The sequence below is a fragment of the Musca autumnalis genome, unplaced genomic scaffold, assembly GCF_047663935.1.
Source record: "Musca autumnalis isolate F117 unplaced genomic scaffold, ASM4766393v1 scaffold_4, whole genome shotgun sequence".
NCBI classification, from domain to species: domain Eukaryota; kingdom Metazoa; phylum Arthropoda; class Insecta; order Diptera; family Muscidae; genus Musca; species Musca autumnalis.
The window spans coordinates 157,893,653-159,047,085 of NW_027411977.1; the positions used below are offsets into that span (position 1 = coordinate 157,893,653).

General features: G+C 36.1%; 7 protein-coding genes and 5 long non-coding RNA genes across 21 annotated transcripts; 8 read left to right on the forward strand and 4 right to left on the reverse strand.

Moving 5' to 3' along the window:
• Nucleotides 1–1,214: 1,214 nt before the first annotated feature.
• LOC141401253 (uncharacterized) lies at nucleotides 1,215–3,277 on the reverse strand. The gene is made up of 2 exons (XR_012412302.1): nucleotides 2,896–3,277; nucleotides 1,215–2,821 (listed from the first exon to the last, which is right to left on the reverse strand). It is a non-coding gene; the product is annotated as an uncharacterized lncRNA (long non-coding RNA).
• Nucleotides 3,278–6,674: 3,397 nt separating this feature from the next.
• Nucleotides 6,675–534,424, forward strand: DIP2 (disco-interacting protein 2). Of its 3 annotated transcripts, none has more exons than XM_073984061.1 (18): nucleotides 6,708–7,007; nucleotides 7,070–7,319; nucleotides 57,507–57,581; nucleotides 57,637–57,924; nucleotides 132,852–132,980; nucleotides 133,033–133,208; nucleotides 192,052–192,145; nucleotides 207,365–207,914; nucleotides 251,206–251,543; nucleotides 271,480–272,793; nucleotides 347,622–347,731; nucleotides 409,480–409,561; nucleotides 506,087–506,191; nucleotides 506,261–506,630; nucleotides 506,690–507,350; nucleotides 507,405–507,832; nucleotides 507,896–508,044; nucleotides 534,184–534,424. In XM_073984061.1, exons 2-18 carry the CDS (start codon nucleotides 7,223–7,225, stop codon nucleotides 534,285–534,287), a joined length of 5,070 nt encoding a protein of 1,689 aa, XP_073840162.1. In that variant the 5' UTR covers nucleotides 6,708–7,007; nucleotides 7,070–7,222; the 3' UTR covers nucleotides 534,288–534,424. The 3 variants fall into 3 exon arrangements, with proteins under 3 accessions (XP_073840161.1, XP_073840162.1, XP_073840160.1); XM_073984059.1 differs by having other exon boundaries at nucleotides 6,750–7,007; nucleotides 347,574–347,731; XM_073984060.1 differs by having other exon boundaries at nucleotides 6,675–7,319.
• LOC141402553 (uncharacterized) lies at nucleotides 65,449–83,344 on the reverse strand. Its single transcript, XR_012412657.1, has 2 exons — nucleotides 83,219–83,344; nucleotides 65,449–83,160 (listed from the first exon to the last, which is right to left on the reverse strand). It is a non-coding gene; the product is annotated as an uncharacterized lncRNA (long non-coding RNA).
• On the forward strand, nucleotides 83,488–105,085 carry LOC141402552 (uncharacterized). Its single transcript, XR_012412656.1, has 2 exons — nucleotides 83,488–85,640; nucleotides 97,367–105,085. It is a non-coding gene; the product is annotated as an uncharacterized lncRNA (long non-coding RNA).
• On the reverse strand, nucleotides 364,050–376,000 carry LOC141402551 (uncharacterized). Of its 2 annotated transcripts, none has more exons than XM_073984062.1 (2): nucleotides 374,411–376,000; nucleotides 364,050–367,339 (listed from the first exon to the last, which is right to left on the reverse strand). In XM_073984062.1, exon 2 carries the CDS (start codon nucleotides 367,336–367,338, stop codon nucleotides 366,250–366,252), a length of 1,089 nt encoding a protein of 362 aa, XP_073840163.1. In that variant the 5' UTR covers nucleotide 367,339; nucleotides 374,411–376,000; the 3' UTR covers nucleotides 364,050–366,249. The 2 variants fall into 2 exon arrangements, with proteins under 2 accessions (XP_073840163.1, XP_073840164.1); XM_073984063.1 differs by having other exon boundaries at nucleotides 374,307–376,000.
• LOC141402053 (uncharacterized) lies at nucleotides 529,047–532,801 on the reverse strand. Its single transcript, XM_073982681.1, has 2 exons — nucleotides 530,026–532,801; nucleotides 529,047–529,966 (listed from the first exon to the last, which is right to left on the reverse strand). Exon 1 carries the CDS (start codon nucleotides 532,503–532,505, stop codon nucleotides 530,883–530,885), a length of 1,623 nt encoding a protein of 540 aa, XP_073838782.1. The 5' UTR covers nucleotides 532,506–532,801; the 3' UTR covers nucleotides 529,047–529,966; nucleotides 530,026–530,882.
• Nucleotides 534,425–594,105: 59,681 nt separating the features above from the next.
• On the forward strand, nucleotides 594,106–631,117 carry LOC141400554 (uncharacterized). 5 transcript variants are annotated; one of them, XR_012412141.1, is made up of 8 exons: nucleotides 594,622–594,814; nucleotides 594,873–595,168; nucleotides 595,223–595,511; nucleotides 595,769–595,823; nucleotides 595,884–596,132; nucleotides 596,202–596,343; nucleotides 598,555–598,701; nucleotides 630,564–631,117. It is a non-coding gene; the product is annotated as an uncharacterized lncRNA (long non-coding RNA). The 5 variants fall into 5 exon arrangements; XR_012412142.1 differs by lacking the exon at nucleotides 598,555–598,701 and adding an exon at nucleotides 609,829–609,983; XR_012412143.1 differs by lacking the exons at nucleotides 598,555–598,701; nucleotides 630,564–631,117 and adding exons at nucleotides 609,829–609,983; nucleotides 621,975–622,074.
• A 50,772-nt stretch (nucleotides 631,118–681,889) lies between these two features.
• On the forward strand, nucleotides 681,890–1,066,801 carry Ptp69D (Protein tyrosine phosphatase 69D). Of its 2 annotated transcripts, none has more exons than XM_073981639.1 (12): nucleotides 681,890–682,219; nucleotides 758,608–758,716; nucleotides 796,203–798,040; nucleotides 860,660–860,911; nucleotides 923,614–923,860; nucleotides 923,922–924,816; nucleotides 982,546–982,698; nucleotides 1,002,971–1,003,081; nucleotides 1,003,135–1,003,314; nucleotides 1,065,713–1,066,020; nucleotides 1,066,270–1,066,405; nucleotides 1,066,464–1,066,801. In XM_073981639.1, exons 1-12 carry the CDS (start codon nucleotides 682,105–682,107, stop codon nucleotides 1,066,530–1,066,532), a joined length of 4,413 nt encoding a protein of 1,470 aa, XP_073837740.1. In that variant the 5' UTR covers nucleotides 681,890–682,104; the 3' UTR covers nucleotides 1,066,533–1,066,801. The 2 variants fall into 2 exon arrangements, 1 of the variants encoding a protein (XP_073837740.1); XR_012412347.1 differs by having other exon boundaries at nucleotides 681,918–682,219; nucleotides 982,569–982,698.
• LOC141401611 (uncharacterized) lies at nucleotides 695,103–707,707 on the forward strand. Its single transcript, XM_073981940.1, has 3 exons — nucleotides 695,103–695,187; nucleotides 695,287–696,301; nucleotides 707,647–707,707. Exons 2-3 carry the CDS (start codon nucleotides 695,355–695,357, stop codon nucleotides 707,705–707,707), a joined length of 1,008 nt encoding a protein of 335 aa, XP_073838041.1. The 5' UTR covers nucleotides 695,103–695,187; nucleotides 695,287–695,354.
• Nucleotides 860,936–865,666, forward strand: LOC141401408 (uncharacterized). Its single transcript, XR_012412350.1, has 2 exons — nucleotides 860,936–864,510; nucleotides 864,569–865,666. It is a non-coding gene; the product is annotated as an uncharacterized lncRNA (long non-coding RNA).
• Nucleotides 1,038,405–1,042,738, forward strand: LOC141400828 (uncharacterized). 2 transcript variants are annotated; one of them, XM_073980395.1, is made up of 2 exons: nucleotides 1,038,405–1,038,441; nucleotides 1,038,617–1,042,738. In XM_073980395.1, the coding sequence occupies exon 2, from the start codon at nucleotides 1,038,685–1,038,687 to the stop codon at nucleotides 1,039,675–1,039,677; it is 993 nt and encodes a 330-aa protein (XP_073836496.1). In that variant the 5' UTR covers nucleotides 1,038,405–1,038,441; nucleotides 1,038,617–1,038,684; the 3' UTR covers nucleotides 1,039,678–1,042,738. The 2 variants fall into 2 exon arrangements, with proteins under 2 accessions (XP_073836496.1, XP_073836495.1); XM_073980394.1 differs by having other exon boundaries at nucleotides 1,038,434–1,038,518.
• Nucleotides 1,066,802–1,078,624: 11,823 nt separating the features above from the next.
• Nucleotides 1,078,625–1,079,065, forward strand: LOC141403134 (uncharacterized). Its single transcript, XM_073985298.1, has one exon. The coding sequence runs from the start codon at nucleotides 1,078,625–1,078,627 to the stop codon at nucleotides 1,079,063–1,079,065; it is 441 nt and encodes a 146-aa protein (XP_073841399.1).
• The last annotated feature ends 74,368 nt before the right edge of the window (nucleotides 1,079,066–1,153,433 follow it).

The window sequence follows — 1,153,433 nt, forward strand, 5'->3', positions numbered from 1 at the left end:
TATCGATATTTAATTTTTAAAAAATAATCGATTTTTATCGATAGTGCCATCGATTTTCTGCCAGCTCTACTGTTCTGTCATGTGTAAACGAAGGGTAAAGTACTGGTATGAAAATGGCATTATGCCTTGTTCATACTAAAGGCCAGAACAGAATCAATCGTCGCTTGCTTTCCAAATGTCAAATTATAAAGGAATGCCGATATAACTACTTCATTTCCTGAGAACGAACATATTTCAATATAAATTTTTTTTCGAACGTTCCCACGCCTCACTTTCCCACCCCTGCCGACCGAGGGGGCGACCTCCCCTTTCGTGGGGATCGCGTACACACCATGATCCGGATCATGGTGGCGTATACGAAGGAAATTCGAAAACCAGCTACAGAATCTACTTCATCAGCCAGTTATATATTAAACCATACAAATTACTAGTTATTTAAAGATAAAATTATATGTATTAGATTTTATAACTTCCAAACTCATGAAGAATTCCACATTATAGTACATAGAATTAAAATCAGTACACATTTTGTTAAGTGGTTCACCCATCGAATAATTGGTTCGGTGAAAATCTATATATAAGAATTGATAATATCTACTACAGTTAAAAGGAACATTTATTCTAATAGACGATATTAAGAAATCAGCGGCACACTACCATTCAATACAAACATAGTATTCAACATAACACGTCTATTTTTTAATGTAGGCAATCGAATTAACTTTAAGCTGGGTACACATTGTCAGTTTTGACTGACAGCTTTGTTGTTGCTTGCTAGTGTGGCCGTTCATTTTTGTCATTCATCATGCAACCACAAACTATTTTGTGGTTGCTGGACGGTTGGACAGTTATCGATAATTGCAAAAAATCGTCATTCAAAACTGACAATGTGTACTGTACTTTAGCCTGCTAGATAGAGCTGGCAAAAAATCGATGGCACTATCGATTATTATTTAAAAATTCAATATCGATAGATAGTTTTGCCTATCGATATTATCGGAACCTAACCTGAACCCCTAACCTGAAATCCATTGAAATAAATAGAAATTTCGTTGCTTTTCGGTTGTAAGAAAGTAAGTCCGTAGCATGGCAGAATAAGAAGGTAATCTCATTTGAAAAACACGTCCTTGAGCTGCCAAATACAACCATGCCTAAAAACAATATAAATGTTGTTTTTGTAATTGTATGTCAATGACAACAATAACGACATACTATTTGTTTACGTTCTGTGAAATATTTGTTTATTTAAAGGAGAATTAAATATTTTCGTAATTTGAAAAAATTGGACAAAAGAAAATGTTGTGTGATGTGATAGAAATCGTGGCTAATGCGAATATATTAAAGTGCTGTGAAAATTCGCTAAAATCCTATGTAAAAGAAAGTTGAGAAATATCCATCGCAGCAGAAGAACGCCGAAAGCCAGCTGCCAAGGAAAACATTACACTGTTCCGGACGATGCAGTCACCCAAATGGATGCCATGATCAGGCATGTGGATTGAGACACACTATACGCTGCATTTGTTTTGTTTATGGTTATGACTGTTTGTGGTCCTGGTTACAGAATTTTTGAGTCTGGAACAGAGGAACCAGAACCTGTTAACTGAAATAATACATCAACGAACATATGTATTTGGGTTGCTATAACAACAACCAATTGATGTGCCGTAACAAGCGTCAACCTTATGCTCACAGCGAACAAGCCGGTAAGTAATTGGGTTGGAGCGAAGACTAATGGGTTTATATTTATGCATTAAATGTGTAATGATTGTTACAGGTGAAACATTGCTGAATTCCCCGTGTCCGTGGTGGCGGAACTAACCAATGAGGGTGTTGACAAGCGGAACATGTTGAAATTGGCTCCTGGTGGCTATGTTAGTCGTTTTTTCATCTGCCGAATTTGCTGTCGTTTGCCTTAACGAAGAGATCCAACCTTCCTCAACCCAAAATAGCTAACACAAATACAATAAACGGAGCGGTTAACCTAAATGTGCTAACAACACTTCCCTAATTAAATTGAAAATAAACAGCATAAATATTGTGTCATTTCGGGGTCCATACCTTCCGAAAGTTGTTTTCCCCTAGCAAAAAAAATAAATAAAATACTGTAACCATAAATACTTTCCATTTATTTTATTGATAAACATCAATGATGCGATAATACATATCATCTACATTGGACATTTCCTTGCGCAAAAATAATATATGTATAATAAATAACACAAATATATACATTAACAAGTTATGTAGTTTGTATTAAATTAACTATTATTATTTAAACGCCGTAGTCCATCTTGGAACTGGATGTTCTCTCAATAGTTTTCGTGTCAAACAGCCATTTAGTTGGGTTACCGTAGGATTTATTGAGGTTTTGGTGTTTATATGAGGAAGCAAGCAAGGCCCATGTTTGAGAGAAATATTATAATGTGCAAAGGCTGATACTGTCGTTCACTCCTTTCATTTATTGACATTTTAAAGCTTTTGGGCCAATATGGACTTGACCAAGAAACACATTGGGGGTTATTCTGAACAAAAGTACAAAAGTTCCCCGCGAGTCTTGCCTTTCTGTCGTTACAACTTAAGGCAGAAAGCGAAAAACTCACGGGGAATTTTCGTTCAGAATAACCCTAATTATATTGCTGTAAACGGGATCACAAGGAATACTTTTGGGAACAATTTCTAGTCCATCCTCGAACATTTGAATTGTACGTTTGGAAGATTTTGGGCCATTATCTCAAGAAGTATATATATACTTGCCCACGAAAAAAATCCTGCATGCTGCGTCCAAACTGCACTTATGCCAAACATTTTGCGTGGGAGACACCTAAGGGATGAGACCGATACAGTCTATCATCTATGCCAAGAAGAAATATTACGATGTGCAAACTGGTTCCTTACCCGTACGCACCATATCAGCGAAAAATATTGAATTTTTTTTAGGGGTTGTGCCAGAAAATGTGGACTGATATGGATCATCCTCGTAATTGATCAAAGTTTGAACATTATATTACGAGGACCAAAATGTGGACCACATCGGCTGATCCGTTCGAGAGTTATCTTGCAGTCGGACGGACGAACTGGGATAATCGACTCCAAATGAAAAATTTATATTGAAAATTTGTAAGTAATTGAAAATAAAATAAATTGAAAATGTAAATATAATTGACATATGTATGTGTGTTTTAACATATACATACAAAATTTGTCAAAATCATTTTGTCAATGAAGGGACGGCAAAGCGAATACAACTCTGTGGGTTGTGAGCGTGAGGTTACCTTGTATCATTGTATCGTAAAATAAAATGTATTTTTTTACATATTTTATAAAATAAAAGCAGTTGTTTATTCTCCTTTACATTTCTGTGAACTACTTTTGCATAATTTCAAGAAAATCATTGACATTTCCGCCATTTTCATCTCCAAATTAATGGCGATGACGACTTAACGATAATATCGATAGCAATCGATATTTTAAAACATTATATCGAAAATATCTAATGTTGGGAATATCGATGGTTTGCCAGCTCTAGTATGAAGGCAATTCAAAATTACTACTACAATGTAAACACCTCAATGCAAAAAGTAAAAATTGCTTTTGCACTGATTCGATTTTATCGGAATAGGTTGCATATTTCGGATCCCATACGACAGAACCATATTCTTATATAGGTCTAACAAGGGATGTGAATAATTGCTTTGTTATATATGGATCAGAAAACTCTTTGGCCCATCTGTTTATAAATCCTAATGCCAAGTTTACACTAGCGCTCCAAAATCCACTGGATTTCACGAAATCCTGAAATACACCCCGGTGTTTACACTTATTTTTTGTTGATTTCAAACATATCACAATGATCAAGGTAGATGCATATGCGCAGCTGATCGAACATGAATTTTCACAAGTTGTTGTAAATTGAATTAATCATCAAAAATATAAAAATATGGAACTTTACAACTTTATTTGGAAAATTGTCGTAAAAGTATCTATATATTGTATTAATTGTGTATAGTACTAACAAATGAAAAAATAAAAAAATGATTTTATCGTTGAGACATCATAATAAAATATTTTGATAGATAAAAGTTGTGCTCAGAACCTGGATAATATTAGTACTTGCAGTAGTTTTCCCGTTTAGTGTGCTAAAAATGCGTTACCGTACTCCGAAATGTAGCAAGACGTGCACTTCTTTTTAAACAAAAATAGCGTCGAATAACACCTTCTCCCGTTTTCTACCATACAATTTTGGCCTAGTAGAAACTATCAGCAAGTATTTTCATTGGCATCTTATATGATAGCTGATACGTTGATTTTGACATTTATGCAATTTCCGTCAATTTTCCGTTCCCGTATTTTTTAAGAAATTTGTGTAGGGAAGCAATTTTTGACTATTCGCTCTTTTTTCTAACACTACCATTAAAAAAGTACGGGAACAAAATAGCTTTGTAACAAAGTAATTTAATATTTTTTTCACATTGTTTACAAATTTTGATACTAAAATTTTTTGTTGCAGCAATTGACCATCTACCTTGTTTATTGTAATACGTGAAAAGTTTTGGTACTTTTTTAGGCAAAAACAGGGTTGTATATCATGTGTACTGTGATTTCGATGTTGATTTCGCTGAAATCACGAAATGAGATGATTTCATTTTTGTATGCGAAATCATGATAAATTTAGCTTGATTCCGCGCGAAATCACGAAACGCCTTCGAAATCACGAAACGACGACGAATGTAAACTAAGCATAAGACTCCATAGGCTTTATTTACCATAGAAATTACATGATTATTAAAGTTTAATTTTGGATCCATAAAAAGGCCAAGATAAACAAATGATTCTACAGATGATAAAACAAAGTTATTATTATTGAATTGCCTTATCAAAGAAGATGATCTGGAAAAACACATATGTTTACATTTATTCAAATTTAAATCCATACAATTAACTTTACACCATTGAAAAAGGTTATTTAAATCAGTTTGATGTAAATCAGCTTGCTTCACAGAGTTATGAGTAACGAATAACTTAAAATCATCAGCGTACATTAGCAATTTGGAGTGCATTATTGAACTTGGCAAATCGTTTATAAACAAAAGAAAGAGAACCGGTCCAAGGTGACTTCCCTGTGGAACACCCTACGGAACAACAATCGACTTTGATAAACATCCATTAAACAGAACAACTTGAGATCTATTTTGCAAATAAGATGCTATCCACTTGAGTAAATTTGTATTGAAGCCTATATAATCCAATTTATATAGCAAAAGCATATAGTTGACTCTGTCAAAGCTTTGCTAAAATCTGTATAGATTGTATCAGTGTGATAACGTTGAACAAATCCTGTTATTACAATCGATGGAAATTGAATAAGATTTGTTATTGTTGAGAGACCACTGCGGAAACCATGCTGATATGGACTTAGCATGGGTTGAGTTTTAATGGAAATTAATCACGGATGTTAAGTTTTTGTGTAGAGGTATAATAAAAGATTTTTTCCATAAAGTGGGAAAATCACCAAATTTAAGGGAATAATTAAACAGTTGTGTTAAAGGAGTTTATAATGTAGCGGAACAAAACTTAAGAACTATACTGGGAACCCCGTCGGGGCCTGGACTTTTTATTGACTTTAAAGTTCGTAAACTTCTGGAAACGTCTTGAGTTTGTAAATAGGGCATACATATTTGGTCTAGCTTAGATAACTTGTAAGGGTAAGTGTCTCTCATTTGACTAACGGCGCTTGAATAGATTGTAGCAAAGAAATGTTTAACACCTTCAGCGATATCAGTGTCATTTACAAACTCCTGATCGTTGAATTTCAGAATAGTAGGTTTAGAGGAAACTTTTTTTTTCAAGTTAACAAATTCATAGAAGGATTTTGGATTTGATTTCAAATTATCCTTAATCTTGTTGAGGTAAAGATTATACAACCTATTGGACTCTAAAGTATATTTGGATCGAGCAAGGGAATAATTGGCATAGTCTATAGAAGAGCCAGTTTTTTATATTTTCGAAAAAGCTTATTTTTGGAATTTTTTATTGACGAAAGTTCGGATTTTATCCATGGATATTTACCGGAGTTTTTCATTCTGCCAGAAAGTCTGTGTACCAAAAAGTTATTTTAGCAGGTCTCTCTCTCGTTAATTTTGAAAATAGAAAAATTAAAAGTTTGCTGAAAACACCAAAATTGTGAGAAAAAATAGAGAACATGAATGAAAATAGTATAATTTGGTATTAAATAGATATCTGTAGTGGGATTCTGTAACTCATTTTTGCTGTTATCGATAATTGTCGGTAAAATTAAAATGCTTATAATTTCGATAATTAACGAAATTTTTCGGTAAGTTAACGATGAATAAAAAGTAGTCGTTAGCCTCTACCGACAAAAACAGTTATGCCAACGTTTCTTAATGTTTTTAGTCATAATTTTGATATTTAATTTTACCGATTTTTGTCGGTAACAGCAAAAATGAGTTACAGAATCCCACTACTGAAAGAAGCACAAATATTTTTTCACTTCATATCAATTAATTTTACTCGCCGTTTGGAGGAAACTTTCTTTAAAATCAGTTAATAAAAAGTATGATCATATGAATCATGTTGCTAAGAATTGTGTACCATGCCGTATGAACGGGTTAATTTGTGTACGTAATTATGAGAGCAAACAACGTGATTCAAATGCTGGTATGAACATGGCATTAGTGCCGGCGAACCGTGTAATCGATTTTGGTATCATTTCTAGGTGAATGCCATAAAAAATAAAGAAAAAATTCATTTCGATAAGGCGAATGGATTTTTGTATTCCTAATTCCGATTACTGTGTACTGTGTGATCTTATTAGTATTTTTTTCTGACAAATACTGAAAATATCCTAATCGTGAATTTCTTTTACAAATTGTTTTTCCAATTAAATTCGCATGAAAATACGGTCAAATCAATTGTAGTGCAAAGAAACTGTGTTTTCTGTTCTCAGGATAGGATAACTGTGTTCTAATGATAACAAATACATACACGACGTTCGTATACACAAATACCAACAAAGGAAAAAGGAAATTATTAACTTTTATACATTTTAAAGGAAAGATTTCAAATTTCGCAACTTACACATTTGTTATGTGTTAAAACACAACAATAAACGTCTTGGATAAAAGTATACAGCGTCTCCGTACTATTAGTAATAGTGCTTTTGCACGTTTGTTTTTGAAGGAGTGGTTTTAATATTTTGTCTAAGATGTCTGCATGTAATTTGGGTGGTGGTGCAGACATTTCTCTCCTTCCTGTCGATGTTCGAGAAAAGTTGGCTGAATTAGATTTGGAGTTGTCTGAAGGTAAGATATTCGTTTGTTTTTGTGCTAATATATGATGTAGATTAATAAAAACATAAAATAAATCAATGTACTCAAAGAAACAACGTAAGATGGCTTAAATTAAGTAACAAATTGAATACTCTCCCAGCTATGGGAAAAATCTGCAATTTTAACCACAGATAGATCTTTTGGCATAAGACGTCGGTTTATATTGTTTACACCGAAAAATGGAATGCGTGGGCGGGGGATCTCCCCACAACGGGTTGAAACAAAATTCGTATTGGTATAGTTATTCTAGCCTTTATCATTAATGTGTGCATTGAAATTGGAATACCGCGATTGCGTTCGATTTTTACACCCTACACCACTATGTGGAAAGGGTATTAAAAGTTTGTTTTGGTAAAAATTCATGTAACACCGCGAAATATTCGTCGGAGACCCCCAATGTGGTATACCAATCTTCATATCTCGACGAGATAAAGCGATTTTGAGATGTGTGTCCGTCCGACCCTCCGTCCGTCCGTCTGTCCATTATAATCAATTATGGACCGATCGTCACGAAATTTTGAATAGACATCTATTGTTATTGGTGATGATCGTAAAATATTTAGCGGGTGAAATGGACAAAAAACATAATTTTTATCCGATTTTGTAGCTGCTCTGTAGGTCGCAATAATAGTACGATCGCCTCGAAATAGACCACAACTTTTGTGTGAAAATTGTGAAAAATTTTAATATACAGCTTATATCTTTATTCCTGGAAAGTAAGCTATACTTGGAAAAGGAACTCTTGACCTTTCTATTGATGCCAATTGTGTTGGTGTACATGACTAATATAGTATTTTGTTTTCTTAATTTTTAGTTTTTTGAGTTCAAATTCAAAAAGTGCCGACTACTGGGACATGCCGACATTAGGAGCACTTACCCTATCGAGTTATTTGTCTGTAATGTAATCATAAACACCCAATTAAAGCTCAATAGTCATGAAATTTTGCATGAGGTAAGAGTTTAGGTCGAAGAAGATGCCTACAGTTTTGGATGATAATCTGATATTATTTAGCGGGTGAAATGGACCATTACTTTTGTATAAAAATACAAACAAATTATTTTTGGACCATATTTTAATTCCTAGAGGGCATATACCGGCAAAGTAGCCTATATATGGAAAAAGAACTACTGACATTTCCCCTGATGGAATTTGCAATAATGTGTCTGCTAGATATCGTGCCTACTGCCTAATATATAATGGGTTCTGTGTAGGGAACCACATCTTCATATCATTCTACAAATTGGTTCTTACATGCAAGTTACGTGGAGTCCTAGCGTATTAATTGTCCAATTGGATTTTTATTGCAGCATGGGGGGCTCGGTGTTTTATGTCGGGCTTATATATTTATTTATACCAGACGTATTCCAAAAACAAACCTGATATTCAAAGAAAATTTAAATATGTAGCAGAAGGGGCTTAACTATGTCAATTTTCCAATTCAGGAATATTAATTAGAAATGTATACCCCTTAGTAATGTTGGCGACATTTTCTGAGTATTTTAGCCATGTAAATCTTCTCTGCAAGTAGTATCTTACGACAGGCCGTTCGTACTCGGCGATAAACTGTAGGTCCCATGAATCGCGGTATGTGGAACAGTTATATTATATATACTAGAAATGCATAATTAAATTAATTGTTCCACAAAAATCCCAGTATGGAAAAGAGAACATTCTCTCATATCAATAAGTGCACCCCGATTCATGTTCTAAGACACCATCTATAGAGAAGTATTACATGATTGAAATACTCAGAAAATGTCGCCAACATTACTGTGGGTATTTTGCCACCGTTGAAAATTTGATGTGGCCTGACCTGGATTTTCTACACATCACATTTTCAACAGTGGCAAAATTCCCCTCAGTTATGTTGGCGACATTTTCTGACTATTTCACCCATGTAATACTTCAAAAAGGTGGTGTCTTAGGAAACTCCGTTAGGACTCGGCGATAAACAGTAGGTCCAGTATAATTGATCTAGAACAAATGTGTTCTTATTTGACACAGCGGTGCCGAAGTTTTTCGGCAATTTACACACATACGACCCGAATGCATAGAAAGAGCGTACGAAAAAGAGACAATGTTTTGATTTGTTTTTGTTTTGTAGCGTGCGTGCATAAAAACACACTAACACACAGTCAAAAGTTGCCAATAGTTTGAATACATTCACATTTTGGTCTGTTCTCTTTTTGGTCACGTCTGATCTAGAATGAATCGGGGTGCACTCCCTGTCCCTTCTGGGATGTTTGTGGGACAATTATTATATTATTATTTAAGCTTGATGTCATAAGGTGGCAGAATGCACAACGTTATTTCTTACAATAAGTTTATTTGTTCCAAAAAGGAATTTTGATTTCCTGAAAGCTAATTCCCAGGGGTAGTGGTGTAGGGTATTACATGGTTGGTCCCGTCCCACTATAGCCTTAGCTTACTTGTTTAAAACTTCGTACCACAATTCTATTACAGTAAAGGTAGAAACACAATGGATTTTTGTTGCTTGCTCCGCTTGCTTGGCGTGAAAGCGAGAAATTAAATTGTGCTGTTTTCAATAGAACAGGCCACAACGAAGCAAAATTTCAAGCGCCGAAGTTAAAATTGTTTAACTTTGAAATTCGTATTCGGCTTGATATTTGACATTTCATTTTGACAGTTCATTTGACACAACACAATCAAATTTAACAACAATTAATCCCTGTGACTTGCTTAGTTTCATTTTAAATTTAATTTTTCCTAACAAAAACTATACGATATTTTAGGAAAATTGATAAATTGCAAAATATATTTTTCCAAAAATTCGCGATAATTTCAATTATCATTTAAATGTAATTTTTTATAAATAACTGAGGTTTTTGTGTTAGGGATTTTAAAATACAGTCGAACCTCGATTATCAGGGAATGGATTATCCGTAAACCTCCATCATCCAAAAAGGAAAACACAGAAGTTTTTGTTCATTTTATACCAATTAACCCTGAAAATCTTTATAATCCGCGTTAATTTAGTTTTTTTACTCACTGGAAAAGGCGTGTCATAAATTACCTGGATACGCGAGTAATATGTATTCTACCCAAAATTGAATGTAGATGAGTCACATTCGCAGGAATCTTTTTGAATATTGACGCATTTTTGATGGGTGCTACTGAAATCGTATGCGCATCAAAATCGTAAGCGCATTTCGCGGCGTTACCCAATTAAGTTTTTTTTTGCATTGTGTGATGCAACTGGCGGCACACATCGAAAATCATCGAAATATGCATAGATATTGAATGATATTGATTCGCTATATCCAAAATCGGATGCGCCTCAACTGATTTTAACTGAACTATGTTTCTTGTAAGAATAGTGTTTCTGGTATGCTTCCCGTGAGTAGTGGGGTTCCTCGGAAACTTGCAAGAGGATTCAATTAGTGTTTCCATCTATAGTACTACTATAAGGTTTTTAAGTTGAAGACCCCTTTATGTGTGTTGACTCTGTTCACGTTTTCTCGTTCTGAGAGGAACAAACAGGAACAAACATATTATTCTTAATTTGCTATCGTTATAAGTTATCACAATAGTTGGAGAACACACACATATATTTTTTCCAATTTTCTAATCAAATGTCCCTTAATGGATTGTCAGTGAATCCGAATAAATCAAAAGCTATGAAATTTGGCACCCGTTTTCATTCTGACATTATTGTTACGTTCAATGATGCTAATATTGAATTTGTTGACACTGTTAAGTGTCTAGGTATTATTCTGGATCGTGAGCTGACGTTTGAGGCTAATTTTAATGCTTTAGTTTCCAAAGAACATTTTATGCTAAGAAAACTGTATAACACTTTCTCTTTCGCTGGTAATGAAGAAATTCCTTGTTCGGGCTTTAATAATGTCAGTGATTCTATATGACATTCAAGTTTTTTCAGGGACTTTTGGCTATATTGTGAAAAAGCTTCGGACTGTATTTAATAGAGTGGTAAGGTTCATTTATCCAGTTAAGAATAGAGAACATATTACACCGTTTGTAGTGGATTTCTTGGGCTGCACTTTTCGAGATTTTATAAAGCTGCGATCGGTAATCCTGTTTTATAAATGCTTTAAAAAGCAGAGTCAGTCCACTGTATTTATCAAATTTGCTTAGATTTAACAGTTCTATACTAATCCCAATGCTTACCCCGTTTTTGGAGCGATCATTTCTTGTTGGAGTTGCTCGGACATATAATATGCTGCCATTGCCCCTAAGATCTTTCAATTACTCTGTGCCCAGGTTCCGAAGGAACTTGGTAGACTACTTTGCGTCTAATAACTCTTAATCATTTTTTTAATAATGTATTTACAATATTGCCCATATTGCTTAATTGTGCTAATATAACTATTTAATTTTTTAAAATTCATGCTTCTTTGTTCGAGTAGTTCCAATTCTTACATTACTTGAATAATAAATTTTTTATAATACATTTTTTTGTAATACCATTAAATCAAAATAATTCAATAATGATTTTATTTTGTTATTTTATTTATATTAGTTTTATAACAACAAATTGTATTTCTTTTTGGAGTATAGTTTAACATCCCTTCCCTTCCTGAAGTGTCAAAATTCAATTAATCAAAATGCTTGCTATTATATAATTTTTATTTATATTTTTTTTATATCCCCTTTTTATACATAGTCAGGTATGTGATGAAAATCGATTTCGATCTCAAAACGAGTAAAAAACGACTGTAGGTGTGATGCATGTACATTTCCGACATCGAATTGTTATCGATATCGGTTTCATATTCCATTTTGTTCTATGGGTAAAATTGATCAAAAAGACGTGTGATGCAATCCGATAATCGTTTATTTTCCTCGTTTTGAAAACGGCCATATTTTTGTGGTCGATTGAAAAACGATGTAATAAATTTGGTTAGATTTTTTATGAGAGTTTGAAATGTAAGAACAGGAGTAAAATGATAAACTAACATTTATTTTCCTTATTTTTGGAATATTTTGTTAACAAAATATTTGAGATTTTGATAAAAAAAAGCACAGAACAAAAAATCTACTTGTAACATCTCCAAATTGGTGAAGACACCCGCATAATATGTTGTTATGCGCTGTTTGTAGTTCTCATCATGTAATAGCACAAAAATTTCCTCACTAAACGCTCATATAGGCCAATTTAAATAAGAACACACATTTATTTTATTTTCCATTAAATTTTATTTCGGCTTTTGCCAAAAAGTATTTTATGTCGCTTTCAGCTGGAGATTCGGGATCACTAGTCCGTTTTTTTGTATCGAATTGAAATTCGATGCGGTTCCCATCACATCTAAATACAATTCACTCGTTTTGGACAAATCGTTTTCATACCAAATCGATTTGAAATTCATCACATACCTGAGTAATTGCTGTTTTGGAGTAGTTTAAACATCCCTTCCTTATTATATTTAGGACACTTTCTTATTATAATTTTAAATTTGTTATTTTAATATTGCACTGTAGTATACAGCCTTAAGGTCGAAAGAATGGGCATATGAGAAATGGAATAAATAAATAAAAAAAAATAAAAAGTATATATGTATATTTTTTAAATAATACTTCAACAAAAAGTTTTTCTCTTTTGTTTTTGCTACAATTTGCAATTTATATACCCAATTTCTATAAATATGGTTTCATATTTTTCTACGCATTATCCAGATTTAGTAGATATTTTTATATAATATTTGGATTTACTTTAAATTTTTTTTTTATTATATTTTATCATTATTTATATATTTTTTATTATATTGATTTTCCGCGAAGATAAAAATAATTTTAGTAAATACTTAAACATCTACGAATAGATATGGAATGCTGTTACGATTTATGCATAATTTTTTTCATAACAACAAAAAAGACATTGTTAAATATATTTTCTTTATATGACAATAAAACCCGCTATAACTTTTGCGCGCATCGGCCAACTTTGTGAACGTGAACAAAAATTGTATATGTGCTCGCAAAATTTTTTGCATTTTTTCAAATGGAATTGCAAAAGAAATTTGGTTTTTACCATATTTTATTTTATTAAAATTTATAAAACATGATTGAAATGAAACTAGACGATGCTGAACCCTGTCCACAGGTAAAAGTCTTATATCCCCATCAGAAGCAGGTTATTGGGACAAGCACCTGTCCGGCTATTGGGGAAATATTACATTTTATAGGTAGTAGGCTTTAGGCCAAGCCCTACGATTTCTTTAAAATTTCTACCACAAAAACGTTATTGTCCTGAACACAAAAATACATATTTTTGTCTGAGGGAAGCCCATACTTCCTAAGATAAAGGCCTTTAAAGTACAAAAAAAAAAAAAGAAAAAGAAAAAAGGGCACGTCGCACATACGGGAAACATACACCAAAAGTTGCTCAAAACTCAAAATATAAAAATCGCGTTTTTAATAAGAAACTATTTGTAAACAGTAACCTGACCTTTTCCCAATTCGCTACGACCATCCGCAACTTTCTGCGCTTAACCAATCCAAAGCATTAGTCGATTGAACACAGCCATAATGAAAGCAAAAAAAGTACATGTCCGAATACTAATTACGTCAACATTAAAGTAAAAATATTTTCGAGTAATTTTATATTTTTCAAGGTTTTTTTGTTTTTGTGTAATCTCCGTACAAGATAAGCTAATAAAAATTCTAAATTGATTTTGCATCTTCACTCTTTAATAGTGGCGGTACAACTCTTCTTTCATCCATATTTTTTATAATAATTCAAATTTCAAAAGTAAAAAAGTGCATGATGCAGACGTTTGCGAACAATAATTATGGTGATTTATGCATAACCCCTGACCATTATTGAAGGGGTTTTTCATTTTGTTTTCATCTGTAAGGTCACACCTTGAGCTACTTTTGGATTTTGTTGTTGAAAAATATTGCACAGTTTTCTGACAAATTGCCGCCTACGAAAAACTGTTTTTATCAAAGCAGTTTGCTGTGCCCACTGTAGCTTGAAAACGAATAAACCGACCTAGTTCCAAATAGTTCCGGGACAGATGTAGGTCAATGAATCTTTCTCTTCCATCGTTCTTTTTGTTTCCTTCGTTCCAAATAGTACCGAGACCGCAAAAGTTCAAAGAATTTTTCTCTCCCATTGTTCTTTTTGTTATCATCGTTTTGTGGATTATTTATTTATTTATTAATCAACTTTACAATAATTCTAAGCCATCGGGCCAATTAAAATGAATAACATTATATTACATATATGTAGGTTAGGTTTAGGATGCGCAGCTGCCGTACTGGCAGCCACTCCACTCGGAGACCTTGAGGTCCATTGTGATGATGTTGCTGTTGTGATGGGGTGTATGTCGGCTATGGATGAGTTGATTATAGTTGCTGACTATTGAAGTGTGTGTATTGTATGTGATGATGTTGGTGTTGTGATGTTATTGGGGTGTGTGTCGGCTATTGATGACCCTGCAAGCAAAAGCTATCGCGGAAGTGACTTAGGCGTGTCGCCCAGGGCGATGAAAACAGTCGCGGCGATAGTCGCACCCTGGAGTGCCCTCCGTTGTGAAGAAATGAACCACGCCGGCGTGTCGTCTTGGAAGTCACTCCAGGGACACTTCTGGAAGATCGTTTCAGCGATAGTTCTTGAAATTAAAAAAAAAATATTTTTTTTTATTTTTTTTTTTTCAATTTATTTTTCTTTTATTTTTGTTTTTTATTAGGAGGGTTGGCGGTTTTTATTTTTTTTTTCATTTTACTTATTTTTTTATTTTTAAGTACGCTCTTATAGAGAAATTATTCTTTGGAATTTCCACCTACATTAATTTTGTTATTTTAAAAATGTGATGTTATGCTGCCTGACTTGGGAAGCGAACCCGGACCTTCAGAGTGCAAAGCGAGTATGCTTACCACTGCACCACCGTCTCATTTAATACTCACATAGAAAATGTTCTATATTTGTTCAATGTGCTGGATCATGAAATAAATGTAAACAATCGCCTTAGAAGTCGCTCAGAAGTCACTCCGAAGTGTCGCCATACGCGATAAAAGGTAATCACAAGAAGGCAATAGAAATTGTTTGTGTAATTCAACAACGATCTTCCTTGGCGTGTCTCCGGAGTGACTTCCTAGGCGAGGGAGTGAGTGAGTCACTTCCAAATGCTGGCAGGGGAGGTGATTATAGTTGCTGACTATTGAAGTGTGTGTATTGTGTGTGATGATGTTGCTGTTGTGATGTTATAGGGGTGCATCCCTGCCAGCAATCCGGAGACACGCCAAGGAAGATCGTTGGTGAATTACACAAACAATTTCTATAGCCTTATTGCGATTACGTTTTATCGCGTATGCCGACACTTCGGAGTGACTTCTGAGTGACTTCCAAGGCGACTGTTTACATTTATTTAATGATTCAACACATTTGAACAAATATAGAACATTTTCTATCTGATGATTATATGAGGTGGTGGTGCAGTGGTAAGCATACTCGCTTTGCACTCTGAAGGTCCGGGTTCGCTTCCCAAGTCAGGCAACAAAACATCACATTTTTAAAATGACAAAATTAATGTAGGCGGAAATTGCAAAGAATAATTTCTCTAAAAGAGAGGGAAAATAAAAAATAAAAAAAAAAATAAAATAAATAAAAATAAATAGAAAGAAATATTTTTTTTTATTTTTAGAACTATCGCGGAAATGATCTTCTAGAAGTGTCGCTGGAGTGACTTCCAAGATGACACGCCGACGTGGTTCATTTCTTCACAACGGAAGTCACTTCAGGGTGACTTCTGCGACTATCGCCGCTACTGTTTTCATCGCCCTGGGCGACACGCCTAAGTCACTTCCGCGATAGTTTTTGCTTGCAGGGATGTCGGCTATGGATGAGGTTGTTGTTGTTGTAACAGTGTTTTTGTTATGTTTATTTGTTCGTTCCTCTGTTCAATCTGGCTCTGGGTCTATCTCCAGTTCCAGAAAAGTGGCTGCTTCGATGGGATGTAGCCACAGATCCACTGGAGTTAGATGGGTAGGTTTGGCGGGGCAGTTAAAAAGGTGTTGTGTGTCGTGCGGGCCCATGCCGCATACTGGGCAGATGTCTTGCACGGTGCGATCGATTTCCGCCCAATAAGAATTTAGGCGACTGCAATATCCCGAGCGTAGTTGGGCCAAAACTACTCTAGTTTGTCGTGGCAGCTGACGCTCCTCAGCTGCGATAGATGGAGGATGTACTCCAAGTACTTTATTCACACTATAGTTGCTTAAGGCCTTGGCAACTGCGTCCGTGTGAATGCTATTCAATCCTGCTTGATATGCTTGTTGATCTAGGGGTTCTCTCCTGTATCGTTGGACCTCTCCCTCTAGAGCATGGATATCCTTCCTGATCTCCCTGAATGGGCCGGGCCTACCCACAAGATGGTGAATGGGATGGCTCACACGATAACATCCAAGCAGGTACTGCAACGAAAGCATCTCATTGTGTTGCTTTACAGGAAGAATTTTTGCCTCCTCATGTAGATGGTCCACTGAAGATTTGAGGAGGCACCCTGTCGCTGTTCTCAGGGCTGCATTTTGGCAAGTTTGAATCTTTTTCCAGTTCGAATCACACAATCTCGGGGACCAGACTGGAGCCGCATAGCTTACCACAGACCGACCTATCGCGTTATACGTGGCCAACAAGGTTTCTTTATCTGCACCCCAAGTGCTGCCGGCCAGGGACTTGAGGACCTTGTTCCTACTTTTCAACTTGTCGCAGACAGCTGTGGCGTGTGCGCACGACGTGAATGTAGTGTCGAATGTGACCCCTAAAATTTTAGGGCAGTTTGTGGTCGGAATTCTGCTACCGTCGACCACCACATTCAACTCACGTCCAAACTGCGCTGTCCATGTGGTGAACAGAGTGGCTGTATATTTTGTGGGGGAAATCTGCATATTCCTCGAATGGAAAAAGGTGGTAAGATCAGTTAAATAGTTGTTCAGTCTCTCACAAATGTCATCAGGATAGGTACCCGACGCCAGGATCGTGCAATCATCCGCATACGTCACGATCTCAATGCCGTCTGGAGGGGGTGGAATACAGGAGAGGTAGAGGTTAAACAGTTCCGGAGATATCACCCCACCTTGGGGAACTCCCTGTTTCACTCTACGGGGTTTGGACTTCTTATTCCTGAATTCCACGTACGACTGGCGTCCACACATATAGTTGACTATCCAACGTTTCAAGCTTGGTCGGAGGGTTGTCTGCTCAATGTCGTCAAACAGCGTGGAGTGCCTGACTGTATCAAAGGCTTTTGATAAGTCAAGAGCCACCATCACTGTTCTATCGGACGGCCGTCTCTGGTTGAGTCCTTTACAGATATATGTGGTAATGGCGTGCAGCGCTGTTGTCGTGCTGTGCTGCTTACGGAATCCATGTTGATGATCGGCAACTTGATAGCTATATCTGATACTGGGGAGGATCAAGGCCTCAAGTGTCTTTGCTACGGGCGACAAAAGCGAAATCGGTCTGTACGAATTACTTTTGCTGGCATCCTTGCCTGGCTTCCGTAGTGGGACCACCCTGCCCATTTTCCAGACTTCGGGAACAACGAGGGTGGCTAGCGACAAGTTGAAGACTTTGGTGAGATACTCGACTCCCGGTTCATCCAGCTGCTTCAACATTACCATCAGGGCCCAACGCTTTGGATGATTTAGCGTTCCTGGTGGCATTGGCAACATCATCCATTGTAAATTGTGGTGGTTCATCCTCGGCAGGAAGAGATCTGATGCGACGTAATACTCTTCTCTTCGCCCTGTCACTCTCGGGATGCTCGACAAAATTTGGTCTTACTTCGGATATTCGACCAGCAGGGATATGGCGAGCGGCTGCTACCCGAACATCAGAAGGATTGGGCAATTCTCTGAAGCGGTGATTGGTGAACTCTCTGAAACTCGGCCAATCAGCTTTTTTATGATTGACGAACGTGCGGCGTTCAGAGGTGATGAAGTCGGGTGGTCTGCTAATGGAGACAATTATGGGGAGATGGTCTGATCCAAGGGAAATGACGGGTTGCCAGGTAACGTCATTTGTCAGACCAGGTGACACGATGGTTATGTCAGGCGAACTGTGACACTCTCCTCTAATTCTGGTAGGGGCGTCCTCATTGACCGTGCAAAACGTAGAGCTATCAATCTGCTCAGCCAGCGCTGTACCTCTCTGGTCGTTTCCAAGGGCCGAATGCCACATCTCATGATGCGCATTAAAATCCCCCAGGACCAGACGATTATGACCTTGCAAGAGCGGGCTAATGTCAGGCCTATAATCAGGGATACAGCTATTTCTCGGCGGGATGTATACATTCAGCAACTCTATCTCGGCAGCTCCACACCTGACTGCTACCCCCATACATTCCATGTACGGGTCATTAGAGACAGGCTCAAGCGAGATAGGTCTGTACTGGACAGACTGGTGCAATAGGAAAGCCAATCCCCCACCTCCACTTCTGGTGCGATCTCTCCTCAGAACATTGTAACCATCACAATGCTCTAAGCTGTGGTTGTTGTTCAGCTTGGTTTCCTGCACCGCCGCGACCTTGATGTTCTTCCGACTCATAAAATCTACTATCTCCTCGATCTTACCTCGGAGTCCATTGCAATTCAATTGCAAAAAGGCTGCATTTTCGGGGATTGGGACAACAACGGCTGGTGTTAAAGGCTGCGTGTGCGGTTGTTGTCGAGGGGACTGCGGGGGAGTTTCGTAATCAGACGACGAGGGAGTCTCGTAATCCGACGACGACTCACTGGGGACTGTGTTCACACAGCATGCAGCAACATAGTCCCTGTCGTAGTCCCTCACGTGGACGAGTTCAGAGCAACCCCTTAGATGCACCCACTCCTGACATCTATTGCATCTCACCGAAGGTTGGATGTGGGTGAAGATGCGAATGTGACAAACTGAGCACAGATATATTGGTCCTGGGTTTTCCTCCGTCCCGGCTCGGACCAATAGAATTCGGAGCAGGCATTCCGGGATATGCTGCTCCCAACACAGAAAAACGAAACAAATACGAACATGTACACACTGAGGTGGCAGCCGCTGGCCGGAACATTGGTTTTGTGTTGTTCCGGGTCAATCCGGTACGAAAGAACCCGCTGCCGTGGGATTGTGATGGATGGATGGATGAGGTGGTTATATTTGCTGCTATATGGGTTGTCTGCAGATGATGATGATAATGATGTGCTGCTGATGGGTATATGGTGATTTGTGCATATGGTGATGATGGTGTACAAGAAACATGTGTTGTGATGTATGTTCTGACTGGTGCTGTGTGCCTGCACATGGTCAAACAAGACTGTTGGGTGGTGCCCACCGGACCAAAATTTTGCAAGTTCATGTTAGCAAAAATTTGTTATTTAATAATGACGTAAACCTTGTTGTAGACTTTTATTGCTGACGATGTATGAAGATATTCACCATTTTGTTTCTTGTTTTTAGAACACTTTGTAAAATCATAAATCGGTTTTAATATATGAATATTCAATTCAATAATAGTCACATATATTTTTGAGCATATCATTTATCAAATTGGAGGCCGTCTTCAGAAAACTTCAGGAATAGGCTATAACTCACATCGAGATGATATAAGTACCATTCACTTCGGTAAGACCAACGTAGTTTAATGACCGAAACTTAAGAAAGAGAATGCAATCATAAAACCGTCAGTTCAGATTTGGATGTAATATATGTTTTTTTTTTTTTAATTGACAGGCAGGATTCAGGAGTTATAAAAGTGATAGGAAAAATGGTGAGACATCTGCTTTTTTATAACGCTGCGGTGTCAGAAAATGACAAAATATTCATGACTCACCCTAATAACCCACAGTGTTATTAGGGTTCCCACACGAGGGCCTGTTATTATAAAAGTTCTTGCGCCAAGACATGGGTTATTAGTAGACAATTTCGGACTTTCAATCTTGTATTTTAAGTAGACACATTCTGGTGACAAAACGTGAATCTGTTAATAGAAAATTTTTGACTTCCAATCGTGTTTCTTTTAACAGACAATTATGGGGCTCAAACAGGTTATTTTCATAGAGAATAATCATGGATATTCTGTTATTTCCAATTGTAGTTATTTGCATAAAGTAATTTTGGTGGTCAATCCTGGAAATCATAATGAAATGTTGGTGGCCAATCGGGGATGTTATCACAAAGAATTTCTAAGGCCAATAGTAATTTTGTTGACATAGAACTAATGCTGACTAAAAACTAATTCTGGTGCCCAATCGTTGATCTTCTCTCAGAGAAATTCTGGTTTCCTATCGTTCATCTTATCAAAAATGTTCAGGAGCAAGCAAAATTCTGGCAACCAGTCTTGATGTCTTTTAAAAATATTTACACTGTAGGCTCTGTAATCCGCAATTTTTTACCTCAATAATCCGGATGCTTATTCATCTTCATCTACATTGAGCGCTTTATGTTATTTATATTATTATTTCTAGATATGATAATAAATTAATTCTTTATAAGCAAAAATAAATACTAGTTTTAGAAGTTGTGCGCAAAGAGTGGTCTTGGCAAATGTAAAATAATGCGAATTGTGGAATATGAGTTGGTCGTAAAAAGCCAAAAGCAAAATAACTTTTACAGTTTTACGGCATCCACACCGAGTTACCCCAAAAACCATTTAAAAATTTACATTTGCCAATTTACTATTTTAGCAATCGAAATGACTGTCTTAAGAAGTGGTTCCTATTTTATTTGGAACATAAATAATTCTTAAAAGAGTGATAGATAAAAGATAAAAGAACTCTTAAGTCCTTGGCCACACAAAATGGTTTCCTTGAAATAATTCCATGAAACCAAGGGTTCCTAGGTCGAGTTCCAATATGATGAATATGATGAAGTTGCTGTAGTGGGGAACTCGATTTAAGACCACCTAAAATTTCAATGAAACCACTATAGTGTGACCTGCGACTAAGCAATGTAAAGAATTCTTTTAGTAAAAACCCACGAACACAAATTTGCCCAAAGTACATTTGTTTGACATTTTGAGGCACAATAATCTGTTTCAGCCCTTTTTTGTTTGTCTTCCCAAATTCCTATGCGTAAGAAACAATACGCATCTTTGTTTTTGTTCAAAAGATAGGCGGCAAAAAGTCCCTGGTTGCCAAATGACATTTTAGCAGAGAAAATATCGTTTACTCTTAAACGGCTATACCTGGGCCAGGACTGCGATGGAACAGTTTTTCAGGTAAAATGGTTAATAATTGTTTTTGTACAAATGTTAACAACAATAAGGAATTGGTAATTGTTATGATATTAAAAAATATATTAAAGAAGTTATGGAAAAATTTAAAACCGCAAAAATTTTACCCACTTTTTGCCACTGGGTTTTTTTAACGCCACAAAAAGTGGTTCCAAAAATTTACGTAAAACTCGGTTATTTTCACAATTTGTTGTGCTTTGTTTGCATTCTATTATAGTATTATCACTTATCTGTCGTTCCACGCTTAAAAAGTTTCATTTGGCTTTTGTACTTCCAAGAATTTGGCCTAAAACATAAGCAGTTGGATAAATCGTTTTTTTAACTGCTTGCGAGAGTAGAGACTATTTACTTCAAAACTAAGGGATTAGATCAAATCTATACCCCTATATTACCCTCCAAAATTTTCAGTATTTTCAAAAGAAGGCGAGATTCCGTTTTATTTTTGTTAAAATTTTTTTAGAAAGTTTTAAAAAGGCAATTTTCTTATATAATTTTAAGTTTTCTCGCAAAAAATATCGGTGCTATGTAAGTTAAGCAATCATTTTATCTTCAGCAATTTTCCAAAAATTTGAATTGGTCTTATCAAAAATCTCAAAAACCAAAAAAAAAGAATTGTGTTTCCAAATGTTGTTCATAAGCCAAAGTATTGATTGTTATATGCCACAAACGTAATGTTCTGAAGACAGTAATACTGCAGCCGGTCTAAAGTTACGGTTAAACACTTCTAAACAACTTTTAAAACATGACATCGACTATGCAGAAAACTACTTAAAAGGTGTAATTATTCATTATTTTTGGACAATTTATATATTTGGTAAAATTATCCTCTCTAATATTTCCCCCAAAAACTTTACATTTTTCTTGACAAAGTTAAAAAAAATGTGTAGAATATGTTAATATGCTATGAAAACTAAAATCATTTCGTCGGTGATATATATATATATATATATATATATATATATATATATATATGGCGAAAACCAAAAATGTTTTACAATCGATGAATCCGAGTTTGACCCATTCAGAATTCGCGAACTGTTAACATATTCTATATAGTACGATATACATTCTTTAAAATGAAGAGTTTTAGGAGGAAATCCCTAAAGTTCGACCATTAAAATTAATTTACGTGGAAGCTGTGTTGGCATCAATGTAGAAATATATATATATATATATATATATATATATATATATATATATATATATATATATATACCCAGCAAAATGTTCGATGCCAAGGATGCCATTCAATCATGGGTGCAAGTAATCTGGCATGTCATCTTTTTAGCATCTTCATCGATGAATTTTATATGAGCGTGGACCACAAAATATGCTATTCATTTTTGTATCCAAAGCATGTCATTTACACCAATGCTTTGACATGTCATTTTCACCAATGCTTTGGCATGTCATTTCCACCAATGCTTTGGCATGTCATTTTCACCAACCCTATGCAATGACATTATTATAACGACGAGAGTTTTAGCAACGTTGGTTGTGATTTCGAGTCTCCGACAACATCAAGCCTATTGTAATTAATTAATCTTATATATTTAGAAAAATGTGTATAAATAAAAACACAAAATTCACCTATATTGGATCGATGGAATGAGTTCAAATGCTGATGAAAAGATCGGATATTTCACGACATCCTTTGCATGGGTTCAAATGCTGATGAAAAGATCGGATCTTTCACGACTTCCTTTGCATTGGTTGAAATGCTAATGAAAAGATCGGATCTTTCAAGACTTCGTTTGAACCAATGCAAAAGATGCCATGAAATCACGTCATCGCATGGAACGCCTTCCTTCAAATTTTGCTGGGTATATATATATACATATATACAGGTGTGCGCAATAATAGAGCCACTGAAGTTACAATGCATTAAACGTTTCTAAATTACATCTGAAAAGTGTTTTATGGCGCAATATGCATCTTATAGTGGTACATCATCCCATAAATAGAATTCAGTCAACATTTTTCCAATTTGGGGGTTTACCTTGTATTAGGCAGGGCAGAGCCTGTAAAGAGGTGTGCGAAATAATAGAGCCACTTTAGGTAAATAAGACAATTTCTTAAGGAAATTTAAATTTGACCATCCAAATCATAGGGAAAACTTTAGTTTTCCTTCCTAACATTATTTTCCTAAATGAACCTGCACCAAAAATTAAAATTTTAACTCCCAGAATCAAAGATAATGCCCCATAAAGACCTCCAATATATCGCAAATATCAATAATAATTGGGACTGAACAGAAAATGTGCTAAACTACTATCAAAAATAAGAAAACATCAAAAACCGGTCTAAAAAAGTAAATATTGTTATGGTTGTAGAGCAAAAAAATGGTGGGTCCTGTAAGGAATATTACCCTTTGTAGCTCCTCTGCTCCAATAAACAAGTAAATAATGATTGTTATCAACTCTAACAAATCGTAGGTGTTATTTAAGAACAGCCTAAAACAATTTATGAGTACAGAAATCACGAATCTTAAACATAAAGACAGAGTATGTTTACACGTGATCGTAGATGAACGCGTGGGTTGGCCTATGGCTGAACATTTTCCTTGACAGGTGGTGTAAATTTATTTAATTTGAACGAACAGCTTCGGATGTCATTTTCATTCACCACTGGTGGCCTGGACATTTAATAAAGCTAACCTCGATGTTTTATAAGTCCAGAAATACTCAGCACTAAAGGAGATAGCCACATATGGATATTCTTCGAGAACTGTTATAAACATACTCTGTCTTTATGTTTAAGATTCGTGATTTCTGTACCCATAAATTATTTTAGGCTGTTCTTAAATAACCCCTAAGATCTGCTAGAGTTGATAACAATCAATTATTTACTCGTTTATTGGAGCAGAGGAGCTACAAAGGGTAATATTCCTTACAGGACCCACCATTTTTTTGTTCTAAAATCATAAAAATTGTAACTTCTTTTCGACCGGATTTGGATGTTTTCTTATTTTTGATAGTAGTTTAGCACATTTTCTTCACAATCCCGATTATTATTGATATTTGCGATATATTGGAAGTCTTTATGGGGCATTATCGTTGATGCTGGGCCCATAACTCTAGAAGGGGAGTTACAATTTAAATTTTTGGTGTAGGTTCATTCAGGAAAATAATGTTAGGAAGGAAAACTAAAGTCTTCCCTATGATTTGGACGGTCAAATTTAAATTTCCTTAAAAAAATGTTTTATTTACCTAAAGTGGCTCTATTAATTCGCACACCTCTTTACAGGCTCTGCCTTGCCTAATACAAAGTCAATCCCCAAATTGGAAAAATGTTGACTGAATTTTATTTATGGGATAATATTCCACTATAAAATGCAAATTGCGCCATAAAACACACATATATATATATATATATATATATATATATATATATATATATATATATATATATATATCACTGTGCAACACGAAAATTATTAACCATATTCTGACACCGCAGTGTGATAGAACACCAAAAATGAGAAGACACGTGTCTCGCCGTTTTTCCCTATCTCATCAACTTTCGCGGTTACAGGCCTCCAAAGGTTTGAGGCTTTGATGTAGAAAGGGTCATTTAGTCAGGACTATATCTTCCAAACCATTAGGAAATTTGAATTTACCTCGGAGGCAAAGTTGTAGCTCTTGTCTTAAAGAACAAAAATTGTGAACACATATAACCCATCAAGCTTCATCTGCAAGGTCAAAATCGCCATGGTCAAATTTCTTTTAAAATTTTTTCTCAAGTTTTTTATACAGCTTTCAAACCGATCAAATTTGAAACAAACAACCAACTACAAAAATGTACCCCAGATCTCAGTAAACATATTTCTAGAATATATGTGTGTAGAAACGGATCTTAATGGTCAAAATAGCAAAACAATTGCGATTTTCATCCTCTTTTCTAGGATTCTGCTCCATAGATATTAAACCGTTTAAAATTCAAGAAAACAATCAACCACAATATTGTAGCAAAGGCATCAACAAACAACATTCTGGAATATGCGAAATGTCTATGAACGGTTCTTAATGGTAAAAATAGCACACTTTTTTTGAAAATATCCAATTTGTATACTATTTTCTCCGACTCTGGTCCAAAGATACGCAACCGCCCAAAAATTAAGGATACCGTCAACCACAAAAATGTTCCTATGATTTCAATAAACAACTTTTTAGAACATATGAAGATTCTAGGAACGATTCTTAGGGTTGAAATTCACGAACAATTAAATTTTTTTAACATTCCCCCTGCTCAGATTTGGAAATAACAAACTTTTAAAAACTCAAGGAAAATTGAAAGGTTTGCTATTTACGGACCTGAACTGGAAAGAATGATCTAAAATAATCGAATTTTGAGCTTGAAGAATCGTTCCTAGAATCTTCATTTGTTCTAGAAACTTGTTTGTTGAGATCTAAGGTACATTATTGTAGTTGACTGTATCCTTAATTTTTGGGCGGTTGCGTATCTTTGGACCAGAGTCGGAGAAAAAAGTATACAAATTGGATATTTTCAAAAGATTTGTGCTTTTTTACCATTAAGAACCGTTCATAGACATTTCGCATATTCCAGAAAGTTGCTTGTTGATGCCTTTGCTACATTATTGTGGTTGATTGTTTTCTTGAATTTTAAACGGTTTAATATCTACGGAGCATAATCCTAGAAAAGAGGATAAAAATCGCAATTGTTTTGCTATTTTGACCATTAAGACCTGTTCCTTCAGGGTTTGTATATTCTAGAAAGATGTTTATTGAGATCTGAGGTACATTTTTGTAGTTGGTTGTTTGCTTCAAATTTGATCGTTTTGATAGCTGTATAACAAAACTTGAGAAAATTTTTAAAAGAAATTTGACCATGGCGATTTTGACCTTGCAGATGAAGTTTGATGGGTTATATGGGTTTGCCTCTAAGATAAATTCAAATTTCTTAACGGTTTGAAAGATATAGTCCTGACTAAATGACCCTTTTTACATCAAAGCCTCAAACCTTTGGAGGCCTATAAACGCGAAAGTTGATGAGATAGGGAAAAACGGCGAGACACGTGTCTTCTCATTTTTGGTGTTCTATGACACTGTGGAGTCAGAATATGGTTAATAAAACATGGCTCAAAAAATTACACACAGTGTATATATATATATATATATATATGGTAATATTCAAAAATGTTTTACAATCGTTGAAGTTGAGGTTCACCATTTAATAAGTCGCGAACTGTCAATATATTTTATATAATATGAATATATTTATATTAATTGAAGTGTTTTAGCCGGGTTCTCATAATATAGACCATAATAAATAAATTACGTGGAAGCTGTGTTGGTATTAATATAAAAAAATGGGTAAAAATGTGTTGAAGTTAGCAAGTTTTTTGTGTTTTTTCTTTATTTTTGGTCAAACCAGGGAAAATTCAGACCTGAGCTCAAAGAAAGAATTGAAGAATGCCCCTTGGGCAACATGGTTCTAATGTATGACTTCTCGATATATACAGTGCATCCCCCTTAAATCGATGCTGACATTTTGAAGTTTTGAAATCGGGGTTTTTTGAATTTTTCTTATAATTGGAGGGCGCAACCAGATAATGACCTAAACTATTTATTGGATTGTAGAACTCATGATTCCACGTCGTTTGATGTATATCTCATGAGTGTGCTCCGTACAGCTCTCTAGTAATAGGAGTCCAAATTCGAATTTTTGGTGCGTAAATTTTCTTTAAAAACCTATTTTTTGGCTTCAAAATTTACAAGTGTGACTCAGGTACCCTTGAACCCCGCGTGATTTTAGTTTTTTTCCGCCCCGGATTTAATGAGCCCTACCGCGATCGAATCCATCCACTAAAACCGCTGATATAGATACCCTGAAAATAGGAAAATAAGCTAAATTTTATTTTGACTAATCCGCATACTAAACCGCGATTTCCCTTAATTTTTTTACATAAATGGAATCCTTTATACGCGATTATAATAGTTGTCAAAAAGGTGTGTCATAAATTACAGAGATTCGGGAGTAGTATTCGTATTTAACCAAAAATAGAATCAGGTAGCACATCCGCGGTTCTTGAGGAATCTGTATAAAATTTGTCTTATTCACGTATTTTTAACAGAGGGTCACTGAAATCGGATGCGCCTTATAATCATATGAACACTGCGTTATTTTTACCCACATGAAGCATTTTGGTGTAGTTAGATGCAACTGACGGCACACTTTGGCAGCTAAATGAAACATGGATTAAATCATACATATTGATAGAGATGCACTCGCTGTATCCGAAAAGTGCATGCGCCTCAACTGATTTTAAAGAATTCGCGAATTACACGCTTTTTAACTTTTGTGTTTTTTTCTTTGGTTGTTATTTCAATATTACTCTGTACTTCTTAATTTTATTGCTTATCACACTAAGCAAATATACTTTCACGATGATAAACTATTTTCCTTGAAGAAGTTTTAGCAAAATACTTGAGGTTTTGTATGGAAATTTAGCGAAATAGTAGAATAACTCACAAAAAATTTTCTCAAATTTTTCGTATTAAACCAAAAAATATATTTTTGATATAATATTCCAACAATAAACTTTTGTCTTTTGTTGTTGGTGCAATATGCAAGTTAAAACCCCGATCTATAAAATTTTGGTCTCACATTTTTCTGGACATTGTCTAGATTCTGTACGTATTTTTAATTTATTTTTTAAAGATTTTTATGGGCTCTGAGTTAGAATAAATAAAATTTACTCCAAGATTCCTTCATTATTTTTTGATTTTCCGCGAAAATGAAAATAAATTTAGCAAATATTTAGGGGTATACGGAATATATTAAATGCTGTTACGGATTTATATATACATTTTGGTATTACAACAAAAAGGGAATTTTTAAATATTTTTTCTTTATAAGGGATTAAAACCACCCATAACTTTTGGGCGCAGCATCCAATTTTGTGAACCCGAACAGATTTGAAACCACGATTTTTTTCTTAACCCATGTACCAAAAATCGTGAATGTGCTTGTAAAAAAATTTTTAAATTTTTTTTCGATGGAATTGTAAAGGAAATTTGAAATTTACCATATATATATTAGTCTAATACCCGCCCCAGAGCCACTTTAGGCTCTTGCAGTAAAATAACAGTAGTGGGATTCTGTAACTCATTTTTGCTGTTATCGATAATTGTCGGTAAATTTAAAATGCTTATAATTTCGATAATTAACGAAATTTTTCGGTAAGTTAACGATGAATAAAAAGTAGTCGCTAGCCTCTACCGACACAAACAGTGATGTCAACTTTTCTTTATGTTTTTAGTCATAATTTTGCGATTTAATTTTACCGATTTTTGTCGGTAACAGCAAAAATGAGTTACAGAATCCCACTACAGGACTGTAGGGTCAATGGAGGAGAAGAAGGAGAGAGATCCAATCACATATGCACCAAATAGTCTATGTCTTTTGACTATGAATCTAGGACATCTACACAGAAGGTGCTTGTCTCCGTCTCCTCCTCATCCTCGCATAACCTACAATACTCAATGTTGTCATCATCCCACTTACAAGTCATAGATCTTATTCTGCAATGGCCAGTTATGACCCCTGTAACGGTTCTGATTTCTGACTTGCATAGTGAGAGAAGGGACGCAGTTCTACGCCCTGAGATTACCGGCCAGATTGACTTAGATACCTTGCAACCAGGTACGTCTTGCCAAATTCTAACGGTTTTCTCTGCGTAGAACTGGCCGAGTTTGCCGAGGAAGTAGCAGATCGGTGGCTTTACACAGTCCTCCACCCTTAGGTCCGAGGATTGGGAGCCACGTCTTGCCAATTCATCAGCTATCTCATTACCCTCAACATCACAGTGTCCTGGTACCCAATAAAAATTTATGTCCATATTGCTTGCTTTAAGAAAAGACCTACAGTTTTGAACAATCCTAGATTTGATGGTGTAAGATCTAAGCGCCTTTAAAGCAGCTTGGCTGTCGACGTAAATGGTCGCTATCATACCTGCGTTGTGCGTCATTTCCTTTAGTACCTCTAAGGCTTTTAAAACAGCAAAAACCTCTGCCTGAAAGACACTGCAGTTGTCGCTAAGTTTATATGAGCGTCTAATATTCAACTCTTCACAGTACACACCAGCTCCCGTGCCATCCTCCATTTTTGAACCATCGGTGCTTTTTGCTGCCCCCGTGATGAGAACTGATGCAGCCCGTTGCACTGAAGATAAACTAGACAAGTTGGCGTTAAATTCCAGGGCTTGCCACCAGACGAGACATCCATAAGTCAGAATGGGGCAGACCACTGTCCTATACAGCCAGTGTATTACATGTGGCCTTAGGCCCCAGCTCTTACCTATGGAGTTCTTGCAAGAATAAAGTGCAATTAGGCCCCTCTTAGTGCGCTCCTCCGTGTTCCTTTTCGATTTTAGCCGATGGTCGAGGATCACTCCCAGGTATTTCGCCTCAGTAGAGAGGGTCAATTGCACCCCATCTAGCCTGGGTGGTGTGAATTCATTACTTTTCCTCTTCTTGGTGAATAGTACCAACTCTGTCTTAGCCGGGTTGACACCAAGACCATTGTTATGAGCCCAGCGTGAGAGTTTTACCAGAGCACCTTGCATATGATCAGACAGTGTGGATAAGTATTTCCCACTGATTAGGATTACTACATCGTCTGCGTATGCAACTACCCGAGATCCTAGTCTTTCAAATTCCTTAAGTATCCCGTTAACCACCAGAAGCCAAAGTAGGGGAGATAGAACTCCCCCCTGTGGAGTGCCTCTGGTGACAGATTTCCTAACGGAACTCTTCCCTATGCTTGAATTTATAAGCCTACTTTCCAGCATGCTATCAATCCAATTAGTAAGGATAGAGGGGACACCAAGTGATTCCAGATCAGAATGAATGGATTCGAGTTTCACATTATTAAACGCACCTTCGGGTGGAACTCGAAAAATCCATACTCTTTTCTATGCAACTCACAACGTCATGCAGCGCTGTTTCTGTCGATTTCCCTTTGATATAAGCATGTTGTGAACTACTTATGATGTCATTATTTATGTATGATCTGATTTCCAAATCGAGTAACCTTTCTATAGTTTTTAGAAGAAAGGAAGAAAGACTTATCGGCCTATAGTCCTTTGGTAACGAGTGACTTGGCTTCGCAGCATTGGGAATGTAGGTCACAGTTACCTCCTTCCATAGTGCCGGTATGTGCGACAGTAGAATACAGGCCCTAAAGATCCTTCGCAGTATGGTAACCAAACTAGTCGGTGCGTTCTGAAGCATCGCTGGAATTATACCATCAGGTCCAGGAGACTTGTAGGGCTGAAAAGTACTGATCGCCCATGAAACTCTGTGATCACTTCATAGCTCGTCAACAAGGACCGAATCCTCCAAGGTGTAAGTCCTGCTCAAAGCAACCCTGTGCGGGCCTGGATTGGCATCCACACACCCTGGAAAATGGGTCTCTGCTAACAGGTTAAGAGTTTCCGAAGCGGAGTTAAACCAGGTACCATCGTTCCGCATGATGCTCCCAATGGGTTTGGGGTCCTTTGAGATCACCTTGCGGAACCTCGCTGCTGCACTAACCTCCTTTACGGCCTCGCTAAAGTTTATCCATGAGTTTCTTTTGGCCTTCTTAATCTCACTCTTGTACTTGTTAAAGGCATCTCTATAAATGTAGTGTATTTACACAAAAGAAAATTCTTTGTTTCAACTCCAAATGCTTAATGTTCTTTATTTCAAATTAAACAACATAACAAAGCTTAGAACTAACAACCTGTATGTACGTTTATGTGTGTATGCATATACAAGCAACCATGTATCTTTGTCACTCAAAGATAAATACATGAGAGTGAGAGTAAATGACTTGTAACTGCATACAGCAATGGTGCACAAGAAGAGAATGCTATTTTGGGTTTTTGTATGGGAAAGAGAGTTGTAGTTATCTTTTTCGTAAAGACGCGTGCATGGCTGATACAGTAACTAATATAACAAAACAAGAAGAAGATCACATACCGCACATTAGGATGGATCGTACTGAAATATGTATTAGGGTGGAACGTAAATACAAATACTCTATATGCTCCCCCTAAAGTTGGCAATTAATATAAAATTGAAAAATATGAATATTTATGTACAATATAAATTCACTGAATGTAAATAATAAATAAATAACATTATTTTGAATTCATATTTAGTGGTTGACTTAATGATTGAATGAATTATAAGTATAGGTTAGGTTAGGTTAGGTTTGGGGATGTGTAGTCAATATATATATATATATATATATTGACTACGCCACTCGGAGACCTTTCGGTCCATTGTGATCATCCATAAAGAAAAAAGGAGGTTCAGAATTACCTGAAAAGAGAAGAGAAAAGAGAGAAGAATAAAGAAAAAAGGGGGGTGTGGTTTGGAGAGTAATAATAAATGAATTAATTATAAGAAAGAATGAAGATGTAATAAAGACAGAGAGGGTGGTTTTTTTTTTTTTTTTTTTTTTGGCGATGGTGGAAAAAACTGTCAGAGAAGTAGTTACGCTTATGGGTCGCGCCGTCCCAGCCACTTCAGATTTTTAATGATGTTGTTTATGATTGTTGGTTCCATGTTTGAGTAGAAGGTTAAGCTTGGAGGAAAGCGTACTCCTGTTAGTCTATACCGCTTTCGAGTTAACATCGGGCAACGACATAGAATATGCTCGATCGTCTCCGTTTCCTCCTCATCTTCACAGAGCCTGCAATAGTCCACGCCATCATCCTGCCATTTGCCGATAAAAGCTCGGATGTTGCAATGGCCGGTAATGACTCCTGTCAATACCCTGATTTCTGACTTACTCAGACTTAAAAGCGAAGTTGTTCTCTTTGTTGAAAGATTCGGCCAAATGGCCCTTGACACGTTGCACCTTGGTTCATTATGCCATAGTTCCTTGGCCTGTTCTTCAAAGAACGTCTCCACCTTCCGAAAAACGTGACATATGGGTGGTTTAATAGAAACAGTGATAGCTTGACTTGTTGATTGAGATCCGTGTCTTGCCAATTCATCTGCCTTCTCGTTTCCCACAATGTCACAGTGACCCGGTACCCAGCAGAGTCGGACAGCATTAGTTAGGTTCGCCAAAGCAGTTCTACACTCAAGAACGGCCTCAGACTTGATATTGGGGGATTTGATGGCTTTAAGAGCCGGCTGACTATCAACGAATATAGTCACCGGTTCAAAGATTTCAGCATCCAGACTTTTTATCAACTCTGCGGCCATTTTGATCGCGAAGATTTCTGCTTGGAAAACGCTACAGTCGCTGTTCAACCTATAAGAGTACTCGAGGCAAAGCTTTTCGCAGTAGACGCCAGCTCCGGTACCTTCTTCCATCTTGGAACCGTCTGTATAGAAAGCCAGACCGTCCAGAGGAGGGTTACCACGGATCCAGTCATCTCTACTAGGGATAACGACCTCAAAATCATCAAATCTAAGGATTGGTGATAAGTAGTCGCTGAACTTCCCCTGCTGATTTAAGCCAAGGTTTGGCCCTAGCTCTCGAAGAATGCATGCATGACCATAGGTGCTGTCACGCCAACGATTCAATTCATGTAGCCTTAGAGCACTACGTGCTGCTTGACCTTTGATGCTAATTCTCGTGGGCAAGAGGTTTAGCATCGCGTTCAGAGCTGCTTGTGGTGTACTTCTAACAGCTCCAGTTATCAGGATCGAGGCTGCCCTTTGCACCTTGTCTATGCTGCCCGAGTTCGATTTGTGTCGAAGCGCATGCCACCAGACAAGACATCCGTAGGATAGGATTGGTCTCACCACAGTATTATACAACCAGTGTATAATAGCTGGATTTAGTCCCCAACTTTTCCCAATCGAATTCTTACATGAATAGAGTGCGATCATACCTCTCTTCGTCCGTTCCTCGACGTTCCTTTTCCATCTCAGTTGAGAATCCAGGATTGTACCTAGGTATTTGGCCTCAGGAGATAGATGCAACTGCACTCCATCCAATGTTGGTGGTATGAAGTCGCCAAGCTTACGCTTTCTGGTGAACAATACCAGTTCTGTTTTCGTTGGATTTACACCAAGGCCATTTGTGGTGGTAAAAAAAATTAAGAAACAATCTTTTTATACAAATTGTCTTTAAAAATGATGAGATCATATTAATATGATATTTTAAAGGAAAATTTACACATTTTTTGAAACAATTAACTGAGATTTTTTTAATTTTTCTTTACAACTCTACCTCCTTCTCTTGGTCTGAGTTCTCTCCTAGGTTGTATAATCTCTTCTGGAGCATGATTTTCATTAACAACAAGTGAAGAATTATTATTATTTATATGTGATTGTAAATCAGGTTCAATGATGAGTGGATGTTGTTGTCTACGTTGTCCTCGGATTTGATCAAGATGCCGTTTTATGACATACTTGTTATGGTTTAAAATGCAGGAATAAGATTGAGGTCCTAGTTGATGTTTTATAGTTGAGTCCAACTAGGTTTGTTAGGGTTACGATAATAACGCACCATAACTTCCTGACCTTCGCAAAACTGGATGTCACGGTTACCTTTGTGGTTTGAAATGTTGTGTTGTTGTGAATTCATGATTCTTTCTTTTGTTTTAGGAGGTTTGAGAAGTGAAAAACGAGTTTTTAATGTCCTACCAAAGAAAATTTTCGCTGGAGACTCGCCAGTACTACAATGTACCATGTTTCGGTAGTCCATTAGAAAACGACATAAAATTTGGTCTAAATTTGAATCCTTATTTTGGTCCAAATTGGCCAAAATAGACTTTTTGAAAGTTTTAACAAAATTTTCTGCCTGTCCATTCGTAGATGGATGTCCAGGAGCAGTCAAAATATGTTTAATACCATTTAATGATAAAAATCTTTGAAAATCATGAGAAGTGAACTGTGATCCATTGTCACTTACAATGGTATCAACCAGTCCATAACGTGAAAACATCTCTCTTAGCTTCGAAATTGTGAAATTTGTTGTCATATCTTTAGTTTTAAACACTTCAACAAATTTTGAAAATGAATCAACGATTATTAAAAAGTAAAAGTTTTTGATTGGGCCAGCAAAATCAATGTGAATTCTACTCCACACTGATTCACTAGGCATCCATGGAATCAAAGTACTCTTCTCAGGACTTGACTGAAGTTTTTGACACGAAATACAATTTGAAATCAAATGTTCAATATCTTTGTCAAGACCAGGCCACCATACATATGATCTGGCAAGCGCTTTTGTTTTTACAATACCCAAATGAGAACGATGAAGTTCATCCAAAATTCTTGATCTAAGGGTTTTAGGAACAACAATCCTGTATCCCCATAAAATACAGCCACACTCAACTGAAAGTTGAGTATACTTTTCACGAAAAGGTGAAAGATTGTCATCATGACAATTAACTAAAGTGCCTTCCAAAACAAAGTCGGCAACTTTTGACAAAATTGGGTCACGTCTCGTTTCACGAGATATATCTTTAAAATTTAAATTCAAGTTATTTTCTTGACTTTCAATAAAATTGATATAAGAATTTTCAATATTCTTCGATTCAAAACATTTTTGAGGCATTCTTGAAATGCAATCCGCTTCATTTTTAACACCTTTGACGTGTTCAATTATGTTAACAAATCCTGAAAGGATTAATGCTCAACGCTGCATTCGCGCTGAAGCCATAATAGGTAAACCTTTGTTGCTACCAAACAAACATAAAAGTGGACGATGATCCGTTCGTAAAACGAATGGATTTCCCAATAAATATTGGCGAAGTTTTGTAACACAAAACACAATTGATAAAGCCTCTTTCTCAAGAGTGCTATAATTTCGTTCACTTTTTGACAAAGCTCTTGAAACAAAAGCAATTGGTCTTAAACCATCAGAAAATTTATGAGATAAAATCCCAGCTACAGCATTATTGGATGCATCTGTAGTCAAAACAATTGGCAGATCAGCGTTAAAATGAACCAAAACTTGGTCTGAGGTTATAGCCTTCTTAATTTCATCATAAGACTTTTTGCATCTTTCTGACCAATCGAATTTCACATCTTTGCTTAACAAGTGATAAAAAGGCGACATAATTTGCGCAAAATTGTTAATAAATTTTGAATAATAATTTGCCATACCGACAAAAGCCCTCAACTCAGAAACATTTTTGGGAATAGGAGCAGAAATCACACTCGAAATTCTTTCATTATTTTTACGAAGTCCATTTTTGTCTATATTGAATCCTAAATAGGAAATTTCTGATTGTAAAAACAATGATTTATTGACATTAAGTTTCAATCCAGACGATTGAAGCTTCTGGAGAACTAATCTTAAGGTTCTGATATGCTCTTGCATATTTCTACCAGTGACTGTAATGTCATCCTGGTAAACAACAACGTATGGAATATCTCTTAAAAGGTTTTCCATAGTTTTTTGAAAAATAGCCGCAGCTGTTTTGACACCAAAAGGTAATCTTTTTACTTTTAAAGTACCAATATGTGTACTCCACGCACATAATAATTGTGATTCATCATCTAAAACAAGTTGATTATATGCATTAGATAAATCAAGCTTCGTGAAAAGTTCACCTCCCTGCAATGATGCAAAAATTTCATCAATTCTGGGTAATGGATACTTAAAATCCAGTAAACACTTGTTAAGGGTAACCTTATAGTCACCACAGATTCTCAAATCGCCATTAGGCTTCAAAATTGGAACTAAAGGGGTTCCCCAATCAGAATTATCAACCGGTTCCAAAACACCGGATTTAATCAAATCTTTCAATTTGTTTTCAACCTTGCTCTTCCAAGCCAAAGGTAAAGGTCTCGGTTTACAAAAAATAGGAATTGCGTTTTCCTCAACTCTCAACGAAACTTTAGTGACATTAAACTGTCCCAACTTTTCTTCAAAAACACCAGAAAACTCGTTTTTGATTTGATTAATAATCATAGAATTTGAGTTTGAGCAATCAATTTTGTTGACTTGCAACAATTCAAAATTAAATGAACGTAAAAACGTACGACCTAACAAAGGAGGATTCGATGAATCTACAACAACAACAACTATCGATTTAGTTTTACCTTGAAAAGTAACCGAGGCATCATACTCACCAACTAGGTTCAACTTATCACCACTATAATCCACGTATGGCACAAGACATGGACGAAGCATCTTCTTAATATTGTTCTTCTCCAGGAACGACTTAGGCAACAACGTACACGGAGCACCTGTATCACACACAGCTTTCAACTCAATACCATCAATAACAACCGGAAGAGAATATACTCCACTAGAATTGCACTCCGACACACTAAAAATTGAGTAATTAAAAACATCATCATCATCATAATTATTTTGATTATCAGAAACAAAATTAACACTTCTCTTTTTGTTGTAGCAAACTGAAGCAAGATGTCCAATTTTACCACAAGAATGGCATTTACTGTCTTTGTATTTGCATGTCTGCGACTTATGATTGCGCCAACCACAATGAGAACACACAGGCTTTCTTTCACTTTCATTTCTGTTGTCTCTGCCACCGCCAAAATTTCCTCTGCTTCCATTGCCTCTGCCGCTGCCACTTGAACCGCCTCTGTTACCACTGCTTCTATTGCAACCGCCATTTGCATTACCAAAATTCTTCTTCAAAAACTTCTGCTTGTTCACATAGTTCACTGAACTCTGCTCAGCCTCTGCTGCCCTTGACATACTTTTAGTTTCCATAATCATGGCTTTTCGCAACGCCATTTGCATTGTTAGCTTTTCATCCTCTTCACATAACCGCTCAAAAATGAAATTTGGCAAGCCCATCACAAATTGGTTTAAAACAAAGGCTTCCAAATGATCGCCAAATTTGCAATTAAGCGCCAACGATTTAACTCTGGCGTACCACTCTGCTACCGATTCACTTTCAGCTTTAGTTGAAACATGGAACTTTTTCCTTTCGCTGAACACAATTGTTGGTGGTGTGTACTGTGTGTCCAAAATTTCGCACAACTCCTCATACTTCTTTGACACAGGAGAATCGGGACTACACAAACTGTGCAACACCTTATATGCCACTGCACCAACCGCCTTCAACAAAATTGATTTACGGACATTGTCATCAGTGCAATTAATTTCACAGAAGTGGATTTCCAAGCGTTCTTTCCACACGCTCCACGACTCTACACTCGGGTTAAACTCCGAAACATTTGCTGTTTGGAACGCAGCAATCTGGCTGGCATTAAAACTTCGGTTGCCTTCATTCTCCATCTTATCCGGCATTCACTTTAGTTTTTATATTTCTAATTTTTATTTGGCGTTTATGTATTTTTATTTGTTCAGCAAAAGCGTTTCTCTTATTCAGTTTTTAATTTCTTTTCAATTTGTTCTGGTTTGTAACTTTGGTTTGTTTCTGTTAATTTCTTTTAAAATTGTTCTTTACGTTATTAATTATATGTATGTACATATATTAATGTTCATTTGATTTTTTTTAGGTTATTGAACCACACAAAATATGTTGTTGTTGTTTTAAAAACTTTTTCCTCGTCGCCAAATTGTAGTGTATTTACACAAAAGAAACTTCTTTGTTTCAACTCCAAATGCTTAATATTCTTTATTTCAAATTAAACAACATAACAAAGCTTAGAACTAACAACCTGTATGTACGTTTATGTGTGTATGGATATACAAGCAACCATGTACCTTTGTCACTCAAAGATAAATACATGAGAGTGAGAGTAAATGACTTGTAACTGCATACAGTAACTAATATAACAAAACAAGAAGAAGATCACATACCGCACATTAGGATGGATCGTACTGAAGTATGTATTAGGGTGGAACGTAAATACAAATACTCTATAATAAAGATCCCAATCGGTACTGAGTTTATACTTACTAGCTTTGTTGTATGCTTTCCTGCTGTTCTTCCTAAGTTTGGTCAAATCTTTGTTCCACCAAACTGGTTGAGCTCTCCTACCAGGATATGTTAGTGGGCAGGTCTTCTCATAGCAACCTCGAAGAATACCTGTGAGACCTTCAACCTGTCTATCCTCTGCTGTGTGGAGCTCAGGAAGCTCACGCAGCCTTGAAGAGACGAGAGAGTTGTAGTTTTCCCAGTTGGCCCGTCTTGGATTGCGATGAGGCGGTTGCCTTTTACTACTAAAACAGACTCGAAAGTGTATCGCTCTATGGTCCGAAAAGGAACACTCCTTCGATACTCTCCAGTCTGCTATAGAAGTATCCTCCATATTTGTAAGGGTGATATCAATGACTTCCTCCCTTATCCTATTCTTGAAGGTGGCAGTATTTCCCCTATTACATACTCGTAAATTACACTGTGCTACAAAAGTGGACAACTTTTTTTTGCAGGGGTTCTGATGCATAAATTCGGTATTGTGGGAGTCCATGGAAGACGAAAATACCTTTGGTTTCTTTGGGTCACTTTGTTTTTTGATTTTGTAGTGAAAAACGGGGTTTCTTGGAATTTCAACTTAAAACGGACATAACTTCTTTTTTCACAACGGACATTTACAGCTTATTTTTTATTTAAAAGGTGAGAATCATGTCTTTCGAACAAGCCATAAGTAAGAAATTACGCAGTTTGGAGACTTCTACGCAGCCTAGAGCACCAGGAAAAGCATTTTCCTGTTTTTAATACTATTTTGTCACACTTAAACCGCTATAACTTAACCATTTGTTACCCGATTTTTAAAAATTATGGCTTTTTCGAAATCCATGATTTTCACCTTTAAATAAAAAATAAGCTGTAAATTTCTATTGTGGAAAAAGAAGTTATGTCCGTTTAAAGTTGAAAATCCAAGAAACCCCGTTTTTCACTACATTCACCGTTACAAAATCAAAAAACGAAGTGACCCAAAGAAAACAAAGGTATTTTCGTCTTCCATGGGTAGCGACTATCGTTTAGTCCAGAGACCCTATTTTTGTATAAATAGGGTTCCTGGACCAAAGCGATGTCTATTTCGGTTTCTGTGAGGGAGAGAAGGAGTTCGGCAGCCGCAGCCTTGCAATGATGCAAATTAATTTGCACCACGCGAAGGCCATCCTCCCGAACATCCTTACTGCAACTGCGGGATCCGGAAACGAAGTCCTCCAGATCCGAAGATCCCTAATATATCTCGCACTCTCGTCGTCCATCGTGAATTACATCACGGTTCCTCCACCATTCTTGAAGGATTTCACCAGCCCCCAGCTGTCCGTCAGAAGACCTCTGTTCTGCTTCCTGATCATTTTTAGTACCTCCGCCAAGTCTGAATCCGGAGGTGGCAGCCATGCCGTGGCCGCGATCCTACGAGGTATCTCGTCAACAGAAACAGCGGCTAGCCTGCAGCCGTCCCACAATGCACCAGAGTCCTCAATCGTATGGATGAGGAAGCCCTTAGATTCCTCATCCTGACAATTAAGGACCTTGACTTGACGCCCATATAGACGACTGCCCTGCCGAAGCCGGTATTCCTGGCATCTACCTCGTCTGAGGTTATAACCTTCCTCAGTAGACGTTCCACCAGGATCATGCCATCTGGATCATATCTATCAATGATCGCAACCTGGAGTTCAACCGGGTCGATCATCCTAGAGGGTCTTTTTGGTTCCCACGTCCTCTCACCTAAAGGTTGTGGCGGTTTCGAACCTTGGCTGACTTGGAAGGTCTTCCCCGGTTGAGCCCTTTGTACCATGTGGTGAGCGGTCACTCCAGCAAAGAGGCCGAGTGGTTGTCCGTCCGACGTTCCTTCTTCCTCTTAGCACTCGGATGTGGGTCCTCAGAAGATCTAATCCTCTTAACGCATTCCTGCGCAGATGTCTTCGATTTACCACCCTGCTTTGAGGTCGATGGACCGTCGGACGTTCCAGTCACTGTCCTCCCAGCTGTACCAACGCCTTTTCTCGCAACATCAGAAGGGCAAGACCTACCAGGGGCAGGCGATCCTACAGTGGTCTGTGAGCCAGTCCTCTGCACAATCGGAGCTCCCCGCTCTTCTTTGCCCCTGTAGGGTCAGAGACAAGTTTTGACCGATCATCTGCCTTAGGGACCGAGGGTATCAAATTACTTCACCCTACCGCAGACACTGAAGTTGTCCGCAAAGGGTTCGAGCAGCCTGACTCTCGCGGTTTTCCATTGTTACCTGAAAACGTTGCCTTCGTCACAGCCGTTGGGCTGGACAATGCTTCGTTTCCAGGGGTTGGAAGTCGATCGATCGGAAGGAAGATTTTCTAAGCGTGAGGGTGTTTGCGCTCAAAACGCCTCACAAATCGAAGCTTCAATCCGATCTCCCGAAATTCCGCTTGAGTTACCTCAGCGGGGTTCCTGCCTATAAATTTTTTGCAGTAATAAACGGCCCTTTTGTAGTTATATTTATCCTTTCTCTGTCTGGGCCCACTATTCTTGGCTGCCGGGGACGAGGAGTCGGTTGTCAGATCCTCCTCTTCATCCCCTTTTACCAAGGCATCTTGCCTAGACAGGAAGGACTTGTCGGTAACGACCGACGCTTTTTCCCCTGAGGGAGTTGGTCTCTCGACTACAAGAACTGTACTCCCCTGAATGGTTGAAGGAGGTACTTCCTTGGACGTTTGAGATGGAATGATTGTAACATCCATCTCATCGTCTGTCAGAGGGAAGTCTTCCCAGTCCCACGGCGGGGGGCTCTCCTGACTCAATCTGAGAGACTCGCTCGCCTTCAGGAGATCGAGTACTTCCCTGCTCTGAGAGTGAATGGCGTCGCTGACTACGTCCACTGTCAAGGTCGTCAATCTGTCGCCCCCGCCCGCGGATGGGGTCATTACTGCATTGGGTGCATCGTTGTCAATTGTCATAGCTGAGGTCGATATCGAGGGTTGATTAAGGGTTGGTGTTTTTGGGGTTTGTTTTAAAAAGTTTGATTCATCCATATAGATTTGATTAATGGGGGAGATAAGGACAATCATGGCATAGCCCTCCTCTACCATGACAAGGGCTCTAATACTCGTTGAGTTGCCCAGGTATCACACGAGGCTCCGTTCTAATACAGTTGGTACCCTAACTGCAAACCTTGGGAACACCGATGGGCACGAGGTCGCGTAACACCCCGGTGTTAGGGGATCTCACAATTACATTGGTAGGAGATCGCTACCAAATATGTGTCACTCTGTCCTGAGATACACTTTGAATTCCAGTGCACTGAGTTGGTACGTGACAATGAGTGGATAGCCTTTGGTCAATCACAGTCTCCCAGTTCAACACTACAAGAAGTTAAATGAGAGGATGTGACGTCTATCCCCCGCATCGAGCCAAGATTGTTATCCCCGGCACTACTCTGTGTGTATATGAAACTTTATATATATGAAATAATCCTATAGTTACGAAAATAGTTGAAGCCATAAGGCAAAAAAAAATTATAAAATGTTTATATTCCCACTACTCAAAGTACTTAAAAAATGTAGCAGAAAAAAACCTAATAAACTATTGAAAATAATATGCTATAATCATATAAAGATTAACTGACACTTAAAAATGAGATCACTTAAAACAAAAGAAAAACATTCCAATCTGACGTTCGTCAAACGATGGAAAATCTAATCACTCTAAGTGATGCATATGATGTCTTGAGAAAGTTGCCGGTAATATATTAAATACCTTTAAATTGTTGGGCAAAACATTATAAAGATGCGCTACTCTTACTTGGAATGATCTATCCATTAGACAAGCATCACTAGAGATATTCAATTGATTTCTTATAGTAGAGGAGGAATCGTCTTATAAAAAAACAAAAGTAATCGACGTCTGATATAACTGGGGAAAGAGTCTCCTAGAAATTTAACGACATAAGGCGTGCTGTGAACACGTATGTTAACACCGTAAACATAGCGAACTACTCTATTAATCGCAAGCATAATTACGTCAATAACACCTTGAGTAGCACCAGTATAGACCTCCAAGCAGTACAACACAGTGGGTATAACTAGACTATGGGCAAGACGATATCTCACATTAATAGGCAACGCAAGATCTGTGCCATAAAGACATCTTAGAGAAAAATTTATTTTTGAAACCACGGTATCAACATGCCGGTGAAAAGTTTGTCATCTAACAATATACCAAGAATACACAACTCGTGAACAAACTCAACTAGTGTGTTGCCATATTGCAAGGTTAGACCATGAACTGCAACAGAGGAGAAACATATGGCTTTAGTTTTGACGGATTGATGTTCAACTCGTTATCTGACACCCAGGTGTGCAACACGGACATTACCAAATCAATCTTTGACTGAAGGACTGATAAATATATGACCTCACCAACAAAAAGCAAGTTTATATCGTCCGCATACGCAAACGGCATGCACCAACTCTGAATCATGGGAAATAAATCATTAATGTACAGTATAAACAAAAGCGGACCCAAAACCGATCCCAGTGGGACACCACTTTTAACTCTAAGAATACAGCTATACCTCCCACCAGCACATACGACTTGCTTTCTATCCATTAGTTAAGACATAAGGAGCTTACAAGCACTGTTAGAGAAACCATACAAATCACTGAGCTTGGTTCAGCGTTGCCAGTATTTTTCAGACTATTTTCCCCAACTTCTCCAAAATTTTCCCCAAAATTCCCCAGATTTTATTGAATTTCCCCAAAAAAATCGCCAAACATTTTTTAACAAATAATTAGAAAAAATCAAAAGTAGTTTTATTTTACTCATGGCACAATTACCCAGGTAGTAGTATCACACCAGCTGTTCGAATATGAAGTGTCAAATCCCTTTAGAAAAAAATTATTTTTGTTGTAATTTCTAGTGTTGGGCAATCTCGTTCGTTGAGCGGATCGATCTTTTTCATTCCGTTCACCAAAAAGATCCGGATCTTTCACTTCTTTCGTTGGCTCTTTTTCGTTGAATAAAACATTCCAACCTATCACTTTTTTGTGAATATCGTTAGTTATCTGCATCAATATTCAATAGTCGTTTTATCAGTCTTAAAAATGTTTCATTCCATTCAATATAGAAAAACTAATTTTTATATAATTTCAATATATTTTTTATTTATACCTGCCTATAAATAAAAAAAAACACTACATTCGACACACAAGATATTTATTTTTTAATTCACCAACGCGTAATGATGTTAACAAGAAAAAAAAAACCAAATGTTTTCATCGTAAAGGATAGATAGAGCGAAAATTAACACACGTTCAACTTAAAAACTAGAAAAAGAAAAAACAAGCGCTTTAAGAACGAGAACAGTAAAAAGAACGAGATAATAAAAAAAGAACGAGCGGAGCCAACTGAACGAGATGATTCAGCTCAAAAATTAAACGTACGATGTAAAAGAACGACACAACTCTGCAACCATATGCATTTGTTTTTCTTGCTTGCTTGTGTGTGTGCAAAGCTAATGGTGGTGGTTTTGTTTTGTAAGCAGCAATGTCTTGGCCATTAGCGATCAAAATAAACGATATAAACGAATGAGCTGGACACGGATCCGTTCGTTCTTTTTACGGAGTCGTTCCTTTGAGCCGGTTTGTTCATGAACGACACAACTCTAGTAATTTCCCCAACAACATAAAGAAAATTTGACAGAACATATTCAAAATCTTACGATACCACTGCCTTGGTAATTGCGCCATGATTTTACTATTGAAATTCATTTCATGCATTTTATTTTACATAAGTGACTTAAAAATAGGAAAAGGTCAACAAAAAGTTTGTAGTAAATAATACTTCATGCCATGGCACAATTACCCAGGTAGTGGTATCACACCAGCTGTTTGAATATGCAACGTCAAATCCCTTTATAAAAAATAAAAAATAAATATTTCTGTCGTAATTTTTCCAACAACATAAACAAAATTTTGACATAACATATTCAAAATTTTACGATGCCAACACCTTGGTAATTGTGCCATGATTCATTAAAATTTGTAAATTGAAATTCAATCATGGTAGAACAATAAAAGGTAACAGCAATACCCATCTGACTGAACTGGACTGTAATGTTAGTGTAAAATTTCATACGATATTTTATATATTTATTTCTATGTTCGATGTATATTAGAAATATATATTTTTTGATGTGTTATTTTGTTAAGTTTCTAACGAGTTTTCATTCACGTTTTCCAAAATATTCAATCAAATGTGAAAAATATTAGTTTTTTAAATTCCGATAATTTATAGACATTTTCTTATTTTTACCGGTGACACTAACATTACAAACTATAAAAAAAGTTCAGGTAATCTAAAATAATTACCCAAAAAAGAATTTCCCCAAAAATCCCCAAATATTTTTCAGATTTCCTCAAAAATTCCGCAATTCCCCAAGTCGAATTATTTTTCCCCATTTCAGAAAAAAATCCCCAATTTGGGGAAAAATCCCCAATACTGACAACGCTGGCTTGGTTAGCAATAACGCATGATCGGCACGATCAAAAGCTTTCTCCAGATCAAGAGCAACTAAGACAGGGAGTTTCGTACCTCCGAAAATTGGCCCGTACACGGTCCATTAAACCAAGCAGGAGAGACGCCGAATTTATATCTTTAAGAAAGCCACATTGTGCATCGTGAAGTGAAGTATTAGTATCTAAGAAGGCAGATATCTGAAATTTGAGACAGTATTGCACAATTTTGGAGCAAACTGGCAATATAGAGATAGGTCGAAAATTGTTAAGGTCATGAACAGCTCCCTTCTTTACAGTAGGGACAATCTTAGATACTTTCCATGCCGTTGGGAAAATTGAAGTCGTTAGAATGACATTAATAAAATGAAGCAAATGCCCCGAGATCGCAGTATAAATACGCTTCCAAAACTTCAATGATAAACCATCAAGGCCAGCCGCATTAGACTTAATAGACTTAAAAGCTTTATGCATTTCTAAAGAGTCAATGCAACGAAATGAGAATATGCCATAGTCAGGATCAGGGTTCTATTGAAAAGTCGACTTAATATTAATTTGGTTACCAATAAAGATACCATTAAGTTCAGCAGGGCTCACATCGCAATCATAACATTTATCAGCAGCTACGCCATTAGACTTCAGTAATCTCAAATACTTCTTTAGTACTTCTTGCACCATCAAATAGCATGGAATGAGCTGCTCTTTTTCCCTTACGGACAACTGATATTGCTTTGCTGCAGGCCTTACAAAAATGTTTCCAATATGCACTACTTTTGTTTCTCGCATACTCCCGAAAAGCAATATCACGCATCGAGTTGAAATAATCAATCTCCCTTGATTTGTACCAGTCATTATTCTGTCGAAATTCGAGTATCCTTTTAACAGGAAAAATACTGTGAATCTCACTAATGCAAGATTCAAAACTACTCCACAGCATATCGACATCAAGAAAATTATATAGTGCAGAAAAATCGTCAGAAGAAATATGATCATATAGTATGTCCTGGTTTACTGCACCATAATCAATATATTCAATATATTCCTGAGCGGAGTTTACAATTTTATTAATAGATAAAAAAATAAAAGAGTGGTCAGATATGCCAGGACATATAAATTGATCAGATACCAAAACAGCCTCGGGGTTACTAACAAGAAAGATATCTAAAAGCGAATCAGAATTGTGAGCCGTGCTATAATGAGTAGGAAAAGAGTTTTGAATAATAGAAGCATTTAGTCTTAAACAAGCATTTCGAACAATTGCTGACGTATCGATGTCAAAAAGATTATTATTGAAATCGCCAATTATTACAAAATCAGAATAGCGCACTAAACAATCATATATCTCAAGCTCAAAATCAGAAAAATTGCCATGAGCTAATAAAACTACTCCAACCAGGAATTTCCTACCACTATCCAACAATTCGACAAAAAGATATTCAAAATTGCTACCGCCACCACTTTTTTGTACAACTTTATATTTCTTCTTCTTCTTCTTCTTTATTTGCTTATTCGATTTTCGAATATTAGCGATCATACAATTACATAGTTTCTATTTTCATTAAATGTTATTTATGATTTGACTAAAGAGTTCTTTCTCTATTTCGTGATGTGTTGATAAGGTGGCCTGCGTTATGTTATCCGGTCCATTGCTGTATGTTCTTGAGCCAGGTTGTTTCTTTTCTACCTTCTATATTTGCTAGGAGAATTAATTGGAGTTGTTTATATTTGGGATTCTTCATAATGTGTCCTAGGTATGCACTCTTTTGCTTTTTAATATGCGTTGTAAGTTCTCGGGTGCGGTTCATTCTTCTAAGAATCTCTTCGTTCGATATGTGAGCTGTCCAGGGTACTTTAGTATTCTTCTGTAAACCCATATCTCAAATGCCTCGAGTCTTTTAATGCCTACAGCTTTAATGGTCCAAATTTCAACTGCATATAGCAATACTGACCAAATATAATTTCTAATGAATCTCGTCTTCGTTTCAATGTTTATGTTATGGCTTGTTAACACTTTTTTATATTTGGAAAACGCGTCCTTTGCCTCTATTCTGCATTTAATTTCTTTGCTGTTGTCCCATTCCTCATTAATTAGAACGCATAAGTATTTAAAACATTTTAATCTTTCAATAGTAGAGTTATGTATTTTTAAAGATGCGTCCGTGTGCGAATTCTTTCTACTAATCACCATGAACTTAGTCCTTTGGATATTAATTTTTAGCCCATATTTTTCGCTATATTCAGTGAGTCTGTTCATAAGACTTTGTAGTCCGGGCATAGTATCAGCCAGAATAGTGGTGTCGTCGGCGTATCGGATGTTGTTCATATATTTATTTCTGATTTTTATACCTTCTTGAATATTTAAAAATGCTTCTTGAAATATTTTTTCAGAGTATAAATTGAATAGTATTGGAGATAGACACATCCTTGTCGAACTCCTTTGGATATCATTATTTCTTCTGTTGTATCTCCGTTGACATCAATTTGGGCAGTTTGATGCCAGTATAAACTTTTTATGCATCTTATTTCTTTGTCTTCTATTCCAATAGACTTGATTATTTCGATCAGCTTATCGTGTTGTACCGTGTCAAAGGCTTTTTCGTAGTCGATGAAGCATATGAATACGTCCTTCTGAACTTCCCGACATTTTTGTATAAAAACTTGGATACAAAACAAAGCTTCTCGTGTGCCTTTTCCTTCCTTAAATCCGAATTGGGTATCTGCCATTGATTTCTCGCATTGTTCATATATCCTATTATGAATTATTTTAAGGAATATCTTTAATGTATGACTCGTAAGGCTTATGAGTCTATAGCCACTGCATCAATTTATCCGAAATAAACAAAGCGAAAATTAAGGGCGATGTAGCAGTAATTTTTCAAAAGATAACTCTATTTTCCCTCCTAGTCCTTGGTTTTGTCTGCCTTATGTGTTTCACAAAATCTATTATTCTTATATTTTCGTGACTTTTCCACATGATTTCAACTATATTCGACTAAATATTTAAAAATAAGCAAAATTTCCTTTTATTATTTCTATTTTATTTTTATAATGAAATGTAACCAGTTTTCTCTTTTCTAGGATAGCCTTTTTCTATAGCGCTAAATTTTAATAATTAAAATAATAATTAAATAAAATATATTTTTACACAGGAACAATGATTCTGTTCGCAATTATTAAAATGTATACTAAAATTTCAGAAAAAGGTCGATAATTATCTGTTTTTTGGGAAAAATATTTAACAAAAGTTACAAAAACCGAATATTTTTGACGCATAGAAAACAGGGTTAAAGTCCAATTTACATATGCACATTAAATGATTTTGTTTTACGAAATCCTAGAAACAAATGAAGTGTATTTACATCTGTGTTTTTGCGTCATTTGCTTACGCACACAATCGCACATACACACGGATACAATAACACATACACACGCACACAATAATTTTAATTCCGAAAAATAAGAATTTCACAACACTACACCTTTTTCAGTTGTAATTCGAAACATTTTAGTTGTAATTCGTAACATTTCATTTGTAATTCGAGAATTCTATTTGTAATTCGTAACATTTCATTTGTAATTCGAATTTTTCCATTTGTAATTCGAATTATTCCATTTGAAATTTGAATTATTCCATTTGTAATTCGAATTATTCCATTTGTAATTCAAATTATATCATTTGTAATTCGAATTATTCCATTTGAAATTCGAATTATTCCATTTGTAATTTTTTTTTTTAAATAAAATTTATTTATTAGGTATATATTATCATGTACAATTTATATATCCCGCGAAGCGATCAGCTTGTCTGCAGGAAAATTTTACAAGTGATTTTTATACATACAGTTTAATATAGTTCAGCTGTTCTAATGTTTTTACTTATAAATTGATTAATTAAATTAATAATAAAGATTAATATAATTTTTTATTAACACAGACTTAGGAATTCATAAAATAAGATTTTAATAGTTTCTTTCTTTTGATTTTATTTGTTGTGTTGAATATTTCCAAGGGTAGTTCATTTAGCATGGTTGGAAGGCTGACATTTAAGGCTCTTCTGCCATACTCATTTTTAAAAGCAGGAACTCTGTATCTTCCTTCAGCTCGTCTTCTTGTCCTTTGGTTGTGGTCGATGGGTCGTAGTAGACAATTTTCACCATAAAATTCATTAATAATTGTTGCTTTGTAAAGGTTTTTGATGTTTAATACATGCAAAGTTTCGTGTATATTTTTGTTTTGTCGCATTGTATCACGTTGGTTTGAATTTATATTATTTTGTTGTTGGTACAGATCGAGTTTGTTAAAGCTGTTATGGAGTGTTTTTAGTATATTGTTTTGAGCTGACTGCAGAATAGTGCAATGTGTTGAGTTTCCCCAGGCTGTAATTCCATGCCTTAAGTAGGATTCAACTAGTGAAAAGTACGCTTGTCGTATGACATGGTATGGGGAACAATTGCTTAGGTGATAAATGGCGTAAGATGATTTTCTAAGTTTCTTTCTTACGTTGTCGATGTGCGGTTTAAATTTGAAATGGCTGTCTAAGACTATGCCCAGGTATTTGTATGTTTCCACCACATCTATTTTTGTTGTGCATATATCAATTTGACGTTCGGTATTTGTAGTATTTTTATGTAAGCATTCGTAATTATGGAAAATTATGGATAAATTTGTGCTTGGCATGTGCTTTGTTCTGAAGTGCATTAATTTGGTTTTGCTTGCGTTAATGACAAGTCCATTGTCATGACACCATCTGGTTAATTTATTCATTTCGCTTTGCATTCTCAGCTCTGCTGATCTTATTGAAGTATCTGATACTAGGACAGCTGTATCATCAGCGTATGAATAAGTGTTGCTATCGTTTAGAATTTTGACCATTTCATTAGTGTACGTGATAAAGAGAATGGGTCCAAGTTTCGAACCTTGAGGGACTCCATACTCTAGGTTATGTTCACTACTAGTACTGTTGTCTATTTTAACTTTAAAAGTACGGTGATTAAGGTAGTTTTCGAACCACTGCAGACTACGACCTCTTATTCCGTTTTTTTCCAATATACCAAGTAGCTTATGATGAGATAGTGTGTCGAATGCTTTGCTGAAATCAATAAACATGACTAAGCAATGTGTACGTTCTGATAAATTAGTATTTATTTCATTAGAAAAGTGTCCCAGTAACTTATTAATGCTTTTTCCTTCTTGAAAGCCATATTGATTTTTGTTAATTATGTTGTATTTGTTTAAAAAGCTATTCAGTCTCCTTGTAACTATCTCTTCTAATACTTTTTCCACAACTGGGAGAATAGATATTGGTCTATAGTTTTCGTACAACGATTTGGTTCCACATTTGTATATTGGTCGAATTATGGATGTTTTAAGTCTGTCCGGTATCGTTGATTCGAGCAAACTTCAGTTTATTAACTCAGTTAATACTGGGGCCAAACGTTCCGAATTGCTTTTCAAATCTACGGGTCGAATGCCATCAAAACCCGCACTTTTTCTGATATTGAGGTTCTTCATGATATTTGTCACTTCTGTAACACTTGTGTTTTCCAAAAACATTGAATTTGGTATGTTGGTTTGAGTATGTGGTAATGTTATTATTTCACAGTTGTGTACGATGTTTTCGACGTTGCATTTAAATTGTTTGGCGAAGTTCTCAGCGATTATGGTAGTGTCTTGATTCACAAAATTTAATTTCAGTGTTTCGTCTACAATTTACAGCAATTTATTAGTTCTTCCATAAGCCAGGGATGTCCACTTCTGTTTTTTGTTTTGCTTTTCCTCTGTTCTGTTGATTTTGTGTATATTTCAGAGAATGTTTCAAAGATTTTGTTAAAGAGATCGTTTGATCCATTAGATTGTCTCACGATATTGTTCCAATCAATTTCTTTTAGCAGATTACTAACTTTTTTATACCCTCCACCATAGGATGGGGGTATATTAAGTTTGTCACTACGTTTGTAACTACTCGAAATAATCATTGTAGACCCCATAAAGTATATATATTCTTGATCAGCGTGCAATTCTACATCGATATAGCCATGTCCGTCCGTCTGTCCGTCTGTCCGTCTGTGGAAATCACTCTAGCGTCCGAACGGATTGACGTAGGTTGATAAAATTTTGGGAAAATATGTTATATTTACGTAGGACTTTTGGTATTGAAAGCGAGCTATTTAGGTCCACGCTTTCGTATAGCCCCCATACAAAATGACGCGTGACGCGTCGTCGTTTTAAGGAATTTTTAAGATATTTGGCCCATTTTACCACCGAATTGGTTGTAATTTGGTACTTTGTGTCTCCAGAGGCCAAAAAATATTCCTACCAAAGTTGGGTTATATAGGTCCACGTTTTGGTATAGGCCCCATATAAGGCCCCATATAAAGTACGCGTCATTTTAATATATTTTGAATGTATTAGAACCATTTGACCACAGAATTGGTTGTAATTTGGTATTTTGTGTCTTCAGAGGCCAGAAAACATTCCTACCAAAGTTGGGTTATATAGGTCCACGTTTTGGTATAGTCCCCACATAAGACCCCTTATAAAGTACGCGTCATTTTAATATATTTTGAATGTATTAGACCCATTTGACCAAAGAATCGGTTGTAACTTTGTATTTTGTGTTTCCAGAGGCTAAGAAACATTTCTACCATAAAATGTTTATATAGGTCCACGTGTTGATATAGCCCCCATAAAACAATATCTCCCGATTTTCGATATTTTGAACGTTTTAGCCTCATTATCACACCGATATGGCTGAAATTTGGTATTTAGTCTTCTTTAGGCGTATAAAACTTTCCCCCAGAAATTTGTAGGTATAGGTCCACGCCATCATATAGCCCCCATAGAACGGTACCTTCCGAATTTCGGTATTTTGAAGGTTGTGGCCACATTAATCCACCGAAATGGCTGAAATTTGTGGTGGAGGGTATAAAAAGTTCGGCCCGACCGAACTTAACGCTTTTCTTACTTGTTATTATTGAGCTTAGAATATGATGTTTGATTGCCGGTATTGCTTTTTGAGTTCTCAGTTTCGATACTTCCAAATATGGTATAGTGGTCGGATATTGTAGTGGTGATTATGGCAGAATTTACATTATGTTTTTCGCTGTGTCTGATAAACACGTGGTCAATGCAACTTTTGCTTCCACTTCGATTATCTTCCCTAGTTATCCCGTTTATAAGACATTCGAGGCCGTTTGTTGCGCACATATCCAGATATCTCTTTGCCGACATATTATTTGAGCTAATATCGAGGTTCATATCACCTATTAATATCAGTTCTTGTTTTTTGCTGATTTTACTTGTGCATTCGTTTAGCTCTTCAATAAAATTTTTAATGTTGAGGCTTGGAGGTCGATAGCATGAGATAACTGTAATTATTTTATTTGAATATTTTAGTTGTAGTTGTAGGGATTCAGTATATCTTGTATTTGTATCTATGGATTCAAACGGAATATGCTCTTTTATATAGATTGCGATTCCTCCTCCTCTATTTTCTCTATTCAGAAAGACAGAATTGTAGCCGTTTATATTATAAAAATGAGTTTCATCATCACTTATGTTGGTTTCTGTGAGAATTATTATTTCTATTTTATTTATTATGTCTTTTATTCTAACTAAAAGTTCAGTAAAATTTTTCCGAAGCGACCGAATATTCATGCATATTAATGATATTGATTTGCTATTTATATATTTATCAAGTTCACTGAAAGTATGTAGAATTGTATTATTAAAATTCATTTTTTTATTCTTTTATTTGTAGATTTTGTATATTATTGTTCTGAATTTTTTTAGTCTATCTTTTTTCATAAAAAAGTTTAAAAAATTATTTATTTAATTTATTAGTTTTTTCGCATTAAATTATGGACTGGATTATAAAAAAAAACATGTTTATTTATTGCTCTCCTGTGATCATCTCAATATCTGACGGGTTGTTTATGGGTATTTGTATGGTACTTTCATTTTTTCTCGCAAATATACGACCATCTTTCACCCAGACATATCTCCAACCATTCTCCTTTGCTTTTACTTTTGCCATCCATAGGAGGCGCCTATTGTCAGCAGTAAGCTCATCGTTTACATAGATGAATGTGTTGGTTGGGGTGTTGTTGTTTTCATCCAGTACATTCTCGTCAACACGATGTCCCTTCATGTTTTGCATAATTTCTTTTTTCTTATTTATGTTTTTTGATTTTTTGCTGTATGCATTATTAATGTGGGCGTCGTTGACTTCGACGCCAACAGCGGCGTCAATTTTCTTGACCACGGTATCTGCTTCCATTGTTGTTGCATTAGAATTATTTATTTCAATGTTTTTTTCTAATGAATTTTGCTCAAGTTTCCTTATTTTTGAGTCCATTATGTTTATTTGTACACTCATTTCTTTGATTTGTTTACTCTTTTCAAGGTCTTTATTTTGGAGATCATTGACCTGAGAAGAGATGTTGCAGAGAGTCTCATTGATTTTGTTGAGACTTAGAACGTTTTCACACGATAAGGTTTGCCTGCTCAAAAATGCGTTGTCCGTTTTGGTTCTCATTCGTAAATTGTGTCAGTGTTGAAACAAAATGTGGAAGTAAGTGAACGAAAACGTACATAAAGTACCATACATACAACACTAGCATGTAAGATATTATCTACCTGTTTCATCATATTTTTTACAAATAAAGGTGTTCTTCAAAACATGACTTCTATGTACCTGTTAATAACAAAGGTATTTCCCTATTTCATAAAAATCTTTCTTGAAAAATTTACTCTGGTAACGCAGGTATCATTTTACCTTCAGGTGGTAAGAATTATTACATTATTTTTTACATGGCATGCGCGCATGAGGCAACAATTTTAACAACGCATACATTTTACCCAATTTTATGGGATTCACAAGAATTACTTTTTTAATTTTCAAATACAATACACACATAAACCTTTTTGGTACATTTATGTAAAACCGTACTTCTTTTTGTTCAAAACGTACGCTTGTATAAAATGACTTCAAAACGCAACACTAGATGTGAAAATTACGAATGAGAGTCAAAACGGAAACCACGTTTTTGAGCAGTCAAACCTTATCGTGTGAAAACGTTCTTACATTAAGTTTCTCTGCCATGTTGTTGTTTGATGCAGTCAGTTCATTCATATTGTTTATCATTTCTTGTATGGCTATTTTAATCTCCCCCATATCTGTTTGAAGCTCTGCAAATTCTCTGTGGTAGGGGTTGTTGTTGCTATTGTAGCTTGTGGATGTTGTTGTTGAGTTGTCTCTGAAACGTTTTCTATTTTCATTAAAAGCATCATCAACATCGTCGTTCACTTGGTCTCTTTGTTGTTGTTGTGAACTAACATGCGGTTGTTGCGATGTTTCTTCGACACTCAATTGAGCAGGTTGGTATACGATTGTGTGGTAGCTGTTGTTGGATTTATGCCTCGGTTTGCAAACTTCACATTTCCACTCTTGTTTTTTCGTATTACCCATTGCTTTGTAGCTTGCCTCAGAGAGCACAGAACACGGTTGAAAATGAAATTTCCTATCGCAGCTGCGACACCATACGAACGATGAATTTGTTATTGGTGTTTTACATTTATAACACATAACACACATTTGTTGTTGCTTGTTCCATTTGCATGATAATGTTCAAATTGAAACTTAGAAAAAAAAATTGAAAAAATCGACACAATGCGCGACAAAATAAGCACGTCTGTTAACTTCGAGTGTTACAGCTGTAATTCAAATTATATCATTTGTAATTCGAATTATTCTATTTGAAATTCGAATCGTTCCATTTGTAATTCGAATTATTCCATTTGTAATTCGAATATTTCACAATAAGTTACATTACATCTTCAGGGAATCCACAAAATATTTATGCATTTTAAAAGTATCACAGCATTTGTTAAATTTAAACAACAATAAAAACAGAACATTAACACACAACATTTAAAAATTGCGCTTATATGTAAAACCCTATAAACTAAGTGTCAAGTGTTACTTAAAAACTACGATAGAACTTTCACTATCATCGTCTACTGTAAATATTGCTCTGAGTTGTTTTACATATTGCACGATCTACTTTTTTGTGTGTGATGGCGATAAAAATAATCAGCATTATCCGTGTCGCTCTTGAAGTTTATTAGTTTTGTTGTTGGTAAATTGTTGATGTGTAGCATTTCTAATGTTAATCTCTTATTGTAATCGTTCTCAATTTGGAGTATTTTACTTTATCCGTGTCGCTCTTGAAGTTTATTAGTTTTGTTGTTGGTAAATTGTTGATGTGTGGCATTTCTAATATTAATCTCTTATTGTAATCGTTCTCAATTTGGAGTATTTTACTTTATCGAAGTTTGGCAGGTGATGATTTCTCTTGCAATGTTCTGCAAGTGCCGTTGTTTGTGTAATATTTTGGTTTCTCATTTTAATGTTCGATTTGTGAGCTGACATTCTCGTCTTAAGTTTATTTGTTGTGGTGCCTACGTACATTTGTCCACATTGCTCATTGCTATTACCCTCGCATTCTATTTTGTATATGACGTTGTGTTTGTCTTCGTTTTGTATTTTGTTCTTGGGTGTTGTTTTGTTGTTTTAGAGCATAGCCGACCAAGAAGAGCGAGCGCTTAAATTGTTTATGTGTGGGTAAAATTACACTGACAGAACAGGGTGATGATTTTCATATTGAGTATGAAGTAAAAAACACAGGAAAAAAGTTGTCACGGCGTGTTAGCGTTCAGAGCCAAACATAGTGGTGGGTGTGTGGGTTCGAATCATCGGCTTTCCTTTTTCATTTGCATTATAGATCATAAAAAAGGTCGATTAATAATTTAAAAAAAAAATAATACTAAAAATGATCTTCGCCTAAAAAAGCAAAATTTTCAAAAATAGAAAAAATATATTGTTGGCGCGTTCGCTTTGTATGACTAAAATTAAAAAATAATATACAGTGAATCACAGTCAAAAGTATCCACTTCAGTTTCTTTTATTAAAACTGCGATTGCTAAGAGTTAATTAATGATAGCGATTTCAACTTTAAAATTTCTTCAAATGCATTGAACAAATTGTCTACGGTTCTAATATAAATTAGCATTTGACTTGTGTCCCTTATATCAGTGCTTTCATCAAAGCAAGCAGATACATATACCGCATTTCGAATCCTCTCCCTTGTTTCATGTTCTATGAATTTCCCTATTGACTCGGTGCGGCGGACTATTGTGGACCGAGATAAAGGCACCTCTTTGAAAATGTCTTCCATTTTTCTACCAGTATCTCCAAAAAAAGGTAATACTGACATAAAAACTTCTTTAAAAAAAACCCCATCTTCAAAAGGTCTACATTTCTTGGCCAATTCCAAAGCAATTTTATATGAGGCCTTGATTGTGGCATTATCATAATTGCCTTTGTCTTTTATAATATTAAGACACCTATTATTTTTATTTGTTAAATTATCTTTAAGCTGGCATATTATTTTTTTTCGAACATTTCCCGTCATTAAATGATATTTTGTATGCGTATTATAATGACGCCTAAGGTAAGATGAATATACATTTTTTATTGTTGCATTGCCGACGAGGCATTCTGCGTCATTAAAAATATTAATACAAAACAAAAAATCATTTTCAAATTCTTCCCTCCACATATTTGCTGTACAACTGCAAAATCTTTTCAGTGTACCCAAAAAAAACAAATAAAGCGGCATCAACCTGCTTGCATGAAATTCAGTACAAGACTTTGTGTTCGGGTCGCGTGTGTGTGATTTGCCGAAAAACTTCGTAACCAAATCAATACCCACGAACGGGTTTGTTTTAGAGTGTTGTTTGTTTTTTGGGATATTGTAATTTTGGTTTTGTCATATAAATTTGATCTCTGGAACCTTTCGGATTTGTGTGGTATGTAAATCATTGATTTGTATGCTTTTTTCGACTTTATCTTCTCTTCGTCGTGGTTTTCTTTGCTCAATAAGGTTGTTGGTCATTCTTATTGGAAAGCCGTTGATTATGTATAAAATAAACTTCATTTTTAAGCGTAGACACAAAAGCAAATATTTTATATTTTTAAAGATAGATTCTATATCTTTCATTTCACCGACGTAGACCCCGCCCCCTTGGAAATCACAATTCACGCATCTTTTCTAACTAATCTCTGCGATGGATGTGTGTAACTTATCTACTTATCTACATACTCGGTTTTTTTCATTGTAAATAAATAAAAAAAAATGTCTTTTCGAATGGAGTTGCATTTGCGACCAAACCATTTAACACTGCACATGTCAAATATGAGTTTATAAATGGGAAAGGGCAGTAAACTATAAACTATATATGAATGGGAAAGAGTAAACTATAAGAAAACCCGCAAACAAACGTGTATAATTGAACGACCAGTGGCTTTAAGTGCGTTAAACAAGAAAAACTACTACAACAACAAATATCGCCCAATATTAATTACATTTGGCCTACTCAGGTGTTCTTAAGATTATCATTCGGATTTTTCGGATTCTAGTTTTGCTTGCTCAATTACCTTAATTGCAGACTGGCAGCTTAGAACTGAATCCTCTATTAGCTTATTCCTATCCAAACAATCACCGATTGTATCCACCTAACAAATTCCTTATATTTTATATTATATAGTGTTTAAAATTCTACAAACAATTCTAACGATTTTTAATGTCTTTGTAGGTGATATAACACAAAAAGGATACGAGAAAAAACGTGCTAAGCTTTTACAGCCATTTTTAACAAAAATTAATGAAGGTACGCCAACTCAGTCTTCATAATGCCGATAAATGTTTAAAATTGTTCTTTTTAGCCGCAGACGAAACGCCCAGCAATGCAATGCCGCCATACTATAACATTAAGGAAACGGGCGTAGAAAATAATAAGACTGTTCGGGATGGTGCTTTAGTATCTAGCGAAGGATATAGTTATGTATCGGAGGTACCATCACTTCCATCATCACACCAAAGGCATTCTAATTCATCGAGAAAAAACGAATACTATCAACCTGCAGATAGTCAACCTGAACCGGGTTATGAAAACAGCCGTGTACGCAGAACACATAGAAAAATAACACATAATGAAAAAAGATACCATTCTGGTAAGTACCATTCTATGGCATGATGTCAGCCAACGCCATATTTTCTGCTAAATTTAAAGTAATGTAAACAAGCTACTTTCTGCATTACCTGTAGGCTGAAAATAATGTGTAATTTCATTAAAATTTTGCAAATCCAAACTACCTACTTGCACATGTACACATGTAAGCGTTTAAACAATCCTTAATGTTGGTAAACGTGTATGTAGGGTATTTAGCTACAAATCAGAAGATCACATGTTAAACTCCGACAGAGAGCAAAATAAAAATGTGTGTTCAAATTATGGATTTTTTTTTAACATATGAGTTTCTATATGAATTTTATGAAGACCCAAGTAGTATCTCTTTATTTTTTAACAAATTGTACATTTTTTGAAAAAAAAAAATTATGGTTCGTTTATTGGTGTATGGACTTTTTTAATAGAATGGAACATTTGAAAAATCTCAAAATACACATATTTTGAACTAAAATATGTAAAAGAAACTCAAAATTCTGACTTTGACCTTGAATTCTTCTGATTGAATTCCGCTTTTTTATTTCATTTTATTTATTAATTTCTATATTGTAATATAAAAAGCCAATAGGGCCAATATCTTATATTATTTATATACATAACTGTTATGTTTAATCAATTCATTTATTGAATAAAACATATGGTTGTTTTATGAGTTGAAATAAAGTATTTTTTTTTTCTTCTCCAAATGCCTTCGTCTATAATTTATTTTTTTATAGAGAGAGGTATATTGGCCCAAGGGCTTGCCAAGCAATCCCATGTATGGAGGCCAAAACAAATTATATAGACTTTGTCTATGTGCCTTAAATTTATATTTCAACATTGATTTCTTTTAAAAACTTGACTAGATCATATAGTTTTTCTCCTTGGTGTTTTGCCATGAAGTCCTCGACGGTGAGGATTTCACTGAAGCTGGAGTAATTACCTCTTATGTTGCTGTATTTGGTGCATTCAAATAGGATATGAGAAACCGTGTCTTCTGCGTTACAAGTGTCACAATCACCCGATGGAACTACATTCATTTTGTACAATGTGCTTTTACTGAATGTGTGATTACTGAGTATGCGATTAACTATTTTTTGATCACCGGAGTACAACTTGGATTTTTTGAACCAAGTGGTTCTACTTGGTTCAGGGAATATTTTGTAGTAGTGAGAGTTACCTTCTATTGCGATGTTTGAATATTCTCTGGTCCATTCCTCCCAGATTTTATCTTGTATACTGGCAATGGCGTCATTGATTGGCCAGTCTATGTCCAAGAGAGAGCCGTTACTGCTGGCATTTTTAGCTGCATGATCTACTAGTTCATTAGAAGTGATGTTGACATGTCCGGGTATGTAGTGCATTTCCACTACCATCGCTGACGTGTTCAGAATTTTGATAAGCTCGTCTATAAGAAAATTTTTGTGCTGTTTTGTATTAACTGCCAAGATCCCACTGAGACTGTCGGATAAAATTGCAATTTTCGAATGATTTTTTTCTTGCGCAAATAAAACGACTTGCAGAAATGCCAGAATCTCCGCCGACATTGAGGAAAGCTTCTTGTTTGTGTAGAATGATTTGATAGTGTTACTGTTGACATGTAGTAGAGCTGCTCCGGACGAATTACTGGAGACGGACCCGTCGGTGAAAAAAATCTCGAAACCTTGGTGTAACAAGTTGCTAATCTTCTCGTTTATCAGTTGTTTAATTATCTCATCATTCGCGTCTCTTTTAGTGGTTACCAGTCCTTTGAAGAAGTTCGTGTTGACCATTACATTTTTTGGCAATATGGGCACTATATTAGTTTCTGCAACATTATTGATGATGTCTTCAAATTTGTTTAAGACTTGGGCATAGCTGGTGTTATGAAGAATCAGTTGTCTGGCATTGTTGAAGATGGGAAGTCCATAGGCTTTAGCTTTAACTAATTCTTTTGCTGTAGCAAATTGAAACCTGTACCTGGGGGGTAGTTCGGCTGCCAAATGATAAATGATAGGAGTGGGTGTTGACCTTATGAGTCCCAAAGCCTTACGAAGGAAACCTTGAATACATGTTTTGATTCTTTTCTCGGAGCACTTCGTTAAGTTTGAGATCGCTGTGGCTCCATATTCCAGCTTTGCTCGAGCAAATGACTTGTAAAAGTTGAGTGCCTTTGACGGTGATAAACCAAATCTGCAACCACTTAATATTCTAAGGAAATTGCACGCCTGATCAACTTTAGCCACAGATTCGTCAACATGTATTTTAGCGGAGCCGCTGGCTGAGATATGTACGCCAAGGTATTTTATGCTGTTCGCCTGAATTAGGGGTGTACCATTTATACTAATTTCTAATTGTTTCGGCCTTCGGCAGAAATGCATAGTGCTCACTTTTTCCATATTGATGCTCAGATTTAGACTAGCGCAGCCAGAGTTGAATCTCAGTAACTCTTCAACTAATAGATCTCTTGCCCTTTGAAAAAATCGATCATGACACAAAATAAAAAAGTCATCAGCGAATTGGAATATTGCAACATTATTTGATGTGGTTCTGTGTAGTTTCGAGGTGTAAATATTAAAGAGGATGGGGCTAAGCCCGCTGCCTTGAGGAAGTCCATTTGTCACAGTTATAGAATTTTTGCCGCATTCAAGGTATCTACGCTTCATACCATCAACAATCCATTTGATAATATGGGTGTTGAAACCATTCTCGAAAAGAATTCTTGCCAGTTTGGTGATGTCCGTGTTGTCGAATGCCTTTTCGACATCAACACAAGCACCCACAACATTGTTTCCGGATTTTTTTAGCAAATCAATTGTGTTTATAACATCATTAATACAGCTAGCAGTGCATCTGCCCGGTCTGAAAGCGTAAGATCTTGCAGGTACTATTTTTTGTTCCTCAGCAAAACGAAGGATATTCTCCTTGATAGCGCCTTCAAGGATTTTTTGCGAGGTGCACATTAAAGCGATAGGCCTGTAATTTTGTATGACAGCTGGATCCTTTCCCCTTTTTGGTATGGGGGAAATTCTAATTCGCCTCCATTCCTCTGGGAATTCTCCTGTATTCCATATATTCAGCAACATTTGATAAAATTTGTGCTTTTCTTCTTCATTAAGGCTGACAATCATTTGGTATGTAATACAATCCGGTCCGGCTGCCGAGGTTGTACTTCTGCTATTTAGAAATTGTTCAAAGGTTTGCGGGTTAAGCTGAGGGCGATCGCTGAGAATATTTCCAAAGCATATTGATGTTGAGTTAAAGCTGCCGTTACATTGTTGCGCAATGAACTCAAGGTATTCCTTCTTTTGTTCCTCATTCCAAATATTGTTGATTGGTTTTTCTTTTTTGTATTTTTTGACATTTTTGAGCATGTCCCACATTTCCTTGCTTGAGTTCGGATTGTTTAATTGGCTTTGGAACTGTTTGAAGCTTCTTCTTTTCCTTCTTAATATTTTTTTATATAATCTTCTTTCGACTTCGCCCAGCGCTAAGCAATCTTCCCACGATTTCGTTCTTTGGTATTTCTTCCTAGCTCTCATTCTTGCATGGTACAGTTCTTTTATTTCATCGTCCCACCAAGGTTTTGGCGTGTGTTTGTTGTTGGGATCGATAGAAATGGTGTTACTTTTTATGATAGTATTCATATTCGATGTAAATTCAGTAAGACTGTTACCCACATTCATGTTTTTAATATCAGCATACACTTTGTTGTATTGAATCTTGCTCCGACTTTTTACCTTATCGTTAGAGAAGATGTTAATAATTATTGGGTAATGATTGCTGTTGGTAAGCTTTGTTGGATGTACGTTCCAGGTTACGCGGTGTTCGCATGTGTTTATGAACGAGAGATCTATGGCCGACCAAATGTTGTTGACTGAGAATGTTGGTTCTCCGTTGTTGAGACATATGAAATCATTGTCATTTAATTCATTAAGCAATAAATCACCTTGCGCATCTGTTATTTGATTTCCCCATGAAACGGCTTTAGCGTTGAAATCTCCTGCTATTAAAGTGGTGCCTTTGAGTCTTGCTGCAGTTTCGAAAATTGCTTTAATGATATTTTTATACTCATTCCTTCTACGATTTGGTGGAATATAGACAGCAATGATGTTGAGATTTTTGCGGAGATTGTGTGTTGTGATACCAATGATTTCATAATTCGAATGAAAATCGATAATGCTATACGTGATATTCCTTCGGACAGCGATACCTACGCCACCATATCCGTCTGCTCTTGCTTTATTAATAAAATTATAATCAAGTAGGCTTATGCTTGAGTTATCCTTAACCCAAGTTTCCGATAGAATCGCAATATCGATATTTTCCTCGTGTAGAAAGAGCTCCAGGAGGTTTTTGTTTTCTATTTTATTTATACTTTGGATGTTGTATTGTAAGATGATCATAATGATAAGAGATTAAAGATGATTATATTAATAACTAGCAAATGCCCGCTACTTCGTATGCGGAAAGGAAACGAAATATATATAAACAATATTTAATACGGAAATGGTGAATACTGGAGATTCTGTTGTACTAAGACCTATTTTTATTACCAATATTTTTTCGATTGTAGTCAGAATTTAAAAAAAAATTGCCGTATCGCATCCCTACACAGCTACCATATTTTTTATTTCGAATTTCCAAAACTACGTATCATATTGCAAATTTCAGATTTGACTCCTGGTTTTACCCCTTCACTAACACAGCATTCTCTTCCAGTACGAATTTCCAAACACTAAACTTTATCTCACCCCTTCACAACAACAATCACGCACATTCACAATTCAAGATTCTAGCTTTAGCGGTTTCGCCCAGAACCCAAATAGGTCCGTTAAATTTTCGGCCACGTTTTCGTATATCCCCATATAACGGTACCTCTCGACTTAGTGTATTTTTAAAGAAGATCAAATGTATATTGTCCAATTTTCTTTAAATTTGGACCTTGAATACTCAGAGGATATAGAAGCTTAATTTAAAAAGTCTCCACTTCAATCCACGTTTATTAGAAGAGATATTTTGAAGGTTTAGAGTATTTTGAAGATCTTCTGCACATTTTCCAACCGCAATTCGGAATTTGTGGCATGAAAGGTTAGAAAACTTCTTTACAAAAAATTGTACTTAATGTTCACCGGAATGTCAACCGTATATAACGGCAAATTTTTTGAAGGCATTTCAATTTAGGATTTTTTAATATCAGGGGGTAAATACCTTCTAGTTAACAAAAATGTCGCATTGAACCACGTTTTCAAATTTACATACCAAAGCGGTCAGACAAAAAACATTTTTTGAAAAGATACTTCACGTTTGACTACTTAATTTCAGTACATTATTTAGAAACTCCTTGGCGTTAACATCAAATCAATGGGACAATATTCAGTACAATTTTTCAAACTCAGAACTTTGTCTCAAACTTTAGAGCGATCTTCGTAACAAAAGTTACCAAATTTTGTACCATTTAGCACTTTTCGTACACGATTTTCCAAAATGTACTTTCATATCTCAGCTCTATCCGTTCACCTAAACCCAAATTATAGTCAATGTAGTTCCATTTAGCACTTTTCCATAAGTACGAATTTCCAAAACTACCTCAATCCTACACTCCAACAATAATCTGTTCACGCAAATACAAATTATAGCGAATTTCGTACCATTTAGTAGTACTTCGTACACATTAGTACGATTTTCCAAAGCTACCTCCATTTCTCAATTCTATATTCCAACAGTAATCTTAATTCCAAATTTCAGGATTCCAGCTCTTCAAATCCAAATCATACTAAACTCACTACCATTTAGGACTTTTCGACCTTTGGTACATCTTTCTTACTCTTCATCAGTGACCCCCATTCCAAATTTCAGGATTCCGGCCCTATTCGTTAACCCATACCCAAATTGTACTATATTTAATACCATTTAGTATTTTTCGTATAATTTTAATTCGAATTTCCAAAAACCTTTCTTTTTTACTCTCCATCAGTGACCTTCATTCCAAATTTCAAAATTCCAGCTCTATCCGTTCACCCAAACCCAAATTGTACTAAATTGGCTACCATTTATTACTTTTCGTACACTAATAGTTCGAATTCCAAAAACCTTTCATTGTTACTCTCCATCAGTGACCCTCATTCCAAATTTCAGGATACCAGCTCAATCCGTTCACCCAAATCCAAATTGTACTAAATTTAGTACCATTTAGAACTTTTCGTGCACTTATAATTCGAATTTCCAAAAACCTTTCTTTATTACTCTCCACCAGGGACCCTAATTTCAAATTTCAGGATTATAGCTCCATCCGTTCACCCAAATCCAAATTGTACTAAATTTAGTACCATTTAGTACTTTTCGTATACTTATAGTTCGAATTCCAAAAACCTTTCATTTTTACTCTTCATCGGTGATCCAAATCCAAATTTCAGGATTCCAGCTCTATCCGTTCACCCAAATCCAAATTGTACTAAATTTAGTACCATTTAATACTTTGCGTGCACTTATGGTTCGAATTTCCAAAAACCTTTCTTTTTTACTCTCCATCAGTGACCTTCATTCCAAATTTCAAGATTCCAGCTCCATTCGCTCACCCAAACTCAAATTGTACTAAATTTAGTACCATTTAGTACTTTTCGTGCCTTTATAGTTCGAATCTACAAAAACCTTTCATTGTTACTCTTCATCAGTGAACCTCATTCCAAATGTCTGTATTCCAGCTCAATCCGTTCACCCAAATCAAAATTGTACTAAATTTAGTACCATTTAGTACTTTTCGTACCCTTACAGTTCGAATTTCCAAAAACCTTTCATTCTTACTCTTCATCAGTGACCCTCATTCCAAATGCCTGTATTCCAGCTCTATCCGTTCACCCAAATCCAAATTGTACTAAATTTAGTACCATTTAGTACTATTCGTGCACTTATAGTTCGAGTTTCCAAAAACCTTTCTTTGTTACTCTCCACAAGTTAACCTAATTTCAAATTTCAGGATTCCAGCTCTATCCGTTCGCACAAATCCAAATTGTACTAAATTTAGTACCATTTAGTACTTTTCGTACCCTTGTAGTTCGAATTTCCAAAAACCCTTTGGTACATCTTTCTAGCTCTCCATCAGTTACCCTCATTCCAAATTTCAGAATTCTAGCTCTTACCGTTTGCCTAATAAACGGGTACCATATTTAGTACCTTTTAGTACTTTTCGTACGCTTCTAGGTCGAATTTCCAAAAACCCAGCCTTATCTCACCCCTTCACACCAACAGCAACCTACACCCAAAATTTCAACTTTCTAGCTTCAGCGGTTTCGGCTGGGCGCTGATGAATCAGTCAGTCAATCAGTCAGTCAGTCAGTCAGTCAGTCACTCACCTCACTACTCTTTTATATATATAGATAATTTTAATAAAAAGAAATGTAATATTGAAGGTGGTGGGTACAATCACATATCTATGTCGCTGTTTCTCAGTTCCTGGGTACGTGTTCTTATTCCATATGCGTCGATGTCGACAATTTGACCGTCGATTTGTTGTTTAAGACTTGCCAAGTAGCGAGAATATTCGCTGGGAATGTTTTTATTTTCTTTTTGACTAACAGTTTGAATTTCGTTTGCAATTTTGCATAAAAAGTCTTGAATTTCTTTTACTTTGTGCATGTTGTTGAGAGCTACACCGTTTCCAGACTTGTAAGTTTCTCCTTCTTCTAGTGCTTTTTTGTGTTCCATCATTGTTTTAGCTGCATTTTCAGCTTCTCTTTGTCTGTTTTTGTTGACCTTGGTAATTTTTGCATAAGAGTTTCTTGCATGGATGAACTTTACTGATTCTGCAGTGTTGTTAATAATGTCCGGTTTGGATTTAGCCTTTTTATTTGTACTTGTAATTGATGGAAATTCTGCTTCAACATCATCACCCAGAATGTCGAATTTATTGGAGAATGCAGGGGAGTACTTCCTTCGCGCTTCCTTGTACGTTACGTTTTCGATAGTCATTATTCTCTTGATTTGGTAAGCTTCCTCACGTACCGGGCATTTCTTGAAAGTGGGTGCATGATTGCCTTCGCAATTTGAGCCAAATGCCTTCGTCTATAATTTATTTTTTTATAGAGAGAGGTATATTGGCCCAAGGGCTTGCCAAGCAATCCCATGTATGGAGGCCAAAACAAATTATATAGACTTTGTCTATGTGCCTTAAATTTATATTTCAACATTGATTTCTTTTAAAAACTTGACTAGATCATATAGTTTTTCTCCTTGGTGTTTTGCCATGAAGTCCTCGACGGGGAGGATTTCACTGAAGCTGGAGTAATTACCTCTTATGTTGCTGTATTTGGTGCATTCAAATAGGATATGAGAAACCGTGTCTTCTGCGTTACAAGTGTCACAATCACCCGATGGAACTACATTCATTTTGTACAATGTGCTTTTACTGAATGTGTGATTACTGAGTATGCGATTAACTATTTTTTGATCACCGGAGTACAACTTGGATTTTTTGAACCAAGTGGTTCTACTTGGTTCAGGGAATATTTTGTAGTAGTGAGAGTTACCTTCTATTGCGATGTTTGAATATTCTCTGGTCCATTCCTCCCAGATTTTATCTTGTATACTGGCAATGGCGTCATTGATTGGCCAGTCTATGTCCAAGAGAGAGCCGTTACTGCTGGCATTTTTAGCTGCATGATCTACTAGTTCATTAGAAGTGATGTTGACATGTCCGGGTATGTAGTGCATTTCCACTACCATCGCTGACGTGTTCAGAATTTTGATAAGCTCGTCTATAAGAAAATTTTTGTGCTGTTTTGTATTAACTGCCAAGATCCCACTGAGACTGTCGGATAAAATTGCAATTTTCGAATGATTTTTTTCTTGCGCAAATAAAACGACTTGCAGAAATGCCAGAATCTCCGCCGACATTGAGGAAAGCTTCTTGTTTGTGTAGAATGATTTGATAGTGTTACTGTTGACATGTAGTAGAGCTGCTCCGGACGAATTACTGGAGACGGACCCGTCGGTGAAAAAAATCTCGAAACCTTGGTGTAACAAGTTGCTAATCTTCTCGTTTATCAGTTGTTTAATTATCTCATCATTCGCGTCTCTTTTAGTGGTTACCAGTCCTTTGAAGAAGTTCGTGTTGACCATTACATTTTTTGGCAATATGGGCACTATATTAGTTTCTGCAACATTATTGATGATGTCTTCAAATTTGTTTAAGACTTGGGCATAGCTGGTGTTATGAAGAATCAGTTGTCTGGCATTGTTGAAGATGGGAAGTCCATAGGCTTTAGCTTTAACTAATTCTTTTGCTGTAGCAAATTGAAACCTGTACCTGGGGGGTAGTTCGGCTGCCAAATGATAAATGATAGGAGTGGGTGTTGACCTTATGAGTCCCAAAGCCTTACGAAGGAAACCTTGAATACATGTTTTGATTCTTTTCTCGGAGCACTTCGTTAAGTTTGAGATCGCTGTGGCTCCATATTCCAGCTTTGCTCGAGCAAATGACTTGTAAAAGTTGAGTGCCTTTGACGGTGATAAACCAAATCTGCAACCACTTAATATTCTAAGGAAATTGCACGCCTGATCAACTTTAGCCACAGATTCGTCAACATGTATTTTAGCGGAGCCGCTGGCTGAGATATGTACGCCAAGGTATTTTATGCTGTTCGCCTGAATTAGGGGTGTACCATTTATACTAATTTCTAATTGTTTCGGCCTTCGGCAGAAATGCATAGTGCTCACTTTTTCCATATTGATGCTCAGATTTAGACTAGCGCAGCCAGAGTTGAATCTCAGTAACTCTTCAACTAATAGATCTCTTGCCCTTTGAAAAAATCGATCATGACACAAAATAAAAAAGTCATCAGCGAATTGGAATATTGCAACATTATTTGATGTGGTTCTGTGTAGTTTCGAGGTGTAAATATTAAAGAGGATGGGGCTAAGCCCGCTGCCTTGAGGAAGTCCATTTGTCACAGTTATAGAATTTTTGCCGCATTCAAGGTATCTACGCTTCATACCATCAACAATCCATTTGATAATATGGGTGTTGAAACCATTCTCGAAAAGAATTCTTGCCAGTTTGGTGATGTCCGTGTTGTCGAATGCCTTTTCGACATCAACACAAGCACCCACAACATTGTTTCCGGATTTTTTTAGCAAATCAATTGTGTTTATAACATCATTAATACAGCTAGCAGTGCATCTGCCCGGTCTGAAAGCGTAAGATCTTGCAGGTACTATTTTTTGTTCCTCAGCAAAACGAAGGATATTCTCCTTGATAGCGCCTTCAAGGATTTTTTGCGAGGTGCACATTAAAGCGATAGGCCTGTAATTTTGTATGACAGCTGGATCCTTTCCCCTTTTTGGTATGGGGGAAATTCTAATTCGCCTCCATTCCTCTGGGAATTCTCCTGTATTCCATATATTCAGCAACATTTGATAAAATTTGTGCTTTTCTTCTTCATTAAGGCTGACAATCATTTGGTATGTAATACAATCCGGTCCGGCTGCCGAGGTTGTACTTCTGCTATTTAGAAATTGTTCAAAGGTTTGCGGGTTAAGCTGAGGGCGATCGCTGAGAATATTTCCAAAGCATATTGATGTTGAGTTAAAGCTGCCGTTACATTGTTGCGCAATGAACTCAAGGTATTCCTTCTTTTGTTCCTCATTCCAAATATTGTTGATTGGTTTTTCTTTTTTGTATTTTTTGACATTTTTGAGCATGTCCCACATTTCCTTGCTTGAGTTCGGATTGTTTAATTGGCTTTGGAACTGTTTGAAGCTTCTTCTTTTCCTTCTTAATATTTTTTTATATAATCTTCTTTCGACTTCGCCCAGCGCTAAGCAATCTTCCCACGATTTCGTTCTTTGGTATTTCTTCCTAGCTCTCATTCTTGCATGGTACAGTTCTTTTATTTCATCGTCCCACCAAGGTTTTGGCGTGTGTTTGTTGTTGGGATCGATAGAAATGGTGTTACTTTTTATGATAGTATTCATATTCGATGTAAATTCAGTAAGACTGTTACCCACGTTCATGTTTTTAATATCAGCATACACTTTGTTGTATTGAATCTTGCTCCGACTTTTTACCTTATCGTTAGAGAAGATGTTAATAATTATTGGGTAATGATTGCTGTTGGTAAGCTTTGTTGGATGTACGTTCCAGGTTACGCGGTGTTCGCATGTGTTTATGAACGAGAGATCTATGGCCGACCAAATGTTGTTGACTGAGAATGTTGGTTCTCCGTTGTTGAGACATATGAAATCATTGTCATTTAATTCATTAAGCAATAAATCACCTTGCGCATCTGTTATTTGATTTCCCCATGAAACGGCTTTAGCGTTGAAATCTCCTGCTATTAAAGTGGTGCCTTTGAGTCTTGCTGCAGTTTCGAAAATTGCTTTAATGATATTTTTATACTCATTCCTTCTACGATTTGGTGGAATATAGACAGCAATGATGTTGAGATTTTTGCGGAGATTGTGTGTTGTGATACCAATGATTTCATAATTCGAATGAAAATCGATAATGCTATACGTGATATTCCTTCGGACAGCGATACCTACGCCACCATATCCGTCTGCTCTTGCTTTATTAATAAAATTATAATCAAGTAGGCTTATGCTTGAGTTATCCTTAACCCAAGTTTCCGATAGAATCGCAATATCGATATTTTCCTCGTGTAGAAAGAGCTCCAGGAGGTTTTTGTTTTCTATTTTATTTATACTTTGGATGTTGTATTGTAAGATGATCATAATGATAAGAGATTAAAGATGATTATATTAATAATAATTTTAATAAAAAGAAATGTAATATTGAAGGTGGTGGGTACAATCACATATCTATGTCGCTGTTTCTCAGTTCCTGGGTACGTGTTCTTATTCCATATGCGTCGATGTCGACAATTTGACCGTCGATTTGTTGTTTAAGACTTGCCAAGTAGCGAGAATATTCGCTGGGAATGTTTTTATTTTCTTTTTGACTAACAGTTTGAATTTCGTTTGCAATTTTGCATAAAAAGTCTTGAATTTCTTTTACTTTGTGCATGTTGTTGAGAGCTACACCGTTTCCAGACTTGTAAGTTTCTCCTTCTTCTAGTGCTTTTTTGTGTTCCATCATTGTTTTAGCTGCATTTTCAGCTTCTCTTTGTCTGTTTTTGTTGACCTTGGTAATTTTTGCATAAGAGTTTCTTGCATGGATGAACTTTACTGATTCTGCAGTGTTGTTAATAATGTCCGGTTTGGATTTAGCCTTTTTATTTGTACTTGTAATTGATGGAAATTCTGCTTCAACATCATCACCCAGAATGTCGAATTTATTGGAGAATGCAGGGGAGTACTTCCTTCGCGCTTCCTTGTACGTTACGTTTTCGATAGTCATTATTCTCTTGATTTGGTAAGCTTCCTCACGTACCGGGCATTTCTTGAAAGTGGGTGCATGATTGCCTTCGCAATTTGAGCATGTTAATGGTAGTTTGCAATCTTCGTCTTTTTCGTGTAGATTGTAGCAAGTGCGGCAAAGCGGTTGTTTTTCCTTGCAGTGGTCTGCGAAATGATTGAAACGGAAACACTTGTAACATTGCGAAAATGAAACAAAGTGTTTTACGTCTCGTTTTGTGTAATCAAAAATCCTTACCGTCTTAGGCAAGTTCACACCTTTGAACAGTATTTTAATTCTGGGTGTAGGGACCCGTGCATCTTTGTCAATTCTTGTCAGCCTAGTCACACCTAGTATAGGCACATCCGATTTTATTGATCTTTCGATTTCTTCTATGGGCACATCAGTTGGAACGCCGAACGCCTTAGAAACAAAGTGTGCGAAAATCTTACCTTGATATCCTTTTTCTTTCAGCTGCTCGTTTCTTACCAACAAATTGGCAGCTTGTGCACTTCTGCAGTAAACTTTTGCTCTGCCAAAACCAATTTTGAAAGTGTCCAATACTCCTGGTATGGCGAGTGTTTTGAAAAGCCTTGATAAAGAAATTGTGTTAATAGGAGTGATATTATTACTGGAGTCTACTCTGTCTACATAGACAATAAACGGACCCTGGTGATCAACACCATAAAAGAATTCTTTCTTGTTTAGTTCATTACTTTTGTTTTGCACATTTCTATCAGTATTAGAGTTTTAAGAGAATTCAACATCATTATTTTGGGGTGACACTTGCATTGGTTGTAATTCATTTAAATCACTGTCTGTATTGTTTAAAGGATTATCTAGTTTATCGCATCGGGGTTTTTTATTAATAATTTCACGTGTACTGCTACGACTTCGATCGCGAATAGGACAAATGTTTTTTTCAATGATTTCTATACGAGATCTTCTATTTGCACTGTTTTTGTCATAGTTTCTTTGAGAATGCCTGATTTCAGGCTTGGTTAGAATGGGGGGGATGTTAACTCCCTCCGCCATTGTGCATATAGTTAATCAAAAGTCTTAGAGGAATGTTGCAAACAGTTCTAGATTGTTAGACCGAGAAAATTCTAGTTCTAGGAAATAACTGTTCTTTATCGTATACACACACACACACACTAGCACAGAACTATAAAGTTCTGGTAGTTGCGTGCAAAAACAAAAAGCACCAGCAACCGAGGATTTCACAAATTAAAACACTCAACACCTATGAAATGATCTAGAAGGCACAAGAATTTATAATATTGTTGATTTAATTTTGGCACTTAAACTTTGGCTTGAGAGATTTGCTTGGTTTTTTCCACACAGGAGATCGATCTGTACTCTATGACGCTTACTACAAGAATGAAATAAAGTATTAATTATAATTAATTATGAATATGTACAGATGAGATGTGTATCAATTCACTGTTGGAAAGAGACTAATTGACTGGGTACTGACAATGTGTAGAAGAGATGTAATACATTAAACTACTGAGGCATGCATCTCTGCTATGGTGTTACCAGATTGTTGCATTTTATGTGGTTACCCTAATATCTCCACTTTTAAGTTTGAACTTGGGTTCTGGATATTACTTTAAATTATTGACTTTGTTGGTGTGATACAAGTGTGAGAAACCCAAAAAGAAAAGAAATAAAAACAATTTGTGAATGTAATTTTGTTGCATGTTTTTTTTTTTTAAATCATTGTTGTAAACTTTAAGGGTTTCAAAGAAACAAGATTTTACCTTTATGCGTGTGTATTCTACGAATGCGAGAGAACAAGTGAAGTTGCCGAAGGCAAAATAACGTTAAAAGGCCGTGATCAACAACTACGACCGAAGTGCGATATATGGGCTCTTTAGTGGAACTTTACTCATAACTTTTAATGTGAAGAACGTATGTTACTAAAACTTTCCAAAAATGTTTTTTATAGTTGAGGGTCGTACGTGGATAAATATGGGCCACATAGACTTGCGGTTTCCTATAGCCCCCACATATCGGTGGTGACCGTTTTTACGTATTAGGTTAATTTTTTAACCGATTTTGATTCAAATTGGTGTATTGGGGTTTCAGTGGATGGAGAATATATGTATAAAATATTGTCAATATCTGTTCACGTATAGGTATATCCCCTATTGAGCGGTACCGGCCAATATAACACATTTTAAAGATTCCAAGCACATTTACCAATCTATTTGTTTGTATTTTGGTATTTTATGTTCTCCGTAGGTAGAAAACCGTTTTGCGAAATTTGCTATATTTGCTATATCAATATGAGGGGGCACCTCATTTAGGATATTTAAATGGTGTTAGGTAATTATTTCCAACCGAGTTTGGTTTACTTTAAAATTTGACTTCATTGAATAGAAAATATTCTAAAAAAACAATTCAACGCATAGATCCTTGCTTTGGCCCCTCCCCCCAGCATCCACATACGTTAGTAAATGAAAATATTTTGATATTTTTTATTTTTAGTATAGTGACATTGATATAACATAAATTTTACAAATTGAACGTTTCGACTGAGGATATGTTTGTCTTATTACACGGTTCTGCAAATGAGTATATCACCTAAAAGCATCTGGTGCAACTATACTTTGTTTTAGGTACTTAACGATGTCCTGAGAAAACTGCTCAAATTTGACAATTTTTTCTATAAAATAGCCAAAAAAGTATTAAAAGCAACATTTCTTAGTATTGGTTAATCCATTTTGGGATAAACGAAACCAACATTGACGTCTAATGCCGGCTCTTCTATCAAATTTTTAAAAATTGATGGAACGGGAGCAGGTTTATTCGAGGCTGCTATCGCCACATCAATTCGGGACAATAACATCTACTTTTCAACTTCCTCGTCAACATCATGTCACCGTCATTGTCGGTGTAAAAATTCCGATGATGACTCCATATCTAAACAAAGATTTATACGACAAAAATGTGTTTAATTATTCTTGATAAATATAAACTAACTTCGTAACTGGTCGCCGAACATTGCCTTGTTCCGTCCGAAGATCTATAACTCTAACGTGACCATCTAGCTTCCACGAAGTAGGCGGTAATTGCTCATGACGGAGCACAACTAAATCATTTATTTGGATATCGCTGAGGATGTTTCCATTTATATTGCTTGTGCAATTCGACTAAATATTCCTCATTCCAACGAATACAAAATTGATGAGTGAGAGCTTTTTTGCGATATCTATTGACCAAACCAAGAGGTGAACCGACTATTACTTCTTCAGGTGGCGAAAGAAGAGGAGAACCAATGAGGAAAATGACCCGGGGTAAGTGCGACTTCATCAGTTTGATTATCATTTATAGGACAAAGGGGTCGGGAATTCAAGCAAGCCTCGATACGAACTAAAACAGTGGGAAGTTCCTCAAAGGTGTATTTAAATGTTTTTGCACGACGGCGAAAATGTTTCTTGAAACTTTTGACTGCAGCTTCCCATAGGCCTCCCATATGGGGAGCACCCGCTGTGATAAACTGCCAAGAGATCTCTTTGATAACCTAGCGAAGAACAAACTTTTTCACGACCCTCTTTGATGAAGTTAGTTTCAATTTCACGATATGCACCAACGAAATTTGTCCCATTATCTGAAAACACTGTCTTAGGGCAACCACGACGACTGCCAGAAATGACGCAGAAAATAAGTCAGAAGTGGCTTCTAAGTGAACTGCTTTAGTTGAAAAGCAGACGAAGACACATACATTATCCTTGGTAATTTGACATGCCCTACCCGTAAATGTCTTTATATCAAAGGGTCTTACGAAATCAATTCCTGTAGTGTGAAAGGGGCGAGTGACTATTGGAAAGTTTGAAACACGCAGTGGTTCTATATCGATAAAGTTTCTTTATTGAAGTTTTAGAATGGAATCCTATGCCTACTACATTTCTATAAAACAGGTAGATATTAAAGGCTAGCAAATGTGACATTGAATGAATTGTGTTTTATTCAACATACTGACTTTGTTATGTCAATCATGTGCCGAGTATTTGATAAACATTGACACACGACAACAGTACCCACTTCAATTCATGTGTGTCTCTGCTTAAGGTTTGTCCGTGACATGGCAAGATATGAAGATTTGCATGATGTTCTCCAAAAAGGCAAGAAGTCTACGATAACATGGTAGCTGTCGTTTGTGTGCGTGTGTGTTGAAATTGAGGAAGTGTGTGCTGCTGTTGCGAAGATATGTTGCTGCAGTGTACATATGGCTTTCAAATATTATAAATTAAAATGAATTAGTAATAAAAACCTTTGAAACCGAAAAAATTACTATTGTAAACAATTACCGGGAAATCCCAGAATTATCGTATCCTTTACTGATTCCATAAAAACAGGTATACATTTCAGCCTGTTTTACTCTTAGTGTTCCATTTTGGGAAACCATTGTCAAGCATTTGAAATCTATAATTACGGAAACGCGTAGGTAAATCCAATTGTCATAATTACAGGTAATATATTTAATGTATTTCGTGTAGAAATTATGAAATGACTTGGGGAAATCTTACTTTAAAGGTGTCATTCACTATTTTTGTCATAAAAACAGGTCAATTTTTCCCGTTTTCATTATTTACCAATTTGAAAATGTGCATTTTTGCAAATTTCAGTCTTTCAATCATGTATAAGTGTTTCAGTTTAAAGGTTGTGTCCTTATAGTTTCAATATAGAAAATTTCGGTTATATACAATATAAAATAAAATGTGGAGAATATACGACAGTAAAAAGAGTGTCAAGAAGTGAAGTTTTTAATATATTTATGGACATAAAAGATGAAAATGGAACCGTTTTAAAAGATACAGTGGTTTGCAGCAGATGTATGAACCTATACAAGTGTAATAAGAAGTGTACATCAAATTTATTGAGGCATAACTGCTATAAAAAATATAAAGAGGACAATGTATCCGATAATGTTAAAAAGAAGAAATGGTGCAGTGGATTGTTGGCAATTGTAGTCCATTTAATATCGTAAATGACCAGGTCTACACAATTTTATTGAATTCGTGCTACAAACCGGTCACATATATAGTCAAAATATTGATATAAATAAGCTACTCCCCCATTCAACTACAGTTTCTAGAAATATTGCATATTGAAGAACATCATGACATCTTAAAGAATGAACTTATGACAGCGAAAAATAATGGAATTGCCATAACCTGCGACTTGTGGAAGGACAATTTTTTAAAGACAACATACATTGGTGCCGCTGTTTATTATATACGAGATGGAATACTAGTCCATAAAACACTGGCTATGAAGGGAATGGATAATGACAAAATACAGGTAATTATTAAATATTTATAATTTTTTCATTTTAAAGTATATTTTTTCTATTTTAAATTTTAGGCAGTAACATAAAATCTAAAATGGAAAAGATTTTATTTGACTTCGGATGTGAGTTCAACCAACTTGTGCATGTCGTTACTGAAAGAGGTTCAAACATGAAGACCGCATTCGGAAACGATAAGCATATTTTCTGCATAAATCATCTCTTGAATAATGTGGTCGAGAAAGCTGTTGCTGATGTAAAGGAACCCAAATCAATTTCTGAAATTTGCTCTAAGCTGGTGAAATATTTTAATAAATCTGGTCTAAATAGTTCTCTTAAAACTACGCTTAAAAGTTTTTCACCTACAGGATTGAATACTGTATATTTCCTTTTGGAATCCATTAAACAAAACTGGTCTGATATATCTCGGATTCTTGAGGAGAAATCCGAAGAATTTCGAATATTTGGGTGCAATAAATGATATTATTGGCGTCTTAAAACCCTTCGAAGAGTCGTCGAGAACGTTGGAGGCTGATAATTATCCTACTCTGCACTGCGTAATTCCTCAGATCCACAAACTAAAAAATTTGTGCTCACAAATAGCAGATTCAGATATCATCCAAAAATTGAAAGATAAACTTATACATCACATCCAGACTGTGATATCTCCAAATATTTTTGATATTCACAAGGTGGCTCTATTTCTGTTTCCTCCTGCCAATAAACTTCAACACTTCGATCAAAGTGAGGTACAAACAAGTAAGAAAAGTGTTAAGTTCGGTCGGGCCGAACTTTTTATACCCTCCACCACAATTTTCAGTCATTTAGGTGGATTAATGTGGCCACAACCTTCAAAATACCGAAAATCGGAAGGTACCGTTCTATGGGGGCTATGTGATGGCGTGGACCTATACCTACAAATTTCTGGGGGAAAGTTTTATAACCCCAACGAACACTAAATACCAAATTTCAGCCATCTCGGTGTGATAATGAGGCCAAAACCTTCAAAATACCGAAAATCGGGAGATATCGTCCTATGGGGCTATATCAAAATGTGGACCTATATAAACGTTTTATGGTAGAAATGTTTCTTAGCATCTGGAAACACAAAATACAAAGTTACAACCGATTCTGTTGTCAAATGGGACTAATACATTCAAAATATATTAAAATGACGCGTACTTTATATGGGGCGTTATATGGGGGCTATACCAAAACGTGGACCTATATAAACCAACTTTGGTAGGAATGTTTTTTGGTCTCTGGAGGCCTAAAATACCAAATTACAACTAATTCTGTGGTTAAATGGGACAAATATCTTACAAATTCCTTAAAACGACGACGCGTCACGCGTCATTTTGTATGGGGGCTATACGAAAGCGTGGTCCTACATAGCCCGCTTTCAATACCAAAAGTCCTACGTACATATAATATATTTTCCCAAAATTTCATCCACCTACGTCAATCCGTTCGGACGCTAGAGTGATTTCCACAGACGGACGGACATGGCTATATCGAAGTAGAATTGCACGCTGATCAAGAATATATATAGTTTGTGGGGTCTACAATGATTATTTCGAGTAGTTACAAACGTAGTGACAAACTTAATATATCCCCATCCTATAGTGGAGGGTATAAAAACTCATGACAAAACCAAACTGATGGCAGAATTGTACGAAAACATTCCAAACGACCGTAATTTCTGCGATATTGAGGGAAATGATGTAGAAGAAGATATCTTCAACGCTTTCGTTCAAAACTCATCGATCACAATACCAGGAGAAGAAGTATCGAATGAAATATCAAGGTACAGCGCACAGACAGTTCTGTACCATAAACATTTCAATGTATTGGAATGGCGGGAGTCTCATTAGAACGAATTTCCATACCTCCATAAGTTAAGTGCGTTGATATTCGCTATACCTGCTAGTTCAGCACCATCTTACTTACTTACTTAGTTGGCCCATTACAGAACATTTGTTCCATAGACCGAACTAAGAAAAGATCTCCATTCCTCTCTGTTTTTCGCTTCACTTTTTGGAATACCGCGCCTTTTCATTTCTTCATCCACTTGTATGCTCCATCGAAGCTTAGACCTGCCGATTCTGCGTGCACCGCCATGTCGCATGTATTCATACGCTTTTTTGGCGGGTTCATCATCTCTCATTCTTATGATATGGCCTAGCCAACGCAATCGTTGCATCTCGATATGTTTAACTTTATTCATGTCTTTGTATAGCTGATATAGCTCGTGGTTCATACGACGTCGATATTCACCGTCAACGCAAATCGGCATGTAGATCTTTTGAAGAATTTTCCTCTCAAACACACCAAACACTGCCTTATCTACTTGTGCAAGTACCCATGCTTCGGAGCCATACATTAGAACGGGTAGGTAGTATCAGCGTTTTGTATAGTGTTATTTTTGTTTGACGAGATGTGCCTTTGTTTTTAAATTGCTTACTTAAACCATAGTAGCATCTGTTGGCCAATACAATTCTTCTTCTTATTTCACAACTGATGTTGTTTGTTGTGTTTATGGCAGTGCCGAGGTAGACGAAGTCTTTAACTACCTCAAAATTGTAGGTACCAACTTCCACAGTTGGTCCGAGCTCTATGGACGCCTTGCGCGTCGACACCACCAATTTGGTCTTTTCGCCGTTTACCGCCAGACCCAGTTTCGCAGATTCTGCTTCGACCTTCCTAAAGGTATCAGTTACTTCCTTTACTGATCGTCCCATGATGTCATGTTCAGCACCATCAGAAAGAATATTTTCAAAAGCCCGTAATTTGCTATGTGAGAGGAGGTCAATTCTGGGAAAAGATACTAAAAGTGTAACCCATATTATGTTTTTAAACGATAACATAAATGTACAAAGTGTTTCTGTTAAGCATATAAACATTGCTTTTTGATTTATTTTTGTTACAGTGTTTTATTTTTATAATTATTTTATGTTTTGTATTATGTTTTTTAAGAAAGCCTTGAGAAAGCCTTCGGTATTAAAAATTAATGAATAAATAAATATTTTACCAAAAGTATAACCGTTTTTAATTTCATTTATTTTACACCATAAACATTTAATTTGTGAATTTAAACCCTTTAACTACATACAAAAAAGTACATCTTCAGGTAAAATTCTTAATACTCCAGACTTAAGCAATCACATTCTTAATTCACGCTATAAAGATGTTTGCCTTCAACGTAGTATTTTTCAATGTATGTATATTTTCCATTCGTTGGTGGTTGTTAGATTGAAATATTGTTAGGCAGAACATATTTATTGACACACAATTCAACATTCGCTTTGGGGATTCAATTCTTGTGCTGTTGTCGTGTTTGAGCCGACGCACATTGGGGCAAGATTCTAAAAAACGGAGATTAATTCAGGGAAGCATTTGAGTGATCTAATGTTAATATTTTTCGAATGTTTACACTTCAATTAATATAACGGAACACAGTTTTGGTGCATTGAGGGATTGGAGAAGTATATTCGAAGCCCTCATACAGTGTTGGTCACACAATTAGCACACCCCACTACCAACATTTATTTTGCCTAAAAAGACCTTCAAAAGTAGTTGTATGGAATAAAGTATTTGTACTAATATATTCTCAGTAGTATGCTTAAAGAATACAACGCAATACAGAAACTGAAACATAACTGTCAATTTGACTAACCCCCAAAAATGTAAAAAATGTCCTAAATTCACTGGACACGTAATTAGCACACCTTAAAAGAATCACTAATATTGTGAATAGTTTCAATATGTTCGTCCATATTCAGTTTTAAATCCTTTTCGTTTGGGAATAAGTTCCAGTCTGCTAGTTATACTCTCCACCAGTCTCCGAAATTTCAGTGTCAGAAGGGAATTATATGAGGTACACCTTGGGTCCCAAGGACTGATGGAAATTTCAGTTGTTTAGTGTTTTTTATCGATTTTTGCACATGTAAACAAATTCAATGAGGCAAGTAGTTCATAGAAACATCAAATAAAACATCATATTCTTGTTCATCTCTGTAAATTTGCGAATAGTGGGATGTACCCACCAGTAGTGTGCATCTGTAAAATCCGTTTTACACAAAAATTTTCATTAAGAAACTGTAATATGATGGTTTGAGCTATTGATTATATAAATACTTATCCATCTGGACTGAATTTTACCGATATGTCGTGATGTATGCCACGATAAACCTATGTTCATCTCTATGGGACCTACGCAAATTTCAATAATTTTGAAAACATAAGGCAAATTGGAGATAGTCTAGTGAGACCGCAAGATAATATGTTTCCCGGAGCTTAAAACGATTCAATTTAAAATCAATAATCCAGAAAACATTTATCTTGAATAGTATATGCCTACTTTCATGGATTCTGACCAATTTCAGCAAACCTCAAAATCCTTTATTGTTAGAAAGGGGTTATACCTTTAAACATACTCATGTGCTACGTGTTCACCTAGCGCTTTGTTGACAGTTTTGTAGTGATAGGTCTTTGGTGTTATTCAGACTTGTAATTTTGAATAACAAATGGTGTTATAAGTTGATCCTTCTTTACATAAGGGTGCATTTTATTGATCTTAATTCTATAAACCCCTTCCAAATCGAACATTTTCTTGAATGTATCATCTACCTTAAACACTTTTTGAAAAGTTTTTGCACTTTATATTTAAATTTCAGTAATCGGTTAACAATTCCAATAATTTCAGATCCAATTATACATTTGTTTTTAAAGTTTTGGCGACTTTCTGACGTTTAGGTGTACATTACGAAAAATGGTCCGCTATTGGGATATATTTTGAGAGTCCGGGGTGATAAATTATTTTTTCTTTGAAAAAATGATTTGTTCAATGCGTTTTGAATATGAATTAACTTCAATATAAATTAATTTTTGTATATTAATTGAATTAAATTAAAAAATCATAGGGTGTGCTAATTATATGTCCCCTTGATAATTTGGGCGTCTTCACAAAACTTTTATTTTCAAAAAACCACTGATAATACTATTCACTTATATCATTAAATCTGTTAAATACATTATAGAAAAGGATTTTGTTTACGAAAATATTTCAATTTGCCCTATCAAAACTCTTAGCTGACTGAAATCATTTTGCCCCAAAGGGGTGTGCTAATTCTGTGACCAACACTGTAAATGTGTACCATAAAACTATGAAGTGTTTTTACGGTTTTGCCTACATTTCTTATTTGATGAATCTAAAATCTTCTAATGTGATAAATTATTTGTTAAGCTAAAATTTGGCAAAACATTATTAAGTTAGGTCAATATTTTATTGTAGCTCCCATACAAGGGTATCTCCCGATTTTATGTATTTCGAGGGTCTTGACCACATTTTTTAGTTTATTTATCTGTAAATTAGGATTTATAGTTCTGAATACCCAAAAATTCATAGTGCGAAAATTTGTCAATATAGGTCAATGTTTTGGTATAGGCCCATATAGATTAACAGTCAAATTTGGGGCTTTTCGAATATTTTATGCATATATTGCAACTAAACTAGCTCAAATTGTGAATTGTGCATTTTGAAGGGATTGGACATATTTCTATCAAACATCATCTCTATATATTTTCGTTTTGGAATATTCTCCATATAAAATATTCCGCTACTTTTTTAACTCTAAACACTTTTCAAAAATTGGGAAAAATGGATACATTTTAAATTAACTTTTAATATGCTTCTAAACTTCTTTTGCCATAAATATATTTTTCTAAGACTCAGATTTCTAACTGAAGTTGACGATTCCATTCTAAAAAGGGCACTTTTGATGCGTAAAAAATATTACTCTTTATACACCAAAAAAATTTAATTTTTTTATGGTGCTCTTTAAATTATTAAAAATTCTTTAGCTTTATCACAGTGTAACTGTAGAAGTAAACAATATATGATCTTTACATTTTGGTTAAAGACTTAGAATTTTGTACCATATTACCATGTAACGACAGTTATACCAAAAACTTAACTAATTTTTTTAATTAATCTCCATTTTTTGCGATTTCACCCCTTGTGCATCGCCATCATTTCATATAAATCATTATATATAGTAACTATAACATAATGGTGGACCTGCACACATTGTCTTATGAAGGGTGACAACAGACATTAAACCAAAACACGACATACTGTACAACAATAACAGGGAAAATGAAGACAAAAACCCATAGAGAATAATCTGATGAACTAGTTGGCCCCAAGTTCCGAATCTCTTGCTCGATTTGCCTGTCATTTAGAGTTTTTAATAGTTTTTTAAGTTCTGATGTAGCTTTGTTTAGAATACGTTTATCTTCAGGTGACTTGGTTTGCTGCCACCGCTTTTTAGCCTTTCTTTTTTCAGATATTTTTTTACGAACTGAGTTTGGAACTGTTTGTGTATTTTTGAAACCTTTTTCGGGGGTGGAGTTCCATGAAGCGTTCTGTATAACATATACAAGATGTTCAATACTCTCCCTGATTTCCTCCTTTGTTTTTAGAGATAGCTTTGTGTTTAAATTTTTACTAACAAGATAACGAAAGTAATGCCAGTTTGTTCTCTGATTGTGTAGTTTGCATTTTTGGTACTGTTCAATCTGATGTGTATGCAATGTCAGGAATACTGGAGAGTGATCAGACGATAACTCATAGCTAGTTAGACAGGTTACAGAATTTTCTGGAATACCCTTAGAGACACAAAAATCAATAAGATCCGGTGCCTTATTTTGGTCAGTGGGCCAATATGTAGGAGAGTTTGGTGAAATCGTACTTAGATTCAGCTCTTGTATAGCAAAATACAATTGCCTACCTTTGGGAGTAGCGAGTCGAGACCCCCAAAGAGTGTGTTTTACGTTGTAATCTCCGCACGCAATGAACTTGTTGCCAAGAGTATTGAAGTAACTAATATATTGGGTCTCATGCATAAAAACGAGTAAAAGCGATGAGCTGAGTCAAGTAAGCAATTGCTCGTAAGTTGAGTTAGATCGAACAGCAACAGCTTTTGCTCAATTTAGTATGCATAAAAATGAGTTCAAACCAATTGCAATTACTTGAGTAAATTGAGATCAAACGTCTAATTGTTATTGAAGTGCAAACATGTCGTCAAGTGGAAGTGAAATTTGTCAAAGCAAAGTAGAAGCAAATAATAATAATAATAAAATAGAAACTGACGATATATCTAAATTTTTAGTACAAAAAATTAAAGAAAATAAATATTTACTTGAAAAAGTCAGTTACCATGCATTAGAAATAAGAAAAAAGAAACAATAGAAACATGTGTCAAAGAAATGAAGCAAAAATTTGGAATAGAAATAACGGAAAAAAATATAATAAAAAAATATAATAAAATGCCTGCCATTTCCTTTGACAATCTTTTATTTGATCTGCATCTTCCGGGAATTTTATCCATTCGCTTGCTTTGGCAGATATAAGTTTTGCAACTTCCGCAATTGTTCGCGACACTGTTGATTGATGGACTCCAATATCTGTGGCTATACCATTTTGGAATCCAGGATCTGCACAGAATCTTAAATAGAGTCGAATTTTATCATTGTTTCTGAGGGCACCACCACGTCTTTCTTCTGACTCCTCAAAAAAATAATTCGCTAACCAGCAAATGCTACTACCATCAAATCTATGTATTTATCATTTTATTATTAATTATATAAAAAATAATAATTAAGATTACAAACCTGTATAATTTTTTATCCTCACTTGCTAAATTTGTCTTACGCTGTTGATAACATTTTTTATTTATTTGTGGTACAAAATATTCAACCATGATTCCGTTTTAGTGTACGCGAGTCAACTAAAAGGCATGCTCCACAAAATTTAAGCAAGAGCTCACAAAAGTAAGCAAAACCTTGTTTTTATGCATATGAAAATGAGAACAATCTCATCTAACTTCCACTTCTAAGTTCAAACTGAACAAGAAGAGATCAAACGTGAGCAGTGAGTAAAAGCAAATACATCAAATGTTATTATGCATACGAGAAGCACCTTTTACTCAAAAAATCGAGTCCGAGCTCAAGCTCACGTTTTATGCATGAGACCCATTGTTCTTTCTTTATGTTATGCCTTGGTGGACTGTAAAGTGATGATACTGTTAATGGACCTTGCGCACTTTGTACAGTAATATTTGTAGCCTGTATTTCATTTGTACAATAGTGAGTACCTTGGTGGTGTTTTATGGTTTCACTTATTATAATACCTGATCCACCTCTTGCTTTCCCACTTGGGTAGAAATTATATTTGGGAACGGAAAAATGGTGTTTTTGGGTAAAGTGTGTTTCTGATATAAGGAGTATATCAACTTTGTTTGACAAGAGAAACTTTTTTATTTCCAAGGAATGCTGTGACAAACCATTTGCATTCCAAAAAACTAATTTTAGATAATCCATTTGTTTAATTATTTGGGAGTTTTTGTGCAATGTTTGCAATAAGGTTTGTCATTTGATGCATTAACATATTTAGACTACTTAGCATTTGATGAATATTGGCCAGAGTATTAGAGGGCTGTGAATGGGCTTGGTTATCAGGAGTTGGTTGATTGTTCTGGTGGTGAGCCTCACTTCTGGTTACATTGGAGTATGGGATACCCTCTGTGCGTAGTCTTGGGTTGGAGGTTGAGCTTCTTTATTTTGGTCTTCTCTAGATTTTCTTACTGAAGGATAGTGATGAGTGTATATTTGTTTGCATACCGAGCATCCTTTGTAATTTGCTGGAGGATTGCCGTTGCAAAGAGCACACTTTACGTCATTTGCCCAATTTTTCCGGTGGCACATCTTAGTTTCATGGTTTCCTGCACATTTGACACAAACAGGGGGTTTCCGACAATACGATTTTGTGTGTCCGTATTGTTGGCAGTTGGAACATTGTGGAACTGTTTTCTTTGGACGTGGAGGTTTAAAGGAAACTATACTTGCCATTAACCTCGTTATGGAATATATTTCCTTGTTGTTGGGCTTACTTGCCAGTTCTTTTTCGAATACGGGAAGTGGTTTTTTGGTGTAGCGACTTTTTATGTTAAATATATTAGTTACTTTATGGCCTTTTTGACAAAGTTCTTCTTTTAAAACGTCTAGGTTTACTGTAGGATGCAAACTTTGCAGTATTACTTTAAATCCTCTTTCAGTCTTGGGATTGTAAGTATAGAATTCAGTTTTTTTGAGTTCCAGTTCCGAGATTACTTTTCTGTATGTTTCATGACTTTTAGGTAGTATTTTCACTTGATCATTACGTAAGGATTTAATTTCATACTGATTAGGGACATTTTCGGAAAGCAGCGTAATAAGGGGCTGAATATTGGATACCTTTTCTACAAAAATAGCTGGCGGTTTGACAGCCCTTTCAGTATGGCTTGTGACTGACTGAGCTTCTTCTTCGTGGACGTGGCTGGTTTTTTTTTATTATTGTTTGCAAGCTCCGGGCTTTGGTTTGGACGTTTTTTTCTATTTACTTCTTGCCATTTGGGTTTGCCAGTTGGGATCGATTTGCTTGGCTTGGGATAATTCCACTGGCTGACTGTGAAAACGACCAACTTCTTCTTCAAGTTCGTCTTCATCGGTTTCAAAAGATTTGGATTGATTGTTTAGTTGTTGTTTAAGTTGCTCAAGGTCTTTTTGGAGCTGAAAGCAAAGTTTCTCATATTTCTCGCTTCTCTCGGTTAACTCAGCATTCGCCTTTTCTAGTGTTTGAAGTTTATTCAAACGGAAAGAGCCAATGCTGGAACGTGGCGTGACTTCCCTTGATACAGAGTGGCTCATACCGATATTGCTATATTAGTGTATATCGAAGACACACACCATATAAGCACGGCATTGCCAGCCACACAAAAATCTTGTATGACACTATACGATGCAACACTGCAGTTTTAGTTGCTGTAATATGCAACTCTTTACCACTATTATTGCTAGAAACGACCAGCTGATATGTTTATTTGTAAACAGAATATTCAGCTGGCGCAAGTTTTTATTTGTCTCTTTCAAGAGGAAAATGTGTGTGTGTTTTTTAATTTTGCCTTTGATAACCAAAATTTGGCAATATTAAAAGTAAAAAATTGAAATGACTCACCGCCAGTCACGCTACAATTCGATGAAATGGTGTTCCAAAGAGGTACGTGATCCAAGAAAACAGCAAATCACCTATTTAGAGACGCTCCTAACAGCTATTTTTTGAGAGTTTGGCGCAGCAACAGTGGCCACGTCCGTCCGGTAAGTCACTACGACAGCACTGTATCGACTATGTAGTGGCTTCAGTGCAAATGCAAATGTGTTTTATACATTTACGCGGATATTTGGCCGCTGAAATGTATTTTCTTCACGACAAACGTTTTTTTTTGCGCTGCCTTTGAAGTTATGAGTTTACCTCTGTTTGAAGTGTCCATTTTGAAAATGCCAAGTTTATGTAGCAAAAACTACGTTATGTCGATTTAAAAGCAGCAAAATTTAATATTTTTCACCCGTTTCTTAAATTTTAAAAATATGTTCAACATTAACACTTTGCTACACGAAAAGTAAACAACATACGACTTTGCTATTTTAACTAGTGAGGTAGAATTTTGTACTCGCTAACCCTGTCAAGACAGATTATCAAAAATTTGTGCTTCAATTTTTCAATTAAGACCCGTTTTTTCAATCTTGTCCCAACGTGCGACGCGACATGGCAAGGCAATGAGAATTTGGTCGCACGTCACGCACTGTTATGTTGTTTGATACAACAGAACATAGCGTAGCATTTGTTTTCGTGGAAAGGCATACATACGGAAATAGGTGACAATTGCAGATGTTTAGTAGATATATATCCAGCCCAATTATGAATATTCTTGCGGAATACAACCCACGCGGAATAGATTTTTCTCCTATCATGAATAATGTGAGAAAAATAATCTTTGAATTTGGCAGCACTCAAAGGTCTTTTTCATACCTTGTGTGCCCTAATTGTTGTGAAAACAAAGGGAACATTTTAAGTGTTTGTGTTTTTAGATAAAATCAACAAATTTAATGAAATAAATTACTCTTTTATACATCAAAGACATTCAGAAGATGTTACTAATTATGAAAACATCAGATGTGATTGGAAATTTTTAAGAAGACAGTGCAATTGATTCCATTGTGCTATGGAACTGCCACTATCATAATGTGTTAGAAACGAGTGTTTTTAATTAAATAATGGCAAAAATTGAAAAAAAAAATACGAATTCTGAAATAAAAATAATTGAAAATATGCTTTTATCCAGTGTTTGTCCCAATTTACATTAGGTGAGTTTACTTGCGGCAAGTCCCTGTTTGTAGAAGAGACACGTAAGGGGAATGGAAATGGAAAAAAATTGCTCGTACCAGCAATTCTCAGGCAATTCATTTTATGTTTTTCGTATTTGACATTATTTTCATTGTTTTGAAAACAAAACTTGTCGGAACAGAATTGCCTTTTATAAACGCAAAAGGCAAGTTTAAAAAGGAACGAGAAAAGTTGCCGCAAACAAACTCGCCTAATGTAAATTGGGACTTTTTTCAATAATTGTTGTGCAACAATTTTGTACGTCCAAAATTCTCTCATCCCATCGTTGATCGGTACAAAAAGTGGAGAGTGACTTAGTTTGCAAAGTGATGTTATTTTGTAAAATTTGTTCAATTTTAAATAAATTTCCAACCACAAGTAAAAGATTTTAGTATAAAATACCAACAAAAGCGCTTATTTTGCATATTTTGTACAAAGTTTGTGGGAAAAACTAAGGTTTTTTGTAAACTCCCTTCAGTTTTGCAAGGGAGATTTTTTTGGAGGAAAACACATGTTTGAGAGCGTTCATGATACCTACTTTTTCTCCATCGGAATTTTTTTCCGTGCGGATTTTTTGTTTGTGATAGCAAAGAAGGGAAAAGAGAGAAATTCCGTACGGAATTTTCATTCATGATTGGGATGATACAGTACAATAATTGTATCTACATTGTACATCAACACCCCTTCTCAATGTATCAGATATTGTTAACGGCAATACATTTGTACATTTAAAGCATAACAGATAATCCAATTAAATCCCTAAATTTACAAACTTTAATTGTTTGTAACGGTTTAGTGAAAATATCGGCTAACATATTATCTGTTGGGCAATATTCGTAGCTTATTCTTTCAGACCTTAGCAAATCACGAACAAAGTAATATTTAACATCAATATGCTTGCATCTTGGAATAATTTTATCTTCCTGTAGAATTTTGAGGCAACTTTGGTTATCTTCATATATTACTGTATTGGATATTCTTTCATTAATTGACAAATCCATAACATTTCCTGCGATGCTTCCGCTAAAGCTACTAACTCTGCTTCCGTTGATGACAAAGTTACGTTCGACTGTTTTCTACTTGCATAGCTTATGGTGGCGTCACCAAGTTTGAATACAAAACCGCTTGTAGATTTTCGATCGTTGACATCTCCAGCCCAGTGAGCATCAGCATATCCTTTCAGATCCAAATTTGACTTAGAACCAACACACAATTTTAAATTTTGACTGCCTTTCAAATATCTAAAAGCTCGCTTGATTTCCGTCCAATCTCTTTGACTTGGTTTTTCAACTTTTCGCGATAATATAGACACAGCAACTGAAATATCCGGACGCGTATTATTTGCAAGGTATAACAGAGATCCAATTGCCTTTCTATAAAAATGATTGTCCTCCAGCAATTTATCATCTTGAATATCCATTAAATAGCGAGGATCTATAGGAATCGAAGAAGTTTTTGCATCAGATAGTCCGAATTCTCTCAACATCTTTGTAATATAGTTTTCTTGACACAAATAGAAAACTCCATCTTCGTTACGTGTTACTTCAATTCCCAAATATAATTTGATATCTCCTAGTTCAGTTATTTCAAAGTTCTGCTTTATGGTCCTTGTAACATTTTGAATTTCCTCGTTACTTTCACTGGCTATAATGATATTGTCTACGTTAATTAAGACATAAACAGAGTTGTTTGCTGTTTGCTCAGGGTTGTTTGCTTTACCACAGGTGCAAACACTTGATCATAGTCTTCTCCGTACTTTTGGGAATATCCCTTTGCTACATATCTGGCCTTGTATTTGGTCTTTTCATAAGTAGTTTTCTTCACTTTGAAAACCCACTTACAATCAATCAATTTGCGTCCTTTAGGCATTTCCACAAGATCCCATGTCATGATTGTCATGTAGCGACTTGATTTCCTCATTCATAGCTTTCATCCACTTCTTACTATCGGACCTCGATACAGCATCTTTGTAAGAAACAGGATCATCAGCATGAGAAACTTTACACCCATATCTTTTAGGCGGCACGCTTTTGTTTGCTCTTGTTGATACTCTTCTTTCAGCAGTATGAGTTGACGTAACATTTTCATGAATTTCTTATCGTTGTGACTCATCAGAAGATGACGTTAAAAGTATTTCATCTGCAGACTCAAAACCATGAAATACGTCTTCATCTTCCCCACTTGATATGCCTTCATTTTCCATATCATAATTTGAACATTCTAACCATATTCTCCGGCGTTCTTTCGACTTCAATTGAATCACTACCCTTGTGACGGCAGTCTGGGGGGTTACTCTGTATTTCGATGCGTTTGCGTTTGGTATTTTGTTAGCGCAAGATATTTGCGTTAACGAACGATTTTGACATATGCTTTTGAATCACAGATTGCGGCGGTGCCAGAAAGGAAAAAGGAACAAAAATACTTGTGAAAGGAGATACGAAAACGTATTAGGGACGCATTTAATTTCCTTTCGTATCGCATTTTTCTAACGCATCGCAATAGAGAGTAACCCCCCTGGTTCAATAAATTCCACATCTCTACTAATAACAATAGCGTTCGACTTAGTGTTGAGTAAACGATATGCCTTCGATTCATCACAATAGCCAATCAAATTGCATTTGACCGCAATATTATCCAACTTTCTTCTCTTTTGTATGTTAATATGTGCGTATGCAGCCGATTCAAAAACTCGAATATGACTTAAGCTTGGAGTTTTGTTGAACCACAGTAAAAAAGGAGTAACATTTGTAACGGAAGTTTGAATTCTGTTTTGAACATAATTTGCTGTGTTCACAGCTTCCGCCCAAAATTTTACATGAATTTCAGAGTCATTCAACATGCAGCGAGCCATCTCCATCAAACTTCTATTTTTTCTTTCGGCCACTACATTTTGTTCAGGAGTGTAGGGAGCAGTTAATTGATGAAGTATCCCATTATCTTGCTACAAAATCAACCTCCACGGTCAGATCTTAATATTTTCATTCGCTTACCGAATTGATTTTCCGTCATTTCTTTTATTTTATCAAAAACCATATCCTTGGTTTTTAAAAAATAAACATGACAGTATCGGCTGTAGTCATCTATCATTGTTAAAAAATATCGGTTACCACTCGGAGTTGTATTTTGCATTGGACCGCATACATCCGCGTGAATTATATCCAAAATAGTTTCGGTCTTTGTTTCTGAAGCCTTTGGAAAAGGTTTTCTTATTAATTTTGATTGTGAACATACCTCACAAGCAGACGAACATGAGCATTTCTTTATATTCAATCCAGCAGCTAGACCTTCACTAGCACTAGTCTTGATCGCTTGAATATTTCTATGACCCAGCGACGATGCCACATATGAATGCATTCCGCTTTGTAACCGCACAATTTATTCGCCATTTGACTACTATTAAGGGTATACAAATTATTCCTCAATCTTCCTGGAGCACAAACTTGACCATCCATCAATATTAAACAGCTATCCGAATCAAAATGCAACGTGTAACCTTCATTTGTCAATTTCCTTACTGATAATAAACTTCCATCAAGTTGTTGAACGTACAAAACGTCTTGTACACATATTTCTTTGTACACATATTTCTTTGTCCATTTGCCTTCAATTCGGTACCATCAGCCAAATGTATTGAATCATTTTGTTTCCTGTTCAACCTGTAAAATGATCCTCCATCGCAGCTCATATCACATGTTGCAGCCGAATCTGTGAACCAATTATGTTCCTTTCGTTTTGACGTAACTGCGAAGCAATGATTTTTATTTTCTTTATTCTCCGCAACATTTGCGCGATTTCCATTTGGTCTTCTGTTCGGACAATTTTTCTTTATGTGGCCCATCTTACCACATGAAAAACATTTGGCTTGAATTTCTTTTGAGTTTTAAATACCGTATCAGCCAATGGAGCAACTACAGATTTCCATTTAAATTCTTGAATCAGTTTTTCCTTTACCAAATCCACCGTTAAATCGTTCTCTGGACGCATCTCCAATGATGAAACCAACGAATTGTATTCCTCCGGCAGGCTCCCAAGCAAAAATGCAACAGTTTTGTGCTCACCAATTTCCTCACCAAGGTCATTTAAACGATCCACAATATCCATAAATTCTGTTATATGTTCTTCCATCGATTGACCTCCTTGCATTCTCTTCGTTGACAATTGAGGCGCTCAGTGCACACTTCGACTAACTCCACTTTTTGAAAAATTTGAGATTTTAGTGTCAAAGCCTTTGATATCGCCATATCTATTTATGATTATAATATCTTTTCTGAATAATAAAGATGAGCACCTTTAAATAACAAGTTTTTATTGACCACTGAATAATATGCAACTTTTTTCAGTGCACACTTCGATTAACTCCACATTCAAATGTAGCTCTGCTCGCCACGTGTACATTTTTACATGCAATGTCCTTTCGGCTTTTGTTGAAACCATAGATGGCCTTATTATGACGTATATAACATACATTTTTGACGTATATTACATACGTCGGAAACGTCGTAAACCTAGCCATGAAGAATGACGCTAACATAAAGCTAACATGAATTAATTACAAATATTGTTTTATAACTGAACTGCCAACATTAATTAATATATGTGTAAAAAACTAAGTTGTTCGTTAATAAAAAAATTCAAGACCTAACTTTATTACTTTTTTCAGTGCACACTTCGATTAACTCCACCATTACCACAACATTACTAACGATTGTTTGTTGACTATTGTTTTTATTTTATTTTATATACCGTTAGATGAAAGCTATACCTGCTATTATGCATTCTACATTATATATTTGAATCCATATAATCAGGGGAATTTTAAAAAACAACATACATTTCATCGTTGCTTTTCTCAACTTTTTGTTTTATGGAGTTAGTCGAAGTGTGCTCTGAACGCCTCAATTGGCGTAGAAGACTTACTTTATTTGTTAAATTTGACTTCTCATGGTGCTTCTTCAAAACATTCCAAAATTTCTTAGCCGTCTTAACCTTCTTGATATGAACTTTTTGAGATTCTTCCACCGCTAAACCGATAGTTGCCCTAGCTTTTCCGTCACGAATTAACCATTTCGCATCAGGGGTACTTGGCACTTCTCCAACGATGATATACCATAGTTCCCGTTCCAGCAACAGCAGCTCCATATTGAATTTCCAATTATGATAGTTGGAATTGGGAAGTTTTGGGAATTGCACATTTGATCCATTCATTTTTGCCCGTAAAAACACAATTACTTTTTTAAATTAATTGTCGCAAAGCGAATAAAAATTCCCGATATATACCACGTAAGCGCTGGACCAGTAACCTATTGGAAAGTTTGAAACACGCAGTGGTTCTATATCGATAAAGTTTCGTTATTGAAGTTTTAGAATGGAATGGAAAAATATTGAAAATATTTTCACATAAAACAGGTATACATATCTATGCCTACTTTAGATTCACTTTGGCAGTTTTGTTGTGATGTGTGTTTACTTTTTATTTTTAAAGTAAGCTCGCTTAATCACATATTTGTAGTTTTCAAATTTTAAAAACATTTCTATAAAACAGGTAGATATATATACGGTACAATAATTGTATCTACATTGTACACCAACAGTGACTACCGTTCGTTCCCGAGGCAGAGCAGCCATGATTTGATTACATGACCGCTTTTTCTCAAGGATACACGTCTTACAACGATTAATGACACAACGAACGAGATTTTTTAGACGAGGAACCCAATATTCGATACGAAGTATCAGAAGCATTAACTGATTTCCACCATGAATGGAAATGGCGTGTACGAATTCTGCAAGCAGGTGAAAAAATCTACAAGAATATGGCAATACAATAGGATAGCGTTCAGTGAATGACAGTGTTGGGGACTTTGCTAAACGGCCATTAAGACGCATGACACCATCATCGTCTAAACGAGGGTTAAGTGGAAGAAGTGAACTTTTTGAAGGCAAAGGAGACTTGTCTAATAAACATTTAAAAAACGCCTTTTGTGCAAGAATTGCTAAATGAAGCTTGACCGATTTTATTACATAAGGATCTAAAGTAGTAGAAGTGAATGTTCCACGACTTTGAGAGTGTGAACGACAATTATTGTAAAATCTAAAAACATACGACAATACCCAAGTGACGAAAAACAAGTAAAAAAGTATCAGTCGGCTTTGCCGACAGAGATATACCCTCAGCCTGTATATATTGAAACATTTTTTTTCCAAAAAAAGTATGTATTTAGGGGTTTTTATAAATTTTGGGAATTTGAACCGACAAAAATTTTCATTAGGATTACGTATCAAAAGTTTTGCGGAGTAGATACTAAAAGGAATGGATCTACATTGCCCATTATGGAAGTTTATCTTCAGCCACTACATATGGTGTCATATGGGGGATTTACACACTTCGGGATGTTTACTCAAGAAGTATGGACTTGCACCTGAAAAAACGTTTATCATCGTAATTGAAGCAGCGAATGCAAGTTGCTTTAACAAAAATCAAAGTGATTCGATAGCAGGTCTTAAAGTGAACTTATCCGAAATTTTGTGTGGGAGGTACCGGATGGATTGGACAAATATAGTCCATATTTGAACCTGATCTATATCTACTAGATATATTAGGATGTGTAAAGTATGGACCAATTCGGCCACTCCCTTTAAGAGTTACCGTATGAACAAATTTTCCGAACATTTTTGAACTTTTGTGGGGAGGTACATGAGGGAGTGGACCGATATGGCTTATCTTCAAACTTAGCCTATGTTTGGACAAAATATTGCGAAGGCCAAATTTTGGACCGAATCGGCAGATCTATTCTAGAGTTATCCTGCGCTCCAACCACCTCACACGGTGTCATAGGGGTTTTTTACAACTTTCAGGCTATTTTCTCAGGAAGTATGGACTTGCCCCTAATGAAACTTGTACCGTCGTATGGAGGGCAGTGAATACAAGTTGCTAAAACAAAAATCAGTGATTCGAAAGATGGCACTAAACTGAACTTTTCCGAGATTTTGTGTGGGAGGTACTCGAAGGAGTGGGCCGATTGAGACCATATTGGAACCTCATCTTCCTCTTGTAGAATGTTTACGATATGCAAAGTATGGACCAAATCGGTTACTCCCTTCAAGAGTTATCGTGCGGACAATTTTTCCGAACATTTTTGAACTTTTGTGGGGGAGGTACCTGAAGGAGTGGACCGATATGGCCCATCTTCGAACTTAAATCAAATCTGGACAAAATATTTCGATACCCAAAATTTGAACCGAATCGATTGATCCGTTCGAGAGTTATCGTGCGCACCAGCCAGACAGACGGACAGACAGACAGACAGACAGACAGACAGACGGACGGACATTGCTAGATCGACTCAAAATTGTCTGAAACGGATATCGTACAAACATACTTGGGGTCTAAAACCATTATTTCGATGAGGCACATTTTTGGTCGTATCAAAGTGTAAATACCCTCTTTAGCCTAAAGGCTGAGGGGATAATTATCCAAAATATCTTGATAAGAGGAAAAGAATGCGAAATTACTTTTGACTGGACGAATTTCTAGATCTGTATCGAGGGATGTGCTATCATTTATTTTCCATTGAGAGGAATCTGACAATAACCACTCAGGTCTATGCCACCAAAGTGCAGAATTGGCTAAGTCCTGAGGCGATCAGCGGGACGACGTATTTTACGAAGACATGAGAGGACAATAGTGAAATCAGTCCAACAATAAACTTTATTAATAGGAATTTGAATCTCATTAACAACAGACTTAAGAAGTTCCGAGGCTAATGTTGCTCCACAGAGCTCAAGACGGGGCAAGGAGACCGATTTTATAGGTGCAACTTTGGTTTTGGAAGTTAAAAGATGAACATTAACTTTACCGAGTGGAGACTGAGTTCGCAAGTAAACTAAACCCTTATATGCCTTTTCCGAGGCATCAGAAAAGAGGTGTAGCTTAGTTATGTCTTCTGGACAATACTGAACCCAACGAGGGCTACTAATCGAATTGACAGAAGAGTAATTTACAATAAAAGACTCCCAAGATGCTTTTGTATTGGTAGGAAAAAAGTCATCGCAATCTATCTTGTCTAACCAAACTTGCTGCATAATGATTTTTGCGACAGCAATTACAAGCGAAAGCCAACCTACGGGATCAAAAAGTTTGGCTTTAATTGACAAGACTTCCCGTTTGGGACCAACGAAGTTGGTGCCAAGGGCGTAGCCAGGATCGAATCTAGTGGAGCGCAAATACTTATTTTTTCGTAATATGTATAATCTTTTACATGCAACTGCACCTTTTTGAAGGATCTACGCCCATAGTTGGCACCGTTATCCGAAAACATAGATTTAGGGCAACGGCGACGAGAAATAAATCTTTGAAATGTTGCTAGGAAAGTTGTTGTAGATAAATCCGAAGCAGCTTCCAAATGTATGGCCAGGCAGATATATCCTTTAGCAATCTTACAACATCTGCCAGCGAATGACTTTATTTCAATAGGAGCAGCAAAATCTACCCGTGGAGTAGCAAATGGTACCCAATATTCACTACGAACTAAACGCAACATCAGCTGAATTTGTCCATGAATTGGATGTAAGTGAATATAATGGAAGCAATATTGGATGAGAAGTAAGAAATGGCGACCTAACTAAACACCCATTAATTCTCATAACACCCGCTTCATCTAAATACGGATTTAATGACAAAATCGAACTTTTAGGATTCAACGGCCTTTTATTCAATATACAATGATACTCCTCTGCATAATAACCTTTGAGCTAACATTGCTAAACGAAGTTTAACATTGCTAAAGGAAGTATGATTTCCCTTATATAGATGAAAAGTGCTGTGGAAAAATCTAAACATGTATCCAATGGCTCATATAGCCGTTTTCAGACACGAACATCTTTCTAGATTGTCCGAATATTCTCACACCTCGCATCTAGATCTAGATCAGTATCAAGAGATTATATATCTGGAAGATTCCATTGCGAATTATGTAAGCGAAGCCATGAAGGACCGCACCACCACATTTTAGATGCAGCTAAGTCTGCAGATGAAAGTTCGAGACTACCTAAGTCAGCAGGATTATCCTCTGACCTCACATGATACCAATTATCTTGCCCAAAGTTTTCACGAATTCTATTCACCCTATTAGCAACGAATGTTGTCCAAGTTGAAGGGAATTTTTTAAGCCAGGAGAGGACGATCGTAGTATCTGTCCAGCAATATATCGGATTAAAATCTATACCAATTTCAGAAATAATTTATTTTACCAACCCTGAAACCAAAACTGCACCGCAGAGTTCCAACCTAGGCAATGAAATCGACTTGAGCGGAGCAACCTTGGTCTTACTAGAAAGTAAATGAGTGTTAATTTCCCCATTCGGTGTGACAATACGAATAAATATCGTCTTCGCGTATGCCTTAACCGAGGCATCAGAAAATACGTGACAATCTGGGGCATACCTAACCCATCGAGGAATATTAATGGAATTAACATCCTTATAGGTATCAACAAATTTTTGCCATTCACTTGCCGTCGAAGATGGTAGTGAATCATCCCAGTCAATTTTATCTTGTCAAACTAGTTGCATTATAATTTTCAGCCAAATCATAAATATCATCTCACCGTGAGTTTTCTTACTCTCGCCTCCTCCTTTATTATAAACATCATAAGGGAGAACAAAACTCACGTTCGTGAGAGAACTAGCTATCATAAATGTCAAAAAAGTGAGAATGTGAGGCAATTTCTCTCACTACAGAAATCAAGGTGAGTTGAATAAAAAAATATTCGATGCCAAAGATGCTATTCAAGGATGAATGCAAGTGATATGTCACTTTTTACCAACACCTTCGCCCATTCTTATTCTTTTCAACACCGTGACCCCCGAAAGATCCAAATCATTTTGGATGGCATCTTCAATAACCCAGTGGAATGGTATCTTAACCAACACCAAACCTTTGGCATGCCATATGCCATGAACAAGAAGAAGTCAAAATAGGAAGGATTAAATACATACAGGTATGTGATGAATTTCGAATCGATTTGCAATGAAAACGATTTGCCCAAAACGAGTGAATTGTTTTTAAATGTGATGGGATCCGCATCAAATTTCAATTCCACGTTGTTTCAATTTCATTAAATTCCCACAAACAAAAAACGGACTGGTGATCCCTAATCTGCAGTTGAAAGACGCAAAATAGAAATAAAAAACACTTTTTTAGTCTTGGCGATGGCAAAAGCCGAACAAATGTAATAACAAATCAAATAAATTTGTGTTCTTGTTTAAATTGGCCTATATGGAAGTTTAGTGTGGAAATTATTGTCCAATTACATGAGGAGAACTTTACAAACAGTGCAAACAACATATTGCGGATGTCTTCAATAATCTAGAGGAAAGAAAAATGTTCAAAGTACATTTTTGGACCCGTGTTTTTTTATCGAAATATCAAATATTTTTTTAATAAAATATACTAAATACTAGCAAAGTACCCGCTACTTCGTATGCGGAAAGGATATAAAAACAAATAAACAAAATATAATATGGAAAGGACGAATTCTAATCAATATTTATTTTTATTTTAGTACTTTTCGTCCCCGAGACCAACATTGCACACCAATAACCCTAACTCCAAAACATACAGATTCCAGCACTCTCCTTACACCACCCAATAACAAATTGGGTATACTTATGGCACGTTTTTCGACGACATATCTCAACCCTAAACTGACTTTAATACAAAATAAAAACAGTTGTATATTTCGTTGAGCTTTAGGCCATATTGTATTTTATTTATTTTCCAATATTATACAGCACCAAAAACAGCTCTTGCAGAACATTGCAAGACATACAATCATGTACCAAACTTTGAGAAAGTTAAAATTCTACAAACAGAAAATAATTACAATAAACGATTGATGTTGGAGATGCTACATATAAACAACCTAGAGACAACAAAGCGAATCAACATTAAAAGCGACACCGACAACGCAGCCTACTGCTACCGACACTTAACACAGAAGAGATCGTGCAATATGTAAAGCAATCCAGTGCAATATTTACAGTCGACGATGACGGTGAAGTCTGTCATAGTTTTTAAGTAATCTTGACGCTAAATTAAGTTTTACATGTAAGCAATTTCTTTGTGTAATGTGTTGGTGTCTTTAGATATAAAAAAGCTGTGATATTAATATTAAGTATGTTTTGTAGATCCCCTGAAGATGCAATTTAATCAATTGCGAAATATTGGAAAATAAATAAAATACAATATGGCCTAAAGCTCAACGAAATATACAACTGTTTTATTAAAATCAAAAAGGTCGAAAAAAACAACAAAAACTAAAATTACAATACGGTGAGCACGACGTAAAACACCAACAAAATGATCTACAAAAACATCAAGAAAAAATGTAACATTGGACACATCTTAAATAAGCACAAAAATAGAAAGGTAAAAACGACAAAGACAAAATGTTCTTTGACCTTCTTAATAAAATGCCGCAATCATGGAATAGTACCTAATTTTATTAAGAATGCAATTAAAAATATTTATGCAATTTTTAATACACATCCTATACATCACATTCAAAATATTTTAAAAAGATACATTGAAATCTTTCAAAACAAAATCCTTAACCTCGTCATAAAACAAAAACATTACGAATTGAAGCAATACAACAAAGAAATTCAAGAAGTAGAAGAAGCATTAAACGAACACTTAACACAGGAGGAAAAAAACAGCATTATTCTCAACCAAAGCAAAATAACAACAAATATAGAGAACCAAGTCAAAAATACTCAGAGGCTGAAATTTGAAAAACTAAAACAAAAACAAATGATAGAACTAAACATAAAGCATAACGAAAAATGGTTTGTTAATAAAACAACAACGGATTTCCCATTCGATGTAAAGTGGCTTCTCTCACTCGGAGATAAATTTGGACTACCAACAACAAAAACGCAGTTTCCATTATTCAAGTTTATTGCGGACGGAGATGAGGTTATTCAAACATGGAACGAAAAAGAAAGAGAAGAAGTGATGAGAACAAAGTTCACAACAATGATCGATACACACATTAATAGAATGACAGAGAGTGGAAGAGACAAATTTGTAAACTGTACAGTGGAACATACCCGTGCTTTCTTGAAACAACATAAAGATATTTTCATTTTGAATGCAGATAAGGGAAATGTGACGGTGGCAATTAGTAAAAATGACTACGAACAAAGGATGAACAACATTATATCGGACATGATGACATATCAAAGACTAAGCAAAGATCCAACAACAAATTTAATAAGGAAGAATAATGAGCTTGTAGAAGAAATGTACAAACATCATATAATTTCGGCAATTGAAAGGAAGCAGCTAAAAACTGACGTGGCAACAGCGCCTAGAATATATGGACTTCCGAAAATCCACAAGGAAGGTTACCCTTTAAGGCCTATATGTTCGTCCGTCAACTCCCCCTCCATTCAATTGTGTAGATATGTGGTTAAGATTTTAAAGAACTTAACTAAGAATTCCAAATACAATGTGAAAGACTCGATAGAATTCAAGAATAAAATAAAAAATCTACCAATTAGTGAGAAAGATAAGATGGTATCGTTTGATGTCGTATCTCTCTTTCCGAGTATACCAGTCGATTTGGGAATAAGAATTGTAGAAGAAAGATGGAATGAAATCGAAGAATACACTAATATGACTAAGTGCCTATTTTTCCGTATTCTCAATTTTTGCATTAAAGAAAATCGGTATTTCAAATATAATGACAAGGTGTACAAACAAAAGAAAGGACTGCCAATGGGTTCACCAGCTTCTCCCATAGTTGCTGATTTAGTGATGGAGAAACTACTTGACACCTGTATGGAACAATTGACGACGAAACCTCTGATACTGACAAAATATGTTGACGATCTATTTGTGATACTCAGGAATGATGCAATATTGGATACTTTGACAAGACTTAATAGTTTCAATAAGAATATTCAATTCACGATGGAAGAGGAATGCAATGGATGCTTACCATATTTAGATACTCTGGTATACAAAAAAGCAAGAAAATTAGAGATAGACTGGTACCAAAAACCAACGGCTTCCGGGAGAATTATAAATTTCTATTCTAAACACCCAAAGCAGATGGTCATAAATACAGCGAGGAATTTGGTAACCCGAATTTTAAACATAAGCGACACCAAATTTCACAACGATAACAAAAATAAAATAAGAGATATATTATCGAAAAACAATTTCCCAAATAAGGTTATAAATAATCTTATAAATAATTACAATAAGAATTCGAAACACATGAGAGGCGAAGAAAAAATAACTGAAAAAGTATACAAATCTATGGTTTATGTACCGGAGATATCCGAAAGATTTCAAAAATCTAATTTGTACGATAAAACCAAATATATAATAGCACAAAGAACGAGTAATACCCTTAACAAATTCTTTACTAATACAAAAACCAAGATAAATAATGCAGATAAACACAATGTAATATATAAAATAGAATGTGATGGTAATAGTGATGAGAAATGCGGCAAATTATATGTGGGTACCACCAAAAATAAGTTAAAAACTCGGATGTCTGCCCACAAATCAGACATTAAACTAAGAAACAATTATACAGCACCAAAAACAGCTCTTGCAGAACATTGCAAGACATACAATCATGTACCAAACTTTGAGAAAGTTAAAATTCTACAAACAGAAAATAATTACAATAAACGATTGATGTTGGAGATGCTACATATAAACAACCTAGAGACAACAAAGCGAATCAACTTTAAAAGCGACACCGACAACGCAGCCTACTGCTACCGACACTTAACACAGAAGAGATCGTGCAATATGTAAAGCAATCCAGTGCAATATTTACAGTCGACGATGACGGTGAAGTCTGTCATAGTTTTTAAGTAATCTTGACGCTAAATTAAGTTTTACATGTAAGCAATTTCTTTGTGTAATGTGTTGGTGTCTTTAGATATAAAAAAGCTGTGATATTAATATTAAGTATGTTTTGTAGATCCCCTGAAGATGCAATTTAATCAATTGCGAAATATTGGAAAATAAATAAAATACAATATGGCCTAAAGCTCAACGAAATATACAACTGTTTTATTAAAATCAAAAAGGTCGAAAAAAACAACAAAAACTAAAATTACAAAATAAAAACACTAATCGTAATTCCAAATCTCAAGATTCCAGGTGTATTCGTTCGTCCAATTCCAAACTTTACCAAACTTAGTACCATTTCGTACTCTTCGTACCCATAAGTAAGATTTTCGAAACCTATCTCAATCCTTCACTTTAACGGTAATCTTAATTCCACATTTCAGGATTCCAGCTCTAACCGTTCATCCAAAACCAAATTGTACCAAATTTAGTACCATTTATTATTTTTCGTAACCATAAGTACGAATTTCCAAAAGTTCTTCACTCTTACACTCGGACAGTAACCTTAATTCAAAATTGCAGAATTCCAGCTCTATCGTTCAGTCAAATCTAAATTTTCCCAAATTTAGTGCTTTCCGTACCCAAAAGAACGAGTTTCCAAAACAACCTCAATTTAACAATCCGACAGCAATCCAAATTGTACCAAATTTAGTACTTTTAGTACCCATAAGTACGAATCTCCAAAACTACCTCAATCCTACACCCCTACAGTAATCTTAATTCAAAACATCATGAGTCCGGCTTTATTCGCTCACCCAAATCCAAGTTGTACCAAATTTAGTACCATTTAGTGTTTTCCGTACCTATAAGTAAGAATTACCAACCCTACCACAATTCTGCACTTCAAAAGTAATCCTAATTCAGAATTTCAGGATTTCAGCTCTATCCGTTCACCCAAATCCCTATTGTATCAAATTTAGTACAGTCGAAATCGCTTATAACGTCGGGACCGACCAAAATCGGACTCTATAAGCGATAGTCGTTATAAACGATACTTATAAAAGAAGTGAAATTTTATTATGCATAGTGACTTTTGGGTATAAATACGTTGTTTTAATACTTTTTCATCTATATACATACATATGACTGTCTTAAAAACAAAATAATAAAAAATAACTATATTAAACACATTCTTCAGCAGATATATCATGTAAATATGGGACACGGTTATCTGATTATCTTTAAAACAATCTGTTTTTTTTTACTTTGGGCTTTTGAATTCCAACATAAGTTTTAAATTTAACTCAGATCTGAGTTTTGAAAGGGTCTTTAAAAACACATTCTTATGTGCAAATAAATTTTTGAAGTGTTTCTATAACGTCTATGACACTGACGGTAATTGAAATTCTGGTTCTTTAGTATCCTCAATTTCTTTGTTAGAATTGTATTCATCTTCCAATATTATGTCGTCATTGAAAACATTGTCATCAATGGCAACTTATTCATCAATATCTTCTACGTGCTGGGAGAAATGAGAATGAAGATAAATGTCTTCAGAATCGTTTAAAGGACAACAAAATATTGAGAAAAATTTGCCTTCTTTGTATGGTTCGACGTTATAACCGATAGCAAAATTCAAATATTTCACAAAAAATCGACGTTACAACCGATATGACGGTATAAGCGACGACGTTACAAGCGATATTTATTTGTGTGGAATATAAAGGGCAGAAATTCGGGACTTTTGGATATCGACGTTATAAGCAATATGACGTTATAAACGACGACGTTATAAGCGATTGAGACTGTACTATTTAGTACTTTTCGTACTCTAAGTACGAACTTCCAAAACTACCTTTGGAACATCTTTTTTACTCTTCATAAATGACCCTCAACCCAAATTTGAGGAATCAGACTCTATCCGTTCACCCGAATCCAAATTGTACTGAATTTAGTACCATTTAGTACTGTTCGTACACATAAGTACAAATTTCCAAAACTACCTCAATCCTACACTTCAACAATAATCTCAATTCCAAATTTCAGGATTCCAGATTCCAAATCCCCATTGTACTAAATTTAATACTTTTCGTATACATAAGTACGAATTTTTCCAAGACTACCTCAATCTTACACCCCCACAGTAATCTTAAATCAAAGCTTCAGGAGTGCAGCTTTATTTGCTCACCCAAATCCAAGATGTACCATATTTAGTACCATTTAGTGCATTCCGTACCTATAAGTACGAATTACCAACACTACCACAATCCTACACTCCAACAGAAAAATCAATTCCAAATTTAGGGATTCCAACTGTATCCGTTAATCCAAATCCCCATTGTACCAAATTTAGTACCATTTAGAACTTTTCGTTCCCATAAGTACAAATTTCCAAAACTACCTCAATCCTAAAATCCAACAGAAATATCAATTACACATTTCAGGATTCCAAATCATTTAGCACCATTTAGTACTTTTCGTGCTCTAAGTACGAACTTCCAAAACTACCTCAGTCCTACACTCCCACAGTAATATCAACTCCAAATTTCAAGATTCCGGCTCTATCCGTTTACCCAAATCCAAATTGTACTAAATATAGTACGATTTAGTACTTTTCGTACACTCATAGTTTCCAAAAACCCTTTGGTACATATTTTTACTCTTCATAAGTGACTCTCAATCCAAATTTGAGGAATCACACTCCATCCGTTCACCCGGATAGATAGTACTGTTCGTACACATAAGTACGAATTTCAAAAACTACCTCAATCCTACACTTCAACAGTAATCTCAATTACGAATTCAGGATCCCGGCTCTACCAGTTCACCAAAATCCTCATCGTACCAAATTTAGTACTTTTCAGATACATAAGTACGAATTTCCAAAACTTTACCAATCCTTCACTCCAACAGTAATCTCAATTCTAAATTTCAGGATTCCAGTCCTATCCGTTCACCCTAATCCCTATTGTATCAAATTTAGTACCATTTAGTACTTTGCGTACACATAAGTACTAATTTACAAAACTACCCTCATATCTCAATCCTACACTTTAACAGTAATCTTAATTCCAAATTTCAGGTTTCCAGCTCTATTCGTTCACCCAAATCCGTATTGTACCAAATTTAGTACAATTTAGTACTTTTCGTACACATAAGTACAAATTTCCAAAACTACCTCCATATCTCAATCTTATACTCTAACAGGAATCTTAAATCGAAATTTTAGGATTTCATTTCTATCCTTTTACCCAAATCAAAGTTGTGCAAAATTTAGTACCATTTAGTACATTTCGTACACGTAAGTACGAATTTCCAAAACTACATCCATATCCCTATTCTACACTTTAATAGGAATCTTAATTTCAAATTTCAGGTTTCCTGCTCTATCCTTTCACCAAAATCACAAAATCACATTGTCTTAAATTTAGTACTACTTAGTACTCTTCGTACACATATGTACGGATTTTCAAAACTGTTTCCATATCTCAATCTTACACTCCAACAGTAATATTAAATTCACATTTCAGGTTTGTAGCTCTATCCGTTCATCCGAATGAAAATTGTACCAAATTTAGTACAATTTAGTACTTTTAGTACACATAAGTAAGCATTTCCAAAACCACTTACTTATATCAGCACCACTTTCCGACCTTGATTCCCATATCAAATTTCAAGATTCTAGCTATAGCCGTTCAAAATATAAAATTGGTACTAAATTTAGTAACTTGTAGTACTTTTCGTACACTTATAGGTCGAATTTTAAAAAACCCTTTGGTACACCATTCTAACTCTCCATCAGTGACCCTCATCCCGAATTCCAGAATTCTAGGTCTACCGGTTCGCCAAATACAAATGGTACCATATTTAGTACCTTTTAGTACTTTTCGTACCGTTGTAGTTCGAATTTCCAAAAACCGAGCCTTATCTGACCTATTTGGACCAAGAGTGACCCTCACCCAAAATTTCAATATTCTAGCTCCAGCCGTTTAGCCTGGGCGTTGATTATCAGTCAGTCAGTCAGTCAGTCAGTCAGTGAGTCAGTGAATCAGTGAGTCATCATTACTCAACTCTTTTATAAGTATAGATAGATAAGGCAAATAACTGTAAATTTATCTATTCTATATCCGTGTTTAAATTTCAAGCTTTTTTCCTAAAATAATATCAAAATTCATTACATCGTTTATAAATCGTTTTCACAACGAGAAAAATAAACGATTATCGAATTGTATCACATGTCTTTTTGATCAATTTTTCCATAGAACAAAATGGAATATGAAACCGATATCGAAAACAATTCGATGTCGAAAAATGTACATGCATCACACCTACAGTCGTTTTTGACTCGTTTTGAGCTCGAAATCGATTTCCATCACATACCTGATAAAGTAAAATATAAAAATATTATAAATAAAAACATAACTAAAAGAAAGATAACATTATATTACACTGTGCAACACTGGAAATGCAAACAACTTCTAATGGGCATTTTATGAAAGTACATATTGAAACTACAAAAACCTTAATTGGGTTTTGTGTTCTTAGATCGGGTTTAGATTTTATGGCCTCATCTAAACCGACCTAAAATGAGCATTTTTTCCAGTGATCGGACCTTTATCTCCAAAACTAATAAAAATTTTGCTTTCCAGTCTTCAGAAATATTGTAGCTCGAAAGTAATAGAACTTATGTGTCAAACAGATGAACTAGGAAAAGCTGCATCTAGCGCATCACACTCGTTAAAATATAGAAAAGTTTAATTTCTGAAATTCTGCTCAGTAACAAGTAATCTGTTGGGAGTTGAAACAAGTAACCATTCTAAAAAAATTCCAAATAATGTGACCATCACTTCTTCAGAACATTCTGAAACTCTAAAATGGTTATTTCACGTTGTTTAATGAGTATTTCATAACATACCTTTTACAAAACTTATTTTAAACAATGTTCACACAGGCTGTTTATTCTCATGTTGGGGATTTCAATGAATTATTGAAATATTTACCAAATTGTTGTTGAAAAATTTGCTATAAACAAGGCGATAGAGGCAACAACAATATAATGTTCTGAAGAGTGGTGTATTACATTCCAAAGAATATTTTCCCAAAAGGTAACATTAAGAAGAATTTAACATTTTGGGAGATACGCTGCGAAATATACACAAATTATAGAATTTTTAGATATATTATAAAATTTGAGACAATAAATGCAGTTTTTCAAGTTCACTATTCCTGCAAATATTTTCTTCTTGCTCTTATCTACAAGTTTGCTGCAGATGTCAAAACAAGATTCGTATTGGTTTCAGAGATACAGCCCCGATTTTAAAAATTCGATCCTTAACCATGTTTAGATGAGGCCATAAAAACCGAACCCGATCTAAGAAAACAAAACCAAAATATGGTTTTTGCCTATTGGTCCTCTACTTTCATAAAATTCTGAACAGAAGTTGTTTGCACGCGATTGGCTCAAAAATGTTGCACAGTGTTATTCTTATTGAAATTGTATTTAAAATCCATGCAATTGGTTCAAATGTTGAAGAAAGGAATTGAATTGTACTTAGCATTCATAGAATTGGTCCTCATGCTGGAGAAAATATGAAATGTTTCACGTATTGTATTTTTTTACATTTCTCGAAATTCCTTAAAATGCTGAAGATGGGATCTTTCACAACTTCATTTCGTCACCATAAATACCCGAAGACGTAACCGACATGAAAATCGAAATTGGTTTTTTGACGTAATCTGATACATAAAGCTAAAATACATGACCTGGCAAAATTTCAAGCTTCTACGTTCAAAAACAACGATGCTATGTATTCAAGAAATGGCATTTCATGCACCAATACAAAGCAATTGAAGTTTCGGAAGTCAGCCTTTGTGTCATACAAATCAGTTGGCAAACTTTCTAATATGGTACGGTCTTTCGATGTCCCCTTTCTTAATTCAAATTTGGCAGATAATAATACTTGAATCAGTTCATGGGCGGAACCCAAATCGTGATAACCTGCAAAACGTCATCCACATACATACACCTCCGTAATATGTGGGTAGCAAGCGGAAATTCCCTTTCTGTGTCGTCAGCTAATTGTAATAATGTCCTTATTGCTAAATACGGTGCACAGTTTACACCGAAAGTTACTGTTTAGAGCTCATAGTCCTGAATATCTTTGTCGGGAGAATCCCTGAAAACTATTCTCTGAAGAGGTGTGTGCTTTGAACTGACTCTGATCTGGCGATACATTTGTGTGATATCACAGTTGAAGATGAACTTGAAGAGTCTCCATTTCAAAATAAGAAGAACTAAATCTAATTGCAAGGTGGGACCTACACACAAAATGTCGTTAAGACTTTTGCCACTAAAAGTTCCACTAGAGGCGTTGAAAACAACTCTTTATTTGGTGGTTAGCTTTTCAGGATTCATCACAGAGTGATGAGGCAGATATCAAACCATTGGAGTTGCTGTAGTAGAAGAAACATACCTCATATTTCCTAATTATAAATATTCTTTTACTACCCCATGGTATACCTTCTTAATATCTGGTTTTCGTAAGATTGAAGCCTGGTTACGACGGAATTGTCGTAAACAATTCGTCCTAGAATGTCCTTACACAGCTTGACCTAAGTTTTCTGGCTTAATGGGGAGAGGCATAATATATATGCCCTCCGAGTCTCTTACTGTAGTTAACATACAATTCTCCTCACAAAATTTGTCCGAAGCAGACAAAATGGACCGTTCAGGGGGTTCTTCTAACTGCCAAAAAACATAAAACAGTCTTGTCTAGATTTACCTCCTCTGAATAGGAAGTTGTAGTAGAATACACTCTCACACTGGAATTTGGGACTTGACCTATCACTATCCACCTGGAAACTGTCTTCTGTGCCACTAATGAATCTAGCAAATTAATATGGGTTCCTTGCAACAAAATCCTTGAGTATAAGTCTGCTCCTATTAACATATCTACCGGTCTACATTCGAATAACTGTGTATCTGCCAAACGAAGATTTGGTAAACGTGAAGCGAACTCAGGACCAACCGAAAACGATAGTAAATTTCCAGAAATACTAGAGACCACTAGAGCAGTTAACTGCAATATCAACGAATCTTGTATAGGAGAACCAATATTCAGCGAGCATATCTTCCTAGAAGTAGCGGACACTGTCGGATTTACCCCTGAGACCGGGGCAAGAGTGGAAGTTGTTAAAATTCCTAACTGTCTCTGTAATTTCTCAGTTATGAATTAAGCTTCAGACGCGGGATCGACGAGGGCACGAGCAGGATAATTAATTCCGTGGTGAATAATATTTAACATTGCAGTTCCAAATAACAGATTATTATTCTGGGAAACATGGAACGATTGTCTATTTGATTGCCCCGACGTTAAACCTGACGAAGTCGTTGGTACATTTGGATCAATTGCAGAAGAAGAAGGTGGGGCTGAAGTGAAATTAGAATTAGTTTGTAAAGGAGTGGCTGATCTTGAAGTTTGTGAAACGTTTGACGATTCTCGATGCAGCAGCGTGTGATGACGCTTATTACACTTCCCACAACTGTGATTGCTAATATTTTCTTTACTTCATGTACAACAGTTAAATAACAATGATGTCTACGAATCGCCGAATAGCGATTCTCGACTGTCAGTTTTATGAACTCTAGGCATAGGCGTAATGGATGAACAATGCTGGGACAGAGAATACAGAACTTTGCCGAAGTAGCGGAAGAAGATTTATTCGATGCTTTAGTTAAGTGAGAACGAATCTTTCTATCGTTAAATAACAATGATGTCTACGAATCACCGAATAGCGATTCTCGACTGTCAGTTTTATGAACTCTAGGCATAGGCGTAATGGATGAACAATTCTGGGACAGAGAATACAGAACTTTGCCGAAGTAGCGGAAGAAGATTTATTCGATGCTTTAGTTAAGTGAGAACGAATCTTTCTATCATTCTTTTTGGAAGAATCTATGCCCCTTATATCTCGAAGACAAGTTAAAGTTTGAATTCTTTCCGAAAGCCGACAATGCGGATTTACCCTTTCCGGTATGTTCCCACAACGTGACCGTATTTTGGGCTACCGTTGAATACAAATGAAAACTAGTATTGGGTCCTAATCAGCAGTAGAAACATCATAAATGGCCATTGCAGACATTCAACCATTTATTATTGTTTGTAAATTTCTCAAACCTGAGCATGACTCATTTTCAAGAACCGGAAGGTCGAATAATAATTTATTATTATTTAATGCCTTCCACGCTAAGTCGAAACTCTTATTTGTAAGAGGAAACCTGGAAACTATATTCTTCGCTTCGCCACTAGTCTTTTTCAATAAATAATGAAATAACTGTAGAGCACAAAACGGAAATTGAGATTCTCCTACTATTTATTTTTGGAGGGAATATGAAAAGGTGTACAGTTTGTGAGAAAATTAACTCAAAAGGAAAGTCCTTAAGTGTAAGGATTGAGGATTATTACATGTTTCAAAAGGACTATGGCCCCAAAAATAAGACATTCCCTAAAGAAATTCCAGTTTTATCAAACAGGAGAAGTTGAAACTCGACCAAGATCACCCCGTATTAAAAGTTTAGAGCTTTTCTGAGTATTTCATGGCTTCAGAATTCATAAACAGGACATAGCACCCGGAATTTTGTGCAGTAGTTGCATTTATACATGACCAATTATTCTGGGTTTTACGATCCACTGTCACTATAAGTGCTATAGGCGCCATTAAAACTAATGAATATCCTCTTGAATATCTAAAGATTTAGTTATATTTTGTTCAAAAATATCAAAATTTTTTGGGATTCGAACTCTACATTTTCTTATGTATGCAAATATTACCCACTTTTCATTGCTATCACCAAAGACTACCTTCGTGTCTATCAAATACAACTAATTGTTGTTTTCGATAAGTTATAGTGCTTTTTGTCCCTAATACTTCTTGATTCCAATGCTGCATACTAACTTTTGCGTCAGACTGTACATATGTTCGTATTTGTTTCGTTTTTCTGTGCTGGGAGCAGCATATCCCAGAATGCCTTCTCCGACAGGGACTATGTTGCTGTAAGCTGCGCGAACACAGCCCCCAGTGAGGCGTCGTCAGATTACGAAACTCCCCCGTAGTCCTCTCAACAGCCGTTCTTGTTCCAATCCCAGAAAATGCATCCCTTTTGCAATTAATTTGCAATGGACTCCGAGGTGAGATCGAAAAAACAGTGGAGTTTAGAGGCAGAAGAAGATCAAAGTCGCGACGGCGCAGGAAATAAAGCTGATATGATTAATGACATGGACTACGGTCGTAAAGTTGTAAAGTTGTGTCGGAAACGTCACATATCTGTATGAAACGTATAAAAAGTCGTTTACGTCATAAATCTAAAAATGTCTATGTTCTCTATATAATTTCTAATTTAAATTATTGTCACACATTTATTACCTCTACTATAAGGGTTATTTGGTGTTATATTTGCACATTTTAATTATATTTTACACTTTTTATTCCCTCAGCATTTATGCTAACGCGGGTATATACAATTTCATACGGGAAAAATGTGCCTCATTGAAATAATGTTTTTAGACCCCAAGTATGTTTGGACGAAATGCGTTTCAGACAATTTTGATTTGATCCGTCACTCTGTCTGTCTGGCTGAAGCGTACGATAATTCTTGAACGGATCAACCGATTCGGTCCAAAATTTGGCTTTCGTAATATTTTGTCCATAATATTTAGCTTAAGTTCGAAGATGGGTTATATCGGTCCACTTATTCCGGTACCTCCCCCACAAAAGTTCGAAAATGTTCGGAAAATTAGTGCGCACGATAACTCTTGAAGGGAGTAACAGATTTGGTTCCATGGTATAATAAGAAAGGTATGGCAGAGCTCACAGCTGATTACAATTTTTTCCGTTAGTGACCGACTTTTGTCAAACCCATTTTTATATGTTTTGTTTTTAATGTTCAAATGTGACAAATTTCAAAAAGTAAATACATACGTATGTACATACAGTGAGTCAATTAAGTATTTTGCCTCTTTAGAGAATTGAAAAATTTTCAATAAATTCGTTTGAAACCATCAAATTAGTGGTCAAAAAGTCGAATATTTATGTTTGTGGCCAAAATCTATAACCAAAATCTATAACAACATAAAATATTTTACCTCAAAAAAGTATTTTGCCTTTTACATATTTTTTGAGAAAAAGACATTTTTGTTACACGCTAAAGATTTTTATTGTAACCGTTGGAGATTATGACATTATGCAACTGTTTCGGCACCAGTTCTACCAGCTTGCGACATGTTTACGCGGTTATTTTCTCCAATTTTCTTACATTAATTTCTTTGACAATATGTTTTATTAATTTTGGTCATTACCGTTATTAATCTCTAAGAAAATCAGTGAAAAATGATTCGCCGCTACCTTCAAATCATAACAAAAACTTAAAAAGTAAATAAAAAGCTAAGATGCATCGCGAATAGTGAAAGAAATTATAGTTTGGAACTATAAAAATCAAGAACAGAGGCAAAAAAATATTTAAAAAATCGCGAAGATCACTCCTGAGCGCTTCCAAAAATGAATCGTGTCTTCAATACTAATCTCGGAACCAATGTCTTGGATGAAGTGTCCACAAGGTTCCAAAATCCAAAGATATTGACGGTGTTATAGAAAGAAAAAAACCATATTATTTTTTAATAAATAAGACAAAATAGATCGCTCATTATTGGTATTTTTCCGCAACATGTGAGGGTCATCCGATGCAAATATATTTAAATACCTTCGCCACTAAACCGCACCATTTTTAAAATTCAATTTTATAACTTCAGAGGTCTTGGCAAGGGATGATTGTTTCCCTATATTTTCCAATTATTTTCTAATGTTTTATTTGCTACAAAACCATCAATATCTCTGGATTTTGGAAACTTGTGGGCAATTTATGCAAGACATTGGTTCCGAGATTAATATTGAAGACACGATTCATTTTTGGAAGCGGTCAGGAGTGATCTTCGCGATTTTTTAAATATTTTTTTGCCTCTGTTCTTGATTTTCATAGTTCAAAACTATAATTTCTTTCACTATTCGCGATGCATCTTAGCTTTTTATTTACTTTTTAAGTTTTTGTTATGATTTGAAGGTAGCGGCGAATCATTTTTCACTGATTTTCTTAGAGATTAATAACGGTAATGACCAAAATTAATAAAACATATTGTCAAAGAAATTAATGTAAGAAAATTGGAGAAAATAACCGCGTAAACATGTCGCAAGCTGGTAGAACTGGTGCCGAAACAGTTGCATAATGTCATAATCTCCAACGGTTACAATAAAAATCTTTAGCGTGTAACAAAAATGTCTTTTTCTCAAAAAATATGTAAAAGGCAAAATACTTTTTTGAGGTAAAATATTTTATGTTGTTATAGATTTTGGTCAATATCTAAAAGACCATTACGCCTTTCGCTGCGTTTCTTGCAGATATGGGATACTAAACTACCCACAAACATATTACACATAAATATTCGACTTTTTGACCACTAATTTGATGGTTTCAAACGAATTTATTGAAAATTTTTCAATTTTCTAAAGAGGCAAAATACTTAATTGACTCACTGTACATAACAGAATTTTCGTTTTCATAAAACGAAAAGAATTTTAATTAATTGAATATTTAATCGAGCTAAAATCGAAGTGGTCTGCTCAATGTGTGTGGAGAAATGATCAAACGAACACGAACGAACAACAACAACGTAAATGTCTAACGCCACCCAATTTGTTATCCTAAATAAGATTCCGAAGTAAGTGTAATCTGTTAGTCCAGAGACAAAAGTCTAATATTATCTCTTATTCAGATTGCATGTCGCGAGTATTATGGACAATGAAGATACAGCATAGATGTTGACGATAACCTTAACAATATGTGTATATGTATATTCAGAAGATTTTGAAATGCCAAGCGAGTAAGTTATTTTCAAGGCAAACTCCTGCGGTAGTGGCATGAAAAATTGCTGTTTACTTACAGACATTTATGCTTCGAATATTCCGTTGAAATTGTAGACTCTCAAAGCATTGGCTATTTATCAGTGAATAAAAAATTAATAAACGTCCAATGTTTCAGTTTATATTCCCAATGTTCTCCTGATTTTTCATTTATTCACATTCATCAGCACAACAGTATGTGGTCAATGCAGAACCTGCTTGGGTTTTATCGCAGTGAGCATACCTGTCATGAATAAATGAACATGAGGCTCCGACGAAATTACAAATGTTTGCTTAGGTTTCATTATAAACATAATGCATATAATTGATATGAAAAGTACTATTATCGCGTCAATGTTAAAGCTTAATATTGATGTTTTGTTGTTCCGGTATATTATGTCATTCATATTATTTTCGTATTGTTTTTGTTTTAGCGTAAGAGATTCAAGGTTGATATTGTTAATGGTAAAGTTTTTCAATTCTTTGATTTTTGTTACTATATTAGGTAGTACAATTTTATCATAGACTTTTATGTGTACATTCATATATGTTTTGTTTAGGGTTTGAATCTGACAATTTTCGAATTTGAGGATAAAGTTTCATGTTTGTTTTAATCTTATTGCATTACAATTATGATTGATGTTTGAATTAAAATTCTTAAATACTAAAATACCTGGAATTATTTCCATTACAATTGTGTCATTTAATAGTTTCATCGGGCATTTAGCCTCTTCAAACATCATTGTTGGGATTATTCCTAGTTTACTAGAGAATATAATTTGTCCTATGTCGTCTATATGGTCGTTAAATAGTATAATGTCATTGTTAATTTGATAAACTTGTGTCATGTATGTAAATTCGTCTTCTAAATTGTTTATTTTGTTCTGTATTGTCCTCTTGAAATCATTTAAGTATTTTTCTATTTTATATTGTTGGTTGTTTATATGATTAGTAATATTTTGTATTTGAGAGGATATCAGATCATTAACTTGTGTAAGTTTGTTTACCTTGTCAGTTAGGTTTGATTGTCTACTATAAAGATATTTAAGTTTGTTTTCAATTTCTTTTTCGTCGTCACTGTCCATGGTTGCTGCTATTATTTTTAATCCTTTACCTAAAATATTTGCTACTCCGCGCTTTGATTTAAAATGAGGATATAGGCTATCTATTTTGGCTTGAAGTAGTTCGAAATTTTTGTCTATAGTGTTAATTAATGGTTTATTGTCAACTGTAGTTGTTTTAAGTGTGTTGATGTTTTCCATGATAGTATTTAATGTGTTTTGATATGCAGTCAGGTTTACGATGTGTAAAATTTTGTTGTAATGTGTAATTGGTTTGAATTCTCCGACTTTTATTGGTATGTATCCATTGTTATTGGTCAAGTCTTGGATGTCCAGGTTTTGTGCCGTTGTGATTGTAATCAGTATAAGTATTAGTAGTGGATCCATTGTCTAAAAGTGATAAAAGAATAGTTTAATGTTCTGCAGTTGGGTTATCTCTGTCTTGGTATCGTTTCTTTGGTTTAACGTGTGTTTTATAGTATTTTAGTTTGGTTGCAGAATTTTCTATATGATCATCATCTATTTTTGTAGCGTCTATTTTTCTATATTTCCTATGGTTTTTTCCTCCTCCTATTTCTCTGATAAAATTTGTTCCATCTTCTAATGCTACATCTTCTCTGTCTTTGTTCAACTTGTTAATATATTTTTCTTTTTTGGTGACAATTTTGTCATATATGTCCTTATAAGTGTCCTCATGGATTTTTCCGTTAATAAAGTCAATTGGTTTATGTCCAGTAGTAGTATGGATAGTATTGTTGTAGAAGCCGATGATTCTAAACATTTTCTCCTCAATTGTCTCATCGTTGGTTCGGTCGTCGTGTCTTAATAGCCTTAAATGTTCATTGATAGTGTTTCCTTTCTAATGATGTAAAGTAGGTTCTCGTAGGTGATCAAACAACGAAGATATCACAATAGTCGCAAATAAAACCCAAATTTTCATTTTTGCAATTTTAATTATAATGACGAATATCACAGCTTTGGTTGGGGACTTTCCAAAAGCAAAGCCTGGCTGTGAAAGTAGAAGATCCCATCTTTACAATGATGTAAACTAGGTCAGCGTAGGTGACCAAATAACGGAGATATCGCAATAGTAGGTAATACATCCCATTTTCCACTTTTTTGGAAATCACGATACAGGTCTCAATTTTGATCGGATCGTCACGAAATTTTGAGGGTAAATGGGGGTCACGCAGATGAAGAAGCCTATTGATTTTGGTGATGGTCGGATAATATTTAGGGGTCGTAATGGGCAAAAAACTTATTTGAAGAAAAATACAACGTTTTTTTCCAAAGCGAATATCTCAGCTTCAATATGGGGTATACCAAAAGCAGAACCTGGCCATGAAAGTAGAAAATATCGCCTTTCTAATGATGTAAAGTAGGTGATCAAACAACGAATATATCGCAATAGCCGCTAATAGAACCCAACTTTTTATTTTTGCGATTTTAATAATAATGACGAATAAAAGCTTCGGTTGGGGATCTTTCAAAAACAAAGTCTGACTATGAAAGTAGAAAATCCCATCTTTACAGTGATGCAAAGTAGGTTGGCGTAGGTGGCCACATAACGGAGATATCACAATAGTCGGCAATACATCCCATTTTTTAATTTTTTTGTAATCACGCAATTTTAATCGGATCGTCACGAAATTTTGGGGGCTAATGGGGATCCTACAGAGAAAGAAGCCTATTGATTTTGGTGATGGTCGGATAATATTCAGAGGTCGGAATGGGCAAAAAACTTATTTGGAGAAAAAGTCAACGTTTTATTTCAAAGCGAATATCTCTGCTTCTAAAAGGGGTATATCATGCCGATGAAAGTAGAAAATATCACCTTTGCAACGATGTTACGTAGGTTGTCATAGGTGGTCAAACAACAGGGATATCACAATAGTCGGTAATGCATCTCTTTTTCCATTTTTGTGCAATCACACTACGAAATTTTGATCGGATCCTCACGAAATTTTGGGGGTTGATGGGGGTCTAACACAGAAAGAAGCCTATTGATGGTTGGCATTAGGGTTTTGGGTTTTCCCGGTTTTTATCATTCCCGGGAAACGGGAATCAAAAAATCGCCATTCCCGGGAATCCGGGATTTCCCGGGAAATTTTTAAACACGAGAGTGGATCAATATTTCCGTGATTTCTTTACCCTCCCATAGTTACTTATATAAAATACAATATTTTTAAAAATTGCGGGCTCAAAAATGGAGATACGTTTTTGCTTTATCGATTAAAAACGAAAAAATATGGAAAAATGCACCTTGTTGCCCGGATTTTGCCCACACTGATCATTTCCATTATTCAAAGCTAATGAAATCGATCTATGGAAAGTGATTTGGCTCAAAAAATGAAGTTATTGATCAAAAATTCCAATTTTATGGACCTCGAAAATCATATGTTTTATTCTTATGCTTAAGATTGCTTGAAACAAGAAAGAAAGTATCCGTCAGCTGTGCTGTTCTGAGATATACCCTCAGCCTTGGACCTAAAAAAAAGAAGCAAACACAATACTTCTGACGTTTCTAGGGGCTTTTTAAGGGTTTGAGTCAATTTCTTAGGAAATATTTAAAAGAGAGAGTGTGGGAGATTTCTCCCTTCGACGGTTATCATCCGTACTACCCAATGTAGTTGGTATCGGCAGGCTTTTTTGAGATGTTTTGCCTTTACCTCAGGACTTGCCCTCCCAACAAAAGTTGCGCCGTCATAACGGGGCCTTCAAGTAGAATTTATTGAAAAGAATTTCGAAACGATTCGAAATGAGCTGTTAAACTGCACTTTTCCTAAATTTTTTGTTGGAGGTACCCGAAGGGCTAGACCGATTATAATCCATATTCTAACCTGATACATGACTAGATGAAATAACACGATATGCAAGTTAGAACCAATTAGAAACTTCCTGCGGGAGTTATCTTACCAAATTTCCATTCTAGTTGTTGCCGTCAAGGTTTCTTGGAGCTTCATTACCTCGGGAAGTATGGACTTGCTCCCGACAAAATTTGTACCGTCGAAAAGTGGCCCGTAACGACAAATTACTGAAAAAATTCAAATCGATACGAGAGGAGCTCTAAAACTTCACTTTTACGAATGTTGTGTGGAACCCGTTCTATGCCTGGAACTAATATTACTATATGCAAAATTATTACCAATTCGGTTATTCCCCTCGAGAGTTATCGTGCGCACCTTTTTAGCGATAATTGTCAAACTTTTGTGGGAAAGGTACCGGAAGTAGTAGACCACTGATAGGGTCCATCTTCGAACTTAAACTAAGTTTATAAAATCTTCGAATTCAGATTCTATTGTATAAAAGTGACGGGCATAGTTTATTAATTAATTCAATATTAGTTGTGATAAATGTGAAAAGATATTTCCCGATTTCCCGGGAAATATGATTTTGGTTCCCGGGAAAATCCCGTAACCAAAAAACCGAGAATTCCCGGAAATTCCCGGTGCGGGATTTCCCTACCCAAAACCCTAGTTGGCATACATCCCACTTTTCCATTTTTTATTTGGGTTGTACTGTCGATGCACTTAAATGCGTTTCAAAATATTGACCTGTGTTAATGAAGACATTCAGAGCAAAGGCGCTAAGCTATCCCAATTTTAATATTTTGAATTTTATTAGTCAAAAGCTTATGAACAGGGGTAGTGGTGTAGGGTATCACATAGTCGGCCCCAACCCGACTATAGCCTTGGCTCACTTGTTTTCCTAGTGTGTTAATCATTTGTAGTAATTTTGATTTAAATTCAGTCCAATTTATTTATTTGGTAAGCCATTGCATATTTGGAGAACTTATCTATTGCTGTCATAAAGAGGCTTTTATTTAGAAAATAGAAAACATCTACATATATGTACGATTTTTCGGGGTCTTGTTGGTGTTTCTGTTTTGAAAGGTATTTTGGGTGGATTTCTGTCATATTTTTCTATATTGCAAATTTCGCAATTATTAATAAATTGGGTAATCCTTAATTTCAGCTTAGGATTATAGATTTTTAATTTTAAATCTTCGAATACGGCATTAATTCCTCTATGGTTTTTGTCTAAATGTTCATTTTTTATTATTTCGGTCAGTTGCTCTTCGTCTTCAACATCTTCGAGTAATGTTGTACATTTTATTATTCTTAAATTATTCATGAAAACTTCGTTATATGTTGCTAGGAAGATATTAAAGAAAGAGTCTTCGATTATTATCGCATTGGTTTGTGTGGGGTGGAAATGGTTTTTAAGTAATCTGTCCAAGTCTTTAAAATAAAATATTTTTTTGTTTTTTCAAATATTTTTAATGTTTTGATTTTGGTTGAACCTGATGAAATTTTTTTGATTAGAATTTGGTTTTTATAGAAGTTTATGGGGCATGTGCTTTCAGTAATTGAATTTCCTTCGATTGTATTTATTTCTTTTATTTCGGGTTTTATTCTAGATAATGCATCTGCATTTCCATTTTTAGTTCCTTTCTTATATTTGATGTCATAATCGAATTCTGATAATTTTAGTCTCCAATGTATGAGTTTTGAGTTCGGTTCTTTTATGGAAAATAACCACGTTAAAGGTTTATTGTCAGTTTCAATAATGAATTTTCTTCCAAAAAGATAGGGTCGGAAATATTTCGTTGCCCAGACTATTATTAATAATTCTTTCTCAATCGTACTATAATTAACTTCATGGTCGTTCAGAGTACGACTTGCATAGCATATTGGTCGAACATTTTGTGAAAGTACTGCACCTAGTGCATAGTTACTGGCGTCTGTTGTTAAAGTAAATGTTTTATTAAAATCAGGATATGTTAGTATTGGATCATTAGTGTGAAGTTTTTTAAATGTTTCGAAGCATTGTACATATGATGGGTCTGAAATGTTTATTTTTGCATCTTTCTTTAGACAAATTGTCATTGGTTTGGCTAGTTTAGAATAGTCTTTTATAAATTTTCTATAATATCCTGTGAGTCCAAGGAATTGTTTAATCTGTTTGGGTGTTTTTGGAATTGGGAAATTTACTATGCATTCAACCTTTGATGGGTTTGGTTTTACTCCGTCTTGTGTTACTACATGTCCAAGGAATTGGGTTTCTCTTTTGCAAAATTCTGACTTATCGAGTTGAACTTTCAAGTTTGCATTCTGTAAACTTTTGAAGATTAATTCCAAAGAGTTTATGTGTTCCTGAAGGGATGTAGAAAAGATTATTATGTCGTCAAGATAGACAAGACAAATTTTATTTATATATTCTTGAAGAACTTTGTTCATTAAACGTTGGAAAGTTGCTGGAGCTGTTTTTAGTCCAAATGGCATTCTTAAGAATTCGTAATGTCCTCCTTCTACGCTAAAGGCAGTTTTATGTATATCACATTCGTCAACTTCGATTTGATAAAATCCTTTTGCTAGATCTAGTGTAGTGAAGTACATGCTCTTTCTTAGTTTGTCTAGAATCTCATCAATATTGGGAATTGGATATCGGTCATCTATCGTTGATTCATTTAGTTTCCTATAATCAACTACTAGTCTCCATTTTTCTTGCCACTGGCATCTTCTTTTTTTGGAACGATCCAAATTGGAGCAGAGTATGGTGAATTACTATGTCGTATTATACCATTGTCAAGCATTTCCTGTATTTGTCTTTGTACTTCTTCTTTATGGACATATGGGTAACGGTACGTTTTTGTAAATATTGGAATGTTATTAATAGTATTAATTTTGTGTTTGATTTCATTTGTAAAAGTTAATTTGGATTCTGGTAAGTAAAATACCTGTTGGTATTTCTTTATGATTTTTAGAATTTGCATTTCGTCTTCTTTGTTCATGTCTGAAGTGCGGATCTGTTTTAGTATGGAATCTTTTTGTTGAAATTCTTGGTCGATAATGCAGAAATTTTTTGCATTTACGGAAGTTATGTCATTGGAATTTAGGCGAATCCTTTCGAAACTTTTAAAAGGGGTATATATTTCTAGTTTGAAATTTTGTACATTATAGATTCCTTCTTCTAATATTAATTTTCCTGACTCATTCCTTTGTTCATTAAAATGGATCAATCCTTTTTCTTCTGGTACAATAAATTGAACTGTTCGCGCTTTTGCGTATAGCAAGGGAATTTTATTATTATTTATTATTAAGTTGTCACTAGTATAATCTATTATAGCATAAAAACGTTTGAGAACATCATTCCCAATTATTCCATCGTAATAGTCATGGAATTTGCATTCTATTAAATCAAAACTTTCGTTGGGTTTTCCAAATTCTGAAAAGAGAGGTACTCTATAAATTGTATTTGTTTTAACATTATTTTGGAGAGTTTTTAAAGTCAAAGGTCCTGACTGAATTTTCTACTTAGGATTACATAAGCCTGGGTTAACTATTGAATGAGTAGCTCCAGTAACTATAATGAATTTTAAATGATTATTTACTACTATATGGGGTAATTGTCCTTGGAGGCTTGAATATGAAAATTTTGATATGTATCTATATTATCTTGAAGAGGTGTGTTTGGTGTTTGATTGTTATTGAAGTGTGTTTGTGGATTTGGATAGGATTGGTGATTGTCGTCATGAGTTGGTGATTGTGTATTGTGAACTATATTTATATCCATGGGTTCTGGATTATTTCTTTGGTAATTATTAGTATTTGTATAAGTTTGATGTGGATTGAATTGATTATTAGGTGGTGTAAATTTTTCGTGATTTTGATATTGATTATTGTTTGAATATGGATGTTTGGGATAGTAATGATTATTTGGTTGTGTATGCTTTGAGTGATTATTATTGGAATGATTATTGTATTTCTTGGCGTTGTTTTGTCCATTATTATGTTGATTATTGTTATTATGTTGATTATTATTATTATGGTATTTTCCTGATTTGTTCTTATGCCGTTTGTTTTAGGTTGTTGAATACTTGTGTCTGAGTTTGTAGAAAATAAGCTATAATTTGGTGTAGTGTAGGCATAGCCTGATTGAAACAAAATGTCCATAGCTGATTCCAATGAATCTGGGTTTCTACAAGTCAGAATTGTTTTCATAGGTTCTGGAAGTTTCTCCTTAAATATATTTAAAGCTGTTCTCATATTATTTTTAGCGCATTCATTGGCTGCTGATCCTGAACCTAACACAGCAATTGTTTTGTTGTTCAAACTTCTTAATTTTATTTTGATTAAAAATTAAAAATTAATTAAATGTCACGCTTCTTATATTGTCGTATAATTCTTCTAGACTGTGTCTTTCCCCGAAATTATTTCCTAATACTTTTTTAATGTCTTCCCATGTTTGTGCTTGACAGTTTATTTCAATGACTTCCCTGGCTTTTCCTTTTAACTTACTTTTTATGATATCAGAAAATAAATATTGAGATGGTTCATCATAGACTCTTAGTAATGGATGAACCCTATCAATTAAATTTAAAAAAGTCTGTAAATCCCTATAGTCTCCATGAAATTCCGGAAGGTTCCCAAGATATTTCAGGGGGTTTATATTTACTGATAACGGAGGGTTGTTTGGAGGAGTAGTCATTTTTATTTTTTTTTTTTTTTACAGATTTCTCCTCTGAAGTCTTCGTTTCCTATTAATTATTCTGTTTCTACTATGTCTATTTGTGCGGTTGTTGTTTTCTAGTCCGATGTTTTCGTTAACGTCAGTTAAGTAACCGTCTGTTGACTCGAACCTGAATCAAGAAATTGTTCTGTGTAATTATCTATCTGTGGTTCTATCTCGTACTCCAAATCTGAAGGATAGTCTGAAATGTCCGAATCGTTCATAAGAATTCCTTTTTATTTTGAGTTGAAAACAAATTTACTGAAATATTTTATGACAAAAGATATGTAGATATATATATTCTCTTATACTTCTTAATATCTATGTATATATGTATGCTTATGCTATTTTCTTACAATGCTGGATTAGGTCCTCTTCCAGGTGATTTCCGTCTCGATGTCTTCTTATAGGTTGTCCTTTGTAGGTTATTTTTCTCTCCCTTGGCTTTTGTTCTTAACTTTTTGTAGAATATCGTTTTTTTTTTGTTTTACGCGGGTGCGGGTATGAACGGTTAAATATCCGTTTTCGCTCTGCGGGGATCTATTTTCGAGATCCTGTAATGTCCTTTACGTTCAGCGCGATTAAGGATGCCAACTTTTATTTCGATGCCAACTTTTATTTATTATTATGTGTAGGTCCGTAATAGATTTTACGGAAAAGGAAATTATTTTCCAATTGTCCTTTTTTAAGCGAGTGATTTATAAGCGATTTATAATTCTCATATTTCGCGGAAGGATCTATTTTTATAGTTCCTTTGTTTTTATAGATAAGGAAATTGTTTTCCAATTGTCATTTTTTTAAGCGAGTGGTTTATTAGCGATTAATATTTCTTTGTTTTTATAGATAAGGAAATTGTTTTCCAATTGTCCTTTTTGTTTAAGCGAATTAAAAAATATTTTTTCCACTTCGCGTAAGGATCTTTAGATCCTTTTTACTTTTCGGTTCCACGACAAAACGTTGAGACGTAAACACATATCTTTTACTATGTATTTCGCGGATCCTACCGACTGCGCCACTTTTGATTTCCCGTTTTTCTTATTATAAAAAAACACGGGTAATATTTTTTAGAGTTAAGTAACTTTTATTAATTAAAAATTAATCAAATACTGACTTTTGTGAATTATAGTTGCTGTTTATATACTATTTTGATATTATAATTAATGCTTAGCATGTCAATAATATCTCGGTCTTACAATTAATGTTTAATTATCAATTAGTTAATTCCGAAGAACTTTTGGTATAGTGACCCAGTTCTTTGGAATTGATGAAATATTAATTTTATAAGTATGTCAACCTAAAAATACTATAAATGACATAGTTTTAATTAATTGTAGGGCGGAAGTTTCGTTCTATTTATTAATTGTTGAGAAAGAAAGAATGAAAAGAATATGAATAATAAGGTGGTTCATGATAGTTTATATTACAAACATAGGTGTAGCTATAACAACACGTCAGAAGAGACCTTCATGATCTATAGGGAGAGGTTCAAATGTACACGCAGAAAAATTTATGTTAGAAATATGTTTGGATCCAAACAAATATATGTTTGGGACCGGTTGCAAACAAATATATGTTTGGATCTAAACATAATATGTTTGGGTCCAAACAAATATATGTTTGCAACATTTTGTAACATATCTGAATTTGATATGTTTGGGTAAAACATACTTTTTATGTTAGAACATTTTTTTCATGGGTGGAGAGAGGATGTTTGTCAACGAGAGTAATAACAGTGCTCTCGCGGCTGTGGAATGCTGCTTTATAATAAAGAGTTGTGTGTATTGTATAGTAGAAGACGTAGAAGCGAAGAAGGGGGATTTGGTGGCATGTATGCGTCAAACTCGTGTGTTTCTTGTTTTGTTGTTAACCAACGAAGAAGAAAAGAAGAAATGATAATGAATTATATTTTTTTTCTTTCTTCAGTGTTTTAGTCGCCTTTGTAGAGTCAAGACGGTAAAGTGAGTGAATAAATCAGTGTTTTGTGTTTTCTTAAAGAAATTGTGTTTTTAGTAAATTAAATGCCCAATACATTTTATAATTGAATCGGAAAGTTGAATGGAATTATTTTATTGGACAAGGAAGAAATCGCATTTAATATTGGTAATTACATACATACTTATGTATATTTGAAATATGGCATATCCATATTTATTTATTACATTACATAATCATTTGATTCTAGATGCCGATTCCCCGCTGATGATTTCAACTAAGAGGACAATTTGTTTCATTTCACAACTAAGGAGAAGCGTTCAACTACGTTTCTATATATTATTCCTTTTTAAAAGTGTGACTATTATTTCAATCAGTTTTTCTTTTGTTAAAGTGTGTTATGTATTTCTTTGGAATTTTGTATGTACCTATGTGTTTGTTGTTCTTTTGCCTTTTAATAAAAAACCACAACATTTGTGTGTATACTATAGAGATAGCCAGTGAGCTCTTACTGAGAGCAAGTGAGCACACATTTTAAAGTGTTTTACATTGAATTTTACGCTCCCTTGCTTTCAGTAAGCGCCCACTGGTGCATCCCAGTGGGAAAATGTAATCGATGGGAATCGAACGGGTAATACAGAGCCACTATGTTTTATTGATTACCGAATACATTATTCGTAACACGGTGCATGTCCTAGGAAAATAATATATTCCTTTATAGTATCCATAGAAAGCATCGTGTAATCTATGGGTATATTCTTTTATAGTTCTTTAGTAATATATAATGGAATTCATATACTGGAATGCATCGTATTATGTATGTGTTATCTTTTTATAAATAATTTATTCCCCCGGTATGCCTTAAGTAATTTATTGGATTAAAATAGAAAACCATTAATTTTAATTCATTTTTTATTTATATTTAGAAATATAAGGATTTTATGTAGGTAAAAAAGTATTCATAGAATACAAAAAAAAATATTCATTCATTAAACACAGAAATTAAAATAGTTCATTACAATTTTTTAATAGTCCACGAGGTACTAAAATTCTTTCCATAATTGGTATCTGTAAGAGGGAAATAAAATGGTAGCAATAATAACAAAAAAGAAATAAGAATATTCAAATATGACTTTGTGACTTACATATGAAGTGAAGTTTTCCCCAATTTTTTGAAGATCAAATTAGTTTTTTTGTTTTAAATCCAGTTTGATTTCAATACGGCTATGAATATTAGGGAATGTATCCAATGTCTTTTGGAATACATTTTACAAACTTACGTCTTTATTGTTACACAACACAAACAAAACTGGCAAATTTATGCTGCGACTTGAAGGCGTCGGCAGATAACGGGATTACAAAAAAAAAAAAAAAAAAAAAAAAAAAAAATAGAAAAAGAAACATTGCATTCCCTTGTCGTATCCCATGGGAATGTAAGAGGTAATTAATATGAATTTTTTGTCAAGTGAAATTACTCGCTCGATTCTCTACGGTATATTATATAACGTATCTTCTATAATATATTTAATAATTTAATTTTTTGTCCAATTATATTCTTTTCTCGATTCTTATGGATACGTTTTGGAACGTATTGCTTATAATGCGTTAATAAATATATTTTCAATGTAATATGTTCCCAATTTTCCCACTGGGATGTGTTTGTTTTTTTTTGTGCCTTTTGGGTTTGTATTTTTTTGCACCCAAACATATAAAATGTTTGCACCCAAACATAAAATTGTTTTCACCCAAACATATCTTTGTTTGCACCCAAACATATATATCTTTGCACCCAAACATAAACATCTTGGCACCCAAACATATATTTCTTTCCACCCAAACATATATATGTTTGCAGACCCAAACATATATTATGTTTGGGACTGTTGCAAACATATATATGTTTGCTGCAAAATATGTTTGGGACATATGTTAGAGAGGCCGATTTTTTTTTTGCGTGTATAAACGAAAACCTCTAGACCAACGAGTCTATCAGACAGGCTTGGATAACATTCACACTGATGCAGTCGCGCAGGGAGTATAGAGATACAGTGTGAATGCCGTACTCGGGGACCATCCCTATCTATCGCAGCAAACTAACGCCACCTGCCAAGGCAAACACGAAGGGGCTTAGGCCAGTTAAGATCTGGACGATGCAGCCGCCTCAATTCGTATTGGGCCCGAATTGATACCACGATACCCAAGCAGAAGAAGATCAAAGTCGCGACGGTGCAGGAAATAAAGCTGATATGATTAATGGCATGGAATAGTTTCTGAACGTATACATTCCGCCGAGAAATAGCTGTGTCTCAAATTACAAGCCTAACATTAACAAGCTTTTGGAAGGTCATAATCAGAGATGGTCTGTTTGATTTTTTGGGTTTTCTACGGTCGTAAAGTTGTGTCGGAAACGTCACATATCTGTATGAAACGTATAAAAAGTCGTTTACGTCATAAACCTAAAAATGTCTATGTTCTCTATATAATTTCTAATTTAAATTATTGTTACACATTTATTACCTCTACTATAAGGGTTATTTGGTGTTATATTTGCACATTTTAATTATACCCTCGGCATTTATGCTAACGAGGGTATATACAATTTCATACGGGAAAAATGTGCCTCATTGAAATAATGGTTTTAGACCCCAAGTATGTATGTTTGGACGAAATCCGTTTCAGACAATTTTGAGTTGATCTGTCACTCTGTCTGTCTGGCTGAAGCGTACGATAATTCTTGAGCGGATCAACCGATTCGGTCCAAAATTTGGCTTTCGTAATATTTTGTCCATAATATTTAGAATTGATACCACGATACCCAACACATGCCCGGCATATGGATTGGCACCACACGACACGCTGCATTGGTTTAGCTGTCTATCTAACCCTACCCACCTGTCTCCTGATTCTTTATGGACGCAACCAGTTCAGGTTGCAGAAATTTTGAGTCGGGATACAGAGGAACCAGATAACTGAAAAATACACGAAAGAAGATATTTGTGTTGCTTCAACAACATCAACGCTTTTAGTACGTTCCATTTTTATTTCTACATTTTATTAATTTTGAAAATTGAATATTATATGAAACAAAGATAAACAAAACATGAAGTTTGTCACCATTGTCAATTTTGAAAGAAAGGCATACGTGTAGGGTTGATTTTTATGTTTTTTTCGAACCTGTTCTACCTTCCTTATTCTACCATGTTTGGTTCATGCTTTGCACATCATGAAATTTCTTCCAGTCTTATATGAGGTTCCAATATGGACTCAATTGGTCCATTTCCTCTGGAAATCTTCAGTTTAGGACCACCTCTCGAATCGCTTTGATTTTTGTTGTAACAAAGTTTATTTACTGCCCCCATACAACGCTATAAGTTTCATCAGCGGCACGTCCATACTTCCTGAGAAAATAGCCTGAAAGATGCAAGAAAAAATACTGGTTTTTTTGAGAGACTGAAAAAAATAACAATTTTGGCGAGCTGTTGTTTTTGTTATTATTGACTAACAACCACCACCAACCAAACCGGAGACACGTTTTGCTGCTTTTTATTAAATAACTTACTGTTTCTGCTAATGATTTTCACTGTAGTTGTTATCGTCTTGTGAACATAGCAGGAACAATACGAACCATACACTAGCGGTCATCTGAATAGGTTTGAATTTTTTTCTTTTTATATGTTAAGGTATCTTCTGATGTGTTCGTATTGCAGATCCATACTATTTACTTTTTGAGAGTCCTATACTATGCCAACATTCCCAAGAAAAATCTTGACGGTGTTGCCATATTTTCGGAAAATATCCCAATTATAATAAAAAATTTACAAAAAAGTGTCCAATTTCTGCGATCATCAGAATAGGTTTGAATCAAATATAATTGAAAAATTGTACTACCCATGCAAATATTGCGCAGTTTTTTGGTTTAGTTTAGTAAAATGGAACATTCTGATAAATCCTACAACAAATTTGACCCGCTTTATTTTGAACGTGGGTTCAATTCTCAACATGGAAAAGTTACCAAGAACTTTCAGATAAAATCAAGAAATATTCAAACAAAAACGTTTTAAAAACTCGCTTTAAATGACTTTTTTATTTCGTTAGATCTCTTCTGAGCTTCGAAAATTGTCTGAAAGCAAATACCAAGTGTAGCCATATTATTATGATCGATAAATTAGAAAGGTCATTGAAAATAGTTGCTATTTTAGCTCAAGTTTCATTTTTTAACTATCCTTGCAGTACAAATTTAAGTATTATCATGCTCACAAATCCACCATAGTTGACCACATGTATCATAAATGTTCGAAAATAGGTCTAGAAGAATATTTCTTCGACGACAATAAAGTAGAAAATTGTAAATCAAATATAACTCAAAGGGGCATGATATCGCCGACTTTTATATTGCTGTAATACCTATAAAGTCAGGTCAAAAAGATTTTTTCTGTTCACAAGTCATAAAACAAACACGAATAAGTACAAAAGAATGAAATACTGAGGTTATACAGCACTATAAAAGTCGGCGATATCATGCCACTTTGAGTTAAATTTGAATTACAATTTTCTACTTTATTGTCGTCGAAGAAACATTCTTCCAGACCAATTTTCGAACATTTATGATACATGTGGTCAACTATGGTGGATTTGTGAGCATGATAATACTTAAATTTGTACTGCAAGGATAGTTAAAAAATTAAACTTGAGCTAAAATAGCAACTATTTTCAATGACCTTTCTAATTTATCGATCATAATAATATGGCTACACTTGGTATTTGCTTTCAGACAATTTTCGAAGTTCAGAAGAGATCTAACGAAATCAAAAAGTCATTTAAAGCAAGTTTATAAAACGTTTTTGTTTGAATATTTCATGATTTTATCTGAAAGTTCTTGGTAACTTTTCCATGTTGAGAATTGAACCCACGTTCCAAATAAAGCGGGTCAAATTAGTTGTAGGATTTATCAGAATGTTCCATTTTACTAAACTAAACCAAAAAACTGCGCAATATTTGCATGGATAGTACAATTTTTCAATTTTATTTGATTCAAACCTATTCTGATGATCGCAGAAATTGGACACTTTTTTGTAAATTTTTTATTATAATTGGGATATTTTCCGAAAATATGGCAACACCGTCAAGTTTTTTCTTGGGAATGTTGGCATAGTATAGGACTCTCAAAAAGTAAATAGTATGGATCTGCAATACGAACACATCAGAAGATACCTTAACATATAAAAAGAAAAAAATTCAAACCTATTCAGATGACCGCTAGTGTATGTACATACATCAGCACTAGGTTCAGATATTAGATGTTGCCTTTATATTAAAGAAATTAAAAATTTGTAGTTGCGAACTATACAGCCAAACACTTTGTTTTTTCAACACCAAACGCACTGTAGTGGTAGTTTGGGTATGTGTTGTGGTGTGTATGTGTGTGGTGTGGTTTGTTGATATAGTCTCAAGACGATGGTGGGGGTTGTGTTGTGGTTTGTTGATACATTGTCAATACGATGGTGAGACGACGAGACCATTCAAAAGAAAACGAGAACAAAGTTGAGAGCATTTACCAACCAAGAGAAGAAAAATGTGAGTGAAAAATGGAATATCGGGAGAAATAGGAAAGTGATTTTGTATCTCATGAAAATCTTACATATTTTTGAAAAAATAGTGGCTTTTGGATGGAAATAAGAAACTGCACATGTATCTTATGTGAGGTACCTGTACAGTATGAAAAAACTACATCACAAACGAAAATATGTAAAAATTCTTGAAATATTTTTTCTGTGTAGTTTAAGTTCGAAGATAAGCCAAGTCGGTCCACTCCTTCAGGTACCTCCCCCACAAAGGTTAAAAATGTTCGGAAAAATTGTGTTCACGATAACTCTTGAAGGGTGGGTACAATTTTGACCATAGCTTACACATCCTAATATATAATATAACGTCCAGATATACATATATCAACATCGAATAAGGATTCTATTTGTCCACTCCTTCGGTTACATCCCATACAATCGCTGTCTCAATTACGACAGTAAAAGTTTTTCAGAAGCAAGTCCATCCTTCTTGGGAAGAAAGCCCGAAGGGCGTAAAAACACCTATGGCACCATACGTAGTGGCTGGAGAGCACGATAACTCTCGAACTGATCAACCAAACTTTGGATCTCCTAATATTTTGTCCAATTGTAATTAACTTTGAAAATGGTCCATATAGGCCCTCTCCTTATGGTTCCTCCCCCACAAAAGATCAACATATTTTTTTAAGAACAGGTCAGAGTCAATTCGAAGTTCATTTGGACAATTATACCGATGCTACTCTCTTTGCTCCTTTTTTAGCGGTGTTATGTTTTTCCTGGGTAAGTCCACAATATCTGAAACCTCCCTAATACTTAATAATTGGGGAAGAGGATTTTAGTTGTCGGCAAAGCCGACTGATACTCTTTCAATTGTTAGCAAATATTTTGCTATTCATGATTGTTTAGCATTTGTCAGTTGCAATTTATCTTATCATCTCCTGATGAATTATCCATGGTATCGCTGAAACAGATGGATGAGCCGGGAGTGGAGTATCTTACTAAAGTCAACCTGTCGCTAGCCACCCTCATTGTTGCCGAAGTCTGGAAAATGGGCAGGGTGGTCCCGCTACTGAAGCCAGGCAAGGATACCAGCAATAGTGAATCGTACAGGCCGATTTCGCTTTTGTCGCCTGTAGCAAATACTCTTGAGGCCTTAGTCCTCCCCAGCGTCAGAAATAGCTATCTAGTTGCCGATCATCAGTATGGATTCCGTAAGCAGCACAGCACGACAAAAGCGCTGCACGCCATCTCCACATATATTTATCGAGGACTCAACCAGTATAGGCCGTGTGATAGAACGGTGAAGGTGGCGCTTGACTTATTAAAAGCCTTTGATACTGACAGGCACTCGGCGCTGTTTGAGGACATTGAGCAGACAACCCTCCTGCCAAGTCTGATAATCAATTATATGTGTGCCCTGAGAACAGCAACAGGTTGTCTCCTCAAGTCTTCAGTGGGCCAGCCAAAGATTTTTCCAGTACAACAACACAGTGAGATGCATTCGTTGCAGTACTTGCTCGGGTGTTACCGTGAGAGCCATCCCCAATCACCATCTGCTGGCTGGGCCCGTCACACCCAGGCATATCAGGCGGGTCTGAATAGCGTTCACACGGACGCAGTTGCTAAGGCCAAATACAGTGTGAAGAAAGTCCTAGGATTATTACTTTATTTTTTTATATTTATTTCAAATATTTATTATAATAAAATATTACAATAAAATTATATAAAAAATAGCACAAGCATCTAAGGCTATTGGCTAAATCCTAGGAGTACATCCCCATCTAACGCAGCTGAAAAGCATCAGCTGTCACGACAAACCCGAGTAGTTTTAGCTGAAATACGGTCGGGATATTGCAGTCGCCTAAATTCTTATCTGCCCAGTATGCGGCATGGGCCCTTTTCAACTGCCTACCAAACCTACTCATCTAACTCCATTGGATCTGTGGTTACATCCCATCGAAACAGCCACTTTCCTGAAACTGGAGATAGATCCAGAGCCAGATTGAGCAGAAGAACGAACACGCAAACACTAAATAATAAACGCTGTCACAACAACATAAAATTCTACCTCACTAGCCAAAATACCAAAGCCGTATGTTGTTTACTTTTCGTGTAGCACAGTGTTAAAGTTGAACATATTTTTTAAATTTAAGAAACAGGTGTCAATTATTAAATTTTGCTGCTTTTAAATCGCCATAACGTAGTTTTTGCTACATAAACATGGCATTTTAAAAATGGATAATTCTAAATATTTTAGGAAAATATTGTACTGAAAAGATCTTGTAGAAATGTGTTTAAAAAATTCGTCAAAATGTGTCCAGATTTTGCATAATTTTGAAATGTATTAGAGTATAACAAAGAAGAGTGTCGAGAAGGTCGTAAGAATTTTTTTTTGTATTTTTCTTTTGATTATTGTCTTTGATATTGCGCAAACGAAACTTGAGTCTTGCCTGCGTATTTTGAGTTATGTCAAAAATGGTGGAAATAGCTGTGGGTCCAATTTTTGCATTTTGGGGTTTTTGTCTTCATTTTCCCTGTTATTGTTGTACAGTATGTCGTGTTTTGGTTTAATGTCTGTGGTTACTAGAGCTGGCAAAAAATCGATGGCACTATCGATAATATCGATTATTTTTTAAAAATTCAATATCGATAGATAGTTTTGCCTATCGATATTATCGGAATAAAAACCCTATCCTGAAATCTATTGAAATAAATAGAAATTTCGCTGCTTTTCGGATATGTGTGTGTAAGAAAGTAAGTCCGTAGTCACACGTACACATATTTCGGTAAAATAAAATGTATTTTTTACATTTTTTATAAAATAAAAGCAGTTGTTTATTCTTCTTCACATTTCTGTGAACTACTTTTGCATAATTTCAAAAAAATCATTGACATTTCCGCCATTTTCATCTCCAAATTAATGGCGATGACAACTTAACGATACTATCGATAGCAATCGATATTTTAAAACATTATATCGAAAATACCTAATGTTGGGAATATCGATGGTTTGCCAGCTCTAGTGGTCACCCTACATAAGACAATGTGTGCAGGTTCACCATTTAGACAAATATATTTATGGCAAAAGAAGTTTAGAAGCATATTAAAAATTAATTTTTCCATTTTTCCTATTTTTTGAAAAGCATTTGAGCTAAAAAAGTAGCGGAATATTTTATATGGAGGTTATTCCAAAACGAGGATAATAAAGATGATGTTTGATAGTAATATTTTCAATCCCTTCAAAATGCACAATTCACAATTTGAGCTAGTTTAGTTGCAATATATTCATAAAATATTCGAAAACTCCAAATTTTTATGTACCTCTATATGGGGCCTATACCAAAACATTGACCTATATTGACAAATTTTCACACTATGAATTCTTAGGCATTCAGAACTATAAATCCTAATATGCAGATAAATGTACTAAAAAATGTGGTCAAGACCCTTGAAATACATAAAATCGGGAGATACCCTTGTATGGGAGCTACACTAAAATATTGACCTAACTTAATAAATTTTTGCCAAATATTTGCTTAACCAATAATTTATCATATTAGAAGATTTTAGATTCATCAAATAAGAAATGTAGGCAAAACCGTAAAAACACTTCATAGTTTTTATGGTACCCATTTAGGAGGGCTTCGAATATACCTCTCCAATCTCTCAATTTGGCCCAAAACTGTGTTCTGTGATATTAATTGAAATGTAAACATTCGAAAAATATTAACATTGGATCACTAAAATGCTTCCCTGAATTAATTTCCGTTTTTTGGAATCTTGCCCCAATGTGCGACGCCAAGATTGTAAAATCATGCGCATTTCAGGAAGGTGGAGGTTAAACAGTTCCGGAGATATAACCTCTCTGTGTTTTACCATACGGATTTAGTGTTTTTTAAATTTATTCATTGCTAATCCCGTTTGTTGTAAAAAAAATTAAGATTATCGATATAAACCACGTAAACGCAAGCCCATGTGGTAAAGTTTTAACACGCTTTTTATGTCTATAAAACGCCGTTATTTATTTATGGGTTTATTTATTTAATTTCAGAAAGGAATTATTATTAAAATGATGTGAACCTGCAAGAATTTAAAAATGTTTACTGCGATAAAAAATTTTCCTTACTCATTGGTACATATCATTTTTTTATAGAAGTCCGCCAAGAAGCAGTACAACAGGCTTTAGCTGCATTAAAAACTCGACCAAAAACAAATCTACCAATGCCATCAAAGAGGAGTTCTGTATTAAACAGGAGCCCTGAGAGAAACAATGATGATACTGGTAATATATGTTCATTGCTATATTTGGGTTGTCTACATTTATTTTTTTTTAGAATCCTCGTCAGAAGATGAATCAATACCGGAAGAGATAATCTCTCCTGATAAGGAATACAATTATCCCCGAGATCATGTTAGCAATATTATGGAAGCACATATAAAGCCCCCAGTTCGAGAATCATCTATTGGAATAGTTTCAGACCGGAGGAAAAAACCGTCATTGCCACCAGTGGTAAGTTGGCCGTAGATTTATTATCATAACACAATCAGAAAAATCGAGTAACATAGTAGAATTAGTGCGGCATTACGCTAGTATAATAACTGCTGCATTTATTTTAAATAATATTTATACACTCCTCACCTGATAAAATTGACTTGTCTGTATGTATCGTCGTATTATTATTTTGATGTACAAATTCGGGTTTGTTAGAGTCCATGGAGGACGAAAATACATTTGGTTTTTTTTGGGTCACTTCGATGTTTGTGTTTGCGAAAGTAATAATGAAAATAAAACAAAAGAAAACAGTAATATCAATTTCGTTATATAAAAATAAATAATTTCTTTATTGAATATTTTACGGATAAACAATATCCCAGCAAAATGTTCGATGCCATTCAATCATGGGTGAAAGTGATCTGGCATGTCATCTTTTTTGGCATCGTCATCCATGAATTTTTATGAGCGTGGACCAGTGTTGCCGAATTTGACGATTTATCGTCATTTTGACGATTTTTTGGCCTAAAATTGAAAAATGACGATTTGACGATTTTATGGTCCAAAATGACGATTTTTCACGTAATCCCGAATTGCATAAAATAAAACACGATAACTATATTTTGACCAGAATTTCACGAAAGTCTTAAGGAAAGCAATATTCCAAACTCGGTTTCATGAGCTATTTTAATGTTTTTAAACAATTTCGAGACGGATTGGCTTTATTTAGGCACATATCTGGAATAGAGGTAATTTCATAGGTATTTTCATCTTGGATTTACATCAGCTGAAAATTTTCATGTAGGATTGTTAATGAATGAAAATCTTCCGTGAAAATTGTTCGAGATATAATACTTCCGACCCATGTCCTTTTTAATGAGAGTTTTTGTCGATTTTCCGACTGCCCATCAACCAAATGTACGTTTACCGACAAACATGGACGTTCACACAGTCAAGCAAGCGATGTTTGAGCTAATCTGTCATTCAAAATTGGCAATGTGTACCCAGCTTTACCTTGTTGCATTACTGCAAACTAGAAAACCAAGGGGAAAACTATCATCTTCTGAAAGCTGTTTTATAGCGGTACCTATGGGGCTACGTCTACTTGTCACTTTCAAAAAAAAAAAAAAAAAAAAAAAAAATGGCTTATTTTGAAGTACAGATAGTGTAGAGTATGCCACAAAAAATTCAAGAAGGGAACAATTTCTTGAGATTTGTATGTAGCATAGATACTTTAAACGCGTTTTTCTCGAAATGGCATTTTTGAAGTCGATGCCAACGATAGCTCGAAACCGAATCGACCGATCTCTACATGGTTTGGCGAGCTTATTTAATAAATAAAAGGTTTGCCCTTAAGCGAGACAGTTTTTAAAGCAATCGAAATTTTGACTTTGACATTTAATTTTTATTTAAAAAGTTTGTTTAAAAATTTTTTTTTTCGACTTAAGACAAGATTAAAACGTTCTTAAAATGCTTACAAACATGTACGATAATCGACCCATCCGTTTTCAAGTCATCGTTGGCACCGCAAAACGCTTTTACAAAAAAGGGTTTCGCAGATAAACATTTACCACAAGACTTTGCAATATTTTTCAATAACAAAAATATCAAAAGTAGTATAATACCCTAGACAGACGGCAGAGTTAATTTGCATTAAAAATGTCCTAATTTGAATTAATTTTTCACCCTGACAGACGATAGTATCTGCATTTATGAAACAGCTGTGTGTGTTGTTTGTTTGTACCCAGCAGACCATTTCATAAAGCTTTACAATAGTTCGCCAAAATATGCGAAACAAAAACACTTTCTACCTTTGATCTTTTCACCACGTGAAGCAAAAATAAATTTAATTTATTCGCGATATTTTTGAGTCTTTTTAATATTATAACAAGTAAAAAAGTATCAGTCGGCTTTGCCGACAGAGATATATTCTCAGCCTGTGTATATTGAAACAATTTTTTCCCAAAATACGTATGTATTTAGGGGGTTTTAAAAATGTTGGGCGCTTGAACCGACAAAAATGTTGATTAGGATTAAAGATCAAAAGTTTTGCGGGAGAGATACTAAAAGGAATGGATCGACATTGACCGTTATGGAAGTGGATCTCCAGCCACAACATATCGCTCATTTACTCAAAGAGTGACACATCTCGAAAAATCAAGTTTCGAGAAAAACGCGTTTTAAGTTGGCGATTGAAATTTGACTTTCCAACTTAAAAAGATTATTACACTAAAACTTAAATAACTACATGGACCATATTTTGCCACCAGATAGCCAGATATTAGTGCTAAATGTCTGTGCATGATCAAGCATGATTTGAAGTGTTTTAGTGCTTCATAAACTCAAAAAACTTTTGTGTTGAATTATGCGAAACTTGTAGTAAATGAGCTGTAAGTCGTCGAGTTTTTGAGAAATCAGCCTGAAAATTTGGCAGAAGATAAAGAAGAAGTCGTAGAAAAAATAGAAATTGCTAACTCAGAAAACGCATTTTTTGAGTTATGTCACTCTTTGAGTAAATGAGCGATGGGGTGTCATAGGGGGTTTTTACACTCTTCGGGCTGTTTCCTCAAGAAGTATGGACTTGCCCCTAAAAAATATTTTACCATCGTAATTGAGGCAGCGAATTCAAGTTGCTTCAACAAAAATCAAAGTGATTCGAGAGCAGGTCTTAAAGTGAACTTATCCGAAATTTTTTGTGGGAGGTACCGGATGGAGTGGGCAAATATAATCCATATTTGAACCTGATCTATATCTGGTAGATATATTAGGATGTGTAAAGTATTGACCAATTCGGCCACTCCCTTCAAGAGTTACCGTACGAAAAAATTTTCCGAACATTTTTTGCAACTTTCATGCTATTTTCTCAGGAAGTATGGACTTGCCCCTGATGAAACTTATACCGTCGTATGGAGGGCAGTGAATACTAGTTGCTAAAACAAAAATCAAAGCGATTCGAGAGATGGCCCTAAACTGAACTTTTCCGAAATTTTGTGTGGGAGGTACCCGAAGGAGTGGACCTATTGAGACCATATTGAAACCGCATATAACTCTGGCAGAAAGTTTACGCTATACAAAGTGTGGACCAAATCGGTCACTCCCTTCAAGAGTTATCGTGCGCACAAACTTTCCGAACCGATGTAGCTCATCTTCGAACTTAAACTAAGTTTGGGCAAAATATTACGAAAGCCAAAATTTGAACCGAATCGGTTCATCCGTTCGAGAGTTATCGTGCGCTCCAGCCAGCAGGACAGACAGACAGACAGACGGACGGACATGGCTAGATCGTCTCCAAATTGTCTGAAACACATTTCGTCCAAACATACTTGGGTTCTAAAACCATTATTTCGATGAGGCACATTTTCATCGTATCAAAGTGTATATGAGGAAAAGTCAAAATTTTTAGTTTCCATGAAGCCAAGGTTTGCACTATTATAATACGCGAACTATTGTAGTTTGCCAGTAACTATGACTATTGTTGGATTAATTTAGATATTTTTGTACAAAGCTCAAAAATTTAGCAAAAAAATTTAATTTACATGGTAGTTACGACCGCGTAAAGGAAAAACCATAGGTAAAAACACGTTGAATCTAAACAGGTTTTTTACATTGCTATTCGATTTCTGATTAAACCATTCAAATGACGGACATCTGTCCAAAGTAAAAGTTGGAGAATACAAAATGAAGATTACACTTCTAATGTATCACTTTCCAAAATTTTGAAGCCGGATTTCAGGTGTTTTTTGTATTTTTTATGTAACTGGGACGCGCATTCGGATATTTCGGAAAACCAATTATAGGACTAAAGAACTCGCGATTTCGCATAATCTGATATGTATATTAAGTATGTAGCCCACACAGCAGCAGAGTAATCTACTGCCAAAGGCAAAAATTTAGTGCGATATTTTTTCTAAAAAACCTATTTTTTGGGTACAGTATTTACAATATCGTTTTGAGTGTGCTGGTACCCCGCGATATTTTAGTTTTTCGACGATCCGGATCATATGAATCACAGATCGTAAAAATCCATCTACTAGAACGGCGGAAATGGCTACTGCAAAAATTGACAAATTTACGAAAAATGTTTTTCAAAATATCGCTGACTAATTCGCGTTTTATGTGGATCGTTTCCATTTCAATGAAGAAAGTGAATCATCACTCGCGTTTGTGCGAAAACAGCGGTTTGAAAAATTTAGTGGCGTGGGAGCTGTATCCGATTTATCCAAAAAATACTGTGTGATGCTACATCCACGGTTTTTGATGGATTTTATTGAAATATGTTTAGATCGATGTATTTTTTCACGGTTGATAGTGAAATCGGATGCGCATAAAAAGTGTATGCACTTTGTGCAAAATATAAGCGTTATACAGTTTGTTGCTCACTAAACTGCAGACGATGCTACATTTTAGCGGCCAAAGTAAATCCTGATTAGAATAAAAAATGTGATTTATTGCGTGGAATTTAACTAAAATAGAAGAAAAACTCCGACCTATTTTTCTTACATTTTGTTCAACCAACTCACAAAATAAATTTTAATAAATATTTTCTCTTACAAAAATTTTATAAATTTCCTCAATATATTTTTTGTTTTTTGCTATAATATGCAAACCGCTAAACGGATTTATATAGTTTTGGTTTCATTTGAATGTTCGCGATGTTTAGATTACGCACATATTTTTTATATATTTTTCAGATGCATAAACAGCTTGAATTTTATTAGAACAAGTTGTAAACTACCAATTGTTTTGAATGCTTTCCTAATTTCCGCGAAAATTTACAACTTTTTCACTAAAGTTATGGGACCTCAGTAACCATATAGTATGTAGGAAGCCCCTAATTAAGAGAGTTTCTCAATATAATGATTAGAGTCTTTTAAAGATTTTTTCTTTTTATCAGAATTGAAACCGCCATAACTTTTGCGCGCAACAACCAAAATTTGTATCACGAACAGATTTAAGAATGGGATTTTTTTCCCAATGTATGTACCAAAAATCATTCATGTAGCTTAAAAAAAAAAATTTTAATTTTTTTTTATGGAAAACTAAAAAATTTTGTCTTTTCTTCATATACCCTCCTTAGCCTAAAGGCTGAGGGTATAAAAATATTGCAAAACTTTAAAAAACATTTGAGGGAAGATATAATTTTCGATAGAATTGGTATGGTGGGTAATGAAATTTTTTGTGAAAATAAAAATTAGAAAAAGAGATTTGTTAGAAGGCGTGAAAAACGATTAGCTGATATTCTTCTCGCGAAAGACCTCTACTTATTTTGAAGAAACGCGAAAATTGCTGATTTGCTTTCCCTTTTTGTTTTCTTAAACATGGAAATTTGACAAAAGACAATTGATTTTCAACAGCGTTGCCATATTGAAATTGCTAAATTCAGTGTAAATTTCCTTTGATTTTGTGCATTAAGAATGTGGATAATGCACCAATTAATTTGAATTAAGGCAGTTAATGCAAATTAGCGCTGCCGTCTGTCTAGGATATAAGATGTGCTCTTTCTTTCTTGATGAAAGAACTTTTTAAACAAAATTTGGAAGTTTCTTTGAAAACAATTCAACCAAATGATTTTGTTGGTCTGCCCAACTAGGGACAACCCTTTAAGTGAGATTGGGTTATATTTCGTCACCATAAATGCCCGAAGACGTAACCGACATGAAAATCGAAATTCGTTTTTTGACGTAATCTGATACATAAAGCTAAAATACGTGCTCTGGCAAACTTTCAAACTTCTACGTTAAAAAACAACAATCCTATTTAAGAAATGGCATTTCGGAAAATATTGCACATTTTGTTCTAATGGATGATCTCAAAACTAAGCAATTCAGCGGTTTTGGTTTCACTACTAATTCCCCTTCGTATATGATCGATAATATCCCATATACTCGCCTTCATAAGATTAATATTCCGTAAAACAGTTATTAATTTTATAACATTTTTTGCTTCTCCTGTAAAGTTTTGGTTTTGTGGGTTACGTCTTCGGGCATTTATGGTGACGATTTATTACTGTGGGTTGTACATTTTATGTTGTCAGTTTCATTGACAAACCTATCGGCTAACAAATCGCATTAAACTGTAACCAAACCTAGCTTTGGATCATGATGACGATTTTTTGACGATTTTCCAAATTTCGTTGACGATTTGACGATTTTTTTGACGATTTCCGACCAAAAACTGTCGGCAACGCTGGCGTGGACCCCAAAAGATGCTATTAATTTTTTATCCAAAGCATGCCATTTACACCAATGTTTTGACATGTCATTTTCACCAATGCTGTGGCATGGCATTTCCACCAATGCTTTGGCATGTAATTTTCACCAACCGTTTGCAATGACATCTACCTTACGACGAGAGTCTCCGACAACATCAAACCTATTGTAAATAATTATTCTTATATGTTTAGAAAAATGTGTATAAATAAAAACACAAAATTCATTTCTATTGGATCGATGGAATGGGTTCAAATGCTGATGAGAAGATCGGATCTTTCACGACTTCCTTTGCATTGGTTCAAATGCTAATGAAAAGATCGGATCTTTCACGGCTTTGTTTGAAACAATGCAAAAGATGCAATGAAATCACGTCATCGCATGGAACCCCTTCCTTCAAATTTTGCTGGGTATTCAATAAACCTTAGAATTAAAATGTTGTTGTTTACAAATCTAATGGTGGATGAATATCAAAATTACAACTTCAATCGAACTCAAAAGTTTAACTGTCCTTCAGGGCTCGTAATATAATCTTCATCCATTTTCATCGCCAAAAAGTATTTTTCGCCCCCATCCTTTGATCTTCATATTTGCACGTAGTAATATTTTAAACGGTTAAAAACGGTTTTTTTTGTTCTAGTACTGGAACTAGCAGCGAATTAATTTCATTTTACTTAAACCCGGTTCAAAAATCGCACAGTGGATGGGCCCATCGACAAATGTCATAAAATTCATGTCATTATTTTAAAAATGTAAAGATGCAAATCGCTTCTAAACATTTCAAATTTTTCGAAACTCAACCTACTTTTGCTATTTTTCGCGGTTCTTAAGGAGAAAAACGCTTACAAACATGACTACTTTTGGAGAAAAAAATATTTTAAAATGAGAAAACAATGGTTATATTATAAGCGAGATTCTGAAACAAGAGACTATTACTCACGCTTTAACTAAAGTTGAATGATTTACTAAATTTCCTAAGCTTCGTTTCCTACTTATAACAATTCCTCTAATTTGCAAGGATTACCATATATTTTAGTTATAATATTGGTCAAAATGAAAATATTTTATATAGATGTATGGATTTCCTTAAAGTTTTAGTTACTTTCCAAGCATATACGTCGTGGTGCTTTATGTGAGTACCTACCTTGCGGTCCATCTCACTGTGCTCTTAACACCGGGTGAATACAAAATGTCTACCAACGCCCCGCACAGAAAGTACGAGTACCAATTTGCTCACACGTATTTGGACGTGGTCGCCACCTTGGTTAGGAGCGGAGCCTATCTAAACTCTTGCCTTTCTTTGGGTCAGGCACCCGGTTGATATGCAACTCCAATTTCGAGCCGAAACTCTACCCGCAATGCTTCCACAAGGGGGCCAACACCAACTGCCAGGCCAGATCCTCGGATCTGGGGGCACCTGGCACCCGCGGTACCAGAATATAGCCTCCGGTCAGGCTTCGTGGCCAATGACCACTACCAGTTGGACTCCAAACAGTCCCGGACCGGTGACCTCCTCCATTTAAGCCAGCGGAACAAACATACAAGACAGGACCACAAACAATTAACATTCTGTCCTCACGGACTGCACAATGGCCCACAGGGACCGCGGCAACGGACAAAACAACACAAACAATTGACTAAAGCCACCCTCACGGATGACTGGCACGACATCCACACCAGAGAAAAGTCCTTCTCCTAACAAACACTTCACGTGCAAACCTACTTAAACAACTAAAAGTCCGCCTGTCTTCAAGTGCCCTACTGAAATCCCACCCCGCCCCTCCATACGTGATACCCATATTGACTAAATCTGTAATGTCATCATAGTACCGGCATTCCGTCAGTATATGCCGCCAGTCTTCAGTCATCCCACACCCACATAAATCAGTCCCGGACTGGCCTCTTGCATATAAAAATGCATTTAGAGAGCCATGCCCCGTCAGAAAGAATCCCAGACTCATGCCAAAGCCGAAGTCTAGGCGGTCCAGTACGAACGTAGCGTCACGAATAAATTGGTACGTCACCCACCCTTTGTCACTGTCCGTCCACCTAGTCCGCCACCTAACAGCAGCACGCCCCCGAAGGATTGCACTGCGCCGCCTAACATTCCCATCCACCAGATCAGAAGGCCCGAGCCAATCATCCTCAGACAGTTGCAAGCCACGCTTCAGCTTGTACAGAACAGTCCTACATCTCGCTTCCAGGCTAAAGGGCAGGGCGCCAAGTAGCACCTGCATTGCGTCCGTAGACACAGTGCGACACACTGGCAGACATGCTAACATGACCACTCGTTGGTTGACACGACAAGAGCTTCCTACGCCCAACAGCAGATTCTGCTGCGGCACACCATACAGGTGCACCATATGTTGCACAGGCAACAAAGAGTCCACCATATATGGTGCGCAGAGAACGCCTGCTCAAGCCCAAGTCGGTACGCAAGACCCATCTAACCATACAAGCTACAGCAGTTAACTTGTCCTTCAAACGATCAAAGTGCGGCAGGAAGTTCATTCTCTCGACCATCGTTATCCCAAGGTACTTGACTTGCTTGACATATCGTATGTCGTAGTCACCAAATCGAACGTGGGGAGGTCGACTGTGTGCTAATCTGTCTTTCAGCAGCATTAGCTCAGTCTACTCCTCAGACGTTCCAGATCGACAGGTGTGTCACCTTCGATCATGATGAGGAGATCGTCTGCATATGCACAGATCTTGAAAGTGCTCGCTAATTTCCGCAGCAGAGAATCCATCATGAGGTTCCAAATAAATGGACCACAGATAGACCCCTGAGGGCAGCATCGCTCCCACGACACAAGCCCTTCGTCCATAACTCGACCAGAGAACAAATTCCCGACACCTGATCTCAGACAGCTTAGCGAGCACGCTATCCCACGAAAGGAAGTCAAATGCACCCTTAAAGTCAACAAATATGCCTAAGACATATTTGGCATTTGACCCGCTCAGACTCTTCTGTACATGCATTCACGCGTCGACCGTACCTCTACCCTCGACAAAGCCGAACTGATGCGGTGAACCCAACTCCCACATAAGCGGGAGAGGTGAATGAGTCTCCGACCTTGGGAGGAAAGACCCTAGCAAAATCCCTACGTTTCCGAGGCTGTCGACGTGGAGTCAAGACGCATTGCCTGACGCTTAGACCCACCTATCGGCACACACGGTATACCTTTCCCCAGTGATCATCTATGTTGTCCTGTATAAATCTCCTCCAATCGTCTTCTTTACTCCTAGATAGCTCGTCCCTGTACTCCTAAGAGCAGCAAGGAACTCAGCTTTACGCTGAGCCAGATCTTCTGCATTGGTTCGTCTTGCCCTTTGGAAACGCTTCTTCAGGCGCGCTCACGGGTCCACCATTTGACCTTACTTGGCTTCACCTGACAGCGTCTGCCAAGGAGTACGTCATTGACGCTTCTCATCCACTCATTCAACTTGCTGACCTGGTCATCTAACGTCAGTGCCCTGAAGTCCGCTAATGGCATAACTGCCTCCCTGACACAGTTCGCATAATGGTCCCAGTTCACGTCTCGTTCCATCCAACCCCGGAAACTCTCAGCCGCCCGCGTTCGTCCCCGTGGCGTGACCATAATCTCAATGAGCCTCTGGTCACTAATCTGCCAACTAAACTGGTAAGCCGTCATTGCTGCCCCATTTGCAACCGTCACGTCAATGTCGCTTATACCAGATGGACCATCGAAGGTATACAGATCCGAGGGCTCATTTAAAACCAGCAGGCCCCTCGCTAACACCCATTCAATTAGCAACTCTCCTCTTGTGCGGTTCTGATGGCAAGATGTATGACTGGTCGTCTTCGAGAACCACAAAGTAGCAATGTAAGATGGACATGTTTTTTATGCAATAATCCTGTTCTATAATTCATAAGACTACAGTCTTCTTGTACAGCAGCTAATAATAAATAAATAAAATAAATTAAAAAAGAGGAGGTTGCATTAGCGTCTAAACCGAGGATTAGCGGACAACTACTCTCAAGGAGTAGTACCGCATCCATATACCCAAGATAAGGCTCCAGGGGCAAGCTAAATCTACAATAGATGCAGCCAACAACACTTTCCCCCCGCCCACTCAACGGACAGACAAACCCCCCATTGCCTACTTAAAAGAACAGTACAGTCAATGTCACTGTCCCCCACAACTACAGCAGAGTCACATTTCTGGTCCGTAAAGACCCGCATACCCCCCGGCAATCCTCTCACACAGCCATCCCTACTGTAAGGTTCTTGCAGCAGTGCAATGGGAGCGCCCATCGTCAGCAAAGCATGGCCTAGCTCCTGAGTCACGCTCGCCGAGCCCTGACAATTATTGTAGAACTCTAATCATCTTAATGACGAGCATTCGCCCTGGCCATTAATCCCGCCAAAACTGGACACTCCAGGGACATCATCAGAGGCCCTGCTGGAAGACCCCTGTATGCACAGTTTCTGCAGTTAATAGCGTTGGGGCACAGCTGCGACAAACATCAGAATCCAAACGACAATCCCTCACCCTGCGGTCGAAAGACAAACAGCGGTAGCACGAAGCAACCACATCCTGCCTTCTAGCAGTAAAGCTATGCCACCTAATATACACACCTTCATTGCACAGTTTCTCCGCGGCACGCTCCGTGCACTTCAGAACAAGGTTGAACTTGTCTCCCTTGTCCCCACCAGTCTGCCAAGGAGCAGTCACCATCCAAACACTCCTAGTGTAAACCGCCTGCGATATTATCTGTTTCATATTCATGACGTATTGCTGCTCGCCCACAGGTATGCATGACACCACCCGATTCACCCCCACTCTTGGACCCAATTTGTCGTTTACGGACACCTCCATATCGCACTCTTCTCTGCCGGAGTCCGGACCCGAACGTTCAAAGAAGGTGCCGCCTCTTCCATCACCTTTTTAACAACGTGAGTTCCAGAAACACCCTTTTTCTTCGGCCTCACCACCACTGGCCACGTCTCAACAGGTTTCTGCAGCGGAACCACAGGCGCACTAGCAACTGCCACAGCACGGGGCGCCATGTCAAACGCCACAACGGGAGCAGCTACAGGCAAGGGCTGCCTAACAGGCCCCGCTGCCGCACTAACCACACCTGCACTCGTCATTTTCTCATACGCCTCAATTTTTTCTCTCAGCAATCGCACGCAGAGTAACTCTTCGTATCCGTTTGATACCCTTATTACCTCTCTAGTGGTATCTGCGTCAGACCTACTCTCACTCAACAGATCTAAGAGTGTATCAGTCACACTCTTAAGTTCGCCGACAGCGACTCCCCCAGCTGCTCTAACCCTAGGTCTCTTAAAGCGAGGCCTACTCTCTCGTGGCCGGCTCAACCACCAGTATCACCAGCTGACGTAGCACTCTCTGCACCTCCAACATCTGACCTGCTCTCCACTACAACAGCCTTATCTACCACCTCATCCACGTTCATTACTGATACGTCAGCAGAGGAAGCAGCAGCCGGCAACGTACTCGCGCCCTTCTTCAACGGCTACTTCTTCGTCGGCGTGCCAATCTTCGCCCCCTTCCCTGCGTCTCCACATTCACCAGAACTACCCTCATTCAGTATGGCGCAACCTCCTGGTTACCGGAGGAGGAGCCAACAATTCCAAGGTCTTTGCATTAGGGAGCTTCATCGACCCACTGGCACCACCACGCGCCTGCTCGACGTCTGACGTCTCCGCCACCACCATCCTTTACAGCAGCCCTTTTGGGCTTCGCCTTAGGAGGCACTCCCTTGGGAGGCATCCCACTCAGAATAATTCATATAAATAAAAAGACTCACCAAAAACCAGGTACAGATCCGCGTTACAATGAAAGGGCAATTCCAAGCAGTCAAACCAAAACAGTAAAACACGCGTATAACCAAAAACCACGCACTTGTTTCCACTGTTCTAATGTCCACAAATCCACTAGCACACATAATATTCGTGTATTGGGAAATCTTGATGGATTCCCCAGCAACACTTTTAATGAATCCGACAGAGTTAGAAAATTTAAAAATTATTTTAGAGCAGGACGGCAAAAATCGTTGTTTTTGTAATACCGAATTTGAAATAAATTTTTCCGCTGAATTACTGAACGTCCGTTCTCGCCGACAGCTCAAATCGCACTGACTTTCCAAGCATATGCAATTGGGGGTAGCAGTAAAGTGTGGTACTGACGAGGTAGAGCTGCTTAATGTGTACATACCGCCGCTGAATAGCTGTGCCCGGCGTTATATGCCCGATATTAGTTCGCTTTTAGAGCGCAATAACCGACTGGTGGCTAGGGGACTTAAATGCTCATCACGAGCTTTGGCATTTCGTCCTAGTTAATGACCAGAGGGGTACAGCGCTGGCCGAGCAAATTGATAGCTCCACGTTTTGCAAGGTGAACGAAGACGCTTCCACGAGGATTAGAGGAGACTGCCACAGCTCGCCAGATATCACCATTGTGGCACCAGGTCTGATAAATGACGTATCCTGGCAATCAGTCATTTCCCTTAGCACAGACCACCTCCCCATCATCGTCTCCGTGGACAGACCACCCGATTTCATAACCTCTGAACGACGTACTTTCCTGAACCATAGGAAAGCCGATTGGCAAGGGTTCAGAGAATTTACCAATCACCGCTTCAGAGAATTGCCCACTTCCTCAGATCCTCGGGTAGCTGAGAAGATTTTCCGGGACATCATTACTGCAGCAGCCGCCGTTACATACCTGCTGGTCGAAATAACACCAAATTTCCCAGCAGATGCTGCGGGACTAGCAAATGAGCGTGATGAGCTTCGTCGCACGAACCCTGAAGACCCAAGAGTTAGAGAGCTTACTCTTGAAGTCAACAGGCTAGTAGTAACATAAGCGGAAAAAGTGGCTAGACCACCTTAAGCAATGAAACATTGGTGCAGGATTAAGTAAATTGTGGGCAATGGTTAAATCACTCTCGAATCCGGAGAAGAATGATGACAGAACAGCAGTTACTTTCAAAGGCGTGACAGTTACTGACTCAGAGAAGTTCGCGTGTTATTTTAACCGGCAGTTTATAGAGCACCCCGACGGTGATAGGGCGAAGAGAAGTGTGCTACGCCGTATAAGAAGAGCCCTTCCAGCCGAGGAGGTACCACTACAATTTACGATGAGCGATGTTGCAGATGCCATCCGAAACACGAAATCATCCAAAGCGTTGGTCCCACACCGAATATCGAATACCGAATTGCTTAAGCAACTGTATGAACCTGAAGTTGAGTATTTTACAAGAGTCCTCAACCTATCGTTAGCCACCCATATTATACCAGAAGCCTGGAAAGTTGGCATGGTGGTTCCGCTACTAAATCCTGGCAAGATTGCCAGGAGAGGTGAATCGTACAGGCCGATTTCACTAATGTTGCCAGTAGCAAATATCCTAGAGGCACTACTCCTCCCCACGATGAGAAGATGTTTTCCAGTTGCCCAACATCAATATGAAAATATCCGCCGCTAAATCCACTGCCACACTGTTTACCACATGGACGGCTGAAATGAGGCTCTCACTGAACATATTGGTCGATGGTGCACTGATTCCGACCACTAATTACCCCAAAATACTGGGTGTAACGTTCGATAGCATGTTTAAGTCATCCGCGCATGCCACAGCTATTTGCGATAAGGTAGGAACAAGGTGCAAGGTGCCGGTCTGTGGTAAGCTATGTGACGCCAGCGTGGTCTGCAAAGGTTAGCACTACGCAGTTGAAGAAGATTCAAACCTGCCAGAATGCGGCACCGAGGACTGCAACAGGGTGCCTCCTCATGACACCAGTGGACCATCTTCATGAGGAGACGAAGATTTTACCGGTGCGTCAACACAATTAGATGTTGTCGATTCAGTATCTACTTGGGTGTTATCGCAGTGAGCATCCCTGTCAAGATTTAATGGACAGTTTAGCTGCCCAGCTAAACCGGCTCACCTGTCTGCTGATTCCTTATGGACGCAACCAGTCCAGTTTGTGAAATTCTTGAGTCTGGAAACATAGGAACCAGAACCTGATAACTGAAATAATACACGAACACATATTTGCGTTGCTACAACAACAAGTACCAAAATAGAGCCAAGGGTTTGTAGATATCAAAACTGTTTAGACTTTCTGTGGACATTTGCGGTTTATGTGCCCGGTTTTTATGTGCTGAATTTATATTTTTTGGAATATTTTTTAAGTAATTTTGTTATCCTTTCTTACATTTATGTTCAATATGTTTTTTGTGCTAATATTGATTTCTTTTATCATGGTAAATTGGAGCCGCACTGAAAACTCCTGAAAGAAGAATAAAAGCATTTGGGGTATACACTTTAACCCTTTGCACTCCGCATTTTTACCGCAGAGATACAAATATTTTTCATACTAATTATGATTAGTAGTCGCAAAAATAAGTCCTCTGCAAAAAAAAATCTTAAAAATTCCTCGTGGTTCGGGAGTTACCAAATGTTGCCTTTGGGCATTGGGTTATAAAACTTAACAAAGTTTGTTTCTTAAACCTTTGTATTATTTTTTATTATTCATGATGCTCATATTGACATTTTTCAGAGTTGAAGCGTTTAAAAAATATTTTCCATTTTGTGTGCAGGCTCTAAGGCCATGTTTATTTTATAGCATTTTGCAGGGTTAACCTTCTTAATGAGGATTTATTTGACGTATACGCAAAGGAATTGACATCTGAAACCCAGTGGGTTTGTTAAATCCGGTTATATATAAACGTACTATAAACCTGATAATATTGGCCTTCGTCCAAAACATAAATTTATCATCATCGATATTTGAACACATATCCGCTTGATATCTTACAAATTCCCAATATGTTATATGTATATTCACTAAAAAATGTGTCAATCTCCTCTTAATTCAAGTATAATCTTCGAATAATAATATTAATACTACATTTTTCACAAGACCGATTGTCCCAATGGCCCTTTCCATTTCATTGAATACCACTTACAAGCATTTTCGACTTCCATTAATGTAACCACCTTATTACCACAATGGCCCAATGTTGCCCACAGGCAACTTCTAAATTTTAAAAAATTATAACTACTGATTGGAACTTTAAACTGTATGTTCGTTTTTTATTTTATTAGGCCAATTATTCTGTTCATTTGGCATTTAATAGAGATGGTATTTACCGGGTATTTACCCGGTAAATACCCACACGGTGGGTAAATACCGGGTAAATACCCATTTGTGGGTATTTATTTGGGTATTTACTATATTGAATGGCAAATACAACACTTTACACCCTATTCCTGGGTTTAGGTTGTAAATTCGTTTCAAAATGGATAGTTTTACAATACTTTGAATTAGTGGGTAAATACTTGGGTAAATACCCGAGTATTTACCCAAGTGTTGGGTAAAAACTCATTAACTGCCGAACCACTTGACGTAGGCTGACAAAATTTGGCTTACATCTTTCTTATGTCAACAGAACTTCTGGTACTGAACATGGGGTCCATGTTTTGATATAGCCCCCATATATCCGTACCTCCCGATTTAAGGTATTTTTTACCTATTAGCCCAATTGTACAATCATATTGGCTGAAATATGTAGAAAATACCCTTGCAAAAACTTGTCAACATAGGTCCACGTTTTCTAATAGCCCTCATATATGGGTTCCCCGATTTCGAGTATTTACCCAAATTTTGGGTAAAAACTCTTTAACATCCGAACTACTTGACGTAGGCTGACTTGGCATAAATCTTTCTTATGTCAAAAGAACTTCTGGTACTGAACATGGGGTCTCTGGGTCCATGTTTTGATATAGCCCCCATATAGCCGTACCTCCCGATTTAAGGTATTTTCATCTATTAGCCACATTTTACAATCATACTGACTGTAATTTGGTACAGTGAGTTCCCAATATGTATAAAATATCTTTGCAAAAAATCGTAGACGTAGGTCCACGTTTTCTTGTAGCCCCAATATGGATTTCTGAAATCGGGAGGCTATATAAAAAAGTTTACCCAGGGACTCCATTTTCAATACCCTTATATGGCGGCTGCAAGAAAGCGTGGACCTACGTTGACAAATATGTGCAAGGATATATTATACTCCTTGAGGACTCACTGTGCCAAATTACAGCCAAGTTGGTTGTAAAATTTGGCTAATAGATGAAAAATACCTTAAATCGGGAGGTACGGCTATATGGGGGCTATAGCAAAACATGGACCCAGAGACCCCATGTTCAGTACCAGAAGTTCTTTTGACATAAGAAAGATTTATGCCAAGTTTTGTCAGCCTACGTCAAGTAGTTCGGAACTTAAAGAGTTTTTACCCAAAATTTGGGTAAATACTCGAAATCGGGGTACCCTTATATGAGGGCTATTAGAAAACGTGGACCTATGTTGACAAGTTTTTGCAAGGGTATTTTCTACATATTGAGAACTCACTATGCCAAATTTCAGCCAATATGATTGTACAATTAGGCTAATAGGTAAAAATACCTTAAATCGGGAGGTACGGATATATGGGGGCTATATCAAAACATGGACCCAGAGACCCCATGTTCAGTACCAGAAGTTCTGTTGACATAAGAAAGATGTAAGCCAAATTTTGTCAGCCTACGTCAAGTGGTTCGGCAGTTAATGAGTTTTTACCCAACACTTGGGTAAATACTCGAAATCGGGGTACCCTTATATGAGGGCTATTAGAAAACGTGGACCTATGTTGACAAGTTTTTGCAAGGGTATTTTCTACATATTGAGAACTCACTATGCCAAATTTCAGCCAATATGATTGTACAATTAGGCTAATAGGTAAAAAATACCTTAAATCGGGAGGTACGATTATATGGAGGCTATATCAAAACATGGACCCAGAGACCCCATATTCAGTACCAGAAGTTCTGTTGACATAAGAAAGATGTAAGCCAAATTTTGTCAGCCTACGTCAAGTGGTTCGGCAGTTAATGTGTTTTTACCCAAGACTTGGGTAAATACTCGGGTATTTACCCAAGTATTTACCCACTTGTTTAAAGTATTGTAAAACTATCCATTTTGAATCGATTTCATAGCCTAAACCCAGAAATAGGGTCTAAGATGTTGTATTAGCGATTCAATATAGTAAATACCCAAATAAATACCCACAAATGGGTATTTACCCGGTATTTACCCAATTTACCAAATTTACCGGGTATTTACCCACTGTCCATCTCTAGCATTTAACGGCATTTTATAAAATCACTAAAATATTTCATGTCCAAATATCAGCTGACTCTCTCTAAACTAATACTGGTATTAGTTTGAGACAACAGCAGAGTACTCGACTACTCATTGAACACAGTAACCGCAGTAGTAAAGTGATTAGTCACAACGTAACGTCATTTTTAAAGCTTAACGTGACGTGTTCGTATAATCATAGCTAATTTTGAAAATAACGTTAATAGCGATACATCTCCGATCACATCGTGTGATCTTAGTTCAATCAAACGCTCAAGAGACTCCAACATCAACTCAGCTCTCGATAGGAGTACTAAAACTCCGCGGTTATCGTTCGCAGACTCGGCTTTTCGTGTCCTCAATCTAGTAGAAAAGCGATTAGAAGAACAGTTTAAAAAACTAAAATCACTAATCAAGGAATCAGAAAGTACAATGCTTACTGGCTTGAACGCCGAAATTCGTGGATTAGGCATAAGAATCTCTGAGATTGAAAATAAACTCTTATCTAAAGTGGACCAAAAAATTATGGATATTGAAAAGCGCGTAGCCAACCTGGAATCTACTAAAGTGACTAGCCATGAACATGAACTAAAGCAACAAATTCAACGTCACGAAAATTTGGCAGTGTCGTTATTGAAACCAACTTTAAGTACGTTCACTTGTTAAATTTCATCATTATAGTTTTTGAATTCTATTTGACTTTATATGAAAATTGTATGTCTAATTTTCATTTCATTCTAATAATAAACTTTAAATCGAACAGAACGATTTGTCGGCATTATTTAACTTTCCAATAGTTATGGGCCTTCATAAGGATACAATAAGGAAATAAGGATACAATAAGGAAAAATCAAAGGATTAAAGCTATTTTCAAGAAATAAAGAAATTCAAGGAGAATCAAAGGAAATCAGTATATGTAAAGGAATTCGAGAAGAATAAGGAAATTTAAGAATATGAACAAAAAGAAAATCAAGGACAATTCGAACGGAATAAGGAATACAAATAAAGAAACGAGAAATTTGGAAAATGTCGGATACAAAGCCAAAATTTGCAAAGCTCAGTAATGAAAATTACGCGAATTGGAAATTCAAGATGGAGCTGTTATTACGAAAGAACAATTTATGGAAACACGTAATCGAAGGAACTCGTCCTGAACCGAAAATAACTACTACTAATGAAATTGCTTATCAGTCGGAAATTGACGCATGGGATTCAAAGGACGATGAATCAAGAGGAACAATTGGATTGCTCGTTATGGACGACCAGTTGGGGCACCTACGAAGTGCGAAGACGGCTAAAGCTCTGGACTGCTCTTAAAGACTATCATGAAAAAAAAACACGCTCACGAACAAGGTATTTTTAAAGAGATCTATATGTAGCTTGAAACTTCAAGAAGGAGGTAACACAATTAGCCACATAAATTCAATAAATGATTTATTTACCAAACTACGGGACGTCGGTGAAGAAAGCCTGTCTGATAAATGGAGTGCTGCCATGCTTTTAAGCAGTCTTCTGGAAGGATATGATACGTTAATTACATCTCTAGAATCTCGAAAGGAAGAAGAGGTTACATTCGCATTAGTTCAAAAACGAGTTATTGCAGAATATGAAAGAAAGCAACACACACACGAAGGAAACGATTTAGTTTTGAAAGCAATAGCTGGAAACAACAGTACGTGTTATTTTTGCAAGAAGACAGGACATCAAAAGAGGAATTGCATCAAGTATAAAAATTGGAAAAGTAAGCAAAACTCTGGTAAGAATACACATAAAGTTAACTCCATCGAGGAAAAGGGAAGCGAACTAAACAAGGGAGAAGATTTTTTATTCACATTTGGCAAGAATAAGAAGTTTTGCTGGCTTGTGGATTCAGAAGCAACTCGTCATGCAGTCAGTGAAAGACAAATTTTCAAGAATCTTAATGAGAATTACAAAAGCTCAATCGAATTAGCAAATGGCCAAACTGTTGCTATTGAAGGTATTGGTGAAGGCGAGATTATTACAAGCGATGCTTTTGGTAATCAACATACAATAAAGTTGAGAGAGGTACTATATGCACCTTCTTTGGTTGGTAATATTCTCTCAGTAAGTCAACTAACAAAATCAGGCTACAACGCATCATTTAAAGATAAAAATTGCTGCATAATTTTTGGAAATAAAAATATCGGAATGGCAGATATCGACGGTGAAATGTATATTTTGCGACAGCCCGATTTTGTCAATGCGGTATAGCAACACAAGGAAAACTGCATCCACCAATGGCATCGAAAGCTTGGACATCGTGATCCAGAAGCAATTAGAAAAATGTATAAAGAAAAAATGGTTGAGAAATTAAACATAGTGGATTGTGGAATAAGGGAAATTTGTGAAACTTGCTTTAAAGGTAATATGACTCGATTGCCTTTTCCAAAGCAATCAACAACGAAATCTTTAGCCCCATTGGAATTGATCCATAGTGACGTATGCCGACCAATGCAAACCACTACACCATCTGGAAAAAGATTCGTGGTAATATTTATAGATGATTTCTCTGGGTTTACTGTAATAAGGTTAATATCACAAAAATCGGAAGTTTTACAGACATTTAAAGATTTTGTAACGTTGTGTCGCACTAAATTTGGCCAGATTCCCAAGAAAATTCGATCTGATAGAGGTGGAGAGTACACTGGAAAAGCATTCGCAGATTTTCTCAAGTTAGAAGGTATTGAGATCCAATTGACTGCCCCATATTCCCCACAACAGAATGGAAAGGCAGAACGAAAGAACAGGACCTTGATAGAAATGGCAAGGTGTATGTTAACAGAGGCGAATTTACCACACACATTTTGGGGAGAAGCAGTTGCAACAGAAATTTTACACAAAATAGAGTTTTATCAAGATCAACTAACGCTACTCCATACGAACTATGGTACGGTACAAAACCAAGTGTGGGTAATTTTCATATTTTTGGATCAAAATGTTTTGTTCATATTCCTGCTGAAAAGCGTCGTAAGCTAGACAGAAAAGCAACTGAGATGATTTTCCTTGGTTATGATGAGAAGTCCAAGGCTTTTCGCTGCTATGATGAAAATACAAAGAAAGTCATTATAAGTCGTGATGTGATATTTACAGATTTTATAAAGAACGATGATAGTGATGTTTCAATTTCCTTACATCCAAGGATGGTGGAATCATTGATTGAGGGGGAGATTACAGAGGAAAATCCGGTACAGTCAAATGCAATCAATATTCCAAGTGATAACGGTAATAATTTATCTGAAGAAAATTTTATGGAAGAAAATTCAAACAATATTCCAGTTGAAGAAAGCAACAACTCAGATATTTCCCAGCAACAAAGAGATACTAGAACATCAAAAAGGACAAATAAAGGTTCTGCGCCGAAAAGACTTATTGAGGAAATATGTATACTGAATGAAATTAAAGAACCGAAGTCATATGAAGAAGCAATCAATAGCACAGAAAGTGTTCAATGGTTGGAAGCTATGATGAAATAGAATCGCACCAGGTCAATAAGACATGGGAACTTGTTACACTTCCGCCAGAAAGAACAGCAATCGGAAGTAAATGGGTTTTTAAAGTGAAACGTGATGTTAATGGTCAAATAAATCGATTTAAAGCTCGACTTGTCGCTCAAGGGTTTTCTCAAAAATTCGGCGTAGATTACGACGAAGTCTTTGCACCTGTTGCAACACACACCTCGTTCCGAATTCTGTTGTCAATTGCTGGAAAAGAAGGAATGATAGTGAATCATTTTGAAGTAAAGACTGCATTTTGAATGGTAAGATCTCTGAAACAATTTATATGAAGCAACCTCCAGGATTTCAAGATAATGATGAGCAGGTTTGTCTATTGAAGAAAAGTATTTATGGACTAAAGCAGGCTGCTAAATCTTGGAATATGGTTTTACACGAAGCACTTGAAAAAATGGGGTTTAACCAATGTGTAAATGATTTATGTTTCTACTATGGCACTATTTCTGGAAAATTGAGTTATATTCTTGTTTATGTCGATGATATCATTGTGGCAAGCAATTCATCGACACAAATGAACTGCATTAGTAACACTTTGTCAAAGAATTTTACAATCGTTAATTTGGGAGAAATTTAACATTATCTTGGGATAGAAATAACCAACGATCTCAAAGGAAATTTTCTACTCTGTCAATCGTCGTATTTCATTTCATTTATTTCAAATAATATTACAAATTTTTGGATACAATTCATAAGGATTTAGTTACGGGAAATCAGGAGAATCAACACTTCTTGAGTCAAATACGAAGTATCGAAAGTTGATTGGACACCTGTTGTATATATCCATTAATACGCGGCCAACTATTTCAGCTGCAGTGAATATGTTGGCTAAAAAGGTTTCCCAACCTACAATGGAGGTTTGGACACAATCTAAAAGAGTCTTGAAATATCTCAAGTCCACTTCACAACTTAGGCTTAATTTAAGTAATGAAGGAAATGACCAAGGCCTAGTCGGATATGCTGGGCTGAAGAAAGAACTGATAGGAAGTCCAATAGTGGTAGAATTTATTTTTATAACGGCGGTACAATCGGATGGTCTTGCCAGAAACAATCAATTGTGGCATCGTCAACATCCGAAGCCGAATATATTTCATTGTCAGAAGCTGCTAAAGAAGCAAAGTGGTTGAGGCAATTATTGGAAGAAGTATATCATCCTATTAATGAACCAACCTTAATTTACAATGACAAAGCTGTTTGCGACTAGTAAATGATGACAAATTTTCTTTTCGAACTAAACATATGGATACAAAATACAAATTTATAAAGGACTTAGTCAAGAAAGGAATAATAACATGCGCATACTGTCCAACGGAGAACATAATTGCTGATATATTAACAAAACCACTTACAGCGCCCAAACATATGAAAATGCGAGATAAATGTAATTTAAAGTGAATGAGGAGGAGTATTGAAACCAACTTTGAGTACATTCACTTGTTAAATTTCATCATTATAGTTTTTGAATTCTATTTGACTTTATATGAAAATTGTATGTTTAATTTTCATTTCATTCTAATAATAAACTTTAAATCGAATAGAACGATTTGTCGGCATTATTTAACTTTCCAATAGTCGTGCGATATTCGAATATCTGGTGTCCCGCACATGAGGAATGAGAACCTACATGATTGTCTTCATGCTATTTGTAATACTATTGAAATAAATCTACCAGCATATACCACAATTTTTCGCATGCGCAATCATCTCAATAAAGCCGATGTAATTATCGTTAAACTAATATCTGCATACGACAGAAACTACTTCCTAAAATGCTATAATCGTTTTAGGAAGCAAAAAAATACTAACCTTTTATTGTCGCACATTGGCTTTGACTCAAATAATACCATCTATATTAACGAAAATCTTACTGGAAGAAACTACAAAATCTAGCAAGCTGCAATTAAGTAACGAAAGCAAAAAGTTACCTTCTCAGCCTTCTCAATGCGCGTTCTTGTATGTATCAAAGTCTTACAGAACGATGAACCAATGCAGATCAATGACTTAACTAAATTAAATTTTTTGACCACCTGAAAATCATAATGTTGAAAACTAAATCACCCTCATTAAACTTACTCAAATATTACCACCCTGATATAACAAACAAATGTTTCGGCTTTGCTGTCTTTCTAACATCTTCAATTTCTCAGCACAATTCCACTTCCTTCAACTTTGTGTATACAACCAACTTTGTTGCAGTCATCGTCTATACAACCAACTTCGTTGCCATATTCGTCTTTACAACCAACTTCGTTGCTACTTACCATAGCATTGCCTTTCCCTCTGATCAAGATGATTACATTAAATGAAATGCCAGTGATTGGTTCCAAATATAAAACAAAAAATCTAATTCGAATCTTAGGTAATCAAAAGCCAGGCTTACGGATGTGTCACATTAATGCCCAAAGCTTACTTAAAAAGTTGACGAATTTCGCTACATTTTCGAAGATTCACCAATAGTTATAGTACGTATATCTGAAACGTGGTTCAACTCGTCCATTCCTGATTCTTTAATACAACTAAAGGGATACAACATTTTCCGAACCGACAGAACTACTCATGCTGGTGATGTAGCAGTATATGTTAAAACTAATCTACCTTGCAAAGTCTTAAGCAAATCGAGCAATAACGATCGTATTGAGCATATTTTCGTTGAAATAGCCGTGAATGATCGCAAGCTTTTCGTAGCATGTGCTTGGAGATTTCACTGTACACTATTCTGACTCAATAATCGCTGGTGATTTTAACTGTAACTTATTGAAACCTAATAGCTTCGTATCATCAGTTAATTCTATTGGTCTTTCAGTAGTGAATTCCAGTATCCAAACACACTATTCTCATACATGCAATACGTTATTAGACTTATTCATGGTTGATAATAAAAATAAAGTATTACTGTATGACCAGCTGTCGGCTCCATGTTTTTCTAAGCACGATATGATATTTATGATCTACGAATTTAACGTGAGTTTCAGTGCATCTACTAAAAAATTCTACGACTTTAAACGAATCAATATACCTCAGTTAGAATTCGACACTCTGAGCATTGACTGGGATGAGATTTATTATAAAATATCTGTTGACGATCAGCTTGCCTGTCTACAAAGTAAAATATCTTGGCTTTTTGATAAACATGTACAATTACGTGAAGTTAATTCCAAAAAAAGGAAAATCATGGTTCAACGACAACATTAAAAGACTTATTGCTAACAGAGACAGACTCTATGCTCGATGGAAACGTTATAAAATATCCACGTTTCATGATGAGTACAAAGCAGCAAGAAAAGAAGTATCTAAACAGATTCTACGAGCAAAATCTATCTTCTACGGCAACAGGTTTTCCTCTGCCGCTAATTCAAAGAAAAAATGGAAAATAATTCGGAAAATTGGTATAGGCAAGTCTAACAAGGAAGCCCTTGATACCTCAATTGATATAAATGAACTGAACCAGAAATTGGTTGAAATCAATCTGCCCTCTTCAACCCCATCAATGCTTGGTGCTGACTTATCGCATCCTACTGGCCTGAGCGTAAGTACTGAACCTACATACTCACTTGAATTTAGCTGTACATCACCATCTGAAGTCTTTCTTTGTTGCACCGCCATAAAATCTAATGCCATGGGATCCGACATGATTCATCCAAAATTTTTCAAGCTTGTTCTACGTTTTACTTTTGTCGCATGTAACTTTCATCATTAACACAATAATCACAACAAGTAACTACCCTAACATGTGGAAACATGCCAAGATAATCCCCATTCTGAAATCAAACAAAGCATATAGGCCAATAGCCATTCTACCATACCTCTCTAAGGTATTTGAGAAAATCATCACGCAAATAACCAGCCATATTGATGCCCATAACCTATTGTTTGATCGTCGCACATTGGGGCAAGATTCCAAAAAACGGAGATTAATTCAGGGAAGCATTTGAGTGAACTAATGTTAATATTTTTCGAATGTTTACACTTCAATCAATATAACGGAACACAGTTTTGGTGCATATTGAGGGATTGGAGAGGCACGGTGCTCTTGAAACAATTTTAAATGGAAGGTGCTTACACCTCGGAAGTTTTTGGGGTTCTGATACTACAATGTTTATAGATGAGAAAAATCAAAAAACTAAAAAAATCGACGGAGCGCATTTTAAATAAATCGCGATTTAAGTTGACATTTTTATGGGTTGTTTAGGTTTTCACGATTTTGGTTAAAAACCGCAAGTCCTATCGAAATGAGACTAAAGAAAATGTTGCAGCTATGAAAATTCTCTACAAGATCGACCTTCATGATATTTTCGTAGTTTTTACCATTTTTGAGATATAGAAGTTCAAATTGGGACAATGCACTGACTGTATCGCCCCCTTATAAAACAATGTCATAAATGGTGCGCCTTAACTAACTTTTGATGAAAACCGCTTACACAGGGGAAGTTTTTGTGAATTCTTAAACAGCAATGTTCATAGATGAGAAAAATCCAAAAACAAGAAAAAAATCGCTGTAGGGATTTTTAAATAAATCGCGGTCAAAATTCAAATTTTTATGTGTTTTTTAGGTTTTCACGATTTTGCTTGGAAACCGCAAGTCCAATCGAAATGGAGCTAAAGAAAATGTTGTAGCTGTGAAAATTCTCTAGAGGATTGACGTGTATTATTTGTTCCCAGCCTGTACCATTTTTGAGATAAAGAAGCTCAGTTTACGTTTTTAGGTTTTTTTGTTAGGGTTTCGCGATTTTGCTTGAATACCGTAAGTCTTATCGATATGGGACCTGAGAAAATCTTAAAGCTATGAAAATTCTCTACAAGACTGGCTTAAATAATTTATCCTAAGTTGTACCTTGTTTTAGATATATAAGTTTAAGTTGTGAATTTGCAGTCATGACATTGTTTTATAAGGGGCGATACAGAATTGAATTGAATTTGAGTTGGCCCAATTTGAACTTCTATATCTCAAAAAGGGTAAAACCGACGAGAATACCATAAAGCTCAATCTTGTAGAGAATTTTCATAGCTACAACATTTTCTTTAGCGCCATTTTGATACGACTTTCGGTTTCTAAGAAAAATCGTGAAAACCTGAACAACCCCTAAAAATTTCAACTTAAATCGCGATTTATTTAAAAAGCGCTCCGGCGATTTTTTTTTTGTTTTTTGATTTTTCTCATCTATGAACATTGTAGTTTCAGAATCCGTAAAAACTTCCAAGGTGTAAGCACCTTCCATTTAAAATTGTTTCAAGAGCACCGTGGAGGTATATTCGAAGCCCTCATAAATGGGTACCATAAAAACTATGAAGTGTTTTTACGGTTTTGCCTTCATTTCTTATTTGATGAATCCAAAATTTTCTAATATGATAAATTATTGGTTAAGCTAATATTTGGCAAAAAATTATTAAGTTAGGTCAATATTTTAGTGTAGCTCCCATACAACGGTATCTCCCGATTTTATGTATTTCGAGGGTCTTGACCACATTTTTTAGTACATTTATCTGTAAATTAGGATTTATAGTTCTGAATGCCTAAGAATTCATAGTGTGAAAATTTGTCAATATAGGTCAATGTTTTGGTATAGGCCCCATATAGAGGTGCAGTCAAATTTGGGAGTTTTCGAATATTATATGCATATATTGCTACTAAACTGGTTCAAATTGTGAATTGTACATTTTGAAGGGATTGAAAATATTTCTATTAAACATCATCTCTATATATTCTCGTTTTGGAATAAGCTCCATATAAAATATTCCGCTACTTTTTATACCCTATACCACAATGTGGAAAAGGGTATAATAAGTTTGTTTTCCCAAAAATTCATGTAACGCCGCGAAATATTCGTCGTAGACCCCTCATGTGGTATACCAAACTTCATATCTCGACGAGATAAAGCGATTTAGCGATGTGTGTCCGTCCGTCCGTCCGTCCGTCTGTCCGTCCATTAAAAATTGTAATCAAGCTAGAGGCCGCAATTATGGACCGATTGTCACGAAATTTAGTATGGAGGTCGGGTTTGGACCAGAATAGAACTGATTAGTTTTTGGCGATGATCGTGAAATGTTAAAGGGATGAAATGGACCAAAAACAAAATTTTTGCTCGATTTTGTAGCCGCTCTGTAGGTCGCAATAATAGTCCGATCGGCGCGAAATTTTAAACGTAGTTTTGGTTTGAGATGAAGAAGTAGCGTGCAAGTCAACGGTATGATCGGATAATATTTAGCGGGTTAAATTGATCAAAACTTTTGTGTGAAAATTGGTAAAATTTCTAATGCACATCTTATAACAGCTAGCCCGGAAAGCTAGTGCACAGGGATAGTGGTATAGGGTATCACATGGTCGGCCCCGTCCGACTATAGTCTGTTCTTACTTGTTTAACTCTAAATACTTTTCAAAAATAGGGAAAGTGGCTACATTTAAATTAATTTTTAATATGCTTCTAAACTTCTTTTGCCATAAATATGTTTTTCTAGGACTTAGATTCCTAACTGAAGTTGACGATTCCATTCTAAAAGGGGAACTTTTGATGCGTAAAACAATATTACTCTTTATATACCAAAATTTAATTTAATTTTTTAAGGTGCTCTTTAAATTATTAAAAATTCTTTAGCTTTATGGCAGTGTAACTGTAGAAGTAAACAATATATGATCTTGACATTTTGGTTAAAGACTTACAATTTTGTACCATATTACCATGTAACGACAGTTATACCAAAAATCGAATTTAATTTATGTTAATTAATCTCCATTTTTTTGCTATTTCACCCCTTGTGCATCGTCATCATTTTATATAAATCATTATATATAGTAACTATAAGATAATGGTAGACCTGCACAAGTTGTGTTATGTAGGGTGACCACAGACATTAAACCAAAACACGACATACTGTACAACAGTAACAGGGAAAATGAAGACAAAAACCCCAAAATGCAAATATTTGACCCACAGCTATTTCCACCATTTTTGATATAACTCAAAATGAGCAAGTAGGGAGCAAGTTTTGTTTGCGCAATATCAAAGAAAACAATCAAGAGAAAAATACAAAAAAAATTCTCACGACCTTCTCGACACTCTTTTTTGTTATACTCCAATACATTTCAAAATTATGCAAAATCTGGACACATTTTGAGGAATTTTTTAAACACATTTCTACAAGACTTTTTCAGTACAATTTTTTCCTAAAATATTAAGAATTACCTCTGCTTGATATATCTATTTTGAAAATGCCAAGTTTATGTAGCAAAATCTACGTTATGGCGATTTAAAAGCAGCAAAATTTAATACTTTTCACCTGTTTCTTAAATTTTAAAAATATGTTCAACTTTAACACTGTGCTACACGAAAAGTAAACAACATACGACTTTGCTGTTTTGGCTAGTGAGGTAGAATTTTGTACTCGTTAACCCTGTCAAGACAGATTATCAAAAATGTGTGTTTCAATTTTTCAATTAAGAGCCGTTTTTTTCAATCTTGCCCCAACGTGCGTCGGTCGGGCTTAGGGCCAAGCATAGCTGTACAACGGCATTACTGGATGTATCAGAAAGTATAAGGAAAGGCATTGATTCTGGAAGCATAACATCTTTAGTTCTGTTGGATCATTCAAAGGCCTTTGACTGTGTAAACCATGAAATACTCTGTTCTAAACTGAGGAAACTGTTTCATTTTTCTGAGACTTCCGTTCGACTTATCGCATCTTACTTGAACCTCAGAAGCCAATCAGTATTTAGCAATCAACAAGTTTCCAGTGCGTTGTTACTCAAAAGAGAAGTTCCCCAAGGCTCTATTCTTGGTCCGCTATTTTTCACCATGTACATACAAGATCTACAAAACCAGATAAAACACAAATTCCATGTCTACGCTGATGACGTACAGCTATACTTAAGCAGTTGTAAAACCAACACTCAGTCGAGCATTGCTCTCTTGAATGAGGACCTGCAAAATGTCTATGATTGGGCCAACAACTACGGCTTATTTTTAAACCCCTCGAAAACCAAATGTTTGATACTATGCAAATCCAAAGTCAACCAGTTCCAAATCCATCACAACGTCATATTGAATAATCAGACAATAAGCGTGGTTAAAGAAGTTAAAAATCTTGGAGTATATTTTAATAACAACCTTAATTGGCAAACTCATATTCAAAATACTACTGGCAAAGTTTTTGGAATGCTCCGATCTCTGTATGCAAGTCAACTTTTTATACCTATGCATATCAGAACGTTACTAGCTAAAACTTATCTTGTTCCTCAGTTACTTTATGGGTGTGAACTTTTTGCATCATGTGACAAAAAGAGTCATGATCGTCTGAATGTTGCATACAATGCAATCATCCGATACACATACGGCTTCCGGCGTCAAGATGGAACATCCGAGTACTCAAATAAACTATATGGAGTGACACTCGATAATTTGTTAAAAATAAAAGTGCAAACTTTTCTTCACAATACCATATACTCGATGGAACCTAGATATCTCTTTAACAACCTCCAATTCGCACGATCCAGAAGAGGAAAAAAACTAACCATACCACGTCATTGTGCGAAGATCTCTGAATGGTGAAACTTTGGAACCAACTACCAACTACCACCAAACACTTAACTCTTAGGCAATGCTACCCAGTTTAAAACTGCACTTTTTAGAACTTTCTCCCGGGCATAGTCCATCGCTTGTTACTTAATAGTCATATTATAAATACTACACCTATATCTCAACTTGTATAAACTGTTACGTTATTCATATTACTCTCATAAACTGTCATTTCCCTTAATGTATCAATATAGCTTTCGTCTATTATTAAAATTATTAATCTAATGTTACCAATTAGTCTATTGAATATTGTTTTATCAAAATTTTAATGATGTAAAATTATCGCCCCACACTGTAATTTATAACACTCTGGTGTTGTTGTGTGGGATACCTATAAATAAATACAAATACAAATAAACAAACATAACTTCGCCAATCTACCTATTTACATATTTTAAAAATAATTTCCATTTTTTTTATTCTTCTGAAATCAACCTACCGACACCCATTTAGTATATATAAATATATTCTCGAGGGAAGGTTTACTATGCAATAAAGGCGTGCATTGTTGGAACTGTTTGTATCAAAATAACAAATACAACAGATACATACAGTGGTGTGAAAAATAATAAGGACAGTGACGATCACTACCTTTGATCGCTCATAAAATGTGTAAAATGGAAGAATTGGCGATGGAAATTTGTTTTTGAAAATGTACATGTATTGCAATAAGAAATTCCGTTACAATTTTGGTTTCTTTCTGTCTCCTTTTTATACAAAACAAATATTTTTCGTAAAATACGCGATTTCTGCTGTGAAAAATAATAAGGACAGTTTTTCGTTTTAGTGAAAATAATTTGATATTATTTCTTGTGATGCCTTCCTGTAAGTACATGTTTAAAATGAATTAATTTCTATTCATTAAATGTTAAATCTATCCATATTTTTTAGTTTTTTTTTAAATATGGGTAAAAATACGGGCTGTTATCACGCTACTCGAGAAATCACTAAATGTTTACATAAAGAAAAAAATTCATATAAAAAATTACAGGAAAAGCTTGGGATTTTCAAAACAATGGTAGAGAATGCAGTTAAGTGGACTTCAAAAAAGAAACTCGTTGCAGAACACCAAAAATGACACCTGTAATAATAAGACGCGTTATCCGATGAGTAAAAAATATCCTTTTACCACATCCTTACAAATAAAAAACGGCTTAAATATTAATTTTGACGAATCAACAACTCGTAAAACCATCTTTGGTGTCCACATTAGAGCTCATAGTGTCAGAAAAGTATCAATTTAATCGAAAAATATTACCCTTCCCACGTAGTGGTGTAGGGTACAAAAATATTCAACAAATAATACAGATTGCTAGAAATCACATCGCTTGGTCTAAAAAAAATTGCGTACCATTCATTGGTCCGATGAAACCAAAGTTACTTTTTGTGTTCGGATAGAAGAGTTCATCAAGGTAGAAGACCTAAAAATCAATAATATAACCCAAAATATACTCTGAAGGCGGCTAAATATGGCAGAGGTAACAGCATGGTGTGGGGCTCATTTTCTTACTATGCTGTGGGGTCTCTATACAGTATTCAAAGTGTTTTTGAAATCACCAGATTACATATAAATTTTGAAAAATATAATTCTTCCGTATGCTGAAGGGGGTGTGCCTCTCAAATGAGTCTTCAGCAAGGTTAATGACCCAAAAATGACGTCAAAATGAAAAAAGTTGTTCCAGGATAATTAAGTTAAGTTTTTAGAATGGCCCATACAATCCCTTGATTTGTACCCGATTGAAAAATGTTGCGGAATGATGTTAAAAAATCAAGCAGGGGAAAGTGTCCATCAAATTATGGCGACCTTTGGCAACTTATACAGGCTGCGTAGGACGCGATACCAGTAGAGAAGTGCCAAAATTTGGTCGACTCGATGCCCACACGATGCGCTTCCGTTTTAGAAAACAAAGGATCGTCTACAAAGTATTAATGACACTGAAACACTTTATCTACAATTATTTAGTAAAAACCTGCATTAATTTGTTTCAAGTTTGGTCCTTATTAAAAGATGTCATGAAGTGTCCTTATTATTTTTCACACACCAAACTACGACAATTCGCATAAAATATAAAAGATAAATAAAATATGGTTACAAGCAATCAAAATATTTGTATAATACTTTTCTTAACATTTTAATAAAACAATAAATTTTATAAACTAATGTAATTTCCACTTTTTTAGTCAGTTTCAATGTAATCTTGGTTATGGATTGAAGTGTCCTTATTATTTTTCACACCACTGTACATACCAGTAACTGTTGGTATAAAACAGAGAATGAGTGCAACAGTTATGTTATCATTTTGTGTGTGCGAACTCACCCTACCATAACAAAGAGAAACAGTTGTGTGTTGTATAACAGCAAGTAAGATCATTATTTGTTTATTCGTTCTCAAATAACTGTGGTACCACAGACATTTTTCAAATACTATAAGTACCATATCGTCGGTGTCATGCTTAAGTGTTCCATACGCCATTTGCCTGATTCGAGAAAAACTCAAGTTAATGTTTAAGGTCATACAGGACAAAAACGGTGCAATAATCCAATACTTTAAAAGCTCAGTTATACTTAACTAAACTCATAGAATATAACAGTAGTTTATTTTAGTCAGATATCTGTGATAGTCTAGATGTTATGGCCAATTTTTATAATTGCAAAAAGTTGCTGAATTGTTCCATGGACTCTTTTTTTCATGTTTTAGGCAGTTTGTGTCACATGGAACACATTTTGTCACATTTCAACCAAAACACTTTTTATCAATCGTGTTCCACCTCCCTTATAAGAAGTGCTACTGTTGAGTTGAAAAAAAAAACGGACTTTAAATGATACATTTATTTTTCTCATATAAATACAATAAGGACCATTATTATAGGTTTCCTTAACATTTATTTAAGGGATTGCCTCCACTTATCACTATTTTTTTGTGGTAAAATCGGACAGAACGGATTGATATTTTGCATTTCTAAGGTAACATAAAATATTTAACGCGTTTTTCTTATAATACCATTTTTTAATCGGTGTCCACACTAGCTTCAAGTCGAATGAACGTATTTGCGTATAATTTTTGTGGACTTACATCAACATTTTGTCTTTAAACTAGGGATTTTTTTTGTTTAAACGATTGATAAATTTTCATTTTCATATAACAATACAATATTCAAAAATATTTGGATTTATAAACTATTATTCTTCAGTTTTTAAACCAAGTCCTTTAAAACAATTTGTTCCATACGCCACATTATTCGTAACTTGGCAAAAAATGGGCAATTTTTTGTTCCAAACGCCATCATTTTTGGTGCGGAACAATTCGTTTTTGTCTCTTTTTGTTCTATACGCCAAACGACATGGATATGGAACTAATAAGTTCAAGGTTGTTTTGTTCCATACGCCAGCCTTTATGGATATGGAACAAAACGACAAGATTTTTTGGGTCATAAAGCGGATATGGAACATACTGGCATCTGAATATCTCAGAAACTATAAGAGATAGAGAAAAACCGACCAAAAAATCTGAAAGAGCATGGTTCAAAACCTTGTAAGGTACCTTTATCTCAAAATGTTAAAAATGACGTATGGAACACTTAAGCATGACACCGACGATATGTGGAACAACTGTTTTATGGCTGCTTATGTATAGCAAAAACATAATAAAAAATTAGAAATTAAGGGAGATATGAAAAATCTATATTTATATTCATAAAATTAATTAATTAAAAGGATTGTCAAGTAATTTTTTTCGAACCAAGAAAACGAAACTGTTTTGTATTTATTTATGAAAAATGTCTGATAAATGTGAAAAAAATCTCGGAGTTTGTGCAAACATTTGTTGTTTGTCGACTTATTTAAGACAAAATTGAATGGATAAATAAAAAATTAATCCACTTAGTACAAAAATAATAACCAAATTTAGTAATTTTTGTTTGCAAAATGAATTAATGTAGAAACATTTTCTTTGCGGATCGAATAAAAAAATTTTGTTATATTTCTTTGCTTATGTTTGTCTTTAAAGGATTGAATTAAACGTATTGTTATACTTGTTATTTGTTATTAATAAATAAAAAACATTCATGATATATTTTTACTTTTTTGTGTCATTAACAAAAATGTAAATATCTAAACGATATATTCGATTAATAATGTTAATAAAAACAAGTAAAAAAGTATCAGTCGGCTTTGCCGACAGAGATATACCATCAGCCTATGTGAATTGGAACTTTCATCTACGTACAGATAGAATGTATTTAGCGGTCTTTTTAGAATTTTGTGGCACTTTTTGGACATTTGAATTTGCCGACAAAAATGTGGAATAGGATTAAAGTTCAAAAAGGATTAAAGTTCGCGCTCACTAGTCATTTCAGTGGGTTATCGTACACCTGTTGCCAGGAAGCATGCACTTGTCCACGGAAAACATAATATGGCTGTATATCATCAGTATAAATTTCCAAAGGATCTCCGAACAGACCCTAAACTGCACTTGGACACAAATGTTGAACTTTTGTGGGGGGAGGTATCCTAAGGAGAAGAACGATATGGGTCATTTTAGAAGTTAAACTAAGTTTGGACAAAATATGACGAAGGCCAAAATTTGGACCAAATCGGTCTAACAGTTCGAGAGTTATTGTGCTCTCCAACCACTACATATGGTGCCATAGGGGCTTGTTACTACTTTCGGGCTGTTTTCCCCAGAAGTGGATATATTAGGATGCGTAAAGTATGGACCAAATCGTTCCGACCCTTCAAGAGTTATCGTGCGCACAATTTTTCCGAACATTTTTGAACTTTTGTGGGGGAGGTACCTGAAGGAGTGAAGCGATATGGCTTATCTTCGAACTTAAACTAAGTTTGGACAAAATATTATGAGGACCAAATTTTGGATCGAATCGGTAGATCCGTTCGAGAGTTATCTTGCGCTCCAACCACTACACACGGTGTCATAGGGGTTTTTTGAACCTTTTAAGCTATTTTTTTCAGGTAGTAGGGTTTTGTCCCTAATGAAACTTGTACCGCCGTATGGGGGGCCGTGAATGCAAGATGCTGCAACAAAAATCAAAACGATTCGAGAGCATCTTCGAACATAAACTAAGTTTGGACAAAATATTGCGAAAGCCAAATTTTCGGTTCATCCGTTCGAGAGTTATCGTGCGCACCAGCCAGACAGACAGACGGACGGACATTGCTAAATCGACTCCAAATTGTCTGAAACACATTTCGTCCAAACATACTTGGGGTCTAAAACCATTATTTCGAAGACGCACATTTTGCCCGTATGATAGTGTATATCGACCTTTTTGTAGAAAATTAACTTATATTGAAACTGAGGTATGGGGTACTGTAACTCGCGAACAGTTGTACTATACCATAACTTTTGAACGCATTTCGGTAACATAAACTGTTTTAGCCCGATTCACCGATGGGTTTCTTAAAATAATAATTTGAGCGGATGCTGTGGTCGTTTTAATGTAAAAAAATAGGAAAAAATAGTTGAAGGAAACGAGTTTTTTTTTAAGTCAGTTTTCAACTAGCGGCTTTACAATACAATGTAGAGTATAATGTTCAAAGAAAAAGTTAAAGAATACACTTCAGAGATGAAGTTTCTAATGTATGATTTTTTAACCCTTTCGGCCCCGAACTTTTTTCCTCGCATTAGTAGTTACTTTAAAAACATAGAATTAAAGTATAAGTCAAAACTAAGACATAACATAAATTGGTGGGCGTTACCCCACCTATTTCGGAAGATACAGTACATTTAATATAAAATTTATTTGCTCATTATTTTGTGCAATTATGTAAATATAAATGTTATAATCGTATAGATGCATACCTCTGACCTTACTTTTGAAGAATCAAAACTAAAGTTTAACATAAAGCTCATACATTTTGATTTAGAAACGATTTAAATAATTTGGACTGTACACATCGATTTTTGACATGCCGTGATTTTCCAGCCTTCACACTGAATTATGCATAGTAGTTCTGTTGATCGGGATACAACTGGCACTTTTTTATAATTTTTGCATTCTTAGGACTACAATTAGCCAAAGCAATGTGTTCTTTGAGGAAAAAATTCCGTTAGTTTTAAATAAAACGACGTTAAAATCGAAGTTGCTTATAAGCAACGTTGGGGCCGAAAGGGTTAATATAACCAATGCATCAATCTCAAACGGATGCTGACATTTTGAAGACTGAAAAATTGGGTTTTTTGAATTTTTGTTCTAATCCGGACGCGCAACTGTACTCTTTTAAAAACTGATTATGAGATTGTAGTACTCGCGATGACGCATTTTTTGATGTATAACTCGGGCGTGTAGCCTTCAAAGGTTCACAGCAATCTCAGCTTAAAGTCGAAATTTTTTTGCGTAAATTTTTCTAAAAAACAGTTTTTTGGATTCAAAATTTACAAATGCCATTCGATTTCAGTGGAAACCCGCGTGAATTTGGTTTTTTTACGTTCTAAATCTAACAAGCCTCTGTGCGTCTAAATCCATCCACTAGATCGGCGGATACGATACCCCTCAAATTTCGAAAATCTGCAAAAAATGTTTTTGAAAATATCGCGTATTTAGACGTGTTTTAGATGTGTTATTCCTACTTAGATAAATAGAGCGAAACGCATATTTAAAATGTGCGAAAACAGATATTGAAAAACGTTCGCGAATCCGGAGATATAATAGATTTTTTCTAAAAACTGAGTGCGACGCTACATCCACGGTTCTTGATGGATCACATTGAAATGACATAGGATGATGTATTTTTTAATGGTGATCATTGAAATCGGATGCGCATAAAATGCAAATGTACTTCGTGGAAATTATAGGCATTTTACTGTTTTTTGCTCCCTAACATGCAACTGATGCTACATCGTGGTCCCCAAATGGAATTTCACAAAGTGTAATTGTTTCAAAAATATGTTTGTAAATACGTGAAATTATTTAACAAATTTAATTTTTAGCGAATCCATTGAAACTTTTCGATTTTTTTTGCATAATCGCAAAGGGTGCGAATTCAGTTAACGATAATAGGATATAACTGCTTACTACATATATTAAGCCGCGATTTTTTTAGAATTTTTTCTAATTGGCATAATTAAAACGGTCATATCTTTTGCGCGCAACGATCAAAGTTGGTAACGAAAACAGATTTGGAATGACGATTTTTTTCTTAATCTATGTACCAAAAATCATAGATGTAGTATCAAAATTTTTTTTTGATTTTTTTGAAATGGAAAAGACCATTTTAGAAATTTTTGCTGATATACCCTCGTTAGCATAAATGCTGAGGGTATAAAAATTATCGAAGCAAAATATTGAATTGTTTTGCAGTATTTCTTCGCAACAGCTTTAAACAATCAACCACCCTTTCGCACTGACAACGCACAACAGATACCTATGGTATCACCACGAAGAAATGTTTGTAACAGTTTGGGCGAAACAGATGAAAACAGATATGTTACTCTCTTTCTCTCTTTACCAATCCCACCATAACTGTTTGAAAGAGTAACAATAACAACCAGTAACAGAAACTTCATTACACTCATCCATACCCAGCAAAATGTTCGATGCCAAAGATGCCACTCAATCATGGGTGAAAGTGATCTGGCATGTCATCTTTTTAGCATCTTCATCGATGAATTTTATATGAGCGTGAACCCCAAAAGATGCTATTCATTTTTGGATCCAAAGTATGTAATTTACACCAATGCTTTGACAAGTAATTTTCACCAATGTTTTGGCATGTCATTTCCACCAATGCTTTGGCATGTCATTTTCACCAACCCTTTGCAATGACATTATCATTACGACGAGAGTTTTAACAACGTCGCACAGTGGTTCAGAATGGGGTTTTCCTGGTCAAAATTCTGTAACTTTTGAACGGATAGAGATATTTTCATTCTGTTAGACAGATAACACAATCAGCTTTCAGACGAAGCATAGGCGGTCAAATTCGGTCCGGCAGTTGCAGAGAACTTTAAGGTCAAAATTAAACTTTTGGGTTTTTTTAACTGTTTTTCATCAAAATATGCGTGTTTTTGTGGTTTTTATATCTTCCTATGTATTAATGATGGTCAAACACCAACAAATAAACAATAAAATTACCAAAAAAACTAAAAAAATCAAAAAAAAAAAATTTCGAAAAAAAAATTTTTAAAAAAGTTCTAAAAAAAAATTTTACAAAAAAATTTGAATTTTTTCAAAAATTAAAAAATACTCCTTGGGGTTTTATAAATCTTATATAACTCGTATAAAAACTTATATACTCAAAAAAAATTGAATTTGTATCAAAAAGCTGTAATTCATATGGAAAAAGTATAGAAAAACACACAATTTTAACCATGTAATTTCAATAAATTGAAAAAAGTTTTAAACGGACGGAACGGGACGGGTACAAAAGTATATATGGGCTAAAAGAGGAGACTCTCGGGCATCTTTCTGTGAAAACAGAACTTTGTTCCATGTTGTTCCACAAAAGTTCTAGTCCACTAAATTTGGAACTTCATACAATTTAGTATCGGAGAAAAAATAAAACAGGGGCCTAATTACGTGATTCGACATCGAGTTGTTTCGACCCGAGTACTCAAAGTTGGGATGACAACATTCGTTATCGAGTAAAATTATCGAGAAATTGAGCATAAATTTGCGAGTAATTTCTCGTAGCCAAATGGCCTATCGTAAACAAACAAAATGAAAGATTTCTTATTGTATTTGTGTTTAAAATGTAAAAAATTGTTGTTTATTGACGGTTTATAGAGGAAAAATTATATTAGTAAATAATTGTGAGCATTTTTTACACAAAATAAGAGAAATTGGGAAAAGTCCTTTTCAGTCGTTTTAAGAAATTGTGATAAAATTATAATTAAAATAAATACATATGCATGCTATCATTAACCAAAAATTAGTGTTTGCAGTCGTTAAAATATAAGTTGAAAAAATAAGCATTTCTGCAAAACAAAAAATTATTTAATATTAATAGGCTTTATTTTATAGGTGAACAACTTTTAATAAAGTAGATTTTAAATAGTTCATCCCCCGTTGTTTACCAAAGGAAATACTCTCTCAGAGAGGCTAATGCAAAACACCCACCAAATTCTCTCATTTATTTTGAGAGAGAATTATTAAGGTAGATGTATTAGCAATCTGTAACAAGAATGACAAAACAATTTTGCAAACATTAAAAACTTTCATATTTTCTTAGCACAACTTCATTCCGAAATTATTATTCAATGTATTGTTCAAAAAATTCCACAAATATTTACATTTTTTCATTCATAATTTTGTTTTTTAGTTTTTGATTTGAAATAAACACATTTTTTGACGTCTACCTTCATAACTTTCCCCAAAGAACACATAGTTCGATTACCGGTTACTCTCGAAACATTCGATCAGTGATTTCGATCGAGTCTTATCATGCCGTTTTTTTCTCGTGTCGAAAACTTATTCACGAGTAAATTCTCGATCGAATCGAATCACATAATTAGGCCCCAGATCATGTTGTGTAAACGCTACGGTTATTTACTAAAACGATTTTTAAAGGCCACAATCCTGCCTACCTCACAAAAAAACAATGAACAAAACATATGTTATAGTTTCCAAGAAATAGCTACGTCTTTCTCCAGAAATTTGCAAAAATTACGTATTTATGAAAAATGGGGAAAATGTTCGTCTTTAGGGGCACACCACGCCCACACCTTGCAATATTTTGACCTAATTTTTTGGTTTCCTTAGTTTCAATATGTTTACTATCGAATCCCACATAGAAAATAAATATCTTTGACAAAACAAAATTTTGATTTTTGGCCAGGAAAATCGATTCCTGAACCATTGTGCGTCGGTTGTGATTTCGAGTCTCCGACAACATCAAGCCTATTCCAAATATTTAATCTTATATATTTAGAAACATGTGTATAAATAAAAACACAAAATTCATCACTATTGGATTGATGGAATGGGTTCAAATACTGATGAAAAGATCGGATGTTTCACGACATCCTTTGCATGGGTTCAAATGCTGATGAAAAGATCGGATCTTTCACGACTTCCTTTGCATTGCACAGTGCGAAGTATGAGCACTTTAGTGGAACTTTACTAATATCTTTTAATGTAAAGCACGTAGGTTACCAAAATTTTGCAAATATGTTTCTTATGTAAGTGGGTAGCATGGGGCTAAATATGGGCCAGATAGACCCGCGGTTTCCAGTAGCGCTCATGTAACGGTGGCGACCATTTTTTTTATACCCTCCACCATAGGATGGGTGGGGGTATATTAAGTTTGTCACTACGTTTGTAACTACTCGAAATAATCATTGTAGACCCAACAAAGTATATATATTCTTGATCAGCCTGCAATTCTACATCGATATAGCCATGTCCGTCCGTCTGTCTGTCTGTCCGTCTGTGGAAATCACTCTAGCGTCCGAACGGATTGACGTAGGTTGATGAAATTTTGGGAAAATATGTTATATTTACGTAGGACTTTTGGTATTGAAAGCGGGCTATGTAGGTCCACGCTTTCGTATAGCCCCCATACAAAATGACGCGTGACGCGTCGTCGTTTTAAGGAATTTTTACCACCGAATTGGTTGTAATTTGGTACTTTGTGTCTCCAGAGGCCAAAAAATATTCCTACCAAAGTTGGGTTATATAGGTCCACGTTTTGGTATAGCCCCCATATAAGGCCCCATATAAAGTACGCGTCATTTTAATATATTTTGAATGTATTAGACCCATTTGACTACAGAATTGGTTGTAATTTGGTATTTTGTGTCTTCAGAGGACAGAAAACATTCCTACTAAAGTTGGGTTATATAGGTCCACGTTTTGGTATAGTCCCCACATAAGACCCATTATAAAGTACGCGTCATTTTAATATATTTTGAATGTATTAGACCCATTTGACCAAAGAATCGGTTGTAACTTTGTATTTTGTGTTTCCAGATGCTAAGAAACATTTCTACCATAAAATGTTTATATAGGTCCACGTGTTGATATAGCCCCCATAATACAATATCTCCCGATTTTAGATATTTTGAAAGTTTTAGCCTTATTATCACACCGATATGGCTGAAATTTGGTATTTAGTCTTCTTTAGGCGTATAAAACTTCCCCCAGAAATTTGTAGGTATAGGTCCACGACATCATATAGCCCCCATAGAACGGTACCTTCCGAATTTCGGTATTTTGAAGGTTGTGGCCACATTAATCTACCGAAATGGCTGAAATTTGTGGTGGAGGGTATAAAAAGTTCGGCCCGTCCGAACTTAACGCTTTTCTTACTTGTTTATTCAACGGATTTTGCTGCAAATTAGTATATTGAGGTTTCAGAGGATATGAAACTAATGTACAAACTATTATCAATATATGTTCGCGTATTGGTGTAGCCCCGTCACAGTTTCCAAGCTATTTGATTATACATTCCCATTTGAGGTAGGTCCACGGTACGATATAGCCCCCATAGTGGGGGTCACTAAATTTACATTTAGCACATTTTTAGTGCTGAGTGTATAAAAAGCCTTCTCAAAAAAAAAAAAAAAAAAAAAACCTCAGCATTGGTCCATGGTATGGTGTGGCCCAAATAACATGTATACATGTATATTTTATTTACAATTTTAAATAAACAATATTTTTTTTTAATACTATTGTTAATGAATTATTTTTTTAATGTTCATCGTTCACAGTTCGTATCTATTTTGCTGAACTTTTTGAAGAGGAAATTAGAGTCTTTTTCACTTTATTATCTCTTTCCGGAGAACCGAGTGCCAGTTCCTTGACGATCGCTGCCGAACTTCTTTTTCCAGATTGGTATAGTTTAGTTGAAGTGAAATTCCCTAACTCCTCTTGAGTGCAAGACTTTACAAGGTTATGAACTTTTCTCATTTGCACTTTTGGATGACAATCCTTAAATTCCTTTTTGCGTCTGGTTGCATTCGATACATTATCAACTGTCTTTGGAAACGGAACCTTGTGTTTAAGACAACTAGAATTCTTCCTCCGAAATGTCTTTAAGTTTCGCGAAAATTGACTCCACCGTATCTTTATTCTATAAACCAAATTAATAATAGTTGACCTTATAGTACGTAGTTCATCATTTGTAGTGCTGGCGAGCCCATTTTTCCCAAGAAATAGGATAAAATTTTATCGATTTTCGGTTCTTGTTTCCACTTTTGGAAAATGCAATTAAATGAAATTTCCGAAGACATTTCGAAATATCTTGAATATCTCCGAAAACCGCGCGTTCCCGTATCTGTTTTATAGCTTTCCGAACAGAGGAGGATCCAATATTTCAGATTATATATAACTTAACACGTGAATGTACGGAAATCACTTTTAAAATGTCCACGGAAAAGAAAAAATATGTTTTAAAAACTTCAAGAAAGCACCTTTTTCCGATTAAAACTGCGCAAAAGCAATAAGAGTTTTTTTACATTTATTGAAGAGTAAAATTTTGTAGTTGTTTTGCAAAATGTTAAGGAAAAGAAATCATGGCATACTGGCATACCGTTTGCCCGCACCACTCCATTATCTTTAATGAATCGAAAATCTATTTCTTGAAAACAAAAATTTGAAACAAAAGTGCAACTTTGAAGTACATTTCGAAGCTGTTTCGCGAAGTAAATCGCCAAACTGAGTATCGACCATTTACGGTGGGATACTTAGCTAACGATTGCAATACAAATATAATGAATTTTATGTACTTCCAAATTTCCTTAAAGTTCCACTAAAGTGTTCATATTTCGCACTGTACATTGGTTCAAATGCTAATGAAAAGATCGGATTTTTCACGACTTCGTTTGAACCAATGCAAAAGATGCCATGAAATAACGTCATCGCATGGAACCCCTTCCTTCAAATTTTGCTGGGATACTCACTGATTTTTGATAAACATCAAAACTGGTTCATTAAGTTGTAACAGTGCACCGCTTTACTATGCAATAAGAACTCCTGGCACGGAATTACAGCAAATTCGGTTGAACGATGTATTGGTAACAGTAAAATACTTAAATACAGGATGATTCGTTTCATGGGAACCACGCAAAAACATGAACCTAGGACTGCAATATTTTGGTTAGAGTGTTTTTAGGCTACTAGGGCCCATTGATAAAAATATCAGTTCGATATATATATTATCTAGAAATATTTTTGTCACACCTTCCCATGTATGTGCCACCACTGTGTATCGGGGGAAAATAAAAAAATTATCACGCGATATCTCAGAAACTGGACCTATGGCGAAATTTTCCTTTTGAGTTCTTAATATACTCACCAAGGGCTTTCATCTCCAAATGGAATTTTCCACCCCCCAAAAACGCTGTTGCACAGTGTTTTCAATTTATTTACATTCAATACAAAGAAATTATACAGGTATTGGAAGATTAAACTAATATATTGTTAAACTATGATAGAATAAAAAGAGATTGAGAAACTAAAATAACAAGAATGAATGAATTATTATTTATTTTTCCTTAAAATGGGCGAATAATATCTTTCCAACTAGCCTACAAAAGTAAGGCCAAATTAGGCAAACATATGATAAAAATGTGTTTTCCCATATTTGACGAAACAAGTGTAAATTTCATACAGACTTGATTTTGTGTTCCCATTACGCTGTTGGCGTTTTTTATTGTTGGACTGCAGAATTTTACATCTTTGTGTGTATTTCAGCTTGAGTCCATATTTTGTTGTAATTCAATTGTTTGAATAACAACAAAATATTTTAAAGTGGATATGAAATTGATTAGTTACGCTTATTGCAAATGCGCTTTGGTCAAATGTTTGAAGGCATATATCACTTTTTGGCAAATATTTGCCCAATGTGTAAGTCATATGACACGAAATAAAAACATTCCACATCATATATAATTTCACTGCATTTTTGCTGGTGTGGACGTCCCCAATATTGCACACATTAGCGACTGTATAGCGATGGAAAATATCAGCACATATGACACTTATAGTGGTTGAAGTGTGAAAAGCGGATTAGAAGATACCAAACAGTATAATTAATTATATGTACAAAAAGGAAATTAATTTAGCTTTCAGAAATGAGAACTAATAAAATCGGTAAAAATACAGAAGAAGAGTTAATTAATCAATTTTGTGAGTTCTAACTTTTTAGTTTTTTATCCGCCCGTCTGTCTGTGGTAATCACTCTAGCATCCACAAAAATTGTATATTGATCAAGGACTCAACCAGGAAAAACCATGTCACAGAACAGTGATGGTAGCATTGGATCTAACCAAAGCATTTGATACGGTCAGCCATGCTAGGCTCTTCGAGGATATCGAGAATACTACCCTTCGGCCTTGTCTGAAACGCTGGGTCATCAACTATTAGCGTTGTCGCCAGTCATACGTGGAATTCAGAGACAGAAACTCCAAACCCCGTAGAGTGAACCAACCTGACTATCCTAATTTTACTCTCACTTTTGACTAATCCTATTCAGGTAGCGTCCTTTCTGAACTTGTAGCTGGAAGCAGAGCCGAATCAATGAAATGAAGACATACTCATACAAGTTTTTATTTTTCAGAACATTGTTTAATTTTTGAAGTCACTGTAAGCAGATATATCACTGAAAACAAGCCTTAGAACCACACGACATAACAAATATGACATAACTGTTTGTTTTCACTAATTGTATCATCATATATGTATACTATATAGCTTTATTCCATATATCATATCAATTTAAAGTGGTTTCTGTGTGACATTTTTCAATATTTAAATGTAATATAAGTTATTATAGTCAATAATAGGCAAAAGTTCGTTCATTCATGCAACAGGAAATCATTTTTGAGAAAAAAACGGTCAAAAAGTCATAGACAAATTAGGTACGAACTGACGTATGAACATGTGTTGCGTTGTTTACACCCAGCAAACCTATCGTACCGACATCGTAACGAAATCAGTTCGAAATTCGGACGCTACGTACGATGTCGGATCCGAAATCGTAACAGTATCTCACCGAAAGTTGTGTGAAGTGGTTGATATAATATCAGAACGAAATGTCGAACCGAAATCGGATCTGCCACTTCAGATTTCTGATGATGTTGTTGATGGTAGCGGGTTCTATAGCGGAATGGAAGGTCAGACATGGTGAAAAATGTGCACCCAATAACCTATGCCGTCTGCGGGCCAGCATTGAGCAGCGACATAGGAGAGCGATCGTCTCCGTCTCTTCTTCATCCTCATAGAGTCTGCAGTGTTCAGCAACGCCATTGTTCCATTTAATAACTCTGTCATTACTCTTATTTCGGCTATGCTCAGGTTCAACAGTGAGTTTGTTCTGTTGACTGACAGTGTTGGTCAGATGGATCTTGACACATTGCTCCTACGTTCGTTATGCCATAATTCTCTGGCCTTGTTTCGTTTCCCATAAAATCGCAGTGTACCCGGCATAGTCGGTAACTATTTGTTAGTGTTTCCCAAGCTATTCTACACTCAAGGACGATCTCAGACTTGATGTTACAGGATTTGATGGCTTTAAGAGTCACTTCCGCTTTCCACGAAGATAGTCACCGGTTCAAAGTTCTCTACATCCAGACTTCTAATCATTTCTGTTGCCTTCCAAATCGCAAAGATTTCATCTTGGAATATACTACAGTCGTTATCCAACTTGTACTTGTATCCAACTTGTCTGTGTAAAAAACCAGGCCGTTCAGAGGGTTACTACGGTTCCCGTCGTCTAGGGATAGCGGCATCTACATCGTCAAATCTCTAGACTGGATGATATAGTCACTCAATTTTCCACTTCGTTCCACTTTAATACTTTCTCCTAACTCGTTCAAGATACATCCATGCCCATAGGTACAGTTGCGCCAAAGATTCTGTTCATCCAGTCGGGCACTACGTGCTATCTGACACTTAATGCTAAGACCCAGAGGCCGTATGTTCAGCATTGCGTTCAGAGCAGCTTGTGGGGAATCGAGAATCGAGGCTGCTCTTTGCACCAGAAAGTGCAACCAGACAAAATGGACCTCACAGTGTTATACAACCAGTGTATAATTGATGAGTTCAGTCCCCAGGTTTTTCCAATAGAATTTTTGCCAGAATAAAGTGCTATTAATCCTCACTCCGCCCTTTTCTCAACGTTCCTTTTGCATTGGTTTCGGGCGAGAGCTGAAGTTCGACACCATCCAATATTGGTGGAACAAAAACGCCGAGCTTACGTTTCCTAATGAACATTACCTGTTCTGTCTTTGTTGGATTAACTCCAAGGTCGTTAGCTTTGGCCCAACGCGACAGCGTTGATAAGGCTCCTTGCATAAGCTCCGAAATTGGGGACGGGACAGCGTTGATAAGGCCCCTTGCATATCTTCCGAAAAATCGTTCCACTTTAATACTTTCTCCTAACTCGTTCAAGATACATCCATGCCCATAGGTACAGTTGCGCCAAAGATTCTGTTCATCCAGCCGGGCACTACGTGCTATCTGACACTTAATGCTAAGACCCAGAGGCCGTATGTTCAGCATTGCGTTCAGAGCAGCTTGTGGGGAATCGAGAATCGAGGCTGCTCTTTGCACCAGAAAGTGCAACCAGACAAAATGGACCTCACAGTGTTATACAACCAGTGTATAATTGATGAGTTCAGTCCCCAGGTTTTTCCAATAGAATTTTTGCCAGAATAAAGTGCTATTAATCCTCACTCCGCCCTTTTCTCAACGTTCCTTTTGCATTGGTTTCGGTCGAGAGCTGAAGTTCGACACCATCCAATATTGGTGGAACAAAAACGCCGAGCTTACGTTTCCTAATGAACATTACCAGTTCTGTCTTTGTTGGATTAACTCCAAGGTCGTTAGCTTTGGCCCAACGCGACAGCGTTGATAAGGCTCCTTGCATAAGCTCCGAAATTGGGGACGGGACAGCGTTGATAAGGCTCCTTGCATATCTTCCGAAATCATAGACGGGAATTTACCGGAAACCAATAGCACTATGTCGCGAGTTCATATAAACGGTGGCCAAACACAGAAGGAGTTGGGGTACGTGGATGAATTTTGGTACAAGTGCTTGTTGTTGGCTGACAATGTCGAGGGCAAAAAGTGGGAAGATCGGTTCATGTTTTGGTAAAGCCCTCATATAACGGTACCTCCTGACTTTCGGTATTTTTAAGAAACAACTTAAGTTTCTCGATCAAATTGGCTGCATATTGCATTGAGGTTTCCCAGTGGACAAACATTTTTCTGATATAAATTATGAGCCTCTTATGACTAGTGATAGAAGACAAAATGGAATTTCAATCTATTGGTTGCATAATTACGAGAATTATATCGTCACCATAAATGCCGGAAGACGTAACCGACATGGAAATGGAAATTCGTTTTTTGATGGAATCTGATATATTAAGCTAAAATACATGCTCTGGCAAAATTTCAAGCTTCTACGTTTAAAAATAACGATCCTATTCAAGAAATGCCAATAGACGTAACAGCATACTGTAATTTTCATAGAACACAAAAGGCGTAACCCACATTATTTCAAAACTAAACAGCAGTACAAACAATGTATTCTTTGATATTTGCAGCAATTATAATGCCAGAGGGAGGGCTTATTGAGTTAATGTATAATTTCCACGGGGCGGATTCGGTTAACCGGTTATTTGACCCGAAAGTCCAGGATCAAAACCGGGTTAGACCCAGTTCTACTGAACCGATTACTACAAAATGTGTAAGGTATGAAAGCTTATGGAAATACCTATCACATGGTGTAGTTACTTTAACAGTTTTGTCTTTTACTCGGCTTATTTCTCCATATGTGTAATTTGACTCTTAGGTTATCATATCTCAAGAATGGTAGCTTTTTTCAAAAATCACAAAGACCATTCTTTTAGTTAATTTTTAAGGCATAACTTTGACTTTAGACGGTTTTTACTGGTCTTACAGAAAAAATCCATAATTGAAATAATTGAAGATGATGACAGAAGACCTATGCCCTGATTTAAATAAACATCTAAAACGCACGTATGGAAAACAATATGTTAACCGGACAAAAGGAAGTGGTTATTCGGAAGGCAATGCTCGTCCCGATATTGTTCATTTTTCCAAGAGAAAGAACGAACGGAAATGTTCAAAATTTGAGACGTTGATACGAAAACGTGTAAATGGTCAAAATTCACGTCGTTCTAGTACAAAGATGTATTCTTTAAATACGGATACGATTAGGCTGTAAATTTGCAAAAGATGGTCTGGTCAACTAACCCATGGTTTAATAGAGATCAACTGATTGTAATAATCGAATAGGTCCAGACAAAAACGCAAATTTTCTGTATTGGTTTGGATTATACAAAAAGGCAGGAAATCCTACAGTCACTGCGAGCATTGGCTTTTGATCATAGCAGTATAATCTTTTTTAAACTTGATATCAAAGACGAGTAGCAGATTCTACCATAGAGAAGTCCGACAAATTTTGAGGCAGTGAATCCTCCTCAGATGTACACACAAAGGCTAAAAGTTTCAAGAAAGAAATTTCAACACCTGCAAGACTTAAAACGCTTAATTCCAAGTGATTGTCATTACTTTTATGACAACATTCCTTATGACAATTAAAAGTTACATTTAAACTGTTACAGATCACTTAATTTATATGAACTATATTCTGTCAATAAATTGACTTAAATACAACAATAAATATAATATTCCAGATTTAATATCGTCTAATACAATTGAAATTATAAGTAATTATAGTGATGATTGGAATAAACAGTTCACCTAATTGTGTTCCATTGAAATATCAACGTCAAGACTGGGAATTGAACCCAACACTGTCAGATGGCTAGTTTAAAGTTCGCTTAACCGCGTAGGCCAATAAACCAGTCCTAATTTGTTTATAATTTTTCATTTTTACTAGTTTCTTCAAATGTATACTCAATAAATTGTAGGTTACGTCTTTTAGTATTTCAGAAAAATACAATACCAAAAGACGTAACCCACACAGCTTCTAACATTCTGGAAAAAAATGTAATTTTTTTTCAAAAAATATATTTCTTTTCTGTCTTAAAACACGATACTAAAATTTTTCGTTATTTTATAACACCGTTTTAATTTTATAACGTTTTTTGCTTCTCCTGTAAAGTTTTATTTTTGTGGGTTACGTCTTCCGGCATTTATGGTGACGATATACAACAATCCTTAGTTACCAATGATTTTGAATGTCAAAGAAAGAAAATAAAAGGCACCATTGTTGTTTTTTGTTGAAATTCCTATATAAGGTCTCTACTCATTTCCTCACTAAACTAAAGTATTAATCCCAGCGTTTTAAATGATTATACCCTACACCACTATGTGGGGAGGGTATTATAAGTTGGTTTTGGCCAAAAAGTTTGTAACGCATCGAAAGTCGTAGACCCATACTTATATATACCAAAATGAATGTCTCGACGAGCTGAGTCGATCTGGCTATGTGTGTCCGTCCGTCTGTCCATCTAATCCTTGTAACCACGCTACAGGTCGCAATTTTGATCGGATCGTCACGAAATTTTGGATGTTGATGGGGGTTCCGGAGGGGAAGAAGCCTATTGATTTTGATGATGGACGGATAATATTTAAGGGTCGGAATGGGCAAAAAACTTATGTGGATTAAAAGACACCGTTTTTTTTAAAGCGAAAATCTCAGCATCTATAAGGGGTATACCAAAAGCAAAACCTGACAATAAAAGTAGAAAATATCACCTTTCTAATGATGTAAAGTAGGTTCTCGTAGGTGATCCAAACAACGAAGATATCACAATAGTCGCAAAGAAACCCCAAATTTTCATTTTTGCGATTTTAATTATAATGACGAATATCACAGCTCACTTTCCAATAGCAAAGCCTGGCTATGAAAGTAGAAGATCCCATCTATACAACGATGTAAACTAGGTCGGCGTAGGTGACCAAATAACGGAGATATCGCAATAGTCGGTAATACATCCCATTTTTCTACTTTTTGGAAATCACGCATCGAAATAATGGTCGTAGACCTATACTTATATATACCAAAATGAATGTCTCGACGAGCTGAGTCGATCTGGCTATGTGTGTCCGTCCGTCAGTCCGTCCGTCCGTCTGTCCATCTAAACCTTGTAGTCACGCTACAGGTCGCAATTTTGATCGGATCGTCACGAAATTTTGGATGTTGATGGGGGTCCCGGAGGGGAAGAAGCCTATTGATTTTGATGATGGTCGGATAATATTTAAGGGTCGGAATGGGCAAAAAACTTATGTGGATTAAAAGACAACGTTTTTTTAAAGCGAATATCTCAGCATCTATAAGGGGTATACCAAAAGCAAAACCTGACAATAAAAGTAGAAAATATCACCTTTCTAATGATGTAAAGTAGGTTCTCGTAGGTGATCAAACAACGAAGATATCACAATAGTCGCAAAGAAAACCCATATTTTCATTTTTGCGATTTTAATTATAATGACGAATATCACAGTTCACTTTCCAATAGCAAAGCCTGGCTATGAAAGTAGAAGATCCCATCTATACAACGATGTAAACTAGGTCGGCGTAGGTGACCAAATAACGGAGATATCTCAATAGTCGGTAATATATCCCATTTTTCTACTTTTTTGGAAATCACGCTACAGGTCTCAATTTTGATCGGATCGTCACGAAATTTTGAGGGTTAATGGGGGTCACACAGATGAAGAAGCCTATTGATTTTGGTGATGATCGAATAATATTTAGGGGTCGTAATGGGCAAAAAACTTATTTGGAGAAAAATACAACGTTTTTTTCCTAAGCGAATATCTCAGCTTCAATATGGGGTATACCAAAAGCAGAACCTGGCTATGAAAGTAGAAAATATCGCCTTTCTAATGATGCAAAGTAGGTTCTCGTAGGTGATCAAACAATGAATACATCGCAATAGCCGCTAATAGAACCCAACCTTTTATTTTTGCGATTTTAATAATAATGACGAATATCACAGCTTCGGTTGGGGATCTTCCAAAAACAAAGTCTGACTATGAAAGTAGAAAATCCCATCTTTACAGTGATGCAAAGTAGGTTGGCGAGATATTACAATAGTCGGCAATACATCCCATTTTTTCATTTTTTTGTAATCACGCTACAGGTCGCAATTTTGATCGGGTCGTCACGAAATTTTGGGGGCCAATGGGGATCCTACAGAGAAAGAAGCCTATTGATTTTGGTGATGGTCGGATAATATTCAGGGGTCGGAATGGGCAAAAAACTTATTTGGAGCAAAAGTCAACGTTTTATTTCAAATCGAATATCTCCGCTTCTAAAAGGGGTATATCAAAAGCAAAACCTGCTAATGAAAGTAGAAAATATCACCTTTTCAACGATGTTACGTAGGTTGTCAAACAACACAGATATCGCAAAAGCCGCTGATAGAACACAACTTTTCATTTTTGCGATTTTAATAATAATGACGAATATCACAGCTTTGGTTCGGGACCTTCCAAAAGCAAAGTCTGACAATGAAAGTAAAAATCCCATCATTACAATGATGTAAAGCAGGTTGGAGTAGGTATCCAAATAACGGAGATATCGCAATAGTCGGTAATACATCCCATTTTTCCACTTTTTTGGAAATCACGCTACAGGTCGCAATTTTAATTGTATCGTCACGATGTTATTGCGGGTCCTACAGAGGAAAAAACCTTTTGATTTTTGATAATGGTCGGATATTATTCAGGGATCGGAATGTGACAAAAAAAGGAAGAAAGACCAACGTTTTATTTCAAAGTTAATATCTCCCTTCTGTAGGAGGTATGTATATCGAAAGCAACACCTGGCAAGGAAAAGATCACCTTTACAACGATGTGAAGTAGGTTGTAATAGGTGGTCAAACAACAGAGATATCGCAATAGTCGGTAATGCATCCCTTTTTCCATTTTTGTGCAATCACACTACGAAATTTTGATTGGATCCTCACGAAATTTTGGGGGTTTATGGGGGTCTAACAGAGAAAGAAGCCTATTGATGGTTGGCATACATCCCACTTTTCCATTTGTTATTTGGGTTGTACTGTCGGAGCACTTAAATGCGTTTCAAAAAAATTGACATGTGTTAATGGAGACATTCAGAGCAAAGGCGCTAAGCTATCCCAATTTTAATATTTTGAATTTTATTAGTCAAAAGCTTATGAACAGGGGTAGTGGTGTAGGGTATCACATAGTCAGCCCAGAACCGACTATAGCCTTGGCTCACTTGTTTAAACATTTCTTGGTAAAATATCTTTGGAATTCATTACATGAACTAATTCCTTTAGAGGAAATGCACACGAATCATCGATTTTCGGGGAACTACGCTACCCAACACTATGTTTTGAATATTGTTGCTTAGGAAAATCATTGGACAGCTTCAAATAGTTAATTATATATAGACAGTATAGCTGAGCTAACAGTGGCTATCTAGAAAGTCGAGATTTGGACCGAAAACTTAGAAAAACTAAATTTTTCTTATTTATACACCAATTGCTACTGTTAAGAAAGAAAACGTCAATGAAGTAAAAAAGAATCTAATGCTCAAGATAGTAAAACATATTGATGTCCGGATTATGGAGGTAAGAAAAATATATGATGTCCGGATTACAGAGTCTACAATGTAAAAAAAATCTGGTGTCCGGATTACCGCGTTGTCCGGATTACCGCGTTGTCCGGATTAACGAGTGTCCAGATTATCGAGTTGGCGACATTTCCTGAGTATTTTAGCCTTGTAAAACTTCTCTACAAGTGGTGTCTTAAGACACGCCGTTCGGACTCGGCGATAAACAGTAGGTCCCATATCATTGAGCTAAATATGAATCGGGGTGCACTCATTGATATGAGAGAAGTCTCCCTTGTCCCGTATGGGATGTTGTTGAACAATGTTTTTTTTTGTAGTCGCAAAATTAAGTCCTTTATGCAAAAAATTCGTATAAATTCCTTGCGGTTAGGGAGGTACCAAATGTTGCCTGTGGGCAACATCGCACAGTGGTTCCGCCCGTGGACAAAAATCGAAAAATTGATGGCGACAAATTTTATTGCGATTGAAATAAATATTCTCTACACATATCAAATTTTTAACATCCAGCCTTATTTTTGTAAATTTAAAGCGGTTATACGCCAAATTAAGTCGAAGAAGTTGTGATTTGTATGTGAGGCATTAAAAACAAAAAATACATCCGCAAAGCATTCGTAGGTTATGAGTAAAATTATAAAAAATTGGAGAGGTAAATGTGCAATTTTCAAAATGAAGCTTATAGGTGATGGCATTTTACCAAAAAACAAATTCATAATTCTTTTTCTAACCTCATTAAAAATAAATTCTTAATAAATGACTTTTTTTGCTATTTTTAATACAATTACTATTAATTTATGTTGAATTTTGCTAATGTTGTGAGCATTTGTGAGTCTCTAAATTTTTTTTGGAATACAGGGGAAAGTCCCTAGTTTACGATTAAAAAAAGTCCAGCTGCCCCCATCTGCCACCCGCAAAGTTATTCCTCTTACACCACGCCCGTAAAATCGTCAAAATTCCGAAAATCGGGAGGTACGTTTATATGGCGGCTATACCTAAACGTGGACCTATATTGAATATTTTTTGCAAGGAGGTAGTTTATTCACTCAGAACTCAAAATGCAAAATTACATCCAAATCGGTTGGTTAATTTGGCCAAAACCGTCAAAATACCACAAATCGGGTGGTACCTTTTATGGGAGCTATACCCAAATATGGACCTGCATCCACTAAAATGGTTTTCTATCTTCTTGGCCTGTTAAAAACCTACGTTTAAAATTTGGAGGCCGTAGCTCGATTAGAACTATTTTTGGCACTCTTTTCCATACAAGTGGGACCACTGTGCATCGGGCCATTGTGGTTATAAAAATGAACAAAGTTTGTTTCTTAAGTCTTTGTATTATCGTTACATTTTTTATTATTCATGATGTGGAAAAGCGTAAACTGGTGAGATTGTTTAATTCTAGAGGAAAATTGATGGAAATTGAATGGAAAATTGATCTATATTTATGATATATAGTTCACAAATTAGTCAATTTTGACGTATATGGTGGTGTTCATATAACTTGAAATGCTCATATTGAGATTTTTCAGAGTGAAGCGTTTGAGAAATATTTTCTGTTTTGTATGAAGACTCTAATCCTGATAATATTGCCCTTCATCCAATACATAAAAAATAGCATCATCGATATTCGAACAGATATTCGCTTGATATCTTACAAATTCCTAATATGTAATATGTATATTCACTAAAAAATGTGTCAATCTCCTCTTAATTCAAGTCCACTCTTCGAATAATATTATAAATACAACATTCTTCACAAGTCCGAATGTCTCAGTGACCCTTTGTATTTCATTGAATACCACTAACCAGTATTTTCGACTTCCACAAATGTAACCACTTTATTACCACAATGGCCCAATGTTGCCCACAGATAACTTCCAAATTTCAAAAATTTATAACTACTGATTGGAACTGTAAATTGTATGTTTGTTTTTTTTTTTTTTTATTTTGTTAGATCAACATCTAAATAAGATTTCTCAAAAAATTTTGGCTGCAATTATTCAATTCGTTTTACATTTAACGGCATTTTATAAAATCACTAAAATATTTCTAGCTATTAATTTAAAAATAATTTCAATTTTTTATTATTCTTAAATCAACCTACCGACACCCACTTAGTATATACAATTATCTCAAAGGGTTTGGGAAATACGCATACACAAACATGAAAAATTGCCCACAGGCCACAAAGGGTTAAGTTCGTAGAAGGGCCATGTCGGCCATCTCCTAGTGTTTTCTCCAAATTTAGTATAACATCGAAACTGGTCCATATCGATATTCTCCTTAGAGTACCGCTCCCACAAAGGTTCAACATTTTTATGTAAGTACAGTTTAGTACATTTATATCTATGCTACTCCTTGTGGTGCTGTTTTTCATGGACAAATCAACGCTTCCTGACATAGGGGACCAAGAGCTAAGCTCTAAGTTATAAGACGACTAACTGAAATGATTGTCGGTCGAAATATCTATCGAGAGAAATGACTTCCAATATAAGATTCACTTCCAATGTCGACTATGTTGGTCCATTTCTTCAGGTACCTCATCCGCAGCACTTTTGAGCTTTAATCCAAATATATATTTTAAGCACACGGAAACGGATAAGAATCGCTCAATGGAATGTAAGTACGCTCCGGGAAATTTAGTATAACTTCGAAACTGGTCCATATCAATATTCTCCTTAGAGTACCGCTCCCACAAAAGTTCAACATTTTTATGTAAGTACAGTTTAGGTTCTGTTTGAAAATCCGTTAAAAATTTATATCTATGCTACTCCTTGTGGTCCTGTTTTTCATGGACACATCAATGCTTCCTGACATAGGGGACCAAAAGCTAAGCTCTAAGTTATACGATGACTAACTGAAATGACTGTCGGTCGAAATATCTATCGAAAAGAAATGACTTCCAATATAAGATTCACTTCCAATGTTGACAATGTTGGTCCATTCAGGTACCTCATCTGCAGCACTTTTGAGCTTTAATCCAAATATATATTTTATATATATATATATATAATGATGACGACCTTAAGCACACGGAAACGGATAAGAATCGCTCAATGGAATGTAAGGACGCTCCGGGAACCATCAAGGCTAGCACAATTAGAAGCTCAAATTGCTAAGTTCAAACTGGATATCACAGGTATCAGTGAAGTGCGATGGAACGGAAGTAACGAACTAATAACTGAAGAAGGGAACCTGATTAGTAATCTCAAAACAAAATCGAACATATTTCATTTCCTGGCTTGCCATATCGGATCGCATAATCACTGCAAGATTCCGAAGCAACGTAAAAAAATGTGTCTCCATTATACAATGCTACGCTCCGACAGAGGATGCCGACTCCTTAATAAAAGACGAGTTTTACAACCAACTCGAGGAGCAGATATGGACACTGACCACGAACTGTTAATTGGCACGATTAAAATAAAGCTCAGTCATAACTATAAACGTAAATCGAAGAAGATAGGTAGGCAACTCGATGTGAAGATACTTAATAACAATAATCAGATAAAAGAGATAGATGGTCAGTGAACTTCTAAAAACATGTATACCCACAAACAAGAAACCATGGGAGGAAACACTGAACGCGTTGAAAACAATCGCGGAAAAGGAAATAGGATACAGGAAGAAAGAAGCAAGAAAAATCTGGATATCTGACAACACCTGGAAATTACTACAGTAAAGTAAAACCCTAAAGGAAAAACTACTCGGAAACGTCAATACCAACCAGCAATACAAAATAATAGCAAAAGCAGTTAAAAAAGCAGCCAGAACCGATAAAAGAAAATATATCGAAAACATAGCCATCGAAGCTGAGGCTGCAGCAGGAGCGAACGATGCCAGGAAAGTCCACCAGTTGGTAGGCCGACTATGCAACAATAGTGTACGAGCTAGTCGAGGGCTAAAAGATTCCAACGGACAGATAGTCAGTAATCCTGAGGATCAAATCCATCGTTGGAAACAACACTTCGAACGTATAAGTAATATTGATCATGACAACAATGAAAATTTCCCTATTCATCTGAATGTGAATACCCCCATTAACGTTTCGATAGATATACATACGCCCACCGTAGAAGAGATAGAGACGCTATATTAAAACTAAAGCGCAATAAATCACCAGGAGAAGACGGCATACCCTCCGAACTACTCCAAACAAATCCCACCGCATCAGCAAAAATTTTAGAACATTATGTAAAAGACATTTGGGCAAATGAGCAATTTCCAAATACATGGTCGAAAGGAGCCATCATAAAACTGCCAAAGAAAAATGATGTAACTGTCCGCGATAACTGGAGAGGCATAACCATATTAAACACAGTTTACAAATTAATGTCCATCCTTCTAAATTATAGATTGCAGAGCATAGAGAAGTCTCTGCGTGACGAACAAGCAGGGTTTCGACCAAACCGAAGCTACTTAGATCAAATTAATACACTGCGCATAATAATAGAGCAATCCATAGAATGGAAAACTCCACTGTATCTTATATTTGTAGATTTCAAAAAAGCTTTCGACTCTATAAATCAGCAAAAGGGGTGCCGCAGAAAATAATAAATATTATCAAATTAATGTACGAGAGTACCACACTCCACGTTCGTCATAGCGGCCTCACAAGCGAATCCTTCTATACGAACGTTAAGCAAGGTTGCCCCCTCTCCCCCCTTTTATTTGCAGCAGTTTTGGATGAGATTATGTTATATATATTCCAAAAAAAGAGGTATCAATTGGACCTTTGACCGACAGTTGGAAGATCTTGATTATGCCAATGACATATGCTTATTGTCACACAATTTCAATCAAATGCAAAGCAAATTAGACGACCTCATTAAAATTGCAAAGACTGTCGGCCTAGAAATAAACATTGAAAAAACATATGCGATACGAATAAATAATATTAGCGCAAACAGCTTTATGATTGGCAATAATCCCATAAAATATGTCAAAATCTTCTGCTACCTCGGTAGCATCATGTCAGCAGATGGTGGAGTAAGCGACGATGTTAACAGTCGGATAAACAAAGCCAGATCAGTATTCGGTCGCTTGAGAAGAACGTGGAAATCAGCCCACATATCAAAAAATACGAAACTTTGACTTTTTAATAGCTGTGTCAAATCAACATTGCTGTATGGCACCGAGACTTGGCTAATGACCAAATGCTTGACGCACAAATTGTATTATACTGAAAGTGTTTTGGCCAAACACTACACGCAGAGAAAAAATATTTTTCGGTTTTGTTGGAACAAAAATATCTATTTTGGTTCCAAAAATGTGTTTGTTTTGTACAAACATTGTAATCCAAATCCAAAAATACCATCTTTTGTTCCGAACATAGAAAACAAAAACAACTTTCGAATTTCAGCAATATTGTAAAAATCGTTAACAATACCGATTGTAGGAACAATCATAATCTAAATTTTTTACAAAACATATTGTCAGCCCTGAAAACCAGATACTAAATTTTTTGATTTGAGTGTATATACTTCTCATATACACTTTCCACACAACTTTGATATAAATATCGCGTATAATATTACGAGCATTGATGAACGCAATACATGGTTTGCTGCATTGGCTGACAACAAAGACAAACAAAAAGCTACAAGCAGCCACCACAACATCAGGAATAATTAAACACCATAACAAACATGAAAAGGAAAGAAGAATGAAATAAAGAAGAAGAATGTAACAAAACAGAAACAAATAAAAACAGGAGTTGGTATACATACACACAAAAACAAAGATAAAGGCAGCACGTCATACAAACACCACAACTCAACAAAATTGTTTTTTCAACACGGCATCGAATAGCGAGAGAAGAGAAAAAACTTTCGAAGAAAAGAGAGAAATATTGTTCAGTTGACACAAACTATTTTTGGATTCACAATACTACATAAGGAATCCAACAATATGTTAACAATACATATTTTGCTCTTGGAATATTGTTGGATCAAACATATTTTTTTCTCTGCGTGTATATCAAACGACGAACTCTTCAGACAGACAAAGGAAGATCCAATACTTCAACAAATTATCAGACGAAAATGGAAATGGATTGGGCATACACTGCGCAAACCGTCTAACAGTGTCACCAGAATAGTCCTGGAATGGAACCCACATGGCAGCCGTCGACCCGGACGTCCAAAAAATACTTGGAGGAGAACCATTAAAAATGATTTACAAACAATAAATAAATCTTTCGATGAAATAAAATTAATATGTCAAGATAGATTAACATGGAAATTATTATAGAAGCCCTATGTTCCCAAGTGAAATAATAATAGGAAAAAAAAATATTTTTTGTGGCAAGTTCATACGTCCAAAAAGGGCCACAAAATATTAAAATATCTAATATGTACATAATTATTGGCGAAAAGTATTTTGGTTGCGTCTCCGTAATTCTATAATAAATTAACGTTTCAATTCACAAAGGCTGAGGAGGTTGTATATCTCTCGGTTTTTTCTCCTAAAATATTATTCAAATAGTATATTTATTAGCGTTTAAAAAAAAAAAACAATTTGCGAACGTTAAACTGACGAATTTGACTGAACAAAGACATTCTGAATGTAAGGCGGGCATACTTAGTATTGCAACACGGGGGATACAAAGTAATCATCATGTCGAAGGTTTAGTTTTGAAGTACTCAGAAACCTATAGCAAAATGTATTGGTAATTTTGTGTATTTTTTAAGCAAAGACAAAATTAAACCTGTTGTTTTTATTATTATTAATATTGACGAAACCCAAGGGCTTCGAGGAATCTAAAGCCAAATATTCACAATATTGTTGGAATATGGAAAGTTTCTTCTTTTATAACCCATTGTATGTATTTTTTTGCGGTCCACTATGTAATTATTATTTTTTTTGTCTCAAATTACAGCCACCACCTGAATCATCTTGTGGTGATTCGCAGATTACACCATTTAGAAAGGATAGTTGCGATTATTTAGATAACATGGACATTCCAAAAACATGTAAGTATTTTAGAAAACACACTTTACAACAATTTTGTTGCAAATATAACACTGTGCGACACGAAAAAAATTAACCACATTCCGACACCGCAGCGTAATAGAAGACGAAAAATAAAAAGACACGTGTCTCGGCGTTTTTCCCTGTTACTTCGAATTTCGCGGTTATGGGCCCCCAAAGACCCGAGGCCTTGATGTCAAAAAGGACCATTTTGTCAAGCTCATATCTTCTAAACCGCTAAGAATTTTGGTTTACTCGTGGAGGCAAAGTTGTAGCTCTCATCTTAAAGAATAATAATTGTGAAGACATAAAATCCATTCAACCTTATCTTCAAGGTCAAAATCGTTAAGGTCAAGTTTCCGTTATAATTTTTTCTCAGATTTTGACAACTTTCTAGAACATACGAACCCTGTAGAAATGGTTCTTAAAGGTCAAAATAGCAAAACAAATGCAATTTTTATTTTATTTTTTCGGTTTCTGCTCCATAGAAATTAAACCATTCAAAATTAAAGAAAACATTCAACCACAATAATGTAGCTAATATACCAGTATACAACTTTGTGGAACATCAGAGCCCACAACGAACTGTTCTTAAAGGTCAAAATAGCAAAAAACTTTAGAAAATATTCGATTTGTATACTTTTTTCTCCAATTCTGGTTCATAGATACCGAACCGTTCAAAATTCAAGAATACAAGCAACTACAAAAATGTACCTTAGATCTCAATTAACAACTTCCTTGAACATATGAACATTCTAGGAACGGTCCTTCATGTTCAAAATTCACTAACAATTATATTATGTTTAATGCTCAGGTCTGGAAATAACAAACTGTTCAACACTCTAGAAAATTTGAAAGGTTTGTTATTTACGGACCTGACCAGGAAAGAATGAGTAAAACTAATCGAATTTTGAGCTTAAAGGGCCGCTCCTAGAATGTTCATATGTTCTAGAAAGTTGTTAACTGAGATCTTAGGTACATTTTTGTAGTTGCTTGTATTCTTGAATTTTGAACGGTTCGGTATCTGTGGACCAGAATCGGAGAAAAAAGTATAAAAATCGATATTTTCTAAAGTTTTTTGCTATTTTGATCGTTAAGAACAGTTCGTAGTGGGCTCTGATGTTCCACAAAGTTGTATACTGATATATTCGCTACATTATTGTGGTTGAATGTTTTCTTGAATTTTTAATGGTTTAATTTCTATGGAGCAGAAACCGAAAAAAGAAAATAAAAATTGCATTTGTTTTGCTATTTTGACCTTTAAGAACCATTTCTACAGGGTTCGTATGTTCTAGAAAGTTGTTTATTGAGATCTAAGGTACATTTTTGTAGTTGGTTGTTTAATACAATATTGATCAGTTTGACATCTGTAGGCCAAAATCTGAGAAAAAATTATAACAGAAACTTAACCTTAAAGATTTTGACCTTGAAGATAAGGTTGAATGAATATTATGTCTTCACAATTATTATTCTTTAAGATGAGAGCTACAACTTTGCCTCCACGAGTAAACCAACATTCTTCGCGGTTTAGAAGATATGAGCCTGACAAAATGGTCTTTTTTGACATCAAGGCCTCAGGGTTTTGCGGGCTCATAACCGCGAAACTCGAAGTAACAGGGAAAAACGCCGAGACACGTGTCTTCTTATTTTTCGTCTTCCATTACGCTGCGGTGTCAGAATATGGTTAATTTTCCATGACACAAAAAATTACACACAGTGTAATTAAAGATGGTGTGTACAATGAACTAATGAACGTTTTCATGTAATATCTACCAAATTTATTTTACTTATTTATTATATTAACTTGTATTAAATACAATGTTAATAAGACAAAGCATTGCCTACAAGGCCATCAGCTAACCTCTACCAATTTAGTAAGTGCAATATTCAAAAACTAAAGCAGTGCGATTACAATAATGCTAAGTGGAATATTAGACCATATTTTATAAAAATGTCGACTGAAAATTTGTGGAGAACCAATATGTTACGTTCACATAGATTTTTTCTTGAAACAGCAAATCGTAACATACTGTGCTACTTAAGTAATAATGGCAGAATTTACTACAGTGAGGAGCAAAACCGAGTGAATGTTTACTATCCAGCAAAATTTATTTGAAGTTGCTCTATTTGAAGTAGTGATTGCATAGCTTTTTTGAAGCAGTCCATGCAGAGTCATGTAAAATGCATTCCGTTCTTCACATTATGACAATGTCCGGTTTGAATCCATTTCATAATAATTGCACATTTTAGCAATGTTTACATATATACAGGCGTGTCACAGATTCCGATCGGAATGGTTTCAATTCCGTAATTTCATTTCGATCGTTTTTGTTTTAGCTTCTTCATAATTACAATTTTGGTCACATTTGATTCCCCGTGAAGTTTTTATTTAAAACTTATTTTTTTATAATTGACGGCCCAGCAAAATGTTCGATGACAAGTCATGAGTTGAATCATGGGTGCAAGTGACATGTCATAGGTAAAAATTTATGTGAATCACCAATGACATTTACAAGGGAGTGACACACACTTTCACCAATTCATTGTCATAGCATTTTGCACCAGTTCATTGTCATAGCATCTTGCACCAGTTCATCATCATAGCATCTTGCACCAGTTCATCGTCATGGCATTTTGCACCAGTTTATTGTCATAGCATCATGCACCAGTTCATTGTCATGGCTTCTTGCACCAGTTCATTGTCATGGCTTCTTGCACCAGTTCATTGTCATGGCTTCTTGCATAGTTCATTGTCATGGCTTCGTGCACCAGTTCATTGTCATGACTTCTTGCACCAGTTCATTGTCATGGTTTCTTGCACCAGTTCATTGTCATGGCTTCTTGCACCAATGCTTTGGATCCGGATTTTCGCCAATCAGAAATAAAATTTGCAATGCAATTATGTAATTTGTAGAGTTAATAAGAATACAATGCACAGATGATTTGTATCGCCAGATGTTATTTTTCTTTATTTTGTATGTAATTTTCAAAATTATATATTATATTAATCTGCAATATCATATTTATCTCTTCCGATGGCTGCAAGATATTTCTTTGGGGGGTTCCGTTTTTCCAATATTCGATAAATTTTGTGTCAATCTCTGAACCAAGCTAATCATTTGGGAAATCTAGTATAAATTTGAATTCTGTTATGTTATTTCAAAAGAAAAAAACTTATCCTGTAATAGTTACCATGTTATGGTCTCTTTTATACTTATTTTACCGATCTTCTACTTTGCTTCTCTAACTTTGGATGCCATGTTTTGTGATATCATATTGAACTTGATCTTTCCATTGGAGTTTTGTTCTTCCTTCGGGTCGCAAAACGTCAAATGGCTCGTATTCATATGCCGGTGGCATCTTTATCCATCCAGTTAACATGGCCCAACCAATCCAATAATTGCAGCTCGATATGTTTTACTATATCGGTGTTGGTCGGCTGGTAGATCTCGTAGTTTATAGACCGGATCTTTTTCATACTTCTTTTTAATACACTGTGCAACATTTTTACGGTGATCTTGTGCAAACAATTCGAACTGAGGATTTTTTGAAAGTACAGACCCAAACGACAAGAACCCCTAGTTGGGTTTTGTTGTGTCAGATCCAGCTCGGATTTTATGGCCCCATCTAAACATGGTTAAATATTGAGTTTTTAAGGAAATTCGGGGCCATATCTCTGAAGCCAATGCGAATCTTCTTCTGACCTCTGAAGCAAATTTGTAGATAAGAACAAGAATAAAATATTTGGAAAAATAATGAACTCGAAAAACTACACTTATTGCCTCAAATTTCAAAATATATGCAAAAATTCCACAATTTTTATACATTTCGCACCGCATCTCCAAAACCGTTAATTGTTTCTGAATATTTTATTTTGGAAAAATATTCCCTGGAATGTAATACACAACTCTTCAGAACATGTCATTGTTGTAAAATGCATCTATGCCGTTGTTTTCAGTACATTTTTCAACGACGATTTAATAAAAATGTCAATAATGTAGTGAAATCCGAAATGCGAGAATAAACTGTTGGTGTGAACTGTGTTTGAAATGCGTGTTGTAAAAGATATGATGCAAAATACAGCTGAAACAACATGAAGTAAGCATTTTAGAGTTTCAGAATGTTCTAAAGAATTGTTGAAAACTTTATTTGGAAGATTTTTGCAAAAGGTTACCTGGTTCAACTCCCAATAGTTTAGCCGATACTGACCAGAATTTCAGCAATTACGTAAAATTTTCTATATTTTATAGATTTTGATGCCCTAGATGGAGTTTTTCTTATGTGGTTCTCTCAAAAGATAAGTTCTACTAGTTTAGGGCTACAATATTGCCAAAGACAGCAAGGCCAAATTACTATTCGTTTCTGAGATAAAGGCCTGATAAATGCAAAAAAGTGTAGATTTAGCCCGGTTTAGATGAGTCCATAAAATCCGAACTGGATCTGACAGGACAAAACCCTACTAGGATTTTTGTAGTCTAAATATGTACTTTCAAAAAATGCATACTAGAAGTTGTTTGCATTTTCAGTGTTGTATAGTGATATCCACAAAACGAAACAGGTTTCCAAACACAAAATATATTTTTCTTTTGTTTTATATCAATTTCCATTGTATTTTTAATTAAAGTATATAAATTTTGCCACTATCGATCACTTTCAACTGACTTTTATTTTCATTTTAACAATTACTTTTGCAAGTACACAATTATTCGGGTACATGAGTATTTGATAATTTATTGTGCGGGTACATATCAATTTGTTTAAACTCATGATAATATTATGACAAAGATCGGATCTTTCACCACTTCAATTTCACTCATGAAAATGAAAAAGATCGGATCTTTCACGACTTCAATTGCACTCATGAAAATTCGATGAAAAAGATCGGATCTTTCACGACTTCAATTGCACTCATGAAAATTCGATGAAAAAGGTCGGATCTTTCACGACTCCTTTCGCACTCATGCAAAAGAACCAGTGAAATCATGATTTCACTTCCATTTAATTTTGCTGGGGGGTAAATTGACCTACATATATTGAAAAAAATAGAATTACATATAAAATTTTGTCAATTTTTTGTTAATTTTGTCCGTAACCAAAAACTTGCTCGCGAGAGTGTACCAAAAATCGTTGATGTAGCGCGAAAAGAAAAATTTTAAATTTTTTGAAATGGAATATGAAAGAATTTGCAACATTTCCCATATATTCTTTATCGATATTCAAACTAATTAATATTCTAAAAAAGAAATACACTTGTTCTGGTGAATATATTGAGGTAGGAAAATTGATGACTGGATACTAGGGTGGTTTTAAAAAATCGATATCAGATTTTTTTGGCTGACCCCCCTGAAATGTTTTGATAGAATTTAAGATTGCCAAAGTTTGCGAAATTTTGAAGATTTATGGCCATATGGCGATTTCGCAACACATATCTCTGGAACAGCTAAAGCAATGTACACGTATTATACAAAATTAGGGACACTAAATTCATTTTGATATTTTACTCGATTTCACATTTAATATTTGAAGATTTTTATGAAATAAATGTTATAGACGAGGGCTAGACAGCACTACGTTGTTGTTGTATGTCCATAAAGGGCCATCATATGAAAAACTGGTTTAATGAATTCAATTGGGCCGATATTCGATAAAAACGATGGTCGTGAGGGTCGTCCAAAAAATGATGCAACGATATCGGAACAGTTGAAACGTATAGATAAAAAACTCGAGAAAATTGAAGGGCTTGAAGAATCAGTTGACTTCATGTCTTCTAAATTCGAAGAACTGCTGAGAGTATAAATATTAAAGCAAAAAATATAGAACATTCTGAGAAAGAAAATAAAATTCTAAAATCGGAAATTAAAACATTAAAATTATCAGTGAAAATATTAATCGACCAAAGGGTCAAAAATGACTGTGTCTAAATAGAATTGGTGACATGGGAAATAAGAGTGCTGTTGAAACTGTTATTGCCCTCTCGGAAACAGTAGGAGTGAAAATAACCGAACAAATCCTAGAAGAGGCATATTTCTTAAAAAAGAGGAATGATAACTATGAAAGTCAATCACTACAAAATGTGCTAAAAGTAAATTCATAGATTCTAAGAAGTAGTTTGAAGACGATGAAAGCACAAAGTCAGTATACGTAAACAATTTCCTAAGTAAAGAATCGTTGGAACTTTTTAATTATACCAAATCATTAAAAAATATTGGATACAAATACATATACACCTGTGTTAGTTTTTCCTTACATATTCATTAGAAAGGGCATTCGTTCGAATACATTCGAACATATCAATATTGTTACAGAATTACATTTAACTAATCTCCGTGAAGACGTTGTTTTATTCCCCAGTACGATTTGTACCAAATAAAACAGGGTTCGTTTCAGATCACGTTTCTACAATGCTTTATTTTCTTTATTACACTTATTTGGAACCGACTTTAATTACTAAGCACACAGCTTGTCTCTAGTTAGCACGCAGCTATTCTCTAACCGATCTGTTCAGTTCAACGCTTAAAACACAACTAACTCCCCGTTGCTGGTTCCACCTGTATTTATCTCAAAATCCCCTCGTTCAAGAATCCTCTAGAACACATCTGGCAACACCTAAGCGAACAACCATACTCACATACATGGGCGAAGATCAATACAAGTGGACAAGCACACTAATGACAAAATTACAACAACAAACAAATGCAAGAAATAACAAGAAGTAGCAAACTAAACGATAATTACATGATTATGGTAAAACAAACAAAAGCACATTAATGAAAGGTAAAGTAAGAACTAGAATGATGAAGAGAATTCTACATGGTAGTCGTTGTTGTAGGAATTTTGGAATATGTTCATCCCAGTCTCTTTGGCCGCTATCTACTACCTTTCGTAGATGCTCTTCCAGGGTGCGATTAAATCTTTCCACCTTGTCATCTGATTGTGGATGAAGGGGCGTTGTCCTCGTTTTCTTGATTCCGTAGGTGTCACACATATCTTTGAAGATCGCTGACGATTGATGTTTGGGTATAAAGAGTTTCTTGTTGAAGAAGTTATTGAAAAATAACTTCGGTGGAGAATATCCACAAACAAGAAACAAGGGAACTGATGAGATCCAGTGGCGTGGATCGAAACTAGTCTTCCTTGCCTTACCCCTTGGCGAACAATGCCAAACCTTTTCCACTAATAAATTAGTTGTTTTTTAAATAATAAAACAACAACAATGGGATTAAGCCAGACTATTTTGAAAAAAAAAAAAACAAAATTGTATTAGCTATCCCAATAAAAACGACGCCACCAATGTTCTATTTGAGAAACACTGGCACCGTTTGTGTGGTTGGATGCGACAAGCTACCAGCTACATTTCGTTATGTGCATTCGTCGAAACTCGACGACACATAGCAGTGTTAAAAAGGTTTGGTTTGTTTCATAGACACTTTCGTCGGAGTTGTGTTAGGTTGTCAAAGAAAAACTTCTCATCGAAGTTTTTTCTTTGTACACCTTTATACTTGAGCTGACGATTGATGTTTGGGTATAAAGAGTTTCTTGTTGAAGAAGTTATTGAAAAATAACTTCGGTGGAGAATATCCACAAACAAGAAACAAGGGAACTGATGAGATCCAGTGGCGTGGATCGAAACTAGTCTTCCTTTCCTTACCCCTTGGCGAACAATGCCAAACCTTTTCCACTAACAAATTAGTTGTTTTAAAAATAATAAAACAACAACAATGGGATTAAGCCAGACTATTTTGAAAAAACAATCAAAATATTTTTGAATTTTATACCTGTTTTTATTACAGTGTTTTATTTAATTGCTTTGGTGTGTGTTTAGTTCAAATCTGGTAACTCAGTTGCAGTTAACCAATCGAACTAAAACTTTGCACACTTCTCAGATGTGAATGACAATACATGAATATGAAATCAAAACCAATATTGGTCCATTTTTACACTGTTTTACGGTGTTTTATCTAATTTGGTTTTCAAATCTGGTAACTCATTTTTCACATAGTTGCAGTTGACCAATCGAACTTAAAATTTGCACACTTTTTAGATTTGGATGACAATACATGAATATGAAATCAAAACTAATATTGGTCTATTCTTACAGTGTTTTTACGGTGTCTGACTTGACCCCCTTTTTAAATCTGGTAACTGATTTTTAACACGGTTGCACTTGACCAATCGAACTAAAACTTTGCACACTTTTCAGATTTAGATGACAATACATGAATATGAAACCCCCATATAACGGTACCACCCGATTTCCGGTATTTTGCTTTTCAAATCTGGTAACTCATTTTTCACGCAGTTGCAGTTGATCATTCGTACTTAAACTTTGCACACTTTTCAGATTTGGATGACAATACATGAATATGAAATCATAACTAATATTGGTCCATTCTTACAGTGTTTTTAAGGTGTCTAACTTGACCCCCTTTTAAAATCTGGTAACTGATTTTTAGCACGGTTGCAGTTGACCAATCGAACTAAAACTTTGCACATTTTTCAGATTTAGATGACAATACATGAATATGAAACCAAAACCAATATGGGTCCATTTTTCCTATAGCCCCCATATAACGGTACCACCCGACTTCTGGTATTTTGGAGATTTTGTCTTCATTTTTAGCCCGAATTTGCTGTAACTTGACATTTGGAGTTCTCAATAGCCCAGGAACTTCCCCACTAAAAATTGTGGACGTAGGTCAAGGTTTAATATAGCCTCCATATAACGGTACCACCCAATTTCAAGCATTTTAATCTGCATTTTCTGCTCAAATGGACTGTAATTCGGCATTTGGGGTTCTCAGTGGTCAAAAAAATTTATTTACTAAAAAGTTAAAAATAAAAAATAATTTAAAAAAATTAAGTTTCAGTGTTTTATTTAGAAATGCACTTAAAACTAAAAAATAATTTGTCGCTTAGCCTCAATAAACATAATCTTTCTCATGATAGAATATCTCAAATAAAACGCTTGCCGTTTAATTTTGCCACCATTCATAATTTAAATGCAAGCGTTTTATTTGAGAGATTCTATCATGAGAAAGAATATGTTTATTGAGGCTAAGCGACAAATTATTTTTTTGTTTTAAGTGCATTTCTAAATAAAACACTGAAACATAATTTTTTAAATTATTTTTTATTTTCAAATAAAATGACTCGAATTACAAATAAAATAATTCGAATTTCAAATGGAATAATTCGAATTACAGATGGAATAATGGAATTCTCAAATTACAAATGAAATGTTACGAATTACAACTAAAATGTTTCGAAGTACATCTGAAAAAGGTGTAGTATTACACTGTGCAACATTTTTAAGGTAATCTTGTGCAAACAATTTGAACTGAGGAGTTTTTAAAAATACAGACCCAAACGACAAGAAACCCTAGTTGGATTTTGTTGTGTCAGATCCAGCTCGGAGTTTATGGCCCCATCTAAACACGACTAAATATTAAGTTTTTTAAGACATTCGGGGCTGTATCTCTGAAACCAATGCGAATCTTCTTCTGACCTCTGAAGCAAATTTGTAGATAAGGAAAAAATAACATATTTAAAGAAATACTGGACTCGAAAAACTCCATTTTTTACCTCAAATTTCAAAATATATCTTAAAATGCCATAATTTGTACACTTTTCGCACCGTATCTCCAAAACCGTTGATTTTGATTTCGTTGGAATGTAATACACAACTCTTCAGTACATGTAATTGTTGTAATATGCCTATATCCCGCTGTTTTCAGCTCGTTTTTCAACGACGATTTAATAAATATGTAAATAATGTGGTGAAATACGAGAATAAACTGATGGTGTGAACTGTGTTTGAAATACGTGTTGTAAAAGATATGATGCAAAATACCGCTGAATCAACATGAAGTAATCATTTTAGAGTTTCAGAATGTTCTGAAAAATTGTTGAGAACTTTATTTGGAAGATTTTTGGAAAAGGTTACTTGGTTCAACTCCCAATAGTTTAGCCGATACTGACCAGAATTTCAGAAATTATGTAAAATTGTCTATATTTTATCGATTTTGATGCCCTAGATGGAGTTTTCTTATATGGTATGTTCAAAAGATAAATTCTACTAGGTTCGGGCTACAATATTGCATAAGACAGCCAAAGGCCAAATTCCTATTTGTTTCTGAGATAAAGGCCTGATAAATGCAAAAAAGTGTAGTTTTAGCCCGGTTTAGATTTTTTTAATTCATTTTATTAATGCGTTCTATCAATATATTTTACTTTGATATTTACATTATTCTTATCTATAATATGAATTTTACATTGATTACACTGTGAACCGAAATTTTGGGGGGTGGAAAATTCCTTTTGGGGATGAAAGCCTTTGGTGAGTATATACAGAACCCAGAAGGACAGATCCGCCGTGAGTCGAACTTTTGAGATATGACGTGATGAATATTTTGCTAGAGACCCTATAAGCCCTCAGATATTAGCGTTATATCTTTGTCCGCTGTTGTCTTAGCTTATTTTAGAGATCACATTTCTTCAGCCAAATCAAATGAGGATTATTTTCGTTTTTCGTTATTTTTTGACCTTCTATCTCGCTTCCTTCAATTTCCTTTTCGTCCTTTATTTTAAGAGCCGCTATAAAAGTACCATAAGATGACGTTTTTCAGCTTCAAAATGTTCTGCAAAAATGTCGCTCAGAAAATTTTAGGTACGGCTCTCATTGACAACAAATCGATTTTGTCGCGTTTTCGTGGTCGTTTTGTGCATTTACCCTGTTTTTGTTCAGAAAAAGACTATATTTTGTTTTTTGTATATTCGTTACAGAACATACAAAAACACAAAACACAGTTTTTTCTGAGCAAACAGGGGTAAATGTCAAAAATGACTATGAAAACGCGACAAAATCGATTAGTTGTCAATGACAGCCGTACCTAAAGTTTTCTGAACGACATTTTTGCAGAACATTTCGAAGCTTAAAAACGTCATCTTGTGGTACTTTTATAGCGGCTCTTAAAATAAAGGACATTGAAGGAAATTGAAGGAAGCGAGATAGAAGGTCAAAAAATAACGAAAAACGAAAATAATCCTCATTTGATTTGGCTGAAGAAATGTGATCTCAAAAATAAGCTAAGACAACAGCGGACAAAGATATAACGCTAATATCTGAGGGCTTATAGGAGGTCAAAATGCTCTACGAAAATAATCCTCATTTGATTTGGCTGCAGAAATGTGATCTCAAAAATAAGCTAAAACAAAAGCAGACAAAGATATAACGCTAATATCTGCGGTCTTATAGGGTCTCCAGCAAAGTATTCATCACGCCATATCTCAAAAGTTCGACTCACGGCGGATCTGTCCTTCTGGGCTCTGTATATACACACCAAGAGCTTTCATCCCCAAAAGGAATTTTCCACCCCCCAGACTTTGAGCTCCATTTTGTTGCACAGTGTTATATAAGTTTACCCAGTGGTTTGCTTATACATTAATCTAAGTATATAAATTTTAATTAGGTGGTTTGATTATTTTATTTAATTCAGCGTAATCTCGGGTTTTGTTGTTTTTAAATTTTAAAACAACAAGTTTTATTTAAAGTGGGATGTAGTTAAAATTGATTTAATTTCGGGAAAGGCAAAGAATGCTAGTTTCGTCCAACGCCACTTGGGCTCATCAGTTCTCTTAGTTCTTTGTATTGAAACAAAGAACTCTTCCCTAATTTTATGACGACCAGAGCTCAAGAATAAACGTAACCGATGAATTCGTTTAAATGCGAATTCGTCAGAAACATTTAAAAAATCTCGTAGCCGCATATGTAAACCAAGTAACTACTTCCCACTGTTATGGTCTTTGCATTGCAAAGAAACGCATAACAATTTTGATGGTTTGTTGTAAACAACAACAAACTATCGTCACCGCGCTGTGTGTCTATTTTTAGATTCACTTTTGGCAGTTTTGTTGAGATGTGTATTATTTTATTGTTGTAAAATAATTCAGCGTAATCTCGGGTTTTGTTGTTTTTAAATTTTAAAATAACAAGTGGTTTGATTATTTTAAATCTTTTAAATGTTTTACAAAAGTTCTTGTGGAGCTCTTCTTTTTAATCTGTTGAAGGTTTCTCGGTTGGACATCATGTTCACTGCTAAGGGGTTTGGGTGTGATTCTATTCTGATTTTGTAATTGGTATATTATTTCATCCTTGACACTTCTCACGTTAAGCTCTTCGTGTAATCTTCGGTTAGTTATATAGTAGGGTGCATCAGTAATTTTTCTTGATATTATTGCTTGGAATTGTTCTAACGTTTTGATTGTTGTGTTGGAGGCGGTCCCTCATAGCTGGATACCATATGTCCAAATTGGTTTAATTATATATTTGTAAATAAGTAGCTTGTTTTCGAGAGACAGTTTAGAGGACGGTCCAATAAGAAATTTCATTTTGTGGGCTTGAATATCCAGAGCTTTTCTTTTGGTTTTGATGTGAGTGTTCCAATTAAGTTTTGCATCTAGATGCATCCCGAGGTATTTGACTTCAGAACTCTTAGGGAGCTCAATTTGGTTCATATTAACTGGAGGACAATTTCCGTGGTTAAGTCTAAATGTAACTTGAGAAGACTTGGTCTCATTGGCTTTTATACGCCATGTCTTTAACCATGTGCAAAGCGTATTAAGATAGTTTTGAAGTAAGATACTCGCCATTATTGGATTTTTGTCAGCGACCATTATAGCGGTGTCGTCAGCGAATGTTCCCACAGTAGTAGCTTCAGACTGTGGAAGATCGGATGTGTATAATAATTATAATTGTTCCACAAACATCCCATACGGGACAAGGGAGACTTCTCTCATATCAATGAGTGCACCCCGATTCATATTAGCTCAATGATATGGGACCTACTGTTTATCGCCGAGTCCGAACGGCGTGTCTTAAGACACCACTTTGTAGAGAAGTTTTACATGGCTGAAATACTCAGGAAATGTCGCCAACATTACTGAGGGGTATTTTGCCACCGTTGAAAATTTTGATGTTGACTGGCCGGGGAATCGAACCCACGACCTTCAGCGTGCAAGGCGGGTGTGCATACCATTGCACCACGGTGGCACCCATCGGATGTGTATATTAAGTACAATATTGGGCCCATAACACTGCCCTGAGGAACACCAGCTCTTATGTCTTTTATAGTGCTCATTTCATTTGTCTCATGAACATAGAAATATCTATTTTGTATGTACGATCTTATGAACAAATATAAGTTTATAGGTAGAAGTTTTTTAACTTTATAAAGTAGGCCATCGTGCCATTACTTCTGGTCCAACTATTGTCGCTCTTTCGAATGGGATAGTAAGTTTTAGATTGGCGTTTTACCTTCTTAGTTATTTTCCACAGTGAGTAGTCCGTAGACTTAGTGTTACCCAGATTTTGAATTTCTTGCTCAATTTGTCTGTTATTTATATTTTTAAGAAGTTTTTGAAGTTCGGATGTAATTTTGTCTGCAGGTAATTTTGTTTGTTGCCAACGCTTTCTTGCTTTTCTTTTTTCTGAAATTTTGTTCAGCACAGTACTGGAAGTTTGTTGAGGACTTTCAAAATATTTTCTTGTCGTGGAATTCCAAGCTGCGGTTTGAATAGTTCGAACCAGGTGCTCAACGCTTTCAGTGATTTCATCTTCTGTCTTAAGTGATTGGTTTAAATTTATTGTGCTAGATACTTGATATCTAAAGTAGTGCCAGTTAGTTTTCTTGTTATGCAATTTACACTGCTGCTCTTCCTTAATATGTTGGGCGTGCAAAGTTAGGAAAACTGGGTAGTGATCAGATGATAAATCGTGATTGGTGAAACAAGTTTCAGAAGCAACAGGGATGCCCCTACATACAGAAATCAATAAGGTCGGGTGCCTTATTTAAGTCAGTGGGCCAGTACGTTGGAGTATACGGTGATATTGTGCGCAAGTTTAGCTCTTTTATAGCTAGATAAAGTTGTTTACCTTTAGGCGAATTGAGACGAGATCCCCAATGGGTATGCTTAGCATTGAAATCACCACATGCTACGAGTTTATGTCCTAAAGTTTTGAAGAAACCAATGTATTGGTCCTTTTTTATGTTATGCCTTGGTGGGCTATATATTGATGATACTGTTAGTGGACCATGAATGCTTTGTACAATAATGTTCTTGGCTTGTATTTCATCGGTACAGTAGTGCGTGCCTTGATGATGTTTCATGGAAACTTTCACTAGAATTCCTGATCCACCTCGTGCTTTCCCACTTGGGTGCATAACATGATAGAAATTATAGTTCGGAATTGAAAAATGATGTTTATCAGTAAAGTGTGTCTCTGATATAAGTAGAATGTCAATACATTTGGCTTGGAGGAACGTTTTCACTTCAAAATTATGTTGTGATAAGCCATTTGCATTCCAGAATACAATTTTTAGAAAATCAATATTTATAATTGAGTAAGTTTTTGAGTGATATTCATGAGAAGGTTTGTCATCTGTTGCATTAATGTATTGAGACTATTTAGCATTTCATTCACTTCTGGAGTCTTATTGGATGATTTGTTTTGTTGGTTTTGAGACTGTATATCATGTAATTGTTGATTGTTTAGGGTTGTGGTTTTGGTTATGTTTGAGTATGTTACATTGTCTCTATGTTGTGCAGAGTTTGAAGGAGGTTGTGATTTCACACTTTACTTGATCTGCCCAATTTTTCTTTTGACAAGACTTACTTTCGTGGTTTCCGGCACATTCGACACAAGTTGGTTTCTTTCGACAATATGATTTTGTATGACCATATTGTTGACAGTTTGAACATTGGGGAACAACTTTTTTGGGCGTGGTGGTTCAAAACTGATTATATTGGCCATCAATCTTCAATTCCAATTCAATTTCAAATAGCGAAAGTGGTTTCTTTGTATAGCGACTTTTTATATTCCATATATTTGTCACTTCATGACCATGACGGAAGAGCTCTGGCATTTTGTTCGTCCTCAGTATCGAGCTCGGCAAATTTGTTTCTTGGTTGTGGAGTTTTACTCAACCAATATTTGTTAATAGTGGCTGGTTTTTTGTTTTTATTTGAGTTTTGATGAGGCCATAAAATCCGAACTGGATCTGACAAGACAAAACCCAACTAGGGTATTTGTAGTCTAAATATGTACTTTAAAAAAAATGCATACTATAAGTTGTTTGCATTTTCAGTGTTGCACAGTGTTATAGAGATATTCTTTTTAAAATGGTTCCAAAGTAATCCATTTCAAAAATATCTTTACTTTACAGATATGGCACCGGACATTACACAGTTCAACAATACACGTCGAGCAGCAGATCGAGTTACACGTTACGTTAATATATCTCAGACAGATCTAAATGAAGACGGGAATGGAAAATGGAAAGTTTCAGCAAAAATTCAACAATTATTAAATACACTGAAACGGCCCAAAAGAAGGCCTCTTCCAGAGTTTTACGAAGACAATGACATCGAACTTGAAATTGCTGCAAACCCTAAAGATCCAAATGCTCCTAAACCAGAAGGAAGCACAATGACGGCTGTTCAAGGAGAACAGCTTTCAGTATCAGCTAGTCTGCCCAGATCATTGGAGGCGGCAGTTCAACGTTATGGCACAAATTCATTTAAATCGCCAATGGCCACAGTAGTCGATCCCAATGGTAAAATAACGACAACCTTAACATATGGAAAATTATTATCTAGGGCTCAAAAGGTTGCGTATGCATTATCAACAAAAATATTTAGCAAAGGTCCTGAACAGGTCACGTTGAAACCAGGTGATCGCGTTGCATTGGTGTATCCTAATAATGATCCATTAAGGTGAGTTCCATTTTATATTTGTTTACAGTTGTACCATATGTGGAACGAGTGCTAGTTCAACAGGGGCCAAAATTTAAAAAAAAATAAAGTCTTCTATTTTTGTACCAAAGCACAGTGGCCAAATCTCCGAAAAACCTGACCATAAATCGAAAAAAAACTTTTATCAATTTACGCAAAATAGTGTCAAATATTGTATTTTTATTATAGGATCCCACTGCGTGTAGTTATAAAAAAATATACGTTTCTTGTTTAGTAAGTGGGTATAAAAGTAGGTCAAAGTGACCCTATTTAGAAAAAAATTCTGAATATTTAAGTTGTTTATTCAAATATTATAATATCCAAAAAAAACGACGGTTTTTAAATATTTTTTGGTGTAATTGTAATGAAAGGTATGTGAAACGAATTTAAAATGTTCAGTGCCGCCAATAATGTGCACGTTTTTAATAATTGATGTCCCTACTTTCTGCTTTTTTATGGGTCAATTTTCACAATTAATGATGAAAATAGTTGTGAGTAAGATCGAATTGGGCTGTGTATCTTATCATTTCATAAAAAGGGATGAGTTTTTTTTATCAATTTCCATCGAAATATTCTGCACATATTTGCACTTTTCGTTTTTATGTGATGTTTTGTCTTGCAGATATGTACAGATTTTCTTAGATTCAGAATGTCAGAATATAGTATAGGGTCACTTTCTAGCGTTTGGGTACAATCTAGAGTTATGATGTCTTCAAAGACCTATAGTAAAATTTTAATGCGAACAAATTTCTAGAATTTTTTGTTCTGATTCCATCACATTTTATAGGAGATTTTAAAGATTTGTGAAAAAAGGGACCAAAAGACCCCTTTTATGACTCGCACGAGGGTTAATTCTATTCCTCGCATTCTTGTCAGTAAATTTGCCAAAGACATTATACACCTAAAGTGCAAGGATTCCAAGTTATCTTAACTCAAACATTTCCAAAACTATAAAAATGGTTTAAGCTTGCAACACTATTTTATTTTCATGGTATTTTGGCAAAATTGATACCGATATTTCCTTGGTATGTAATGCAAATAGAGATTTAATTTCTTTGGTGATTTATAGTTAAATTTTTGCGGACGTCATTTTTGACGTCATTCTTCTAAAATGATGCTTTGTATGACAATTTTTCCAAAACCCATATGAAGTACGCCCTTTACTCTAAAATGTGTTTTTAATTTTGCATATTTCTGGAGTTTAGGTAAGATATAGAGTTTTGACGTATTGTAGGACCTATAGTAAAAATTGATGGCGAACAAATTTGTATACTATTTTGATCTGATACGATCACATTTTATAGGAGATGGGACCAAAAAGACCCCTTTAATGACCGTCTGAGAGTTAGAAAATATGAAAAATGATACCAGCGACCCGAAAAACATAAGAACCCAAGGTTTTGTCTAAACTCATTCATTTTTAGAGTTTTGGGCAGGTTTTTCGTAAAATTGGCTACTGTGCAAAGGTGTATCTATTTTTTGTTTTTATTGAAACTCCTACATTTTTTCCATTTGACCCAAAAACCTTATATGTAGGTATATGAAAGTTTATGGCGTTCGGTTATCGTAAACACGTACCACCCGTCCGATTTCAGATTATTTTGTAGGATTGGGTTTTTAGCCACAACAATGAACTGGTAAAGTTTTTCATCGATTGGGCCATAATTAAGGCCTTTATAGAATTTTCGTGAAAATGCCATGGTTAATTCTATTAACGCAACACAGCAAATAAAAACAAATCAATTCCAAAAGATTTTTTATTCATTTTCGTAATATAACCTTCGAGTTTTTTTTTTTATCAGATGACTAACTTTCTATTGAAGATCTGTTAGTCTCCTTAACGACTACGACTACGATCACACAAACGTACATATGTATATGCCAAATAATTGTTTTGTCTGTAAAAAATGTTGGGCTAGCTTTTCTTTTGGTTTAAAGGTATACAAATTACACTGCTCAACAAAATTGAAGAAGTTGAATGTTTCAACCGAAGTTGTTGAAACCAAACCTGGTCACGGTTTTTCTCCATCAGCTCTTGTTCATGAGATATAGCTCAAAATCGGTTTTTACGAGTTTCACCCAGAATTTCGTTATTTTCGGATACAAACATATATTTTTTTGCGCGTTTTTCGACACTAATATATTAAGAAGATGTTATACGCTCGATGCAAAACGTTTTTTGAAATAATTGTGGCGAATATATATCAAAAAATATAGAAAACATACGATGCATCTTGTAAAAATTGCATATTTTGAGTACTTTAAGCTGTAATTACGTCATCGGGGGAAGTCATAGGAGCTTCATATAGCATTCCGGATATGCTCAGGGTGTCTACTATATAGTCCTGTATTCAAATATACAATATAAAGTTCATAGCGCCCACGATTCGCCCATAACCTAAAAATCGTCATGAAGACTGTCATTGAAAAGTAAATGGCATATTTGGTAATGATATCACAGGTAAATGATTTCCCTTTAGCAGTCTTCATGACAATTTTTAGGTTATTGGCGAATCGTGGGCGCTATGTTGTTGCACAAAGTCAAGTTTGTCACGACCAAGAAATATGTTAAAGGAAGTGGACGTACGACCATTAGTACAAAATTCTAACGCCTTGGTTTTAGCTGAATTAACTTTTAAAGAATTTACAGAAGCCCAGTGTAAAAAGCGATTTAGATGAACATTAATGTTCAATTCAAGCTGCATAGGTTTTTTACGGCTGCCATGAAAACGTAGAAATATATCATCCGCAAACATAAATGTGGAACAACAGGAAGAATTCATATAGCGCGGGAGATCATTTACATATAAGATAAATAGCAGTGGACCTAGGACTGATCCTTGTTGCACACCAGAATATAAGGGAAGATAACTAGACTCGATTCCATTTAAAGCAACAAACTGACTTCATGCTGATTTAGAAAAACTAAAATCGTCTTTTAGTTTACGTATAAGGTGGGCATGATCAATTAAAGGCCTTTGACAAGTCTAGAGAGACTAAAACACTGGTCATATCATTATTTAAGTCCTCACGAACTAAATTGGTCAGTCTTAAAAGTAAATGTGTGGTATTATGTCCTCGCCGAAATGCTTATTGAGAGTCATTTACTCTATTTAAACATGCCTCAAGCATTTGATTTTTAATAATATATTCCATAACCTTAGAGAAAGCAGGTTGAATGGATATGGGTCTTAAATCATCAGGTTCGTGGTCGGTAGAGATTTCGGAATGGGCACCACACGAGCTACTTTCCAGTAAGAGGGGAATATAGAGGTAGTTAATATTCTGCCAAATAAATCCATGATAATATCAGATATATACGGAAAAACTAGCTCAATAAAAGCAATCGGGATGCTATCGACACCTACCGATTTGGACTTAACTTTACATATAGCCTCAAAAATCTCAGATTCGTTCACACCACGAAACATGAAAGTCGAATCTGATTCAGAAAATTCATCGATATTGAGGGAAGAAGAAGCATAAGTACTACTGGAGGTATTAGCAAAAAAGTCATTTATGATGTTGACATCTATGTTTATATCGTGGTAATCGTTTCCCACACATCCAGATCCTTTTAGCGGTTTCCATAATCTGACAGAATCCATACCACTGTACATTTTAGAATAGTGCTTCCATCTTTCCTGACGGATGGCAGCCTTAGCTTTATTCCTATATCTACAATAGATTCGCCAGTTTTCATTTGTTTTATATTCTTGGTATACTGAAAAGGCCAAATTTCTTAACGACGTTGAAAGTCGAACTTTACTAGAAAGCATCCATGGATCAGCAGAATACACTACTTCCTTCCTCACTGTAGGAACATAAGAATAAAGGTGATTTAAAAGAGAATGTATGTATGTATGAGCACTTTGAATCCACATCAAGACTTCCGAAAACCAAGTCATAATCAAACGTACTCAAACACGACAATAACCCGTTTCAATCAATATTGTTAAAGTCCCGGTATTCAATAGATTCTGGAATAGCATTATATTTAATAGAGAGGGATCCAAAAAACGAAGCATGATCCGATATATGGACGCTGAAATTGGTCGGTGAAACTAACAAGAGAGCAATCACTAGCTAGCATAAGCATCAATCAAGGAAGTCGAGCGACTACCTAAATTGAAATGGTAGGTTTTGAGTTGTGTATGACACTCAAATTTAATCGTGTACAAAGCGATCGAAAGCGATTTGCCCTGGAAGGATGAAATAGGTTGCAATTAAAGTCGCCAAGAATTACAATATTATTGTACTCAGATAAAATTTCGCAATGGAGATCTTCAAAATTATTTATGGCACCGGAAGGCAAATATACGACACCAAAAAGTAGTTTGGTACTCTGAAAATTAAATTCTAGGAATAATGATTCACAATGCCTCAAAGATAATCGAAAAACGCATTTAAAACGGAGATCTTCAGAGACATAAACTCCTATCCCACCACCCCTACCAGGCATCTGACGATCGCAACGACAGAGACGGTACCCAGGAATAGAAACTGCAGAGTCTAAAACCTCAGATGAAAGCCATGTTTCGGAAACGGCAAAAACGTCTAAAAACTTGCCACGCAATAGATATTTAATTTCGTCAAATTTAGCAGTGGGCCTTACGCTCCTGCAATTCAGATGAGCCACATTTAATTGATTCCTATAGGGGTGTAATTTTGTCTTGAGGTAGGAATTGTACTTACTATTGGGCCAAGATTTTCGTTAACCGAAATCAAAGATATGAAAAGCTAAATGAATGGGGAACCAAGTAAAGAATAAAAATTGCGATGTGTAATATAAATAATATCCAAAATTCATTAAATTTACCAAAAATGTTACATATACACAGCTAATCGCAAAAATTGAAAGAAGAAAAATGAGATGAACAATAAAAAAATCATCAACTTGAACAGTTAAAAGCAAAGAGTATTACAATTGTACCAAGATGCAACTATATTAAGAATTCACTACCATAACGTGTTTAATAAAAACTGTGTTGAATAATTGCATCAAGGTTTACATCTCATAGAGGAAAAAAAAATATATATATATATACATATATATATATATATATATACAGTCGCTCCAAGCGAAAGTCGTACACCTAATGAAACTTTTTTAATTTAGTTATATCTCCGACACAAAAAGGGATATGAAGAAAGTATTTACACAGCTTTATAGTGCATTTAGTCGACAATTTAGAAACACGATATAATAAAATAAACACCCGTTTACATTGTTATAAAATTAAAATATCTAAAATACTAAGAATTTTAGCACCAAGCGAAAGTCGTACAGCAATTATAAAGAGAACATATTTTATAATATAAATAATCCTTCCGCATATTTCTGGTTTCAGTTGAATTCTGCAATCGATTTAGAATATTTTTGATCAGTTCTGTACAACTGTAGTGTAAAATATGTCACCGCTTGTTTTGAAAATCTCTTCTATAAGGATGTCTGGAAGAATAAGTCGTCTGGAGACAGTTTCCATTTATAGAACCACTATAGAAGATTTATTGTTCAAGCTTGGACTACAGTCTAGCCAACCCATGTTATTGAAGCAATTATTTAATACCAGTGGTCGCAAATAATAAGCTTTTATGCTTGAAGTCAGAGTTTTTGCAGAAAGAACAACGCTTACCTTGGCCAATACATTATTCGCCAGGTAGTAAGAACTCATTTTAATTATAAAATCTCATAGTTCGATTCCCAATGACTTCAAAAAAATTATAAAACAACGACTCAAATCTGAAAGATAAGCCCCATACACTCGCAGATACACTGATTCGTTATGTTCTATTATTCGTGTATTAGACATGAAGCAATTTGTGGGATTTTTCACAATGTAATGTCAGGTTTCGCACAGAACTTGTTGCATTTATCAAAATTACACTCTTTTAAGAAAATTTATGCATTTATCGCTATTGTTTTGATATTCTAAACATCGTTCTTGGACAAATTTATGTATAGCTTTTTTACGCCTTTTTTATCACCAATTGACAAGGTATTTATGTTGTAAAAATTTGACTGCACATTGGAAAAATAAGCTTCCAAATATTTTTCTCAATCAATTAGAGTGTCGGGACACTCAAAATCAACTCATTTTGCACTTCGTGTATTAAACTATCCACAAGAAAATATTATTTATTTAATGTTTGAGTTATTTTAAATATTTCATATGAGTTTTTTTTTCTTATTAGTAGACATCAAAGTATTGAATAGCTTTGCAGTTTTAATTTTCGATAGCTGCTGAATCGAAAAAAAAAGTTTTTGTAAAGTTGAATAAATCATTTTCTCATGTGGTTTCATAGAAACTATTTTTATTTCATTTTTACGCCTCTTTCCCATTTAATCTGATACAAGTTTCCAGAATTGACCCTCTTAATTGTAAAGAAGCACTGATGTTACACTAAATCGATCGTAGGATTTAACAAAAAACAGGAACATGTAGTAGAATTAATTATATTAACAAATACCTTGTCTTTATAATTGCTGTACGACTTTCGCTTGGTGCTAAAATTCATAGTATTTTAGCTAATTTAATTTTTCAACAATGTAAACGGGTTGATTATTTAATTATATCGTGTTTCTAAATTGTCGACTAAATGCACTATAAAGCTGCGTAAATACTTTCTTCATATCCCTTTTTGTGTCGGCGATATAAGTAAATTAAAAAAGTTTCATTAGGTGTACGACTTTCGCTTGGAGCGACTGTATATATATATATATATATATTTTTTTTTTTAACTTGTATTCATATTCTGAGCATTGAGTAGCATTTGACACCCATTAGCATCTCGGACTTGCTTACTGCCATCAGGTAAAATAACTCTGACTTTAGTTCCATTTTCGCTGTTTAAGATTCTGTAACCCTTGATAAGGTTCTGCCGACGCAGCTTATTGCAAATTGAGTTTAACTAACTGGCAGTAGGGGCGTAGTGGTCATTTAGATAAACGCGCCTAGAGATGTCGCCACCATCGTTCGGCAAGACATCACTGACCTTTAAAGAACGGCTCTTGAAATATTGACGCATAATCTCATCCCGGAAATCCACACAATTTAGCTTCACTAATATATGTTTCTTCTTGTTTATGTAGCAAGCTAACCCCACATCACGACGAGTTAATTCAACATTAAAAACAGCAGCAAGGGAAATGACAGTTGTAACCAGGTCATTAAGACCGTCAGGAAGGCCACTAATTATGAAATCAGCTCGATTTAATCTATGATGAAGAGCATTATTTTCTGCCCAAAGTTCACGGTTTTCTTCCTTCAAGGCAGACACAGAACTATCAACATTAGCAACTCGATCATTACATTTTGAAATATCCGACTTAATCTCAGTGAGGGAAGACGTCATTTGAACATTCATCTTTTCAATTGCAACTTTAATAGAATTTAGTTCATCATGGTGAGCAGCCACAAATGTGTCAAGCTTTTTGTTGAGTTTCTGAAAGTCATTATTAGTACTACTGCAACTGTTAATAAGGGTAGAGTCACAAGGAGCACAAATAAATGCACTGAATTTTATCGCTTTGAGTGCTGCTAGATTCTTGTCTGATAGATTCACACACGGCCCGTGATCCCATTTGCTACAGATATTGCACTTTATAGATCCTTGTGTTTTGTTCACGTTCTTATTACAAGAACCACATAATGATTGAGCCTTACTGGATGGCATATTAAACAACAACAGCAGAATATGAAGGAAAAATAGCAGCAACAACAATGGTGATGACCGAATGGAAACAGCACGTAAAGACGGTGATTATGTAATTTTACTTAAAGTAAATAAAAAAACTAAATTTCAGCTCTCCGCAAGAATTTATAAATGCAAAACGCAAAGTCAATTGTAAACAATAGCCAGGAGTCGATAAATTAATAGAAAACAATTTCGCGATCAGCTGCTAATTAAAATCACGTTCACTCATGCATAGGGTTGCCAACTCATTTTGTGAATTATGAATGAAAGGTTCAAATAAATGTTGATAATATTGTTGCTATCGGTAGAACTTTACGACTACTTTTTATTGGTCGCTAACTTACCGAATAATATCGTTAATTACCAAAATTATAAGCTTTCTATTTTTACCGATTTTTGCCGGTAACTTCAAAAATGTGTTAAGGCGTCCATTCACCTATCAGTCTGCCCGACAGCATTTGTGATAGTATGTGTAAATTTTCGAAAATTTGAGAATGTATGTCCCGATTTACATAAGGCGAGTTTACTTGCGGCAGTTTTTCTCTTTCCTTTTTAAACTTGCTACTTGCGTTTATAAAAAGCAATTCTGTTCCGACAAGTTTTGTTTTCAAAACAATGAAAATTATGTCAAATACGAAAAATATAATAGGAATAGCCTGAAAATTGCCGGTACGAGCAATTTTTTTCCATTTCCATTCTCCTTACACGTCTCTCCTACAAACAGGGACTTGCCGCAAGTAAACTTGCCCAATGTAAATTGGGACTATGTGTGAGTTTTTCAAGGCTGATGAAAATCAAAACAGTTTTGATTTCAACATGAACACCCATCAGTCTGGGTGAAGTGTGTTTATTTTCAAATTGTCAATATACAATTTTCAGAACCAAATAATAATGTTTGTGAAGGAACAAAGAAAAATTTAAAACTAATTCATTTTGGAGGAAAATTTCAAAGTTTCGAGAATTGAGTGAAGGCTTTGCTACACACTTGTCATACACACACATACAAAAAGGGTTCATCGGCCCGACAGTATGACTGATAGATGAGTGGAGGCCTTTAGAGAATTGCACTACCGATGATTTTGTTTTCATGATCGGTAAGCGTAAAAAATATGTCAATACCTATAATAAATGTGAATATGGTAAAAATCAAATTTCCAATTTGAATTGTAAATTCCATTTGAAAAAAATTAAATTTTTTTGTGCGAGCACATCCACTATTTTTGTATAGAGGTTAAGGAAAAAAATCTGGTTTTAAATCTGTTCGCGTTCAAAAAATTGGCCGATGCGCGCAAAAGCTATAGCTGTTTTTATTCTCTTAAAAAGAAAAATATCCGTAGATGTACCATAATTTCTAAAATTTGTTTTTTTTTGCGGAGAATTAAAAAAAAATCTGGGATTAAATCTAAATTATACTTCAGAGTCCGTATAAACCTCTAAGGAATAAATTAAAAATACGTACGGAATCTAGACAGCGCATAAAAAATTATAAACATTGGCTTTATAAATTGCTTATTATAGCAACAACCAAACAAATATTTTTAAAATATTCCAAATATATTTTTTGGTTCGATTAGAAAAATTAGAAAAAAATATTTCGCTAAAATCCCCTACAATAATTAATATATACTGCTAAAACTTCATCAAGAAATATGGTTTACCATCGCGGGAGCATAACTGCTTACTGTGATAACTTTTAAGGATAGGAAATTAAGAGTAATATTGAAATTACAATAATTCAAAATATATGAAAATTAAAAAGCGTGTCATTTGCCAATTAGTTAAAGTCGGTTGATGCGCATTCGATTTTGGATACATCGAATCCATTGTGTGGCGTCAGTTGCATCTCACAATACCAAAAAACTTAAAGTGGGTAAAATTCGCGCAATGTGCATACGATATCGATACGCATCCGGTTTCATTAGCGCCCATCAAAAATACGTCAATATACACCTGTTTCAAATAGATTCTTCAAGAACCGCGGATGTGCCTCCACATTCTATTTTGCGTAAAATACCCATATTACTCCCGGATAAAGGATTCAATTTATGTAAACACGCCACGTAAAAAACTAAATTCACTCGGGGTTGAAAAGCATATGAGTTACACGGGTAAATTTTAAACGCAAAAATAGGTTTTTTTTATAAAATTCAGGCATTAAATGTTGGCCTTTAGACTCCAATTACAAAGATACTGACGTAAAATCACGAGTTCTATAATCCTATTATAAGTCTGGAATATTATCTTGTTGCGCGTCCAAACTATTAAAAAAAAATTAAAAACACCGAAATTCCGGCATCAGAATGTCAGCATTAATTTTAGCTACATGCAGTAGATATATCGAAAAATCATACACTAGTACCATGTTGCCCACGGAGTATTCTGTCATTCTTTTTTTTGGCATAGGTCTATAAAATATATGGTTAAGCCTGAAATCGAAAGGGAACATAAAAAACTTGTTGGCTTCCCCATTTTTCTACATTGATGCCAACACAGCTTCCATATAAATTAATTTTAATGGTCGATATTATGGGATCCCTACTAAAATACTTCATTTTAAAGAATTTCAGTCATACTATATAGAATATGTTAACAGTTCGCGAATTCTGAATGGGTGAAACTCTGATTCATCGATTGTAAACATTTTTGGTTTTTACCATATACATAGTGCCACCGTGGTGCAATGGTATGCACACCCGCCTTGTCGTGTAAAGGTGGCAAAATACCCCTCAGTAATGTTGGCGACATTTCCTGAGTATTTCAGCCATGTAAAACTTCTCTACAAAGTTGTGTCTTAAGACAAGCCGTTGGGACTCATTAGCAAAACATTTGAGTATATTTTCAGATTTTTTTGATATCGCGCCTTGAAAACGTCGAATTCTGTAAAAACTATTTGCACTGAGATACTCATAACTTCTTTGAACAAATCCTTTTTATACCCTCAGCCTTTAGGCTAGAAAGGGTATATACACTTTCATACGGGCAAAACGTGCCTCATCGAAATAATGGTTTTAGACCCCAAGTATGTTTGGACGAAATGTGTTTCAGACAATTTGGAGTCGATTTAGCAATGTCAGTCCGTCTGTCTGGCTGGCTGGTGCGCACGATAACTGTCGAATGGGTCGACCGATTCGGTCAAAAATTTGGTTTTGGTAATATTTTGCCCAAACTTAGTTTAAGTTCGAAGATGGACTATATCGGTCCACTCCTTCCGGTACCCCCCCCCACAAAACTTCGAAAATGTTCGGAAAATTTGTGCGCACGATAACTCTTGAAGGAAGTAACCGAGTTGATCCATACTTTCCACATCGTGAAATTTCTACCACACTTAGATGAGGTTCGAATATGGACTCAATCGGTCCACTCCTTCGGGTACCTCCCACGCAAAATTTCGGATAAGTTCAGATTAGGACCTGCTCTCGAATAGCTTCGACTTTTGTTGCAACAACTTGTATTAAGTGCCCTCCATACGACGGTACAAATTTCATCAGGGGCAAGTCCATACTTCCTGAGAAAATAGCCTGAAAGATGCAAAAAGCCCCTATGGCACCGTGTGTAGTGGTTGGAGCGCAAGATAACTCTCGAAGGGATCTGCCGATTCGGTCCAAAATTTTGCCTTCGTAATATTTTGTCCAAACATAGTTTAAATTCGAAGACAAGCCATATCGATCCACTCCTTCAGGTACCGCCCCCACAAAAGTTCAAAAATGTTCGGAAAAAGTGTGCGCACCATAACTCTTGAAGGGAGTGACCGATGTAATCCATACTTTGCACATCCTAATATATATACCAGATATAGATCAGGTTCGAATATGGACTATAGTTGTCTACTCCTTCTGGTACCTCTCACACAAAATTTCGGATAAGTTCACATTAAGACCTGCTCTCGTATCACTTTGATTTTTGTTGAAGCGATTTGCATTCGCTACCTCCATTACGACGGTAAAAATTTTTTCAGCGGCAAGTCCATATTTCTTGGGATACAGTCCGAAGGTGTAAAAAACCTGTATGTCACTATATGTGACGGTCGGAGAGCACGATAACTCTCGAGCTGTTCAACCGATTTGGGCTAACATTGGGTCTTCGTCATATTTTGTCCAGACATAGTTTCATGGCGCTATGACCAAAATGCTATGACGATATCACTTGAATGGGGCAACCAATTTTTTCCAAACTTTGGATTTCTTTATATATTGTCAAAATTTAGTTTAAGGGTACCTCACCCACAAAAGTTCAACATTTGTGTCTTATTGCAGTTCTTTCCTAATCCAGATTTTTGTCGGCAAGTTCAAATGTCCAAAAAGGGCCACAAAATTCTGAAGAGACCTTAAATACATTCGACCTGTCCGTATGTTAAAGTTTCACTTCACATTGGCTGAGGGTATACAGTAATTTCTGCTTACCTGCATTATTCATAGCTGCATTTTGGCGTTACCTGACCAAAAATCTGTTTATAGGCCACTATTCTCTAGATTTCGTTCAATATATTATGTTTTAGTGCACATTCAATAGCTGCATTTTCGGCATAGCTGCATCAAAATTTTGGTGATTTTACTTTCATTTGGTTGTAAAATTTACATATATCTGCACAAGAAAAAAATTTTAATTTTTTTTGCGAACTCAAAACAGGGATAAAATTCAACCACTCTAAATTTGTATTGATAAGAAGTGTGAACAACAAATACAACACAAGAAAAGATAATTAGTTGTAAAAAATGGTAACGTGTTCTCTCCCGAACTTGAAATGTCTCTCACTTTATTATTTGAACATTGCTTATAGCTTCACATCATATGCACGTAAGTAATATTGAAAATATCGGCCTTGTTGGGCAGGTAAGCGAATTTAAGCTTCCTGCATTTTGGGGATTGCTGCACAATAAGTCGTGCAATTTTTGATTGTGCAGGTAAGCAAAAAATACTGTATATCTGTCGGCGAAGCCGACTGACACTTTTTTACTTGTTTTTGTATGTTTTGTTGTTCTATCAGCTACTTAATAAAAAAAAATAGAAAACAAATTTGCACAGTGGGCTTATATGCAATTTTCGTGATTTAGAATTTAAAATCAATTTTCAACAATGATTGATCCCTTCGATTTTCTTTAAATTTTTTTGTTTTAAACTACGATTAATTACAAAAATTTTAAGTCCTATTTATTATAATTATTTTTTTTTAAATTTATCAACACAATTTTTCCTTTATACCAGTGTGAAAAATTTGTTATTTTGCAAAAAAAAAAAAGAAAAATAAATAAATAAAATAAAATAAATAGTTTCATTAATAAACATTTGTTTTGATGTTTTATTTAGGAATGTTCAAGATAACATTTTAAAAACTTCTTCATTTTGCGTTTTAAAGAATGATTTAGCAATTAGTTTTTTGTGCCCGCGTATTAGTATTTAGATAGTCATCTTCTGGTGAAAATAGCGCTTTAATATTTTGTAGATTATTAGTTTCGGATGCCCATTCAGATAACTCGCAAGCAATAGTTTTTTGATAATCAATTTAGATAGTTTATTGTCCGGCTTGTACAATAATAGCTAAACCATTTCCAAAATCGAAAAATTACGAAGTTTTTATGATATTTAAGTTAAATTCCCAAATAAAAGTACAAAACAAATGTTGAACATACAATATAAGGCAAATTGGAGAAGTTTAACCAATTTTTTTTTTGGACCATTCCCTTTTGTGTATTGGCACTCCTATTATTTTGAACGCAACTATATTTATATACATATATATGCACGGTTGTTGAATTAGGTGAGTTGTGCGATTTTTTGGAAATCACGCCTTGAAAACGTCGAATTCTGTAAAAACTATTTGCATTGAGATACTCATAACTTCTTTGAACAAATCCTTTTTTGTATGTTTTGTTGTTTTATCAGCTACTTAATAAAAAATAGAAAACAAATTTGCACAGTGGGCTTATTTGCAATTTTCGTGATTTAATATTTAAAATCAATTTTCAACAATGATTGTTCCCTTCGATTTTCTTTAATATTTTTTGTATTAAACTACGATTAATTACAAAAATTTTAAGTCCTATTTATTATAATTATTTTTTTAAAATTTATCAACACAATTTTTCCTTCATACCAGTGTGAAAAATTTGTTATTTTGCCAAATAAAAATAAATAGTTTCATTAATAAACATTTGTTTTGATGTTTTATTTACGAATGTTCAAGATAACATTTTAAAAACTCCTTCCGATTTAAAGAATGATTTAGGAGTGCCCATACACAAAATGGAATGGTCAAAAAAAACATGTTTAAACTTCTCCATTTTCGACAATTCTGCATTTGTTTAACATTGTTGACATCCCAACTGTTAATTCCCCAGCAAAATGTTCGATGACAAATCATGAGTTGAATCATGGGTCCAAGTGAAAATTTAGGTGAATCATAGGTGAAAATTTAGGTGAATCACCAATGACATTTACAAGGGAGTGACACACACTTTCACCAATTCATTGTCATATCATTTTGCACCAGTTCATCATCATAGCATCTTGCACCAGTTCAACATCATAGCATCTTGCACCAGTTCATTGTCATGGTATTTTGCACCAGTTCATTGTCATAGCATCTTGCACCAGTTCATTGTCACCAATGCTTTGGATCCGGATTTTCGCCAATCAGAAATAAAATTTGCAATACAATTATGTAATTAGTTGAATTAATAAGAATACAATGCACATATGATTTGTATCGCCAGATGTTATTTTTTTATTTTGTATATAATTTTCAAAATTATATATTATATGTTTGTTTTGTTTATTGGTGAAGTTCAATCTCATTTTCGATTGATTGAGTGGAGTATTCCCCCATTGGCTCAACTTCATTTATTACCCTCTATTACAGAGAGTAATGTTTTTCAAAACGAACTGACAGTGTTGCAAAATTTTACTGATCGCTACCAATATCATGATTTCATCCCGGCGAAGGGAATTATCAATTGGCTTCTCAGTTTTTGAAATGATGCCTTTTTAGCGAAAAACCGAACTCTTTAAGTGTCTAGTATTCTCATATGAATGAGAATCGCACTCACTTTTCGGCTTTTCCAAAGAAACACCAAAATCAAAATATTTTGCAACATGTCAGCACGTATCAACTAAGAATTCTTCGAATTCTGTGAGTTGAAAAGAACACCAACACAGTTGCCTGTGAGGTTGTTTATTGGAATTTTGTTTTTGTTTTTTAACAAAGCTCCAATTCGCCCGTGCCTCGGCTGTTTTTTGTTTGTTTTGTTTATTGTTGAAGTTCAATCTCATTTTCGATTGATTGAGTGGAGTATTCCCCCATTGGCTCAACTTCATTTATTACCCTCTATTACAGAGAGTAATGTTTTTCAAAACGAACTGACAGTGTTGCAAAATTTTACTGATCGCTACCAATATCATGATTTCATCCCGGCGAAGGGAATTATCAATTGGCTTCTCAGTTTTTGAAATGATGCCTTTTTAGCGAAAAACCGAACTCTTTAAGTGTCTAGTATTCTCATATGAATGAGAATCGCACTCACTTTTCGGCTTTTCCAAAGAAACACCAAAATCAAAATATTTTGCAACATGTCAGCACGTATCAACTAAGAATTCTTCGAATTCTGTGAGTTGAAAAGAACACCAACACAGTTGCCTGTGAGGTTGTTTATTGGAATTTTGTTTTTGTTTTTTAACAAAGCTCCAATTCGCCCGTGCCTCGGCTGTTTTTTGTTTGTTTTGTTTATTGTTGAAGTTCAATCTCATTTTCGATTGATTGAGTGGAGTATTCCCCCATTGGCTCAACTTCATTTATTACCCTCTATTACAGAGAGTAATGTTTTTCAAAACGAACTGACAGTGTTGCAAAATTTTACTGATCGCTACCAATATCATGATTTCATCCCGGCGAAGGGAATTATCAATTGGCTTCTCAGTTTTTGAAATGATGCCTTTTTAGCGAAAAACCGAACTCTTTAAGTGTCTAGTATTCTCATATGAATGAGAATCATATTATATTAATCTGCAATATCACATTTATCTCTTCCGATGGCTGCACGATATTTCTTTCAACTTGGGGGTTCCGTTTTTCCAATATTCGATTAATTATGTTTCAATCTCTGAACCAAGCTCATCATTTGGGAAATCTAGTGTAAATTTGAATTATGTTATGTTATTTCAAAAGAATAAACTTATCCTGTAATAGTTACCACGTTATGGTCTCTTTTATACTTATTTCACTCATCTTCTACTTTGCTTCTCTAACTTTGGATGCCATGTTTAGTGATATAATATTGAACTTGATCTTTCCATTGGAGTTTTGTTCTTCCCTCGGGTGGCGTAACGTCAAATGGCTCGTATTAATATACCGGTGGCATCTTTATCCATCCTGTTAACATGGCCCAACCAACCGAATAATTGCAGCTCGATATGTTTTACTATATCGGTGTTGGTCGGCTGGTGGAGCTCGTGGTTTATAGAACGGGTCTTTTTTATACTTCTTTTTAATATCCACACAACGAAACAGGTTTCCAAACACAATATATATAAATATATATGTATATATATATATATATATATATATATATATATATATATATATATACGAAACAGGTTTCCAAACACAATATATATATATATATATATATACACTCCACGTCAGTAGAATAGAACACCTACATTTTTGTTAATGTTAGCTTATTTATCCCAAAACGAATGAATCTGCGTTTTCAATCTTGTGGGGATATAAAGTCGATAATGTTCCATATCAAACACAGAAAAAATTATGTTTCTAGTTCTTCGCGAAATGATTTTCTGATCATTTTTCCGATAGTACTATGAAAAATAGGCATTTATTTTTGGTCATCAGGATAGAACAGTCACTTTATTTTCGCGAATTTTTGAGATATTAAAGCCGAATTTTCTTTCAGTCGATAAAGCAAGGCTTTCTAATCATTTTTCACCAAAAAAACCTATAAATTATTCCGCGGACACCGAAATAACAGCGTTAAAGGGTTTAAATTGACAGATATTAGAAACATCTCGAAATATCAATAGGAGTCGCGCAATTATGTCATATTTCTTCACAATAAGATAGAATATGACACAGACAACCTCGACGGATACAATCGAGTGCTTCGGATGCTGATAAGATGGAATATTTTCAAAATATTTATGAAAAAGATCAACATTTCTTAAAAAACCATGATGATTTGTTCAATAAAATGATTTTTCCGCGAACATGTCTGCCATTTAATGGTTTGGAAATATGCCCCAGATTTGGAGGAAAATAATCTGATATGAAAATAACCGCTATTTAATACACTGAGGGAAATTTTAGTACCTTATAAAACAACATACGAAACCTAAAACCTCAATTTCCATGACTGTGTTTTCCCGCGAAAACGGGGCTTTTACATTTGCGATTTCAGTTAAAAAAACTACTAATTCGTAAAATCCGGTATGGAGAGCATAAACTGGTCCATTTATATTGGAGCATAACACTGTTTAGAACAGTCGCGGACACCGAAATAAGAACACATATACAATTCAAAATCCAAAGGGTGTGTTCAATTTGAAAAATGTGCTAAAATTTCCCTCAGTGTATTAAATAGCAGTTATTTTCATATCAGATTATTTTCCTCTAAATCTGGGGCATATTTCCAAACCATTAAATGGCAGACATGTTCGCGGAAAAATCATTTTATTGAACAAATCATCATGGTTTTTTAAGAAATTTTGACCTTTTTCATAAATATTTTGAAAATATTCCATCTTATCAGCATCCGAAGCACTCGATTGTATCCGTCGAGGTTGTCTGTGTCATATTCTATCTTATTGTGAAGAAATATGACATAATCGCGCGACTCCTATTGATATTCCGAGATGTTTCTAATATCTGTCAATTTAAACCCTTTAACGCTGTTATTTCGGTGTCCGCGGAATAATTTATAGGTTTTTTTTTGGTGAAAAATGATTAGAAAGCCTTGCTTTATCGACTGAAAGAAAATTCGGCTTTAATATCTCAAAAATTCGCGAAAATAAAGTGACTGTTCTATCCTGATGACCAAAAATAAATGCCTATTTTTCATAGTACTATCGGAAAAATGATCAGAAAATCATTTCGCGAAGAACTAGAAACACAATTTTTTCTGTGTTTGATATGGAACATTATCGACTTTATATCCCCACAAGATTGAAAACGCAGATTCATTCGTTTTGGGATAAATAAGCTAACATTAACAAAAATGTAGGTGTTCTATTCTACTGACGTGGAGTGTATATATATATATATATATATATATATATATATATATATATGGCGAATAACAAAATTCCTTTACAATTCCATTTGAAAAAAATTAAAAATTTTTTTTACGAGCACATCTACGATTTTTGGTACAGAGGTAAAGGAAAAAAATCCGGTTTCAAATCTGCTCGCGTTCACGAAATTGGCCAATGCGCGCAAAAGTTATAGCGGTTTTTATTCTCATATAAAGAAAAAATATTTAAAAATATCTTTTTTGTTGTTATGAGAAAATGTATGCATAAATCGTTAACAGCAGTCCATATCTATTCGTAGATGTTTAAATAGTTATTAAATTTATTATTATTTTCGCGGAAAGTCAACAAATAATAAAAAATTTTTGAAGTAAATCCAAATTATCCTGTCCCAGAATCCGTACAAACCCTCAAAAATAAATTAAAGAATATATGCGGAATCTAGACAATGCGTAGAAAAATATGATACCAAATTTATTGAGATTGGGTACATAAATTGCATATTATAGCAACAACAAAAGAGAAAAACTTATTGTTGGAAAATATTGTTGCAAATATTTTTTTGGTTTGATTCTAAAAATTAGAAAAAAATATTTGGGAGTTCTCCAACTATTTTGCTAAAATCCCATAGAATAATGAATGTATACAGTTAAAACTTCATCAAAACATATGGTTTACCATCGCGAGAGTTTAACTGATTACTGTGATAACTTATAAGGGTAGGAAATTAAGAGTAATAATGAAATTACAATCATTCAATTAATATTATAATTAAAAAGCCTGTTATTCGCGAATTAGTTAAAGTCGGTTGATGCGCATCCGTTTTTGGATACAGCGAATCAATCTCTGTCAAAATTTATGCATATTTCGATGTTTCACTCAGGGGCTATTGTGTGCCACCAGTTGCATCATACACTGCAAAAAACCTTAAAGTTGGTGAAAGTCGCGCAATGTGCATACGATTTTGATGCGCATCCGGTTTCGTCAGCGCCTATCAAAAATACGTCCAAATATACCAATTTTAATTAGATTCTTCAAGAACCGCGGATGTGCCTCCACATTCTATTTTTGGTAAAAAACCCATATTACACGCGAATCTCAGTAATTTATGACACGCGTTTTCGCAAATATTATAATCGCGTATAAAGGATTCCATTTACGTAAAAAAATTTCAAGAAAATCGCGGTTTAGTACGCGGATTTTTCGAAATAATTTTTTGCTGCTTTTCCTATTTTCAGGGTATCTATATCCGCGGTTTTAGTGGATGGATTCGATCGCGGAAGGTCTCATTAGATCCGTCGCGTAAAAAAACTAAATTCACGCGGGGTACAAAGGAAATTGAGTGGCACTTGTAAATTTTAAACGCAAAAAATAGGTTTTTTAAAAAAAATCACACATCAAATATTGGCCTTTAGACTCCAATTACTAGGATGCTGTAAGGAGCACACTCATGAGATATGCATTAAACGACGTAGAATCAAGAGTTTTATAATCCTAATGTGAGTTTTGAATATTATCTTGTTGCGCGTCCGAATTATTAAAACAATTCAAAAAACCCCGAAATTCCGGCTTCAAAATGTTAGCATCAATTTTAGGTGGATGCAGTGGATATATCGGAAAATGATACACTAGTATCATATTGCCCATGAAGTATTCTTTGAGTCTTTCTTTGGGCATATGTCTATAAAATGTAAGGTTAAGCCTAAAATCGGAAGGGAGCATAAAAAAACTTGTTGGCTTCAACCCATTTTTACCTATTTTTCTACATTGATGCCAACACAGCTTCCATGTAAATTAATTTTAATGGTCGACCTTATGGGATTCCTCCTAAAACACTTCAGTTTAAAGAATGTATATCATACTATATAGAATATGTTAACAGTTCGCGAATTCTGAAAGGGTGAAACTCGGATTCATCGATTGTAAAAAATTTTTGTTTTTCGCCATATATATTTTTGTTTTCTATCAATTTACATTAAACTACATATGTATATAATTTTTGCCACTATCGATCACTTTCATCTGACTTTTATTTTCATTTTAACAATTACTTTTACACAATTATTCGGGTACATGAGTATTTGATAATTTATTGTGCGGGTACTTATCAATTTATTTAAACTCATGACAATATTATGACAAAGGTCGGATCTTTCACCACTTCAATTGCACTCATGACAATTCGATGAAAACGATCGGATCTTTCACGACTCCTTTCGCACTCATGCAAAAGAACCAGTGAAATCATGATTTCACATGGAATCACTTCCATTTCATTTTGCTGGGTCATTAACAGAAATGTGGCAATATGTTTTAAATTATTTACTGTTTACACCATCATTATAAATCGTTTTAAAATTTTTTGTTCAAAAAAATAGGAGTGTGGAAGAAAAAGGAGAATGAAAATATTTTTATTTGAGTTTAGGACCAGAATTGACAATATTTTAGTTGTTAGTAGAGAATTTAATAGATTTGAAGGCTGTTTGAAAACAAAAAAAGGCTTTTGGATGTGGCCACAATCAGGATATTGTCCTTCCAGCTATTTTCCTATAATTTGAGCATTTATTGGGAAATCGATGGATTTTATAAACAAAAACTTTGTTGATTAGAGTTGTTTAACACTCCAGCTGTTACCTTGAACAATACATAGTGATTGGTTCCCTATAAATTTGTGTATTTTGATCCTTGAGCCTAGCTTTAGCCAGTTTCCATTAGACTTTTATGTAAGGATTGACCAGAAAAGCGTATCTATAAGGCATTAATTCCTCGACCAAATAATGTTTTAAGGCCCTTAGCATCTTAACTACACACAGAACAATTACACTGTGCGACAACAAAAAAAAATGACGAGGAAAATTGAGTAGATTATGAAAGTAGTAGTCGGCGTTTTAAACTTTTAAAGAATATTTTTGTCTCTGACATCATCTCTCTAAAATTATGTTTTGTGGGACAATTTTGAATAAACTCAGATGAAGTCCGACTTTAACCCTAAAACGTGTTTTTTATTTTTAGAGATTCCTGGCGATTAGACAAGAGTTACAGATTTGGTGTATTCTGAGACCTATAGTAGAACAATTTGGTAGAATATTTGGATTTGATACAATCACATTTTTAATGAGTTTTTGAACGATTTTTGAAAAAAGATCAAAAAAGACCCTTTTGATGAACCGCATGAGGGTTAAAATTTTTAACAAAAATATTGCCCACATACACTTCTGTAAAGTTTCCAAAGACACTATATACCTGAAATGCAAGGATTCAAAGATATATTAACTCGAATATTTCGAAAAAATTAAAAATGGGCGGAACTTGCCCCGCCTATTTTGGTTACTTTCCGACGTAAACTTTTAAAACGCCGACACACGTGTCTCATATTTTTAGCTCTACTTTCATAATCTACTCGATTTTTCCCATCATTTTGAAAAAAATTGAATTTTGTTGCACAGTGTTATTTTGTTTATATTTGAAAAATTGGATAATTGTATATAACACAATTTTCTATGAGAACTAAATTAAGTACTTTTGAACGAAAAACGTGAATTTATGTAGAAAAATATAGTACGGTGTATACCAACCATAGAGTAGTCAAAGCCGGATTATCACCAAATCGTGTAAAACTAATTTTAACCGTTAACGTTTTAAAAAATGTTTGGAATAGAAGTGAAATTGATTGTGTATATAAAGCTAACATCCTGAGGACCTCAAAATTTTATTTGGTCGAGGAATAAATGACTTTTAAATGCGCTGTTTTGGGCGATCCTTTCATAAAGGATTAATTTAAACTGGATGAAATTTGGTTCATGGTTCAAAATACACCAACTTATGGGATACCAATCATTATGTTTTGTTTGAGGTAACAGTCGGAGTGTTAAACAACACTAATCAATAAAGGTTTTGTTTATAAAATCCACTGAATTCCCCAATAAGTGCTTAATTTATTGGAAAAGTCGCCACAAGGACAATAGCCTGTTTTTGGATACTACCAAAGGACTTTTGTTTTCAAAAAATTTCAAATATATTGTATTTAGTGTACTATCAACTAAAATATTTACAGCTTTAGCCGTAAATTCAACTAAAAATATTTTTATTGCCCTTTTTCTTCCACACTCCTATTTTTTTGAACGAAAAATTTTAAGACGATTTATAATACTCTTGATGTAAGCGGTAAATAATTTAATACAAATTGCCACATTTCTGTTAATGAAATAACAGTTGGAATGTCAAAAATGTTAACCAAATACAAAATGAGGCAAATTGGAGAAGTTTAACCTTGTTTTTGTTTTTTTTTTTTGACCATTCCCTTTTGTGTATTGGCACTCCTATTATTTTGAACGCACCTATATACATATATATATATGCAAGGTTATTGAATTAGGTGAGTTGTGCGTTTACTTACATATTTCAAAAACCGTAAGTTCAATGCAAATATGCATTTTTTATTATAAAGCAAAATTACAGCTCCCTAAAGAATGCAATGAATGAATTTTCTTTTCCCATTTTTGTTTTCCCCACGTCGTTTCTAATAGGTATAACGTGGGAATGGGAAATTTTGCTCCCATGGGAATGTTCAAAATATGGCTGAAAATTTCTTGAAACTTTTTTAAACTCCCACACTGTTTGCTGCATAGATTTTATTCCCAACTCTCATGTGCTTAGAATAGGGCTGTATATCTTCTTCGATCCATAAAATATCGAAAGAAACCACTTCATCATTTCAAGTACGGATTTTGTTTTTGATACGACAAATCGATGTACATGGTTAGGTTAGGTTATAGGATGCGCAGCTGCTGTATGGGCAGCCACTCCACTCGGAGACCTTGAGTTCTGGACTGGTGTGTGTGCGACTGTTCGCCATCTTACCCTGCCAGCATTTGGAAGTGAGTTTCTCACTTCCTCTATCCGATGTAATCGCATTCTGAACTTCTATTCAATTGCATTGCTGTCCCTTTTTGAACTTCTTGAATAACTACCTAGTGTCAGAAAAGGAGATCGAAATTCTATTATTGCTTTTTTACACTAACAATGCTACTACTTACGACTATCGCGTGGGCAGACACATTCTCTGGTCAATGTAGAAACTTCGATTGTTTACATTCATTTGAGGCGTGTACAACCTTGAACTAATATAATAAATTAGTCTATCCAATGTTTATGTGGTGCAGTGGCTAACATGTTTGCTTTGCATTCTTAACGTCATATGTTTGATTCCCAGGCCAGGCAATATCACATTTTTAAAATTACAACATTAATGTAGACGACAATTTCAACTACGAATAGTTCTTTAAAACTTTGGGTACTTTGGAAAAATAATTCGAATAATAAAAAAGTAAAAAGAAAAAAAGAAAAATAAAAAACAAAATAAATAACATTTTTTTTTCGTCACAACCAATTTTATCGCTAAAAGTACTTCTATGAAGTCTTGAAAGCGGCATTTACAAGTAGTGTCGTGGACGTGGTTCATTTCTTCCCGAACGGTGTGTCTACTTCAATTAGAATGCGAGATCGCGGATGTGCATTTCTATCGCCTGGGAGTGACTGCTTCCGGTAATGGGCGATAAAAAATGCTTGCTGGGTAGTTAGTGGTGGTGATTGTTGATGGTTATGGATGCGATTTAGATGTGCATATAGACGTGCATATGTTAGAGAGATGTTGCAGATGTAGACTACCCTGCCAGCATTTGGAAGTGAGTTTCTCACTTCTTCTATCAGAAGTAATCGCATTCTGAACTTCTATTCTAGAAAATAGCGATCCTTTATCATTTTACAATAACAATTGCATTGCTGTCCCTTTTTGAACTTCTTGAATAACTACCTAGTGTCAGAAAAGGAGATCGAAATTCTATTGTTGCTTTTTTACACTAACAATGTTACTACTTACGACTATCGCGTTTTTTGAACGATTTTTGAAAAAAGAACAAAAAAGACCCTTTTGATGAACCGCATGAGGGTTAAAATTTTTAACAAAAATATTGCCCACATACACTTCTGTAAAGTTGCCAAAGACACTATATACCTGAAATGCAAGGATTCAAAGATATATTAACTCGAATATTTCGAAAAAATTAAAAATGGGCGGAACTTGCCCCGCCTATTTTGGTTACTTTCCGACGTAAACTTTTAAAACGCCGACACACGTGTCTCATATTTTTAGCTCTACTTTCATAATCTACACGATTTTTCCCATCATTTTGAAAAAAATTGAATTTTGTTGCACAGTGTTATTTTGTTTATATTTGAAAAATTGGATAATTGTGTATAACACAATTTTCTATGAGAACTAAATTAAGTACTTTTGAACGAAAAACGTGAATTTATGTAGAAAAATATAGTACGGTGTATACCAACCAGTAGTCAAAGCCGGATTATCACCTGGTTACGTCGTAACCGATTTTATTCTTCAAAAGCCATGTATGATTCTTAAAATCAATATGAATTAATAATCTATTTATACTAATGTTTAAACGCAATTATTCTATTTTGACCTTAAACATTTGCCGCCCTCAAGAGTTGTGATCGTGTAGGACCGACTTTTGTTTATAAACATCAACAGGTGATCCCTGGTTGGTGTTGATGTTTGAGTTTGTGCTAAAACATCACGATAAATAAGAAAAGCAACGAAAAAGAACACACAACAGCAGCAACCAATATCTCTATTTTCTTTTTTGTTATAAATTCATTCCATTTTGAAAAGCATAACTGTGAACTTAAAATCAATTTGTACCGAGCCACATTATATGAAATAAACAAGTGAATTTGTGCTTAAAATTGAACATTCTCTGTGTTATTTTTATTGAGAAAAGAGAGATTCGCTGACAGACAACAAGTGCTGTGACAATATAAAGGCAAAATCGGTTTGCTGCAACATCTTTATCAAACATTTTGTGCTTTGCCCGCAAATCTTTGCGACACATAAATATTGCCAAGAAGCTGTTGGTTTGCCTGTAAGCTGCAAAGAGCTGTTGTGAAGATTTGTGTTTGCCTGACCAAAGTGGTATCATAAAGTAGCTGTTGGTTGAGTGTCAACTGCAACACACGTCAAAAGGCGTATCAAACAAACTATTGGACGAGAGGTGTTATACAAGTTATTGGATAAAACACGTATAGTCCCGGCTGAAACTTTGTGGAAGTTCATCTTCTGACGAAGTGGGTGAGATCTCTTTTGCTGCTATTTAAGAAGGAAGTTATGGTATAAACATCACCAAATCGTGTAAAACTAATTTTAACCGTTCATGTTTTAAAAAATGTTTGGAATAGAAGTGAAATTGATTGTGTATATAAAGCTAACATCCTGAGGACCTCAAAATTTTATTTGGTCGAGGAATAAATGACTTTTAAATGCGCTGTTTTGGGCGATCCTTTCATAAAGGATTAATTTAAACTGGATGAAATTTGGTTCAAGGTTCAAAATACACCAGCTTATGGGATACCAATCATTATGTTTTGTTTGAGGTAACAGTCGGATTGTTAAACAACTCTAATCAATAAAGGTTTTGTTTATAAAATCCACTGAATTCCCCAATAAGTGCTTAATTTATTGGAAAAGTCGCCACAAGGACAATAGCCTGTTTTTGGATACTACCAAAGGACTTTTGTTTCATAAAATTTCAAATATATTGCATTTAGTACTATCAACTAAAATATTTACAGCTTTAGCCGTAAATTCAACTAAAAATATTTTTATTGCCCTTTTTCTTCCACACTCCTATTTTTTTTGAACGAAAAATTTTAAGACGATTTATACTCTTGATGTAAGCGGTAAATAATTTAATACAAATTTCCACATTTCTGTTAATGAAATAACAATTGGAATGTCAAAAATGTTAACCACCCAGCAACAATACTCATTACAAATTGGCCTACTTTCTCATTATTTTAACACGGGCATGTCATAGGGAGTAAGTACTTACTTTTTGGCCACTAAAAGGTAGATAAATAAGTTGTTACTCCCAGGTTACTTCAAGTCGTAACTACTTATTTAAGTACTTATTTATTTACTTTTAAGTGCCAAAAAATAAGTACTTACTCCCTATGACATGCCCGTGTTAAAATAATGAGAAAGTAGGCCAATTTGTAATGAGTAGTTTTGCTGGGCAAATACAAAATGAGGCAAATCGGAGAAGTTTAACCATGTTTTTGTTTTTTTTTTTTTGACCATTCCCTTTTGTGTATTGGCACTCCTATTATTTTGAACGCACCTATATACATATACTAGCAAAATGCCCGCTACTTCGTATGCGGAAAAGAAATAATATTCAAATAAACATTTAATATGGTGAACACTGAACATTTTTATGTACTTATAGTTATTTAAATTGATATTTAATTTCTTTCAAGTACTGTTCGCGCATGTTTTGTTCGAATCTCAAAAAAAAAAAAGACCTCTACACTTCAACAGCGACCTACATTTTAAATTTCAGTCCGAATTTTGGAATTTGTGATATCAAAATGTAGAAAACCGATCGATTCCCCGGTCAGGCAACATCAAATTTTCGACGGTTGCAAAATACCCCTCAGTAATGTTGGCGACATTTACTTAGTATTTCAGTCATGTAAAACTTCTCTACAAATGGTGTCGTAAGGCACGCCGTTCGGACTGGGCGATAATCAGTACGTCCCATATCATTGATCTAATATGAATCGGGGTGCACTTATTGATATGAGAGAAGTCTCCCTTGTCCCGTCTGGGATGTTTGTGAAACAATTATTACATTATTTAGAAACCGAATTCGTGTTTACATAGAAACAATAGAACATTATTCAGTACAATTTTTAGAATCCAGAACCTTAGCTCATTAGCTTGTTACAGTTTTAGCTCTACTTGTTCACCCAATGTCAATAGTATTACATGTGGAAACCTTTCATACGTTTAAAGGTGGATTTTAATAAACATTCTGATCCAATCTCAACAGTGATCCTCACAACAAATTTCAATTATCGATTCACCCAATACCAATGCTTCAATATTTAGTATTACTTAATACTCCTAGTACATTTATTGTACGACCACTTCTAAAAATGAATCTGTCAAATAGATAATATACCTATTCCTTAGCCCAATACCAAATTGATTGCAATTTTGTACTTTTCACACACTAATTATATTATTCCAGCTTCATTACTACACCAACGTCAAATTTAATACCATTGTGTATTTCTCAATAAGTCAGCCAGCCCTAAGCCTAATTTCAGAATTTGTATGCATTTAAAAAAAAAATCCTTATCTAAACACCAACACCATCCCTCAACAACAATTCGAAATTCCACTTTATCCCTTCGACGCCAAACTGGTACCAAATTCAGTACCTATAATATGTATAAGTTAAAAAACTACTGCCTTTTATCCAAACATAATCCCAACCGCAATTTAGTATTTTTCGTATACATAAGTACGTACACATAATATCGAATTTCACAATTTCAGCTCTACTAATTTTCACAAAAACAGTTTGAACCAAATTCTGTGCCATTTTGTAATTTTGTAAGTATATCCACAACCACATCCATATCTCAACCCTACACATCAAGAGGGTCTATAATACCAAATTTCCGAATTCCATCTCTATTCATAATACCATTAATACTTTTCGTATGAAAGTACGAATTTCAATAACTATCCCAACAGTAATTCCAAATTTCAGGATACTACCCTATCCGTCCACCAAAAACTAAATTGTACGAAATTAAGTACCATTTAGTACTTTTCGTAACCATAAGTACGAACTTCCAAAACTATCTCAGTCCTACACTCCAACAGTAATCTAAAATTCAGGATTCCAGCTCTCTCCGTTCACCCAAATATAAATTGTACCAATTTAGTACCACTTAGTACATTCCGTGCCCATAAGTACGAATTTCCAAAACTTCCTTAACCCTACACTCCCACAATAACCTTAACTCGAAATTCCAGGATTCCTGCTCTATTCGTTCACCCAAATATTGTACTAAATTAAGTGCCATTTAGTACATTCCATACCCATAAGTACGAATTTCCAAAACTACCTCAATCCTACACTCCATAAGTAATCTTAATTATAAATTTCAGGATTCCAGCTCTATCTGTTTACCCAAATCCAAAATGTACAAAACTTAGTACCATTTAGTACTTTCCGTACCCAAAAGTACAAACATCCGAAACTACCTCAATCCTACACTCCATAAGTAATCATAATTCCAAATTCAAAATTCAGAATTCCAGCTCTATCGGTCCACGTAAATTTCAATTGTACCAAATTCAGTACTTTACGTACACATAAGTACGAATTTCCAAGACTAACTCAATCCTACAGTCCAACAGTAATCTTAATTCCAAATTTCAGGATTCCAGCTCTATTCGTTCACCCAAATCTAAAGTATACCAAAGTTAGTACCATTTAGTACTTTCCGTACCCATAAGTACGAATTTCCAAAACTACCTCAATCTTACACCCCATAAGTAACTTTAATTATAAATTTCAGGATTCCAGCTCTATCTGTTCACCCAAATCCAAATTGTACCAAATTTAGTACATTTAGTACCTTCCGTACCCATAAGTATGAATTTCCAAAACTACCTCAATCCTTCACTCCATCAGTAACCTTAATTCCAGATTTCAGGATTCCAGCTCTATCTGTGCACCCAAATCCAAATTGAGTACCATTTAGTACTTTCGTACAAATTTCCACAACTTGTTCAATCCTACAGCCCAATAGAAATCTTAATTCAATATTTCAAGATTCCAGCTCTGTCCGTTTACCTAAATTTAAATTGTACCAAATTTAGTATTTTCCGTACCCATAGGTACGAATTTCCAAGATTAACTCAATCCAACAGTCCAACAGTAATCTTGATTCCAAATTACAGGATTCCACCTATATCCATTCACCCAAATCCAAATTGTACCAAATTCACGACCGTTTAGTACTTTTCGTACGAATAAGTACAAATATTCAAAACTACCTCAATCCTATACTCTAACAGTAATAATAATTCAAAATTTCAGGATTCCACCTCTATCCATTCACCCAAAACCAAATTGTACCAAATTCAGTTCTTTTCGTACACATAAGTACGAATTTCCAAAAATATCCCTCATATCTCAATCCTACTCTTCAATAGTAGTCTTAATTTTAAAATTCAAGTTTCCAGCTTTATCCGTTCACTCAAATCCAAATTGTACTAAATTTAGTACACTTTAATACTTTACGTACACATGAGGACGAATTTCCTTTCAAAAACACCACCTCCCATCCTTTATTTCCATACCAAATTTCAAGATTCTAGCTATAGCCGTTCAAAATATACAACTGGTACTAAATTTAATAACTTTTAGTACTTTTCGTACACTTCTAGGTCGAAATTCCAAAAACCCTTTGGTACATCTTTCTAACTCTCCACCAGTGACCCTCATCCCAAATTTCAGAATTCTAGCTTTTCCCGTTTGCCTAATACAAAGGGCACCATATTTAGTACCATTTAGTACTTTTCGTACCCTTCCAGTTCGAATTTCCAAAAACCGAGCCTTATCTCACTCCTACATACCAACACCAACCTACACTCAAAATTTCAAGCTTCTAGCTTCATCCGTTTCGTCTGGGCATTGATTATAAAGCGGTCAGCCACACAAATGAGACAATTTTTAGTACATTTTAGTGCTTTTCGCATCCTTCTAGGACGAATTTCCAAAAACCCAGCCTTATCGAGCACCTTCGCCCCAAGATTAACCCTCACACAAAATTTCAAGATTCTAGCTTCAGCCGTTTCGTCTGAGCATTGATTATTAATCAGTCAGCCATACAAAAAGCACCATTGTTAGTACATTTTAGTACTTTTCGCACCCTTCTAGGACAAATTTCCAAAAACCCAGCCTTATCGGGCACCTTCGCCACAAGTCTAACCCTCACCCAATTTTTCAAGATTCTAGCTTCAGCCGTTTCGTCTGAGCGTTGATTATTAATCAGTCAGCCATACAAAAAGCACCATTGTTAGTACATTTTAGTACTTTTCGCACCCTTCTAGGATAAATTTCCAAAAACCCAGCCTTATCGGGCACCTTTGCCACAAGTCTAACCCTCACCCAAATTTTCAAGATTCTAGCTTCAGCCGTTTCGTCTGGGCGTTGATTATTAGGCGGTCAGCCACACAAATTTGAAAATTTTTAGTACATTTTAGTGCTTTTCTCACCCTTGTAGGACGAATTTCCAAAAACCCAGCCTTATCGAGCACCTTCGCCCCAAGACTAATCCTCACCCAAAATTTGGGAATTCTAGCTTCAGCCGTTTCGTCTGGGCGTTGATTCTTAGCCGGCCCTCCACACAAATTGACCATTTTTAGTACATTTTAGTGCTTTTCGCACCCTTGTAGGACAAATTTCCAAAAACCCAGCCTTATCGAGCCCCTTCGCCCCAAGACTAATCCTCAACCAAAATTTGGGAATTCTAGCTTCAGCCGTTTCGTCTGGTCGTTGATTCTTAGTCGGCCCCCACACAAATTTGACCATTTTTAGTACATTTTAGTGTTTTTCGCACCCTTGTAGGACGAATTTCCAAAAACCCAGCCTTATCGAGCACCTTCGCCCCAAGACTAATCCTCACCCAAAATTTGGGAATTCTAGCTTCAGCCGTTTCGTCTGGGCGTTCATTCTTAGTCGGCCCCCACACAAATGGTACCATTTTTAGTACATCTTAGTACTTTTCGTATCCTTCTAGGACGAATTTCCAAAAACCCAGCCTTATCGAGCACCTTCGCCCCAAGACTAATCCTCACACAAAATTTGGGGATTCTAGCTTCAGCCGTTTCGTCTGGGCGTTGTAGATCTGTCAGTCATCACTTTACTCTTTTATATATATACTAGCAAATGCCCGCTACTTCGTATGCGGAAAGGGAACAAAATATATATAAACAATATTAAATACGGGAATGGTGAATACTGGAGATTCTGTTGTACTTATACCTATTTTTATTACCAATATTTTTTTCGATTGTAGTAAGAATTACAAAAAAATATATTTGCCGTATCGCATCCCTACACAACTAACATATTTTTTATTTCGAGTTTTCGAAACTACGTATCATATTGCAAATTTTAGATTTGACTCCTGGTTTTAACCCTTCAGTAACACAGCATCCCTTTCATTACGAATTTCCAAACACTAAACTTTATCTCACCCCTTCACAACAACAATCACGCACATTTACAATGCAAGGTTCTAGCTTTAGCGGTTTCGCCCAGAACCCGAATAGGTCCGTTAAATTTTCGGAATTCAAAATGAAAGGTTAGAAAAACTTTTTTTACAAAAAATTGTACTTAATGTGCACGGGTATGTCAACCGTATATAACGGAAAATTTTTTGGAGGCATTTCAATTTAGGCTTTTTTATTAACAGGGGGTAAATAACTTCTAGTTAACAAAATTGTCGCATTGGACCACGTTTTCAAATTAACATACCAAAGCAGTCAGAAAAAAAATTTTTTTTTGAAAAGATACTTCACGTTTGACTTAATTTCACTACATTATTTAGAAACGCCTTGGCGTTAACATCAAATCAATGGAACAATATTCAGTACAATTTTTCAAACTCAGAACTTTGTCTCGAATTTTAGAGTGAACTTCATAACAAAGATTTTTCCATTTCATATTTTTTGTACAAATAGCGTATTTCCAAATTATATAATCCCAGCTTTGTTCCTACACCCAACACCAAATTTAGTACCTTAACTGTTTACACAATACCAAAATGGTTTTGGTACCAACATGTTACCCAACTTTTCGTACACATACATAGGTAAACGTTTCAAAAATTACTTCCTTATATTCAACATATATCCTAACCCCAATTCACTTTTCGAGCTTTATCTGTTCCCCGAAAACCCATTATAGTACTATAAATAAGTACGAATTTTCAAAACCTCCTCCCGATCTCCACTCTAAACTCCAATTGCTAATCTAATACCGGATTTCGAAATTCCAGTTCTACCCTTTACAAAATCTCAAATTGTACAAAATTCTATACCATATAGCAAATACCAAAAGGTACCAAATTTTGTACCATTTAGCACTTTTCGTACACGATTTTCCGAAATGTACTTTCATATCTCAGCTCTATCCGTTCACCTAAACCCAATTTATTGATAATGTAGTTCCATTTACCACTTTTCCATAAATACGAATTTCCAAAACTACCTCAATCCTACACTCCAACAGTAATCTGTTCACGCAAATACAAATTGTAGCGAATTCCGTACCATTTAGTACTGCTTCGTGCACATTAGTACGATTTTCCAAAGCTACCTCCATATCTCGATTCTATATTCCAACAGTAATCCTAATTCCAAATTTCAGGATTCCAGCTCTTCAAATCCAAATCATACTAAACTTACTAGCATTTAGGACTTTTCGACCTTTGGTACATCTTTCTTACTCTTCATCAGTGACCCCAATTCCAAATTTCAGGATTCCGGCCTTATTCGTTAATCCATATCCAAAGTGTACTATTTAGTACTTTTCGTATACTTTTAATTCGAATTTCCAAAAACCTTTCCATTTTACTCTCCATCAGTGACCTTCACTCCAAATTTCAGGATTCCAACTCTATTCGTTCACCCAAACCCAAATTGTACTTAATTTAGTACTATTTGTTACTTTTCGCACACTTATAGTTCGAATTCCAAAAACCTTTCATTTTTAACTCTTCATCAATGATTCTCATTCCAAATTTCAGGATTCCAGCTCTATCCGTTCACCCAAATCCAAATTGTACTAAATTTAGTACCATTTAGTACTTTTCGTGCACTTATAGTTCGAATTTCTAAAAACCTTTCTTTGTTACTCTCCATCAGTGACCCTCATTACAAATTTCAGGATTCAAGCTCAATCCGTTCACCCAAATCCAAATTGTACTAAATTTAGTACCATTTAGTACTTTTCGTACCCTTATAGTTCGAATTTAGAAAAACCTTTCATTGTTACTCTTCATCAGTGATCCTCATTCCAAATGTCTGTATTCCAGCTCAATCTGTTCACGCAAATCAAAACTGTACTAAATTTAGTACCATTTAGTACTTTTCGTACCCTTATAATTCGACTTTCCAAAAACCTTTCATTGTTACTCTTCATCAGTGACCCTCATTCCAAACTTTTGTATTCCAGCTCTATCCGTTCACCCAAATCTAAATTGTACTATATTTAGTACCATTTAGTACTTTTCCTATACTTTTAATTCGAATTTCCAAAAACCTTTACTTTTTACTCTCCATCAGTGACCTTAATTCCAAATTTCAGGATTCCAGCTCTATTCGTTCACCCAAACCCAAATTGTACTAAATTTAGTACCATTTATTACTTTTCGTACACTTATAGTTCGAATTTCAAAAACCTTTCATTTTTACTCTTCATCAGTGATCCTCATTCCATATTTCATGATTCCAGCTCTATTCGTTCACCCAAACCCAAATTGTACTTAATTTAGTACCATTTATTACTTTTCGCACACTTATAGTTCGAATTCCAAAAACCTTTCATTTTTACTCTTCATAAATGATTCTCATTCCAAATTTCAGGATTCCAGCTCTATCCGATTACCCAAATCCAAATTGTACTAAATTTAGTACCATTTAGTAATTTTCGTGCACTTATATTTCGAATTTCCAAAAACCTTTCTTTGTTAATCTCCAGCAGTGACCCTAATTTCAAATTTCAGGATTCCAGCTCTATCCGTTCACCCAAATCCAAATTGTACTAAATTTAGTACCATTTAGTACTTTTCGTACCCTTATAGTTCGAATTTAGTTAATCCTTTCATTGTTACTCTTCATCAGTGACCCTCATTCCAAATGTTTGTATTCCAGCTCTATCCGTTCACCCAAATCCAAATTGTACTATATTTAGTACCATTTAGTACTTTTCGTGCACTTATAGTTCGAATTTCCAAAAACCTTTTTTGTTACTCTCCACAATTGACCCTAATTTCAAATTTCAGGATTCCAGCTCTATTCGTTCACCCAAACCCAAATTGTACTAAATTTAGTACCATTTATTACTTTTCGTACTTTTCGTACACTTATAGTTCGAATTTAAAAAACCTTTATTTTTTACTCTCCATCAGTGACCTTAATTCCAAATTTCAGGATTCCAGCCCTATCCGTTCACCCAAATCCAAATTGTACTAAAGTTAGTTCCATTTAGTACTTTTCGTTCAGTTATAGTTCGAATTTCTAAAAACCTTTCTTTGTTACTCTTCATCAGTGACCCTCATTACAAATTTCAGGATTCCAGCTCTATCCGTTCACCCCAATCCAAATTGTACTAAATTTTAGTACCATTTAGTACTTTTCGTACCCTTATAGTTCGAATTTACAAAAACCTTTCAGTGTTACTCTTCATCAGTGACCCTCATTCCAAATGTCTGTATTCCAGCTCAATCCGTTCACCCAAATCAAAATTGTACTAAATTTAGTACCATTTAGTACTTTTCGTACCCTTATAGTTCGAATTTCCAAAAACCTTTCATTGTTACTCTCCATCATTGACCCTCATCCCAAATGTTTGTATTCCAGATCTATCCGTTCACCCAAATCCAAATTGTACTAAATTTAGTACCATTTAGTACTTTTCGTGCACTTATAGTTCGAATTTCCAAAAACCTTTTTTGTTACTCTTCACAATTGACCCTAATTTCAAATTTCAGGATTCCAGCTCTATTCGTTCACCCAAACCCAAATTGTACTAAATTTAGTACCATTTATTACCTTTCGTACACTTATAGTTCGAATTTAAAAAACCTTTATTTTTTACTCTCCATCAGTGACCTTAATTCCAAATTTCAGGATTCCTGCCCTATCCGTTCACCCAAATCCAAATTGTACTAAATTTAGTACCATTTAGTACTTTTCGTTCAGTTATAGTTCGAATTTCTAAAAACCTTTCTTTGTTACTCTTCATCAGTGACCCTCATTCCAAATGTCTGTATTCCAGCTCAATCCGTTCACCCAAATCAAAATTGTACTAAATTTAGTACCATTTAGTACTTTTCGTACCCTTATAGTTCGAATTTCCAAAAACCTTTCATTGTTACTCTCCATCATTGACCCTCATCCCAAATGTTTGTATTCCAGATCTATCCGTTCACCCAAATCCAAATTGTACTAAATTTAGTACCATTTAGTACTTTTCGTGCACTTAATGTTCGAATTTCCAAAAACCTTTTTTGTTACTCTCCACAATTGACCCTAATTTCAAATTTCAGGATTCCAGCTCTATCCGTTCACACAAATCCAAATTGTACTAAATTTAGTGCCATTTAGTACTTTTCGTACCCTTGTAGTTCGAATTTCCAAATACGCTTTGGTACATCTTTCTAACTCTCCATCAGTGACCTTCATTCCAAATTTCAGAGTTCTAGCTCTACGCGTTCGCGTAATGCAAAGGGTACCATATTTAGTACCATTTGGTACTTTTCGTACCCTTCCAGTTTGAATTTCGAAAAATCCAGCCTTATCTCACACCTACACACCAACAGCAACCCACACTAAAAATTTCAAGTTTCTAGCTTCAGCCGTTTCGCCTGGGCGTTGATGAATTAGTCAGTCAGTCACTCACCTCACTACTCTTTTATATATATAGATATAGATATATGCAAGGTTGTTGAATTAGGTGAGTTGTGCGTTTACTTACATATTTCAAAAACCGTAAGTTCAATGCAAATATGCATTTTTTATTATAAAGCAAAATTACAGCTCCCTAAAGAATGCAATGAATGAATTTTCTTTTCCCATTTTTTGCTTTCCCCACGTCGTTTCTAATAGGTATAACGTGGGAATGGGAAATTTTGCTCCCATGGGAATGTTCAAAATATGGCTGAAAATTTCTTGAAACTTTTTTAAACTCCCACACTGTTTGCTGCATAGATTTTATTCCCAACTCTCATGTGCTTAGAATAGGGCTGTATATCTTCTTCGATCCATAAAATATCGAAAAAAACCACTTCATCATTTCAAGTACGGATTTTGTTTTTCATACGACGAATCGATGTACATGGTTAGGTTAGGTTATAGGATGCGCAGCTGCTGTATGGGCAGCCACTCCACTCGGAGACCTTGAGTTCTGGACTGGTGTGTGTGCGACTGTTCGCCATCTTACCCTGCCAGCATTTGGAAGTGAGTTTCTCACTTCTTCTATCAGAAGTAATCGCATTCTGAACTTCTATTCTAGAAAATAGCGATCCTTTATCATTTTACAATAACAATTGCATTGCTGTCCCTTTTTGAACTTCTTGAATAACTACCTAGTGCAAGAAAAGGAGATCAAAATTCTATTATTGCTTTTTTACACTAACAATGTTACTACTTACGACTATCGCGTGGGCAGACACATACTCTGGTCAATGGAGACACTTCGATTGTTTACGTTTATTTGAGGCGTGTACAACCTTGAACTAATATAAGAAATTAGTCTATCCGATGTTTATATGGTGCGGTGGTGCAGTGGTTAGCATGTTTGCTTTGCATTCTTAACGTCATGGGTTTGATTCCCAAGCCACGCAATATCACATTTTTAAAATTACAACATTAATGTAGACGACAATTTCAACTAAGAATAGTTCTTTAAAACCTTGGGTACTTTGGAAAAATAATTCGAATAATAAAAAAGTAAAAAGAAAAATAAAAAACAAAATAAATAATTTTTTTTCGACACAACCAATTTTATCGCTAAAAGTACTTCTAGGAAGTCTCGAAAGCGGCATTTAAAGTAGTGTCGTGGACGTGGTTCATTTCTTCCCGAACGGTGTGTCTACTTCAATTAGAATGCGAGATCGCGGATGTGCATTTCTATCGCCTGGGAGTGACTGCTTCGGGTAATGGGCGATAAAAAATGCTTGCTGGGTATGGGTGTGTGTAGATGAGACCATAGGTGTAGTGATGTGTGTGAAGGTGATGATGCCTGTGGATGAGAAGCAATTAGCGGTACGTCTGTAAAGGTAAGAAGAGGTTGGTGAGACTATAGTTGTAGTGATGTTGTTGATTAGATACGGATATATGTAGTGAATATTGTTAGTATTGAGGTGGTGAAATTGGGTGAGATGTAGCTGGAATGCGTTTGACGATGCTACTGTGTAGAAGTGGTGCTTGTCGCATTCCCAGTACGTCGGAGCCATTTCAGGCCTTTAGCAAGGTGAAGTAGATCCGACGGCTCTGTTTGGCTAAATGCTGTTAATGATTGGATGGTATGTACCCCCATGGTACACAGTCTTCTGGAAATGAGCATAGGACAGTGGCATCGTCTCATTTCTTCCTCATCCTCGCAAAGCCTACAGTAGTCGGCAAAGTCTACTACCCATTTACTCGTCATGGATCTTGTTCTGCAGTGACCCGTGATAATCCCCACTGCTAGTTTCAGGTCTTCGACGGGATTGGCCAGATTGCCCTTGATGTGCTGCAGCTGGACAAGTTTTGCCAGTGTTGGCAGAATTTTTCTTGACATATTTGTACTACCTTTCTTCTGAAGTGGCACAATGGTGGCTTGATGGAGTCGTCGATTTCAATACTTTGTGACTCCGATCCGCAGCGTGTCAGTTCGTCGGCTGCCTCGTTTCCCTCGATGTTGCAATGCCCTGGGACCCAGCACAAGGTGACGATTGATTTTAGTGGCTCCAAAGCGTGTTTGCAATTCAGAACTGCCGCGGACTTGATATAAAGGGACCTGAGAGATTTTAGGGCCGCTTGACTATCAACATAAATAGTCACCGGTCCAGATATATCCCCTCTCATGTTGTTAATCAGTTCCGCGGCCTTCCTGATCGCAAAAATTTCAGCTTGGAAGATACTATAATATTCGTTCAGCTTGTATGAAATACGTAGATCCAGGGAATGGCTATAGACACCTGCTCCTGTGCCTGTTTCCATCTTAGAGCCGTCGGTATAAATCTCTATACCGTCTAGAGGTGGGCTGCTAAGTGTCCAATCATCCCTATGGGGTATATGCACCTTCGTTGCCTCGAACGACATTTGTAGTGACATATAGTCACTAATGTTCCCCGAGGCCGTTGGTAGTCCGAATCGACGTAAGATTGCAGTTCGTCCGTGTTCGGAACTGCGCCATGAACCTAGCTCCTTCAGCCGAAGGGCACTCATTGCTGCCAGTTCCTGCACTACTAGGTCCAGTGGGTGTGGATCTAGTAGCACATTTAAGGCAGCTTGTGGAGTGTTCCTCATGGCACCAGTTATTAGAAGTGATGCCGCTCTTTGGACGCTATTCAATTTGTTTAGATATGTCGTTTTGTTCAGGTCATTCCACCATACCAGAGAGCCATATGTAAGAATTGGGCGGACAATGGTCGTATAGATCCAATGGACGACCGTTGGTCTTAGACCCCAACTCTTACCAATAGAGTTCTTGCAGGAATATAGAGCTATTAGACCTCTCTTGGTGCGCTCCTCGATATTTCTTTTTCACGTCAAGGACAATGCCGAGGTATTTGGCTTCCGAAGAGAGTTCAAGACTAACTCCATCCAGCACTGGTAGGGTGAATGGTCTGACCTTCCTTTTATTTGTAAACAAAACTAGCTCTGTCTTCGATGAGTCCGTTGTTAAGTGCCCATCTAGATAATTTGACTAGAGCGCCTTGCAAGAGTTCTGATAGTGTCTGTGGGTATGTACGATAAACACAGACAAGCCCTGAAGATAAGTTCCAGATGTGGAATTAGTGACTCCAAGGCATTGTGTAGCATTGCGGGTATGATTCTATCTGGTCCGGGTGATTTAAAGGGCTTGAATGTGTTTATGGTCCATCTTATTTTTGGCTGACTGATGATCTCATCAATAGCACTCACATCTGCATCTACGGTGGCATGGTTATGTATCGTTGGAACGTCAGTTAGTTCTAATACATCCGTGCAGTTAGGGAAGTGAGTGGTAGCAAGGAGATCTAGAGTCTCTAGGCCTGAGTTAGTCCATGTGCCGTCAGCCCGTTTAATACTACCAATGGTTTTCGGGTCCTTTGATAGTACTTTACGGAATCTAGCCACGTCCTTTACTCCTTCTATCGTCTCACTAAAGCAAATCCAGGATTTGCGTTTAGCCTTCTTAATTTCACTGTTGTATTTATTGAAAGATACTCTGTAGTTCTCCCAGTCGGTTGACAACTTTGACTTGTTTGCTTTAATCTACTTCTACTAATCTTCCTTAGATTGGCAAGATCTTTTGACCACCAGGCCGGTTGGTTTCTCCTACCAGGGTGGGTTAGTGGGCAGGAGGCCTCATAGCTGTCCACCAGAACCTTTGTTACATGTTTCACAGCGTTATCAGCTTCTGTGGCTGTTGTAGGATGACAGGGTACCCCCAGCATTGAAGTTGCTAACTCCGTAAACTTGTCCCAATTGGCCTTCCGTGGATTCCTATGTGGTGGTTGCCGAATTCCATCAACAGAGACTTTGAAAAGTATCTTCCGATGATCGGAAAAGGAGCACTCTTCGGATACTTTCCAGTCAATGATATGGGATTCGTCTTTATTAATGAGGGTTATGTCAATAACTTCCTCCCTGATACTATTTTGAAAAGTGCTTTCACTCCCCCTGTTACATATTCTCATATTATATTTTAATATAAATTCAAATACGGACTCACCTCGAGCATTCGTGTCGCTTCTTCCCCAGTGGAAGTGATGGGCGTTGGCATCGCACCCCAGAATGATGAGGCAGGTACTTCCCATCTCTTCAACGAGTCTCTCCACGTGTTGGCCAGGTGGGTCAGGGCTCTCAAAAGGAAAGTAAATTGACGCAAAGATGGAAGATTTTTGTGACCGATCTTGCATTTTTACAGCCGTCATATCTCCTAAGCTGAAGTTAGAGAGATACATTAGATTCAAATTTTTTCTGGCAACTATGCAGGTTCTTACCTTGTCTCCGCTGGATGTGGCAAAGATGGCATAGTTGCCATCGCTTAGCCCAGCAACCCTATTTTTATATAAGTAGGGTTCCTGGACTAACGCGATGTTAACTTCGGACTTTGAGAGGTGAGTAGAAGTTCAGCAGCAGCCGCTTTGCAGTGATGCAGTTTGATCTGCATAATGCGAAGCGGCTGCTGCTGTCGTTCCTTTACTGTCTTTGACCTAGACGGAACCTTATCCATCCTAGGCCAAAGTGCAGTTTACCCTCACGAGCCCGCAGGTATTCCTGCCCTTGTATGTCAATTGACACCCTTATAGCCATACCCTCACCCCCCGGACTGTGGCTGACGAGCTTCCATGAGCTAGTCTGGCGGTTAGGGTTCTGTCTACCGAGTATTGTCAGTATCCTTGTTGGGTCAACCGCGGGCGGCGGCACCCACGCCGACAATACTCTTCTGCTGCGAATCTTATTCACACCCACAGCCGCCAATTGACAGCCCTCCCAGAGTTCACCAAGGCCATCTATTGTGCTAACAAGGAAGTTTAAAGATTCCTTGTTCTCACAACAGATGACCTTGATGCCTCTGAAGGGAGCTGCGCTGCCGAACTGTGTGTGTTTGCGAGGTTCCTCTTCTCTTGCGAACACTATCTCCCGCAGCTGATTCTCAATCAGCTGCCAGTGTTTTTCACTGATCCTACCGTCAGGATCAGATTTATTGATGACCGCTATACGCAGTTCATCCGGCACTAAAGGTCTGTCCGTCTTCCTCTTACCTGTCCCGCTACTCTTGGGAGGAGAGCGAGGGGTCACCTTGTGACTTAAGTTGGCCTGGGATGTTGCCTTAGTAGCGGTGGACTTCTCACTCTCGTTCCTTTGGTAACGAGCAGAGGAGGTGGGTGGCTTGGAGTCCAGTCTCGGAATGGGTCTGTTGGCCCTAGGGTGTGGTTCCTCCGTGGATCTAACCCTCTTCACCGGATTTTTCGATGAGGAGGGATTGGGAGGTTCCACGCCCCCAGTTGCGGAGGCCGTTGCCGGGCCAGGTCTCCCAGTCATCATATCTTCTGGGATCTGGGGCACCTTTTCCGGCGGTGAAGGTTTCTAGGGAGGCTGAGTCAAGTCACCATCTCTCTTAGTTTGACCTTTGCAGGTAGTGGGAGTAGATGATGGCGTTGACGACAGCAAGATCTTGTCGACCATCTGGATGAGGGACAGCCTATCGATCTCAGGATTTCTCTTGGGTAGGTGAGGGTACTTCTCCTCGAATATGCCCACCACCTTGAGATTGATCCTGATCAATTTGCAATCCCTCACCGAGATAGTCGAAGCTTCCCTGCCGATGCACTTCCTAAGGTAGTGCATGGACCTTCGATACGCCCCTCTGTCCTTCGTCAGTCGACTTACTGCATTGCTTGAGGTGGTGGGAACTTTGTCGTCCAAAACTTTGGTCGTGGTTTCCTCCTCTGTGGCAGTTTGTCTCTTTAGAGTTGGCTTATCGGCTTCGGCCGATATATCGGTACCCCGAGTTAGTGGTGGTCCCGTGTCCGCAGGCTTTGTAGTTTCCACTGAGTCCGAGGACAGTTTATCTGCAACTGCAGCTGCTGGAACAACTGTGTTGTTGAGTTCGTCGTCAGATAAACTGTCCTCGGCCTCATCAGAAACATATCTCCGACTAGGACTAGGGGAAACCATCTGCTCCAACATGGCCAGGAGCTGCCTGCTCTGTTCAGCAAGGCTGTCCTCAATGAAGCCTATAATTGGTAGGTCTGGTCCGTCCCCTTCCGAATTTACTTTCTTGTCAACCGTAGGTTGATTCGTGTCAGATATAGTTGTGGTAGTAGTCATAGTCCATGGGCGTTGCGGATTTGTTGTCATCAATGGGGGTTGGGTTTTTTGGTTTTTTAAAAAATGCGGATCCATACATCATCGATTTAATGGTGGAATGGAGGTCAACCATGGCATAGCCCTCCTGTACCATGGCAAGGACTTGTCAACTAAGTCTATACTACATTGAGGCGCCCAGTTGTTCAATGAGGCTCCGTTCTAATACAGTAGGTACCCTAACCGCAAGCCTTAAAACACCGATAGGCACGGAATCGCCTGACACCCCGGCGTTAGGGGATCTCTGTTACGTAGGAGATCACTACGTGGGTAACCTTTGGTCGGCCACAATCTCCTCAGCCCGAGCTTCCAGAGGACTGGGCGGGGGGGATTGTGGTCTTAAGTCCTCGCATCGCGTCAAGATTGTTACACCTGGCGAGGGATCGATGTACATACATATGTCTGTATGTCTACGCCAAATATTTATTTTGATTCTAAAAGTTGGCCGGGCAACATCAAAAATTTCAACAGTGGGCAACATCAAAATTTCAACCCCTCACTAATGTTGGTGACATTTTTTGAGTATTTCAGCCATGTAAATCTTCTCTACAAGCGGTGTCTTAAGAAGTATCGTTCGCACCCGGCGATAAACTGTAGGTCCCATATCATTGAGCTAATATGAATCGGGTCCACTCTTTGATATGAGAGAAATTACTCTAACAAACAGAAAAAAAATTATGTAATTCTATACACAAATGCTATTTTAGTTTAATAATGTTTGTTTTGTTTCGGTTGAAGTTTCAATCTCGTTTGATCGTTTTTAAGTCTGGATATTACCCCAATGGCTTAAACTTCAACATTGCTTTCTGTTACAGAGAGTAATGTTTTTCAAAACGAACTGACAGTGTTGCAAAACTTTACTGATCGCTACCAATATCATGATTTTATGCCGGCGAAGGGAATTATTGGCTTTTCAGCTTTTTGAAATGGTGCCTTTTTTTTAGCGAAAAGCCGAACTCTTCAAGTGTCTAGTATTCTGAAATAAATGAGAATCACACTCACTTTTCGGCTTTCCCAAAAAACAATTTAACAAATTCCAACAACAATTACTCACAGGCAACTGTGGTGATGTTCTTTTCAACTTACAGAACTCGATGAGTTCTTAGTTGATACGTTTGCAAATATTTTTGTTCTGATGTTTTTTTGGAAAGCCGAAAAGTGAGTGTGATTCTCATTTATTTGAGAATACTAGACACTTAAAGAGTTCGGTTTTTCGCTAAAAAGGCATCATTTCAAAAAGCTGAACAGCCAATTGATAAATCCCTTCGTCGGGATGAAATCATGATATTGGTAGAATAGAGAATAGGGCTGTATATATTATCTTTATCTTTGCTACTAAAAGTCGTTACATGTTGCGTAAAGGTCGCAACATTATATATTCCCCCCAATAAACTCAGACATAACTCCAAAATAAATCAGGCATAACACCCACAAAAACTCCAAATTTTAAAATAGAATACAAAAAAAAATTGTACTCGCCAAAGCCAAACTGCTAAAGCTCTAATTCTGTTGCACCCTTTTCTCTATATATTTGTAGTAAATATTTTAAAAGTTTTAAGCATCCGATATTTTTTATTTTTACAGCTTTATCACCGCATGGTATGGATGTATGTTTAGAGGACTTGTACCGCTTCCCATCGAACTGCCACTGTCAAGTTCGGACACGCCCCCTCAGCAAGTTGGATTCCTTTTAAGTTCTTGTGGAATTACGGTTGCGCTTACGTCGGAAGCCTGTTTGAAAGGATTGCCTAAAAGTAGCACAGGAGAAATCGCAAAGTTAAAAGGTTGGCCTCGATTGCAGTGGTTTGTTACGGAACATTTGCCAAAGCCTCCCAAGGATTTCAGCATTGGGAATTTACGCATTGAAGATAAAAACACTGCATATATTGAATATACAACTGACAAGGAGGGCAGTGTCATGGGTAAGCAATTTCATTATTATTATTAACTAGCGGATCCGGCGAACTTCGTCTCGCTATTAAGGAATAAAATTTCATACAAAAACTCAATTTTCGATTTTTCCAATTTTCCAGAGAGATTTTCCAAAATTTTCTTCCGTAAAGACCTTCTCCTCGAAAATACGAATAACTGACAAAAAATTTTACACCACTATGTGGGGAGGGTATTATAAGTTGGTTTTGGCCAAAAAGTTTGTAACGCATCGAAATAATGGTCGTAGACCCATACTTATATATACCAAAATGAATGTCTCGACGAGCTGAGTCGATCTGGCTATGTGTGTCCGTCCGTCAGTCCGTCCGTCCGTCTGTCCATCTAAACCTTGTAATCACGCAACAGGTCGCAATTTTGATCGGATCGTCACGAAATTTTGGAGGTTGATGGGGGTCCCGGAGGGGAAGAAGCCTATTGATTTTGGTGATGGTCGGATAATATTTAGGGGTCGGAATGGGCAAAAAACTTATGTGGATAAAAAGACAACGTTTTTTTCCAAAGCGAATATCTCAGCTTCTATACGGGGTATACCAAAAGCAAAACCTGACAATAAAAGTAGAAAATATCACCTTTCTAATGATGTAAGGTAGGTTCTCGTAGGTGGTCAAACAACGAAGATATCACAATAGTCGCAAATAAAACCCAAATTTTCATTTTTGCGATTTTAATTATAATGACGAATATCACAGCTTTGGTTGGGGACTTTCCAAAAGCAAAGCCTGACTATGAAAGTAGAAGATCCCATCTTTACAATGATGTAAACTAGGTCGACGTAGGTGACCAAATAACGGAGATATCGCAATAGCCGGTAATACATCCCATTTTTTCACTTTTTTGGAAATCACGCTACAGGTCTCAATTTTGATCGGATCGTCACTAAATTTTGAGGGTTAAAGGGGGTCACATAGATGAAGAAGCCTATTGATTTTGGAGATGGTCGGATAATATTTAGGGGTCGCAATGGACAAAAAACTTACTTGGAGAAAAATACAACGTTTTTTTCCTAAGCAAATATCTCGGCTTCAGTATGGGGTATACCAAAAGCAGAACCATGAAAGTAGAAAATATCGCCTTTCTAATGATGTAAAGTAGGTTCTCGTAGGTGATCAAACAACGAATATATCGCAATAGCCGCTAATAGAACCCAACTTTTTATTTTTGTGATTTTATTAATAATGACGAATATCACAGCTTCGGTTGGGGATCTTCCAAAAACAAAGTCTGACTATGAAAGTAGAAAATCCCATCTTTACAGTGATGCAAAGTAGGTTGGCGTAGGTGGCCACGTAATGGAGATATCACAATAGTCGGCAATACATCCCATTTTTTCATTTTTTTGTAATCACGCTACAGGTCACAATTTTGATCGGATCGTCACGAAATTTTGGGGGCTAATGGGGATCCTAAACTTATTTGGAGAAAAAGTCAACGTTTTATTTCAAAGCGAATATCTCCGCTTCTAAAAGGTGTATATCAAAACATTCTATAGAAAGTAGAAAATATCACCTTTGCAACGATGTTACGTAGGTTGTCGTAGGTGGTCAAACAACGAAGTTATCGCAAAAGCCGCTAATAGAACACAACTTTTCATTTTTGCGATTTTAATAATAATGACGAATATCACAGCTTTGGTTCGGGACCTTCCAAAAGCAAAGTCTGACACTGAAAGTAAAAAATCCCATCATTACAATGATGTAAAGCAGGTGGGCGTAGGTATCCAAAAAAACGGAGATATCGCAATAGTCGGTAATACATCCCATTTTTCCACTTTTTTTGGAAATCACGCTACAGGTCGTAATTTTAATTGGATCGTCACGAAATTTTGGGTGTTATTGGGGTCCAACAGAGGAAAAAACCTTTTGATTTTTGATAATGGTCGGATATTATTCAGGGGTCGGAATGTGACAAAAAAATATTTGGAAAAAAGACCAACGTTTTATTTCAAAGTTAATATCTCCCTTCTGTAGGAGGTATATCGAAAGCAAAACCTGGCAAGGAAAGTAGAAAATATCACCTTTATAACGATGTGATAGGTTGTCATAGGTGGTCAAACAACAGAGATATCGCAATTGTCGGTAATGCATCCCTTTTTCCATTTTTGTGCAATCACACTACGAAATTTTGATCGGATCCTCACGAAATTTTGGGGGTTGATGGGGGTCTAACAGAGAAAGAAGCCTATTGATTGTTGGCATACATCCCACTTTTCCATTTTTTATTTGGGTTGTACTGTCGATGCACTTAAATGCGTTTCAAAAAAATTGACCTGTGTTAATGAAGACATTCAGAGCAAAGGCGCTAAGCTATCCCAATTTTAATATTTTGAATTTTATTAGTCAAAAGCTTATGAACAGGGGTAGTGGTGTAGGGTATCACATAGTCGGCCCCGACCCGACTATAGCCTTGGTTCACTTGTTATATATATATTATTAATATCAAATTTAATAATCAATCAAAATAAATCTGGCAACGCTATGCCTGAATAGAAGTGCAAAACGTAGCAGCTGATCATTTTATCTAATTTTTCGCGCTTTACATCGAAATAAGTCAACATTTTGAGTAATTCTTGATTATCAGTATCGACTGTATCGGAGGATATTGGATTTTATAAAAAGAAACTGAAAAGTATACAAAATTAAATGTTTTATTGTTGATGCTGAAAACTTCATAAGAAACCAACTAGTTGTTGTTACTATATTGTAATAACTATATTGCTGAATTCACTATAACTGTTATTGGATGTTCTTTGTCTGCCGAATTCGTTGCTGATTCTTCTTATTGTGCTGTTTGTTTACGAGATTTATGATGCCTGGTGCTGCTAAGACTTTATGTGGTTCTTGCAATGCGAACCTAGGAAAAAACGGAGGCGTTAAATGTAGAATTTGCTCTAAATGGTATCATCCTTTATGTGTCAACATCACCGACATTGAGCTAAATGCCCTTAAAGCAATTAAAAAAACAATCTACATTTGCAGTACATGCGACTCTAACTTAGACAGTAGGGTTAACCAGGAGGGTGTTGCTAAAGACATTCAAGTGTTAAATAAAAAATTTGATGATTTATTCACAAACTATCAATCTGAACAAAATAGTATTAAATTGGCTCTTGGTGAAATAAAAACAGAGATGACTACTTGCCTGAAAGAAATGAAGCACGATATTGTTGAGTGTAACAAGAAAATAGAAAATGTTTCTTCTTCTCATGCATCTAAAATCTCCCGGTTGGAGGCTGAGAATAATATATTGTACAGAAGATTGAATAGAGGTGATATCGTTGTAAGTGGTTTGCCTGAAGATGTATTGGACCTTGTGGATATAGCAGTAAAATTGGCATATTTCTTCAAAATTCATGTATCCAGAAATGAAATAAGCCATGTATGCTACATGCATGGTCGAAGAATGATTTTAATAAAATATAACTCAGTACATATTCGAGATGGAATTATGAAGGAGTACTTTAAAACCAGAACCCTGAAAATGTCTGATATTGTTGAAGGTCCAGGATCCGATATTAACAAACGCGTATACCTAAATGATCATTATTCGCCAGCTGCGGCAGACCTAAACTTGATTTGCAGGAAGTTGCTAAAAAAGGGGCTGATAAAAAAGTTTAAAATTCTAAATGCGGATAAGCTGAGAGCTAAGCTGTTCTTTCCTAATGGAACAGATGACTTATGTAACTTGGAACAATGTACATCTCTCCTAGCTAATGCGGATCCAGTTTTGGCCTAACTTTACTTTTTATGTTTTAATATAGATTTTTTATACCCTACATCATACATATATGTGGGTGAGTTTTTGGTCCGTGGTCCGTCTGGTCTATTCCTATAACTATACTTGATTCCATCTCTAATTGATATTTTTTAATTCTGCTTTTTATAAGAATAATTTTGTCCTAAAAACCATGTATTGTTTTTATTTTGGACACTGAGATGATGTAGGGTGAGCTATAGTCGGATATATCGACTTATACAACATATTTTGAACTTGAAGCAAATGTTATTTCTTGATGTCTTGATTATATACAATATTTAATAATAATGATCAGCTGTAACATTGTATATTAATGATATATTTTATTGTTTTACGGATTATTAGTTGGTTCCCCAATTCAATTACATTATTAAATTTTGATGTCTTTTGATAATAATTTAGGTCATGTTTTCTGTATCTCGAGCTTCTATTGCTCTACTTGTCTCAGATTAAATCTTACAGTGTTACATAATTCAAAACCCACCCACTATGACATGGTTCACGGCGGTTCGTCCTTAATTGATTTTATTCTTATTAGTGATTATGTGAAGTCCTACTTTACAAGTCAATTGCAATGTCCTGCTATTTCGCATCATGCGTTAATTTTTGCCAGCTTTGATCTTATGATCAATGTTTCAGAAGAAATTGTTGAGTTCTACGATTTTCAAAATATAAATTGGGATGGGATATTTCAGTGCTTGTCATCATTTGACTATCATGAATTTTACGTTACTCTACATGTTGATGACAAATGCTCTATTGTTTCCAAACTTTTAGAAGACCTTTATTTGAATGTTCCTGTAGTTCGAAGGCGTATTAAGTCCCAAGATTGTGATTGGATTAGATCGAGGAGTATATTATTGGCCCAGAATTTAAGAGATTTGGCTTACAAGGCTTTTCTTGAAGATCGCACAGATTCAAATTGGAAGGTTTTCACTAAATATCGCAATAAAGCTAAGAGAACTATACGAAATGAAAGACGTAGATATTTTATGAGGGAATTTCGGGATATGGACACACGAACCTTGTGGAGGGTTCTTCGATGTCATGGATGTGTGGGAGAAGATAATTTACAAAATAACTGTGATGTTGAAACACTTAATACTTCCTTTGCATCCTGTGGAGTGTCACAGGGACATGTAGATGTAAATTGGACATCGTTTATCGAAAACGATAACGATTTTTCTTTTTCATGTGTCAATGTTGTTGAGGTTCAAAATGCTATAGGAAAAGTAAAATCTAAATCTCAAGGGATTGATAATATATCTATAGAATTTTTGAAGAAGGTTTTTCCTTATGTGTCTGATATACTAGTTGACTTATTCAATGCAATTTTAACCTCATCTGTATTTCCTTCTTCGTGGAAGGTTGCACGGGTTATACCAATTCCTAAGGTAACTACTATTCGAGATCCAGATGACTTACGACCAATCTCCATACTCCCCGCTTTATCTAAAGCTTGCGAACATATAATGAGAAGTCAGATTATTTCAAAGGTTAGGACAAATCTGATTAATGAACAGTATGCTTTCCGTTCTGGTCATAACACAACATCATTGCTTTTGTATTTGACTGACTGTATTAGGTATCATAGCAATTATAATCGTATGTCTGCTTTAGTCTCGATTGATTTATCTAAAGCTTTTAATTCTATTAATTATGAACTGTTGATTTCAAAACTTAGGAATCAGTTTAACTTTTCTCCTTCTGCATGTAGACTGATTATGTCCTACGTCAGTGGCAGGTCGCAGTTTGTGGAATTAAATGGAGTGAAATCCAATATTATTTCTTTAGCATCTGGAGTACCCCAAGGTTCCGTTTTGGGTCCATTGCTCTTTATTATCTACATGAATGATTTACCAGAAAACCTTGATATGAGTATTTGTTCGTTACATATATTTGCTGATGATGTGTTTATCCTTTTCAATTCGAATAAAAATAATATAATTGATTTGGAAAATAAAATCAAAAATTGTTTAGATCATACTTTGAGCTGGACTCAAAATAATTCGTTAGTAATTAACCCCCTGAAAACCAAGGCCATCATTTTTGGATCTGAAGTACAAAATCTTAATATTTCTTTAGGACAGTCTAGTGTTGAGGTAGTGGATAGTCATAAATGTCTGGGACTTGTACTGGATAATAAACTAAAATTTGAATTCCATATAGATACTATTCAATCAAAAATTTACTATATTTTGCGTAAGTTATATTCAACTAGTATTTTTTTACCCTCTTGGGTTAAAATTCGAATTGCTCATTCACTTTTGATGCCTAGAATTATATATGCTATTGAGATTATATCAGGTGCGAATGAAACTATTTTTTTGAAATTACAACGTATTCTGAATACTATAGTTAGATTTGTTTACAATGTTCGCACACGCGAACATATTTCCTGCTTTGTAACTAAGTTTTTAGGGTGTTCATTTCGAGATTATGTTGATATACGTAATATGTTACACTTTTATAAAGTTGTGAAAACAGGATTTCCTAAGAATTTGTGTAATCTGTTTACTTTTTTGGGCTCGATCAGAAATACTCAAATAATGATTCCTATTATACATAACTCTTGGTTTGAAGGCTCGTTTGTGGTGCGAGTTGCCAGATGCTGGAATTATTTACCACTTGATTTGCGTATCTTTTCGCATTCTAATAATGCATTTCGACTTAAGATTAGGGCACACTTGTCTAATCGTTCGGAATAAATGGCTGCTTATATAGTTTTTATTCTACCAATGCAATGAATTTTACATAAACACCCATAATATAATGATATTCTTCCTTGATATATACCTTTCACAAACTAGTTATAAATAACAAATCGTACAATAAGACTTTGGTAATGTTATTGCTAATAGGACTAAATTGATTTATTTTTGAAATAACTACAATGTAAAAAAGGGCTGGGGAGCCAACGATATCTAATTATATGTATTATGATTAAGATTTCTGGTATTATCAAAATGTAATATATTTTTTGGCCATAAAGACTTTGTATTACAGTATGAAATAAATAAATAAATAAATAAATAAATAAATAAAATAAATAAAAATGATAATCTATTATGATTATACTCGAATAGCTGTAAAGTTGTATCTGTAGTGGAGAAGAATATAGTACAGAGAAATTGAAACACAAAATGGTGAATTAAATGTTCAAATAAAACTAAAAAAATAGGATTTGGCGTCAACTTTTTATTATTAACATAGCGAAACTTTAGGTTAACTACCAATATTATAGTTAAATGAAAATTTCCGTTGAACTATAATAGTGGATAATTCTATCAGGGACGTACTTAACCATTGTACTTGTATTTAGCTGGCCCATTACAGAACATTTGTTCTATAGGCCGAACTAAAAAAAGATCTCCAATTCTCTCTGTTTATTGCTTCGCTTTCTGGAAAACCGCGCCTTGTCATCTCTTCACCCCCTTGTTTGCGCCACCAATCTTTGGCTTGCCAATTCTGCGTGCACCGCCATGTGGCTCGAATTTATACGCCTTTTCATCGCTCATTCTTATTATTATATATATATTCTAGCCAACGCAATCGCTGCATCTCGATACGTTTAACTATATTGATGTCGTTGTATAGCAGATACAGCTCGTGGTTAATACGACGTCGATATTCACCGTCAACGCAGATTGGTCCGTAGATCTTTCGAAGAATTTTTCTCTCAAACACGCCAAGCACTGCCTTATCTGCTTGCGCAGGTACCCAGGCTTCGGAACCATACATCAGCACGGGTAGTATCAGTGTTTTGTAAAGCGTTATTTTTGTTTGACGAGTTGTGGCTTTGTTTTTGAAGTGCTTACTTAAGCCAAAGTAGCATCTGTTGGGCAATACAATTCTTCTTTTTACTTCACAACTGATGTCGTTTGTTGTGTTTACTACCTCAAAATTATAGGAACTTCAACAGCTGATCCGATCTCAATGGACGCATTGCACGTCGACACCATCAACTTGGTCTTCTCGCCGTTTACCGCCAGACCCACTTTAGCAGATTCTCCTTCGACCTTCATAAAGGTATCGGTTACTTCTTTTACTGGTCGTCCCATGATGTCTATATCATCAGCATAAGCAAGTAACATGTAGAAATTGGTGTAGATTGTGCCACTTCTTTTGACATTTGCCTCTCGTATAACCTTTTCTAGCAGGATGTTGAAAAGATCACACGAAAGGCTGTCTCCTTGTCTGAAACCTCTGTTGGTACAAAACTCTTCGGAGAGGTTCTTTCCTATTTTAACTGAAGATCTTGTGTCAGAGTAATTTTACAAAGCCGAATGAGCTTTGAGGGGATACCAATTTCAGACATGGCTTCGAATACCTTTGAACGGAGCGGGCTGTCGAAGGCTGCTTTATAATCGACAAAAAGGTGGAAGGTGTCGATCTGCATCTCTTGGGTCTGTTCCAGGATTTGCCGCAGGGTAAATATCTGGTCAATGGTGGACTTGCCAGGTCTAATGCCTAATTGGTATGGTCCAATTATTTCGTTGACCGTGGGCTTTAGTCGTTCGCACAATACCCCTGACACTATCTTGTAGGCGATAGGGAGAAGACTTATGCCCCTATAGTTGGAGCATAAATCTCCTTTCTTATGGACGGGACACAGGATGCTCAAGTTCCAATCGTCGGGTACGCGTTCTTCCTGCCAGATGGAGCTAACTAGCTGATGCATACACCTTATCAGCGCGTCGCCTCCGGTTTTAAACAGCTCGGCTTGTAGGCCATCAGCTCCTGCTGCCTTATTATTCTTCAGCCGCTTTATTGCTGTCTTTACCTCATCTTGCCGGGTGGTATACATTCAATACCATCTTCTGGAATTGGATCTGTGGTATCTTCGTCGACTTCGCTACTATTGGATACCAACAGTTTGAAAAAATGCTCTTTCCATATCCTTAGCACACTATCTGTATCAGTTACCAGATTACCTTGCTGGTCTCTACAGGAGGATGTGCCAGTTCCAAAGCCATCAGCTGTATGTTTCGGACATCATTCATTTCGATTTGTTCACACTCCCGCTTTTCATCTCTCTTTTTACTGCGGAAAATACGTTTCTCCTCTCTTCTTTTCTAGCGATACCTCTCTCGTGCGCTACGCGTTGCTACTGATTGTATATGCCGCATTTTTCTCTTCGGTAGCAGCACGACACTCCTGGTCATACCATGGATTCCTTGGTGGAGGTCTCTGGTATCCAAGTACTGATTTTGCGGCTGTTTGCATGTTTTCGATCGTTCCCACGCCACACATACCCACTCCTGCCGACCGAGGGAGCGACCTCCCCATAACGTAGGGATCGCGTACGCACCATAATCCGCATTATGGTGGATATGTAGGGAGAACACTAGCTACAGAATCTTTTTCTTCAGCCAGTTAGTACATTAAACACACATCAAACAAATATAAAACAAGTAAGAACAGACTATAGTCGGACGGGGCCGACCATGTGATACCCTATACCACTAAACGCGTCTTCTTGGGATAAAGTTATAAGATGTGCATTAGAAATTTTACCAATTTTCACACAAAAGTTTTGATCAATTTAACCCGCTAAATATTATCCGATCATACCGTTGACTTGCACGCTACTTCTTCATCTCAAACCAAAACTACGTTTAAAATTTCGCGCCGATCGGACTATTATTGCGACCTACAGAGCGGCTACAAAATCGAGCAAAAATTTTGTTTTTGGTCCATTTCATCCCTTTAACATTTCACGATCATCGCCAAAAACTAATCAGTTCTATTCTGGTCCAAACCCGACCTCCATACTAAATTTCGTGACAATCGGTCCATAATTGCGGCCTCTAGCTTGATTACAATTTTTAATGGACGGACGGACGGACGGACGGACACACATCGCTAAATCTCTTTATCTCGTCGAGATATGAAGTTTGGTATACCACATGAGGGGTCTACGACGAATATTTCGCGGCGTTACATGAATTTTTGGGAAAACAAACTTATTATACCCTTTTCCACATTGTGGTATAGGGTATAAATACTATGTTAGATTATTGATTTAAATAAGAAATTATATTAGTTTTGATCACATGTATGCTCATGCAGAAATCAATATTACTATAAAGTGAATTAAAGTCAGCACACATTTTACTAATAGGTTCACTACTTGAGTAATTTGTGCGATGAAAGCTTGTATACAAAAACTGATAAAATCTAGATTCTCTAAAAGGAACATTTATTCTAATCGATGATATGAGGAAATCGGATGGTACATCTCCATTTAAGATCTTAAAAACCATTACTGCGTTAAGCATAGTCCGTCGACGTTTTAAAGATGGCAGACTAATTAGTTATAACCTGCTGGTATACGAGGGAAGTATGATATCATTGTTCCAATTCAACCCCCTAAGAGAAAAAAGTAGAAATTGTTTCTGAACAGATTCAATTTTTTTAGAGTGAATTGCATAGAACGGATCCCAAACAACTGAACAATATTCTAATATTGGTCTTACCAGAGAAATATAAAGCTGTTTTGTAACGTAGGGATCAGAAAATTCTTTTGACCATCGTTTAATAAAACCAAGAACACCAAATGCTTTGTTTACCATAGTTGTAATATGGTTATTGAAGTTTAGTTTGGAGTCCATCAAGACACCGAGATCAACAAATGAATGAACAGAATTTAATACTGTGCCATTAAGGCGAAATTGGATATTAATTGGAGTACTTCTAGAAAAACACATGTGCTTACATTTTTTATACCCTCCACCATAGGATGGGGGTATATTAAGTTTGTCACTGCGTTTGTAACTACTCGAAATAATCATTGTAGACCCCACAAAGTATATATATTCTTGATCAGCCTGCAATTCTACATCGATATAGCCATGTCCGTCCGTCTGTCCGTCTGTCTGTCCGTCTGTCCGTCTGTGGAAATCACTCTAGCGTCCGAACGGATTGACGTAGGTTGATGAAATTTTGGGAATATATGTTATGTTTACGTAGGACTTTTGGTATTGAAAGCGGGCTATGTAGGTCCACGCTTTCGTATAGCCCCCATACAAAATGACGCGTGACGCGTCGTCGTTTTAAGGAATTTTTAAGATATTTGGCCCATTTTACTACCGAATTAGTTGTAATTTGGTACTTTGTGTCTCCAGAGGCCAAAAAATATTCGTACCAAAGTTGGGTTATATAGGTCCACGTTTTGCTATAGCCCCCATATAAGGTCCCATATAAAGTACGCGTCATTTATTTATTTATTTATTTATTTATTTATTTATTTATTTATTTATTTATTTATTTTTTTCATTTTAATATATTTTGAATGTATTAGACCCATTTGACCACAGAATTGGTTGTAATTTGGCATTTTGTGTCTTCAGAGGCCAGAAAACATTCCTACCAAAGTTGCGTTATATAGGTCCACGTTTTGGTATAGTCCCCACATAAGACCCCATATAAAGTACGCGTCATTTTAATATATTTTGAATGTATTAGACACATTTGACCAAAGAATCGGTTGTAACTTTGTATTTTGTGTTTCCAGAGGCTAAGAAACATTTCTACCATAAAATGTTTATATAGGTCCACGTGTTGATATAGCCCCCATAATACAATATCTCCCGATTTTCGATATTTTGAACGTTTTAGCCTCATTATCACACCGATATGGCTGAAATTTTGTATTTAGTCTTCTTTAGGCGTATACAACTTTCCCCCAGAAATTTGTAGGTATAGGTCCACGCCATCATATAGCCCCCATAGAACGGTAGCTTCCGAATTTCGGTATTTTGAAGGTTGTGGCCACATTAATCCACCGAAATGGCTGAAATTTGTGGTGGAGGGTATAAAAAGTTCGGCCCGACCGAACTTAACGCTTTTCTTACTTGTTTAAATTCAGTTCCATATTATTAATACTGCACCACTTTGAAAACGAGTCTAAATCATTCTGCAATGAGTTCGACTCAATTAAGGACTTATGTGTTAAGAATATCTTACGAATTGAGAGAGGCAAGTCATTCACAAATAATAAAAACAGCACCGGACACCGGTGACTACCCTGAGGAACACCAGATGGAACACTAATAGAATTAGACAGAGAATTTCCGAAAGAAATAACCTGGGATCTATTTTGTAGATAAGAAGAAATCCAATTCAACAAGTTACGGCTGAATCCTAAACAATTTAGCTTATATAACAGTAACGTATGATTAACTCGATCAAACGCCTTACTAAAATCGGTATAAATGGTATCTGACTGTTTTCTTTGGACGAAGCCATGTATAACATCAGACGTGTAATGAATAAGATTAGTTGATGTAGAGAGACCGCTACGAAAGCCATGTTGATAGGGACTGAGAATGGGTTGGACTTTATGTGAAATTATTTCAGTAACGTGCTTTTCAAACAATTTGGGAATAGCGCTCAATTTTGCTATTCCCCTCTAATTCGAGACATCAGACAAGCTACCAGACTTGTGCAAAGGTATTAGGAAAGAACTTTTCCAGATTGAGAATTTTCCCTACCAAATTGTATCGAATAATTGAATAGAATTGTCAAAGGGTGTGATAGAGTACACAGAAAAAAAAAGCCACCATGAAAATTTTGATTAAAAGCTTTATCACCATATTTTTGTCGAATGGCGATAAAATATTACGAATATATGGGGAAAATCTTTATCAAACATGAAAATGTTACTAGAAAGCGATCAATAAACGATTTCAAACAAATAATTTATTGAAATTTGTTTATGGTTATTAATAAATTTCTGTAGTTGAAATGGTTTTCAACGTTTGTCGCATGTTCTCGCTCTCAAGAGCGAGAGAAACAACAATATTAGGGCATAAAGAGAGCGCTACAACAATTTGCTGTGTTTTTTTCTTGAGATGTGAGTATCGTTGCTATGTATATTCCAAAGCATGGTCATGGAATTTTTGCGGCATGAAGGGATGGGGCGTTTGTGTGGCATTTGGCTTGTTTATTTATTTGTGCTCGGGTGAAGGCTTGTATGTAAGTTTGTTACTGTTTTTTGTTGCTGATTTTTATGAACCTAACAAACGAAGAGGGAAAGAAAAAAACGGTACAAGTTCTCATTTTTTGTTCTGTTTGTGGTTAAGAAAGGCAGATAAAATTTTTTGGTATTTTTGGCAGTCTCTTTAAAGCAGTTGTTCTGCGTGGATCGGTAGTGCAGAAATAATTCAATGTTTGTGCGTTTTCTTAAAGTAAAGGTGCCTTTAAATTAAATGCCCAATACATTGTATAATTGAATTCACGAATATGAAAAAGGATAATAAGAATATTTTATTGGACAAAGAAGCAACCGCATGTGATACTGGTAATAATATCAAAACATTTTATATATTTGAAATATATATGGATGTACTATTTCTCACATTACAGATACCCATTTTCCGCTGATGATTTTCAATGTGGCAGAAGAATGTGTTTTATTTCACAACGTTCAATGATTTTCCCTGTATTTTATATTTAAAAGTGATTTATTTGTTTTCTTATATTAAAATTAATGTGTGGCACTAAATAATTATGTACTTCTGTTATTAATTATTCCATTCCGTTTTTCTATCTTTCATCTGTTATTTTTTATGTACCCATGCGTCCGGTGTTGCTTTTGTTCTTGGCATTTCAAATAATAAATAAATAAACACCACCATTTGTAAATGTGTGTATGTATCTTTTTTTGTGGCTTTTGGGTTTGTATTTAACAAAAAACAACAAAATAATTGTAAATATGAATATTTTTTTATTGATTGGAAAAAATGCATTCAACAATTTTCTTAATCAAGAAAATATTTTGTTTTTATCAAGCAAAATGTGGAATATTTTGATAAATATTTTTGTCAATATGTGAAATGTTTTATCAGTTCAAAATAAAAAAAATCAATAAATATTTTTATCAATATTACAATTTTATTTTTTCAACATGTATTTTTACTTTGTGATCAAAAAATTTTATCGAATTTTGTCAATATGACAATTTTTTTATTGCCGGAAAATCGATAAATTTGTGATTGAATCTTTGAATTTCTTTATCAAATGGCTACAATATTTTTTTCTGTGTACTTGAATAGTGTTTTAGAATGATTGCGGGAACCCCATCAGGGCCTGGACTATTACTAGGTTTCAAAGAACGTAAACTTTTTAAGACTTGATTGGCCTGGAGGATAGGCATTGATATGTGGTTAAGTGAGTTAATATGATATGGGTACTGAATATTCTGTTGGTATTTTTGATCAGAGTATGTACACAGAAAAAAAAATTGTAGCCATTTGATAAAGAAATTCAAAGATTCAACCAAAAATTTATCGATTTTCCGGCAATAAATAAAATTGTCATATTGACAAAATTCGATAAAATTTTTGATCACAAAGTAAAAATACATGTTGATAAAATAAAATTGTAATATTGATTAAAATATTTATCGATTTTTTTATTTTTTCATTTTTTCCAATCAATAAAAAAATATTCATATTTACAATTATTTTGTTGTTTTTTTGTCAAATACAAACCCAAACGCCACAGAAAAAGATACATACACACATTTATAAATGGTGGTGGTTATTTATTATTTGAAATGTCAAGAACAAAAGCAACACCAGACGCATAGGTACATAAAAAATAACAGATGAAAGAAAGAAAAACGGAATGGAATAATTAATAACAGAAGTACATAATTATTTAGTGCCACACATTAATTTTAATATAAGAAAACAAATAAATCACTTTTAAATATAAAATAATGTTCCCTGTATTTTGAACGTTGAACGTTGTAAAATAAAACACATTCTTCTGCCACATTGAAAATCATCAGCGGAAAATGGGTATCTGTAATGTGAGAAATAGTACATCCATATATATTTCAAATATATAAAATGTTTTGATGTTATTACCAATATCACATGCGGTTGCTTCTTGGTCCAATAAAATATTCTTATTATCCTTTTTCATATTCGTGAATTCAATTATAAAATGTATTGGGCATTTAATTTACTTGAAAGGCACCTTTACTTTAAGAAAACACACAAACATTGATTTATTTCTGCACTACCGATCCACACAGAACGACTGCTTTAAAGAGACTGCCAAAAATACCAAACTGACGGTTAAAAAATGTTATCTGACTTTCTTAACCACAAACAGAACAAAACATGAGAACTCGTACCGTTTTTTTTACATTCCCTCTTCGTTTGTTAGGTTCATAAAAATCAGCAACAAAAAACAGTAACAAATTTACATACAAGCCTTCACCCGAGCACAAAAAAAATAAACAAGCCAAATGCCACACAAACGCTCTATCCCTTCATGCCGCAAAAATTCCATGACCATGCTTTGAAATATACATAGCAACGATAATCACATCTCAAGAAAAAAACACAGCACATTGTTGTAGAACTCTCTTTATGCCCTAATAATGTTGTTTCTCTCGCTCTTGAGAGCGAGAACATGCGACAAACGTTGAAAACCATTTCAACTACAGAAATTTATTAATAACCATAAACAAATTTCAATAAATTATTTGTTTGAAATCGTTTATTGATCGCTTTCTAGTAACATTTTCATGTTTGATAAACATTTTCCCTATATATTCGTAATATTTTATCGCCATTCGACAAAAATATGGTGATAAAGCTTTTAATCAAAATTTTCAGGGTGGCTTTTTTTTCTGTGTAGTCGAAAAGAAATTGGCAAAGCAATCTGCAATATCTTTCTCACTGACGTACTCCCTATTATTCATTTTTATGACTGAGGGTATAGAAGAGGACTTCCTTTCCATTGAAATAAGCAACGAAGGATGATGACTATCTTCAGGAGTAGATATTGGGGGAATTCTGGTTAATTCAAAATAGTGAGGATCATTTACAAATGTAAGATCAAGTAATCTATTATTAATATTATTAACCTTATTAATCTGATATAAATTGGCATCAGAAAAAAACGGAAATAATATCAAACACCCAGAATTTAGAGGTGTTAGAAGCAGAATTTAGAGGTGTTAAAGCTTCAGAGTCGGGCAGTTCAAGCCATTTTACCGATGATAAATTAAAGTTACCAAGGACGACAATTTATTTACAATCGAATTAATTGCATTTATATGACGCTGATAGATGGGGAATTCTGATAATGGGGGAATATATGATAAGGTAACAAACAATTTAAATATTTTAAGATCAATGCAAATAGCTAGAAATTCAATACTATCCGTATCATTACATATGACAGTATTGGAGGAAAATTTATTATCCACGGCAATAAGTACACCTTCACCTTTCTTATTGCAGCGGTCTTTTCTATATATTTGAAATTTAGAACAAAGAATTTCAGTATTTAGAATAGAGGATTTTAACCATGTCTCTGTAAAGGCAACGATAGAAAATTCAAAATGGAAACTATTAATGAAAAGTCGAGATAATTTTGTGTTTAAGCCTCGAACGTTCTGATACCCGAGTGGAAAATTCTTATTTAGTTTTTTGATAAATGTCTAGGAGGTAAGTGAGCTAAGTTGTCAGATCTTTCAACAAACTCTTTTACAAAAACCTCTTTAGGCCAGAATTCTTTAGAAATTAGGATGTCAAAAATGTTAGAAGGAACGATGATTTTGAAAGATAATCTATTTGTGTGTAACGAACGAAGTTTTAACGATTTAAGGAAAAAGTCACCTTCAATCTTGGATCTAATATAAAAATCTAAGTCCTCAACTGTGGTATCTGACGCAAATCTGGCAACAAATAGCATTCTCATAGCTGATGCTACAACTAGTGTTGGGCAATCTCGTTCATTGAGCGGATCGATCTTTTTCATTCCGTTCACCAAAAAGATCCGGGTCGTTTAGTTCGTTCGTTGGCTCTTTTTCGTTCCACAATACATTTGACTGTGTTATTTTCTTTTGAAGTCGTTCGTTCTCTGCTGCATATGACTCCGTCGTTCTTTTCACCGAATCGTTCTTTTGAAAATGTTCGTTCACGAATGACACATTGTGTGCTAATGGGGGTGGTTTTGCTTCTGAACGTAGTGGTGGTGGTTTTGATATGAAAGAACCAGATGAACGAATGATGCAAAAGAAAGATATGACCGAGATGTGCTGTTACTGAGCGAGAGTAGCTCTCTGAATCATTGTTTGTTTTGTGTGGAAATTTGTGCTGCTTGCGCTAACGCAGCGTTTGTTTATAGTTTGACTGCAAAAGCAATGCATTTGTTTTTTTTTTTTGCTTGCTTGTGTGTATGCAAAGCTAATGGTGGTGGTTTTGACAGCAATGACTCGTCCATCGGGGATCTAAATCATAGCCGACCAAGAAGAGGGCACACAAAATTCTCAATATTTGCAACTTTTGACAGTGTGTTAGTAACGTTGTATGCAAGCATGCTGCAAAACAAAAACAAATCAAAACATTTGTGTGCTCTTTCGTTGCGTTCGGGTCGTGTGTGTGAATTGCCGAAAAACTTCGTAACTTTAACAATACCAAAGCACGACATTGATCTAAATGAACGATATAAAAGAATGAGCTGGATACGGATCCGTTCGTTCTTTTCACGGAATCGTTCCTTTGAACCGGTTCGTTCATGAACGACACAACTCTAGCTACAACCAATGGTTTTGGTGCAGATTTCGTGGTATTGCCTTAGTGCCGTGTGAAGAATGTGGATTTCCATTAGGTTCAACAGCTTCACTACGAACGGATAAAGGAGTTATCGCCTCCACCGCTGCAATCATATCAGCACGCGAGTCTGCAGCCGACAAAAAACTGGCATAAGATCGGGTACAAACACTTTCTGTTTGACTAACAGACACTGCTTGGGACCCAGACCCACCACCCGAAACAGTCTACTTGCGAGACACTGTTTTAGCCGATGCCTTCTTAGCAGACCTTTTACGTTTCGGCTCAGGTACTGTCGGCGAGGACACAAATTCATCCAGATCCGGATATTTTTGGAAATGAGAACCAAATTTTTCCAATCGAGAATGTACCGACGCAATTTCATCTTTCATAGATGTAATTTCCGATGATACGTCTTTCACAAAATTATAAAAATCAGCACTAAGTTTCCTACAATTGGGACAGCACCATCGAAGGCCAAGAGAACTATCGTTAATTGAATCAACGACACTAGCTCGAACACCAACGCACTTAGCATGCCACTGATTTAAGCAGAACCAACATGTAATAATGTAATGGGGCGGTAAGTTTTATATCCCCAACGAAGACTATATACCAAATTTCAGCCATATCGGTGTGATAATGAGGACAAAACCTTCAAAATACCGAAAATCGGGAGATATCGTTCTATGGGGGCTATCTGGAAACACAAAATACAAAGTTGCAACCGATTCTGTTGTCAAATGGGACTAATACATTCAAAATATATTAAAATGACGCGTACTTTATATGGGGGCTATACCAAAACGTGGACCTACATAAACCAACTTTGGTAGGAATGTTTTTTGTCCTCTGGAGACACAAAATACCAAATTACAACCAATTCGGTGGTAAAATGGGACAAATATCTTAAAAATTCCTTAAAACGACGACGCGTCACGCGTCATTTTGTATGGGGGCTATACGAAAGCGTAGACCTACATAGCCCACTTTCAATACCAAAAGTCCTACGTACAAATAATAGATTTTCCCACAATTTCATCCACCTACGTCAATCCGTTCGGACGCTAGAGTGATTTCCACAGACGGACAGACAGACAGATGGACGGACATGGCTTTATCGATGTAGAATTGCACGCTGATCAAGAATATATATAGTTTGTGGGGTCTACAATTGTTATTTCGAGTAGTTACAAACGTAGTGACAAATTTAATATACCCCCATCCTATGGTGGAGGGTATAAAAAGGAGCTCTTTCAATTTATGCCACAAATAAAAATTAAAAATTTTTCGACAATAAAACTTTGTTAGATAAATTAATTTGTATCACACTGTTGAAATTGATTATTTTTCTACACTTTTTTAACTAAATAAGACACAGATAACACTTTTTAATAGTAATATTTAAATTTTATTTGAAATAATCACGGAGCACAACACTAAGTATGTTATTAACGCGAACAGGGTTGCCAGCGAGTGGGCAATGTTTTGCGATTGTCCTGATATGTTATCGGGACGAGGAGCGCTTTGATTAAGCAGTTGGGCCAGTTGAGTGGAATATGCTCTATCAGTTGTGATTGCAGCTTACCGATGACCAACTTCCGTGTTGTGTCTGTTCGCATTTTGTTTGCTACGTTTAATCTGGTACGTACTTTTGCTGAAACAAGGTAGTGGTCCGATCGTACATCCAACACGCTTGATGCATGTCTTCCATCTATCACAACGTGATCAATTTGATTTCTTGTTCTTTGTTCTTGTTCTTATGAATATCGAGATGCTTAAATCTGGTACTGCTAACTACCATGTTTCTTGCAGCTGCAAAGTCTATCAGCTTCATACCATTGTTAGATGTTTCACTGTGGAGACTGAATTTCCCGACTGTTTGGCCAAAGATATTCTCCTTTCAAATTTTGGCATTGAAATCGCCTAGTATAATTTTAATGTCATGGGCAGGGCAGCGGTCATAAGTGTCTTCTAAGCGCTCGTAAAATATATCTTTGGTCTGTTCGTCCTTGTCTTCAGTGGGAGCATGAGCGTAAATAAAGCTGATGTTGAAGAATTTTGCTTTTAATCGAATTGCAGCGAGTCTTTAATTCACTGGGGTGAAGCTGGAGACAAGATGTTTTAACCTCCGAACAACTACAAATCCGCAAACCAAACTCATGCTTTGTGTCATGGCAGCTATAATACAGTGCGTCACCTTTAGGTGTTGTTGTGACGCCTTTCCCGTTCCATCGTTATTCCTGTATGGCAGTAATGTTGGCCTTGTACTTTTCAAGTACATCTGCCAATGCGTAAACTGCACCTTCTCTATAAAGAGTGTGAACATTCCAGGTGCAGATTCGCAGATCGTGGTCCTTAAAACGTTTGCGGGGGTCGTCAACTTTGAGGGATTTGTTTTTCTTTTCTTTGGTTTTTTATAGTAGGCCTTTTTTTCTAGTGGAGGGTTACTAACCCGACGCCCAAACCCAAGTTTTCAACGTTCTTATCTTACCTCATTTTTTTTCTTTGGCAAATACATTTGTTTACTTTTATTGAATATTCTATTTATAAACTTTTCATTCTCTTGCAGGTGTAACAGTGACACGATTAGCCATGATGAATCATTGCCGGGCTTTAACTATGGCCTGCCGTTATACAGAAGGTGAAACAATGGTGTGTGTTTTAGATTTCAAGCGTGAAGTAGGACTTTGGCATGCTGTTCTCACTTCGGTGCTGAATGGGATGCATGTATTATTTATTCCATATGCGCTTATGAAGTTAAGACCATCATCTTGGATGCAGTTGATAACGAAGCATAGAGCTTCATGCTGTCTAGTCAAAAGTCGAGATTTGCACTGGGGCCTCCTTGCTACGAAAGATCATAAAGATATAACTCTTTCATCTTTGAGAATGCTTCTAGTCGCCGATGGAGCGAACCCATGGTCGTTGTCCTCATGTGATCAATTTTTAAGTGTTTTTCAGTCCAAAGGATTGCGGGCTGATGCCATTTGCCCATGCGCCAGTAGCTCGGAAGTGTTTACGGTTTCACTGCGTCGTCCGGGACGTTCTGCTGTTGGATTCAGTCAATCAGCTACTGGCAGAGGTGTACTATCTATGGCTGCCTTGTCACACGGCGTCGTTCGGGTAGACAGCGAAGATTCTTTGACTTCATTAACTTTGCAGGATTGTGGGCAAGTTATGCCTACAGCGACTATAGTTGTAGTTAGATCAGAAGGACATCCAGTTTTATGTAAAACTGACCAAGTCGGAGAAATCTGCGTCACTAGTGGCGCGACTGGGTCGACATACTATGAGTTGGAGGGCTTGACAAATACTACATTTAAAGTGCAGCCACTTGTGGAAGATCCTGAATGTGATAAAGATGGTCAAATTATCAAATCAAAGCCAATAAGTGAAGAATACTTTGTGCGGTCCGGTCTTCTAGGGTTTCTAGGGCCAGGAGGTTTGGTTTTCGTGTGTGGATCACGTGATGGTTTGATGACTGTTACTGGACGTAAACATAACGCCGATGATATTATTGCAACGGTATTGGCCGTAGAACCCATGCGTTTTATATATAGAGGTCGTATTGCGGTTTTCAGCATTAAAGTTTTAAGAGATGAACGTGTATGTGTCATTGCTGAACAACGACCAGATTGCTCAGAAGAGGAAAGTTTCCAATGGATGTCAAGGGTACTACAAGCAGTTGATTCCATTCACCAAGTTGGTATTTATTGTTTGGCGCTGGTTCCGCCTAATCATTTGCCAAAGACCCCTTTAGGAGGCATAAATCTATGTGAAGCACGTAGAAGATTCTTAGAAGGAACTCTTCATCCGGCTAATGTTCTAATGTGTCCCCACACTTGTGTAACAAATTTACCTAAGCCTAGGGAAATCCACCAGGGTAAGTATAATAAATAACAAACAATAATATTTCCTTTGACAACACGTTAATTGTTCAAATTAAAAACAAAACTGTCTGAAACGTACGTCATTTATGTATACTACGGTTATGACTTTTTGACCTTTATTATCAAGAATGATGTTGTGAGAATGAATAAGCTTTTGTCTATTAATGATTAAAATAATATTTATTCAATTTAAGTATTGAAACATGCCTCGGAACAAACCACTTCAAAATTAAATTTTTAATAAAAAAAAAATACAATGAACTGACAATGAACTTTTCAAAAAAAAATTTCCTTTGAACGAATGAACTTTTTTGCCTATCAATGACTAAAAATAACTTTAGTGCGTTTAAATATCGAATAAGAACACTCACAAGGCACTTTTGATTGATATGATATGTGAAATAAAAATATAAGTGATATAAAATGATATACAGTGATTGATATTCGTTTTAGGCGCAAGATACATTTTTGTGTATATGTATTTGTATTGGTAAAAACCAAAAATGTTTTGCATTCGATGAATCCGAGTTTCACCCATACAGAATTCGCGAAATGTTATCATATTCTACATAGTATGACTGAAATTCTCTAAAATAAAGTGTTTCAGGAGGAATCCCATAATGCCGACCATTAAAATTATATTTCGCGGAAGCTGTGTTGGGCATCAATCTAGAAAAATTCAGTGTTTTGGAGTCGGAGTCTACGAGTCGGAGTCGAGCAATTTTGCTGGAGTCGGCGTCGAAAAAAATAACTCGACTCCGACTCCGGGCAACATTTTTTCACATTATAGAAATATAACATTAAATTTGGAACATGAACATATTTTTAAAAATCATTATTTATTTTTAAAGAAAGGTATAAGAAAATATATATGCAAATTATATATTATACTAAGTTAAAGGACAATTCACAGGATATTTACTATCCTCTGAAGTGTAGTCTATTCATCCCTATTTTGTTGATCCAATTGATTCGTTACATTTTTGCAAACAAAAGTAAAGTTCTATGACAATCGAATTCAGATTGGACCTTTAACTTCTTTCGCCAGAAGTCTTACTGGTCTTCTCACAAAGGTCTATTGGTATTCTCATCTTGTTTTTTATGAGAAGTCACCCTTGTTTTCTATTGAAGACATTGTGGTCTCTATGGGAAATCCTGTGACACAAAATGGAATTTAAGATCTGGGGGAGGAAAATTCCTTTTGGGAATGAAAGCTCTGAGTCATGACATAATGATTTTTATGATTGACCCCCATCAATCATTGAGAAAATAGCTTTATATCTCTGTTTGGAGATATTGTTTAATCATTTTAAGATGAAATGTTTTCAGTTTCAGCTGACATGTTTCAGCTCAGTTCCTTCCATGTCTTTTTGTTCTTGAACTCAAAAAGTAAAACAAAATGAAATTTTGTACAAAAATGTTCCACCAAAAATTATTTGTAGGTTTCCCATATCCAAGAAATCGATATTGTAACATTTTCATTGTCCTTTATTAGTTTTACCCATTACTTTCTCAAAAATGTATGTATGTATTTCGGTAAATTTCGCATAATCTATTAACTATATATTAAATTCGGATGGTCACGCTTCTGAATTAGACATCATAAATTCGTTGTTGGTTATCTTTCTTCTAGGATTCATTATATACTCAATGAGGGTTTTATATGTAGACATTCAAATAACCGGATCTGTCCGTCAGGAACAGATATAGTTCATGTGTATCCGAGTTTTCTACACAATCAATTGCATACACGAAATTCAATGAAATACATAATCATAGAGTTTTCATGAGAACGGATCGGGTAAAAATGATAAAGGACAATGAAAACATGACAATATCGATATCTTGTCCTAGTGGACCGACCCTACATAACATTTTCCTAGCAACATTATTGTAGAATATTTTCATGCACGAAATCTAATCGTTTGCTAATTTTTCAGTTCCAGAAAACATCCATCTGCCACTCCACACCAAAGTTCAAAATGTGAGCTAGTTTAAGGGGTGATCCCTACTTATAAATTTGAGAAAAAAGTAGAAAGAATAAGTAGCATAGAATATGTGGTCAAATTTTTAAGTCGATCGGAACAATATTGCCTCAGTATGAGCGTTGGATGGGAACAATTTATTTACGTAGTTTTCTCGAAAAAAGTCATGAAAAATGGCTTTTATTGAACTTTACAACTGGGGGTCTCCTTTTAAGGCTAAGCACACTAAAATGTTGAAACTTGGTCGTGAATTGCTTATAGTTTTTATTTTATCGCCCCATCATTTTCACATATTTTGAAGGCTTAAAGATTTTCTCACGCGGAAGAATTCCGTCCAGAGTATACTCGTGCAAAAAAAAGGAAAACCGACAAAAACTTTCTAACTTTTCCATTTTCAATGTAGGATTCGGAGAAACAGTATTAATATGTTCAAATGTATTCGAACGAATGCCCTTTCCAATGAATATGTAAGGAAAAACTAACACATTATCCTATATAGGCCAAAATATAGGAAAAAGTTAAAAATTTGTGCACATTTTGTTCATTTTTAGTGGTATAGGAATTCACTCTCGGAGTCGACCCGGAGTCGTGAAAAAAACTCGCCTGGAGTCGGAGTCGAGCCAAAAATACCTCGACTCCGAAACCCTGGAAAAATTGATAAAAATGGGTTGAAGCCAACAAGTTTTTTTATGTTCTTTTCCGATTTCTGGCTTAACGATACATTTCATAGACTTATACCCAAGGAAAGAATGACAGAATGGGCAACATGAAACTAGTGTACGATGTTTCGATATATCAACTGCATCCACCTGAAATTGATGCTTGCATTTTGAAGCCGAAATTTCGGGGGTTTTGAATTTTCTCAATAGTCCGGACGCGCAACAAGATAATATTCCAAACTCATAATAGGATTATAGAACTCGCGATTTTACGTCGTTTAATGTATACTTCATGAGTGTGATCCTTACAGTATCCTAGTAATTGGAGTCTAAAGGCCAATATTTGAGAAACCTATTTTTTGCGTTTAAAATTTACAAGTCTCATTCTTTTTTTTTCATTTCATTTATTTACTATGGAATATAAACAAGCCAATATGGTCAATATCTTATATTAACAATATACAATACAAATAAAATTAACAACAAAAAAAATAGAAATTAAAAACTAAAATTGAAGCAGGCCTTCGCCGAAGGTTGTTTACCAATAAAACACCGAAGACTTGCGTTTTAAAGAGAACTTTTTTAACTTTTACTTTGCTTGTTCGATCAAATGGTAACCAATGTAGCTGCCAAGGATGTATTCTACATAAATGGACGGTGGCGCAAAAGTCGATTGCAAAGTGATTTTATTGAATTTTGCTCTGTTTAAGTACTCCTCGTGAGAAGAAATAGTAGGGCGTAATGTAAATTAATAGCTGTTTACAGTTGCATAAAATGGTATATAGAAAGTAGGTATGTACAGGGTTGCATATGTAAATATTTACAAGGCATTTATCCGTTAAATTCAAATCAAAGATAACTCAATGTTGTATGGAAACTTATAACTAACGTGAAATTCAAATAAAGTAGTGATAAAATAAAAGAATTAGAAATATTTACATAATGGCTTGCTTCAGTCTCCCCCTCTGTTGCTGAGATCGTCCCGATGAGGCATCAGGAATAATGGGTTCTGGAATATACTGAAATCTCCCCCTAGAATAAAGCTGCGTCGATAAGAAATAATGACATGAAGATGGCATCCAAGTAGTCATCTTGCTTCTTTTTGCTAATCTTCACAGGCGGTCCAAACAATCGTGAAGTGTTTCCAGGCGTTATTTCATCAGGCGGAATCGCTCCTCGGAAAATGCTCTGTATAGAATGCGGAAAATAGTCATTGGTTTTATTAGCCAGTGGTCTTCGTGCATTGCAGCATTATAATTTATCTTCTGCGGTGGTGGAATCGAATCAGGTACAAAATGCGGTGTAGTCGGCAACGGTGATACCTGGTGTTTGCTTTCCACATATTTTATCAAATTCGTCATGCTCTTTATGACCTTGTTGGTTGGCGACTTTTCATGACCTACCACATCCAATGAAAACATGTTAATTTCTAAAGGGTTGGTAAAGTCAAACTTCCTTTTGGGATCATCGACGAGATACCAGAGACGCTGCACCATGTTGAGAACGATGTCAGTTTGCTCCATGAAATCCGTACCAATCAAGGTTCGGTTTCTGGTTGCGTAAGGTAAACAGACAAACCGTATCTTCTTGTTACGGCCTCCGATGATAATGTTACCTCGGAACAAACCACTTCAAAATTAAATTTTTAATAAAAAAAAAAATACAATGAACTGACAATGAACTTTTCAAAAAAAAATTTCCTTTGAACGAATGAACTTTTTTGCCTATCAATGACTAAAAATAACTTTAGTGCGTTTAAATATCGAATAAGAACACTCACAAGGCACTTTTGATTGATATGATATGTGAAATAAAAATATAAGTGATATAAAATGATATACAGTGATTGATATTCGTTTTAGGCGCAAGATACATTTTTGTGTATATGTATTTGTATTGGTAAAAACCAAAAATGTTTTGCATTCGATGAATCCGAGTTTCACCCATACAGAATTCGCGAAATGTTATCATATTCTACATAGTATGACTGAAATTCTCTAAAATAAAGTGTTTCAGGAGGAATCCCATAATGCCGACCATTAAAATTATATTTCGCGGAAGCTGTGTTGGCATCAATCTAGAAAAATTCAGGTTTTTGGAGTCGGAGTCTACTAGTCGGAGTCGAGCAATTTTGCTGGAGTCGGCGTCGAAAAAAATAACTCGACTCCGACTCCGGGCAACATTTTTTCACATTATAGAAATATAACATTAAATTTGGAACATGAACATATTTTTAAAAATCATTATTTATTTTAAAAGAAAGGTATAAGAAAATATATATGCAAATTATATATTATACTAAGTTAAAGGACAATTCACAGGATATTTACTATCCTCTGAAGTGTAGTCTATTCATCCCTATTTTGTTGATCCAATTGATTCGTTACATTTTTGCAAACAAAAGTAAAGTTCTATGACAATCGAATTCAGATTGGACCTTTAACTTCTTTCGCCAGAAGTCTTACTGGTCTTCTCACAAAGGTCTATTGGTATTCTCATCTTGTTTTTTATGAGAAGTCACCCTTGTTTTCTATTGAAGACATTGTGGTCTCTATGGGAAATCCTGTGACACAAAATGGAATTTAAGATCTGGGGGAGGAAAATTCCTTTTGGGAATGAAAGCTCTGAGTCATGACATAATGATTTTTATGATTGACCCCCATCAATCATTGAGAAAATAGCTTTATATCTCTGTTTGGAGATATTGTTTAATCATTTTAAGATGAAATGTTTTCAGTTTCAGCTGACATGTTTCAGCTCAGTTCCTTCCATGTCTTTTTGTTCTTGAACTCAAAAAGTAAAACAAAATGAAATTTTGTACAAATTACCCATTTCTTTCTCAAAAATGTATGTATGTATTTCGGTAAATTTCGCATAATCTATTAACTATATATTAAATTCGGATGGTCACGCTTCTGAATTAGACATCATAAATTCGTTGTTGGTTATCTTTCTTCTAGGATTCATTATATACTCAATGAGGGTTTTATATGTAGACATTCAAATAACCGGATCTGTCCGTCAGGAACAGATATAGTTCATGTGTATCCGAGTTTTCTACACAATCAATTGCATACACGAAATTCAATGAAATACATAATCATAGAGTTTTCATGAGAACGGATCGGGTAAAAATGATAAAGGACAATGAAAACATGACAATATCGATATCTTGTCCTAGTGGACCGACCCTACATAACATTTTCCTAGCAACATTATTGTAGAATATTTTCATGCACGAAATCTAATCGTTTGCTAATTTTTCAGTTCCAGAAAACATCCATCTGCCACTCCACACCAAAGTTCAAAATGTGAGCTAGTTTAAGGGGTGATCCCTACTTATAAATTTGAGAAAAAAGTAGAAAGAATAAGTAGCATAGAATATGTGGTCAAATTTTTAAGTCGATCGGAACAATATTGCCTCAGTATGAGCGTTGGATGGGAACAATTTATTTACGTAGTTTTCTCGAAAAAAGTCATGAAAAATGGCTTTTATTGAACTTTACAACTGGGGGTCTCCTTTTAAGGCTAAGCACACTAAAATGTTGAAACTTGGTCGTGAATTGCTTATAGTTTTTATTTTATCGCCCCATCATTTTCACATATTTTGAAGGCTTAAAGATTTTCTCACGCGGAAGAATTCCGTCCAGAGTATACTCGTGCAAAAAAAAGGAAAACCGACAAAAACTTTCTAACTTTTCCATTTTCAATGTAGGATTCGGAGAAACAGTATTAATATGTTCAAATGTATTCGAACGAATGCCCTTTCCAATGAATATGTAAGGAAAAACTAACACATTATCCTATATAGGCCAAAATATAGGAAAAAGTTAAAAATTTGTGCACATTTTGCTAATTTTTAGTGGTATAGGAATTCACTCTCGGAGTCGACCCGGAGTCGTGAAAAAAACTCGCCTGGAGTCGGAGTCGAGCCAAAAATACCTCGACTCCGAAACCCTGGAAAAATTGATAAAAATGGGTTGAAGCCAACAAGTTTTTTTATGTTCTTTTCCGATTTCTGGCTTAACGATACATTTCATAGACTTATACCCAAGGAAAGAATGACAGAATGGGCAACATGAAACTAGTGTACGATGTTTCGATATATCCACTGCATCCACCTGAAATTGATGCTTGCATTTTGAAGCCGAAATTTCGGGGGTTTTGAATTTTCTCAATAGTCCGGACGCGCAACAAGATAATATTCCAAACTCATAATAGGATTATAGAACTCGCGATTTTACGTCGTTTAATGTATACTTCATGAGTGTGATCCTTACAGTATCCTAGTAATTGGAGTCTAAAGGCCAATATTTGAGAAACCTATTTTTTGCGTTTAAAATTTACAAGTCTCATTCTTTTTTTTTTCATTTCATTTATTTACTATGGAATATAAACAAGCCAATATGGTCAATATCTTATATTAACAATATACAATACAAATAAAATTAACAACAAAAAAAAATAGAAATTAACAGCCTGTTCATGTATGTCGATAAGAAAATGAATGCGCAAGAAAAACTACCAAATTTGAGTGTGTTTTTCAAATTTGTTTTTTGTTTTGAAGTAAAAGCAAAGGCAATAATATTTCAAAAACTAAAGTTTGGGTGTGTTTCATGCGCACACATTTTCGTTTCGAAATACATAAACTGGGGGTTAAAACTAAAATTGAAGCAGGCCTTCGCCGAAGGTTGTTTACCAATAAAACACCGAAGACTTGCGTTTTAAAGAGAACTTTTTTAACTTTTACTTTGCTTGTTCGATCAAATGGTAACCAATGTAGCTGCCAAGGATGTATTCTACATAAATGGACGGTGGCGCAAAAGTCGATTGCAAAGTGATTTTATTGAATTTTGCTCTGTTTAAGTACTCCTCGTGAGAAGAAATAGTAGGGCGTAATGTAAATTAATAGCTGTTTACAGTTGCATAAAATGGTATATAGAAAGTAGGTATGTACAGGGTTGCATATGTAAATATTTACAAGGCATTTATCCGTTAAATTCAAATCAAAGATAACTCAATGTTGTATGGAAACTTATAACTAACGTGAAATTCAAATAAAGTAGTGATAAAATAAAAGAATTAGAAATATTTACATAATGGCTTGCTTCAGTCTCCCCCTCTGTTGCTGAGATCGTCCCGATGAGGCATCAGGAATAATGGGTTCTGGAATATACTGAAATCTCCCCCTAGAATAAAGCTGCGTCGATAAGAAATAATGACATGAAGATGGCATCCAAGTAGTCATCTTGCTTCTTTTTGCTAATCTTCACAGGCGGTCCAAACAATCGTGAAGTGTTTCCAGGCGTTATTTCATCAGGCGGAATCGCTCCTCGGAAAATGCTCTGTATAGAATGCGGAAAATAGTCATTGGTTTTATTAGCCAGTGGTCTTCGTGCATTGCAGCATTATAATTTATCTTCTGCGGTGGTGGAATCGAATCAGGTACAAAATGCGGTGTAGTCGGCAACGGTGATACCTGGTGTTTGCTTTCCACATATTTTATCAAATTCGTCATGCTCTTTATAACCTTGTTGGTTGGCGACTTTTCATGACCTACCACATCCAATGAAAACATGTTAATTTCTAAAGGGTTGGTAAAGTCAAACTTCCTTTTGGGATCATCGACGAGATACCAGAGACGCTGCACCATGTTGAGAACGATGTCAGTTTGCTCCATGAAATCCGTACCAATCAAGGTTCGGTTTCTGGTTGCGTAAGGTAAACAGACAAACCGTATCTTCTTGTTACGGCCTCCGATGATAATGTTACAGATGGTGGACTTCACAACACATGCTGTAACTGCGCCATCCGCTAAACACACATTTGCACCATTCTCTTCCAGAATATTTTTTCAAATTTTGGTTAGCAACACTAATTTTCGCTCCACTATCAAACACTGCTTCACCCAACAAACCAAAAATCTCCACATGTGTTGTTGGTAGAGTGCGAGATCGAATTGAATGCCAGGTACTGTGGGTTGTTTTTGTTGTTGTAGCTACATGTTGAGAAGTTCGACCTGTAAATAACAGGCGAGCCACAACCATAACAAGCAAATAGTTTTCGTGTGAGTGGTTATTGTTGCTGTGCATTAATCAGGCTTGGTGCAGTGTGACCGTTGTGCCACTAAAGCAGCGTCGCCCATAATATTTCATCAATACTATAGCATATGTGTATGCATGGGTGAAAAAACCCTGTCGGACTTTTATTAACCAGTTGATAAAATGATTGATAATAGATCGATAATTTTTAAACTGACTAAAAACTGGCTAAAAAGTTATCTAGAGATGAACCACTTTGAACAGAAAAAATTTTCGGCAATTGTCCATGTCTAGATAACTTTTCGACCAATATAAAGTTAGTCGAAAAGTTATCTAGAGATTAACCACTCTGAAAACAGAAACATGTGCCGTCTGCAAAGTATTTGTGTTTGTCGAAGAAATAAGGCACAAATGTATAAATAATTCGCACTTGCTTTTTCTTAATATTCTTCGTATAAATGCAGCATCCAGTTATAGAATACAGTGTTGATGGACTGAACATATTCGTACATATTACTCACATTATTCTGGAATTAAAAAGGAACACAAAAAGGAAATATACAAATTTGCCCCTTCTTCTCTCTAACAAAAAAGAGAGAGAGAGACAAAGAGAGGGAGAGAGAGAATATGAAAAGTGAAAAATAAAAAACACTCAGAAACAAAAATTTTTTTTTTTCAGATTATGTTTTAAACTGACTAAAAATAGGCAAAAAAAAGTTAGTTTATTATCAGTCGAAAAGTTATCTGGCGTTGGACAATACTGACTACTCAAGCGCTCATCGCCTTGTAAAATTAGTAAGTTGGCATAAGGCAAAATTATCGATAAAATGCCACTTATGTTTAAAAAAAAAGCTAGCTTTATGTGAGCTTTAAATCGGCCACAGTCCCTACAGGGAAACAACAACCACATGATATTCATCGTTTGTTTATTTACACGTACACTGTACGTGAGAGAGAGAAGCAAATGCAAAAACAACTCAGTGGGCGCCCTCACTATACTTCTTTGCAAAGACAGCGCGACCCTGCACTAAAGTATCAATTTTTACACTTTTTTCGGCTTTGACGCTTCCGTGCCACTTTTTTATTTCAATACCAAGTGTGCCACTTTTTGAAATTTTGTGGCACTTTTTCATACCTTGTGCCACAATTTGTAAATGAAATTGTCATTTGTAATATAAATTCTTTACATAAATCACAAAGAGGGGTAGAAAAATCGTCGAACAGGAATACACGATTTTGAAGTAGGGTGTTGAAGTGACGTGCGGCATGTTTTTGTATTAGGTTGTTTCTAATGGGTACTTTACACGATATGTTTTTTACATATGAGCTGTCACTTTGCATATATATTTTGTATGGGAGAAGTGACAACACATATGTAAAAAACATATCGTGTAAAGTACCCATAAGCGATATTTGCATCTATAAAAACACTTTTTCTCGATTTGTTGGAATGAGCGAAAAGTTTTGATAGTGGAAGCCAGACAGTTTGACTCACATAACGGTTACACTCAAGACTCTTTCTTATCAAGTGAAGAATTTTGTTGGAATTTCTATGGATAATGCACTTAGTATAGTTGAAAAAATAGTTCTGTCGCTTCCTTATAAAATGGAAAATACACAACATTTTGCAAGTAATTTTTTAATAAATAATGGCCATTGAATATTATTTTTAGGTTATTAGTTCTTAGAAATTAAAAGAAAATGTGATTTAATGTATTTTTTAAAATATTGTATATTACTACCACCAACGTGGTGCAATGGTATGCACACCCGCCTTGCACGCAGATGGTCGTGGGTTCGATTCCCCAGCCACGCAACATCAAATTTTCAGCGGTGGCAAAATACCCCTCAGTAATGTTGGCGACATTTCCTGAGTATTTCAGCCATGTAAAACTTCCTACAAGTGGTGTGGTAAGACAGGCTCAGACTTGGCGATAAACTGTAGCCAATATGAATCGGTGGGGACTCAGTTATCCCGCCTGGGATGTTTGTGGAACAATTATTATCATACAGTCAACCAAAAAAGTCTACATACACCCTATAAATCTCGAGTTTTAAGGGTAAGGAAGCATTTTTATGAAAATCTAAGTACATAGTTCTATTTCATATTCCTAATAAACAATATTACATACAACAAAAATATATTCCGTAATACGAATAACGGTAAATGCTATAAAAATTAAAAAAATAATAGAGAAAAAGTGTACATACACCCAATGAAATATTAAGATTACCGTAAAATTTATGAAATAAACAATACAAATTTTACATTTTATTGCTTTATCGAATGTCTCTGGTTGTCTATGATACATTTTAGACGAAATAGGACCATATTTGTGCTTTAATTGACGTTATTTAAGGTCAGACTTCGCGTATAGCTCGTTAAGGCGGACCCGTGCAGATTTCTTTGAGTTTTTCAGTCTGGTAGTTTATGAAACCCCAGGCAATACAGTGGGACTAATTATTTTAAGATTCTAGATGGCTTTGAAGTTGTTCTTATGGATAATATATGCTCCTGAGCTTCGCTAAATATGCGAATTCCTGAGTTTTTCATAAATTTTATAGTTTTCACAGCATTCCAAGGGTCAAATTACACGCAAGAACCTTGGAATTACCTTGTAATACATTTTTGGACCTTAACTCAATCAGAAATGTACAAAATTATTCTACAAACCCGCTCCTAAAATTTCCAAAGCGTCAAAATAAAAGCACCACCAAAGAATGCATGAAATTTACACTGTTAACTAGTATGCTCTCGTATTATGATCGTTAGGGTCACTTGAAGCGCTATAAATGTCGGAAACTTTTACATTGCTGATTCAATGGATGCTCGAGGATTGTACCAGACCTTATTACAAGGTAATTCGAAGGCTTCTGCAATTTGTCCCTTGGAATACTGTGAAAACTATAAAATTTAGCATATAATGTTTACAAGGACAACTTCAAAACGCTCTAGGATCTCAAAATTATCAGTCCAACTGTTTTTTCTGGGGTTTTATAAAGTAACAACCTCAAAAACTCAAGAAATCTGCAAGGGTCCGCTTTAACAAGTTATACGCGAAGTCTGACCTTAAATAACGGCATTTAATCCAAAAATATGTTCCTATTTTGCCTAAAAGATATCATGGACAACCAAAGACATTCGATAAAGCAATAAAATGTAACATTTGTATTGCTTATTCCATAAATTTTACGGTAATCTCTATATTTCATTGGGTGTATGTACACTTTTTCCCTATTAATTTTTTAATTTTTATTGAATTTACCGTTATCGTATTATGGAATATATTTTTGATCTTTGTAATATTGTTTATTAGGGATATGAGATAGAACTATGTACTTGGATTTTCACAAAATGCTTCCTTACCCTTAAAACCCGAGATTTATAGGGTGTATGTAGACTTTTTTGGTTGACTGTATATTACTACTTATATACGAATTGTTTCTGTAAATTTTTTATATTGTTTTTTGTTTTTAATAATAAAAAAGTGTGCCACCTTTTGTGCCACTTTTTCGAAAGACATGTGACACTTTTTTCCAGAAATGATACTTTTTGTGACACTTTTTGAAATTTTCCAGCGGTCACGCTGGCTTGGTGCGTTGTTTTGTTTTTCGACGTTTCGCTGCTTCAGTTTTCTGCACTCGTCCACTGTGTGATTCTTGAAATTACAGTTTTCATCCCTCTTTTTCTCTTTCAAACAGACAAAGTGCGCTATGCCCATGTGAGCGGCAAAATGAGCAGCGCAATGCAAACTTGTACACACGCTGCGACTTTTGATGCATGCATCACCATTTTTTTAGCGGTGTTGCAAAAAATAGTAGTGATGGAGGGAATGAAAATGTACGAAATGTATGAAATGTAAAATTTCATGACTAATCATTTAATTAATTATACCATTTAGAATGTTAAAATTATTTAATGTACATCATGGATTTAAAAGAATGTAATAAAAATAAATGGACTAAACTTCCTCCTTTATTTGATAGTATGTTGTTAGTTTTTTATTGCCTTCATAGTTGAAACTGAATTGATTGTGTTCCAAATGTGTTTTTAAAACATCAAAACGCGAATTGCAGAAAAAGAGTTTAATTTTTTGAATCGATTGGATTAATATTGACGCCGTTCGTTGCTCAATTTGTTGCCAACATTTCGTAAAAATATTTCAATAATTATAATTGTGTGAACACCCATATTGTCGGAGTTTTATTACCTGTATCTCTTAGAATGGAATAACCCGAATGTTGGAAAATACATTTTTACCTAACAATGTTTTTTCCAAAAATTTTGTTATTTACATTTGTCGAGAAATATTAACAAATATTTTTACCTGTTTCAATAATTTTGGTTTAACAATTTATACCTACATGCATTCAACAATCATAACATGTATGTAAAATCGTATATGTTTGTTACAAAAATTACACTTCTTACAATATTACGAAAAAATGCAACCCTACAAGTACGAAAATGGTGATGCATGCATCAAAAGTCGCAGCGTGTGTTTCGCTTCAGCCAGGGGAGTTGTTGTTGTTCCGTCGTCAATCTCAGCTAGTGCGTGTTCTGCTTCTCGGCATGCGGAGAGTAATTCTTCGAACGTTGTTACATTCTCTCGTCGCACACGCTCTCTTATTTTCGTCTGCAGAAGACCAAATATTATGTTCAGCTGAATTTCTTTGGCAACTGTTGACTTTACTGAGAGAACAGCAAACGCTTCTTACAAACAAAGCTGTCCGTTGGTTCTACTTTTTGTTGTCTTTGCTCGATGCTTGCAAATATGCACCAGTTCGGCATGGGAGGGGAAAATGTTGTTTTTATTAAGGCTTTTGCTTTATCGAATGTGCTGACAGTGATTTTAACGCCAATCCACCAATTCGCCGCTTAGCCTTCTAGCAATAACTGCAATCCTGTTAATGCGTCGGAGATGCGTTCGATGTCTCTATACACGGCGATTGCTGTGAGGAACTCCTCAACTGCAGCTGGATCTCTCTGCCCATGGAAGCGCGCAGTACAATGAGAAAACGAGCCATTGCGGACGTTGTTACCCATTGTCTGGAGTAGCTTCTGGAATTGAGCCTCAGTAAATTGTGCCATTTCGTCAAGATGATGCTCGTCGCTGTTGCTTGATGCGTTGTTATTGGGTTCTTCTGTGTGGTCGTGTTCCGTGGCCACAAGTTGGGTGCCAATGAAGCAGGCCTTCGTGGAAGGTGGATACGTTTACCAATAAAACACCGAAGACTTGCGTTTTTAAGTGAACTTTATTCACATTTACTTTGCTTGTTCGATCAAATGGTAACCAATGTAGCTGCCAAGGATGTATTTTACATAAATGGACGATACTATTTGTTGGTGGCTCAAAAGTCGATTGCAAAGCGATTTTATTGAATTGTGTTCTGTTTAAGTACTCCTCGTGAGAAGAAATAGTAGGGCGTAATGTAAATTAATAGTTGTTCACAGTTGCATAAAATGGTATTGTAATGTACCGATTGTACAAGGCCGGACCTGAATGATGGAAATTGGTGTTGTATTTGTATTGAGACCAAAAAGACTAATGGGAGCCATTACTACTGCTAGCTATCAGGCGGATGGGGAGTCCGTGTCTTTACTGTTCTCAAAATCATTCCTCCTAAACATAAACAAAAAATATTATTTAAGACTCCCGAATTACTAAAATGAAACTAAATGTAGATGAACCAAGTATCTATTCAACACTGCACCCCTGTTGAATCAGATTTAAAGCTAAATAAAACAAACATCAACCTCAGATTGCAACTAACGGAACTCCCGATGACGATTGGAGTCCGACCCCCTAAAACCATGGTCTCAAGGGTTTTGGATTTTTGTGGAGACCCCATTAAAGGCGCCGAAATTGCGTTTCGAAAAATAAATAGAAATAAAAACACAAACGTTTTAGTTTCTGATTCGATAAAAAACAGAAGCTTTATTGAGTTAATAAATATAATTAAAGGGAAAGATTACCTGTGTTACGAGTGGCCGTCGAAAACGAAGTGTCCATAATAATGCCGAAAGGTCGCGTAGGCGCAAAAACAACACTCGTTAGAAATCTCCTAGATGACATATCAATGTTGTAACAAAAAAGGAGTAGGCCGTTTTCTAACGATTATGCAAATTGAACACAATGAATGTAAGACGAAAAGCGAGCATTTCTAAACAATGCAAATTTAAACTAAATATTAATTCTTACTTAAACACCCCATACTTGCAAATTTACCTGTCTATCTTACCTCACCATCAGTATGAAAAATAGCAAATTAATAATAACAAGATTATATTTTTATAAAAAAACTTTCCTTTAAAATTATAATCCAAGAAAATATATTTATGATAATAGCTATAATGGATAAATGTATAATTTTCATAATATTCATGACTTTATCTATTTGGGTGCATACACTCGATAAAAATACAGTACTAGAAATGAGATTTTCCTCTTAAAAAGACAGAATTAATTACAAGTTTAATGAAGCCAAGAATAATAATCGAATTTGGTAGGATAATATTTGATGTTGGAAGGATCCAACAGAGAATAATAAAAGGATTTAAATTGATTTACGAATTCTAATGACAATAAGCTCTCAAGAAGATTAATGTAACAAAAGGATCTTTTTACCATAAACCTTAATTTTGATTTACGTTATTTATTTTTGGTTAAAAGGGTCAATTAGCCCAATTTAATGGATTCAATAAAAAATTAATAAATTTAAGGAAATGAAATTATGGTTTAAAAAGATCGCTTTGCTGACACCAATTTTAAGGATTTATATGCAAATAATTCAAAGTAAATTTTTTTACACATTTGGTTTGTTATAACTCAAAACTCACTCTTAATTTCTGGCTACAATCCTTTGAGCCACTCCTACGAAGATCGCCGAGGCCTTGATGAACAAGCGTACGCATGTGGGTGAAGGATTATGAGGATAATGATGAAGGCTGTAAATATTTTAAGAGACTTATTAAGGCTTTGAAATGTTTGCATACTTTATGGAGCTTTAGTTTTGGATTATTATTTATACTTATAATGCAGAACTTTTTGGTTTCCTAAAATTAAATTGTTATTAAAATAACGTCGGAGTTGGGAATCGAACTCAGGTCCCTTGACTTGTTGATAAGATACAATGCCCGCTTACTACCTGGGTTATTGCGGGTGTTGTCGACTTTGGCTTTAAATACGGTTTTTTGTGCTGCAGCAAACATTAGTGTCTGCCCACAATCATCCGCCAATCCGAAATGGACTGTAGCTATTTTTAGCCCACTGGATGTTGTTCTTGTGTTGCGCCCCAGCAAAATTTGACGGAATGGGTTCTTTGCGATGACGTGATTTCATGTCATCTTTTGCATTGGTTCAAAGGAAGTCGTGAAAGATCCGATCTTTTCATTAGGATTTGAACCAATGCAAAGGAAGTCGTGAAAGATCCGATCTTTTCATCAGCATTTGTACCCATTCCATCGCTCCAATAGAGATGATGTTTGTGTTTTTATTACACACCTGTTTATTTTCATTTTGGTATGTTCCAGTACTGCAAAAATCTACTAATTTTAACTATTTTTTCCGATAACATAAAGGAAAAATTGTTATCGTAGTAAAAAGAAGTAGATTCTTGCATTTTCTGGAACAGACCAAAGTTGTTAGAACTGTCGTCGTGATGTTGTCTTACATTTCCTGCATATCAAACAACTAAAACTTCTAAACAATTGGTATTATATGAAGTCCCAAACATCGAGCTAAAAATAGAATCGGACTGCACACATTGCTATTTTAAAAGTTCCCTTGTCTGTTCTAAATCTGACATAGAATGAAATCAATCAAATCTCGCTTCTTGGAATTTGAAACGAAACGAAAAGGAACAAGAATCTGAAAATAAAGAAGAAACTACTTTTGGAAAGAAACAACTAAAAATAAATTAATTAAGCATAAATGGTATTTTCCATAAAAAGTCTCTCCTCCCCGTTCGTTACATTTTGTTCTTAGAGATCCCTAAAGCAAGCCGGGTTGTAGATCCCTACATATTTCCGTCACTAAACAAAAGAGTATAAATTACCAAAATGTTGTTATAAAATAACAAAATTATAAAATAAAAGTAATTTACGAAATAAAAATACTTAAAGGAGTGCATTTGGAGTCCATGATGAAATCTGAACTGGTGATGGGAAGATAATTGAAAAAACCTTTTGTAAGATGAAAGAATATCAGTTGCGGAGAACGGAGGAAGTAATCTTTTGCGTTGCAGCGGTGGTGATTACATTGCAATTTTGGATGTAAACTTTTGAAAAACTAAACTGATAAATTAATTGTAGCTATTTCATGAATTCGTTTGAATTAATAAAGAGTTTTGTTTTTCATGAAAACCATATTTCAATACAGCATTTCCATTTTCCAAACAAGACATGAAAATTTCATGCCAAGGGGTTGGTGAAAATGACATGCCAAAGCATTGGTTAAAATGACATGTCAAAGCATGGGTGAAAATGACGTGTCAAAGCATTGGTGAAAATGACATGTCAAATCATTGGTAGAAATGACATGCCAAAGCATTGGTGGAAATGACATGTCAACGCATTGGTTAAAATGACATGCTTAGGATCCAGAAAAGAACGTCATCTTTTGGGGTCCACGCTCATATAAAATTCATCGATGAAGATGCTAAAAAGATGACATGCTAGATCACTTGCACCCATGATTGAATGTCATCTTTGGCATCGAACATTTTGCTGGGGCCGCACAGTCTCCGAGTTTTATTAATTGATGGTTTTTTATTGTAAATATTCCACAATTCCGAAAACAATGCAAACTGTTATAATGTGGAGAAATTAGTCGTATCAAGTAATTATACATTCGGCATTACGGATGTGGGATTCCGAAAGTTTTTCCAAAATGGCCGATAGTTACACAGATGAAATTTGGCCAACCCTTGAGTCCCAATAACAATGGATCAAAAGGAAATTTGCTCGATAGACAATTTATATTCTCCCAAATTTGTAAGAAATCACTGTGACTGATGGCGGTGTTTGCACAACTTTTTGGTTTTTTTTTTTGGCGAATAAAAGATGGTTACCCATTTACGGCTCAAGAATCGGAGGGCCTAAAATGAGGATAGTAATAGCGATCTAGATTGGACAAAAAGAGAAGTTATAGTGCCACGGAATTCCACTATGTATGATCACACCTTACTTACCTTAGTACTTGGCAAAACACTTGATACACAGTTTAGTTACAATTTATACAATTAGAGAATCGTTTTTCGGTACAGTTCCTTGGTATTTTTTGTGAGTTTTGTAACACAACAACCATAAAGACATTTGGTTAGAAAAAATACTTTATCAAATTTATTAACATTAAGGAATAGAAAATACCTTTGATTTGCGACCGGTTATATTATTTTGAAATTAATGAGATCACACTTCGGTGTAAAAATTTTGGTTTGCTATGATATTTAAAGATTTAATTACACTTTTGCTTTCTCTATGCTGATTGCAAAACTCTAAGTCGATTAAGAATCTGTTTCCGCTATTGATGCTGTAATGAACATATTTTTGAGCGGCAGAATTTCTTGCGAACGTTCCGTAGTGGATCTCTAAAGGATACCAGATGTCTATAGATCGGAGTAGGACAATGGGAGTTATAATTAGCTAGCAAAAGCAGTCGGCTGGGGGGATTCCGTCCTTTCCTTTCTATACCTTGTTCACCATTACAATAATAAAAAACTCCCTTTTATTTAGTTATAATTATCATACCAGAAACTAAGTTTAAATACAAAGTCGTTACCAGAAAAATGAAAAAACAGCCCTTAATGTTAATAACGACAGACCATTAAATTTTAAGCTTTTCTTTGATTGCATTTTGGTCTAACACCTTTGGCTTCTCCACGATGTTATTTGGAGAGCCTCGCCTCATAACCCAGCCCAATCCAATGTCCTTATGGCGGTGGAAACTATTTTTAAGGACCCCATAACGTAAACTGTATTAACCTATCATTCCATTGTTGTTGTCATTTTAGAGAAACTCCCCAAGAATTATCTTAGCGAAACATATCCATTTCTATTCGATTTATTAAATTCATATCTTTTGAGGCAACTGATTTTATATAATTAGCAATGGTATATAATCATAATATTAAATTCTATCTGTTTTTTTTTTTTTTTTTTTTTTTTTAATTCAACTGTCTTTGTGATTATCTATTTAACGTAGAAACTTATACAAATGCACGTACAATAGTACTGCCAGTAGGGTGTCGTACGCAAAAATACTTCATTAGATACATTAGCGATTATAATGTAAAATAATAACAAACTGAGAAGAATAAATACAAAGTGGGAATGAGAGAACAATCAGATGAATGTCCACAAAAAAGATGAGTGGAAAAATATAATTGGTTTTGATCTGTTGTTTTCGAGTGATAATTGTTCTCCCATTTACTTATGAACTACAAAGCTACAGAATCAAGATCAATTGAACAAGAATTTTACGTAAGGAGAACGAAAAGCAAATTAAAGAGCATCATTGCAATCTCTTTATTGTATAATATTACTCTTGAAACTTTTCTTAGTGAATTTATGGCAATGACTTAAAATTACTAAAGGGTGGATTTAAAACTTACCAACCAGGGTGATGATTAAAAAGGCCTTTTTAGTCTCAGCGGTGTTGGTTGTCGATGCATGCTGGAATATCATTACAAATTCTTGGTACAGATGCTCATTCATTTATCTTTGTTTGGGTTTAAGATTAAATCTTTGCTACTATTTTAATTCTAGCTTACTGTTAATAGCAGTTGTATACACGAAAAATTTCGTTTAGTTTACTCAGCACTAAAGGATGAATATGATCTAACGAAGGGATCAAGAATATGTAAAGGATTGGAAATCGCACTTTAACACTGCCACTTTATAAATGGATTGGCTATACTTCGTTATAATATATAATTTATTGATTTTATTCAGAGTTAGAATTTCGAATGCTCGTTTGTTTAAACTATTTTATGGTTTTGGAAATTACCATTTGATTTAGAGATTTTAGAGCCGTTTTCCGATTCACATATTATTAATCACTTAGTTTTATCATATTCACTTTTTCAATTACTATTAAAAAGTATAAAAATAAATTTACTTTATGGATTATTATTTCTTTCGAAGCGTGTGTATGATCGCAACCATCAAATGAACTGAATTTTGCTGTACTTTTTGGTGGCACTTCTTTTTTACTAATTCTTGTCGTTGGCCCACGTTGTGGTGGTTTAACAGAAGTACCGTATTGTGCTGAGATTGATTCTCCTATCATACTCTATTACTTGATGCTGCTTTGTTGTTACTGTGCAGATTATGGTTTTGATTTGTTTCTTTGCCTTGTCGATTATGACGAATTGCAGAGACGTTGATTAAGAATTAAAAAGCAATTCTGACTACACTTAAGCGCCGCATTACACACACACGTCATATATATGCTCAGATTAACATTGCCGTCATCCATCCTTATCTCCTGAGCGCTGTTTCTTTTTTTTTAAGCTGATAGATTACCTCTAAGAAATTTGTCGGTCGAGACAAGTTTATGGGCATTTAAATCCTTCTTCGATGTTGGAATTTAACTGGATTAAAGGTATATTAACATCGATATATAGGCACAGATTAGTTGGCGTAACATCAATTTAAGATAACCATCCTGTGGAAATGGGACTTCAAGTGAGTGATTTAGAGGTTTTCCATGAACCACTAAGGAGAAAAGAGTTGATAGTCTGCGAGGACAGACGAATGGTATTAAGAATAAATCTTATCAATAATACAAGGGCATTTGTTGTCTTCGTTTACCTGAATCTGATTAGGCCAATTCAAAATTAATGATTTTCCACGGGAAATTGTAAATTTGAGGCAAAACGTTTTATTTTATTGCCGAGGAAGCAAATTCACTTCTAGATGGGTATAATATTACTCGGATTTATTCGATTTTATAGACTTTTATTTTAAAAATTTGTTCTTCGCAGATCGACTAGCAGAATAGAAAGAGGAAGTTTTCCAAACTTATAGCTCACAGGAAGTCTCTGCTTCATCAGTTCGTGTGAATAAGTCAGTTGAACAAACAGATGTTTACTTGACCGACTGACAGGCTAATTTTCGGCTATCAATCTGTTTAGTCAATAGCTAAGACACATCATAGCAAGATATCGCATGCGATAAACAAACATTCAAAGTATCTCTGAGCCGTTGCAATTTAAATATTGTGTTTATTGTTTTGAAGGCAAAAAGTCCATTACAAAACTAAATAATTCTTGCTCTATGAGCGTAAGAATTATTTGGAAAAAGGACTTATTTGCGCATATCTTTCGCATGAAAGGTTCCTATTGATTTCCCGTCAGTATCTTGTAGTACATAATAATGATTTCCAAGTTTCTTTTCTATTTTTGCCTTAAGAAACGTTGGTGCGAGTTTGGCATTGAAGTTTTTCTCCATGCTACTCTGAGCAAAATTACGTCGAAAAACTTCATCACCAACCTCAAATGAGGGCACTCTAGTTCTTAGGTTGTAACACTGCTTATTTTTCTCATAGGCATTTTTTATTTCTTTCCTAACATCATGTCGTAGGTTCTGAAGTTGGTCTTCTCTGCACACATTCCCAATTGGTTCCTCCAACATTTGAATTTTGCGCAACAGGTCGTATGATGAGCCGTGGGTTATCACGTTGAACCCAAAAACGGCCCTATACCGAGAAACCTTTAGGGATTGATGGTAGGAATTCCTTAGTGCACAGGATATACTACTGAGATGTTCATCCCACAGTTTATGGTCTGTTTTGAGATACGCTCGTATACCGGCTATCAAAGACCTATTGACTCTTTCAGAGGCGTTCGATTGGGGTGAGTATATGGCAGTATAGGTGTGAGTTATGCCATATTTGGTTAGATAGGCGTTAAAGTCGCTTGTCACTCACCACAATCTCCGGCACTCCGTATACATGAAATATTTGGTGCTCTAGGAAGGTTTGAATGGCACTTGAGGTAAATTTCCTGAGGGGACAAACCCAGTGGAATTTTGTTAAATGGTCCAGGACAATTAACAATCCTGTAAAACCATTCCTGCTGCGAGGATAAGGACCTAGGATGCCTATATATAAGCGCTGGAATGGGCGGGTGGACACGTTTTGGTTCCCCATAGGGGGTTTCATTACGAAATTCGGGGCCTTCGTCGTTTTACAAACTTCGCAATTTTGGATATACTTTCTAACATCCCGCACCAATCCAGGTCAATAGAAATTCCTTCGTATAAGTTCTAAAGTTTTACATATACCTCCGTGAGCTGTTATGGTGGAGTCATGTGCGCGGAATATTACTTGTTCCCTGAGATTTATTGGGATCCAGAGCTTCCACGCTTGCTGCTCTTGTAGTTCTTCGCCGCTGTAGTGGTCCGTCCGAATGTAGACAAAATCATCAACAACCTTTATGTCCGGGTACTTTTCCTTATTGCTAGCGATTTTGTCTCTTAACTCTCTATAATCCCTATCTTGGAAGTGAAGCGAATTAAGGTCAATTTCCGGGGTTATTGGTGTTAGGGTAGAAATTTCAGGAATTCGAGAAAGGGCGTCTGGGACAACATTATCCCTACCTTTCCTGTGACTTACTCTGAACTTATAGCCTTGAAGTTGTAAGGCCCAACGTGCAAGTCTACCGGTAAGGTTGGGTTGACGCATGAGCCATACAAGATTACTATGATCTGTGATGACCTCAAACTCTTGCATCTCCAGATAGCACCTGAATCGTTTGATGGCTTCTATCGCAGCTAAGCATTCACGTTCAGTAACCGAATAATTTCGTTGAGCGGAATTAAGCTTGCGACTCATAAATGCTACCGGTCTTTCATGATTTTCTTCGTCCAATTGCACCAGTACGGCCCGATGCCATAATCACTGGCATCGCAATGGACGAAGAACTTTTTGTTAAAATCAGGGTTTATAAGTACTGGGGCAGTGGTAAGGAGCTGTTTGATTTTATCAAAGGCCGCTTGCGCATCTGCCGTCCAGCTAAATTTTCGTTTGGTGGACACTACCTCGGTTATGGGGAATACAACAGAGGCGAAATTGTCAATGAATCGGCGGTACCATCCCGCTAAGCCTAAGAAGCCACGAACCTGCTTCAGGTTCTTAGGTACCGGCCACTTATTAATCGCACTGACTTTTTCTATATCTGTGGTTATTCCACCATTGCCTATCACATAACCGAGGTAGTTCACTTTAGTAACGCAGAATTTGCTTTTATTGACATTGAGTGTCAGGTTAGCTTTTCTAAACTGTGAAGCAATGCGAATCAGAACTTCAGCATGAGTTTGGAAGTCGCCGGTCACAATTATCAGATCGTCGAGATACCCAAACACGCAGTGACGCAGATCTGGTGGTATGATCTGATCCATCAGTCTGCACATTGTTTGTGGCGCGTTGCACAAACCGAAGGGCATCACGACGAACTGAAAGAGAGGCCTTCCTGGCACTGTGAAGGCTGTTAAAGCTTTCGAGGAGTCATCAAGGGCAATCTGCCAGTAGGCATCCTTGAGATCCAATTTTGTAATAACATTCGCCTTAGGCAACCGAGAGAAGATTCCTTCAATGGAAGGTAGAGGATATGCATCCTTCTTGGTGACACTATTTAGTCTTCGCGCATCCAAACATAGACGTATTTTGTTGGGTTTAACCACGAGCCTCATTGGAGAGCTCCAAGGCGAAGATGATGGTTCGATGACACCAAGAGCGAGCATTCGGTCGATCTCTTTAAACATAAGCTTCTCAATGGCAGGCGAGACAGGATAATGCCGTTGTTTGATGGGGGATGATTCTCCCACATCAATTTTATGCTCAATGAGGCTTGTACGACCGAGACCTTGTTTTTCGAAGCTCGGAAATAAAGAAATAATAGCTGTCAACTGAGTTTTTTGTTCCTCGTCTAGAGGAAAGAAACCTTCTTCAGATTGGTTGTCAACAAATGCAGAATCAGTAGGTTCAGGAAGATCCGCAACATTAGGCGATAAATTGGATGAACTGTCGACACTAAGAACGTCTACGGAACCGATGATCCTGTCGAACAAGCGAAATGTCTTGCAAAAATCGACACCTAGTATCAGTCTTTGTGAAATCGATGGAATAAGGAAAAATTTCATTTGGTGAGATTGATTCTTGAAATGAACTTCAACGTCAATCCACCCTAATACGGTTTGAGGGCTACCGTCAGCAGTTTGGACAAAGGATTTGCATTTTGTATAGTGGGGAAAGTTATGTTTAGCTAAATCCGATCCTAAACAGCTGATGTTAGCCCCAGTATCTATGAGACCATATTCAATGAAATTTAAAAACGAAATTTTTGCGTAATAGCGCTTATCTTTCGGGTTAGAAACTATTGCAGATACGAGGAATCTTTTTGAAAGCTTTTTAAGTTTATAGTATTTTCTAAGCCTTTGGATCGAACGTTTAGGTCTAGGATTAGAAGATTCTGTAAATGAATCGATGTTGAAAATTTCATCCCGCCTCCGTATATAATTTTCTAGCCTTCGGTGATAAGGTAATCGCGGAAATAATACTGGTTTCTCATTATAACTACCACTACCAGGCAGTCTTTGTAAAATGGTTATGTTTGTGGACAAATCAAGGGAATCATTGGTGGTTTTTATTTGAGTCAGGTCATTTTTCTCATCAGATAAAATGGTTGGATATACAGGCGGTGTTATATCGGTTCCTTGTGGGGAACTAACGTTTGGAAGTTTTTTGACGCTGAAGAAGAATTGTTTTTACATTTTGTACAATTCGGTTTGTACACCTTCTTGGCTCCACAGCCGTAACAAAACACCTGACGATCCTGGAGACAGTCCTTACCTTCGCAGTTCCAACATAATGAAACATACGACGATGCTTGTATGGCATTAATGGAATTCTCATTATCCCGTTTTGGTTGAAAATCATCGACAGTTTCGTCATAGTCAATCTCAGCCAGTTGCCTTCTTGTGGCCGTATTAATGTTTTGGCGAATAGCCATATTTCGGCGTACATGCTCGTCATTAAGAAAATTTTCACGTTTATGAACTAATTGCCGTAAATGTGTAACCGACCTAATTGGAATATACAACAGTTCCTGTCTGATTTCGGGGCGTAAATTCCTGGTTAAGGTTTCCACGACTTCTGTCTCGGACATTGGAGTACCTAACCTATCAATTATGGCAGAAATTGAATCAAAAAATAGGTCGAAAGTCTCTCCTGGCTTTTGTTTCCTATTACGGATTTCTTCCCTCAAATCAGATCGAAGAGCCAGGCAGAAGTGGCTCCATTCAATGTATTCAATGTATTGTTTCCGATATCGCCACAGCCAATCTCGAGCTCTTCCCGAAAGCAATATCTGCAAATTTTTGCAAATTAAAGAGAAGTCTCCTTCAAAGTAGTCTGCTGTTAGGTATTTAACTCGGTACAAAAATTCTTCCACATTCAGTCCGTTTTGTGATCCATCAAATCTAAGATTCCAACCCTGAATAATGGAAGATATTTTGTCCACCGTATAAGGCAAACGAGATTGTGAAGAGATATTTGAATGCTGATGTAGGTCTTCACTCAACTCAGCTTGATCAGAGGGTCTCTGATTCTGACTAGGTACATTCGAAATGTGATTATTATTACTGCTTCGATTGATAACAGGACTGCGACTATTATTATTGGTGGGAAGAGTATTGGGGATGGATCCCGGAGGAGGAGTGATATTGAGCGAATTCAATAACTGACTCATACTTTCTTGTATCATACGATTTATGTACTCGTAGTCAACATATCCTTTACCACTTTTTTTATTTTGAGGGTTACTTTTACGATCAGAATTTTGATCACTGGGATTCTTAGTCTTATTATCATTTTCATGAGGGTTTAATTCTTGAGTTGCATCAACCGATGGTTGTCCTTCGTTGAAAAGATTTCGTTTATAACTTCTAGTGATGTAGGCTTTAGCCCCTCTTGGCTTTCCTCGACCACTAGGCATTGCAGGAGGTTTGCTAATAGCAGCAGCCTCAACATGCGGGGAGTCAACGCCATGATTAAGATTAACAGAAAAATTGGAATCATATCTCCGCAATTCGGATAGCTGACAAGCTCTTTTGCAGACTGGACACTGCGAACTGTTTGCTAAATGAGTTTCGATGCAAATCTTGTGGAATATATGGTTACATTCCTGAATGATAACCAAATTTTGGTCCTCTGCTAAAATCTCTGAACATATCGAACAAATGTTCACTGAATCTATAACAGATGAAGTAGCCGAAGCCCTTGGAGGTGTTCTCTCAAGTGACATTTTGAGTGTCTAACTGAATACGTATAAATATAAAATGTTGGGGATGTTAGCAATCCAATATTTTAGAGAAATATTATGCTTTGTGTAATTAAGTAGTGGGAATTCAACACTAGGGTATCAATCAATCAATTTTTTTATAGGAGTTATCTTTTTGACAACATGCAAGGAATGATATATTAGACCAAAACAATCAATAAAGAATACAATACCAGTCTATGACGCTTCTAACATATTACCGACATTATATCACTTTGACAAACCAGCGAAATCTGTACTCTGTTTTTATTCTCTACTCAATAATGGACAGGAATTTGCAAACAGCAATATCTCTGTGACTCCAAGAATTTAGTAGGGGCTGATAACTCAGTCTGAGTGACATTAACATCGATAAATGCCAAAAGCCCAAATAAAGGGTAGGTTTTCACCAAATTTAGGTCAAACTCCCTGGAATCAAATACCACCACTAAATGGTTAGCTTACTCGAACTATGCAACCTCAAGTAGCCAATAATCCGAAATAACGGTGTCATCCTTTCCACAGGCGTCTTTACTAAATAGATGATTCCTCACCTTTATCTCTTATATATGAAATCTAAAAGAAAAGAAAATATTCGAGCAAACGGATTTTAATGTCCTCTTTGCCCCACGTTGGGCGCCAATTACTGTAATGAACATATTTTTGAGCGGCAGAATTTCTTGCGAAAGTTCCGTAGTGGATCTCTAAAGGATAACAGATGTCTATAGATCGGAGTAGGACAATGGGAGTTATAATTAGCTAGCAAAAGCAGTCGGCTGGGGGGATTCCGTCCTTTCCTTTCTATACCTTGTTCACCATTACAATAATAAAAAACTCCCTTTTATTTAGTTATAATTATCATACCAGAAACTAAGTTTAAATACAAAGTCGTTACCAGAAAAATGAAAAAACAGCCCTTAATGTTAATAACGACAGACCATTAAATTTTAAGCTTTTCTTTGATTGCATTTTGGTCTAACACCTTTGGCTTCTCCACGATGTTATTTGGAGAGCCTCGCCTCATAACCCAGCCCAATCCAATGTCCTTATGGCGGTGGAAACTATTTTTAAGGACCCCATAACGTAAACTGTATTAACCTATCATTCCATTGTTGTTGTCATTTTAGAGAAACTCCCCAAGAATTATCTTAGCGAAACATATCCATTTCTATTCGATTTATTAAATTCATATCTTTTGAGGCAACTGATTTTATATAATTAGCAATGGTATATAATCATAATATTAAATTCTATCTGTTTTTTTTTTTTTTTTTTTTTAATTCAACTGTCTTTGTGATTATCTATTTAACATAGAAACTTATACAAATGCACGTACAATAGTACTGCCAGTAGGGTGTCGTACGCAAAAATACTTCATTAGATACATTAGCGATTATGATGTAAAATAATAACAAACTGAGAAGAATAAATACAAAGTGGGAATGAGAGAACAATCAGATGAATGTCCACAAAAAAGATGAGTGGAAAAATATAATTGGTTTTGATCTGTTGTTTTCGAGTGATAATTGTTCTCCCATTTACTTATGAACTACAAAGCTACAGAATCAAGATCAATTGAACAAGAATTTTACGTAAGGAGAACGAAAAGCAAATTAAAGAGCATCATTACAATCTCTTTATTGTATAATATTACTCTTGAAACTTTTCTTAGTGAATTTATGGCAATGACTTAAAATTACTAAAGGGTGGATTTAAAACTTACCAACCAGGGTGATGATTAAAAAGGCCTTTTTAGTCTCAGCGGTGTTGGTTGTCGATGCATGCTGGAATATCATTACAAATTCTTGGTACAGATGCTCATTCATTTATCTTTGTTTGGGTTTAAGATTAAATCTTTGCCACTACTTTAATTCTAGCTTACTGTTAATAGCAGTTGTATACACGAAAAATTTCGTTTAGTTTACTCAGCACTAAAGGATGAATATGATCTAACGAAGGGATCAAGAATATGTAAAGGATTGGAAATCGCACTTTAACACTGCCACTTTATAAATGGATTGGCTATACTTCGTTATAATATATAATTTATTGATTTTATTCAGAGTTAGAATTTCGAATGCTCGTTTGTTTAAACTATTTTATGGTTTTGGAAATTACCATTTGATTTAGAGATTTTAGAGCCGTTTTCCGATTCACATATTATTAATCACTTAGTTTTATCATATTCACTTTTTCAATTACTATTAAAAAGTATAAAAATAAATTTACTTTATGGATTATTATTTCTTTCGAAGCGTGTGTATGATCGCAACCATCAAATGAACTGAATTTTGCTGTACTTTTTGGTGGCACTTCTTTTTTACTAATTCTTGTCGTTGGCCCACGTTGTGGTGGTTTAACAGAAGTACCGTATTGTGCTGAGATTGATTCTCCTATCATACTCTATTACTTGATGCTGCTTTGTTGTTACTGTGCAGATTATGGTTTTGATTTGTTTCTTTGCCTTGTCGATTATGACGAATTGCAGAGACGTTGATTAAGAATTAAAAAGCAATTCTGACTACACTTAAGCGCCGCATTACACACACACGTCATATATATGCTCAGATTAACATTGCCGTCATCCATTTACATCTTATCTCCTGAGCGCTGTTTCTTTTTTTTAAGCTGATAGATTACCTCTAAGAAATTTGTCGGTCGAGACAAGTTTATGGGCATTTAAATCCTTCTTCGATGTTGGAATTTAACTGGATTAAAGGTATATTAACATCGATATATAGGCACAGATTAGTTGGCGTAACATCAATTTGAGATAACCATCCTGTGGAAATGGGACTTCAAGTGAGTGATTTAGAGGTTTTCCATGAACCACTAAGGAGAAAAGAGTTGATAGTCTGCGAGGACAGACGAATGGTATTAAGAATAAATCTTATCAATAATACAAGGGCATTTGTTGTCTTCGTTTACCTGAATCTGATTAGGCCAATTCAAAATTAATGATTTTCCACGGGAAATTTGTGTAAATTTGAGGCAAAACGTTTTATTTTATTGCCGAGGAAGCAAATTCACTTCTAGATGGGTATAATATTACTCGGATTTATTCGATTTTATAGACTTTTATTTTAAAAATTTGTTCTTCGCAGATCGACTAGCAGAATAGAAAGAGGAAGTTTTCCAAACTTATAGCTCACAGGAAGTCTCTGCTTCATCAGTTCGTGTGAATAAGTCAGTTGAACAAACAGATGTTTACTTGACCGACTGATAGGCTAATTTTCGGCTATCAATCTGTTTAGTCAATAGCTAAGATATAGATATAGCTAAGATATCGCATGCGATAAACAAACATTCAAAGTATCTCTGAGCCGTTGCAATTTAAATATTGTGTTTATTGTTTTGAAGGCAAAAAGTCCATTACAATGCGTGTTTTCGTGTTTGGTTCAGGAAAGCAAAATTCCTCCTCGTTGGTCATCGACATAGAGTCAGTGGCTGTTGATGGATCCTATTTAGATTCTCCATCAACATCCATTGACTCAGATTCAATCTGCCTCCGAAGCTTAGTATCGGCTAGCGCCGATACAGGACCAGACTGGATGCGATTTGTCTGGGGTTGCGAACCTAGGTCCACAACCTCTTCGACCACATCACCGTCAGTGGACATGTCATCGTCAGACCTCCTTGTTGACTCAGCTGGGATCGCCGTAATGTCCAGTTCGTCGTCAGTGAGGGTGAGATTATTTAGCATGTTCTCTGGTGGTATGGTCGAAACAAGTCTCTCCAGTTGGTCAAGGAGTTCCCTACTCTGTCTCTCAAGACTGTCTCCAATCACTTTGAGGTTTCCGTGTAGGTCGTCCCCGCCCAAAACTCCGGTCCTGTCAGCCGTTTACACCAGTTTTGGCTAAAGCATTGTCCTTTGGAATATTCGGTTCGTCAACAATATTTTGGGTTGCATTTTCTGCACTTGTAGCAGTTACGGCTGTAGGTGCCAAGGCATCCACACCTAAGAAAGCCGGATCACAATCGCTTGATCTCAACGGCACGTGGCTTGTGATCTCACCAACGCTTACCGCCGGTACTGGGTTATTAACTCCCTGCACCGTAACTTTACTCCTTTTTGGTCTTTTATCCATCTTAGTTGATTTATTTAAGGGAACTACCCCGATCCAATTTTGGTCCACGGGGGGTTTGAAAAAACAAACCCCCAGGGTCTCTGAGATATGCGAAGGCAGAATCGCCTTCAGTTTCCTTCGGGCGCACAGTGCGAAATATGGGTAGTTTAGTGGAACTTTAAGGAATTTTGAAGTACATAAAATTAATTATATTTTTATTGAATTCGTTAGCTAAGTACTCCACTGCAAATGATCCATACTCAGCTTGGCGATTTACTCCGCGAAACGCCTTAAAAATGCACTTAAAGTTGCACTTTTGTTTTATAATTTTTTTCTAAGAAATATAATTTGGATTCATTAAAAAATAGCGTGGCACAGACAAATGGTAAGTCAGTATGCCATAATTTATTTTTCTTAATATTTTACAAATCAATTATGATATTTTACTCTTTAAAAAAAAATCAAAAAACTCTTATTGTTTTCATGCAATTTTTATAGGAATGAAGTGCTTTTTTGAAGTTTTCAAAATTATTTTTTTTATTTTCCGAGGATATTTCAAAAGTGAGTTCCGTACATTTCCGTGTTAAGATATATATGATTTGTAAGTTTGGGGTCTCCTCTGTTCGCAAAGCCATAAAACAGCTGCGGAAACGTGCGGTCTTCGGAGAAATTCAAGTTTTTTTTTAAATGACTTCGGAAATTTCATTTAATTGCATTTTCCAATGTGGAAGGTAAACGCGGCAATGAACGCCATTGTTGACTGTGTTTTGAAGAAATGGACTCACTAATTCTAACAAATGATGGTTTCTGTTAAATTAAGAATCCTCTCGCAATTTTTTATAGTTTTGACCTGTAAATGTTTGTGATTTATATATAGTGCAACATTTTTGGATGCTGTGGTACAAGTACCAGTATCCGTTAAAAATTGTAATGCAGTTCCAACCAGAACTTGGTCTGAGAGACATTATTAATAAAATTAATGGTACAGACCTGCTAAATAGACCAATAAACATTATAGCTACAAATGAAAACAAAAAATTATTTACATTTTACTCCTTAATGGATGTGTAGGGTTGTGGGGCTTCACCCAGGAGTGGACCTATGTTGACAGATTTTATGTGAGGAGGATGTTTATTCACTAATATGTTAAAATGTACATTGCATCAAAATCGGTTGCAATTTTTGTCATCAACATTTTAAATAGCTAACATGAAGGAACCCGTCATATGGGGTCTATACCAAAAACGCGTATCTACGATGCTTATATTTTGCACAGTGGTTTTCTATCTAAAAAGAACATAAAATGCCAAATACAACCAAATACATTGGAAAATGTGTCTGTAACATTTAAAATAGGTCCCATCTACCAGTACCGTTCAATGGGGGCTATACCTAAACGCCATAATTTATTTTTCTTAATATTTTACAAAACAATTATGATATTTTACTCTTTAAAAAAAATTCAAAAAACTCTTATTGTTTTCATGCAATTTTAATAGGAATGAAGTGCTATTTTGAAATTTTCAAAATTTTTTTTTCCGAGGATATTTCAAAAGTGACTTCCGTACATTTCCGTGTTAAGATATATATGACCTGAAAGTTTGGGGTATCCTCTGTTCGCAAAGCCATAAAACAGCTGCGGAAACGTGCGGTCTTCGGAGAAATTCAAGTTTTTTTTAAATGACTTCGGAAATTTCATTTAATTGCATTTTCCAAAGTGGAAGGTAAACGCGGCAATGAATGCCATTGTTGACTGTGTTTTGAAGAAATGAACTCACTAATTCTAACAAATGATGGTTTCTGTTAAATTAAGAACCCTCTCGCAATTTTTTATAGTTTTGACCTGTAAATGTTTGTGATTTATATATAGTGCAACATTTTTGGATGCTGTGGTACAAGTACCAGTATCCGTTAAAAATTGTAATGCAGTTCCAACCAGAACTTGGTCTGAGAGGCATTATTAATAAAATTAATGGTACAGACCTGCTAAATAGACCAATAAACATTATAGCTACAAATGAAAACAAAAAATTATTTACATTTTACTCCTTAATGGATGTGTAGGGTTGTGGGGCTTCACCCAGGAGTGGACCTATGTTGACAGATTTTATGTGAGGAGGATGTTTATTCACTAATATATTAAAATGTACATTGCATCAAAATCGGTTGCAATTTTTGTCATCAACATTTTAAATAGCTAACATGAAGGAACCCGTCATATGGGGGCTATACCAAAAACGCGTATCTACGATGCTTATATTTTGCACAGTGGTTTTCTACCTAAGAAGAACATAAAATGCCAAATACATTGGAAGATGTGTCTGTAACATTAAAAATAGGTCCCATCTACCAGTACCGTTCAATGGGGGCTATACCTAAACGCCATAATTTATTTTTCTTAATATTTTACAAAACAATTATGATATTTTACTCTTTAAAAAAAATTCAAAAAACTCTTATTGTTTTCATGCAATTTTAATAGGAATGAAGCGCTTTTTTGAAGTTTTCAAAATTATTTTTTTTATTTTCCGAGGATATTTCAAAGGTGAGTTACGTACATTTCCGTGTTAAGATATATATGATCTGAAAGTTTGGGGTCTCCTCTGTTCGCAAAGCCATAAAACAGCTGCGGAAACGTGCGGTCTTCGGAGAAATTCAAGTTTTTTTTTAAATAACTACGGAAATTTCATTTAATTGCATTTTCCAAAGTGGAAGGTAAACGCGGCAATGAACGCCATTGTTGACTGTGTTTTGAAGAAATGGACTCACTAATTCTAACAAATGATGGTTTCTGTTAAATTAAGAATCCTCTCGCAATTTTTTATAGTTTTGACCTGTAAATGTTTGTGATTTATATATAGTGCAACATTTTTGGATGCTGTGGTACAAGTACCAGTATCCGTTAAAAATTGTAATGCAGTTCCAACCAGAACTTGGTCTGAGAGACATTATTAATAAAATTAATGGTACAGACCTGCTAAATAGACCAATAAACATTATAGCTACAAATGAAAACAAAAAATTATTTACATTTTACTCCTTAATGGATGTGTAGGGTTGTGGGGCTTCACCCAGGAGTGGACCTATGTTGACAGATTTTATGTGAGGAGGATGTTTATTCACTAATATATTAAAATGTACATTGCATCAAAATCGGTTGCAATTTTTGTCATCAACATTTTAAATAGCTAACATGAAGGAACCCGTCATATGGGGGCTATACCAAAAACGCGTATCTACGATGCTTATATTTTGCACAGTGGTTTTCTATCTAAGAAGAACATAAAATGCCAAATACAACCAAATACATTGGAAAATGTGTCTGTAACATTTAAAATATGTCCCATCTACCAGTACCGTTCAATGGGGGCTATACCTAAACGCAAACCTATATTAAAAATATTTTGCACATAGATTTTCTATCCGCTGAAAACTGAATATACCAATTTGCAGCAAGATCGATTGAAAAATGAATGTAAAACGTAAAAATGGCAGCCGGCGTTACATGAACGCTACGGGCCTATGTGGCCCAATTTAAGCTAAACACTATCCACTAATATAAGAGTCATTTTTGCAAATTGACACTTGAAGTATTGTTTGTTTACAAAATAGGCCGCCAAAGCACACAAGTCAGCAGCAAACCACGTAAAAAAGTATAAATGCAGGAAAAAAGCAGGAAATAATTAGAACTCCAACAAAAAATTCCTCAATATACGCAACATTCACAGCAGTAATAGAAAGAGTCTACAAAGGCTTTATTTTTCAATAATTATTTATTTTCCTTGACAGAGTAAAAAATCTAGTAGTTAAATTTTGAACCCCGCGTGAATTTAGTTTTTTACGCGACGGATCTAATGAGCCCCTCCACGATCGAATCCATCCAACCGCGGATATAGATATCTTGGAAATAGGAAAATCAACAAAAATATATTTTGCAAATCCGCGAACTAAACCGCGATTTTCTTTAAAATTTTCTACATAAATGGAATCATTTATACGCGATGGAATCCTTTAAGCGTGATTATAATATCTGCGAAAACGCGTGTCATAAATTACAGAGATACGCGCGTAATATGGGTCTTTTACCAAAAAAGAAGGTGGGAGCGCGTTTCATAAAGAATCTATTTGAAATGGTTGTATAATGACGTACTTTTGATGGGCGCTAATGAAACCGGTTGCGCGACTCTTACCCAATTTAACGTTTTTGGCATTGTGAGATGCAACTGACGGGACACAATGACCGCTGAGTGAAACAACGAAATATGCATATATATTGAAAGATATTGCTTCGCTGTATCCCCAAACGGATGCGCATCAACTGATTTTGACTAATTCCCCAATTACAGGCTTTTTAATTTCCACATTTTTTGAATGATTGTAATTTTAATATTACCCTTAATTTCCTATCCTTATAATTTATCACAGTAAGCAGTTAAGATCTCGCGATGGTACACCATATTTCTTGATGAAGTTTTAGCAGTATATATTAATTATTGTATGGAATTTTAGCGAAATAGTTGGAGAACTCCCAAATATTTTTTCTAATTTTTCTAATCGAACCAAAAAATAATACTTTAACAATAAATTTTTTCTCTCTGTTGTTGCTATAATATGCAATTTATAAAGCCAATGTTTATAATTTTGGTTTCATATTTTTTACGTGTTGTCTAGATTCTGCACGTATTTTCAATTTATTTTTGGAGGTTTATACGGACTCTGAGATAGTATAATTTAGATTTGCTCCCAGATTTTTTATCTTTTTTGATTTTCCGCGAAAATAAAAACAAATTTTAGAAATTATGGAGCATCTACGGATGGATGTCAAATGCTGTTACTGATATATGCTCACATTTTCTCAATTCAATAAATAAGAAATTTTAAAATATTTTTTCTTTTTAGAAGAATAAAAAACCGCTATAACTTTTGCGCGCATTGACCAATTTCGTGAACGCGGACAGATTTGAAAAAATAATTTTTTCATAAATATGTATGTTTTAACAATACCAAAATTCGTAGAAGTGCTCGCAAAATTGTAAAGGAAATTTGGTTTTTACCATATACTCGCGAATTAAATAAGTTGTAGTATGTTTTTTTATTACAAAACACGTTGTTTTATTATAATATGACAAACTAAGAAATAATAAATTGAGTAGTAATACAACTATGATTAGTCGTGGAATATTTTCTAATCGCACACTACTTAAAAGTCAATAAAAAAGCCTAATAGTCTGGCTTAATCCCATTGTTGTTGTTTTATTATTTTAAAACAACTAATTTAGCCAGACTATTTTGAAAAAACAAAATTGTATTAGCTATCCCAATAGAAAACGACGCCACCAATGTTCGATTTGAGAATCACTGGCACCGTTTGTATGGTTGGCTGCGACAAGCTACCAACGACATTTTGTTATGTGCATTCGTCGAAATTCAACGACACATAGCAGTGGAAAAAGGTTTGGTTTGTTTCGCAAACACTTTCGTCGGAGTTGTGTTAGGTTGCCATAGAAAAACTTCTCATTGAAGTTTTTTCTTTGTTCACCTTTATACTTCGAGCTGACGATTGATGTTTGGGTATAAAAAGTTTCTTGTTGAAGAAGTTATTGAAAAATAACTTCGGTGGAGAATATCCACAAACAAGAAACAAGGGAACTGATGAGATCCAGTGGCGTGGATCGAAACTAGTCTTCCCTGCCTTACCCCTTGGCGAACAATGTCAAACTTTTTCCACTAATAAATTAGTTGTTTTAAAATAATAAAACAACAACAATGGGATTAAGCCAGACTATTTTGAAAAAAAAAAACAAAATTGTAATAGGTATCCCAATAAAAAACGATGCCACCAATGTTCAAAAAAGCTTAACATCAAATTTAAGCCAAGAATTTGCACCCAATTAAAACTTAATAGAACCTTTAGTATTCTAATTAATTTGGACTATGGACTATGACACCTTAGCAATTATAGCCATCTCATGCTGAAAATGTAGATAAAAGCTTCAAAATATATGGGGGCTGTAGGAAAAATTAGACCCATAGTGATGAGTTTTTGGCTGAAGTAGTTTTTCAGACCGATCCACAGTGAGAAATATGGGCACTTTAGTGGAACTTTACTCATAACTTTTAATGTGAAGAAGGTAGGTTACTAAAATCTTCCAAAAATGTTTCTTATAGTTGAGGGTCTATGTGGATAAATATGGGCCACATAGACCTGCGGTTTCCTATAGCCCCCACATATCGGTGGTGACCCTTTTTACGTATTAGTTTCATTTTTCAACCGATTTTGCTGCAAATTGGTATATTGGGGTTGTCAATATCTGTTCGCGTGTAGGTATAGCCCCATTGAGCGGTACCGGCCAATATAACATATTTTAAAGACTCCAAGCACATTTAATAATCTATTTGTTTGCATTTTGGTATTTTATGTTCTCCGTAGGTAGAAAACCGTTTTGCGAAATATTAGCGACGTATTTTCTCGTGTTGCTATAGCCCCAATATGAGGGGGCACCCCATTTGGGATATTTAAATGAAATATTAAAATGTTAGGTAACACTGTCCGACAGCCAAAATTTCACTTAAACCGGACTATATACGTTTGAAAATATAGGCAAAATGGAGAAAAAATGGAATTTTTAATTTTTCGTTTTCTCATCGTTCTGACCTTTTAGAGGTCAAACAAATTTCAAAGGTCAATATTTTTCAAAAAAAATATTTTAAATACTTGTACTCGTTGAGGCTTGTACAAATGGAGGCAAAGTTGTAGCTCTTGTCATAAAGAATATAAATTCTGGACACATGAAATCCACCAAACATCATCTTCATCATCTTCTATAACTTTTTCTAGGGGTTTGACCTTGGCGATTTTGACTTTGAAAATAAGGTTTGGTGGATCTCATTTGTCCAGAATTGATGTTCTTTATGACAAGAGCTACAACTTTGCCTCCATGATCAAATTAAAATTCTTCGCGGTTTAGGAGATATGCGCCTGCCAAAATGCTCAATTTTGACTTAATTTTTCAAGGATATTTTTGATGTCCTTTTTATCCTGGAATACAATAATGTATAATTATTATATAAAGCCTATACTCTCCTCTTTAATATGACACCAATACCAGCATCGTACGACGATTACAAGTATTTAAAATATTTTTTTGAAAAATGTTGACCTTTGAAATTTGTTTGACCTCTAAAAGGCCAAAACGATGAGAAAACGAAAAATTAAAAATACCATTATACTCCATTTTGCCTATACTTTCAAATGTATATAGTCCGGTTCAAGTGTAACAAAATTTTTTGAAAATTGTCGGACGGTGTAATTATTGCCAACCGAGTTTGGTTTACTTTAAAATTTGTCTTCATTGAATAGAAAATATTCTAAAAAACAATTCAGAGCATAGATCCTTGCTTTGGAGGGGCCAAAGCATCCACATTAGGGTTAGTCATTTTTTCATTTTTTTTTTTCGAATATCAAAAATCTGTGGAAATGGCATGTAGGGCAGGCAAAAATAATAAGAATTGCGTTTTTACTTTTTCGAAATTGTAAAAAAACCTTCCGCACAAAATGCAATTACTTTAGCTAAAAACAAACTTTTTTAGTTTACTTTTTTTAAATTTTTAAATTTGAGAAATTTTTTTCTGCAATAGTTGTTCTTGGAAATAATTTTTTTTAGTTGGTTTTAGTGCATCGATTTCAAATATGCAATTTGATCAAAAATCTGTCATTTAGTTTTTAAGCTACATCGATTTTAAAATTTGCAACTCGGTTTCATTTCCCAGTTTTAAAAATTTTAAACGAGTTGCTCTAATAAAAGTTTGACAATACAGAAGTAATGTCATAATACATAATTTATATCGTTTTGAGTTTTAAATTATTTTTTCATAGCTTGTGCTCACATCGCCATGTCGTTTAAAAAAATTTGCAAAAATGTCCAAAAAAAAAACAGTGATAAGGGTCAAAAATTTTAAAGCAAAAAGACCGAATGAAATAAAAAAAGCTGTTTTGCCGCTATACCATTTATACGAATTTCCGAAAGAAATCAATATAATTGAAAGATATAGAGGATTAGTGCTTGAGAAATCTAAATTTTTTAAAAAAATATTATCAAATTTTTAAAATCACAAAAAAATTCAAATAAAAAAGTTGGTTTTGAGCTAAAGTAATTGCATTTTGTGCGGAACGTTTTTTCACAATTTCGAAAAAGTAAAAACGCAATTCTGCTTGTTTTTGCCTGCCCTATATGCTATTTCCACAGATTTTGAATCTAAAAAAATGACCAACCCTAATCCACATACGTTAGTAAATGAAAAAAAAAATTTTTTTTTGAGATTTTTTTATTTTTAGTATATTGTCATTGATATAACACAAATTTTACAAATTTAACGTTTCGACTGAGGATATTTTTCTCTTATTACACGGTTCTGCAAATGAGTATATCACCTTAGAGCAGGGTCGCGCTGTCTTTGCAAAGAAGTATAGTGAGGGCGCCCACTGAGTTGTTTTTGCATTTGCTTCTCTCTCTCACGTACAGTGTACGTGTAAAACAACAAACGATGAATATCATTTGGTTGTTGTTTTTTTCATCCATGCATACACATATGCTGTAGTATTGATGGAAATATTATGGGCGACGCTGCCTTAGAGCATCTGGTGCAGCTGTGCTTTGTTTTAGGTGCTTAACGATGTCCTGAGAAAACTGCTCAAATTTTAGCATTTTTTCTATAAAATGTGAATGAAATTCGCAAGAATAGTCATAAAACTATTAAAAGCAACATTTCATTGGTGAACCCATTTTGGGATAAACGACACAAACATTGACGTCTAATGCCGGTTCTTCTATCAAATTTTCAAAAATATAGATATATGAATATTCCAATGACTTTCTGAAACATGAATATATTTAAATTTTGAAATGTGGAGATCGCGGAGGCGTGTTGTACAAAAATCAAAAAAAGTTATGTTTGGTTATGTATAAGTGCGTGAAAGATGAGTATAAATTTGGATACTTAACGCTAAGCTTTACGTTGTTAAACTATACATATAGCGAAATATAAAAGAAATAACTGGCCAAAATTTCGGGTATATATCTGCATATAATCAAGGCTGTATTGCCAGTGCTTTTTATCGTAATTAAATTTGCACAAGATTACAATTATTTGTTTTAATAATAATTAAACACAGGAAAATAATTATGCTTTTGTAACTTGAAATTCATATGCGTATCAGGATGTATACCAAGAAAATTACAAAAGTATAAATACGGTTATAATCAATAGAAAAGGTATAAATTTAGTTAATTACAATTAATATAATTATAATTAAAGAATGTAAAAGTTGGTTGTAATTATAATTAATGATTTTCAATTATAATTACCGGCATGCATGACATATAATTAGGTTAGTACAACAATCTGGTTTGATGTATGTGGGCTTGATTATAATCGATTATTTCATTATAATCCAACTCACATACATAATTTTATAATCAAAAGCAAAAACAACAATACATATATAGAATCACAATTCACGATCCAGCAGTACAGCTTGCAAATTTAGGACGCCTTGATATGATCCATTCTTGAGGCAAATGGTCACAAATTTGGTTGTCCTTCAGGTCTCATACAGGTTTACTTACAGTACATAAGCTTCCAAAAGATGTGGTTGTAGGTTGTATAATTTTGGTGGTGTACTGGTGATATGAAAATGATGACTGTTGAAGCAAGATGAATGTCAGGGCTATGGATGATTGATGGGCTAGATGATTGAGGTGATCAAAAGTAATCCGGTCCATGATGATGAGGGATTAGGGATGGTGTTGTAAGATGTCTTCTTTAACAAAAAAAAAATCGGCTAAAAATCTTCATTGAACATTTGAATTGGACTCAGGTGTCATGTGCTACAAGATGGCGAAGATATTGGTTGGTGGTTGCATGCTGTTCAGCAAAAAAAAATATTGGTCTGTCGCCCCAAAATGTACCAGGCTGTATTTTGTTTGCAAGATGTTGGGTTTGTGGCATGATACCCAAAAATTTTAACAGTCAGCAGAAGGAATCAACTTTGAATGCTTTTTAAAGATCACGAATAGGAATAAAATGCTGAAGGTGTCTGCAAGGCACGGCCCGTTGAGGTATTCTGTTACAGTTGTAGATGGTAACTGTACCTGAAACTGCCGGATAAAATTTATCCAATTTGATGGTAGGAATTTTCTTAAAAATGGCTGGAAAATGTTTGCTGAGTGGTACTTGCAAAAATGCAGAAATTTCGTCAAAAAATAAAGTGGTGGTTTCTTGCGTTTCTGGTGGCACGGGTTGTGGAATGTTTATGCTCACCCTGGTATTCCAAAAGGTGGTCAAGTACTAGAGTACTGTTATACAAACGCGTGCTCCAAAACGTGGTGATGCGCCTGTACCGTTATTGCACCACGGTGGCGATTCTATAAAGAAAATTACGAAATTCTTAAAAATTGCAAACATTTGCTTTTGTTTGTAATTATTTTTGTTGCACTTTATTGTTACTGCAACACACGATATTCACAATTGTTAAAAAAGAATGAAAAAAAACACATTTACTTTGAAGTGCATCCAATTGAATGTACTTTTTATTTCTCTAAACGTGTATACTAACGCAGAAAAATTTTGCCAGCCAAATTGTTTTGTTTTTTTTTTCTTCCTCGATCCGATCGCTGCGACTTTTACAAATGAAGGGTAAGGCAAAAAGCGACGATTAGGGATCGTCACTCCGAATTTCGTCTTCGTCCAATACGACGTCGCCACGTCATCAAGCACAACAGCTGTTCAAGCATGGGTGATGCTTATAGTATGACGCATGGCAGAATGGGTGACATAACAAACCCGAACATGTTGCCGGAGGCCTGCCGATGACAACTGATTCGGGAAGTCAACCTATAATGACCTTGGCGTGGTCTCAAACCTACTAAACGCCGGGAATCTACTTATTGGGCACCATATGCTGCAGATCTTTGGTATGATATATGCCTATTCTCCTACCCTGTAGATCCTCTATTTCGTAAAGTGAGTTACTAGTATTTGAACAACCCTGCACCTAACGAACTTCCGGCAAAGTTTGGCGTTTAAATGGCGGGAAGCATCACTTTGAACGAAGTTTCTTCTTAGTATCTCTTGCCCCGGTTTAAATGTCACATCGCGAGATCTTTTATTATATCGTGCCGCTGTTCTTTCGTAAGATTCGTGAAGTTTTTGTTTGACCGCGTTTCGAACTAATTCCAATACATTGTGTTTCGGTACGATTTCAATCGACCCGTCTTCCAAAGCGCCAAGTTTGTCCGCGAGATCGTAGGCGTTGGGGTGTGGGACCATATGTGACCCAAATAACGAAAAATACGGTGAATATCCGGTTGAAGTGTGTACTGTGGACCGAAGTGAACATTCTATGGCAGATAAAAATCGGTCCCAATCCGTCTGATCTTCCGATACATAAGCCCTTATCGCCGCGATAATAGTTCTGTTCACGCATTACGATGCATTCGTCTGTGGCGAATACACGGCATTTCGCATCGGTTTACAACCATAATGGACCGTTTGGGGAACCCCAAACTTATGAAAAACTTCGCTTTCTAAGAACTTTATTACGCTTTTCGAATTCGCTTTCGGTAACGGCTTTAACAAAGCAATAATCCAAAACGATAAGAACAACAGTGTTACCTGATTTGGATCTCGGAAAAGGTCCAATAAAATCTATAAAGATTTTCTGCCATGGTCTACAAGTTACGGTTTCATCACCCATTTTGGCCTTAAAACTTTATTCGGAACTTTGGTCTCCTTACACAAAAAACAAGCATTGATGAAGTCTTGAATTTGTTGTGCCATTTTTGGCCAGTAAAAATATTGCCGCGATGGTTTTACCAATGCTACAATGGTTTTTCACAGATAAAGTGTGTGCATTTTCAATGATTGCCTCTGTCAAACCTGAAGGAATCCATAATTTCCATATGAAATTTTCATGGACTGGAGTGACATCGAATGGAAGAGTGTTTCTTATAAATGAATGAGTCGCAGATCTTCAAGTCAGAGAGACTGTCTTGATTTTCCTTGACCATCTCTTCAGGAGAATCTAAATCGATTAAAGGTCTCTCATCTACGAACATATTCAGCTCATCCACATGTAAACGCGACAATGTCGGCGACCACATTTTGAGAACCCTTCCTGTGCTGTATATCAAAGTTGAGTCCCTGGAGTTTGAGACACCATCTTGCAAACCGACCACTGAGGTCCATTTGTCCAATCAGCCATTGTCCAATAGCCATTCTATAATTCTGTTCAGCCTTGAATAACTGAGCGGAGTGAAAGGCGATGGGACGTTCCAGACCTTCAGCGACTAATTGGTACAAGACCACACCGATACCTAGGTTGGACGCGTCACACTGGACGTAAAATCTCTTGTCGAAGATTGGATGGCTTAATACAGGACTTGTAGTGAGAGCTGTTTCCAATTTATTGAATCACTTTATCCATCAACCGACATAACCGTTGGGCAGCGTTACACAGCTCAAACGGCATGACGGTGAATTGATAATGTGGTCTCCCCAGTGCTGTGGACGCAGTCTTTGGACAGCTGTCAGCTGCCAGAGGAACCTGCAAAAACGCGTCTTTCAAGTCGATACTGGAGATATAATACGTATCATGTAACCGTCCTAACAACGCATCTACGAGTATAAAAGGAAAAGGATACGCATCTTTAACTGTAACGTCGTTCAGCTTTCGCGCGTCCAAGCAGAGCCTATTCTTTTCCTCTCTGCGTACGAGCGTAACTGGCGAATTCCAAGGACTGGTACTGGGTTTTATTACTTCAACATGCGATCAAGTTCCGAATATATGAAAGACTCAACAGCTGGAGACACTGGGTAGTGACGCTGTTTGATAGGGGCGGCGTCGCCAGTGTCTATAATATGCTCTTCCAAATCAGTTTTCCCGAGGCCACGGCAGTACATTGGATTCTCTAGACCAGGGATCAGTTAGATCTCCATGGTCTCCGTCTGGCCGTCGTACGTGAGTTCAACTTCGACTTTGCCTGAACATTGTACTCGCTGCCCATTTGCTGTACCGACGCTACACATATAAACGGGAATAATCTTCAAATTCAAACTTTCAATCAAAGACAAACAGTTTTTACCTAAACAGGTAACAGTAGCTCCACTGTCAAAAAGTGCTAACACTGGAGTACAATTAACTCATACTTCTCGGAATGGTCGAGGATCATTGGAATTAAAATCGCAGAAATTAGTTGAAGAAATATATCGTGCAAAATCATTTGGATCTACAGATGTGGAACTATATTTAGTACTTAGTCAGTCTATCATTTGTGTAGACCGACTCGGGATTAGAGGAATCATAGACACGATTATTTTTCTTGCAATTGTTGCATTGTGGCGCAGTAACCCCAGGAGATCCGCATCTGAAGCAAAACAACGATCGTTGCGAACTTGTGCACTGCTTAAAAACGTGAGCACTATGCCCACAATTCCAACAACGCGAGTTATAAGTCTTCGGAGCGACACTATTTCTTGGCCTGAACTTGAATTCGTTAATCTCATCAGCGATTTCATCAATATCCTGTTCGAAAATTTCATTTATACGAGGATTTATGGATGATATCAATCTATGAAAGGATTCTCTGTCAAGGAATTCTTCGGCCTTCTTACATTCGTTACGAAGTCCTTCTACCGAATAATAGTCCACACTAAAGATAAGATGTGCCATATTGTGCTTAAGACCATTCTTAATAATGTCGATAACTTCGTAATCATGTAAGGAATTTCTCAAACCATATAATAGCTCGCAACCATAGCTTCGTTGCAGTCTCTCAACCCTGAATATAAAATCCTCCACTTGAGGTGTTTTCGAAGTGGCATCAAACTTGATATCCCACTTACTAAAGTACGGGTATTTCGGATTATAGAAGCTATAATCTTGAGTTGGTCTATCGTACAATGTTCGCGTGTAAATTTCCTGTCTACGATATGATTCTGGATTAAATGGTGGTAAATCATGTGGCCATGGAACATTTTGGGAAGTCACCTGGAACCGGAAGAAGCTAAAACAAAAAACGATCGAAAATTACGATTTAAATTACGGAATTGAAACCATTCCAATTGTAATCTGTGACATGCTCAATTCATAATTAGTTTATTATGAATGCTGGCTTAAACTTGATATTAAGGTCATATTTTCCACTTTTAAGTAGGGCGCGTTTACCATTTTTACGATTTTTGTTGAGAATGTTTTATACGTTGAATTGTAACAAGACTAACTCTATTATAAAAAACCCTAAATCAATGTACTTTAATTCGTGAATAAACACAAAAGTCTTCTTGTGCTTAAACGAATGTCGATCACTGTATGTATGTGTATTATTAGAGTGACACAAAAAATATATTTTGTTTTCTTCCAAAAACCTTATATGTATATGAAATTTTTAGCGATCGGTTTACGGTAACCCGCACCAACCTAGCGATCTTTGTTTCCACAGTAATTTGTATGGAGCCAAAGGTGCATTTTCACGAATATGCTCTAAAGGCGATTTTATGTAATCTTAGGTAAAAACTCATCAAAATATGATACGATATATGGGATACGAGGTTGCAAAAAGTCATAACCCTAATGTATACACTTTATTTATTTGTACACAATCATAGTCCAAAAATAAAACATTTACATACACATAACAAAATACATACATTGGAACCTTCAATATGGCAATTTATTTTAGTTTATTTGATTTAAAGTAACGCAAATACCATTAAATTAGTGCATCTATTCAGAATGTGTATATAAAGTACAAATAATACCAGCGCAAAATTACTAATGCACGTCTTAGTACAAAACTACGATACATCCCTAACACGAAACGCGATAGAATGTTAAACATGTCGATATATATTTTTAAATATTTATCTTTGGGATCGTTGATTTTTATGTTGTAAAACTTATTCCGTTTGCAAAAGTGATGTCAACAGTAAAACCATTTGCTTTTAGAGTTTTATTTAATTGAATTAATTGCTTTTAGTTTTTACCGACGAGAAAATCAAATCCATAGGTAAAGAATTTTAATGCGTCTTTTTTCTTATCTCATTTTTTAACAAGTAGTGCGCCCTTGTTAGGAAATATTCATAAATTGGCGAGTTCCATGATGCTATTGCTGTTATATGATTCATTCGAAATTAAAAAAATATTTATAATAAAGTTCTTTTAATATAAAAAACGTTACGGAAATGGTAGTTTGATTCCGAAAACACATTACAATAAAAAAGCATACAACGTCATATTGCGTATCGTCAGCTTCTACTTTATTTATGACAGCTTACGAACAGCCTCTACACTGGACAAAGGGTGTCTATAAGTAGTCACCAGCTCGGCCGGTATGCAGCTTCCTCATATAGTTCTACAGCATTGCTGGAGGATTTCCTAATCTATATATCGTCACCAAAAATGCCCGAAGACGAAACCCACACGCAAATCGAAATCCGTTTTTGATGGGATCTGATATATAAAGTTAAAATACATGCTTTGGTAAAATTTCAAGCTTCTACGTTCAAAAACAACGATCCTATTCAAGAAATGGCATTTCGGAAAATTGGATAATATTGCAGACTTTGTTTGGTATGACGGATCCCAAAAACAAGCGTTTCCGCTGTTTTGGTTTCATTTATTACTCCCATTCGTGTAGGATTGATAATATCCCGAATACCCGCCCTCATAAGAATTATATTCCATAAAACAGTTTTTCATTTTATAACGTTTTTTGCTTATCCTGTAAAGTTTTGATTTTGTGGTTTACGTCTTCGGGGATTTATGGTGACGATATACATATATAAAAGAGTTTAGTGATGGGTGAATGAGTGACTGACATATCATCGCCCAGACGAAACCGCTGAAGCTAGAATCTTGAAATTTTGGGTGTTGGTTGCTGTTAGTGTGATATAATGCTGGGTTTTTGGAAATTTGATCTAGAAAGGTACGAAAGGTACTAAATATGGTACCCTTTGTATTAGGCAAACGAGAAGAGCTAGAATTCTGAAATTTTGAATGAGGGTACCTGATGGAAAGTTAGAAAGATGTACTAAAAGGTTTTTGGAAATTCGACCACTAAGTGTACGAAAAGTACTAAAATTTGCCAAATTTAGTACCAATTGTATATTTTGAACGGATATAGCTAGAATCTTGGAATTTGGTATGGAAATCAAGTTTGGGAAGTGGTGCTTCTAAAAGGAAATGGTTTGAGAAATTCGTACTCATGTGTACGAAAAGTACTAAATGGTACTAAATTTATTACAATTTGTATCTGAGTGAACGGAAAGAGCTGGAAACATGAAATTTGGAATTAAGATTACTGTTGAAGTGTAGGATTGATATATGGGGGTAGTTTTGGAAATTCGTACTTATGGGTACGAAAAGTACTAACAGGTAATAAATTTAGTACAACTTGGATTTGTGTGAACGGATAGAGCTGGAAACCTTAAATTTGGAATAATGAGTACTGCTGCAGTATAGGATTGATGTAATTTTGGAAATTCGTACTTATTGTACGAAAAGTACTAAGCGGTACTAAATTTGGTACATTTTGGATTTGGGTGAACGGATGGAGCTTGAAATCTGAACTTTTGGAATAATGATTACCGTTGAAGTTTAGGATTCAGATATGGAGGTGGTTTTGGAAACTCGTACGTATGTGTACAAAAACTAATAAATGGTACTAAATGTAGTACAATTTTCATTTTTGAGAACGGATAGAGTGGAATCGTCAAATTTGGGATTTAGATCACTGTTGAAGTGTAGGATTGAGATATGGAGGTATTTTCGGAAATTCGAATTTAAAAGGTACTAAATATAGTGTATTAAAATAACGGCTGTTTTCGTATCAGATTATCTTCCTCCAAATCTGGAGCATATTTCCAAACTTTTAAACGGCAGACTTGTTCGCGGAAAAACCTTTTTATTGAACAAAACATCAAGGTATTTATAAGAAATTTTGACATTTTTCATAATTATTTTGAAAATGTTCCATTTTATCAGCATCCGAAGCACTCGATTGTATCCATCGTGGTTTTCAGTGTCATATTCTATCTTATTGTGAAGAAATATGACATAACTGCGCGACTCCTATTGATATTCCGATATGTTTCAAATATCTGTCAAGTTAAACACTTTAGCGCTGTTATTTCGGTATCCGCGGAATAATTTATAGGGTTTCTTTGGTGAAAAATGATTAGAAAGCTTTGCTTTATCGACTGAAAGAAAATTCGGCGTTAATATCTTAAAAATTCGCGAAAATATAGTGACTGTTCTATCCTGATGACCAAAAATAAATGCCTATTTTTCATAGTGCTATCGGAAAATTGATCAGAAAATCATTTCGCGAAGAGCTAGAAACATAATTTTTTCTGTGTTTGATACGGAACGGCATAGACTTTAAATCCCCACAAGATTAAAAACGCAGATTCATTCGTTTTGGGATAAATAAGCTAACATTAACAAAAATGTAGGTGTTCTATTCTACTGACGTGGAGTGTATAAATAATATACATAAATGCTCTGTTCCAGAACTTGCAAGAAGCTACTATTTGTTACTACGATAACATTTTTTCCTTTATGTTATCGGAACAAATTGTAGAAATTAGTAGATTCTTGCAGTTCTGGAACAGAGCATTTATGTATATTTTTTATATTATTTGGACATTATATGTTTGCTGATTATTTCACCAGCAAATGCTGTTGAAGTGTTGACAACCCATGTTTTGGAGTTGTCTCAATCGGAGTGGAAGAAGTGCTTCAATAATTGGTTTGAGCATATGCAAAATTATAAAAATCAAGCTGGAGAATAATTTAGAAAGCCATAATTATTGATAAATATCGCGTTTTCATTATCAGGCCATATACTTTCATAACAACAATTTCATAACAGTAAGAAAAGCTTAGTGGATGGAATTATTGAGAAATATTAAGGATATTTAATGCAAGACGTGTATTACATACATAGTTGGTTCTATATTTACGGTGACCAATATTGTATTTAATTTTTGCCCATGGTTTTCTGATTTCGTTGGATTACCTACCCGATAGCAATAAAAATTCTAATTGTCGCAATTAAATTAGTTCAGAACTAGTTCTAGTTGTACTGGTACATAATCGACCCCAAGTAATGCGAAGGGGACCAATGGACACTTTCTTATCCCCAAGTAAATTCTTCTTAAACAACATGTTATGATGACTGATAAACATATTGCTATATGTCTGTAAACTTGGAACTAGTACATTACCATCTACGAGTAAGGAATAGATATTCGGTTGGTTACTTTCGCGGACATCCCCTTGTAAAAGTTTACAGATATTCGATGAGTTTCCGATACCAAACGTATTTACATGTATTCGTAAAACAAATCAAAAACAGAGGACATAGAGTACGTTCGATAAAAATAGAGCACGTTAAAAACGCTCAAAACGTTGGCTAACTTTCATATTTTTGTCATGAAAACCACAAATATGAGGAAAATCAGAAGCTTTGCCACACACAAAAACAGTATTTGCTGTAAAACCCCAAATGTGTTTTCGTTTGTCAATTCTCTTAATCACAATTTAAAACATGGTTTTTGCAATTAGATGATTCTTTTCTGCGGAGTATTAAGCTCATAAAAAGTTGTAATTAAACATATAATGGGTCAGCAACCGGGTGCCAACGAGGGTTCAATTCCCACGGCAACATAAAATTTTCAACACGCACAGAAAAAATATTTTTCGCTTTTGTTGGAACAACAATATCTATTTTTGTTCCAACAATTTATTAGTTTTGTTCAAGCTTGTAATTAAATCCAAAAATACAAATTTTTGCTCCAAACATAAAAAACAAAAGCAACTTGCGAAATTCCGCAATATTGTAAAAATCATTAACAATACCGATGCACTGTGGTTTAGCTTGTACGGTTTAGCTTTGCTCCAAACATAAAAAACAAAAGCAACTTGCGAAATTCCGCAATATTGTAAAAATCATTAACAATACCGATGCACTGTGGTTTAGCTTGTACGGGATAGAGCGACAAAAATATTTCTAAGCAAGATATCGATCTGAAAACTTAAACTCGTAGTGACTAGGAGATAATTTTCCCCAAAAATCGCCAGGATTGGTCCACTTTTAGGTATCAATTTTTGAAATTCCTTTACAGAGATAGTGTATACGATCTGAGAACATAGATAACTCGTTTCCCGCAACATCCACCTGAAGGTTTACTATAATTTCTTCGAATACCGTCGTCCCATGCTGGCATTGACAAAGTTTTTTGAACACCATATTTCAAAAAAAATACAAATGTGAAAACCCGCATTCATACTGTAATCCTAAAGACATCATTTTTTATAAAATAAGATCAAAATAAATGCAAAACAACAACACCGATTGCGTGAAAACACACTATACCAAAAGGAGATCCGCATCTGAAGCAAAACAACGATCGTTGCGAACTTGTGCACTGCTTAAAAACGTGAGCACTATGCCCACAATTCCAACAACGCGAGTTATAAGTCTTCGGAGCGACACTATTTCTTGGCCTGAACTTGAATTCGTTAATCTCATCAGCGATTTCATCAATATCCTGTTCGAAAATTTCATTTATACGAGGATTTATGGATGATATCAATCTATGAAAGGATTCTCTGTCAAGGAATTCTTCGGCCTTCTTACATTCGTTACGAAGTCCTTCTACCGAATAATAGTCCACACTAAAGATAAGATGTGCCATATTGTGCTTAAGACCATTCTTAATAATGTCGATAACTTCGTAATCATGTAAGGAATTTCTCAAACCATATAATAGCTCGCAACCATAGCTTCGTTGCAGTCTCTCAACCCTGAATATAAAATCCTCCACTTGAGGTGTTTTCGAAGTGGCATCAAACTTGATATCCCACTTACTAAAGTACGGGTATTTCGGATTATAGAAGCTATAATCTTGAGTTGGTCTATCGTACAATGTTCGCGTGTAAATTTCCTGTCTACGATATGATTCTGGATTAAATGGTGGTAAATCATGTGGCCATGGAACATTTTGGGAAGTCACCTGGAACCGGAAGAAGCTAAAACAAAAAACGATCGAAAATTACGATTTAAATTACGGAATTGAAACCATTCCAATTGTAATCTGTGACATGCTCAATTCATAATTAGTTTATTATGAATGCTGGCTTAAACTTGATATTAAGGTCATATTTTCCACTTTTAAGTAGGGCGCGTTTACCATTTTTACGATTTTTGTTGAGAATGTTTTATACGTTGAATTGTAACAAGACTAACTCTATTATAAAAAACCCTAAATCAATGTACTTTAATTCGTGAATAAACACAAAAGTCTTCTTGTGCTTAAACGAATGTCGATCACTGTATGTATGTGTATTATTAGAGTGACACAAAAAATATATTTTGTTTTCTTCCAAAAACCTTATATGTATATGAAATTTTTAGCGATCGGTTTACGGTAACCCGCACCAACCTAGCGATCTTTGTTTCCACAGTAATTTGTATGGAGCCAAAGGTGCATTTTCACGAATATGCTCTAAAGGCGATTTTATGTAATCTTAGGTAAAAACTCATCAAAATATGATACGATATATGGGATACGAGGTTGCAAAAAGTCATAACCCTAATGTATACACTTTATTTATTTGTACACAATCATAGTCCAAAAATAAAACATTTACATACACATAACAAAATACATACATTGGAACCTTCAATATGGCAATTTATTTTAGTTTATTTGATTTAAAGTAACGCAAATACCATTAAATTAGTGCATCTATTCAGAATGTGTATATAAAGTACAAATAATACCAGCGCAAAATTACTAATGCACGTCTTAGTACAAAACTACGATACATCCCTAACACGAAACGCGATAGAATGTTAAACATGTCGATATATATTTTTAAATATTTATCTTTGGGATCGTTGATTTTTATGTTGTAAAACTTATTCCGTTTGCAAAAGTGATGTCAACAGTAAAACCATTTGCTTTTAGAGTTTTATTTAATTGAATTAATTGCTTTTAGTTTTTACCGACGAGAAAATCAAATCCATAGGTAAAGAATTTTAATGCGTCTTTTTTCTTATCTCATTTTTTAACAAGTAGTGCGCCCTTGTTAGGAAATATTCATAAATTGGCGAGTTCCATGATGCTATTGCTGTTATATGATTCATTCGAAATTAAAAAAATATTTATAATAAAGTTCTTTTAATATAAAAAACGTTACGGAAATGGTAGTTTGATTCCGAAAACACATTACAATAAAAAAGCATACAACGTCATATTGCGTATCGTCAGCTTCTACTTTATTTATGACAGCTTACGAACAGCCTCTACACTGGACAAAGGGTGTCTATAAGTAGTCACCAGCTCGGCCGGTATGCAGCTTCCTCATATAGTTCTACAGCATTGCTGGAGGATTTCCTAATCTATATATCGTCACCAAAAATGCCCGAAGACGAAACCCACACGCAAATCGAAATCCGTTTTTGATGGGATCTGATATATAAAGTTAAAATACATGCTTTGGTAAAATTTCAAGCTTCTACGTTCAAAAACAACGATCCTATTCAAGAAATGGCATTTCGGAAAATTGGATAATATTGCAGACTTTGTTTGGTATGACGGATCCCAAAAACAAGCGTTTCCGCTGTTTTGGTTTCATTTATTACTCCCATTCGTGTAGGATTGATAATATCCCGAATACCCGCCCTCATAAGAATTATATTCCATAAAACAGTTTTTCATTTTATAACGTTTTTTGCTTATCCTGTAAAGTTTTGATTTTGTGGTTTACGTCTTCGGGGATTTATGGTGACGATATACATATATAAAAGAGTTTAGTGATGGGTGAATGAGTGACTGACATATCATCGCCCAGACGAAACCGCTGAAGCTAGAATCTTGAAATTTTGGGTGTTGGTTGCTGTTAGTGTGATATAATGCTGGGTTTTTGGAAATTTGATCTAGAAAGGTACGAAAGGTACTAAATATGGTACCCTTTGTATTAGGCAAACGAGAAGAGCTAGAATTCTGAAATTTTGAATGAGGGTACCTGATGGAAAGTTAGAAAGATGTACTAAAAGGTTTTTGGAAATTCGACCACTAAGTGTACGAAAAGTACTAAAATTTGCCAAATTTAGTACCAATTGTATATTTTGAACGGATATAGCTAGAATCTTGGAATTTGGTATGGAAATCAAGTTTGGGAAGTGGTGCTTCTAAAAGGAAATGGTTTGAGAAATTCGTACTCATGTGTACGAAAAGTACTAAATGGTACTAAATTTATTACAATTTGTATCTGAGTGAACGGAAAGAGCTGGAAACATGAAATTTGGAATTAAGATTACTGTTGAAGTGTAGGATTGATATATGGGGGTAGTTTTGGAAATTCGTACTTATGGGTACGAAAAGTACTAACAGGTAATAAATTTAGTACAACTTGGATTTGTGTGAACGGATAGAGCTGGAAACCTTAAATTTGGAATAATGAGTACTGCTGCAGTATAGGATTGATGTAATTTTGGAAATTCGTACTTATTGTACGAAAAGTACTAAGCGGTACTAAATTTGGTACATTTTGGATTTGGGTGAACGGATGGAGCTTGAAATCTGAACTTTTGGAATAATGATTACCGTTGAAGTTTAGGATTCAGATATGGAGGTGGTTTTGGAAACTCGTACGTATGTGTACAAAAACTAATAAATGGTACTAAATGTAGTACAATTTTCATTTTTGAGAACGGATAGAGTGGAATCGTCAAATTTGGGATTTAGATCACTGTTGAAGTGTAGGATTGAGATATGGAGGTATTTTCGGAAATTCGAATTTAAAAGGTACTAAATATAGTGTATTAAAATAACGGCTGTTTTCGTATCAGATTATCTTCCTCCAAATCTGGAGCATATTTCCAAACTTTTAAACGGCAGACTTGTTCGCGGAAAAACCTTTTTATTGAACAAAACATCAAGGTATTTATAAGAAATTTTGACATTTTTCATAATTATTTTGAAAATGTTCCATTTTATCAGCATCCGAAGCACTCGATTGTATCCATCGTGGTTTTCAGTGTCATATTCTATCTTATTGTGAAGAAATATGACATAACTGCGCGACTCCTATTGATATTCCGATATGTTTCAAATATCTGTCAAGTTAAACACTTTAGCGCTGTTATTTCGGTATCCGCGGAATAATTTATAGGGTTTCTTTGGTGAAAAATGATTAGAAAGCTTTGCTTTATCGACTGAAAGAAAATTCGGCGTTAATATCTTAAAAATTCGCGAAAATATAGTGACTGTTCTATCCTGATGACCAAAAATAAATGCCTATTTTTCATAGTGCTATCGGAAAATTGATCAGAAAATCATTTCGCGAAGAGCTAGAAACATAATTTTTTCTGTGTTTGATACGGAACGGCATAGACTTTAAATCCCCACAAGATTAAAAACGCAGATTCATTCGTTTTGGGATAAATAAGCTAACATTAACAAAAATGTAGGTGTTCTATTCTACTGACGTGGAGTGTATAAATAATATACATAAATGCTCTGTTCCAGAACTTGCAAGAAGCTACTATTTGTTACTACGATAACATTTTTTCCTTTATGTTATCGGAACAAATTGTAGAAATTAGTAGATTCTTGCAGTTCTGGAACAGAGCATTTATGTATATTTTTTATATTATTTGGACATTATATGTTTGCTGATTATTTCACCAGCAAATGCTGTTGAAGTGTTGACAACCCATGTTTTGGAGTTGTCTCAATCGGAGTGGAAGAAGTGCTTCAATAATTGGTTTGAGCATATGCAAAATTATAAAAATCAAGCTGGAGAATAATTTAGAAAGCCATAATTATTGATAAATATCGCGTTTTCATTATCAGGCCATATACTTTCATAACAACAATTTCATAACAGTAAGAAAAGCTTAGTGGATGGAATTATTGAGAAATATTAAGGATATTTAATGCAAGACGTGTATTACATACATAGTTGGTTCTATATTTACGGTGACCAATATTTTATTTAATTTTTGCCCATGGTTTTCTGATTTCGTTGGATTACCTACCCGATAGCAATAAAAATTCTAATTGTCGCAATTAAATTAGTTCAGAACTAGTTCTAGTTGTACTGGTACATAATCGACCCCAAGTAATGCGAAGGGGACCAATGGACACTTTCTTATCCCCAAGTAAATTCTTCTTAAACAACATGTTATGATGACTGATAAACATATTGCTATATGTCTGTAAACTTGGAACTAGTACATTACCATCTACGAGTAAGGAATAGATATTCGGTTGGTTACTTTCGCGGACATCCCCTTGTAAAAGTTTACAGATATTCGATGAGTTTCCGATACCAAACGTATTTACATGTATTCGTAAAACAAATCAAAAACAGAGGACATAGAGTACGTTCGATAAAAATAGAGCACGTTAAAAACGCTCAAAACGTTGGCTAACTTTCATATTTTTGTCATGAAAACCACAAATATGAGGAAAATCAGAAGCTTTGCCACACACAAAAACAGTATTTGCTGTAAAACCCCAAATGTGTTTTCGTTTGTCAATTCTCTTAATCACAATTTAAAACATGGTTTTTGCAATTAGATGATTCTTTTCTGCGGAGTATTAAGCTCATAAAAAGTTGTAATTAAACATATAATGGGTCAGCAACCGGGTGCCAACGAGGGTTCAATTCCCACGGCAACATAAAATTTTCAACACGCACAGAAAAAATATTTTTCGCTTTTGTTGGAACAACAATATCTATTTTTGTTCCAACAATTTATTAGTTTTGTTCAAGCTTGTAATTAAATCCAAAAATACAAATTTTTGCTCCAAACATAAAAAACAAAAGCAACTTGCGAAATTCCGCAATATTGTAAAAATCATTAACAATACCGATGCACTGTGGTTTAGCTTGTACGGTTTAGCTTTGCTCCAAACATAAAAAACAAAAGCAACTTGCGAAATTCCGCAATATTGTAAAAATCATTAACAATACCGATGCACTGTGGTTTAGCTTGTACGGGATAGAGCGACAAAAATATTTCTAAGCAAGATATCGATCTGAAAACTTAAACTCGTAGTGACTAGGAGATAATTTTCCCCAAAAATCGCCAGGATTGGTCCACTTTTAGGTATCAATTTTTGAAATTCCTTTACAGAGATAGTGTATACGATCTGAGAACATAGATAACTCGTTTCCCGCAACATCCACCTGAAGGTTTACTATAATTTCTTCGAATACCGTCGTCCCATGCTGGCATTGACAAAGTTTTTTGAACACCATATTTCAAAAAAAATACAAATGTGAAAACCCGCATTCATACTGTAATCCTAAAGACATCATTTTTTATAAAATAAGATCAAAATAAATGCAAAACAACAACACCGATTGCGTGAAAACACACTATACCAAAAATTCACAAAACTCCGAGTGTACTCAGTATAATGGAAACTGAATACCGCTGGGCAACTTTCGGCAGACGACATAATTTTTTTTCTAATTCTGGACACTTCCACGAACATTTAAATAAAAATAACGTGAGGAACCGCGAAGATCGAAGTTACTAAAAGTCTATTTCTTTTCACAATGGTAAATAAAAAAATCACAAAAATGGATTTCAAAAGAGATCAATTTTACTACAAAATAAAGATACAACTTTATGATGTTATCAATTAAAAACAATAACAATACCATTAACTTTAACTTCCATTCCTTACTATAGTAATTTTACACATTACTTTTTTGTGATATCACTTGTGACATGTGACTACGTTAATGGACATTTCAACGTCTCAATATCTTCAAATGGAAATGCTCACTTCTGTAGCTCTGCTTTAGTAAGTACCGTTAGAAATTGCAAAAAGAAAGTCGGAATACTAAAATTTGATGTGTCTACGATAGATTTGAATAGTTACAATCATAATTTGACATCGATTTTTGTATTTTTGTCGCGGGCTGGGACCACAGTGCGGTGGTAGGAACTATCATAATCTAGAATATTCACAAAAACTATTGTCAGCCCAGAAAATCTGTTACTGAAATTTTTGATTAGATTGTATATAATTCTCATATACAAATTCCACATAACATTGGTATAAATGTCACGTATAATATTATGAGAATTGACAAACATAACACATGTATAGTTTTGCCAGGTTTAACTAAAAAGACAACAAGCTAAATGAAGAAACATAGACTACTCCTTTGCGCTCATCCGAGCACCCACCCCAACATAAGGAATAAAAAACCACAACAAATATAAGAGGAAAAAAAAACAAATTACGACCAAGCAAGGTTTCTCCCAAAAACAACTTCTCAGCCATCAAAACACAAAGAGGAAAGAAAAAGAAGAAACAAATGAAAACATTGCTGGTGTACATACAAAAAAAAAAAAACAAAGATAACCGAAATTCACCAAAAATTTTTTTTCACCACGGAATCGAATACCCACCCACCCCAACATAAGGAATAAAAAACCACAACAAATACAAGAGGAAAAAAACAAATTACGACTAGGCAAGGTTTCTCCCAAAAACAACTTCTCAGCCATCAAAACACAAAGAGGAAAGAAAAAGAAGAAAACATTGCTGGTGTACATACAAAAAAAAAAGATAAACGAAATTCACCATTTTTTTTCACCACGGAATCGAATACCGAGAGAAGAAAATAAAATTGTCGAAGAAAAGAGAATAATATTGTCCAGTGGACAAAAACTATTGTTGGATATGACAAAAACAATTGTTGTAATTGACAAAACGATAGTTGAAGTCACAATACTACATATTATTGCTCTTCGAATATTGTTGGATCAATCATATTTTTTTCTCTGCTTGAACGGTGGCAGAATACCCCTCATTGCAATGTTGGCGGCATTTCCTGAGTATTTTAGTCATGTATGTATAATTTACCTACAACTGGTGTTTTAAGCCTCGCCCTTCGGACTCGGCGATAAACAGATCGTCCCATATCATTGAACTAATATGAATCCGGGTGCACTCATAGATATGAAAGAAGAAGGTCTCAATTGTCTCTTCTGGGATGTTTGTGGAACAATTACACTATGCAAGACTTAAAATGCAAACAACTTCTACTTTCAAAAAATCCTCAGTTCAAATTGTTTGCGCAGGATTATCTTATTATTATGTTATTATTATTTGAATTAATTGAGCTATCATGTCCTAAGGAGTATTTATTGAAAAAGTGAAATCTAGCGAAGTCATACACACCCAACCAATATGCCAGGATCGTTTCGCTGGTATTGCGATACGTTTGCGTTTGATATTTTGTCGGCGTGAACTATTTGCGTTTAACGCATTAACATTCGCTTTTGTGATATCTATCAAAGTCCCACACATCCAACCAATATGCTACCAGCATTTCGCTGGTGGTTATTCAGCTCATCAAGCATATCAGATGTGATAGGCTAGACAATGGCGGAGTTTTCTAACTTCTATTCTACGAACATTATTGCAAATTAGCAGATATGAAGAATTTTTGAAGCCTTTTTTCTATCAAGGCATGTTTTAATCCATATCGAATACTAAATATAAATTTTTAGCAATTTCAGTAGAATAATATTGTGAAACCACCTCCGGGAAAGTACCGAAAATCGGGAGGTACCATTCTATGGGGGCCATATCAAAACGTAGACCTATACTAAAAAAAATCTGACAGAAAGTTTTGTAGCCACAAAGAAGACTTAATACCAATTTTCAGCCACTTCATTGTAATAAAGAGGATAAAACCTGAACAGGTACACTATAGGTAATTTGGACAGGTTTTTAGGCAAAAAGTCGATTTTTGCACTTTTAATAACGCGAGTTTTCTAATTTGATTCGAAGAAAGAACATCTAAAATTCTATAGATGTGCAATTTGTTTTCAAAAATATTCAAAACTGGCGGTATAATTCGAAGATAAAATTAAAATTTCGAAGACAAAATAAAAAATGTTAAAAAAGATTAAGATCAGAGCAGACTTTAAACGCAATTTGTATGAGTTCGGTAATAATCAAATACATAGATATGATATTCAGTGGCGGTGTGTACTTTCTGTTTTAAGAAATATTTTCTTCGAAATGTCTGTTACAACAGAAAAAATCGTCATAAGATTTAGTTTTTTTTTACAAAATTATATTTTTATATTATAGACTTTTACAAAATTGTCCAACTTTGTCTGAAATTCTGCCACCGGGAATATCTTCAGAGAAGGGTTCTGAATCAACTACATAATTACCAAGGTGCGATTTTTTGCGATTTTCGAGTTATATCACTTTTGATGGTGCCGTCCTTGCAGAAAAAATATTTTTGTTTTTAATTTTTTGTTTAGTGAAGGAAATATTAAATACAAAAAAGCATCCGATTTGAACTAAAAAGACATTTTCTTTAAAGAATCATTGACCATGTCCAGTAAAATGTACAGAATTGCTATACGTTCTAACTAGGGATCATCATTGCGTGATTTATTTGGTTCTTTAAAATAAAAAATATTTATAAAGATCTCTTCGCGAATCAATATTTTAAGCATATCAATGTTTAAAACGATATTTTTGCGGATCAGTATTTTAGTTCATTTTAATCCTTTTTCTTTTGTTTTAACCGCTTTCATTGGGTTGGAACGAATAAAATAGGTAAAATGGGAATAACCCCTAAAAGGAAATTTGTTCGATATACTCGTATCCGGCGTTCGTTATAAACGTCTTAAGAAGTTGAATGTGTGTACGAATATTAAGAAAAATTCTTTGGAAACAGAACATTGTTCGCTATAAACGTAGTTTCTTATAACCGATGTTCGCTATATCCGAATGTTACTGTGTAGTTCTTTGTTTTATCTTACTTTTGCAATAAAGCATTAAAAATTTATAAAAAGCCCATAAGTCCATCGCTATTACTTTTTGCCTCAAAAACAGGCCAAATAACCTATAGTGAGGTGATAGGTGATCTTTATAAATAAAAATCGTTGGTAATTGTATCAATTAAGAACGACCTTATGGTATTTTCCAGAAATTTTCAGGGAGTGTACACGGATAGCCGTCGGTGATAATAGGCTTCATATTTTGTTAAATTTTAAAGGGAGCAGGTACCTCCAATATGTCATATTTAAAAAAACGCTATGTTTGTAATTATATCCCAGCAAATAAATTGGAAGCAGTGCAATGTAGACTACTTCTATCACGGCATGTTTTGATGCAGTTCAAACGGAGTCATGAAAAAGGCACTCCATTCCTCACATTTAAACCGCTTTTGGATGCAATCCAAAGAATCACATCCATTTGCAGTTAAAATGCAGTGCCAAAGGGTTAGTTAAAATGAAGTGCTATGGAGTGCATCTTTCAGTAGTCACGCTCTTGTAAAAATCATGAGTGAAAATGCATAATTGGATGCACTTCCAGATTACTTGTACATATAATTTAACTGCATCTTTGGAGGCAAACATTTTGCTGGGATGGAATGTATCGGTTTGAAAATTAATTTGCGATACAATGGTGGTTTTGTCTTCGACCTTATGTGCTTATTAGGGACCCAAAGACTTGACCCCCCCCCCCACTTTTTTAAATATGTTGTACTAACAAAACTTCTGAACCGATTTTCCTGAATTTCGAAAATGTACGATTTAATCTAGAATCTAGGTACTTCTTTGGGGCCTAAAGACGCGACCACGCCATCTTTTATGTCTCCACTTTTTAAATATGTTATAACTCGAGAACTGATGACAACGACCACTCCTTAATTTTCGAGACATTAATACATTATTTCAGAGCTCCGATTTGCTCGTTTTTACTCGCGAGTGGGAGTACTCGAAGAGTGCGAGCAAAAAGTCCTCATCTTGCACCAGTTCTTTGTCATGACATTTTGCACCAATGCTTTGGATCCGGATTTTCACCAATCAGGAATAAAATTTTCAGTCCAATTGTGTAATTTGGTGGACTAATAAAAATACAATCCATAGATGATTTATTTCTATCATCAGATGTTATTTTTCTTTATTTTTTATTTAATTTTCATATTATATTGTTTTGCACCGATCTTCTAGTTTGCTTCTCCAATTTTGGATGTCATCTTCAACTACGTTTTTCAGAGTTTTGACCATCCCTTGGGGCGCCAATTGGCTCGTATTGCCTTTCTGGAGGGGGCATCTTTATCCATCCTGTTGACATCAGAGACCTGCGCCGATCGGCTCACAGCCGGCTAAGCCGAGCCGAAGTTAATTTTTAATAGCAAGTTTTTAATACTTAAGCATTAAAAAATTAATATTTTCATATTTTTATTATTAATATGTATATAACGGCTCAGTCGACCAAATTGTCGGCGGCAGCGGCTTTAAAATTTTATCGGCTGCTCGGCTTAGACGTCTGTGAGCCGATCGGCGCAGGTCTCTGGTTGACATGGCCCAGCCAACGCAATCGTTTTAGCTTGATAATTTTTTTATTGGTTTGTTCCATTACTGCAAGAATCTACTAAATTTCACTTTTTTTCGATTTCATAAAGGAACAATTTTGTATCGTAAAATGTTGATGTCGGTCGGCTTGGTACAGCTCGTGGTTCATTTATACTTCACTTTAATATCCACAAAAAGGGACGGGTTTCCAAACACAAAATCTATTTTGCTTTTGTTTTATAAATGATGTGGTTCAACGGCTTATCAGCCATGAAAAACTAAAAACATATAATAGGGGGGAGAATTCGACTTAACCATTTTTTTATTTTTATAATTAGATCGCGTTAGGACAAAGATATTAGCCAGGGACAATAATAAATCCTAAACAACATCAAAAAAAAGCGACAGAGTCCTTTAAAGAAAAGAAAGGTTACACACAAAATCTGTTCATAAATTTAAAATTCTCAATGAATAAATCGGTTTGACAATGGACCCGAAAAAATTAGGTAGAAAATACCTATGTTTGAATTATAAAGCATAAAGTCCTTAAAAAGTTGTCTTTAAAAATCAATATCTGGCCAGCAACGCGGAAAATGAAAACAAAAATGAAATGAATTTCATTCAATTATAGCTAGATCTCTGTTTCTGGCGGAGCTTAAAAGGCTTATTTCATCTTGGTGTCCTGTCCATTCCTGAATGTTTTTTATTCATGTTATTTCTCGTCTCCCTCTCCGACGGCGTCCTTCTATATTGGATCTTATGATAGCTTGGAGGAGATTATATTTTCTATTTCTCATAAGGTGTCCCAAATAAGCAGTTTTTCTCGTTTTTATCATTCTGATCATTTGACTTTCGGTATTCATTCGCATCAGTACTTCATTATTTGAGATGTGATCTATCCAGGATGTCTTTAAGATCCGTCGGTATATCCAAATCTCAAACGAGTGCAGTCTTCTCTCGTCTGCTACTTTTAGTGTCCATGTTTCTGCCGAGTATAAAGTACTGACCATATGCAGCATTTAACAAATCATTTTTTTGTTTCCAGGGTTATGTCATGGCTCGTTAATATTTTCTATATTTAAAAAAAAGAGTTTCTTGCCATTTCAGTTCGACATTTTATTTCCATTGATGGATCCCAGTTTTCATTAATTTGAACTCCGAGATATTTGAATGTTGAGACCCTTTCTATTGGAGTACCATTAATGCTTAAAGGAGTGTTGGATTCGACGCCTCTTCTACTTATAATCATGAACTTTGTCTTTTTTTTATATAATTTTTTAAGGCATATGACGTGCTGGCATGTTCAAGAGCATCTATTAGTTTTTGTATTCATGGGAAGCTGCTTGCATAACGAATATTGTTTATAATTGTGTTGTTCATTCTTATTCCGATATTTTTTCCCACATATTGACTCCTCAAATATTTTTTGGGAGTACAGATTAAACAGAAGAGGCTATAGTATGCACCCCTGCCTTACACCTTTTGAAATTGGAACATTTCCAGTAATTTCACCATCTTATTGAATGCTTGCGGTCTGTTGTCAGTATAGGTTTCTGTTGCATTTTATATCGCTATCCTCTGACTCAAGTAAAATCAAAATTTCCATCAATATGTGGTGGTTGACCGTGTCGAATGCCTTTTCGTAGTCGACAAAACATATGTAGACATCTTTTTGTATGAGTACATTCAAACTAAGTAAGGCCTCTCGAGTTCCCATGCCATCCTTGAAACCAAATTGCGTTTTTCCCATATGTGTTTCACATATTGGGTATATGCGCCTATGTATTATCTTTAAAAATATTTTTAGGGCATGACTCGTGAGGCTTATTAATCTATAATCTCCGCACGTCTTCGCATTATTTTTCTTGGGAATCATAATAAACGTAGATTTCAGCCAATCTTGAAGGTATTGTCCAGTTTCATAAATTTGGTTGTATAATTTCAACAATAGTTGTGTATTTCTTCCATCTAGTAATTTAAATAATTCAGATGGGACTTCATCCGGCCCGGTAGCTTTGTTGTTTTTCATTATATTTATGGTCACATCTAATTCGCTTTCTGTAATGCGTCTTCCCCTAAAATTGGCTTCTGTGAACAGACTTCTAATATATTTTTCCCAATGTTTTTTTTTCTGCAGTTTCATATATGGCTGTATTATTCTCATCGAAAATAAATGTAGATGATCTTTTTGAATATATTCCAGATGCCTCTTTTAACTTTTTGTGGAGATTGAAATCGTCATGTAAGATTTGGAGTCTTTCAATTTCCTGGCACTGTTGGTTTAATTGCGCATTTTTTGCGGCCCGAGTTGCGACTTTTATTTCTTGATTAATTTCGCAATATCTTTCATAGTTTGGATTTTTGTGTTTGTTCCTTTCTAAGCGAAGTACGCGTATTTCGTCGGTCATCCATGTGTCCTCTCTTTTAGATATTGTGGTTCCAAGGATATTGCTTGTTATAGTATTCATGGAGTCTTTTACATTGTTCCATAAAGTCTCGACATCTTCTCCATCAATATTTTGTAGTTTTGCATTAAGGTGATCCTTCATGGATTGTTTAGTGGAAGGATCGTTTAATTTTTGAATGTTAACTCTTCCCTTTGGTGTTTTCTTTCGGATGGTAGTTAGCTTTATCTGTAATTTCCCTAACAGAAGATTATGGCCCGTTGGAACATCAGCTCCTGGTTTCTAACAATGTTTCTGTTATTGTCTTGTGGCGATTTTCAAAATGTCGTAGTAGTCCGGTCAAATTTTTATAATTAGATCGCGTTAGGACAAAGATATTAGCCAGGGACAATAATAAATCCTAAACAACATCAAAAAAAAGCGACAGAGTCCTTTAAAGAAAAGAAAGGTTACACACAAAATCTGTTCATAAATTTAAAATTCTCAATGAATAAATCGGTTTGACAATGGACCCGAAAAAATTAGGTAGAAAATACCTACCTAGTAATTTTACACATTACTTTTTTGTGATATCACTTGTGACATGTGACTACGTTAATGGACATTTCAACGTCTCAATATCTTCAAATGGAAATGCTCACTTCTGTAGCTCTGCTTTAGTAAGTACCGTTAGAAATTGCAAAAAGAAAGTCGGAATACTAAAATTTGATGTGTCTACGATAGATTTGAATAGTTACAATCATAATTTGACATCGATTTTTGTATTTTTGTCGCGGGCTGGGACCACAGTGCGGTGGTAGGAACTATCATAATCTAGAATATTCACAAAAACTATTGTCAGCCCAGAAAATCTGTTACTGAAATTTTTGATTAGATTGTATATAATTCTCATATACAAATTCCACATAACATTGGTATAAATGTCACGTATAATATTATGAGAATTGACAAACATAACACATGTATAGTTTTGCCAGGTTTAACTAAAAAGACAACAAGCTAAATGAAGAAACATAGACTACTCCTTTGCGCTCATCCGAGCACCCACCCCAACATAAGGAATAAAAAACCACAACAAATATAAGAGGAAAAAAAAAACAAATTACGACCAAGCAAGGTTTCTCCCAAAAACAACTTCTCAGCCATCAAAACACAAAGAGGAAAGAAAAAGAAGAAACAAATGAAAACATTGCTGGTGTACATACAAAAAAAAAAAACAAAGATAACCGAAATTCACCAAAAATTTTTTTTCACCACGGAATCGAATACCCACCCACCCCAACATAAGGAATAAAAAACCACAACAAATACAAGAGGAAAAAAACAAATTACGACTAGGCAAGGTTTCTCCCAAAAACAACTTCTCAGCCATCAAAACACAAAGAGGAAAGAAAAAGAAGAAAACATTGCTGGTGTACATACAAAAAAAAAGATAAACGAAATTCACCATTTTTTTCACCACGGAATCGAATACCGAGAGAAGAAAATAAAATTGTCGAAGAAAAGAGAATAATATTGTCCAGTGGACAAAAACTATTGTTGGATATGACAAAAACAATTGTTGTAATTGACAAAACGATAGTTGAAGTCACAATACTACATATTATTGCTCTTCGAATATTGTTGGATCAATCATATTTTTTTTCTCTGCTTGAACGGTGGCAGAATACCCCTCATTGCAATGTTGGCGGCATTTCCTGAGTATTTTAGTCATGTATGTATAATTTACCTACAACTGGTGTTTTAAGCCTCGCCCTTCGGACTCGGCGATAAACAGATCGTCCCATATCATTGAACTAATATGAATCCGGGTGCACTCATAGATATGAAAGAAGAAGGTCTCAATTGTCTCTTCTGGGATGTTTGTGGAACAATTACACTATGCAAGACTTAAAATGCAAACAACTTCTACTTTCAAAAAATCCTCAGTTCAAATTGTTTGCGCAGGATTATCTTATTATTATGTTATTATTATTTGAATTAATTGAGCTATCATGTCCTAAGGAGTATTTATTGAAAAAGTGAAATCTAGCGAAGTCATACACACCCAACCAATATGCCAGGATCGTTTCGCTGGTATTGCGATACGTTTGCGTTTGATATTTTGTCGGCGTGAACTATTTGCGTTTAACGCATTAACATTCGCTTTTGTGATATCTATCAAAGTCCCACACATCCAACCAATATGCTACCAGCATTTCGCTGGTGGTTATTCAGCTCATCAAGCATATCAGATGTGATAGGCTAGACAATGGCGGAGTTTTCTAACTTCTATTCTACGAACATTATTGCAAATTAGCAGATATGAAGAATTTTTGAAGCCTTTTTTCTATCAAGGCATGTTTTAATCCATATCGAATACTAAATATAAATTTTTAGCAATTTCAGTAGAATAATATTGTGAAACCACCTCCGGGAAAGTACCGAAAATCGGGAGGTACCATTCTATGGGGGCCATATCAAAACGTAGACCTATACTAAAAAAAATCTGACAGAAAGTTTTGTAGCCACAAAGAAGACTTAATACCAATTTTCAGCCACTTCATTGTAATAAAGAGGATAAAACCTGAACAGGTACACTATAGGTAATTTGGACAGGTTTTTAGGCAAAAAGTCGATTTTTGCACTTTTAATAACGCGAGTTTTCTAATTTGATTCGAAGAAAGAACATCTAAAATTCTATAGATGTGCAATTTGTTTTCAAAAATATTCAAAACTGGCGGTATAATTCGAAGATAAAATTAAAATTTCGAAGACAAAATAAAAAATGTTAAAAAAGATTAAGATCAGAGCAGACTTTAAACGCAATTTGTATGAGTTCGGTAATAATCAAATACATAGATATGATATTCAGTGGCGGTGTGTACTTTCTGTTTTAAGAAATATTTTCTTCGAAATGTCTGTTACAACAGAAAAAATCGTCATAAGATTTAGTTTTTTTTTTACAAAATTATATTTTTATATTATAGACTTTTACAAAATTGTCCAACTTTGTCTGAAATTCTGCCACCGGGAATATCTTCAGCGAAGGGTTCTGAATCAACTACATAATTACCAAGGTGCGATTTTTTGCGATTTTCGAGTTATATCACTTTTGATGGTGCCGTCCTTGCAGAAAAAATATTTTTGTTTTTAATTTTTTGTTTAGTGAAGGAAATATTAAATACAAAAAAGCATCCGATTTGAACTAAAAAGACATTTTCTTTAAAGAATTATTGACCATGTCCAGTAAAATGTACAGAATTGCTATACGTTCTAACTAGGGATCATCATTGCGTGATTTATTTGGTTCTTTAAAATAAAAAATATTTATAAAGATCTCTTCGCGAATCAATATTTTAAGCATATCAATGTTTAAAACGATATTTTTGCGGATCAGTATTTTAGTTCATTTTAATCCTTTTTCTTTTGTTTTAACCGCTTTCATTGGGTTGGAACGAATAAAATAGGTAAAATGGGAATAACCCCTAAAAGGAAATTTGTTCGATATACTCGTATCCGGCGTTCGTTATAAACGTCTTAAGAAGTTGAATGTGTGTACGAATATTAAGAAAAATTCTTTGGAAACAGAACATTGTTCGCTATAAACGTAGTTTCTTATAACCGATGTTCGCTATATCCGAATGTTACTGTGTAGTTCTTTGTTTTATCTTACTTTTGCAATAAAGCATTAAAAATTTATAAAAAGCCCATAAGTCCATCGCTATTACTTTTTGCCTCAAAAACAGGCCAAATAACCTATAGTGAGGTGATAGGTGATCTTTATAAATAAAAATCGTTGGTAATTGTATCAATTAAGAACGACCTTATGGTATTTTCCAGAAATTTTCAGGGAGTGTACACGGATAGCCGTCGGTGATAATAGGCTTCATATTTTGTTAAATTTTAAAGGGAGCAGGTACCTCCAATATGTCATATTTAAAAAAACGCTATGTTTGTAATTATATCCCAGCAAATAAATTGGAAGCAGTGCAATGTAGACTACTTCTATCACGGCATGTTTTGATGCAGTTCAAACGGAGTCATGAAAAAGGCACTCCATTCCTCACATTTAAACCGCTTTTGGATGCAATCCAAAGAATCACATCCATTTGCAGTTAAAATGCAGTGCCAAAGGGTTAGTTAAAATGAAGTGCTATGGAGTGCATCTTTCAGTAGTCACGCTCTTGTAAAAATCATGAGTGAAAATGCATAATTGGATGCACTTCCAGATTACTTGTACATATAATTTAACTGCATCTTTGGAGGCAAACATTTTGCTGGGATGGAATGTATCGGTTTGAAAATTAATTTGCGATACAATGGTGGTTTTGTCTTCGACCTTACGTGCTTATTAGGGACCCAAAGACTTGACCCCCCCCCCCACTTTTTTAAATATGTTGTACTAACAAAACTTCTGAACCGATTTTCCTGAATTTCGAAAATGTACGATTTAATCTAGAATCTAGGTACTTCTTTGGGGCCTAAAGACGCGACCACGCCATCTTTTATGTCTCCACTTTTTAAATATGTTATAACTCGAGAACTGATGACAACGACCACTCCTTAATTTTCGAGACATTAATACATTATTTCAGAGCTCCGATTTGCTCGTTTTTACTCGCGAGTGGGAGTACTCGAAGAGTGCGAGCAAAAAGTCCTCATCTTGCACCAGTTCTTTGTCATGACATTTTGCACCAATGCTTTGGATCCGGATTTTCACCAATCAGGAATAAAATTTTCAGTCCAATTGTGTAATTTGGTGGACTAATAAAAATACAATCCATAGATGATTTATTTCTATCATCAGATGTTATTTTTCTTTATTTTTTATTTAATTTTCATATTATATTGTTTTGCACCGATCTTCTAGTTTGCTTCTCCAATTTTGGATGTCATCTTCAACTACGTTTTTCAGAGTTTTGACCATCCCTTGGGGCGCCAATTGGCTCGTATTGCCTTTCTGGAGGGGGCATCTTTATCCATCCTGTTGACATCAGAGACCTGCGCCGATCGGCTCACAGCCGGCTAAGCCGAGCCGAAGTTAATTTTTAATAGCAAGTTTTTAATACTTAAGCATTAAAAAATTAATATTTTCATATTTTTATTATTAATATGTATATAACGGCTCAGTCGACCAAATTGTCGGCGGCAGCGGCTTTAAAATTTTATCGGCTGCTCGGCTTAGACGTCTGTGAGCCGATCGGCGCAGGTCTCTGGTTGACATGGCCCAGCCAACGCAATCGTTTTAGCTTGATAATTTTTTTATTGGTTTGTTCCATTACTGCAAGAATCTACTAAATTTCACTTTTTTTCGATTTCATAAAGGAACAATTTTGTATCGTAAAATGTTGATGTCGGTCGGCTTGGTACAGCTCGTGGTTCATTTATACTTCACTTTAATATCCACAAAAAGGGACGGGTTTCCAAACACAAAATCTATTTTGCTTTTGTTTTATAAATGATGTGGTTCAACGGCTTATCAGCCATGAAAAACTAAAAACATATAATAGGGGGGAGAATTCGACTTAACCATTTTTTTATTTTTATAATTAGATCGCGTTAGGACAAAGATATTAGCCAGGGACAATAATAAATCCTAAACAACATCAAAAAAAAGCGACAGAGTCCTTTAAAGAAAAGAAAGGTTACACACAAAATCTGTTCATAAATTTAAAATTCTCAATGAATAAATCGGTTTGACAATGGACCCGAAAAAATTAGGTAGAAAATACCTATGTTTGAATTATAAAGCATAAAGTCCTTAAAAAGTTGTCTTTAAAAATCAATATCTGGCCAGCAACGCGGAAAATGAAAACAAAAATGAAATGAATTTCATTCAATTATAGCTAGATCTCTGTTTCTCGCGGAGCTTAAAAGGCTTATTTCATCTTGGTGTCCTGTCCATTCCTGAATGTTTTTTATTCATGTTATTTCTCGTCTCCCTCTCCGACGGCGTCCTTCTATATTGGATCTTATGATAGCTTGGAGGAGATTATATTTTCTATTTCTCATAAGGTGTCCCAAATAAGCAGTTTTTCTCGTTTTTATCATTCTGATCATTTGACTTTCGGTATTCATTCGCATCAGTACTTCATTATTTGAGATGTGATCTATCCAGGATGTCTTTAAGATCCGTCGGTATATCCAAATCTCAAACGAGTGCAGTCTTCTCTCGTCTGCTACTTTTAGTGTCCATGTTTCTGCCGAGTATAAAGTACTGACCATATGCAGCATTTAACAAATCATTTTTTTGTTTCCAGGGTTATGTCATGGCTCGTTAATATTTTCTATATTTAAAAAAAAGAGTTTCTTGCCATTTCAGTTCGACATTTTATTTCCATTGATGGATCCCAGTTTTCATTAATTTGAACTCCGAGATATTTGAATGTTGAGACCCTTTCTATTGGAGTACCATTAATGCTTAAAGGAGTGTTGGATTCGACGCCTCTTCTACTTATAATCATGAACTTTGTCTTTTTTTATATAATTTTTTAAGGCATATGACGTGCTGGCATGTTCAAGAGCATCTATTAGTTTTTGTATTCATGGGAAGCTGCTTGCATAACGAATATTGTTTATAATTGTGTTGTTCATTCTTATTCCGATATTTTTTCCCACATATTGACTCCTCAAATATTTTTTGGGAGTACAGATTAAACAGAAGAGGCTATAGTATGCACCCCTGCCTTACACCTTTTGAAATTGGAACATTTCCAGTAATTTCACCATCTTATTGAATGCTTGCGGTCTGTTGTCAGTATAGGTTTCTGTTGCATTTTATATCGCTATCCTCTGACTCAAGTAAAATCAAAATTTCCATCAATATGTGGTGGTTGACCGTGTCGAATGCCTTTTCGTAGTCGACAAAACATATGTAGACATCTTTTTGTATGAGTACATTCAAACTAAGTAAGGCCTCTCGAGTTCCCATGCCATCCTTGAAACCAAATTGCGTTTTTCCCATATGTGTTTCACATATTGGGTATATGCGCCTATGTATTATCTTTAAAAATATTTTTAGGGCATGACTCGTGAGGCTTATTAATCTATAATCTCCGCACGTCTTCGCATTATTTTTCTTGGGAATCATAATAAACGTAGATTTCAGCCAATCTTGAAGGTATTGTCCAGTTTCATAAATTTGGTTGTATAATTTCAACAATAGTTGTGTATTTCTTCCATCTAGTAATTTAAATAATTCAGATGGGACTTCATCCGGCCCGGTAGCTTTGTTGTTTTTCATTATATTTATGGTCACATCTAATTCGCTTTCTGTAATGCGTCTTCCCCTAAAATTGGCTTCTGTGAACAGACTTCTAATATATTTTTCCCAATGTTTTTTTTTCTGCAGTTTCATATATGGCTGTATTATTCTCATCGAAAATAAATGTAGATGATCTTTTTGAATATATTCCAGATGCCTCTTTTAACTTTTTGTGGAGATTGAAATCGTCATGTAAGATTTGGAGTCTTTCAATTTCCTGGCACTGTTTGTTTAATTGCGCATTTTTTGCGGCCCGAGTTGCGACTTTTATTTCTTGATTAATTTCGCAATATCTTTCATAGTTTGGATTTTTGTGTTTGTTCCTTTCTAAGCGAAGTACGCGTATTTCGTCGGTCATCCATGTGTCCTCTCTTTTAGATATTGTGGTTCCAAGGATATTGCTTGTTATAGTATTCATGGAGTCTTTTACATTGTTCCATAAAGTCTCGACATCTTCTCCATCAATATTTTGTAGTTTTGCATTAAGGTGATCCTTCATGGATTGTTTAGTGGAAGGATCGTTTAATTTTTGAATGTTAACTCTTCCCTTTGGTGTTTTCTTTCGGATGGTAGTTAGCTTTATCTGTAATTTCCCTAACAGAAGATTATGGCCCGTTGGAACATCAGCTCCTGGTTTCTAACAATGTTTCTGTTATTGTCTTGTGGCGATTTTCAAAATGTCGTAGTAGTCCGGTCAAATTTTTATAATTAGATCGCGTTAGGACAAAGATATTAGCCAGGGACAATAATAAATCCTAAACAACATCAAAAAAAAAGCGACAGAGTCCTTTAAAGAAAAGAAAGGTTACACACAAAATCTGTTCATAAATTTAAAATTCTCAATGAATAAATCGGTTTGACAATGGACCCGAAAAAATTAGGTAGAAAATACCTATGTTTGAATTATAAAGCATAAAGTCCTTAAAAAGTTGTCTTTAAAAATCAATATCTGGCCAGCAACGCGGAAAATGAAAACAAAAATGAAATGAATTTCATTCAATTATAGCTAGATCTCTGTTTCTGGCGGAGCTTAAAAGGCTTATTTCATCTTGGTGTCCTGTCCATTCCTGAATGTTTTTTATTCATGTTATTTCTCGTCTCCCTCTCCGACGGCGTCCTTCTATATTGGATCTTATGATAGCTTGGAGGAGATTATATTTTCTATTTCTCATAAGGTGTCCCAAATAAGCAGTTTTTCTCGTTTTTATCATTCTGATCATTTGACTTTCGGTATTCATTCGCATCAGTACTTCATTATTTGAGATGTGATCTATCCAGGATGTCTTTAAGATCCGTCGGTATATCCAAATCTCAAACGAGTGCAGTCTTCTCTCGTCTGCTACTTTTAGTGTCCATGTTTCTGCCGAGTATAAAGTACTGACCATATGCAGCATTTAACAAATCATTTTTTTGTTTCCAGGGTTATGTCATGGCTCGTTAATATTTTCTATATTTAAAAAAAAGAGTTTCTTGCCATTTCAGTTCGACATTTTATTTCCATTGATGGATCCCAGTTTTCATTAATTTGAACTCCGAGATATTTGAATGTTGAGACCCTTTCTATTGGAGTACCATTAATGCTTAAAGGAGTGTTGGATTCGACGCCTCTTCTACTTATAATCATGAACTTTGTCTTTTTTTTATATAATTTTTTAAGGCATATGACGTGCTGGCATGTTCAAGAGCATCTATTAGTTTTTGTATTCATGGGAAGCTGCTTGCATAACGAATATTGTTTATAATTGTGTTGTTCATTCTTATTCCGATATTTTTTCCCACATATTGACTCCTCAAATATTTTTTGGGAGTACAGATTAAACAGAAGAGGCTATAGTATGCACCCCTGCCTTACACCTTTTGAAATTGGAACATTTCCAGTAATTTCACCATCTTATTGAATGCTTGCGGTCTGTTGTCAGTATAGGTTTCTGTTGCATTTTATATCGCTATCCTCTGACTCAAGTAAAATCAAAATTTCCATCAATATGTGGTGGTTGACCGTGTCGAATGCCTTTTCGTAGTCGACAAAACATATGTAGACATCTTTTTGTATGAGTACATTCAAACTAAGTAAGGCCTCTCGAGTTCCCATGCCATCCTTGAAACCAAATTGCGTTTTTCCCATATGTGTTTCACATATTGGGTATATGCGCCTATGTATTATCTTTAAAAATATTTTTAGGGCATGACTCGTGAGGCTTATTAATCTATAATCTCCGCACGTCTTCGCATTATTTTTCTTGGGAATCATAATAAACGTAGATTTCAGCCAATCTTGAAGGTATTGTCCAGTTTCATAAATTTGGTTGTATAATTTCAACAATAGTTGTGTATTTCTTCCATCTAGTAATTTAAATAATTCAGATGGGACTTCATCCGGCCCGGTAGCTTTGTTGTTTTTCATTATATTTATGGTCACATCTAATTCGCTTTCTGTAATGCGTCTTCCCCTAAAATTGGCTTCTGTGAACAGACTTCTAATATATTTTTCCCAATGTTTTTTTTTCTGCAGTTTCATATATGGCTGTATTATTCTCATCGAAAATAAATGTAGATGATCTTTTTGAATATATTCCAGATGCCTCTTTTAACTTTTTGTGGAGATTGAAATCGTCATGTAAGATTTGGAGTCTTTCAATTTCCTGGCACTGTTTGTTTAATTGCGCATTTTTTGCGGCCCGAGTTGCGACTTTTATTTCTTGATTAATTTCGCAATATCTTTCATAGTTTGGATTTTTGTGTTTGTTCCTTTCTAAGCGAAGTACGCGTATTTCGTCGGTCATCCATGTGTCCTCTCTTTTAGATATTGTGGTTCCAAGGATATTGCTTGTTATAGTATTCATGGAGTCTTTTACATTGTTCCATAAAGTCTCGACATCTTCTCCATCAATATTTTGTCGTTTTGCATTAAGGTGATCCTTCATGGATTGTTTAGTGGAAGGATCGTTTAATTTTTGAATGTTAACTCTTCCCTTTGGTGTTTTCTTTCGGATGGTAGTTAGCTTTATCTGTAATTTCCCTAACAGAAGATTATGGCCCGTTGGAACATCAGCTCCTGGTTTCTAACAATGTTTCTGTTATTGTCTTGTGGCGATTTTCAAAATGTCGTAGTAGTCCGGTCAAAATAGACATGCGTATTAGGGGGAAATAGCAAAAATTCCAACAAAGCTGAATTTTGGTGGAGAGTTAGGGTTGGCCATTAGAAGCAACGTCCTAAAAGTCCCCATCGATCCCATGTGTGCAAAACAAGTTATTCGGGGTCAAAGGTCATTTTTGGAGGCATTATTCAGTTTTTTTAATTTTTCTCAAAAACGGTAATACTTAGCAAAAGCCCGCTAAAGTAAAAGTTGTAGATTCAATAATTGTCTACAAGATTGCTCCTTGTGATTCTTAAAAAAGACTTACCATTTTCGAGATATCTCGATCTAAAGGTCAAATAAAAAATTAGCCGCGTAAGTACATTATGAGGCGAATCGGTTAAAGTAACGACACTATGTGCTAGATACTTCCGTAAGCTTTCAAACGATATCCACTTTGCAGTAATCGGTTCAGTAGAACCGGGCCAAACCGGTTTTTAAATTTGGCCTTTCGGGTCTAATAACCGGCGAACCGGATCCGCAACCGTTGAAAATTATACATTTCCGTAATCAGTGCAACAAACCCTACCATCGGACAAAACTTGAAAAAAAATCGGAGAGTTTTCGTTGGGGTCGTTCCCGTTGGGCTTTCGATTATGCATGTGGGTTAAATGGGCTATTTTTGCATAAAATGACTCTAACATTGAATAACTCTAATAAACACACTCCGATTTTGTTGGAATTTTTTTAGAAGATATCTATAATTTCGCTCTTCAAGAAAATATATATATTTTTGGGGGACAGACCCGATTACTTCGCTTATTTTAGCCGGTTCGTCTGAATATGTGCATATTTCCCTTATAAGTGCATAAAAATCATGTGTTTTTTAGAACAGCTATATCTCAAGAATGGTTCCTTCTAAGAAAAAATTGTAAGGGTCAAACTTGTAGATATTTTTTCTGTCTACAATATTTACTTTAGTCACTTTTTGATTAGATCAACCGTTTTCAACAAATAAATCCGAAAACCTAAAAACCCTTAAATTTTGACCTTTGACCCCGAATATTTTTTTTTTGCACACATGGGATCGATGGGGACTTTTAGGACGTTGCTTCTAATGGCAAACCCTAGCTCTCCACCAAAATTCAGCTTTGTGGGAATTTTTGCTATTTCAATGTCTATTTTGACCGGACTGTAGTAGCAATAATAATATTTACGCAAGTATTTTAAAACTATGACCGAAAACCTATATTTTTATTACTTATGTAATTTTTGTTTGCATACTTTTAAACTTTGAACTTAATAACATGTTGTCACTGGTACATATTTATCAACTCATTCACATACAAACATAATTTTTACTTAGGCATATATCAACATTACTACATCTGCATACATATTTCACAATACACCCTAATGATTGTTTATTCACACTTACATATTCCATACATATTCTACTACTTCCATTATAACACCCAATCTGTAACATTATGTGCTTAATTGGTCGGAAATTTACATTCTAATACTAACATCCTAAAAGGTGTGCAATCTACTGCAAAACTAAGTTCATCTGGATGTGGTATTACAGACACTTCCGTCGGTCCAGCATCAGTGATGGTTGGCAATTTAGTTCAAGGAAACCGTCTTGCAATTGCCCAGGGGCGTGATCTTGGTCTATCGGAGGATAACGAACGCAAGGTAATTAACAATTCACTTTTATCATGGCCCAATAAGAAGGCGTTACTTCATTTACGCAAATTCAGACGAAGCATCAACATTTGTTTGCATTTCTTTGTTGTATGGGATTTCATGGGCAAAAATGCATTTTGACAGCTAGTATGAGTAGCACCTTCTTGTTGAGCTATGACTTTTATAATAGAAAATATTTTAAACGTTATACAATAGTAGTAATTATAATCGCCTATACAGTTTTTTTACAAAACTTATGTTACTGGATATATATTTCTCTGCTTGAATATTTTATTTATTTATTTTATTCTTAAAATGTAAATGTTCCATTTTCGTCCCAAAAACAAAATGTTATTCAACCGTTTTCAATTCATTCCAAAATTACAAGAAATCACTGGAAAAATGTTGAAAATTTTGGGTAGCCAAAGTCCGACAACTATGTATCTTGAATCTTGAAAAATAAAAACAATTGGGGATTAAATCCAAACAGCATAAGAATAAAAATTATTTTTAATATCTATTAGAAAAAAAAACAGCATTTTGCCCTTTGGGAACACCGCTTATAAAATGGATGAGTCTGAATATTGGCAACACATTGTGAACACTGCAGTAGTTGTATTTATAGATGACCAATTATTCTGGGTTTCATGATCCAGTGTACGGGGGATTTGTCCTTATAAGTACTAAAGGGTGATACATTTAGAGGTTCCAACTTTCTTTAAAGAAATAAACTGTCCGAGGCAATGAATGTAAACAAACAAAACGATTCCCGTACCAATCACACAACGTAACAAACTTTTCAGCTTCTCTGAATCGTTTCATTCTCACAACCAAAACAAAATCACAAACTTTTCAATGTAAAAATATGAAAACCGTACGATTCCTCAAATGTACTTCGGCTATGCTTTGCCGAGTTGTTTCATTCACCACCGAAACAAAAAGATTTTTTGTCAAACGTTTGCCGTGCGTTATGGTCAATGACACACACAGGCACACACACACACATGTGATTGCTTAACAATCAATGCTGAATATGTTATCAACCACCAAAAGATTTTGATTTATTCACAAGTGTTTAGTACTATTTACTTTTTTATCTGCTCTTGTGGATTTGAGTACTTTTCGCTAATCGTTTTGTTCGAGCTCGCGAATGTAAACAAAACGAAACTAAACAGCGAACTCCGCCAGCGAGGGTTATGTTTCGTTTTGTATTGTTCCTATGGAAAATACGAAACGAAACGATTGGAAATGTTATTTAAAGTATTTTTACGTACGCTGGTCCGAGGCTACTCGTTCAAGCTTTTCGACTGGTAACTGGCGAATGGCACGTCTGATGTTTTCCCCCTAGACCGGAATCGAAGCGGCTTTATCCGCATACAATATTTACTTTACATATTCTTACAGGAAAAAGTCTAACAGTGTGATTTGAGACGATCTTGCTGGCCAATCGACTGGTCCAAAACGGACTCACCGAAGCGTTCTTTCAATAAAACCATTGATTTATGCGATGTGTGGGAAGTGGCGCCGTTTTTTTTGAAACCAAATGTCGCCGAGATTACGAGCTTCAATTTCAGACAAGCCAGAAATGTGCCTTATTGTTGAACAAATTTAGGCTCGAAACACACTCCCCACATAACGCGAATTTTCGTAATAAAGTTTAACGATTTGTAAACGTTGTAGAGGCGTAAGCTTTTCCATGATAAAATGTCAAAGAGTACTAAACAAAAATAACATGAACACGTGACACGACTCACGCGTGATGTGTCAAAAAAAGGCTGTTGAAAAAAGTACCTCTTGTTATAACAGCCATTAAAAGTAATTAATAATACTTTTTTGGAATTCGAATCGTACATATTCTTATGTATGCAAATACTAATTGTTGTTTTCAACAAGTTATAGTGTTTTTTTATCCCTAATACATTTTGGTTTCAACGTTGAATGCTAACTTTTGCGACAGACTGTATATTATACTTCGTCTTGCAGATTTGATGGTTTGAGTTTAAATCAGTGTTCACAACAAATTCAACCGCTGCGTTTGTGTTGGGCACACATACGAGATTATCTTTCCCTCTCTAGATAAACATATGAGAGTAACGTTGAAACCCACCATAGTTTAGATTGTGTGTGTTCACACAGACACGGCTCGCGAGCCCAGTGATAATTAACACTGGTTTAAACCATTCAGAAAGTCAGATCATTAGTGGTTTAAATACACTATGCAATCCTGAAAATGCAAACAACTTCTAGTATGCATTTTTTTAAAGACTACAAAAGCCCTAGTAGGGTTTTGTCCTGTCAGATTCAGTTCGGATTTTATGGTCTCGTCTAACCGGGCTAAATCTACACTTTTTTGCATTTATCAGGCCTTTATCTCAGAAACGAATAGGAATTTGGCCTTGCTGTCTTTAGCAATATTGTAGCCCTAAACTAGTAGAACTTATCAATTCTTCAGAACATTCTGAAACTCGAAAATGCATCGTGTCTTTTACAACACGTATTTCAAACACAGTTCACACCGACAGTTTATTCTCGCATTTCGGATTTCACCACATTATTGACATTTTTATTAAATCGTCGTTGAAAAATGTACTGAAAACAAAGGGATAGAGGCATTTCACAACAATTACATATTCTGAAGAGTTGTGTATTACATTCTAGGGAATATTTTTTCAAAATAAAATATTCAGAAAAAATTAACGGTATTGGAGATACAGTGCAAAATGTATAAAAATTTTTGAATTTTTGCATATATCTTGAAATATTCTCCAAATATTTTATTCTTGTCCTTATGTACAAATTTGCTTCACAGGTCAGAAGAAGATTCGCATTGGTTTCAGAGATATTTAACCATGTTTAGATGGGGCCATAAAATCCGAGCTGGAGCTGACACAACAAAATCCAACTAGGGTTTCTTGTCGTTTGGGTCTGTACTTTCAAAAAATCCTCAGTTCGAATTGTTTGCACAAGATCACCTTATAAATGTTGCACAGTGATATATGTACCTATACAAGTATTTTTTGAGATTGTTATCACATGTACATTAGGGCGGCCTTTATTGCTTTTTTTTTATGAAACTTAAACCGACTAATTTTTTTTTTTCCATTTGATCCAGAAACCTTATATATGACCGGAAAACGTTAGCCAGTGCCAACCGAGCGATCTTTGTTTCCATAGTAATTTGTTGGGGTGGGACCAAAGGTGCATTTTCACGAAAATTCTCAAAATTCCACAATTATGGTCCAATCGGTGAAAAATCTTTATCACTTCATTGCTGTGTGTCGGATTTTGATATACATATACAGAGAGTGTCAAACATATTCGGTTTTCGATTTTACCAATAATAACACCTCGGTATTTTATAAGGCCATACCCAATAACCAAAAAAACAAATACTTAAAAAATGTTGGTCCTGTGGCAATTAGAAAATGTATATAATATGGATCCATCGCAACCCTAAAAGCGAGAAAAATAAAGAGAAGTTTGTTAAACCTGTTTTCTATGCGTTAAAAGTATTCGGTTTTTGTAACTTTTGTTAAATATTTTGCCAAAAAAACAGGCCATTATCGATCTTTTTCTTTAATATTAGTATACAGTATGCAAAACTCATATTCAAACACCCTTCAAAAATGAGTAAAATCGTTTATTGGATAGAATATTTAAGAATAATTTACATGAAACAAAAATATATTTTAACTGGTTTTATCATTTAAGGTAGATGGCGTTCAGAGTCGAGGCAAAATTCATATTCAAACACCTTAATGCACTACATTTTTTGCTTTTTTTTTTTTTTAAGAATTTTACTAGTTCCATGTTCATACCAGCATTTGAATCACGTTGTTCGCAACTGCAATGAACGAGAAGACAAAAATAGCTATGATTTGAATGTATACTAGTCGTTAAACCGTTTACTTTTCTATCACGTTTTGCAGTTTTTCTAAAAATGTTTGGATTTTTAATAAATTTTTAAATTTTATATTTGTTCGTCGTTCTGAGAGTAATTTAAATTGAAAAATGTACAAAAAATTTTGTTCGTTCTCAAAATGTTGTATGGAAAATGAAGTAATTATATCGTAATATGGGTTCGAACAACGAATAGAGAGCGAATTAGCCTTAGTATGAACAAGGCTAAATTTTACTACCAAAGCTAACGTTGGAAATTTTTTAAAAATTTAATTGATTAAAAAATGTAGTACAATTTCTACAAAACTAGACAGTAATGTTCAAGAAATGAGTTGCAAATTTTAGATGGATATTGCTAAAAATAGTAGTTCTATGACAAAATACAAAAAAAATAGTAGGACATTTCTCAATTATATGTCTGAAAATGAACACGTATCCTTTACTATATAGTCTAAATAGGTTTTGAATATTTCAGAAGAACTCCGAAATTCACATCACTGCAACAATTATGGAAAATCACTTGGCAAATCCTGGATTTAAATGTCGAAATGCAATCTAAACAAAACTTATTCGCTCTGTCTGTGATCCAAGATATTTTTATCGCAATTTTTTCATGTAGATGAAACATTGATGCTTATTTTTTAATTTTCTATAACTATTCATTTCATTTCTACAAGAATATTGCTTAGTTTTGTAGAAAATTTACACAAATTTTTTAATTAAATCAATTTAAAAAATCCAGTTTAACTTTACTAAATTTTAGGTTTCTGAACATCAGAGGCCTCCGCAAGGATATTAACTTGCAAAAACATCGCACTTTACCTAGAAAAATCCTTCAAAAAAAGCAAAAATGTAAATATATTTTTAATTAATTTAATTAATTGAGCTTTTTATGACCTAAGGAGATTACATTGAAAAATTGCTATCTAGCGAAGTCCTACACACACACATCAACCACTATGCGACCATCGTTTCGTTAGCTGGTTAGGCTAACATCATCAGGCATATTAGCTGTTGTTGTTGTTGCTCCTATTTATACATCCAAGATTGCAATTTTGCATTTGTGAAGTTCAAATTGAAGCTTTTTATTTCCAAAGACGACTCATTTGTCCCCCTTCTATTCCAGAAATCATTTTTTTCAATGTTGCATTCATATTACAGTCGATGGCTATGTATCTTGAATCTTGAAAAATAAAAACAATTGGGGATTAAATCCAAACAGCATAAGAATAAAAATTATTTTTAATATCTATTAGAAAAAAAAAACAGCATTTTGGCCTTTGGGAACACCGCTTATAAAATGGATGAGTCTGAATATTGGCAACACATTGTGAACACTGCAGTAGTTGTATTTATAGATGACCAATTATTCTGGGTTTCATGATCCAGTGTACGGGGGATTTGTCCTTATAAGTACTAAAGGGTGATACATTTAGAGGTTCCAACTTTCTTTAAAGAAATAAACTGTCCGAGGCAATGAATGTAAACAAACAAAACGATTCCCGTACCAATCACACAACGTAACAAACTTTTCAGCTTCTCTGAATCGTTTCATTCTCACAACCAAAACAAAATCACAAACTTTTCAATGTAAAAATATGAAAACCGTACGATTCCTCAAATGTACTTCGGCTATGCTTTGCCGAGTTGTTTCATTCACCACCGAAACAAAAAGATTTTTTGGCAAACGTTTGCCGTGCGTTATGGTCAATGACACACACAGGCACACACACACACATGTGATTGCTTAACAATCAATGCTGAATATGTTATCAACCACCAAAAGATTTTGATTTATTCACAAGTGTTTAGTACTATTTAGTTTTTTATCTGCTCTTGTGGATTTGAGTACTTTTCGCTAATCGTTTTGTTCGAGCTCGCGAATGTAAACAAAACGAAACTAAACAGCGAACTCCGCCAGCGAGGGTTATGTTTCGTTTTGTATTGTTCCTATGGAAAATACGAAACGAAACGATTGGAAATGTTATTTAAAGTATTTTTACGTACGCTGGTCCGAGGCTACTCGTTCAAGCTTTTCGACTGGTAACTGGCGAATGGCACGTCTGATGTTTTCCCCCTAGACCGGAATCGAAGCGGCTTTATCCGCATACAATATTTACTTTACATATTCTTACAGGGAAAAAGTCTAACAGTGTGATTTGAGACGATCTTGCTGGCCAATCGACTGGTCCAAAACGGACTCACCGAAGCGTTCTTTCAATAAAACCATTGATTTATGCGATGTGTGGGAAGTGGCGCCGTTTTTTTGAAACCAAATGTCGCCGAGATTACGAGCTTCAATTTCAGACAAGCCAGAAATGTGCCTTATTGTTGAACAAATTTAGGCTCGAAACACACTCCCCACATAACGCGAATTTTCGTAATAAAGTTTAACGATTTGTAAACGTTGTAGAGGCGTAAGCTTTTCCATGATAAAATGTCAAAGAGTACTAAACAAAAATAACATGAACACGTGACACGACTCACGCGTGATGTGTCAAAAAAAGGCTGTTGAAAAAAGTACCTCTTGTTATAACAGCCATTAAAAGTAATTAATAATACTTTTTTGGAATTCGAATCGTACATATTCTTATGTATGCAAATACTAATTGTTGTTTTCAACAAGTTATAGTGTTTTTTTATCCCTAATACATTTTGGTTTCAACGTTGAATGCTAACTTTTGCGACATACTGTATATTATACTTCGTCTTGCAGATTTGATGGTTTGAGTTTAAATCAGTGTTCACAACAAATTCAACCGCTGCGTTTGTGTTGGGCACACATACGAGATTATCTTTCCCTCTCTAGATAAACATATGAGAGTAACGTTGAAACCCACCATAGTTTAGATTGTGTGTGTTCACACAGACACGGCTCGCGAGCCCAGTGATAATTAACACTGGTTTAAACCATTCAGAAAGTCAGATCATTAGTGGTTTAAATACACTATGCAATCCTGAAAATGCAAACAACTTCTAGTATGCATTTTTTTAAAGACTACAAAAGCCCTAGTAGGGTTTTGTCCTGTCAGATTCAGTTCGGATTTTATGGCCTCGTCTAACCGGGCTAAATCTACACTTTTTTGCATTTATCAGGCCTTTATCTCAGAAACGAATAGGAATTTGGCCTTGCTGTCTTTAGCAATATTGTAGCCCTAAACTAGTAGAACTTATCAATTCTTCAGAACATTCTGAAACTCGAAAATGCATCGTGTCTTTTACAACACGTATTTCAAACACAGTTCACACCGACAGTTTATTCTCGCATTTCGGATTTCACCACATTATTGACATTTTTATTAAATCGTCGTTGAAAAATGTACTGAAAACAAAGGGATAGAGGCATTTCACAACAATTACATATTCTGAAGAGTTGTGTATTACATTCTAGGGAATATTTTTTCAAAATAAAATATTCAGAAAAAATTAACGGTATTGGAGATACAGTGCAAAATGTATAAAAATTTTTGAATTTTTGCATATATCTTGAAATATTCTCCAAATATTTTATTCTTGTCCTTATGTACAAATTTGCTTCACAGGTCAGAAGAAGATTCGCATTGGTTTCAGAGATATTTAACCATGTTTAGATGGGGCCATAAAATCCGAGCTGGAGCTGACACAACAAAATCCAACTAGGGTTTCTTGTCGTTTGGGTCTGTACTTTCAAAAAATCCTCAGTTCGAATTGTTTGCACAAGATCACCTTATAAATGTTGCACAGTGATATATGTACCTATACAAGTATTTTTTGAGATTGTTATCACATGTACATTAGGGCGGCCTTTATTGCTTTTTTTATGAAACTTAAACCGACTAATTTTTTTTCCATTTGATCCAGAAACCTTATATATGACCGGAAAACGTTAGCCAGTGCCAACCGAGCGATCTTTGTTTCCATAGTAATTTGTTGGGGTGGGACCAAAGGTGCATTTTCACGAAAATTCTCAAAATTCCACAATTATGGTCCAATCGGTGAAAAATCTTTATCACTTCATTGCTGTGTGTCGGATTTTGATATACATATACAGAGAGTGTCAAACATATTCGGTTTTCGATTTTACCAATAATAACACCTCGGTATTTTATAAGGCCATACCCAATAACCAAAAAAACAAATACTTAAAAAATGTTGGTCCTGTGGCAATTAGAAAATGTATATAATATGGATCCATCGCAACCCTAAAAGCGAGAAAAATAAAGAGAAGTTTGTTAAACCTGTTTTCTATGCGTTAAAAGTATTCGGTTTTTGTAACTTTTGTTAAATATTTTGCCAAAAAAACAGGCCATTATCGATCTTTTTCTTTAATATTAGTATACAGTATGCAAAACTCATATTCAAACACCCTTCAAAAATGAGTAAAATCGTTTATTGGATAGAATATTTAAGAATAATTTACATGAAACAAAAATATATTTTAACTGGTTTTATCATTTAAGGTAGATGGCGTTCAGAGTCGAGGCAAAATTCATATTCAAACACCTTAATGCACTACATTTTTTGCTTTTTTTTTTTGAAGAATTTTACTAGTTCCATGTTCATACCAGCATTTGAATCACGTTGTTCGCAACTGCAATGAACGAGAAGACAAAAATAGCTATGATTTGAATGTATACTAGTCGTTAAACCGTTTACTTTTCTATCACGTTTTGCAGTTTTTCTAAAAATGTTTGGATTTTTAATAAATTTTTAAATTTTATATTTGTTCGTCGTTCTGAGAGTAATTTAAATTGAAAAATGTACAAAAAATTTTGTTCGTTCTCAAAATGTTGTATGGAAAATGAAGTAATTATATCGTAATATGGGTTCGAACAACGAATAGAGAGCGAATTAGCCTTATGTCATGTTCATACCAGCATTTGAATCACGTCGTTCGTTCTCATAATTACGTACACGAATTAACCCGTTCATACGACATGGTACACAATTCATAGCAACATGATTCATATTTTCATGGTTTTTGTTTACTGATTTTAAAGAAAGTTTCAACCAAAATACGGGTAAAATTATTTTATATGAACTGAAAAAATATGTATCCTTCTTTCAGATATCTATTTAATATTAAATTCTATTATTTTCATTCATGTTTTCCATTTTTTCTCACAATTTTGGTGTTTTCAGTATATTTTCAATTTTTTCTATTTCAATAATTAACGAGAGAGAGAGACCTGCCAACATATATTTTTGGTATACAGACATTCCGGCAGGCATTTGATTTTTGTTTCTAAATTAGTTAGTACGCGTATTTGAAACGATGGACAAGAAATGCAAATGCAATGAAAGAGAAGACACAATTTGCTATGATTTGAATGTTTATTAGTCCTTAAACCGTTTACTTTTCATTCATATTTTGCAGTTTTTCTAAAAAGTTTTGGATTTTTAATACATTTTTAATTTTTTATTTTTCCTGTCATAATTAATTTATTTCGATAAATTCTCTCATTTGTTAGAGATGGGACATATTTTATCGTCGTTCTGAGAGTAATTTAAAGTGAACAATGTACAAAAATCGTTGTTCGTTCTCAAAATTTTGTATGGGAAATGAAGTAATTGTATCGTAATTTGGGGTCGAACAACGAATAGAGAGCGAATTACCGCTAGTCTGAACATGGCATTAGTATGAACAAGGCTAAATTTTACTACCAAAGCTAACGTTGGAAATTTTTTAAAAATTTAATTGATTAAAAAATGTAGTACAATTTCTACAAAACTAGACAGTAATGTTCAAGAAATGAGTTGCAAATTTTAGATGGATATTGCTAAAAATAGTAGTTCTATGACAAAATACAAAAAAAATAGTAGGACATTTCTCAATTATATGTCTGAAAATGAACACGTATCCTTTACTATATAGTCTAAATAGGTTTTGAATATTTCAGAAGAACTCCGAAATTCACATCACTGCAACAATTATGGAAAATCACTTGGCAAATCCTGGATTTAAATGTCGAAATGCAATCTAAACAAAACTTATTCGCTCTGTCTGTGATCCAAGATATTTTTATCGCAATTTTTTCATGTAGATGAAACATTGATGCTTATTTTTTAATTTTCTATAACTATTCATTTCATTTCTACAAGAATATTGCTTAGTTTTGTAGAAAATTTATACAAATTTTTTAATTAAATCAATTTAAAAAATCCAGTTTAACTTTACTAAATTTTAGGTTTCTGAACATCAGAGGCCTCCGCAAGGATATTAACTTGCAAAAACATCGCACTTTACCTAGAAAAATCCTTCAAAAAAAGCAAAAATGTAAATATATTTTTAATTAATTTAATTAATTGAGCTTTTTATGACCTAAGGAGATTACATTGAAAAATTGCTATCTAGCGAAGTCCTACACACACACATCAACCACTATGCGACCATCGTTTCGTTAGCTGGTTAGGCTAACATCATCAGGCATATTAGCTGTTGTTGTTGTTGCTCCTATTTATACATCCAAGATTGCAATTTTGCATTTGTGAAGTTCAAATTGAAGCTTTTTATTTCCAAAGACGACTCATTTGTCCCCCTTCTATTCCAGAAATCATTTTTTTCAATGTTGCATTCATATTACAGTCGATGGCTTTTTCCATTGTAGACTGTATATATGTCTTTCACATCGAAAGATTTTTTAAGTGGATTGTGGTTTAGAACGCTAAGACGTCAGCAACATTGTCTGTTAGTTGGCGACGACCCAGGTTCGAATCCCAGCCGGGCTCAGCTGAATGTTTTATTTTTAAGTTTTTGCCTTTTTAGGGGCGAAGGCCATTATTTGTGAGATTTAATTAATTTAATTAGCTTTAATTAGCGAGCTTTTTATGACCTAAGGAGATTACATTGAAAAATTGATATCTAGCGAAGTCCTACACACACACATCAACCACTATGCGACGATAGTTTCGTTAGCTGGTTAGGCTAACATCATCAGGCATATTAGATGTTGTTGTTGTTGCTAGACAATTTTCGCCATTTGTAGCTCCTATTTATACATCCAAGATTGCAATGTTGCATTTGTGAAGTTCAAATTGAAGCTTTTTATTTCCAAAGACGACTCATTTGTCCCCCTTCTATTCCAGAAATCAATATATTTTTGTTTCATGTAAATTATTCTTAAATATTCTCTATCCAGTAAACTAATCCACTTGTTTCTGTCATATCTGCTATAAATAACGATTTTACTCATTTTTGAAGGGCGTTCGAATATCAGTTTTGCATTCTGCACATTTTAATAATTGCGGACAGAATCTGTATTCCTGTGTGTTAATTGTACATTTTATTTTATAGCAAATTATTAAAATTTAGCGCTAAGCAAAACGCTATCTTAGAAAAGATATATTTCATTAAAAAAAGGCAGAAATCTAAGGAAATTTCCCTTATTTTTGAATATTTAGTCGAATATAGTTGAAATCATGTGCAAAAGTCACGAAAATATAGAAATCATAGATTTCGTGAAACATAGGCTGTTTATAGCCAAAACCAAGGACTGGGAGGGAAGGTAGAGGAATCTCCTGAAAAATTACGGCCAGAACGCCCTTAATTTTCTTGAAATGAAATTCAGAAGTCGAAAATATGCACTTACATTCCAAAACACAACTAAGGCATATCTTTGTGCTTGTGGTGGCGCTTCCAATAATAAATAGAAGTTGGCGATAATAATGTATTCCCTCTAACCCCCTGACATAGGAATATCATCCAGTGTGGTCTTTAGATTATCAAACACTAAATTCCCTAACTAAATACCAGGTGACATCCTTTTTTATGTGATATTTAGGATCGCAAGGGTAAAAAGTATGTACATTTCAGGAATGTAAGTCCGAATACACAAATCTACTGCTCCAAATGTATAGTTAATATATTTTATTTATCTTAAAAAAATTATCTTAAAAAATAATTAAAAAAATTATAAAATCACAAGTTAAAACATTATTTTATTAGATTTTTTTATTACGTTACCAGGCAGCTCCGACTTTTGGCGGTCAACAACTTTCCTCACCTAGATGATAATTTTAAAATTGTTGTCAACTTTTACTATTAACACATGTCTTATTTACCTAAAACTGTGAATAAATATTTTTTATTCCGAAAAAAATTGGCCGGTTGGACGGTTAAAGAACAAAAATTGTAATAACATAAAATCCATCAAACTTCATCTACAAGATCATAATCGCCAAGGTAAAATTTCTTTTAAATCTTTTTCCGGGTTGTGGTCTAAAGATATCAAATCGATCAAAATTGGAGGAAACATTCAATTACAAACATGCCAAACTACAAATTGCCAGTGAAAGGTTCTTAAAGGTCAAAATAGCAAAACACTTTAGAAAATATTAGATTTTTATATTTTTTCTCCGATTCTGGTCCATAGATACCAAACCGTTTACAATTTATTAATACAGTCAACTACAAAAATGTGCCTAAGATATCATTAAACAGCTTTCTAGAACATATGACATCAAAGCCTCAAAACTTTGGAGGCCTATAACCGCGAAAATTGATGAGATGGGAAAAAACGGCGAGACAGGTGTTTTTTTTTTTGCCTTCTTTCATGCTGCGCTGTTAGAATATGGTTAATAAAGCATGACTCAAAAAATGACACATAGTGTGTTGGCGTGATACCACTGATACCTTCTGTGTGTGAAGCTACGAAACGAAAGCTATAGAAGTGTGACTACTTCGTTAAATAGCAAGTGTAGTTGCCAGTGAGCATAATAGCGCTAACAAGGTCGTGATCAATAATGACGAATGACGACCGCAGCATTGGAAAGCGCCCCTCTGCATCCGAAGTGAGCGAATGTGACTTTCAGGAGAGAGTGCGGGAAAGAATGAATATTCTCTCCCAGCATCCGAACCAGGCGAATATGACTCCTAAAAGAAAGGCAGAGAAGATTTTCGCATTGAGCTCGAAAGAGCGGCCAATTAATGCGGTTAATTGTAATGCTGCGGAAGGGGAAAACAATGTATCGAACGTATACATTGGCGTAACCAATGTATCGAACTTATGGGTCGATTCCGTATTGCGATTCGTGTCGCGTTGCCAGTTGCAATTTTTCCATTACGTATGGCAAAAGTCGCCCGACGACGTCAAATTCTGTCGCCATAAAGTTAATTTCCGGCGACAACAAATTAGCTGTCGCCGTGCATTTTTACAAACGAATAAAAACGAAAAATTGAAACGTAAGAAAGATTTTCATTTATTTTAAGTGGATTTATTTAATATTCTATACGTTTTTTGGAGTTTCCGTACTTATATTGGTAAAATTACTACAAAACAACAATTTGAAATGCTGCTTGAAAAAATGGAAGCCCACCCAAACGTAGCTCGTGGAGTCAGACTTTTTGGCGAAACTAAAGCCGCTTCTGATGAGGTGTGGAAGGATGTTGCAGAGCAATTAAATAGTTGTGTGCGTACACTAGATGAATGGCACAGAGTATGGACTCATTTTAAATCCAAACTAAAGAAAAAAAATTTCTCAAAATAAGGTGGACCATCGCAAGAAATATCTTTGTCGTCGATGGAGGAAGCGGTAGCAGACTTACTGCAAATCAATATGGTTTCAAATCTATGGCTTCGATCTACGGAATTGAAGAGACATGGGATGATAATAACAGTGAAATTGGACAATCTGCTGAGGTAGAAAATGAAAAACCTCAAAATGAAGTAGAATTTGACAACGTACTTGCCAACAAAACGTTGAAACTAAAATATCCTTTTCTATTCTAAATGGCGAACATCTTCATTTGGTCCCATTATATGTACGTGTTACATGACAGGCTGCCAAATATGTATTATCCAAATATCTTTGAAAACTTGTTAACGAAATATGTTTACTTGTATGCGTTCAGGGTGAAACAAAATCACAATATTAGCATAAGTAACGATTTGATTAGAAAGTATTCGATATCTATTTATCAAAAATGCCCTCCTATCATCATTTATGTTTATAAATAGTTATTAAATGGGTGTTAACTATGAATTTTCGAAGAAAGTAGAATATTTTGAGGTTATGTACGCTATTCAAGTCTCGGCAACGTTCGGCAATGAAAGTGAAAATTGAAATTGGTTCATTAACTCGTGCCGAATGCAGAAAATTTTATGTGATTTTGCGTAAATTTGCTCGACAAGAATTATACAACTTTTTTTAGGTTACCATATTTTCCATAATATTGATGTTTTGAAGTCAGGGTTAAACCTCTTACCAAATAATGTTAGCCAAATTGGAGTCTACAGCATTCTGCTGTGTTGTAAAGTCAAATTATTTACAAATCTTTTATAAATATATACAGTTATAGTCAAAATATGTCACATCACATTGTGGGATTTTCAAGGTAATAATTTTAAGGCATATTCACATTAAAACTAAAACGAAATACAACAAAAAAACTTCTGAACTTATCGGACGTCGATGCCTTCAATACTGTAGATAATAACAGACCTTCCAGTTTTTGTACCCAAAGGGTTAAGGTACTAGTTGTGTATTTGGTCCATAAATGGTTAATTTTTTGGCCCACGTTGTTCCATTTTTTTCCCTGAATCTAGAAACGTTATATTAACTTAAACCAAATACTTGTTTTAACTTTAAGACTTTTGGCCAATAAAATGGCCCGTTTGACCTATAGTGGAGTGGTGTGAATTAGTCGAGAAGGTAATCCGATTGTTTTTTGTAGACAAAAGAGACTTCCGACGAGGGATGAATTATTTCTCCAATGGCATAATTTTTGTGATTGTGAACGACATTTGCAATCGCAGTTCCCAAGAGCACATCTCTATTTTGTGTTGTGTGCAGAACTTGGCGATTGTCGAAACTAGGATTTGAACTCTGTTTGGAAGTTATGCGATTAGAAGCGGAATTCGATTTAATAGGCGAACGTGAAAATGTTGGCAAGGAACTTGACGAAGTTTTATGGGGTTTCTACACGGTATGTTTTTTACATATTTGTGCATAACAACTGTCACTTTTTACAAATCTGAATTTTGTACACATAATGTGAACCATAAAGAAATTTCAATGCATCAAAGTGTTATGTACATACATACATATGTATATTTTTCGAATAGAACGCACTCTATTCCCGTCTGTACAACCAAAGGTGAACAGCTGTTTTGTTTGTACGCTATATAAATAAAGAAAACGAATCAAGAATAAAATTTTGCCGTACAGAATAAATTACATATGGGCGAAAAGAAGTGGCAGTTGCTATACATGAATATGTAAAAAATATACCGTGTAGAAACCGCATTACTATTTTTACTACGATGGAGTAGTGTGTGATGTCTGCCTTTGCATACAGAACAATTGTGTTTGCTATTGCATCTTTTTAGAAAATGACCATGCGAAAGACAGTTTTTGCAAAGAGCATGTTTTTTAATGAACGAAAATCTATTCTCCAGCGAAAGTTTTTGAAATCGAGAACTGATGATCTTGATTTGTGCACATCACAAAGTATAGTTCAATGACGATTTCGGGGAACTTTCAGATGGGAACTTTTTAGAAATTGAACAACTAATTGTTGATTTTTGTGGAGATCGACGAGATTGAGAAGGTGATTTCTTATGAGGATCGACACCAATTATTCTATCAAGACACGACAAGGTTTGAATTCTATCGGTAAGGAACGAATCTAATTGTTTCCATGTAGATAGAGAAGATTTGTCTTTGATAGTTTGTTCCCAAAGAGCGACAGTGGTTTTTGGTAAACGTTGTAAGCAACCGTAAACTATTATTGGATCCCAGTGATCCGTGGCTACGTCATAAATAGACATTGAAAAACAAAATAGAAATGCAATTATTTATGCCAAGTAGAATTGTTTTGAGGCCAGAGATCGAATCTCTTTCTATTGTTGGAAGACGGAAAAGAATATTGATGTGATTATGTACGAGAATACGTTTATTATCGTACGCATCCTCCAATGCCTTCCAAGCCAATTAAAAACTACGATGGGTGAGTTGAAATTTCGAAACAATTTCTCGAGCCTCACCGCTGGTTTTTTGAACTAAGTGACATAATTTCTCAATGTCACTCAATCGAGAATTTTTTGATATAAATTGTACTAAAAAAGATCTCGGAAAGTTGGCCATGAAATCAAATCGCCACTAAAGACTTCGATGTCAATAGGAGACAAAACTAAATTGTTAGATGGAGGATCGAGAGGATTGAACTAAGGGGATGTGATTGGGTTGATATCGATGCGGTTGAGTCGCTTCGGTGGGAATCAGACGTTTTTTCTTCACAAATATTTGGTACAGAGGGTATTGTGTTCAAGCAAATGGAAGGTGAAGCAGATGTACTAGCTGGGATTTCCCCCGAAGGTGAGAGGTGTTTGTTGGGTGGAGTTGGTCCATTCAAAGACGGAGAAGACTTGGACGAGTTTAGCTCGTCTAGCTTCTGGTTTATTGCCGAAAGGCAATGTTGATAAGCCCGAAAGGAGCTGTCGTATTTACATTTTGGTCAAAGTGTTGAGGACTCTGTGATGTCGCCAGATGGTCAAGACACTTCTGATGAGTGCTTTGGAATGTTGTCCATAATTGAGAATGTTCGGAACGGTGTATTTCCAGACTAAATACGGTGTGCTTCACATGATTTATACGTTCGAAAAACGAATCAAATTTAACAATAGCGTCGGCAGCTCGAATGAAACGCACGAGGGGGACGAAAGAGGGAAACGAATCAGATCCAAAAATATATATGGGCTCAGAAGTTTAGGACAAACTAATATATCCAAGCGTCGCAAATTTAGAAAGGCGATAACGATCGAAATGTTTATACTGAAGTTGAAGCTACAACAAAAGTGCGACAGCTACAAAAATGGGAATAAAAAACAAAGAAATGTAACCGAATGTGAACACTCAACCAAAGAAAGGATTGAAAATATTCTAAATTGCGACAATTAAATATAAAATGCAAAATTCCACCAGTAGAGTGCAAAAGGATAAGAAATAGAACACAAGTAAAAAAGAATTGAAAAATGATTAGAAATATTTATTTTGAACGGCGAATTTACACTCAATCAACCAGAAAGAAGAAGAAAATAGCCAAAATGATGAATTTTTCAAATGATCTGAAAAATCTTGATTGCGAAATGTCCAAAGTGTCGAAAAACACAAACAAGTTGTTAGAAAGAAGTTTCCAAACAAAAAACAGCAAGTAAAAATCAAAAAAGGACATTTTTTACTTTCGAAGAATGTGATATCTACCACTACTCGGTAGTGGTAGATTTCACATGGTAGGGTGAAATATGCCAGTGGTAGGGTGTAATTGTACAAAGTTTGGAAAATTGGAAAAATTATACCAATTAAAAAGAAACAAACTTCCACAGACATTAATAATCTACGACCCATTTCGCTCTTATCCAATTTAGGAAAGTTATTCGAGAAAATTTTACGTGAAAAAATTGACCTAGATGTTCAGGCAAATTATATTCCTCCTTACCTATTTGGGATTAGGAGGGGACATTCTACATTAGATGCGCTTACCAAGTTTAGTAGTGATATGCTTCATAATCTGAGAAATAGAAACTGCACTGTTGCAATTTCCCTGGACGTGGAAAAGGCATTTGATCGAACTTATCACGATGGTATTATTTATAAAATGATTCTACTAGGATTTGGAACTCATGTTGTGAAAATGTTTAGAAGTTTTTTCACAGATCGACGTTTCTATATTGACCTAGGGAATTTGAAATCCGACTTAAGTAGTGTGTCTTGTGGTGTACCGCAGGGGTGAATCTTGTCACCTCATTTGTTTAGCATTTATATGTACGATTTTCCGCATGCCTTTCAGAACTCGGTGGGTGTTTTGTATGCCGATGATTTTCTCTTGTATGCCCACGCTGAATCTCCGATAGACAGAGCCATTTGTTTCGGAACATTTGCGGGATGTTCATGAGTTTTATACAGAATGGGGTATAAAAATTAATACTAGTAAGAGCGAGGCGATGTGCATAAGAAACGCCTCTGGAAAATGCAAGAGATGGGTGGTACCAGAAAGTAAGATATAAAGCTCTCCCTTAATGGGGTAGAAATTCCGTGTAGAGATGGATTTAAATATTTGGGTGTAAGGCTAAATAAATTATTTAAAAGTAATGAAAATGCACGAATACACTTGGGAAAGGCATATTGTTTGCGCCAATGCGGGGAAATATGCAAAGCCCAAACCGATAAATAAATAAAAACACAATAGTGGGGTTTTAGTTTTAAATAATAATGGCAAAGGCCGAGTTTATTAATAATAATAATAAATAAGGGTTGGTAAGACAGATTACCTGGTTTGCACAATAGCGGGGGAGCGCGACTTCGTATCGTGAGATAGAAGAGACGAGAATAAGTAAATGTCAACGATCATAACATGAAGGAAGGTGGAGGCTTTGGCGCCATTCGCCAGTCGTTGAAATCTGTTGACAGTGACGTTGACAGATCTAAACGAGGTTAACCCTTTAAGGACTAAAATGTGTTAACCCATTGTTAACAAACAATAATTTAAATCTAAATTATTCATGCCGGCCACCTTACAACACATTGCGATGTTGTAACTAAAATACAATACATAAATATAAATGTTTTCAATTCAATTATTTTTTTTTTGTTTTATTTTTTTTTTTCAATTCATTCCATTTTTTCAAAAAACATGTTGGTAACACTATATGTTACATATGCCCGGGATCTGCCAATGGAAGACCTAAAAATGAGTCCTGAATGCGCTCTGGGATTGCCGCTGTAGGCGTAAGCGCATGGTCCAAATTGGTCACCACAGCCACAATTGAAATGGACTGACTCCGGTCATAGATCGAACTAACGGTCAGGCGACATATTTGGCTACCTTCGATCATAGAAGTAGGGAGTCGAAGACTATGCACCAGAGAGGAACATATCTGACTCTGCCTACTGCATTGGTCCAAAACCGCCCTCACAATAGTGGGCCGATCGGACGACACAATCTTGACTATCAAAGTCGGGGATAGGCAGATACCTGTCTGGAGGGACAACAAGCCGACCAATCCTGTCTGCGAGGAAGGTGCGTTATCAGACGGACGACTATACGGACTGTTACGTGGCCGATATCTATAATCGGTCTGCGGACGACGCTGACGATTATTTGTGGGTTTAACCACGGTCTTCGCATCTTCATGAAGGAGCGTGTGGTGTTCTCCATTGCATACGGCACATTTTCTTTTGCTTCGGCAGTCCCTAGCTTGGTGGGATTTAGATAAACACCGTACGCAGTCATTATATTTTACGACAATGCGACGTCGCATGTCAACATTCATAACCCGGAAGTCACTACATCTATCCAGCGGGTGCATGCGATCACAAAGGCGACATTTGTGTGAGGCCGCAGATGAAACCTTATGGGTTTCGGACCTTAAGCTTTTGGCCGACTCCTCCGAATGAGGTGTGGCAACCGGAGCCGCAGATGGACCCGAAGATCCGGACTCGGTTCGTATAGTATCATTTTGGGGGGATGACGCAGGGACCGGAGCCGCAGATGAACCCACAGAGATGGATTCGGACTCGGTTTGCATGGTGTCGCTGGTAGAGGCGGGGGCCGCAGATGAATCCTCATTATTGGACTCGGACCCGGGCTCGGATATTTTTACAGCCGCGATTGGCTCAACAAGGGCTTCTTCCACTGCAGCCGACGACATTCCAGTTTGGGGATCGGTGGGGCGAGGTTCCATAACAATATTGTCATCAACGTTCAAAAGTTCGTCTTCCGAATAGATTTTCATCGACATACTATATAACGAGAAGAGAACCATATTATTCGATTGCGGGGGTGTGGTCGGTCAGAACGACCAATTTTGTAATGGGCCGTCTTACAACGCCGTTTTCGGTTCGAACGTCCGCGACTCGAACGTGCCCGTCGGTGCCCGGAAAAACATTTTCGATACGCCCTAATTTCCACGACGTGGGCGGAAGCTGATCATGACGAACAACAACTAGATCGTCTATCGCTATTTCTCGTTGTGGAAATTTCCACTTATATCTCATATGCAAATGCTTGAGATATTCATCTTTCCACCTCAAACTAAACTGGTGGGCAAGGGCCTGAACTTTCCTAAACCGATTGACTAGACTTAATGGTTGCTCTGTGATGAGAGGTTCAGGCGGGGATAACAAGGGGGCACCAATCAAGAAATGACCTGGCGTTAGTGCCACTATTTCGTCTGGACTGTCCGACATTGGACATAAAGGACGAGAATTAAGGCACGCTTCGATCCTAGCCAATACCGTTGCTAATTCCTCAAACGTGAATTTTAAATTTCGAGATTGCTTTCGAAAATTTAACTTGAAGCTCTTGACTCCCGCTTCCCATAACCCTCCCATATGAGGGGCACCAGCAGGTATAAAATGCCACGAAAGGCCCTGGTCTGATAAAGACGAGGAGACGGAGTCAGCGCTTTTTCGGAGGAAATCTTTAAAATTCCTTTGAAGTTCTCGCGAAGCTCCAACAAAATTTGTTCCATTATCTATTATATCCATTATGTAACGCAGCCATAAAATTAGCAGTCGACTAATCGGACACTGCTTCCAAATGAATTGCCTTTGTAGAGAAACACACAAAGACACATACATAGCCCTTGGTTATTTTACAAGACCGACCTAGATAAGATTTTACATCAAACGGACCTGCGAAGTCCACGCCAGTATTGGTAAAAGGCCGATTAAGAGTTGTTCTCTCTGGGGGAAGGGCAGCCATAAATTGATTGCAAGCCCGTTTCTTCAACAAAAGGCACACTTTGCAACGCCGAACAACCAACCGAACCAAATTTTTCATACGAGGAATCCAATATTCCAATCTCAAAGTTCGCATCATTAACTGAATATCACCATGAACACATTTTTGGTGAATATATTCTACCAACCGTAGAGCAAAGACACTCCTATAGGGGACAATAATAGGATTACGAAGGAGCAAGTGTAGGCGAATATACCAGTCTACCATTCATTCGCATGACGCCATTGTCATCTACGAAAGGATTTAGAGGAGCCAACAAACTCTTACTATCTAACGGCTTCTTGTCTAACAAATTCTTATAATCGTTGGCGAAATATATTTTTTGAGCCGTAATTGCACAATAATTACGTGCGTCAATAATATCTGCCGAAGAAATGCGTGTAGAAGGATAGTAGTAATGGTTTCTATACCGGGGATGCGTTTGACGAATGAATCTAAACGCGTATACAATGAAGTGAAGAGCTCTACGCAAACAAGAAAAATCTTCCAAAATCTCTTTAAATGTCGACGGAAAAAAAGAGAAGTGACATTTAACCGGGCGCATTTCCATTTCAGTACTAATCGGAGCCAGATCACGAATAGACCATTCCGATTTAGTTTTACCTAGCCAACTAGGGCCGTTCCACCATAGGGGGGAGGCAGACAATTCTACCGGAGACAAACCACGACTTCCTAAATCCGCGGGGTTCTCTTCCAATTGTAATTGCCAACATTTTCTTGGATTCGACACACCCTATTGGCTACAAAAGTCGTCCAAGTAGAGGGGGTTCTTTTCAACCAAGCAAGAACTATCGTCGAATCTGTCCAACAATAAATTTGATTAAATTCCAGATCTATTTCCCGCACAATAGTTTTTAATAGATCTGATGCTAAGACTGCTCCACAAAGTTCCAAGCGAGGCAGCGAAATTGATTTCAACGGGGCGACTTTTGTTTTGCACGATAGCAAATTAACGAAAATGTTTCCATCAGGGGACTCGACACGTATATAGACTACCCCCGCGTATGCCCTTTCCGAGGCATCGGAAAAGACATGAAGTTCAGCAGAAAATCCTGGAACATATTGAACCCATCTAGGTATCCTAATCGAGTTAACATGGGGATATGTTTCAACAAAACTTCTCCATTCAGCCTCAGTAGCTGCCAGAAGTGGATCATCCCAACCAATGTTGTCCAGCCAAATCTTCTGCATGATAATTTTTGCCCTAACAATCACAGGGGCCAACCAACCGACGGGGTCAAACAATTTTGCAATTGCCGAGAGAACTTCCCTTTTAGTGAAGTGTTTATTGACAATAGGACTCACTTCGAAGAAGAAACAATCTAAACGCGCATTCCACCTAATGCCCAAGGGTTTAGAACTACTAGCTTCTACAAACGATAATAGTTGAGCATCTACCAAATGCTCAGGGGGAAAACGATCCAAAATAGCTCTACTATTCGCTGTCCATTTTCTCAACTCGAACTTTGCCGACGATAGTGCCCTAATCAACTGGTCCCTAGCTGCCAATGCAGTCTCGATGTCGTGAGCTCCGGCTAAAACGTCATCAACGTACATACATTTTCGCAATATATGCGCCGCGAGGGGAAACTCTGACTCAGTATCATCTGCCAGTTGAAGAAGCGTCCTAATCGCTAAGTATGGTGCACAATTTACACCGAACGTCACTGTCTGTAGTTCATAGTCATGGACTTGTTTTGTTGTTGAATCCCGATACAAAATTCTCTGAAGAGGCGAATACTTTGAGTCCACACGAACTTGCCTATACATTTGAGTAATGTCCGAGTTAAACACGAATTTGAAGATACGCCAACGGAGGATCAAAAGAACTAAATCTTGCTGTAACGTTGGACCTACGTGCAATATGTCGTTAAGACTCTGCCCATTCGAAGTTTTATTTGAGGCATTAAACACTACTCTAAGTTTCGTGGTCGGTTTTTCAAGGTTTATCACGGGGTGATGGGGTAGATAACAAGAAAGGACATCCATTGAAGTATTTGCGGATACCGGTCTCATGTGGTCAAGTTCCAAATATTCCGATAATACTTGGTCGTAAACTAGTTTTATTTCAGGCTTTTTCATTAGAGAATTCTCGTTCCGAAAATATTGTTTGAGGACGTTTGTGCGGGACTCTCCCAAGTACCCGATAGCGCTAATCTCAGATTTAATCGGCAGCGTAACAATATACCTACCCTCTGAGTCCCTACGAGTAGTTCGGACGTAATTCTCCTCACAAAAACGGTCCGATGGGGATAATATTTTGCGTTTGGGAGTCTCCTCGATTTCCCAGAATCTCAAAAGGGTCTGGTTGATTTTGTCTTCCTCTGCTACCTCAACAGTAGTGGCAAAAGTTCGAACTTGTGCTGCAGGGACAGGACCCGTAACCAGCCAGCCAAATACAGTATTTTGAGCCAGTAGTGCTCCAGACAAAATGGGACGACAACCATCTAGCAATATTTTGGGATACAGATCAGCACCTAACAGCAAATCGACAGGACGAGATTCAAAAAGGTTAACATCTGCCAAGCGAAGATCGGGAATTTGCGACCTTAAGTCAGAATTAACCATAAAAGAGGGGAGATTTCCTGAAATGGTACGCAAAACTAAAACGTTGGTTTCTAATTCCAGAGAAGGGTCGAAGGGACTGCTAATTTGAATACGACAAGCTTTACTAGCAGTGGCCGAGAGTGAACAACTAACTCCTGAAATTACAGCATTCGCAGAACGAACAGGAAGCTTCAAACGAGTTTGGAGTCGCTCGGAAATAAAAGAGGACTCTGAAGCAGGATCTATCAACGCCCTAGCAGGGTACGAAAAACCTAGATGAACAATATTCACCATTGCGGTACCTAAAAGTACAGCTTTGTTCTGCGCGGCGTGAAACACTTGTCGGGGCAAGCAACCAGCGGACGTGGATGGTGCGCAATTTTCCGAATTAGGGGGGACAGTCGAAGAAGTAGTACTAGAATTTTGGGGGACATGGCTAGTCACGGTGGAACTTCGAGTTGAATTATTCGATGTAATATCCTCCCGATGCAACAAAGTATGGTGGGTCTTATTACACTTCGAACACCGACGTTTGCTATCACAATTCTTTACTTCATGATCGTTCCTAAGACAATTAATACAAAGATGATGACGTTTCATCACTTTGTACCGATCTGCGGGTTTAAGACTCTTAAAGCGGGGACAGTCATACAATTTATGACGCTGATTTTGACAAATTATACAATTTGAACCTTTCGAAGCGCGGGGAGAACGCGGCGGCTCTGAAACTCTGGTATTCGAATGATGCGCTTGAACTTTACTATTATTTGACCGCTTAGACTGATCTGTACCACGCATATCATGAAGGCACATGAGTGTACGAATTCGCTCAGTGAGAAAGGTATCCAAGTCTTTCCATGACGAAAGAGAGGATTTATCTTTAACACTCTGCTCCCAAAGAGTCTGAGTGATTTTTGGCAATCTCTGGAGACACAAAAATACTAATATCGGATCCCAATTTTCCGTGTTGACATCATACACGGACATCGACGATAGGCATCCGTTGATACCACGTTGGATCGACTTTAATCCCGAACTAGTCTCACTATAGAGGACCGGAATATCAAACAAAACTTTCAATTGGTTGTGAACCAGAAGCCGGGGATTATCATAAGTTTCGACTAGTGCCTTCCACGCGAGCTCGAAACTACGATTAATTAAGGGGAACCTCGATACAATCTCGCGAGCTTCACCAGAAGTCTTCCTAACGAGATGACAAAGTTTTTCTACGTCGGTAAGACGACCATTAACAATATATATAGCCGTAAACAAATCCCTAAAGGTTGGCCACGAATGGAAATCGCCTTCAAAAATGTCCGTATCGCATGGCGGTAGGGCAAGGTTGTGGACACAATCCAAATGAGAAACTTCATCCATAGTCCTAAAACTGGCACTATTATTTCTCGCCATAGAGGAAAGCGGAGTTTCTATCTGCGAATGATTTTCGCGAGAAGCATGAGTCGAAGAACTCAAATTGTTGTGCGTTGCTTGCGGGTTTTCTTTAGGCGACTTAGCTAAATTCTCTCCTGGCGTTTCTATCAACGAAGCAACCGAACCACAAATACTACCATTAATAGAGGAGGTACGATATTTCTTAAATTGCCCTAGTTTCCTATTAATTGCTGACTGGCAGTCGACATAAATTTGAAATGACGAATTGTACTTCTGATCGACCGCATCGATAACCTCTTTCGTCGTCTCTACTGACGACATCATAAAATCACAGCACCTTTCAAATTTTTCCTGTGCTTGTGTCCAAAGTTTTTCTAATGCACTAAGATGAGACTGTAGCGCATGAATATCAAGCTGCTCATCACGCATCGTATTGAAACGAGCATTAAACTGGATGACCGCATCCGAAGTTCTAGTGAACATATCTATTGGGGTGAATGGCATTTTGAACAAGTTTCCCGAAATATGTACTACAACAAGCAAGAAGGGAAGAACTAAAGCACGATTTGCTCTTATAATGTATTCAAAAACCAAGAATAAAACTGATTCTACTTCGCACGATATACGAAGAAACCACAAAAGGATCAAAAAGTTATCCACAAACTCCAAAAGTTTCAAAAAATCGACCGAATTTTTCAAAGGTACAAGAAAAACACCAAAAGCTTCCGAAAATCTAACGAAACCGCACTATAGGGCCAAAGAAATCGGAAATGTTCGCGAAATAAATGCCTTGAACCTCTCACACAATAGTGAAATATCAAAAAATTGGTCTATAATCACCAAAATTATAATCTGCGATGAGATATTTAGCAACCAAATGCAAAGATACGACGCAAAATATGTGAAAAATTTTCAAATAAATAATAAATATTTCAAATATATTCCAACAAAATATCAAAAAATATATAAAAATGGTTAGTTTTTATTAAATTGTATATTTTTCCCGGTAATTTTCCAAAAACCTTATTTTCGCGCACAAAAAATTCAAAATATTTTAATTTTTATATTTTCTACCGAAAATATTGAGATTTTATAACTTTTATTTCCACAGTTTACCTACTATTTAGGCAATCGAACTACCGAATGTAGCGTATTTTCCAAAAATAAATATTAAAAAATAAAAATTTTAATCAAAAATCTACAAGAGTAATTAAAAGTTTCAAATTCCGCACGAAAAATATCAAGTTTAACACTTTTTTATTTTAAAAAAGTCGTATTGACCGATCGTAGGGTGTACGCGTTATTAATTTTTTCAAAAACGTCGTTTTCTAACACCCAATTATCACTCAATAATCGAAAATAAAATTCAAAAAATTTTAATATTTTATGTTGGTTCCGTTTATCGAGGGTCACCTGTATAATATGTTACGTTGCGTATATCGAGGGTCACCTGTAACACAACAGACAATACCAAACTTATGTATGTATATGCGTATCAAGTGGCTGACCGACTAGGCAACGATATTAGCCGTATGATTTCTATGGCGTTTGTGTGTAGGTACACCTATTACTGTTCACTAGTGGACGAACGAACAAACAAACAAACCAATGCAATTGAAGTGCGTGTATTTTTTGGGGGTGATTTATGAATAATATTTTAATTATTAAAAATGCAATTTTGCAAAAAATTTAACAATTTTAAAATTTCAATTACACCAATCGATGGGGAATTTTATGCACATTAAAATGACACCGCACATCAATATTTTATTTTCAACAGAAAAGCCAAAAAATACACTTTTCTTCAATTACTTTGATTTTTTCTTTATTTTCAATTGCCGTCGGCAAAACAATATTTGCATTCAAGACGGAGGGGGACGGGGTACGCGACGCGTTGTAAAACGGCCACAAGGAATATAAACGACGCGATTGTTGTTGTTTTCACACAATTTTTACTTCGATATTTATTTCTTTTTAAGAATATTATTTATTTAATTTCACCGGCACTTTTTTCACTGTACGTACCTGTTTGCTTTAAATGTAAACAAGATGATGGTGATAATGAGATGATGTGGGGTGGACTGTATTGATGGTGATGTTTTGCAAAAAAAAAAGAAGAAAACAATTACTTCTTTGACAACAGCTCGTTCGTAATCCGGTACGAATGGACCAATGTTTGCGCCAATGCGGGGAAATATGCAAAGCCCAAACCGATAAATAAATAAAAACACAATAGTGGGGTTTTAGTTTTAAATAATAATGGCAAAGGCCGAGTTTATTAATAATAATAATAAATAAGGGTTGGTAAGACAGATTACCTGGTTTGCACAATAGCGGGGGAGCGCGACTTCGTATCGTGAGATAGAAGAGACGAGAATAAGTAAATGTCAACGATCATAACATGAAGGAAGGTGGAGGCTTTGGCGCCATTCGCCAGTCGTTGAAATCTGTTGACAGTGACGTTGACAGATCTAAACGAGGTTAACCCTTTAAGGACTAAAATGTGTTAACCCATTGTTAACAAACAATAATTTAAATCTAAATAATTTAAATCAAAATAAAAAGTTCATTTGGAAGACTCTTCAATATCAATGCTTTACCAACTGAAACTAAATTATTATTATACAAAACGATTGTTAGACCCGCACTGCTATATGCATTTCCCATTTGGTTTTCAATATCCCCTACTGTTATAAAAGAGCTCAGTATCTTTGAACAAAAAATAATTAGGATCTGCATAGGAAAGAATTTTGAATCTTTTAATAAACGTCACTCAAATAGTTTTATATATGAAACATCTGAAGAAGAACCCATTTCAGTGTACGCTATAAAAATTATTAAAAATTATGAAAACAGACTGTTTTTGCATCCAAACCCTCTTATGAATGAAGTTGTTGAAATTGAATCGGAATACAACTGGGCAAATACAAATTATATATTCAGCTCTTGGAATTGATCTAAATTATGAAATTGGATGGTTAAATGTGTCCAGATTTTTATGTACGCACTTCTCCTGGAATCCACAGGGGCAACACTAACCAAAAATGTGGCCTCTCTGACAGGACTGTATAGACCTGTACACATTTCTTATTTCTTTTTTTTCTTTTTTTATTAGGTTTAGGTTAAGTTTAGTTTTAAGTTTAAACCAAATGTGACATGCTCTCTTAATATTGAAGTGTCGTGAGCAAACACGATTTACTTCCCGGTACAATAACAACATATCTTACACGTCAAGACAAGCCAGATGCTGAATTTTTAAATATGTCATTAAAACAAAACATAATAGCTTTAAGTATTTCATATTATGTGCATTTTAAACTTGTATGGGATAAAAAAAAGACTCAATAAATTTGAATTGAATTGTAAGTCCAACGACGAATAAGCTATCTGTACAAGAAATTACGATTTACACCAGAATATCCACCCAGTCCAAGAAATTTATCTTGTTTGGGTGATAAGTCGGTGCAACGAATGCCAAAGTAGGGTGTATTTGCCCAAAAATACCAAAACCCCTACGGAGTGTAAAATAATTTACCAAAAATTGAAAGTAGAAAACTTCGAAAACAATAGAAAAATATAAAAAAACAACTATTTTTAACATATATTCTCTGCTCAAAAATAAATAAATGCCGAATGTAGGGTGAATTTGTCCAAAAATTCCAAAAGCCCTACTGCCAATTAATGATATTTCAAAAAATTATCGAAGAATAAATAATAAAAAAAAACAAAAATTAATTATTGAAAATTTTCAATTTGTGTTGTTTTACCCCACTGTGCTAGCCCACCAACGGATATAGCAAAAAAGGGAATAAAAAACACACAAGTGGCGTTAGCAGAGAAATACATAGCTAGCTCCCACTCAAGTACTGACGCTACAAACGATCAAGCAGTGATCGACAGAATTTTGTTGGTATGTTTACAATGTAATCTAACCGACGCTTTATAATTGTGCGTGGAAAGATGTACGTTGTTATTGCAATTAGAATGCAAATTCTCAAATAGGAATATAAATACTTCCAGGAGAATAAAAACGAATGCGTTTGGTTGGTGATGAACGATCTATACAACAAATAAACCAAAGGTGCGAGAATGAGTGCTGTTATTGCAAATTTGGGAATGCAAGGATTGAAACAAAAAAATAAACCAAACGACCGCATGACTGTAGCAATGTGCGTTGTTATTGTAAATTTGCCAATGCAAATTCTTGGCTAAAGGCTTCGTTAAAAAAGACCTTGGGTAGGGATGTCCACGCATGCACGTTGTAATAACAGAGAATAACGAATTCAAATGAGAGCATATCAGCCATGGTTTAACAAAGGTAAATTACTCTCCCATCAATTTTCTCTCATTTATTCTGGACACCGATGACCTTGTGGAATAACAATAAATAAAAGAGATCTATAGTGTAAATTGGGTTAGAAACGAGATTTCAAAAAGTAGCCACAAAGTTATTGGAAGAAAGGGGTGTTGTTATTTCTCACGACTGGCTGTGGATATTAACAAGAAAGCGGGGGTGTGTAAGTAGCGTTTGAGTGAGAAATAAAACGAACGAAACGTATAGCGGATAATTGTAGTGAAATTGTTGTAATTATTTCTCTAAAAGGGTTCTTAGAAAACAGAACCAAACGAGAAAAGTAGAAAACAACAAATTCGAAGGAACAGCACTGCTAGAACTGATCTTTGAAAAGATCAACGACGAAGGAAGTTTGTTGTTGTGTTTATTACACTGTGCAACAAGGTTTCTGTGCGGTGGAAAATTCCTTTTGGAGATGAAAGCCCTTAGTGAGTATATTAAGAACCCAAAAGGAAATTTTCCCCATAGGTCAAGTTTTTGAGATATCGCGCGATGAATTTTTTGAATTTTCGCCTATGATGCTTGAGAAAATATCTTTATATCTCTGTTTGCCGTTATTGTAGCTTCGTTTTGAGATTACATGTCTTCAGTCAAATCGAATGGCGAATCTTTTTGTAGAACATTTAATTCTTCTAACTCAATTTCTTTCATGTCCTTTTCGTCCTTTCTTGAACCGTAGTAAAAGTACCACAAGATGAGATTTTACAGCATCCAAATATTCCACAAAAATATTGCTCAGAGAATTTTAGGTACGGTTCTCATTGACAACTAATCGATATTGTCACGTTTTTATTGTCCTTTTGACATTTACCCGGTTTTTGTTCAGAAAAAAACCTCTGTTTTGTTTTTCTGTATATTCGTTATTTGTTATGTATTGGTAGGTAGACATACCCATTGGTTATCGCTTATATTGACATCTGGGATGTATCTGAAATATTTACCATATATAGCTCCCAATATGATGAACACGTTAATGACAAATTTTCTTGGAAAATAGATCCGGTTATCTAATATTTTGAACCGGATATAGCGATATAAAACCCGGATTTTGTACCGATTTTAAGTAAAAATTGTCAATCAGGGAAATAAATTTTTTGACAGCATCTTACCTGAGTTCGGTGCTAAAACAAAAAACCCGTATTCTTGAACCGTTTTTAAGGAAAAATATCACTGCGCATAAATATGAAGATCAAAGCTTGGTGGGTGAAATATTCTTTTTGCCGATGAAAGTGGATGAAGTTAATATTATGAACCCGGAAGGACAGTTATGCCATAGGTCAAACTTCTGAGTTATAGCGAAATGGAATTTATGTTACGGGTTTATTGTTGTGCTCTTAAAGTTCATCAAGAATGTATGCATCACGCCATAACTCAGAAGTTTGACCTGTCCTTCCGGGTTCATAATATTAACTTCATCCACTTTCATCGGCAAAAAGAATATTTCACCCACCAAGCTTTGATCTTCATATTTACGCGCAGTGATATTTTTCCTTAAAAACGTTTCAAGAATACGGGTTTTTTGTTTTAGCACCGAACTCAGGTAAGATGCTGTCAAAAAATTTATTTTCCCTCATTGGCAATTTTATTAGCTTTCTGATGGTATGCATATAACCTTAATGGGTTACTTAAAATCGGTACAAAATCCGGGTTTTATATCGCTATATCCAGTTCAAAATATTAGATAACCGGATCTATTTTCCAAGAAAATTTGTCATTAACGTGTTCAGCATATCGGGAGCTATATATGGTAAATATTTCAGATTCATCCCAGATGTCAATATAAGCGATAACCAATGGGTATGTCTACCTACCAATACATAACAAATAACGAATATACAGAAAAACAAAACATAGGTTTTTTCTGAACAAAAACCGGGTAAATGTCAAAAAAGACAATGAAAACGTGACAATATCGATTAGTTGTCAATGAGAACCGTACCTAAAATTCTCTGAGCAATATTTTTGTGGAATAATTGGATGCTGTAAAACCTCATCTTGTGGTAGTTTTACTACGGTTCAAGAAAGAAAGGACGAAAAGGACATGAAATTGAGTTAGAAGAATTAAATGTTCTACAAAAATATTCGCCATTCGAGTTGACTGAAGACATGTAATCTCAAAACGAAGCTACAATAACGGCAAATAGAGATATAAAGCTATTTTCTCAAGCATCATAGGCGAAAATTCAAAAACTTCATCGCGCGATATCTCAGAATCTTGACCTATGGGGAAAATTTCCTTTTGGGTTCTTAATATACCCACTAAGGGCTTTCATCTCCAAGAGGGAATTTTCCACCGCACAGACCTTGAGTTCCAGTTTGTGGCACAGTGTTATTTATTGAAATAAGCAGCACTGTTGGAGAGGATCACTACAATTACTGCAACGACTTAGTGGACTGTATATGATATGAAGCAATAATAATGGTGCACTACCGAATGGGCAATTTTACAAGGCGACCAATGCGCGATGTAGCGAACAATTTTAAACCGAAAAATATTTGTTTTCTCGTGTGATTAGGAATTAAACAAAACAACACTCGCGGGTTTGCTCAATTTTTACACAGAAACTGATTTACGTACCTGTGTTTTGTTGATGTAATGACATTTTTGTGAGAGATGATGTTGTTGTTCAAAACTGATGAGGAATAATATTTGATGACGATAGCAGCAACAACAACGAATGTAAGTATCCAAAATTCTTCTCTTCTTGAACAAATGTAATTTGTTGGCAACAACAAATGGCTTCGACTCGAACAGATCCGGCTCGATTGGATCGAAATGTTGGCGTGATACCACTGACCGTCGATAGCTCAGGGATAAAAAGAGAAGAAATAAAAGACAAAACAAACAAGTATATCAGTTTCAAATATATTTTCGGTTTATTGGTGGTAAAAATGACCACCAGGCAATATTGACCACCAGGAATGAAACGCTTTAGTTCTTTGAGGGGATGTTTACAGCAACTTGATCTTTTTTTAACTGGCAACTTCTCTACCGTTAGCGACGCTTATATTACAAATGAACTTATTCTAGAACTCCCTATCGATTTTTCGATAACTACTTTATTACATAATTGATCTTCACAATATAATCGATATCGACTTCATGTTTGAAATTGTGCATTTCATTCACAATCTCCAACACATATGACATTTAACGGATTTTAAAAAATCACTGAAATATTTGATGTCCAAATTTGTACTCGACGCATACACAAACATGCAAAGTTGCCCACAGGCAACGTCGGGTCACAAAGGGTTAATGTAATCTGTAAGAGCATAGCTCGGTAGATGAAAAAATCAAACTATCTAAGGTAACCATCCTACCTTACCGATCAGTACCATTTAAATCAAACAATCCATTTTATTGGAGGCAAATATTAAATATAAACAACTTGAGATTTCGTTAAAACTAGAGCTGATATAATACTTTGATCAATATAATAAGTTGTTAGAAATTGCACCACTATTCTTAACATTCATAATAGAAAGGCAATAATAATATTTATAAAAAGGTAAACAACATATCATTAAGAAAGCAAATAACAATGTACCAACGATAGCTAAAATTGCAGTGAACTAAGTTTATAATCCAAATAACTTGTTATCCTTATTGGAATTACAAGCTTTAAAATAAACATGGATAATATTTTTAATACTAAAAATCAAATTTGACTATGACGCTTTTAATATAAATTAGAACACATGAACTTTTGACGGTGAAACAATAATCGCATGAATATCATACCTTAATGTCAGAGCCAAGGTGTGCTTTACAAACTGTGACTCTCTTCCATACGCTTAAAAGTGAATTGAAACGACGTTAAACAAGTGGTGCTAACATATCCAACACAGCTTACAACGTACGAGACAATAGGAAATGAAAATCATACACCCAGAAAAATCACTTGAAAAGTTGGGATAAAAATTTTTATTTTAACCAAAAACATTTTAAACAATTTGATGTAAATAAAATTAATCTGCACAATTGCCACGGGATTACCGTTCCCTCTCTGACCCAAGTGATCTTTACAGTGAGTGTTTTTAACATAAAACAATTAAGAAATGTAACAAAACTTACTTGGTGTGTTGTTGGAGCTCCCGCCCAAAAAGGCCTTTCGGTGAGGGTGGGTAAAACATGAAATATTCTCCACAAACTCCAGCTAATTTGAATTCTAGTGAATTCTCATCCAAGAGCTTGTACTCATATGCGCCGACGTGCATAAAAACTATATCAACCAGTTTTCATGATATAATTTGTGTTCGTTAAGATTATTTTCAACTTGCTTCAAATTTACTTCAGAAAATAAGCCGCATTTTGCACTTTTTCTGCCGACTATGCTTTGAAAAAAAAAAGCAGAAGAGACGGATTAAAACGACTGCATCTAGCATAGCCTTTGGTCACAATAGCGAGTTACATCGCAAACACAGATATCCATGTACAGCGGTTTCACTACCTAATACCCATCGCTTATTAACTCGAAGTCGCCATGTTGGAACAGCGCTAGTGTGACCTTCGCCATAGAAACCCACAATTTTATTTGTGTAAAACATGACGCATGAAACAAAATAGTTCTTCCGATGGATGCATATTTCTAGAAACTTTTCTTTTTCCATCTTCGGTAAAGGACTTCGCGAAGACTCACAAAAAACTGATGGGAAACCGATTATTGTTCCTCAAAATCTCAACGAGTAAATTAGTATCAGTCGGTTTTACTGGCAGGGATAAATCCTTAGCCTGTGTGAATTGAATTACAGTTGCCGGGCCATTTTCCGAGGAAGTATGGATTTGCCCCAAAAATATTACGAGGGCCGAATTTTGGATAGAATGAGTTGATCCGTTCGAGAGTTACGGGGCTTTCCAGCCATCCAGACAGACGGACGGACATCGCTAACTTGATTCCAAATTGTCTGAAACGGGTTTCGTCCAAACATACTTGGGGCCAAAAACTTTTTTTCGATGAGCCACCCTGCGGCACTTTTCTCAACCGGTTTACAAAATAGTTATAATGCATTTTTCTACAACTAATTACAAATTGGTTGAAAAGTCATCTATAGATCAACCAGATTGAAAATTAAAAAAAAAATGAACAACTGACTATCTCTACATTACTTTCCAACTAGTTATTAACCAGTTTGATAATAGTATAACTAATTATGCATTATTCTACAACTAACTATAAATTAGTTGAAAAGTCATCTAGAGATCAACCAGTTGAAAAGGCTGAATGTTCATTAGCGTGTTTTCGACGCATATAATTCTCATATACACTTTTGTAATTATTTCGATATAAATGCAACATACAATTATACAAGATAGTTTTGATAGACTAGGCATACCAAAAAAGGAACAACAAGGAAACATAAATGAGAAACAACTGGTGTTAAAATAAAAAGCCTAAGATAAAAAGCCAAAGAGAAAAATAAAATAAATAAAAAATAAAAAAAAATAAAAATATATTTTCTTCACTCTCTTTAAGACAAAAACAACATTTTTAAACTGACTACAAAAAGCCAAAAAATAGTTAGATAAAAATTAGTTAAAAATAACTGGTTTATAACTAGTTAAAAGTAATGCAAAGGTGGACAATTGTCCACTGCCTAGCTTATCACCATGTTAAAATAGTTAGTTGGCGTAAAGGAAAATAATCGAAAAATAACCAGTTGTGGTTATTTTTAAACTAGTTATAAACTGCTTATAAACTAATTTATTTCCCCGCAGGGCACATTCTGGTCGTAGGAATGTGTATGAATTCCCTCATTAGCCTAAAGGCTCAGGGTATAAAAAATGTAGATTGGTCAAAATTGTGTTCACGGATTTTTGCTAAAAGAAGAATTCTTTACACAACCTAAGAGTATTTGTATACATGTTTAGACCTTGGATTGGGCGCCAGAATTTCATTTTAAAAGAATTCAAGACTGGTTTTGCTTGCTCCTGAACAATTTAAAAGATCCACGAGGATAAACCAGAATTTCTCTAATAGAAGACCAACGATTGAATGCCACAATAAGTGTATTGCCAGACGCACGATTGAACGACAGTACATAGCATTAAGAAACCCACGATTGAGCGCCAGAATTTCATGACGATAGACTCACTATTGCTCAGCGTTAGTTCTCTATCAACCAAACCTCTATTGGATTTCAGACATTCTTTATGATACGATTTACGATTAGGAACCAAAATGTCTTTTTTCAAGGTTTGGGCTCCACCATATCTGTGTGGTAACAGCTACAATTGGTTTCTTTATGAAAATAACAATGATTGGACACCCGAATTTCTGCATGAAATTCCAATCTTTGTTCGCCAGCATTTGTCATTGAAAATATCAATGATGTTTCTCTATGAAAACAGCCCATTTGTGCGCCAGAGCTTCTCTGTTAAAATAAACACTTTTCTATAAACAAATTGACGTCTGGTCGCCAGAATATGTATATTTAAAAGATACACTTTGGAATCCAGAATATTAATAGAAACAGGACCGTGATTGGAAGTCAGAAGTTGCCCATTAACACACCCACGATTGGGCTCCAGAATTGGTATATTAACAAACCAACGTTTTGTCGCTAGAATTTTTATTTTAACAGGATCTCGTGGAAACCATAAAAACACTGACACCGCAGCTTGATAGAGGACCAAAAAAGAAAACACGTGTCTCGGCGTTTTTTCTATCATTTTTATAACTGAATTCTACCTTCAATACAAAAAAAAAAAAAAAAAAACATGTGGATGACACCACGATGTCCCCAAATTCCCATTGCATAGATCAATTCTCAACTAATCCCATCTTCTTTTCATAAAGTCCTCAAAGAAATTAGAGTGTGAAATTGAAGCCATATTTTTTTTACTTTTTTGAAGTACGTAACAAAGGAAAGGACCTGACCATTCCATAGACATATATAACGCAATTTTGGCCTTGGGGTTATAAAACATTTCAAAGTGTGGATTTCCTAAGAAATCGTATAGTTATAATATCCAAAGCGCTACAACTGCTACAACCAAAAATTCCACTTGCGAAACCAAAAGTGGTTTCATTCCGGAGCACAAAATACAGTCAGTCAACAATAAATTATAAAAACAAACCACCAAAGCAAGCAACGAATATTATTATCTGTAATTTACACAAAACCGAATCAATACTTGAAAGACTTGGCTAATAATCGACAAACCTAGATGAATCAATACAAAGACACATTAAAAACACGTGAGCCTAGGTTAAAGACGGGTCGACTATGTGATACTAAGGTTTCGGAGTCGAGGTATTTTTGGCTCGACTCCGACTCCAGACGAGTTTTTTTTCACGACTCCGACTCCGGGGCGACTCCGAGAGTGAATTGCTATACCACTAAAAATGAATAAAATGTGCACAATTTTTTAACATTTTCCTATATTTTGGCCTATATAGGCTAATGTGTTAGTTTTTCCTTACATATTCATTGGAAAGGGCATTCGTTCGAATACATTCGAACATATTAATACTGTTTCTCCGAATCCTACATTGAAAATGGAAAAGTTAGAAAGTTTTTGTCGGGTTTCCTTTTCTTTTTTTTTTTTGCACGAGTATACTTTGGGCGGAATTCTTCCGCGTGAGAAAATCTTTAAGCCTTCAAAATATGTGAAAATGATGGGGCGATACAAATCGTAAGGACTACATGCAATAAAAACTATAAGCAATTCACGACCAAGTTTCAACATTTTAGTGGAGGAGACCCCCAGTTGTAAAGTTCAATAAAAGCCATTTTTCATGACTTTTTTTCGAGAAAACTACGTAACTTGTTTGCAGATTTTTTTTTCACCTAAAAGAGAAATGTTACCAAGTTTTGAGGTCGTCTACGAAACCTTGTTTTTAACAGACATCCCTTTCGAATAAAATTATGCAAAAATTACATCCGACAAAATCCGATTCTTTGAGACACAACCGGATTATCATAGACAGTTTGAACGAAAAATCCATGTTTTCTTATTTTGCCTCAGTTTACCAATTCACTTTATTTGACTAATTCGTTTTATATTTGTTAATACATTTTTGTGTTGTCAAAAAACTTCAAAAATTACCATAATGTTAAGAATGGTGCTTGTCCATGCCATAGGTTTCGTAAAATATTTTTCGATTTCGAGAGGTAATTTATCTGAGGAAGCCATCGAATCATGTCATAAAATAATTAGAAATCCCAGATTGAATCATACTCGAAAATGTGACCGAGAAAAAACTAATATGGATCTTTTTACATATATGATTTTACAATCAGAACCAACAATAAGTATTTTAAGTCAAACAAGAAGAAGCTGCGCAGATGATACTGACATTGAACCATATGTTATAAAATAATTTGATTCAATTATTGTCGATTGAATATGTAATAAGACTTTTATTTATTTTAAAGTTACTATGTAATACCAATATTTACGAGTATTTAATAAAAAATGAATTAAAAGTAAGCTACCATTTTTAATGAATTTGAAATACATTAACGTGGGTTAACAACACATAATAAATATGAAAGATATTCGATCAAAATTTACTGAGATGTAGCAAAATCAGGGAAAGATATATAAGGGGGCTATATCCAAATCTGAACCTATTTTTCTCAAAATCGGTAACACTAATTAAGGGCTTATGAAAATATCACATATTTAATTTGAAGGCTATTCGATCAAAATTGACTGAGATGTAGCAAAATCGGGGAAAGATATATATGGGGGCTATATCCAAATCTGAACCGATTTGGACCGAAGTTTGAATTTTTAATTCCTATGCGCTCATAAGTACTTGTACAAAAATTCATTGACCTAGGTTAACTCCTTCTATTTTTGTCCACGTTTACAAGGGAGCGGCACCACTGTGCGACACAGGCATTATCGTTTGCAACAAGTCACTAAACACGGCAATAAAAACTCTCCAAAATGAATTCAACATAATGAGATGGCGCCACGACAGCATCTTAATCGTAAATGCATCTAAGACCAAAATAATGCACATCAAGGCAAGAAAGCAGCCAAAATTAAACATCGATATTAAATATCACAGCATAGAATGTCTACACAACAACCCCACCAACAAAGCAGTAGCATATGCAGTACCACAATAGAACTGGTGGAAACATCAAAAAACATCGGAGTCCATTTATATAAAAAGAGCCACATGGAATGGTATTTAAACAAGTTATTAAGAATATCACAACTTCTGAATTGGGAATTAAAGAGTGACCAAATAGACTTGCAATTTATGAAAAATAAGGTTATATAAAATGTTTATATATAAAGCACCATTATGTTGATTAAAACAATAACATATTATACAAACTCGCGAATTACGATTTTTCGTGGAGTGTATCTAAAAATTGCAGCTTCGGCCATTGGAACATTCGAATAAAATGATGCAAAAATTACATCCGAAAAACTCCGTTTCTTTGAGACACAAACAACCACATTTTCGTAAACATTTTGTACAACAAATGTTATGGCCTGTTTCTCTAAGACGATTCGAATACAAATTCGTTCGAATTATTACCAAACTCCTGTTGTTTTAGAAAATGTTTCTTTGATTGAAAACAAAAATAAATCAAACATTTTTCAATAATCATAAGTTTGGTAGAAATTCGAACGAATGTGTATTCGAATCGTCTTAGAGAAACAGGGCATAAATTTCCCTATTTTGTCTCAGTTTACAAATTCACCTTACTTCATTGTCTCGTTTTGTTTTTGTTAATTTCTTTTTATTTTGTCGAAAACACTTTAAAAATGTAAAATAATTTTGTCGATAGTTTATATCACGATTAGGTTAGGATAGGGATATTGTTGTTATATGTATGATAAATTCAACCAACAAACGTTCTCATATTAGACATATATGTATGTATATGTATATTGGAGCTTATTATCATGATTTAGTTGGCAGATGTTTTCAGACATTTCACGTCAAATAAATCGAGCTATAAATCCGTTAGTATAAACATTACTATAGTTTTCAGTAAATTTATTTCAAATTAAAAACAACTATTTTAACCAGGACTTCTGAGTCGAGTCATTTTTGGTCAGACTCCGACTCCAGTCCAATTTTTTTCACGACGTCGAATCCAATTCCGGAGTCGACTCCGAAAAAAAATTTAGGTACGGCTCTCATTGGCAACTAACCGATTTTGTCGCGTTTTCATAGTCATTTTTGACATTTACCCCTGTTTGCTCAGAAAAAACTGTGTTTTGTGTTTTTGTATGTTCTGTAACGAATATACAAAAAACAAAATATAGTTTTTTTCTGAACAAAAACAGGGCAAATGCACAAAACGACCACGAAAACTCGATTAGTTGTTAATGAGAGCCGTACCTAAAATTTCGAAGCTGAAAAACGTCATCTTGTGGTACTTTTATAGCGGCTCTTAAAATAAAGGACGAAAAGGACATTGAAGGAAGCGAGTTAGAAAGTCCAAGTGCTCTACGAAAATAATCTTCATTTGATTTGACTGAAGACATGTCATCTCAAAAATAAGCTAAAGCAACAGTGAAAAAAATATATAACGCTAATTCCTGATGGCTTACAGGGTCTCTAGCAAAAACTTCATCACGTGGAGTTTCGACTCACGGCGGATCTGTCATTCGGGGTTTCTTCCCCAAGAGGAATTTTCCATTCCCCAGACTTTCACCTCCATTTTGTTGCACAGTGTAATTCAAAGGAATTTATGAAATAGCTCTAATTGCATAATTGCAATTAGTTTTTTATGTTTGTAAGAATGTGGCTATTTCGATGGTTTGTAACAAAGCTACATACTTAAGTTTGTTAGTAGGTTTGGTAGGGCAGTTGAAAAGGTGCAGTGTGTCGTGCGGGTCTGTGCCGCATGCTGGACAGATGTTTTGCACGGTGTCATCAATCCTTGCCCTATAGGAATTAAGACGGCTGCACCATCCCGAGCGTATTGAGCCAAAACTACTCTGTTTTGTCCTGACGGCTGACGCTCCTCAGGTGCGATAGATGGTGGATGTTCTCCGAGGACCGCATTCACACGATAGTTGTTCATTGCATCTGCGACTGCATTCATGTGAATGCTACTTAAACCTGCTTGATAGGGTTGTTGCTCAAGGGTTATCTCTTGTAACGTTGGACATCTCGTTCTAGATCATGAAGACCCCTGGCCCGCCTGATTCTGTGGTCTGAATTCTGCTACCATTATGTTCTCAACTCTGCGGCCCAGGTGGTGAACAGAGTGGCTGATATTTGTATATTCCTCGCGTGGAAATAGGTGGTAAGATCAGACAAAAAGGAGTTCAGCCTTTCACAAATGTTATCACGATCTCAATGCCGTCTGCATCGGTAGGAATTCAGGAGAGGTATGGGTTAGACAGTTCCGCCAATATCACCCAAACTTGGACAACTCCCTGTTTCACTCTACGGGTCTTGGACTTCTTCCACGTACGACTGGCGTCCACACATATAATTTATTATCCAACGTTTCAAACTTGGCCGGAGCGTAGTCTGCTCAATGACCTCAAACAGCGTGGAGTGCTTGACAGTATCAAAGGGTTTTGATAAATCAAGCGCCACTATCACTGTTCTATCGCACGGATTGCTCGGATTGAGTCCTCGAATAATATGTGCGGTGATGGCCTGCAGCGCAATTGTTTTGCTGCTTACGGATCTCATGCAAGTGATCGGCAACTGAACAGTTATTTCTGATGAAAGCCCCAAGGGTATTTGCTACGGGCGAAAAAAGCGAAATCGGTCTCCAGGATTCACCTTTGCTTCAGTAGCTGGTCTATTTTTCAGACTTCGGGAACGATGTGGGTGGCTAGCGACAGATTGAGAACTTCAGTGAGATACTTGACTTCCGACCGTCCAGCTGTTGCAGTTTAAGCACCGCCGCTGCTCGCAATAGAGTTTACTTCCTCCGCCACTGATTTTGATTCATCTTACAAAAAGTTTTTTACTTCCAATCACTAGTACAGATTTCGACATGGACTCCAACTGCAAATTGCTACTAATTCGTGAATTTTATTTTACAATATTTTGGAAATGTATACTCTTTTCTTTTGTAGGGATCTACAAATCGGCTTGATTTTAAGTTTCTGTAAAGCAGGGTTCTCTAGAGCAGGCAAGGAAATTTTTATAATACCAAAGAGTGCAGTCCGACTCTATTTTTAGCTCAATGATTGGGACTTCCTAGCATAATAAATCTTATATATAAATAAAAGAAAATATACATGTGTATAAATAAAAACACAAAATGCATCTCTATTGAATCGATGGAATGGGTTCAAATGCTGATGAAAAGATCGGATCTTTCACGACTTCATTTAAACCAATTCAAAAGATCCAGTGAAATCATGGCATCTAATAGAACCACTTTCATAAAATGTTGCTGGGTATTGTTGGATATGACAAAAACAATTGTTGTAATTAACAAAAACGATTTGCGGAGTCACAATACTACATACGGAATCTAATAATATCTTTACCATACATATTTTACTCTTCGAATATTGATGGATCAATCATATTTTTTCTCTGCGTGCGTAAAAACGTGGAGCGAGGTAACTGATTTTAAACACCAAACATCTTAAGAGTAAAGTAAACTTCTGGACCAACTTATATGGCCTTATCTTAAATGATGCGCTCCATCCTGATTTCAACAGACAGTTAGACAGAGCTCTAATGAGCTCTATCCTGATTTCAACAGACAGATCGACAGACATATTTATACTTTATAGAGTTTCCGCCGAGAATTTCGACGTATTACAAACAGAATAACAAAATTAGTTTTAGGAAAGTAGCCTTTGTCTACCACCTCGAAAAGAATACAATTAACGATAAGTAGACATCGGATTTTTGCATGTTTTTTATTTCTCATCCGATTGGACTCAAATTTTGGATCTAGGCGTTTTATGGGTCAATTTTTCGATATTTGGGGTCATATCAAAAACATGTAAAAAAATATGCAAAATATATGCAAACAAGTGAGCAAAGGCTATAGTCGGGACGGGGCCGACCATGTGATACCCTACACCACTACCCATGTGCATAAGCTTTTCACTGGTAAACATTTCTTTTAGAGAATATAAACCGACTACCACCAAAAATAATATGCCTCTTTGTGTCTGGGACCCCCATAAGCAACCAAAATTTCGTGACCATCCGATCAAAATTACGACCTGTAGCTTGATTGCAAAAAAATGGAAGAATGGGATGCATTACCGACTATTGTGGTATCTCCCTTGTTTGACCACCTTCGCCAACCTGCTTTACACCAATGTAAAGGTAATATTTTCTTCTTCCATTGACAGGCTTTGTCGTTGGAATACCCCTACCCCTAGAAGTCACTATATTCACAAAGAATAAAACTTTGAATTTGTCTCCAAATGAGTTTTTCCCCATTCCGACCCCTAAATATTATCCGGCTATCACCAAAATCAATAGGCTTCTTTCTATGTGGGACCCGCATCAACTCCCAAAAAATTCGTGACGATCCGATTAAAACTGCGACCTGTAGCGTGATTACAAACAAATCGGAAAATGGGATGCATTACCGACTATTGCGATACCTCTGTTGTTTGAGCTGCTACGACAACCTACTTTACATCGTTGTAAAGATGTTATTTTCTACTTTCCTTGCCAGGTTTTGCTTTTGATATACCTCTTAAAGAAACAGAGATATTGGCTTTGAAATAAAACGTAGAACTTTTCTCCAAATAAGTTTTTGTCCATTCCGACCCTTGAATATCATCCGACCATCATTAAAATCAGTAGGCTTCTTCCTCCGTGGGACCCCCATTAACCCCTAAACTTTCGTGACGATCCGATCAAAATTGCGACCTGTGGCGTGATTACAAAAAAATCGGAAATGGGATGCATTATCGACTATTGCCATATCTCTGCTATTTGACCACCTATGACAACCTAATTTACATCGTTGTAAAGGTTGTAAAGGTGATATTTTCTACTTCCCTTGCCAGATTTTGCTTTTGATATACCTCTTGAAGAAACAGAGATGTTGGCTTTGAAATAAAACGTTGACCGTTCTCCAAATAAGTGTTTGCCCATTCCGACCCCTGAATATTATCCGACCATCATCAAAATGAATAGGCTTCTTTCTTTTTGGGACCCCCATTAACCCCCAAAATTTCGTGACCATCCGATCAAAATTGCGACCTGTAGCGTGATTACAAAAAAATCAGAAAATGGGATGCATTATCGGCTATTGGCATATCTTTGCTATTTGACCACCTACGACAACCTGCTTTACACCGTTCTAAAGGTGATATTTTCTACTTTCCTTTCCAGGTTTTGCTTTTGATATACCTCTTAAAGAAACAGAGATATTGGCTTTGAAATAAAATGTTGAATTTTCTCCAAATAAGTGTTTGCCCATTCCGACCCCAAAATATTATCCGACCATCACCGAAATCATTATGCTTCTTCATCTGTGAGACCCCCATTAACCCTGACGATCCGATCAATATTGCGACCTGTAGCGTGATTTCCAAAAAAAAAATAGAAAAATGGGATGCATTACCGACTATTGCGATATCTCCGTTATTTGGTTACCTACGCCGACCTAGTTTGCATCATTGTAAAGACGGGATCTTCTACTTTCATAGTCAGGCTTTGCTTTTGGAAAATTTTCAATCAAAGCTGTGATATTCGTCAATATAATTAAAATCGCAAAAATGAAAATTGGGGTTTTATTTGCTACTATTGCGATATCTTTGTTGTTTGATCACCTACGAGCACCTACTTTACATCATTAGAAAGGTGATATTTTCTGTTTTCATTGTCAGGTCTTGCTTTTGGTATACCCCATATAGAAGCTGAGATATTCGCTTTGGAAAAAAACGTTGTCTTTTTATCCACCTAAGTTTTTTGCCCTTTCCGACCCCTAAATCTTATCCGACCATCACCAAAATCAATAGGCTTCTTCCCCTCCGGGACCCCCATCAACATCCAAAATTTCGTGACGATCTGATCAAAATTGCGACCTGTAGCGTGATTACAAGGTTTAGATGGACAGACGGACGGACGGACGGACTGACGGACGGACACACATAGCCAGATCGACTCAGCTCGTCGAGACATTCATTTTGATATATATAAGTATGGGTCTACGACCATTATTTCGATGCGTTACAAACTTTTTGGCCAAAACCAACTTATAATACCCTCCCCACATAGTGGTGTAGGGTATAAAAATATGCAAAAAATATGCCAAAAAATATGCAAAATATGCAAAAATATGCAAAATATGCAAAAAATATGCAAAATATGCAAAAAAAAATATGCAAAAAATATGCAAAATATGCAAAAAATATGCAGAATATGCAAAAAATATGCAAACAGTTTTTGGCCGAAAATCGTCATAAAAGTCGTAAAATTGTCAATTAATGTTAGAAAAATCGTCAAAAATCTTCAAAATGTTCTAAATTAAGATAGTTGGCCGTTTAACGTTGATTTTTTAGCAGATTATTGTGTTATCGAGACCTCTTATGACAGTGTGGTGTTGGGTATAAAAGTATGGTATTGTAATACATTTTTTTATTATTAAACTATGCAAAAATATAAAATTTGATAAAATATCAAACGTTCTATGTAAAATTTAATATTTTCTTTGTTATAATTTGTTGCGTTGGGCTGGTTATTGTTCAAAGGGAACAAATCGATGTCGGATTTTTAAGGCGGCAACCGCATAAAGTTTTTAGTTTGGTCAGACTGTCAAAGTTTGAGTACAATTGGAATATGTTAACATGTGCCACTGGGGCCTCGACATTATGAAAATCTCGATTTTTGGCTATTTAGCGATTTCGGCGACCTATTTCTCTGGAATGATTAAAGCTTTTTGTCCATATTAAGCATTAAATTAAAGGCCATTCTGTTCTTAACATTTCTTGCTGAACAACAAAATATTAGTATATATAATAAATCTAATACTAAATAGGTATTACAGAATTCGAGATAATAAAGCCAATGTCCCGAAAAACGTGACTAGGTACGCCTTTGTGCAAAAATGGAGACTATTAAAAAAACATTTTCTTCATTTTTATCAATTTTTGGAATGAAAACAAATATCTTTTACATTTTGTTCTAAATTAAATTTATTCGAGAGTCAGACATCATGTGGTTTTGGAGCTATCTGGGTACAGCTGACCAGGGACGTAGCCGGGATTTCATTTCGGGGGGGGCCCACCTGATCAAAATTTTGAAAGTTCGTGTTAGCGAAAATTTCTTATTTAGCAAAGATGTAAACCTTATTTTAGACTTATTTTACTGATTAAATATTTTTCATTGCTATTTTTTAATTCGAATGGCGTAAGACTTCTTGTCCCATTTAATCTTGTTTTTAGAACTTTTTTGACAATGTGTCACGGTTAATATATGTTCAAAACAATGAATAAATTAATAATCCCATATATTTTTGGGCGTATCATTTATCAAATAATTCACAGCTATAGTGAATGTTATGAAATTCAGTGATATCTCTTCGGTAAGACCAAAAGAAAACCTTAGAAATACCATAACATTTAATTTTCAAATATCTTAACATTATAATTTTGGAATATATGCAAAAATCCGATGTCTACTTATCACAAAGAATTTCTGAAGGCCGAGAACTAATGCTGAGCAATAGTTAGTCTATCCATCAATCACATAATCGAGGTTATGTAAATGACAAATTCTGTCGCCAAAACATGCATCTGTCAATAGACTAATTTTGACGTCTAATCGTCGGCCTTCACTTATAGCAATTCTGCTTTCCTATCCTGGATATTCTCATAAATTGATCAGGATTAAGGAAAACCCTGGAATCCAGTCTTAAATTCTTTTAAAATGAAATTATGTCGCCCAATCCAAGATCTATATCTGTATACATTCTTTTAGCAAAAATCCATAAACACAATTTTTCCCAATCTACATTTTTTATACTCTCAGCCTTTAGCCAAAATGTGCTTCATCGAAATAATGGCTTTAGGGCCAAAGTGTGTTTGGAAGAAATCTGCTTTAGACAACTTGGAGTCGACTTAGCTATGTCCGTTCGTCTGGGTAGCTGCCTGGAGGGCACGATAATTCTCAAACAGATCAACCGATTCTGTCCAAAATTTGGCCTTCGTGATATTTTGATCAACTTCGAAGATGGGCCATATCGATCTACTCTTTCGGCAAACTTCCGCAGAGTATTTCGAAAATGTTCCGCGAATGTAGTTTAATACCTCCCTGGATAAGCTGTGTAAGCTTAAGACCTCAATGGTCATGGCTTCACTTCCTTAATGCTTATAATTTAGTTATAAGTAAAAAATCTATATATATAAAAATGGCGTAAAAAATGTATAGTAATTCATAAAATGAGAACGGCTAGGCCGATTTCTGTAAAATTTTTTGTCAGTTATTCGTATTTTCGAGGAGAAGGTCTTTACGGAAAAAAACTTTGGAAAATCTCTCTGGAAAAGTCGGAAAATTGGAAAAATCGAAAATTGAGTTTTTGTATGAAATTTTATACCTTAATAGCGAGACGAAGTTCGCCGGGTCCGCTAGTATGAAATAAATAAAAAGAACTCTCTGGAAACGCTTTGCTTTTTTGCAACAAGTGTTCTCGGGGCCCCTTTACTACAGTACAAGTTTTTCAGAGGCAAGTCTATACTTCCAGAGAAAATGGCCCGAAAGCTGCAAAGAACACCTAAGGCAAACATGTGTAGTGGCTAGTGCGCACGAAAACTTCAGAAACGGATACTGCGTTGCACTATAGGTCAAACGGGCCATTTTATTGGCCAAAAGTCTTAAAGTTAAAACAAGTATTTGGTTTAAGTTAATATAGCGTTTTTAGGTTCAGGGAGAAAAATGGAACAACGTGGGCCAAAAAATTAACCCTTTATGGACCAAATACACAACTGGTACCTTAACCCGCTGGGGACAAAAACTGGAAGGTCTGTTATTTGTCTACAGGATTGAAGGCATCGACGTTCGATATGTTCAGAAGTTTTTTTGTTGTGTTTCAGTTTAGTTCTAATGTGAATATGCCTTAAAATTATTACCTTGAAAATCCCACAATATGATGTTACATATTTTAACTAAAACTGTATATATTTATAAAAGATTTGTAAATAATTTTACTTTAGAACACAGCAGAATGCTGTAGACTCCAATTTGGCTAACATTATTTGGTAAGAGGTTTAACCCTGACTTCAAAAAATCAGTATTATGGAAAATATGGTAACCTAAAAAAAGTTGTATAATTCCTGTCGAGCAAATTTACGCAAAATCACATAAAATTTTCTGCATTCGGCACGAGTTAATGAACCAATTTCAGTTTTCACTTTCATTGCCGAACGTTGCCGAGGCTTTACAAGCGTACATAACCTCAAAATGTTCTACTTTCTTCGAAAATTCAAAGTTAACACCCACTTAATAACTATTTATACACATAAATGATGATAGGATGGCATTTTTGATAAATAGATATCGAATACTTTTTAATCAAATCGTTACTTATGCTAATATTGTGATTTTGTTTCACCCGGAACGTATACAAGTAAACATATTTCGTTAACAAGTTTTTAAAGATATTTGGATAATACATATTTGGCAGCCTGCCATGTAACGGTATAATTTCTCATACAAAAACAAAATTTATTTTTATTATATTTGAAGTGTTTCTTACAAGAATGTAACACAAAATAAGTGAAAATACAAAGTGCGAAATCTGACTTTTGGCCAGTAAAATGGGCTGTTTGACCTATAGTGCGTTGGTCCAAACTTTATTTATCGCATTCATTCAGCGGGCCTTATATATACAAAATTCGAAGATGGGCTTTTCGGTATACTTCTTCTGGTATTTTCCCCGCAAATTTCAAGAATTTTAGCTAAAGTGGAATGGGCGAGTTTTCTTGAACGGAGCAACAGATTTGGTCCAAACTTTGGATTTAGTAATAGTTTTTCTAAACTTAGTTTTTGCTCGAAAATGGGCCATACTGGGGTGCCTTCCTCACAAACCTTCAAAATAGTTGTTTAAGTGCAGTTTAAGGTCTATTTGAGGATCTTTAGACATTTTTAATTAAGGTATTCCTTGTGTTTAGATAGGTATTATGTTTTTCGTGGGCAAGTCCATATTTCCTGACATAAGGGTCAAAAGGTGAAAATTATACTGTGGCGAACTGAAATGACTGGTGGGCGCAATATCTTTTAAAAGGAATGACTCCCAAAATAAGATCTACTCCCAAAATGAACTATGTCGGTCCGGTCCATTTCTCCATACCTCCTCCGCAACACTTGTGATCAATGATACAAATCCATATTTTGTTTGCAAGTTCATACGTACGAAAATGACTACAAATTTCTGAAAATCTCCTAATACATAGTTTTTGGGTTTAAGGATTTTGGCTGTGTAGCCACTATTCGATCTGTATATAGATGAAAGTTTCAATTCACACATGCTCAGGGTATATTCCTGTCTGCAAAGTCGAGTGTTACTTGTTGAGATCTTGACGAAGTAGAGCCTGTTTCCGATCAGTTGTTAGATTTCGATTGTCGTCACAAAGTCCTTTACCGAAGGAAGAAAATTTAACATTTCTAGAAAAGTGCATCCATTGAAAGTACTTCCCAAAATACAATTGCTGTGGGTTCCTATGACGTTTTCTTCTGGTTTTATTCAAAGAATAATCGACAGAAAAATCACTGAAGATGATTATAATTTTGAAATATTGGAAATAATATGTAATAAATCATCAATATATATAAAGTAGAAAAATGTTTGTACGTTTGTTTGTTTGAAGTTTATGGACTCAAAAACCGCTGAACTGATCTTCCTGAAATTTCCAGAGTATATCACTACATGGCCTGAAAGTAACATAGGCTATAAATATTTCTGAAATTCGGCGTTGATCCGGAGATATTGCATCAGAATCGGAGGTACCTCCAAAAACTTTAGATTTTTTATGCAAATATCAATAGAATGGTAACATATAATGTCTCCAAATTTTGGATGTGTGCAGGAATTTGGTCTAGAAATAAATTTTCCAAATTATATTGAAATCGGTTCAGATTTGGATATAGCTCCTATATATATTTTCCTCCTATTTCATGTATTTGATGCACCAAACACGCTTTATATACCCGATTTTAATGAAAGTTGGAATGAGTGACGAAAATTGGCCTACAAATAAATTTGTCAAAATATATTTTACCTTATTCGGGGCAGCGAAGCGCACCGGGTTCAGCTAGTAAAATATAAACATTGACCTCAAGCTCTATAATCTTGATTTTATCAACATTCGAAAAGTCGAACAAAACATAAAAATTCAACAGAAAAATCCTTTTGTCCAATAGACATTAACGACACTGCGGTGGAGCAGAAATTATATCATATAAAAAAGGGTTGATATACTTTTTTTATTGCAAATTTCAAACATAATAAAGAATTTGTAATTGTTATGGATTTCAAAATAGTTCATTATAAAAGCGTTTAGAGAAAATATACAAACACTTAAAACCACAAAGATGAAGCTACGGTTTTATCTTCTATTGTTGAATTGCTCTTATAAAAATTTCGAAAACAAAATATCGAAAAAATGTTTTTTTTTCTGGATGTTGTTTATACGGACGTAATATGTTACATTTCTCATATCAAACTTAACAAGAAACTTAACAAGAACTATGCATAAAATTGCTCAAAAAGCCTAATTTATTCATTATTTTTATAGTTTCAAATATGTTGGACAATAAGTATACAAACGAAGTTAAATAATTCTCTGTAATACTTCCAACTACTTTACATATTTCTTGAACAATTTAAAACAGTTTAAAATTTTACTCAAAAATTAAAAAAATGTGTAACATAAGTTAATATCCTATGGGAACTAAAATCATTTCGGGCCCGGCCCCCCCCCCCCCCCCCCTGACTACGTCGGTGCAGCTGACTACTTGAAGAACGCTCTGCTATGTAGTTCGCAACTTTCAAGTTGTTTACCATCCTTTGCGCCTCCTGGAAATTCGGAGTTAATGTTTAATCTCTTGAACAACAAGAATTATGCCAGACCTTTTTCTAGGATTTTCGGCAGTTGCTCTTTTGGAAGTTTGGATCGAATATTTCTGAAGAAATTTTGATCTTTGCTTTGTTAAGATTTTTGTCGCCTTCTGGCTCTTTACGGCGTTTTGCACCGTTGGATCAAACAATGCCAGGTCAGCAAGTTCAGGACTAAGATAACACAGATTATTCATTTTGTTGTTATTTCCTTTTTCTGAAATTTGTGTGTCAATGTTTTCATATTTCAATACATTTTCAATGAGGTCTAGGTCTTGTTTTGATGCTAAACGTATCGTAGAATCTGAATCAAGAAAATCGTAATTATGCAATTGTCATTGGTGCTGGACCCCTGTAAGGTGAATAGGAACGTTACTAGTATCATTATGGCTACAGTAGAAGCTATCGGAGAGGATCCCTAGAAATATAAGATCTCTAGAAGCTTTATCCGTGGACAGCGGAGAATAAACCGTGAAAAATAAACGCAACAGCTTTAAGGAACGAGGCTATTTGTGTGCACTGACATGGAAAACTATTACCAGATATTCTCAAAACAGGGAAGAAAAAACGGGTTGCTGTCCTGGTATCACATGGGGGTAAATAACAACTCCTAGGTGTTCCTGAAACTGATAGTAGCTCATGGGAGAAACAAGAACTAGCAGTGTACAAATGCCTAGAAAAATGGGGTCTCACCAGCTCGAGCAGATATTAGGTCGAGAGCTTCTGTACCACCGTACAAACTTGTTAGAAAATTGTTGAGAGGGATTTTTGACTGCAAGTTTGGAAGCACATCCGGACATCAACCAAACATATTCAAGCAATTTCTATAAGAATAGTCCGCGATTGACAAATCCAAGGTCGAAGTAGGCGAGAGTGTTTTAAAACTACTGCCCAGCCCACTTCCCAAGAACAAGAGGCCGTAGAAGCACCTTGCGTTTAAATCGTTCGAGACTGGACGCCCCCAGAATGTTTTTTCTATTTTATTTATTTATTTGGTATCCCACACGGCAACAACTGAGTGTTATAAGTGAGAGTTTGGGTTATTGATTTTACAAAACGTATAATGAACAAGATAATGTTTATATAGATATAATATAGGATATATTGGGTAAACATTATCAATAGGTTAAAAAGAAATAGAGACAATAGATTGAGTTTAATACAAAAATAGTGAAAACGATATTCAGAAATATTTTTAGGTCCAAAACAAGACCTAAACCGCATTGAAGATTTACTTAATACGAAAGGCATTCACAAACCAATATCAGATAAATATCCTGAACTTATTGGTCTGGCATTGTTTGATCTGATAGTACAAAACACCGTAAAGATCCAAAAGACGACAAAAATCTTAACAAAACAAAGAAATTTCTCCAGAAATAATCGATCCAAACTTACAAAAATCAACTGCCGAAATTCCTAGAAAAAAGTTTACCAGGCATAATTACAAGTGAAGCTTAATTGTTGTTCAAGAGATTAAACTTTAACTCAAAATTTCTTGAAAAAGATAATGCAACTTGACCACAGAACATAAATTACAAGGAGGGGTAAAGGATGGTAAATAACTTGAAAATTGTGAGCGACATAGCAAGGAGTCGAATTCATAACCAAGTTGTCATCTGTATCTAGCTGGCTCCAAAACCACATTATGTCAGTCCCTTATGTAAATTTAAATATGTATGAACAAAATGTAAGCGTTTGTCATTGAAGCCATACAATGAATGTACAAATGTCCATCTTTGTAAAAACAAACTTACATTTGAAAAAGGAAATGTTTGATGGATAGCGATGCCATTCCACTGCCGATATGCCTGATGAGTCTCTACAAAAGGCGAAACATGTCACATAATGGTGGTTGTGGGGGTTCGAATCTTCGGTTTTCCTTTTTCACTTGCAAACATCATCGGTCATTAAGCTCGACTCCAACGAGAAATGAATTAAAATTAATATTAAAATAGATCTTCGCCCTAATAGGCAACATTTTCAAATGAAGTAAAATATATTCGTTTTCATTCGCAAAAATTTGATAATATAGGAAGAAAAAAGTTTTTTTTTAATAGACTCCATTTTTGCCCTAAGGCCTTTTTCGGGACATGGGGTTTATTATCTCGAATTCAGTAACACTTACATACGTACTTTGTTGTTCAGCAAGAAATGTTAAGAACAGATTAGCTTTTAATTAAATGCGTAATACGGGCAAGTAGCTTTAACCGTTCCACATATATGGGCCGTCGAAGTCGCCAAATAGCAAAAAAAATATATATTTTCATAACTTCGAGGCCCCAGTACCATGTTTTAACATATTCGAATTGTGCTCAAACTTTGGCAATCTTAAAATCTAACAATACGAAAAGGTTTAGGCGGCTCCCGGCTAAAAATCCGAGATCCATTTGGTCCTTTGAGTTAAAACCAAAAACGAAAATATTGAATTTTACATAAAACGTTTGATATTTTATCAAATTTTATTATATTTTTACATAGCTTAATAATAAAAAAATGGTATTACGATACCATATTTTTATACCCTACACCACACTGTCGTAAATGGTCTCCATAACCTAATAATCTGCTGAAAAAAATCGACTTTATACGGCCAACAGTCTTAGTTTAGAACACTGTTATGTATTTTTTGATGGTTTTTCCAACTTTAAATGACAATTTTACGACTTTTATGACGATTTTCGGCCAAAATCTGTTTGCATATTTTGCATATTTTTTGCATATTCTGCATATTTTTTGCATATTTTTTGCATATTTTGCATATTTTTTGCATATTTTGCATATTTTTTGCATGTTTTGCATATTTTTTGCATATTTTGTGCATATGCAAAATATGCAAATATGCAAAATAAATACGAAATATGACCCTGCCATTGAATTTAGATTTCTTTGAAACGAATTTTGGTCCAATCAGAATCTTCGTATCTTTAATATTAAAAAATATGCAAATATGCAAAATCCGATGTCTAACGATAAGTTAATATAGAAATTAATATATTCACCATAACCTAACGTCGATTTGTTAACCATTTTTCCTTTCGGTCATTTCAATTATAACTCTATTATTAAACATACATTTGCGCCTTCCTCAGCATAAATATAATGAAAAATTTACACCACACGCCTGATATGGGCATTAAATTTAATCGATAGGACCTTTCTTGAGAGATAAAAGGTCAAGCACGTTTTCTTAGAGATGCCCACATGCTCTTCTGTTATAAAAAACAGACTTCCTCATAAAGGACGCTTGTTTATTAAAAAGTTCTTCAAAAGGCCAACATTTGGAACATTTGGAAGATACAGTACGATTTCTTTCAAAGTACCACATGGTCTTTCTTAGAAGTCCCACAGGGTTTCTTGCAGAAGACATTAATGACTTAAATAAGGGGGTAAGACCGGTGAGCCTTCTATGAGATGACCACTAAATCTTCTAGAAGATCTTCCCCAAGAATATGTGGGATATGAAACCATTATTCCAAAGTGTATAATTTGATTCACCACTGTATATATAGGAACTACAGTCGAACTTCTCTATAACGAACTTTCCTATAACACTTTTTTCTCTATAACGAATAAAAACTGAAAACTCAACTTTCTCCCACCCATTTTCACCTTTTTACCTCTCTATAACAAACTTCCCTTTAATGAAAACTTCTCTATATCGAATTAATTTTAAGGCTGCAGTGGAAATTTTCACACAAAATAACCTCTCTATAACGAATTTTTGGCAAACTTGTTTTCATTAAAGTTTACACAATCAATAAGAGTAATTATTAAAGAAGAACTCATAAAACAAAAATTTTATGAATGGTTTCTCGGAAATTAGATGCTGATATTGAATAAAATAATCTTCGAATGTAAAAGCGTTAGTTTACGTTATTAAAGAACATCATGTGTACTTTTTTTAGATTCGGAAGATAATGAATTGGACAAAGGTGGAGAAATTTCTGAATTGCCCACTTTTTTCCAGTTACAGCACCGTTTAAAATGATAAGACCTTTTCGAAGTATCATAACAGTGTCCTTAATCCCATCTTCTTCCATCGCTCATTGTGAAAACTTTGTGATATAATTCAATTCAATTTATATTTATTTACAACATATGTTTGTTTACTTTTTCTTCCAAAATAAAACCGATTTCCCAATAACGTAGTAATTTGTCGGTCCCCAACTGCTACGTTATAGAGAAGTTCGACTGTATATCCAAATCTGAACCGACCGTGACCAAAAATCATAAAATGTTAAAGTGTTTTGTAGGGTTATGTAACGCTATTTTAAAAGCTATTAGTTGATTTTTTATTAAATATTGAGACTACTTATATAAAATCAATAGAGAGATAGAGCTCAAAATAATTAAGATACAATTTTGAAATTTGGTACAAAGATAATAAATTATATATTAGTCCTTGGATATTTTGAATTGAAAATGAACAATTTCAGACGTGTGATTTGGTTTTCGGTATTTTGAAGTTTTTAACCATATACAGTTAGTCAACTATATTATTGCAAACGATGAACTTTTAAAAATTTAGATGTATAATTAGGAATTACTACAAGAAATTATTTCAATAATGTTGGGCTTTTTGTAAAAACCTGTTGATTTACTTGTTAATGGCAACATCAAGCCAACAAATTCAGTAATCGGTCGGAAATAACAAAAACAACGGGAAAAAGGATAGGTACCTGGTGTTTGTGGTGTCAACTAAATAATTTCAAAATGAATGAATGTGCAATAAAATCGTGGTATTTTCCCCGCGATTTGTTCCAGTTAAGGATTTTTATGATTTTTATTGTATGTGGACATGTAGATCCATAATTTTTAATCATAAATTAATTTTTGTGTGTATAACATAGACATTATAATCAGAAAAAGAGAAAGTCAGGTAAACGGTTTCGGAAAATATGCTACATTTGGTTTATTCCAATTATAATAATGGTAAATCCTAAAGAGAAATCCTTAAAGTCACCTCTCGTAAGCTGAGAAGTGTATACAACATCATATACCGCACCGAGAAAGAAGCCAGGCTCAAACTGAAGGCGTTACATGGCAGGCCCAAAATAGTAACCACACGAATTGACAGGAGAATGATTGAAGAAATTGACGAAAGAGCCCAAAGTAGCACCAGAAAATTGCTTTTTTTAATTAAACATGATTTTGGAGTAAGTGTGCCACACGGAAAAGTCAGAAAATTGCTACATAATAACAAGCACTCATCACGAGTGACTAGGTAAAAACCATTGCCCTCCCAAACACAATATATAGAAACTATTCAGACTTGTTACAGACCACATTTAACGCCATCTTTAGTATCGGCATGACGTTATATTTTCTGAAGAGACTAAAATTATGCTGTACTATCACGATGGGTTTCAAAAAGTGTTGCAAAAACCCCTTACAGCCATGGAAAACCAGAATTTAATACATACCGTAAAGTTAGGAAAACTGTCATTTATGGTATGGGGTTGTATACCATGGTAACATCCAGATTTTGTAGGAAACAATGACAGAGGAAGTTTATTTAGATATTCTAAAACATGATTTAACTAAAAGCGTCAAGAAATTTAGGCCCGTTGGCCCTGAAAATTCAAACAAATTGCAATATAAGTACTACCAAGACAACGCCCCTAAGCATAAATCTAATTTATGTAGGACTTGGTTGTTAGACAACTGTGCCAAAGTCATTTACACCCCGATCCAATGTCTAGATATTAACCCCATCGACAATTCATGGGAAAAAGTTGGGAATAGGCCGACCACTAACCTGGGGGACTAAATAAAATGCAATAAAGAAGAATGGCAAAAAATACCATTGGAATATGACATTCCGAAACTTATTTATTAAATTCAAGCTGTTTTTTGATGTCAAAGTTGGGCATACGAAATATTAGAACCAACCGAAAAATACCATGAAAGACTGAAATGTTGTGAATTTTGTAATTCTTTAGTTGACAGTGCAAATCATGAGTTGTTCTCATTTTTGTTAATTTTAAGAAAATATTTAGTGAAATTTAGCTACTTTTTATTTATTTATTTTTTTTTTTGTTTATATTAATAAACATATGTAAGAATTATACTGTTAACAAAAATATTAAAAATGATATTTATTTATACCAATAAAATGATGTTTTATTTTAAATTTTGTAATAATTTTGGTTTTGCAATAATTAAGTTGACTAATTGGCATATTGGTTTCTAATTCAATTGCAATATTTTCAAGGATCTTAACTTAATTTCTAAGAATATCGGCTGGAATATGGTTCTTGGGATTCCATTTGGTTTGAGAACCCCCATGAAAGTGGTTAAAATAGATCCATGTTTAATGCATATCAAGATATCGCCCTTTAATTTCAATCCCATTTTTCAAAAACTTTTTAGTTAGACAAATATTAACATCTTGTAAATCTTTTAATGCAATTTTGTATACTGTATCAAGACATGGTATTTTTTTAGTCAATTTCAAATTATTTATCTAAGTGCAATCTAAACGACTTCCATGAATTAAATAAATCCAAAAAGAAGAATAACTCGAATCCACTAGTGCATACTGGACGAATAATCCCAATCGAAAATTGTGTCGATAACCTAAGAAACTATTTTTTTTGTAATAAAACACAAAAACTTTACTTCTTTAAACGACTAAAATCATAAAAAAAGACTACGACTCATAGACTACAATTCCTACTTGAGACTATGAAACACGTGTTTGGGGTTTGCCAAAATAGGGTCGAATAAATATTTCACAATATCAGAAACCAATGGGTAAACTTATAGCTAAGTCTTGACAAAATACAAGTAGTCGAAAAAAACTCCAAGATTTGTATTCCTCCTGTATTCCATACTTTTAGTATAATGTTACAGACGAAGCGTTATTTATTAGTTTTACGAGAAGAAGAAGTTTTTAAATTCGATTCCGTTTTTGCTATTTATTGAAACTGGAATTCAAACATTTCTAAAAAATAAGCAAATATCTCTAATCAACAAGTACTCTGCCCACAACGAATAATCACTTGTGCCCAAAGTCATAACTTTTAAACGGTTGGAAGCAAACTCATGAAAACTCTTCACTTATATTTTGGAATCAGTCGGCTTTCTTATCTATAGACAGATCGAAAACCGGATTCACAGCCAAAATATGTTTCCTCAAAATTTTTATTCGGAAGTTTTCAGAATTTTGTGGCATTTTTGGACATATGAACTTACCGACAAAAATATTGAAACTTTTGGGGTACTTGTGTTAACGATTGTGGACGTTTCGAATAAACGCTTATCTTTTTAATAAATTTGATCTTTATTAAAGCACAAGAGGGTTCAACTTTAGGGAGAATGTTTCTGAAGGATAGGGCTATAACCAAAAAAATACCACCACATAGCCGTGTAGAGCATGGAAAACAATCATGAAATACGTTGTAAATTTTTCTCTATCGGGAAAAAAAGTTTCCGCACCAAATGCATTGAAGTTCAGTAATGCATTTTTTAATTTTATCTGTTATAACAACATATTTGATTTTCATTAAAATTTTTATATTTTTGTAATCTAATTTAAAATCATTATCAAACCGTTCTGGACCAATTTATTCTCAAATCGCGACTTTCGGAGCATATTAAGAACTTATGCCACTATTGCAATTTTTGGTTTTTCTTTATAAACTCGTGAATTTTAGGTTTATATTTTTTGTACCTATCGGACAAGAGAATATGAAGTCATTTGCAACGAATTCGCGAAAGTTACAGGCTATTTTTGTTGACTTTGCCTGTGAGAATCGTATTTGTTTTCTACAAAAATACAACACCAGTACCATGTGGGGAATTTTGTCCTAATAATGAAAACGCGTTTCTAAGGTCGATTCGGTGAAAAAATTCCGTACCGACTGTGATTACTAAAACCCTTCTGTAGTGGAATTCTGTAACTCATTTTTCGAGTTACCGACAAATATCGGTAAAATTAAAATGCTTATTATTTCGGTAATTAACGAAATTTTTCGGTAAGTTAACAACCAAAATAAAGCTGTTGCTAGATTCTACCATAGCAACAGTGCTGTCAACTTTTATTGATACTTTTCATTCATAATTTTGCGTTTTAATGTTACCGATTTTTGTCGGTAACTCAAAAAATGAGTTACAGAATTCCAATGCTGATATTTTTTCTACTTAAAATTTTAAATTTGCTTTGTTTGAATAAATATTTATAGAAAATAAATACAATTCTCACAGGCAGTCATTAAAAACGGTATGTAACTTTCGCGAATTTGTTGCAAATGACACCATATTCTCTTGTCCGATAGGTACACTAAATACAAACATAAAATTCACGATTTTATAAAGAAAACCCAAAAATTGCAATAGTGTCAAAAGTTCCTAATATGCACCGAAATGGCGCGATTTGAGAACAAATTGGTCCAGAACGGTTTGATAATGATTTTAAATTAGATTACAAAAAAAATAAAAATTTTACTGAAAAGCAAATATGTTGTTATAACAGATAAAATTGAAAAATGCATTACCGAACTTCAATGCATTTGGTGCGGAAACTTTTTTCGCGATAGAGAAAAATTTACACCCATTTTCATAATAGTTTTTCATGCTCTACACGGCTATGTGGTGGTATTTTTGATATTTGCAAAAAAGTAGGGATATAACTTCCCTATTATGTAGTTTTCAGATAAATTATACATTTGCAGTCAATAAATCGTCGGTGTCATGCTTAACTGTTCCATTCGCCATTTTTGACTAAATTTATTAGTAATAGTATATAGAACTTCTTTGCCAAAAGTTAGAGAAATATCTGTTGGAATATAAAAGTTATAAAGAATGTTTTAAAAATAGATATTTGTCGAGTTGTTCCATATCCACACTTATGACACAAATGCAAAAATTTTCCAAATCACATGGAACAAAGTGACAAAAACATTTTACCATCTTTGCCTCAATAAGTTCAAACCTTCTAAATTGAAAATTAAAGTTCTGATTTTTGGAAAGTGTTTTTAAAAAGTACTCGGCCGGCGGTGAACACACAATCCTCTGATTTGTAGTCGGACACACACGCTCTGTGCCACGGTACTCATAACTTAGTAAGGGGGTAATATAAGTATTTATTTTTGTTTCACTTTGTAATGGGTTACACAATGACTAACGGATCCGAATTTTTGCTGGGTAGCTTTTATACCATTATGTCAGGAAGCATGGCCAAATTGGATATTTGCACACTATATTAGCGGATATTTGCACACCATATTAGCCGATTTGTGTACACCATATTTGTGGTGGATATACCCGAAGGGATGGACCAACATGACTTAATCTAAGTTTGGCCAGATAGGCACACTGGGTGGGCTATGTAACTGCAGATTGTCTGACATATCCGAACATATTTGGAGTCTAAAACCATTATTGCGATTAGGGGCACTTGTACCATATCAAAGTGTATATGGGCCTTATTGTACAAAATTAACATATGTTAAACTGAGGTATGGGGTATTGTAACTCGCGAACAATTGTACTGTACCATAAGTTTTGAACGCATTTCTGTAAAATCAACTGTTTTAGCACGATTCATCAAGGGATTTTTTAAAATAATAATTTGAGCGGAAGCTGTGGCCGTATTAATGTAAAAAATAGGAAAAACACGTTGAAGGAAACGAGTTTTTACTGCTCAAAAAAGAAGTTAAAAAATACACTTCAGAGATGATGTTTCTGATGTATGATTTTTTAATATATCCACTCTATGTACCTTCTCTAATCGCGACGCGCATCCGGATTTATGTAAAAGCTTAATATGTGATTTAAGTACTTGCGATTACGCATTATTTAATGTATTGTTCGAGAGAGTAACCTCAGAGCAATCCACTCCCAAAGTAGAATTTTTTGTGCGTAAATTTTTAAAAAAAAAAACTATTTTTTGGTTCAAATTTTATAACTGTCATACGATTTCCGTGGAAACCCGAGTGAATTTAGTTTTTTTCCATTCCGAATCTAATAAGCCACGGCGCATGTAAATCCATCCACTAGATCGGCGGATATGATACCCCCCAAATTTCGAAAATCTGCCCAAAATGTTTTTGATAATATCGTGTATTTAGACGCGATACATCTGTTTAATATGTGCGAAAACAGGGATTTAAAAACTATAGCGAATCAGGAGATATAATAAATTTTTCTTGAAAATTTAGTGCGGTCCTAGTGGTCCTTCATGGATCGCTCTGAAACGGCATAGGATGATGTATTTTTTAATGGTGATGATCATTGAAATCGCATGCGCATAAAATCTAAATGTACTTCCTGGAAATTATGGACATTTTACTGTTTTTTGCAACCTATTATTATTTCACAAAGTGTATATTAAATGAAAGGGATTCATTAGCTGTGTTGGAAAATCGAATGTGAATGATGTCATTTCCACTATTACGCGGATTATATGCGTTTCACGTGTTGTCATATTCAATATAGCTTTATTTTATGCCACTATTGGAATTCCGTGTGATCTAATATAGTGATCCAAAAATGTTCGCCAATAGGAAAACTATTAGGTAAAAATTGGTTGCAACCGAATATCTTCCTTATTGCACGAAATTTTGACGACAAAGAGAAAGAACTCGAAACGTTTTTTCTTCAACTTTTCCTATAAAATCAAAAAATAAAAAACTAAGAATAATACAATTTTTATTTGTCTCCTCAAAATTTCTTTGAATTTTTGCAAGTAACATGAATATTATAGACCCGACCTTCACAACATAGGCTTAATTTTATTTCTCACAATCTCTGGATGCTGTTGTAATTTTTTTATATATATTTTGTAAGCACATTGGCTACTATTTCACAAAATATGGTTGCAAATACGTGCAATTTTGTCATAAATTTGATTTTTCGCGAATCCATTTAGACATTTCTGGATTATTTTTGCATCTCGGAAAGAGTACTAATTCAGTTAACAGTAATGAGATATAACAACTTATTATCAGCCTCGATTTTTCTAGATTTTTTTCGAAATATTCAAATTTAAACGGTCATATCGTTTGCGCGCAACGATCAAGGTTAGTTACAAAAACATATCTGGAATGGCGATTTTTTTCTTAGTCTATGTACCAAAAATCATTCATGTAGCAGAGAAGTTTCGAAAATCACTCCCAAGTCCCCAATTCTGTACAGAAAAAAAAAATCTCAAAGAAAATTAAAGCTAGGAAACAGTGGCACCAGAGTAAACACCCTGAAGACAAACGAAAGCTCAGTAAGATAACTTCCGAATTGCGAAACCTGCTCAGAACCATTAATGACAGACAAGTTCATCACGAAACTCAAAATTTGGGCCCAACTAAGTCCAAGACAAAAGGCAAGACAAAACAAACTATCCAGTTCGTAAGGATGATAATAGCTGGACCAAAAGCAATGCGGATAAAGCTGCAACATTTGCTAGATTTGTTTACACGAAATAATATTGATAATTCACCAGAATATATTCAATCATACTTAAATTTAGTAGTATTTGACGCACAACAATTAATTTTTCTTCATTATTTTCTACTCCTTATTTGATGTTTACTTAGGCGAAACCTTTGAATCTGGAAGAATAAGAAAATGAAAGCCACAGCTGTCAATGTCGTCATTAGTCTATAACAGTGGTGCCCGAAACGCCACGACCGATTCCCCCTACCAAGTAGTTCATAGGCTAGGCTATTAAATGAACGTCTTACGATACTTTCATAAGCTGTTCTCGTAGGAATTCAATAATTATACTTATAAACGAATTGTACTCGTTGTCGAGTACCATTGAAGGGTTACCATAAAAACCACATTTTTTGCTTGAAAACATTATTCTTAATCTTCAATTTGCTGTATATTAAAATCCTCCTTTTTGTATTTTAGCATCAATTGATAACTGGAGTCCTACGCTGGAGGGCGTCTACATCGCCGGATCATGTTTTATTCACACTTCTCAATTCCAAAGGTAAGACGTTTTTTTTTCTTCTAATTCCTTAGTAGAAATGTGTTTTTTCCCAGCTATTTGGGAAGAACATAGTATGTAACAAAAATACCAAATCTTTATAAATAAAAATCAAATGTCGTTCGTTGGTAATAGCATCAGTTGAGAAAATGCCCCAGCAAAATTTTATGGAAGTGGTTCCATGAGATGCCATGATTTCACTGGATCTTTTGCATTGGTTCAAATGAAGTCGTGAAAGATCCGATCTTTTCATTAGCATTTAAACCCATGCAAAGGAAGTCGTGAAAGATCCGATCTTTTCATCAGCATTTGAATCATTTGTACAGATCACTACAAAAAAAAAAAAAAAAACAAGTCGATTTGTACATCCCTACATGTAGCAACATCAAAACAAAAGAGTATACATTTCCGAAAGGTTTGTTATAAAATTACAAAATTACAAATTAAATGTAGGTCCACGAACTAGAAATTCTTAAAGGAGTGCTGTTGGAGTCCATGTCGAAATCTGAACTGGTGATGAGAAGATAATAGAAAAGCTTTTGTAAGATGAAACAAAATCAGTGGCTGAGAGTGGACGAAGTAAACTCTGTTGCGGTGCAGCGGCGGTGTTTAGACTGCCACAGCTGGGACAGCCGAAAGTCAAGTTTCTCCCTTAAATTTACAACCTGTCGCTTGCCAAACACATCGTTCCCGAAGTTTGGAAAATATGCCAGCTACTGAAGCCCGAAAAGGATGCCAGCAAAGGTGAATCTTACAGGCCGATTTTGTCGCCCGTAGCAAGGACGCTTGTGGCTTTAGTTCTTCCACCATCAGAAATAACTTTCCAGTTGCCGATCAATAGCATAGGATCCATAAGCAGCACAACAACTGCGCTGAAGGCCATCTCCATATTAGCCGAAGACTCACTCAGAGCAAGCTGTGCGATAGAACAGTGATAGTGACACTTCATTTAGCAAAGCTCTTTGATATTGTCAAGCACCCTCGTTGTTTGATGTCATCGAGCAGACTACGCACCGTCCAAGTTTGAAACGTTGGATAATAAATTTTAAGTGTGGATGACAGTAGTACGTAAAAATTGGGATCAAGAAGTCCAAGACCCGTACAGTGAAGAAAACCTCTTTTGAATGCCAAACGCTGCAGACGGCATTGAGATCGTAACGTATGCGAATGATTGTACTATCTTGGCGTCAGGTGCCTTCCCTGACAACATTTGTGAAAGACTGAGCTCCTTTTTGTCTGATCTTACCATTTTTTCCACGCGAGGAATATGCAAATACCAGCCAATAAATCTACGGCCTCTCTGTTCACTACCTGGGCGGCCGAGTTGGGAACAATAGAGTTGAATGTCATGGTCGATGATAGCAGAATTCAGACCACAGGCCCAGGCAGCCAGGGGGTCTTCATAATCAAGAAAGAGAAGTCTAACGTTACAAGAGAGAACCTCTAGATCAACAAGCCTTTCAACCAGGTTTAAGTAGCATTCACACGAATGCAGTCGCAGATGCAGTAAGCTGTTATCGTGTGAATGCGGTCCTTGGAGAACATCCACCATCTATCGCAGCTGAGAAGCGCCAGCTGTCAGGACAAACCAGAGTAGTTTTGGGTCAATACGCTCGGGATGGTGCAGCCGTCAAAATTCCTATAGGGCAAGTACTGATGACACCGTGGAAAACATCTGCCCAGCATACAACACAGGCCCCCACGACACACTGCTCCTTTTCAATTGCCCTACCAAACCATATAAATAGCGAAATAGCCACATTCTTACGACCGATAGACCAAGAGTCAGATTAAGCAGAAAAATGAGAATACAAACATATTAACTACTGTTACAACAACGAGAACAAACTGCAAATATAGATGTAAACTTTATGATGATAAATAAATTATAGTTATTTCATTAATTCCTTTGAATTAATAAAATAAAAAAATTAAAATAATTTTTCAATACAGCATTTTCCATTTTCCGAACAAGACGTGAAAATTACATGCCAAAGGGTTGGTGAAAATGACATGCCAAAGATTAGTGAAAATGCTATTCTTCGGAATTGGTTAAGATGGCATGCCAAAGGATTGGTATAGATGCCATTCCAAAGAATTGTTGAAGATGCCATTCCATCGAGTTAGTAAAGATGACATGCTTAGGATCTGAAAATGAATTGCATCTTTTGGGGGTCACGCTCTTGTAAAAAGAATGAGTGAAGATGCTGAAAAAATGACATTCCATTTCACTTGCACCCATTCTTGAATAGCATCTTTGGCATCGAACATTTTGCTGGGGCTGGATCGATTTGGATAATTCTTTTTGTGGAATGTACGCCATACCCCGACTTTTATGCAAAGAAAATTTGACCACGCCCACTTTTACACCCATTTTTTTCAATTTTCAATTTTAATCAACAAAAACTACTGCACTGATTTCCCTGAAATTGTCATGGGATGTACAGGGATGACCCCCGGTTAAAATAGGCTACACTTTTTGTCGAATTTCGGAGGGCGAGGAGTACTTCCCCTATACCCTATTTCATTGAAAATGTTATATTTACAATAATTTCGAATGTTTCGGTTTGGTTGTGCCTCCGACCGTACGTACTTTTTTAGGACCCAAAGACTTGACCACGCCCACTTTTTAAAATATGTTACATCTACAAAACTACTGAACCTATGTTCCTGAAATATTCAGGGAATGTACAGAAATGGTCCCCGGTGAAAATAGGATGTATATTTTCTTGAATTTCGACGGGGCTGAGGTACTTTCCTTTGCCATATTTAAAAAACGCCACATCTTTATGAATAAAAATCAAATGCCGTCATAACCCAATTTAGGTTTTTATGGAAAGAAAATTTTACTTTTTTCAATTTATATTTTTTCTGCAAAAAACGATTTCCATCAAATTTGCAGCAAAAGCTCGATGTTTGCCGTTGTTATGTATATTTAATGAGTTTCGGAAGAGGTGGGGTACCTTCCCCACGCCTTTCTTTTAAACGATATATGTATAAGCCAAACTTATAATTATATCAGTTTCATCATAAAATTTGGGAGGCAATTGGGTTGTGTGTACACTAGGTCCACGTCCAATTTGTTTTTTAAATATGTTTTATATTGAAAGCTGATGATCCCGTATACTCTTTTCAGTACATTATTTTTACAAAACTACTGAACTTAATTTATGAAATTTTCTGAAACTGTTCAGGAATGTCCGGGGATCCAAAATTCTATATATTTGTAGACAAATTTCGAGGGCCAATTGTTTTATAATCGCTATATTTTCTAAGCTTGTGAGTGCATCGACTTGCAAATTCATTTTCGAGACAACGGTGGTTGCGCCCAGATCAAGAAAAACGATATACAGTGACTGTCACTGAAAATGATGCAACCTGAAGTAAAAAATGTAAACGTTGATAACTTGGAAACGTGTTAAGATTTTTTAACAATTCAAAAAACAATTTTGTAGGCTGAAAAGTTGTCTTTAAGATGACATACAAAAATATTCCGTTTACAGTAACGTTATACTAAAATTTTACCAATGCCCAATGATCTATATATAGGACACACAAAATTCTTGCTAATTTAATAGGTTACGTTTATCAAAGTACCGTTTTTTTATATACTCAGTATACATCTATACCTCGTGGGATACTATGTGATTCCATTATTTTGAGCTACTATTTTTGAGTTCTAGTTCTTCGAAGGTGCCATCCATTGCTTAGTTTTAACACTGATTTCCGTTATGGCCGATTGACTTATGAGTAATTTTATAAGAAAAAACAAACACGATGTGGAACTTGCTATCAAAAAACTTAACTAGATGCCGAAAATGTGACTTTGGACTACATATCATATGTTTTGGGTCGCATAACACCCAGTTATATAATAAAACCATGTGTCCGAAAGTGGCCTCAAAAGCCACTTTTTCAAAAAAAAAAATGTAAAAAACATATAAACATACCGCTATTATTTCACATTTGCTTCCAAAATAATATAAAAATACTTTTAAAATGATCATGATAAAGCAATGGGCATATCTGGGTTAAATATGTATTATATTGAAAGCTGATGACCACGTCCACTCTTTTCAATACATTATTTTTCCAGAACTACTGAACTTAATTTCATGAAATTTTCAGAAACTGTTCAGGAATGTCCCGTGATCCAAAATGCTATATATTTGTAGAAAAATTTCGGGGGCCTATTATTTTATAATCGCTATATTTGCTAAGCTTGTGAGTGCATCGACTTGCAAATTCATTTTCGAGACAACGGTGGTGCGCCTCGATCAAGAAAAACGATATACAGTGACTGTCACTGAAAATTATGCAACCTGAAATAAAAAATGTAAACGTTGATAACTTGGAAACGAGTTAAGATTTTTTAAAAATTTAAAAAACAAGTTTGTTGGCTGAAAAGTTGTTTTTAAGATGGCATACAAAAATAATCCGTTTACAGTAACGTTATACTAAAATTTTACGGGAAACCAAAAATGTGAATTTTTAAACTGAGTATTGAAAATGATGCGCCACAATAATCGATTAATAAGTTCCAATTTTTTCGCTTTTTATGTCATTTTAGTAATCAGAATGGTGGAATAATTGGTTCCCCATCGTTTGCAGTAGTTTTGCCATTGATTCCGATAGAAAAAATGATGTTCCTGACGTAATTTTGGCATGATCGTAATTAGTTTCCCTTTGGCTAGAAATTTCTAATTTCTGAAGGTTTTTTTTTTCAACATATGACTATGAAAAATAATTAACGGTTATGTCTAGAGTACGTACAAACGATTTAATGATATATGGAAAGTCCTGTATCAACCAGGCTTGCCCCATATTAGACTAGCCGTTAAGGGCATAGCCCTGATAGAGGAAAAAATCAGACATAAAACAAAAGTTTTTGCACTTTTCTTTGAAAATATTTTTTAGTAACATTGTTAACAATGTCTTGAACATGTTTGCTTTTATAAAAACAAAAATTTCAACGCCCATTGTTGCCATACAAGCCAAATAATAATACTTCTGGCGAAGCGCTTTGATAGCGACAGTTTATTTATTTAAACTCAGTTTTGTTTTAAACTCAGGTGTGTGTTGGCTTCTTCCACAAGTAAAATATCAATTTTACGCCAGATATGCTGATTTTCATCCTAACTATGAATTTTATACCACACAATGCCCACAAAAATACGACATAACTTGAAAAAACCCGCAACAAAAAAAAGAATTGGAGTGATTCTATGAAACTCGTCGAAGGTAGTAGTATTGTTTGGCTTGAATGGCAACAATGGGCGTTGAAATGTTTGTTTTTATAAAGGCAAACATGACCACGACATTATTAACAATGTTTCTAAAAGCTATTTTTAAAGAAAAGTGCGAAAACGTTTGTTCTATGTCCTGATTTTTTCCTCTGTCAGGTCAATGCCATTATAGGCTAGTCTAATATGGGGCAAGTCTGGCTGATACAGGACTTTCCAAATATCATTAAATTGTTTGTACGTACTCTAGACATAACCCTTAATGATTCTTCATATTCACTTTTGAAAAATAACTCCAAAAACTAGAAATTTCTAGCAAAATTGCCTACAAAGGGACACTAATTACGATCATGCCAAAATTAAGTCAGGAACATGATTTTTTTTCTATCGGAATCAATGGTGAAGCTACTGAAAACGATAGGGAACTAATTATTCCACCATTACTAAAATGGCATAAAAAGCGAAAAATTTGGAAATTATTAATCGATTATTGTGGTGCATCATTTTCAAGCTCAGTTTAAAAATGCCCATATTTTAGTTTCCGGTAAAATTTTTGTATAACGGTACTGTAAACGGAATATTTTTGTATGCCATCTTAAAGACAACTTTTCAGCAGGTTTTAAAAGCCAGCATCTAAAAACATTAGCATTAGCTGTACACTTCAACTGCTACACAATATTCACACACAGGACTAAATAAGCAACCGAACGCATATTTATTTTTGTACATTTTTGCTTATTTCGTTTTTTACGCCTAATCTTTTGAGTTGCCAAAGCAGTAATAAAAAGATGTCATTTAATGCCAAAATGCTCCCATCATATGCTAGAACCTAAAGAATACTAATTATTATTGTTTAAAAATAAAAAATATATATTTTGAATGGCTTCACCAAAAATTCACATGTCCTTTGAACGAAAAAATGGAATTTATTATATCGCGATTTTTAATGCATTACACTGGTAACCCTGATCTCAAAAACAATTGTTTGCTGAAAACATGGCTAAGCCGTTGAAACTTTGTTGCTTATTCTCTTTTCTGATATGTGTTGATCATGTGTGCTGCAACATATGAGTATGCGTGTCCGATGTTTTTTTATTATAGCGACAATATCAAATAGCATCAGCTACATGTTGCCGCTGTTCATTGTTGCTAAACATATTTCGAAGAAATATTAGCAGGCAAAGCTGCAAATATTCGGTGTTTTTGCTAATATGGCGTTAGCATTTTAAACCCTTTTCAGCCTACAAAATTGTTTTTTGAATTGTTAAAAAATCTTAACTCGTTTCCAAGTTATCAACGTTTACATTTTTTATTTCAGGTTGCATCATTTTCAGTGACAGTCACTGTATTTACAAATTTCCTTAAACGGTGAGGTTCAACGGCCCATCACTCATGCAAAACTAATACATATAAGTCTTAAAAAGCGGGATTGTTCGGATTTACCATTCTTTTAACTTTTATAATTAGATCGCTTTAGGATAAAGACAGAGGACATGACATGGACGATAATAAATCCTAAACAGTATCAATGGGCGAAAAATCCGACAAAGTCCGTAAGAGAAGAGAAAGGTTACACACAAAATCAGTTGATAAATTTAAAATCCCCCTCGGTTTGACAATGGAGTCCATTAAAACTCATCACAACGGGCCAGCAACGCGGACCGGGGTCTGCTAATATGTATATTAGGCCGGGTCGATTTGTATGGAAGGAAAAAATGTTAACGGGCGCGTGGATTTTCTGATTCTTGGGATTGTACTGAGAAAAAAATCTACTAGACCACATGTCTAAAGTGAAAATCGAGCCCCCGGATTTTAGTTTTTTTTTTGTCGAGGTTTTTTGGATGTTTTTGCATATAACAACCAAACCATTGAGATTTTCGATTCAACACAAAAACAAAAATTTTAGCCAATACAATAATTAAGAAGAACATCTCAAAAGCATTGGAATGGCTCCCTCAGGCAGTTATGGCCTCGAGAAGGTGCACATTTTTCGGAAAATATCGATAAATGACACTGTGCTACAAAATGGGACTCAACGTCAATGGGTGGAAAATTCCTTTTGGAGATGAAAGTGTACTAAAAACGCAAAAGAAAATTTTCACCATAGTTCAAGTTTCTGAGATATCGCGTGATTAATGGTTTAATTTTGTTCCCTTATTTTGTGAGAAAATAGCATTATATCTCTGTTAAGCGTTATTGTAGCTTCATTTTGAGATTACGTGTTTGCAGTCAAATCGAATGGCGAATCTTTTTGTAGAATATTTCATCCCTCTAACTCAGTTCCTTCCATATCTTTTTCGTCCTTTATTTCTTGAACCGTAGTAAAATTACCACAAGACGAGATTTTACAGCATCCAAATATTCTACAAAAATGTTGTTCAGAAGATTTCAGGTACGGTTCTCATTGATGACTAATCGCTAGTTCCTCGTTTTCATGGCCCTTTTTTGACATTTATCCGGTTTTTGTTCAGAAAACTATGTTTTGTTTTTTATGTATATTCGTTACTTATTGGTCTGTGGTGATTCTGAAATACTTACCATAAATAGCTCTTCTAATGACGAACACGTTAATAACAAATTTTATTGGAGTATAGATCCGGTTATCTAAATTTTTGAACCGGATATTCCAAGCTGGATCTGAAACAACAAAACCCAACTTGGGTTTTTGTCTTTTGGGTCTGTACTTTGAAAGAATCCTCGGTTCAAATTGTTTACAATATTACTTCAAAACTGTTGCACAGTGTTATTGTCTTGGCTACAATTTTGTCTTAGTGTTGGAAAATATCCAAAAAAAACGTGGATAAAAAACTTCAAGTCAAAATCGGGAGGCTCGATTTTCATCGCAGACATATAGTCTAATGGACTTTTTACTCAGTACAACCCCAGGAATCAGAAACGAGATGCGCCTTTTCAGGGTTTCAAATGCATAAATTCTTTCCCCTTCTAATAAAAATATACACAAATTTACCCTTTTAAATAATGAAAAATGTCACCCAATTTTATTTTCAACCACCATCAACTATTATTAACGGTTGAAATCGATATTTAAATCGAATTTATAAAACAGCAGTGGTATACTTAAGAGGGGCTACAGCAGCAACGGGTGTAGCAGCATAGGTGGCTGGGATAACAGCGACATTGTAGTCTTGTTTGATATCAACACGGCTGCTGGCATAAGCGTCATCCAAAGGAGCATTAGCATAAGCCAAAGGAGCAGAAACGGCAACGGTGGGAGCAGAAGCTTCGGGAGCAGCATCTACGGTGGCTGTACTCATAAGTACGAATTTTTAAAATTTCCTCAATCCTACACTCCAACAATAATCTTAATTCCAAATTCCAGCTTTGTCCGTTCACTAAAATTGTAAAAAATTTAGTACTTTCCGTACCCATAAAATTTCCACAAATCCCTCAGTCTTACACTCCAACGGTAATTTTAATTCCAAATTTCAGGAGACCAGGAGACCAGCTCTAGCCGTTCACTAAAATCCAAATTGTACCAAATTTAGTACTGTTCGTACCCATAAGTACAAATTTTCAAAACTTCCTCAAACCTACAGCCAAACAGTAATTTTAATTCAAAATTTCAGGAGTACAGCTCTATCCGTCCACTCAAATCAAATTGTACCAAATTTAGTGCTTTCAGTACCCATAAGTACGAATTACAAAATTACCTCAAATCCACTCCAAAAGCAATCATAATTCCAAACATCTGGATTCCAGCTCTATTCGTTCACCTCAATTTAATTTGTACCAATTTAGTACTTTCCGGGCAAGTACGAAGTTCCAAATCTACCTCAATCCTACACTCCAAAAGTAATCTTAATTCCAATTTTCAGGATTCCAGCACTATCCGTTCACCTAAATTTAATTTGTACAAATTTTAGTATCATTTAATACTTTCAAACCTACAGCCAAACAGTAATTTTAGTTAAAAATTTCAGGAGTTACAGCTCTATCCGTCCACTCAAATCCGAACTGTACCAAATTTAGTACTTTCCGTACCCATAAGTACGAATTTCCATAACTTTCTTTATCCTACACTCCAACAGTAATCATAACTCCACAGTTCCGGATTCCAGCTCTATCCGTTCACTCGAATCTATATTGTACCAAATAAAGTGCCAGTTAGTACTTTCCGTACCCATAAGTACTAATCACAAAATTACCTCAAATCCACTCCAAAAGCAATCATAATTCCAAACATCAGGATTCCAGCTCTATTCGTTCACCTAAATTTAATTTGTACCAATTTAGTACCATTTAGTACTTTCCGTACCCATAAGTACGAATTACAAAATTACCTCAAATCCACTCCAAAGGCAATCATAATTCCAAACATCAGGATTCCAGCTCTATTCGTTCACCTAAATTTAATATGTACCAATTTAGTACCATTTAGTACTTTCCGGGGAAGTACGAAGTTCCAAATCTACCTCAATCCTACACTCCATATGTAATCTTAATTCCAATTTTCAGGATTCCAGCTCTATCCGTTCACCTAAATTTAATTTGTACCAATTTTAGTACCATTTAGTACTTTCCGGACCCATAAGTATGAAGTTCCAAACATAATTCCAAATCTTTATTCCAAATTTCAGATGTCCAGCTCTAGCCGTTCACTCAAATCCAAATTTTACCACATTTTGTACTGTTCGTTCACATAAGTACGAATTTTCAAAACTTCCTCAAACCTACAGCAAAACAGTAATTTTAGTTCAGGAGTTACAGCTCTATCTGAACAAATGGGCTTATAGCTGGGGGAAAAGAAAGCGGACTGTATTTTAGCGGGCGTTATTAGCTCCAAATGTATCGCGACAAAAAACCCAACGAGACATAGAAAGACAAAAGAATAAAACAAAATTGGCTTCGGTAGTCTTCTGCGGTATTTTATTCTTTTATGCAATTGCTTACCGTTGAGATGACAATGGTGAAGTAGCTGCAAACAACTGCAGCAAATATTTAGAAATTTACTTGTACCAAAGACGCACAGACGACAACACGTCTGGCTATCAAATAAACTCTGCCGCAATTTTAACAACATTTACTTTAGACAAGAAGTCTTTTAATTGGAACCTTTCTGCCCAACGCTATTTTTGCAACTGAGGGAGTTGCCACCGCTTATCCTGTAAACATACAGTCCACATTAGGCCAACTCACTCGATTGTTCATCGAGCCGGATAGGAACTGAGGAGAAAATTACTTTGGATCACGTCCACCGCTTACCTCTGAGGGTTTTTGGAAGGCTACATCTAAAACAAAAGGTATGTAAAGTGTTGTTAGATGTGAGCATTTAGGGGTTTTCTTGTACCTGTTGTTTGAATTTCAAAAAAAAATAATCAAACAATGTTTCTCATCAAAAGCTTCGGTCAAGTCGCAACAAAAACTTCGTTGTCCACAAAAACCACATTTAGACCTACATGCATAAATATGTAATCATTAAGAAGGAAATCGAAGAGAAGAAGGTTGTTCAACTTTGCCATTTCCAGCAGTTCTTCTTCTAATTATCTCCTTAATTGCTAAGGAGACACACTTTGATTTCTTGTTGCTCCGCAAATTAATTTTTTAATTTTTGTTGTTCCGCAAATCAATCCATGGTAATTTCATACAATGAATAAATACCAATCACCGCAAAGAGAAGTAATTTCAAATATAACAGTGACTTGTCTTTAACAAACAAAATCAAAAAATTAAATGACAAACTCTTTACAATAATACCCATCGACCTCTTAATTACAAACAACAAAACACACATGTACATACAAAAAGAGCGTCTAAATAAAAAATGGGAAAATAAAATAACATCCATCCATCCAGACATTAGTTGTGTTTCCGTACACCAAAACACAGCACAATTTATATGAGAGTCGTTTACCACTTTTACGACTTCTACAACTTTTACCACTTTATAAAGTACGGGAACAGGCCAATTGTGGATTCCATCGGTTCTTAGCAAACGTCAACATAAAAATTACGTTTGTTTATTGTATGTTTCTATTGTATGTATAACACACTGTATTCATTAACAGCCAGTGATGCAAATGACTGTTACTCAAAACATTTGCCCTTTGCATTGATTGCTTTCGTTGATTGGTCCGTATGTTCCATATTATACTCACAATTCTCTTTGCAGCTGAGAAACAAAAGAGAATAGACAAACACTGCAAATACACTATTTTCCAAATGTGCAAATACTGGACAATGAAAAAAAAGTTCGCACTAAAGAACGAAAATATCAGTTGAAACTGAGCGCCGTGGTTGTTGGTTGTAATGGTGATCGTATAAATAACCAGGAAAACAGAAGAAAAAAACTCAAATAAAAGAAACCTAACAGCAAATAATAACTCCAACAAATTATTTGTTTATTTTTAAATAAATTTCTGTTATAAAAAACCAGAAAAACATCGTCCGCAACAGGGCAAATATTAACTGGGATGTCCAAAGATAATAAAGTTTCTTAACATAGTAAAAATCTAAATACGAAACGCAACACAAAGGAAGGGTTGTTCTTTCACTGCTTTTAACTCATATTTCTGGTTCTCCTCTGGTTTTTGCGAACAATAACAAAATAAGTAACAACAAATATTGTTGCGATCTAGTAATGCACCTCAAATCACATTAAATGCTCATATAATCTTAACATTACCCAATATAAAAATCTGGGATGATTATCTTAAAACAGAAAAGAATTTTTCAAGAACTATTGAAATGTACACCAAAGTCACGGATTAAACCCCAATAATGCTATTTACAATGTCAATCGTTCAATTGCCCACTTAAGCCAAGTTTGTGATTTACTTACAAGATGATTTTGCAGCTGTTAAAGCTGATTCAACAAGTCTTAAAGTGTATTATCGCCGTGCAGCAGCTAGTACATACATGTGTCTGTGGGTAAATTCAAACTAGCTCTTTCATATTATGAATATTTATCGAAATGCCGTCCCAATGATGCAAGATGCAGACCTAAAGTAACGAATGCAATCAAATTGCGGATTGCGGGACGCTGATATGCAATTTGGCCCCAAATGTAAAGGGGATTTCTGCAAATTTCATAATTTGTTCTATGTAGTACGATTGCATGAAGTGAAAAACATGGGTTATGCGATGACAAATGATGAAAAATGCATAACGATATTTCCAGCACCCAATTAATGGGTTTTCCTAACAATAACAAAGAGCAATGATTTAACACCCATATTCACGTCATTCCAATTCGTGCCTCGTTCTGATATTAAACCCATCGCCAATGCAAGAAGTTTGTTGTTACCGTATCGTCCCTACATTCTTCTACAAATTTATAAAGCGAACATTTATACAAAACAAATAAAAGGAAAAACAAATTAACCAATCGCAGTACAGTATAGGGAGGTACGCTTACATCGTCATTCAACACTGGTGTTGTCTGATTAATTAGTTTCAAAATAAAAATTTGTTTCTTGTTCCAAACCCTTCTCACATGTATATCTAACAATATTTTATACTTACCTTCTACCTTACAGCGCTGCCGCATTGCCATATCCTACCTCGAGATAATCGCCAGAAAATTTATGATTAGGTTGCGTTACCGCAAGAGGGTCCGGCATGTTGAAGCGAGTTCCACAAACATTCCAGAAGATGTGATTAAAATACATATTTGTTAATATTCATGTGGTAACATTTTATGCAAAGAGCTCTCTCATTGCAAAGGAGGCTACCACTTCAACATTGATTCCGTTTCATTCCTATTTAATTTGAAATAAGAGAAGTAGCTGCAAACAACTGCAGCAAATATTTAGAAATTTAGTTGTACCAAAGACGCACAGACGACAACACGTCTTCTTCTTCTTTATTTGCCTATTCGATTTTCGAATGTTGGCGACCAAAATGCAAATATAAGTATAATATTACAATAGTTTGAATTATTAAATATTGTTTATAATATCGGCAAAAGTCTCTCTGTTTCACGTCTGGCTATCAAATAAACTCTGCCGCATTTTTAACAACATTTACTCTAGACAATTTTAACAACATTTACTCTTTTAATTGGAACCTTTTTGCCCAACGCTATTTTTGCAACTGAGGGAGTTGCCACCGCTTATCCTGTAAACATACAGTCCACATTAGGCCAACTCACTCGATTGTACATGTGGTCCTTCGAGCCGTCCATTCAATTCCAAATTGTACCAAATTTACTACTTTCCGTACCCATAAGTACGAATTTTCATAACTTTCTTTATCCTATACTCCACAGTAGTCATAATTCCACAGTTCAGAATTCCAGCTCTATCTGTTCACTCGAATCTATCTGTTCACTCGAATCTATATGTACCAAATAAAGTACCAGTTAGTACTTTCCGTACCCATAAGTACGAATTTCCAAAACTACCTCAATTCTACACTCCAAAATTAATCTTAATTCCAAATTTCAGGTCTCCAGCTCCATCCCTTCACCAAATCTATCTCAATCCCTTCACCAAAATCCATGTTGTACAAAATTTAGTACCATTTAGTACTTTCCGGGCCCAACAGTACAAAGTTCCAAACCTACCTCAATCCTACACTCCAAAAGTAATCTTAATTCAAAATTCTAGTTGTCCAGCTCTAGCCGTTCACTAAAATCCAAATTGTACCAAATTTAGTACTGTTCATACACATAAGTTCGAATTTTCAAAACTTCCTCAAACCTACAGCCAAACAGTAATTTTAGTTCAAACTTTCAGGAGTTACAGCTCTATGCGTATTAGTACTTTCCGTACCCATAAGTACGTTTCCATAACTTTCTTTATCCTACACTCCAACAGTAATCATAATTCCACAGTTCAGGATTCCAGCTCTATCCGTTCAATCGAATCTATATTGCACCAAATAAAGTGTACCAGTTAGTACTTTCCGTATCCATAAGTACAAATTTCCTTAACTACCTCAATCCTACACTCCAAAAGCAATCTTAGTTCCAAATGTCAGGATTCCAGCTCTATCCGTTCAACCAAATCCAAATTGTACCAAATTTAGTACCATTTAGTGCTTTCCGTACCCATAAGTACGAATTACAAAAATACCTCAAATCCACTCCAAAAGCAATCATAATTCTAAACATCAGGATTCCAGCTCTATTCTTTCACCTAAATTTAATTTGTACAAATTTTAGTACTCTCCGGGCCCATAAGCACGAAGTTCCAACTCTACCTCAATCCTGCACTCCAAAAGTAATCTTAATTCCAAATTTCAGGATTCCAGCTCTATCCGTTCATCCAAATCCAAATTGTACCAAATTTAGTACCATTTAGTACTTTCCGTACCCAAAACCACGGTACAGGGAGGAACCGTGGTGAAAATAGGCTATAGGTTACCGACCCTACGCCCTATTTTTTAAAAACACCATTTTAGCACGCTCACTTTTTAAATATGTTATATATCCCAAACTACTGAAGCGATGTTTCTGAAAATTTCAGAAATATAATAATAGGATAAATATTTTTGGAATTTCGGAGGGAGCGGAGTACCTATTATTTGAAAAAGCTGTTTTTGTAAATCTTGCGAACGTATAGGGTTTGAAAATGAATTCGCAATGGTGGTTGTGTCTCCCACTCTAGGTCCATATTTGGGACCTAAAGGCCCAACCATGCCTTTTTTAAATTTGTTGTATCTCCAAAACTTCTGAACTGATTTTCATGTAATTTTCAAATGATGTACAGGAATGTCCCTTTAAGAAAATAAGTTATATATTTTGTTAAATTTGTGCGGAGCGGGTTATTACATGTTCCCTATTTTTTAAATGAGCTATATACGTAAAACGTGCCCGTTTCCCCGACCCTGGGTACATATTTTAGCCATTAGACCCGACCACGCCCACTTTCTTAAATATGTTACAAATCAATGGAAATACCAGATGTTATGCATAATGAAACTTTGGTCTTATTGGAAAGCAATTGCATAGATTAGAAAGCAACATATCGATAGCTATAGTTTCATCAGGTATATAAGATATGTTTAGTCCGCACTATATGGACTTGGGGGAAACAAGTGTAGCAAGACTCCTCAAAGGAGCCAGTACGCCCAATGCGTAGAAGTGGCCGTCAATAGAAATGAAAAGAAATGGAAAATAAAACACAATAGTTTTAATAAAAGGTTTGGCTCAATTGCCGGTGTTTATTTATTGGTAAACAATATTACCTTTGCGAAATAATGATATACAAGAGATGCTTACGATAAACCGCGGGTGTTGCTTGCCATTCAAGCGGTCGATCGATTCTTAGTTTATTTTGTTTTGTGTTGACATCTGCATAGAGGGCGGTTGTCAAGTGAATATTCGTTGAAATCTCTCATACTATTATAGGGGTGTAATAAATGGGAATGAGGAGATTTCAACGAATATGTCTATGCAATTCATAGGACCAATATAATGAAATAATCAATTCTAACTTAAACATTTGCCGCCTCCCTTGAGACATCCAGATGTTTTAACAAATACAATGTTAATCTATGTAGAACCAATGTAATTATTAATGATTAATATACGAAATAAAGCAATGGCATAGTGCAGGCGTGAGCAGTACCTTTTACATTTTTTCTTTCAATTTTGATTTTATTTTGTTTGTTTTTAGCATATAATTTTTTTCAAAAACATTCTTACATGCTAAACGATGGGCCATGGGGACCCGGGCCATTAGGGACACCGCGAGCCAGGGCCATTAGGGACCCTAGCATATCAGGTATTGCAGGGCCATTAGGGACCCTGCAGTAATTATGGTCATTAGGGGCCATTTAAGCGACTGGGCCATTAGGGACCCACCTGTTGTGCAGATGATTGTGGATCGGCTTACGAAAGGGCCATTAGGGAACCCGCGAACGCTAGTACAACGTTAGCTAACGTTCATTATGTTTGCTTGGGGCCGCTTTAAAACTATTTTTCAGTACGATTTACGAAAACGACAATTTATGTGACAGGGCCAGTAATGATCCACCCAAACGATGTATTTTGAGCGAACCGGACGAAAGTCGAAGAGTATGACTTTTAATTATCTTCGGGTGCAGATGCAGATCTGCTCCTATCAAAATATCTACTGGGCGCGATTCGCCGAATTGAAGATCTGCCAAAACTATATTCGACAAATTCGACTTAAGGTCCGAAGTGACCGAAAAGTTTGGAAGATTTCTCGATATGGAATCTATTACCAACGCCGAAGTCTCAAAAGTAGACGACTTTTACGACATGTAGCTGCGACAGTACTATTAACTCCAATGATTGTCGATTTCGTGGACTGATCCTGGAGTTTCAGATCCTTCCGAAGTCTTTCCGAAATTAAAGACGACTCAGAAGCCGGGTAGGTCAGCGCCCTAGCAGGAAAAGAAGCTTCGTGATGAACGATATAGAACAATAGAACTTTTCTTTCCTGCGTAACGTGGAATGTTTTTCGAACTACATACATTACCGACCGATGCCGATGGAACGCTAGATGTAGATGAAGAATTACTGCTACTATTTAAAGTTCCAGGCCGAGAAGTGGAAGCTGAAGCAGACAACTTCGAACTTCTGGGAGTCACAATTTGACTCGGACTGCTCACAATAGAGCGATCTCTGTGCAATAGAGTATGATGTCTCTGATTGCACATTCGACAACAACGACTAGCGCAATTTTTGACTTCGTATCCCTTCCGTAGGCAATTCACACACAAACGATGCCTTTTGTCCAATTTAAATCTTTCCAACGGCGTACAATTTACGAACGGCTGGCAAACATTTAATTTGTGTTGTTGCTCTGTACAAAGAACGCAACAAGTATTAGGAGACAAACGAAGAGGTGTCGAAAAGTGTTTGGGACTGGGAGAAGAGTGAGAGGAAGAAGTACAAGATTTAGGAGACACTTTACAAGTCGAAATATACAAAGTGCCAACACTTCTCATTTCATGCAAACACAGAAGAGTTCGAATTCTCTCTGTCAAGAATGCATCTAATTCTTTCCAAGTTGAAAGACGAGACTTATTTGTCACACTTTGCTCCCATAAAGCGTGTGTGATCTTAGGCAATTTTTGTAAACAAATGAAAACCACGATCGGATCCCAATTATCCGTAGGTATTTCATAAATTGCCATTGCCGAAAGGCAACTATTGATCCCGCGTTGAATAGACTTAAGTCCCAAACTAGTTTCCTGATCCAACACAGGAAGCGAAAACAAAGATTTTAATTGATTGTGGACGAGCAACCGTGGATTATTATAGGTGGAATGCAATTCATTCCACGCAAGATTAAAACTCCGATGAGTCAAAGGATACTTCGAGACGATTTCTCGAGCCTCACCACTAGTTTTACTCACCAGATGAAACAAGCGTTCAATATCTGTCAACTGGGAGTTATTTATAAAAATCGCACCGAACAAATCTCTGAAAGTGGGCCAATTTAGAATATTTCCATAGAAAACCTCAATATCCAAAGGAGGTAACGCGAGATTATGAATGTTATCAAAATTTGTGGGATCAGCAACGAAGTTTGTACCTACTCTAGGACTCGCAATACTAAATATTGTAGAGCTAGATACCTGTGTGCCCACATCACGAGAATGATGGGACGACAAACTCACGTTTTTAATATCTACATCACAAGACTGTCTTTCCGAAAAAATATCGCCTGGATGTTCCGTTAAGGAATCTACCGAACTATTTTTCAATGAGTTCAGGGACAATTTAGAAGAACTACTAAACTTTGACAACAAACAATTTATTATTGAAGAACAACTTATATATTTCTTATGCGACTCCTCATATATGGAATTAAGATTTTCAGGATTTTCTACTGAAGAGAGGCATTTACTAAAAGTTTCCTGAAAGTTTTTCCACAATGTCTCAATTTCCTCACTCCTAACTTCGAGAGCATAAAAGTCAAGTTCGTCTTCCTTCATAGCACCGAAATGTGCAGTGAATTTCACTATAGAGTTGGAAGCTCTGAGGATCTTTTCTTTAGGGGTGAAGGCCATATTAGTGAAAACTAGGAAAAACAAACCAACAAAATGGCGAATGACACAAAAGTACAAAAAATATAAAGCCACAAAGAAGAATGAAAATAAAATATATTTATATAAATTGTAGCGTGCTGATTTAAAATCGGAAATCTGATACAATATTCAAAATCCCACAAATTGCAAAAAATTATTGTAACAAAATTCAACCAAAAATGCAATTGACAACTCTAAGGGTCTAGGAACAACCTATTTACAATAATAATTTTAAACAATAGTTTAATATCAAAATTTGTAAAATAAATTTACAAAAAAAAAAAAAAAAAAAAACAAAAGATAGATAGATAGATTGTCCAAAAATATTTCGATTTCGAAATATTTTCCTCTCGGTTGCAGTTATGGATCGAATAGGAAGAAAAGAAGTAAAACAGGAATGTATGAGTGGTTTGGAAAGAACAGTAGTGGTTCTTTATTTAGTTATTCAAATTTGGAGATTTGAATAAATCGCTTACCGAATTGACAAAAATACTGGTTGATAGTTTGGTAACAAGTGAATTTATTTTAGCAAAGGAAAAAATGCAGAGCCACAGAGAGGACACAAACGGACATGTTGAGTGAAAGAGTAACAGCCACACAAACAAAGCTTGTGGGTGTATTCGAAATTTAGAATAAGTAATTAGGGTGACCATATCAGGAAACTTTTCGCATTAACATCACCGGCCCCCTTGCAGTACAACTGCAATGAATGAAAAGAATGGGAAATTCCGCGCGTGTCCCTGCTGTTCACAAAATAGGAATGAAAATTAATGAATGAATGAAAATGAGTGAGATTAAGATGCTAAAACTAAGTAGGACGAGTAGGAGGATGAAAGTTGACATCAGCTCTGTTAGGAATCCGTATTCGCATCTTGGGCTTCATTAGGTGGATCTGAAAAGGCAAAATTTTTCTTGAATTCCTCTGGCAACGACTCAGCTGGGGTCTTCGTTGTAATACGGTTGTCGACCCGGAATGTGCCCTCGATTTTCACCTTCGAATCGTGCCGTGAGAATAATGTAAGTTGGCAAACAGTCACCCCCCTTTAAGTTAACGTACTCAAGTGGCTCTTCTCCACAAAGGCTCTCGAAACTCGACTGACCGGCGACGCCGAATCCAAAAGACATCGAGCCACACACTTCGAATCAATCCTTACGATCAGGGAAGTGAGAGACCCTTTCTTGTTGCGCGATACTGGCGTCAAAGCGGCGAAATCAGTTGGCTCACTGGAAATAGGAGACAAAGGACAAGAGTTCAGACAGGCTTCAATCCTTGGCAGAAGTGTCGAGAACTCTTCGAACGTGAATTTGTGAGAGCCGGCGAACTTGCATAATGGGGTTTGAAACTCTTAACCCCGGCTTCCCAGAGGCCATCCATATGAAGCGCCCCAGGTGGAATAAAATGCCAACTGAGATTTTGGACGGAGAAACTTTCGACCACTGCAGCACGAGATGCCTGGAGAAACTCTCTCGCGAGAACATTGGAAGCCCCCACAAATGTCGTACCATTGTCAGAGAAAAAATGTGCGGGGCATCCTCGCCGAGAGACGAATTTGTGGAAATCTGCCAAGAACGAGGATGTGGAAAGATCCGAAGTATCCTTGAGATGAATAGCTTTGGTCGAAAACAAATGAAAGCGCACACATATCCCTTCATGATACACACAGCGCACACATATGACTTTTATGTCAAAGGGACCTGCGAAGTCGAGGCCCGTGCGGAAGAAAGGACGAGAGATTTCGGTACGCTCGGGAGGGAGCGCAGTTATGATCTGTCTTTGACATCGCTTTTTGTACAGAATACAAGGCCGACACTTGTTGATGGTGGTCTTAATCAGGGATCTTATTACTCGAAGAACCAGTTGATTGCGGCCATGGATAGTAATTTTATGGACAAAATCAACACAATGTAGCCTGGAAATTGGCAGTTGTACGGAAGGATAATAGGACGTTTCTCATCGTACAGGATACATGGATCGGAATCTAAACGACCACAGGAACGTATTAAGCCATCGTAATCTACGAATGGATTGAAACTTATAATAGAACTGGATGAGGAAATAGGCTACTTGCAGGATAACGCCTTGTATTAGTAAGGAAAAGGGAACTTCTGGTACCCCTTTACCAGCAGACTCCGAGCAACAAGGATTTCGGAACTGGAAACCAAGTGTGACTCATAAAGGAAATTGGAACGGAATCTTGGGTGAGTCCGCCTCAAAAACCGATGGACGTAAGCAAACAGCGATCGAGGATGCGAGGAGAAGTTTTCAAGAATATCGACGGAATCTTCGAAATAGGAAAAGTGGACTTTAAGGGGTTTGCGTTCCTCGTTTGTGTCCTGGATAGGAACATTGTCCGGCCATCAATCGGCGGAATCACGAAGCCAAGTCGGCCCGAACCACCGAACAGAGATCATTATCTACGATATCCGATGGTAGAAGACTGCGACTTGCTAAATCTGACTTGCTAAACCCGATTGGCTACGAATGTTAGCCAATGGCACGGCAGTTTGGAAAGCCAGGAGAGAACTATAGTAGTGTCTGTCCAGCAGAACAAGGAATAATTGGAAGCAACGTATCGATCATTTCTGAATCATTTCTAAAAGGACAGCCCCACATAGTTCTATACGTGGAATGGATAATGTCTTAACTGGAGCAACTTTTGTTTTGGAATACACCAGGTGGGTGAGTATGGAGGAACCTCGAGATATTCGCACATATAAAGCGGCTGGGTATGCCTTTTCAGAGGCATCGCAGAAACCATGAAATTTTACTTCAGCGGAAGGAGTATAATGAAGCCATCTTGGAATACGGACTCGATCAAGACTAGAATAGTCGGATTGGAACATTTTCCACTGAGACAGTGTGGTCGGACTTATAACTTCGTCCCAATCTGTACCATCGGACCATATCTTCTGCATTATAATTTTTGCCACAACGATGCATGGCGAAAGCCATCCTGCAGGATAGAAAATTTTGGAGATCTTTCGAAAGAATCTCCCTCTTTGTATAGGGACATGAAGTTGAAAAAGGAGTTGTGGCAAAGAAAAATTAATGTGAACGAGCGTTCCAACGAATTCCTAGCTTTTGTTGTTGTGCTACTGTCGTCGATGTTCAGGAAATCTTCACACAAAAAATTATCATTAGGAAGATCCGATAAAATATCCATTGAGTTCGCCGTCCATTTTCGAAGGAAGAAGCCAGCTGATGCTAAAGCGTTAAGCTCATTTTTCGACTGGATTACATCGGAAACTGAATGAGACCGGAAAGTACATCATCCACGTACATATCATTACGGATAATTGAACTTGCCTTTGGATGGCTACATTGGACATCACCAGCTAGTTGCAGAAGCGTGCGAATAGCCAAGTACGGAGCACAATTGACACCGAATGTAACAGTTTGTAGCTCAAAATCTTGGATGTTTTCACCTGGGTGGTTGCGGAAGACAATTCTTTGGAACGGAGTATGATCAGAATGAACGAGAATCTGGTGGTACATTTTTTGGATGTCAGCATTGAACACATATTGGATTAGTCGCCATTTGAGAATTTGCGTGGTCAAGTCATTCTGCAACACTGGACCTGTATGCAAAATGTCGTTCAGACTTTGACCATTGGAAGAAGCAGCAGATGCATTGAAAACAACACGAACCTTTGTGGTTGATCTCTCGGGTTTAACAACGGAATGATGAGGCATGTAGTAGTGACCTGGATTAGAATTGGAGCTCGTGGTTTGAATTGGAATCTTGTGCTTCAACAGAACGTACTCATCTAGCACCTGATCATATTCTAATTTGGATTTCGGATTAGACGGCTCTCATTGCGGAGGAACTGGGAGACGGCGCTTGGACGGGATAGTCCTAGGAAAACTTCATTTGGAAAACCTTCCTTGAAGGGAAGTCGAACCACATACCTGCCATCTTTGTTTCTCGTGGTAGTTGAAACAAACAACTCTTCGCAGAATTTATCGGAATTAGAAGTGAACCTCTTTCTTGGACTGTTCTCCACCTCCCAGAAACGACGTATTTCCTTATCTAGGGAAATCTCGCAGAAGTTGGAGAATACGGTGGACGATGGGGAAGTAATGGGAATTGGACCTGTGAGAATCCATCCAAAGATGGTCTCTTGGCCCATTAGGAATTCACACAAATTATGCATTATCCCGGATCGCATTATTTCAGGAATAAAATCACATCCTACTAGCAGATCAATAGTGGAACTCTTATGGAAATGCGGATCTGCTAGCTTGATGTTAGGAAGACGAGAGAACAAAGACGTCGGCAGAGACTGCGAAGCAAGATTTCCAGACAATTGTGGAACTACAAATGCCTGGACTGAAACCTGGACGGTTTCTTATGGAAAAAAGCTTTCGAACGGAAGCTGCAGTGGTATGGTTTAGGCCGGTAATCTGCACGTTCGTACGCTGGTACGGAAGCTTCAATTTGTTGAAGAACTTCTCAGAAACAACAGCAGATCAATAGTGGAACTCTTATGGAAATGCGGATCTGCTAGGTTGATGTTAGGAAGACGAGAGAACAAAGACGTCGGCAGGAACTGCGAAGGAAGATTTCCAGACAATTGTGGAACTGCAAATGCCTCGACTGAAACCTGGACGGTTTTCTCAAATCTGGAACACAGAAGTATAGAAAAAAGTTTTCGAACGGAAGCTGCAGTGGTAAGCTTTAGGCCGGAAATCTGCACGTTCGTACGCTGTTGAAGAACTTCTCAGAAACAAAGGTTCCCTGTGAACCAGTATCAAGATGCACACGCGGCTGATATGAAACACCTAGGTGAATCACATTCACCAGAGCGGTCCACAATAAAACTCCTCTTGAGCTTGTTATGAAGCAGGATTGGATCATTCCGTTCCCCGAACTAGTGGACTGTACGGAATTAGGAGTGAAGGGAACAGAGCTCTCACTCAGAGCTGAGTTATTATTGGGGTTGGAACAAAGATTGGAGGGACGACTATGCACGGAACTATCATGGAGCATAGTGTTGTGTCTGGAACATCCAAGCACATGATGCGTCTTAGAGAAGCAATTCAGGCAGAGCCCCTGCCTCTTAACCTCGGATGAGCGTTGTTTGATGTCCGTTGCGTTGAACTTTGGACATTTTGGAAGGATATGCGCGTAATTGGCGCACAGAGGACATTTCGGAACGGAAACTTTAGTCTGGAAGGAACTAAATGTCGACGGTTTGGAATTGGAGTTTAGTTTCCCTTTATTGTCCTCCGACGACAAGAGTACGATGTCTTCTGCGTTAAATGGAATAAACGCTCGACTGGACTGTGGCTGGAGTTTTTTATGTACACAGCCGTGAACATGTCTCGGAATGTAGGCCATGACATTTAATCTCCGTTGAAAACTTCAGTGTCGCACGGAGGAAGGCGGAAGGAGTGACCATGATCTTGAACGGGACAACTGGAGGGTAATGATGGGGATTTGGAAGTTTTAGGAACTGTAGGTGTCTGAAAACCTTCCAAAAATTCAGACAACTTAGATAGACAGGTACAATAAGTCACGTACGTGCTATTGTACTTAGCCTGGAAGGTGTGCCTCTCGGACGCTTCATCGACATCCTCTTCTTCAACCTCTTCACTAGCTCGCTCGGTCATGAATTGCGCGACCCCACCATTGAACGCAACCAGCTGGTCAGCACAGCTGATGAATGAATCCAACGACATTCTGGATAGGAAATAATTGAAATGGAACACTGTGCGTTTAATAAATAAATTTATGAGAATGAATGGGAAATAAATCGCACAGCAATAAAATCCGGTTCGATGAGGACAAATGAAACTGCCAGATGTGGGTATTTCTGGAGGGAAGAAAATACTGGATTTACTGCTGTTTTAGTTAGAAAAATATTTCGTGGATTTCGAAATATTTTCCTCTCGGTTGCAGTTATAGCAGGAATATGAAATAAAATACCTCCGTCAAAGGGTTTCCCAACGAGTTTCCTCAATATTTTTGCCACAAAAGTCGTCTTTATTTCCGCGATGATTTCAGAAATATCACGATGTAAAATATATACAGTTAGTCAACTATATTATTGCAAACGATGAATTTTTAAAAATTTAGATGTTTAATTAGGAATTACTACAAGAAATTCTTTCAATAATGTTGGGCTTTTTGTAAATATCGGTTTATTTACTTGTTAATGACAACATCAAGCCAACAAATTCAGAAATCGGTCGGAAATAACAAAAACAACGGGCAAAAAGGATAAGTACCTGGTTTTTGCGGTGTCAACTAAATAATTGCAAAATGAATTAATGTGCAATAAAATCGTGTGTTTTTCCCGCGTTTTTTTTTCAAATAAGGATTTTTATGATTTTTATGGTATGTGGACATGTAGATCCATAATTTTTGATCATCAATTAATTTTTGTGTGTGTAACATAGGCAGTATAATCAGAAAAAGAGAAAGTCAGGTAAACGGTTTCGGAAAAATATACTACATTTGGTCTATTCCAATTGTAATAATGGTAAATCCGAAAGAAAAATCCTTAAAGTCACCTCTCATAAGCTGAGAAGGGTATACAACATAATATACCGTACCAAGAAAGAAGCCAGGCTCAAACTGAAGGCGTTACAAGGCTGGCCCAAAATAGAATGATTAAAGAAATTGACGAAAGAGCCCAAAGCAGCACCAGAAAATTGCATTTTTTTAATTAAAAATGATTTTGGAGTAAGTGTGTTACATGGAAGAGTCAGAAAATTGCTACATAATAACAAGCACTCATCGCGAGTGACTAGGTAAAAACCATTGCCCTCCCAAAGCACAATATATAGAAACTATTCAGACTTGTTACAGACAACTTTTCACGCCATCTTTAGTATCGGCATGACGATATATTTTCTGATGAGACTAAAATTATGCTGTACTATCACGATGGGTCTCAAAAAGTGTTGCGAAAACCCCTTACAGCCATGGAAAAGCAGAATTTAATACATACCGTAAATTTCGGAAAACTGTCATTTATGGTATGGGGTTGTACACCAAGCAGTGACGTTGGTAACATCCAGATTTTGGAGGAAATAATGACAGAGGAAGTTTATTTAGATGTTTCAAAACATGATTTAACCAAAAGCGTCAAGAAATTTAGGCCTGTTGGCCCTGAAAATTCAAACAAATTGCAATATAAGTACTACCAAGACAACGCCCCTATGCATAAATCTAATTTATGTAAGACTTGGTTGTTACACAACTGTACCAAAGTCATTTACACCCGGTTCCAATGTCTAGATATTAACCCCATCGCCAATTCATGGGTACACCTGAAGGAAAAAGTTGGCAATATGCCGCCCACTAACCTGGAGGCTTATTATAAAATGCAATAAAGAATAATGGCAAAAAATGCCAATGGAATATGACATTCCGAAAATTATTTATTAAATTCAGATACGTTTACAAGCTATTTTTGATGTCAAATTTGGGCATATGAAATATTAGAACCAACTTTTCGAAAAATACCGAGAAAGACTGAAAAGTTGTGAATTTTGCAATTCTTTAGTTGACAGTGCAAATAATGAGTTGTTCTCATTTTTGTTAATTTTAAAAAAATGTTTGGTAAAATTTAGCTACTTTTTATTTTTTTATATTAATAAACATCTGTAAGAATTATACTGTTAACAAAAATATTAAAAATGTTATTTATTTATACCAATAAAATAAGGTTTTATTTTAAATTTTGTAATAATTTTGGTTTTGCAATAATTAAGTTGACTAACTGTATATGTATATATGATAAATTTTAACCAATATGAAGTTTGTGATTTTCAATTACGTCTGATCGCTTGAAGATTCACGTGGAAAAGGAAGTTGATATTTCTTTTTTAATACATAGGAACTCAATTGACATACGTCACACGATAGCTCCGGTATCCGATAACATATTTATAAAAACGGCAGTTGTGTTATCGAAATTATAATCTCACCAATACCATATGTTGGTATAGGACCAGACTTCATATTAAACGACATCCTTGTAGTTGGACGGATTGGAAGCATAATAGAAAAATGTTGCGATTTTTAGGGAATTATTAAGTAAACAAAGCCATTAATGAAGGTCTACCCTAATATTACTCCCCCTTAATTTGTTATTCCAATGTATTCATCAAAACAATGTTACAAATACAATTTATTTATTTATTTATTTAAACGTTGCGATAGAAGCCTATTGGCCAATTGGCATCGCAACACAGCAAGAAACTACAACATTATTTCATATTACAAAATGACTTATAGATAAGAAAATATAGATCTATATTACACAATGTAAGTTAAAATTATTAAAACAAAAATTGCAAAAAAAGGCTCCCCAGCCTTATAAAAGAATCAAAAGTGGAACTGAGAGAGAAAAAAAATTATTGTTGGTAATTCAACATGATCGAAAAAGCATGTATTCAGAACAACATACTACTCAGTAAAATGCCATATATTAAGCCATCAGCCGCTATTAATAGTAAAGGCTTCAAACTTGCGCCGAAATTCAAAACATGGGAAAGAGAAGTTACGTAGCTCATTGGGTAGGTGATTCCACAGCCGAGCAGCACGAACAATAAAAGAATTTTCTAACCAAGATGTGGAAAAAATGGGCAGAATTATCTGTATGTTACGAGGATATCTTGAAAACGAAAATCGTTCCCGAAGTAATACTGGCAGATCCAAGTATATCGATTTATAAAGAAAAGACACAAAACGTTGTTCGATAGAAACTTCAAAAGGTACTCCTAAGAAATCGTGCGCATGAGCAGAAATATGGTGCCTTCTGCGCAAACTGTAAACAAATCTGACAACCATATTAAAAAGCTTCTCTACTCTCTTCAACTGTTCATCAGTTGTACCTGATATAACCTCAATGCCATAAGACATTAGCAGTGCGTGAGCCAGATTCCTTTTAACAAAGAGGGGCAGGTAGAACTCAGTGCTATATAATTTAAGAAGAACATTTATGATCTTAGGAAACAAAGCATTAATATGTGCGGAAAAATCAAGTTTAGAATCGATAATGACACCTAGACACTTCATCTTGTCCACGAAATGTATAGGGGAACCATCAATAAGTATATTTACGCTACCACCTAGACGACTAGAGGGACCAAATATCATCGACTTAGATTTAGAAACATTGATCACCGAATTGTTGCTATCTAACCAATGTGATATGTCGCATAATGTATAATTAATATTAGACTGCAATTCGGCAGCAGTTTTGCCATTAAAAAATAGATGAATGTCATCAGCATACAAAAACAGAGTACACCCACGTCTGTGTAAACTGTTGGCAATATCATTGATGTATAAAATAAACAGAAGGGGACCCAGGATGGAACCCTGGGGTACTCCACTGTATATATTACGAATATCGGAAACACTACCATTGAATGTAACGAATTGGGAACGACCCAATAAAAAAGATGAAATTAATGCACAAGCAGATGAATCGAACAAATAATTGGATCGAAGTTTACTTATCATCTTCGAAATATCCACTCGATCAAATGCTTTGGATAAATCCAATGCAACGAGAACTCCATTTTCACCTCTTTCAACTGTCTCTCTAATGGCATCCGTTAAATCAATCAGAAGCGAGGTAGTACTAAGACCTCGCCTGAAACCATACTGGCATGATTTAAGAAGACGATAGTTATCAATAAAATGCTCAATTTGCTCCTTAATTAGATGCTCAGCGATTTTAGATAAGGCTGGCAAGATACTAATAGGCCTCATGTTGTCAATACCATTTAACTCTCTATCTTTGGGTATTGGCACTACGCGTGCAACTTTCCATGCTTTTGAAAAGACTGAAGTTGTCAATATAGTATTGAAGAAATAAGTGATATGTCTAGAAATATATGGAAAAATCAATTTAATAAATTTTATAGGTATGCCGTCTACACCCAAGGATTGAGATTTTATCCGCGACAAAGCTTGAAAAACATCCACCTCATAAACACAATTAAATGAAAATGAATAGTTACCATTCACATTGCTCGAATCTACTACAACTGCACTACCAACAATATCATTTTGCACAAAGAAGTCATTCAAGACTGTAGTATCAAAGTTCGTTTCATGATTGTCGTCATTACCTACAAAACCTCCTGCACGTAGATATTTCCAAACCAGTGTTAGGCTAAGCGCACCAAAAATTTTGTATAGTGTCTCCTACGCTCACTCCTAAGGACAGATTTCGCTCTGTTTCTAAGAGAGCAGTATATTGCCCAATTAGGCTGAGAAGGATTTCGCAAATACTCCTTATGCCATATCACGTAGAGAGTTAGCAAAAATTACAGATCGACATTTTAGCCAGGGATCAACAACATTAACAACTCGTTTCGTGACAATAGGGACAAAAGAATAAAGATTATCAATGAGCGAATCAAAAAAAGAGTGTTGAGCATCAACATATATATCCAGCTAAAGTCGGTCTGAATTAAATAGTTAAGCTTACTCTCCCAATCGATATTGTTGAAGTCGCGATACCCTACGATTCGTTCCGAAACAGTTAGGTTTATATTAACTACACCAAATATAAAGGCGTGGTGCGAAATTGCTGGACATTGTACCTGACCAGAAAAACTGAGTGGACAAGAATTGCTGCAGGCAAAGAAATCTGTTAACGACACAGAGTCAGTAGCAATATTGTAGTGTGTAGGCAAAGAATTATGTTGAAGAAAAAGGCCACGCCGAAGACAGATGCTCCTCATGTCAGTAGACTTGGATATATCAAAAAGGTTGCAGTTGAAGTCACCAACCACAACAATAGAGTCATACTGCGCAAGAATATCCCCATGTATATCTTCAAAACTAGAAATATTACCATGTGGAAGATAGACCACACCAAACAGAACTTTCCTAAAGCCCAGGATTAGTTCTATAAATAGCGATTCGCAGACACAAGGGTGCCCAGACCGAAATACAACTTTATATCTAAGACCTTCGTGAATATAAATGCCAACACCGCCACCCCTAACATTCGCGCGATCATGTCGCACAAACGAGTAGCCAGGGACAGCAACTGCTCTGGTTGAAACATAAGGTTTCAACCATGTCTCAGAAACAGCAAATAAAGCAAGACTATTGCAGACCAAGTTCTTAATTTCATTTAATGTTGTGTTGTAAGCAGAAGGACGTAAGCTCTGACAATTCAAATGGCCAAAAGACATGCAGTTAGAAAATTGGTTCAATCTATTCCTAAAATAGGACGAATTACCAGCAATAGGCCCAAGATTATTATTTAATGACATCATCAAAAGTACGACGGATGGACTACTGGGGAACCTAATTGCAATGAAAAATGAGATCATTAAAAAATAAATAAATGAAAGTAAACTTATATAAGGAATTAAATGCAGGATTAGCAAATCTAAATTCATAAAAAACCCTTAAGGGGAAATTGAATACGGAAATAGCTAAATTAAATTCATAAAAACCCTCGAGGGGAAAAATTATTAATGTACAACTCCAAAATGAAAAATTACTACATGTATTTAAGCGCCGGTCAAAAGCTCCTCACAATCACCAATGCGAAGCACCCGTTCATTTCCATTAAGAAATGTTACAGCAACGGCAGGTTCATCGCCATTAACCAAGATAAATTTACTAAGTTTTCCTTGATTTTTAGCTGCCTGCATAGGTACATCAATCTTGCAGAAACTGGCGTTAAGTGATCGTCAAGGTACACGTTTGATTGGAGATTGCCACCAACAACGGAGGATAACTTAATTGGTGGCCCACGGCGGTAGCTGGCCATGATAGTGTCTCTCACAAGGACAGAATTAAATTTAACCAGAATAGATCGGCCTCCAGCAAAATAACAACAATGCTGCTAATCGATCTCATTAATGCAAACATTGCACAAAGCTGCAATCTTCATAACATAATCGCTGATGTTATGCAGCCCGCGGGGAAGACGATTTATCACGATGTTGGAACGATTAAGACGTCGTTCAAGTATGGCATTATGCTTCTCCATATCTTCTACTCTTTTCTGAAGAGACGCAATATTCGAAACAGAGTTCTTGCATACTTTACATACTTTCATTGTTAATCGCCGCAATGGATGCAGATACAGTAGAAATTTTGTCCTTGCAATCCCTTACGTCATTGTTAACTTTACGAAGTCCATAAAAAATTCTTCACGAAAAGATGCTATCACGCCATCCACGGTACGCTGAAAATCTGCAAGATATGCGTTTATCTGCTCTTCTATCTTAGATTTCAAATATTCAGCTAATTCATCAAACAAGTTTTTCATGTTGTTGTTAACCAGCTCAGTAACATTATCCACAAGACTACTGTCACTATTAGAAGCACCATTACTACCCGAAGGTGTTTTTGTTGTTTTTCTCTGTTTACATTTCTTACATGTGTAGACCAATCCAGTTTTGGTTTTTACTTGGGCGTCACTCATGCCGATACATACAGGGTGAAAATAATCAGGACATTTCGAACATCCAACACTGTAAACCTTGCCAATGGTCTTTAAACAAATAGGACAGGTGAAAGTTTTAGGTCTTCTAGACGGTGCCATTGCAAACTCAATGTAGTTAGTTATGAGAACAACAATGGTGTCCCAAAAATAAAAAACAAATAGCAGGTGTTGTTGTTGGTGTTGTTTACAAGGCAGCAAAAAATAATACAACAACAATTGGTGTCTCAAAAATAAACAACAGGTCTTCTTCTTCTTATTGTTTTAAAGCAAACGTTGTTTAGCGAGGCGGCAAAAAAGAAAATACAGGAATTTGCAGTTGAACGAAGAAATTTCCAAAACACTGGCGTGAAGAATCGCATAGATAATATGATGTTGAAAAAATTAACTACTTCGGTGATCTGTTTATACGTGTTTAATAATTTTTCCCGAGAGCACAGTAAAAAATTTAGCTATTCATTTCAGTGTTGCCAAAATGTTATTCTCCTAACAAATTCTCGCATGCGATATTTTTCTACCATCATTGTTAAACGATTTATTCATCTCAGATTTTATTCCACGCTGAGTAACTTGAATTTGGGTTTTACGCTACAATATCTCATTACATAACACCCACACAAACAAAGCTTGTGGGTGTATTCGAAATTTAGGATAAGTAATTAAGGTGACCAGATCAGGAAACTTTTCGCATTAACACTAAACATTAACTTACCTTTAAATTTTGCAAGTGACACTAAACTCTGAGCAATCTGGGAAAATGACAACAATTTCTCCGCCATTCCGCTCATCTTTAGATTTTCTATTGCTTGCCTCCATTACAAATAAAAAACCCATATATGTAAATTAAAATTCACTTAACAGAATAACTGAACGCATGAAAACTACAAGAAATAGGTTTGCCAATATTTACATTTTTTCACAGTATACACTTAATACTTTTAAAAGTTATAAACACCAGTCGTAAAATCACTTTTTGTTCATCTACACTTAGTGGTGTTGTAACGACAACTAAAACAATATTCCTGAAAATTTTATGAACTTAAGCATGCGCTAATTGTCGTGACAAAGAGAAGGGTATTTTTCCCTAATCGTGTTTTCAGTTTGTTAAACACACCCACGCACATTCACACCACACAGCTGGAATTTCCTGCATAACAACAATGCAATAAATAACAAAGAACAACCGAGAATAACATTCCTCTACAGAGAGAATCAGTCTTGACCCTGCAAACATTTTGAAGATTGTTGGACGATTTTTTGATCAGATTATTCTTCTGCGCTTCTTTCCGACGATCTATTACCGAATTTTTATATAAAATTCACCCACGCGAGTAATTTGCCATACGTAGACGATTCTCTACAATTATTGTTTATTATCAATCGATACAACGAATCTTCTGCTATGCATCTCGGCGATCTTTCCGCGAATTTGTATTATGTTTCGCTTGTTGTTAGTGCAGGCGAATAATATATTATTCTTCAATACCCCGATCACGCGATTGTAACTAAAATTTTTGATTTGCTTCCATATAATTCTCATGTACACATTCTACATAACTTTGATATAAATGACACGTATTATATTATGAGTATTGACAAACACATATACGGGTTTTGCCAAGTGAAATGAAGAAAGTGAATGGAACCAGTATACAATCACTACAACATAAGGAATATTTAAAAATTATAACAAATCAGAAAATAAAACAAAAAGGATAAAAATCAAAGACAACAAATGAAAGAAACAAAGAAGAAGAATGAAAAATAAATTTCCTTTAATTGTTTCTTTATATTTTCTTCTTCTTAAGATCTTCCATATGATTCGTCAGCGAATCTTGATCGCGATTCGCATTGCATAAACACTTACTTTAGGTTGGTGATACGCGGAAGATTTTTAGGCGATATCGCCTGCGACAAATTAATCGTCCAGGAGAACCGCGAATTATTCTTAGGCGATAGAAAATGTTTGCAGGGGATACACGCGTAGAAAAAAATGAAACACACATATTTTAATGAGAATTAATATGTATGTATATCAATGGTGCACAAGAAGAGCATGCTATATATTAGGTGATTATATAGGAAAAAGAAACCTATTTTTCAAAGAGTATTTTAAAAATTCTATGTTGATTTTTTTTATTAATTTTTTCATTGTTAAACCAATAGGGAAAGTCCAAAAAGGTAATTTAAACAAATAACTATTTGTTAAAAGTTAAAATTTTAATTAAAAATACCAATTTTAATAAACACCCAGCAAAATAAATTGGAAGTAGTGCAATGTAGACTAGTTCTTTCACGGCATGTTTTTATGCAGTTCAAACGGAGTCGTGAAAAAGGCACTCCATTCCTCACATTTTAACCGCATTTGAATGCAATCCAAACAATCACATCCATTTGTCACATTTTAACAACATCCGGAGGCAGTTCAACGGAGTCGTGAAAAAGGCACTCCAATTCCTCACAATTTAACAGCATCCGGATGCAGTGCAAACGGAGTCGTGAAAAAGGCACTCCGTTCACTACATTTTATTAGCAGTTGTTAGAGATCCCTACATGTACATAAATCAGTTTGTTCATCTCTACAGGCAGCGGAATACATTTCCAAAAAGAGATAATCGTGTTAACATTTCCAAACATTTGTTAATACAAACTAAATAATATTTAATTTGTGAACATTTTTCCGGTAACTCACGAGAAGAAAATTTCCCAATGGAGTGCTGTTGGAGTACATGTCGAAATCTTAACTGGTGATGGGAAGACAATATCAAACCCATTTAGCAGATGAAGCAAAAGCACTTAAGTTTGGATTAAATGAAAAGCGGAGGATTGAATTCAATAGAGAATTTTCATAATTTGTGTTAATTTAATAAAGTTATTAATATTTTTGTTTTACACAAATAATAAATGCATTTTATTTTGTTATTCAAAACACGTGCTCTGGACTGCCTCCAATTCTACCCCAAAGGGTCAGTTAAAATGTAATGCCAAAGGGTCAGTTAAAATGCGGTGCTATGGAGTGCCTCTTTCCGGGGTCACTCCCTTGTAAAAATCATGAGTGAAAATGCATAATTTGATGCACTTCCAAATCACTTGTACATATCATTTAACTGCCTCTTTGGAGGCAAACTTTTCGCTGGGCATCGAAGTAAATAATGTGTACATCCGTGCGCATGTTAATCCGTTGCCTTCTCAACAAAGACTAAACAACTGATCGTAAGTATTCGTGTGTGTTGTCGTTAACTTTTTCGTAAAGACGCGTGCATGGCTGATGTATATCAAAGCCAATCGGTGAGAGTAAAGCATTTTAATAGATTTACTCTATTAGTGACGCTTCTCCTAGTTGTTGAAAATATTCATGGTTATGACGTTTTTACAACCTCGTATCCCTGAATTATATATTGATGAGGTTTTACCTAAGATTAGATAAAATCTTAATTATAAGGTGATTCGATAAAAAAACTGACGCACAAAGTAATTTAACATTTTCACCATACGAGTTTTTTTTGACAAAATTTGAAGTCACTATAATCAGATATACATATAACTGAAAATAAGCTGGGAGCCACACGCCATAACAAAAATTGCATAATCCTTTGTTTCTCATTAAATTCATCCTCATATTTTACATATCTTTCATTGTTGTTTTACTTCTGCCGGACGTGTTTTTTGAGTGCTTAACTTGTTTCGTAAACAAATTACATACCAAGCTCTTTTACAACCAGTTGCTGTGTGTTTCTCCAAAAACATTGTTTGCCGCATACTTGGATAATAAAGTTCGTCATCTACAAGTCACTGGTGAGCAGTTTCTAAACATTTTAAAAGTGTTTTATTTTTTAAAATTGCACAAAAATCACTGGAAAGATTTTTTGATCACAAATACCACAAAACAAAAAGTAAACAACTACTGGTACTGTTCTAACGAACTTGCGGTTATCAGCTGATCCACGTTGTCGATAACAGTCTGGCCGATTACGATTGCACAGTATCTAACACACGTTATTATCGACCTCACCAGACCAATTAGAAGGTACACCCAGAAAACATCTATCCAATCAAACAATGGCCGGTAATAACACTCAAGCTGATGTATTTTGCTGGAATAAACTATCTGAGGTACTGGATGAAAAACTTAAAGATGTTAAAGAAGATATTACGGTGCTCAGAGCAGAAATTAAAGAACTCAATGGGGAGAATAATAAACTTAAAGACGACATTAAAAAACTTTCTAATCGTCTGGAATTTATTGACCGCAAGACTAGAGCAACAAATATCGTTGTAAATGGGATGAATTGCACTGATCTGCAAGAAATACATTCTTCGACATCTGCAAAAAGGCGATTAATTCTGACATTCAAATATCCAACACCACGGTTTTGGCATCGGGAAAGTCAGTTTTATTCACACTGGATACATCTGGTCAAGTGCAAAATATATTAGCCGCAAAGAGGACATTCACTAGCCATAAAGTGTTCGTCCAAACAGATTATACGCAGGAAGAACAATGCACTCGCTATAACCTCAGACAGATCGTAAAATTTATATCGCATAAAAAAGAGCTGAAGGTTTGTCTGGGCGAATACTGTGTTTTTATTTAAAATAAACGCTCAATCGGAACAGGATGCAAAATTCTTGTTAGAAGCTCTCATCGACTGTGACCATTGTTATGAAATTATCGTTAAGGGTCATATTTTCAACACTAATACACAATAGAATACAATTTATGCCTTTTGCTGTCCTATAACGTTGATAACTTAGAAAATTCTTTTAATTTTGGGAATTTTCTAACATACCTTAATAAGTTTGATATAATTTTCTTATTTGAAACACATGTTGTGTATAATAAACAATACCTTTTCACATCATATTTTAACAATTACTGCACCCATTGGATAGATGCTGTAAAAGTATATTTAGCTGGTCGTGCTAGAGGCTTCTTGGCTTTAAAAAACAGTTAAAAAACAAATATAATTTGAAATTCGTTAACATTAATGGCAATATTGTTCTTTGTGCAACTTTCAATGGTAGTTTGTTTTACTTTATTCCTTCATACCTAAATTGCACAAACTGGAAAAACGACGCTAAAAAGTTCGAGACGTTCCTAAAAAATCTTAACCCGAATAGTTTTTGCATAATTGGTGATTTCAATGCGCGTATTGGCGAAGAGCAAATATTGGACCAACATATCGTAAAAGAAACTAGAAAATCTAAAGACAAGACAATAAGCGCACAGGGAAAAAAGCTATTGAATATGATTGAAGATGTAGGTGGTATTGTGGTAAATGGCAGGACAGTTGGAGTTGAGAATGGAGAGTACACTTTCTGCGGAGCTATGGGTAGTTCCGTTGTAGACTATTGCTTTTGTTCCATAGATTTATTTAAATATATAGATAGCTTCAAGGTTGGGTATGAACCATTCTCTGATCATATGCCTTTATGTCTTGACTTGAAGGTTCCCATTAATATGAGAAATATTCATCAGCAGAACCCTTTGGAAAAACTGTTCTGGAAAAGCAAATTTATCACTCAATACCAACAGAATCTTACCACCCTTTGCAATGTGCAAGATATACACTACAACATTGATGTCGAAGATATTATAAACATTGTAACAAACAATATAAAACAAGCTTGTGTAAAGCAACATAACAACAAATATTTCGACCCCAAATAACGCGTAGATATCTCAAAGAATACCGAAAACATCATTGCATAACAAACAGAATCTGGTACTATAGCTCAAGAAAGAACTTCCAAAGAATATGTAATCAAAAAAATTAGAATATTACAATAACAACTTAAAAAGGTTAGATCGGGTGACATGTAGTAGAGATTGGTGGAAATTAGCGCATACGCTAAATAATCAGAGTCATACGTCACACGCTAGTCTCTGCGCCGATGACTTCCTACAACATTTTAGTACTCTGTTATTGAACAAAAACAGTTCGCAGGACATTATATGGTGCATTCCTTACAACATAGATGTATTTTTAGACTCGCCTTTTGAATTTTGGGAGTTGAACAGCGTTCTAAAGAAATTGAAACAAATTAAATCGCCTGGCGAAGATGGAATCCCATACGAATTCTACAGATATGCCCCTAGATGCTTTCACACTAAATTAATAAAATTTTCCTTCACGAGACAATTCCAATGTCATTTAAAAGTTCTATACTGGTACCATTGTTTAAGAAAGGCGATCCATCAGTTGTTACTATTACAGAGGATTATCCCTTATAAATACCTTATGTAAAATTTTTTGCAACATCCTTCTTAATAGGTTATCAAATTGGATTTCGCAAAACAACATCTTAAATGAATTTCAGGCAGGTTTTCGAAAAAGATTATTCTACAGTTGATAATATTTTCAACCTAACCAATATAATAAACCTGAACAACGTTAAAAATAATCCTACATATGCATTTTTCGTAGATTTTTCTTCTGCGTTCGATCTAATTCCAAGAAACAGCCTGTTCTACAAACTTTCCAATATGGGTTTATCTTCAAAAATAGTACGAATTTTACAGTCATTATACGATAATACAGTAAGTAGGATCTGGGATGGAAGCAACTTCTCCCCTTACTTCCCAGTAGAGTTAGGCAAGGCTGTATTCTGAGTCCGTTATTGTTCTCTCTGTACTTAAATGATCTGCCAGAAATCCTTTCGGGTTGTATATCTGTGGCCAATATTACAATAAAAATTCTTTTATATTCTGACGATATAGTCATTTTATCGAATTCTCCAGATGGCTTACAAGAAATGATCGACGTCTTACGTAATTACTGTTCACTATGGAGTTTAAATGTTAACCTCTCTAAATCAAAAATTATAGTTTTCCGAAAAAATACTAGGATTTCCAGAGATCTCAGCTGGCATTTTGGGGATGATGTGATTGAAATTGTAAATAGTTACAAATATCTGGGAGTAGACATAACCTACAATCTATCGTTCAATAAACATATAAAACATAAACTCTCTGCTTCAAAGATAGCAATCAACTCGACGTGGGCTAAATATCTCTCGCACACAAAAATATCACATCCCAATAAATCAAAAATATTCGACGCGTGTTCAAAGTCAATAATGTTCTACGCAGCTCAGGTCTGGTGTTTCAAACGTTATGATGATGTAGAAAAACTTTTACTGTTTTTCATAAAGAGAATTTTATCACTTCCAGAAAATACTCCTAATTACGTACTACACCTCGAAACAGGCATGCTCTTCGGATATATCAATAAAGTACTAAAACTTAGCAATGAAATATTGCCATGTATATTAGCGAATGAAGTTATTCGCCTAAAAATTAGCTGGGCAAAGGAGTGGTCTAATTTATGCTCTTCACTACAATACTATCCACCAAATGGTAATTTACCTATTTGTGCCTTTTCAAAAGAAATTATAGAATTACTTATTAGTAAAGATGATACAGATTTTCGTAGAAATGCCTTAAACTCTCAACATCATGACTTATATTGCCAGTTAAGTTACGACCTAAATCCTCTATATATTACACAGCTTTCTGCAAGAGCGTCAAGTTTAGTCATGAAAGCAAGATGTGGTTTATTAACTCTAAATGCAAGGTGCTTCAGAACTGACTCTAGTTCTATGTGCTCTGTGTGCAACCTGAACATACCTGAAGATACACTGCATTTTATTGGTATTTGTCCGGTATATAAAGAATTTAGAATTGCGTATTTCGGAAAATCTGAGCTCACATTAAATGAAGTATATAGGATATTGAATGGTTTAAATTATATATCTCTGTATAAATATTTGGAAAATTTTATAAAGTACAGAAGTTTAATAGTAAATGAATTCAATTTTTAAAGAATTAAAAATGTAAATAATATATTTACGTATATACATATATTTTTAAAGTAATATTGTCCTTTTAAACTTTACATTGTTATCGTAAGATTAATATGGCTTACAGCATTTTGCTAGCCTAATATAGAATGCAAACTTCAATTGTAAACATTTTATAATAAGCTTAAATCTATTAATAAATATATAAATACATATATAATTATTACATATCGTCACCATAAATGTCCAAAGACGTAACCCACATGAAAATCGAAATTCGTTTTTTCTTGGAATCTGATGCATAAAACTAAAATACACGCTCTGGCAAAATTTCAAGCTGCTACGTTCAAAAATAACGATCCTGTTTAAAAAATGGATTTTCGGAAAATGGGATAACATTGCAGATGTTGTTCTAATTACGGATCCCAAAACCAAGCGTTTTCGCGGTTTTAGTTTCATCATTAGCTCGCATTAGCACATGATTGATAATGCTCCAAATACTCTCCCTCATAAGAATGATATTCTATAAAACAAATTTTCATTTTATAAAGTTTTTGCTTCTCCTGTAAAGTTTTACTTTTGTGGGTTACGTCTTCGTGTATTTGTGGTGTTGATATATATCATTTTATATCATACATATATAATTATATTTCATATATCATATCAATTAAAAGTGGTTTGTGAGGGATTTTTCAATATATAAATGGAATAAAAGTTATTAGTATTATCGACAGGGCGATAGTTCTATGTGCTCTGTGTGCAACCTGAACATACCTGAAGATACACTGCATTTTATTGGTATTTGTCCGGTATATAAAGAATTTAGAATTGCGTATTTCGGAAAATCTTAGCTCACATTAAATGAAGTATATAGGATATTGAATGGTTTAAATTATATATCTCTGTATAAATATTTGGAAAATTTTATAAAGTACAGAAGTTTAATAGTAAATGAATTCAATTTTTAAAGAATTAAAAATGTAAATAATATATTTACGTATATACATATATTTTTAAAGTAATATTGTCCTTTTAAACTTTACATTGTTATCGTAAGATTAATATGGCTTACAGCATTTTGCTAGCCTAATATAGAATGCAAACTTCAATTGTAAACATTTTATAATAAGCTTAAATCTATTAATAAATATATAAATACATATATAATTATTACATATCGTCACCATAAATGTCCAAAGACGTAACCCACATGAAAATCGAAATTCGTTTTTTCTTGGAATCTGATGCATAAAACTAAAATACACGCTCTGGCAAAATTTCAAGCTGCTACGTTCAAAAATAACGATCCTGTTTAAAAAATGGATTTTCGGAAAATGGGATAACATTGCAGATGTTGTTCTAATTACGGATCCCAAAACCAAGCGTTTTCGCGGTTTTAGTTTCATCATTAGCTCGCATTAGCACATGATTGATAATGCTCCAAATACTCTCCCTCATAAGAATGATATTCTATAAAACAAATTTTCATTTTATAAAGTTTTTGCTTCTCCTGTAAAGTTTTACTTTTGTGGGTTACGTCTTCGTGTATTTGTGGTGTTGATATATATCATTTTATATCATACATATATAATTATATTTCATATATCATATCAATTAAAAGTGGTTTGTGAGGGATTTTTCAATATATAAATGGAATAAAAGTTATTAGTATTATCGACAGGGCGATATGCACAACAGGAGCAAATGACAGCTGGGTACAGGGTGATACAATGAACTAATAAGCCAATCTAGGAATCACTGCAGATCAGTACAAAGATCATGTAAATTGACATGATAGGCAGGGGAGCCCATTTTCAGTGACAAAACCAAGCTATAGGAGATTGCATAATTAAATTTTTAGATGTACAGTATCTAGGATCATTGAGTAACTAGTTACATAACTACATATGTCAAAGTAGACAATTGCTATTTATTGAACATCTGGGTATGTATGTTGCTGCAAAGTCGATGCGTGTATGTTGTCATGTGTTTTGCGGAAGGTGCTGAATTGGTTCTCACTGAGTGAGTGTCACAGAAACACAATTAAGCCTCTGGAACAGACCAGTAACTGCTTTATATTAGGAGGTAGGTTTCAATCAAACAAATCTACAGAACCCTTGTTTTTCCCAAATTGTTATACATTCAAAACGTGCATCACATAAGTTACGTTCCGTTCTTCAACACAGATCCCATATTGGACAGTGAAGTCAGTCTAGAAGAAGTGGAAATTATCATGAATAAGGTGAAAATAAGCAAAGCGCCAGAAGAGGATAGAATCTTATATGAGCACATTCTTCACGTTTCAGAAGATTTCTATAAACAACTAGTAAAACAATATGACACAGTTTTGGATACTGGAGTCACAGATAACGCCTTTGGCAAGACAGTTATATTCCCCATTCATAAAAAAGGAAACATAACCGATCCATCAAACTGCAGAGGAATTACCTTCATAAACTGCATGGCGAAACTAATGATGGGGATTCGAAATGATCGACTCTGTAATTGGGTATAACGAAATCCAGTCAAATTGTCAAATGTATAACGTATCAAATGTATGTGGTAGTGGTTACCTTCATCGTTCCAAATAAAACAATTTGATTACTGTCTTGGAGACAAAGTTTGTATTTATTAATATAATGGTTCAAAACTTAAATTAAATAAAGTAAAATATGTACAGAGTTCACTTCTAGATCTTCATTCAATGTTATCTTCACATGGTTTAACTTCAACGATTACTTCTAATGCTTTGTTCTCTATTCGTTGTTCGATCCCAAATTACGATACAATTACTTCATTTCCCATACAAAATTTTGAGAACGAACAACGATTTGTGTACATTGTTCAATTTATATTACTCTCAGAACGACGATAAAATATGTCCAATCTCTAACAAATGAGAGAATTTATCGAAATAAATTAATTATGACAGAAAAAGTATAAAATTTAAAATTAATTAAAAACCCAAACATTTTTAGAAAAACTGCAAAACATGAATTAAATGTAAACGGTTTAACGACAAAACTATTTTGGCAGGTCTCTCTCTCGTTAGTTTTGAAAATAGAAAAATTATAAAATGTGCTGAAAACACAAAAATTGTGAGAAAAAATAGAAAAGATGAATGAAAATAATATAAATATTAAATAGATATCTGAAAAAATAACAAGTAGGTTTTCAGTTGATATCAATTAATTTGACTAGTTTTTTTTGGACGAAACTTTCTTTAAAATCAGTAAATAAAAAGTATGAAAATATGAATCATGTTGCTATGAATTATGTACCATGTCGTATGAACGGGTTAATTCGTGTACATAATTATGAGAACGAACCGCGTGATTCAAATGCTAGTATGAACATGGCATAAGACTTATTACCTCTATTCACTTCAATACTTCTATTAAATTCAATACTTCTTTTCACTTTGACTTCTAAACAGCGACTGTTCATGATCATCGTGTGTCCGCACTCATTTGCGTTTCTGCGATGTTCGCTTTTCTCTGTTCCTATGTGCAATGTGTGTCGTCTTCGTCTATTGTGTGTAATGCAGGTGCACAAATGTGAGCATGCGTAACCCGTTCCTATATTCGGCCATCCTGCATTGCATGCGCCCTCCAAGGTATCATGTACTCATTCCTACCGGTATAACAACTTGGAACTTCAACCAACTTATTGAAGACATGTTACCTACGTTTTGGCATTTGGACGTCTTTATAAGGACTCATGTACTTCATGACATTACCAAATTGCATTTGCTTGATGGCTTCGAAACCGGTAACATCATATGAAGTTTAAGACCTCTTACTCTTATCGCATACAGTTTGATCTTCTCGTTTTTTCCCATGACGCTGAAAACATCGCTCAGTTTTAAACCCTTCCGTTTTGTTGCGGGTCAACTCTTCCCTCATGTATGCACAATTCCTTCTTCTGACATCACCATCATACCTCGTCTTTGAAACAATGTTCTTGTAACTTCTCGTATTGGATTTTACTGCATGATCTCCGAATATGTGATCTTTCCTTTTATTACTCCCTTCAATTCTAATAATGTTCTTATCCATCTCTTTTTTGGTAATGTTGTTACACTGTTTTCACTATCATCTACTACGGTTGTGACATGTAAGATTTCTGTAAACTTACTTCCAATTTCCGGATTAGTGTCCAGTGAAATCGAAACTTTGTTTACAGGCGCCTTTACTGGTTCTTTATACGTCGAATTTTCAGTAAGTCTACCTACAAATCTCGCTCCACTTTAGTCTATTATGACATCTAGATGTTGTAAAATATCATTACCAAGTACAACAGGGTAACTGATATCTCGATTTTCTATCACATGAAAATCTATCTCTACAGTATTGAGGTAAATTTTTGCTTCTGCTTCATACTACCCAATGTGCGAACTTGTTTACCACCTATGCCACACAGACATTTCACCGTTTTACTTATTTTCCCGTTGCCCAAAATATCTAACATCCCTACGTATAAGACAATCGCCTCTCCAAGTATCCACCATTGCTGAGAATATGTTTAAATTTTCTTGAATATTCTTCGAGACGTGTGTGGAATACAATCGGACACAGTATGGATATTATCTCCTCTTTCAGGCTTTGATGTCTCCTTTTTAAAATTAACATCCTTTTCGCACTCAGACGATTTATGCCCTAAACCCTTACACTTTAAATATTTGGTTTCAGGGACCTTGCATTGGTTTGACAAGTGTCCCTTGTCGCCACATCTAAAACAACGGACGGATATTTTGTTAACTACTTCTATCGATTTGGGAAATTCGTGAATCGGACGGACCCTCATTACCTTGCATCTTTTCATAAATTTTCATCTTCGCTTTTAAATCTTCCACGGTTGTTGCCTGATATTATATGCTCTTGTTCACTTTGGAATCAACTATACCTTCTGACCTAACTCCATTAGTCTATACAAATATTCCCTATAGCTCTCATTGATCTTCTTCTTACGGCTAGACAACTGCCTGTGGACATCTACCGATGATAGTTTCACACCAAATTCGTTTATTAACGCTTGGTTTAGGCTTGGTCAATATTTAATGTTAGGTTGACTCCGTGCAAAAATCTTGGCCGCGCCTGTCAACAATTGCTTTCCATAAATGAATTTGCGCAAGTTGTCCCACCCAACTGTGCAGAAACAGTCTTCGAATTCGCCTAGCCACTGTTCTACGTTTGGAAAATCATCACCTGAAAAATTCGAAACAGAATCCTGAAAATCTCTCAGCGTGAACAGATTACCTGACCGTCCAACCATCGACGCTGCTTCGCCATAATCAGACTCATCGTCTTCGACAGCGGAAGAATGACCAAAATGTTTCAGGAGACTGGTTTGCAGTTCACTTTTGTTGCCTGTACGATCTAATTTCAGCTCAGCTAACTTCTCTTTCAACCCATCTACAGTTAATTTTTCTATTGTTTGTCTGTCCATGTTGTATGTCTTCTTCGTCTACAGCCGCTTTACAATAAATGATTTCATTTCATTATTCAAGTGAATAAACAACATACACATCAAATTAGCTTAAGACGCTAGTTATAAAAAACACAATCCATCTAACGTTACTTATCTCTAAGATGACAAACAACAATGTTCACCCCAACCTTTTGCACACTTTAAGTTTCAATGCAAGCAATCAATTTTAAACCGTTGCCGTTAAATTACAAAGAAAACATGCATTCTTCCATCTAAATAACTCCTCTAACATAAAATACGCAAATCAATTCAATTAATCAAATTCCCCTCAGAAAATTGTTGATTACCGTTAGGTCGCACAAAACAATGTTCCCCCTCTAAAAATACAATGCGTACCTCAACTTCTAATTCTAAACTTACTTCTAAGTTTGAACGTTACCGCTATGTACACAGAAATTGGTAATTTACCCAACTGCTGCAATTGTCTTCTTAGCACGATCGCTCGTCACACGCAAAATTTTTGGGGATACAAATTCAAATGATGTTGTTGTTCTTGGGCGCACTCTCGCCTGTACTGCTGTTGTTGTTGGTTTCACGTGTATTAACGGTCTCATAAACGGCACCCTTCTTATAAATTGCGACGCACAAGCACACTAGTTGTTGTTGTCTATGCCCATGCACTTTTGTTGTTCTTTTGCACTCGTCAAATTTGGGGATTGCTCATTTCACCCAACGGTACACTTCTTGTCGTTGCACATTTATTGTTGTTGTTATGATCATGAACCATCGACAAACGGCATCCTCGTCAATTTCTTCCCTGCACTTTTGTTATACGCACACTCGGTTTTTGCGTTGTCTCGGAGATGGTACACTCAATGTTCAAATGTTCTTGTTGTTGTTTTTCATTCGAAATACGTGTAATGATATTTACTTTGATTTAATGATCATTCAGTAAATTTCATCAGCACATTGTAGTTCATTATTAACTTCATCAATTTGTTTTCGCTGTTGTTGTGTTTTTACTTAGATTTAATGATCATAAGTAAATGTCATTAACAACTTATTGTTCTTCATTAATGCTTCTTCATCAAAATTCACTTCTTTGTCATCAAGATTTGTTTATTCTCAAACTTTAAGTTCAATCAGATTTCTTCAAATTGTTTCTGTTCACTTCATTTCTTTCAGTATTTAATCGTCAATTTAAATTCACTTTCATTCTCTGTTCACTTTATTTAATTGTAACCGGTCAAGCCCCCAAATATGTAGGAGTGGTTACCTCTTCTTCGTTCCAAATAAAACAATTTGATTATTGTCTTGGAGACAAAGTTTATATTTATTAATATAATGGTTCAAAACTAAAATTAAATAAAGTAAAATATGTACAGAGTCCACTTCTAGATCTTCATTCAAAGTTATCTTCACATGGTTTAACTTCAACGAATACTTCTAAGACTTATTACTTCTATTCACTTCAATACTTCTATTAAATTCAATACTTCTTTTCACTTTGACTTCTAAACAGCGACTGCATACATAAATTGCACTAAATGGAAATCAGATATAGAATCTTTTGAAAAATTTATAAACGAATTAAGCCCAGTAAACTTTTGCATTATGGGGGATCTTAATGCTAGAATTGGAAATGATCAGTGCCTTGAGGAATGCATGCTTTGTGGATTATCGCACATAACTGAACATCGTAAATCAAAAGACAAAACTGTCAATACCAATGGCAGAAAGTTGTTAATGCTCACTGAAGATATCGGAGGTGTTGTCTTAAATGGGAGAACGACAGGTGACTTTGATGGTCATTTAACTTTCTGTGGAGTAATGGGAAGTGCTGTTATTGATTACTACATACATATGTCCCTACAATTTCTTACCATTTGTTAACAAGTTACAAGTCGATTTAAAAGTCTTTTCAAATCATATGCCGTTGTATTTAGAGATAAAAATACCAATAAACCTTCAATTGATTCAGAATAAACTGTTATCTATTCAAAAACTGCATTGGATAGACAAACATGTTATTCAGTATAAAAACAAGCATTCAGAATTGTCTATACTCTCAAGTTATACCACAACTCATTCTATAAACGATATGATTGATCAACTGACATCAAATATAAAACAATCTCAAGTGAGAAATAGAAATGATGTAGTGTTTGAATCAAAACAAAAATTAGGCAAAACAAAAACAAGTGAGAAAAGGCTATAGTCGGTACGGGGCCGACTATGTGATACCCTACACCACTAACTCTGTGAATAATCTTTTCACTCGAAAACATTTCTTTTATGGAGATACGAAAGTTTTCACCTATCTGGCTTTTATACCAAATGACTTAAGGCGAACTGAACCAAAATAATTAATATTTAATTTTATATTTGACACCACCAACATCAATAGGCTTCTATCTCTGTGATCGTGATGATCCGATCAAAATTCCGACCTGTAGTGTGATTGCAGAAAAAGTGGAAAAAACGGATGCATTAACGACTATTGCGATATCTCTATTATTTGACTACCTACGCCAACCTACTTTGCATAATTTCAAAGATCGGATTTTCTACTTTCCTTATCAGGCTTTGCTTTTAGAAGGTCCCCAACCAAAGGTGTGATATCCGTCACTATTAAAATCGCAAAAATGAGAAGTTGGGTTTTATTAGCGACTATTGCGATATCTTCGTTGTTAGACAACCTACGTTACATTGTTGTAAAGGTGATATTTTATACTTTCATTGCCAGGTTTTGCTTTTTGTAGACCCCTTATAGACGCTGAGATATTTGCTTTGGAATAAAATGTTGACTTTTTCTCCAAATAAAGTTTTTGCTCATTCCGACCCCTAAATATTATCCGACCATCATCAAAATCAATAGACTTCTTCCTCTGTGAGACCCTCATTAACTCTCGAAGTTTCGTGACGATCCGATCAAAATTGCGTCCAGTAGCGTGATTTCCAAAAAAATGTAAAAATGGGATGAATTACCGACTATTGTGATATCTCCGCTATTTGGTCACCTACGCCGACCTAGTTTGAATCATTGTAAAGGGGGAATCTTCTACTTTCATAGACATGCTTTGTTTTTGAAACGTCCAAAGCCAAAGCTGCGATATTCGTCATTATAACTAAAATCACAAACATGAAAATTTGGGGTTTATTTGCGACTGTTGTGATATCTTCGTTGTTTCATCACCTACAATAACTTACTTTACATCATTAGAAAGGCAATATTTTCTACTTTCATTGTCATGTTTTGCTTTTGGTATAACCCATATAGAAGCTGAGATATTCGCTTTGGAAAAAAACGTTGTCTTTTTATCCACATAAGTTTTTTGTCCATTCCGACCCTCAAATATTATCCGACCATCACCAAAATCAATAGGCTTCTTCCACTCCGGGACCCCCATCAACACCCAAAATTTCGTGACCATCCGATCAAAATTGCGACCTGTAGCGTGATTACAAGGTTTAGATGGACAGACGGACAGACGGACGGACGGACGGACTGACGGACGGACACACATAGCCAGATCGACTCAGGTCGTCGAGACATTCATTTTGATATATATAAGTATGGGTCTACGACCATTATTTCGATGCGTTACAAACTTTTTGGCCAAAACCAACTTATAATACCCTCCCCACATAGTGGTGTAGGGTATAAAAAATGGTTTAATTGGCAGTGTTTTCGTGCTAGATCCAATATGTTATGAAACCTAAAAAATTACACTGTGCACCGAAATTTTGGGGCAAAGATAATTCCTTTTTGGGCTGAAAGCCCTTGGTGAGTATATTAAGTCCCGAAGTTCAGATCCGCCGTATGTCGAACTTCCGAGTTATGGCGTGATGAAGTTTCTGCTGAAGACCCTGTAAGGCATCTGAAGTTAGCGTTATATCTGTGTTAACTGTTGTATTAGATTATTTATGAGATGACATGTCTTCAGTCAAATCGAATAAGGATTATTTTCGTAGAGCATTTCGACCCTCTAACTCCCATCCTTCAATGTCCTTTTCGTCCCTTATTTTAAGAACAGCTATAAAAGTACCACAAGATGCTTTTTCAGCTTCGAAATGTTCTGAAAAATAGCCGCTCAGAAAGTTTTAGGTCGATCCTTATGTAATAAGAAAAAGCTGAATTACCTTAATAATAATCTGTGCAAACTAGATACAATAAATTGCAGTAAAGATTGGAGGGCGCTCTCTAAATCACGTAAGTCTCCTATTCAAATGCGTAATGGCAACCTTAGTGCAGATGCGTTTAAGGAACATTTCGGGAATGTTCTTCAAAACTACTCGGACGAGAACCCTATAATGTAGTGTCTTTTATGGATATGAAGGCTAAAATCAAAAAAGGCGCCAGGACAAGATGGTATAACCTATGAACTTTTCAAAAATGCCCGTTCCGTTCCTTTGTGAAATTCTAAATGTACATATTTAAAAAAAATTTCTATATGAAGAAATGTCCAAATTTTTTAACGACTCTATATTGATCCGTCTATTCAAAAAAGGGAATCCAAATAGTCCTATAAAGTATATGGGAATATCGCTTATGGATACTATTTCAAAAATGTTCAATAATATCGCTTATAGATACTATTTCAAAAATGTTCAATAATATTCTACTAAACCTATAATAAAATCATAACCATATATTCTATTAAACCGTTAGCCTGAAGTAACAAGAAATAACGTTATTAATGCGTTTCAAGCTAGATATTTTTAATCTTGTAAATACTAAATATCTCAATAGATTCAAAAATAAGCCGCATTTGATCTGATTCCAAGAAACAGTTTATTCTACAAGTTATTTTCTATGGGATAACAATGTGCAACATTTTTAAGGTGATCGTGTGCAAACAATTCGAACTGAGGATTTTTTGAAAGTACAGACCCAAACGACAATAAACCCTAGTTGGGCTTTGTTGTGTCAGATCCAGCTCGGATTTTATGGCCCCATCTAAACATGAACAGAAATTCGGGGCTATATCTCTGAAACCAATGCGAATCTTCTTCTGACCTGTGAAGCAAATTTGTAGATAAGGACAAGAATAAAATATTTGGAGAAATAATGAACTCGAAAAACTACATTTATTGCCTCAAATTTCAAAATATATGCAAAAATTCCACAATTTGTATACATTTCGCACCGTATCTCCAAGACCGTTAGTTTTTTCTGAATATTTCTATTTTCTTTTAGAAAAATATTCCCTGGAATGTAATACACAACTCTTCAGAACATGTCATTGTTGTAAAATGCCTCTATCCCGTTGTTTTCAGTACAACGACGATTTAATAAAAATGTCAATAATGTAGTGAAGTCCGAAATGCGAGAATAAACTGTTGGTGTGAACTATGTTTGATATACGTGTTGTAAAAGATACCGTTAAAACAACACGAAGTAAGCATTTTAGAGTTTCAGAATGTTCTAAAGAATTGTTGAGAACTTTATTTGGAAGATTTTTGCAAAAGGTTACTTGGTTCAACTCCCAATAGTTTAGCCGATACTGACCAGAATTTCAGCAATTATGTAAAATTTTCTATATTTTATAGATTTTGATACCCTAGATGGATTTTTCTTATTTGGTTCTTTCAAAAGATAAGTTCTACTAGTTTAGGGCTACAATATTGCTATAGACAGTAAGGCCAAATTCCTATTCGTTTCTGAGATAAAGGCCTGATAAATGCAAAAAGTGTAGATTTAGCCCGGTTTAGATGAGGCCATAAAATCCGAACTGGATCTGACAGGACAAAATCCTACTAGGGATTTTGTAGTCTAAATATGTACTTTCAAAAAATGAAAACTAGAAGTTGTTTGCATTTCCAGTGTTGCATAGTGTTATCTACGAAGTTAATAACGATACTACAAGGCCTATATGAAGGTACCACGTCGAGGTCTGTGACGGTTGTACTTTTTCAAATTCATTTTCCGTTAGTTCTGGCGTCAAGCAGGTTTGCATTACGAGCCCCATATTATTTTCATTGTATATCAATGATTTACCAGATGCACTACCACGCGGAGTTAATGCTGCTGGCACTAACATTAACGTTCTACTTTATGCGGACGACATCGTCATTCTATCAGAAACGTCCACAGGTCTGCAAGTAATGATAAATGCATTACAAAGATATTGCCTAATATGCCTTGTTTTTCGCAAAGGCAGTCGAATCGGTTCAAACTTAAAATGTTACTTCGAAAATCAAGAAATTGTAATCGTAAACACATATCGTCTGCATCGTCGGAAAAGTCCATTTTTTGGAAATCGCGTTTTTGTTACAGAATGATAGTACAAGTCAAAATACGTCGTATGAAAGAAAATGGTAGTATGTCGCATTTTTCTATATGTTTTACCCTTGTCGAAAAAGGTCGTAAGTACACAAAATTGTGAAATTTGAGTACGAAAAGGTCGTAAGTCCACAGGAATTTTAAAATAATACTACGGCTAATGTAGTTCAGATATAATGTTTAACGTCATACATGGTGGGGTACATTGTAAAGTACTGCAAGTGCCGTCTTACATGAACTGGCATTTTTCAAGACTAAGACATTATTGATTCATTGAAGCCATTCTCACAAACTAAGCCGATTCATTCAAATCACAGTTATGAACTATTTACTGTAAGTCATTGTGTGATGGATTATATAGGCTTGACCACATCGATCACAAGCTTGATTGACTGTAAGTAGCAACCCGCCATTTTCAAGCTTGTAGTCACTTGTGCGAATATTGTGACAGGGACGTACGCAGGATTTCATTTCGGGGGGGGCCCACCTTGACCAAAAATTATGAAATTAAAAAAATGTTGTGTAGCGTTGGATAAAGCTATTTTAAAAGCTTTTTAGTTGATTTTATATGAAATATTGACACAAATTATATAATTTCAATAGAGAGAGTTTACAATATTCTAGATATAACTTTGAAATTTGGCACAGAGTATAATAGATTAGTCTTCGGATGTTTAGAATTGAAATGACCCATATCAGAACACGCTCACTATAGTCCCGTTACAAAAATTCCTCCTGGTATTTTGATTTTTTTAACCAAATTCTCCTACAGAATTGACGCAATAACTAAAAAATTTTCAAATGAATATTACCCATGTAGGTTTCGTTTTAATGTATCCCAGAATTTTTAACCACAGTAGCTCATATTTGGCATTTTCGATTCTATTTCAAAGAGTTTCAGTATATCTTCTTCTTTAAAGTACATATCCATATTTAATACATTAACTTCAGTCCCATTAACAAAGTTTTGTCTTATTTTTGCCTTATTAAGTTATCAATTGAACACATTTTTACCGCGAGGATTGATTCTGATAAGAAGACCCAGCAAAAAAAGTCCTCCCAAAATCATGGGTTTTGTAAGGGATTTTTGGCAGCCGTAACTACTCGCAAACCCCCTTTCTTCCCCATTATTTTTACAAGGGCATGTCGCACTCAGTTTGCAGTTATTTTATGACCACTAGAATAACCAGTTATTCTGTGGCCACTAGAAGTTGAAAAGTAAGTTGAAAAAAATCTATTTTTAGAACAGTTGATGTAGAGATTTTTTTTAATTTCATCACACTTCTTACTTTTATTTTACTTTATTTTATTTCGCTCGTTGTGCGAGTTGAGCACACGAACCCTCTGATTTCTAGCCAAAGACACTACATACTGTGCCACGCACACGAACATTAAGGGTTGCTTAAGAACTTAAATGTGCAGTGCACATGTGCACCACGAACAGCGAGCGTTGAACACACCACCCTAGGACTTATAGTCGGACACACACTCACTGTTCCACCGTCCTCATTACTTAGTGAGGAGCAAAGTAAGTAGGTTTGCCTTGTAATTTTTTAAGAAGTATCCCATTTCTTTTCAGATTACTTGTAATGCGAAAAGAAGCTTGTTTACATTACTTTGTAATGGGTTACGTAATGACTAATGGCTCCGAATTTTTGCTGGGGATCTATCTAAAAACCCTATTAATGTTATTTATATACCAATAATTAATTGAAATAAATAACTCCAAAAAAGAATAACTCGAATCCGCGAGATTGTACAAGTCCGAACTATTGTAAGAAAATAATATTCTTTTATGTCATAAAAACATGAAAACTTTACTATTTTACAAGAAGTGATAGAGTACATGCAAGACAACTAAAAAATTCAGAAAATTACATTTACGGTATGTTCCAGTACTGCAAGAATCAACACATTTAGAAAAAAACAGAAAACATTTTTATCAGAAGTCGGGCGATACCAACTACGACTCATAGACTCCGTATTCTACTCGCAGTACTGTTTGAGACTACGGAATCCACATTAGGTCTCGGCAAAATTTTAGCTAAGTACTGACAAAATAGGTTAAGTCGACAAACTTCATCAACTGATATCCCAATGGTTGTTGTTGCGCCTTATTTCTATCTTAATTGTACTATTAGATGTTTATGAACTCGATAACATTTAAAACTTTCCAAGGACTATGACTTCTGTCGGCACAGCGGAGTCAAACTTATGTTTTCTCGAAAACAAGTTAAAAAGTATCAGTCGGGTTTGCCGACATAGATATAACCTCAGCCTGTGTGAGTTGAGACTTTAATCTATAGACAGATCGAATACGGGCTTCATAACCAAAATCTTTGTTCTAAAAATTCTGTAGCCAGGGAGTTTCAGAATTTCATGGCCTTTTTTGATCGTATAAACTTTCGAACAAAAACATCGAAACATTTGGGTGTAAAACTTCACGATTGTGGGCGTTTCGAATAAATGCTTATGTTGAGCTCATAAATTTGACTTCAATAAGAGCGCAAAAGTTTTGCACTTTTGTGGAGAAGATACCTGAAATAATTCCTTTAGTTGGTCATGGTAAGATTTAGAGCTTTTAAACCGTTATGTCAGGAAGCATGGACTTACCCACGAAAAAATAGAATATCGCTGTAAACAAGACAGCAAGCAGTAGCATTGGTCAAAATGTCCAATGGATTCTCGAACAGCCCTTATATTGTACTTATGTTGAAATTTTGTTAGGGAGGTATCCGAAGATGTTGTCGCATGTAGACCCTCTTGGTACTTGATATACATATGTACGTCCGGAAGTAATTTTAGGATGTTCAAAGTTTCGGTGAAATCGGATATTGAAATTTAGTGTGGGAGGTACCTAAAGGAGTGAACCGATATAATCCATATCCGAACCTAATCTATGTCTCGAAGAAATCGATTTGGACCTTCGAGAGTAGTCTTGTGGAAAAAAAAGGAGTGGACCGATATGACTTAAAGTTCGCTTGAGCCGTTTGAGAGTTCTCATGCGCTCGAGCCAGACTGGGCTAAATCGACGCCAAATTATTTGAAGCGGTTTTTGTCGAATCATATGAGAAGTCAAAGGCCATTATTTCGATGAGGTACATTTTTATCGTTAGCCTTAAAGGCCAAAATTACAGCAGATTTTAATACCATTTGACCAATGTTTGAGCATTAATTTCGTTTACGGTTGTTTTCAGATACAACTTTGTTAATGACAGGAAAAAATTCTAGTGGGTATGCTACTTATAGCAGATATTAACACTTTATGACGCACAACAATAACTTTTTCTCCATTAAATAAATAATAAAAAAATTAAGGTAGTAAAACAATTTTCTAATTGATTTTAGAGATATACTCCACGGAAAACACTTGATATATCGAACATTTTGTCCAGTACACATGTCTTTTCCTGCACTTCCAATCCGCACAATACTAAACTCGTCACTTTTTGAATACAGAATGAGTTTAAAGTCTAAAGACCTTTATATTCATTACAGAATTCCTCGATTATGAAATTACATGAGATATAGAAGTAATTCAGATTTTACTGGATTTTTTTCTCAAAAAGAGTATTCAAACAAAAAATTTTTAAAAACATTCCACGTCAGTAGAATAGAAACCTAAATTTTTGTTAATGTTAGCTTATTCTGTTTAATCATTTTTCACCAAAGAAAACCCATAAATAATTCCGCGAACACTGAAGTAACAGCGTAAAAGAGTTTAAAATTGCAGATAATTGAAAGATCTCGGAATATCAATAGGAGTCGCGCAGTAATGTCATATTTCTTCACAATAAGATAGAATATGACACAGACAACCTCGACGGATACAATCGAGTGCTTCGGATTCTGATTTTCAAAATAATTATGAAAAACGAACAAATCTGCCGTTTAAAGGTTTGAAAATATGCTCCACATTTAGAGGAAAATAATCTGACATTATATCTCCAAAATTCGCGAAAATAAAATGACTGTTCTATTCTGATGACCAAAAATAAATGCCTATTTTTCATAGAACTATCGGAAAATGGATCAGAAAATCATTTCGCGAACAGCTGTGTTTGATACGGAACATCATAGACTTTAAATCCCTACAAGATTAAAAACGTAGATTCATTCGGTTTGGGATAAATAAGCTAACATTAACAAAAATTTAGGTGTTCTATTCTACAGACATGGAGTGTATTTCTTAGACAACTTGTTCATAAAGTACATTTTTAGTACATAACCTTCAGAACAATCTAAGTTTCTTTTCAAAATTCCAAAAATAAAAATTATTTTAGAGAAAAAACGTAATAATTTGTTAAAGTAGCTCAACAAATTGTAGTCGACCAAACCATTTCGCGTACGTCCCTGTATTGTGATCATTGTGGTCGCTTGTGCGTGTTAATGTTGTGCGGTATATTGTGGTTATTGTGGTCGCTTGTGCGTATGTTGTGACCAATTGTGTGTATTCTACAATAAAAAAGTAAATAAAAAATAATTAAAAAAATAAAGTTACAGTGTTTTATTTATAAATGCACTAAAAATACAAAATAAATTTTCTCTTAGTCTCAATAAGTATATTCTGCTTCAGGATGGGATCTCCCAAATAAAATGCTTGCCGTTTATTGCCATTTAATGTCATAATTTTTAATTTAAACGCAAGCGTTTTGTTTGAGAGATCCAACCTTAAGAAGAATATACTTATTGAGGCTAAGAGATTTTTTTTAGTTTTTAGTGCATTTAAAAATAAAATACAGCAACTACATTGTTAACTATTTATTTTTAATTTTTTTAGCAAATAAATGTTTTTGATCAATGAGAACCAAATAACCAAATAAGGCCAATTTAAGCCGAAAAAGTAGATAAAAACTTTAAAATGCCTGAAATCGGCTGGTACCGTTATATGGGGGCAATACCAAAACCTAGACCTATTACCATAATTTTTGGTGAGGAAGTTTCTGTTCCATTTGGGAAATCCAAATGTCAAGATACAGCTAATTCTGGGTAAAAATTAAGATAAAATCCATCCTTATATGGGGGCTTTAACCGATTTTAAAAATCTATGGTTTGTTCGAAAGTTAATATTATCCCCTTTCAAGAAAAAATACACTGTAGAAATCCGTTGTGGAAAAAATAAGATATGCCATTAAAAAATCAAAAACTAAGTGACCCAAAGAAACCGAAGGTATTTTCGTCTTCCATGAACTCCCCTAAAACCGAATTTATGCATCAGAACCCCTGCATATTTTTCGTGTAGCACAGTGCTATTTTCATTAAACTTCACATCTCGGACTAGAATGATTTTCATGCACTTAACATCTCATAAGCGGTACCCATTTGATGCATATCCGGTACCCATTTGGATCCAACTTTGTCCTTCGAATTTTTGGTACCCAAAAATCTTTATCTTCTATAAGTTAGGTATTTCTCCGTAGCATAATTCTGTGACGGTTGTACTTTTTCAAATTCATTTTCCGTTAGTTCTGGCGTCAAGCAGGTTTGCATTACGAGCCCCATATTATTTTCATTGTATATCAATGATTTACCAGATGCACTACCACGCGGAGTTAATGCTGCTGGCACTAACATTAACGTTCTACTTTATGCGGACGACATCGTCATTCTATCAGAAACGTCCACAGGTCTGCAAGTAATGATAAATGCATTACAAAGATATTGCCTAATATGCCTTGTTTTTCGCAAAGGCAGTCGAATCGGTTCAAACTTAAAATGTTACTTCGAAAATCAAGAAATTGTAATCGTAAACACATATCGTCTGCATCGTCGGAAAAGTCCATTTTTTGGAAATCGCGTTTTTGTTACAGAATGATAGTACAAGTCAAAATACGTCGTATGAAAGAAAATGGTAGTATGTCGCATTTTTCTATATGTTTTACCCTTGTCGAAAAAGGTCGTAAGTACACAAAATTGTGAAATTTGAGTACGAAAAGGTCGTAAGTCCACAGGAATTTTAAAATAATACTACGGCTAATGTAGTTCAGATATAATGTTTAACGTCATACATGGTGGGGTACATTGTAAAGTACTGCAAGTGCCGTCTTACATGAACTGGCATTTTTCAAGACTAAGACATTATTGATTCATTGAAGCCATTCTCACAAACTAAGCCGATTCATTCAAATCACAGTTATGAACTATTTACTGTAAGTCATTGTGTGATGGATTATATAGGCTTGACCACATCGATCACAAGCTTGATTGACTGTAAGTAGCAACCCGCCATTTTCAAGCTTGTAGTCACTTGTGCGAATATTGTGACAGGGACGTACGCAGGATTTCATTTCGGGGGGGGCCCACCTTGACCAAAAATTATGAAATTAAAAAAATGTTGTGTAGCGTTGGATAAAGCTATTTTAAAAGCTTTTTAGTTGATTTTATATGAAATATTGACACAAATTATATAATTTCAATAGAGAGAGTTTACAATATTCTAGATATAACTTTGAAATTTGGCACAGAGTATAATAGATTAGTCTTCGGATGTTTAGAATTGAAATGACCCATATCAGAACACGCTCACTATAGTCCCGTTACAAAAATTCCTCCTGGTATTTTGATTTTTTTAACCAAATTCTCCTACAGAATTGACGCAATAACTAAAAAATTTTCAAATGAATATTACCCATGTAGGTTTCGTTTTAATGTATCCCAGAATTTTTAACCACAGTAGCTCATATTTGGCATTTTCGATTCTATTTCAAAGAGTTTCAGTATATCTTCTTCTTTAAAGTACATATCCATATTTAATACATTAACTTCAGTCCCATTAACAAAGTTTTGTCTTATTTTTGCCTTATTAAGTTATCAATTGAACACATTTTTACCGCGAGGATTGATTCTGATAAGAAGACCCAGCAAAAAAAGTCCTCCCAAAATCATGGGTTTTGTAAGGGATTTTTGGCAGCCGTAACTACTCGCAAACCCCCTTTCTTCCCCATTATTTTTACAAGGGCATGTCGCACTCAGTTTGCAGTTATTTTATGACCACTAGAATAACCAGTTATTCTGTGGCCACTAGAAGTTGAAAAGTAAGTTGAAAAAAATCTATTTTTAGAACAGTTGATGTAGAGATTTTTTTTAATTTCATCACACTTCTTACTTTTATTTTACTTTATTTTATTTCGCTCGTTGTGCGAGTTGAGCACACGAACCCTCTGATTTCTAGCCAAAGACACTACATACTGTGCCACGCACACGAACATTAAGGGTTGCTTAAGAACTTAAATGTGCAGTGCACATGTGCACCACGAACAGCGAGCGTTGAACACACCACCCTAGGACTTATAGTCGGACACACACTCACTGTTCCACCGTCCTCATTACTTAGTGAGGAGCAAAGTAAGTAGGTTTGCCTTGTAATTTTTTAAGAAGTATCCCATTTCTTTTCAGATTACTTGTAATGCGAAAAGAAGCTTGTTTACATTACTTTGTAATGGGTTACGTAATGACTAATGGCTCCGAATTTTTGCTGGGGATCTATCTAAAAACCCTATTAATGTTATTTATATACCAATAATTAATTGAAATAAATAACTCCAAAAAAGAATAACTCGAATCCGCGAGATTGTACAAGTCCGAACTATTGTAAGAAAATAATATTCTTTTATGTCATAAAAACATGAAAACTTTACTATTTTACAAGAAGTGATAGAGTACATGCAAGACAACTAAAAAATTCAGAAAATTACATTTACGGTATGTTCCAGTACTGCAAGAATCAACACATTTAGAAAAAAACAGAAAACATTTTTATCAGAAGTCGGGCGATACCAACTACGACTCATAGACTCCGTATTCTACTCGCAGTACTGTTTGAGACTACGGAATCCACATTAGGTCTCGGCAAAATTTTAGCTAAGTACTGACAAAATAGGTTAAGTCGACAAACTTCATCAACTGATATCCCAATGGTTGTTGTTGCGCCTTATTTCTATCTTAATTGTACTATTAGATGTTTATGAACTCGATAACATTTAAAACTTTCCAAGGACTATGACTTCTGTCGGCACAGCGGAGTCAAACTTATGTTTTCTCGAAAACAAGTTAAAAAGTATCAGTCGGGTTTGCCGACATAGATATAACCTCAGCCTGTGTGAGTTGAGACTTTAATCTATAGACAGATCGAATACGGGCTTCATAACCAAAATCTTTGTTCTAAAAATTCTGTAGCCAGGGAGTTTCAGAATTTCATGGCCTTTTTTGATCGTATAAACTTTCGAACAAAAACATCGAAACATTTGGGTGTAAAACTTCACGATTGTGGGCGTTTCGAATAAATGCTTATGTTGAGCTCATAAATTTGACTTCAATAAGAGCGCAAAAGTTTTGCACTTTTGTGGAGAAGATACCTGAAATAATTCCTTTAGTTGGTCATGGTAAGATTTAGAGCTTTTAAACCGTTATGTCAGGAAGCATGGACTTACCCACGAAAAAATAGAATATCGCTGTAAACAAGACAGCAAGCAGTAGCATTGGTCAAAATGTCCAATGGATTCTCGAACAGCCCTTATATTGTACTTATGTTGAAATTTTGTTAGGGAGGTATCCGAAGATGTTGTCGCATGTAGACCCTCTTGGTACTTGATATACATATGTACGTCCGGAAGTAATTTTAGGATGTTCAAAGTTTCGGTGAAATCGGATATTGAAATTTAGTGTGGGAGGTACCTAAAGGAGTGAACCGATATAATCCATATCCGAACCTAATCTATGTCTCGAAGAAATCGATTTGGACCTTCGAGAGTAGTCTTGTGGGAAAAAAAAGGAGTGGACCGATATGACTTAAAGTTCGCTTGAGCCGTTTGAGAGTTCTCATGCGCTCGAGCCAGACTGGGCTAAATCGACGCCAAATTATTTGAAGCGGTTTTTGTCGAATCATATGAGAAGTCAAAGGCCATTATTTCGATGAGGTACATTTTTATCGTTAGCCTTAAAGGCCAAAATTACAGCAGATTTTAATACCATTTGACCAATGTTTGAGCATTAATTTCGTTTACGGTTGTTTTCAGATACAACTTTGTTAATGACAGGAAAAAATTCTAGTGGGTATGCTACTTATAGCAGATATTAACACTTTATGACGCACAACAATAACTTTTTCTCCATTAAATAAATAATAAAAAAATTAAGGTAGTAAAACAATTTTCTAATTGATTTTAGAGATATACTCCACGGAAAACACTTGATATATCGAACATTTTGTCCAGTACACATGTCTTTTCCTGCACTTCCAATCCGCACAATACTAAACTCGTCACTTTTTGAATACAGAATGAGTTTAAAGTCTAAAGACCTTTATATTCATTACAGAATTCCTCGATTATGAAATTACATGAGATATAGAAGTAATTCAGATTTTACTGGATTTTTTTCTCAAAAAGAGTATTCAAACAAAAAATTTTTAAAAACATTCCACGTCAGTAGAATAGAAACCTAAATTTTTGTTAATGTTAGCTTATTCTGTTTAATCATTTTTCACCAAAGAAAACCCATAAATAATTCCGCGAACACTGAAGTAACAGCGTAAAAGAGTTTAAAATTGCAGATAATTGAAAGATCTCGGAATATCAATAGGAGTCGCGCAGTAATGTCATATTTCTTCACAATAAGATAGAATATGACACAGACAACCTCGACGGATACAATCGAGTGCTTCGGATTCTGATTTTCAAAATAATTATGAAAAACGAACAAATCTGCCGTTTAAAGGTTTGAAAATATGCTCCACATTTAGAGGAAAATAATCTGACATTATATCTCCAAAATTCGCGAAAATAAAATGACTGTTCTATTCTGATGACCAAAAATAAATGCCTATTTTTCATAGAACTATCGGAAAATGGATCAGAAAATCATTTCGCGAACAGCTGTGTTTGATACGGAACATCATAGACTTTAAATCCCTACAAGATTAAAAACGTAGATTCATTCGGTTTGGGATAAATAAGCTAACATTAACAAAAATTTAGGTGTTCTATTCTACAGACATGGAGTGTATTTCTTAGACAACTTGTTCATAAAGTACATTTTTAGTACATAACCTTCAGAACAATCTAAGTTTCTTTTCAAAATTCCAAAAATAAAAATTATTTTAGAGAAAAAACGTAATAATTTGTTAAAGTAGCTCAACAAATTGTAGTCGACCAAACCATTTCGCGTACGTCCCTGTATTGTGATCATTGTGGTCGCTTGTGCGTGTTAATGTTGTGCGGTATATTGTGGTTATTGTGGTCGCTTGTGCGTATGTTGTGACCAATTGTGTGTATTCTACAATAAAAAAGTAAATAAAAAATAATTAAAAAAATAAAGTTACAGTGTTTTATTTATAAATGCACTAAAAATACAAAATAAATTTTCTCTTAGTCTCAATAAGTATATTCTGCTTCAGGATGGGATCTCCCAAATAAAATGCTTGCCGTTTATTGCCATTTAATGTCATAATTTTTAATTTAAACGCAAGCGTTTTGTTTGAGAGATCCAACCTTAAGAAGAATATACTTATTGAGGCTAAGAGATTTTTTTTAGTTTTTAGTGCATTTAAAAATAAAATACAGCAACTACATTGTTAACTATTTATTTTTAATTTTTTTAGCAAATAAATGTTTTTGATCAATGAGAACCAAATAACCAAATAAGGCCAATTTAAGCCGAAAAAGTAGATAAAAACTTTAAAATGCCTGAAATCGGCTGGTACCGTTATATGGGGGCAATACCAAAACCTAGACCTATTACCATAATTTTTGGTGAGGAAGTTTCTGTTCCATTTGGGAAATCCAAATGTCAAGATACAGCTAATTCTGGGTAAAAATTAAGATAAAATCCATCCTTATATGGGGGCTTTAACCGATTTTAAAAATCTATGGTTTGTTCGAAAGTTAATATTATCCCCTTTCAAGAAAAAATACACTGTAGAAATCCGTTGTGGAAAAAATAAGATATGCCATTAAAAAATCAAAAACTAAGTGACCCAAAGAAACCGAAGGTATTTTCGTCTTCCATGAACTCCCCTAAAACCGAATTTATGCATCAGAACCCCTGCATATTTTTCGTGTAGCACAGTGCTATTTTCATTAAACTTCACATCTCGGACTAGAATGATTTTCATGCACTTAACATCTCATAAGCGGTACCCATTTGATGCATATCCGGTACCCATTTGGATCCAACTTTGTCCTTCGAATTTTTGGTACCCAAAAATCTTTATCTTCTATAAGTTAGGTATTTCTCCGTAGCATAATTCTGCTGGAGTTGTTGCGTCGTTTACTGCAAAAAAAAAAAACATTGCTCTGATTTTTTCCGATATTGTTCTGTTGAATCTTTCAGATACACCGTTTTGTTGTGGTGTAAACGCTAAGGTGGTTTCTACTTGAATTCCTTTATTTTTGTACCATAAAACTTGTTGTTTTGATAAATATTCTCTTCCTTGATCGATTGTCAAAGTAGGAACTTTTTCGTTAGGGAACACAGATGTAACTAAAGCTCGTACTCTTTCGAGCCATCCCAAGCAATTGGCGAGATAAGACCGCATACATCTGAGTGTATTCTTTAAAGTTGCCGTGTTCTAGTGTCATTAAAAGTACTTCTTCAATGCTTAGCTTCGATACATATCTCACTCATATTTTTTGCCGCTTTTCTTGATGCACATTTTATCATACCACCCTTAATCAGCGCATCCATTTCTGATTTGCCGCAATGACCAAGTCGTCTATCACTATGTTTACATTTACGAAATCCACTCGATTTCAACTGTCAATTCCATTGCTCAAACGCCAAATGAAATCCAATCGATTTCAGACGAGTTTTCACTTGACGTATACACAAAGGAATTGACAGATGAAATCGAGTGGATAAATGTAAACATAGTATATGTCATAAATTAAAATCATTCTTCTCGCAGGACATATAGACCATTCTGCATGTTTGCCCCTGCAACTATTTCCGTTCCTTTCAATATTATTGCACGGTTGTTTAAAAATCTCAAAATTAGGTCACAACTGGATCTGGATTCTTGTTCTATGAAAATTTGAAATGAAAAATATTTCCTTTATAGATTTTTTCATTTGACATTTATTTCCTTTATAAATTTTTTTCATTTCACATTTTCATAGAAACCAAGTCGTCTATCACTATGTTTACATTTACGAAATCCACTCGATTTCAACTGTCAATTCCATTGCTCAAATGCCAAATGAAATCCAATCGATTTCAGACGAATTTTCATTTGACGTATACACAAAGGAATTGACAGATGAAATCGAGTGGATAAATGTAAACATAGTATATGTCATAAATTAAAATCATTCTTCTCGCAGGACATATAGACCATTCTGCATGTTTGCCCCTGCAACTATTTCCGTTCCTTTCAATATTATTGAACGGTTGTTTATAAATCGCAAAATTAGGTCACAACTGGATCTGGATTCTTGTTCTATGAAAATTTGAAATGAAAAATATTTCCTTTATAGATTTTTTCATTTGACATTTATTTCCTTTATAAATTTTTTTCATTTCACATTTTCATAGAAACATAATTGAGCCCCTGGTTAGCTTTCCCACTAACAACAAATTATCCCGCAACTCAGGATCATATAATACATCTTATACGGTTATCTTAAATCCCTTGTCACTAGTTCCTTCAATATTACCAATCTGTTTCACCGAAATTGAATGGCATCTTCGCCACATTAAATTCAACGGAGGTCACCAAATCTTCTATTGTTGCAAAACACAGCACAGGAATCTAATTTGAACTCGATTGGATTTGCACATGTTCTTTCCGTTGATGAGTTTTTGTAAGCAATAAATGATACCACCTTACTCTCGGTAGTTCTTGCATCCTTCTGCCAACAACTTATTGCTTGGTTGCCAAATTTTCCGCATTTGGAACACTTACAATTGAAACGTTTTATCCTCGGAAACTTTTTGCTAGAGAAGTCTGTTGACTGAAGCTGAACATCTTCATTTCTGTCACAAAATTTTGATTTGTCACCCATAAGCTTTTCTTTAGCCATATTAATTGTTAATTTATCTATACTACATTCTGCAAAGCCGTAACAAGTGGATCAAAATTTTCAGGCAACGACAAAAATAATTAGGCCAGCACATCACTTTCTTCCATCTTTATTCCAATAAGCTTCAACTGTCGTATTAGATTTTCGAACTCGGCCAAATGACTTACCACCGAAACCCTTTCGGTCATCTTCATCTTCGCCCATATCCTTTTATAATAGAACTTTACGGGTTGATGAATTTGAACAGTTTTTATTTATTCCTATATTAACAATTCTTAGTCCCGGTCCACACTAGCGTGAATTTCATTAAAAAATTTCATGAAACTAGGTGTTCTTAAATCGAATTCCCCACTACAGCAATATTATGATTTTACTCTACTATGGACGTCCATCTAGAGACGCATAATTTCATATCAAAATTTCAGTGAAATTACTGTAGTGTGGCCCGGGACTTACAATTGCATAAAATTAATTCACATGCGCTTACTTTGAACGTAGAACAATTAAGAGAAAACTAAAGATAGTTAGGGTTGCCAAATGATAGTTAATTACAATTGTGATATTTAATACACTGAGAAATTTGGTACTAATTATTTGAATTACATTTTTTTGTATTAAATTCGATTGCAATTACTTATTATCACAACAAATGAATATCGCTTATAACGTCAGATCGGTTGTAACGTCGGTTTTTTTGTGACATATTTGAATTTTGCTATCGGTTATAACTTCGAACCATACGAAGAAGAACTCTCAATATTTTGGTGTATGTACATACAGCGAGTGTCAAAAATATTCGGTTTTCAATTTTACCAATAATAACGCATCAGTATTATAGAAGCCCATACCCAATAATCAAAAAACCAAATACTTAAAAAAATTTTGGATCCATGGCAACCCTATAAGCGAGAATAACAAAGAAAAGTTTGTTAACCCTGTCTTCTATGCGTAAAAAATATTCGGTTTTTGTAAATTTTGTTAAAAAACAGGTCATTATCGAACTTTTTCTGCAATACTAGTATACATTTTAATAATTGCGAACATAATCTTTGTTACTGTGTGCAAAAATGTAATATTTTATAGCAAGTTAGTGTGACTTGGCGCCAAGAAAAAACTCTATCATAAACAAGTGGGAAAAGGCTATAGTCGGTACGGGGCCGACTATGTGATACCCTACACCACTACCCCTGTGCATAATCTTTTCACTCGAAAACATTTCTTTTACGGAGATACGAAAGTTTTCACCTATCTGGCTTTTATACCAAATGACTTAAGGCGAACTGAACCAAAATAATTAATATTTAGTTTTATATTTGACTACTCTCGACATCACCAACATCAATAGGCTTCTATGTCTGTGAGAAAATTTCGTGATTATCCGATCAAAATTCCGACCTGTAGTGTGATTGCAGAAAAAGTGAAAAAAGGGATGCATTACCGACTATTGTGATATCTCTATTATTTGACCACCTACGCCAACCTAATTTGCTTTTAGAAGGTCCCCAACCAAAGGTATGATATCCGTCATTATTATTAAAATCGCAAAAATGAAAAGTTGGGTTCTATTAGCGATTATTGCAATATCTTCGCTGTGTGACCACCTTCAACAACCTACGTTACATCGTTTCAAAGGTGATATTTTCTACTTTCATTACCAAGTTTTGCTTTTTATATACCCCTTATACACGCTAAGATATTTGCTTTGGAATAAAATGTAGAGTTTTTCTCTTCTGTGAGGCCCCCATTAACCGACTATTGCAATATCTCCGTTATTTGGTCACCTACGCCGACCTAGTTTGCATCATTGTAAAGATGGGATTTTCTACTTTCATAGTCAGGCTTTGCTTTTGAGAAGTCCCTAACAGGAGCTGTGATATTCGTCATTATAATTAAAATCGCAAGAATGAAAATTTGGGTTTTATTTGCGACTATTGTAATATCTCCGTTGTTTGATCACCTATGAGAACCTACTTTACATCATTAGAAAGGTGATATTTTCTACTTTTATTGTCAGGTCTTGCCTTTGGTATACCCCATATAGAAGCTGAGATATTCGCTTTGGAAAAAATACGTTGTCTTTTTATCAACATAAGTTTTTTGCCCATTCCGACCCCTGAATATTATCCGACCATCACCAAAATCACGTGACGATCCGATCAAAATTGCGACCTGTAGCGTGATTACAAGGTTTAGATGGACAGACGGACGGACTGACGGACGGGTACACATAGCCAGATCGACTCAGCTCGTCGAGACATTCATTTTTGGTATATATAAGTATGGGTATGCGACCATTATTTCGATGCGTTACAAACTTTTTGGGCAAAACCAACTTATAATACTCTCCCCACATAGTGGTGTAGGGTATAAAAAGAAGAAAACTGGTTATATTTCATTTTAAAAACGACAGAAATAAAAGTAAATTTGACTTATTTTTGAATATTTAGTCGATATAGTTGAAATCATGTGCAAAAGTCACGAAAATATAGAAATCATAGATTTCGTGAAACACATAAGCCAGCCAAAACCAAGGACTTGGAAGAAGATATAGGAGTCTTCTGAAAAATTACGGCTAAACCATAACGTAACGAATAGTTCAATGACTTATGATGTGTTACAAGGCTATGACAAGCATTTACCTTATGATTTTTTGGAATGTACAGTGCTGCTCAAAACATTTGCAACTCAAATACCTACAGTGCTGCTCAAAACATTTGCAACAGGAATGACTAGTTCATATTTTATATAGTTCTGAGGTAGTTTGTGGATTTGAAATGCCAATATTTTTGTAGATTGATTGTTTATTGAATCCTTTTTAAAGATTTAAAAATTAATTTGCAAAAATTTCACTTATTTTACAAAAAATATACAAAACAAAGCTCGAACTCACTTTTGGTTCTGCTCAAAACATTTGCAACTGAGAACATTTTATTCAAAATCTGAAGAAATTATTTTTGTTTTGATAATATATTGTAAATTAACATTTTGTTTATTATCGGGAGACATCGTAAAGGAAACCAGTTAACTAAATAAGTTAATATATCCTTTGGAATCCTGTGCTCTAAGGATAATTGTTAAATACCAAGGTTTTTTCGATATTTAATAGTCTAGAGTCCAGATTAGAGTCCCGGAACCTCCTATATGAATTTAGATTACTATAGCTGATTGCGTCCGATAAGAACTTAAGCATATTTGCAAAAAATTACTAGTTTTACGTGGTTATATATACGTTTAGAAGCGGTATTATGCCAAAACATTCTGTTATACGCCAATTCTGGAGTGTGCTTGGTGAGATTTTGACATGCTACCTGTCCGGTTAGTTCTTGGATCTGATAAATATCTCCACCTCATGTATCCTGTACCATTTCTGTCCATAAAAATACCTCCAGGGCAATATAAAACACCTTCTACATTTTGGGTCAACTTTTTCGTATAAGGGGAAAAATTCTACTATCTTCAGTTCTGGTGATCAATCAAATTTTTTCAAGTCATATAACTTAAATATTGATTTTATCGAGAAGTACTAGATTTCACTACTCCAAAAATATAACCACACATTTTTTGAATAATTTCTATGAAAAATTCCATTTTTCCCGGAAATTACTCTTTTCCCAAAATTTGCCTATTTTGGTATACCGGTGTCTTTGGTATGTATCGGAGATGTTTGTATAGATTTATCGGTGTCAAGTCTTTTTTTAACATCTGTTGATGACCTCTGAGAGATCTGCTTAATAATTCGTATTATTTTTTGATCATCCCCTGCAGTAGATGTTGTTGTCCTTGCATCTCCTTCCCATTTTATGGCGATTTTAGTTCTTTTTACGCGGTATCCAGCTCTGTTTTAGATATTGTGATGTTCCTATGTTTAGTTTTAGACCTCGTTGAATCCACAATTTTCAAAAATTACCATTTTAGCAAAGCGTTGATAAAAATTTCTGGTCGTAATTTAAGTTTTTCTTAAAAAATTGGACATGTCTTGTTTTCGGCATACTTGTCTATCAAAAGTAAACATATGTGGGATAAAAGTACTCCTCATGAAAGCTTTTTGCCCCCTTCTTCTGATTAAAATCAATTTGATGCCAATCAATACAAAAAACTCGTTAAAAATTAACTAATAGATATTCGTACCACGGAGTTGCAAATGTTTTGAGCAGGCTAAAACATGTGGTCCTCCGATATTTCACACATTTTTTAAACATAAGTGTTCATAACTGGATAATGTTTTTTAAATCTTGAAAATATGGTCAATAAAAAATCAAATAACAAAAACAAACATATTTAAAAACTCAAAATGTCCCTAAAAATAGATTGAATGTGATATAGGCATCGGAGTTGCAAATGTTTTGAGCAGCACTGTATATCACATTTAATCTATTTTTAGGGATATGTTGTGTTTTGAAATATATTCATTTTTGTAATTTGATTCTATATTGTCCCTACTTTCAAGATTTAAAAACGATTATTCAGTTTTTTACACTTATGTTACAAAAATTTGTAAAATATCGGAGGATCATGTGTTTTAGCCTGCTCAAAACATTTGCAACTCCGTGATTCGAGTATCTATTGCTTCCTTTTTGACGAGTTTTTTGTATTGATTGGCATAAGATTTTTTTTTAAATCAGAAGAAGAGAACAAAAGGCTTCCATGAGAAATTCATATTATCCCACATATGTATGTATGTTTACTTTTGACAGACAAGTATGCCGAAAACAAGTCATAACTATCTTTCTAAGAAAAACAGAAGTTATGGCCTAAAATTTTTATCAAAGATTTGCAAATTAATTAATTTCTGAAAATTGTGGATCCAACGCAGTCCAAAAGTGAGCCTAAGAATAGTACAACATTTAAAATTGATCTGGATACCGCGTAAAAAGTACTAAAATCGCAATAAAATGGGAAGGAGGTGAATGGACAACTTCATCTATTGCAGGGGATAATAAAATAACGATGCGAATTATTAAGCAGACCTCTCAGAGGTCATAAACAGATGTCAAATAAAGTCTTAACACCGATAAATCTATACAAACCCCTCCGATACATACCATCGATACCGGTATAACATTATAGGCAAATTTATTTATTGATCGCCAGAGGGAGTGATAATCGAATTTGTCCTCTTATACAAAAACGTTGACCCAAAACATAGAATGTGTTTTTTATTGATCTGGGGGTATTTTTATGGAAATAGATGATACTGGAGGCATAAGGTCGAGATATTTTTTAGATTTTAAAACTAACTGGACATAAAACATGTCGAAATTGCGCCATGTACACACCACAGATTTCGTATAAGAGGGTGTTTTGGCATAATACCACCACTAAACGTATATATAACCACGTAAAACTGGTAATTTTTTGCAAATATGTTTTGTGATCTTATCGGACCCGATCAGCTTAAATGATCTAAATTCATATAGGACTCTTCTCTTTTAAATATCGAATAAAAGCTTAGTATTTAAAAATTATCCTTAGAGTCAGGATTCCAAAGGATATATTAATTTATTTAGTTAACGGGATACCTTTGTGTGCAAGGCGGGTGTGCATACCATTGCACCACGATGGCACCCGCTTTGTTTTGTATATTATATAAGGGCAATTATTGCAAATTACTTTTTATACCCTACACCACTATGTGGGGAGGGTATTATAAGTTGGTTTTGGCCAAAAAGTTTGTAACGCATCGAAATAATGGTCGTAGACCCATACTTATATATATCAAAATGAATGTCTCGACGACCTGAGTCGATCTGGCTATGTGTGTCCGTCCGTCAGTCCGTCCGTCTGTCCGTCTGTCCATCTAAACCTTGTAATCACGCTACAGGTCGCAATTTTGATCGGATGGTCACGAAATTTTGGGTGTTGATGGGGGTCCCGGAGTGGAAGAAGCCTATTGATTTTGGTGATGGTCGGATAATATTTGAGGGTCGGAATGGACAAAAAACTTATGTGGATAAAAAGACAACGTTTTTTTCCAAAGCGAATATCTCAGCTTCTATATGGGTTATACCAAAAGCAAAACATGACAATGAAAGTAGAAAATATTGCCTTTCTAATGATGTAAAGTAAGTTATTGTAGGTGATGAAACAACGAAGATATCACAACAGTCGCAAATAAACCCCAAATTTTCATGTTTGTGATTTTAGTTATAATGACGAATATCGCAGCTTTGGCTTTGGACGTTTCAAAAACAAAGCATGTCTATGAAAGTAGAAGATTCCCCCTTTACAATGATTCAAACTAGGTCGGCGTAGGTGACCAAATAGCGGAGATATCACAATAGTCGGTAATTCATCCCATTTTTACATTTTTTTGGAAATCACGCTACTGGACGCAATTTTGATCGGATCGTCACGAAACTTCGAGAGTTAATGAGGGTCTCACAGAGGAAGAAGTCTATTGATTTTGATGATGGTCGGATAATATTTAGGGGTCGGAATGAGCAAAAACTTTATTTGGAGAAAAAGTCAACATTTTATTCCAAAGCAAATATCTCAGCGTCTATAAGGGGTCTACAAAAAGCAAAACCTGGCAATGAAAGTATAAAATATCACCTTTACAACAATGTAACGTAGGTTGTCTAACAACGAAGATATCGCAATAGTCGCTAATAAAACCCAACTTCTCATTTTTGCGATTTTAATAGTGACGGATATCACACCTTTGGTTGGGGACCTTCTAAAAGCAAAGCCTGATAAGGAAAGTAGAAAATCCGATCTTTGAAATTATGCAAAGTAGGTTGGCGTAGGTAGTCAAATAATAGAGATATCGCAATAGTCGTTAATGCATCCGTTTTTTCCACTTTTTCTGCAATCACACTACAGGTCGGAATTTTGATCGGATCATCACGATCACAGAGATAGAAGCCTATTGATGTTGGTGGTGTCAAATATAAAATTAAATATTAATTATTTTGGTTCAGTTCGCCTTAAGTCATTTGGTATAAAAGCCAGATAGGTGAAAACTTTCGTATCTCCATAAAAGAAATGTTTTCGAGTGAAAAGATTATTCACAGAGTTAGTGGTGTAGGGTATCACATAGTCGGCCCCGTACCGACTATAGCCTTTTCTCACTTGTTTAAAACTTAAAAAAGGGGTCAATAAGCAATTAACACACAAAAATATCTGCATATCAAATTCATAAATTACCTCAGAACTTTATAAAAAGTGAAGTAGTCATTCGAGCAAATCTTTTCAGCAGCACTATATGTCTATTGGCAATATACAAACAAAAATTTTCGGAACTAAAGTCGGAGGGTTTCTCCATATGGACAACAGATGCCTCAGTCAGTGAAAATTCTACAGGATGCGCAGTCTGCAACCAAATCGAGGATGGAATGACACATGCGGCTGTCCTTATAATAATAATAATAATAATAATAATAATAATAATAATAAAAACAAGTGAGAATAGGCTATAGTCCGTACGGGGCCGACTATGTGATACCCTACACCACTACCTCTGTGAATAATCTTTTCACTCGAAAACATTTCTTTTATGGAGATACGAAAGTTTTCACCTATCTGGCTTTTATACCAAATGACTTAAGGCGAACTGAACCAAAATAACTAATATTTAATTTTATATTTGACTACTGTCGACATCACCAACATCAATAGGCTTCTATCTCTGTGAGAAAATGTCGTGATGATCCGATCAAAATTCCGACCTGTAGTGTGATTGCAGAAAAAGTGAAAAAAAGGGATGAATTAACGACTATTGCGATATCTCTATTATTTGACTACCTACGCCAACCTACTTTGCATAATTCCAAAGATGGGATTTTCTACTTTCTTAGTCAGGCTTTGCTTTTAGAAGGTCCACGACCAAAGCTGTGATATTCGTCATTATAATTAAAATCGCAAAAATTAAATTTTGGGTTTTATTTGCGACTATTGTGATATCTTCGTTGTTTGATCACCTACGAGAACCTACGTTACATTGTTGTAAAGGCGATATTTTATACTTTCATTGCCAGGTTTTGCTTTTTGTAGACCCCTTATAGACGCTGAGATATTTGCTTTGGAATAAAATGTTGACCTTTTCTCCAAATAAAGTTTTTGCTCATTCCGACACCTAAATATTATCCGACCATCATCAAAATCAATAGGCTTCTTCCTCTGTGAGACCCTCATTAACCCTCGAAATTTCGTGACAATCCGATCAAAATTGCGCCCAGTAGCGTGATTTCCAAAACAATGGATAAATGGGATGTATTATCGAATATTGCGATATCTTCGTTATTTGATCACATACGCCGTTTGCATCATTGTAAAGATGGGATCTTCTACTTTCATAGTAAGGCTTTGCTTTTGGAAAGTATACAACCAACACTGTGATATCCGTTATTATAACTAAAATCGCAAAAATGAAAATTTGGGTTTAATTTGCGACTATTGTGATATCTTCGTTGTTTGATCACCCACGAGAACCTACTTTACATCGTTAGAAAGGTGATATTTTCTACTTTCATTTTCAGGTTTTGCTTTTGGTATACCCCTTAGAGAAGCTGAGATATTAGCTTTGGAAAAAAACGTTGTCTTTTTATCCAAATAAGTTTTTTGCCCATTCCGACCCCTAAATATTATTCGACCCTCACCAAAATCCTCTTTGAGATCCCCATTAACTCTCAAAATTTCGTGACGATCCGATCAAAATGGCGGCCTGTAGCGTGATTTCCAAAAACATCGAAAAATGGGATGAATTACCGACTATTGTGATATCTCCGCTATTTGGTCACCTCCGCCGACTTAGTATGCATCATTGTGAAGGTGGAATCTTCTAATTTCATAGTCAGGCTTTGCTTTTGGAAAGTCCCCATCCAAAGCTGTGATATTCGTCATTACAACTAAAATCGCAAACTTGAAAATTTTGGGTTTATTTGCTACTATAGTGATATCTTCGTTGTTTGATCACCTACAAGAACCTACTTTACATCATTAGAAAGGTGATATTTTCTGCTTTCATAGTCAGGTCTTGCTTTTGGTATACCCCATATAGAAGCTGAGATACTCGCTTTGGCAAAAAAGTTGACTTTTTATCCACATAAGTTTTTTGCCCATTCCGACCCCTAAATATTATCCGACCATCACCAAAATCAATAGGCTTCTTCCCCTCCGGGACCCCCATCAACACCCAAAATTTCGTGACGATCCGATCAAAATTGCGACCTGTAGCGTGATTACAAGGTTTAGACGGACTGACGGACGGACGGACACACATAGCCAGATCGACTCAGCTCGTCGAGACATTCATTTTGATATATATAAGTATGGGTTTACGACCATTATTTCGATGCGTTACAAACTTTTTGGCCAAACTTATAATACCCTCCCCACATATTGGTGTAGGGTATAATAATAATAATAATAATAATAATAATAATAATAATAATAATAATAATAATAATAATAATAATAATAATAATAATAATAATAATAATAATAATAATAATTATAATAATTATAATAATTATAATAATAATAATAAAATAATAATAATAATAATAATAATAATAATGTTATACAAACTTCCCAGGCGGGACAAGGGAGACTTCTCTGATATCAATGAGTGCACCCCGATTCATATTAGCTCAACGATATGGGACCTACTGTTTACCGCCGAGTCCGAACGGCGTTTCTTACGACACCAATTGTAGAGAAGTTTTATATGGCTGAAATACTCAGGAAATGTCGCCAACATTACTGAGGGGTATTTTGCCACCGTTGGAAATTTGATGTTGCCTGCCCTTACGGACTGCAGAAATGCTTATTTGCTACTCAACAACAACTCGTCCCACAACTTCTTAATTAGCTCTATTATCAAAAAAAGTTAATATATCGGAAGAATTAGCTTAATCTGGTCTCCATCACATGTTGGTATACATGTTAATGTGACTGCAGACTATTAATATCCAGGGATTAAAATGCTAACGCCATATTAGCAAAAGCACCGAATATTTGCAGCTTTGCCTGCTAAAATTTCTTCGAAATATGTTTAGCAACAATGAACAACGGCAACATGTAGCAACAAATTTCACAAAAATATTGCTAGCGATGCTGATGCTATTTGATACACGCACACTCATATTTTGCAGCACACATGATCAACACATACCAGAAAAGAGAATAAGCAACAAAGTTTCAACGGCTTAGCCATGTTTTCAGCAAACAATTGTTTTTGAGATCAGGGTTACCAGAGTAACGCATAAAAAATCACGATATAATTAATTCCACTTTTTCGTTCAAAGGACATGTGAATTTTTGGTGAAGCCGTTCAAAATATATATTTTTTTATTTTTAAACAATAATAATTAGTATTCTTTAGGTTCGACCATATGATGGAGGCATTTTGATATAAATAACACCTTTTTTATTTTATTAATTTAAAAGAAAATTTTGTATATCATTTAAGAAGGAAGTCTTGACGTCCCTTTGAAGTTCCGAAAATTCCCTTGTTTAAAGTCCGGCAAAATAGAGAAAAATCTACAATTTAAAAGAAAATTTTGTTTCCGTTCCCGAGATTTGCACAAGAAAGTCTTAAATCCCCGGCCGAAGGCCCCCTACTCAAATGGTACCCATATTATCATCATTACCGTTCAAAAAAGCGAACGGTTTACATATGTATCAAACGGAAACCTATGTTTTTAAGACTATTAATAAGTCATCAGGCAATTAATTATACTAGAACAGAACAATTACATTTTGCATACACGAAATAGTAGCAATTTCTAAATAAAGCGGAAAAATCTTAAATGTTTACCACAGGTACATCTTTTCGTCCTGATTACAAAAATATGTATAAAGTTCATTGTGTAAAGGCCTGTTACTTGGCAAAAATGACAATTTAAAAGAAAATTTTTAGCTGGTGGCCTAAGCTGCTAATGCTACTCTTCCAATTTATCTTATATTAAATATAAGATACATTTTATATATAAATAAATAATATAAAAAAATTGTTTGGTTTTGTATCGTTTGCCTTATTAATGTTGATGTTTTTTGTTATCGTTTGGCTATAGGCTTTTTATAAATAAAAATCGATGTTGTGGTTTTTAATGATTTCTTTTATTTCCAATATTTCGACTGGAATCTCCAATCATCATCAGGGAACTACAAATGTATACATGTATCAGCAAAGAGTTTTACAAGAAATACCAATTGCAAACTTACTTAAAGAGAGTTAACGTTGAGATGCTTCACATAATTAACACTCCTCCCAATATAAGACTTAACTACAAAACTGATACTGACAACTGTGCTCATATTTATAGACACATAGTTAACAAATACAAATCTGACAAACATTAGTTAAAGTTAGTTCGCTGACAATTACACAACGTTAACTCTCTTTAAGTAAGTTTGCTATTGGTATTTCTTGTAAAACTCTTTGCTGATATATGTATACATTTGTATTTATAAATTTGTGAACTCTAAACGTAAAGTTCAAACGTTTCCCTCTTCTTCAGATAGTGTAGAAATCTCAAATATGTTTGCTGATTTCTTTGAATCATCTTGTTCCTCTATAGGATTTAATGGTCAATATAACTTTTCTATTGAAACATTTAATACTGTATTACTTTAATTGAGAAAGAGGTTTTAGCGGCTTTAAATTCATTACGTATTTCAAAAAAACCTGGACCGGGTGGGCTTTCTTACTTTAAGTTTTCTTTAAGTAAGTTTGCAATTGGTATTTCTTGTAAAACTCTTTGCTGATATATGTATACATTTGTATTTCCCTGATGATGATTGGAGATTCCAGTCGAAATATTGAAAATAAAAGATATCATTAAAAATCACAACATCGATTTTTATTTATAAAAAGCCTATAGCCAAACGATAACAAAAAACATAAAAGAAAATTTTGTTCCGGTCCATAGGAGAAAGTCTTAAATTCACGACCGAAGGCCAGCTACTTAGAAAAAATTTACAATTTAAAAAAATCGGTTTTTCCGCCTACTGGGAGAGTATTCAATTTGTTCCGTACATTTTAGTACTTTTCGTACCATTCTAGTCGCCATTTCTTAAAACCCAGCCTTATCTGACTCCATCGAATCAAAAGCGACCCTCACCCAATATGCAACCCAACATAACAAAAAAGCTTGAGAATTGTATTATAATAAGCTTACCAGCATAAGCCTTAAGCTTATAAAAGGCTTAGAAATTTGTTGTTAAAAGCTTATGTCATAATTATAGAATAATCGAAACGTAGCCCTTGTTTATAAGCTTACCCTTGTAATTGTAGAACAAGCTTATGCAATTAATATTGTCTTAAGCTTATTCTTGTAATTGTGGATTTTTATTTTGTGCTTTCCAAGTATAAAATTTATTTTCAATTTTCACGGTTTATAGTGGTTAAATTGGTGTAAAGTTGTGTAAAATTGATATAGTAAAAAAATTCGCATTTTAAGTGTATGAAAGTTTGTTGTATTTAACAATTTTTAAGTGATTTTTGTGCTTTTTTGTAAGTCTGCAAATTTTCCCTCCTACAAGTGTTTGTTTTTTGCTTTTGACGTTTTTGCTTTTTCTTTATTATCTCTATATTAAAGTCTTGTTCTTTATAAAAAATTAGAGCATACTTTAGGCAGTAATTTTAAAGTTGTCATTTTCTTTATTTTACTATTATTTAAAATTTTGTAGTATTTAATCATTTGCATTATCTAGCATACTTTCAGGCTGTTTTGTTATATCTATTAATTATTACAATGGCATGCTTGTATAAAGAGTGTAATGTTGGAAACTTTAATGAACGATTAATTACTTGCTGGTTATGCGATAACAATGCGCACTTTAAATGTGCCGGTTTTAATGGGAAACAGTTTGACCACATCACGGATAGAACTAAAGGTCTTCGTTGGTCTTGTCCGGATTGTAGAGATCTTGAAATAAATTTTAATCGTCTATTTAAAGAAACTAAAACTGAATTTTTAAACCTAAAAAAAGATTTTAATGCTGTGCTTAAGAATTTTGATAAAATTGAAAAACTGGTAAATAAGTTTGAATTCTCTAATGATTCTCCAAAGAGGAAGAAGTTGTCGGCCATTGTTGTTGATAATTCCGGCGTAAGTTCGGAAAATTTGATTAGTTTAAATTCTCCGTCTGCCTTATCTTCTCCAGCTATGGCCCATAAATCTTCCGATTTGAATAATCATAAAACCGCATCTCCTGTTTTAAAAGCGAAGGAAAGGTCTGTTGCTGCAGATAACAATCCTATCGCTTTTGTAAATAAACCTCCTCCTGCTATTAATAAATCTGTTACTGCAGATAACAAAAAATGTCTAGTAATAAAGAATATGTTCCTGCAAATACTATAACTCATTCAAATTCCGGTAACCAAACTTCTCTTCTTGCTAATGAAATTTCTGTTCCTGCAGAAAGAAATAACTTAACTGAATCTTCTATACCTTCGTTTACCGATCACCTTATTGTTGTCGCGCCGCGTAAGACCATATTTATTTCCAGGTTACATGCTGCTACCACGACCGAAAACATTCGATCGTATTTAAAGTCATAAATACCAAATTTTCCTGATAATGATATAAAAAATTTTAAATTAAATCCCTCTCAACCTCGCGATATCTCCTCCTTTAGAATTGTTATTCCTGGTAAATGGTTCAGTACATTCATCGATAATACTTTTTGGCCTGATGATCTTGTAGTAAGAGAATACGTATTTAGAGAAAGAGTGAATCGTGCAAATCCTATTACAATTTCATCGAGTTCAAAAAACTAGATGATAATATTGACCTGTCTTTTCTATATCAAAATGTTAGAGGCTTAAATACTAAACTTAGAAATATATAAACAGTTTTCATTGCGATTTCAAAGTTATAGTTTTCACAGAAACTTGGCTAAAACCAGATATTAATGATTCTGAAATCTTTTCCGATAACTATAAAGTTTATAGGAAAGACAGGTTAAATAAAACTGGTGGTGGCGTTTTGATTGCTATTCATAACTCTATCTCTTCTGAACTTGTTGATCCTCAAATTAACTCAAACGATGAATTCATTTGCGTTAAAATAAAGCATCTCGGTAATTGTATTCTTATAACCTGCTCCAATATTGCTCCTAATTCAGATATTGAAATTTATACTAGGCACGCTGATCTGATAGATAACGTCTCGAAAACACAAAGAGCGGATTTTAGATTTAGTTTGTTCAACCACTTTAAACGTTTCGTTAAATAGATGTTCTCCACTTGTACTACCTGAGGACAAGTATCATCCTACACTTTCAATCGAACTTGAAGTAAAAAATTTATCAAATGAACTAAAGCCTCTGATTAACTCGACTCCTACATACAACTTCGCTAAAGTCAATCTTACTCAACTGAAACCCATGCTACATAATACTGTATGGGATTTTAATGATGATTTAGACTTATGTGTTTCAAGATTCTATAGTCAACTTGACACTATGAAAGCATTTGACCGAGGTCCTGCCTGGTTTACACCGAAGTTAAGACGTTTACGTAACATTAAGAACAGACTCTTCAAGAAGTTTAAGAAATGCAACAGCTCAATCAATTACTCAAAATACTTAATTGCTAGAAATGAATATAATATTGAAAACTCAAAGTCGTATTCGGTTTATCTCACAAAAATCAAATATGATGTAAAAAAGAATCCTAAAAGTTTTTATAAATTTGTGAACTCTAAACGTAAAGTTCAAACGTTTCCCTCTTCTTCAGATAGTGTAGAAATCTCAAATATGTTTGCTGATTTCTTTGAATCATTTTGTTCCTCTATAGGATTTAATGGTCAATATAACTTTTCTATTGAAACATTTAATACTGTATTACTTTAATTGAGAAAGAGGTTTTAGCGGCTTTAAATTCATTACGTATTTCAAAAAAACCTGGACCGGGTGGGCTTTCTTACTTTAAGTTTTCTTTAAGTAAGTTTGCAATTGGTATTTCTTGTAAAACTCTTTGCTGATATATGTATACATTTGTATTTCCCTGATGATGATTGGAGATTCCAGTCGAAATATTGAAAATAAAAGATATCATTAAAAATCACAACATCGATTTTTATTTATAAAAAGCCTATAGCCAAACGATAACAAAAAACATAAAAGAAAATTTTGTTCCGGTCCATAGGAGAAAGTCTTAAATTCACGACCGAAGGCCAGCTACTTAGAAAAAATTTACAATTTAAAAAAATCGGTTTTTCCGCCTACTGGGAGAGTATTCAATTTGTTCCGTACATTTTAGTACTTTTCGTACCATTCTAGTCGCCATTTCTTAAAACCCAGCCTTATCTGACTCCATCGAATCAAAAGCGACCCTCACCCAATATGCAACCCAACATAACAAAAAAGCTTGAGAATTGTATTATAATAAGCTTACCAGCATAAGCCTTAAGCTTATAAAAGGCTTAGAAATTTGTTGTTAAAAGCTTATGTCATAATTATAGAATAATCGAAACGTAGCCCTTGTTTATAAGCTTACCCTTGTAATTGTAGAACAAGCTTATGCAATTAATATTGTCTTAAGCTTATTCTTGTAATTGTGGATTTTTATTTTGTGCTTTCCAAGTATAAAATTTATTTTCAATTTTCACGGTTTATAGTGGTTAAATTGGTGTAAAGTTGTGTAAAATTGATATAGTAAAAAAATTCGCATTTTAAGTGTATGAAAGTTTGTTGTATTTAACAATTTTTAAGTGATTTTTGTGCTTTTTTGTAAGTCTGCAAATTTTCCCTCCTACAAGTGTTTGTTTTTTGCTTTTGACGTTTTTGCTTTTTCTTTATTATCTCTATATTAAAGTCTTGTTCTTTATAAAAAATTAGAGCATACTTTAGGCAGTAATTTTAAAGTTGTCATTTTCTTTATTTTACTATTATTTAAAATTTTGTAGTATTTAATCATTTGCATTATCTAGCATACTTTCAGGCTGTTTTGTTATATCTATTAATTATTACAATGGCATGCTTGTATAAAGAGTGTAATGTTGGAAACTTTAATGAACGATTAATTACTTGCTGGTTATGCGATAACAATGCGCACTTTAAATGTGCCGGTTTTAATGGGAAACAGTTTGACCACATCACGGATAGAACTAAAGGTCTTCGTTGGTCTTGTCCGGATTGTAGAGATCTTGAAATAAATTTTAATCGTCTATTTAAAGAAACTAAAACTGAATTTTTAAACCTAAAAAAAGATTTTAATGCTGTGCTTAAGAATTTTGATAAAATTGAAAAACTGGTAAATAAGTTTGAATTCTCTAATGATTCTCCAAAGAGGAAGAAGTTGTCGGCCATTGTTGTTGATAATTCCGGCGTAAGTTCGGAAAATTTGATTAGTTTAAATTCTCCGTCTGCCTTATCTTCTCCAGCTATGGCCCATAAATCTTCCGATTTGAATAATCATAAAACCGCATCTCCTGTTTTAAAAGCGAAGGAAAGGTCTGTTGCTGCAGATAACAATCCTATCGCTTTTGTAAATAAACCTCCTCCTGCTATTAATAAATCTGTTACTGCAGATAACAAAAAATGTCTAGTAATAAAGCATCTGTTCCTGCAAATACTATAACTCATTCAAATTCCGGTAACCAAACTTCTCTTCTTGCTAATGAAATTTCCGTTCCTGCAGAAAGAAATAACTTAACTGAATCTTCTATACCTTCGTTTACCGATCACCTTATTGTTGTCGCGCCGCGTAAGACCATATTTATTTCCAGGTTACATGCTGCTACCACGACCGAAAACATTCGATCGTATTTAAAGTCATAAATACCAAATTTTCCTGATAATGATATACAAATTTTTAAATTAAATCCCTCTCAACCTCGCGATATCTCCTCCTTTAGAATTGTTATTCCTGGTAAATGGTTCAGTACATTCATCGATAATACTTTTTGGCCTGATGATCTTGTAGTAAGAGAATACGTATTTAGAGAAAGAGTGAATCGTGCAAATCCTATTACAATTTCATCGAGTTCAAAAAACTAGATGATAATATTGACCTGTCTTTTCTATATCAAAATGTTAGAGGCTTAAATACTAAACTTAGAAATATATAAACAGTTTTCATTGCGATTTCGAAGTTATAGTTTTCACAGAAACTTGGCTAAAACCAGATATTAATGATTCTGAAATCTTTTCCGATAACTATAAAGTTTATAGGAAAGACAGGTTAAATAAAACTGGTGGTGGCGTTTTGATTGCTATTCATAACTCTATCTCTTCTGAACTTGTTGATCCTCAAATTAACTCAAACGATGAATTCATTTGCGTTAAAATAAAGCATCTCGGTAATTGTATTCTTATAACCTGCTCCAATATTGCTCCTAATTCGGATATTGAAATTTATACTAGGCACGCTGATCTGATAGATAACGTCTCGAAAACACTCTCTGAATCTTGTACATTAATTTGCATGGGTGATTTTAATTTACCTAATGTTTCATGGGTAGCGGGTGATAATAAATTAGATTTCATACCTGCATTAAGTAATACCGGATTTGATATTTTTTGGGATAAGATTTATGATAAATGCTTATATCAAATTAACAATATTGTAAATGTAAAAGAGCGGATTTTAGATTAGTTTGTTCAACCACTTTAAACGTTTCGTTAAATAGATGTTCTCCACTTGTACTACCTGAGGACAAGTATCATCCTACACTTTCAATCGAACTTGAAGTAAAAAATTTATCAAATGAACTAAAGCCTCTGATTAACTCGACTCCTACATACAACTTCGCTAAAGTCAATCTTACTCAACTGAAACCCATGCTACATAATACTGTATGGGATTTTAATGATGATTTAGACTTATGTGTTTCAAGATTCTATAGTCAACTTGACACTATGAAAGCATTTGACCGAGGTCCTGCCTGGTTTACACCGAAGTTAAGACGTTTACGTAACATTAAGAACAGACTCTTCAAGAAGTTTAAGAAATGCAACAGCTCAATCAATTACTCAAAATACTTAATTGCTAGAAATGAATATAATATTGAAAACTCAAAGTCGTATTCGGTTTATCTCACAAAAATCAAATATGATTTAAAAAAGAATCCTAAAAGTTTTTATAAATTTGTGAACTCTAAACGTAAAGTTCAAACGTTTCCCTCGTCTTCAGATAGTGTAGAAATCTCAAATATGTTTGCTGATTTCTTTGAATCATCTTGTTCCTCTATAGGATTTAATGGTCAATATAACTTTTCTATTGAAACATTTAATACTGTATTACTTTAATTGAGAAAGAGGTTTTAGCGGCTTTAAATTCATTACGTATTTCAAAAAAACCTGGACCGGGTGGGCTTCCCACATCCATTCTTAAATCTTGTGCGAATGAATTTTTCTTACCACTTACTAGGATTTTAACGAATCGTTACGCCAAGGATATTTTCCACTCCAGTGGCGGTCTAGCTATATTATTCCACTTCATAAGTCTGGTAATAGATGTTTGGTTGATAATTATAGATGCATAGCAAAATTAAGGGCCATTCCTAAATTATTGGAACTATTAATATCTCGCAGATTAAAACATTTCATGAAATCAATAATTTCACCTCTTCAACACGGTTATATTCAAGGAAGATCAACAACCACAAATGTCTTAGAATTGGTTACGCATGTGCATAAGGCATTTAGTAATAAGAATCAAATTGATGTTATTTATACTGACTTTAGTAAAGCCTTCGATACGGTTGTGCATAAACTGTTGCTTTACAAACTTAACGAAATGGGGGTTCCTTGCGTTTTCTTAGACTGGATATCCACCTACTTAGAAGGTCGTACACAGAATGTGTTATTTAATAGTTGTTTATCGAAAAATGTTACTGTCTCGTCTGGTGTTCCACAAGGTAGTCACTTAGGACCTCTTCTGTTCGTACTATACCTTAATGATCTCCCTTCTGTTATACGTTTGTCTAAAATGTTAATGTACGCTGACGACGTTAAATTGTTCCATCAAATAAAAACTTCAAGCCATTCACTTCAATTACAATTTGATTTACATTCTTTAGCTAACTGGTGTGGCGTCAATGGAATGTCCTTAAATCTTAAAAAGTGTAAAAAGCTTTCACTATTTAGGACTCAACATATCTGCACTGAATACCATGTTGCTTCATACAAATTAGAAAATGTTTTGTCTTTCGTTGATCTTGGTGTAATCTTGGATAATAAACTAAGATTTCATCTTCATATTGAATCCTGTGTTAATAAAGCCAAGTCATTATTGGGATTTATTAAGCGATGGTCCAAAGAATTTCAGGATCCTTACGTGACCAAACGTCTATTCGTTAGCTTGGTTCGTCCGGTCTTAGAATATGGCTGTATTATATGGAGTCCTTCTTATAAGTGTTAATCAGATAAAATTGAATCTGTTCAAAGTCAATTCCTTTTGTTTGCTCTCCGCGGCTTAAATTGGAATACATCTGTACCGCTCCCCCCCCCTTATGAAAGTCGTCTTATGTTAATTGACCTGCCCACACTCGAGAGAAGACGTTTCATGTTGAAATCAATGTTTATTATAAAACTGACTCGTGGATTAATTGATTCTCCATTTTTATTAGGCGAAATAAATTTTAATTTCCCGTCTCGCTTAATCCGTAATTTTATTCCAATAAATTTGCCACTTGTTAGAACCAATTATAAGCTAATAATCCCATGAGAGCTTTATGTGAATCCTTTAATAATATATATATACAGTTAGTCAACTATATTATTGCAAACGATGATTTTTTAAGAATTTAGACGTTTAATTAGGAATTACTACCAGAAATTCTTTCAATAATGTTGGGCTTTTTGTAAATATCTGTTGATTAACCTGTTAATGACAACATCAAGCCAATAAATCCAGAAATCGGTTGGAAATAACAAAAACAACGGGCAAAAAGGATAGTTACCTGGTTTTTGTGGTATCAACTAAATAATTGCATAATGAATAAATGTGCAATAAAATCGTGGAGTTTCCCCCACGATTTTTTGCATTTAAGGATTTTTATAGTATGTGGACATGTAAATCCATAATTTTTGATCATAAATTAATTTTTGTGTGTGTAACATAGACGGTATATTCAGAAAAAGAGAAAGTCAGGTTAACGGTTTCGGAAAATATGCTACATTTGGCCTATTCCAATTATAATAATGGTAAATCCGAAAGAGAAATCCCTAAAATCACCTCTCGTAAGCTAAGAAGTGTATACAACATCATATACCGCACCGAGAAAGAAGCCAGGTTCAAACTGAGGGCGATACAGGGCAGGTCCAAAATAGTAACCTCACGAATTGACTGTAGAATGATTAAAGAAATTAACGAAATAGCTCAAAGCAGCACCAGAAAATAGCTTTTTCTAATTAAAAATGATTTTGGAGTAAGTGTGTCACATGGAAAAGTCAGAAAAGTGGTACATAATAACAAACACTCATCACGAGAGACTAGGTAAAAACCATTGCCCTCCTATCACAATATATAGAAACTATTCCGACTTGTTATAGACAACTTTTCACGCCATCTTTAGTATTGGGATGGTGTTATATTTTCTGATGAGACTAAAATTATGTTGTCCTATCACAATGGACTTCAAAAAGTATTGGGAAAACCCTTGAAAGCCATGGAAAACAAAAATTTAATACATACCGTAAAGTTCGGAAAACTGTCACTTATGGTATGGGGTTGTATACCAAGCAGTGACCTTGGTAAAATCCTGATTTTGGAAGAAACAATGACATAGGAGGTTTATTTAGATGCTTTAAGAAAATATTTAACCAAAAGCGTCAAGAAATTTAGGCCAACTGACCCTGAAAATTTAAACAAATTGCAATATAAGTACTACCAAGACAACGACCCTAAGCATAAATCTCAGACTTGGTTGTTATACAACTGTACCAAAGTCATTTACACCCCGTTCCAGTGTCTAGATATTAACCCCATCGAAATTCATAGGTACACCTGAAGGAAAAAGTCGGGAATAGGTCGCCCACTTACCTGGGGGACTAAATAAAATGCAATAATGAAGAATGGCTAAAAAATACCATTGGAATATGACATTCCGAAACTTATTTATTAAATTCAGATACGTTTACAAGCTGTTTTTGATGCCAAATGTGGGAATACGAAATATTAGAACCAACTTTTCGAAAAATACCTTGAAAGACTGAAAAGTTGTGAATTTTGCAATTCTTTAGTTGACAGTGCAAATAATGAGTTTTACTCATTTTTGTTAATTTTAAGAAAATGTTTAGTGAAATTTAGCTACATTTTATTTTATTATATTAATAAACATGTGCAAGAATTATAATGATATTTATTTATACCAATAAAATGATGTTTTATTTAAAATTTTGTAATAATTTTGGTTTTGCAATAATTAAGTTGACTAACTGTATATATATATATATATATATATATATATATATATATATATATATATATATATATATATATGTATATATATATATATAACTAGCTGACCCGGTCCGCGTTGCTGGCCCGTTGTTTGGGTTCTCCGTGTAAACTTTAGTTATCTATCCAGTATTGATACAGCCATAATTAGGCATCCCTCTAGAAACTTCATAATATAAATCAATGTTTTGGCATAAATTCCATGTAATGGTATCCCCCAAATTTAGGATATAAAATCTCTTTTATTATACCCTTCACCATAAATCGACAGTTTAAAGCACTTTGTGACCTACATATAATGGTCCGTGCACGTCAATTGACATTGCTATATATTGGATTGTTGGTCTCGGTTGGGGTCGTAATTATTACTGCAAAGAATTGTTAGTATAGGTCCACGTTTTGATATAGCTCCCATAGAACGGTACCGGCTGATTTTCGCTATTTTTAAGGATTTAACATAATTACTTACTTACTTACTTAGCTGGCCCATTACAGAACATTTGTTCTATAGGCCGAACTAAGAAGAGATCTCCATTCCTCTCTATTTGTTGCTTTGCTCTCTGGAATACCGCGCCTTGTCATCTCATCATCCACTTGTTTGCGCCATCTATTCCTTGGCCTGCCAATTCTGCGTGCACCGCCATGTGGCATGTATTCATACGCCTTTTTAGTGGGTTCATCATCGCTCATTCTTTTGATATGGCCTAGCCAACGCAATCGCTGCATCTCGATACGTTTAACAATATTGATGTCGTTGTATAGCAGATACAGCTCGTGGTTCATGCGACGTCGATATTCACCGTCAACGCAGATTGGTCCGTAGATCTTTCGAAGAATTTTTCTCTCAAACACACCAAGCACTGCCATGTCTGCTTGCGCAAGTACCCAGGCTTCGGAGCCATACATCAGCACGGGTAGTATCAGTGTTTTGTAGAGCGTTATTTTTGTTTGACGAGATGTGGCTTTGTTTTTAAACTGCTTACTTAATCCAAAGTAGCATCTGTTGGCCAATACAATTCTTCTTTTTATTTCACAACTGATGTCGTTTGTTGTGTTGACGGAGGTGCCGAGGTAGACGAAGTCTTTTACTACCTCAATATTATAGGAACCAACTTCCACAGTCGGTCCGAGCTCAATGGACGCATTGCGCGTCGACACCATCAACTTGGTCTTCTCACCGTTTACCGCCAGACCCACTTTAGCAGATTCTCCTTCGACTTTTATAAAGGTATCAGTTACTTCTTTTACTGATCGACCCATGATGTCTATATCATCAGCATAAGCAAGTAACATGTGACTATTGGTGTAGATTGTGCCACTTCTTTTGACGTTTGCCTCTCGTATAACCTTTTCTAGCAGGATGTTGAAGAGGTCACACGAAAGGCTGTCTCCTTGTCTGAAACCTCTTTTGGTACCAAACTCTTCGGAGAGGTTCTTTCCTATTTTAACTGAGGACCTCGTGTCAGTTAAAGTCATTTTACAAAGCCGGATGAGCTTTGCGGGAATACCAAATTCAGACATGGCTTGGAATACCTTTGAGCGCAGCGGACTGTCGAAGGCTGCTTTATAATCGACAAAAAGGTGGTAGGTGTCGATCTGCATCTCTTGGGTCTTCTCCAGGATTTGCCGCAGGGTAAATATCCGGTCAATGGTGGACTTGCCAGGTCTAAAGCCGCATTGGTATGGTCCAATAATCTCGTTGACCATTGGCTTTAGTCGTTCGCACAATATCCCTGACACGATCTTGTAGGCAATAGGGAGTAGACTTATGCCCCTATAGTTAGAGCATACAGTCTTATCTCCCTTCTTGTGGACGGGGCACAGGATACTCAGGTTCCAATCGTCGGGTACTCGTTCTTCCTGCCAGATGGTGCTAACTAGCTGATGAATACACCTTATCAGCGTGTCGCCTCCGGTTTTGAACAGCTCGGCTGGTAAGCCATCGGCCCCTGCTGCCTTATTATTCTTCAGCCGATTTATTGCTGTCTTTACCTCATCTTGGCTGGGCGGTATACATTCAATACCATCTTCTGGGATTGGGACTGTGGTATCTTCGTCGTCTTCGCTGCTATTGGATACCAACAGATTTGAAAAATGTTCTTTCCATATCCTGAGTACACTATCTGTATCAGTTACCAAATTACCTTGCTGGTCTCTACAGGAGGATGTGCCTGTACCAAAGCCATCAGTTTGATGCTTGACTCTTTGGTAGAATTTTCGGACTTCATTCTGGCTCCTGTACATCTCGATTTTTTCACACTCCCGCTTTTCCATCTCTCTCTTTTTCCTGCGGAAAAGACGTTTCTCCTCTCTCCTTTTCTCCCTGTATCTCTCTCGTGCGCTACGCGTTGCTACGGATTGTAAAGTAGCCTTATATGCCGCATTTTTCTCTTCGGTGGCAGCACGACACTCCTCATCATACCATGGATTCCTTGGTGGAGGTCTCTGGTATCCAAGTATGGATTTTGCGGCTGTTTGCATGGAGTGGGCAATGCTTTGCCATTGCGCTGATATGTTATCGGGATGAGGAGGGCTTTGATTAAGCAATTGGGCTAGTTGAGTGGAATATGCTGTGGCTATCTGTTGTGATTGCAGCTTACCGATGTCTAACTTTCGTGTTGTGTCTGTTCGTACTTTGTTTGCTACGTTTAAGCGGGTGCGTACCTTTGCTGCAACAAGGTAGTGGTCCGAATCAATGTTTGCGCCTCGGAACGATCGTACATCCAACACGCTCGATGAATGTCTTCCATCTATCACAACATGATCAATTTGGTTTCTTGTTTTCTGATCTGGAGACAGCCAGGTGCCCTTATGAATATCGAGATGATTAAATCTGGTACTGCTAACTACCATGTTTTTTGCAGCTGCAAAGTCTATCAGTCTCATACCATTGTCAGATGTTTCACTGTGGAGACTGAATTTCCCGACTGTTGGGCCAAAGATATTCTCCTTTCCAATTTTGGCATTAAAATCGCCTAGAATGATTTTAATGTCATGGGCAGGGCAACGGTCATATGTTTCTTCTAAGCGCTCGTAAAATATATCTTTGGTCTGTTCATCCTTTTCTTCAGTGGGAGCATGAGCGCAAATAAAGCTGATGTTGAAGAATTTAGCTTTTATTCGAATTGCAGCAAGTCTTTCATTCACTGGAGTGAAGCTGGATACAAGATGTTTTAGTCTCCGACTAACTACGAATCCACAACCAAACTCATGCTTTACGTCATGGCAGCTATAATACAGTGCGTCACCTTTAGGTGTTGTTGTGACGCCTTTCCCAATCCATCGTATTTCCTGTATGGCAGTAATATCGGTCTTGTACTTTTCAAGTACGTCTGCCAATGCGAAGACTGCACCTTCTCTATAAAGAGTGCGAACATTCCAGGTGCAGATTCGCAGATCATGGTCCTTAAAACGTTTGCGGGGTTCGTCAACTTTAGAGGGGTTTGTTTTTCTTTTCTTTCGTTTTTTCATAGTAGGCTGTTTTTTCTAGGGGAGGGTTACTAACCCGACGCCCAAACCCAAGTTTTTAACGTTCTTATGGGTGAACGCGCGGCACATGTTAGCTCACTACCTTTAACGGGTGTTAAAGGCAGTTCCCCAGGTGACACCACGGGGAGGTCAGTGTCCACTTGGGATGAAAGAGGGACCAAGATAAATCCTGGGCTTTGCCATGTTAAAACCGGTCAGGACCGTTCCTTGGTATCTTCCATCCCCTACGTCACCCATTTAACATAATTATCACACCGAAATGGCTGAAATCTGGTTTTAATACATTTTAAAGAGGAGAGCATAGATATTCGGATCGACCGAAAGACACGCCTTTTTATTTGCGCTCGGTATGTAACAGTTATAGGTTCACGTTTTGATATAGCTCCCATAAAACAGTACCTCCCGATTTTCGATAGTTCAGAGATATAGCCACTGTTGGGGGTCGTAAACAGTCTTGCAGAGAATTTTCAGTATACGTCCTCGTTTTGATATAACTCCCATAGAACGGTGGCGCCTGATTTTCGCTAGTTTTGGTGGATTTAACCTCATTCAGCCCGATCGAACGTAACGCCTTTTTTCTTCGCGCTCTATTTGCAATAAGTACCCCTCAGCGAAATGTATGTTCCTTCGGGATATGTATGACAACATTTATATAATTAAAAAAATTACTTCTATAAATTGTAGTAGTTATTATCGAGATTTTGCTGTATTTAAAAAATTTATCTTTATCTAGCTATTCCAAGGATTGCAATCAATGCTTATGAAGTTTCACTTCCCACATTTTGAGATTTAATCCGTAATTATAATAATTTCAAAAATCGAACACGATCGCGGTATTCTGATTCCAATGATGATATTGTATTGTATATCAATAACTTTGTCTGATTTCCAATCGATCTTTCTGAAATTTCGATCTAGTGACATCTCAAGTTATCGGGATTTTACTGTCCCCACTATCCCACTTATTGTTTAGTGTTCAGCGTTTATAGCGTTTTTTAGGCACGCTTACAAAATTATGTATATTAACTGAAATAATAAATGTTTGCAAATTTTGTGATGACCGCGATTTTTTACTTTTCGCGATATTTCACTTCCGCGAAGACCATTCATGGTCAAGACAGTAATTACAGTAGTATTGCAAACAATCTGTAAACAATACGTTCAAAAATATCATGGACTTCAGATTTTTTAAAAAAAAAAAATTTGAAGGAGAACCTCCGGTCACTACTCTTAGCCGTATTAAAATAGCTCACGACCGCGCTATCCAACTTGTTCAAGCTAGTGTTTATATCATTTTTGTGTCACGCTTATTAAAATTATGTATATTAATTGATATAATACATTTTTGAAAACTTTGTGATGACCGCGATCATTCAGGGAAAACAATCTGTAAACAATACGTTCAAAAATATCAAAGATTTCAGATTTTCTTAAAACATTGTGGGGGAGGACCACCGGTCACTACTCTCAGCCGTATAAAAACAGCTTACCACAGTTCTAATTAATTGAAATAATACATTTTTGAAAATTTTGGGATGACCGCGATATTTCACTTCCGCGACGACCATTCAGGGTCAAGACTGTAATTACCATAGCATTGCAAACAATTTGTAAACAATATATTAAAACGTAATTTGAATTTCGCGGTCACTACACTTAACGGGATAAAAAAATAGATTACGACCTATTCTCAGACCTAACAACTCCACATACAAAATTTCATAAGATTTCCCAATCGATTTTTCGGAATTTCTATATAGTGACATCTCAAGTTATCGGGATTTTACTGTATTCCAAAATATGGCGTTGACCGCGTTATCCCACATATTGAAGCCAGTGTTATAGCGGTTTTGTAGTCACGCTTACTAAAATTAGGTATATTATTTGAATTAATACAATTTTGAATCATTGGGATGACCGCGATATTTCACTTCCACGACGACCATTCAAAAAAATATATAGCCTATTTTCACCACCGGTGTTCCCAGTACATTATCTGAAATTTTCAAGAAAATCTATTGAGCCGTTTTTGAGTCTATTCGGAACATACAAACAAACAAACATACTAACATACACACATTGCCTTTTATATATATATACTAGCTGACCCGGTCCGCGTTGCTGGCCCGTTGTTTGGGTTCTCCGTGTAAACTTTAGTTATCTATCCAGTATTGATACACCCATAATTAGGCATCCCTCCAGAAACTTCATAATATAAATCAATGTTTTGACATAAATTCCATATAATGGCATCCCCCAAATTTAAGATATAAAATCTCTTTTATTATACCCTTCACCATAAATCGACAGTTTAAAGCACTTTGTGACCCACATATAATGGTCGGTGCACGTCAATTAACATTGCTATATATTGGATTGTTGGTCTCGGTTGGGGTCGTAATTATTACTGCAAAGAATTGTTGGTATAGGTCCACGTTTTAACATAGCTGCCATAGAACGGTACCGGCTGATTTTCGCTATTTTTGAGGATTTAACATCATTATCACACAGAAATGGCTGAAATCTGGTTTTAATATATTTTAAAGAGGAGAGCATAAATATTCGTATCGACCGAAAGACACGCCTTTTTATTTGCGCTCGGTATGTAACAGTAATAGGTTCACGTTTTGATATAGCTCCCATAAAACAGTACCTCCCGATTTTCGATAGTTCAGAGATATAGCCACTGTTCAGTATACGTCCTCGTTTTGATATAGCTCACATAGAACGGTGGCGCCTGATTTTCGCTATATTTGGTGGATTTAACCTCATTCAGGCCGATCGAACGTAACGCTTTTTTCTTCGCGCTCTATATGCAATAGTGGTAAAATACCCCTCAGCGAAATGTATGTTCCTTCGGGATATGTATGGCAACATTTACATAATTCATAAAAAAAAATTACTTCTATAAATTGTAGTTGTTATTCTCGAGATTTTGCTGTATTTAAAAAATGTATCTTTACCTAGCTATTCCAAGGACTGAAATCAATGCTCATGAAGTTTCACTTCCCACATTTTGAGATTTTATCCGTAATTATAATATTTTCAAACATCGAACACGATCGCGGTATTCTGATTCCAATGATGATATTGTAGTGTATATCAATAACTTTGTCTGATTTCCAATGGATCTTTCTGGAATTTCGATCTTGTGACATCTCAAGTTATCCGGATTTTACTGTATTCCAAAATGTGGAGTTGATCGCGCTGTCCCACTTATTGTTTAGTGTTCAGCGTTTATAGCGTTTTTAGGCACGCTTACAAAATCTATATATATAAAATTGAAATTTGTTTGTCTGTTTGTTTGTTTGTTTGTGCCTTATAGACTCGAAAACCGCTGAACAGATTTTACTGAAATGTTTAGGGTACATTGCTACATGGCCTGGAATGAAAATAGGCTATATAATTTTTTGAAATTTCGCGTTGATCTGGAGATATAGCATCAAAACCGGAGGTACCTCCAAAAAATTTAGATTTGGTATGCAAATATCTTTAGAAGTATTACAGATATAATCTCCAAATTTTGTATGTGTGACGGAATTTGATGTAGAAATAAATTTACCAAATTATATTCAAATCGGTTCAGATTTGGATATAGCTCCCACATACATATATTTTCGGCCGATCTCCTTATTTTATGTACCAAACATGATATTTATGTCCAATTTCGATGAAATTTGGAATGTATGAACTTGGTCTGGAAATAAACGTGCCAATTTATATCAAAATCGGTTCAGATTTGGATATAGCTCCCATACACATATATTTTCGGCCGACTTCCTTAATTTATGCACCAAACACGCTATATATGTCCAATCACGCTGAAATTTTGAATTTCTCATGGAATTTGTTCTAGAAATAAATGTGCCAGATTGGTTCAGATTTGGATATAGCTCCCATACACATATATTTTCGGCCGATTTCCTTATTTTATGCACCAAACACGCTATATATGTCCAATCTCGCTGAAATTTGGAGGGTCTGACGGAATTTGTTCTAGAAATAAACGTGCTAAATTATATAGATATCGGTTCAGATTTGAATATAGCTCCCATATATATTTTCGCCGATTTCCTGTATTTTATGCACCAAGCACGCTATATATGTCCAATTTCGCTGAAATTTGAAATGTGTAACGGAATTTGGTCTAGGCATAAATGTGCCGAATTATATCGAAAACGGTTCAGATTTGGATATAGCTCCAATATATATTTTCGGCCGATTTCCTTATTTTATGCACCAAACACGCTATATATGTCCAATTTCGCTGAAATTTGGAGGGTCTGACGGAATTTGTTCCAGAAATAAATGTGCTAACTTATATAGAGATCGGTTCAGATTTGAATATAGCTCCCACATATATTTTCGGCCGATTTTCTGTAGTTTATGCACCAAGCACGCTATATATGTTCAATTTCGCTGAAATTTGGAATGTGTTACAGAACTGGGTCTAGAAATAAATGTGCCAAATTATATCGAAATCGGTTCAGATTTGGATATAGCTCCTGTATATATTTTCGGCCGATTTTCTGTATTTTATGAACCAAACTCGCTATTTATGTCCAATTTCTGTGAAATTTGGAATGCGTAACGGGATTTGGTCTAGACATAAATGTGCCAAATCATATCGAAATCGGTTCAGATTTGGATATTGCTCCTATCTATATTTTAGGCCGATTTTCTGTATTTGATGCTCTAAACACGCTATATGTGTCCAATGTCGCTGAAATTTGGGATGTCTGACGGAATTTGTTCTAAATATAAATGTGCCAAATTCTATCGAGACCGGTTCAGATTTGGACACACTACATATGTCCCATTTCACTGAAATTTGGAAAGCGTGACGCAATTCGTTCTAGAAATAAATGGGACAAATTATACCGAAATCGGTTCAGATTAGAATATAGCTCCCATATATATTTTCGGCTGATTTTCCGTATTTTATGCACAATATGTGAATGTAAGACGGGATTTGGTCTAAAAATAAATATGACAAATTATATCGAGAGCGGTTCATATAGGAATATAGCTACCCATATATATTTTCGGTCGATTTAATGCTTTTGTTACGTATGTTCAATTTCAATGAAATTTTGAAGACTTAGCAGTCAGTAAAAGTCATCATTATTTACAGAAATACTTATAGTTGGGAAGGAATTGACCAAACAATCTGTAAACAATGCGTTCAAAAATATCATGGACTTCAGATTTAAAAAAAAAAAAATTGAAGGAGAACCTCCGGTCACTACACTTAGCCGTATTAAAATAGCTCACGACCGCGCTATCCCACTTGTTCAAGCTAGTGTTTATATCATTTTTGTGTCACGCTTACTAAAATTATTTATATTAATTGAAATAATACATTTTTGAAAACTTTGTGATGACCGCGATCATTCAGGGAAAACAATCTGTAAACAATACGTTCAAAAATATCAAAGATTTCAGATTTTCTTAAAAACATTGTGGGGGAGGACCACCGGTCACTACTCCTAGCCGTATAAAAACAGCTTACGACAGTCCTAATTAATTGAAATAATACATTTTTGAAAATTTTGGGATGACCGCGATTTTCACTTCCGCGACGACCATTCAGGGTCAAGACTGTAATTACCATAGCATTGCAAACAATTTGTAAACAATATATTAAAACGTATCTTGAATTTCGCGGTTTTCTTAAAAAATTGTGGGGAGGACCACCGGTCACTACACTTAGCGGGATAAAAAAATAGATTACGACCTATTCTCAGACCTAAAAATTCCACATACAAAATTTCATAAGATTTCCCAATCGATTTTTCGGAATTTCTATATAGTGACATCTCAAGTCATCGGGCTTTTACTGTATTCCAAAATATGGCGTTGACCGCGTTATCCCACATATTGAAGCCAGTGTTTTAGCGGTTTTGTAGTCACGCTTACTAAAATTAGGAATATTATCTGAAATAATACATTTTTGAATAATTTGATGACGGATGACCGCGATATTTCACTTCCGCGACGACCATTCAAAAAAATATATAGCCTATTTTCACCACCGGTGTTTCCAGTACATTATCTGAAATTTTCAATAAAATCTATTCAGCCGTTTTTGAGTCTATTCGGAACATACAAACATACAAACAAACAAACATACTAACATACACACATTGCCTTTTATATATTAGATAGTATATCGTTTACTGACCCTTTAAACATGATAAAAAAAATGCTATTATGCGTATGTAGTGAGTGCCAGACACGTATGCATGATTTGTGATTTAGTACTTCTTCATCTAACCTTATTTAATTAGTTTTAGTGTATATATAATGGTTTACTATTACTGCCGGCTGATTTAATATGTAGCCGGTCATCCCATCATTCTACTAACCCTCCATAGTCTGGTCTATGGGGTGTACGCCTTCCCTACGATATAGGGAGGTGGCCCCTCGGTCGGGTGGGGTGGGTGGGAGTGGCGTGGGACCGAACGAAAAAAAAGAACAAGCTTACATATATCTTTTTTTAAATTTTCATTTAATTTTATTAATTCAGTTCATATTTTGAGATTTAGTTATAAATATATACTGTTTTAGCGAACGTGTAGTTGGAGTTGCGGCATCTATGAAAAGTAGAAATTTAGTAATATTTTTTCAGTTAATGTTGTAAATTGAACTAACTTTGTATAGCGTTTGTTATGCTAAAATTTCGATTACTTCCTTTCCGTTCCTTTTCAATAGATCACTTCTACCAACACTCCACTTAGCAGTCTACTCTTGAATAATGATTTCTTCAATTACACTATGCAACACTGAAAATGCAAAAAACTTCTAGTATGCATTTTTTGAAAGTACGTATTTAGACTACAAAAATCCTAGTAGGGTTGTGTCCTGTCAGATCCAGTTCGGATTTTATGGCCTCATCTAAACCGGGCTAAATCGAAAAAATCCTCAGTTCGAATTGTTTGCACAAGATCACCTTAAAAATGTTGCACAGTGTTATACATATAATGTATACCACAGTGGTGCAATAGTAAGCATGTGTGCCCTGCACTCTGTATGTACTGTTTCGATTTCAGGTCTGGCAAAAACTTTCCAACTTTGGCAAAATATCCCTCAGCGTAATGTAGACGATATTTCCTGATCAACCATGAACAATTCTTATATAAGTGGCGTCGTAAAACACGCCGTTCGGCGATAACAAGTAGGTCCCATATCATTAAGCCAATATGAAGTGGCGAAACGGCATGCACTCAATATATAATTATTCAATATATAATTATTCGTAGTTTTGTCACTTTAACTTTGTTCGCATTCACTTCTAGTTTCATCACAATCGCTATTATTGTCACCAATCCTGAAAACTTCTTCAGATTCGTATTTTTTTTATTTTTTTGTTATGGTTCGAAAGAAGTTCCTTAACTTTTTTGTCTTTTTATCTTTTTCATATTTTTAGGCATCGGCAATTACATTTTAGCATAACATGGATATAGTTATTTGTTAACACAACGCGGACATACATTTGATCACATAAAAACTTAAAGGTCGATGTAAAATATGTATGTGTATACAAATAATTTTCAGGCAGACTTTAGAAAAGTTTGTGCACGTAAAGGCCTGCGTACATAAGCTGCCTCGCCTGGTTGCCTTGCTTTCCTACTTCATTTCTAACATAATAAAAATAAAAGAATAAAGAAGGCCGAGCAAATTTCAGACTGGGTTGCCTTTTTTTTATTCTTTTATCAGAAGCAAGCAAGGTAAGCAGGCGAGGCAGCTTATGTACGCAGGCCTTAATAGTTTTCCAAGCATTGTTAAAAATTGATTGTGAATTTTCCATTTTTATGATATCTCCTATAGTCCTATTACTTTTTGTTTTTATTTGGTATGTTGGGAAGTTTCTAGCTTCAACTGTTTGGTCTGGGCGTTGATAAATCAGTTGGTCAGTCAATCACTTTACTCTTTTATTCTTCTTCTGTTATCCTTCCTCCCTGTTCGGTTTCGTTCATTGAAATGTTCTTGTTGTTGTTCCAACTGCCGAAGCAGAGGGATTTCTCATACGCTAACACCTTGGAGTAGTGTATTCTCGATAGTTTCTTCCATGCTTAAAAACATCAGTATTCTAAGTCGATGGTTGATGAGTCCAAAGACACGTTTTGAATATTTACATAGCGGGCCGCTCGATTCGAAGCAGACGCTCGCTTGCCGAAAAAAATTGGGGAAGATTTTTTGTTTCAACACAAAAAACTAATAGAACTGATGAGGATATGTGGCGAAGTCTGAAACTATAGTTCTATTTACCTTTCCCTAAAGCAAATAATTTTAAACCACCATCCACTTTAAAATTTTAAACAACAAATCTGATATTAGGCTGGCTTACATTAAAATTAGTAAATATACAATATTTATAATTGAATTGCATTTAATACGGAAATGGATTTTATGCCTATGAAATAGTTCTAGATACATATGTATATTGTGCGATAAAGGAGGCGAACTGATATGTTAAATACGTAATTTTATATATTTCAGGATCAATTGCGAAAACACTCACTTGTTCGGAGTTACACAAACGCGCTGAAAAAATTGCTGCATTATTGCAAGAAAAAGGAAAAATCGAGCCTAATGATCATGTTGGTAAGCTTCAATAGAGAGACAATTTTTAGAACTATGCATAACCGTTTTTAAATTATTTTTTTATTGCAGCATTAATATTCCCTCCCGGCTTGGATTTATTGTGTGCATTTTATGGGTGTCTTTATTTGGGTGCTGTACCAATCACCATACGACCTCCACATCCTCAAAATTTAATAACGACACTTCCAACTGTTCGCATGATAGTTGATGTGTCTAAGAGTGTTATTGTATTGTCTATCCAATCCATAATAAAATTGCTGAAATCCCGAGAAGCAGCAGCTTCCATTGATCCAAAAACATGGCCAACTATTTTGGATATTGATGAAAATCCGAGGAGAAAGCTATCAAGTATTTATAATGCGCAGTTGGATTCAACAGCTTACCTGGACTTTAGCGTCTCAACATGCGGTAGATTGAGTGGTGTTAACATAAATCATCGGTAATTTTTATATGAAAATACTTTTGTGGTTTCTTTATTAAAGGTATTTTTGTCTTTAGATCTCTTTCTAGTATCTGTGCCAGCTTAAAGCTAGCTTGTGAACTGTATCCATCTAGACACGTGGCTTTATGTTTAGATCCGTACTGTGGACTAGGATTTGCTATGTGGACGCTCATTGGTGTCTACAGTGGTCATCACTCAATTTTAATTGCTCCATATGAGGTTGAAGCTAATCCCAGCCTTTGGTTGTCCACCTTATCACAGCATAGAGTTAGGGACACTTTTTGTTCATATGGCGTTATTGAACTGTGTACAAAGGCGCTGAGCAATTCTATTCCCTTATTAAAACAAAGAAATATTGATCTGAGATGTGTACGCACATGCGTGGTTGTGGCGGAGGAAAGACCACGAGTTCAGTTGACTCAACAGTTTTGTAAACTATTCCAGGCTCTTGGTTTGAACACAAGGTGCGTTTCCACATCATTTGGATGTAGAGTAAACCCTGCTATATGTGTTCAAGGAGCTAGTTCAGCAGAAAGCGCTCAAGTTTATGTTGATTTGAGGGCCCTTAGAAACAACCGAGTAGCACTTGTAGAGCGAGGTGCTCCCAACTCATTATGTCTAATAGAATCTGGGAAACTTCTACCAGGCGTTAAAGTTATAATTGCCAATCCCGAAACAAAGGGGCATTGTGGAGATTCACATTTGGGCGAAATATGGGTAACATTTTGAATATATTTAAAAAGAGTTATTTTCATTTCAACAATTGTGCAGGTACAATCATCACATAATGCAAATGGATATTACACCATTTATGGAGATGAAACAGACTACAATGACCACTTTAACGCCAAACTCGTTACTGGTGCCACAACTGAAGTCTACGCAAGAACTGGATACTTGGGTTTCTTGAGACGAACGGAATGCTCCCAATCCGTGTCCGTATTAGATGAAACAACACCGAGTATTGCAAGCCGTGATAGTGATAATGATTCGATTAACTCATTAAACCAGTCGCACACTAATTTAATTCAGATTACAGGAAATTCGGTTGCAAATAGCGAGCAAGGAGACCAGGAGCAACACGACGCAGTATATGTTGTCGGTGCTCTTGATGAGGTTATTGCATTACGCGGCATGAACTATCATCCGATTGACATAGAAAACTCAGTATTAAGATGCCATAAAAGAATTGCCGAATGGTAGGTTAATTGCCTACGTAATAGTCATAATTGTATTTACATTTATTTCGTACAAAATTACAGTGCTGTGTTTACATGGACTAATTTGCTTGTGGTAGTCGTGGAATTGGATGGAAACGAATCAGAAGCTCTCGATCTGGTACCGCTTGTCACAAATACAGTTTTAGAAGAACATCAGTTGATAGTTGGAGTTGTGGTTGTTGTAGATCCAGGTAAATAACACTTTTTTAATTGTCCATATAAATATACGGTAGTTTCAAACCAAGGTTAGTGATAAACTGGGCATGCAAACCGCTATCAGTCTGCAGCATATATTACATCCAGCAATCTAACTCAGGCAAATCACATGTGGCATTTTATTCTAACCAGGGTTTCGGAGTCGAGCAATTTTGCTAGAGTCGGAGTCCGAGTTGAAAAAAATAACTCGACTCCGACTCCGGGCAATTTTTTTCGACATTATAAAAATATAACACTAAATTCGGCACACCATTTTTTTTTTCCAAAAACCTTATTTATTTGAAAAGATATCTATTAGAAAACAAACAACATATTTACTATCCTTTGAAGTCTAGACTTTTTCAACTCTATTTTGATTACAAAATTCATGTGGAAAATATTTTTTGGTCTAATTGATCCTTTAATTTTTTGCAAGCAAAAGTAAAGTTCTATAACAATCGAGTTATAATTGAACATTTTACATCTTCATCTTGTCTTCTGTGAGAAATCAACCTTGTCTTTTATTAAATGATCTGTTGGACTCCGTCGAAAAACATTGTTTCATCATTTTGAGATGACATGTTTTCAGTTAATCTTTTTGTATAATATTTTGACCTTATAGCTTAGTTCCTTCCATGTCCATTTTGTTCTTAAACTGAAAAAGAAAAACAAGATTGGATTTTCTACATGAAAAAATTCTACAAAAATGTTCCTCCGAGAATTTTATAGAGGTTCCAAAAAATCGATATTGTCACGTTTCCATTGTCCTTTATTAGTTTTACCCGTTCCTTTCTCAAAAAATCTGTATGTTTATGTAGTTCGGTACATCCAAAAACACACCGTTTTAAATCAGTTAACAATATTTATTGATTTTCAAAATTCGTCAGTATTTTTTTGTCTTTTTGCCATAGCCAGCCAGTAGATGGAGTAAATGGCATGTTTATGTTTATTGCAAATCAGCGTTCCCTAAAAGCATATTGTCTCAAATAACAGCTCCAGGTGAACGCATTTAATTAAACCAGACGTTAACTGCACGTTCAATCTCCGATGACTCATATTGCTTTTTATATTGAGATTTCTTGACGAGTCTTTCTGCTCGTAATTGCCCTTTTCACGTATACTTCGGTTTTTTGCGTATCGTCATATCCAATATGATAATTTAACGCCAATGAAAAAATTTACTATCATCCAAATTATTTTAAGCCGGTGCATATAAACGAATATTTTTAAGCCAAAATGAAAGAATGATCCCAATGAATGATCAGTACTTATGAGCGGGGAATGCATATAAGCGGGATGCATATATCGAAATAATTTCAATGTATTTTTAATTAATTAATTGGATTAATCGAGCTAACATGGCCTAAGGAGTTTTGTATTGAAGAATGAATTCTAGCGAAATACCACACACTCAACCATTACGCTACGATCGTTTCGCCTGGTGGTTTAAGCCAGGCTCATCAGGCGTATTTTGAATGTTAATGGCTAGAAGACAAAGGCTGATTTTGATAACTTCTATTTATACAAACGTTTTTACAAAATTGTAATTATGAAGTATTTATTGAAGTATTTTTCTTTATCAAGTCACCCTAGTGTCTTGTCTAGGAATCATTTTCTCAATACATTCACATGTACAATCGAATGGGGGTTTCCTTCATGAATTGTAATGTCTTCAGTTTCTGAAGTTTTTTTGATATCATGTCGACTAGTTTGTTGATATGATATGATAGATTGGCAATGGCTTAGAACGCTGAGACCTCGACAATATTGTCTGTTTGTTGGAGAGGACCCAGGTTCAAACCTCAGCCGGGCTCTGCTGTGAAGTTTTTCGTTTTATTATTGTCTTTTTAGGACGAAGGCCATTATTTATGAACGTTCTTAATTAATTAATTGGATTAATCGAGCTAACATGGTCTAAGGAGTTTTGTATTGAAAAATGAATTCTAACGAAATACCACACACTCAACCATTACGCTACGATCGTTTCGCCTGGTGGTTTAAGCAGGTGTATTTTGAATGTTAATGGCTAGAAGACAAAGGCTGATTTTGATAACTTCTATTTATACAAACATTTTTAAAAATTTGTAATTATGAAGTATTTATTGAAGTATTTTTCTTTATCAAGTCACCCTAGTGTCTTGTCTAGGAAACATTTTCTCAATACATTCACATGTACATTCGAATGGGGGTTTCCTTCATGAATTGTAATGTCTTCAGTTTCTGAAGTTTTTTGTTGATATCATGTCGACTAGTTTGTTGATATGATATGATAGATTGGCAATGGCTTAAAACGCTGAGACCTCGACAACATTGTCTGTTTGTTGGAGAGGACCCAGGTTCAAACCTCAGCCGGGGCAGCCGGGCTCTGCTGTGAAGTTTTTCGTTTTATTATTGTCTTTTTAGGACGTAGGTCATTATTTATGAACGTTTTTAATTAATTAATTGGATTAATCGAGCTAACATGGCCTAAGGAGTTTTGTATTGAAAAATGAATTCTAGCGAAATACCACACACTCAACCATTACGCTACGATCGTTTCGCCTGGTGGTTTAAGCCAGGCTCATCAGGCGTATTTTGAATGTTAATGGCTAGAAGACAAAGGCTGATTTTGATAACTTCTATTTATAAAAACATTTATACAAATTTGTAATTACGAAGTATTTATTGAAGTATTTTTCTTTATCAAGTCACCCTAGTGTCTTGTCTAGGAATCATTTTCTCAATACATTCACATGTACAATCGAATGGGGGTTTCCTTCATGAATTGTAATGTCTTCAGTTTCTGAAGTTTTTTGTTGATATCATGTCGACTAGTTTGTTGATATGATATGATAGATTGGCAATGGCTTAGAACGCTGAGACCTCGACAATATTGTCTGTTTGTTGGAGAGGACCCAGGTTCAAACCTCAGCCGGGCTATGCTGTGAAGTTTTTCGTTTTATTATTGTCTTTTTAGGACGAAGGCCATTATTTATGAACGTTCCTTATTAATTAATTGGATTAATCGAGCTAACATGGTCTAAGGAGTTTTGTATTGAAAAATGAATTCTAGCGAAATACCACACACTCAACCATTACGCTACGATCGTTTCGCCTGGTGGTTTAAGCCAGGCTCATCAGGTGTATTTTGAATGTTAATGGCTAGAAGACAAAGGCTGATTTTGATAACTTCTATTTATACAAACATTTTTACAAATTTGTAATTATGAAGTATTTATTGAAGTATTTTTCTTTATCAAGTCACCCTAGTGTCTTGTCTAGGAATCATTTTCTCAATACATTCACATGTACATTCGAATGGGGGTTTCCTTCATAAATTGTAATGTCTTCAGTTTCTGAAGTTTTTTGTTGATATCATGTCGACTAGTTTGTTGATATGATATGATAGATTGGCAATGGCTTAAAACGCTGAGACCTCGACAACATTGTCTGTTTGTTGGAGAGGACCCAGGTTCAAACCTCAGCCGGGGCAGCCGGGCTCTGCTGTGAAGTTTTTCGTTTTATTATTGTCTTTTTAGGACGTAGGTCATTATTTATGAACGTTTTTAATTAATTAATTGGATTAATCGAGCTAACATGGCCTAAGGAGTTTTGTATTGAAAAATGAATTCTAGCGAAATACCACACACTCAACCAATACGCTACGATCGTTTCGCCTGGTGGTTTAAGCCAGGCTCATCAGGCGTATTTTGAATGTTAATGGCTAGAAGACAAAGGCTGATTTTGATAACTTCTATTTATAAAAACATTTATACAAATTTGTAATTACGAAGTATTTATTGAAGTATTTTTCTTTATCAAGTCACCCTAGTGTCTTGTCTAGGAATCATTTTCTCAATACATTCACATGTACAATCGAATGGGGGTTTCCTTCATGAATTGTAAGGTCTTCAGTTTCTGAAGTTTTTTGTTGATATCATGTCGACTAGTTTGTTGATATGATAGATTGACAATGGCTTAGAACGCTGAGACCTCGACAACATTGTCTGTTTGTTGGAGAGGACCCAGGTTCAAACCTCAGCCGGGCTCTGCTGTGAAGTTTTTCGTTTTATTATTGTCTTTTTATTTATTTATTTAGAAGCAACTTTACATTAATTCAAAGCCATCTGGCCAAAGGCCATTATTTATGACCGTTTTTAATTAATTGGATTAATCGAGATAACATGGCCTAAGGAGTTTTGTATTGAAAAATGAATTCTAGCGAAATACCACAACCATTACGCTACGATCGTTTCGCCTGGTGGTTTAAGCCAGGCTCATCAGGCGTATTTTTAATGTTAATGGCTAGAAGACAAAGGCTGATTTTGATAACTTCTATTTGAACCAAAAATAACTTACTTACTTTACTTAGCTGGCCCATTACAGAACATTTGTTCCATAGACCGAACTAAGAAAAGATCTCCAATTCTCTCTGTTTCGTGCTTCGCTTTTTGGAATACCGCGCCTTGTCATCTCATCATCCACTTGTTTGCGCCATCTATTATTTGGCCTGCCAATTCTGCGTGCACCGCCATGTGGCGCGAATTTATACGCCTTTTTAGCGGGTTCTTCATCGCTCATTCTTATTATATGGCCTAGCCAACGCAATCGCTGCATCTCGATACGTTTAACTATATTGATGTCCTTGTATAGCAGATACAGCTCGTGGTTCCTACGACGTCGATATTCATCGTCAACGCAGATCGGTCCGTAGATCTTTCGAAGAATTTTTCTCTCAAACACGCCAAGCACTGCCTTATCTGCATGCGCAATTACCCAGGCTTCGGAACCATACATCAGCACGGGTAGTATCAGTGTTTTGTAAAGCGTTATTTTTGTTTGACGAGTTGTGGCTTTGTTTTTAAAGTGCTTACTTAAGCCAAAGTAGCATCTGTTGGCCAAACAAAAATAACATTTGCACTTATATCCGGGTGCATATAAGAGGGAAATACTGTATGCCATTTTTCATGATTTTTTCCAAGAAAACAACCAATTTTTTGGTAGATTTTTTTCATCTAAAAGAGCACATCTTAATCTAGTCTAGTGTCTGATATTTTTTTTTATGGAAAATAACTGATTTTGTGGCAAATGGCCGTCCATGAAACCCTCTTTTCGTAAAAGCGTTTTGCGGTGCTTGAAAACTAATTAACCGATCGTCATATATTTTTGTGGGCTTATTTGGAACATACAGATCTAGTCCTTCATCGATCAATTTTTTAAAAAATATTTGATTTGTTTTTATGTTGTGAAGTTATTGTTGACCTTTGGACTTTATTTTCGTTGATTTTAATTTCAATACTGCAACAAATTTTATTCAAAGAGTATTAAGTATCAGTGACAAGAAATTCCATCATAAAAATGTAAAAATTGTCCGAAATATTCTTAGGATGAACGATTTCCCTATTAAAACCATTGACGAACTAATAAAAAATGTGAAAAACAACAAAAATGGCAATATTGAACCAAAAACTGAGAAAATTTACAAAAAATCTACATATGTACCTGGCTTCTCTGAGCGTTTTTCAAACTAAAATTTGTATGACAAAAACAAATATCAAATCGCACTAAAAAGTAACAACACTAATAACAAATTCTTCAGTCGCACTAAATCTAAAATACCTCCTGATGAAAAATCAAATCTAGTTTATAAAATCAAGTGAAATGGTGACAATTCCAACATATGCCCAAAGGTTTATGTTGGTACTACGAGGACAAAGCTAAAAACGAGGATAAGTGGTCACAAGTCTGATCAAAAGGCAAAAAGCAGACCTTTGGACCAAAAAACAGCTCCACCAGCGCATTGCGCTTTAACAGGGGCATACACCCAATTTTAAGGATGTGGACATTTTGATACAAGAAGGTATATGCTAGAAATGTTGCATATCATAAATGTTCCTATTGAAAATAGAATGAACTATAAAACGGATACAGAACACTGTGCACAGATATACCGAAGCCTTGTTGAAAAACACCAAAGTTGATATTTGCAATTCGTGACGAGTGGAAGATGAAATTGTTGTGTTAAACAGAAAAATATCAATGTAATTATAAATTTTCTACTTTTTTTGTTTATATTTTTATAAAACAAATGTTCTTGTTTTTTAAAGTCAATCCCTGAGGATGATCATCAAAGATGATCGAAATATTGGAAAAATAAAAATAATATAATAAAAACAAAACAAAAAAAAACAATTTGCTTTAAATTTTTTAAATGACCTCAAGCCAAATTAAAATCAACGAAAATATTTGATTTTACTGAAATTGTGGCCCAAAAATCAGAAAAATCGATTGATGAAGGAGTAGATTCTGATGTCCCATTAGTTTTCGAACTAGAGTTGGCACCGATTTCAAATTGTCATTTCGAGACAAAACGTGTTTCTATGTTGCATACAAAACACTTTAAATTTTTCGTTTCCAAAGTTTATATCTCTGGTAATATTGTTCCGATCGACTTGAAAATGTTCTACGACACTTCAACTTTAAAATAAGCCAATAAAAAATGTTTCGATGTTTTGAAATTTACTAGTGGGGATCACACCTTAGACAAATTTACGGGGATGAAATGATAAATATTCTATTACATTACAACGACCTCCTCATAGAATATAATTCAAAAAACTAATTAAGCGCTTTGATGAAGTAAATACCCACACGGTGGGTAAATACCCATTTGTGGGTATTTGTTTGGGTATTTACTATATTGAATCGCCAATACAACATCTTACACAATATTTCTGAGTTTAGGTTGAGAAATCGTTTCAAAATGTATAGTTTTACAATACTTTAAGCAAGTGGGTAAATACTTGGGTAAATACCCGAGTATTTACCCAAATGTTGGGTAAAAACTCTTTGACTGCCGAACCACTTGACGTAAGCTGACGAAATTTGGATCAAATCTTACTTATATCAAGAGAATATCTAGTATTGAAAATGGGGTCTCTGGGTCCATGTTTTGATATAGCCCCCATATAAACCGTAACTCCCGATTTATGGAATTTTTTACCTATTAGCCACATTTTACAATCATATTGGCTGAAATTTGACACAGTGAGTTCTCAATATATGAAAAATATCCTTGCAAAAATTTGTCAACATAGGTCTACGTTTTCTAATAGCACCCATATAAGGGTACCCCGATTTCAAATATTTACCCTAATCTTGGGTAAAAACTCTTTAACTGCCGAACAACTTGATGTAGGCTGACGAAATTTGGTTCAAATCTTACCTATATCAAGAGAATATCTAGTATTGAAAATGGGGACTCTGGGTCCATGTTTTGATATAGCCCCCATGTATCCGTACTCCCGGTTTAAGGAAGTTTTACCTATTAACCACATTTTACAATCATATTGGCTGAAATTTGGCGCAGTGAGTTCTCACTATGTAGAAAATATCCTTGCAAAAATTTGTCAACATAGGTCTACGTTGGCTCAAATCTTACTTATATCAAGAGAATATCTAGTATTACCTAATCTTGGGTAAGAACTCTTTAACTGCCGAACAACTTGATGTAGGCTGACGAAATTTGGTTCAAATCTTACCTATATCAAGAGAATATCTAGTATTGAAAATGGGGACTCTGGGTCCATGTTTTGATATAGCCCCCATGTATCCGTACCTCCCGGTTTAAGGAATTTTTACCTATTAGCCACATTTTACAATCATATTGGCTGAAATTTGGCGCAGTGAGTTCTCACTATGTAGAAAATATCCTTGCAAAAATTTGTCAACATAGGTCTACGTTGGCTCAAATCTTACTTATATCAAGAGAATATCTAGTATTGAAAATGGGGTCTCTGGGTCCATGTCTTGATATAGCCCCCATATAAACCGTAACTCCCGATTTATGGAATTTTTTACCTATTAGCCACATTTTACAATCACATTGGCTGAAATTTGACACAGTAAGTTCTCAATATGTGAAAAATATCCTTGCAAAAATTTGTCAACATAGGTCTACGTTTTCTAATAGCCCCCATATAAGGTACCCCGATTTCAAATATTTACCCTAATCTTGGGTAAGAACTCTTTAACTGCCGAACAACTTGATGTAGGCTGACGAAATTTGGTTCAAATCTTACCTATATCAAGAGAATATCTAGTATTGAAAATGGGGACTCTGGGTCCATGTCTTGATATAGCCCCCATGTATCCGTACCTCCCGGTTTAAGGAATTTTTACCTATTAGCCACATTTTACAATCATATTGGCTGAAATTTGGCGCAGTGAGTTCTCACTATGTAGAAAATATCCTTGCAAAAATTTGTCAACATAGGTCTACGTTTTCTAATAGCCCCCATATAAAGGTACCCCGATTTCGAGTATTTTCCCAAATTTCATTTCCATTTTTTCATTTTTTCCATTTCATTTCATTTATTCATCAATTGTAATATAAAAAAGCCAACATGGCCAATAACTTATATTATCTTACTACAATATCCAAACACCAAGAACTTAGAAGTAAATAATTAAAATTAAATATATATATACATAAATAAAATATATACATAGATACTATGCATACTATGATTAATGACTATCAAAGGAATTCATGGAAATACAAATATAAATAGACTCCCTATTCATAGCCACTAACCACTGCACTTCACTTAACAAATGTTAAGAAAAGTGGAGGGGAGATGAGCAAGAGACGTCCCTACACAATAAATGCTATGTTTCACTCAATCACTAGAGAGAACATAGAAGGTCTATGGGTAAAAACTCCTTAACTGCCGAAACACTTGATGTAGACTGACGTAATTTGGCTAATATCTTACATATATCAAGATAATATCTAGTATTGAAAATGCGGTCTCTGGGTCCATGTGTTGATATAGCACCCATATAACCGTACCTCCCGATTTAAGGTATTTTTTACCCATTAGCCACATTTTACAATCATGTTGGCTGTAAATTGGCACAGTGAGTTCTCAATGTGTCGAAAATATCCCCATATAACCGTACTTCTAATTTTAAGTGTTTGGCGTAAGTCTCGTCCAAAATGAGAAATGAGACATGACCCAAAGACCTCATTTTCAATACCAGAAATTCTGTTGATATAAAAAATATTCGATCCAAATTTTGGCAGTCTACCGAAATTGGTTAGGCAGTTAAATAGTTTTAATCCAACATTTGGGTAAATACTCGAAATCGGGGTATCCTTATATGGGGGCTATTAGAAAACATGGACCTATGTTGACAAATTTTTGCAAGGATATTTTCCACATATTGAGAACTCACTGTGCCAAATTTCAGCCAATATGATTGTAAAATGGGTCTAATACGTAAAAATTCCTTAAATCGGAAGGTACGGATACATAGGGGCTATATCAAAACATGGCCCCAGAGATCCCATTTTCAATACTAGATATTCTCTTGATATAAGTATGATTTGAGCCAAATTTCGTCAGCCTACGTCAAGTGGTTCGGCAGTTAAAGAGTTTTTACCCAACATTTGGGTAAATACTCTGATATTTACCCAAGTATTTACCCACTTGTTTAAAGTATTGTAAAACTATACATTTTGAAAAGATTTCACAACCTAAACCCAGAAATAGGGTCTAAGATGTTGTATTGGCGATTCAATATAATAAATACCTAAATAAACACCCACAAATTGGTGTTTACACGGTATTTACCCAATTTACCGGGTATTTACGCATTGGGTATTTACCCACTGTCCATCTCTATAAATGCTGATTATAATGGAAACGTTAGTAGCAAATTAGAAAAAAAAATAAAAAGTATGATATAGATGTATTATCGTATAATGTTAATGGCTTAGGGGGAAATATCTTCAACGCGATTTTTTCGATTACCTGGAAATTTTTCATATATTTATACTTTTTGAAACAAACATTGAAGAAAAAAGTGAACAAAAATATAAAAATAGGTTTAATAATTTTCACATATATTGGAAACCTGCAACAAGAATAAACAATAGAAACTGAGCTATAGGAATAAAATATAGAACTGATGAGATTTAAACATAAGTTAACAGTACAGCAAGATTTCAATGTAATACAATGTGAAGCAAGTAAGACAAAATTTGAAATAATTCCTGTATATCTGAGGACAGCAAATTGGTCATACGATTTCGATCAATCAAAGGAAGTTATAGAAAGCCGTAGTTTACCTAAAATGGTTATTGGTGAATCGGAGAGGAACAAGAATTGCCTGAGGAGTTAGCGGAAGAGTACTTAGTATGCCGAAGCAGAATTTCGAATGATAAAACCATCAACGCAAATGGAAAAAGGTATATTGAGTCATGTAACAACAATGGTCTAGTCATTCTTAATGGAAGAACCTCGGGAGATGAACAAGGAAACTTCACATTTGGAAATAAAAACGGTAACTCGGTAATTGACATATGCGCTCTATACTTCGAAGATTTTCCAAGTGTAAAATCACTTGGCGTTGATGGTCAATTATGGTCAGATCACTGGCCCTTGATATTAACGTTGGACTTTATTGGAAATGAAATATGAGTAGCAGAAAAATAAAATCTTATACCGAACATTATGTGGAAAAGACAAAATAAAAATGTTTAAAAATCAGCATTACTTAACAATATAAGGAACGTGTAGGAATATGAACCTTTGTGCGGATTTATCGATCTGATTGTGAAGTCATACCCTACAATCTCACAACAACAAAATGTAAAATTGGTACGATAGAGAATGTCTGCAGGTAATGGATAAGGCAATGAAATGCTTGAATAAATGTCGGACCACAAAGGGAAAAAAGGAAAAGGAAGATTATGATAAGAAACGAAAAGAATACCAATATATCTGTAAAAGGAAGCAAATGCAGTACTATAGTGGTTTAGAAAGAAGACTGGATACGATAGCAGACAGTAAAGCGTGGTGGAAGATAGCAAATGAAATAAGACAGAAGGAAAGAACGATTGTTTGTCACATCATAGCAGATCCATAAAAGAATATTTTGCGTCGCTTCTTAATCCGGATATCCAAGCATCCATCATACAGTATGTGCATCCATATACGATAGATGAAAACCTGGATAGAGAATTTAAATTGTCGGAACACAGGAAACAACTTGGCAAATTAAAAGAAAATAAGGCTCCTGGTGAAGATAGGATAAGCTACGAGTTCTTTATCAATGCTTAAGATGATATTTTAGTCGCTATTTGTAGGCGTTTCGCACAAATTTTCAATGGACGAGAGGATTATGATATGTTTAGAATAAATGTCATATATCCAATTCATAAGAAAGGGGAAATCAACACCCAAAGCAATTACAGAGGAATGCGCTTTATGAATTGCATGGCTAAATTGATGATGGGCATGCTCAATACAAGAATAACAAAATGCATTAATCGATACCAAGTTTTAAACGAGTTTCAAGATCTGGTTATTCCACAGTTGATAATGTCTTTAACCTGGTGCCAATTGTAAACCTCAAGTTCGATGAAGGTTAAAACTTATATGCATTCTTCGTAGACTTTAAGGCGGCATTCATACTATACCAAGGCAACGTCTTATCTATAAATGACACAGTTTGTGCTTGTTGTTGTTGTAACAGTGTTTTTGTTATGTTTATTTGTTCGTTCCTCTGTTCAATCTGGCTCTGGGTCTATCTCCAGTTCAAGAAAAGTGGCTGCTTCGATGGGATGTAGCCATAGATCCACTGGAGTTAGATGGGTAGGTTTGGCGGGGCAGTTAAAAAGGTGTTGTGTGTCGTGCGGGCCCATGCCGCATACTGGGCAGATGTGTTGCACGGTGCGATCGATTTCCGCCCAATAAGAATTTAGGCGACTGCAATATCCCGAGCGTAGTTGGGCCAAAACTACTCTAGTTTGTCGTGGCAGCTGACGCTCCTCAGCTGCGATAGATGGAGGATGTACTCCAAGTACTTTATTCACACTATAGTTGCTTAAGGCCTTGGCAACTGCGTCCGTGTGAATGCTATTCAATCCTGCTTGATATGCTTGTTGATCTAGGGGTTCTCTCCTGTATCGTTGGACCTCTCCCTCTAGAGCATGGATATCCTTCCTGATCTCCCTGAATGGGCCGGGCCTACCCACAAGATGGTGATTGGGATGGCTCACACGATAACATCCAAGCAGGTACTGCAACGAAAGCATCTCATTGTGTTGCTTTACAGGAAGAATTTTTGCCTCCTCATGTAGATGGTCCACTGAAGATTTGAGGAGGCACCCTGTCGCTGTTCTCAGGGCTGCATTTTGGCAAGTTTGAATCTTTTTCCAGTTCGAATCACACAATCTCGGGGACCAGACTGGAGCCGCATAGCTTACCACAGACCGACCTATCGCGTTATATGTGGTCAACAAGGTTTCTTTATCTGCACCCCAAGTGCTGCCGGCCAGGGACTTGAGGACCTTGTTCCTACTTTTCAACTTGTCGCAGATAGCTGTGGCGTGTGCGCACGACGTGAATGTAGTGTCGAATGTGACCCCTAAAATTTTAGGGCAGTTTGTGGTCGGAATTCTGCTACCGTCGACCACGACATTCAACTCACGTCCAAACTGCGCTGTCCATGTGGTGAACAGAGTGGCTGTAGATTTTGTGGGGGAAATCTGCATATTCCTCGAATGGAAAAAGGTGGTAAGATCAGTTAAATAGTTGTTCAGTCTCTCACAGATGTCATCAGGATAGGTACCCGACGCCAAGATCGTGCAATCATCCGCATACGTCACGATCTCAATGCCGTCTGGAGGGGGTGGAATACAGGAGAGGTAGAGGTTAAACAGTTCCGGAGATATCACCCCACCTTGGGGAACTCCCTGTTTCACTCTACGGGGTTTGGACTTCTTATTCCTGAATTCCACGTACGACTGGCGTCCACACATATAGTTGACTATCCAACGTTTCAAGCTTGGCCGGAGGGTTGTCTGCTCAATGTCCTCAAACAGCGTGGAGTGCCTGACTGTATCAAAGGCTTTTGATAAGTCAAGAGCCACCATCACTGTTCTATCGCACGGCCGTCTCTGGTTGAGTCCTTTACAGATATATGTGGTAATGGCGTGCAGCGCTGTTGTCGTGCTGTGCTGCTTACGGAATCCATGTTGATGATCGGCAACTTGATAGCTATTTCTGATACTGGGGAGGATCAAGGCCTCAAGTGTCTTTGCTACGGGCGACAAAAGCGAAATCGGTCTGTACGATTCACTTTTGCTGGCATCCTTGCCTGGCTTCCGTAGTGGGACCACCCTGCCCATTTTCCAGACTTCGGGAACAACGAGGGTGGCTAGCGACAAGTTGAAGACTTTGGTGAGATACTCGACTCCCGGCTCATCCAGCTGCTTCAACATTACCATGGAGATTCCATCAGGGCCCAACGCTTTGGATGATTTAGCGTTCCTGATGGCATTGGCAACATCATCCATTGTAAATTGTGGTGGTTCATCCTCGGCAGGAAGAGATCTGATGCGACGTAATACTCTTCTCTTCGCCCTGTCACTCTCGGGATGCTCGACAAACTGTCGATTGAAATTACTTGCGCACCTCTTCGGGTCAGTCAACGTAACGTCGCCAAACGTGACTGAGGTCCTATCTTCCCTTCTTCCAGGGTTCGAGAGTGACTTAACCGTTGCCCACAATTCACCTATACCGGCTCCAATGTTGCAGCTCTTCAGATGATTTAACCATTTGTTCCGCTTATGCTCGCCGACCAGCCTGTTAACTTCCAGAGTCAGCTCCCTGACTCTGGGGTCATTGGGGTTGATACGACGAAGCTCATCACGCTCGTTTGCTAATCCCGTCGCCTCTGCTGGGAAATTTGGTCTTACTTCGGGTATTCGACCAGCAGGGATATCGCGAGCGGCTGCAGCAGTGATGATGTCCCGGAACGTCCTTTCCGCTACCCGAACATCAGAAGGATTGGGCAATTCTCTGAAGCGGTGATTGGTGAACTCTCTGAAACTCGGCCAATCAGCTTTTTTATGATTGACGAACGTGCGGCGTTCAGAGGTGATGAAGTCGGGTGGTCTGCTAATGGAGACAATTATGGGGAGATGGTCTGATCCAAGGGAAATGACGGGTTGCCAGGTAACGTCATTTGTCAGACCAGGTGACACGATGGTTATGTCAGGCGAACTGTGACACTCTCCTCTAATTCTGGTAGGGGCGTCCTCATTGACCGTGCAAAACGTAGAGCTATCAATCTGCTCAGCCAGCGCTGTACCTCTCTGGTCGTTTCCGAGGGCCGAATGCCACATCTCATGATGCGCATTAAAATCCCCCAGGACAAGACGATTATGACCTTGCAAGAGCGGGCTAATGTCAGGCCTATAATCATGGATACAACTATTTCTCGGCGGGATGTATACATTCAGCAACTCTATCTCGGCAGCTCCACACCTGACTGCTACCCCCATACATTTCATGTATGGGTCATTAGAGACAGGCTCAAGCGAGATAGGTCTGTATTGGACAGACTGGTGCAATAGGAAAGCCAATCCCCCACCTCCACTTCTGGTGCGATCTTTCCTCAGAACATTGTAACCATCGCAATGCTCTAAGCTGTGGTTGTTGTTCAGCTTGGTTTCCTGCACCGCCGCGACCTTGATGTTCTTCCGACTCATAAAATCTACTATCTCCTCGATCTTACCTCGGAGTCCATTGCAATTCAATTGCAAAAAGGCTGCATTTCCGGGGATTGGGACAACAACGGCTGGTGTTAAAGGCTGCGTGTGTGGTTGTTGTCGAGGGGACTGCGGGGGAGTTTCGTAATCAGACGACGAGGGAGTCTCGTAATCCGACGACGACTCACTGGGAACTGTGTTCACACAGCATGCAGCAACATAGTCCCTGTCGTAGTCCCTCACGTGGACGAGTCCAGAGCAACCCCTTAGATGCACCCACTCCTGACATCTATTGGATGTGGGTGAAGATGCGAATGTGACAAACTGAGCACAGATATATTGGTCCTGGGTTTTCTTCCGTCCCGGCTCGGACCAATAGAATTCGGAGCAGGCATTCCGGGATATGCTGCTCCCAACACAGAAAAACGAAACAAATACGAACATGTACACACTGAGGTGGCAGCCGCTGGCCGGAACATTGGTTTTGTGTTGTTCCGGGTCAATCCGGTACGAAAGAACCCGCTGCCGTGGGATTGCAGTTTGTGCTTGTCAACAAATACTGTTAACTTTAAATGTATACATGTACATAAAATCTGCGGTGTGGACTGGTAGAGAATTGTCGGAACATTTTGAAACCAAATGTTAAACGATCTGCATAAATTTCGAAGGAGGTATTTACATAGGTGACATGAACATATGCTTATTGATGTACGCAGACGATATTGTGTTATTGGCTGATGATGTCGACACAATGCAAAAAATGATAAATAAACTGACAAAATGCAGTGGAAACTGCTTCTTGCAGTCTGTAGATCGATACAAAGTTATGGAGCTCAAATATGGGGAAATGGTTATTTTAAAGGAGTTGAAAAGTTATACTGATTTTTTATACAACGAATATTAAAATTGCCAGAACATACACCCAATTATGTATTGGCATTAGAAACTGTTTACGAGGAAGGTTATTTTTACACGTACACTCTCCATTTAAAGTATGTATGAAAGTGTTTGACATCGATTGCCACACAAACGTTTTTTAAAAATTAAAGACAAAAATATATGTTGGTACAAGGATTTTCACTCAAAGCTTTTAGCAACTGCTGTCCAAGTGGAGAATGCGATGGAAGACGAAAGAACGTGGTATGACGCTTGTAGTAAATTACTAGAAACTATCCAATACAAAAATGTGAACAATAACTGAATCGACACGATTTGCAGAATCGAAATGGTATATAATCGGAGTGCCTTTAATGATATATATAGTTTTGCTTCGCAAACGCCCCTCATTTGAATAATATTTTTAAAATCCACTTTTAATTTCATTAAAATATTCACCAAAATTAGAGATATACGATTTCGATTTATGGCAGAACGAGTCGAATCGTTTTCCATCACATACCTGAACATCTTCAAAGCCCAAAATAGTGTTTAAAGCATATATAGCAGCCTTAATCATAATCTTGGAGCTGTCTATTGTAGCAAAGCCTACAATCAAAATCAAATATCATTGATTATGCGTGCAAGAGCAGACCTCTTATATTTAAATGGTAGAATGTTTAGAACTTTAAATCAAAGAAATTTTTAACATTCTGCCTTATTTTTGTAAATTTACAGCGGTTATACGCCAAGTTAAGTCGAAGAAGTTGTGATTTGTATGTGAGGCCTTAAAAACGAAAAATACATCTGCGAATCATTCGTATGTTATGAGTAAAATTATAAAAAAATGGAGAGGTAAATGTGCAATTATCAAAATGAAACTTATAGGTGATGGTATTGGTAATGTTTTTACGAAAAAACAAATTCATAATTCGTTTTCTAACTTCATTAAAAATAAATTCTTAATGAATGACTTTTTCTGCTATTTTTAATATAATTACTATTAATTTATGTTGAGTTTTACTAATGTTGTGAGCATTTGTGAGTCTCGAATTTTTTTTTTAAAATGAAAGTGGAAGTCTCTTTTTTACGATTAAAAAAAGTCCAGCTGCCCCCATCTGCCACCCGCTAAGTTATTCCTCTTACACCACGCCCGTAAAATCGTCAAAATTCCGAAAATCGGGAGGTACGTTTATATGGGTGCTATGCCTAAAATTGGACCTATACTGAACATTTTTGGCAAGGAGGTATTTTGCTCACTCAGAACTCAAAATGCCAAATTACAGCCAAATCGGTTGGAAAATGTGGGTAAAATCGTCAAAATTTCGCAAATCGGGAGGTACGTTTATATGGGGGCTATACCTAAACGTAGACCGATATTGACCATTTTTTGCATCAAGGTATTTGGTTCACTCAGAACGCAAAATGCCAAATTACAGACAAATCATTTGGAAAATTTCGCTAAAATTGTCAAAATATCGAAAATCTGAGGGCACATTTATATGGTGGTTATACCTAAACTTGGACCTATATTGAATATTTTTTGCAATGAGGTAGTTTATTCACTCAGAACTCAAAATGCAAAATAACATCCAAATCGGTTGGTTAATTTGGCCAAAATCCTCAAAATACCACAAATCGGGAGGTACCTTTCTATGGGAGCTTTACCCAAATATGGACCTACACCCACTAAAACTGGTTTTCTATCTTTTTGGCTTGTTATAAACCTACGTTTAAAATTTGGAGGCGGTAGCTTGATTAGAACTATTTTTGGCACTCTTTTCCATACAAGTGGGACCACTGTAAGACGGTTCATATGAACCCTGATGTAATCATCTTTAATTTCATTCAAATATAAATTTGTAAGGAACATTTTGTAACGTTTATGGAAAAAAATAAAGAATAAATACATACATACTCTAAAGCACTCGTTGATTTCTTGTTTGTAGGCTCGAATGTAATGATAAGAAATTCAAAAGCCAAAATATCCTTTCATTTTGTTAAAGAAATAAAAAAATCTTGCGTTTGGCAAAAGTGTTAACTTGTTGTTGTTTTAATTTTTAAAACAACTAATTTATTAGTGGAGGGGGTAAGGCAGGGAAGACTAGTTTCGATCCTCGCCTCAATAATAAAATCCGAAAAATAAACGAAAAGGTAATACGCGTACTCAACTGTTGTTTTGATGATATGGTAATGATGTTAATTAGATTTCGATGAGGATGATTTTAATTTTTTTATTAGAAAAAAACGTGATTGCTTAAGTCTGGAGTATTCCCCCATTGGCTTACCTTCATCACTACCCTCTTTGCAGAGAATAATGTTTACAAAACACACTGACAGCTTGCAAAATTTAGTGATCGCTACCAATATCATGATTTCATCCCGGCGAAAGGAATTATCAACTGGCTTTTTTGAAATGATGATTTTTTAGAGAAAACCTGAACTCTTTAAGCATCGAGTTTTCTCATGTTAATGAGAATGATGCTCACTTTTCGGCTTTCCCAAAAAAACCAAAACAAATCCAATGGCTTGAAACCGGCTAGAATTGACCAAAATGTAAAGGCAGCAAAATTGCGTTTCGAAAAAGATAAATAAAAACACTAACGTTTTAAATTTCAAGTATTAAAAAGCAAAAGCATTATTAAGTAAAATAAATATAAAGCGAAAATAGGAAGAGAAGATTACCTGTGTTACAGTTGGCAATCGAAAACGAAGTGTCAATAATAACGTCGAAAAGTGGCGAAGACGCAAAAACAACCCTCGTTAAAAAACTAGATGATCAATGTTGTAACAACAAAGAGTTGATCGTTTTCTACCGAGTATGCTAATTAATTTTAATTTGTAAACAAAATATTAATTCTTCCTTTAACATTTTTATTTACTCAATTACATAGAGTAATACAAAAGAAGTGATTAAGATGCAAAATAGACCTCATCCTCGCAGTACTATGTCCTTGTAAAAATCATGACCTCATTCACATAATAAGACATAGTCAGGTTAGGTTAGGTTTGGGGATGTGTAGTCAATATATATATATATATATATATATATATATATATATATATCCATAAGGAAAAAAGAGGTTCAGAATTACCTGAAAAGACAAGAGAAGAGAAAAGAGAGAAAAATAAAGAAAAAATGGGTGTTGTTTGGAAAGTAGTAATAAATGAAATAATTATAAAAGAGAATGAAGATATAATAAATAAAGAGAGGGTGGTTTATTTGGCGATGGTGAAAAAAACTTTTAGAGAAGTAGTTACGCTTATGGGTCGCGCCGTCCCAGCCAATTCAGATTTTTGATGATGTTGTTTATGATTGTTGGTTCCATGTTTGAGTAGAAGGTTAAGCTTGGAGGAAAGCGTATTCCTGTTAATCTATATCGCTTTCGAGTTAACATCGGGCAACGACATACCCTGATTTCTGATTTACTCAAACTTAAAAGTGAAGTTGTTCTCTTTGTTGAAAGATTCGGCCAAATGGCCCTTGACACGTTGCACCTTGGTTCATTATGCCATAGTTCCTTGGCTTGTTCTTCAAAGAACGTCTCCACCTTCCGAAAAACGTGACATATGGGTGGTTTGATAGAATCAGTGATAGCTTGACTTGTTGATTGAGATCCTTGTCTTGCCAGTTTATCTGCCTTCTCGTTTCCCACAATGTCACAGTGTCCCGGTACCCAGCAGAGTCGGACAGCGTTAGTGAGGTTCGCCAAAGCAGTTCTACACTCAAGAACGGCCTCAGACTTGATATTGGGGGATTTGATGGCTTTAAGAGCCGGCTGATTATCAACGAAGATAGTCACCGGTTCAAAGATTTCAGCATCCAGACTTTTTATCAACTCTGCGGCCATTTTGATCGCGAAGATTTCTGCTTGGAAAACACTACAGTCGCTGTTCAACCTATATGAGTATTCGAGGCAAAGCTTCTCGCAGTAGACGCCAGCTCCGGTACCTTCTTCCATCTTGGAACCGTCTGTATAGAAAGCCAGACCGTCCAGAGGAGGGTTACTACGGATCCAGTCATCTCTACTAGGGATAACGACCTCAAAATCATCAAATCTATGAAAGTAGTCGCTGAATTTCCCCTGCTGATTCAAGCTAAGGTTTGGCCCTAGCTCCCGAAGAATGCATGCATGACCATAGGTGCTGTCACGCCAACGATTCAATTCATGTAGCCTTAGGGCACTACGTGCTGCTTGACCTTTGATGCTAAGTCTCGTGGGCAAGAGGTTTAGCATCGCATTCAGAGCTGCTTGTGGTGTACTTCTAAAAGCTCCAGTTATCAGGATCGAGGCTGCCCTTTGCACCTTGTCCATGTTGCCAGAGTTCGACTTATGTCGAAGCGCATGCCACCAGACAAGACATCCATAGGATAGGATGGGTCTAACAACAGTATTATACAACCAGTGTATAATAGCTGGATTTAACCCCCAACTTTTCCCAATCGAATTCTTACATGAATAGAGTGCGATCATGCCTCTCTTCGTCCGTTCCTCGACGTTCCTTTTCCATCTCAATTGAGAATCCAGGATTGTACCTAGGTATTTGGCCTCAGGAGATAGATGTAACTGCACTCCATCCAATGTTGGTGGTATGAAGTCGCCGAGCTTACGCTTTCTGGTGAACAATACCAGTTCTGTTTTCGTTGGATTTACACCAAGGCCATTTGTGGTGGCCCAACGGGACAGCTTTGATAAGGCTCTTTGCATAAGCTCCGAAATTGTGGACAAGAATTTGCCAGTTATTAGTATAACTACATCATCAGCGTATGCGACAACCTTAATGCCCTGATTGTCGAATTCCGCCAAAATATTGTTTATCACAAGTAGCCACAGCAGCGGTGAGAGTACACCTCCCTGGGGAGTACCTCTAGTTACTGTCTTCCTTGTTGTCAACTCCCCAATGCTGGAATTTATGATCCTGCTCTCCAGCATTCTCTTTATCCAGCAGATCAGGGTTTCCGGGGTGTTGATCGCTCTAAGCGAGAGATGAATGGATTCAAGTTTTACGTTGTTGAAGGCTCCTTCTATATCCAGGAAAACCGCCAAGGTAAAGTTTGAGTTCTCCATGTTTCTCTCAATGAAACCCACGACCTCATGAAGAGCAGTTTCGACAGATTTACCTTTCATGTAGGCATGCTGCGAGTTGCTCAGCGAGGCAGTGTCTACAAAGCTCCTAACCTCCAGATCGATCAGTCGTTCGAGTGTCTTGAGGAGAAAGGAGGATAGGATATGTAGTCTTTCGGTGCAGAGTGACTGGCTTTCCCCGCCTTGGGGATATAAGTCACCTTTACCTCTTTCCACAGATCTGGTACACAGGAAAGAAACAAACAGGCCCTAAAGATCTCCTCCAGAATTTGGCATATCTGCGGTGCGGCAAAATGAAGCATCGCTGGAATTACTCCATCTGGACCAGGTGACTTATAGGGTTTGAATGTACTTACTGCCCACTTTATTTTGTTTCTGTTTACAACCTTATCAATGAGGCTCTCGTCCACTGACGCTTGGACTTGGAAGTTATCACATTCATAGTGAAGGTTACTGGCGTCCGTGCAGTCAGGGAAGTGGGTCTCAGCTAGAAGGTTTAGAGTCTCAAGACCTGAGTCTGTCCACGTGCCGTCCGGTTTTTTGACACTACCAATGGATTTGGGGTCCTTCGAGAGTATCTTACGGAATCTGGCAGCGTCATTTACCCCTTCTACAGACTCACAGAAACAAACCCATGACTTCTTTTTGGCGCGCTTGATTTCACTCTTGTATTTGGTGAAACTCGCTTTATACGATTCCCAGTCACTGTCAAGTTTCGTCGAGTGCGCCCTGTCGTACAGCTTTTTGGTGTTTTTTCGCAGTTCGGCAAGATCCTTGTTCCACCACACCGGTTGGGATTTCTTCCCGGGATAAGTTAATGGACAGGCATCCTTATGGCAGCGGAGAAGGACTTCTGTTAGGTTGGACACCTTACTGTTAAGCTCAGCAACTGTTTCTATCCTTCCGGAGAGTGACAGTTGATGGTTCGTCAGATCAGTGAACCTGCCCCAGTCCGTCCTTCTCGGGTTCCTATAAGGATTTTGGCGGACTCCGTCGAAAGAGATTTCAAAGTATATCCTCATATGATCCGAAAAGGAACATTTGTTGGATACCCTCCAGTTCTTGACGACAGAATCATCTAAATTTGACAGGGTTAGATCAATGACCTCCTCCCTGTCTCTAATTTTAAAGGTAGGGTCGTTTCCTTTATTACATATTCTTAAATTGTAAGATAATATAAAGTTGAAAATCGACTCACCTCTAGTGTTTGTTTCTTTGCTGCCCCAGTGAAAATGGTGGGCGTTGGCGTCACATCCAAGGATTACGTTACAAACGCTCAGGTTCTCCTTTAGCAGCCTGTGTACCCCCTGATTGGGTGGATCAGGGTCCTCATATGGCATGTAAATTGAGGACAGGAGAGTGGCCTTCTCTTTACCGTTCTCCAGTCGCACCGTGCACATGTCTCCATTACTATAATTAGATAGAAAGATTAGATTGAGGTTCTTCCTACCTACTACACAGGTCCTCACCTTGTCCCCTTCGGACGATGCGAAGACCTCGAAGTTGGCATTGTTCAGTCCAGAGACCTTATTTTTGTATATATAAGGTTCCTGGACTAGAACAATGTCCACCTCTGAGTTCGTGAGGGACAGGAGTAGTTCGGCGGCAGCTGCTTTACAATGATGCAGATTAATCTGCAAAATGCGTAGCACCTGCCGCCTACCTACTCCTACTGACTTTCGCGAGGTGGAATCAGTCGGAACCGAAACCATCCTGAACCAAAGTTCAGTTTTCCCTCACGAACCTTAAGGTACTCCTCTCCTGAGGAGTCTATCGCCATCTTGATATCCATCCCCCCATTACAGTCCAGTCCTTAGTAAGGAGACCTGGGTTCTGGAGCTCCAGCATCCTCAGCAGAAGTTCCTTATCCACGGTAGGTGGGGGAACCCATGCTGGGAATACCTTCCTAGACGGAATCTCCGTTATGGACACCGCAGCAATGTTTGCCCCCTCCCAAAGATCATCAAAGCCATTAACGGTCTTCTTAAGGTACTCTTGCGAGCTTCTGTTGAGACATTTAATGACTTTAACTCCCTTATGAAGGAAGGCGCCACCAAACTGGCGGTCACCCTGGTTCGCCTCAGTGGACACAATGGCTAAACGAAGCCGAGTCTCGAAGAGCAACCAGTGACTTTCGCTGATTTTCCCGAAGGGGTCAGCTCGGTCGATGATTGCAACTAGGAGCTCGTCATCGTTTGCCACCGTGGCCGTTTTGGCGTAGGGTTTCCTACGTCCTAGATCACGGGCCTTGGTAGAAGCTTTTCCTGAGGAGGTGGACGCCTTCTCAGTACTGGTGCTACTTCCCTTGGCTTTGTGAGCAAGGACATCAGCATAGGAGTCCGCCGTGTTGACCGTCTGGGAGATCATCGTCTTCTTTGGCGAAGGCTGTGGGCCTTCTGAAGAGCGAACCCGCTTCACAGTCTTTGTCTGCGAGTGCTTGTTCGTCTTCTCCGAAGTCGATGGTGTCCCAGTCGATCCACCCGTCGTTGCTCCCGATTGGCTTGTGCAAGTCTTGGACACCTTCGTCCGCTTTACCCTCGTCAGTTGGGGTAGGATCCGGATTTGGGACAGTCACCTTCTCCAGTTGACTACTCTTACGAGAATCATTTGGTGTCGGATTATGCCCCTTATCCTTTTCCAGTCCTTTCTGGCTCGGGTTCGGCTTCGGAACAGTTTTAGGTTCCACCTTGCTGCCAGAAGCAACAGGCTTCACCTCCACCTTTTCGCTAGTCGCCGCAGTCTCTTCTGAGTCTTTGGCTGACGCAGGGTTCGGGAGGAAGATTTTGTCCACCAAGAGCTCGCATCTGGGTGCATTTGGATAGTTTCTTTCGAACTTCCGTATGTACTTGAGCTTGCTCTTGATGAACATAATCTCTCTTCTGGTATGCGAGCTCGCGTCCCTTCCCACGAACTTGCGCAGATACGAAGCCGCACGCTTGTAGTGCCTCGTATCTGAAGCCTCTTTGGCGGAGATTGCGACTGCGTCGGTGTCCGTCGATGAGGTTTCCTTGGATACCCCAACGCAGGCCGGAGACTCAGAGTCAGTGGCTATTGTTGTAGTTTCCGTTGATTCCCCCTCGATGGTCATCGACTTAGAGTCAGTGACTGTTGGTGGATCATCTGCCTTGATCTGATCAATCTGCCTTTGAAGCTTAGTATCGGCTGGTGCCGATACAGGACCAGACTGGTTGCGACCTGTCTGTGGTTGCGAACCTAGGTTCCCAACCTCTTCGACCACATCACCGTCAGTGGACATGTCATCATCAGACCTTCTTGTTGACTCAGCTGGGATCACCGTAATGTCCAGTTCATCGTCAGTGAGGGTGAGATTGTTGAGCATGTCCTCTGGTGGTATGGTCGGAACAAGGAGTTCCCTACTCTGTCTCTCAAGACTGTCTCCAATCACTTTGAGGTGTAGGTCGTCCCCGCCCAAAACTCCAGTCCTGTCAGCCGTGGACTGATTAGTATCAGTTTTGGCTAAAGCATTATCCTTTTGAAAATCCGGTTCGTCAACAATAGTTCGGGTTGTATTTTCTGCACTTGTAGCAGTTACGGCTGTAGGTGCCAAGGCATCCACACCTGAGACAGCCGGATCACAATCGCTTGATCTCGACCGCACGTGGCTTGTGATCTCACCAACGCTTACCGCCGGTACTGGGTTATTAACTCCCTGCACCGTAACTTTACTCCTTTTTTTCCTTTTAACCATCTTAGTTGATATATTTAAGGGAACTACTCCGATCCAATTTTGGTCCACAGGGGTATTTGAAAGAAAAAAACAAACCCCCAGGGTCTCTGAGATATGTGGAGACAGAAACACCTTCAGTTTCCCTCGGGCGTTGCTGGCCCCGCATATCTCAGAAACCCCCTTCCCATCCGCCACCCGGGAAGACGCGCCCAGTAGAAGATTGGCAACTCCCGTGGGTAAGACATAGTCACTCGCACTCATGATTCAACTCCTTTTTTGGCTATAAACAAAGATGTAGTCAGAAATCACTTGCACTCATGATTACTTTTTTTTTGCATACAAACCTTATGCTGCGTAATAAAAATATAATATGCAATCACTACCTTACATAGAACAACTTTATATAAAGTATAGACAAGACAAGTATATATTATGTACTTAGAATACATACTTCGCAATTTTTTCGAAATACGAAATTCTATATCGTCCTAGATATTTCAAAACAATGTTTAAAAAATTATGTTACAGTGTTTTATTTATAAATGCACTAAAAAGTAGATGATGGATCTCTCAAATAAAACGCTTGCCGTTTATTGCCATTTAATTTTGTCACCATTTTTAATAAAAATGCAAGCGTTTTATTTGAGAGATCTATCATGAAGAAGAATATACTTATTGAGGCTAAGAGAAAAATTATTACAACCAATTTAGGCCGAAATATAGATGAAAACATCAAAATTCCTGAAATCGAGTGCTACCGATATATGGGGGCTACACCAAAACCTGGACCTATATCCACTATTTTTGGTGGGAAAGTTCCTGGACAATTCAGAACGCGGACCTTTGTCCACAGTTTTTGGTACATAAGTTTTTGACCACTAGGAAACTTTAGTGCCAAATTATAGCTAATTAAGTCTGAAAATGTAGCTAAAACCGTAAAAATACCTAAAATCGGGCGGAACCGCTATATTGGGGCTATACCAAAACCTGGACCTATGGCAACAATTGTTGGTGTGGAGGTTTCTGGGCCATTGGGAACTCTAAATGTCAAATTACAGCCAATGTAGATAAAAATCGGGTCGTGCCGCTATATGAACCCATATTGGTTTTGGTTTCTTATTTTTGTATTATCATCCAAATCTGAAATGTGTGCAAAGTTTTAGTTTTTAAACGTAAAGTATTCCTGTATTCGGGCCTTCTTTTAAAAATGCCGAAAACTTGGGTTTTGATGAAGAAAATACTCTTACTATGTTCCCAACAAATCGCTAACTTTATATGAATGTAACATTTATGATTAAATTTTTAGTGCATATTTAAAAATTTGAATTACAAGCATGGAATGATGGATAACAGGCAATACTATAACAAAATGCAAAAAACCACACAAAATATGCGAAAATATTTTTTTCTTTTTTTGTTTCTTTCTGTTTCATTTGTTCTCGTTGAGTTTTACCCATTTTTTTCTATTCTGCTTTGTTACGATTTTTATGGGCCGATTCCGTACAGCGAGGCGAGTCATGTCGCGTCGTCTATCGTCTCTCTGACAAAATTTAAAAAATGCACTACGTACAGCGATTTTTTGAACCAGCATTTCAAATTGCTGTCTTGTAGTAATTTTCACCATTATAAGTACTGAAACACCAAAAACGTATGTATATAATATTAAGTAAATTCACTTAAAATAAATGAAAATGTTACTTACGATTCAATTTTTCGTTTTTTTTTTTTTTTTTTTTGTCGCCGGAAAATGAACATTACGGCGACAAAATTTGACGGCGTCAGGCGAATATTGCCGTACGGAATCTAAAAATTGCATTTGGCAACGCGACACGACTCGCCTCGCTGTACGGAATCGGCCCATAAATTTACTTGCATTTAAAAATGACGAAATTTATTGTATTTCGTGATAACTAATGACCAATATTTTCTATTATTCTAGGTGTTGTTCCAATAAATAGCAGAGGGGAGAAACAACGAATGCATTTACGCGATGGTTTTTTAGCAGATCAGTTAGATCCAATATACGTCGCTTACAATATGTAAATATTATTATCTCAATTACTGCAATTCAATAATTTATACAATACATACATATGAAACACGTATTAATCATTTAACATAAATATGTATACTTATTTTTAAGAAATATACAATAAATATTTAAAACTTTGTAGCTTCAACACTTGTGTTTTTACTTATACAACAACATCAATCAATCTGGACTCATCGGTTCTAAAGTTTTCGGTTCCATGTGGAATAGGGTTTGTCTGGCATTCTTGTTATATTTCGTATCTGTACAGTCTTTCGAGAAAGCTGCATTATTTTTCCACGTCGGCACCGATCGCCAGGCATCACCAAACTAACACTGCATAATTGTTTTAATTGCCAAACAGTGAATTGAGAAAACTACTGCATTTTTTGTCCTTGTCTTGTGATTATCAAATTCAGCTCTACTCCAACTACAAACTTAAAAAAGAAGAAATAAACGTTAAGTTCGACCAGGCTGAGCTTTTTATACCCAACACCATGAAATATTCTGATCTAACATGGAATAATAAGTTTTCTTACTGTTACTAAAGTACTAAAGACTCACTGTATGTGAGTCACAGTGAAAAGTATCCACTTCGGTTTCTTTCATTAAAACTGCGATTGCTAAGAGTAAATTAATGAAAATTTTCTTTCTTTTTTTCGAACTTTCCCACGCCTCACTTTCACACCCCTGCTGACCGAGGGGGCGACCGTGATCCGCATCATGATGGGGTATGAGAAGGAAATCGAAAACCAGCTACAGAATCTACTTCATCAGCTAGTTAGTTAAACGTTAAAGGACACATACAGTATGCAAAGTCCATATTCGTACACCTCTAAAAATTGAAACAATCGTTATTAATTCCATATTTTATGTGCAAATATGAAACAATTGATGGGTATTACTATAACAAAAAAAGATTTAAGAATAACAAAACATATTTTTTAATTTATTCCGCCATTTAGGTATAGATGGCGCCTGTGTGGGTGGCAAAGTTCGTATTCGTACACCTTTAAGCACTATATATTTGGGGGTTTTAAGGAAATACCGCCAATTTTTGTAAAAATAACGATAATTTTACTAAAGAATTTGCATGAATAAACAGTCGGGCGAACATTTGAATTACTTAAGAAAAATGCCAAATATAAAACGCTGTAAATATGCGTTTGATGACTTCTTGCAGTTAATTTGTTCCTATTTGTCGGGACGTTCTCAGTACGTTTCCCTTAACGGTGTTATTTCCAGCAGATGTAATACACAGAAAAAAAGACACCCCGAAAATTTTGATTAAAAGCTTCATCACCATATTTTTGTTATAAATTGTTTCATTTCGGTTTTCTTTCATTTATTTCTTGTAGTATTTATAATTGTGTACGTACCTAGCGTCTGTTGTTGTTTTGCATTTGGCATTCCATACATTTCAATAAAAAAGCAACCACCACCAGTTATAAATGTGTGTATGCATCTATCTTTTGTGGCTTTTGGGATTGTATTTAACAAAAAAATCAACAAAATAATTGTAAATATGAACATATTTTTATCGATATTTACTTTGATATTTAACAATCTTTATTGTATATGTGAAAATTTTTTTATAAAATAAAAATAGTTTTTGTTGATTTCTTCGACCTATCTATTGGCAATAAAAATACAAGTTTTTTTGAGCTTGAGGTCTGTTTTGTTGTTGTTATTTATTTGGTTTTTCCAATATTTCGCAATTCATTAAATTGCTTCCTCAGGGGAAATCTACAAACATACATGGATATTTTTAAAAATTAATTAAAATCACAGCAAATTATTCAACAAAGAAAAGTGAAAAAAACTACCAACAAGTAAAATAACACAGAAGTTTGCTTACAAGTAAATTGAGTGTCAAATTAACTTGCGTTTTGATTCCTTAATTTAATGTCCGATTTGTGTGAAGATATTTGTGTTTTTAATTTGTTTTTGGTAGTGCCAACATACATTTTCCCACATTTTTCATTACTGTTGCCGTCACATTCAATTTTGTATATTACATTGTGTTTATCCATCTTATCTATTTTGTTTTTCGTATTTGTGAATAACTTTTTCAGAGTATTGTCAGTTTTCTGATCAATATTGTAAATGTTCTTGTCGTATAAATTTGAATTCTGAAATCTTTCAGATATTTGTGGTATATAAACCATGGATTTGTATGTTTTTTCTGATTCTGTGTGCTCCGTTCTTGGTTTTTTGTGATGGTTTATTAAATTGTTAATAAGACCATTAGGAAAACTGTTTCTCAGCAAAATATCTCTGATTTTTTTCTTTGTTTTTCTCATGAAATTTCGTGTCGCTTGTATTTAATACTCTGTTCACTAAATTCCTTGCAGTGTTTAGGATCATTTGTTTGGGGTGTTTAGAGTAGTAGTTTATGATTCGTCCAGAAGCTGAAGGTTTCTGATACCAGTCGATTTCTAATCGTCCATTATTTCTGTAGATAATAGTATCTAAGTACGGTATACATCCATTGCATTCTTCTTCTATCGTAAACTTGATATTGTTGTGGAAATTGTTTAGTGTCGTCAATGTATTCGGTATTGCATCATTCTCAAGTATCACAAAAAGATCGTCAACATATTTCGTTATCACTACTGGTTTTGTCGTCAAGTTTTCCATACAGGTGTCAAGAAGTTTCTCCATAACCAGATCAGCTATTATAGGAGAAGCTGGAGAACCCATTGGCAGTCCTTTTTTCTGCTTATAAACTTTGTCATCATATTTAAAATATCGGTTGTCCTTAATGCAAAACTTAAGAATACTGAGAAATATGCTCTTCGTCATATTTGTGTATTCTTTTATATCTTCCCATCTCTCCTCTATTATTTTTATACCTAAGTCGACCGGAATACTCGGGAACAGGTTTACGACGTCAAATGATATCATCTTTTCGTTATCCTTGATTCGAATGTTACTTAATTTGTTTTTGAATGTTATGGAATCTTTTACATTGTACTTTGAGTCTTTCGTTAAGTTCTTTAATATGTTTACCACGTACTTACATAATTTTATTGATGGGGAGTTGATTGAGGAACATATGGGACGTAAAGGGTAATCCGTTTTATGGATTTTTGGCAATCCATACAGTCTAGGTGATGTTGCCACGTCAGTTTTAAGATTTTTTCTTTCTGTTGCCGAAATTACGTTAGATTTATACAGTTCTTCTACTAGTTCATTATTAGTTTTAATTAGGTTATTTGTTGGGTCCTTATTTATACGTTGATATGTCATCATGTCCGATAAGATATTCATCATCCTCTGTTTATAGTCTTCTTGATTCATAGCTACCGTAACATTACCTTTATCAGCATTCAAAATCAAAATATCCTTGTTCTTTTTTAAGAAAGTACGTGTGCGTTCCACTGTGCTATTCACGAATTTATCTCTCCCATTTTCTCTCATCTTATTCAAATGCATGTCGATCATTGTTGTAAACCGTGTTCTCATTACTTCTTGTTTCTCTTTGTCATCGTTTGTCTGTATGATATGGTCTCCGTCAGCAATAAACTTAAATAGGGGAAATTCTCCTTTTGTTGTTGGTAAAGCAAATTTTTCTCCTAATGAGAGGAGCCACTTTACCTCTGGCGGGAATTCTTTGTTGGTTTTGTTGACGAACCATTTGTCGTTATGCTTTATGCAAAGTTCTTCCATTTGTTGTTTCTTTAATTTTTCAAATTTTTGTTTTTGTATGTTGGTTGTTTTGTTCTGAATATTTGTTGTTATGTTGTTCTCGTTGGAATTAATGTTCTCCTTTCAACTGTTGTTAGGTATTTATCTAGTGCTTTTTCTATAGATTGTATTTCTTTATTGTTGTTTGTTAGTTCGTGGTGTTTTTGTTTGATGGCTAGGTTGAGTAGTTTATTTTGAAAAGTTTCTATGTATCCTTTTAATGTGTTTTGAGTGTGGTGTATATGTGGAGTCTTAAATATTGTGTAGATGTTTTTTAATGCATTTTTTATAAAGTTTGGAATTATACCATGGTTTCGGCATCGAATTAGAAATGTTAGTGAACATTTAATTTTTGTCGCTTTTATTTTCACATTCTTGTGTCGGTTTATGCTGTGTTTGATGTTACCTTTTTTCTTTATGTTGCTGTAGATCATGTTTATTTTTTGTTGTGTTTTCGGTGTGCTCTCCGAGTTTTAGTTTTTGTTGATTTCTTCGACCTTTCTATTGGCAATAAAAATACAAGTTTTTTTGAGCTTGAGGTCTGTTTTGTTGTTGTTATTTATTTGGTTTTTCCAATATTTCGCAATTCATTAAATTGCTTCCTCAGGGGAAATCTACAAACATACATGGATATTTTTAAAAATTAAAATCACAGCAAATTATTCAACAAAGAATAGTGAAAAAGACTACCAACAAGTAAAATAACACCGAAGTTTGCTTACAAGTAAATTGAGTGTCAAATTAACTTAAAACTATGATAGAGTTCACCATCATCGTCGGTTGTAAATATTGCACTGTGTTGGATTACTTATTGCGGAACAAATCTAGTTTAGTAAAAACTCTCCGATTTTTTTAAAATTTTTTCCAGAGGTAGGTATTTTTACGCTGATTACGGGAATATAAAATTTTCTTAGGGGACGGACCCGGTTACCCGGTTATTCGACCCGAAAGTCCGGGTACCCGGTACCCGATAGACCCGGTTCTACTGAACCGATTCTTACAAAATGGGTATCGTTGGAAAGCTTATGAAACTACCTATCCAACAAGTGGTCATATGATGGGGTTATCTCCAGGGGTTCAGAAGTTATAACCAAAATACCTCTTTTTGGACCCGGGTTTTTCCATAAAGCCCTCAAAAAGTCGAAAAAGGGCCCATTATGGGTGCTCAATTAATTCACGTAATTTTATAGCTCATACTTTAACCTTTCCAAAATGGTGCCATTTGTTATAATACCGTAGAACTATTGATTGGAGCTGATTTATACCCAAAAATCCTTTTAGACGGAATTCACCCAAATATACTCGGTTCACTTCTTGTACAAAATACGGTATTCGGATGGATCCTATCTGGTCCAATGTCCTCTTCTCCCCATCATTCGAATTAATTACGTTCAAACAACTGCACCATCAGACAACCAAAAACCTTGAATACTTTATTATTTTCACCAGGAAGTATTTCCATTCGGTTTTCACCACGTATTCAAATATACATTATCTAACTGGTAATTCTAAAAAATTTTTTACAATTAAGTCGTCATCGGGATATGTCTAACGTCATATAATTATTATTCCCTTCTCCAGTTGTAGTTAGTTACCCAACATATTGAATTAAAATGCAATCATCGGAAAAGCTCACCTACTCTGAATTTACATACTTGGATTCCTAGTTGTAAGTTACTTTAAGTTCACCCATTTTATGTTGAACCACCCCTCTGTGTTTCAAGGCTGGCGGCTAATGTTTAAGTTAGAAACTCTCTATTGGTATTTTCACTACAAATCTCCAGGGAGCCTTTGTTCGCCTAGTTCGGATCGCAGAGAGGCCTCCCTTCCTTAAGTGTTCTCTACAAACCCTCTGAGAAACTATGTTCGCTTACGGCGGACCGTAGGGTGATATTTCCAATCATTGCCCTACAAATCTTCTCAGAGACTATGTTCGCTCAGCGCGGATCGTAGAGAGACTCTCTTGGTAGTGGATTTTCTCTGCAATTTCTCCCTGGAACTGTATTCGCTCAGTTCGGATCGTAGTGAGAACTTTCCAATAAGCAGTGATTGCCTCAGCCTTGATTCACTTTTGAAATTTTTTCCATAGGTAGATATTTTTACGCTGATTACGGGAATGTAAAATTTTCTTGGGGGACGGACCCGGTTACCCGGTTATTCGACTCGAAAGTTCGGGTACCCGGTACCCGATAGACCCGGTTCTACTGAACCGATTCTTACAAAATGGGTATCGTTGGAAAGCTTATGAAACTACCTATCCAACAAGTGGTCATATGATGGGGTTATCTCCAGGGGTTCAGAAGTTATAACCAAAATACCTCTTTTTGGACCCGGGTTTTTCCATAAAGCCCTCAAAAAGTCGAAAAAGGGCCCATTATGGGTGCTCAATTAATTCACGTAATTTTATAGCTCATACTTTAACCTTTCCAAAATGGTGCCATTTGTTATAATACCTTCACTGGGTCCAGAGATATTGACCTTAGAATGAGAGAAAAATTTAAAATTTAGAAGAAAATGTTGTTCCCATTCCCTAGATTTGAACCTGTCCAGACTAAACTAGATTTAAGCCCATTTTTTTTGTACCTGATAGTGAAGAGGGAAAACATATGCCATCTAAATCGAACCTTCTTGCCTTTTTTATCAAAATATATACATGACACTGTTGAGGTTGAGATGATTTTACCTCATTTGGCTACCCGCCCCTTATGACATTACAGCCATCCTTGGTTTTCAAGTGCCAAAATTATCAATAAGAAATACCACATAGATGTAAATCAACTACATGATGCCTATTCAGACCATTCCATTAATTTACTCAAACATTTTTGTATTCAATTAAATTTTCAGGAATTTGTATATGAAATTATATGTGTTTTTTCTTTGCCTTTTGTTAATAACAACACTGGTTCTTTATTATAAAATGTATCTTCTTTATATGAATTCACTTTTTTATAATTTGGTTAACATATGAAAAGGTAGTATTTTGTTTTGTTTTCGATTATAGGGTATCAATAGTAGGCAATCAAAAATAGGCAAAAAAACGTTGGAATAATTAAAATTCATGCAAAGTTCACAAAGGTTTGTATAATCAGAATTCAGTAAAATTGTAACAAGCGATAAGTATAATTTTAAATTTTTGTTTTCCAGGCATGCAATTTGGATATTATAACTTTCTTTTTCTAGGTTAGGTTTTCAGATAACAAGCTCTTATATGTTAAGTATTTATGTTCTATGTTTTGTAGGTTTTCAAGGGGAATTCTTTTACATGTAATGTTAACATTTAAATTGATATTCAGTTTACAATGTTTCGTTCTTTTTTGTTTATAATTTGTTCGATATTAGAATTCTTATTATGTCATTAATTACACAGTATTTCTTATTTTATTCTAATGTGGTTTTGTTGTACTTTTGTTTCTTTTCTATGTGACGAGAGGGCGAACGTTTCGTTTCAAGCGAGATCAACAAGAGACTAGCCTTATTTTAATTTGCACTTTGCCTGCAAACCAGTTTTTTCCCTTTTATGTTCGAATTCAGCAATAGGCATATACTTGATCGCCAGCATATGCCCTACAAAAAGGGCGACACAAAAAAACACCGCTGCTTATGTAAATAGCACAACTTTAAACATTCTCCTCCCCATGGCATTATGTGTTTAATTTCCGTTTGTTGGCATATTTCGGACCGGGCCAGAAAAAATTTACCCCAGAGCAGTGTTGTAAGCATAAACATCTCCAATACCATCTGACGTTAAACCGTCACGCCGAATGGCCGAATATGTGTCGGCCCCCAACTCCAACTCAATAGGGATGTTACTTCTGGGATCAGAGTCTGCTAATGCGTTTGGGGCGAAATATTGTGTTGGGTTCTCTAGCATTGGGTCCGAATAAGGGGTTCGGGGCAATGGTGATTTTTTGTCGTGGCCAACTTTCCGAGACCTTTTCACCGCGGTGTATATAAATATTTCTGGTCTTAGTGACATTGAGAAAGGGGTTATTGTCAACAGTCACTTGAAGCTTCTCTTTGATCTTCCATACATCGATCGTGAAACTAGTTCGGGATTGAAAACCCTTCAGCGCGGAATAAATAGTTGTTTATCTGCTATGGCCGTATATGATATCACCACAGTACATTGGGATCCTATCATAGTCTTCATTTGTATTCAGCGTTTACCGCGAATAACTGTCACTCTATGGGAACAAAGTGTTAGAGACAAATCGGCTTTGTCTTCTTGGGAAGACTTGGATTCATTTATTTCTGAAAGAATTCAGACTCTTGACTGTTTGCGTGATATCAAAGGAATTGTCTTTCACGGTGTCATACTATTAAAACTTGTACTAGTGCCCATAATTGCAATATGTGTCGTGGAAGGCATCACACCCTCCTCCACCATTCTACTAATTCACCTCCCTCAACTCCTTAATCAAATTCTACAACTTCTTCTTCCCGTCATTCTGTAGTTCATCACGATGACAACATAGCTTCCACCTCCACTGGTGCCAATACAACTATAGGAAATCAACATGTTTTCCATACATCACAGAATCGTAGTGTTCTTCTGGGAACTGCTATAGTGAATCTTCTTCATAATGATAAAGAATATACAGTTCGGGCTCTGATCGATCCAGCATCAGAGGGTTCTTTTATCTCAGACACCATAAGAAAACGGTTAAATTTGCCTACATGCTCTGCTCTAGCTCGTATTTCAGGAGTAACGAGAACGGTATCAGCTAATACTCAGGAAAGTTGTTCTCTGTAAATCGGTTCACGAATCAATCCTTCTTTGGTACTTCAACCAGAAGCATTTATTCTCCCTCGGATATCGGATGATCTTCCATCTTTCTCAATAGATCCCGATATAACACATCGTTTACCAAACATTCGGTTAGCTGATCTACACATTTTTGATAGTAGACCCGTAGAACTATTGATTGGAGCTGATTTATACCCAAAAATCCTTTTAGACGGAATTCACCCAAATATACTCGGTTCACTTCTTGTACAAAATACGGTATTCGGATGGATCCTATCTGGTCCAATGTCCTCTTCTCCCCATCATTCGAATTAATTACGTTCAAACAACTGCACCATCAGACAACCAAAAACCTTGAATACTTTATTATTTTCACCAGGAAGTATTTCCATTCGGTTTTCACCACGTATTCAAATATACATTATCTAACTGGTAATTCTAAAAAATGTTTTACAATTAAGTCGTCATCGGGATATGTCTAACGTCATATAATTATTATTCCCTTCTCCAGTTGTAGTTAGTTACCCAACATATTGAATTAAAATGCAATCATCGGAAAAGCTCACCTACTCTGAATTTACATACTTGGATTCCTAGTTGTAAGTTACTTTAAGTTCACCCATTTTATGTTGAACCACCCCTCTGTGTTTCAAGGCTGGCGGCTAATGTTTAAGTTAGAAACTCTCTATTGGTATTTTCACTACAAATCTCCAGGGAGCCTTTGTTCGCCTAGTTCGGATCGCAGAGAGGCCTCCCTTCCTTAAGTGTTCTCTACAAACCCTCTGAGAAACTATGTTCGCTTACGGCGGACCGTAGGGTGATATTTCCAATCATTGCCCTACAAATCTTCTCAGAGACTATGTTCGCTCAGCGCGGATCGTAGAGAGTACTCTCTTGGTAGTGGATTTTCTCTGCAATTTCTCCCTGGAACTGTATTCGCTCAGTTCGGATCGTAGTGAGAACTTTCCAATAAGCAGTGATTGCCTCAGCCTTGATTCACTTTCGGTTTTTATACACAAATCTCTTATAAGTCATCTCTTCACCAGTACGGAAGTACTTCTCGGTTTACTCGCGAATTGTAACGCGTCTCACCCAATACAAGGTAAAGTCATCGGCACTTTTCGCCTGAAATAATAAATCACCCTACACACCATTATTATTATTATACCAACTAAAAACATCTTTGTTTTATTTCTCCTCTTTTACTTATCGGTTACACTCGGGTTTGTATCACCATTGCTCATCTCCACAATCAACAATTATTCTCTGCGGCCTTGCTGAGCTATCACCTAAACACATATTAATACTTGATTTCTTCTTTCTTTCTGTTTCTTTTCAGGTAATTATTAGAGATTTAATATAATAAAATGTATATAATCTTTAAGTTTTTTTATAATTTTGTATACATATATTTTTGTATTTTTATGGTTTTTCTTTTATATAATATTTTGTGTTCTTTATTTTGTTTTTTGATAAAAATATTAATTCAATAATAATTTTATATTTTATATATATATTGTTGATAAGTTTTAGCTTAGCTCTTAGCTCGCCAGATGGTTAGGTTCTGTTTCTGCATCGACTGTACATATAACATTTTTTTGTACCTGATAGTGAAGAGGGAAAACATATGCCATCTAAATCGAACCTTCTTGCCTTTTTTATCAAAATATATACATGACACTGTTGAGGTTGAGATGATTTTACCTCATTTGGCTACCCGCCCCTTATGACATTACAGCCATCCTTGGTTTTCAAGTGCCAAAATTATCAATAAGAAATACCACATAGATGTAAATCAACTACATGATGCCTATTCAGACCATTCCATTAATTTACTCAAACATTTTTGTATTCAATTAAATTTTCAGGAATTTGTATATGAAATTATATGTGTTTTTTCTTTGCCTTTTGTTAATAACAACACTGGTTCTTTATTATAAAATGTATCTTCTTTATTTGAATTCACTTTTTTATAATTTGGTTAACATATGAAATGGTAGTATTTTGTTTTGTTTTCGATTATAGGGTATCAATAGTAGGCAATCAAAAATAGGCAAAAAAACGTCGGAATAATTAAAATTCATGCAAAGTTCACAAAGGTTTGTATAATCCGAATTCAGTAAAATTGTAACAAGCGATAAGTATAATTTTAAATTTTTGTTTTCCAGGCATGCAATTTGGATATTATAACTTTCTTTTTCTAGGTTAGGTTTTCAGATAACAAGCTCTTATATGTTAAGTATTTATGTTCTATGTTTTGTAGGTTTTCAAGGGGAATTCTTTTACATGTAATGTTAACATTTAAATTGATATTCAGTTTACAATGTTTCGTTATTTTTTGTTTATAATTTGTTCGATATTAGAATTCTTATTATGTCATTAATTACACAGTATTTCTTATTTTATTCTAATGTGGTTTTATTGTACTTTTGTTTCTTTTCTATGTGACGAGAGGGCGAACGTTTCGTTTCAAGCGAGATCAACAAGAGACTAGCCTTATTTTAATTTGCACTTTGCCTGCAAACCAGTTTTTTCCCTTTTATGTTCGAATTCAGCAATAGGCATATACTTGTGGATATGTGTGTGCAGGTATTTTTGCATATTTATTGATCGCCAGCATATGCCCTACAAAAAGGGCGACACAAAAAAACACCGCTGCTTATGTAAATAGCACAACTTTAAACATTCTCCTCCCCATGGCATTATGTGTTTAATTTCCGTTTGTTGGCATATTTCGGACCGGGCCAGAAAAAATGTACCCCAGAGCAGTGTTGTAAGCATAAACATCTCCAATACCAGCTGACGTTAAACCGTCACGCCGAATGGCCGAATATGTGTCGGCCCCCAACTCCAACACATTAGGGATGTTACTTCTGGGATCAGAGTCTGCTAATGCGTTTGGGGCGAAATATTGTGTTGGGTTCTCTAGCATTGGGTCCGAATAAGGGGTTCGGGGCAACTCGTTAGTAATCATTGCGTTGACCTTCAAAGCCCACGTACTGTTAGTATGCCGCGACATTATCTTAAATGATGTGAATCGTGCTTTTTATACATAAAGGACCTCAAACCGAGCCTTCGGAATGTGGCATATGATATTTTCCACACAACTAATGATTGGCTTAGGAGGACTTTTATTATTGGCCTTGCTTCCATAGTGTCGGCGCTTAGTCGTACCATGGCTGTGGGTATAAAAACAAGATCCCATGAAAAGGGGGACGAGGTTTCTGGGTCTTGTTGAATGGGGTCATTAAACTGAGGTGCCCCATGCAACAACGTGTGATGGCGATGGTTGCAGCGTAGACAACCTGTTAGACATGGGCAATCAGGTGCCAAATGACTTCTGGCGAGACAGTTTCTACAATACCCGCGGCGTTCAACAGTCTCATACCGCTGGTACGGGGTTTGCTCGCGGAAGCGTTGACAGGAACTGATTGAATGGTCTTCTTGGCAAATGCCACAAGCATATTGCCAGAAACTTGGCCGTGGTCTTTGATTGGATCTGCTCCTCTGTTGTCTTTCATTGGAGTGGGGGCGACGTTGTGCTGGCCTACCGTTCTGTCGTCCACCTTGTTCTTCCCTCCAATCTTGGTTGGGGAGGTACGCTGCCATGTCTGGAATGAAAAAAGGGGATGATTATTGTGTTCTTGTAAGTAAAGAAACCCGACTAGTCGGAGAATAATTTGACCACTTTGGTTATGGGTCTATTTAATATACCAGAACTAGTCTTGATGTCTAAAACTCTAACATTTTGATCGAAACCCTTGAATGTTTTTATAATTCGCCCCATTTTCCATTCAGTGGGTGCTAGTCTTTCATCTTTGATTACTACAAGATCTCCCTCTTTCAAGTTTTCTCTCGCGTATTTCCATTTAGTTCTCCTGTGGAGCTCGTTTAGATATTCTGACTTCCATCTAGAGCAGAAGTATTGAGAAATGATCTTTAAACGTTTCCATCGGTTTACTGAAGAGATATCTATATTCGAAATGTCAGGCTCCGGTGGAGCTAATAGAGGGGCCCCAATAAGGAAATGTCCCGGTGTTAAGGGGGAAAGATCGTTTGGATCATCACTACTGGACTTAAGGGTCTGGAATTAAGGCATGCTTCGATCCGGGCTAATATGGTGCAAAATTCTTCGAAGGTAAAGTTTAATTTGGGCACAGACTTCTTCAAATGAGTTTAAACGACTTGACACCAGCCTCCCATAGGTCGCCCATATGAGGAGCTCCTGGTGGAATGAATTTCCAATTGAGTTCTTGATGTGCGTACTGATTTTGAACATGAGTTTGAAGGGTTTTCAGAAATTCAATTCTGTCCCTTTTGAGCATTTCAGCGGCCCCCACGAAATTTGTCCCATTATCTGAATAGATGCGTGCTGGACAGCCACGTCTTCCAATGAAACGTGCAAATGCTGCCAAAAAAGACTGAGTGGATAAGTCACTGGTTGCTTCTAGATGAGTGGCTTTTGTTGAAAAGCAAACAAAAACGCTCACATAACCTTTGGTTATTAAACAAGCCCTGCCAGTAAAATTCTTTATATTAAAGGGCCCTGCAAAGTCTACCCCTGTGTTATGAAAGGGTCTTGTGAGCATTGTTCTTTCAGGGGGTAAAGATGCCATAATCTGATTCTGTGTGTAACGTTTATACAAGCTACAGGTTTTGCAATTGCGAACGGTCTGTTTCGATAAGGATTTTACTCTAAAAATCCAAAACTCCGATCTTAGAGCCCGTGTCATGAGTTGATTTCCCCCATGGAGTGTAATGCGATGAGTGAACTCTGCTAATAATTTTGACAGTATGGCTTCATATGGGAGGATGATAGGGTTTCGTTCATTGGACGTTAAAGCAGGTGACTGTACGAGACGACCATTTGCTCGTAGTATTCCTTTTGAGTCTAGGAAAGGATTTAAGCTTAAAATAGTGCTTGTAGGCATGAGTTTCTGTTTCTGCTGAAGAGCCCGGTATTCCCTTTTATAATAAAATTTTTGAGTTACTATAATAACCCATAACTTGCCAGTATGGATTTCATCAGCAGTCAGTTCTCCTGTAATTTTTTCACGATCTTTGTTAGGTCCATAGTTGCGCCAGAATCTCCTTATTTGGGCATAAGTTCTAAAGGCCTTGGATAATGAGGAGAAATGCTTTAAAGGATCTTCGTCCTTCTTCTTCCTGTTAGCAGGAGGGTTGGTAGTAGTAGCAAGAGTAGTCGTCAGAACCTTCGTTGCTTTAATCTCAAATGTTGTGTCCTTTGGTTCCGAGTGTGAGGGCCAGCTAGTTTTGGGATGTTTCAACCAGGGGGGTCCATGCCACCATAAATCATTATTTAACAACTCAGTTGGTGAACAGCCTCTACTTGCTACATCAGCAGGGTTGCACTCTGAGGTTACGTGTCTCCAGTTTTCGTTGCCTACATATTCTAGTATCTCAGATACTCTGTTTCCTACGAACGTACTCCACGTACATGGTGGTTTTTTTAGCCATGCTAAAACTATGGTGGAGTCAGTCCAATAGTATGTTGAAACTTGGGAGATTTGTATGTTTTGCACAATCGATGATGACAATTTGGCTAATAAAACTGCTCCACACAATTCGAGCCTGGGCAACGAAATCTTTTTGATGGGAGCAACGCGTGTCTTCGCAGTTAGAAGGAATGTGCGAACTTGATGGTCGCAATGTTCAACGCGTACGTACAGGGCCGCCCCATATGCGCTTTCTGATGCATCTGAGAACCCATGGATCTCTACTTGACATTCAGGTGTAAATTGGATACATCTGGGAAGTTTAAGTTGCTCAATATGTGCTAAATTTTGGACAAAGTTTTGCCAACTAATGTGTGTTATAGGCTTAAGATGGTCGTCCCCCCCAATTTTATCTAACCAAACTCTTTGCATTACTAATTTGGCGATTACGATTATGGGTGCTAACCACCCGCAAGGGTCAAATAATCGGGAAATTACAGATAAAACCTCTCGCTTTGTATAACTAGATTTGGTCTCAATTACCGGTGGAGTAAAGGCAAAACAGTCCGCAGGAATATTCCATCTAATCCCTAACGTTTTGGTTGACGCGTCTTCCGAGATATCTAACCAATTTACCGGTAATAACCTTTCTGATGGCATATCTTTTAGGATTTGTTGTTCGTTAGTAGCCCATTTCATTAGTTCAAAGCCCGCTGATTCTAATACGTCAGTTAGCTCCATTCTTGTTTTAATAGTATCGTTGATATCATGGCCTCCCCCTAAAACGTCATCAACATATAGATTTTGTAATAGGATGTTGGATGCCCTTGGATGCGACAACTTGCTATCTTCAGCTAAATGCAAAAGGGTTCTAAGTGCCAAAAATGGGGCACAATTTACACCAAATGTAACGGTTTGAAGTTCATAATCTTCTATCGGGTCATTAGGGGATTTCCTGAAAAGGATTCATTGAAATCGAGTTTGTGTTGGATCTAGAAGTATGTATCTGTTGATACATTTTTGTGATATCTGCGTTAAACACATATTTGAAAAATCGCCATTTTAATATTTGCTGGACTAAGTCCTGCTGTAAAATGGGGCCAGCAAATAAATTGTCGTTTAGACTTCTTTTATTGGAAGTGGGGCTTGAGGCGTTGAAGACTACCCTCAATTTTGTAGTAAGCTTTTCTGGCTTGATAACTGCGTGATGCGGAAGATAGTAATTAGGGACTTCATTAATCTCTTCCGGCTTAAGTTTCCTCATATGTCCTAGGCTCAAATACTCAAGTATTGTTTGATCGTATTCTCTTTTAATTTCAGGGGTTTTTTGTAGTCTCTTTTCCATACGGTAAAATTGTGCTAGGGCTATATTCCTGGACTCTCCTAGGTCTGTGTTACCTTTAAATGGTAGTGTAACAACATACCTGCCGTCTTTATTCCGTCTTGTAGTTGTCAGGAAGTTTTGCTCACAAAAGGAGTCTTCTTCTGACCTCAAAATCTTTTTTGGGCGCTCTTCTATCTCGCAAAATCTAGTCAGAATATTTTCTATTGAAATGGTATTGTAAAGCGAAATTTGATTTCTTTGCGGAATATCGTCTTTTACAGGTCCTCCTAGTATCCACCCAAAAATGGTTTTCTGTGCTAAAAGAGAACCGACTGGTTTCATTGGGGCTTCGAGTGAAAATATTTGGGGGTCAATGTCCATTCCTATAAGAAGATCGACCGGTTGAGTAAGATAAAACTTCGGGTCAGCTAACTCAAAGGACATAGCCTCAAAAATCTGTGATTTTTCTAAACTTTGTGGGGGTAGATGAGACGGAAGAGTCTTGAGAACTGGTGCACAAACTTCTAATCTGAATTCTGGGTCATAACGGGAGCGTAACATAAAGGTACAAGATTTAGTTGAGGTTTCTGAAACGACTTGGCTAATACCAGTTACATGTACTACGTTATTTTTTGTTGGCAATTTAAGACGATTTTTGAGTCCGTCGGATATGAAAGTCGCTTGTGAACCGGAGTCTATAATGGCTCGTGCATCATAGCAATGACCTCGGGTTTCAATTTGAACTAAAGCGGTGAAGAGTAGAGTTTCGCAAGGGTTGGGTTTACAAGTCTTGTTATTCTGAAGAGTCAAAGTGGTAACATTGATTGGTTCGACCTCGGTAGTGGACTGTATGAGAGTAGTAAGCGCAGAGGCACTTGTACTGGGGTGTGGAGTTTCGCTTGTCAAACTTGACGTTGTTTGAGTGTCATATCCCTTATGTAAAATGGTGTGATGTCGTAAATTGCAGTGCCGACAACCAAATCGACTTTTGCAGTCTTTGACACCATGGTTGTTAGAGAGACAGTTATAACATAAATGAGAAATTTTAGCGATATGGATCCTATCATTGGTACTCTTTGCGAGGAATTGTGGGCAGTCTCTAATAAAATGTTTTGCCTTACAGAGTTGACAACATTGTTCATTACGTGTCCGGTATGGTTGATTTAGATGGGATATATTTTCAACAGAATTGTTATCTTTTGAAACCGTGGCATGGAAACTACTTGCGAATTGGAGTGTAATGCGATGAGTGAACTCTGCTAATAATTTTGACAGTATGGCTTCATATGGGAGGATGATAGGGTTTCGTTCATTGGACGTTAAAGCAGGTGACTGTACGAGACGACCATTTGCTCGTAGTATTCCTTTTGAGTCTAGGAAAGGATTTAAGCTTAAAATAGTGCTTGTAGGCATGAGTTTCTGTTTCTGCTGAAGAGCCCGGTATTCCCTTTTATAATAAAATTTTTGAGTTACTATAATAACCCATAACTTGCCAGTATGGATTTCATCAGCAGTCAGTTCTCCTGTAATTTTTTCACGATCTTTGTTAGGTCCATAGTTGCGCCAGAATCTCCTTATTTGGGCATAAGTTCTAAAGGCCTTGGATAATGAGGAGAAATGCTTTAAAGGATCTTCGTCCTTCTTCTTCCTGTTAGCAGGAGGGTTGGTAGTAGTAGCAAGAGTAGTCGTCAGAACCTTCGTTGCTTTAATCTCAAATGTTGTGTCCTTTGGTTCCGAGTGTGAGGGCCAGCTAGTTTTGGGATGTTTCAACCAGGGGGGTCCATGCCACCATAAATCATTATTTAACAACTCAGTTGGTGAACAGCCTCTACTTGCTACATCAGCAGGGTTGCACTCTGAGGTTACGTGTCTCCAGTTTTCGTTGCCTACATATTCTAGTATCTCAGATACTCTGTTTCCTACGAACGTACTCCACGTACATGGTGGTTTTTTTAGCCATGCTAAAACTATAGTGGAGTCAGTCCAATAGTATGTTGAAACTTGGGAGATTTGTATGTTTTGCACAATCGATGATGACAATTTGGCTAATAAAACTGCTCCACACAATTCGAGCCTGGGCAACGAAATCTTTTTGATGGGAGCAACGCGTGTCTTCGCAGTTAGAAGGAATGTGCGAACTTGATGGTCGCAATGTTCAACGCGTACGTACAGGGCCGCCCCATATGCGCTTTCTGATGCATCTGAGAACCCATGGATCTCTACTTGACATTCAGGTGTAAATTGGATACATCTGGGAAGTTTAAGTTGCTCAATATGTGCTAAATTTTGGACAAAGTTTTGCCAACTAATGTGTGTTATAGGCTTAAGATGGTCGTCCCCCCCAATTTTATCTAACCAAACTCTTTGCATTACTAATTTGGCGATTACGATTATGGGTGCTAACCACCCGCAAGGGTCAAATAATCGGGAAATTACAGATAAAACCTCTCGCTTTGTATAACTAGATTTGGTCTCAATTACCGGTGGAGTAAAGGCAAAACAGTCCGCAGGAATATTCCATCTAATCCCTAACGTTTTGGTTGACGCGTCTTCCGAGATATCTAACCAATTTACCGGTAATAACCTTTCTGATGGCATATCTTTTAGGATTTGTTGTTCGTTAGTAGCCCATTTCATTAGTTCAAAGCCCGCTGATTCTAATACGTCAGTTAGCTCCATTCTTGTTTTAATAGTATCGTTGATATCATGGCCTCCCCCTAAAACGTCATCAACATATAGATTTTGTAATAGGATGTTGGATGCCCTTGGATGCGACAACTTGCTATCTTCAGCTAAATGCAAAAGGGTTCTAAGTGCCAAAAATGGGGCACAATTTACACCAAATGTAACGGTTTGAAGTTCATAATCTTCTATCGGGTCATTAGGGGATTTCCTGAAAAGGATTCATTGAAATCGAGTTTGTGTTGGATCTAGAAGTATGTATCTGTTGATACATTTTTGTGATATCTGCGTTAAACACATATTTGAAAAATCGCCATTTTAATATTTGCTGGACTAAGTCCTGCTGTAAAATGGGGCCAGCAAATAAATTGTCGTTTAGACTTCTTTTATTGGAAGTGGGGCTTGAGGCGTTGAAGACTACCCTCAATTTTGTAGTAAGCTTTTCTGGCTTGATAACTGCGTGATGCGGAAGATAGTAATTAGGGACTTCATTAATCTCTTCCGGCTTAAGTTTCCTCATATGTCCTAGGCTCAAATACTCAAGTATTGTTTGATCGTATTCTCTTTTAATTTCAGGGGTTTTTTGTAGTCTCTTTTCCATACGGTAAAATTGTGCTAGGGCTATATTCCTGGACTCTCCTAGGTCTGTGTTACCTTTAAATGGTAGTGTAACAACATACCTGCCGTCTTTATTCCGTCTTGTAGTTGTCAGGAAGTTTTGCTCACAAAAGGAGTCTTCTTCTGACCTCAAAATCTTTTTTGGGCGCTCTTCTATCTCGCAAAATCTAGTCAGAATATTTTCTATTGAAATGGTATTGTAAAGCGAAATTTGATTTCTTTGCGGAATATCGTCTTTTACAGGTCCTCCTAGTATCCACCCAAAAATGGTTTTCTGTGCTAAAAGAGAACCGACTGGTTTCATTGGGGCTTCGAGTGAAAATATTTGGGGGTCAATGTCCATTCCTATAAGAAGATCGACCGGTTGAGTAAGATAAAACTTCGGGTCAGCTAACTCAAAGGACATAGCCTCAATAATCTGTGATTTTTCTAAACTTTGTGGGGGTAGATGAGACGGAAGAGTCTTGAGAACTGGTGCACAAACTTCTAATCTGAATTCTGGGTCATAACGGGAGCGTAACATAAAGGTACAAGATTTAGTTGAGGTTTCTGAAACGACTTGGCTAATACCAGTTACATGTACTACGTTATTTTTTGTTGGCAATTTAAGACGATTTTTGAGTCCGTCGGATATGAAAGTCGCTTGTGAACCGGAGTCTATAATGGCTCGTGCATCATAGCAATGACCTCGGGTTTCAATTTGAACTAAAGCGGTGAAGAGTAGAGTTTCGCAAGGGTTGGGTTTACAAGTCTTGTTATTCTGAAGAGTCAAAGTGGTAACATTGATTGGTTCGACCTCGGTAGTGGACTGTATGAGAGTAGTAAGCGCAGAGGCACTTGTACTGGGGTGTGGAGTTTCGCTTGTCAAACTTGACGTTGTTTGAGTGTCATATCCCTTATGTAAAATGGTGTGATGTCGTAAATTGCAGTGCCGACAACCAAATCGACTTTTGCAGTCTTTGACACCATGGTTGTTAGAGAGACAGTTATAACATAAATGAGAAATTTTAGCGATATGGATCCTATCATTGGTACTCTTTGCGAGGAATTGTGGGCAGTCTCTAATAAAATGTTTTGCCTTACAGAGTTGACAACATTGTTCATTACGTGTCCGGTATGGTTGATTTAGATGGGATATATTTTCAACAGAATTGTTATCTTTTGAAACCGTGGCATGGAAACTACTTGCGAATTGGAGTGTAATGCGATGAGTGAACTCTGCTAATAATTTTGACAGTATGGCTTCATATGGGAGGATGATAGGGTTTCGTTCATTGGACGTTAAAGCAGGTGACTGTACGAGACGACCATTTGCTCGTAGTATTCCTTTTGAGTCTAGGAAAGGATTTAAGCTTAAAATAGTGCTTGTAGGCATGAGTTTCTGTTTCTGCTGAAGAGCCCGGTATTCCCTTTTATAATAAAATTTTTGAGTTACTATAATAACCCATAACTTGCCAGTATGGATTTCATCAGCAGTCAGTTCTCCTGTAATTTTTTCACGATCTTTGTTAGGTCCATAGTTGCGCCAGAATCTCCTTATTTGGGCATAAGTTCTAAAGGCCTTGGATAATGAGGAGAAATGCTTTAAAGGATCTTCGTCCTTCTTCTTCCTGTTAGCAGGAGGGTTGGTAGTAGTAGCAAGAGTAGTCGTCAGAACCTTCGTTGCTTTAATCTCAAATGTTGTGTCCTTTGGTTCCGAGTGTGAGGGCCAGCTAGTTTTGGGATGTTTCAACCAGGGGGGTCCATGCCACCATAAATCATTATTTAACAACTCAGTTGGTGAACAGCCTCTACTTGCTACATCAGCAGGGTTGCACTCTGAGGTTACGTGTCTCCAGTTTTCGTTGCCTACATATTCTAGTATCTCAGATACTCTGTTTCCTACGAACGTACTCCACGTACATGGTGGTTTTTTTAGCCATGCTAAAACTATAGTGGAGTCAGTCCAATAGTATGTTGAAACTTGGGAGATTTGTATGTTTTGCACAATCGATGATGACAATTTGGCTAATAAAACTGCTCCACACAATTCGAGCCTGGGCAACGAAATCTTTTTGATGGGAGCAACGCGTGTCTTCGCAGTTAGAAGGAATGTGCGAACTTGATGGTCGCAATGTTCAACGCGTACGTACAGGGCCGCCCCATATGCGCTTTCTGATGCATCTGAGAACCCATGGATCTCTACTTGACATTCAGGTGTAAATTGGATACATCTGGGAAGTTTAAGTTGCTCAATATGTGCTAAATTTTGGACAAAGTTTTGCCAACTAATGTGTGTTATAGGCTTAAGATGGTCGTCCCCCCCAATTTTATCTAACCAAACTCTTTGCATTACTAATTTGGCGATTACGATTATGGGTGCTAACCACCCGCAAGGATCAAATAATCGGGAAATTACAGATAAAACCTCTCGCTTTGTATAACTAGATTTGGTCTCAATTACCGGTGGAGTAAAGGCAAAACAGTCCGCAGGAATATTCCATCTAATCCCTAACGTTTTGGTTGACGCGTCTTCCGAGATATCTAACCAATTTACCGGTAATAACCTTTCTGATGGCATATCTTTTAGGATTTGTTGTTCGTTAGTAGCCCATTTCATTAGTTCAAAGCCCGCTGATTCTAATACGTCAGTTAGCTCCATTCTTGTTTTAATAGTATCGTTGATATCATGGCCTCCCCCTAAAACGTCATCAACATATAGATTTTGTAATAGGATGTTGGATGCCCTTGGATGCGACAACTTGCTATCTTCAGCTAAATGCAAAAGGGTTCTAAGTGCCAAAAATGGGGCACAATTTACACCAAATGTAACGGTTTGAAGTTCATAATCTTCTATCGGGTCATTAGGGGATTTCCTGAAAAGGATTCATTGAAATCGAGTTTGTGTTGGATCTAGAAGTATGTATCTGTTGATACATTTTTGTGATATCTGCGTTAAACACATATTTGAAAAATCGCCATTTTAATATTTGCTGGACTAAGTCCTGCTGTAAAATGGGGCCAGCAAATAAATTGTCGTTTAGACTTCTTTTATTGGAAGTGGGGCTTGAGGCGTTGAAGACTACCCTCAATTTTGTAGTAAGCTTTTCTGGCTTGATAACTGCGTGATGCGGAAGATAGTAATTAGGGACTTCATTAATCTCTTCCGGCTTAAGTTTCCTCATATGTCCTAGGCTCAAATACTCAAGTATTGTTTGATCGTATTCTCTTTTAATTTCAGGGGTTTTTTGTAGTCTCTTTTCCATACGGTAAAATTGTGCTAGGGCTATATTCCTGGACTCTCCTAGGTCTGTGTTACCTTTAAATGGTAGTGTAACAACATACCTGCCGTCTTTATTCCGTCTTGTAGTTGTCAGGAAGTTTTGCTCACAAAAGGAGTCTTCTTCTGACCTCAAAATCTTTTTTGGGCGCTCTTCTATCTCGCAAAATCTAGTCAGAATATTTTCTATTGAAATGGTATTGTAAAGCGAAATTTGATTTCTTTGCGGAATATCGTCTTTTACAGGTCCTCCTAGTATCCACCCAAAAATGGTTTTCTGTGCTAAAAGAGAACCGACTGGTTTCATTGGGGCTTCGAGTGAAAATATTTGGGGGTCAATGTCCATTCCTATAAGAAGATCGACCGGTTGAGTAAGATAAAACTTCGGGTCAGCTAACTCAAAGGACATAGCCTCAATAATCTGTGATTTTTCTAAACTTTGTGGGGGTAGATGAGACGGAAGAGTCTTGAGAACTGGTGCACAAACTTCTAATCTGAATTCTGGGTCATAACGGGAGCGTAACATAAAGGTACAAGATTTAGTTGAGGTTTCTGAAACGACTTGGCTAATACCAGTTACATGTACTACGTTATTTTTTGTTGGCAATTTAAGACGATTTTTGAGTCCGTCGGATATGAAAGTCGCTTGTGAACCGGAGTCTATAATGGCTCGTGCATCATAGCAATGACCTCGGGTTTCAATTTGAACTAAAGCGGTGAAGAGTAGAGTTTCGCAAGGGTTGGGTTTACAAGTCTTGTTATTCTGAAGAGTCAAAGTGGTAACATTGATTGGTTCGACCTCGGTAGTGGACTGTATGAGAGTAGTAAGCGCAGAGGCACTTGTACTGGGGTGTGGAGTTTCGCTTGTCAAACTTGACGTTGTTTGAGTGTCATATCCCTTATGTAAAATGGTGTGATGTCGTAAATTGCAGTGCCGACAACCAAATCGACTTTTGCAGTCTTTGACACCATGGTTGTTAGAGAGACAGTTATAACATAAATGAGAAATTTTAGCGATATGGATCCTATCATTGGTACTCTTTGCGAGGAATTGTGGGCAGTCTCTAATAAAATGTTTTGCCTTACAGAGTTGACAACATTGTTCATTACGTGTCCGGTATGGTTGATTTAGATGGGATATATTTTCAACAGAATTGTTATCTTTTGAAACCGTGGCATGGAAACTACTTGCGAATTGTGTCCTTCTGATGTTATCTTGCTTCAAAGGACCGTACTTTGAGACCCCTGGTTTGATATTCCCTACCGATTCCAGCGTTTTGAATTTCTGTGTCAAGAAGTTATTAAATTGTTCCCATGTAGGCAGCTTTTTACAATCGTCCAATGAATTTTCAAAGTCTTCTAAAAAGGACCTGGGTAGTTTTGTTGAGCAGAGATATATTAAAATTGGGTCCCATTGGTTCACCTCTACCTGTAAGGTTTCCAAAGTTTGTATTGAACAATTTACCGTACGTTGAAGTTTCTGAATAGTGTGACTGGCGTCGCTTATGACGTTAGGCAGATTAAACAACACTTTTATCTGCTCATTGACTTGCATTCGTTGATTTTCATACCGGCCCGTCAGGCTTTTCCACGCCAATGCAAAGCCATCATTGGTTAGTGGTACGTGTGATACGATTTCTCGCGCCTCACCCGTAGTTTTTTGGGTCAAATGAAATAATTTTTCCACGTTACTTAATTTAGTATTGTTTATGTAAATAGCTGAGAAAAGATCCCGGAATGTTGGCCATTCGGTGTAACCCCCCCCCCCCCCCCCCCCCCCCCCCCCGGAAAGTGTCCGTATCACACGGAGGTAACGTAGATACTGGAGCGGTTTCAGACTCCTGGCTCGTATGTTGAGGGGCTTGTGACTCTCGCTTTGCTTGCTCCGTTGCTAATCCATCATTCTGCTTGTGGATGCGGGTATTTAACAAACTCAATATTTTCTTATAACTGAGTGCGGCATCTTTAAAGTGGGTTTTGAGTTTTGATTTGTCTATTTTTGTTTCGCCTTCAACAGGAATATAGTCTCTGCAATCCAAATACGCTGTTTTCACTTGTTCCCATAAAGAATTCAGTTCTAACCTCATCATTTCTAGGCCCTCAATGCTAGTGCCATCTTCGGCTATTTGATATGTTGAGTCAAAATCCTTGAGATCATTGACACAATTGACAAAAAACTCGCATTTTATTTTACCCATTTTCGCACTTTCTTAACTATTTTTGTATTTACAAAAATGGGGAAAAACGTAAAGTTAAACGGAATATTTTGAAAGGTTGCTTCACAAGTTGAACAATTTTGGTTAAAAAAGTGTTATTGTTAGCTACCATGTAAGCGTTAATGGGTTAGAATTGAGACCGCTTTTAGATTTGTAAAAATGTTGGAGAAGTATTGGGCGAAAGCTGTGAATTTCCCAAAGTTTTTTTTTTTTGAGAAAAAAAAAGCGAGAATCTTTAAGAACGTGCCGTTTTGTTCCTAATCGCTGCCAAATTGTCGCTATTTTTCCTTAAATCATCAAAAAAGCTGAGTATATACTAAGACAGACAGGCTAGAGGAGTAACGAAATTTTGGTTTTTCAAGAAAAAAGTTGATTTTTAATGGGTCAAGGGTTTATTATTAAAGATTCGGTATCCTTGAATTGCTATTTGGCAAGTTTCAATAAATTTAAGCCAAATTTGAGTTTATTTGTTGTTGTTCCTAAATTCGGTGGTGATTATATTTGTAAAATGTTTCCCAAAATTTCCCATTAAATGGCGATATAGGTTATTCAAAAATTGTTTTAAATGTGTCTTTGTGTTTTGTTATGTATTTTTCCCAAATTTCCATTTAAATATAACGAGGTTGTGTGTATATGGTCAGGTTTCCAAATTTTCCAATTCAATGTTACATGGCTTCTGTGTGAGTCATGCAAAGTTGTGTGTGTATATGGTCAGATTTCCAAATTTTCCAATTGCAAAATGGCGGTGAAGACATAAGTTGACTTAAGATTTGTGAATAAATGAGATTTGTAGGTTATGTTTAAAGTCCTAAGTTTAGCTACCCAGTAAACGTTTTGGAATGAAAGGGTTTGTTTGAGTTTTTTGATTAATTAGCCCATGGATATATGTGTCAAATTATTAAAGAACGACTAGTTAACTGCATGAACAAGGAAGATATACGAGTCTTTATAGAGATTGGGTCTGGAAAATCCAATATTTCTTTCTTGTTTTTGCGATCAAAAAGGTGTGGCGGGTACTCACTTTGTTTGTATGTGTGGTGGTATGTGTCTTTGCTTGGAAGGGGTCCGTCCACTGGTTGTTGTTAGTAGCCGAGTTGTGGTTGAATTTTCAGCAGTTTTGTTGTTATTTTAACCCGTACCGAAATGTTGTTATTTATTTAGGTTTAGTTGCACCAAATAGTGTTTCTTTTTGCAAAGGAATGATAATGGATGTCTTTGAACACTTTTTTTCACAATATTGTTTGTTTCAAACTTTGAAAGTTATTAATACACAGCTCACTAATTTGGCTCGAACAGGACCAATGCTTTTTCTTTGCCTTTTGTTAATAACAACACTGGTTCTTTATTATAAAATGTATCTTCTTTATTTGAATTCACTTTTTCATAATTTGGTTAACATATGAAAAGGTAGTATTTTGTTTTGTTTTCGATTATAGGGTATCAATAGTAGGCAATCAAAAATAGGCAAAAAAACGTCGGAATAATTAAAATTCATGCAAAGTTCACAAAGGTTTGTATAATCAGAATTCAGTAAAATTGTAACAAGCGATAAGTATAATTTTAAATTTTTGTTTTCCAGGCATGCAATTTGGATATTATAACTTTCTTTTTCTAGGTTAGGTTTTCAGATAACAAGCTAACAAATTGATATGCACTCTTATATGTTAAGTATTTATGTTCTATGTTTTGTAGGTTTTCAAGGGGAATTATTTTACATGTAATGTTAACATTTAAATTGATATTCAGTTTACAATGTTTCGTTCTTTTTTGTTTATAATTTGTTCGATATTAGAATTCTTATTATGTCATTAATTACACAGTATTTCTTATTTTATTCTAATGTGGTTGTTTGCGGAGGCAATAAAAGAAAACAAAACAACAGCAGCATCAATTTCGTTATAATAAAAATGATTCAATCCTTTATTGAATATATAGGTATTGTTTGGAAAACAATATCTGTACCTTTTGTATACAATGTTGTTGTGGACGAAAATCCAATAGTGGACGAAAATCCAACTAACTACTTTAGTCGACGAAGATCGAATAACAACTCTTTATTTAACCAAAGAGAGAATAAAAACAAACGATGGACACTGCAAAGTGGCGCCAATTTTTAGTACATTCTCATTAGAATTTGACATCTTTCACTTTGTGCGAAAACACAAAGTTGCACTTCTGCTAAATGGTCAAGTTCTAACGGAAGAAATGAAACATTACAATTTGAAAAGTGAATTTAATTCGTAATTAAACATTGCCGGCCACCTTGAAATATCCAGCGATGTTTCAACTTAATTTCTAGTTCTTTAGTTATGAGTACATATTTATGAATATTTTACATTAAACGGCGGAACCGTCAATAGTGAGCATTTTAGCAATTTCTTTCCTTTTTGTACATTTCTTATAATATAAATGGCTCGGAAAGCCCATGTGGTCCGGAGGACCCATGCCAATTTTCATTGGCGCTACATCCACTACTACTTAGTACCGAAGCGTTGTTCAACCTCCCGGATAGGAGCGATTCGATACAATAACATCTCCCGGATTGGAACTACTTTAATTCTTCCTTTTATACAAGTAGCACGAGGTGTGGGTGCAACCTCCCGGATAGGAGCCACCTCGGTGCCTTTGGCCTTAAGGGCAAAACCATCTAGTGGAGGATTTTGTGCAATCTCCTGAATAGGAGCGTCCACCACTTTTTTGCCTGAAGGGCACCACACTCTACTGGAGGACCGAGTGCAATCTCCCGGATAGAAGCGACCTCCACTTTTTCCGCCTTATTGGCTGGATCTGTTGGACTACTATTGATCTACTTCAACTACAGGTGGTTTGTAAATATTCATACATTTTTACTCGTCAGACTAGTAATAGCTGAGAGTAGGTTGTCTTATACAATTTTTCTACTATATGAAAAAAGGAAAGAAACCAATTTTAATTAGAATGATTAACTAATTTCTTCGTCGTCCTACAGCACCGTGTTACTTTTGCACGGTTAACGCCCGAAAAAGCGTTTTATATTAAACGACTCATTTACACGAAGTGCGAGAATTGTCCGATCAGAAGAACCACGAAATCGTCCATTTGAATATCGTGTACCGATAACAACTGTATGTTCTTTTAAATATTTGATTCAAATACTATTCCACTTCTAGGAGATAGTATTGGTATAACAGCATGAATGTTTTCAGTTGTGAAATTGGTAAACGACAGACAAGGAGATTCAAGATTATGTTGAAGATGATTTGTAGCAAAGTACTTTGACGTAGTCAATAACACTAAATTCAAAAAAGGGCGAATGTTTCACATGAACATGTGAAGAAATGAATTCAATTGTTTCTTTTCCTGTGAGAATTGCTTTTCGAAGTTTTATTTTCCTCATGATTTGCATATCTTACTACTGTAGAATGTACTCTTATACTTGGAGAAAGTGGACCAGTAATGATCCAACCGAAAACTGTATTTTGAGCAACCAAAGAACCCAAAATATTAAACTTAATTCCTTGCAAAAGAATTTGCGGATATAGATCAGCACCTATCAAAATGTCTACTGGCCTACAGTCGAATAACTGAGAGTCAGCCAAACGAATATTTGGAAGACACGAATATAATCCCTTATCAATGGGAGTCGAAGGCAAATTTCCTGAAATGCTAGGAACTACCAATGCATTAAGCTTTATGCGAAACATTTCTTCGCTTGTGGAACCAATATCAAATGAACAGCACTTGTTGGATCTAGCGGAAATAGTTTGATCAACCCCTGAAATAGTAACCGCTGTTGATGTGGTAGAAATACCAATTTTTTGTTGTAACTCCTCAGTAATGAAGGAAGCTTCGGATGCTGGGTCGATAAGGGCACGAACTGGGTGTGAAACTCCCTGGTGAACGATATTCACCATAGCCGTTCCTAATACGACTTTCCTATTTTCTGCAACGTGGAACACTTGCCTATTTGTTGAAAAGGTACCAGACGAAGAAGAAGAGAGGTCTGGGCTTTGAACTGATAAATTTTGCGATACTTTAGGGGTACTTGAATAAGAATTTGACGAAGTCGATTTAGGAGAACCCATATGGAAGGAATTTTCACGATGTAACAGCGTGTGATGTCGCCTGTTACATCTTGAACAGTTATGGTTACTTAGACATTTATGTACTTCATGACCTGGAGTTAGACAATTCATACAACAATGATGACGTCGAAGTGCCGAAAAGCGACTATCGATTGAGCATTTTAAGAATTTGGGACAAAATCTTAAGGGATGAACTAACTTAGGGCACATAATACAAAATCGACCAGAAGAGGTGGATGAGGAATTGGAAAGGCTCAGTTTGGAAAACTTGCTTTCATGTTTATTATTGGATTCAATTCCCCTAATGTCACGAAGACACGTAAGTGTCTGAATTCTTTCTGTAAGAAAGGAATCTAAATCTTTCCATGAAGATAGGACCGATTTATTTTGAACATTTTGTTCCCACAATTGAACAGTGTTTGTGGGTAATCTTCGGATGCAACTGAAAACAAGAATCGGATCCCAATCGTTGGTCGAAACATCATAAATTTCCATAGCAGAAATGCAACTATTTATACCCCGCTGTAATAGTTTCAATCCTGAACATGATTCTATATCAATGACCGGAAGGTCGAACAATAACTTTAATTGGTTATTCACCAGAATTCGTACATTGTCGTACGTCTCCTTCAAAGCATTCCAAGCCAAATTAAAACTCCTATTCGTCAAAGGGAATTTTGAAACAATATCTTTCGCTTCGCCACTAGTTTTCTTCAATAAGTGACATAGCCTTTCTATGTCACTCAAGCGCTTGTTGTCAATAAACAATGCAGAAAAAAGATCCCTAAACTTAGGCCATGAAAGAAAATCGCCATTGAAAATGTCCATATCACATGGTGGAAGGTTTAAACTATGGAAAACATTATCATTGTATGAAGCGGATACTTCAGCTGATGATCTAGTTATATTCAAACCTTCAGGAACAGAAAATCTTTCGCCAGAAGTGGGAGAAGAATTCATCGACCTAGCTCTATGTTCATCAATTTTCCGATTTATCATTGCAATTGTATTTATATAGGCCTTGAAAGCTACCTGATATTTACACTCTGCTGATGTAATGCCATTGGGATCGGGTTTATCAGCAGTTTTTAGGAAATTAAGACATTCGTCAAACATCTCTTTTACTTTTTTCCACATTACTTTAAATTCGGCTGCCTGAGCTTCAAGAATATAGATATCCAGATCTTCATCTCGGAGAGAAGTGAAGTTGGAATCAAACGTAATGAGAGCATCTGTAGCTCTGATGAATCTGTCTAGAGGAGTAACCGACATAACGATGAAAATCGAAATAAAATTTGAATGAATTCAAAAATGTCCTTTCTAAAATGGACCAAAACAACCTGACTTGAAGAAGTAGTTCACAATGCACGAAAATGCTATAATATATTAACTTGTCAACTAAAGTTTATCAAGCCAACGTCGGAAATCAGTGTTGATTTTTCTTAAAATCTGCCAAATTCTAAGTGGTTGTAAAATTTGTATCGAAAAATACACTCTTTTTTTATTTTAATGTACCGAAAAATACAATAAAACGTACCAAATTACCAATGTAAAACGAAAAATAGTAGAAACTTCTCAAAAATTCCAAAAAAATTGAAATAAACCAACAATTGTGAAAATCGGTATCGAAAAATACCCAACTTTGTTTTTAATGTATCGAAAAATAAAACTGCAAAATATTCTGTTCGAAAAGTCACTAAATTTTGTTTAGAACACAAATGTATCGAAACTACACTATTTTTAATTTATTGTACCGAAAAATACAATAAAAAGAACAAAATTGACAAGAAACGTAAAATTTTTATTTTTCCCTGTGTACTGAAAGCCTTCAAAATTTCTCTCAGTGCACTAAATTTCGGATATGTGTATCGAATAATACACAAACAAATTATTTCTCAAGAGAAACACAAACGAATAATCAAAACTTTCCAAAAAATTTAAATAAATGGATGAAAATCCACAAATTTTGAATAATGTTTAACCTATTGTAGGGTGCACGGACTGTAAGATGCACACTAATTACCAACAATAACAAGAAAAACAATTATTTTGTAAAAAATATTCGAAAAGAAATTTCATTAAAATATTCAGAATGAATAAAAAACTTTTCACGCACCCCTCGTATATTTACCTTTTGGCGCGGACCTCGTATATTTATAACACGTGTGTGTGTATATCGATCGAACGATCAACAGAACAGATGACTGCAGTGATGGGTATTTGTTGTTACAACTCAACGGTTGGTGGCTAGTAGAGTTGTTAGTGTTTTTCTTTTTTCTTTATTTCTTTTATTTTGCAATTTGAATATGCATTGAAAATACACTAACAACGATATTAATATTTTTCTCGAATAGAAAAAGAATACCAACAAATATTAATCACTGCTCTCTTTAACTTTGGATGTTATTTTGAGTACTCTAACGAAGTAATAAGAAATGTAGTTATTCTTGAAGAGAATAACAACAACAACTATAACGACGCGACGGCGTTGTAGGGCGAATGTTAGCAAACTAATTTAGCACTTTATTTTTTGTTGTAAAACAGAAATTACATTCGCGAATGCTCACTTCTTTGACGGTACTCACCTAGCTTAAATAATAAAGAAGTTGATGACAATAATTATGAGGGATGATGATGTTTATGTTGCTTTATTGTTGATGACGGAGTCAGATCGCCTTTGTAACACAACGAAAAAACCAATTGCTGTTGCTTCCCAAGTGAAGAGAATCCGAATCCTATTGCTGGAAGCAATGTATTCGGCTCGATTGGACCAATGTGCAATCGAGGCTCAAAAAATCAATGTTTATCCGGTTCGACTAGGACCAATGTTTGCGGAGCAATAAAAAGAAAAAAACCAAAAAGAAAACAAAACAACAGCAGCATCAATTTCGTTATAATAAAAATGATTCAATCCTTTATTGAATATATAGGTATTGTTTGGAAAACAATATCTGTACCTTTTGTATACAATGTTGTTGTGGACGAAAATCCAATAGTGGACGAAAATCCAACTAACTACTTTAGTCGACGAAGATCGAATAACAACTCTTTATTTAACCAAAGAGAGAATAAAAACAAACGATGGACACTGCAAAGTGGCGCCAATTTTTAGTACATTCTCATTAGAATTTGACATCTTTCACTTTGTGCGAAAACACAAAGTTGCACTTCTGCTAAATGGTCAAGTTCTAACGGAAGAAATGAAACATTACAATTTGAAAAGTGAATTTAATTCGTAATTAAACAGTGGTTTTGTTGTACTTTTGTTTCTTTTCTATGTGACGAGAGGGCGAACGTTTCGTTTCAAGCGAGATCAACAAGAGACTAGCCTTATTTTAATTTGCACTTTGCCTGCAAACCAGTTTTTTCCCTTTTATGTTCGAATTCAGCAATAGGCATATACTTGTGGATATGTGTGTGCAGGTATTTTTGCATATTTATTGATCGCCAGCATATGCCCTACAAAAAGGGCGACACAAAAAAACACCGCTGCTTATGTAAATAGCACAACTTTAAACAATATGTATATTTAACCATTATAACAATTTAAAAAATATTTATAAATTTGGCGTTAAATTTCTTATTGATTATTATTGTATAATCCATTTTCTTAGGTATAAATTTTTATACGCATGCATCTTATACGTTTTTATATAGTGACATTTTTAATCTAGGCTTGAGAGAATATTTTAAATATAATATTTATATTCACTTTGGCAGTTTTGTTGTGATGTGTGTTTACTTTTTATTTTTAAAGTAAGACCCAGCTTAATCACAGATTTGTTGTTTTCAAATTTTAAAAACAACAAGTTTTTAAAGTGGGGTAGTTAAAATTGATTTACTTTAGGGAAGGGCAGAGAATACTAGTTTCGTCCAACGCCACTTGGACTCATCAGTTCCCTTAGTTCTTTGCATTGCAGCAAAGAACTCTTTCCCAATTTTATGACGACTCGAGCTCAAGATTAAATGTGACTGACAAATTCATTTAAATGCGAATTCAACAGAAACACTCAAAAACTCTTGTAGCCGCATATGCAAACCAAATTAACTACTCCCACTGTTATGCGTCACCACAATGCAGAGAATCATTATAACTACGTTGATAGTTTGTCGAAAATAACAACAAACACATCGTCCACCGTGCTGTGTGTCTATTTTAGATTCACTTTGGCAGTTTTGTTGTGATGTGTGTTTACTTTTTATTTTTAAAGTAAGACCCAGCTTAATCACAGATTTGTTGTTTTCAAATTTTAAAAACAACAAGTTTTTAAAGTGGGGTAGTTAAAATTGATTTACTTTAGGGAAGGGCAAATACTATGGTAAGTTTTATTCCTACATCATTAATAATTGCTCTTCTATATCAGAAGATTTTATTTTTGATTTGATCATCAATTTTTAGTAGACAATAATTGATGATCAAATCAAAAATGGTTGGATGCGTGGGACTTCGGTAGACTCCTAATTTTTCAATGTATCTCTAAAGGCCTAACAGCTCAACTCGAAAGAGAATTAATTAAATATCACTATAAATGGCCTTCGCCTTAATAAAGCAAAAATAAAAAATAATTTCAGCATGAGCCAGGCTGGGATTCGAACCTGGGTCTCCGACAACTGAGTGTCAAGGTTGCCGGCGTCTTAGCGTTCTAAGCCACCATCAACTTGTCAAAACTTTAGTAGACAATAATTGATTATCAAATCAAAAATAAAATCTTCTGATATAGAAGAGCAATTACTAATGATGTAGGAATAAAACATAACATAGTATTTGTGAACATTGAAAAATGGGATTATCAAGCAGGACTATAGGAAAAGTTTGGAGTTTCAATTAACTGACATAATTTCGCATATACATTTATCTAATGAAGTGCGATATACAGTTACGTTCAAAATAATAGGAGTGCCCATACACAAAAGAGAATGGTCCAAAAAAACATGGTTAAACTTCTCCATTTTGGCTTATTTTGTATTTGGTTAACATTGTTGACATTCCAACTGTTATTTCGTTTACAGAAATGTGGCAATTTGTATTAAATTAATCACTGTTTACACCAACATTATAAATCGTCTTAAAATTTTTTGTTCAAAAAAATAGGAGTGTGGAAGAAAAAGGACAATAAAAATATTTTTAGTTAAATTTACGACCAAAACTGTAAATATTTTAGTTGATGGTACTCAATACAATATATTTGATTTTTTTTTTTTTTTTTGAAAACAAAAGTCCTTTGGTAGTATCCAAAAACAGGCTATTGTCCTTCTGGCGACTTTTCCAATAAATTAAGCACTTATTGGGGAATTCTGTGGATTTTATAAACAAAACCTTTATTGATTAGAGTTGTTTAACACTCTGGCTGTTACCTCATACAAAATGATTGGTAACCCGTAAATTGGTGTATTTTGAACCATGAACCAAATTTCAGCCAGTTTTCATTAATCCTTTATGAAAGGATCGGCCAAAACAGCGCTTTTATAAGTCATTTATTCCTCGACCAAATAAAATTATGAGGTCCTCAGGATGTTAACTTTATGTGCACAATCAATTTTACTTCTATTCCAAAATTTTTTTAAAGCGTGAACGGTAGAAATTGATTTTACATATTATGTGATAATCCGGCTTTGACTACTCTATGGTTGGCATACACCGTACTATATTTTTCGACATAAATTCACGTTTTTCGTTCAAAAGTACTTACTTTAGATTAGTTCTCATAGAAAATTCTGTTTTACACGATGCAAAACCTAATAAACATATTCGTAGGACAACTTCAGAAGTATTTACTTTAAATTAACTTTTTAACAAAGCGTCTAGAAAAATGGCTCATATCTGCCAATCATCCAATTTTTCAAATATAAACAAAATAATTGTTCTGAGTGTAGTTAAGATGCTAAGGGCCTCAAAACATTATTTGGCCGAGGAATTAATGCCTTATAGATACGCTTTTTTGGTCGATCCTTACATAAAGGTCTAATGGGAAACTGGCTAAAACTCCGCTCAAGGATCAAAATACACAAATTTATGGGGAACCAATCATTATGTATTGTTCGAGGTAACAGCTAGAGTGTTAAACAACTCTAATCAATAAAGATTTTATTTACAAAATCCATCGATTTCCCAATAAATGCTCAAATTTTGGGAAAATAGCTGCAAGGACAATATCCTGTTTGTGGGCACATCCAGAGACCTTTTTTTGTTTTCAAACAGCCTTCAAATCTATTAAATTCACTACTAACAACTAAAATATTGACAAGTTTGGTCCAAAACTCAAATAAAAATATTTTTATTGTCCTTTTTCTTCCACACTCCTATTTATTTGAACAACAAATTTGAAAGTGATTTATAATGTTGAAGGCGATTTATAAATAATTTAAAACAAATTGACACATTTCTGTTAATGAATTAACAGTTGGGATGTTAACAATGTTAAACAAGTACAAATTTGGCCAAAATAGAGAAGTGTAACCATGTTTATTTGACCATTCACTCGGTGTGTATGGGCACTCCTATTATTTTGAACACAGCTGTATATACTAGTTTCTAAGCTTTGCATTCGTCTGCCACAAAAACAACATCCCAATACACCTGAAGATCGGCTTTACCACCCGTGAAACGTAGTGTAATGGTTGGATGCGTGGGACTTCGGTAGACTCCTAATTTTTCAATGTATCTCTAAAGGCCTAACAGCTCAACTCGAAAGAGAATTAATTAAATATCACTATAAATGGCCTTCGCCTTAATAAGGCAAAAATAAAAAATAATTTCAGCATGAGCCAGGCTGGGAGTCGAACCTGGGTCTCCGACAACTGAGTGTCAAGGTTGCCGGCGTCTTAGCGTTCTAAGCCACCATCAACTTGTCAAAACATTAGTAGACAATAATTGATGATAAAATTAAAAATAAAATCTTCTGATATAGAAGAGCAATTACTAATGATGTAGGAATAAAACTTACCATAGTATTTGTGAACATTGAAAAATGGGATTATCAAGCAGGACTATAGGAAAAGTTTGGAGTTTCAATTAACTGACATAATTTCGCATATACATTTATCTAATGAAGTGCCATATATATACTAGTTTCCAAGCTTTGCCTTCGTCTGCCACAAAAACAACATCCTAATACACCTGAAGATCGGCTTTACCACCCGTGAAACGTAGTGTAATGGTTGGATGCGTGGGACTTCGGTAGACTCCTAATTTTTCAATGTATCTCTAAAGGCCTAACAGCTCAACTCGAAAGAGAATTAATTAAATATCACTATAAATGGCCTTCGCCTTAATAAGGCAAAAATAAAAAATAATTTCAGCATGAGCCAGGCTGGGATTCGAACCTGGGTCTCCGACAACTGAGTGTCAAGGTTGCCGGCGTCTTAGCGTTCTAAGCCACCATCAACTTGTCAAAACTTTAGTAGACAATAATTGATGATCAAATCAAAAATAAAATCTTCTGATATAGAAGAGCAATAACTAATGATGTAGGAATAAAACTTACCATAGTATTTGTGAACATTAAAAAATGGGATTATCAAGCAGGACTATAGGAAGAGTTTGGAGTTTCAATTAACTGACATAATTTCGCATATACATTTATCTAATGAAGTGCGATATATATACTAGTTTCCAAGCTTTGCCTTCGTCTGCCACAAACACAACATCCCAATACACCTGAAGATCGGCTTTACCACCCGTGAAACGTAGTGTAATGGTTGGATGCGTGGGACTTCGGTAGACTCCTAATTTTTCAATGTATCTCTAAAGGCCTAACAGCTCAACTCGAAAGAGAATTAATTAAATATCACTATAAATGGCCTTCGCCTTAATAAGGCAAAAATAAAAAATACTTTTCCTTAAGGGTTTGAAGATGAAAATTTCGTTTTTTTGTATATTTAATACATGACTTTTTGTGTTTCAATACGTTTTTGAGAGGGATGTATATGTTTTATTTATAACGAATTACCCTTTTATATTGCTTTTCTGTACTCTATTATGTTATCTTTGAACTGTGGCGGCATTTTGTGGAATACAATTTTTATAACAGGTTCGCAACTTTTTCTTCTGGCGTTGATCGGTTTTTGTTCATGATAGTGTTTTTTTTATTTCAACAGAAAGCTCCCTCAAATTTAGGGTGTCCAAAACCGAAACCGGTTAACCGGTTAACCGGTTTTGAGTTACAAAACCGAAACCGGTTTTCGCCAAAAACGTCATTTTCGGTTAACCGAAAAAACCGGTTATTTGTGTCGGTTAACCGGTTTTAAAAAAGTAGTAATATTTTTAAAATTTCATTACAATTGTATTCCTGAAAGTAAACTAAACATAACTAACAAAAGGTACGGCTAAATTATAAATGTCAGATACCTTTAAACTTGAAAATATTTAGTGTAAAATGGCACAACTCCAATATAGTTCAATTGAACGATCTATGAAAATACTGCGTATACGTAATATCACACGGTTGTTTGAATGACGTTATTCATACGTTTTTGAATTATTACAGTAAACTAAGAACTTGTCGAATTTAAGGTTGTAAAGGGTAACGATAACAAAGTACATTTTGATTCCGGCACGATAATTTGAGGTTCTCACTGCAAGAAGGAGAATCCAGACTTAATAAAATGTAAGATTAATTCCTTTGTTACACAATCGTATATTTGTAAGGGCTTTTACTATTCTTAGAGCACAATTTCTGACTTATGTTTGCTGTCTCCACTTTAAGGTTGAATGTTAAATAACAAGGATATTATCAGATAATTATATAATAAAGAATTAGTTATACTTAATTTACCCCTCGTCAAAACCAAGGGCAAGGCATTCTTCGTCTCGAACTCGGTCTACTTCAAAGTTGGAAAGGCAAGAGTTGGTGAGGAGGAGATTGCCAAACCAAATAACCAAGAGGTCAACCTACCAAAAGGCTTTCAGGAGGGAGGAGCAGACGAAATTAGCGACTCCCAAGAAGCCAACCTTCTGGAGGACCAATGATTGAGGTCATCCAGATCAACCTCCATCGGAGCGAAACGGCAACACTAGCCCTGATGGACAAAATAACTAAAGGTAATATACATATTGGTTTAATCCAAGAACCTTGGACCATAAAAAACAAGGTTTCTGGACTTAACCATATAAATTATCAACTTTTTTACGCAAATACGGGATCCCGACCGAGGACCTGCATTATATGCCACAAAAACTTATGCTTTCTTTTTTCTCCAGAGTTGTCATCGTCGGACGTTACAGTATTGAAGCAGGGGAATGGTAACATATACCTAGCATCATTATACCTGCCGTTCGACTCCCCGACATTACCACCTTCGTCGGAATTGCAGCAACTGGTGAGAAGGATAAAGCAAACAGGTAACGAAGTACTAGTAGGTAGCGATGCTAACTCTCACCACATCTCGTGGGGTAGTGCTAACATTAACAAAAGGGGACAAGCCCTTATAGATTACTTAAATACTAACGACCTAATTACACTTAACACCGGGAATACGCCAACCTTTGTTAATAGAATTAGGGAGGAAGTACTAGATATAACGATATGTTCAGAAAATTTAATAAACGAGGTACACGAGTGGAGGGTCCTGGAGGAACACTCCTTCTCAGACCATAAGTATATTAGATTTAAAATAGCTAGGCCATCGCCTAACCCGATAACCTTCCGAAACAAATCCAAAACAAATTGGACAAAGTTCGGAAAACGAGTAAAAGAAAGACTTGGGCAACCAGATGAGGAATGCCTAAGTAAGGAGGACATAGAGAGAGATGTCCTAAAGTTAACTGAGGCACTAGTAAAGTCTTTCGAGGAAAGTTGTCCCCTTCGAGAGAGGAAATCCGCCTACGAAAAACCCTGGATGACAGGGGAAATTCGGAATAAAGGCAAGGAGGTCCGCAGACTTTATAATAGGGCCAAACGTAAAAAAGGAACTGTATTCTGGGACAACTATCAGGCAAAATTAAAGGAATACAACAAAATAACAAGAAACGCCAAACGAAACTCCTGGAAGCTTTTCTGCGAACAGGTGGATAGTGTAAATGACGTTTCAAAGATTAAAAAGTTTCTATCTAAAACCCATACACAGACCGAGCAATTGGTCGATGGAAATGGAAAAAGGATTGAAACAACAGAAGAAACTCTAGGCCTTCTGATGAAAACGCACTTCCCGCAGAATACCATGGTTAACACTGAGGCATCGACGGAATGTATTAACTCATCGGAAGAAGCACCAAAGATCGACAGCTTAATGGCCCAACAAGCCATTTTAAGCTTTTCACCATATAAAGCAGCTGGACCAGACCAGATCTTCCCGGCTTTATTACAGAGGGAAGTGGACTTTATTGCGTCCAAACTGGTCGGGATCTTCAATGCATGCTTAAAACTTGCATACACTCCTATAGCCTGGCAGGAGGCAAGGGTAGTCTTTATACCCAAACCTGGCAAGGCAAGTTATGCAACACCAAAATCTTATCGACCGATAAGTTTAACTTCATTCTTACTCAAAACAATGGAACGGACAGTCGACACCATGATAAAGAGTAAGATCCCCAACGATATGCTTAAATTCAAACAACATGCATACGTTAAAGGCAGATCAGTGGAAACCGCATTGCATGAGGTAGTACACCACATAGAAAGAACCTTCGAAATGAAAATGTACACACTTGCTGTATGCATCGACATCGAAGGCGCTTTCAATAACGTAAGCACTGAGACACTTATCCACTCCTTAGACGAGTTTCAGGTAGACAGGGCCTTAAGGAACTGGATAAACCACATGCTAAGGAATAGATGGATAAGCTGCGGGCTATACGACGTGAAAATAAGAGACAAAGTTGGACAAGGAACGCCACAGGGAGGGATACTTTCACCTCTGTTGTGGGTTACCACCATAAACAGTCTCTTGAGGACCCTAACCGAAGAAGGATTTGACCCAGTCTGCTACGCAGACGACGTTATAATACTTCTGAGGGGAAAGAATCCGAATCAACTCTGTCGTAGAGCAGAAACGGCTCTAAAAATTGCTTTTAACTGGGCCAGGCCGAGAGGTCTGAACGTCAACCCAGAAAAAACAGAATTATGTCTATTCACTAGGAAAACGAAAATGGGGCACTACGAGGAACCAGTTTTTCTAGATAAGACAATAAATATCTCTTGCACAGTTAAATATCTAGGAGTAATTCTGGATAGGAAACTTAAATGGAAAGACCATATACAAGAAAGGGCCAACAACCTCAACCTGCAGAAGGGCGATAGGCTCAAAATGGGGGTTCAATCCTAGGATGATACACTGGCTATACAGAAGATTAATTAGACCAATTCTAACCTACGCGTCTGTGGTATGGTGGACAGCCATGGACAAAAAATGCAATGTGGAAATATTGCAAAAGGTCCAAAGAACATGCTGCCTAAGCATTAGCGGAGCAATGAGGACCACACCGACTAGGGCTCTAGAAACAATTTTGTTTGTACACCCAATAGAGATTCAGGTAAGGTATGAGGCAGCCATCGCAGCTGTAAGGCTAAAGTCGATGAGCGAGTGGATCGAAAAGAGCCACCAAACATACCACCAAAACATATTAAAGGTCACAACGGGTGAATCTATAAATCAGGTAGTATCGGACCGTATACCTGAAACTAGTGAAGTAGCCTTGTGTGAAGTGTCAATACCTGACAGAGACATGTGGATCGAGGGAGCTCTAGCACAGATTCCCGCTGGAAGCTGTGGGTTTACGGATGGGGCTGTGCTAGGGGGGAGAACCGGACTGGGTCTTTATATAATGGAACCGGAAACGGAAATCTCCCTCCGTCTGCCGGATCATAACACGATCCTGCAGGCAGAACTCCGGGCGATAACAGAGTGTCTGCTTTGGTTTGATACACACACAAGGCCTACCACTGTAAATATCCTTACGGATAGCAAAGCAGCCATTAGAGCTATATCAACCAAGACAGTGAAATCTAGAACTGTCTTGGAATGTATTAAATCTATAAATAATTACTCCCAACACGGTAAGGTAAACATTATATGGGAACCAGGGCATACCGGGATTAGGGGTAATGAAATAGCAAACTCCTTGGCAAAACAAGCCAAGGAGCAACCAACGGTAAGTCTAGAAAACGCTAAGCCGTTTAAAGCTACGCGACTAGAACTAAAGACATGGGCAAAAAATGCACATGTATCCCTCTGGAGTAGTGGAGAGAAGGGAAAAAACACAAAAATCCTATGGGGAAACCCAGACGAGGACAAAACAAAAGAATTACTTTTACTAAGTAAAAAAGATATTAGTAGACTGACAGGAATCCTTACAGGTCAACTAGGTCTAAAATCGCACCAGCACAAAATAGGTTGTGCAGAAAACAGTGAATGCAGAGCATGCGGAGAGGACGACGAAACGTTGGAACATTACCTCTGCCATTGTCAAGCCTTCACAAATCTGAGAACCCAGTTACTAGGGAATGACATTATACCAGGACTCGACCAAATTAGGACAATCGAGTTCAAAAAGATCAGAGACTATGTAAATAGGACAGAGATCCTAGACTAAGTCAAAAAAAAGGATAATCCTTCCATAACCCAAAATTAGAGCGCACAACAGGCCTACTTATGGCTTAAGTGTATGTCCACATGGGCATGTGGTGATCTAGTATCACCCCTCTTATCAACCTAACCTAACCTAATTTACCCCTTGCCGCACATTTTTAATCAAATAGTTATCAATTATGAGCAATTTTGTACCTATTTTACAAAACCGGTTTAAACCGGTTAACCGGTTTTGAAAATTTTTGAAAACCGAAAACCGGTTTTTGAAAGAACTGAAAATTTCGGTTAACCGAAAACCGTTTTGTTTGGAAAAACCGGTTTTTTTGACACCCTACTCAAAATAATGTGGTATGATGACAGTCATCGGAACTAGGCGTCTCATGTGGCATTTTGATGTCACCATCTATACATCGTATTTTAGACCACAAATACAATTTTTAATGGTGATGTTAGGTTTACCTTACGAAATATTGTGGTCAGTCCCAATATATTGTTCACAGGACTGAAGCCACAATATTCTAAATGAGGAAATAAAACAAAAATACATATAATTACCTAACCGGAAATATCAAATTATATACTTTAGGAGAGATAAATTATGGTAAATAATTATAATGAGAACTATGACGATTTTATCGTATTTGCACCAGATCCAAAATATTAGAAAATTTATTTTAATAAATTAATGCCGCTTTTATTGTCACAAATTAACCCCAATTTAACTTGAATGAGAGTGATATAACTTTTTATGCAACTTAACTTGCTCAATGATTACAGGAAATGGTCGATAAAACGTGGCATATGTAGTGGGTGACATTGTGGATTCAACTTATACTGCCATCATCGATCAAATTGCAACTCTGGTGGAACCTAATTCTTGACTTGATATTTACATAGTTCAAATATATTTAATTTCTAAATGACAACTTTATTCCAACTATTCAAAATGCCGCAGAATTTCAATTTAATTTCAGGATAAATTATTTAAAAATCAATGAGAATGAAGACTTATTTACAATTTCTTTAAGTTTAAAATGTTATTCACAATCCCGTTATTCTGATTGTGAACTGGTTTATCTTGAGAGTACTCGACTAATAATCTATGAAAACTTCAACCAACCAATAAAACTATAACCATCATCATGATAAAATGTTCAATGTGAACGTACCATCAAATTGTAATGTTTTAGACCAAGACTTATTTAATCGGCCATAAAGAGCACAACAACATCAAGAAAATTTATCAAGCCATCTTAATATTTGTTTATGTTTTTATACAACGTATTCAACATAATAATGAATTTTCCAGATTGTGCGAAAACAGCTGACCATATCGTTCAATCTTATATAGACCCATGTTGTAAACATTTTTTCTTGCATGATGGCAAGAGAGTAAAGCGCGGTACACATGATCAGTTTTGACTGTCGATTTTTCGGAACTATCGATAAATGTGAAACTGTCCAGCAATCACAAAATATTTTGTGGTTGCCTGATGACTGACAAAATTTAGCGGCCTCACTGGCAAGCTACCGATTATTTGAGCAATACTGACACTCAAAACTAATCGTGTGTACCCCACTTAATTAGTTTTGAAAAGCAAAAGGTGAAGTACAAAAAAAATCAAATGAAAATCTGGTTATATGTAAACGTATTATTATGCGCTTGTGTAAACGTACTATTATACTCCGTTCTGTCCTGGGGCTCAATTCTGTTTCTATGAAAATGTGAAATGAAAACTTTTATAAAGGAGAAAACTGTCAAATGAAAAAAATTATAAAGGAAATATTTTTCATTCCAAATTTTCATAGAACAAGAATCCAGCCCCTGGAACGTATACTCATTTGATGACAACAAAAATAAATGATAGCTTCGTTCCAGAACTAAAAAGTTTTTACACATTTAACACATTTTTGCACATTTTTACCCGAAATGCGTTCCCGTACACCAAAAAAGTTGCAAAATGTTCACTTCTCTTTGAACAAAAAATGGCGCTGAATGGCTCTCTCTTTAGAAACTTTTTACATGACAAATTTGAGCGAGCTGACACGCCGACTTTGACATTTGTTCCAGTTTTTTTGACGTTTCTGCCATTTTTCCGTTCCCGTACATTTTGGAAAAATGTGTATGTGGAACTCATTTTCGACAGTTTGCTCTTTTGACACTTTTATCATTAAAAAAGTACTGGAACGAAGCTGATGTTAACCAACACTGTATAGTGGACGGACATTTGTTTACATTTTTGGCCTGTTCCCGTACTTTATAAAGTGGTAAAAGTCGTAAACGATTTTCATATACATAAATTTTGTGTACGGGAACGCAAAATGTGTAAAAGTGGAAAAATTGTAAAAACTTTTTTAGTTCTGGAACAGAGCTTTAATTTTCTTGGAAGAAGTGGAACTTCCACTGGAAGCAGACAACGAAGCGAATCGATTTTGCTGTTGGCGGCGGCTCAACCCTTCGGAGACCGGCGGCGGCTCGCGATCCCAAATTTTGTCGGCGGCGACTGAATTAACAATCTCAAATGTATCTTGATTTGTATTTGCGTCGGATGTTAAGGGAGTTAATGCTTCAGAATCAGGCAATTTAAGCCACTTAACAGACGGCATATTAAAATCGCCAAGAACCAAAATTCTATCAGAATCATTCATGTTTTTAATTACTGAGTTTATTGCTAATATATGCTTCTTATAAATATCAAGTTGTGATGACGGAGGTATATAAGAACAAATGACAAATAACTTATAATTGCCTAATTCAATAGATGTGGCAATAAATTCAATATCAGAAAAGTTAGGTTCAATTAAGTTAGCGGAATATTTAGAATCAACTGCAATAAGGACCCCTCCGCCTTTTTTATTAATACGATCCTTTCTAAACACTTGATAGTTAGAACATAAAATCTTACTACTTAACACGGATGGTTTTAACCACGTTTCTGAATATACAATAACATTATAATCGAATCCGAACCTATCAGTAAATAAGCGAGTTGATTTTGTATTTAACCCTCTTACATTCTGATAGCAAATAGAGAATGAACTAATTAGTTTTTTGATAATGTAGACTGTCTTTGAGGCAAATAAGCTACATTATCTGTTCTTTCCACAAATGCTTTAACAGGCCAAAATTCCTTCGATATTAGTTGCATAAAGATATTTTCATTCACTACAACTTTAAAAGAGGATTTATTTCCTGAAAATGCTGACCTAAACTTATAGCACTTTAAAAAATAATGTCCATCAATTTTAGATAATAATTTATATCATCAGCTGTAGTATTTGAGGAAAACCTAGCTACAAAGACCGCTTTCAAGGCCAGAGCATTTGACAACGGTCCCTGGACAGCTTGTAGGAATTGCTCAGTTTTGGCAGAAGCAACCTCGGAAGGAACAACTGGTCCAGGAAGTGATATCTCCTGAATCTGTTGAGTAGATTGTGTATTCTTCTGGAGACCAACACCTTCAATACTCATCAGTTCATGATTAGTTGTCAACTTCTCTGAACCCGTTTTAACCCCCGGGGCCACCCGTGACGCAACACCAGCATAAGAGTGCACATTAACAGTCTCGGTCTTATCTGAGGCTTTGGCCGAGGACGTGTCTTCCGTAACACTCCCCTCAGAAACGACTAGGCACTAATTTAGTTGGTACCTTTTTCGCAGTCCTTTTTCGTTTCTGGCCAGCACTAGCAGGTGATGATACAAATTCGTCCAATTCTTGATATTTTTCAAATAAATTCGAAAAACTCTTAAAACGAGACGACAACGATGTGAAGTCATTTTTAATTGAATTTAACTCCGACCGGAGATCTTTGACAAAATTATAAAACTCTGCAGAGAGTTTCCTGCATTGTGGGCAGCACCAACGGACACCAACATTTTCTCGAATAGTGTCAACTACTTTTGCATTAATGCGAGCACATTTAACATGCCATTGATTAAGGCAAAGCCAACACGTAACACATAATGCATCATCAGCAACGATATTACACAATTCATAAGGGCATGCCATTGTATATTTTAATTTTATAGTTTAAAATTTCAATTTATAGATTATAATTAAAAATGATTTCTGGGATTCGAATTCCTTCAGATTAGAGAAAATATCAAACATCCTAGGTGTAAAATACATTTCATTTAATGCTTGGTTTACATTTACGAAATCCACTCAATTACAACTGTCAATTCCTTTGCGTATACGTCAAATGAAAACTCATCTGAAATCCATTGGATTTCATTTGACGTTAAAGAAATGGAATTGACAGTTGAAATCGAGTGCATTTCGTAAATGGAAACCAAGCACAAGTCTTTATAAGCGGGAGAATTCAACTTTTTCTGTTGCCGTTAAAAGTAGATCGTTTTAGCATACAGCTTAAATGGGCGAAAGAAGCCGACAGTCTTTAAAGGCCTACGTACATAAGCTGCCTTGCCTGGTTGCTTTACTTGCTTCTGATAAAAGAATAAAAAAGAAAATGGCAACCCAGTTCGAAATTTTCTCGGCCTCCTGTATTCTTTTATTTTTATTATGCCAAAAATGAAGCAGGAAAGCAAGGCAACCAGGAAAAGCAGCTTATGTACCCAGGCCTTAAGAGAAAAGAAAGGTTACACACAAAATCGGTTGATAAATTTAAAATCTTCAATGATTAACTCGGTTTGACAATGGACCCGAACAAAATCAGGTAAAAATACCGGGTTTTGAATTGTAAATGTAATGTAAACTCCAGCAACGGGATCCGGGTCCACTAGTAAATAAATAAAAAAATTGGCAACACTGTTGCTATCGGTTGGACTTAGCGGAAGCTTTATTTTGATAGTTAACAGTTAGTTTTTGGTAGTTACCGAAAAATTCTTTGATTACCGAAATTATAAGCATTTTAATCTTACCGACTTTTTTATGTTATGCTCGGTTTACATTCGGCATCCTTTCGTGATTTCATAGGCGTTCCGTGATTTCGCGCCAAATCAAGCAAAATTTACATGATTTTGCATACAAAAATGAAATCATTTCATATCGTGATTTCAGTGAAATCAATGTCGAAATCGCAGTACTCATGACATACAACCCTGTTTTTGACTAAAAAAAAATACCAAAAGTTGCAACACTTTTCACGTTTCACAATAAACAAGGTAGATAGTAAATTGCTGCAACAAAAAAATTTAATATCGAAATTTTTATAACAAGTGAAAAAATAAATTACTTTTTACAATGTTTATTTTTCATTGCGTTCCTGTAATTTCTGCATGGTAAAATGAGCGAAATGTAAAAAATTGCTTTCATATACATTTTTTTTTGAAACAGTAGTTGGATTCTTTAACTCATTTTCGAGTTTCCGACAAAAATCGGTAAAACTAAAACGCAAATTTATGAATAAAAGTTCAAATAAAAGCTGTCAACACTCTTCCTATCGGTAGAACATTACGACGACTTTTTATCCGTCGCTAACTTACCGACAAACATCGCTAATTACCAAAATTATTAGTACTTTAATTTTACGGATTTTTGACGGTAACTCAAAAAAGAAATAGAGAGTTCCATTACAGGTCCGGAATGGAAATACGGTACGAATTTCAAAAACTCTAGCAGAAATGTTAAAATCAACGTATCAGCCAATCAGATGCCAGCAAACAAGCTGCAAGTTTCTACGCAGAAATGTAATTTAGCTTGTTTTCGGAGTACGGGATTAAGATGCTTCAACGATAAAAAAATTGTTTATTTGTACTTTTTTAGTATTATACAAGTAATTATGACATAGAGTACATATACACAATTTTACGAAGATTTTCGAAATAAAGTAGTTAATTTCTGTGTATGTTGTCGTATATCTTTAACGACAAATTAAACATATTTTGAAAATTCATGTTTGATCAGCTATACATATGCATCTACCTTGATTATTGTTGTATGTTTGAAATCAACCAAAAATAAGTGTAAACAACGGGGTGTATTTCAAGATTTCGTGAAAACCAGTGGATTTCGGGGCATAAGTGTTAACAAGCTATTACAGAATTCCATTACTGATCATCATAAAGGCCTCTGCACATACGATCCGTTGTGTGACGTGTTGTGCGTTGAAAACAATCACATGAACACATGCGAATTCATCAGAAACCCAGCAAAAAGTTTGCATCCGCGAATGCTGTTAAATCACTAGAACAATTGCCGCTGGAGTACATCATTTCCTATGAATTCACCTATGAATTTTACAAGAGAGCTCGCAGCTAGGATGCACTCCATTTTGCTTCCACGGCACACAGCTAGGATGCACTCCATTTTCGATCCAAATCACAGCCTTTGATGTAGTGTTTTGGATTGAATTTAAATGCAATCTAAAGATGTTATAAAATGCAAGCCATTGCAAATATCCCAAAATAAATAAAATACATTGCTAATTCGTGTAAAACAAGAATATTAACTTTATTACATTAACATAAATTATAAAATCTCTCCATTAAATTTGATCGTAACTAAGTTTACTTCCTCTACTCTGCTTTTTATGACATCGAAATTGATATTGCTTCTTCATCATCCAAATGGTTTTCATGTTTCCTCCTACTTCAGTTCAGATTTCCAAAAAACTCCAACTCCACTTCAAAAATAATTTGCGTCTCGTGAATTACAGCAATGTTCATAACTTTAGTTTATATTTCTTTACTTTTTATAAAACAAATTCTTAGAATTTTAACACTCTTTCTTGTGTTCAAAAAAAAAAAGACTGCGACTGTAGGAATCAAAAAATTGGCTTGCTTGGCTAGGGATCTTTAAGCGAGTGCTTCCAAAATGTATCGAGCGCCGTACATTTTCACAACTTCCTGTGGATGGCATCGAAAGATGTATTGAAATCATAACTCTGCATTGCACTACTTCCAAACTTTTTTGCTGGGAAACATTCAAAAACTCTCGTAGCCGCATATGCAAACCAAATTAACTACTCCCACTGTTATGCGTCTCCACAATGCAGAGAATCATCATAACTATTGGTCTGTTCCAGTACTGCAAGAATCCACTAATTTTTACTATTTTTTCCGATAACATAAAGAAAAAATTATTATCGTAGTAAAAATTAGTAGCTTCTTGCAGGTTCTGGAACAGAGCATTTGTTGATAGTTTGTCGAAAATAATTGAACTCGCATTTAAACGAATTCGTCGGTCACATTTATTCTTGAGCTCGAGTCGTCATAAAATTGGGGAAGAGTTCTTTGCTTCAATGCAAAGAACTAAGAAAACTGATGAGTCCAAGTGGCGTTGGACGAATCTAGTATTCTCTGCCCTTCCCTAAAGGAAATCAATTTTAACTACACACACTTTAAAAACTTGTTGTTTAAAATTTAAAAACAACAAATATGTGATTAAGTGGGCTTACTTTAAAAATAAAAAGTAAACACAGATCACAACAAAACTGCCAAAGTGAATCTGAAATATTATTTGTTTTACGAATGAAAACATTTAAGTTTCGGTCGGCATTTTGTGTTTTAAATGTGATTTTGGACTCAACGTATTTGGGTAATACGGACGCTCAGAGAGCGTTGTTGTGGTTGGTTGGTGAATATTTGTTTTACGTCGCGCTGAGAATTAAGGTAGAATTAGACGTGACATAGCCATAACGCCATAACCATAGAAAACCAAAACTCAATTGGTTTCTTATGGTTATGGCTATGGCATTATGTTTGGTCTGTTCCTTTACTTTTGAAAGTGGTAAAACCGGCAAAAGTAGCAAAAGTTGTAATCTGCTTCCATATGAATTGTATGGTGTCTGAAGTAAAGGAACGTTTTTCGAGTAAAAAGTTGTAAAACTTGAAGATTCTTGCACGTAAAGGAACAGAGCTGTTATGTTACAACTAATCGAATACATTGATTTCCAAAGGTTTGGTTCAATCAGCTGATTGATATGGCCTTAAGCTTGGTTTACATTTACGAAATCCACTCGATTTCAACTGTCAAATCCATAGGATAAACGTCAAATGAAATCCAGATGAGATTTCATTTGACGTTTGAGCTATGGAATTGACAGTTGAAATCGAGTGGATTTCGTAAATGTAAACTTAGCATTATGGCGTTATGGTTATGTCAGTCTAATTCTACCTTTAGGTATAGCTGAAAAATAATGGCTTTAATGCCATGTTCATACCAGTAGTATAATTACGTTGTTCGTTCTCACAATTACGTTTACGAATTAACCCGTTCATACGACATGGTACATACTTCATACCAACATAGTTCATATTTTCATACATTTTGTTTACTGATTTTAAAGGAATTTTCAACCAAAAGACATGCATAATTAGTTGATATGAACTGGAAAAACAATTGTCTTTCCTTCTAACATATATTTTATTTTAAATTCTTTTCATTCATGTTTTCTATTTTTTCTGAAAATTGTGGTGTTTTCAACACATCAAATGATGTCGAAAAATAAAAAAAAAAAACATAAAAATAGAATAATAAACAATCTTAAAATAAAAAACAAAATAAATAACAAACAACAAACAACATTTATTCGCGTGGCAAAATTAAATTGTTAATTTTTTTAATAGTAATACTTGCGAAAGAACGATTCGTCAAATAGTGATATTGATTGAAATTTGTTCCAAAAGTACGGGAATGCTAAAATTACAATTTTTGTAAAAATTGTAGCTGAAATTCAAAGTATCTGCAAATCGGATGCCCGCAATCACGATGTTAGATCAGCCAATCTTATCAAGTAGAAAAAAAAGAGAATTACATTTTTTCACTGTCATAAGTTTGATTACAACTTTTGCTATTTTTGAAACACTTTTCTAGCAACAATATTCTGGAGCCTAGCTAAAGAATTTCTAATTTTTACTGTATTCGGCCCTTTTAACATATAAGCAGCGAAGTTCTATATTCCATATTTTAGTGTGAAAGACTTTTATTAGATGTATTCTGTTTATTCAGTTTATTTTCTTTATTTGTTTTTTAATTAACAATTTATGGGAGACGAGGGCGAGTGTGTGTTTATTCTTTTCGTTGTCTAACAATGACTAACTCGTTCAACCATCGTTGGTTTCCTGTCGACCGACAACGCCCACAAACATAATAACATCACACTCACTCTTGCGCTCTCGAGAGAGTAAAAAAATATTATATATCTTAGTTTCTAATTGCTTAATAACTAGAACAGTTTACACTAGCTATCTAAACCAAATGTGTTCTTCTTTGACACGGCGGTGCCGATGATTTTCGGCAATTTACACACACACGACCCGAATGCACAGAAAGAGCGTACAAAAGAGAACAAATGTTTTGATTTGTTATTGTTTTATAGCTTGCGTGAATACAAGCTTACTAACACACTGTTATAAGTTGCCAATATTTTGAATTTTCCCCGTTCTCTTTTTGGTCATGTCTGATCTAAACGAAAGGGTAGTGATCAACGTATAAATATGCTACAATTCGGCTATCCTGACTACAAAGATCACATGACTCTTTTCGAAACGGTTGCCTTACGGAACGTTAAAAATGTCTATAAGTGATAGTTCTAAAAGTTGTTCTGTAACATTGTTTGACGTCGAATCGGGCTGTTGTGAATCTTGCAAACCATTATTCTCGACCAAGTGTGTTGACCCCCGATGCCAATGTTTCATGTTGTGTGCTGCCCAAATGCCCTTGTAAGGGATTCGACTTTTTTGAAACCCTTCTACGTCTTGTATCGCATAGCGACCATTTTCTAACACCTCTGTTATAACAAATGGGCCTTTGAACACAGGCACACATTTTTTAGATGACCCTACGGTAGCATCTTTGTTCCTTACCACGACATAACCACCTTTTTTATATAGCGTTGGTTGTTTTCTCTTGGGGTCTGTATAACTTTTATTGTATTGTTGTGCGGTACGTTGTCTGATGTCTGCAAGTTGTCTAACCGTGGTCAAATCTCTAGTTTCTTGATCTAAAATATTTTCTTTGATGTGATCTGGAACTTTCCCTCTTTGATTAACACCGAATAACATTACGCTGGGATGTTCGTTGATCATTCTATGGCAAGTGTTGTTTAGTGCAAATTCTACCGTTTCTAATGTATTTACCCAAGTGGTACTAGTTTCTGTATCCACTAATTTTGCAATCCTTGGTCCTAAACTTCTATTGACACGTTCTATCAGACCGTTTGCTTCTGGCGAAAATGTGGCTATCTTAATGTGTTGTATATCATTTTCCTCAGTGAGTTTGTTGAAATCATTCGAAGTGAAACAAGACCCTCTATCGGAAACGATGTAACGTAGTCTGCTGTACTATTTAAAATATTCACTTAACGCGTCCATAACTTCTTTAGTAGCGGTAGTTTTCGTTGGATACAATTTGACAAACTTGGAACAAGAGTCGACTACAACAAGTAGGTGTTTTTTGAACTATGTTTGTCAACCGGCCGGAATGGTCTTTGTGAATTACTTCGAAAGGTTTCAACGGTTTCGGTATATTATGCAGAAATCCTTCAATCGGACCGCTCTTCGGCGAAAATGTTATGCACTTCAGGCAATTCTGAATATGGTTCCATTTCATCGTGATAACGGTATAAAACATGAGATTCCATCTGACTGGAACCAGAAAAAGTAACTTTCCTGTTTTAAGTTTTCTATAAAGATGATACGTATCCCTGTGAGGCGGCGCTAGAGGGGACCTTCGGCTAGCTTCGCGGTCTCGGGTCTACGGTCCTCAACCCGTCCTCTTCTCTAGCCCATCAGGGCGAATACGAAAAATTTAACTCTACACATCACAAACACTACATTGAAACACAAAAATATCTTGCATTGACAAGGGAGCACTGATCTTCTACTCCCACATGTAGCCCACCCAACCATGGTTTCCAAAGTCCTCATATTACCTTTTTGTTGGAAACCCCACAAACTACACACACTCACCTCGTCACCTTTGCGGTTTCACCCTATTAGGAACGACAAAATCAAAACATGTTATATACTGTTATAAACATTCAAAACATTATAAAGTTTATTAAAAATAAAGGTCTCTTAACTTTATATTATTTTGTCTGATTGTATAAAAAGAAGGAAAATCAAACACCAGTATGACCAAAAACGTTATCAAAAAAATGACCTAAGTATAGGAATATTAGGAGGTATCGTCTGCAATTGTCAGACCAAAAAAGTATTTTTTGTTTAACCTATCCTAAGGGAGCTCTCTTATGATGGCTTAATAAGGCACTACAGCCCAGTTCTATAAACTCTACTAGTTTTCTATTATCCCTGATACCTGGATTTATATCATAAAAATATTCTGGCGGTAGAAGTTCTTACAGGATCATATGAACACAAAGGACAATCACAACTTATACTAAGAAATAATTGATTGGATCAATAAATATAAAATAGTTTCTTTAATATTTAAATTTAAAAATTTGTAGTGTGTCATTAACACATTATGTTGCCATATATTTAGATGTTCGATATTTTGTTTTGTTATGCTGATCAAGCGCCACAACAAGTTCATTGTTTTGTTTTTCTTTTTGTTTCGCAGCGCCACAGCGAGTTCATTACTCACTCATATGTAGGGCAATGGTTTAGAGTTCCAATTGGAATTCAAGACTGTTGTAATGAGTCAGTTGGCCAATGGGATTGAAGAATATCCCAATAGTAGATTCATTGAGTAAAGTTCTAAAATATGAATATGAGTGAAAGACTCAAATGTATGACAACATATGTGGAATATTACATATACACAAACATATGTAATTGTAACGATATTGAACTCTTTTACTATTGGTTGGGAGTTGTTCAATATCGAGTATTTTTGTAAATATTAGAGATTAAGAACTCAATGTTAGATTTAAGAATTTTATATAAATATCAGAGGAAAAAATAAAGAAGGCAACTTTTTTTAAGACTAGTTTTAGAACTAGATCTGAGCCGACACTTTGCTCCAATCAGCAAAGTAAATATAAACCCTCAAGGTCTTTTCACATTACATGGCGATCCTGCCAAATCTTGCTCTGTAATCGGCAAGAGTTCCTGCGTATAATCCGCAGACGAAGGACAACCTGCGTCAAGCCGCAGACGTCCTTGAAAAAAAAATTTTCGTGGATCAAGGAAGAGAAAGCCCACAAGCACTGACCTGATGACAGGCCCACAACCACACTCGATAGAAGAATATAGGAGAAGGAATCAAAAATAGGACCAACACACGAGGATTCCTATAGTGAGACCGCAACAGAGGAGGCTATACATGGCGCTTAAAGAATGAGAAAGCCCTTCTTCTACGAGAAATCAATTCGGATCCCCCACCGCCTTGGGATCGTGCCTCTAAATTATGGTTGAGAATAGACGAGATAGAATTCCTTATAAGGAATTATCTCGACAATAGAGTAAAATAAAACGCTGCATCAATCTGCAGACGTTAGGACCAGTAAGCGCTTGCCGCTCGTGGTCACAAATTTCTTGTTTCTTCATAAGATAAAATTTTTTTGAGAGATATGTGAAATATTAAAAGAGAAATATATTATTAAGAATTATATAAAAAAAAACAATTGTCTAAAAATATTGAAAGAGATTTAAAATATTAAAAGGAAAGATATATTGTCTATAAAGAAAAAGATCCGGAATTATGGGAAGTACCCAAACAAAAATTAGCGAGGTGATCTAGGCAACCGCAAATGCTCCAACAGCAGTCAGCGTGAGCGTCGAGGTGTTAGTCTTAGTCTGTATCATAATAACACTAGTAGATACTTAAAAAAATACGTGAAAAAACAAATTAGGAAGCAACAAGCAAGAATGAGTGCGTTGCAATGAAATAGAATTTAAAAATTGATGTCTTTTTAAGAAATTGTAATTGGTACCATGGATAAGGTTTTACAGTCTTTAGGTATATTAGTATCGAATGCGAAAATGTCGTTAGGCAAACCATACACGAAGGAAACAATAGATAAGAAAAAAGCAGAGTTAGCGAATCTACAGACTGACTTTAATGAATTAGTAGAAAAAGAAAAATACGAAGATTCAGTTAAATATAGGACAAGATTTAGTGAGTTAAAAGCGGAAGTTTTAAGTTTGTTGTTGGAACACTCAGAGTTAGCTCAGCAGGTAAGAGAAAAAGATACGGTAAAACGAGAAAACAAGATGGAGACTAATGATCTGAAGACTATTGTTGCTTTAGTACCTGTTTTTACAGGTAAAAAAGAGGATTTGGAAAGTTTCACTGCTAATCTAGAGTTGGTATACGAAACAATTCCTGAGGAAAAGAAGGAATTATTTTTTAAGTATGTTTTTTGCTCAAGATTAGATAGTCGGGTCCAGAATAGGATTAAACAGAAAGGAATACCTAAGAATCATCCAATGCTGTTTTGAACGAATTGTCTGGTTTAACTCAAAGTTGTTGTTTCTGAGCTCAACGAGATTCAGATTTCTGATTTGGGTGAGCAATGTAGGGATGCAATAATAGCTACTAACAACCTGACAGTATTCAATACATTCTTGTATGGGCTTCAGGATCAGCAAATTGTTTCAACAATTGAGGCTAGTCGTGTACCGACATTTGCCGATGCGTTACGAATTGCGGAAAGATACGTATCTCGTACAAAACAGAAAGACGTAATGTACCATATTGCACAATCTTATAGGGATAATAAACATGGTAAAAAGAAATATTACAATAACGGTAATAATAACAAACGATATAACAACAATAATGGTAACAATGACAGTAATAATAATAATGGCTACAACCGAAATAAGGGTAATAAAACAACAAAAATAATAACAGGAATGGACGTAATAACAGCAATAATAATAACAATAATTATAATAGGAATAATAATGGAAATAGGATAAACAATAACAACTGGAACAATAATAACCATAATGGTAACAATAACAGAAACAACAATAACTACAATAGTAGGGATTATAATGTTAACCAGGTACAAGATCAGGGAAACTTTCAGGTTCCGGAGACCCCAAGACCTTCGTCTTCGGAGAGCACACAGCAAAAAAAAACAGAAACATTTTCAGTATATCATCTAACATCAAAAATTATTTGAGATTGAATATAATAGATGTAGATTACCCACTTACGTTTTTGATTGATACAGGTGCAGATATTTCTTTATGTAAGGAAAAGTTTTTGTACCGTTATGAGGAAAATCCAGATGAATACTGCAATCTAACAGGCATTTCGAGGAAAATAATTAAATCTTTTGGGTCAACTAATGTTAAAATAGATATAAATGGTATGATTATTGAACATAGTGTTCAGCTAGTATCAAATGATATTCCACTTAGTACAGATGGAATTTTTGGCAGAGATTTTTTATCGAAATATAAGTGTAATGTTGATTATGATAGGTATATCCTAACATTTAATTTAAATGGTGAACGCATCACAATTCCCATACATGATAGTTCTTTCAAAATTAATCAGGTTGTTGTGCCGAAGAGGAGTGAAATCATTCTACCTTTTACCATCAATTTTGTAGAAGATGCGGTAGTATTAAATCGGGAAATTAAGAAAGGTGTGTTTTTGCCTAATTCTATAATTCCGAAAAATGGAAATAAGAATATCAAATTACTGAACGTTACTGACCAAGACATGACGATAGATCATATGAAATTAGAAACAGTTCCTTTAAGCAATTATGATATACTTACAGTTAACCATTCTTACTCACACAGTAGTTATACGGATGAACGTTTTGAGAGGTTAATAAGCAAAATTAATTTAGATGACTTAAGTGAAGGTAATTGTAGCTATATTAAGGAAATATCAGTCGACATTCCATCTTGAAGATGAGGATTTAACGACAAAAAATTTTTATAAGCAGAAAATTAATCTTGATGACAAAAATCCTGTTTATATAAAAAATTATAGATTAGCACAAGCGCATAAGGAAGAAATAAATGCTCAAGTACAAGATCTTTTAAAAAGTAAAGTGATCGAGCCATCAGTTAGTCCTTATAATGCACCATTGCTTTTAGTTCCAAAGAAAGGGCAGACGGATTTGTAGAAATGGAGATTAGTTGTTGATTTTAGGAAACTTAATGATAAGATTGTTAATGACAAGTTTCCATTAACACGCTTGGACGATATTTTGGATAGATTGGGTAGAGCGAAATATTTTTCGACGTTAGATATGACTAGTTCTTTTCATCAGATTGAACTTGATCCTAAGTCAAGACCACTGACAGCATTTTCGACATCTAATGGGCATTATCAGTATACAAGGTTACCTTTTGGTCTTAAAATATCATCATACGTTGATGTTGACAATAGCTTTATCTGGTTTGGAGTCTGAAGCATTTCTTTATGTGGATGACATAATAGTTTTTGGATGTAGTTTCAAACACCACAATGAGAATCTCATTAAGGTACTAGATAGACTGAATAGGTACAATTTGAAACTCAACCCTAATAAATGTTGTTTCTTGAAACCAGAGGTAGTTTGTTTAGGTCATTTGATAACTCCTAATGGAATTAAACCAGATCCTTCAAAATACGATGCGATAACCAAATATGCAGTTCCAAAGAACGCAGATGATGTAAGAAGATTCGTAGCATTTTGTAATTACTATAGACGATTCATTAAAAATTTTGCCGAAATAACTACATGTTTGAACTCATTATCTAAGAAGAACACTAAATTTGAATGGACGGAACAATGCCAAAAATCATTTGAGACACTTAAAAATAAGTTGATAACACCACCAATTTTACAGTATCCAGATTTTGATAAACCTTTTATACTAACTACAGATGCTTCTGATTTTGCTCTAGGTGCAATACTGTCGCAAGGAGAGATAGGGAATGATACACCAATATCTTATGCTAGCCGTTCTTTGAATAAACATGAGAGGAATAAGCCAGTTATTGAAAAGGAATTATTGGGTATACAATGGGGAATTCAATTTTTCCATCCTTATCTTTACGGTAGGAAATTTATAGTGGTTACGGATCATCGTCCACTTGTCTCATTGTTTTCTCATAAGAATCCAAGTTCCAAATTTACGAGAATTAGATTAGAACTATCCGATTATGATTTTGAAATTGTGTATAAGAAAGGAATTAATAATACTAATGCTGATGCACTTTCACGTATACAAATAGACTCCAATATATTAAAAACAATGATACCTCAGAATATTGACGAAAAAGTTAAGAAATCGCTGGTGATAACACGAGGAATGAAAAATAAATTGCGCAATATGGATAAAGATAATGAGATGATATATCCCGATGAGCCTGATCAACTCAAAGTAGTGGAATATACATCCATTAAAGATATAAAGCTAGCTAAAAAATTAAAATTTATAATTGATGTGTCGACAAAAGAATTCACTTTTCTTAATAATCATTCTGTGAACGAATTGGCCATAAGATGTAGTGATAATCCTTATTATCTAGATAATATTTTGGAGAAGCTATCATCTGAGTTAAGCATATTGAGTATTAAGAATATCGCACTTAGTAAAAGTGACGATATATTTGAACTAATAACCATGGGAAATTTAAAGAAAAAATGAATAAATATTTGAAAAATAGTGACGTCAGAATTCTTTTATATGAAAATCCTCGAAAAATATTTAATGAAAAAGAAAAATATGAATTGATAAAATTATATCACGACACACACGACATGCGGAGGTCATTTTGGAGTAAGAAAAACATTATTAAAACTTAAACAAAAATATATATGGAAGAATATGTGCAAGATGGTAAAGAAATACGTATCTACATGTGATTTGTGCCAAAGAAATAAACAAATAAAACATACCAAAGAACCGTTAATGAAAACTGATACACCGGTAAATAGCTTTGATACAGTAGTAATTGACACTGTAGGACCCTCAGATAACTATAGATATATATTGACTATGCAATGCGAATTAACGAAATACATAATTGCAGTACCAATGGAAACAAAATAAGCCAAATCAATAGCTAGAAATTTGAATGAACATTTAATATTGAAGTATGGAATATGCAAGACTCTAAAATCTGACAGAGGCACTGAATTTGTAAATGAACTGATGGATGAGATGTGTAAACTCTTAGATATAGAGCAGAAGTTCCCTACACCTTACCATCATGAGACAGTAGGTTCAGTTGAAAGAAATCATAGAGTTCTAAACGAATATTTTCTTTCTTTTGTGAATAATGATAATTGGAATGAATGGATACCATATTATGCTTTTGCATACAACATAACTCCACATGTTGACACAGAGTATTCACCATTCGAGTTAATTTTTGGAAAATTACCGACAATGCCAGGCGAGAAAGTAATGAATAGTGAAAAGGTATATGATACAGAGAATTATGCTAAAGAATTAAAGCTTAGGTTAAAACTTTCATTAGAAAACGCTAGAAATATAATTGAACAGACTAAAATCAAGAGAAGTTTAAATTCATTAAATAATACGAATAGAATAGATATTAAAATAGGAGATTTAGTTTTAGTTAAAAAGGAGAATAGAAGAAAAAATGAATCACCTTATCATGGTCCATATGAAATAATCAATATTGAAAATTTAAATGTTACAATAAGAATTAATAACAAAGAAAAAGTATTTCATAAAAATTTGTTAGAGAAATATCACAAGTAATCTTAAACCAAAAAATTTTATTTTATTTTAAGACTCTTACTTTAAGTATGTATGTAAACAAAAAATTATTTTTATTTCCGAATACAAAAAAAAAAATAATATACTCAGCCCACTTAAGATTATATGTCAAAATAACAATTTTGTAATTTTAAGTTATTCACAAAGAAACAACTTGACACCACCGAAAAGAATTGTCATAAAATGCATACAATTTGTTTATGCACACAAAAAAAATTGTATACATTTCTTTTAAGGGTGAGGGTGTAGTGTGTCACCAACACATTATGTTGCCATACATTTAGATGTTCGATATTTTGTTTTGTTATGCTGATCAAGCGCCACAACAAGTTCATTGTTTTGTTTTTCTTTTTGTTTCGCAGCGCCACAGCGAGTTCATTACTCACTCATATGTAGGGCAATGGTTTAGAGTTCCAATTGGAATTCAAGACTGTTGTAATGAGTCAGTTGGCCAATGGGATTGAAGAATATCCCAATAGTAGATTCATTGAGTAAAGTTCTAAAATATGAATATGAGTGAAAGACTCAAATGTATGACAACATATGTGGAATATTACATATACACAAACATATGTAATTGTAACGATATTGAACTCTTTTCCTATTGGTTGGGAGTTGTTCAATATCGAGTATTTTTGTAAATATTAGAGATTAAGAACTCAATGTTAGATTTAAGAATTTTATATAAATATCAGAGGAAAAAATAAAGAAGGCAGACTTGTTTCAAGACTTGTTTTAGAACTAGATCTGAGCCGACACTTTGCTCCAATCAGCAAAGTAAATATAAACCCTCATGGTCTTTTCACATTACAAATTGTTAAAAAAAGTCTCATTTTAAAGCATTTTTTTATGCCTGCAACTTTAGGCGAGTGTAATTTATGATTATTTTTTTTAATTTAGTGAATCTATTAATTGGCTATTTCGAATTAATAATATATCTTTTTGTCTGTGTCGTTTCAGAAAAAAACCCGCTGCTGACACACTCAAATCATACACATACAGGTTACCTGTTCGTTGGATCGGATTCTAAGCAATTGCCTGGCACTCGGCTTTAACGGACTTGTCTAGTCACCAAATTCTGATTCTGGGCAACACAAGCAACTACCCACAGATTGAGCAATCTAATCACAATCAGCTGTTGTAACACAAAAAAATTAAAGCTCTTCAGGCTGCTACAAACGTTTCCTCACAAAGTCGCCACACAATGATTGATAATCGCTTCAGAATAATTTGGACTGGCTGCCACAAATGATTTAGCGTTGCTTCCGAATGATTTGTAGTGGCTACCAAAATGGATTTTGGAGTTGCTCTCAAAAAAGACAACCTGGCCCCCACTATGGAACACCGGAGGCCAGATGAATTGAACTTTCCTTGGGAAACCTATCGCACAACGTTAAAAGTGTTGTTAATTTTTTTGTTTTAAATTCGCACCAGCTAAACACTCACTTTTGTTGGTTGTTTCCATAAACAGATAGAATAAAGAGAACGTTACAATTAACTGTTTTTTTTATGCAACTTAATTGTTTTATTTAAAAGCGTTTAGCCACTGGTCAGTAACTTGACCTGAAAAAACTAACCTCTCCTGTTTGACGCAATTTTCCTTTTATATCCCAGCCATTTTCCTACATTTTCCAATCATACAACAAAATCACTCAATCATAGACATGACCAAAACCAAATGGCTACCACTTCACAGCTGATTGTTTTGGGATATAATATATAATTTCTTTTGTCAGTGTGTTTTTAACCATCGTTCGACGCGCGAAAGCCTCAGCTAATTTCTTCACACAAAACAAAAAAAAAATAACTGTTAGAAGGTATCTGGAGTATCACTCCGGCAGTTCTACCCAAGATAGTTTGCCTACGTCAAATATTATTGGAAATTTCAAGTGGCCGAACGAAATAATATTATGTATCGACACCCCGACGCCGCTTCAGAGTTTTCTATTCCCTGCCGCCACCACATCCCATACCACACAACAAAACTTCGGCCGGGGTTGAGTTAGTTTCACCACGGTCGATGTGTGTGGTTTGCATTAATTTTACGTGGGGAATTCTCACGCCCTAAAGTCTCCAAGCCGGGCAATTTCATCATAGGTAAGCAGATATAGATTTACCCATGAGGCTTTTTTGGGGCCAACGGTACTTTGTTGGAGGCATTTGTACTAGCGGTGTCTCATTTACAGACACACTACCACACAAATACACATTGATGTGTTTGTCCGTTTACCTCACAAATACCATCCCATAAATATGTATATTCACCCGGTGTGGCAACATACACTACTATCACCATTCATGTGCTATTCATTCAATTCGACATGAATGAGGAAGAAGAAGAACTGTTTTTCATTAAAAAATTTTTTACAGCGCCATCAAGTAATTTTTTACAATTTCTTTTTAATTTGTTGTTAATTACTTCTTATTCTCATTCTAGCTGATTTGTTATGGCGAAGTGGAAAAATTTAACAATTTAACTGCTGACCATACTCGTGGGATAATCATTATAGTCAAATTTGTGTGGTTTTACAGGCATTAACTCATAGTGCCATGGATGGAAATATTTATCAGTGAGTTGTGGTGGTTCAACATTCTTCCCCCTGGCCATACCTCAATGAGACTGTATAAATACGAAATATATGCAGTGACGTCTTGTAAAGTCTTTTGCTTAGAACATATCGGCATTCGCCAAAGGATTTGCCTACAAAACTGTATCCACCAATTTATTATTTTGTAAGTATAATTGATTTTCCCATCACCTTAATAATGATATTTTCTCTTTTGCAGGTAAAATGGGTTTTGGAAAACATAAACAGCAAAGTTTTGCTGTAAGAAGTCCTGTGTTTTTTGTGTAAACCAGGTACATACTACTACATATGTGTATGAAACGTCATAACCCGAAGGGGGCATGTCATGTTTGGATAAGTAACATGGTGCACAGGCTGCCCTGTCAATGAAGTTTTCACTGTCATCGGACATTTAGGACATGTGGATAAAAATGTATTTTTCTTTTATATGGATGCCGAAATTCAGTGTGCCTTGTCCGAGCTGACCGGAATTTCTTTAATTCTTTTGGGTAAGTTTTTAATGCCTCCCCAAGCCATGTGGATTCGTGTTCCACGTTACGTTCGAGGGTTCAATTTTTGTTAGTAGATTTCATCACCTGATCGATGTACCGTTTCACACTTTTCCATCTGGCAAAATTAGCTCTCAACTTATCAACCCATTCATTCATAAATAAACACAATGAAGAAGAAGAATGTTTATTTATTTTTCTTTCATTCATTTTTCTTGTGTGCCGCTTATAATTGATGTCATTTATAATTTATACAGAGATGACAATCATCCATGGAGTTATTTGGTAAGAACACGCGAGCGCCATGTTCCGGTAAGTAGAACAAAGATTCACATTTATTAAAATTTTATTGATTTTCCCCTTGCGTTGCAGATTATGTTTTACAAAAACTAAAAGAAGATGCGTGCCAATGGAACCACCGATCTTTTCCCGTTTTCCCTTTGTCGTGGGCCAACGACAGATTTGAAAACAATCGAAGAGGTAAATGTGTAACATCATTGGGAGCTGTTGATGAAGACAATGGAATTAAGGATGGTGTTCGAATCATTGTGGCCTACTGCAAGAATAGAAGGGAATCGCCTCAAAACCGACTCTTAAGTTTTTATTAACGTCAAATTTTGGGTAACACATATTGGTGAATGACACCGCTGCCGAACCCTATTTCTAATCGTATTGGTTTTCTCTTTGCAGGAACAGACTAAGTGTTACGTGGATTAGCTGAAATGTATTCTTTCCATGGATTATCTCATGACTCTTCGCGGTCTGCGTTAGTTTGGCTAATGGAACATTAAACATCCAGGATCCCCAGTGTTCACATGGGCAAACTGAACTGGTAAGTTTCCATAATAATACTTTGCTTTGCTAACATATTGGCAGAATAAATTCTATTAGTTGGTTGTTTAAATACATTTGTTACGCCCATTGTTATGAGTTCCGGTGTACGGTCACGGACTGTGAGGGACAGACAAGCTTTTGCTTCGGCACCCCCATAAGCTGTTCTGTGTCTGGTGGACAGGCTGATATTTTTGTGGAAAATTTTTGCCAATACAGTCGTTTCGTGTCTGGTGTACAGACATGCTATATTGTGGAATATTGATGCTGGTTGCTTTGCATAGATTTTAGATTTTGTGTCTGGTGGACAGACAATATTTGTTTTGGAATTGTTGGAATTCTTCGAATCTATTCCAACTAACTGCAATGTTGACAGTAAATAAGAGTTGGATCACAATGTGGGATATTATGAAAAATTCCCTGTGTGGTCGGGTATCAACTATTAAAGAGTTCCAATTACATTTTGTAAAAATAACGTTTTAGTATAACCCGTGTACCTCCAAGAGAAGTTTTATCAACCTAATGATTCTAAATGTTGGTGTTGTTCATGGTGTGAGGAGTGTGGTGAATTATGGTTGTAGAAGAAAAAAAAACAAAAAACAAAATCACTAGCCTTTTTCAATTCTTCGGCAAAGTTGTGTGTTGGGAAATCAGATTATATTTCAAAGATATATTTCCTGTAATTCTGTCATTAAAAAGTTTTATCGCATGTGACAAACTTATGGATACATCCTCCCAACCATACATATGTGGATCTTTAGACAAACCACCAACAACTTCCGAAATAGCGTGGAGGTAGAACGCCTGCTTTCGGAACCTGGAGTCCTAGGTTCGAATCCGGCTAAGACCATGTTTTTTTTATTTTTCTTTAATTTTTGCTTTAGTAGTCCCGTTAATTTTGGAGACTTGGCTTGATAATGCTAACATTGTATATGTGGTAGTGAGACTTGAGTCAAAGTGCAGATTGCTTTTAGGCTGAGAATAATTTTGGGTTTATATTTTTTCCGTTTAGTGCTCTCATGACTCTGTGTACCTTGTAGGTGGTGAAATCCCACTTGTCTGTAAATCGTGCTCACATTACATTTGCTTCCACGCACATCGATCTTTTGCATTCCTACCATAAAGAAGCGAACAACACGAAAATATAAACGGCAGTACCTTTTAACACGGAATTTTTGAAGTGGTTGCTAAGTAATAATTAAACAGAATAGTGAACGGCAAATTTTATCAACAATTATCATTTCAATCCGTGGCAATATACAAGTGAATTTGACCCTAACATTCTTTCAAACCAATAAGTTTATCAACTTAAAAGGTATTTATTTGAAGTTATTTTTCATGGTCAAAAAGGTTAAGCATCTAGTAACTATCTGAATTTCCTAATCAGATTTAACAATAGTGGCCTTTGCCCCCATACCTTGATGCATCATCAAAACCAAGTTTAAAGCTAAAGAAAGCCAAGGTAAGAACGGCAATTTTGTGACTAAATAATGTCAGATTTAAGAATGGTGTTATTTCTTTTCCCTTGATAGATTCCTCCTATATTCCTCATTTGCGGTAACCCCATTGTGAGCCGTGAATGAGGAATCTAATTTTTCTCGTTGAATAACTTGTCGTTCTAATTACGATATTTAATACTAGTTGCTGCATTGGGATTTTTTTTTTATTGACCAAATTTATAAATCCCCTCACCACCGTATTGTTTCCGGAGAATATTATTCAAATTGGATTTCTTGGATCATAATTAGTAGTTCTGTTATCACTAAACCAATGTGCCAACCGGAACATTAACACTTGTCCCCCTAAGCAACAATATTCTACTGTGCTAAAACAACAAAGAGAGATAATAAACAAACAGCTTGTGACTGGCTTCCTAAAAGATCCTTACTGATTTGGGGGTGTGCTAAAAATAGAATAAGACAGCCCGTCTGACTGCAGTCGTACACCGACGTTGTGTAGCACATAGTTCAATCATCAGCCGCCGAAACCATCTCACATGCCACCAACATGAAGATCGCCCAGTAGCCTAGTTGGCTAGCAAGCACAGAGACTTGGGTTCGAATCCCGCCAGGAGCAGCAAAGATTATTTATAATTTAAAATTACATCGCTAAGTTTTCTAAGTACAAAACAAAAACCATCAATTAATTTATTAATTACATCAAATCCTTAAAATATGCAAAAATTTTAAAATTCTAATAACTCTCTATTCAGCAAAACCGTACACCCATGTGTACACACATCCTTCGCCACTTCTTCCTAACAACGTTCGTCGAGGCCTCGAGGATCTGGAACAGTGAATTCTAAAGGATTTGTAAGAATGACCTCTACTTTCTAGAGCGTATAAAACCAGCAATAACAGTGAGTCATGAGTAATTGAAACAACCAATTTTAAAATATTTGCATAAAAAAGGATATAATCTGATAGGACAAACCTATCAAGTCAAAATAAACGAAAGGATTAATTCTTTAATTCAATAAGCTTCCAGTCCTTGGTCCTTGAGGAAAATGATAGTCCTTGAATCTGTGCCTGTTTACGGTTCAAAAATGACCTATGATTGTTAAAGATATAATCCTTTGGTTTATTTACTAAAGTAAAACTAAACCATATAAATCCGTAAAGTCCAATTGTGTTAATTAATATTCAAAGATAATTAATCAATATTCCAAAATATGAATTTTAGATAGAAAATAGATCCTTCGGATACTATATGAAATATAATTGTAAAATCTTTAATTCAACCAATTAGCCAAAGTGCTCAGTCGAGATAACAAATTGTATAACCTAAATTTCACCCACTATGTGGATTATGTTTGTTATTATCACTATTGAAAAAAAGGAAGTTGTGAAATATTGAACATTTTATACTATAAATTAAGTATTGTACTTCCCCTGAATACTCATTCCTTAAATACCATTGAATTTAGTACATACCAAAAATCTCAGATTCGTAGGTAGATAATCACATTATGAAATCCTTATACCATATTTGCTGTCAACTATATAGTCTCTTTTCTTGAATACTTATATATATTGTTTTCATTATTCGTTTGATGAATTTCTATCTTAAATACATTTTTGATAACAACATGACGTGCTAGTTCTGTTAATTTCTTACTGCGGTGAGGTAGGCTAAGAGGGGTAATAAGAAGGTACATTTGGGGTCTCTACAAAAATTTTAGCCATGAGACCATGGCTGGGAGGGTACAGAGGCTTGGACTCCCACTAACATCTGGAGATCCTAATTCCAATCCTAGGGTTGATCTTCACATTTCTCCGTTCTTCTTGACAAAAAGGGGCACAGATATTTGCCAAGAAATTAGCCATCCAAAAGTAGTTTTTTTTCTTGATTTTTTTTTTTTTTGAAGGGAGTCTATATTTTTTTATTTATGTTCAGGAAGGCATTTTTGGATTCAAAGAGGACACGAACCCCCACACACCCGACTGCTTGTTAGCGTATTCAATGGCTCCCACAGTCCGAATTGAATTACATATTTTTATAACTATTTTAACCTCATAGTATCTTCCTCAATTCAGGTGAAACATGTCCTAAGGTAGGTTGAGTAACGTAACCGAGTCCTTAAAGACAAAGTTATGTCCTTTCCGGTAAAGACAAAGTTATGTCCTTTCCGGAGCACTTCAGTTCATCTACAGCAGCTAGTTTTAAATTCTGGAATAGTGCTATCCATTAATAGCAATATTGCGGGATTTACAATTATATGTTGGTAATGTCCTTTAGGATTTGATTGCTCCAAACTACCGTTTAAACAAATTAAAATTCCATTTCGATAGTGAGATTATAAAGTTCCTTTAGTCGTCCTGGAAATGAATTCAGAATATTTGTTGTAGGCACTATTCAGTTCTCTGATGGTTTCGGATAATCTGACCGAGATGTCATTTAACAAGAATATCTGATTCAAAAGAAAGCCGACAAATGGATTTTACAAACTCATAAATAGTTTATACGTGGTCTATAGGTCTGATTTCATGTATTGACCGAGGTTATCATCATCCTGTTGTTTTTAGGATTTACGTTATTTTGCTTGATGCGAAATGGCGTCCGAAAATAGCAGTGTTTATTACAAGAAGCATGATGGTTGGGCATTCAGAAATCATTCTATTGACTAAGTATAGATTCCATAGTTCAGCATTTTTACTAGTCCTAATCACCCTTAGAATTTATTATAATTATTCCCTTTTACCCCAAATTCTTACCTCAACCAAAAAGTAAGAAAAGTCAATAGTTTATACCTTTCAAGTCTAAAATTATATTTTCTGTGAAAACACAGATCTCAACTCGAATTCAAACAACTATTTTTTTTCCTATCCTATTTGATTTATCATTTTTTTATAATTATCCCTTAAATATATTATTCTCTTAGGACAATGGCAGTGGCGCGTAGTCCAATACCAAATACGGATTCCGGAATTACGGAAGATGAAGTCCTAATCACCCTTAGAATTTATTATAATTGTTCCCTTTTACCCCAAATTCTTACCTCAACCAAAAAGTAAGAAAAGTCTATAGTTTATACCTTTCAAGTCTAAAATTATATTTTCTGTGAAAACACAGATCTCAACTCGAATTTAAACAACTATTTTTTTCCTATCCTATTTGATTTATCATTTTTTTATAATTATCCCTTAAATATATTATTCTCTTAGGACAATGGCAGTGGCGCGCAGTCCAATAACAAATCCAAATACGGATTCCGGAATTACGGAAGATGAAGAATTTAAATGCCCTTCATGTAAAGAAATAATGCAGGTTGAGGAACAGGATTGTTGCATCCAGGAAACTTGTCAGCACATTTTTCATCGAACTTGTATTGAACAAGCATTGTCCAATTCTACTCAATGTCCTTGCTGTAAAGCAACATGCGAACTTTCAAAACTTAAAAAATTTCCAATAATAAGTGTCGAATCGACCGATATTTCCACTCAAACTGGCGCTATCCCAAAAAAATTGACTTATCGCGGGAAGGGTCCAGGTTGTTTTACAAATCGCCCAATTACTAGAAGAATTATCTTCCCAGCCTGCTTACATTCATACAAATAGGTTTACAGATTATGACCTACCAGTTCATAATCAACAGTCCAGTCATAATAGTAAGAAAGTTTCAAAGTCATATCCAGAGTATAAGCAAAGGTATCAGGAGATAGATTATTCTCGCATTGATCAAATGATCGAGAGAAGTATCGTTAAAATATTCAAAAATCTAAATTTAGATTCCCAATCCCAGAATCAGAACCAAAATATACCAGCTATTACTGAACCCAGACCTAGTAATTCTTCTCAAAACCTACCTCAGTCACAAACTTCACAATCCGGTAACCCAATATCTTCAAATGTACCGCAAAGGTCGGGAGAATTCTCCCAGATTGTGCGACCAGATCGTGTTACTTGTATAATTCAGAACTGGAACATCCAGTTTGATGGTTCCAACAGCGAACTATCAGTTGATGAATTTTTAAATCGTATTCGTACCTTGACAAATGAGCACCTAAATGGTAATTTTACTGATATTTGTAAGAATATTCCGATTCTGTTAACCGGAAAAGCAAAAGATTGGTTTTGGGGCTTTGCGTACCCAATTCAAGGATTTGCGATCCGACTTTGACCAAATGGAAGCGATTAGGTCTAGAAAAATGAAATCCGGCGAATCATTCGATTCGTTTTATGACTCCATAAGTTCTATCGCCGATAGGCTACGACATCCGATCCCAGAAGAAGACTTGATAGAGATCCTAGTTCGTAATCTTAGGCCTGATATTAGGCATGAACTATTATTTGTCCCCATTTTGACTATTGCCCATTTAAGGAAATTGGTGCAAATGAGAGAAAATCTCATGAATGATGAGTCATTCCGAAAACAGTTGCCACAGAAGTCTCAATTTTCCAGTGGTAACATAAATCCACGCAGAAACGTGGCTGAACTTCAGTACGACGGTCAAGATTTGGAAAATACTGATAGAAATGTATGTGTTGATGCTATAAGGAAAGAATCTTCCAACATAAAATGCTAGAATAGTGATGAGTTCGGCCATTTTTGGGACGATTGCCTCCAAGACCGCACTGTGTTTTGCTACGGTTGTGGCATTAAAAACACTTATAAGCCACAGTGCGTAAGATGTGCAAACAGGAGAATTGGTACCACTTCAAAAAACTTGATAGGCCCGAGTCAACATCCGAACCATCCATAGCCATTCCAGTACCAAATCCGAATGAATCCATAGCCGAATCTTCGGAAAACATAACCATACTTAAACCAGACCTACCAACTACTAATTGTGAACATAAAATGTTACACCCTGTACGGCCGTTCCATGAGCGTTATCAAGCCTATATGGAAAAGAGAAATCAAATTTTTTCTGTCTCTGAAATTTCAATAAAACCGCGTAAGGGTCCAAAGAGATCTACTAGCAGACTTAGAGGGTATCACAAGATTACATTAAACATCCAGGATCCCCAGTGTTCACATGGGCAAACTGAACTGGTAAGTTTCCATAATAATACTTTGCTTTGCTAAAATATTGGCAGAATAAATTCTATTAGTTGGTTGTTTAAGTACATTTGTTACGCCCATTGTTATGTGTTCCGGTGTACGGTCACGGACTGTGAGGGACAGACAAGCTTTTTCTTCGGCACCTCCATAAGCTGTTCTGTGCCTGGTGGACAGGCTGATATTTTTGTGGAAAATTTTTGCCAATACAGTCGTTTCGTGTCTGGTGTACAGACATGCTATATTGTGGGATATTGATGCTGGTTGTTTTGCATAGATTTTTGATTTTGTGTTTGGTGGACAGACAATATTTGTTTTGGAATTGTTGGAATTCTTCGAATCTATTCCAACTAACTTTGCCTTTATTATAATCACCGCAATGTTGACAGTAAATAAGAGTTGGATCACAATGTGGGAAAATCTCATGAATGATGAGTTATTCCGAAAACAGTTGCCACAGAAGTCTCAATTTTCCAGTGGTAACATAAATCCACTCAGAAACGTGGCTGAACTTCAGTACGACGGTCAAGATTTGGAAAATACTGATAGAAATGTATGTGTTGATGCTATAAGGAAAGAATCTTCCAACATAAAATGCTAGAATTGTGATGAGTTCGGCCATTTTTGGGGACGATTGCCTCCAAGACCGCACTGTGTTTTGCTACGGTTGTGGCATTGAAAACACTTATAAGCCACAGTGCGTAAGATGTGCAAACAGGAGAATTGGTACCACTTCAAAAAACTTGATAGGCCCGAGTCAACATCCGAACCATCCATAGCCATTCCAGTACCAAATCCGAATGAATCCATAGCCGAATCTTCGGAAAACATAACCATACTTAAACCAGACCTACCAACTACTAATTGTGAACATAAAATGTTACACCCTGTACGGCCGTTCCATGAGCGTTATCAAGCCTATATGGAAGGGTCCAAAGAGATCTACTAGCAGACTTAGAGGGTATCACAAGAGAACAATAAACATCCAGGATCCCCAGTGTTCACATGGGCAAACTGAACTGGTAAGTTTCCATAATAATACTTTGCTTTGCTAACATATTGGCAGAATAAATTCTATTAGTTGGTTGTTTAAGTACATTTGTTACATTGTTATGTGTTCCGGTGTACGGTCACGGACTGTGAGGGACAGACAAGCTTTTTCTTCGGCACCTCCATAAGCTGTTCTGTGCCTGGTGGACAGGCTGATATTTTTGTGGAAAATTTTTGCCAATACAGTCGTTTCGTGTCTGGTGTACAGACATGCTGTATTGTGGGATATTGATGCTGGTTGTTTTGCATAGATTTTTGATTTTGTGTTTGGTGGACAGACAATATTTGTTTTGGAATTGTTGGAATTCTTCGAATCTATTCCAACTAACTTTGCCTTTATTTTAATCACCGCAATGTTGACAGTAAATAAGAGTTGGATCACAATGTGGGATATTATGAAAAATTCCTTGTGTGGTCGGGTATCAACTATTAAAGAGTTCCAATTACATTTTGTAAAAATAACGTTTTAGTATAACCGGTGTACCTCCAAGAGAAGTTTTATCAACCTAATGATTCTAAATGTTGGTGTTGTTCATGGTGTAAGGAGTGTGGTGAATTATGGTTGTAGAAAAAAAAAACCAAAAAACAAAATCACTAGCCTTTTTCAATTCTTCGGCAAAGTTGTGTGTTGGGAAATCAGATTATATTTCAAAGATATATTTCCTGTAAATCTGTCATTAAAAAGTTTTATCGCATGTGACAAACTTATGGATACATCCTCCCAACCATACTTATGTGGATCTTTAGACAAACCACCAACAACTTCCGAAACGTTCCGAGGTAGAACGCCTGCTTTCGGAACCTGGAGTCCTAGGTTCGAATCCGGCTAAGACCATGTTTTTTTATTTTTCTTTAATTTTTGCTTTAGTAGTCCCGTTAATTTTGGAGACTTGGCTTGATAATGCTAACATTGTATATGTGGTAGTGAGACTTGAGTAAAAGTGCAGATTGCTTCAGGCTGAGAATAATTTTGGGTTTATATTTTTTTCCGTTTAGTGCTCTCATGACTCTGTGTACCTTGTAGGTGGTGAAAATCCCACTTGTCTGTAAATCGTGCTCACATTACATTTGCTTCCACGCACATCGATCTTTTGCATTCCTACTATAAAGAAGCGAACAACACGAAAATATAAACGGCAGTAGCTTTTAACACGGAATTTTTGAAGTGGTTGCTAAGTAATAATTAAACAGAATAGTGAACGGCAAATTTTATCAACAATTATCATTTCAATCCGTGGCAATATACAAGTGAATTTGACCCTAACATTCTTTCAAATAAGTTTATCAACTTAAAAGGTATTTATTTGAAGTTATTTTTCATGGTCAAAAAGGTTAAGCATCTAGTAACTATCTGAATTTCCTAATCAGATTTAACAATAGTGGCCTTTGCCCTCATACCTTGACGCATCATCGGAACCAAGTTTAAAGCTAAAGAAAGCCAAGAAGAACGGCAATTTTGTGACTAAATAATGTCAGATTTAAGAATGGTGTTATTTCTTTTCCCTTGATAGATTCCTCCTATATTCCTCATTTGCGGTAACCCCATTGTGAGCCGTGAATGAGGAATCTAATTTTTCTCATTGAATAACTTGTCGTTCTAATTACGATATTTAATACTAGTTGCTGCATTGGGATTTTTTTTATTGACCAAATTTATAAATCCCCTCACCACCGTATTGTTTCCGGAGAATATTATTCAAATTGGATTTCTTGGATTATAATTAGTAGTTCTGTTATCACTAAACCAATGTGCCAACCGGAACATTAACACTTGTCCCCTTAAGCAACAATATTCTACTGTGCTAAAACAACAAAGAGAGATAATAACCAAACAGCTTGTGACTGGCTTCCTAAAAGATCCTTCCTCATTTGGGGGTGTGCTAAAAATAGAATAAGACAGCCCGTCTGACTGCAGTCGTACACCGACGTTGTGTAGCACATAGTTCAATCATCAGCCGCCGAAACCATCTCACAAGCCACCAACATGAAGATCGCCCAGTAGCCTAGTTGGCTAGCAAGCACAGAGACTTGGGTTCGAATCCCGCCAGGATCAGCAAAGATTATTTATAATTTAAAATTACATCGCTAAATTTTCTAAGTACAAAACAAAAACCATCAATTAATTTATTAATTACATCAAATCCTTAAAATATGCAAAAATTTTAAAATTCTAATAATTCTCTATTCAGCAAAACCGTACACCCATGTGTACACACATCCTTCGCCACTTCTTCCTAACAACGTTCGTCGAGGCCTCGAGGATCTGGAACAGTGAATTCTAAAGGATTTGTAAGAATGACCTCTACTTTCTAGAGCGTATAAAACCAGCAATAACAGTGAGTCATGAGTAATTGAAACAACCAATTTTAAAATATTTGCATAAAAAGGATATAATCTGATAGGACAAACCTATCAAGTCAAAATAAACGAAAGGATTAATTCTTTAATTCAATAAGCTTCCTATTCCTTGGTCCTTGAGGAAAATGATAGTCCTTGAATCTGTGCCTGTTTACGGCTCAAAAATGACATATGATTGTTAAAGATATAATCCGTTGGTTTATTTGCTAAAGTAAAACTAAACCATATAAATCCGTAAATTCCAATTGTGTTATTTAATCTTCAAAGATAATTAATCAATTTTCCAAAATATTAATTTTAAATTGAAAATAGATCCTTCGGATACTATATGAAATATAATTGTAAAATCATTAATTCAATCAATTAGCCAAAGTGCTCAGTTGAGATAACAAATTGTATAACCTAAATTTCACCCACTATGTGGATTATGTTTGTTATTATCACTATTGAAAAAAAGGAAGTTGTGAAATATTGAACATTTTATACTATAAATTAAGTATTGTACTTCCCCTGAATACTCATTCCTTAAATACCATTGAATTTAGTACATACCAAAAATCTCAGATTCGTAGGTATATAATCACATTATGAAATCCTTATACCATATTTGCTGTCAACTATATAGTCTCTTTTCTTGAATACTTATATATTGTTTTCATTATTCGTTTGATGAATTTCTGTCTTAAATAAATTTTTGATAACAACATGACGTGCTAGTTCTGTTAATTTCTTACTGCGGTGAGGTAGGCTAAGAGGGGTAATAAGAAGGTACATTTGGGGTATCTACAAAAATTTTAGCCTTGAGACCATGGCTGGGAGGGTACAGAGGCTTGGACTCCCACTAACATCTGGAGATCCTAATTCCAATCCTAGGGTTGATCTTCATATTTCTCCGTTCTTCTTGACAAAAAGGGGCACAGTTATTTGCCAAGAAATTAGCCATCCAAAAGTATTTTTTTTCTTGATTTTTTATTGAAGGGAGTCTATAATTTTTTTATTTATGTTCAGGAAGGCATGTTTGGATTCAAAGAGGACACGAACCCCCCCACACCCGACTGCTTGTTAGCGTATTCAATGGCTCCCACAGTCCGAATTGAATTACATATTTTTATAACTATTTTAACCTCATAGTATCTTCCTCAATTCAGGTGAAACATGTCCTAAGGTAGGTTGAGTAACGTAACCGAGTCCTTAAAGAAAAAGTTATGTCCTTTCCGGTAAAGATAAAGTTATGCTATGTACAGCAGCTAGTTTTAAATTCTGTAATAGTGCTATCCATTAATAGCAATATTGCGGGATTTACAATTATATGTTGGTAATGTTCTTTAGGATTTGATTGCCCCAAACTACCGTTTAAACAAATTAAAATTCCATTTCGATAGTGAGATTATAAAGTTCCTTTAGTCGTCCTGGAAATGAATTCAGAATATTTGTTGTAGGCACTATTCAGTTCTCTGATGGTTTCGGATAATCTGACCGAGGTGTTATTTAACAAGAATTTCTGATTCAAAAGAAAGTCGACAAATGGATTTTACAAACTCATAAATAGTTTATACGTGGTCTATAGGTCTGATTTCATGTATTGACCGAGGTTATCATCATCCTGTTGTTTTTAGGATTTACGTTATTTTGCTTGATGCGAAATGGCGTCCGAAAATAGCAGTGTTTATTACAAGAAGCATGATGGTTGGGCATTCAGAAATCATTCTATTGACTAAGTATAGATTCCATAGTTCAGCATTTTTACTAGTCCTAATCACCCTTAGAATTTATTATAATTATTCCCTTTTACCCCAAATTCTTACCTCAACCAAAAAGTAAGAAAGGTCTATAGTTTATACCTTTCAAGTCTAAAATTATATTTTCTGTGAAAACACAGATCTCAACTCGAATTCAAACAACTATTTTTTTCCTATCCTATTTGATTTATCATTTTTTTATAATTATCCCTTAAATATATTATTCTCTTAGGACAATGGCAGTGGCGCGTAGTCCAATACCAAATCCAAATACGGATTCCGGAATTACGGAAGATGAAGAATTTAAATGCCCTTCATGTAAAGAAATAATGCAGGTTGAGGAACAGGATTGTTGCATCCAGGAAACTTGTCAGCACATTTTTCATCGAACTTGTATTGAACAAGCATTGTCCAATTTCATTTTCTTTTTTTTTTTTTTTTTTTTTCGGAACCTGTAGTCCTAGGTTCGAATCCGGCTAAGACCATGTTTTTTTATTTTTTTTTAATTTTTGCTTTAGTAGTCCCGTTAATTTTGGAGACTTGGCTTGATAATGCTAACATTGTATATGTGGTAGTGAGACTTGAGTAAAAGTGCAGATTGCTTCAGGCTGAGAATAATTTTGGGTTTATATTTTTTTCCGTTTAGTGCTCTCATGACTCTGTGTACCTTGTAGGTGGTGAAAATCCCACTTGTCTGTAAATCGTGCTCACATTACATTTGCTTCCACGCACATCGATCTTTTGCATTCCTACTATAAAGAAGCGAACAACACGAAAATATAAACGGCAGTAGCTTTTAACACGGAATTTTTGAAGTGGTTGCTAAGTAATAATTAAACAGAATAGTGAACGGCAAATTTTATCAACAATTATCATTTCAATCCGTGGCAATATACAAGTGAATTTGACCCTAACATTCTTTCAAATAAGTTTATCAACTTAAAAGGTATTTATTTGAAGTTATTTTTCATGGTCAAAAAGGTTAAGCATCTAGTAACTATCTGAATTTCCTAATCAGATTTAACAATAGTGGCCTTTGCCCTCATACCTTGACGCATCATCGGAACCAAGTTTAAAGCTAAAGAAAGCCAAGAAGAACGGCAATTTTGTGACTAAATAATGTCAGATTTAAGAATGGTGTTATTTCTTTTCCCTTGATAGATTCCTCCTATATTCCTCATTTGCGGTAACCCCATTGTGAGCCGTGAATGAGGAATCTAGTTTTTCTCATTGAATAACTTGTCGTTCTAATTACGATATTTAATACTAGTTGCTGCATTGGGATTTTTTTTATTGACCAAATTTATAAATCCCCTCACCACCGTATTGTTTCCGGAGAATATTATTCAAATTGGATTTCTTGGATTATAATTAGTAGTTCTGTTATCACTAAACCAATGTGCCAACCGGAACATTAACACTTGTCCCCTTAAGCAACAATATTCTACTGTGCTAAAACAACAAAGAGAGATAATAACCAAACAGCTTGTGACTGGCTTCCTAAAAGATCCTTCCTCATTTGGGGGTGTGCTAAAAATAGAATAAGGGCTGTCTTACTGCAGTCGTACACCGACGTTGTGTAGCACATAGTTCAATCATCAGCCGCCGAAACCATCTCACAAGCCACCAACATGAAGATCGCCCAGTAGCCTAGTTGGCTAGCAAGCACAGAGACTTGGGTTCGAATCCCGCCAGGATCAGCAAAGATTATTTATAATTTAAAATTACATCGCTAAATTTTCTAAGTACAAAACAAAAACCATCAATTAATTTATTAATTACATCAAATCCTTAAAATATGCAAAAATTTTAAAATTCTAATAACTCTCTATTCAAGCCCTACAGCAAAACCGTACACCCATGTGTACACACATCCTTCGCCACTTCTTCCTAACAACGTTCGTCGAGGCCTCGAGGATCTGGAACAGTGAATTCTAAAGGATTTGTAAGAATGACCTCTACTTTCTAGAGCGTATAAAACCAGCAATAACAGTGAGTCATGAGTAATTGAAACAACCAATTTTAAAATATTTGCATAAAAAGGATATAATCTGATAGGACAAACCTATCAAGTCAAAATAAACGAAAGGATTAATTCTTTAATTCAATAAGCTTCCAGTCCTTGGTCCTTGAGGAAAATGATAGTCCTTGAATCTGTGCCTGTTTACGGCTCAAAAATGACATATGATTGTTAAAGATATAATCCGTTGGTTTATTTGCTAAAGTAAAACTAAACCATATAAATCCGTAAATTCCAATTGTGTTATTTAATCTTCAAAGATAATTAATCAATTTTCCAAAATATTAATTTTAAATTGAAAATAGATCCTTCGGATACTATATGAAATATAATTGTAAAATCATTAATTCAATCAATTAGCCAAAGTGCTCAGTTGAGATAACAAATTGTATAACCTAAATTTCACCCACTATGTGGATTATGTTTGTTATTATCACTATTGAAAAAAAGGAAGTTGTGAAATATTGAACATTTTATACTATAAATTAAGTATTGTACTTCCCCTGAATACTCATTCCTTAAATACCATTGAATTTAGTACATACCAAAAATCTCAGATTCGTAGGTATATAATCACATTATGAAATCCTTATACCATATTTGCTGTCAACTATATAGTCTCTTTTCTTGAATACTTATATATATTGTTTTCATTATTCGTTTGATGAATTTCTGTCTTAAATAAATTTTTGATAACAACATGACGTGCTAGTTCTGTTAATTTCTTACTGCGGTGAGGTAGGCTAAGAGGGGTAATAAGAAGGTACATTTGGGGTCTCTACAAAAATTTTAGCCTTGAGACCATGGCTGGGAGGGTACAGAGGCTTGGACTCCCACTAACATCTGGAGATCCTAATTCCAATCCTAGGGTTGATCTTCATATTTCTCCGTTCTTCTTGACAAAAAGGGGCACAGTTATTTGCCAAGAAATTAGCCATCCAAAAGTATTTTTTTTCTTGATTTTTTATTGAAGGGAGTCTATAATTTTTTTATTTATGTTCAGGAAGGCATGTTTGGATTCAAAGAGGACACGAACCCCCCCACACCCGACTGCTTGTTAGCGTATTCAATGGCTCCCACAGTCCGAATTGAATTACATATTTTTATAACTATTTTAACCTCATAGTATCTTCCTCAATTCAGGTGAAACATGTCCTAAGGTAGGTTGAGTAACGTAACCGAGTCCTTAAAGAAAAAGTTATGTCCTTTCCGGTAAAGATAAAGTTATGCTATGTACAGCAGCTAGTTTTAAATTCTGTAATAGTGCTATCCATTAATAGCAATATTGCGGGATTTACAATTATATGTTGGTAATGTTCTTTAGGATTTGATTGCCCCAAACTACCGTTTAAACAAATTAAAATTCCATTTCGATAGTGAGATTATAAAGTTCCTTTAGTCGTCCTGGAAATGAATTCAGAATATTTGTTGTAGGCACTATTCAGTTCTCTGATGGTTTCGGATAATCTGACCGAGATGTTATTTAACAAGAATTTCTGATTCAAAAGAAAGTCGACAAATGGATTTTACAAACTCATAAATAGTTTATACGTGGTCTATAGGTCTGATTTCATGTATTGACCGAGGTTATCATCATCCTGTTGTTTTTAGGATTTACGTTATTTTGCTTGATGGGAAATGGCGTCCGAAAATAGCAGTGTTTATTACAAGAAGCATGATGGTTGGGCATTCAGAAATCATTCTATTGACTAAGTATAGATTCCATAGTTCAGCATTTTTACTAGTCCTAATCACCCTTAGAATTTATTATAATTATTCCCTTTTACCCCAAATTCTTACCTCAACCAAAAAGTAAGAAAAGTCTATAGTTTATACCTTTCAAGTCTAAAATTATATTTTCTGTGAAAACACAGATCTCAACTCGAATTCAAACAACTATTTTTTTCCTATCCTATTTGATTTATCATTTTTTTATAATTATCCCTTAAATATATTATTCTCTTAGGACAATGGCAGTGGCGCGTAGTCCAATACCAAATCCAAATACGGATTCCGGAATTACGGAAGATGAAGAATTTAAATGCCCTTCATGTAAAGAAATAATGCAGGTTGAGGAACAGGATTGTTGCATCCAGGAAACTTGTCAGCACATTTTTCATCAAACTTGTATTGAACAAGCATTGTCCAATTCTACTCAATGTCCTTGCTGTAAAGCAACATGCGAACTTTCAAAACTTAAAAAATTTCCAATAATAAGTGTCGAATCGACCGATATTTCCACTCAAACTGGCGCTATCCCAAAAAAATCGTCTTATCGCGGGAAGGGTCCAGGTTGTTTTACAAATCGCCCAATTACTAGAAGAATTATCTTCCCAGCCTGCTTACAATCATACAAATAGGTTTACAGATTATGACCTACCAGTTCATAATCAACAGTCCAGTCATAATAGTAAGAAAGTTTCAAAGTCATATCCAGAGTATAAGCAAAGGTATCAGGAGATAGATTATTCTCGCATTGATCAAATGATCGAGAGAAGTATCGATAAAATATTCAAAAATCTAAATTTAGATTCCCAATCCCAGAATCAGAACCAAAATATACCAGCTATTACTGAACCCAGACCTAGTAATTCTTCTCAAAACCTACCTCAGTCACAAACTTCACAGTCCGGTAACCCAATATCTTCAAATGTACCGCAAAGGTCGGCAGAATTCTCCCAGATTGTGCGACCAGATCGTGTTACTTGTATAATTCAAAACTGGAACATCCAGTTTGATGGTTCCAACAGCGGACTATCAGTTGATGAATTTTTATATCGTATTCGTACCTTGACAAATGAGCACCTAAATGGTAATTTTACTGATATTTGTAAGAATATTCCGATTCTGTTAACCGGAAAAGCAAAAGATTGGTTTTGAAGATACCACAAAACGGTAGATTCAATCTAATGGACCGAACTATTAGGGCTTTGCGTACCCAATTCAAGGATTTGCGATCCGACTTTGACCAAATGGAAGCGATTAGGTCTAGAAAAATGAAATCCGGCGAATCATTCGATTCGTTTTATGTCTCCATAAGTTCTATCGCCGATAGGCTACGACATCCGATCCCAGAAGAAGACTTGATAGAGATCCTAGTTCGTAATCTTAGGCCTGATATTAGGCATGAACTATTATTTGTCGCCATTTTGACCATTTAAGGAAATTGGTGCAAATGAGAGAAAATCTCATGAATGATGAGTCATACCGAAAACAGTTGCCACAGAAGTCTCAATTTTCCAGTGGTAACATAAATCCACGCAGAAACGTGGCTGAACTTCAGTACGACGGTCAAGATTTGGAAAATACTGATAGAAATGTATGTATTGATGCTATCAGGAAAGAATCTTCCAACATAAAATGCTAGAATTGTGATGAGTTCGGCCATTTTTGGGACGATTGCCTCCAAGACCGCACTGTGTTTTGCTACGGTTGTGGCATTAAAAACACTTGTAAGTCACAGTGCGTAAGATGTGCAAACAGGAGAATTTGTATCACTTCAAAAAACTTGATAGGCCCGAGTCAACATCCGAACCATCCATAGCCATTCCAGTACCAAATCCGAATGAATCCATAGCCGAATCTTCGAAAAACATAACCATACTTAAACCAGACCTACCAACTACTAAATGTGAACATAAAATGTTACACCCTGTACGGCCGTTCCATGAGCGTTATCAAGCCTATATGGAAAAGAGAAATCAAATTTTTTCTGTCTCTGAAATTTCAATAAAACCGCATAAGGGTCCAAAGAGATCTACTAGCAGACTTAGAGGGTATCACAAGAGAAGAAAACAAGCCTCTAGATTTGTAATCTCCACCATAATTTCTAGTCCTAAGGACAAACGTTTCTATGCTAAGATAACTTTTTTAAACTTAACCGAATATGGTCTCCTAGATACTGGAGCCAATGTTTCATGCATAGGTTCGGATTTGGCTACCAAAGATTTCTCTCAATACCCCGAGTTTATAGGAGGAAAGATCGCTGTTAAAACAGCTGATGGGACAATACAAAGGACCTTGGGATCCTTATGTGTCGATGTACATTTTCGAGGGGAAGCACGTAAATTAAAGCTATTAATAGTACCAAGCATAAATCAACGACTCATATTAGGTTTGGATTTTTGGAAATCCTTATCATTAGCCCCAGAACTACACTGCCCCTCACTTGAATAGAACCCACCTGCAAAATTTTTTGCAACCTCAATTTTTTCCGAATTATAAAAGATATGAAATTCTTAAGTTTTATTATATTTTGCTTCGTGTGTTTGGAGTAAGTCATTCATTTGCCTTCAAATCCAATTTGTATAAGAATTATACAAGGAAAACAAAATAAAGTCAAAAATGGAAGTAAAAAATTTGGCTCATTTGAATAGAACCCCCCTTTAAAACTTGGGAATACAGAAAGATTGTATTAGAATATCCATGCATATTCACTCTATATTGAAAACGAAGTACTTTCAGTAATATTCAGTAGAAGTATATCCCTCCTGATTACAGATACACCCGTATATCCTGCTTTGGCAAGGATTCTTTATATAATCAGGTGTTATGCCCAACAAAGCTTGCTTTTTCTTTCAACAAGTTTATACGTATAATTTACGTATAAGTCATTTCCATACATTTTAGAGAATATTTACCGCTGCAGAATATGACGGCCCCTCAAGGATATTCCCATTTCTTTCCAAAAATTTAAGTTTTGATGACTCGAAGTGTATACAAGTTTATAAAAACATGATGAAATTTCCACTCGGGATATCCGAAAATGTTACTCACTACTGGAAATGCCTGTTTCAGAACTCCTTATAAATTGTCGTGCGCAGTTAAGGTGAAAGAAATTGACGCCCAAGTCTTTCATAATTATTAAGGACTCTCCTCATTAAGTAAACAATTGCATAACTATATAACTATTGTTTTCGCGTCTATTGAATGGAACATCACCTTCTAGATTGTTTCTGTAGCGATGAAGGTGTTTTATGGTGTTGGAACGCATTATTAATTATAAAGGAATTGGGCGTCAATTTCTTTCACCTTAACTGCGCACGACAATTTATAAAGGAGTTCTGAAACAGGCATTTCCAGTAGTGAGTAACATTTTCGGATATCCCGAGTGGAAATTTCATCATGTTTTTATAAACTTTTATACACTTCGAGTCATCAAAACTTAAATTTTTGGACAGAAATGGGATATCCTTGAGGGGCCGTCATATTCTGCAGTGGTAAATATTCTCTAAAATGTATGGGAATGACTTATACGTAAAATATACGATTAAAGGACACGGCACGCTTCAAAAATAAACTTGTTGAAAGAAAAAAGCAAGCTTTGTTGGGCATTACACCTGATTATTTAAAGAATCCTTGCCAAAGCAGGATATACGTGTGTATCCTTAATCAGGAGGGATATACTTCTACTGAATATTACTGAAAGTACTTCGTTTTCAATATAGAGTGAATATGCATCGATATTCTAATACAATCTTTCTGTATTCCCAAGTTTTAAAGGGGGGTTCTATTCAAATGAGCCAAATTTTTTACTTCCATTTTTGACTTTATTTTGTTTTCCTTGTATAATTCTTATACAAATTGGATTTGAATGCAAATGAATGACTAAGTTTACTCCAAACACAGGAAGCAAAATATAATAAAAATTAAGAATTTCATATCTTGTATAATTCGGAAAAAATGGAGGTTGCAAAAAATTTTGCAGGGGGGTTCTATTCAAGTGAGCGGCAGTGTATTTGTTAATTCAATCGCTTGCAATCCCCCAAATTCGTCTGATCGTACCTCTGTTATATCGGCTTTAGAATCGCATGTTGTTGTTGCCAATGCAACGATGCCACTATCAGAAGGCGATCCAGCCAAAAAAATAAACACAGAGAATTTTAAATACCCGTTGACATCTAGTCAACAGGCTCAACTAAAAACTATCATAGACCTTTTCCCAAACTTCTCTAAGCAAGGTCTTGGTAAAACTTCCTACTTGACGCACCACATAGATATAGGCGATGCGAAACCGGTAAAACAACGTTTTTACCCGGCGTCTCCTGCCGTAAAGAATTTAATGTACCAGGAGATCGATCGGATGCTCACATTAGGGGTAATCGAACCCTCTGTGTCGGCTTGGTCATCTCCAATGCGACTTGTTGTCAAACCCAACAAGGTACGCCTATGTCTAGATGCACGGAAATGGAACCTGGTGCCGAAAAAGGATGCATATCCGTTACCAAGTATCGAGGGTATATTCGCCAGATTGCCTAAGGCAAACATTATAACAAAGCTCGACCTAAAAGACGCCTACTGGCAAATCGGCTTATCTGAGGAATCGAAGGCTCTAACAGCTTTTACAGTGCCCGGAAGGCCACTGTATCAGTTTGTGGTGATGCCTTTCGGGCTCTGCGCGGCGCCTCAGACAATGTGCCGATTGGTCGATAGAATTATACCTCCAGACCTTCGATACTGTGTTTTCGGATATCTTGACGATATCGTAATAGTGTCAGAGGACTTCAATAGTCACCTATCAGTACTCGTTCGAATAGCCCAAGAACTTAGGAATGCCAATCTAACACTTAATGTGGACAAGAGTCAATTTTGTGTAACCCAGACAAAATACCTTGGATACGTGATTGGTCATGGAGGTATCCAAACGGATCCTGAAAAAATAGAATCCATCGTTAACTGGCCGGTGTCAAAGAGCGTGCGACAAGTTCGTGGGTTTCTGGGCCTCGCCGCTTGTTATCGAAGGTTCATAGAGAACTTTTCGTCTATCACCTTCCCAACTTCAGAAACCCTATCGATAAAGCAGAAATTCAAATGGACCTCTGATGCACAAAAATCTTTTGAGACCATCAAGACTCTGTTGACCACTGCACCAGTATTGTCTAATCCCGACTTTACAAAGAAGTTTTACTTACATTGCGATGCGTCGGATTATGGCATAGGGGCTGTGTTGGTTCAGCTTGATGAACACGGACATGAAAAGCCGATTGCATTCATGTCCAAGAAATTGAACACCGCCCAGCGCAATTACAGCGTGACGGAGCGGGAATGCCTAGCTGCCATTGAAGCCATAAAGAAATTTAGGTGTTATCGTGAATTGCAAGATTCCGAGGTCGTTACTGACCACTCCTCCCTCTTATGGCTCATGAAACAACCAGACTTAACGGGTAGGTTGGCCCGTTGGGTTTTCAAATTGCAACCCTATAAGTTTTCGATAAGCCATCGTAAGGGTAAAGAACATATCGTGCCCGATGCTTTATCTAGGATTCATATTGATGAAATTTCCGCGTTGGAAGGCATAGAACCGGAAATAGACTTATCATCACCTTATTTTGATGACATTGACTACCAAGATTTAAAGGAAAAGATCCTGGATAACCCTTCTAAATATCCAGACTTAAAAATTCTGGAAAAATTCGTATATATACGAACAGAACATTACACTAGTGATACAGCTCAGGAGAATTCCGCATGGAAACTGTGGATTCCAGAAAAAATGAGACCATCATTAATAGTCCGTTTTCACAATTCTCTAGTTGCTTCTCACGGAGGGATGGGGAAAACTTTACAGTTGCTACGTCGTAACTTTTTCTGGCCAGGTATGGTACCGGATGTGCGTGAATACGTTCGCAACTGCGTTACCTGCAAGACCACTAAATATCCAAATTTTGTTCTTAAGCCCCATATGGGTAATGCAGTCCAAACTATACGACCTTTCCAAAGGTTATACGTGGATATTTTGAAAAAATTCACTTCCACTCCCATACAAGACTTTTTACTCAAGTATATTTTTCATGCCTTTGGAGTTCCGGAGCAGGTCGTCAGTGTTAACGTAAGCCAATTTAAATCTAACGATTTTAATAGCTTCTTAACAAAATTCGGTATTACACACGTTTATACTGCGCTATACTCATCGCAAGCTAACGATTATAGCCAGTATACGAGCTTACTTGAAAAGTGACCAGAGATTGTGGGATGAAAACTTATCATATATTAGCTGTGCATTGAGGAACTCAATACACCAGTCTATCAAATGTTCACCCTACTTCGCAACTTTTGGGTTCAATATGGTTACCCACGCGGAGGCATACTCGTTATTAAAGAACATCAATATGTTGGACGAACCCATAGAAGTAATGGAAAGAAAAGATCACCTACAAATAATTCAAAAAGAGCTAAAAAATAATATTATGGAAGCGCACAACACCCATAGGGACCAGTACAATTTACGTACACGACCTGTTTCGTATATTCCAGGTCAACTCATTTTTCGACGCAATTTTGCACAAAGCAATGCGGAGAAAAATTTCAATGTTAAGCTGGCACCGATATTTCTTCCAGCAAAAGTTAGAAAAAAAAATTGGCAACGTCTATTATGAGTTGGAAGACCTTGATGGTAAGCTCCTTGGAACTTACCACGCTAAGGATATCCGACCATAATTCTTGACATATTCCGATTAATATCGCCTTCCACAGGATCGATATTACTCGGTTTTGTAGTGAATGATGGTTGTAGAAAAAAAAACCAAAAAACAAAATCACTAGCCTTTTTCAATTCTTCGGCAAAGTTGTGTGTTGGGAAATCTGATTATATTTCAAAGATATATTTCCTGTAATTCTCCCAACCATACTTATGTGGATCTTTAGACAAACCACCAACAACTTCCGAAATAGCGTGGAGGTAGAACGCCTGCTTTCGGAACCTGGAGTCCTAGGTTCGAATCCGGCTAAGACCATGTTTTTTTATTTTTCTTTAATTTTTGCTTTAGTAGTCCCGTTAATTTTGGAGACTTGGCTTGATAATGCTAACATTGTATATGTGGTAGTGAGACTTGAGTCAAAGTGCAGATTGCTTCAGGCTGAGAATAATTTTGGGTTTATATTTTTTTCCGTTTAGTGCTCTCATGACTCTGTGTACCTTGTAGGTGGTGAAAATCCCACTTGTCTGTAAATCGTGCTCACATTACATTTGCTTCCACGCACATCGATCTTTTGCATTCCTACCATTATGAAGCGAACAACGCGAAAATATAAACGGCAGTAGCTTTTAACACGGTTAACACAGTTAACACAGTACTAATTAAACAGAATAGTGAACGGCAAATTTTATCAACAATTATCATTTTAATCCGTGGCAATATACAAGTGAATTTGACCCTAACATTCTTTCAAACCAATAATTTTATCAACTTAAAAGGTATTTATTTGAAGTTATTTTTCATGGTCAAAAAGGTTAAGCATCTAGTAACCATCTGAATTTCTAATCAGATTTAACAATAGTGGCCTTTGCCCTCATACCTTGACGCATCATCGAAACCAAGTTTAAAGCTAAAGAAAGCCAAGGTAAGAACGGCAATTTTGTGACTGAATAATGTCAGATTTAAGAATGGTGTTATTTCTTTTCCCTTGATAGATTCCTCCTATATTCCTCATTTGCGGTAACCCCATTGTGAGCCGTGAATGAGGAATCCAATTTTTCTCATTGAATAACTTGTCGTTCTAATTACGATATTTAATACTAGTTGCTGCATTGGGATTTTTTCTATTGACCAAATTTATAAATCCCCTCACCACCGTATTGTTCCCGGAGAATATTATTCAAATTGGATTTCTTGGATCATAATTAGTAGTTCTGTTATCACTAAACCAATGTGCCAACCGGAACATTAACACTTGTCCCCCTAAGCAACAATATTCTACTGTGCTAAAACAACAAAGAGAGATAATAACCAAACAGCTTGTGACTGGCTTCCTAAAAGATCCTTACTCATTTGGGGGTGTGCTAAAAATAGAATAAGACAGCCCGTCTGACTGCAGTCGTACACCGACGTTGTGTAGCACATAGTTCAATCATCAGCCGCCGAAACCATCTCACAAGCCACCAACATGTAGATCGCCCAGTAGCCTAGTTGGCTAGCAAGCACAGAGACTTGGGTTCGAATCCCGCCAGGAGCAGCAAAGATTACACTGGTAAACACGACTTTTGTTTCCGAAATTTTTGTTGTTTCTAAATGAATTCGACGAGTTATTTTCAAATCCGGTCACGGGTTTTCTCCATCAGCTCTTGTTCTTGAGATATAGCTCAAAATCGGTTTTTACGAGTTTTACCCAGAATTTCGTTATTTCCGGATACAAACAAATATTTTTTTGTGGGTTTTTCGACACTATGACTTCTGGGTTTGGTTGTTGTGGTTCATGCTAGCACCTCGCTCCTGTACTGTTCAAGCTAGATGAACAGTACAGGAGCGAGGTGCTAGCATGAACCACAACAACCAAACCCATTACAACAATACTGCTCTGTGACAACCAACAGGATGTGATACGTTCCAAACCTAATATCTTATTTAATGGGACACTGTGTAGAAAATATTAGCGCATGGTAGAATAATAAAGGTAATTTCATGCTAACAGCTGATTAAAATTTTTTTCATTATTCGAATTTGAAGTACATTTATTGTCAAACTGATTGTATGTACATGCCTACACATACAAACATACGTTTGTATAAATGACAGTTACAAACTAAGAAAAATAATTCGAATTGTTGAATAATTAAATAAATGTATTCTAACATGAGATCTTGTGTGCAAAAAGAAGATTTGTGAAGGAAATGGGTCATTTGTCAATGTTCTAAAATACATAAACATGGATCTTTTTTAGGTTGTTACAATAACCGAAACGACAATGAAGCTGCTTTTAAAGGAATTACCGGGACCCAAAATGAACAAACATTATTGCCTTGGAAATTTTTGAGGAGCGTCAAAAGATAATAAACGTGGATTTCTTGAGGAAATTATGAGAAGGACCTACAAAGGATTTACAGTCCAGTTAAGTCAGACATGAGCTAGGATTTGTCACTAGAAGCAATGTCTTAAACGTAACAGCCTCTGACACCAACTAAGTCCAACTCGAACGACTCCTACGAAAATTCTCTGCTTTTTTTTTAATAACTTTCTTCAAACACGTGGGATCAATGGACACTTTTAGAGACATTGCTTCTAATAACAAACCCAAGCTTTCCCCCATAATGCAGCTTTGTGTGAATTTCTGCTACTTCCCCTTCATACGCACGCATATGATGGTGTTAGCATAACAAAATAAAAAACATGTTGGGAAATAAAGGATGGGTGACTTCCGAAACATTAGTTGATTTGCAAATGTCTGAAGTATTGTGTTTTAGAAAGCCGTAATACTTAACTTATGTATTTCAAAACGTTATAGTTGCGCATTTTTAATACATTTAAAAAGCAAACACAACATTACTTTTATTTATGATGCATTCAGCTACCTCTTCGAGGAACAAAGCATTACTGTACACCAGAAATATTTTGACGAAATCTAAATATTGTAAAGCGACTGACGTTTCGGAAGTCGCCCGATAATTTGGGAATTTTTATAAAAAGATGATGCTGATGTCATGATTATTCAAAAAAGAATATCTGAAGCGAGTTGATTTTAAAAAATGAATAAAAACACTGGGGAATGACTTTTTGTTGGAAAACCTAAATAATTTTGTATTCAAAAACAACTTTTAACCAATAAATACTGCATCTTAAGATAACAGGCCAGTACTCCAACGAGGATACCTTATTTCACCCATGTATGTACATTCATCCCTTCAATGAAAAACATGGTACAAATACACAGGTAGCCGCATCGGCAATTGTTGGTAACATAAGATGTCAAAATTTGACATCAATTCAATGCAATTGACACATTATGTTACCATCAGCTGGCTTGATAATGCTACCTGTATTATTGTACCATGATGAAAAATATGCATCCTTTGGACCTGTTTCTACTTTGAAATTGTCAATACATCTTCCATTTAAAGCGATTCCTTTCCGGTTTATGCTACTTTCCTATGGAAAGGATGTGGGGTCCTTAGAGGACTCTGTTTTATCATTGATAATATTTGCTATTAATGCGTAACTAAAATTATATGTACTTATTACTATTATTTCTAGATATGCTCATTTTGAAAATAAAGTATATGCTGAAAGCAAGGCAATTCAAACGGAGAAAATTATATCGCGAAAAGCTCTGTTATGGAGCAGCAATTGGGAGTCATTTCTATATAATTTTTTATTAATCTTTATTACAATTGAACAAGCATTTGGTACAAATATAAACATACCTACATATGTATGTATATGAAAGTTTTTATATGCAGAAAATAAATTATTTGAATTTTACTAATTGAAATATTATCTTATATAGGGGGTCTTTGGGATTCTCAAACAAACAATTGAATTAAACGTATTTGTTTAATGTATCAGTCCGATGTGCCAACAGAGATATAGATACATCTATATGAATTGGGTGAATTTCTCAGTAAGTATGGACTTGCCCCCGTAAAAAATTGTACCATCGTAACTGGCGCCGTATACACAATATATATGTTTCCACATCCCCGAAAAGGAATATTGTTTCAATGATATGGGACGGCGTGTCTTTCGACACCACTTGTAGAAAAGTATTTCATGGCTGAAATACTCAACAAATGTTAGCCGACATTACGCTGAGGGGGTTCGCCACCGCCGGAAATAATGTTGATGCCAAAAACTTAAAAACGATCACTTAAACTGCACACTTTTCACGATTTGTGTGGGAGGTAGCCGAGTGCTCCGATATAGTCAATATTCGGACATAATCCGAGTCTGTAAGAAATAATACAATACACAACGTTTGGACCAAATCGATTTCAACATTCGAGGGTTATCTTACGTACTTCCAAGTTTCGTTGTTTCCGACAGGCCTTTTTTGAGGTTTTGGGGCATTTCCCACGAAAAATTGCGCAATCGTAAGGTATTGCAAAAATGTTTTTCCAAATTTTGTGTTGTTACACTAAGGAAAAGATTTTTTGATTAACCAAAACGGTTTTCATAACAAATTTTGACGTTTTTTACACTTTTTTTAAATATTCCAACTTATAAGAATCCGAAGCCTCGATTGTATCCCTCGAGATTGTTGTGTCATATTTTATCATATTGTGAAGACTTCTGGTGATATTCCAAGACGTTTAAGTGCCTTCACGCTGTTATTACGGATTCCGCATAATATTCACGTTTTCTTTGGTGGAAAATGATTAGAAATCTTGATTAATGACTGAAAGATTCTGCGTTAACATCTCTGGTTGCAAAAATACGATAAAAATGATTTGTTTGGATTGTTCACAGAAAATTTCAAAAAATAAACAAACTTATTTTGTTTTTGTTATGAAATGTCATGCCGTATTATTGTTGTTCTGTATTTGACACGCTCCCGTACAGACATACAGGGTTGTATTTCCTTAAATTTGACAGATGCGACTACCTTTTATCATTCTACCATGATATTAGCGATAGATGTAATAAATTTGGAATTTCTGGGTAGATCCCAAAAAAATTTTGAAAATATGGTTTATGAAGAAATAACCAACCAACCGATTATCATTTGTTTTACTACACGATGGTATTGAGATAAAACACAACGTATTTGTTGGTTACGAAAAACTTCTTTTGTTTTGGGAATGTTTTACACTTTTACAAAACTATTTATATTTGATTGTATTTATATCTCAATCTTATCAAACAACTTTTTATAATCCTCATTAGTAATCACTCATGGTGAAATTTTGTGCAAACCAGGGGCTGGATTCTTGTTCTATGAAAAATTTGAATGAAAAATATTTCCTTTATAATTTTTTTCATTTGGCAGTTGTTTCCTTTATAAAAGTTTTCATTTCATATTTTCACAGAAACAGAATTGAGCCCCAGCTCTTGGTTAAGTGCAGGGTTGGGATTACTATTTGTTCCCAAATATAGTATTTCGAAAATGTAATGCCCGAGACATGTAATGTAATGATCGAGACATAATATAAGGCTCGTTGTTTGATAACAAAAATAATTTCCTGTCAACTTTGACCTTATTTCGTCTACTTCTCAAAATTGGGATTATGTTCTATATTACCAAGGTAATCTTGGCATCGATTTGAAAATCTTTGTAGGTTCGAGTAGATTTTTAGTGACCATCTGTCAGTATCACCGACATTAGTTCAAAACATTACGTGGTTTGAAGTTAACTGGCATCTACCTCAATAGTCTAACCTGCCCTAGGTCTGCGATGGCACCGGTTCCCCAGCAACCTTTCATGGGCGGCTATGTATGGGGACCAGATCCAGATTACGTGACTTTTAGTCGTAATCAAGTTAGCCACTCACAATCACCTATTTGTTGAAAACTTTGCCGTAATACGATGCATTTGTACCTACATCTTCAAATACTTCACGTGACATGTTCCCTGTGATTTCCCTTGTAGGTCTTCAATTTCGTACATGTTATTGCCCGTCGGTTTGACAATTCGGCATTTTATGTACTTACGACAAAATTTTGCATTGATATTTCTTCCAAAGTCGCTTAGTACGTGGTTTCTACGATATGCTTCTTGGCCAGGGGTAAACTTCACTACTCGTCCACGTTGATTGTACCGTTTTGCACTTTTTTCATAAGCCTCATGTAAATTTTTGGCTATCTTTTGTCTGATCAGTTCTAATCTTTCTTTTCTATCTAGCTCAGTTATTTTGTGATCGCATATAGATTTTAATTGTCTTGCTAATTTGTAATCGTTCCCATTGGTGTACATTTCGTACCCAAACAATGCAAATAAGGGGGTGACTCCCGTGGCTGAATGCACGGACGACCTTAACGCACATTCGATTTCTGATATGGTCTTCTTCCAAATAAGCTCGAATCGCAGCCAAACCCGATTGATTAACCCTTTCGGATGCGTTTGACTGTGGCGAGTACGGAGCTTTTTGTATATGGTTTATTTTGTACATATCCACCATATCTTTGAAACCTTTTGCCGTAAATTGTGCCCCATTATCGGTGTGCATTGTTTCGGGAACACCAAATTTTCTAAAAATTTCCTGAACAAGAAATAGTACTACATTATTTGTGGTGGCTTCCCTCATGGCTTTGAGGAAAACAAGCTTTGAAAAGTGATCGACTGCGATAAAGATGTGGGTGTTTCCTAGGGTATTTCCCTAAAAAATCCATATATAACTTTTGGAAAGGTCGTTCCGTCACTACTTCGTTCCCTATAGTTGGTTGCATGTTTTGGTTTATAGGCTTGGTTTCTTTGCATGTTTTGCAATTATTCACAAATTGTTTGACTTGAGGTGCCATTTTTGGCCAATAATAAAAATTCTTAAGACGGTGTAGCGTTTTTGCTATGCCCCATGCGCGCACGTTACCTCATTATGGGCTTTTTTTCTATAAGAAGATAGGTTAACGTTATAGGAATCCATAGCTTCCATGGCATTTCTTCTTCTAGCTCAGAGTCAATATCTGTTTTCGTTCGCTTGAATATTAAACCATTTTCAATCTTTATGTCGGGCAATTTTGTTTTATTGTCTTGTACATGTTTTATGAGCTCTTTATACTCTGTACTTTCAAACTCTGTGGTTTCAAAATCGAAGAGATCATCCAATACTTCAATATCTTCCACCACTTCCAGACGAGATAACATGTCTGCCACGACATTTTCTTTGCCCTTACGGTGTTCTATTTCAAAATTATAGCCTTGGAGCATTAGTGACCACCGTGCTAGTCTCCCACTAAGGACTTTTACTCCCATCAGCCATTTTAAGCTGGCATGGTCCGTTATGACTGTAAACTTCATTAACTCCACATAGGGTCTAAATGGTTTTACAGCCATAACGGCCGCCAAGCATTCCTTCTCTGTAACGCTGTAGTTGCGTTGGCAACTATTGAGCTTCTGGGAGTAAAAGGCGATGGGATTTTCTTCCTCCTTTTCTCCCTTCTGAAATAGCACAGCACCTATACCATATTCAGAAGCATCACATTGAATGAAAAAGGGTTTTCGGAAATCAGGGTGTCAAAGCAACTTTCAATTCTTCGAAAGCTTCTCTGGCCTTTTCGGTCATTATTTGGTGCTTTCTTCAATGTGTCCGTGAGAGGTGCCGAGATAGTTGCGAAATTCTTAATAAACCGACGGTACCAGCCCGCGGTTCCTAAGAAACTTCGAACATCTCTTGGGCTTTTTGGTGTTTTTAAATTTTTAATTGCCAGAATCTTTTCTGGATCTGTTTTTAAAACGCCCCCACCTATTATAAACCCTAAATATTTAAGTTATTTGAAGCAGAACATACTCTTCTTCAGAGCAATTGTAAGATTAGCTCTTCTTAAAGATTCCGCTACCTCGACTAAGAGTTTGACATGCGTTTCAAAGTCTTCAGATATTACTAATAAATCATCCAAATATATGAATACGTTGGACTTTAGGCGTGAGGGTATAACTTTGTCCATGGGGCGACAAAGACGTTGGGCGGCGTTGCATAGCCCAAATGGCATCATTCTGAACTGATAGAGTGGACGACCGGGTATTGTAAAAGCCGTATAGGGCCTCGACTCTTCGTCCAACTCTATCTGCCAGAATGTATGCTTTAAGTCAACGCTACTTATATAGACGGTCTGATCGATTCTGCTTAGGATCCCGTCAATATTTTGCAACGGATATCCATCTTTAATGGTAAAAGCGTTTAACTTCCGTGCATCTAAGCAGAATCGATTTTTCTCTGGCTTTCTGACAATAGTAGTTTTGTTATTCCAAGGGCTTTCGCTCTCTTCGATGACTTTTAGCTCCAACATCTTATCGATTTCCTCGTAGACTATTTGTTGCATGGCAGGCGATATGGGATAATGTTTATCCTTTATCGGATTTGTAGCCTCTACCAGTTTTATTGTATGTTTTTCCAGCGTAGTATGTCCAAGACCCAATTTCTCAAACGAAAGAAAGAAATCTACCACTTTCTTCAATTTTTCTTTTTGGTCTTCTGTTAATATGTGCATTTCCTTCTCGTAATCAACGTCTTCGGCAAACTTCGCATTAATCTTCTCGATATCAATCTCGTTAACTTTGACTACATCTGGTGCTAAATTAAAAGCCATCCAAAAGTCTATGCCCAAATATAGGCTTTGCTCCAAGTCTGGGCATAAATAAAAACAAATTTCTTTCTCCGTATCTTTGTATTCCACTTTCAATCTCACTTTGCCTTAAATACGATGTAGCTGTTCTAACATTCGTATTATATGATTCTGGACCTATCTCTAACACGTCTAACAGTTCTCTACATCCTTTGCTAAAACAGAAACGGTAGCTCCAGAATCCAACAATCCGTTCACTTCTTTTCCTTTTATAGTGATTGTCGCATATGGTCTAGGATCTGACGTTTCGTTATATCTTCTTACCGACTCAACTAACAGCTTTTTCATCCTTTTGTTCTCTTTTCTTCTTTCTCGTAACTTTGCTATTCGGACATATTGTTTGGCATTTCGGTTGGGTTTTGGGGTTTGATTGTCTTTAGTTACTTTTTGGGGCTGATCCTCGCCATTCGGTTTTGACTGAATTTCCTCCACCTCAAATATCCTCTGCCTCACTATTTCATAATTCGCCTTTCGGATCTCCAATGAAAGGTAATGACGTACTGAATGGTAACTAGGTATGTTTATTGTTGTTTATTGTTGTCGTTACGGGTTGGTTTATCGAACATGACTTTCCCGCCGACATCATGTTCTTCCTCGAGTTTTCCTGAAGGCATTTAGGACACTTTGGGGCTACTGTGTTGGGCTGGCCACATCGGTAACAAAATAGGGAGTTCCAACAAACTTGACCAGTTGTCACCTCTGAGACTATTGGAGTCGGCTCTGGGTCAAAATAATTGTCTTGGTACGCTTCAGTATTTATTTCATTTACCCTGACGTATCTATTTTGAATTGTAGCGATTGGCCTGGTCTCTCTTTTCAAGCATATCTTTTCAGCCTCTATACATTCCATGCGTAACTGCTCCATGGAATGTATATTCATGGGATAGACCATCCTAAATATCTCACCCTTTAAATTCCTCTCCACAATCTGAACTAATTCACCCTCGGATATTGGTTGAACTAGTCTCGACCTTAGCATACTGATGGCTTTGGAAAAAGCTGTCGATGTCTTCCCCAGGTTTGAGTTTCCTCTCCACAATTTCACTCATTACTTCGTAATTTGATATGGTGGTGCTGTACCTTGTAAATAGGGCACCTTTAATGTCGGCCAGTCTTTCACCACGCCTGCTTTTATTTGCAACCAATACCATTCGTATGCTCCCCCATTTAAAAGTGATTGAAATTCGGCAAAAATCTCTTCCCAACTTATATTATATTGTTTCTTTAAATACTCCAACCTAAAGACAAAATCTTCCACTGTCATACCACCGGCTTCCCATCAAACTTCAGTTTGAATCTCTCCACTTTGCTACCACTATCAAAATTTGAGGCGGGAGCAGGACCATTATTAGATGATGGTATTCCCGGCGGTCTACCTGTTTCAATTATAAATGGTGGAGTATTGAAATTGAAAGGTATTTGATTTGGTAGAGTCGGATTTGAATTATTTATGATTGTTAAGTTTTTAACTAAATCTCCTAGTTTGCCTATCGCTTCGTAAACATTCTTCATTTCACCCGCTATGCATTCTAGGACCAAAGGTCGGAAATCGATTTGGGCATTAACGACATTTTCACCTCCTGACGATCTCACCGTACTATTCATTTCCGGATTTATTGGGACATGATTAGGGATGCTACTCCTATGCTGAGTGATTCATGTTTATGGCGTTGGAAGTCGAAGGTTGATTGCCATTTATTGTTAGTGACATGTCAATGATATCTGGATCTCCCCCAGTGGCTTGATTCATTTTCTTGCCCTTCTTACTTCTCGGTTTGTACTTTTTTGGGATGTTTTGAAAAGATAGCCTGCTAACATCAAAAGAAGCTGTGCGATTTCTTTTGCTTCGTCTATATTCGAAAGGTTTCTCTTCCGTCATTCGCGATCAAAAATATCTGAACCTAACACGCCTATAATTTCGCAGTTTAAGAATATAATTATATGAAAAGGAAAAATCAACAAAAAAAAATACGTATGTAGATAAAATAAATATAAAAAAATAAAATAAATATAAAAAAATAATGAAAATCAAATATAAATAAAGACAATACAGAACAAGTATAAAACTTCGCAAACAAACAATATAGGATTCTTCCGAAAGATGGGTTTTTGAGGTGTGCGTTTTTTTTTTTTTTTTGTAATGTCCTTACGGTTGTCGAAGCAGGTTTATACAGGACGAACGACAAACAAAAAATTTAATTTTCCCTGATCTTCGAGTTGGTCTCTGCGGCTAATTTTCTGTTAGTTTACCCAACCTGAAAACAGTCTCCCAAATAGGTGTTGCAACTAATATCTGATCGTCTTGATCCAGATCAATATTGCACTACCCTTTCTCGAAAACTATTTCTTCTACGTTACTTTTTACACAAAACACAAAAAAACTGGTCATTCACAATACATACAATGTTACACACTAGACGAACAAGTTATTGCACTGACAAGTTATTGCATGTAAATGGAAGTGAGTATACTAAATATCCTATCCTATCCTAAGCCTAATATTGCACCTACTCATGTTTTCAATGGAAAACATGGATCAATACCAGCCGGGCTGATGGATATCGCTATATCACTTATTACTATTATTTCCCTATTGTCTATTTATATTGCGCTTTGATGTTATTGCACTTCTATGGGATTTTTGTTCTTATAGAACTTTTGTTTTTTCACTTGGGTGCCATCTGTTACGAATCCCTGTGAGGCGGCGCTAGAGGGGACCTTCGGCTAGCTTAGCGGTCTCGGGTCTACGGTCCTCAACCCGTCCTCTTCTCTAGCCCATCAGGGCGAACACGAAAAATTGAACTCTACACATCACAAGCACTACATTGAAACACAAACAAATCTTGCTTTGACAAGGGAGCACTGATCTTCTACTCCCACATGTAGCCCACCCAACCATGGTTTCCAAAGTCCTAATATTACCTTTTTGTTGGAAACCCCACAAACTACACACACTCACCTCGTCGCCTTTGCGGTTTCACCGGTTTACTGCTGCAAACATTCAAAACATTATAAAGTTTATTAAAAATAAAGGTCTCTTAATTAATATTATTTTGTCTGATTGTATAAAAAGAAGGAAAATCTAACACCAGTATGACCAAAGACGTTATCAAAAAAATGACCTAAGTATAGGAATATTAGAAGCTATCGTCTGCCATTGCCAGACCAAAAAAGTATTTATTGTTTAACCTATCCTAAGGGAGCTCTCTTATGATGGCATAATAAGGCACTACAGCCCAGTTCTATAAACTCTACTAGTTTTCTATTATCCCTGATACCTGGATTTATATCATAAAAATATTCTGGCGGTAGAAGCTCTTACAAGATCATAGGAACACAAAGGACAATCACAACTTATACTAAGAAATAATTGATTGGATCAATAAATATAAAATAGTTTCTTTAATATTTAAATTTAAAAATTGTTAAAAAAGTCTCGTTTTAAAGCATTTTTTATGCCTGCAACTTTAGGCGAGTGTAATTTATGATTATTTTTTTTTAATTTAGTGAATCTATTAATTGGCTATTTCGAATTAATAATATATCTTTTTGTCTTTGTCGTTTCAGAAAAAAAACCGCTGCTGTAACACTCAAATCATACACATACAGGTTACCTGTTCGTTGGATCGGATTCTAAGCAATTGCCTGGCACTCGGCTTTAACGGACTAGTCTTGTCACCAAATTCAGATTCTGGGCAACACAAGCAACTACCCACAGATTGAGCAATCTAATCACAATCGGCTGTTGTAACACAAACAAATTAAAGCTCTTCAGGCTGCTACAAACGTTTCCTCACAAAGTCGCCACACAATGATTGATAATCGCTTCAGAATAATTTGGACTGGCTGCCACAAATGATTTAGCGTTGCTTCCGAATGATTTGTAGTGGCTACCAAAATGGATTTTGGAGTTGCTCTCAAAAAAGACAACCTGGCCCCCACTATGGAACACCGGAGGCCAGATGAATTGAACTTTCCTTGGGAAACCTATCGCACAACGTTAAAAGTGTTGTTAATTTTTTTGTTTTAAATTCGCACCAGCTAAACACTCACTTTTGTTGGTTGTTTCCATAAACAGATAGAATAAAGAGAACGTTACAATTAACTGTTTTTTTATGCAACTTAATTGTTTTATTTAAAAGCGTTTAGCCACTGGTCAGTAACTTGACCTGACAGCACGGGAATTTGAAAAAACTAACCTCTCCTGTTTGACGCAATTTTCCTTTTATATCCCAGCCATTTCCCACCATTTTCCTACATTTTCCAATCATACAACAAAATCACTCAATCATAGACATGACCAAAACCAAATGGCTACCACTTCACAGCTGATTGTTTTGGGATATAATATATAATTTCCTTTGTCAGTGTGTTTTTAACCATCGTTCGACGCGCGAAATCCTCAGCTAATTTCTTCACACAAAACAAAAAAAAAAGAAGGTATCTGGAGTATCACTCCGGCAGTTCTACCCAAGATAGTTTGCCTACGTCAAATATTATTGGAAATTTCTAGTAGCCGAACGAAATAATATTATGTATCGACACCCCGACGCCGCTTCACAGTTTTCTATTCCCTGCCGCCACCACAGCCCATACCACACAACAAAGAACGCCATTTCTCATTTCATAATATTTATCGTCGCTTGTCTGTAACTTTTCTTTAATTTTTGTTATTTCCGTATCTTTGTTTTGTGCAATAATTAAGTTTTCTTCGAAAGTACTCGTCTCAACAATCATAATATCTAGTGCTCGACTTAATGCGTCTACGAGTACATGTTGCATTCGTTTTCCTTCGCTGTGTTCGACAGTATAATCGAAATTCTGAAGCTCTAATGCCCACATAGCAATTCTCGGATTTAGTTCTTTTTTATTTAATGTAAGAGTTAGCGAATTGCAATCTGTAATTATTCTGAACAGTTCGCCGTACAAGTAAACACGAAATCGTCTGAGTGCATAAACTATGGCCAAGGTTTCCAGTTCGAAACTGTAAAACTTCGATTCGGCATCTGTTGTACGTCTGGAGAAATAAAACACCGGGTGCCACTTTTTGTCGTCCCGTTTTTGCATAAGAATGACGCCGAAACTTAATGCACTAGTATCACAATGTAATTCTATTTCTGCCGACGGGTTGTATAACGCCAAATTTGGTGCTTGTAGGAGTTTACTTTTTAATAATTCGAACGTTTCAAGCTCTAACATGCCGAACACAAATTTTTTATCTTTTCTAATCAAATCGCAGAGTGGTTTAGAATTATCGAAAAATCTTTTATAAATCGTCTAAAATATGAGCAGAGGCCAATGAAGCTTTGTACCGAACGCACTTTGTCAGGTATCGGAAAATTTCGTATGGCTTCTAAATCCCTGTCGTCGGCTCTTATACCTGACTGGTCGATCATGTAACCCAGATATTTGACATTATCCCGCAAAAACTCGCACTTATCTAGTCGCAACTCTAATTTGTTTTCTACCAATCTTAACATAAGCTCTCTCAACACTTCAAGATGTCGTGTATAGTCAGTCGTAGCAATCATCTAAGTACACAAAAACACTCCACTCGGCATTTTTTAAGCCAAACGGCATGCGCAGAAACTCGTATTGCCATAGTGGCGTAATGAATGCTGTATATTTTATGGCATCTTCGTTCATAAAGACATGATGAAAGCCGTTCTTAAGATCTAACTTCGTAAAAATTTTTCATCGGTTAAGGTTTCCAGCAAATCATTTATTAACGGGATAGGGTAATTATGTTTGGCTGTAACTTTATTCAACTTCCTAAAATCTACGCACATACGTAAGTCTCCAGTTTTATTTTCTCTACCAAGACTATAGGTGAAGCGTACTCAGATTCACTGGCCCTAATTATACCTTTCAGCAAATAGTCATCTAAGATTTTCTGTAGCTCTTGTTTTTCAGCATACGAAAGCCGTCTTGGTGAAAGGCTTGGAACTGTCCAGGGTAAGCTTCATTTCGTAACGTACATATATGCGGTACCTCTGGACGTACCATACTCACGTAGGTTTCTTTGAACACTACGTTTAGGTCGGCTAAAACACAATGTAGAACGTTATAGCCCGTTTACGATAATTAAGGGCATTATCTCGATTTAAGTGCTTAATCCACCCAAATCCACCCTGATTTACCATACAAAATTAAATCAACTCAAAACTTGGATTTGTTTTAAATCAAATGTTAAATCGAAATATTTTGATACACACTACTGCTTTTTGCTCCTAAAAATGCAACTATTGCAGTCTGTACCAATATTGGCAACTATGTTCATGCGTCGTTTATTTACTATGGTTATGACTTTATGGCCTTTTTTCTCAAAAATGATTTCCTGTAGCGAGAGTGAATGAACTTTTGCCCATTAATGCCAAAAATAACGTTCATTCCATTTAATTATTAAAAAAGGTCACGCACAAACCGCTTTGAAAATTTTTTTTGGAAAATCCTATGAAATGAAAAAAAAATTGCTCCAAAATTTTTTTCCTGTTGCACGAATAAATGGTAACTCTGTTATAACAAAATGGCCTTTGAACACAGGCACAAATTTTTTGGATGACCCTACGGTAGCATCTATGTTCCTTACCACGACATAATCACATTTTTTATATAGCGTTGGTTTTCTCTTGGGGTCTGTATAGCTTTTATTTTATTGTTGTGCGGTACGTTGTCTGATGTCTGCAAGTTGTCTAACCGTGGTCAAATCTCTAGTTTCTTGATCTAAAATATTTTCTTTGATGTGATCTGGAACTTTCCCTCTTTGATTAACACCGAATAACATTACGCTGGGATGTTCGTTTATCATTCTATGGCAAGTGTTGTTTAGTGCAAATTCTACCTTTTCTAATGTATTTCCGCAAGTGGTACTAGTTTCTGTCTCCACAAACTTTGCAATCATTGGTCCTAAACTTCTATCGACACGTTCACCTGACTGTTTGCTTCTGGCGAAAATGTGGCTATCTTAATGTGTTGTATATCATTTTCCTCAGTGAGTTTGTTGAAATCATTCGAAGTGAAACAAGACCCTCTATCGGAAAATATTCACTTAACGCGACTATAACTTCTTTAGTAGCGGTAGTTTTCGTAGGATACAATTTGACAAACTTAGAACAAGAGTCGACTACAACAAGTATGTGTTTTTTGAACTATGTTTGTCAACCGGTCCGAAATGGTCTATGTGAATTACTGCGAAAGGTTTCAACGGTTTCGGTATATTATGCAGAAATCTTCAATCGGACCGCTCTTCGGCAAAAATGTTATGCACTTCAGGCATTTCTGAATATGGTTCTTAACTTTGGCGTTTATGTTAGGAAGCCAATAAGTTTTATGTATTAAATCTGTAACTTTGTTAATACCGGCATGCCCCATTTCATCGTGTTAACGGTATAAAACATGAGATACCATCTGACTGGGGACAACAAAAAGTAACTTTCCTGTTTAAAGTTTTCTATAAAGAACGTCATTTCTCATTTCATAATATTTATCGTCGCTTGTCTGTAACTTTTCTTTAATTTTTGTTATTTCGGTATCTTTGTTTTGTGCAATAATTAAGTTTTCTTCGAAAGTATTCGTCTCAACATGTTGATTCGTTTTCCTTCGCTGTGTTCGACAGTATAATATCCACCTAGCAATTCTCGGATTTAGTTCTTTTTTATTTAATGTAAGAGTTAGCGAATTGCAATCTGTAATTATTCTGAACAGTTTGCCGTACAAGTAAACACGAAATCGTCTGAGTGCATAAACTATGGCCAAGGTTTCTAGTTCGAAACTGTGAAACTTCGATTTGGCATCTGTTGTACGTCTGGAGAAATAAAACACCGGGTGCAACTTTTTGTCGTCCCTTTTTTGCATAAGAATGGCGCCGAAACTTAATGCACTAGTATCACAATGTAATTCTATTTCTGCCGACGGGTTGTATAACGCCAAATTTGGTGCTTGTAGGAGTTTACTTTTTAATAATTCGAACGTTTCAAGCTCTAACATGCCGAACACAAATTTTTTATGTTTTCTAATCAAATCGCAGAGTGGTTTAGAATTATCGAAAAATCTTTTATAAATCGTCTAAAATATGAGCAGAGGCCAATAAAGCTTTGTACTGAACGCACTTTGTCAGGTATAGGAAAATTTCGTATGGCTTCTAAACCCCTGTCGTCGGCTCTTATACCTGACTGGTCGATTATGTAACCCAGATATTTGACATTATCCCGCAAAAACTCGCACTTATCTAGACGCAACTCTAATTTGTTTTCTACCTATCTTAACAGTCGTAGCAATCATAATATCATCTAAGTAGTCAAAAACATCCCATTCGAATAAGATCTTTGAAAACGGCATTTATAAACATTTGGAAAACTGACGGGGCATTTTTTAAGCCAAACGGCATGCGCAGAAACTCGTATTGCCATAGTAGCGTATTGATGACAGCCGTTCTTAAGATCTAACTTCGTAAAAAATTTTTATCTATTAACGGGATAGGGTAATTATGTTTGGCTGTAACTTTATTCAACTTCAGTGAATCTTAGATTTTAGGAATTATAACTATACCTTTCAGCAAATAGTCATCTAAGATTTTCTGTAACTCTTGTTTTTCAGCATACGAAAGCCGTCTTGGTGGGCAATTGAAACGCTTGGAACTGCCCAGGGTAAGCTTCATTTCGTAACGTATGTATATGCGGTACATCTGGGCGTACCATACTCACGTAGGTTTCTTTGAACAGTACGTTTAGTTCGGCTAATACCCCGGTTAAACTATTGAAGGTTAACCCACTGGGTTTAATAGATGGCTTGTTCGAAAGGCATTACTCTCCCCTTTATAATGAAAAATAGTGTGTGCAAATCGGTTGAGGAAAAAAGAAGTAATGTCCGTTTAAAGTTGAAAATCCAAATTTTTCACTACATTTACCGTTATAAAATGAAAAACCGAAGTGACCCAAAGAAACCAAAGGTATTTTCGTCTTCTGTGGACTCCTACAAAACCGAATTTGTGCATCAGAAATCCTGCAAACAAATTTTGTCCACTTTTGTATCCGAGTGTTATTAAAAAGTGTCACGCACAAACCGCTTTGACAATTTTTTTTTTTTGGAAAATCCTATGAAATGACTGTTGCACGAATAAATTACATTTTGCCTATTAATGACTAAAATAATTTTTATTCCATTTAAATATTGAAAATGGTCCCGCACAAACCACTATGATATAAAATATATATGTAACTAGCTGACCCGGTCCTCGTTGCTGGCCCGTTGTTTGGGTTCTCCGTGTAAACTTTAGTTATCTATCCAGTATTGATACACCCATAATTAGACATCCCTCTAAAAACTTCATAATATAAATCAATGTTTTGACATAAATTCCATATAATGGTATCCCCCAAATTTAAGATATAAAATCTCTTTTATTATACCCTTCACCATAAATCGACAGTTTAAAGCACTTTGTGACCCACATATAATGGTCGGTGCACGTCAATTGACATTGCTATATATTGGATTGTTGGTCTCGGTTGGGGTCGTAATTATTACTGCAAAGAATTGTTGGTATAGGTCCACGTTTTGATATAGCTCCCATAGAACGGTACCTGCCGATTTTCGCTATTTTTGAGGATTTAACATCATTATCATACCGAAATGGCTGAAATCTGATTTTAATATATTTTAAAGAGGAGAGCATAAATATTCGTATCGACCGAAAGACACGCCTTTTTATTTGCGCTCGGTATGTAACAGTAATAGGTTCACGTTTTGATATAGCTCCCATAAAACAGTACCTCCCGATTTTCGATAGTTCAGTATACGTCCTCGTTTTGATATAGCTTCCATAGAACGGTGGCGCATGATTTTCGCTATTTTTGGTGGATTTAACCTCATGCAGGCCGCTCGAACGTAACGCTTTTTTTCTTCGCGCTCTATATGCAATAGTGGTAAAATACCCCTCAGCGAAATGTATGTTCCTTCGGGATATTAATTCATAAAAAAATTACTTCTATAAATTGTAGCTGCTATTATCGAGATTTTGCTGTATTTAAAAAATGTATCTTTACCTAGCTATTCCAAGGACTGGAATCAATGCTCATGAAGTTTCACTTCCCACATTTTGAGATTTTATCCGTAATTATAATATTTTCAAAAATCGAACACGATCGCGGTATTCTGATTCCAATGATGATATTGTATTGTATATCAATAACTTTGTCTGATTTCTTGACATCTCAAGTTATCCAGATTTTACTGTATTCCAAAATGTGGAGTTGATCGCGCTGTCCCACTTATTGTTTAGTGTTCAGCGTTTTTTAGGCATGCTTACAAAATTATGTATATTATCTGAAATAATAAATGTTTGCAAATTTTGTGATGACCGCGATATTTCACTTCCGCGAAGACTATTCAGGGTCAAGACAGTAATTACAGTAGTATAGCAAACAATCTGTAAACAATACGTTCAAAAATATCATAGACTTCAGATTAAAAAAAAAAATTTAAGGATAACCTCCGGTCACTACACTTTCCCGTATTAAAATAGCTCACGACCGCGCTATCCCACTTGTTCAAGTGTTTATATCATTTTTGTGTCACGCTTACTAAAATTATGTATATTAATTGAAATAATACATTTTTGAAATCTTTGTGATGACCGCGATCATTCAGGGAAACAATCTGTAAACAATACGTTCAAAAATATCAAAGATTTCAGATTTTCTTAAAAATTTTGTGGGGGAGGACCACCGGTCACTATAAAAACAACTTACGACAGTTCTAATTACATAATTGAAATAATACATTTTTGAAAATTTTGGGATGACCGCGATTTTCACTTCCGCGACGACCATTCAGGGTCAAGACTGTAATTACCATAGCATTGCAAACAATTTGTAAACAATATATTAAAACGTATCTTGAATTTCGCGGTTTTCTTAAAAAAATTGTGGGGAGGGCCACCGGTCACTACACTTAGCGGGATAAAAAAATAGATTACGACCTATTCTCAGACCTAAAAACTCCACATACAAAATTTCATAAGATTTCCCAATCGATTTATCGGAATTTCTATATAGTGACATCTCAAGTCATCGGGATTTTACTGTATTCCAAAATATGGCGTTGACCGCGTTATCCCACATATTGAAGCCAGTGTTATAGCGGTTTTGTAGTCACGCTTACTAAAATTAGGTATATTATCTGAAATAATACATTTTTGAATAATTTGATGACGGATGACCGCGATATTTCACTTCCGCGACGACCATTCAAAAAAATATATAGCCTATTTTCACCACCGGTGTTCCCAGTACATTATCTGAAATTTTCAAGAAAATCTATTCAGCCGTTTTTGAGTCTATTCGGAACATACTAACATACACACATTGCCTTTTATATTGTTACGGAATTAGATTTAACTAATGCCCGTGTAGACGTTGTTTTATTCCCCGATACGATTTGTACCAAATAAAACAGGGTTCGTTTTAGATTACGTTTCTACAATGCTTTATTTACTTTATTACACTTATTCAGAACCGACTTTAATTACAAAGCACACAGCAAGTCTCTAGTTAGCACGCAGCTCTTATTTAACCGATCTGTTCAGTTCAACGCTTAAAACACAACAACTACTCAATGTTGCCATTCGTAACTCTATTTATACCCAAAATCTCCTTGGTCTAGAAATATCTAGAAATATGGTAACAACTCGAATCTGTACAGCGAACACACAGACGCACATTCGCACTAAGCGAACATCCATACTCACATACATACAAGCACAGTAATAACGTAACTACAACAACAAACAACTACACGAAATACAAGAAGTAGGAACTAAACGATAATTACATTATTGTTGCAAAACAAAACAAACAAAAGAACATTAACAAAAGGTAATGTAACGACTAGAATGATGAAGAGAGTTCTACATGGTAGTTGTTGTTGCTTAAATAAAGTAACTGCGTAATAAAAACTTTACGTTACAATTCAAATTTTTAAATTAACGGAAATTAAACTAAACTAACTTAAACCTATCAGTTACATTCGTAACATTGCCTCCCGCTTAAGCCTGTTCGTCCCGAATAGGCACAGTTCCCTCTCGGTGGTATGGGCATTGGTAACACTGCCTCCCGCTTAAGCCTGTTCCTCTTGACTAGACGCAGTTCTCGTTCTGTAGTGGTGGCAACTGATTTAGATGTACCCTCTACTGCGCCAGCTTTGGACTCTTGCTCTTCTGGACGACGTTGCTTTCCCTCCAGGAATCGCGACGCTATACCTTCTTTCTTCGTGGTCACCTTCCTAAGTGCCACCTGGTCTTCATCGGACTTGTCCTTCCTTGTTGTACGGCCGCTTTTCGATGGACCTTTCCTCGACGTACATCCTCGCTTTTTCCTCCTCGTTGCGAGGTTTTTCCACTTTCCTACGGGCCATTTGTCGGCGGCTTCCACCTTCAGCGTACGGACATCGACAGCGATCTCGCTGGATTCTGCGTTTGGGCGATGTTTGCTTTTCTCGTTGTAGCCCACACTTATCGGTATTTCCACATTGGGCCATGTCATCACACGGTGCTTTATGTCCAGGTTGATATCGAAGGCAATCATGAAGTCTACACCAAGTATAACTTCGTCCATAATATCGGCCACTACAAAATCGAAATTTACAGATTTTCTACCCATGCTCAGCCTTTGGTAGGCCTTTCCATGCACCGTTGTAGTCTCGCCTGTGGCCGTCCGCAATTTGACTCCATTTAACGGCAATACCTTCCCTTTTACCAAATCCGGTCTAATAATGGACTTTGTTGCACCGGTGTCCAATGTCAAGGTACGCAATACACCATTGACGAAGCCTTTAACCGTTAAGTTGTGATTCTTCTGCTGGACTATGGCTATAGAGATTGTGGGACCATCATTTTCATCCTCTGCCAGCGGCGTCTCGTGATTGACGGAATTCATTTTATTTGATTCACCTGATGTCTCTCTTTCCAGATTCTTGGCCACCGGTTGGTCGTCGCTTTTTGAAGGCGGTGAGGCGGATCTGGGCCTTGCTTGTTGCAATCTGCATTCTTGGGCCATGTGTCCAATTTTCCGACAATTATAACAAGTCTTTTTCGTTCTAGCAGCCCCTCGTTTCACACGCATCAGTGCATCTTTCAGCAGGTCGACAACGGTCTGGGAATTGTTGTCCTCAACTTGCAGCCTCCGCACGTTGTAAGCTTTAGGTTTCACCAGCATCTTCGCGGTCTCTTGGGCCAGGGCAAATGACACGGTTTCTGCAAATGTTCCTATCGGTGCCGCATATGTCGCAAATTTTATCTCTGGATCACGAATACCACTTGCAAATGTCTCAATCTTTATGCGGTTCACCAATGGATGTGTCTCTCCTGGATATGCCAACTGCGCCAACCGCTCTATATCAGCCGCAAAGTCTTGTAAAGTCTCATTTGGCTTCTGGACTCTTCCCCTCAGTTCCATTCGGTAGATCTCTTGCTTGTGTTCACTACCGTACCTACGTTCAAGAGCAGCCATTATATCCCCATAACTGTTTCTAGAAGCGGCGGGAATACTCTGTAATACGTCAGCAGCATCACCCTTCAATGCCATAAGGAGTGATACCGCCTTTTCGTTGTCGTTCCAAGAATCTCTAGCAGCCACTGTCTCGAACTGTAATTTGAACACATTGAAAGAGGTAGAGCCGTCGAACACTGGAGGCTTAATTTTTAACGTGTTATGAATAGCTCTCACTGGGCCACCTTTGATTTCCAGTTCCGACATTTTCTTTTCAAGGTTCACAAATTTCTCATCATGGGCCAGAACTTTCTCGTCAACAGACAAAATCTTTTTATCCAACTCTTTCATTTGTACTTCCACGTTTTCTACTCTCTTTTCAATCACTAACGTGATGTTCTCGAGTTTCTCGTTAATATTTCTAGAGTTCTCTTCTAACTTTTCCTCCAATTTCCTGGAATATTCTTCACTCTTTCTGGAATTTTCTTCGCTCATTCGACAATTTTCTGCTTTCATTTCCATCATAAGTCTGGAATTTTCTTCCATTTTAGCATCTAATTTCTCCATCATTTTACTGGAATTTTCTTCAACCATTCTGCAATTTTCTGCTTTCATTTCCATCATAAGTCTAGAAGTTTCTTCATTCTTTCTAGACATCTCTTCTAACATCTTACAGTTGTCAGATTTCATTTCCGCCATAAGTCTGGAAGTTTCTTCATTTTTCTTATTCATTTCCAGCATCATCATAGCCAGCATTGATTTCAAATCGTCACCCCTGGCAGCTACCGACGAAACTTCCTCAACGCTGGATTCGCCCTTTGCCGATAACTCGACTTCCTCCTTACCGTCGAACTCATATTCATCGATGTTCATTCCACGGCGCTCGAACTCTTCCAACAAGCGTTTTTGTAGTTCGGCCTTGTTGCCAGTAGAACACAACTCCAACTTACTTAGCTCCTTCTTCAAGTCTTCCACTCGTAGATCCTTAAACTTCATTGTAGGATGATCGTAATCTCACTGCTGACACCAATTGTTACGGAATTAGATTTAACTAATGCCCGTGTAGACGTTGTTTTATTCCCCGATACGATTTGTACCAAATAAAACAGGGTTCGTTTTAGATTACGTTTCTACAATGCTTTATTTACTTTATTACACTTATTCAGAACCGACTTTAATTACAAAGCACACAGCAAGTCTCTAGTTAGCACGCAGCTCTTATTTAACCGATCTGTTCAGTTCAACGCTTAAAACACAACAACTACTCAATGTTGCCATTCGTAACTCTATTTATACCCAAAATCTCCTTGGTCTAGAAATATCTAGAAATATGGCAACAACTCGAATCTGTACAGCGAACACACAGACGCACATTCGCACTAAGCGAACATCCATACTCACATACATACAAGCACAGTAATAACGTAACTACAACAACAAACAACTACACGAAATACAAGAAGTAGGAACTAAACGATAATTACATTATTGTTGCAAAACAAAACAAACAAAAGAACATTAACAAAAGGTAATGTAACGACTAGAATGATGAAGAGAATTCTACATGGTAGTTGTTGTTGCTTAAATAAAGTAACTGCGTAATAAAAACTTTACGTTACAATTCAAATTTTTAAATTAACGGAAATTAAACTAAACTAACTTAAACCTATCAGTTACATTCGTAACAATATAATAGATAGAAGATAATATGACGATAAAATTGGTGAGAAACAAAAGCTTATGTCATTCTGGATATGTTGTGTGGCTTTAGCGATTGTTTTGAGTTATTTATGTGCTTAAAAGGTGACTCCAAAATTTTTTCCAAAAAGCTCATCTATACAAACTTAAAAATCTTTTTGTGAGTGAACTTTTTTTATCGAATCACTTTGTAATTAAGATTTTATCTAATCTTATGCAAAAGCTCACCCAAATATGACACAGGGATATGAGGTTGTAAAAAAGTCATAACCCTATTATTTACATTTTTCAAATAACTGTAAACACAAACACACAAAAACAAACAGATGCGGGAAAATAGAAAAAATATTAAATAAAAATAAAATGGATGTAGCTTTAAATTAATATAAATTGTAAACAACATATTTAATAGCAATTTATCAGATTATTTTTTGCAGTATTCCATTCCATTTTTAATTTTCAAGCAATTCTTTTTGCAAATTCGCGTATGTATACGTAAACAAAGATCAGCTGACTGGCATCTTATATCATTTTAGACAACTAGGATTTGAAAGTTGGATTTAGAAATCGAGTCGATTTAAAATGACTAGTCTAAACGGGCTATTACTTCCAGTCTGTAAATTGTAATCTAAATAATTTGACGAAATATCTATTGCTAATATTTCGTTTGCAAATTCTGAATATTTTCTGTCGGAATCAAACTCCAAAACTTGTAAATTATCTAATAGTCGCAATGGAAGCTCTAAATCCAAATCATCACCGAACAACACCCAGCAAAAAAGTTTGGAAGTAGTGCAATGCAGAGTTATGATTTCAATACATCTTTCGATGCAGTCCACACGGAGTTACGAAAATGCACTGCGCTCGATACATTTTGGAAGCACTCGTTTAAAGATCCCTAGTCAAGCAAGCCAATTTTTTGATCCCTACAGTCGCAGTCTTTTTTTCTGAACACAAGAAAGAATGTTAAAATTCTAAGAATTTGTTTTATAAAAAATAAATACAAACTAAAGTTATGAACATTGCAGTAATTCACGAGACGCAAATTATTTTTGAAGTGGAGTTGTAGTTTTTTTGGAAATCTGAACTGAAGTAGGAGGAAGCATGAAAAACCATTTGGATGATGAAGAAGCAATATCAATTTCGATGTCATAAAAAGCAGAGAAGAGGAAGTAAACTTAGTTACGATCAAATTTAATGGAGAGTTTTTATAATTTGTGTTAATGTAATACAGTTAATTTTCTTGTTTTACACGAATAAGCAATGTATTTTATTTATTTTGGGATGTTTGCAATGGCTTGCATTTTATAACATCTTTAGACTGCATTTAAATTCAATCCAAAACACTACATCAAAGGCTGTGATTTGGATCGAAAATGTAGTGCATCCTAGCTGTGTGCTGTGGAAGCAAAATGGAGTGCATCCTAGCTGCGGGCTCTGTTGTAAAATTCATAGGTGAATTCATAGGAAAAGATGTACTCCAGCGGCAATTGGTCTAGTGATTTAACTGCATCCGCGGATGCAAACTTTTTGCTGGGACAGTAGCTTGCTACGTGTTTGTTCCAAAAATTCTCTTCCCAACAACACCGATTGAAAAATCATCAACTAACATTATCTTCAATTCAACGTTCTTATTATTATATTTGAGGAAAACAAAAATAAATCCAAAAGTTATTAAAGAAGAATAATTTAGTCCAAAGTAATTAACATTTGAAGATGGCAAAATTTCCGTTCGGGCCGGCAACGCTTCTCTCCTAATTAAATTCACAGGGCTACCCGTTTCAATCCATGTTTCTAAAGAGAAAACATTTTTATGAGGAGTACTAAAACTATAACTAAAGTACCTTACATAATTATTATCACCAAAGGCTGCATCTTTCTTCTTGTTTTTTTTTCGCACCCAGACACGGTGTGACCAGCGCCGCCACATGCATAGCACGTGCCTGGTTGACGTCGGGGTTTGTTTGCATCAAGGTTTGACGGCGAGGCTGTATATTGGGGATGCCATCAGTGACGTATTCCAATAACTCATCTTTGTCCAACTGTAATTTTTTGATAACTGCACCTTGTCATCGCAATAGTCTGTAAAGCTTTCTCCATATTGCCATGTGCGTCGTTCAAATCTTTTACGAGTCTCCATTTTGGTTTCAGACGACCCAAACATCAAACAAAATTGGTCAAAAATGTCTGAAACGTCTTCAAGCATGGTGTAACGACGCGCATGCAACCAAGACAATGGTCGGCCAACCAGCTTCATCGCGAACAGCAAGCGTAAAGAATTGTCGGAAAGGTTGTACAAACGTTGGAGGTCACGCAAATGTTTAATCCAGAAGTTTGCGTCTGAAGTCCCAGCAAAGTCTGGTATAAAATTGCTTACCAACTGCAACGACGTGTAGTTGTCTGCTACGTCTGTAACGTCTTTGCCAGCGGTGTTGGGGAAACGTCGTAACATTTCGTTTTCCTTAAGTATTAACTCCCGTTCGCGTGTCAGCAACTCATTTTCTTTTTTTTTTAAGCTCACACTCTTTTTCTTTCAGGTCGTTCTCGGCACTTCGCTCCATGTTGTCTGTATTCTTGTTTTGCAATTCTATTCTCTCTGTATTTTTACGTAGCGGCACTTTGTCTCTTGGTGACTGTAAATTTTGTGTATTGCCAAAAGCTGCTAGAAGCAGCCACTCACTAAATTTGTCTTGTGTTAAATCCGGCACTTCTTCTGTTTGCTGTAGTTGTTGTTCTGTAGGTTTTGTTTTTTCTTCTTGTACCTCATCATTGGGCAGCACTTCTTGTTTTTGTTCGCACTCACCCCCGTAATGCACACCTTTTCATCAACAGGTATTATCAATTTCTTTTGTCGCATTGTTACATTTTGTGTGTTTGCTCCCACCGCATTTACCTCTTTCTGTACATCTGCTTCACACACGACTTTTTTATATTCATGTTTGTTGTTGTTTTATTTTACAAACCAGTTTTCAGTAATTTGTGGTCGTTTTCTTTTTTTTCGTTAAACCAACTTGTTAATTTCAGGCAGAATGGCAATAATATTAAAAAAAATTCAATTTTTTATGGACAGGCGTGTTAATTTTCACTTCTGAATTTTAGTGTGAAAGATGTATTCTGTTTATTCAGTTTATTTGCTTTATTTGTTTTTTAATTAACAATTTATGGGAGCCGAGGGCGACTGTGTTTATTCTTTTCGCTGTCTAACAATGACTAACGCGTTCAACCATCGTTGGTTACCTCTCGACCAACAACGCCCACAAACATAATAACACCACACTCACTCTTGCGCTCTCGAGAGAGTAAACAAATATTATATCTCTTAGTTTCTAATTGCTTAATAACTAAAACAGTTTACACTAGCTATCTAAACGAAAGGGTAGCGATCAACGTATAAATATGCTACAATATGTTTTTGTAAAACGGGATAACTACCTTTATTATTGTACGTTTTAAGCCATGGCTGCAGGGTTGTATTTTTCAGCGATTTTCATGCCTGACCTACCTCTACTTTATCAAAGACATAAATACAACTAATGCTAAGTTTATATTTACGAAATCCACTCGATTTCAACTGTCAAGTCCATAGGTTAAACGTCAAATGAAATCCAGATGAATGTAAACCAAGCATAAGACTAGACAAAATGCATGCAACAAAAAAATGTTTACGAAACTTTGTATAGAAACATTACCCTTAACAGGTTGCAGTTAATTCAAAATCGCAACCAAGGAGGAACATTTTATGTAATGGTATCAGAAACGAAATTTATGAATTCAAGGATCTATTCAAGAATAATTCTATGTCAATTGGATCCGTAAATTCGGTTAAATACGTAAAAATGTATAAAAGAAAAAAAAATGTTATATCACCATATCGTAATATAACACTATAGCTCTGTTCCAGAACTAAAAAGTTTTTACAATTTTTACCACTTTTACACATTTTGCGTTCCCGTACACAAAATTTATATGAAAATCGTTTACGACTTTTACAACTTTTACGACTTTTACAACTTTATAAAGTACGGGAACAGGCCATAAGTTAAATTCAAAAGCCATTTCACTGAAGAATGATAGCAAAAAAATTTCTTATCTTGTTGTATTTATGTCTTTGACTTTATTGTTCCATGGTTTAACATGGCACAATTACCCAGGTAGTGGCATCATGGTAGAATAAGAAAAGGTAGCAGCAATACACAGCTGACTGAACTGGGTTGTAACGTTAGTGTCAAATTTCATATGACATTTTGTACATTTATTTCTATTTCGATTTTATTAGGGACATATATTTTTTGAGAAAAAAAAAATATATCATTCGAAAAAAAAAACGATTTCCCAGAAAGACTTCTTCTTATCAATGATATGTAACCTCCTCCAAGTTCGAACGATAAGCCGCGCAGTAAATCACCGCTTGTAGAGGCGATACAACGTTCGTTAATATGTGAGGTATTTTGTTAAAATTTGAAAAAATAAAGCCCTAATAAACATGTGCTTCTTTGATTTCTAAAACAAAACATTGAAACAGCTTCTCCTCTTTCTATGAATTTCCAGCGACCCCAAACTTTTCTGCAAGAATTCTACTTGCTGCGAGAATTTATGCATTTATTGGAATGATGTGGAAACATAAAAATTGAAAATGTAACGAATTTTCATTCATGTTTTCCAAAATATTCAACCAAATGCGAAAAATTATTAGTTTTTTTAATTCCAATAATTTATGGACATTTCCTTGTTTTGTTTACAAATACAACTGGCAGTAACGTTACAAACAAAAACAAATTCCTTTGTGGTTGTTGTTTGAGTTGTGTTTGTTGTAGTATTAACTTTACCTTGTATTTGTTCTACCATGTAGTGGCATCGTAAAATATTGAATATGTTATGTCAAAACTTTCTTTATGTTGTTGGGGAAATTACAACAAAAATATGTTTAATGGGTGTTTTAGTTTATTCGACCTTTTTATTGTTGATAAAAGAAGTGTGTTTTTGAGCTTGAGGCCTTTGTTGTTGTATTTATTTAATTTCCAATATTTCGAAATTCTGTGAATTTCATCCTCAGGGAAATGTTCTACAATTAAAATAAACAAAGTACAACTTATTAACTATATCACAGTGATTCCTAATGCTAACAGGTAAATAAATAAACAATAAATAATAAAAACTTAAAAAAACTACTGTAGCGTTCCTACTCCGTCAAGTTTCATTATTGCACTGATTAGTATTCATTTTTGCATGATCTCTTCCCCGTGTGAGTTGCCTGTAGCAATAGGCTGTGTTGTCCGTGTCTGTTTTGTGGTTTATTCTTGTTGTTGTTGGGAGGCTGTTTATGTGGAGCATCTCTAGCGTTATAGCCCGTTTAGACTAGTCATTTTAAATCGACTCGATTTCTAAGTCCAACTTTCAAATCCTAGTTGTTTAGACTAGTCTAAAATGATATAAGATGCCAGTCAGCTGATCTTTGTTTACGTATACATACGCGAATTTGCAAAAAGAATTGCTTGAAAATTAAAAATGGAATGGAATACTGCAAAAAATAATCTGACAAATTGCCATTAAATATGTTGTTTACAATTTATATTCATTTAAAGCTACATCCATTTTATTTTTATTTAATATTTTTTCTATTTTTCCGCTTCTGTTTGTTTTTTTTGTGTTTGCGTTTTTTTGTTTACAGTTATTTGAAAAATGTAAATAATAGGGTTATGACTTTTTTACAACCTCACATCCCTGTGTCATATTTTGATGAGCTTTTGCATAAGATTAGATAAAATCTTAATTACAAGATGATTCGATAGAAAAAAAGCTTACGCACAAAAGGCTTTTAAAGTTTTTATAGATGAGCTTTTTGGAAAAAAATTTGGAGTCACTTTAAGCACATTTATAACTCAAAACAATCGTTAAAGCCACACTACATATCCAGAATGACATAAGCTTTTGCTTCTCACCAATTTTATCGTCATATTATTACATATATATCATTTTATATTATATATAGCTTTATTCCATGTATCACATAAATTGAAAGTGCATTGTGCGGGTCCTTTTTTAATATTTAAATGAAATAAAAATTATTTTAGTCATTAATAGGAAAAATGTCACATATTCGTGCAACAGGAAAAACATTTTGGAGCAAATTTTTAATAGGCAAAAGTTCATTCACTCTCGCTACAGGAAATCATTTTTGAGAAAAAAGGTCAAAAAGTCATAACCCTAGTAAATAAACGACACGTGAACATAGTTGCCAATATTGGTACAGACTGCAATAGTTGCATTTTTAGGAGCAAAAGGCAGTGTTGTATATCAAAATATTTCGATTTAACATTTGATTTAAAACAAATCCAAGTTTTGAGTTGATTTAATTTTGTATGGTAAATCAGGGTGGATTAAGCACTTAAATCGAGATAATGCTCTTAAACATCGTATAATGGTATAGTCTAAACGGGCTATTAGTCTCTTATTGTAATTATTCTCCGTTTGTAATAATCTCACATCATCGATATTAGGTGTATGATTGTGTAGTTTACAGTGTTCGGACAATGCAGTCTTTTGTGTTACGTTTATGTTTCTTAATTTTATTTCCGATTTATGTGCTGACATCCTGGTTTTTAATTTATTGTTTGTCGTACCGACATATAGTTTTCCGCAGTTTTCTTCACTGTTACTACCACATTCAATTTGGTAAATCACGTTGTTTTTTTCCATTTTTAAAAGTAAAATACCTAATAATATACCTAATGAAAAAAGTACAGAGACATATTAGGTCTGTTCGATAACCCAAAAGTTTGTACAAATTTGTACAAACAAAATGCTGTTCGATAACAAACTTGTGCAATAAAAGAGAAATGAGAAGTAGTTGCAAATACTTTTTACTTACATACTGAAAAATTAACATTAGGCCTGTTCGATAACTTCGCAAGTACAAAGTACTTGCAACTACTCAGCATATTCTCAGTAACTTCTCTTAATGAATTTTACTCTCTCGAATTTAAAAATTTGCAGAATGTTATCGAACAACAATTTGCAATCACTGATTCGACAAAGAAGAAATTTGGCGGAAAATAATTATTTTAACAATTGAAGGTTGTTGACGAAGATTATTTGATTTTCCACTGAAAATAAATATTAGCAAGAAAAGAAAAATAGATCTAGTGTGTTCTACAGGGTGTTCCTCGTACTCCACGGATGCACCGCTTTTGTTGGGATTTGATAACTTTAAAATAAAAAATAGTCTTCACAAAATAAAAAAAGTTATTTTACTAACCATCTCGTTTTCCATAATTTATTAGTTATTCCTTCCCTTTTTATCTTGTAATTATTTTAATAGCCAAATGTTTGTTTATGTTTTTGTTAAGAATTGCAAAGTCCGCCACAAAACATTCGAAATTAAATCAGCTGATCAAACTTGCAAATTCTTATACTATGTTTACATTTACGAAATCCACTCGATTTCAAACATCAAATGAAATCCTATCGATTTCAAATGAATTTTCATTTGACGTATACACAAAGGAATTGACAGATGAAATCGAGTGGATTTCGTAAATGTAAACATAGTCTTACAAGCAAAATGTTGCTTTCAAAAACAAAAAGTAACAAAAGTCTCCAAAATTCTCTCTCAATTCGCTCTCTTTTACATTACAAGTTTGTTATCGAACAGCATTTTGTAAAAGTCTGTACAAACTTTTGGGTTATCGAACAGACTTATTGTAATTGTAATTTTTGTTGCAGCCATGATAGAATAATTACGGGTAGGCCACAGCTAACAGCTGATTACAAGTTTTTTTTCTTTTTATGGCATTGTTTCAAAAGCATGGTTGACATTTTCTATTATGCAATAATAAAGATAGATGCATCGGTTTTACATATAAACATATATTAACATATAAACCGTGAAGTTCTAAATTCCATATGTTTTTGTAAAACGGGCTAACTATGCATACACTTCTTCTTTTATTTTTGTACCGTTCCATTTGACTTTTTAAGCTATGGCTGCAGGTTTGTATTTTTAGCATGGTTGGAGCAATTCGCCATCTACCCTGTTTATTGTGATACGTGAAAAGTGTTGCAACTTCTGGTACTTTTTTAGGCAAAAACAGGGTTGTATATCCAGAGTAATGTGATTTCGATGTTGATTTCGTTGAAAACACGAAATGAGAGGATTTCATTTTTGTATCCAAAATCATGTTAATCACGAAACGATGTCCAATGTAAACCAAGCATAGGGACACATAATTTTTTAATGTAATCACTCTAGTTCATGGCACAATTACCCAGGTAGTGGCATCGTAAAATTTTGAATATGTTATGTCAAAACTTTCTTTATGTTGTTGGGGAAATTACAAAAAAAATATTTTTTTTATAAAGGGATTTGACTTTTCATATTCGATCAGCTGGTGTGATACCACTACGTGGTAGTTCTGCCATGCTCTAGTTTTAAGTTACACCACACCTGAAAAAAACTCATGAAATTATGCGTTTCTACATCGAGTTCTATACTAGAGTAATTCTTGGCTTACATTCGGCATCGTTTCGCGATTTCACAGGGGTTTCTTGATTTCGCGCGAAACAAGAAAAATTTACCACAATTTTGCATACAAAAATGAAACCATATCATTTCGTGGTTTCATCGAAATCATCATCGAATTTACAGTACTTATGATATACAACCCAAAAGTTGCAACACTTTTTACGTATCACAATAAACAAGGTAGATGGCGAATTGCTGCAACGAAAAATTTTATGATCAAAATTTGTAAACAAAGTAAAAAAAATAAATTGCTTTGTTACAATATTAATTTTTCACTTTTTTCGTTGTAAAATTAGCAAATGATTGAAATGTCTAATGCCTTGTTCATACTAAGGCTAATTCGCTATCCATTCGTTATTCGAACCCAAATTACGATATAATTACTTCATTTCCAATACAAAATTTTAAGAACGAACAACGATTTTTGTACATTGTTCGGTTTAAATTACTCTCCAAAAGATAATAAAATTTGTCCCATCATTTTCATTTGAATTTACCAAAAATACTGAAACCAAAAATGTTTTGTTTAAAATGTCCTTTTTTTGATTGACAAACAGTAAAGAAGGACAGATGTACCAAGTTCTGTGAATTGGTATAAAAACTCAATGATTAACTGAAATTATTGCAATATAATCAACTGAAGATTGTCACGGAATCGGTAGACTATAAGCAAATGTATGCTGTCCAATTACGCAAATTAAATTGTCTGAAGCTGATGTCTTTATGCATGAGTCTTGATAGTGGTCACGATTCGATTGTTGTGATTTTATTAATTTCTCGCCTGGTCTACCAATGTGACATTGCATTTAGACAAACACGACAACGTGTCCCTGCTGTTGATAATATCACTAAGGAGTCCATAACCCAAGGTCACGGTGTCCAACAATTTTGTATTATTCAAATCAAATCAATTGGATGAGAAATCCACCACCGACAACATTGAAAGTGTTAGCTTGTGTTCAGAAATGTGTGACAAAAACCGGTCTGTGGTAAGCGGCGCCAGTGTGGTATGCAAATGTTAGCGATACGCGATGGAAGAATATTCAAACTTCCCAGAATGCCGCCCTCAATCAAGACTGCAACAGGATGTTTCCTCGTGACACCAGTGGACTATCATGATGAGGAGACGATGATTTTACCAGTACATCAACAAAACAAGATGTTGTCGATGCAATACCGGCATGAGTGTTAACGCCGTGAGCATTCCTGACACGATCTAGTGGACAGGCTTCCACCACTCAGGCACGTCAGGAGAGATCTTCATGATCTGGAGACAGACAGGCTCAAAGATACAAGCGAAAATCTCGTGATCTACGAAACTATTAGGCAGGCTTGCATAGCATTCGTACTAACTGGGAACGGACTAGGAATGAATAAAGCAAAACATTTTATGTCCAATTTATTACATATAGGCACTTATACGTTTTATTAGTAAAAAAACACTTAAAATAAGATATTATTAACAGTCGTTTTTATCAAAACGCCACACATCACCCAGACATAAAGCTTTGATTAGGGTTAGGCATGGAGGAGATGAGTTTGTAGTTTTTGAAGTAGGTCCCCCACGGACATTGTGTGTTGCTGATATTCTGGTGGATGCAACTGTTTTTGTTAAGATTGTATCAGCAGTCGTATCATTTATATCAGCAGTTGATTATATGAGGCCTGAACTATTGAATGGAAACAACAGACGTTGTTCAGTTGTTGCTCTGGTCGTTTTCGATTATGCCAACTCCTTACTTTTGCGGAATCGAAAGACATACCAAATCATACAAATTGCTTCCAATAAAAAACTCCAAGCTCGTTGTTTCTGCTACGAATTTGGATATTGTTGTGGCATGTTTTTGTTTCAAATAAAATTGTTTGAGTAATAAAACTACAACCGTCTCGTTGGGTTGTAAATTCTATTCTAATTTTATTCAAGATAAAATGAATCTTAAGAACTAAGTTACAAAATAATTCTTAGCCTATCTTCTCTTATTCTATGCTCTTATCACTACAAGAACCTCTTCCCTTGCTGAGTGCATTATCACTTGGACGATGCCTTTATTATCAATGCACCCCCGCCGTTCACATAAACTGCTATCTCTTATGCTCTACTTATCTAAAATACATAGATTTTTATTGCCCATTGTACTTAAATATTTTATGATCGAACATATTCACCAATAACATTCTTTATCCAATCGTTCGAATCTATCCGCCGTTGATGGAGTACGTTGATCATTTCTCTTTTACATTCGGTCACCTTGGCTATCGTACGTGTTCTCGCTTGCCACCTTCGTGGAATTCTTTCATGCTCAGAATATCTTCCTGTTACCACTACAATATTCATATTTAATTTATTCTCCAGATATTGTTTTTCTATGTCAACATTGTGGTTGTTAATTTGTTGCGTTTGAACTTCAGGAACTTGAACTTCTTTCTCTCTTCATTGCCGTCAGTTCTACAGTGTATTTCTTCGCGTTCGACGTTAGTAGTATGTACCTTTTTGACGACATTGGCTTCTTTGCCCTTGTCATCTTCTTCTGAAACATTTTGCACTTTTTTGATATGAACATATTGGGTCTTCGGATAACATGATGTTAATTGATGTCCTTCTACACTAGATGATATAAGTGTTTCATTATGAAATTTCTCTACGTCGTACTTCGTAATTTTATCCTTCCCCGCAATCATTTCCTCTTTCTCTTTAGGTATTTCTTCGAATTCATACAGTTTTTGTTCTATATTAAATGTATCGTACACATTCCGCTGCTGTTTCATCAGACCATGATCCGCCCCGTCGAGGTTACCTTCAATTTTTTCCTCATATTGAGGACTTGCCGGCGGAAATGCTTCCTGGGAACAATCAACAGCTTTATTTCTTTTATATAATTGCAGCAATAGTTCCATTTGCAGCTGAAATTCCTCCCGCTGTTTCAACATTTCCTCCTGCTGTTTCATCATTTGCTCCTGCTAGAGCTGAAATTGAACTTGCATACCTTGCAATAACGCCCGAAATTGTTGCTCCATTACTGAGCTATGGTTTTCTGGTTTCTTTGTTGTAACTTGTAGCTGTATATCTCCTGTTTAAATTGCTTGTTCTGTAGTTGAAAATGCAAGTTCCGTCATCTCTGGCTGTTCGGGCTCCTCTTTAATTCTCTCCAAGAGTTTCTTACACATTTCATACGTGCTCTCGATCCTACCCCATATGTTGTCCTTGAAGTAAATATCATTCTTCGGACCATGTTCTGTTATTTTAATGTGGTTTAATTTGGCTTCGTTCATCTTATCTTCGAGCGACTTGGCGGTGCCTTTTAATGTCGTTTTCTTAAACTTTTCAGTTTTTAGTTTTTCTGAAATACTCATGATTTCTTTGAGTATTCGATTCTGGGTTTTGTAAAGTTGTGCCTTTCTGCTGACATTTTTACTTTTTATTTGTTTTTCTCTTGTTCTTATTGTTTCTTTTACTTACTTTTGCCTTCGCGACGATATATATCACTATATTTTTACTATTTTTCTTTTCCTTTTATTCTTTGCCTTTTTTGGCTATTTGATTGTTTAGCGCCTTTTTATGTATAAAGATTTCTAACTTACTTTTTTCTCTTTTTTTTGTATTTTTGTTGTTTCCTTTTTTCGGCTTTTGTTAGATTTATGTTTAGCTTCAGCCTTTTTTTACTTCTTTTATATGTGTTTTTTAAAGTAGCCTTCTTTGGCTTCTTGTTTTAATATTTTAAAGGATGATTTCTTTTCTTCTTTTCTGGGATCCACTTTATTTATCACTGTGTATTCTTTTTCTTTTTTAATTTTTTATATTTATATGCCCTGTGGGTCTTTTTTGTGTTTAGTTCTTCTCTTCCTTTTTAGAGAAGAACCGCTTCGTTTTTCCTTTTTTTTGAAGTGTATATTTTTCCAATATTTTATTCTTTTTAATTTTTGGCCACTGGTTCTAGTTTTCTCGAAGGGCCATGTGTATATATTTTATTTTTATCCGGCTCGAAGGACCATGTCTGAGTAATAAAACTACAAGATAAAATGAATCTTAAGAACTAAGTTACAAAATAATTCTTACCCCCATTATTATAAGCCTTCTTTTGTAATAGTTTGGATTTACCGAACAGATTTATAGCGTTCCGGTTAACTTAAAGTTAAAAGTGATGATTGAATTTCAAGGAGCAGCTTCTTCGCATTAACTTTCAATGTAAAGAATATATTTTTAATGCCTCCAAATTGGTTTATTTGGCGTTTTCAAATCCATCAGATAGTAAAAGAACACATATAATATTGGCCCTTAGCCTATCTTCTCTTATTCTATGCTCTTATCACTACAAGAACCTCTTCCCTTGCTGTGTGCATTATCACTTGTGCGATGCCTTTATTATCAATGCACGCCAGCCGTTCACATAAACTGCTATCTCTTATGCTCTACTTATCTAAAATACATAGATTTTTAATGCCAATATCGTTGTTTTTTATTTGACATGCTCCCGTACAGCCATACAGAGTTGTATTTACCTAATTCTGACAGATGCGACTACCTTTTATTATTCTACCATGGACAGGAAAAATAAAAAAAAAAATATTAAAAACCGAAACATTTTTAGAAAAACTGCAAAACATGAATGAAAAGTAAACGGTTTAATGATTTCGCGCGAAACAAGAAAAATTTACCATAATTTTGCATACAAAAATGGTTTCATCGAAATCATCATCGAATTTACAGTACTTATGATATACAACCCAAAACTTGCAACACTTTTTACGTATCACAATAAACAAGGTAGATGGCGAATTGCTGCAACGAAAAATTTTATGATCAAAATTTGTAAACAAAGTAAAAAAATAAATTGCTTTGTTACAATATTAATTTTTCACTTTTTTCGTTGTAAAATTAGCAAATGATTGAAATGTCTAATGCCTTGTTCATACTAAGGCTAATTCGCTATCCATTCGTTATTCGAACCCAAATTACGATATAATTACTTCATTTCCAATACAAAATTTTAAGAACGAACAACGATTTTTGTACATTGTTCAATTTAAATTACTCTCCGAAAGATAAAAAAATTTGTCCCATCATTTTCATTTGAATTTACCAAAAATACTGAAACCAAAAATGTTTTGTTTAAAATGTCCTTTTTTTGATTGACAAACAGTGAAGAAGGACAGATGTACCAAGTTCTGTGAATTGGTATAAAAACTCAATGATTAACTGAAATTATTGCAAAATAATCAACTGAAGATTGTCACGGAATCGGTAGACTATAAGCAAATGTATGCTGTCCAATTACGCAAATTGATTGTTTAGCGCCTTTTTATGTATAAAGATTTCTAACTTACTTTTTTCTCTTTTTTTTGTATTTTTGTTGTTTCCTTTTTTCGGCTTTTGTTAGATTTATGTTTTGCTTCAGCCTTTTTTTACTTCTTTTATATGTGTTTTTTAAAGTAGCCTTCTTTGGCTTCTTGTTTTAATATTTTAAAGGATGATTTCTTTTCTTCTTTTCTGGGATCCACTTTATTTATCACTGTGTATTCTTTTTCTTTTTTAATTTTTAATATTTATATGCCCTGTGGGTCTTTTTTGTGTTTAGTTCTTCTCTTCCTTTTTAGAGAAGAACCGCTTCGTTTTTCCTTTTTTTTGAAGTGTATATTTTTCCAATATTTTATTCTTTTTAATTTTTGGCCACTGGTTCTAGTTTTCTCGAAGGGCCATGTGTATATATTTTATTTTTATCCGGCTCGAAGGACCATGTCTGAGTAATAAAACTACAAGATAAAATGAATCTTAAGAACTAAGTTACAAAATAATTCTTACCCCCATTATTATAAGTCTTCTTTTGTAATAGTTTGGATTTACCGAACAGATTTATAGCGTTCCGGTTAACTTAAAGTTAAAAGTGATGATTGAATTTCAAGGAGCAGCTTCTTCGCATTAACTTTCAATGTAAAGAATATAGCTGTGTTCCAGAACTAAAAAGTTTTTACAATTTTTACGACTTTTACACATTTTACTCGAAAAAGCGTTCCCGTACACAAAAAAGTTGTAAAATGTTCACTTCTCTTTAAATAAAAATGGCGCTGAATGACGCTCTCTTTAAAAACTTTTTACACGACAAATTTGGGCGAGTAAAAAAATAGTAACATGGTTGCCGGCGTCTGATTGGCTGATACGCCGACTTTGACATTTGTTCCAGTTTTTTTGACGTATTTTCCTTTTTTCCGTTCCCGAACTTTTTGAAGAAACTTTTTTGTGACAACAATTTTTCTCTCTTTCTCTCTTTTACGAGTTTTACTATTAAAAAGTACGGGAACGAAGCTTATATTTTTAATGCCTCCAAATTGGTTTATTTGGCGTTTTCAAATCCATCAGATAGTAAAAGAACACATATAATATTGGCCCTTAGCCTATCTTCTCTTATTCTATGCTCTTATCACTACAAGAACCTCTTCCCTTGCTGTGTGCATTATCACTTGTGCGATGCCTTTATTATCAATGCACGCCAGCCGTTCACATAAACTGCTATCTCTTATGCTCTACTTATCTAAAATACATAGATTTTTAATGCCAATATCGTTGTTTTTTATTTGACATGCTCCCGTACAGCCATACAGAGTTGTATTTACCTAAATCTGACAGATGCGACTACCTTTTATTATTCTACCATGGACAGGAAAAATAAAAAAAAAAAATATTAAAAACCGAAACATTTTTAGAAAAACTGCAAAACATGAATGAAAAGTAAACGGTTTAATGATTTCGCGCGAAACAAGAAAAATTTACCATAATTTTGCATACAAAAATGGTTTCATCGAAATCATCATCGAATTTACAGTACTTATGATATACAACCCAAAAGTTGCAACACTTTTTACGTATCACAATAAACAAGGTAGATGGCGAATTGCTGCAACGAAAAATTTTATGATCAAAATTTGTAAACAAAGTAAAAAAATAAATTGCTTTGTTACAATATTAATTTTTCACTTTTTTCGTTGTAAAATTAGCAAATGATTGAAATGTCTAATGCCTTGTTCATACTAAGGCTAATTCGCTATCCATTCGTTATTCGAACCCAAATTACGATATAATTACTTCATTTCCAATACAAAATTTTAAGAACGAACAACGATTTTTGTACATTGTTCAATTTAAATCCCCCCCCAAAAATCCCATCATTTTCATTTGAATTTACCAAAAATACTGAAACCAAAAATGTTTTGTTTAAAATGTCCTTTTTTTGATTGACAAACAGTGAAGAAGGACAGATGTACCAAGTTCTGTGAATTGGTATAAAAACTCAATGATTAACTGAAATTATTGAAAAATAATCAACTGAAGATTGTCACGGAATCGGTAGACTATAAGCAAATGTATGCTGTCCAATTACGCAAATTGAATGGTCTGAAGCTGATGTCTTTATGCCCGAGTCTTGAAAGTGGTCACGATTCGATTGTTGTGATTTTATTAATTTCTCGCCTGGTCTACCAATGTGACATTGCATTTAGACAAACACGACAACGTGTCCCTGCTGTTGATAATATCACTAAGGAGTCCATAACCCAAGGTCACGGAGTCCAACAATTTTGTATTGTTCAAATCAAATCAATTGGATGAGAAATCCGCCACCGACAACATTGAAAGTGTTAGCTTGTGTTCAGAAATGTGTGACAAAAACCGGTCTGTGGTAAGCGGCGCCAGTGTGGTATGCAAATGTTAGCGATACGCGATGGAAGAATATTCAAACTTCCCAGAATGCCGCCCTCAATCAAGACTGCAACAGGATGTGTCCTCGTGACACCAGTGGACTATCATGATGAGGAGACGATGATTTTACCAGTACATCAACAAAACAAGATGTTGTCGATGCAATACCGGCATGAGTGTTAACGCCGTGAGCATTACTGACACGATCTAGTGGACAGGCTTCCACCACTCAGGCACGTCAGGAGAGATCTTCATGATCTGGAGAGAGACAGGCCCTAAGATACAAGCGAAAATCTCGTGGTCTACGAAACTATTAGGCAGGCTTGCATAGCATTCGTACTAACTGGGAACGGATAAGGAATGAATAAAGCAAAACATTTTATGTCCAATTTATTACATATATGTACTTATACGTTTTATTAATAAAAAACACTTAAAATAAGATATTTTTAACAGTCTTTTTTATTAAAACGCCACACATCACCCAGATATAAAGCTTTGATTAGGGTTAGGCATGGAGGAGATGAGTTTGTAGTTTTTGAAGTAGGTCCCCCACGGACATTGTGTGTTGCTGATATTCTGGTGGATGCAACTGTTTTTGTTAAGATTGTATCAGCAGTCGTATCATTTGTATCAGCAGTTGATTATATGAGGCCTGAACTATTGAATGGAAACAACAGACGTTGTTCAGTTGTTGCTCTGGTCGTTTTCGATTATGCCAACTCCTTACTTTCGCGGAAACGAAAGACATACCAAAACATACAAATTGCTTCCAATAAAAATTTCCAAGCTCGTTGTTTCTGCTACGAATTTGGATATTGTTGTGGCATGTTTTTGTTTCAAATAAAATTGTTTGAGTAAATTCTATTGTAAATTCTATTCTAATTTTATTCAAGATAAAATGAATCTTAAGAACTAAGTTACAAAATAATTCTGAGCCTATCTTCTCTTATTCTATGCTCTTATCACTACAAGAACCTCTTCCCTTGCTGAGTGCATTATCACTTGGGCGATGCCTTTATTATCAATGCACCCCAGCCGTTCACATAAACTGCTATCTCTTATGCTCTACTTATCTAAAATACATAGATTTTTATTGCCCATTGTACTTAAATATTTTATGATCGAACATATTAATAGAAAATGTTGCTGCTGAAAAACTGACTGATTAAAATATTTTCCAATATTACACGAAGTTCCCCAACAGCACAACCATTACTAAATCATGTACAAATAATTTGTACATTCTCCGCCGCGGCTTAAAGTGGGAGTAGTGGATTATCTAACATTATGTTACATTATAACAAAATGAAGAATGAAAAAAGTATTACTTAAATAAAAATAAAATCTAAATATAATTATTAGAAAAAAATTAAATATAATTATTCTAGATCACTGCACCAATGACATTCTTTATCCAATCGTTCGAATCTATCCGCAGTTGATGGAGTACGTTGATCATTTCTCTTTTACATTCGGTCACCTTGGCTATCGTACGTGTTCTCGCTTGCCACCTTCGTGGAATTCTTTCATGCTCAGAATATCTTCCTGTTACCACTACAATATTCATATTTAATTTATTCTCCAGATATTGTTTTTCTATGTCAACATTGTGGTTGTTAATTTGTTGCGTTTGAACTTCAGGAATAGTGTTGTTGTACTTCTTCTTTCTCTCTTCATTGCCGTCAGTTCTACAGTGTATTTCTTCGCGTTCGACGTTAGTAGTATGTACCTTTTTGACGACATTGGCTTCTTTGCCCTTGTCATCTTCTTCCGAAACATTTTGCACTTTTTTGATATGAACATATTGGGTCTTCGGATAGCATGATGTTAATTGATGTCCTCCTACACTAGATGATATATGTGTTTCATTATGGAATTTCTCTACGTCGTACTTCGTAATTTTATCCTTATCACTGTTTCCGCTGTTTCAACATTTCCTCCTGCTGTTTCATCATTTGCTCCTGTTGTTTCATCATTTGCTCCTGCTAGAGTTGAAATTGAACTTGCATACCTTGCAATAACGCCCGAAATTGTTGCTCCATTACTGAGCTATGGTTTTCTGGTTTCTTTGTTGTAACTTGTAGCTGTATATCTCCTGTTTAAATTGCTTGTTCTGTAGTTGAAAATGCAAGTTCCGTCATCTCTGGCTGTTCGGGCTCCTCTTTAATTCTCTCCAAGAGTTTCTTACACATTTCATACGTGCTCTCGATCCTACCCCATATGTTGTCCTTGAAGTAAATATCATTCTTCGGACCATGTTCTGTTATTTTAATGTGGTTTAATTTGGCTTCGTTCATCTTATCTTCGAGCGACTTGGCGGTGCCTTTTAATGTCGTTTTCCTAAACTTTTCAGTTTTTAGTTTTTCTGAAATACTCATGATTTCTTTGAGTATTCGATTCTGGGTTTTGTAAAGTTGTGCCTTTCTGCTGACATTTTTACTTTTTATTTGTTTATCTCTTGTTCTTATTTTTTCTTTTACTTACTTTTGCCTTCGCGACGATATATATCAATATATTTTTACTATTTTTCTTTTCCTTTTATTCTTTGGCTTTTTTGGCTATTTGATTGTTTAGCGCCTTTTTATGTATAAAGATTTCTAACTTACTTTTTTCTCTTTTTTTTTGTATTTTTGTTGTTTCCTTTTTTCGGCTTTTGTTAGATTTATGTTTTGCTTCAGCCTTTTTTTACTTCTTTTATATGTGTTTTTTAAAGTAGACTTCTTTGGCTTCTTGTTTTAATATTTTAAAGGATGATTTCTTTTTTTCTTTTCTGGGATCCACTTTATTTGTCACTGTGTATTCTTTTTCTTTTTTAATTTTTAATATTTATATGCCCTGTGGGTCTTTTTTGTGTTTAGTTCTTCTCTTCTTTTTTAGAGAAGAACCGCTTCGTTTTTCCTTTTTTTTGAAGTGTATATTTTTCCAATATTTTATTCTTTTTAATTTTGTGGCCACTGGTTCTAGTTTTCTCGAAGGGCCATGTGTATATATTTTATTTTTATCCGGCTCGAAGGACCATGTCTGAGTAATAAAACTACAACTGTCTCGTTGGGTTGTAAATTCTATTCTAATTTTATTCAAGATAAAATGAATCTTAAGAACTATGTTACAAAATAATTCTTACCCCCATTATTATAAGTCTTCTTTTGTAATAGTTTGGATTTACCTAACAGATTTATAGCATTCCGGTTAACTTAAAGTTAAAAGTGATGATTGAATTTCAAGGAGCAGCTTCTTCGCATTAACTTTCAATGTAAAGAATATATTTTTAATGCCTCCAAATTGGTTTATTTGGCGTTTTCAAATTCATCAGATAATAAAAGAACACATATAATATTGGCCCTTAGCCTATCTTCTCTTATTCTATGCTCTTATAACTACAAGAACCTCTTCCCTTGCTGTGTGCATTATCACTTGGGCGATGCCTTTATTATCAATGCACGCCAGCCGTTCACATAAACTGCTATCTCTTATTCTCTACTTATCTAAAATACATAGATTTTTAATGCCAATATCGTTGTTTTTTATTTGACATGCTCCCGTACAGCCATACAGAGTTGTATTTACCTAAATCTGACAGATGCGACTACCTTTTATTATTCTACCATGGACAGGAAAAATAAAAAAAAATTATTAAAAACCCAAACATTTTTAGAAAAACTGCAAAACATGAATGAAAAGTCAACGGTTCAATGATTTCGCGCGAAACAAGAAAAATTTACCATAATTTTGCACACAAAAATGAAACCATATCATTTCGTGGTTTCATCGAAATCATCATCGAATTTACAGTACTTATGATATACAACCCAAAAGTTGCAACACTTTTTACGTATCACAATAAACAAGGTAGATGGCGAATTGCTGCAACGAAAAATTTTATGATCAAAATTTGTAAACAAAGTAAAAAAATAAATTGCTTTGTTACAATATTAATTTTTCACTTTTTTCGTGGTAAAATTAGCAAATGATTGAAATGTCTAATGCCTTGTTCATACTAAGGCTAATTCGCTATCCATTCGTTATTCGAACCCAAATTACGATATAATTACTTCATTTCCAATACAGAATTTTAAGAACGAACAACGATTTTTGTACATTGTTCAATTTAAATTACTCTCCGAAAGATAATAAAATTTGTCCCATCATTTTCATTTGAATTTACCAAAAATACTGAAACCTAAAATGTTTTGTTTAAAATGTCCTTTTTTTGATTGACAAACAGTGAAGAAGGACAGATGTACCAAGTTCTGTGAATTGGTATAAAAACTCAATGATTAACTGAAATTATTGCAATATAATCAACTGAAGATTGTCACGGAATCGGTAGACTATAAGCAAATGTATGCTGTCCAATTACGCAAATTGAATGGTCTGAAGCTGATGTCTTTATGCCCGAGTCTTGAAAGTGGTCACGCTTCGATTGTTGTGATTTTATTAATTTCTCGCCTGGTCTACCAATGTGACATTGCATTTAGACAAACACGACAACGTGTCCCTGCTGTTGATAATATCACTAAGGAGTCCATAACCCAAGGTCACGGAGTCCAACAATTTTGTATTGTTCAAATCAAATCAATTGGATGAGAAATCCGCCACCGACAACATTGAAAGTGTTAGCTTGTGTTCAGAAATGTGTGACAAAAACCGGTCTGTGGTAAGCGGCGCCAGTGTGGTATGCAAATGTTAGCGATACGCGATGGAAGAATATTCAAACTTCCCAGAATGCCGCCCTCAATCAAGACTGCAACAGGATGTTTCCTCGTGACACCAGTGGACTATCATGATGAGGAGACTATGATTTTACCAGTACATCAACAAAACAAGATGTTGTCGATGCAATACCGGCATGAGTGTTAACGCCGTGAGCATTACTGACACGATCTAGTGGACAGGCTTCCACCACTCAGGCACGTCAGGAGAGATCTTCATGATCTGGAGAGAGACAGGCCCTAAGATACAAGCGAAAATCTCGTGGTCTACGAAACTATTAGGCAGGCTTGCATAGCATTCGTACTAACTGGGAACGGATTAGGAATGAATAAAGCAAAACATTTTATGTCCAATTTATTACATATATGTACTTATACGTTTTATTAATAAAAAAACACTTAAAATAAGATATTTTTAACAGTCTTTTTTATTAAAACGCCACACATCACCCAGATATAAAGCTTTGATTAGGGTTAGGCATGGAGGAGATGAGTTTGTAGTTTTTGAAGTAGGTCCCCCACGGACATTGTGTGTTGCTGATATTCTGGTGGATGCAACTGTTTTTGTTAAGATTGTATCAGCAGTCGTATCATTTGTATCAGCAGTTGATTATATGAAGCCTGGGGCTCAAATCAAAGGAAAAAAATGTCAAATGAAAAAAATTATAAAGGAAATATTTTTCATTTCAAATTTTCATAGAACAAGAATCCAGCCCCTGAACTATTGAATTGAAACAACAGACGTTGGTCAGTTGTTGCCCTGATCGTTTTCGATTATGCCAACTCCTTACTTTCGCGGAATCGAAAGACATACCAAAACATACAAATTGCTTCCAATAAAAAAATTCCAAGCTCGTTGTTTCTGCTACGAATTTGGATATCGTTGTGGCATGTTTTTGTTTCAAAAAAAAATTGTTTGAGTAATAAAACTACAACCGTCTCGTTGGGTTGTAAATTCTATTCTAATTTTATTCAAGATAAAATGAATCTTAAGAACTAAGGTCATAAGTGTGTGAGCAACGTGAGAGAACGGTCGTGTTTTTTTCTGCTCCGAATAAAACTCAATTTGTGGTGGTATTAAGTGCATTTGAGCTTATAAATTTTGTCGGACATAATTTTTTGAATATCGCCGAAGTGATTAATATCATTGGATATAAAATTCAAGAAACAAAAAACCGTGTTTTCCTTAATAAAAACTTGCATGGAAATTCATGGACAATTTGGTGCATAACAAAAAGGAAAAGCAAAAAAATAAATAAAAACAACAATTTTGTGAGAGCGAACTCTGTATAGTTTGACGTTTAATTACAAGAGCTAGATACAAAAAGAGTTTTTTATTTTTTTACATTATGTTAAAAGGGTTTTAACCTTTACTCAAACCGTCAAAAAATACGTTAAAAAAATCTTGTAGATTGTTTAATTTGAAAATTGACAAACATCCTAAAAGTATGCTTTAATTTTCCATTACATATATGCGCATAAAACATAAAACCAAATACCCGGCAGTGAACATCACTAAACAGTTACAGCTTAGTTCTGGTAAAACTTAATACAAGAAGTGAAAAGGATAAAATACAATGCCTTCAACTACTGGCCGCAGAAGCTTAAGATCGAAGAAAATGTTATGTGAACAATGCAAATTGGAGATTAAGGAGGGGAAAGAAGACTTTATTCAGTGCGATAATTGTTCCAATTTTTTTCATTTTAAATGCACAAAACTGAATAAAAAACAATATGAACATTTTCTTGTGAATCGACAAGATGAATATGTGTGTCATGTTTGCAATAGAAATAGTGATGGCAAAATTGAAGAACAGTTGCATCGAATGGAAGATAAACTGACTGGTAAAATCGACCGCTTAGGAGATTCCGTGGAGTTTATGTCAACGAAGTTCGACGAGTTAATGAGTAAACGAGTTAATGAGTAACGAGTAAAACATTAAAAGATTCAATTAAAATGTTAAATGATCAACGCGTTAAAAACGACTGCGTAATCAATAGTATACTGGCTGTGGAAAATAAAAGTGCTGTGGAAACAGTAATCGGTCTCTCGGAAACTATCGGTGTTAAAATCAACGAAGAATATATAGATGGGGCTTATTTTTTAAATAAGTAGAGTGCTAATAACAAAAATCAATCATTGATAGTTAAATTTAACTCAAAATCGGCTAAAAATAAGCTCATGGAAGCCAAAACTAAATTAAAAGAAAATGAATTCACAAAGTCAGTTTATATTAATGACTATTTGAGCAAAGAATCTCTTGAACTTTTCAATTATAGTAAATCATTGAAAACTATCGGTTATAATCATGTTTACACGTTTGGAAGTAAAATATATGCTAAAAAGAGCGCCATTGCCAAGCCTAAATTAATCCGCACTAAAGATGATGTTGATGACTTATTGATTCAAGCTACAACAAGCAGATACCAAGGAAGAAAATCCATGAGAATTGTACAAGTTTGTGAAGAAGAAGATGATGATGATGACAATGATGGGCAAGTCGATTTTGCATCTCCAGAAGAACAACATTAATAAACTTGTATTCTAATATCACGTTTTGTTATCTTTTTTCAATATACATATAATGTTAAATAAAAACCAATATGGAAATATAGATTGTTTTATAGAAAATTTTTCGTTTAACAATTCTAATTTTAATGTTATGTCTGTAAATGTCAGAAGCATTTCGTCATATAGTAAATTCACTAAATTCAAAGCTTTAATCGCACAGTTACCAGTTTTACCTGCAATTATAGTTGTTCAAGAAACTTGGTTTTCTAGTGAGATTACACAAATTTATAACATACCTGAATACAATGTTACTCACTGTTGTCGATGTGATGGTTATGGTGGAACATCCCTGTATATACGAAAAAATCTAGTTTATGAGGTGGAGTTATGTGAAAGCAAAAATTATATAGAAGCTATCAGAATATCGTTAGATGGTTTCAAAATAAATGGAATTCCAGAATGAAAATCTCCAAGCACTGAGGAAGTTCAAAGAGAAGTTATTGATTAAAAGAAGGAAACATGGTCGTGATGCAATAACAGAGCCCACTTTGAAGCGTATAAGTCGCATTATAAAAATTGCCAGTTCAACGTGCATGAACTCGTACGTTAGCCAGAATCTGGAGAAATTAAGCCAAAACCCTCGTAAATCTTGGGAGTTTTTAAATGAATGTTTGGGTAGGAGAGAAAAGAAAAAAATACACTTAAAAAATCACATGGATGTGGTAGTATATGATGAAAATGTCATATGTGATATGTTCAATGAATATTTTTTAAATATTCCAAAGAGCTTGAAGGATAGCATTCCTTACAAAGATGGCGACCATTGTAATAAACTTCACAGCCTAGTACAATGTCAGCAAATATTTTCATTGCAGGTTTTGCATCGAACTGACATTGAAGAAGAAATTAAGAATATAAATACAAGTAAAAGCCCTGGATATGATGCAATTGATGGCAAAGTACTAGTGGCTTCCGCAAACTACATAAGCGAACATCTTGCATCAATTTTCAATGTAATGATAAATACGTCGATTTATCCGGATGTTCTTAAAATGGCAAAGATAATCCCAATACCCAAGTCTAAGAACTCGTATAGAACATGTGATTTCCGACCTATAGCTTTATTGCCACTGATTGACAAGCTATACGAAAAATTAATTCATAAACAATTATGGAATTTTCTGGATGAAACCAAGCTAATGTATCCAATGCAATTTGGATTTAGGAAACATAGTGGAACTCATGAAGCTGTAGTAAATGTACTCAATATAATTTGTGATAGTCTGGACGCAAACTTCGGTGGAGTGGGAGCAGTTTTTTTACGATTTTTCAAAAGCCTTCGATTTAGTTGACCACGCCATACTGCTTTCAAAGCTACCATATTATGGTATTCAGGGTAAAGAACTCAAACTATTGGAAATCTACCTTACAAACAGGAAACAGTTTGTAGATGTAAACAGCGTAAATGGAGAGGTTGGCTTAGTGGAGCATGGAGTACCACAAGGGAGTGTATTGGGGCCCTTGCTATTCACAATATTCCTTAACGATATTTCCAATTTGAATCTCTATGGAAAAATAATTATGTATGCTGACGATGTAACCTTGTTGTATCCATACAATCATGATTTGGTACTTAAGGCCCAAATGGAGCACGATGCTGGGATTTTAAAAGAATATTGCAGGATCAATAAACTAGTTATTAATTCCAACAAAACAAAAATTATAAGATTTCGACCTCGGCCTAGTGAATCAGATTTCAATGTATCCATTGGCGAAACTACCATCTTTGAATGCGAATCAGTAAAATATTTGGGTATACATATACAAAACAATTTGACGTGGAATGTGCATATTGATGCGTTAAAAATGAAAATTGCGCCAGCCATCGGAATTCTGCGGAAGTTCAGGAGAAAAGATGTTAAAAGCAAATATATGCTATATAATGCATTAATACAGAGTCATTTAAACTACATGGCAATTATATATGCCCACCAAAAAACCGCACAACTTAAGTCGCTACAAAGGTCCCAGAATAAGGCTCTGAAGATTGTTTTTAATTTCCCTAATTTGTACTCAACGCACGAGCTTTCCAGAACTGTTTCCAAAAATATTTGACCATTGTATGGGTGTTACAAATTGCAGTTGTTGACATATATATTTAAATCCATACATGGTATTGGTCTGAAGTCAATCCAGTTTAATCCCAGCCAAACTGTGGTAAATACAAGAAATTGTTCAAACTTAAGAGTGAAGAGATGTCGTTTAGAAGTGACTAAACAACGTATTGAACATAGTGGATGTTTGGAATACAACCGTATCCCTAATGGCATAAAAAATCTTCCAAGAATATCTTCTTTTAAAAGAGAAATAAAATCATTTTTGTTATCAAATATACAAATGCTTCTGACATAATTGTTTCGATTTAAAACTTTTACATATTCATACATGTGTATGTATTTCACACATTTAAAGTAGTCATCCTTTCTTTAAAAATTGATTATTCAAACTAGTAAGCCCCAACAAAGCCTTGAAGGCGCTGGGGCAACACATAACCATTGTAAAAAATCAAATTGAAGTATATATTAAATAAACAAAAAAAAAGTTACAAAATAATTCTTAGCCTATCTTCTCTTATTCTATGCTCTTATCACTACAAGAACCTCTTCCCTTGCTGAGTGCATTATCACTTGGGCGACGCCTTTATTATCAATGCACCCCAGCCGTTCACATAAACTGCTATCTCTTATGCTCTACTTATCTAAAATACATAGATTTTTATTGCCCATTGTACTTAAATATTTTATGATCGAACATATTAATAGAAAATGTTGCTGCTGGAAAACTGACTGATTAAAATATTTTCCAATATTACACGAAGTTCCCCAACAGCACAACCATTACTAGATCATGTACAAATAATGTGTACATTCTCCGCCGCGGCTTAAAGTGGGAGTAGAGGATTATCTAACATTATGTTACATTATAACAAAATGAAGAATGAAAAAAGTATTACTAAAATAAAAATAAAATCTATATATAATTATTAGAAAAATATTAAATATAATTATTCTAGATCACTGCACCAATGACATTCTTTATCCAATCGTTCGAATCTCTCCGCCGTTGATGGAGTACGTTGATCATTTCTCTTTTACATTCGGTCATCTTGGCTATCGTACGTGTTCTCGCTTGCCACCTTCGTGGAATTCTTTCATGCTCAGAATATCTTCCTGTTACCACTACAATATTCATATTTAATTTATTCTCCAGATATTGTTTTTCTATGTCAACATTGTGGTTGTTAATTTGTTGCGTTTGAACTTCAGGAATAGTGTTGTTGTACTTCTTCTTTCTCTCTTCATTGCCTTCAGTTCTACAGTGTATTTCTTCGCGTTCGACGTTAGTAGTATGTACCTGTTTGACGACATTGGCTTCTTTGCCCTTGTCATCTTCTTCTGAAACATCTTGCACATTTTTGATATGAACATATTGGGTCTTCGAATAACATGATGTTAATTGATGTCCTTCTACACTAGATGATATATGTGTTTCATTATGAAATTTCTCTACGTCGTACTTCGTAATTGTATCCTTCCCCGCAATCATTTCCTCTTTCTCTTTAGGTATTTCTTCGACTTCATACAGTTTTTGTTCTATATTAAATGTATCGTACACATTCCGCTGCTGTTTCATCAGACCATGATTTTCCTGTTTAGGCTCTTCATCAGGTACAAGTGCTTCATCCGCCCCGTCGAGGTTACCTTCAATTTTTTCCTCATATTGAGGACTTGCCGGCGGAAACGCTTCCTGGGAACAATCAACAGCTTTATTTCTTTTATATAATTGCAGCAATAGTTCCATTTGCAGCTGAAATTCCTCCCGCTGTTTCAACATTTCCTCCTGCTGTTTCATCATTTGCTCCTGTTGTTTCATCATTTGGAGTTGAAATTGAACTTTCATACCTTGCAATAACGCCCGAAATTGTTGCTCCATTACTGAGCTATGGTTTTCTGGTTTCTTTGTTGTAACTTGTAGCTGCATATCTCCTATTTAAATTGCTTGTTCTGTAGTTGAAAATGCAAGTTCCGTCATCTCTGGCTTTTCGGGCTCCTCTTTAATTCTCTCCAAGAGTTTCTTACACATTTCATACGTGCTCTCGATCCTACCCCATATGTTGTCCTTGAAGTAAATATCATTCTTCGGACCATGTTCTGTTATTTTAATGTGGTTTAATTTGGCTTCGTTCATCTTATCTTCGAGCGACTTGGCGGTGCCTTTTAATGTCGTTTTCCTAAGCTTTCCAGTTTTTAGTTTTTCTGAAATACTCATGATTTCTTTGTGTATTCGATTCTGGGTTTTGTAAAGTTGTGCCTTTCTGCTGACATTTTTACTTTCTATTTGTTTTTCTCTTATTCTTATTTTTTCTTTTATTTACTTTTGCCTTCGCGACGATATATATCAATATATTTTTACTATTTTTCTTTTCCTTTTATTCTTTGCCTTTTTTGGCTATTTGATTGTTTAGCGCCTTTTTATGTACAAAGATTTCTAACTTACTTTTTTCTCTTTTTTTGTATTTTTGTTGTTTCCTTTTTTCGGCTTTTGTTAGATTTATATTTTGCTTTAGCCTTTTTTTTACTTCTTTTATATGTATTTTTTAAAGTAGCCTTCTTTGGCTTTGGCTTTTTAAGGATGATTTCTTTTTTTCTTTTCTCGGATCCACTTTATATATCACTGTGTATTCTTTTTCTTTTTTAATTTTTAATATTTATATGCCCTGTGGGTCTTTTTTGTGTTTAGTTCTTCTCTTCCTTTTTAGAGAAGAACCGCTTCGTTTTTCCTTTTGTTTGAAGTGTATATTTTTCCAATGTTTTATTCTTTTTAATTTTGTGGCCACTGGTTCTAGTTTTCTCGAAGGGCCATGTGTATATATTTTATTTTTATCCGGCTCGAAGGACCATGTCTGAGTAAATTCTATTCTAATTTTATTCAAAATAAGATGAATCTTAAGAACTAAGTTACAAAATAATTCGTACCCCCATTATTATAAGTCTTCTTTTGTAATAGTTTGGATTTACCGAACAGATTTATAGCATTCCGGTTAACTTAATGTTAAAAGTGATGATTGCATTTCAAGGAGCAGCTTCTTCGGATTAACTTTCAATGTAAAGAATATATTTTTAATGCCTCCAAATTGGTTTATTTGGCGTTTTCAAATCCATCAGATAGTAAAAGAACGCATATAATATTGGCCCTTAGCCTCTCTTCTCTTATTCTATGCTCTTATCACTACAAGAACCTCTTCCCTTGCTGTGTGCATTATCACTTGGGTGATGCCTTTATTATCAATGCACCCCAGCCGTTCACATAAACTGCTATCTCTTATGATCTACTTATCTAAAATACATAGATTTTTATTGCCAATGGGTACTTAAATATTTTATGATCGACGATATTAATAGAAAATGTTGCTGCTGAAAAACTGACTGATTAAAATATTTTCCAATATTACACGAAGTTCCCCAACAGCACAACCATTAATAAATCATGTACAAATAATTTGTACAGAAATGATAATTTCATCTGTGGGCCTTGCGAATTCCGGTTCATGCAGTAATGCTAAGTTTACATTTACGAAATCCCTTCGATTTCAACTGTCAATTCCATAGCTCAAACGTCAAATGAAATCTCATCTGGATTTCGTAAATGTAAACCAAGCATTAAAAGGAGTTTCCAATACAAAGACTTAGTCCCGGTCCACACTAGCGTGAATTTCATTAAAAAATTTCATGAAATTAGGTGGTCTTAAATCGAATTTTATGATTTTACTATAGCTTTGTTCCTTTACTTTTTTAATGGTAAGAGTGGTAACCCTGCTTCTACACATGACAGGACAATTGAGTTCACGTATTGATTGTCAAAAACCCAAAACTTGCCTGTGTGACGTAGGCGTCCAGACAACTGCAAAAACAGTTGTAATATTATAAATAAATTTCATCGATTTCTTTTCGTTTTCCGTTCACATATTTTGTTTTTGTACATATTCTTTTGTTTTCAACACATTTCAATCGTTATCTCACTTATTTTTACAGAAATGCCAAAAATTTGTCTTCCCTACTGTTTGTGAAAAAATGATGGACAGCTGGGAGACAGCCGACAAATGTATGTATGGCTTTGTAAATCAGAGTTGTATTTGAAGACAAACTGTCTGGTGTAAACGCCTAGTAAAAGAGAAAAGTGTCAAAATTGCTCTCTCATGAACAATTTTATCAGAAAAGTAAAGGAACGGAAAAATGGTAGATCCGGCAGCAATGTCAGAAAAAAACATAAAAAAATCAATTTTCGTCTTTTATTTCACAGTTTTTGATTTAGTGTTGTCAGTGTTCGACTTTTTCTTCGGTTTTTCGTCCATTTTGTGAAATAATCGTCAAACAAAAGTCGAAAAATCAGTTCTGCCATTTTCTACCTGCAGAAATTTTGCTGGTAGCCTGTGGTAGAAGAGAAAGCCATTTTTGCACTCTCCCCCCTCTCACTCTCTTAAAAATTGCTTCCAGTTTTGCCACTTTTCGGGTTTAAGGAACGTAACAAATGGTTAAAATGGTAACCTCAGGTAAGTAAAGGAACACAGCTTATACTATGGAGGTCGATCCCCCGCCGGGGATAACAATCTTGGCGCGATGCGGGGGCTAGACGTCACAACACTCTCATTTAACTTCTTGTAGTGTTGAACTGGGAGGTTGTGATTGACCAAAGGTTATCCACTCTCTGTCACACACCAACACGGTGCACTAGAAACTCATAGTGCATCTCTGGACTGAGTGACACATATTTGGTAGCGATCTCCTACCAAAATAATGGTGAGATCCCCTAACACCGGGGTGTTATGCGACCTCGTGCTCATCGGTGTTCCAAAGGTTTGCAGTTAGGGTACCAACTGTATTCGAACGGAGCCTCGCTTGATACCTGGGCACCTCAGCGAGTAGTTAGTGCCCCAGTCATGGTAGTGGAGGGCTATGCCATGGCTGTACTCAGCTCCCCCATTACCGTCAATTTCTCATGGAAAAATCAATTATTAACAAAACCCCAAACAACAACAATCCCGAACCATCAACATTACCGACCCTTGCTTCGAACCCGGACAATGCCGCACCTCGTGCGAACACCCAACCCCTGGGCGGGGACGTCAACAAACCGACAGTGGACAGTGTGAACGACGCCATCAATAAACAGAGCAGGGAATTGCTCGAGCTCCTGGGGGACAGTGAGAGTCTCCGACTCAGTCAGGAGAGCCCCCCTCCATGGGACTGGGAGAGTTGGGAGGATGATGAGATAGATATTACAATTATCCCATCTCAATCATCCACCGCTACTCTCTCTCTCGTGCTTTGGAGAGCTCTAACCTAACGGTCGAGGCTCCCTCTCCTTCAGGGGCTAAACTGTCGGTCAAACCAACCCTGAACAGGCAAGACGCCTTGGTTGAGGATGCTGTGGAGGAGGATACGTCGACGGCCTCCCCCATGTCTCCCTCTACCAAAGCCAATAAATCTCGGCAGAAGAAGGACAGGTATAACTACCGGAGAGCCATCTACTACTGTCGTAGATTTATTGGCAAGGACCCATCCGAGGTGACCCCGTCGGAATTTAGGGAAATTGGCCTGAAGATCAGATTTGTGAGGCGTTTTGAAAAGAAATACCCTCACTTTGAAAGGATCTCCCTGCCAATTGACCAGATCCCGACCCCTGTGGAGGCTGCAGTTTCCAGCTCAGCGGCTGAGAAAAAGGCAACCTCTATGGGAAGAACCACAAAACCAGTGCTGTCAATCTGCTCTAATCCCTTGCGAGCGTCTGCGACGACCGCGGCAAGATTAGACAGGTCGACTCCACTGGCCCCGAAGACTACGGAGCGTAAGGGAAACACTGGTGTGATCCCTTCCGTTTCGAAGTTGGTGCAGGGTAAAGTGCAGCCACCAGTTAGACAACCGTCAAAGGTACCGCCTATGCCGACTGTCTTGCCAGTGTCTGCCACTGAACCCGCCGGGGTAAAGAAGGGTGTAGATCCAGCAGGGGCGACGAACTTACAGTTGACTGGACAACAGACAACTGTAAGGTCGTCGACACCTACTGGAGCTCATTCTTCTGATGTAAAGAGAGGTGCTGGCAGTGGGAGTGGCCATGGGGTTGCAGCGGATGACGGACCATCGACCTCAAAACAGAGCGGATACTCGAAGACATCTGCGCAGGAATGCGTCAAGATGGTCCGATCTTCTGAGGATCCGCACCCTGTTGCTAAGAGGGTGGTGGAACGTCGTCCGAGCAACCACATGGGACGACCGGTCAGGGGAGGTCTGAGGGGGCTCAACCCTGACAAGGCCCCGATGTCAGTAAACCGGGAAGGCGTGATCGCTCCGCAGAATCTCCGGGTGGCGATAATTGACAAGGCTGATCTGGATGGAAGGATCAGCGATTCGCACTGGATTGCAGTGGAACGCCTGTTGAGAGAGGCTATCACCTCTGATGAGGTTGACGCCAGCAAGACCGGCTTCGGCAGAGCAGTCATCCAAAGGGGAATCAGAATTCTCTATTGTCAGGATGAGGAGTCAAGAGACTTCCTCATCCAACTAATAGGGGATTCTGGTAACCTCTGGGAAGGCTGTAAGCTAGCTGCTGTCCCTGTTGAGGAGATTCCCAGGAGGATTGTGGCCACTACGTGGGTGCCGCCTCCTGACTCTGAAGCAGAGGGAGTAGTTAAGATGTTGCGGAAGCAAAACAGAGGTTTTTTGGTAGACGGCTGGAGGCTTTTGAAGCGCTTCAGGGAGAGAGACGGCATGGTGATGCGTTTCACCATAGACAGTGAAAGTGCTGAGTACATCAGAGACTGTGGGGGAGGGCTGTACTTCGGTTCCGGTGGACTTCGGTTCCGGTGCTCGGGGTCACAGTAAGGTTGTTCAGCACCATGGTCTTAAGGTGTTGCAGATTAATCTGTACCACTGTAAGGCCGCAGTTGCTGAACTCCTTCTATCCCTCACAGACTCTGTTGTGGATATTGCTTTGGTCCAGGAACCCTATTTATATAAAAATAGGGTTTCTGGGCTAAACAATAAGCACTTTTCACTATTCCACGCGAATAATGGAGATAAAGTAAGAACTTGTATTGTAGCTAGAAAAAGTTTAAATCTTATTCAACTCTACAATTACAGTGATGGTGATACGACTGTGGTGAGACTGGACGAGGTTACCGGTAGGGCTTTAGTCTTGGCCTCAGTCTATATGCCGTATGAGGCACCCGACCCACCTAGCGAATTGGTGCGCAAACTTGTGGAGGAGACGGCGGGCAGTTGCAGATTGGTGATGGGCTGTGATGCAAATGCTCACCACTTTCACTGGGGAAGCAGAGACACCAATACGAGGGGTGAGTCCATATTCGATTTTATTTTAGTTAATAATCTGAGAGTATGCAACAGGGGTGACACTGCCACCTTTCATAATAGGGTAAGGGAGGAGGTCTTAGACATCACTCTTACAAAAATGGAAGATACTTCCATAATGGACTGGAGAGTATCGAATGAGTGTTCTTTTTCAGATCACAGGGCGATACACTTTCGAGTGCATTATGGAGGTAAAAGGCAACCACCTCATAGGAATCCAAGGAGAACAAGCTGGGAAATCTACAGCTCCCTTGTTTCCCCGAGGTTGTGCGAGTTCCCCGAACCACGTACAACGGAGGAAATAGATGGCCAAGTTGAAGATCTCACGCGTGTTCTCCTGTGTTGCTATGAGAAGTCCTGCCCATTAACTTATCCTGGTAGGAGAACACAACCAGTTTGGTGGAATAAGGAGCTGGCTAAGCTTAGGAAAAGTTGTAGGAAAGCATATAATAAAGCTAACAGAACAAAGTCTGATACCGACTGGAACCTCTATAAAGAGAGTTTCAATCGGTATAAGAGTGAAATCAGGAAAGCTAAAAGGGACTCGTGGAAAAGCTTCAGTGAGTCGATAGAAGGAGTTAATGCAGCGGCAAGATTCCGTAAGGTGATCTCGAAGGACCCAAAACCCTTCGGGAGCATCAAACGGGATGACGGTACCTGGACTAACTCCGCTCTGGAGACTTTAGATCTGCTGACAGGAACACACTTCCCTGGGAGTGAGGATGCCAGCTCGAGTGCACCGGGTGTGTATGAAAGCAGGAACCGCACGCCCGAGGAGGTGGCTCTTGTCAACAGATTAATAAGCTATCCCAAAATCTCATGGGCGATAAGTACTTTTCAGCCATATAAGTCGCCTGGACCTGATGGTGTCATTCCAGCGATGCTTCAGAATGCACCGGCTGCGCTGATAACCATCCTTCAGAAGATTTTTAAGGCATGTTTACTACTATCGCATATTCCGGCACTATGGAAAGAGGTGACAGTGACCTATATTCACAAAGCTGGGAAACCAAGTCACTCGCTGCCTAAAGGCTATAGGCCGATTAGTCTTTCCTCCTTTCTCTTAAAGACTTTGGAAAGGTTGTTAGACTTAGAAATTAGAACTTTCTTCGGCAGTGACCTTATAAGCAATTCGCAACATGCTTATATTAAAGGTAAATCAACAGAAACAGCGCTACATTGTGTCGTAGGTTATATAGAGAAGAATATGGGGTATTCGAACTTCACCCTGGCTGCCTTTCTGGACATAGAGGGTGCTTTTAATAACGTGAAGCTCGAATCCATTCATCTCGCTCTAGAATCTCTGGGTGTCCCCTCTATCTTGATAGAATGGATTGATAGCATGCTTAGAAGCAGACTTATCAATTCTAATATTGGGGAGAGCTCTATTAGGAGATCTGTCACCAGGGGCACACCTCAAGGGGGAGTCTTATCCCCCTTGCTCTGGCTACTGGTGATAAATGGGATACTCATGGAATTCGAAAATCTAGGAACAAAGGTAGTTGCCTATGCGGATGATATAGTAATCCTGATTAGCGGGAAATTCTTAACCACATTATCTGATTTAATGCAAAGGGCACTTGCTAAACTCTCACGCTGGGCACACAACAATGGTCTGGGTGTGAATCCGGCTAAGACAGAGCTGGTGCTCTTTACCAGGAAAAGGAAGATCAGCGAGTTCGTACCACCAACACTGGATGGAGTGCAGTTGACTCTCTCTACAGAGGCGAAATACCTGGGTGTTATTCTTGACCATCAGCTTAGATGGAAAAGGAACACAGAGGAGCGCGCTAAAAGGGGTCTAATTGCACTCTATTCTTGCAAGAACTCGATAGGTAAGAGTTGGGGTCTGAGACCAAATGTCGTACATTGGTTGTTCTCGACAGTGGTATGCCCCATTTTGACCTATGGGTGTCTTGTTTGGTGGCAGGCCCTGAATAGTAAGTCAAATCTATCTAGATTAGCTAGTGTGCAAAGATCTGCTATAGTACTTATTACGGGGGCAATGAAGAGCACCCCTCAAGCAGCACTGAGTGCAATACTGAACATCCAGCCTCTGGATGTTTCTGTTCAATATCTAGCATCCCGTAGTGCCTTGAGGCTCAAGGAGCTTAATCTATGGCGTTCTTCAGGGTCTGGACATGCTAGCATTTTACATCTTAGCAGTCAGATCGAATTACGTGACGGGGGGTCTGTAACAGACTACATCTCGCCTTCGCTGGACTTTGACGCAGCGGAGGTCTATATCCCTGACAGAAGTGAATGGGAGCATGGCAGGCCACTACCCGATAGCCTCTCCATCTTTACTGATGGCTCTAAGATGGTCGAAGGTACTGGTGCGGGGGTGTACTGCGAGGAGCTGAACGTTACACGCTCTTATAAGCTTAATACGAATTGCAGTGTTTTTCAAGCGGAGGTCTTTGCAGTATTGAAGGCCTTAGAATTAATAGTAGGACTGACGGACGAAACAGGTAGGGCAGTTACGATCTACGTATATAGTCAGGCCGCCCTTAAGGCGCTAAGGTCGTACACTATTAAATCTAGGATTGTTCAAAACTGTAGGTCCTTATTAAAAACATGTAATTTACGCGTTAGGCTATGCTGGGTACCAGGGCACTGTAATGTTGAGGGAAACGAGATTGTTGACGAACTAGCAAGACGTGGCTCCCGGTCCTCTAACCTCGTGGTGGGGGACTACGTTAAACCACCGCTTTGTTACTTCCTCGGCAAGCTTAGCCAGTTCTACGCAGAGAAAACCGAAAGGATATGGCAGGACGTACCTGGCTGTAAGGTATCAAAGTCAATCTGGCCGGCAATCTCGAGGCGTAGAACTGCGTCCCTTCTCTCACTTTGCAAGTCGGAGATCAGGACCGCCACAGGAGTCATAACTGGCCACTGTGGCATTAGATCTATGACATGCAAGTGGGATGGCAACAGCATTGAGTACTGTAGGCTATGTGAGGATGAGGAGGAAACGGAGACAATTGAGCACCTTCTATGTAAATGTCCTAGACTAACTGTCAAAAGGCATTTATTTTTTGGTGTACATGTGATTGAATCTCTTTCCTTCTTCTCTTCCGTCAACCCAAAAATTCTGGTAGCTTTCTGCAAGAGCCTCAAGTGTCTCTGGGGCAGGTCAGTGCAGACTTAAATTGCATCCGCATGTAGTATATCTATATTTACATGTATATACATATATCTATATCTATATTTTTCTTTACTTTGATTTACTCTTCACCCTCCTTTTGACTATTACTAATTACTTTATTTTCTTCCTCCTCCTCTCATCTATTCTGTACATTTCCTCTCCTCCCTCCTATCCAAACCTCCTACCTAACCAACCATCTCCCAACACATAGCATTGGAACCCCCCACATCACCAACACTGCTCTTGGCAAACCAAATTAATCAATAAACATCATCATCATCATGCACACAATCACCATATATTCAAACACAATAACCGGATACATCTTATCATCACAACACAGAAACTTAACTACATCAAAACAACCATACCATCAATCACCAACAACCATCAATAAACATCATCATCATCATGCACACAATCACCATATATTCAAACACAATAACCGGATACATCTAATCATCACAACACAGAAACTTATCTACATCACAACAATCATACCATCAATCACCAACAACCGCACCATCAATCACCAACAACAACAATAGTCTGGATGATCACAATGGACCTCAAGGTCTCCGAGTGGAGTGGCTGCCGGCATGGCAGTCACGCATCCTAAACCTAACCTAACCTAACCATGGAGGTCGATCTAGAGCAGCCATGCACGCGTCTTTACGAAAAAGTTAACTAAAACTCTCTTTCCCATACAAAAACACGAAATAGCATTCTCTTCTTGTGCACAATTGATCTAGAGACGCATAATTTCATGCAATTTTCTTAATGAAATCATGCTAGTGTGGAACGGGACTTAGACAAGGGAGCATTTGTTGTAAGCACATGTTGTAGGTCATGTGATGGATTCCTGCTCTACAGTATGCATGGATGTTGATGGTGGCAAAAGAAGTTGCTTTAGATCGCCATAGCAGCCGGAAAATTGGTTGGAATATTTGATATGTACATATGTATGTAATTGATTACAAACACAAATTTAGAAACAAACTATATTTTGTTTTTGTTATAGAACAGCCAAGATCATCCATATACGTTAACGTATATGAGAATAACAATCAGTCGTCGTTGGGCAGCCGACAAGTAAACATGTGCATGGATATACGCATAATTTTAGTGGGGACACTGAACAAAACCGCACACACGCACCACATGTTTACTGGTCACAGGTCTAGCAACCACTAAATCAGCCAAGATCATCCATATACGTTCACGTATGTGAGAATAACAATCAGTCGTCGTTGAGCAGCCGACAAGTAAACATGTGCATGGATATACGCATAATTTTAGTGGGGACACTGAACAAAACAGCACACACCCGCCACATGTATACTGGTCACAGGTCTAGCAACCACTGAATGCTGATACAAACTTTCTTGTGATTCTCTCACTACTTTGCTCTCTTTTTTATTTTGAGCATCAATGTTATAGAATGTCATTCGTATTATTGTTGTTTTGTATTTGACATGCTCCCGTACAGCCATACAGAGTTGTATTTACCTAAATCTGACAGATGCGACTACCTTTTATTATTCTACCATGGACAGGAAAAATAAAAAAAAAAAATTATTAAAAACCCAAACATTTTTAGAAAAACTGCAAAACATGAATGAAAAGTAAACGGTTTAATAACTAGTATACATTCAAGACATAGCAAATTTTGTTTTCTCTTTCATTGCAGTTGCATTTCTTGTCCACCGTTTCAAATTCGCGTACAAATCTAGTAACAAAAATTAAATGCCTGCCAGAAAGTTGTTTTGCAGGTCTCTCTCTCTCCTTAATTTTGAAAATAGAAAAATTAAAAAATGTTCTGAAAACACCAAAATTGTGAAAAAAAAGAAAACATGAATGTAACTATAATAATATAATTTAATATTAAAAAGATATCTGAAAGAGGAAAACAATTTTTCAGTTCATATTAACTAATTTAACTTGTCTTTTGGCTGAAATTCTCTTTAAAATCAGTAAATAAAAAGTGTGAAAATTTAAATCATGTTGCTATGAATTGTGTCGTATGAACGGGTTAATTCGTAAACGTAATTATGAGAGGGAACAACGTGATTCAAATACTGGTATGAACATGATATAAAGATACTTTCCTTTACAAATTCGTTCAAATAGTGCGGGCAGAATTTGCAAAAACTCGAAAAAATAGTAAACATTTGTAGATTCTTGCAGTTCTGGAACAAACAATTTATCATGTGTAACATTTGTTAGTATTATACACATGAATTACTACATACATATTTACATATACACAATTTTGCGATGAATTTCGAATATTGTCGTATATTTTAATTTGCATAAACTTGTTTTGAAAATTCTTGTTCGATCAGCAGCACATATGCATCTACCTTGATTGTTGGATATGTTTGAAATCAATAAAAAATAAGTGTAAACAGCGGAGCATAAGTATAAACCAGCTATAAGAAAGAATAATTTTTTGAATTTATTAATGAAATTCACTCTAGTGTTGACCAATTCTGTTTCTATGAAAATGTGAAATGAAACACATTATAAAGGAAATAAATCTCAAATGAAAAAAAATATAAAGAAAATATTTTTCATTTCAAATTTTCATAGAACATGGACCTAGCTAAAGAGCAACCTGTTAACATTTTCTTTACCATAGAATATCACTCAAAGTGTACGGGAACGGAAATGTGGCAAAACCTGCAAACAATCTGGCCGAAATGTCAAAAGTATTGCTATTTGCGGAAAATAGTACTAAATTGTACTATTTTCAGGTTCTGGAACACAACTGTTGTTTAAAGATAAGTGCAAGTTTTGCTACTTTTCAGCCAATCAGATGCAGCAAAGAAGTTGGTAGTTTCTACTCATACAAATTTGTCTGGTGGATTGGCATGTAAGAATACACCTATATTACCCTTCAAAGTTTTCGGCACTTTCCTGCAATCGGAAAAACTGTACGTTCTAGAGAAAAAACTTATTTGTTAAAAAATGCTAAGAATGTTTCAAGAATATCATTTTAATATAAAATTTTAAGTTTTCTCGCAAAAAAATTCTCGGCGCTAAGTGGGTTAATGGTGTTGGCAAATTTACGATAATATTAGGTCTGTCTGGTTACCCTAAAACTTGTAACAATTTGTACCAATTGTTGCTGGAAGTCGTCTGTTAACACAAAAAGCCAGCAAAAGAGAGCGATTCGGGAGAGACATTTTGACAGTTCTTTTTCTGAGAGTTTGCAAATTCTTGCTGGACAAATTTCTTCTAGCAAACACTTGTAACCCTTCTTCTTCCTGAAAACATTCAATCGGCTTTTTTAATTATTCGGTGATTTATGTTTGTGAAAATTAAAAACAATTTTATGGTAGAAATAGCAAGCCTAATTGTATTGTTTCTTCGGAGAACAAAGTTTAAATGTGGAAAAATTCTTTTTGGGTCATTTTCTTTTTTATTTTAAATAAAATACAATATTTTGCTTCCTTTTTTCTTGGCGGACAAACTGTTCTGCTTTGGAAAGTCAGCTGATTGCTTGCTGGTTTTTGCTGGGAAGGTGTCTGTTTACTTTTTACGATTTTCTTGCAAAAGAGAATAAAAACTCCCAACTCTCTATTGATATTTTGAACTGAAATAACGAAAACATCTAATGTTGGGAATATCGATTGTTTGCCAGCTCTAGTCAAGGTGACAGCGATGATTATTTCATCGGCGTCGGTTGAAACTTTAAATAATAAGTGGTGACGGCGCGCCGGCGGCTGAAAATTGACTCGCTTCCGTCTCTGTGGTCCAAAAAAGTGTATAAAGCATCTCGGTCGCTATGTTGTGTATTGAAATAAAAAATATTTTTCTTCATTAATACAATGAAATGTTTACAATCAGTATATTAAGTTAAAAAATACTGACGCAAATTTTACTCCATATTTGAAATATAGTTTCGATAGCAAAATGATGGCAATGGAAGCCTGTTCACGCCGGATTATTGGCTTTCTGAGCATAACAATTGTGATTTATTTATGTGTTTTTGTGATTGGTTGTGAATGTAGACCATCAAATGCTGAAGGTAATGTATTGCACGCTTTTTGTGTCATAATTCATATTCCTTAAGGAAAATATCCTTTGCTTTAGGATTTGGCAAATCATAAAGTTAACGCCCGTTGTCTATTATAGTTTGTTTATACTGTTTATGTCATACATGTAAATGGTGGGTATACACACTAAGAAAAAATACTAATACATCCATATCCTAGGCAATATATTCCCAGTTGTTCGGGTAACTAGGGAATAACTAGCAATTTTGCTGGCTACTGGTAAACACCCCTAGTTACCGCCCAATCTACTCGCAATGTTATAGACTGGTGAATTTAACATGGGGATGTCATAGGAGGGGGTCTATTGCCCCCTCACTGCATTACCAGTAACCAGGCAATTCGATAGTCTTGGAAAGTCAATTGTCCCTTCATTGCATTACCAGTAACCAGCATTTCGATAGTATTGGAAAGTCAATTGTCCCTTCATTGCATTACCAGTAACCAGGTAATTGGATAGTCTTGGGAAACTCAATTGTCCCTTCATTGCATTATCAGTAACCAGTTAAATCGATAGTTAGAAATGATAGCCAAAATCACTAGTATGTTTTGATCAGCTATATGTGTAAATGCTTAACGTGTAAAGGATATTATATCAGTTTAACAAATATAATTATAACAGTTAATCTGTATATGCGCTAACCACGCTTTATTTAATTACATGACGTGTATATACATACATACATATATCACAAAGGACAATTTAATGTTAATCTTTTGATTCTTGTTATTGAAACTTGTGTGTGAATCCATGAACTAGAACTGTATATTTGGTCCTGGGAATGTTCATCTCAAATGTCCTTCAGATAATTCAGAAGTACCTGAAATAAAATGTACAAAATGTAATGAGATAATAAAAAAAATCTATTGTCCCAAAAATATCGGTACTTACCAAATATTCTTCTGTTCTTCACGTTTGTTGTATCTTCATTTAACAACAACTTTTTGCACATCAACGCATCAAAATACGTCTTTTATAAATTCAGAAAAAATAAATTAAATTAAATTGACATTTTTCCTATTTTGTTTTCAAAAAGAGAAATAATAATTTTGGAAAGAGATTACAAGAGAAAAACATTGTTGATTACACTATCCATCGGTAGTTTATAAAATTGTCAATATGTTACACTCCGCATTACCAGTAACTAGTGAATTGACATGGTAGGCAGGGAAGCCCATTTCCAGTGACAAAAGCAGGCTATAGGCTATTTTGTGTGTCATCTTTGGGTGTAAAGTAACTAGGATCAATGAGTAACTAGTTGCATAACTATGTCAATGTAGACACTTGCTATTTCTTGAACAACTGGGTTGTGTTTGATACAATAAACGCAGACCACGCAGACCGAAATTGCAGTTTACAGCTGTTTTTGGATATGTTGAACAAAATTTTGCCGGCTAAATCGTTCAATTTTCAGTTCAATTTCAACTGACACGAAATGTGCATAGTGCTTTTAACATATGCAATTACTCTGTTTAAATTGCCCAGCCCACTGGATGTCAGATGAATGAAATTGAGGCATATCTTTCCTTCAGCTACCGTTCTCGGAAAAAATTTCAAATTTCGATGATATATTATTTTCTTCGATAATCCGGACACTCGCTAATTCGAACACTAGAGTTTTTAACTTTTCTTACCTCGGGGCATCAATATTTTTCCTATCTTGAACATTAGATTCTTATTTATTTCATTGAAGTTCTTGTTCTTAGTAATAGTTGGTGCATAAATAAGAAATATTAAGTTTTTCAAAATTGTCGGCCCAAATCTCGTCTTTCTGGCTAACCACTGTTGAATCAGTTATAAAGTCAATATATAGGGCTAACTGTGATAAGCAACAATATTTTCAACCTAGTGTTGAATAGCCTAGTTCCCTTAAAAATCGATGTTGCGTGTTTTTTTCTCTAAATGAATTAGTCATCCGGTTAGTGAGAAAGCCCCTTGGAGCATGTAATATTTTCATAGAAATGTTAAAAGTATTTAAAGCGTTGGGCTTAATAGCTTAGGGCATAAGTTGAGTTTAGGCCCTAAACTTTAGGGCCCGGCTTAGTTTTTATTAGGATTTAAAACTGAACGAGGAAACGAAACAGAAATTTCAAAAAGTTATTAAAAAATTCGTATTGCTCCCTTTATTTGAAATTCAAAATCACCGGATGTTGTTGTTGTTACAGTGTTTATTATTATGTTTGTATGTTCGTTCTTCTGTTCAATCTCCAGTTCCAGGAAAGTGGCTGCTTCGATGGGATGTAGCCAGAGATCCATTGGAGTTAGATGAATAGATTTGGCGGGGCAGTTGAAAAGGTGTTTTGTGTCGCGCGGGCCCATGCCGCATACTGGGCAGATGTCTTGCACGGCGCGATCGATTTCCGCCCAATAAGAATTTAGGCAACTGCAATACACTGGGGATATTGAGCCAAAATTACTCTGGTTTGTCGTGGCAGCTGACCCTCCTCAGGTCTTTATTCCGAGGTCTTTATTCACACTATGTTTGCTTATGGCCTTAGCAACTGTATCCGAGTGAATACTATTTAAACCTGCTTATGCCTGTTGATCTAGGGGTTCTCTCCTATATTGTTGGATCTCCCTCTCTAGAGCATAAATAATTGCAATTTAATATTAATCGGTCCTAGGGCTTAAAATTGTATTCTATGAAAGAAATAAATAAATAAATATCCTTCCTGATATGCCTGAATGTGTCGGGCCTAGCCAGCAGATGGTGATTGGAATGGCTCTCACGGTAACACCCAAGCAAGTACTGCAACGAAAGCATCTCATTGTTGTTGTAACAGTGTATTATTGTGTTTGTACGGTCGTTCTTCTGTTCAATCTGGCTCTGGGTCTATGTCCAGTTCTAGGAAAATGGCTGCTTCGATGGGATGTAGCCACAGAACAACTGGAGTTAGATGAGTATGTTTGGCAGGGCAGTTGAAAATGTGATTCGTGGCGTGCGGGCCCATACCGCATACTGGACAGATGTCTTGCACGGCGCGATCGATTTCCGCCCAATAAGAACTTAGGCGACTGCAATATCCCGAGCGTAGTTTATTTGCTTATGGCCATAGCAACTGCGTGCGTGTGAATGCTATTCAAACCTGCTTGTTGATCTAGGGGTTCTCTCCTGTATCGTTGGACCTCTCCCTCTAGAGCGTGGATATCCCTCCTGATGTGCCTGAACGTGTCGCGCCTACCCACCAGATGGTGATTGGGATAGCTCTCACGGTAACACCCAAGCAAGTACTGCAACGAAAACATCTCATTGTGTTGCCTCCTCATGTAGATGGTTCACTGAAGTCTTGAGGAGGCACCCTGTTGCTGTTCTCAGGGCGGCATTCTGACAGGTTTGAATCTTTTTCCAATTCGTATCACATAATCTGTGGGAACCAAACTGGAGCCGCATAGCTTACCACAGACCGATCTATCGCGTTGTATGTAGACAACAAAGGTTTCTTTATCTGCACCCCATGTGCTGCCGGCTAGGGACTTGAGGACCTTGTTCCTTCTTTTCAGCTTGTCGCAGATAGTTGTGGCGTGTGCGCAAGACTTGAATGTTACCTACCTGCTACCATCGACCACGACATTCAACTCTCTTCCAAACTGCGCTATCCATGTGGTGAACAGAGTGGCTGTAGATTTTGTGGCGGAAATCTGCATATTCCTCGCGTGGAAAATGTAGTAAGATCGGTTAAATAGGAATTCAGTCTCTCACAGATGTCATCAGGGAAGGTACCTAACGCCAGAACACAAATACTCAGGAAATTTCACCTAAATTACGCTGGAGGATTATAAGAAGTAAATTTGGTAGCCAGGAACGCTTGCTCCTAGTCTTAAAATGGTCGCAAGCCGTGGCATTTGCTAATATCAATTAGTTTACCTTAGATATCAGGTTATTTATTTATTTTATTTTTTATTTTATTTATTTGCTTTGCAATTGAAGCCAATTTTGAGGCCAATTTATATAATTACAAAGAATCCACCTAAATATCATAGCTACTCTAAAAACAATTTCATATATATAATTCATCTTAAATCTAGAAATTGGTAAACGTTCGTTGTTAATGATTTAAACTTATAAACGGTAATCCGAACAATTCGATAATTCGGACACCACCGAAACATGTGTCCGCATTATCGAGATTATACTGTACTTCCCGAAATATGGCCATCTGAAGTTCCGAAATTTTCCTTGTTTAAAGGCCGGCTACTTAGAAAAAAATTAAAAGATATTTTGTTCTCGTGCCCGAGATTTGCACCTGCCCACAGGAGAAAGCTACTTTGAAAAACAATTTAACAAATATTTCTAAGAGAGCGGTAGATAAAGGAAAGAAGATCCCTGGGGAATACCGTATTTTTACCACAGGCTGCCCTTGTTATTCTGATTCCGACGATATGCAGTTTGGACTAAAGTTTAGATCAGGGTTTCAGAGTCGGTGTCGGATTCGGAGTCGAGCAATTTTGCTGGAGTCGGAGTCTAAGAGTCGGGGTCGAGCAATTTTGCTGGAGTCGGAGTCGAAAAAAATAACTCGACTCCGGCTCCGGGCAAATTGTTTTATTAGTTTTCGAGCTAGAATTGGCACCGAAAATGCTTTAATAAAAACAGGTTTTCGTATACGGACTTAAAACTTCGTAATATTTTTCTCTTTCAGATGAAAAAAAACTGCCAAAAAGTTACGTAGTTTTCTCGAAAAAAAAAAATCGTGAAAAATGCATTTTTTGAGCTTTAGAACTGGGGTTCTCATTTTAAGGCCAAGCACACTAAAATGTTGGCTTACATCCAGTTAGAAACTTGGTCATGATATGCTTATAATTTTGATTGCATGTAGTCCTTATGATTTGTATTGCCCCTTCATTTTCACATATTTTGAAAGCATAAAGATTTTCTCACGCGGAAGAATTCCGTCCAGAATATACTCGTGCAAAAAAAGGAAAACCGTCAAAACCTTTCTATCTTTGCTATTTTTCAATGTAATATTTGGCAGATACAATATTGATATCTTCGAATGTATTCCAAGGAATGTCCTTTCCAATGAATATGCAAGGAAAGCTCACACATTAGCCTATATAGGCCAAAATATAGGATCAAGTTAAAAATTTGTTTCATTTTAGTGATATAGGAATTCACACTCGGAGTCGACCCGGAGTCGTGAAAAAGACTCGTCTGGAGTCGGAGTCGAGGTATTTTTGGTTTAGATACACCTTAAAATTCTCGCGTTCATGGGAATGCAAACATTTTTGGCTTATTTTTCCTTTAACTTGGGGTTATACACGACAGTTTTCAGGGTTGGTACATTGAAAAATTAGGAATCCACCGAAGTCCCATTATTATACAAAAAAAAAAAAAAGAAAACTAAATATATCGTAAAGATATTATATTCACTACATTACAACACTGGGTTTCTTTTTTATTTAGTTAGGTTTAGGTTAGGTTTGGAGATGTACAGTCACTAATTTGCGACTGCGTCACTAGGAGACCTTCCGGTCCATTGTGATCATACGGGGGAAATACGAGGACAGTACTGTAAAGAAAAGAAATGTTATAAGGCTTCCTATGTATTGATATTTATAATAAAATGAAAATGAAATGAAGTAATTGAGCAAAAAATGTTAAAAAGACAAATAGTTTTAAGGGAGAAATAGTTGGGTGGTGATGGTTGGAAGAAAATTAGAAATACGGTTCACGTGTTCTTTATTTTCGTTTGTCAACATAACAAAGCTTTTAACTAACAACCTGTATGTTTGTTTATGTGTGTATGCATATACAAGCAATCATGTATCTTAATCACTCAAAGATAAATAGATGAGAATGAGAGTAAATGAGAGTTGTAACTGCATACAGTAATTTAATATACTAAATATTAAGAAGATCACATACTGTATATTAGGATGGATCGTACTAAAATATGTATTAGGGTGGAACGTAAACACAAATACTCTATACTGATATTCGTCATTGCTCTAACTTTAGCTTTACTCAGGTTCAACAGAGAATTCGTTCTTTTGACTGACATAAGAGACCAAATGGATCTTGGCACAATGCACCTAGGTTCATTATGCCATAATTCACTGGCTCTTTCGTCAGAGAACGTTTCAATACTTTGGAAAAAGTGACAAATGGGTGGTTTGATGATGTCAGCGATTGCTAGATCTGTAGACTGCGATACTCTCCTAGCTAATTTGTCTGCTCTTTCATTACCCATATAGTCGTAGTGTCTTGGTACCCAGCATAGTCGATAGCTGTTAGTTAGCGTTCCCAAGGCTGTTCTACACTTAAGGAAAAATGTATTTTTAAGACAGTTCATTGAGATAGGTAATTAATCTTTTTTTTGAAAGTTTGTTGAGAAATAGAAAACGTTTTCATATTAGGGGGCAACGTGTTCCACAATCTAGCAAGTCGGATAGAAAAGGAATTCTCGAAAATACTAGTGGTAAAGTAATTTATTTGAACTTGAGAGTTCCTAGAAGACGATAGAGACTGGAAAAATGGCAGGAGATATGAAGGTTGTCCATGTTTAATTAAATTAAAAAAGAAACAGAGGCATCGCATTTCAAGGAACCGTTCAAACGATGTGCCTAAAAACAGAAAGGAAAACTGAGAATAATTATTTCTGCAGCGTCTACCATACACAAATTTTAATATTTTATGATAGCAGGATATAAGTTTGTCGATATTATTCCTGGTGGTACCCACTATTACCTCAACCCCATAAAGCATATGAGGCATAAGCAACGCATGCGCTAACATATACTTAATTTGTGTAGGCAAAATAACATTAAGACTTTAGAGCTTTTTTAGAATTAAATTCAATTTTGAGCAAATGTGAGAAGAGAACCAAAGACCATTGTCGAGGGTGAACCCAAGAGAAGAAAACAAATTGGAGGAATTAATAACATTATTTTGAACAGATGTACTGTATGTATCGTAATTACGCGAGTTATTGAAGGCCATAAATTTAGTTTTATTAATGTTAATGGTTAACATATTGGTGGTTGCCCACTCACAGATGCGACCGATATCTCCATCTAGCTCAGATAAACAATCATTAACAGTACCAGAACACGTATAATATATTTGAAGATCGTCTGCATAAATCGCTATATCAGCATTTTTGACAGAATGACACACATCATTCACATACAACATAAACAGTAATGGGCCCAGAATAGATCCCTGTGGAACCCCTGCACGTATTGGACAAAATCCCGACCGACGGTCATTGTTGTTGTTGTAACAGTGTTTTTGTTATGTTTATATGTTCGTTCCTCTGTTCAATCTGGCTCTGGGTCTATCTCCAGTTCCAGAAACGTGGCTGCTTCGATGGGATGTAGCCACAGATCCACTGGAGTTTGATGGGTAGGTTTGGCGGGGCAGTTAAAAAGGTGTTGTGTGTCGTGCGGGCCCATGCCGCATACTGGGCATATGTCTTGCACGGCGCGATCGATTTCCACCCAATACGAATTTAGGCGACTGCAATATCCCGAGCGTAGTTGAGCCAAAACTACTCTGGTTTGTCGTGGCAGCTGACGCTCCTCAGCTGCAATAGATGGATGATGTACTCCGAGTACTTTATTCACACTATAATTGCTTAAGGCCTTGGCAACTGCGTCCGTGTGAATGCTATTCAATCCTGCTTGATATGCTTGTTGATCTAGGGGTTCTCTCCTGTATCGTTGGACCTCTCCCTCTAGAGCATGGATATCCTTCCTGATCTCCCTGAATGGGCCGGGCCTACCCACAAGATGGTGATTGGGATGGCTCACACGATAACATTCAATCAGGTACTGCAACGAAAGCATCTCATTGTGTTGCTTTACAGGAAGAATTGTTGCCTCCTCATGTAGATGGTCCACTGAAGATTTGAGGAGGCACCCTGTCGCTGTTCTCAGGGCGGCATTCTGGCAAGTTTGAATTTTTATTCTTTTTCGAATCACACAATCTCGGGGACCAGACTGGAGCCGCATAGCTTACCACAGACCGACCTATCGCGTTATACGTGGCCAACAAGGTTTCTTTATCTGCACCCCAAGTGCCTTGAGGACCTTGTTCCTTCTTTTCAACTTGTCGCAGATAGCTGTGGCGTGTGCGCACGACGTGAATGTAGTGTCGAATGTGACCCCTAAAATTTTAGGGCAGTTTGTGGTCGGAATTCTGCTACCGTCGACCACGACATTCGACTCACGTCCAAACTGCGCTGTCCATGTGGTGAACAGAGTGGCTGTAGATTTTGTGGCGGAAATCTGCATATTCCTCGAATGGAACAAGGTGGTAAGATCGGTTAAATAGTTGTTCAGTCTCTCACAGATGTCATCAGGATAGGCACCCGACGCCAGGATCGTGCAATCATCCGCATACGTCACGATCTCAATGCCGTCTGGAGGGGGTGGAATACAGGAGAGGTAGAGGTTAAACAGTTCCGGAGATATCACCCCACCTTGGGGAACTCCCTGTTTCACTCTACGGGGTTTGGACTTCTTATTCCTGAATTCCACGTACGACTGGCGTCCACACATATAGTTGACTATCCAACGTTTCAAGCACAATGTCCTCAAACAGCGTGGAGTGCCTGACTGTATCAAAGGCTTTTGATAAGTCAAGCGCCACCATCACTGTTCTATCGCACGGCCGTCTCTAGTTGAGTCCTTTACAAATATATGTGGTAATGGCGTGCAGCGCTGTTGTCGTGCTGTGCTGCTTGCGGAATCCATGCTGATGATCGGCAACTTGATAGCTATTTCTGATACTGGGGAAGAGCAAGGCCTCAAGTGTCTTTGCTACGGGCGACAAAAGCGAAATCGGTCTGTACGATTCACTTTTGCTGGCATCCTTGCCTGGCTTCCGTAGTGGGACCACCCTGCCCATTTTCCAGACTTCGGGAACAACGAGGGTGGCTAGCGACAAGTTGAAGACTTTGGTGAGATACTCGACTCCCGGCTCACCCAGCTGCTTCAACATTACCATGGAGATTCCATCAGGGCCCAACGCTTTTGATGATTTATCGTTCCTGATGGCATTGGCAACATCATCCATTGTAAATTGTGGTGGTTCATCCTCGGCAGGAAGAGATCTGATGGGACGTAATACTCTTCTCTTCGCCCTGTCACTCTCGGGATTCTCGACAAATTGTCGATTGAAATTACTTGCGCACCTCTTCGGGTCAGTCAACGTAACGTCGCCATACGTGACTGAGGTCCTATCTTCCCTTCTTCCAGGGTTCGAGAGTGACTTAACCGTTGTCCACAATTCACCTATACCGGCTCCAATGTTGCAGCTCTTCAGAAGATTTAACCGACGATCATTAGACTGCACATATTGAGTGCGTTCAGAAAGGAACGATAAGAAGAGTTTGCAAGTTGAGCTGGACACATTAAATTGATGGTAAAGTTTAGAGCAAAGTACGGCGTGATCAACGGAGTCAAATGCCTTACTTAGATCCAGAGAAGCTAGTATTGTAGGATTTTAGCGAAAATTTCTTATGTGGCAATGATGTAAACCTTATTTTACACTTATATTATTGATTAAATAATCTTCATTACCACTTTTTAATTAAAATGACGTAAGACTTCTTGGCTAATTTTCCCTTGTTTTCAGAACTTTTTTGACAATATATCAGAGTTAATATATGTTCAAACCATAGATATCGCTCCTGTTCAACAAAAGGGTAGTAACTCAAAATTTTGAAATTTTCACTTTTCATCAAAAAAAGATACATAATAATCAACTCCACATACTGTAAAAACTCCCATTGTTTTGTCTACTCTTTCTTCAAAAAATACCGATACGTACATTGTCATCTCTTCAGAATAACTATTCTGTATCGACAAAAGAGACTTATTTCAAGTTGCGCCTGCATGTTTCAGGCATTAACATCGCGATTTTTCAGCAAAAGAGTAGTATTTTGAATTGTTACCTCTTTATGTTATCAATCGCCGCCCATTTTTTCAGTTAAAGGGACACAAGTCGAAATAATTTCTCTACTAAAACAAACATTTGTTTCAACAAAATGGTAGTAACTCGAAAAATAGTTAGAAATATGACCAAATACTTAATGAAATAAAAAGAAATCCAGTGCTGTAGTGTAGTAAAGAAGATATCTTTACGATGGCATTGTTTTTTGGTGTATTATACCATTAACATTAACATAAATCGTTTTTTGTCTCTACTGAAAAGTAGAAAATTTTGAGTTACTACCCTTTTGTTGAACAGGTGCGATATATTAATAATCGCATATACTTTTGGGTGTATCATTTATCAAATAACTCACAACTACAATGACTGTTATGTAATTCAGTGATATCACTTCGGTAAGACCAAGAGAAAGAGTATACCATCGGAAAACCTTTGAAATATCTTAACCTTTCATTTGTTTCCTACTTCACAAAATCATGGTTTCAATTTTCCACTCCAATTTTATTGAGTAATTTATGGAAGGAAAATGGGATTGGCAGAGAATTGATTTATGCAGAGGGAACGTTCGGATATCATGGCATTATCCACTAGTATTTTTTATATTTGCAGGTAGATTTAGGAGTTATATAAATAAAGGAAAAATTCCGAGACACGTGTCTTTCTTTTGTCTTTTATCACGCTGCGGTGTCAGAATATGGTCAGTTTTTGAACTTCAATTTCGGAAATTCAGGTGTCCAATCGTTGTTGTTGTTGTAGCAGCATAGAAACCTACGTGAAGCACAGGTTTCATGCTGGGTTGGTAGCCGCTGGCCGAAAGAACCCGCTGCCGTGGGATTGGGTGTCCAAACGTTGTTACTGTTACTGTCATTGAAGTTATTCCCTAAAGATATTTTGGTGTCCAATCGTAGATCTTATCACAAAGAATGTCTGAAGGCCGATAGTGGTTTTCTTGATAGAGAACTAATTCTGAACAATAGCGAGTCTATACATGATGAAATTCCAGCACCCAATCGTGGTTATGTAATCATAAATTCTGTCGCTCAATCGTGCATCTGTCAATAGACTATTTTGGCGTCCAATCGTCGGACTTCTCTTATAGAAATTCTTGTTTCCTATCGTGGATTTTCTCATCAATTGATCAGGAACCAAGAAAACTCTTGTCTTGTCAGTCTTGAATACTATTAAAATGAAATTCTGGCGCCCAGAATTTTAGCTAAAATCCATGGACACAATTTTTCCACAATATACATTTTTTATACTCTCAGCCTTTAGTCAAAATGTGCCTTATCGAAATAATGGATTTAGGGTTGGAAGAAATCTGTTTCAGAAAATTTGGAGTCGACTTAGCTATGTTCGTCCGTCTGGGTGGCTGCCTGGAGAACACGATAATTTTCGAACAGATCAACCGATTCGATCCACTCTTTAGATAACCTTCCACAGAGTATTTGAAAATTGTTCAGAGAAGTACAGTTTAAGACCTCTCTGGATAATTAGTAAATATACCTGTGTAAGCTTAAGACCTCAGTAGTCTTGGCTTCAATTCCTTTATGCTTATAATTTAGTTATAAGTAAAATATGAAATAAATAAATTAATAAATAAAAATACCTCTCTGGAAAGGGTTTGCTTTTTGCAACAATTGTTCTCGGGGCCCCTATTACTACAATACAAGTTTTTTCAGGGACATGCCCATACTTCCAGAGAAAATGGCCCGAAAGCTGTAAGGCAGAGTGAGGCAGAGAAAATTGTTGGGTCTCTCTGGTGCTCTCAATGAGCGTAAATTTGTTGTTGTTCACAACCTGTTAGCATCTACACAGGCTGTGAGCGATAACAAATTTACGCTCACTTAGAGCACATGGGCTCTCTTGTGAGTCACAATGCCTACCTTTGCTGTAAGGAACACCTACGGCCCCATCGTGTGTAGTGGCTGGTGCGCACGACAACTTTTGAACCGGACGCTGCGTTGATCCAAACATTGTTTATAGCAATATTTCTGCGAGCCTTATATAAAGTTCGTAGATGGTGATTTTCGTTCTACTCCTTCTGGAATTTCCCAACCAAATTCAAGAATTTTAGCTACAGTGGTATGTGCGATTTTTCTTGAACGGAGCAACAGATTTGTTCTAAACTTTGGTTTTAGTAATATTTTGTCCAAACATAGTTTTAGCTCGAAAATGGATACATCCCAACTTTACTTCCCTTCAAAATATTTGTTTAATGCAGTTTAAGGTCGGTATTCTTTGTGTTTAGAGCGGTATTATGTTTTTCGTGGGCAACTCTATATTTTTTTTTTTCTTGAAAAAAAAAAAACGTAAATTATACTGTGACACTCTGAAATGACTGGTGGGCACAATATCTTTTAAAAGGACATGACTCCCAAAATAAGATATACTTCCAAAATTAACTTTGTCGGTCCGGTCCATTTCTTCAGATATCTCCTCTGTAACATTTGTGATCAATGATAAAATCCATATTTTGTTGGTGAGTTCATACATCCGAAAATGGCTACACAATTCTGAAAATCTCCTAATACATAGCTTTGGGTTAAAGAATTTTGGTTGTGTAGCCGCTATTCGATCTGTCCATAGATTAAAGTTTTAGTTCACACAGGCTCAGCGTATGTATATTCCTATCCGCACAGCCGACTGATGATACCTGTAGAGATTTTGACGAATCTGAATCTGTTTCCGATCAGATTTTTTTATTTCGTTTGTCGTTATAAAGTCCTTTGCCGAAAGATTCGAAAGATCGAACAAAACGTAAAAATACGACAGAAAAATTCTTTTTTGTACAATAGACATTTACTAATTTACGCATAACTGTTGGCAACCCTGTTCGCTGTAGTGTCAAATTTTTGTGTGCTCTGTGCATTTTTTAAAAAAATTCAATTTTTAATTAAATTAGCGTGTATACGTTATTAAAAGTTTATTAAAATTATTAAATAACTTATTGTCTAAATATTGTGCTAATTGGTGAAGTGTTATTAATTACATTTGTGCTAATAAGCTGCTTTTTTGTGTTGAATTTGTCTAATTGGCTATTTCGTTTTGTGCATATATTCTGTTACATTAGCCTTATTGTGTTGTTGTAACAGCTTGGTTATCATATCAAAACAGAGTTGCCAAAGATTGCTTTTTTTTAATTAAAGGATTAAGAAATTCAGCTACAAAATCTCCAAAAAATTTTAACTTATTAGTAAACTGAAATATAGTTAACATGGTCTGTTCATACGAAATATGTAATATTCGTGATGATAGTGAAGTTTGTGTTACATGTTGGTTTTGTTTAGATCAATGGCATTGTAAGTGTGCTCGTATGAGAGTAATAGTTACTGACATAATTAATGAAAATGATGGAATTCGTTGGTGCTGTCCCAATTGTAGAAAAATCTCTGCTGATTTTTACAATTTTGCAAAGAATCTACATTCCGAACTAGTTTCAATTAAAGGGGAACTTTCCATAATTTGTTCCCGTTTTGATAAAGTTTCAAATTTGTTTAGCAAATATCCGGATTTGGACGAATTTGCATCGTCACCATCGGTTATCGGGCAGAAACGCAAAAGGTCGACGAAAAAGAGTACAGGTAAAACTGTTTCTAGTCGTAAACCTAGTGTTTCTCGGGATACTGTAGTACAATCGGATCCAGTTAATATTTCTGATACAACTGAATCTGGTCGTGCTCAGTTATACGCCAATGTTGTGATGGATAAGCCTTTGGAAGTAAGCAAGCAGTTAAAGGAGGTTGTAGCATCTCCTGAGTTAATGAGTACTGGTGGTGCTAGTCTTGAAAAGACCTCACAATCTGCTCAAGGTATTCAGGAGTTGGCAACATCCTTGCCTGTTGTCTCTTCAAGGGGCTCATCTGCCAATGTAGGCCATACCCAACAACCTGTGCAAAGATCATTATCTATGCCTCCAGCTATGAAAATGGTATTTGCGTCAAGGTTCCCTCCCGAAACGACGGCTGACGAAATTTATGATTATATAAGATCAAGTATTCAAGGAGATTACTTTCTTAAATGTTACAAGCTTCGTTCAGCATTTTCGGAAAGTAGATCTTCTTTCAGGATTGTTACTAATCAGTCAATATTTAATCAAATTATATCGAGAGAATTTTGGCCTATAAATGCTTTTATAAAAGAATTTGTGGAAAGAAACGACAAGTTAGCACATTTGCCTCCGCGAACAGCTACAGTTTCAAAAACTAAAAAATTCTATTTCTATATGCTATCAGAATGTAAGGGGTTTAAATACAAAATTAACTCGCTTATATACTGATAGTTTAGGTTTTAATTATGATGTAATTGTTTTATCTGAAACTTGGTTAAAAAAAGCTGTATTAAATAGTGAAGTTTTATGTCCGAAATATCAAATATTCAGAAATGATCGTGTTGCTAAAAAAGGTGGTGGAGTCCTTATTGCAGTTTACTCCTCTTATTCCACTAATTTAATTGAAATAAATAATATTCCTGATATTGAATTTTTAAGTATATCCATTGAACTAGGCAATTTTAAATTATTTATAACTTGTTCCTATATTCCTCCTTCTTCTCAACTTGACATATATAAAAAACATATATCCGCAATCAGTTCAATCGTTGGAAATATGAATGAAACCGATCGAATTTTGGTTCTGGGCGATTTTAATATGCCCTCTGTTAAATGGCTCTTATTACCAGATTCTGAAGCTCTAACACCACTAACATCCCGGGCGAATGCTAATCAAGATACATTCGAAATTGTTAGTCGATTTTGTGACCTCAATCTTCATCAAATAAACGATATACTGAATAGTTACGATAGAATCCTTGATTTAGCATTTGTAAATGTTACTCAATATTTTGAAATAATTAGAATTCCACCAATTTCTATTCCTGAAGATATTCATCATCCCTCATTATGTATAACCATGACCCATAATCATTCCTTTGGGGAAAATCAGTCCAAAGTGTTAAAAACTGTCCTTAATTATAAAAAAACAGATTTTCGGAAACTCAATTCTCTTATTTCTTCTGTTAACTGGACATCGGTATGTCTTTGCAGCAGTGATATTGATCTTGATATTAAAATTAACAAATTCTATGAGATCATAAATAAATTTATGCTTGAATGTATTCCAACTATTAAAGTCACAAATTCTTATAAATTTCCATGGATTACTCCTGAGTTATCAACTATAAAAAATTCCAAAAATAAACTTTTTCGTAAATATAAAAAGTCAGGTTCTTCAATTGACTACGCCAATTATTCTGTAGCTAGGTCTAAGTATATGCTAGAATCTCGTAGATCATATAATGAGTACCTTAACAAGATTAAAGAAAATTTTAAGTCCAATCCTAAGTCCTTCTATGACTTTGTTAATTTAAAAAGAAAAACACCTTCTAAGCCCTCTTTATTGAAATTCAATAATCAAGAATTTACTAAAAACACAGATATTGCTGAATGTTTTGCAGAATTTTTTGCTACAACTTATTCAAGTGCATCTTGCCAAATTAGAGATACATATCCTTATAAATTATCTCAGATTGATGAAATTTACATGCCTTTCTTACAATACCAAGACGTTTCCAAAAGTCTGCGATGTTTAAAACCCATTAAAAGTCCAGGTCCCGATGGAATACCTAGTTTAATTCTGAAGCATTGTTCAGTTGCATTGTCAACCCCTTTAACTCTATTGTTTAACTATTCCCTTAAATTCGGTCATTTCCCCGCAATATGGAAAAAGTCTTATATTGTACCTTTACATAAGTCAGGCAGTCTGACTAATGTATCCAATTATAGAGGAATTGCAAAATTAAGTGCAATTCCTAAATTGTTCGAAAAATTAATTACTTCTGTAATTTCCCATAAAATTCAACCCATGCTAAGTCCATATCAGCAGAGTTTTCGTAGTGGTCTTTCGACCATAACAAACCTTATAGAATTCACATCGAATGTAATAAAAGGATTTGTTCGGCATAATCAAACTGACACAATATATACAGATTTCAGCAAAGCATTTGATAGGGTTAACCATAAGCTTTTGTTGTATAAATTAGATTATATGGGCTTTAATACTAATTTAGTAAGATGGATATCTTCTTATTTACAAAATAGATCACAAACAGTTTTGTTTGATGGATGTGTCTCAAAATCGATTGACGTGCCATCGGGTGTTCCGCAAGGAAGTCACCTCGGACCGGTTCTCTTTCTTTTATTTATAAATGACTTGCCAAACTCAATAATGCATTCTAGATTGCTAATGTACGCTGATGATGTCAAGCTATTCATTACTTATAAATCGGAAAAGCAAGCTGATCTTCTCCAGAGTGATTTAAATAGCCTTTTTCAATGGTGTAAAATCAACTGTATGGACTTAAACTTAAAAAAATGTAAACATACAGTCTGTCGCAAAAGTTAGTATACACTGTTGAAACCAAAATGTATTAGGGATAAATATCACTATAACTTATTGAAAATAACAAACAAGTAGTTTTATTTGATAGACAAGAAGGTTGTCTTCCGTAATAACAATTAAAAGTGCGCAATATTTGCATACATTAGCAAATGTAGGGTTCGAATCCCAAACAGACCAAAATTTATGTCGCAAAAGTTAGTATACAACGGAGAATCCTCGTGGAACTGTGTAAAAAATTCTTGATATTTTTGAACAAAATGAAACTAAATCTGTATTTAAGATCATAAAGAGTATATTAATTGGTTTTAATGGCAGTTATAGTACTTATAGTGACAAGTCCAACGTACACTGGGTCGTAAAATCCACAAAAATTGGTCATCTACAAATACAACAACTGTAGCGACAAAATTCCGGGTGTTATGTCCTGTTTATGGATTCTAAAGTTATGAAATGCTCAGAAAAGCTCTAAAGTTTCAATATGGGGTGATCTTGATCGAGTTTCGGCTTGTCCTGTTTGAAAAAACGGGAACTTCTTGAAGGAAACCCATACTTTTGAGGCCGTTGTCCTTTTGAAACGTGTAATAATCCTTAATCCTTACACATAAAGACTTTCCTTTTCACTTAATTTTCTCACAAGTTATGTACCTTTTCACATTCCCACCAAAAATAAATAGTAGGAGAACCTCAAGTTCAGGTGTAAGTTCTACAGTGATACTCCACCACCACAGAAGGATATGATTCCTCTATAAGCATTTTAATACAGAGCTTTCTCCGCTGTTATAACGTATGGATTGGGCAACAACGTTCTAAAAAGCTGTGTTCGCTTCACTTAGGACCAAAATACAACTAAATGGATCAGTTAGAAGTAGTTTATTAGACATTAGTAGTACATTAGACACTAGGGACATGAGAAGCATGTTCGATACTGCTAAAAGGCCGGTAGGACAGTTTAACTGTAGGGCTTACAACGGACCTTGAGGTTCTCCTACTATTTACTTTTGGTGGGAATATGAAAAGGGGCAACATTTGTGAGAAAATTAACTCAAAAGGAAAGTCCTTATGTGTAAGGATTAAGGATTATTACATGATTCAAAAGGACAAAAGTATAGGTTTCCTGCAAAAAATTCCCGTTTTTTCAAACAGGACAAGCCGAAACTCGATCAACATCACCCAATATTGAAACTTTAGAGCTTTTCTGAGCATTTCATGGCTTTATAATCCATTAACAGGACATAACACCCGGAATTTTGTCGCTACAGTTGTTGTATTTGTAGATGACCAATTTTTGTGGATTTTACGACCCAGTGTACGTTGGACTTGTCACTATAAGTACTATAACTGTCATTAAAACCAATTAATATACTCTTTATGATCTTAAGTACAGATTTAGTTTCATTTTGTTCAAAAATATCAAGAATTTTTTACACAGTTCCACGAGGATTCTCCATTGTATACTAACTTTTGCGACATAAATTTTGGTATTTTTGGGATTCGAACCGTACATTTGCTAATGTATGCAAATATTGCGCACTTTTAATTGTTATTACGGAAGACAACCTTCTTGTCGATCAAATAAAACTAATTGTTTGTTGTTTTCAATAAGTTATAGTGATATTTATCCCTAATACATTTTGGTTTCAATGGTGTATACTAACTTTTGCGACAGACTGTATGTGTTTTTCCAGATCTTCTTCTTTAATAAGGCAATACAATATTAACGGTTCTCAATTATTAACTGTAGCATCATTTGTTGATCTTGGCCTTTTGATGGATCGAAAATTAAAATTTAATAATCATGTAATTTCTATTGTTAATAAAGCGCATGGAGTTTTAGGATTTATAAAAAGATGGGCCAAAGAATTTTCAGATCCCTATATAACAAAACAACTATTTACGTCACTTGTAAGACCTATATTAGAATATGGTTCTGTTGTATGGGACCCTCAATACGCAATGTATTCTGATAAAATTGAATCAGTGCAGAAACAATTTTTGCTTTTTGCACTGAGAGGTTTACATTGGAATAGCGATTTTGTCTTGCCTTCATATACAAGCAGGTTAAAATTAATTCGATTACCTACATTAAAAAGTAGACGCACAATGTTAAACACTATTATGGTGCTTAAAATTTTAATGGGTAATATTCCCTCGGATTTCTTAATATCATCTATTAGAATAAATGTTCCTTGTAGAACAATTAGAAACTATCAACCCTTATTTAGAGATTTCCACCGCACGAATTACTCTATGGGAGATCCTATTAACAAAATGTGTGTAGATTTTAATTCCATGTATTGTAATGTAGACTTTGGCATGAGCCTTGACCTTATAAAATCTAACATAATTTTATTTTTAAATGAATAGTATATAAAAATGTATTAGTAAGTAACTAACTAGCTGATGAAGTAAATTCTGTAGCTGGTTTTCAATTTCCCACTCATACCCCATCATGATGCGGATCATGGTGTGTACGCGATCCTTACGTAAAAGGGAGGTCGCCCCCTCGGTCGGCAGGGGTGGGAAAGTGAGGCGTGGGAACGTTCGAAAAAAAAAAAATAATTTGTAGGAAGAGACGAATTCCAAATAATCTTAATCATAAAAAATGGTTGATATAGTTTTTTTGTTGCATATTTCAAACATAATAAAGAATTTGTAATTGTTATGATGTTCAAATGTGTTACATGTGTTAGAGACAAAAATGTGTTAGAGACTTATTGCTCTTATCAAAAGTTTAAAAAACAAAAGATCGCAAGAAGGTTTTTTCTAGATGTTGTTTACAAGCCGGTGCACTGCATAATAGTCTACTTATCTCGTCGAACTTGGTTGACAAATTACTGGAGGACTGGAGGACAAATTAGGACTGAGCATTGAAGAAGCCGATGTTTGAAACCTCTTAAGCCAGATATGCCGAGCGTACTACATGTAGTACACCTATTATTTTTAGGTTCCAGTGTTTATTTTTCGTTAAATTTTCAAATAAATTTGGTGAGCCGCTACAGTACACAACGACGAACAAAGTGTACGTTGATAAGTTTTGTCTAGTGTAATTGCATGTACGTATTTTTTGGGATCAAACATCTCAGTTTTGTAAAATTTGCAAATGTGTGAAGATGCCATACAATCGGCACATTTTATTGTTGTTGCTTATCTATTTTATTTTAATTATAAGAGTTGTAAAAACCAATACGAAGCAAAAGTATGTCCAAAAAAACGAATTATATGTGATTTAAGCTGATATATTTACTTACGTACTACAGGCACAAGTGTGTAAAAAATAAAAAATATTTTTTTACAGATTTTTAAAATTTTTAACACTACATTATATAATAAATGTCTCAGAAGAAAAATTAGACAAATTTTTGAAGGATTCTTATGAAAATGAAGCTAATTTTAAAAAAATACCACCTCTATTATTAAAGGATGATGCTGAGCTTTTTACAAATTGTAGTTCCACTGTTTCAGATAGCGAAGACGATATTGCACTTGCGTTATTGTAACATGCAGATGTGTTAAGACGTCAGGAAAATGGGTAAAGCCAGATCTGGAAGACCCCGAGTTTATTATTTCAGCATGTAATCACAAAATTTTACATAAACCCCCTGAATTGTTTGAAAAAAATGTTTGCAAGATAATATTCAATACTACAAGGACTATGAACCGAAACATAATAAAACTGTAATTGTATTTTGCAAACATATGTGCCGAGTGCACTACATGTAGTACGGCCTTAAAATCCAAGTTGAAAAATATTTTTTTTTTAATTTTTTCTTCAGTTTTGTAATATTATCAGTCAGAATAATGCTATTTTAAAAAACTATAAGAATTGCTTCAGTAGTTTGCCCGTCGGCATATCTGCGTTAATGTAAGAGTCGTCACTGACAATATAACCGATTGAACTAGCCGAAATCATCAAAGCATATCAAAAAAATGTGCGCTAGTAAAAATGATAAAAACAATACAAAATGTAACATATTGATGCTGACTATACTAAAAAGTATCAAGAATAAAAATGTACTTAATTTGCTATAATCGGAATCGACAGCAAATGCTGTCTTATCCGATTACTAACCCACCCACGCATCCGTAACGAGACTATATTGACAGTAAACAGTGCAGGATTATAGGGATGAAGCGCAAGTGCATGAACGTCGCGTCATGAACTACACCACTATAAGCTAACCCACCCACCCTACCATAACAATATTACTCTATATACTTATCAACCAACATGAGGTGTTCCAAAAGTTGGCGTGTCCGTTGGCCCTGAAACATGAGCAGTACTCCTCCGGCCCAATCTGCGATGTATCACATCACCATCATCCACTGATAAGTGTCGAGAGGTCACTCAACTTACAGAACCGGGTTTCTCCACTATTAAGCAATACTTTAGCAGCCGGTACTGAAGGCACCAAACGGTAACTTTTAATTTCCTTCTTCCTCATAAGGTCACGACAGAGTTACTTAACTTTTCTCGCCGCAGGCGCCAGATTATCATTGAGATAAATTTTCGAATCAATATCCGTAGGCACTAATTGATTGAGTTTGAGGTTTTTCTTCGTCAAATATTTTTTCATTATTTAGTCCCTTTTTATTGCAGAACAAAACTTTAGCAACATCATTTTCTTGGATTTCCCAAGCCAAAAGCAGCTATCAAGATCACCAACACACAAATCAGCCCTAATAGCCTTGGTGATATTCATGGCCATTTGCAGTGGTTCAGAAGTCGAGGGCAGACCATGAACCAATATATCATTTCTGCAACGCTGTTGCCTAGACCTGTGGGCTTCAGGATCAAATGTCTCAAGTTTACGATGAACCAAAGTACGAAAATCGTTGTTTATTTTTCTTTCATCGACGACGCCTTTTATAACAGACAAACTGTTATCAATTTCCTGCTTAATTGTCTGCAAACTGCAATCGATTTAATTTTTAATGTTGACTGGCAGAGTTAAAATAAGATCATTGAGTTTGGAAGTTAACTGGTTAATCGCCTCCCTCCAAATTTTGTTATCATCAACAATGGTAAGGGCTGAACATTCTTCATTTCAATGTTTTATTCTTACCTAAAAGATGAAACAAAGCATCTGCAACACCAGAACATTGATTTCGATGGTACCAATTATCGCAGATATAACAAGAAACACCACCAGTTGTTTTTGTCACTCTCTCGCTGCATACAGGACAGGCAGCTGTTGTTGACGGAGCCATATTGATGCAAAGAAAATACACAAAGCGAAGACAGCAAAGCGGCTTTAGTGCACAAAAATTTTTGATCAATGAGTTTATAGAGTTTATTGACGACAAACAAAAAACTTGATGTTTATCAGGCACTGGATACAGTAATAGATATTATTAACGCAAATCAAGTTCAGAATAACTTTTAGTTATATTAAAAACGCTGCCTTCCAAATCGCGAAGATTTCCTGGAAAACCCTACAGTTGCTATCTAACCTGTAGGTTAGGTTATAGGATGTGCAGGTGCTATAGGTGGCAGCCACTCCACTCGGAGACCTTGTGGTCCATTGTGATTATCCTGGGTGTTGAAAGTGTTGAAAAATTGATGTGTGTTTATTGGTTGTAGTTGAAGAATTAGTGTATGATAGTTGCGGATCCGGTTGCAGTGATGATGAGTGCTGGTGATGGAAAGAAGAAATGCTATGGAGATGGAGATTAGTTATGGATAGGAGAAAGTAGATGGAAGGTAAGGAGACAGGCTCAGGCAAGTCATAGATCTAATTTTGCAGTGACCAGTAATGATCCCGACAACAACTCTGATCTCCGACTTGCGCAAAGAAAGAAGGGAAACAGTTCTACGCGCCGAAATTACCGGCCAGATTGACTTAGCAAACCGACATCCAGGAGCGTCTAACCAAATTCTTTTGGTTTTCTCAACGTAGAACCTGGTGAGTTTATCTATGAAGTAACAAAGCGGAGGTTTCACACCAACCTCCCCTTGCATGTTCCCAGCAAAATAAATTGGAAGTAGTGCAATGTGGACTAGTTCTTTCACGGCATGTTTAGATGCAGTTCAAACGGAGTCGTGAAAAAGGCACTCCATTCCTCACATTTTAACTGCATTTGGATGCAATCCAAATAATCACATCCACTTGTCACATTTTAACAACATCCGGATGCAGTTCAACGGAATCATGAAAAAGTCACTCCAATTCCTCACAAATTAACAGCATCCGGATGCAGTCCAAACGGAGTCGTGAAAAAGTCACTCCGTTCCCTACATTTTATTAGCAGTTGGTAGAGATCCCTACAAGTACATAAATCAGATTGTACATCTCTACAGGAGCGGCATACATTTTCCAAAAAGAGATAAGCGTGTTAACATTTCCAAAAATTTTTTAATAAAAAATATTAAATTTGCGAAAAATTTTTCGGTAAAAAATTTGCCAATGGAGTGCTGTTGGAGTACATGTCGAAATCTTAGCTGGTGATGGGAAGACAATATCAAACCCATTTAGCAGACGAAACAAGAACAGTTCAGCTTGGATTAAATGGAGAGCGGAGGAAACACGCATGGTTGCGATTGAATTCAATGGAGAATTTTCATAATTTGTGTTAATGTAATAAAGTTCTTAATATTTTTGTTTTACATACATAAATAATAAATGCATTTTATTTGTTCTGGGATATTTTGTAATAGCTTGCACACATTTCGAAGAATGTATCAAAACACGTGCTTTGGACTGCATCCTATTCTACCCCCAAAGGATTAGTTAAAATGCAATGCCAAAGGGTCAGTTAAAATGCAGTGCCAGAGGGTCAGTTAAAATGCAGTGCAATGGAGTGCATATTTCAGTAGTCACGCTCTTGTTAAAATCATCAGTGAAAATGCATAATTTGATGCACTTCCAGATCACTTGTACATATGATTTAACTGCCTCTTTGGAGGCAAACTTTTTGCTGGGGTTGGTTGATTGTGATCCCCGCCTCGCCATCATCCACAATCTCATTACCCTCAACACCACAGTGACCAGGTAGCCAACAAAATCTTACTGACATACCACAGGTTTCCAAGATAGACCTACAATCTCGAACAATACTAGACTTAATAGTGAAATACCCTAATGCTTTTAGCGCTGCCTGGCTGTCTACGTAAATAGTGACTGCTGTTTGCTAAGTCCTGTTTGCTAAGTCCGTTCTTCCCACTAGTGCCTCTAAGGCCTTCAATATTGCAAAGACCTCTGCCTGGAAAACACTACAGTTGTCATTAAGTTTAAACGAGTACCTAACGTTCAGTTCATGAGAGTACACACCAGCGCCCGTACCATCTTCCATCTTCGACCCATCATTGAAGATAGATAGGCTATCAGGAATTGGTCTGCACTGAACCCATTCATCCCTATCGGGTATTAAAACGTCAGGTATAGTGAAGTCAAGAGTTGGTAAAATGTAATCGGTCTCACCCCCTCTGTTTCCAAGCACTAGCTGACTACTCAACCGCTGTAGAACGTTTGCATGACCAAGTAGTGAGCAACGCCACATGTCAAGTTCCCTAAGCCTCAAGGCACACCTGGCGGCCTGATACTAAACAGCGTTAAAACAGCGTTCAGCTCCCCCTGGGGTGTGCTTTTAATAGCTCCAGTAATAAGAATTGACGCGGCACGTTGCACACTACTTAGCTTAGACAAATTTGATATATTACTGAGTGCGTACCACCAAACAAGACAATAATAGGTTACATCCCACGGCAGCGGGTTCTTTCGTAACGGATTGACCCGAAACCATAGTGTTTCGGCCAGCGGCTGCCAACCCAGCAAAAAACCTATGCTTATACGATGGTTTCTAGCTGCTACAACAACAACCATAGGTTAGGATAGGACATACCACAGTCCTATACAGCCAGTGTATCACATATGGTTTGAGACCCCAGCTCTTACCTATGGTATTCTTGCAAGAATATAATGCAATTAAGCCTCTTCCAACAAAGCTTGTGGTCGAGGACCACACCTAGATACTTTGCTTCCTTGGAGAGGCTTAGTTGCACACCATCTAGAGTTGGTGGAACGAAAGCAACAATCTTTCTCTTTCTGGTGAAAAGAACCAGCTCTGTCTTCGCGGGTTCACACCAAGTTCATTATGGTGGGCCCAACGTGAGAGCTTCACTAAAGCACTCTGCATAAGTACAGACAGCGTAGATAAAAATTTTCCGCTAATTAGAATGACGTCATCCGCATACGCACCTCCTTGGTTTTTAGCTTATCAAACTCCATAAGTATCCCGTTCAGTACCAGAAGCCACAACAGGGGTGAGAAAACTCCTCCCTGTGGCGTTCCTCTGGTGACCGACTTCTTTATAGAACTGTCTCCTAAGCTTGAATTAATTAGCCTACTATCAAGCATTCTATCTATCCAATTTATTAGAATTGAGGGGACACCTAGTGTTTCTAGAGCAGAGTGAATTGATTCAAGTTTCACGTTATTAAACGCGTCTTCTATGTCTAAGAAGGCAGCTAAGGTGAAACTTGAGTCATCCATATTCTTCTCTATACAGGCCACAACCTCGTGTAGCGCGGTGTCTGTTGATTTTCCTTTTACGTAAGCATGTTGAGAGTTACTTACAAGGTCATGATTTATATATGATCTGATTTCCAAATCTAGTAGCCTTTCTAAAGTCTTTAGAAGAAAGGAGGAAAGACTTATCGGCCTATAGTCTTTCGGCAGAGTGTGACTTGGTTTCCCAGCTTTGGGAATGTAGGTCACAGTTACCTCCTTCCATAGCGCCGGTATGTACGATAGCAGAATGCATGCCCTAAAGATCTTCCTTAGCGTTGATATCAAAACATGCGGTGCGTTTTGAAGCATCGCTGGAATGATACCGTCAGGCCCGGGTGATTTGTATGGCTGAAAAGTGCTGATCGCCCATGAAATTCTACGATTACTTGTTAAACCGTCGACAAGTTCACTCTCCGCTGGGGTGTGGCTTCTGCTCGCGTCTCTCATAGATTGACACGAGCTGGCGTCCTTGCAGCCTGGAAAGTGTGTGCTTGCCAGCAGGTTTAGAGTCTCCAGAGCTGAGTTAGTCCAGGTGCCCTCATTCCAATGGCTTTCGGATCCTTTGAGATCACCTTGCGGAATTTGAGATTTAAACGATTCGCAGTTGGTCCTTCTTGGATTTCTATGAGGCGGTTGCCGCTTACTTCTTTCTGCAAGAGACATGAAAGTGTATCGCTCTGTGGTCCGAAAAGGGACACACTTCCGATACTCTCCAGTCTGTTACAGAAGTATCTTCCATATTTGTAAGGGTTAGGTCTATCACCTCCTCCCTTACCCTATTACGGAAAGTTACAGTATTGCCCCTATTACATACTCGTAGAATATTAGTTAAAATAAAATCGAATACGCACTCACCCCTTGCATTTGTGTCACTGCTCCCCCATTGGCGTCACAGCCCATTATCAAATTTGCACAGCTCATCGTCTCCTCCACTAGCTTCCGCAGCAGTCTGCCGGGTGGGTCAGGAGCTTCATACGGCATGTAGACCGAGGCTAGCACCAACGCTCTTCCAGAACCTACTTCTAGCCTCACTACAGTCGTATCTCTGTCACTGTGATTGTAGAGTTGAATAAGGTTTAAACTTTTCTTAGCTACTATACATGTTCTTACCTTCTCCCCGTTATGTGCGGAGAATATAGAATAACGCCCATCGTTTAGCCCAGAAACCCTATTAGCCCAGAAACCCTATTCTATGTCTACTTCGGTTTTTGTGAGGGAGATGATAAGTTCGGCAGCCGCAGCCCTGCAATGGTGCAGATTTATCTGCATCACGCGGAGCCCTTGCTGCCGAGCCTCTCTACTGTAACTTCGCGGCACGGAACCGAAAGCAACCAGACCCGAAGTACAGTTCCCCCTCACCATCCTTTATATAGCCGGCGCTTTTGTTGTCCATGGCGAATTTCATCACCGTACCTCCTCTTTCTTTCAAAGAGTACACTACTCTCCAGCTAGCAGTAGAGATACCCCTATTCTGCTTCTGGATCATCTTCAGCACATCCGCTACATCCTGATCCGGAGGTGGCACCCATGCTGTAGCTGTGGCTCTGCGTGGTATCTCGCTAGTAGGCACCGCGGCTAGCTTGCAACCTTCCCAGAGTGCGCCCGAGCCATCAACCGTTCGGATGAGGTAATCTTTTGATTTCCTATCTTGGCAGTTGATGACTTTGACTCCCCTGATGTAGGTTGCCTTGCCAAAGCCTGTCATGCTAGCGTCTGCCTCGTCAGAGGTTATGGCCTTCCCTCAGAAGACGTTCAACTAGCAGCTATTGATCATCACTGATCCAACCGTCTGGATCAGCGCTATTAATGGGTGCCACCTGAAGGCCCTCCGGGGCTAGCTTCTTGGGGGTAGTCGCTGGTTTCGATGTCCCCCCAACAGTTGGCTGTAGGAGCTTCGAACTAGAGCTACCTTTGCAGGTCTTCTCCGGTTCAGCCCCAACTGCTGACTGTTGAGCGGCCACCTTAGCGAGCGAGGGTGAGTGGTTGTTCGGCTGAAGATCCACCAACCTTTTGGCTGTGGGCTGTGGACCCTCCGAAGACCTAACCCGCTTGACGCATGTCTGCTGCGGGGAGGTCTTTGGTTTGCCACTGGCCTGCCTAGAGGTAGAGGGACCGTCAGTCGCTCCTACCACCCGACCTCCTGCTCCAACGTCTCTCACTCCTCCGTCTCCTGAGGGGCATGGCTTCTTGGGGTCCTTCGGCGCCGCAGTGTCCTGTATACCAGAACTCTGCATCGTCGAGGATCCTAAGCAGTCTCCACTCCTATTTACCCCGGCAGCTGCGGGGGCAGTCGCCGGCAAAACGGATGCACTATATGTCGTCTTGTGCATCTGCTTTGCCCGTGACTGTCCCTTTTTCTGCGCTAACATCGAGACGGGTGTTACCTTTGTGGGTAATGACCGTTGTGATGCCTTCGAGGCCGGAGGCATCCTTCTGCTCGTCTCCGCCGCAGTCACCGCCGGTGTCCGCAAGGAGTTTGAGCAGCCCGATGCTTCCGAATTTTGTGTTTTCTCTGGAACCACTGCACTCTTACCAGCCGTTGGGTTGGGGGGTGCAGTCGTTCCAGGAGTCGGAATCCGATCAGCCAGAATGGGGATCTTCTCCATGTGAGGCCTCACATCGATTAATCGGAGTTCATTTTGACTCACTTCATTTGGGGCTTTGTCAACGAATTTGTTGCAATATTTGGCAACTCTTTTGTATTCGTGCGGGTCCTTCTTTTCCTTGGCCTCACTGCCCATGTTGTCCATGGCGTCTTGCCTCGAAAGTGAAGGTCTATCGGTTCCGACCGATGAATTATCCCCCAGGGGAGTTGGACTCACTAAGGTGACTCAATCTGTGGGTCTCTCTCTGCCCCAGGAGATCGAGCAATTCCGTGCTCTGCGTGAGGATATCTTGACTAATCCTGTCCATTCTCGAGGTCATCCATGAGAAAATATGTTTATTGGGGGAATTGAGGACAGCCAGCGCCAGTACCTTCTTCCATCTTGGACGCGTCTGTGCAAATTGCCAGACAATCCAGAGGAGATATGCTCTCAGCCCATGCGTCTCTGCTTGGGAAGATAACAGTTAAGGAGTCAAACTTGAATGAGGTGGGCATATAATCGTTTACGCAACCATTGTCACATAACTCAAGTCGATCAACTAGTTTTAGGACATTCGAGTGTCCAAAGTGTGAACCACGCCAACACCCTGATTTCCGGAGTCTAAAAGCAGTTCTCGCCGCCTGAAACTGGATTAGGATGTCCAGAGATAGGAGATCCAGGATGACGTTTAAAGCAGCTTGAGGAGTGCTTATAATCGATCCGGTAATCAGCAGTGACGCGGTTCTTTGTAATATAATAATAATTGTTCCACAAACATCCCATAAGGGACAAGGGAGACTTCTCTCATATCAATGAGTGCACCCCGATTCATATTAGCTCAATGATATGGGACCTACAGTTTGTCGCCGAGTCCGAACGGCGTGAAATACTCAGGAAATGTCGCCAACATTACTGAGGGGTATTTTGCCACCGTTGAAAAGTGTTTTGATGTTGCCTGGCCGGGGAATCGAACCCACGACCTTATGTGTGCAAGGCGGGTGTGCATACCATTGCACCACGGTGGCACGGTGACGCGGTTCTTTGTACACTCTATAATTTGTAAAGTAACGCATTGTTCCCAAGAGCTTGCCACCAGACCAGTCCAGCATAGGTAATTATGGGCTGGACATACAGCCAGTGTACGATCTTTGGTCTCAATCCCCAGCTTTTCCCAATGGAGTTCTTACAGGAATAGAGTGTCATGAGTCCTTTCTTCGTTCGCTCCTCTACATTTCTTTTCCATGACAAGCGATGGTCCAGAATAGTGCCGAGGTATTTAGCTTCCGTAGAAAGTTCCAGGGCCACCCCATCCAGGACTGCAGGCTCGAAATTGGGAATTTTGCGTTTCTTAGTGAATTGTACAAGCTCTGTTTTTTCCGGGTTTACTCCCAGACCGTTGTGCTGGGCCCAGTTTGCAAGCTGTACTAAGGCTCTTTGCATGAGCTCAGACAGGGTTGGCAGGAATTTGCCACTTATCAGCACAACCACATCATCAGCATAAGCAACCACCTTGATCTTCAGCCGGTCGAAGCACACAAGTATTTCATTTATTACCAGAAGCCATAGCAGGGGTGAGAGAACTCCTCCCTGCGGAGTGCCTCTGTTAGCAGATATCCTCACGGAACTCTCTCCTATGCATGAGTTGATGATTCTACTTTTCAGCATTTCATCACTCCATTCCACTAGGATGGATGAAATGCCTGTGTTGCTGAGAGCATTGTGGATTGATTCAAGCTTCACGTTATTGAAAGCCCCCTCTATATCGAGGAAGGCCATATACTTATCAACATGCCCGACCACCTCATGCAAGGCAGTCTCCACTGATTTGCCTTTAGTGTAGGCATGTTGTGATTTGCTGATATTAATGGGTTTTAATTGTGTTCTAATTTCAAGATCCAGTAACCTTTCTAATGTTTTTAAGAGAAAGGAAGAAAGACTAATTGGTCTGTAGTCTTTTGAGTAGATTGTGACTTGGCTTCTCCGCTTTGGGGGATGTAGGTCAGCTTAACCTCCTTCCACAGACCAGTAGTGCGATTCTGTAACTTTTTTTAATAACGAACCGACATCGGTAGTTAACGAAAATATTCGGTTGAGTTAACGAATGTGCTATTCTGTAACTTTATGTTAACGATTGTAGAAATTGTTAACTCATACCGACGAAAATCGATAGGAAGGAAATGTCAAATATTATATTTTAATATTAATTAAAATATATTTTGAAGCTGAAAACATTATTTCGTCGCGAGTACAAAACATAAAGCGTTTAAGAAGAAAACAATTCAGATTTTTGAAGGAATTTGGCTCAAATGTGTGTCTTTTGGATGAATACGGATGCCAGTAAAGAAGGATTTCTTAAGATGTTTTTATTGTGTGTGTGTGATTTAAAAGTAATAAAAGTGATAAAACCATCATTAATCTTTTTTAAAAGCGCAGTTGTATTTTTTTAATTAAAAGTTGGGATCATATTTTGGGTTGTGGCGCTCTGTATGGAAATTCAGCTTTGATATTTGACATGACTTAAGCAGCTTCAGTGATCGTGGATCCACGTTACCGTCATTTGAGTTTATATATTCACATATTCCCTTCACGCCCATATTAAATGAAATTTCTCATAGCGGAGAGTATGAAAAGTTCGAAAATCCAAGCTTATACGCCATTTTTAGCATTCTGATTGTTAGTGATGCTGAGTTAAAATCTATAAGATTATCACAGAACAAAGTAGGTTATAGTAATACTATTCACGTGTTGGCCTCAATGCTAAACTAAAGCCAACGAAAGCCTCCTAGAAAGATAGTGTTACGGACATTGGTATAGGTCTTACATAGCAGTACCACACTTGAGTTCTTTTGAAGCATTAGATAATGTTTTTCCTCTTTAGTAAGTAAAACAAAGGTTAGCGTAGTCTTCATATGTAGGATAGCATGGGGCAGCTTCGCCACTGTTGCGCCTTGCTAGAGCCGATTTAATTTATGCTACATGAAGGTGGTCTAAAGGAAATTTATGAGTTAATCGAAGATCAAAGAGAACTTTGATGATCTTTATGCAGATTCAATAAAATCGGCGCTGGCGAAAGCACAACAGTGGCGAAGCTTACCCATGTTATCATACATAGTTAACCCTTATGTAAACGCTTTAAGAAGATTTTTCTCAATAAGGCAGAATTTACCTTGTGTACACTCCTCATTAACATAACATATGCTCATATAAAAACGCCGTTTTTAAAAGAAATCAACAAAGTATTGCAATAATATACTGTCGTTAAGACTTAACAACAACTTTTTTTGGTTGTTAACTTAAAAATAATTTTCGGTAATTAACGACAAAATTTACCGACAAAAATTGTTAAAATTGGTATACAGAATAGCACTTACCGAAAATTATCGTTAACTACCGACATTCGTCGTTAATTCTGTCGTTAAGGAGTTACAGAATCGCACTACAGGAGTCGGAATCCGATCAGCCAGAATGGGGATCTTCTCCATGTGAGGCCTCACATCGATTAATCGGAGTTCATTTTGACTCACTTCATTTGGGGCTTTGTCAACGAATTTGTTGCAATATTTGGCAACTCTTTTGTATTCGTGCGGGTCCTTCTTTTCCTTGGCCTCACTGCCCATGTTGTCCATGGCGTCTTGCCTCGAAAGTGAAGGTCTATCGGTTCCGACCGATGAATTATCCCCCAGGGGAGTTGGACTCACTAAGGTGACTCAATCTGTGGGTCTCTCTCTGCCCCAGGAGATCGAGCAATTCCGTGCTCTGCGTGAGGATATCTTGACTAATCCTGTCCATTCTCGAGGTCGTCAGGGTCTCGTCCCCGCCCAGGGGTTTTTGTGGTCGTTCCATAGTCGCACTTGGTGCGGCGTTGTCCATTGTCGTAGCTAGGGTCGATATCGAGGGTGGAGTTGTTTTTTTTTGTTGTGGGGTTTTTAGTTTATTTTTCGTATCATCCATGAGAAAATATGTTTATTGGGGGAATTGAGGACAGCCAGCGCCAGTACCTTCTTCCATCTTGGACGCGTCTGTGCAAATTGCCAGACAATCCAGAGGAGATATGCTCTCAGCCCATGCGTCTCTGCTTGGGAAGATAACAGTTAAGGAGTCAAACTTGAATGAGGTGGGCATATAATCGTTTACGCAACCATTGTCACATAACTCAAGTCGATCAACTAGTTTTAGGACATTCGAGTGTCCAAAGTGTGAACCACGCCAACACCCTGATTTCCGGAGTCTAAAAGCAGTTCTCGCCGCCTGAAACTGGATTAGGATGTCCAGAGATAGGAGATCCAGGATGACGTTTAAAGCAGCTTGAGGAGTGCTTATAATCGATCCGGTAATCAGCAGTGACGCGGTTCTTTGTAATATAATAATAATTGTTCCACAAACATCCCATAAGGGACAAGGGAGACTTCTCTCATATCAATGAGTGCACCCCGATTCATATTAGCTCAATGATATGGGACCTACAGTTTGTCGCCGAGTCCGAACGGCGTGAAATACTCAGGAAATGTCGCCAACATTACTGAGGGGTATTTTGCCACCGTTGAAAAGTGTTTTGATGTTGCCTGGCCGGGGAATCGAACCCACGACCTTATGTGTGCAAGGCGGGTGTGCATACCATTGCACCACGGTGGCACGGTGACGCGGTTCTTTGTACACTCTATAATTTGTAAAGTAACGCATTGTTCCCAAGAGCTTGCCACCAGACCAGTCCAGCATAGGTAATTATGGGCTGGACATACAGCCAGTGTACGATCTTTGGTCTCAATCCCCAGCTTTTCCCAATGGAGTTCTTACAGGAATAGAGTGTCATGAGTCCTTTCTTCGTTCGCTCCTCTACATTTCTTTTCCATGACAAGCGATGGTCCAGAATAGTGCCGAGGTATTTAGCTTCCGTAGAAAGTTCCAGGGCCACCCCATCCAGGACTGCAGGCTCGAAATTGGGAATTTTGCGTTTCTTAGTGAATTGTACAAGCTCTGTTTTTTCCGGGTTTACTCCCAGACCGTTGTGCTGGGCCCAGTTTGCAAGCTGTACTAAGGCTCTTTGCATGAGCTCAGACAGGGTTGGCAGGAATTTGCCACTTATCAGCACAACCACATCATCAGCATAAGCAACCACCTTGATCTTCAGCCGGTCGAAGCACACAAGTATTTCATTTATTACCAGAAGCCATAGCAGGGGTGAGAGAACTCCTCCCTGCGGAGTGCCTCTGTTAGCAGATATCCTCACGGAACTCTCTCCTATGCATGAGTTGATGATTCTACTTTTCAGCATTTCATCACTCCATTCCACTAGGATGGAGGAAATGCCTGTGTTGCTGAGAGCATTGTGGATTGATTCAAGCTTCACGTTATTGAAAGCCCCCTCTATATCGAGGAAGGCCATATACTTATCAACATGCCCGACCACCTCATGCAAGGCAGTCTCCACTGATTTGCCTTTAGTGTAGGCATGTTGTGATTTGCTGATATTAATGGGTTTTAATTGTGTTCTAATTTCAAGATCCAGTAACCTTTCTAATGTTTTTAAGAGAAAGGAAGAAAGACTAATTGGTCTGTAGTCTTTTGAGTAGATTGTGACTTGGCTTCTCCGCTTTGGGGGATGTAGGTCAGCTTAACCTCCTTCCACAGACCAGTAGTGCGATTCTGTAACATTTTTTTATAACGAACCGACATCGGTAGTTAACGAAAATATTCGGTTGAGTTAACGAATGTGCTATTCTGTAACTTTATGTTACCGATTTTAGAAATCGTTAACTCATACCGACAAATATCAATGTGAAGAAAAATGTCAATTATTATATTTTAATATTAATTAAAATATATTTTGAAGCTGAAAACATTATTTCGTCGCAAATACAAAACATAAAGCGTTTAAGAAGGAAACAATTAAGATTTTTGAAGGAATGTGGCTCAAATGTGCGTCTTTTGGATGACTACGGATGCCAGTAAAGAAGCATTTCTTAAGATGTTTTATTGTGTGTGTGACTTAAAAGTAATAAAAGTGATAAAACCATCATTAATCTTTTTTAAACCGCAGTTGTATTTTTTTAATTAAAAGTTGGGATCATATTTTGGGTTGTGGCGCTCTGTATGGAAATTCAGAACAGTGTAAAAAGAGCTAGTTTCGCTTTGATATTTGACATGACTTAAGCCCCTTCAGTGATCGTGGATCCACGTTACCGCCATTTGAGTTTATATATTCAATATGAAAAGTTCGAAAATCCAAGCTTATACGCCATTTTTAGCATTCTGATTGTTAGTGATGCTGAGTTTAAATCTATAAGATTATCACAGAACAATGTAGGTTATAGTAATACTATTCACGTGTTGGCCTAAATGCTAAATTAAAGCCAACGAAAGCCTCTTAGAAAGATAGTGTTAAGGACATTGGTATAGGTCTTACATAGCAGTACCACACTTGAGTTCTTTTGAAGCATTATCTAACGTTTTTCCTCTTTAATAAGTAAAACAAAGTTTAGCGCAGTCTTCATACGTAGGGTAGCATAGGGTTTAATTGATGCTACATAAAGGTGGTTCAAGGGAAGTTATGAGTTAATCGAGGATCTACAAGTTCTCTTTGATGATCTTTACGCAGCTTCAATAAAATCGGCGCTGTCAAAAGCACAACAGTGGCGAAGCTGCCCCATGTTATTCTACACAGTTAACACTTATGTAAATGCCTTAAGAATATTTTTCTCAATAGGGCGGAATTTACCTTGTGTGCCCTCTTTATTATCTTCATATATGTTTATATAAAAACGCCGTTGTTAAAAGAAATCATCAAAATACAGCAATAATGTACTGTCGTTAAGACTTAACGACTACTTTTTTTTGGTTGTTAACTTAACAATAATTTTCGGTAATTAACGACAAAATTTACCGACAAAAATCGTTAAAACTGTTTACAGAATAGCACTTACCGAAAATAATCCAGACCGGAGTTAGTCCAGGAACCATCGCTTCGTTTGATACTACCTATCGATTTTGGGTCCTTAGATAGTATCTTACGGAACCTGGCAGCTTCACTAACGCCTTCTATCGACTCGCTGAAACTAACCCAAGAATTTCGCTTAGCTTTCTTGATTTCACTATTGTACTTATTGAAATTGACCTTTTAGGCATCCCAATCCGTACTGAGTTTCGTCTTACTGGCTTTATTGTAGGATTGCCTTGCTGCTTTAGGCAGCTTGGCTAATTGTTTGATTGGACAAGAGTCCTCATAGCTCGTCAGAAGGGTTTTGGTTAGGGAATCCATAGCTCTCTCAACCTCCTCGACAGTATGGAGAGTGTTACTTCCACCTCCACATAGTTTTGAGGCCATCAGAGCTTCGAATTTACCCCAATCCGTCCTCCTGGGATTTCTATGAGGGTTCTGTGTTACCCCAAGTATAGAGATTTGAAATAGTATCATCCTGTGATCCGAAAAGGAGCACTTTTCTGATACTTTCCAATTCTCTACATCGGAGTCGTCCATGTTGGTCAGGGTTATGTCAATTACTTCCCCCTTAATCTATTTTGAAACAGAATAGTTCTTGCCGCTAAGCCCACTCACCTTATTTTTATATAAATAAGGTTCCTGGACTAGGGCGATATCGATGTCTCGAGTCGAGAGGGTTTTTAGTAGTTCAGCAGCAGCAGCTTTGCAATGATGCAGGTTTATCTGCACTAAGCTAAGCTTTTGCCGCTTCCTACCTATAGGTGCTTTGGTGGGATTCGGTAACATAATCGTCCTAATCCAAAGTTCAGCACCCCTCCTCGACTCCTTAGAAAGTCCTCTCCGGACTTGTCCATGGCGAATTTTATGACCAGTCCGTCGTTCTTCTTAAAGGAACCGAGAATCCTCCAATTTCCCATCTGAAGACCAACGTTCTGCTTCTCAACCAACTTCAGTATTCGTCCTAGCTCCATTGAAGGAGGAGGGACCCATACTGAGGTTATCATCCCACATGGTATCTCAAACAAAGGTACAGCCGCCAAATTGCTACCTTAACAAGGAAATTTCCCGATTCCTTGTTTTCACAGCTAATTACCTTGACTCCCTTGTAAAGAGCAGGCTGGTAATGCCGCACATTTGCCTGTTCCACCACGTCCGAGATGAGGATGTCCCGAAGACGACCCTCAACTAGCAACCAATGACAGTCACTGATACGCCCATTGGGACCAGCCCTGTCTATGATTGCCAGTCGGATCTCACCCGGGACAATCCGTCGAGCAGCGATGTCATCCTGCTTCGGGTTTGACGAGCAAGGAGCTGCAGAGCTGTAGGCTTCGCGTTGTCCTTACTCACCTTCGCGGACGAGCAGGGGATCTCCAGACCACTAGGTCCTGAATTTTCCTTACTCGCCTTCACAGACGAGCTTGGATTCTGCAAAACACCAGTTTCCGCGTTGTCCCTACTCGCCTTTGTGGACGATCCTCCCACTAGCCTTCCTCGTCACTGAAGCAAACGATGCCGACGGATAGTCCGGCTGTGACAACGTCGACTTCTTCGCAGAAGGAGGTTGTCATCCTCTTCACAACCACTGTTGTGATTTTGGATCGATCGCCCGAGGTCCGTTATCCTTTGAGGAAGTCAGTGCCGTCACTGACCCATCACTGTTCCGCCCGCTCGTGTTCCCACTTGTGTCGGATGCTATCTTCTTTTTCATCAGCCGACTCACCTCTATCACCGTTTGTTGGGGTTTAGAAGTTGGGCCAGCTGCAGAATCAGTTGAATCCTTCCCAGAGGATTTGGATCCCTTCTTCTTCCGACGTTGCCGCATTGGAAGAAGGGGTGTCCTTATCAGAGCTGAAGTCTCCTCCCTTCGCCACCTCTTCGGAGATTTCGATGGGTCTTACTCCCGCTCTTGACGTAGGGATTTCACTGACACACACTTCTCTCTTTGTTACGTGAGGATATTCTCTTTCAAATCTCCTCAGGAACTTGAGGTTAGACCGTATCATTTGAAATTTCCTTACGCTGATGGTGTTGGTGTCCTTATTGGCATACCGATTGCAATAATTAGTTGCCCTTCGGTATGATTTTTTGTCTCTTGCTTCCTTGGCTTTGACAGAGTTGGAGGTCTGTGGATTCAGCGAATCGTCCATCTTATCGATAAGTTCTTCGCTAGCGCCACTCTCCTCCTCTACTGCTATTGCCTTAGAAGCAGAGGTTTTTCGGGCTTATCCGACGGTTATTAGCTAGAGAGGTAGGGACATGGATCACTGTCGTGTCGATATCTTCATCCTCCTCAGTCAGCGATAATTTTTCCTAAATTTCATCCGGTAGGCTTTCCTCCTTGAGTGTCAGGGGGACGCTTTCCTCAATTAAATTGAGGAGTACTAGGCTCTGTCTGTTCAAACTGTCATTTATATGGTCCAGTTCCGGAGTGTGGTCCTCGCCCATATTTTCAGTCCGCTTTGTAGCAGAGTTAGAGCTGCTGGCCGTAACACTAGGGGAATCGTTATCAATGTCCATATTCGTAATTGTCAGGGATAGTGAGGAGGTTACACTTGTGAGTGTAAAGACTGAGGGTGCTAAGGCCTCAACACCTACATCAGTCGAAGGTTCATCTTGAGGTTTTTGGGTTTTTGTTTTTTTGTTTAAATTTTGAATGTCCATGGGATATTGAGTTGTAGAGGAGCTGGGGTCTACCGTGGCATAGCTTCCTTACTACGGCAAGGGCATGATAATTACTCGTTGAGTCGCCCAGTTATCAACGAGGCTCCGTTCAAATACAGTTGGTACCCTAACTGCAAACCTTGAGAACACCGATGGGCATGTGGTCGGTTAACACCCTGGTGTTAGGGGATCTCAGCAATTTTTTATTTGGTAGGAGATCGTTATGAAATATGTGTCACACATTCCAAAAGATACACTATCGGTTTTCAATGCACTGTTTGGTTTGTGACAGTGGAGATGGATAACCTTTGGTCGGTCACAACCCCCAGATCAACACTCTAAGAAGCTGAGTGGAAGATTGTGGCGTCTAGCCCCCGCATCGCGTCAAGATCATTATCCCCGGCGGGGGTTTTTAAATAACAAAAAAGACGACAGAAATTGATTAACCATAAACCTCTCATGCGTGTCTACAATTTTTTTGATTAGAGCTATAAAGCAGGGTTAACTGAATCCTGGTTCAAGAGCTACAGGATGTTGCGTATATACAACATTGGACAATAGTGTTAAAAATTTAAATATCTACAAGTTTATTTTTTGATATGCCCTTTATTTATCTATTTGCAATTTATGTAGGTATTTTATGTATGGACGTCCGTCAGCAATGTGGGGCTTACATTTCCTGAGTATTTCAGACATGAAAAACTTCTCTACAAGTGCCTCAATGAGGCAATATGAATCAGCGGGTACTCATACATGTGAGATAAGTCTATTTTATCCACTCGGGGATTTTGTGGGAACATATCGCTCATTTAGACAAAGAGTGTCACCTCTCAAAAATACAGTTTCGAGAAAAACGAGTTTAAAGTTGACGATTGAAGTTTGGCTTCCCAACTTAAAAAGATTATTACACCAAAAATAAAATAACTACTTATACCACCTAGCCAGATGTTAGTGGCAAATTTCTGTGCGAGATCATGTAGCCAGTGATGACGGAGCCGATTGAGATGGTGATGAAGCTTCTGTATTTATTGTCAAAAACAGGGATGATGGTAGACTTCTCTTTTTTTTTTGCGACAACCCTTGATTGACTTGGATTCAAAAGCTCGGCAGCAGCATCAAATTGAAAATCTATGAGAGGCATATGATTTAATTCGCAGTCTTTATATGTGATGTCTCTTTGTTTCCATATTTGCACCATCTTCTACTGCATTTCCTTCGTCAGCCAAATCATCCTTTGGGGCGTTTTAGAATATGTATACAAAAATAAGTTAATTGGTCTGTCCCAGAATTCTTTTCGATAACTTTAATTTATTTCAATTTATTTAACTTGTAATTCAAAGCCATCTGGCTGGTCCATCAGAGCAAATTACAAAATGCATAAGAATTGCTTAACCAAATAAGACTAAAAAACTAATAATAATAAAAGAGGCTTACAAATTATAAATATAGTTTTACTTTGAAACTACTCCAAACACATTTTTGAAGCAATCCATGCAGAGTCATGAAAAATGCAGTCCGTTCTTCACACTTTGACAATGTCCGATTTGAATCCATGTCATAAAATTTTCACATTTTAGGAATGTTTACATTCCCAGCTAAATTTATTTGAAGTTGTTCCTTGTGAAGTTGTGAATAAATAGCTTTCTTTGAAGCAGTCCATTCAGAGTCATGAAAAAATGCATTCCCTTCTTCACATTTTAACAATGTCCGATTTGAATCCATTTCATAAAATTTATTCACATTTTGACAATGGCCGATTTAAATCCATTTCATAAAATTTTCACATTTTAGCAATGTTTACATTCCCAGCAAAATTTATTTGAAGTTGTTCCTTGCGAAGTAGTGAATGAATAGCTTTTTTTGAAACAGTCCATGCAGAGTCATGAAAAATGCATTCCTTTATTCACATTTTGACAATGGCCGATTTAAATCCATTTCATAAAATTTTCACATTTCAGCAATGTTTACATTTATAATAACTTTTTGCAAATAAAATACCTAATAACACAAAAACAAATTATTTTATATTATTTTAATTAACCAGTAAATGATTTGTATCCAAAAAAGTAAAAAGTGCAAGTGATTGCGGACTGCGTCTTTTTTCTAGCCAAAAATGTAGTTGAATCATGAGTGCAAGTGACTATATCTGGTTATGTGAAAGAAGCAATGATTTTTACAAGGGCATGATGCAGCGAGGATGCTGTCTATTTTACATCTTAATCACGTCTTTTGCATAATTCTGTGTGAGTAAAGAAGCATTTATTAAGATGTTTATGGGTATTTTTGAGTAATAAAAGCTATTTTCTAGCATAAAAAGTAATATCCTATTTGTTTTTATTTGCTCTCTATCGCTTTTTATAATGATATATTTGAGATATACCATTGTTTTTATAGTCATTATATTTCAATTTCATAAAACGACCCATATTCAAATTTGCTCGAAATACTACCACACTACTGTTTTTTGAAAAATACACATGAGTTTGGTAGTAATAATGGCACAGTTACCCAGGTAGTGGTATCACACCTGCTGTTCGAATATGAAAAGTCAAATCCCTTTATAAAAAAATATTTTTGTTGTAATTTCCCAAACAACATAAAGAAAATTTTGATAAACATATTCAAAATTTTACGATACCACTACCTTGGTAATTGTGCCATGGTAGTAATTTAAATGAATTTGAATTCGAATCGTCTTAGAGAAACAAAGGAGTCGATTATGGTTAGCAACTCAACCGTAGTTGCGTTGCCAGAAGAGAAAATCATGAAATTAAAAAGACTAAAAAGGCGGAAATTTTTGTCAAATTCAATCAATATCAGTGTTCGAATCTTCAGATATTAATTTAATCGTAAAAAAGTATACATTTTATTATTATTATTATTATCAAATTTATTAATCAATCAAAATCCCTATAAGGGCTACAAATTGATAGATACATATTAATAGTGTTACAAATTATAATGACACATACATTTTCTTACATTCTAAAAAATTCTTTTAACAAATAAAGGCAATTTAATTGTGAGATTCAAAAATAAATTAAACAGTAAAAAAATGTACTTAAGACATGAAGATTTTATCATAAAAAATTATTAAAAAATATTATTAAAAATTGTTAACGCAAATTTCCCTAAAAGTACATTAACATTTACATGCAATGAGTGTCAGTAATACTCAAACAATAAAGAACTACGTTATATTTTGATAGTAAGAAAGTAAAGACTTTTTAAACTTGTGAGGGCTAATGGAAAACAATTTTAATGACGAAGGCAATAAATTCCATAAACGAACAACTCTATTATGAAATGAATGGTCCATATATGAAGTATTAAACCGTTCGATAAGAATATTAGAATTTCTAGTGGTATTTAAAAATGTGTAGGTGTCTAACAAATATGAGGGCTTGCCGTATTTAATAGTAGAGAAGAGGTTACAAAGGCATCTAACACTAACTAAATGTTCAAAAGAGCAACCTATAAATTGGACAGAGAGTGATTGATAATCGATTCGGCTGTGATTACCATAAACAAATCTAAGTATCCTGTGGTAACAATATACCAGTTTGCTAAAATATTGAGAGTTTGTACTTGAGTAAATTTCCAGTCCATAAAGGATATGTGACATTAATAATGAATGAGCCAAAGTATATTTAATATGCATAGGCAATATTACGTCCAAAGAGTACAGCGTTTTAAGTGAATAATTTACTTTAGAGATAACATTTGAGATATGATGTCCAAATTTCAGTTTTAAATCAATTTCAAATCCAAGACAAGAGATACTATCAGAGGGGAAAACTGTTCTATTCTGCACAGTGATATGTGAAGAGCCAGTAGAAGTACCAAATAGAATACACTTAGTTTTAGACAAATTGATCTGAATATTATTATTTGAGGCCCACGTACAAATGCGACCAACATCTTCATCAAGTTTGGATATACAATCACTTAATGATTGCAAATATGTAGATGTGAGAAGTTGAATATCGTCGGCATAAATGCCTAAAGTTGAGTTCCGAACACAATCCCGTATGTCGTTCACATATAGCATGAATAAAAGAGGACCGAGTATGGAACCCTGCGGAACTCCAGAAGAGATATTGCAACTGTGCGATGAGATTCCATTAATTGAGACAAATTGTGATCGACGATTAAGAAATTATGATATTAGATTACACGAAGTTATAGAAAAGTTAAACTGCCGGTATACCTTGGAAATAAGAATATTATAATTGACAGAATCAAAAGCCTTGCTTAAGTCTAAAGCAGCCAAAACACACGGATGTTTACTGTCCAAATGTTTTCTAGCTTTATCCATTAAGTACAGTAATAATGTTGTGGTGCTGTGGTGTTTTCGGAAACCAGCTTGACTAGAATCAATGAGACGATGTGATTCTAAATAACTTTGCATCTGATTGTTTATAAGTATTTCCACAACTTTGGATAACGATGGAAGAATTGAAATTGGACGATAGTCTTGACAATTGAGTCCATTTGTTCCTTTCTTGCGAAGAGGAATAACTCTAGTATGTTTCCAAAATACGGGAAAATGACAAGTAGTAATTATAGTATTTATAAAATGAAGAAGGTGATACTTGATAAATGGAAATAAAATCTTTATGAATCTAATTGGTAGAGAATCTGTCCCCGTGGCATTAGATTTAACTTTGAATATAGCATTGCACAATTCCAATTCGTCAACATTTCTAAAGGAGAAGTCATTATAACGCGGAGAAAAATCATGTGTAAAATCTAAGTAATAATTTGAATTAGAGGAGGAAGATGACACAGACATAGGAGACATAGAATTAGAGGAGGAAAATGACGCAGACATACATGACACAGAAGTAAAGTATTCGTTTAAAGTATTAACATTAATATCACAGTAATTATTATCACGGTTCAAAGCACCGGTAGAATTTATACGAGACCACAGCACTTTGCTATCAGTCACACCACTAAATAGATTATAACCATATAATCTTTTTGCATTACGGATATAACGGCGAGCTAAGATTCTGTATCGCTTAAAAATATTCTTATTCTCATCAGAAGGATTTTCAACGTATGCTTTATGAGCAAGATCTCTATAACTTATAGCCGATTTAATGTGAGCTTGATTCAAAATAGAAGAGTAATTGCAGTTAATCGTAATGGTTTTCTCAGGTACGTGTTTCTCATATAATGAAATGAGGATGTTATTTATGCATTTAATGTGGAAATAGAAAATTCTATTACTAAATTGGCTGTGAGCAACGCAACTGGAATAGGGTTGCTATCCATAATCAACCCCAAAGTTACCACAACTCTTTCAAATATTTTTTCCAAATGGCTGATGTTTTCAAATCACTGAAAGTCCTCCCTTATTACATGTTAACTTAAATTTTTAAATGAACCGAAAAATCAATTCAAAGTACTTTTCATAGAATGTATATTTATTCACTACAAAGAACTAATACAAAATGTGTGCTTAAGAAGTAAATTAGATAGTATCCTCACTGCACCATGCCCTTGTAAAAATCATGACTTCTTTCACGTAAAAAGATGTAGTCCGAAATCACTTGCACTCATGATTCAACTACTTCTTTGGCTACAAACATTTTGCTGGTAAGAGTAAATTTTATGGAAGTGGTTCCATGGGATTCCACGATTTCACTGGATCTTTTGCATTGGTTCAAATGAAGTCGTTAAGGATCCGATATTCAGCATTTGAACCCATTCAAAGGAAGTCGTGATAGATCCGATCTTTTGATTAGCATTTGAACCCATTCCATTGATCCAATAGAGATGAATTTTGTGCTTTTTTATACACATTTATATTTTCTTTTATTTATCTAAATACGTTTAAAGCTATATAAGATTTATTATGCTAGGAAATCCCAATCATTGAGCTAAAAATAGAGTCGGACTGTACTCTTTGGTATTATAAAAGTTTCCTTACCTGGTCTCGAGAACCCTGCTCCACAGAACCTTATAAGCAAATTGATTTGTAGATCCCTACAAAACAAAAAAGTATACATTTCCAAGTGTTGTAAAATAAAATTCACAAAATAGTAATTTGCAGTTGGAGTCCATGTCGAAATCTGTACTGGTGATGGGAAGCAAAAAACCTTTTGTAAGATGAATCAAAATCAATTGCGGAGGAGGTTAACTCTGTTGCGAGCAGCGGCAGTGCTAAAACTGCAACAGCTGGACGACCGGATTTTCGAGTATCTCACTAAAGTTCTCAACATGTCGCTAGCACCCACATCGTTCCCGAAGTCTGGCAAATTTCCCAGCTACTGAAGCCTGGCAAGGATGTCAGCAAATATGAATTGTACAGACCGATTTCGCTTTTGTCGCCCGTAGCAAAGACCCTTGGGGCTTTAGTCCTCACCAGCATTAGAAATAACTGTCCATTGTCGTTCAATAGCATGGGATCCGTAAGCAGCACAACAACTGCGCTGCACGTCATCTCCACACATATTAGTGAAGCGGAGTTGTCAAGGTGGGGTGATATTGCCGGAACTGTCTAACCTATACCTCTCCAAATTCCTATAGTGCAAGGATTGATGACGCCGAGCAAAACATCTGCCTATCATATGGCACAGGCCCGCACGACACACTGCACCTTTGCAAATGCCCTACCAAACCTACTAACCTACTTTGTGGTTACAAACTATCGAAATAACCACATTCTTACAACTGACATACAAACATATAAAGTACTGTTACAACAACAAACTGCAATTATGGATGTTAACTTTTGATGGTAATAAAATGATAGTTTTTTCACAAATTCCTATGAATTAATAAAAAATCATGAAAATCATAATACAGCATTTTCCATTTTCCGAACAAGACGTGAAATGACATGCTAAAGATTGGTGAAAATGCTATTCTAGGCAATCGGTTAAGATGACATGCCAATGGATTGGTATAGATGCCATGCCAAAGAATTGTTGAAGATGTCATTCTACCGAGTTAGCATAGATGACATGCTTAGGATCTGATAATAAATTTCATCTTTTGGGGGTCACGCTCTTGTAAAGAATGAGTGAAGATGCTAAAAATGTGACATTTCATTACACTTGCACCCATTCTAGAATAGCATCTTTGGCATCGAACATTTTGCTGGGGTGCAGTGTTATCGGCATAGCTCCACGATTTCAACCAGCCTTCCTATTACAGCATAAATCGCTTTCCTATACAAATTGCTAACAACTCAAGGAAAATGTCAAAATCAAAGTATCAGCCAACTATCTGCTAGTTTCTACTTGGTCAAAATTGTCTAGCAGAAAATAGCAGGAGAGTCATTCATCGTCATTTTGGGAAAAAAGTACTAGAGTGTACCATTTAGTACTATTAGGGTAACCCTAGTATTACCACATTAAATGCAACAATCTGGCAACATCATAGCAGTGTTGCATGCCTCAGTAGTTTTATGTTATTACATCTCTTTAACACACAGTAGTTTACCTTCAGCAGTCTTTTAACAACCACCAATTAATAGAAATCTCATCTGTACATACAGTTAGTCAACTATATTATTCCAAACGATGAATTTTTAAAAATTTAGATGTTTAATTAGGAGTTACTACAAGAAATTCTTTCAATAATGTTGGGATTTTTGTAAATATCTGATTTACCTGTTAATGACAACATCAAGCCAATAAATCCAGGATTCGGTTGGAAATAACAAAAACAACGGGCAAAAAGGATAGGTACCTGGTTTTTGTGGTGTCAACTAAATAATTGCAAAATGAATTAATGTGCAATAAAATCGTGGGGTTTCCCCCGCGATTTTTTTTGCATTTAAGGAATTTTAAGACATTTATGTAGATCCATAATTTTTGATCATAAATTAATTTTTGTGTATGTAACATAGACGGTATATTCAGAAAGAGAGAAAGTCAGGCAAACGGTTTTGGAAAATATGCTTGGAAAATATCCGAAAGAGAAATGCCTAAAATCACCTCTCGTAACCTGAGAAGTGTATAAAACATCATATACCGCACCGAGAAAGAAGTCAGGCTCAAACTGATGGCGTTACATGGTAGGTCCAAAATAGTAACCACACGAATTGACTGTATAATGATTAAAGAAATTAACGAAATAGTCCAAAGCAGCACCAGAAAATTGTTTTTTTTTTAATTAAAAATGATTTTGGAGTAAGTGTGTCACATGGGAAAGTCAGAAAAGTGCTACATAATAACGAGCACTCATCACGAGTGACTAGGTAAAAACCATTGCCCTCCAATCACAATATATAGAAACTATTCAGACTTGTTATAGACAACTTTTCACGCCACCTTTAGTATTGGGATGGCGTTATATTTTCTGATGAGACTAAAATTATGTTGTACTATCACAATGGACCTCAAAAAGTATTGGGAAAAGCCTTGAAAGTCATGGAAAACAAAAATTTAATACATACCGTAAAGTTCGGAAAATTGTCAGTTATGGTATGGGGTTGTATACCAAGCAGTGACGTTGGTAAAATCCTGAGTTTGGAAGAAACAATGACATAGGAGGTTTATTTAGATGTTTTAAGAAAAGATTTAACCAAAAGCGTCAAGAAATTTGGGCCTGTTGGCCCTGAAAATTCAGACAAATTGCAATATGAGTACTACCAAGACAACGACCCTAAGCATGAATCTAATTTATGTAGGACTTGGATGTTATACAACTGTACCAAAGTCATTTACACCCCGTTCCAGTGTCTAGATATTAAACCCATCAAAAATTCATAGGTAAACCTCAAGGAAAAAGTCGGGAATAGGTCGCCCACTAACCTGGGGGACTAAATAAAATGCAATAAAGAAAAATGGCTAAAAATATCATTGGAATATGACATTCCGAAACTTATTTATTAAATTCAGATACGTTTACAAGCTGTTTTTGATGCCAAATGTGGGCATACGAAATATTAGAACCAAATTTTCGAAAAATACCGTGAAAGACTGAAAAGTTGTGAATTTTGCAATTCTTTAGTTGACAGTGCAAATAATGAGTTGTTCTCATTTTTGTTAATTTTAAGAAAATGTTTAGTGAAATTTAGCTACTTTTTATTTTATTATATTAATAAGCATGTGTAAGAATTGTATTGTTAACAAAAATATTAATAATGATATTTATTTACACCAATAAAATGATGTTTTATTTAAAATTTTGTAATAATTTTGGTTTTGCAATAATTAAGTTGACTAACTGTATTTCGGCATATTTCATTGTTCTTCATAATTAATACTTTATTTCAACTCATAAAACAACTTAAGCGCTCGGCACATACGGTGCGTTGAGCGTTGTGTTACAACAACCACATGAAAAAAGTGTAAGTGAAGCCAATTTTTTTGAAAAACAACAATATGGCTGACGCATTAAAGTTAAACATAATTTAACTGTTTTGGGACAACGCGTGTCCCAACGTGTCACTAAACGGACCGTATGTGCCGAGACCTTTAAAGTTTTATTCAATACGGTGAATCGCAGTGAAAAGTATCCACTTCAGTTTCATTCATTAAAACTGCGGTTGCTAAGAGTTAATTGAAGATAGCGATTTCATTCTTTTTTATATTTTTACATAAGTGTCTTAACTTAAATATTATAGAATAAAATTAACGAAATTCAGGTAAATTTAGATAAAAAAATAAAAATTGTTAAACAACATCGATTTCTACCTCACAGTGAAAAGTATCCACTCTAAAAGTTTTATGAAACAAAAAGGATTTCTTAGGGGTTTAGCACATGGTATGACATCCTTTTTTATCCTTTACAGCTATTAGCCTTTTTGGCAAAGATTTAACTAAATTTTCGGTGCAAGATATCTGCATTTTTCCCTATTCTCCTTGCAAGGCATTTTTCAGGGTTCCTATACTTTTGATATTATGACTTCTTATATTTGTGTCCAAAATAATCCATAAATTGTCCATAGGATTCAAATCCGTGGATCGGGGTGGTGTTTGAATCACTTTCGGAAAGTTATATGGCATCCATTCTCTAAATATGTGTTATTTGTGCTTGGGGACATATCTTGATAAAATTGGAATGTTGTCCCAAATCCCATTTTTTCAGCACTACATTTCAAATTATCCTTCAGAATGTTTAAATAATATACAGTGACACAGAAAAGTATACATACACCCTACAAAAATACAGTTTTGTCTAAATCGTTGGGGTTTTTACAGCAACAACTGCACTGTGTGGCTCCTTGGTGACAAAATAACCATAATTACACAAATTTATTTTAATCTAATGCGTATATTGAATACAATTGAAGAAATTCAATTTTCACAACACAGAAAAGTATACATACACCCCAAGGAAATACGAGTATTACCGTAAAATTTATGGAATTAGTAGCAAAATTTATAAATTTTTTAGTTTTGGCGAATGTCTCTGGGTGTCTGAGATATATTTTAGAGAAAAGAAAATAATTTTTGGTGGTCAAATGCCGTTATTTAGGGTCAAATTTCTTATATACCTCGTTAAAGCTGACCCTTGCTTATTTTTTTGCGTTTTTAGGTATTGTACTTCATAAAAAGCACAAAATTAGTTTCAGATTACAAATCTTGAGACCCCAGAAAGCTTTGGAGTTGTTATTGAGCAAAATATTCCTTCCTGGCCGCCGATTAATGCACGTTTTCCCTCAAATTTCTCAGGAAGTTAATATATTCCGCGTAATTCCTGACCCAAATTACATACAAAATGCATTGATTTGCCTTGTAATATGATCTGATACAATCCTTGGGCATTAATTGAATCAGAAATGTGATAAATTTTGTTACAAACCTGTTCCCAAAGCTCCTAAAGCAACAAAATATAAGCACTATAAAAAAAGCATGAAATTTGTACTGTGAACAACGTCGTTTTCGTATTATGATCATTACCGTTACTATAGGCGCGAAACGTTTCGTATAATTGTACATTTCTGAGTTAATTGATGCCCAAGGATTGTATCCGACAATATTACAAGGCAATTCAAGACCATCTACATATATGTAATTTCCACCAAGAATTCCGCGGAATCTATGCACTTCCTGAGAAATCCGAGGGAAAACGTGCATTTGTCGACGTTCAGGAAGGTATATTACGCACAAAAACAACTTCAACGATTTAGCCAAAACTGCATTTTTGTAGGGTGTATGTATACTTTTCTGTGTCACTGTATCTTATCCTTATTTCCTTCGATAAAGACAAGATTCCCTACACCGGAAGCACTCATACAACCCCATACCATAACAGAGTCTCCTCTGTGCTTTACGGTTGGAATTGTGTGTTTAGGGCCAAAGGCCGTATCTGCTGTACGCCGTACCTTACTGGGTCCATACAAACCAAACAGGTTAAATTTGCTTCCATTGGCATAAATAACAGCCTGTTTTGGTCGGAAGAACCAATTATGGTATGGCGTACAGCAAATACGGCCTTGGGCCCTAAACACACAATTCCAACCGTAAAGAACAGAGGAGACACTGTTATGGTATGGGGTTGTATGAGTGCTTCCGGTGTAGGGAATCTTGTCTTTATCGAAGGAAATAAGGATAAGATACACAGTCTTACATACACATAGCCCAGAAAGTCTGCGTTCACCTTACTACTTTTCAAAAACGATGCTAAAACTTTAATAAATAGGTAAATGAGATCAGTTTTTCTTTCATAAATATGTTATTGGCACTCTTTACTACCAGAATAAAAAGAAAAATTACAGAAAATATATTATTATTACGAAGATAACGGTAAAAAAGTGTTACAACTGCTAAATTAGAGCCCCAAAAAGTCTGCGTTCACTTTGTATGTTGCAATAATACCGTTGATTTTTTTGAACTTTTTTGCAGTTTTCTCCCATTTTTAATCAATATTGTCACAACTGGTCATTCTGTGAGGTCGTTTGCACACTTAACTTAAAAAAGTAAAGTATTTCAAGAATGGAAAACAGGGGCAAAGAAATTGGCATCGATAAAAGGAAAATTCTAGGTAAATAATGGAAAAAGCGATCGAAATATTGGCGAAACTGTAGGTAGAACATATTAGTCTATACACAGAGTGATAATTAACTATAAACAAATCGGAATTTTGAAGTCAAAGCCCAGATCTGGACGGTCAAAGCTCAGTTTTGGACGGTCAAAAATATTATCAGAACGGGAGGAGCGTAACATAACTAATATAGTCAAAACAAACAGTCCGATAATAACTTCGAAAATTGTTGAAAATGTGAAAATGGCATCCAAAAAAAGTATTTGTGCACAAACCGCCAGAAAAATACTACAGAAAGCTGGATAACACGGTATAGTCGCACGGCGAAAGCTGTACATATCACTAGTGAACAGGCAGAAGCATATTGAATTTGCTAATGAATACATAAACAAGCCTCCAGTATTCCGGAATCAAGTCATATTTTCGGACGAAAGCATGTTCTATATGTTTCCAATGAAAGGACTTCAAACTGTTTGGAGAAAGCTCGAACAGCGCCTGAAAAACAAAATCTTGTTTTACACTGTAAAAAATGGCGAGGGTGCTGTTTTGGTTTGGGGGTGTGTAGCAGCTTCTGGAGTGGGCCAACTTGTATTTATCGAATCGACAATGGACAAGTATGGTTACCTGAACATCATGAAGCGCAATTTGAACCAAAATGCAGAAGAACTTGGCTTAGCTACGAAATTTTGGTTGCAACAACATAACGTTTCAAAGCATACTGCTGAGATTGTAAGGTTTTGGCTCCTATATAATGCCCAGATCTGGGTTTTGACGTAAAAATTCCGGTTTGTTTATAGTTAATTATCACTCTATGTATATACTAATATGTTCTACCTACAGTTTCGCCAATATTTCAATAGCTTTTTCCATAATTTGCCTAGAATTTTCCTTTTATCGATGCCAATTTATTAGCCCTTGTTTTCCATTCTTGAAATAACTTTCTTTTTTAAGATAAGTGTGCAAGCGACCTCACAGAATGACCAGTTCTGACAATATTGATTAAAATGGGAGAAAACTTCAAAAAAAAAAAAAAAAAAATCAAAAAAACTAACGGTATTATTAAAACATACAAAGTGAACGCAGACTTTTTGGGGCTCTAATTTAGCAGTTGTAACACTTTTTTACCATTATCTTCGCAATAATAATATATTTTCTGGAATTTTTCTTTTTATTCTGGTACTAAAGAGTGCCAATAACATACATATGAAAGAAAAGCATATCTCATTTACCTATTTACTAAATTTTTAGCATCATTTTTGAAAACCAGTAAGGTGAACGCAGACTTTCTGGGCTATGTGTAAGTATACGTACGCCCCATAAATCTCGGGTTTTAGAAAAAGTAATGATATTTATGAAATTCCAAGTACACAGGTTTATTTCGTCTCACTAATAAACAATATTTAATAAAACAAAAGTATATTCCATAATATAAATAACGGTAAATTTAACAAAAACCAAAAAATGACACTTACAAAAGTATACATACGCCCCAAGGAAATATGAGTATTATCGTACAATTTATGGAATTAGCAGCAAAATTTATACATTTTATTGTTTTGGCGAATGTGTCTGGGTGTCCGAGATATATTTTAGAGAAAAAAAAATAAATTTTGGGTGTTAAATGCCGTTATTTAATGCCAAACTTCTTGTATAGCTCGTTAAAGCGGACCCTTGCCGATTTCTTTCCGTTTTAGGTATTTGAGTATACAAAAGCCACAATATTAGTGTCAGATTATAGATTTTGATATCCTAGAAAGCTTTTTAGTTGACCTTGTGCATACCACACCTTCCTGGGTGTCGATAAATTCACATTTTTCCTGGGATATCTCAGCAAGTTAATAGATTCCTCGGAATTCTTGGCGCAAATTCCATACAGAAGACCTTGAATTGTGTTTTAATATGGTGTTATATAATCCCTGGACACCAATTGAATCAGAAATGTACAATTATCCGATACTTTCCGACCTTATATTGACGGTAATGGTCATAATACGAAAACTACGCTGTTCACAGTGTAAATTTCATGCTTTTTGGTAGTGATTATATTTTGATGATCTGGGACAGAGATCATCAATGAGTTACTTGCCCCCGTAAGCCAATTGAGCACGCACAAGTATTTTGGGCCTTTTGCTTTTTAATACAATTGTTTTCTTGCACACAGTATTTTTTCCACCATCACAAAAAACAATTACGATGCATCAAGTCCGTTGCTTGTGCGTAATAAGTAAAACAAGTGTCCATCGTATTTTGCACTGTTACAAAACTCGCAATCGTAGATAGTTTGCCAAGTGACTCATCAAGTGGAAGCACACACACAACATTACAAAAAATAAACAATTCTAATTTTATTTGTTGTTTCGTTTGTGTATGCTTTTCTTTATTTGCTTGGAATGTTATGTATGTTTTTGCATGTTCTTTTAACGTTTAAAAATCAGTGTTAGAAAATGATCTTAGCTCTCACTCTCTCGGAGAGCACGAGACAATCGGTTGAATTACAAGGGTTGAAAACAATACTTGATGTGCAATGAGCAAACAAGTAAAGCAGAACATGTTATTGCGTATTTAAAACTACTTGGCAAAGCATACGCAAGTGTCAAAAAATATCCATTTTTAAATAACTTATTTTTTGGGTGGCTAGCAACACTCGTACATATTTTGAGAATGGCAAGCAATACTTGCATTTAGTTTTTAGAGTAGCAAGCCGCACATACGCTTGTTTTTTAGCATGTGGCTTATGAGTGTCAAAATCAGCTACTTACGCAGTTCTCTGATCTGGGACCAGGTTTTTAACAGAATATTTCACATTTCTGATTCAATTGGTGTCCAGGGATTATATAACACCATATTAAAACACAATTCAAGGTCTTCTGTATGTAATTTGAGCCAAGAATTCCGAGGAATCTATTAACTTCCTGAGATATCCCAGGAAAAATGTGAATTTATCGACAGCCAGGAAGGTGTGTTATGCACAAGGTCAACTAAAAAGCTTTCTAGGATATCAAAATCTATAATCTGACAGTAATATTGTGGCTTTTGTATACTCAAATACCTAAAACGGAAAGAAATCGGCAAGGGTCCGCTTTAACGAGCTATACAAGAAGTTTGGCATTAAATAACGGCATTTAACACCCGAAAATTATTTTTTTTTCTCTAAAAAATATCTCGGACACCCAGACACATTCGCCAAAACAATAAAATGTATAAATTTTGCTGCTAATTCCATAAATTTTACGAAAATACTCATATTTCCTTGGGGCGTATGTATACTTTTGTAAGTATAATTTTTTGGTTTTTGTAAAATTTACCGTTATTTATATTATGGAATATACTTTTGTTGTATTAAATATTGTTTATTAGTGAGACGAAATAAACCTGTGTACTTGAAATTTCATAAATATCATTATTTTTTCTAAAACCCGAGATTTATGGGGCGTACGTATACTTATGTAAGACTGTGTATATTATTTAAACATTCCGATGGATAATTTGAAATTTGGCGCTGAAAAAATGGAAAAATTGAAAATTTTATCAAGATATGACCCCAAGCACAAATCACACATATTTCGAGAATGGATGCCATATAACTGTCCAAAAGTGATTCAAACACCACCCCGATCCACGGACTTGAATCCTATGGAGTATGGAGTATGGGAGTATTTTGGACACAAATATAAGAAGTCATAACATCTAAAGTATAGGAACCCTGAAAGATGCTTTGCAAGGAGAATGGGGAAAAATGCCTATATCTTGCACCGAAAATTTAGTTAAATCTTTGCCAAAAAGGCTAAAAGCTATAAAGGATAAAAATGATGTCATACCAAGTGCTAAAACCCAAAGAAATCCTTTTTGTTTCATAAAACTTTTAAAGTGGATACTTTTCACAGTGAGGTAGAAATCATTGTTGTTTAACAATTTTTATTTTTTTATCTAAATTCACCCGAATGTCGTCAATTTTATTTTATTATATTTAAGTTAAGACCCTAATGTAAAAATATAAAAAAGAATGAAATCGCTATCATTAATTAACTCTTAGCAATCGCAGTTTTAATGAAAGAAATTGGAGTACACAGTCTTAGAAAAAGTAATGATATTTATGAAATTCCAAGTGGTCAATTGGTGTCCAGGGATTATATAACACCATATTAAAACACAATTCAAGGTCTTCTGTATGTAATTTGAGCCAAGAATTCCGAGGAATCTATTAACTTCCTGAGATATCCCAGGAAAAATGTGAATTTATCGACAGCCAGGAAGGTGTGTTATGCACAAGGTCAACTAAAAAGCTTTCTAGGATATCAAAATCTATAATCTGACAGTAATATTGTGGCTTTTGTATACTCAAATACCTAAAACGGAAAGAAATCGGCAAGGGTCCGCTTTAACGAGCTATACAAGAAGTTTGGCATTAAATAACGGCATTTAACACCCGAAAATTATTTTTTTTTTTCTCTAAAAAATATCTCGGACACCCAGACACATTCGCCAAAACAATAAAATGTATAAATTTTGCTGCTAATTCCATAAATTTTACGAAAATACTCATATTTCCTTGGGGCGTATGTATACTTTTGTAAGTATAATTTTTTGGTTTTTGTAAAATTTACCGTTATTTATATTATGGAATATACTTTTGTTGTATTAAATATTGTTTATTAGTGAGACGAAATAAACCTGTGTACTTGAAATTTCATAAATATCATTATTTTTTCTAAAACCCGAGATTTATGGGGCGTACGTATACTTATGTAAGACTGTGTATATTATTTAAACATTCCGATGGATAATTTGAAATTTGGCGCTGAAAAAATGGAAAAATTGAAAATTTTATCAAGATATGACCCCAAGCACAAATCACACATATTTCGAGAATGGATGCCATATAACTGTCCAAAAGTGATTCAAACACCACCCCGATCCACGGACTTGAATCCTATGGAGTATGGAGTATGGGAGTATTTTGGACACAAATATAAGAAGTCATAACATCTAAAGTATAGGAACCCTGAAAGATGCTTTGCAAGGAGAATGGGGAAAAATGCCTATATCTTGCACCGAAAATTTAGTTAAATCTTTGCCAAAAAGGCTAAAAGCTATAAAGGATAAAAATGATGTCATACCAAGTGCTAAAACCCAAAGAAATCCTTTTTGTTTCATAAAACTTTTAAAGTGGATACTTTTCACAGTGAGGTAGAAATCATTGTTGTTTAACAATTTTTATTTTTTTATCTAAATTCACCCGAATGTCGTCAATTTTATTTTATTATATTTAAGTTAAGACCCTAATACCCCGGTTACACTATTGAAGGTTAACCCACTGGGTTTAATAGATCCAGTGGGTTAATCTTTGCTGGTTACACTTAGCTTTTCGAGGGTATAAACTGTCAGCTGATGTTTGTTTACGTATACATACAAAATAACTAATAAAGTCGTGTGTTACACTTTTACAATTTCTCATATGAGATATCGTCCCCTCTTTGCTCATATTGGTATATTTTACACACAGGGATACATTTTTGTATCATGGTATCAATAGTACTTTTTGTTAAAAAAGTGTCTAATGAAAAAAAAAAAAATAAATAATTTGATGATTTCCAAATAACTTTAGATTTATTAACTCCATAAAATCTCATGCGACCAATCGTAAACGTGTAAAACACGACAAACTCTGTTGCAAAAACAGTTGCAACTTTTGGTACTTTTTGAGTAGAGTTGGATTTTTTTGCACAAATACCGAATACAACACTGTATTTTTGGTGGATTTGTGCCGGATTTAAAATAAACCCAGCCATGAGAGGATTTAATTTTTGTATGGCAAATCTGGTCAGATTTGACCAGATTAAGCAATAAATCCTCATAAAGTGTGTTAACCCGGCAAAAAACTGTAGTGTAACCGCACTATAATGTAAAAATATAAAAAAGAATGAAATCGCTATCATTAATTAACTCTTAGCAATCGCAGTTTTAATGAAAGAAATTGGAGTACACAGTCTTAGAAAAAGTAATGATATTTATGAAATTCCAAGTGCACAGGTTTATTTCGTCTCACTAATAAACAATATTTAATACAACAAAAGTATATTCCATAATATACAGTGACACAGAAAAGTATACATACACCCTACAAAAATGCAGTTTTGGCTAAAAAGTTGGGTTTTTTACAGCAACAACTGCACTGTGTGGCTCCTTGGTGACAAAATAACCATAATTACACAAATTTATTTTAATCTAATACGTATATTTAATACAATTAAAGAAATTCAATTTTCGCAACACAGAAAAGTATACATACACCCCAAGGAAATACGAGTATTATCGTAAAATTTATGGAATTAGTAGCAAAATTTATAAATTTTTTAGTTTTGGGGAATGTCTATGGGTGTCTGAGATATATTTTAGAGAAAAGAAAATAATTTTTGGGGGTCAAATGCCGTTCTTTAGGGTCAAATTTCTTATATACCTAGTTAAAGCTGACCCTTGCTTAATTTTTTGCGTTTATAGGTATTGTACTTTATAAAAAAGCACAAAATTCTATCAGATGGCAAAATTTGGGACCCTAGAAAGCTTTGAAGTTGTTTTTGTGCATAATATACCTTCCTTAACGTCGATAAATGCACGTTTTCCCTCAGATTTCTCAGTAAGTGAATAGATTCCGCGGAAATCTTGGTGCAAATTACATATAGATGGCCTTGAATTGCCTTGTAATATTGTCGGATACAATCCTTGGGCATCAATTGACTCAGAAATGTACAATTATACGAAACGTTTCGGGCGGACTTGAATCCTATGGAGTATGGAGTATGGGAGTATTTTGGACACAAATATAAGAAGTCATAACATCTAAAGTATAGGAACCCTGAAAGATGCTTTGCAAGGAGAATGGGGAAAAATGCCTATATCTTGCACCGAAAATTTAGTTAAATCTTTGCCAAAAAGGCTAAAAGCTATAAAGGATAAAAATGATGTCATACCAAGTGCTAAAACCCAAAGAAATCCTTTTTGTTTCATAAAACTTTTAAAGTGGATACTTTTCACAGTGAGGTAGAAATCATTGTTGTTTAACAATTTTTATTTTTTTATCTAAATTCACCCGAATGTCGTCAATTTTATTTTATTATATTTAAGTTAAGACCCTAATACCCCGGTTACACTATTGAAGGTTAACCCACTGGGTTTAATAGATCCAGTGGGTTAATCTTTGCTGGTTACACTTAGCTTTTCGAGGGTATAAACTGTCAGCTGATGTTTGTTTACGTATACATACAAAATAACTAATAAAGTCGTGTGTTACACTTTTACAATTTCTCATATGAGATATCGTCCCCTCTTTGCTCATATTGGTATATTTTACACACAGGGATACATTTTTGTATCATGGTATCAATAGTACTTTTTGTTAAAAAAGTGTCTAATGAAAAAAAAAAAAATAAATAATTTGATGATTTCCAAATAACTTTAGATTTATTAACTCCATAAAATCTCATGCGACCAATCGTAAACGTGTAAAACACGACAAACTCTGTTGCAAAAACAGTTGCAACTTTTGGTACTTTTTGAGTAGAGTTGGATTTTTTTGCACAAATACCGAATACAACACTGTATTTTTGGTGGATTTGTGCCGGATTTAAAATAAACCCAGCCATGAGAGGATTTAATTTTTGTATGGCAAATCTGGTCAGATTTGACCAGATTAAGCAATAAATCCTCATAAAGTGTGTTAACCCGGCAAAAAACTGTAGTGTAACCGCACTATAATGTAAAAATATAAAAAAGAATGAAATCGCTATCATTAATTAACTCTTAGCAATCGCAGTTTTAATGAAAGAAATTGGAGTACACAGTCTTAGAAAAAGTAATGATATTTATGAAATTCCAAGTGCACAGGTTTATTTCGTCTCACTAATAAACAATATTTAATACAACAAAAGTATATTCCATAATATACAGTGACACAGAAAAGTATACATACACCCTACAAAAATGCAGTTTTGGCTAAAAAGTTGGGTTTTTTACAGCAACAACTGCACTGTGTGGCTCCTTGGTGACAAAATAACCATAATTACACAAATTTATTTTAATCTAATACGTATATTTAATACAATTAAAGAAATTCAATTTTCGCAACACAGAAAAGTATACATACACCCCAAGGAAATACGAGTATTATCGTAAAATTTATGGAATTAGTAGCAAAATTTATAAATTTTTTAGTTTTGGGGAATGTCTATGGGTGTCTGAGATATATTTTAGAGAAAAGAAAATAATTTTTGGGGGTCAAATGCCGTTCTTTAGGGTCAAATTTCTTATATACCTAGTTAAAGCTGACCCTTGCTTAATTTTTTGCGTTTATAGGTATTGTACTTTATAAAAAAGCACAAAATTCTATCAGATGGCAAAATTTGGGACCCTAGAAAGCTTTGAAGTTGTTTTTGTGCATAATATACCTTCCTTAACGTCGATAAATGCACGTTTTCCCTCAGATTTCTCAGTAAGTGAATAGATTCCGCGGAAATCTTGGTGCAAATTACATATAGATGGCCTTGAATTGCCTTGTAATATTGTCGGATACAATCCTTGGGCATCAATTGACTCAGAAATGTACAATTATACGAAACGTTTCGGGCCAATTGTAACGGTAATGATCATAATACGAAAACGACGTTGTTCACAGTACAAATTTCATGCTTTTTTGGTAGTGCTTATATTTTGTTGCTATAAAAGCTTTGGGGACAGGTTTGTAACAAAATATGTCACATTTCTGATTCAATTAATGCCCAAGGATTGTATCAGACCATAGTACAAGACAATTTAATGCATATTGTATGTAATTTGCGCCAGGAATTGCGCGGAAAATATTAACTTCCTGAGAAATTTGAGGAAAAACGTGCATCAATCGACGTCCAGGAAGGAATATTTTGCTCAATAAGAACTCCAAAGCTTTCTTGGGTCTCAAGATTTGCAATATGAAACTAATTTTGTGCTTTTTATAAAGTACAATACCTAAAAACGCAGAGAGTTAAGCAAGGGTCAGCTTTAATGAGCTATACAAGAAGTCCGACCTTAAATAACGGCATAAAACCGCCAAAAATGATTTGTTTTCTCTAAAATATATCTGAGACACCCAGATACATTCGCCAAAACTAAAAAAATTATAAATTGTGCTACTAATTCCATAAATTTTACGATAATGCTCGTATTTCCTTGGGGTGTATGTATACTTTTCTGTGTTGTGAAAATTGAATTTCTTTAATTGTATTCAATATACGCATTAGATTAAAATAAATTTGTGTAATTATGGTTATTTTGTCAACAAGGGGCCACACAGTGCAGTTGTTGCTGTAAAAAACCCAACGATTTAGCCTAAACTGCATTTTTGTAGGGTGTATGTATACTTTTCTGTGTCACTGTAAATAACGGTAAATTTTAAAAAACCAAAAAAGACCGTGTTTAGACATTTAAATTGGAAAGAAAATTTTTCTTCTCAATTTCTTTTAAAATTTCCTTGTTGTTTAGACACGGAAATCATGTTTGCGTCAATTTTATAATTTTTCTTATTCTTTTTCAAATTCATTTTCTCATTGCGCCGTTCAAAAACAAAGCCAAGGCAAAATTGTAATGAAAAGTAAAAATGGGCGTGTGTGATAAACAATTAATTATTAAACCCTTGAATTGCATTTTAATTTTGATATTTCCACTTATTTCAAATTGTTTTTGCTTAAAAAATAGTTTTTCCTCCAAGTGTTTTTTTTTTTCAATTGTCTCCGCTGTTGTTTGTTTCTCGACAGAGAAAATAAAATGAAAGAAAATGCAAAAACAAATCTGCAGCCAACTTCAAGTTGTATAGTCGATGGTCAGACTAGCAAGGTTTCTTGAAACCAATTTCGGTAAAGTTTCTTTTCAAGTTTCGTTAGTGTCCACACACGTTAACGTGAAATTTAAGATTTTTGCGTGTGCTCTTTATTTTACCATTCGCGTTTGTTGTGTTTCTCATACCAATAAAAACAATAAAAGACATAAATAAACCAAAAAACAACATAAAATAACACTGTGCAACAAAATGGAGCTCAAGGTCTGGGGGGTGGAAAATTCTTTTTGGGGATGAAAGCTCTTGATGAGTATATACAGAACCCAGAAGGACAGATTCGCCGTGAGTCGAACTTTCGAGATATAGCGTAATGAATATTTTGCTGGAGACCCTATAAGCCCTCAGATATTAGCGTTATATCTTTGTCCGCTGTTGGTTTAGCTTATTTTTGTGATCACATTTCTTCAGCCAAATCATATGATTATTATTTTCGTAGAGCATTTGATCTTCTATCTCGCTTCCTTCAATGTCCTTTTCGTCCTTTATTTTAAGAGACGCTATAAAAGTACCACAAGATGACGTTTTTCAGCTTCGAAATGTTCTGCAAAAATGTCGCTCAGAAAATTTTAGGTACGGCTCTCATTGACAACTAATCGATTTTGTCGCGTTTTCATAGTCATTTTTTACATTTACCCCTGTTTGCGCAGAAAAAAACTGTGTTTTGTGTTTTTGTATGTCCTGTAACGAATATACAAAAAGCAAAATATAGTCTTTTTCTGAACAAAAACAGGGTAAATGCACAAAACGACCACGAAAACGCGACAAAATCGATTAGGTGTCAATGAGAGCTGTACCTAAAATTTTCTGAGCGACATTTTTGCATAACATTTCGAAGCTGAAAAACGTCATCTTGTGGTACTTTTATAGCGTCTCTTAAAATAAAGGACGAAAAGGACATTGAAGGAACGAGTTAGAAGGTCGAAGTGCTCTACGGAAATAATCCTCATTTGATTTGGTTGAAGAAATGTGATCACAAAAATAAGCTAAAACAACAGCGGACAAAGATATAACGCTAATATCTGATGACTTATAGGGTCTCTAGCAAACACTTCATCACGCCATAACGCGGAAGTTCGACTCACGGCGGATCTGTTCTTCTGGGTTCTGTATATACTCACCAAGAGCTTTCATTCCCAAAAGGAATTTTCCACCCCCCAAAATTTCGGTTCACAGTGTAATTAACATTAATAATTAAATTAATATTAATAGTTAAATTTTCACTATTTCATTAATTAAATGTTTTTATTAAATCTTTTTATGTTTGTTTTGTTGTTAACGTTTGCTTGAGAAAATAAAAATGAAAGAAAATGGAAGAAATAATCTTGCAACGAAAAACAAGAAGAGGCAACATAACAAACACAGAAAACCATGTACATGGGTTTCACTACTTCATACCCCTCGCCTATAAACTTGACGTCGCCATGTTGAAATCGTGCTAGTCTGATCATCGACATACGAAGAAAAACGAAACAAAACAGAATTTGTCAGTACAGAGGTGTGTGTACCCCCTCTTATTCCTCTCTACTCCCTCGCCAATAAACTCAATTTTCTTTCCCATCAACTTTCCCTGTATAAACAGGGACAAATGACACTTACAAAAGTATACATATGCCCCAAGGAAATATGAGTATTATCGTAAAATTTATGGAATTAGCAGCAAAATTTATACATTTTATTGTTTTGGCGAATGTGTTTGGGTGTACGAGATACACAGTCTTACATAAGTATACGTACGCCCCATAAATCTCGGGTTTTAGAAAAAGTAATGATATTTATGAAATTCCAAGTACACAGGTTTATTTCGTCTCACTAAAAAACAATATTTAATACAACAAAAGTATATTCCATAATATAAATAACGGTAAATTTTAAAAAAACCAAAAAATGATACTTACAAAAGTATACACTCAACCAAAAAAGTCTACATACACCCAATCTCGAGTTTTAAGGGTAAGAAGCATTTTTATGAAAATCCAGGTACATAGGTCTATTTCATATCCGTAATAAACAATATTACACACAACAAAAATATATTCCATAATACGAATAACGGTAAATTCTATAAACATTAAAAAATTAATAGGGAAAAAGTGTACATACACCCAATGAAATATTAAGAGTACCGTAAAATTTATGGAATAAGCAATACAAATTTTACATTTTATTGCTTTATCGAATGTCTCTGGTTGTCTATGATATATTTTGGACGAAATAGGAACATATTTGTGCTTTAATTGACGATATTTAAGGTCAGACTTCGCGTATAGCTCGGTAAGGCGGACCCTTGCAGATATCTTTGAGTTTTTCAGTCTGGTAGTTTATGAAACCCAGGAAATACAGTGGGACTAACTATTTTGAGATCCTAGAGCGCTTTGAATTTGTTCTTATGGATAATATATGCTCCTGAGCTTCGCTAAATATGCGAATTCCTGAGTTTTTCATAAATTTTATAGTTTTCACAGCATTCCAAGGGTCAAATTACAAGCAAGAACCTTGGAATTACCTTATAATACATTTTTGGACCTTAACTCAATCAGAAATGTACAACATTATTATACAAACCCGCTCCTAAAGTTTCCAAAGTATCAAAATAAAAGCACCACCAAAGAATGCATGCAATTTGTATGAAATTTACACTGTTAACTAGTATGCTCTCGTATTATGATCGTTAGGGTCACGTGAAGCACTATAAATGTCGGATACTTTTACATTGCTTATTCAATGGATGCTCGAGGATTGTACCAGACCTTATTACAAGGTAATTCGAAGGCTTCTGCATGTAATTTGCCCCTTGGAATGTTGTGAAAACTATAAAATTTATGAGAAACCTCAGGAATTCGTATATTTAGCGAAGCTCAGGAGCATATATTATCCACAAGAAAAACTTCATAGCGCTCTTGGATCCCAAAATTGTTAGTCCCACTGTATTTTCTAGGGTTTCATAAACTACCAGACTGAAAAACTCAAAGAAATCTGCAAGGGTCCGCCTTAACGAGCCATACGCGAAGTCTGACATTAAATAACGGCAATTAATCCACAAATATGTTCCTATTTTGTCTAAAATATATCATAGACAACCAGAGACATTCGATAAAGTAATAAAATGTAAAATTTGTATTGCTTACTCCATAAATTTTAAGGTAATCTTAATATTTCATTGGGTGTATGTACACTTTTTCCCTATTATTTTTTTAATTTTTATAGAATTTACCGTTATTCGTATTATGGAATATATCTCTGTTGTATGTAATACTGTTTATTAGGGATATGAGATAGTACTATGAACTTGGATTTTCATAAAAATGCTTCCTTACCCTTAATACCCGAGATTTATAGGGTGTATGTAGACTTTTTTGGTTGACTGTACATACGCCCCAAGGAAATATGAGTATTATCGTACAATTTATGGAATTAGCAGCAAAATTTATACATTTTATTGTTTTGGCGAATGTGTCTGGGTGTCCGAGATATATTTTAGAGAAAAAAAAATAATTTTTGGGCGTTAAGTGCCGTTATTTAATGCCAAACTTCTTGTATAGCTCGTTAAAGCGGACCCGTTGCTGATTTCTTTCCGTTTTAGATATTTGAGTATACAAAAGCCACAATATTATAGATTTTGAGATCCTAGAAAGCTTTTTAGTTGACCTCATGCAAAACACACCTTCCTGGGTGTCGAAACATTCACATTTTTCCTGGGATATCTCAGGAAGTTAATAAATTCCTCGGAATTCTTGGCTCAAATTACATACAGAAGACCTTGAATTGTGTTTTAATATGGCGTTATATAATCCTTGGACACCAATTGAATCAGAAATGTACAATTATCCGATACTTTCCGACCCTATATTGACGGTAATGGTTATATACGAAAACTACGTTGTTTACAGTGTACATTTCATGTTTTTTGGTAGTGATTATATTTTGATGCTTTGGGAGCAGGTTTTTAACAGAATATTTCACATTTCTGATTCAATTGGTGTCCAAGGATTATATAACACCATATTAAAACACAATTCAAGGTCTTCTGTATGTAATTTGAGCCAAGAATTCCGAGGAAACTATTAACTTCCTGAGATATCCTAGGAAAAATGTGAATTTATCGACACCCAGGAAGGTGTGTTATGCACAAGGTCAACTAAAAAGCTTTCTAGGATCTCAAAATCTATAATCTGACACTAATATTGTGGCGTTTGTATACTCAAATACCTAAAACGGAAAGAAATCGGCAAGGGTCCGCTTTAACGAGCTATACAAGAAGTTTGGCATTAAATAACGGCATTTAACACCCAAAAATTATTTTTTTTTCTCTAAAATATATCTCGGACACCCAGACACATTCGCCAAAACAATAAAATGTATAAATTTTGCTGCTAATTCCATAAATTTTACGATAATACTCATATTTCCTTGGGGCGTATGTATACTTTTGTAAGTATCATTTTTTGGTTTTTGTAAAATTTACCGTTATTTATATTATGGAATATACTTTTGTTGTATTAAATATTGTTTATTAGTGAGACGAAATAAACCTGTGTACTTGGAATTTCATAAATATCATTACTTTTTTAAAACCCGAGATTTATGGGGCGTACGTATACTTATGTAAGACTGTGTATATTTAAAAAAAAAAATAATTTTTGGGTGTTAAATGCCGTTATTTAATGCCAAACTTCTTGTATAGCTCGTTAAAGCGGACCCTATTTGAGTATACAAAAGCCACAATATTAGTGTCAGATTATAGATTTTGATATCCTAGAAAGCTTTTTAGTTGACCTTGTGCATAACACACCTTCCTGGGTGTCGATAAATTCACATTTTTCCTGGGATATCTCAGGAAGTTAATAGATTCCTCGGAATTCTTGGCGCATATTCCATACAGAAGACCTTGAATTGTGTTTTAATATGGTGTTATATAATCCTTGGACACCAATTGAATCAGAAATGTACAATTATCCGATACTTTCCGACCTTATATTGACGGTAATGGTCATAATACGAAAACTACGCTGTTCACAGTGTAAATTCCATGCTTTTTGGTAGTGATTATATTTTGATGCTTTGGGACCAGGTTTTTAACAGAATATTTCACATTTCTGATTCAATTGGTGTCCAAGGATTATATAACACCATATTAAAACACAATTCAAGGTCTTCTGTATTTTTGTATTTATTTCATAAATGTCATTACTTTTTCTAAAACCTGAGATTTATGGGGCGTACGTATACTTATGTAAGACTGTGTATATACTTTTGACGGTGATTCACTGTAAATGAATTGATTGTTATGTTTAAACCAGTGTTCACCAACAACTACAAATGCAACCGCTCCGTTTGTGTTGGGCATACACTCATTGATGCTCAAAATAAAAAAGAGAGTAAAGTAGTGAGAGAATCACAAGAAAGTTTGTATCAGCATTCAGTGGTTGCTAGACCTGTGACCAGTAAACATGTGGCGGGTGTGTGCGGTTTTGTTCAGTGTCCCCACTAAAATTATGCGTATATCCATGCATATGTTTACTTGTCGGCTGCTCAACGACGACTGATTGTTATTCTCACATACGTTAACGTATATGGATTATCTTGGCTGGCATACACACGAGATTTTCTATCCCTCTCTAGATCAAACCCGTTCGTGGGTATTGATTTGGTTACGAAGTTTTTCGGCAAATCACACACACGCGACCCGAACGCAAAGTAAGAGAGCAAATGTTTTGATTTTTTTACTTCAGTCTTGTACTGAATTTCATGCAAGCAGGGGCCTAATTCTCGCATACGTGATCGAGTTATTTCGATCGATATTTTCAGTATTTGGATTACGGCATCCGTTGGCATCCGTTGTCGAATACACTTTCGAGTGGAATCTTGCGAGTTTTTGCCCGCCACACATCTGCTGTCGAAATGATTATTTTTGTGGCACAAAACGAACTTTAATGAAACATTTTGCAATAAAATTAATCAAAATCACATACTAAATACTTTTTTCAATAAAATGAGTAAAAAAATAGACAAAACGGGATGTTTCTTAAAAATTAAAAATATATTTTCCAATGCCAGAATGCGATTTTTATATTTTCACATAGTGGAATTTATTTCAGATCACAATTACTTTTAATTTTTCACAATTTTCTATTATTTTATAAAATTTTCATGTTTTCATTTCATTTTACGAGAAACTTGCCGCACAACAACTTGTTTGTGTGTAGTATTTTGTGTTTACCATATGATTCACCGTTCGATAACCGTATGTATCGATAAATTTTTTAAATAATTTCGATCGTACAAGGGAATCCAAAAATTTCGATCGTTCGTAATTTGTCTTCGAACAAAAACTCGCTCGATAACGGATTCGAGAATTAGGCCCCAGGTTGATGCCGCTTTATTTGTTTTTTTTTTGGGTACACTGAAAAGATTTTGCAGTTGTACAGCAAATATGTGGAAGGAAGAATTTGAAAATGATTTTTTGTTTTGTATTAATATTTTTAATGACGCAGAATGCCTCGTCTGCAATGCAACAATAAAAAATGTATATCCATCTTACCTTAGGCGTCATTATAATAAGCATACAAAATATCATTTAATGTGCGAAAAAAAATAATATGCCAGCGTAAAGATAATTTAACAAATAAAAATAATATAAAAAAGAACGAAACCGATATCATTAATTAACTCTTAGCAAACGCAGTTTTAATAACAGAAACTGAAGTGGATACTTTTGACTGTGATTCACTGTATATTATTTTTAATTTTTGTTTTTCATTTCATACTCAATATGAAAATCATCACCCTGTTCTGTCAGTGTAATTTTACCCACACATAAACAATTTAAGCGCTCGCTCTTCTTGGTCGGCTATGATCTAGAGCATAGCCGACCAAGAAGAGCGAGCGCTTAAATTGTTTATGTGTGGGTAAAATTACACTGACAGAACAGGGTGATGATTTTCATATTGAGTATGAAATGAAAAACAAAAATTAAAAATAATATACAGTGAATCACAGTCAAAAGTATCCACTTCAGTTTCTGTTATTAAAACTGCGTTTGCTAAGAGTTAATTAATGATATCGATTTCGTTCTTTTTTATATTATTTTTATTTGTTAAATTATCTTTACGCTGGCATATTATTTTTTTTCGCACATTAAATGATATTTTGTATGCTTATTATAATGACGCCTAAGGTAAGATGGATATACATTTTTTATTGTTGCATTGCAGACGAGGCATTCTGCGTCATTAAAAATATTAATACAAAACAAAAAATCATTTTCAAATTCTTCCTTCCACATATTTGCTGTACAACTGCAAAATCTTTTCAGTGTACCCAAAAAAAAAACAAATAAAGCGGCATCAACCTACTTGCATGAAATTCAGTACAAGACTGAAGTAAAAAAATCAAAACATTTGCTCTCTTACTTTGCGTTCGGGTCGCGTGTGTGTGATTTGCCGAAAAACTTCGTAACCAAATCAATACCCACGAACGGGTTTGCTCTAGATAAACATCGTGTGTATTAATTCATTGCTAAAACAAAGAAGATGATCGGTGGTGAGAGTATCGTTGAAACTCACCACAATTTAGATCAGAGTGAGGCAGAGAACATTTTTGGGTCTCTCCTGTGCTCTCAATGAGCGTAAATTTGTTGTTGTTCACAACGTGTTAGCATCTACACAGGCTGTGAGCGATAACAAATTTACGCTCACTTAGAGCACATGGGCTCTCTTGTGAGTCACAATGCCTCCTCCTGATTTAGATTGTGTGTGTTCACACCAATGGTGCAGAAGAGAATTCTATTTTGGGTTTTTCTATGGGAAAAAGAGTAGTAGTTAACTTTTTCGTAAAGACGCGTGCATGGCTGGTTCACACAGACACGGCTCGCGAGCACAGTGGTGATTAACACCGGTTTAAACATCGTCTTTCATTCAATCGACCACCTCCGTAAGATCATAACAATTTGGCGACGAGGATTGTGAAAACAGCACTCAGTAACAAAAGGAATTTCACAATTTCATCAGAACTTTCAACAAGGCTGCGTAATAACATCAAGACATCGCCCACAATAAAAGTTGTGGCAGGAAGATTTGCAAGGAAAACATCAAAACGCACAAGCGCAAGTTCATCAGGAATATTCTAACAAAAAAAATTTCAAGAAATCTTCAGCGATAAACACACAAACAAGCAACAGTTTGCGGTCTCACATATACAACAATTTTTTTCAGCTCAACACACACACCATAGCAACGTTGGGAATTTCATCATTTTTTCTGTACACACTAGGGTTATGACTTTTTTACAACCTCATTTCCCTCTACCATAGCGTGATGAGTTTTGCCATAAGATTACATAAAATCTTAATTATAAGGTGATTCGGTGAAAAAACCTCACGCACAAAATGATTTTAAAATTTGAATTTATCAAAATTATGGACAATTTCTTGAAGTCACTGAAAACAGATATATAATTGAAAATAAACTTTAGAGCCACATGAGATAATTAAAATGACATAAAATTTATTTCTCACTATTTTTCTTCAATTCTAAGAATCGTAAAAATGTCGTAAACGCTTTTATTCAAAAATATAATTTTTTAACAAAAAAACAAAAATTTTAAATTTTTTCAAAGTGACTTTTTTCGCGACTTTTTTAATATTTGAATGAAATAAACGTTATTATAGTTATTAGTAGGCTTATATTTATTCATTCGTGCAACAAAAAATAATTTTTTGAAAAAAAAAAATTTTTCATTTCATATATTTTTTCAAAAAATTATTTTTTTAAAATCGATTTGTGCGTGAACTTTTTTTATATTTCAGTGGAATAAACGATAGCATAGTGATTAATAGGCAAAAGTTCATTCATCCCTGCTACAGGAAATCATTTTTGAGGAAAAATGTCAAAAAGTCATAACCCTAGTACACACATACAGACATACAACACCAAGAACAGATTGCGAGCCAACAGGAAATGCTAAATAAACTCACACAATTCATCGCTGGACAACAACAAGGTGCAAACACAGTTTCTTCATCAAATCCAGGAGAAACATCAGTGGCAAAAACCCACCTCATGGAATCTAGCAAATTCCATGACGGATTTTCACTATGAACCTGACAGTGGTTTATTATTTGAATCGTGGTACAATCGTTTCAGACATACACAGTCTTACATAAGTATACGTACGCCCATAAATCTCGGGTTTTAGAAAAAGAAATGATATTTATGAAATTCCAAGTACACAGGTTTATTTCGTCTCACTAATACCCTAGACAGACGGCAGAGTTAATTTGCATTAAAAATTCCTTAATTTGAATTAACTTGTTACCCTGACAGACGATAGTTTCTGCATTCATGAAACAGCTCTTTGTGTTGTTTGATTGTACCCAGCAGACCATTTCATAAAGTTTTACAAAATTCGCCAAAATATGCGAAACAAATATAATGCAAAAATAAATTTAATTTATTCGCGATATTTTTGAGTCCTTTTAATATTAAAAAATGTCGTAAAACTCTAAAGGAACATTTGAAGAAGGTATTATTTTCGATAGAATTGGTAAATTTTAAAAATAGATTTGATAGAAGGTGCGAAAAACGATTAGCTGCTATTCTATTCCAGAAATACCACTACTTATTTGAAAGAAACGCGAAAATTTCTGATATTTTTTCCTTTTTTATTTTCTTAAACATGGAAATTTGACAAAAGACAATTGATTTTCAATGCAAATTGTGTCTCAGAGCATGAATATGCTCTCTCTCCTACATGAATATGGGCTCTCTTTTACAGCATTGCCATGTTGAAATACCTAAATTCAGTTTAAATTTCCTTTGATTTTGTGCATTAAGAATGTGGATAATGCACGAATTAATTTGAATTAAGGCAGTTAATGCATATTAACGCTGCCGTCTGTCTAGGGCATAATAAACAATATTTAATACAACAAAAGTATATTCCATAATATAAATAACGGTAAATTTTACAAAAACCAAAAAATGACACTTACAAAAGTATACGTACGCCCCAAGGAAATATGAGTATTAACGTACAATTTATGGAATTAGCAGCAAAATTTATACATTTTATTGTTTTGGCGAATGTGTCTGGGTGTCCGAGATATATTTTGAGAAAAAAAAATAATTTTTGGGTGTTAAATGCCGTTATTTAAAGCCAAACTTCTTGTATAGCTCGTTAAAGCGGATCCTTGCTGATTTCTTTCCGTTTTAGGTATTTGAGTATACAAAAGCCACAATATTAGTGTCAGATTATAGATTTTGAGATCATAGAAAGCTTTTTAGTTGAGCTTGTGCATTACACACCTTCCTGGGTGTCGATAAATTCACATTTTTCCTGGGATATCTCAGGAAGTTAATAGATTCCTCGGAATTCTTGGCTCAAATTACATACAGAAGACCTTGAATTGTGTTTTAATATGGTCTTATATAATCCTTGGACACCAATTTAATCAGAAATATACAATTATCCGATACTTTCCGACCCTATATTGACGGTAATGGTCATAATACGAAAACTACGTTGTTCACAGTGTAAATTTTATGATTTTTGGTAGTGATTATATTTTGATGCTTTGGGAGCAGGTTTTTTTTTAACTGAATATTTCACATTTCTGATTCAATTGTTGCCCAAGGATTATATAAGACCATATTAAAACACAATTCAAGGTCTTCTGTATGTAATTTGAGCCAAGAATTCCGAGGAATCTATTAACTTCCTGAGATATCCCAGGAAAAATGTGAATTTATCGACAACCAGGAAGGTGTGTTATGCACAAGGTCAACTAAAAAGCTTTCTAGGATCTCAAAATCTATAATCTGACACTAAAATTGTGGCTTTTGTATACTCAAATACCTAAAACGGAAAGAAATCAGAAAGGGTCCGCTTTAACGAGCTATACAAGAAGTTTGGCATTAAATAACGGCATTTAACACCCAAAAAATATTTTTTTTTCTCAAAATATATCTCGGACACCCAGACACATTCGCCAAAACAATAATTGTATAAATTTTGCTGCTAATTCCATAAATTGTACGATAATACTCATATTTCCTTGGGGCGTACGTATACTTTTGTAAGTATCATTTTTTGGTTTTTGTAAAATTTACCGTTATTTATATTATGGAATATACTTTTGTTGTATTAAATATTGTTTATTAGTGAGACGAAATAAACCTGTGTACTTGGAATTTCATAGATATCATTACTTTTTCTAAAACCCGAGATTTATGGGGCGTACGTATACTTATGTAAGACTGTGTATTTTCGAAAGGGAAGCAAGTGCACTGAACGATGAAGACAAAGTAGGACTTTTGTGGAGAAAAATGTCCAACCACATTCATGAACGTTTCAAGAATTTTGTCCTACCAAAACAACCTCAAGATCTTTCATTGGCAGACACAATCAAATTCCTTACAAGACTATTTGGTGTTTCCAAATCATAAAGATGGAAAATGACGATTTCAAAGAATATGCCAATCGTGACAATCTTCAGTGTGAACTTTTTAAACTGGATGACTTAACTACAGACCAGTTCAAGTGTTTAATTTTCATACTTGGTCTTAAATCATCACAAGACAGTGACATCAGAATCCGTTTATTAAGGCATCTCAATGAAAGTAAGGAAGCAGTCAACCTAAAAAAGCTAGTTAATAAAACACAAAATATTTTGGATTTAAAAAGTGGCAGCACTAATTGAGGGAAGTCAGAAACAGTGCAACAAAATTGGTAAGCCTCAACAAAAACAAAATATACCAAAAACAGCATGTTGGTATTGTAGAGATATGCATTATGCAAAACATTGCCCCAACTCCAAGCACAAGTGTACCAAATGTCAACAGATTGGTCACAAAGATGGTTTTTGTAATAGCATGCACAGGCAGAGTAGACCAAACCACAATATCAACAGAGCAAAACCAATAATGACCAAAATTCAAAGAAAGACTCATCAGAATTTCAACAAGAATAAATCAAAATTCTATACAAAAACTGTATTGTCAACAAAGCAAGTACACTTCAAGGAATTAAGAAAATATGACACAGTGAGTATTAATTCAAAACAAGTGAAATTACAAGTGGATACAGCCTCCGACATAAGCATAATTTCTGAGTCACCTTGGAAATGCATCGGAAGACCTGAGGCAACCCCAACAAAAGACACCGCCAATGTTGCAAATGCTGAGATGAAATTTTTAGCCAAATGTTCAACAGAAGTCTCAATAGGAGATAAATTTGAAATAGTGGAATGCTATATTTCAGACGTGGAATCACTAAATGTAATGGGCATAGATTGGATTGAGAAATTTAATCTATGGAACATTCCAATTACAGCATGGTTTCATCAAATAAATCAACGATGAAATATCAAAAATAAAATCATCATTCAAAGAAGTTTTTGACAACAGTTCAATGGGTTTATGTACCAAAACTAAAGTAAACATCAAGGTACTTCCAAATCGACACCTCCAAATAATAGTATGCTAAGTCTAAAAAGTGAGTTTTGCAGGAGAAGCTCTCAAAGTTTGGACATTTTTTTTGAACTTCAGTACTATGCTAAGTCAATATTTGTTTATATCTTCTTTTCGGATTGACCGATCATTACCAAAATTAGATAGAATTTAAGTTAAAGGACGTTCGACACCTCCAAATAATAGTTTGCTAATTCTGAAAAGCGAGTTTTGCAGGACAAGCTCTAAAAGTTTGGAAATGTCTTTGACCTTCAGTACTATGCAATGTAAATATTTGTTTATAACTTCTGTTCGGATTGTCCGATCATTGTCAAAATTTGACAGAATTTAAGTTAAAGGACGTTAAATATAAAAATGTAAAGAACTTGAAAACATGCTAAGTCGACTTAGCATACTATTGTTTGGAGGCGTCGAAATGCAAAATAAGTTTTTAAACCAAAAAGACCAGTTCCATACGCAGCTCGCAGTGAAACTGCAACGTCTTGAAAATTTAGGTATAATAACTCCAGTGGACACATCAAAGTGGGCAGCACCTATAGTCGTAAGTAAACGCAATGGAAAAGTAAGAATTTGCGGAGACTATTCAACAAGTCTAAAAAATGCCATAGAACCTAATCAATATCTGTTGCCTACACAAGAAGAGATTTTTGCAGAATGTCACAACTGCACAGTTTTTACCCATTTGGATCTATCAGACGCCTACCTACAAACAGAAGTAGATGACGACAGTAAGGAGTTGTTAACAGTCGACACCCACAAGGGATTGTTCAAATTCAACAGATTACCTCCAGGAGCGCAATGTGCACCAGGTGCATTTCAACGAATAATGGATCAACTATGCACAGGTATAGATGGCGTTAAGGCATATATCGATGATATTATGATTGCCAGTCCAGACATTGAACAGCATAAGCAATCCTTACAAACATTACTGCAACGTATTCAAGAATTCGGATTTCGTCTAAAATTTGAAAAATGTGCGTTTTTTCAAAGCTCAATTATTTATTTGGGACAAATAGTTGATAAAACAGGAATACGTCCAGATCCAGAAAAAATCAAAGCAGTTCAATAGCTCAAAGTTCCTGAAAATATATCCGAGGTAAGATCTTTATTAGGTTCCATTAATCATTATGGAAAATATGTTCCTAATATGAGAAATCTGAGAAATTTCAAATGGACAACCGAGTGCCAGGCAGAACTACATAAATTTAAAAGTATTCTTTCATCAGATCTCTTGCTCACACACTATGATCCAAATTTACCAGTCCATATAGCAGCTGACGCATCAAGTCATGGTATTTGTGCTGTTATATATCATACATTTTCAAATGGAAGTATGAAAGCAATTCATCATATTTCAAGGTCATTGACTCCTGCAGAAAGAAATTACCGTCAAATTGAAAAGGAAGTTCTCGCTTTAATTTTTGCAGTACAAAAATTTCACCGCATGATACTTGGTCGAAAATTCACACTTCATACAGACCATAAAACATTATTAGCCATATTTGGGTCTAAAAAAGGCATACCTGTTTATACAGCGAATAGACTTCAAAGGTGGGCGCTAATTCTACTTGGTCATGATTTTGACATCAAGTATACGAACACTCAAGACTTCGGACATGCAGATGTTCTTTCAAGGCTTATAAAATGTCACGAGAAACCTTCAGATGATTTCATAATAGCATCAATCAGCTTTGAGCAGGACATACAAAAAGATTTAAATGAATCAATATGAAAACTTCCAGTAACAAATGTTATGATTGCAGAAGAAACAAAATCTGATAAAATTTTTCAGAAAATTTTATCATACATGGAAAAAGGATGACCTGAAAAACAAAATCAAGTGGACCAACAAGTAGCACCTTATTTCAAACATAAGGATGAATTATCACGATGGATGTCTACTTTTAAATTCAAAAATAATCATTCCACAAAAATTCAGGAAGAAAATTTTAACACAACTTCATCGTGGACATTTCGCAATTGAAAAACGCAAAACGCTCGCAAGGAGTTATGTCTATTGGCCCAACCTAGACAAAGATATTGAAGACTACATCAAAAGATGTCAAAATTGTCAATTAGTATGTAAAAATCCAGTCAAGACAGACTTATCATCATGGCCATTAACAACAAGACCGCTAGAACGAGTTCACATCAACTACGCTGGTCCAATTAAAAGATTTTACTACCTCTTAATAGTGGATGCATACTCAAAGTATCCAGTCATTTATCAAACATCTTCAATCACAGCTATGTCTAAAATTAAATTAATGAACGAATACGTTTCACAATGCGGAAACCCGGAGCAGCTCCTGTCAGACAACGGAACACAGTTCTGTTCTAACAATTTCGAGCAATGGTGCAAGGAAAGAGCCATTCAACATACACGCACGGTTAGTTTTCATCCCAGCTCAAACGGACAAGCCGAAAGGTTTGTTGACACTTTCAAAAGAGCACTCAAAAAATGGAAGGGGAAGGAACTATACCGGAAATACTTTGCAAGTTTCAAGAAGTGTACAGATCTATGCCAAATGCAAATTCACCAAATGGTTCATCACCTGCAGAAGCATTTCTAGGACACAAAATGAGGGCCATATTCGACGATCTTAGAAAGCCTTCAACATCAGCTCTGGAAAGAAACGAGAAAATGGAAAATCAGTATAATGCCAAACACGGAACTAAGCCTAAATCGTTTAAGCCAGGAAATTTAGTATATACAAAAGAGTTCCGTCACAACCAATCATAATGGGTTCCTGGAGAAATAATCAACAGAACAGGTATAGTCACTTACGACCCAGCAATATGGGTTGGAAGTCGAAAAAAGTTAATCAAGTCCCATGCAGATCAACTTCGAACAAGAGTAGTTGGTGAGGTTCCTCTATCATCAGAGATATTATTACCTCTTGATATATTACTTCAAGACTTCAACATTTAATTGCATCCTACGGATTATACAGCATCACAACAGTCAAGTGAAGATTTTATTACTCAACTATCAACCAAGAAGAATCACACATAGAAGACAGCCAGAAGAAATATCAAGAAGCCCGGTTCAAACTTAAAAGGGGAGATATAAGGGTAATCCTAGTATTACCACATAAAATACAACAATCTGGCAACATCATAGCAGTGTTGCATGCCTCAGTAGTTTTAAGTTATTACATCTCTTTAACACACAGTTTACCTTCAGCAGTCTTTTAACAACCACCGATTAATAGACATCTCATCTGTACATATTTCGTCATATTTCATTGTTCTTCATAATTAATACTTTATTTCCACTCATAAAACAACTTAAATTTTTATTCAATAAATGAATTGATTGTTATGTTTAAACATCGTCTTTCATTCAATCGACCACCTCCGTAAGAACATAACAAGTACATATTACCATTTTGCACGTTCGTGAATATTACTACAATTAGAAGCATACCTTGCGATTATCCACATATTGGCTTTTGCTGTGTGGCTATGGCAATTTTTTTATTGATAGATGTCTTAAAACTATACAGCATGGCTTACTGCTAATTGGATATAAATAAACATGTAGCAATCGCCGCCTACTCCAGTGCCACATATTGAATTTAAATATATTTTATATTTTTTTCTTTATGCAGCATATTCAGACTAAAACTGACACTTTTTGTTCAAACAGCTTCTCTAGAAAAAATGTTCGAAATACCGCGTTACGGTTCTATTTGATACAATTTTGTCTTAAGTGAAAAATCGTCATTTTAGGCCATCGCCAAAATGACAATATATCGTCAAATTCGACAACACTAAAGTAGGGTAAATTTCCCATATTTCAATTTTTTTTAAATATTTGAGATATACTTCCCTGGAATCCCTGCATTTATGTCTATATTTGAGGCGCTCAGCGCCAAAACGGCCTAACCCACATGCCCAAAAGAATCAAACTGTCTATAAAGAGATCCAGAACCTATTTAAATAAATACTAAAAAACTCCACATTGCATTATTTTAGCAGGTAGTATATCCTAGTGTTATACAATGCAATATGGAGTTTTTTATTATTTATTTCAAAAGGTTTCGGATAGATCTTGGGTTAGGCCGTTTTGGCGCTGAGCGCCTCATTTAAGTCTACTGTGGAAAGCACCAATATATTATGTTATTGGGGCTTTGTATATACTAGGCTGTAACTCTGTTATCTGACCACGTACATCAACATAATTGGCATCAACGAAAAGGCCGAGAGATCGTCTTCCAAATATAATCCATGTGGCCGGAATGTGTCTACCAGGTATAAAGATATAAAATAAATTTTCACACAAAAGTTTCGGTCCATTTTACCCGCTAAATACTATATGATCATCATATTGCTAGCTTCTTCTCTGTCATAAACTCAAACCTTAATTAAAAATTTAGCGCTCATCGGGCTATTATTGCGACATACAGAACAGCTAAAAATTCGGAAATTTGTTTTTTGCTTTATATCGACGAGATATGAAAAATGGTATACAACATTGAGTGTCTACGACGAATATTTCGCGGTGTTACATGAATTTTTAGCAAAACAAAGAAAATAATACCTTATTCCCACATTGTGATGTAGGGTATAACAACAAAGCTATTCTTATTGAAATTGTATTTAGCATTTATCGAATTTGTTAAATGTTGAAGAAAAGATCCGATGCATCACAAATTGTACTTAACATTCGTGGATTTTTTTTATTCTTTTTTGAACATTCCCTCACTTTGGTTTCAAAATGTTTGCTATTTTTTAATTTAAACCCCTTTAAAATTCAGAAGCACAAATGTATGTATATAGCTGCATAATGTGATAATTAACATAATAAATAATAAAAATAAATTATTTTAAGTTTAACTGTAATGGCCTGTTTCAATATGATGATTTGAATACAAATTCGTTCGAACTACTACCAAACTTCTGTTTTTTGAAAAATGTTTGGGTTGATTTTATTTTCAATCAAACAAATATTTCCTACAACACCAAGAGTTTGGTAATAATTCAAACGAATTTGAATTCGTCTTAGAGAAACAGGCCATCAAAATTGTGGGAAGGGTTGGGAATATAAGAAGTAGCACAATTTACTTACTTTAATTTTTCCCTTTGTTTTTAGGAATTCAAATCGTCAATATTGGTGAAAATATTACAGTTAAATGCTATTCAAGTAATAAAAATGTTACATGGAAGTTCAAGAATCAAACTATCGACATCGAAAATAAAAGGTATGCGTATATTATATATAGTATTGTATTATACATATACAGCTGTGTTCAAAATAATAGGAGTGCCCATACAAACCAAGATAATGGTCAAATAAACATGGTATTTGATGATGGCTTAAATTATTTACTATTAACACCTTCAAATATTTTGTACACAAATTTTGAAAATGATTTATAATATTGTCGTAAACAGTAAATAATTTAAAGCAAATTGCAAAATTTCTGTTAATGCATTAAGAGTTGGGATGTAAACAATGTTAAAGAAATAAACCAAAATGGAGAAGTTTAGCCATACTTATTCCTTTGATTCCTATTATTTTGAACGCAACTTTATATACAGTGTCTCTCCGAATAAAAGCAAAAAATTATGAATTACAGATAATTTTTATTTAGGAGCCGTTACATACTATGTATTAAAATTTAAAGGCAAAACCTAAATTAGTGCGTGTTGCGTGTGCGTAGAGTTTCTGGTCGGGAATTCCCGGCCCGGGATTTCCCAGGAATTCCCGAATTTTTTTGAGACGGATTTCCTGGGAAATTTTTTTGAAATTCCCGGGAATACGCGTATTTGTATTTTCATGTATAAGTCATACATCGCCTGCTCCGTTGGAAAAGGTCGTAAGTCCACTTTTTTTTTGGGAATCGCGTTTTTGTTACAGAATGATAGTACAAGTCAAAACACGTCGTATGATATAAACCCGCGACTTCAAAAAGCCCCACAAAAAGAATTCTGGAGCGGTAAAATCAGGCGATTTTGCGTTGTGCCAAAGTCACCACCGATCATTGGTTAAATAAATAGTCACCAATATTCCGCGTTCTGGAGCAGGGTAGCGTAACATTGTCTATTAACGTGTATTTCGCATGTGGTTACTACAAAAATGTCAGAACAGAACAGACATTTGGGGCCAATCGCAAAATTTATAGCATTTTCTGATAGGAGGATTACTTTTGCGCCACCTTGTATGTGTTCAAATACCTCATATATTAAAAAATTTGTAAAAAAATCATAATTTTTACTGTTTTTTCTGTCGTACATCTTACTTAACATTATTAACTGGTAATTTGTGGTTTCTCTAGGGACATTTATTCACATAACGGTATTAGTTTGTATTCTGAATTCATTAAAAATTTTGGGTTTGGTCCATTTCACACCTTACGATCATAACAGCAAATGGGGTCACTTCTGGTCGGAAACCGACCTCTCCACAAAATTTCGTGACGATCGGTCCATAATTGAGGCATGGAGTTTTATTACAATTGTTAATGGGCAGATTGACACACATAGCTAGATCACTTTATCTCTTAAGATATGAAACAATGGCAAGGGGGTCTACGACGAATACTTCGCGTTGTTACACGAATAGTGGACAAAACAAACTTATAATACCCTTTCCACATTATTTTGTAAAGTATAAATATTTTATTTTAAAAAATCCGTAAATTGTAGGAAAATGTCGTAAGTCCCTGCAGAAACCCAAAACTGTACAAGGAAAAGGTCGAAAGTCCAAAGACATCCAATTAACTCCCAAACGCGACGGAATTTGATCAAACAAAGTACAGGTATTGAAGCGGAATAAATAAACGAGGATTACTGCCTTTAGCACCATAATAAAATCTTTAATACTGAAAGCGCTGGAATGTTTTTTCTTCCTCCTGAAAAATTTATGAAGAGGGACTTACGACCTTTTCCGACGGAGCAGACGATATATTTTTATGCCCTCCACCAAAATATGGAGGGTATAATTAAATTTGTCATTCCGTTTGTAACACATCGCAATATTCATGGGTGACCCTATAAAGTATATATTCTTGATCAGGGTAAAATTCTATGTCGATATAACCATGTCCGTCCGTCCGCCCGTCTGTTGAAATCAAGATACAGCTCGCAATTTTAAGGGTAGAGCTTTGTAATTTAGTATAGAAGTTTCTGTTACTCCTAGGATGTTTGGTATTCCAAATGGGTATATCGATCCATGTTTTGATATAGCCGCCATAGAACGGTACCACCTGATTTTCGGTATTTTGAAGGTTGTGGCCTCAATATTCCTCCGAAATAGCTAAAATTTGATATTTAATCTTCGCTGGTGGTATAAGACTTTCCCCCAGAAATTTGTCGATACAGGTACACGCCTTAATATAGCCCCCATAGAACGGTACCTCTTGATTTTCGGTATTTTGAAGGTTGTGACGTCAATATCCCACCGAAATGACTGACATTTGTTATTTAGTCTTCTATGGGGTTCTCAAATATTCCAGAAAAGAATTATTAGCATAAGTCAATTACTCTAGACAAAATTGAAAATTTAACGTAAAATAAGCGCAGAAACCTGCAAATAATAGTGTAGTACACCCGGCATATCTGGGTTAAGGAAGAGTCCGTTGGAAAATGCACCATATCGATGGCTAAGTTGCCCCATGGGTGCGGACATTTTGTAAATTCTCAAAAATAATAATGTAAAAACAAAATCATAACCTTTCTTATATCAAAACTTTTAGTCAGGATATGCTAATATTGTTACCAAAAATAATATTTGAAAAAACTATAACGGTCGATATGAGAAAATTTGAACAAAAACGCGGTGAAGGCGCCCCATGTTATCATAAGTGGCAAATGGAGTATATTAGTATTGGAAGCCAGTAATAACTATGGTATGGTACGCCTCTAATCATTGGTGCCACCGAGTTGCAATTGTGAAGCCGTGTACCCAAAAGGTCAGCCGTATAAAAATTCGCTATAAACGGTTTTGTTCTATGATTAACACACGCTTTTTGACCTTTTTGTATTTTACCCTTAATATTATTCCAAAGAGATAACTAACGACACAACTACACATAAATGGAGTAAGTAATTCACGTTTGCTTACTCTCTGTCACGTCTATGCCCCACCAATTCGATTTCCCATAGTCCCGGGAATTCCCGGGAATGAGAACTTTTCATTCCCGATTTCCCGGGATTGAAAAAAAGTCGGTAATTCCCAAACTCTACGTGTGCGTTATTCAAAACAACAAAATACATGTATTTCAAATTTGAAATACATGTATTTTGTTTTTGTGTTCGGATATTCTTTGATGTATACAAAGTGCTTCCAAAAAAATTGTTTTTATAGTTTGGAATAGAAAAGGAAAACAACAACAGCAATGTATATTTGCTTATCCTTGAAAATGGGGTGTGCAATAGAGTTATGACTTTTTATGAGTTCTCGCCTAGGTTAGGTTAAGTTTAAGGATGCTCAGCCATCTAGTAGTATAGGTGACTGCTTCACTCGGAGACCGTTGGTCCTTTGTGTTCATTCATGTGTTGGGTATCGTGGCAGCGAATTGAGGCGGCTGCATCGTCCGAATCTTAACTGGGCTAAAACCACTGGTGTTTGCCTTGGCAGCTGGCGTTATTCTGCTGCAATGGATGGAGGTTGCTCTCCAAGTACGGCCTTCACACTGTATCTCTGTACTGCCTGCGCAACCATGTCAGTGTGAATGCTATCCAAGCCTGCCTGATGGGCTCGTTGATCTAGAGGTTCTTTCTTATACCTTTGGATCTCTCTCTCCAGATCAAGAAGATCTCTCCTGACTTGCTTGGGTGGGGGAAGCCTGTCAATTAAATAGTGACAGGGATGGTTTGGTTTTAGGACGCGCAGCTACCGTTATTGGCTGCTACTTCACTCGGAGACCTTGTGGTCCATTGTGATCATCCTTAAAGAAACAGTGTGTTGTGGTTGGACTATATGTGATGATGATAGATGTTGGACTATTGCGGATTTGTTTGTGAAGTTGAGTGTGTAGGTGATGCTGGGATGATGGTTGTAAGTTTAAAGGTTGTTGCTGAGATTGTGATGTTGGATGTAAGTTTATAATCAAGTTGTTATGTGTGGTGACTGGTCTATACTGCAGTGATGTGCGGTGGTTGGTCTATTATAGAGATGTTTATGTATTGTTGTTGAGGTTGTGATGATGATAGACGCTAGGTGACGGTTTATAATAAAGATGAAACGGTGATTGGTATGTAACAGATTTGTTGATGTAGAGTGATTTTGGTGGGGTGGATGTGATGATGATGGATGCTGATTTATAAGATGGGTGTTGAAAATGGTGACTGGTCTATTCTGAAGTAATACACGGTGGTTGGTCTATTGCAGGTTTTGTTGATGTAGAGTGGTTTGGTGTGATGGATGCGATGAGTAATGGATATGGGTGCGCGGCTACTGTGGTTGTGGCAAAGATGTTGATGTAGTGGATGTGATACGGATGTGGGTGTGTTGCCGCTTAGGGTATTGTTCAGAGTTGAGCCGATTTCTATCCCCCTGTGTGAAGGAGAAAGAAAAACAGAGATTAATTAGTTTTGTTTGCCAAGCCATGTGAGATTTTTGGCAAATTGGTACATGTAGTTGTTGAGGTTGTGATGATGATAGACGCTAGGTGACGGTTTATAATAAAGATGAAACGGTGATTGGTATGTAGCAGATTTGTTGATGTAGAGTGATTTTGGTGGGGTGGATGTGATGATGATGGATGCTGATTTATAAGATGGGTGTTGAAAATGGTGACTGGTCTATTCTGAAGTAATATACGGTAATAAAGAAAATCAGAGATTAATTAGTTTTGTTTGCCAAGCCATGTGAGATTTTTGGCAAATTGGTACATGTAGATGGGGTCTATGTCGGTGTAGAAAGTCAGAGTATTTATCTCATATCTACCGAAGAATCGATGTCTCCTCGTGAGCAACGAGGGGCACCTACATAGTAGATGTTCTACCGTCTCTGTTTCTTCTGGATCTTGCCATAGCCTACAGTAGTCTACACTACTGTTGTCCCATCTAGATGTTAGGGACCTGTCCATGTTATGACCGGTAATGAGACCTGAGTTGGTTCTATGTTGAGAATAGCTGGGCCAGATTGCCTTGGATACCTTACAGCCAGTTTCCATTTACCATCTTTGCCACGCCTTCTCAAGGAAGTAACCGCGAAGTTTTCGGATGTAGTAGCACTTTGGTGGTCTGATAGATGACTCACCAGTCAGTCGACTGAGAGCCACCCCGTGCTAGTGTCCTGGAACCCAGGAAAGACCAACGAAGTCGCGTACTTCAAGCAGAGCGTTTTTGCAGTCAAGAGCCTTAAGGGCCGATTGACTATCGACAAAAATAGTCACCGGTCCTTTAAGGGTACTCCCAAGTACTTTGACCATCTCTACTGCTTTCCTTATTGCAAAAATCTCTGCCTGAAAAACGCTGCAGTTATCGTTGAGTTTGAAGGATTGCTTAATTTGTGGGTTTTCGCAGAAGACCCCGCCACCTGTGCCATTCTCCATCTTTGAACCGTCTGTGTAGATGGCCAGACCGCCAAGAGGAGGGGTACCACTAGACCAGGCATCCCTGCTTGGGATTGTGACGTTGATTTGGTTGAAGTTGAGTACAGTGGGTATATAATCACTGATGTGATCGGGTCCACTAAACTCAAGTAAATCGGTGAAGGGTGAGAGGACCTTTGCATGTCCAAATCGTGAACACTGCCTCTCTAAGCCTGAAAGCCGTCCTCGCCGCCTGAAAGTGGATAGTGATGTCCAGAGGTTGGAGATCAAGTATCACATTCAGGGCGGCTTGAGGTGTACTTCTAATGGCATCAGAGATTAGCAGAGATGCGGCTCTTTGAACACTAGATAATTTGGACAGAAGTGCACTGTTCCCGATGGCATGCCACCAGACAAGCCCACCATAGATAAGCATTGGGAGAACCACGGTATCATACAACCAGTGTATGATCGTTGGTCTGAGACCCCAACTTTTACCAATGGAGTTCTTGCAGGAATAGAGTGCCATAAAAAAATCTCTTAACCCTCTACTCAGAATTCCTTTTCCAATTTAAACGTTGGTCCAGGATAACACCGAGGTATTTGGCTTCCGATGAAAGTTTTAGGGCAACACCGTCCAGCTTTGGTAGCGGGAAATCGGGAATTTTGCGCTTCTACGTGTAGAGTAAGAGCTCAGTCTTCGTTGGATTCACACCAAGTCCATTGGTGCGAGCCCAGCGAGACAGCTGCACTAAAGCACGCAGCATAAGGTCTGATATGGTCGACAAGAATTTGCCGCTTATGAGGATAACAACATCGTCAGCATAAGCTACCACCTTCGTCCTTAGTTGGTTGAATTTCACAAGAATTTCGTTTATTACAAGGAGCCAGAGGAGGGGTGATAAAACTCCTCCTTGAGGCGTACCCCTGCAAACCTTTTTCCTTACGGAACTCTCTCCTAGATGGGAGTTGATGATTCTGCTCTTCAGCATTTCATCAACCCACCTAACAAGGATAGAGGAAACTCCTGCGTTAGTGAGCGAATTATGAATGGATTCCAGCTTCACATTGTTGAAGGCTCCCTCTATATCGAGGAAGGCTGCAAGTGTGAAGCTCGAACCCTCCATATTCCTCTCAATATATCCAACCACCTCGTGTAAGGCGGTGTCCACCGACTTGCCTTTAATATAGGCGTGCTGCGAGTTGCTTATAATATTGGAATCTACACCATTTTCACATGTAATTCGAATAATTTCAGTTGCAATTCGTAACATTTCACTTGTAATTTGAGAATTCCAATTGAATTTCGAATTATTTCATTTGTAATTTGAGAATTTCATTTGAAATTCGAATTATTTCATTTGTAATTTGAGAATTCCATTTGAAATTCGAATTATTTCATTTGTAATTTGAATTTTTTCATTTGTAATTCGAATTATTTCATTTGTAATTCAAATTTTTCCATTTGTAATTTGATTTTTTTCATTTGAAATTCCAAATGAAAAACATCGATTTACAAATAGAAAAATTCAAATTACAAATGGAAAAATTCGAATTATAAATGAAATAATTCGAATTACAAATGAAAAAATTCAAATTAAAAATGAAATAACAGTCAATGACTAGCTCTCGATGTCGACGGACGTGTCAGTGCATTGCATTACAACCGAGTTTGTTCGTTTTCTTTTCTTCAAAAATAAAACAACAATTTATTACTATTCATAACGTACAAAAAAAAAAAATATTCTTGTTACAAGAACAATTGCTTCTGTAAAATTACAAAATTAAGCGGTCATACGAAACCAATGATGTGAATGCACATCTCGAAAAAATGAAAGGGAAAAAACCCAAAAACAATATCACTGCACCAAGTGCAGAAAGCAACAATTACTTTGCTCCATTGCAAACAATCAACGATGATGATATTGAAAGTGAAGAAGTGCAAAGTGCAACTAAAACACACATTCCTCCTATCACTGTTTTAAAGTGTAAAATAGAAGAAATTCATGAATTGTGCAAAATTTGTAATATAACTGACTATTCAATTCGTAAAATATCAATTGGTCTAAAATTATTTTGCAAGACCAAAAATGACTTTGATGCTATGTGCAAAATATTGGAATCTAAATATGAATTTTTTACATATGCAACAAAAGAAGAAAAACCATACAAGGCGCTTCTTTTCGGTCTGGATGTATTTGATCCAATGTCTATTAAAAATAAATTAATCCAAAGAGGACTGCAATGTATTGATGTTAAAATAGTGCATCAAAAATCAAAATATGGGGATTACGTTATTTATGTAGTCTATTTCAAGCGCAAAACGATAACTATGAAAGAATTGAGACATAATCATTCAGAATTAGAAAAAATTCAAATCAAGTGGGATTTCCAATCTGTACGACAAAATCGTATAACTCAATGTCACAACTGCCAAATGTATGGTCATGGACAGAGTCGTTGTAAAGTTAAAACATTTTGTGCAAATTGTGCCGGTAATCATAAAACCAGCGAATGCAAAGAAAATGAAGTAAAATGTGCTAATTGCATGGGAGCACATAAGTCAACGGACGTCAACTGCCCTAGTAAAGCTCAGTACTTACAAATTAAACAACGAAACAGACCTCAAAATAAGCAACAACAAAAAATGTATAATCCCTTCTCGTTATACAACAACAACTACCCCAATGCAATTAAGCAGAACATACCCCAGCCACCGTCGATGTGGACTCGGCAGCAAAACCACAACAATATCAACATCCAAAATCATGGAAATACAACAACAAACCCCGATGATTTGTTTTCAATTGAGGAAGTACAACAAATAACATTAGAGTTAATTACAAGACTCCGAAATTGTAAAAATAAACTAGATCAATTCGAAGTGATAACAAGTATCGCTACCAAATTTGTACGATAATGACTGTTAAACTAAATATTATAACTTGGAATGCGAGAGGCATCAAAAATAAAAGTTTGGAATTGTTTGATTTTCTGTTAAATAACGAAATAAATATTTGTTTATTATCTGAGAGTGGGCTAAAACCTTCTATCTCACTAAGTCATCCCCAATTTTGTATTTATAGAAATGACAGAATTTCAAATAGAGGAGGAGGAGTAGCTATCCTAATAAGAAATAATATTTCCCATTCGAATTTACCTATTATTAATACTTCACTTATTGAAAACGTTGGTATACAAGTTCATAGCGACATTGGCAGTCTTAATATTTATTCATGCTACTTCCCAGGTGGTCTTGTAGGATCTGACGGTTCACGCAAGAGAGGATTTGCTTCTGATATCCACAAATTAACCAGGGCCGAAAAGTATATTTTAGGTGGCGACTTTAATAGCCGACACCAAATGTGGGGCTGTTCCAGAGGAAACTGCTGGGGAAACATCCTTTATGAAAAACAAGATTCCTATGGTTATGACATCCTTTTTCCAAATGAGTGTTCTTTTATCCCTTCTCAATTAAATCGTCAGAGTTCCACTCTTGATATTTTTCTCAGCAACACAATTGAGGTATTAGATACCCCTGTTGTGATAAACGACTTGAGTTCTGATCATCTTCCTGTCAAACTGTCGTTAAATTCCGGTTGTAGTAACCAACAACGAAAATATCTTGATTTCAAAAATGCAAACTGGAATCGTTATTCTCGTTTTATAAATCAGAATATCAATTTCCCCAATATTGATTTGACAACAACTGAACTAGTGGATTCTGCTTTAGAACACTTTTATAACACTTTAAATGGAGCAATCGCTGCAAGTGTACCCACTAAAACAAGACAAATTCGAGAAAGAAAACTGCCTACCAATATTAAGCTCACGATTCAACAGCGAAATTACTACAGAAGAAGGTGGATACGCTACAGAAGAATAAGCGATTATTATGAGTTTAAAGTCTTAAACTCCATAATAAAAAGTCAAGTTGATAGATTCAAGAACACCTCTTGGAATAATTTACTTTCAACCTTAGATAAAGGATCACCACCTTTCTGGAACTTGACAAAAATCATACGCAAAAGGTCTAAAAATGTTCCTACACTCATACACAATAATCAACGTTATGATACGACGGCTGACAAATGTCATATTTTAGGCAACATTTTTAATGAAAATCATTCTTTTTCATCGAATTTAAATAGTTCTATAGAAGATACCGTTAATACTGCGGTATTCAATTTTGATTATAACGTTATTGCCAATAATCATATTACCATTCCATATAGAAAAATCATAGAAGTTGTTAAAAACTTAAAAACTAAAAAATCTCCAGGAATTGATGGCATAAATAATATATGTTTAAAATCACTTCCAAGTAAAGGTTTGAAATTCTTAACATTACTTATAAACAGTTGTCTTAGGCTTGGATATTTCCCTGACAAATTTAAAGAAGCCAAAGTAATTGCTATTAACAAGCCGAATAAGCCCCACAATTCACCAAATTCTTACAGACCTATCAGTCTGTTGTCATCGATAAGTAAAGTTCTAGAAAAGATTATAAAAGAAGAAATTTTGAATTTTATTGAAGACAGAAATATTTTGCCGTCTTCACAGTATGGCTTTCGCCGGGAGCACAATACTACTCACCCCTTAGTTCGAATCAGAAATATGGTGAAAACAAATTTTAACTGTCAAAATTCCACTGGTATGCTTTTACTAGACATTAAAGCAGCATTTGATTCAGTCTGGCACAATGCTTTAATATATAAACTTATACAGTTTAAATTTCCAAATCATATTGTGTGTATCATAAAAAGTTTTCTAAAATCGCGAACATTCAGAGTCCACATTGGTTCAATCACCTCAGATCTTTTTGAAATAAAAGCAGGCTGTCCCCAAGGCTCTTGCCTTTCGCCAATCTTGTATAATATATATACGGCAGACATTCCCCATTTCGAAGACTGCACATTGTCAATATTTGCTGATGATACCGCAATATTGTGTTCCGGAGAACTATCATCCGAAATATTATCAAAATTACAATTTTCACTAAACACATTATTGGAATATTATAAAAAATGGAAAATTGTTATAAATTCTGAAAAATGTCAGGCTATTTTCTTCACCAGAAAAAGAAAGCAATGCTATATCCCACAATCCAATTTAATTGTTAACAATAGGTCAGTTGAATGGGAAAATAATGTTAAGTATTTGGGCGTAATATTAGACAAAAAATTAACATTCCGAGATCATATTTCATATATTGTAAACAAAACTAATGTACTTATAAGAACTTTATACCCCTTTTTAAATCGAACATCGGCTCTGAATATTGAAAATAAGATGTTAATTTTTAGAAGCATATTTCAAGCTGTATTTTTTTACGCAACTCCTGTCTGGGCTGATAGTGCAAACTGTCATTTAAAAAAACTTCAAGTCTTACAAAATAAGATACTGAAATTAATTTATAATCGCCCAAGATTATTTCCTACCTCAACTCTTCATCAAGTCTCCAATGTAGACTTGGTTTCCATAAAAATTAACAAAATAACTTCAAATTTCAACACCAAATGTTCATATTCGGAATATAGTCATATTAATGAGCTGGTCTCATAAAAAGTAGTATAAGTTAGGTTAGGTAGTTTTTATTAAAAAATTCATAAAGGTTTTTGAAACTTTTTTCCTTCATTTTAAACATCATTACATCCATCTTTATTCATAAATTATGTTTATGTATCTAAGTAGAAAAAGGTTAAACCTTAAGCTCTTTAAAAAACCATTGTCAAATTTGTAAAATATATTGTAAATATTATCTGAATAATAAAAATAAATTGAATTGAATTGAAAATGAAATAATTCGAATTTCAAATGGAATTCTCAAATTACAAATGAAATAATTCGAAATTCAATTGGAATTCTCAAATTACAAGTGAAAAGTTTCGAATTTCAAATGAAATAATCAAATTACAAATGAAATTCTTCGAATTACATATGAAAATGGTGTAGATGAGACCGGATGTCGTAGTCGAGTAGTCTCTTTAGAGTTTTAAGGAGGAAGGAAGAAAGACTAATGGGTCTATAGTCCTTAGGTAGTGTGTGACTAGGCTTCCCAGCTTTGGGAATGTAAGTCACCGTTACCTCCTTCCATGGGTTAGGTATGTACGACAGACGCAGGCAGGCCCTGTAAATTTCCTTTATGGTTGCCAGTACCGAGTCAGCTGCATTTTGCAACATAGCCGGTATAATGTCATCCGGTCCAGGAGATTTATAGGGTTGGAAGCTGTCTATCGCCCATTTTATTCTTGGGATGCTAGTTAAGCTGTCAATCCGTTGCTCGTCCTGTGCCGTGCAGCCCTGATTGTGATTCGTTTGCTGCGAGTCACTCTCTAGGTCTGTACAGCCTGGAAAATTCACTTCAGACAGCAGATTTAGAGTCTCTAGACCAGAGTTAGTCCACGTGCCGGTTTCTCGTTTGATGCTACACATGGGATTGGGATCCTTGGATAGAATCTTACGAAACCTGGCAGCTTCGTTAACTCCTTCTATGGACTCAGCGAAGCAAGCCCAAGATCTCTGTTTAGCCTTTTTAATTTCACTCTTGTACTTATTGAAATTAACCCTGTAGGTATCCCAATCTGTACTGAGAGATTTGCTGGCTTTGTTGTATGATTTCCTGGCCGCCTTGCGAAGACTGGCCAGGTCTTTGCTCCACCATACCGGGTGAGATTTCATCCCATGGTAGGTTAAGGTCAGGAATCCTCGTAGCATCTCAAGAGTGACTTAGATCATTTACAGCAACCTCGACTTCCTTTTCTGTGGACAATCTTTGGGGATTGCTTAGTACCGAAGTCGTTTGTGAACTGTACTTGTTCCAGTCTGTTCTCCTGGGATTCCTGTATGGTTTTTGTTTCTCCGAAGTTATGGGAACTTTGAAGAGTATCATCTTGTGGTCTGAGAAAGAACACTTTTCAGATACCTTCTAGTCCATAACCTCGGAGTCTTCCATATTGGTTAGGGTGATGTCAATGACCTCGCCTCTAACTCTGTTTTGGAAAGTAGGTGTGGTACCCCTATTACAAATTCTTAAAATATTTTGCAAAATGAATTTGAAAATGGACTCACCCCTAGTGTTGGTATCACTGCTTCCCCAATGGAAGTGATGAGCATATGCATCACATCCAAGGATGATGTGGCCTGTGCTCCCCATTTCGTCCATCAGAGTATTTACGATGCCACCGGGTGGGTCGGGGTCTTCATAAGGCATGTAGACAGAGGCAATTATAACGGGTTTCCTCTGCCCTCTGTCCATCCTTATGGTGGTGATGTCACCCCTGCTGAAATTGGAGAGAAGCATTAGTTTTAGGTTCTTTTTTGCAACTACACATGTTCTCACTTTGTCACCATTCGAGGCAGCGAGGACAGTTAAGTTGTTATTGCTCATTCCAGCAACCTTATTATTGTATAAATAAGGCTCCTGGACCAGAGCAATATCAATATTGGAAGTCGAGAGAGTAAGTAGGAGCTCGGTAGCAGCAGCTCTGCAATGGTGCAGGTTAATCTGCACCACACTGAGCTGCTGCCGCCTATCTCCTACTGGTGCTTTGGTGGGATTTTGAAGCATAACCTTCCTAATCCGAAGTTAAGCACCCCCTCTCGACCGCGCAATTAGGATTCCCCGCTTACATCCGTTGCAAGGCGAATGACAAGACCGCCGTTCATCGGATAGGAACCAAGAATTCTCCAGTTTTCCATCCGAAGACCGTCGTTCTGCTTTTCGACTAGCTTCAGTATTTTGTCTAGCTCCATAGCTGGAGGGGGACCCATACTGAAGTCACCATCCCACACGGAATCTCAGCAATGCTGACTGCCGCCAGATCGCTCCCCTCCCAAAGAGGATAAAGATTATTAACTATGGATTTAAGGAAATCGACAGACTCCTTATTCTCACAGTTAATAACCATGATAATAACCTTTGCTGCGATCCACCTCGTCTGAGATGAGAACGTCTCTAAGATGACCCTCGATTTGCAACCAGTGACATGTGCTGATCCTTCCATTAGGATCAGCCCTGTCAATGATGGCCACTCTCAGGTCATCCGGAACTGTCCGTCGCACAGCAATGTCACCCTGCTTGGATGTGCAGGGTTTCTCTAGAGACCTGCTAGCTGGTTCACAGGGTTTATGTGAAGGAACAGCGAGTGTGGAAGTGTTGTTCTTCCGCTAGGCTTTGAAGATGTCGCCACTACCACAGGCTTATCATCCCGCTTTGCGAGCTTCCCCCTGCCCAATAGCTGACTCACCTCCATCACCTTGTTTATGGGCTTAGAAGAAGGGGCAGCCGAGGGGTTTGGGGAGGCATCTGTTTTCCTGCGCCTGGTTTTTGACCTAACTGGCCTTTTCACAGCCTGTTTGGACTGTGATTTTGCCGGGTCACCGGCGGGTATGGTAGGAGGGCATTCTGTAGTCACTTCCATGTGGGTTACGACAGGATTCCCTCCCTCACACGACGTGGGAATTTCATTAACCGGAAAATCCTTAATCGTTAAGTGAGGATATTTTCTTTCGAACCTCCTCACAAACTTTAGGTTTTTCCGAATTAATTTAAATTCCCTATCGGTGATTAATTTGGGATCTTTGTTGACATATCGCTTGCAATATGAAATCGCAAAACGATAGTCCTTTCTATTCACTGCCTCCTTGCTTGCGCTTTTTGAGGTTGAAGGTGTGACTCATCCATGTTGTCCATGGTTGCGTCACACTCTCCGACAACTTCATCCACCGCAGTTTGCCTACGAAGCAATGGTGGTTTTTCTCCTGAACAAATTGGAGGAGCGACCTTGTCAGGTAGAAGTGGCGACTCAGCTTGACCGGCGGAGGGAATAATTCTTCCTCATTGGTTAGAGTTGAGTCATTTACCTCGTCGACCTGTTCGCCATCCAAATTTGTTGGTGAGAGAAAGTTTTCCTCAATTTTGGATGAGAGGACCCTACTGGCGCCCCATAGCCTACCGCAGATCGGCCGATTGCGCTGTAAGTGGTCAACAAGTTTTCTTTTTTTTCTACACTGTTCTAAGTCTATACTGACCCGCCCCAGAGCCACTTAAGGCTCTTGCAGTAAACTACCAGTACTGTAGGGTCAATAGAGGAGAAGTAAGAGAGAGATTCAATCACATGTACACCAAATAGTCTATATCTTTTGACTATCAGTCTAGGACATCTACATAGAAGGAGCTCGATTGTCTCCGTTTCATCCTCATCCTCACATAACATACAACACTCAACGTTATTGTCATCCCACTTGCATGCCATAGATCTTATTCCGCAGTGGCCAGTTATGACAGCGATTCAGATTTCTGACTTGCACAGTCAGAGGAAGGACGCAGTTCTTCGCCCTGAGATTGCGGCCTGATTGACTTAGATACCTTACAACCAGGTACGTCTTGCTAAACTTTAACGGTTTTCTCTGCGTAGAGCTTACTGAGCTTGTCGAGGAAAAAGCAGAGAGGTGGCTTGACACAATTCTCCACCCTGAGGTCCGAGGATTGGAGCTTCGTCTTGCTAATTCATCAACTATCTCGTTTCCCCTCAACATTGCAATGTCGTGGAACCCAGCCAAACTTAACATCTATGTTACATGTTTTTAAGATAGACCTACAACTTTGAACAGTCCTAGATTTAATAGTGTATGACCTTAACCCTTTTAGAGCAACCTGTCTGTCCACGTAGACAGTGACTATCTTATCTACAAGGTCCATCATTCCCACTAGTAGCTCCAAGGCTTTCCAAACCGCAAAAACTTCTGCCTGAAAAACACTACAATTGTCATTAAGCTTATACGAGTCCCTGATATAAAGTTCTTCACAAAACACACCAGACCCCGTGCCTTCTTCCATCTTCGACCTATCGGTGAAGATTGATAGGCTATCGGGAAGTGGTCTGCCTTGTTCCCATTCACTCCTGTCGGGTATTATTACTTCAGCTATGTCAAAGTCCAGGCGTGGTGAGATGTAGTCAGTCTCATCACCCCTGTCTCTTAGTCCAATCTGACCACATATCCGATGTAGAACACCAGCATGTCCAAGATGTGAACAACGCCACAGATTTAGCTCCTTAAGCCTCAGGGCAGATCGTGATGCTTGATACTGTACAAGAATATCCATGGGCTGGACGTTCAGTATGGCATTCAATGCTGCTGAGGGGTGCTTCTTGCTGCTCCAGTAATGAGAATTGACGCAGCTCGTTGCACAGTAGCTAACTTGGACAGATGGGAATTATTGATTAGGGCATGTCACCAGACGAGACAACCATAGGTCAAAATGGGGCAGACCACTGTCCTATACAACCAATGTATTACATGTGGTCTGAGACCCCAACTCTTGCCTTTGGAGTTCTTACAGGAATAAAGCGCAACCAGACCCCTCTTGGTGCGCTCCTCCTTGTTCCTTTTCCATCTTAGCAGATGTCCAGGACCACTCCCAGGTATTTCGCCTCCGTAGAGAGATCCAACCGCACACCATCCAGCATTGGTACCAGCTCAGTCTTTGCAGGGTTCACCCCAAGACCATTGTGGTGAGCCCAGCGAGAGAGCTTTACCAGCGCACCCTGCATCAGTTCTGACAGCGTCGACAAGAATTGTCCACTAAATTAAATGACAACGTCGTCAGCTAGTAGTTCCTAAATTGTGCGAATTCCTTGAGTATCCCGTTCACCACTAGGAGCCACAGTAGAAGAGATAAAACTCCACCCTGGGGTGCTCTGACTTCCTTACGAAACTCTCCCCAATGCTGGAATTGACCAGTCTGCTCTCCAGCATTCTATCAATCCAGTTAATTAGGATAGAGGGGACACTCAATAGCTCTAGAGAAGAATGAATGGATTCAAGTTTCACGTCATCGAACGCTGCTCCTATGTCTAGAAAAGCGGCCAATGTGTGATCCATGTTATCCTTGTTCTTCTCAATATAACTCATTACCTCGTGTTGCGCTGTTTCTGTAGATTTCCCTTTCATATAAGCATGCTGTGAGCTGTTTATAAGGTCACGACCTATATAAGATCTAATCTCCAAATCGAGCAGACTTTCTAAAGTTTTCAATAGTGTTGTATCTTAAAAGATGTCTATTTAGTGCTGAGTTCGTTAAGATACTGTTTATTTAATACAATAATAGAGATTACAATTTATGGAACTCAATATTACATTTCTTATCGATAACATAACATGACTTGATTACAATAACATAATATTATACCATGCTTACATTATGACATTTTCCCCCATAAATTCAAGGAAGGAATCTTCGGTAATTTCTTCTCTCTCGTCGACCTTCTCTGTCCGCTTGGCATCGTCGTATCTTCACTCACCTGCACCGTGTCGGTTGGTACTGTTGAAATATGTGTTTAACAAATTAATATGTACTGTATTCTATAATGTTGATTTATAACATAGTAGGCATTGTATTATGTATGTATGTATTCAGAAAATATTTTTAAACATACTTTACTTCAATAAAATATTCCAATCTAATAGGTTATGAGCCCAGCAAGCTCGAATGAAAAAAAATATATAAAGAATTTAAGATTTTTAGTTGTTTACTTCGACCTTTATTTTAAATATTCTAATTCTAGATGTTTTTGTCTTTTTTGTTCGACCTTTTGTAATGTTATTAAAATGAATATAATCGAGCTTGAGGTCAATGTTTGTGTTTTTCTTTATTTCATATTTCTTCCAATATTTCGAAATTCATTGAATTTCATCTTCAGGGGGATCTACAACATAAATTATTAAAATAAAAGTTAATTTCTATATCACAGCATTGTTTTTAATTACTAGTAGAACATAAAAACACGTAAAAATTGACGATCGCTTACTTGTAAATAATTATAATAATAACTTAAAAAACTAGCGTAGTGTGTCTACATCTGTCAAGTGTTATTATTGCACTGATAATTATCTACTTATTGCATGATCTCTTCTCCGTATTAAATGTCTGTAGCAGTAAGCTGTGTTGTCTGTATCGGTTTTGCTGTTTATTCGTTTTGTTGTTGGCAGGTTATTAATGTGGAGCATCTCTATGGTCAATCTCTTATTGTAGTTATGCTCTGTTTGTAGCACTCTCACCTCATCGATATTGGGTGTATGATTGTTGTGCTTACAGTGGTCAGCTAAAGCAGTCTTTTGTATTGTATTAATATTTCGTAATTTTATATCCGATTTGTGTGCAGACATTCGCGTTTTTAATTTATTCTTGGTTGTGCCAACATATAATTTTCCGCAGTTTTCTTCCTTATTACCACCACATTCAATCTCGTATATGACATTATGTTGATCCATTTTTGGAATTTTGCATTTTACATGGCTGAAGATAGATTTTGTTGTGTTGTACGAGCTATGTGCGATTGTATATTTTGTTTTGTCATAAATATCCGATTTTTCTAATCTTTCTGATATATTCGGTAAATAAATCAGAGATTTATAAATCTTGTTTGTTTCAGTTTTCGTCGATTCCAAATTTGAAGGTTTGTATTCATTTATTAGAGATTTCGTTATGTGTAAAGGGAAGTTATTTTTTGTTAAAATGTCTTTGATTTTGAGTTTGTTTTCATAGTGAAATTGTTCGTCGCTAATATTAAGTACTCTGTTTATAAAGTTTTTCGCCGTGTTGATTATTGTGCGTTTTGTATGCTTTGAATAGTAATTTATCAATCTTCCTGAGGCAGTGGGTTTTTGATACCAGTTTATGTATATTTGGTTATCTGGATTTCTTATCACCAGCGTATCCAAGTATGGGATTTTTCCATTTATTTCTTCTTCCACTGTGAATTTTATGTTTTTATTAAAACTATTTAATGTTGTTAAAGTATCTTGTATTGCGTCCTTCTTTATTATTAAAAACAAATCGTCTACGTATTTTGTCAATATCTTTGGTTTGGATTTCAATGATTGCATACATGTATTTAGTAAAGATTCCATAACTAAATCCGCGATTATCGGAGATGCTGGGGATCCCATGGGTAGTCCTACTTTTTGTCTGTATATCTTGTCTTCGTATTTAAAATATCTGTTATCCTTAATGCAGAACTTTACAATGTTGAGGAACAGATTTTTATCAATGTTAGTGTATTGCTCAATTTCTTCCCATCTATCTTCAATGATTTTTAGTCCTAATTCGACTGGAATACTTGGGAACAGCGAAACCACGTCAAATGAAATCATCTTTTCATCGTCATTAATTGTCAAGTCTTTTACCTTATCTCTAAATTGCACAGAATCTCTTACGTTGTAAATTGAGTTTTTAGTTAAGTTCTTCAAGATGTCCTAGCTATATACTGTAGCTATATACAAAAAGGACTACCAAGAAAGAATGTCGAATTTGTTATCAGATATAATGACGTATCAACGTATCAACAAAGACCCAACGTCAAATCTTCAAAAGAAAAATAATGATATCGTTGAAGAACTTTTTAAGAATAACATTATTTCAATATTGGACAAGAAAAGACTAAGAACGGAAATTGCCACAGCACCAAGGATATACGGTCTGCCCAAAATCCACAAGGATGGATTCCCATTAAGACCCATCTGTTCGTCGATTAATTCTCCGGCAATTAAACTTTGCAAATATATCGTGGACATCTTGAAGAACTTAACTAAAAACTCAATTTACAACGTAAGAGATTCTGTGCAATTTAGAGATAAGGTAAAAGACTTGACAATTAATGACGATGAAAAGATGATTTCATTTGACGTGGTTTCGCTGTTCCCAAGTATTCCAGTCGAATTAGGACTAAAAATCATTGAAGATAGATGGGAAGAAATTGAGCAATACACTAACATTGATAAAAATCTGTTCCTCAACATTGTAAAGTTCTGCATTAAGGATAACAGATATTTTAAATACGAAGACAAGATATACAGACAAAAAGTAGGACTACCCATGGGATCCCCAGCATCTCCGATAATCGCGGATTTAGTTATGGAATCTTTACTAAATACATGTATGCAATCATTGAAATCCAAACCAAAGATATTGACAAAATACGTAGACGATTTGTTTTTAATAATAAAGAAGGACGCAATACAAGATACTTTAACAACATTAAATAGTTTTAATAAAAACATAAAATTCACAGTGGAAGAAGAAATAAATGGAAAAATCCCATACTTGGATACGCTGGTGATAAGAAATCCAGATAACCAAATATACATAAACTGGTATCAAAAACCCACTGCCTCAGGAAGATTGATAAATTACTATTCAAAGCATACAAAACGCACAATAATCAACACGGCGAAAAACTTTATAAACAGAGTACTTAATATTAGCGACGAACAATTTCACTATGAAAACAAACTCAAAATCAAAGACATTTTAACAAAAAATAACTTCCCTTTACACATAACGAAATCTCTAATAAATGAATACAAACCTTCAAATTTGGAATCGACGAAAACTGAAACAAACAAGATTTATAAATCTCTGATTTATTTACCGAATATATCAGAAAGATTAGAAAAATCGGATATTTATGACAAAACAAAATATACAATCGCACATAGCTCGTACAACACAACAAAATCTATCTTCAGCCATGTAAAATGCAAAATTCCAAAAATGGATCAACATAATGTCATATACGAGATTGAATGTGGTGGTAATAAGGAAGAAAACTGCGGAAAATTATATGTTGGCACAACCAAGAATAAATTAAAAACGCGAATGTCTGCACACAAATCGGATATAAAATTACGAAATATTAATACAATACAAAAGACTGCTTTAGCTGACCACTGTAAGCACAACAATCATACACCCAATATCGATGAGGTGAGAGTGCTACAAACAGAGCATAACTACAATAAGAGATTGACCATAGAGATGCTCCACATTAATAACCTGCCAACAACAAAACGAATAAACAACAAAACCGATACAGACAACACAGCTTACTGCTACAGACATTTAATACGGAGAAGAGATCATGCAATAAGTAGATAATTATCAGTGCAATAATAACACTTGACAGATGTAGACACACTACGCTAGTTTTTTAAGTTATTATTATAATTATTTACAAGTAAGCGATCGTCAATTTTTACGTGTTTTTATGTTCTACTAGTAATTAAAAACAATGCTGTGATATAGAAATTAACTTTTATTTTAATAATTTATGTTGTAGATCCCCCTGAAGATGAAATTCAATGAATTTCGAAATATTGGAAGAAATATGAAATAAAGAAAAACACAAACATTGACCTCAAGCTCGATTATATTCATTTTAATAATATTCTAATTCTATTGATTAAAACGAGCTCGAGGTCTTGATGTTGTTGTTTTATTTATTTATTCAATATTTCGTCTTTCTTCGAAATACATCATCAGGATCTACATATGAAAAACATTTTAATTACTTTTTGTATGCATGGACATGTTGTTGTTTCACTTACAAATAATATTTAAAGTTATTACAACAATAAAAATATATCTGCCAAGCGTCGATCTAGTGTCGCTGCCATCTGATTCGTCACTGGTACGTTCTCCTCTTATTGTATTCTGCTTATTTTTCTTATTAGATGTCTATAGCTATGTGCCAAATTTTCTGTATCTGTTTTGTAATTTATGCGTTGTGATGTTGGAGTGTTCATAATGTGGAGAGTTTCCAACATGTCTCTTTTGGTAATTATTTTCGCACTGCAGCACTCTCACTCTCTCCAAATCTGGATGATGTTGTTCGGTGGCACAGTGGGTGGAAAGTGCAGTGTTGTTTGTTGTGGTAACTGATCGATTTTTAATGTCTGATTTATGTCCTGATAACCGCGTTTTTAATTTGCTTTTTGTGGTACCGATGTAATATTTGGTGCAGTTTTCTTTTTCATTGCCGTTGCATTTTATTTTGTAGATTAAATTAGATTTGTCCATAATATCAATTTTTGATTTTAAGTGTGTGAACAATGTTTGCAAAGTATTGGATGTTTTTGGTGCTATTGCATATTTTACATTTTCATAGCATTTGGATTTAATGAAGCGTTCCGAAAGGCCGGGTATATATGTCACCGATTTATAATATTTGCTGGGTTTTTCCGTTTTTTGTTGATTTTTATTATAGTATTGTTTTATTAAAATTTTAATGACATTCGAAGGGAAACTATTCTGTTTTAATATTGATGTAATTTTCTTTTTATTTTCTTTGTGAAATTCATTGTCGCTAATATTTAGAACGCGACTAATAAAGTTTGCTGCGGTATTCATTATGATGGTTTTTGGGTGTTTCGAATGAAAATTAACTAATCTCCCCGAAGCCGTGGGTTTTTGGTACCAATTTGTCAATATCTTGTTGTTTTTCCTCGTGATTAATATGTCTAAGTATGGAAGCTGGCCATTATTTTCGTTTTCTATTGTAAATTTAATGCGATTATCGTAGCTATTGAATGTCGTCAGTATATTGTTTATTGCACTTGATTTTATTATTCCAAAAAGGTCCTCAACGTATTTTGTCAGAAACTTAGGTCTAATATCACAGGTTTCGATACATCTATCCAATAGCTCTTCCATTACAATATCGGCTACTATCGGAGATGCTGAGGATCCCGTGGGCAGGCCTTTCCTCAATCTACTTATTAAACAGAAACATGATATAAAGAAAATAAATAACAACAAAATAGAAAAAAACAACTGATTTAATCAAGCGCATTTTGTCAGTAGAAGATGCAAACAAGCTCTTTGAGTGCGAAAACAATTTGTCTAAAAAGATATCGGGAGACATAAGAGGGACACACAAAAAGAAATTCAAGGCGTTACAGGAACAACAGAAAAATGATTTAGAAATAAAACACAACAAACATTGGTTCGTAATCTTAACCGAGACAGAAATACCAGATGAAATAAACTGGCTACTATCACATGGCAAAAAGTTTGCCCTTCCACACACAAAAGAAGAGTCCCCCCTTCTCAAATACATAGCAGATGGAGAAGACTGCATAAAAACCATAGGAGACAAAGAGGACCAGGAGATAGCGAGAAACAATTTTACATCGATGATAGAGAATCACATGAATAAACATCAACTATCAGAGAGAGACAAATATTGCATACGCATAATGAAACAAACCAACAAATTTATAGAAACAAATAAGAACATAATTATACTGGAAGCAGATAAAGGTAATACAACGGTTGCCATGGAAAGATCTGACTATGAAAAGAAGATGGACACAATAGTAAATGACATAATGGTATATAAACGAGTAAACTCGGACCCCACACACAAGCTACAAAAGAAAAACAACGAATTAGTTGAAGAATTATTCAAAAATTGGTATATCAGCGAAAGGGAGAAAAAGTATATGAAGACAGATACGGCTATTGCCCCAAGAATTTATGGTTTACCAAAAATTCACAAGGAAGGACATCCACTCCGTCCAATTTGCTCATCAGTTAAAGCACCCTCGACGAAATTGTGCAGCTATATAACGTCCATACTGAATCAACTTACCCACAAATCAATATATAATGTCAAAAACTCCAGAGAATTCAAAGAGCGGATAAAGGACACAGAAATTCAGGATGACGAGAGTTTCTTTTCACTAGACGTGGTGTCCCTTTTCCCAAGCGTTCCAGTAGACTTAGCCTTAAAAATAATAGAAGAATAGTGGAAGTACCTAGAACCCGTGACAAAAATACCAAAGAGTTTATTTATAAAAATACTAAAATTTTGCATCTGTGAAAACCGTTATTTTAGATACAAAAATAACTTTTACCAACAAAAGAAAGGCCTGCCCATGGGATCCTCAGCATCTCCGATAGTAGCCGATATTGTAATGGAAGAGCTATTGGATAGATGTATCGAAACCTGTGATATTAGACCTAAGTTTCTGACAAAATACGTTGACGACCTTTTTGGAATAATAAAATCAAGTGCTATAAACAATATACTGACGACATTCAATAGCTACGATAATCGCATTAAATTTACAATAGAAAACGAAAATAATGGCCAGCTTCCATACTTAGACATATTAAGCACGAGGAAAAACAACAAGATATTGACAAATTGGTACCAAAAACCCACGGCTTCGGGGAGATTAGTTAATTTTCATTCGAAACACCCAAAAACCATCATAATGAATACCGCAGCAAACTTTATTAGTCGCGTTCTAAATATTAGCGACAATGAATTTCACAAAGAAAATAAAAAGAAAATTACATCAATATTAAAACAGAATAGTTTCCCTTCGAATGTCATTAAAATTTTAATAAAACAATATATATATATATATATATATATATATATATATATATATATATATATGTCCTTTATTTTTGTTTCATATATCAACACACAAAAGTAAACAAATATATAGAACAAAAGGTTCATGTTGAACATAGGGCGATAAATAAAACAATGCTATAATAAAAATCAACAAAAAACGGAAAACCCCAGCAAATATTATAAATCGGTGACATATATACCCGGCCTTTCGGAACGCTTCATTAAATCCAAATGCTATGAAAATGTAAAATATGCAATAGCACCAAAAACATCCAATACTTTGCAAACATTGTTCACACACTTAAAATCAAAAATTGACATTATGGACGAATCTAATTTAATCTACAAAATAAAATGCAACGGCAATGAAAAAGAAAACTGCACCAAATATTACATCGGTACCACAAAAAACAAATTAAAAACGCGGTTATCAGGACATAAATCAGACATTAAAAATCGATCAGTTACCACAACAAACAACACTGCACTTTCCACCCACTGTGCCACCGAACAACATCATCCAGATTTGGAGAGAGTGAGAGTGCTGCAGTGCGAAAATAATTACCAAAAGAGACTTATGTTGGAAACTCTCCACATTATGAACACTCCAACATCACAACGCATAAATTACAAAACAGATACAGAAAATTTGGCACATAGCTATAGACATCTAATAAGAAAAATAAACAGAATACAATAAGAGGAGAACACACCAGTTACGAATCAGATGGCAGCGACACTAGATCGACGCTTGGCAGATATATTTTTATTGTTGTAATAACTTTAAATATTATTTGTAAGTGAAACAACAACATGTCCATGCATACAAAAAGTAATTAAAATGTTTTTGATATGTAGATCCTGATGATGTCTTTCGAAGAAAGACGAAATATTGAATAAATAAATAAAACAACAACATCAAGACCTCGAGCTCCTTTTAATCAATAGAATTAGAATATATATAAAGAATTTGTGAAAAATTTTGAAGTTTGTGAAAAAAATAGAATTTTAAAGAAAATTTGTGACAATTTCCAAGAGATTCCGCTATAAAAATATAACAACGGTAGTATAAAGAATAAATAACCATGGAATTCTGCAATTCGGATTCGCCAATTTGGAAGCGGAAGGTCAAGGATCTTCTAGATTTCCACGAAGGAGCTCTGGATGTAGTTGAGAATAAAATTACAAAGCCGGAACCCTTAGCAGAAGGAGCAACAGAATCTCAAGCTAGAGAACACAAGAAGCGATCTGATTATTACAGAAAAGCTAACAGCTATGCCAAGAGTCTGATAACAAACACAATTACGGATGACATTTTCATGAAGGTAATGGATAAAGAATCTGCCTATGATGTTTGGCAAGCTCTGCACAAGCAATTTGAAGCAACTTCCAAGGATCAGTTATTCAAGATGTGCACCGAGCTATTTTCTTTTGAATGGACACCAGAAAACGACGTTTCTACACATACGAGCCCTAACCACAATTAATTCGTACACAGAACACATTTCAACAATGTGTTATTAAAGTATGTATATTAGGGCGACGCAAAAAACAATATTTTTTTTATTTTGGAGCTTCTACCCCCCTTAATTCGTTTCCATTTGATCCAAAAACTTTATATATGAAATTTTACGGCGATCGGTTAACGTTAACCTGTTCCAATCAAGCGATCTTTGTTTCCATCGTAATTTGTGTGGGGCCAAAGGCGCATTTTCACGAAAATTCTCTATAGGCCGCAATTATGGTCCAATCGACGTAAAAAGCTTATCAGTTCATTTTTGTGGCTAAAAAACACTTTCTACAAAAGTTTATGACGATTTTAATTTTTCATAGTATTTTGTATGGGTGCCAAAGGCGAATTTTAAGAAAATCTATCTACAGGCCACAAATATTTTCCAATCGATGAAAAAATTTAACAGTTCATTATTGTGGCTAAAAAAAGAATCCTACAAAAATTTATGAAAATCTATTCACTATAGACATACATTTGATGTCAATTAAGTTTCATGTTAAATAGTGAAAAAATACCTGGTGTACGAATTAATGGTGGTTAGGGCTAGTATATCAAAGCTCAAAAGCCTATGGAATGAAATCAATGCTGGTTTGGTAATAAAAGGAGAAAAGGAACTACCAGAACTGTTCCTGATATGCAAGATATTACACGTGTTGCCAAAATCTTTTGAGATTTTCAAATCCAGTTGGATGATGCTGACACGAGACGAAGACAAGTCACTAGATGAACTTCTTATGCAGCTGTGTTTATTTGAAAGAAATTTTAAGAAATCTGAAGGCACACATGTGGAAATACAGGAAGCTTTAGTGTTGAAAGAAAAGGAGAAAAGTAAGCAGAATTTTAAAAATGAACGGAAACCCGGAATTTGTCACTACTGCAAGAAAAGGGGACATTGGATTAAAGATTGCAGAAAGTGGATAGCAGATGGAAAACCAAGTAAACCAAAACCATCGGATACACCTCACTCAAATGTTGCTCTTCACTCTGTGTCAAATGAAATTAATTTGAGTATATCTACTAGTGAATGGTGGATTGATAATGGTGCACCCAGGTACGTCACAAATTCAAAGGAATTTTTTATTGAATACGAAGAATTCAAAACACCACACACTATACAAGCTGCCGGCAAAGAGACATTAAATGCAATGGGTAAAGGGACAATTCAAGTTTTTTCAAAAGTGAACAATGCCGAGAAGACAGTAAAACTTTATGATGTATGGTATGTTCCTGGTATATCGAGAAATCTTTTTTCTGTACTGGCTTCGCATGACAGAAACCCCTCAAGTAAGTTTTATTCTACAATAAAATAGTGCAAGCTAGATGTAAATGGAGAAACGATTTTATGTGGACACCGGGAGCCGGATGGAACGTTATACAGAATAGATTTTCGCTCCGTGTCTGCAAATCAGTGTGTTTCATTGTCAATAGGCAATTCTAAGCTGCAATTGTATCATGAAAGATGGGGACACCAAGATAGACGGCACGTCAAGAAGAAATTGGAAAAGGAGATGGGTATTCGAGTCAAAAACAATAATGAAATTTGTGAGCCTTGTATTTTTGGTAAGTCGTCAAGATTACCATTTGGAAGACGCGAGACTGCAAAAGCCCCAGGAGAGTTGATATCGACAGATGTGTGTGGACCATTTCCCTCATCATTTAGAGGATATAAATATTTAGTGGTTTATAAGGATGACTTCACAAAATTTCGTTATGGATATATTGTGAAGAACAAATCTGATGTGAAGGATACATTGGTAGAGATGCTTGTTCATGCCAGATGCCAAGGACACACGGTGAAAACTTTGCTCAGTGATAATGGTGGTAAATTTAACAATGCAGATGTTAAGAAAATTCTAGCTAAACATGGAGTAAGTCAAAGGTTTACAGCTCCGTATACACCTCAACAGAACGGTGGTGCTGAAAGAGAAAACGGAACCATTGTAGAGATGGCAAGAACATTTATGAACTCGAATAAGGAAGTTGAGTTTCCAAAGTCGTTATGGGCTGAATTTGTAAAATCAGCCATATACATTTTAAATCGAACGGGAAAATCATCTGTGGACGATAAAAGCCCGTCCGAGCTATGGTACGGAAAGAAACCAAGAATCAAACATCTCCGAATTATTGGATCAAAATGTTATGTTCATGTTCCTAGTCAACGTCGGAAGAAGTTGTCCATCTTCTTCCGACGTTGACTAGGAAGGCAATAATCGGTTATCTTGTTGGTTATGACGGCGATGAGAGATATCGTGTCTACATTAAAGAGCGAAATATGGTAGAAGTATCAAGAGATGTGATAATTTCAGAAGAAATCAATGGTTGTCCTAAAGAAGAAGAAGTTGAAAAATACGATATAGTAAAGCGGAAAAACGAAGAAAACTCCAGTAGTATTCAAGATACGCAGAGAGATGAAATATCAATACGAATTCGTCCAAATGACAATCAATCAGATGATGACCAAGAATCTTATCCGCCAGAAATAATTCAAGAGGAAGCGGTGCAAGATGCCGAGCCACAAGAAGAAGATAACGAAACTCAAGACCAAGATTCAAATATTGAAGATAATGAAACTCAAGACCAAGATTCAATTAATAAAGATAACGAAACTCAAGACCAAGATTCAATTGATGACTTGGAAGATTTTGAAGGCTTTGAAGAAACACAAAATGCCAAACGTCAAAGAGAACATGACTTAGATGACACATGTGATAATATCAATGTAAAACGGTTAAGAAATCGAAAAATTATTATTTCAAATTGTATCAACGATGATTTTGTAATGATGTCACATGATTTCGTTAACAAAACAGAGCCTCCAGTAAGCTATTCAGTAACTGTTGAAAGTGCTGAGAGAATTAATTGGATACAAGCAATGAAATCGGAGATGAGTTCATTGATTGAGAACAAGACATGGGTACTCTCAAAACTACCAAAAGGAGCAAAGGCACTCCCATCAAAATGGGTTTATCGAATAAAAACGAATGCTGACGGAAATATTGAAAAGTATAAAGCAAGACTCGTAATAAAAGGATTCAAACAAAAGGAAGGAGTGGACTATGATGAAACATTCAGTCCAGTAGCAAGAATGTCTACTATACGCTCTGTCTTAAGTATTGCTGCAACTGAAGGTCTGCATTTGTCACAATTCGATGTATCGACAGCATTTTTATATGGTGACCTAAATGAGACAGTGTACATGGAACAGCCAGAAGGTTTTAATGATGGTACAAAAAGAGTTTGTCTTTTAAAACGAAGTCTTTATGGTTTGAAACAAGCACCCAGATGTTGGAACAAAAGAATGCAAAATTTCCTGAAGAAACTTGGTTTTAAGTCAAGCGCCGCAGATAGCTGTTTGTTTATAAGGGAGAAAGATGGTAAAAAGTTAATCCTTGCCCTTTATGTTGATGATGGGTTAGTAGCTGCATAAGACAAAGAAGAACTGGAGTATTATCTAAGAAATTTAAAATCAGAGTTCAAAATTGTTTCTAATGACGCTTCATACTTTCTCGGAATGGAAATTGAAAACAGAGATGATGGAATCAAAATTTCTCAGAAGGCATATTCTAGAAAAATATTGGAGAGGTTTAATTTCTCAGAGTGTCGCCCAGTTTCAACACCAATGGAAAACACAGTCAAATGCATTGCAAAAGCAGGGAAAGCACCAAGAGAATTTCCTTATAGACAGGCAGTAGGTGCTCTAATGTATTTGATGCTGGGAACAAGGCCAGATTTGGCATACAGTGTTGGTTTTCTCTCAAGACACCTTGATAACTACACCGATGAAGATATGCAGAGACTAAAGCGAGTCTTCAGATATATTGCTGGATCCATAGATGTTGGAATTACATACAAGAAAGAAGCACCCAAGGTATTAGAATGTTATAGTGATGCTGACTATGGTGGATGTGTCAGTACTGGACGTTCTACAACAGGTGTTGTTGCAACCTATGCAGGTGGAGCTATATCTTGGATGAGTCAAAGGCAACCAACTGTTTCAACTTCAACAACTGAAGCAGAGATAATAGCTGCAAGTGAAGCCGCAAAAGAAGTTATATGGCTTAAACGACTTTTCAAGGATATAGTAAATTACAATTGTATTCCAATGATAAAAATGGACAACACTGCTGCAATTCGTCTATCAAAGAATCCAGAATTTCATAAGCGAACGAAACACACCGATCTCAAACACTTCTTTATACGTGAAAAGGTCACAGAGGGTATAATGTCAACATGTCAAGTTTCATCTGAAAATCAACTAGCAGATTTAATGACCAAACCCTTACCTAAGCCTCGATTGCAATACTTATGTAATCATTTAAATATTAATTAATTAAACAAGGGAAAGTGTTGAAATATGTGTTTAACAAATTAATATGTACTGTATTCTATAATGTTGATTTATAACATAGTAGGCATTGTATTGTGTATGTATGTATGTATTCAGAAAATATTTTTAAACATCCCAGATAGCATTTAGAAGACTGTTTTTTCAAAAATCACATTGAGGAGTCTTTTTAGAGTCCTTTTGGTGATCAAAAATTGATTAAGTCGCTTGTGTGATCAGAAAGGGACTCGAAAGTGACTCCCTGTAATGATTAAAAAGAGTTCAATTTAAAATACAACAACAAATGTGTAGCAATCACAAATAAATCATTGAGGTGTTTAAAATGTGACAATTTTTTGTTATTTATTGTCACATTTTGATCATCTGGAAGATTGAAAAATGCTTAATCAAAAAAGGGTCATACAGGTGTTTGAAAAGTGATTATAATTATGTATACTCTGATCATATTTTGAACAGTTAGGTGATTAAAAACTGATTGTTTTGTTTTATTTTTATTTGGTTGTAAATAAAAAAATAAAATTCTCATATACACTTTCTACAAAATTTTGATATAAATGTAACGTATAATATTAAAGGTGCAGACAAACACAACACAACAGGTTTTGCCAAGTGAAATGAAGAAGCAGTATACTAACCACCAAGCAACATAAAGGATAATTAAAAGACATAACAAAGCAGAAAAGTCTATAAAACAAAGGAAAGAAACAAAAAAGAATAAAAAGAAAATTTTTTTAATTTATTTCGTCTAACAAAAAGACTCATAAATGACTCCCTAAAGACTCATAAATGATTATAAACATGACTCTAAAAAGACTCGAAAAAGGGTCCCAAATTAATCAACAAAACACCAATAAATGATTAAAATACGACTCGAAAAAGACTCATTTGTGATTTGTTTAGAAGAGTCGCCTGAGGTTATGTTTTCCTACCGACAAAGGAGTCATTTATGATCAGAAAATGAGCTCATATTCTAGCTTTTTAATCGTGCAGTCGGATCAAAAAAGACTCGAATTTGATTAAAATTTTCAAAAAATGCTGACTGGGATACTTTACTTCACTAAAATATTCCAATCTAATAGGTACCTCTTCGTGTTGACTTGATTGTTGATCAGAACTAGTTGCAACTGTTGATTCTTGAATTAACGGTAGAGGTATGGTTGCAGGTTGTGTTGTTGTAGGTTGCACTCGAGTATTTTGTGGTATGTTAGTTTGTGTGAAGTTATTAAGACCTTCCGAATTACCTTGTACTGCCGAACCCCTCATCTGGTCAACATGTCTACGCCATACTCTACCATCATCTAATTTCACATCGTAGTGCAAACCTCCAACTAAATAATCTCGCACTGCGACTCTCTCCCCACGGCCAAAATTTTTCATCTGTGCCGGTCGTACTTGATCTGCCACGTGTTCGTTGCAAACTAGTAACTCTAAACGTGATTAAATTTGTGTACCAAGCATCAGCATAGCTGGTGACTTTTTAGTTTCTGGATGTATAGCTCTCCTATACGCTAGCAGTATCTTTTACAATTCCGCATTTATTGTATTAGCATTACATTTGGATGCCATCAACTTGTTTTTCATTGTTTCAACATATCGTTCCACCAGCCCATTTGTTACAGGATGATATGGGGCTCCTTGCTTATGTACGACGCCATTGACTTTTAAAAAATCTTGAAATTCTTTTTAGTCAAATTGTCTCCCGTGATCACTCACCAAAATGTTTGGAATTCCAAATTGAGCAAAAATTTGACGACACTTCTGGATCGTAATATTTGCATCCATACTGGAACAGGTATACACCTCCGGCCTCTTCGTGTATGCATCCACTAACACGAATAAATATTTTCCAAATACTGGACCAGCATAATCAACATGCACCTTTCGAAAGGTTTGCTTTCATCCTTTTTAGGATGAGGCCTTGTATTTTGACGTGCCGCACATCGATTGACTATGTTTTCTATGTCTTTATCCATTGCACTCCACCATACAAAGCCTCTGGCCAAACTTTTCGTGACATGCCAAAATGTCCCATGTGTAGCCCTTTCAAAACACGTTCTCTAAGTTTTTCTGGTATGTAGACCCTGATTCCTCGAAAAATACAACCATTTTGCAAACTAAATTCAGATTGATCCACTCAAAAACGGTCTTTTGCATCACATTCACGACCATACTGCAAACATTTCAACAAATTTAATACTTCCTTCTCTTTTGAATTTTCTTCTCTAAGCTCTCCTGCAGTCACTGGCAAATTTTCTATAAATTGTTCTTGTATTACAAAAAGTTCTTCCACCTTCGAAGAGATTATAATAATAAAAAAATCACTCGGCAATCTGGACAATGCATCAGCATTCGCGTTATTTTTAGACTTTTTGCATTTTATTTCATAATCGAATTGCTGTAGGTAAACTGCATAATGCTGCATCCTTGTAGCTGAATATACAGGAATACCTTTTTCCGGTGCGAATATTTGCGATTCAGCTCGGTTTTCCGTAACCAGATAAAATTTCCATTATCCGGCATTGAGATCGTAACGTATGCGGATGATTGTACGATCCTGGCGTCAGGTACCTACCCTGATGACATCTGTGAGAGACTAAACTCCTATTTAACCGATCTTACCACCTTTTTCCACGCGAGGAATATGCAGATATCCGCCACTAAATCGACGGCCACTCTGTTCACCACATGGACGGCGCAGTATAGAAGAGAGTTGAATATCAGGGTCGATGGTAACAGAATTCCGACCACAAACTGCCCCAAAATTCTAGGGGTCACATTCGACACCAATTTCACGTCGTCCGCGCATGCCACAGCTATCTGAGATGAACTGAAATATAGGAACAAGGTCCTCAAGTCCCTAGCCGGCAGCATTTGGGGTGCAGATAAAGAAACCTTGTTGACCACGTATGAAGCGATAGGTCGGTCTGTGGTAAGCTATGCGGCGCCAGTTTGGTCCCCGAATTTATGTGACACGCAGTGGGATAAAATTCAAATTTGTCAGAACGCCGCCCTGAGAACAGCAACAGGGTGCCTCCTCAAATCTACAGTGGACCATCTACATGAGGAGGCAAAGATTCTTCCAGTACGACAACATAATGAGATGCTTGCTCAGGTGTTACCGTGAGAGCCATCCCAATCACCATCTGCTGGCCACCGATAAACCCAGGGATATCAAGAAGGATATTCATGCTCTAGAGACGACGGTCCAACAATATAGGAAAGAACCTCTAGATCAACAGGCATATAAGGCAGGTTTGAACAGCATTCACACGGACACAGTTGCTAAGACCATAAGCAATTATTGTGTGAATGCAGTCATCGGAGCACATCCTGAAGAAACTTGGTTTTAAGTCAAGCGCCGCAGATAGCTGTTTGTTTATAAGGGAGAAAGATGGTAAAAAGTTAATCCTTGCCCTTTATGTTGATGATGGGTTAGTAGCTGCATCAGACAAAGAAGAACTGGAGTATTATCTAAGAAATTTAAAATCAGAGTTCAAAATTGTTTCTAATGACGCTTCATACTTTCTCGGAATGGAAATTGAAAACAGAGATGATGGAATCAAAATTTCTCAGAAGGCATATTCTAGAAAAATATTGGAGAGGTTTAATTTCTCAGTTTCAACACAAATGGAAAACACAGTCAAATGCATTGCAAAAGCAGGGAAAGCACCAAGAGAATTTCCTTATAGACAGGCAGTAGGTGCTCTAATGTATTTGATGCTGGGAACAAGGCCAGATTTGGCATACAGTGTTGGTTTTCTCTCAAGACACCTTGATAACTACACCGATGAAGATATGCAGAGACTAAAGCGAGTCTTCAGATATATTGCTTGATCCATAGATGTTGGAATTACATACAAGAAAGAAGCACCCAAGGTATTAGAATGTTATAGTGATGCTGACTATGGTGGATGTGTCAGTACTGGACGTTCTACAACAGGTGTTGTTGCAACCTATGCAGGTGGAGCTATATCTTGGATGAGTCAAAGGCAACCAACTGTTTCAACTTCAACAACTGAAGCAGAGATAATAGCTGCAAGTGAAGCCGCAAAAGAAGTTATATGGCTTAAACGACTTTTCAAGGATATAGTAAATTACAATTGTATTCCAATGATAAAAATGGACAACACTGCTGCAATTCGTCTATCAAAGAATCCAGAATTTCATAAGCGAACGAAACACATCGATCTCAAACACTTCTTTATACGTGAAAAGGTCACAGAGGGTATAATGTCAACATGTCAAGTTTCATCTGAAAATCAACTAGCAGATTTAATGACCAAACCCTTACCTAAGCCTCGATTGCAATACTTATGTAATCATTTAAATATTAATTAATTAAACAAGGGAAAGTGTTGAAATATGTGTTTAACAAATTAATATGTACTGTATTCTATAATGTTGATTTATAACATAGTAGGCATTGTATTGTGTATGTATGTATGTATTCAGAAAATATTTTTAAACATACTTTACTTCACTAAAATATTCCAATCTAATAGGTACCTCTTCGTGTTGACTTGATTGTTGATCAGAACTAGTTGCAACTGTTGATTCTTTAATTAACGGTAGAGGTATGGTTGCAGGTAGTGTTGTTGTAGGTAGCACTCGAGTATTTTGTGGTATGTTAGTTTGTGTGAAGTTATTAAGACCTTCCGAATTACCTTGTACTGCCGAACCCCTCATCTGGTCAACATGTCTACGCCATACTCTACCATCATCTAATTTCACATCGTAGTGCAAACCTCCAACTAAATAATCTCGCACTGCGACTCTCTCCCCACGGCCAAAATTTTTCATCTGTGCCGGTCGTACTTGATCTGCCACGTGTTCGTTGCAAACTAGTAACTCTAAACGTGATTAAATTTGTGTACCAAGCATCAGCATAGCTGGTGACTTTTTAGTTTCTGGATGTATAGCTCTCCTATACGCTAGCAGTATCTTTTACAATTCCGCATTTATTGTATTAGCATTACATTTAGATGCCATCAACTTGTTTTTCATTGTTTCAACATATCGTTCCACCAGCCCATTTGTTAAAGGATGATATGGGGCTCCTTGCTTATGTACGACGCCATTGACTTTTAAAAAATCTTGAAATTCTTTTTAGTCAAATTGTCTCCCGTGATCACTCACCAAAATGTTTGGAATTCAAAATTGAGCAAAAATTTGACGACACTTCTGGATCGTAATATTTGCATCCATACTGGAACAGGTATACACCTCCGGCCTCTTCGTGTATGCATCCACTAACACGAATAAATATTTTCCAAATACTGGACCAGCATAATCAACATGCACCCTTTCGATAGGTTTGCTTTCATCCTTTTTAGGATCAGGCCTTGTATTTTGACGTGCCGCACATCGATTGACTATGTTTTCTATGTCTTTATCCATTGCACTATATGGTGGATACAAAGCCTCTGGCCAAACTTTTCGTGACATGCCAAAATGTCCCATGTGTAGCCCTTTCAAAACACGTTCTCTAAGTTTTTCGGGTATGTAGACCCTGATTCCTCGAAAAATACAACCATTTTGCAAACTAAATTCAGATTGATCCACTCAAAAACGGTCTTTTGCATCACATTCACGACCATACTGCAAACATTTCAACAAATTTAATACTTCCTTCTCTTTTGAATTTTCTTCTCTAAGCTCTCCTGCAGTCACTGGCAAATTTTCTATAAATTGTTCTTGTATTACAAAAACTTCTTCCACCTTCCAAGAGATTATAATAATAAAAAAATCACTCGGCAATCTGGACAATGCATCAGCATTCGCGTTATTTTTAGACTTTTTGCATTTTATTTCATAATCGAATTGCTGTAGGTAAACTGCATAATGCTGCATCCTTGTAGCTGAATATACAGGAATACCTTTTTCCGGTGCGAATATTTGCGATTCAGCTCGGTTTTCCGTAACCAGATAAAATTTCCATTATCCGGCATTGAGATCGTAACGTATGCGGATGATTGTACGATCCTGGCGTCAGGTACCTACCCTGATGACATCTGTGAGAGACTAAACTCCTATTTAACCGATCTTACCACCTTTTTCCACGCGAGGAATATGCAGATATCCGCCACTAAATCGACGGCCACTCTGTTCACCACATGGACGGCGCAGTATAGAAGAGAGTTGAATATCAGGGTCGATGGTAACAGAATTCCGACCACAAACTGCCCCAAAATTCTAGGGGTCACATTCGACACCACTTTCACGTCGTCCGCGCATGCCACAGCTATCTGAGATGAACTGAAATATAGGAACAAGGTCCTCAAGTCCCTAGCCGGCAGCACTTGGGGTGCAGATAAAGAAACCTTGTTGACCACGTATGAAGCGATAGGTCGGTCTGTGGTAAGCTATGCGGCGCCAGTTTGGTCCCCGAATTTATGTGACACGCAGTGGGATAAAATTCAAATTTGTCAGAACGCCGCCCTGAGAACAGCAACAGGGTGCCTCCTCAAATCTACAGTGGACCATCTACATGAGGAGGCAAAGATTCTTCCAGTACGACAACATAATGAGATGCTTGCTCAGGTGTTACCGTGAGAGCCATCCCAATCACCATCTGCTGGCCACCGATAAACCCAGGGATATCAAGAAGGATATTCATGCTCTAGAGACGACGGTCCAACAATATAGGAAAGAACCTCTAGATCAACAGGCATATAAGGCAGGTTTGAACAGCATTCACACGGACACAGTTGCTAAGACCATAAGCAATTATTGTGTGAATGCAGTCATCGGAGCACATCCCCCATCTATCGCAGCTGAAGAGCGTCTGCTGCCACGACAAACCAGAGTAGTTTTGGCTCAATTGCGCTCGGGATATTGCAGTCGCCTAAATTCCTATTGAGCGGGAATCGATCGCACCGTGCAAGACATCTGCCCAGTATGCGGCATGGGCCCGCACGATACTAAGCACCTATTCAACTGCCACGCCAAGCCTACTCATCTGACTCCAGTGGATCTGTGGTTACATCCCATCGAAGTAGCCAACTTCCTGGAACTGGAGATAGACCCAGAGCCAGATTGAACAGGAGAACGAACATACAAACATAATAATAAAACACTGTTACAACAACAACCATGACTAGGGCAAACTACTAGCTGAGGTGCCCAGGTATCAGCGAGGCTCCGTTCGAATACAGTTGGTATACTAACTGCAAACCTTGGAACACCGATTGGCACGAGGTCGCTTAACATCCCGGTGTTAGGGGATCTTCCTTGAGGTGGAAGATCAGTGACCTGGTAACCTTTAGTCGTGCACAGCTTCCTGTAAGTCCAGGCAATGTACTTGGAAGCAGAATGTACATTAGAAGTACGTTGCCTAGACAAAAAGGTAGAAGCGCACTTAAGCCCCCACATCGCTTCAAGATCGTTATCCCCGGTGAGGGAAGACGTGAAAGTTCGGATCTTTTCATCAGCATTTGAACCCATGCGAAGGAAGTCGTGTTAGATCCGATCTTTTCATCAGCATTTGAACCCATTCCATAGATCCAATAGAGATGAATTTAGTGTTTTTATTTATACACATTTTTCTAAATATATAAGATTAATTATTTACAGTAGGCTTGATGTTGTCGGCGACTCGAAATCACAACCAACGTTGTTGAAACTCTCGTCGTAATGATAATGTCAAGGTTGGTGAATGACATGCCAAAGCATTGGTGGAAATGACATGCCAAAGCATTGGTGAAAATGACATGACATAGCGTTGGTCAATATGACATGCTTTTGATCCAAAAAATGAACAACATCTTTTGGGGTCCACGTTCATATAAAATTCATCGATGAAGATGCTAAAAAGGTGACATGCCAGATCACTTGCAACCATGATTAAATGGCATCTTTGGCATCGAACATTTTGCTGGGTATAAAATTCATGGGTGAAATAACAAACAGATGACATGTCAGATCACTTGCACTCGTGACTCAACTCATGATTTGTCATCGAACATTTTGCTGGGCAATTATTTTCAAATATCTTACAATATTTTTTAGTTTGTTGAAAGTTTTAGGGGCTTACCTAAATAATTGCGTGTGCGTTATTCAAAACAAAAACAATAAACATACTTTTACAAGGTTTTTATTGTAGTAATAACTTTTATATTTTTTGTATCTTTCTTTCAGATTTGGCAGTGACATTGTCAAAACAAATAATACGAATGAGATATCAGAAATGCAGGAGATTTATGAAATTGCCTTAACTATATTCGATGTTCAAATAAGCGATGAAGGAATTTACACATGCGAATCCATAGAAAAGGGTGTAATCAATAAAATATTTGTACAACCTTACATAAATCCTAAAATTGTAAATACCAATGGGGAAAAAGTTAAACAGAAAAGTGGTAATCCAGTGAAATTATGTTGTGTAATTGAAATTTATCCACACAATGATACGTTACAAAAACAACTAAAATGGTTAAAAGACGAGAATGCATTTAGCTTTCTTGATCAGTCTTCAAGTATCGATAATGTAAATCATACATATGTAAATTTTACATTGGAATTAACAGAAGTCTATAAAAAAGAGAATGGAACGTACGCATGTGTTATATACGCTTTAAACGGAGAGGAAATATCGAGAAATAATATTGCTCTTTTGGTTATGGATGTGCCAAAAGTCAGTATAGATTATGTAAAGGCTGTTGGTGCCAGTAAGATTTATTTGAATTGGACTATCAACGATGGAAACGATCCAGTCCAAAAATACTTTATTCAATATTTACAAGAGGGCAATCCGGATTTAGCATACTATAAGGACGTTATTGGAGGGGGGAATACTTCGTACGTTTTAGAAAATTTTTTACCAAACACTAGCTACGTATTAAGAATGTCTGCCAAAAACAGTATTGGTAATGGGGCGCCATTCCAATACCCTGTGCCCATACAGACATTGGAAAAAGATCCAATTTTTATACCAAAAGTAAAAACTACGGGAAGTACTGCTTCAACAATAACTATAGGATGGGATCCTCCTCCAATCGACTTGATTCCATATGTGCAATATTATGAGCTAGTTGTGTCAGAGGCCGGAGAAACCCCAAAAATTATTGAGGAAACTGTATATCAACAAAACTCCAGAAATCTGCCTTATATGTTTGATAATTTAAAAACGGCAACTGAGTATGAGTTTAAAGTGCGAGCATGCAGCGACTTAACAAAGATGTGTGGGCCATGGTCAGATGTAGTTAACGGAACAACGATGGATGGTGTTTCATCGCAGCCTTTGGATCTCACAGTAAACTGTATTCATAATAATATGTCAAAAATAAATACTGTTGATATTGTTTGGAGGGCACCGGAGAAACCAAATGGTAAAGTTGTCTCATACCAAATTCAACTAGAAGGTATTTCTGTGTACAAGCTGAACGGAAAAATGCAAAATGAAACTTGGGGACCTAAAATAAGGCGAGTCGACGAACCCCACCATCGCACTACCTACGATGGCGTTGTTTCAAACACAAACTATACTGTCACTATATCTGCAATAACACGTCATCGAAAAATTGGTGAGTCAGCGGAAGGTAAATGTACCATGCCAGTGTCAGTGCCCGATGTAATAAATCGTGTCATTTGGACTAAGGTGAGGGTAAATGACAACAAATGTGTACTCAAAGCCTTTATACCTAGAGTAAGCGAAAGAAATGGCCCAATATGTTGCTATAGATTGTATTTGATTCGAATGAAGTACAATAATATGGAATTACCGCCACCGGATAAACTGAACATATCAACTTACCAAGAAGTTCATGCTCCGAATAATTCTATAGGTGGAGTGTATTTGGCGGAAATGTTTTCTGGTGATAACTTCAAAACCGAAATTTTTCTTGGAGATGGAAAAAGATACTTTGAGAACGACGGTCACAGTGGCAAAGATGTAGACATAAACTGCCTTAAATGTCTGGAAGGTGAAAATTTTCTTATGAATATACCCAAATCTGCAGCAGCTAAAAATGCATCAAGTGAGTATATATACTTTAAAATGTGTCATTATTTCCGAAATCGCAATCCGATTCTGAATATTCATCATATACGGTCGAAATTTTCTATAAATTAGCAGACGAAAGATCCGATCTTTTCATTAGCATTTGAACCCATGCAAAGGAAGTCGTGAAAGATCCGATCTTTTCTTTTTTATACCCTACACCACTATGTAGAAAGGGTATTATAAGTTTGTTTTGGAAAAAATTCATTCATGCGAAATATTCGTCGGAGACCCCCAATGTGGTATACCAATCTTCATATCTCGGCGAGATAAAGTGAATAGATAAAGCGATTTTGAGATGTGTGTCCGTCCGTTCGTCTGTCCATTATAAATTGTAATCAAACTCCAGGCCGCAATTATGGACTGATCGTCATGAAATTTTGCATGGAGGTCAGGTTCAGACCACAATAGACGCCTATTCTTATTGGTGATGATCGTGAAATATTTAGCAGGTGAAATGGACCAAAAACATTGGTCGCAATAATAGCCCGATCGAAAATTCGAACAAGTAACAGTATATGACAAAGAAGATGCTTGCAATTTGAGATGGTGATCGGATGATGTTTAGAGGGTTAAATGGACCACAACTTTTGTGTGAAAATTGTGAAAATTTGTAATATACCGGTTATATCTTTATTCCTGGAAGACACATTCCGCCCACGTAAATAATATTTGGAAGGCCAACTCTTGCCCTTTCCATTGATGCCAATTATGTTGATTTACGCGATCAGATAAAAAAGATAACAGAGTTGCAGCCTAATATATCCGGTTTTTTGCTTGTAGTGTAATCATAAGCACACTGGAGTAAGGGTAAGGTAAGGGTGTAGGTCGAAGAAGATGCCTAAAATTTTGGATGATGATCTGATATTATTTAGCGGGTGAAATGGACCATTACTTTTTTATGATAAATAAAAACATTTTATTTTTGGTCCATATTTGAATTCCTGGAGGGCATAAACCGGCAAAGTCGCTTATATGTGGAAAAATAACTACTGACCTTTCCTCTGATGAAAATTGCAATAATATGCGTGCTGGGCCTACTGCCTAATATATAATGTGTTTTGTGAAGAGAACCACATCTTCCTCGCATGCTACAAATTGTCTCTATCATGACAGAGAAATTCTCAGTTTTTCCAAATTGCGTGGAGCCCCAGCGTATTACTTGTTCAATTGTCCAAAATTTAAAGATGTAGCAGAAGGGACTAAACAGCGCCAATTTTAGAATATTTATTTGAAATGTATAATATATAATTTTTCCACAAACATCCCAGTTGGGACAAGGGAGCCTTCTCTCATATCAATGAATGCACCCCTATTAATATTAGCTAAATGATATGTAGACATGGAGTTAGAAAGGTCATAACATGAAAACTTTACATATTCTGATTTTAAAAGAATAGACGTCCTATTCATTTAATATGATCAATACAAAAAAAAAAAAAAAAAAAAAAACAAATCATAAAGTATCTTCGTTTCTCTACAAGTTCCGATACAGGCGTATGGAGTTGTAGGGATTCTAAATCTACACAGTAGTTTTAGAGCCGAAATTAATTTTTGCCCAAAGACGAACAACAACACTTTAATTAATAAAGACAACACAACAAGTACGGGGCCCCGAAGACTTAAGACCAATTGCCATTCTCCCTGCAGTGTCGAAAATTTGCGAGCACATTTTGAAAGAGCAGGTTCTGTTACGTACCAGTCGCCAGATTTTTGAGGGACAACACGCTTTTCGAAGTGGTCGTAGCACGACTTCGCTGCTTTTGCACCTAACTGAGTCCATAAGGAAGGATCTTAATGAAGATAAAATGAGCACGTTACTTGCGTTGGATATATCCAAAGCTTTTAATTCGATTTCTTATAATACCTTGATAAATAAACTCAAAAGCAAGTTTGATTTTTCTTATTCAGCCTGCAAAATGATAATGTCGTATGTTAGTGGAAGAACCCAATATGTTGAGATGAACGGAGTTAGATCTAGGACTGTCTCACTATCTTCAGGGGTACCACAAGGGTCGATCTTAGGTCCCTTACTTTTTATTCTTTACCTAAATGACCTCTCTGAATGTATTGATCTTAATGTTTGTTCATTGTTTGTATTTGCTGATGATGTGCTGTTGCTATTTAAGGCTCAAACTAATTGTATCGGTTACTTGGAGAGTACAATGAACTGTTGTTTAGATGACATAATAAGATGGACTCGATCTAACTCGTTACAAATTAACCCGCTGAAAACGAAAATTATGATGTTTGGTTCTCACGTTCAAGATATTGACATTTCTATTGAGGGTTCAAGAGTTGATGTTGTGGATAAACATAGGTGTTTGGGAGTTATTTTGGACAATAAGTTAGATTTTGGATTCCATATTGACAATATACACAGAAGAATCTATTTGATTTTGCGTAAATTGTACTCCACTAGTATTTATTTGCCTCAATGGGTTAGGACGAAACTTGCCCATGCACTGATGATGCCGCATATATTATATGCTTTAGAAGTTATATCTGGAACATCAGTAGGTAATTTTACTAAACTACAGCATATTATGAATACGATTGCTAGGTTTGTTTATAATGTTAATAATCGTGAACATATATCCCAGTTTGTTCTTAACTTTTTAGGCTCTTCGTGGAGTGATTATGTTAATATAAGAAATATCTTATATTTTTACAAGTTTATTAAAACGGGTGCACCTAGGTTAGGTTAGGTTCAGGATGCGCAGCTGCCATGTTGACAGCTACTCCACTCGGAGACCTTGAGGTCCATTGTGATCATCCAAACTATTAAATTATGTGTGTTGTAGAGGTGGAAGATGTTGTATTGATGTGTGATGTGTGGTTTGGGCTATTTGATTGTAGATGCTGGATATGGCTGTGTGTGTTGATATTGGTTGAGTTGTAGGTGGTGATGATGTGTAACTGATGTGAAAGTAAAGGTGGTGTTGAGGACAAGTGATGGGGTGCCTAGATGGTGGTGATGTGTAGCTGATGGTTATATGGTGATTTTGTGCATTCAGGTGATGACAAGGAGATGTGTTATATATATATGTAGATGATGATATGTGGCTACTTATATGATGATAGTGTATGTGAAGGTATTGGTGATGTGAAGGACAAGTGATGAGGTGCCTGTTGTGGATAGAGCTGTGTGGTGCTGTGTACCCGTGGATGATGCTATGTGTCTGTTGTTGTGATGTGCTGTGTGGGAGGAAAGTGATTAGGTTGGAAAGGTTGGACAGGAAGGGAAGCGGAAGAGAGAGAGAAGAGTAAGAATAATTAGAATGATTAGTGACTGTATTGGAGAAGTCAGGTTATTTAAAGAGGGAAGATGATTTAGTAGCTAACTACGATTTAGTTACTAATGGTTTTAGGTCTGTGTTGGCCTGTCCCAGAGCATCTTAAGGCTCTTGCAGTAAACCACCAACACTGTGGGGTCAATAGAGGCGAAGTAGGAAAGAGATTCAATCACATATTCACCAAATAGTCTATGTCTTTTGACCATCAGTCTAGGACATATGCATAGAAGGTGCTCGATTGTCTCCGTTTCCTCCTCATCCTCACATAACCTACAGTACTCAATGTTGTTGCCATCCCACTTGCAAGTCATGGATCTTATTCCGCAGTGACCGGTTATTACCCCCACAGCGGTTCTGATTTCTGATTTGCACAGCGAGAGGAGGGACGAAGTTCTACGCCATGAGATAACCGGCCAGATTGACTTAGATACCTTACAACCAGGCACATCCTGCCAAACTTTAACGGTTTCCTCTGCGTAGAGCTTACTGAGTTTGTCGAGGAAGAAGCAGAGAGGTGGCTTGACACTATCCTCTACCGTGAGGTCCGAGGATTGGGATCCTCTTCTAGCCAGTTCATCAACTATCTCGTTTCCCTCAACATTGCAATGTCCTGGAACCCAACAAAACCTAACAACTATGTTACATGTTTTTAAGAGAGACCTGCATCTTTGAACAATCCTGGATTTAATACTGTATGACCCTAACGCTTTTAGGGCAGCCTGACTGTCCACGTAAACAGTGACTGCCTTATCTATAAGGTCCGTCATTCCCACTATTAATTCCAAGGCTTTCAAAACCGCAAAAACTTCTGCCTGAAAAACACTACAGTTGTCATTAAGCTTATATGAGTTCCTGATGTCTAATTCCTCACAGAACACACCAGATCCCGTGCCTTCCTCCATCTTCGATCCATCGGTGAAGATCGACAGGCTATCGGGAAGTGGTCTGCCTCGTGTCCACTCACTCCTGTCGGGGATTAGTACGTCAGCTGTGTCAAAGTCCAGGCTTGATGAGATGTAGTCAGTCTCATCTCCCCTGGCTCTTAGTCCAATCTGGCTACAAGTCCGCTGTAGAACACTAGCATGTCCAAGATGTGAACCACGCCACAGATTTAGCTCTTTAAGCCTCAAGGCAGATCGTGAAGCTCGATACTGTACAAGTATGTCCAAAGGTTGGACGTTCAGTATGGCATTCAATGCGGCCTGAGGGGTGCTTCTTGCTGCTCCAGTAACGAGTACTGACGCAGCTCTTTGCACAGTAGCTAGTTTGGACAGATTGGAATTATTGCCTAGGGCATGCCACCAAACGAGACAACCATAGGTCAGAATGGGACTGACCACTGTCCTATACAGCCAATGTATTACATGTGGTCTGAGGCCCCAGCTCTTGCCTATGGAGTTCTTGCAGGAATAAAGCGCGATTAAACCCCTCTTGGTGCGCTCCTCCGTGTTCCTATTCCATCTTAGCCGATGATCCAGGATCACTCCCAGGTATTTCGCCTCCGTAGAGAGATCCAATCGCACTCCATCCAGCGTTGGCGGCACAAATTCGGCAATATTTCTTTTCCTGGTGAATAGTACCAGCTCAGTCTTCGCAGGGTTCACCCCAAGACCATTGTGGTGAGCCCAGCGAGAGAGCTTAACCAGCGCACCCTGCATCAGTTCTGACAGCGTCGACAAGAATTTTCCACTGATTAGAAGGACAACGTCGTCAGCGTATGCTACAACTTTTGTCCCTAGTCTATCAAACTCCTTGAGTATCCCATTCACCACTAGAAGCCACAGCAATGGAGATAAGACTCCACCTTGTGGGGTGCCCCTAGTGACTGACTTCCTTACGGAACTCTCTCCAATACTGGAATTGATCAGTCTGCTTTCCAGCATTCTGTCAATCCAGTTGATTAAGATAGAGGGGACACTCAGAAGCTCTAGAGAAGAATGAATGGATTCAAGCTTCACATTATTGAACGCTCCCTCTATGTCTAGAAAAGCGGCCAATGTGTGATCCAAGTTATCCATGTTCTTCTCTATATAACTCACTACCTCATGTAGCGCTGTTTCCGTCGATTTCCCTTTCATATAAGCATGCTGGGAGCTGCTTATAAGGTCACAATTTATGTACGATCTGATCTCCAAGTCGAGCAGCCTTTCTAAGGTTTTTAATAGAAAGGAGGAAAGACTTATCGGTCTGTAGTCCTTCGGCAACGCGTGGCTTGGCTTCCCAGCCTTGGGGATATAAGTCACTGTTACCTCTTTCCACAGTGCCGGTACGTGCGACAGCAATAAGCAAGCCCTAAAAATAGCCTTCAGTATGGTGATCAATACCGGTGGTGCGTTCTGAAGCATCGCCGGAATGACGCCATCTGGACCAGGAGATTTGTAGGGTTGAAAAGTGCTGATCGCCCAAGAGATCCTTGAGTCACTTATCAACCTATTGACGAAGAACCTCTCATCGGGTGTATAGGTTCTGTTCGTTTCCGAGCTCGGATACGAAACAGCGTCCTTGCATCCCGGGAAATGAGTCTCTGCCAATAGATCAAGAGTCTCTAGAGCAGAGTTCGTCCACGTGCCATCATTTCGTTTGATGCTCCCAATAGGTTTGGGGTCCTTTGAGATTACCTTACGAAATCTTGCCGCCTCGTTTACTCCCTCTATCGATTCACTAAAGTTAATCCAGGAGTTTCTCTTAGCTTTCCTGACCTCACTTTTGTACTTATTGAAACTGTTCTTATACAGATCCCAATCCGTACTAAGTTTGGTCCTGTTCGCTTTGTTGTATGCTCTCCTGCTAACCTTCCTAAGGTTAGCTAGATCTTTGTTCCACCAAGCGGGCTGTGTTCTCCTACCTGGGTAAGTTAATGGGCATGTCTTTTCATAGCAGTCCCTGAGGACATTTGTGAGATCCTCAACCCGCCTGTCCACTTCCCTCTCTGTGTGAGGTTCAGATATTTCACACAGTCTTGAAGAGGCCATGGAGTTGAATTTCTCCCAATTAGTTCTCCTGGGATTCCTATGAGGTTGTTGCCGTTTACTTCCACTCGGGACTCGAAAGTGTATCGTCCTATGGTCCGAAAAGGAACATTCCTCCGATACTCTCCAGTCCGTTATGGAAGTATCCTCCATATTTGTAAGGGTGAGGTCTATTACCTCCTCCCTTACCCTATTCTGGAAGGTGGCCGTATTTCCCCTATTACACACTCGTAGATTATTAGTTAAAATAAAATCGAATATGGACTCACCTCTCGTATTAGTGTCACTGCTGCCCCAGTGGAAGTGATGGGCATTTGCATCGCAGCCCATTATGAGATTACAAGTGCCCGAGATCTCATCCACTAGCTTACGCACCAATCGACTAGGTGGGTCAGGTACCTCGTACGGCATGTAGACCGAGGCTAGCACCAAGGCCCTTCCGGAGCCTACTTCCAGCCTCACTACCGCCGTGTCGCCATCACTGTAATTATAGAGATGAATTGGATTTAAACATTTCTTCACTATAATACAAGATCTTACCTTCTCCCCGTTCGACGAATAGAACAGAGAGTATCGCCCATCGTTTAGTCCAGAAACCCTATTTTTGTAGAGATAGGGTTCCTGGACCAAAGCGATGTCAATCACCGAATTTGTAAGGGAGAGAAGGAGCTCTGCAGCCGCCGCCTTGCAGTGATGCAGATTGATCTGCACCACGCGAAGGCCCTGCTGCCCGAACTCCTTACTGGGGCTGCGAGAAGCGGAACCGAAGCCAACCCAACCCGAAGTCCAGCTCTCCCTTACAATTCTTGATGAACTCTGCACTAGCACTGTCCATGGTGAACTTCATCACCGTGCCTCCGCCTTCTGGATAGGATTTCACCATTTTCCAGCTGTCGATCTGGATGGGCCTGTTTTGCTTCCTGATCAGCTTCAACACCTGTGCCACATCCGAAGCAGGAGGTGGCACCCATGTTGTAGCCGCTACTCTTGATGGGATCTCGGCGATGGGAATCGCAGCCAGCCTGCATCCGTCCCACAGAGCGTCAGAGCTATTTACTGTTTGGGTGAGGAAATCACGCGATTCCTCATCCTTGCAGTTGATAACCTTGACGCCCTTGTATACGGATGCCCTGCCAAAGCCGGTCTTCCTTTCATCCACATCATCGGAAGTAATGACATTCCTCAGAAGACCCTCTACCAGCAACCAATGATCGTCACTGATCCTACCTTCAGGGTCAGTTCTATCAATGATTGCCACCAGAAGGTCATCTGGGGCCGTCATTCTTGCAGGCCTGTGTGGCTCATATGGCTTCTCACCAGCAGGTTTAGGAAGTTTTTGGCCCGAGCTGCCTTTACAGGCCCTCTCTGGTTGAGCTTCCTTAACCGTCTGTCGAGCTGCCATTTTTGCATACGAGGCCGGTCGATTATCGGACTGGCGACCACCCAGCCTCTTAGCATCTGGATGCGGATCCTCAGAAGACCTCACTCTCTTCATACCAGGTGGTAATGAAGAAGTAGTCTTCTGACCGCTAGCCAGCTTTGAGGTTGAAGGGCCGTCAGTCCCATCAATCGTCCGACCTCCAGCAGAGCCGATATTCCCTTTCGGGCCAGTTTTGTTATTCCCCGAGGTGTTGGATTTGTTCCTCGTCACTGATACCGCAGATGCCTGTTCAACAGGCTTCCGCAAATCAGCGGGTGCACCTAGATCGTTGTGTACATTATTTACATTCTTTTCAAGTAGAAACCCACAGATCACCATCCCTCTAATTCATAACTCCGTGTTTGAAGATTCGTATGTTGTGCGCGTGGCAAGATGTTGGAACTACCTCCCTTTAGTTTTGCGTTTATTTTCACATTCGAATAATGCATTTCGGTTAAAACTTCGTGATCATTTGTCGGAGAGGAGAAGATTAGTCTAACCATTGCTCTTTTTCCTTAACAGAAACGCTATGCAGTTATTTAAGTTACATATATGTATCATGAATTATTTGTAAGTTTTTTGCACGGAAACGCACAATTCATATGTTTTAGGCTACTACATACATATGTTGCTAATGGACAATGTAACTTTCTTTTAATAATTTATCCTATATTTAAAGTAAATAAGGCTGGGGAGCCAATATCATGGAATTATTTGAATTATCAGGAATATTACAATGCTATGTAATACGTATATTAGGCCAAGAAGGCTTCTGTGTTACAAGTGAAGAAATAAATAAATAAAAAAAATAAATAAAAAAAAAAAAACAAGTATTCAGACGATACTTACGTGTTGCTATTGGTAAACTGGTGGTGTAGGTTTAAATAAAACACTAGTTTAAATTGAAAGACGCTGGCGGTCTTAACTTTGGTTTAATTTTATGTTTTATAATCTTTGCGGCAAATTTGCTGCTTCTGCTCTCAAAGCTTTACAGATGATTTTATTAGATTGATTTGACGTTTAGAGTATGTGCCATTCCACATGACGTTTGCTTTGCCGCCAATAAATGATAATTGTCGAGCTTCTCAATATCGATATCTTCTAACTGATGATTAGCTAAAAACCTCGACAGTTTCTAATATTATGCCAGAGAGTGGAGCTATATTTCAACTTCCTCAAATTTCCATGGCAAAATTATTTATTGGTGCCACCGTTGTACTATTGTATGCACACCCGCCTTAGAAGCTGAAGGTCGGGGGCTCAATTCCCGGCCAGCCAACATCAAATTTCCAACGATGGCAAAATATCAGTAAAGTTGGCGACATTTTCTGAGTATTTCAGCCATGTAAAACTTCTCTACAGGTGGTGTCTTAAGACACGCCTTTCGGACTCGGCGATAAAATGTAGGCCCCATATCATTGATGTATTATGAATCGTGGTGCACTCCCTGTCCCTTCTGGGATGTTTGTGGAACAATTATTATATTGTTAATTAAACTTGATGTGATAAGGTGGCAGAATCCACAAAGTTATTTCTTACAATAACTTTATTTGTCCAAAAGGAATTTTGATTTCCTGAAATATAATTCGCAGGGTAGTGGTGTAGGGTATCGCATGGTCGGCCCTATCCGACTATAGTCTTTGCTTACTTGTTTATTTATAAAGCAATGTTGCCTGTTTTTGGACTGAAGGGCGAAATATTTGGGCAGGCTAATGGGTTGTTGATGGCGGCGCTATTGCTGCAAAATCAGGAACACCATTACTCCAGATGATATCAAAACTTATTATTGTGGCTGGAGTGCAAAATGCTTACCACAATAAAGAACACAATGTAGATTGTAATTCTGAGCCCAAAGCAATGAAATAATGTATTTAAAATTCAATTAAATTGTACGCGTCTGCACATCATGTGAAACCTGAGAAAACTTGGAGTAGCTACGATGTAATGAAGAACTTTCTAAAAAAACGCAAGAGCAAACCGTAATCAAAGTAATTAGATCTCCAATGTCTAGCTTTAAAAACTTTTTTCCCTTTTTTAATTATTATCAACATTAAAATTTTTATATTGTATTATTAATTTGTATTCAATTTACAAGTTGCTTTATCATTGGAGTAGCTATGATGTAATGAAGAATTTTTTTCTAGCTTTAACGAGTTTTTATCGCTACGCGAAAACTTATTATCATTTGCATATCACATCATACATCTCTTAATGATCATTTCATAATTTAACTAATAACTTATACGATATATCTATTATTAATCTGTTGCTTTAAATTTGGAGTAGCTATGACGTAATGAAGAATTCTATAAAAAACTAGCAGACCCCGGTCCGCGTTGCTGGCCCGTCGTAATGAGTTTTAATGACAATTTTTTATCGACTTTATGCTTGACAATTTCTTCACTTCTTCGGTCCATTGTCAAACCGAGAAGGACTTTAAATCTATCAACAGATTTTGTCTGTAACCTTTTCCGGACTTTGTCGGATTTTTCGCGAATTTGTGCCTTTTAGGATTTCTATCGTCCATGTCCCTGTCTTTATCCTAAAGCGATCTAATTTTAAAAGTTAAAAAATGGGTTAATCGAATTCTCCCGCTTATTGAGACTTATATGTTTTAGCTTTTCATGGCTGATGGACCGTTGAACCTCACCATTTAAGTACATTTGTAAATATATAGTTTTTCTTGATCGGGGGCGCAACCACCGTTGTCTCGAAAACTAATTTTCATCCTGATGCACTCATAAGTTTAGCAAATATAGCGATTATAAAATAATAGGTCCCGAAATTCGTCTACAAATATATAGCATTTTGGACCACGGGACATTCCTGAACATTTTCTGAAAATTATGTTCAGTAGTTTTGGAAAAATAATGTTTTGAAAAGAGTGGGAGTGGTCATCAGTTTTCAAGATATAACATATTAAAAAAAGTGGGCCTGGTCCGGTATTTTGGCTCCATATATGTACCTAGGGTTCACACAACTTCATTGCCTTAAAGTGTATGCTGAAACCGATATAATCATAAGTTTGGCTTATACATATAGCGTTTAACAGAAAGGCATGCGGAATATACCCCACCTCTACATAACAACAGCAAAAATTGAGCTTTTTCTGCAAAATTTATGGAAATCCCTTCAGTAGTATTGGAGTTATGACATATTAAAAAAACAGGTGTGGTCGGGCCTATAGTCCCCAAAGAAGTACCTAGATTGTAGATTAATCCATAAATTTTTATTCCGATACATACATAATTTTTGCAAATATAATGTTATTTAAAAATATCGCATAGGGGAGGTACCCTCTGGAATTCAATAAAATATGTAACCTGTTTTCGGGGGCGTGGTAAACTTTTCTTTCCAAAAAAACTAAGTTGGGTTATGACAGCATTTGATTTTTATTCATAAAGGTAAGGCGTTTTTTTAAATATGCCCCCTTCAAAATTCAAGAAAATATGCCTGTACATTCCCTGACATTTTCAGGAAAATCGGTTCAGTAGTTTTGTAGATGTAACATATTTTAAAAAGTGGGTATGGTCAAGTCTTTGGTTCCTAAAAAAGTAGGTAAGGTCGGAGACACAACCACAATTGTCTCGCAAATAAACTTCCAAATAGATACATTCGTAATTATTTTAAATATAACATTTTTAAAAAAGTTCCCCGCCCTTTCCGAAATTCAACTGAATTTGTAGCCTATTTTAAGCGGTACATTCCCTGGCAATTTCAGGAAAATCGGTTCAGTAGATTTTGTAGAAATGATAAAAATTGAAAAAAGTGGGTGTAAAAGTGGCATGGTCAAATTTTCTTTGCATAAAAACCCAAGTCGAAAATCGGTCCAGCCGTTCTCAACTGATGCCATTATCAACGAACGATATTTGATTTTTATTTATAAAGATTTAATAGTTTAGACAAATCGCGATTTTTTTGAAAATCCCTTCAGTAGTTTTGTAGATATAACCTAATTAGAAAGTGAGCGTGGTCGGATCTTAAGTCCCAAAATAAGTACGTAAGGTTGGAGACACAATCGCCATTGACTCGCAAATAAAATAATTTTTTACAAAAATAGGGCATAGGGAGGTACCCGCCCTATCCAAAAGTCAAAAAATATGTACCCAATTTTTTTCGTAGATATAACATATTTAAAAAAGTGGGCGTTGTCCAGTCTTAATGCCCCAAATAAGCACGTAAGGTCGGAGACACAATCGCCATTGACTCGGAAATTAATTTTCAAAGCGATACATTTGTAATTGTTGCAAATATTGAATTTTTACAAAAATAGGGCATAGGGGAGGTACCCCGCCCGATCCGAAATTTAACCAAATATGTAGCGTATTTCAACCGGGGGCCATCACTCTACCTTCCCTGAAAATTTCAGGAAAATCTATTGAGTAGTTTCGTAGATAAAACATATTTTTAAAAGTGGCGAAAAAGTGGGCGTGGCCTATTTTTCTTTGCATAAAAACCTAAACTGGACTATGACTAACATTTCCACAAAAAATTATCCAAATCGCTCCAGCCGTTTTCAACTGATTCAATTACCAACAAACTACAATTGAGTTTTATATATAAAGATTAAAGAATATAACTGTAACCAAAATAATTAGATCTCCAATTTCTAGATTTAAGATGAATTATATATATGAAATTGTTTTTAGAGTAGCTATGATATTTAGGTGGATTCTTTGTAATTATATAAATTGGCCTCAAAATTGGCTTCAATTGCAAAGCAAATAAATCTTTATATATAAAACTCAATTGTAGTTTGTTGGTAATTGAATCAGTTGAAAACGGCTGGAGCGATTTGGATAATTTTTTGTGGAAATGTTAGTCATAGTCCAGTTTAGGTTTTTATGCAAAGAAAAATAGGCCACGCCCACTTTTTCGCCACTTTTAAAAATATGTTTTATCTACGAAACTACTCAATAGATTTTCCTGAAATTTTCAGGGAAGGTAGAGTGATGGCCCCCGGTTGAAATACGCTACATATTTGGTTAAATTTCGGATCGGGCGGGGTACCTCCCCTATGCCCTATTTTTGTAAAAATTCAATATTTGCAACAATTACAAATGTATCGCTTTGAAAATTAATTTCCGAGTCAATGGCGATTGTGTCTCCGACCTTACGTGCTTATTTGGGGCATTAAGACTGGACAACGCCCACTTTTTTAAATATGTTATATCTACGAAAAAAATAGGGTACATATTTTTTGACTTTTGGATAGGGCGGGTACCTCCCTATGCCCTATTTTTGTAAAAAATTATTTTATTTGCGAGTCAATGGCGATTGTGTCTCCAACCTTACGTACTTATTTTGGGACTTAAGATCCGACCACGCTCACTTTCTAATTAGGTTATATCTACAAAACTACTGAAGGGATTTTCAAAAAAATCGCGATTTGTCTAAACTATTAAATCTTTATAAATAAAAATCAAATATCGTTCGTTGATAATGGCATCAGTTGAGAACGGCTGGACCGATTTTCGACTTGGGTTTTTATGCAAAGAAAATTTGACCATGCCACTTTTACACCCACTTTTTTCAATTTGTATCATTTCTACAAAATCTACTGAACCGATTTTCCTGAAATTGCCAGGGAATGTACCGCTTAAAATAGGCTACAAATTCAGTTGAATTTCGGAAAGGGCGGGGAACTTTTTTAAAAATGTTATATTTAAAATAATTACGAACGTATCTATTTAGAAATTTATTTGCGAGACAATTGTGGTTGTGTCTCCGACCTTACCTACTTTTTTAGGAACCAAAGACTTGACCATACCCACTTTTTAAAATATGTTACATCTACAAAACTACTGAACCGATTTTCCTGAAAATGTCAGGGAATGTACAGGCATATTTTCTTGAATTTTGAAGGGGGCATATTTAAAAAAACGCCTCACCTTTATGAATAAAAATCAAATGCTGTCATAACCCAACTTAGTTTTTTTGGAAAGAAAAGTTTACCACGCCCCCGAAAACAGGTTACATATTTTATTGAATTCCAGAGGGTACCTCCCCTATGCGATATTTTTAAATAACATTATATTTGCAAAAATTATGTATGTATCGGAATAAAAATTTACGGATTAATCTACAATCTAGGTACTTCTTTGGGGACTATAGGCCCGACCACACCTGTTTTTTTAATATGTCATAACTCCAATACTACTGAAGGGATTTCCATAAATTTTGCAGAAAAAGCTCAATTTTTGCTGTTGTTATGTAGAGGTGGGGTATATTCCGCATGCCTTTCTGTTAAACGCTATATGTATAAGCCAAACTTATGATTATATCGGTTTCAGCATACACTTTAAGGCAATGAAGTTGTGTGAACCCTAGGTACATATATGGAGCCAAAATACCGGCCCACTTTTTTTAATATGTTATATCTTGAAAACTGATGACCACTCCCACTCTTTTCAAAACATTATTTTTCCAAAACTACTGAACATAATTTTCAGAAAATGTTCAGGAATGTCCCGTGGTCCAAAATGCTATATATTTGTAGACGAATTTCGGGACCTATTATTTTATAATCGCTATATTTGCTAAACTTATGAGTGCATCAGGATGAAAATTAGTTTTCGAGACAACGGTGGTTGCGCCCCCGATCAAGAAAAACTATATATTTACAAATGTACTTAAATGGTGAGGTTCAACGGTCCATCAGCCATGAAAAGCTAAAACATATAAGTCTCAATAAGCGGGAGAATTCGATTAACCCATTTTTTAACTTCTAAAATTAGATCGCTTTAGGATAAAGACAGGGACATGGACGATAGAAATCCTAAAAGGCACAAATTCGCGAAAAATCCGACAAAGTCCGGAAAAGGTTACAGACAAAATCTGTTGATAGATTTAAAGTCCTTCTCGGTTTGACAATGGACCGAAGAAGTGAAGAAATTGTCAAGCATAAAGTCGATAAAAAATTGTCATTAAAACTCATTACGACGGGCCAGCAACGCGGACCGGGGTCTGCTAGTAAAAAAATAAAACTTAAAAGGGGAAATAAGAGGCATTGTCAGCCCTATTCACAGAGTTGGTATGTTCAGTGAGAAATAAATACTACCGAATATGTCAACCCTGTAGGTCAGCCATTTAGGAGGGTAGTATCTTTAATGTATGGGCAAACAAAAAAATATATTGGAAAATTGAAGAAAATGGTGGAAAAAGACGGCGCTATATAAGGGAATTCGGAAAATTTAAGAGACCAGTTGCTCCATAACCGCCATTTAGATTGTCTGACAAAGCATAGAAAAAACCATTTGTCTGCCGACTAAATTAAAAGAAAAGACAGTTAGCATTTGAACCCAAGCAAAGGAAGTCGTGAAAGATCCGATCTTTTCATTAGCATTTGAACCCGTGCAAAAGAAGTCGTGAAAGATCAGCATTTGAACCCATTCCATCGATCCATTAAATATGATGTTTGTGTTTTTATACCCTACACCACTATGTAGAAAGGGTATTATAAGTTTGTTTTGGAAAAAATTCATTCATGCGAAATATTCGTCGGAGACCCCCAATGTGGTATACCAATCTTCATATCTCGGCGAGATAAAGTGAATAGATAAAGCGATTTTTAGATGTGTGTCCGTCCGTCCGTCTGTCCATTATAAATTGTAATCAAACTCCAGGCCGCAATTATGGACTGATCGTCATGAAATTTTGCATGGAGGTCAGGTTCAGACCACAATAGACGCCTATTCTTATTGGTGATGATCGTGAAATATTTAGCAGGTGAAATGGACCAAAAACATTGGTCGCAATAATAGCCCGATCGAAAATTCGAACAAGGTAACAGTATATGACAAAGAAGATGCTTGCAATTTGAGATGGTGATCGGATGATGTTTAGAGGGTTAAATGGACCACAACTTTTGTGTGAAAATTGTGAAAATTTGTAATATACCGGTTATATCTTTATTCCTGGAAGACACATTCCGCCCACGTAAATAATATTTGGAAGGCCAACTCTTGCCCTTTCCATTGATGCCAATTATGTTGATTTACGCGATCAGATAAACAAGATAACAGAGTTGCAGCCTAATATATCCGGTTTTTTGCTTGTAGTGTAATCATAAGCACACTGGAGTAAGGGTAAGGTAAGGGTGTAGGTCGAAGAAGATGCCTAAAATTTTGGATGATGATCTGATATTATTTAGCGGGTGAAATGGACCATTACTTTTTTATGATAAATAAAAACATTTTATTTTTGGTCCATATTTGAATTCCTGGAGGGCATAAACCGGCAAAGTCGCTTATATATGGAAAAATAACTACTGACCTTTCCTCTGATGAAAATTGCAATAATATGCGTGCTGGGCCTACTGCCTAATATATAATGTGTTTTGTGAAGAGAACCACATCTTCCTCGCATGCTACAAATTGTCTCTATCATGACAGAGAAATTCTCAGTTTTTCCAAATTGCGTGGAGCCCTAGCGTATTACTTGTTCAATTGTCCAAAATTTAAAGATGTAGCAGAACGGACTAAACAGCGCCAATTTTAGAATATTTATTAGAAATGTATAATATATAATTTTTCCACAAACATCCCAGTTGGGACAAGGGAGCCTTCTCTCATATCAATGAATGCACCCCTATTAATATTAGCTAAATGATATGTAGACATGGAATTAGAAAGGTGTTAGGGTTCTACTGTAAACAATCAGAAACTAGGCATCATTGTTATTATACATACACACACACACACTTGCTACCCTCATGCTATACTCTTTCTCACTCAGTCAGTCTCTTTCAGTCATTCAGACAACACAGTCATTGTATTACACCACAAGTATTAACACGCACATCAACTATTGTAACGTATCTCAGTTTCCAGAATTAAACAGAATAAATCTTGCTTAAGTTTGTTAATTTATCAATAAGTCTTTTATTTACAACATAAAAGCACAACTAAATCTTTTACTCAAACGTAAGAGTACAACAACTGGCGACGAGGACGGTGAATAAGGAAATAAATTCTTTAATTTCAATTCATCTACGCAACAAAATCAACTGCACATAAAATGTCAAGCGAGAACATTGTGAAATTACTAGCTGAACAGCAAGCGGCTATGAATCTTCAAACGCAGTTACTGCAACAATTAACAAATCTACTTCAAGCACAGAGTACTGGAAACACCAAAGATGCTACGAGTCCCAGCACTTCAAAAGCAGCATTGATGGAATCTCTTTCACATTCCATGACAGACTTCGTTTATGAACCGGAAAGCGGATTAATTTTTCAAGCGTGGTACAATCGCTACCAACATGTCTTCGAAAAAGAAGCCCAATCTCTGGACGATCATGACAAAGTTGCGTTACTCTGGAGAAAGATGTCAAACAGTGTTCACGAAAGATTCAGGAACTACGTTCTTCCAAAGAATCCAACAGAAATGAGTCTAAAAGACACCCTGGAGAAACTTAACAAACTATTTGGTAAGGTAGAAACTCAAGTGTCTCAACGCTACAAGTGTTTGCAAATGAAAAAACTTGACGGAGAAGACTATAAGGAATACGCCGGTAGAGTCAACTTACAGTGCGAACTCTTCAAGCTAAATGAAATGCAAGTGGATCAATTCAAGTGTCTAATCTATGTCTTGGGTTTACAATCAAGCAAAGACAACGACATTCGCTTACGTTTACTCAAATTGCTAGACGAAGCAAAGGACTCCACAACTCTAGACACGCTTGTAGATGAAACTCAACGACTCATGGATTTGAAAACAGACAATACATTGATCGAGCATCAATCGCAATCAATTTGCGCAGTCAAGAAATTCGCCAAGAACAACAACAAGCATTCCCATAAAATTCCTAAAACGCCCTGCTGGTTATGCGGAGACATGCATTACTCAAAATACTGTCCATTTAAAAATCATAAATGTTCAAAGTGTCAGCAGACAGGTCACAAGGATAACTTTTGCAAAAGCGCAAAACGAGGCAAGTCCACTACAGACAAAACTGCAGTCAAGTCGGACAAAACAAAATACAACGCCAACGCTGTATTCTCTTCGAAGCAACTCCAATTTCAACAATTGCGAAAATATACCACCGTGGAGATAAACAAGAAACAAGTCAAATTACAAATCGACACAGCATCCGATATTTCAATCATATCACGATCAACATGGGAATACATAGGTAAGCCACACGTACACAAAACAAATGATACTGCAACAGACGTGAATTCCAACAGCATCAGCCTAATCGGAAAGTGTCAATGCAACATAACGGTATCAGACAAAACGCTAACTCTACAATGTTACGTCACGGAAATCGATAACTTAAACGTAATGGGTATCGACTGGATACAATGTTTTAACCTTTGGGACAAACCAATTTCAGCTTGGTGTCGCCAAATATCAAACGATGAATACATATCAAACCTGAGAAGCAAGTTCAAACCTGTTTTCGACAACAGCAGTCTTGGCCTTTGTACAAAAACCAAAGTGCATGTTAAACTTCTTCCAGACGCAAAAGAAACATTCATTGCAAAACGCCCAGTACCATATGCCGTGAGAACAGAAATAGAAACAGAGCTAGATAGACTTGAAAAAGCAAATATCATCACACCAGTCAATTCTTCAAAATTTGCAGCGCCAATAGTCGTGAGTAGAAGGAACGGAAAAATTAGAATTTGTGCAGACTATTCCACGGGTCTCAACAATTCAATTGAACCAAATCAGTATCCTCTGCCCACTCCTGAAGAAATTCTCTCAGATTGTCACGATTGTATGATATTTAGTCATTTGGATCTCTCTGACGCATATCTACAAGTAGAAGTCGACGATCAAAGCAAAGACTTGCTAACTATTAATACTCACAAAGGGTTATACAGATTTAATCGCCTCACTCCAGGTATAAAATCAGCACCAGGATCCTTCCAGCGAATCATGGATGAGCTATGCACAGGCATCCAAGGAGCACGAGCGTACATAGACGACATAGTCTTGGCAAGTAGATCTCTTCACGATCACAAAACTAATCTTAATTTGTTATTACAGAAAATTCAAGATTACGGGTTCAAACTCAAATTCGAAAAATGTCAATTTTTCAAACCATCAATCAAGTATCTAGGTCAAATCATAGATAAAAATGGCATACGACCTGATCCAGATAAAATTCTTGCAATACAGAACCTGAAGGTCCCTGAAAACATTTCAGAAGTACGATCTTTACTAGGCTCCATAAACCACTATGGAAAGTATGTCTACAACATGAGAAACATCCGAAAACCACTAGATGATCTCTTAAAAAAAGATCACAAATTCATTTGGACCAAAGAATGTCAACAATCTCTCAACGAATTCAAACGCATTCTAACATCGGATTTACTACTAACTCATTACAATCCAGCATTGCCAATTCACATTGCAGCGGACGCATCATCACATGGCATCGGAGCGGTAATATACCATACTTACCCAGACAACAGTGTCAAAGCCATTCATCACGTCTCAAGATCACTTACTCCAACGGAGCGAAATTACAGTCAAATCGAAAAAGAAGGACTAGCACTAGTTTTCGCCGTACAACGTTTCCACAAAATGATTTTCGGAAGAAAATTCACCCTACATACCGACCATAAGCCATTGCTCACCATATTTGGTTCCAAAAAAGGTATTCCGGTCTACACCGCGAACAGGTTACAACGTTGGGCTCTCATCCTTCTCACCTACGATTTCGATATAAAGTATACCAATACAAAGGATTTTGGACATGCAGACGTTCTGTCAAGATTGATAAGCGCACATGAAAAACCATCAGACGAGTACATCATAGCTTCAATCATCCTAGAAAACGACATAAGATATGACATCACAGACGCCGTATCAACACTGCCAGTTAGCTTCAAAATGATACAGGATGCAACCAAAAAGGATTCAACCTTACAAACAGTTTCAAACTACGTATACAACGGCTGGCCAGAAAACAAAAACAGCATAGATTCTTCAATTCTTCCATATTTAAACAGGCAAGATTCAATATCAATAACAGATGATTGTCTTATGTTCAATACGCGCATAATAGTACCCGAATGCTACAGAAAACAAATTCTCAAACAACTGCATCGCGGACACATAGGAACAGAAAGAAGCAAATCTATCGCACGCAGCTACGTATATTGGCCAAACATAGACAAGGACATAGAGACTTACGTCAAGAAATGCAACAATTGCCAACTCGCAGCAAAAACTCCCATCAAAACCAACCTTTGTCCTTGGCCCACAACAACACGCGTTCTCGAACGTGTTCACATAGATTACGCAGGTCCTGTAAAAAGCATTTACTACCTCGTAATAGTGGATTCATATTCCAAATATCCCGTCATATATGAAACTTCATCAACCACGACCGCAGCAACATTAAGGTTACTAACAACTTATTGTTCACAGTTTGGAAATCCTGAACAAATCGTATCCGACAATGGAACACAATTTTCCTCAGCGGATTTTGAAAATTGGTGTTCTCAACGAGGAATCAAACACACACGAACAGTTCGATATCACCCAAGTTGCAATGGTCAAGCAGAAAGATACGTCGATACTCTCAAACGATCTTTAAAAAAATCAGAGGGAAAGGAGACGGCATCTAATGCACTACAAACATTCTTAGAAGTGTATCGTTCAACACCGAACAAAAACTCACCTAATGAACTCTCTCCAGCGGAATCATTCCTAGGTCGAAAAATGAGAACAGTTTTCGATTTAATAACAAAGCCTCCACCAGCGAGCAGAGAGAGAAACATTCAAATGGAGAAACAATACAACCGGAAACATGGTACAAAACAACGAAATTTCATCACTGGAGATCTTGTCTACGCTAAACACTTCAAAGGTAATAAAAGCTACTGGGTTCCAGGTGAAATTATCAACAAAGTGGGAAATGTTACCTACAACACTCTCATTCAAGTGGATAAGAGACAAATTCTTGTGAGATCTCACGCAGATCAACTCAGACCAAGAGAAACCGATGAAAATGTACCTGCAGAGCAAAATGATAATCTTCCTCTTCAAATCCTACTAGAAGACTTCAACATTAGTCCACCAATGGAAGAAGATTTCACAACTCCACCATCATCACCGGTTATGCACCCACAACGCATCACTTCTCGAAGAAACCCTGTACAGCCAGTATCCAGGACCCCCGAGAAGTCTCAAAAAGGGAGATGTTAGGGTTCTACTGTAAACAATCAGAAACTAGGCATCATTGTTATTATACATACACACACACACACTTGCTACCCTCATGCTATACTCTTTCTCATTCAGTCAGTCTCTTTCAGTCATTCAGACAACACAGTCATTGTATTACACCACAAGTATTAACACGCACATCAACTATTGTAACGTATCTCAGTTTCCAGAATTAAACAGAATAAATCTTGCTTAAGTTTGTTAATTTATCAATAAGTCTTTTATTTACAACATAAAAGCACAACTAAATCTTTTACTCAAACGTAAGAGTACAACAAAAGGTCATAACATGAAAACTTTACATATTCTGATTTTAAAAGAATAGACGTCCTATTCATTTAATATGATCAATACAAAAAAAAATCATAAAGTATCTTCGTTTCTCTACAAGTTCCGATACAGGCGTATGGAGTTGTAGGGGTTCTAAATCTACACAGTAGTTTTAGAGCCGAAATTAATTTTTGCCCAAAGACGAACAACAACACTTTAATTAATAAAGACAACACAACAAGTATTCAGACGATACTTACGTGTTGCTATTGGTAAACTGGTGGTGTAGGTTTAAATAAAACACTAGTTTAAATTGAAAGACGCTGGCGGTCTTAACTTTGGTTTAATTTTATGTTTTATAATATTTGCGGCAAATTTGCTGCTTCTGCTCTCAAAGCTTTACAGATGATTTTATTAGATTGATTTGACGTTTAGAGTATGTGCCATTCCACATGACGTTTGCTTTGCCGCCAATAAATGATAATTGTCGAGCTTCTCAATATCGATATCTTCTAACTGATGATTAGCTCCAAACCTCGACAGTTTCTAATATTATGCCAGAGAGTGGAGCTATATTTCAACTTCCTCAAATTTCCATGGCAAAATTATTTATTGGTGCCACCGTTGTACAATTGTATGCACACCCGCCTTAGAAGCTGAAGGTCGGAGGCTCAACTCCCGGCCAGCCAACATCAAATTTCCAACGATGGCAAAATATCAGTAAAGTTGGCGACATTTTCTGAGTATTTCAGCCATGTAAATCTTCTCTACAGGTGGTGTCTTGAGACACGCCTTTCGGACTCGGCGATAAAATGTAGGCCCCATATCATTGATGTATTATGAATCGTGGTGTACTCCCTGTCCCTTCTGGGATGTTTGTGGGAACAATTATTATATTGTTACTTAAACTTGATGTGATAAGGTGGCAGAATCCACAAAGTTATTTCTTACAATAACTTTATTTGTCCAAATGGAATTTTGATTTCCTGAAAGATAATTCGCAGGGTAGTGGTGTAGGGTATCGCATGGTCGGCCCTATCCGACTATAGTCTTTGCTTACTTGTTTATTTATAAAGCAATTTTGCCTGTTTTTGGACTGAAGGGCGAAATATTTGGGCAGGCTAATGGGTTGTTGATGGCGGCGCTATTGCTGCAAAATCAGGAACACCATTACTCCAGATGATATCAAAACTTATTATTGTGGCTGGAGAGCAAAATGCTTACCACAATAAAGAACACAATGTAGATTGTGATTCTGAGCCCAAAGCAATGAAATAATGTATTTAAAATTCAATTAAATTGTACGCGTCTGCACATCATGTGAAACCTGAGAAAACTTAAAAGGTGAAATAAGAGGCATTGTCAGCCCTATTCACAGAGTTGGTATGTTCAGTGAGAAATAAATACTACCGAATATGTCAACCCTGTAGGTCAGCCATTTAGGAGGGTAGTATCTTTAATGTATGGGTAAACAAAAAAATATATTGGAAAATTGAAGAAAATGGTGGAAAAAGACGGCGCTATATAAGGGAATTCGGAAAATTTAAGAGACCAGTTGCTCCATAACCGCCATTTAGATTGTCTGACAAAGCATAGAAAAAACCATTTGTCTGCCGAAAAGAAAAGACAGTTGTGTGTAACGTTTATTTATTCTGTTTGTGGAAACAAAAATCAAAAGTGAGTGACGATTGTGTTTAGCTAGCAAGTTATGGTCGCTTATGCTAACGACGTTTTTTTTAGATTTTTCCAAACATAGAAACGAATCCGCAATTTCACTGGCCTCAGGTAATCCATAATTGAGGCCAGTGTATCTTTTCGATAATTGGTGCAGCTATCATCATTTTGTTATGGGATGCAGCTTTTGTCCTTATTGTGCAGCAAAAATATAAGAAGAACATAATTTATTGATATGTCACAGACCATAAATAATAATAACATGAATTCAAATCTGCCAAATATGCTACCTAATGGGAACCAAGTGAACTCAGTTCCACACAGTTGTAACCCTGTGAACGATGAAGCCTTAAGGGAAATGGTAAATGGAAGTGTGGCTAATGTGCAACTGAATTTAAGGCCTCTGGTAAAAGAATACATAGGAGAAGAGATGAAGAAGGTATATGAGGCAATAGGAAAATTAGGTGATATAGTGAAAAATTTAAATGTTAGCTCGACTGCAGCAAATAATCCGCTGAGTTATGTACCATCTCAATTTCCTCATCCTCCACCACAAATTGAACCCAACAGACCTACGGAGATGCCACCACCCAATCAGGCAGGTGCTACTCCCGGTTACAATTGGGATAGACATAGCTAGGTAGAAAAATTTAAACTAAAGTTTGAGGGAAATCAGAACGGCATGTCTGCTGAAGATTTTTTGTTCCGTTTGGAATACTTAAAAAATCAGTACAAAGTGTCATGGTAGGAAGTTTTTTTGCAGAATTCCAGTCGCTACTCTCAGGCAGTGCATATGAGTGGTACTGGCTGCAAATTGGCCTTCTCTAAATGATGCGCTTTTTAGGCGTTATGGTAATACCCCTTCCAATTATGAAGTATTAAGCGAAATAGTTAACAGGAAACTTAAGCCAGGTGAGGATATCGACGGGTTTTTCCAAGCAATAAATACTTTGAGTTCCAAATTGGTTCAGCCTATAGCGGAGGCAGAACTCAGATCGTCAAAAGGAACTTGAAAGGGGATATCTTCAGAATGGTGTACCCAATGACTGTCTACACCATGGAACAATTACGAATGGAGTGCATTTTAGCGGAAAAAACTTGCTCCAAGCGTGAAGTAAGACAAATGCCCACAGCTCCAACTCGCCAGGTGAGAGTAAATGAAATAAGCTCGGTCAATTATGACAATAACTATGACCAAGAGGAGTATGATCGATCGGATAGTAGAAGTATCGGAGGTGAGAAACGAACCAGTCTGTTGGAATTGTCGTCAACCTGGTCATAGGTTTATGGATTGCTTGTCCACCCATAGATCCTTCTTTTGCTACCGTTGTGGTCAACCGAAGACCGTGACACCTCGTTGCCCGAAGTGTAAGCCGGAAAACGGCCGGAAAAATATGATGTCGGCCGGGAGATCCTATTCGGTGGACAAACCCGCAACCTCCAACTAGCAACAACCAAAATAAACAATAACTATACTTCTATACGACACTATCTCCCTATAGAAATTCGAAAGGCAAACTATGAAATTGTGAGGAATAGAATATTCGAGGTTGAAGAAGATCGAAAGGGGTTAGAACAGAATTATCTTCCAGAAACTCCCACGAAACAACGACAATTGCATAAACATAAAAACAATCCTAAGAAGTTTGCCAGGATTTTAAAACTCAGACAAAGAAAGAAAGAAGACAAAGTTATTCGAGACATGGTGACCGAATCGGTGAGACAATTCAATAAAACATCTGATCCAAGCCCCTATGCCATGATAAAAATCGGCGAAAAGGAGATTAGAGGCTTATTGGATTCTGGAGCTATGATTACCGTTTTAGGAAAGGGGTGTCGTGAGCTTTTAGAGCAATTAGAAATGGCTACAGAAACTTACTACACCAACATCAGAACGGCTTCAGGCCAACTACATAGAATTTTAGGCGAAATTAGAGTAAAGGTCACATATAAAGACCTAGAAAAAGAGATTTGTTTCTTCTTGTGTCCCGATCTGGAGCAGCCTGTATACCTAGGAATAGACTTTTGGAAGGCATTCAAGCTAGCCCCAGACGTGTTAGAAGTAAACGAAATTGACAAAGAAAAAAGCTAAATTTGCGGATGACAACAAAAGCCCGAAAAAAGATATATGTACTTACTTCAGAACAGAAAGAAAAGTTAGAAAATATTATTGATAAATTTCCTTCGTTCGAAAAAATGGGATTAGGACATACAAACATTGAAAAACACACGATTAAGCTTGTGGAAGGAACAACCCCTATTAAAGACCGACATTATCCGATTTCGTCAGCTATGCAGGAAATCGTGTATGAGGAATTGGATAAAATGTTAGAACTTAATGTTATAGAGGAGAGCAACAGTCCATGGAATAATAGAACGACCATCGTAAGAAAACCAGGAAAGAACAGATTTTGCTTGGATGCGCGTCGATTAAATGCAGTAACAAGAAAAGGCGCGTATCCATTGCAAAATATTGATGGTATTCTTAGTAGGATTGATCAGACAGTGTACATAAGCAGCGTAGATTTGAAACATGCCTTTTGGCAGATAGAGCTGGACGAGGAATCGAGACCGTGCACGGCCTTTACTGTGCCGGGGCGTCCGCTCTATCAATTCAGGATGATGCCATTCGGCTTATGTAATGCCGCACAAAGACTATGTCGCCTTATGGATAAGGTTATACCAGCTCGACTCAAATCTAATGTTTTTATACATTTAGATGATTTGGTGGTAATATCAGAAGATTTCGATTCACACCTAAAACTATTAGACGAGGTAGCGGAGTGTCTTAGAAAGGCGAATCTTACTATAGGCCTCAAAAAGAGCATGTTTTGCTTCAAAGAACTAAAATACTTAGGTTTCATTATTGGCGGCGGGGTCGTAAAAACCGACCCTGCAAAGGTCGAAGCTATCAAGAATCTAAAAATACCGAAAAGTCCTAGAGATGTTAGGAGCTTCTTGGGTACCGCGGGGTGGTACCGCCGCTTTATTAAGAATTTTGCGAGTATTTCCGCTCCATTAACGGATACTCTAAAGAAAGGTCCCAAATTCCATATGAATGCTAAAGCGATTGAAGCCTTTGAAGAATTGAAAGTAGCACTAACGACTGCTCCAGTACTCAAACACCCAGATTTTTCAAAACAATTTATACAGTGCGATGCGTCAGAGCATGGAATAGGGGCAGTTTTGTTTCAAAAGGGAGACAAGGATAAAGAGTTCCCCATAGCCTTTCACTCTCAAAAGCTCAATAGTTGCCAAAAGAACTACAGTGTAACTGAGAAAGAGTGGTTGGCGGCCGTTATGGCTGTGAAAAGATTCAGACCCAATGTGGAGCTGATGAAATTCACAGTCATAACGGACCATGCTAGTTTGAAATGGCTTATGGGAGTAAAAGACTTGAGTGGGAGACTCGCTCGATGGTCTTTAATGTTGCAAGGTTTTAATTTCGAAATCAAGGACGGAAATGGCAAGGATAATGTGGTAGCCAACATGCTATCCCGCCTGGAAGTAGTCGAGGAATATGCCATAGTAGATGACCTGTTCGATTTCGAAACTACCGAATTCGAAAGTCCCGAATATAATGCCTTAATCGCACATATAGAGGAAAATAAGCAGAAGTTACCCGATTTAAAAATAGAAAATGGATTGATTTTCAGGCGAACAAAAACTGAAAACGATTTGGAAATGGGAGAAATACCGTGGAAGCTATGGATTCCAGAATCATTAACCCATTTACTATTCGAAAAAGCCCATGATGATCCCATGTCAGCACATGGAGGCATCGCTAAGGTCCTTCATCGCCTACAAAAATTTTATTATTGGCCAAAAATGCTACCGCAGGTAAAACAGTATGTAGCCAATTGCCAGACGTGTAAAGAAACCAAACCGATTAATAGAAATACACAGCCGACAATAGGGTGCGAGGTGGTAACGGAAAGCCCGTTCCAAAAACTATATATTTATTTTTTGGGGAAGTATCCCCGATCGAAATCTGGCAACAGCTATATTTTTATAGTAGTTGAACATTTTTCGAAATTTGTATTTTTAAAAGCCATGAAAGAAGCCACAACTTACAATTCTTAATTCAAGAGATTTTTAGAAAATTTGGAGTGCCCGAGACCATCCATACAGATAATGGTGCACAATTTACGGCCAAAGGTTTCAGGGATATGATTGAAATGTATAAAATGAATCATATGCAAACAGCACCTTATTCGCCCCAATCGAACGCCTCGGTAAGGGTCAACCACTCCGTTTTGGCAGCGATTCGAGCCTATTTAGGAGAGGATCACAGAGAATAGGATACTTATCTAACAGAAATCGAATGTGCATTGCGATCATCGATTCATACAGCTACGAGTGTTACCCCATTTTTTGCACTGTTTGGGTACGAGATGTACACTAACGGCAGCGATTATAAACTGGCCAGACAACTAAAATCTCTATGTGATCATACCATCAATGACTTAAGTCGGCTACACGAAGCGTATGAGCGGAGTGCTAAACGCTACAACCAACGGGCACGTATAGTGAAATTCTTACCAGGACAAGAAGTCTACCGCCGGAACCATGTCTTGAGTGATTTTGGAAAGAATATAAATGCAAAATGCAAAAAAGAAAATATGTTAAATGTAGGATTGTTAAACCCATAGGGAATAAATAACATGTTCGATGTAGAAGACTTGCAAGGGAAGCCGTTGGGGACTTGCCATGTAAAATATATTAAAGTATAACACTTGAGGATGGTTGAGTATCGGTACTGTGGTAAAGCAAGAACAATGTAGGTAATTACGAATTCTAACAAGGCTACGGCTAGAGCTGTGTAGCTAAACCCAAACCACATAAATGGCTCCAACATATGTAGCTAGATGGAACCGGTGCCGAGCGTACTGAGGGAGACCAAAGTGGCGGGTACGAGAGTTAGATTCAAATTAAGTAACAGTTCTAGCCAATACCAACAATAAAGATACGATGAACCCACAAGCGAAGAATAATCAATTTAAAATTCTCCATATAAAGAATCAAGTCACTAAGAATGCTCCCCGAAAGAATAACATTTCCCAATATTCCCTCCCATAAACAGATATCTTCATATTATAAATTTATTCAAGGATAAAATAATACCTACCGTAATCACCTGAAAATAGTTATAGATGGTAGATAATACAACAGAGCAGGTTTCAGGCATTATTCAAAACCAAAAGTACTGTCCCAGCGGCGTACCCAACTCTAAAGTCAATACCAAAAGAAAAATAAAGTTAAACCTTCACGATGTCAAATTTAGTTCAAAAGTTTTTTATGGAGATTTGAATAGTTTCCTTTTGTTTCTATAATTCTATTTGCCATAATGGTATAGACTGCAAAACCAAAAGTCCGACATATTTATTGTTTTTCACCTACACAACGTTGTAACAGGCTAATTTTTTTACGCATCGAAGAAGTGTACCAAGTATACTCGTTTATCTGCATATAAACGTCATAGGATTCAAAAGAAACCAAAAGAGAGTAGCATTCAAAAAGAAAAAAAAGGTTCACGATTGTTTGGTTTATTTACGAAGTCACATTTTTCTGTAAGAATGTGGCTTTCATAAGGCGGCGATGTGATGTAAAGTTCATATTTCACTACCCATGTTACAAAATCTGAAATGACCCCGACAAAATCAAGCTGGCAGCACTGTTGTTTTTTAATTTGTTAAAAATGCTTTTCGGAAGGTTTTGGATGAAAAACAAATTATGATCTGATTTTCAAAATATATCCCTCTCATACCGAGAAATGGGGTATGTGTATAATTTCTCAGTAAACATTTTTTAAACAATGATACGCCTTGTATAGCTCCATTTTTTGCAAAATCGTTTTGTTTTGATTTTGGTGAATGTAAATAAAAAAACACAAATAAGCGATAAATTCCTTTGTTTTTTTTATAGAGAAGATAGTTGTCAATAATAAAAAATTGGCAATAAGATTGCGGTGGGCTCAATATTGGATTATCACTGCCAGGATTGGGGCAAAAAGATATACGTCCGAATCAGTCGACATGCAGTTCCATTTATTTGTTATGACATCATGGCAGGTGGTGACAAGCAAGAAACATATTCCGAGAGTTAGAAATGTATGGGAATCTTGCACTATTATCGGTATCACTAGGAGCACCTTAGTCTTCAGCATGTGCGTGAAAATAAATTGGAATTTAAATTGGAAAATTTAATTTTAGCAAAGACGCACACCATTAACAGGGTGATTAAGAGATCACATATTAAATTAAAATTGGACAAATTTAATCACAAATTTTAATATAAGGTAAACACTATTACAATGACCAAAAAGCGTAAATAATATTGAACTAAATTAAGCGAGAAACAATTAGAAAGCATTTAAAATAAATAACTATAAAATATGAAGAATATTAAATTGAATTAAAAATTATACAAATTAATAAACATATATTTTTGAATAAATTGAAACATGTGCTGTTGGGTTTCGTTCCTCTGTTCAAAAAAGGGGCCGCGTGCGTCCAGGGGATATATTTTGTTGCAATCAGCATCGAAAATACCTATAGGTCATGCTTTTTGTATAGTTCTAAACCTGTTCAGAGGTTGGTAAAAAATTATTTTATATATCCCCAAGAGCAAATTTGCTGAAGTGCACATACTGTTGGGCCCACTGTTCAAAAACGGTGAGGGATGCGTCCACGGAATAATTTTTTTTGGAATCAGCGTCGAAAATACCTTTAGGCCATGCTTTTCGTATAGTTCTAAACCTGTTCAGAGGTTGGTAAAAAATTATTTTATATATCCCCAAGAGCAAATTTGCTGAAGTTCATATACTATTGGGCCCAGTGTTCAAAAACGGTGAGGGATGCGTCCATGGAATATTTTTTTTTGGAATCAGCATCGAAAATACCTATAGGCCATGCTTTTCGTATAGTTCTAAACCTGTTCAGAGGTTGGTAAAAAATTATTTTATATATCCCCAAGAGCAAATTTGCTGAAGATCATATACTGTTGGGCCCACTGTTCAAAAACGGTTAGGGATGCGTCCATGGAATAATTTTTTTTTGGAATCAGCATCGAAAATACCTATAGGCCATGCTTTTCGTATAGTTCTAAACCTGTTCAGAGGTTGGTAAAAATTATTTTTTATATCCCCAAGAGCAAATTTGCTGAAGTGCACATACTGTTGGGCCCACTGTTCAAAAACGGTGAGGGAACTATACGAATAGCATGGCCTAAAAGTATTTTCGATGCTGATTCCAAAAAATTTATTCCGTGGACGCATCCCTCACCGTTTTTGAACAGTGGGCCCAACAGTATGTGCACTTCAGCAAATTTGCTCTTGGGGATATATAAAATAATTTTTTACCAACCTCTGAACAGGTTTAGAACTATACGAAAAGCATGGCCTATAGGTATTTTCGATGCTGATTCCAAAAAAAATTATTCCATGGACGCATCCCTAACCGTTTTTGAACAGTGGGCCCAACAGTATATGAACTTCAGCAAATTTGCTCTTGGGGATATATAAAATAATTTTTTACCAACCTCTGAACAGGTTTAGAGCTATACGAAAAGCATGGCCTATAGGTATTTTCGATGCTGATTCCAAAAAAAAAAAAATATTCCATGGACGCATCCCTCACCGTTGTTGAACAGTGGGCCCAATAGTATATGAACTTCAGCAAATTTGCTCTTGGGGATATATAAAATAATTTTTTACCAACCTCTGAACAGGTTTAGAACTATACGAAAAGCATGGCCTATAGGTATTTTCGATGCTGATTCCAAAAAAAAAAATTATTCCATGGACGCATCCCTCACCGTTTTTGAACAGTGGGCCCAACAGTATGTGCACTTCAGCAAATTTGCTCTTGGGGATATATAAAATAATTTTTTACCAACCTCTGAACAGGTTTAGAACTATACGAAGAGCATGGCCTATAGGTATATTCGATGCTGATTCCAAAAAAAAAAAAATTGTTCCGTGGACGCATCCCTCATCGTTTTTGAACTGTGGGCCCAACAGTATATGAACTTCAGCAAATTTGCTCTTGGGGATATATAAAATAATTTTTTACCAACCTCTGAAAAGGCTAGGACTATACGAAAAGCATGGCCTAAAGGTATTTTCGATGCTGATTCCAAAACAAATTATTCCGTGGACGCATCCCTCACCGTTTTTGAACAGTGGGCCCAATAGTATGTGCACTTCAGCAAATTTGCTCTTGGGGATATATAAAATAATTTTTTACCAACCTCTGAACAGGTTTAGAACTATACGAAAAGCATGGCCTATAGGTATTTTCGATGCTGATTCCAAAAAAAAATTATTCCATGGACGCATCCCTCACCGTTTTTGAACAGTGGGCCCAACAGTATATGAACTTCAGCAAATTTGCTCTTGGGGATATATATAATAATTTTTTATCAACCTCTGAACAGGTTTAGAATCATGGCCTAAAGGTATTTTCGATGCTGATTCCAAAAAAAAAAAAAATTATTCCGTGCACGCATCCCTCGCCGTTTTTGAACAGTGGGCCCAATAGTACATGAACTTCAGCAAATTTGCTCTTGGGGATATATAAAATAATTTTTTACCAACCTCTGAACAGGTTTAGAATCATGGCCTAAAGGTATTTTCGATGCTGATTCCAAAAAAAAAAAAAAAAATATTCCGTGCACGCATCCCTCGCCGTTTTTGAACAGTGGGCCCAACAGTATGTGCATTTCAGCAAATTTGCTCTTGGGGATATATAAAATAATTTTTTACCAACCTCTGAACAGGTTTAGAACTATACAAAAAGCATGACCTATAGGTATTTTCGATGCTGATTGCAACCAAATATATCCCCTGGACGCACGCGGCCTCTTTTTTGAACAGAGGAACGAAAACCAACAGCACGTGTTTCAATTTATTCAAAAATATATGTTTATTAATTAATTTGTATAATTTTTAATTCAATTTAATATACTGGGCAGATGTCTTACACGGCACGATCGATTTCCGCCCAATAAGAATTTAGGCGACTGCAATATCCCGAGCGTAGTTGAGCCAAAACTACTCTAGTTTGTCGTGGCAGCTGACGCTCCTCAGCTGCGATAGATGGAGGATGTACTCCGAGTACTTTATTCACACTATAATTGCTTAAGGCCTTGGCAACTGCGTCCGTGTGAATGGTATTCAATCCTGCTTCATATGCTTGTTGATCTAGGGGTTCTCTCCTGTATCGTTGGACCTCTCCCTCTAGACCATGGATATCCTTCCTGATCTCCCTGAATGGGCCGGGCCTACCCACAAGATGGTTATTGGGATGGCTCACACGATAACATCCAAGCAGGTACTGCAACGAAAGCATCTCATTGTGTTGCTTTACAGGAAGAATTTTTGCCTCCTCATGTAGATGGTCCACTGAAGATTAGAGGAGGCACCCTGTCGCTGTTCTCAGGGCGGCATTCTGGCAAGTTTGAATATTTTTCCAGTTCGAATCACACAATCTCGGGGACCAAAAGCATGGCCTAAAAGTATTTTCGATTCTGATTCCAAAAAATTTATTCCGTGGACGCATCCCTCACCGTTTTTGAACAGTGGGCCCAACAGTATGTGCACTTCAGCAAATTTGCTCTTGGGGATATATAAAATAATTTTTTACCAACCTCTGAACAGGTTTAGAACTATACGAAAAGCATGGCCTATAGGTATTTTCGATGCTGATTCCAAAAAAAAATTATTCCATGGACGCATCCCTAACCGTTTTTGAACAGTGGGCCCAACAGTATATGAACTTCAGCAAATTTGCTCTTGGGGATATATAAAATAATTTTTTACCAACCTCTGAACAGGTTTAGAACTATACGGTACCTATAGGTATTTTCGATGCTGATTCCAAAAAAAAAAATATATTCCATGGACGCATCCCTCACCGTTTTTGAACAGTGGGCCCAATAGTATATGAACTTCAGCAAATTTGCTCTTGGGGATATATAAAATAATTTTTTACCAACCTCTGAACAGGTTTAGAACTATACGAAAAGCATGGCCTATAGGTATTTTCGATGCTGATTCCAAAAAAAAAATTATTCCATGGACGCATCCCTCACCGTTTTTGAACAGTGGGCCCAACAGTATGTGCACTTCAGCAAATTTGCTCTTGGGGATATATAAAATAATTTTTTACCAACCTCTGAACAGGTTTAGAACTATACGAAGAGCATGGCCTATAGGTATATTCGATGCTGATTCCAAAAAAAAAAAATTGTTCCGTGGACGCATCCCTCATCGTTTTTGAACAGTGGGCCCAACAGTATATGAACTTCAGCAAATTTGCTCTTGGGGATATATAAAATAATTTTTTACCAACCTCTGAAAAGGTTAGGACTATACGAAAAGCATGGCCTAAAGGTATTTTCGATGCTGATTCCAAAACAAATTATTCCGTGGACGCATCCCTCACCGTTTTTGAACAGTGGGCCCAACAGTATGTGCACTTCAGCAAATTTGCTCTTGGGGATATATAAAATAATTTTTTACCAACCTCTGAACAGGTTTAGAACTATACGAAAAGCATGGCCTATAGGTAATTTCGATGCTGATTCCAAAAAAAAAATTATTCCATGGACGCATCCCTCACCGTTTTTGAACAGTGGGCCCAATAGTATATGAACTTCAGCAAATTTGCTCTTGGGGATATATATAATAATTTTTTATCAACCTCTGAACAGGTTTAGAACTATACGAAAAGCATGGCCTATAGGTATTTTCGATGCTGATTCAAAAAAAAAAAAAAAAAAAAAAAAAAAAAAAAAAAATATTCCATGGACGCATCCCTCACCGTTTTTGAACAGTGGGCCCAATAGTACATGAACTTCAGCAAATTTGCTCTTGGGGATATATAAAATAATTTTTTACCAACCTCTGAACAGGTTTAGAACTATACGAAAATCATGGCCTAAAGGTATTTTCGATGCTGATTCCAAAAAAAAAAATTATTCCGTGCACGCATCCCTCACCGTTTTTGAACAGTGGGCCCAACAGTATGTGCATTTCAGCAAATTTGCTCTTGGGGATATATAAAATAATTTTTTACCAACCTCTGAACAGGTTTAGAACTATACAAAAAGCATGACCTATAGGTATTTTCGATGCTGATTGCAACAAAATATATCCCCTGGACGCACGCGGCCCCTTTTTTGAACAGAGGAACGAAAACCAACAGCACGTGTTTCAATTTATTCAAAAATATATGTTTATTAATTAATTTGTATAATTTTTAATTCAATTTAATATTCTTCATATTTTATAGTTATATATTTTAAATGCTTTCTAATAGTTTCTCGCTTAATTTAGTTCAATATTATTTACGCTTTTGGGTCATTTTAATAGTGTTTACTTTATATTAAAATTTGTGATTAAATTTGTCCAATTTTAATTTAATATGATGTCACCTTATATTAAAATTTGTGATTAAATTTGTCCAATTTTAATTTAATATGTGATCTCTTAATCACCCTGTCAATGGTGTGCGTCTTTGCTAAAATTAAATTTTCCATTTTAAATTCCAATTTATTTTCACACACATGTCTTCAGCGTTATATTGTGTTTCCATATTTCTTGTGGCAGCGACTAAAAACTAAAGAAACACTGAATTGGAAGAAATACAATTAGACTGGGATTACGAAGTATGAATGAAAACAAAAAATGAAAACAATTTCTTCTTCTTCCTGGCGGCAAAATGTTGCCATATGTGTAAATACGCTATGAATGAGATAGTTGTTGTTGTTGTAACAGTGTTTTTGTTATGGTTATTTGTTCGTTCCTCTGTTCAATCTGGCTCTGGGTCTATCTCCAGTTCCAAAAAAGTGGCTGCTTCGATGGGATGTAGCCACAGATCCACTGGAGTTAGATGGGTAGGTTTGGCGGGGCAGTTTAAAAGGTGTTGTGTGTCGTGCGGGCCCATGCCGCATACTGGGCAGATGTCTTACACGGCACGATCGATTTCCGCCCAATAAGAATTTAGGCGACTGCAATATCCCGAGCGTAGTTGAGCCAAAACTACTCTAGTTTGTCGTGGCAGCTGACGCTCCTCAGCTGCGATAGATGGAGGATGTACTCCGAGTACTTTATTCACACTATAATTGCTTAAGGCCTTGGCAACTGCGTCCGTGTGAATGGTATTCAATCCTGCTTCATATGCTTGTTGATCTAGGGGTTCTCTCCTGTATCGTTGGACCTCTCCCTCTAGACCATGGATATCCTTCCTGATCTCCCTGAATGGGCCGGGCCTACCCACAAGATGGTTATTGGGATGGCTCACACGATAACATCCAAGCAGGTACTGCAACGAAAGCATCTCATTGTGTTGCTTTACAGGAAGAATTTTTGCCTCCTCATGTAGATGGTCCACTGAAGATTAGAGGAGGCACCCTGTGGTTGTTCTCAGGGCGGCATTCTGGCAAGTTTGAATATTTTTCCAGTTCGAATCACACAATCTCGGGGACCAGACTGGAGCCGCATAGCTTACCACAGACCGACCTATCGCGTTATATGTGGTCAACAAGGTTTCTTTATCTGCACCCCAAGTGCTGCCGGCCAGGGACTTGAGGACCTTGTTCCTACTTTTCAACTTGTCGCAGATAGCTGTGGCGTGTGCGCACGACGTGGATGTAGTGTCGAATGTGACCCCTAAAATTTTAGGGCAGTTTGTGGTCGGAATTCTGCTACCGTCGACCACGACATTCAACTCACGTCCAAACTGCGCTGTCCATGTGGTGAACAGAGTGGCTGTAGATTTTGTGGGAGAAATCTGCATATTCCTCGAATGGAAAAAGGTGGTAAGATCAGTTAAATAGTTGTTCAGTCTCTCACAGATGTCATCAGGATAGGTACCCGACGCCAAGATCGTGCAATCATCCGCATACGTCACGATCTCAATGCCGTCTGGAGGGGGTGGAATACAGGAGAGGTAGAGGTTAAACAGTTCCGGAGATATCACCCCACCTTGGGGAACTCCATGTTTCACTCTACGGGGTTTGGACTTCTTATTCCTGAATTCCACGTACGACTGGCGTCCACACATATAGTTGACTATCCAACGTTTCAAGCTTGGCCGGAGGGTTGTCTGCTCAATGTCCTCAAACAGCGTGGAGTGCCTGACTGTATCAAAGGCTTTTGATAAGTCAAGAGCCACCATCACTGTTCTATCGAACGGCCGTCTCTGGTTGAGTCCTTTACAGATATATGTGGTAATGGCGTGCAGCGCTGTTGTCGTGCTGTGCTGCTTACGGAATCCATGTTGATGATCGGCACTTGATAGCTATTTCTGATACTGGGGAGGATCAAGGCCTCAAGTGTCTTTGCTACGGGCGACAAAAGCGAAATCGGTCTGTACGATTCACTTTTGCTGGCATCCTTGTCTGGCTTCCGTAGTGGGACCACCCTGCCCATTTTCCAGACTTCGGGAACAACGAGGGTGGCTAACGACAAGTTGAAGACTTTGGTGAGATACTCGACTCCCGGCTCATCCAGCTGCTTCAACATTACCATGGAGATTCCATCAGGGCCCAACGCTTTTGATGATTTATCGTTCCTGATGGCATTGGCAACATCATCCATTGTAAATTGTGGTGGTTCATCCTCGGCAGGAAGAGATCTGATGCGACGTAATACTCTTCTCTTCGCCCTGTCACTCTCGGGATGCTCGACAAACTGTCGATTGAAATTACTTGCGCACCTCTTCGGGTCAGTCAACGTTACGTCGCCAAACGTGACTGAGGTCCTATCTCCCCTTCTTCCTGGGTTCGAGAGTGACTTAACCGTTGCCCACAATTCACCTATACCGGCTCCAATGTTGCAGCTCTTCAGATGATTTAACCATTTGTTCCGCTTATGCTCGCCTACCAGCCTGTTAACTTCCAGTGTCAGCTCCCTGACTCTGGAGTCATTGGGGTTGATACGACGAAGCTCATCACGCTCATTTGCTAATCCCGTCGCCTCTGCTGGGAAATTTGGTCTTACTTCGGGTATTCGACCAGCAGGGATATGGAGAGCGGCTGCAGCAGTGATGATGTCCCGGAACGTCCCTTCCGCTACCCGAACATCAGAAGGATTGGGCAATTCTCTGAAGCGGTGATTGGTGAACTCTCTGAAACTTGGCCAATCAGCTTTTTTATGATTGACGAACGTGCGGCGTTCAGAGGTGATGAAGTCGGGTGGTCTGCTAATGGAGACAATTATGGGGAGATGGTCTGATCCAAGGGAAATGACGGGTTGCCAGGTAACGTCATTTGTCAGACCAGGTGACACGATGGTTATGTCAGGCGAACTGTGACACTCTCCTCTAATTCTGGTAGGGGCGTCCTCATTGACCGTGCAAAACGTAGAGCTATCAATCTGCTCAGCCAGCGCTGTACCTCTCTGGTCGTTTCCGAGGGCCGAATGCCACATCTCATGATGCGCATTAAAATCCCCCAGGACCAAACGATTATGACCTTGCAAGAGCGGGCTAATGTCAGGCCTATAATCAGGGATACAGTTATTTCTCGGCGGGATGTATACATTCAGCAACTCTATCTCGGCAGCTCCACACCTGACTGCTACCCCCATACATTCCATGTACGGGTCATTAGAGACAGGCTCAAGCGAGATAGGTCTGTATTGGACAGACTGGTGCAATAGGAAAGTAAATCCCCCACCTCCACTTGTGGTGCGATCTTTCCTCAGAACTTTGTAACCATCACAATGATCTAAGCTGTGGTTGTTGTTCAGCTTGGTTTCCTGCACCGCCGCGACCTTGATGTTCTTCCGACTCATAATATCTACTATCTCCTCGATCTTACCTCGGAGTCCATTGCAATTCAATTGCAAAAAGGCTGCATTTTCGGGGATTGGGCCAACAACGGCTGGTGTTAAAGGCTGCGTGTGCGGTTGTTGTCGAGGGGACTGCGGGGGAGTTTCGTAATCAGACGACGAAGGAGTCTCGTAATCCGACGACGACTCACTGGGAACTGTGTTCACACAGCATGCAGCAACATAGTCCCTGTCGTAGTCCCGTGGACTAGTCCAGAGCAACCCCTTAGATGCACCCACTCCTGACATCTATTGCATCTCACCGAAGGTTGGATGTGGGTGAAGATGCGAATGTGACAAACTGAGCACAGATATATTGGTCCTGGGTTTTCTTCCGTTCTGGCTCGGACCAATAGAATTCGGAGCAGGCATCATGAATGAGATAGTAGTTGTGGACGTCGACGTTCAGCTACAGATGCGCATATATGTGTGGTGAGACACCAAACATATTAATGACGCCACAGAGGTACCGTTGCTTCCCAAAGGAGCCTCGTGGTTCTTCGTTTTGTACTTACCTGGATTTCAAAAATATGCCCGGCGTTGATACTTCAGGGAGTGGGAGTTCCCCACGTTGGTAAAATGTACAAACTCGCACATCACCCCTTGCAAAATAACTCAACAATGGCCGATGTTTTGTTGCGTGTTTTTGGACTGAAGGGCGAAATATTTGGGGCGGGCCAATGGGTTGTTGATGGCGGCGCTATTGCTGCTAAATCGGAACACCATTACTCCAGATGATATCAAAAGTTATTATTGTGCTGGAGTGCAAAATGCTTACCATAATAAAGAACACAATGTAGATTGTGATTCTGAGCCCAAAGCAATGAAATAATTTAATTGGAATTTAATTAAATTGTACGCGTCTGCACATCATGTAAAACCTGAGAAAACTGAAAAGAGGAAATAAGAGGCATTGCCAGCCCTATTCACAGAGATGGTATGTTCAGTGAGAAATAAATACTACCGAATATGTCAACCCTGTAGGTCAGGCATTTAGGAGGGTAGTATCTTTAATGTATGGGTAAACAAAAAAAATATATTGGAAAATTGAAGAAAATGGTGGAAAAAGACGGCGCTATACAGGGGAATTCGCGGAAAATTTAAGAGACCAGTTGCTCCATAACCGCCATTTAGATTGCCTGACAAAGCATAGATAAAACCATTTATCAGCCGACTAAATTAAAAGAAAAGACAGTTGTGTGTAACGTTTATTTATTCTGTTTGTGGAAACAAAAATCAAAAGTGAGTTACGATTGTGTTTAGCTAACTAGTTATGGTCGCTTATGCTAACGACAGTTTTTTTAGTCGAAACAAACATAGAAAACATAGAAACGAATCCGCAATTTCACTGGCCTCAGGTAATCCATAATTGGGGCCAGTGTATCTTTTCGATAATTGGTGCAGCTATCATCATTTTGCTATGGGATGCAGCTTTTGTCCTTATTGTGCAGCTGCAGAATATTCAAAAGACTGGTGGCCTTCAGGTGTCGTTATGCTTTTGATTCCAGACTGTTGCCTCATACATTATTCTCCTTGCAACCATTGGTGTAACGAACGTCTCTCTGTGAGTTATTGGTAGTACGCTAAGTGGCAGAAAGTTATTTTATTGTCCGGAAATTGAGGTAACCAGTATTATACATTCTATGTGTTTTGAACAAACCGAAAGGTCCAGTGGCGGTTATCTGCAAAGTAAAAAGAAGAGAAAATTTACAATATTCAGATACGAAATCTTTGAGATAAAGGCAACTAAAATTTATTGAATAACTTGTAAACAAATATTGTTTTGTAATACTACTTCATTTTGTTAATGATTCAAAACAGTTAAAAATGCTAAGCAAAAGATAATTTTATATATGTCAATGTTGTGTTGTCATTGTGTCTGTCCTAGCCTCTAAGTAATTTGTATTTGTAAGGGTCTTTTAACCCCAGTTAGAACAATATAATTTGTTGGTGATTTCAATAGGACGCTAGAGAAGTGACATTTAAATTCGATAAGGCGAATTAGCCTGAAAACCATCTTAAGTGAGCTCTCTTTTAGGGTAGGAAATAATTTTTGATTTCGTAATTGCTATCTAGCAGTTGAACATGCAACTCTAGGGTACTAGTAAGAAATCCTTTTTCTTTACATTCCTTTTTCTATTGAGTGTTTTACATATTTTTGCTGGTGTTATATATCCCAATATTCTATTAAACAGACAATCATCATCAACTTTACTTAGTTCTAAGGTTCCTTTTATAATAATAAATGTTTTAATGTCTTGATTGTAGAAAAGAAAATTTAACATGTGTTAGTCAATTATTCAGGGGGTCCTCCTTAAAAAGGGGATGAGGTGAGTGTGTGTGTCCTGTGGGGTTTCCAATGAAAATATGTTCGTGGACATTTTGGAAACCATGGAAGGGAGGGCGAGTGCAGGAGGGTAACAACAATTCTCCTTTATCAATAGCAGGTCTGGTAAATGTATAAATTGTTTGTGTTTGTTTGTTAGCTTAACAAATTCATGTTCGCCCTGATGGGCTAGAGTGGATGGTTGAGAACCTGACCTTGGGACCGCAAGCTAGTCCGGATGGTCCAATCTAGCGCAGCCATATCAGGAGCCGTAACATCTATATAAGGTTTATTATTTACAATAGGCTTGATGTTGTCGGAGACTCAAAATCACGACCTAAGTTGTTAAAACTCTCGTCGTAACGTTGTCTTACATTTCCTGTATATCATACAAGTACGACTTCTAAACAATTGGTGTTGTACTTAGCTCGAAACGTCGCTCAGACACTGCCATAAAAAGGAAGCCCAATCATCGAGCTAAAAATAGAATCGGACTGCACTCTTTGGTATTATAAAAATTCCTTGTCTCTTCGAAATCTGACATATAGTAAGTTTACATTTACGAAATCAACTCGATTTCAACTGCCAATTCCATTGCTTAAACGACAAAAGAAATCCAATGGATTTCAGATGAGATTTCATTTGACGTATGCGAAAAGGAATTGAAAGTTGAAATCGAGTGGATTTCGTAAATGTAAACCGAGCAATAGAATGAAATCAATCAAATCTCGCTTCTAAAAATTTTAAAAAAAGTCCGAAAAGAAAAGGAACAAGAATCTGAAATGAAAGAAGTAATGACTTTTGGAAAGAAAATTTTATAACTTAAAAATAAATGAATAACGCATAAATGACATTTTCCTGAAAAAGTCCCTCCTTTCCTTTCGTTACAAATGATTCTCTGGAGATCCCTAAAAAGCAAGTGGATTTGTAGATCGCTACGTAGCAATATCATTTCATTTTTTTTTTCATTTCATTTTATTAAATTCACATAGTAATATAAATAAGCCAACATGACCAATAGCTTATATTAACTTACTACAGATACCCTTAAAACAACAGTTTTTAAGTATTAAAACTAAACAATAAAAAAATGAACAATATGCAACCCCATAAAAGGAAGCAAGGATATATAAACTAAAACTACCCTCACATATGTATCTAAACCAGAGTATAGAAAAATCAGTAAGAATAGGAAGTATTAATCCTATCAAGAAAATGCTATTATCCAGTTTATATAATAGAGCAGACCTAGCCACTACTTCAAAAAGCATAAAAGTTCATATAAAATATAAAAGGCTCAAAGAAAAATGACAATAATAAAAAAAGAAACCCATATCAAGCAATACGCAAAAAGCACAAGAAAATCATTTAGGAACTAGCCTGCATAAACTCAAAGCACTTTCTTTGATGTGTATATTTGTATACCGGGCTGTTTCGGTCAGATGTACATGAGATAAATAAAACTAATTTATTTCATTTTTCACTCTACGTTTCGTTGGTTTGATTCCAACTTCATCAGGAGTTTTTATTGAAAATCCTAAGACAAAACATTCATTTTAGTTCCAAATCATATTTCGAATTTCTTAGTTTAAAGTTTTACTTACAATTAGTTTCTCTTACATAGTCGTGGTATTATTCTTAATTATAAAAAACTGGACTTCACAACACAAATTTTTGTATAAATAAAAATAATAATCACAAACTTAAATAAAAAATGAAAATATTGCAGCAAAACCTTAAACTAAATCACAGAACGTCCTCTTCAAAATATTGCAACCGAGTATTGATATTTAGTATTATCCTTGTCTTCTTTTGTATTCATACATTCACACATTCTCTCTTGTATTCTTAGACTCTCAAGAGAATATCTCTTATTTTCGTTTTTCTCTCTATCAAGTATTTTTACATTTTTAAAATCTGCTACATGGCCCCACTGTATAGTATGTTGGGATAAAGCTGTATTTTCTTTGCATTTCTTTATGTCGTTCTCATGTTCATTAAGTCTAACACTCAGCCTTCTCTTCGTCGTACCGACGTACACCTTATTGCACTTCTCCCCTTCTCTGCCAATGCATGGTATTTCATATACGACATTGCATTGTTGTAATTTGTCTGTTTTCGTTTTTCGGGAGAATACAGTGTGGAGTGGGTGATTTGACTTATAAGCTACTGATGTGTTGTTGTCGTTTATCACGGTTCCTAATATGTTGTTGTCTGTCAATCTGGGAATATATGGAACACTGATAAAATTTCGTTCATCGTCCAGATGTTTTTCTTCTGGTTTATTTTCAGGATTTGCAGTTCTCTGTTTTATTAGTTTGTTGATAATGTTTATTGGATAGTTGTTTTTTAATAGGATTTCTCTTATTTTGTTTGTGTTTTTAGTCATGTATTTTTCATCGCTTACATAAAAAACTTTATTGATTAAGTTATTGGCTGTGTTTATTTTCATGTTCTTTGGTTGTGTAGAGTAATAATTTATCATTCGTCCGGATGCTGTGGGTTTTGTGTACCACTCAGTTATTATCTTCGTACCATCTCTTATTATTTTCATGTCCAAGTACGGTATTTGGTTATTCTCTTCCATTTCCACCGTGAATTTTATTTTATTGTGATATGAGTTTAATAGTCTCAAAGTTGTATCTAAATGCTTTTTGTCCAGGATGGCAAATATGTCATCAACATACTTGCAGATAAATTTGAATTCAATCCCCTTTTCTTTGAGTTCCGTGCTAACGTTATTTAGCAATGTGTCCAATACAATGTCGGCTATTGTTGGCGATAGGGAGGCACTTTCTTTTGTATAAATATGTAGGAAATGTAAATTTACGTAAGGACAGAGGAAGCTGGTTCCACAACCTAGCGACCCTTACAACAAACGAACTCTCAGCAATCAATGACGTGAATCTAGGGTAAGTTATTGGGGATTGCGAGAGGAACTACAATATATAAAATTTCCACGGAGACAAGAGGAAACACCAGTCATAACACTATAATGTAATGGAAGTACACGAAATTTAATGTACTTCAGAAACGGTAATCCCAGAAAATGATCAACAAATTGCGTAACATGCTCTCTACGACGAAGACCATATACAAATCGCACAATAGAATTGACAACTCTAGCAATACGTTGGATTTGAACGGATGAAGTACCAGATACAACCTCCAAGCAATAGTTAACATGTGACATAAGCAAAGCCACTGCAACGTTTTCCTAACAGGGAACGGCAAATAAGCTTCGAGACTGTACAACCTGCGCAACTGGAATCTAACACGAGCCAAAAGTAAATCAATATGTAATTTAAAGTCTAATTTGTTATCAATAACAACACCCAAGCACTTCATATTATTAACAATCTCTACGGTAACAGAGTTAACAGATATCCGAAAGGAAGAGTCATAAACAGAACTGTTGAACAATATAGCTTTGGTTTTATTACAGTTAACGGTTAGTCCATTAGAGCAAATCCACGAAGAAAGAGAATGTTACACCGAAGTTGCAACAACTTCCAAATCCTGCAGGCATGGTTCTCTCAGAAAAATGTGGACATCATCTGCATACATAAACAGATTACAATTCCCAACATTTACAGATTCCACAATGTCATTAATGAACATGATGAACAAAACTGGACCCAGCACTGATCCCTGCAGAACACCACGATGAACATCACAAACCTCGGATTGAATACCATCGTGGACGACAAATTGCGATCTCCCATTCAAATACGAAGATAGCAATATACATGCAGAAGTTTCAAACCCAAATTTCAAATTGCACGTTTTAGGAAATTTTATTTAAATTATTTTTTTTTTCAAAGTAAAATTAAGATTTTTTTTGCAATTATTTATAGTTCATTGACTCAAATATAAGAATATAAAAAGTTTTGACATGTTATACAACAAAAAATTTGAAAAAAGTTTAAAATACATAACACACCTTAAAATTTAATGGTCAAAACATATGTAACTGAACCAAATCCGATGCAAAAATCTTCAATATTTTGTAAAATATATTTTTTTTGTATGATTCAAATCATTTGTATTTGTTTTGGGATGATTAAAAGTGAATAAAATTTTGAAACTGATATCAGTCATGCGTTCTTCTTCGGGGGAGTGGCGGGTCGTACGGGAGAAGCATATATATGGGTCCAAGGGTCAAAATTTTTAAAACTAATGGAAATTTCTTCATATTTCAGTTGTCAATTCTATAAAATTCAAAGTTTAGAGTGCAGTTGCCTCATTTATTTGCAAAAGCCAAAAGTCTGGGTCTTGAAAAACATATGATCGTAGCTCATCAAATGATAACTAAACACAAACATTGAGTATATAGACACTTCCAGAAAAACGAAACGCCGGTAACAAAAGGCAAATATTTTAAAACAATTAGGCTTTGCTAGTATGCATGTGGAATATCCCAAAAAAATTAAAAAATGTGTTTATAATGGAATAAGATTACAAAAACAGTTATTTATTGTTCAAATAACAAGAATACAATAAAAAATTCAATCAGAAGATTATAAAACACTGTAGTTGTAACGTAATGCTAATGGGGTCTGGCGAGTTTAAAATGTTTTGAAAGATTTTACTTTTGGTACCGGCGTTTCCTTTTTCTGGAAGTGTCTATATATTTAATGTTTGTGTTTAGTTATCATTTGATGAGCTTTTTAAAACTTTTTAAGTTTATAGAATCCAAAATTTCCAATAATACCGCCCGTTACAACTTCAGTACATCAGTATCCATCGTTCTGATATGGACCAAACCCTACGATCATATGTTTTTCAAGACCCAGACTTCTTCTTTTTCAAATAAATGATGGAACTGCACTCTAAACTTTGAATTTTATAACTCCCCCGAAGAATAACGTATGACTGATATCTGTTTCAAAATTTTATTCACTTTTAATCATCCCAAAACAAATACAAATGATTTGAATCATACAACAAAATTATATTTTACAAAATATTCCAGATTTTTTCATTGGATTTGGATCAGTTGCACATTAGGGTTATAACTTTATTCACTTTTTTGCAAATATCAAAAATACCACCACATAGCCGTGTAGAGCATGGAAAACTATTATGAAATACGGTGTTAATTTTTCTCAATCGCGAAAAAAGTTTCCGCACCAAATGCATTGAAGTTCAGTAATGCATTTTCTAATTTTATCTGATATAACAACATATTTGCTTTTCATTAAAGTTTTTATTTTTTTGTAATCTAATTTAAAATCATTATCAAACCATTCTGGACCAATTTGTTCTCAAATCGCGCCATTTTGGAGCATATTAGGAACTTTTGACACTATTGCAATTTTTTGGTTTTTCTTTATAAACTCGTGAATATTATGTTTATATTTTTGTACCTATCGGACAAGAGAATATGCGGACATTTGCAACGAATTCGCGAAAGTTACAGGCTGTGTTTGTTGACTTTGCCTGTGAGAATCGTATTTGTTTTCTATAAATATTTTTTCAGACAAAGCAAATTTAAATTTTTAAATAGAAAAAATATGAAAAGGGCTTTAGTAATCGCAGTCGTGCTGAAACTTTTTTCACCGAATCGACCTTAGAAACGCGTTTTCATTATTAGGACAAAATTCCCCACATGGTACTGATGTTGTATTTTCTTAGGTAGAAGCACACTTTCTTTTAGAAAGGGTCTATAAAATCACTCTTACTTTTATGTGGCCCCACCTAAGATTAAACGTATTGAAAAATCACTAATATATTGCACCACCTAGTATTAAAAAAATAAATAATTGTTGTATGGTTATAGGTGACCTTTAGAAATTTTCTCTAAGTTTTGGTTTGGCTTGTGGTCAGCAAATTAAAATCATTTTATTTTGTTTTTAATGTTATTTTTATTTTCCGGTATTTCGGTCATCTCCGACAACCATCATCAGGGATTTAATCTTTAAAAAGGACAAATTACATTTTTATATAAAAACATTAACAAAAAATTTGTTTTTATCACAATAATTACATTTGTGGCCCCACCTAAGATTAAACATATTGAAAAATCACGAATATTGCACCACCTAGGATTAAAAAAATAAATAATTGTTGTATGGTTATAGTTGACCTTTGGACTGAAATTTTCTCTAAGTTTTGGTTTGGCTTGAGGTCAGCAAATTAAAAACATTTTATTTTGTTTTTAATGTTATTTTTATTTTCCGATATTTCGGTCATCTCCGACAACCAATCCCTGATGAGATTTAATCTTTAAAAAGGACAAATTACATTTTTATATAAAAACATTAACAAAAAAATTGTTTTTATCACAATAATTACATTTGTTTTATTTTGTAATCACTAAAAATTACTTCCTCATCTTTTCACAAATACTTTCCAACTAAAATTTTTGATGTTTTTCTATCAAGTTTCTGTAGATTTGTGCACAGTGGTCTGTGTCTGTCTTGTAGTTAATCCGATTTTCTGCCGGAACATTTATTATGTGGAGCATTTCTAGCATAAATCTTCGATTGTAGTTATTTTCTTGCGTTAAAATGTCCACATTTTTGAAGTTAGGAGTGTGTCCTGTAAGAGCACAATGGGCGGCAAGTGCAGTTTTTTGTTCCATAGGTCTGTTTTTTGCTTTCTTGTCCGACTTATGTGCACTTAACCTAGTTTTTAGCTTGGATTTTGTTGTCCCAACATATACCTTATGGCATATGTCGGACCCGTCACCATTGCATTTCACTTTGTAAACGACGTTAGACTTGTCTTCTGGTGGAACTTTGGACTTCGTACGACTAAAAAAGTTGTTATTCGTATTTGTACTTTTTAGTGCCAACTAAAGGTGTTCTTTGTTATAAAGATTAGAGTGAGAGAATCTTTCTAAAAAACTTGGAACATATGTCGCCCGTTTATATATCTTAGGGGGTTTTTGCTCTTTATTATCCTTTTTGAATCGAACTTGGTTGATAAGATCTTTCACTGTTTTATTGGGGAAATCATTAATTTTTAAAATATTTCTGATGTTAGTTATATTTTTGGTATGAAATTGTTTGTCGCTAATGTTTAACACTCCGTGGGTAAAGTTGGTTGCAGTATTAATTTTACTTCCTCGTGGATGTTTGGAGTTGAAGTTGATTAATCTTCCCGACGATGTGGGTTTTTGATACCAGTCTAGTATTAGTTTATTACCTTCTCTAAGTACTAAAGAATCCAGGTATGGTAATTTGTTATTGAACTAACACTCCATGGTGAAACGCAACTGATTATTGTACTTATTTAGAGTCTCTAATGTGTTTTGAACCTCATCCGTTTTTATTATACAAAATATGTCGTCGACATATTTTGTTAGAAATCTTGGTTTTATTGTTAGCTTTTCCATTGTGTCGTCAAGTAGTTTCTCCATCACTATGTCGGCTATAATGGGAGAAATTGGAGAACCCATTGGCATCCCTTTCAATTGTTCGTATACTTTATCGCGGTATACAAAGTATCGAGAATCCTTTAGTGTCAGGAATTCTATAAAGAGGTTTAAAGGAATATTCGTATGTTCCTGAAGAATATACCACTTTTCCTTTATTGTATTAATGGCCAAGTTTACAGGAATACTTGGAAACAACGATATGACATCGAAAGATATCAATATTTCGTTGTCGTCAATGTGCTGGTGATTTATTCTGGATTTCAATTCTACAGCATCCTTTATGTTGTATTTGGACTCTATAGTCAAATGTTGAAGAATTGATGCCATATGCCATATACTTGGAAATCTCGTACGTTGGAGAGTTAATGAAGGAACAAATTGTACGTAATGGAGTTCCTTCACACATTTTTGAAGTTAGGAGTGTGTCCTGTAAGAGCACAATGGGCGGCAAGTGCAGTCGGACCAGAAAGCAAAAAACAGACCTATGGAACAAAAAACTGCACTTGCCGCCCATTGTGCTCTTACAGGACACACTCCTAACTTCAAAAATGTGGACATTTTAACGCAAGAAAATGACTACTAGCGAAGATTTATGCTAGAAATGCTCCACATAATAAATTTTCCGGCAGAAAATCGGATGAATTACAAGACAGACACAGACCACTGTGCGCAAATCTACAGAAACTTGATAGAAAAACATCAAAAACTTTAGTTGGAAAGTATTTGTGAAAAGATGAGGAAGTAATTTTTAGTGATTACAAAATAAAACAAATGTTATTATTGTGATAAAAACAAATTTTTTGTTAATGTTTTTATATAAAAATGTAATTTGTCCTTTTTAAAGATTAAATCCCTGATGAGGTTGTCGGAGATGACCGAAATATCGGAAAATAAAAATAACATTAAAAACAAAATAAAATGTTTTTAATTTGCTGACCTCAAGACAAACCAAAACTTAGAGAAAAATAAATAATAATAAATAAAATTAATAAGAAAAAGTACCAAAAAGAAACTTCAAGGTACTTGAAATAGAGTCGAACCATTACATGGGGGCTATACCAAAACGTGGACTGAAGGGTATAAAAAAGAACAAATATTTGCACGACCAGCACCATGTGGGGAATTTTGTCCTAATAATGAAAACTCGTTTCTAAGGTCGATTCGGTGAAAAAAGTTTCCGCACCGACTGCTAAATTCGCTAAATTATAAAGAAAAACCAAATATTGCAATAGTGTCAAAAGTTCCTAATATGCTCCGAAATGGCGCGATTTGAGAACAAATTGGTCCAGAACGGTTTGATAATGATTTTAAATTAGATTACAAAAAAAATAAAAATTTTAATGAAAAGCAAATATGTTGTTATATCAGATAAAATTAGAAAATGCATTAGTGAACTTCAATGCATTTGGTGCGGAAACTTTTTTCGCGATAGAGAAAAATTTACACCGTATTTCATAATAGTTTTCCATGCTCTACACGGCTGTGTGATGGTATTTTTTTGGTAATAGCCCTATTGCACATGTTTTGACCATTAGATTTTAAGGCGATTTTTTGTTGTAGACGTGCCAAAACTTTTTATATTCTTATATTTGAGACAAAGAACTATAAATGTTTGCAAAAAAATACTTAATTTTAATTTAAAAAAAAAATATTTTAAATAAAATTTGCTAAAACGTGCAATTATGTTGCAAATGTATTGCCCACCACTGTATGTATTCGTTTGAATTAATAATATATCGTTTAATGGCCCTTTAAACATGATAAAAAATTCTATTATGCGTATGTAGTGAGTGCCTGACAAGTCAAGTATGCATAATTTGTGATTTAGTACTTCTTCATCTAACTTTATTAAATTTAGTTTTAGTGTATATATACATGTTTACTATTACTGTCTGCCGGCTGATTTAATGTGTAGCCGGTCATCCCATCTGTTTATTCGGCCCGAAGCGACCAAATGTTTAGTCCGCACTATAGGGACTTGGGGGAACAAGTGTATCAAAGGCTCTCCCAATAGAGCCAGTACACCCAATGCGTACTTGTGGCCGTCAATAACAATGAAAAGAAAGAAGTAAATAAAACACGATAGTTTTTTAGTAAAAAGTTTGGCTCAATTGCCGGTGTTTATTTATGGTAAACAATATAACCTTTTCGAATAATTATGTACAACGATATGTACAAAGGTTTACGATAAAGCGCGGGTAAAAGTTGCTTGCGATTCAAGCGGTCGATCGATTCTTTTTATTTTGTTTATTATGTTTGGTTTATATTGTGTTGACATCTGCATAGATGCTTCAAAAGGGCGGTTGTCAAGTGAATATTCGTTGAAATCTCTCATACTATTACAGGGATGTAATAAATGGGAATGAGGAGATTTCAACGAATATGCCAATGCAATTCATAGGGCCAATTTAAATCAAATAATCAATTCTAACTTAAACATTTGCCGCCTCCCTTGAAACATCCAAATGTTTTAACAAAATCGATATAAGTGCAATATATATATGTAAGTATTCAGTATTGGTATAGTGCAGGCGTGAGCATAACCTTTTACATTTTTTCCAATTTTTTGTTTGTTTTTTTCTTTCATTTTTTCAAAAACAATCTTACATACTAAACGATGGGCCATTAGGGACCCGGGCCATTAGGGACCCCGCGGTAAATATGGCCATTAGGGACCATGCGATAAGCTTACAAACTAAACGATGGGCCATTAGAGACCCCGGGCCATTAGGGACCCCGCGGTAAATATGGTCATAAGCGATTGGGCCATTAGGGACCCAGCTGTTGTGCAGATCACTATAGATCTGGCTAACGAAAGGGCCATTAGGGACCCTGCGAACGATAGTGCAACGTGAGCTAACGTTTGTTATGTTTGTTTGGGGCCGCTTTACAACTGTTTTTCCGTACGATTTACGAAAACGACAATTTATGTGACCGGACCCGTAACAATCCATCCAAATGATGTATTTTGAGCAAGCAGCGAGCCCGCCGGAAGTCGCAATGTATGACTTTTAATTATTTTCGGGTACAAGTCTGCTCCTATCAAAATATCTACTGGTCGAGATTTATCGAATTGAGGATCTGCCAAAACTATATTCGACATATCCGTCTTAAGATCCGAAGTGACCGAAAATGTGGGAAGATTTCCCGATATCGAATCTACAACTAACGCCGAAGTTTCATAAATAGACGACCTGTCACCACGACTACGAAGTTTCAATGTACAACTTTTACGACATGTAGCTGCGACAGTATTATTTACTTCAGGTATGGACGACTTATTGGAGTGGACCTGGAGTCCCAGATCCTTCTGAAGTCTTTCCGAAATTAAAGACGACTCAGAAGCCGGGTCGATCAGCGCCCTAGCAGGAAAAGAAGCTCCCTGATGAACGATATTCACCAGCGCTGTTCCCAATAGAACTTTTCTTTCCTGCGTAACGTGGAATGATTTTCGAACTACATTACCGACCGATGCCGATGTAGACGAAGAATTACTGCTACTATATAAAGTTCCAGGCCGAAAAGTGGAAGCTGAAGCAGACAACTTCGAACTTCTGGGAGTCACAATTTGACTCGGACACAATGGAGCGATCTCTGTGCAATAGAGTGTTATGCCTCTGATTGCACTTGCGACAAGAACGACTTTTACAATTTTTGTGTGAATTGCCTTCAGAAGGGACACGAGCTTCTGAGGGCAATTCACACACAAACGATGCCTTTTGACCAATTTATATCTTTCCAACGGCGTATAATTTATGAACCGCTGGCAAACATTTAATTTGTGTTGTTGCTCTGCACAAAGAACGCAACAAGTCTTGGGCGACGATGGAAGAGGTGTCGAGAATATTTTGGGACTGGGAGAAGAGTGAGGAGAAGTACAAGATTTAGGAGACACTTTACAAGTCGAATTATACAAAGTGCCAACACTTCTCATTTCATGCAAACACAGAAGAGTTCGAATTCTCTCTGTCAAGAATGCATCTAATTCTTTCCAAGTTGAAAGACGAGACTTATTTGTCACACTTTGCTCCCATAAAGCGTGTGTGATCTTAGGCAATTTTTGTAAACAAATGAAGACCACAATCGGATCCCAATTATCCGTTGGTACATCATAAATTGCCATTGCAGAAATACAACAAGTGATCCCACGTTGTATTGACTTTAGTCCCGAACTGGTTTCCTGATCCAAAACAGGAAGCGAAAATAATGATTTTAATTGGCTGTGTATCAGCAATCGTGGATTATCGTAGGTGGAATTCAATGCATTCCACGCAAGGTCGAAACTCCGATGAGTAAGAGGAAACTTCGAGACGATTTCTCGAGCCTCACCACTAGTTTTACTCACAAGATGACACAAGCGTTCAATATCTGTCATCTGGGAGTTATTTACATAAACCGCACTAAACAAGTCTCTAAAAGTGGCCCAATTAAGAAAATTTCCATCAAAAACCTCAATATCCAAAGAGGTAACGCAAGATTATGAAAGTCATCAAAATTTGTGGGATCAGCAACAAAGTTTGTGCCTACTATAGGATTCCCAATACTAAATATTGTAGATCTAGATGCCTGTGTTCCCACATCACGAGAATGATGGGACGACAAACTCACGTTTTTAACATTTACGTCACAGGACTGTTTTTTCGAAAAAATATCGCCTGGATGTTTTGTTAAGTAATCTTCCGAACTACACAATGTGTTCGGGGACATTTGAGCAGAACTACTAAATCCGATGAGTAAGAGGAAACTTCGAGACGATTTCTCGAGCCTCACCACTAGTTTTACTCACAAGATGACACAAGCGTTCAATATCTGTCATCTGGGAGTTATTTACATAAACCGCACTAAACAAGTCTCTAAAAGTGGCCCAATTAAGAAAATTTCCATCAAAAACCTCAATATCCAAAGAGGTAACGCAAGATTATGAAAGTCATCAAAATTTGTGGGATCAGCAACAAAGTTTGTGCCTACTATAGGATTCCCAATACTAAATATTGTAGATCTAGATGCCTGTGTTCCCACATCACGAGAATGATGGGACGACAAACTCACGTTTTTAACATTTACGTCACAGGACTGTTTTTTCGAAAAAATATCGCCTGGATGTTTTGTTAAGTAATCTTCCGAACTACACAATGTGTTCGGGGACATTTGAGCAGAACTACTAAATCTTGACAACAAACTATTTATCTTTGAAGAACAACGTATATATTTCTCATGCGACTCCTCATAAATGGAATGAAGATTTTCCGGTTTTTCTTTACGAGAGAGACATTTTTGAAAAGTTCCTGAAAGTTCTTCCACAATTTCTCAATTTCCTCACAATAAACTTCTAGACCATAAAAGTCAAATTCGTCTTCCCTTAGTGAACTGAAGTGTTCAGCGAATGCCACGATAGACTTAGAAGCACGAATTACTAAATGTGGAGGAGTGAAAGCCATATTAGTGAAAACTAGGAAAAACAAACCAACAAAATGGCGAATGACACAAAGTACAAAAAATATAAAGCCACAAAGAAGAATGAAAATAAAATATATTATTTTTCACAAACCCAGAAATGTTCAAGCTATCTATTGTAGCGAAACTTTCAGAAAGAAAATTTTAAACTTTATTTAAATCGGTAAAATGTACACTAAAATATATTATTTTCAACAAAAAGAGAAATTTTTAAGCTACCAATTATAGCGTGCTAATTAAAAATTGCAATCTGAAATTTAAAACAATATTCAAAATCCAAAAAATGCACTAAATTTTGCACAAGAAAAGCAACCAAAAATTCTTAATTATAATTAGCAATTGTCTATGAGCAACAAATTTGCAATAAGAAATTAAAACCAATAGTTAAATGTCAAATTTTGTAAATTACCATCTAATTTACAAAAATATGAATAGGATAATTAACAAAAAAGCCGATATAAATTGCACAAAAAATATATAGTACAGTTAAGCATCCACCAAAATCATACAAATAACTACCCAATGTAGCGTATTTGTTTCTAAAATTGCAACTGGAAATACAAACTATATCAAAATTCCAACAAAATTTCTCAAAAAGTATGGCTAAAAACGCCCTACACAAGAAAATGTCCAATTGACAGATTGTAGGGTGTATGCAATATCAAATATTTACAAATAACCACCGACTGTAGTGTATTTGTGTTCAAAAAACCAACACGAAATTCAAACCATATCAAAATTCCAAAAAATCACAAAATTTGAGTAAAAAACTCTCTACAATAGAACAAATCCAATTGAGCAACTGTAGGGTTCGTGCAATATCAAATGCATACAAATAACTACCGAATGTAGCGTATTTGTGTCCAATAATGCAACAATAATTTCAAACTATATTGAAATTCCAAAAATATATACCAATCGCAATAAATACTTTTAAATAACGCCCTACACAAGAAAAGGTCCAATTGACCGGATGTAGGATGCACGCAATTCCAAAGTGTCCAAAAATATTATTAAAATGTTCACTGACACCGATTTATTATATTTACCATAAAATATAATAATATGTGTCACAGTACTAATTTACTGACCGGGTACTGTGTAATAATACACCGGCAGGAGACTGTGCAATAAAAACGGACACGACAGAAAGAGGAATGCCCAAAAATGCAATATTTATGCGTACATGCGTGTGTGTATATATTTGCATGCAAGCCGCTTACTGACCGACTAGACGGTACGACAAAGCGACGATGCTGGAGTATGTAGCGTATGTAGCTATACGAACGTGTGTTTATCAAAGCAGAAGAAACCACGAATAGGCCGTGCAGTGTAAATATGTAGGCAGTGTATTTATGAATATATGTTTGTATATTTACACTGCTTAAGATATCGAAAATGAAGTAAATGCAAATTAGGAATTTTATTAGGAATATTTTCTACACCTATTTGCAACAACAATAAGACGCGGGTAAACGACAATTTAGAGGAAAATAAACAAAAAATAAAGCGAAATATTTAGAAGCAAATATTTATTATTTTTGTTTTGATTTTGTTATTCCCGTATGTCAGTCCACGATTTGGACTTTGACCGATTGACAAAAAAGAGGGAATCTATGACGTTGTAGAACGAGTTGGCCACAAACAAACAAACGAACACTTGTTTTTATTTATTTCAATGCTCACTTTGCACTATACGTACCAATAAAATAGTGAGATCCAAGGGGGTAGTGGACTGTATTTCAGTAGGATGATTGCTTCCAATTCCAATCTGGCTCGAATTGCCCAAATGTTTATTCGGCCCGAAGCGACCAAATGTTTAGTCCGCACTATAGGGACTTGGGGGAACAAGTGTATCAAAGGCTCTCCCAGTACGCCCAGTACGCCCAATGCGTGCTTGTGGCCGTCAATAACAATGAAAAGAAAGAAGTAAATAAAACACGATAGTTTTTTAGTAAAAAGTTTGTCTCAATTGCCGGTGTTTATTTATGGTAAACAATATTACCTTTTCGAATAATTATGTACAACGATATGTACAAAGGCTTACGATAAAGCGCGGGTAAAAGTTGCTTGCGATTCAACCGTCCGATCGATTCTTTTTTTTTATTATGTTTGGTTTATATTGTGTTGATATCTGCATAGATGGTTCAAATATTCGTTGAAAAGTAATAAATGGGAATGAGGAGATTTCAACGAATATGCCTATGCCATTCATAGGGCCAATTTAAATCAAATAATCAATTCTAACTTAAACACCATCATTCTACTAACCCTCCATTGTCCGGTCTATGGGGTGTACGCGTTCCCTACGATATAGGGAGGTGGCCCCTCGGTCGGGTGGGCGGGTATGAGTGGCGTGGGACGGAACGAACGAATAAAAAAGAGTTTTGTTTGTCATGAAAATCATATTTAAATACAGAATTTTTCATTTTCCAAACAAGACATGAAATTTTTTTGCCAAAGCATTGGTGAAAATGACATGTCAAAACATTGGTGAAAATGACATGTCAATGCATTGGTTAAATTGGAATGTCAAAGCATTAATGAAAATGACATGGCAATGCATTGGTTAAAATTGTATGTCAAAGCATTGGTGAAAATGACATGCTTGGGATCCAAAAAAGAACGTCATCTTTTGGGGGTCACGTTCATATAAAATTCGTGAGTGAAAATGACAAAAAGATAACATGCCAGATGACTTGCACCCATGATTCAACTCATGATTTGTCATCGAACATTTTGCTGGGTAGTATACATTTTAAAAATTGCGAACAGAATCTTTGTTCCCGTGTGTTAAAATATTATATTAAATTATTAAAATTTAGCGCTACAGAAAAATGATATCCTAGAAAAGAGAAAACTGGTTATATTTCATTATAAAAATGGCAGAAATAAAAGAAAATTTTGTTTATTTTCTAATACTTAGTAGAATATAGTTGAAGTAAAATGCAAATTCACCAAAATATAGAAATAATAGATTTCGTAAAACACATAAGCCAGCCAAAACCAAGGACAGGGAGGGAAGGTAGATGAATCTCCTGAAAAATTACGCACTTACATTCCAAAAAATCATGCTATTAACACTGTTCATAGCCTTGTAACACATAACAAACCATCGGCTTACTTACGTAACCAATAATCTAGTATTCAATTCAATTCGTTCTTTATTTTCTTATAACGTTACAAAAGGTTTTAGATTTTACAGAATTTTAATACATATAAAGAAGCTTACAGCATGGTTTCTGATTAAACCGTCTGCTGGAAATTGAGTATAATGTAGAGTACTTCATCTTCTTTAGTAATTAAATTCATCAATAAGCATTTTTCTATATTTTAACGATTCTTTCATGTATTTGTACAATCGATACCAGTAAAAATCTTCACTACCATTTAATATATTTATGATCTCATTTTGAGATAAGCAAATCTCGTTGAAGTATTTCGTACGAGTACTATTCAAAACGGGACAGCGTCCTATGAAATGCCAAATTGTTTCTGGTTCTCCCAAATTACACAATGAGCACCTTTGCTCATTCACTGTCCGATATTTCATAAAGTTTAGCCAGTAAAGGTCTCCTCTGGCTTTCATGATAACAGAAATTTGATCTTGATTAAATTGTTCATTACAGTACATGGCCCCGATATTAGGATCGAGGTATCTGTATATACGATTCTCACTTTGGCGCGCATTTTGTAAAAAAGTGTTGTAGGCTTTTGTTTTGATTTCCATTAATAGTCTTTGGCCAGCATTCATCCATGATATTTTGTCGAGCATTATATTTCTGTTATCGATGTTAAATATTGATAATTGGTCTGCATATTCTTTAAACCAAGCCATAATCTAGTACAAGTAACCAATAATCTAGTACAAATGGAGTTTGTTTTGAATGTGTAAGCAGGAAAATTAGCATACCACCAAGTTTCCGGCCTTTCTGTGTATTCCAACAAAAAGAGTACAATGGAGCTTCTAGGAGACATGTATCTACCAATGACTTATGACGTGTTACAAGGCTATGCGCAGCTTTATCCTTATGATCCTTTGGAATGTAAGTGCATATTTTATATCTTCTCAAAATCGTTTAGGACTCGGTGACCAGTTTCAAAAAAATTAAGCCGTGTTTAGCCTTTTTTTCATGAGATTACGGTACCTTCCCTCCCAGTCCTTGGTTTTCGCTTATGTGTTTAACGAAATCTATTATTTCTATATTTTCGTGACTTTTGCACTTGATTTCAACTATATTCGACTAATTATTCCAAAATAAGCGAAATTTCCTTTTAGCCAGTCTAATAGAATCTGATGACGATATGAGGACAAAAGAAATTCTTCATGAATCGACAAAAAGAGTTGGAAATAGATTTCAGAACAAATTATTATGGAATAACGAGAATGTGGAGTTGCCAGATGGTTATACAATGGCATTTAGGCGACTTGAAAGAGTTGAAAAGAAAAGGGATGCAAATTTGAATTCTGCTTACTCAGAAGTTATAAATGAACATATAGCCGAGGGATACATAAGAGAGGCCTCATCGGAAATATCAATCTGATATCAAATAGAAAATGGTACTTGCCACATTTTGGAGTTAATAACCTTAACAATGAAAATAAAAAGCTCATTTTAGTTTTTGATGATGCCACCTATTGGAAATGTATTATAGTTGAAAATTATACTGGAGTGGCCAAATGATGGCCCGACTTGCCGTTATCCTGATGAAGCGGATGTTCAAAGAGAATAATTCCAGTCTCACCAGTCTCAAAAGAAAATAACTTGGAAAATTTAATTCCTTATATCGACGAAAATGGATTATTGAGAGTTTATGGAAGAATTGATGCATCCAGCTTTCTTCCATATAGTATGAAACGACCGATTATATTGCCTAAGAATCAATATATCACGAAACTACATGCCTGACAATCCGCGATATACATTTATAAATAGCTCATGATTTGTCAACGGATTCCTGTATAATTGCAATTAGAAATTTTATAAATCGTCGTGGTGTTCCAGTAAAAATCCGATCCGACAATGGGACGAATTTTATTGGAGCCAACGAATAGTCAAAACGATTTGATGACGATCGGATTCAACATGAATTAAGTGAAAAAGGCATTGAGTGGATATTTAATTGCCCAGCAAACCCTTCGGAAGGCGGTGTATGGGAGAGGTTAGTACAGAGTGTTAAAAGAGTTTTACGACAAACCATTAAGGACACCTCTTAATAGTTGAATCAGAAAATATAATAAATTCTAGGTCATTGACTCATGTGCCCGTAAGCCCTCATGAGGAGCAGCCTCTCACTCCAAATCATTTTTTGCTTGGAGCAGCCAACATTTCTCAGACATCTGCAGCCAACGTTCCAGATGAACAAATCTTCCACCTGAAGAAGTAGTGGCGAGTTGCTATGAGTTTGCGAGACAGTTTCTGGAAGATGTTGAATATTTGTCAACATTAACCAGGCGAGTAAAGTGGTGTGAACGAACGAAGCCAATAGAAGTAGGAGATGTTGTGTTTGCTTGCGATCCAAATCTTCCACGTAATCAATGGCGGCGAGGTATTTTCACTCATCTGCATACTGGGACAGATGATGTTGTTCGTCGAGCTGATGTGAAAAGCTCCACAGGAGTGCTCCAACGGACTGTCTCAATGTTAGCTGTCCTGTATTTAGATTATGGTGAAGCTGACCGCTCCACGGGGGTGTTCCAGAACGGCACTTATTAAATGTTGTCATGTTATTTCTTTTTTTATTGACGTTGCCGCCAAGCGCTTTTATTGTGTTTACGATCGAATGTAATGTTATCGATCGTCATTGTGATTTATCATGTTTCTGTTTGTGATGTTGATGGTTATCGCAGTTTCCTCCATTCTCTCTCTTTGACATTTTTTGATTGGGGAATTTCATAATGGCAATTTCATTACGAGGGCTGCACGAAAACTACTTGTCCTAGGCAACACCGCGTATTGCCAGCGCCATTTAGAATTTATTTTGGAAAGTTTGACAGTTTTTAGCATAGACTTACCCAGAAGAGTTTGTCGTACGACCATGTTAAGAGTATGTGTTGTCCACAGTGACTTGAAAAAATCACTTTGCAAAAAATGGAATTTACTTGTGAACATTTTCGTCCAAGAATTTTTCACAAGTTTCGATGTGGATAATCACCGCAAGAGTTTATCGATCAAATTAAATCTTTGTATGTCGACAAAGGACCATCCTATTGGCACTTGCTAAAAAACGAAGGTCTGAGGGTCGCCCAAAATCGGTCGTTGTGCCAGAAAAAATATGCCTTGCATGAACGGATAATGCGAGATTGCCATGTTAAATACCATGAGATAGAGGCATCCTTGGCCAATTCTTATAAATAAACATCTGACCGCAAAAATTTATTTTTCTCGTTAGATCCAGCAAAATTGGACAATCGCTCAAAAAAGGCTTCTGTGAATTGGTTCAAAGAAAGTGTGCATCAAATCTATCGCGGGGCTTCAAACGACGTTTATAAGATCGTCGCAGACAACGAATCTAGGATCTATGCTTATGAGCCTGAAACAAAGCAGGAATCGGCAGTTTGGGTCTTCGAAAGCGAGCCATTTCAAACAAAAGATTTTCATGTAAGAAACACTACGAAGCGAAATGTTGCCTGTTTCTTTAGAAAAACTGACCGTGTGGCGACTATATGGCTTGAGAAATATAGGACTGTTAATTCTGAGTGGTGCACTATAATTTGTTTGCCTGAAGTCTCCTGAGAAATTCGAAAAACGAACAAGAGAAGGCAAATCATTCTGCATCATGGCAATGTGGTCTATCACACATCGATTCAAACCAGCGCCTGTTTGACCGGACAAAACGTTGAATTGATGGGTCATCCGCCGTACAGCACTGACTGGGGATCCAATGACTTTATTTGATTCCAGCACATCAAGAAAAAAGGCGTGGCCAATGATTTTTGTTGCCTGAATATGCTGTAAAAGGGTTCAAAAGCCATGCTTTGTAGGTGTCTCAATCGGAGTGGAAAAAGTGCTTCGCCAATAGGTTTGAGAGCACGCGGAGAAAAAATATTTTCTTTTAACTGATGGGGGTCAAAATTTTATTTTGCCTGGCACTAAATAATTTTTGTGGCGCAAAAAAGTGCTTCGCCAATAGGTTTGAGAGCACAAAAAGTGTATAAATCATGCTGGAGACTACACGCAGAGAAAAAATATTTTTTTAACTGGTGGTGGGCAAAATTTTATTTTGCCTGGCACCAAATAATTTTTGTGGCGCTCCTTTTATTTTAAAGGCGATAAAGTATATTTTAAATTTTGATTCTGTTCACCATATTAAACAACAACAAATCACATAATTTTGATATATGGTAACATTTCAATAATTATCTGATGGTCAGTCCAACCACAATTTGCTTAACATCTTTCAAAAACTAGGAACCTTGCCCGATGCACGTACAACAGCTGTTCACAGCCAAAGGCAAATACATATTCTCTCATTAGTTGTTCTGTCGTTGAGTGAAAAGTAGTAAATTTTTTTTTAATTTTCATTTAAAAGATTGGTGTAAAATTAGTAATAACAGATTCTAAACAAAAAATGAAATAGTTAGAGTATTTGTTGACTGACTATAATTTATTTGTGAATGACAAAAAGATATCATTGCCTGAGTTGTGTTTCATTTTCTTTCACTTCTTAAATAAAAAGAATCTCCGAATGTTTCGTGCCAATTTTTTGCATTATTTCATTTTGTAATTAATAATTAATAGAAATCGTATGCAAGTGATCGAAATAACTAGAAAAAGAATGTATGTATAACATAAACATCTGTTGTTGTTTCATAATGTTCACCAACATAAACATGTCTTCGGTATAAGTATGGGGAGAGGCAACAGAGAGAACTGCATAGTGTTTGTTAATGTTATATTATACTTATTTATTCTATTATATCCAAATTGTTCTTAAATAAATAAAACTTTTATTTAAAGTATATTGAAAAATCTTTTAATGGGCAATTAATCCAAAGGTGCAGTATAATTCCAATAAAAATACTACTTATTAGAGGCAACCAAAACATGTTTTCGGCTGCTACCACACGATTTTAAAATATTTCAAAAATTGTATTATTAGAATATGATAGAGGTTACCATATATCTATAATATATTTTTTTCTTTTAAAATATGGTGGCATGAATCATATTTTTTCTCTGTGTGTACTTAAGAAAACAATACAACCGTTTTTGATGGTAATTATTCGCGTTTTCATTGTTAGGCCAGATAGTTATCGTTCAGCCCTCTTACTCTTGGTATTTGTCTTTTTACATTCAAAGGAGAATGTGAAAAACTGCGGTAAACATTAACAATGATATGTTTCTTCTTTTTTTTGTATTAATGACTTAACATTTTTAGAAATAAACGCGATCTACTGTATAACATGTTTTATGCAGTAAATAAAATTGTTTAGCGTTCAACGCAAGCCATCCTTCTTTGAAGTTTAATCCATAACATGTTTGATTCAGTCATTTCACGATAATTTGAGGTTGGCAATGCAAGACGAAGAATCCATACTTAACAAAATGTAGACTTAATTCTTGTGGTACACAATTTTATATTTGTAAGGGCTTTTACTATTTATATAGCACAATCTGTCTTAATTTTGCTGTCCCCACTTCGAGGTTGAATATCAAATAACGAGGATATTATGAGATAATTATATAACAACGAATTTACCCCTTTCCGCACATTTTAAATCAAATATTTAACAATTATGAGCAATTTTGTACCTATTTAACAAAATAGGTTTAAACCGGTTAACCGGGTTTAAAAAATTTTGAAAAACGAACAATTTAAAAATTTCAGTTAACCGAAGACACCCATGGTAGAACAAATACAAGGTAAAGTTAATACTACAACAAATACAACTCAACAACAACCACATTGAAATTTGTTTGCTCGATTAATCCAATTAATTAATTAGAAATTTGTTTTTGTTTGTAAACCTTAGTGTCAACGTAAATGTAAACAAAACAAGGAAATGTCTATAAATTATTGGAATTTAAAAAACAAATAATTTTTCACATTTGATTGAATATTTTGGAAAACATGAAAGAAAACTCGTTAGATTTTTAATTTGAATGTTTCCATATCATTCCACTCGCAGAAAGTAGAATACTTGCAAAAATGTTTCGGGTCGCTGGTAATTCATTGAAAAAGAGTAGCTGTTTCAATCATTTGCTTTTGAAAACAAAAAAAGCACATGTTTATTAGGGCTTTATTCTTTTCAAGTTTAACAAAATACCACACATATTAACAAATATTGTACCGCCTCTATAAGCGGTGTTTTAGTGTGCGGCATGTCGTTCGGACCTGGAGGAGGTTACATGTCAATGATATAAAGCCGTCTTTATGGGATATATGTAGTTTTTTTTCTGATGAATAAATTTGTTCTTCAAAAATATGTATCCCTAATATACATCGAACATAGAAATAAATACATAAAATGTCGTATGGAATTTGACACTAACACTACAACCCAGTTCAGTCAGCTGGGTATTGCTGCTACCTTTTCTTGTTCTACCATGGAAGACACCCTAATTAGATCCTACATTTTATTGTATTTAAATAGCTTTTTGGAACAGAAGAAGTGTAAAATAAACTGATAAAATACAATATTAAATTGTTATATTGTGTTTTAATTTATTTCCTTCGAAAAAGTATTTTTTTTATTTTGTAAGAGTTTCATTTAATTTCACATTTTTATATATACATATTTGACTTCTTTTTACATATACAATTTATTTTAGGTATATACAGTGATATAGATCATAGTCATCATGTTGAACTTAGCAAAGCCGGAAATCTCACTGAATCTGCTACTAAAATCCTGGGAGCAAAAAAAAGGCGAAGGAGAAACTCGCATATTTTAATAGAACGCAATGATAATCAACAGTCCGTTAACCAAGCAACCGAATTCTCAAACCTTGAAAGTGCGTATGCTATATACGATGGCGAAATTGATATGAATAGCGATTATACCGGATTTTTGGAAGTTATAGGTAATGTATATTAATTGCTCTAATTCAGTGCGTCATTCATACAACATTTTTTATATACCGGCTCTAAATAGTTTGTAATTGTTATGACCTTTGGTAATTTTTATATACCTTTGTTTTTTTAAGTTATTCAGCAGCACCACATTTCATGTGACCTTTTACGAAAACTAGGATATTATAACATACACAAATAAAATGTTATATTAAGACAACTTGACAAAGGTTATAAGCGAAATGTATTTTTAAAATTAATGAATAATTCGTCCAACCAGGGATTTGATGTCGAGTTGTTTCGAACCCGAGTACTCAAAGTTGGGATGACAACATTCGTTATCGAGTAATTCAGCATAAATTTGCAAGTAATTTCTCGTAGCCAAACTGCCTCTCGTAAACAAATAAAATGAAAGATTTCTTATTGTCTATTTGTTTAAAATGTAAAAATTGTTGTTTGTTGTCGGTTTATAGAAGAAAAACGATATTAGTAATTGTCTGCATTTTTTACACAAAATAACAAGAACGAATTGCGAAAAGTCCTTTGGAGTCGTTTTAAGAAGTTGTGATTAAAATTAGAATTAAAATAAATACATATTGCTCATTTACTCAAAGAGTGACACATTTCAAAAAATCAAGTTTCGAGAAAAACGCGTTTTAAGTTGCGGAATGAAATTTGACTTCCCAACTTAAAAAGGATATTACATAAAAAATAAAATATCTATTGGGATCATATTTTGTAAAGATCTTGCCAGATATCGGTGCTAAATTTCTGTGCAAGATCAAGCATGATTCGAAATGTTTTAGTGCTTCATAACCTCAAAAAACTTTTTTTATTTATGCCCAAACTCCTAGAAAACAAGCTGCAACTCGTTGAGTTTTAGAGATATCAGCATGACATTTGAGTAAATGAGCGATATGCAAGCAATTTTTAACCAAAAATTTGTATTTGCAGTCGTTAAAAAATACGTTGAAAAAATAAGTATTTCTGAAAAAAAGGTAAATGTAATAGCAATCTCTTACAACAATACCCAAAAGATTTTGCAAACATTAATGATTTTCTTATTTTCTTAGCACATTTTCATTCCCTCAAATGTTAATCGTTAAATGGTTGTTGAATTAAAAAACAGATATTTCTTATTATAATAAAGTGATGATGCGGCGGTTTTTATTTAGATGCGGATGATTATGCTTCTGTGCGACAAGTGAACTTCCTTTTATTTGTTAGACATTTTGTGTGAAGATTAAAGGTGGAAACGTTTGGAATTAAACGATAAATGACAGCCTTTGCTCCAATGAGTGAAAGCTCAGTTGGTTAGAAAGTTGCCATTTTGTGAAAAAGCAATTTATGTTAATGAGACTGTTGATTGTGGATCTTATGCTTTAATTTTAAACTACTTGACTTATGACTATTTTGTTGAACTCGTTTCAACATGCCGGGCGCTCTTGCGTTGACGTAACTTATTACTCACAACCTCCGTTTATCATCTAACCGAATGCCAGGGGTGGGTATGGTTTGATTAAATGTCGTAACATTTGGTATTCTTGAATCATGGCTTAACGTAAGACCTTATTATACGTGTGAACATAGGATTGACAACAGTTTGGAGAACGATAAATATTTACCTTGGCTTAATTTCAGAACATTTTGTATTGTCATGTAAGGTGAACAATTTGTCCCGAAAGTGACAATTTTCAAACAGTAAATTTGAACTCTTGCTATTGAAGGACTCAATAACGCAATTCCTTTGAATTCTTGGTCTTTTTTCGTGGACAACAGCTTGTGTGTCAATTGTATAATGACACAAAATTATCAGATGAATGCTGATATGTTGCGGGATTCATGAACCATAAGAGTAATGTTGTATCAAAGTCAATATTGGGAAACGACATCAAAAATTTGTATGTCAACAAGCCTCAGACTCTTTCAGCACGTAAAGACAATATCCGTCAAGAATGTGAGGACCTATCGCCGGAAGTTTTTGCCAAAGTGATGGAAAATTCCATAAAAAGGGCTCAAATGACAATAAACTTAGGCGGCGGCCATTTATCTGACATCAGCGGGCCATTTATCTGACTTGATGTAAAAAAATTAAAAGACCAAATAAAAATAATCCACAAGAAGAATCAAAGTTTTTCATTTTTTTTTTTTAAATTACAGCAAAAAACATCGGAAGTTTACTTTTGCGCTACCTTGTAGCATACCCACGTCAGAGCCATTAAAAACATCCCTGATTAAGTCTGTTAGGTGCAACAAACTTATCGGACGCAAATTCGAAAAACCACACTTAGGAACAGGCACCACACGCGCTACTTTCCACGCCTGCGGAAAGGTCGAATTCATAAAGATACAGTTGACCAAACGCAGAAAATGACTGGATATAAAAGGAAATACGCTTTTGAAAAACTTTACACAGCGCATCAACAACATCATCCATACAATAAAATCTAAATACATCCTGATCACAAGTGGCATCAGTACCGCCTAGTCTACAATTTATAACCAAAGCTCTCACACTACTAAAGTAATCATTCACCATATTAACATCAATATCAGGAACAGTATGCCATCGACTTTCTGTCATTGGAACGATATATTTCTATATAATAACGTAGTTGCAATTGATTGAAATTTCAAAAATATGCAAAAATCCGATGTCTACTCATCACCTCTGGGTTTGACACTACGTGTAACCATTGGAACAAAAGATATCAATTCTGCAAATAAAGTATCAAACAGAGACACCTGCAAGTCAACATCAGTCGTAAAAAATAACGGGCTAAAATCAAAATTACTCAAAATTCATTAATGCATTGGTTAGGCAGTCCTGCTGAAATCCCTTTACTCAATAAACTTCTCATTAATGACTACGGGGAGTTCAAGTACAACAAATACCCTGCCAGGCAAATTCCAAACGCAACAGATCACTGACAAGACAGTAGTCAATTAATGACGTCGAGTCATGTGCTAAATCATAAAGCGTTGGTCGTGAGTTATGAATAACATTCAACCCCAAAGATCTGCAGATATTCCTTAGTACCATAGAATTGGAAGTCCGAAATATTATAATTAAAGTCGCCCAAAACAATCAGATTAGCATACATGTCAAGTATACCTTCATGCACACTGTAAAAAGAATTAATATCCCCATGGGGCAAGTAAACGACGACTACGATCGAAAAACAACAACAAAACAACGTCGTTTATGAAATAGGATGCAAAGGGAAGAAAGATGTGATTTAGTATACATAGGAACAACAAAACGGACTTTGCAAACGAGAATGGGAGAACACAAAACAGATATAGAAAAAGGAACACAGAAAACTGCATTAGCCCAACACATATTGAAGACTGGACACAAGGCGAACTTTGAAAACGTCAAAATATTGGATAAGGAAAACAAGGAAAGAAAAAGATACACAATAGAAAGCTTGAGGATTCAACAAAAGATAGAAAAGACAATGAACGTTAAAGAAGATACCAAAAACATTAGCATTAGTTTCCGAGTTGCAATATAATACAGTCATTATGTGATACTAATTTTAAGTTGTGTTTTATTTTGAATGTGCTTCTTGACAAAAACCTTCATGTAAAATTAACTTTATTTATTGTAAGTAAATTATAATTTCATGAAGATTCGATTCTAATTGATGTTTTTAATAAAACAGACGTATCCCCCTGAAGATGTCAACAAATATTGACGAAACGTCGGGACAAATGAAATAAAAGCAATTTTATTTGAAAACTACTTAGGTCTACAGAGCTTAAAAAATAAAACAAACTATCATATTGGACCAAGAAAACCAAAACTCAACAAATCATCGGAAAGCCAGCCGAAATTGAAACTTTGTTTAATCAAAAACATCATAAAGCAGCAAAACACAGTAAGAAGCACACATAATGAAAAACTATTTTCAACACACAGCTTTAAAATATGGTGACACAACATGCAGAACGTTAAAGGACTATCGCAACGAAATGAGAAGACTAACACAACAGACTGCAAGATTAAAATTTCTATTAACATGCAGAGACTACGGTATTATTCCACAACATACGAAAAATATTTCATCTAAGGTAACTCAACTTTTCAAATGTAACAAAATCAAGGAGAACCTTAGTAAGATAGAAGAGAAATTTCATAGAAAAATCTTAAACCTAGAGATATCACAAGCCAAATCAGACATCAAATAAAAAAAAATCAAATTTGGATACTGGGATTAAAACATTAATGAGCACTGATGACTACGAATCATTCAAAAAGAGACAGAAAACGAGATCTAAAGAAATATCAAGAAAGATTAGTGAGACACAACAAAATAAACTAAACAATTTAAAGAAGAGACAATTTGATAAATATGGCATCGCACTTAATAACGATTGGTTCGAAAACAAAACTGACGTTGATTTTCCAATGGAGTATAAATGGATATTATCATTTGAAAAGAAGTTTGCTATCCCAATAGACAACAAAAACTTTTCACCACATCGACATCGAAGAATGCATACAAATTTCAGATAAAAATGACAAAGATATATGAAGGACAAAATAGGAAACAGGGTTACCAACAACAAAAGAAATATCAATAATAATTCTAAAGAAAAATTCATTTTGACAATATTAAAAAGCATCGATATTTTTAAAAAAGCACGACAATATTATCATCATTCAAGCAGACACAGGCAATAAGACGGTTGCCACGTATAAGCAAGATTATGATGAGAAATTGAGTAACCTTTTAGATGATAAAAATACCTAAAGAAAATTAAGAGAAGATCCAACAACAAAACTACAAAAAACAATTAACGCTACACAATGTCGCGTGTTCATATTAACTGTGGCCAAAAATAGAAGGAGTTGTCGTAGGTGCTTCAATTTTGGTACAAGTACCTATTATTGACTTACAATCTTCAGGACAAAAAATTGGGTTGATCAGTCCACGTTTTGATATAGGCTCCATAGAACCGTACCTCCCGATTTTCGATATTTTGAATTTTTTAGACACAATGACCAACCGAAAGTATTCAAATTTTGTGGTTAGTCTTCGGCAGAGGTATTAAACATTCCAACAGAGAATTGTGGGCTTAGGCCCACGTTTTGACATAGCCCCCATACAACGGTACCTCCCGATTATCGGTATTTTGCAGATTTTAGCCTCATTATTACACCGAAATTGCTGAAATTTGGTATTTAGTCTTCGTAGGGGGCATTATACCTTGAAATTTGTCTGCATAGGTCCACGCCTTCATATAGCCCCATAGGACGGTACCTCCAGATTTTCGGTATTTTGGAGGTTTTAGCCTGCTTATCACACCGAAATGGCTGAAAATTGGTATTAAGTCTCCGTTGGGGGACTTAGAACCTTCCACCAGAAATATTTCGGTATAGGTCCTCGTCTTCCTATAGCCCCCATAGAACCGTGCCTCCACATTTTCGGTATTTTTAGTGCTGTGGCCTCAATATCCACCCGATATGAATGAAATTTGGTGTTTAGTCTTCATATTGTTTGTGAGCATATTGAATATATCAAACTCTTGTCTTTAAATATGAGAATTTTCCTTTTAAAACAATTTTTGACCGATTAGTGGTCAAAAAACGGTAAATTTTTTGTAAAAAATCGATTTTTTTTCGCTGTTCACAATTTTTTATAAATTGATATTTTTAAAATTCTCTCGTTTTAAAGCGCTATAGCCAACACCGCAAAACGATTGGCTAAAAAAGGGGGTATCCTCTCAGTGAGGTGGTCGCAGAAAAAGGGAAATGACACATTCGTCTGCAAACCTCTGCAGCTGGGACCTTTATATATTTGAAGTACTCACTTTTTACTACTCATACAGCAAAAATATCGATATACACTTTTATACCATTTTTACCCCACTCCACTCAATTTAAAATTTGCTTCAGAAAATTAATAAACTTAGTAATACATGTTTGGGTAAATGTAAACATATGACTAATATTTACATGAAAATAAAAGTGTAGCCAAGTTTATTACATCTCAAGAGAACTTAGGAACCATTTTTGCAGCGACCGTTACTTTTACATTTTAAATATTCACACTTGAAATGGAAGCAGATGGCACTATAGCATATCTTGACACCAAGCTAAGACGACATGACAACACAATTAAATTTGACTGGTATCAAAAAACTATGGCATCCGGCAGAATTATGAATTATCATAGTACCCAACCAAAATCGCAAATAATAAACACTGCTAAAAGTTTTGTCACAAGGGTACTTCGCATCAGTGATGAAGAATTTCATCAAAACAATATAAAAATAATAACACGAATACTTCTTGATTTTGTTTGGCTCAAGGTCAGAAAATAAAAACAATAAGTTTTGTTTTTTATTTTATTTTTATTTTTCCAATATTTCGACCTTCTCCGAAGGTCATCATCAGGGAATTTAAACTTTAAAAAGAACAATAACAATATTTTTATATAAATATCAAACAAAATATTCATAACAATAATTACATTTTAATTTTCTATCCTTAACGACAATATGGACATCCTATTTCGGACACGAGAGTATTACAACTAAACTAAAGCTTTTTATGTTTTTCTATTGCATTTCTGTAAATTTGTGCACAGTGTTCGGTATCCATTTTATAGTTTAACCGATTTTCCACTGGCACATTTATGATGTGAAGCATCTCAAGCATGAATCTGCGTTTGTAGTTACTTTCTTGCGTTAGGATTTCAACGTCTTTGAAGTTTGATGTATGTCCTGTAGTGGCACAGTGTGCCGCAAGGGCAGTTCTTTGTTCAAGAGGTTTACATTTATTTTTCTGGTCTGATTTGTGTCCGCTTATTCTAGTTTTCAACTTGTTTTTTGTTGTGCCAACGTATACCTTTGAGCATACGTTGGACGAGTCACCATTACATTTTATTTTATATACCACGTTCGATTTTTCGTCATTTGGAATTTTCGCTTTGGTCCTGCTAAAGAAGTTATTGTTTGTGTTGTTGCTTTTTAGGGCTAATTGGTAATGGTTTTTATTGTATAGGTTTGAGTGTGCAAACCGTTCTGAGAAACCAGGCACATACGTGAAACGTTTATATATCTTGTCCTCTTTTCGTTCTTTGATTTCAATTCTTGTGTTTGTTACGTGTTTAATTAGATCATTGATGGTAGTGGCAGGAAAATCATTCATTTTTAATATATTTCTTATTTTGGTTTTGTTTTTGGCATGGAATTGTTGATCACTAATGTTCAAGACTCTTCTGATAAAATTTGTCGCGGTATTAATTTTTATTCCTCGGGGATGTTTTGAATGAAAATTGATCAATCTTCCCGACGCTGTTGGTTTCTGATACCAATCAAGGAAAAGCGTGTTACCTTGTCTGTGCACAATGGAATCCAGGTATGGTAAATGATTGTCCGTTTCACTCTCCATTGTGAACTGCAATTGCCTGTTATATTCGTTTAAAGTGCTTAGAGTGTTGTCGACTTGGGTTTTGTTTACACTGTGCAACATTTTCAAGGTAATTTTGTGCAAACAATTTCAAATGCGGTTTTTATGAAAGTACAGACGCAATAGACAAAAACCCTGTGTGGGTTTTGTTTTGTTAGATCGGGCTCGGATTTTATGGCCCTATCTAAACATGGCTAAATATTGACTTTTTAAAGAAAATCGGGGCTATATCTTTGAAACCAATACGAATCTTTCCATCCGCAGCAAACTCTTAAATAAGAACAAGAAGAATGTATTTGGAAACATGATGAACACGAATAACCTCATTTATCGCCTCAAACTTTATAATATATCTAAAATTTCCGTGATTTGTATATATTTCGCAGCGTATCTCCAAAACCGTAAAATTTTTCTTATTGTTATCTTTGGGAAAAATATTCGCTGGAATGTAATACATAACTCTTCAGAACATATCATTGTTGTAAAATTCCTTTATCGCGTTGTTTCTATCATATTTTTCAACGACAATTTGATAAATGTATCAACAATACATTGAAATTTCAAATATGAGAATAAACAACCTATGTAAACGTTGTTTGAAATATGTTTTGTAGGAAGTATGATATGAAATACCGCCTAAACAACATGAAATACGTGTTTTGCCGTTTCAGAATGTTCTGAAGAATTGCTGAGGACATTATTTGGAACATTTTTGCTAAAGGCTACTTGGTTCAACTCTCAATAGTTTGGCAGTTACTGACCGTAATTCCAGAAATTATGTAATGTTTCCTATATTTTATCAATTTTGATGCGCTATATGCGGTTTTTTGAAGTTCGTCTGTTTGACATGTAAGTTCTACCACATTAGGACTACAATATTGCTGAAGAACGCAAAGCAAAATTCTTATTAGTTTCTGAGATAAAGCACGGATCAATTGAAAAAAGGGTAGTTTTAGCCCGGTATAGATGAGGCGATAAAATCCAAACCCGATCTAAAAACACGAAACCCAACTAGGGGTTTTGTAGTCTTAATATGTACTTTCAGAAAATGCCAACTAGAAGTTGTTTGCATTTGCGGTGTTGCACAGTGTTATTATACAAAATATGTCATCGACATATTTTGTTAAAATTCGTGGTTTTATCTCCAGTTTTTCCATCGATTCGTCTAGTAATTTCTCCATGATGATGTCTGCTATTATCGGGGAGATGGGAGATCCCATTGGCATTCCTTTTAACTGCAAAATATATGAGCAGCAGAACAAAGAACTGCCCTTGCGGCACACTGTGCCACTACAGGACATACATCAAACTTCAAAGACGTTGAAATCCTAACGCAAGAAAGTAACTACAAACGCAGATTCATGTTTGAGATGCTTCACATCATAAATGTGCCAGTGGAAAATCGGTTAAACTATAAAATGGATACCGAACACTGTGCACAAATTTACAGAAATGCAATAGAAAAACATAAAAAGCTTTAGTTTAGTTGTAATACTCTCGTGTCCGAAATAGGATGTCCATATTGTCGTTAAGGATAGAAAATTAAAATGTAATTATTGTTATAAATATTTTGTTTGATATTTATATAAAAATATTGTTATTGTTCTTTTTAAAGTTTAAATTCCCTGATGATGACCTTCGGAGAAGGTCGAAATATTGGAAAAATAAAAATAAAATAAAAAAAAACTTATTGTTTTTATTTTCTGACCTTGAGCCAAACAAAATCAAGAAGTAATACAGTCCAAAGGTCAACAATAATTCTACGAAAAAAAAAAATAACACGAATATTAAACAACAATAGTTTTCCAACAAAATTAATTACCAACCTCATCAACGAAATAAGTAGAAAATTTAAATATAAAGATGGTAACCCTAAAAACGAATGAAGAAAAACGATATTGCAGCCTCAAATATATACAACAAAAGCATAAGAATAACAATAACATATGTTTTGCATACAAAGCAAACCAGACAACAAGCAAACTTTTCTCTCACGTCAAAACACCGATCGAAAAAAACAACAAAACAACATCGTTTATGAAATAGGATGCAAAGCGAACAAAGAAAAAAGCTGTGATTTAGTATACATAGGAACAACAAAACGGACTTTGCAAACGAGAATGGGAGAACACAAAACATATATAGAACAAGTAAGAAAGTATCAGTCAGCTGAGCCGACAGAGATATACCCTCAGTCACGTACCCGAAGAAAAAATTTTAACTCATTACTTCTGTAAGTTTTTTAGCTGTTGGGAAAATTTTCCAGGAATTAAAGGGCCGCAAAAAACTACATGTTGCAACAAAATTCAGAATGATCCAAGACGAGTGCATTTTTTCCAAACTTTGGGTAGGGTGTACACATAGGACTGATCCGATGTAGTACATATTCGGACCTAATACAAATCTGTTGGAAATAATTTTTTTATACCCTCAGCATTTATGCTAACGAGGGTATATACACTTTCATACGGGCAAAATGTGCCTCATCGAAATAATGGTTTTAGACCCCAAGTATGTTTGGACGAAATGTGTTTCAAACAACTTGGAGTCGATTGAGCAATGTCCGTCCGTCTGTCTGTTTGGCTGGAGCGCACGATAACTCTCGAACGAATCAACCGATTCGATCCAAAATTTGGTTTTCGTAATACTTTGTCCAAACTTAGTTTAAGTTCGAAGATGGGCTATATCGGTCCACTCCTTCCGGTACCTCCCCCACAAAAGTTCGAAAATGTTCTGATATCTCTTGAAGGAAGTAACCGATTTGACCCCTACTTTGCACATCGTGAAATTTCTACTAAACTTAGATGAGGTTCCAAAATGGACTCAATTGGTCCACTCCTTCGGGTACCTCCCACACAAAATTTCGGATAAGTTCAGATTAGGACCTGCTCTCGAATCGCTTTGATTTTTATTGCAACAACTTGTATTTATTGCCCCCCATACGACGGTACAAGTTTAATCAGGGGCAAGTCCATACTTCCTGAGAAAATAGCCTGAAAGATGCAAAAAGCTCCTATAACACCGTGTGTAGTGGATGGAGCGCAAGATAACTCTTGAACGGATCTGCCGATTCGGTCCAAAATTTGGCCCTCGTAATATTTTGTCCAAACATAGTTTAAATTCGAAAATAAATCATATCGGTCCACTCCTTCAGGTACATCCCCCACAAAAGTTCAAAAATGTTCGGCAAAATTGTGCGCACGATAAATCTTGAAGGGAGTGACCGATACTTTGCACATCCCAATAAATCTACCAGATTTAGATCAGGTTCGAATATGGACTATATTTGTCTACACATTTAAGACCTGCTCTCGAATCACTTTGATTTTTTCAGGAACAAGTCCATATTTCTTAGGAAAACTGCCCGAAATGTGTAAAAAAATCTCTATGTGGCCATATGTGGCTGTCGGAGAGCACGATAACTCTCGAACAGTTCAACTGATTTGGTCCAACATTTGGTCTTCGTCATATTATATCCAAACTTAGTTTCATGGGGCAATACCGGTCCACAACTTCCTGTACTACTTCCCAATATTTAAAAAATGTCACTAAAATGCTAGGAAGATATCACTTAAATGGGGCAACCAATTTGGTCCCAACTTTGGATCTCCTAATATTTTGTCAAAATTTAGTTTAACTTCTTAAATAGAAATGAAAGTTTCACTTCACATTGGCTGAGGGTATATATCTGTCGGCAAAGCCGACTGACACTTTTTTACTTGTTTTCTTTATTAGTCTATGGATATTTTCCTTACAGACTATATAATTAAAAATGTTGTACTTAATTTTCTGAATTTAAATATATTACAATTTTACTTTTCAATTTACAAAGTTTGAGCCAGGGTTTCGGAGTCGGAGTCTACGAGTCGGAGTCGAACAATTTTGCTGGAGTCGGAGTCTGAGTCGAAAAAAATAACTCGACTCCGACTCCGGGAAAAATTTTGTTCCTACATATTCGGTTTATTTTATTCTTATATTAAAAATATGCGAACAAATAATTTTGTTGGCCCATTTATTCATATTATAAGAAAACTATGAAAATATGTACGCAAAAACTATATTGTACTCAGTTAGAGGATGAGAGGATATTTTCAATCAATTGAGCATCACTATAATCATTTTCTATGTCTATTTTGCCATGTCAGTATGTCTGTTAAGTTATATATTTTAAATTCGTCACCGAATTCTTATCAAGCATAATTGTTTTAATTTCACATATTGTATCATATACAAGCCAACGTTTTTATAGCCCCTTCAAGCTGACAATGTTCAAAGCTTAAAGATTTTCTCACGGGGAAGAGTGCCAGTGGAACATAACTTCGGTTTTATTGAGTTTTCATTTCAAAGAGATTTCGGGATTTATATGCAAGTTTTGTAGTTGAGTATTATATTAGAACGAATGTTCTCTCTAGGAATATCTTATGAAGAAGTTAACATATAGGAAAATATTGAAAACTTGTACATTTTTAATCTTTTTGAGTGGTATTGAAAATTACCCACGGAGCCGACTCCGGAGTCTGGAGTCGTGAAAGAAGTCGACTCCAGAGTCGGAGTCGAACTAAAAATGACTCGACTCCGAAACGCTGGTTTGAGCTAAATCGATTTCTCTGCTAAAGGGTTATTTTACACATTAGTTAGTTTAGGTGGTGCCGGTAGGATTTTCTGGACCTTTTTGGGTCATTATCTCAGGAAGTATGGACTTGCCCACGAAAAAAAATTACAACGTCGTAACAGGGGCCGCAAGTGCAACCTGCTGCATCACAAATTAATAAGATCAGAGAGGATTTGTTAAACTATACTTTTTCCAAATTTTCTGTGGGAGGTACCCAAATGAGTGGACCGATATAGTCCATATTTGAACCCGATCTATGCCTGAAAGTAATATTACCAATAGCAAAGATTGCCTCAATTCGGTTACTCCCTCCTAGAGTTATCATGCTCACAATCTTGGCGAAAAATTTTGAACCTTTGTGGGGGGGGGGGGGGTGGTACCGGAAGGAGTGGACCTATATGGTCTATCTTCGAACTTAAACTAAGTTTGGACAAAATATTGAAAGACCCAAAATTTGAACCAAATATGTTGTTCCGTTCGAGAGTTATCGTGCGCTACTACGACACATGGTATCATATGGGTTGTTTGAAAAAATTATATCGTCGTAATGGGGGTAGTGAATACAAGTGGCTGCAACAAAAATCAAAGCGATTCGAAAGCAGGCCTTAAACTGCACTTAAGCAAAATTTTGTGTGGGAGGTACCCGAAAGAGTGGACCAATAGTGTCCAAATTGGAACCTCGTCTATGTCTGGTAGAAATGTCACGATGTGCAAAATATGGACTAATTCGGTTACTCCCTTCAAGAGTTATCGCGCGGACAATTTTTCCGAACATATTTGAACTTTTGTGGGGGAGGGACCTGAAGTGGACCGATATGATAAATCAAATGTGGACAACATATTTCGATACCCAAAATTTGAACCGAATCGATTGATCCGTTCGAGAGTTATCGTGCGCACCAGCCAGACAGACGGAGGGACATTGCTAGATCGCCTCAAAATTGTCTGAAACGGATATCGTAAAAAACATTCTTGGGATCTAAAACCATTATTTCAATGAGGCACATTTTTGGTCGTATCAAAGTGTATATGAGGAAAAGTCAAAATTTTTTACTTTCCATGAAGCCAAGGTTTGCACTTTTATAATACGCGAACTATTGTAGTTTACCAGTAACTATGAATATAGCTCGATTAATTTAGATGTTTTTGTACAAAGCTCAAAAATTTAGCAAAAAAAAATAATTTACGTGGTAGTTACGACCGCGTAAAGGAAAAAACATAGGTAAAAAAACGTTGAAGCTAAACAGGTTTTTTACATTGCTATTCGATTTCTGATTAAACCATTCAAATGACGGACATCTGTCCAAGGTAAAAGTAGGAGAATACAAAATGAAGATTACACTTCTAATGTATCACTTTCCAAAATTTCCACTGCATCCACCTTTTATGGATGCTGACATTTTGAAGCCGGATTTCAGGTGTTTTTTGTATTTTTTATGTAACTGGGACGCGCATTCGGATATTTCGAAAAACCAATTATAGGATTAAAGAACTCGCGATTTCGCATAATCTGACATGTATATTGAGTATGTAGCCCACACAGCAGCAGAGTAATCTACTGCCAAAGGCCAAAATTTAGTGTGATATTTTTTCCAAAAAACCTATTTTTTGGGTACAGTATTTACAATATCGTTTTGTGTGTGCTGGTACCCCGCGATATTTTAGTTTTTCGACGATCCGGATCATATGAATCACAGATCGTAAAAATCCATCTACTAGAACGGCGGAAATGGCTACTGCAAAAAATGAAAAATTTGCGAAAAATGCTTTTCAAAATATCGCTGACTAATTCGCGTTTTATGTGGATCGTTTCCATTTCAATGAAGAAAGTGAATCATCACTCGCGTTTGTGCGAAAACAGCGGTTTGAAAAATTTAGTGGCATGGGAGCTGTATCCGATTTATCCAAAAAATACTGTGTGATGCTACATCCACGGTTCTTGATGGATTTTATTGAAATATGTTTAGATCGATGTATTTTTTCACGGTTGATAGTGAAATCGGATGCGCATAAAAAGTGTATGCACTTTGTGCATAATATAAGCGTTATACAGTTTGTTGCACACTAAACTGCAGACGATGCTACATCTTAGCGGCCAAAGTAAATCCTGGCAAATGTGTACAAATTAAAAGAGAAGAATTCGCTGTATTGGTAAACCGCATGCGCATCAAGTGATTTTGAGGATTTCGCGATTTACACGCATTTCAAAATGAACATTACCCGATACAATTTTATTTCAAGATTATACCCCATTTAAAGGAACCTAACATTTATTTGAACGTTATCCATATCTTCTGTTAGATGTTAGCGTGTTTTCGAGAAGTGATTAGAATAAAAAATGTGATTTATTGCGTGAAATTTATCTAAAATAGAAGAAAAACTCACACCTATTTTTCTTACATTTTGTTCAACTAACTCACAAAATAAATTTTAATAAATATTTTCTCTTACAAAAATTTTATTAATTTCCTCAATATATTTTCTGTTTTTTGCTATAATATACAAACCGCTAAACGGATTTGTATAGTTTTGGTTTTATTTGAATCTTCGCGATGTTTAGATTACGTACATATTTTTTATATATTTTTCAAATGCATAAACAGCTTGAATTTTATTAGAACAATTTGTAAGCTAACAATTGTTTTGAATGCTTTCCTAATTTCCGCGAAAATTTACAACTTTTTCACTAAAGTTATGGGACCTCAGTAAACATATGGTATGTAGGGAGCCCCTAATTAAGAGAGTTTCTCAATATAATGATTAGAGTCTTTTAAAGATTTTTTTTTTTTTATCAGAATTGAAACCGCCATAACTTTTGCGCGCAACAACCAAAATTAGTATCTCGAACAGATTTAAGAATGAGATTTTTTTCCCAATCTATGTACCAAAAATCTTTCATGTAGCTTAAAAAAAAATTTTCAATTTTTTTTTTTATGGAAAACTAAAAAATTTTGTCTTTTCTTCATATACCCTCTTCAGTCTAAAGGCTGAGGGTATAAAAAGGAACACAGAAAACAATATTAGCCCAACACATATTGAAGATAAGGAAAACAAGGAAAAAATACACAATAGAAAGCTTGAGGATTCAACAAAAGATAGAAAAGACAATGAACGTTAAAGAAGATACCAATAACATTAGCATTAGTTACCGAGTTGCAATATAATACTGTGATACTAATTTTAAGTTGTTTTGTATTTTGAATGTGCTTCTTGACAAAAACCTTCATGTAAAATTAACTTTATTTATTGTAAGTAAATTATAATTTCATGGAGATTCGATTCTAATTGATGTTTTTAATAAAACAGACGTATCCCACTGAAGATGTCAACAAATATTGACGAAACGTCGGGACAAATGAAATAAAAAGCAATTTTATTTGAAAAATACTTAGGTCTACAGAGCTTAAAAAATAACACAAACGATCATATTGGACCAAGAAAACCAAAACTCTACAAGTATAATAGTTGACGCAACTCTCATTTCAATACATAACGACTCACATACACCATATCGATCCGAGCGAAAAACATCCTTATATGACAATTGGTCGGAAACGTAGATGGAAACACCACCACCAACACGGCCAAGACGGTCGCTCCGCATCAGCTTATACCCCGGAATATTTAAAGACCTTGATGACACTGACGAGTTGAGCCAAGTCTCAGTAACTGCAAAGAAATGAATCCCACTACTAATCAGTAGCAACCTAAGTTTATCATTTGTGCTATTAAACCTCGACGGGCGCATGCTTTGAGGGTTTAAGTGACCATATGCAAGTTTCCCACTGCATATAGAGAGCCTATTCTTAAAGAATTGCGCATCACTAATTATGAGTCCAAGATTATTATCAAGATTATCAAGCATAATTACATTAATTTGAAAAAGCATCTAAAATCAGTAAATCAAACAAGTAAGAACAGACTATAGTCGGACGGGGCCGACCATGTGATACCCTATACCACTATCCCTGTGCACTAGCTTTCCGGGCTAGCTGTTATAAGATGTGCATTAGAAATTTTACCAATTTTCACACAAAAGTTTTGATCAATTTAACCCGCTAAATATTATCCGATCATACCGTTGACTTGCACGCTACTTCTTCATCTCAAACCAAAACTACGTTTAAAATTTCGCGCCGATCGGACTATTATTGCGACCTACAGAGCGGCTACAAAATCGAGCAAAAATTTTGTTTTTGGTCCATTTCATCCCTTTAACATTTCACGATCATCGCCAAAAACTAATCAGTTCTATTCTGGTCCAAACCCGACCTCCATACTAAATTTCGTGACAATCGGTCCATAATTGCGGCCTCTAGCTTGATTACAATTTTTAATGGACGGACAGACGGACGGACGGACGGACACACATCGCTAAATCGCTTTATCTCGTCGAGATATGAAGTTTGGTATACCACATGAGGGGTCTACGACGAATATTTCGCGGTGTTACATGAATTTTTGGGAAAACAAACTTATTATACCCTTTTCCACATTGTGGTATAGGGTATAAAAAGAACAATCAGAATAAAAATTTTCAAATATGTAAAAGTGTAACAAGAAAAATAATTAATTGAGAAAAAGAGATAAAAATACCTTACTTATAATACGCATCTAACGATTTTTTGATCGATTTTTTGATTGATTTTTTTAAGCAACCCTCTACAGGTGTAAACCAAATTAGATGTAGATTTAATAAGGTGGTCATTTATATAGAATTTCCAAATTAAATGAAACCTTTTCCAAATTGAATGAAACTTTTTCCAAATTGAATGAAACCTTTTCCAAATTAAATGAAATCTTTTCCAAATTAAATGAAACCTTTTCCAAATCAAATGAAACTTTTTCCAAATTGAATGAAACCTTTTCCAAATTGAATGAAACCTTTATTTTTATTGAAAGAAAAAAAGTCACAATATTTTGAAAAGAGAAAGAAATAAAAAATTATATGGGTTTTTAACGATTTTTTACTTAAATTCTAATCTTAAGTGATGATATAAAAGTGTAATTCCATGCATGTTTTGCTTCCTTGAACTTAAACATTTCATAATTTTTGGGCATCAATTAAGGTTAGGTAGTTAAGGTTCTTCTTTATTTACCAATTAATATTAACACAGTATAAGATGCTTATGTTGTAAAAAATACTTTGTAAAAATGAAGAAAATATATGTTAATAGACAATGGTTTTCTTAAAACCGTCTGTCTTTGCTATATGTAAATTATCATTTCATGTTCAATTAAATTCATTTATAAGAAATTCTCTATATTTTAATGACATTTTTAAATAAGATATGAGTTGACGCCAATAATTTATATCACGGCCGTCCAGAATGTTGACTACATCTTCCTCAGAGAGAAGTGCCGATTGAAAACAACGCATTCTAAATTCTCCTAACACTGGACATTCTCCCAAGAAATGGAACATTGTTTCATCTTGATTCCGGTTGCACATTGTACACTTTCTTTCCGATCCCTCAGCGTAGAATCTGGTTGCATTTAGGTTGATTAAACCACACCTTGCTTTAAATATCCATATAATTTGTTCAGTAGTAAAAGAATCTGTAAAATAAGTTTCTCACCGTGAATAACACTGCTCAACAAAATTGAAAAAGTTGAATGTTTCAACCGAAGTTGTTGTTGTTTCTAAATGAAATCGGCGAGCTATTTTCAAATCTGGTCTCGGTTTTTCTCCATCAGCTCTTGTTCTTGTGATATAGCTCAAAGTTTTTACGAGTTTTACCCAGAATTTCGTTATTTCCGGATACAAACAAATATTTTTTGCGGGTTTTTAGACACTAATGTATTAAGAAGATGTTATACGCTCAATACAAAACGTTTTTTGAAAAAATTATGGCGAATATATATATCAAAAAATATAGAAAACATACGATGAATCTTGTAAAAATTGCATAATTTGAGTACTTTAAGCTGTAATTACGTCATCGGGGGAAGTCATAGGAGCTTCATATGGCATTCCGGATATGCTCAGGGTGTCTACTATATAGTCCTGTATTCAAATATATAATATAAAGTTCATAGCGCCCACGGTTCGCCCATAACCTAAAAATCGTCATGAAGACTGCTAAAGGGAAATCATTTACCTGTGATATCATTATCAAATATGCCATTTACTTTCCAATGGCAGTCTACATGACGATTTTTTGGTTATGGGCGAATCGTGGGCGCTATGAACTTTATATTAAATATTTGAATACAGGACTATATAGTAGACACCCTGAGCATATCCGGAATGCCATATGAAGCTCCTATGATCATAGACTGTAAGGTTTGTACGTTATCTGCCAGTATGACTATGTCGTCTGCATATAACAATAGCCTTATGTTGATATTTTGAATAAATATTCCTCCTTGCAGATGTTCATGTAGGTCGTTAACATAAAGGGAGAATAAAATAGGCGATAATAAACAGCCCTGTTTTACTCCTGTATTAGTTTCGAAATATCCAGACAATTCTTCTCCAGTCCAAACTGCGCATTGAGTGTTATTGTATATATTTTCAATGAGTTTAAGGTATTTGTACGAAACGCCAAGTTGTGATAATTTGTATATCAGTGATTTGCGGAAAACATGATCAAATGCGGCTTTGAAGTCCACAAAAAACGCGTATACTTTCTTGCCTTCTTTGAACTTGAGACTTACTATAGATGCCAAATTGTAAATATTATCTGCTGTCGAATAATTTTTCCTAAAACCAGCCTGGTGTTCGGTTAATACTCGGCGTTGTTCGGTCCAGTTACACAGCCTTTCATTTAAGATGCCCATCATTTGTTTAGCCATGCAGTTCATGAACACGATTCCTCTGTAGTTTGATGGTTCTGCTATATCACCTTTTTTGTGTACGAATCAATTAAGGTTACACGCAACAAAAAAACGGCCTCTCTAACATATGTCCCAAACATATTTTGCAGCAAACATATATATGTGTGCAACATAATTTGAGTACTTTAAGCTGTAATTACGTCATCGGGGGAAGTCATAGGAGCTTCATATGGCATTCCGGATATGCTCAGGGTGTCTACTATATAGTCCTGTATTCAAATATATAATATAAAGTTCATAGCGCCCACGGTTCGCCCATAACCTAAAAATCGTCATGAAGACTGCTAAAGGGAAATCATTTACCTGTGATATCATTATCAAATATGCCATTTACTTTCCAATGGCAGTCTACATGACGATTTTTTGGTTATGGGCGAATCGTGGGCGCTATGAACTTTATATTAAATATTTGAATACAGGACTATATAGTAGACACCCTGAGCATATCCGGAATATGAAGCTCCGATGACGTAATTACAGCTTAAAGTACTCAAATTATGCAATTTTTATATATTTTATATATATTTTTTGATATATATTCGCCATATTTTTTTCAAAAAACGTTTTGTATTGAGCGTATAACATCTTCTTAATATATTAGTGTCTAAAAACCCGCAAAATATATTTGTTTGTATCCGGAAATAACGAAATTCTGGGTAAAACTCGTAAAACCGATTTTGAGCTATATCACAAGAACAAGAGCTGATGGAGAAAAACCGAGACCAGATTTGAAAATAGCTCGCCTATTTTATTTAGAAACAACAACAACTTCGGTTGAAACAAAAGTCGTGTTGACCAGTGTAATCTAAAAATTTGTATATTCTTGTTTGGCTTTGGGGTTTTGACTGCAAGTTTTCATGCAAGATATATATTTTTTCTTGGTTGATACAGTTTGATGTAAATAGTTTCCATTCAAATTCATTAGTGGTATCTGGCCATTGAACATTCAGACGTTGTGCTATGTTTCTCAAGCCTGCCACCCAGAAACTATTACTCTGTAATAGTAAATTTGTAAGCTTTTTTGGTAAGCGATTATCATGGTACTTGTATATTACATGATTTAGGTATTGTAAGTGCAAATTCATTGTGTATAAATGACTGCTTTCGACCGATGTCTCTAACATGAGAGCATAATTTGGAGTAAAACTCGGGATTTTTAGAATTTTCTTTAAGAAATAACGTTGAAGTTTATCCACCTCATCAAAATAAGAAAAGCCCCACACTTGGGCTCCATACGCTTGAATTGCTCTGCACACCGCTTGATAGACATTCCACTTCATTGGAATACTGACCTCTTTTCTTCCCAGAAAACTTGGCCATGTAGAATTATTGGCCATCTTTGCCATTTCCATTTCCAAATGTTTGGAGAATGATAGTTTTGGGGTGAAAGTAAGACCTAGATATTTATATTCATTTACAATTTTTATTTCCGTTATACGTCCACTTCTCACATGTGCTAAGTCGGCCTCCTTTTCGGAATACAAGAATTTCCGATTTAGACGTGTTCACTGTTAGATTCCATGTCCTGCAGTAATGTTCTAAGTTCGTGATCATAGACTGTAAGGTTTGTACGTTATCTGCCAGTATGACTATGTCGTCTGCATATAACAATAGCCTTATGTTGATATTTTGAATAAATATTCCTCCTTGCAGATGTTCATGTAGGTCGTTAACATAAAGGGAGAATAAAATAGGCGATAATAAACAGCCCTGTTTTACTCCTGTATTAGTTTCGAAATATCCAGACAATTCTTCTCCAGTCCAAACTGCGCATTGAGTGTTATTGTATATATTTTCAATGAGTTTAAGGTATTTGTACGAAACGCCAAGTTGTGATAATTTGTATATCAGTGATTTGCGGAAAACATGATCAAATGCGGCTTTGAAGTCCACAAAAAACGCGTATACTTTCTTGCCTTCTTTGAACTTGAGACTTACTATAGATGCCAAATTGTAAATATTATCTGCTGTCGAATAATTTTTCCTAAAACCAGCCTGGTGTTCGGTTAATACTCGGCGTTGTTCGGTCCAGTTACACAGCCTTTCATTTAAGATGCCCATCATTTGTTTAGCCATGCAGTTCATGAACACGATTCCTCTGTAGTTTGATGGTTCTGCTATATCACCTTTTTTGTGTACGAATCAATTAAGGTTACACGCAACAAAAAAACGGCCTCTCTAACATATGTCCCAAACATATTTTGCAGCAAACATATATATGTGTGCAACAGTCCCAAACATAATATATGTTTGGGTCTGCAAACAAATATATGTTTGGGTGGAAACAAATATATGTTTGGGTGCAAACATATATATGTTTGGGTGCAAAGATATTTATGTTTGGGTGCAAAGATATATATGTTTGGGTGCAAACAAAGATATGTTTGGGTGGAAACAATTTTATGTTTGGGTGCAAACATTTTATATGTTTGGGTGCAAAAAATACAAACCCAAAATACACAATACAAAAAAACAAACACATGCACCAGTGGGCGCTTACTGAGAGCAAGGGAGCGTAAAATTCAATGTAAAACACTTTAAAATGTGTGCTCACTTGCTCTCAATAAGAACTCACTGGTTATCTCTATAGTATACACACAAATGTTTTGGTTTTTTATTGAAAGGCAAAAGAACAACAAACACATAGGTACATACAAAATTCCAAAGAAATACATAACACACTTTAATAAAAGAAAAACTGATTGAAATAATTGGTAAATAGTCACACTTTTAAAAAGGAAAAATATATAGAAACGTAGTTGAACGCTTCTCTTTAGTTGTGAAATAAAACAAATTGTCCTCATAGTTGAAATCATCAGCGGGGAATCGGCATCTAGAATCAAATGATCATGTAATGTAATAAATAGATATGGATATGCCATATTTCAAATATACATAAGTATGTATGTAATTACCAATATTAAATGCGATTTCTTCATTGTCCAATAAAATAATTCCATTCAACTTTCCGATTCAATTATAAAATGTATTGGGCATTTAATTTACTAAAAACACAATTTCTTTAAGAAAACACAAAACACTGATTTATTCACTCACTTTACCGTCTTGACTCTACAAAGGCAACTAAAACACTGAAGAAAGAAAAAAATATAATTCATATCATTTCTTCTTTTCTTGTTCGCCTGCTAAAGTTGGTTAACAACAACAAAACAAAAAACACACGAGTTTGACGCATACATGCCACCAAAGCCCCCTTCTTCGCTTCTACGTCTTCTATTATTCAATACACACAACTCTTCATTATAAAACAGCATTCCACAGCCGCGAGAGCACTGTTTTTACTCTCGTTGACAAACATCCTCTCTCCACCCTTGAAAAAAATGTTCTAACATAAAAAATATGTTTTACCCAAACATATCAAATTGAGATATGTTACAAAATGTTGCAAACATATATTTGTTTGGACCCAAACATATTATGTTTGGATCCAAACATATATTTGTTTGCAACCGGTCCCAAACATATATTTGTTTGGATCCAAACATATTTCTAACATAAATTTTTCTGCGTGTGTATAGCGGAATAATTCTAAAGATAGAATTTAGGTTTATAAAATTCCTAATATCACTGTGACACAAAATGGTGGTGAAAATCTGGGGCAGAGATAATTCCTTTTAGGGGGATGAAAGCCCATGGTGAGTATATTAAGTATCCGAAGGACAGATCCGCCGTGAGTCGAAGTTCCGAGTTAGAGCCTGATTAAATTTCTGCGGAAGACCATGTAAGGCATCTGAAATTAACATTATATCTTTGTTAACTGTTGTTTTAGCTTATTTATGAGATTACTTGTCTTCACTCAAATCGTATGAGGATTATTTTCGTAGAGCATTTCTACATTCTAACTCGCTTCCTTCAATGTCTTCTTCGTCCCTTATTTTAAGAACCGCTATAAAAGTGTCACATGATGACGTTTTTCAGCTTCGAAAAGTTCTTCAAAAATGTCGCTCAGAAAATTTTAGGTACGACCCTTATTGACAATTAATCGATTTTGTCGCGTCTTCACCAAAAACTTAATCAGGCCATAACTCGGAAGTTCGAATCACGGCGGATCTGTCCTTCGGGATTCTTAATATACTCACCAAGGGCTTTCATCCCCAAAAAGGAATTATCTCTGCCCCAAAATTTCGGTTCACAGTGTAATAACAGGGGCTAATTGTAGTACCTAATGAAGTGGTTCACGATTTGCTGCTTGGGGAATTCTCAATGCACATGGTCCTTACATAACTGGAGCAGTCCTGTTTATTGAGCTGTTCGATACGATGCTCAATCACGTCAACGGTATTACGATCTATTGTCCGATCGCGTAGCACCACTTTGGCACACAATTTTATTTTTGAAAGTTTTTTTAGGATAATTTTTATGCAAAAACTTAATAAGTAAACGAATACACATAATGATAGAAGTAAGCCGGTGTAATTTGAAATTTTTAATGCCATATTCAGCAATGTTGAACACAATAGTAAAGGTATTTTCAAAAATAGAATTGTGTACCAGAGTGGTACTACGCGATCAGACAATAGATCTTAATATCGTTGACGTGATTGAGCATAGTAACCAACAGCTCAATAAACAGTACTGTTCCAATTATGTAATAAGTATGTCCATTGACAATTCCACAAGCAGGAAATCGTGAACCATTTCATTAGGTAATACAATTAGCCCCTGTTATTATTAGCAATTTTCTAACCCTTAATTCTGTCTTTAGCATTATTTCGCTATAACTTTAATTGATCCCCAAAAATTATAAAATGTTTAAGTTCAAGGAAGCAAAATATGCACCGAGTTACACTTGTATGTCATTACTTAAGATTAGAATTTAAGTAAAAAATTTTTGAAAACCTATATAATTTTTTATTTCTTTCTCTTTTCAAAATATTCTGGCCTTTTTCTTTTTTTTAATAAAAATAAAGGTTTCATTCAATTTGGAAAAGGTTTCATTTGATTTGGAAAAAGTTTCATTTCATTTGGAAAAGGTTTCATTTTATTTGGAAAAGGTTTCATTTAATTTGGAAAATGTTTCATTTAATTTGGAAAAGGTTTCATTTAATTTGGAAAAGGTTTCATTCAATTTGGAAAAGGTTTCATTCAATTTGGAAAAGGTTTCATTTAATTTGGAAATGCTATATAAACCCGAGACTTCACAAGCAATCATCCATAAATAACATCCTTCAAAAGAATTCGGCATTTTTTTAACAAAGTTTAACTCAGTGCAAACCAGGAATGCCCTTATGTATAAGCATTCCTGGTTTGCACTGAGTTAAACTTTACAAGTACAGCTTTGCGGTAAGATATGTAGCAGCAATGCTGTAAGTCAACAGGAACCAAGTGCATGTCACAGGCCTTAGTAATTCTTATTATTTGGCCCTTAAGGTCTCTGATATTCGCAGGCAAGCCCCGAATAATAACATTGGAACGGTTTAATCTGCGTTTAAGAACCGCATTAAACGACTCTAATGCATATATTCTGTCTAATAACTTCTTCTCAGGAAAATTTGAAGCATATACATACACACCTAAAGAGTTTAGGCATGTCAGTATTGTCTTGCGTGGACTGTATCATGGTACTAGTTTGGAAACTCTTGAAGCTTGGCTAGATCAAGAAATACCGAACACTGTTCAAAAGGTAACCGAATTTCAAACAAGCCATTCTAAAAAGAACAATTATGACACAGGTTTATTTTTATTATCCTTGCATCCTGGAAAGAGGGCATCGGATGTATCTCATATCAGGTACATCTTAAAGCAAAGAGTATATTTTGAATCTCCAAAATCTAATTTAAAAACCGTTCAATGTTGGCGCTGCCAGCAATGGGGCCATGTTTCCTCAAATTGCACTCGAGCTCGAGCTTGTGTTAAGTGTGACAAGTCTCACGAGCCGGGCCAATGCGAATATGTCCAGAAAAATGATACTAAACCATATTGTGTAAACTGTAAGGAGATCGGACATCCTGCAAGTTTCCGAAAATGCCCCGCTTATATCAAGTATATGCAACTAAAAGAAAGAGTACAAGTTAATGAAAATCTAAGGAAGACTCAAGCCTCCAGAGGAGTTTTTAAGGCCTTAAATAGCGCTAATTTATTGCAATCAGGAAAATCTTTTGCCAATTGTTTTAACGAGTCACCTTCTTGTTCTAAAAATGCTATATCCCCAATAGTTGAAGACTTTTTAAAAATTGCTAAGATTCTATGTGAGCCGGAAACGCTTTCTCTAGAGCAAAAAATTGAAAATTTTATGAAGAATTATAAACGGATGCAATTAGATGAAGCTAAGAAACATTGTTTAGCTTTATTAAATGAAGTAAAGTTATCTTATGATGGGTAAAAAACTGAATTTAATAACACTTAATGTTAGGTCGCTAATTAATGTGAGCCGGAGGATTGATTTGCTAAATATTTTAACGTCTAATAAGATAGATTTTGCTTTTATACAAGAAACTCATTTGAGAGAAAATAACCGTGTTCTATTAGGAGATTATCAATTTTTGGAGGATAGAAGTAGTGTAGGTGTTGCATTGGCTGTTAAAAACAATGTAGATTTTTCAAGGGTTGTGATTTCAGATATTGATTTTCCGAATATTTTTATGTCCATTAATATGTCTGTAAATGGTCAGATGAAGAGGATTTTGATTGGTTCAATTTATTTTCCTGTTAATACTGGAGAACCATCGATTTACAATGGTCTCACAAAGATTAAAACTTTTGGACTTAATTATGATGGCATAATTATAGGCGGGGACCTTAATTCAAGAAATGTAGTTTGGGGTGATTCCTTCACAAATATTAACGGCAAAGCTCTGGCGAAATGGGTAGTTGATTCCTCTATGATAAGATTATGTGACTCCGTCCCTTCGTTCCCGAATGGAGGGTCTTTTCTTGACCATTTTTTGATCAGTCCCAATTTAGTTAGTGCTCTAAATCAAAATTGCCGTGTTAGTAATCTACCTTCTTTCTCTGACCATTTTGCAGTGAAATTAGAAATTTCTTTTAGTAGCATTGAGTTAAGCATAAAACCTCCAGTGGAGTTCATATCGTATGAAAATACAAATTGGAATCAATACAAAGTGGATTTAAGTAATGAATTACAAATCCATTTTCCTCCGATTGACAGAAATCTTTCGAACGAGGATATTGACCAGTATGTTGAACACTTTACTACCACAGTTAATTTTGTGACAACTGTTCATTCGGAGAGGGTCAAATTAAAAAATCAAAAGTACATTATTTCAGAAGACATAAAAAAGTTATATAAATTAAAACATAGAATGCAAAAAGATTTAAAGCGAATGTTCCATAGGTATATGTGTTTGCGTAGCAACAGAAAAAAATATGTAACCACTAAATGAAAATAAATAAAAACAAACAGAAATTTTCAGCAGTATCTTGTCCAATAGAAATATTGGCGATTTATTTATGTATGTATATTCATATATTGTTGTAAACAATATTTACCTTTTTAACAAGGGAGTTAAGTGGACGAAATCCAAAAAACAAGTGACGTTTAAAAACAACGAGTAAGTGAAGGTGTTGCAAAGTGGCGCTAAACATGATTGTCACTCGTTAGAATTTGACAACACAAATTTGTGACGAAATCACAAAGTTGCATAAATTAGTATGTATAAAATTCCAACGTAATATAAATATGCATGATTTTAGTTTAAACATTTGCCGCCAGCCTTGCAACATCTTACTATGTTGCAATTTATGTTACATACGTATTTACAAGTTTAATAAAAAGGTGCAATCGACAATATTAAAGTTATTTCATTATTATTCAACTCCAATTTTATTAATATACTTTTTTCAATTAAATTTGTTTGGCAATAGAATATTGCCCTCAAGGGAAAAATAAAAATGGCGCGGGCAAGCTCGGATGCAGTGACCCAAGGAAATCACATTGGGCATGGACCCGTAACAATCCATCCGAAAATGGTAAGTTGGGCCCATGGGAACCCTGGACTCATATAGGTCTGCGGTTTCATTATCCTGGGGTACACTTCTGCACCCAGCACCAACGCAACATGCGAAGCTCTAAAAAACTCGGGATCTGCCAACATCATTCCGCCGAAATGCTCTTTAATAGTCTCCGATGCGGATTCAGAAGGAGACACAATATGGGTTAAATCCATTATCCTGGCTGACACCAACACCTTCTGCGATCTGTCGTAACACGACGCCAAGGTAATTTGGGCAAAACGGTCTGGACCAATTGGAATGGATGGTAACCGCAACGACTGGACCAGTGACTTACAGATTCGGCTGTTTCCTGCACATGGGTCCAGAAGTGCTCGGACATGTGCTGGCCGTGTATTTAGCACCAGTTGTGCACGTATTGTGGGTCCCAAAGTGACAATTGGTTGAATTGCCAGACTGTGAATGGGATTGACGAATGTCGTTTCGGACGGACGAGCCGAGGCGGACGGACGTTTATGGCTACGCGTTGACGTAGACGGACGATTATCCTTCACTTCTTGCTGTGTGAGGGGGGAAGAAGGGTGAAGTAGGGTGTGGTGTCGGCCACTGCATTCTTGGCAAGCAGAATTCTTCTTGCAATCACGAAGCATATGACTGGAGTCCAAACAATTGGAACAGTGATGGAGTTTGAGCACCGTCCGTATTTTCTTCTCCAATGGGAGCCTTTTGAAGCTTCGACATTGACGTAGGTGATGTCTTTGGTGGCACTTACCGCACCTATGCCGAGTGGAACCCGAAGAGCCCGCAGTTGATTTCGGCGTCGCCACTGGGTCTTTGCCTGACGAGCGTACGTCTGAACCAACCCGTGCAGTCTCCCGTGGAGGAGTGGCAGGCTCAGCCGACATCCCGGCCATATCTTTATTAATGGGCTGCGAATCAGCGACGCACACTGGAGTCGAGTCCTCGGAAGGAGGAGCGGCAACTTCTGCTTCAGTACCAGTGTCATTCTTAGGAGTGGGATCCAAGTCAGTGAGCGGAACCATGACAATATCATCGACTTCTCTTTCCTCATCGGACATGGGGACGTCATCCTCATAGTCAGGAAGAGGTGTAGCAACCATCTTCTTTAAATTTTCCATTCTGTGAAAAGATAGAGATGGCGCGACAGTGAAAGAGCTAACAATACTTTAATTGGTCAAAGCGACCAGCTTAACCACCGGTCGTCGTACAATGCCGTTATCGGTTTTAACGTCTGCGACACGAACGCGACAGTCTGTGCCGGGATACACGTTAGTAACGCGACCTAATTTCCAAGCGGTTGGGGGTAATTGTTCATGTCGAATCACTACTAAATCGTCCGTTTGAATATCGCGCTGCGGAAATTTCCATTTATAGCGTTTATGAAGGCTTTTCAAATACTCATCTTTCCACCGAAGGCAGAATTGATGAGTAAGCGCTTTAATTTTTCGAAATCGATTGACGATATCCAAGGGAGATTCATGAATTAATGGTTCGGGTGGAGCTAGAATTGGAGAGCCTATCAAAAAATGTCCTGGCGTGAGAGCTAAAGTATTATCCGGACTATCATTCATCGGACAAAGTGGTCTAGAATTCAGGCATGCTTCTATTCTTGACAAAATAGTTGAGAATTCTTCAAATGTATATTTTAAATTTTTAGCTTGCTTTCGAAAATGTTGTTTAAAACTTTTCACCGCAGCTTCCCACAGACCCCCCATATGTGGGGCCCCCGCTGGAATGAAACTCCATGCAAGCTGTTGATACTGATAAGCGGAACATATTCGGTCTCGGCTTGCATTTATTACCGATTTCATTTCACGCTCTAATTCCCGAGAAGCGCCAACGAAATTGGCGCCATTGTCGGAAAAGATGTTCTTTGGACATCCGCGTCGTGAAATAAACCTATGAAACGCAGCTAAAAACGTTGTTGTAGATAGATCCGATGTTGCTTCAAGATGTATTGCCTTTGTAGAGAAGCAGACAAATACACAAACATAACCTTTGGTTATTTTACAACATCTACCTGTAAAGGATTTTAGGTCGAATGGACCTGCGAAGTCTACACCAGTAGTCTCGAATGGTCTAGTTATGGCCGTTCTCTCCGGAGGAAGAGCCGCCATAATTTGTGTACAAGACTTTTTCTTCTCTAACAAGCATGGTTTACACTGCCTAATTACTTTACGAATAAGGGTTGTTAATCACGGAATCCAATATTCACTGCGTAGTAGACGCATCATAAGTTGAATTCCGCCATGAATGGAAATAGTGTGAAATTGCTCAACTAACAGTCGAGAGTATCGGCAGTTATAAGGAAGTAGAATAGGGTTTTGTTCAGAGTAAGTAAGAGTAGGTGATCGAGCTAAACGCCCATTTAGTCGCATAACACCTGCTTCATCCAGAACTGGATTCAATGACAAAATTGAGCTTTTCGAATGTAAGGGCCTACCACTGGATAAACAATTGTATTCTTCGGGATAGTATGCCTTTTGAGCCATAATAATAAGACGTGCTTTGGTCAAATTGAGCTCAGGAATCGTCGTATGTTTTTTATCAAATACGGGTTGATTGAGAGATGGGCGAACTTTGTCAATAAATCGGAAAACGAAAGCAAGTCTTCTTATGGCAGCATCTAAGGATGAAAAGCGGTCTAAAATATCCTCAAAATGTTCAAAGTAAGAAAAATGACTCTTTATAGAACGCATCTCTAGCGTAGTATCAACATTAGACAGATTAGATAACCTCCAATGTGACCTATTTGAACGAAGCCAGTTTGGTCCGTGCCACCAAATAGGTGACGAAGCCAATTCAGCGGGCGTTAGTCCACGACTTCCCAAATCGGCGGGGTTATCTTCTGAACGGACGTGATACCAAACATTTTGACCAATATTTTCTTGTATCCTAGACACCCTATTGGCAACAAAGGTAGACCAAGTCGAAGGAGTTTTCTTTAACCAAGAAAGGACGATCGTAGAATCAGTCCAAAAATAACATTGCTGAAAGTCTATATCCATTTCAGCGGTAATGGCCTTGAAGAGTTCGGAAGCCAACACCGCACCACACAATTCTAACCGTGGTAGAGAAATAGACTTAATGGGAGCGACTTTGGTTTTACATGATAGCAAATGGGTAAAAATTTCACCATTCCGTGCTGTGATGCGAATATATACCACCCCCGCATATGCCTTTTCTGAGGCATCAGAGAAAATATGCAGCTCTGCTGAACCGTCAGGAGTATATTTAACCCAACGGGGAACTTGAATAGAATTGACGTCCTGGTACGTCTCGACAAATTTCTGCCAATCACTTTCTATTGTAGGTGGAAGACAGTCATCCCAATCAGTGTGTTCTAACCAAATACGTTGCATAATCATTTTTGCAACTATTAAAACAGGACCTAACCACCCTATCGGATCGAACAATTTGGCAATGGTGGAGAGAACTTCCCGCTTTGTGTAGGTAGACTTTTTAGTTAGAGGCTTAACATTGAAATAAAAGACATCTAAGTGCGCATTCCAAAGAATTCCAAGTGGTTTAGAACTACTAGCTTCAACAAAATTTAGGAGTTTAGTGTCTATTAAATGCTCAGCTGGGAGACCTTCTAGTATCGAACGATCATTAGAAGTCCATTTTCGCAACTCAAATTTAGCGGAACCTAATACTTCTATTAATTGGTCTTTAGAATTATTCGCTGTCTCCAGGTCATGATACCCTGTCAGAACATCGTCGACATACATGCACTTTCTTAGAATATGAGCTGCCAGTGGAAATTGGTCTTCAGTATCATCTGCCAATTGCAACAAAGTGCGAATGGCCAGATATGGAGCACAATTTACTCCAAAGGTCACAGTTTGCAACTCAAAGTCTTCAATCGGTTTATCGGGAGAATCCCGGAAAAGTATTCTTTGAAGTGGCGTGTGGGCTGAATCTACTAAAATTTGTCGATACATTTGTGTAATGTCGCAGTTAAAGACATATTTAAATAATCTCCATCTCAATATGAGGAGGACCAAGTCAAGTTGAAGAGTCGGACCGACGTATAGAATGTCATTAAGGCTATTCCCATTGGATGTCTTATTAGAGGCATTAAAAACCACCCTTAATTTGGTGGTTTGTTTATCTAAATTAATGACTGGGTGGTGGGGCAAATAGCAAACTGTAGAGTTTGCCGAAGGAATAGATACTAACCTCATATGTCCTAACTCTAAGTATTCCCTAACTACTTCGTCATAGAGTGGTTTGATGTTAGGTTTTCGGAGCAGAGAAGCCTCATTACGAAGGAATTGTTTTAAGCAATTTGTCCTAGAATGCCCAAGGTCAGGTTTGCCGAAAAATTCTGGTTTAATCGGAAGAGTGACAACGTATCTACCATTGGAGTCCCTTCTAGTCGTCCTTCTGTAATTATCTTCGCAATATTTATCGGATGGAGACAAAATTGAGCGCTTTGGAATTTCTTCTAGTTCCCAGAATCGAAGAAGAGTCTTGTTAAGCACATCTTCTTCGGAATACATTACGTTAGTAGAAAAAACCCTTATGTGGTTTGTTGAAATAGGACCAGTAATGATCCATCCGAATACAGTGTTTTGCGCAATCAACGAACCTAATATATTTGCCTGTATTCCCTGTAACAGGAGTCTAGGGTATACGTCTGCACCAAGCAACATATCAACTGGTCGGCAGTCGAACAATTGAGAATCTGCCAAACGTAGGTTTGGCAAATGAGAAGATACTTCAGGGTTTACAACAAAGGATGGAAGATTTCCAGAAATTGTGGGAACCACTAAAGCATTTATTTCCAAAAAGAGCGAATTATCTATAAGTGAGCCCAAACACAATGAACACAATCTATTCGACAACGTTGACACAGTTTGGTTTACACCAGATATTGTCGCTTGGGCAGAAGAAGTCGAAAGACCCAAACGTTTTTGTAATCTGTCTGTAATAAAAGAAGCCTCGGAGGCAGGATCAATCAAGGCTCGAGCTGGATACGTGGTACCCTGGTGAATAATATTAACCATAGCAGTGCCCAAAAGAACTGTCTTATTTTGTGTTGAATGGAACGCCTGCCGATTAACTGAACTTGATGATATACCAGAAGAGGTGGATGGAATATCTGGATTGTGATCGGCGGTTTCTGCTAAGTGATTAGTGGATGCTAAGCCAGAAGGGCCGTTGGAAGAGGGAGGCACGCTATTTGAAGACGTAGTAACTGAAGAAGCTTCACGATGTAGCAAAGTGTGATGTCTCCTGTTACACTTAGCACAATTATAAGTGCTGCTACATTTCTTGACGTCATGACCTCGGGAGAGGCAATTAAGACAGCAATGGTGACGTTTTACAATAGTGAAACGTTCCGCTAATGAACGTTTTGTAAACTCGGGACAAGTTCTTAAGTGGTGAGATTGCCTGGGACATAAAACGCAAGTTTTATCATTAGACGAGCGAGAGGAATTAGTGGATGTAGTAGAACGGGAAGTGGCAGCATTAACAAAATGTGCACGAACTTTTTTATTATCACTTTTCCTTGAATCACCTATACCCTTTATGTCTCGAAGACAAGTTAATGTTTGGATTCTTTCCGAAAGAAAAAGATCCAAGTCTTTCCAGGAGGATAAGGCGGACTTATCTTTGACACTTTGTTCCCATAAAGTCACGGTTTGCTTAGGAAGTCTTTGCAAACAAATCAAAACTAATATGGGATCCCAATCGTCGGTTGGAACGTCATAAATAGCCATGGCAGAGACACAACTATTTATCCCACGCTGCAGACTCTTTAAGCCTGAACTTGACTCACTATCAAGGACTGGAAGATCAAAAAGAACCTTTAACTGATTATTTACAAGAATACGCACATTATCGTACGTTTCTTTCAAAGCTTCCCAGGCCAAATTAAAACTTTTATGTGTTAAAGGAAACTTGGAGACGATATCTCGAGCTTCCCCACTTGTTTTCTTTAGAAGGTGACACAATTTTTCGATTTCACTTACACGAGTATTAGCTATATAAATGGCTGAGAAGAAATCCCTAAAGGTTGGCCATGAGAGAAAGTCGCCATTGAAAACTTCGATATCACAAGGAGGCAAATTGAGGCTATGAGTAAAGCTTTCATTAAAAGAGACGTCCTGATAACTGGCAGATCTTTGAGAAACTCTCGAAATCGAACCCAAGTCTTCGGATCTAGGCGCATTAGAGCGAGGCGTTCGGAGAGAATCATTAGCATCAGCTGGAATGCCCGAAGGTTTCGACTTGTTCTTAATTTCGTCAACCCTTTTATTGATCGATGCCAAAACTTGAACATATGCTTTGAAGGCAACGTCATATTTACTCTCAGCTGAAGCTATACTGTCTTTCCCTGCTGCTTCAGAAGTTTTAACATAATCTAACCAACTTCCGAAAGTCTCTTTAACCTTACTCCAGAGAGTTCGGGCTTCCTCACCTTGAATCTCTAACGAATACACATCAAGGTCGTCGTTCCGGGCTGAAGCGAGGTTTGCTTCGAACTGGATGAGAGCATCCGTTGCTCTGATGAAATAATCAAGAGCAGTAAGAGACATTTTGACAGATTAAATGCAAAAAAAAATCTAATAAAATCAGCAAAGGAATTAAAAAGTCTCGAAAAAGAGCGTTAAAAAGCAATTAAATTCAAAGGTTATTCGAAAAACCCAATAAATTTGTATTATTTCACTGTTTTATATAGAGAAAAATATGAAATTCAATAAGGGGCTATTAAATTCAGGGGTAGAGAATGTAATTTTCCAAACCTCCTGATAATGGTACAATAATAAAGTGGAAAAAGTATCGAAAATACACCACTTCTAATTAATGGCACCAAAATTACGGAAAGTTTTCGAAAGGAAGCGAAATTCAGCAAACCTTTTTTCTCAGTGTACTGAAAGTTCACTAAAATTTTCTGAAATGTATGAAATCGGGCACGATTTATTTTTATTTCATCGAAAAATTTAAAAAAAATAGAAATTTTTCTCAAATATGGAGATTTTCTTCAAAAAATTGTGATTTTTAATACCGATAGTAGCGTGCACGGACTGTAAAATGCACAAAACGTCGACTAACGATTTCCAAATTTTCCAAAACAATATTTCCGAAGCTAATAAAGTATTATTATATTTGGTGAATAAGCAAAAAATATTTATAAGTATTATAAAACATTCGAAAAAGATGCGTAAATAATCGATATTATCGGTGTAGGGTGTTCGGTAATTTTATAGTCGACGGACGTATCGAAATCACCACGAAAATTCAATAAAATCGAAATTAATTTTTTTTCCAAAATATTTCACTTTATTTATTTAAGTACTGCCGTTTCCCAACTGATAGACCGACCCTCGTTTACTAGTGAGTGCTGTGTGTGTATGTATGTATATGCTTACCAACGTAAGGCAACGAGAATGCATCAACCAAGCAGTGCAGTGATGGGTGTTTGTTTTTTATGACCACTCAACGTTTGAAGAATAGCCGTTGAATTGTTAGTGTATATTTTTTCTTATTTTCTTTTATTTCAAATTTATTTTTTAGCTATTACACTAACAAAATCGTTTAATATTTTTGGAGAATAGAATACCCACTGATCACTGCAATATTTGTTGGTGCGATTTGTTAGTTTTTTTTTATGTTCTCCGCGTAACGAAATGTGAACAATTTTCTTTTATTCTTATTAACATGAACACACACAACAACACTACGCGGTACTGTTCGAACGACCGTAGGTTAAGACTTTTTTCGGAACGATGTTTTGGTTCTCTTTTTTTTTTAAATAAATCACTTTGCTCACTATATGCACTCTACGTACCTTTTATTTTTGTTGATGATAATATGATGAGGTGAGATGGATGTTGGAATGTGGTTGGTGTTTTGACGAAGTCAAACCTTTTTCAAAGAAGATGAGAAATCCTTATTAATTTGTTGTTGCGCTTATTCGGCTCGCAATGGACCAATGTTTGCGTAGCAACAGAAAAAAATATGTAACCACTAAATGAAAATAAATAAAAACAAACAGAAATTTTCAGCAGTATCTTGTCCAATAGAAATATTGGCGATTTATTTATGTATGTATATTCATATATTGTTGTAAACAATATTTACCTTTTTAACAAGGGAGTTAAGTGGACGAAATCCAAAAAACAAGTGACGTTTAAAAACAACGAGTAAGTGAAGGTGTTGCAAAGTGGCGCTAAACATGATTGTCACTCGTTAGAATTTGACAACACAAATTTGTGACGAAATCACAAAGTTGCATAAATTAGTATGTATAAAATTCCAACGTAATATAAATATGCATGATTTTAGTTTAAACAATATGAATAGACACAATCCGGATTATATGTTATTATCTAAACAAATTCAACTTTTAAAAATTATAATTAAGGAAAGAGTGGAAATTGAACAAACAAAATTATTTGAAGATAGATTACGTAATATTAGACCTGGACCAAATGCGTTTCGTAAAATTTATAATGTACTAGGGAAAGCTCATAAGTCTAGTGACATGGAAATATCAGTAAACGGAGTGTCTATGACCGATGAACATGACAAATTAGATTGCCTGAAAAATCATTTTGAACAAGTGTACAACGGCCCACCCCCAAATAGGGATTTATCTTCTATTGAGAGTACGATTAATGATGTGTTAAGTCAAGTTCCCGATCATCTAATTAATTTTTCTGTAAATTCATCAGCACTTAATAATAATTTAGACCCAAGGTTTACTACTATAGAGGAAGTGAGTTTGTCTATTTCTGGTTTGAATAATAAGAAATCTTATGGTCAAGACAATATTTCAAACTTTTTGATTCGCAAGTTCCCATTTAATGTTCTTCGGGCCATTGGCTTTATTATCTCGAATTCTGTAATACTTACGTTTTTTTGCTCAGCAAGACATGTTAAGAACAGAATGGTCTTTAATTTAATGCATAATACGGGCAAACAGCTTTAACCATTCCAGAGATATGGGTCGCCAAAGTCGCCAAAAAATTGAGATTTTCATAACTTCAAGGCCCCAGTGGCACGTGTAAACACATTCCAATTGTGCTCAAACTTTGACAATCTTAAAATCTAACCTAACTAAACACGTTAGGGAATGCCGCCTAAAAAGTCCGACATAGATGTTTTCCCTTTTGAATTAAACCACCCTAATGCAACAAATAAAGAACATGTACATAAATCATAAAAAGCTGATTGGCCGAGTTTCAGAGAGTTCACCAATCACCGCTTCAGAGAATTGCCCAATCCTTCTGATGTTCGGGTAGCGGAAAGGACGTTCCGGGACATCATCACTGCTGCAGCCGCTCGCCATATCCCTGCTGGTCGAATACCCGAAGTAAGACCAAATTTCCTAGCAGAGGCGACGGGATTAGCAAATGAGCGTGATGAGCTTCGTCGTATCAACCCCAATGACCTCAGAGTCAGGGAGCTGACACTGGAAGTTAACAGGCTGGTCGGCGAGCATAAGCGGAACAAATGGTTAAATCATCTGAAGAGCTGCAACATTGGAGCCGGTATAGGTGAATTGTGGGCAACGGTTAAGTCACTCTCGAACCCTGGAAGAAGGGAAGAAAGGACCTCAGTCACGTTTGGCGACGTTACGTTGACTGACCCGAAGAGGTGCGCAAGTAATTTCAATCGACAGTTTGTCGAGCATCCCGAGAGTGACAGGGCGAAGAGAAGAGTATTACGTCGCATCAGATCTCTTTCTGCCGAGGATGAACCACCACAATTTACAATGGATGATGTTGCCAATGCCATCAGGAACGCTAAATCATCCAAAGCGTTGGGCCCTAATGGAATCTCCATGGTAATGTTGAAGCAGCTGGATGAGCCGGGAGTCGAGTATCTCACCAAAGTCTTCAACTTGTCGCTAGCCACCCTCGTTGTTCCCGAAGTCTGGAAAATGGGCAGGGTGGTCCCACTACCGAAGCCAGGCAAGGATGCCAGCAAAAGTGAATCGTACAGACCGATTTCGCTTTTGTCGCCCGTAGCAAAGACACTTGAGGCCTTGCTCCTCCCCAGTATCAGAAATAGCTATCAAGTTGCCGATCATCAACATGGATTCCGTAAGCAGCACAGCACGACAACAGCGCTGCACCCCATTACCACATATATCTGTAATGGACTCAACCAGAGACGGCCGTGCGATAGAACAGTGATACAGTCAGGCACTCCACGCTGTTTGAGGACATTGAGCAGACAACCCTCCGGCCAAGCTAGAAACGTTGGATAGTCAACTATATGTATGGACGCCAGTCGTACGTGGAATTCAGGAATAAGAAGTCCAAACCCCGTAGAGTGAAACAGGGAGTTCCCCAAGGTGGGGTGATATCTCCGGAACTGTTTAACCTCTACCTCTACTGAATTCCACCCCCTCCAGACGGCATTGAGATCGTGACGTTTGCGGATGATTGCACGATCCTGGCGTCGGGTACCTATCCTGATGACATCTGTGAGAGACTGAACAACTATTTAACCGATCTTACCACCTTTTTCCATTCGAGGAATATGCAGATATCCCCCACAAAATCTACAGCCACTTCACCACATGGACGGCGCAGTATAGAAGCGAGTTGAATGTCGTGGTCGACGGTAGCAGAATTCCGACCACAAACTGCCGTAAAATTTTAGGGGTCACATTCGACACTACATTCACGTCGTGCGCACACGCCACAGCTATCTGCGACAAGTTGAAAAGTAGGAACAAGGTCCTCAAGTCCCTGGCCGGCAGCACTTGGGGTGCGGATAAAGAAACCTTGTTGGCCACGTATAACGCGATAGGTCGGTCTGTGGTAAGCTATGCGGCTCTCGTCTGGTCCCCGAGATTGTGTGATTCGAACTGGAAAAATATTCAAACTTGCCAGAATGCCGCCCTGAGAACAGCGACAGGGTGGCTCCTCAAATCTTCAGTGGACCATCTACATGAGGAGGCAAAAATTCTTCCTGTAAAGCAACACAATGAGATGCTTTCGTTGCAGTACCTGCTGGCGTGTGAGCCATCCCAATCACCATCTTGTGGGTAGGCCCGGCCCATTCAGGGAGATCAGGAAGGATATCCATGCTCTAGAGGGAGAGTTCCAACGATACAGGAGAGAACCCCTAGATCAACAAGCATATCAAGCAGGATTGAATAGCATTCACACGGACGCAGTTGCCAAGGCCTTAAGCAATTATAGTGTGAATAAAGTACTCGGAGTACATCCTCCATCTATCGCAGCTGAGGAGCGTCAACTACGCTCGGGATATTGCAGTCGCCTAAATTCGTATTGGGCGGAAATCGATCGCGCCGTGCAAGACATATGCCCAGTATGCGGCATGGGCCCGCACGACACACAACATATTTTTAACTGCCCCGCCAAACCTACCCATCTAACTCCAGTGGATCTGTGGCTACATCCCATCGAAGCAGCCACTTTTCTGGAACTGGTGATAGAACCAGAGCCAGATTGAACAGAGGAACGAACAAATAAACATAACAAAAACACTGTTACAACAACAACAAATTAAGACAAAGAACATATTGACTTTTACATAAAGTATTTGACCACTTAATAAATTTTATATTTTTGCATAGTTTAATAATAAAAAAATGGTATTACTATATACATATAACCATATTTTTATACCCTACACCACACTGTATTAAGGGGTCTCAATAACATAATAATCAGCAAAAAAAAAAACCCCAAGGTTAAACGGCAAACAATCTTTATTTAGAACGCTTTGACGATTTTTGATGATTTTTCCAAGTTTTATTGACAGTTGTACGACTTTTATGACGATTTTCGGCCAAAAACTGTTTTCATATTTTTTGCATATTTTGTGCATATGCAAATATGTCCATATTTCAGTTTGATGGAGAGAGAGGTGAGGCATATGGTAACCCTTTGCCTCTCAACACCATCTCTCACCGACAAACTGACAATTGCCGCAAGGAAAATAGCCTAATGTAAATATGGACTATGTAACAAAAATACAAAATATGACCATGTTTTTGAATTCAGTTTTCTTTGAAACGAATTTTGGTCCAACCAGAAACTTCGTATCTTTGTTATTAAAAATATGGAAAATCCGATGTCTACTTATGACCCGTATACGCCACACGATACTTAACTGCTACTAGAATAATCTATAAAGAAAATAAGTGTTAATTTACATATAAGGGTAGGCATTTCAAATTTCAACTTATCTTGTGTCGGCCAAGTCTTGAGGTTAAGTTCCAGCCCTAACAGATAGAGCTCTTTCTAGGCACGCAGGGAAGTTAGGTCCTTGGATTTTTTGTCCATTGTTTTGGCTTATGAAATGGCCCTAAAATAAAAAGAATGCGTTAATCAAAAATTTTATAGATCATTATAAATATAGCGTATACTTACTTGATACTTAACTTATTTGGACGAATAGGAGACACAGCGGAAAGCATACTAAAATAGAAATTAACTCAATACATTTACTTTTTATAAGCAATTAAATTGAATTGAAATTTATTGAGACTTTTGACGAATCATTAAAGGGATTACAAACATAAATTGGAAATACTTAAAACTATAGTGTATTATTTTAATAACAGTAAAGGGATTCAACTCGTGTTTTTTAATAATAATGTGTAAATAATTTAATGATTAACATAAGAGATACCATGCTTGCTCATAGAATTAACATTACAGGAAGAGAAAATTCATTTGTCGGAATTTTCTCTCCCTGTAATGCTTATAACTACAACTTACAAACTAAATATTAAAACTAGAACCTAAAACTAAATAAAATGTATGTAAAAAAAGTTCAAATAGAAATCAACCCCTATGAGAACTGCTTAAGGTTTTTGTATAAAAATTTGGAATTTCAGAAAAGGAATTTGCAACTAACTCACTCTCACAAAAGCCTAACAGTAGGTGTTTGACGAGTCAAAATTAGATTGGTTTGCTAGAACATTTTCAATTAAAGGATTGGGGGAAATAGCTAAATGAGAAATAAAACTAGCTATTCGTTTCATCGTATAAGTGGGCAGAGGTGTAATGTTTGCCAAATCGTAAATGTACCAATTTGGAAACCGTTTGTTTAAAGACTGGAAATTTTTATTTACACACAGACGCAGAATTTTTCTCTCAAAAATAGAAAATTCGCGCATTACGGACGGAGATATACTAAACCAAATCGGAAATGAATATAAAAGAATAGGGCGGATACTTAGGCAGTTACTTATTATTGAATAAAGAAGAATATGCTGCTTTCACTCCATTTGCCTTGCCATGTTTTAAGGTATTTAATAGGTCTGTACCCCGACTAACTTCGACTAAAGACCTAACATTAAAGGTGAGAAGATTAAATATTAATCTACGCACCATAATGATGAACTACTTCTTGTAACAAATTGAGACACTCACTTCTACCTTGTTCTTTAGTCAAACACTTAAAATTTTTAATAAAACGTTCAAATTTACTCTCAATTGTTTCCTGGCCGCATAACTCCCTTGCGAGAGACAAAAATTCTTGAATCAGCGGAGGTTTCACAGAATCTTTACTTAACTTAGGTGGTGAACACAAAACATTTGCAAATGAACTTTCCTGGGGTACATAATTGGAAGGAATGATGAGGGCCAACATTGGCAGATGCTATACCTTTGATTTTCTTTTCTGCATTTCGTTTCATTTCTTTAATATCTTTATAATGTTTAAAGGCAGGACAACCTCTCCAATTAGCTATATGCCTCTCCAATTGGCACAGAAAGGAGCACTACCGAACTCAAGAGGACACTCTTTTGGACTATGCTCATTACCACATATGTCCCCATTTTTGGCAGCTCCAGCATTGTATTTCTTTTTGTTTTTTATTGGGACTTTCCCAAATTACTGATTGGTAGACAATAGTACAACACTGCGCACCTCATTTAGATTAGCATCTACGCTAAGCGTGACTAAATAAAGACTAGTATTTTTGGCATTCTTCCCTGAGTATTCCGTTTCAAACTTTGTTACAGATTCAACTGCACCATGAACTAAACTATTAATTTCAGATTTAATTACATCTAAATCCGTATAAGGGTGCAGCCTTCGTAACACAAGAGATTTCCTTCGAAGGTCTCGAGGAGTGAACGAATATGAGTCTATCTTTTTATTTTTATTCTCAGTATGTACTAACGAATCTTTATATGTATAATTTACTTCTACGTTTTGATACTGTTTGCGGAGCAATAAAAAAAAAAAAAAAAAAAAACCAAAAAGAAAACAAAACAACAGCAGTATCAATTTCGTTACAATAAAAATGATTCAATCCTTTATTGAATAAATATTGTTTGGAAAACAATATCTGTACCTTTTGTTTACAGTGTTATGTGGACGAAAATCCAAGTTATTTCTTTAATCGACGAAAATCGATTGACAACTCTACTTAACAAGAGAGAGTGAGAGAGAATAAAAACAAACGATGGACACTGCAAAGTGGCGCCAATTTTTAGTACATTCTCATTCGAATTTGACATCTTTCACTTTGTGCGAAAACACAAAGTTGCACTTCTGCTAAATGGTCAAGTTCTAACGGAAGAAATGAAACATCATAATTTGAAAAGAGAATGAAACTATTCGTAATTAAACAAATACATTTACGATTTTAAAAACCACCTTCTTAGCGACAATCAAAGCACTCATATCTTTAATGTTAAAGAGAAATATAGGCGGACAAAACGAGCGTTTTTTAGGTGCAATTTTTCTTTTTTCGATTATGACTAAAGATGCATCTATACATTAGGTTTCGTAGAATGTAGAGGTTCAGTCTCAATGTTTAAATCGCCTAAAATAGTAAATCTATTTTGGTTTCATGTCTTATCGTTATTTACATCATTAGGAGAAGTCTTGAGCGGCGGTACGCTCCGACCTTTTCTTCTTCTTAGGAGGAGTCGTAATAAAACCGTCTGAACTTACTTGAGCACCACAGATTTGTGAACCTGCCATATTTTGACCATTATGCAAGAATCTGAACTTATTTGAGCATCGTAATTTTGAGGAGTTGACTTGATTTGCCCATTATAATTGTTATTCGAACAGGAATCTGTTTCCCCCTTGCTTACAAGATGTTGACTTGATTTGGCCTTTTCAGTATTATCAGAGCAATCCATATTCAGAGATGTAATGCAATCATCATTATCCGAAACATAAATGGAATCAACACTACCAAAGGAAGTTGTGTCCTTATGTAAATCTTCCAATTTTATGTTAGGGGGGTTTCTTCTTTAAAAGATCGATAGAAGATGTGGCCATTTTATCCAACTGCTATGCAATCCACCAAACTGATTATTGAACCAGGTTTAGGAATAAAAGATATCGAATGAAATTTTTGAAAAAAAGAAAAAAAAAAAACAAAAAATGGTCATTTCGTTATTCTTGAAGAGTGAATTATTAACTTTGTTGACATTTATACTGTTGTGTATTTAAATTGAAAATGAGCACGCGTTTAATAATGTTTAAATAATACTCTATTTATTAAATAACTAACAACAAAGATGAATAAAAATGGAGTCGAACGTTTTGATATGTTTGATGGTTGAAATCGAAGTGAACAAAGATTGATCGAATAGAAAAAGCATAACATAGAATCAGTGTTGACATGTGTATGAAAAAACTTTTGAAATACACCACAATCTCCCAGGCTTAAAATGAACTTGGTCCGTCAGGAGAGCAGGAAGTACTTTCTTTAGACTTGATCGTATTCATCTGGTGCAGCACGCAGTTGCTGACTTCACTGATGGCATGGCACTTCACCTTAACATTTTGAAAAAGGTTGATGATTTTGATTTGATGATTTGTTGAATTTTTGTTGTTGTTGATTTTGCTCATAATGAGGGACGAATGCAAGGGGTGGGGGCCCGGGCCCCCAGGGCATTTTTGAGCTACTTTAGCAAATTATTGCGTTTTTTTCTCTAATATAATTTTTATTTTTGGAATTTTGAAAAGAATACTTCCATTGTTCTTAAGGTTATGTACTAAAAATTTACTTTATGAACAAGTTGTCTAGAAAATGTTTAAACTTTTTTAATACTATTTTTGAGAAAACCTTCCAGAAAAATTTGAATTACTTCTATATCTCATGTTATTTCATAATCAAATAATAAAGGCTCGAGGAATTCTGTAATGAATATAAAGGTCTTGAGGCTTTAAACTCATTCTGTATTCAAAAAATGACGAGTTTAGTATTGTGCGAATTGGAAGTGCATGAAATGACTATTTACTGGACAAAATGTAAGATATACCAAGTGTTTTCCGTGGAGTATATCTCTAAAACCAATTAGAAAATTGTTTTACTACCTTAATTCTTTTATTATTTATTTAATGGAGAAAAATTTATTGTTGTGCGTCATAAAGTGCTAATATCTGCTACCCACCAGAATTTTTCTCCTATCATTAACAAATTTGTAACTGAAACGAAATTAATGCTCAAACATTGGTTAAATGGTATTAAAATCTGCTGTAATTTCGGCCTTTAGGCTAACGATAAAAATGTACCTCATCGAAATAATGGCCTTTGACTTCTCCTATGTTTCGACAAAATCAGCTTCAAATAATTTGGCGTGTTTCTCTAAAATGGTGCGCACAATAACCCTCGAAGGTCCAAATCGATTTCTTCGAGACATAGATTAGGTTTGGATATGGATTATATCGGTTCACTTCTTCAGGTACTTTCCACTCAAAATGTTAATATCCGATTTCACCGAAACTTTGAACATCCTAAAATTACTTCCGGACGTACAAATGTATATCAAGTACCAAGAAGGGGTATATGCGACAACATCTTCGGATACCTCTCTAACAAAATTTCAACATACGTACAATATAAGGGTTGTTCGAGCATCCATTGGACATTTTGACCAATGCTACTGCTTGCGGTCTTGTTCTATTTTTCGTGGGTAAGTCGATATTCTATTTTTCGTGGGTAAGTCCATGCTTCCTGACATAACGGTTCAAAAGCTCTAAATCTTACCATGACCAACTAAAATGACGGCTTGACACCATAATTATCAAAAGGAATGACTTCCAAAATTAGGTCCACTTTTAAAATGGACCATACTTTCAGGTATCTTCTCCACAAAAGTGCAAAACTTTTGCGCTCTTATTGAAGTCAAATTTATGAGCTCAATCGTGAAGTTTTATACCCAAATGTTTCGATATTTTTGTCGGAAAGTTTATACGTCCAAAAAAGGCCATGAAATTCTGAAACTCCTTGACTACACAATTTTTAGGACAAAGATTTTGGTTATGATGCCCGTATTCGATCTGTCTATAGATTAAAGTCTCAACTCGCACAGGCTGAGGGTATATCTAAGTCGGCAAACCCGACTGATACTTTTTAACTTGTTTTCGAGAAAACAAAAGAAAAGACAGAAGTCATAGTCCTTGGAAAGTTTTAAATGTCATCGAGTTCATAAACATCTAATCGTACAATTAAGATTGAAATAAGGCGGAACAGCAACCATTGGGATATCAGTTGATGGAGTTTTTCTACTTAACCTATTTTGCTAAAAATGTATAGATGTATAGTATAGATTCTTGCTTATCAGAATCAGTCCTCGCTGTAACAATGTGTTCAATTGATAACGTAATAAGGCAAAAATAAGACAAACCTTTTTTAATGGGACTGAAGTTAATGTGTGATATACGGATATGTACTTTAAAGAAGAAGATATACTGAAAATCTTTGAAATAGAATCGAGAATGCCAAATAAGAGCTACTGTGGTTAAAAATTCTGGGATACATTAAAACGTACACTGTGTGTAATTTTTTGTGTCATGGAAAATTAACCACATTCTGACACCGCAGCGTAATGGAAGACGAAAAATAAGAAGACACGTGTCTCGGCGTTTTTCCCTGTTACTTCGAATTTCGCGGTTATGGGCCCCCAAAGACCTGAGGCCTTGATGTCAAAAAGGACCATTTTGTCAGGCTCATATCTTCTAAACCGCTAAGAATTTTGGTTTACTCGTGGAGGCAAAGTTGTTGCTCTCATCTTAAAGAATAATAATTGTGAAGACATAAAATCCATTCAACCTTATCTTCAGGTCAAAATCGTTAAGGTCAAGTTTCCGTTATAATTTTTTCACAGATTTTGGCCTACAGATATCAAACCGATCAAAATAGAATCAAACAACCAGCTACAAAAATGTACCTTAGATCTCAATAAACAACTTTCTAGAACATACGAACCCTGTAGAAATGGTTCTTAAAGGTCAAAATAGCAAAACAAATGCAATTTTTATTTTCTTTTTTCGGTTTCTGCTCCATAGAAATTAAACCATTCAAAATTCAAGAAAACATTCAACCACAATAATGTATCGAATATATCAGTATACAACTTTGTGGAACATCAGAGCCCACTACGAACTGTTCTTAAAGGTCAAAATAGCAAAAAACTTTAGAAAATATTCGATTTTTATACTTTTTTCTCCGATTCTGGTCCATAGATACCGAACCGTTCAAAATTCAAAAATACAAGCAACTACAAAAATGTACCTAAGATCTCAGTAAACAACTTCCTAGAACATATGAACATTCTAGGAACGGTCCTTCATGTTCAAAATTCACTAACAATTATATTATGGTTAATGCTCAGGTCTGGAAATAACAAACTGTTCAACACTCTAGAAAATTTGAAAGGTTTTTTTTTTATTCGTTCGGTCCCACGCCACTCTTTCCCGCCCCACCCGACCGAGGGGGCCACCTCCCTATGTCGTAGGGAACGCGTACACCCCATAGACCGGACTATGGAGGGTTAGTAGAATGATGGGATGACCGGCTACATATTAAATCAGCCGGCATACAGTAAAAGTAAACAAGTATATATACACTAAAACTAATTATAATAAGGTTAGATGAAGAAGTACTAAATCACAAATCATGCATACGTGTCTGGCACTCACTACATACGCATAATAGCATTTTTTATCAAGTTTAAAGGGTCAGTAAACGATATACTATTATATATATTATTAAAGGATTCACATAAAGCTCTCATGGGATTATTAGCTTCATAATTGGTTCTAACGAGTGGCAAATTTATTGGGATAAAATTACGAGTTAAACGAGACGGGAAATTAAAATTTATTTCGCCTAATAAAAATGGAGAATCAATTAATCCACGAGTCAGTTTTATAATAAACATTGATTTCAACAAGAAACGTCTTCTCTCGAGTGTAGGCAGGTCAATTAACATAAGACGACTTTCATAAGGGGGGAGCGGTACAGATGTATTCCAATTTAAGCCGCGGAGAGCAAACAAAAGGAATTGACTTTGAACAGATTCAATTTTATCTGAATAACACTTATAAGAAGGACTCCATATAATACAGCCGTATTCTAAGACCGGACGAACCAAGCTAACGAATAGACGTTTGGTCACGTAAGGATCCTGAAATTCTTTGGACCATCGCTTAATAAATCCCAATAATGACTTGGCTTTATTAACACAAGAATCAATATGAAGATGAAATCTTAGTTTATTATCCAATATTACACCAAGATCAACGAATGACAAAACATTTTCTAATTTGTATGAACCAACATCGTATTCAGTGAAGATATGTTGAGTCCTAAATAGTGAAAGCTTTTTACATTTTTTAAGATTTAAGGACATTCCATTGACGCCACACCAGTTAGCTAAAGAATGTAAATCAAATTGTAATTGAAGTGAATGGTTTGACGTTTTTATTTGATGGAACAATTTAACGTCGTCAGCGTACATTAACATTTTAGAAAAACGTATAACAGAAGGGATATCATTAAGGTATAGTACGAACAGAAGAGGTCCTAAGTGACTACCTTGTGGAACACCAGACGAGACAGTAACATTTTTCGATAAACAACTATTAAATAACACATTCTGTGTACGACCTTCTAAGTAGGTGGATATCCAGTTTAAGAAAACGCAAGGAAACCCCATTACGTTAAGTTTGTAAAGCAACAGTTTATGTACAACCGTATCGAAGGCTTTACTAAAGTCAGTATAAATAACATCAATTTGATTCTTATTACCATAAACTAATAAAAGAATAGACAGAGACATTTTAGTGTGCTTGTTTTTTGTAGATGGCGCCCATCCATTCAATATGCTCTCGATATCCTGAAGTTGTCACTCAAATATGTCGTGTAGTAGCTCCATAGACAAAATAATCTATAGATAGAGAATTTTAATGTGTTTATTTTTTATAGATGTTGCCCTTCCACTCAATATGTTCTCGATATGCTATGGTTTTCACTCAAATATGTCGTGTAGTAGCTCAATGTTAAAAAAAATACCACTAACGCCATCTAACTATTACAGAGCATACTAACTAACATGCTGAGAACAATTCTTCGTCTACACCTTCATTAGTCTATGCTTATTACTAAATGCCTTATGCACATGCGTAACCAATTCTAAGAGATTTGTGGTTGTTGATCTTCCTTGAATAAAACCGTGTTGAAGAGGTGAAATTATTGATTTCATGAAATGTTTTAATCTGCGAGATATTAATAGTTCCAATAATTTAGGAATGGCGCTTAATTTTGCTATGCATCTACAATTATCAACCAAAGATCTATTTCCAGACTTATGAAGTGGAATAATATAGCTAGACCGCCACTGGAGTGGAAAATATCCTTGGCGTAAAGATTCATTAAAAATCCTAGTAAGTGGTAAACAAAATTCATTCGCACAAGATTTAAGAATGGATGTGGGAACCCCATCCGGTCCAGGTTTATTTGAAATACGTAATGTATTTAAAGCCGCTAAAACCTCTTTCTCGGTTAAAGTGATACAGGGAAAATTATAAAATGTTTCAATAGAAAAGTTATATTGACCATTAAATCCTATAGAGGAATAAGATGATTCAAAGAAATCAGCAAACATATTTGAGATGTCTACACTATCAGAAAATTCTCTACAACCATATCTCATGCAACTGGGAAACGTTTGAACTTTACGTTTAGAGTTCACAAATTTATAAAAACTTTTTTTCTTTTCTAAATCATATTTGATTTTCGTGAGATAAATCGAATACGATTTTGAGTTTTCAATATTATATTCATTTCTAGCAATTAAGTATTTTGAGTAATTGATTGAGCTGTTGCATTTCTTAAATTTCTTGAAGAGTCTGTTCTTAATGTTACGTAAACGTCTTAACTTCGGTGTAAACCAGGCAGGACCGCGGTCAAATGCTTTCATTGTTAAAGGAACGGCTGTGGAAAATGCAGTGTCAAGTTGACTATAGAATCTTGACACACATGAGTCTAAATCATCATTAAAATCCCATACAGTATTACGTAGCATGGGTTTCAGTTGAGTAAGATTGACTTTAGCGAAGTTGTATGTAGGAGTCGAGTTAATCAGAGGCTTTAGTTCATTTGAAAAATGTTTTACTTCAAGGTCGATTGAAAGTGTAGGATGATACTTGTCCTCAGGTAGTACAAGTGGAGAACATCTATTTAACGAAATGTTCAAAGTGGTTGAAAAAACTATATCCAAAATCCTTTCTTTGACATTTACAATATTATTAATTTGATATAAGCATTTATCATAAATCTTATCCCAAAAAATATCAAATCCGGTATTACTTAATGCAGGTATGAAATCTAATTTATTATCACCCGCTACCCATGAAACATTAGGTAAATTAAAATCGCCCATGCAAATTAATGTACAAGATTCAGAGAGTGTTTTCGAGACGTTATCTATCAGATCAGCGTGCCTAGTATAAATTTCAATATCCGAATTAGGAGCAATATAGGAGCAGGTTATAAGAATACAATAACCGAGATGCTTTATTTTTACGCAAATGAATTCATCGTTTGAGTTACTTTGAGGATCAACAAGTTCAGAAGAGATAGAGTTATGAATAGCAATCAAAACGCCACCACCAGTTTTATTTAACCTGTCTTTTCTATAAACTTGATAGTTATCGGAAAAGATTTCAGAATCATTAATATCTGGTTTTAGCCAAGTTTCTGTGAAAACTATAACTTTGAAATCGCAATGAAAACTGTTTATATATGGGGAATTCCAAGTGAAATCGGACAGTTCGGAGAAAAGTAATTTTTGATTTCAATTGTTTTTGGTTCAATTAATGCTCCTAGCCAACAGAACATTTTAGTATATTTTAAAATTTTTTTTTGACCAACGGTACAGAGATATCGCCTATTGAAATTATCACATTTTTAAAGAACTATGTCCAAATAAATACTCATAACTTCTTTAATATTGGTCCAAATGGGACCATCTTTTTTTTGAATTGTTTGTTTTTTCATCAGCTATCGAAAGAAATAAAAGAGAAATGCACAGTGGGCTTCAATGCAATTTTCGGGATTTAATATTTAAAATCAATTTTTAAATATGATTGTACCCTTCGATTTTTTCAAAAAAATTATATGTTAAACTACGTTCAATTACAAAAATTTTAAGCTCTAAATCGTAATGGGATGCGAATAAATACTATTTTTTCTGAATTTTTTAAAATTTGCCGATACAATTTTTCCTTAATACCTTTGTCCAAAATTTGTATTTCCTGTATTTTTGAAGCTAAGAGTACATATTTATCATTATATGTTATATATTTATCATAAAAAATAGAAAAAAATGCACAGTGGGCTTTAATGGTATTTGGTATTTAAGCATTTCTTTCGATAGCTGATGAAAAAACAAACAATTCAAAAAAATATGGTCCCATTTGGACCAATATTAAAGAAGTTATGAGTATTTATTTGGACATAGTTCTTTAAAAATGTGATAATTTCAATAGGCGATATCTCTGTACCGTTGGTCAAAAAAAATTTTAAAATATACTAAAATGTTCTGTTGGCTAGGAGCATTAATTGAACCAAAAACAATTGAAATCAAAAATTACTTTTCTCCGAACTGTCCGATTTCACTTGGAATTCCCCATATAAATTTCTAAGTTTAGTATTTAAGCCTCTAACATTTTGATATAGAAAAGACAGGTTAATATTATCATCTAGTTTTTTGAACTCGATGAAATTGTAATAGGATTTGCACGATTTACTCTTTCTCTAAATACGTACTCTCTTACTACAAGATCATCAGGCCAAAAAGTATTATCGATCAATGTACTGAACCATTTACCAGGAATAACAATTCTAAAGGAGGAGATATCGCGAGGTTGAGAGGGATTAAATTTAAAAATTTGTATATCATTATCAGGAAGATTTGGTATTTTTGACTTTAAATACGATCGAATGTTTTCGGTCGTGGTAGCAGCATGTAACCTGGAAATAAATATGGACTTACGCGGCGCGACAACAATAAGTTGATCGGTAAACGAAGGTATAGCAGATTCAGTTAAATTATTGCTTTCTGCAGGAACAGAAATTTCATTAACAACAAGAGAAGTTTGGTTACCGGAATTTGAATGGTTGATAGTATCTGCAGGAACAGATTCTTTATTGCTAGACCTTTTTTTATTATCTGCAGTAACAGATTTATTAATAGCAGGAGGAGGTTTATTTACAAAAGCGATATGATTGTTATCTGCAGCAACTGACTTTTCCTTCGCTTTTAAAACAGGAGATGCGGTTTTATGATTGTTCAAATCGGTAGATTTATGGGCCATAGCTGGAGAAGATAAGGCAGACGGAGAATTTAAACTAATCAAATTTTCCGAACATACGCCGGAATTATCAACAACAATGGCCGACAACTTCTTCCTCTTTGGAGAATCATTAGAGAATTCAAACTTATTTACCAGTTTTTCAATTTTATCAAAATTCTTAAGCACAGCATTAAAATTTTTTTTTAGGTTTAAAAATTCAGTTTTAGTTTCTTTAAATAGACGATGAAAATTTATTTCAAGATCTCTACAATCCGGACAAGACCAACGCAGACCTTTAGTTCTATCCGTGATGTGGTCAAACTGTTTCCCATTAAAACCGGCACATTTAAAGTGCGCATTGTTATCGCATAACCAGCAAGTAATTAATTAAAGTTTCCAACATTACACTCTTTATACAAGCATGCTATTGTAATAATTAATAGATATAACAAAACAGCCTGAAAGTATGCTAGATAATGCAAATGATTAAATACTACAAAATTTTAAATAATAGTAAAATAAAGAAAATGACAACTTTAAAATTACTGCCTAAAGTATGCTCTAATTTTTTATAAAGAACAAACTTTAATATAGAGATAATAAAGAAAAAGCAAAAACGTCAAAAGCAAAAAACAAACACTTGTAGGAGGGAAAATTTGCAGACTTACAAAAAAGCACAAAAATCACTTAAAAATTGTTAAATACAACAAACTTTCATACACTTCAAATGCGGATTTTTTCACTAAATCAATTTTACACAAGTTTACACCAATTTAACCACTATAAACCGTGATAATTGAAAATAAATTTTATACTTGGAAAGCACAAAATAAAAACACTACTAAACAAACAGAGTTGCCAGACAGTTTTTTGTTATTTACGGACCTGATCAGGAAAGAATCAGTAAAACTAATGGAATTTTGAGCTTAAAGGGCCGATCCTAGAATGTTCATATGTTCAAGAAAGTTGTTAACTGAGATCTTAGGTACATTTTTGTAGTTGCTTGTATTTTTGAATTTTGAACGGTTTGGTATCTATGGACCAGAATCGGAGAAAAAAGTATAAAAATCGAATATTTTCTAAAGTTTTTTGCTATTTTGACCTTTAAGAACAGTTCGTAGTGGGCTCTGATGTTCCACAAAGTTGTATACTGATATATTCGATACATTATTGTGGTTGAATGTTTTCTTGAATTTTGAATGGTTTAATTTCTATGGAGCAGAAACCGAAAAAAGAAAATAAAAATTGCATTTGTTTTGCTATTTTGACCTTTAAGAACCATTTCTACAGGGTTCGTATGTTCTAGAAAGTTGTTTATTGAGATCTAAGGTACATTTTTGTAGCTGGTTGTTTGATTCAATTTTGATCGGTTTGATATCTGTAGGCCAAAATCTGTGAAAAAATTATAACGGAAACTTGACCTTAACGATTTTGACCTGAAGATAAGGTTGAATGGATTTTATGTCTTCACAATTATTATTCTTTAAGATGAGAGCAACAACTTTGCCTCCACGAGTAAACCAAAATTCTTAGCGGTTTTGAAGATATGAGCCTGACAAAATGGTCCTTTTTGACATCAAGGCCTCAGGTCTTTGGGGGCCCATAACCGCGAAATTCGAAGTATCAGGGAAAAACGCCCAGAGACGTGTCTTCTTATTTTTCGTCTTCTATCACGCTGCGGTGTCAGAAAGTGGTTAATTTTTTTCGTGTCGCACAGTGGTAAACCTACATAGGTAATATTCACTTGAACGATTTTTTAGTTATTACTGTTATTTTGTTGGAATTTGGTTAAAAACCAGGCGGAATTTTTGTATTTGGACTATACTGAACGTGTTCTGATACGGTTAATTTTAATTCTAAACATCAAAGAATAATTTATTATACTCTGTTCCAAATTTCATAGTTATATCTAAAATATTGTAAACTCTCTCTGTTGAAATTATATACTTTGTGCCAATATTTCACATAAAATCAACTAAATACCATTTAAAATAGCTTTATGTAACGCTACACAACATTTTTTAATTTCATAGTTTTTGGTCAAGGTGTTTATACCAACGCACCCGTTGATGGGGTATGTTCAGTGAGTGAACTGCATTGCAGCCAATCATCTGGTTGCACTGATCGCATGTGCCTGTGTGTCTTCTTGATTTGTTTTCCTTTTGATTTCTTTTGTTTGATCTTCGCCATACTTGTTGCACGAGACCACTTTTTTTATTCTGCACAGATTTGCAATATGATTAGATGTTGCTGGTTGTTCTTTGCTGTTGCCATTGTTGTAATGGCACCCAGTAGTTGCGCCAATTGATTTGTATCCATTTTAGGTTATGGATTTTTGTTGAACTTGAAAATGACTTTTTTGCACAAAATCTTGTTGAGAACTCTTTGCACTTGAGTTTATCCTCGTCGCCAATTCTTTGTTGTGTATTTAGATTGAAAATGAGCGCGCGTTGAATAATGTTTAAATAATAATGATTCATTTAATATATAATAACAACAAAGATGAATATAAAATCGAATAAAAATAGAGTCGAACGTTTTGATCTATTTGATGGTTGAAATCGAAGTGAACAAGTTAATTATAACTAGTAAGCAAAATGGCAGTTACTAAAAATATAACGAATACTAATTAGTACAATGCATAGATACTTTGATAGAAAGAAGAAAGATAAATTATAACATAGCAACAGCGTTGCCATGTGTTTGAAATAACTATTGAAATACACCACACTTTATGCAGATGATGTTCAATTGCTATTTTCAGACTTGCTGTCTGAAGCTAGCCTCTCTGACTGGATGGCTCATAATGATGTTTTGATAAATAGCGGCAAATCTAAGGCGATGATATTTCGCACTGGCCATCGTATTATTAGATATCCAACGTTGGCTACTTCGGGTTCTGTGGTTAAATTTGTTTCTTCTATAAGTGTTTGGGAGTAATAATAGATGAACATTTAGACTTCTTCTCTCACATTGATAATTTTTCAACGAGAGTAACCTTAGCTTTGATGAAATTTTACAATTGTAGTCTTCATCTTCCTGTTAAAGTTAAATTCGCAATTGCTCATTCATTCCTATTATTCGAAACGAATCCCATAGTGGTGTTGTTTTTAAGGTTTATTTTTTCTCACTCCAAAAGAAATCCACCAATTTTTATACCTATTATTTTTTTATTTGTTGTTCTCTTTTTGAAAGATCGTTTGTTGTTATTGTTGCGAGATTATGAAATCGACTACCAATATTATTAAGGAATTTCAGGTACTCAGATTATAAGGTCCAAGGTTCCTTACAGACTATATAATTAAAAATGTTGTACTTAATTTTCTGAATTTAAATATATTACAATTTTACTTTTCAGAGTATTAGGATTCATAGAAAAATCAATAAGATTATGTAATTCATTAAAATCTTTAGACATTCTTGTTAAGGGATCAGCATTTGTATAATTCATTCTAGAAAATTGAATAGCTAGTGGTACATAATTGCGAGTAGCTCTTTGAGAAATATTAAAGCGAATATTGTTGATTAGAAATCCAGCATTAACGTCACCCATTATCACATTAAAAAGGAATGATATGTTTAACATTTTTCTTCGGCTTTTTAAAGTTGGCAGCTTGATGAGGGAAAGTCTATCCTCGTATGATGGAAGATTATGGAACGAAAAGTTTAAGCTCCGTAAACAGGAAAGTAAGAATTGCTTTTGAACGGACTCGATGCGATCGCTGTGGGTATTATATAGGATCCCATATTATCGATGAATAGACATCGGATTTTGCATATTTGCATATTTTTTAATATTAAAGATACGAAGATTCTGATTGGACCAAAATTCGTTTCAAAGAAATCTAAATTCAATGGCAGGGTCATATTTCGTATTTATTTTGCATATGCAAAAAATATGCAAAATATGCAAAAAATATGCAAAATATGCAAAAAATATGCAAAATATGCAGAATATGCAAAAAATATGCAAACAGATTTTGGCCGAAAATCGTCAAAAAAGTCGTAAAATTGTCATTTAAAGTTGGAAAAACCATCAAAAAATACATAACAGTGTTCTAAACTAAGACTGGTGACCGTATAATATCGTTTTTTCAGCAGATTATTATGTTATTGAGACCATTTACGACAGTGTGGTGTAGGGTATAAAAATATGGTATCGTTATACCATTTTTTTATTATTAAACTATGTAAAAATATAAAATTTGATAAAATATCAAACGTGTTATGTAAAATTCAATACTTTTCTTGTTTGTAGCATCTTAATTTAATTTGTAGCATTGGGCTGGTTTTAACTCAAAGGACCAAATCGATCTCGGATTTTTTAGCCGGGGAGCCGCCTAAACCTTTTAGTATTATTAGATTTTAAGATTGCCAAAGTTTGAGCACAATTCGAATATGTTAACACGTGGTACTGGGGCCTCGAAGTTATGAAAATCTATTTTTTTGCTTTTTGGCGACTTCGACGGCCTATATATGTGGAACGGTTAAAGCTACTTGCCCGTATTACGCATTTAATTAAAATCTATTCTGTTCTTAACATTTCTTGCTGAACAACAATGTACGTAAGTGTTACTGAATTCGAATTATTAAACCCAATGTCCCGAAAAAGGACTTAGGGCAAAAATGGAGTCTATTAAAAAAAACTACTTTTTTCTTCCTATATTATCAAATTTTAGCGAATGAAAACGAATATATTTTACTTTATTTGAAAATGTTGCCTATTAGGGCGAATATCTATTTTAATATTAATTTTAATTTATTTCTCGTTGGAGTCGAGCTTAATGACCGATGATGTTTGCAAGTGAAAAAGGAAAGCCGAAGATTCGAACCCTCACAACCACCATTATGTGACATGGTTCGCCTTTTGTGGAGACTCATCAGACATATTGGCCGTGGAATGGCATCGCTATCCATCAAACATTTCCTTTTTTAAATGCAATTTTGTTTTTACAAAGATGGACATTTGTACATTCATTGTATGGCTTCAATGACAAACGCTTACATTTTGCTCATACATATTTTAACTTACTTATGCCCGTAATTTCAACGTCTGGGTATACGGGTACGCAGCTACCTATTAGTTATCTTTGTCTACGCGTTTGAATTAAATTTTGAAATGATGTGGTAATATTGGTGATTTTCATTCATGATTTCGCAAAATTATTGCCACATAGAAGTGTTTTACAACTTTTAACACATTGGCAACGATTAACCAGGTAAAATCCTTGGTGTAAGTAACACGGCCGTTTTTGGCTCAGTAATGTTACCTATGCGTTGAAATTATAAAATGTTGCTTACATGGGATATATCTGTGAACATGAAGGGACTGACATAATGTGGTTTTGGAGCCATCTGATGACAATTTGGTGATGAATTCGACTCCTTGCTATGTCGCTCACAATTTTCAAGTTATTTACCATCCTTTACCCCTCCTGGTAATTGATATTCTGTGGTCAAGTTGCAGAATCTTTTTCAAGAAATTCGGAGTTAAAGTTTAGTCTCTTGAACAACAATTAAGTCTCACTTGTAATTATGCCTGGTAAACCTTTTTCTAGGAATTTCGGCAGTTGATTTTTGTAAGTTTGGATCGATTATTTCTTTGATTTGTTAAGATTCATGTCGTCTTTTGGATCTTTACGGTGTTTTGCACTACCAGTTCAAACAATGCCAGACCAATAAGTTCTGGACTAAGGTACCACATATGATTTATCATTTTGCTATTTCCTTTATCTGATATTTGTTTGTGAATGCCTTTCGTATTAAGTAAATCTTCAATGCGGTTTAGGTCTTGTTTTGGACCTAAAAATATTTCTGAATATCCTTTTCACTATTTTTTGTATTAAACTCAATCAATTGTCTCTATTTCTTTTTAACCTATTGATAATGTTTACCCAATATATCCTATATTATATGTATATAAACATTATCTTGTTCATTATACGTTTCGTAAAATCAATAACCCAAACTCTCACTTATAACACTCAGTTGTTGTCGTGTGGGATACCAAATAAATAAATAAAATAGAAAAAATCATTCTGGGGGCGTCCAGTCTCGAACGATTTAAACGCAAGGTGTTTCTACGGCCTCTTGTTCTTGGGAAGTGGGCTGGGCAGTAGTTTTAAAACACTCTCGCCTACTTCGATCTTGGATTTGTCATTTGTCGCTGACTACTCTTATAGAAATCGGTTGAATATGTTTGGTTGATGTCCGGATGTGCTTCCAAGCTTGCAGTCAAAAATTCCTCTTAACAATTTTCTAACAAGTTTGTACGGTGGTACAGAAGCTCTCTAATATCTGCTCGAGCTCTTGGATCCCGTGACTCCCATGAGCTACTGTCAGTTTCAGGAACGCATAGGAGTTGTTCTTTACCCCCATGTGATACCAGAACAGCAGCCCGTTTTTTCTTCTCTGTTTTGAGAATATCTGGTAATAGTTCTCCATGCCAGTGCACACAAATAGCCTCGTTCCTTGAAGCTGTTGAGTTTATTTTTCACGGTTTATTCTCCACTGTTCACGGATAAAGCTTCTAGAGATCTTATATTTGTAGGGATCCTCTCCGATAGCTTCTACTGTTGCCATAATGATACTAGTGACGTTCCTATACACCTTACAGGGGTCCAGCACCAATGACAATTGCATAGTTACGATTTTCTTGAAGCCACGCTTGATTGTTTTCGGGACAGATGGTTCTTCAGATTCTACGATACTTTTAGCATAAAAACAAGAGCTAGACCTCATTGAAAATCTATTGAAATACGAAAACATAGACAAACAAGTATCAGAAAAAGGAAAAAGCAAAATAATAAATCACCTGTGATCTTAGTCCTGAACTTGTTGGCTTGGCATTGTTTGATCCAACGGTGCAAAACGCCGTAAAGAGCCAAAAGGCAACAAAAATCTTAACAAAGCAAAGATTCAAATTTCTTCAGAAATATTGGATCCAAACTTCCAAAAGAGCAACTGCCGAAAATCCTAGAAAAAGATCTGGCATAATTCTTGTTGTTCAAGAGATTAAACAATAACTCCGAATTTCCAGGAGGCGCAAAGTATGGTAAACAACTTGAAAGTTGCGAACTACACAGCAGAGCGTTCTTCAAGTAGTCAGCTGTACCCAGATAGCTCCAAAACCACTTGATGTCTGACTCTTGAATAAATTTAATTTAGAACAAAATGTCAAAGTCATTTGTTTTCATTCCAAAAATTGATAAAAATGAAGAAAAGGTTTTTAATAGTCTCCATTTTCGCACAAAGGCGTACCTAGTCACGTTTTTCGGGACATTGCCTTTATTATCTCGAATTCTGTAACATTTACGTAGTTTGTTGTTCAGCAAGAAATGTTAAGAACAGAATGGTCTTTAATTTAGTGCTTAATATGGACACAAAGCTTTAACCATTCCAGAGAAATGGGTCGCCGAAATCGCTAAATAGCCAAAAAATCGAGATTTTCATAACGTCAGGGCCCCAGTGGCACATGTTAACATATTCCAATTGTGCTCAAACTTTGACAGTCTTAAAATCTGACGCAACTAAAAACTTTATGCGGTTTCGGCATTAAAAATCCGACATCGATTTGTTCCCTTTTAACAATAACCAACCCAACGCTACAAATTATTACAAAGAAAGTATTGAATTTTACATAGAACGTTTGATATTCTATACAATTTTATATTTTTGCATAGTTTAATAATAAAAAAATTGTACTACAATACCATACTTTTATACCCTACACCACACTGTTGTAAATGGTCTCAATAACATAATAATCTGCTGAAAAAAAACGATGTTATACGGTCAACAGTCTTAGTTTAGAACACTGTTATGTATTTTTTGATGGTTTTTTCAACTTTAATTGACAATTTTTCGACTTTTATGACGATTTTCGGCCAAAAACTGTTTGCATATTTTGCATATTTTTTGCATATTTTGCATATTTTGCATATTTTTTGCATATTTTTTGGCATATTTTTTGCATATTTTTTGCATGTTTTTGATATGACCCCAAATATCGAAAAATTGACCCTTAAAACGCCTAGATCCAAAATTTGAGTCCAATCGGATGAGAAATAAAAAACATGCAAAAATCCGATGTCTATCGATGAATATTCTAGTATAGGGCGAACAAGCGTTGTGTATAAATTTTTTGTGACATAAGGATCCATGAACTCCTTACTCCACCGTTTAACAAATCCGAGCACTGACTTGGCTTTGTTTATTGTTACCGAAATGTGTGGCTTAAAATTCAGTTTACGATCCAAAAGAACTCCGAGATCCACAAACGTGTTAACTTTCTCCAGAGAGTAGTCGTTGAGAGTATAACCAGTATCCATTAACCTCTTTCTCGTAAATCTCATGAGTTTGCATTTCGAGTAATTTATTTCCATAAGGTTAATATTACACCAATTAGCAAACGAATTCCGATCATCTTGCAACAGCTGATTAATTGACATACATATCTGTAAAACTGAGAAATATTTTCACATCGTCGGCGTACATCAAGATATTTGAAAACTTTATTGTTTGAGGCAAGTCGTTTATAAATAAGGAAAACAGGAGTGGTCCAGATGGCTAAACTAAACTAAACTACAATACTTCTCGATATGGTATTGTTAAAATTTACATTTTGTGTCCTATGTTTTAGGTATGAATAAATCCAGTTGACACTCCTGTTAGTAAATCCTAAGCACTCAAGTTTTATTCGTCAAAGCTTGTGATTTACTTTATCGAATGCTTTGCTGAAGTCTGTGTAAACAGCATCAGTTTGCTTTCCTTGAAGAAAACCCCGATTGATTGTTGTGGAAAAGTGAAGTAGGTTAGTTGCTGTAGAGCACTTTTTCTGAAAACCGTGCTGATAGGGAGACATGAGAGGACTAACATGGTGGTAAATGTTATCCGTGATGATTTTTTCAAAGAGCTTTGGAATCACACTTAATTTTGCAATTCCACGATAATTAGCAATATCGAATTTATTATCACTTTTAAAGAGTGGTATGATATACGACGTTTTCAAGACGTCAGGAAAAACAGTTTGATTAATCGAAGCGTTAAACAGCATAGTTAAAGGTAAAGCCAAAGCTTCTGCACATTTTATTAAAATGCAACTTGGGATCTTATCAGGTCCAAAATCATAGCCACATTTTAAATGTTTCAATTCTTTTAAAACCATTGTACTGTCCAATAGTGTAATTGATATTGATTGGTTAGAGTTGAGTTGAAAAGGGTATATGTTGGTATAAGTTGCTTATAACAGTGTTGTCGGATGATTCTGTGTTTCCGTACCTTAAAGTTACAGGAAAACCGCTGACTTTACGTTTCGAATTGACAAATTTGTAAAAAGATTTCGTCCTAAAAAGACAATAATAAATAAAGATTTCGGGTTTTGTTTAAAGTTGTGTTTGAGTTTTGAAATATATTTTGAATAGCAAATATTATTCAAGTTGGTATATTCTGAGCGTGCAACTAAATATCTTCCGTAGTCGATAGCAGAACCAGTACGCTTGTATTTTTTGAACTGTTTATTTTTGTTATTCTTAGATCTTGCTAATGCTTTAGTGTTCCATGGTGGTCCTGGCAGCTTTTTATAAAAATCTTTCGGCACGCAGACATCAATGTACTCATATATCTTTTTGTAAAATATGTTTATGGCACAATTCAGATCATAAGTGCAGGATAAGAGGTCACGACAGTCGGTGTTCTGTAACAATTCACATAACTGTAGATAGTTTGTTTTCGGAAAACATAAGGATTTTTCGATACGAATGTTATGTTCAACATTGTTGAAAGCTGGAAAGGCGACCTTCATTTCTATTGTCGGATGGTATTGATCTTCTGGGCATGTTATTGGATCAGTTCGTTTAATGTAACATTCATCGACTTGATTTACAAAGATAAGGTCTAGTAACTTCTGGCTGGAGTTACGGATAGAATTTACTTGAAAAAGACCAAAATCGAATAGTGTATCGAAGAATTCTTCATTGGATTTGTGTATATTTGCAGGCATTAAGTATTTATCTTCGGGAAGGAAATTCCACGATATACCTGGTACATTAAAATCACCTGAAACAAGAATTAAATCCTCTGGTTTAGCTTTTTGCAGAACAGCTTTAAAAGCTTGGCTGTGCTTATCATATGTTATTTGGGGAGACGAAGGTGGAATATAGGAACATAATATTAACATTTTCTTGGAATTATGTTTAACTTGAACGGCAACAAACACAATGTTAAGTGTAGAATCAGTATCCAACAATTCACATGTAAAAATATTAAATACCGCTATTAGTACACCACCACCATTGCTACCTAGGTCACGTCTAAAGATATTGTATTTATTTGATTTCTGAGTTCATAATTGTCTCATTTAACCATGTCTCTGTCATTACTACGATATGATAATCAAAGGTAAAGCTTTCCAGATGCATTTTTGGTTCGAATACCACGCACATTCTGATAGGCAATGGAAATAGCATCGTTATTAACAGTACTTAGTTTTTTGAAACATTTTCGTTATTTTGAGGTATGAAGCCAATATTAACGGGTCTTTGTCTTTCCCTGTATATATATTCACGAACAACTGTATATTCTGGCCAAAAATCAGGATCAATAAGCCGATTATAAATGTTATCAGAGACAGTAACTTTAAATGATGAAATAGAACGTTGTTGAATGGAGTTAAATTTGTGAATTAAAATATCAGTAGTTTGACCAAGTTTAGATTTAAAGAAAAGGTCAATAGATTCAACTGTAGTTTCAGCTGCGAGTCTCGTAATAAAAACACCTTTTTTTCGGTGGAATGGCTCTAAGTGTAATAATACCAGGTTGTTCATCACTCAAAAGGGGAGCAGGAGGATTGTTGACTGTTCCTGCGTAAGTTATTGGTAGATTTTCAGACATCATGTTTGATAAATCATTTGTAGGCTGACAGTTTAAAGGCATGGCATTATTTGAAATATATGAGTTCTTTAAAATTGGTGATGACATGTTAGATGTTAAAGTAGAGGAGCGATTTGAAGACGACGGAGCATTGATCTCATTGTTCTCATTTTCATCACGTTTCTCTTTGTTTACATTTCTGGCTGACTTACGTCGTTTCGGAGATGATTGCGGCGATTTTAGGTTATCCAGCAACTTATAATTTTCAAATAATTTCCCAAAGTCATCTATTCGATTCGTTAGTTTAGCCATTTCATCTTGAATCTCCAGGTATATTTTCTTTTTCTGCAATCTGCGCAGCACCAATGAACTCCCTTGTTGTTCGAAATGGCATCAGTAACTAGACCAGTAATGTCACTACATTTAATGTGGGAATTTTCGTGACATAGCCAACAAGTTATCATTCTTTCTGTATCAGATTTTATTTTGCAATTTTTATTCAAACAAGACATTTTAATTCGATTGTATGTATTGTTAATGAAGTCAATTACAAAATAGTAATATTTATTTTCGAACATTGATTAAGTTACAGAGTTGACAGGGTGATTTGAAACAACAGGAAACGGATTCACAACAGGGTGATTCAATCAACTTATCCGATTCAGGAACCAATGTTGATCATTAACGAAGGAAGTTTCAGCCTGTAAACAGGTGACTTCTGAAAAGTGCAAAAAACGGAATGATGTATGCAGAAAGCGCCAAGAGAAAGAGAATGCGAGATGACGTATTGTTTGTTACAAGTACAATTGTTATTGCAAAAATGGTATCATAATTTGTTGTTGCGAATTTGGTAAACGATTTGTTGTTGCAAAAACTATGCACAAAGCAAAGCATAAGATATCAAAGTTTTTCTTTATTTTTTGTTTTGCTGAATATGAAACACAGACACTATAATGTGTGATTATTCGATTGTTTTCGATATGTGAACACTATGCTATGTTGGTTTTTGCGTTAATATAATGTTTAGCTTATACAGGGAGGTGATTAATTGAGTATTAACGAGGAGCGATTGAAAACACGTCCGTATTGCAAGATGAAACGTCCCAGCATTTGTATATTTTTCTTCTTGTAAATACATCCCCATTATGTTATGGTCATAATATTTCTTATTATTCGCCACTCGAAACTTAGGCCATATTTCACTAATTATTTCTTTAATTTTTTTTTTTAATTTGTAATAGTAGTATGTAAGTATGAATATGAAATGTATTTACTAATGTTTTGCTGTATACAATACGAGTTATTGGCCTTAAAGGCTTAAAGTATTGCAAATAAATAAATTGAATTGAATAAAATAAGTTTCGTTTAATTTATGTAAGCCAGTTGTGAAAATTATTTTGATTATAGTCATAAATGTATAATATAAAATACGTGTCTTGTTTGTAATTTGTGTTTTTCAGTGCGCAATAACTCCTCAGTACTAAGAGCTTATAGCAGTTACTTCGAAATTATAACACCCAGTTTGACAGCTGAACAAATGTATACTGATGATGGTATAACATTAATAGATTTAATAATAATGCCTTTCGCTATATTAATTGGAATCGCCCTTATTATATTATTAATATTTTGCTTCGTTTATTATCGATTTACTGATAAAAGATCTGGAGGAGGGGAAGAAGTCATAAGTCTTAGAGATTCTTTAAGGTTTGTAAAAAAACAAATTGTCAATACGTATTATAGTTAACATTTACAAATATAATTTTAGTCGAGTACTCTTTGGTGGTCGTTCTGGGAATCACCGGCATTTTATTGGAACAACAAATGGAAAAATAACGGATGTAGGGCCTATTCATAAATCGGATTTGTATGTAGCTTACAAAAATAGACATAAAGATACAGACTATGGATTTTTGCGAGAGTATGAAATGCTGCCAAATCGATTTAGCGACCGAACAACTAAGAACTCGGATATGAAAGAGAACATCCCGAAGAATCGCTACCCTGACATAAAAGCCTATGATCAAACCAGAGTTAAACTTTCACAAGTTAATGGAATACAAGGTTCCGACTATATAAATGCAAACTTTGTAATAGGATACAAAGAACGAAAAAAATTCATATGTGCACAAGGGCCAATGGAAACAACAATAAATGATTTTTGGAGAATGATATGGGAACAGCATCTCGAAATAATAGTCATGCTGACAAATCTTGAAGAGTACAATAAGACTAAGTGCGCTAGATATTGGCCGGAAAAAATTATGGATTTGAAGCAGTACGGAGAAATAACAGTCAAGTTCGTTTCCGAAAAGAAACAGGGAGATTATTTAATACGAACACTAGACATATTCAAGAGAAATGCATTAAATGATGATGAAGAAGAAAGCAGGCAGATAACTCAATACCACTATTTAGTATGGAAAGACTTTATGGCTCCTGAACATCCACACGCTTTAATAAAATTTGTCCGTCATATTAATGCAGTTTACTCCGTACAACGGGGTCCAATATTAGTACATTGCAGTGCCGGAGTCGGTCGGACGGGAACTATGGTTGCTTTGGATTCTTTATTACAACAATTGGAAGAAGAAGATCAAGTTTCAATATTTAACACCGTTTGCGACTTGCGTCACCAACGAAATTTCCTTGTCCAATCATTGGTAAGTTCATAAGTAGCTTTTAGTGAACATTTTGTTTGCAGATAAACAAAAGTTTTTGGAATATAAAATCTACACTAAGATTTGCATATTTCTTTAATTATTTTTATCTTTAACTGTCAAATTAGTGAATCAAATACGCACTAAAACAATTGACAAACTCTACATTATATTTTGCTGCCAATCGTTGTAGTGCGAATTTGTTTTTTTTTTTTTTTTTTTTTTTTGTTAGTGGCTTTGTAAATAATTTGAGGCCAATTTATATAATTACAAAGAATCCACCTAAATACGATAGCTACTCTAAAAACAATTTCATATATATAATTCATCTTAATTCTCGAAATTGTAGATCTAATTATTTCGATTCATACTCTTGCATTTTTTAGAAAATTCTTCATTACATCATATCTACTCCATAGCTTTTTCTGCAAAAAAACTTTGTCATGGAGAAATATAATTCAACGGCCAAATATCCGTTATTGTATAACATTTGCATTTCGAGTCTTTGTCTTTCCTTTTTTACTTGCAAAAAATTTCGATCATCAAGCTTAACTCTAAACGAGAAAATTAATAAAAATCATTAATAATGATCTTCGCCCTAACAGGCAAAGTTTCAAAAAATAAAATATTTGAATTTTTGTCAAATATTCAATGCAAATTACTTTTTTAACTGCTAATCCTCTAAATGCTAATTGTAAGTAACTAACTACTAATAATATTTGAAAACATTAACGTATTTTAATTAAGAATTTTGTATTTACCAACAACAACAAAATATATAATGGGTCGATTCTGTATTGCGATACGAGTCGTGTCGCGGGTCAATCGTCTCTTCGACAAAATTTAAAATGTGTACTACGTAAAGCGATAGCGATAGCGGGGCGTTTTTTGGTTTTGCTTTGAATAAATATCAGAACAAATTGTAAACAAAAGTAATATTTTTCTAAAATTATAAGCTCAGTGGAACTATTTTTTGATGATGATGATGACTTAACGTAGCATCTATAAGAAGACATTTAAGAGGAAAATCGAATCCTTTAGAACTGCATATGTATTGTGAGTAGATGTTTTGTTTCCAAAAATCATGAAAATAATTTTAGGAATTGTTATTGGGCTTTTTTGGTCAGATTTTTTTAATAATAATAAAACAAAAGAAATCACAAGAAGGCAAACTATTGATAAACACCAAACGAATTTATTTCATCTTCTGCTCAAAGTTTCGTTGGCTTGTTTCCAACTTTTTCAAGAGCTTTTCTTTATTTAATTCTAGTAACAAATGAGAATTGTTTTTAATTAGATTTTTGTTTTGTGACATAATCAACTTAACTTTAACTTACATTATCTGTTTTGCATTTTTATTTATTTCTTATTATTATCAAAAACGGGACTCCACAACATTTAATCAAAATAATAAATAATCAAAATATAAATCACAGTTAAACTTAAGCTAAATCACAGAACCGTTTCTAAATAATTGCAATAGAATACTGAAGTTTAGTATTGTCTTTATCTTCTTTTGTATTTAATGATCTTACAATCCTTTTTTTGTATTCGTAGGCTTTCCAATGTAAATCTTTTATTTTCTCTTTTTTCTCTATCTAATATTTTGACGTTTGAGAGATCAGCGATGTGGCCATTTTCCATTGTGTGTTGTGACAGCGCTGTTTTTGCTGTTCCTTTGTTGATATCATTTTGGTGTTCTCCTATTCTCACACCTAGCATACGTTTGGTAGTGCCTACATAAACTTTCCCGCATTTTTCGTTCTCGTTGCCTTTGCATGTGATTTCATAGACTACGTTGTGTTGCTTCAGTTTATCTTCTTTTGTTTTTGTGCGTTTGAATATCGTTTGCATCGTCAAATTGGTTTTTTGTTTCTGTTAAATATGGCAGGTACGGTGCACTCACCAAAATTTGTTCGTTCGGTTCATTAAGTTTTTTCATACTTTTGTTTTCATTGAGTTTGTAGTTGTTTATTATTTTCCTTATTAGGTGGGGCGGGTAACTATTTTTCTTGAGGTTTTCGGAGTATTTTTTAATATTTTTGCTTTTAAATTGTTCATCAGTCATGTATAATATTTTGTTTAGAATACTTTTTGTTGTGTTGATTTTCATATTCATTGGTTGAGTCGAATGAAAATTTATTATTCGACCTGAGGAAACGTCTTTTGTATACCATTCGGTTAGTAATTTTCTTTCTTCTCGTATAATTAACATATCTAAATAAAATTTGTTATTGCATTTGAAATAATTGTTGTCTTTTGAGACAAAGTTTAAAATATTTAAAAACGTTTGTTTTGGGATTTTCGTATATTCCTGAAGTGTTTTCCATTTTTCCATAATATTTTTTATTGCGAGATGTGTCGGGATATTGGTGAACAATGATATTACATCAAAGGATACGATAATGTCATCCTCATCCAATTGGATGTCTTTTATTTTCTCTTTTAGATTGATGCTATTTTTTATATTATACGTCGGTGAGATTAACGTTTTAAGCGTCTTACCAATGTATTGGGCTAAGTTGTAGCATGGAACATTGACAGATGAAGCTATTGGTCTTAGAGCAATGTTGTCCTTGTGTATCATTGGTAATCCATAGATGTCAGATGCTGCTGCGGCAATGCTTGTCAGTTTTGATTTTTCCCACTTTGTTATAATGTTCTTCTTTTGTAGTTCGGCTACAATGTTGTTGTTCTGTCGTTGAAGTTTTGGTGTCGGATCTTTTCTAATTAATTTGTATGTTGATTTATCTTCTAATAATGTGTTTAGTTTTTGTGTATATTCCTCTCTATATAATATAACGGTTTTATTGCCTTTGTCAGCCGATGTCACTAAAATTTGTTCTCCAATCTCTTTGATGACCTTTTTCGTGTCATCAAATGACTTTTACCTCGGTATGCCTCAAACCACATTGTCAGTGTATTAAGTCAAGTGTTGCAAATTGTGTAAAAGTTGGTGTAGTAGCGGTGTTCTTATTACATATTAGCTAATTTTCTCTTGATTTTATCTTTAAAACGAATCCACACTCTGCGCCATTCATCTGGTGTACGGGTTGGTGGACCACAACTATTTAATTGCTCCGCAACATCCTTCCATAACCCTTTAAAAGTGGCCTCAGTTTCGCCAAAAAGCCTGACTCCACGAGCTACGTTTGGGTGGGCTTCCATTTTTTCAACCATCGCACTATAGGTAATTTGCCCAGTTTTTGAGGCAAAAAGTCGATTTTGCAAATTTTAATAATAATAATTTTTTTGTTGGCATTGAAAAAAGATCATGTCAAAATTTATTAATATAAATGATATTTTTCAAAATAGCGTCATTAGCGCGGTTTACATTGCAGTCAAAGTGAGAATTTCGAAGAAGAACTAAAAAAATATATATTGTAAGGCATATTTCAATGTATTTAAAACCGCGGAAAAATAAACCAAACATAAATATATGTAAAATGGAATAGATTGGCAATTGCGAGAGGAATTTATTTAATATATAATATAGCTTAAGCATTTTGAATAGCGACCAAAAAAAAACAAAAAGTCAGAAATAAATATTTTATTTTTTTAAACTCACTTCATATAGACTTATTCGAAATTGGGCGTGTTTGGTCGTGATTTTGCCACATAGAACACATTACTGAAAGTCTTCTGCATTGGTATTGCTAGGTTTCAAAACCCGATTTTGCCCTTTTTTGATATTTATTAGATTTTATTAGGTTACTTCTCAATAAAAAGTCTTAAAATTGTGGAAGTCTGGTTTGAGGAAATAAATATGTAATAAATGTAAAAAAATTGTTGTTTACAATTTCATTCCAAGTAAAATAAATAATGGCGAAAAATTGTTGGGTACATCCGTGGTTTTCTATAAACGGTGCGGCAGTAGTAAGCTTTATTTTCTCTCTTTTATATATTAATCATTGATACGCTTTAAAGTAGTACTAAACTCGTCTTTATTAAAAAAATATACAAAACTGTAGTAACAATTCGTTAGAAAATCTACTCGCTGCGACAACATTTTTGTTACTTACTACCGTGATCGTTTTCAACAGTTTGTTGTGTATAGGAATACTAATAAAAACGGCATTGGAAAAAATAGCTTTGTTCGTTATATACGTAGTTGCTTATAACCGTTGTAAAAATCTTTGTTTTATCACATTTCTACACATAAACAATTTAAAAAGTTAAAAAATCCTTTAATTCCGCTTTTATTAATTTTAGCCTCAAGAACAGAGCAAATTACCTATAGTGCATCGTTTCAAATTCCTGTTTTTTTTTTTTTTTTTGTTTTACCATTATAAGTAATGAAACACCAATAACATATACAATATTAAGCAAAATAACTTAAAATAAATGAAAATGTTAATTACGTTTCAATTTCTCTTTTTTATTCATTTGTAAAAATGCCCGGCGACAGCTAATTTGTTGAACTGAAATGAACGTTATGGCGGCAAAATTTGACAGCGTAAGGCGAATGTTGCTATACGTAATGTAAAAATTGCATCTAGCAACGCGACACGACTCTTGTCGCAATACGGAATCGACCCATAAGTCATGCGACAGTTGCCAAACACATGCACAGTACTTATTTGTACTTCTTCTTTATTTGCATATTCGATCTCGAATATAAGCGACCAATACAATTATATATCATTATTTGTTACAAATATTAAGGTATATTCATATATTATTAGTGATCTCCATAAAAGCTTCTCTATTTCTGGCTTCACTCAGTAGGATTGAGAGATTTCCAATGCCGGTCCATTTCAGTATATTGTCAATCCATGATGTTTCTTTCCGTCCTCTGGATGGCTTCCCTTCTATCGTTCCACCGATTATGGTTTGGAGCAGCTTGTATTTTCGGTTCCTCATTATATGTCCAAGATATGACACTTTTCTTCTTTTTATTGTCGTAATGAGTTCACGTTCTCGATTAACCCTTGTCAGAACTACTGAATTGGGTATCAAATGTGTCCATGGGATTTTTAGGATACGTCGATAAATCCACGTTTCAAAAGATTCCAGTTTCTTTATGTCAACGGCTTTTAACGTCCATACTTCTGAGGCGTACAGCAAGACCGACCAGAGATAAGTTTTAACAAATCGAATTTTTGTTTCCATGTTTATATCATGACTACATAAGACATTTTTGTATTTGAAAAATGTAGCTCTTGCCATTTCTATTCTGCATCGTATTTCTTTTGTGTTGTCCCAGTTTTCATTTATTTTGACGCCGAGATATTTAAAGGTCTGTACTTTATCTATATGTACATTATTTATTTATAATTCGGTTGTTTCTTGGTTTCTGGACTTGGATATATTCATATATTTAGTTTTTGGGATGTTGATCTTTAACCCATACTTTTCGCTACAGATATTTAGACGATTCAGAAGGAATTGTAATTCTGACAGGCTACTTGCAATTAACGTGGTATCATCTGCATATCTGATGTTGTTGACGAATGTTCCACCAATATATATGCCTTTACGAACGTTAGAGACTGATTCTTGAAAAATTCTTTCGGCGTAAATATTAAATAGTAATGGTGATAGTATGCAGCCCTGTCTAACTCCTCTCGATATTGCAATGGAGTCGGTAAGTTCTCCATTAATGTCGACTTGTGCTGTTTGGTTCCAATATAGTTCCTTGATGCATTGTAATTCCTTTCCTTGGATGCCAATAGAAATGAGGATTTCCACCATTTTGTCATGCTGTACGGTATCGAAGGCCTTTTCATAATCCACAAAACAAATGTATACGTCCTTTTGTACATTTCTACATTTCTGTATTAAAACTTGTATAGAGAGTAGGGCTTCTCTCGTACCCATGCCTTCTTTAAATCCAAATTGCGATAGCCCCATGTATTCTTCACATTTTTTATATATTCTGGAATGTATAATTCTTAGAAATATTTTGAGAGCGTGGCTCATCAAACTTATTAGTCTGTAATCGGTACATTGTCTAGGGTGGTTTTTCTTCGGAATCGTGATGAAAGTAGATTTCAGCCAGTCTTGGGGGTATCTGCCTGAGTCGTAAATGTAGTTAAAAAGCAATACTAAAAGCTGTATGTTTTCGTCGTCTATTAATTTAAGTAATTCGGAAGGAATTTCGTCTGGCCCACAAGATTTTTTATTACGTAATAATTTTATTGCAGATTCCACCTCAGTTTTAGATATTGGGTTCCCTGTGAGTGGTTGTTGGTTAGCCGAAACGTTGTTTGATCGGTTACTGTCAGTAAATGTTTGTTTTATGTATTCACTCCATATTATTATTTTTTCATTTGTCTCAAAAACAGCTTTGTTGTTAATATATAGTATTTTCGGTATTGATTTGTAATATACTCCTGAGGCTTCTTTAAGTCGTTTATGTAAATCGAAGTCGTCATGAAGCTCCTGCAGACGTTCAATTTCCTGACATTGCTTGTTTAAATGCTCAATTTTTGCGGTTCGTATTGCCGATTGAATTTCTCTTTTAAGCTCAAAATATATTTCATAATTTGTGTGTTTATATTTTCGGTGCTCTTCCATCAGTATAAGTATGTCGTTTGTCATCCATTCTTTATTTTTAGGTTTTTTGTAGTTTCCTAGGTTATTGCTGGCAATATTTTTTAATGTATTTTTGATAGAACTCCATATGTTCTCTACTTCCTCCCTGTTTATACCCAGCAAAATTTATTTGAAGTTGTTCCTTGTGAAGTAGTGATTGAATAGCTTTTTTTGAAGCAGTCCACGCAGAGTCATGAAAAATGCAGTCCGTTCTTCACATTTTGACAATGTCCGATTTGAATCCATTTCATAAATTTTTCACATTTTAGAAATTTCAAAATTTTGCAAAAAAAAAAACTTAAAAAGACAAAGAACTTAATTTGTTTCTTGTTAATTATGATAACAGCAATATGTTTGCATCTATAAAAAGAAATTTGTATACAAAAAATAATAAAAGTGATTTCGAACTACATCTTTGTTTGTAGCCAAAGAAGTAGTTGAATCATATGTTGTTGTGATTTATTTGCTACAAAGAACTAATGCAAAATGTGTGCTTAAGAAGTAAATTAGACAGTATCCTCACTGCACCATGCCCTTGTAAAAATCATGACTTCTTTCACGTAAAAAGATGTAGTCCGGAATCACTTGCACTCATGATTTAACTACTTCTTTGGCTACAAACATTTTGCTGGGTATGGTCTAATTCACGATTTATACGTTGTTTCACAACTGCGAGTGTATTATGGTTATCAAGTTTCTCCACAGCAAATTTCCTTCGCCGAACCGTTTTCCTTGCTAGGGATATTCTGCAACACATATTCGCTAATAAAAGATTATGGTCGGATGGCACGTCAGCTCCTGGATAAGTGGATGTTTTCTTTATGCATGAGAAAAACCGTTTATTTATGATTATATAATCTATTTGATTTCTCACAATGTTGTCTTTTCGATCTTTTGGAGTCTTCTTTTGGGAAGACAGAAAAATGTGTTTGTTATTTTCATTTTATATTCTTGGCAGAATTGAATCAGCCTGTCCCCTCTTTCATTTCGATCTCCAAGTCCGTATTTTCCCGTTACACTAGGTACAGCTTCTTCTCCAACTTTTGCGTTAAAGTCACCTTGGATAATATTTATCTCATGGGATTTTGTAGTTTTCAATAAATATGTGATTTCGTCATAGAATGCTTCAATTTCTTCATCACTTTTATCTGCAGTTGGCGCGTATGCTTGTATTATGTTTATATTCATAGGCTTTGCTTCTATTTTTATGAGCATTGTTCTATCTGATTTTGGTATAAATTCAATTACAGAATTCGCAATATTCTTTTTTACTATGATTCCAACTCCATTCCGGTGGTTGTTATTTTGATTGCCAGAGTGGTATACCTTTGTGTTGTTAGATGTAAACTCGCCATTATCAGGCCACCATGTTTCACTTACACCCAATATGTCTATGTTGTAATGGTTCATTTCGTTTATTGTGTTGGCTGGTTCGTAGAGACTTCTTACATTCCAGGTACCGATATTTAGCTTTCTTTTTGTTTTACCTCCGGGGATTCTTAGCACCCTTGTATTGCCGGAGACTAAGGGCCGTGTATTTGATTCATTGTTCATAATTGTATGGTTTTCTAGGGAGGGAATACATCAGTGGTTTCCCCTTGCCTTCTGATGGGTTTATAGTTTTCCGTCTACATACTCAGCCGCTCCAATGGAGTACAGACGCTGTTTGCTGCCGCTTAATTTAAGGCAGACGCAGCTACCTGTTGGTCCGCGGGACGTATTTGATTTCCGTCCTACCACCCATATCTGGGAAGCATTCCCCTATCCGCCACCTGGGGACGCGCCCTATAGGGGTTACAGGTTTCCCCCTAGGGAAACAAAAGAAAGCTGTTTTTTTAGTCATACACTCATAAAAACATTGCAATGTTTATATGGTGATAACAAAGCTAAATTTGAAGGAAGGGGTTCTGTGCGATGACGTAATTTCATGTCATCTTTTGCATTGGTTCAAACGAAGTCGTGAAAGACTCGCAAAGGAAGTCGCGAAAGATCCGATCTTTTCATCAGCATTTGAACCCTTTTCATCGATCCAATAAAGATGATGTTTGTGTTTTTTATTTACACACCTTTATATTCTCTTTTATTGATCTAAATATGTTTAAAGCTATATAAGGTGCCTGTTCCAGAACCTGCAGGAATCTACACATGTTTACTACGATAACAGTTTTTCCAAATCACGACCAAAGTTGTTAAAACTCTCGTCGTAACGTTGTCTTACATTTCCTGTATATCATACAAGTACGACTTCTAAACAATTGGTGTGGTACTTAGCTCGAAACGTCGTTCAGACACTGCAATAAAAAGGAAGCCCCAATCACCGAGCTCAAAATAGAATCGGACTGCACTCTTTGGTATTATAAAAATTCCCTTGTCTTCTCTAAATCTGACATAGAATGAAAACAATCCAATCTCGCTTCTCGAAATTTGAACAAAAAGTCCGAAAAGAAAAGGAACAGGAATCTGAAAAGAAAAAAAAAATGACTTTTGGAAAGAAAATGTTATTGGTATATTCCAGTACTGCAAGAATCTACTAATTTTTACTATTTTTTTCCATAACATAAAGGAAAAATTGTTATCGTAGTAAAAAGTAGTAGCTTCTTCCAGGTTCTGGAACAGAGCATATAACTTAAAAATAAATTAATAACGCATAAATTATATTTTCCTGAAAAAGTCTCCTTCTCCTCCTTCAAACTGACAATTGCCGCAAGGAAAATTGTCTAATGTAAATATGGACTTTCGTTACATTTGATTCTCTAGAGATCCCTAAAAAGCAAGTCGATTTATAGATCCCTACGTAGCGATATTATTTCTTCCCGAAATAAAAGAGTATAAATTTCCATTACTTTTTATAAAATTGAAAATAATTTACGAACAAGAAATTCGTAAAGTTGGAGTCCATATCGAAATCTGAACTGGTGTTGAGGAGATAATAGAAATACATTTTATAAGATGAAACAAAATCAAAATGCGGAGAGCGGGGGAAGTAAACTCTATTGCGGTACATCGACGGTGATAAATTTCAATTTGTTATATATTTTTTTGCTGATAAAGTAGTTGTTGTTGTTGTAACAGTGTTTATTATTATGTTTGTATGTTCGTTCTTCTGTTGAATCTGGGTCTCCCTGTCTATCTCCAGTTCCAGGAAAGTGGATGCATCGATGGGATGTAACCACAGATCCACTGGAGTTAGATGAGTAGGTTTGGCGGGGCAGTTGGAAAGGTCTTTTATGTCATGCGGGCCCATGCCGCATACTGGGCAGATGTCTTGCACGGCGCTGTCGATTTCCGCCCAATAAGAATTTAGGCGACTGCAATATCCCGAGCGTAGTTGAGCCAAAATTACTCTGGTTTGTCGTGGCAGCTGACGCTCCTCAGTTGCGATAGATGGGGATGTATTTCGAGGACTTTATTCACACTATATTTGCTTATGGCCTTAGCAACTGCATCCGTGTGAATACTATTTAAAACTGCTTGATATGCCTGTTTATCTAGAGCATAAATATCCTTCCTGATGTGCCTGAATGTGTCGGGCCTAGCCAGCAGATGGTGATTGGGATGGCTCTCACGGTAACACCCAAGCAGGTACTGCAACTAAAGCATCTTATTGTGTTGCTTTACTGGAAGAATATTTGCCTTCTCATGTAAATAGCCCACTAAAGACTTGAGGAGGCACCCTGTTGCTGTTCTCAGGGCGGAATTCTGACAGGTTTGCATTTTTTTATAATTCGTATCACATAATCTAGGGGACCAAATTGGCGCCGCATAGCTTACCACAGACCGACCTATCGCGTTATATGTGGTCAACAGTTTTCTTTATCTACACCCCAAGTGCTGCCGGCTAGGGACTTGAGGACCTTGTTTCTAACTTTCAGTTTGTCGCATATAGCTGTGGCGTGTGCGCACGACTTGAAAGGACTTGTCGAATGTGACCCCTAAAATTTTGGGACAGTTTGTGGTGGAATTCTGCTACCGTCGATCGGATTAGAGAAAATATTTTACATGTGAAAATTCTCTACAATATTGATCTTTATGATATTTTTGTGGGTTTTACTGTTTCGCCTCCTTATAAAACAATTTCATGTACCTTAACTAACTTTAAATAAAAACCGCTTACACCTGGGAACTTTTTGCGGATTCTGAAACAGCAATGTTCATAGATGAAAGAACTGTCCAAAAACAAGAAAAAAACACTGGAGGGATTTTTAAATAACTCTCAATCAAAGTTCACATTTTTAGGTTCATTTAAGGATTTCGCGATTTTGCTTGGAAACTGCAAGTCCTATCGAAATGGGGCTAAAGAAAATGTTGTAGCTGCGAAAATTCTTTAGAGGATTGACCGTTATGATTTGTACCTAGATTTTTGAGATATAAAAGTTCAGGTCATATTTTTTAGTTTTTTCGCGATGGGACTAAAGATGGGACTAAAGAAAATCTTATAGCTGTGAAAATTCTCTACAAGACTAGCGTTTGTAATTTGTCCTAGTTTGTGTCATTTTTAAGATATTTTCACTGCTACAACATTTTCTTTAGTTTCATTTTGATATGGCTTGCGGTTTCCCAGCAAAATCGTGAAAAAGAATCCACAAAAACTTCCCAGGTGGAAGCTCCTTTCATTTAAAGTTGGTTCAAGAGCACCGTGTCTTATTATGTTTTACAACATAACACTGTGATACAAAAGTTAACAAAAAATTTTGCAGGGGTTCTGATGCATAAATTCGGTTTTGTGGGAGTCCGCGGAAGACGAAAATATCTTTGGTTTCTTTGGGTCACTTCGTTTTTTGATTTTATAACGGTAAATGTAGTGATAAACGGATTTTCTTGGATTTTCAACTTTAAACGGACATAAATTATTTTTTACACAACGAATTTCTACAGCTTAACTTTTCCTTGAAAGGAAAGAATAATGTCTTTCGAACAAGCTATCGACTTTCAAAATCGGTTAACAAATGACTAAGTTCTAGGGGTTTAAGTGTGACAAAAACGCATTAAAAACAGGAAAATACTGAGAAGATTCCAAAGAATGTAATTATTTACTTTTACCAAGAAGCAAATCTAGTTAGCTTTCCAAAATGCGAAAAACCAATGAAATCGGTTGAGAAATAAATGAGTTATGCAATTTTTTTGTGTTTTAACTTTTTGGTTTTTGTATACTTCCCTTTATAAGAGATGGGTACCTTGTGCGTATATATGTAATTATTTGTTGGGCAAAACACAAGAACACTTTTGTACACTTTGGTGGTTTATTCACAACTGATAACAATTCGTCACTTGGTACAGGTACTTATATGTGTACAGATAACAATAACTTCAGGTAAATATTTACATTGTCTTACATTGATTATTTCTTACGTACTACGGACTATCAATTACTAATACTCCTCCTCAATGGAAATATTTACATTTTTACTTTTACATATTAAGACTATTTGCATACATTTACATTCATAACTTTTTCTTCGGGCCAAAACTCTATAAACATCATATTGATCGCTCTGTTCCAGGTAGATTATCGTTGCCAGCCAATTCTCTGTAATCGGCGTCAGGATCATTCACACCACCAAGGCACATACAATTTACTGTGTTGTAAACTTTTGTCGGTATGCCTGGTCGCCCACTTCGCACAATTCTTGGTCGTCCAGGCTCTCTTTTACCTGGGGCATCTTCAACGGCGTTGTCTTCGTTTTCACTTTCGTTGGCTGACTCATAATCGCTCTCATCCTTTTGTTCTTCAACAGTCTGGCTCATATCTTCATTTGGTTGCTGCACCAGCGTTGGCAATAATTCCACTTGAACATATTCTTTTTGTTCTGCCTCAACGAAATAAACATCCCTGCTAACGATTATTTTCCCTGTTGACTTTTTATACAGGCGGTAGGCTTTCGATGTCTCAGAGTATCCAACCATCACATACTCTTTTCCCTTTGGCTTGAATTGGCTGTGTTGTTTCTTATCAAGGGCTATGGCTGTTGATCCAAACACTCGCAAGTGTTTCACTGCAGGCTTCCGCTTAAACCAAATTTCATTGGGCGTAACATTTTTCAAGGTCTTTGTTGTTGCTCTATTCCTCAAGTATGCTGCTGTATACACTGCTTCAGCCCAAAGCTTCTGTGGAAGTCCACTATCCACCAGCATACAGCGCGCAATCTCAACCAACGTTCTGTTAAATCTCTCCGCAACACCATTTTGCTGTGGAGTATATGGCACAGTCAGCTGTCTCACGATCCCATGCTCTTTCAAGAAGTTGTTAAATGCGTTGTGTTTAGTCCGCACTATAGGGACTTGGGGGAACAAGTGTATCAAGACTCTCCCAATAGAACCAGTACGCCCAATGCGTACGAGTGGTCGTCAATAGAAATGTAAAGAAATAAGAAATAAAATAAAACACGATAGTTTATTGTTTGTTTTGTTTTAGTTGAAGATTCAATCATATGATTGTTTAAGGCTGGAGTTTCCCCCATTGGCTTAACTTCATCACTTTCCTCTTTGCAGAGAAAAATGTTTACAAAACGCACTGCAGCTTGCAAAATTTACTGATCGCTACCAATATCATGATTTCATCCCGGCGAAGGGAATTATCAATTGGCTTTTCAGTTTTTGAAATGATGATTTTTTAGTGAAAACCTGAACTCTTTAAGAATCGAGTATTCTGATGTTAATGAGAATGATGCTCACTTTTCGGCTTTCCCAAAAAAACAACAGAACAAAATATTTGCAAGCTGACAGCACGATTCAACTAAGAAATCATCGATTTCTGTTAAGTTGAAATAACATCAACACAGTTACCTGTGAGTATGTCGTTGGAATTTTATTTGCAAAATTCCGTTTTGCGCGAGCCTTCGCTGTTTTTTGTTTGTTTTGTTTTAGTTGAAGATTCAATCATATGATTGTTTAAGTCTGGAGTTTCCCCCATTGGCTTAACTTCATCACTTTCCTCTTTGCAGAGAAAAATGTTTACAAAACGCACTGCAGCTTGCAAAATTTACTGATCGCTACCAATATCATGATTTCATCCCGGCGAAGGGAATTATCAATTGGCTTTTCAGTTTTTGAAATGATGATTTTTTAGTGAAAACCTGAACTCTTTAAGCATCGAGTATTCTCATGTTAATGAGAATAATGCTCACTTTTCGGCTTTCCCAAAAAAACACCAGAACAAAATATGTGCAAGCTGACAGCACGATTCAACTAAGAAATCATCGATTTCTGTTAAGTTGAAATAACATCAACACAGTTACCTGTGAGTATGTCGTTGGAATTTTATTTACAAAATTCCGTTTTGCGCGAGCCTTCGCTGTTTTTTGTTTTAGTTGAAGATTCAATCATATGATTGTTTAAGTCTAGAGTTCCCCCATTGCACTATAGGTAATTTGCCCTGTTTTTGAGACAAAAATTAATAACAGCGAAATTAAAGGATTTTTTAACTTTTTAAATTATTTATGTGTAACAGTGAGATAAAACAAAGATTTTTTCAGATAAATTCGGATATAAGGAACAACGGTTATAAGCAACTACGTATATAACGAACAAAACTATTTTTTCCATTGCCATTTTCATTAGTGTATAAGAAACACAACAAACTGATGAAAACGATCACGGTAGTAAGTAACACAAAGTTTGTCCCCGCGAGTAGATTTTCCAACGAATTGTTACTACAGTTTTGTATATTTTTTGAATATACGTTATTAAAGACGAGTTTAGTATTCCTTTAAACCATATTAATGATTAATATGTAATAGAGAGATAAAATAAAGCTTACTACTGGCGCACCGTTTATAGAAAACCACGGATATACCGAACAATTTGTCGCCATAACTTATTTTACTTGCAATGAAATTGTAAACAACAATATCTTTCACATTTATTCTTTATTTCTTCAAACCAAACTTCCACAATTTTAAGACTTTTTATTGAGAAGTAACCTAATAAAATCTCATAAATATCAAAAAACGGGCAAAATCGGGTTTTGAAATTTAGTAATACCAATGCAGAAGACTTTCAGTGATGTGTTCTAGGTGGCAAAATCACGGCCAAACACGGCCAATTTAGTATAAGTCTATATGAAGTGAGTTTAAGAAAAATAAAATATTTATTTCTGACTTTTTGTGTTTTTTGGTCGCTACCCAAAATGTTTAAGCTATATTATATATGAAATAAATTCCTCTCGAAATTGCCAATCTATTCCATTTTATATATATTTATATTTGGTTTATTTTTCCGCGGTTTTAAGTACATTGAAATATGCCTTACAATATATATTTTTTTAGTTCTTCTTCGAAATTCTCACTTTGACTGCAATTTAAACCGCGATAATGACGCTATTTTGAAAAATGTCATTCATATTAATAAATTTTGACATGTTCTTTTTTCAATGCTAACTAAAAAATTATTTTTATGAAAAGTTGCAAAATCGACTTTTTGCCTCAAAAACAGGGCAAATTACCTATAGTGCATTAGCTTAACTTCATCACTTTCCCCTTTGCAGAGAAAAATGTTTACAAAACGCACTGCAGCTTGCAAAATTTACTGATCGCTACCAATATCATGATTTCATCCCGGCGAAGGGAATTATCAATTGGCTTTTCAGTTTTTGAAATGATGATTTTTTAGTGACAACCTGAACTCTTTAAGCATCGAGTATTCTCATGTTAATGAGAATGATGCTCACTTTTCGGCTTTCCCAAAAAAAAACACCAGAACAAAATATTTGCAAGCTGAAAGCCGAAAAGTGAGCATCATTCTCATTAACATGAGAATACTCGATGCTTAAAGAGTTCAGGTTTTCACTAAAAAATCATCATTTCAAAAACTGAAAAGCCAATTGATAATTCCCTTCGCCGGGATGAAATCATGATATTGGTAGCGATCAGTAAATTTTGCAAGCTGCAGTGCGTTTTGTAAACATTTTTCTCTGCAAAGAGGAAAGTGATGAAGTTAAGCCAATGGGGGAAACTCCAGACTTAAACAATCATATGATTGAATCTTCAACTAAAACAAAAAACAGCGAAGGCTCGCGCAAAACGGAATTTTGTAAATAAAATTCCAACGACATACTCACAGGTAACTGTGTTGATGTTATTTCAACTTAACAGAAATCGATGATTTCTTAGTTGAATCGTGCTGTCAGCTTGCAAATATTTTGTTCTGGTGTTTTTTTGGGAAAGCCGAAAAGTGAGCATCATTCTCATTAACATGAGAATACTCGATGCTTAAAGAGTTCAAGTTTTCACTAAAATATCATCATTTCAAAAACTTAAAAGCCAATTGATAATTCCCTTCGCCGGGATGAAATCATGATATTGGTAGCGATCAGTAAATTTTGCAAGCTGCAGTGCGTTTTGTAAACATTTTTCTCTGCAAAGAGGAAAGTGATGAAGTTAAGCCAATGGGGGAAACTCCAGACTTAAACAATCACACGATAGTTTAGTAAAAGATATGGCTCAATTGCCGTGTATTTATTTGTGGTAAACGATATTACCTTCCAATTAATGTACAACGATATGTACAGGCTTTCAATAAAGCGCGAGTGTTGCTTGCGATTCAAGCGGTCGATCGATCTCCTCTTGTTGTTTTATTTATTAGTTATGTTTTGTGTTGACATCTGCATACATAGATGCGTCAAGAGGGCGGTTGTCAAGTGAATATTCGTTGAAATCTCTCATGCTATTTCAGGGGTGTAATAAACGGGAATGAATCCCCTCATTATATGTGTCGAATATGTCTATGCAATTCATAGGACCAATTTAAATGAAATAATCAATTCTAACTTAAACATTTGCCGCCTCCCTTGAAACATCAAAATGTTTTAACAAATACAATTTGATTATATGTCGGTAATTAAGAAGAATAGTGTAGGCGTGAGCAATAACCTTTTACATTTTTTCAAACAAAGCCATAAAAATCCAATTGACAACTATTTGCCTAAAAATGCAATAAGAAATTTAAGGGCCTGTTTATGTATGTCGATAAGAAAACGAAGAAAAACTACCAAATTTGAGTGTGTATTTCAAATTTGTTTTTTGTTTTGAAGCAAAAGCAAATGAAATAATATTTCAAAAACTAAAGTTTAGGTGTCCTTCATGCGCACACATTTTCGTTTCGAAATACATAAACTGGGGGTAAGTCAATATTTGAATTCCAAAATAATGTGATTTACCATTTAATTTACCCACAATTTGAAACTATATTCAAATTTCAAAGCAAATCGCAATAGAAAATTTAAAACAATATTCAAAATTCCCGAAATGCGCTATTTAAACTACAAAATTGTGTAAATTACTGTTTAATTTACAAAATCATTAGCAAAATGGCACTATACGATATTAATTTTGCAGTAAAAACCAATAACAAATATTTATTATCGCCCAAAAGCACGAAATAACTACCGATTGCAGTGTATTTGTGACAAAAATTCAACAGGAAATTCGAACAATATCAAATTCCAAAAAATTATAAAATTGGAAAATATATGAGTGAAAAGCCAGATATGGGTATTTCTGGAGGGAAGAATGCTGGATTTACTGCTGTGTTTTGGATAAGAAAATATTCCATGGATTTCGAAATACTTTCCTCTCGTTTGCAGTTATGGCAGGAATAGGAAGAAAAGAAGTAAAAAACAAGCGTATAAGTGCCTTGTAAAGAACAGTAATGGTTCTTTATTTGGTTTATTCAAATTTGGATATTTGAAAAAGCGCTTACCGAATGAACAACAATAATGGTTGACGATTTGGTAACAAGTGTTTATTAAAAGGAAATTACAAAGGGAGTTAGAAAATGCAAGGAGAGAAAGAGATCGTACATGACACAATTCTGAGTGTAATCAGAAATGTTTTCTGCGTTTATTTCGGCATGCAGAAAAATCAAAATTAGGGTTGTCGATTGGGGAAATCCGGCGTGAACATCCCAGGCCCCTTGCAGTACCACTGCAATAAATTATACCGCAGTTGTGCCGTGTACTCTCTCGATGATCCCAATGCGTAATAAAAATTGAAAGAATTGTAATTGAGAAATGAATTATGAATGTTTTGAACTTAAAACTAATGAATTTAGTGTAAATATATCCTGCTATAGCGACTCCAGGGTGAGGATATTCATCGCAACATCGATTGATAGCTCTCCTTTGGAATATGGTATTTGCAGGAATCTGAAAAAAAATACAGTAGTGCATTCGAAGTGTTGGATGAAGTAATATTAGTTTGGAACATAATTTCGAAATTGTACCTCGGAATGAGTACAAACGTATAGAAAAGGGATAATGGAAAGATAACTTTGGAGTTGTACTTCGGAAATAGTACAACGATATGGAAAACTTTTTATTGGAATGGAATTTTTTAGTTGTATTTTGGAAGAAATACAACAAGTTGGAAGGAAGAATCATGCATACGGATGGAATTAATGCATGAATAATTCTTGAATTGGACAGTGGAGCAACACTTATTTTCGAATAACCCAAGTGACTGGATACGGACGTACCTGTAGCTATTCGCATATAGAACGTTATAACGGATGAGGTTCTCGGAACATGGAAGAAGTCAAAAAGATGTACAACAGGGTATGGAGAATAACTGCCATGGTTACGAATTTTGACCCCGTCTGGAGTCGGATGATGCACTCGGAATGAATATCTCTCTGATGGTAACACACCAATAGTAAGTGGTACGAATCGGGTTGCAGCTTCGGCCGAGTGTGCACTACAAAGTACATAACGCAGAGCTTTGCTTGCATCATGAATTATGAATGAAACATTATCAGCTAGACCATGGAAAATGTGAATAGAGCAGTACGGGTTACAAACGACAAGTAATGTGCCGGTTTGTAACTGGAATTCAGGAATTGCGTCACCTGGGTGGTTGCTAAATTGAATTATCTGGGATAGAGTATGATTGGAGTGACGAATTTTGGGTATGTGGATAAAGAATTTGTTTCGTCTGAACCGCAATTTTGTAGGATGGTTTGGAAATCTTGAAGCATGCAAGAGACTCAGTTTGGAGTCCGATTGCCGGAAAGGAACAAATACAAGCTTGAAATCAGACGGTTTGTATTGGAGGGAATATTCGCAGTAGTGGCGACTGTCTGTAAGGAATAATTCTTTTCCCAGCACAGATTCTGCATCGGAAATGTATATTTAACTGGAATAAATTCTGAATTTAATTTATCACATTCCCAATAGTGGAGAATATGAATTGTATCTTTGAAATAGATGTGTATCGGAATGGAGTTATGATACCCACGAATTGAAATGTTATCTCTAGGACCAATGTATTTGGAAATGGTCCTATCATACTCCATCAAGCCAGAAAAGTTCACGTTCTGGAACGGAATAATGGAAACACAAGGAGGCTCCTTCGGATTGTAACCATGGGGTGCAAGAACTGGATAACCAACACTTACATGGAAATCATTCAGGAACGGAAGAATGGATACCCTGGGGGACCCCTCGGAAATGGAGGGCCCCTCTGGATTTGAACCATGGATTACAGGAACTGAATGAGTAACATCGGAAGGAAACTCACCCTGGAATGGAACAATTGATGCACAAGAAGACCTCTCGGAAGTGAGGACTTCTCTGGATTAGAAGCATGGAGTACAGGAACTAGACGAGTAACACTGGAAGGAAACTCGTCTCGGAATGAAAGAATTGATGTACCAGGAGACCTCTCGGAAATGGAGGGCTTCTCTGGATTGGAACCATGAAGTGGAAAATCTGAATGAGTAACTCTGAACGGAAACTCATCATGTAATGGAAGAATAGATGTATCAAGAGGCCTCACGTAAGTGGAGGGCTCCTTTGGATCGGAAACAATACATGGAAGAACTGGATAGGTAACACCGACAGGAAAATTATTTACCAAATCAGAACCTAACAGACCACATTTGGAACATAGGGAACATGTTTGAATGCCTTCATTGGAACAAGTGGACTGTATGAAAGGATCGGAACATTGGGCGGAGTCGACATTCAAACAAGGATTGGAAGTTGTGGTAGGTGACTGAGTCGGTGAATAGGTGTTACCAGAATCATCGTGGAGCATAGCTTGATGTCGCTTTTGACAGTGGACACATGTGCTTTTGGAAGGACAATTGCTCACACGATGCATTTTTGAGAAACAGTTACAGCAAAGAGTAAATTCTTTTATCATTGACGAACGTTGTAGTGAATATATGGAAATAAATTTAGGACACTTTCAGATTGTGTGCACGGATGAGGAACATAATCGGCACTTTGGAACTAAACATTTGCTTTCAATAGGAATCGACACTCTTGAAATACAAGGAACAGTTACTGCAGGAATGTCTAAGGCTGATGAGGTATTTGGATTCTCGAATTCGATCATCTCTCGTCTCAATGCTGCCACACACGTGGAGTAAGTGATTGAGGCGTTTTGGAATTTCTCATAAAATTTATCCACCTATAGGGAATTTGTAGGTATGCCTTCTTCAACACATCTATCGTAGGCAGATTTCACCTCAGCCCATGTGCTTTCGAGCTCGCTTATGTGGATCTTGACCAGATGTGCCGAAGTAAGTGGAATAATGCCACTTTTTATGCAAGAATTGAGCTGCACAAGGCGAGAAACTGAACTTGTGAATGAATGAAAGGCCATTTTGGGAACTTCAGGAATTTTTGGAGATAGAAATAAATGAACCATAAACGCTATGGATGGCTTAGGAATAGAATTGAACACGCTGGAAATGCTTTCCGAGGAAGTCAATGAAAATGAGTTACAGTGTTGGTCACAGAATTAGCACACCCGTTTGGGGCAAAATGATTTCAGTCAGTTAAGAGTTTTGATAGGGCAAATTGAAATATTTTCGTAAACAAAATCCTTTTCTATAATGTATTTAACAGATTTAATGATATAAGTGAATAGTGTTATCAGTGGTTTTTTGAAAATAAAAGTTTTGTGAAGACGCACAAAGTATCAAGGGGACATATAATTAGCACACCCTAAGATTTTTTAGTTTAATTCAATTAATATACAAAAATTAATTTATGTTGAAGTTAATTCATATTCAAAACGTATTGAACAAATCATTATTTGACAGAAAAAATAATTTATCACCCCGGAATCTCAAAATATATCCCAATAGCGGACCATTTTTCGTAATATACACTTAAACGTCGCCGAAAGTCGCCAAAACTTTAAAAACAAATGTACAATTAGGTCTGAAATTATTGGAATTGTTAACCGATTACCGAAATTTAACTATAAAGTACAAACACTTTTCAAAAAGTGTTTAAGGTCCATAATTCATTCAAGAAAATTTTCGATTGGGAAGGGGTTTATAGAAAGAAGATCAATTAAATGCACCCTTATGTGAAGAAGGATCAACTTATAACACCATTTGTTATTCAAAATTACACGTCTGAATAACACCAAATACCTATCACTACAAAACTGTCAACAAAGCACTAGGTGAACACGTAGCACATGAGTATGTTTAAAGGTATAACCCCTTTCTAACAGTAAAGGATTTTTAGGTTTGCTGAAATTGGTTAAAATCCATGAATGTAGGCATATACTATTCAAGATAAATGTTTTATGGATTATTGATTTTAAATTTAATCGTTTTAAGCTCCGGGAAACCTATTATCTTGCGGTCTCACTAGACTATCTCCCATTTGCCTTATGTTTAGAAAATTATTGAAATTTGCGTAGGTCCCATAGAGATGAACATAGGTTTATCGTGGCATACATCACGACATATCGGTAAAATTCAGTCCAGATGGATAGGTAATTATAAAACCAGTAGCTCAAAGCATCACATTACAGTTTTTTAATGAAAATTTTTGTGGCAAACGGACTTTACAGATGCACACTGCTGGTGGGTACATCCCACTATTCGCAAATTTACAAAGATGAACAAGAATATGATGTTTTATTTGATGTTTCTATGAACTACTTCCCTCAATGAATTTGTATACATGTGAAAAAATCGATAAAAAAAACACTAAAAAAAACTGAAACTTCCATCAGTCCTTGGGACCCAGGGTGTACCCCATATAATTCCCTTCTGATACTGAAATTTCGGAAACTGGTGGAGGGTATAACTAGCAGACTGGAACTTATTCCCAAACGAAAGGGATTTAAAACTGAATATGGACGAAAATATTGAAACTATTCACAATATTAGTGATTCTTTTAAGGTGTGCTAATTACGTGTCCAGTGAATTTATGACATTTTTGCATTTTTGGAGGTTATTCAAATTTACAGTTATGTTTCAGTTTCTGTATTGCATTGTATTCTTTAAGCATACTTACTTACTTACTTAGTTGGCCCATTACAGAACATTTGTTCCATAGACCGAACTAAGAAAAGATCTCCATTCCTCTCTGTTTTTCGCTTGACTTTTTGGAATACCGCGCCTTTCCATTTCTTCATCCACTTGTATGCTCCATCGAAGCTTAGGCCTACCGATTCTGCGTGCACCGCCATGTGGCATGTATTCATACGCCTTTTTAGCGGGTTCATCATCGCTCATTCTCATGATATGGCCTAGCCAACGCAATCGTTGCATCTCGATACGTTTAACTATATGCATGTCTTTGTATAGCTTATATAGCTCGTGGTTCATACGACGTCGATATTCACCGTCAACGCAAATCGGCCCGTAGATCTTTCGAAGAATTTTCCTCTCAAACACACCAAGCACTGCCTTATATGCTTGCGCAAGTACCCATGCTTCGGAGCCATACATTAGCACGGGTAGTATCAGCGTTTTGTATAGTGTTATTTTTGTTTGACGAGATGTGGCTTTGTTTTTAAATTGCTTACTTAGACCATAGTAGCATCTGTTGGCCAATACAATTCTTCTTCTTATTTCACAACTGATGTTGTTTGTTGTGTTTATGGCAGTGCCGAGGTAGACGAAGTCTTTAACTACCTCAAAATTGTAGGTACCAACTTCCACAGTTGGCCCGAGCTCTATGGACGCTTTGCGCGTCGACACCATCAATTTGGTCTTTTCGCCGTTTACCGCCAGACCCACTTTCGCAGATTCTGCTTCGACCTTCCTAAAGGTATCAGTTACTTCCTTTACTGACCGTCCCATGATGTCTATGTCATCAGCATAGGCAAGTAACATGTGGCTATTGGTGTAAATTGTGCCATTTCTTTTGACATTTGCATCTCGTATTACCTTTTCCAGCAAAATGTTGAATAGGTCACACGAAAGGCTGTCTCCTTGTCTGAAACCTCTTTTGGTACAAAATTCTTCGGAGAGGTTCTTTCCAATTTTAACTGAGGACCTAGTATCAGTTAAAGTCATCTTACAAAGCCGGATGAGCTTTGCGGGGATACCAAATTCAGACATTGCGTGGAATACCTTTGATCGGAGGGGACTGTCGAATGCTGCTTTATAATCGACAAAAAGGTGAAATGTGTCGATCTGCATCTCTTGGGTCTTCTCGAGGATTTGCCGCAGGGTAAATATCTGGTCAATGGTGGACTTGCCAGGTCTAAAGCCACATTGGTATGGTCCAATTATTTCGTTGACCATTGGCTTTAGTCGTTCGCACAATATCCCTGACACTATCTTATAGGCAATAGGGAGAAGACTTATGCCCCTATAGTTGGAGCATACAGTCTTATCTCCTTTCTTGTGGACGGGACATAGGATGCTCAGGTTCCAATCGTCGGGTACGCGTTCTTCCTGCCAGATGGTGCTAACTAGCTGATGCATACACCTTATCAGCGCGTCGCCTCCGGATTTAAACAGCTCGGCTGGTAAGCCATCGGCTCCTGCTGCTTTATTATTCTTCAGCCGGTTGATTGCTGTTTTTACCTCATTTTGGCCGGGCGGTATACATTCTATACCATCTTCTGTGATTGGATCTGTGGTATCATCGTCTTCGCTACTATTGGATACCAGCAGATTGTAGAAATGTTCCTTCCATATCCTGAGCACGCTGTCTGTATCTGTTACCAGATTACCTTGCTGGTCTCTACAGGAGGATGTGCCTGTACCAAAGCCATCTGTTTGATGTTTCACTCTTTGGTAGAATTTTCGGACTTCATTCTGGCTCCTGTACATCTCGATTTTTTCACACTCTCGCTTTTCCATTTCTCTCTTTTTCTTGCGGAAAAGACGTTTCTCTTCTCTCCTTCTCTCCCGATATCTCTCTCGTGCGCTACGCGTTGCTACTGATTGTAAAGTAGCTCTATATGCCGCATTTTTCTCTTCGGTAGCAGCACGACACTCCTGGTCATACCATGAATTCCTTTGTGGAGGTCTCTAGAATCCAAGTATGGATTTTGCGGCTGTTTGCATGGAGTGGACAATATGTTGCCATTGTGCTGTTATGTTATCGGGACAAGGAGTGCTCGCGTTAAGCAATTGGGCTAGTTGAGTGGAATATGCTGTGGCTATCTGTTGTGTTTGCAGCCTATCGATGTCCAACTTCCGCGTTGTGTCTGTTCGTGCTTTATTTGCAACGTTTAGACGGGTACGTACCTTTGCTGCAACAAGGTAGAGGTCCGAATCAATGTTTGCGCCTCGGAAAGATCGTACATCCAACACGCTGGATGAATGTCTTCCATCTATTACAACATGATCAATTTGATTACTTGTTCTTTGATCTGGAGACAGCCAGGTGCCCTTATGAATATCGAGATGATTAAATCTGGTACTGCTAACTACCATGTTTTTTGCAGCTGCAAAGTCTATCAGCCTCATACCATTGTCAGATGTTTCACTGTGGAGACTGAATTTCCCGACTGTTGGGCCAAAGATATTCTCCTTTCCAATTTTGGCATTAAAATCGCCTAGAATGATTTTAATGTCATGGGCAGGGCAACGGTCGTATGTTTCTTCTAAGCGCTCGTAAAATATATCTTTGGTCGGTTCGTCCTTTTCTTCAGTGGGAACATGAGCGCAAATAAAGCTGATGTTGAAGAATTTAGCTTTTATTCGAATTGCAGCAAGTCTTTCATTCACTGGGGTGAAGCTGGATACCAGATGTTTTAGTCTCCGACTAACTACGAATCCGCAACCAAACTCATGCTTTACGTCATGGCAGCTATAATACAGTGCGTCACCTTTAGGTGTTGTTGTGACGCCTTTCCCAATCCATCGTATTTCCTGTATGGCAGTAATATCGGCCTTGTACTTTTCAAGTACGTCTGCCAATGCGAAGACTGCACCTTCTCTATAAAGAGTGCGAACATTCCAGGTGCAGATTCGCAGATCATGGTCCTTAAAACGTTTGCGGGGTTCGTCAACTTTAGAGGGGTTTGTTTTTCTTTTCTTTCGTTTTTTATACCCTCCACCATAGGATGGGGGTATATTAAGTTTGTCACTACGTTTGTAACTACTCGAAATAATCATTGTAGACCCCACAAAGTATATATATTCTTGATCAGCGTGCAATTCTACATCGATATAGCCATGTCCGTCCGTCTGTCCGTCTGTGGAAATCACTCTAGCGTCCGAACGGATTGGCGTAGGTTGATGAAATTTTGGGAAAATATGTTATATTTACGTAGGACTTTTGGTATTGAAAGCGGGCTATGTAGGTCCACGCTTTCGTATAGCCCCCATACAAAATGACGCGTGACGCGTCGTCGTTTTAAGGAATTTTTAAGATATTTGGCCCATTTTACCACCGAATTGGTTGTAATTTGGTACTTTGTGTCTCCAGAGGCCAAAAAATATTCCTACCAAAGTTGGGTTATATAGGTCCACGTTTTGGTATAGCCCCCATATAAGGCCCCATATAAAGTACGCGTCATTTTAATATATTTTGAATGTATTACACCCATTTGACCACAGAATTGGTTGTAATTTGGTATTTTGTGTCTTCAGAGGCCAGAAAACATTCCTACCAAAGTTGGGTTATATAGGTCCACGTTTTGGTATAGCCCCCACATAAGGCCCCTTATAAAGTACGCGTCATTTTAATATATTTTGAATGTATTAGACCCATTTGACCAAAGAATCGGTTGTAACTTTGTATTTGGTGTTTCCAGAGGCTAAGAAACATTTCTACCATAAAATGTTTATATAGGTCCACGTGTTGATATAGCCCCCATAATACAATATCTCCCGAATTTCGATATTTTGAACGTTTTAGCCTCATTATCACACCGATATGGCTAAAATTTGGTATTTAGTCTTCTTTAGGCGTATAAAACTTTCCACCAGAAATTTGTAGGTATAGGTCCACGCCATCATATAGCCCCCATAGAACGGTACCTTCCGAATTTCGGTATTTTGAAGGTTGTGGTCACATTAATCCACCGAAATGGCTGAAATTTGTGGTGGAGGGTATAAAAAGTTCGGCCCGACCGAACTTAACGCTTTTCTTACTTGTTTTTCATAGTAGGATGTTTTTTCTAGGGGAGGGTTACTAACCCGACGCCCAAACCCAAGTTTTTAACGTTCTTATGGGTGAACGCGAGGCACATGTTAGCTCACTACCTTTAACGGGTGTTAAAGGCAGTTCCCCAGGTGACACCACGGGGAGGTCAGTGTCCACTTGAGATGAAAGAGGGACCAAGATAAATCCTGGGCTTTGCCATGTTAAAGCCGGTCAAGACCGTTGCTTGGTATCATTCATCCCCTACGTCACCCATACTACTAAGAATATATTAGTACAAATACTTTATTAAATAACACTACTTTTGGAGGTCTTTTTAGGCAAAATAAATGTTTGTAGTGGGATGTGCTAATTATGTGACCAACACTGTATGTGAGACGAAGTCGACAAGTAATACGAATTTGAAATGGAAACGAGAAAAAGTAATGTTCTCGTTCTCCAATGGAAGCTTCAAAAGGAAATAGAAGCAACAAGTCAACTTCCCCACAAGAGCATTAATTGCTTCCTTGAAAATAACAAATTTTACTGGTAAGGATACAGGTACTAGCACTTCGGAAAAAAACACACGGAATTAATAATATACTTTCCAGAAAGTAGTTAAATCCAGGAAAAATCGGAAAAATATTGCAAGTATTTCCTTGTATGGAAAGTGCCCTCTAGCGGTCGCTGCATGTAATACAAGACAGTAGAAGTGCAGGAATTCACAAATATTGGAAAAGAATATGGAAAGTATAGAAGAACCGGAACAAATTCGTTCAGTAATGGAACAATTGACGTTCTTCTAGCTACTTTCGTTTTGTAGAGTGACGCCTAGCGGAATTATGGAGCACTATAAATCAAGGGAAAGTTAGGATACTTGAAAATGTTGAAGGTGGTGCCGATAAAATATAGAAACACCCAAACAATTTGGAAGAAATATTGAAAATCAAGAATTCTCGGCTATTTTGAAGCGTGAGACGAGACACCTAGCGGCGGTACGCGACACTAGGTATTCAAAAAGGCAAACCAAGTCGACGATATCGAAGAATTTCCAGAAGAATCAGCATATATCCCGAAGAAATAGGATAATCGGGCAAAAATGAGGTTTTGGAGTATTTTCATTTTTACGGGGCGACACCTAGTGGCGCTACACCTAGAGGCACTACAGGTGACAGCGAGTGGCGGAAATGGATAACTAATCCAAAGGATCCAGAATAGTAGGAAAAATCACGAAGAAATTGGAAAATAATAGTGAGAAAATAAGATTTATCAGCTCTTTTTGAATATAAACAGCGCCCCCTAGCGGCAATATGGTGTACTATAAGTCTGCAGGAAGGATGTACCTCAATACACCACTTCTGTATATATGTCAATATACGATAATTTATATGTGTCGCGAACCAGTTACAGTCCGACCATATAAAAGGGCTTGCTGTATGGTACACTTTTAGTAAAGGGCACAACGAAGAGAACAGCAATGGATAGATTAATCACTGTTGAGTGGAAATCAGCAACAAACACTGTATTGGCTGAGTGGACGAACGAATCAACCGCAACCAACAAGAAGTAATATGTATGTGCGTTTATATGTGGATTAATAGTTATCTTGTTGAAGAGACTATTCAACAGTGGATATTTATCTAACAACTGTAGTGGAACACACAAACCAATAGAAATAGATAAGAATATTTTCGCGAATATGAAAAATAAAAGGAATAATATAATTGCAAACAAATGGATACAAATGAGAAATAAAATGCAATTATTTGTAATTATAAATTTAGTGGAAAATATTAATTTAATTACTTTAATTTATTCACTCGATGTTATGGAAAAATTTACGTTAATTAGCACAAAGAAACAAGTGAAACTAATTAAGCAAATTGGAACACTGTGCGTTTAATAAACGAAAAAGGAAAGAATCAATTTGCCGACGGCAAACGCACTTTGACTTTAACACTTTGAAATTGAAATGCACTATTGTATTTGGAGAATAAAAGCACAAAATTACCTTGTTTTTGGATGAAAACAGATGACATTAAATGAGGATGGATGAAAAAACTCGCACAGCAATAAAATCCGGATCGATGAGGACCAATGAAAATGCCAGATATGGGTATTTCTGGAGGGAAGAATGCTGGATTTACTGCTGTGTTTTGGATAAGAAAATATTCCGTGGATTTCGAAATACTTTCTTCTCGTTTGCAGTTATGGCAGGAATAGGAAGAAAAGAAATAAAAGACAAACGTATAAGTGAATTGTAAAGAACAGTAATGGTGCTTTATTTGGTTTATTCAAATTTGGATATTTGAACAAAAAGCTTACCGAATGAACAACAATAATGGTTGACGATTTGGTAACAAGTGTTTATTAAAAGGAAATTACAAAGGGAGTTAGAAAATGGAAGGAGAGCGTACATGACACAATTCTGAGTGAAATCAGAAATTTTTTCTGCGTTTATTGCGGCATGCAGGAAAATCAAAATTAGGGTTGTCGATTGGGGAAATCCGGCGTGAACAATAAGTAAAAAACGCCCTACACAAGAAAATGTACAATTGTATGTGAAATTCAAACAATATCAAAATTCGAGTAAAAAACTCCCTACACAAGAATAAATCCAATTGAGCGACTGTAGGGTGCGAATTTATAAAAATAGCCATCGAATGTAGCGTATTTGTGTCCAAAACTGCAAGGAGATTTTCAAACTATATTGAAATTCCAAAAATATACAAATCGAAATAAATATGTTCAAATAACTCCCTATACAAAAAAGGTCTAATTGGCCGATTGTAGGGTCACTCAATTCCAAAATGTCCAAAAATATTATTAAAATGTTCCCTTGCACCTATTTATTATATTTTACCATAAAATATAATATGTGTCACGGTACTAATCTACTGACCGGGTACTGTGTAATAATACACCGGCAGGAGACTGTGCGGACACGACAGAAAGAGGAATGTCCAAAAATGCAATATTTATGCGTACATGCGTGTGTGTATGTATATATTTGCATGCAAGCCACTTACAGACCGACTAGACGGTACGACAGAGCGACGATGCTGTGTGTGTAGCTATACTAGCGTGTGTGTATCAATGCAGAAGGGACCACGAATAGGCCGCGCAGTGTAAATATGTAACCGATGAATTTATGAAAATATGTTTGTATATTTACACTGCTTATGCTAGGGAAAACAGATCAATGCAAATCAATGTTACTTTTAGGGAATATTTTTTGAACCAATTTTGAAACAACAAAGCAATAAGTAAAAGAAATGTTCAACGACAAATTAATTCCCGTATGTACGAACGTCTGTCCACGATTTGGACTTTGACCGACCGACAAAAAGAGGGGATCTGTGACGTTGTAAAACTGGCAAAGAAAGAAACGAACACTTGTTTATTTTATTGCTCACTTTGCACTATACGTACCGATAATAGTTGAAAGCTGTAATTATGTTGTGGACTGTATTTTAATAAGATTCCAGAAGTAAACCAATTCACTGGAGGATCCGGTTCGATTGGACCAAATGTTTAGTCCACACTATAGGGACTTTGGGGGAACAAGTGTATGAAGGCTCTCCTAATAGAGCCAGTACGCCCAATGCGTACGTGTGGCCATCAATAACAATGAAAAGAAAGAAGTAACTAAAACACGATAGTTTTAGTAAAAGATTTGGCTCAATTGCCGGTGTTTATTGAATGGTAAACAATATGTATTACCTTTTCGAAATATGAGTACAACGATATGTACAAAGGCTTGCGATAAAGCGCGGGTAAAAGTTGCTTGCAAGTCAAGCGGTCGATCGATCTCTTGTTTATGTTTTATTTATTAGTTATGTTTTGTGTTGACATCTGCATACATGTATGCTTTTCTTGCCAAGCAGTTTTTCTGCCATTGCCTTGTACTCCTTGTATTTCTGCAGGACTTCACCTTTGCTCTTGATAAAGTACACAGTTACATAACGGCTCTTGTCATCGATGAACGTGAGTATGTATTTAGCACCACCACATGATGTTGTATTGATTGGCCCATACACATCAGTATGCACGATTTCTAACAGCTCTTTCGCTCGGTTCTCTGATGATTGGAACGGCCTTACTGTGCATTTGCTCTGCATAAAAATGGCCTACACATCTCCTTTGCCAGTTGACTGAATACGGTTGTTACCTGCGAGCATAATTTCTTCCTTGCATTCCTTAAAACTATCAACACACCATACATCTCCGTTAATTGCCCTTTCCGTTGCCATTGAAAACGCTCTCTGCTGTTTTTATCCTTTTGCATCTCGTTCTCTGTGACTCTCGTAGCAAGCAGAAGTGTTTACATTTTCGCGCATAAACGTATTTTTTGTCTTTTCTATAAAAACACAAATTATTCTTCTTTATTTCAACACAAAACAACACCAACAATGGAATTAATGCAAGTGCTAACAATCCTATGTAATAATTGCAATGCACAAATAACCTCTGCCAACAAAGTTTGGTGTCGCAGTTGCGACAAGAAATATCATTTCGGTGTATGTAGTGGTCTCTCTGAATCTTTGAGTGGACTTAGAAGATATGAGTGGAAGTGCGAAAACTGCAGGCAAAGACAAAAATCGACTACCAACAACAACCACACAGACCTCAATTTAGGTGATTCGCAAAATTCGACATCACAACAAAACCAACCAGTTGTACAACAACAAACCCAAGCCGAATGTAGCGAAGAAACAGAACAAGATTGAAATGTTCAACAACAACAAAAGAAGCAGAGAGAAGAGGATGATAGTGCTGACTCTCTCAACAACAACAGAAAACGTTTTAGAGATGCTCACGCAACAATTATCACTAACGACAACAACTCTATGCCAACAGAACCTAATAACAATAGTAATTCACAGTACGCAGATCTCAAAACAGACATGACAGAACTCAAGTCTGTTATGCATCAGATGATTGCCAATATGAATGCATTGGCGGTCAGCAATAACAACATGACTGAGATTATAAACACAAGTCTCAGTAAAATAAATGAAACACTTAATAACATTGCACCACAGGTCGATGACCTACAAAACAAAGATAAAGAGAAGAGTAGGCAAATCACGAGCAGAAAGCGATGAATTTATGAAAATATGTTTGTATATTTACACTGCTTATGCTAGGGAAAACAGATCAATGCAAATCAATGTTACTTTTAGGGAATATTTTTTGAACCAATTTTGAAACAACAAAGCAATAAGTAAAAGAAATGTTCAACGACAAATTAATTCCCGTATGTACGAACGTCTGTCCACGATTTGGACTTTGACCGACCGACAAAAAGAGGGGATCTGTGACGTTGTAAAACTGGCAAAGAAAGAAACGAACACTTGTTTATTTTATTGCTCACTTTGCACTATACGTACCGATAATAGTTGAAAGCTGTAATTATGTTGTGGACTGTATTTTAATAAGATTCCAGAAGTAAACCAATTCACTGGAGGATCCGGTTCGATTGGACCAAATGTTTAGTCCACACTATAGGGACTTTGGGGGAACAAGTGTATGAAGGCTCTCCTAATAGAGCCAGTACGCCCAATGCGTACGTGTGGCCATCAATAACAATGAAAAGAAAGAAGTAACTAAAACACGATAGTTTTAGTAAAAGATTTGGCTCAATTGCCGGTGTTTATTGAATGGTAAACAATATGTATTACCTTTTCGAAATATGAGTACAACGATATGTACAAAGGCTTGCGATAAAGCGCGGGTAAAAGTTGCTTGCAAGTCAAGCGGTCGATCGATCTCTTGTTTATGTTTTATTTATTAGTTATGTTTTGTGTTGACATCTGCATACATGTATGCTTTTCTTGCCAAGCAGTTTTTCTGCCATTGCCTTGTACTCCTTGTATTTCTGCAGGACTTCACCTTTGCTCTTGATAAAGTACACAGTTACATAACGGCTCTTGTCATCGATGAACGTGAGTATGTATTTAGCACCACCACATGATGTTGTATTGATTGGCCCATACACATCAGTATGCACGATTTCTAACAGCTCTTTCGCTCGGTTCTCTGATGATTGGAACGGCCTTACTGTGCATTTGCTCTGCATAAAAATGGCCTACACATCTCCTTTGCCAGTTGACTGAATACGGTTGTTACCTGCGAGCATAATTTCTTCCTTGCATTCCTTAAAACTATCAACACACCATACATCTCCGTTAATTGCCCTTTCCGTTGCCATTGAAAACGCTCTCTGCTGTTTTTATCCTTTTGCATCTCGTTCTCTGTGACTCTCGTAGCAAGCAGAAGTGTTTACATTTTCGCGCATAAACGTATTTTTTGTCTTTTCTATAAAAACACAAATTATTCTTCTTTATTTCAACACAAAACAACACCAACAATGGAATTAATGCAAGTGCTAACAATCCTATGTAATAATTGCAATGCACAAATAACCTCTGCCAACAAAGTTTGGTGTCGCAGTTGCGACAAGAAATATCATTTCGGTGTATGTAGTGGTCTCTCTGAATCTTTGAGTGGACTTAGAAGATATGAGTGGAAGTGCGAAAACTGCAGGCAAAGACAAAAATCGACTACCAACAACAACCACACAGACCTCAATTTAGGTGATTCGCAAAATTCGACATCACAACAAAACCAACCAGTTGTACAACAACAAACCCAAGCCGAATGTAGCGAAGAAACAGAACAAGATTGAAATGTTCAACAACAACAAAAGAAGCAGAGAGAAGAGGATGATAGTGCTGACTCTCTCAACAACAACAGAAAACGTTTTAGAGATGCTCACGCAACAATTATCACTAACGACAACAACTCTATGCCAACAGAACCTAATAACAATAGTAATTCACAGTACGCAGATCTCAAAACAGACATGACAGAACTCAAGTCTGTTATGCATCAGATGATTGCCAATATGAATGCATTGGCGGTCAGCAATAACAACATGACTGAGATTATAAACACAAGTCTCAGTAAAATAAATGAAACACTTAATAACATTGCACCACAGGTCGATGACCTACAAAACAAAGATAAAGAGAAGAGTAGGCAAATCACGAGCAGAAAGCGATGAATTTATGAAAATATGTTTGTATATTTACACTGCTTATGCTAGGGAAAACAGATCAATGCAAATCAATGTTACTTTTAGGGAATATTTTTTGAACCAATTTTGAAACAACAAAGCAATAAGTGAAAGAAATGTTCAACGACAAATTAATTCCCGTATGTACGAACGTCTGTCCACGATTTGGACTTTGACCGACCGACAAAAAGTGGGGATCTGTGACGTTGTAAAACTGGCAAAGAAAGAAACGAACACTTGTTTATTTTATTGCTCACTTTGCACTATACGTACCGATAATAGTTGAAAGCTGTAATTATGTTGTGGACTGTATTTTAATAAGATTCCAGAAGTAAACCAATTCACTGGAGGATCCGGTTCGATTGGACCAAATGTTTAGTCCACACTATAGGGACTTTGGGGGAACAAGTGTATGAAGGCTCTCCTAATAGAGCCAGTACGCCCAATGCGTACGTGTGGCCATCAATAACAATGAAAAGAAAGAAGTAACTAAAACACGATAGTTTTAGTAAACGATTTGGCTCAATTGCCGGTGTTTATTGAATGGTAAACAATATGTATTACCTTTTCGAAATATGAGTACAACGATATGTACAAAGGCTTGCGATAAAGCGCGGGTAAAAGTTGCTTGCAAGTCAAGCGGTCGATCGATCTCTTGTTTATGTTTTATTTATTAATTATGTTTTGTGTTGACATCTGCATACATGTATGCTTTTCTTGCCAAGTAGTTTTTCTGCCATTGCCTTGTACTCCTTGTATTTCTGCAGGACTTCACCTTTGCTCTTGATAAAGTACACAGTTACATAACGGCTCTTGTCATCGATGAACGTGAGTATGTATTTAGCACCACCACATGATGTTGTATTGATTGGCCCATACACATCAGTATGCACGATTTCTAACAGCTCTTTCGCTCGGTTCTCTGATGATTGGAACGGCCTTACTGTGCATTTGCTCTGCATAAAAATGGCCTACACATCTCCTTTGCCAGTTGACTGAATACGGTTGTTACCTGCGAGCATAATTTCTTCCTTGCATTCCTTAAAACTATCAACACACCATACATCTCCGTTAATTGCCCTTTCCGTTGTCATTGAAAACGCTCTCTGCTGTTTTTATCCTTTTGCATCTCGTTCTCTGTGACTCTCGTAGCAAGCAGAAGTGTTTACATTTTCGCGCATAAACGTATTTTTTGTCTTTTCTATAAAAACACAAATTATTCTTCTTTATTTCAACACAAAACAACACCAACAATGGAATTAATGCAAGTGCTAACAATCCTATGTAATAATTGCAATGCACAAATAACCTCTGCCAACAAAGTTTGGTGTCGCAGTTGCGACAAGAAATATCATTTCGGTGTATGTAGTGGTCTCTCTGAATCTTTGAGTGGACTTAGAAGATATGAGTGGAAGTGCGAAAACTGCAGGCAAAGACAAAAATCGACTACCAACAACAACCACACAGACCTCAATTTAGGTGATTCGCAAAATTCGACATCACAACAAAACCAACCAGTTGTACAACAACAAACCCAAGCCGAATGTAGTGAAGAAACAGAACAAGATTGAAATGTTCAACAACAACAAAAGAAGCAGAGAGAAGAGGATGATAGTGCTGACTCTCTCAACAACAACAGAAAACGTTTTAGAGATGCTCACGCAACAATTATCACTAACGACAACAACTCTATGCCAACAGAACCTAATAACAATAGTAATTCACAGTACGCAGATCTCAAAACAGACATGACAGAACTCAAGTCTGTTATGCATCAGATGATTGCCAATATGAATGAATTGGCGGTCAGCAATAACAACATGACTGAGATTATAAACACAAGTCTCAGTAAAATAAAATAAATTAATAACATTGCACCACAGGTCGATGACCTACAAAACAAAGATAAAGAGAAGAGTAGGCAAATCACGAGCAGAAAGCGATAAAAAGAAATATCGAAATAAATAATGTGGGTGCTGCAGAAATGGAAGCAGAGACTCTGGTCAAACAAATAGCAGCTTCAATTGGAGTAGAAGTTAACGACTCTCACATTGAGAATACATACAAAGTTAAATCCAAGAACAAAATAATTGTAGAGTTCTCTTCAACGAGAAAGAAAAAGGAGATGATGAAAAATTTAAACAGACATCGAGTAGACGAAGCCGTTCTTTCAGATAGTACTGCTGGTCCAACTAACAGATACATTTTATATAAACGATGAGCTTACGAAAGATAACAAGCGCATCCTATGGATGGTCAAAAACAAAGCAAGAGAAAATCATTGAAGTTTGTATGGGTCAGAGATGGCCAAATCTACGCCAGAAAAAAATGAAATTTCGTCTCAAATTACTATCAACAAACTATCGGATATGGAATTAATCACAAAAACACAATAATTTGAAACCTGTATACTTAATCCGAAATTAAATAAAATATTCAAAACATATAAACAAATCCTATTTTTTAGTCTTTTTTGTGAAAAAAGATAAATCGGAAAAGAGAAAATCAAATAATTAAAATGAATTCCGAAAACAAAATTTATAATATCTTTAATGAACTCAGGGAATAATGAATCACTATCCATAATATGCATGAACATTCGGTCACTTAGAAAGAATTTGACCGAATTTTTAACAAAAATTAAAGATAATATAAACAAATTAAAAATAATAGTAATGGCAGAAACTAATATAAATGATGATGAAAATCAATTTTATGGGATCTGCGGTTTCAACTCTACCTTTTTAAATCGAAAAAACAGAGGAGGTGGTATCGCAGTTTACATTGCTGAGCAAATTCCTTTTAAAACAATATATATAAATACAGAATATCTATATATATATTTATATTTATATATGTTAACTCAGCATACCTACAACACATGCCACTGTCGATGACCAGCCGTCATTTGACACCACACAGGTATTGCAGTTAATTCACCATTCCCACGATTCATGCTCTGTCGTTGACCAACGGTCATCCGACACCATTTAACAAAATAAAATAACAAAATATGCCAAGCAGGCAAAATAGATTAAGAAAATGGTAAAAAAGAAAATGTAATTCTAAGCAAAACGAATATTTGTCAAAACTTTTTGAAAATAAAAATTTCAGTTGTGAATCAAACTCAAACAAGGCCGGTTTATTTATATAAACCGCTTAACTGGCGCCCAACAAAAAAGGAGCCCAAAGGCTCCGAAAAATGTCAAAAATGACCCCATAGGCTCCACAGACATCTAAGGACCCCTTACGCCCATCGATAAATAAGAACCCCACAGGCTTCATCAAGGACCTCATAAGCTCCGAAAATCTTTGGCAAGAACCCCATACGCCTATCGATAAATAAGAACCCCACAGGCTTCAAGGACCTCATAAGCTCCGAAAATCTTTGGCAAGAACCAGCATACATACGAAAAATTAAAGAAATAATGAGTTAATTAACTACAGAAAGATAAAAGAATTTTGAAAACGTATAAATTAAATGAGAAAAATTTAATTAATTTACTAAGAGATATTTAACTATTGAAAATTTTCAAGTGAAGAAAGTTTAAAGAAATAATGAAATAATTAACTATAAAAAGAAAAAATAAATTTGAAAACGAATTTATTTAAGTGGGAACAATTTAATTCATTTAACTATTGAAATTTTTCAAGTGAATTATTTGAATAAGAAAGTGTAAAGAAATATTGAAATAATTACTTATAATTTTTTTTTTTGAAAACATATTAATTAAGTGAGAAAATTTTAATTATTTTTTTAAGAAATAATTAACCATAAAAGAAAAAATAATTTTGAAAACGTATTAATTAAGTGAGAAATATAATCTGAAGAGAAAAATCTTTTGAATCAATCTTAATTCTGAAAACGTATTAACTAAGTGAGAAAAATAACCTGAAGGAAAAAATCTTTTGAAGCAATCTTTTGAAGTATTAACGTTAAATTTTGCGAAGTGAACATAGATTTTTTTTCGTTGAACCCACCATGTCTAATCCGGCCGCAAACTTAATTAGACCCCCGGTTATTAACATTCCTAATACGGAAGAACAAAATAGACAGTTACAGGAAACTATCGCTCGTATCTGTGCCGAACAGTGTCAAATTGCCATTAGACAATATCTCAGTCCTAGTGCGGACATTTCAGGCACGGATCAAGTAATAGAGGCTAGGTATGGAAATGACCTTTCGGACCTGGACAAGGTCCGGGACGTAGTCCGAAGTTTAATGGATTTTTCTGAAATACATTTTTTATTTCGAAAGTAAGACGACTGCAGGACAAATTTTTTAAAATTTTTGATTGATACCGGATCTAATAAGAATTATATCAAATCTCATTTAGTAAAAAATGCTACCCCAAACGAAAAACATTTTTTCGCATCTTCCATAGCTGGACAGACAAGGATTACACATCATACCTTTATAAAGCTTTCCGATAAAAATTTGCCAAAGCAAATGCTTTTCCTTTTGCAAAAAAATACATGATAGTGGATAACAGAATTAAAATACGAATAAAACAGCTCACGTCCCAATCAGTGAATACAATTAATATCAGGAACGACCACATGACTGACGAACAAAGAGTGCAACTCGATACTTTAGTTCAGAAACATAGAAACCTATTCAGTGACCCCAATGAAAAATTAGGACATTAGAAAAAGCGAACATGAAGGTTCAGCTTGACAAATGTGAATTCTTAAAACGAGAAGTCCAATTTTTAGGTTTCATTGTTTCCGATCGCGGAATAAAAACAAATCCTGATAGAGTAGAAGCCATTAACAACTACCCCATTCCTAAAACGTTAAAAGATCTAAGATCTTTCCTTGGAATGTCCAACTTTTACAGAAGATTCATTCGGGATTATGCTAAGATTGCAAAACCCCTGACAATCCTTCTGCGAGGGGAGAATGGCAGAGCCTCAAAATTCACGTCTAGTAGAATTAAAATAAATCTTAGCGAGGAAGCAATTGATGCGTTTAGTAAATTGAAAAGTGCTCTCATGTCAGAAGATGTTTTGTTAGCATATCCGGACATTAATAAGGAATTTCACTTGACCACTGACGCTTCTAACTACGCCCTTGGCGCAGTACTGTCTCAAGATGACCGACCTATTATTTTTTTGTCCCGTACCCTTCAGAAAGCTGAAGAACACTATGCGACTAATGAAAAAGAAATGCTCGCAATTGTTTGGGCTTTGAAGGAACTTCGGAATTACTTATATGGTTCATCCAAGATGAAAATTTACACAGACCACCTACCACTTACATATTCATTAAATAACAAAAATTCGAACTATAAATTGAAAAGGTGGAAAGCCTTCCTAGAAGATTATAAATATGAACTTCTGTACAAACCTGGGAAAACGAATGTCGTTGCCGACGCGTTATCCAGACCCCCAGAAGTCTCACAGGATTGTCCTAAAGTTTTACAGGATGATCCTAAGACAGATATCGACCATTCTAATAAAAATCCCGATCAAAATCATTCACAAGTGAACTCTATGACTTCTACACAACATAGTGACGAAAGTTCTTCTCACAACTCCATTGAATACACTGACGTACCTATAAAAGCCTTTAAGAATCAGATTATCTTGTCGTCTGAAGGCGAACGTCCTTCCTACAATTTTGAAATTGTTTTCCCGACAATCCATCGACATACTATAAACGAACCAAATATTACAACGGAAAATCTCACTGAACTATTAAAGAAGTATTTGAACCCATCGGTTACCAACTGCATTAGAACAACAGATACCATTCTTGGTCAACTGCAAGAAATATTCCGTGAAAACTTCTCACGATATAAAGTAAAATACTCTAGGACTATGGTAACAGACCTCAAGACAATGACAAGACAAAAATGAGGTTTTGGAGTATTTTCATTTTTACGGGGCGACACCTAGTGGCGCTACACCTAGAGGCACTACAGGTGACAGCGAGTAGCGGAAATGGATAACTAATCCAAAGGATCCAGAATAGTAGGAAAAATCACGAAGAAATTGGAAAATAATAGTGAGAAAATAAGATTTATCAGCTCTTTTTGAATATAAACAGCGCCCCCTAGCGGCAATATGGTGTACTATAAGTCTGCAGGAAGGATGTACCTGAATACACCACTTCTGTATATATGTCAATATACGATAATTTATATGTGTCGCGAACCAGTTACAGTCCGACCATATAAAAGGGCTTGCTGTATGGTACACTTTTAGTAAAGGGCACAACGAAGAGAACAGCAATGGATAGATCAATCACTGTTGAGTGGAAATCAGCAACAAACACTGTGTTGGCTGAGTGGACGAACGAATCAACCGCGACAAACAAGAAGTAATATGTATGTGCGTTTATATGTGGATTAATAGTTATCTTGTTGAAGAGACTATTCAACAGTGGATATTTATCTAACAACTGTAGTGGAACACACAAACCAATAGAAATAGATAAGAATATTTTCGCGAATATGAAAAATAAAAGGAATAATATAATTGCAAACAAATGGATACAAATGAGAAATAAAATGCAATTATTTGTAATTATAAATTTAGTGGAAAATATTAATTAAATTACTTTAATTTATTCACTCGATGTTATGGAAAAATTTACGTTAATTAGCACAAAGAAACAAGTGAAACTAATTAAGCAAATTGGAACACTGTGCGTTTAATAAACGAAAAAGGAAAGAATCAATTTGCCGACGGCAAACGCACTTTGACTTTAACACTTTGAAATTGAAATGCACTATTGTATTTGGAGAATAAAAGCACAAAATTACCTTGTTTTTGGATGAAAACAGATGACATTAAATGAGGATGGATGAAAAAACTCGCACAGCAATAAAATCCGGATCGATGAGGACCAATGAAAATGCCAGATATGGGTATTTCTGGAGGGAAGAATGCTGGATTTACTGCTGTGTTTTGGATAAGAAAATATCACTGTGCAACAAAATGGAGCTCAAAGTCTGGGGGGTGGAAAATTCCTATTGGAGATGAAAGCCCTTGTTGAGTATATACAGAACACCGAAGGACAGATTCGCCGTGAGTCGAACTTTCGCGATATGGCGTGATTAATATTTTGCTGGAGACCCTAAAAGCCATCTGGAATCGGCGTTATATCTTTGTTCGCTGTTGTTTAAGCTTATATTTAAGATGACATGTCAGTCAAATCAAATGAGGATTTTTTTCGTAGAACATTTCGACCTTCTAACTCGCTTCCTTCAATGTCCTTTTCGTCCTTTATTTCAAGAACCGTATTAAAAGTGGTACAAGATGACATTTTTCCGCTTCGAAATATTCTACAAAAATGTGGCTCGGAAGATTTTAGGTACGGTTCCCAAAGACATAAAATCGATAAAATCTTGTTTAAGCGGTCGTTTTTCACTTTTACCCGAATCTTGCTCAGACAGCCCTATGTCTATTTATTTCAATATATTATTGTTAACCTATTGATGACCGAGAATTCTCGGAGTCATTAAAACTGTTGCATCTCGTTTTGCTAAGCACGTTAATTATATAATTTTTTGGAATAATTTTTATGGAATCGGTTATTCTGATATTAAAACCGAATTTTTATCCGGTTTTTATGAACCGATTAACCGTACATGTATATCATTAGAAAGCTATTAAAATTGTCAATCAGATAGCATTAGACATTTTAAGCGGCTTTGGTGCTGGAACAAGAAAACCGTATTTTCGAACCGTTTCTTAACGTTTGTGAGGATACATTTCTGTACGTGAAAAAAATTATGATCATGACCTGGGGGGTGGAAAATTCTTTTTGTAGGTGAAAGCCCTGAAGTGCAGATTCGCCGTGAGTCGAACCTTTGTGTTATGGCGGGTTGAATTCTGGGATGGTGACCCATTATTGCAAGCGTAAAAAGTTACGTAACTGAATTTCAAGTGGGTTTAGGGTGCTACTGGGACAGTATGTGCTAAGTCAACTCGTTTTAAGACGATTTCTGTAGAACATTTATTGTCTTACACTTATCCTGCTCTTTTTGTTGAAGAAGGTATAAAAATATACTTTAAAGAACAGGAAAGATACAATTTCAGGGTTAAAATATTAAAACAAAAGAAATCCTCAGCCGATTTGGCTAGGGCATATCACGAAAATAATATTACGCCGACATAGCACATACTGTCCCAGTAGCACCCTAAACCCACTTGAAATTCAGTTAAGTAACTTTTTACGCTTGCAATAATGGGTCACCATCCCAGAATTCAACCCGCCATAACACAAAGGTGCGATTCACGGCGGATCTGCACTTCAGGGTTCTGTATGTCCACACCAAGGGCTTTCACCTACAAAAAGAATTTTCCACCCCCCAGGTCATGATCATAATTTTTTCACGTACAGAAATGTATCCTCACAAAAGTTAAGAAACGGTTCGAAAATACGGTTTTCTTGTTCCAGAACCAAAGCCGCTTAAAATGTCTAATGCATATTAATCATATCTGATTGACAACTTTAATGCCTTTCTAATGATATAGATATACGGTTAATCGGTTCATAAAAGCCGGATAAAAATTCGGTTTTAATATCAGAATAACCGGTTCCATAATTCGGATATACGCATCTTTATTCCAAAAAATTATATAATTAACGTGCTTAGCAAAACGAGATACAACAGTTTTAATGACTCCGAGAATTCTCGGTCATCAATAGGTTAACAATAATATATTGAAATAAATAGACATAGGGCTGTCTGAGCAAGATTCGGGTAAAAGTGAAAAACGACCGCTTAAACAAGATTTTATCGATTTTATGTCTTTGGGAACCGTACCTAAAATCTTCCGAGCCACATTTTTGTAGAATATTTCGAAGCGGAAAAATTTCATCTTGTACCACTTTTATTACGGTTCTTGAAATAAAGGACGAAAAGGACATTGAAAGAAGCGAGTTAGAAGGTCGAAATGTTCTACGAAAAAAAATTTGACTGAAGACATGTCATCTTAAATATAAGCTTAAACAACAGCGAACAAAAATATAACGCTGATTCCAGATGGCTTTTAGGGTCTCCAGCAAAATATTCATCACGCCATATCGCGAAAGTTCGACTCACGGCGAATCTGTCCTTCGGGGTTCTGTATATACTCAACAAGGGCTTTCATCTTCAATAGGAATTTTCCACCCCCCAAAATTTCGGTTCACAGTGTATTCCGTGGATTTCGAAATACTTTCTTCTCGTTTGCAGTTATGGCAGGAATAGGAAGAAAAGAAATAAAAGACAAACGTATAAGTGAATTGTAAAGAACAGTAATGGTGCTTTATTTGGTTTATTCAAATTTGGATATTTGAACAAAAAGCTTACCGAATGAACAACAATACTGGTTGACGATTTGGTAACAAGTGTTTATTAAAAGGAAATTACAAAGGGAGTTAGAAAATGGAAGGAGAGCGTACATGACACAATTCTGAGTGAAATCAGAAATTTTTTCTGCGTTTATTTCGGCATGCAGGAAAATCAAAATTAGGGTTGTCGATTGGGGAAATCCCGCGTGAACAATAAGTAAAAAACGCCCTACACAAGAAAATGTACAATTGTATGTGAAATTCAAACAATATCAAAATTCGAGTAAAAAACTCCCTACACAAGAACAAATCCAATTGAGCGACTGTAGGGTGCGAATTTATAAAAATAGCCATCGAATGTAGCGTATTTGTGTCCAAAACTGCAAGGAGATTTTCAAACTATATTGAAATTCCAAAAATATACAAATCGAAATAAATATGTTCAAATAACTCCCTATACAAAAAAGGTCTAATTGGCCGATTGTAGGGTCACTCAATTCCAAAATGTCCAAAAATATTATTAAAATGTTCCCTTGCACCTATTTATTATATTTTACCATAAAATATAATATGTGTCACGGTACTAATCTACTGACCGGGTACTGTGTAATAATACACCGGCAGGAGACTGTGCGGACACGACAGAAAGAGGAATGTCCAAAAATGCAATATTTATGCGTACATGCGTGTGTGTATGTATATATTTGCATGCAAGCCACTTACCGACCGACTAGACGGTACGACAGAGCGACGATGCTGTGTGTGTAGCTATACTAGCGTGTGTGTATCAATGCAGAAGGGACCACGAATAGGCCGCGCAGTGTAAATATGTAACCGATGAATTTATGAAAATATGTTTGTATATTTACACTGCTTATGCTAGGGAAAACAGATCAATGCAAATCAATGTTACTTTTAGGGAATATTTTTTGAACCAATTTTGAAACAACAAAGCAATAAGTAAAAGAAATGTTCAACGACAAATTAATTCCCGTATGTACGAACGTCTGTCCACGATTTGGACTTTGACCGACCGACAAAAAGAGGGGATCTGTGACGTTGTAAAACTGGCAAAGAAAGAAACGAACACTTGTTTATTTTATTGCTCACTTTGCACTATACGTACCGATAATAGTTGAAAGCTGTAATTATGTTGTGGACTGTATTTTAATAAGATTCCAGAAGTAAACCAATTCACTGGAGGATCCGGTTCGATTGGACCAAATGTTTAGTCCACACTATAGGGACTTTGGGGGAACAAGTGTATGAAGGCTCTCCTAATAGAGCCAGTACGCCCAATGCGTACGTGTGGCCATCAATAACAATGAAAAGAAAGAAGTAACTAAAACACGATAGTTTTAGTAAAAGATTTGGCTCCATTGCCGGTGTTTATTGAATGGTAAACAATATGTATTACCTTTTCGAAATATGAGTACAACGATATGTACAAAGGCTTGCGATAAAGCGCGGGTAAAAGTTGCTTGCAAGTCAAGCGGTCGATCGATCTGTTGTTTATGTTTTATTTATTAGTTATGTTTTGTGTTGACATCTGCATACATGTATGCTTTTCTTGCCAATCAGTTTTTCTGCCATTGCCTTGTACTCCTTGTATTTCTGCAGGACTTCACCTTTGCTCTTGATAAAGTACACAGTTACATAACGGCTCTTGTCATCGATGAACGTGAGTATGTATTTAGCACCACCACATGATGTTGTATTGATTGGCCCATACACATCAGTATGCACGATTTCTAACAGCTCTTTCGCTCGGTTCTCTGATGATTGGAACGGCCTTACTGTGCATTTGCTCTGCATAAAAATGGCCTACACATCTCCTTTGCCAGTTGACTGAATACGGTTGTTACCTGCGAGCATAATTTCTTCCTTGCATTCCTTAAAACTATCAACACACCATACATCTCCGTTAATTGCCCTTTCCGTTGTCATTGAAAACGCTCTCTGCTGTTTTTATCCTTTTGCATCTCGTTCTCTGTGACTCTCGTAGCAAGCAGAAGTGTTTACATTTTCGCGCATAAACGTATTTTTTGTCTTTTCTATAAAAACACAAATTATTCTTCTTTATTTCAACACAAAACAACACCAACAATGGAATTAATGCAAGTGCTAACAATCCTATGTAATAATTGCAATGCACAAATAACCTCTGCCAACAAAGTTTGGTGTCGCAGTTGCGACAAGAAATATCATTTCGGTGTATCTAGTGGTCTCTCTGAATCTTTGAGTGGACTTAGAAGATATGAGTGGAAGTGCGAAAACTGCAGGCAAAGACAAAAATCGACTACCAACAACAACCACACAGACCTCAATTTAGGTGATTCGCAAAATTCGACATCACAACAAAACCAACCAGTTGTACAACAACAAACCCAAGCCGAATGTAGTGAAGAAACAGAACAAGATTGAAATGCTCAACAACAACAAAAGAAGCAGAGAGAAGAGGATGATAGTGCTGACTCTCTCAACAACAACAGAAAACGTTTTAGAGATGCTCACGCAACAATTATCACTAACGACAACAACTCTATGCCAACAGAACCTAATAACAATAGTAATTCACAGTACGCAGATCTCAAAACAGACATGACAGAACTCAAGTCTGTTATGCATCAGATGATTGCCAATATGAATGCATTGGCGGTCAGCAATAACAACATGACTGAGATTATCAACACAAGTCTCAGTAAAATAAATGAAACACTTAATAACATTGCACCACAGGTCGATGACCTACAAAACAAAGATAAAGAGAAGAGTAGGCAAATCACGAGCAGAAAGCGATAAAAAGAAATATCGAAATAAATAATGTGGGTGCTGCAGAAATGGAAGCAGAGACTCTGGTCAAACAAATAGCAGCTTCAATTGGAGTAGAAGTTAACGACTCTCACATTGAGAATACATACAAAGTTAAATCCAAGAACAAAATAATTGTAGAGTTCTCTTCAACGAGAAAGAAAAAGGAGATGATGAAAAATTTAAACAGACATCGAGTAGACGAAGCCGTTCTTTCAGATAGTACTGCTGGTCCAACTAACAGATACATTTATATATAAACGATGAGCTTACGAAAGATAACAAGCGCATCCTATGGATGGTCAAAAACAAAGCAAGAGAAAATCATTGGAAGTTTGTATGGGTCAGAGATGGCCAAATCTACGCCAGAAAAAAATGAAATTTCGTCTCAAATTACTATCAACAAACTATCGGCTATGGAATTAATCACAAAAACACAATAATTTGAAACCTGTATACTTAATCCGAAATTAAATAAAATATTCAAAACATATAAACAAATCCTATTTTTTAGTCTTTTTTGTGAAAAAAGATAAATCGGAAAAGAGAAAATCAAATAATTAAAATGAATTCCGAAAACAAAATTTATAATATCTTTAATGAACTCAGGGAATAATGAATCACTATCCATAATATGCATGAACATTCGGTCACTTAGAAAGAATTTGACCGAATTTTTAACAAGAATTAAAGATAATATAAACAAATTAAAAATAATAGTAATGGCAGAAACTAATATAAATGATGATGAAAATCAATTTTATGGGATCTGCGGTTTCAAATCTACCTTTTTAAATTGAAAAAACAGAGGAGGTGGTATCGCAATTTACATTGCTGAGCAAATTCCTTTTAAAACAATATATATAAATACAGAATATCTATATATATATTTATATTTATATATGTTAACTCAGCATACCTACAACACATGCCACTGTCGATGACCAGCCGTCATTTGACACCACACAGGTATTGCAGTTAATTCACCATTCCCACGATTCATGCTCTGTCGTTGACCAACGGTCATCCGACACCATTTAACAAAATAAAATAACAAAATATGCCAAGCAGGCAAAATAGAATAAGAAAATGGTAAAAAAGAAAATGTAATTCTAAGCAAAACGAATATTTGTCAAAACTTTTTGAAAATAAAAATTTCAGTTGTGAATCAAACTCAAACAAGGCCGGTTTATTTATATAAACCGCTTAACTGACGCCCAACAAAAAAGGAGCCCAAAGGCTCCGAAAATTTTCAAAAAGGACCCCACAGACATCTAAGGACCCCTTACGCCCATCGATAAATAAGAACCCCACAGGCTTCATCAAGGACCTCATAAGCTCCGAAAATCTTTGGCAAGAACCCCATACGCCTATCGATAAATAAGAACCCCACAGGCTTCAAGGACCTCATAAGCTCCGAAAATCTTTGGCAAGAACCAGCATACGCCCATCGGCAATTAAGGACCCCATAGGATCCACTTCAAACAACCAGCAGACCAAGTCGAGGACAGGCTGCCGTGCCGTGTCCACTCCAAAGTACAGAGGGAAATGGAAAAAATGTGGACCTCCACATTGGTTGTGGTGTGAGTATTAAGTGTTAAGGAATTAAAAAAAAATTGAAATTGTTCAAGTGAATTATTTACATACGAAAAATTAAAGAAATAATGAGTTAATTAACTACAGAAAGATAAAAGAATTTTGAAAACGTATAAATTAAATGAGAAAAATTTAATTAATTTACTAAGAGATATTTAACTATTGAAAATTTTCAAGTGAAGAAAGTTTAAAGAAATAATGAAATAATTAACTATAAAAAGAAAAAATAAATTTGAAAACGAATTTATTTAAGTGGGAACAATTTAATTCATTTAACTATTGAAATTTTTCAAGTGAATTATTTGAATAAGAAAGTGTAAAGAAATATTGAAATAATTACTTATAATTTTTTTTTTTGAAAACATATTAATTAAGTGAGAAAATTTTAATTATTTTTTTAAGAAATAATTAACCATAAAAGAAAAAATAATTTTGAAAACGTATTAATTAAGTGAGAAATATAATCTGAAGAGAAAAATCTTTTGAATCAATCTTAATTCTGAAAACGTATTAACTAAGTGAGAAAAATAACCTGAAGGAAAAATCTTTTGAAGCAATCTTTTGAAGTATTAACGTTAAATTTTGCGAAGTGAACATAGATTTTTTTTTCGTTGAACCCACCATGTCTAATCCGGCCGCAAACTTAATTAGACCCCCGGTTATTAACATTCCTAATACGGAAGAACAAAATAGACAGTTACAGGAAACTATCGCTCGTATCTGTGCCGAACAGTGTCAAATTGCCATTAGACAATATCTCAGTCCTAGTGCGGACATTTCAGGCACGGATCAAGTAATAGAGGCTAGGTATGGAAATGACCTTTCGGACCTGGACAAGGTCCGGGACGTAGTCCGAAGTTTAATGGATTTTTCTGAAATACATTTTTTATTTCGAAAGTAAGACGACTGCAGGACAAATTTTTTAAAATTTTTGATTGATACCGGATCTAATAAGAATTATATCAAATCTCATTTAGTAAAAAATGCTACCCCAAACGAAAAACATTTGTTCGCATCTTCCATAGCTGGACAGACAAGGATTACACATCATACCTTTATAAAGCTTTCCGATAAAAATTTGCCAAAGCAAATGCTTTTCCTTTTGCAAAAAAATACATGATAGTGGATAACAGAATTAAAATACGAATAAAACAGCTCACGTCCCAATCAGTGAATAAAATTAATATCAGGAACGACCACATGACTGACGAACAAAGAGTGCAACTCGATACTTTAGTTCAGAAACATAGAAACCTATTCAGTGACCCCAATGAAAAATTAGAACATTAGAAAAAGCGAACATGAAGGTTCAGCTTGACAAATGTGAATTCTTAAAACGAGAAGTCCAATTTTTAGGTTTCATTGTTTCCGGTCGCGGAATAAAAACAAATCCTGATAGAGTAGAAGCCATTAACAACTACCCCATTCCTAAAACGTTAAAAGATCTAAGATCTTTCCTTGGAATGTCCAACTTTTACAGAAGATTCATTCGGGATTATGCTAAGATTGCAAAACCCCTGACAATCCTTCTGCGAGGGGAGAATGGCAGAGCCTCAAAATTCACGTCTAGTAGAATTAAAATAAATCTTAGCGAGGAAGCAATTGATGCGTTTAGTAAATTGAAAAGTGCTCTCATGTCAGAAGATGTTTTGTTAGCATATCCGGACATTAATAAGGAATTTCACTTGACCACTGACGCTTCTAACTACGCCCTTGGCGCAGTACTGTCTCAAGATGACCGACCTATTATTTTTTTGTCCCGTACCCTTCAGAAAGCTGAAGAACACTATGCGACTAATGAAAAAGAAATGCTCGCAATTGTTTGGGCTTTGAAGGAACTTCGGAATTACTTATATGGTTCATCCAAGATGAAAATTTACACAGACCACCTACCACTTACATATTCATTAAATAACAAAAATTCGAACTATAAATTGAAAAGGTGGAAAGCCTTCCTAGAAGATTATAAATATGAACTTCTGTACAAACCTGGGAAAACGAAAGTCGTTGCCGACGCGTTATCCAGACCCCCAGAAGTCTCACAGGATTGTCCTAAAGTTTTACAGGATGATCCTAAGACAGATATCGACCATTCTAATAAAAATCCCGATCAAAATCATTCACAAGTGAACTCTATGACTTCTACACAACATAGTGACGAAAGTTCTTCTCACAACTCCATTGAATACACTGACGTACCTATAAACGCCTTTAAGAATCAGATTATCTTGTCGTCTGAAGGCGAACGTCCTTCCTACAATTTTGAAATTGTTTTCCCGACAATCCATCGACATACTATAAACGAACCAAATATTACAACGGAAAATCTCACTGAACTATTAAAGAAGTATTTGAACCCATCGGTTACCAACTGCATTAGAACAACAGATACCATTCTTGGTCAACTGCAAGAAATATTCCGTGAAAACTTCTCACGATATAAAGTAAAATACTCTAGGACTATGGTAACAGACCTCAAGACAATCGACGAACAGGAAGAAGTAATTATAAATGAACATAACAGAGCACACAGAAATAGCGTAGAAAACAGGATTCAAATTTTGTCACAATATTACTTTCCAGAAATGCACTCAAAAATCAAAAAGATAGTTAAAATTTGCAAGGTTTGTAAGGAAAATAAGTATGATAGACACCCGAATAAAATTGAATTAGGAGAAACGCCAATACCGCAGTTTCCGGGAGAGATCGTTCATATTGACATCTATTTAACGGAAAAGAAACCAGTACTTACAGCTATAGATAAATTTTCCAAATACGCGCTAGTAAAGATACTTAATTCCAGAGCAGCCGTTGACGTTAAAGAACCATTCAGAGAGATTCTTTTATCTTTTGGTATGCCAAAAATAATTGTAATTGATAACGAGAAATCATTTAACTCAAATGCAATTATTTTCATGCTTGAAAATCAATGTAATATCAAAGTATTTAAAATTCCACCCTATAGTAGTAGCGTAAACGGACAGATTGAAAGATTTCATTCAACATTGTCCGAGATAATGCGTTGTCTAAAATCCGAAAATATCCATACCACATTTTCAGAGCTTTTACACAGGTCAATTTATGAGTATAATAATTCAATTCATTCTACAATTAATAGGAAACCAGTTGAAGCATTTTTTGGTAGGAGAATCAGTACCGACCCCAAGGACTTACAGAAAGAACGACAAGAAATTTTACAGAGACTTACGGAGAAACAGACCGAGGACAATAACTACCATAATAAGAAAAAGACTCCACCAAAAACTTACGAACAAGGACAAAAATTTTTGTGAAAGAAAATAAAAGATTAGGGACTAAACTGAGCAAAACTTACAGGGAGGAGATAGTAAAAGAAAACAAAACTTCTACTGTATTGACTGAATCTGGAAAAATTGTTCACAAAAACAACATTCGAAACTGACAATATCTTTCTTTTCCTTTTTTATGGATTTCAGGACTGTCTTCACACTGACAATCGGCGACGTACAGATATTCGACTATTGAAATTCACAAATTGTTACATTGGACGCGGAAATGACTAAATTGCAGACCGGAACCTTTAAATTGATTCACGTCATCGATATTGACAAATATCAGTCATTACTTGATGGCATGAAGTTGACAGTAGATAAAAATGTTAGTAGCAGCCATCATCTCCGACCTTTCATCATTTACGAACTGACTGAATTACAGGCTTACTTGGACAGACTTAAACCGAGAACCAAAAGATCTCTGAATTTCATAGAAACGGCATGGAAATGGATCGCGGGAAACCCCGATCATGATGATTTCGAGATACTTAGGAAAAAGTCTGACGAATTACTGGCCAATAACGATAGACAGGTCGTTGTAAATAAACTATCTTTGGAAAAAATAAATGAATTAGTTACGACTACTAACAGAATTTTGAAAGAGGAAAACTTCAATGAAACGCATAAAAATCAAATGATTGAAACATTTAAAATGAGAATTGATCTCTTAAAAACAGAAATTGTAAATGTTCAGTATGCCATACATTGGGCAAAAATAGGAGTTGTAAACTCATTTATTCTGTCTTCAGATGAAGTGAATATTGTAAAAGACATAATAATTGACGAACTAATTCCGTTTGTGAATGTAGAGCAAGTTTTCGAATTCGCAGAGATAAAGATTGCTTCAAATAAAAATTCAATTGTTTACATTATTAGTATTCCCACTACAGAAACTACTCCATGTAATAAACTATTAATAAAACCAGTCAAATTTGGCAAACTAGTTAATAGAATAGATTTCGAATATGTAATAATTTGTAATAAAATAATTTTTGGTATCAGAAAAAATTGTAAAACCTATAACGATATTACCATTTGCAAAAGAAAAGAATTAGAACGAATCTATGATAATACCTGCTTGGCAAATTTAATAAATAGCAAACAATCCAACTGCAGTGTCGTTGATAATAGGAATATCCCTACAATAGAAGAATTAACACCGGGAGTAATTCTTTTAAATCAATTCAATGGCACAGTTATCATTAATCAAGAACCTAGAAACCTTTCTGGCACCTATGTTTTAAAAATTCACAACTCAACCATCAAAATATTGGATAAAACATATAATTTCTTAGAAACAACGCACCTACAACCCTTACCCGCCATTCTACAACCAAGATTATCCGAACCTAATATCGAAGAAACCGTATCTTTAGAAGCGGTAAAGGAACTCCAAGTAATTAATACAAAATCCATAGAACAATTAACCTCAAACCATAAATGGGGCTTTTCAATAAACATTGGTTTATCTTCAATAGCCATTGTGATTGCAGCTTTTATAATTCTACATAAAATCTTAAGTTCCCACAAAGAGAAAATAGTTATTTCAGCACCCATAATAAAAACAAATGCCGCGACGCACGCGTCTCTGCCAGAACTATCTGAAATCAGATCATCTGGGATAAATAGAATTTCTCATATCCCATATTTTTAACCGAACGAGGACGCTCGGTATTTAGGGGGGTGGTGTTAACTCAGCATACCTACAACACATGCCACTGTCGATGACCAGCCGTCATTTGACACCACACAGGTATTGCAGATAATTCACCATTCCCACGATTCATGCTCTGTCGTTGACCAACGGTCATCCGACACCATTTAACAAAATAAAATAACAAAATAACAAAATATGCCAAGCAGGCAAAATAGAATAAGAAAATGGTAAAAAAAGAAAATGTAATTCTAAGCAAAACGAATATTTGTCAAAACTTTTTGAAAATAAAAATTTCAGTTGTGAATCAAACTCAAACAAGACCGATTTATTTACATAAATACGGTTAACTTATATATATATATATATATATATATATATATATATATATATATATATATATATATATTTTTCGAGACTGCCATGATGTTCGAAATTAAACTCCTCCGAAACGGCTGGACCGAATTGGATGAAATTGTGTGTAGGTTCATAAGGTAGTAGAATACCGAAAATGGAGGGGTGGGGACCACCTAAACAACGGGTTTTAACAAATCGCTAAATATCAGAGATTATTAGACGTATTGGTACTTAATGCAATGCAATTGTGGCCTCTGCCATTAATGGGTGTTTTGGAAGCAGAATACCGCGATTGCGTCCAATTTTTGAAAGCTTTATTCGTACTAATTAGATTCAGAAATTTAGTAAGTAAGACAGCAAACATGGCATGAACATTGACTTCAGTGCTTGGAATAACTCGATCGTTTTTTAATACAGCAAAGTCTAGATAAACATATTTGCATTTTGAAGTCATTTTTATGAATCACAGATGTTTTCATGTTTAGGAGTGCAAAATAATAACGTGTTCAATGAAACATCTCTCTGTTAACAAGAAGTAAAAAACGATGTTAAGTTCGACCGGCCCCAACTTTTATGCACACCACCATAAATTATATTGAAATCAGGTTTAAGCAATTCAGTTTGAATAATGTGGCTAAAACATTCAAAATCCCCAAAAAATCGGTAGGTATCGTTTTATGAATGAAAATATGGTTTTATACCGACAATTGTCTGCTAAAATATTTGATACCTCCAAGGAAGACTAAATACCAAATATAGCCATTTCTGTTGAATAATGCCGCTAAAACCTTGAAAATATTAAAAATCGGAAGGCATCGTTCAATGAAGGCTACATAAAAAACTTCTACCGAATATTCTATGCGGGAATGTTTTATACCCACAACAAAGACAACACACCAAATTGCCATAGCCATTTCGGTGGGATATTGAGACTAAAACTTCCAAATTATCTAAACTCGGGAGGTACCGTCCTATATGCCGATAATTCTCTGTAGAATTTGTTTATACCCCCAAGGGAGACTAAGTACCAACTATAGCCATTTCGTATGAATTTACTATTGTCATTTCGGTAGGATAATGCGGCTATAGCCTTGAACATTTCGAAAATCGTGCGGTCAGTCGGCGCTATATCAAAATGTGAACTGATATAACCAATTTTCAATACCATACATGCTACGAGAAAATATAAAAACTTCTGTAACAAATTGAAAAGCTCTATGTTAAATATCGCGAGCTGTATCTTGAACGAAATCAACCAAAATTTATCTGAACAAAAACATTGCTTGAACAAATTCATTGATTTCAGTAAAGCGTTCGATACACTTTCTCATCGAAAGTTACTGAACACTCTTGAAACTAATGGAATAAGGGGACACAGCCTGAAATGGTTTGAGAGCTATCTGAAATGTCGCACATTTAAAGTTAAAATAGATAAGTGCACAAGCAGCGAACAGAGATCAAGGATCCAAACTAGGACCCATTCTCTTCATAATATATACCAATGATATGATCAAATCGCTTAATGATAGCTCGATTTTCTCATACGCATTTGATAAATCTTGGTAGTATTTGGTAAATTACTAAACTCAGAAGAACAAACGATGCAAAATGAAATGGATAAAATAACCAGATGTTGCCACGATAATGGGTTAGTCATCAATGCAAACAAAACGAAACTGATGCATTTCAGATCAAAACATTCCCCATCATCCGAAATTTCGGTATTATACCACAGAAATACGCTTATTATTCCACAGAATACTGCTTACACAGAAATACGCAAACCAGACAAGATATTGAAGAAACATGTGCAACTAAAATAGAAGTAGTGGAAAGATACAAATACCTTGGTTTAGTGTTAGACAGTCATCTGAAATGGAAACCACAGATCGATAACGTGAGGAAGAAACTCCGGAAATACGCATATGCCATGTATCACTTAAGCAATTGTGCCCCATACAGCGTTCTAAGACAAGCGTACTTTTCCTTAGTGGAATCATACATACGACATGGAATAACAGCTTGGGGAAATGCAGCATACTGCAGAACATTACAAAACGCCCAAAATAGTATACTAAAAATACTCAGAAAAGACTCAAAAAATTTTCATTATACCAACAACATAGCAACACATTAACCAACACAACTGAAAATAGTCAGAGCAACACAACATCGCGACGAAACCGACAGAACAGTACCAGTGAATTACACAAAGATTTACATATCCTAAACATTAACAACATGTACAAAACAACAATCATAAATAAATTCTCCGAAAATACCGAACTTTTACACCGCATCAATCACCAAATGAACTCTAGAAGACGTTTAGAAGGAAGATATAAAATATCAATCTTCAAAAATGAATCTAGCAAAAGAGCTCTAGCAGTTAGCCTACCAACCACATTAATCGAATTGCCTCTAGAGTTAATCAACACTATAAGTCAGATGAAAAGAAAGAGATTGTTAAAAAATCATTACATAAATTCCCAGTAATTCTTTAAATTATGAGATAATTATCGCAAAATGAAATGCAGCGGAACTTAAATAATTTAATCAATTGTATCTATATGAAGTACATTTAAGTTATCCTGCAGCAAGCACTCGGCTTCGCGGGAATCATGAAATGTAAATTATATGAGAATATCAATAAAGATTTAAATTAAAAAAAAAAAACATTGTGCGGCGTAATGTCCAGGACGTCCACAATTGAAGCATTTAAAGTTGCGATGATTTTCTGCGTACTGGTACCTGCGCCATTACTTCTGCCATTCTTACTGTTGTTGGGATGCTGGTTGTTTCTCCTTGTGCGTGCCATAAAAATTTGAACATCGTCATCTGCTCGTGCGCTGTTATTGTTGACCTTTCGACGATCACATTCCTCTTCAGGGTACTTAACTTTGGCAGCTCATCTCTCGCTTCTAGTGCAACAACTAAATTTTCGTATGATGTTGGCAGGCTAGCTAGCAACATGAAGACATACAGCTCCTCCTGTAGAGTTATTCCTGTTTCTGCCAATTTTTCTACTATGGTCACAAATTTGCAAATGTACTCCTGTACATCTTCATTTTCTGCCAAGCGCATTTTGATCAGTTGCTTGAAGAGGGTCACTTTTCTTACCGGTCCCTTCGGTCTGTGCACATCTCTCAGAGCTTCCCACGTCTCCTTCGCTGTTGTGCAGTTCTTGATGTGAGCAATCTGCACAGGCGTTGCACTTAAGTGTGAGTACACACACTGCGTCTTTTCATGCATGCATCACCATTTTCGTACTTGTAGGGTTGTATTTTTTTGTAATATTGTAAGAAGCGTACTTTTTGTGACAAACACGTACGATTTTACATATACATACATGTTATGATTGTTGAATACAACTAGGTATAAATTGTTAAACCAAACTTATTGTGAAAAAAAATATTGAAACAGGTACAAATATTTGTTAATATTTCTCGACAAATGTAAATAACGACCATGTTTTTTGAAAATTATTGGAAAAAAACACTGATAGGTAAAAATGTATTTTCCAACATTCGGGTTATTCCCTTCTACGCGAGATAGGTAATAAACTCCGGCAATTATTTTTCTTTAGAGTAAAATATTACCCATATTACCGTACTTGTAATCGTATTTTAACCGACCACATTTTGATGTTTTAATCAAATCAACCAAAAACATATTTGGAACACAAGAAACTCGATTTCAACTATGAAGGTAATAAAAAACCAACAACATACTTATCAAATAAAAGAGCGACTTTAGTACTTTTATTATTTATTACATTATTTTAAATCCATGATGTACATAAAATAATAATTGTAACATACAATTTAATGAATCATGAAATTGTACATTTTCATTCCCTCCATCACTACTATTTTTGCAACACCGCTAAAAAATGGGGTGCATGCATCAAAAGACGCAGTGTGTGTAATCTCACTAATATTATGGTTGCTGTAGTCTTCTCATCCTTGCGCTTCCATGCTGCAACCTCGTTGGCATTCTTTTAATCTGGCACAGACTTTTCCATCTCTCCATTAACCACCGACCACAAGTCTTCATGAACCAGGACACTTCTCACTTGTCCATGAGCCACAGTTGGAATCATCCAATTTAGCAATATTGTATAGCGAGTTGCGCACAATTCAATTTTTTAAGGTATAGCGAGTTGCGCACAATTCAACTTTCTAAGAATTCAAAAAATTGTTCTTTGCACAGTTTTCTTGTTGTCCTTATTTTTCACTTTAATTATACACACACTGTTGGGCATACACGAGAAAAACACAAGAACACTTTTGTACACTTTGGTGGTTTATTCACAACTGAAAACAATTCGTCATTTGGTACAGGTACTTATATATGTGTACAGATAACAATAACTTCAGGTAAATATTTACTTTGTCTTACATTGATTATTTCTTACATACTACGGACTATCAATTACTTATATTATTAAGTAGAAAAATTCAAGTTACAATCATACGCACTGCGGTACCAATCTTTTATAAGGGAAAGTATACAAAAAAACAAAAAATGCTATAACTCATCTATTTTTCAACCAATCTCATTGATTATTCATTTTGCATTTTGGAAAGTTAACTAAATTTCCTTCTTGATAAAAGTAAATAATTAAGATACCAATCTTCTACGCAGGCAAGAACACGAGGAAAAGTATTTTCCTGTTTTTAGTGCGTTTTCGTCCAACTTAAACCACTGTAACTTAGGCATTTGTGAAAATCTATGTCTTGTTTAAAAGACAATATTCTCCTCTTTCAAGGAAAAATTAGGCTGTAGAAATCCGTTGTGGAAAAAATAAGTTATGCCCGTTTAAAGTTGAAAATCAAAGAAACCACGTTTTTCACTACATTTTTCGTTATAAAGTCAAAAAACGAAGTGACTCAAAGAAACCAAATGTATTTTCGTGTTCCATGGACTCCCACAATTTTTCGTGTAGCACAGTGTAATGGAATAAAATGTATTTTATTCATTAATAGGCAAAAGTTTATTCATTCTCATAACTGGAGGTAATTTCTGAGAAAAAAATTCCAAAATGAAATATTATTTTGAAGAACGATTAAAATTTATGGAGAATCTTCCACATAAAGGACTCAAACATAACACAGCGAAAAAATTTGGAGATGGTGCAATGTGGAGTTATTTAATAGATTAAATTAATTGGAGACTTTTTATCAATAAAGATCTTAATATTCTGCTTTACACAAATAACGAATAAATTTTATTTATTCTGCGATATTTCGTAATGTCTTGCATTTTTATTGTGTCTTTAGACTGATTGAAAACACATTCCGATGAATGTCTTTAAATTCAATCCAAAGCACTGTATCAACAGTCGTGACTTGTGTTCAAAATAAACTTCTTCCTAGCTGCATGCTAGGAAGAAAGATGGAGTTATTCCTAGCTGCGCTCTCTCTTGTAAAATTCATTGAGGAATTCATAGAAAAAGATATACTTCCGCGGCACTTGAGTGATTTAACTTCATTCGTGGGTGCAAACTGACCCCCACCAAAATACATATGTTGACAATTGGTCAAAATGCTAACAACAATTTGTTCTTGTATCAAATACTACATTTATGTAGTATTATTTTATTTATCCATTCACACTACGGCGAGTTAATAATATAAAATAAGTTACATATATTGTGCATATTACATCATCATCGTAAATGTCTATGTTGATAATTTAGCCCACAATGATTAAATTATTTATGTATCATCAAGACTTTAAATGTACCGATTTATTCAGATCTATATTTTATTATTACGATTTTTATTATATCTTTTCCAGAAACAATATATATTTCTTTATAGAGCATTACTAGACACTGCACACTTGGGAAGTACAGAAATAAATGCAGTTGGATTATCAGTTGCGGTGGAGAACCTTAAGTATAAACCGGAAGACGGAAGAGAAAAGTGTAAATTGGAAATAGAATTTGAGGTAAGATATTATTTAAAATTGGTTATAATGTTATATACAGCCTAATAACGAAAATTCCTGCGGAATTCCATTCCCACGGTGTCATGAAAACACGTGTGATGGTTGAACTAGCTAGGTTTACATATATCGATAACATATGTATTATAACATCTTTCCCCTCTCTTATAATTTAAGTAAATATTAATTCATACAGCCTAATAACGAAAATTCCTGCGGAATTCCATTCCCACGGTGTCATGAAAACACGTGTGATGGTTGAACTAGCTAGGTTTACATATATCGATAACATATGTATTATAACATCTTTCCCCTCTCTTATAATTCAAGTAAATATTAATTCATACAAAAGATATAAAGAAGAAATTTAACTAGTAAATTATATACATAAAAGATTATAAGAATGTATTCCATTCAAAAAATCATTACGCCAACAAGGCCGGCTGTTCTTAGGAGTCTGCGGTTCCTAGTTGTTGTTGTTGTAACAGTGTTTTTGTTATGTTTATTTGTTCGTTCCTCTGTTCAATCTGGCTCTGGGTCTATCTCCAGTTCCAGAAAAGTGGCTGCTTCGATGGGATGTAGCCACAGATCCACTGGAGTTAGATGGGTAGGTTTGGCGGGGCAGTTAAAAAGGTGTTGTGTGTCGTGCGGGCCCATGCCGCATACTGGGCAGATGTTTTGCACGGCGCGATCGATTTCCGCCCAATACGAATTTAGGCGACTGCAATATCCCGAGCGTAGTTGAGCCAAAACTACTCCGGTTTGTCGTGGCAGCTGACGCTCCTCAGCTGCGATAGATGGAGGATGTACTCCGAGTACTTTATTCACACTATAATTGCTTAAGGCCTTGGCAACTGCGTCCGTGTGAATGCTATTCAATCCTGCTTGATATGCTTGTTGATCTAGGGGTTCTCTCCTGTATCGTTGGACCTCTCCCTCTAGAGCATGGATATCCTTCCTGATCTCCCTGAATGGACCGGGCCTACCCACAAGATGGTGATTGGGATGGCTCTCACGATAACATCCAAGCAGGTACTGCAACGAAAGCATCTCATTATGTTGCTTTACAGGAAGAATTTTTGCCTCCTAATGTAGATGGTCCACTGAAGATTAGAGGAGGCACCCTGTCGCTGTTCTCAGGGCGGCATTCTGGCAAGTTTGAATCTTTTTCCAGTTCGAATCACACAATCTCGGGGACCAGACTGGAGCCGCATAGCTTACCACAGACCGACCTGTCGCGTTATACGTGGCCAACAAGATTTCTTTATCTGCACCCCAAGTGCTGCCGGCAAGGGACTTGAGGACCTTGTTCCTACTTTTCAACTTGTCGCAGATAGCTGTGGCGTGTGCGCACGACGTGAATGTAGTGTCGAATGTGACCCCTAAAATTTTAGGGCAGTTTGTGGTCGGAATTCTGCTACCGTCGACCACGACATTCAACTCACGTCCAAACTGCGCTGTCCATGTGGTGAACAGAGTGGCTGTAGATTTTGTGGGGGAAATCTGCATATTCCTCGAATGGAAAAAGGTGGTAAGATCAGTTAAATAGTTGTTCAGTCTCTCACAAATGTCATCAGGATAGGTACCCGACGCCAGGATCGTGCAATCATCGGCATACGTCACGATCTCAATGCCGTCTGGAGGGGGTGGAATACAGGAGAGGTAGAGGTTAAACAGTTCCGGAGATATCACCCCACCTTGGGGAACTCCCTGTTTCACTCTACGGGGTTTGGACTTCTTATTCCTGAATTCCACGTACGACTGGCGTCCACACATATAGTTGACTATGCAACGTTTCAAGCTTGGCCGGAGGGTTGTCTGCTCAATGTCCTCAAACAGCGTGGAGTGCCTGACTGTATCAAAGGCTTTTGATAAGTCAAGAGCCACCATCACTGTTCTATCGCACGGCCGTCTCTGGTTGAGTCCTTTACAGATATATGTGGTAATGGCGTGCAGCGCTGTTGTCGTGCTGTGCTGCTTACGGAATCCATGTTGATGATCGGCAACTTGATAGCTATTTCTGATACTGGGGAGGATCAAGGCCTCAAGTGTCTTTGCTACGGGCGACAAAAGCGAAATCGGTCTGTACGATTCACTTTTGCTGGCATCCTTGCCTGGCTTCCGTAGTGGGACCACCCTGCCCATTTTCCAGACTTCGGGAACAACGAGGGTGGCTAGCGACAAGTTGAAGACTTTGGTGAGATACTCGACTCCCGGCTCATCCAGCTGCTTCAACATTACCATGGAGATTCCATCAGGGCCCAACCCTTTGGATGATTTAGCGTTCCTGATGGCATTGGCAACATCATCCATTGTAAATTGTGGTGGTTCATCCTCGGCAGGAAGAGATCTGATGCGACGTAATACTCTTCTCTTCGCCCTGTCACTCTCGGGATGCTCGACAAACTGTCGATTGAAATTATTTGCGCACCTCTTCGGGTCAGTCAACGTAACGTCGCCAAACGTGACTGAGGTCCTATCTTCCCTTCTTCCAGGGTTCGAGAGTGACTTAACCGTTGCCCACAATTCACCTATACCGACTCCAATATTGCAGCTTTTCAGATGATTTAACCATTTGTTCCGCTTATGCTCGCCCACCAGCCTGTTAACTTCCAGTGTCAGCTCCCTGACTCTGGGGTCATTGGGGTTGATACGACGAAGCTCATCACGCTCGTTTGCTAATCCCGTCGCCTCTGCTGGGAAATTTGGTCTTACTTCGGGTATTCGACCAGCAGGGATATGGCGAGCGGCTGCAGCAGTGATGATGTCCCGGAACGTCCTTTCCGCTACCCGAACATCAGAAGGATTGGGCAATTCTCTGAAGCGGTGATTGGTGAACTCTCTGAAACTCGGCCAATCAGCTTTTTTATGATTGACGAACGTGCGGCGTTCAGAGGTGATGAAGTCGGGTGGTCTGCTAATGGAGACAATTATGGGGAGATGGTCTGATCCAAGGGAAATGACGGGTTGCCAGGTAACGTCATTTGTCAGACCAGGTGACACGATGGTTATGTCAGGCGAACTGTGACACTCTCCTCTAATTCTGGTAGGGGCGTCCTCATTGTTCCTAGTAGGTCTAGGTGTTGGTAACGGATTTATGGGCATGGATTCATGTTGCCCTTTATTTCGAACATTAATATGGATTCCATTATTAGCCGCATCGCGTTGGTCTGATAGGGTTTTGTCCTGTCAGATCCAGTTCGGATTTTATGGCCTCATCTGAACCGGGCTTTTTGCATTTATCAGACCTTTATCTCAGAAACGAATAGGAATTTGGCCTTGCTGTCTTTGATTTGATCCATATCAGAATGATGAACACTGATGTATTGAAGTTATAACGGGCGGTATCATTGGAAATTTTGGATTCTATAAACTTAAAAAGTTTTAGAAAGCTCATCAAATGATAACTAAACACAAAAATTGAGTATATAGACACTTCCAGAAAAACGAAACGTCGGTACCAAAAGGAACATCTTTCAAAACATTTAGAACTCGCCAGAGCCCATTAACATTACATTACATTTACCGTTTTTTATAATTTTCTGATTTTTTCTTGTTATTTGGACAATAAGTAACTATTTTTGTCATCTTATTCCATTATAAACCCATTTTTTAAATTTTTTTGGAATATTCCACATGCATACTAGCATAGCCTAATTGTTTTAAAATATTTTCCTTTTGGTACCGGCGCACACTGGTCGAAACCAATGATCTAGCGGCGCGAAAGTCAAAAAATCGGACTATGAAATTGCGAAATATTTTCCCTTGTGTCGATTACAGACACTTTGCAGGCAAAGATTTTGTTTTTTTTTTTCATTTTTGTTGTTGTAAATATTCACTCAGTTATTCACTATCAAATACAAGAGTTTTTGTTGCATCAGATTTTAAAAAATTGTAGCAAAAAATTAACTTCATATTTGTTTAAATTTTAAATAAATTCGTAATGAAACTGGACAAGATTTATTTTTAATTAATAGCAGAGGGTATAATTTAAATTATAAAAATTAGTTTGGGGTCTGGAGGTACTTAGTTATATAGCAATAAATTTTAAAAAAATTAAATTTTTTAGTGTTTTTATGGGTTGTACGCGCTTGTTCCATAGAGGACATCTTGTAAACTTGGCCGAACTTAGGTTCGATTATTTCTTGGGGAATGAAATTGGACTCTCTGGATACGGAATAACTACATTAGGATGATTTTGCATGAAATTCACACAAATTTAGATGTGCATTTGTGTGGGAGCTAAAAAAAAATATGGACCTATCTTGAAAAATGTTTGCGAGGAGGAGTTGTACCCCCCGAGACACTATAAAACCAAATTATAGTTAAATATGTTATTAAATATGGGATAACAAGTAAAAATTGATAAAAGGGGCTACATCGAAACATAAATCCGTATTGAAAATGTTTTGTAAGAAGATTTTATACGCAGTGAGAACACGGAATGCATAATTACAGCCAAATTAGTTTAAAAATGTGGTCATGATATTCAAAATACCTTAAATTGGGAGGTACATGGGGACTATATCAAAACGTGCACCTATGTCCATAATTTTTGTGGAAATGTTTTGTGACCACTAGGAACCCTAAGTACCAAATTACAGCTAATTTGCTACGAAATTGTGGCTTAATCCTCAAAATACCGAAAATCGGAAGGTACCGTTATATGGGGGCTATACCAAAACATTAGCCGATATTGCTCATATTTTGCCCATTATTACCCACAGATACAAGCTGAGTTTGTGCAAAATTCAGTGACGTATCTCAATTCGTTTGCAAGTTATTAATTTCGCTCCGCTAGATCAGTGCTTTCGACCACCGTGCGGCGTTTCGTTTTTCTGCAAGTGTCTATATACTCAATTTTTGTGTTTATTTATCACTTGATGAGCTTTCTAAAACTTTTTAAGTTTATAGAATCCAAAATGTCCAATGATACCGCCCGTTATAACTTCAATACATCACTATCAATCATTCTGATATTGATATTCCGATCTAAACTTTGAATTTTATCAAATTGACAACTGAAATGTGAAGAAACTTCCATCAGTTTTGAAAATTTTCACCCTTGGACCCATATCCATGCTACTCCCGTACGACCCGCCACTCCCCCGAAGAAGTACGTATGACTGATATCAGTTTCAAAATTTTATTCACTTTTAATCTTCCCAAACCAAATACAAATGATTTGAATCACACAAAAAAATTATATTTTACAAAATGTTGAAGATTTTTGCATCGGATTTGGTTCAGTTGCATATGTTTTGACCATTAAGTTTTCAGGCGTGTTATGTATTTTAAACTTTTTTCAAATTTTTTGTTGTATAAAGTGTCAAAACTTTTTATATTCTTATATTTGAGACAAAGAACTATAAATAATTTCAAAAAAGTACTTTATTTTACTTTCAAAAAATATTTGAAATAAAATTTTATAAAACATGCAATTTTGTTGGCCACCACTGTATTTTTAAATTTGAAGCAATAAATGTAGTTTTTCGAGTTCATTATTTCTCCAAATATTTTATTCTTGTTCTTACAAATTTGCTTCAGAGGTCGGAAGAAAATTCGCATTGGTTTCAGAGATATAGTCCCGAATTTCTTTAACAATTCAATATTTAACCATGTTTAGATGGGGCCATAAAATCCGAGATGGATCTGACACATCAAAACCCAACTAGGGGCAAACATTGTCCAACATGGACAATCATTCCCCCAATATCAAAAATTAGTAGACGAAATAGAAGAAAATAAGGACGGAAATATAAGAACAGAATTTCAAAATGATATTACCAACTTCAACAAGTCTATCATTCAACGCGAATCTCGTTTAATGAACGCAATTGTTTCTGACCGCGAAAAATGTCATTCGGAAGTGTTACCATACAAGATAGATGAAACTTCTGACAATATTGAGAATGAAAAACGCGAGCAAAATGCGAGTGCGAAATTTAAAGAAGGAATTCATGTTTCCAACCACAAATCTATAGTTAAAGCGGACCCATCGGTTCTGAGCCAACCTTTTATTGGGAAAAGAATACTGTCTGTGGACAAACACTTAAATTGTTTCGCTAATGAAGCAAATAGTTTTAAATTAAATGATTTTTCCTTTATTATTCCCCTTGGGAACAGCGCTTCTATATTACATTTCCATGTTATTCTATCTTGACATAGTAATTTCATTTGATCGTAGGATTTATTTATTTTCCATTGCTCTATTATTATACGCAGTGTATTAGATTGATCTAAGCAGCTTCGGTTTGGTCGACATCCTGCTTGTTCTCGACAGTATATCATTTAGAAGAAATGACATTATTTTGTAGACTGTGTTAGACAGTTAAATCATTTTTCTTTGGAAGTTTAATGATGGCTCCTTTCGACCATGTATTTGGAAATTGCTCATTTGCCCAAATGTCTTTCACATACGGTTCTAAGGTTTTTGCTGATTCTGTGGGATTTGTTTGGAGTAATTCGGGGGGATGCCGTCTTCTCCTGTTGATTTATTGCGCTTTAGTTTTAATATGGCGTCTCTTATCTCTTCCACGGTACATCGTACATCTATCAAAACATTAATAGGGGTGTTCGCATTTAAATTAATATGGGAATTACTAGAGTTGGGTAATCTAGTTCCTTGTACTAGTTCCAAATCGTATGAGTAACATTATGAAATGTAGCGTCCGATATTAAGTATACGCAGTTTGTTTAAAGAAAACAAGTAAGAAAAGCGTTAAGTTCGGTCGGGCCGAACTTTTTATACCCTCCACCACAAATTTCAGCCATTTCGGTGGATTAATGTGGCCACAACCTTCAAAATACCGAAATTCGGAAGGTACCGTTCTATGGGGGCTATATGATGGCGTGGACCTATACCTACAAATTTCTGGGGGAAAGTTTTATACGCCTAAAGAAGACTAAATACCAAATTTTAGCCATATCGGTGTTATAATGAGGCTAAAACGTTCAAAATATCGAAAATCGGGAGATATTGTATTATGGGGGCTATATCAACACGTGGACCTATATAAACATTTTATGGTAGAAATGTTTCTTAGCCTCTGGAAACACAAAATACAAAGTTACAACCGATTCTTTGGTCAAGTGGGCCTAATACATTCAAAATATATTAAAATGACGCGTACTTTATAAGGGGTCTTATGTGGGGACTATACCAAATCGTGGACCTATATAACCCAACTTTGGTAGGAATATTTTCTGGCCTCTGAAGACACAAAATACCAAATTACAACCAATTCTGTGGTCAAATGGGTCTAATACATTCAAAATATATTAAAATGACGCGTACTTTATATGGGGCCTTATATGGGGGCTATACCAAAACGTGGACCTATATAACCCAACTTTGGTAGGAATATTTTTTGGCCTCTGGAGACACAAAGTACCAAATTACAACCAATTCGGTGGTAAAATGGGCCAAATATCTTAAAAACTCCTTAAAACGACGACGCGTCACGCGTCATTTTGTATGGGGGCTATACAAAGGCGTGGACCTACATAGCCCGCTTTCAATACCAAAAGTCCTACGTAAATATAACATATTTTCCCAAAATTTCATCAACCTACGTCAATCCGTTCGGACGCTAGAGTGATTTCCACAGACGGACAGACGGACGGACATGGCTATATCGATGTAGAATTGCACGCTGATCAAGAATATATATACTTTGTGGGGTCTACAATGATTATTTCGAGTAGTTACAAACGTAGTGACAAACTTAATATACCCCCATCCTATGGTGGAGGGTATAAAAATGTGGGCCATTGGAACTGCGAAGTGAACTAGATTGTTCTATATAGTTCCTTTGGCACAACTCTAGGAATTACCACTATTGTCATGATCAATATTGCTTATACGTTCGAAGTGTGGTTTCCATAGTTGGATTTAGTCCTCCGGATTGGTAATTATTGTTCCGTTGGAATCTTTTAATCCTCGATTAGCTCGTAAATTGCTCTTGCATAATCGGCCTATTAACTGGTGGACTTTCCTGGCATCATTCGCTCCTGCTGCAACCTCAGCTTCTATAGCTATATTTTCGAGATATTTTCTTTTATCACTCTGGCAGCTTTTCTTACCGCTTTTGCTATTATTTTGTATTGCTGGTTGTTATTGGCGTTTCCGAGTAGTTTTTCTTTTAAGGTATTCCTCTCCTGTATTAGTTTCCATGTGTCGTCAGCAGGGTTTAAAAGCCAGCATCTAAAACCATTAGCATTAGCTGTACACTTCAACTGCTACACAATATTCACACACACGGCTAAATAAGCAACCGAACGCATATTTATTTTTGTACATTTTTGCTTATTTCGTTTTTTACTCCTAATCTTTTTTTCGTTAGGCATAATCGACAACCACGCTACATATTTAGCAGTCGGCTGACCATTCATCGCAGCGAATTAGCCTCAGAGGGTGCTTTTTGTGATTAGAGTTGCCAAGGGAGTAATAAAAAAGATGTCATTTAATGTCAAAATGCTCCCATCATAAGGTAGAACCTTAAGAATACTAATTATTATTGTTTAAAAATAAAAAAAATATATTTTAAACGGCTTCACCAAAAATTCACATGTCCTTTGAACGAAAAAGTGAAATTAATTATATCGTGATTTTTAATGCATTACACTGGTAACCCTGATCTCAAAAACAATTGTTTGCTGAAAACATGGCTAAGCCGTTGAAACTTTGTTGCTTATTCTCTTTTCTGATATGTGTTGATCATGTGTGCTGCAAAATATGAGTATGCGTGAATGATGCTTTTTTATTACAGCGACGAAATCAAATAGCATCAGCATCGCTAGCAATATTTTTGTGAAATTTGTTGCTACATGTTGCCGTTGTTCATTGTTGCTAAACATATTTCGAAGAAATTTTAGCAGGCAAAACTGCAAATATTCGGTGCTTTTGCTAATATGGCGTTAGCATTTTAAACCCTGGTCGTCAGATATCCAGATCTTCCTTGCTGCATTTTGTTTGCATCCTATTTCCTTTTCCGCGATTGCTTTCAACTGTTTATTGTTTCCTCCCATGTTGTTAGTGGGTAGACATGTTTCTAAAGTACAGTACACATTGTCAGTTTTGAATGACGATTTTTTGCAAAATATTTTGTGGTTGCATGATGAATGACAAAAATAAACGACCACACTAGCAAGCACCAACAAAGCTGTCATTCAAAACTGACAATGTGTACCCAGCTTAAAGCGGGATACACACGATCAGTTTTGACTGTCGATTTTTCGGAAATATCGATAAATGTCAAACTGTCCAGCAACCACAAAATATTTTCGTCGGTGTCATGCTTAAGTGTTCCATACGCCATTTTTGACATTTTGAGATAAAGGTACCTTACAAGGTTTTGAACCATGCTTTTTCAGATTTTTTGGTCGGGTTTTCTCTATCTCTTATAGTTTCTGAGATATTCCGATGCCAGTATGTTCCATATCCGCTTTGTGACCCAAAAAATCTTGTCGTTTTGTTCCATATCCATAAAGCCTGGCGTATGGAACAAAACAACTTTGAACTTCTTAGCTTCATATCCATGTCGTTTGGCGTATGGAACAAAAAGAGACAAAAACGAATTGTTTCGCACCAAAAATGATGGCGTTTGGAACAAAAAATTGCCCATTTTTGCCAAGTTACGAATAATGTGGCGTATGGAACAAATTGTTTTAAAGGACTTGGTTTAAAAATTGAAGAATAATAGTTTCTAAATCCAAATATTTTTGAATATTGTATTATTATATGTAAACGAAAATTTATCAATCGTTTAAACAAAAAATCCCTAGTTTAAAGACAAAATTTTGATGTTAGTCCACAAAAATATACGCAAAAACGTTCATTCTACTTGAAGCTAATGCGGACACCGACTAAAAAATGGTATTATAAGAAAAACGAGTTTAAAAGTTTTATGTTACTTTAGAAATGCAAATTATAAATCCATTTTGTCCGATTTCACCACAAAAAAATAGTGATAAGTGGAGGCAATCCCTTAAATAAATGTTATTATATTTAAATGAGAAAAATAAATGTTTCATTTAAACTCCTGATTTTTCAACTCCACAGTAGCACTTCATATAAGGGAGGTGGAACACGATTGATAAAAAGTGTTTTGGTTGAAATGTGACAAAACGTGTTCCATGTGACACAAACTGCCAAAAAACATTAAAAAAAAAATTCCATGGAACAATTCAGCAACTTTTTGCAATTATAAAAATTGGCCATAACTTTTAGACTATCACAGATATCTGACTAAAATAAACTACTGATATATTCTATGAGTTTAGTTTAGTAGAACTGAGCTCTTAAAGTATTGGATTATTACACCATTTTTATCCTGTATGGCCTTAAACATTAACTTGAGTTTTTCTCGAATTAGGCATATGGCGTATGGAACACTTAAGCATGACACCGACGTTTTGTGGTTGCCTGATGAAAAATGAAATAATTCCCCAAAAACTTTCTTCGATTGTTATGTTTTTTTGTTCGTATGCAGCAAAAATAGTAATTGATAACATATACAGTTATACAACATCAATTTAGATAAAAATTTTCTAGGCAACAAGGCCACTTGAAGACGTTATTTTGTTCTGCAATTGAGTTATTCTTCAAAGTTTTTTTTTTCATCTGAAAAAGAAACTTTTTTAATTTCCTCTTGGAAAATATCTACTTTTGGTACCACATTTGTAAACATGCTGTTTCTCTCATATATTATCCGAGTTAAAAAGATTTTAGCCGTTATTTACCGTTTTCCAATAACTCTGTAGACTTATATATTTCACTGTCTTTCATAGGAATATTGTTTCATTTTTTTAAATATATATATATATTGTAGTCGAATTTGGTAATGAACACACCCATTGTGTAGTCGTATTTAGTAATGAACACACCCATTGTAAATAATACACTTTTCGATAGCATTTAGTACGATAAAACACAACAATGTATTTGTAATCGATATGTACACTAGTATAGAGAACTGAGTATGATGAAATAAAATTAAAAGAAGCCATTCTTGGCGTACCCTCTGAAAAGCTAACAACTCAGGTGTGACAAAGAACCCGTCGGCGGAAAAAACTGGATGGTGAAATTAAATTAAAACGCAAAAGAACAGGAGTGAAAAAAAAAAACTGAAAGAAAAAGGAGAAATTTAGTGAAACTAAGCGAAGAACTAGAAGAAAAAATAGATAGTGAAAAACTCTAAGAAAAAGAAAAACTAAAATTCTAAAAAGAAAAGAAAAACTAAAATTGAAAAATGTCTTGTGAAAATTTAAGAGAGGAGCTAAGAAAACTCGGCATCCAGTTTCCAGAAACTGCCACATGTATGCAGCATCATAAATAAAGACGTTATCTACTCCATTGACCCTGAGGCTAGAATTGAGGAGGAAAAGGTGTCAAAATATAAAAGTTTAGATGGGGAAAAACTGAAGACCTGCGGGAAGAAAAAAGTAATAGTAGAATTTCATGGGGAAAAGAAAGAAATTAATTTAAACATACTTAATGAAAAAGCGCCTTGCTCCCTAATATTGGGGAGAGATTTTCTAAATCTTTTTAATATTATTTTAAGTGTAAAACACAAAAACCTAAATACAAACAAATGTAATAGTAGCCCTAAGATATTTTTTGGTATGGACTCCACAAATGAAGACAAGGTGGAGCCAGGAAAAATAAAAATATGAAATCATCGGAAAACTGTGCAGTGTTTCTTTAAAGGGGGGAAAAGAAGGTAGAAGCCGGTTGGGGAAAACTAATAAAGAGAAAGAAGAGCACATAGGAGCACTGGAAGAAATTAAAGAGAATTTCGGAAATCTAAAGAGTGACCATGAGAAAACTGCGGGAAACTTGAAGAGAGATATCGGACAGACGGAAGAAAACGTACATGATTTTGAAAAAAAGAAAGAGCAAGCTCAAGAAGATTTTAAAGAAAATAATGGGGAACTAATTATTAAAGAAAATTTTGAATAAAACAACGGGGAATCGATTATTAAAGAAAATTTCAAGGAAAACAAGCAAATTATTAAAGAAAGTTTAGATACTTTGCAGAATGCAAATAAGAATGAAGGGTGGGAAAAACAAAAAGGGGAATTCCAACAAAGCTTATGGTAAGAAGTTTGTAAAATTGAAATAGATAACCAGGAGGAAACATGCAACATAAATCCGCAGTTGGAATTGAAGGAAAAGAAAGAGATTCAGGATATAGTAAAGGAAGGATATTTTAGGAAACTGGAAGATAACCCGAAGGAAGCAGATTATAAGGCCTCCATATTAGTTAACTCAGGAAATATAACTTATTGCTCGCCTAGAAGGCTATCCTTTGCAGAGAAAGGGGAGGTTAATAAAATTATCACAGAACTTTTGGACAAAAAGATTATACGACCCAGCAATTCGCCATACGCATCCCCCATCGTTCTCACTAAGAAGAAGAGCGGGGAAACAAGGATGTGTATAGATTATAGGGCCCTTAATAAAATCACAGTTAGAGACAATTATCCGTTACCATTAATAGAAGACTGCTTGGAATATCTCGAGGCAAAAGCATGGTTCACCATATTGGACCTGAAGTCGGGATTTTACCAAGTCAGACTGGAAGATGAATCCGTTAAGTATACGTCCTTCGTAGTACCGAATGGACAATATGAGTTCTTCAGGCTACCATTTGGGTTAAAAAACGGACCGGCTATATTCCAAAGATTTATTACGGGGATATTTCAGGACTTTTTAGAAAACAACGAAATGGTTATATACATGGATGATATCGTGATAGCGTCGAAAACACTGAATGAGCATATACATCTATTAAAAAGGGTTATGGCCAGACTAGCTGAGTACGGACTAAAGATAAAAATCCAAAAATGCAGATTCGCGTTTAATGAAATAGAATACTTGGGATACAAAGTATCCAGAAAAGGCATAGAGCCATCAGAAGAACACGTGCAGTCGATTAAGCAATACCCATTGCCAAAGAACGTCAAGGAAATGCAAGCGTTTTTAGGATTATGCTCCTATTTCCGAAGATTCGTAAAGGGATTTTCCTTAACGGCGAAACCCCTGTACGAATTGACGAAGGACGGAGCTAAATATGAAATTACAGAAGAATGTAGGAAAGCTTTTGAAGAACTTAAGCGGCATTTAACATCCAGTCCGACACTAGCAATTTATAACCCCAAGAGAGAGACCGAGCTGCATTGCGATGCCAGCGCCATAGGATTTGGGTCCATCCTTCTACAAAAACAAGATGATAATGTGTTCCACCCAGTAGCCTATTTCTCAAAGCGGACCACAGATGCGGAAAGCAGATACCATAGTTTTGAACTAGAAACGTTAGCAATTGTTTACTCGTTGAGACGGTTCAGGGCGTACTTAGAGGGAATAAAGTTTAAAATTTTAACAGACTGTAACTCGCTTACATTAACGTTAGCAAAGAGAAATATTAACAGCATAATAGCAAGGTGGGCCCTCGAATTAGAAAACTATAACTACACTATCGTGCATAGGGCGGGAACGAAAATGGGGCACGTGGATGCGCTTTCCAGGATAGAACAAGATAATGATAGGATGGTAGCAACGATAGAATCAGAAGACATTGATTTCCAACTATGTGCGGCTCAGGCGCGGGACAAAGAAATAAACGATTTAAAACTAAGATTAGATGTATACTGTACCTCACCGACCAAATGCGAGAGCATTGCACAGTATTCCTAAGGAACCACGACCCTTTCACACTATACACCTGGACCATTTGGGTCCCCTACCTTCATTGCAGTCAAAGAGAAAACATATCTTAGTGGTAATTGACGCGTTTACAAAATTTGTCAGACTATATCCAGTACTGACAACAAGACAAGGAGGTCAAGGCGGCACTCTTAAAGTATTTTGATTATTACAGCAGACCAGTTAGGTGTATAACAGATAGAGGAAGTTGTTTCACGTCAAAAGAGTTCGCGGAGTTCCTGGAAGAGAAAAACATAGACCATGTAAAGGTGGCTGTCCACTCGCCCCAAGCCAACGGTCAAGTGGAGCGAGTGAACAGGACCTTAGTGGGAATGCTAGCAAAATTAAGTGAACCAGTAGGTCACGCGGACTGGGTGAAACAACTGGGGAAAATAGAATTTGCTTTCAATAATACAGTGAACAGGTCTATTAGAGACATAAGAGACAAAGCGGAGGCAGCTATTGTGAAAACGCAGAAATATAATGAACAACGGTCTAGAGAAAAGGGTTACAAAGTCAATATATTTAAGGAAGGGGACTTTGTGGTGATTAAGAATATTGACACGTCTGTGGGGGTTAACAAGAAGTTGCTGCCAAAGTTCAAGGGACCTTATGTGGTGCGCAGGGTGCTACCGAACGATCGATATGTTGTCGGAGACATTGAGAATTGCCAGATCACTCAAATTCCCTACGACGGAGTGATCGAGGCATGTAACATGCGATTGTGGAGAACGCTCGATGTAGATACGGGGACCCAGGGCTGCTCTACCCCGTAGTATGTATATAGTATTAGCTTAAGTAGTTTAAGTATATAATCATTTAGCTTAAAGACCTTATCCCGTAGCACATACTTACCTTACTACTGTCAGGTTGGCCGAGCTTTAGTCGAATTTGGTAATGAACACACCCATTGTGTAGTCGTATTTAGTAATGAACACACCCATTGTAAAGAATACACTTATCGATAGCATTTAGTACGATAAAACACAACAATGTATTTGTAATCGATATGTACACTAGTATAGAGAACTGAGTATGATGAAATAAAATGAAAAGAAGCCATTCTTGGCGTACCCTCTGAAAAGCTAACAATATATATATTCAATGCTTTGAAATATTAAGAATATGAACGTAAATTGTTTTGTTGTGAAAATAGGTTGATATTTGATATTTTCACAACAAAACAATTTACGTTCAAATACGATGAATGGCAGTACGAGTATGTAGTGTATTCAATATTATATTTCATACACATGGCAACTCTTTTTCTATTCTATAAATTCTCTCTTTCCATCAATGTATCTTTTGTACTAATAACTATTCGCTACAGTTTTAGAAACTGCCATTTTACTTACTAGTTATTATTAACTTGTTCACTTCGATTTCAACTATCAACCAGATCAAACCGTTCGACTCCATTGTTAATCTTTTACATATATCTTTGTTGTTACTTATTTATTAAATAAAGCATCATTATTTAATCAGTATCAAACGCGTGCTTATTTTCAACAAATACACAACAAAGAATTGGCGACGAGGATAAAAGCAGAGTTCAAATAAAATTTTGTGAAAAAAATCAATTTTATAATTCAACAAACTCACATAACCTATAATGGATGCAAATCAATTGGCGCAACTATTGGATGCCATTACAACAATGGCAACCGAAAAGAAAAAGCAGCAACCACCAGCACCTTCAGCATCAAATCTAATAATATTGCTAATAAAATAAACAAATCAAATTTAGCAGTGCCGTGTATGTGGAAAAAGTGGTCTACAACAAGTATGACGAAGATCAAACAAAAGGAAAACAAATCAACAACACACACATACATGCGATCAGTGCAATCAGATGATTGACTGTAATGCAGTCACTCACTGAACATACCCCATCAACAAGGGTATTGGTAAAAACAAAATTATCAATACAATCAATCAACTTCGAACATCAAATCAAAATCATCAATCAATCAATTCAAATTCATCAATTCGACAATTCAAATCAACATAAATCAAAACCTTCAAATATCAATCAATTTCAAAAAAATATTCAAGCCTGGGAGAAATAGTGCAAATTCCTGAGTGCAAAGGGAAGTCACCGGCATCTACAAAATGGAGGGGAAAAAAAACTCCATACATACGAAAAAACTTTTCAAACAAAAAACTTTCAACCAAAAAAAAAAAACAACATTCAATTCAACAAATCGACGTCATCGTCAACCTATTGCGATGAATCAAAACATCGATCATCAATTCAACAAATAATCAACATGTTTCAAAATCAAAAGCTGTTTTAGATGAAGTGCCAGCCATCAATTCGTTCAACAAGTTCCCTGCCTGCTGAATTAGATGAAGCAATCAAATCGTGAAGAGAAGATGTCATCCTCTCCGGACGGACAAAGTCCTTATTAAGCCTGGGAGACTGTAGTGTATTCAATATTATATTTCATACACATGGCAACTCTTTTTCTATTCTATAAATTCTCTCTTTCCATCAATGTATCTTTTGTACTAATAACTATTCGCTACAGTTTTAGAAACTGCCATTTTACTTACTAGTTATTATTAACTTGTTCACTTCGATTTCAACTATCAACCAGATCAAACCGTTCGACTCCATTGTTAATCTTTTACATATATCTTTGTTGTTACTTATTTATTAAATAAAGCATCATTATTTAATCAGTATCAAACGCGTGCTTATTTTCAACAAATACACAACAGAGTAGTTGTTTGTGGGAAAGAGGACGCGTCTTGGTATCAAGTTAAAAATTCGCGCAACTACTCGTACTACCATTAATCAGAAAACGATTTACTTTCAGAATCATGTTTCCCTATGCTTTTAGTTATATATATTCCTTCTTCATTCTAATGATTAAGCTCCATATTTTTTGTTAAACAACTTTCCATCTAACACATTCACTCTTGATTTGCAACCTTTTATGCTGCAAATACAGGTGTTGTGTGTAAATAATTTTTGGAATATATAATTCCTTCGAACTTTTTTTCTCAGCGGCAAGAATTTCGAATTCCATACTGATCAGTAGACGCTCTTCAAAAAACTACTTGATAAGCAATAACTACATGAGAAAGCACAACGACTGCGTGGTAAGTCCAGTGGGATATAATTTGCAATTTCTAAATAATTTACAATTTTAGAAAAATGAAATAAGTCCCCAAATTATTTTTTGGGGATTTATTTCAGGGGTTATTTCATAATGAAATAAGTCCCCAAATGTTTGTATGAAATAAATCCCCAGAGAAAGAAATAAATCCCCAAAAATTTAAATTATAGTTGTTGTTGTTTTGTGTGTAAAATTTTGGGGACTTATTTCATTTTCAGTTTGGGGAGTTATTTCATTGGGGACTTATTTCTTTGTGGGGAAATATGGAATCACCAATTATGAGGTCGAATGTTTGGCAAAGGTCTATGATACGATCACCGATGTTTAACAAAAATCCTCTCTCCACCCATAAAAATAATGTTTGTACCTAAACAAATAAAATTGAGATATGTTACAAAATGTTGCAAACATATATTTGTATGGACACAAACAAATTTTGTTTGGATCCAAACATATATTTGTTTGCAACCAGTCTCAAACAAATATTTGTTTGGATCCAAACATATTTCTAACATAAAAATAAGATTTTCATGTGGTTTCTATTGCAGATTAACCAGTTAGGAATCTTGATTTCTGGCCAAACGACGCCACATTCAGACCTATGGTCAAAAAAGGAATTAGAGAATGCCCCTTGAGCAAGATAGTTCTAATGTATGGTTTTTCGATATAAACACTTCATCACACAAAAATTTATGCTGACATTTTGAAGTTTTGATTTCGGCGTTTTTTGAATTTTCGTTGTAAATAGAGGGCGCAACCAGATAATGACATAAACAATTTATACGATTGTAGAAGTCGTGATTCCACGTCGTTTGATGTATATCTTATGAGTGTGCTCTATACAGCTTCCTAGTAATAGGAGTCCAAAGTCGAAAATTTGGTGCGTAAATTTTCTTAAAAATTGCAACTGTGACACAGGTGCCTTTGAATCCCGCGTGATTTTAGTTTTTTTTACGCGCCGGATCTAATGAGTCCTTCCGCGATCGAATCCATCCACTAAAACGGCGGATATAGATACCTTGAAAATATGAAAATCTGCAAAAATATATTTTTGCAATTCCGCGCATTGAACTGCGATTTTCTTTGAAAATTTATACATAACGCGATTATAATATTTGCAAAAAGGTTTGTCATAAATTATTAAGATTCGGGAGTAACCTAAATAGAATGTGGTGGCACATCCGCGGTTCTTGACGAATCTGTTTAAAATTTGTTATATTGACGTATTTTCAATAGGCGGTCACTGAAATCGGATGCGCCTTACAAGCATGTGCACATCGCGATATTTTTACCCACTTGAAGGTTTTTTGAATGGTAAGATGCAACTGACGGCACATTTTGGTGGCTAAATGAAACATGGATAAATTCATACATATTGATAGAGATGCACTCGCTGTATCCAAAAAGTGCATGCGCCTCAACAGATTTTAAAGAATTCGCGAATTACACGCTTTTTAACTTTTAACTTTTGTGTTTTTCTTTGGTTGTGATTTCTATATTACTCTGTACTTCTTAATTCTATTGTTCATCACACTAAGCAAATATACTTTCACGATGACAAACTATTTTCCTTGAAAAAGTTTTAGCAAAATACTTCAGGTTTTGTATGGAAATTTAGCGAAAAAGTAGAATAACTCCTAAAAATGTTTCTCCAATTTTTCGTATTAAACCAAAAAATATATTTTTGAAATAATATTCCAACAATAAGTTTTTGTCTTTGTAGTTGCTGCAATATGCAAGTTATAAACCCAATCTTTAAAATGTTGGTCTCACATTTTTCTGGGCATTGCACTATGGTTTCAAGCAGGAATTTTTTGGGCAAAACTATTTTTTTGAAGTTTCAAAACTTCAATTGGTTTTTGCGCAGAATAATAAAAAACACATCAAGTTAACCAAAAAAAATCAGTTTTTGTAAATACCGTAAGTTTTCGTTGATTGGCGCAGTACCAAAGTTGGCACTTTTTTATGTAAAAATAAAACAGAATTTGTGCTATAAAACATACAAGTTTTGTTCTATTGTGTCGCTGCATAAATATACAGAAGTGAGACCAAAATTATTATGAATCGGGAAGCTGTTAGTGAGTACTTTCATAATATTTCCAAAAAGAACGAAGAAATTTGTAAAATTAGTGAAAAAAATTAATGTTTTTATATATATTGAAAATTATTTTTCACAAATATTTAAACTTTTGAAAAAATGTCCAAATATGTGCTAGCATGGGGTCTGTACTAATAAATTCAGAAGTCAAATCTTGCTCAAATTTGCCATAGTTAAATAAAGTGGATTTTTCTATTTTAAGATGGGAGAATTTTTTTGTAAATACCTGTTGTGACTGTGCGTAGTATCCAATTGAAATAGAACGGTAAAACCCACATCTATCAACCGATATTCGTTAAAATTCATATTTAAGGATATCAGAGTGTAGAAAACAAGTATGTTTTTTTTTTTGAAAAAAAGCTCCATTTTTTGTCATAGCCCCCACATAAAAGTACCGTCCGATTTAAGATATTTTGTGGATTTTAGCGACACTTTATGACCGATTCGGATGAAATTTGGTATTTCGACCTCCTTCGTACCAAAAATTATTAACTTAGGTCAATATTTTGGTTTAGACCCCACACAACGGGACCGCCCTGTTCAACAAATTTTGGCAGTTTTTGGTCATTTTGGTCGATAAAACGTAAGAATTGCTGTTTGTACACATTCATTATAAATAATTAATTTCAATACAAAATGAACGTTGAAATAGTATTGGTCAGAAAATTTGGATTTGAGACCATTGTGCATTGTCTAGATTCTCTACGTATTTTTAATTTATTGTTTTAGAGATTTTTATGGACTCTGCGTTAGAGTAAATAAATTGTACTCCAAGATTCCTTCATTATTTTTTGATTTTCCGCGAAAACAAAAATAAATTTAGCAAATATTTAGACGTCTACGGATAGATATTAAATGCTGTTACCGATTTTTATATACATTTTGGTATTACAACACAAAGGGAATTTTTAAATATTTTTTCTTTATAAGGGAATAAAACCCATGTACAAAATATCGTGAATGTGCAAACAAAATTTTTTAATTTTTTTTCGATGGAATTTTTGAAGGATATTTGAAATTTACCATATCTCTGTCGCCAAAGCTGACTGATACTTTTTTACTTCTTTTTAATTTTTTTATAAATTTAGACTCCTGATTATAATAATAATTGTTCCACAAACATCCAAGATGGGACAAGGGAGACTTCTCTCCTGATTATTTGATTTTTTTTTTTTTAAAATGAGGTACTGCACATATTTGAAAAAATTTGAAAAAAAAAAATGAACGACGTTGAATGAAGTGATTTGATGATGATGATTTCAGAGGCCTTTATAATATCAAGCAGAATATTCACTTTATTATGGCAGCATTATATTATAAACAATTCCTTATCCTCCATTGCAGAAACTCCAAACAATTAATGATGAAACAAACAAAACTGCATCTATTGGTGGAAGTGAAAGTAACATGGCAAAAAATAGAAGTGAACTTGTTTTACCATATGATCGTAACCGGGTTTGTTATTTCGCTGAATATAGTGTATGTATCTTCTAATGTTTTATTCGTAGGTAATACTATCTCCATTGCCACACAAAGAAAATTCCACATACATAAACGCATCCTTCATAGAAGGTTACGACAACTCTGAAAATTTTATCATAACACAAGATCCAATGGAGAACACAATTGAAGATTTTTGGAGAATGGTGTTGGAACAAAGTATAACTACGATTGTTATGCTATCTGAGGTAAGTCCAATTCATGGTGAACATTGGTTCTAGAATAATAAGGTTGCGACTTTTAATTGATTTTGAAAACAATTTTAATCGAAAATGCAAAATTTGTGTCAATAATTTTAATAATTTTGTTGTTGTAGCAACTCAAATAAGTTCGATTGTATATCCTTTTCAGTTATCTGGTCCTTGTTCCTCTGTGTCCAGATAAAAAAATTCTGCAACCTTGACTGGCTGCGTAAATAAAGAATCGAGAGACCGGTTTAGCTGGGCAATTAAACAAATGCAGGGCATGTGTTGGGGCAAACTCGTGTTTGCCTTGGCAGCTGGCATTCTTCAGCTGCGATGGATGGGGGATGGTCTCCAAGTACGGTATTCACAACTGCATGAGTTGGAATGCCATTAAAGCCTGCCTGATAGGCTCCTTGATCTAGAGGTTCTCGCTTGCTTGTATCTTTTGACGTCTTTCTCTATTCTGAGGCAGACTAATTCAGGGGATGTCTCAATTAATATAACGGTGCACAGTTCTGGTGAATATTAATGAATAGAAGATGTCTTTTTAGAAGCACACAACTGGGAACCATAAAATATGAAGTATCTTTACGGTTTTTGTTATATATTTGACTTAATCTATTTTACATATGTATTTACATACTATCATTACAACTGTGTTATTAATATAAGTGATCTTATTGTTGTAAAATAATTCAGCTAAATCTCGGGTTTTTTTGTTTTTAAATTTTAAAACAACAAGTTTTATTTAAAGTGGGTGTAGTTAAAATTGATTTAATTTCGGGAAAGGCAAAGAATACTAGTTTCGTCCAACGCCACTTGGACTCATCAGTTCTCTTAGTTCTTTGTATTGAAACAAAGAACTCTTCCCCAATTTTATGATGACCAGAGCTCAAGAATAAACGTAACCGATGAATTCGTTTAAATGCGAATTCATCAGAAACATTTAAAAAATCTCGTAGCCGCATATGTAAACCAAGTAACTACTTCCCACTGTTATGGTCTTTGCATTGCAAAGAAACGCATAACAAATTTTGATGGTTTGTTGTAAACAACAACAAACTATCGTCACCGTGCTGTGTGTCTATTTTTAGATTCACTTTTGGCAGTTTTGTTGAGATGTGTATTATTTTATTGTTGTAAAATAATTCAGCTAAATCTCGGGTTTTGTTGTTTTTAAATTTTAAAACAACAAGTTTTATTAAAAGTGGGATGTAGTTAAAATTGATTTAATTTCGGGAAAGGCAAAAAATACTAGTTTCGTCCAACGCCACTTGGACTCATCAGTTCTCTTAGTTCTTTGTATTGAAACAAAGAACTCTTCCCCAATTTTGTGACGACCAGAGCTCAAAAACAAACGTAACCGATGAATTCGTTTAAATGCGAATTCATCAGAAACATTTAAAAAATCTCGTAGGCGTTGGACGAAACTAGTATTCTTTACCTTTCCCGAAATTAAATCAATTTTAACTACATCCCACTTTAAATAAAACTTGTTGTTTTAAAATTTAAAAACAACAAAACCCGAGATTTAGCAGAATTATTTTACAACAATAAAATAATACACATCTCAACAAAACTGCCAAAAGTGAATCTAAAAATATAAGTGATCTCTAATACTTGTAAGAACACCTATGATAGTCATAAACAAATGAATAACAGAACATAACAGTGGCGACGAGGATAAAAAAGGAGTGGATAGTGCATCTCCGTGGTCTTCCGAGCGAGTGTAAACTCGCCACTCCGAAAAGTGTTCTCATAGTTATATCGATGATGCAGTTAGCGCAGCATCTCTACAGAAGCAGCAGCCAATTTTGCAGATGTTCTCATGACAGCAGAATCATTCGAAGCAACTATTAAAACAGTAGTAGCAATGAAGAAGAATAAAAATGATAATCACATGAAAATCAATGAAGTGAAAACTAGAAACATTTCATTTCTCAGCAATCCTTGTTGACATTAGACTACGCGCCAGTCGCTGTAATTTTACGTTTTTCTTTTATGCTTGTCTTCTTTGACATCAGGGACGTACGAAATGATTTGGTCGAGTAAAATTTGTTGAGCTACTATAACCCACTTTGCGCCGAGATTTTTTTTGCGAGAAAACTTAAAATTTTTTATGAAAATTATATTCTTGAGATTTTTTAAGCATTTTTTAAAAAAATAACTTTTTTCTCTAAAACGTATAGTTTTCCCGCAATCGGGCCTTCTTCTTTTAAAAGTGCCAAAAACTTTGGAGGGTGATATTGGTGTATTCTTACATGCCAATCCCTTGGTTTTTTGGTTGATAAAATACTCTTACTATATTCCTAACAATTCCCTGACTTTATATGAATCTAACATTTATGATTAAATTTTTATCGCATATTTAAATTTTTCATCAAAAGTGGAAAATTACAAAAAAGTCGATTTTTTTGAATAGCTTGGGTTTTAGGCAAATTGCGTGGAAATAGGTAGGTCAAATGAAGCGTTAAATGACAGATAACAGACAATACTATAACAAAATGCAAAAAAAAAAACACAAAAATATTCGAAAAAGCCAGAGTTTACGTCAATTTTTGCAACCTTTTTTTTGTGGCGTTTAAACGACCAGTGGCTTTATCTGGGTTAAACAATTATTATCTTTTTTCTCATTTTCTGATAATTATTTTTTACTTTTTGAAAATTGTAAATAAAATTGTTTATTGTTTTGAAGTTTCTGTACCGAAAATGAAGTTTTGTAAGAAATATTTTAACATTTTTTGCTTGAATACTCATTTTGAGGTTCTATCTTTAGAATTATTATTATTCAATTTTCAAATAATAAGAGAACGCGGAATTCCGTAAGAAATATGTATACTCCATATTTAAAAAGCTATATTCGATCTTTATAGAGGTCCCGAGGCTTTAATCGTACAGTATTTTTTGAATGGACGTTCATGGAATGAAATATATATTGGACAAAACGTACCATATATTGGTTTTCGTAGAGTATATGTATCTCGAAACCTAATTAGAAATTTGTTTCAGAATGTTGTAATCTTATTTTAGACAAATTTTGTGTTAAACAGTAGGAGAAATCCGTTTCATACAATTTGGTGTCATTCAGCCCAATCCGCCCGTCTGTCTATATGGCTGGATCGCATGATAACTCTCGAACGAATCAGCCGATTATGTCCAAATTTTGGATTTCGTAAAATTTTGTCTAAACTTAGATTAAGTCATATCAGTTCACTCCTTCAGTTTCAAGATTTAGTTTTTTGATTATTTTAACAAAATGTTCGGTACCTCCCTTACAAGAGTTCAACATAACTGCAGTTTAAGGGCTGTTCGAGGAGCCTTGGGCATTTTGACCAAACGTACTCCTTGTGGTCTTGTTTACAGCGATATTCTATTTTTCATAGCCAAGTCTGTGCTTCCTGACATAATGGTAAAAAAACAATACGGTGACCAACGTAAATGGCTGGTTATATGGTGTTACAACTATCGAAAGGAAAGGCTCTAAAAATAAAATCGACTTCCTAAATAGATATGTCGGTCCATTCCCCCAGGATTTATCTTGGTCCCTCTTTCATCCCAAGTGGACACTGACCTCCCCGTGGTGTCACCTGGGGAACTGCCTTTAACACCCGTTAAAGGTAGTGAGCTAACATGTGCCGCGCGTTCACCCATAAGAACGTTAAAAATTTGGGTTTGGGCGTCGGGTTAGTAACCCTCCCCTAGAAAAAACAGCCTACTATGAAAAAACGAAAGAAAAGAAAAACAAACCCCTCTAAAGTTGACGAACCCCGCAAACGTTTTAAGGACCATGATCTGCGAATCTGCACCTGGAATGTTCGCACTCTTTATAGAGAAGGTGCAGTCTTCGCATTGGCAGACGTACTTGAAAAGTACAAGACCGATATTACTGCCATACAGGAAATACGATGGATTGGGAAAGGCGTCACAACAACACCTAAAGGTGACGCACTGTATTATAGCTGCCATGACGTAAAGCATGAGTTTGGTTGTGGATTCGTAGTTAGTCGGAGACTAAAACATCTTGTATCCAGCTTCACTCCAGTGAATGAAAGACTTGCTGCAATTCGAATAAAAGCTAAATTCTTCAACATCAGCTTTATTTGCGCTCATGCTCCCACTGAAGAAAAGGATGAACAGACCAAAGATATATTTTACGAGCGCTTAGAAGAAACATATGACCGTTGCCCTGACCATGACATTAAAATCATTCTAGGCGATTTTAATGCCAAAATTGGAAAGGAGAATATCTTTGGCCCAACAGTCGGTTAATTCAGTCTCCACAGTGAAACATCTGACAATGGTATGAGACTGATAGACTTTGCAGCTGCAAAAAACATGGTAGTTAGCAGTACCAGATTTAATCATCTCGATATTCATAAGGGCACCTGGCTGTCTCCAGATCAGAAAACAAGAAACCAAATTGATCATGTTGTGATAGATGGAAGACATTCATCGAGCGTGTTGGATGTACGATCGTTCCGAGGCGCAAACATTGATTCGGACCACTACCTTGTTGCAGCAAAGGTACGCACCCGCTTAAACGTAGCAAACAAAGTACGAACAGACACAACACGAAAGTTAGACATCGGTAAGCTGCAATCACAACAGATAGCCACAGCATATTCCACTCAACTAGCCCAATTGCTTAATCAAAGCCCTCCTCATCCCGATAACATATCAGCGCAATGGCAAAGCATTGCCCACTCCATGCAAACAGCCGCAAAATCCATACTTGGATACCAGAGACCTCCACCAAGGAATCCATGGTATGATGAGGAGTGTCGTGCTGCCACCGAAGAGAAAAATGCGGCATATAAGGCTACTTTACAATCCGTAGCAACGCGTAGCTCGCGAGAGAGATACAGGGAGAAAAGGAGAGAGGAGAAACGTCTTTTCCGCAGGAAAAAGAGAGAGATGGAAAAGCGGGAGTGTGAAAAAATCGAGATGTACAGGAGCCAAAATGAAGTCCGAAAATTCTACCAAAGAGTCAAGCATCAAACTGATGGCTTTGGTACAGGCACATCCTCCTGTAGAGACCAGCAAGGTAATTTGGTAACTGATACAGATAGTGTACTCAGGATATGGAAAGAACATTTTTCAAATCTGTTGGTATCCAATAGCAGCGAAGACGACGAAGATACCACAGTCCCAATCCCAGAAGATGGTATTGAATGTATACCGCCCAGCCAAGATGAGGTAAAGACAGCAATAAATCGGCTGAAGAATAATAAGGCAGCAGGGGCCGATGGCTTACCAGCCGAGCTGTTCAAAACCGGAGGCGACACGCTGATAAGGTGTATCCATCAGCTAGTTAGCACCATCTGGCAGGAAGAACGAGTACCCGACGATTGGAACCTGAGTATCCTGTGCCCCGTCCACAAGAAGGGAGATAAGACTGTATGCTCTAACTATAGGGGCATAAGTCTACTCCCTATTGCCTACAAGATCGTGTCAGGGATATTGTGCGAACGACTAAAGCCAATGGTCAACGAGATTATTGGACCATACCAATGCGGCTTTAGACCTGGCAAGTCCACCATTGACCAGATATTTACCCTGCGGCAAATCCTGGAGAAGACTCAAGAGATGCAGATCGACACCTACCACCTTTTTGTCGATTATAAAGCAGCCTTCGACAGTCCGCTGCGCTCAAAGGTATTCCAAGCCATGTCTGAATTTGGTATTCCCGCAAAGCTCATCCGGCTTTGTAAAATGACTTTAACTGACACGAGGTCCTCAGTTAAAATAGGAAAGAACCTCTCCGAAGAGTTTGGTACCAAAAGACGTTTCAGACAAGGAGACAGCCTTTCGTGTGACCTCTTCAACATCTTGCTAGAAAAGGTTATACGAGAGGCAAACGTCAAAAGAAGTGGCACAATCTACACCAATAGTCACATGTTACTTGCTTATGCTGATGATATAGACATCATGGGTCGATCAGTAAAAGAAGTAACTGATACCTTTATAAAGGTCGAAGGAGAATCTGCTAAAGTGGGTCTGGCGGTAAACGGTAAGAAGACCAAGTTGATGGTGTCGACGCGCAATGCGTCCATTGAGCTCGGACCGACTGTGGAAGTTGGTTCCTATAATATTGAGGTAGTAAAAGACTTCGTCTACCTCGGCACCTCCGTCAACACAACAAACGACATCAGTTGTGAAATAAAAAGAAGAATTGTATTGGCCAACAGATGCTACTTTGGATTAAGTAAGCAGTTTAAAAACAAAGCCACATCTCGTCAAACAAAAATAACGCTCTACAAAACACTGATACTACCCGTGCTGATGTATGGCTCCGAAGCCTGGGTACTTGCGCAAGCAGACATGGCAGTGCTTGGTGTTTTTGAGAGAAAAATTCTTCGAAAGATCTACGGACCAATCTGCGTTGACGGTGAATATCGACGTCGCATGAACCACGAGCTGTATCTGCTATACAACGACATCAATATTGTTAAACGTATCGAGATGCAGCGATTGCGTTGGCTAGGCCATATCATAAGAATGAGCGATGATGAACCCGCTAAAAAGGCGTATGAATACATGCCACATGGCGGTGCACGCAGAATTGGCAGGCCAAGGAATAGATGGCGCAAACAAGTGGATGATGAGATGACAAGGCGCGGTATTCCAGAGTGCAAAGCAACAAATAGAGAGGAATGGAGATCTCTTCTTAGTTCGGCCTATAGAACAAATGTTCTGTAATGGGCCAGCTAAGTAAGTAAGTAAGGTCCATTCCCCCAGGTACCTTCTCCGAAAAGTGCAACCCTTTTGCCCTTTAGTCCAAATCAAATTTATTAACGTATTCGGAGCTGTCACAGTCGTTAAGATAAATTCCCCAAAAGTTTCAATATTTATACACTCAGCCTTTAGGCTAGAAAGGGTATATACACTTTCATACGGGCAAAATGTGCCTCATCGAAATAATGGTTTTAGACCCCAAGTATGTTTGGACGAAATGAGTTTCAGACAATTTGGAGTTGATTTAGCAATGTCCGTCCGTCTGGCTGGCTGGTGCGCACGATAACTCTCGAACGGATAAACCGATTCGGTTCAAATTTTGGTTTTCGTAATATTTTGTCCAAACTTAGTTTAAGTTCGAAGATGAGCTATATCGGTCCACTACTTCCGGTACCTCCCCCAAAAAAGTTCCAAAATGTTCGGAAAATTTGTGGGCACGATAACTCTTGAAGAGAGTAACCGATTTGGTCCATACTTTGCACGTCGTAAAATTTCTACCAGACTTAGATAAGGTTCCAATATGGTCTCAATCAGCCCACTCCTTCGTGTACATCCCACACAAAATTTCGGATAAGTTCAGTTTAGGACCTGCTCTCGAATCGCTTTGATTTTTGTTGCAGCAACTTGTATTCACTTCCCCCCATACGACGGAACAAGTTTAATCAGGGACAAGTCCATACTTCCTGAGAAAATGGCCGGAAAGGTGCAAAAAGCCCCTATGACACCTTGTGTAGTGGTTGGAGCGCAAGATAACTCTCGAACGGATCTGCCGATTCGGTCCAAAATGTGGCCTTCGTAATATTTTGTGCAAACTTAGTTTAAGTTCCAAGATAAGCCATATCGGTCCACTCCTTCAGGTACCACCCCTACAAAACTTCAAAAATTTTCGGAAAAATTTTGCGCACGATAACTCTTGAAGGGAATGACCGATGTAATCCATACTTTGCACATCCTAATATATCTACCAGATATAGATCAGGTTCGAATATGGACTATATTTGTCTACTCTTTCTGGTACCTCTCACACAAAATTTCGGATAAGTTCACTTTAAGAACTGCTCGCGAATCACTTTGATCTTTGTTGAAGCGCTACCTCCATTACGACGGCAAAAAATTTTTCAGGGGCAAGTCCATATTTCTTGGGAAAACAGCCCGAAAGGTGTAAAAAACCCCTGTGTCACCATATATAGCGGTCGGAGAACACGATAACTCTCGAACTGTTCAACCGATTTGGTCCAACATTTGGTCTTCGTCATACTATATCCAAACTTAGTTTCAAGGGGCAACCGATTTGGTCCAAACTTTAGTTTAACTTCTAAAATGGCCCATATCGGTCCTCCCTAAGGGTACCTGCCCCACAAAAGTTCAACATTTGTGTCTTAGTGCAGTTAATTCCTAATCCACATTTTTGTCGGCAAGTTCAATGGTCCAAAAAGGGCCACAAAATTATGAAGAGACCTTAAATACATTCGATCTGTCTGGAGGTAAAATTATCGCTTCACATTGGCTGAGGGTATATCTCTGTCGGCAAAGCCGACTGATCCTTTTTTACTTGTTTTATCTGCAAGTTCATACATATGTCCAAAGAAGTTCATAAAATTCTGAAAACTCTATAAATGCACATTTGATTTGATGGGGAAACTATTTTGGTTGTGTAGCTTGTATTCGATCTGTCATGGATAAAAGTCTTAATTCGCACACAGGCTGAGGGCATATCTTTGTCGGCAAAGTCGACTGATATTTCTTTACTTGTTTCCCAGAAAATAAAAGTCACGAGTTTGCATCCAACCGCTTACAAGTCATGACAAATTGAAAACGCTTTTAAGATCAAGTGATTATTCCGTGTGGGCAGAGTCTTCGTTGATATATTTACTTATTGTTATACATAAATCAAAATTATGTAACTTTTGAAGCAAAAAAGGTATTCTTTACAAATAAAACAGCGTTAAGCCGTTCCGAAGTTTTTATACCATTTAGCACGAAATATTTAAAAATAACAATTTTTTTGTGTTACGAATGTACCAATGTCCACAATTTTTGATCACTGGGAACCATAAATATCTATAGCTAATTCGGACAGCAAAAAACTTGAAAATACCGGAAATCGGGCGGTATCGTTGTATGGGGCTATTCCAAAAACATACAAATTTTTGTAATTACCGGGAACCCCAAATTCCAAATTATAGATAATTTGTCCAGAAAATGTAGCTAAAAAGTCAAAATACCCGAAATCGGGTGTCGCTCGGTAACGCTCTTAAAGTCATCGAAGCAATAGGGTCGTAAAATTACGAAATTAATAACTCTTTTTCTGTAACAAAAATCATGGAGTTTTGTATGTTGTAGCATTTTGTCAGGACATAGCAAAAAGTTCCTGAAGTTGGGTCCTGACATTGTTTTCTAAGATATTTCTTATGTTTTTGGCACAGTACTGCGAGTAGGATTCGGAGTCCATGAACCGTCTGTATCTCCCGACTCCTTGCATAAACACTTTCCTATTATCTTAATATTAATTTCTGATTTTTTAGTTGGCTTGCACAATAGCTGAATTGGAAATATTGGATACAGTTATCTGGATTCGCAAATTCGAATTAATATTTTTGAAGGTACCAAATTCAAAGAAGTCGTTTAGGTGGTACTCATGATTTTTTTGTCTTAATTCTATAGACTACAATAATCCTTACAGACAAACAAGGTTATAGCAATTTAATGAGATTACGTATTTAGATATAATATTACTTTCCTTTTTGCTATTTCTCTGGTCTGGAAAGATCTAAGAGATGGTAGTACTTATTAAATTCTACAAAGAGGCGGCACAAGGGCTCATTATTTGCGTAATTTTGGGTAAAATACTGAATTGCAAGTAGTTGAAATTGCATTGAACGTTTATACTAATTTTTTCCCGAATATATTCAGAGAATATTTTGCCTTATGAAACATTTAAAATAAATATTATATTTAACATTGATCGTCTACTTTTTAGTGTGGGTAATGTTAATAGGCTTAATCTATGCTTATATGAAGGTAAGTACTGCGAACTTCAACCACGTCCTCGGAGACAGAACAAAAGAAATTGTTTTTGAACTGATTCGATTGAATTTATGTGTATTGAATAAACTAAAACTATTTACAGATCATGAAAGATCAGATTGTGATCGTAATGAAAACTCTGACATAAACGAAAATTCTCTCGTAAGTGTAAATCCTATTACCAAAGAAGAAGTCATATATGCAGTAAAATCGTTAAAGGACAAAAAAGCCGTTGGTCCAGATGAAATTCCCGCCGAAATGCTCAAATTAATCGATGAAAACAATATACAATTGTTTGTGAAACTGTTCAATAATATATACGACACAGGACAATATCCGCGAGATTGGTTGAAATCTACATTTGTCCCCATACCAAAGAAAGCAAACGCCAGAAAGTGCAACGATTATAGATTAATTAGCCTAATGAGCCACGCCTTAAAAGTATTCCTACGTATAATTCACAAAAGAATATACCCCAGATGCGAGGCAGCAATGGGAGAAACGCAATTTGGATTTAAAGAGGGAATGGGAACTCGAGAAGCACTAGTTGGTGTTCAAGTGCTAATCCAAAAGTGTCGCGATGTCCAAAAAGACGTATTTATGTGTTTTGTAGACTATGAAAAGGCTTTTGACACTGTTAAACACGACAAGCTAATGGAAATTCTGACATCCATAGGCATTGAAAACAATGACATAAGATGCATAAAAAATCTATACTGGAACCAGACAGCATCAGTAGAAGTATCCGGTGAAACTACAGATGAAGTAGTAATATCAAAAGGTGTTCGACAGGGGTGTATACTTTCACCATTATTGTTTAATGTATATGCTGAGCAAATATTTCGAGAATGCGTAGAAGGAAAAAGGATTGGGATACAAATACATGGACAATTCATTAACAATATTCGATACGCTGATGACACCATGATAATAGCGAGTTCTTTAGTTGGACTCCAAAGTCTCTTAAGTTCCCTCAACGAGATAAGTAATTCATACGGATTATACATTAATCTTAATAAGACAAAATATATGATCGTTAGTAAAAGTACCAATTTCTACAACTCCACACTAAAAATCCGTGAATCAGAAATAGAGAGAGTAAAATCATATAAATACTTGGGAGCACAAATAAATGAGCAGTGGCAATCTTCTAATGAAATACGATGTCGTATAGAAATGGCGAGAGAAGCGTTTCTCAAATACAAAAAAGTACTAAGCAGCCACGACATCAACATTGAGCTTAAAACCCGCTTTATCAAGTGCTATGTATGGTCTGTTCTATTGTACGGGGCTGAAACATGGACTGTAAAATCAGCAGACGAGAAGAAATTGGAAGCATTTGAAATGTGGGCATACCGACTTGTGCTCAAAATTCCATGGACCGATCGAGTGTCAAATGCCGAAGTTCTGCGAAGAATGAATGTACAACGGCAGTTAATTAAAACCATCAAAACCCGGAAAGTTTCCTATTTGGGACATTTGATGAGGAACAACAAATATAAGATCCTGCAGATCATTCTCAAATCCCAAGTTGAAGGAAGACGTGGTAGAGGTCGAAGAGAATTGTCCTGGCTAAAAAATATTCAAGACTGGACCGGATACCGCGATGAACTCAGTCTTCTAACAGCGGCTAAAAACCGACAATTATCGCTTTCCACATAAACTATATATTTGCAAGAACAATGTAATAAAATGTAATATTGTATGATCGCTTAACATCCGGATAACGGATATGCAAATAAAGAAGAAGAAGAATAAACAGGATCACATACAATAGAACCATATTCCAGAATGCAGCGAACAAAAGAGATATAGAGTTGTTTTGTTATTCCAGGACCTGTTAATTCCTTGCCTCACCGTTTGATAAATAGGCTTTTATAAGCTTTATTAATAGTTAAAGATATATGTTCCCTGAAATCTAGACGATGGTCTAATAGATTTCCCAAATCATTCATCGAATTAACGCATTCAACTTTGCGATTATTTAAAAAGTAACATGAATCATTTCAGAATGCTAAGTTCCAATAGGTTAGTATTGCACCATTGGCAGAAATTATTTAGATCTGACTAAAGTACTACTTGATTTGCTTCATTTTTAAATGAATAAAATATTTGTACATCGTCTGCATACATTAGGACATTTGACTGATGTATTACCATTGGTAAATCATTTATAAAAAGGGTAAAATCATTTGTAAAAAGTGTAATTACATTTAATTTTGATTTGCAAAACAACGAACTATTCGACACATCTTCTTTCTGGCTTGAGTATTTTCCAACTAACTAAAGTTTTTTCTTATATTTCTCTACGGTGTTTCTGTAAATCTGTGCACAGTGTTCTGTGTCCATTTTATAATTGATTCGCTTCCCCACTGGCACATTAATTATATGGAGCATTTCCAGCATATATCTGCGTTTATAATTTCCATCTTGAGTTAAAATTTTCACGTCCTTGAAATTTGGAGTATGCCCCGTAGTTGCACAATGTGCTGCAAGAGCAGTTTTCTGCTCCAGAGGTTTGTTCTTCGCTTTTTGGTCAGACTTATGACCACTTATCCTGTCTTCGTCTTAGTTGTGCCAAAATATACCTTGGAGCATATGTTGCACGAGCCACCATTACATTTAATTCTATATACCACATTCGATTTTTCTTCAATTGGTACTTTTGTCTTTGTCCGACTGAAGAATATGTTGTTCGTATTATTGCTTTTGGGGGCCAATCGGTATTGCTCATTATTGTACATATTTAAATGTGAAAACCTTTCTGAGAATCCTGGGATGTATGTAAAACGTTTGTATGTATATCTTTTCGACGTTTTGGTTGACAATACTCGGAGTGATTGCATGTTTGATCAATTCGTTGATCGTTCTGTTATGGAAATCATTAAGTTTGAGAATCTGTTTTATTTTCTTTTTGTTTTTTGTATGATATTGTTTGTCACTAATATTTAATACCCTTTTTATGAAATTTGATGCGGTGTTAATTTTGATACTTCGGGGATGTTTTGAATAATAATTTATTAATCTGCCCGAAGCCGTTGGTTTCTGGTACCAATCCAGAAATAGCATGTTCCCTTGTCTATGTATAATAGAGTCAAGGTAAGTTAAACAATTGTCTGTTTCCCGCTCCATGGTGAAAAGTATTTGTTTATTGAATATATTCAAGGACTTTAGAGTTATGTCAACTTGTTTTTTTTTTTTTTATTATACAAAATACATAGTCGACATATTTTGTTAAGTGTCTTGGTTTTATCGGCAATTTTTCCATGGTTTCATCCAAAAGTTTTTCCATGATTATGTCCGAAATTATTAATGGTAATCAAAATTTTCTTCAAGCTTCATGTCATGTTTCATGTTTTAACAAATTTGGCAAATAGGTTTGTTATTTCAAGATCATCGTCTGCAATAGCTGACCCAAATTTTAGTCTTGTGAAAAACTTTGGTTTGACGATTAGGATTTATGAAACGGTAGAACTATTGCTGGCAGACCGGAAAGAGGAAGAAAAGAAACTATATGGCTAGACAATATCCAAGCATGGACTTGAATTCGGGATTCTGTAAGACTTCTAAGTGATGCTAAAGACAGGGATGCCTTTGCAGAGATCCTGAAAAACATATGAAATTATAATATCTTAAGCATATAATTAATTTTTGTAATATTGTTTTGGTGGCCTATAATTCGAAAACCGAATAGCAAAAATTCCCACAAAGCTGAATTTTGGTGGAGAGCTAGGGTTGACCATTAGAAGCAACGTCCTAAAAGTCCCCATTGATCCCATGTGTGCAAAACAAGTTATTCGGGGACAAAGGTCATTTTTGGAGGCATTATTCATTTTTTTAATTTTTCTCAAAAACGGTAATACTTAGCAAAAGCCCGCTAAAGTAAAAGTTGTAGATTCAATAATTGTCTACAAGATTGGTCCTTATGATTCTTAAATAAGACTTACCATTTTCGAGATATCTCGATCTAAAGGTCAAATAAAAAATTAGCCGCGTAAGTACATTACGAGGCGAACCGGTTAAAGTAACGACACTATGTGTTAGATACTTCCGTAAGCTTTCAAACGATATCCATGTGCAGTAATCGGTTCAGTTGAACCGGGCCTAACCCGGTTTTTAAATTTGGCCTTTCGGGTCCAATAACCGGCGAACCGGATTCGCAACCGTTGAAAATTATACATTTCCGTAATCAGCGCAACAAACCCTACCTTCGGACAAAACTTGAAAAAAATCGGAGAGTTTTCGTTGGGGTCGTTCCCGTTGGGCTTTCGATTATACATGTGGGTTAAATGGGCAATTTTTGCATAAAATGACTCTAACATTGAATAACACTACTAAACAGACTCCGATTTTGTTGGAATTTTTTTTTAGAAGATAGCTATAATTTCGCTCTTCAAGAAAATATATATATTTTTGGGGGACAGACCCGATTACTTCGCTTATTTTAGCCGGTTCGTCTGAATATGTGCATATTTCCCTTATAAGTGCATAAAAATCATGTGTTTTTTAGAACAGCTATATCTCAAGAATGGTTCCATTTAAGAAAAAAATTGTAAGGGTCAAACTTTTAGATAATTTTTCTGTCTACAATATTTACTTCAGTCACTTTTTGAATAGATCAACCGTTTTCAAAAAATAAATCCGAAAACCTAAAAACACTTAAATTTTGACCTTTGACCCCGAATAACTTGTTTTGCACACATGGGATCGATGGAGACTTTTAGGACGTTGCTTCTAATGGCAAACCCTAGCTCTCCACCAAAATTCAGCTTTGTGGGAATTTTTGCTATTTCAATGTCTATTTTGACCGGATTAGAATTGGCAAATAAAGAAGAAGAAGGATTTTGGGTTAGACAATAGATCATTTTTCATTTTCTTTATATTATATAGTTGTTGTATTGCTGTTTATTAACTGTAGTGTACTGTGATCTTGTGACAGCATAATTTAAGTAATCGGATGAGGTACCACTTTTCTTATACTTTTTATACAACTTATTTTTCTTGTTTTTCAGTTTTGATAAGATAGGGAAATTCCATGGAGGTCCACTTTTCTCAACAATTTTTATTTTTGGAGCAGATTTGCTCATACCTTTTTATACCCTCCACCATAGGATGGGGGTATATTAAGTTTGTCACTACGTTTGTAACTACTCGAAATAATCATTGTAGGCCCCACAAAGTATATACATATATTCTTGATCAGCGTGCAATTCTACATCGATATAGCCATGTCCGTCCGTCTGTCCGTCTGTGGAAATCACTCTAGCGTCCGAACGGATTGACGTAGGTTGATGAAATTTTGGGAAAATATGTTATATTTACGTAGGACTTTTGGTATTGAAAGCGGGCTATGTAGGTCCACGCTTTCGTATAGCCCCCATACAAAATGACGCGTGACTCGTCGCCGTTTTACCACCTATTTTACCACCGAATTGGTTGTAATTTGGTACTTTGTGTCTCCAGAGGCCAAAAAATACTCCTACCAAAGTTGGGTTATATAGGTCCACGTTTTGGTATATCCCCCTTAGAAGGCCCCATATAAAGTACGCGTCATTTTAATCTATTTTGAATGTATTAGACCCATTTGACCACAGAATTGGTTGTAATTTGGTATTTTGTGTCTTCAGAGGCCAGAAAACATTCCTACCAAAGTTGGGTTATATAGGTCCACGTTTTGGTATAGTCCCCACATAAGACCCCTTATAAAGTACGCGTCATTTTAATATATTTTGCATGTATTAGACCCATTTGACCAAAGAATCGGTTGTAACTTTGTATTTTGTGTTTCCAGAGGCTAAGAAACATTTCTACCATAAAATGTTTATATAGGTCCACGTGTTGATATAGCCCCCATAATACAATATCTCCCGATTTTCGATATTTTGAACATTTTAGCCTCATTATCACACCGATATGGCTGAAATTTGGTATTTAGTCTTCTTTAGGCGTATAAAACTTTCCCCCAGAAATTTGTAGGTATAGGTCCACGCCATCATATAGCCCCCATAGAACGGTACCTTCCGAATTTCGGTATTTTGAAGGTTGTGGCCACATTAATCCACCGAAATGGCTGAAATTTGTGGTGGAGGGAATAAAAATTTCGGCCCGACCGAACCTAACGCTTTTCTTACTTGTTCTATCATAAAATAAGTCCAATCCACAGTGCTCTGGAATGAATTTAATTGATCGTAATTCGTTCGCGAAAAACAGTATTTTATTGTTCCATTAGGATATGATTTTTCTGTTGTTTTTTAAATGAGTGGGTTCTCTATATTTATAGGAGGGTGATGTTTATCTTCAGGACAGGTTAGAGAATCGCAGGGAGAGACCAGGATGTCTTTAGGATTATTTACAAATACCAGGTCAAGAAGTTTTCCTGATGTATTATAAATGTTGTTGATTTGTGATAGATCGGTGCTCCATAATTTCACTTGTTGTGATAGGTAAAAGATTATTCATTTCAGGATTATAACGCCATTGTATGTTTGCTAAAATTTAGTGAGTAGTGGTGTACCTCAGGGGTCTGTTCTAGGCCCTCTGTTGTTTGTGATGTATGTATGTTAATGATTTGCTGAGTTGCGTTAATAGTAGGAGTTGTATGTCGTTTGCGTTTGCAGATGATGTACAGCTTTTGTTCAAGGGAGAATCACATGTCGTGATCACATTTCTCCGTATGTTAAAGAGTTCCTTGGTTGCACATTTGATAAATTTGTGAGTATTAGGTCAATGTTATTCTTCTATAAGGTATATAAAATGCAGACACCTTCTACTATATTAGACCTTTTTACATTCTCCAGATCGGAGAGGAACAAACAAATGCTTGTGCCGTGGTTGACTCCATTGTTCGAGAAGCCATTTTTTTTGTAAGAGTATCTCGTGTATTTAACACTTTGCCACCAGAGCTGAAGGTATTTAATTCTTCTTTAAATTGTTACAAACGAAAGTTATATGAGCATTTTAATAGCAGTGTAATATAAAATTCATGGTTTCTTATGTTAATTTGTTATCGAACTATAATTGCATGGCTGGTTCTTAAAGTCTTAACTTTTGCTTTAACATAGTATTCATTTGTTAGATTTATTGTTTTAAGATTAAAAACATTGTTAAATTTAAGTTTTTGATTGGAACCAATCATGGCCCTATGGGCTAGGTTTTTACATGAGCATAAATAAATAAAAAAAATTAAAATCGCCTAGAATGACCAAAATGTCATTCGATTTGCGGACTGACAGATTTTAAGGATTGACGATGTGTGTTTCTTGTATATATCCGTGCTTGATCGAGAAGGAATATAGGAATAAGTTATGTAAATAGTAAAATGATGTATCCAAGATTTACTTATATTTTAAAAATCTTTGTGCTAATGCATTTAGCTCAAGACCAATATCATTGAACTCAGTCCGAGTACTTTTGAAAAAAGAATATAATTCAGCATCATATGCTCGGCATTTAGTACAACACCAGTACAACTTTATCTACATTTAAATTGTCGACGGTACGAGCAGCTAAATCTATACATTTAGAATGGTATGAATCCAGCCATAGCCAGCAGCATATCATGCGACTATCAGGCAGAGTATTATTGCAATTTATTTGCGTGCACTTCATAATGGAAAATTGATCCTTATCGAAATAATCAGTAAGATTTAAAGAGATTGTAGTAAACAGGTTTCACTGTTTTCTAATATCGATTAGTTTCAGTAGCCAATTTCTGAACCAATATAAAAGTTTTAGCAAGTACAGCAACCAGATGATATTTAACGAATAAAGCTTTTACAGAATCGATAAACAACAACAAACACCAATATCCGTTTACAGGACCACCAATGTATATAAAACAAGAAACAAGGGAACTGATGAAGATCTGTGGCGAGATCTGAAACTATAGTATTCCCTGCCTTACCCCTTGGTAAACATCGCCAATTTTTTCCCACTAATAAATTAAAGTTGTTTAAATAAAATATTAAAACAACGACTATGGGATTAAGCCTGACTATTTTGAAAAACAAAATAAAAAGCTTAACGGCTGTTATGTTAAATAAGCAGAAATGATCGAATAACCTTGACGTAATGTTCTTTGACAATGTCAGTAAAAGCTTGTATTTTGTTATCTTTGTTACGAATAAGGCACAAAGAGTAAAAATGAAATATAATGATATGTGTGTCTTTTAACGTGATAATTAGTAATAGTTATTACTAGACATCGGATTTTTGCATGTTTTTTATTTCTCATCCGATTGGACTCAAATTTTGGATATAGGCGTTTTAAGGGTCAATTTTTCGATATTTGGGGTCATATCAAAAACAAAAAATATGCAAAATATATGCAAAAAAAATATGCCAAAAAATATGCAAAAAATATGGAAAATATGCTAACAGTTTTTGGCCGAAAATCGACATAAAAGTCGTAAAATTGTCAATTAATGTTAGAAAAATCGTCAAAAATCTACAAAGTGTTCTAAATTAAGATAGTTGGCCGTTTAACGTCGATTTTTTAGCAGATTATTGTGTTATCGAGACCTCTTAAGAAAGTGTGGTGTAGGGTATTGTATGGTATTGTAATACAATTTTTTTTTTTTATTATTAAACTATGCAAAAATATAATATTTGATAAAATATCAAACGTTCTATGTAAAATTCCATATTTTCTTTGTTATAATTTGTAGCGTGGGGCTGGTTATTGTTCAGAGGGAACAAATCGATGTCGGATTTTTTAAGGCGGCAACCGCATAAAGTTTTTAGTATGGTCAGATTTTAAGACTGTCAAAGTTTGAGCACAATTGGAACATGTGCCACTGGGGCCTCGACATTATGAAAATCTCGATTTTTTGGCTATTTAGCGATTTCGCGACCCATTTCTCTGGAATGGTTAAAGCTTCTTGTCCATATTAAGCATTAAATTAAAGGCCATTCTGTTCTTAACATTTCTTGCTGAACAACAAAATATAAGTATATATAATAAAGCTAATACTAAATAGGTATTACAGAATTCGAGATAATAAAGCCAATGTCCCGAAAAACGTGACTAGGTACGCCTTTGTGCGAAAATGGAGACTATTAAAAAAACATTTTGTTCATTTTTATAAATTTTTGGAATGAAAACAATTCTAGGACAGAGAAGCCATTACATAGTCGATACGTCCGAAGATTTGCTTTACCATCAATGAAACCAGGTAACGTAATTTGGTGACTATGTGGGTTCGAGTCCTTGGCTTTCCTTTTTCACTTGCAAATAATTTCAGATCATCAAGCTTAACTCTAAACGAGAAAATTAACAAAAATCATTAAAAATGATCTTCGCCCTAAAAAGGCAAAATTTCAAAAAATGTCTTTTACATTTTGTTCTAAATTAAATTTATTCGAGAGTCAGACATCATGTGGTTTTGGAGCTATCTGCTGACTACTTGAAGAACGCTCTGCTATGTAGTTCGCAACTTTCAAGTTGTTTACAATCCTTTGCTCCTCCTGGAAATTCGGAGTTAATGTTTAATCTCTTGAACAACAAGAATTATGCCAGACCTTTTTCTAGGATTTTCGGCAGTTGCTCTTTTGGAAGTTTAGATCGAATATTTCTGAAGAAATTTTAATCTTTGCTTTGTTAAGATTTTTGTCGCCTTTTGGCTCTTTACGGCTTTTTGCACCGTTGGATTAAACAATGCCAGGTCAGCAAGTTCATCACTAAGATACCACAGATTATTAATTATGTTGTTATTTCCTTTTTCTGAAGTTTGTGTGTCAATGTTTTCATATTTCAATACATTTTCAATGGGGTCTAGGTCTTGTTTTGATGCTAAACGTATCGTAGAATCTGAAGAACCATCTGTCCCGAAAACAATCAAGCGTGGCTTTAAGAAAATCGTAACTATGCAATTGTCATTGGTGCTGGACCCCTGTAAGGTGTATAGGAACGTTACTAGTATCATTATGGATACAGTAGAAGCTATCGGAGAGGATCCCTACAAATATAAGATCTCTAGAAGCTTTATCCGTGAACAGCGGAGAATAAACCGTGAAAAATAAACGCAACAGATTCAAGGAACGAGGCTATTTGTGTGCACTGGCATGGAAAACAATTACCAGATATTCTCAAAACAGGGAAGAAAAAACGGGTTTCTGTTCTGGTAACACATGGGGGTAAATAACAACTCCTAGGTGTTCCTAAAACTGACAGTAGCTCATGGGAGAAACAAAAACTAGCAGTGTACAAATGCCTAGAAAAATGGGGTCTCACCAGCTCGAGCAGATATTAGGTCGAGTGTAGGTACACTATATGTTACTTTACAATAAATTACACTGTGCAACAAAATGGAGCTCAAAGTCTGGGGGGTGGAAAATTCCTATTGGAGATGAAAGCCCTTGCTGAGTATATACAGAGCCCCGAAGGACAGATTCGCCGTGAGTCGAACTTTCGCGATATGGCGTGATAAATATTTTGCTGGAGACCATAAAAGCCATCTGGAATGAGCGTTATATCTTTGTTCGCTGTTGTTTAAGCTTATATTTAAGATGACATGTCTTCAGTCAAATCAAATGAGGATTTTTTTCGTAGAACATTTCGACCTTCTAACATGCTTCCTTCAATGTCCTTTTCGTCCTTTATTTCAAGAACCGCAATAAAAGTGGCACAAGATGACATTTTTCAGCTTCGGAATATTCCACAAAAATGTCGCTCGGATGATTTTAGGTACGGTTCCCAAAGACTTAAAATCGATAAAATCTTGTTTAAGCGGTCGTTTTTCACTTTTACCCGAATCTTGCTCAGACAACCCTATATCTATTTATTTCAATATATTATTGTTAACCTATTGATGACCTAGAATTCTCGGAGTCATTAAAACAGTTGTATCTGGTTTTGCTAAGCACGTTAATTTCATTATTTTTTGGAATAAATATCCGGATATCCGAATTATGGAACCGGTTATTCTGATATTAAAACCGAATTTTTATTCGGTTTTTATGAACCGAATAACCGTATATGTATATCATTAGAAAGCTTTAAAATTGTCCAACAGATATGACTAATATGCATTAGACGTTTTAAGCGGTTATGGTGCTGGATCAAAAAAACCGTATTTTTGAACCGTTTCATAACGTTTGTGAGGATACATTTCTATGCGTAAAAAAAATTATGATCATGACCTGGGGGGTGGAAAATTCTTTTTGGAGCTGAAAGCCCTTGGTGTGGACATACAGAACCCTGAAGGGCAGATCCGCTGTGAGTCGAACCTTTGTGTTATGGCGGGTTGAGTTCTGGGATGGTGACCTATTATTGCAAGCGTAAAAAGTTACGTAACTGAATTTCAAGTGGGTTTAGGGTGCTACTGGGACAGTATGAGCTATGTCGGCGTAAGATTATTTTCGTGATATGCCCTAGCCAAATCGGCTGAGGTTTTTTGTTTTTGTTTTAATATTTTAACCCTGAACTTGTATCTTTCCTTTTCTTTAAAGTATATTTGTATACCTTCTTCAACAAAAAGGACATAAACAACAAAGCAGGATAAGAGAAAGACACTAAATGTTCTACAGAAATCGTCTTAAAACGATTTGACTTAGCACATACTGTCCCAGTAGCACCCTAAACCCACTTGAAATTCAGTTACGTAACTTTTTACGCTTGCAATAATAGGTCACCATCCCAGAACTCAACCCGCCATAACACAAAGGTTCGACTCACGGCGGATCTGCCCTTCAGGGTTCTGTATGTCCACACCAAGGGCTTTCAGCTCCAAAAAGAATTTTCCACCCCCCAGGTCATGATCATAATTTTTTTCACGCATAGAAATGTATCCTCACAAACGTTATGAAACGGTTCAAAAATACGGTTTTTTTGTTCCAGCACCATAACCGCTTAAAACGTCTAATGCATATTAGTCATATCTGTTGGACAATTTTAATAGCTTTCTAATGATATACATATACGGTTATTCGGTTCATAAAAACCGAATAAAAATTCGGTTTTAATATCAGAATAACCGGTTCCATAATTCGGATATCCGGATATTTATTCCAAAAAATAATGAAATTAGCGTGCTTAGCAAAACCAGATACAACTGTTTTAATGACTCCGAGAATTCTAGGTCATCAATAGGTTAACAATAATATATTGAAATAAATAGATATAGGGTTGTCTGAGCAAGATTCGGGTAAAAGTGAAAAACGACCGCTTAAACAAGATTTTATCGATTTTAAGTCTTTGGGAACCGTACCTAAAATCATCCGAGCGACATTTTTGTGGAATATTCCGAAGCTGAAAAATGTCATCTTGTGCCACTTTTATTGCGGTTCTTGAAATAAAGGACGAAAAGGACATTGAAGGAAGCATGTTAGAAGGTCGAAATGTTCTACGAAAAAAATCCTCATTTGATTTGACTGAAGACATGTCATCTTAAATATTAGCTTAAACAACAGCGAACAAAGATATAACGCTCATTCCAGATGGCTTGTATGGTCTCCAGCAAAATATTCATCACGCCATATCGCGAAAGTTCGACTCACGGCGAATCTGTCCTTCGGGGTTCTGTATATACTCACCAAGGGCTTTCATCTCCAATAGGAATTTTCCACCCCCCAAAATTTCGGTTCACAGTGTTATTTATATCATAGTTCACATTGTTTTGACTTTTATAAGTTTTCAGTTTGAATATGAAAAATATGTATTCAGTCATTCATTCCAATTTTGTACATTAATAAAATACATTGTCTTTTTATAAAGAAATTGTGTGCCACAATTAATTGATATCATTGTGCAGACTGGGGCCACAATTGGCGATCCTGCCTTCGTCCTTTTTAAAAAAAGCAATCCTGTGAACATTTTAATAGTCCTGAATACCCAAATTTTATGGAAAACAAATCGAGGATATTGGCTGCGATTTAAAATTGTGTTTTATAGAGAACGGATCGATAATTTTGAAATTGCATGTCCTGCGAAAATTCCAAAGGATACCCGACACATTCAACGTCAATTGGCGTAAGTCTATGAATGGTGAACGAATGATTCACGAAATATAACCTTGTGAAGGAACCAATACACCTCTAAGGAATATCGCTTTGTAAAGAAGAAAATTCTGTGGAAAATTCGAAGGATACTCGCTACATGTAGCATCAACTGAAGAAAGTTAATGAATTGTGAGAATTCAAGTTAAAGAAACATCATTCTGTGAACGAGTCATCAATACACTTCTTGGAAAGATATTTGAAAGCGGATAAGGATATTTATATCATTGGAATCGGACCACCAAGCGTATCAACCATCTACCATACGTAAGTTTGTAGAATCTGGAGGCAAGCACAGTATTATTAGTTATCATACGTAGTAATTACTTGGATTATAATTATTATTAGTATCATTATTATTTCTATTTGTCCATTACATATTCATTTCCAAATTATTGTGTAAACTCCTTCTCCGAAGTATCAACATGTTAAGGTCACCACAACAAGTAGGTCGGGGTCCGAACGAAAATAATTCAACGGCTAACGACGGTACATTAGCTTCTAATTCGAATGCACAGTCGGTGTCATCGAATAGTTCTAGTATGACGAACCAATCGAGTGGGTTTGAGGTGTCTGCCGCTTCTATAAAACTTCCGGGGTTTTGGACAAATTGTCCAGAGGCATGGTTTATTCATGCTGAGATGCAATTCGCAACTAAAGGGATCACTTTGGATAAAACTAAATATGAGTATGTTGTTACAGCTTTACCTCAGGAAGTGATAATGTCTGTTTTAGATGTTATTCGCAACTCGAGAAATAACAACAGCTATGAAGATTTAAAGGATGTATTGATAAAACGACATACTTTAAGCGAGAGTAAACGCATCGACAAGATTCTATCTGATTTAGAAATGGGAGACCAGAAGCCATCCGAATTGTATAGATCTATGTCACTAATGGCGGGCACACAGTTTAGTCAGGACGTTTTGAAAAGAATATGGATACGAAGATTGCCAAAAAATCTTAATGTTGCATTGATGGGATCAAATATTACTGACACGAATCAGCTTATTCAGACAGCGGATAATATTTGGGAAGTTGTACAGAGGGATGAATTATCTGCACTAGGAGTATCTGCATCGTCGGGAAAGACATTAATTCCAGACATGGGTAAAGTGGTAGAGGGTCTAGTTCAAGCTACTAGTAATATTTGCCAAGGATTTGACAAACTTTCATTGGAGGTTTCTGCAATGAAACGACAGTTCGAGGAGATGCAAGATCGAGATAGAAGAGAAAGATTTAGTGGAAGGATGTCACGATTGGGAAATAAAAAAAGAAATTGGCTGTGTAGGTTCCATTACAGATTCGGCAAGGATGCTAGAAATTGTGAACAGCCTTGCTCGTATTATGAAAACAATGGTTCAAAAAACTAATTAGGCCCATTGTAAAAGCGACGGGCAATGGGTGCGCAGAAATATCAACACGTCGCCTATTTGTGTACGACAAATCGAATAAATTAAAATTTTTAGTGGATAGCGGGGCTGATATATCAATTTTGCCGGCATCGAAATTTAGAAATTATAAGAGAGTATCAGATGTGGTCCTGACAGCTGCCAATGGGACAACAATCCAGACGTATGGGAAAAAGTTGTTGAACGTCGATTTAGGTATGCGTCGTGATTTTCAGTTCGCGTTCACATTAGCAAATATTAGTAGGCCGATAATTGGAGCAGAGTTCCTTCACAAATACGGATTATTGGTACATATTCGGAATAAGAGTTTGGTGGACCCTATAACAAACTTGAAAGTGTCTGCATGCTCACAACTATGTAGTATTCAGTTGCCAAAGATCTTTGCTTACCAAAATCAATATACTAACTTACTGAATGAATTCCCCTCATTGACGTCGGAACCAGATTACACGAAACCAGTGAAACATTCGACTGTACATAGAATAGTGACTAATGGCGCATTGCCCTATACAAAGCCTAGGCGTCTGGATCCTATGAAATATAAAGTGGCTAAATCAGAATTTGAATGTTTGGTCAAATGCGGATTTGCAGACGCTCGGACTCGAGCGTAGCATCTGCTCTGCATCTAGTCCCAAAAAAGGACCCAGATGATTGGCGGCCTTGTGGAGACTTTAGGCAGTTAAACGCGGTCACAGTCCCAGACAGGTATCCTATACCACACATACACGACTTAAATATGAATATGAAGGGGAAACGAGTGTTTTCAAAGTTAGACTTAGTTCGTGCTTATCATCAGATTCCAATGGCACCAGAAGATGTACACAAGACAGCGATTACAACACCCTTCGGTATGTTTGAATTTGTTCGAATGCCCTTTGGGTTGAGGAACTCATCTCAAACCTTTCAACGTTTTATTAAAGAGGTGTTCAAAGGTCTGGACTTTGTATTTGTTTACATAGACGATGTATTAGTTTTTAGCGAAAATGAAGAGGAACATGTACGTCACCTCAGAGTGATATTTACTAGGCTACAGGAATATGGGTTAAACATTAAGCCAGGGAAGTGTACATTCGGCGCAACAAATATTGATTTTCTGGGACATAATGTTTCAGAGGAAGGAATTAGACCAACAGATGATAAGGTCTCTGCCATTCGAGATTTTGAGAAACCGACTACAGTTAAGCTTATGCAAAAATTTATGGGTATGGTCAATTATTATCATAGGTACATTCCCGGACTGGCGGAAATGTCGGGTCCTATACATGATATGATAAATTGCGCTTTCAGTGATAAGAAGAAAATTTTAACATGGGATGACAACGCTGAAAAAGCCTTCGTCGACATTAAAAAAGCTTTCGCATCTCGAATTATGTTGAGTCACTTTGATGGTAAGTCAAAACTAACGTTGACGGTCGATGCGTCTTGTACTGCAATCGGAGGGGTCCTACAGCAGGTACGTGGTAGTGTAACGGAGCCGTTGGCGTTCTTTTCACGGAAACTGTCCCCTACAGAATCGAAATATAGTGCTTTTGATCGCGAGTTACTGGCGATTCATGACAACATAAAGCATTTTAGGTATATGCTTGAAGGAAGATGTTTTACAGTGTTTACAGACCATAAACCACTGATACGTGCTATGGAGTCAAAGACAGAACGAAGTCCACGACAGATCCGACAATTAGAATACATTTCACAATTTACGAATGATATTCAATACGTTCGAGGAACTTCCAACGTCGTAGCTGATACGCTTTCAAGGTCGTTTGAGGTTGAGGTCCTGAATAGCTCGGAGTTGAATTTAAAATTATTGAGTGCAGAACAACAAAAAGATGACAAGCTGACAGAGATCTTGCAAAATAAGGATACATTCCATAATTTAAAGCTAATCGAAATTCCGTTATTTAATATTAATCTTTGGTGCGAAGGGTCACAAGAGACACCGCGACCGTATATTCCACTAACAATGCGTAGAGTGGTGTTCGAAAAGTTGCATTCTGTTTCCCATCCAGGTGTTAGAGCTAGTCGTTGGATGATTTGTAAGAGATATTACTGGCCAGGTATGAGCAAGGAAATTAATGTTTGGGCTAGAGATTGTATTGGTTGTCAGAAATCGAAGATAACTAGGCACACAAAATCTCCTGTAATGAAAATAGATATTCCGAAGGGCAGGTTTGAGCATATACATGTTGATATTGTAGGACCATTGCCACCTTCACGCGGTCATCGATATCTACTGACTGTTATTGATAGGTACACACGTTGGCCAGAAGAATACCCACTTAGGGTTATTACGGCTGAAACAGTCGCTCGGACTTTATTTTCTAGATACGTGTCTCGTTTTGGGGTGCCACTCACTATAACAACTGACAGAGGAACGCAGTTCACATCAAAGATGTTTACGGAATTAACCCGGTTACTCGGCAGCCACAGAATTACAACTTCAGCATATCATCCCCAAGCAAATGGCATGGTTGAGCGGTTTCATAGGCAGCTTAAAGCTGCAATTATGGGAAGCAATCAGCAAGCAAATTGGTTCGAGGTGCTTCCGATGGTGTTGTTAGGGCTAAGGTGTACATTAAAGGAGGATTTAGGCCATACTCCTGCTCAGATGGTGTATGGACAGGACGTACGTTTACCTGGTGAGTTAGTAGTTCCAAGTACAATCGATTACAACTCTGAATTGGTGGATAAATTGAAGGGTTATTTCAAAGACATTCGATCCAATTTATCGCATCACAAGAACACTACTAAAGGGGTATATATATCCAAAGATCTTTCTAGTTGTAAATATGCATTTGTACGCGTAGAAAATGGGCGATCTTTGCAGCAACCATATGAGGGCCCATACAAAGTTATAGAAAGAGATAAGAAATTTTTCAAGCTAGAAATCGATGGAAATATTAGAACTATTTCGATAGATAGAATTAAACCTGCATTTGTCGAGACCACCGAGTCCCAAAATGAGGACAAAAGAGTAAAGCGAGTAACTTTTAATTTGTTGGACATTGATGCTTCAGGAGGGGGAGTGATGTAGGTACACTATATGTTACTTTACAATAAATTATTTATATCGTAGTTCACATTGTTTTGACTTTTATAAGTTTTCAGTTTGAATATGAAAAATATGTATTCAGTCATTCATTCCAATTTTGTACATTAATAAAATACATTGTCTTTTTATAAAGAAATTGTGTGCCACAATTAATTGATATCATTGTGCATCAGACTGGGGTCACACGAGAGCTTCTGTACCACCATACAAACTTGTTAGAAAATTGTTGAGAGGGATTTTTGACTGCAAGTTTCGAAGCACATCCGGACATCAACCAAACATATTCAAGCGATTTCTATAAGAATAGTCTGCGATTGACAAATCCAAGTTCGAAGTAGGCGAGAGTGGTTTAAAACTACTGCCCCGCCCACTTCCCAAGAACAAGAGGCCGTAGAAGCACCTTGCGTTTAAATCGTTCGAGACTGGATGCCTTCACGACAACAACTGAGTGTTATAAGTGAGAGTTTGGGTTATTGATTTTCCAAAACGTATAATGAACAAAATAATGTTTATATAGATATAATATAGGATATATTGGGTAAACATTATCAATAGGTTAAAAAGAAATAGAGACAATAGATTGAGTTTAATACAAAAAATAGTGAAACCGATATTCAGCAATATTTTTAGGTCCAAAGCAAGACCTAAACCGCATTGAAGATTTACTTAATACGAAAGGCATTCACAAATAAATATCAGATAAAGGAAATAACAAAATGATAAATCATATGTGGTACCTTAGTCCTGAACTTATTGGTCTGGCATTGTTTGATCTGATAGTGCAAAACACCGTAAAGATCCAAAAGACGACAAAAATTTTAACAAGGCAAATATAGAAATTTCACCAGAAATAATCGATCCAAACTTACAAAAATCAACTGCCGAAATTGTTGTTCAAGAGATTAAACTTTAACTCCGAATTTCTTGAAAAAGATCCTTCAACTTGACCACAGAACATCAATTACCAGGAGGGGTAAAGGATGGTAAATAACTTGAAAATTGTGAGCGACATAACAAGGAGTCGAGTTCACCACCAAACTGTCATCTGTACCCAGATGGCTCCAAAACCACATTATGTCAGTCCCTTAATGCCAGTAATTTCAACGTAGTTATCTATGAACTCACAGATATCTCCCGTGTAAGCAACATTTTATAATTTCAACGCATAGGTAACGTTACCAAGTCAAAAACGGCTGTGTTACCTACACCAAGGATTTTTACCTGGTTATCGTTGCCAATGTGTTAAAAGTTGTAAAACACTTCTATGTGGCAATGATTTTTCGAAATCATGAATGAAAATCACCAATATTACCACATGATTTCAAAATTTACACGCCACGGTAAATGGCATGGAGAAATTACCAAACGCGTAGGTAAAGATAACTAATAGGTAGCTACCTACCCGTTTACGGGTTGAAATAACGGGCATAGGTTAGGTTAGGTTGAAAAGAGGGGCGAGTAATCGCCACATGTCCTTGTGGACATACACATAAGCCATGAAGTAGGCCTGTTGTGCGCTCTAGTCTAAGTTTTTTGAAGAAGGGGACTCTACTATAAATTAATTAAGGAACTCTGTTCCCTTAACAAAATCCCGTAATTGTTTTAGGTCGTCTACAATTACCTGATTAAGATCTGGTATTGTGTCGTTCCCTAAAAACTGGGATCTGATGTTTGCGAAAGCGGGGCATTGGCAGAGAAAATGCTCCAATGTTTCATCATCCTCTCCGCATGCCCTGCATACGCTGTTGTCTGCACAATAAATTTTTTGCAGATGAGCTTGTAAACCCAGGTGACCTGTAAGAACACCTGTAAGTCTACTCAACTCTGCTTTACCTAGCAGTAATAGGTTTTTATTTTTTTTCCTCATTTGGGTCTCCCCATAGGATTTTTGTGGTTTTCCCTAATTCCTCTCTATTCCATAGGGATAAGTGGGCATTTTTTGCCCAATTTTTTAACTCTAGCCGAGACGCATTTAGTGGCTTTGCGTTCGCCAAGTTTACGGTTGCTAATTCCCTTCCCTTTTTTGCCAGAGAATTTGCTATCTCATTACCTCTATTCCCCGCATGTCCCGGTACCCATATTATACGCACCGTGCCATGCTGAGTATAGCTGTTGATCGAATTTATACAATCCAAGACTGTTTGTGATTTTACTGTCTTGGATGTTATTGCTTTGATTGCAGTTTTACTGTCCGTAAGGACGTTTACAGTAGTTGACCTCGTGTTGGCATTAAGCCAGTTCAGACACTCTGTGATCGCTCGGATCTCCGCTTGATGGACCGTATTGTGATCCGGCAAACGAAGAGATATTTCGGTCTCTGGTTCTTCAATAAAGAGACCCAGTCCCGTTCTCCCACCTAGCATTGAGCCGTCTGTATAACAACAGTTTCCAGTCGGCATTTGTGCTAGATTTCCGCCGGTCCACGAGTCTCTGTCTGGAATTAATGCCTCGCATGAGGCAGCTACAAATGTTTCAGGTATACGGTCCGATACAATGTTATCCATTGACTCTCCCGTTGTTACCTGTAGAATGTTTTGATGGTATGTAACGTGGTCCTTACTGATCCACTCGTCCATCGCTTTAAGTCGAATAGCTGCGACAGCCGCTTCATACCTTATCTGGATTTCTATTTGGTGTATATATAGAATAGTTTCTAATGCCCTTGTTGATGTTGTCCTCATTGCGCAGCTTACACTCAGACAGCACATTCGTTGGACTTTCTGTAGTATTTTAATATTACACTTTTTATCCATAGCTGTCCACCAGACTACTGAAGCGTATGTTAGAATAGGTCTAACTAAGCTTTTGTATAGCCAGTGTGTAATCTTAGGATTAAGACCCCACTTGGCGCCTATAGCCCTTCTACAGGTTGACCAACATCTATGAGCTTTAGAGTTGGGCAATCTCGTTCCTTTTACGGTTCGATCTTTTCCGTTCCGTTCCGCAAAAGGAACTAGGTCGTTCAGTTAGTTCCCTTGAGTACCAACCTTTATATGTATACCCACACTCATACTCGTTCACTCTGTTCATATCGTTCGTGCTTCTTCTTCATCAAAACAAAAGAAAAATAAATTTTTTCGGCTTTCTTCATGGTAGTTTACAAATATTTAAAACAAATTTACAATCGTTTTGTTAATTAAAAATACTTCAATTGCTTTTTTTAATTCGACAAAGATCAGTTTAGAAGAAATGAAAAACGAAATGACACTATGAGATTTCTTATTCACTAATAGAAGACAGGGAGAGGAGAGAGAGACAACTGATGTTAAATGAACTGATGGAACTAACTGAAAGAGAAGAGCAAAAAGAATGGGAAAAAAACGAACGAGGGAGCAAAAGGAACTAGCTGAACCGCATAGTCGGACCTAGTACCGGTCGTTCCTTTTGTGGAGTAGTTCCTTTGAACTAGTTCGTTCCGGAACGACACAACTCTAATGAGCTTTATTGGCTCTTTCTTGAATATGGTCTTTCCATTTAAGTTTCCTATCCAGAATTACTCCCAGATATTTGACTTTGTTGGAAATATTGATCGTCTTGTTTAGGAAAACTGGTTCTTCAAAGTGTCCCAGTTTTGTTTTCCTAGTAAACAGACATATTTCCGTTTTTTCCGGGTTTACATTAAGACCTCTTGGTCTAGCCCAGTTGTACGCTAGTTTTAGGGCTTATTCAGCTCTTCTGCATAGCAAGTTTGGATTCTTACCCCTCAGAAGTATTATAACGTCGTCTGCATAACAGACTGGGTCAAATCCCTCATCGGTTAAAGTCCTTAATAGACTATTTATGGTAGTGACCCATAGGAGTGGGGATAAAATCCCCCCTGTGGCGTACCCTGACCAACTTTGTCCTTTATTTTTACGTCAAGTAGCCCGCAGCTTATCCATCTATTCCTTAGCATGTGGCTTATCCAGTCCCTAAGGGCCCGATTCATCTGAAACTTATCTAAGGACTAGCTGACCCGGTCCGCGTTGCTGGCCCGTTGTTTGGGTTCTCCGTGTAACCTTTAGTTATCTATCCAGCATTGATACAGCCATAATTAGGCATCCCTCTAGAAACTTCATAATATAAATCAATGTTTTGACATAAATTCCATGTAATGGTATCCCCCAAATGTAAGATATAAAATTTCTTTTATTATACCCTTCACCATAAATGGACAGTTTAAACCACTTTGTGACCCACATATAATGATCGGTGCATATTACTGCAGAGAATTGCCAGTATAGGTCCACGTTTTGATATAGCTCCCATAGAACGGCACCGGCTGATTTTCACTATTCTTTAGGATTTAACATCATTATCACACCGAAATGGCTGTAATCTGGTTTTGATATACATGAACCTCGATTATCCGTGAATCTATTATCCGGGAACCTCCATTATCCGTGATAGAAAAGAAATGTGGGACTTTTTTCCATTTCTTCTATTTTTCGTTATAAACTACATTGCCCGGGTGTAAAAACACACTTTCCAATTAATCTGATTAAGCCAACAAAAGGTAAACAAACGAAAACTGGAAATTCTCCCGTATTACACAATTTGTGTATTTATGGTATCACAAAAACCATGGGGCAAAGTCAATTCAGATGAATCTGATGATGATGATATTATGTATCCTTTTAAGATTTGGTGGATTATCGAAACAAATTTAATGACAATTGCAGATTTTCATATTATTGTACAATATTATGTAATTTTTACTTAAAAATATGTTCAAAAACTGCATAAAAGCATTGCCTCCATTATCCGGGAAAATCGATTATCCGTAATGCCTCCGGTCCCGACCATCACGGATAATCGAGGTCCGACTGTAATTTAAAGAAGAGAGCATAAGTATTCGGATCGACCGAAAGACACGCCTTTTTATTTGCGCTCGGTATGCAACAGTTATAGGTGCACGTTTTGATATATCTCCCATAAAACAGTACCTCCCGATTTTCGATAGTTCGGAGATAAAGCCACTGTGGGGGGTCGTAAACAGTCTTGCAGAGGATTTTCAGTATACGTCCTCATTTTGATATAGCTCCCATAGAACGGTGGCGCCTGATTTTCTCTATTTTTGGTGGATTTAACCTCATTCAGCCCGATCGAACGTAACGACATTTTTCTTTGCGCTCTATATGCCATAGTGGTAAAATACCCCTCAGCGAAATGTATGTTCCTTTGGTATATGTATGGCACAATTTATATAATTCATAAAAAATTTACTTCTATAAACTGTAGAAGTTATTATCGAGATTTTGCTGTATTTAAAAATGTATCTTTATCTAGCTATTCCAAGGATTGAAATCAATGCTCATGAAGTTTCAATTCCTAAATTTTGAGATTTTATCCGTAATTGTAATATTTTTAAAAATCGGACACTATCGCGGTATTCTGATTCTAATGATGATATTGTATTGTATATCAATAACTTTGTCTGATGTCCAATCATTTTTCTGGAATTTCGATCTAGTGACATCTCAAGTTATCGGGATTTCACTGTATTCCAAAATGTGGAGCTGATCGCGCTATCCCACTTATTGTTTAGTGTTCAGCGTTTTTAGGCACACTTACAAAATTATGTATATTATCTGAAATAATAAATGTTTGAACATTTTGTGATGACCATTATATTTCACTTCCGCGTAGACCATTCAGGGTCAAGGCGGTAATTACAATAGTATTGTAAACAATACGTTCAAAAATATCATGGACATGAACCTCGGGTCACTACACTTAGCCGTATTAAAATAGCTCACAACCGCGTTATCCCACTTGTTCAAGCTAGTGTTTATATCATTTTTGTGTCACGCTTACTTAAATTATGTATATTAATTGAAATAATACATTTTTGATAACTTTGTGATGACCGCGATTTCAGATTTTATTAAAAACATTGTTGGGGAGGACCACCGGTCTCTACTCTTAGTCGTATAAAAAGAGCTTACGACCGTTCTAATTAATTAAAATAATACATTTTTGAAACTTTTGGGAAGACCGCGATATTTCACTTCCGCGACGACCATTCAGGGTCAAGACAGTAATTACCATAGCATTGCAAACAATTTGTAAACAATATATTAAAAAGTATCTTGAATTTCGCGGTTTTCCTAAAAAAATTGTGGGGAGGACCACCGGTCACTACACTTAGCGGGTTAAATAAATAGATTACGACCTATTCTCAGACCTAAAAACTCCACATACAAAATTTTATAAGATTTCCCAATCGATTTTTCGGAATTGCTATATCGTGACATCTCAAGTTATCGGGATTTTATTGTATTCCAAAATATGGCGTTGACCGCGTTATCCCACATATAGAAGCCAGTGTTATAGCGATTTTATAGTCACGCTTACTAAAAGTTCGTATACTATCTGAAATAGTACATTTTGAATAATTTAGGATGACCGCGATATTTCACTTCCGCGACGACCATTCAAGAAAATATATAGCCTATTTTCACCACCGGTGTTCCCAGTGCATTATCGGAAATTTTCCAGAAAATCTATTCAGCCGTTCTTGAGTCTTTTCGTTTTTGAATAATTTGGGATGACCGCGATATTTCACTTCCGCGACGACCATTCAAGAAAATATATAGCCTATTTTCACCACAAGTGTTCCTAGTACATTATCTGAAATTTCCAAGAAAATCTGTTCAGCCGTTTTTGAGTCTATTCGGAACATACAAACAAACAAACATACTAACATACACACATTGCCTTTTATATATTAGACTAGCTGACCCGGTCCGCGTTGCTGGCCCGTTGTTTGGGTTCTCCGTGTAAACTTTAGTTATCTATCCAGTATTGATACACCCATAATTAGGCATCCCTCTAGAAACTTCATAATATAAATCATAAATTCGATATAATGGTATCCCCCAAATTTAAGATATAAAATCTCTTTTATTATACCCTTCACCATAAATCGACAGTTTAAAGCACTTTGTGGGACACATATAATGGTCGGTGCACGTCAATTGACATTGCTATATATTGGATTGTTGGTCTCGGTTGGGGTCGTAATTATTACTGCAAAGAATTGTTGGTATAGGTCCACGTTTTGATATAGCTCCCATAGAACGGTACCTGCCGATTTTCGCTATTTTTGAGGATTTAACATCATTATCATACCGAAATGGCTGAAATCTGATTTCAATATATTTTAAAGAGGAGAGCATAAATATTCGTATCGACCGAAAGACACGCCTTTTTATTTGCGCTCGGTATGTAACAGTAATAGGTTCACGTTTTGATATAGCTCCCATAAAACAGTACCTCCCGATTTTCGATAGTTCAGAGATATAGCCACTGTTCAGTATACGTCCTCGTTTTGATATAGCTTCCATAGAACGGTGGCGCCTGATTTTCGCTATTTTTGGTGGATTTAACCTCATGCAGGCCGCTCGAACGTAACGCTTTTTTCTTCGCGCTCTATATGCAATAGTGGTAAAATACCCCTCAGCGAAATGTATGTTCCTTCGGGATATGTATGGCAACATTTATATAATTCATAAAACTTCTATAAATTGTAGCTGCTATTATCGAGATTTTGCTGTATTTAAAAAATGTATCTTTACCTAGCTATTCCAAGGACTGGAATCAATGCTCATGAAGTTTCACTTCCCACATTTTGAGATTTTATCCGTAATTATAATATTTTCAAAAATCGAACACGATCGCGGTATTCTGATTCCAATGATGATATTGTATTGTATATCAATAACTTTGTCTGATTTCCAATGGATCTTTCTGGAATTTCGATCTTGTGACATCTCACATTTTGCAACCCTGTTCGCTGTAGTGTAAAATTTTTGTGTGCTCTGTGCATTTTTTAAAAAAATTCAATTTTTAATTAAATTAGCGTGTATACGTTATTAAAAGTTTATTAAAATTATTAAATAACTTATTGTCTAAATATTGTGCTAATTGGTGAAGTGTTATTAATTACATTTGTGCTAATAAGCTGCTTTTTTGTGTTGAATTTGTCTAATTGGCTATTTCGTTTTGTGCATATATTCTGTTACATTAGCTTATTGTGTTGTTGTAACAGCTTGGTTATCATATCAAAACAGAGTTGCCAAAGATTGCTTTTTTTTAATTAAAGGATTAAGAAATTCAGCTACAAAATCTCCAAAAAATTTTAACTTATTAGTAAACTGAAATATAGTTAACATGGTCTGTTCATACGAAATATGTAATATTCGTGATGATAGTGAAGTTTGTGTTACATGTTGGTTTTGTTTAGATCAATGGCATTGTAAGTGTGCTCGTATGAGAGTAATAGTTACTGACATAATTAAAGAAAATGATGGAATTCGTTGGTGCTGTCCCAATTGTAGAAAAATCTCTGCTGATTTTTACAATTTTGCAAAGAATCTACATTCCGAACTAGTTTCAATTAAAGGGGAACTTTCCATAATTTGTTCCCGTTTTGATAAAGTTTCAAATTTGTTTAGCAAATATCCGGATTTGGACGAATTTGCATCGTCACCATCGGTTATCGGGCAGAAACGCAAAAGGTCGACGAAAAAGAGTACAGGTGAAACTGTTTCTAGTCGTAAACCTAGTGTTTCTCGGGATACTGTAGTACAATCGGATCCAGTTAATATTTCTGATACAACTGAATCTGGTCGTGCTCAGTTATACGCCAATGTTGTGATGGATAAGCCTTTGGAAGTAAGCAAGCAGTTAAAGGAGGTTGTAGCATCTCCTGAGTTAATGAGTACTGGTGGTGCTAGTCTTGAAAAGACCTCACAATCTGCTCAAGGTATTCAGGAGTTGGCAACATCCTTGCCTGTTGGCTCTTCAAGGGGCTCATCTGCCAATGTAGGCCATACCCAACAACCTGTGCAAAGATCAATATCTATGCCTCCAGCTATGAAAATGGTATTTGCGTCAAGGTTCCCTCCCGAAACGACGGCTGACGAAATTTATGATTATATAAGATCAAGTATTCAAGGAGATTACTTTCTTAAATGTTACAAGCTTCGTTCAGCATTTTCGGAAAGTAGATCTTCTTTCAGGATTGTTACTAATCAGTCAATATTTAATCAAATTATATCGAGAGAATTTTGGCCTGTAAATGCTTTTATAAAAGAATTTGTGGAAAGAAACGACAAGTTAGCACATTTGCCTCCGCGAACAGCTACAGTTTCAAAAAACTAAAAAATTCTATTTCTATATGCTATCAGAATGTAAGGGGTTTAAATACAAAATTAACTCGCTTATATACTGATAGCTTCGGTTTTAATTATGATGTAATTGTTTTATCTGAAACTTGGTTAAAAAAAGCTGTATTAAATAGTGAAGTTTTATGTCCGAAATATCAAATATTCAGAAATGATCGTGTTGCTAAAAAAGGTGGTGGAGTCCTTATTGCAGTTGACTCCTCTTATTCCACTAATTTAATTGAAATAAATAATATTTCTGATATTGAATTTTTAAGTATATCCATTGAACTAGGCAATTTTAAATTATTTATAACTTGTTCCTATATTCCTCCTTCTTCTCAACTTGACATATATAAAAAACATATATCCGCAATCAGTTCAATCGTTGGAAATATGAATGAAACCGATCGAATTTTGGTTCTGGGCGATTTTAATATGCCCTCTGTTAAATGGCTCTTATTACCAGATTCTGAAGCTCTAACACCACTAACATCCCGGGCGAATGCTAATCAAGATACATTCGAAATTGTTAGTCGATTTTGTGACCTCAATCTTCATCAAATAAACGATATACTGAATAGTTACGATAGAATCCTTGATTTAGCATTTGTAAATGTTACTCAATATTTTGAAATAATTAGAATTCCACCAATTTCTATTCCTGAAGATATTCATCATCCCTCATTATGTATAACCATGACCCATAATCATTCCTTTGGGGAAAATCAGTCCAAAGTGTTAAAAACTGTCCTTAATTATAAAAAAACAGATTTTCGGAAACTCAATTCTCTTCTTTCTTCTGTTAACTGGACATCGGTATGTCTTTGCAGCAGTGATATTGATCTTGATATTAAAATTAACAAATACTATGAGATCATAAATAAATTTATGCTTGAATGTATTCCAACTATTAAAGTCACAAATTCTTATAAATTTCCATGGATTACTCCTGAGTTATCAACTATAAAAAATTCCAAAAATAAACTTTTTCGTAAATATAAAAAGTCAGGTTCTTCAATTGACTACGCCAATTATTCTGTAGCTAGGTCTAAGTATACGCTAGAATCTCGTAGATCATATAATGAGTACCTTAACAAGATTAAAGAAAATTTTAAGTCCAATCCTAAGTCCTTCTATGACTTTGTTAATTTAAAAAGAAAAACACCTTCTAAGCCCTCTTTATTGAAATTCAATAATCAATAATTTACTAAAAACACAGATATTGCTGAATGTTTTGCAGCATTTTTTGCTACAACTTATTCAAGTGCATCTTGCCAAATTAGAGATACATATCCTTATAAATTTTCTCAGATTGATGAAATTTACATGCCTTTCTTTCAATACCAAGACGTTTCCAAAAGTCTGCGATGTTTAAAACCCATTAAAAGTCCAGGTCCCGATGGAATACCTAGTTTAATTCTGAAGCATTGTTCAGTTGCATTGTCAACCCCTTTAACTCTATTGTTTAACTATTCCCTTAAATTCGGTCATTTCCCCGCAATATGGAAAAAGTCTTATATTGTACCTTTACATAAGTCAGGCAGTCTGACTAATGTATCCAATTATAGAGGAATTGCAAAATTAAGTGCAATTCCTAAATTGTTCGAAAAATTAATTACTTCTGTAATTTCCCATAAAATTCAACCCATGCTAAGTCCATATCAGCATGGTTTTCGTAGTGGTCTTTCGACCATAACAAACCTTATAGAATTCACATCGAATGTAATAAAAGGATTTGTTCGACATAATCAAACTGACACAATATATACAGATTTCAGCAAAGCATTTGATAGGGTTTACCATAGGCTTTTGTTGTATAAATTAGATTATATGGGCTTTAATACTAATTTAGTAAGATGGATATCTTCTTATTTACAAAATAGATCACAAACAGTTTTGTTTGATGGATGTGTCTCAAAATCGATTGACGTGCCATCGGGTGTTCCGCAAGGAAGTCACCTCGGACCGGTTCTCTTTCTTTTATTTATAAATGACTTGCCAAACTCAATAATGCATTCTAGATTGCTAATGTACGCTGATGATGTCAAGCTATTCATTACTCATAAATCGGAAAAGCAAGCTGATCTTCTCCAGAGTGATTTAAATAGCCTTTTTCAATGGTGTAAAATCAACTGTATGGACTTAAACTTAAAAAAATGTAAACATATGTTTTTTTCCAGATCTTCTTCTTTAATAAGGCAATACAATATTAACGGTTCTCAATTATTAACTGTAGCATCATTTGTTGATCTTGGCCTTTTGATGGATCGAAAATTAAAATTTAATAATCATGTAATTTCTATTGTTAATAAAGCGCATGGAGTTTTAGGATTTATAAAAAGATGGGCCAAAGAATTTTCAGATCCCTATATAACAAAACAACTATTTACGTCACTTGTAAGACCTATATTAGAATATGGTTCTGTTGTATGGGACCCTCAATACGCAATGTATTCTGATAAAATTGAATCAGTGCAGAAACAATTTTTGCTTTTTGCACTGAGAGGTTTACATTGGAATAGCGATTTTGTCTTGCCTTCATATACAAGCAGGTTAAAATTAATTCGATTACCTACATTAAAAAGTAGACGCACAATGTTAAACACTATTATGGTGCTTAAAATTTTAATGGGTAATATTCCCTCGGATTTCTTAATATCATCTATTAGAATAAATGTTCCTTGTAGAACAATTAGAAACTATCAACCCTTATTTAGAGATTTCCACCGCACGAATTACTCTATGGGAGATCCTATTAACAAAATGTGTGTAGATTTTAATTCCATGTATTGTAATGTAGACTTTGGCATGAGCCTTGACCTTATAAAATCTAACATAATTTTATTTTTAAATGAATAGTATATAAAAATGTATTAGTAAGTAACTAACTAGCTGATGAAGTAAATTCTGTAGCTGGTTTTCAATTTCCCACTCATACCCCATCATGATGCGGATCATGGTGTGTACGCGATCCTTACGTAAAAGGGAGGTCGCCCCCTCGGTCGGCAGGGGGGGGGAAAGTGAGGCGTGGGAACGTTCGAAAAAATAAAAAAAAAGTTATCCGGATTTTACTGTATTCCAAAATGTGGAGTTGATCGCGCTGTCCCACTTATTGTTTAGTGTTCAGCGTTTGTAGCGTTTTTTAGGCATGCTTACAAAATTATGTATATTATCTGAAATAATAAATGTTTGCAAATTTTGTGATGACCGCGATATTTCACTTCCGCGAAGACCATTCAGGGTCAAGACAGTAATTACAGTAGTATAGCAAACAATCTGTAAAAAATACGTTCAAAAATATCATGGACTTCAGATTAAAAAAAAAATTTTTTAAGGAGAACCTCCGGTCACTACACTTTGCCGTATTAAAATAGCTCACGACCGCGCTATCCCACTTGTTCAAGTGTTTATATCATTTGTGTGGCACGCTTACTAAAATTATGTATATTAATTGAAATAATACATTTTTGAAATCTTTGTGATGACCGCGATCATTCAGGGAAAACAATCTGTAAACAATACGTTCATAAATATCAAAGATTTCAGTCTATTCGGAACATACAAACATACTAACATACACACATTGCCTTTTATATAATAGATTGGATAAGGGTTTCGGTGCTGACGTTGTTGAAAGCACAATGCATACCGCTAGTGTATACATCTTCCTGTAGAAGGTTCTCTCGATGTGCTGTACAACCTCATGTAATGCGGTTTCCACTGATCTACCTTTAACGTATGCATGTTGTTTGTATTTAAGCATATCGTTTGGAATCTTGCTCTTAATCATGGTGTCGACTATTCGTTCCATGGTTTTAAGCAGGAAGGATGTTAGGCTTATCGGACGATAAGACTTAGGAATTGCGTAACTTGCCTTCCCAGGTTTGGGGATAAATACTACCCTCGCCTCCTGCCAGGCTTTAGGGGTATACGCAAGTTTTAAGCATGCGTTAAAAATTCCAGATAGTTTGGGCGCAATGAAGTCCATCTCTTTCTGGAGTAAGGCCGGAAATATCTCATCCGGCCCCGCTGCTTTGAAGGGTTTGAAGCTCTTGATGACATCCTTTACCATCGCTTCATCAATTGTTGGTGCTTCCTCTGTTACACATTCCCTCATTACCGGCACCCCTGCGTGCGTCGCAGTGTTCGGCGGGAAATGTGTATTCATCAAAAGCCCCAGCGTGTCCTCGATTGTTTCCATCTTATTTCCCATATCATTCACCATGATCTCGGTTTGTGTATGGGTTTTCGATAGAAACTTTTTTATTTTGGATACATCATTTACGCTGTCTACCTGTTCACAGAAAAGTTTCCAGGAATTGCGCTTTGCTGTTCTAGTCATTTTGTTGTATTCTTTAAGTTTTGTGTGATAGTTGTCCCAGAATACAGCTAATTTCTTTCGTCGAACTCTGTTGTAAAGCCTTCGGACCTCTTTGCCTTTGTTACGAATTTCTCCTGTCATCCAGGGTTTTTCGTAGGCAGATTTCCTCTCTCGAAGGGGACAACTTTCTTCGAATGACTTTACTAAGACCTCCGTTATAATGTTGACATTTCTGTCTATATCTTCCGTGCTTAGGCATTCATATCTATCGTGCCCTAGCCTATCTTTTATTAGTTTCCCAAATTTTATCTAATTAGTTTTGGATTTATTTCGGAAACTTATAGGTTTCGGCGGTGGCCGTGTTAGTTCAAATCTTATATAACGATGATCCGAGAAGGAGTGCTCTTCCGAGACCCTCCAATTCTGCACCTCGTTTATAAAATTTTCGGAACATATTGTTATATCTAATACCTCTTCCCTAATCTTGTTAACAAAGGTGGCTTTATTACCTATGTTAAGGGTTATTAGGTCGTTAGTATTCAAGAAGTCTAAAAGGGCTTGGCCCCTTTTGTTAGTATTAGTACTACCCCACGCAATGTGGTGTGAGTTAGCATCGCTACCTACTAGTACTTCGTTACCTGTTTGTTTTGCTTTCCTCACCAACCGCTGCAGCTCCGACGTAGGTGGTAGTGTCGGCGAGTCGAACGGTAAATATACTGACGCAAGGTATATATTGCCATTCCCCAGCTTCAGCACAGTTGCGTCCGATGTTGACAACTCTGGAGAGAAAAGAAAACTTAAGTTTTTTGTGACATATTAAACAGGTTCTCGGTCGAGACCCCGTATTTGCATAAAACAGTTGGTAGTTTATATGGTTTAGTCCAGAGACCTTGTTCTGAATAGTCCAAGGTTCCTGGATCAAGCCAATATGGATTTTACCTGTATTGATCTTCTCCATCAGGGCCATGGTTGCCGTCTCGCTCCGATGGAGGTTTATCTGGATGACCTCAATCATTGGTCCTCCAGTAAACGGGCTTCTTGAGAGTCGGTGATTACGGCATCGACTCCCTTTTCATTGTTGCTGGGAGGTAAAACCTCTTAGCTATTTTGTTTGCTTTGAAGCGGACAGCGTTGGAGATGTAGAAAGCCCTGCCCTTAGTCTTTGTCAGACTAGCCATGGAGAGATGGTCAATTCCGACCACAAGGAGAGTTCCGTCCTCCTGCTCCTCCCTGTGGAAGACCTCCCATCTCTTCACGTCCAAGTCCTTGTTAGAGTTGGGCACTCTCGTTCAATTGAACGATCCGGATCACTATCTCGTGGAATGGACACCGGCAATTTCTTTGGCAAAACTGTGTATACTTAATTTAACACGTTGGTTTTTATGATGTTACTCATTCGTTTTTGAACGAGGACAGTGATCCGGATCGTTCAATTGAACGAGATTGCCCAACTATAGTCCTTGTTTTGACGACCAAAGACTTCGAGCATGTGTTCCGTCTCGAACTTGCTGCCCTATCCTCTGACGAATACTGAAGTTTTTGTTAGTTGAGGAATTTGGTCTTTCCTCACCAACTTTAGTTTGCCGTTTTCCCATGGAGGTATTATGCTGCTGATAATATCCTTGAGGGCGGCAACGTTTGCATGCTGGGCAAATTGGAACACCATCACGTCCCCTTTGACCCCGCTGCTGATAATTTGAATTGGATCACCTCCAATCATTATGTGATCAAGATATATCCAATATCTTATTGTTGATCATTTCCTCAATTGCTGGAAGATGGTCTTTGGGTAGCTTTCCGGAACCTCTATTGGTATCGATCACTGCATAGCAGAGTTCGTCCCTATAGCGTTTCTTGGCTACCTTGGCGTAAGATGGCGGCTCTCTACCAGTCTCCGCAGCCCTCTTCCTCTTCTGCCGGGTCCGGGATTTCTTCGCAGAATCCCCAGGCACTGCAGTCGATTCCGCGGATGGGCACACCCTCTTCACGTTCGAGCTGACTTTGTCGCCCTCTGCCAAAGGATTCTCGGAACAGTCTCCTTTACGTGGTACTTGACGCGGTGCACTCGAGACGTTTGGGGATGTGGAGCTCTTTTTCTTCTTCGTCGGCTTTACAGTGTTCTACTCTTCGGGGGATCTGATCCTCTTCGCCGCTTCCGAAGAAGTGGAGGGAGTGTTCATGATCCCTGTGGGAACATCCTGCGATACAGCCTTTTTGCTTGCCCGTTGCTTCCTGCACTTGCGTCGTTGAGCACCAGACCGCTGCTTCTTGTGTGTTGTGAGCTTTGCAATGCTGTCGCTCACTTCGTCTACCATCTTGTGGACCTCCTCCTTTTCTGGGATTTCCATGACGGTTATATTATTTTTGCTTTCGCTATCGGATTTGGAGTCTGAGTCGCTACCTGTATCTGAAGGCTGGGTCGAGCATGAACTTCCCCTTAGCTTATCAGTCTCTTCCTCCCTGTATCTTCCCTTAGGCTGTGTGCTTGTCGCATTACCTTCGACCACAGGTGCCAAGGCACCCACACCTGTGGGAGAGATTTGCTCACGATCGTATGATGACGACGGGGTGTGACTCGTGGGCAGATCAACATCACCCGCCGGTACTGGGTTTATTAGGCCTTGCACCGTAACTTTTTCACTTTGTCCAACTTTCTTCATTGTGTTTTTTGTTTTAGGGGAACACCCCCATAGTCAGTTTTTAGTCCGCGGGAAAAATAAATTTTCCTAAGGCAGGTGATCGTACTAATCCGTTCCGGAACAGGTTTAATCACAAATGACTTCCCTAGATCTAGAACAAATTAGTACGGTCATCCGCCTACCCCTATCCGCCGGTGGGGACGCGCCCGGTAGGAGAACTGACAAACACCCTCGGGCATCCGATTTTAACTATTAACAGCCAGATTGAGGAATTCTCTGAGTTTTTTTTTGGCATTTGTAGGTGTAGGTCCGCGCCATCATATAGCCCCATAGGACGGTACCTCCAGATTTTCGGTATTTTGGAGGTTTTAGCCTGATTATCACACCGAAATGGCTGAAAATTGGTATTAAGTCTCCGTTGGGGGACTTAGAACCTTCCACCAGAAATATTTCGGTATAGGTCCTCGTCTTCCTATAGCCCCCATAGAACCGTGCCTCCTCATTTTCGGTATTTTGAGTGCTGTGGCCTCAATATTCATATTGAATATATCAAACTCTTGTCTTTAAATATGAGAACTTTCCTTTTAAAAAAATTTTTGACCGATTAGTGGTCAAAAAACGGTAAATTTTTTGTAAAAAATCGATTTTTTTTTTCGCTGTGGGGGGGTGGTACCGGAAGGAGTGGACCTATATGGTCTATCTTCGAACTTAAACTAAGTTTGGACAAAATATTGAAAGACCCAAAATTTGAACCAAATATGTTGTTCCGTTCGAGAGTTATCGTGCGCTCCAACTACGACACATGGTATCATATGGGTTGTTTGAAAAAATTATATCGTCGTAATGGGGGTAGTGAATACAAGTGGCTGCAACAAAAATCAAAGCGATTCGAAAGCAGGCCTTAAACTGCACTTAAGCAAAATTTTGTGTGGGAGGTACCCGAAAGAGTGGACCAATAGGGTCCAAATTGGAACCTCGTCTATGTCTGGTAGAAATGTCACGATGTGCAAAGTATGGACTAATTCGGATTGCTAGATCGACTCAAAATTGTCTGAAACGGATATCGTAAAAAACATTCTTGGGATCTAAAACCATTATTTCAATGAAGCACATTTTTGGTCGTATCAAAGTGTATATACCCTCTTCAGTCTAAAGGCTGAGGGTATAAAAAGGAACACAGAAAACAGCATTAGCCCAACACATATTGAAGACTGGACACAAGGAGATCTTTGAAAACGTCAAAATATTGGATAAGGAAAACAAGGAAAAAATACACAATAGAAAGCTTGAGGATTCAACAAAAGATAGAAAAGACAATGAACGTTAAAGAAGATACCAATAACATTAGCATTAGTTACCGAGTTGCAATATAATACTGTGATACTAATTTTAAGTTGTTTTGTATTTTGAATGTGCTTCTTGACAAAAACCTTCATGTAAAATTAACTTTATTTATTGTAAGTAAATTATAATTTCATGGAGATTCGATTCTAATTGATGTTTTTAATAAAACAGACGTATCCCACTGAAGATGTCAACAAATATTGACGAAACGTCGGGACAAATGAAATAAAAAGCAATTTTATTTGAAAAATACTTAGGTCTACAGAGCTTAAAAAATAACACAAACGATCATATTGGACCAAGAAAACCAAAACTCTACAAGTATAATAGTTGACGCAACTCTCATTTCAATACATAACGACTCACATACACCATATCGATCCGAGCGAAAAACAACCTTATATGACAATTGGTCGGAAACGTAGATGGAAACACCACACTTATATGACAATTGGTCGGAAACGTAGATGGAAACACCACCAACACGGCCAAGACGGTCGCTCCGCATCAGCTTATACCCCGGAATATTTAAAGACCTTGATGACACTGACGAGTTGAGCCAAGTCTCAGTAACTGCAAAGAAATGAATCCCACTACTAATCAGTAGCAACCTAAGTTTATCATTTGTGCTATTAAACCTCGACGGGCGCATGCTTTGAGGGTTTAAGTGACCATATGCAAGTTTCCCACTGCATGTAGAGAGCCTATTCTTAAAGAATTGCGCATCACTAATTATGAGTCCAAGATTATTATCAAGATTATCAAGCATAATTACATTAATTTGAAAAAGCATCTAAAATCAGTAAATCAAAAAAGAACAATCAGAATAAAATTTTTCAAATATGTAAACAAAGTGTAACAAGAAAAATAATTAATTGAGAAAAAAGAGATAAAAATACCTTACTGATAATACGCATCTAACGATTTTTTGATTGATTGATTTTTCTTAAGCAACCCTCTACAGGTGTAAACCAAATTAGATGTAGATTTAATAAGGTGGTCATTTATATAGAATTTCCAAATTAAATGAAACCTTTTCCAAATTGAATGAAACTTTTTCCAAATTGAATGAAACCTTTTCCAAATTAAATGAAATCTTTTCCAAATTAAATGAAACCTTTTCCAAATCAAATGAAACTTTTCCAAATTCAATGAAACCTTTTCCAAATTGAATGAAACCTTTATTTTTATTGAAAGAAAAAAGTCACAATATTTTGAAAAGAGAAAGATATAAAAAATTATATGGGTTTTTAATGATTTTTTACTTAAATTCTAATCTTAAGTAATGATTCCTTGAACTTAAACATTTCATAATTTTTGGGCATCAATTAAGGTTAGTTAGTTAAGGTTCTTCTTTATTTACCAATTAATATTAACACAGTATAAGATGCTTATGTTGTAAAAAATACTTTGTAAAAATGAAGAAAATATATGTTAATAGACAATGGTTTTCTTAAAACCGTCTGTCTTTGCTATATGTAAATTATCATTTCATGTTCAATTAAATTCATTTATAAGAAATTCTCTATATTTTAATGACATTTTTAAATAAGATATGAGTTGACGCCAATGATTTATATCACGGCCGTCCAGAATGTTGACTACATCTTCCTCAGAGAGAAGTGCCGATTGAAAGCAACGCATTCTAAATTCTCCTAACACTGGACATTCTCCCAGGAAATGGAAAATTGTTTCATCTTGATTCCGGTTGCACATTGTACACTTTCTTTCCGATCCCTCAGCGTAGAATCTGGTTGCATTTAGGTTGATTAAACCACACCTTGCTTTAAATATCCATATAATTTGTTCAGTAGTAAAAGAATCTGTAAAATAAGTTTCTCGCCGTGAATAATCTAAAAATTTGTATATTCTTGTTTGGCTTTGGGGTTTTGACTGCAAGTTTTCATGCAAGATATATATTTTTTCTTGGTTGATACAGTTTGATGTAAATAGTTTCCATTCAAATTCATTAGTGGTATCTGGCCATTGAACATTCAGACGTTGTGCTATGTTTCTCAAGCCTGCCACCCAGAAACTATTACTCTGTAATAGTAAATTTGTAAGCTTTTTTGGTAAGCGATTATCATGGTACTTGTATATTACATGATTTAGGTATTGTAAGTGCAAATTCATTGTGTATAAATGACTGCTTTCGACCGATGTCTCTAACATGAGAGCATAATTTGGAGTAAAACTCGGGATTTTTAGAATTTTCTTTAAGAAATAACGTTGAAGTTTATCCACCTCATCAAAATAAGAAAAGCCCCACACTTGGGCTCCATACGCTTGAATTGCTCTGCACACCGCTTGATAGACATTCCACTTCATTGGAATACTGACCTCTTTTCTTCCCAGAAAACTTGCCCATGTAGAATTATTGGCCATCTTTGCCATTTCCATTTCCAAATGTTTGGAGAATGATAGTTTGATAAAGTAACACCTACATATATATATTCATTTACAATTTTTATTTCATTTCCGTTATACGTCCACTTCTCACATGTGCTAAGTCGGCCTCCTTTTCGGAATACAAGAATTTCCGATTTAGACGTGTTCACTGTTAAATTCCACGTCCTGCAGTAATGTTCTAAGTTCGTGATCATAGACTGTAAGGTTTGTACGTTATCTGCCAGTATGACTATGTCGTCTGCATATAACAATAGCCTTATGTTGATATTTTGAATAAATATTCCTCCTTGCAGATGTTCATGTAGGTCGTTAACATAAAGGGAGAATAAAATAGGCGATAATAAACAGCCCTGTTTTACTCCTGTATTAGTTTCGAAATATCCAGACCATTCTTCTCCAGTCCAAACTGCGTATTGAGTGTTATTGTATATATTTTCAATGAGTTTAAGGTATTTGTACGAAACGCCAAGTTGTGATAATTTGTATATCAGTGATTTGCGGAAAACATGATCAAATGCGGCTTGGAAGTCCACAAAAAACGCGTATACTTTCTTGCCTTCTTTGAACTTGAGACTTACTATAGATGCCAAATTGTAAATATTATCTGCTGTCGAATAATTTTTCCTAAAACCAGCCTGGTGTTCGGTTAATACTCGGTGTTGTTCGGTCCAGTTACACAGCCTTTTATTTAAGATGCCCATCATTAGTTTAGCCATGCAATTCATGAACGCGATTCCTCTGTAGTTTGATGGTTCTGCTATATCAACTTTTTTGTGTATGGGGAATATTACGAATCAATTAAGGTTATAGCGAAATAATTCTAAAGAGAGAATTTAGGTTTATAAAATTCCTAATAACACTGTGACACAAAATGGTGGTGAAAATGAGGGATATTGGCTAGGCCATATCATAAGAATGAGCGATGATGACCCAGCTAAAAAGGTGTATAAACACGGACCGCTTGGCAGTGCACGCAGAATTGGCAGGCCAAGGAATAGATGGGGCAAACAAGTGGATGATGAGATGAAAAGGCGCGGTATTCCAGAAAGCGAAGCAATAAATAGAGAGAATTGGAGATCTTTTCTTAGTTCGGCCTATAGAACAAATGTTCTGTAATGGGCCAGCTAAGTAAGTAAGTAATTGTAGTACCTAATGAAGTGGTTCACGATTTGCTGCTTGGGGAATTCTCAATGAACATGGTCCTTACATAACTGGAGCAGTCCTGTTTATTGAGCTGTTCGATACGATGCTCAATCACGTCAACGGTATTACGATCTATTGTCCGATCGCGTAGCACCACTTTGGCACACAATGTTATTTTTGAACGTTTTTTTTAGGATAATTTTTATGCAAAAACTTAATAAGTAAACGAATACACATAATGATAGAATTAAGCCGGTGTAATTTGAAATTTTGAATGCCATATTCAGCAATGTTGAACACTAGTAAAGGTATTTTCAAAAATAGAATTGTGTACCAGAGTGGTACTACGCGATCAGACAATAGATCGTAATATCGTTGACGTGATTGAGCATAGTAACCAGCTCAATAAACAGTACTGTTCCAATTATGTAATAAGTATGTCCATTGAAAATTCCACAAGCAGCAAATCGTGAACCACTTCATTAGGTAATACAATTAGCCCCTGTTATTATTAGCAATTTTTTAACCCTTAATTCTGTCTTTAGCATTATTTCGATCTCTATTTTAAGTTCAAGGAAGCAAAATATGCACCGAGTTACACTTTTATGTCATTACTTAAGATTAGAATTTAAGTAAAAAATTTTTGAAAACCAATATAATTTTTTATTTCTTTCTCTTTTCAAAATATTCTGGCTTTTTTCTTTCAATAAAAATAAAGGTTTCATTCAATTTGGAAAAGGGTTCATTTGATTTGGAAAAGGTTTCATTTCATTTGGAAAAGGTTTCATCTGATTTAGAAAAGGTTTCATTTAATTTGGAAAATGTTTCATTTAATTTGGAAAAGGTTTCATTTAATTTGGAAAAAGTTTCATTCAATTTGGAAAAGGTTTCATTCAAGTTGGAAAAGGTTTCATTTAATTTGGAAATGCTATGTATAAATCTACGCTTTTTGTACCGTTGAATTTCACCATTTAATGTAGTTTCTAAATATATCGTATATAAGGGGATGTTCCGTGCAACCTTCGAAATTCATACCACATCTCAGCAAATTTCATAAAAATCGGTTCGATACTTAAAACTGCCTCGAACTAAGAATATTTGATACGTTCATAGGTTTTGCAACTATATCGACACCACGGAAAACTTCATAATTAGGTTCAGGAGGTTTGGAAGCATAATTATTGAAAAGTGGACGTGTTCATTACTTTTCAAAATATAACTTATTTGAAAATGTTTGGCGTGGTTGGGTTTTTTGCCCCAAATAAGTAACATTTGTCGGAAACACAACTCCAACTGTCTCCCAAAATTAATGCTCAAAGTGGTAGGTAGGAAGTAGGGAATGTATTACATTCGTATAAATATAAATTGCCCCGGCTAAATGAGCATTTTCTGCAAATTTCATGTAATTCGTTCGAGCAGTTTGTGGGTTCTGAAGTAGTTGGAGTTTGAAATGGTTGCATTTTCCTAAATTACGTTTCCGATACGTCCATAATTGTTCTAAATATAGCGTTTCACCATAGGAACATTTTCAACATTGTCTACAAATATCATAAAAATCCAGTATTTTTGTATATACATTAGGGTTATGACTTTTTTACAACCTCATATCCCTGTATCATAGCGTGATGAGTTTCACCATAATTTATTTATTTATTTTATTTATTTATTTATTTATTTATTTATTTATTTATTTATTTATTTATTTATTTATTTATTTATGTGATAATGTCTGCACAACAAGACATATGTCTTATAAATGATAGTGCAGTTTCATACATATATTTACACATCCAACTTAAATTAATGAATGATTTAAACCAAATTATAACAAAAAGTTAAATAAATTTTGGCAAAGAGTAAAAAATTAAAATCATGATTTAAACAAATTTATGACAAAAAATAATTAAATTTTGACGAAAGGAGTAAGAATTAAAATCATTGACATTTTTATATTATGGTATTTAAGTTAAAATTAAAATTTATGACATGGGAAAGGAAAATGAAAATAAGCAATTGTGGAAAATGCTATGACCACATGTAAACAAATTATGATTATATCACTTTAAATTATGAAAGAAAATTTTGAAGCATATTTTTGAATTTAATAGCGTTGCTGGCTCCATAGACGTATGGTTCTAACAAAAAACTGCCTTTCTGAAACCAGGCTTTTCCATCTTAGTTGTCTAATTTTCCTACCTCTGTTTGATCTTGCAAACTTTATTCTTCGAAAAAGATACTTTGGTGTTTGTTTATTAATTATTTTGTGCAAAAACTGCAAAGCTTTCATTTTCAGAAGAGAATCGAAGCTAAGACCATATAGTAATTTGGAAAATGTTGACATATGTTGAGATCTTCGTAGACCATAAACGTAACGTATTATATTGTTGTATGCTACATTGAGTTTACGACGACATCCTGAATCACAATGTAAAAAAAGCTCACATCCGTATAGTAGACCAGGAACTAGAAATGTTTTAGCTAGGAGACATCGTATTTGTAGTGGTGTATATGAGTGCGTTAACCATAGTACTCTTAGTTTCGCGAAAGTTTGTCCGACTATAAGGTTGACGTGGTTTGACCAACTAAGCGATTTGTTGAACATAACACCAAGATTTTTTGCGCTGGAAACTAAAGCTACTTTCTCATGGTTTACCATTATTTCAATATTTTGAGGAGTAAACTTTTTATTTTTGTGAATTAAAAGACATTTCGATTTTAGTGGATTGAGACATAATCCGTTTGACTTGGCCCATTCACATACATTAAATAAATCTGCGTTAAGATTATGTATACACTGGTCTAGATCATTCAGATGACTACTTAAATATATCTGAACGTCATCAGCATACATGTGCATCCGACTATATGTTAACTGAAGTGGTAGATCATTAGCATACATTGAGAATAATAATGGACCTAAAATTGAACCTTGTGGTACACCTTTATCAACGCGCAAAGATTTGGATTTTATGTTGGCTAGGTAGACAGATTGTGACCTATGTGTTAAATAGGACTTTATTAAGTTTGTAGACGTAATAGAGAAATTGAAGAATCGTCTCAGCTTAAAAGCCAAATTGCAGTGATCTACGGTGTCAAAGGCTTTAGAGTGGTCAAGTAAGACTAAAAAGCACACCTGGTTGTCATCAATGTCGGTCCTTATTGACTCAGTGACCTCAATTAAAGCCGATGTACAGCTATGACCAACTCTAAACCCAGACTGCATATCGCTTAACAATGATTCACGTAGTAGATACTCGGAAATTTGTTTGTGCATAATCTTTTCGAACACCTTAGAAAAGTAGCACAATATGGCTATGGGACGGAACTCAGAATTTGATTTTGGAACTGGTATAATTTTTGCATGTTTCCAGATTGTGGGATATGTGCTGAATGTAATAATGGTATTAAAAAAATAGGTAAGGTATGGAAGAAGACGAGGGAGGATTATGCGAATAAATTTGGGATCCACTCCATCAGGTCCAATGGCATTGGACTTAACTTGACCAAACAATTGAGTACTTCACCTTGAGTGATACATCGGAATTCAAACATACCGTCACCAACTACCCCATCAGTAGTTTCATCATCACGATCATAAAAGGAAGGATCTGCTTTGACTGTTGGTATATTAATAAACTGTTTATTCAATTCATCTGCATCCCCATTAGGCAAACCGGTGCTCTTACATTTCCCAATACCTACATCATTTATTGTTTTCCATTTACTTCTGGAGTCTAGGGCAGAACTGAAACGAGTAAGATAATATTCGGTTTTAGCAAACTTGATAGAACTATTCACTCTTCTCCTTGCAGCACAGAATTCATCATGCAGTTCTGGCGTTTTATAGCGCTTCCACCGGGAGTAAGCCCTGTCCCTGATGTTTATAAGAGTTTTTATTGAAGAATTAAACCAAGGTTTGCTATCAGAAGTGGTTCTTTTTGTTTTTAAAGGGACTGTTGAGTTAAATAGATCAAAAATGTGTTTCTGCAGGAAATCCAGCTGTTGATCAACGGATGGTATATTATATAGTTCATTCCAATTGATTTGGAGAAATTTATCCTCTAAGTCAATATAGTTAACGCTTCTAAAATCCCGAAATTATTTAGATTACATAAAATCTTAATTATAAGGTGATTCGGTGAAAAAACCTCACGCACAAAATTATTTTAAAATTTGACTTTATCAAAATTATGGACAATTTTTTGAAGTCACTGAAAACAGATATATAATTGAAAATAAACTGTAGAGCCACATGAGATAATTAAAATGACATAAAATTTATTTCTCATTATTTTTCTTCAATTCTGAGAATCGTAAAAATGTCGTAAACGCTTTTATTCAAAAATATAATTTTTTAACAAAAAACAAAAAATTTAAAATTTTTTCAAAGTGACTTTTTTCGCGACTTTTTTAATATTTGAATGAAATAAACGTTATTATAGTTATTAGTAGGCTTATATTTATTCATTCATTTCATATATTTTTTCAAAAAATTATTTTTTTTAAATCGATTTGTGCGTGAACTTTTTTTTATTTCAATGGAGTAAACGATAGCATAGTGATTAATAGGCAAAAGTTCATTCATCCCTGCAACAAGAAATCATTTTTGAGGAAAAATGTCAAAAAGTCATAACCCTAATATACATATAATATATTGTAAAAAGTGGGCGTAGTTTGGTCTTTAGGCCCTTAAAGAAGCACGTAAGTAGTAAACACAGCCATCATTGTCCCGCAAATTAATTTTCAAATCGATACACTTTTATTTTTTGAAAATACTGCGTTTCGTATAAAATAGGGCAGGGGAGGTACCACGCCCTCCGAAATTCATTACATTTACACAAAAAATTATCCAAATCGGTCCAGCCGTTTTCAACTGATTCAATTACCAACAAACGACAATTGAATTTCATATATAAAGATATAGCACTTTTAAAAAAAATACGGTATAAGGGAAGTACCCCGCCCCCTTCGAAATTCAACAAAAATTGTAGCCCATTTTAACCGGGGGCCATCCCTGTACATTCCCAGACAATTTCAGAAAAATCAGTTCAGTAGTTTTTGTAGAAAAGATAAAAATTGAAAAAAGTGGGCGTGATCAATGTGAATTCACTTTTTGAAATGAATTAATTTTGACGAAATTTTTATTCACACTTTGTTTCAATCGAATTTATAGTCGTCGCCAATTCCTTGTTGTGTTTTAAAACAAATAAATGCCCGCTTTGAATAAGGAATAATTCAATAATGATACTTTGTTAAAAATGTTAACGAGGAGATTAACAATTGATGAACGTGATGGAAGAATCAAAGAATAGAAGCAAAAGTACAATCTATTACAGTTAACAGTAATGTATAAAGTTGCGAAGTGGAATGTATTTATGTACAAAGAAGATAAGGATTAAAAATATAATTCAATAACATAGAATAAAGAGCGCCATATATCAAATATATAAAATATTCAGGAATGTAAGCCACCACGGAGGGGATTTGCCACCGCCGAAAATTTAGATGTTCTGGTCAGGGATTGAACAGCAGACCTTCTGAGTTCAAGGCGGACGTGTTTACCACTGCACCTCGTTTGCTCCCGAAATGAGTGTTTAAAGACAACAATTGAAGGGTAGTTTAACATTAATAAATAAATAAACGTACTCAATAAATATCGCCTTTATTACGCTGCCACTGTTGAAAATGTTTTGTTGAATGTAAGTTGGACATTTAGTCGATATTTTTACGATTTATTCGGTACTTCTAATTACATGTAGTGGAAACCGACAAAAATAAGTAAAATAAAAATGATTATATTTTCGGTAATTAATGATTGTGATTATAATTTGTTGGTAAGTTGGTAACCAAAATAAAGTTGTCGCTATGTCCTACCGATACGCCACTGCTTGTCAACTTTTATTGGTACAAGCCATTCATACGTCCTAATTTTTTAATTTTTGTCGACAGCCAACAAATAAGTTAGAAAATTCCACTACATCGTTAAAATATCAAGGAAACAACTTCTAGGGTTGGAAAATTTATTACGATTATTCAGGTTTATTAAAAATATTATATTTTTGCCACAAATTGTACGTACAAAAAAGGATGAGATTTCATATTAAATTTTGAAAGTTGAGGTCAAAGGTAAATTTATGAAAACATTTTAATCATACGTTTTCATGTGTCTACCTTGAATCATTGTAAGATGGGTGTGCTTTTTCAGTATTCCAAATTTTTAATTTATAAAGGTTTTACATATCCGACGAAGCTTTACTGCTTGTATGTTAGTATGGACATTATAATGATTTATGTACATATTAAACTTTAGTGGCTCACTGTATGTGGTCAATAAGGTTTAGGTTAGGTTTGGGGATGTGTAGCCAATATTTATATTGACTACGCCACTCGGAGACCTTCCGGTCCATTGTGATCATCCATAAAGCAGAAAGAGAAGTTCAGAAGTACCTGAAAAGACAAAAGAAGAGAATGGGGTTGGGAAAGTAGTAATAAATGGATTATTAAAGATGAAAACGTAATAAAGAAAAGAAGTTTCGTTTATTTGGCGATGGTAGAAAACTGCCAGAGAAGTAGTTACGCTTATGGGTTACGCCGTCCCAGCCAATTCAAATTTTTGATTATGTTATATATGATTGTTGGTTCTATGTTTGAGAAGAAGGTTAAGCTTGGAGGAAAGCATACTCCTGTTAAACTATATCGTTTTCGAGATAACATAACGACATAAAATATGCTCAATAGTCTCCGCTTCCTCCTCATCCTCATAGAACCTGCAATATTCCACGCCATCATCCTGCCATTTGCCAATAAAAGCTCGGATGTTGCAATTACCGGTAATGACCCCCGTCAATACCCTGATTTCAGATTTGCTCAAATTTAAGAGTGAAGTTGTTCTGTTTGCTGATAGAGTCGGCCAAATGGACCTTGACACGTTGCACCTTGATTCATTATGCCATAGTTCCTTCGCTTGTTCTTCAAAGAACGTCTCCACTCTCCGAAAAAGGTGACAAATGGGTGGTTTGATTGAATCAGTGATTGCTAGACTTGTTGATTGGGATCTTGCCAGTTCATCTGCTTTCTCGTTTCCCATAATGTCACAGTGTCCCGGTACCCAACAGAGTCGGACAGCGTTTGTGAGGTTCACCAAAGCAGTTCTACACTCAAGAACGGCCTCAGACTTGATGTTGGAGGATTTTATGGCTTTAAGAGCCGGCTGACTATCAACGATGATAGTCACCGGTTCAAAGATTTCTGCATCCAGACTTTTTATCAACTCTGCAGCCATTCTGATCGCGAAGATTTCGGCTTGGAAAACACTACAGCGAGACAACGCTTTTCGCAGTAGACGCCAGCACCGGTACCTTCTTCCATCTTGGAACCGTCTGTGTAGAAAGCCAGACCGTCCAGAGGAGGGTTACTACGGATCCAGTCATTTCTACCAGGGATGACGACCTCAATATCTTCAAATCTTTGGACTTGTGATAAGTAGTCGCCGAATTTCCCCTGCAGGTTTAAGCTAAGGTTTGGTTCTAGCTCCTAAAGAATGCAAGCATGTCCATAGGTGCTGTCACGCCAACGATTCAATTCATGTAGCCTTAGGGCACTACGTGCTGCTTGACCTTTGATGCTGAGTCTCATGGGCAGGAGGTTCAACATCGCATTTAGAGCTGCTTGCGGTGTACTTCTGAAAGCTCCAGTTATCAAGATCGAGGCTGCCCTCTGCACCTTGTAAATGTTGTCGGAGTTCGATTCATGTCGAAGCGCGTGCCACCAGACAAGGCATCCGTAGGATAAGATGGGTCTCACAACAATGTTATACAGCCAGTGTATAATAGCTGGATTTAATCCCCAGCTTTTGCCAATCGAATTCTTACATGAATATAGTGCAATCAATACCATCTCAATTGTGAATCCAGGATTGTACCTAGGTATTAAGCCTCAGGAGATAGATGTAATAGCACTCCATCCAATGTTGGTGGCACGAAGTCGCCGAGCTTGCACTTTCTGGTGAACAATACCAGTTCTGTCTTTGTTGGATTTACACCAAGGCCATTTGCGGTGGCCCAACGGGACAGGAAAGCCGCCAAGTTAAAGTTTGAATTCTCCATATTTCTCTCAATAAAACCCACGATCTCATGAAGAGCGGTTTTCACAGATTTACCTTTGATGTAAGCATGCTGCGAGTTGCTCAGCGAGGCAGTGTCTGCAAAGCTCCGAATCTCCAGGCCGATCAGTCGTTCGAGTGTCTTGAGGAGAAAGGAGGATAAGCTTATAGGTCTGTAGTCTTTCGGTGCAGAGTGACTGGTTTTCCCCGCTTTGGGGATGTAAGTTACCTTTACCTCCTTCACAGATCTGGTACGCAGGAAAGAAACAAACAGGCCCTGAAGATCTCCTCCAGAATTAGATATATCTGCGGTGCGGCAAATTGAAGCATCGCCGGAATTATTCCATCTGGACCAGGTGACTTATAGGGTTTGAATAATAATAATCTGAATTGTTACTAATTATGAAATAAAACATAAACAAGTGGGAAAAGCGTTAAGTTCGGTCGGGCCGAACTTTTTATACCCTCCACCACAAATTTAAGCCTTTTCGGTGTATTAATGTGGCCACAACCTTCAAAATACCGAAAATCGGAAGTTACCGTTCTATGGGGGCTATATGATGGCGCGGACCTACACCTACAAATTTCTGTGGGGGGGGGGGGGGGAAGTTTTATATCCCCAACGAAGACTAAATACCAAATTTAAGCCTTTTCGGTGTATTAATGTGGCCACAACCTTCAAAATACCGAAAATCGGGAGATATCGTCCTATGGGGGCTATATCAAAACGTGGACCTATATAAACATTTTATGGTAGAAATGTTTCTTAGCCTCTGGAAACACTACGAGGGCAGTTCGGAAACTTCTTAGCCTAGCACAAAAAGCGCGGTATAAACAGAAAAAAATTAAGTGTTTTGGAAACTTCCATCTCTGTTATGAACACATGTTAAATTTTGTTTCGATCTGGCAACTCATTCATATAGAAACAGGTGTTCAAAAAAGACGCATCCGCAATTTTTTTACAATGAAAAAATTAGAAATGCGTGCTGTCATTAAATATTTACATAAAAAATGTTTGTCGGGACAAGAAATTCATAATGATATGGTGAATGTGTTAGGTGAAAGTGCTCCTTCATATGCAACAGTAAAAAATTGGCTTGCTGAATTTAAACGTGGTCGTACAAGCATTGAAGATGAACCACGTAGTGTACGTATAAAAACAGCAACAACAACAGAAATTGTAGCCAAAGTGCATGATATGGTATTAAATGATCGACGAATAAAAGTGCGTGAAATTGCTAATATCATGGGCATCTCAAATGATCGAGTCCATTTAATTTTGCATGAAGAACTACATATGAAAAAGCTTTCTGCAAGATGGGTGCCGCATTTGTTCACAGTCGATCAAAAACGCATAAGAATGAACATTTCTCAAGCTTGTTTGGATCGTTTTAAGCGAAATAAAATGGATTTTAAGCGTCGTTTCATAACTGTTGATGAGACATGGATCCACCACTATACTCCAGAGACAAAAGAACAATCCAAACAATGGACTGAAGCTGGAGGAAGTGCCCCCAAGAAGGCAAAAACAATTCAATCGGCTGGTAAGGTTAGGGCAACGGTTTTTTGGGACTTCAAAGGTATTTTATTGATTGACTATCTGCAAAAGGGTAAAACAATAAATTCAGAGTACTATTGCAACCTTTTGGATCAATTAAATGTACAAATTCGAGAAAAACATCCTGGCTTACAACACAAAAAAATAATTTTTCATCAAGACAACGCACCAGCGCACAAGAGTGTTCTAACAATGGCTAAAATCAACGAATTAAAGTACGAGTTGCTTGACCACCCACCTTATTCTCCTGATTTAGCTCCCAGTGACTTTTACTTGTTCCCAAATCTAAAAAAATTCCTTGCTGGCAAGCGATTTACCTCAAATGAAGATGCATTTACAGTTGTAAACCACTATTTTGAAGACCTTGAGGAAAACTATTTTAATCAAGGGATAGAATTGCTAGAAAAGCGTTGGACTAAGTGTATTGAAGTTTCAGGAGATTATATTGAAAAATAAAAATATTTTTGAAAAACTAGCTATTCTCTTTCATTGATAGGCTAAGAAGTTTCCGAACCGCCCTCGTAAATACAAAGTTGCAACCGATTCTGTTGTCAAATGGGACTAATACATTCAAAATATATTAAAATGACACGTACTTTATATGGGGCGTTATATGGGGGCTATACCAAAACGTGGACCTATATAAACCAACTTTGGTAGGAATGTTTTTTGGCCTCTGGAGACACAAAATACCAAATTACAACCAATTCGGTGGTAAAATGGGACAAATATCTTAAAAATTCTTTAAAACGACGACGCGTCATTTTGTATGGGGCCTATACGAAAGCGTGGACCTACATAGCCCGCTTTCAATACCAAAAGTCCAACGTACAAATAATAGATTTTCCCAAAATTTCATCCACCTACGTCAGTCCGTTCGGACGCTAGAGTGATTTCCACAGACGGACAGAGGGACGGACATGGCTATATCGATGTAGAATTGCACGCTGATCAAGAATCTATATAGTTTGTGGGGTCTACAATGATTATTTCGAGTAGTTACAAACGTAATGACAAACTTAATATACCCCCATCCTATGGTGGAGGATATAAAAAAAATTACTAACTGCCCACTTTATCTCTTTTCTGCTTACAACCTTGTCGATGAGACTCTCATCCACTGACTCTTGGACTTGGAAGTTCTCACATTCAATGTGAAGGTTACTGGCGTCCGTGCAGTCAGGGAAGTGGGTCTCAGCAAGAGGGTTTAGAGTCTCAAGACCTGAGTCTGTCCACGTACCGTCAGGTTTTTTGATAGTACCAATGGATTTGGGGTCTTTGGAGAGTATCTTACGGAACCTGGCAGCGTCGTTTACTCCTTCTACAGACTCACAGAAACAAACCCATAACTTCTTTTTGGCGCGCTTGATTTCACTCTTGAATTTGTTGAAACTCGCTTTATACGATTCCCAGTCACTGTCAAGCTTCGTCGCATTCGCCCTATTATACAGCTTTTTGGTATTTTTCCGCAGTTCGCCAAGATCCTTGTTCCACCACACCGCTTGGGATTTCTTCCCAGGATAAGTTAATGGACAGGCATCCTTATGGCAGCGAAGAAGGATGTCTGTTAGGTTGGACACTTTACTGTTAAGCTCAGCAACTGTTACTATCCTTCCGGTGAGTGTCAGTTGATGGTTCGTCAGATCAGTGAACCTGTCCCAATCTGTCCTTCTCGGGTTCCTATAAGGATTTTGGCGGACACCGTCGAAAGCGATTTCGAAGTACATATATCCTCATATGATCCGAAAAGGAGCATTTGTTGGATACTTTCCAGTTCCTGACGACAGAATCATCTAAATTTGACAGATCATCATCTAAATTTGCCTCTAATTTTAAAGGTGGGGCCATTTCCTTATTACATATTCTTAGATTATAAAATTGAAAATTGACTCACCTCTAATGTTAAGGATTAGGTTACAAACGCCCAGGCCCTCCTTTAGCGGCCTGTGTACCCCCTGATTTGGTGGATCAGGGTCCTCATACGGCATGTAAATTGAGGACAGGAGAGTGGCCTTCTCTCTGCCGTTCTCCAGTCGCACCGTTCACATGTCTCCATTGCTAAAATTAGATAGAAAGATTAGGTTAAGGTTCTTCCTACTTACTACACAGGTCCTCACCTTGTCCCCCTCGGACGATGCGAAGATCTCGAAGTTGGCATTGTTCTGTCCAGAGACCTTATTTTTGTATATATATAAGGTTCCTGAACTAGAACAATGTCCACCTTTGAGTTCGTGAGGGACAGGAGTAGCTCGGCGGCAGCTGCTTTAAAATGATGCAGATTAATCTGCAAAATGCGTAGCAACTGCCGCCTACCTACTCCTACTGTGTTTCGCGAGGTGGACTCAGTCGAAACCGAACCCATCCTGAACCGAAATTCAGTTTTCCCTCACCAACCTTGAGGTACTCCTCTCCTGAGGAGTCCACCGCCATCTTTACGTCCGTCCCACCATTCTGCTTACAAGGGGTTAGACTTATTACAGTCCAGTCCTTAGTAAGGAGACCTGGGTTCTGGGTTCTGCTCCAGCATCCTCAGCAGAAGTTCCTTGTCCACCGCAGGTGGGGGAACCCATGCTGGGAATACCTTCCTAGATGGTATCTCCGCTACAAAGACCGCAGCAATTTTTGCCCCCTCGTTGAAGCCATTAACGGTCTTCTTAAGGTACTCTTGCGAGCTCCTGTTGAGACATTTGATGACCTTAACTCCCTTCTGAAGGAACGCGCCGCCAAACTGACGGTCACCCTGATCTACCTCAGTGGACACAATGGCTCTACGAAGACGAGTCTCGAAGAGCTCCAGTGACTTTCGCTCATTTTCCCGAAGGGGTCAGCTCTGTCGATCATTGCAACCAAAAGATCGTCATCAGTAGCCACTGTGGCCGTTTTGCCATAGGGTTTCATACGTCCTTGATCACGGGCCTTGGTAGCAGCTTTTCCCGAGGAGGTGGACGCCTTCTCAGTACTGGTGATACTTCCCTTGGTTTTGCGATCGAGAACCATAGGAGTCCGCCGTGTTGACCGCCTGGGAGATCATCGTCTTCTTTGGCGAACGCTGTGGGCCTTCTGAAGAGCGAACACGCTTCACAGTCTTTGGCTGTGAGGACTTGTTCGCCTTCTCAGAAGTCGAAGATCCTCCCGTCGTGACTCCCGAACAGCTTGCACGGGTCTCAGAAACCTTTTGTTCTTCCGCTTTACCCCGTCAGTTGGCGTAGGATCCGGATTTGGGACAGTCGCCTTTCCCAGTTGACTACCCTTACGAGAGTCTTTTGGTGTCGGATTATGCCCCTTATCCTTTTCCAGTCCTTTCTGATCCGGGTTTGGCTTCGGAACAGCTTTAGGTTCCAACTTACTGCCAAAAGCAGCAGGCTTCACCTCCACTTTTTTGCTTGTCACCGCAGTCTCTTTCGAGTCTTTGGCTGAAGCAGCGACAGGGTTTGGGAGGAAGATTTTATCCACCAAGAGCTCACATCTGGGTGCATTAGAATAAGTTCTTTCGAACTTCCTAACGCACTTGAGCTTACCCTTGTAGTCTGCAGCCTCTTTGGCGGATATTGCAGTTACGTCAGTGTCCGTCGATGAAGTCTCCTTGGATTCCCCAACGCAGGCCGGAGACTTAGAGTCAGTGGTTATTGTTGGAGTTTCCGTTGATTCCTCATCGTTGACCATCGACTTGGAGTCAATGGCTGTTGATGGATCCTCTTTAGATTCTTAATCAACATCCATTAACTCAGCAGCAATCTGCCTCCGAAGCTTAGTATCGGCGGGTGCCGATACAGGACCAGACTGGATTCGATTTGTTAGGGGTTATGAACCTAAGTCCACAACCTCTTCGACCACAGTGGACATGTCATCATCCGACCTCCTAGTTGACTCAGCTGGGATCACCGTAATGTCCAGTTCGTCGTCAGTGAGGGTGAGATTATTTAACAAGTCCTCTGGTGGCATGGTCGGAGCAAGTCTCTCCAGTTGGTCAAGGAGTTCCCTTTGAGATATGTGAAGACAGCATCGCCGTCGGTTTCCCTCAAGCAATGCTGACTCCACATATCTCAGAGACCCCTTTCCATCCGCCACCCGGGAAGACGCGCCCAGTAGAAGATTGGCAACTGCCGTGGGGGTCAATAAGGTTTATTTGTGTGCACCCCAAGTGCTGCCGACTAGGGACTTGTGAACCTTGTTCCTATGAGGAAAAATTTATTCAGCCTTTCACAAATAACATCAGTTAAGGTGAATGACGCCAAGTTCGTCTGCAGGGGGTGGAATACAGGAGAGGTAAAGTTTAAACAGTTCCGGAGATTCACTCCACCTTTGGGAACTAACTCCCTTTCACTCTACGGGGCTTCAACTTCTTATGCCGTAATTCTACGTACCGTTGGATTTCACACATATTATTGGTTATCTAAAGATCGTTGTCCTCAAACAGTGATGAACAGTATATGTTTGCAGAATTTTGTGTGTCTACCTGGTGATTGTTTATAATTTTCTTATGTACACCATTCCTTTTTCTTTTATTATTTGCAGATTGGAGATGGTCCAAGAAGGTGCCCCAGATATTGGGCTGATGATGAAATTCAATACGACCACATTATTGTGAAGTACATGCAAAGTGAAAGCTGTCCTTATTACACCCGTCGGGAATTCAACGTAACTAACTGCAAGATAAACGATACAATAAAAGTTACACAATTGCAATACAATGGTTGGCCGACCGTAGAAGGAGAAGTACCAGAGGTCTGTCGTGGAATAATAGAACTAGTTGACCAAGCGCTGTGCTATCATAGCAAAGATAAAAATGTTGGTTGTAAATCACCACTTACTGTTCACTGCAGGTTACTAATTTACCCCCAGTTTATGTATTTCGAAACGAAAATGTGTGCGCATGAAAGACACCTAAACTTTAGTTTTTGAAATATTATTTCATTTGCTTTTGCTTCAAAACAAAAAACAAATTTGAAATACACACTCAAATTTTGGTAGTTTTTCTTCCGCATTCGTTTTCTTATCGACATACATAAACAGGCCCTTAAACTATTTTTCTTGGAACCACTTGAATGACAAAAAATTTCGATATTTTCTAGTTTGGGGACTGACCGAAGCTCTATATTTGTAGCGATGTGTATTTTGGTGCAGCAACTACGTAACGAAAAATGTGTTGATATTTGCACAACTGCTAGAAAAATAAGATCTCAGAGACCAAGGCTAATTGACACATATGTAAGAAAATGTAATAAGAGAGTTATTACTAAAATTATTTTGTTTATATTTTTTTCAGGCACAGTACGAGTTCCTATATCGAGCTATAGTCAACTACGCCGATCTTCATAAATTATCTTCCGAGTAAATGTCATCATTGCAGATATTTAGATATAGAGAACGCCATTTATCACGTATACACAGATAGATATAATATTTAATTATTACACCCAATCATTTTGTAAAAAAAGTCTCGAACTAATTTTGTAAGTTTAACATTACATTGCATAGTATTCTACTTAATTCTACTCCTGGTAGCATAATGTGTTAAGCAAAAACCAAAGGACAGTAAGTGTAAAATTTTATATGTATAACAAATAAAACGTTTTATACAGGAACATGTTTAATGATCATAAATAAGCATATTTCACATAATTTCTGTGGGTGGAACATTTTTTACTATTTCCATAGAAGATTTTCTAACGGGATAGAATTTCAAAAATGTAGGACATTTCGATTTTTGTGACTGCTTTAACAAAATAGCGCATTTGGAGATTACGCGTCCATTTGAGATAAAAACATCAAAAAATCAGGAGGGTGTGTATAAGTTGGATACGTTGGCCTTCAACTTCCCAAGCCTAGTCGATCACGGATGCTGATTGACATCATCTGGCATCACCTCGGCAAATTATCTCTGCGGAGCCCGTAGACTATTGATGCCAACGGGCTGCGGTTGTTGTTGGTTCGCTCAGTTTGATACTTTTGCTCTCACTGGAAATTAATTGTAAGTGTATTAGAAAACGACAACGATCCTCTGCGATCACTGCAATCCTTCATTGCAAGAAAGAAAGCTACTTGAACTCAATAAAGTCTCTTTCAGTTATTTTCGAGAAAAAAGTGAACAAGTATTGTTTTTTTAGTTTGTTCTGCGCTACTGGTTGCCTGTGTTTCTCACCCTATTTCGCGGTATTGCATTGCATACAGTCCACTCCAATAAAACATTCTTTTTTAAATTGTTAGTCGTGGCTTAACATTAATCGCATTAATTTCCGTTTCGTCGCGAAATAATCGATTTTCCTAATAAGCTTGAATTTATTTGATAAATACTTAACACAAAAAATAGCTTCTTTGGTTAAACTAATATGCCGTCTTATTTGTGTTTGCTTATTGCACACATTCGTTTTGTTGAGAGATCGAATTTTATTAATGTTCTAATACTCCCAACAACAATAATATTCATATTCCCAGTGCCCTTTATTATTGAAATTCCAACATACCAACTGTTTAAGTAAGAATTGATATTTCATTTGAATTCGCATTGTTTGGAAATGCTCGCTTTTCGCACTACTTTCATTGTGTCTAATTTGCATACTCGTTAGAAAACGGCTAAGGGTAGTTTACACTATATGTAAATGTCATATGACATGAACTTTTCCATCGTTATATATTCGCTAATATGTGCAATATTGGAGATTTTCCTTACGCAATTTACTCTATTCGTCCACACCAGCAATAATGTAATAAAACTACGTTTCCAAATTGCCTCCGTGGGTAGATATGGAATGATTTTATTTTGTGTCATATGACATTTACATATAGTGTAAACTACCCCTAACTCCTTTTTTGTTACAACAGTGATATGTCATCTAGGAGTTTTCTAACGAGTGTTGGTTTTGCGCCTACGCGACCTTTCGGCATTATTATTGACACTTCGTTTTCGATCGCCATCCGTAACACAGGTAATCTGTTCTCCATACTTTTTTTCCCTTTAGTTAATTTTATATTTATTTTTTACTCTTCTTTTTATTATTTGAAAACTAAAACGTTCGTGTTTTTATTTCTCTATTTTTCGAAACGCAATTTCGGCGCCTTTACATTTTGGTCCACTCGAGCCGGATACGAGCCCTTGGATTGTTTTGTTTTTTGTTCTAATTGGTTTTCGTTTTTATTCTCGCAGCAGCATCAACAATCATAATCATCTTCATCGTCATTAACATCATTATCATTAAAAATATCAACAAACCAACAGGTGAGTTCGCGTTGTGGAAAAAATAATAACAAAAAATATATAAACAAAAAAATAATATTCATCGTCCAAAAATTCTTTTCGATTTATTTACAACAACAATACATACGGCCGCTTTACAACGCGTCGCGTAATCCTTTTTGTCTTTTCTGATTTTTTCGGTGTTATTATTGAACATTGAAAACCAATAAAAAATAATTTCTGTTGCAAAATTTATTGTGGAAAAAGTGCGAAAAATTGTCAAAAACAGTGTATTTTTCATTAGTGAATGGTGGTGTAATTATTAATAAAATTTAATTAACACTCGTGTTAAATTTAATTTAATTTAATTTTATTAATAAAATAATTCATTTTGTTTATTGAAAATTAATTACTTAATTATTTCCATCGGGTTACTACTGTCTTGTTGTGCCTAGCAAAACCACCGAAAAATACACGAAATTATTCCTTCTATTCTCGCATTACTCCCTGTTCAATAATACACAATAATATAAACATACATACGCTAGTGACATACTTACGTCGTCGTCGGTCTATTGCTTGTTATATACACACACATTACTTACATACATACCATTGCTAGCAGCTAGCCTAGTGAAAATATTTTTTTTTCGTTTCTCTTTTGTTTGCGTGTACGCTACACACATCGGGTCGGTCGATTGGGGCTGGTTTACACGTTGGGTACAAAAGAGAAAATTGTTTGCATATTAAATTGCAGTGTGTGTTTATATAAAAATAAATACATTTTTGGACATTTTCGATTATCGTGCACCCTACAGTCCGCATTTACGATAATATTAATCGGTTTGGAAAAAATTATTATTTTATTGTAATTGGACATAAAAATAGTAATTTTTTGCCGTTTTTAATAATTTTGGTATCGTAAAAAATATTTCAAGCCTAGTTATTGAATATTTTGATATAAATATTATATATTATTTTTTTGAATTTTTTCGAAATATTTTTGCTTTTGTGGTTATTTTGTACACTTTTTTGAAAATTTTTCGATATTATTAAAGGGAAAAAGTTAGTTTTTCGTTTATAATTGCAAACTTCAGCGATTTCTCTTAATTTTTCGTAAATTTTGCTATTTTTGTTTGATTTTTTTGTGAAAAATCTTGGAAATTCTTGTTGGATTTGGAAAGAAATTTGATCTTTTCGCAAGAATTTAAACTTTTTTCGACTATTTGAGTTGGATTTCTTCACTTTTATCGTTTTGTTGTCGCATTTTCTGATTGAAAACCTTGGTTTTTGATTTTTTCGTCAATTTTGAAGTTTTCGTGTGATTTAAAAAAAAATCTTTGCAAAATGCCTTTCACTCCTCTCAATGATTTTACCCGAGATTCGGATAATTTGGTAAAATTTTGTGCCAAAATTAAAGACGCGAAGGAAAAAGATTTAGATTTCTTTATTTTAGAAGTGAAAAGTACCGAGTTGGTTAAAAACTGGTCCAAGGTGGAAAGTTCGTTTGATAGTTGCCTCGAGTATTTGAAATCGGCTGAGGATACAACTGCGGAAGACATTGGTGTTGTCGACAGTGATGCCAGATTTGCCGATTTATCGGCATTTTGCCGATTTTTAGTCCAAAAAAATAGAAATGCCGATTTGCCGATTTTTACCCCTAAAATGCCGATTTTTAGTTAAGGCAACTTGTTCACATAAAATTTCCATTTTGTATGAAAATTGTGCTTGCTAGAACTAATTTGGTACAATAACGAAGACAACTATATCGTCAAGAGTAGTTTGATTAATAATAATAATAATAATAATATTAATAATAATAATAATAATAATAATAATAATAATAATAATAATAATAATAATAATAATAATAATAATAATAATAATAATAATAATAATAATAATAATATTTGTTTAACATTTTATAAAAACAGTTTGAATTTTCTTGATTACCATAACGTGTACTTCAGTATATACGTCAAGGAAATTGTTCAAAAAACGAAATTGTCGAAAAGTGGGTTAGTGGAAATAATTAAAAACTGCACAAACTTTTACATTGAACTTTGTGGTCAGATTTTGAAGCGGTTTAATTTTGGAAATAAATTTAAGTGCCTAGCTTCAATAAATCAAAGTTTTATATTAAATGGCACACAAGATTCATTTTTCGACATTATAAAGGAATACGAATGCTTTATAAACATAAACGAGAAGCAAGAATCACGCGAACTTTCACGTTTAAATTTCAAAAATTTGTTTAAAGATAAAAACGTAGAGTTGCTAGAATTTTGGAAAAAAATGTGTGAATTAATATGTGCAAATTCTGAATCATTATTTCCTATTTTGTCCAAATTTATTAAACATGTTTTAGTCTTGCCACATTCTTCAGCAAATGTGGAAAGAGTTTCTAGCCAAGTACATTTAAATAAAAACAAGTGCCGAGATCGATTAGTTAGGGACTCGATGGAAGGAATTCTCTTTACTAAAGACTACTTAAAATTAAATAAGTCTAACTGTTATAATGTTGTCATTAAAAAATGATTTGTTACAAAACTTTAATTCAAATATTTATTACATAAATTTAATTTAATTGTAAACCAACATTTCAAAATTCCAATACAACTAGTAAGAAAGTGTCAGTCGGCTTTGCTGACAGAGGTATACACTCAGCCTATGTGAATTGAAACTTTCTTCTACGGACAGATCGAATGTTTTTAAGGTCTTTTCAGAATTATGTGGCCATTTTTAGACATTTTAACTTGCCGAAAAATGTGGATTAAAATTTAAATTCAAAAGTGTTGTGGAGGTGGTACTTAAAGGAATGGACCTACATAGTCCATTAGGGAAGTGGATTTTATTTTGAGAGTTATATCTTTTCGATAGATATCGCGCCCACTAGTCATTTCAGTGGGTCATCGTTTAACTTTTGGAATCGGTTGATCAGTTCGAGAATTATCGTGCTCTACAGCCACTACATTTGGTGCCATAGGGGTGTTTACACCTCTCGGGCTATATTCTCAAGAAGTATGGACATGCCCCTGAAAAAGCTTTTACCGTCGTAATGGAGGCAGCGTATTCAATTTGTTTCAAACAAAATCGAAGTGATTCGAGAGCAGGGGCTAGATTCTTGTTCTATGAAAAATTGAAATGAAAAATATTTCCTTTATAGTTTTTTTTCATTTGACAGTTTTCTCCTTTGTAAAAGTTTTCATTTTACATTTTCATAGAAACGGAATTGGGCCTCAGGTCTTACCCCCAGTTTTTGTAAAAAATTTTATTCTTCTCACACGAATTGTCAAATTTTGTAGATCGATTTACTCGTTTTAGCGCAAATGTAGAGCGCTGATTTTTAAATGAGGAATCCTTAATGATATATGGAACGGGTATACGAAAAATTAGATGTGTATGTCATCTGAGGGCTGAGCTATGAATGTCTAAATTATTACGAATATAGACGAACGAACAAAAATAAGTTACAAAAACTGGGGGTTAAAGAAAACTTATACGAAATTTAGTGTGGGAGGTACCCGAAGGAATAGACAAATGAGTCCATATTCGTACCTAACCTATATCTTGTAGACATATTAGGATGTGTAAAGTACTAAATCGACTAAATCAGTCACTCCTTTCAAGAGTTATCGCGCGTACAATTTTTCCGAACATTTTTGGACTTTTGTGTGGGAGGTTCCCGAAGGAGTGGACCGATTGAGTACGTATTGGAACCTCATCTAAGTCTGGTAGACATTTCACGACGTGTAAAGTATGGACCAAATAGGTTACTCCCTTCAAGAGTTATCGTACGCACAAATTTTCCGAACATTTTCGAACTTTTGTGGGAGAGTCAGCCAGACAGACAGACGGGCGGACATTGCTAAATCGACTCCAAATTGTCTGAAACACATTTCGTCCAAACATACTTGGGGTCCAAAACCATTATTTCGATGAGGTACCTTTTGCCCGTATGAAAGTTTATATACCCTCGTTAGCATAAATGCTGAGACAATATTTTTATACGTTTTGTTTAGCTTGACTGAATTGAAAATATATTGATTTCATATATACATACACGTACTTATAAATATATACTACATATACATATGGTAAAACCATTTATATTCATACATATTTTGAATTATTGCCTTGGGTTATGAATTGTTAATTGTTTTGTTGCACTTAAAATGTTATTTTTTTACTTATGCTTATTAAATATAGCAATAATTTGAGCTGAAAAAAACGTTATTTAATTTGCCGATTTTTTGCCGATTTTGAAAAATTTCTGCCGATTTTGCCGATTTTGGTACCCGAAAAGTGCCGATTTTCGACCAAACTTATCTGGCATCACTGGTTGTCGATGGAAAATACGCAGTAGTTTATGAACTTTTTATGGAATGTCAGGCAATAATAAATAAATATTTGAACAAATTTCTGCGGTCTCCAAAATCGTCATTGAGCTCTTACAGCAGTTCAGTGGTTTCGTTAAATCAGGATCCTTCCAATATTCCCACTCCAAGGGAAGCCACGAGAAACGATCCCGGTTTAAATAACACGATTTCGTCTACCCACACTGTTCGAAGTATTGGTATTCAGACTTCTAGCTCCCCAATATCAGGTATTTTGAATTCTAGATAGCTCGAATTTTGTTATTGACCCGCCAAATTTAGACATTGTCTATAATTTAGCTTTGCCTCCATGCGATATTCCCGTTTTCGATTTCGGTGATTTTCTCTCGTGGCCTACTTTTAGAGACTTGTTTAGCACGGTTTATATTACAAATTCTAGAATGTCGGATATCGAGCGTCTTTGTCATTTGACGCAAAAAACTAGTGGGGAAGCTCGTGAAATTGTTTTTAAATTCCCCTTGACTCACCGTAGCTTCAGTCTAGCATGGAATGCTTTGAAATCGACTTATGACAATCCTCGTTTGTTAATTCATAGTCAGTTCAAAGTATTATTTTCGCTTCCGGTACTTGAAATCGAGACGTGTTCGGGTCTCAAACAAATCTAGCGTGGTATTAATGGTTGTTTGTCTGCAATGTCCATTTACGACGTTAGTACGGAAAATTGTGGGAGCAAAGTGTGAAAGACAAAACTTCTATTTCGTTATGGAAAGATCTCGATAGTTTTCTAACTGAGCGAATTCAGACGCTCATGTGTCTTCACGATATGAGAGGAAATGATTCGGTTAAAAAGTCGAATGTGAAAAAACTTCAAACACACATGGTTAATACCAATTCATCTCGTTCTCCACAAACCTCGCGGAAAAATGATTGCATCCTGTGTCCTCAACAGTTCCACTTGCTTTTTGAATGTCCTCGCTTCAAAAATATGTCCCTCTCGGCTAGGTTTTCCACAGCGAAACGTCGTAGATTGTGTGTGAATTGTTTGCGTAAAGGGCATGAGGTAAAAAATTGTGGTAGTCATCGTCGGTGTTTGAAATGTAACCGAAATCATCATACGTTGTTGCATCGTAGTGATTCGTCTCCTAACAGTTCGACTACAAATGTTCCTTCGGTCAACCGAAGTGCAACTAATTCGTCCAACCCTTCACTCGTCGACCGGTCTCGTCCATCCACTTCCACAACAGTGCAAACAATGCATGCTTGTCACAATCAGTCGGTTCTTTTAGGAACAGCTATGGTCCATATAATGCATCATGGCATTTCGTACCCCGCTAGGGCTTTAATAGATCCAGCCTCTGAATCATCTTTTCTGACAGAGCGACTACAGAATAAGTTGAAACTTCCTGTATGTTCAACGAATGCAGTTATTTCGGGTGTAAATTGTGCAATTTCGGCAAATTCACGAAAAGTTGGTCCCATTAAAATTGGAAGCCCTTGCGATCCCTCGGTATTTTTAGAAACTCGTGCATTGGTATTGCCGTCAATTTCTGGGAATTTGCCTTCGTTTGCAGTTTCAGCTGATTTCAAATCGTCTGGCAGATGTTAATTTGTTCGATTCACGTCCTGTGGATCTTTTGTTGGGTGCAGACTTGTATCCAAAAATCTTGTTAGATGCTTGTCAGTCAATTTTGTCGGGAGCATTGCTTGCTCAAAATTCTGTTTTCGAATGGCTTGTTACTGGTCCGATCCCATCGTCGGGAGTTCAAACATTTGCCACTACTATTGACGTCGCCGAAGAGGACTCGTTGAACAAAACTTTGTTGCGGTTTTGGGAATTAGAAGAGATTCCTAGACGGAAAATGTTGACTCCCGCAGATCGTATCTGCGAGGAAAATTATGTCAGAACCACGCGTTGAGATTCAGACGGTAGATATATCGTGACGCTACCTTTCCGATCAGAGTTCGGCGAAGACATAGTTTTGGGATAATCTCGTGCTAACGTTCTTAGACAATATATTCGTAATGAGACGTCTTTGACAGGAAACCATCCGTAAAAGTAATGTATGATAGGGTCGTGATCGAGTATTTAGAACATGGCCACTTGAAGCCAATAGATATTTCCACTACCGATAGCTCTCTTTCGTGTTATTTGCCTCATCATCCGGTGATTAATCTCGAGAAACAGACTTCTAAGTTGCATGTCGTTTTTAATGCCTCCAACAAAACTTCGACCGGGAATAGTCTGAATGACGCGTTATATGTTGGACCTACATTACAACTCGACTTAGTGGTTTTGTTACTTCTTTGGCGAGTGTATAGATTCGTGTTCAATTCATACATCACTCAAATGTATCGGCAAATTCGCGTCGACCCTAAACATACCCCGCTTCAAAGAATTCTCTATCGGGACTCGCCAACCAAACCAATTCTCGATTACGAATTGCAGATGGTGACCTTCGGCCTAAATTGTGCGCCTTATTTAGCAATTCGGACGCTATTGAAACTCGCAGATGAGACTGAGGCAGAATTTCCACTCGCGGCTAAAATATTGCGAACCTCCATGTATGTGGACGACGTGTTAGCAGGGACTCATGACCTCGAGACCGCGTTAATCGCTAGGGATTCGAACTGAGGAAGTGGACGGCCAATGACAAGTCCATTCTCGATGGGTTCCCCCCTGAGCATTTAGTTGATGCTCAAGTTTTGTCGTTTGAGGAAGCTAGTGGTTCCAAGCCCCTGGGAATTAGGTGGAACGCTAGGTTGGATTCGTTCTACTTTGAAGTTAGTCCCATCGAAACTAAGTCTCAGTATACTAAGCGGGAAGTACTTTCGGCAATCGCCAAACTTTTTGACCCAGTTGGTTTGTTAAGTCCTGTTATTGTAACGGCGAATTATAATGAAAAAGGTCTGGATGGATCAGATTGGTTGGGACGATCCTCTTTTGCCCGCTACTTATTCGGAGTGGCGTAAATTCGTTGATGCTTATCCCCAAGTAAATTTAGTAAAAATTCCTCGGTGGATTCGATATACCCCGGAATGTTCGGCAGAACTTCACGTATTTTCGGATGCCTCGGTTAAGGCATACGCGGGGGTAGCGTATATAAGAATTGAGTCTTCAGAGAAAAATGTATTCGTGCATTTGTTATCGAGTAAAACAAAGGTAGTTTTCCCTTAAAATCGATATCACTCAGTGTTGGCGTCTCAACTTGTAAACATTATTGTTAAAGAGATCGACTTAGAGTTTCGTCAAGTCTACTGTTGGACGGATTCTACGATTGTGTTGTCGTGGCTTAGGAAAACCCCCTCCACTTGGACTACATTCGTTGCTAATCGAGTTTGTAGAATTCAGGAAAACGTTGGTAATCATAATTGGTATCACGTTAGGTCGGAAGATAATCCTGCAGATTTGGGTAGTCGTGGAGCTTCGCCGGCAAATTTGGCTGCTAACCCTCTTTGGTGGCATGGTCCGAGATGGCTCAGTCTAGGCAAGTCGGATTGGTCTATTCGAGACCTGGTTCCGCTTGGAACAGAAATGGAAATGCGTCCGGTTCATTGTCACTTTTCGTATTTCTCGTCCAATTTTGAAGATGTGCTGGAAAAGTTTTCGTCACTTATGAAAGCACTTCCTGGTATGGCTAACCGGTTGTATTCGTATTCAAAACTATGGATTTCCGTCGCAGAGTTAAGCCAGGTTCGAAAATAGTCGATATTTTCGGACAATGGTACGAATTTTATGGGTGCTTCTGGTGATCTAAGTCAAAATTTTCGTCATTTCGTTCGGTGTAGTAATGATTGTGTCTCCTCTATATTCGCAGCTCGTGGCCTTACGTGACAATTGGGTGGGCACTGGAGCTGGGGTAAAAAGTTTTTCGAAATCAAGTTCGAAACGTTCGGCTTACTTTTGAAGAATTGACCATCGTATTAGCTAGGATAGAGGCTAGCTTGAATTCGTGTCCTCTGGGTCCTAGGTCGGATAGTAATGATGACACCAGGTCATTTTTTGATTGGCGCGACTTTATTCATTGCCCCAGAACCTGTCGTAGTTGAAGAACCGTTATCGCTTGTGAACCGGTTTCGTAAAGTCCAAGCTGAAGTTTATTTATTTTTGTGTTCCGGATGTCAGTACGGTAAGCGCGTTGTGAGGCGGCTCATTTGTACTCTTTTGAACTCGGGGTAACATATTAATTTTTTCGTGGTAAAATGAACGCTTCATCTGAATACGTCACTGCGGGTTCTACTGAAAATGGAGATCTATCGAAATCCGTCACTGCGGATTGAAAGAAAAAAATTGTTGACATCGGAATCCGTAACTGCGGGTTCTTCGTTATCGGCTTCGAACACGAATTTCGTACCTTCCAGGTCGGAATCCATAACTGTGGGTTCCAATACGACCTTGGCGTCTTCGGGCAATTCATACCATGTTCGTATGGTAGGAAGAGAGCGTACGTCCGTTACTGCGGACGATTCGTACACGCCTCATAAATATTGCTATCGGTATGTCGGAACTAGTTGAATTGCTCACAAACAACAAATGATATGGTCCATATGTGGAATGAAGGACAATGTCGTATCAAAAATAATTACAAGATCACGACTAGAACTTAGTTTTGTAAGAATGTGATTGCCAATATTAAACGATGTTTGGATGGGATTGAGCAGTCTATAATAAGATACGTGAAAACATTTTGTGAGATTCAAATGAAGCTTATTTGTTTGACACCACAGGTCTAAATAATTCAAATCAGTTTGCAGATTATTAACATCTTGCAATGAGTGCACTTTGCAGAAAAACTTCAAGTCATCTGCATATAAAAGAAATTTGGAAGTGATGAAACAGGATGTAATGTCGTTTATAAATAGATTAAAAAGTAGAGGCCCAAGAATACTACCTTGAAGCACACCCGAAGTTTGTAAGTAAGGCCTAGATCCCTCGGTATTTTTAGAAACTCGTGCATTGGTATTGCCGTCAATTTCTGGGAACTTGCCTTCGTTTGCAGTTTCAGCTGATTTCAAATCGCAAATGCCAAGTATTCGTCTGGCAGATGTTAATTTGTTCGATTCACGTCCTGTGGATCTTTTGTTGGGTGCAGACTTGTATCCAAAAATCGTGTTAGATGGTTATCAGTCAATTTTGTCGGGAGCATTGCTTGCTCAAAATTCTGTTTTCGGATTTCTTGTTACGGAAGTTCAAACATTTGCCACTACTATTGACGTCGCCGAAGAGGACTCGTTCCTAAACGGAAAATGTTGACTCCCGCAGATAGTATCTGCGAGGAAAATTATGTCAGAACCACGCGTTGAGATTCAGACGGTAGATATATCGTGACGCTACCTTTCCGATCAGAGTTCGGCGAAGACATAGTTTTGGGAGAATCTCGTGCTAACGTTCTTAGACAATATATTCGTAATGAGACGTCTTTGACTAGGAAACCATCCGTAAAAGTAATGTATGATAGGGTCGTGATCGAGTATTTAGAACTTGGCCACATGAAGCCAATAGATATTTCCACTACCGATAGGTCTCTTTCGTGTTATTTGCCTCATCATACGGTGATTAATCTCGAGAAACAGACATCTAAGTTGCGTATCGTTTTTAATGCCTCCAACAAAACTTCGACCGGGAATAGTCTGAATGACGACTTAGTGATTTTGTTACTTCGTTGGCGAGTGTATAGATTCGTGTTCAATTCAGACATCATTCAAATGTATCGGCAAATTCGCGTCGACCCTAAACATACCCCGCTTCAAAGAATTCTCTATCGGGACTCGCCAACCAAACCAATTCTCGATTACGAATTGCAGGCGGTGACCTTCGGCCTAAATTGTGCGCCTTATTTAGCAATTCGGACGCTATTGAAACTCGCAGATGAGACTGAGGCAGAATTTCCACTCGCGGCTAAAATATTGCGAACCTCCATGTATGTGGACGACGTGTTAGCAGGGACTCTTGACCTCGAGACCGCGTTAATCGCTAGGGACCAATTGATCGGTGCACCTTCTTCAGCAAAGTTCGAACTAAGGAAGTGGACGGCCAATGACAAGTCCATTCTCGATGGTTTCCCCCCTGAGCATTTAGTTGATGCTCAAGTTTTGTCGTTTGAGGAAGCTAGTGGTTCCAAGCCCCAGGGAATTAGGTGGAACGCTAGGTTGGATTCGTTCTACTTTGAAGTTAGTCCCATCGAAACTAAGTCTCAGTATACTAAGCGGGAAGTACTTTCGGCAATCGCCAAACTTTTTGACCCAGTTGGTTTGTTAAGTCCTGTTATTGTAACGGCGAATTATAATGAAAAAGGTCTGGATGGATCAGATTGGTTGGGACGATCCTCTTTTGCCCGCTACTTATTCGGAGTGGCGTAAATTCGTTGATGCTTATCCCCAAGTAAATTTAGTAAAAATTCCTCGGTGGATTCGATATACCCCGGAATGTTCGGCAGAACTTCACGTATTTTCGGATGCCTCGGTTAAGACATACGCGGGGGTAGCGTATATAAGAATTGAGTCTCCAGAGAAAAATGTATCTGTGCATTTGTTATCGAGTAAAACAAAGGTAGCTCCCTTAAAATCGATATCACTCCCTCGGCTGGAGCTTTGCGGGGCAGTGTTGGCGTCTGAACTTGTAAAAATTATTGTTAAAGAGATCGACTTAGAGTTTCGTCAAGTCTACTGTTGGACGGATTCTACGATTGTGTTGTCGTGGCTTAGGAAAACCCCCTCCACTTGGACTACATACGTTGCTAATCGAGTTTGTAGAATTCAGGAAAACGTTGGTAATCATAATTGGTATCACGTTAGGTCGGAAGATAATCCTGCAGATTTGGGTAGTCGTGGAGTTTCGCCGGCAAATTTGGCTGCTAACCCTCTTTGGTGGCATGATCCGAGATGGCTCAGTCTAGGCAAGTCGGATTGGTCTATTCGAGACCTGGTTCCGGTTGGAACAGAAATGGAAATGCGTCCGGTTCATTGTCACTTTTCGTATTTCTCGTCCAATTTTGAAGATGTGCCGGAAAAGTTTTCGTCACTTATGAAAGCACTTCCTGGTATGGCTAACCGGTTGTATTCGTATTCAAAACTATGGATTTCCGTCGCAAAGTTAAGCCAGGTTCGAAATGGGTTAGTTATTACTGTCCAAAAAATCCATTTAGCAGACGAATATAAATGTCTAATGGTTAAAAATAGATGCCTCAAAATTGTTCGTTAGCTTGAATCAAATCATTAACAATAATGGTGTCATGAGAATGTATGGTAGTCTAGCGCATTCAACTTATACAACTTTTGTTCCGGGCATTAGGAATAGAATAGTTTTTGGCCGCACTTCATCGCTTCATTGCACGTCGTGGTTGCCCCACTCGATATTTTCGGACAATGGTACGAATTTTGTGGGTACTTCTGGTGATCTAAGTCAAAATTTTCGTCATTTCGTTCGGTGTAGTAATGATTGTGTCTCCTCTATATTCGCAGCTCAGGGCCTTACGTGACAATTTATTTCAGTTGGTGCTCCACATATGGGTGGACACTGGAGCTGGGGTAAAAAGTTTTTCGAAATCAAGTTCGAAACGTTCGGCTTACTTTTGAAGAATTGACCACCGTATTAGCTAGGATAGAGGCTAGCTTGAATTCGTGTCCTCTGGGTCCTAGGTCGGATAGTAATGATGAAATGTTAGCTTTGACACCAGGTCATTTTTTGATTGGCGCGACTTTATTCATTGTCCCAGAACCTGTCGTAGTTAAAGAACCGTTATCGCTTGTGAACCGGTTTCGTAAAGTCCAAGCTGAAGTTTATTTATTTTTGTGTTCCGGATGTTAGTACGGTAAGCGCGTTGTGAAGCGGCTCATTTGTCGGAACTAGTTGAATTGCTCACAAACACTGCACCACCTATTCTATTATATATCATTCATTGTTATTGTATACATATCGATCTGTGTTACAACATTAATAATGTTGCAAGGTCAGCGCCAATGTTTAAGTAAGAATTGATATTTCATTTGAATTCGCATTGTTTGGAAATGCTCGCTTTTCGCACTACTTTCATTGTGTCTAATTTGCATACTCGTTAGAAAACGGACTACTCCTTTTTTGTTACAACAGTTATATGTCGTCTAGGAGATTTCTTACGAGTGTTGTTTTTGCGCCTACGCGACCTTTCGGCATTATTATTGACACTTCGTTTTCGATCGCCATCCGTAACACAGGTAATCTGTTCTCCATAGTTTTCCCTTTAGTTAATTTTATATTTATTTTTTACTCAATAAAGCTTCTGCTTTTTATTATTTGAAAACTAAAACGTTCGTGTTTTTATTTCTCTATTTTTCGAAACGCAATTTCGGCGCCTTTACACCAACAATTTATTTAGAGCCAACCAAAAAAGTCTACATACACCCTATAAATCTTGAGTTTTAAGGGTAAGGAAGCATTTTTATGAAAATCCAAGTACATAGTTCTATTTCATATCCCTAATAAACAATATTACATACAACAAAAATATATTCCATAATACGAATAACGGTAAATTCTATAAAAATTAAAAAATTAATAGGGAAAAAGTGTACATACACCCAATGAAATATTAAGATTACCTAAAATTTATGGAATTACAATACAAATTTTACATTTTATTGCTTTATCGAATGTCTCTGGTTGTCTATGATATATTTTAGACAAAATAGGAGCATATTTGTGCTTTAATTCGCGTATAGCTCGTTAAGGCGGACCCTTGCAGATTTCCGCATTTTACAATTTATTTATTTATTAGTCAATGGAATTCAATATCCTTACAGACTAAGATAACAATTCAAATATCAAATATTTAAACAATAAGTTTTAAGTATATATATTAGAATAAATGTGGTCCACATAATTTTTAAAAGCTTCTTTTGATGTGCTAAAGTCAATACAAGGTTTTGACTCCCTTTGGAGCTGATTGTTTGAAATTAAAACTCAAAAATTTGCGCGTTAATGAACAATTTCGGGAGTAATTATTGCGGTGTAAAGGAACCTCAAAAATCTTTACAACACGGAGGTTTCTAGGAGGAACAAATATTGGTACCATAGACAATAAATCTGGCGAATCGATGTTACTATTAAGCAGATCAAAAACAAAACATGCAGACTGTAACTTTCGACGAAATTCTAAACTTTGTAATCCCAATAATAAATATCTGGATCTATATGGCGGTATTTCGATAGGAAACATTTTTAAAGCAAATTTAGTAAATTTTTTTGAATTCTTTCTATGCGTGAAATGTTAACATTGCAATGAGGATCCCAGAAAATCAATGAATACCCTAGTTTGGACCTAACAAATGAAGTATAAATCAATTTAACAAAAGCTAGAACCTTATAGACCTCTGGAATGATATGGTCTATATTTGGAATGAAGGACAATGTCGTATCAAAAATAATTACAAGATCACGACTAGAACTTAGTTTTGTAAGAATGTGATTGCCAATATTAAACGATGTTTGGATGGGATTGATCAGTCTATAATAAGATACGTGAAAACATTTTGGAGATTCAAATGAAGCTTATTTGTTTGACATCACAGGTCTAAATAATTCAAATCAGTTTGCAGATTATTAACATCTTGCAATGAGTGCACTTTGCAGAAAAACTTCAAGTCATCGGCATATAAAAGAAATTTGGAAGTGATGAAACAGGATGTAATGTCGTTTATAAATAGATTAAAAAGTAGGGGCCAAGAATACTACCTTGAGGCACACCCGAAGTTTGTAAGTAAGGCCTAGATACATAGCCTTCAATCTTCACCTTACAAACTCTGTCGCTAAGACGAAATCTGATGGAGAAAATTTGAATGGAAGCCCATGTTCGCACGTTTTGCAAGTAATATACTGTGTGATACTTTATCAAACGCTTTGCCTAGGTCTGTGTAAATGACTTCAACTTGACTACCAGATTCGAGAGTTGATATACAAAAGCTAGTAAAGAAAGTTAAGTTAGTCGTTGTAGATCTCCCCGCAAAAAATCCATGTTGATGTAGGGATATTGTGGTTTTGCAAATAAAAAATAGTTTTTTAAAAATGACATGTACAAACACTTTAGTTTTTCTGTCTGGTAGTTTATGAAACCCGAGGAAATACAGTGGGACTAATTATTTTGAGATCCTAGAGCGCTTTGAAGTTGTTCTTATGGATAATATATGCTCCTTAGCTTCGCTAAATATGCGAATTCCTGAGTTTTTTATAAATTTTATAGTTTTCACAGCATTCCAAGGGTCAAATTACAAGCAAGAACCTTGGAATTACATTGTTATAAATTTTTGGACCTTGACTCAATCAGAAATGTACAACATTATTATACAAACCCGCTCCTAAAGTTTCCAAAGCATCAAAATAAAAACACCACCAAAGAATGCATGAAATTTGTATGAAATTTACACTGTTAACTAGTATGCTCTTGTATTATGATCGTTATGGTCACTTGAAGCGCTATAAATGACGGATATTTTTAAATTGCTGATTCAATGGATGCTCGATGATTGTACCAGACCTTATTACAAGTTAATTCGAAGCCTTCTACATGTAATTTGCCCCTTAGAATGCTGTGAAAACTATAAAATGTATGAGAAAACTCAGGAATTCGTATATTTACCGAAGCTCAGGAGCATATATTATCCATAAGAACAACTTCAAAGCCCTGTAGGATCTCAATATAATTAGTCCCACTGTATTTTCTGGGGTTTCATAAACTACTAGACTGAAAAACTTAAAGAAATCTGCAAGGGTCCGAGTTAACGAGCTATACGCGAAGTCTGACATTAAATAACGGCAATTAATCCACAAATATATTCCTATTTTGTCTAAAATATATCAAAGACAACCAGACACATTCGATAAAGCAATAAAATGTAAAATTTGTATTGCTTATTCCATAAATTTTACGGTAATCTTAATATTTCATTGGGTGTATGTACACTTTTTCCCTATTAAATTTTTAATTATACCCTCAGCGTTTATGCTAACGAGGCTATATACACTTTCATACGGGCAAAATGTGCCTCAACGAAATAATGGTTTTAGACCCCAAGTATGTTTGGACGAAATGTGTTTCAGGCAATTTGGAGTCGATTGAGCAATGTCCGTCCGTCTGTCTGGCTGGCTGGAGCGCACGATAACTCTCGAACGGATCAACCGATTCGGTCCAAAATTTGACTTTCGTAATATTTTGTCCAAACTTAGTTTAAGGTCGAAGATGGGTTATATCGATCCACTCCTTCCGGTACCTCCCCCACAAAAGTTCGAAAATGTTCGGAAAATTTGTACGTACGATAACTCTTGAAGGAAGCAACCGATTTGGTCCATAATTTGCAACTCGTGAAATGTCCACCAGACTTAGATGAGGTTCCAATATGGACTCAATCGGTCCAGTCCTTCGGATACCTCCCACACAAAATTTCGGATAAGTTCAGTTTAGGACCTGCTCTCGAATCGCTTTGGTTTTTGTTTTAGAAACTTGTATTCACTGCCCCCCATACGACGGTACAAGTTTCATCAGGGCCAAGTCCATACTTCCTGAGAAAATAGCCTGAAAGTTGCACAAAACCCCTATAACACCGTGTGAGGTGTTGAAGCGCAAAATAAGTCTCGAACGGATCTACTGACTGGGTCCAAAATTTGGTCTTAGTAATATTTTGTCCAAACATAGTTTAAGATCGAAGATAAGCCATATCGGTCCACTCCTTCAGGTACCTCCCCCACAAATTTTCAAAATTGTTCGTACGGTAACTTTTGAAGGGAGTGGCTGAATTGGTCCTGACTTTACACATCCTAATATATCTACCAGATATATATCAGGTTCAAATATTGACTATATTTGTCCACTTCATCCACTCCCTCCCAAACAAAATTTCGGATAAGTTCACTTTAGGACCACCTATCGAATCACTTTGATTTTTGTTGAAGCAACTTGCATTCGCTGCCTTAACTACGATGGTAAAAGTTTTTTCAGGGGCAAATCCACACTTCTTGAGCAAACAGCCCGAAGGGTGTAAAAACCACCTATGGCACCATATGTAGTGGCTGGAGATCCACTTCCAAAATGGTCAATGTCGATCTATTCCTTTAAGTATTTCCTCCGCAAACCTTTTGCTCTTTAATCTTTATCAACATTTTTGTCGTTTCATACGCCCAACATTTTTAAAACCCTCGAAATACATACGTTTTTTGGGAAAACGTTGTTTCAATATACACAGGCTGAGGGTATATCTCTGTCGGCCAAGCCGACTGATACTTTTTTTACTTGTTTTTATAGCATTTACCGTTATTCGCATTATGGAATATGTTTTTGTTGTATGTAAAATTGTTTATTAGGGATATGAGATAGAACCACAGTCAACCAAAAAAGTCTACATACACCCTGTTTACGTTAAAACTTCAACCGCTGTATTTTACAATCTGTATCCTCATAAACCTCATCACTATTAACGTACTATGTACTTTAAATGATATCGAGATACTTAGTATAAACCTTCTCTCGTTACTCGCTAATTAATTACATTTATCAACCTTCCCTAGTTAGCCATCTTGTGAATTTCCGCAAATCATTGAATTATAGTTCTATTCTAATTTAGACTTCAAGGAGAAAGGTTGAATCCCACTGAGCAATACTTAAGAAGACATTGAATAAACAGAATAATAAATCTCAAATTATACCATTAAGTAACCTGTTTTATTGCGTTTGTTCTTTCATTCAAAGTTTTTGTACGCTAATAAATCTAAGACGAGTTACTGTTTTGGATTTTGGAGTAAATTGACACCAACACATTCAAGGTGAAGTGTATCCAAACCTTTACCAGCTGGTTCAGTGGTTTACCTGAACATTTTGGTCCACGTCGAACCGGATCGACAAGGCGCTCTCCAGAGATTTCAGCTACAAAAGCTTTTAGTATCCAAAGGTACGTTGCTCACGTTTTATTTTGTTCATGTCTTGCAGTCCATTACAAGAAGTCTAGTGAGTGGTATTATTCCTTACATTTACGGAGAGCTGGTAGTTGCGCTGTAGCAGAAACGTTAATTAATAGAGCCGAAAGTAATAGATGAATGTTGTGCGAATTATCAAGAAAATCCTTCCGACTTTACAGCGAGGAAAATCAATAGATGCCAAAGACGAACATTGGAATCCTTAAATGCTAACAAGTGGATGTTCTGACGGAAGTAATTACAGGAGTCTGGGTTCATAAATTTGCCAGGTGGATTTCCACAATTGCCAATTGTGAGGGGCACCAGGAGATTTGTCCATATACAGAACTGTGAGTTTTTAACAAAATCCCAACATACTTCATGTTTTTTTTTCGTGAAATAGTTCCCAAGTGTCATTTTGTATGTACAAAAATACCTATTTAAAACAAAAAATAACTAAAAAGTAGACATAAGGTTTTCCATAGCCTTACTTTTTACACTAAGACGCTACGACGCTGTTAAAACAAAAAAACGTGTTCTGTACCAATATACTAATAACAGCGTCATAACATTGACCATCCACAGGTTTTCATAGCTCCAGTGGTAGATATTTGTCACCCACACATTTCCTAATATATGTGTGTTAAACAATTATTAAATTCACTCATCACTTGGTTCTCCCTAATTTGTAACTCGTTCACTCAGAATCCATGACTTGCAATGCGCATGTCATGTGAGTAACACATATTCACGATCTCTTCTCTGTTTACATTTGAAACTCAACTCAGGCTTCCCCCAATTCTGAGTCATACATTGTTCCTTCTTGACTATGTGTACGCTCTCTGGGTTGAGTGCGCATGTCATGTGAGTAACACATATTCACGATCTCTTCGCTGTTTACATTTGAAACTCAACTCAGGCTTCCCCCAATTCTGAGTCATACATTGTTCCGCCTTGACTAATGTGTACGCTCTCTGGGTTGAGTGCGCATGTCAAATGAGTATACACTACTCTCTTCCATATCGGAGATAAAACTCAATTTATCTCTCTCGCTCTTCGCACTCCGTAACATACATTATATTCTCCTTCTACAACTGGTTTCTACGTTCTACGTTTGAGTGCGCATGTGCATTGAGTGCATGTTATTTTTTTATTGTTCTCCTGATCCCCTGGTACTACAGAGCTGGAGTGTCAATCACACATTTATGTGTTGTTCTTGCTTTTCTCCTGTTTTGCCTGTTAAGTGAGAAAGAGAGACCAACATTTCCAAAATCATTCCAGTTTTTTATATTTATTTCCATTCACATTGAGTTCAATGAACTCTTGAACGATCAGCTGTTTCTGTACTTTCACCAACTCTAACTCCAAGTGTATTTGTTTGTGACGCAGTATCTTTTTCATTTTTCGATGCATCCACAAGAGATGTGTTGCATCTAGATACAAATGCACAGTGGTCCTAATGAACACTAGTTTCACTGTAAATGATTATTGCACAAAAAAGTTCAGTACTGATTATAAAAAGTACTTTTCCCCATTGACAATCAGTACAATCTGCTGATTATATATATTTGAATATCTATTAATTTGCTTCATGACGCAATCGGCATACGTATTATACGATCAATCATTGGCGCCACATACTCGTAAACAATTTTCGGTCTTTAAACCATTTAGAAATGCTTTCTCTCGTCAAGATCTAGTATTCCATAGATAAGATGTGAGATATTTACTAGAAGTGAAAGAAGTCTTCGGATATAAAATTTTCAAACGACACCTACAACAGCATTTTCGGCGTAAACTTTGCATTTTAATAATAATTTAATCCTCTATTTCATGAGAATTGGCTTTAACCTATTAGTCTTTTATCCTGAACAAGACAAAATAGATACAATTTTCTTACGAATATCTAACTCCAGGTGCACATATATATTAAACTAATTCCCTTCACGACACTATCTGCAGACTTCTGTTTTAAAATAGTCATTTCATTATACCACAAGAGTGTTCAGTGAATCACACAACTATCTAAAGGATACTGTCAACGTATGTTCATAAAGGCCAAAACATTTTTCATATCATTCGACTTCGACTTCAACTCATATCAAACCTAGACGGTTCGCCAAGTCGCATTGCATACGTCCTCGTGAAAAATATCCATTCCTGAAAAGCTTTATAAATACCCTTATTCACAAATAGCTCTGTCCTAAAACTACCACGGTGAACAGTCCCTCTAACCATTATCTAGTATCTTTTCGATCAATGATAGCATTACTGACAAACGTCGATAAGTTGAAACTATTAAGTATCAATCGCGTTAATATTACCGAATATTTTCGTATTTACCGATTTCTGGGAGTAACTAATAAATAGTTACATAATTCCAAAGCTGCTAAGCATTTCCAACCATAGTCACATTGCTAAGCAGAGAAAGAGTTGACCGCTACCAACTTCTGTACGTGGTAAACCATCGCATATCTATTGAATTCCATTTTACTAACCCTTCGTGTCAATTTGTTACTCCTCAAACTACTCTACCTCATTGAAGCCATGTCACTCGACAAGTTCATCCGCATAGCTGACAGTTTGGTCGAATTTCAAGCGGCACTTCTTGCCAACGAACTCCCCATTACTACTCGTTGCCTGGTAGAAACTCACAGCGACGAAGTCAAATCGACATGGTCACGTGGACTTAGAAAATGAGGAGGAAGAAGAGGGCGAAGAAGAATCATCTGAGGAAAAGGAGAACAAGATTGTCGCAACAGTTAAGGATAAATATAAGAAATCCTACTCCACTTACTGCCGTTGCATTTCAAGACTAAATGAAGCTCTTGAGCCTCTATCTCCCTCATCCTCAGGTCCAAGTCCTCGATCAAATAATGCTTTCAGCTTACCACCGATTGAATTGGGCACTTTCCATGGGGACTACCAATCCTGGCCAACATTTCGTGATATGTTCACGGCCATTTGTATTAAAAAATCCAAATTAAGTTCAGTGGAAAAACTTTTCTACTTATCACAAAAAACCAAAGGTGAAGCACACGAAATCGTTAAGAAAAGTCCTTTAACGAATTCCGGATTCACATCAGCGTTGAACAACTTATGTTCTCGGTATGAAAACAAAAGGGTGCTGATCAATGGACATCTAAAGCATTTATTTTCACTTTCCCCTATCCAAATAGAAACAGCAAACTCCCAAAAGAATCTTCAGAGGGATGTAACCTGCTGTATATCCAATCTAAAGCTTTACGACATTGACGTTGAAAGCTGGAATCCGATTTTCGTTTTCGTGTGCTCTAATTGCCTTCCAGATTCTACCCTAACATTATGGGAACAAACATTATCGGACAAAACTGGTATTCCGAATTGGTCCGATCTGCACGCCTTCCTCACCAACAGGTACCGAACATTGGAGGCCGTCTCCGAAATAAGAAACCCCGGTGAACACAAGTCCAAGGTTGACAAGTCTAGGACTTCGAATTCCAAGAATCAGAAGAGCAAAATACAGACATATCAATCCAACATCAGTAAGACGAAATGTCGACTATGTTCCAACGAATTCCATATCATAAGGAAATGCCCGCGATTTCTTCAACTAACTTATGCTCAGAGATTGGCGGAAATAAAAAGCAGTAATCTCAGCTTGAACTGTTTCTCCAGCTCCCATGCTGTAAGAGCAAAAACACTTGCTTTAAATACAAAAAATGTCATAACACTCTGTTGCACAAAGATGTACATCAACCACATTCACCCGTTAGCACTTCTCCATCAGCTTCCAATACACAAACACCCATGTGAATACCATTCGCTTCCCGAGCTTCTCCAAATACTTCTATACAGTCCACTAACTCTTCTATTGGGGTGGTTCAGAATTGTTTCGCCACCAATTCTAATGGTGTTTTACTTGGCACAGCTGCAGTGAAGATAATTCATGCTGGTGTCGGTTATGTAGCGAGGGCTCTGATCGATTCCGGATCAGAAGGTACCTTCATCTCACAAAATCTCGCTAAATTCTCTCAGGCTTCCATTCAAGCCTACATCTGCAATCGTCTCTGGTTTGAACAATGCGGTCTCAGCGGCCGTACAGAAACAATGTAGGTTCATTTTGGGTTCCTACGCGGAGGAGAACTTCGAGATTAATGTGTCAGCTCTAGTTGTTCCTCATCTTTCAAATAACCTCCCGTCAAGTTCCATAGCGTCTGATATTGTCTCCTTATTACCTCCGCTAAACCTAGCGGACCCATACTTCTATCATAGCTCCAAGATTGACATCCTTTTGGGTGCAGATCTACTACCCTCCATAATGTTATCTGGATGTCGGGATGTCGCCCAGGAGACAGTTTTTGGATGGATGCTTAGTGGTCCCATTCCCACAAAACCTCGTAAAACATTTTCCACGTGCGTATCCTACTTTTGCCAAGTTTCGTTAAACACTACGATTTCGCAATTTTGGGAGGTGGAGAATATTCCACAACAGCGTGTAATGTCCAAAGCTGAAAAATACTGCGAAGAGATCTACCAAAAAACAACAACTCGAGATGAGACAGGTAGATATATAGTTTCACTTCCATTTAAGGAAGGATATCCCCATTCATTAAGACTGGGTCAGTCCAGGAAGGTTTCCATGGCCCAATTCATACGAAACGAAAGTCGTCAGTTAAGTTGAAAAAGGACTATGATCACAATATTGATGAATATTTAACATTAGGGCATATGACTCCAGTGGTTTCTCCTTCCTTCACAGAGTTTCCATGTCATTACTATTTGCCACATCATGCTGTGGTAAAGCCTGACAGCTCTACAACTACGGTCCGTGTTGTATTTAACGCGTCCTACCCTAGCTCTAATGGTAACAGTCTTAATGACATACTTTACACCGGTCCATCTTTACAAAATGATTTGACGAAACTCATCCTAAAATGGCGGTTTTATCGTTATGTCTTCAGTGGGGACATAGAAAAAATGTACGGTCAAATCCTAGTGTCTCCTTCTCAAACTCCTTTTCAAAGAATCCTTTTTCGAAAAGATCCTTCTGAACCACTACGGGACTATGAGTTACGAACGGTCACCTTTGGTGTCAACTGTGCACCATATCTTGCCATACGCACATTAATCCAATTAGCCAATGACGTCCAAAGTTCGTATCCTTTAGCAAGCCATGTCCTGAAGAATTGTATGTATGTAGATGATGATTTAGCTGGAGCTCATGACATCCAAACGGCTATCTCTACAGTAAATGAGTTGATACAATCTTTTAAGTCTGCAGGATTCAATATGAGAAGGTGGACATCCAATTCTCAGAGAATACTGTCAAACTTGTCACCAGGAGATCTTCTAAATGAAGGTTTCTTGGACTTTAACGACAACTGTGCGGCGAAAATGCTAGGCATTCGTTGGAATGCATTTTCTGATGAATTTTATTTCTCTGCCGCTGCTTTTTCCAATAATTCTTCCTATACAAAACGAGAGGTTCTGTCCGAAATATCAAAGCTTTTTGATCCAGCAGGGTGGATCTCACCTGTCATTATTCTCGCAAAGATACTAATGCAGAGAATATGGCTAGACAAAGTTGAATGGGATGAGGAAATCTCACCCGAATTTCTTAAATTGTGGAAAACTTTTCAATCCTCTTTTGCAGCGATTAATAATATTAGAGTGCGACGGTGGATCGGTTTTGCCCCAGACCAGGAAGTCGAATTCCATGGATTTTTGGACGCATCCGAAAGAGCTTATGCAGCCGTACTCTTCATTCGAATTGTTAGTCCTAACGATGTTTCCACTCACCTCGTCGTCTCCAAAACAAAAGTGGCACCGATTAAGACTTTATCTATTCCTAGATTAGAGTTATGTGCTGCCACTCTCCTTGCTGAGTTAATTGATAACATAGTACTGCAATTCGACATCCACAATTACTCCTTATTTTGTTGGACGGACTCCACGATTGTGCTTTCATGGTTAGCAAAACCTCCATGTCACTGGAACTCGTTTGTGGCTAATAGGGTGTCAATAATCATCCAAGTCATTAACCCTCCGAACTGGCACCATGTCGATTCGGAGCATAACCCGGCGGACCTCGGTGGTAGAGGCGCATATCCACAGGATCTACTCCAAAATAACGTTTGGTGGAAAGGCCCTTCATGGCTATCAGAATCCAATAGAAAATGGAAAACAGATCCACCCAATGATATCCCACAAACTGACTTGGAGAAAAAATTAATAAAGGTCCATTTTTCCTATTATGAGAGCTTTACCGATTATATAAAAAACTTCTCATCCTACCCACGGGCTCTAAGGATTATGTTGTATGTGTACCGATTCATTAACAGCACTCATCCACGGTATAAATCCAATCGGCAACGGTATGGTGATATAATAATGGCTTCAGAAATCAACCATGTCCGTAAGAAATTAATAATTCTATATCAAAAGCTGTTTTATCCAAATGAATATATGGCCCTGAGTTCCAAGAGAGCCATTCCTTCTTCCATTAAATTACTCAATTTGAATCCCTTCATGGATTCTGAAGGTCTCATGCGGATCTGTGGACGACTTGAAGCATGTCGAGAACTATCCTATGACGAAAGACTTCCAATGATTGTCCCATATGAATGTCAATATTCTCGACTTTTAGTTCGATATACGCATTTAATACGACTTCATGGCGGTAATCAACTTGTCCTTCGTTTGATCCGTACACAATACTGGATTCCAAGGGTCCAAAATCTTATAAAATCCGTAATCCGAAGCTGGAAAATCTGCGTAATTTATAAACGACGTTGTCAAAAACAGCTGATGGCCGCATTACCTCCAGAACGGTGCGAATTTCTTGACTTTGCGGGGCCTTTTGACATCAAGAGTTATACCGGACGATACTGCCGTATTACAAAAGGATATGTGTGTGTATTAGTCTGTTTTTCCACCAAGGCAATACACCTTGAAGCAACGTCCGATTTATCCACTTCCAATTTTTTTAGCAGCCTTCAGTCGTTTTGTTTCACGTCGTGGCTGTCCCCTCCATATGCACTCTGACAATGGTACTACGTTCGTCGGTGCATCCAAGAAAATCGCAAAAGACTTTATCGACACATCCACTCAAGCAGTAATGTCCAATTACGCCCACAAAAATCTAACCTGGCATTTCATACCTCATGGGGGGGCTCTGGGAAGCCGGCGTCAAAAGCTTTAAACAGCACTTTAGAAAAGTTGCCGGCGTTACCAAGTATACTTATGAAGAATTCCAGACTTTACTGACTAAAATCGAAGCTTGTCTCAATTTCAGGCCTATATCTCCATCTTCTCAAAGTCCATCTGATTTCACAGCACTGACTCCTGGACACTTTTTAATTGGTTCTCCTATACTAACTCCATTGGAACCAGAGATTTCTGATCTTCCGATGTCTATCCAAAATCGCTGGCAAAGAATCCGTTCGTTGTATCATCATTTTTGTACTAGATGGAAGAATGAGTATCTGAAGGAACTACAGAAAAGAACCAAATGGAAAAAGCCAGAAATCAATGTCAAGGAAGTCATGTTGGTTGTCATCTAAGAAGAAAATTTTCCTCCGAATTGTTGGCGGCTTGGCAGGGTGGCTCGTGTCTACCATGGCAATGACCGAAGAGTAAGAGTCGCTGATATAATAACTCAGAAAGGAACGATCACTCGGCCAATCACCAAATTGGTTATTTTACCTTCTGATGAATGCTAGAATTGTTCCATTTCCAATCTTGTATCCATCCGTTTTCAATTGTCCTTATTCACCTAACCCGTTCACTTTTTTATTAATTGCTTTTTTCGTTTCAGTTCTACTTATTATGCTTAGTATGAAGAGCCAGTCGTCTGCTCGTCACTCCCAATTTGCCTGCAGGTTGTGTCGCAAAAAGCATCCGTTGAAATCTTGCTGGAAGTTTCGTGCCATGAACTCCGTTGAGAGATTAGATGCGGTAAAAAATACGGATACTGCGTCAACTGTCTGGCACATACACATTCACAGGGAACGTGTTTTACCACAACAGGATGTGGATACTGCCACCAAAAGCACCACTCTTTGCTACATCAGCATTCGCGACTACAAACCACGAAGACAACCTCGAGGGCCAAAACCACTTCAGCGACTTCCCCACAAAGCAGTTCCACCGCTACTGAGCCTCCAAAGGATATTCGTCCAATGCCAAAATTAACGTCCGCATTCAGCATCACATCTTTATCAGCACTCCTTAGGCAAAATGCTATACCACTACTTCCTACAGTAGTTGTTAAAATCTGTGGATCAAATGGCAAACATTTGGCGAGATGCTTGCTGGATTCGGCAGCCCCCATGAGTTCTATTTCCAAAGGATTTGTGGATAAGGCTGGTTTGACCACGATCGAACTGGAAGATGAAGTAATGTGTCCCGTTACTTTGATGTCCTGTGTCAATTCTGCTGTTAAAATAGAAGCTACACTACTCCAAAGGAATCATTGCCAGAGTCTTCAAGGCATAAGTTCCAAAATTTTGTTTTGGCTGACAGTCATTTCTTCAAAGCTTCTTCTGTTGACATCGTCATTGGGGTTGATATCTACTCGAAAATCATGATGGAAGGTATCTTCATTCGCCATGGACTGCGTACAGCGCAAAATACTCTTTTTGGTTTGGTACTATACGGAACCTTCTCCACTTAGAGTAAAAATATATTATCAGCTATATATATTTCTACCCTTGTATTTAAAAAAGTAACTTGAAACAAGCTGTGGTTTTTAAAACTTTATAAAAGAAACTTGCATTATAACCAAATTATCTACTATATGAAATCAGTATTATTTAATTATAACATTATTTCTTAACGTAACTACCTACCATTCACATGAATTGTTATATTTAGACTAAAGCCGCCTTGCTACCGGGGGGGGGGGGGGGGCGGTATGTTTACGTTAAAACTTCAACCGCTGTATTTTACAATCTATATCCTCATAAACCTAATCACTATTAACGTACTATTTACTTTTAATGTTATCGAGATACTTAGTATAAACCTTCTCTCGTTACTCGCTAATTAATTACATTTATCGACCTTCCCTAGTTAGCCATCTTGTGAATTTCCGCAAATCATTGAATTATAGTTCTATTCTAATTTTGACTTCAAGGAGAAAGGTTGAATCCCACTGAGCAATACTTAAGAAGACATTGAATAAACAGAATAATAAATCTCAAATTATACCATTAAGTAACCTGTTTCATTGCGTTTGTTCTTTCCTTCAAAGTTTTTGTACGCTAATAAATCTAAGACGAGTTACTCTTTTGGATTTTGTTTGGGCTCTAGAGAGTAAATTGTCACCAACACATTCAAGGTGAATTGTATCCAAACCTTTACCAGCTGGTTCAGTGGTTTACCTGAACACACCCTATAAATATCGAGTTTACCGTAAAAATTTGTAATAAGCTATACAAATTTTACATTTTTTTGCTTTAGCGAATGCCTCTGGTTGTCCCTGATATCTTTTAGGCTAAATAGTAACATATTTGTGGATTAATTGCCGTTATTTAATGTCAGACTTCGCGTATAGCTTGTTAAGGCGGACCCTTGCAGATTTCTTTGAGTTTTTCAGTCAGGTAGTTTATGAAATCTCAGGAAATACAGTGGGACTAATTATTTTGAGATCCTAGAGCGCTTTGAAGTAGTTCTTATGGATAATATATGCTCCTGAGCTTCGCTAAATATCGAATTCCTGAGTTTTTCATAAATTTTATAGTTTTCACAGCATTCCAATGGTCAAATTACAAGCAAGAACCTTGGAATTACCTTGTTATAAATTTTTGGACCTTGACTCAATCAGAAATGTACAACATTATTATACAAACGCGCTCCTAAAGTTTCCAAAGCATCAAAATAAAAACACCACCAAAGAATGCATGAAATTTTTTTGATATTTACACTGTTAACTAGTATGCTAGTATGTATTATGATCGTTATGGTCACTTGAAGCGCTATAAATGACGGATATTTTTAAATTGCTGATTCAATGGATGCTCAAGGATTGTACCAGACCTTATTACAAGGTAATTCGAAGGCTTCTACATGTAATTTGCCCCTTAGAATGCTGTGAAAACTATAAAATGTATGAGAAAACTCAGGAATTCGTATATTTACCGAAGCTCAGGGGCATATATTATCCATAAGAACAACTTCAAAACCCTGTAGGATCTCAATATAATTAGTCCCACTGTATTTTCTGGGGTTTCATAAACTACTAGACTGAAAAACTTAAAGAAATCTGCAAGGGTCCGAGTTAACGAGCTATACGCGAAGTCTGACATTAAATAACGGCAATTAATCCACAAATATATTCCTATTTTGTCTAAAATATATCAAAGACAACCAGACACATTCGATAAAGCAATAAAATGTAAAATTTGTATTGCTTATTCCATAAATTTTACGGTAATCTTAATATTTCATTGGGTGTATGTACACTTTTTCCCTATTAAATTTTTAATTATACCCTCAGCGTTTATGCTAACGAGGCTATATACACTTTCATACGGGCAAAATGTGTCTCAACGAAATAATGGTATGTTTGGACGAAATGTCTTTCAGACAATGTGGAGTCGATTGAGCAATGTCCGCCTGTCTGTCTGGCTGGCTGGAGCGCACGATAACTCTCGAACGGATCAACCGATTCGGTCCAAAATTTGGCTTTCGTAATATTTTGTCCAAACTTAGTTTAAGGTCGAAGATGGGTTATATCGGTCCACTCCTTCCGGTACCTCCCCCACAAAAGTTCGAAAATGTTCGGAAAATTTGTACGTACGATAACTCTTGAAGGAAGCAACCGATTTAGTCCATAATTTGCAACTCGTGAAATGTCCACCAGACTTAGATGAGGTTCCAATATGGACTCAATCGATCCAGTCCTTCGGATACCTCCCACACAAAATTTCGGATAAGTTCAGGGGGCAGTGAATACAATATTACATACAACAAAACTATATTCCATAATACGAATAACGGTAAATTCTAAAAAAATTAAAAAATAATAGGGAAAAAGTGTACATACACCCCAATGAAATATCATGGTAGAATGATAAAAGGTAGTATCATCTCAAAAATGGATGTAAATGCAACTCTGTACACCTGTACGTTACCGTGTCAAATACAAAACAAAAAATATATGACATTTAACAACAAAATCAAAAAACAACTGTTTGTAATTATTTTTTGAAAATACCAGCAATAAAAATTAATAATCCAAATATTTGAAAACAAGAGAAAAATATATGTATTTCTGCACCAATTGGAGGAAGCTTTGGCATGCTCGCGACTTTTAGATTCAATCGTCTTGCCGCGAATCTGATTTTATATTGGAAAACTATTTTACGATGTGTTCCTGCTTGTGTATGTAGATGCATGTTTCGAAGATGAAATCATTTAAAATATTGTTCTTTGTTCACAGGTCTAAATTGCAGAACATTGTGAAAATAGCAGGTCCAGTTTTGTGGATTACAACCTGTATTTGAGACTGGTCGAAATACACGTGCACAAGGCCTTACTAGATTAAAAGCAAAATCTAAATTTCCAACAATATTTTATTCAAACAAAATAAAGTTTAATTTATAATAAGATACATCTTTATAAAAAGCTCGAGCTGTTTCTTATGTGCAGAATCTACATATAATGTTGAAAAATATGGGATTTTAGTGAATAGAATACACATTTTGGTGTTTTAGGTTCCAAGATGCCTAAAAACAATTAGCTCAAAGTCGCGCCACGATTTAATTAAAGTAGCGTGTTTCCTATTCCTCCCGTATAGCGAATTGATTATGGGCAGTAAAGCATAGTACACACGGTCCAACAAAACTGACAGTCATCGAGGTCTATTTCGTTAATATCAAAGTCTAGCTGAATAATTACTTTCCTAATCACTAAATAATACATTAAATGTTGTATTTCAATCATTTTTAGCTAACAAAAAGTTTTTATTTGCCAGAAAATTGCCGTAAAAGTACGTTGACTGTCAGTTTTGTTGGACCGTGTGTACTATGCTTAACAACTATTCTTAACATGACTTTTTAAACCCAATTCCATATTCTGCAAATGTTGAGCACCATTTTTGGACACAAAGCCCGAATCGTCCCCGAATGTTCTTCATGTTAGTGTAATCCAAAATGCAGAACAATGTTTAAGATATTGCTAAGGTTTTATTTTCTTTTGACTTTGATTTTAAATTTGCAATTCAATTTAAAAGTTTACTGACGTATTTACATTTCTATATGTGTGTATATATGTATGTACAACAAATGTTTGTCAGAATCTGTTTGGCAATGAATGTACTTCAAATTCAAAATACGAAAAAAATTTTAATCAGCTGTTAGCATGATATTACCTTTTATCATTCTACCATGTGAAATATTAAGATTACCGTAAAATTTTGGAATAAGCAATACAAATTTTACATTTTTTTGCTTAAGCGAATGCCTCTGGTTGTCCATGATATCTTTTAGGCAAAATAGGAACATATTTGTGGATTAATTGCCGTCATTTAATGTCAGACTTCGCGTATAGCTTGTTAAGGCGGACCCTTGCAGATTTCTTTGAGTTTTTCAGTCAGGTAGTTTCTGAAATCCCAGGAAATACAGTGGGACTAATTATTTTGAGATCCTAGAGAGCTTTGTTCTTATGGATAATATATGCTCCTGAGCTTCGCTAAATATGCGAATGCCTGAGTTTTTCATAAATTTTATAGTTTTCAGAGCATTCCAAGGGTCAAATTACACGCAAGAACTTGGAATTACCTTGTAATAAGGTGTACATGTTTGTATTTGTTTCGTTGGTCTGTTCGTAGCGTGGTAGTAACATACACATACAAGTTGATTGCTCTTGCGTTTTATACCATTGGTACTCGCGCCTTTACCCTACCTAAATGCAAGATTCTCTTAAGTGTTGTTAATCCAACAACACATTAAAGTTTGTTATAATATTTGAATTAATTCATCTTAGAATTTTTTTAGAATTACAATTATGTCTAAAAAATTTTACATTTTTAATGATAACTCATGAAAAACGAAAATATAGACTTCTCTTAAATACAATATTGAGGAGCACTGTTTTATACAACCACCCTCCAAACATTTGGAAGTTAAATATCTTCTTCTCTGAAAAAGTGTAAAAGGCGACAGTTGTCATTTTACAAAAACAATGTCATTGAACCATGCTCATGCCCTTGCGTACCTTACTTTAGATCAAAAAAGCGATTGTTTACATTTATTTATTTTGCACAACGTTGAACATATAAAGGCCATTAGTCTATCTTAGTATTACATAGAACGGCGGTGCAATGGATAGCATGCTCGGCTGGCATTCTACATACCAGGGTTCTAATCCATTGATGAACAAAACAGTACCCTAGCGTCGATTACTTCTAATCGCAGCCATAATTGACGCAAGTAAAATCAAAAATATACACATTGTTTTATAAATATTTTTAAACAATATGCAAATTTTACTATTTTAGAATACAATTAAAGTTTTAAAACATAAAACAGTTTAAAAAAGCCAACAAAAATGCAGTGTGAAATATTTAAGAGAAAATGTGTCAGATTCTATTTGTGCATCGCTGTTCTAATCCCGGGCCAGGCAACATCAGATTTTGAAAGTGGTAAAATTAATGTTGACGACAATTCAGCTGTGTATGTAAAGTAGTAATAAAATATATGTAAACCCTCCAAACATTTGGAAGTTAAATATATCTTCTCTTAGCAAATGCGTCTATTAAAAGTGCCTGAAATAGCGTTTAAAAGCGACTGTTATCATTTTACAAAAACAGTTTCATTGAACCATGCTCATTCTCGTTTTTAACTTCTTTTACTCCTTGTGCAGAATCCATTGCACGCCTTACTTTAGATAAAAAAGCGATTGTTTACATTTATTTATTTGGTACTACGTTGAACATATAAAGGCCATTAGTCCATCTGAGCACTACATGGAACGGTGGTGCAATGGATAGCATGCTCGGCTGGCATTCTGCATACCCGGGTTCTAATCACGGGCCAGGCGACATCAGATTTTGAAAATGATAAAATTAATGTTGACGACAATTCCTGAGTAATTCAGTTAAGTATGTAATGTAGTAATAAAATATAAGTAAAAAAGTAAAAAATATGAAAAATTTCAATTACAAGAAAACAATAAAAAAGAAATAAACTGTCTTTTTTTCGTCAATGCCAATTTTATCGCTTTTAAAACATCCAGTTGTGACAGAAGCGACAAAACAGTTAGAGCCGCAGCCATTTTTATCTTTTCGGATAAAATTGCGACTGTCGCAGCAGATACCACAATCGCTTGTAAGTGACCTTTCCGTCAAGCAGGCGATAGAAAATGTTTGCAGGGAAAAAGTAAAAATATGAAAAATTACAACTATAATAAAACAATAAAAAATATAATAAAATAATAAGAATGAAAAAGGAAAAAAAATTCTTTGTTGTTGTTGACGGAAGCGACTAGCCAGTTAGGGCCGCAAAAGTGGAATAGTTTCTTTAGTCATTTTTATCTCTTCGGATAAAAATGCGACTGTCGCACTAGACTCCACAATCGCTTTTAAGTGACCCTTCCGTCAAGCAGGCGATAGAAAATGGCTGCAGGGCATGCACGCGTCTTTACGGAAAAGTTAAATACAACACATACGAACACTTACGCTCAGTTGTTTAGTCGTTGTTGAGAAGGCAACAGATTAACATGCGGACGGATGTACAGTTTGGCAAGTAATTCGATTTTGCATTACCACTAAACTTGAGTTGCGTTGTAAATTATCAGCACAACTGAGATGAAATGTTGTATCATTGTTATCAACCCAACTGGGTTGTCGATAAACGTGTTATCGATCAGTATTTTTTCAAATTTGTGAACTCTTAAATCCAAAAGGCACAATTCGCAAAAAAAAAAACTATTTTAAAATGATAAGTTCAATGGAAATATTTTTTGATGATGAAGAAAATGTACAGGACATGACATATATTAGAAGAAATATGAGGGACAATTCGAATCCATTGGAATTGCCATCTGCACTGTAAGTTGAAACTCATGATGGAAAGATCTTTATAATCAGTAAATTATTTTAGGTTTAAGGAGTATTTTCGATTGAAAAGGATGCCGTAGTTTACATTGTGGAAACGTTAAAGGATGTCTTCAAAGTAAGTTACAGATCAACAGCAATACCCCCACTTTTAAAAGTGTGTGCTGCGTTGAGATTTTTTGTTGAGGGAAGTTTCCAAAAGTCCCATGGCAATGATTACAACAATTGCATGGCTCAATCTACATTGTCAACGTATTGAAGGAAGTTGTCCGCTTAATAGGGGACAAATTGTGCCAAAATTGGATCGTTTCGAAGTTGACGTATGAGGAAAAAAGAAAAAAACAAAAATAATTTTTATTCAAAAACGAAATTCCCTTGTGTTGTCGGCTGTATAGATGGAACCCATGTGCACATTGGATTTGCACTCAATTTATCATTTAATATTTCAAACTGATGTTTTATTGTTATTTTCACCATATTTTTGATACACAAAATTAATTAATCATGCAAATAATCAACAATTGTTAAGAAAATGTTTTTACCTTTCAATTTTATGGGTCTATCTTGTATTGCCACTTAACTTGAGTTGCGTTGTCAGTTGTCTGCGCGACTGAGACGAAATGTTGTACCATTAATGTCAACTCAACTGGGTGGTCGATAAACATGTTATCGATCAGTGTTTTTTCAAACTTGTGACCTCTATACGCCAAAAAAAAAAAAAAATTAAAAATAATTGCGCTTTGGATAATTCTTTTGTGTATTCTGGACAATATTTTAATATTTTGGCTGAGTTTTCGAGCAAATTTGGAAAACAAACCAAGATTGGAATATAACCTGCCCATTGAATCTTCGGATCGTCAAGTTTTATTTGCTGTCCCAAAAAACAATTGTAATCAGCTGTTTGTTATGCCCTACCTTGTAATGATTCTACCATGATGAAAACAATGTCCTATGGGTCTCAAACCGGGAATATCTGAAAACTAAGACGTTTTATGTTTATTTCTTTAGGTCAGCAGGATGGACTGCCATCAATTACAATAAGTATTGCATACAGAACAAGTCGATCAGGAGGTTTGCCAGATCGAATAAAAAAGTACCAGGTCTTATGTTATAGACGTCCGATTTTTGGTTAGGTTAGGTTGAAAAGTGGGGCGAATACTCGCCACATGTCCTGGTGGACATACACATAAGCCATGAAGTAGGCCTGTCGTGGGCTCTAGTCTAAGTTTTTTGAAGAAGGGGACTCTACTATAAATTAATTAAGGAACTCTGTTCCCTTAACAAAATCCCATAATTGTTTTAGGTCGTCTACAATTACCTGATTAAGATCTGGTATTGTGTCGTTCTCTAAAAACTGGGATCTGATGTTTGCGAAAGCGGGGCATTGGCAGAGAAAATGCTCCAATGTTTCATCATCCTCTCCGCATGCCCTGCATACGCTGTTGTCTGCACAATTAATTTTTTGCAGATGAGCTTGTAAACCCAGTTGACCTGTAAGAACACCTGTAAGTCTACTCAACTCTGCTTTACCTAGCAGTAATAGGTTTTTAGTTTTTTCCTCATTTGGGTCTCCCCATAGGATTTTTGTGGTTTTCCCTAATTCCTCTATATTCCATAGGGATAAGTGGGCATTTTTTGCCCAATTTTTTAACTCTAGCCGAGACGCATTTAGTGGCTTTGCGTTCGCCAAGTTTACGGTTGCTAATTCCCTTCCCTTTTTGCCAGAGAATTTGCTATCTCATTACCTCTATTCCCCGCATGTCCCGGTACCCATATTATACGCACCGTGCCATGCTGAGTATAGCTGTTGATCGAATTTATACAATCCAAGACTGTTTGTGATTTTACTGTCTTGGATGTTATTGCTTTTATTGCAGTTTTACTGTCCGTAAGGACGTTTACAGTAGTTGGCCTCGTGTTGGCATTAAGTCAGTTCAGACACTCTGTGATCGCTCGGATCTCCGCTTGATGGACCGTATTGTGATCCGGCAAACGAAGAGATATTTCGGTCTCTGGTTCTTCAATAAAGCGACCCAGTCCCGTTCTCCCACCTAGCATTGAGCCGTCTGTATAACAACAGTTTCCAGTCGGCATTAGTGCTAGATTTCCGCCGATCCACGAGTCTCTGTCTGGAATTAATGCCTCGCATGAGGCAGCTACAAATGTTTCAGGTATACGGTCCGATACAATGTTATCCATTGACTCTCCCGTTGTTACCTGTAGAATGTTTTGATGGTATGTAACGTGGTCCTTACTGATCCACTCGTCCATCGCTTTAAGTCGAATAGCTGCGACAGCCGCTTCATACCTTATCTGGATTTCTATTTGGTGTATATATAGAATAGTTTCTAATGCCCTTGTTGATGTTGTCCTCATTGCGCCGCTTACACTCAGACAGCACATTCGTTGGACTTTCTGTAGTATTTTAATATTACACTTTTTATCCATAGCTGTCCACCAGACTACTTAAGCGTATGTTAGAATAGGTCTAACTAAGCTTTTGTATAGCCAGTGTGTCATCTTAGGATTAAGACCCTACTTGGCGCCTATAGCCCTTCTACAGGTTGACCAACATCTATGAGCTTTATTGGCTCTTTCTTGAATATGGTCTTTCCATTTAAGTTTCCTATCCAGAATTACTCCCAGATATTTGACTTTGTTGGAAATATTGATCGTCTTGTGTAGGAAAACTGGTTCTTCAAAGTGTCCCAGTTTTGTTTTCCTAGTAAACAGACATATTTCCGTTTTTCCGGGTTTACATTAAGACCTCTTGGTCTAGCCCAGTTGTACGGTAGTTTTAGGGCTTATTCAGCTCTTCTGCATAGCAAGTTTGGATTCTTACCCTTCAGAAGTATTATAACGTCGTCTGCATAACAGACTGGGTCAAATCCCTCATCGGTTAAAGTCCTTAATAGACTATTTATGGTAGTGACCCATAGGAGTGGGGATAAAATTCCCCCTGTGGCGTACCCTGACCAACTTTGTCCTTTATTTTTACGTCAAGTAGCCCGCAGTTTATCCATCTATTCCTTAGCATGTGGCTTATCCAGTCCCTAAGGGCCCGATTCATCTGAAACTTATACGGCGTTTAGATTATAGTTTTCTGCAGGGTTAACCTTCTTTATGAGGATTTATTTGAAGTATACACAATGGAAATGACATTTGAAACCCAGACCCACTGGGTTAACCCTGTTATATGTAAACGGCCTATTATCTAAGGATTGGATAAGGGTTTCGGTGCTGACGTTGTTGAAAGCACCCTCGATATCAATGCATACCGCTAGTGTATACATCTTCCTGTCGAAGGTTCTCTCGATGTGGTGTACAACCTCATGTAATGCGGTTTCCACTGATCTACCTTTAACGTATGCATGTTGTTTGTATTGAAGCATATCGTTTGGAATCTTGCTCTTAATCATGGTGTCGACTATTCGTTCCATGGTTTTAAGCAGGAAGGATGTTAGGCTTATCGGACGATAAGACTTAGGAATTGCGTAACTTGCCTTCCCAGGTTTGGGGATAAATACTACCCTCGCCTCCTGCCAGTCTTTAGGGGTATACGCAAGTTTTAAGCATGCGTTAAAAATTCCAGATAGTTTGGGCGCAATGAAGTCCATCTCTTTCTGGAGTAAGGCCGGAAATATCTCATCCGGCCCCGCTGCTTTGAAGGGTTTGAAGCTCTTGATGACATCCTTTACCATCGCTTCATCAATTGTTGGTGCTTCCTCTGTTACACATTCCCTCATTACCGGCACCCCTGCGTGCGTCGCAGTGTTCGTCGGGAAATGCGTATTCATCAAAAGCCCCAGCATGTCCTCGATTGTTTCCATCTTATTTCCCATATCATTCACCATGATCTCGGTTTGTGTATGGTTTTCGATAGAAACTTTTTTATTTTGGATACATCATTTACGCTGTCTACCTGTTCACAGAAAAGTTTCCAGGAATTGCGCTTTGCTGTTCTAGTCATTTTGTTGTATTCTTTAAGTTTTGTGTGATAGTTGTCCCAGAATACAGCTAATTTCTTTCGTCGAACTCTGTTGTAAAGCCTTCGGACCTCTTTGACTTTGTTACGAATTTCTCCTGTCATCCAGGGTTTTTCGTAGGCAGATTTCCTCTCTCGAAGGGGACAACTTTCTTCGAATGACTTTACTAAGACCTCCGTTATAATGTTGACATTTCTGTCTATATCTTCCGTGCTTAGGCATTCATATCTATCGTGCCCTAGCCTATCTTTTATTAGTTTCCCAAATTTTATCCAATTGGTTTTGGATTTATTTCGGAAACTTATAGGTTTCGGCGGTGGCCGTGTTAGTTCAAATCTTATATAACGATGATCCGAGGAGTGCTCTTCCGAGGCCCTCCAATTCTGCACCTCGTTTATAAGATTTTCAGAACATATTGTTATATCTAATACATCTTCCCTAATCTTGTTAACAAAGGTGGCTTTATTACCTATGTTAAGGGTTATTAGGTCGTTAGTATTCAAGAAATCTAAAAGGGCTTGGACCCTTTTGTTAGTATTAGTACTACCCCACGCAATGTGGTGTGAGTTAGCATCGCTACCTACTAGTACTTCGTTACCTGTTTGTTTTGCTTTCCTCACCAACCGCTGCAGCTCCGACGTAGGTGGTAGTGTCGGCGAGTCGAACGGTAAATATACGCAAGGTATATATTGCCATTCCCCAGCTTCAGCACAGTTGCGTCCGATGTTGACAACTCTGGAGAGAAAAGAAAACTTAAGTTTTTGTGACATATTATACAGGTTCTCGGTCGAGATCCCGTATTTGCATAAAACAGTTGGTAGTTTATATGATTTAGTCCAGAGACCTTGTTCTGAATAGTCCAAGGTTCCTGGATCAAGCCAATATGGATTTTACCTGTATTGATTTTCTCCATCAGGGCCATGGTTGCCGTCTCGCTCCGATGGAGGTTTATCTGGATGACCTCAATCATTGGTCCTCCAGTAAACGGGCTTCTTGAGAGTCGGTGATTACGGCATCGACTCCCTTTTCATTGTTGCTGGGAGGTAAAACCTCTTCGCTATTTTGTTTGGCTTCCTCGCTTTCGCTTATTACCGCCTTTCCTGCTTTGAAGCGGACAGCGTTGGAGATGTAGAAAGCCCTGCCCTTAGTCTTTGTCAGACTAGCCATGGAGAGATGGTCAATTCCGACCACAAGGAGAGTTCCGTCCTCCTGCCCCTCCCTGTGGAAGACCTCCCATCTCTTCACGTCCAAGTCCTTGTTTTGACGACCAAAGACTTCGAGCATGCGTTCCGTCTCGAACTTGCTGCCCTATCCTCTGACGAATACTGAAGTTTTTGTTAGTTGAGGAATTTGGTCTTTCCTCACCAACTTTAGTTTGCCGTTTTCCCATGGAGGTATTATGCTGCTGATAATATCCTTGAGGGCGGCAACGTTTGCATGCTGGGCAAATTGGAACACCATCACGTCCCCTTTGACCCCGCTGCTGATAATTTGAATTGGATCACTTCCAATCATTATGTGATCCAATATCTTATTGTTGACCATTTCCTCAATTGCTGGAAGATGGTCTTTGGGTAGCTTTCCGTAACCTCTATTGGTATCGATCACTGCATAGCAGAGTTCGTCCCCATAGCGTTTCTTGGCTACCTTGGCGTAAGATGGCGGCTCTCTACCAGTCTCCGCAGCACTCTTCCTCTTCTGCCGGGTCAGGGATTTCTTCGCAGAATCCCCAGGCACTGCAGTCGATTCCGCGGATGGGCACACCCTCTTCACGTTCGAGCTGACTTTGTCGCCCTCTGCCAAAGGATTCTCGGAACAGTCTCCTTTGTGTGGTACTTGACGCGGTGCACTCGAGACGTTTGGGGATGTGGAGCTCTTTTTCTTCTTCGTCGGCTTTACAGTGTTCTACTCTTCGGGGGATCTGATCCTCTTCGCCGCTTCCCAAGAAGTGGAGGGAGTGTTCATGATCCCTGTGGGAGCATCCTGCGATATAGCCTTTATGCTTGCCCGTTGCTTCCTGCACTTGCGTCGTTGAGCACTAGACCGCTGCTTCTTGTGTGTTGTGAGCTTTGCAATGCTGTCGCTCACTTCGTCTACCATCTTGTGGACCTCCTCCTTTTCTGGGATTTCCATGACGGTTATATTATTTTTGCTTTCGCTATCGGATTTGGAGTCTGAGTCGCTACCTGTATCTGAAGGCTGGGTCGAGCATGAACTTCCCCTTAGCTTATCAGTCTCTTCCTCCCTGTATCTGCCCTAAGGCTGTGTGCTTGTCGCATTACCTTCGACCACAGGTGCCAAGGCACCCACACTTGTGGGAGAGATTTGATCACGATCGCATGATGACGACGGGGTGTGACTTGTGGGCAGATCAACATCACCCACCGGTACTGGGTTTATTAGGCCCTGCACCGTAACTTTTTCACTTTGTCCAACTTTCTTCATATTGTGTTTTTTGTTTTAGGGGAACACCCCCATAGTCAGTTTTTTGTCCGCGGGGAAAATAAATTTCCCTGAGGCAGGTGATCGTACTAATCCGTTCCGGAACAGGTTTAATCACAAATGAATTCCCTAGATCTAGAACAAATTAGTACGGTCATCCGCCTCCCCCTATCCGCCGGTGGGGACGCGCACTGTAGGAGAACTGACAAACACCCTCGGGCATCCGATTTTAACTATTAACAGCCAGATTGAGGAATTCTCTGAGTTTTTTTTGGCATTCATGGTATACTATGGTAATACTGTGGCATTATTTTCCCGTCACTTAGAAAATTATGTCACAGTATTACTTCAGAGTACAGTAAATGTCTCCAGTAGGTTGTAGTAAGCATTTCTGAAAATTCTAGAAATCTGTACCCCACACATTCCTAAGGAATATTAGTCTCCAAATGTGATATTTTCGACTGTTTCATGACATATTCATATTTGTTAATTAATTTAGAGTTAAATAAACCACTTGTGGGCCGTGGTTGTGGCCTGATCGAGTTATTCTGTAGGCAACATTTATTGTAATTGATGGTAGTCCATCGTGGTGAACTAAAAAAAACTCATAAAACGTCTTAGTTTTCAGATATTCCCGGTTTGAGACCCATAGGACATTATTTACGTGTAATACGATCTGGGGCCTAATTCTCGCATACGTGATCGAGTTATTTCGATCGATATTTTTAGTATTTGGATTACGGCATCCGTTGTCGAATAAACTTTCGAGTGGAATCTTGCGAGTTTTTGCCCGCCACACATCTGCTGTCGAAATGATTATTTTTGTGGCACAGAACGAACTTTAATGAAACATTTTGCAATAAAACTAATCAAATTCACATACTAAATACTTTTTCAGTAAAATGAGTAAAAAAACTGGATAAAAAGGGAATGTTTCTTAAAAATTAAAATATATTTTCCAATGCCAGAATGCGATTTTACATAGTGGAATTTATTTCGGGTCAATATTACTTTTAATTTTTCAATTATTTTATACAATTTTCATGTTTTCATTTCATTTTACGAGATGTGATTACCATATGTTTCACGTTCGATAACCGTATGGATCGATAACTTTTTTAAAGAATTTCGATCGTAAAAGGGAATCCAAACATTTCGATCGTTCGTAATTTGTCTTCGAACAAAAACTCGCTCGATAACGGATCTGGTCTTGAACAATTCGACTAACTAATTTTTGCAAAAAAACCCGACATTTTTATCAAAATTTTTTGTCATTTTTCACTAATTAATGCATGAAAAGTGTTCGTTTTCTTAGATTGAAAACAATTACTTTCCAAACTGTCTGCTTTATTTGCTTTGATATTTATTAAAATTGTTGTTTTTAATTAAAATTATAACTTTTAAACATAGTTCTTTATGTCCAATTTACATTAGCAACTTTTTCGTCATTTAGAGCTGATTCGTCATTTATTTGCTAAAACAGGCAACATTTTGCGTCATTTGCCATACAAAAATAAATGACGATAGCTGCGTCATTTATTCTAAACAACGAACGAAAACACCATACTATTATACGCAACCCTGCTTCTTCGTCATAAACTATCAAAAAATGCAACTGTTTTATGATGTCTTTGTTTGTTTGTGTGTGTTGTTGAAAAACAAAAATACTCAAACGATGTAAAAACTGTAAATAAATGGTTAAAAAACTTGCAAAAGTTATATTTTTTTAATATTTAATTTAGTCAAGTTATTCGATACACATTTGTGTTGTGAAATTCCTATTTCTCTGAATAAATATATTGTGTGCGTGTGTTTGTGTTATTGCATAAGTGTGTATGTGCGATTGTGTGCGTAAGCAAATGACGCAAAAAACAGATGTAAATACACTTCATTTGATTCTAGGATTTCGTAAAACGAAATCATTTAATATGCATATGTAAATTGGACTTTATTAAGATTACCTTCTTGGACTGTCCTTTCCTATTCCTATTGATTTAACAATGAAAAAATTGACAAAAACCATAACTGAAAATTTTTAAATTACTCTTAGAAAAATTGTGTTCTCTTTCCCATAAACCCTGCCAGCATTTGGAAGTGAGTTTTTCATTCCCTCGCCTAGAAAGTCACTCCGGAGACACGCCAAGGAAGATCGTTGGTGAATTACACAAACAATTTCTATAGCCTTATTGTGATTACCTTTTATCGCCTATGCCGACACTTCGGAGTGACTTCCAAGGCGGTTGTTTACATTTATTTAATGATCCAACACATTTGAACACATATAGAAATTTTTTCTATCAAATGATTATATGAGACGGTAGTGCAGTGGTAAGCATACTAGCTTTGCACTCTGAAGGTCCGGCTTCGCTTCCCAAGTCAGGCAACAAAACATAACATATTTAAAGTGCCAAAATTAATGTAGGCGGAACTTGCGAAGAATAATTTCTCTAAAAGAGAAGAGGAATAAAAATAACAATATTAAATTAAAAATAAATATAAATAAGAAAATTAAAAAAATATATAAATAAAAATAAAAAACAAAAACAAAACAAAACGAACAAAATTTATGAAGCTACTGTAACCAATTATTACATTTTTTTTTCTTTTTCATACACATTTTTGTGTTAGGAGATTTCAAATGAAAACTTATATTTTTCTGAAGTTTCTGTACAGAAAATATACATCATTAATAAGTTTTGTAATTTTTTTTTTCAAATTGTTTGTTTGTATACTCTTTTTGGGAGAAACTACCACTGAAATCTGAATTAATTCCTCATGTCACATCATTCCACTATTAAATACGAATTTGTTATGTCATATTAAAGATATGGTGCCGTGACATAACTCCCAACGGACATAACTCCCAAAACGATTTTGGGAGTTATGTCCGCAATCCAAGGCGGACATAACTCCCAAAATCGTTTTGGGAGTTATGTCCGTTGGGAGTTATGTCACGGCACCATATTTGTTTGGGAGCTATGTCCGACCCCCCTTAGCGGACATAAGTCCCAATGGGAGTCCGTTTTTTAAATTTAAGGGATTTTTATTTAAATACAATGAATTTTAAATTCATATGTATTTTTCATTTCATAAAAAATTTGTAATTGATTTAAAATTTTTAAGAAAATTAAGTACAAAATAAGTAGTAACCATCTCAAATCAAACTATATTCAAAATTTGCCTTCAAACCTATTTTAAACGAAAAATGCTGCCTACAGGAAAATAAACAGTTTTTGTAAAAATTCACAAATACTTTCTGAAAAAAATCGTGGCATTTTTTACAAAAATCTTTTCGCAATTGAAGAAAATAAAATGTTGTAAAAATATTCAAATGCTGTCTGAAAAACGAAAAGCGCCGCAAGCGAAAATATTTTTGAAAAAATCGCGCGATTTTTTACAAAAATTTTTTCACAATTTGAGAAGATAAAAAGTTTTTATAGAAATATTCAAATACTTTCTGAAAAAATAAAAGCGCCGCAGTCGAAAATATTTTTGAAAAAATCGCGCGATTTTTTACAAAAATATTTTCACAATTTAAGAAGATAAAATGTTTTTGTAAAAAATATTCAAATACTTTCTGAAAAACGAAAAGCGCCGCAGGCGAAAATATTTTTGAAAAAAATCGCGCGATTTTTTACAAAAATATTTTCACAATTTAAGAAAATAAAAAATGTTTGTACAAATATTCAAATACTTTCTGAAAAACGAAAATATTTTTGAAAAAATAGCGCGATTTTCTTAACAAATATTTTTACAATTTAAAACTTCTCCTAACTGCTACTTACATAATTTCGGGCATAATTTCGTTTTTAAATAATTTTATGAAATCAGGAGGACTTTGTGGATACTTCGGTATTGGTTGGCACTTAGGCCTTCTCAAATGTATAATTCCGCTTACATTCTAACTTCTACTATGTTTACATTTACGAAATCCACTCGATTTCAACTGTCAATTCCATTGCTCAAACGTCAAATGAAATCCAATAGATTTCAGATGAGTTTTCATTTGACGTATACACAAAGGAAATGACAGATGAAATCGAGTGGATTTCGTAAATGTAAACATAGCCTTCTACTCTAAAATTTAAAAGAACGTATAACTATAAATTTCAAGATTAAGCAAAGAAACAATTTATAAATTAAGAAAAAAATCGTTGGGAGTTATGTCCGCGATTTTTTTGGGTGTTATGTCCGCTTTACTTCACAGACATAACTCCCAACGAATTTTGGGAGTTATGTCCGCAAAGCGCAGCGGACATAACGCCCAAAATCATTTTGGGAGTTATGTCCGTGGGAGTTATGTCCGGGCACCTAAAGATATATTGAGGTCACGAGACTGTACACTCAAACTGTATCCAAAATAATTACGAGTTCAGTATTGTGGGAATGGAAGTGCATGAAAAATGTCTATTGGACAAAATGTGTAAAGGGTTCTTCGTGGACTATATATTGAAAGCCAACTAGAAATTTGTTTCGCTGCCTTCACCAAAATTTTGTTACTTGTTGCTAAACAAGAGGAGAAAATAATGAAGAAAAATTAATTTGTGTGCGTCAAAAACTGCTAAAATAATATACACTTTGATACAGTACCTCAGTTGTCCGGCAGGCTGGAGCGCATGATAACTCTCGAACGGATCAACCGATTTGGTCAAAGTTTTGGATCTCGTAATATTTTGTCCAAATTAAATTTAAGTCATATCGATACTTCCGCTATAAAAGTTCAAACATTTTCTCTAAAATGGTAGTAATCGATTCGATCTGAACTTTGCACATGGCAATATTTCTGCCAGAAATATATCCAATTATTATTATTATAAATATAAAACGCTTTTGGGTATAAGTGGTCAATAGACAAGGGTTTTATTATGTATTATTAGTGAATAATTATGTGGGGTTCTTTAAGGATCGATTGTTGTTTTTCAAAACCAGGCTTAAAGAAATAAAAATTTAAGAAATGTTTGAATTCTAGTTCCAATAAGTTGCAAGACCTGAATCCAGCAAAGTATTTCATGTCATCGAGTACAAAAACGTCTACTCATACAATTAAAAAACAAGTAAGCCAAGGCTATAGTCGGACCCCGCCGACCATGTGATACCTTACACCTTTACCACTGGGAATTAGCTTTTCACAAATCAAAATTTCTTTATGGAACAAATAAACTTATTGTAAGAAATAACTTTGTGGATTCTGGTACCGTATCACACCAATCTTAAATAATAATGTAATAATTGTTTCACAAACATCTCAGAAGGGACAAGGAAGATTTCTCTCTTATCAATGATTGAGTGTACCCCTATTTATATTCGCTCAATGATATAAGAGTCCGAGTCCGAACGGCGTGCCCTAAGACACCACTTGTAGAGAAGTTTTATATGACTGAAATACACAGAAAATGTCGTTTTGCAAAAAAGGTGGCAAAGCGACCCACGCTGCAATGTATGTATAAAAATCCAATTGGACAATTAATACGCAAGGTGGGGGGGGGGGTCAATTTGCAATAATGCAAAAAACTGGGAATAGGAAGATGTGGTTCTCTACACAAAACACATTATATATTAAGCAGTAGGTCCGTTATCTAGCAGAAACGTGATTGCAATTTGCATCAGAAGGGAAGATCAGTAAACCCACCAGGAAAAAAAAGATAGACCAAAAATATTTTTTTTTGTATTTTTTATACAAAAGTAATGGTCCATTTCACCCGCTAAATAATATCAGATCATCATCCAAAATTGTAAGCATCTTCTTCTATCTAAACTTTTACCTCATGCAAAATTTCGTGATTATTGAGATATAATTCCGAACTCTAGCGTGTTTATGATAACACTACAAACAAATGACTGGGTATATTGGGCTGTAACTCTGTTATCTTATCATGTACACCAACACAATTGAAATCAATAGAAAGGTCAAGCATTCTTCTTCCAAGACTAGCTTACTTGCCCGGATGTCTCTTTCAGGAAAAAAGATATAAGCTGTATACATATTAAAAATTCACAATATTCGTCATCTCAAATTGCGAGCTTCTTCTTTGTTATATTCTTTTACCTTATTTAAAATTTCGAGGCGATCGGACTATTATTGTGACCTACAGAGCAGCTACAAAATCGGATAAAAATTATGTTTTTGGTCCATTTTACCCGCTAAATATTTCACGATCATCACCAATTTAAATAACGATCTATTCTGATGTGAAACAGACCTCCATACCAAATTTCGTGACGATCGGTTCATAATTGCGGCCTGGAGTTTGATTACAATTTATAATGGACAGACGGATACACATTGCAATTTCCAAGCAAAACAGTGAAAACCTAAAGGACCCCCAAAATTTTTGACCGCGATTTATTTGAAAAACCCTCCGGCGATTTTTTTTGTTTTTTTGATTTTTCTCATCTATGAACATTGTAGTTTCAGAATTCGCATAAAAGTCAATCTTGTAGAGAATTTTTACTGCTACAACATTTTCTTCAGTCCCATTTTCATAGGACTTTCGGTATTCAAGCAAAATCGTGAAAACCTTAAAAAATCCCTAAAAGTGTGAACTTTGACCGCGATTTATTTAAAAAGGCCTCCGGCGATTTTTTAGTTTTTTTTATTTTTCTCATCTATGAATATTGCAGTTTCAGAATCCACAAAAACTTCCCAGGTGTAAGCTCCTTGCATTTACATTTGGTTAAGGCGCACCGTAAGGTGTAAGCACCTTTCAATTAAAGTTAGTTAAGGCGCACCGTGTTCTTCTTTAACATTATACCACAAATAAAGAATGCAGCCGGAACAACAATCATGAAAATTTTCGATTTATATTATTTTGTCACGACTTCGCTAGAGTTTGCGAATTGATTTGTTCGACAATGCTATGGCATAGCCCAAACATGAGTTTTTTAGTCTCAAACAGTACTCCGAGAAGGATTCGGAGTCTATGAATCGTAGTCTGCATCGTCCGTTTTTAAATTTCTATAGTTTTTAATTGGCGTTTTTATGACATTAAAGAATATTTTATTCATACGTTGGCGACACAATAGCTAGATATAGAAGTCCAATCTGTGCTCGCCCATATAACTCCTGTATAACTCAATTCGTCCTACTCGCGAATATAGTTATGTAGGGATTGGATTAAAACGTGGATATATTTTAACCACTTTCTGCATTATGGCTCTTCAATAAAAAGGGATCCCAAAATCTGTATTACAGCTGATATTCTAAAAATTAGATTAAGAGCTTTGAAATACTGAAAATCTTGCGATAGCAGAAATAATGGTAATTCTCCGTACTTTCAAAATTCTGGGATATACCATAACGTGGACAAATATTTTTTAATCATATAGGTCCAAAATACTGAAAACGGGGCGCAACTTTTATATGGCGACTATACCGACCGTGGTTCGTATGGTTTATTTTCACTTCTAAATATCCGAGGACTTATATTTTATGCTGTGTAAAAAGTTTAAATTGTATCTTAAATATTGCGAGCTTTCTCTGCTGAATTTATATACTTTATGTCAATATTTCATATAAAATTAACAACAAAAGCTTAAAAAAGCTTTACGTAAAGCTACACACCATTTTAAATTTTCATCATTTTTGGTCAAGTTGCCCCCCCCCCCCCCTGAAATGAAATCCAGCGAACGTCCCTGCGGTGAATATGAAATATCAATATGAAATACCGTCAATATGAAATATTGACATAAAGTATATAAATTCAGTACAGAAAGCTCGCAAAATTAAGATACAATTTTAACTTTTTTACTTCATCTTAGCACCTCTCACAATACGCCTGATAAAACCATCCATAATAAGGAGAATCGTGGATCCGACAGATCAAATATGCTGCCAGGTACATATAATTCGGGAAATATTGCCCATACTGCAGACATTTCGATCTCCATTTGGAATTTGCCGCCAGGTGTTTCTGATACCTCGCATAACCTTAACTTACCTCCGTGTGATATAGATGATTTCAACGGAGACTTTTTGTCATGGCCCACATTCCGTGACCTTTTTTCGGCCATCTATATTAAATCCTCTCGGCTGAGTGACATCGAGAAGTGTCACTTAGTACAGAAAACGAAAGGCAAGGCTAGGGAAATCGTGTCTGTTTCTGTATGTCGAAACGAAAATGTGTGCGAATGAAAACGCCCAAACTTTTGTGTGTTTTTCAATTTAGTTTTTTAATTTGAACCAAAGGCAAAGGTAAAAATATTTTGAAAACTAAAGTTTGGGCGTGTTTCATTCGCACACATTTTCGTTTCGACATACAGAAACAGGCTGTAAGTTTCCGCTCACTCACAAGAGTTTTGGTATTGCTTGGAAAACACTTACGGATACTTATGAAAATAAGAGAATCCTTGTTAACAGCCACTTAAATCTATTGTTCGACCTTCTTTAGAAAATGAGACTAGTTCTGGTTTAAAAACTTTGCAAACGGCTTTGCAAACGGCTGTTTGTCGGCCATGTCAGTCTATGACATCGTTACGGATCATTGGGATCCAATTTTAGTTTTTATTTGCATCCAGCGTCTGCCGAAGCTTACGGTAACACTCTGGGAACAGAGTCTTGGTTGGTTGGTTCACGTGGTGGCTATAGTTTATAACCTCAATTAGTATGTAAGAGATACCGTTTTGAAAAACCACACCACTCGTTCAGAGATTGCTATTTCGTTGTTGCATGTTGGCAGTTAAATCCAGCCTGATGAGTTAAGGAATCGCAGAAGCTCTCCCAGACCTACTTCTGTTATCTCTGTGATATCACGAAGGAACGGCTGTCCTAGAGCTTTAAATCGTCGTTGCATTTGTGCAGGGCAGGAACAGAGGAGGTGCTCACCAGTTTCCTCCTCTTCTTCATTCCCGCAGCTACGGAAGTGGTCATTGTGCGGTAGATTTAAACGTTTTGCATGGTTACCAACTGCCCAGTGACCGGTTAACACTGCAATAAGTCTTGCAAGATTCCGTCGCGTTTGATTGATTAGGAACTTAGTTCGTTTGGCGTTGTATTGAGGCCATGTTGATTTTGATGTCTGGCATGTTGCCGTTTTGTCCCATCTACTTTCAGCCAGTGATGTTTGAAGATATCCCCTTTAACTACTCCCATTGGTATTGCGATTGACGCCTTTGGGAGTTCGTTAGAGGCGGATCCTGCTCTAGCTAACTCGTCTGCTTTTTTGTTCCCTGCAAGTCCCTTGTGGCCCGATCCAAGTGAGAACTACTCTTGACAGACGCCCTAGTTCTTCTTTACAATCTTCTTTACAATCTTTCACTAGCTTTGATGTGACAGCGTAGGATTTTAGCGCAAGGAGCGCCGCTTGACTGTCGACGATTCCTATTGAGTTTGCTGTGTGATGCTTTAAAAGTTCAGTACAGGCCTCCTTTATTGCCAGCTTGAAAGACACTACAGTACTCAGGTAGCTTTGTAGATGTGTATATGTTTGCTTCTTCCGAAAACACACCGGATCCGACTCTATATTTCATCTTGGAGCCGTCCGTGTATACCTTAGTGTCATATGCTCTCAATGGTGATCCAATACTCCATTCTCTTCAGCTTGGAAATTTAATTACAAAAGGCTGATCAAAATCCATTATAGGTACGCAGTAATCAGCAGTGGTTGTTATTTCTTTCGGAAGTTTTTGAAGCATGCATGCATGTCCGTAAGCTCTGTCTCTCCACATTCCTAGAGCTCGGAGTCTTACCTCATTACATTTTGCTGTTGCTTTGATGTGTAAATCAATTGGCAAAATGTGCATCATTGTATTGAGGGCTTCGGCCGGACACGTTCGCATCGCCCTTGTTGCCCCGATGCATGCAGATCTTTGTATGCTGTATAGTTTTTTCTGTATCGGCATCGTCGACGTCAACACCTTCGTCTTCTCCGTTCGGGCCAAGTGGGCGTAGTATCTTTACATTGGCTTCCCCTACGCCAAAGAACAGTTTGTTGCCTAGTCTCTCCAGTGCCTCTACTCCGGCCTCTGTTATCGAGAGAACCAAGCTCATACTATTATTATTGGGTGGTTCCATGGCGATTACAGACCATTCGTCCATTGGAACGTCTTTGTTAATTTTCGCCAGACCTTGCAGTAATTTGGGGCCGTCGCAGTCTATCTTGGGCAACCAAACTCTGGCTCGAGGTCTCATAGGGATGTCTTGGGCCGCATTTAAATTTGGTTAAGGCGCACCGTAAGGTGTAAGCACCTTTCAATTAAAGTTAGTTAAGGCGCACCGTGTTTTTCTTTAACATTATACCACAAATAAAGAATGCAGCCGGAACAACAATCATGAAAATTTTCGATTTATATTATTTTGTCACGACTTCGCTAGAGTTTGCGAATTGATTTGTTCGACAATGCTATGGCATAGCCCAAACATGAGTTTTTTAGTCTCAAACAGTACTCCGAGAAGGATTCGGAGTCTATGAATCGTAGTCTGCATCGTCCGTTTTTAAATTTCTATAGTTTTTAATTGGCGTTTTTATGACATTAAAGAATATTTTATTCATACGTTGGCGACACAATAGCTAGATATAGAAGTCCAATCTGTGCTCGCCCATATAACTCCTGTATAACTCAATTCGTCCTACTCGCGAATATAGTTATGTAGGGATTGGATTAAAACGTGGATATATTTTAACCACTTTCTGCATTATGGCTCTTCAATAAAAAGGGATCCCAAAATCTGTATTACAGCTGATATTCTAAAAATTAGATTAAGAGCTTTGAAATACTGAAAATCTTGCGATAGCAGAAATAATGGTAATTCTCCGTACTTTCAAAATTCTGGGATATACCATAACGTGGACAAATATTTTTTAATCATATAGGTCCAAAATACTGAAAACGGGGCGCAACTTTTATATGGCGACTATACCGACCGTGGTTCGTATGGTTTATTTTCACTTCTAAATATCCGAGGACTTATATTTTATGCTGTGTAAAAAGTTTAAATTGTATCTTAAATATTGCGAGCTTTCTCTACTGAATTTATATACTTTATGTCAATATTTCATATAAAATTAACAACAAAAGCTTAAAAAAGCTTTACGTAAAGCTACACACCATTTTAAATTTTCATCATTTTTGGTCAAGTTGCCCCCCCCCCCCCTGAAATGAAATCCAGCGAACGTCCCTGCGGTGAATATGAAATATCAATATGAAATACCGTCAATATGAAATATTGACATAAAGTATATAAATTCAGTACAGAAAGCTCGCAAAATTAAGATACAATTTTAACTTTTTTACTTCATCTTAGCACCTCTCACAATACGCCTGATAAAACCATCCATAATAAGGAGAATCGTGGATCCGACAGATCAAATATGCTGCCAGGTACATATAATTCGGGAAATATTGCCCATACTGCAGACATTTCGATCTCCATTTGGAATTTGCCGCCAGGTGTTTCTGATACCTCGCATAACCTTAACTTACCTCCGTGTGATATAGATGATTTCAACGGAGACTTTTTGTCATGGCCCACATTCCGTGACCTTTTTTCGGCCATCTATATTAAATCCTCTCGGCTGAGTGACATCGAGAAGTGTCACTTAGTACAGAAAACGAAAGGCAAGGCTAGGGAAATCGTGTCTGTTTCTGTATGTCGAAACGAAAATGTGTGCGAATGAAAACGCCCAAACTTTTGTGTGTTTTTCAATTTAGTTTTTTAATTTGAACCAAAGGCAAAGGTAAAAATATTTTGAAAACTAAAGTTTGGGCGTGTTTCATTCGCACACATTTTCGTTTCGACATACAGAAACAGGCTGTAAGTTTCCGCTCACTCACAAGAGTTTTGGTATTGCTTGGAAAACACTTACGGATACTTATGAAAATAAGAGAATCCTTGTTAACAGCCACTTAAATCTATTGTTCGACCTTCTTTAGAAAATGAGACTAGTTCTGGTTTAAAAACTTTGCAAACGGCTTTGCAAACGGCTGTTTGTCGGCCATGTCAGTCTATGACATCGTTACGGATCATTGGGATCCAATTTTAGTTTTTATTTGCATCCAGCGTCTGCCGAAGCTTACGGTAACACTCTGGGAACAGAGTCTTGGTTGGTTGGTTCACGTGGTGGCTATAGTTTATAACCTCAATTAGTATGTAAGAGATACCGTTTTGAAAAACCACACCACTCGTTCAGAGATTGCTATTTCGTTGTTGCATGTTGCCAGTTAAATCCAGCCTGATGAGTTAAGGAATCGCAGAAGCTCTCCCAGACCTACTTCTGTTATCTCTGTGATATCACGAAGGAACGGCTGTCCTAGAGCTTTAAATCGTCGTTGCATTTGTGCAGGGCAGGAACAGAGGAGGTGCTCACCAGTTTCCTCCTCTTCTTCATTCCCGCAGCTACGGAAGTGGTCATTGTGCGGTAGATTTAAACGTTTTGCATGGTTACCAATTGCCCAGTGACCGGTTAACACTGCAATAAGTCTTGCAAGATTCCGTCGCGTTTGATTGATTAGGAACTTAGTTCGTTTGGCGTTGTATTGAGGCCATGTTGATTTTGATGTCTGGCATGTTGCCGTTTTGTCCCATCTACTTTCAGCCAGTGATGTTTGAAGATATCCCCTTTAACTACTCCCATTGGTATTGCGATTGACGCCTTTGGGAGTTCGTTAGAGGCGGATCCTGCTCTAGCTAACTCGTCTGCTTTTTTGTTCCCTGCAAGTCCCTTGTGGCCCGATCCAAGTGAGAACTACTCTTGACAGACGCCCTAGTTCTTCTTTACAATCTTCTTTACAATCTTTCACTAGCTTTGATGTGACAGCGTAGGATTTTAGCGCAAGGAGCGCCGCTTGACTGTCGACGATTCCTATTGAGTTTGCTGTGTGATGCTTTAAAAGTTCAGTACAGGCCTCCTTTATTGCCAGCTTGAAAGACACTACAGTACTCAGGTAGCTTTGTAGATGTGTATATGTTTGCTTCTTCCGAAAACACACCGGATCCGACTCTATATTTCATCTTGGAGCCGTCCGTGTATACCTTAGTGTCATATGCTCTCAATGGTGATCCAATACTCCATTCTCTTCAGCTTGGAAATTTAATTACAAAAGGCTGATCAAAATCCATTATAGGTACGCAGTAATCAGCAGTGGTTGTTATTTCTTTCGGAAGTTTTTGAAGCATGCATGCATGTCCGTAAGCTCTGTCTCTCCACATTCCTAGAGCTCGGAGTCTTACCTCATTACATTTTGCTGTTGCTTTGATGTGTAAATCAATTGGCAAAATGTGCATCATTGTATTGAGGGCTTCGGCCGGACACGTTCGCATCGCCCTTGTTGCCCCGATGCATGCAGATCTTTGTATGCTGTATAGTTTTTTCTGTATCGGCATCGTCGACGTCAACACCTTCGTCTTCTCCGTTCGGGCCAAGTGGGCGTAGTATCTTTACATTGGCTTCCCCTACGCCAAAGAACAGTTTGTTGCCTAGTCTCTCCAGTGCCTCTACTCCGGCCTCTGTTATCGAGAGAACCAAGCTCATACTATTATTATTGGGTGGTTCCATGGCGATTACAGACCATTCGTCCATTGGAACGTCTTTGTTAATTTTCGCCAGACCTTGCAGTAATTTGGGGCCGTCGCAGTCTATCTTGGGCAACCAAACTCTGGCTCGAGGTCTCATAGGGATGTCTTGGGCCGCATTTAAATTTGGTTAAGGCGCACCGTAAGGTGTAAGCACCTTTCAATTAAAGTTAGTTAAGGCGCACCGTGTTCTTCTTTAACATTATACCACAAATAAAGAATGCAGCCGGAACAACAATCATGAAAATTTTCGATTTATATTATTTTGTCACGACTTCGCTAGAGTTTGCGAATTGATTTGTTCGACAATGCTATGGCATAGCCCAAACATGAGTTTTTTAGTCTCAAACAGTACTCCGAGAAGGATTCGGAGTCTATGAATCGTAGTCTGCATCGTCCGTTTTTAAATTTCTATAGTTTTTAATTGGCGTTTTTATGACATTAAAGAATATTTTATTCATACGTTGGCGACACAATAGCTAGATATAGAAGTCCAATCTGTGCTCGCCCATATAACTCCTGTATAACTCAATTCGTCCTACTCGCGAATATAGTTATGTAGGGATTGGATTAAAACGTGGATATATTTTAACCACTTTCTGCATTATGGCTCTTCAATAAAAAGGGATCCCAAAATCTGTATTACAGCTGATATTCTAAAAATTAGATTAAGAGCTTTGAAATACTGAAAATCTTGCGATAGCAGAAATAATGGTAATTCTCCGTACTTTCAAAATTCTGGGATATACCATAACGTGGACAAATATTTTTTAATCATATAGGTCCAAAATACTGAAAACGGGGCGCAACTTTTATATGGCGACTATACCGACCGTGGTTCGTATGGTTTATTTTCACTTCTAAATATCCGAGGACTTATATTTTATGCTGTGTAAAAAGTTTAAATTGTATCTTAAATATTGCGAGCTTTCTCTACTGAATTTATATACTTTATGTCAATATTTCATATAAAATTAACAACAAAAGCTTAAAAAAGCTTTACGTAAAGCTACACACCATTTTAAATTCTCATCATTTTTGGTCAAGTTGGCCCCCCCCCCCTGAAATGAAATCCAGCGAACGTCCCTGCGGTGAATATGAAATATCAATATGAAATACCGTCAATATGAAATATTGACATAAAGTATATAAATTCAGTACAGAAAGCTCGCAAAATTAAGATACAATTTTAACTTTTTTACTTCATCTTAGCACCTCTCACAATACGCCTGATAAAACCATCCATAATAAGGAGAATCGTGGATCCGACAGATCAAATATGCTGCCAGGTACATATAATTCGGGAAATATTGCCCATACTGCAGACATTTCGATCTCCATTTGGAATTTGCCGCCAGGTGTTTCTGATACCTCGCATAACCTTAACTTACCTCCGTGTGATATAGATGATTTCAACGGAGACTTTTTGTCATGGCCCACATTCCGTGACCTTTTTTCGGCCATCTATATTAAATCCTCTCGGCTGAGTGACATCTAGAAGTGTCACTTAGTACAGAAAACGAAAGGCAAGGCTAGGGAAATCGTGTCTGTTTCTGTATGTCGAAACGAAAATGTGTGCGAATGAAAACGCCCAAACTTTTGTGTGTTTTTCAATTTAGTTTTTTAATTTGAACCAAAGGCAAAGGTAAAAATATTTTGAAAACTAAAGTTTGGGCGTGTTTCATTCGCACACATTTTCGTTTCGACATACAGAAACAGGCTGTAAGTTTCCGCTCACTCACAAGAGTTTTGGTATTGCTTGGAAAACACTTACGGATACTTATGAAAATAAGAGAATCCTTGTTAACAGCCACTTAAATCTATTGTTCGACCTTCTTTAGAAAATGAGACTAGTTCTGGTTTAAAAACTTTGCAAACGGCTTTGCAAACGGCTGTTTGTCGGCCATGTCAGTCTATGACATCGTTACGGATCATTGGGATCCAATTTTAGTTTTTATTTGCATCCAGCGTCTGCCGAAGCTTACGGTAACACTCTGGGAACAGAGTCTTGGTTGGTTGGTTCACGTGGTGGCTATAGTTTATAACCTCAATTAGTATGTAAGAGATACCGTTTTGAAAAACCACACCACTCGTTCAGAGATTGCTATTTCGTTGTTGCATGTTGGCAGTTAAATCCAGCCTGATGAGTTAAGGAATCGCAGAAGCTCTCCCAGACCTACTTCTGTTATCTCTGTGATATCACGATGGAACGGCTGTCCTAGAGCTTTAAATCGTCGTTGCATTTGTGCAGGGCAGGAACAGAGGAGGTGCTCACCAGTTTCCTCCTCTTCTTCATTCCCGCAGCTACGGAAGTGGTCATTGTGCGGTAGATTTAAACGTTTTGCATGGTTACCAATTGCCCAGTGACCGGTTAACACTGCAATAAGTCTTGCAAGATTCCGTCGCGTTTGATTGATTAGGAACTTAGTTCGTTTGGCGTTGTATTGAGGCCATGTTGATTTTGATGTCTGGCATGTTGCCGTTTTGTCCCATCTACTTTCAGCCAGTGATGTTTGAAGATATCCCCTTTAACTACTCCCATTGGTATTGCGATTGACGCCTTTGGGAGTTCGTTAGAGGCGGATCCTGCTCTAGCTAACTCGTCTGCTTTTTTGTTCCCTGCAAGTCCCTTGTGGCCCGATCCAAGTGAGAACTACTCTTGACAGACGCCCTAGTTCTTCTTTACAATCTTCTTTACAATCTTTCACTAGCTTTGATGTGACAGCGTAGGATTTTAGCGCAAGGAGCGCCGCTTGACTGTCGACGATTCCTATTGAGTTTGCTATGTGATGCTTTAAAAGTTCAGTACAGGCCTCCTTTATTGCCAGCTTGAAAGACACTACAGTACTCAGGTAGCTTTGTAGATGTGTATATGTTTGCTTCTTCCGAAAACACACCGGATCCGACTCTACATTTCATCTTGAAGCCGTCCGTGTATACCTTAGTGTCATATGCTCTCAATGGTGATCCAATACTCCATTCTCTTCAGCTTGGAAATTTAATTACAAAAGGCTGATCAAAATCCATTATAGGTACGCAGTAATCAGCAGTGGTTGTTATTTCTTTCGGAAGTTTTTGAAGCATGCATGCATGTCCGTAAGCTCTGTCTCTCCACATTCCTAGAGCTCGGAGTCTTACCTCATTACATTTTGCTGTTGCTTTGATGTGTAAATCAATTGGCAAAATGTGCATCATTATATTGAGGGCTTCGGCCGGACACGTTCGCATCGCCCTTGTTGCCCCGATGCATGCAGATCTTTGTATGCTGTATAGTTTTTTCTGTATCGGCATCGTCGACGTCAACACCTTCGTCTTCTCCGTTCGGGCCAAGTGGGCGTAGTATCTTTACATTGGCTTCCCCTACGCCAAAGAACAGTTTGTTGCCTAGTCTCTCCAGTGCCTCTACTCCGGCCTCTGTTGTCGAGAGAACCAAGCTCATACTATTATTATTGGGTGGTTCCATGGCGATTACAGACCATTCGTCCATTGGAACGTCTTTGTTAATTTTCGCCAGACCTTGAAGTAATTTGGGGCCGTCGCAGTCTATCTTGGGCAATCAAACTCTGGCTCGAGGTCTCATAGGGATGTCTTGGGCCGCATTTAAATTTGGTTAAGGCGCACCGTAAGGTGTAAGCAACTTTCAATTAAAGTTAGTTAAGGCGCACCGTGTTCTTCTTTAACATTATACCACAAATAAAGAATGCAGCCGGAACAACAATCATGAAAATTTTCGATTTATATTATTTTGTCACGACTTAGCTAGAGTTTGCGAATTGATTTCTGATATTTGTTCGACAATGCTATGGCATAGCCCAAACATGATGTCTTGGGCCGCAGGCTGATGTCTTCCCAAGCATCGCTGATCTTTGCGATACATTTTTCCAATAATCCTTTTGAGAACTCGTCTATGCATTTGATAACCTTATATCCACGGTGTACCTCGCTAGAGTCGAAATGGGGCACAGGAGAATCATCGTTTGCGAAAACATTTTCCATAACTTGTTCTGACAACTTTGTTTCTATCATGCCCCATTCCGCTGTGGTGATAGGGGAAAGCTTATCATTCTTGTCGTTGGCCACGGCAACCATCAGGTAATCCTTAACGACTTCGTTGAATGGGCGCTTTTTTTGTTGAAGAGGCAGTGGTGTTATGCTTTAACTTTTTCCTCTTTGCGGGCTTATTGTCCTCTGTGCGAGACCGTCCACGCTTGGATGATGTTGGTTGATCATTTTTGGAGGCTTTAGCTTTTTCTTATTCCTCTACGATTTTAGTGTAGGTAATCTTGTCTTCTTCATCCCGTTCATGGACTGTACCTTCTGCAACATTCTTAGCAATTTTGCTGAGAATATACAGATCCTTACGAACGTCGGACGGGCTTTTTTTCTTTTTGTTAGACTGACCATCCTCAGTGACGGTTAGAGTTTGTGTATTAGTTTTATGTTGCTGAAGTGAGTCAGAGCTGTTTGCAGTGCTGACTACACTTGGTTGGCTAGCTGCCAGCTCCTGGCTGGAGGCTAAGAGTTCATCCTCGGAAGAGTTGCCACACTGCAACCGAGGGGTAGTTTTGTTTTGGTTTTTGTTTGTTTTTTAGTATTTTTCCATGGATTGTTCCCACGAGTGTGCCGTAAGGGGATGGACCATCGTACGCAGTGACGGCTTGCGCAGACTAGGCTAATTATAAGTACCCCCGACCCGTGCCCTGGCGTCGAGGGGGAGTTCCTAGCAACCAGACTTCTTTAGACACTTGTCGGCCATTCAGATCCTCGGCACAACTCCATCACCTTGATCTTAAAAGTGTATATATATGTCACTCACCTAAAGGTGAGCTGTGGATTATCAGTTCGCCTGCTTGGGTTGTAACAAAGGTGGATAACCTTTGGTCAGTCAGGTCTTAATTCAGAATGACATGTCGAGCGCAGAAAATTGTGACCTAAGCCTCCGTATCGCGTCAAGATTGTTACCCCTGACGGAGTCTTAGTGGTAGGTCGTCCTTATTGCCATGGTCTCAGCTCGATTCTTTCCTCACGGACAGATTTCAGACGCTTGCCTGCTTGCGTGACCTTAAGGTATAGATTCATCAAATTCTCCAAATAAACGCAACTTTAATGCACATTTGGCAAAAACTTCCTCGAATACAGTAAAATCAAATTCAAAACATCGTTGCGTGGTCTGCCCGAATGAAAATCATGCTCTCTACGTTTGACCGCGTTTTAAAAAGTTGACTTTCGAACAAAAACTCTATGTTGTGAAAAGGCAAGACTTGTGTTTCAATTGTCTGTCTAGAGGTCATTCGGCTAACGAGTGTTCCAGCACACATAATGTATGCCGCGGAAGGCATCATACGCTTGTGCATAAACACAATAGATCGCCCTCCACCAGTAGTACCGCTTCAAATGTGACATCCCCACATTCAGTCACAAGAACTCCATCAAATTCCCCCTTAGATAATGTTGCTTCTACCTCCACTGGTGCTAATCCGACTGTAACAAAGCCTCAAGTTCATTACACGTCCCACAAATCTAATGTCCTGCTCGTGCCCTCATTCACCCTGCGTCTGCGGCTACTTTTATAACTGAGAACCTCCAAAAAAGATTAAAATTGTCGACTCGATCCACACTTGCGAACACTTCTGGTATAAATGGTTCATCCTCAACTACCTCCAGGAAAGCTGTCGTATTTGTATAAGTTCTCGGCTCAGCTCTTCTGTCTTATTGAAAACCGGTGCCTTTGTTCTCCCCAAGATCTCTGGGAACCTTCCCTCCATTGCCATTGACCCTGCTTTTGCTCGTGCTTTGCCTAATCTCCGTATGGCTGATTCAACCATTTTTGATTGCCGTCCTGTGGATATGTTGTTAGGAGCGGATTTATATCCGCAAATATTGTTGCCTAGGGTTAGGTTAGGTTAGGTTAAAGGATGCGCAGCTGTCATGTTGACCGCCACTTCACTCGGAGACCTTGTGGTCCATTGTGTTCATCCTATTGAAATGTTGAAAGAAAGTTAAGGTTATGTAATATAGAATAATAGATGCTATAGAGAAGATAGATAACGTGGACAGAAGTAGAAAGATGTGTATAGGGTTTTGAGAGAGATATTTGAGATATAGGTTAATTGTTCTCGCTGGAGCCATTTTAGACCTTTGGCGAGATGAAGCAGACTTGTTGGCTCGGTGTGGCAGAAGGTTGACAGGGACTGGATCGTATGTAAACCCATGGTTCGCAGTCTACGCGTCGTCAGCATTGGATAGCGACATAAAAAGTGTTCGATTGTTTCTGTTTCTTCTTCATCTTCGCACAACCTGCAGTAGTCAACATCATTGTTTCTTTCCCATTTGCAGGACATGTATCTTATTCTGCAATGACCCGTGATGATTGCTACCGCTAGTTTCAAGTCGGATTTGTTCATGGAGAGTAAGGAAGTAGTTCTTCGTTTGGTGAGAATGGGCCAGATTGCCTTGGTAACCTTACAACCAGGTTCGTGGTGCCTGATCTGGCTAGCATTATCTCGATATTTTTGTTCCAATTGTCTCATGAAGTGGCATAGAGGTGGCTTGATCGTGTTGCCGACTTCAATATCGGTTGACTCCGATCCGCAACGCGCCATTTCATCCGCTTTTTCATTTCCTTCGATGTTGCAATGACCTGGAACTTAACACAAGGTAACGATTGATTTTAGCGCCTCCAAGGCCTTTCTACAGTCTAAAATCGCAGCAGAACAGATTGAGTGGGATTTAAGTGATTTGAGGGCCGCTTGGCTATCAACATAGATAGTCACCGGTCCAGCTATATCCCTTTTCATGTTGCTTATCAGTTCTGCAGCCTCTCTGACCGCAAATATCTCGGTATATACTCCTATACAGGGTAGAGGTGGGGAGTTGTTGGTCCAGACATCTCTGTGGGGTATTTGTATTTTAACCTCGTCGAAGTGTAGTTGTGGTGATATGTTATCACTGATTACCTCCGATCCATGTGGCAGTCCTGATCGTCGTAAGATTACAGCGTGACCCTGCTCAGAGTGAGTTTGTCTCCTTTATTCGGAGAGCACTCTTGGCCGCCAGCTCCTGTACCACCAGATTCAATGGATTTAGATCAAGTAGTGCATTGAGGGAAGCTTGAGGAGTGCTTCTCATGGCACCGGTGATTAGTAGTGATGCTGATCTTTGGACGTTGTTTATTTTATGAGGAAGTGATTTCTTACTCAAAGCTTTCCACCATACCAGAGAGCTATAGGTAAGAATTGGGCGTACTATGGTCGTAAAGATCCAATGGATGACCTGTGGTTTCAGCCCCCAACTCTTACCAATAGAATTCTTGCAAGAATAAAGAGCTATTAGACCTCTCTTGGCACGTTCCTCGACATTCCTTTTCCACGTTAATTGGTTGTCCAGGATAAAGTCGAGGTACTTGGCTTCCAAGGAGAGTTCTAGGGTGACTCCATCAAGCATTGGTAGGGTGAATGGTTCGATTTTTCTCTTGTTCGTGAACCGCACAAGCTCTGTCTTAGATGGGTTTACTCCACGACCATTGTGGTGTGCCCATCTCGATAGTTTGACTAGAGCTCCTTGCATAAGTTCCGACAGTGTTTGTGGGAATTTTCCGCTGATCGTTATTGCCATGTCGTCGGCATAAGCTATCGTCTTCATTCGTAGTTTGTCAAATTCCTTAAGTATTTTATTTATTACCAGAAGCCACAGAAGTGGTGATAAAACACCACCTTGTTGTGTGCCCATGGTCACAGACTTCCGAATGGAATTCTCACCGATGTTTGAGTTGATTATCCTGCTACTGAGCATTCCGTCAATCCAGTTGATCAGCGTAGAAGAAATACCTAAGTTGGAGAGTGCATTGTGGATTGATTCAAGCTTAACGTTATTAAGGGCACCTTCTATGTCAAGAAAGGCTGCTAACGTGTAACTTGAACCCTCCATATTCTTCTTAATTAGACCTACGACGTCATTTAGTGCTGTCTCTACCGATTTGCCTTTGATATAGGCATGTTGGGCAGGACTTATAGCAGTACTGGGAAGACTGGCCCTGATTCCAAGGTCCAGCAGTCTTTCTAAGGTTTTCAATAGAAAGGAAGATAGGCTGATCGGTCTATAGTCTTTAGGAAGTGTGTGACTTGACTTCCCCGCTTTGGGGATGCATGTCACAGTCACCTTTCGCAATAGAGCCGGAGTGAGCGATAGAGATCAATGCCTCCAGTGCGTTTTGCAGGAAAGATACCATCTGGACCAGGTGATTTAAAGGTCTTGAATGTATTTATCGCCCAGGCTATCTTCGGTCGACTAGTGATCTCCTCGATGACCCTCATATCCCCATTGGCTTGGTTGCTTGTGACTGGAGCGCTATGGTGCATCCATGCAGTTGGGGAAGTGGGTATTGGATAGGAGATCTGGAGTTTCTAGACCGGAGTTAGTCCACGTGTCATCCTCCCGTTTGATACTGCCGATGGATTTGGGGTCCTTCGACAGTACTCTACGAAATCTGGCTACGTGTTTAACTCCCTCTATCGATTCGCTAAAGCAGATCCAATATCTGCGTTTAGCCTTCTTTATTTCACTGTTGTACTTATTGAAAGACACTTTGTAGTTCTCCCAATCAGTGGACAACTTGGTTCTGTTTGCTTTATTGTAAAGCCTTATGCTAATCTTTCTAAGATTTGCTAGATCTTTTGACCACCAGACCGGTTGACATCTTCTGCCAGGATGAGTAAGTGGGCCGGCGGTCTCATAGCTATCCACAAAAACTTTTGTCACGTGATTCACTGCGTTTTCAACCTCATTGACTGTTGAAGGGTAGTGTGATACCCCCAGCTTGGAGTTTGCTCAGCGAATTTGTTCCAATCAGTCTTCCGTGGATTTCTATGTGGTGGTTGGCGAATGCCATCAATAGAGACCTGGAAAAGTATCTTGCGGTGATCAGAAAAGGAGCACTCTTAAGATACTTTCCAATCATTAATGAGGGATTCATCTTTGTTAATGAGGGTTATATCAATGACTTCCTCCCTAGTTCTATTCTGAAAGGTACTCTCATTACCCCTGTTACAAATTCTGTCTTCGTGAGGGCAAGTAGAAGTTCAGCTGCAGCCGCTTTGCAATGATGCAGATTAATCTGCATTAAGCCAAGCGGCTGCTGCTTCCGGTCCTTTACTGATTCCGATCTAGACGGAACCTTATCCATCCTAGTCCGAAATGCAGTTTGCCTTCACGATTTTCCAGGTATTCCTGGTCTTGTGTGTCTATTGACACCAATATCGTAAGGCCCCCATTCTCCGGTCGGCGACTGACGAGTTTGCAGGAGTTTGTCTGGAGATTGGGATTTTGTCTACCTAGTATTGTCAGCACGCGTGCGGGGGCGGTGGCACCCATGCTGACAATACTCTTCTGTTGAGGATCTCCTTTAAACTAACAGTCGCTATTGGCACCCTTCCCACATTTCGCCAAGGCTGTCCATCGTATTGACAAGGAAGTTTAAAGACTCCTTTTTTCACAGCAGATAACCTTGATTCCACCGTTGGGGGCAGCGCTACCGAACTGCGTATGTTTGGGAGGTTCCCCGTCGCCTGCGAACACAACGTCCCTCAGACGATCCTCAACCAGTAGCCATCCTCAACCAGCAGCCCCTGTCAGGGGTAACAATCTTGACGCGATACAGGGGCTTAGGTCGCAATCTCTCGGTACTCGACATGGCATCTTAAACGGACTAATAAAGCTCTGTTTTACTTGACTTTTTGAGTGCGAGAAAGTGCGGCTGACCAAAGGTTATCCAGGTGGTGATCTCCTACCCATCAGAGATCCCCCAACACCGGGGTGTTATGCGTAATACTCGTGCCTATCGGTGTTTTAAGGTTTGCAGTGGGGTACCTAAAACTGTATTCGAACGGAGCCTCGTTGACACCTGGGCGAATCAACGAGTAACGAACTTGTTCTTCTGCCAATGCCCTTACCGGGGTAAGGAGGCAATGATACGGTTGACCTCCCATCCTTCCCTTAAACTATATAACGTATGGAAAATAGAACTTTTAAAAAAAAACCCCAAAAACAAAAACCTTCAAAAAAAACAAAAAACCCCGACTGATGTTGGTGTGGATGCCTTGGCACCCTCAGTCTTCACTTCCACAAGCGCAAGTACCTCTCTCTCGTTGACGATTAGGAATATGGACACGGACAATTCTCATTTAATTTCCCCCTCCACTTCGCGTGGTACCCCAACCAGGGGTAAGGTCGACAGCCCTAAGCTGGACGTCATAAACGACAGTCTAAATAGACAGAGCAGGGTCCTCCTATCCAAGATAGATGAGAGCTTTCTCACATCAACAAATTTGGATGACGAACAGGTCGACGAGGTAAATGACTCAACCTTAACCAACGAGGAAGAAATAATGGAAACCACCATTATTCCCTCCACAGGTCAAGCTGAGTCGTCACCTCTGTCCAACAAAATCGTTCCTCCAATTTGTTCAGGAGAAAAACCCTCACAGCTTCGTAGACAAACTGCCGTTGATGAAGTTGTCGGAGAGTGCGACGTAGCCATGGAGGTCATGGATGAGTCGCAAAAACCCTCAACCTCAAAACGAGCAAGCAAAGAGGCTATGGATAGGAAAGACTATCGTTTTGCAATATCGTATTGTGGGCGATTTGTCGATTAGGACCCCAAGACCATCACCGAAAGGGAATTTAAATTGATTAAGAAAAACCTAAAGTTTGTGAGGAGATTCGAAAGAAAATATCCTCACTTAACGATTAAAGATTTCCTAATCAATAAAATTCCCACGTCGAGTGAGGGAGGGTATTCTGCCGTAACCCGTACGGACGTAACGACAGACCACCCTCCTGCTACTATACCCGCCGGAGACCTGGCAAAATCACAGTCCATACAGACTGTGAAGAAGCCAATAAGGTCAAAAACCAGGCCCAAAAAAACCGCTGCCTCCCCAAACCCCTCTGCTGCCCCTTCTTCTAAGCCCGTAAATAAGGTGAAGTAGGTGGGTCGGCTGATGGGCAGGGGGAAGCTCGAAAAACGGGATGAGAAGTCAGTGCCAGTGAAGACTCCTTCAAAAACCAGTGGTACCTCGAGGACAAACTCCACCGAACCCGTAGTGGTGAAGAGGATGAGGTCCTCTGAGGAACAACGACCGGCTGCGAAGAAGTCATCGCTGTCACGACCGATCATCTCGCAGACCTCTGCTGCACCGGTAATCAAGGTCAGTGCAGGTGCCAGTAACTGTGGGGCTACACACTCCGCAGCGACCGCCACCACGCTAAAACCTTGCGAGCCGAAGGTGATCAAGGAGAGAGTGAAGGACAAAACAGGGAAGAGTAATACTTCCACAATCGTTGTCCCTTCACAAAAACCTTGTGAACCAGCCAGCAGGTCTCAAGAGAAACCTTGCACATCCAAGCAGGGTGACAGTGCGTTGCGACGGATAGTTCCCGATGACCTGAGATTGGCCATCATTGACAAGGCTGACCCCAATGGAAGGATCAGCACAAGTCATTGGTTGCAAATCGAGGGTCATCTTTGAGACGTCCTCATCTCAGACGAGGTGGATCGCAGTAAAGTGAGACTCGGTCAGTCTGCCCCCTATAAGGGGGTCATGGTTGTTAACTGCGAGAATAAGAAATCTGCAGATTTCCTTAAATCTACGGTTAACAACCTTGATCCTCTTTGGGAGGGGAGTGATTTGGCTGCTGTCAGCATTGCTGAGATTCCGTGTGGGATGGTGACTTCAGTATTGGTACCCCCTCCATCTATGGAGCTGGACAAAATACTGAAGTTAGTCGAGAGGCAGAACGTCGGTCTTCAGATGGAAAACTGGAGAATTCTCAGCTCCTATCCGAAGAACGGCGGTCTTGTCATTCGTTTTACAACGGATGTTAGCGGGGAAGCCTACTTACGCAGTCGAGAGGGGTTGCTTAATTTTGGATTGGGAAGGTTATGCTTCAAGATCCCAACAAGGTTGCTGGACTGAGTAATAACAACTACACTGTCCTCGCTGCCTCGAACGGAGACAAGGTGAGAACATGTGTAGTCGCAAAAAAGAACCTAAAACTAATGCTTCTCTCTAATTTCAGCAGAGGAGACATCACCACCATAAGGATGGACAGAGTGCATGGAAAACCCTTTATAATGGCCTCTGTCTACATGCCCTATGAAGACCCCGACCCACCCGGCGGTATCGTAAATAATCTAATGGACGAAATGGGGAGCACAGGCCACATCATTCTTGGATGCGATGCAAATGCTCATCATTTCCATTGGGGAAGCAGCGATACCAACACTAGGGGTGAGTCAATTTTCAAATTCATTTTGCAAAACAATTTAAGAATTTGTAATAGGGGTACCACACCCACTTTCCAAAATAGAGTTAGAGGCGAAGTAATTGACATCACCCTAACCAATTTGGAAGACTCCGAAGCTATGGACTGGAAGGTATCTGAAAAGTGCTCTTTTTCAGATCACAAGATGATACTCTTCAAAGTCCCCATAAGTTCGGAGAAACAAAAACCATACAGGAATCCCAGGAGGACAGATTGGAACAATTACAGCTTACAAACGACTTCGGTGTTAAGCAATCCTCAAAGGCTGTCTACATCAAAGGAAGTCGAGGTTGCTGTAAACGATCTAAGTAAGTCCATCCTGAGGTGTTACGAGGATTCCTGCCCAATAACCTACCCTGGGAAGAAATCTCAGCCGGTATGGTGGAATAAAGACCTGGCCAGTCTTCGCAAGGCGGCCAGGAAATCATACAACAAAGCCGACAAATCTTCTCTCAGTACAGATTGGGATACCTACAGGGTTAATTTCAATAAGTACAAGAGTGAAATTAAAAAGGCTAAACAGAGATCTTGGGCTTGCTTCGCTGAGTCTGAAGAAGGAGTAAACGAAGCTGCCAGGTTTCGTAAGATTCTATCCAAGGATCCCAAACCCATGGGTAGCATCAAACGAGAAAACGGCACGTGGACTAACTCTGGTCTAGAGACTCTAAATCTGCTGTCTGAAGTGCATTTTCCAGGCTGTACAGACCTAGATAGTGACTCGCAACGATCTAGTCGCAATCAGGGCTGTACGGCACAGGACGAGCAACTGATTGACAGCTTAACTAGCATCCCAAGAATAAAATGGGCGATAGACAGCTTCCAACCCTATAAGTCTCCTGGACCGGATGGCATTATCCCGGCCATGCTGCAGAATGCAGCTGACTCGGTACTGGCAACCATAAAGGAAATTTACAGGGCCTGCCTGCGTCTGTCGTACATACCTAACTCATGCAAGGAGGTAACGGTAACTCACATTCCCAAAGCTGGGAAGCCTAGTCACACACTACCTTAAGACTATAGACCTATTAGTCTTTCTTCCTTCCTCCTCAAAACTCTAGAGAGACTACTCGACCACGACATACGGTCTCATCTAGATTCCAATACTATAAGCAACTCGCAGCACGCCTATATTAAAGGCAAGTCGGTGGACACCGCCTTACATGAGGTGGTTGGATATATTGAGAGGAATATGGAGGGTTCGTGCTTCACACTTGCAGCCTTCCTCGATATAGAGGGAGCCTTCAACAATGTGAAGCTGGAATCAATTCATAATTCGCTCACCAACGCAGGAGTTTCCTCTATCCTTGTTAGGTGGGTTGATGAAATGCTGAAGAGCACAATCATCAACTCCGATCTAGGAGAGAGTTCCGTAAGGCAGAAGGTTTGCAGGGGTACGCCTCAAGGAGGAGTTTTATAACCCCTCCTCTGGCTCCTTCTAATAAACGAAATTCTTGTGAATTTCAACCAACTAAGGACAAAGGTGGTAGCCTATGCTGACGATGTTGTTATCCTCATAAGCGGCAAATTCTTGTCGACTATATCAGACCTTATGCGACGTGCTTTAGTGCAGCTGTCTCGCTGGGCTCGCACCAATGGACTTGGTGTGAATCCAACGAAGACCGAGCTCGTACTCTACACGAAGAAGCGCAAAATTCCCGATTTCCCGTTACCAGAGCTGGATGGTGTTGCCCTAAAACTCTCATCGGAAGCCAAATACCTCGGTGTTATCCTGGTCCAACGCTTAAATTGGAAAAGGAATACTGAGGAGAGGGTTAATAGAGGTTTTATGGCACTATATTCCTGTAAGAACTCCACTGGTAAAAGCTGGGGTCTCAAACCAATGATCATACACTGGTTGTATGATACCGTGGTTCTCCCAATTCTTACCTATGGAGCGCTTGTCTGGTGGCATGCACTCGGCAACAGTGCACTTCTGTCCAAATTATCTAGTGTTCAAAGAGCCGCATCTCTGCTAATCTCTGGTGCCATTAGAAGTACACCTCAAGCCGCCCTGAATGTGATACTGGATCTCCAACCTCTGGACATCACTATCAACTTTCAGGCGGCGAGAACGGCTTTCAGGCTTAGAGAGGCAGGTATGTGGCAGTGTCACGATTTGGACATGCAAAGGTCCTCTTCCCCTTCACCGATTTACTTGAGTCCAGTGGACCCGATCACATCAGTGATTATATACCCACTGCACTCATTTTCAACCAAATTAACGTCATAATCCCAAGCAGAGATGCCTGGTCTAGTGGTAGCCCTCCTCTTGGCGGTCTGGCCATCTACACAGACGGTTCAAAGATGGAGGATGGCACAGGTGCCGGGGTCTTCTGCGAAAACCCACAAATTAAGCAATCCTTCAAACTCAATGATAACTGCAGCGTCTTTCAGGCAGAGATTTTTGCAATTAGGAATGCAGCGGAGATGATCAAAGAACTTGGGAATGTCCGGCCCTTAAGGCTCTCAAGTCATGGACCATAAACTCAAAAGCTGTCCTCGAGTGCAAAAACGCTCTGCTTGAAGTACGTGACTTCGTTGATCTTTGCTGGGTTCCAGGACACAGTGATATAAAGGGAAACGAAGAGGCGGATGAACTAGCACGGGGTGGCTCTCAGTCGACTGACTTACCAGTCGAGTTATCTATCAGACCACCAAAGTGCTATTACATCCGGAAACTTCGAGGTTACTTCCTCGAGAAGGCGGAGCAAAGATGGCAAATGGAAACTGGCTGTAAGGTATCCAAGGCAATCTGGCCCAGCTATTCTCAGCATAGAACCAACTCTCTTTTCTCACTAAATAAGTTAGGGATAAAGATCACTGTAGGTCTCATTACCGGTCACAACATGGTCAGGTCCCTAACTTCTAGATGGGACAACAGTAGTGTAGACTACTGTAGGCTATGTCAAGATCCAGAAGAAACAGAGACGGTCGAACATCTACTATGTAGGTGCCCCTCGTTACTCACGAGGATACATCGATTCTTCGGTAGATATGAGATAAATACTCTGACTTTCTTCTCCGACATAGACCCCATCTACTTGTACCAATTTACCAAAAACCTCACATGGCTGGCAAACAAAACTAATTAATCATTGTTTTTCTTTCTCCTTCACACAGGGGGATAGAATTCGGCTCAACACTGAACAACAACCTCAGCGGCAACACACCCACATCACATCCACTACATCATCATCTTTGTCACAATCACAGCAGCCGCGCATCCATATACATTACTCATCGCACCCATCACATCAAACCACTTTACATCAACAAACCGGAATAGACCAACCACGTCATATTACTTCAGAATAAAGCAGTCACCACTTTCAACACCCATCTTATAAATCAGCATCCACCATCATCATATCCAACCCATCAAAACAACTCTACAATCATAAACTTACATCCACCATCACAACCTCAGCAACAACCTATAAACTCACATCCATCATCAACTTCACAACAAATACGCAATAATCCAGCATCTATCATCATTACATATAGTCCAACTACAACACACAGTTTCTTTAAGGATGATCACAATGGACCTCAAGGTCTCCGAGTGAAGTAGCTGCCAACAACGGTAGCTGCGCGTCCTAAAACCAAACCAGCCATCGGCTGTCGCTGATCTTACCGTCAGGGTCAGATCTGTCAATGACTCCTATTCGGAGCTCATCCGGCACCAATGGTCTACAAGTTTTCTTCTTAGCACCGCTTCCCGTATGAGAGGAACCGGAGGACACCCGTTGGCTTAAGTTAGTTCGAGAGGTTGACTTAGCTGCAGTGTCTTTCCTGCGTTCCTTCTTTGGGTAGGTGGCAGAGGATGTAGATGGTTTAGGGTCTAGGCTCGGGGTGGTCCTTGGGGTGTGGTTCCTCCGTTGACGTAACTCTCTTCACCGTATTTTTCGATGAGGAAGGGTTGGTGGTGGTGGGAGCCACACGTCCAAATGAAGAAGCCGACTCCGAGTCAGATTTCTCTCGTCTTTGTGCTTGGAACAGATCCTTCTCCTTATTCTTCGGCCCCTTCAACATTGAGAGGGACTCTGTTTGCACAGGCCTTCCTTTTGCAGAGGGAGTCGAAGTCGACGAAGTTGGATCCCTGACAGGGCGCTGAGTCAAGACACCATCGTCTCCAGTTTGACCTTTCAATCTTATTCACCACTCTGAGATTGATCCTAATTAGCTTGATTTCCCTCACCGAGACGGAAGAAGGTTCCCCACCGATAAACTTCTTAAGGTAATTTATCGCTCTGCGATAACCTCGTTTTTCCTTACCCGAGAGAGTCTCAGAGCTGATTGAGGCGGTGGGAGCCTTTTCAACCACGGTATTGGTCGGGGTTCCCTCCTCAATAGCATCTTGCCTCGGGAGATTTGTTTTATCGACTACGGCCGACCCCAAGGAGCTATGTGTCTCCGCCGGGGTAGAGACTCGCCGAAAAGACGGTGGTATCCATTTCATCGTCCGATGAGATGTCCTCGGCCCCAGTGGAAGCACCACCATGACTGAGGCTCAGGACCAGCGTCTGTTCCAGTAAAGCTAGGATTTGTCGTTTTGTTCAGTCAAACTGTCCTTGATAATTCCTAGACAGCGTGTATCTTGTCGGTCCCCACCCTAAACTTCCGTCCCTTCAACCCTTGTCTGGGTTTCCCCAGCATTTGGTTTTTCCAATTCATTAACCGTGGGCATTGCAGGGTTGTCATCATTATTTTTGGTGTGTTTGTGTTGTTTTTATTTAATTTAGCAGAATCCATATGTCATTGAATTTGTGGGGGAATGGAGGTCAACCATGGCATAGCCCTCCAGTACCATGGCAAGGACTTGACAACTAAGTCTATACTGCATTGAGGCGCCCAGGTTTTTCATTGAGGCTCCGTTTTACTACAGTTGGTACCCTAACTACAAACCTTAAAACACCGATAGGCACGTTTTAGAATGCTGAAAGAGGGAGGTTGTGGCCTGGCGGGGGTTAGGTAGGGTACAACAAAACGTCTTAGGTTCTCTTTTGGCGCAAAGTACTGTCTTTGGTTGGATATTTCTGGTCCAATCCCCCGCTCCCCTAAGCAGGTATTTACAAACACTTTGCATTTTAGTAGCGAAGACAGTCTCATTAAAGCCATTCCGCAGACTATAAAGCACAAAACACTCTCGCCATTAGGCAAGTTCAGCAAGAAGAACTATAGGAGTCCACATGGTCGCTACGTTGGCACACGTCGCACTCCTGAATTTCCTCAAAATATACAAATTGGTTGTTCGCGGCAGAATGTCTCTCTTGTGCCAATTTGTTAATAAAAATTCTCTCATACGCAAACCCTTCTCCATGTTGACTTCCGTCACTTATTGTTGCCACACAAAGAACTCCTGGTCACTTTCTGATAGGTGCACGCCTCCTCCTGAACCCCTTATTGAAAAATAACCGTTGAGTTTAGTCAACCGGTATAAAAGATTGAAAACATTGACACATCAAAGAAGAAGAACATTTATTTAATTTGAATTAACGTTACGAGTGCAAATATCCCCAGAGAAATGTTGAAGATAATTGTTTAGTAGTAGCTCGTCATGAGAAATTGCCTGCTACGTATAGGAAGTTAGGCCGTGTCAAATATAAAAATTAAAAAAAAAAATTAAAAATTGTTCAAGCAGAACTCCTAACGGTTTAATATTATGTCGGGTCTAGTTTTTAAACAACCTTTTATGTAAATGGAAATTTTTTTGGAAAACACATAAACTGAATTTCGGTAAATGCTCACATAAAACCATGGTACAGTAAGAAAGGTAGAACAGGTTCGAAAAAAAACCATAGAAAATCAAACCTACACGTATGCCTGCTTCCTTTCAAAATTGTCTATTGTGACAAACTTCAAGTTTTGTTTTTGTTTATGTTTGTTTCATATTCAATTTTTAAAATTAATGAAATGTGAAAAAGAATAAATGGAATACACAAAAAATTTTTATGCGGATCTACTAGAAATGTTGCTGCTGCAGATGTCGCTGTAGCGAAGCCAATATGTTCGTTCGGGTATTATTTCACTTATGTGGTTCCTCTGCATACAGACTCAAAAATTCTGCAACCTGGACTGGACCTGCGTTCATAAAGAATGAGGAGACGGTGAGTGGGGTTAGCTGGGCAGCTAAACAAATGCATGTGTGGGCATGTGTTGGATATCATGGCATCAATTCGGGACCGACACGAATTGAGGCGGCGGCATCGCCCGGATCTTAACTGGGCTAAGACCACTCGTGTTTGCCTTGACAGCTGGCGTTCTTCTTTTGCGATGGATAGGCTCGTTGGTCTACAGGTTCTTGTTTATAACTTGGGACCTCTCCCTCTAAATCATGACGTTCCTTGGAAGCATGTCCATTAAATCGTGACAGGGATGCTCACTGCGATGAGACCCAAGCAGGTACTACATCGAAAAAAAAACAAGGAAAAAAATCGCCTAATATAAATATGGTCATAATATGAACATTAAGGGGTTATCCCTACCTGTCAATTTCAAAAAATAAAAAAAAATATATATTTTGATGGGTGATAAAGAAAGAAAGGCCGAGTGCAACCGATAAATAAAAGAGGAGAAAATAAAACACTAAGGTTTTTAGTTGGTATAATAATAATGGTGTGTAGGGTGATTTATTAAGGCGAAAAGTGAAGAGATGACTAATAAGTGATTTGTGTATAAAAACCGTAAGTGAATCAAGGCTGAGGCAATCACTGCTTATTGGAAAGTTCTCACTACGATCCGAACTGAGCGAATACAGTTCCAGGGAGAAATTCCACTACCAAGAGAGTACTCTCTACGATCCGCGCTGAGCGAACATAGTCTCTGAGAAGAGTTGTAGGGCAATGATTGGAAATATTACCCTACGGTCCGCCGTAAGCGAACATAGTTTCTCAGAGGGTTTGTAGAGAACACTTAAGGAAGGGACGCCTCTCTGCGATCCGAACTAGGCGAACAAAGGCTCCCTGGAGATTTATAGTGAAAATACCAATAGAGTGTTTCTAACTTAAACATTAGCCGCCAGTCTTGAAACACATAGGGGTGTTTCAACATAAAATGGGTGAACTTAAAGTAACTTACAACTAGGAATTGAGGTATGTAAATTCAGAGTAGGTGAGCTTTTCCGATGATTGCATTTTAATTCAATATGTTGGCGATCTTATATTTCAAATTTAGTACTGTCAAACGATAGTTGGGTACCTAATACAACTAGAGAAGGGAAAAACAATTATATGACGTTAGAATCATCCCGATGATGACTTAATTGTAAAACATTTATTAGAATTACCAGTTAGATCATTTATATTTGAATACGTGGTGAGAACCGAATGGAAATACTTCCTGGTGAAAATAGTTTAGATACGAGGAATTTTGGTTGTCTGTTGGTGCTGCCCTTTGAATTTTATTCACTGGATTTACTAGGTGAAGAGGACATTGTGCAATAAATGAGCCGAGTATATTTTGCTGTGTTCCGTCTTTTAATATTTTTGGATATAAGTCAGCTCCGATCAATAAATCTACAGGTCTACTATCAAAGAAGTGTAGATCAGCTAACCGAATGTTTGGCAAACAATGTGTTATATCGGAATCCATGGAGGCAGATGGAAGGTCATCCGATATCCGAGGGAGAACAAATGGTTCCGTTTGAAGTACCAAAGAAGAATTGATTCTTGAACCGATTTGCAGAGAACAACTTTTCTGAGTATTAGCTGATACCGTTCCGCTTACGCCTAAAATACAAGCTAGAGAAGAGCGAGTGGGCAAATGTAACCGATTTTTAATGGTTTCAGAAATGAAAGAACCCTCAGATAATAGATCAATCAGATCTCTAACTGGATACTCTTTACCGTTATGGATTAGATTCACTATAGCAGTTCCCAGAAGAACACTACGATTCTGTGATGTATGGAAAACTTGTTGATTTGCTATAGTTGGATTGGCACCAGTGGAGGTGGAAGCTATGTTGTCATTGTGGTTAACTACAGAATGACGGGAAGAAGAAGGTGTAGAATTTGATGAAGAAGGAGTTGAGGGAGGTGAATTAGTAGAACGGTGGAGGAGGGTGTGATGTCTTCCACGATGCTTATTCCAATTATGGGCGCTAGTACAAGTTTTAATTGTATGACCCCGTGTGGTGAACTACAGAATGACGGGAAGAAGAAAGTGTAGAATTTGATGAAGAAGGAGTTGAGGGAGGTGAATTAGTAGAACGGTGGAGGAGGATGTGATGTCTTCCACGATGCATATTGCAATTATGGGCGCTAGTACAAGTTTTAATTGTATGACCCCGTGAAAGACAATTCCAACAATTGCCTTGTTTCTTCACCGTTGACGATTTTTGGTCAAAAGACAATTGTTTAAACTTTGGACAAGATCGCAAAGAATGAATTTCCGTAGGACATAGAAGGCAAGTTAACTTGGAAGGAGAATTTAATTTTCTAGAGACCGATTTATTGGTGATTGTTGATTAAAATTCTTTCGAAGAAGACTTTTTACTGGGTTCAGGGCCTTTGATATCACGCAAACAGTCAAGAGTCTGAATTCTTTCAGAAATAAATGAATCCAAGTCTTCCCAAGAAGACAAAGGCGATTTGTCTCTAACACACTGTTCCCATAGAGTGACAGTTATTCGCGGTAAACGCTGAATACAAATGAAGACTATGATAGGATCCCAATATACTGTGGTGATATCATATATGGCCATAGCAGATAAACAACTATTTATTCCGCGCTGAAGGGTTTTCAATCCCGAACTAGTTTCACGATCGATGTATGGAAGATCAAAAAGAAGCTTCAAGTAACTATTGACAATAACCCGTTTATTGTCAAACCGATTTTTGAGAGCTGTCCATGCTAAGACGAAGCTACGGTGAGTTAGTGGGAACTTAGATGCAATTTCTTTAGCTTCGCCGTCTGTCTTTCTAACTAAATGACAGAGTCTCTCAATGTCACTAAGACCAGAATTATTTACATATATCACGGTGAAAATGTCTCGGAAAGTTGGACACGACAAGAAATCACCATGAAAGGTTTCTATATCGCAGGGCGGCAGTGCGAGATTATGTGCCATATCCGGATTAGACGAAAACAGTGAGTCGTGAGTATGGAAAATATGCCCAACGGAAGTAGGAGCCGGAGTATCTACTTGAGTACCCATTTCTCGCGACGCTTGGGTTGAAGTGCTCAAATTATTTGCATTTTCGCCTTGGAATCTTTCTACCGAAATCTCTGAACGATTCAATGGTGATTGTGGAGAAGATTTACGGTTCATCGCCGCTTTATGAAACTTTAATGAAACAAATATCCTCTAATTTGTTCGAAAAAATAGAAAAAAAAGGGTAAGTTTTACCGAAAAGTTGCAAAAATTAATTCGAATTTATTATTTATGCAACTGGGCGTAGCGTGAACCAATTACTAAATAGTCCAAATCCGACTTATTATTTGAAAATGGAAACACAAATTACCAAAATCTCGAAAATTAACAAAAAATCTAAAAATTTGGGACTTTTCATACAAAAAATTAAAATTTTTAAGTCCAAAGGGACCGACCGTAGGGTGCACAACTTCGAAACAATAAAAAAGCAAAAAACCGCAACAGAAAATTCAAATATGTTGATAAAAAGTATGATTGTAATATAAATATACATGAATATAGGTAAACTATTTAAGAAATATATATAATATTTACCAAAAATATAAATATATATAGCGCCGATTATAGGGTGCACGATGTCTAAATACCGTTTATACCGAATACCGATTAATTTTCCAAAAATACACAAATATTTTTTTCCGAAGAAATATTAAAAAAATAATTTATATAAAAAAACTATTTTTCTCCTGCGACCCACTGTAGCAGTAGAAATAACGAATATAATATAAAAGGGAACAAACACAAGCAGTCGTCGCTATACTGGTAAACAGGTAGAGAGACCAAAATGTATTGAATTGTTGTTCGTAGTTTTTTTTTGTTTTTCGTTTTTTTTTTCGACGCTAAACCAAATGCAAAAAAGGCGGGTGATTTATTATACGTTTGTTGTTGTCATTCTCACTAAAGGCCTCTCCCTTTGGAATAATTTTATGTAGGAATAGTGAAAAAATAAACAGAGATAAATATAACAACAACACGTATTGGATATCACTACACTTGTTGACTTGTTGGTGAATAATTAAATAAGCACGGTATGTCGTTTTTATGCTTGATTAAATATAACAATATAAACGATATTTCTACGTATTTTAAAAGGAAAGCAACCGTATTTTCGTTTTATTAATATTTATTAAATTAATTAGAGTGGACTGTATGAAATTTTAACCGTATTTATTTGCAAAAACCGACCGGTAGGGTGAATTAAAGTCGATCAGTAACCGAAATATTTTTTATGCGAAAAGAGATAAAAATTTAACACTCGCGATTTGCTCACTTATGAAAAACACTGAATTTACAAACCTGGTATGTGTTTTGATGGAATATTTGTTGTTGGTGATAATGTATGATGGTTTGATGATGAGGATGGTGGTGAGGGGCGATTGGGGAATCTTTTGTGTGGTAAAAAGAGAAAAAACTCCGAATAACACAAACAACACCGAGTAAGTTGTCCACTGATCAGTCTCGATTGGATGAAATATTTAGGTGGACAACAACAAAATCCAAAGGAACTTATCCGGCTCGACTGGACCAAATGTTTAGGTGATAGCTCAGAAAGCCCGCAGAGAATAGTTTTTGTTTGTGGAGATGAGCAAGTGATACAAACCCGAGTGTAACCCATAAGTAAAGGAGGAGAAAATAAAACACTAAGGTTTTTAGTTGGTATAATAATAATGGTGTGTAGGGTGATTTATTAAGGCGAAAAGTACTGATGACTTTAGCTTGTATTGGGTGAGACGCGTTTCAATAAACCGAAAAGTACTTCCGTACTGGTAAAGAGATGACTAATAAGCGATTTATGTATAAAAACCGAAAGTGAATCATGGCTGAGGCGATCACTGCTTATTGGAAAGTTCTCACTACGATCCGAACTGAGCGAATACAGTTCCAGGGAGAAATTCCACTACCAAGAGAGTACTCTCTACGATCCGCGCTGAGCGAACATAGTCTCTGAGAAGATTTGTAGGGCAATGATTGGAAATATCACCCTACGGTCCGCCGTAAGCGAACATAGTTTCTCAGAGGGTTTGTAGAGAACACTTAAGGAAGGGAGGCCTCTCTGCGATCCGAACTAGGCGAACGTCTCCCTGGAGATTTGTAGTGAAAATACCAATAGAGAGTTTGTAACTTAAACAGGTGGTATAGAGTGTGCCGCAAAAAATTTCAAGTCGATCAGAGCAAAATTGGCTGAGATATGACCTTTCAAAGTGGAGAACCCGTAGTGGTTTGTGTGCTTAGGCGTTCTTTATTGGTTTATTGTACCACTTCTTTTTGCATAATTTTAATGAACCTCACAATGGCTACCTATTGGAAATTCCCTGAAATGAATTCTATTAAATTCTAATCCATATGGCGAGGTAGAAATCATAAAGAAGGAATGTATCGGACACGTCCAAAAGCTTGTGGGGTACCGCCTTCGAAGTTTAGTAAAAAGTAACAAAAAGCTTGGAGGCAAAGGAATGTTGACAGGAAATTTGATTGACAAGCTCACTGTCTACTATGGACTTGCAAAACGACGCCATTCGAATTCAATTCACGATATGCATGAGGCAATATGGGCGACATTTGATCATTACAGTTCAAGCGATACAAATCCGCGTCACGAGAGATGTCCAACCGGTGATGACTCGTGGTGTTCATATCAAGAAAAGAGGCTTTCATACACGATTACAGACCACTTCCATCAAATGTTTTGGATGCTATTAGACCTATATACAACTATCTAAGTAAAGAGTCTTTACTCGGCTTCAATCAAAATAGTAACGAAAGCTTCAATCAACTTATTTGGAAAATTTTCCCTAAAATCCTTTCAAGTGGAGCACTCGTTATCAGGGTTTAAAATGCTAACGCCATATTAGCAAAAGCACCGAATATTTGCAGCTTTGCCTGCTAAAATTTCTTCGAAATATGTTTAGCAACAATGAACAACGGTAGCATGTAGCAACAAATTTCACAAAATTATTGCTAGCGATGCTGATGCTATTTGATATTGTTACTATAATAAAAAAGCGTAGAACACGCATACTCATATTTTGCAGCACACATGATCAACACATATCAGAAAAGAGAATAAGCAACAAAGTTTCAACGGCTTAGCCATGTTTTCAGCAAACAATTGTTTTGAGATCAGGGTTACCAGTGTAATGCATTAAAAATCACGATATAATTAATTCCACTTTTTCGTTCAAAAGACATGTGAATTTTTGGCGAAGGCGTTTAAAATATATATTTTTATTTTTAAACGATAATAATTAGTATTCTTTAGGTTCTACCATATGATGGAGGCATTTTGACATTAAATAACACCTTTTTTATTACTGCGTTGGCAACCCTAGTCATAAAAAACACACTCTGTGACTTTGGGCGATTTTTGGGAAAATATCGGCCCATTTTTTCGTTAAAATCGAAATTTTGATTTTACAGGTCACTATTTTTGTTAAAATTGATTTCTGAAAATTCTGTCTCGCTTAAAGACAAGATTATTAGGATCTTAAAACGCGCACCAAAATATTTGAAGATCGGCCCATTTGTTTTCGAGCAAGCGTTGGCACCGCAAAACGCTTTTACAAAAAATGGGTTTCACAGGTAGCCATTTACCACAAAACTGTGCAATATTTTTAAACAACAAAACTTCCAAAGGTAGTTTAAGATGTGCTCTTTTATAGGAATAAAAGATGTACCTAAAAATATTGGTAGTTTTCTCAGAAAAAATTGTGAAAATGGATTTTTTTGGCCAGCACAACTAGGGATAACCCCCTCAAAACAAGGCATTTCAAAATGAGTTTGACACAAGTCGGTTACCAACGAAAAAAAATTGTAATCAGCTGTGAGCTCTGGCATACCTTGCTTATTATTACTTACTTACTTAGATGGCCATTACAGAACTTTTGTTCCATAGAACTAAGAAAAGATCTTATTATACCATGCATAAAAATTAACTTGCGTCCCACAGTGTCACGACCGTGGCCAAAAATGGTAAAAACTAAATACTTCGTTGAACAAATTTATTGATGGGGAGTGATAGAAAACATATTAATTAAGAAGAATCTGAATTTTGGTACTGATACGTGAAGTAGTTTTTGCTATATGAGGATTTACGAGGGCGGTTCGGAAACTTCTTAGCCTATCAATGAAAGAGAATAGTTAGTTTTTCAAAAATATTTTTATTTTTCAATATAATCTCCTGAAACTTCAATACACTTAGTCCAACGCTTTTCTAGCAATTCTATCCCTTGATTAAAATAGTTGTCCTCAAGGTCTTCAAAATAGTGGTTTACAACTGTAATTGAACCTTCATTTGAGGTAAAACGCTTGCCAGCAAGGAATTTTTTTAGATTTGGGAACGAGTAAAAGTCACTGGGAGCTAAATCAGGAGAATAAGGTGGGTGGTCAAGCAACTCGTACTTTAATTCGTTGATTTTAGCCATTGTTAAAACACTCTTGTGCGCTGGTGCGTTGTCTTGATGAAAAATAATTTTTTTGTGTTGTAAGCCAGGACGTTTTTCTCGAATTTGTACATACAATTGATCCAAAAGGTTGCAATAGTGTTTTGAATTTATTGTGTTACCCTTTTGCAGATAGTCAATCAATAAAATACCTTTGAAGTCCCAAAAAACCGTTGCCATAACTTTACTAGCCGATTGAATTGTTTTTTTACTTCTTTGGGGCACTTCCTCCAGCTTCAGTCCATTGTTTGGATTGTTCTTTTGTCTCTGGAGTATATTGGTGGATCCATGTCTCATCATTTTATTTCGCTTAAAACGATCCAAACAAGCTTGAGAAATGTTCATTCTTATGCGTTTTTGATCGACTGTTAACAAATGCGGCACTCATCTTGCAGAAAGCTTTTTCATCTGTAGTTCTTCATGCAAAATTAAATGGACTCAGCAACCCAATTTTTTACTGTTGTATATGAAGGGGCACTGTCACCTAACACATTCACCATATCATTATGAATTTCTTGTCCCGATAAACCTTTTATTTATTTATTTCATGTTTATACTTATAACTAAATTACAAGTATAAAGGGATAGTGAAGCCATGACTGCAGGGGTCTTAGGCTTACACAGGTAACTACATATTGTACAATTATGATATTATTAATATATTATTTTAAGTAATTACATATAATGGTGATAAATTTTAAATGGAGTAATAAAGGTTACAAGTTTTCTGAAAATTAATGAGAACATTTTTGTTATTACTTAAATTTTTTAAAATATCAACAACATTTGTATGTTGAAGATGATTTTTTTCTAGAGTTTTTAAGTTGGGACATGTTACAAAGTGTTGTATAGTAGATGTTGTAAGTTTGCAAAGGCAACATAGTTTATTTTTTTGTTTGTCTAGTATGTGATCATGCGAAAGTTTGCAGTAACAAAAACGCAAACGAATGGTTACAATTTCATCTTTTCTTGCCAGCGAATTGTTTACCCGAAGATAGTCGAACATGCAGCTTTTGTCAGAGTTTAGTGATTTGTACCAGTTGGAAGTCATATCCCAGATTTCGTTCCGTTTCAAATTGAAGATTGATTTAAAGAATTTATTTATATCTGTTACTGAGAGATTTTCAGTAGCGGTTAATGGTCTATGAAGCCCCAATTTTGCGGCTTTATCAGCTATTTCATTACCAGATATGTTTTTATGCCCTGGCACCCAAATGAGTTTACACTTAGGGCTTTGCTGGATTAGGATGTTCCTGATGGAAGATATATAAAAATCGGTATTGTTGAGGTTTGAGATTGAGTCTAAAGTAGACAAGGAGTCAGGGAATATAGCATATTTTTTGTTATTTTTTCTCGCATACTGAAGAGCTTCATGTATAGCTATAACTTCGGATGAAAAAGATGAACTGTATTCAGCTAATGTCGAGATTTTCATAATATGTTGGTTTTCAATCACGCTAAAAGCAACATTATCTTTATATTTCCTTTTAAGTTTTCCTCAATAATTTGTAATTCGTTTTGGTATACTTCATTAATGGTATGATCCCTATTGTACCTTCTTAAAGAGGTATCAACAAGAAGTGGGTCGAATTTCCAATATAGTTGGAAAGTTATATATGACTTTTTTTATATGGAATATTCCATTCCTCACAAATGGATACTGTGCGATTTAAGACTTTGTTTAAAAGTTGTAGTAAAGGCGAACCGTCTTTTATAAGGATTGTTTTGAAGAGCTTACAAGTATATAAATTTTTGTAATTTTCTATGGTGGATAAGTTCGCTTCAAAAAGCATATTTGCAATTTTTGTTGTCCGGTGTGCACCAAGACATTCTTAAAGCTGAATTAAAAATAGTTTGTATTTTGTTTATGTTTGTTTTAGAGGTATTGCCATACAGGTAAATGCCATAGACTATTTTAGATAATATCAATGGATTTATTAATGAAACCAATGATGTGGTACTACAGCGGAATTTTTTGTTTGAGAGACATTTCAAAATATTAAGTTGTTTAGTTAATGAAATGGTTAAGTGATTTACATGATTGTCCCAATTATAACGCTTATTGAAAACTATTCCGAGTATTTTTAGATTATCAACCGATTGTATCTGGAAAGTGTTAGATTTTAACATTGGAGTGCAATTCTTCTTTCTGCATATGTGTAGATGTTTACATTTATTTAAGGAAAGTTCTGCTCCGGAATATTCACACCACTCTTCAATGTCGGACACTAAAGAGTCAACGTTTATATCCTGCTTACAGTTTCTTCCTAGCTTTTTTATTATCACAAAATCGTCAGCATATGCAAAGAAGTCTAAATTTTTGTGTAACTGTATTGATTGTGAAAGTCTGTTATAAGCTATGAGGAAGAGGATGACTGAAAGAGGAGATCCTTGGGGAATTCCATTTTCAAGTTTCATTCCTTCTAAAAAAGAGGTGTTTACTCTGACTCTTATTTTCCTATTCAACAGATAATTTCGAATATAGTTATGTATTTTAGGTCGAATTTTCCAATCCTCGAGTTGGTTTAAAATGGTGTGGATTCCGATTTTGTCAAAAGCTTTTGCAAAATCTAGAGATACAATTGACAGGTGACTAATGGTTCTCAGAGATCTTGTTATGAAATAGTCGATATAAATAAGAGGATCTGATATTGATTTCCCCTTTTTAATACCAAATTGGTTATTATTTATCAACTTGTTTGTAGTTACGAACCACCAGAGGCGGTTGGCCATGATTTTATCAAGTATTTTTGAGCAACATGTATTCAGGGAAATTTGTCGATAGGAAGTTATTGATGTTTTATTGCTATTTGGTTTTAAAATAGGAATGATTAAACTATTTTTATATAATTGCGGAATAAATGTTGAAAAAGTATCATTGTATAAATTGAGGATTCTTGTTTTTGTCGTGTGAGTTAAATTATTTATCATTTTATATGTTATACCATCTATTCCCGGTGTTTTTCCTTTAAGTTTTATCATGGCGGAAGAAAACTCTATGAAGGATATTTTATTTTCTATCATTTCAGCACTTTTACAAGGTGCCAAATGTTTGGGACCTTGATGTATTATATTCTTGGCATTCTGAAATGTTTGGGGGAAATTCGAGCGGAGTGACAAGTCGGACCAATGTTTGCAAAAGGCATTTGTAATGTCATGATTATCAGTAATTGTTGTGTTGATGTTGTCAGAAATGCAGTGGATCCCAGTTTTGGGATTTATTCCACAAAATCTTCGGATGTTCGTCCAGACTTTACCTGATGGAGTTTGTTGGTTAATTTCAGCTGTATATTGTTCGGTTGACGCTTTTTTAGAAAGTTTAAGTTTTCTTTTGTAAACTGCGTTCGGTTTTCTATACTTAATAAGGTTTTCATTTGTACAATTTCTTTTAAACTGATTAAAAAGTTAGTTTCTTTCCTTTTTCAAGTCGTCTAGCTACCGATTCCACCACGGAACAAAGGGCTTTTTTTAATAAGAGGATATCGTGGCATGGCTTCATTTGCTGCTTTAAGTATGATTTTTTGTACATTGGCTGCTTCTTTATTAATGTTAGAACTTAAAGGACATTCAGTGCAATATTTATTGGATAGGTCTTGATATGTGTTCCAGTTTGCTTTATTTGTGTTAAATAGTGCTTTGTAGTGCATGTTGTTTTCTGTTTTAATAGAAAAGAAACATGTTGTTAGAATTGGGTAATGGTCACTACCATGAAGGTCGGTGTCTATTTCCCAGTTCGTGTGAATGGCAAGAGAAGATGATGCAATTGTTAGGTCAATATGGGTAAAGGTCGCTTAGAACGATCAAGTTTTCTTGTGTTATAAATTTATACCAAATTTGACCTTTAATATTGGATGTTTTTGAACTCCACAAATTATGCCAGCAATTCATATCACCTGTGATTAGAAGAGGATAATATGAAGGCTGGTAAATTTGTTCGAGGTCTGAAAGGGAATATTTTTTTAAAAGGTTAATATATGTTGAAAATATAGTAAACTTTTGCTTGGAAAATACTTTTACTGCTACAGTATCAAGATTATCAAAGGTGGCGATGTATTCGTGCTGTATGGAGTTATGTATCAACAAAGCAGGATTTTTGGACTTGTATAGGGAAAAGTTAATTGGTATAGGTATAGGGTATGTGGTTTTAAAATGTGTCTCTTGCAAGGACACTATTGATGGATTCATTTTTTTAATAAGTGTTTGTAGTTCGCAGTAATTGTTATTGTAACCTTTTATATTCCATTGGAGTATCTTAAGAGTCATAAGAGAAAATAAATGGATTATAATTCAAATGTGTATAAAGTGTACTTGTAAAATTTAAGAGAACTACAAAATAAAATAAGAAAATGAATACGTAGCAGACGTATGATATGAGATCATAGTATTTATAGGTTGTTAAGCAATAATATGATGTTAAACAAATAAGTGAGTAAATGAGTAAAGTAAATAAATTAATGAGTAAAGAAAATAAATAAATGAGTAAATTTACATACGAGAAAAAATTGCTATAAGAAATTTTCTTGAAAGAGACATAAAAAGAGCAATACGAATAGGCATATTTATAATTCAATATTCTCTCAAACAATGTATACTCATCATTTATACAAGTAATTGAGTAAAACAGTAATGGAAAAAAAGATTTAAAAGACATTTGAGTAATTGAGTACATACATTTCCCGTTACAGAGAAAATATAGTGTTGTTGTTGCTGTTTTACTCATCTGAATCATTGTTGTCACTTTTGCAATGTTTTTTTGCATCATTGGATAGCGATGTTTTAATCTCTTTTAGAGTTCTTTTTGAGGTATTTCTAGGGAGAGTCTGTATTTTTTCTCATTTGGTTTTTTAGTGTCCACTAATGGTATTTGAGATGTCGTTTTTCTTGCTGTAATGGTTTTATCATCAGTTGTTTTCATATTTGTTTCTTTTTTGTTCTCCATGGTTTTGCTTTGATTCGAACAGGTTGGTTGGTTATCATTGCATTCATATTGTGTTACTTTTCTCGCGATAGTCGAAAGAGCAGTTGTTGTTGGGTGACGTTGTTTATAGATTGTATAGGCAGTTTTATTATCGACTTTGTTCAATGTTTTTATGGCTTGGATCTCCTTCTGTTTTATCTAGCCCTGCTATTACGTTGGGGTCATTTGATGACCCAAATCGTTTTTATCATCGCCGTATGTCTTACTGGTGGGATATAATTAAAAGTCCTTACTACTCAGTGCATGAATTTTTGAGATATACTGAAATTTATTATTTTCTTCAATATTTTGTGCTTAGAAGTCTATTTATCGCATGTGTATACACATAACATGTTAGGGTCATTTTATGACCCCGTGCGTATATAATGTGGCATGTCAAAATTTAATTTTATTTTTTTTAGTATTTTCCTTACATATTTTTCCTGTTTTAGATGACAACAAAACAAAAAATAAATAAAGAATACAAAAAATTGACATTTATTGTTGTAATTTTTACATTCAATAACAACGAATCCTAATGCTTTCAGTTCAGTGACAGATTTTTTATTGATAATATTGACATCGAATTTATGTAAATTTTTGGTTCTTTATTGAATTTATTAGTGATCAGACAAACATTTTCTCTAATAAACACTTTAAGCTATTATCCCAAGCCTTAAAAACCTTTTAAAACTGTATACTATATACTTTTTTCAATAAATGGGTCATCAAATGACCCTAACATAGCGTATGTGATTTTTTTCTAACGTAGTAGCAGGGCTAGAACAGAATGATCGTAGACTTGCATGTTGTTATCTTTGCAATTAATGCATTTTTTTGGGCTTATGCATAATTCGTCATCAGAGATGTGTTCCAGTTCACCACAAACAATACAGGTAGCATCTTTTGTACAAAATTTTGATGAGTGGCCATAACGTTGACAGTTTCGGCATCTTAAGGGTAATGGAATGTACGGTCGTATATTGGCTGATTCATAGCCAATTTTTAATGACTCAGGAAGATTGGCGGTTGAAAAGTTGATAATATGAAGACCTGTTTCAACAAGATCTTTTTTCTTCATTATTTTTTTAACAGTAATAACATTTTGCTGTTTTAGCTCAGCCAGAATCTCTTCTTCTGGAATATCTCGGAGGTCATTACTGTAAAAGTTGTTGTTTGTGGAGATGAGCAAGTGATACAAACCCGAGTGTAACCGATAAGTAAAAGAGGAGAAAATAAAACACTAAGGTTTTTAGTTGGTATAATAATAATGGTGTGTAGGGTGATTTAGGGTACTGATGACTTTAGCTTGTATTGGGTGAAACGAGTTACAATGAACCGAAAAGTACTTTCGTACTAGCGAAGAGATGACTAATAAGTGATTTGTGTATAAAAACCGAAAGTGAATCAAGGCTGACGCAATCACTGCTTATTGGAAAGTTCTCACTACGATCCGAACTGAGCGAATACAGTTCCAGGGAGAAATTGCTGAGAAATTCCACTACCAAGAGAGTACTCTCTACGATCCGCGCTGAGCGAACATAGTCTCTGAGAAGAGTTGTAGGGCAATGATTGGAAATATCACCCTACGGTCCGCCGTAAGCGAACATAGTTTCTCAGAGGGTTTGTAGAGAACACTTAAGGAAGGGAGGCCTCTCTGCCATCCGAACTAGGCGAACAAAGGCTCCCTGGAGATTTGTAGTGAAAATACCAATAGAGTGTTTCTAACTATAGGGGTGTTTCAACATAAAATGGGTGAACTTAAAGTAACTTACAACTAGGAATCCAAGTATGTAAATTGAGAGTAGGTGAGCTTTTCCGATGATTGCATTTTAATTCAATATGTTGGCGATCTTATATTTCAAATTTAGTACTGTCAGACGATAGCCGTTGGGTAACTAATACAACTAGAGAAGGGAAAAACAATTATATGACGTTAGAATCATCCCGATGACGACTTAATTGT

What these genes read in the sequence shown, in the direction of transcription:
- DIP2 (XM_073984059.1), top strand. Translation starts at nt 7,223, where the DNA reads ATGTCTGCATGTAATTTGGGTGGTGGTGCAGACATTTCTCTCCTTCCT. An exon ending in TGAAAAAAGATACCATTCTG is followed by an intron (nt 57,925 to 132,851) that starts GTAAGTACCATT and finishes ATTTTTTTATAG; the next exon opens with AAGTCCGCCAAGAAGCAGTA. An exon ending in CACACTTCTCAATTCCAAAG is followed by an intron (nt 409,562 to 506,086) that starts GTAAGACGTTTT and finishes TATATATTTCAG; the next exon opens with GATCAATTGCGAAAACACTC.
- LOC141402551 (XM_073984062.1), bottom strand. Translation starts at nt 367,338, where the DNA reads ATGTCGATGAAAATCTATTCGGAAGACGAACTTTTGAACGTTGATGAC.
- LOC141402053 (XM_073982681.1), bottom strand. Translation starts at nt 532,505, where the DNA reads ATGAGTGCGAGTGACTATGTCTTACCCACGGGAGTTGCCAATCTTCTA.
- Ptp69D (XM_073981639.1), top strand. Translation starts at nt 682,105, where the DNA reads ATGATGGCAATGGAAGCCTGTTCACGCCGGATTATTGGCTTTCTGAGC. An exon ending in TAGACCATCAAATGCTGAAG is followed by an intron (nt 682,220 to 758,607) that starts GTAATGTATTGC and finishes CTTTGTTTTTAG; the next exon opens with GAATTCAAATCGTCAATATT. An exon ending in CGGATTTTTGGAAGTTATAG is followed by an intron (nt 860,912 to 923,613) that starts GTAATGTATATT and finishes TGTGTTTTTCAG; the next exon opens with TGCGCAATAACTCCTCAGTA.
- LOC141401611 (XM_073981940.1), top strand. Translation starts at nt 695,355, where the DNA reads ATGGTCTGTTCATACGAAATATGTAATATTCGTGATGATAGTGAAGTT. An exon ending in TTTGTGGAAAGAAACGACAA is followed by an intron (nt 696,302 to 707,646) that starts GTTAGCACATTT and finishes AACGATTCGCAG; the next exon opens with TTGGTCCTTCTTGGATTTCT.
- LOC141400828 (XM_073980395.1), top strand. Translation starts at nt 1,038,685, where the DNA reads ATGGTCTGTTCATACGAAATATGTAATATTCGTGATGATAGTGAAGTT.
- LOC141403134 (XM_073985298.1), top strand. Translation starts at nt 1,078,625, where the DNA reads ATGTATGTGGACGACGTGTTAGCAGGGACTCTTGACCTCGAGACCGCG.